This window comes from Arvicola amphibius, chromosome 13 (assembly GCF_903992535.2).
Source record: "Arvicola amphibius chromosome 13, mArvAmp1.2, whole genome shotgun sequence".
NCBI lineage: Eukaryota > Metazoa > Chordata > Mammalia > Rodentia > Cricetidae > Arvicola > Arvicola amphibius.
The window spans coordinates 36,932,536-38,068,697 of NC_052059.1; the positions used below are offsets into that span (position 1 = coordinate 36,932,536).

The following is a 1,136,162-nucleotide window of genomic DNA, read 5'->3' on the forward strand; positions in this document are numbered from 1 at the left end:
GTGGAACTCTTGACCTGCAATATAGCTTGGTGACTGGCAAATCACACTGCCTCTTTGGCAGCAATTTGAAAATGCACCCTCCCACATTATTCCATTATATAGATGAAAAAACCCTATCTCAGAAAGGCTAAGTTCAGATTCTAAAGGAGTGGTAAACATGTTAATAATAAACATAACCCCAATCTAATGTGATGTATTAGGTATAGAAGTGAATGGGAGATCCTATCAAAGCAAAGCATTCGGTTCCCCCTGCTAGAAAGTAGAGTGTTCAGAGAGGATTCAGGTGAAGTGCCCCCTGTTTAACTTTGATGAATCAATGGAAATTATCATCTAGACAAGTGCAAAGGCCAAGACCAGTGCTTACCCAGAGGCTCGAGAGCATGAAACCAGAGAGAACAACTCCAAAAAGGTGACGGGAGCCAAAGCCATTTAACTTCAAGCCAGTAGACGAAATATTTCTACCACAAACACGTAGTCTGCCATACTGTGGCTAAGTTCAGGAGTCCCTTTCTGGGGTGAAGTGCAGCTCTCTTCGATATAACTGCCCCATGCCCGCACAGCATTCATGCTCCCAGCTTCAGGCTGTTTAGGTGGCTACTGAGATTTCTGTCTGGATTGATACTTAGAGATGCCAATTTTTGTTTGCATTTTCAGAGCATCTCCCTCTAAACAGACAGCCACAGGGTGATATTGCCAGCAAGCAAGAAATGATCCCTACATAATAGAACTTGGAAAATTCTGAGCTCTTGGATGAAGCATAGCCCGATATCAGGTCCTGGAGAGCAATAGTCCTCTCGTTAATCTGGATTTCTGTATATTGTGAAATACAACCACACATAGATTCAGAAATGATGCACAGTGAGGACTGTAAGACGCTATGAGGATCAAATATGCTTATCATATAAGAAGTGGAGACTCCAAAATGCCCTGGTTCATTAGCTAAAGCATCTTTTCCACTTTCTAATCCTTTCCCTTTCTAACTGCAGGGTGGCTGCTGGCAAGAGCTGCCCTCCACCCGCCAGCTTCTGCACAGAGTCGAGAAATCAACATTGTAATCATGCTTTGTTTCCATAGCAAGCACTCCCAGGGCTCGGAGCAAAGCAGCCCTTTCTAGCTCCTGCCAGAGTGTGTGTGGCAAAGGAAGATTAATTAGCTGCTCACTAATTGACAGTATTTCCCACCGCATCTGCTGGTGCCTGATGTGAGTTGAAATGTCTCTATTTAAATGCGTGAAGCCGATTGAATGTGTATAAAATTTAATATCCCCTTTCAAACTTCTGAGTTGCCCAGTCCTGGGTTCTCGCTCTTTAGAAGGCAGAGATGGTCAGGGGGTGTGGGCACAGATGGAGTCTGTGGGAGAGGCACAGCCGGGTGACTGGCAGACCACACTGCCTCTTTAGAGGTTTTGTTTTACTAAGATGTCAAGTGAGATTCATAGGCTCCTGTGTTTCCTGGTGTTCCAAAAGGATCAGGTCTCTAAGGACATCCTATAGTTTGTAAGAACGGGGTTGAGTAGACTTTGTCACCCAGCAGAACTTTCTGTCATGGTGGAAAGGCTCAACAACCATACCATTAATCTCCCAGGCAGAAAACACCTGGTTTGTTTCTCCCCGTCACACCTTGATGCAAACCCCAAGCTGTACAACTTGTAGAAACTTGACTGTAAAACTGGAGTTTAAATGGTATTTGTTTGTAATTAGTTTAGATTTAAATAGTCCAATGTGGAGGGGAACTAACATTTAGGTTCCAGTAGCTGCAGGGCTGCGGTTTTGGTGTCGAAGTGGATGAATGAAGACTTCATTCTGCTAGAGGATGCTCTTCAGGTCAGATGATGTCTTAGGCTCATCAGCGTCTCCCCAAGTGTCAGGCAAAATGTGCAGGGGAAATGCACCAGGCTGATTTCTCTTCTCTCCCCACCAGGGAGATGGTGTTTGGTCCCTGCTAGGTAAAACAGTAGGTCAGGTTTGGATAATGGCGTTAGCATCCTCGGTTTTAGGACCTAAGATAATTTAACCCATGGTTTCGAGTACACTCCACCTGCAGAAGCCTTGCCTGAGGGAAACTATCGTGGAAGTACATTGCAGAAAAGCAAAAAAGGTCAAGGGTACTCTGGCTGCAGCAAGAGTACAGATGTTCTGGGCTCTGTCCACCCAACTTGTCCTACGGGCTGCTGATAGACTTAGAAGATTCTGCTGGCCCCACATTTTCAGGCCATGGTGAGAGTAAACATCAGAACCCGGAGAAAGATTTAAATGAAGTTAATTTTCTCAGCCTGGTAAGTCTCTATTCTTTCACAGACCAGAAGGAAAAGTCAGGGATTTCCAAAAACAGATCAGAGCTCTGTCAAGGCTCCCTCAGGACTTCAGGAGGCTCCGGGGGAGAGCTTTTGTCAACATGGCTTTCAGAGTCTGTGGCTAAAGCCTGAGGGGTGGTGGTGGTGCTGCAATGTGTGTATCCACATGCAGGACAAGTTTGAAAAGCAGGAACCATCAGTTACATATGGTGAGATTTTGAGGGGCCAATGTCAAGGTATGACCTCTGAGATATAACCCAAGGAGGTTGCCTTCTATGAGAGAGGAATCACTCCTGCGAGGAGAAAACATGAAATTACCAGGAACTGGGGGTTTCCAGTATTTTTTTTTTTAATCTCAGAATCATGTAAGCCACACCATGTACAAGGAATCCCACAATAAGTGCCAACATCTCTGACTGTGGCTCCTGGAGAAAAGGGAGGAGCCGATCACACAGTTCCCAGAGCAGGCATGCAGGCCAGGGTTTATAGCAAAGGAGTGCATTGTTCCCTCAGAAGGGGGAGGCTCACATGGTCCCTCAATTACACTTCCCCAGATGCTAAGGTAAGCAGCTACCAGTAACCTTCCAGAAAGTTGAGTGACAGGCAGCATGGCTGTGATTTTTCAATCTTTCTCAACCACTATAAAGCAAGCAGTAGGACCTGCTAGACTGTAAGTCAATATTTTAACTAAAGACTACAACTGTGGCAGCCATGTTACCGTATATATGTTCCCCAACTCTCATTTTCATTTAGAGCCAAAGTTGTTGGCAAGGGCTTTGTCTTCTGCCATATGTTTGGACAAGTATGGCATTCTGAGGAGGACTTATCACAAAAGTGCCATTTGCTATTATTTTTCTTGGCTTTATCACATTTCTGATTGTCTTTTATTGCAGCTCTCTCAAACAGTAACCTAATTACGGAAATACTCGTTCTATGATATTAAAGCCAGGGGTGTACTGCTTCTGTCACCCCAACTCTCTAGGCTCTTTTATCCAAGATGGCCATCTATGTCACTGTCACACAGAGCAAATGAGCACCCTTCTCATTTGCTTTATTTTTTAATGTAAACATTGTTTGCAATAAGTTAAGCATTTTGAGAAAGTCCTTTATTGCTTGCCTTAAAAGAATATTTATATTCTTATCAATATCAACATCTTTCTAGTTTTCATTCAACCATGTAGTGGTTTGAATTAAATGGCCCCCATATGCTCCTATATTTGTATGTGTGATTCCTAGTTGGAGGACTGTTTAGGAAAGATTAAGAAGTGTTGCATTGTTGGATAAAGGTGATCACTGTTGGTAAGTTTTGAGACTGCAAAAGCTTATACCACCTCTCTCTCTCCCCCCCCCCCCCCTCCCCCTCTCCCCCCCTCCCTCTCTCTCTCTCTCTCTCTCTCTCTCTCTCTCTCTCTCTCTCTCTCTCTCTTTCTCTCTCTCTCTCTCTCTCTCTCTCTCCTCTCTTTCTTTCTGCATCCTGCTTGTGGCTCAGATATCAGCTACTGCCCCAGAGTCCTAACTGCCTGCCTGCCTCCATGCTCCCCACCATGATGTTCGTGACTCATTCTCTGAAGCTGCAAGCAAGCCCATAACTGAATGCTTTCTCTTAAGGTCTCCTTGATCATGGTATCTGTCTCTTCACAGCAATAGAACAGTAACTAAGACAAGCCAGCAGGTTGAGAGGCCTGTAGCAAATTTCCTCAAGATTTAACCTTGAAAACAAAAGTTGGCCAGATAGAACCCATCTTTGATTCCAGGAGACATCCTTGCGATGACTTCCAGACTCTCAGCTGAGGGCCGCTGCTCTCCAGCTCTGGCCAAGGGCTTGGTATGACACTTTTTCAGGGAGGGTCTCCATTAATTGAATAGAGACATTCAATTTGAATCATTAGAGTAACTATAATATTTCTTCAATCTCTAAGCCAGTTTCTTTCAGAAAGTCATAGCACTAAATTATTTCTCAGGAACTTTTCAGAAGTAGAATCTATAAGGAGGAGACTCCCATTTAATTACTCTTGATCTTGTGAGAATCCTGAACCTTGTACGTCTTTTTGTTCACCAGTGCCTAACATAGGTTCAGGCCCATGACTAATAAATTATGAAAATCTCATGATAAATTGGCTAATAAATTGAATGCAACTGAAAACAAGGCAATATTTTAAAATGAAAAGTTGTATAAACTAAGGCTGCTATAGTGATAGCTTGGTACCTGTCTATAATCCCAGGACTTGGGAGAGGGAGGTAGGATGATTAGGATGAGCCCCTGGCTGCATAGAAAGTTTGTGACCAACCTGGGATACATGAGATCCTGCCTCAAAGCAAAACAAAGGCAAAAAGAATTGAAATCGATTCTTTTCTGTCCCCACCTTCATCTCTGGGTTTTTCCTTGGGTTATGGTTAAGCAATATTGATTCTGAATATTTTAAATATGATCCAAGCAAAAACTTCCTAAGAAATAAATTGAAGAAGACACTAGATGATAGAAAGACTTTCCATGTTTATGTACTGATTAAAAATAGTAAAACAGCAGTCTTACCAAAAGTGGCCTATGGATTTAATAAATCCCATCAAAACTACAGTGAGTCACAGAACTAGAAAAAGGAACCCTAAAATTGGTATGAAAATGCAAAATATCCCTAATAGCAAGCTTATGATAATAAGTAGAAAGAACAGTACTAGAAAGATCACCAATCCCTGAGCTCAAATAACACTACAGAGCCATAGTAACAAAAGTGTTGGTACTGGTACAAAATCAGACACCCACAGCAATGGAATGGAATAGAGATCTCAGAAATCAGCTCACACAAACACAGTCACCTGATTTTTGGCAAAGATTTCCAAAGACAGCATCTTTAACAACTAGTAATATGGAAACTAGATATCTAGCCATAGAAAAATGAATGAATGAATCTCTCACCCTATATAAAATTAAAGTTCTCACCCCTGATGTGGGATTCCCCTCTTTATGCTGTGATTACCATTAATGAATAAAAAACTGCTTTGGACCTTTAGCAGGATAGAACTTAGCTAGGTGGGAAAAACTAAACTGAATGCTGGGAGGAAGAAGGCAGAGTCAGAAAGAAGTCATGGAGCCTCCAGAGACAGACACACTGAAACTTTGCTGGTAGGCCACAACATCATGGTGATGCACAGATTAATGGAGATGGGTTAAATTAAGATGTAAGAGTTAGTCAATAAAAAGCTAGAGCTAATGGGCTAAGCAGTAATTTAACTAATATGGTTTCTGTGTGATTATTTCGGGGCTGAGCAGCTGGGAAAAGAACAAGAGGCCTCCTTACAACACAACCTAAATAAAATTAAATCAAAATGGATCAAAGGCCTTAATGAAGACCTGACATGCTGGAACTTTAAGAGGAAAATGTAGATGGACCACTTAAACGTACATGCAGGACAATGTGTTTCTGAAAAGGACTCAACTGATAACACAGAAAATGACCCAAGAACTGACTAGTGGGGTTGCAGGAAATTAAAAAGATCTTAACACAGCAATAGAAACCATCAGCAGATTAAAGAGAATGTTTACAGATAAGGAGACATAATTTTCCAGCTACATGCCCTGGGTTAATATCTAGGCTACATAAAGAACAACAGAAGTTAAAGCACACAAAAGCAAATGGACTAGCAATCTGGATAGATGGTTCCCTAAAGAAGAAACACAAACAGCCAATGAGTATTTGAAAAGGGGTCCAACATCCTTGCCCACCCAGAAAATGCAAATGGAAAGTCTTTCGACTCCATCTCACCCCAGTCAGACTGACTAACATCAAGAATACAAACAACAATACTGGTGAGTACTGGGGGAAGGGGACGGAGAGAGGACTGGAGGGAGAAAGACCACTGATGGGAATGCCAACCTGTGCAGGGACTATAGTAACCAGCACAGAGGTTCCTCAAAAACCTAGAACTGGAACTGCCATAGGAGCCACGCTGTACTGCTCCTGATCAGAGCCTCTTAAGTTTTACCACAGAGATAACTGCACATCTGTGTTGCTTGGTGTACTAGTCATGATAGCTTAGATTAGTTCTCCATCAGCTGCTGAATGGATAGACTAAGTGTGGTACGTGTTACCAATGCCATTTTACTCAGTCATGAAGGAAAATGAAGTCAAAACCTTTGCAGGAAAATGAGCGTAATTGTCAGATCATTACACGAAGTGAAATAAGCCAGATCCAGATAGACAAACACTACATGGTTTCGTTCATATGTGGTTTCTATATTTGAATGTGTGTGTGTTTGTGTGTGAGTGTGCATGCGAGCGCACACGTCTGCGTGCTTGCGTTCATGCATTTTATGGTCATGGAATTAGAAAGGGACATGTATGACGGGGTAGAAAAGATCTTAAAGGAATGAGAAGAAAGAGAAGGGAGGGAAAGGAACATACACCGTGTGAGGGCAGAAGCGGGTGGCAACTGGACATGAGGAAAGAGACCAACAAGAGGTAGAGGGGGAAGGAAGGAGGAGGGGAGTGGGAAGGGAAATGATAAGAACAAAGTGTTGATATGTGTGAAAACGCCATGATGAAACCCATGACTTTCTATGCTAACTCACAAATACTAATGCTAGTGATGATGATGGCGGAGGAGAAGCTAGAAGACCGTCCTCCTGAAGTGACCTCTCAAGTATAGAAAGTAAGATCCTTTGTCCAGTGCATTCCATCCTGCGGTTCCACAGCTCTGCTTTCTATCTAGGGATGGAAAGACCATGTTGCAATCCAGAGCATCTCCACAGCAATAATCCATGATGCTGCTTGTGTTCCATGGCTGTGCTGGCTTCCTCGGGGCGTGTTTCTGTTGCTGGTTAGTTTCCCATGGAGATCTGTCAGGTTAAGCCCTTGGTCTCCGTTCGTTCATAGCTATGTGTTCCTGTAGAATCGAGGTTTTCCTCTGTCCCATCTCAGTTCGGTTTGTCGCTCCACCTGCCAAAGCAAGAGCTGTACATTCCGTCTTGTCGGTGAGCTCCCTGCTCCTAAAAGATGTGGGAAAACTGCCTCGCCTACCAAGGAAGGACTGCAGTAAAAATGGGAAGGGTTGTTAAGTAAAAATCTCAGCCAGAGCCCTCAAGCACCTTGGAGTAGCAATCATGTGTCCAGTCTGGGGTTACCCTCTTCAGACTTTGCTTTTGTAGTGCGAATAGCTCTTGGTTATGGGCTGTAGCTGTTAATAAATTCGTCACGTGGAGCTGGGTCACATGTAAGCAGAGGCAATTTAGAACCAAGGGGTCCGCATGGCTCATTACTTCTCCCTCTGCTGCAGACCTCTGGCTTAATAAATCTAATGTGTAAGGTACGAATTATTTCTCAGAGAAGACTGTGACCCCAGTGGACTGGTGACACCTTTTGACACACCCTCCTCCCTGGAACAGTCTTGCTCTCTACCAGCTATACAAATAAACTCCTTGGAATCATTCCCCAGGATTGATCGAAATGATAAAAGTGGGAGCTATTGAGACTTTAAAATGGAAGGAGAAACCTCAGGTTAGAAAAATGGAAAACTTATTTTTTTCTTCGTTTTGTGAAATTACTTACGTCCTCTCAGGACCCAGCAGAGGATTTTGCTTGATATCTGCCTACAGTCACATGAAATTCATTTTCCCAGTTGCTCACAAGGAAGTGATTAATGAGGAACTGGAAAAATCACCCCTCAGGAAGCCTGCTCGTTACAACCATGGCCTACTTCTCCGAAAATGGACTCAGAGGAGTCTCGTTTGAGATGACGGGAAGAGAGAGTCAGTTATGGCAACCCCTAGGACTTGGGAGAGGAAGATGCCAAGAACAGAGCTGAGGTAGAGTTTTGGGTTGAGCACAATGAGAAGGCAGTTAAGCCGTGAAACTTGCCATTATAAAAAAAAAAAAAATGCTAAATCCTTCATCTCTGGGTTTTTCCTTGGGTTATGGTTAAGCAATATTGATTCTGAATATTTTAAATATGATCCAAGCAAAAACTTCCTAAGAAATAAATTGAAGAAGACACTAGATGATAGAAAGACTTTCCATGTTTATGTACTGATTAAAAATAGTAAAACAGCAGTCTTACCAAAAGTGGCCTATGGATTTAATAAATCCCATCAAAACTACAGTGAGTCACAGAACTAGAAAAAGGAACCCTAAAATTGGTATGAAAATGCAAAATATCCCTAATAGCAAGCTTATGATAATAAGTAGAAAGAACAGTACTAGAAAGATCACCAATCCCTGAGCTCAAATAACACTACAGAGCCATAGTAACAAAAGTGTTGGTACTGGTACAAAATCAGACACCCACAGCAATGGAATGGAATAGAGATCTCAGAAATCAGCTCACACAAACACAGTCACCTGATTTTTGGCAAAGATTTCCAAAGACAGCATCTTTAACAACTAGTAATATGGAAACTAGATATCTAGCCATAGAAAAATGAATGAATGAATCTCTCACCCTATATAAAATTAAAGTTCTCACCCCTGATGTGGGATTCCCCTCTTTATGCTGTGATTACCATTAATGAATAAAAAACTGCTTTGGACCTTTAGCAGGATAGAACTTAGCTAGGTGGGAAAAACTAAACTGAATGCTGGGAGGAAGAAGGCAGAGTCAGAAAGAAGTCATGGAGCCTCCAGAGACAGACACACTGAAACTTTGCTGGTAGGCCACAACATCATGGTGATGCACAGATTAATGGAGATGGGTTAAATTAAGATGTAAGAGTTAGTCAATAAAAAGCTAGAGCTAATGGGCTAAGCAGTAATTTAACTAATATGGTTTCTGTGTGATTATTTCGGGGCTGAGCAGCTGGGAAAAGAACAAGAGGCCTCCTTACAACACAACCTAAATAAAATTAAATCAAAATGGATCAAAGGCCTTAATGAAGACCTGACATGCTGGAACTTTAAGAGGAAAATGTAGATGGACCACTTAAACGTACATGCAGGACAATGTGTTTCTGAAAAGGACTCAACTGATAACACAGAAAATGACCCAAGAACTGACTAGTGGGGTTGCAGGAAATTAAAAAGATCTTAACACAGCAATAGAAACCATCAGCAGATTAAAGAGAATGTTTACAGATAAGGAGACATAATTTTCCAGCTACATGCCCTGGGTTAATATCTAGGCTACATAAAGAACAACAGAAGTTAAAGCACACAAAAGCAAATGGACTAGCAATCTGGATAGATGGTTCTCTAAAGAAGAAACACAAACAGCCAATGAGTATTTGAAAAGGGGTCCAACATCCTTGCCCACCCAGAAAATGCAAATGGAAAGTCTTTCGACTCCATCTCACCCCAGTCAGACTGACTAACATCAAGAATACAAACAACAATACTGGTGAGTACTGGGGGAAGGGGACGGAGGGAGGACTGGAGGGAGAAAGACCACTGATGGGAATGCCAACCTGTGCAGGGACTATAGTAACCAGCACAGAGGTTCCTTAAAAACCTAGAACTGGAACTGCCACAGGAGCCACGCTGTACTGCTCCTGATCAGATACCCAAAGCCTCTTAAGTTTTACCACAGAGATAACTGCACATCTGTGTTGCTTGGTGTACTAGTCATGATAGCTTAGATTAGTTCTCCATCAGCTGCTGAATGGATAGACTAAGTGTGGTATGTGTTACCAATGCCATTTTACTCAGTCATGAAGGAAAATGAAGTCAAAACCTTTGCAGGAAAATGAGCGTAATTGTCAGATCATTACACGATGTGAAATAAGCCAGATCCAGAAAGACAAACACTACATGGTTTCATTCATGTGGTTTCTATATTTGAATGTGTGTGTGTGTTTGTGTGTGAGTGTGCATGCGAGCGCACATGTCTGCGTGCTTGCGTGCATGCGTGCATGCGTGTTATGGTCATGGAATTAGAAAGGGACATGTATGACGGGGTAGAAAAGATCTTAAAGGAATGAGAAGAAAGAGAAGGAAGGGGAAAGGAACACGGTGTGAGGGCAGAAGTGGGTGGCAACTGGACATGAGGAAAGAGTCCAACAAGAGGTAGAAGGGGGAAGGAAGGAGGAGGGGAGTGGGAAGGGAAATGATAAGAACAAAGTGTTGATATGTGTGAAAACGCCATGATGAAACCCATGACTTTCTATGCTAACTCACAAATACTAATACTAGTGATGATGATGGCAGAGGAGAAGCTAGAAGACCGTCCTCCTGAAGTGACCTCTCAAGTATAGAAAGTAAGATCCTTTGTCCAGTGCATTCCATCCTGCGGTTCCACAGCTCTGCTTTCTATCTAGGGATGGAAAGACCATGTTGCAATCCAGAGCATCTCCACAGCAATAATCCAGGATGCTGCTTGTGTTCCATGGCTGTGCTGGCTTCCTCGGGGCGTGTTTCTGTTGCTGGTTAGTTTCCCATGGAGATCTGTCAGGTTAAGCCCTTGGTCTCCGTTCGTTCATAGCTATGTGTTCCTGTAGAATCGAGGTTTTCCTCTGTCCCATCTCAGTTCGGTTTGTCGCCCCACCTGCCAAAGCAAGAGCTGTACATTCTGTCTTGTCAGTGAGCTCCCTGCTCCTAAAAGATGTGGGACAACTGCCTCGTCTACCAAGGAAGGACTGCAGTAAAAATGGGAAGGGTTGTTAAGTAAAAATCTCAGCCAGATCCCTCAAGCACCTTGGGGTAGCAATCATGTGTCCAGTCTGGGGTTACCCTCTTCAGACTTTGCTTTTGTAGTGCGAATAGCTCTTGGTTATGGGCTGTAGCTGTTAATAAATTCGTCACGTGGAGCTGGGTCACATGTAAGCAGAGGCAATTTAGAACCAAGGGGTCCGCATGGCTCATTACTTCTCCCTCTGCTTCAGACCTCTGGCTTGATAAATCTAATGTGTAAGGTACGAATTATTTCTCAGAGAAGACTGTGACCCCAGTGGACTGGTGACACCTTTTGACACACCCTCCTCCCTGGAACAGTCTTGCTCTCTACCAGCCATACAAATAAACTCCTTGGAATCATTCCCCATGATTGATCGAAATGATAAAAGTGGGAGCTATTGAGACTTTAAAATGGAAGGAGAAACCTCAGGTTAGAAAAATGGAAAACTTATTTTTTTCTTCGTTTCGTGAAATTACTTACGTCCTCTCAGGACTCAGCAGAGGATTTTGCTTGATATCTGCCTACAGTCACATGAAATTCATTTTCCCAGTTGCTCACAAGGAAGTGATTAATGAGGAACTGGAAAAATCACCCCTCAGGAAGCCTGCTCGTTACAACCATGGCCTACTTCTCCGAAAATGGACTCAGAGGAGTCTCGTTTGAGATGACGGGAAGAGAGAGTCAGTTATGGCAACCCCTAGGACTTGGGAGAGGAAGATGCCAAGAACAGAGCTGAGGTAGAGTTTTGGGTTGAGCACAATGAGAAGGCAGTTAAGCCGTGAAACTTGCCATTATAAAAAAAAAATACTAAATCCGGCAAACCCTGACAAGTTTGTGTAAGGACAACCAGTTAGGACAACATGATGGCGTGTAGTTAATGATGTGACACAGGCTGAACAACCTCCTCACGTTGACACAGTTAGGCTGGGGCGGTGCACATCTCAGTAAGAACAAGAATGATAGCGACTTACGGTTACGAAGAGAACAAGCTGCTTGGGAGCTGGCACCGGGCTGGAGTTTGTTCTTTCGACTTTCACCCCCCTGCTAGCTTGTCTTCTGTTTTGAAGAACAATGCTGTCCCTTGCATAGTTTTCTTTTTGGAGAGATCTGCAGTTGTCTTTCCATAAAGCAATGCTTCCCTTTGTGACCGGTTGACTGATGTGTGAGTATAATTAAAATATCAAACCCTTTGGAAGGCTTGGCTGTTGTGAAGTTGGAGTCTGCGCTCCCTGGACATTCCTCAGCCACTCTTCCCTGCAGGTCATAGGGAATCTCTTGATGGATCCTGCTGCTTCTCTTCATCATCCCTTGCCACGGTATCGCTCAAAAGAGCCAAGAGATTTGTCTGATTCAGAATGGATGCTCTGTAGTCCACCTTAAGCCTCATGTCAGAGAGGCAGAGATGGCAGTCATTATTGTCCTGCTCTACGAGGTCAGTTGGAGAAATGGGGGAGGGGTGTCCATGGATCTCCAACAAGTGAGCCTAGAGCATGATGAGACCCAAAGTTGAGTGTTGTAGCCTAGAGGACCGGTGGCAAATCCAAGGAGGGTTCGATGAGAATGAGAATAACCAGGAAATGCTCCTGGAAGTTTGACACAAAGGCATGGAGCCTAAACACATAGGTCTCAGAGTCAGCCAGGCCCAAGTTCAAACTCAGTGACACTCAGCACTTTACCCCAGGTACATACTAAATGGCCTCACTAAATCAGGAAACTGGCACTAAACAGTAAAGATTTGGGGTTATTCTTCCTGGTGATAGAACCCCAAAGATAAATGGCTGCCTTGATCCTGTGACCCAACGTACGTGGAAAAATTGCAAGAATCAGACAAATTTACAAGAGCTGGTAAATGTGTCTTATTTCCGTGGAACGGCTTAATGTTTCTTGAAAAGGTAACTGGTATTACTAATTTTTTTCTTCATTCATTCTTTTAATAAGTAATTTATCAGTTACATAAAATTTACTAAATGTATGCTAGGAATATCTAATAAGAAAACTCTGGTAATTTCCCTTATTATTTTGGAGTCTAATTGTCCAAATATGTAAAGTAAATGGTAATGTTGGTATAAATCTATGAGCTGTAGAAGGGGCCATACAGGACATACTACTAGGAGAGCTAAGACCATGTGTGGGGTCTGGTGGGGTTAGGGCTGTGAGGATGGATGTCTGTGAGGAAGCAGCTTTTAGGTTGTGATCTAGAGGGTTTAGATAAATTTAATATCAGAGATAGAAAGAGTCCATATAGAAGAAAATATGGCAGCAGAGACCTTGCAGCCATTGTGGGAAGAGGATGGGCTGCCAGAGGGCACATCAATCTGAATATATGTCTGAGGATACAGGCCCTGAAGGTCATGTCAAAGAGTTGGAACATCCATCAAAGCCAAGAGAAGTCACTGAAGTATTTTAATATCTCTCAGGTCTGGAAGGGAAAATGACCTGAAACAGAAAAGGGCTGAAAATGTGGAGACCATACTTTCCAGAGTTCTTGAAAATCCTGACAGAGGCAAGAGATGGAGTGATGGTGTTGGACACAGAGACGAGTGTCCTGGACAGCGAGGAGGTGATATCCAAAACATGAGGAGAGACTGCCTATTAGAAGGTGAGAAGAATGGCACCCAGAGAGGAAAAACATGCCAAGGAAAAACATGCTAAGTGACCTTAGAGACTAAATGCCCGGCAGAACCTTCGGGCATACAGGACACCTTACATTCTTGTTTTCCTTGGGTACAACAGAAGAAAGGAAAGGGCAGGGTACCTATTCTCTTCTTTTGTCAATAGAGGGGTACTTAGGAAGTGATTGAATATTCTGGAAGCCTGAGTAGGATCTGAACTGTAAGAATATTAGAGCTTTCCCTTTAGAGAGAGCAAAGATCTTCATGGGAAGTTCGGGGAAGTGAAGGAACTGATGGAAGACGAAGACCTCTGGGGACTGAGAGCTGTTCTTGGAAGCATCAGTGTGAATAAACATGGCAGAGGAAAGGTACAGGCTGATTTGTGGGTCTCAGGGAAGGGAAGACCCACCTACCACACCTCCACTCCCAGTCCTTTTTGGCCAGAGACTATTGTCAAGTCTTATACTCACCGGCTTCGGTTCTTTGAGAAGAGTGACCTCCTTGATATTTGATTACAATTTCACATTTTTGTTTGAAGTTGTGTTAACAGATTTTCCAAGGCATGGAGTTGGAAATGCTTGCAAGTGGGTGATTATTTATTTCCCCAACATCCTCAGACAAGACCGTAATGGATTCACAGGGTCAAGCATGGCTAAGGGAGTAAGTGTTGTCCTTGTGTTAGGTGGGGGTATTAAGCACATCGTGAAAGACCTCAGACAGGGAGTCAACTCACACATGACATGATACACTGGAAAATTCCTTTCAGTACTGTTTGTGTGTGAAGGAGATGGTCATAGTCTGATCCCATAGGGTCACGTGGGCTGACTTCAACCCTGCGTCTACATCTGACTTACTCATTTTTCTCCGACTTGGAATAGAGCTGAAGACGAGCCAAGGATAACTCCCAGGGCTGCGATGCTCTGTAATTGGCAGGAGTCGGTTTGCTCTTTTTCTTCTTCAGCAGCTGCTTTGTCTTCAGGCTGATGGCTCGCCCATCCTGAGCAATGGAAGACAGAGTCAAGGAATACAACCTGTGGGAACTGATCCCCACCATACAAAGGACAGGATGAAAGCAGCAAGCTAGCCTGTGAGAAGCAGGCTCCTCTCCTGTCTTGTTTACCTACCCTCCAACTTAATCTTTGCCCCCCAGCTACTGTGCTTGGCTGCCTGGAATTTCCAGCCAACCCCATGTAAAATGTCGCCCGCACTGATGAGAGCAGGCCTCTGGGGGAGCACTTTATAGACTTATGGGGTGTCATTTTTCCAAGCCCTGTCTCTCCCCATCAGCTGCATGTTTTATTACCCTGCCATCCTTTATTGCAGCTATGTTTGTACCCTCATCAATCTTTTCTCTGCTCAGTTGGCAGCGGCACGTCACCCTAGAGGTGAACATTTATTCAACATCCACTCCATCAGAAATGCAAATCAAAACAACACTGAAACCATTTTTTTTGTCAATCAAGCTGGCAAATCTTTTTTTTTTAATATTAATACACAATGTTGTCATGTTTCTACAAAATTAGGAACTGTAATTTCCTACTGGCAAGGGCATAAATTCCCCAGACTTTCTAGAACAGGGCTTCTCAACCTTCCTAGTACTTTATTTAATACAGCTTCTCATGTTGTGGTGACCCCCAGCCATAGAATTATTTTCGTTGCTACTTCATAACTATAATTTTGCTACTGTTATGAATTGTAATGCAAATATCTGTGTTTTCTGATGGTATTCGGTGAACTCTGTGAAAGGGTTGTTTGATCCCCCAAGGGGTCACAACGAACAGGTTGGGAAGAGCTGTTCTAGAAGGTAATAGAACAATTTTTTCTCACATCTTGAAAATATTCATATTATTTGACTTGGCAGATATACCCTGAGAGCCCATGCTCAGCTCCCAATTTAGCTTTTGAGATGATTTCATGAGTCTGCATTATTATATATGCTGACTCACTTACCAGTGAGAAACTGAACCCAGAGAGGATGGGTAACTTGTAGAAGGTTGCACAGTAAATATTAATGAGAAATGGAAATGGCACAACTGCAGATCTCAACCATAATAATCACATGTCAAATGATGTTAGAGATATATTGTTATACTGAATACAGACAGTTTCAACAAAGTTATTCTTAGAGCTGGGCACATAGCATGTCTGCAAATCCTAGCACTTGGGAGGCTGAGGCAGGAGGATCTCAAGTTCTAAAGCAGCCTGAGTTTGGACTAGATAGATAGTAAGTTTATACTGAGCTGCATGGGGAGAGCCTGCTATTTTTTTTTAAAAAAGAAAAATAACTAACCAACCAACCAACCAAACAAACAAACAAACAAAAAAATCTCACAACTCTTCAAAGACAAAAATGGGAAGCAACTTGGATATCCATGGATGAGGAGTTAAGTTTTAAAACTATAATACAATCACACAGTTAGCGAAACACATTAAAAATATCCTGGTGGGCTGGAGAGACAGTTCCATTGCTGAGTGCTTGCCACATAAATATCAGGATCCCTGGTACTCAAGCCAAAAGCTGAGTGAGGCAGTCCCAGTCGGTGCTGGGGCGGGGCTGCGGGTGTGGAAATGTAGGGGCAGATCTCTGAGACCTGCTGCCAGCTAGTTTAGCCGAAGGGGTGAACTCCAAGTTCAGTGAGGAATCCTGTTTTTAGAAATATAAGGGAGAACAACAAAGACCCCTGAAGTCGACTTCCGGCCTCCACATACACAGACATGCATGTGCAAGGACACCCCTGCACACAAGTGTACACACAGGCATTACAGAACAGCGTTTAACTATGCAGGGCTCGCATAGACAGCTTTGTGAGCTGCTACAGCAGAAGATACAATGTAATCTCAGCGTTATGAATGGAGCACACAGGCATAGTCGAGACCAGAAGGATGTAAGTCAAATGCTAACAGAGCTAGTCCCGAGTACTGGAATGGGAACAGCCTCCATTGCCTCCACCCTATCTGCGTCTTCTCATTTTCTGCAGTGACCCTGGATTGTGTTTAGCAAGGGGAATGATTTGAAAGTCAATGTTGACTCCATTAACGCTCCATTATTTAAGCGCTTGCTGTCTGCCTACTGGGAGGCAGGTGTTTAGAGGGTCATTCACAGCTCTGCGAGGCCCACGTGGAAAACTAAGGTCTGCACGGCTTGGCACGGATGCAGACTGGTGGGCACTCTGGGCTCCTAGCCTCTCTGAATGATTCTAGAGCCTGAGGTTCAGTGGGTGAGAGCAAGGACTTCAAAACCAGCCTCTGAGCTGCTGGCTAGCCATGAGTGTACTTCTTCCGACTGGTACCTCAATCGCCTCTTATGTAAATTTGGGTAATAATGGTGTCTGTCATGTAATGATGAGGATTAAATGAAGTAATTATGTAAGGTGCTTGAACAGCACGAGGCGTGTTGCATTCAAAGGGCCAGTGTCAATAAAAAGGCTGTCTGGTTGGTGCTAGGCAGCCAAATCCATCCTGAACTGCGGTCAGCCTTCGCCACTTAACTGGGTGACCTTGAACAAGCTCCCCAATTTCCCTGTACCCGTTTCATTATCTTTTGTGTCAAGTGCACACATGCACAGTAATTGCTCGGGATGATGATTGCCCTAATCACTCCATCAGCCTGTCTGTGTTTTCTCCCCACTGTGTGACTCAGTTGCCTGTCGGGAAGGGGCCCTCTGCTCAGACTGAGCTGTGGCCTTGGGGCTGCTGTAGCAGAAGGACTCTTGCAGAGACCAGCTTCGGGAAAGCTTAAAAACAGAGACACATGGCCTCTTTCCGTGGTACTCGAGAGGGGGATCTGTTTGGATTCTACCATGGGAAAAGAATCTCTTGAGTTTCACCCGTTTCTCCTCTCTTTACAACAGATTCGTTAGCTACACAATTAGAAGAGCTCCCCAAATGTTTGTTTCTTTTCATAGTGTTCGACAACCACCACCACATCCATCTGTCCGCCATTTACCTCCACCTCCAGAGCCTGGAATGGCTGCAATTCTCAGAGCAGCTGTGAGAGAGGAAAGGCGAGAGGGAAGAAGCAGTTCGGCAGCTGCAAGGATTGCGGCTGCGCAGCCTGAGCAAAGAAACTGCCGCAGTCATCAAGGTGTCTGAGTCTTCCCTGGAAGGGAACACAGGGGAAGCGGGAGATGAAGCCTGGCTCGAGAGATTCGCCTGTGAAATCAGAAGCCTCTAGTGCCGCGGTCTCCTGCCCCGCTCCCTGTGTCCCATGTACCAGCTGGGCTAAGAAACATGTTTGTTTTTCCCTGGACCACCCAGAAGGTATAACTTGGAATGATACCTAGTCTAGTTCCAGGAAGAGAACCGCTGATGGTAGTGACTTTTGGGGATGTGACCTGGTCCAAGATCACTGGTGCTTGGGATGATTACAGAGGGGCCGCCCAGCTCAAGCTAAGGGCTAATAAGGGCTCAGTAGTCTGGGGCCAAGCTCTGCGTGAATTACAATGCCCTGTTTTGGGAGCTCCATAGCCTGTGCCCAAGCCTGACCCAGGCCGCAAGCCAGACGGGAAATGAGTTAGTGTTGTCTGGCTGGGAAAGCTGGTCCTGGCTGAGGGCCTTACATAGATCACATTTATTTAGACAACATTTCTTCTACAGGGATTCAAGGAGAATTAGCGGCCTGGAGATCGATCCGGAGATCATCGGGCAGGGAGTAGGGGGTTGGAGTGTGTGCGTGGGGGGCGGGGGGGGGGCAACTCAGGAAGAAAAGACCTCTGAATTGAAGGTCAGTTCACCAGCACAGTGTATTCTCAAGAAGGGCGAGTCATAGGTGTTCTGGGTAGGAGCTGGTATATTGAGCCCCATGACCAGGACTCAGCCCACTGTCTGCCTCAGGGCCTCTCATGAGCTAAGTAAAGCTTTCATATTTTTTAATGGTTAAGGAACAAAACAAAGGAACAACATTACGTTTGTTAACGCGTAAATTTTTTTTTTTTTTTGGTTTTTCGAGACAGGGTTTCTCTGTAGCTTTGGAGCCTGTCCTGGAACTAGCTCTCATAGACCAGGCTGGAAATTATACGAAACTCAAACATTAATGTTGATGTGTGCTCCATTGCTGACCTCATGCTACCGCAGAGTTGGAGAGTTGCTATGGAGAGTCTCTGTGGCTCTTCGCAGAAAGTCTTGGAGGACCCCTGTTCTAGCCCAGTGGTTTTCAGACTTCTGTGCCTTAGAAAACACCTGGAGGGACCGTTAGACCAGATCATCAGCCCCATCCTCAGCTGCTGAGACATCAGCTGGTCTGAAGAAGCCTCTGGAATTTGCCTTTCTAAGGAATTCCCTAGGGATGCTGATGGTGCCAGCCAGGGTCCCCACAAGGAGAGCTAGGATCAAAAGAAACAGGGATGGGATGGAGGTGGCCAGTGAAGAGCAGGGGTTCTGAGGAGAATGGATTCCTGAAGAAGGTCAAAGCTAGAGAAGCAGGGAAAACAGTCAGTCACAGAGAGGAATGCTGTAGCGAGGGAGCTTGGCAACCAGGGACGGCTGTGTGACTGAAATACGTGCGCTGACAAAAGGCAAGTTGTCAAGCTCGAGACTCCAGCTTTCAAAATTCTCACTCTTCGAACCTGATGCCTGTGTCTCAGACAGAGGAAATGGTCTCGTGTTTTGGTCACCCACCAACTCCTGCTAAAGCCTGCCAGGATTTGGTGGCCGTAGATTTGGGAACTGTCTTTTTTTCTGAAGGTGTGGTAGCTGAGACGGGTTCCACCAGAAGCTTAGCTGCTGGTCTCCTCAGTGACTGCCTGGGTGGCTACATTTCACCACTGGATTAAGAGGGACCCTGGCGTAGCTGGGCCTCCTTTTCCCCGTGGGCCTCTCCACATATCTTTCTAGGAAGGTGCTCACACCTTCCCCATGGTGGCTTAGGGCTCCCAGGAGCACAGGAGTAGAAACCACATATCTTTTCAAGGGGCAGCGGTAGTACTATGTTCCCCACACACAGGCAGAGTGAGTTATAGCCAAGCCAGACTGCAGTGGCGCGGGGAATTGGGCAGTACAGACACCAAAGAGAAAGCCCCTTAGCAGCCACCAGGGAAACAGATCAAAGTAGCATTTGTCCAGAAAAGGTTTCCCCAAACAAAAGGAAAAAGAGGGTACTCTCCAAGGGAAGAGAGGACAGGGGTAACACTAAAATTGCTGATCATTTGGGGGGTATTTTCCGAGAACATAAAGTATCAGAAGCAGTTACGGAGTAATAACAGGTGTTTTTCTGTTTCATTCCTTGTGTCCACACAGGTTATAATTGTGTGTATTTTTTAATTTGGCCAAATCTGCTGGGTTACTGGCGATTACCTCAATTGCCTATTTATGAAAAAGCTCGCCAAATAGGTGAGCTATGATTGCCTTGAAGCTAAGCAATGGGCTGAGTGCCTTGCTAACCTTCTTTGCACTTTTGCCCCTGCACACTGGTGCGTCCCCTTACACTGCTGTGCTGCTGACTGCACTGATGTGCAGTTGACCTTGCGTTGGGGGAGAAGGTAAAAACCTAAACCACCATCTGCTTCCTACACATCCTTTGATTCTGCCCCACCATGCCCATTCATTTGTAATTACAAAGACTTTTCAACTTACAGTGTACAGCATCTTGGATTTTCATTTAATACTCTTGCCATACAAACAGGCACAACGCTAACTGTTCCTTTTAATGACCTCACAGTATTTTATTGCGTTACTTAGCTAATCTTCAATTATAAGACAATTAAAAAACGTACGTTCACACAAAACCTTGACTATCCACACTAGTGTTATTCATAGCAGCCCCCAAAGTGAGCAGTACTAATGACTATCAGCTGATGAGTGGATAAGTTGGTCTGCATGAAGCAATTTTCTGGGCGATAAAAAGAAACGAGGTACTGTGATGTACTAAGACATGGATGAGTCCGGGAAACACTGCTAAGTGAAAGGAACTAGATGCAAAGGCCACCTGTAGTAGGAGGCCGCTTAATTGTCCCCAGCTGCTCAGCCCTGAAATAACCACTCAGAACCTGAATTAATTAAATTACTGCTTGGTCTATTAGCTCTAGTTTCTGATTGGCTAGCTCTTACATCCTAAACTAACCCATCTCCGTTCGTCTGTGTGTCACCATGTGGTTGTGGCTTACCAGCAAGGTTCCATCTTGCTTCTGTCTCTGGCAGGGCTACATGGCTTCTCTTGACTCTGCCTTCTTTCTCCCAGCATTCAGTTTAGTTTGCCGCGCCTACCTCTATTCTGTGCTGCCGGGTCCAAGACAGCTTCTTTATTCGCCAATGGTATTCACAGCATACGGAGGGGAATCCCACATCAGCCACCTATGTTATCTTCTCGTTTCTGCAAAATGGAAAGCCACTCGCCTAGGAAGCCGGCTTATAGTCCTTTATTCATGACATTCTATTCTTCCTGGCCTGTGGAGGGGCTTTTCCCTCATGGCCTCGCTACCCTTCTGGCACATTCTGCTTCACTTATGCCACCACCTCTCCCTGAACACGGTGACCTTGGTGACTCTTGCATTCCCTCACTGCGTTGCTGCGTTCACAGCTGCCTTTGTTGCAGTCACGGCTGAAGCTGAAGCTTACAGGTCTATTCCTCCAGGCCGGCTGCTGCTGCTCTCCAGACTCCCTTGGCCTTTTCCCCTGCTGACTTTCTTCTTAGCCATCTCGCAGTCTCAAGCCAGAATCCCTTGTTTCCTGCCATTCCTCTCGGGCTTTCTGCAAGTGTTCCCTCTCTGCTGGAAACATGCTCCACACTTCTTCAACTTCTGAGTTCTTACTCATTTATTCAGACTGAGCTCAGATGTCACCTCTCGCAGGAAACCTCACAAAATATGTGGGCTTTCTTCTGTGCTCTGACGCACACTGAGTATGTTCTGAGCACTCGTCACATTGGATCTATTAATTTGCCAGGTTATAATCTCATTTTATATTGTTTATTTTGGAACAGAGCCTCGATATGTAGATTAGCCTATGATGGAGGACTCTCATTGGCTAATAAAGAAACTGCCTGGCCCATTTGATTGGCCAGCCCTTAGGTGGGCGGAGTAGACAGAACAGGAAGAAGGAAGTGAGGTAGATGGCTCAGTCAGATGCTACGCCTCTCCTAAGTTAGACAGACTGCCGTGCCTCTCCTCAAAGAGAGATGCCAGACATGATGAAGCTCCAGCCCAAGATGGACGTATGCTAGAATCTAAACGGTAAGGCACCACTTCATGGTGCTACACAGATTATTAGATATGGGTTAATCAAGATATGAGTAAGAGGCTGAAAATAATGGGCCAGGCAGTGTTTAAAAGAATACAATTTGTGTGTTGTTATTTCGGGTAAAGCTAGCCGGTGGCTGGGAGCCGGGCGGTGGGAAGCCGCCCGCAGCTCCACACTACAAGCCTAGCCTGGAATTCATAATCTTTAGGCCCTAGTTTTCTGTTTACTTGGTTTATAAACCAGGACCATTCCACCCAGTTTTTGTTTGTTTATTATTGCTTTCATATAGAGCAATTAGCAGACAATGCACATTTGTTAGGAGTCAGATTGCTCAATAGCAATGGCAGCGAACACTTTTTAGTGTGTTTACTGAATGCACCATCTTGACTACTTCATTTGTGTGAATTCACTTAGCCTTCCCATAGGCACTTGGGGCAGGCACATTACTATGCCAAGTCTTTAAATGAATGGACTGAGTTAGCTAAGGCCACACAGGTATCAAACGGTAGAGCTGTGTGTGTGTTATGTGATGTACAATAAATTATATGTATATAATAAAAGATGGAGATTTAAAAAAAATTGTCTCACATAAATTGTGTAGCAGAGGTAGGAGGCTGGAAATCCAGGCAAAAATTGATGTTACCGTCTTAAACCTCAAGTGCATAGGGTAGCCAATAGACTGAAACTCAGGCAGGGTTTCTAAACTGTAGTCTTGAGGCAAATTCTTTTTGTGTCCAGAAACCTTGGCTTTGCCCACAAAGATATTCAACTGATTGGAATTGGCCTACCTGCTCTAGGAAGTGTAATTTGTTTTAAGTCAACCAACTGTGAACATCAGCCACACCTAAAACACCTTCCCCTACCATGTCTGGACTAGTGTGAGCTGCACAAATGGGTACCAAAAGTCCAGTCAAATTGACATACAAACGGACTAGCATGTTACCTATGAGTGATGGGTACCCAGGGCTGGGAAGAGAAAGACTCAAAGCAAAGAGTGTAGGTTACCCCCAGCTGAGGAAGGATGTTAAAGTTTGTTCTGTCGTGGCTTAAATTGTCTTATTTTCTCTTCACTTCTGTCATTGTCCCATACCCTCTCTTTCCAATGCCCCTGGATGCTCCCCCACCTCCCATCAGTTGTTTCTGACTTTCAGCTTCCTGGAAGTACACCCTGCTCTTCCTTGCTCAGAAGAGATGTTAATAAGAACCCTGGCCTACTCCGCAATGTCTGTGAATCTCCTCATTAGCTCTGGACTCCTCAGAGGCTGGACAGCTCATGGCTCATGGAACTCCAAACCTTGAAGGGGCACTCAAGCGCCCAGTATGGTCAAATTTTCTTAATTTATTAATGAGGAAGGTGGATGTGATAATCTGTTTGAATCTGTGGAGACCAGGACAAAATTTCAGCTCTGTGCTGTTAAACTCAAGATTTCTAGATATTCTAGACAAGAGAACTATTGGATTTCACAAGCTGAAGGGCCTTGGAGGATGGAATTAGATAGTGCATTAGGTATGGCAATGAGAACTCCTCCAAGATTCCTAACCTTCTTGAACTAAACATTTAAATTTTTGAAAATGGTTAAATCACTATCTCTTGAGCTTTGATAAGCATCAAAACAACCCAGCTACTTGTTAAAAAGTAGCGTTTTGAGTGAAGTCAAGCCTGGGCATCCATATTTCTAGCCAGCATCCAGATGATGTCTATTCTACCAATTCACACGCCATCTTTTGAGTAAAAGGGAATAATGAATGTCTCCAAGTCCACCTTAAATTTTACAAGTCTTTGGTCCAGTGAGTCCAGGCTTGGAATGGACCTGTCAGAGGGATGCAAAATAGGAAGAGACACAATAAATTCAGTTGTGCCTAGATTAGATTTATAACTTTGCTGTGATGAATAGGTGCTCCATGCTGGAGAATAAATGATCCGATCACCCATTTCTATGTTTCTTCTGCTCATCATTGGTGTTTATAGAACACAGAGGTCATTACACTTGGCATCTTCCAAGCCAAGAAAGGTGAGTACACAATAGTTCTTCCACACAGACTGCCAGGACCTCAGGCTCTCTAAGTTTCTAGTTTCCCTTCTTGCCGACAGTGGGTTGCGTTCACGGATTGTTTTGGCTAGGCCCTCTCCCTTTCCGGCCCGCCCAAGATGTGGGACCCTGGGAAAAAACTGCACACTGTTGTTTGTTTTGTGGTAAGCAGCAGAAAAGCTCACTCAGGGAGATTAAAAAACTAAATAGAAAAATACCTCATGGGTGATCTCTCCACTTCCTAGGCTCAGGGAATCAGTGTGTGGGTGTGAAGTTCCCAAGTTCAGGGGCAGCCTCTGGCAGTGAGCGTCTATTCCCACCTAACTAAAGGTGTCCCTAAAAGTGCCAGCAGATCAAATCTGACCCTAAACAATGAGCCACCCCTTGCTATTTCTCCTATCTACAGTTCATCTGAATACCTCTTTAATGGATCTCTGTCAAGGGACTATATCTTCCGAGGCTCTAAAATATATTATTAACTCTTACCTTCTATTATTAAGCTAGTGGCCTTTGTCCACTTATCTATCCATTTAACAAATAATTTCTAAGGGTCTACTGTGTGCCAACAAAGCACATAACCCATTACTTGGCTGAAATTAAGAAGCGGATTATGATTTACCCTGTAGATCTTAGTTCCCAATTTAAAGAAACTGGGAGACAGTCAGGGTTGTCAATGGAAAAACCGGAGTGCAATAGATGTGACCTCCATTTTAAAATCCTGTGACTGGTTCAGAATGTAAGAGCCTGTGGTTGAGGAATAGAAAAGAGATGTGTAATTAGTACCATTTACAGAAGTTAGTTCACTGTTCCCATGTTCAAGGCTCTGCTCATTGGTGGAGGATGAGGAATCCCTGGGACTGCCTTGGCTATCAAATTACAGCCCACCGGCCCTTCCTGTAGTCAGCTTCCCATCACTGCAACAGTGTATCTGAGAAAGTCAGTTTAGAAGGAGGGAAGCGTTTCTTTGACTCACCTTTGCAGAGGTTTCTATCTTGGTCCTTTGGTGCCATTGTTCTGGGGCTCTGGGTGTGGTTAGAGAACCCTGGTGGGAAGCAGAAAGCAGAGCAAAGTCACTCACCTCAGGGTGATTAGGAAGCAAAGAGATCTGGGGTCCCATCCTTCCCTTCAATGGCTCATTGCCCAGTTCCCTAACTTCCTGTCCCTAGGCCTCACGCCCTCAAGGCTCAGTCATCCCCAGGCATGCTAGAGGCTGGCGATAAAACCTCTAGCACCAGGCCTTTGGGGGATATTCCAGATCCAAACTCCATGGCCTGCCTGAAACATCCACAGGCCCACCTGATGCCGTGTGGCTCAGGCAGGTGAAAGACACTCACGGGGCATCAGGGGTCCTCATGGTCAAGCTTGTCTGTCCGAAGCATCCATAGGCTTGACCCATACCTTGCAGTACTGGACAGATGCCATTTTGATGAGCGAGTGTCTGGTGGAGAAATGCGAGAGGAGTAGGGGTGGAAAGGCTTGTGTGTGGAGGTAAGTGAGGGCAGGGCGGTGAGGAATGGGTTCATACTGAAACCCTGCTTGTTACCCAGGACCAGCGTGGCATCCAGGCCTGGGCTGCTGCCTAGATTATGTCTGGATCTGTTGTCCTACTGCAGCCAGGGTCTTTCTTAACATCCGCGACCCATGTCGCCACCATGGCTATGTTGCTACCATGCCTGTGGTCTGGGCTGCCGCCTCTGACCATTTCCTGGATATTATCAGACACCTTTAGTCCATACTGGTGTCTGAGGACCATGCTGTCACCAGGTCATGCTAATGGGAATGGCTTGTTGCAAGCCATGGTGACATCCGAGCCTGGGGTATGGTCATGTCTGGGTCCATGGTCCTATGGCAGCCAGGGATTGGGTTGATATCCATGGCTCCTAATACCATCAAAGGACATTCTTATATCTGGGTGGGTATGCGAGGGTCATGCTGCTGCTGGGGCCATACAAATCAGAGTGGCCTGCATTGCCACAAGGTACCATGGTGATGTCTGGGCCTAGACTGCAGCTGAGAAACATGTCTGGGTCCGTGACCCTATTGCATCCAGGGTTTATGTTGATGTCTGTGATTCCTGATACCACTGAAGACCATATTGATGCCAGGAGTCTGGGCTGCCACCTGGGGCCAAGATGACATCCAAACCTAGGCTATTGATGACAACCATGCCTGGGTTGTGGTCCTATCATAGCTGGGGTCTGTCTTGATGTCTGTGGCCCATGGTGCCACCAAAGGCCATGGATGCCTGGGATCTAGACCACAACCTATAGCTAGGTTGGTGCTCAAGGCCCATGCTGCTGCCAGAGTCATACTGATCTGGGTGGCCTGTGCTGCCACCAGGGCATGTTATAGGGCTGAGAGGTGGGTAAGGAGGGACTGAGAGGTGAGTGGGATTGGAGTTCATGATGTGAAATTGCCAAAGAAGTATGTAAAAATCCAAAAACAAAAAACAAAACAAAACACTCATCTTTAATCCCAGTACTCAGTAAGCAGAGGAAGACCAGTCTTTGTGAGTTTAAGGCCCCTGGGTCTACATAACAAGAGTTTCAGGGAAGCTACATAGGGAGACTTTGTCTCCCAAAGATAATAATAAAATGAACAATAACAGTAACAAACACTAACAAATAGAAACAAAAGGACCCAAACTCTAACCTCCTACTTCAGAACTATAAATCTCCATGTGGTCTTACTTCTCCCATTGTGCTAGCCTTAATATATGTGGTATAATTCACCTGTCTATGGTGCTTATTGTCTTTCTTCCTCCGTTAGCATGTGTACCCCATAAATTTATTGCTTATTGTCTTTCTTCCTCTGTTAGCATGTATAGCCCATAAATTTGTTGAATAGATGGGCTTAGACCTACAAAGTGATCTCAAACAGGCAAAAATTCCAGAGCGAACTAAAACTTGCAAATAATGTCAGACCGACAGGAAGGGCCATTAAAAATGCAAGGGCACAAGGAATAAGAAACAGGTAAGTGCATGCAGGGCTGGGGATTTGAGCGCAATTTACCAGGTGGCAGCAGAATTCCTCAACTCCTATTTTACCACTGCCTTCTCCAATAAGGAAAACAAAATGCAAGCTTGAAGGTGTGAGGCAGAGCCAGGAACACAAAGGAGGAATTGCAATTCGGAGCACGCACGGTGCAGGGACCACATCTCCAGGCAGCTCAGCTACCAGAGGAACTTTTAATCAACATCTTGAATAATAACAAATGTGAGAGAGGCCCCAGAAAGTATCCGAGTTTTCAATGCTGGTACCAATGTTATCTATACATCAACTTATTTATCTACCTATGTATATATATGTAATTTATTACACTTTTGCAACTTATTTACAATATAAAGCAAATAAATCTTCGACACATTCACCACGACAACATCTGTTGCTAAGTGGCTATATGCTGTTATATCAGCGATGTTGATTGGAAGGTACTCATCAGTATTTGGGTGCAGAGAGATGGATGTCCAGTAGGTGAAACATCCCCGAGCATGTTCTGTCCTAAGGTCACACTCTTATTCACAGCAACATAATCAGCGTTTTGTGTAGTGAGATGTGTGTTTGGCATTCTTCTGAATAATGTTCAACTAAAGGAAATGAAGTCAGGACCGCCCAACCCAGACTGGACAAGCTCCTGCTGGCACCGAATGCTGGCCGTCCTTTTTCTTCCCCTAAAATCTCATGAACCACTATGAAAGCTGTATTTCTGTTGAGAATCGATATCATACACATACGGTGTATACGATTCTCATTCCTCGGGCAAAATACCTGACAAGAAGCAAGCTGAATGAGGGATGGTTTACTTTGGCGTGAGTGCAAGGTGGTGTGCTCCATCACGGTGGGGGGAAACCATGGCAACAGGAGCTGGAGGCTGCTGGTCCTGTCACATCCTCAGTCAGGAAGCAGAGTGTAAACAGGAAGTGGAGTCAGGCAGTGAAACCTCCAAGCCTGCTCTCCATGCCCGGCTTCCTCCAGCCAGGGCTCACCTCTAAACGTTCCACTGACAGCACCCCAGCTGGTCACTAAGTGTTCAAGTACATGAGCCTATGGGCAACCTTTCGCATTCAAAACACAATGTATGATTTCATTGTTAATGCAAGCACTAGGAGGTAACTATAAAGAAGATGGCATAATTCATAATCAAGATTTCCTTGACAGAATAGCCCCGCTAGGCTCACATATTTGATGCTTGGCTCTCAGCTAGTGAAGTGCCTAGAAAGGATTAGGAGATCTGGTCTTGTTGGAGGAGGTGTGTCACTGGGGGTGGGCTTTGAGGTTTACAAAAGCCCGCCCCAAACCCGATCTCTGTCTCTCTGTCTCTGTCTCTCTGTCTCTTTCTCTCCCCTCCCTCCCTCCCTCCCTCCCTCCCTCCCTCCCTCCCTCCCTCCCTCCCTCCCTCCCTCCCTCCCTCCCTCCCTCCCTTTCTGTGACATTTGCAGTCTGGTGCCATCTCTCCCCCACTGTTCCTGCACCAAGCCTGCCTGCTGCTGTGCGCTCTACCACAATCATCATGAACCACCCTCTGAATCTGGAAGTAAGCCACCAATTAAATGCTTCCTTTTATATGTTACCTTGCTCCTGGTGTCTCTTCACAGCAATAGAAAAGTAACCAAGACAACACAATTTAATCAATTATAAACTTTATATCAAACATCTATTTTACCATTACCAAATGGGGGGAATGGTTCTCAGATGACTTCCTTGTGATGGTTAGTTGGTGGCAAAGGTAATACACACCAAAACAGCTTTTCTAAATGTGCCTTCTAAGGAACCAAAACACTCCAGGCAATATAGTCAAAGGACAGTTTCCAGCTCATGGGATGTGACCAGACTTGGGGGAGTCTTCTCTGGTCACTCCTGTGGTGTGAAGTGTAGGGTGAGTCAGTTTGACAATTAGAGGCCATCGACACAAGCCCAAGACGGAACAGGCATCCAGAGCTGACATGAGGTTTGGCTCCAATTAGCCTTAATTGAGAAATCCGTCAGTTGGTGCCTTGACAGCTGCTAAAGCTAAACTGGAGAGTAGGAGGGATACAGTCAGTTCCCAGGGAGGCGAGGATGAAGCAGAAAGCCGGGCAGGAGAGAACACTTAGGGCGGGAGGGAGTACAGATTTATCTTCTTCATAGCAGAGGCAAAAGGTGAGCATAGGCTGGTGGTGATATAGAAATCACAAAGAAACGTTTATGCAAATGGGAAGCCTTAGACCTCGCCATTTTCCCTATCCAGGTTACACCAACAACAGCATAGAGAGTCTAGCTATAGCAGACTCCGGGTAAGACTCAGGAACCATCTGCCTGGGTTTAAATCCTTGAACTACCACTTAATATCTATGTTGTTCAACCTCTTGGGACTTAGAATTTTCCGTCTATTGAATAGGACTAATGGCATTTGTATCACAGACATGGTATGAAGATTGGACAGGATTATACAGAGAGTTGGGAGTGCTTAGCATACTCTAGGTTCTGGGTGTAATTCTCAGCACTGGAAAAGTCTTAGATTTGTGCTTGAATCATAAGTGTCATGCATGTTTAACATGGATAGAGATCCATCACATGATCTTACGTAATGTTAAGAATAGGCTTAGTGCCGGGCGGTGGTGGCGCACGCCTTTAATCCCAGCACTCGGGAGGCAGAGGCAGGCGGATCTCTGTGAGTTCGAGGCCAGCCTGGTCTACAAGAGCTAGTTCCAGGACAGGCTCTAAAAAATCTGCAGAGAAACCCTGTCTCGAAAAACAAAAAAAAAAAAAAAAAAAAAAAAAAAAAAGAATAGGCTTAGTATACATCACAATGATTAAAATCATTTTGCACATGAGAAAACTGAACATTGAGAGGCTAAGGAATCTGCTCAAAGCCGCTCAGGTAAAATAATATGGAACCCGCTAACTACTTTGGGCTTTCTGATTCTAGTATTTGAGATCTTAACCTATGTGCTTTACTGTCTTGAGGCTGACATCAAGATACTGGCGAGCCCACCTCAGCACAATACTGGCAGTATTGTGTCAGTCCAGAGCATTACCATCCGAGGTGGAGGAGCTGGCAGTTAAAGTGATGTTTCATTCGTGTGTTAATAAATAAAACTTGCCTGAAGATCAGAACGCAGAGCTAAGCAACTAGAGGCCAGGGATTGGTGGCACACACCTTTAATCCTAGGACTCAAGGTCACCCTGGGCTACTTGAGATTGAATCTGTCTAAAAAGAGACATAGAGCTCACACAAAGGTGATTCCAGCTTTCGGGAGTCACACGCCTTTAATCTTAGCACTAGGAAGGTGGAGACGGGAGTGATGTGGCTGGGCAGAGAGAGGAATATAAGGCAGGAAGACACAAGAGCTCATTGAAGTCTGAGGTTTGGTGGCGAGCACTGCAGACTGCCCTCACACTGAGGACAAATCACTCCTTGTTTGTCTGAGCCCGCAGACACACTGAGTACAGAACCACCTCTTTGTTTGTCTGAGCTTTGGTAGGGGTAAGAACCCTTTAGTGACTTGGCTGCTTTGCTTTTCTGACCTTCAACTTGAACCCCAATATCTGTCTCTTGGTGTGTATTATTCATGCTACAGGCAATGATGGCCACAAGGACAGATCTCCAATGTTAGAAGGAGAGGCTGGAGAAGCAACACCAGTTAAACTCCCAAACATGAGACAGAGCTGGAGGGGCAATTATAAGAGGCGACACCACAAAGCTTAGCAAGTTGAGTTGTTGGGAAATAAGTGCCTCATCCAATGCCACAGCACACGGATAAGATAGGATGAGAATTCTAGCCTCACTGTGAGAAAAAAAAAATCAAGCTATGACTCATGAAGCCACTCTTTGGGCTTCATAATGTACACTGAGTAGGACTCGAATGGACCAAAGCAGATAGAAACAACAGGAAAGAAGCAACAGTCTACTATGGTTTAGATATAGTTTGAGTGTGCTCTATAAGGGTCCTGTGTTGAAATTTAGTTCCTCTTATGAGGTATTAGAGAAAATGCAAACTTAATTATACTGAATATGGTGTTAAGGTCATTAAACCTCCATGATTAAATCCTGGCAGAGACAGACAGACAGATAGATGATAGGTAGGTAGGTAGGTAGGTAGGTAGAAAGATAGATAGAGATAGCAGATAGATAGATAGATAGATAGATAGATAGATAGATAGATAGATGATAGATAGATAGATAGATAGATAGATAGATAGATAGATAGACAGACAGATAGACAGACAGATAGAACCCATATACGTATATTCCCTAGCTCTTGCCACAGGCTGTACTGTACTTTCTTAGGACTTGCCAGCAAGAAGGTTATCACTAGACATGGCCCTTCAACCCCACACCACCAGATTGCTAACTCAAACTTATTTCCAGACTTTAAAACTTGCCTGCTTGAACTTAGACAGGTGGCTTAGTGACTAAGAGCAGATTCTGCTCTTGCAGAGAGTCCCAGTTCAGTTTCTAGCACCTGCATCAGCTGGCTTACAAACCCCTGTAAGTCCACCTTCATCTGAAACCCTCTTCCAGCCTTAGTGGACACATGCACTCTCCCACATCATTTCTAGTCATGTGTTGTAAATAAAATAGCACTTATATGGTAATACATATAAGTAGTGCTTTTATATGTAAGACATATGTAGATTCATTCTCCATGTAAAATATATGTTTCTGCTTCTGTTGTCTTTTGTGATTCACCAGGAAGCTACAAGTCCAGGTTGTGTTGGTTACAGGGTTACATGCATGTGAGGACTTCCAGAAAAATAGAAATCTCTCGGGCTTCCCCACATGACTCAGGAATTTTTAGTGATCTATTTCTAACCAGTTGCTAAAGTAGCTTTAGAGACAAAAGGATTGAGTTTCCCAGTACAAAGAACTTTCCCGTTTGAGGGGAATTAAGCATGTTCTATGAGACTCAATATAGAATAGTCTAGAAATAACTGTTAAACAAATTGAACAAAATGTGATAAAGCCAAGACAGGATAGCATAAAAAATAAATGCCTTGGTGTCATACAAACTTGGGCATAAATCCTAGTTCCATGGTACATGATATATATAAATTGTCACCTTACTTCCCAGAGTCTTTATTTTTTTCCATTCAAAGAACTATAATAATAATATTTATCTCAAAGGGTTATGAATAAATAAAATAGTTTATCTTCAGCTCCCAGCACAGTTTCTGGCATATCCTAGACACATAATAAATGATAGTTCCTTTCTCATTTTCTTTCCTCCTCCTTGAGGTATAAAACAGAAATTTTAAAAAAAGGACAATTATCTCCTAAAAACCACTAGAGTCCACTACAGTCTAGTGCCATTCTATCTTTTGAGGTGTGGAGAGGTCAGATGGCCACCTGTGGCAGCCGTTGGTGCTCTGGTCTGAAAGCCATTATTGGCTGTCTTCCCTGTCGGCAGCTGTCTACGTTTGCTTAAGGCTGGGTAAACACCTTTCAGCTTCCATAAAGGTCAACCTGTCCTCCGGTCTAAACCCACGCCCGCAGTGGAGTATTTGGTTATCCTTCATCAAATATGCATACTTCCTTATGGCCTCTGCAAGAAGAGTGCTCTTTCCTGCCCCATTGATTTCTAAGTTGGCGTGGTGCCAAAGAACATGCCGAGTGCACGCAGAGACTTGCTCCTCAGAGGACCACTGACCTCTGTCACACAAAAACCTGTGTCGGGTAGACCAGGTCCCTAAGACTGAGTCATAGCAGGAACGGATTTCCTGGATGACCTATGTTTCCTTGCAACCCATCCCTGCTGAACCCCCAGATAGCAGAGCCATCAGCACACGTCATCGCGTGTTTCCGAGATGATCTTATGCGTGTTTATTCAGCAGGGACAAGAATGGCTGATGTACCAAAGAGATAGTGGGAAATTAGTTAGGAAGCTTCTGGAATATAGTTCCTCCCTCCTTGGATAAGGATAGGAAGAGTTATAAGGATAACCCTCTGCTCAGTGCTACACCCGAGTTTTAATGGGGCCCCTTTAACACCATGAGGAATCACAGGCAGCCAACCCAAATCAGTGACCCAGTGCCACGGGTTGTCTTCTGTCATTTGTTTCAAAGTGACAAGAATAAACGAGCCCTGTATGTGTGAGCTGTGAGTTGCTGGCGTCACTTCTCGCCTGTAACTAACCGATACCTCATTGAAATGAAACCCTCATAAGCTTAAGATGTTTTCTGTTTTTATGACAGTATTTTGGAATACATTTTGGACCTAGACTGTCTTTCTAAGGGCTGCAGACCTGGCTCTTTGAAGTGCCATGTGTTGAAGCCTTAGGTAGCAACCCATGTCACTAGTGGGAACATTTAACATGGTGGTTCTCAACCTTCCTAATTCTCTGACCCTTTAGTAGAGTTACTCATGTTATAGTGAGTAATAAAAAAAATTCATTTTTGTTACTACTACTTCATAAGTGCAATTTTGCTACCATTTTGAATCACGATGTAAATATCCGATAGACAGGATATCTGAGATGCAACCCGCCCCCCCCCCGAAAGGGGTCATAACCCCAGGTTGAGACCCACTGTTTCAGCAGGCATGAAGAGCTTGGAGTGAGGTCATTGCAGGCATGCTCTATAAAGACGTGGTTGGGAGTATGTCTGCTTCCTGTCTTGTTGTTTGATTTCTAGCTGGCATAAAATGAACAAACTTTCTCTGTTACACGCTCAGCATAATGTATGGTCTAATAACAGGTCCAGAGCAATGGGGCCGAACAATCCTCTGAGGCCATGAGTCAAAATATTCGTTTCCTTCTTAGACATTAGCTTGGCTGTGGTGGTGGAAATATAAGATATCATAGACCTCATAGGATTGTTACAGGGCTTCAATGAGCCCATGCACGTTAAATGTTCAGAATGGTGCTTAGTGAGCCACAGTCATGAAGGAACTGGCCAGATTCACAGTGAGCACCAGCATTTCGGTTGCTGGATTGCGTGGAGAGAACCATGGAGGGTGTTTGGAGAGGTCTGTGGAACGGTAGGGGCGCTAGTGAGACAGTGGCTGATACACAGCTCTGAGGATATTTGCTTTATACAGGGGTCATTGTCACAGTACAGGGCTTAAATATTCTGTATAGTATTTACATCAAATGATTCTGCTTTTAAGACTTCTTAAATTGGGGAATGTTTCTTCTTGAGTTTGTTCATTCCTTCATGATCTTTTAGCCCTGCAGCTTCTACTTATTAATACTAATTTTCAGGGACACAGAGAGTAGGTATAGTACCTCTTAAAGTATTAACTCTTTTAGACTTTTTTCAAAATGTTTCCCATATAGAACCTCTGAGGCTTTTAGTGTTTTACCAAATCAATAGTTCTTCCACATATGCTAGCTCACTCTATGATTGACACTTCTGTTTTAGCCCCGCAACACAATGTACATATAGTCTGTGAATGAGCACAGTACTGCAGACTCAAGCATACCACGGCAATCCCAGTGTCTCTCTTCTTTAATGAGTTACACTTCCTCTCATGCAGTCTATGTACATCAAAATCTCCATTGAGGTCTCACTAGCTCATCCTAAATTTCCTCCCCTTGTGTCTAAACCCCTAGATCCCATGCTGTCTTTTTAAGTTATCCAACTGCTCATTAAATTCTTCTCCATCAGATACAATCATTGTTTTAACCAGCCAAGGTCTCCTGTCTTAATTCTGCCACCTATTATATATATATATATATATATATATATATATATATATATATATATCCATCCTATCTAGATAGCTGTCATATAAAAAGTATGATAAATGTGTCAATGCTGTCTTCATTCAGGTCCTTTGTGAAACTGAAAAAGACTAGAGAATGCCACCGAAACCTATTGTCATTGATCTGTTAGTTATTAAGGAACCTTTGGTGTAAAATTTAAACAAGGCTAGGGATAACTACAGAAGAGAAGATGAAATATTATAATGGCCAGGAAAGCAGAAGTTTACTATAAGATTGTGTCTCCCAGACATGTCAGAGAAGCTATGCCGTGAAGTCTCATCAACATGGTAGCTTAAACAAGGGTGACACCAAAAGACATGTTGGCCCTAAAGGGAGAACTGTCAACCCTAGACAAAGAACCACAGGCAACCCAGAACACCGAGAGCAAGAGACTGGGAGGAGAGAAGGGAGGGGAAACTGGGGTCAGTATGGAAAATAAGTGGTAAATGTTATTTAAATAAAATAAAGAAGGAATACCGAGAGCAGGAGAAATGGTCTTTCCCAGGGAAGAGCCCACCAATTGATTATCTAATACCAAGGACTCAGGTCTGAAAATACACATATAAGCAACATTAGATGAAGCTGAGCATTCTCTTTTAAAGGTGTTCCAAGTCGTGCTGATAATCCATTGTCATACACTAGACAGGATTTTAATCCAATTTGCTTCTTTGAAGATCGGGATGTGCTTGGAGAGGTTTTCCATGGTTTCCTGGTTTCTCCATTCTGAGAAACCCTGTGGATTTGGAGATGCCTGAGTGTAGTTGGGGCAGGCGGATCTGCCTTTTGTAGGGACCTCGTTAGGAGCCTCATTAGAAGATCGGTGGAGCCGGGCAGTGGTGGCGCACGCTTTTAATCCCAGCACTCGGGAGGCAGAGGGAAGCGGATCTCTGAGTTCGAAGCCGGCCTGGTCTACAAGAGCTAGTTCCAGGACAGGCTCTAGAAACTACAGGGAAACCCTGTCTCAAAAAACAAAAACAAAAACAAAAACAAAAAACAAAAAGTAAGACTAATATCTTTCTCCAAAATTACAGCTGTGAAGTAGAATGGAGCTGATGCCTTCCCTTCTTCAACCACGCTCCGTTTCAGGTGTGAACAGAACATACCCCAAGGACATGGAGAATCAAGATGCATGAATTTCATCGGTGGACAACGGCTGAGCAGAGGGATAAATTCCTATTACAGCAGAACTTGTGTTACTGGGATTTCTCGTTAGCTTCAGAGACCAAGGGGAGAAATCACAGCCTTCAGGCGATCGTGAGTTTTAGTCCCGGCACTGCGGCTGAAGCCCTGTGACACCGAGTTTGTTTGCAGAGAAACACTCCTAGTCTATAATGAAAACACGCTTTAAAATCTTATGAGGGGACGAGGGAGCTGGGCGGATGGCTCTGTGGTAGAAATGATTGGTGTGTGAGCTTGAGGCCTGGAGTTTAGGACCTCTAGAGACCCACAGAAGTGCCAGATGAGTGTGGTGGCCAGCCCATGATTCCAGTCTTGGAAAGCAGGTGGAGGACCCCAGAATAAAGCTGGCTAGCAAGACCAACTGTGGCTGTCAGGTCTGGGTTTGACTGGGACATCCTGTCTCAATGTGCAAAGTGGAGGAGCAATGGAGGGTGATTCCCAGCATCAGCTTTGGGCCTCCACAAGCACCCCCTCCCCTCTGTGTACCCACACACATGAAAAACATACATGCACAGCCACATGCATACCCCTGCCATACGTGAACACACACACATGCAAAACATACATACATAGCCACATGCATACCCCTTCCATATGTGTACACACACATGCAAAGCATACATGCACAGCCTTCCATATGTGTACCCACACACATACATACACACAGAGGCATGCACACACACATGCACATACACACATTCACATACATGAACACAGGCACACTCAATTATACATATGAACATGCATATGCACACACTGATACTTTCTATTTCTATTTAGTTAATTAATTTTGGGGTCAGGGTCTCACTTTGTAGCTCAGGTAGGTCTCCGATTCTAGATTCTTCTACCGCAGCCTTCCCAGGATTATAGGCAAGTGCTCTCACACTTGTCTTCTCTCATTATTTTAAAATGTAATCTGGTCTTGAATCTGGCTTGGTTGACTGCTAAAGGTGTTCTGGTTTTGGGTGACACTTTACCTCGCCCTTTGAGTATAGACTCAAAATGAAATTTTCTCAATTTTCTGTCTCCAGTTATACTCCATGGTAAATTATTTGTCCCTCAACTTTGAAATCTATTTCTCGATTTCTTTAGTGTGTATCTTACCAGATCTGCTTTTGTTTAGCTGATAATCACCATTTCTATCACTAAAAATGATCATCAAAGTTATAAAACAGAGATGACTAAAGCCCAACTATATGTCCTTGCTTGGAGGCCCCGTGGGATGAGTATGAGTGAGTATAGCTCCGGTGCTGAGTCTCGGAAAGCTAGGAGATCTGTGTAGGGGAGAGAGGGGAAGTGCCATGGAGGACTAATAGGCCCTCAGGGACAAGCCATCCCGAAGAAAAAGCTCCTCGGACAAGCCTGTGAGCCCAGGGTGGCCGTCCAGGGGTAGAGAACAGCATGGATAGGCCTCCTTCCTCTGGTTTATTAGGGCACGCTGTGGCGCTGAATGCCTGCATAGCCAAGGGAGGATTCTGCATCTGGTCACCAGCTTCACAGAGACTTCTGTAACTGAAGGCATCCTGGAGACAAAAAAAATATGGGAAGACAGATAACCAGATAACTTCCTGGTAGGAAGCTGTCCTTGTGGTTGGTCCAGGTAGCAATCGTGTCTATGATATGCCATCATAACCCTGTCTTGTTTTGGTGGATGGCTCTGTAAATTACAGCTAAACTTCATTTTGGACCCCAATTCTTGTTCAATTCATATTTCCCAAGAGGGCTCATTCCCTCCTAGCCTACGAGAATACTCTGTTGCCCATGTTCTAAGCAATGCTGCAGGGGCATCACCAATACCTTAATCCCGTGTGCTATTTATTGAGAATGCTTAAAGCATGGAAAGGGATACACATAATAAAAGGATCTGAAATGTCCTGAAGTTACTTAGAGAGGCACAGAGGTTGGAAGGAAGGAGAGACAAGTGTTATCAACCTAACTAGCAGCAGGCAGGCTACACACTCACATAACCCAGCAATGCAGAGACCAAGGCATGCCCATCATGAGATCCGCCATCCTGGGGATAGAAGAAATATGACATCCAGGAAAAGACACTGCTGAGGATCGTTGTGATCAAGAGTGAGCCCAGTCCTATTCTATCCACTTTCTTCTGTCATCCAACCTGTCTTGTGTCTTGTCTGTGTCTACTAAGGGCTTTATGTTTATTGAACACCACATACAGCAGTGTGGGAAAGAAGGAACCTCTTTCTCCAGACACTTTAAACGGTTTGACCAGAGGAAAAGTTGGTTTATTGACCCAAACTGACCCAGGACAGCAGTCAAACGCTCAAAACTGAAAACAGATGTTATTAACTTACATGGGAGTTCATGTGGTTTCCAACACTTATGGTGGATATTTAAATGGTTGCTTTCAGAATTGCTATTTTCAGTAGATTAAGTTATACTTAATTACCACAAAGCATGAACACACACACACACACACTATTCTGGGCCAGGGATATGGATACGTTACACAATTTAAGATTAAAGCTATGCGTTCAGTTTAGTTTTTAGGAGTGGGTAGGAGGGGGAGTCCAAGGCATAGTAAAATTGGCTACAATGTTTTCTTAGAGGCAGGGCAAATTTGAACAAGCTGAGTGTACAATGGGAAAACAGGTTGAGTCCAAAGTTTCAGATGGTCCCAAAGCATCTTAGTAATTTGATTGCAAGGTCCAGCAAAAAATTAAGTTTATGAAAGGCAAGAGGTATTTGTAGGAGTTCCCACAAAGCACATCCTGTCTTGACAATAAAAACTAAACCAAGAGGAACCAAGACAACCAACCAACAAACGAAACAAAAAGAGAAAAAGAAAAGATCATTTCACATTCTTTTTTTTTTTTTGTTTTTGTTTTTGTTTTTTTTTTCGAGACAGGGTTTCTCTGCAGCTTTAGAGCCTGTCCTGGAAGTAGCTCTTGTAGACCAGGCTGGTCTCAAACTCACAGAGATCCGCCTGCCTCTGCCTCCCGAGTGCTGGGATTAAAGGCGTGCGCCACTGCCGCCCGGCTTCATTTCACATTCTCAAATGTGTGTTAAAACCTTCTGTTCTAGTTTGCTTTTTATTACTGTGATAAAACACTGACCAAAAGCAAGAGGGGAAAAGCCAGAGTTTACCTGATTTACAAGTGACGGTTCTACATGAAGGGAAGGCAAGGCAGGAACCAGGAGACAGGAGCTAAGGCAGAGGTCACGGAGGCGTGTTGCTTACTGGCTTGCTCCCCATAGCTTGCCCAGCTTGCCTTCTTGTATAACTCAGGCCAACCTGCCCAGGAGTGGTACAGCCTGCGGTGGACTGGATCCTCTCGCGTCAGTCTTTAATCAAGGAGATGCCCCCAGACACACCCACAGGCCAATCAGCGGAAGTTTCCTCTTCCCAGGTGACTCTAGGTTGTGTCAAGTTTACAAAAACAAACCATCACTTAACCCAAATCCTCTCATTGTAGGAGACACTGTACACGGCCTCCCAGCCCATCCAGAGGCAACACGGCTCCTCTTTATGAACTGCCCTCTTCAGTTAAAGTGCTGTCCTTGCTTCCAGTGAGCCACCTATGTTCTGTAGCCAATGTAGCTTCCTTATAAACAATTTCCACTGACCACTTCAAATCTACTTTGTAACGTACTTTGACTTCGTAGATCCAGCATGCCTGTTGCTGGCTGATGCCATGTCTTGCTCCAGGGACACAGTAGGAGAACTTGAGGGACTGGCCCTTCTGTCCCGGTTAACCTCTGTAACAAACAGCTCTATAAATCCTTTCATTTAGTCTTAGGAGTTTGGGTTTAGTGTGGCCTTTCAAACGGTAGTCAATACCGTGTTCTCTACAAAAATTCTGTTTGTAATTAGTTTTATTCCATTTGAAATGTTTCGTTCTAGCTCTCAGAAAATCTATTTTTTTTTGTCCTAAATTGAGGCTATAAAACATCTCATCGCTCTTAAATCTTAAGATACTGTCTAAAAAGTTTAAAGCTCATTCTTGGAAACCATCTGCACAGCCAGCCGGTTTTCTCCCATTTCTCTTACAAAGTTTCAATCTTTGGTAACAGGGCAAACACTGGACACATTTCAAGTTCTTAACTCTCTTGTTTGACCTCTAGGATGCCGGACCAGAGCGCCTTCTGACAATATTGCGGAGGTGTGTTACAGAGTCTACCATCTTCCAGGTTCATCATTACCCTACCATACCCTTCTTTTCCCACGGCGGTAGGAAAACATCAAATGCATTTCCCAGAATCCCTTGCAAGGTGGCATCTAGGGATACATGATGTGATGTGGAAGTTTAGGGGAAGCAGCTATGTTTGGCTTGTTTTTGTTTTCCCTTAACTTCTTCTTGTATCTACGTTAGTGGCAGCAGCAGTAGGGACAGCAGCAACGTTGACAATAGTCATAGCAGCAATTAAGGCAGGAACATGGAAGCAACAAGATGCAGTGGTTAATGGAGCATAGAGTATAGACAAAGCTAAGCTCTCTTTTGTAGTCAAGATATGTTAGTGTAGTAGCTTAGTAATGGCTAATATAATAGATAGGAGAACCCAGTCTGTTTTACCCCAGATACTACTAGTACTTCTGTAACTTACTGCCTTAGATAAACACCTTCATTATCAAACACCGGTGTCTGTTGGTATTCCCCTGACTGGGCACACTAGCACACTGCATGAATAAGCGTGTGTCTGCACCATCAGCTGATGCGGTGGGCCCTGGAAGGCATCATATTCTGAAAAACACATCCAGGGAAGACTCGTTGGGCAATCTCAGCTGTGCACACACAGTTCTTTATCTCCCAAGAGAGAATGAGCAAGCCCTCAGATCCCGGGTGAGGCTCCCATGTTCTCCACTGCTATCTCCTGATCTTGTCTGTACCATGCTTATTTCCAGAAGGGATGTATTCAAATTATTGACAAGAACTGCAAGCCTTTGTGTCTGTTGAGCACTTTCATCTGTGAGGTGTGTGATTCAACGCTCTTATCTCCAGGAGCTTTTCCTTCCCTTCAGCCAAAGAATTTTCAATCCATGTTTTCTTTTGGTACCTCACCTTTCATTTTCTCCCAGACTCTTTCTCTTTGCAGATAAAGTGTTACTCGGGCCTCTTTTTTCAATTCGCCCCTCCATATGTAACAATTTTAATAGATTTTAGTAGGTGTTTAAAATCAGTTTGTGACAGTTCATACATGTGTATTACTGTAATTCTTTCCTTGGCCTCCCCTGCCTTCCACCTGTCCCCTCTCACCAGTGTTGTCTCTCCCTGAAAATGACCTCCTTTTTATTTCCACGTCTCTCTTACATATAGCCAAGCTTCACCTGCGAGAGAGAGCATGCGTGTTTGGTTTGCTTCTCTTTATTCTTTTCCATTGCCCTCTCTTCCTCCCCACCTTCATATATATGTATATATATACACACAGATGCACACACACACACACACACATATTCTATGTATGAGAAAAAAACATGATGTTTATATTTCTGAATCTGTCTTATTTTCCTTAACATAATCTCTAGGTTCTCCCGTTTTCCTGCAAAATGAAACAGTTTTTAGTCTTCTTTATGGCTGAAAATAATCCATTGAATATATGCACATTTTAAAAATCCATTCGTCTGTTCATCTATATGTACGCTCGTTCTGTATCTTGGCTACGTAAACAGTGCTGGAGGGAGCTGGAAGAGAGAATGGGAGTCAGTCAAAAACTGATGTACGAAAAATACATAAAAATATGATACTTGGTAAGTATCCTAAATATTTATCCCTATAATCACAGATATGTGCAGTTCTCATGATTCATCAAATTTTTTTTACAGCAGATAGAGACCATCACAGAAACTACAACCGGTCACAATGCAGAAAGTGGCTAACCATTGAGTGCCCAGCACCAGCTGTTACATCTATAGCACAACCCCTGCAACCAAGGCTCAGGTAACGTCAAAGAAGATGGGCCCAGAAGGATTATAAAAGCCAGAGGATCGGGAAGTCTGCTGCAAGACTGTGTCTTCTAGAAATAACAAGGAAACGGCATGTCTGAAACCTTTAACAGAACTTTAACAGTGACCACAGCGGTTGACACGCCAGTGTGTCCGGGTAAAATCTCACGGGCCCCAACCCTAGATGGGGAGCTACAATCTTGTAGTGGAATGTCTTTATTTCATCTTAATTTGAAAAGAACATTACCAGGTATGCGAATCTTGATTGACAGTTATTCCCTTTCAGTGCTCAATGTCTGGCTTTTCACACTTAGCTAAGAGCCCCGCTGGCTTGGGCGTTTTGGTTGTGATCTCATTCATTCTTGGGGTTCTGCTTTTGTAGGTTTGTTGGCATTTTCCCTCACAGCTTTTCTACTATTTATGCTTTGCAGTTTTGACTTCTTGACTGTTATAGAGGTTCTTCTCTGGCCAGAAGGATATTATATATTTGCAATGTCTATTTCATTTCCTTTTTTTAATTTTTGACATATTTATTTTATTTAAATAACATTTTTTATGTATCTTACATACCAACCAGTTTTCCCTCCCTTCTTTCTTCCCACTTCCTCCCAATTATTTTAATCAATCTTGAGAATTTCATACATGCATGCAATATATTTTGATCCTGTTTCCCTTATTCCTTCTAAGTCCCCCAGATGTATCCTCTACCTCCTGCCAACTTCACGTCCTGCTTTTCAACAGCCCCCAAGTCTTTGTGCCGCCCGTGTACTCCACTATATGGGGACATCTGCTAGAGCACAGTTGACCAACCAAGGGCCATTCGCTAAAGACCACGGACTGTCCCTACCCCAGAAACCATCCACTATCAATAGCTCTCAGCTAGGGGTGGCGGCTCGTGAGCCCCTCTCCTCCTCACACTGGAATGTTGTCTAGCTTGATTTTAGGTGGCTATTTTGCAGGCAAACAGCTATTGTGAGTTCTTGAACGCATTGTCCCACCATGTCCAGAAGACACTGTTTTGCACTTGTCCTCTCTGGCCTCTGGCTCTTACGCTCTTTCTGCCTCTGTTCCATGATGGTCCTGTGCTCTAAGGAACATAGGATAGAGAAGTCCCTTTTATGTCTGAGCATGCCATAGACACTTAACCTCTGTTTCTTGATAAGTGGTTAGTCTCTGTGTTAACCACCGGTGGATGGTGAGCCGCTGCACCGACATGCTTCTCTGATGAATTCTGAGAACAGCCCTAGGCTACGGGTGCAGAGATACAAATTTAGAGGGTAGTTTGATGCTGTGTTCATTTAGCAATGTAATAGGAATAGACTCACTCTGGGAACTAAGAGTTCTCCAGCCATGAGTTCCTTGACCAGATTTATAGCACCAGATATGGGTTTCCTCTCATGGAGTGGCCTTAAATCCAATTAGAAAGCAGTTGATGATTCTTATAACGAACAATTCATGCCATTGGGTATATCTTGCCATGTCAGCCATTATTGTAGCTCATAGAGTTCACAGCTGGGTAAGACTGTGGCTCCTGGTCAGTACCAACTTGATTTCCTCCCCTGTTCTATGACCAAAGTATGTGACATCTTTAACAATATGGTCTCATCCAGCTCTCGTGACCACCCAACATCAATGACAGTTCCCTGTACTGTTTTGGGGGTCTTCAGACCTGTGCTCTGTCCTCCCATCTCTCTCATCACTTAAATTTACCTTCCCATCGTCATTCTCCCTTTCCCTTCACACCACTGCGTTCTGTCTCCCGCCCTCCCCCCCACTTGAAAGTTATCCTCCGCCTCCCCACCAATGGTCTCTTTCTAGGTTCCTAGCTTCTAAAGGCACTCAAGATAAAAACATAAACCTAAGGATTCCGTGCTAGGGATCCACCTATGAGTTAGAACCCACAGTGCTTTTCTTTCTGGGTTACCTCATTCAGTATAATGTGTTCCAGTTCCATCCTGCAACTTCGTTAACTTCATTTTCTTTAGAGCTGAATAAAATTCCATTGTGTATAGGTGCCGTGGTGATATGTATAAGAAATGCCCCCCATAGCATCATCATTTGAACACTTGCTCCCCAGTTGGTGATGCTGTTTGGGAAAATGGTAGAGATTTTAGGAAGTGGAGCCTGGCTGGGGGTGGGGGGTTGTCATTGGGGAACAGCTTCGTGGGTCTATAATCTGGCTCCTCTTCGTGTTGCTTCTGACTGCTGTGTGAGAGATGTGATGAGCCAGGTGTTGGCTCCTGTTGTTACACTTCCCCAGTCTGTTGCCCTGCCTTCCCTGCCTAGAAGGACTCTATCCTTCTGGAATCCTGTCTTCCTTAAGCTGCTCTGTCAGAGTGCTCTCTCTCAGCAGCAGAGACATCACTAATACGGGCTCCACACTAGCCAATCGTTAGGTGGACATCGAGGCTGCTGCCATGTCTTTGCTATTGTGAACAGAACAGCAATAAACATGGAGGAGCACCCAGCTCTGCAGGAGCAGGGAGGGTCCTTGAGCACATGCCCAGGACTGCTGCAGCTGCAGATGGTAGATCTCTGTCTCAATGTTCAGAAACCACCACATGGAGGCTGTGCCTCTGCTGGATTCCACCAACTGTGCACAGGCTCCCATCCCTTCTATTCTCAGTAGCATTTGCCATTTGTTTTCTTCATCTTAGCTAGTCTGACTTGGGGGTAGATGCGTCTCCAACTTTTCTGTTTGCTTTTTGGCTAAATTTTGCTTTTCTTTCCCAACTCACAGGATTGTTTCTCATTTGTGGTGCCAGTTCCCATCTATGTTTCTCCTTTCCTCTCTGAGTCCTCAGTTGATTTTCTAGCTTCAATAATCTAATTGTTTCCATCCATTTTGCAGTCACTGATAGTTTTTTATATAAATTCTGAATATGTTGCCCAGTGTTTCATGCATTACAGTGTCTTTGCATATTTTTGCTATTTGTTTTGACTGCCCTCCCTGCCTCTCCCCTCCCCTTTAATCCTTTCCCATGCTCTCAATTTACTCAGGAGACCTTGTCTTTTTCTACTTCCCATGTAGATTGGATCCATGTATGTCTCTCTTAGAGTCCTCATTGTTGTCTAGGTTTTCTGGGATTATGATTTGTAGGCTGGTTTTCTTTGCTTTATGTTTAAAAACCACTTATGAGTGAGTACATATAATAATTGTCTTTCCCAATATGATGTTTTCTAGCTCTATCCATTTGCCTGCAAATTTCAAGATGTCACTATTTTTTCTACTATGTAGTACTCCATTGTGTAACTGTAGCACATTTTCCTTACCTATTCTTCAGTCGAGGGGCATTTAGATTGTTTCCAGGTTCTGGCTATGTCAAACAATGCTGCTATGAACATAGTTGAGCACATGTCCTTGTGATGTGATTGAGCATCCTTTGGGTATATACCCAAAAGTGGTATTGCTGGGTTTTGAGGAAGAATGTTTCCTAATTTTCTGAGAAATTGCCACACTGATTTCCAAAGCAGCTGTGCCAATTTGCAGTCCCACCAGCAACGCAGAAGTGTTCCCTTTACCCCACAGCCTCTCCAGCACAAGTTGTCATCAGTGTTTTTGATCTTGGCCATTTTTATAGGTATAAGATGGAATCTCAGAGTTATTTTGCTTTGCATTTCTCTGATGGCTAAGGATACTGAGCATTTCCTTAAGTGTCTTTCAGCCATTTTAGATTCCTCTGTGGAGAGTTCTTTGTTTAGGTCTGGACTCCATTCACTCTCTTCATCTATTCAATATAGTTCTTGAGGTCCCAGCTAGAGCAATAAGATAACAAAGGGAGCTCAAGGGGATACACATTGAAAAAGAAGAAGTTAAACTCTCATTACTTTCTGATACTATGAAAGTTTACATAAGCAACCCCAAAAATTCTACAAAGGAACTTCTACAACTCATAAACACTTTAAGTAATGTAGCAGGATACAAGTTTAACTCAAAATAATCAGGAACCCTCCTTTACACAGCTGATAAATGGACCGAGAAAGAAATCAGAGAAACATCACCCTTCAAAATAGCCACAAATAGCATAAAATACCTTGGAGTAACTCTAACCAAACAAGTATAAGACTTGCATGACAAGAACTTTAAATCTTTAAAGAAAGAAATTGAAGAAGACACCAGAAAGTAGAAAGATATCCCATGCTCTTGGGTAGGCAGAATTAACATAGTAAAAATGACAATCTTACCAAAAGCAATCTACGCAATGCCCATCCAAATCCCAGAAAAATTCTTCACAGACCTTGAAAGAATGGTCAACTTCATATGGAAAAGCAAAAAAAAAAAAAAAAAAAACAAAACAAACAAAAAAAAAACCAACAGGATAGCCAATACAATCCTGTACAATAAAAGAACTTCTTGAGGCATCACAATCCCTGACTTCAAACTCTACTACAGAGCTACAGTACTGAAACAGCCTGGTATTGGCATAAAAACAGACAGGAGGACCAATAGAACCAAATTGAAAACCCAGATATTAATCCACACACCTACCAACACCTGATTTTTGACAAAGAAACAAAAATATAAAATGGAAAAAAAGAAAGCACATTTAACAAATGGTGCTGGCATAACTGAATATCAACATGTAGAAGAATGGAAATAGGTTCGTATCTATCACCATGCACAAAACTCAAGTTCAAATGGATCAAAGACCTCAAGATAAAGCCAGCCACACTGAACCTTATAGAAGAGAAAGTGGGATGTACACTTGAACGCATTGGTACAGGAGACCACTTCCTAAATATAACCCCAGCAGCACAGACACAGAGAAACAATTAATAAATGGGACCTCCTGAAACTGAAAAGCTTCTATAAAGCAAAGGACACGGTCAACAAGACAAAACAACAGCCTACAGAATGGGAAAAGATCTTCACTAACTCCATATCAGACAGAAGTCTGATCTCCAAAATATACAAAGAACTCAATAAATTGGTCTTTGCATTTTTTAATTATGATCTTTTAGAAGAATATTTTTCGCCTTGATTTTTCATAGTTTTTGTTGTTCTTTGTTATGATTTTCGCATCTATTGGGATGGATATATTTTCTGGTTTTGTGACTCTCTTTAGTGAGCAGTTCTCACCTGAAGGCCCAAAATCCAGTACCACTCACCATGAAGGTAATAAAAGCAATAGTATAGCATAAAAGCAATAGCACCAGACAAAAATCAGACATAGAAATGTACTTAAAATCAACTGTTAAACCACTATAGGAAAGCAAACAGCAAAACTAATGAGGAGCTTTGTTCTATTGAACTGGTGCTCAGCCCAGCATGGCTGGGGATGATTGAAGAAATGATGCTTCAATCATTTCTCTGCCTACCAGGAACTGCTTCTGACTGGGTTGCTCTGCAGCCTGTGGGCCGGGCAGGCTTTTACTCAGAGCATTCTCCAGCTTGTACATCTTTGGATTGCTAATGTCGAAGTCAAAGGGGTGTCTCCTGAGGATATTAGGGTGTGGGAGGTGGTGACGCACTGAGATCTGTTGCTGAAGGACCCAGTCTTGCTCAGTATTAAACATGCGACCGGACGACAGGATAGAGGAGCATGCAGTAATATCCACGGGACCCGAGAACTGCACGACAAAGGGGAAGCTATGCAGCTCCAGAGCCTTGCTGTCTTCTGGCTTAGGGCTATCTATCACTCTTCATGGGGTTAACTATTTCTGGCCAAAGAAAGTAGGGCGACCAGCCTTCACAGTCTGAGCCTCCTACAGCTTCCTAATCACGCCCACATCAAGTTCTCACAGGATCTACCATTGCTTTATGCAGTCACCTTGGTGTTTTCAGGCCTACTTAGGAACTCAGTCTGAAGCAATTTGCCCTCTATCCTGATGATTTAGAAATAGCTCCTGAGTGTAGAGAGTGCCATAGTGGACTTGTGGCACATATGAATCTGTCACAGCAAATCCCCAGATGGATTTAGGACTTGTAAAGACTGTAAACTTATTCTGTGTACATATATGAAGAGACACATACTTGAGTGTGTGTGTGTGTGTGTGTGTGTGTGGTGTGTGTGTAGGTCAGGAGAAAATGTCTGAGAGTTAGTTCTCTCCACTGTGGACTTGAGTATCAAACACAGGTTGTCAGGCTTGGCAGCAAGCATCTTTACCCAGTGAGCTATCTCCCCAGCCCCATGCTTGCCTGGCTTACACTGTGGAAGATTTGAATCCCTTTCTTCCACTGGTGGGGGTGAGGGGGGTAGGCTGGTAGACTGGTTCCTTGCTTTTTGCTGCTTAGCCTTTGTATATCTCCAGCTTATCCAGCTGTCTCTGAATCCCTTTGTGCTTTCTTCTGCCCTTGCCCTTCTGCGCTTTCTCTTTGCATAACGTCCCTCCCCTTTTCATCTACCTTTTCTCAGTCCTGGCATCGCATGGAACCTGCTTCTAGTCTTCCATCTTGGCACACCCCTCACATAGTCCCAGAGAAAGGATTCTTGAGAAATAACAATGTCGTCATTATCAGAGAAAGGCGAATCAGTGTGGGCAATATCTTCTTCCATATACGTAGCTTCTAAGCTACGTGAATATAAAGAATGCTTTAACCCCACAAGAAGTATGAAGAAGGCCATTGTATTGAATTACGATTTGATTCCATAGGTTATCACAGTCAAATTCCTGCCTTACATATGTAGGAACCATTCCTTCCCCATTCTGAGCAAGGGGAAATGGATGTTTCTGATTCCAAATTTGGGGTCACACACGGAGTGGCCTGTTGCACTAATAGATTTCTTTCCCTTTAATCCTTAGCGTCTATCTCCATGAATGCCTTTCCTCAATGCCTGCAGATAATGCAGATATGATAGATTTAGAGGTTGATCCTTCATCAGATGTGAAACTTAGGACAACAACAGCAGCAAAAGCCTCACCCAGAAACAGAAAGACATGCAACCAAGTTTCCCCAGCCCTTTGTCTCAGCTCCCAGTGTTGCCTGGATATTAGTTTATCAACACACTGGGTTTCTGCTACTGCCCATGGCTAGAGAACACTGCAAGAAGACTACCTTGGGTATGGATACTAGCGTTTAAAGTAGGGACCCACAATATAAGGTAAGTTCTTTTTAAGCAAAACCATCTTTGGGTTTCAGATTTCATTGAACTTGTAGGTTGTTTTCTCCATGCATTCTCCAGGCATTTTAATCAAACTTTATCCTGTGTAGGCCACGTGAATGGGTAAGACACATTTCTTCAGCAACAGCCCGAGAAAAAGCAGACGTGAGCTGTTGCCGCAAGAAACATCATCTGTCATTTCCTCGCGCTATCTGAAGACAGAAGGAATCATTCTAGCTTTGAAGAGTATTTATTCTTTGCTCTGCAGACCTGGAAAATGGGAGGAGGGATATTAAAATGATTTGAGTGCAGGAAAGAATGTAGGTTTCAATCGGAGGGAACATGCAAAGAGTGTGTCTTGATTGGTACAGATCCCCGGGTGCCCACTAGAGAAAAGCAGTATTAAATAGAGTGTTCACGCTTTCACTTATGGGCTTATGCCTTGGGAAGAGAACACAAAGAGATGCTGACTGATGCTTCTTTAATACATTTCAGCTATAGAAGATCCCCATGGCTAGATCTCATATCTGAGCCGATCAGAATTCCCACATGCATTGAGATTTTTGTTGTTGGAGACGGGATCTCTCTATGTATTCCTGGAACTCTCTATGGAGACCAGCCTGGCCTGGAACTCACAGAGACCTATCTGCCCCTGGCTCCCAAGTGCTGGATTAAAGGAGTGCACCACCACGCCTTGCTATTGAACTATTTTTAAGAGTGTGTGTGTGTGTGTGTGTGTGTGTGTGTGTGTGTGTGGTGCACCTGCGTGTGTGCATGCATGAGCATTCACTAGAGGCAGGTAGAAGGAGAAGACACAGGCACGCACTGAGAGCTCTACACCCATGACCTCAGGGAGTCAAATAATCAGTGTGGCAGGCATTATGACTATGATGGTGAAGGTGACAGGAGGGAGACTAACAGGGGAAGAAACTCAGGTCTGCCGGTTCTAAAGCTGTGTGGCTGCTATCCCAGGTTCTCTTCTCTAGCTAGCCAGCGATGTAGGTATTGATAACAATCTGCCGTGTCCAGAGGGTCAGTTGTTACACTCGTTTGTTTTGCTCTTTCTTTCTGTCATCTGTAATCTGTGCTGGTAAAGGGCAGAAGAGTGAGCAGAGAGGAAAACGCCCAGGGTTTCTATTGGCCTCTGCAACCCTAACCAACACACTCTTCTCAGGCCGTTTGGTTTTCTTTACTGGATAAACCTTGGATTCTAAACCCCACTGCACCGAGAAAGGGGATGTCATCCCTGCAGGGAAGTCCTTCGTTCTGACATTTGTCAGGCAGGGGAGAGAAACGTGGCAGAGTCAATTTATTTTGTAGCATGGTGGTACAAAATCACAGATATAAGTGTGCAAGAAATGGACACACTTTGTGTCTGTTAGCAGCTGTATTTTAGGGACCATTTAATGACCTAGGAAGATTCATAATATATCTGTATTGTGATCACCCCTTTCCTAAAATCAAATACAATATTTACTAACTAAATAAATAAATGGAAACTAATCAAATGTCAACAATATTTTAGGATGGATAATCTTATTTTCTTCTCCAATTTGAATTCCCCCCCCCCCCAATACCAAAGACATAGACATTTCTTTTAGAACCAGAATAAGATCACAGCACTATTTAAGATTGTGAAGAAGTAACTGCTGTATGCTGGATGTCTCTACAAGATATTCACATGGGACACAGAGAAGCAGGAAGACAAGGGCTCTGGATGATCCTTCCATCACCAGAGCGGAGGATAGGAAAGACAGAAACTAGCAGACTGGAGACATCTACTTATTAGGAAATAGAAGGAAATAGTCTTTGGGAAAAATTTTTGCTTATATGCTTACTGTCTTAGGTCCATCCCCAAAGCTGGTTAAACAAAATGAAAACTGATTTTGTGTTTTCTCTTCCTTGGAGATACAAGACAAAGAAACATGGGGAGAAAGTTGAAAAGGCAGTACAAGGCCGGGAATGTTCCACAAATACCTCGCATTCGAGTCCCTGCCTCTGCCGCTGACAACCCACTACTGAAGGTGCGACATCCTGTTCCAGGAGGGAAGGCTTGTTTTCTCTCTTTGGAGGGTTGAGGACTTTTTTCTACTGTCTGTGTGGGAGGGGAGTGTTGTTTGACCCGCAGTAAGTGCCTGCTGAAGGGGTAAATGAAGGCGCTCTGGGACAGCCTAACCCTAAACACCCCCAACGATGGTGTGTCTACGAAGCGGTCTCCCTGTCTCCGTGCGCAGCCGTCCCACCACTGTGGGAGCGCACTTCACTGGCAACATCAACATCGTGGCTTCCTGTTCATGCTGTCAGCGTCTTTCCCACCGAGCTAATTATAGCCATTCACATAGGAACTCTAACAATTTCACTTTTCCCCCATCTTTTCCAAGAAAGATAGGGAACAGTGTAAGAATATCAGAAATGTAGCCTGCTACTGACTGCTCATTTAGGATATTTAAAGTTCAACACAGGTAAAGAAATAGGCATAGTTTTTCTTGATAAAATAAAAACTGTAACTTTCAAGATTTTTATCTGATGCAAGGGAAATTCCCATTGTACCGGGGAGCTTTGCTGTTGAAGTGGGCTAGTAATTTTCATGCCGCCTTTTCTCTAATCATGTGAAAGACTGAATGAGCTACTCAGGAATGAAATCCACCCTCTTCTTTAAATTTATAAAGCATATATAATACAGAAACTGAGATGGGGTTGATGTCTTGCATTGTGGGGCTCTTGGCCTTGCTATTTTTACTCTGGGCTTTCTCTTAATATCAAATTTAGAGGCCCTAGACTTAAAAACACTTTGTCTCACAGACCTCAGATTTCAGTCCCCCACAGAATGTCTAACCGGTAAGTTGCCTTAACCTATGCCTACGTGTAACAGGGTAAGGGCAGGTTTTCCACATGGTTTTCAGTTGGCTTTAATATTTCTCTCTCTGGGGTGTTTTATATCCAGGACAAACTTATTTAACTTGTTTTTTCTAGAATGCTGATGCCATTATCAAAATTTCCCCATTTACTTTTGATACAGGGTCTCATGCAGCCCAGTTAAGGATGACTTTGAACGTCTGTTCTTTCTGCCTCCCCATCCCCATGTAGCCTTGCCAGCTTGGAACTCACTGGTAGACCAAGCTGGTCTTGAACTTGAATTGCTCCTTTGACCCCTGCTTCGCAAGTGCTGGCGTGTACCACCAGGCCTGGTTTCTCTGTTTTCATTGCCCGCCTTTTCCTGCCAGTGTTGCTCTCTTAGCCAACTGCCCACTTAATATTCTATCCTGTTCCTCACTGGGAACTCTCCACTGAACCTCTCAGCTCTCTGGAAGCCTCCACCCGCCAGGCTCCGAGTAGATTCCCACAACCTTTTTCTCCTCAATAAGGATCAATAAAAGTCTCATATCCTGGAAGCTTTTACATCTCCCTCATAAAATTATGACTTAAAGAACCTAGAACCTTTTCCTTCCCTGTTTTCATCGCTATCCCAACAAGGAGAAGATTGTTTGTTCAAATGGTGAATGGAAATTTCCTTGTTATTCACGTCCCATAAAAATCTGTGTCACCTTAAGAGAAGCGTCTTATTCCTGTGGGCACTAGTTTTTGACTCATCACACTTGTAATTACATAGGGGTTTATCCTTGTTCTAACAGGACCTAAATCAAGGGCAGCGGTGCTACTTCTACAGCATCATGAGGATTTATGACTCCAGGCCCCAGTGGAAGGCCCTGCAGACCCGATACATCCATAACCTTGGGTACCAGCAGGAGCTGGGTGAGTTTAACTACCTTCCCAGAATCAGGCCTATCAGCAGGGTGTGTATTCATCACAGCCAGAAGTCATACCTCCGGTTAAATAATCCAAAAAGGATGGCCTCTGCCGACCTATTTTACCAACATGGTTGGCTAGCCAAGTTCAAAAATGATTATCCCTGACAATAGACAGGGAAGTTTTATAGGTGAATTAAGAGGGTTTAAAGAAATTAGAGTATGGATTCTTAGAAAATGTTAACAACTCTCTGAGATTTATATGAACTTGATCTAGTAGATCAATACACTGGACTCGGAAAGCTAACACAAGCTCAAACAAGGGCTCCCCTCCTTACTGTTTGCGTAAGATCAAAGACAGTTTACTCCCAACAGTAATAACTACATGTTAGAGCATTTGACATAGCCCATGCACCCTGCCAAGAGCATTATGTACAATGTAGTCATAGAACCAGAACCGCACACAAACTGTGTAATTTGATGGAGACCATTCAACTGGCCATGGTCAATGAGGACTTCAGGCAGTCGGTGATTTCTCCAAAGACCATGGCTCCATCTGCTCATATTTTGCTCTTTCTCTTTTTCTACCAAATTCACTCAGATTATTACAAAGCACAGATGAAACCATGGTTTTCAAAGGCACAAACACACCACGAGCATCAGCCTGTTGGAAGGCTTCATTGCTGTTAATTCCTTTATCTTACGGGAATGCCTCCAGTTGCTCACCTCCTCTACTGCATAGTCCCCCCTAATCAGGTAGAAAACTGAAATCCAGATGAGTTAAATAACCTTACCAGGGTCAAAAAACTAGGAAACAAGGACTTGAGGTTTGTTGATTACTGAAGATTGTCTGGAGTATAGTGGACGCACCTTCCGGTGGCTTTGTTTTCAGAGCCAACTGCCAAGGAAACCAATAAACTTAAATGCAGAGGCATTCAGTGGCATTCATAAAATCTGTCATATTATTAAAGTGCAGATTCCTGTGCCTTGCTCTCTGGGCTTCCAATTCAGAAGGCCTTTGAAGAGAATAGAGTTCTGAATTATAATGGGATTTTTTTTTTTTTTAAAGTGCATGGACTCAGAGAATTTAGTGGGTACGGGGGGATGGTGCTTTGAGAAACTGAAATACGTATCTATCTTTTAAACCAGATTTTATCTTTCTCTGGATTGAAGAAAGCTTTGCTAACTAAGAGAAGTTTCATGAGAAGGCTAAGCATCACTCAGGTTTCTTTGCGAATGTCTTGACAAGCTAACCAGGGACTATAGTCACTTGTGTTACTCGGCTCTTCTCATTCATGTGACAGAAGATCTTACAGAAACCACTCTGGTTAGGGAGAACTTATTCTGGCTCAAGGTTTCTAGAGGTGCCAGTCCATCATGACAGGGAAGGCATGAAACAGAACAGCCAGGAAGAAGGGGAGCAAGAGAGTGTGGGCTCTCATCCCCATCCAGGATGGAGCTCCCCCAGTTAATCGTCTCTAGAAAAACCTTCACAGATATACCCTCAAGGTGTGCCTCGACATTTAGGTTATCTAGGTTGTTCAGGTTGACAGTGACACCTAACCATCATGTTCATTGAAGGAAAAAACCCCACAAAATTAGAAATAAACACTTCCTGCCCCCAAGGATAGTATAACCAGGGCATGCAAATCACAGAAGTAGAACTTTCGTTCACCTCTGAGAATATTTATGTTCTATAAAGTTGTTGAGTTGAAGAGATGGCTCAGCAGTTAAGAGCACTTGCTGTTCTTGCAAAGGACCAGGGTTCAGTTCCCATCACCCTATTGGCTACTAGCCACCTGCAAGCCCAGCTCTAGGAGGTCTGTCACCCCCTTCTGGTCTCTGGGAACAACAGACACACATGTGGCACACCTACACACATTCAGGCAAAACACTCATATGCATAAAACAAAGACTCACTAAATGCTTCAAAGAAAAATAGTGACATTGAAATTCCTCTCATTTCTTTCCCCAGGCTATATCACTCAGCAGGAGGCTGTGTCTTGTGCTGTTTTACTTAGACACTCAACCATGCAAGCTTCAGCCAAGGCAGCTCCTCCAAGGGCCGTTCTCCGAAACTCCAGCCACACAAAGAAAATGCCAGCCAGCAAAACCAGAGTCTAGAGCTGGACCCAGGGCTCCCAGCGCAGCACGCTGAGCATCAGGACCTGAGACAATCTATAATCTATAAAATAGGCAGCTCATCGGTGTATTCCCAGCATCCTAGTAGGTGCTTGGCATGTGTTTGTTGTCTGACGATGAAGGAAAGAATACTAATAGGGCCTCTAGAACGACACATCATCCCATCTTCACATAAACAGCACAAACAAGAAGAAGATGGGGGATTTGCAAGCTATAGCATATATAATAAGCAAGCTTTACCACACGTAGTCTACGAAATAAAGGGACTTCCAAAGCTTTCAAAGTAAAAGCCGCTTTTGAGTTCCAGCATCCCAGGGAAGTCTGCAGGACAGTAGAAGGGGACAAGTTCTTGGACCCCTATCCCTGGGTGACCGCTCCCTGCAAGCTGCCCATTGCACTTCTGAAAATACACCAAGCCACACAGCCAATACTGATGATGGAGATTTTTGGAGTCACAGTGTTAGTGCCACGTGCCACTTCCTACCCTTATCCACACCGGGCAATAATATTCACTCTGGTCTTGCAGTTTCTGGTTCCTGACTTAATCGCTTTGTGTCCTTTCGAAATTTGTGTTTATCAGTCTGCTGCTGCCAGGTTGAGTCTACACAGCTGTAATTGGCCTTGACATGGGTAAGATAATTCATGCACATACCTGCCCCTGGCAGCAGCAAACACTCTCAGCAGAACAGAAAATAGCCCCAAAGACACAAGGCTTGTCTTTGAAGATCTTAAGAACTCGTACAAGGCCATGCAAACAAGCAAATAATGAGAAGCAGCCAGTCAGATTTATCTACAAATGGCACCGTGCCATATTTGTGACGTTTAATAGTGACTTTCTTCACCAATTATTCTATTAACTGTGTGTGTGCCAAAAACTAGTGATCCTATGCAGGCAAATTAAAAACTGTTACTTCCTTATCTCTATTTTTTTTTCAAATACCATTCATGTCAGCCAGTGACTATCACCACATGAGAAATTGTTGAGCTAGAACTTACTTTACAAGGGAGATGGAACATTCATCTGAAAAGAAGATGGGACAATTCTACCACACCCTCTTTCCAGTCCAAACCTAAAATAACAAAAATCAAAAACCCATCCTTGATAAGGCCTTCTCTCTGCAGCCATTAACATAAAAGATATGAAATCAATCAAAAGCTTCTAAAGAGCCATATTTTAGGGCCTATAATTCTATCTGACTTTTCTGGGTGGAGCGAGGGGCAAGACTACCAGGGAGTCTTGGGACAGCAGGACAACGTTTCACCAGATAGACACTATACTGTTGTGGCTCATACTGCCAATGGTCAATGTGGAGAGACTAAGGGACCATTTGCCTAATCATGGAGAAGCTTCTTGACCACTCTGACTCAAGTATTCTATGCAGATGATGCTATTAAATTAGGGATTCTTAGGTAGCTTCTAAAAATCCCATAGAACTGGGGTGAACTGTGAGGGAATCCTCATAAGAGGTGGAGGATGGTGGCAGCCCTACCCATCGACATTAACCTTCCCACTACCACGTTGAGCCTTTTATCTCCGGGAACTGCTGACATGCGCTTTCATCACGAACTTTTGTGACTTGGCTGGCCTAGGTGCCTGCTGAGTAAGCGTTGGCTCCTTGTACAGAATAGCAAGAATAACAAGCACGGAGCATCAGCACTGCAACCCTGCATCAGAAGATCTCAGCAGCGTTTCTCTCCGACAGAGGCTTTTACAATCCTATGCACAGGTGAATGTCACAGGCTCGTAAGAAGGACAAATGGGTTTAATAGATGTAAATTGGTACAGGTGTCCCTCTCGCTGGTTCTCCCTTCTGAGAGGATAACGAATGCCCCCCTTCAGCAAGAATCCAACACTTGAAGCTTGGAAAGATGTGGTAGGTTAGGGAGCTTGAAAGGAAGATGTTCACTGAAAAAGACACTAAGAAAGATAATCAAGGGGGTAGAAGGAACACACAAAGGTTTTAGTAACCCTACTGCTTCCGGTAACCACTAACACGGGGAGATCAAGGAACCATTTTACCTAAAGTTGCTAACATCTGAAAGAGACTCTGACTGTGGAAGGCAATCAATAAATAGCACCTGTTGAACAATATTGAAAATTTCAAAGTCTGCAGTCAGAGCGGCCTCTGGCTTTGTGATAATGTTTCAAGGGTCCCAGGAAGGGACCACTGGGGAGGCCTGGCAGTGGTTGTCAGGCTAAAGTGAGCAGAAGAGTTCATCCGAGGTGCAGGCAATAGTGGTGCAGCCAAGAACTTTCGAAAGATAAAAAAGCTGAATAACACTGGTCTCCTTTTTATAATCGTCACAAGACAGTTGGGAACAGACTGTGCTCCCCACTCTTTTCTTGATATAAATCCTAAACAATTGCTAAGGGAACAGGAGTTCTGTCTTTTAATTACCCTTTTGTCTCTGTTGGAAATAGTTTGGAAGACGCCTTGTGTTGTGGTTCCGATATGTTCGATTGTACTGAGTGGGACCTGTGGCAGGAGTTTCATCCTCGGTGTGCTGACGTGGGGAGATGGGACAGAACCATTGCAGTGTGGAGCCTCACAGATTTATGGGGAGTTATAGGAAGCATCACTCTCAGGAGAACTGATGTGGCTGTTATGAGACCCCAGGTAGTTCTTATAAAAGACCATCACAAAACCCAGCAGTCATAAGATAGCAATTCTGATACTTCCTTTTGCCTTTGGTGAGTGACCATTTTGTAAATATTCAAATGTTCTTAGACAATTGTATATTCTTTAATGGATGACTGTGGAAATAAAACTTTATGCCCAATAATTTTTTTGAAATGAAAGTGTTGATCCCTGAATATGTTCAAATCTCAATGGCTTCCCTATTTGACTCTCTCTTTCTCTCTCTCTCTCTTTCTCTCTCTCTCTCTGCTCACTCGCTCTCGCTCTCCCTCCCTCCTTCCCTCCTTCCCTCCTTCCCTCCTTCCCTCCCTGTTTGACATGTTTCTCTTTCTCCGCCTTCATGATGCCAGCTACTATGAGGTGGTGTAGCTAGGGGACCCTAGAACCAGAATGAACACCACACTTTTAGAATTGCAGTCTCCAAAAATGTGTTCTTTAAAAATAGTACTTTTTAAAATGATGTTCCCATTCTCTGATACTTCATTACGGAAAGAAAGAAAGAAAGAAAGAAAGAAAGAAAGAAAGAAAGAAAGAAAGAAAGAGAGAGAAGGAAAAAAAAAACCACCCCAATAGAGCCTGCTGCAATATACACTGTATCAAGAGATATGTATCTAACCACTGTACTGCATATCCTTTTTTATCTTTCATTTTATTTATTCTTTGTCTCTTTCATATCATGTCTCCACATCATCTTTCCCAATCTCAACCATTTCCCTCCCCGCAAAAAATAAAACAAAATTTAGGAGCAGAAAGGTGGGGAGGAAGAAAGGGAGAATCTCGTCAAGGAAGCTGTGGTGTGACACAGCGAGTCACGCAGTAAACCCCTTTAACCATAGATTTTGCATGCAGGTGTTACACGCAGGCATTCGTCCCAAAGACCATTGGTCTGGCTCAAGGCCCCTGGTCTCTGCAGCACAACTGACGCTGGGCCTTCGTGGGGACTCCTCCTGGACATCCCGTTGTTGCTCTGTGTCATGGAGATCTTGCAGCTCTGGGTTTGCTGCACCAACTCCCACCCCCACCCAGATCACCTCCAGGGGATCACAGATGGGGTGGATGCTGGAGAGGGCTAACGTAATCCCTGGTCTAGGCCTGGGTAGTTGCAGGGTTGGTCAGCCTGGCAGCTCTCTCCTGTTTTCACCACCAGGGTGAGCTCTCCAGCACGGTCCTGGCTAGTTCGCCCCTCGTAGCAATAAGCAAGAGGCGGGGCCGTTTCTCCTGCTTTCATTTCTTCAGCGTCAGCAGCGGAATGCAGTCCGAAGCAGACTCTGCAGGAAGCTGTCTCCCCGCTGTCCCACTGCTGACCACATCTACCCAGAGCACTCTTATGCAGACTTCTGGTCACTCAGTCTGTTCAGAGAGTTAGCTGTCTTTGAAGGCACCCATTCTACAGCGCAGGCGCTGTTCCCACAGGGCCCTCTTGAAGTTTGTTTTCAAACTCCCAACACACTGTCGGGGAGAAGCAACACCAAGCAAACGGAAGACATTTAATAATTCATGCCTTGTTCCTGTGTAACGTATACAGTTAGAATAGTATTTATCAGAATATTAATCCATATACCAGACTTAGTGATGATGCTTTAATATGCAAATTCTTGTGTCCCTCATAGGCTCAATTAATCAGAATATAAGAGATAACATCCCTGGTATTTAATACCTAAGCAGGGTGAAGTAGATCAGCCTTTTACATTTAAGGTGTGACTCAAATAATAATGTGCTTAAACTCAGAAGAGATAAATTTCTCCCTGATAAATCTAATTTTTAAAATGAGGGGTAGAAGCTTTATGATGGAAGAGATGTTGAGGGACAGGCGAAGAAAATATATCCCTGATAACCATCAATATCCCATATGAATAAACTGATTGTTATTATGATTCAAAATCCAAGGCATGCTGCAGCACAGCACTGTGTCTAGTAAGATGCCTTTGTTTCCCTGGAGCTGGAGTTACTAACTACACAACACAGTTCCTCTAAAGCAAACCCTCGTCCTGGTTTCAGAATTCATCCCTGTGTGTGATAAAGGCCAGAGGAAAAGGTCCAAGGGTTCTGCATCTTTTCAAATGAAATGAGTTCCTAATTGCATCCGTGCTCATAGAAGAAACCATATAGAAAAAAAAAAGCTTACAGAAGAAACCATTTTATCAGCCTCATTGACTCTGCTTTTCTCCCTAAATCAATCCATCGCCTGAAGTGTAATCAATCCCTGCTTTGGAAATCAATGTCTATCTACCTCTAGAGGATGCTTGTGTGTTTTTCTCCACATTAAAGCTATCATAGTGTGCCAATCACACAATGGACTTAGTCAGGCCAGAAAAGGGAACCTCTGCGGCTACTGAAAACCACAGTTCAGATAGGTCCAGAGAATTCCCAAACTCACTACACAGGGTTGCACACTGGGATGTGGCAGCATGATCTGAACCAACGAACTTCCTGGCTCATGAAGCTTACATCCAAGAGCACCTAAGAACTGCCTAGAATCTATAAAAGTTCTAGAGAAAGGAATGTCTTCCTTTAATTTTTAAGATTACCCACCTCTCTCTGTCTCTCTGTGTATGTGTATGTGTGTGTGTGAGAGAGATAGTATGTGTGTATGTGTGTATGTGTGTGTATATGTGTGCGTATGTGTGTGTGTGTGTGTGTGTGTGTAAGTGTGCCTGTGCAAGTCAGAGGACAGCTTGCAAGAATTGGCTCTCTTATTCCAGGCTTTGAGTTCTGGTCCTCAGGCTTGGTAGAAAATGCTTTTACCCAGTGAACCATCTCACCAGACCAAATTTCTTCTTTAAAAGGTTGAGACCAGGAAGACAACTGAAATACTTCAACTGACACCATTAACTGTTAAGGGTGTTCAGCAGGTGGATGGCTAAGGAGAAAAGTGCTATATGCACACATCACAGTTTTATTCTGCCATAAAGAAAAATGAAGTTTGAAGACAAATGGATAGAAATAGAAACTATTAAGTGAGATAACACATGTTCTCTTATGCAATCCTGCCTTCTAATTGTGACTTATGTGTATTTATATGGGAGGGGTATGGAGAGGCCAGGAGACCATGAAAATGACAAGGGTTGGCAGTATGGGAAGGCCTTCTGTCTATGTGTTGCTTTTATTGGTTAATGAATAAAGAACTGCTTTGGACCTATAGCAGGGCAGAACACAGCTAGGTGTGAAAACTAAATGCTGGGAGAAAGAAGGCAGAGTCCAGAGAAGCTGTGGAGCCTCTAGAGGGGAAAGATGCGAGCTGCCAGCTGGAAACTTGCCAGCAAGCCACAGCCACGTGGAAACACACAAAACAATAAAAAAATGGGTTAATTCTAGATGTAAGAGCTAGTTAGCAATATGCTTAAGTGATTGGCCAAACAGGGATTTAAATAATACAGTTTCTGTGTGGTTATTTCAAGAGACTGGGCAGCCTGGAACAAACAAGTGGCCTCCCACTACAGGGGAGGGGGAACATTAAGGCAACAGTTTGTGAGGGTAACAAAATATATATTACATGAAATGAAAGGGGAGAATAATGAAGGTGGATGGGCATTACAGAGGAGGCAGGGCGGGGAACATTCCACTAAAACTTAGTATGTAACAAAATACCATAAGGAAAGCTGCTGCTTTGTATGATAATTAAAAAATAAAATAGAAATCAGTGACGTTTCAGAAGTCTAGCTCTCTCTATAAAATATACCCTCATAAATAATACGTTTTAAAATCAATCAGCTGTGATATGTGTAGCGTTATGCTTACGTAAGAAAGCAAAGATCAGAAGGTAAAGTCCCCTAAATCAGAGGGTCTGTTGGAAGCTCATCGATGATTAGGTGGGGTAAGAGAAAACGGAGTGGTGGGTAGGGGCATGGCAAAGAGGTAAAAGGAAGAGAGTAAGCCAGAGGGGGCAGAGATGAGAGAACAAAGCCAGGGGGCACATGGGACAGTGTGGAACTTTTGAGGGTCTAGAAAAGGTCACTAGGAGGAAGGAGCAACAGTCTCACAGAGGTTAAAACCAGTGTGGGGTCAGGTATGCTGGTAGGAGGAAGATGAAGAGCCAGACTTGGTCTTCAGGGCTGCCAATCAGGAGCCTGCTGTTGGGCTTGGGAACGTTGCTCTGTTGCTCCGTTCAGAGAGAAGGGCAGCTGGACTCTAGGGCTGTGTCTTAGTCAGGGTTCTGTTGCTGTGAAGAGACACCATGACCACAGCAACTCTTAGAGAGGAAAACATTTCATTGAGGTTTGCTTACTGTTTCAGAGGTTTAGTCCATTGTCATCTGTAGTGCCATGTCTTCTCTGTGCGTCACGTGCTACCGTATGGTTCGCTTTAGGCAAGGGGCTGGAGATTGAAACACACATGCACACACACACACACACACACACACAGAGAGAGAGAGAGAGAGAGAGGGAGAGAGAGAGAGAGAGAGAGAGAGAGAGAGAGAGAGAGAGAGAGAGAGAGAGAGAGAGAGACAGAGAGAGAGAGACAGAGAGAGACAGAGAGAGAGAGAGAGAGACTGGGCCTGGCTTTTGAAACCTGAAAGCCCAAGCCAGTGACACACTTTCTCCAGCAAGGCCACCTCTTCTAATGCCTCCCAGGTAGGGCCACTTCCTGACAACTAAGCATTCAAACGTAGGAGCCTGTGAGGGTCACTCTTACTCAAACCACGGCAGGGTGGTAGGATAGAAACATAGGCACAGCACAGTGGATGTCAAAGTACTCGGTCACCAGCTAGTCTTTTTGCCTTCTCGGAACTCCCGTTTAATGCCACTTTCTAAATTCCATTGTACAGAGCATTTCACTTCCACACAATGGAAGACACGTTGAAGAGGGATGGAGTCTCATGATGGAGTCCTATCCGGGAGAGCATATTGTTACTGCAGTGGATTTCATTACTCTCTTAGCACGCTATGAAAGAGGACCTTACAAATAATGGCTGCTGCAGACTCGCAGAGCCAGTCCTTTGAGGGGGGAATCTGGAGCCACGGAGAGGTTTTCAGGGAAGAAACTGAGATGAGTAAACGCGAAATTCCAGATTCTGTAGCATGCAGAAAATGGAATGATTCATGTTAGAGATGGGGTATAATGGTACTGCTATAAATACAGAGCCTTTTAAGGCAGACCACTCCATGTGCAACAGTTAAGAATACATTAAAGAGGGGAAATTAAAGTCAGATCAAAACCTCTTAACACAACATTAGCTGTTTCAATCAGAGAATAGAGGGAGCCTTTCCCCCAACCTCTTCTTTGTAGCTAATGGTTTGGAGCCCATGCTAATTTCAGTAAATGCAGGGAGTGATTACAGTCAGCACTTAGCACACGAGAAAATGATTTAAGACAGACTATATATATATTAAAGAAAATTTAGTCCCTGTAGAATCTATCACCCAACATAGATCAGGGGGTTGAAAATGACAGAAAAGGCTGGTACCAAATACTTGGAAACAGGGGGATTTTTAGGTGGTGAAAAAGATAAATCAATTAAAGCGGGAGCCCTGCTGTTTATTGTGATAAATCATATTATTAGAACCCTGCTTAACAAGAGATTCAATTGAAAACATGAAGGAGGCATAAATAAATCAGGATCTTAATTGACTTCCTTTGCTTCTGGATGCAAGAAGGCAAGGCCACACCTCACAGCTGTGCCTGCAAAGCTGAAAGCAAGTGTTCTGCCAGGAGGAGTCCCTGGATGGGACACTTAGGAGCATGCCCCCAGCATGTTTCCAGGGAGGAAGCTTACCGGCAGGCTGAGCCTGGTTCAGAATGAGTTCTGATGGTACTCACCAACTACAAAAGAGGGAGCTGCATAAACTCATCAAGCCGGCTTCCCATATTTTCTTCTGGCTCATGTATCAGACGTTTAATGGTGCTGGCAAGCAAGCAGTTCTCATGATTGGCACTGAAGACTTTATATGGAAAGAGAGGCTGCTGGGTAGCTTATTCTTCCTGCTTCCTTTCTTTGCTTGGAGAGCCCTGGCTGCCAGTTGCAGAGGCTGCCTTTTGAGGTTCTTTTTTCTCAAGGCCTTCATCTCTGCAGTGGAAAAATAAAACAGAGTTCCCGGAAGCTACTGGGGAGACACTTATAAGCCCTTGTGCCCCGACAGGTTTTGACAGTCGTATAGATATGGGAGATTTTGATCAGAAGTAAGCATCGTGCAGTGTTTGCAAGCCCAATTCTGGGAGTATTCCTTCTGTAGGGTTTTTTGGTGCTTGCTCTTAGTTTGAGGCATTGGGAGCACAAACATGGAATCTAGTTATCTAGGCCAAATTCCAGGTCTGATATTAAATATTAAACAGGACAACATAAAAGAGAAATCAGCTCTGTGCCTCAGTTTCTCATCTGACAACAGAGACTAGCTTAGCTTCAGCTTCACAAAGCATCAGAAGGATTAGCACTCAGTGCCTGGCGCTGTGTATTTTCATAAAGGTTATCTAGTGAAACTTCTTTTAATAGTTCAAAAATTGCAGTGTCAGATCAACTAATATTCACTATTTTTAGTGTTTGCCAATTTCAAGGCACTGTCATGAGTATCACGTACGATCAAAAGATAAGTTTGGTATATAATATATTCTATTTCCCTTTCCATGTAAGAATCGTCCCTTCTCCATGGTCCCTTACCAGCTATGTGCCATCTGTGGTTATTTGGATTGAAGCACACATACACACTACTAAGGTGGTCAAGATCCTGGGACTAGACAGATCATGGGTCTAGAGAAGAACCAAATACTGTGATTCTGCTAAAGGAGCATAGCAATAAAATGACCCCTAATGACGGACTGCTCTACCCAGAGATCAGTGCTTCACTAAACTCCCATCAGAGAGGCTTTCTCTTGCAGCAGATGGGGATTAACACAGAGACCTGCAGCTGGATAGTGAGCAGGGAGTGAAAGTGTTGCGGGAGCTCCTTCTGCTCCTTCAGCCAATAGCCGCTGAGATACCAGCCCATTGGGGCGTGGTCTCTCTTTTTAAAAATGCGGCCACTCCCCTCCGCTCGCTCTCTGGCTTCCGGCTCCGCTTCTGACGACTAGGCTCCCTTCCTGATTGTGCAGAGGGCTCTTGTCTGGGACGGTGATCTGTAAGTTTTTTCCCCTTTAAATAAATAACCATTCTATTAATCATAATTCCAAACTGGTGTGGGATTGTTTGTGATTTACGCCATCATCTGGCGTTTGGTTTTAGGACCCCTCCTTTCCCCCGCTCGGCTGCCTGCCGCCAGCGCGGCTTGGCGCAAGCCCTCCCTCCCTCAGCTGTGGCCTGTGCCTTGTGGGTGGAGACAGCGTTTAATGTAAATTACACACAGTGGCTTTTCTTGCTGAAATTCTTTATATTTTCTCTTTACATGCCTCAGATTGACTCCAAGTCCCCACGCACCCTATCGTTTGCCTCCCCACGTGGATTTAAACTCCACAGGCCCGCACAGTCTCTGCCCGCCTGGCCTACTCTTTTCTGAGACGCTTTTAAATCTCCCTTGCAAGCGCAGCGCTTGGGTGGCGCAAACCAGTTTGCAGGCGGTTGCCGAAAAACTGCAACCCATCATGGCGACTCTGTCATGTGGAGGCCATACACAGCTGCGGCTTCCAGGTTGCTCTTCTTTTCCCTTGGATTCTGGGTTTCTAGTTCTGTGTGTGGAATTGATTTAATTACATTTTCTTTGTTGAGCAACTCGCATTTCCCAGTTTTTAACAAATACTAAGGCGGACACTGAAACAGGACCCCGTTTTAGTCAACTTTGCAGCGGTTCTAGTCGCGACTCTGCAACAGAACCACCGGCTGGATAATAAGTAATATGGCAGTTTTCGTTTCCAACGCAAATTTTACTGTTTTGTTTATTAATACATTGGACTATATCATGCAAGGTTTATATGATTATGGGGATACCTTAATTTGCTTGTTACTAGGTTTCAGTTTTATTTTCCATATTCTATCATTAAGGAAGAATAAGGCACTCGTAAGAACGATACAATCTCTACGGACTAATAATGAACAACTAGTAGAAAGGATTAAAATTATTGAAAATCAGAGGTTATCTGAACAAGTGGATACTATGATAGACAAAATTGACTCCATATCCAAGGGTACTAGGAAGTTACCTGAAAGGGTTCAGGCTGTTGAATTTGATGTTCAGACGTTATCACAAAGTTTTGATAAGGTAACAGACAGAATGTACCTCCAAGATGGGAATCTACATGATATATAAGAAAAGTTTAAAGAGGACATATTATCTTTGAAGGAAAAAATTAAAACTTTGGAAACACAAGTACAGAATAGAGACCAAAAATTTGATACCTTAGTGAAATTACTAGAAACACATACAGGTCAGGAGATTCAGGATTTAAGAGAGATGATGATAAAAAGATTTGAAAAGATTGAAGAACTTATTGGAGCTGGTGAACAGAGTAAGGAGGCACAAGGACAGGCTACAATGCCACCACCAGCTATTAGAACTGGCTTACCCAGGGTTTTAGCGACATACCCTGTAATTAATTCTGACAAAGCATCAACTTCCAAAGGCTCAAAGGGAGTCAAAGATGCTAGATGGAAGCCAATAGAACTGAATGATCTAAAAGAAATTAAGCAGGCTGTTGTTAATTATGGCTTGCACTCTGCATTTGTCAAGGAAATGATAAAGACTTGGGCCTCTAATGTCAGAGCTACCCCCCATGATTTCTCTCAGTTAGTGTCTGCAGTTTTAGATGATGGACCTTCCTTGATGTTTGGATTCTTCTCTGAAATAAATTTGGAGCACATGCAACCCTAAACAGGGTGTATTTATTAAAACACTTGCCCCTGGAGGCTCAGGGGTCTACATGAAAGAAGAAGTAGAAAAATTATAAGAGCCAGAAGTGATAGATGAGTGCAAATAAGTAGCATCATCCAGACCTAACAGGACTAATACATGCATTGTATAAAAAGTCATTAATTAAAGATGATAAGTTTGGTCAAATGAGCTTGTAAAAGACAATTCCAGAAAAATGTTTGTCAAGGCTGTTGGCATCTTTCAAGCCTCATTATATTTAATTAAAGTTTATTATCAAAGAAGAGCAATGAGCATGATTGAAAAATGCAATGAGGATTCTTCAGATTGGGAATTTGATGGTGGAAGACCCAAAATAATCCCACGCTAGTTCAGAATTACGTATAATAAATTGTTATTTATTTAGGGGAGATTTGCAGATCATTGTCCTAGATCACAATCCTCTGCACAAACAGGGAACAGGAACAGAGTCTAGCAGCCAGAAGTGAGATCCAGAAGCAAGAGAGCAAGCACAGGCTTTACAGCTGCATTTATAGTATAAGAGACCAAGTGGGCTGGTATCTTAAAGACTATTGGCTGAAGGAGCTGAAGGAGCTCCCATAGCAGGAATTGCTCAAATTTATCAATTACTCAGATTAGGAATTGCTCAGATTTACCAATAATAAAATGGATGCAGAATTGGGTCTTGTATAACAATAACATATTGAAATGTCATGAAAATGACAACCACAGCACAGCACACAATGGCAGAGATAAAGGATAAAGATATAAGGTTGAATCAGATACATATATGTGTGTGTGTATATATATGTATATTCATTACACTTATAGAAAATTCAAAACACCAACAATTGTGGGTGCCCAATGACTGTCATAGAAGAGAAGGCTGCTGTTGGAAAGGGATGTGTGCATGAATATGGGATTGTTCTGCAAATCTGCCCATCACATCTTGGTATACAGAGCGGATATTTTAAAGTATTTATTCATATTCTTGATAATTTGTAAGGCTGTCTGTGTGTGTGTTATATCACTTTCATTTTTGTCAAAAAGGCTTTATACTCATGCCAGCTGTGAATTTAGAGGGTTCTGACCAATGAAAAACACCATTTTGCGAGTGAAGGTTTTCAGAACTCTTCATGGCCATGTGTCCCACCCTGCAGCCATTGTCTGCACACATCCTTCCAAGCCTCTAGCCCCTTTAACATCTCAATTCCCTACATCTCTCAGTCATCAAAGGTTGATGGATGATTATGCACAAACGTAGGCCCCTGCACTAAGGATATTTTCATAGAGCCTGTAAGGATTTGGTTTTGTTTAGGAGTAGAGACCGAAACCAAGATGGTGAAACACTTGAGGGATACTCTTTGTGAGGAGAGAGGCATCCTGACTGACAGCCTGCCCCTCCTCTATTTCTGACTGTACAAGTACCCAGCTAAGCTTGTAGCAGAGATGGGTAAAAGTCCTAGATAATCATACACCAGTGAAAGTCCATTCCCAAGTCCCAGATAATAGCTATAAAAAAAAAAAACCAGTGTTCCATTAATCTAGTTGCAGGATTTACAACATGAAGGCTTTTTCTTGCCTGCACCTAATGATGTGGAAAACACCTGCCTTCTTCAAGTTGACCTCTTTAAGAAATCACTTAAGTGTATAGATACAAGAAAAGAAAGTTAAACAAAGTTCATAAAATAAGAGAAGAAAACTATCTTTTTTTTATGAACTCTATCTGTCCAATCTCTCTCCTCCATGGCAACCATCACGAGCGATCAACCTAGGGAGCTGAAGATGAAGCAGGATCTTCCAGGCTCACATAAACTTGCAGTTACACAAACTTATACCCTGACACTCTGAAGAGCCAAAGACATAGCAGTCCAATGAAGTTAAATTTTTTTTATAATGAGATTATTAGAAAAGTTGTCTGCCACCTGTCACTGGAAACTCTCAAATCCCAGGACCAAGCCCAAGTAGATTTTCCTAAATCACAGATGGCTTATCTTATAAAGACTGTGATCCAGGCAATTGCCATACTCTGTGCATTAGTTTTAAAAAAAAAACTGTGCGAAAAGAGAAGTCTGCTGTTAGCATAGACAAGCTTCAGCTTGACTTTGCGCCTCATATCCATCTCTCAATGTTTCCATGGACTGCTGCATTTGTCCATTTTGACTTTTAATTGGCAGTTCCCAGAACACAAGAAAGTAATTACCCAGCCTCCGAATCCAAGTACCTTGGTCAATTAGATCTTTACCTCTTCCTCAGAACTTCCCAAACAACTAGTATACTACACATCCAGTGTCTTAGCAGAGCTGCCCAAACTTGCCACAGTTCATGAAAAGCGTATCAATTTCCCCAGACTTAGTCTTAATCTATCCCCTTCTCTGTTTTGATCAGTGTCATTAGGTTACAGAGGTCAAACTTCAGGGCTCACCCCTGATTCTGCCTTCCCTCTACAATGTTCTTTCCGGTTGTCAACAGTTCATATCATGTTAATCTCCCAAGAATCTTTTTGACTCCTTTTGATATTATCCCTGCCAAGCTTTTGCCACTCATTCCAGACCCAACACATCCTGCCAAACACGATATTCCTGACTCCATGCTTCTAGCTAGTCATGCTCACTCCCCATCAATGCCGCTGCTGTTATATCTAGCATTCATATTTGATTATGTCACTGCGTGGCTCAAAAATTTTAATAAATGGGTTCTTCCTGTCTATAAGAAAAAGAAAATTCTTCAGATGACTTAAAAATAACCTTTCATTGCTGAACATCAAAACCCTCATCTCTCTTCTTCTTGCACATCTGTGGCCTCTTAAACATACCAAACTCTCTTATTTCCCAATTTATGCACACATTGGTGTGTTGGTCAGTTAGGGATTCTTCCAGCATGAATTTTGCCTCATGTCCTTCTTGGTATCTAAGAAAATGTACACATTTTCTCCATATTACTTTCTAGTATATCTACTTAGATACCAACCTCCCTTACTTCAAGTTCTGTGTATCCCAGGTCCTGGCATAGAATGAAATCAGTTAGGTAAATCCCTGAGGAATGGTAGATGGAAGGATGTCATTTGATGGGCCAGATGTCAGCTGTAGGAAACTGAATTTTTAAGGCAGAATCCACTAAAGTGGGGCCTATTGGCCAAATCTAGCTCTTAGCTTATTGTTCTAAGTAGATTGTTTTTACTGGAAAGCAATCATATCTATTAACTTTCATGTTGTTTAGGTTGCCTTGGTAGATTTGACAGAAATCATGCAACTTACAAAGCTTAGAATATCAACTATCCATCCTACATAGAAAAAGTTTTCTATACAGCCATGGGCCAGAGTCACAGACTTCAGAATGCCATATGATACCACAATACTCATAAAAGTTACCTTCTATGTCTTTTTTTTGTTCATCTGTTGCTCCCCTCAAAAACCAACACACCCCACTTCTGCCACCTAAATGTAGGTCAGTCTTTAAACTCCATATAGTCTATACAGAGATTGGGCTATTGAGATTTGGGCAATGACTAAGCACAGTTGTTCTCTTTAACTGACAAACTCCCTGGCCAGCTTCTCTTGCAGCTAGGTGCCGCCATCTGATGATGTCCACAGATATAAACACTGAAGTGCCCCAATCCAGTTCCTCCTCATACAAGAAGCCTCTGTCTCTTGCTTCCCTGTCTTTTCCTCATTGGGTGGGACTATGGAGGACTCGAGCCAACTTTGACTGCACAGACTATGCCAATGCCAGTGGGAACCAAAAAAGAGAAGCAGGCAGCTTCATTAACCTTCAGCCCAGCGTTCTGCTCATTTCATAGGATTTTGGACAGCATTAATGCAACAAACCAGTAACTACCTGTTTTGCTCCTGCCCTCTTCGTGTCTCACTTTTCCTTTAGTATTCCAGTTTCTACTCCTAGAACCAGACTTCAGCTGATTTTGAGTTAGCAAATGGCCCAGAGGCTTCATAGCTTCATTTCCAACAGTGTTCTCCTAACTCCCTAAAGCCCCATTCTTTCTCACAGCCTTTATCTGTTTTCTATCTCTGGCCTTCCCTGTCTTATATAGAAAAGAAATGTTAATGAAGGCTTTAGCCTTTCTACTGCTGCCATTGTTCTCACTTTTAAAATTATTTCCCTATTTTTACAAGAAGAAACTGAACAAATGAGGGCAAATACGTCATAGAAGATATGAGAGGAGAAGCGGGGTTGCAATAAGGGACTTCGGGTTACGAATACAGCTATTCATTTTGGCAGTTCCAAGATGAGATGGTAGGAACTGGGAATCTGGAATGAGGGGCTGGTGAAATGGCTCAGTGGTTAAGAGCATTTGCTCCTGCAGAGGCTCTGGAGTGGATCCCTAACAACCACATGGTAGCTTACAACTGTTATTCTTTCCAGCTCCAGGAGATTCCACATGCTCTTCTGGTGTCCATAGGTACCACAAACATGTGGGGCACGGACAAACAAATATACAAAATACTAATGCACACAAGATTTAAAATGCTTTAAATTCTAAAAACAAATATGGAACGTGACAAATGGAATGGGCAAAGTTTGATTACTCCCTTTAAAGGCCCCTGAGCACTGGTTGAGTAGGAAAATATTCAGAAGGCAGAAAATAGATTGAATTGGATAGTTTGGGCTAAGATCAGGTCAGTTAGGAACCGAAGAAACCCTGGTCTCCTGGGATGTAGCAGTAAGAGAAATTCGGAAGGATTAGTTGCCAGGTAAAGAAGGGAAGAAACTCATGGCAGATGGAATACATGTGCTCCAGAATGGTCTTCCTTTCTAACAAGAATATTTTCCTCCTGATCTGATCTTTTACATCCCTTGGTATTGTAGAGGATGCTCAGAATTTAAAGAAGGGAATGAAGTAGGTGAATGTCTTTCCAGGGTGCAGCACAGTAAAATATATGCAAATGAAATCACAAGTATGCAAATGAGAGAACCTGGATGAAATGCCACTTCTTAAATAAAATGGTTAACACCCTTTCCAAAGGGCATGTCAGGAGCTTGCAGAAGAATCTCATCCTCTGCTCACACGAACAGCTTCAGACCTGGGCCACATTAACGGACAGTTTAACTTCAGCCTCTTTTGCTTTCTCTGCAGTCTCCATTAAAGTTTTGCGTGGCTTCCAGCCTCTGAGGTTATTAAATAAATCTAATGAAGCAAAAACCTCTCTCCATCCGACTAGCAGGATGCAAAGTATCCCTCATCTTTGGTCTCTGTACAAACTTCCTTCGCGCTCCTCTGTGCAACTGAGGATGATATCTTCACAACTGAGACTAGTTTTCAGTGTCAGCTTAGATTTCAGTTGCTCCCACTTGTGAACCAAACCCCTGTGGGTTCAGCGCAGAGGGTGCAGCCAGTACATTGGAAGACTCAGCTCTGTGTCCCGGCCATGAGCAGTTCAAATATCTTCATAATCTGGGTACCAAAGGGTCCAGAAAAAAGGCCAAATACTATAAACAATCTCAGACTTCTCTCAATTTTTATGAACATGCAAAGGTCTCTGTGTGTTGTGAATATTAAGCTAAACTTCACAGTCCTTTCAAGTGTCTCTATCAAGCACACCCAGTGATTCACACTTTGACACCAAGCTGTCATCTACAATGCTCACACTCAAAAATACACAATCAAGCTACCAAAATAATCACACACACATGCACACACACACACACGCACACACGCACACACGCACATGCACATCGGGTTTTAAGTAAGGTGATGTCTTATGTTAGGGTGCGTGCATGGCTATTCTTGATCATGTGCAGTCACATATATTAAGACATGTGTGTCACAGGTTGGACATGCCTTGATGAGCCACTGAAGAACCGACTCACTCTTTTCCTCCCTCCCATGAATTCTCACCCCCACTCGGCTCATCCCTTCCACTAGCAACCTTCTTCCTCTCTCTTCCTCTCCGTTCCGGAGCCTGCCCGTTATTTCTATTCTCCTTTCCAGCTGGAGTTTCCAGGAAGAAGTCTCCTGATGGCTCAGCATTGATTATTCTTAATCTATTTTTACCCCTCTCCCGAATCTTCATTTCAATGTCTATAAATTGTGGATGCCACCTGTTTACTCCGCAGAATTGTTCTAAGACCCACATATCGCATGCATATAAAAGCGTTTTCAAATGTGTTAAATCATCTCAAGGGGCAAGTCGTCACTATTTTTAGACCTGGAATTTTCTTCACTCTTAAGAGCCTTTCCCTCCAAGGAAGGAAAGCACCTCTGACTTCTCCCCCCGCCCACCCAACACACACACACACACACCTGTCAGTGGAAGGAGTGCTTCTTACCGAGCTGTCCCTTCTTCAGCCAGTGTCCCTCCCTTTTCTTCTTTTCAGAGCTCAGATTTTAGGAAGTGCCGTCCAGACACGTTAGTCCTCTTTGCCACCCACGTGTGTCCTGCCACTTGACTCTTCATAAAACTAAGGTGCTCTTTGGAGAAGATAAGGGCAAGCAAGCTAACCTGACACTGCGTCAACACCCATGGCTAGCCTAGACCACAGTGTAGAAACCACAGCCCTCGAATGCAATCTTTGGTCTCCATTGCCTGGAGCCACGTTGTCTCCTTCCCTTGCAGACCTCTGGAGTTTGGGGCTCGGTTTTGCCCTGGATGTGCTGCGTGCAAACCCCAGCTCACTAACTTTACTCTAGGTGTCCATTTTCTCAGCTATGAAATGAAGATGTTTGAAACACAGACCTTCTAGTGGTGCCGTGTAGGTTCATTTCCTAACTCTTGCAGGATACTTAGCGGAGTGGCCAACGTAAATGATGTCACCACTGCTTCTCAGTGTTACTTATCATCCCTTTGTCCTGTTTTCTTCTGTTTGTGTGTGTTCTGGGGACAGGCTCGCTTGTACATTGCTCCCAGAAGTACCTAATGGGAGTGCCTCACATGGAGTCACGAGCCCGACATTTTTCTTTATCCCTATAACTTTCTAATCGCACTTGTAAACAGAATCAATCACTTGACCCTTCCTCTCCTAGAAGTGTTCAAAGTCACTGCTGGTTCTGTGCCTTATTGAAAAACTAGCTATTTTGTCCAGTTTTGGATCTTGGTAATTATTTTGATTTTGTTTTGTTTTGTTTTGTTTTGTTGATGCTTGTTTGTTTTGAGACAGGTTTCTCTGAAGAGCCCTGGCTGTTCTGGAACTTGCTCTGTAGATCAGGCTGGCCTCGAACTCAGACATTTTACTGCCTCTGCCTCCCAAGTGCTGGACTAAAGGCATGTGTCATCACACTCCTTTCTAATTGTTATTTTGTCAGCCTCCCTTATACTCTGTGTTTGAGGACGATACCTCACTCCCTTACCCTAGTTTTCATCTTCCTATCAAGTCATATCCCAATGATATTTCCTATAGTAGCCTGTTGTAATTACATTAAATCAAATTGAATAAATAGAGACCTCATCATGGCAGAGATGTCTCCATGGCTCCCCAAGCTCTGTGACCCTCTATCATCCTTATCTACCCCCGCAGTCCTTATGGCACGACTTCCTCCAGCAATAGAACCAGTTCTTCCTCCAGCAATAGAACCAGTTCTTTGAAATGAGTCCACTTGCACACCTAAGCCTTTGCAGACAAGGCCAGTGATTTTTAGCTATCTATCAGTAATCTGGGATGGCTGGAAACAGGCTATCCTTGCAAATGGTGAGATGTTTATGCTTTCACTGATAAAAACTTACATTTCCATGAGATTTTATTAAAACATCTCAGAATTTATTGCCCATCTCTGCAGTCTCCCACATAATACATTCATAACTGAAAATGTTCTGGATGGCTCATCTTCATCATTCTCAGCCCTGGTTACAGCTTGGCTAGGATCCAGTGATGTCATCTTTGGGAGCCACTGAGATCTGGACGCTGATGCTAGAGTTGTCTCCCCCGAAATGTATATGTTAAAACTTTCATCCCAAAATAATTCTAGGGAGTAGGAATCTAGAAGGGCCTAACTAACTCAGAACGGCTCTGCTCACATAGATGGGATTAAATAATCTCATGATATAAACCTAAAGGAATGTGTTCATTTCCTTCTGCCACCGAAGAACACAGAAGCAAGCATCTATGGTCTAGAAGGCAGGGCTTCCCATCAAATCTGCTACTGTCTTCTTATCCATTCTACCTTGTAGGTCTCAGTGTAACGTATTTGTGTTATTCATAAACTGCCTGGGTTCTTTTGACAGCGGGGATAGACTAGGGTGGCTTTCTGATAACGTCCATAATGACATATAATCCACCCTTTCACTTGCCGTGCTGTATTCTACTCAGCCGTTACCCCTACTCCTTTGTCACTGGTCGTGTGATCGTTCAACCCAAAGGCTTGGTCCCATTCTGTAATGATGAGCTGCAGGCTGCATTCCTGCTGCCCGGCTTTTGGCCTCCGGCTAGTTTATGCCCCGAAATAATTACATGGAAACTGTATTCTTTTAAACACTGCCTGGCCCATTATTTTCAGCCTCTTACTCACATCTTGACTAACCCATATCTAATAATCTTTGTAACACCACAAATGGTGTCTTACTGGGAAAGATTCAGCATGTCTGACTTGGTGGGTGGCTTCATGGCATCCCTCTCTGAGGAGAGGCACGGCAGTCTGACTAACTTAGGAGAGGCGTAGCATCTGACTGAGCCATCTACCTCACTTCCTTCTTCCTGTTCTGTCTACTCCGCCCACCTAAGGGCTGGCCAATCAAATGGGCCAGGCAGTTTCTTTATTAGCCAATGAGAGTCCTCCATCATTTCCCCTTTTGCTGTTTAAACAAAAAAGAAAGGCTTTAACTTTAACATAGTAAAATTACATATAACAAAACAGTTATCAAGAATTACAGTTACAATATTTATATCTACTTTATCTTTTATCATAACTAAGGAAAACTATATCTATCTATTCTTCAACTCCATCAAAGACTCCAGAAGGATATAATATTACCTAAGTAAACAAGAAATAAGCAACTTCCAAACTCTAGAAATGACAGAGACATCTCGCTGCCTGGACAGTCACCCAGAGTTCTTTTGTACTGTTGGGGCATCCATCTTTGGCCTATAGGCCCATAGTTTCCAGGAGACATTTCCATGATGCAAGAAATTTCAAAGGCAGTTCAGTCAGTATCTGCTGTGTCCTGCAGAATGTCTTGGAGACTCTTTCATGAATCAGGAACCCCGAAAGAACAGTCCTCTCTCTTAGGGTTCTCTGTGTCCAGTCTATGCATCAGTCCAGGCAAGAGCAGTTTCTTGCCCAAATGGCTATCAAACTCCATAAGGAGCCTCTTCGATGCCCATTTTCTTCTTGAAGTAGCTAGTGCTGCCAGGAGCAGACATGTCTTGTTGTCATGAAAAGTCCTAAGTTATTAAAACATCATCACTACACCATTCTATTTCCCTGTCCATGGCGCTCTACCCCCAACTCTGCTGCCTGTCATTCTCTCCACTTACTCTACCGTCCACTTCCTGCTCTCTTTCTGGGTGCTGACAGCGCTCACTGATTTCTACCTTAGGCAGATGCCAACAGCATTCTCTTCTGCTCCGTCAATTTGCTCACCCTTTCTACTACTCAGTCTTCGTTTCTCTGTGTCTTCACATCTTCCTTAACTGCTGATCTGGACACTGTTCAGGTTGGCTTGTGGGCACTCTCATCTTGCAGGCTGTAGGATGTCTTTCAAGTGATGTCTGCTACAGTGCTTATCCATAGGGAGATCGTGGGGAGAGTTAAAGAATTCCACACGGCATCGGAGGACTGAACCTAATCCGCACTCTTCATCCTTCTGCTTGTTAGAAAATGCCAAGCCTAAAGTTTTGAGTGGGTTGGGATGAAAAGTAACAAGTACGGTTGAAGTCTGAGTTTCCCAAAGATACCATGAGTCTCTGAGGCTTACACATTCCTGAGTAAGTTAGTTACTTCTATGTTGCTGTCAATAAACACCATGACCAAGGCGACTTACATAAGGAAGAGTTTATTTGAACCTACAGTTTCAGAAAAATAGGAGTCGGTCATGGCAGGAAAGCATCGTAGCAGGCAGGCCCAGAGCCGGAGGAGGAAGCAGAGGGATCACATTCTCAACCACAAGGAGGCAAAGGGAACAGATTGGAAGCAGGGACAGGATAGATGCTCTTGGAGCCAGTCCCCAAATACACCCTTCTTCCAGCAAGTCGTCCACACCTAACCCTCCCGAAACAACACTACCAACTGGGGACGGAGAGTTCAATGGCCTGAGCCTCTGAGAGGCTTTCCTCGTTCAAACCACTGCGCTGAGCAAACTCACTCTGTGCTCTTTTGGTTTCCCCTAAAAACGGGGGAAACAGAAACTTGGGCTTCTGCTTGCCGCTGAAATCTAAATCTGAGGGTAATGAAGAGATCCACCATGTGGAATGTTAATTTTTATTAGAAGTACTCACAATCTTAAAAATATACATAATTCACTCTGCCGAACTAAGCATGCAAACATGAACAGATTTTAAAATCTAATAGGCTTCGTAAGCAACAGGCCTGACACAGAGAATGCCCAGGGAAAGATCTTGAAATAGAGTTGTTTAATAGAGTTGTTTCTAGTGATGGAGATATTTAAGAAAAAATGGGGAGAGTATAAGACCAGTGCTCAATAAGCTGAGGCAAGACCACGAGTTCAAGGCCAGCAAGGGCTACATAGTAAGGCCCTGTTGAAAAGAAAAAGAGAGGGGGGGCTGGAGAGATGATGACTCCGTGCATAAAAGTGTTTACTGAGTACCTGGGCTCAGACCCTGGAGCTCCTCATAAAACTCAGCATGTAATACGAGCCTCTGAAATCCCAGCTCTCCTTTGAAGAAAAGGAAGGCAGAGACAGAAGTCCCCAAAGCTCCTGGGCCAGGTAGCTTGGCATATGTAGCAGAAAACCAGCAAAGAGACTCTGTTTCAAACAAAATGGAATTTAAGGGCTGGCATCCACAGGCATGCAGTGGCATGCAGGCTTCTTCCTTCACACCCACACCCACCCCCCACCCCCCCTCACACACATACCCCGAAGAGGTTAGGTTGGGATGGTAGGTGGAGGTATATACAGGGACTCAACAGGCTGAAGGAAGGGTTGCTGTGGGGAACCAACCCTGCTTGGTGACCCCGGCACACCATCTCTGAGGCACCTTACATGGACCTGCCTGCTTCCCAGGCTTAGCAGCTGCACTCGGTCATTGTCCTGAAATCTCTATGCCCTTCAAGGATCCAGATTCTAAAAGACCCAGGAGCAAGAGTGTTATTAAGTCACAATTTCATTGGATTGGGAAAGTAAGATTATTAAGTGATTATATTAAGTTCATTTTTATTGCCAGCTTCCGGTATGACAACTTTGAAGCTAAATGAGGGTTTATTTTTTAATAATAAAGATAAATCATAACATGTGAAAAAAAATTGGGTTGCCTACATCGTGACCTTCCCCTCCTTCTATAATTAGACCACCTCCAAGTACCAAAATAGAATGAGGGGGCCAAAGGGTTCACACGGTGTGCCTCTGACCTCTGAACAAGCTCACTCCATGCATCTTTGAAGATGCAACAGCTGCCCCGGGGCCAGCAGGCCGTGAATAATGTCCTCAGCCCTTGGTGCATGAGTGGGACAGCAGAGGAGTCAGAGCAGCCCCAGGATGGTGCTTTCTCGGCGAACCTGACAGACAGTGTGTCTTCTCGGGTGGCTAGGCAGCTCAGCCAGCCCCGTCAGAGTTTATTGCCCGTCTTTGAATCCCTTCCAACCATTTGATGTCCTTGAGGTTAAAATGCTGAAAACTGCAGGTAATAGATCTAACATTTCACCCAAAGCATCTTCTGGAATTTCTAACTCAGCGGAACTTAGGAAATGCTGCGCACTGCGCCCCGGTGTCTGCGTTCGGTGTGCTTGAACCTTGTTACCGAGCTTCGGGCAAGGAGCAGGAGGTTAAAATACACACCCCCACACACAGACAGAGAGACAACAACACAGGTCATCCTTGAATTCCCCAAGGATGCCCCCTTTATTGTGTTCAGGGGCAGAGCCAAACCCACCAGAAACCACTCTCCTGCCATCAGGAACTCCTGAAGGTCTCCTGCTCAGAGCAGCTGTAGGCACTCAGATCAGGGGATTACAAGAAATTCAGGATCTGGGGTTTCACTGCTCCCAACATCTCCCCCCTAAATTTTTTATAAAACAGTGTCTGATCTTAAGTATTCGGGGGTGGGGGGGAGATGAGGGGACAGTATCTCCAGGTAACATGTACTTCTGGCACTGCTGTGGCATCGGCCAGGCTAGGCACTGACTGGGCTGAGGCAATGTGCCTTCCACCACAGCCACTTAGCAAAGCTCTGCTCCAGCTGCCTTCTAGCCCCAGCTGCATTCGTTCTGGGTCCAAACTGGTGCATGAAGTGGAGCAGAACTCAGGGAAGCAGGCTTGCTGCTCTGCAACCACTGAAGGGGCCCCACTTAGGGAATTTGGACATTGTCAGTCTGTCTGGATACTTCCTGCTGAGCGGGGACGCTGCATTCTTGGGGGTATTTACTGCAATTCACTGCCATTTTCCATTCGCGCTCGGACGCGAGTCATGGTCGTGCTCCGCTTCTGTGCCCTGAGGCCCGCGCTGGAAACGGGCCTAGCGTTCTTGCCTGGTCAGTCCTCGAGGCAGGTCCTGGGGTTTGCATGCGTTGCAGCCCCTCAGTGCTGGCCACCTGGAGCCGCTTGGCCTTGGAGCCACCGCTGCTCACACTCCACTGCAACATTTCAGGAGGTCTCGGGGATTCAAACCACATGAATATCGAATAAATCCTTAGGCTCTCATCATCGGTGGAGACAAAAACAGAACCTCCTTTCCAAAACATCAAATTCTTAAGCCCATACTTTAAAGTCAAGATACCTTTCTTAGCAGTTCCTAGAATCAAATGTCTTTCTCCAGTCCAGAACACAAAAGACAACACAATCAACATATCATACATCTGTACACATTTATCTTTTTAAGTTATATACATTCTTTATCTTTTCCCAATACATAAGTCCCCTCCAGCCGGGGACAACCCTGTTCGTTTACCCCTTTCTCGGTTGGACTTCCTGGAACCAAAACGGAGCGAAGGACGTCAGGATTAACACATATACCCCAATCCACCCTCGCCTTCTAAGGGCGACCTCTCAGCGTTCCCTAGTTCCCGATATCTCAGCTGGGACCTCCAATTGCCGCGCGCCGCGACCCTGTGTCTGCATTTGGTGTGCTGGCACCCAGTTCACGAGATTTGGGCAAGGGGTAGGTTAAAATACACAAACACAGACAGACAGAGAGACAACGACACGGGTCACCCTTGAATTCTCCAAGAATGCCCCCTTTATTGTGTTCAGGGACAGATTATATAGAGATAGCCACGCCCCAGCCAAACCCACCAGAAACTACTCTCCTGTCAACAGGAACTCCTGAAGGTCTCGTGTTCAGAGCAGCTGTAGGCACTCAGATCAGGGGATTACAAGAAATTCAGGATCTGGGGTCTCACTGCTCCCAACAAGGTAAAATATCGCTGAACACAAAGCATTGTCACCTTCTTCTTCTTCTTCTGCTTCTGCTTCTGCTTCTGCTGCTGCTGCTGCTGCTGCTGCTGCTGCTTCTGCTTCTGCTTCTTCTTCTGCTTCTTCTGCTTCTTCTTCTGCTTCTTCTTCTGCTTCTTCTTCTTCTTCTGCTTCTTCTTCTTCTTCTTCTTCTTCTTCTTCTTCTTCTTCTTCTTCTTCTTCTTCTTCTTCTTCTTCTTCTTCTGCTTCTGCTTCTCCTTCTTCATCATCGTCTTCATCATCAGTCCCTTTTAAGAATTTCAATAGTCCTCAGGAGGGCTTAGGAATCATGTGAAATGAAGTCAGAGGGCTATACTGAGCCAGTCTTATCCTTCACTGCCATGAAAAAGTTGGCCTTACCTCTCACTGTTCACTATAGCAAGAGAGCTGGACCCTGCACTTGGGAGAGTGGGCCCCCAATCTCAGCACAAGTGAGGATGAACCTACCCTGAGGGCATGCCTGTAGGGGAGCTGACTCCACAAACACACCAGAGGTGGATGGCCCAGTGGCTCGATCTGACCTGTCTGGGTAACATGCAGACCCAGACCCACAACTGGACCTAGACATCTACCTCATGTAGGTCCTGATGGAGCTCATGAAGGGACTGGTCCTGTGGGACAGAACCCACAAGATCTCTAAGACACAGGATACCCCAGAAGAGCTCTAGTGAGGATCCAGTGAGGATGGTGTACCTAACACCAAATGCCTTGAACCAGACCAATGAGTCGCAGCAATGAACCATTGCCTGTAGTGTGAAGCGGCGGGGCTGCATCCCGCCACCCGGCCGCCAGCTAGCTTTACACCCGAAATAATTACACGGAAACTGTATTCTTTTAAACACTGCCTGGCCCATAGTTTCAGCCTCTTATTGGTTAATTCTCACATCTTCCTTTAACCCATATTTAGTAATCTGGGTAGCACCACGAGGTGTGGCTTACCAGGAGAGATCTTAACCTGCGTCCATCTCGGAGAGGAGCAGCATGGAGACTCACTATGGCGACTGCCTCAAGCGTCTCCCCAACTCTACTTCCTTGTTCCCACAATTCTGTTCTGTCTACTCCACCTACCTAATTTTCTGTCTCTTAAAGGGCCAAGGCAGTTTTCTTTATTAATTAACCAATGAAAGAAACATAGACAGATAACTCTCCTCCATCAATTGCCAGTCAAGCTAATGGCACAAAGAGCTATACTATATGACACACTGAAGCCTCCATTGCCACCAGCATGGATGCAGAGGTGATGGAGTGATATAAGATTCCCCTCTGTATGTTATGAATACTGTTGATTAATAAAGAAACTGTCTTGGGCCTGCACAGAGCAGAACAGAGGTAGGTGGGCAAAAGTTAACTGAATGCTGGGAGAAATGAGGCAGAGTCAAAGAGAAGCCATGGAGTTGCCTCTGGAGACAGACATGCTGAACTTTGCCGGTAGGCCATGAGCCTTGTGGTAAAATATAAAATAATGGAAATGGGTTAAATTAAGATGTAAAAGCTAGCCAATGAGAAGTTAGAATTAATAGGCCAAGCAGTTTAATTAATACAGTTTCTATGTGGTTAGATCGGGAGTCTGAGTGGCTGGGAAATGAACAAGCATCCTATTACATTGGAAAGGCAGGAGAGAAGGAGCAGAGACTTTTCTGTTTCCGGTGTGTTTTTTTTGTTCTGTTATGATTTATTGGTTGTGTTGTTGTTGCTTTTGTTTGTTTGCTTACTTTTTTGTTGTCTTTCATGGGGGGATGCAAAAGGGGCTAGAGAGGGGACATAGAGGGACCAGGAAGTGAACAGAATTGGGATGCATGATGTGAAATCCCCCAAGACTCAATAAAGAAGTTTAAAAGAAGGAATTTCAATAATCATAAAATTGACTTATCACTTTTGTGACTAATAATTTTATTACCTAAAATTAATTATGAAAATGAATCAGCTTATTAGAGAGTATAAAAAGTATAAAGAGAGTATAAAAAGCAGTAGTATTAAGCCATCGGCCCAGTGTACATTTTTATTATTATTATTTTAGCTTTTGGAGCCAGGCTCCTCTTTTGGGTATCCACTGATTCTGCGGTGTATACTTGACAAGACATCACTTGAGCCTTCTCCTGTACCCCTCTTATCGCGTTCCCCCACACCATGCTACCCTCGGCTCACAGCAGCTTGGAAATGATACCGCATGGCTGAGCCTTAGAAAGCTTGACTTTGTGGATTCAGGAAGTCAGTGTGATTTATGTTCCCACTGGGGGTGTGCTGTTCTGAAACCGACACATCTCTGGAATTCTGCATCTCAGCACTCTGCCACTTCTTTGGAGGGTAGCAGCCAGTATTAGTGGGATAAACCAAAGCCAAAGAATTCCAACTAGGATATTAAGTCCTTTCCTTGAAAGCCTCAAAGGAGGTGTCTTGGTAGCAGGACGGAGCTCATGTCTACATTTCATTTTTGGGATGTGTTTACAAACATGATAAAGGAATGCCCAAACAAAAGGCATATATTGCTGATTGAAATACACACACATGTACATATGTGTAAATGTATTCAAACACTTGCATACGCACGCATGTTTTCACAGTCACATTCACATCTGCCTTATTCACACTGATGACCAAATTTTTGAGAAATTAGCATCTCAAAGCCTTCCTCTGGCCTTCTGTCTTCTGTCCCTTATGCTCTTGTTACTGCCATCATTAACTTTCCAGAGATAATAAAGAAGTCATTGCCTCACATGCTCTGTCTTCTCTTTACTCCCTCCTTCTGCACCTGGCTCACCAGGTCCATATGAAAGCTCCAGTGGCCTTTTACACACCACACACACACACACACACACACTTGCCAAATGCCTCATGCGTAAATGCCTGCACGCATGCTTGACTTGATTTCATCCCTACTTCTTTGATGACAACATTCAGTGATCTCTATTCAGTGATCACCTATCTGTTCCCTTCCACTCTGCCCTGAGAGCATCAGTCACAGCAGGATGGAAAAAAATGGTATTCTTCTCTTCCGTCCTTCCTTTTTTCAGTTTGTTCTCATTTATCAAATAAAACCCAGAATATAGGCAAATGAAAATCGAATGAGTGAATGAGGAGAATGAATAAGTGTGCTCTTGATCTTATTCTTACATGCATGGTTACCCTATACATTCATCTCCTACGCAGCCCTCACCCTGAAGTCTACAGTGGAGGCTTGTGGGTGGAGGATTTGGTTGTTTCCTAAGCAACATGCAGCTACATGGCTGAGCCATCTGCATCCCACTTGGATAGGGAAAAATGACCTCAGTGGACAGTTACTCTTTGCCTGGTGACTTTTGTTGCACTGTGTGGCTCATTTGATCAAGTCTAGACACATTATTTCATGTGCTGTGGATTCTCAGTTCCTGTAACAGAAACCCCTCTAATCATTAGTCTTTCTGGCAGAATTTGATAGGGGTCATATAAAATCCCCTTTCTCGTCCGCTAATGGCAATTTACAGACACTTACTATGAGCCGTGTGCACTGCAAAAGAGCAGCAACCTCCCCCCCCCCCCACATGCCGTTATGAACCGGCCCCATAATGCTGAAGCCCAGAACCCAGCCCGATACTCTCTCATCAGTGATGTGTGAGCCTTGTTTGTGGTTGGCTGCCTCATCAATTTTCATTTGGGAGTTGAAATGGACTCTGAGGCAGATATAGCATTAATTACGGGGAAATTGGTTGCAATATGCCTGAGGTAAAGCCGTTCTGATGGGAATCTGCGATGGAAAGAAAGCCAAATTATAAAAGGGTGATTTACTGGAGAAAGGAAATGTGTGCATTACCATCAACATTTAGCGAAGAAAGGGGAGCCAATAAACCAGAAAGATGGTGGCAATGACTGAAAAGAGAAAGATACCCAGGATCTCAAAAAAGATTTATTCTTATGCTTTTTGTGCATTCCATTTCCCCAGATGCAGATGGCATTTTCCAAGAGTGTGCTTCAATTAAAAGGCAAGTGAGCATTAATAATGGCTGGCAGGGCCCTTATTTCTTTCTAGATTGAAATATATTTCACCAAGAATGGACTAAGGAGTATCTAGGGACGCCAAGGTTAAAATTTCATTTTGCCAGCTACAGTATCTGTTATTGTATCAATTTTCTCGTTACAATATCACATTTTTTTCCCCTAAAGATTTCAACGTTGTCTTAGTTAATATCTCTTCCCCTCCCCCGAATCTTGATGAGGCAAAATACAGATGCAAAGTCAAGGCAGAAATGACAACCCTCAACTTAGTATGAGAAAAGTAGGAGTAAAGCAGCTTATTAAAAAGCCCCACAGTTCTTCATCAGGCATAACAGTGAGTTATCAAGAAAAAAATCCTGTGTGCCTGTGAGTGCCTGTAGCTGTGGTGCTCTGGGAGCTGAGGCAGGAGGATGCTGATTTCAAAGCACCAATCTGGGCTAAATACTGAGTGTGTAAGGTCAGTCTGGGCTACACTTGGAGATCCTGAATTTAAAAAGGGGGTGCTTGACAACACCCTCTTCCCACTCTTACTGTAGTAAGAGTTCCGATGGGCTAACCTATTCTCCCCAGGAAGCAAAAAGTGAGTGGTTTTTATGTCGAAAACAGAGCAGTGGGAGACAGTGGGGGATAGCTGGGAGGGGAGCCAGTCTTCACCCCATCCCATCCCAGCTTGGCAGCTGGGTAGCTTCAGGCTTGGTCTTCATGCCTCTGCTTTCCCATCAATGAAAGAGCGGTTTCCGTTATCTCGAGAATAAAGTTTGATTTCTTCTTTAAAAGGACTACTGGGGCTACAGAAAGTAGGTTCAATGGAAGCTTCTGGGTCCTAGAGAGGGTGCAGAGTCCTGGGACTAGCTGTCAGGATGGGGTTCTGGAAGGGACCCAGTAGGCCTGGTTGGAATCAAGGACTCCTGATACTAGAACTCTGCAGTCAGGAGGGTGGGGGGTTGTGAGGGTGCCTCTGTGTTTGCCTGGAGCCCAGCCAATGCCTGACAACCGTTTGTGTAGCAGAAGCATTTTTATTGTATAAAAGGATTCTTTAGGTGGTGACAAGGAAATAGGAAAATACAGTACAGCACAGCCACTGTAGACCCAGAATCTATCGCCTTCCTGGTGGTATTGCTTTTGTTTTTGCTTTGTTTCTCAAGACAAGGTTCCTCTGTGTAGCCTTGGCTGTCTTGGAACTCACTCTGTAGACCAGGCTGGCTTCTAACTCAGAGTTCCATTTGCCTCTGCCTCCTGAGGGCTGGGATTAAAGGTATGTGGCACCCCACCAGGTGGGGTGTGTGTGTGTGTGTGTGTGTGAGAGAGAGAGAGAGAGAGAGAGAGAGAGAGAGAGAGAGAGAGAGAGAGAGAGAGAGAGACTTGGGATGGATTACACATCCATCCTAGATATATGAACACTCAGAGCATATTAAATATGAGTGAGTGCAACTCTAGAACAATCTTTAAATCACCTTTTACTATGGGGAACTAATTACAGCTAATCCTCCCGGAAACTGTTAAGTACGCATGTGGCCGCAGAACCTTTCCACTGATGGCTTTAAATGCTCAGCTTTGTTCACAGGATGCTTACCTGCTGAGGTTGTCAAGAACACCATTTGGTGTTTCTCCTCTGCCACCCTTAGCACGTGGCATTCATCACTTGGTTGTAAGAGGTCTGTATCCCGCTTGTGAGGTCTTAGGAGCCTTAATTGACACCCCAGGTTGAATGAAAGAAGGCAATCAAGGAGGAAGGCTATTATCAAAAACAAAACCAAACCAAACCACAAACGATTTCTAGAAACTGTCCCATCATGTTCCATTGGCCAGTACTCTGTCACATGCTCATGCCCCTGGTGTGTACTGACAGATCTAGCATTTCTAGCTGGGAATACTGCCATACTGAGCTCAGTAGATCCATTTATTATCTAGAAAGGAGAAAGGAGGCATTGAAGGAAAGCAGCCAACAGTGCCTGACACATGGTTTCCCAATATCTGTACTGATGTATATCTGTGCGAGAAAATATACCTCTTGTGTAAAGTAAACCACATAAATGAAAAGTATGGATTTTGATATTAAAGTAGGGAAGGCAGGTCTGCTTGATCAAAGAGCTTATAAAATAACTCTCTTGAGTTCTGTATTTTTAAACATAATTTGATTTTTATAATGTTTTAAGATTGCAAACACTTATCTCAAGAAAATGTCTATTTTAAATTTTTAGTTATTTAGCATTTGATTATAACTATACAAATACATGTGCACTGTGTGACAGTTTCTGCATATACACGATATATCACGATCAGATTAGCACATCCTTCTTCGTAGACACTCAGCAGTTCCTTCAGTGTGAACCTTTCATTCTTCAGTTTTAGTTTTTTAGATGATATATAAAGCTATACCTCCCCCTCCATATATATACATACACACACACATATATATACATATGCACACACACACACATATATATATATTACACTTAGACTCACCCTCTTGCATTATGGAATATTAGAGCTTGTTCCTCCTATTTAACTCTCCTTTGGTACCTGCTGTCAACTCTCATTTTAACCCCATTCTTCACTCCTCTTAACCTTAACTTTCAATGAAGACACAAAGTTTCTATCTTTCTGAGTCTCTCTCTCTTTCTCTCTTTCTCTCTCTCTCTCTCTCTCTCTCTCTCTCTCTCTCTCTCTCTCTCTCTCACACACACACACACACACACACTCACACACACAGTGTATTATCCTCATCTATTTGTCTGTTGATGCCCTCTTCCATTATTTACAAGTTTGACTATTGTAAATTGTGAATGGTGCTGCAGTAAGCATGAGACACAAGCATCTATCTGTGTTAGACAGTGTCTCTTCACGGAGCACTAGATGTTGCGGAACTTGCTATGTAAACCAGGTTGTCCTCAGACTCACAAGAACTGCCTGCCTCTGCTTCCTGGGTACAGGAATTAAAGCATATTCCACAAAATCCTACCTGCAAGCATCTCTCGATAGATTTTCCTTTATTCCATGTCACAGAAAATCTTAGGAGTTGTCTAAGCCAATTCCTTCATTCTAATATTAATAATTTGAGAACTATAGGAATGTGACATAATTTTCTTCAGTATCTATTACTATCTAGTAGTAAACAAAGAGCCTTAGAGTGATGAATGCTAGCTACAAGGTTATCTTTGCACTTTGTATTTGAGTCTTCAAATGTTTGATTAAAAATAATACTAGCCGGGCGGTGGTGGCGCACGCCTTTAATCCCAGCACTCGGGAGGCAGAGGCAGGCGGATCTCTGTGAGTTCGAGACCAGCCTGGTCTACAAGAGCTAGTTCCAGGACAGGCACCAAAGCCACAGAGAAACCCTGTCTCGAAAAACCAAAAAAAAAAAAAAAATACTAAATATGGGTTGTTTTTAACACCTTTGTTGTGATATTTGTAGTGAGTATTTCAAAAATAAATATGCAAATAAAATTATATCAGATGTAATCAGCTTTCATCTGGAAATAATCAAAAGAGAAATCTTGCAAGTTTGAAAACTACCCTACAACTTAATAACTACATGGAGCATAGACTATTTATTCATCTTTTTAAGTAACTATTTTGACAACAAAACTGTTATATATGGTTTCTTGAGGGTAGTCTATGTACTGCACATAAATTATATAATCCAAAGGCTGGCGTTTAATTTATTTTGTGTACCCTGGTATGAAGGTGTCAGATCCCTGGAACTGGAGTTACAGACAGTTGTGAACTGCCATGTGGGTACTGGGAGTTGAACTCAGGTCCTTTGGAAGAACAGCCAGTGTTCTAAACCACCGGGCCATCTCTCCAGCCCTAAAGGCTGACATTTATAAATGTCGAGTAGTGATTCCAGCTATTGTCCTCATCGTTTTTGTCATAACAATCACCATTATCTTCTTAAGAAGGTACCAAGTCCAGTGATCCAAAGATCTGGAATCATAAGATTTGATGCAGAGAAACACAAGAGAGTCCTGGTAAGAAGAGGACTTCAGGACAACTCTCCTCTGTGAAGCCAGGCAGAAAGGTTGATAGCCTGAAGGAGCCTCTGAGTCTCAGGATTCCCTCAAGAAACTAGGACAGGGAGTGTCTATTAAAAATCTTTTATCTATACTTCGGAGGAGAACTAATAAATTAATCAGAGGGTCAAAACTCACTTGTCTTTCATATCCCGTGCTAGGTCTGTGGCTTCATGGTTCCTTGAGGTTGCTTACCTACAGGAAGCCTGCGCATGGTTTTGGAGAAAGTCATACATGATCAGCTTTCCCATGGATGTAGATGCTTCTGACCCAAGTTGAGCTGGAGAAGAACTATATGTGTAGATGCATGGCTGCCAGTCTTTATGAGCATAAACAATGAGATCTGGATGTAAGAGGGTTCCTCCCTGAGCATTAGCCGAAGGTCCATGGCTTTGTTCTGTTATTTCCTGGTGCCTCAAAAGTGTAGCCGGTGCTGTGCCTTCACTACTTGCCTATTAGTGATCAGTTCTCTAAAGACACCATCAACCCTGTCCTAAGTGTTGACAACTACTAGTTACAAGCAGAAATATGCAGCTACACCAAGAAAATGCATGCTTTGAACTCAGTACCCAGATAGAAGAAAACAGTAAGACTAGCAATATTAGCAGACTGCCTTAGTAGCATACCAAGAAAAATGTTTTCATTAAAAGCCAATAAGAACTCTATGATAATGGCACAGTGGACCAATAGAAGCAACCTTCTTACTGAGGACAATTTGAAAAGCTGGAAACACAAAAAATACGTGTTTGATTTATTCAAAGAACTAACAATAGGGAACTAAATAGCAAGTTATGGGGGAAACAGACGGCTTTGCTAAAATAGTTGGGTTTCTCTTGCTCTAGGTGTGCTGACTGCCATTAAAAACTGCATCCAGGAAATTGAGACTTAAGAGCTTCTGACAGACTTGTGAAATAGAAAGACAACCCTGGAGTGGAGGAATTGCCAGAAGAAGGAGATCTATATGCATACATAGGGAATATAGCCTAGGAATTAGAGTCACTGTGAGTAAGCTGGGTCTCGTAGGCACAAGGAGCCAGGTTTGAGTCTTCTCATTCCCTTTAATTGATCAGCATGGCCCTGAATACCTACAGCCTCTAGTCTGTACCAGAAGCAAACTTAGATCTTGTTCTGGGAAAAATAAAATTATACTAGGCTTTAAATCATTTCTACACTTTTTTTCTTGTAAAGAAAGAGTAGCACTCAATGACAAAAGAACCAGGCACACACAAAGACACAATCATATGAATAAAAGTAAAAGGAAATGCTAGAGAACAAAACAGATGAAAGGGAGAAAAGACAGAGTTATTAGACATTTTTTCTGATGAACTTAGTATGTTCATGGAGTCAAATGATGAAATTGAGAATTCATAAGAAAACTGAAAATTGGGGGGGGGGGATTCCCAATCTAAACAATAAAAACTACAATAAAGGAAGTTAACCCAATATAATGCTTCAACAAAAGATTGGGATGGCTTAAAGAGGAATTAATGGGCATCTGGGGAAAGGGCTCAGGAGTTAAGAACACGTGTTGCTTATTCAGAAGACCATACTTCGGGTCCCAACCTCACATCCAGTAACTCACAACTCTTTGTAACCGTAGCTCCAAAGAATCTGATGTCCTCTTCTGGCCTCTGCAGGCACCTGCATGCATGTGTCCACAAGCGTTCACACAAGCACATAGACACAAATAAATATAAAACAAAGAAAAGCTGAAATTAATCTACAAAGATCTAATTGGCCTTGAGACATGCCTGTGTTTGTTCATCTTCTCTTGTGCCCTCTCATGCAATTTTCCCTTTAGGTTTAAAGGCTGTAGTGAAGGACAGTGAGCTAGAGAGATCCCTGATAGGTAGACAGTGAGGGCAAAAAGCTACAGACAAGTAAGGAAATGGCAAACCCCTAGCTCCTTCCTCCACCCTCATGACCTGAGACAAACCCATTGGGCCTTTGTTCCTACCACAGGTCCTGGGACGTTACCCTCTTTCTGACCCCACTGATTCCTTGGACTTGTCCAGACTGGTCAGATATGCTCAAGGCAAATTCTGAACATGCTTCATTAAAGCTTTGGGCCATTGAGTTCCCCTCTCTTCATCTAAGGCAACCCATGCAAAATTGACAAAGGATCCTGCCCCATTCCACCAAAACCACTTAGGATGCCCAGGTGAGTTTCCTATCTGTTCTGCACTTTGCCTATGATGGAAGACCTTTCTTTTCCCCATTTGTTTCTCTTGCTTTTAGCTTCAACCCTGGAAAGTGCAGAGACAGCTTTGGAAGGCAATATGAAGTGTCATAATGAGACAATAAAGCAGGCAGGAAATACAGACGTTGGTATTGTCCCTTCCCTCCCATCCGCAGAGTCCCTGCTCAGGGCAGAGTTGGTTAGGGAATTGGGAAGCTCAAGCTTTAAATAAGTGCAGAGTTTTTATTGTTAAACTATTCAGATCTTTAAATTGATGGACTGAGACAGCCTGTGTGGCTTAAAGTGATGGAGGAAGAACTTTTTTATAATCTAGAAGTTACTGGAAAATCTATCTGGCTTAACAAGCACACTGGGTTGGTGTGAAAGGGCCGCAGGAGGGGACATAAAGTTACTTTATGGTACACCGGACCGAGTTCATCTCTGACGCCATGGCGGTTATGCCTGCCCGAGCACTGTGAGGAATGAAGAATAAAGCAGTCCAGGCTGTTTAGAGGAGCACAAAATTCAGGAATAAAAATCTTGACTTCCTCATGATGACCATTTAACAGACTCCCCGCCTTCATTACCATTTAAATGTAAGATCCTACCTGGAAGAGAGTCTCCTATCTCAGAGAGGTTTCTCCAGACATGCACCATCCCACCCTCCCCAGAGAAAGACCCATCACGGCTCCTGTGCATCTGAAAGAAATGGCTGAGCAGCTATCAATCAAAATGTTGCCACTGTACCAGGTGAGATGTGAAGAACACTCTGCTAAAGGGAATGCCGTGCAAACAAAATGACTCTATTCTTTCTGCTGCTGTCCGACAAGCACATTCAGCCAAGTCTCCCTGAGCAAGCTACCAGAGCTACAAAGCAATGGTTCTATAATACTGCCATTAGTAAGGTGAAGACACTTGATAATTCACTATCTACATGTGTTATGTCTTCTTTGCAATAGTTTAGCACAACTGGGGTTAGTCAGTCATGCTAACCAACTCATGCCCAAAAGTTGCATGGGGCTGGGGAAACCATTCTGGTTCTTTTTCCTTGTCAGTTTTAAGTTTTTCTAGGGGCTGGAGAAATGGTGCAGTAACTCAGAACCCTTGCTGCTCAATCATGAGGACAAGAGTTCTAATCCCAGAACACATGTTAGGCAGCTCACAGATGCCTGTAATTCCATCTTTGAGGGACCTGACAGCCTCTTCTCAACCCTGTGAGCACCCATACACACTGTACATGTACACTCACACACACACACACACACACACACAATGAGATTATTTAAAACAACAGTTTTCTAAATTCATTTACTTGTTCATTCTCTTTGATGCTCATTTCTCATTCCCATTCCATTTTCTCCATCACTGAGAAACAATTTAAGTCCCTCCATTAGTTTCTCTGTTTTCTAGGAAGACACAATATGTTGTTTATGTGGCAGCATTTTAGATTCCAGAAATGATACCATGCTATAGAGTTTATTCCACTTTTGCTTTGCTGTGTTTCTTAAACTTTCTTTTTAAAAGCCAGGTGCTGTGTTAGCACCCAGCCGCCTGCTTCTGATGTCTGCAAAGCAACCTACAGTGTATACCCTTCATCCCATAATGACACACAGAGAGGTTGTCTCCAAGTTCTCATGTGATGGAAATCTTGATCTGTCACCATATTAACCTGTGTGGTGGGGTCTCTGGGGCATGAACTGCAAGGGAGCATGCTGCTGGGACTCACAGGTTTCTGGTCTGGATCTACAAGCTGACTAAGCAGCACCATATTGCCCTTCGGGTGTGATATCCATCCCCTCCTACAGCATCCCTAGCGTCCCTCCTCTCCACATCTCACTGGGTATCATACAACGTTTGTTCCATGGAGAAAATACTAAGTATCTCTTCCAAACTCCAGGTCACTGATTATTCATAAGTTTGAGCACCTTTTCATATATTTTCTACCTTCCTGGGTAAAGAGCAGATTGTTTTTTGTCCATCTTTCCTGTTGCAGTTTCTGGTGATTTCCTTGTTGTTTTCTATATTTCTTTGAAGTTCTAGACCTTGAACTTTTGTTTCTTTATACATTGCTAGAATTTTCCTTCAGTTGCTTTTGTCTGCTTCCATAACTGTACAAAAAAACCTGAATTTTTATGTGATCAAAGTCATCATGTATTGCTCGACTTCGTTTTATGTTTGTCTTTGTTGCTTTCTTTAAAAATCCCCTTGCTTCTGTATTATAAATATACTTTGCAATGTTACCTTGAATTAACTAATAGGCTAAATCAAAACAAAGTATAAAAATTCTAGAAGGCAACTTTTCTAAAAATACAGCAGCAGAGTGTGGAAGGTCACCATGCACCAGGATACAAGAATAGATTGACAAATTTTACTAAATGAGGTATTCACAGCCTCTGTCTGTCAAAAGGGGGACACCATAGCTTAGGTTATAGAAAGAAAATACCTATGGAAAAAGTTACATTTTTCTGTCTAATCTGTTAATAGTTCCTACACTTTCTCATTTTCAATAAGATAAACAACCATATAAGGTTCTTTTGTTTTGTTTTGCTTTGCTTTGCCTTTTGTAACTCTGACCAAATACTTGACGAGAGTCCAAGGGAACATTATTTTGGCTCAGAGTTTGAAGGAATTCAGTCCAACATGTCAGAAAGGCATGATGGAGAGACCAGCATGGTCCATAGTGGTCACCACAAAGAAGAGAAAGGGTAATGTTTCTCACTGTTTTTTTTTTTCCTTTCTCCCTTTTATTCTTCCTGGTCCCACAGTATATAATGGAGCCACCTACATTCATGATAGGTCTTCCTTCCTTAGTTAAACTTCTCTGGAAACACTCCAAAGACATGTCCCACAAGTGTGTCTCCTGAGGTGATCCTATACAGCCATGTTGATGTGAAGATTAGCCATCATGATAACACAAAGAAGGAAAAGAGTTAGGATATAAATTTTTAAGAAGAAATTAAATTGTCCAGTAAACACATGGAACTATTCAGTTTTATTATCTAAATAAAATAGAAAGATGAGAATATGTTTCATTCATCAAATTATATATATATATATGTGTGTGTGTGTGTGTGTATGTAGGTATTTTATATACTTAGCACACTATATAAAATATACCTAGTATATAACCCCATATGGACAAGTTCAACAGAACTGTCATATATAGGATGCCCATACATGTTAATGAATATATATATATATGTATATATATATATAAATATATATATACATATATATATAATTTCATTGTTGTATGGAGATGAGCTTTCCAAACATCTTTGATGTGAACGTGAATCTATATGGGACAAGCATCTTCTACAGCTGCACAAAATCAGATGTTAAACCTTATTGTCCAGTGCTGGAACATAGTCCAAGATTGGAGTCATGTGAGGGGAATTCTGGGCGCTGGTCAGAAAACTCCAAGAATGCAAGACAAGAGTCTTATGACCTCAGTTTCTTCAAAAATACAGACCTGTTCTTGAAATGTACTTTAGTGCCTCTTCCAGGTGTAGGAGACAAGAATAAATTTACTTTAGATTATTTGTTACAACTTGCTATTATTTTTTATATTTTTCTATGGAAAAACATGTTTTTGCCACGTGTAGCTTGTCCTTGTGATTATAATCAGCTTGAACTCATGAGAACTTTACTCGGGTAGCCCTCCTTAACCCTAAGAGTCTAATTGCCTGGTGCTCTGAATAAAGTTGGCTATTGCATGAGACCTTAGTCCACCTACATTCTTCCATGTTCATGCTGCCAACAAGAGCAATAAACAGTCCAGTATCTCAGAAGGCAATGGTATTTGAAGATAGGCCCTTTAAAGATGCAATTAGATTAATATGAGATCATTAGATGAGCTCTAATCCAGTATAAATATTGTCCTTATCTTTAAAGAAGTAACATATGAAGATGGAGAGAGAACAGCCAATGACAACACAAGAAGCCAACCCCACCTTGATCTTGGACTGCTGGCATTCTGAAATGTCTAAGATACCAAGAATATGGTGCACTAGCAACCAATACAGGAGTATGGAATCTTATTTGCTGTAGAGGTTGGAAAACTTCTGACAAAGGTTAAATGGCAAATAATTTTTATTACGTTGGCCATGGAGTTTCTTTTGCAGTGGCTTCAATATGCTAGTAACAACAGACAAATGTAGTGCTTCTCTTAATAAAATTTTCTTGATGACAATATGTAGAATCACTTTTGCCTCAGGAATCACATTTAGTGATAATCAATTAATAGCATCGTGGCTGAATTTTGTTCAGTGTAGTGATTGGGAGCAGCGCCATTCTGTAGTGAGGGGCTGTGGGTAGGCCTGCTTTTTGTCCCGCCCGGCTCCCAGCTGCCTGACTAGCTTATGCCCCAAAATAATTACACGGAAACTGTATTCTTTTAAATACTGCCTGGCCCATTATTTTCAGCCTCTTACTCACATCTTGACTAACCCATATCGAATAATCTGTGTAACACCATGAATGGTGTCTTACCCGGAAAGATTCAGCATGTCTGACCTGGTGGCTGGCTTCATCGCATCTCTCCCCCTGAGGAGAGGCATGGCAGTCTGGCTAACTTAGGAGAGGCGTGGCATCTGACTGAGCCATTTACCTCACTTATTTCTTCCTGTTCTGTCTACTCCACCCACCTAAGGGCGGGCCTATTAAATGAGCCAGGCAGTTTGTTTATTAGCCAATGAGAATCCTCCATCAGTTCAGTGATAGAAAAGCTGTGCCAGGAGTCCTGAAGTCAAGGTTGTGGCCAACAGCACGTCTATCAGCAGAGCTAACAGTGGCTTTAGGAGACTCTAGAAACCACACGGCTCAATCACCAGACATAGCGTTCACTTGCTTATCACCCATTTCTGAAGCCTAACTTCATGCTCCATTTCTTCATAGTTTGAATTATTTGATAGAGTTATTTAGAGCAAGCATTAAATTATCTGTGTATTTGAATATAAAAACTTTAAAGTGGGGTGCATGACCCTGTCCCTACCCTGCCTTCTGGGAAGATGAATTTTAAGGGTTATGGTAAATCTCTCTGTCATCTTACCAAAGGCTGATGAGCTTTTAAATATAGTCTTTTATTTATAATTTGTGTTTTCCCCAAGTACACTATTGGATTTGTGGAGGAATAGCATACTTTTCCAAGCCATACTCCCCTTTTTCCTTCCATCCAAGAATCTAAAACACTCATAGAAGTTATGTTCCTTCATGCTAATATGTAGCCTGGAAACTTAAGTCAGTTCTTACAATTTCAGCACCACAATTGTCTCACCAATCAGACCAGAAGACCGTCTTCACTATCTGAAAAGTCTGAGGTGGTTCCTCTTTTGTGTCTAATCAGTACCTTACCCCTGCTTCCAGGAAACTAAGACTTCTTCAAACCTTCCTCCCCTATTTCACATCCAGTGGTTTTAATGAGCAGAGAGCCAACATTTACTGAGAATGTGTCTCACACTAGATGTAGTAACAAGGACTGGAGAGGGACAAGGTAAATCAGATGTGGCCCATGCTTTTGAAAAGCCTGGTGGGGAAACAGGCATGTAAAAATATACGCTCCATCATAAAGTTCTATGGACATTCAGAAGATATTGGCACTTTCCCAACATCTCTTACATTCATTTCTTTGGCTCTCTCACTTACTAATTTGTTCCCTCCTTCATCTTTCCATTCTCAAGTTCTTCTTAACCTAGTGCACAGTATACAAGGCAGCCTTTGCCCAAGTCATGATTTTCTATGTTTCACCTCAGTCCTCAAAAGTATTTTCAGTTGTCAAAACTACAAAATACAATTTTTTTTTCACCTCAGAGTTAAGGAGAGGACATAGTGTATTCTTAGTAAGTAACTTGCGAAGCAATGAATGAATCTAAACCAAACCTTCTTATTGAGAATTAGATTTTATCACACAAAATTGATATAAAACTAGAGGAGAAGTAATGGGCCAACCTTCATGATTACCCTGCCCAAAGCACTCAAAGTTTTTTATTCTTTTGCATTGTTACTTATGTCATTTGCCTTCTATTTTCTTTCAAAATAAATGACTCTTTTATACCTAAAAAAAAAGAAAATTAGATCTTATAACCATGTGCCTCTAATTATGTTAATGGGGTCATATGAGAGTAGACTGACTCTGGGCATCCCAACACACAAGATTTGGTCACCTGGTACCTCAATGGTACACAGATAAGTGGTGTTGGATTAGGCGGGGGAATTATTCAGTATGACCACAGCAGGAAGGACTATGAGGATTGCTGTCTTATGCTCTTTTTCTAAATACTGACAGTAGCACTCGGACTATATGAACTGTCCAGACAGAAGAGTGGAAGTGGACAACATGACACATATCCATAGTCATGCGGTGATGTCAAACAGTTGCCCCGTTGATGATGATATCAGGGTCAGTCCCACTGGTCTTTCTGACACCAGGAAAAGCATCATTGCTTGAGTGGAAAAAGGACATTAGTTCCCATCAAAAAGATAACTGCTCCTCTTGGGGGATCGACTCCAGTTCCCAAGATTCAGTGATTTGTGTGAAATGCTTGCTGCACCTGGAATCATGAAAATATTTTTAGTTACTCTTAGTGTGTTCAGCCTTGGCGTGAGAAGAGATGAAGCTCTATTGGGGAAATTTAGAACTGTTCAACATCATGATGAACATGCCTTAAAGGACTAGCATGTCTCAACCGAAGTTGCAGGTTGAAAAGGAGACAGGTACGTTAGAAAAGTGGAGGTGTGAAGCTTTAGTCTCGTTTTCAGTTACTCGCTGGGCATCTCCGACCCAAGAATGGAGTCATTGACTCCAGCAAAAGGCTACTGAAAGTCTTTATTATAATCACACTATGTCATCCACGTAGACAAGCATCTTTCATCTGGGCATGATGACACACAATTGTGATCCTGTACTTATGAGGCAGAAACAAGTGGGTCGTAAGTTCAAGGTTAGCCTGGCACATAGTAAGCTCTTATCTCAAAACAAAACACAAAATAGCAACAACAAAGCCTTAAATCCTGCCCCATTCTTGCACGTCAGCCCATTCTTGCCTCCGACCCTCCTTCTCATACCTCTGTGAAGCCCTTCCTACCTTTCTCATAACTGTCTACACAGAAGCTCAATTCTGGCTCCATTTCCTAAGGGAATTTTCCCAGACAAGACTTCTTCCAAATGTCTTTGAAACCATTTGCCTGAGCCATTTATTTGCTACTTTGGAATGTGCTACTGGAAATTGTTATATTTTGATTAATATGCTTTGTCTCTCCAAGCAGGGTACCCATAATTTATCAGCTCCCATGAAACCAGAGCTACAGTTGTTAGCTCTCATGCAATAATTACTTAGAGTGCTGAGACAATACATTTGAAAGCAAAAACAACATTTGTTCCCAGTAGGTATGGATGACACATTCCTATGTCTCTCTCCATTGCTGCCGAACAAGGGATCGGACAGGAAATCACGAGGCAGGGGCCCTGGCTACCATGATAATGAATCAGCCACATACCGGTAGATCAGCATCTCCTCTGCCATCAACATGACCAAGTTACACATTCATTGGCAGGACCAGCCCCATCAGCTTCCACGAAAGCTTTCATCATTTATTTGCTTTTATTATTAAAGATTTGGACACGTTTAAATTGGGAAGTAGGGAAAATGGTTTACGAGGTCTTCCTGGATTCTTTGTGCTAACTGAAAAGGGTCCTTCAAATGGAATTCTTGATGACCGTCGAGAATGGGAGAGGGATCAAATAGGATGCTACCATCTCATTCCACAGTATAACCATGCACTCCATTCTACATTCAGAAGCCAAAGGAGGAGAAAGATTATGCTTAATTTAGAACTCAGAACTAAAGAGGTCACCTACTCAGAAAAGGTAAGTTTGCTCCAGTGCTGTCACCCATTAAAAAACAAAAAAAGCAAGCAAAGGAAAACAAAAACTGAAGGCCTTATAGCCTTTGCATGCAAGATGAAGTCTCCTCCCCACCCATTCTATGCCACAGCATCCTTCTTGACATTCTTTTTTCTACTTTTGTGTGTGTGTGTGTGTGTTTACATGTACACGTGTGTACACATGCATGTGGTGGCCTGAGGTTAATGTTGGTAATCACCTCTGACTGCTCTTCTACCTTATTCAGTGAAAGAGTCTCTCAGTCAAATGCAGAGTACCCAATATGACTGGTCCCACTAGCCAGCATGATTTGGAGGAATCCCCTTGTCTCTGCCTCCTGAGGCTGGGGTTACAGGTAGAACAGCACAGCCACCAGCATTTACATTGATTCTGGGGATCTTAGGTCTTCAGGGCATGTAATAACCACCAAATCATCTTCCCAGGTCCATTGCTGACATTCTATCATGCTCTCCATCATAATGTATTCAATCTGTATTTGTCTGTCTGTAGCAAATGGAATATAATATCCTCAAACTGGGAGTTTTTAATCCCTATGATTTCAGTTCTTAAAAGACTATCCAAAAAAGAGGAGGCCTGTAGTATTTCAACTGAATAAAAATCTTATGATTTCTTGTGATTTTTCAACTTTAAATCATCATAAAACCATTCCACAATACATGAGATGAGAATTTACACACATACAGGGACACAGAGACCTACAACAGACAAAGACAGAGAGGAGGAACCATGAGATAGGTCCAGGAGGGTGAGATGCATCCCCAAGCCAAAGAACCCCCTCAGTCACTAGACATGGGAACAGATTACAGGCAAGTGAAGCTGTGCTAAGATGTTGATTTCAGCCCCGTGACACCAACTCTGGATTTTTAGCCTCCATAACTGGAGGAGAATAAGTTTCTATTATTCTAATCTATGGAGTTTATGATAATCTGTCATAGCAACCACAGGAAACTAACACAGTAGGTAGCTACCCAGAATATCACAAACCTGTCAATCACGATTCAAAGCCAGGTGCTTTGGTTTGAAAGCCCAGGCAGGTCTCCCTTTTCAGTCAGGGATGTTCGGAACGTGGCCTAGTTTCTGGTCATGAGCTCTTAGAAGCATCATTATCCTTTTCCTGTCTGCAGTGAATAGGGTGTCGACTTACACGTTCCCCCTCGACACTGAACATAACTTCATGTGACAGCCCCAGCAGTATATGAATAACTGGACATGCATTTTAGTGCTCTCAACTTTAGGAAATAGATGTAATTATTATTCCTATTACAAATGGAAATAAAGGAAGATAGAGAGAGGGTAAATTATCCAACCAAGATCCTACATACTTGAACTTGTGGCATATGTAATAAATTGTGCAGGCTAGTGGTTTTTTTTTGAAACCTTTAACTATGCTCAATCTTCCCCCCACATCAGCTTCTCATCTTCTTAGATTTTCCTCATGCATCTCATAAAGCATCTTGTCTAATACAAGTGAGGCATGAATTACCTAAGGCCTCGGCAATATTAAAGCAGATGGAAAAGATAATAGAGTGAAATTATTTACTCATGCTTGACAAGCTAAGTGGCAGTTCAAGTTGGTACGGAGTTGAAGAAAAAATAGAATTTGTGCGCCTCTTCTGCCTCATAGTCCAGAAATTGATTTCAGAGCTGAGAGAAAGAGGAGAGGGATGATGTGGACTGGAATGGAGGGCCATTGAGAGACCTCCAAGTTTCATGGTGTAAGACCCAGTACTGGAGTGGCACCAATTGCATGTCCCTGAGGCCATGATAATCAGGAGTGAAGTCTGTCTCATCCACCTGACAGGGACAGTCACCTCCCTCCCTTCCAATGACACGTGTCACTCATGGAAGGAACCAGAATGACTGAAAAGGATAACAGGGCCTTGGTGACAGGAAGATCAGGAGAGAGGTATTAAGAGAGCCTCAAGGAATGAACATACTCATTCGTTGGGCTCCCAGGGCTCCGTCCCGACCCCTATCATTACGGAAATCAGCAATCAGCTATTGGAAAAGGATTTGCCCTATGTTCTATCGGACACCGGCTTGCCCATGTCAACAATCTACTATGATGGTGACACTCATTGATAGTTACCATCTTCGAGGTCCGCCATAATACTCAGAGGCTTTGCTGTTCAGCGTGTGAGTTGAACACACACCTTCCCGTGGAGGCATTCGGGGTCACCCTGCTGATATTTCTGCCTCGCCTCATTCTCTTCACAGAAGATTCATTAGCAAGCCAGTCACCGCCACGGAGCAGTATAGGCATGCTGGCCTCTCTTTCCTCTCTTCTCCCAACAGCACAGGTCTTGCCCATTTAACCCAGTGCCAGGCCCAGCAACGGTTTAAGTGCTAGAAAGGGCAAAGCACCAATTACCACCCATAAGGCTTGATCTGCAGGGTGAGAAGGAAATAGCAAGTTTGACCTTTTAGACTTATGCTAATGTGTAGGTCACTATCCACTTAACCAAAGACCTTTCTCTGAACCCCCTCACAAAACGAACAGCATCTCCTACCATGGGCAAACAGATTTTCCTAGGGAACCAGACCCGAGACATCTATATGTTTATTTCTAAAATATTAATTCTGTTTTCACTTAATGAGGATAACTAGGGGAGTTCAGAAAGGGAGAAATGGGAGATGCTGATATGATTGAGCAACAGGCTCTAACCGACCCTTTGGTCAGAATACCACAATACGTTCTTTTATTTACCTGCATCCCACAGGTAGGCTAGCTAGGCCTCCACTGCATGTTATGGGTCCATCCCCAAATCAAGTACCAAGTAAGTGAACTTGGGCTGCTGTCCCTCAAGAAGTGGCTAGTCCTCGTCCTCGTGCCCTCTTGTGCCTCTCCCTAGATGTTTGTATTAGATCATTGCCACTCACAAGCAAGGCCAAGCAAGGCCACATCTCTGCCTTTCAGGAGGGCAGAGCTTCTGACCCGTGGGAATCATTATCATCTGAGCTCATCTTGGGTGAGACTTGGAAGCGGAAGCCTCTAGCCACAGCTGAGCCTGTCTTCACACCGCCCCTCTGTTGTCCTCCAAAAGAAGATTGCTTTGAAGCCCTCCAACCTAGATTGGAAGCCCCTCTTAGTGTCCCTAAGATGGATTTTTCTCAGTAGTCAACATTTACTAAGTCCCTATACTGCATGAGGTCATGAAGTTGCTTGATGTATGTATGCAACTAACAGAAACACCTCCAGGGTACCTAGCCATTGCCCGTGTTCTCCCTCAGCTAAAAATACTGCAGAGGAAATGCACACGTGACTCGAACTTTTGAGGGTCAACCCTTTTGAGGAAGTGCAAAAAGAGCAGAAACTGTGCCCTCAGGAGAAGCGTTTGCAGAAGGAGGACCAAGTCAGAGCATGAGCAGCAGATGGGGCTTGAGAGTCAAGATTGAAAGACCCAGGATGTGTCCAAACTCTAAATCATTATTGACTGAGCTCCATACTGTCTTAACGGCTTTTACTACCCCTTGGTTCCAATTCAAAATGCATATTAAAGCAAGCAACACTGGGAAGACCAGAGGGGCTAGCACAGTAAACTACCCATAGCTTAGTAATCGTTAGGCATTAATTATTCAGGAGCCCGAGCTACTCTTTGCAAACATTAAAACCAGTGACAGCAAAGAAATATGCCTCCCCTTTGGAGGCTAGGAAGGAGGAGTGTTATTTGGGGTTGATACTGCCCTGATATTTAGCAAAGCATGACAGCTTTAGTAGATAAATAACGGAAGGTAGTATCATGCACACTGTTAGCAATGTAGTGGAAGACTCAAGTATTCCCTGTAGGACATTTACATTGGATTTGCTATGATTGCAATATCTGCACAGTGATGCATTGCGTGTTTTATTCTCTTTATTATATGTTTTCATTACTTTGTGTGTTGGAATGCAATAAAGAAAGCCGGAGCAATAAAGGCTGATTGATAGTAATAATTCTGCAAAGATGCAACTTCCTCTCTAAAGCATTTCTGGAGTTGGAGGAACCAATGGCCTCGGATCATGTGTTCCTTTGTTAAGGTTTTATCTTCCTTTCTGATAAAGGGATGGTAATGGGTACAGAAACAGCTTTCCGTGACAGCTGGCCTTTTGCCGTGAACGAAGAGGAAGGTGGGAGGGAATGGCTCCCATTTATAATGTGCAGCCTTGCACATGCTCCAGTTTGCTGTTTGCTTCCTTCCTTTTGTCTGCTGCAACTCAAATATCAGATGCTGTGTTTGAAATGAGCAGCAAGTCTTTGTGTTTCCTTTGTTTTGCTGTTTTTTGTAAGGAGTGGTATCATTTGGGTTCAGTGCTGGGTAGCTTTCTCTAACTATAAGAAATATCTGAGGCTATCAACTCACAAAGAGAAACAGCTGACTTAGGCTCCTGGATTCAATTGCCTCATAATAAAACAGATGCTTGCTGTGAGGCCATGAAGATGCAGTTCGCATCACCTCCTGGCGAGAGTGCACGACAGACCAAAGCCACTCACCTGTTACCAGGGAACTAGACAGAGAAAGAGAAGAAGCTGGGACCCTGCAGTCCCCCATAAGAACCTTTCCCTAAAATCATGAAACACCTCCCACTGGGCCTCACCTTTCAGTTTCTGCTTGTGCTGACCTTGGTTGTCAGCATTCATCAGATCAGCCTGTGGGCCCTTCTATTTGGGTATTTTCTTAACTGCTAATCAATGTAAAAAGGTCCAGCCCACTGTAGACAATGTTATCCCTAGACAGGTGGGCTTCAGATTTATTTTTATTTTTTTTAAGTAACAATAAAATCCTGGAAGAAAGCTAGTAAGCAGCACTCTGGCTTCGGCTTCTGTGCCCACCTCCAGGTTCTGTCTCCAGTTCCCATGCAGACTTCCCTTGATGGTTTTGAAAGTCAAATAAATGCTTTCGTCTCCCAGTTGATTTCCGTTGGTTTTTTATCACAGCAATAGAGGGCAAACTAGGACCCCACCACTTCCCAAGAGTGCCATAGTGGTGACCAGGCCTTTGCCACATGAACACTAGAACATACTTAAGACCCAAACCGTGGCAGGTTCCATCATTCCCACAGCTTCTCCTAGCCTCTAACATTTGTGTAAAGTTTCTCTAAGCTATTTTCACTAGTGACTCTGTCTTAGTTAGGGTTTCTATTATTGTGAAGAGACCCCATGACCCCCACAGCAACCCTGACAAGGAAAACTTTTCACTGGGGTGGCTCCCTTACAGTTTCAGTGGGCCAGTCCTTTATCATCGCGGGGCAGAGCAGGGTGGCACACAGGCAGACATGGCACTGGCTACATATTGATATGTAGGCCACAGGAAGTGGACTCAGTGTCCCACGGAGGGAAGCTTGAAAAGAAGAGTCCTCAAAACCCACCTCCACTGTGACATACTTCCTCCAACAAAGCCACGCCTATTTCAACAAGGCCACACCTCCTAATAATGAAACTCCCTTTGGTGGAGCATCTTCTTCCAAACCAACACAGACTCCTCATCTACTGGAACCAGTGTGTGTGTGTGTGTGTGTGTGTGTGTGTGTGTGTGTGTGTGTGTGTTCTCAACCTAATGTAAAAAAGCTTTGGTCATAGCTGAGCATGTGTGATGAGCTGGTGACAGAGTCCCCAAGGCTAAGACTTTGCACAGTGGCCTTGTTTAGAGCATATGGTTGATCTGTGGTTGGGTTGGAAACACAGCATTTCTCTGGGGTGTTGGAGAGAGGTGCTGTCTGCAGAAACTGAATGAAACAGCTTCACTGGGGTTGTTGAAAAGCCAGAGGAGAAGGAGCTTTGCTGAGATGGAGAAAAAGAAATCACAGCACCAGGGCAAGTCAGCACTGCCCACCTCGACTTCTGTGCCATGCAGCCAATGGCCAATGGGCACATTGAGGTCAGGATGCCCGGCAACATATTCCAACTCCATAGAAGTTAGTGTCTGTGGGGCAGAGAGATGAAGAGGCATGTGGCCTATTTGGGGGAAGAGGAGTGTCTGCATCTTCATCTTCGAGAAGGTCATTGCTCTTATTGGCAAGGGGAGGCACAGCTACAAGATTCCGAAGTCAGCCCCACCAGCTAGCAGGACTGTGTACCTGCTGAGACCCCTCAGAAACACATGGGGGAGATTTTTGCAGGGAATTGAGTTCTTGTATTATGTAGGTGTGGGCATGAGTTAGTAAAACTTGGGCAATAAACATTAAATGCCTTTATTTGTACCTCCAAACTGATGAGGCCTGGGGGAAATGGGTTATTTGTGAAATAAAGGGCAAATTCCATTTGTGATTACAAAGGGCAGGCAGCCATTCAGCATATGGTTTTCTAAAAAGCCCAAACAATAGAAACAAGCACATTAATGGGACAGAACAATGTTATATTTGGGTCAGGCCAGTGAGTCACTCCACAGAGGGAAGCCATTACAGAGGGAGACATAAAGGATAGGGGTGCTTGGGGATCATGTCACACTGGGAGGGCAGTACTGGGAAAGCACTCGCCACATGAGAATGAACCAGAAAGCCTGCTAAAGTGCAGACCACAGGCTGCACACCCCAGAGGGACCAGCTTGGTCACTTTCAGACAAATGCCACCTGAGTCTGCACGGACAGCCTAGAAGCCAGACCATTGACAGGGGACTCATCCTGTGCCCAGAAGAAGTAGAAGGCAGAGAGTGGTTAGGAAGGCTGTGGTAACCAACAAATGGAGTAGAAAACAGAGAGTTAAGAGAAGCAGAAAAAAAGAAAATGAGATATGGTACAGGGCTATGGGAAAACTGGGTATTGACTCTCAGCTTTCGCATAGTGCCAGGAATCTAATGCCTAGACAGTGAAGGAAGGAGCTCTGGAGAAAACTCTGTTGGATCATTTGTTCCAGGAGATTCTGTGGTTCCTGTGCCAGTATGTTTCCGTGGATGCCAGATGAGCTTCTAAACATGAGGGTCCTGTAGGTCCAGCTCACAAAGGTCTGTGTTTCTTCAGAGATTTTTATTCCCCAGAAAGAGCTGTGTGAGCACACAGGAGGCTGAGGCAGTAGGGATAAGATTCGGGGGGCAAGCCTGGGCTATATAGCGAGTTCAAGGATAGCCTGGGATAGTCAGAAAGATCCTGTTTCAAAAACAAAAGAAAGTAAGGGAGGGAGGAAGAGAGGGTCTCGAGGAAAGCAGGGAGGCAAAAATGAATGTTAGTTGATGAGGCAGCCTAGCATCTAAGAGGAGCTGAAGGGCGTCTGTCAATACCTTTACATAAAGCTGCCCTTACTCCCCTCTACTCATAAGCTGGGTGACACTGGGAAAATAATGTTACCTCGTGGGACATTTATGTGTTCAAAAAACTAGAGATAATATTACACATTTACAAACTGTTTTAACTTGATTTTCTTTCTTCTTCTTATTTGTGTGTGCGCACTCACGCACACATATGTGAACACGCAGACATACTCAGGATAGGGGCACCTGTGAGGTCAGACAATGACTTTTGGCAGTCAGTTCTTGTGCTGGGTGCATAGATGTTAACAATCACAATGTCTTTTTGGTGGACGTTTCCATTGGTGAGCATTTAGTGTTCTTATTTAGCTCGTCTGACTAGGTTTGGCTTGAAGTCTCTTTCGTCAGCTATTAATTAAAATGACTGTCAGCTTGCTTCTTAGTTCCATTTGCTTGGGATATCTTCTTCCGTCCTTTAACCCTGAGATAATGTCTATTCTTGATGTTAACTTGTGTTTCTTGGCTGCAGAAGCAGGGTGGATCTTGTTTTCTCATCTGTTCTGTTGGTCTATATCTTTTGGGGGAGAATTAAGACCATTGATGTTGAGAGATATCAATGAGCAATGTTTGTTCATTCCTGTTATTATGTTCCTGTATTTTGTTGTTTCTTTTCCCCCTCTTTTGATATGCTGGTCTGGGATTATTTATTCTTGTGTTTTCTTAGGTGTATTTAACTTCTTTAGGTTGAAGTTTTCTTTTTTTTTTTTTTTTTGCCTTCGATAGGGCTAGATTTGTAGATAGATACTGCTTAAATTTGATTTTAGCATGGAATGTCTTTTTCTTCTCCATCTATTGTGATTGAAAGTTTGTTGACTATAGTAGTCTGGACTGTCATCTGTGGTTCCTTAGAGTTTATACAATGTTTGTCCAGGTCCTTCTGGCTTTTAGAGTCTCCATTGAGAAGTCAGGTGTAATTCTATCAGGTCTGCCTTTATGTGTTACTTGGTTTTTTCCTTGAAGTTTTTAATATTCTTTCTTTGTTCTGAACATTTAGTGTTTTGATTATTATATGCTGAGGGGACTTTTTTCCTAGTCCAGTCTATTTGGTGTTCTGTGTCCTTCTCGTACCTTGATAGGCATATCTTTTCTTTATGTTGGTGAAATTTTTTCTATGAGTTTGTTGAAAATATTTTCTGTGCCCTTGAGTTGGTTTTCTTCTCCTTCCTCCATTCCTATTGTTCTTAGATTTGATTTTCTCATAGTGTTCCAGATTTTCTGGGTTTTTTATGCCTGGAGATTTTTAGATTTAATATTTTCTGGTCCAGTTTTTTTGGTGTAAAGTTTCAAAATTCTATTCAATCCCCACTTAAAGACAATTAAGGGTGCTGCTTAGCTGGGTCAGCGGGTAAAGGTGCTGTCACCCCTGGTGACCCAAGTTTTGCTATACATGGTAGAAGAAGAGAACCAACTCCTGCAATTTGTATCTGACTTCTCTGTGCTGTGGCACGTGACTCTCCTCCTAAACAAATGAATAAATGTCCAATGAAAAGTAAAACAGGCTTTAAAGGTACTCAAGGTTCTGACCCCAGCAGACTTCACCATTTCTCTTGAGAACCCCCTCTTCCTCCACTTATCTTTGCTGACATCTTTGATTCTCAGTATCTGATTAAATCTCTCTTTTTATGAAAACAATATGTCACCATGAAAACACAATAAACTAAAATCCAGTTGTGTGTTTGTGTTGCAAGGAACTGCTTGTTCATCCCGGCTGCCCAGAACCAAAATAATCACATGGAAACTGTATTAATTAAATCATTGCTTGGCCCATTAGCTCTAGCTTCTTATTGGCTACCTCTTACATTACTTTAACCCATTTCTATTTATCTGTGTATTGCCACATGGCAGTGGCTTACTGGGTAAAATTTCCAGCATCTGTCTCTGACAGCTCCATGGCGTCTCTCTGACTCTGCTTTCCTCCTCCCAGAAGTCAGTTCCATCTTCCCTGCCTACCTAAGTTCTGTCCTATCAACAAGCCAAGGCTGTTTCTTTATTCATTAACCAATAAAACCAACACATAAACAGAAGGACCTCTCACAGCATGCGTGTGTGTGTGTGTGTGTGTGTGTGTGTGTGTGTATAGTTTTTGTTCGATACATACGTTTCAGAACAAGTTCAAAGTTTCAGGACATGGAATGTATCTGTTGAAACAAAAATCACTAAAAGAGATAGAAAAAAATCAATGCAAATATATCAGTAATGCAATCAATATAAATGAATTCAGTTGGAAGTTTTTTAAAAAGTGAACTACATAGTTTTTGATCACATCAGAAACAGATTTATGGACTGTATATTTTAAAAATTCCACAGAAGACTTAAAAGTAAATGGACATAAAAATATTCATTAGTCATGCACCAAACGGAAGAAATCTGATACCTCTGAATTAATATCAGGCAAAAAATAGGCTTTAAGAGAATGTTGATTTAATGGAGATTTCTGCATATTAATATCAGTTTTCCAGAAAGACATAAAAACTAAACATTTATGCAAATAATTAAACACACAATAAAATGCACTTGAAACTTTTTTTTAAAAAAAATCACAGTCGCAGGTATTGAATGAAAACAGAAATTTATAAATCCAATAGACAGGAGAGGTTTATCTCTCTTGATTAGTTGAAGATTAAGCAACCAACCAAAGTGTACACAGAATATTTGAAAGACAGACCAAATGACCGTTATATAATAGTTTATATTTATCAAAGACAGCTAGGAAATAAGTGTTGCACTCAAGCGTATGTGGACTGCCCATAAAACTCATCTTACAAATGTCTCAATAAACTTTTTGAAGACTCCTATCATCATCTAAATTGACTGATTTAGTTAAAATAGTCGTCAGTGTTCTGTGACTTTTAAATATCTATTTATTTTAGAGTATGGGTGTGTGGTCTGCATGCATGTCTGTGTACAACATGCATGCCTGCCTGGTGTCCATGGAAACCAGCGACTGGAGTTACACATGGTTGTAAACCACCACATGGATGCTGGGACTTGAACCTGAACCCTCTGGAAATGTACCAGTACTTTCCACCACTGAGCCATCTCTCCAATCCCAGTGATAGTTTTGTTTATGGCCATTTGGAAAATAAAAAAAAATGCACTTCTAAATAATTCATAATCCAAAGGTGGGATCATATTTAATAATTAAAATTTGGTCAAAAAAAGTGAGAGGGATATGAAAACAAACTGTAGTGATATTTCCACCAGAGAAAAAGTAAGGTTCTCTGTCAATGAACCAAGAATCAAATCTAAACTTATACAAATAAAAGTCTATGAGGGGCTGGAGAGATGGCTCGGTGGTTAAGAGTACTTATTGAGCTGATGTAGGACCAAACTCGAGACTTACTGTATGGTGGCTCATAATCAGGATCTCATACCCTCTTCTGACTGCTGAGGGCACCTGTGCATCTGGGACCTCGTGCAGGCACACACACACACACACACACATACACACACACACACACACACACAACTAAAAATAAAATAATCCATCTTCTTAAAAAGAAGAAGGGACATTTAAAAATAAGGAAAAACAAAATAATAAAGAGAAGCAGAAATGGTAACTAATAGAAAAACAATGTCATTAATGAAGAGGATCAACAAAGCAAAATGGTCGCCATCTATTTTACCTACTTTTTAAAATATTGTTCTGAATAAGGTGGTGGTGGTGCACACCTTTAATCCCAGTTCTTGGGACACAGAGGCAGACAGATCTCTGTGAGTTCAAGCCCAGCCTAGTCTACAGAGTGAGTTTCAGGACAGCCACAGCAGTTACATAGAGAATTTCTGGTAAAGCTAGCAGTGACATTTTCTCAATAAAATTGGAAAAGTAGGGAAAAACGATAAGCTCCCTCAAATAGTTAAATTATTGACATTTACATGTGAAAAAAAAGCAGAAAACTTGAAACAGCCTGTGTTCATTAAGAAAGCAGAATCCTCTTTAAAACTGCAGTACAGACAATCCCAGCCCCAGAAGATGTGTCTGTGCAAGTTCCAATAAAGAGTCAACAAACAATCCATCCCCAAATCAAATGTACCTCCTCCTGGGGTTTAGCCAAGAAATGATCTTCTGGGTATGGGGCTGGGGATCAGCATGGAGCCAGGGCTTGCCTGGCGTGTGTGCAGCAGCCTTGGAGCCTGCTTTCGGCTCTGCAAGAGGGGGTGGGACAGCATATTTTCCAACTATAGGTATAAGGCAATTCTAAATTGTTTTGAAAATTAAAGTTTTATCTATCATATTTAAATCATACACATTTAGAATCAATTTAGCCTATCCTATGAATATGGATATAATTTCATGACTTTTCATATCCATTCTTTTCTCTGTCACAATGATTACTTATCCATGCCTCCTTCTAGTGACAAGATTATGATGGCATTTAAGAATAAATTTTAGTGTGTCTGCTTAAGGATTACAGCACAATGCTATAGGATACGATAAGCTAACATGGTGTACTATACAATATTCATCATCTGGTACAGCTGGCCCTCTATTTCCTTGAGGCCAAAGCAGATATAATTTAGACTTGAGCAATTTTTGAAGATTTCTAATTATAATATTTAATACCATGCAAATAGTGGCAAGAAAAATCGCACATATTCTGTCCAGATGCAGCCCCTCCTTCTGACCCCACTGCCTTCTTGCCTCTGGTTTCTCTGTCTTTTTTCTCCCACAGAGATGACCTCTTCTCCCTTCTCATGTGTTTTCTTGCCCTATCCACCTGTTTTTAAAGACTCCTTGTCAGAGTTTCTTAAACCCTTTTCTGGTTTCTGGTAGTTTAGCAAATTTTCATCTATACCTCCTCCTCATCCCCTTATACTACCCACAGTGCATTTCTTCAGGAGGACCTGTGCTACTACCCACAGTGCATTTCTTCAGGAGGACCTGAGCTACTACCCATAGTGCATTTCTTCAGGAGGAACATTTCGTTCCCTTTTAGCAATTTAAACTCAGTTAAAATTTTTTATTTACACTCTCTTGCGGATTTTATCGGAATTTCTTTCTTTTTAAATTTTTATTTTATTTATTTGTTGTGTGTGCATATGTGCATACCTTGTTGTGTGGGGGTGCCTTAGAGGTCAGCAGAGGGTATTGGATCCTCTGGAACTGGGGTTATAGTTGAATGTGAGCTGCCTAATAGGGGTGCTGGGAGCTCATCTCCAGTGTCTTGAAGAGAAGCAAGGGCTCCAGCTGAAATTTCCTTTAAGATGTCTGTGAGTTCGATAAAACCTAACATTTATCAGTTGGTTATGTAAAGACACAAGAACCGACGTTTCTGGAGAACTAGGATTTCTGCCTTGGCACAGAAACACACAAATCTTGCCAGAGTGTTCAGGTTACCTTAGAGACTTCAGATCCCAGACTATAACTCCTAAGATTCCAAAAGCCCCCTGAAGTTTGAAGTTGGCAAGCATTCCTCCGCCATCACGGGAGTCAAGTTCTTGGCATCATGCTTGTTTATTTCCTCTCTCTGGTCCTCCCTCAGACTGATACCCTAGGAGATCGGCGGTGCGTTAGAAATCCTGTGTCTCATCCGCACCATCCTCCTTCTCGGGATTTGGAAACTGTTAAGGACTGTTGGCTCTGAAGCCTCTTGGTTTCTTCTACACTGGAAACAGAGTGGGGGGGGGGGGGTCTCAGCTCCTCTGTCGCTAGAAATTGAACTTGACTAAGAGAACTCATACCTTTTCCAGACCACCTGCACCGCCAGCCCGACAAACTCAGTGTCACGTAGACAGGAGTGGGGCTGGTACACACATCACACTCCTCCGTCAGTAAGTCTGCCATGTCTGCCACAGCTAGCAATACAAAGTGCAGGCATGTGCACCCATTCTGCGTTTATTCTCTATGCATAGGTGTTATGAGGATTTGATAACATCGAAAAAATAGACATTCTTCCGTTGTTGAGGTAAAGACAAAAGTTTCCTTAAATTACAATAGTAAAAGAAACGATGTAGCATCCATCTGTCTGGGGATAAGACTTTCTATCAAGATTGGGAATTTGTAGGGACTGGAGAGATGGCTCAGGGCTTAAAGATCACTGGTTGCTCTTCCAGAGGTCCTGAGTTCTTTTCCCAGCAACCACATGGAGGCTCACAACCATCTATAGAGGGATCTGATGCTGTCTTCTGACATAAAGATGTACATGCAGATAGAGAACTCATATAAGTAAATAAATCTTTAAAAAATGGGAATTCATAGCAAACATGTGAGAAGAATGATCACATTTTCTCTCTAAGTCAGACTTTTGTACTGCAGTGTAGACATAAGGTTTGAACATCTAACTTAGGACAATTATCACATGACTTTATTTCAATTTATTCTTCATTAAATGGAATTATACATGTCTTCTGTTTTACATATGTGTGCATGCCAGTACCCATTGGTAGAGGAACTTCTTTGGGAAACATTTCCTAAAGTTTCCACGAGTCTAGAATTGATTGAATAATATGCCTCACTAAATTTCCTACGAGGGGCAAAAAGCCATAGGACACAAAGAATTGAGAGGCCACCTGACCTGGGCATGAAGATTAAGGTTAGTTTTGTGTTTTTTCTTCAATCTTTTTTTTTTAAAATAAATGTTATTTAGTACTTATTCATGTGCCTGTGTGTGTTTATATGTGTGTGTGTGTGCATGTGTGCGTGTGTGTGCGTGTGTGTGTGTGTTTATATGTGTGTGCGTGTGTGTGTGTGTGCGTGTGTGTGTTTATATGTGTGTGTGTTTATATGTGTGTGTGTGTGCATGTGCGTGTGCGTGTGTGTGTGCATGTGTGCGTGTGCGTGTGTGCGTGTGTGTGTTTATATGTGTGTGCGTGTGCGTGTGCGTGTGCGTGTGTGTGTGTTTATATGTGTGTGTGTGTTTATGTGCATGTGTGCGTGTGCGTGTGTGTGCGTGTGTGTGTTTATATGTGTGTGCGTGTGCGTGTGCGTGTGTGTGTATCCATGGTGGCCAGAAGTGGCATCAGATCTTCTGGACCTGGAGTTACAGGTAGTTGTGAACTGTCCGCAGTGAGTACTGGCAACTGAACTCAGGTCCTCTGCAAAAAGCAGCAATGCTCTTAACAGCTGAGCCAAATCTTTGCCACAGAAAGGAACATTACCCTTCAACAAAATGAGTCAGACAGAAAAAGACAAGTGTCACGTGTTATCTCTCATTTGTAGTCTATATTCTGAAAAAGGACATAAAAGTAGAGACCATCTGGAAAGAAGGGGAAGGGGAGGACAAGAGAGAGCAATGCAATCAAAACATATTATAGCAGTCTACATATGGAAATAGCATCATTAAACCCATTATTTTAATATATAATTAATGCAAATGAATAAAATCAATGAAAGGGTCACTGTATTAGAAACTCTTTGTAGCACTGATGAAGCACCATGATCCTTGTAGCTTATGGAAGAAATGGTTTATCTTGGCTTCTGGTTCCAAAGGGAGAGTGCATCAATGGTGGGGGAAGCAGGAGCTATTATCTAGAGTAGGCAGATGAGAGAGCATAACTTCAATCACAAATACAAGGCAGAGAGAAACCTGGAAGTGAGGTAAGACTAAAATCTCAGCATCCCACCTTGATCCCTGGATCCTCCAACAAGGCTCTTTCTCCTAAAGGCTTTCTAACCTCTGCAAACAGCACCACCCAACTGGGGACCAAGTGTTCAAATGTGTGAGCCTACGGGGACGTTTCTCATTCAGTCCACCCTAGTTACTTACAAGACAAATTCTACATGAATGTCAAAATCTACAGATTATTTCAATATATTTATTATAAATTAATAAAATCAATAAAGTCTTTAAATTTGGAAGGCATGTATGGACTTCTATAACATTAGAGATAATATACTTATATAATATCATATGACAAGAACTGTATGGGCTTATATAAACTCCCTCTCCAATTCTTTTCCCTCTTACTTAAAATGAGGATAACCTATATCACAAGTGTTAATTATGTTCAAGCTTCGTGCATCTTCCTCAGTAGGAAGTGAACTGAGTTCAACTGAATTGGGCAATGGTTATTTCCTGCATCCAGGCCTGTGTACCCCTCCCAGCTGACATGGATGAGACGCCTCAGGTACAGAGTCAGGAGGCAAGGCTCCCGGTGCTTACAGAAGTGTATGTTGCATGCACACCACCTCTGGATGGATTCCTTCCACATCTGGCTCATCCCTGGTCTCACACAACTGCATTTTCAACAAAACCACTCAGCATCCCGATCCAACCAGAAAACTGAGCTCTTCCCCCATGGCTCATTGCAAATAGAGCCTGAGTCCTTAGCTGCCCCTCTGGGGACAGCTCAGACCTGGGCCGCGCGTAGACAGAATGCAAATACAGCCTAAACATCTCAAAGGCACAAAGTCAACGTAGCCAACAAGAACAAAAGAATCAAGCTGTAAAGGTCAGCCCTCGACAACTGAGAAAGACAAAGACAAAAGTTGTGAGGCAGACTTGGCACACCGCCCTTTGCCAACTCTTGCTTTTGAAACTCAGAATTGCAAGCCGAGCCATATGGTTCCACGCACCTTTTTGACTAATGCTTTTTCTCATGGGAAATGGCTCAATCAGGCATTTGTTTGTGTTGCTGGGGATGGCTGAGTTTTTCTAAAAAGCCCTCTGCTCCAAGCCTACACACTTTCTGCTGAAGGAAAACCTTGCGAGAAAGGGCACATTCAAGAGTCATTAGTAGGCATACTCGTAAGCCTTCATACTTAGCCAAAGCTTTCGGAGCAGGCTTCCCTGTGGTTCCTAAATTTTTCTTCTTGCTGAGATTTCCCAGCATGCTCTAGGATTATCAAGCAAAGCCAAATATTAAGAGGAAAATCTTGAAAATCCTTCAGTGCCTAGGGTGGAATCAAATCAGAGGAGCTCTTCACTCTGGCACCAGCCAGCTGAGCTACAAACACTGACCCAGCCCACGCTGAGACCATCATCCTGAGCAGAAGCCCAGAATGCAGCTTGAATACATTGCAGACTCACAAATGGGGGGAAACGAAGTCTATAAAACAGTGGGAACATTTGCAGAAATAAAAGTTAATATTTATTCCTGGCATTCATCTGGACGTGATGTTGAGATGTTTCTCCCTCAGTGTCTCTTTCTGCCCTCAAGGCTTTCTGTTGGATAGATTCTGAATTCCTCAATCACGGAAGCTTCGCACGGTATCTCACTTGGCAACGCAGCCCAGCTTTTGTCAAGGGGAGTACTGGGCCCGGAAAATAGCTGCCATTAACGTGAAGCAGACCTAAGCCAAAGACGAACACATGGACACCTGTATCCCTGGTCAGATGGATTTTATTAGGCCACGTTTTAGTGTCTTCTTTATGGATTCCACTTGGTTGCTCAGATTGTGAAAATGGCAAGATAAAGATTAAGTGGCTGTGTAATGTCTGACTTGTCGATTTTTCCACCTGGCGTTTCTTCCTTTTGAGGCATTTCCTCTTTCTCGCGGGGAGGGGATGCGTGAAATCGGGAAGGCCACCTGTCCTGCGCAGTGAACGGGAAGGGTAGGGGGCTGGAAATCAGGGCGGCCAGGGTTTTCAAACAAGATTGCGATTACTTTATGCTCAGCCCGTGCCCTTAAGCAAAGTCTCATGACTCCCTGAACCCCGCCTATGCGTAAACTCTTAGCGAAAACGCCATTCTCACTGAGAAAAACAGACTCTGAGGGTGGGGCAGTGGCTCAGTTGGTAATACACTTGCTGCATAAGCATGAAGACATCAGTTGGATGCGCCACCGCCCATGTGAAAAGCTGTGGGGTAACAACTGGTGCTTGTAAATCCAGCCAGCGCTGGGACCCGGAGACAGGTAGATCTTAGCGCTCATTGGCCATCCGCCCTAGTGAAATCAGTGAGCTCCCAGCCAATGAGGGATTCCATCTCCACAAACAAGGTGGATGTTCCTGAGGGAGGACCCTTGAAGTTGTTGGAGCTGTCCTCTCACCTCCACATGAACACACACACACACACACACACACACGCACGCACACGCGCGGACACACACAGAACCTCAGGGATCAAACTTCAAAATACAAAGTTGCACATCTCCCTAAGACCCAGTTTCTGAATAATATTCATTAACTAGAGTTTGTCTGTCCAGACTAACTGTGGGAATGACACAAACGCCATCATTGTGCTTTCGTAAATGATGGAAATGCCTTGCCTGTGTGCCACACACCACCACACAGAACACTTGAAAAGACGCACATTCAAGCAGCAGCATTTAAACAGATTAAGCATTTTGCTGGCGCATCAAGGTTACTTTGAAGGGACATTCCTCTTGTCTTTGCTTTGTGCCACTGCATAAAGATCAGGACTAAGCCGGTTACCAGCGCCCTTCGCAGTGCTGCCTGGGTTTGCTGGTTTGTGCTAAGGTGTCAGCAGTCTGGTGTGTCTTGGCTTTATGTTGTGACTGCAAATGTCAGGGCAGTGAAAAAATGAAACGAGAATTCATTTGGCCTCAGGAGCCCCCCCGGAGGGTTCCAGGGACTCGCAAAGGTCTACAGATAATAATTTCAAAATCACTGCACTAGTATCTTAATATAAAGATATGAATGACATTAGACTCCAGAAGAGCAAATATCAAAACAAGGGGAGGACACAGAGTTTCATAAAATGATCTAGCAGATGTCTGGTACTCGGTATAATCTTGTATTTTCCATTTGGTATTATCACCTTTATTTAGACTAGACTAGTCAGCAAAGGTATATGCTATGTGTACCGGTTTCTAGCGGCTACCATAATACTTATTGGGTGGCCGACAACAGAAATTTAATGTGTCCCATTTCTAAAGGACTTCGAAGTCTAAATTCTGCAGTGTCCCAACATTGAAGGCTCTGGGGAAGAACCCTCCATTGTTTTTTTCCTAGTTTCTGATGGCTCCCAGCCATATCACTCCAACTGCTGCTTCCATTACACAAAGTTTCCCCCTTCATCTCTCCTTCTAACTACACACACACACACACACACACACACACACACACACACACACGCACGCGCGTGCGCCATCCAGTAGTCTGCAAAGTCTTCATTTCTAAATAAGGTCATTGATTACTATGTTAAGATTTGAACATATCTTTCTTTTGGATATGAAAAATAAGGGTACCAATTGCCACTGTAATAATATGGTATGGTAGGCTTAAATGTGTTTCTTGAATTCACCGCACTCTATACTGAAGCATTAATGTTAATTCTCTTTTAGTCTCCCCATTGTTGGAAATACTGAGCAAAGCAGTTTGTTTTAAAACAACTTGGCTGAGGTATAATTAATAGCATATATACCTTGCATATTTACAGTGTATAATGTGGCAAGCTGTGATTTTCATGTGTCCCCACTAAATCATCACCATGATCAAAACAATAAGCACATCCAGAAAACCCAAAGGTACCCATGTGTTGCTTTGCCATCTTTCATTTCTACCTTCCTCTGTTCCCATCCCGTATCCCCAAGGCAACCACCGTCCTGCTTTCTATTACCACATTTTACTGCATTTTATAGTTATATACCATGGAATCACAGAGTGTAGACCTTTTCATCTGAAATCCTTCACTCAGCACGATTATTCCATGACCCATCCAGTCCTCATGTAAGTACCAAGAATTCCTCTTCATTGCTATATAAATTCAATTATATAGATACGCTACAGTTTATCCCTATTCCAGGCAATGCAAATTCAGATTTCTTTAATAACTGACTGTTAAAAGTAAAACTGAATGATCCCAGTAAATCCTGCAAGTGGTAGGAATTTACTCCTACAGTCTGTCATGTATTTTGACTGTGAACCTAACAAACCTGATAAAGCATTTTTTTTTCTAGAAGTCAACACTTCTAGAAAGGCTAGGGCTTTCTTTGGTATAAATTGTACAAAACCTTTTGTAAAGAACAATGTAGTATAAATCATGAGTCAAAAATAATAATTCCTACTCAGAAATTATATTCTTAGGAATTTTGCCTCCTGAATTAATCTTTTTTTAAAAAAAAGGAAAAACAAACTGGTGAATTTATTTTCTACAGATTTGTGTATAATAGTAAAACATTTGAAGCAATCTAAATTATATGTAGGTTCATAAATAATACATATAAGAAGGGAGTTTTTAAAAAAATGCAAGAGTGTGTCAGATAAAACATTTAACTCAAAACCAGCACAATGTGAAATTTGTCTAGGCTATGAACTCCTCAGTCATAGAAAATTTAGGTATGCTTATGGATGCAGGAACTAATACATTGTTACTTTATTATCATAGTGGGAGTACGAATGATATTTCTCTGCTGCCATCTTTCTAGTTTGCCACAGCATTTATGCAATAATAGCCACACTCTTCTACTCCCACTGCAGCTACAATAACCACCCTCCACGGTCCCTGCATCGCTGGCCTTTCCTTTCTGATGGCGCACAAAGCTGATTGCATCCACTCCATCCCTTTCCTACCATGGGTGAAAAAAAAAGCCTGGATGCTGTTCAGATCAGTCTACCCTGCCCCAACAACTTGCTACACTTCAAATAGAACTCAAAGGCTGACATCAGGTAGTCTTAATGTTACGGAAGCCCGTTGCAACTCAAAAGTCACATGATAAAAGAGAAAGCGGGAAAGCTCAAGACTCAAGGCAACAATGCATCTTATCCCCATCTCACACACACCTGGTGGAAGCAGGATTGTAAAAACCACTCTGGAAAACTATCTGCAGTTATCCAACAAAGCAAAACACCTTGCACACTCTGACACCATAAATCTCTCCCTCGTGGGTATACTCAAGAGAAAAAAAGCTTGTACATTCAGCAAAGGTGTGTACTAGAATGGTGATAGCTGCCAAAATTGTAATAGCCTAAATTGGAAACCACTTGATGCTTATTTTTTAAAAAACGGTAAATGCATTGTGGTAGAGACATATGATAGAATACCATACAATTATTAAAAATCTATAGTTATACATATGGTTATAAATATCACAAACACTTAAAGTTCTCTAAAGAGTGCACAGTACATGTCCAGTTATAAAAACTAGACAAAATTAATCTGTGCATTTAGTGATCAGGAAACGGTTAGCATTCAGGGCAAAAAGGCAGATACTTACTGAAAGGAACACAAAGAGGCTACCAGGGTGCTTATAACATACTATTTATCGATTCAAGTGCAAATTAAATAAATGTGTTCGGTTTGCAGAACTCTGCAAGCTGCGTACTTACATGTACTTTTCTGTAACATATATAATATTCCAACAAAAGTTTCTTTTCTGCAAAGTCCATAAGCCTTATTAAAAGCTGTAAGAGCGTTACCAGGAGCTTTCTCTTTTATGTAGATACTAAAAGTGGGACAGTTGGCAGTGTTGGTATAGAGTGGGGGATTTACAATGAGCTGGGACATCAGGGTTATATAGCAGGGTGCATCTGGGGAACTTTGTCACCAGCCAGGAATGGTTATTGCTAGTTATAGAGCTGAAAGCTCTCAATAAATTTTGTTTCCTCCATTTCGCACTGGCCAGTGGTTGGCCAAGAAATAAAATATAGAATCAAGAAGGCTAGAATGCCCTCTGTGAGAATAAAATGTACTGCCAATATGGCACACAGCTGCCCCTCCATCCAGAGCTGTACAGAGCACATGAGAGGTCCAAGCTGCTAGATGACTTGGAGGGCCAGCCGGCTGCCTCTGCCAGATGCACAGCTAGAAAAGGCAAAGAGAAAATGGACCTCCACTCAAGTCTCCGACAGAGTGGAAAGAAAACTTTTCTCCAATGGAGAGTGGATATCATCTCCTGGCTTCTAAGGAAGCTCTCCATGGGGCAAAGGAGAGACTCTATCCTCCTGGAGAAGCCGCACTGTGCGCTAGTCCTTCACAACCTTGGGCCGTCAGAGTTTCTACTACAGATTACAGCTCTGCGCTTCTGTTTTCAGTCTTATGCTTTCTGCTGATAAGGAAGGGCCATCAAGAGCTTTGTGGACAATGTTATCCTGTCTCTGGTGTGGCTCCAGAGTGAATAGGATCTGTAAACCTATAAGCAAAGTAAATGCGATCAAGGAAAAAGTGAAGTATTTCATGGTACGTCCTTTAATACAATGGAGCCACAACTTTAGAACTAAAATTATGTCACATAAATGTCACTTCCCACTGAAGGAGACCGATCCATCTTACAGAGATGACACAATCTAAATCCAATGCAGAAATACACTGGGTTGGCCTAGGCCACCTTATAGTACCAGGAAGTTTGGAAACCACAGCAACCTATCAGAGTCCTATTGCAGAGTATCTGAGGGGTCCCTGCCTGCCAAGGAATGAAACCGTGTGAGCGTCAAACATACTACCTTAAAACACATGCAATAAATAAACAGAAATACAAAAACCATATTGATCACCACTAGAGGTTGTCAAAGAGAAGGAGCGGGGGAGAAGGAGGAGGAGAAGCTGTTGTCAAAGCACCAAAGCATCCCTTATGATGAACCAGCAGGAAGTACATAGCAGTAGCTCCTAAGTGTTCATGCTGCGAGAGTACCAACTCTAGCCCAACTTCTATATTCAACAGAGAATCAAAGGAAGTACAGAGCAAAAGAATGTGTTCAATTGCACCACGAGGATGCAGCTGGCTAAATGTGAAAGATGGGAGGTTGTAGAAGGAAACTAAATTGGGTCATCAGCAAGTAAGTTTCTGAAAGGAAAGGGAAGGGAAAAATTCTTGAGTGTCAGAGAATCATATGTATGAGTCAGGTGGAGTGTTTTGCACTGGGACCCCACTCACACAAGCCAGGAAGTTTAGAGTAAATCGGGGAGATTAGGATATATCCTGGAAATTGGACAGTTTACAGAATTATTATAAATTAGGCTGTAAGTGATATTGGTGTAATACTATAATTTTGTTTTTACCACTATCTATCTACTTGTTAGTGATGTATACTAAAGAATGATGTGCTGGTTAAAACAACATAAAGTCTGGGTTTACTTTTAAGAAGTCTAGCAAAAATAAATACAAAGCCAGCTTGAGATAAAATAATGTTAGCAAAACGTCAATAGATATTGAAACAGGGTACCAGGCAATAAGGAACCTGTACATATTGTCACCATCTTTGTTTATGTCTTAAATTACTCTTTTTGAATGAAAAACTACAGAATGAATTGAAACTCTACCAACTTATCTAGAGAACTTTTGGTAGGGTCTCACTCTGTAACCCTGGCTAGCCTGAAACTTCCAATATATACCAAGCTGGCCTCAAACCCACAGAGATGGAACTTCTAATACAGAAGCCCCTGCCCTGGCTTGAACCAGCAGAGATCTGCCTCCAGAGAAGCAGGTGCTCATGGTACTGCTCACATATTCAGTCTCAAAGGCACAATTTCTTATTGAGTCAAAAAACAAAATGAAGAACAAGTAGGTTATATGATCTCCTTTTTAAGAATAAATCCCTGGTTTTACAAATATGCATCAAGATTTTTAGGTTTTATATATAGACATATGTATTTGTCTATGACATTATGAGCTTGAAGAATTATTTGAAGGTCCTATACTACATTACAGATATGGAAGTGGAGCTGGGTGGCGGTGATGCCCGTTTTTAATCTCAGCACTTGGGAGGCAGAGGCAGGCAGATCTCTGTGAGCCTGATGCCAGTCTGATCTACAAGAGCTAGTTCCAAAGTGCTGGGATTAGAGGCATATGTCACCGCACCCAGATACTGCTCTTAATTTTTAAAAATCATAAAATACGCTCATACTTCTGAAACCTAGTTGGTTTCTTAGTGCTGATGTCTTGGTAGTCGCAGTAAACTTCTGACACCTGTATGTAAGAGTGGTGAGGGCTTTCAGAACCAGCACACAGTGAGCTAAAGTGGGGCAAATAGGATTGAGTGTGTGGCAGGGACTTTGGGACGGGGGCGGGGGGGGCTGACTGGAAATCAATACTTCAGGATGCACTGAAGCAAGCATCACTGTGGCTGTGAGTACGGACAGCAAGGAAACAAAATGGAATGTCAGAGGAGCCCACTGCGGACAGCAAACATCTCTTTCCCAGGCCATATGTCCAGGAGAAGGTGCATCAGCATCAGGCAGCCATGGAGCAGAGGACAAGCACTGACCAGAGAGTCGAGGTCTATGGCACCTGCCTTGCCTCAGCATCAATAGGCAGCAAGCGCAGCCCCTGAAAAAGAACCTTGCCTTCCATTCCTCCACGCGTATAATGGGAATGTAAATAATACTCCATCCACAGTGATCAAATAAGGTCACATGCATCTGCTTTACGAAAAAGGCCAAGTACAAAGTACAAGGCATTTGGAAGTGTCAGGAAAAGTGATTGCACTCTCCCACGTATTTGTGTGCTCATGCACACCCTCAACACTCACATATATACACACAATAGGATTATGAGTAATTCATCTATAATTAGGCTCTGTATTTGGCTTCCCACATCTGCGAACCCTCATGCACAGAATCAACTAATTGCAGATTAGAAAAGAATGAAAAGTAGTGTCTATATTGAAGATGTAGGCTTTCCTGCCATTGTTGCCAGAGTGATTCAATGCCATCTAAAGATGATGTAACATATATGAGAGAATGTGCATAGGGTATATGCAAGTAGTGCCCTGTCTTATATAAGGAGCTTGAGCATCTATGGACTTCCATGGTACTCAGCAACAACTGTATTTGCATACAGTTTTTATAACAACACAGGTTTTCTCAAAGATCAAGGAGCCTAGATAGCTAACAGTTACACAATATGGGAGTTAAGGTAATGTTGGAATGTAGCTGAGCCTTCTGTTTTGGAGACAGTCTCATTCACAGTTCTTAAATCTCATTTATTATCTAGAGTAAGGTCTACAGTCCAGAAAACTTACAAAGCCAGACTCTATTGACTGAATTATATCCATCAAATTCACACATTGAAGTTCGAAACCCTAAGTGATAGGATTTGGATGTCATCAAGGTTAGGTAAAGTCACGGTCTGGAACTCTTGTAAAAGGGTGGATTAGTACATTTATTAGAAGACATCACGGAGTTATTCTCTAGCCGGGAGCAGGGTGGGAACAGGAAAATTGCCTGCCTATAAGCTCAGTGTGTGTGAGGGGAACCTTACCAGAGACTCAACCCCGCTGGACTTTGATCTTAGACATCCAGACTCCAGGGCTGTCAGTCAATAGCGATGGTCATTAAATTCACCTCAGCAGGCTGAGACAACAGTGGAAACGCTCTACCCCGTGTTCTCGCGATATCTGAACTCCAGGTAGTGCAGCTGCAGCATCATGGTGTTAGTTCTCTTCCTGACCATAAGACCCTGTGCTGGTTACTTAGCGTTTGCCTCTGTCTCTTTCCTTCTTCATACGGTGGGGGGAACAGTGGGAACCTGCCTAGCAGATCGTCCCACGTATTTTGCGATGATTAGGTACATCCTGTTGTAACGATGATGTTAATAGGACGAAAGCTCTCATAGAGAAGAGCCCGGCGACTAGAAAACAAAACAGAATGGAAACCACAGTCACTGTGGTTTTTCTATCAGCCTAGCAGACTAAACCGTAGGTTCCATAACCACCTAGAGACTTTTATTATCTTCCTTAGAGTTGTCATCCTGAGAAGAAACAGAAGAAATAAATGCTGGCTGAATGTAGCAGCTGGATGATGAGCCGGGAAAGAGCGGCTCGGCCGGGGAGGAGGGCATTTTCAGATATGGATACAGTACCTGTAAGCAAAGAAGAAGGCTAGATTGAAGAGATTGCAGAAATGTATAAGCTGCAATTGAATTGATTCAACACATAGCCACAAATGAGGAAAGACTAGAATCGTATACTATTCCTTGAACAACTGTCCTCTGGGTAGTAAGTATCCATTGGAGAAGTGTCAAGGCTGTGCTCCGTTATAAAGCTCATTAAAAAAATGCTTGAACAACCGTAGGGCAGGGTTGGAGTCCTCATTTAATTTTAATACAATATTCTTTTGGCGGAAAGTTGGGGCTATGACAGCAACGAGGTCCGTCTACTGCACTGGGTGACATTTCATTTCGTTCCTGGGTACCTGTGAAGAGGACTACACTAATTCCCAGTCTGGGACTACAGGTTGCTAGCAGGTCTTCTATAAATGAAACTGTCATCTCCTAAAATGTACTCTTTATCATTTAATTTCGGACTGCCCGCTCAGCAAATCAGAGTGACAAAGACAACAGCCATTTCAGGGCAGGGGTGCCACATGAATTACAGAAAGCCACCTCACTTGGGACTTTAGCCTTGTTTGTGGTGTAAGATGGATGAAAATGTAAAATTTAAAATATTCCCTCATTGCTTCTGGAACATGGGTGATTATGAGACTTTAATTTTGTTCTGGCTGAAATCCTAAGGTGAGGGCATAGATGGATTGCGTAGCTGCAGCCTCCCAGCCTACATAAACAATCTGCATTGCTAGGCAAACCTTTTATGGCCTGAATAAGTCTGGAAGACAGTGAGAGCAGTAAGTGAGTTAGATTTAAAGACAGAGTGGTGATGTGTGGCTCGGGGGAGCTGCGGTAGACAGGGAGCCTGTTCGTTCCATTACCAGGACCATAGGTGACCATCTTTCAACCTTATCACATGTCTCAAAACATCAGAGCCCAATTTCCACCTTGGATTAAATCATCTGATGAAATTTAGAAACGGTCCACTCCTCCGAGCTGTAAATAAGTCACCCAGTTCTCTCCTCAAAACAAAGAGGAAAGAAATTCTCTGTTCTAGTCTTGTTAAGAAAATGGACCTTCTCGGAGTTCAGACATAACTACTGTACTGGGCAATACCTGCTGGTCACCTGGGACAGAAGCCACTCCAACTACCTGTGTGGGAAGGGAGGAAGGGAGGAATATTTATGCCATCATTCTGTATGTTTGTGTGGAGAGACTGAGCTCAGTTAGTGAGGAAGCTGCATTTCTATACCTTAAACTCTGACTGGCAGGAGTAATAAACAGAATAGGAATAACGGGAGTAAATACTCTCTTGATGTTGCTGGCGGTGAGAGGCTTCATGGTGGGGCCATTGCCTTGTAGGGCTGCCTGGTCCAAATTGAGATGCATCACCATCTTTTTGCCGATGACATTTCCTCATCTCCAAGTTTCCACCCCCTAGTGATATGACTTTACATAGTACCCGTGCGTAATGGCAATCAGGCATCATCTCCAACAATGACTGTGCTATGAGTTCTAGACTTTTATGTCCAACTTCACAGGTTTTTTTAAATCCATTTGGGATGAAGAATATCAATTGTTAAGCCAAAATGTAAAAAAAAAAAAAAAAAAAAACAAACCGAAAACAAAACAAAAAAATAACCAAAAAACCCTCCACATTTTAACAAACAGACCCTGATGACTTGTAGCCTAGCTCTCTGCTCTCAATCACCCACTGCACTTTATCCTAAACAGCCCATTTCAAGGAAGTAAACAGATGCTGTAAATTGTGCTGTTCAACAGGATCGTGAGATCTTGCTCATGCGCCTATATGTGACCCTGCATCAATGAAGTATCACTGTGCGGTATTCCAGTGTGATGACCTCAGCGTTAGATCACAGCTGTAATGCTCACAACTCTCCTGGTCAGGGGCTGTCTGATTCAAGGGTGCTAGCAGTTTTATGGTGGCAGGATGTAGATGCAGTGGTGAGCTTCTAACAGACCATAGAATCTTTACACCTTCTAGATAATTCCATAGCATCCCAAATACAGAACTAATTGCCCTCGCTAGGACTCTGCATTTGAATGCAGGCATGAAAGCTTACATTCTCCCACCTTCATGCTATATTTTCTATGTAACCAGGCCATGTAGTCATCTAGACAGAAAGAACTCTTCTCCCTGACCATAATGCCTCAATTGGACTTGCCCCTGAGACTTGGGCACTTCATTTGACTTTCAATCTAAGTGGACACTACAGATGAGAAGGTCCAATCAATATGACCATTTTGACATCCTTCTAGAAAACAACTGAGCATATTCATAGGCCAAACAGGTAACTAGGCTTTCTTAGTTTCTAATCCCACTCTTCCACATCATGATATACTGCTAAGGAAACCCAAAAGGCTTTCTATCAGGGCTTTATACTACTATCCCCTCTTCCCCAGTGCTGGCTAATTGTATGTCAACTTGACACAAGCGAGCGTTATCTAAAAGCTCAATTTAGAAAGCACATCCATGAGCTTGGCTGTTGGGCATTTTCTTAAGTAACGACTGAAGGGCGGAGGGCCCAGCCCATTGTGAGTGGTATCATCCCTAGGCTGGTGGTCCTAGGTTCTATAAGAAAGAAGGCTAAGTACGCCAGGGAGAGCAAGTCAGTAAGCTGCACCCCTCCGTGGTCCTGTCCTGGTTGAGTTCCTTTCCTGATTCCTTCAATGACGAACAGTGATATGGGAGTGGAAGCCAAATAAACCCTTTCCTCTTCCAGTTGCTTTAGTCATGGTGTCTCATCACAGCAACAGGAATCCTAACTAAGACACTCCCTCCCAAAGAGAGATGGCTATAAATCCAAGAGAATAAGCTGCGGATCCTTGGATTATCTCCATGGAAGATCCTTGACAGTTTTCATCAAGCCAAACATTGGCCGCCAAAACCTTCCAAATTCTATGTGAACCATTGTTCATGGACACAGAAATGTCCCAGAGTTTGCAACCTATTTCTAAACATCAAGCTACCATTTGCCAGGCTAATCCTGAAGAAGCTCTCAAATCCCTTTCCATCCCTTGTTTATTATAGCCTGCCCAATCGAGAGGAATTCTGCTAGGGAAGATTAGTAAATAGATTCTACATGACTTCACGCCATGAAGGTAAGTGGCCTCAGATATCTGTAAGTTCTGGTGGAACACCTTCTGTAGACACATAGAATTCCCTCTGGCACAAAGGAATCTAGAAGGAATCACTGCCCTCATAGAATGCATTACTCCTCACTCCAAGCTCTCCCCGTCTTTACAGTCTAATAATGGCCCAAGTGTTCTCTTCTAGTACCACCCTGGAAATGAGTGGAGCTCTCAAAAATCAAACATTCTCTGCACATTACTTGGCATCTTCAATCTTCTGGAAAGGTTGGGAGATAATCTAACCCTTACGATATCACTCAGTTCACAATTAAAACCCAACCGCCTTGGCCCAGTCCCCTCCAAAGGCACCTTTAAGATTGTGCATGACTCTCAAGTCTGCAGCTGACTTTAGCACCTTTGAAATCCATTGCAGTGGGCGCTTCTGCCAGGCAGTACAGCCCCAAGCCTGCCCTCATCATCTTGGAGGTGTCCCTCATTTACTAGGGGAATTGATCTGTTTGACAACTTCCCCACAGGACAAAAGACTGCTTCAAGCTAATAAGATCAGACCAAGTGACTCACATCTTCACAACTACAGTCAGGCTATGAAGCCTGTCACCATGGGCTCATGTGTCCGGAGTTGGGATCATTCCAGGCCCAGAACTTCAAATGGCATGAGCCTCTGAGGCTCTTACAGAGCTCCGCCCTCAAACACTTGTAGATGCTAATGAGTAACACAGGTTGTTTTTCTAACCTTTCTGAGTTCCATCATGTGAAGTTACAAGTCCCCCCCCCCTTTTTTTTTTCAATTCCCTCAGTACTCTGCAAGATCCAACCCAGTTTCGAGAATTCATCTCAGACCTGTTCCTTCAGGAAGACTTCGTAGACTATTCCTGGACAAAAGCCATCCCTTCTCTAGAGTTGCCTCCATCTTTACTCACTTAGATCGGCGTCCAACTGAGATCCTATGCTAGGGGTAAGCTTTCTTCTCATCTTCACAATCGTTATTGGCATGCTTCTCACCTGGTTTCCTGAAATGACCTCGTGATGCCAATTTTAACGATTATTGCTTTCTAAAGGTCCATCTACTCCTTGCTGCTCTGACCACTACAGTTGCCTCCCTTATCACCATATATTAAAGCTTCATGGTGTTCCCAAAGAACGCACCTCAATTCTTGCAAAGGACTTCTGGTTTTGCCTGTCTTCAACCCCAATCAGTGTTTCTTCAGGCCAGGCTGAATCTCTAGCTTCCCTCAATCTGCTGTGCCCATGGCATGCTTCTACCACAGCCCAAATGGTGCCTGCCTGGGCCTGAGAGAATGCTTTATTTATGCCAGTTGATGGGGGGTTAGTCTGAGATCAGTTGGAAGATGCGCAAAGCAGATATCTGGTTTAATACAGAGAGCACGAGAGAGACCACTCCTCCGGGAGAGCACATGGGACTGGTACTTCTAGTTACAACTTCTCCTCGGTCTGCTCACCAGTATAATTCTCTTCTCCTCAGCCATTATTTGCTTAATTTTATGGTACATTGGGTATCTTCCAGATTATAGGCCATTAAGTTCCAGATGGCATTGTCACGGAGATGGTAACCACCGCCATCAGTATCCGTCTCCCATCGCCGAGGATCTATTGGCGTCCAAGTGATGTCACAGTCTAGGCTTCCACCTCTTAGGATAACCACTCTATGTTCTCTTCCAAATGGCATTTATTCAAGCCCTTTATACCCCCGTGGTCCTACAACCCATGTCAGAGTAGCAATGCCAGCCAGGGTCTGTTGATATCCCTACTTAGCTCCGAAGACACTCCATTCATTCTCTGTAATTTCACCTTGCTGATCTTTTCAGGCAGTATAAAGACAAGACCAAAAGTAAAAGCAGGAATTCCTACACTTCAACAAAGAGACACTGACTATTTGGTGACACCTGACTCGGGCTGCTTGTGATGTCCTAACGGCACATGGTACTTATCACAAATGGCCAGTCTCCAGAAAGATAACTGATAACAAGATAGTGGGATGTTTACTACTTACATATCCAGATATGGAGTCTATGTAAATGACACTCCACTTAATAATATTTATATACAAAAAAAAACCCTACTATGTCTGTGTCCTCCTTGTGCTATAATTTGGTTTGGTAGATACACTTGCTTCCGCACCTTTGCTTGCTGTTATCAATCTTGGCAGTACAGAAATCTCAACGTAAGCATCTTAAAAACAGAAATCCCAATTCTCATCCTTCATTTATTTCTTTGAAAAGTGTCTGCTCACTTGCTGAGTCATCAGATGCAGGATTCAGCCCTGGTTATTTCCTTTTATCCACTTCTGGAAGCCCCAGTCCTGACTCCTTAAATAGACAAGTATAAATATGAATCAATCCCATTCATGTGTATTGTACAGACTATGAAACAGGATGTTACAAGGGAGGACAGGCATCTTCATAGTATGGCTAGGAAACTCTTTCAGAAAGGCAGCAACTTCTTTATCAGGGTTTCTAGAAGGTCATGCAAAGACCAAGAAATCTGTCATTTTAGGCAGAAAGAACAAGTTAGAACAACAAACAATCCAAACCACTGATACAGGCTACTGAGCTCTAAAAAAATCAAACAGGAAGTAAATACAAAAGCATCACACAAGAGTACATGTGTTTCATGGGGGAAATGAGCCTAGTTTACAGTAAATAATATTATGACCTACACAAGAAATTAAGCCACTTGATAGGGAGCTGGCAGACAAAAAGAGATCTAACACTGAAAATTCTAGAGTGGTTGACAGGACAACCTAAAAGAGGTCATAAAATTAGCACAAAGATGACAATGAAAGCCCTGGGGATCCTGAAAGAAAGAGGCGAAGTGAAAATAAAACCAAAATCATATTACTTTTAAATATTAAAACAAAGTCATTAAGATTTAAAAACTAAATGAGTAGGTGAAATAGCAGATGGGAAGCAGCCCAGGAGAAAATTAGTAAACTGCAGAATATATTTGGAGAAACAGCATAAGGCACAGCACAATCATATGCAAAGAAATATGAAGTTTGCACAGTGATTAAGAAACAAAGAACTGAAGAAAATGTTGAACATTTAACTCATAGGATAACATAAAATGTGGAGGGGTAACATTGGGGTTAACCATACTACTTTATTCTCTTGCACATAGGATTGGTACAGATACATCTGAATCGAGTCTTTCCCCAGGGAAGACATACATCATGAAGGGTAGTTAAGATATATGCAAGCATGGGATTGCTATCCTGGATTACATCGTACAGATTCAGCAAGAGAGCCCAGCACTACTGTGAGATCAGAGTGAGCACAGTGTGGAAGGAAAGAACTTTCAAAGTCCCTTAGGTTTGGCTCGGTGTCCGTTTTCCTCATTTCTTGGCAGTGGGGAATGGCGGAATGAATTTGACATGACTGTAGATAAGCCAGAACGTCAGAGGTGGAGAGGGGCTGGGACCAAGACCTGCTGATGTCTGGTCTACAGCTCTTCCCACTGTGTCTTCCTCCTCTTCAATTCTGCAGTGTTGTGTACCAGGTCTGACAATGATTGAGAGCCTTAAGAAAAAGGTACTTTAACCTTCTCTCAACCATGGTTGGAGCTCACAACAAAAGCAAACACAGTAGCCTCCCTCCGGCGCCTGGAGCTTCTCGCTGTGTCATTTTGGCTTCAGCACCTCATTTGGAACAGGGTGGGCTTCCGGGACTCTGTCAGCCTGGTGGGCAGGAGGTTTCATGTTTTACAATTGGTATGAAAAATCCTCTGCTCACATTGTAATGGAAAGTGAAGCCAAATAATCATGTCCAGGACATGCTGGAACGTGAAGCCAGCTGACCCTAAGTGACAGTAGGGTGTGCTGAGTGATCAAGGCAACAGGCACCGTGATTAAATGGGAAGGATGCGCTGTGGAAAACACAAAGCATCACAGCACGTACAAGAGCGCCGTGTATGCAGACAAGAGGGATTAGATAATCTACTTAAATCTCTTTGCATTGTGAGTGCAAATCAGCTCCAAAGATTCCTGGATCTTGCCGCTCACCTTCCAAGCAACTAGATTGTTCTTTCTCCATAGAAACAATGTCTGAAAGGGCACAGTGGATGGATGGCTTTTTCCTGTTTTGCTCGGGGGCCCTCTCGGTTACACCTGCTGTATCAGCATTTTACCACAAGCCGGCATTTGTCCCGGTGACACCGAGCAAAGTATTGTCGGCAGGATTAAGAGCTGTATTGAAGTCAATCAGGGTGGGTTCATCAGACTTCAGGAGGCAGTGCTGTGCCTCCCAAAGCACCTTCCAGAACAGACCTATCCCCAGTTACCAGGTGAGTGCCTGGCAGAAAGTCTCAGCTCTCAGTCTGTCTTATTGCTGTAACAACACACTATGACCAAGGCAACTCACGAAGAAAAGTGTTTAATTTGGGACTCACGGTTCCAGAGAATGAGTCCATGACCATCATGGTAGGTAGCATGGTAGCAAGAAGGCAGGCAGCCATGGCTCTGAAGCAGTAGCTGAGAGCTTACATTTGAGACAAAAACCACAAGGCAGAGAGAGACAGAGACACAGACACAGGCATAGACACCGACATAGGACAGGAACAGACAGACAGACAGACACACACACACACACACACACACACACACAAAGCACGCTAACTGGAAATAGATTGGGCTTTTGAAACCTCAAAGCCCACCCCTAGTGACAAACCTCCTCCAACAAGACTATGCCTCCCAATCCTTCCCAAACAGTTCCACCATCTGTTTGCCAGGCATTCAAATATATGACCCCATAGAGCCATTTTCATCCAAAACACCACACACCTCTCCTCAGAATTGCTCTGAATGATAAATTCAAAGTCACACCTTGTTCCAAGATACACATAACCAATGGACAATTTATAAGGAGACAAACTTCACCCACCTTTCCAGATAAACAAAAACTTGACCTTGTCTGAGATGGAATGACAGACTAGGTTTTCCTTCTGCCCAACCCCACAACACATTCCCCCTTTCATGGGAGCAAATCCCAAGATTAGCCTCCCTCAACATGTCTGCTAGACTCACATCGACATCTCGGCATCTCCTTGCTAAGCTGCCAGAGCCCATGGCAATCATCACCCCATGCTTTTGTTCCCACCACGGTTTGACTGGTCCATGTAAGACGTGTGCCATGAACTGAATCATGTTAATGCTGGTTAAATCCGAGGATTTCCAGAGATAAACTAGTTGATCTTTGCCAATTTTACGAAAATGTAACACATGAGACCCAAATGATGTCATGGGCAGTTGCCGCTTCAGAGGCGGACTTGGTGCCTGTCCGCGAGCAGTCCAGTGAATAGCCTCCAGCTGTCAGCTTCTTTGGGGTCAGCCTCACCAAGGAGTGACCTCCCTGAGGGACAAGCCCCTTCAAGGACAGTCCCCAGTTGGCAACGGAGTGAGCTGCTGCATAAAAGCCCGGTTACTTCAGCTCCCTAGGGAACACCTTCCTATTTGTTTCCAGCGTAAGGCAAGCCACGACTTTTTCCAACCATGTCACAACTGCGCGTCTCCCTGGACCCAGTCTGGCTTTTCCCTCCTTCTCCCTTGCATCCCACGTTTCCTCTTGGCATTTGCATCTCGATACTTTAACCTGCATCACGACCAACGGTGATTAACACCTACTTTTCAAGGACAGCTTCTTGGGTGTTTGCTTAACACATGAAGTGTCCTTGGGCACTGGCTCTCGGGGACAGTCAGGGACAGATAACTCTTCGTCTGGGAAGAAAAGATCGATACTGTCCCTCTTAAGCATAACAGGCAATTGCATCCTGACCTTGGGGCCAATTAGAGAGACGTCTGAATCCAGGAGGTCACTATGCAGTGCAGTCAATAGAAAACATGAGGCATTTTTTATCTAAGTGGCTGTAAAGCAGAACCTGAGCATCCTATCAGGTGACATATAAGGAAAGACTCTGACGGCTTTTGTACAGTGACTGTAACATTAATGCCAGGCTGCATGAATCTAAGGCTGTTAAATGGTTGGTATTTGATAACACATTTTAAATTTGAAACAAATACTTTGGAGTTAATGGAATTTTGAAAAAAAAGATGAAAGGAACAGTTAATAAAAAAATCAAATACTCTGTTCATGAGAGAGTTGGTAAAACTATAAATTCCAAAATGCTTATTGCTGCTCACGCTCCCCCAGGTGACATGACATTGTTGAGCACACAATATCCAGAAGATACAAATCTATTCATATTACAGCACCTACTTCCATTGACTGTACAGGAACAGTAGAAAGCATAAAACACGGCATTTCATTTTGGCCAAATAATTTTCCCCCTAAATAATTGCAGTTTCTGTTTCTCATGCACAAGAAAGTGAAATCAATAGAATCTAGGGCACTACTCCAAAATAATGGTAACTCGACACACTGACTATTCTAAGATGAAGGAATCCGGGAAAGATCGTGAAGCAGGAAGGTCACTGCCTCCTTCTACCCTTCTCCTTGATGCTTGGCCTTAGCTAAGATCTAGCAAGGGCTTTCCGATCCCTCCCAGAGGTCCGTCAGTGCAAGGTACCCTCCCTCCATTTGGGAAAAAGGAATGTTTTCATATCTATAGTCACAGACAATCTAACAAACAGACCTTGCAAAATAAATTGTGACAAAATAGGTAGACCAGAAAGGATCTTGGAATTTGGTATGGTTGCAATAGAATGCATTTCCATAACTCAGTAAATAGCGCTACTCCATAGGCACCCAAACAGTAGCAGTTGCTGAGAAATATGTAAACATCACACACAGTTAAACTGAGATACCTGTTTTCTGTAAATTCAAACACAGGGCAATAGTATGTCTTCACTCTCCACTGTCTGCCTGACATAGAACTTTGAATTCATTTGAATCTTTCAAGAAATAATTTTTTTAAATCTATCTAAATGTCCTATAATGTTACTGGATGTTTTTGAAAATGAGTTTGGGTCGTGTTTATCCATATCAGTTAGGAATGTTTTAGGAACATTTTCAATGAGCCAAAGTCCAAATTTTTCAGCTTTCAAGGTGGAAAAATTTCAAGGTGATAATTGAAATTATTAGATAGCAAGGTCGGAAAGCAGCAAGACACGAAAATGTATCCCTACTGCCAAAAGGTAAATTAAAACAGATTTAGTAATGGATCTAGTTGGTTTTTATTTGCAATTTATGAATTGAAATGACAACTCCTCTGGGGCAATGGCCGAACAGTGGGTTTTTATAAGATGATAACAAAGAAATGGGACGCAGGAAATCTGATTGCTTAACTCGGGTTACATTTCTGTAAGCAACAAAGCAGAGAGGGGTTCCTTATTTGCAGTGATGGGAATCTGTATTGAGATCTGGACTGTTTCGGAACCTGCTTCATTGAAGCTTTGGTTTAACTATGAGATGCTTAGCGTGAGAGATTCCATCTTGTTGCAGCTTGCTTCAAACCTCCCTGTCTTAACAACATGAAACCAAGAAAAGAATTCAATTCATTGACTTGTAAAATTATGTAATTATCTTTGGAGTATCTCAATTTGCGGGCAGATTTTTTTCTTTTTAAGCAAAAGGAAGTACAAACTGGCCATTGAGGGCTTAAATAAGACCCAGATCTCAAAAAGATTCTTGTTATTCATTCAATTCATTTGCAGAGTAAGTCTAGGTGGGAAGATGGAAGGAAGTAGGTAAGGTGCCATAATCCTATTCCTCTGGGCCACGGACAAACAGGCTTCATTTAGGAATTACATGGGGCAAGTCCATAGCCTGTGAACTAAACGAGATTACCTGACACGACAGCACTCAACGCTCCGAACAGTCATTCCTTTCTCTTCTGTGTCAAGTGTATCCTGTGGGAGTCCTGAGTCTGGGTACCCAAAGCCTATATTCCTCTTCTCAGGGCATATCCACAGGTCTCACTGTCCCAGTATCACCAGAAGTGCCACACCCATCGGGTGTTTGGAGTAAAACCCACTCTGTGATTTCTAACTCCCCCTAAGGTGAAGACAGACATTTGATGCTCTTATTTTAAATCACGTGGCTGGGGCAGAGTTGATGAAAACTAAGTACTGCAGAATACAAATTAGGCAAAAAAAAAAGAATATACAAAATTAATTTGGCAAGTAAAATAGTGTTTGACATTAAATCCTCCAAGTAGAGACTTAGGTATTAGGACCCTTGAAAACAAATTAGAGCAGAGAATACCATGCTTTACCCCAACTGCACTAATTCAATTAAGTGTGGTACCCGAAGCACATTCTCAGACAAGCTCTGGTCTACAGAGAAGGTCAATCGAAGGTTCGTTTCAAATTTATTAGCTGTAAAATACACCTTTGAAGAGAATTCAGATTTGGCACAGCAAGATCATATTAAGGGGAAAAATCACATTCTTAAGGAAGATACAGTGATGTAATCGCTTGAGACAAATGTGTTTTTCAAAAAAACTAAAGGAGGCGATAATCCTCATTTTGTTCAATGTTAGCTTTTCAATAGAAGGAAGTTTCAAGTTTACCTTGATGGACACAGATAGATGTTAATTTTTGAAAGGAAAATTGTTCTTGAGACAGTGTTGGAATATGACTATCTCACCAATCCATCATTGCAACTGAAACTAAGGTGCCAATTCATAAATATTTAAAGATGTTTATGGCAAATTTTAGTGTCTTCTTTCACTCTAAAAGGTGTACTAGCTTGACATACAAACTTCTTGGTCACCCTGATTATAGAATCATCAGATACCCTACACTTCAAAAGAGAGAGACAGAGACAGAGACAGAGAGATTTATTTTTGGTATCCCTTTCTAGGGTCTATACAGTCAAAGTCTCCCAGGACCAGAGGGTATCTCAGAGAAAAAACATGCAGCAAATTCCTCCAAGTTATTAAATTTCAGTATAGTAAGTATCTTTGAGAACTTACTAGAAGATAAATCTCTGGCCCTTGGTGAAAAGATATGTGATATAAATCCTGAATGGGGCCTGGCAGTCTACGTTTTTACCAAGATCTCTCCCTCCTCCCAACAAGACTATTGTGAAAAAAAAATGTACCTGACCAGCTTTCAAATAATTTAAAGGCATGTGTTGGTATAGAGCTGATCTTCACATCCCGAAGTACCACTGACTAACACTAACAGTCATGGGGAAAATGGCCCTTGTCCTCATGATGGATTTTTAAATGGGGGCAAGAGATGCCAGAGGTTTTTTTTTTTCTTCTCTACCCTTCACCTCTACACACACGCACAAATATAGACATCAAAGCATGCACACACACAAACACATATACATTCAAACAAGACTGAGAATAGAAAAAGCAGCACTGTAAGCAAAGATTGGCATTCTATGGTTCACAAACAGTGTGTGTAGACAAGCTAAGGGTGGCGGCTGAGGGCAAGCTTGGTGGAGCCATAACTAGGAATTATACAAGAGAATCGGGGTGGAGGAGAAGGGAAGAGGTAAGGCAAAGAGAGGGAAAGAAAGGACGCGTGTATTGTGATCATTAAGTGTCCGCAGTGCTGGTTTGAGAAACAGTGCTTCCTTAGTCTTTGCTGGTTTTTAAATGTTCATATTTCTTCATCAATTTTCAAAGATACAGCAATCTTGCTTGGTAGTTATTTACTTTCGAAACTTGAAATTCAACCTTTCCTTGTTTCCTGGCTTTGAGACTTCTGGTGTGTTTGGCTTCGTATGAGATTGGCACTACTTTCTTTATAGCCTTCAGTATTTTTCTTTGTGGATCTTCTCTGGTCATATCTCTTTGGGGTGTGAGAGCCTCTTGAAACTGGATATCCATTTCTTTCACTAGATGTGGTAGATTCTCTGCTGTAATCTCACTGAATAGATTTTCTGTGCCTTTACTTTTCTCTTTCAACTTCTTGAATGCTACAGATTCCTAGATGCGGTCTCCTGGTCACATCCCAGGGCTCTTGAACATTGTGGCTACACTTGCTTTGTCTTTCTTTCTTTCTTTCTTTCTTTCTTTCTTTCTTTCTTTCTTTCTTTCTTTCTTTCTTTCTTTATTGGTGTTACAATGTAGTACTCTCTTGACCTTATCCTCTGTTCTGGACTTTCTTGCCTTTGCTTGGTCAGGTCTATCCAAGTAGCCATTTCAACCCCCTCACCCTCAAGATTCAGCCCAAACATCATCATCCACTTTACTGGAGATGCTTTATCCCTCTCCTATGGACACCAGTTGTCCCAGAAAAGCTCAGATTCTCTGTGCTATTTGTACCTGCCTTCTTGTATATATTCCTTTTAATAAGCTATGGCACTTACTCAGACATGATTCTTATTGTTATTGACTCTCCTCCAACACTGTAAGTTTCACGAAGGCAAAACTTATGTTTTCTGGAATGTCACATCCCCAGTACTTGGAAGAATATGAAGACACATAATATAATAGAAAACAAAATTTCCCAGATTAGAAAAAAAAACTTCCCTTAGAGGTGGAAAAGAATTTAATGATGCTATTGACTAAGAACTTAACCAGAAACTGACACATTACAGAAAATCTGCCTAAAAAGATGCAAAACCCAGAGATGGTTCATCTACTTACAGCTAAGTGGATATAGCTGCATTGCATAGGTTTACTGATGTGTAGTCCAGACAGAAGGAGCTGTCTTCTGACACAGACTTAAAGCCTGTCTTCCTTAATGAGTCATTTCAAAGAGGTTGTTCTTGCAGCCTGAAGGAAGCTCTTCTGAGAGGCAGACCAGGTGCATAGCTACAGAGATTTGCGCACACAGAAAGAAACAGCGAAACAAATTCTGAAAGCAAAAGGAAGAATAGGGGGAGAATCTCCCAGATTTAGTAAGGAGGATTATGACTCCCAGTTTTTCTTTGAAACTGCTCTCTCCCTGCCTGCAATTGTCTGTTGACTAAGCAAATCACTAAACTCACACAGCAGGCACTCAAGAGCCAAACCTGTGTCTTATTGACTTTCCTATGCGAGACCAGCACGGTGTTCATGGGAAGTGGAGAAAGAAGTGTATGCTTTCAGGGACTGTAAAGCCATCTCTAAACCAGGGACTTTGTGTGTTAAGGGTGAGAATAAAATGTACGGTGGATAAGCTGAGCTTATTATGAATTCTTAAATATCCATAAAGCATCCAGTTAGAGCTACATCAGTGGATCAGGCAAGGGTTGAACTAGGTACCCAGGTGTCCCACTCTGCATTTGCTTGTTCTGAAGTCCCTTGTTTCTCTTCCTCTCCGTCAGCTAGAGTTCTCCCTGCTCAGCTGGGCAAGCTCATGCAGCATTTCCTCAGAGGCTCACTCTACAATTCATTCAGAGCCAGAGACGTAGGCTCATTTACAGGGGATGCATGCGCTGGCATAATCTCGCCACCCATCTTCAGCTGCAGTTTTCTCTTAACAATGTTCACTCTAGCCTATTTGGTCCAGAGATCACTCTCCTTGACAGGGAAGACAGGGGCAAATGGAAGAAAAGGAGCTCTGCTTTCTCTGTGTCATCCATCAACATCACACCATTTGGCCTCCAGCAGCCGGCCTCTTCTTGTTCCTGCTCTGAACTTAAAAGCCCTCCACTATCCTGAGAAGCCTGAGCCTTTCGCCTCAAATGCTTCTGTTCATTTTGCCATTTGGGCCTGATCTACTGCCTGTTCTCTCTCTCTCTCTCTCTCTCTCTCTCTCTCTCTCTCTCTCTCTCTCTCTCTCTCTCCCCCCCCCCAATGGTGTGTTGCAGAGGGTACTGCAGATGGAGCAGCGGGCTGTGTCCCACCACCTGGCTAGCTTTACACCCGAAATAATTACATGGAAACTGTTGAGGGGCTGCAGGCAGGCCTGCTTTTTGTCCTGCCTGGCTCCTGCAAGGCTAGCTTATGCCCCGAAATAACAACACACAGGCTGTATTCATTTAAACACTGCCTGGCCCATTAGCTTCAACCTCTTATTGGATAATTCTCACATCTTGCTTTAACCCATATTTAGTAATGTGTGTAGCACCACGAGGTGGTCGCTTACCAGAAGAGATCTTAACCTGCGTCTGTCTTGGAGAGGAGAAGCATGGCGACCGCCTGAAGCATCTCCCTGACTGCCTTTTTTCCAGCATTCTGTTCTGTTTACTCCGCCTACCTAATTTTCTGTCCTATTAAAGGGCCAAGGCAGTTTCCTTATTAACCAATGAAAGTAACACATAGACAGATGACCCACCTCCATCAGGGTATACACACTTATGTATGTGCCCACAGAGGCCAGCCGAGGCCATTGGGAGCTGTCAGTCTTTCTGCTCTATAGCTCTCCGCCCTTCTCCTTTGTGATAGGCTCTCTCACCGAATCTGGAGCTCACCTTTTCCCATCCAGGCTTGCTGGGCAGCAAGGCCCAGCAATTTTCTTGTCTCTATCCTCCAGAGCACTGGGAACACAGATTCATGTGGCCACACTCAGTTTTTGCATGCGGACTGTGGATTAAACTTGGGCTCTTCGGCTTCCATTGTAGGCGCTTGTACTTGAGGGCTATTCCCCAGCTCCCCTCGGCTTCTCTTTCATACCAGCGTTGGAGATAGGTTTCTTCACACATGCCTTTATGCGATATGAATCTCTTGGTGGGGTGTGTAAGATCCTGGTTCTAAATGTTGTCTTTTCTTGTCTTCCCTGTATATGAAAGGTAAAGGCAGAATTGTAATGTCAAAGGAAACTGTAGTATATATTCATAATGGGGGTTAGTTCATCCGTAAAGAAAAACAAAATTATGTCATTGAAAGAAAATGGATACAACTAGAAATGATTATATACATTAATTAACTCAACCCCAGAAAGGTAAATATTGCATGTATTTCCTCATTTATGTTATTTGATGATGTGGGATTCCCCTCTCTATACTGTAAATACCATTGGTTAATAAATAAACTGTCTTAGGCCTGCACAGGGTAGAATATAGGTAGGCGGGGAAAACTAAACTGAATGCTGGGAAGAAGAAGGCAAAGTCAGTGAGAAGCCATGTAGCCCTGCTGGAGACAGATGCTGGAACTTTACTTGGTAAGTCACAGCCTCGTGGAGATACACAGATTAATGGAGATGGGTTAATTTAAGATATGAGTTAGCCAGAAATACGCTTAAGCTGTTACCCAAAAAGTATTGCAAATAATATAGTTTCTGTGAGATTATTTCATTCTGACTGGCAGGGAACAAACAAGCAGTTGTTTTGTTATATGTAATTTTACTATGTTAAAGTTAAAACCTTCCTTTTTTATTTAAACAGAAAAGGGGAGGTGATGTGGATTCCCCTTTGTATGCTGTGAATACCAATGGTTAATAAAGAAACTGTCTTAGGCCTGTGCAGGGCAGAATAGAGAGAGGTAGGTGGGGAAAACTCAACTGACTGATGGGAGAAAGAAGACAGAGTGAGGAAAAGCCATGGAGCAGCTGCCAGAGACAGACATGCCGAAACTTTGCCAGTAAACCACAGCCACGTGAAGATACACAGATTAATAGAAATGGGTTATATTAAGATGTAGGAGTGAGCTAACAATATGCTTAAGCTATTGGCCAAGCAGTGATTTAAATAATATAGTTTCTGAGTGATTATTTCGGGTCTGGGCAGCCGGGAATCAACGAAAATCCTCTTACAACAATTATAATTTACACAAGCACTTTAAAAATGTATATGTGTGTAATAAAAGTTTTCCAAAAAAAAAAAACTGTGTAGGAAGAGGTGAGGGTCAAGAAAAGCGAGGATGAGGATATGAGGGAGGATGGATTTAGAATACAGTATACTGCAGGTACTAAAGCTTCAGAAAGATCAAACATGGCCTTAAAATGAATTACAGATTCAAAAGCTCCCCAATTCATGTGAGTCCCTTCTCCAGAAACAGTATTGTAAGGATCCTTTCTTGGATTCTTTACATCTCCAAGTGTTAAGTACCATCTCGGCATCCCAAGCCCCATCCTTTGGGCTGGCACAGATCTCGAAGCAGTCATTTCTCGACCACCTTCCAATCTTCTGTTAGGGCCATAGAAGCAAGGTGCAAGAGACAAAACCAGATAGTCCCTTCTGACCATAGTGGGCGACCGTGAACTTGGGACAGACACTGCGTGCCATGGGCTGGGTTACAGAGGGGAATTCCCACCAATATGGGCTATGCAAGGATGCGGGGAGCCGGGGGGACTGACGAGGCTGCGTGTATCCACGGCAGGTGAGCCCTAAAACCGTGAGAGAAAGGGAGAACTAGCAGTTTTAGTGAATTCGGGGGTCCCTTTCACTTTCTGCAGAGTCAGCTCTTCCCGCAGCCCTTCCTCTACTGGGAACCCCATGCCTGCCTAAGCACATTTACCTTAGCAACTCACAGAAAGGCTGTCCTGTGTGGTGGGCAAGAGATTTACCCAGCAATTTTATCCAGAAATTTATCCAGCAATTCAATACTAGTGAACAACGGGGCAGGACCCCTGTATCTCCCGGACGATCAAATGGTTCTACTTTCTGCTCCAAAGGGTGACTGATCACCATCCTCAGCAATGAAAGGATGGGCCTTGCCATCAACCTTTACATACACCAATGTGCAAAGCCAGCCCTATGGCTTTTGTCGGTGACCGAAAGGTCACAGCAGGACTTGAGGCTACTAAAACTGTTCAGTGTATTCTTTAACAAGAGTACCTCCGCCTTTGACTGTCACACATGGAGTTGGCCAAAGGGCCTGAAAGCTTCTCCAGGGTGTGTCTCCTCCACTGCAGTGTATCCCCTAGTCCATCTTTCATTTTCTATTCAGCCATGACCATGGTGCTCTCTCTCTCTCTCTCTCTCTCTCTCTCTCCCTCTCTCTCTCCCTCTCTGTCTCCCACCTCTCTCCCACCTCACATATATTTCTACACCCACATCAGTCCAAGCCTGTTTTCCTCCAGTTCCCTGTATCCCACCTCTTGCCGTCAACACCATGCTCATTTCTTTCCACCAGTGGCAGTTTTCTTCCTGTAACTGACCCATCCATGCAACAAGTGCTCCCCACATGGCTAGTATGAGCGGGACCATTCATAAGCCTTGGAGTAAGGCATTGAAGAAGGCAGAGTGGCTTCTTTAGATTTTTAGTTGTCGAAGTTCTTCTTGACCACGGCGTCTTTTCCCTTTTGAAATTCCTCAGATTTCCCCTGCATGATCATGTCATAATCAATGTGTTCACATATGGAATCTACCTCTGACTTGTTGCTCTGCCTCCACATCGAGCTGCTCACACTGTCTTACACACCTTTCTACCCTGAAGACTCTACATGGTCACTCTCTTCTCCCTAGCTAGACTCACTGGTCCCAACTGGGACCTCCATCTCTGCTTGCTGGGGCCAATGTGGCCCCCTACCACTTCTGAACTGCATCCTTGGACGCTGCTCTTGACTTCCACAAATCTGGTTCCCATGAATCAATCACTCGTGATTTATTTAAGCAGATGTCTGGTTTGATCCGTTCCCTTCTTATGGATTTTGAAAAGCACCGCTACTTGATGTCTTAGGTATACAAAATGCATACACAGTGTCTTAGGTTCTGACTGTTCCTTACATCTCCTGCTTTGTCCTTCTGTAGAGTTCTTACCATGTTTTACCTAGGTTATCTGTGTATATGCTCCTAACTCAAATGAGAGGGCTTTGTCTTTTGGTTTTATATGGTGCTGGGGTTCGAATCCAGGGCTTCCCACACACCACACAGGTGTTCTTCCACCAAGCCTCATTCCTAGTCCAGAGCTTCTCACCGCTGACCTGTCCATCTTGGCCATCTCTGTACCTAGAATAGTACCTGCCTACATTATCCCCTTAACAGATTTTGGACTGAACTAGATATCTAGTGAAATCTCACATGTATGTGCATCTTTAATTAGAAGATTTCATGGGTGCGTCACCCACATTTGGGGCAGTTATTTATCCTATTTACAAACGTTCTTAATTTCTTCTGAGAACATTGCAGCATTCTCTTTCCAACTGTCTTTAAAGAGAAGTAAATGGGCATGGGGACAAGAAAGGTTAATTGGGGGAAATGATCACAGACACAATGAAATGCATTATTGTGTGTAAATAACACAGAATAATAATAGAAAAGAGATGATCATCTAATTTGTCCCGACTAACATAATGGAAAAATGGGGATGTTCTTCTGTGTGGCTCATTAGGTAAAGTTCTGGCTGTTTTGAACCTGAGTTCAACCCCTGAATTCATACAGAAAAGCCTCCATGAGGTGGTGCATATCTGTAATCTCAGTACTCCTGCAAGGAGATGGGAGGCATAGGCAGGAGGAAGTCTAAGACACAGGGCAGCTAGCCTGGGGGACTCAGCAGACCAGCAGAAAGAGGAGACCATCTGCCTCAGTAAGGCAGGAGATAAAAACAGAATTCCAAAAGTCATGTTCTGACCCCGACCCCCAACACACACACACACACACACACACACACACTGTGGCATATGCCCACTTTCGTTCATTCATGCACTTACAAAACTGTATTAAGAGACATTGCATGTATTGGCTGGACTCAATGGCACACACACGCAATCCCCAGCTACTCCAGGCTGAGGTGGGCACTCCAGTGGCATCCCTGAGTGGGGAACTAGTGTGGATAACTAAGAAGACATTGTCTCAACTACCAAGTGTGTTATTTCCTGAAAAATGCATTCCATTGCCCAGTGGGAGGCGCTGCTACTGTGTTCTTCTGCTGTAGAGCAAGTGCAGAAGGGACCGTCCTCAGGCCAGGTCCCTGAGAGACTGCGTGAACGGAGCTCTGTGTTTGCATGGTAGCAGTGTCACAGGGAGGAGAAACAAAGTATTCATTAAGACACTAGGGAGATAAGGCATTGTTTATTGTAGCCAGATATGGGCATCTTATCCCAACTACTTCACATCCTGAAGAGGACCCAGATCACTTCCTTTTATGCCTTCTTATTTCATATTTAAAACAGACTAGAATCTAAATATTTCAGTGTTGGCTTCAGAGTTCTTAATTCAAACTGTTCAATGTCAAATATTCCTCTCCTGTTTCTTCTCTTGGTAATAAGCATAACCCTGATTCCAAAAACACAACTGTTAACATTTCTAGCTAGCACAGACTCTGGTGATGGTCACTGGCTTAGCATTTTGTGAAGAATAGAATGCCACTTTCCCTTTGGGGACCGATGGAAAAGTGACTCCAGCACCCGGCCAGCAGCTAAGCGGCTGGAAAAGCCAAAGGGCTTTGACAAATTAGCTGACTGGCTGCTGTGTGTGCTGCAGTGCAGGTCTCCGTGCATCGTCTGTCCCAGCAGATGGCACAATACCGTGACAATAAATGTAACGAGAGTGTCTCCCCACTTGCCTTTTACACAAAGTCCTGCTTCTGAGCCTGTGCGTCTGTGACCAGAAAGGGAAAATAAATCCTCTCTCTAGGATGCTTTTAAACCTCACTATAGAGCAATGGCATATTTGAAAAAGAAAAGGGCCCCTAAACAGAGCCCATTCCTTGAAAATAAAAAAGGCCTGAAGTGCATTTATTCTCTGCAGTCTTTACGGTTATTTGAAAGATGTCTTTTTTTAGCCTCATGGAAATGTACTACCCAGCACCCAAGATTGCTTTATGCACATCAGACCAAAGCTAGCTCCTGCATGCTTAGTTTGAGTTAGAAACAAAGAGCCTGCAGCCGCTTTACTATTTTCTTCCGTCCATGAGCTGTTTTAATGCAATGCTTATCCCCCATTTCTGACAGCCAAGCTTCCACAGGTGCTTTTCTTGGCAATAAAAAGCTATACCTAATCATGACCTAGCTGCTTGATGCCTGCAGTTTGCAGTCAGGCACGTAGACGTGGTTTCGGTGGTTATGTGCTTTTCAAAACTCAGTTGTTTATTTTAGCATGGATTATCATAAAATTTTGACTTTTGACCCAAATTTTTCATATTTATAAGAGTCAGTGTTTCATTTGGGGGTATATCTACACTTACTAGACTGATAATATAATTTCTCACAGATAATTTTTGAAAGGCAACCAACTTATAGGCTGCACATAATGTTTTGTAAAACTAAAATCAATCCCAAGATAAAATTCTGTGTCAGCTAGGAGTGTTGGTGTGTGTGCTTGTAATCCTGGTGCTCAGGGAGAAGCTTCAGGAGAATCCTTGGCTCAAGGCAAACCTCAACTACATAGCAAAGAGAGCCTCAACTACACAGTACTACCCTGCCTCAAGAAACCAAAGGATGGAGGTGTAGCACAGTGGTAGAGCACTTGCCAAGAATGCCCAAGACCTTGGCCCAACAACCAGCATAGCTTAAAAAGTCTGATGCTTTCTTTCAACCTAAACAGAGAATGTAAAGACCATAAGAAATATGTATCTAGTATAAAAATAGAAAGAAAGGAAGGAAGGAAGGAAGGAAGGAAGGAAGGGTATTAAGCAAACACAGAGCTGTGTCACATCAGGAATTAGATGATGTATCCTATGTCACTCCCAACTAAATCTACAAGGAAGGTAGGATCTTTCATTTGGTTTGGGTGGTCACTAGGCCAAGTGTTAATATGCATGTTTTAAAATTGATTGAATGAATGCTAAAAAGAAATAAAAGAATATGCAGGTGTTGGTGGCACACACCTTTAATACCAGTACTTGGGAGGCAGAGGCAGGGGGATCTCTGTGAGTTTGAGGCCAGTCTGGTCTACAAGTGAGTTCTAGGATAGGCTCTAAAGCTACACGGAGAAACCCTATGTTGAAAAACAAAAACGAAAAGGAAAGGAAAGGAAGAAAGGAGGAGAGAAAGGAAAGGAAAAGGTTGGTAAATCAAACTACATAAATATTTCAATCTTCAGTAATGGACTTAAAGCTAAAATCCCCACAAAAATGAGATGAATATCCGTGAATTATACTTCATCACAGACAGATATTTGGCAAACCAAGTAGGTATACACACTCACCTAAACATTCCTCTCCACAACGCTGAAGCCACTGAGCAGGAAGCACCATGGGAAGACAAGGGTCACCTCTCTATTGACATGGTTAACTCGTTCTATAGGCAAAGATCTAAAAGTCACTAATTCTACTAGAGAAGGCACATGTGCCAGGGTGCTGCTGTACACTGCTGGCCCTGGAAACCACTGCAGAGCCTTTTGAGGAGAATGTTTTATCATTTATATCAAGATTCTTATGTTTATATCTCCACGTGATGGCTAATCAGCTGTCAGTATGCCAGAACTTAAAGTCCCCTAGGAGACAAAACTCTGTGTGTGTCTGTGATGCTTTAACTCCAGAGAGGTTTAACTGATAGGAAGACCCACACTAAACATGGATGGTAGCATTTCATGAACTATAGTCCCAGGCTGCATCTAAGGAGAAATACATGAGCAATAGCATCCATTCCCATCTGCTTCCAACATGACCAGCTGCCTCAAACTCCTGCCATGATGCCCTCCTCACCATGCTAGAATGCATCCTCCAACCATTGCCCAAAATCAATCAATCAATCAATCAATCCCCTCTCCCCCATTCTTCCCTTCCCTGCTTCCTCCCTCCTCCCCTTCCTTCAACTGTTTTTGCCAAACATTTATCACAGTGATGAGACAAGGAATTAACAGACCATCCCACCAAAGTCATATGTTCAAATCCCAACCCCCACAGTGAGAAGCATCCAGAAATGGAAGCTCCAGGAGGAGGCTGTCAGGTCATGGGGATAGGCTTCATCTGAGTGGGTTCAGTGTTTTATAGAAAGGGCTCAGGATAGACCCCCTTCCCTCTGTTACACGAGAACCTGCCAAGAAGGCTACCAGACAGAAAGTGCCATCCCCACAGATGCCACATCTATGAGTCCCTCTGTCTCGGACTTTCAGTCTCCAAAAATATGAGGAATAACTATGCTATTCATAAACTAACTACACTCAGGAAGCATCTTAAAACAGCCTGAATGGATTAAGATACCTCATCACGGTGTATCCTTTAAGCCACCAACTCAAACTCTAGGAGCTACTGTCAGACAACAGGCTACACAGTGTCCTATGATGTACAGGCTGGGAGGGACCCAGAAGGATACATAACAAAGTTTGATTATAAATATCTAGGAACAAAACCTGAAATATTATCAATTTGTTAATTGCTCATCTGTACTAGTCAATATTTAGTTCCATAACACAGAATTAGTTTACAATAATTTGCTTCTTTCCAAGTAAAAAAAAAAAAAAAAAAGAAAGCTCCCTCAAAGCATAGAAATACAAACAGAACTTGGGGGTTTTCCTGTCTAGAGTTACCTGCAAGTCAAAACTTACTCCAATAGGTTCGACAAGGCTGGTTAAATAGGAATGGCACAATTGTAGGCTTGCTGAAGCGGTGGTTCATGTTTCTTTCCTAGTAACCTTCATCTACATACTGCAAGAAATTCCCTAAAAAGGATACTCACAACCCACGCACATTTATAATTTCAGCCACGATGTTGTAATTTTCCATACCTGCACTTTTAAAAAAAAGTGGAACCAGACACATGAACAAAATCTGTTGCGGAGTACAGAAAATGTCGTATACTAGGAAGGAGGTTCGGGGCAACTTCCCCAAGAGCCTTCAGAAGGAGAGAGCATCCTTTTATCCTGCCCTTGGGTCCACAGTGACAGCCCCCACACTGGGGGATCCTATTCCTGAACACACACACCAAAACCTATCTGTGAGTGAGCCAGGCTGGCAGGTGTAGGGCTAAGGTGGCTGCTTGCCATGGCAGGAAAATGTCTGCTACCGGGGTGCATTTACAATTGGATTGGCAGTGTTTCCAGCACAGGCTGAGGGATTCGGTCTTCTTCATATATAATAGCAGCAAGGGTTTTGAATGGACCAAACATTGCATATTAGCATCAGTAGCAGCCACACAGCTTCTGTTGGCAGAGGACAGGAAGACAAAAACATCTGCATTTGTTTCATTCTAGAGAAATTGCCAGAACAACATTTGTCCTTAGCCACCTTCACACCACCCAATATGGAGTTTTCTGCATGGTACTATCGCCCTAGGCACGGCTATAGCCCAAGCTGTCAAATCTCAGTGTTTCCCTGAACACGGAGATTTGCAAAACTAATCTAAACAGGGCATTTGGTAAAATAGATGATCTCTTGATGCTACAGAGTATTAATGTTTGCCGAGCTACCCCAAAAATCTATCATCATTCTGTCTACTTGTCTATCAACTACCTGTCTTCTATCACCTATCTATTCAGACATCTATAAATTCTCTTTCTATAACTTATATCATCTGCATATCTATCTATCTTTATCTATACCTAAACACATGTGCATACACACATTTATTCATTCCTCCAACCTTCCTCCTATTAAAGACTAAATGCAATGTACTTCAGGGGATAGGAAGGTAGCTCTGGGACTGAACTACACAGTATAGAGATCAATATTCTTTTACTCTAAGAATGATGAGCTTGTTCAAGGTCATGGAACTTGAACAGGAAAGCCTATTAAACTAGGTTGCACAGAACTCAGAAAAAAAATAAGTTTCTCTCATACCCACAGACCAGATAAGGGGCTATAGCTGTGTCTAGTTAATTTTTATAAAAACACTGGCTTTCCAATAAACCCATTTTCCACTTTGGATATCAGGGGCCATTACTAGCGAATGTATAAAGACCAGAGGACTACCCTGGAGCGACTGCTCACTGTATTTCACCTACGTGGACTGTAAAGAGAATGTTAGAATCAGACACTTTAAGAACTTTTCATTTAAAAGAAATGACCCATTTATACAGAATTAGTTTGGAATTTATTTATAAATTTGTCTAGAAAAGTTTAAGAGATCTCTGTTTGCTCACATTTGTACCCTAGATTAAGGAAGTAGCAATTTAAAAAAAACCCCAAAGGATCCCCAAACCTGCTTTAAGAATTAGTAAAGAAAAAAAATAGTCAATTAGGAGACTCAAGCCTACAGCATCCGCAGCTCCAACTACCCGGAATGTCATGTGATTCCCTTTTACTATTTTGCTAACATTGTTCTAATTATCCTTCTAATAAGAGGCAGGACTAATTATGAAAACTAAGGTAGCATTATGCTGGCAGTAGAGATTAAACATGAGTCAGTAATGAGCCCCTAAATCCACACATAACTAATGACAGAGGGAAACTGGCCACCCACGACCGTCCAGCTGAGTGGGTGTGGAGTTGAAGTTAAGCTATGAAGACTGGAGCCAAGCAAAATGCATGAAGGAAAAGCATCTGATGAGGACTGTCAGGGTCAGCTGATGAAGGCCGGGCAGAAGTTCCTATTTCTCATAGATCCTAGAATAAAAGGAAGACATAGATTACCACAAACAGCAAAATAAAATCGAGAGCCTGTACAATCCAAAATGGGGTTTCTGCAAACGATACTCTGTGCATCGGGCTCAGGTAACCTTCTTTGTTTTTTAAAATGAGCTTAATTTCTAAGTCACGGGTGCGTTTAATTTGCGACATGGTCTTGGCTGAGAATGTAACATCTCATCCCATGCCCTCTTAGTGACTGTGCTGCTACACACAGGCCCACGTGGGTCACAAACATTGAAGTCCATAAAACGTTGGCACCTCCACAGAAACATGGCAAGGACAGAACCTGGGTCAGAGGGATTGGAATGGAAATGTGTTAGTGGAGTCACACTGGGTCATTCCCCAGAAATGTGACTTCTAAAGGGACCTTGAGGTTGACAGAGACAACTGTTGGTTTGTTGGCCCTCTAGGAGACTCAAAGGTCATGTCAGTTCTTAACTGCCCTTGAAGACAAAGCAGTTAGGGATACGACCCACAAGTCTTGCCTATTGTTGGAACTGAACATACCACTGAGAGTGACTTTTAACATATTCAACACTAGGTGCCTCGTGAAAACTGACATCAAACTTGACAAGAAGAAAATGCATTTTTAAAATATATAAGTAATTTAAAATTGTTGAAGAATAACTATATACAATAAGCAATATCAAACTAATGAAATTAAGAACATTTAAGAAATAAAGATCAACCCTGTCTGTCATTCCATATGCTTATTAGGGCTTTCTGCCCAATAATCTGTACAACATATCAAGGAACTATACTTTCCATGGATTTTTTTTTAACCATAGTTCCTTATTTTTGGCCTTCTTCCTTTTCTTCTCTGCCTTTGGCTTTCTACTGGTTCCCATGCTTCCTTCCAGCCATCATTGGGGACATAATTTTTTTCTCACATTCTTTAGCAAAGCTCAGTTTCAGTCCATTCACTTCCAAATAAATGACTCATTTGTAATATACGCTACATACTAACCTTATTTGTTTGTTGGTTTGTTTGGTATTTACAAAATATACTCAGGATAAAAGACCAGTTTCTGACACTCTCTTCTGACTTTGAGTTGGGGTCCTTTGAGGAATGATAGTTTAAATTTTAATGTATCTATAGCTATTTTTCTTTTGGGTCTTTTAAAATCCTTCCCTAGCTCAACTTTTATAAATAATGTCTTTAATTTTCTTCTAAAATCTAAATGGTTTTGATTTCTTTATACGCTTGAATCCCCCAAGAGTTGATTTGCATAAAAGGTATGCACCAGGAAGGTATGCACATGTCAGGAAGGTATGCACCTAACTTCAGCTGGGAAGTCATGGGCCCCAACATGTGTCGCAGAGCCCATGTTCCCCCAGGGGTGTGTTCTCCACTTCTCTGTCATACTTCAAAAGCCCACAAATGTTTGGCCTGCCAATACCAACTGTGAGTCATCCTAAATAATTAAGTCCTCGTGTCTATGTCTTTATTGCTCTCACAATTAGTTAAACTATAGACTGGGAACTCATTCCTATCTATTAGCAGAGTCTAACTTGCCACTTATTTATTTCCTTTATTCCCTAGTGTCTTTCTGAAATGTTTTACAATTCTTTAAAAGGTTCTCACATTTTTTGATAAGACATTTTGGGGTTTGTTTGTTTGTTTATTTGTTTTCTCTAAATGTGTAGAAATGAATTTAGGTTTTATATAATGGTTCACTCGAGTCTGGGAAGCTGGGAACAAACAAGCAGCCTCAGACAACAGTGAGCCCCGATTTACTCTAATATGGATAAATAATCCTCAGGATTTCTGTGTTGGTGGCTGCATCATATGTTATGCAATTTATAGATTTGTTTTCTCTTTCAATATTTATACATAATTCAGTGGAAATGCTTTTATTGAAGTTTTGTTCTGCTACAGAGTTCTGACCTTATTATTAAATAAAGAAACTTGCCCTCTATTCCTCCTTTGATAGAACTCTTGACTGCAAATGAGCACTTGAGTTTAACAAATGCTTTCTCTGTAGCTGTAGAAATAATCATACAAAATTTATGAGATATATTGTTTTAGGAGATTTGTTATGGCTACTTTTGTAATAAGCCAGCTATCAATGTGAGCATCAGTTGTCCACTTGACACACTTAGGAAGAAGGATCCTCAATTGAGGATTTGCCTCTATTGGTGGGCATCTCTGAGGGTCATTTTCTTGATTTCCAGTTGGTATCAGAGGACCCAGTCCACCGTGGGAAGTGTTACCCCTAAGCAGGTGGGTCTGGGCTACCTAAGAAAGGTAGCTGAGCAGTTGAAGAGAAGCAAGGTATGATCTCTGTTTTGGTTCCTGTTGATTTCCTGTCTTAACGTCCCTTCATGATGGGCATAACCTATAAGTTGAAATAAACCATTTCCTCCCCAAGTTGTTTTTGGTCATGCCATTTAGTACAGCAGCAGAAAACCTAACTGGAGAATCATGTTTGCAGTTCTGAGATAGACATAACTTAGTGAGGTCATATTATCTACTATTTTTTAAGGTCTACAAGTTTTTATTATTTTTTAAAATCTATGTTTATGAATAAAAGTCCTTTTTGTATTTTTTGAGAACTGTGTGCATGGCAATGCATTTTCATCATAGCTAATATTTCCTCCCACTCCTATTTTAATCCATGCTTCCCAACATAGTACATTTTCAAATTCATAAACTCTGCCTCCTATATGTACATACACACACTCACACACACCCAAAGAGAGAGAGAGAGAGAGAGAGAGAGAGAGAGAGAGAGAGAGAGAGAGAGAGAGAGAGAGAGAGAAGGAAAGAGGGAGGGAGAGAGGGAGGGAGGGAGGGAGGGCGAGAGAGAGATTTATGGAGTTCAATTAGTGCTGCCTGTAGGTACTTTGGTTGACCTATCAAGATACTTGGAAGAAAACTGACTTTCTCTTCCCTAGGAGCCACTGCCTCTCCATAGCTCTTCAATGAGGGGCAGCACAACCCATCTGTGCTGGAAGGTTGGCTGCTGGGGTCCCCTGAAGGTCTTGCACAGGGGCTCCCATTGTTGGCAGTTCACGGGTGTTACACCCTTGTCATGTCCAGAGGAAACTGCTTCATACAATCCTCTTGGGCCTCCGGCTCTCACACTCTTCCCGCCCTTTCTGTGATATTTCCTGAGCTTTAGATGAAGAGGTCCCATTTGGAGATGAACCCTACACAGTCACTCTCTCTTTGCACACTTTGGGAAAGCCCAGCTTGCTTCATGGATACTGGGGTCTGCCCCTCCTGAGTGTGCAGCATGTACTCTTCACTGAGCCTTCTCTCCAGCCCCTTGACTCTCTTTAGTTGTGTCTTGGCTTTGCTCGTTATTCCAAGTCTCGTTCTTATTTTAGCAGAAGCTTCCTACACAGCTATTTTAAATTCAATACCTATTCATTTTACTCTATCGAAATGTTCTCCTAAGTCTCTTGTTGTGCTCATAATGTGAAATCTCAACAACCTGTTCTCTTGTGTGTGCAGTAGATTCTAGTCCTGGCTTCTTGTTTGGGGTATATCAGCAAACAAAACAATCCAGGAGAGCCATCCTTGCGTTCCGAGAGGTTAAAAACAGTCAGGCAAGAGTATAAATAGATGTGTTAGGAAAATATGGCAGAGCAGTCAGGGTGTTGTGGGAAAATAAGGTGGGATGTGGGAAGGACACTGCAAGTCTTAAAAGAGAACAATGTGGGCAAGCCTATTAAGATGATGGAATCCGAGAAAGCTCCTGAAGGAAGTAGACGGCACAGATTCTCTCGAAGAGGTGAATAGAGGGAGACCATGTGTAAGAACCCCAAGTTAAAGCTGTCAGCATCAGAACATCTGCAAACATTCACAAGGATGCTGACGTAGGTAGAGAGAGCCATGCCAGCAAAGAGCCAGGAGTGAGACAGATTCCACTGCATGTAGCACCCCGGGGGGCATAGAGAGGATCCTAGCTCTTACTCCAAGTGATAGAGGGAATTTTGTGAGCCCCTGGAAGATTTTGAAGAAAAAATTGACAAGCTATGACCTCTGCTGCTTTCTTACTGAAAACAGATTCCAGGTAAGTAATTGTGAACATAAGAAAACAGCCCAAGTGTTAGGATTTGGGAGTGCACTGGGAGAGATTTGACAGAGGTGGGTGCCAGGGAAGGCAGTGAGAAAGGTGGCACTGAAGTTTAGTTCTAGACATATAGAGGCTGAAAAGCCCATTATGTGATCTAGTCAGCACAGCTGGATGCGCAAATCTAGAGGAACGGGATTAGGCTGGGGACAGAAAGGTAACAGCGGAGGTACTTAATTTCTTCAGGCAGAACAAAGCCACCAAGGTATGAATGAAATAGTCAGGAACGTGGCTTCCCTAGGCTACAGGAGATTTGGGAAAGGCGAATGGAGAAAACTGGCCATGGAGATATATGAAATCTCAGGATAGGAGAGTGACCTAGAAACCCTTCCAAAGGAGGCAAAGGTTCACCTTGACAAGTTCCAAGAGGCCAGAGGTAAACATTCAAAAGTAGCCATGGGGTTTGGCACTGTGGGCATTGTCAGTGGCAATGAAAAGATCATAAAAATCAAACAGACAAAAAGCCTGCTGGTACAGTGGGCTTACATGAAAAAAAAAAAAACCAGAACAGAAATCCAGAGGCAGACACCTGTAATCCTAAGCACTAGGAAAAGACAGGATGACCGGGAGTTCCACCGCAGCCTGAGCTACAGAGGAGAGGGCCTTTTTAAAAATAAGAAATTAATTGATTTATTATATCAATAAAATGTATGTTTGTTGGTGTTACACTGTTGGAATTGTCCACTCTGAGGGAATGTTTGGCGCCTGGGGAGAGAAGGGTGTTAGAACAAAGTGTCCCAGCAGGGAAAAGGGATGCTCTCGGTCTATAGTTAAGCAAAGTCTCAATATTTGTAGGTGAGTAAAGACCAGGGTGAGACTGAGGACGTTCTCACCTTTCAATCATATAACTTCAAATAAGAGAAGAATCAAAACCACCTTGGACTCGGATGAGCCTGTCCGGTTAAAAATGTTGACCCAATCATTGTCCCTATTTATAAGAATATGGTGGTCTTCCCTTTGATCTGTTGAATCTAAGCAACAATTTGTAATACACTCTCCAAGATTCAGCAGCATCACACAATGAGCCAGCCCTGTGCGTATTACATCACACAATGAGCCAGCCCTGTGCGTATTACATCACACAATGAGCCAGCCCTGTGCGTATTACATCACACAATGAGCCAGCCCTGTGTGTATTACTTCACACAATGAGCCAGCCCTGTGTGTATTACATCACACAATGAGCCAGCCCTGTGTGTATTATATCACACAATGAGCCAGCCCTGTGTGTATTACATCACAAAATGAGCCAGCCCTGCATGCATTACATCACACAAGGAGTCAGCTCTGTGTGTATTACATCACACAATGAGCCAGCCCTGCGTGCATTACATCACACAATGAGCCAGCCCTGCGTGCATTACATCACACAAGGAGTCAGCCCTGTGTGCATTACATCACATGGTGCAGATACTGAGTTTCAAATGTGTTCGCCCTCTTTCACGTTGTCCAGATTCTGAATGCTGCAGTTCAGCAACATACATTAATCAATAAACATTGCGGATAAAATGGGCCTATCCAAGATACAAAAAAGTACTTATGGTCAATCATCTTCAATATGTATACTTTAATGAAAACTATCAATTTTCAGTCCTAGCTGCCTTCTGAGGAGTCCTGCATATAAGCTTGTTAGTGCATTGATTTTTCCACAGTGAGCTTTTGTGCTTTAACTATTTATCAAGTTATTTATTTTCTAGTTTCCAGGTTAGAAAGCACTTGATTTTTTTTTAACTGTATGTGTTTATTTGGAGGTGGGGCATGCCACAGCATGCATGTGGAGGTCGGCTGACAGCTTGCGGGAGAGCACTCTTTCTTTCCATCATGTGGGCTCCAGGGGGCAAACTCAGGTCACCAGGCTTGGTGTTGACTTCATCCACTGAGCCATCTCGCCAACTGAGCTCTTGATTGTTTGGTTGGATTTTGATGATTTAAAAATATCTATCTGCTCTTCTCACTCCAAATACACACACACACACACACACACACACACATCACACTAGTGTGTGAAGTCCTTCTGTCTATGTGTTGCTTTTATTGGTCAATGAATAAAGACACTGCTTTGGGTCTATAGCAGAACTATAGGGGAACAGAGAAAGGCGGGGAAAACTAAATGGAATGCTGGGAGAAAGAAGGGCAGAGTCAGAGAGAAACCATGGAGCCACTGGAGACAGATGCTGGGAACTTTACCCGATAAGACACAGCCATATGACGATATACAGATCAATAGAAATGGGTTAAATTAATATGTAAGCCAATAAGAAGCTAGAGCTAATGGGCCAAACAGTGATTTAAATAATATGCTTTCTGTGTGATTATTTTGGGTCTAAGCTAGCTGGGCAGCCGGGAACCAACAAGTGACGTTCCTGAGCAGCCAGGAACACACAAGCGACCCTACTCCAACATCACACACATATGTATGTATGTATACACACACACATACACACACACACATTGTAGTAACTCATTTTTTGAAGCTTTGTTGGTTCAGGAATATATTGCACACAAAAAACACATTAAACATAGAATTGCGAGCATGTTTTTCCCACAGAAATATGTAAGGACATTTCATCTTCCAGAAGTACCTTGGGCTATAGGGCTGTTTTAAAAATCATATTGTAGTGAAAAGTTAAATCCTAGTTTCTTTGATGTGCTGGTTTCACAGGGAAGCCCCATTACTGGAGAGAAATGCTTAGTGTTTTCATAACCACATTTCACTTCAGATTTCCTTGGAGGGGAAAACTGTTCATTTGTTTTGGTTGCAGGTCTGGGCAAAAGGTGATAAAAAGCCTTCCAGGCCAGGCACATTCTAAGAACAAAAGGCAGGTGTCTGGTTGCTTGTTGTTTTTTTTTTTTTTTAACTGAAGCCTTTCTTTCCTTCCTTCTCTTTCTCTCCTCTTTCTGCTCCCTCCCTCCTCTTTCTCTCTATTTCTTCCTCTCTTTTCTCACAAATTTATACTAATTACCCTAGCTGCCCCTCACAGTACACAATAATGATGATGTGATACTGGAGATGATGGTGATGATGATGATGGTGATGGTGATGATGATGGTGATGATAACTGAGGGAAATTCACAATATATTTTTAAATGCTCACTTATTCTTATTCTTTGACTTGGGAAGATGATTTTTTTTAAAAGAAAAAAAAAAGAAAAACTCACCCAGCTGTTGGTACTATTCATATTCCAACAGCCTCCAGACTGCTCGAGGCCACCTGGTTGACTTTTGCCTTGGAGTCGGTCCAGAAAAGCACTATTTACCCTTTAAGACAAAGGAAAACGTGCATGAGTAGCAAGCCTGCTGCAGGGATAAGAAATTTCTGAGAACCGAATGGGCTATACAAACTGGTGTAGGATGCGTCTTCCCTTCAGCTTAGGGGAGATCTATAGACACCTTGGTCTAGTGACAACGTGGGACGTGGTCACAGGCCCTTCCTGAGGCGGTACAGGTGTGTCTCAAGCCAAAAGAACATCAGTTGACTCACTGAGTGGCTATCATCTTAGCTAGTGCTCTGGTCACCCAAGGAAGGCAAGGAATGAGACGGGCTGGAGATGGAAGAGCCAGGAAGAACTAAGTGTGTGTGGGGGGGAGGCGGGTGGCAGAGAGCCCTGCGGTGGTGCTGCTGCAAGACAGACAGCTTCCGCTTAAGCTCAACTGCGCTGTCAGTCATCCGTTGGAGAATCGCAAGAGGGGCACGTAGCAAGAAAATGAGCAGACTGCTAGGGGAGAAAAGAAGATTGAGTATCAAATGACAGAATAAGTACACCTTTCTCTGATTTTTTTCCGTCATGCTTATAGCCACCGACTTCAAAACTTAAACCTGAATTAATAAGACAATTACTTTCACAAGGGTCAGGATAGAGGCTGCCAGCACAGTGGTCTAACAAGTTAGCCTTCCATACCCATGAGGGGGCGACTCCAGGGCTGCCTGTGGGTACCAAAGGACGCTGATGCTCTTGTCTCTTCTGGAAAATGACAAAACACTCCCACCTTTCTTATGTCCTCCTATACACTTTAAGTACTCTGTGGTTTATAACATTTAAACATTTATAGTATCAGTACTGTATGAGGAATAAAGGACTTATTGCACCATAATCTTTATATTAAAGAATGTATTTCACTGTAATCTTTAAGGAATAATGCAGGAAAATTGTTATAACACATAGCTCTAAATATAGTATTTTTTTCTGAGTATTTTCAATTCAATCTCTTCAAGCCTTGGCTGATTCTATAGATGGCTACCTGGGGGCTCACTTGATAATTAATCACAATTCTAAATAGTTGTCTTATGGGCATATTGACACCATCCTCTAAGTCGCCTATGCACGGCTGAGTAGGGATGAGGACTCAGGTGCTGGGTAAAGAGCAAGGAGTGACTTACAAACATAGGAGATAGACTAGAAAGTTCTTGGGGGCAGAAACAGAACCTAGCAAAAGCATCTATTCAGCGTGGCTCCGTGGAAGGAAGAGAAAGGTGGGAACTGAGCACGCTAGCCTCCTTTTCAGTCGTGGAAAGCAGAATTAGGTCCTGGTGGATAGCCACAAGTCGCAACTCTCTGAGATGGGGGACCTGCCAGGAACACAATGGCTGGGTGGCCCAGGCATGTAGGGTGTCTGAGCTCACTCAGCGCCAGCCAAGATGGCAACTGTGTTGGGGCTCATTTTGATCTCCGAGAATTGACTAGCTGTTTCCCTACAAGTGGATTCCCAGTAGGCAGTGGCTGCTTCTCAGCTTTCTGTTGTCACCCTAGAAACCTATGCACATGGCACAGCCTGGCTCCCTGCAGGACCTTATGTCTGAGTCACTGCTCTGAATATGTCAGCAGGCAGACTGAGAAAAGCCTTACTAAATTACAGCCGTGAAGGCTAATGAGTGGAAACTGCCCTGTGAGCAACACAACCAAAGACATTCTGGAATGTGGATACTCTTGGTCCTGTTTTTATAATGTGTGTGTGTGTGTGTGTGTGTGTGTGTGTGTGTGTGTGTGCGCGCGCGCGCGTGCGCGCACGCATATCTATAGAGGGCAGAGGTCAACACTGGGTGCTTGCCTCAATTTCCCTATATATTATTTTTTAAGACAACGTCTCTCACTGAACTTTGGGATGCTCAATTTGGCTAGACTGGATCATGCCCCAGTAGTGACCCATCTCTCGTTGTCCCCTCCACACCAAACCTCAGGGGCCATAGATAGGTCCATCATTCTACCCAGGTACTGAGGATCCAAACTCAGGTTTCTAAGATTACATAGCAAACACCTCATGGCTGAGCCACCTCTCCAGTCCCTTTATCTAGGCTTTTGCTCAGTCATAAGAAGGAGCTTTCCTTAGTTTTCCCAATGCTCTCCCACCCTATAAAAGTCACAACCTGTCTTAACTGTCTTGCTAATCAACACATCCTGAATTTATTCATTTCCATGGCTACCATTCCAGTTCTAATCAGTATCACCTCTCTGGGTTACTGTCTCCATCCTACCCTGTTTTTCCTCATATAACAACCTCCACCCCACCCCAAGTTAGAAAAGTGATCTTGCCTCCAGTGATGGTTTGAATAAGAATGGCCCCCATAGGCTCATATATTTGAATGCTTAGTCACCAGGGAGTGGCACTATTTGACAGGATTAGCAGGTGTGACCTTGCTGGAGGAAGTGTGTCACTGGGGACAGGCTTTGAGGTTTTAAAGGCCCCAGCCAAGCCCATTGTCCCCTCTCTGTGTACAGATCAGAATGCAGCTTGCACCTACTTCTCCAGCATCACTCCTGCCATGCCTGCTGCCAGGCTTCTTCCCACGGTGATGACAACAGCTGAAACCTCTAAAAACCATAAGCCAGCTCCAACTGAGTGCGTTCTCAGAGCTGCCTTGGCCCCAGTGACTCTTCACAGCAAAAGTCTCCAAGGCTTGCTTCTCCCTGGCCTGAGAAGAGTCACTGTCTTATGCAGGTTCATACTTCCCCCTTCCCCCTTTGTGCCAGGTTCCAAACTCTATTCTTTTCCTCCAGTGTAACCCAAACTTTGGGATGCGAAGTCCAGCCTTATTCCCACAATGGAGCCTCTGTGCTTGCCATCCTGCTGGCAACAAGGGGCCACTCCAGTAGGAATCTCTGGCTCTGAGTTCTGTGTGCCCGCTTCTTCCTCATCCTTTGATGTTAGCTCTTCTGTGAGGCCTTTGGTCACCTGTCACCTCCAGTTGCTCACTGTCTGCTGTCACTGTCATGTATTCACCATTTGCAAAGGTCTCACTGTTCAGTCATTGACTTCTGGTTCTGTCTTTTTGATTTGCATGTGGTTGGGGACTTTTTTTTTTGGCTGGTTCACCCCATTGCCTAGAATAGAGCCTTGGCTGAGTTTGCCCTGATAACCTACTCATGGAGCGAATGAGATTTCTAGGCATGTGCTCCCTATAGCCATGGCTGTGGACAGAGGCTATGCTGTGAAAAGCCCACTGGCGTGGAGTCCAAAATACACATGGCTCAGTGTCAACTTCTCTGACTGTGTTTTCATAAAGCAAAGTGGACAGGTTCCCTCACAAGCTTGGCTACTAAGAGGAAGAGAGACTGAGTTCTCCATGGTGCTTTAGGAAGGTCCTCAACTGGCTTACCCACTGCAGAATGGTCCACCAAAGACAAAGGCAGTGCACAGCTTGCTTCTCTCCATCAGCAACAAGAATCCAAACATGGAGGAAAGGCTCCTCTTTCATTTTTATGGACTAACTAGAGACTATGCATTTCATTGCTGTTAAACCTGTGTTCTGCTCCCCCATAGGGGTTAATTTGGATTCAGAATTATTACTGAGATATGGTTTGAATTTTCATAAATCAATAGGGCTCATTCTGGCATTCACCTCACAGTCCAGATCCATCCAAGCCTTTGAACTGGTGCTCTGTCCATTCTCTGTGGGGTTCTTAGGTGCCTCTTGTTCTCAAGTGGTTATAGAGGGTCAGGGTCAGGTGCAGTTCCAGGGGGTACACATACTGCAGAACTCATTGAAAAGCTCACATGGAATCCCACAAGCTTCCTATCATTAATGTAGGGTTGGGAGCTTCTCTGTGTCAACTTCTAAACAGGAGAAATCTTGTTGCCTTTTGAGTGCTAATGAAATTATGCTCCCAGGGCACACCTAACTTATGACGCCTATGTGCCTACTACATAACTTGTGTTGTTGCCCTCAGAAGAGGCACCAGTAATTCTGTTCATCAAGGAATTATTGGATGTGTATCTCCTGACGCCATGGGAATGCACTCTATAAACTTTGAAGGCAGTACAAATGCTAGTTCTTTTCAAAAATTGATCAAGAATATAAAATATGTGCCCAACGGCTTGATTAGTTGTTTTGAACTTGATTACCGAGTTTATTATCCACGGAGATTTCCTAGTGGGTTTAATTTGGATCTACATGTCACCAGAATCAATAAGAGAGGAGACAGGTACAGAAAATAAACAATACCACCAATATTTATGTATTTTGGCAGAATGGGCAATAAATTTAAATAATGAAGGCCAAGAATCCTGTAACAAAAATGCAACTCTTTCCACCTCTAAACAAATGGCATGAACCTTTATTTGGCACCCATCAAAGTTAATGTATTAGCAATGGGGGCTATTAATGTGACACACTGCTGTCTTTAAGATGCTTAAGGCTTCTTAATTCAATTAATCCAGAGGAATAATTGACTGCTGATAGCAACCATGGTATATATAAAAGTAATATCAGTACTTTTCTAACCAAAAGTCTTCTAAGGGAAAAAGCGAGCAAAACCAATAAAAATACTAGATAATTTATGGCCTACTTTATACGTAGGTGATAATAAAGGTCCCTTCCTCACCTCAGTTGACCTAACAAAATGATTTAACCAATGTCTCAAGGTTGTGATCTTTCTTTAAATCAGAGTAAAACACATAAACTCACATTTAACATTTTAAAAGTGCTTCGTGGGAACCAGAGAAACAGCATAGTCTACTCAAAGAAACACCAGCACCCACCAGCAGTTAGAGACACCCTCAGAAACGGAATATCTGTTGGACAGCTTTCAAAATCTCTCATCTACAAAATTAAATCATTACACTGATAGACTTCAGTGGGGCTGGAGAGATGGAGCAGCAGTCAGGAGCCCAGGCTGGTCTTCAAGAGGACCCAGGTTAAAGTCCCAGAACCCATATGGTGGCTCAGAGCCATCTGTAACTCCAATCCCAGGGAATCTGATGCCCCTTTTCTGGTCCCTATGGGCACCAACCATGTACATGATGCACAGATATACAGACAGGTGAAGTATCCTTACTCATAAAAATAAACAAATAAAATTAAAAAAACTAATTTCAGTGATAGAGGAAGTTAAACACATAAGAGAAGTGATCAATTTGCAAAATGAATGTTTCCTTAAATCCTGAAATCCCTAACACTAAATTCTTCTAAGATACTCCACCCTAGTGCCTCCTAGGAAGAACCTTTCATTATTACAGACATAGTTCGAACAGTGTTACTGGCAATGTTCTAACGTGTATATTGAGTCTCGCCAGGTATTCTCAAAACACTCACCTCTGATACCAGGGAGTTTGCTATGATATTGCATAGGTTACAAGTGTCAGAAGACCCATAAAGCCTCACCAACATGACCACAGAAACATGAACTGAATAAGGGTGATACTAATAGGCATACAAAGTGGATGGGGAAAAGTCCAAGAGGCCTCAGTCCTACACAAAGAGCTACAGGCAACCAAGGAATGCCGAGAGCAGGAGAAATAGTCTTCCCCAGGAAATAACACCTGGTGTGCCATATGGTCAACCCTGAAAACATACAAGCAATATTATACAGACTGAGCATGCTATATTCAGGGATATATACATACATACATACATATATATATATATACACACATATATATATGGCATAAATTGGAAAGAGAACAAGGAAGGGTACATGGGAGCATTTGGAAAGGGAAGGGAGAAATGTTGCAATTCTATCATAATCCAGCAAATGAAGAGTACTTAATCTATTGAAAATTACTTACTGCTTCTATCTTGAATCTTTACCTCCACCCTAAAGTATTAGTCATCATCAAATATCTTTAATGAGTTTTTTCCCAAGTGTGTGTTCCTAAGCACTGGGATCTAACCATCTATATCAATCCAATAACTCCAAAGTCATTTACAAACAGCAACGTGCGGTCTCCGAGGGATGTGATGTTCTGCCGCATGGAAGGGGACAAAATAACAGCCTAAACAAACAGCAAGAGTGGCTCAGCCTTCTTTCTTTAAGGCAATGCACGCATGCTCACATGAGCACAGGTGCCTGAGGAAGCCAGGGAGGGTGTCAGATTGCCTGGGACAGTTGTTGCAGGCAGTTGTGAGTAGCTGGATATGGTCACTGAGAATGCCACTCGAGTCCTTTGTAAGAGCAATAGGCGCTCTTGACCACAAAGCCATCTATCTTCTCCAACCCCACGATTTAGCCGTCTCATATGAGTTTGAATGTCGTTAAGCCAAGAAAGTGTGGATATTCTGTATGCATGCACATATGTATGTATACAAGTGAATATACACATAGATGTGTAGCAGTTGGCATAGCACACACACACACACACACACACACACACACTGTAACATAGTAACAGATTTAGGGGTGATTTGAATTCCAGAACATTATTTAATGTTGCTCTAATGTCTTCCCAAAATGCTGCAAAACTTTATCAGTAATTGATTTTACCAAAGATGCTTATTTTATTGGCCAGTTATACCTCCAGTGCTCGGCTTGATGGATTTGGGCTCTTTCTTCCTCTTGATGCTGTCCTTTAGTCTCCAGTAATTTATTCTGAGAACAATAAAAGTTTTAAGATATGGTTTTCAATTAACACGGTTATACGGAAGGCACCCAAATCAATTACACATTTAACCTTAGCTGGTGCAACATTTCACTCCTGAAACTTCCACTTAAATCTATTTGGACGTGAAATTATTTTCCCTCTATAAGTAGGTAACAAAAATAATTGCAGCTTAGTCTAACAGAATAGCTTCATGGGTAGAAAATTGTCAGATTTAAAAAGTCAATGTGCATGGTCAAGAAATTAGACCAAGTTGTACAAAGCACAGAGAAGGAAATACAACGTGACTTAAACTCACCTGTGTCTTACAAAGAAAAACAAATCAAATTAGTTCCTTTAAGAACATCACACAATACTGTTTCTTAGTATTTTTGTAACATTTCTCTTCTAGTAAGATTCCATTGCCACTTAAAAGTAAATTTTGGAGTCCATTCTGCAGTGCAATTCTGTTGGTAAAGCGTTTCCAGCCTTGGAGAATAAGCCCAGCCTCACCAACCGTTACACCTGTTGTGGTAAACCAGTTATTTCTCCTGCCACCGTAACTTTAGGCTCCCTATGGTTGCAGGGCTTCCTAATACATCTCATGACCACGATCTCTAGTTTCTCACATCCTGCTTGTTTTCTTGGAACTATTAAGTCCTGTAGACACAGATAATTCGTTTATAGTCTTATACCATAGGACTAAGTGCCAGGATTTCCCAAATACCCATACTCTACCTTCAGGCAGACCAAGTGTTAATCCTATTTTAAAGACAGACAAAAGCAGAAGAAAGAAATTACTAGGCCAAAGTCATAAGCCAGCCCTTGAGCTAAAGAGATTTTTCTGGTAGAAACCATGTGTACCATCCTGACAAACGCATACCAATGAGCAGTCCTGGCCATGACTGGTGTTTTAGAACCACCACATTTCCTGGTGAAAAGTCCAAAATAAACTAAAAATTCATACTGACTTTTTCTTTTAAACTTCATTCAAATGTCAGCACCAAAGGAAAACACTTCTTTCTTATACATTATACTCTAAATTTAACGCCTGTTGGTCTATAAAGCCTATTAGACCTTTCTCATTCTTACATTGCATTAGCAAGAGAAATTGGACAATTTTCAAAATAATGACATACTATCCATCCACTCAAAACTTTCCCTGAACCTAGCTGCCGAGTCTACTGCTGGGGTTCTCACTTTTCCATAATGATATAAAGCCATCTATTTCTTTTAATATTTTAACTACACTCCCATGGAGGGGGGCAAACCCAGGGCCACTGACATGCTATGTGGGTGCTCTACCCTTGAACACTATCCTACCCCTTCTTCTTTATGAGCTTAATATATATACACAACGTTTTAACACTCTGTCAAATGCCCAGGCAGAGTGGAACAGGTCTTAGCCCTTGAATGGTTGAGGCCCAAAGGCTGAGCTTGAGGACAGCTTTGGCTACTTATTAAGAACCTGTTTCAAAAAATAAGTCAGAGTATCAGAACTTGGCAGCTACAACATTTTTGCTAAAGATCTACAAGTATTTTGATAAGGATCTAGATTCTATGTAGAATACTTGCATGGCATATCTGAGGTTCTGGGTAGAATCTCACTTAAAAATAAATAAATAAATAGACTTTCTTTTTTTTTGACTTTTTGCTATAGTCCCTTTATTCTTTTGTTCTGGTAAACTTTAAAAAAAAAGCATGTTTCTGTTTCTGTGGGCAAATGAGAATAAGGGACCAGATATAAACAATAAACAAAACTGCTGTAGAATTTATTATGGGGAAAAAATCCAAGAATGTAATCATAGCTACAAAAAAAAAATCATGTGAAAGAAAATAAATAAGAAAGAAGTAGTTCTGCCAGACATTAGGATGTGTCCTGAAACTTAGTAATTTAAATGGCTCACGTCCAGCAAGAGACCCAAAGGCTGTGGAGATGTGGTTATGGCAGGCTTGGGCCGAGTCTGTCCTGGAGACAGTTGAGTGGAGGCTGGTAGACTGAGCAACCACTAAGAGAAAAATTAGAACTAGGTCCTCCAGTCAATAAATACACATAAATTTTGCAGAGTCTAAGGTTTAAACGTAGAAGATGAAATCACAAACGTTTTCAAAGGAGGGGTAGGTAAATTTATAAACAGCAAAGAGAATCATACAAGGAGAAAATAAATTCAACGGAATAAAAATCTATAGCTCTCATTTTGATAAAATACCATAAACCAGCTTTGAAATAAGCAAAATAGGAACAAGTCTTTGTGACACACGTGAGCTAATTCAATGCGTTCCATTCATTCATTTGAACAAGATAGCTGAGTGGCCTGTGGTGAGCTGGGGCTCAGATGGATGTGACAGCTCTCCAGTGGCTCATGAGACAGATGAGAGCCTTGCTCCATTACAGCTCCTACGCTAGAGGAAAGAAGCTTGGATCCAAGTGAGAACAATATGCAGCCCTGACCCTACACAGAGGATATTAAAGGTGACGTGAGACACAGTGGCTTGAGGACTGTTTTAGGCTGAGGCCCAGGAAAGCAACTAAAGACCTGAGTCAACCAGCAAGGCAGAGGGAACCACTACACAGAGAAAGTTGAAGGCTAAGAATAGAGAGGTGGTGCACAGAAAAGCTAGAAATATCTGTCACTTCAATGCTATTCTCATCTCTGCCTAGACAAATAGGAACCACAACAAGGAGACAAAACATTTCTATCATGTTGACAAAACTCAGAAAAGTCTGACAGATTATTGGGGACATCCAAACTCTGTAGGGGGCCAACATTTAGTCTTTGGAGCACAATATAGCAATAATCACCAAGAAATAAAATGTACCACATCCTCTGAGGAGTGTCTGAGGATGAGTATGATGTGGATACAGATGTTCACAGTTGTAACCCACGCTGTAAATATTAAGGAAAAAATCTTAATGTCTATCAAGGAGGAACAATCAATAAGTTGATTGTCCACATAATGAAATTGTATGGAGCAGTTACGGGGAGGCAGTTATAACTGGGGGGGGGGGGAGGGGGGCTGGAAGACAGACACACTGACTGATAAAAAGCCAGAGCAGGGACTTGGGTGGATAAAGTCCTTACCACAGAAACATGAGGACTGGAGTTCATATATCCAATGTTCACATAAAAGCTGAGTGGGCATGGTGGCCCACCTATAATCCCTGAGTCAGAAGGCCCAGAATTCCCTGGTCAGTGTGGCTCCTGAGCTCAGTAAGAGACCCTACCTCAGATAATTAAAGTATGACGTGACCACGGGAAGACATTCCCCATCAACCCCTGGCCTCCACATGAACACACACATGCATACACACACCTGCATTCGTGTGTGTCTATACATACGAGAATGTGTATGCACATAGGCACACATAGTATACATTCATTCATATATATATATATATATATATATATACATATATACACACATACACAAAATACAAAAATTAAAAATAAAATAAAAGCCTAGAGAAGCTTTATTAGTATTCTTACTAATAGATAAATCTATATTTATTAGAATCTATATACAAATAACTATTTCAACATTTTATTTGCATGAGCATTTTGCATACGTGTGTGTGTGTGTGTGTGTGTACCAAGTGTGTGGTCACCTGTAATGGCCAGAATAAAAGGTGCTGGAGTCCCTGGAACTGGAGCTACACAGTTGTGAGTCACCTTGTGGGTGGTAGGAATTGAACCCACATCCTCTACAAGAACAACAAGTGCTCTAATCTACAGAGCCATTTCTCCAGGGCCCCATGTCAATGTTCACATGCTTGCATATGACATACATAAAACGTTTTCTAGAGCAATGGAAGAAAATGTTCATTGCCGTTGGGAGAAGACTTGAAGGGTAGATGGGTAGAGGGAGAAACCTTAGCACCTGATAGACTTTGCTTTTATAATCTGTACACACATGTATTATCTCCTTATACAATTTATGGGAATTTGTAACGCATGGAAAAGGCCACTTCTGCTTTCTTAAGGTTTTCTTTGTTTAAAGATACAGTTCTAACTTTAATTAAAATGTATTAAAATAAGCAAATAAATGAAAAGATTCTAACATTTAGAGATAATAAAACAGGAAGTTGGTCTATTAGGGAGCTAGGAAGTGCTAGCTACTAGGAAGCGAAGAAGCACTAGACAAGAGGAGGGGAAGAGGGTGATGCACACCATCCTCTTGCAGAGGCAAAGGATGGGGAGAGGAGAAAAAGACCCAGTGGGAAGCGGGGAAAAGGAGCTGATGAGGCATGGCCATGCGAGAACATTGTTCCAGATGGCAGAAGGGGAGGGGCTGGCCAGTGTGCTCGGCATTATTTTCTGATTATCAGCACGGTGTATTCCAGAGAGAGGCTGATTTTTCTTTGGTACCAAGAAAGATAATTTCAGCTAATTAATTTGTACTGCTGAACTGACAGCCATTGAGGATGTGTCCGCAATATCTCATAAGCCCATTTGCAGTTCATTTCCTTGGGTTCTCTCATGGAAGGGCAACATCTCGGTGAAAAAGTACAAGGGAAGTTGTTCTGGTTCCAGGGGCTGAGACTGTAACATGAAGAAAATCAAAATGCTGTGCCACCCAACACACCAGACGCTCGACCTTCATCCCACTGGGGGCGTGTGTGTTAAGTACCAGCCACTCCCCAGGCACCTGCATTTGTGCAGATACAAGTGTGATGCAGTTCTTCCTGGAAGAAAAACAAAATTAAAATGGAAGGCGGGCCCAGAAGGAACCGTGAAAAGAAGCAAAAAGAAATGCAGTGTTGAGCAGAAGTTCCAACAATAAGACAGAAATACAAAGCAAGAAAGACAAACAAGAGAAATGAATATTCAATTGTAGGGGCATTTCATTTGTATTTTAATAAATACAAACCAGAATCGGATCAGGAAAGCAAAACAGCCTCACAGACCAGGCAGCAATGATATACACCTTTATTCCCAGTAGCCACATGAGCTTGCCATAGAAACCAGGCAGTAGTGGCACACACCCTTAATTCCAGAACTAGAGAGGATTATAGAATGGGAGGAGACAACCCTCAGGCTCAGTCTCATTCTGAAGTTTCCTGGAGGCAGGATCGCCATTTTTAGACTGAGGTCAGGGTTAAGAGCCAGTGGCTGCCTGCTTTGCTTTTCTGGTCTTCAGGTTGAGCCCCTATATCTGTCTCTGAGTTTTTATTAATCGTGTTACATTCAATTTTTAAAGTATATCCATAAAAGCTCTCTACGGAGGCAAGGCGCAGGGCGGGGTCGGGGATCTTCTCCAGACACTGAGAGCGCCAAAGGAAGAGGGTACTTCTGGGAAATGGTAAGACACCATCTTGAAATGTCAAGAACAGAACCTGTAAGCACCGACCCGGTGGATGGCCACACCTGTCCGTCAGGAATGTGCAGCGAACAGGGGGACTGTCTGGGTTAGGAGGAGGTAGGGAGGACACTGTCCTGGAGAGCCTCGGCACAGGTCCAAGCAGCAATACAGGGAGCCCAGCCTAACAAGGAAGCAGAGCAGCGGGCGGTTCCTGCTAGAAGCAAATCAGCCCTGTGTTTCCTTTCACTCCCAGCGCCCTACAGGAGGAGCCCTGGTACCACATTCAGGGGTGTGCAAGGCTGCAGGCCTTGAGAAGCGATGAGACTACAGCAAAAGCCTGGCTCCAAAGCAACTCCTAGCACACTAATGGAAAACGAAAATAGATCCGGGTTTGAAAGCATGTCCGATTCCGACTGTGGCGCGTACAGACATGGTTCAGCCTGACTGCTTCATGTCAACACGGAAGTGCCATCGCCTTGGTGCGATGAACTTCTCCCAGGAGACGACGTTCTCTCAGCTCTACAGGAGGAAAAGCACAGTGAAAGGAGGAGGGCCGAGCAGGGACGGGACGGGGAAAGAACTGCTGCCCTTGAATGATTGTTAGAAAAGACTTCGAGGGAATGGGAAAGTCTAGAGTCTGGTTCTGAGTCTCCCTCCCGGAAGGGGGGGTACCTCAACAGGACAGAGATGACCTTGGCCAGCAAGAATGAAGCGGAAAGGTTGAAAGGGTGCTGGAAAGGAGGCGCTCAACCAAATCGGAGGAAGCGGATAGTCAAGAACGTCATACAGGGAGGTGGAACATTTACGGGAAATGATAGAGTGGTACCCAAGTTCCCCCTTGAATCGTGCCTGTGAGCTCTGTCATTCAGTGTCGATACTAACAGAGCCCAGAGCCCAGCTCCACCATCTTTGATTTCTATCTTGTACCCAGAAACAGTCCCCCCATCAACTGTCTTTCTTTCTTTTCTTTTCTTCCTTTTTTTTTTTTTTTTTTTTTTTTTTTTTTTTTTTTTTTTTTTTTTTAGCTTTTCCTTTGCCGAAGGTTTGATTCACTGCAGAAAACGTAGAAACTACAGATAGTATAAAGGAAAACAAGTAATTACTCAGAAAACTCTATGTCCAGAGATAAGCCCTTTTAACAAGCCGCTATGTTTTCTTCCTGATTAAACAGACAGATCACAGTCTCTCACCCTGGCTCACATGATGAAGCTTAGCACGTGTAAGGCCATAGGATCAACTTTCAACCTGCTTCCTCTCTTTTGATCTTGACAAAAATATCACGAGGCAAATAACAGCACCATCAAACACTCAGACAAGCTGGGGCGAGGAAGCAATCCCTACAAGGTGCAGGAGCAGGAGGTAGGCTTAACAATCTGTCTGTACTCTATTTTTAATCTATGTTTTTATTTTACCAAATGTGAACATATTCCTGTCATTAAAATACGCTGGTAACTACCATATGGACTTACAGAAAAACCTTTCGGTCTTCTACCAGTGAACAAATTGTTTCAAATTTTCATTAATCATTAAAAAAAATATAGTAAATGTGTGCACACTTCTTGTGGGCATCTCTGATTATTTTCTCAAAACAAATGTGTATCTTTGCCAGGCATCTGGGCGGAAATAACAAGCTCAAGGCTAACCTGAGCTGTTACACACTCTGTCAAAAATAAATAAACAAATACTATTTACAACTACTGGTTTTGTTTTGTTTTGTTTTTTTAAATTCGATAGTACCCAAGGGCTTTTAAAGTTCTCCTGTCACTAGTAATAGCATCCTGCTTGTTCACACTGTATTATCATAATTTCTCTAAGTTCTTACCCCAGCAAACACATATATCAGTAGTCATATTTTTCTAAAGTGTCTGCATTATTCTCAGAGCTGAGATCTAGAAATGAACTGTCAAAGTATTTTAAATGTTATTGAAATGAAACTCGAATTAACTTGGATACAGCTGTAGCTAATGCAGTGTGGAGTTTGTCCGCCCAGGGGCAGCTACCGTCTCTGCTCTATTCAAGTGGACTTTTAGGGATAAAGGAAAGTTGGGCTTTGGGGTTCTGTTTGTTTGCTTAGTTCAAGCTACTAAATGATTTTTTTACACAGGTAAGTTCATGTGCTCCTTTTTATTTCACTAAATTTTCTAATCAATTGCCACTAATATTTGCGAGAGCTGCCTCTGATATATCTCTTATAACCACCTCTCTTATGGACTTCGCTCTGACTAATTTGCTTCAACAGACTCTCTTGGGCTGTGTGGGCGAGTTGCTCTCATCCATAATAAATATTAGCTTATTCCAATAATTAGAAACGTTACTTTAAATTTTCATTTCTTGCCTTATCAAGTTGGCTAAAATAATTCTCAAGGCTTGCTCCATGTGATACCAACAGTTTTATATCAAATAGCTTGGAGGAATACTATGTCCAAATTTCCAGGATGATCTTGGTTTATATGGTAGGGATTATAAGAATCCTTATGTTACTCATTTCTGGTGTTTTGGTACTAATGATAGAATATTGGATTTTAGTTAGGAAGGTTATATGTATGTTAGGAATATCCTTTTTAATTATAGTTTATTAAGATTTTATTTAATTGACAGAATTTAAAAAATCTATCTTTTTTTCCTGTCACTTAAAAGATTCCTGAATATATTTTTTTCAATAGTTTTCCTATAGCAGAAATAAAATATAACAAATTCTAACAGGTAGTTATCTTTGTACTTTTAGGATGAACTACTTTGTCTTGGTAAATTACTGCTTGAGAGAAAAATTCTACTTTAATTTTCTTTTCAGTATTAAATCTTTACTTTTTGAAACTTTTAGATATAAAAGTTTGGTGTTCTCTCTCTCTCTCTCTCTCTCTCTCTCTCTGTGTGTGTGTGTGTGTGTGTGTGTGTGTGTGTGTGTGTGTGAATGTACATACGCTTACATGTACATGTTCTTAAACAATAGCTAAAAGAAAGCCTAAATGTTTAGTCCTTTTTCTTCATCTGGAAAAGTTTCTTAGCATAAGGAAAAAAAAAATCTGCCCTGTAAAAAAACTCCGAAGAACTTACTTCTAACGCTAAGCTTACTCTCTTGGGGTAGGGAACTCCCAGAAAACTTGCTAGATCAAGGTATTTCCTTTGCCTTTGTGCAGTTTTTAGCTCTCTGCCATTTTACGTTTTCCCAGAAAGTCATCAACTTCATATAGATTTTCAGCTTATTAGTTTCGCCTTAGCTACAGCAACAGGAGCTTAGTCCTCCCAAAGCTCCATCCCTGGACCCCCCAGTTCCAATGCTGTCTGCTTGTGTTTGTTTATTTAATCTCTTCCAAATCGTGCTTGCTGCAGATCCCTTCATCCCTACGACTTTATCACAGAATACATGGCTGGAGTTTCAAAACAGCTGCTTTGTCAAGTTTCTAATTATTAAGTTATTAGTTTCTGTTCTTATCTTAATTACTCCCTTTAGTTTCATTTATTGTTTCTGCTGTAAATTCCTTGGTACATAATTCATGACTTTTCTTCTTTTTCTTTTTTTTTTAAGTATTAAATGGATTTAACAGTTGTAATTCTGCTCTCCACGTGCGTTCCCCACAGATGCTGGCAGTACTACTTCTTATGGCTTCCATAACAATCTTGTCTCCTAATTGTTTAAGTTCCTTCTGGTTTTCTTTGTCACTTTTTCACTTTCTAAATTAAACCAAAAACCACAAAAAAAAAACCTCAGGAAGTACAATCAACTTATCAGAGATGCTAGGAAAGGCCAACAAAGTAAAAGGACTGGGAAGTTATGTGGAGGACTACGCGAGCAGGATACCTTAGAACTGAGTTAGCTGTGCCTCCTTAGGAGCTTCGTGAGGGAAGACTGACATCTCTGCTGAGACTGCCAGCTGCAGAACAGCATCCAGGGCATTGGTGTTGGTTTCTTTTCTTAAGCAGTCCCACCAAATGGAGGAAGAGAGCACAAGCTTAGAGAAACAGTGTTGTGGGCATTCCTTTTGTCTATGCGTTGCTTTCATTGGTTAATAAAGAAGCAGATTTTGGCCAATGAATTAACAGAGTAAGCCAGGCTAAAAGAGATATATAGAGAGAGTAGGAAGAGTCAAGAGATGCCTTTTAGCCACCTGCAGAAGACAGATGCACCGGAATCTTGCTGGTAAGCCACTGCCATGTGGCAATACACAGACAAATGGAGATGGGTTCATTTAGGATATAAGAGCTAACTAGAAATATGCTTAAGCTATTGGACAAAAAGTATTGCAAATATACTTTCTGTGTGATTATTTCTGTTCTGAGCAGCCAGGAACAAACAAGCAGCCTCTGCCAATAAAACAGGGCATTATGCCATATACCCATGACTGCAAAACAAGCTGCCACACTTGAGGACAGTAGCTGCTTATCTCAGGTCCAGAAGAACATGAGCAAGAATCACCAAACATTAAGAGAACTTTAAGAAACAAATGCATGGAAGATAAAATAGGAAATACAGTTGGTATATGAAGTAGAAAACTTTACTATTTGGAGAGTCACCCTCAGTGGAGAGATGGGGATATTGGGCTCACTACAGTAAAGCAAACCAGCGGCGTTGGGAAGCAAACCGAATTCAGTACATATCTCAAATAAGCACAGCACAGAGAGTCCTGAGAGACTGAGGTCAGTGGGACGAGCCAGCACCTTCTTCAGAATGAGACACAAAGTGAGGAAGCAAAAGAAACAATGAAGGTGGGGGGAGAGCTGACCCTGCGGGTCTGGAATCCACCTGATAGAAGTCCCGGGAATGGTGAGCAGTGGCGCAACAGGGGAATAAATGCTGATAGGAAGCCCGGGAGATGCGTGCATTTTCAGATCTGTAGAGACAAGATTAAACATAGAAACAGAAGCACCGTACATCTTTTCGTAACCTGGGAGGGGAGGGGGGAGAAATGATTAATAAACACAACAAAGAAAATGCTGCCACAGAGCCTAAAAACAAAGGAAATACTGCGACGGAAATGTCCGTTGCGTGGCCAGAGCACAGATATGTGCAAATGAACCACCAACCAAGAAAATGCGAACATATCAAATGAACCGCAAATGAAAAAAAAAAAAAGTCCATGAAACCGCGTGAGAGAAAACCAGACACTTTTATCACTGCACAAGTGTTTTAAAACCAGCGGCACAGACTGGAGACCAAGTAATAGGGAATGCCACATAAACACTAAGAACAATGAGAAACAGGAAATAGTGGATAAAATACAGAAAGAGAAAGAGGGAAATATACCCAAAAGAAAATTAATGAGAACAGACAATTTCCAATCAGTAAGTAGTCCACACTGAAAGGCAGTCTCCCTTAGCCTCATTGACCAGATCTACAGCCTACGTTTATGGTGAAAAACTGTCACCAACAAAGAGAATGGAAATCCCCGGGACAGTGAGATGAACTAGGACTGAATCCTTGACCTGGCATGGCACCTCCGTTTCCTGGCACACAGGGCAGGGAAAATGGAATGGAATCCTCTAGACAAGCCAGGGATGCCACAGAAGAATAGGCACCTGATCAGCACTGTGAGGGACCACACGGCCGTTCTGTCTTCACTTCGGCTTCCCTATTGTACTGGTTACCACACTGTCCCGAAATGCCTATAAAATGAAATGCATGCTGCTTGCTTCTCTGCCTCCTTTGAGTTCCTTAGATGCGCCACGATCAGAGCCCGCCTATCACAAGCGTGTTTGACCACCAGGTCACAACCCTGAAGAGTTTTAGTTCCCAGACTAGACCCTTTAAGTTGTGAAACTCAGCCGTTCATAAGTTAGGAGGGTCTGCATTTGTCTCACTGATTTGCTGAAAGCATGTAGAATGCTTTGCATCTGTACACACGCGTGTACAGATATGTAAAACAGTTTCATAATGCCTGCCACATTCAAAGCATGGAAATCTTTTCCGGGTGTCATTTGTAACTTTATTTACCCTTGGCTAAAATGTGGGTCGCTTGTGTTTTGTGTTCACGTGTGTGTTTTTATCTTCTCTGTGAACGGCCAGCACTAACTGTGGCCAACACAGTACAACCCACTGCAGGATAACCTATGTAAAACTTTGGCTGGAAGAAGCCACCTCTATAGGAAAAAACCCAGAATTCATCTTTTGTTTGCAATGTGTTGTCAAGTTTTTCCAAAATCTTTTGAAGAATCTAAACATGTCTGTTCACCAGGCCTTCAAAAGCACCTGGTTTGAAGCAACCTGCACCAACAAGGAAGGCTTTGCAAATACCTGCTGATGTTGGCCATCCCTCATCTTCGGCAACTTTTGGTTCTCTTTTTTCCACAGAGAATCCTTGTGTGTCTGTCTACTGGCCTGTAAAAGTACAAGCAGAGAATCATCAAATCAGTGCCTCCATCCTCCTACCAAGGGACCGCTGTTAATAACTCAGCCTCCGTGCGGAGCGTACACTAAGCTTCCCATACACACTTGCTTACTGAGTGATTTATGCACACATCTGAAGACATCCCCTGGGATATATATATAAAAAAGAAGGCTAGTGTAGGCACAATCATCCGGCACATTTTAAAGGATGATTTAAATGTTTGTTTAATTAAGCTGTAAAATTTCTCCTCGGAGATAACCGACATAATTCATCCCTGCTGGTGGAAAGCTAAAAGATATTTTCAAGATTATTCCGACCGACTGATTGGTTCCCCTCACAGACCAGCAGTAATGGCACCAGCTTTCGAATCACTGCCATAGCCACTGCTCATTTGTGGTATCCTATTAAACTGTCAATTGGTGATGGATAACATATAACTGCAAAGATGTATTTCCTTCTGAGCCTTTATCTGTACCTGACAGTTCTATTCCTGAGAGGAGGCGAGGAAAAGCCTTTTCTGGACCACGGGAGCTTGGAGAGAGCCAGCCCCTTCAACAGAATGTCCTGCTGTCCTTCTAACTCACCATCATAGCCCAAACACACCGGCCTACCGACAGACTATAATGAAACGCATGAGATTTCAAGTAGCAATGGTCCCTGACTTATGATGGGTCACTTGCAAGGTTTATTTTTTTTCCAACTTTATGGTTGTGCAAAAGTGATGTGCATGCATTTTGGGTCTTCTCTTTGGGTTGGTGATGTGCAGTAACATATTAGCTCTGGATGCTTGGTGGTGGGAGCAAGCCATACATCCCGTCAGCTGTGCAATCAGGAGGATAAACAACCGACTGTCCACAGCCTGCGATGATGCTAAGCCAGGGTGTTCCCTGGGTTAGATACATTACATACATTCCAACTTGCAGTATTTTCAAATTATGATCGGTTTATTTGGGTGTAGACCCCATCATGAGCCCAGATTTATCTATATTCTGTTCAAGCGCTATGAACTTTTTCTACTTCAACACTGAACTTGTAGCCCTATCCTCCAAAAGGCAGGAAGCACAACCTAATAACCTAGTGCCCCAGAAACTCCACGAATCTCATAAAACTCCCAGCAGCAGCATGTGAGGAAGCCGTATATTTCAGGCCTCATTCTCTGGACTAGTAATCGGGCTAGCCCGCGTAGGCTGGTTCCCCCTGTTCCCATACTATAATTTTTCTCAAGCACTTCTTAGATCATCCCCCCATTCTTATAACCATAAAAATGCATCCACCACTATCTACCAGCAAGAACCACTCTCCAGGGAGAGAGAGAAACTTCTTGATTCACATCATGCAGATGAGACTAGCGGAGCTCCGTGTGTCCAGAAATCCCGCGTATACCCAAAGCCTAATTCATCACACAAGCAACTTACACACCATGACTTTCTTTTATCTCTATCCCCAAACAATGAAGCTGTGATGTGCCGCAGCAGGTGGGGAGTGGCTCTCTCGTGCCCTTTCCTTTTATATTAGAGAGAGCTAATCTTAATCACAAATATCCTATGTCAGACCCAGGGAGTAAGGAAGAATCTAACTAAATATCATGGCTTGAACAGCAACATGAATTCCACTCAGATACTTTCTTCAAAAATTTATTACAGTGTTCTTTATCAGAATACGAGTCTTAATTTTTCAGTTGAGACATAAGATGCTTATTATGAATTTGAGGTGCCATATTAAAAGCCTATAATAACTGAAGGAGTCACATGGTACCTTAGCTACGGAGAGCTCACAGTTACTTGCTGCCCTAATTCATGCTTACCCCACTGGGATCTCTAGGCAGGACTGGAAGTTTCTGTTCAAAGAAATACAGGGGGAAATATGCTTTATTTTATATGGTTTTTTTCTTAGTTCTTAATACTAGCCAAGTCTAAATCACTGCATCCATATAATTTTTGTAGCATTAAATATTCACTTGATGTAAGAATTGACACTGAAGTTTTATCACTAAGCCAAAGCCCACTTTTATCCATTTTTTCTCAATTTTATCCATTTTTTTCTCAAAGCTGTAATACAATGTATTTGTTTATAAACAATACCTGAACCTCCTATGTGCAAGTTTTGGGTCAAAACAAGATGACAAACTTCAGACTTTAATAACCTTGTGTGAAAGTCACAGAGACAATGATTCCAGTAGCAATACATGATAACAGATGAGGGTAGAAAAGATGACATTTAATCAAATAGTGTCAAAGACACCTTCCCCAACTGGGTGATGCTAAGCTGTAGTTCAGAGAGTCAATAAGAAACTGATTAAGAAAGGAGAATAGTTTTGGTTGTGAGCCTAGTCTATTAATGGCTGAGCCTTCTCTGATGTCCATGGTTCTTGTTGTCATTGAGGGCCATGCTGCTGAAATCTGGGCAACCACCTGGAGCCATGTTGCTGCTCAAGGGCCATGCTGCCACTAGGGATGTGCCAATCTGAGTGACCTGCACTGCCACCTGGGGCAATGGGGACATCCAGGCCCAGCTGCTGCCAAAGACCACGTCTGGGTCAGTTCATGGTCCTACCACAGCTGCGGTCTGTGCTGAAGTCTGAGTCCTGTATTGCCACCAAAGGTTGCACAGAAGCTCTGGGTTGGGACAGCAACCTGAAGCCTTGGTGTCTGGGGCCATGCTGCCAACCAGAACCACCCTGATCTGAGTGGCCAGTGTTGGTCCTGCCTCTTCTTAGAGCAGCAAGAGAGCTGGCACTGAGCCTCAAGGGAAAGCTGGCTCCTGCACTTGGGAGAGAAGGCCCCACCCCACCACCACAGGTGAGGGAGAACAACCCTGATGGCACAGGCATAGGGGAGCTGGCTCTGCCCCTTACCTGAGGCCCCAGTAGCCAGACTGACCATCTCAGTTACCAACCATGCCACAGCCGGGTCTTGGGTTGGCCCACCCTAACATCTAGACCATCTAGGACCTGCTGGAGCTGTGGAACAATACCTACAGGATCTCCATGACTCTGGGCGGCCACAGGATATCCCAGAAGAGTTCCGGTGAGGACCCAGGGATGACGGTGTGCCTGAAACCAGAGGCCTTGAACCAGACCAGTGACTCAATGAGATGAACATTTGCTAGTACAGCTGACTGGACAAAAGTGTCTACTATGTGACAGACCACTCCTAATGCCACCTGGACAAATGACGAGGTGTTGGAGAGGCAGGAAAGAAGGAGAAGCAGAGAGGTTTATTTGAGGGTTTTTTGTTGGTTTGTTTTGTTCTTGTTTGATTGTTCGATTGTCCTGTTTTCGTTTGATGATTTTAAAATTTTCTTTTGAGGGGGCCACTGCAGGGGTGATGGGAGGTTATGGGGGGATTGGGAGGTGAGCAGAATTAGGGTGCATGATGCGAAATTCCCAAAGAATCAATAAAGAAATTGTGCTAAATTTAAAAAAAAACGAAAACCAGGGGAATAAAAAGGAGAATTACACCATATGAACAAATGACAAATCGCAGTCCCAAATGGGTCGTATTCATCAAAGCCTGATTCTTCAAGGCTCAGGGATCTATGTGGAAAAGGAGACAGACAGATTGTAAGAGCAAGAGGTGGGAGATGACCCCAGCGAAACTGTGTCTTCCAGACGCAACTGGGCCGAGACACCTATGAACTCACAGAGACCGTGACAGCACACACAAGACCCGCACAGGTTCAAACCAGACAAAATCCCAGCACACAGATGGACGTGGGCACTGGGTCTGCCCTGCTCAAGAAGCTATTTGCAGTGATGGGAGAGGGAAACTGTTTTCTCCAACAGAGTGTCGCTGGGTGTGTTAGCCACACCTCAGTTCAGGCCTTATACCCAAGAGTCGTTGGTCAACATAGATGAACGTGAAGGGGGCTTTTTGTGGCGGTTTTGTTTCATTTTGGCAAATTTTTTGTCTTATTTAATCTTTTGTTCGTTTTGATTTCCTTTTTTTAAAGGCTTTTTCTTTTTTGAGAGAGATCGAGAACACGAGTTGGGTGAGTAGGAAGGTAGGGGAACTGGGAGGTCCTGGGAGAGGAAAAAACACCAAAACTTATTGCATGACAAAAATTAAACTAAAAATAAATTAAGAGTTTGGTAATGCTCCCAGGCCAAATCAGCCCAGAGAGGTATGTCAGAGTACAGAAATCTGCTGTCTCATAGTTCTAGACATAATAATAATTCCAAAATCAAGGTTATTCCTGACAGCTGTGAGGAAGGGATTTATCTGTCACATCCCTCCTGTCTGGCTTGCAGGATCATTGTCACCCTGTCTCCCTGTCCTTCTGTCTGGCTTGCAAGGTCATTGTCACCCCTGTCTCCCTGTGCCTTCTGTCTGGGTTTCAGGGGTCATACTCACCCTGTCTTTTCCCACCACTTCCTTCTGCCTGTAACTCTCTCAGTTTCGTGTTGAATTTCATATTGAGCACCTCTGTGAAGCTCTTCTCCCCAGATCAGCTCACATTCTAAAATGGCTGGGCTTAGGTTTCAGCATATAAACCCCAAAAGCCCCACTTCATCCCAAGATAAATTTTCATGTCAGATGATGGAGTAAAGATGTTTGTACTTTCAGATATTTTTCTCTCAAAGATTACCCTAGAAACAAAGTAATAAAAAACAAACTATTTCCAAAAATCTAGAGAAGTTGTGAATGGAGAGATGACTGAGTGGTTAAGAGCACTGGGTCTGATGGACCAGCCTGATTCCATCTTAAGATTAAAAGTCATGTTGTTACAAGGTCAAAATTAGTCCATTCCTCTTTTCTGTAAAATTTGGGTTTGATCCTGTCATGAGCCATCTTCTGGGATCTGACATGAAATCTGACACTTTATTCCCTGACCTTCACCCTGATAATACATTCTGCCAAATAGTTCTGAGATGTGCTGCCAAGTTCTTACATGAGCAAGACCCCCAGAAACCCCTAGCCTTGCAGTTCTTTGGGTTATATAAGCCAAGCACCACTTTTTCCTGTGTTCAATGCTATTTTCCCAAACCCTACTTTAGGGAAATAGCCCTGTCTGACAGAAAATAAAGCTTGCTTAATTTGACCAAAGAATTTGGGTGCTGGTCTTTACTCTCTTTTGGAGGGATTAATAGTTGTTCTCCCAGAGGAGCCAGGTTCAGTTCTCAGCACCTGCATGGTAGACAAATATCATCTGTAACTTCAGTTTCAAAGGATTTAATTCACTTTGTAGCCTCTGAGGGCACTGCATGCTCATAGTGCACAGATATACATGCAGGTAAAACACCTATACATATAGGAAATAAGAATAAACACAAAAAATGATTTCATCAAGAGACATCATCTCCCAAAGATGGAAACCTATCAAGTCAAAGTGATAAAGAAACATAAGGTGATGCAGGAAAAGAATGCACAAGAGCTGCGGGAAAAGAATAAACAAGGGATGCAGGAAAAGAATTGACCAGGGATGCAGGAAAAGAATTGGCCAGGGATGCAAGAAAAGAATTGAGCAGGGAAGCAGGAAAAGAATGGACAAGGATGCAGGAAAAGAACTGACAAGGATGCAGGAAAAGTATTGACAAGGGATGCAGGAAAAAATGGACAAGGCATGCAAGAAAAGAATGGATAATTGATGCAGAAAAGTTGGCAAGGGACAGAGCATGGTGCAGAGGGAATTAGTTACTTTTCTCTTTGCCATGACAAAACACTTGACAAGATACCATTTAAAGGACGAAGAGTTTATTCGGGCTTGCTGTTCAAGGGGACCCATTCCTCCATAGTGAGAAGATCAGAGTGGCCTGAGCAGGAACCCAGCTGTCACACTGCATCCACAGTCAGGAAGATGGGAGTGAACAGAGAAGGGGACAGGCTGTAACACCTCAAGGCCCACCCTCAGCTATTCACCTCCTTCAGTGAAGCTCTCCCTCTCAACCCTCCTAATGCCCTGACTGTTTAATACAGTTCCTCATGCTGTAGTGACTCTCCGTCACAAGATTATCTCGCTGCTACCTCATAACTGTAATTTTATGAATCGTAATATAAATATATGATATGCAGGATATCTGATATCATCTGACCCTTGTGCAAGGGAGTCATTACCACAAGATGAGAACCATAGTTCTTAAGGTTGGGTGACCTTCCCAAACACCATCAGCAGCTGGGGATCGAATGTTCAAATGCATGAGCCTATGGGAGACATTTCACATTCAAAACACGAAGCAAACGGCCCCCCTCTGTTGGGGAATATTAGTTTCAGATGTGGGACTTTTGTGTCTGTTGCATTTGTTTAACTCTGTGAAGCTGTGTTACTTTGCCTGTCTAAAACACCTGATGGCCCTAATAAAAACCTGAACGATCAATACCAGTCAGGGACAAGGATAGGCGGGGCTGGCAGGGGGAGAGCATAAATTGAAGGAGAAATGAGGACGAGGAGGAGCAAGAGAACAAGGGGAAGAGGACATCAGGGGCCAGCCACCCAGTCACCCAGCCACCCCGCCAGTCACAGAGTAGGAGTGAAAGTAAGACATATTACAGGTAAGAAAAGATAAAAGCCCAGAGGCATAGTAGTCAGGATAATTTAAGTCAAGAAAAGCTGGCCAGAAGCAAGTCAAGCAAAGATCAGGCATTCATAACTAGGAATAAGCCCTGCATGTGTTTATTTGGGAGCTGGGGGGTTGGCCACCCAAAGAAGACAAAAGAGGAAAACATCACACAATACCCCTCCGTTTTCTTTTCTTCAGAGCTGCATGTGGACATAGTAAATGTGTGCACCAGCTATTTGGGATGCCAGATGGGTCACGGGAAGATGAAAGAAAGAAATTACTAGAAAGTCCGAATAGCTGTTTGCCCCATCTGCCTGCCCTTACTCTGAAAATTCTAGTGCCAAATCTCTTAACCCTAACAGAAGATTCTAAGTGTCCTCTCTGGGAGGAACGAAAGCAGATACACGCACCAAGCACAGAAGGCAGAAATGGTGAGCAGGAAAAGGCTGCACAGGATCCTGTATGCTGATGCCCTCCATTAGATTTCTCGCCTTCCTCCTGCACTGTTGCCACCCCAGTGAAAATGGTGGAGTATCCTTTTCAAAGTATTGGAGACAGATTCCTAGAAAATGAGAAAGATTTCTCTTCTTCACAAAGACAACCAAATCCGTAAAACATATAGAGATTAACGTCAAGAAAATGTGTCAGGCAGGAGTTAAAAGTACTGGAATATAAATTCAAGGAGAAAAAACAATGTTTAAAAGAAGAAGTTAGAAAATAAGTCCAGGTGGCCTGGGATTAGAGAAATAGGAATTCTATAAAAAGAAAATGAGGGGAAAGGAATAAAAAGAAAATAACACCAGGAAGTTATCTGGGACCAGAAATGAGTTTCCAAATTGAAAATGAATAACAAAAACCCCTCATACTCAGACCCACCATTACAGAATATCAGGAGGAGGAAGGGGGATGCTAAATTATTCCCAGGGAAAGCAGGTTTACAAAGCTCCTATAAGAATGAGAATCCAGATGTCCATGAATTTCTCAGGAGCCGGAACTGACCGGGGGAAGAGCAGGACCATCAAAACTCGGGCGTGAACTAAGCGGGGCAGAGAGGGCGGAATATAAAATTAGCTCCGACACAGAAGGACCTGAACACACTTGTCTTCCCTGTATCTTCTCCAGCGAAACTGTTAGACGAGATATTACATCGTAACCAAGGAACAAAGCGTGAAAGCATAAGCCAAGGGTATCCAGAGAGCAGAGAACTCCCAGTACCAAGGCAGTAAAGGCAATTCCCAAGACATCCTCAGAGAGCCCTTCTCAACCTTGGCTGCACTTCACGGCTGCCTTGGGTGCTTTGAAAACACTTCGGTCCAGGTCACATTGCAGTTGGATCTCTGGGGGTGTGACCTAGGCATGGACAAGTTGTAAAGCTCCCCCAGATGAGTTCACTGGGCAGAGGAGGCTCTGACCCATTGTGCTAAAGGAAAGTTCCAGAACAACCCCTGTGCTGTGGAGTAGAAAAAGAAGCTGCATTCAGAGCAGGAGTGAGGTAGCATCTGAATGTGGGACAGAACTGAGGAGCTAGCTAACAGTCACAAAATGGAAACTGTGTGGAACCTTTAATCAAGAAGCACTGGATGGGACAGCTGGAGGGGCTAGAGATGGTTCCCTTTGAACATTTGATAAAGAAAACGCAAAAATAAAATAGTATTCTCAAGGGTTTACACATTGCCAAAGACAGCAAATGCAACCAGAGAGCACTAACCAACCCAGCTGGGCAACCAGCATGTACTAACTAATTGGCTGGGCAGCCAGAGTAATCACTACATCAGACAGAAGGAACAGCAAAAGGTAGGGATCTTGAGGTGGGAGTCAGTGAGCTCCCACTAGCATGAGCCAGCTGTTTTTGTGGGTATCTCCATCATGGTCTTGGCCCCTTTGCTCATAAAATCACTCCTCCCTCTCTATGACTAATATCTCAGAAAGAAAGGATTTCTGCCCCCACCTTAACCCCAACAATGCATACTTACTAGAGAGAGTGACACCATCTAAGTGGAAGTAAATTCTGCAGATGTCTTTTGCCTGGAGTTCTAAACCTCCAAGAGCTTTATTCTAACACACAAAGGAATTTTCCTGCAGCCTTTTTTCATCCATATAATTACATAGAATTTATAAAATCCCTATCTCCCAATGGTGGATATGTGTTCAAATTAGAAAGGTGTGTAAGAATTCCTGGGGAGCTAACCCATGCCCGGCTGTAACTGGCTTATGGGGTCTATAAGACCCCTTCCTTAGCTGAGGAGCTATCGGCAGTTGATACCTGATGGAGAAGGGAGAGTCACATTTCCCTGGGAATGGGACCTCTGTCCGATGACCTGTTCCTAAAAGTATGGGCAATGCTTAATAAACTCAGCTGGGCAATGTGAGAGAGTGAGAGACTTTGGAGCCCTCAGTCCTTTGATGTCGTCATCAAAACCCTCCCCTCTGTGTGGATCTACGTGGAGGAGGAAATTTTTAAGAGTCGGAGGTGGTGGACGCCTCCAAGGAAACAGTGCCAAACAGGCACCGATGCACACATGAACTCGCAGAGTCTGTGACGAGAATGCACAAGACCTATAAAGGTTTCTCCCAGAGCAGAGAAGGGGAAATGGACACAAAGCTCCACCCCTAACCAGGAAACTGTTCACAAATCATATCTTCTGGGAAAGGAGTGCCATTCGGCGTATCAGCCGCATTGAAGATCCACTCCCAGGAAAGGCTGGCCAATGAAGAAAAGATTCTGTGTTTTCTGTTTGCTTTTTTATTGTTGTTTAGTTTTATTATTTTTTGTTTGTTTTGTTTTTGTCTTATTGGGTTTTTTTTCAGTGTTTGTTTTGATTTTGTTGTTAGGGTATTTTTTTCGTTTTGAAGAGAGAGAAAGAATGTGAAATTGGGTAGGGAGAATCTGGGAGGAGCTGGGGAGGGGAAAGATTATCAAAATACATTGTGCGAAAAAGTTTTAGTAAAAAATATTAAACCAAAAAAAAAAGAGGCATAAAGTTGGGAGATGTGTTGGCTATTATGAATAATGCTGCTATGAATATAGTTGAGAAAATTTCTTTGTGGTATGGGTCTGTATCCTTTGGGTATATGCACAAGAGTGGCATTGCTGGGTCTTGAGGTAGAATGATTCCCAGGTTTTTATTTATTTATTTATTTACTTATTTGAGAAACCACCATATTGATTTCCTAAGTGGCTGTACAAGTTTGCACTCCCACCAGCAATGGAGGAGTGTTCCCCTTATTCCACATCCTCTCCTGTATAAGCTGTCATCAGTGGTTTTGATCTTAGCCATTCTGACTGGTATAAGATGGAATGTCAGAGTTGTTTTGATTTGCATTTCTCTGATGGCTAAGGATATTGGGCAGTTCCTTAAGTGATTTTCAGCCATTAGAGATTTCTCTATTGAGAATTCTCTGTTTAGATCTGTACCCCATTTTAACTGGATTATTTGATATTTTGATATCTAGTTTCTTGAGTTCTTTGTATATTTTGAAGATCAGTCCTCTGTCCAAAGTAGAGTTGGTAAAGATGTTTTCAACATTCTGTAGGTTGCCATTTTGTTTTGTTGACTGTGTCCTTTGCCTTACAAAAGCTTCTCAGTTTCAGGAGGTCACATTTGTTAATTATTGATCTCAGGGTCTGTGCTACTGGTGCTATATACAGGAAGTAGTCTCCTGTACCAATACGTTCAAGGCTACTTCCAACTTTCTCTTCTATGAAGTTCAGTGTGACTGGATTTATATTGAGATTTTTGATCCATTTGGACTCGAGTTTTGCGCATGGGGATAGATAGGGATCTATTTTCATTTTTCTATATGTCAACATCCTGTTATGCCAGCAACATTTGTTAATGTTTTCTTTTATCCCGTTGTATATTTTTAGCTTCTTTGTCAAAAATCAGATGTTCCTAGGTGTGTGGATTAATATCAGGGTCTTTGATTCGATTCCATTGGTCAACCTATCTGTTTTCATGCCAATATCAAGCTGTTTTCATTACTATAGCTCTATAGTAGAGCTTGAAGTCAGGAATGGTGATGCCTCTGGAAGTTCCTTTCTTGTACAGGATTGTTTTGGCTATCCTGGGTTTTTTGTTTTTCCATATGAAGTTGAGTATTGTTCTATCAAAGTCTATAAAGTGTTATTTTTAAAATGTAGGAGGAAAATTTTTCACAAAAGTTGCTTTGAGGAGTATAATAAAATTAGGAAACAGAAAAACAATAAATTCTTGGAGCTCTTCATACACATATAGAGGAGAGGGATGCATGGCTCATAGTCTGAACATGGACTAGGTATTCTCTTAACAGAGAATAAATGTTTTCCACAGAAGTACAATGTACATATTTGACTTTCCTAAAGCATTAGGAATGGCTACACAGAGCCTTCTCAGAATCCTATGCATATGGATTAGACAGAAGGAGAAGAGCACACTATGGGTAAAAACTCAGTTAAGTATATCGAACAATGACAACTTATTAATAGTTTGACGTCAAAATCGAGTATCTCTTGCATGTAGCTCAGGAGGAACCATCCTGGGGCTGATCCTGCTCCATATTTTCTATTGATAGCTCGAGGACGGGGCTACGTGTGCACTAATCAATCCACAGAATATGCAGCTCCGGGAGACACGGCCGATGCATTATAGACAGCACTATTAAAATTCAGGATGGTCTTGTGGAATCCAAGAAATGACTTGAAATCAATAGAGCAAGCAGACACGGGCCTGCTGGTGTTTCATGCCAGGACCCCAAAGCTCCCAACTGGAAAGCAAGACATGCTGGCAAGCAAAACCCTAAGTGCCCCGATTCAATCCATCCTCAGTCACTCACAGCCACAAGGCTATCCAGACGTGCTCAGGACTTGCCATTCACACGTAATTTAAGCCCTGTGACCTGCAGGTTTTCAATTCTCCCCTTCAAGGCCCCGCAGTGGGGGGGGGTGTGAGATGATGGATTTGGGGTGACGCGATTATAGAGCTTACTCTGACAAGTTTAGAGTATACAACACCGTATCAGAAACTGGGAAAAAATAAAGCAGAATACTTACAGGATGGGAGGCAAGAGTGATTTTTTTTTTCCCCTCTGAGAGCAGCATCGTGTTTTCCCACAGCTAGGGAGCAACAATCAAGTCTGGCCACTTCTACCTTTCAAACGGTTTTCAACCTGCCCCCCTCCACCCCATCCAGTCTCACTTGTTGAATTCTTCATCACACGGCACCTAGACCAGAACCAGAGTCCTGAAGGCTCTTTGCTCTCAATTCTTTTGCATCTGTTCTTCATACCATTGTCCGTGTAGTTCCAGGAAAACATAGGAGATCTTGAATCTTCCTGGTTCACAGTATCTTAGACCCATCAGTCCCCACAGTTCTCCAGCTTGACACACGACTGTTCTCAGTGGCTATTCTATTGGGAGCTCCCCCAGCTTCCTGAGGGGGGGGGGAGATTTCTAGTTGTCTCGTTGTCTAGGTCAGGGATTCTCCATCTGTGGACTGTGACCCCTTTGGGGGTGTTAAATGATTCCTTCACAGGACCATTGGAAATATTCAATATTGCCACTATGCTTCGCAAAGGAGCAAAGTTACAGTTATGAAGTAGCAATAAAAATAAGTTTATGCTTGGGGGTCACCACAACATGAGGAACTGTATTAAAGGGTTGCAGCATTTCAGAAGGTTGAGAACCACTGGTCTGGGGATGTTACTAGCATTTGGGGGTCAGAAACTGGACAGTAATCTGCCTACCCATTTTGCCACTGACTCCTCATTTGAGTAAAGCTTCTTGGCGCCCCTGACTTCTCGAGCCTCCTGGTTTACTTCTCCCTCACATCTGTGAAAGCCATCATCCCCGGCACCTGCCACGCTTTCCCGTGCCTGTATGCCTCGTGTCACCTGGAGTAACTCTCTTCATTTCACTAACTCACTTTTTGTCGGCTTCAGCTCAGGCATCCTCTAGCAGGAAGAACCTGTGCACAGCCTGACTTACACACTCCTCTCTCAAAGAGCAGCGGAGCCTTCTGACGGGGCTAAGCTTTGTGCTCAGCACACAGCTTCCTAAGTATTGGGTTCTCTCTCTTTGTTAGGGACATTCAGTGTAGACAGTGTACTAGACCTTATGTAGAAATAAATGTTTTGGTGAGGTGAAGGAATTGACCTCAGCATATAATATACCTGCTGGCCTGAGTTTACCTGGCCTCATTTACCATCGCCAAATCACAGAGTCAGCCTAAACACCTGTCTGAGGAGGAAGGGTAAAGAAATGTGCTCGAAATACTAGAATAGATTATCTTTCGCCTTAAAGAACAAAACTGTGCTGTTCTCGGGACACTGGGCTGAATGGGAAATTATAACGTTAAGTGAAATAAGCTAGACCTTTAAGCAAATGTCAACTGTATATTCTCACATGAATTATCAAGATTAATAGACAAAAGCGTGAAAATGGAAGGACTGCTTGGGAAACAGAACGGGGCCAGGAAGACCAGACAGAGAGGGCCTGGGGTGGATGGGGTAGGGGGCTAACATGGTAAAAGTATATTGTATCCACACCTAAAAATGTTAGAATGAAACACATTCTTCTGTTCAAGGCAAGAGGTTGGGGGCAGGGTATAGGTGGATGACTGGGGACAATAAAGGTCTTTTCCGATGCCTATGTATGCTACGGGAACAAACACAAGCATTATTTTACACCTCCAGGGGCAGTTGGTGGGTGGCGGTGGATCAGGGTTTCCAATCATGCTATATTGTACCTGCTACTTTGTGCCCTTAATATTTGGCCTCTAAACCCTTCTTCAAAAGGTGCCAGACAGTACCCTGCATGGGTTTCCACTCACCCACGTTGAGGACGGGGCAGCCTGAGGAGCCATCTGACAGGCACTTCTGTTTCTCAGGTCCGTATCCAGTCTGCTCAAGAACTCGGCGGTTTTGCTGCCAGGAAAACAAACAAGTGTTAGCGTTCCAAAACACTAGAAATAGCGCTCTTTACTGAGCCTCTGGATACCAGCCTGAATTGGTACCCTAAATATATCCTGATGCCTAAAAATATCCTGGGGAGAAGGAAAGGTGAGAGAGCAAGGTGCGGCAGAGAATCCAAACCAAGTAGCGTCACGAGATGGCATCGTGAAGAGCGTGTGTTTTAAAAATATCAAATTAGGTTTGTGAAATATGAACCTGTCATTTCGGGTTTTGCACTTTGTGTTATCGACAGAGATAAATCCTCCCTTTGACTTCACAGGACGGTGCTTCATTTCCTCTGTGTGTATCTCGGGTCTGACATCAGACTTCAGCATGGACCTGGGGAGCACTAATCCCTGACAACATCTCACTCCACTCCAGTTCCACATTAACCCTTAACCCTCCAGGGGTCTTTTTCTTGTCATCTCATCTCCCACACAGCTCTGACTACTCATAAGACACACTGAGCCCGTAAACCAGCAGTTCTCTCCCGTTTGTGGACCACCCTTTAAGATTCTGAAACAGAAATAGGCTTTCTATCCACCATACACACACACACACACACACACAGACACACACAAACAGACACACACACACACACGTTTGCATTTGATTCCAGGGAAGAGATGAACTTCCTTTCTTAGAGTTCAAAACTGCTGCTTGGACGGAGGAAACGGCTCAGTCAACAAAGTACTTGCTATACAAGCATGAAGACTTAAGGTCAGACTCCCAGGGACCACATAAAAAGTTGGGCATGGTGACACACCCTTATAGAGCCCCTGTGATGGCAACACAAAACAAGTAACTCCTTGAGGCTTGATGACCAGTCAGGCAGTCTATCCAAATCAGTGAGTTCCAGATTCTGTAAGAGATTATATTTTAAAACATAAAGTGCGATGGCCCATGCCTCTAATACCAGCACCCCTGAGACAAAGACAGGTGGATCTCTGTGAGTCAGAGGTTAGCCTGGTCTGTATAGCAAGTTCCAGGCCACCTAGTGCTACATAGTAAGACCCTGTATCATTAAATTAATTAATTGATTAATTAAAGTAAAGAAGTAATAGAATAAACCACCCAAAGTTGACCTCCAGCCTCCACATGCATGTATACAGGTATCTGTATACATGTCAGCGTGCAATATTACACACATCCAAGTGTATATAGCACATGCCCCAAAGTACCCCGTGCTGCTGATTCAGGCAGACATTTCTGGTATTTCTTTTTAGCTTTGAAAGAGTTGGCCTAGCCTTTGCTTTCTCCTTAATCCAAATCCCCACTCAGGTTCTCTTCTTGCCCATGTCAAGCACAGGACACTGGAGTTACCTCCTAGTCCTGACATCAAGTACTGCTTCACCCTGCCTATCTTTAACGAACTCTTTTTTCCCCCTTTCCCTGGGTAACCTTCAGAATTTCTACTTCTTACTCCACATTTATAGTCTAGCACCTCAAAGAAGCCTGATTTCTGTTGTCCCAGACTCGTGTAGTCTGCTTCCATCTTCCTCCTCCTCTCTACTCTTCCTCTTCTAAGACTCATACAGAGATTCAGGTCCTCGAGTACTGGGGGCATGGGCATCAGAGGAAGCACAGGGGTCTGATGAGAACCAGTGGCACATGGCTGGGGGGAAAAGACAATTCAAGGAGTTCGAAATGAAAGAAAGATGCCAGCATCGTGGTCACTGATTGTTTGGGTAGAACGTGGCATTTCGGCAAAGGAGAAAGGAAGTGTGCTCACAGTGAAGCAGAGTTCCTGAGACTTCAGCCATGACAGCAAGCGACTGGGACACTAGTCCCGGATATCGTACCTTGTCCAGAATAGTCAGAGACCAATGACATCACATAGTCTGACTTCCTGAAATCAATCATGTAAAATAGGAGAGAGTTCTACCGTGTAAGTGTAATGCACTTAGCATTCTTACTGAGGGACATTTATGCGACCCTACTGGACATCAGGGAATATGACATAAAAAGGTTAAGCTACCAATTTTATATCATGTTTAAATTACCATTGCACTTATGAAGTCACCCTCATTAAAAACCGTAAGTGATAAATGACCCCCAAGTGGTTTTCATGCTGTTGGGAGGGGGCAATTTTACTTTATCTTAATCTCTTTTAGCTAACACACAGACTCAGTTGGCTGCAGAGTCCAGACAGGTAATGCACATGAGTAAAGAAAACAGAGATTAGACATAGCAATAAGAGGTGTCTACCAGTTGGGTCAAAGACAGGAGAAACACTGATCATGTTGGGGGATTTGACAAACTAGAAATGATTTCCCTTGCAAGTGGGGCAGTTACTTTTTAGCTACAGACCAGGATCGCCAATGGGTAACAAGCCAGCAATGCCAGATGGCCCAGGTTTTACTATTGTAGCCAAAATGCTGAAATATTTAATATGAAATAGTTTGGCAATTGATTTAAAAAGTTTTAAAACTTTGCAGGTTTACACTGCTGGCCCCGAGCAAAACAAAACAAAGCCCTCTGCAAGCCAGATGTGGTCCCAAGGGCTCTTTGCCATGACTAAATCATTGCTTCTGCCTGATCATGTTTGTGCTGTTGACACTACATTTATTTTATAACTATAGGCTCTTTATCTTTAGGTTAAAAGATATAAGCAGGAAGGGCCAATATACTGCTTTATATCTGCCAGCTAAGAGACATTGCACCGTATTTCATATTTATGCCAAATACTAAGGTGTATCATTTTTATTTACACTTACAGCTCTGTGTATTTGTGTTAATGCATGAAAAGCAAACACTACATATAAAATGAAAAGGAAAAACCACAGAAAATATTTATAACCAAGGAAACATAATAAAAGGGTTATTGGGAAAAATGCATGAAGAACACTGATAAATCAAATTTCAAAAAGACAAAGAGCCCAACAATGAGTGGGTAAGAGATAAAAAATGCACGCTTTGCTGAAATAGAAACACAATTATTAACGCAAATGGCAACAATGACTTAGGGTGTGTATAATATCACTGTGTCGAGCCCTGTTAGGAGATCCTTACAGCAATAACTTCATGACAACCTTGCAAAGATTTCAACACCTTCAATTCACAGAAGCAACTAGCTCAGGACCACACATGAGAAATACCACAACCAAAACTCAGCCCTAGATATCCTGACTGCAGAGGTCACACTTTGAGTTGGGATACTCAACTGCTCCTATGGCGGAATACCCACGTGCCCAGGAGCTCCATCTCAGACAGCTGAGAATGGAACATTCAAACAAGACTCCACCATACACGAGCCAAAACAATATTTTTTTTAAGTATGGAAAATTGCCCCATGCTAGAGAGAATATTTGGCAGAACTTCTCTTATTGAATTGCTGATAGGAAAGCAAATTGGCCTCCTGGAAGAAAGATATTTGACAATCCGAATCCATGTGCAATGTCTAGATGTTTAATAATAAGGGGACTCTGGACACAGAAGGAGGACTGAGGAAGGACACGGAACCCAGCACCATTTGGAATTATCTCAGGCAAGGAAGGAAGAGAAAGGAAAGGAGGAAAACGTGAGGATACGGTGGGGACTAGAGAGAAGAAGGAAATGAACTCATTTACATCACCAAGTCATATGAGTGGCTCTCGTGTCTAAGAACTGATCTGAGGTTCTCACCTAAGAGTTACTGTGGAGGTGATCTAGTCCTACAAAGTCTTGTTCTATGCTGAACAGCTGCTTCTGATTCTTGCAAAGTAATCATGTAACCCACCAATTATCCACATCTACCCCCAACTCAGTGAAAGACCCCTACTCCTTTACCCATCAGAGCTCCTTCCTCATGTTGGTATGTCATCCCTACACTGATGATTTATCAATATACCCAATCATAAAATGTTCGTGCACACTTATGCCAACTTCTATCTATGTAGACTCTTCCCCAAATTACCTGAGTTCAAATCCTATACTTGACTCTTTTGAATGCCCCCCCCCGCAGTAACACCCTATTCTCTATAGTATTTGTTTTGCTTTGCTTCAACAATAAATACAATTTGTTCACCTAAAGGTGAGTCTATCATGATTAGAGGGAAAGGATACTAACAAAGAGATACACCGGGACGGGATTAATACAGGGGAAAGATACAGGATGAGAGCATTGTAACAGTCGTTCTAATACTTCATCTCTCTTGAAAATTAACACAGCAGAAGTAGTTTATCAAATGGAGAAAAGGCAGAGAAAATCCTAGCAAATTCCATCATAGCTTTCTAGGACAATGGTTTTCCAAATGCTCATAGGAAGACCCTACCTACATGGGACTATAAACCTGAGACTCATCAATGAATGTCTTAGAAACCCCAGGGCTCAGGTTAGATGGTCCAGCATGTCTGGGGTAGAATATAGAAACCTGTTATTATTATTATTATTATTATTATTATTATTTTATTGAGCTATACATTTTTCTCCACTCCCCTCCCTTTCTTCCCTCTTCCCTTATACTCTCTCCCGTGACCCCCATGCTCCCAATTTACTCAGGAGATCTTGTCTTTTTCACCTTCCTACATAGATGCGTGTATGTTTCTCTTAGAGTCCTCTTTGTTGTCTAGTTTCTCTGGGGTTGTGGCCTGTAAACTGTTTTTTTTTTCTTTGCTTTATGTCAAAAGCCACTTAAGAGTTAATACATATTATATTTGTCTTTCTGGTTATCTCACTCAATATGTTTTTTTCTAAATCCATCCATTTGCCTGCAAGATGTCATTATTTTTTCTGCTGTGTAGTACTCCACTATATAAATGTACCATGTTTTCTTTATCCATTCTTTGGTTGAAGGGCAATTAGGTTGTTTCCAGGTTCTTGCTATTACAAACAATGCTGCTATGAACATAGTTGAGTACATGTCCTTGTGGTATATATTTTGGGTATATACGCAACAGTGGTATTGCTGGGTCTTGAGGTAGATTGTTTTCTAATATTCTGAGAAATCACCATACTGATTTCCAAAGCAACTGTACAAGTTTGCACTCCCACCAGCAATGAAAGAGCATTCCCTTTCCCACAACCTCTCCAGCATAAGTTGTCATCAGTGTTTTTGATCTTGGCCATTCTGACAGGTCTAAGATGGAATTTCAGAGTGGTTTTGATTTGCATTTCTCTGATAAATAAGGATACTGAGCATTTCCTTAAGTGTCTTTCAGCCCTTTGAGATTCATCTATTGAGAGTTCTCTGTTTAGGTATGTACCTCATTTTTTAAATTGGATTATTTGTTCTTTTGATGACCAATTTCTTGAGTCCTTTGTATATTTTAGAGATCAATCCTTTGTCTGATGTTGACTTAGTGAAGATCTTTTCCCATTCTGTAGGCTGCCGTTTTGTCTTGTTGACCATATCCTTTGCTTCCCAGCAGAAACCTGTTTCTTAAAAGCACCCACCATGATCTTAAGAGCTACCATAGTACTTCAGGTGATATTTAATATACATAATTATCTTAGATTCATAAGATTCTGACTTATGAATGAATCATGTTGGAGAACACATTTGGGAACAAAACATTGATGTATCTTAGAAACTGTCTGGGTAAGTGCTAACAGGACATCCTACCTCTACTTTACCACAGCTTCACAAATCTTAACCGTACTGTGAAGTTTGGGTGAGTGAGAATCGCTTTTCCATTCACACCGGCAATGTCTACATCCTGAGTCTCCATTATCTACTTTGGAAACATTATTTTGTACGAGCCCATTTTCTATAACTGGGCATAAACAAAAGATCTTCATGCATCTTCTGGTACTAACAAAGCCAGCCTAGTAACAATTCGGGAGAAACTGGGCTATAATAGACATATTAAGTCCCATTTACAAGATCACAAGAAAATGATCTAGTAATATTGTGAGAGATAAATTTTGTTAAATTTATTTTAAATCGTGTATTTAAAATAACTGTTTCCACTTATTTAACAGTTTCTTAATGCTTTAAATTTTAATCGCAAAGGTAATGCATTAATATAATAAAAAAAGAATAGAAAATAGAAATAGAGAAGTTTAAGGACTAAAATAATGATGTTCTATGTAATACTTCTCTCAGCATAAATTATTCCATATGTTTCTTTCTGGACAACTTCCTATTAACTGATAAACATTTGCTTAGGAAGATACTCAGGTGGGGAGTGGTTTCCTTCAGGGGATGGTAATTAGGAGAAAGCAGAAAGGCCAGCTCTTCTCAAGTGAGTTTCTCTATGCCTTGGCACAGAGGAGATGACATTTCCTTGCTCTCATGGAACTATGTGCAGCTGTGTCTGAGCTTTGGCCTGAGAACTGAGCGCAGATGGACGGGCCAGGCCTGGAGAGGGGCGTTTATAGCTACCCACATGGTTCTGAGTACTCTTCCCTCCTGTTTGATGGTGGCACTCAAAGTAGGCTTGGAGGAGGCTTGCTAAGCATGGGTGAGGCTCCATTTGCCCAAGTTTCCCTCTGCCAGAGGACAAAAGCTAACTGCAGAGATGCATTCCAGCCCTCATCACTCTGCATGGAAAACACACTCTTCTTCATTATTGATTTAGGTTTCTTTCCACCATAGCTTTTTTTGCTCCCTAAACAGAGATGCTTTCCCCTAAGTGGGATACTGTGATATTCTATGTTATTCTTACTTTTTTCAATTAACATCATCCTTTGTATTTCATCCATATCAATTCTTACATATCTAACTTAATCTTTCATCAGTTAAATACAGTTAAATACCACATTCTTACTGATGAGTATTTGTGTTACTCTCATGAACATCTATGTACACATCATACCGAACTAAGATATATACCTAGAAATTAATTATTTCCTAGTATATGTTCATATAGATATGCATGTTTAAGTCATGCTTAATGTTGACAATATGCTGTTAATAAATAAGTACCACTCCTAAAATTATGTATATTGGAATTAGCAATTTGGAATCACAACCTCCCTCCACTGAGTATCAATTACTGTCTTGTATAATATTTTACTTATCTCAGACATCTTCAAATAATCTAGACTTACCCAGTGACAAAGTTGAGATTGTAAATTTTCCCCAAAGGCCCATATGTTAGAAGCCTGGTCTCTGGGGAGATATTATTGACAGGTAATGGTAGTGGAACCTTTTAGAAAGATGCCTAAAGGAAGGTCTTCAGGTCTTTGAGGGCACGCCCTTGAAGGTGACTGTGGGACTCTGGTCTTTCCTTTTCTGTCCTTTTGCTCTGCCAGCAGATTGTTAGTTTGGCTCCACCATGTACTTCTATGAGGATATGGTACATCGCCTCAGGCCCAAAGCAACAGAGGCAATGGACTATGGATTATCTTCTCCAAAACTATGAGCCAAAAGAATTTTTTCAAACTTCTAATCTTACTATTTAAATTATTTTACTATGCTAATGGGAAACTAGTACCCCTCCCATTCGTTACCATTCAAATTTTCAATCCTATGATTCTCTGGATAGCTGTTCTTCCTCCATTCAGCCTTCAAAAACTTTATGCCATGGAAACAAAGATCTTCAGCTGAAATCCAACAACTGTATAGCTGTAACCTTCTCTCAGTAGATCTTCCTCAAGGGTGAGAGCACCTTCATCAGGCTTCTACACATACACATGAACATACACCACATCCATACCGTATAGACCCAATTTTTAAAATTTTTCCTCAAATATAAAATAATTGCTAGGCAAATACCAAATAAAAAATAAAATTTTCCTTACACGCTCCACATGTGAATGTTAATAAACTTATTGAACAAAAGTTGGGGCTTATAGAATATTCATATACTCTTACAATATCTCAGTGAAGGCGCATGTCAGTTACACGTGGAAACAGCACCTTCCCGGTACAGGCCACCTTAACTAAACAGCCAAAAGAACATCACAAGTGAAAAGGATACAAGAATGCATGGCATCACTTCTATAATACTTCTTATTAAAATGTGTGTCTTCAGTCTAATCATGAGACATGTCAGAGTGGTCCAAATGGAAGACTGTTCAAATGAGGTCACATCATGAATAGGAGAAAACTAAGGAGTCATGATGACTATATGTTTTATGTGCTCTTAAATCAGATCCAGAAATAGAAAAGGGACTTGGAGGGAAAAAATAGCAAATTTTTAAGTGTGTTTTACATATATAGTACTGTAGCGATGCTAATTGCCTGATGTTGATAATTATACTACAGCTACATAAGCTATTAAATTCTCTTAGATGAAGGTGTTAATGGCAATTATCCTATCTTTATATCTTTTCTTTAAGGCGAAAATGATTTCAGAATAAAAGGGGAGAAGGTCTTTTTTAATGCGTTGTTTGAAACTTTCTTTGAAAGAGTGTCTCCCCTGAACTTCTGAATTTGCTACTGTCTTCATCAATGTTCTACTGGTGTGAAGAGACACCGTGACCAGAGCAACTCTTATAAAAGAAAGCATTCATTGGGGCTGGCTTACAGTTTCAGAAGTTCAGTCTATCATCATCATCATCATGTCAGGGGGCACAGTGACATGATGCACTGGAGTCATAGCTGAGAGCTACATTTTGATCCACAGTCAGAGAAAATTGGGGGAAGAGAGAGGGAGAAAGAGAGACTGGACCTGGCATGGTCTTTTGAAAACTCAGAGTTGTTCCCCCGCCCCCCAAAGTGAAATACTTCTTCCAACAAGGCCACACCTCCAAATCTTTCCAATCTTATTCAAGAATTCTACTCCTTGGTGACTAAGCATTCAAACAGATGACCCTATGGGAGCTATACTTATTCAAACTACCACAGTCCATTCCCTGGCCCCCATAGGCCTGTAGCCATATATTAATGCAAAAATATATTCATTCCAACTTCAAAAGTCCCCACAATCTACACAGTCTCAACACTAAAAGTCCAATGATGGCACCATCCGTTGGGTCTGAATTCTTACAGTCCAACTACTTCAACAAAGCCCCAGATCTGAATGTCACTGCAGTAAAAAACCAAACCTTATCACAAGAGCTATGAGGGAACATTTCAGACTTAAACAACATAGTTTCACATAACAGACCTTAGTGTCACTGACAAATGTCCTCTTTTCAAACTACCAAACAGTCAATCTCATTCTTGGATATAGTTTCTATCATGCCTTGATCTTCCTTCAAATATTGTCACTGCAGTAAGTATCCATTCTCTCCGAGGTTTCTAAACCGCTGTTATCCCCCCTCCCCCCGCAACTCTTTTCTGATCATCAGCTTCCACTTTATCTTCACTTTTTATACAGCTTTTATATCATAACCAATTTTTAAAAAATAAATATCCTCACAATTTCTTCCTCTCTTTCCTTCCATCTTGTTGTCTGGAAAAACCACCAGTCCCAGACCAAGTCCAACACCTCTGGGTCTGTACCAGAGGGCATGAGGCAAACCTGGGAAAAGGAACATGCCAGGTATCTGGGGGTTAGAAGTAGGAAGGAGAAGTGAATAGCAAAGTAAACCAACCTCACAAGTGCATCAATATTAGTGTGTATCTATACTGCCTCTCTCCTGGAGAACTTTGCTGTATCTTCACACAAACATAGACAATTTAGGAGCTCTCCCTCGATCCCTCAACCTCCTCCTGTTCCAGCATTTCATTGTTCCCTTTCTCAAATTACTCAAGTTGGGTGTCTCTACTTCCATCTCTCTTCAGTCTCTGCATCTACTCTGATCAGGCTCCATTCCCACTCTCATCCAAATCTTGAATTCCCGTCAGAATAACAAGTGATTTCCTCATAGTCATAGACACTGGCCACCTCTCACTCAGCATTTCAGCAGCAATGGAGACCTGACAGACCCCTCCTCTCAGAACCATCTCTCCTTGATTCCCATGTCCCCACACTGCAGACGCAGCTCTCAGGCATTCTTCTACGTCCACCTGAACTCCAAATGAGCTCAGCTCCTGTATTGTTGGCCCTGGGGTTCTACTCAAATCCAGTTTATCAACGAGCTTTTATTCATTTCATGATGATCCCTGAGCTGTGAATTTTCCTCCTTGGTCACTGGTGTTGTAGGGTCTGACATTCCCTCTCAGCAGCAATGGACAACGGACAGTTTTCTCCTTTTGGAAATGTGAATCTCTTGATTTCCATGATCATACCACTCTTCTCAGATATTCTTTCACACAAATCTAAACTCTAAATGATAGAACTCCTCTACCCTTGGCTCTCGATCCTCTCTCACATCTATAATCTTTCTTAAGTGATTTTTTTTATTCATTTCCATGACTTACGGTAGCATAGCAATTTCTAACTCTAAATACCCTACGAATTTGCTCACACATTTACATGTACTCTCGGTTTAAATGCCATCTTCTTAGTGAGTCAGGACTTCCCTATCACACTCATATTTACTCCTCTGGGTCCCGCTTCTCCTGGCCATTGCTCGTCTCTCTAACCCGTGCTCCTTTAAGGAATGACCGCCACCTGTGTATGGCTTTGGGAGCATAATCTGAATTTCCATGTTTGGTCATGGAATCACATTCACTTGTTCATACAACATACACAGACATATTAGATACTCCTCCTCAATCAATGAAAGTGTGCTTTTTAATGGTAGGGACTATCAATACATTGATAGTTTTCATTGAAGTCATAAAATTTGTACTTGTGTTTTTCTGAATATTTCCCACTTCATTGCTTATTCAAGTACTTTATCATTTTTTTCTAGAGTTTGCTTTTTCATATTGTAGAAGAAATCCTTGTGAATTAGGTCTTTATTCCACTATATCTTAGGCAACACTTTCTCTTGGACCACAATTTACACACAGTTTTGTTCACTGCACCTTCTTCTATTATAAAGTTAAAAGTATTGTGCTCGCCGGGCGGTGGTGGCTCACGCCTTTAATCCCAGAACTCGGGAGGCAGAGGCAGGCGGATCTCTGAGTTCGAGGCCAGCCTGGTCTACAAGAGCTAGTTCCAGGACAGGCTCTAGAAACTACAGGGAAACCCTGTCTCGAAAAACCAAAAAAAAAAAAAAAAAAAAGTATTGTGCTCTTAAGTCTTTTTTCCCCACTGCTTCTGGGATTTCTATAATGTTCATAAAGGAGTAAACCCTAACGTTATAAAATATCATTACATTCTAACTGTGTTGGTTCAATACAATTTGTCAAATCATCCTTCTGTTTGATTCTAATTTTAAGATGGCTGAAGTCTTAAATACTGAGTTCTCATAAGACTGTGGATCTCCTTGTAGGTTTTCTTTAGCATTTAATGGATTGATTTATCTATTGATTACAATACTACTAACATTTGGCAATAACCATCAGAGTTTTAAAATTCTTATTAATTTATCACAAACTAATTTCAGCTTTGATTTCTAGTTTTCTACACAAGTCATTTAAAAGGATATTTAAGATCTTCTTAGTGGCTCATGTCCAAATTCCCAATACTCAAGATGGAATGGGAGTTCCAGACCAGCCTAGGCTACATAGCAAGACTTTGTCTCAAAGCCAGGATAAGAGAGGTACTTAAATTCTTGTGACTTTAAAATCTCTTGCTGTATAATTTTTAGTTTTACTACATTTTTCAAAAATTGAGGTTATCAAGGTTTTAGAGAGACATTTAGAATATACTGACAGTCTCTGAGATTTTGGTCATGGACAGTGCTATAGAAGGTAACACAACGTTCACAAGGAATGTGTTTTCATATTCTGAGTACAGTGCTTCACCACTGAGCCTATAAAGCCATATGGAGTAATTATTATTCAATGCTTTTATTCCTTCTCACTTTTTTGACTCATATGATTGATTCATTTCTATGGCAAATTAGCTAAATAAAAGAAAAATTCAGCAAATCCATACTGTATATTAGAGACTATCACAGTGTTTTGTCTAATTTTTGTGTCCTACATACATTTCAAATCTGTGTTACTGAAGATTTATGTTCCATTTTCTTTGGGATTATGTATTTTATCTTCATAAAATATTGAACACTTTTCACCTAGAATTCAATTTGTCTCATATTAATATTGCTACATCTGCTTTCTTTTGCTGGCATTTATGGATATATTTTCCATGCTTTTGATTTTTAACTCTTTTATAGAAGTTACTCACAATACTAAAGAGTTAGATATTTATTTTTATGCTACCCAAGAGGATTTTTTAAAATAAATAAACTTGATTTATACACCTTTACAAGCATTAGCCTGTTCAATTTAATATTTTACTTTCCTTTATTTTATTATAAAAATTCAACTTTTTTGCTTTTTGTTCTAATGATCAAATTGTCATTTGTCACATTTTCTCATCTTAATATATATTCTGCTTGCATAACTAAACACACACACATCAGTTTTTCTGTTGGCATCAGGAGCTCACAGCCTAGGGGCCCACACTTAGTGCAGTTGGTGCCCTTCTGTTGAGCCTCTGTCTCTTCTAGTGCAGCAACCCTCCACGCTCTTACCTTTATCCTGCTCTTGATTAGGGAAGGAATGGAGGGAGGGGAAAGAAAATGGGGAAAGGACACAAAAGGAGACCAGTTCCATGTTTGAATCATAAATCTCATTTTCTTTGACATTTTTCTGCCATCTCAGTCTTCCTTCTTCTTTGTTTTGTTATTTATTTGTCTAGAGTTCCTTTTCTGGTGTGTGTGTGTGTGTGTGTGTGTGTGTGTGTGTGTGTGTGTGTGTTTCTCCCAAAAGGCTTTTCACATGGAAGTAAAAAAGTTGGCTGTGCAGAGAACTTGTCTCCAGGATGGACGAACCTTCCCTGAGGTGTGGTATGTTCACCAGGGGCAAATTTTGGCCCCTGGGCTGCCTTTGTGAATCTCCTGGGTTTAAAAAGTGGTTTCCAAGGTTTACCACTCAGAGAAAGGCTGAGCTCAGCCGCTCTCGGTCTTCCTTCCTCCTGGCGGTGCTTGCTTACTCAGTCCAGCGCACACTGCCCTGAGCACTGTGTTGGTTTCTCCTGGGGACTGTCTTCATCAGTCCTCCTATGAGTCGCAGCTATCAGCTCTCATCCCATGGTGTAAGTGAGGAAATTGAGAACCAAAGACGTTCTAAAACATTCTCTGGCTGGAGGAAAGAAGTTAGTATTTGAACTAAGAGAGTCAAGGCCCAAATATTCTTCCCTCCCAGGAGGGAAACAATGAAGGTGGGTTCCAAAGATGATATAATTAAGTTAGACTGTTCTACAATAAGACACTTATCAAAAATTATCTTTTTTCAGTTACAGAGAAAAATGGAAATGAACTTAGCGCTAATGTCTAGGCTTTGGTGTTCTCCTATGGAGAGTAAACAATTCCATGGAATATTAACATCAGAAGAGGTTGTTGTAGGACCATGAAATAAAGTGTAATATCACTCTACAACGTGTCTGTCTTAGGGTTTCTACTGCTGCAAGGAGACATCTTGACCATGGCAATTCTCATAAAGTATAAAATCCAGTAAGTTCTTTCTAATATTTAACTAAGGTATCTCATGGTACCCCAAAGTTCAACTACAGAGACTGGGAATTTATTTTTAAGGCAACAGGAAAGGGAAATCAAATCTTTTGGACTGACACATAACATGACACAAACTATGTTTTTTAAAAACTAAATTGGGGGACCGTAAAACGACTTGGTAGGTAAGGGTACCAGGTCTTCCCACTTGAGCTCAATCTCTGGGACACAATTGGGAGAGAGAACCAACTCTCTCTGGCTTCTATACATGCGCGTGCCTATACAATACACATAAACACACAAATAAATAAATGTAATTTACAAATTAAAAAACTAAATGTGACAGAATTTGAGAAAAACAAAGAGAAGAAATGGTTGGTAAAGATGTTGCAGGAGTCCCTAGGATCACCAGGGAACACAGACGAAACAGGCATGTGGTAAGTACCAACATGAGAAAATGGTCATGGGAACCAAAGGAGGTGGGTGACAGTTGCTCTGCTAGGTACAGGGGAAGATCTGATGTGCCCCTCCCCCCAGCAGCAGGATGTAACACCCCTCAGTAAGGACTGCCCTCAGACTGGAGTTTTCATGAACTGTTCCCTGTCATTTCGAACAAAACAGACACGGGGATTTTATATCTCTACTTCGCTTCATTAGCATAAGCTAGAAAGATATGAGCAGGTTGACTTTCCAGTCACCTCACCTAAACTATAAAACTCAAGGCTGGATTGAAGCGGACCACATGGACAAGGGAGCGCTGTAGCCCTTAAGTGTCTTTCAGAAGTTCCCAGGAAGGGCATTAGAAGTTTTGCGAGCACGATTAGAAGGCAAATGTGGGGCCAAAGTGTGCGTATTCAGCAGACCTGTCTGGATTCTCAGCGCGGGGAAGCTAAAACAGCTGCAGATGTGCCTCCGAGGAACTTAGCCCACATAACTATTCAAGTGGAAGTAAAAGAGAAACATGGCCCCGGTGGTGGAAATAAGAAAAAGTTCTTAATATTACAGTCCTGGGGCAGAGCGGAGGGGGGGAGGGTGGTCTAGGAGTAAGGTCCTTCTGGGGCTGGGGAATAGGCTTGGTTCTGAAAGGTTTCCCAACCAAAGTTTTAAGAATTGAGATCCTTGGGCTAGCAAGATGGCTCAATGGCTAACGGTGCTTTGCCTCACAAACTTGGTGTTAAAAATGAGACTCATTCGCTGTCATTTCAGAGCTGGGCGTTCTTCTGGACTATCAGCTAACAGGAAAGCGTACGTGCGCTAGCGCGCGCGTGCAAACACACACACACACACACACACACAAATCCAAAAATCATATTTGAATTTTTGTAAGCGGAAAATAGAGACTAAAAGATATGGTGAAAATTATGTCAAGGTTAAAGGCCCATTTCTACCCTCTGCTTTTAGGTCAGAGAATCCTAGAACTAGTTCTGAGTTGTGAAATGGGAGTATGTCCCCAGCCAGAGTGGCAAACGTAATGTGTCATTAATTGGGTCTGCTCTCAGCCGTCAGTTGCAATAGTCACAGCCGTTGGATTTTTAAGGAAAAGACGGTGCTCCAGAAGTGCATTGTGGGGGTCTTTTCATAAAAGCCATCCCGTGTGCTCCATCTGCGTGTGCAATCTGCTTGTGTATTTTCAGCCAGCTTGCATGGGCAGATTAATGCGTACAATTAGAAAGCAACCTCACAGGCATTCAATAAACTGCCTTCATTATTATACTCAGGAGAGTGCCTTTGGTTGTCAATAAAAGCCTAGTTTTCTGCCTGTTAGCTAAATAATTGACAACACTAAAAATAATCAGAAGCAAATGAACAGAGTCAGGGGCAAGGTGTGAAGAAGGAACATACGAAGATGCTCTCGGGGAACGTATGGCGGCCATCGCCGGCCTCTTCTTCACTTCCGCTGGATTTACGGTCCGCTCAAATCCACGACGGCCCTTCTCAACAGCAACAACACACTGTTCCTGGCCTGCTGTTTGCGCCACCCTTCAGCTTGCTGAAACTGGCAAGGTATCGACTCGGTTTTGGAAGAACTGTCTGTTTGGTTTCTATTTTGCGGTCCTTCGCCTGACAGCTTCAAGCGAATCTCATTCGGGAGTAGGAGGCAGAGGCTCCGGGTTGAGGTTTGGTTAAATCTTTGCGCTGTTAGGATTCTGACAATTTTGCTAGCTATTTTCCCCCACTATAATATGGTTCTAGGAAAAGGCAATTAAGACTATTCTGTAGAAGGTCCCTCTTTTCTAAGAAGCTCTCTTATTTCCAGCTTTGTAATGGTCATTCGTTTCTTCAGCTATTTGGTCTCCTTAATTTCAAAAGTAATTCAAAACACAATGTTCCTAAAAGAAAAAAACTTACATATCTATACTTCTTGTGTTCCTCACTAGGCTTTAAAAATCAATTTAAGATACCTCTTGGGTTTTTTTTTTCTTTTTGCCAACTTCCCTTTTTCTAACCAGGACTTTGATGATAAGCAGGAGAAAGAGCAGGAGTGAAATGTGCATGTAATTGAATTCGACTCTGCTGATCCTCTGCGCGGTGGCTGGGAGCAAGGCCTCCTTTTCTTCTTTACATTAAAGGGTGACTGATCTTTAGCATTTAGTAAAACACAAACCCAAGGCGCTGCGGAAAACTGAAAAGACAGGAGGCTGGGTAGAACAGCCTCCAACCTTTGAAAACTCCAAGAATTTCTCCTCCTTCTTGCCCTGTCTCAAACTCAACTTCCCAGCCCCAACCTTAATTTGGTAAGGAGCCGCGCACAGGAGTGGGAGTTCCGTTTCTGTTCTTGCCCAGGACTCTGACCACGGCTCTGCTCGAGTGATCTGAGAACACTAGGGAAATGCTAGACTTAGAAAGGAAGCACACTCTAAAATGCCACACCCGTGAGCAGGTCAACATCTGAGAGAGCCCTGGATCTATGAATGAGGGACGAGGGAAGACTAAGAGACCAGCAAGCGTTCGAGTGCTCCGGAAATACTCTTGTGTGATGGTGCCAGTCTAGTTTCTCGTTCTGGTAGACCAGAAATCTACTTTACTGACTCTACCAAATAAATCTGCGTAATTCCATCTAAAGAGAATTGCCGTAAGAAATTCCACCCCAACCCCCAGAATATCCAGGCACTTTTAAGCCATTTAGGAATTTTCTTTAGTCTTTATAATTGGCCCATTGAACAGGTATGATCACCCTTATTCTGAAGATGAAGATCAAACCAACAAAATACTCAAGTTCCAAAAGGTTTAGTTTTTGAGCAAATATTATTATTCAGGAACCATACTAGAAAAAACTACTTTGGTTTATAACCAATTTGGAGTATCAAAATAATTAGTAAATGATATATCAATTCTTAACTAGAAAAAACACAATAGAGTCAGGCATAGTGGCACATGCCTTTAATCCCAGCACTTGGGAGGCAGACGCAGGTGAGTCTTTGTGAGTCTGAGGTCGGCTTGATTTAAAGAGTGAGATCCAGAACAGTCAGGGCTACACAGAGAAACCCTGTCTCCGGAAAAAAAAAAATCAAACAACAATAACAAAAAAAGTAAAACAGCCCTCAGCCCATGAGATAATACTACTTAGTTTAGATCCTGATTGGATATTTTACCTCAAACCCCACCCTCCTTACACAATACCCTGGAGATCAGCATAAGCAGAAGTGGCCTGGAATCTAACTTATTTACAGGGACAAATTCCTCAAATTGAGTCAGAATATTGCTCACCATCTGACTGCTACAGAATGCTTTGATAAGATTCCCAGAGATGGTAGAACTCAGCTATATGATTAATACAGAGTCCACAATCCAACCCTCCATGTCTAACAAGTCACCATTCCCCAGAGCCTGGACTCTGAACAAGAAACCTATAAAAAAAAGGAACTCTGAGAGCATAAACTTACTACTGATGGTGCTCTCGCCATGTGTCTCTTCTGAGGTTTTCCTGAAGTTGCCTTTTCTCCTCTAGTTTATTACTCTGAAATTAAAAATATCCAAATATGATCTGTTGTGGCAGATTTAGGAAGAATCATGCTATTTAAATTATCTCAAACCCCAAATCCTTGGATTGCAGTGGCCCCAGAGAGTCCAACATAGTCTCCCCTCTTCTAACCCACAAGCACTACAGGGGAGGCTTATGGTGATCCCACCAAAGCTCCCCTCTCCCAACCTGCCTAGCTAAATTGCAGAATCAAAGTTTCACATTTTTATCTCAGCTCAGATGATAGCAACATCCATTTTTAAAAGAAGTGAGTTTGTGAAATATTCTGATAGAAACAGCCAATTCCATACCAAACATGTTAAGTTAAAAATAATAATGCACAATTAAATAGTTCATACAAAGTGTGTGTGCATGCATGTGTGTGTGTGTGTGTCACTCACTCTACCAAAAAGATTTGTGTGTGTGTGTTGCTCTTTCTACAAAAAGATTTTCAATAACCCAATCCAACTCCCTTCTGATTTAGACACTTAAAGCTGTTGAGAAATTGAGTAGCATATGTCTGAAGAAAACCATCCACTTGAGTAGAAAGGGTTCTTTTTTTAATTAGTTGTCTAGAGTGTCTTCAGAAATGTGACTTCATGTTGATATTACTGTCACCATGGCTCTGGCACATTTTAACCTGATTTAAATAACCAAAACCACTTGCTTTTTGCTCACTGTGACACGACTGTCATTTTTTAACATGCCTAAGAAAAATAGAAAGCATTCTTAGACAAAAATAAATTTTAATAAAGAGTTGAAGCAAGTTCTACAACACAGGGGAAAAGAAGTTTTCAATGAGTCTGAAGGAGAGCCAGAAAGCTGCTGGTTTAAAAGAAATTGGATTTGCCCAAAGGAAGAGTCAGGAGAGAGAATAATAGGAATTGCCACTTTTGAACTCTGATTTGGATCTGGCTTCATCACTCAGGAGCTATTCATATTCATTTCATAATTGTCTTAATGCACATTGAGCCTTCCCATTTTGACAGGCAAAATAGATGTTTTCCATGTTTAAAAAAAAAATGAAACAAAACCTAGAATCCAGGAATCAGTCATGCAGCAGCAATTTGACTGTTAATGAAACAGATTCTAGGAAGGAAACGAAAGGAGAATTTAGCCCCAAACAAGCATCAGGTCTAGATAAAGTCCTGACTAGTGAGCCCAAACACGCTCAGCTGTGATGATCTCATATCCCTGGGGTGGTGGAGGCACCAAAATGGTGGAAGATTGCAAGCAAGTAGAATGTAAACAGGACATATTGATTAAACCAAGGTCAGGAATCTCCTTAGAGAACAGAGAGAAAGTCACATGGCAGCTAGAAACAAAAGCAGGCTTCCTTCATGGAGGTCACTCATAATGTAATACAGTAACTGCATTTACCCGGTGAAGGTCTGTTGATCCCTCTGCAAAACCTAATTATTTTGTAAAATAGAGGCATGTTTGAGGATTTGAATACAATGTCTACCAATGTAGGAAAAGATTTTGATATCAGCCCAAATATTTAGATTTAGTCAGATCACCCAAATATCAGTCCAAATGTTTAGATTTAGTCAGATCACCCAAAAGTATTTGCATGAAGACAAATGCAGAGGGAAACACAGCCCGGACACTACCACTGGCCAAGGGACCTGGATAATATCACTGAATCATATGTACACACCAAACATTTATCCAATTATATGAATTATACAATAATATGATTATATGAATATTATGATATATAACACCATATTATATTTATTATATGAACAGAGAAATACCTGTCCTGGAGAAGATATAGCCAAGAGAGAAATGAAAATTGTAGGCTTAAAAACAGCCCAGAAAACATAGATTTCAACCTGGTCCTCATTCTTCAGCTGTTTCGACTCTGCCTTTTTTTTTTAGGTGATTCACACTCTAAAGTCCTGACTAGTGAGCCTAAACACGCTGAGCTGTGATGATCTCGCCACATCCCTGGGGTGGAGGCACCAAAATGGTGAAAGATTGCAAGCAAGCAGAATGTAAACAGGACGTATTGATTAAACCAAGGTCAGGAATCTCCTTAGAGAACAGAGAAAAAGTCACATGGCAGCTAGAAACAAAAGCGGGCTTCCTTCATGGAGGTCACTCATAATGTAATATAGTAACTGCATTTCCCCGGTTGACCCTCTGTTCCCAGCTCACTTGCACTCCTTGGTCTTTGCTTTTGAGAAGGCAGGGTGCAGACTTGTAATCCTCCTGCCTCTGCCTCCAAGTGATCGCTGGCATCAACTCTTCTGAGGGAAGGTACTTTGGCTTTTCAGGAGTGCGTGAGAGCTAAAGGCTGTGTCCCTAAGTACTTATGAGGGATGTTTATAAATCCATAAATCATACAGCTCTGATCTGCAGTTACGCAAACCTTTATGTTTAATGGGGAGATGCTGGATAATTGAAACTATATCCACAGGAAAACACTGTGATTTTTTTCCTTTGTGCCTGGTTTTCTGTTGCCCTAGTTGACTTCAAACTTTACGGTCCTCCTCACTTGACATCCCAAGCACTGGGATTTTATGCAGGCACTACCATGCTCTCCTTAGGAGAGATTTTTAAAAAAACTACTTTAAGGGACAAAGTAGACAGAAAGCTTATCTAACATGTAATTCCATACCACTGCTTCTTTGATATCTTGTTCGCTGGGTTATAAGGACCTACTTTATGTGTATGCGCTCAGTCCAAATAAAAAAAAATGCTATATGAATTTACAGTTTTGTAATTTGAATAGTTGGCCATAATGCTCTCCCTTTTCTCATATTAGAAAAGAAAATTCCTTTGAAAGTCTCTTGAAGCTTGGACAAAAAAAAAAATGACCATTTTTCTTCTGGATCATCTTGTAGTCTAACGAATTCAGTTACTAGGTCTTATGGTGTCATTAACACACAGCATTTTAATGGTTAATAAGCTAGGAATTGAAGTATTTATTTTATATATATACATATTATATATATATATGTATATATATATATATATTTCTATTGAGAGCATCGTTGTTGTCATGGCTACATCTATACCAGACAAGTACTAGAGACAGAAGCCAAGCTTGGCTCACAAAGAAACAAGCAAAGAAAGGATCCAGAGGGCTCATTTCTTTGGTCTGATGGGCACAGCATCAATGCTTTTGAAAGCAAAAACTCTATCTTGTTCGAGTAGTTATTAAAAGCAGTCCACAGACTCACATTTCAAATCAAAGATTAAAGAGAAGGATTTCAGGAAACTGACCACGACGCTTGGGGTAGAGCAGTTGAAAGTAACTGAGAGTAGAGCAATGGGATTTTGCTAAGATGAGAAAATTAAGTAAAAGTCTATCCTGAGCATAGAAACAAAACTACAAAATAGAAAAGAAAGGGGGAGGCTTAACCAATGAAAAAACAAGGTCCCCAAAGGGATTAGAGGGAGGAGGAGATGGTGGGTGCAGGGGGAAGATTCTGCATAGCATCAAGAAGAGGCACTTTCTTATTCCTCTTAAGATGGTTTGGAGACAGGAGTAATAAGAACTAGGCATGGTAATGCAAGCCTATAGTCGAGCAACCAAGAGGCTGAGGCAGCAAAACCAACAGTTCAAAGATAGTTTGGGCTATAGTAAAACTGTCTAAACAAAACGAAATAAGGAAGGAGAGTGAAGGTGAAAGAAGAGGAGGAAGAGGAAGGAGGGAAAGAGAGGGGAGGGAAGGAGGGGGAAGGAGAGAGAGGTAGAAAAGCAACAAAGAGTAAAGTAATAGAAAGATATAATCACAGCCTGGCCCTTAGTTCTATGAAATAGTAGAGGACATCCTACTTTGAAAGAAGAAGAAGAAGAAGAAGAAGAAGAAGAAGAAGAAGAAGAAGAAGAAGAAGAAGAAGAAGAAGAAGAAGAAGAAGAAGAAGAAGAAGAAGAAGAAAGTGAGCAAAGATCTTGGTGATTAGGGTCTAGCATACAAAGAAAAACTATTGGTCAATGTTAACATTTTAGCTGAACTAGAAGCCTGGAAATGAGACATGGTCGAGAATAATACCAAGTGTGTTTTCTCTCCAGCAGTTTAACTGTTGTGGGCTTAACAGATGTGAATCATTGGCCCCATTCAAATGGTGATAAATAACAGTGAGCCTTTCCTTCCTTCCTTGTAAGAAGGTGACAGCCTAAAATTAAATGAAATGAAAGACTATTAGAGCACTTCTTTATACTTATTAATTAGGTGGAGCACCTTCACAAAAGGCTGAGAGCTAGGGATGGGCATGGTGGCACATGCCTTTAATCCTAGCTGTTGGAAGGCAGAGGCAGCATGGTCTATGTAGTGAATTCCAGGTCAGTAAGGGCAGCACAGTGAAACATAAATAAAATTAATAAAATTTTATTTTATTAATAAAAGAGCAAAGAGCTAGTCCTTGTGCTGAAGACTTTGTATATTTACCCTTAATTTCTTCTATCCTTATTATTGTACCCATTTTATAATGAAGGCAAATGGATTCCAGGGAAGCTAACAGCCTACACCCTTAATGGCTATGTTCCAGGGATGCCATTCTCGCTTCAACATTATGGGATTCATTAATGAAAACATTTCAGTATAAAAGACATAATGCCTGTACCAATGCCAGCCCAAAGAGGTGCAGAGTGTAAGAACCGTATTTCTCAGAAACCTGCTGTGGCTTGAGAGTTTACGGAATTTGAAATATTTCCCAGTTAACATGAATGTTGATTTTTGTTCTCAAAGCCATTAGTCCTTGCTGCTACTTGCCTTATGGAACTAGGAAGCAACAAGTATGATGAATAAGCACATTGAATGCATTTACATCTAATATGCATAATTCATATTCCACTGCTTTGTTCCTACAGCATCGAACTGCATTCAAATTAACTATGTTTCTTGGGGTCTACGCAAAAGCACAATGACTGCGCTTGCTACAAGTGACTTTGTAGCCACAGCTTGAGGATCAAGGAAAGGTTTTAGATGCTGCTTTGAATCTCTAGCTGTTTTTAATACTTTCCTAACTTATGATGATACAGGGAGATTGGAATAATTAGATGGAAGGATCTGGAAAAAGATATAGCATTGTAAATTATTTCCAACATAAATAGCAGAGTAAGAGGAATTCAAGGGGTATGGAAAGTCTTTGACATGAAGGTGGAGGGTTTTCATTTTTCAGGTTTGTGAGTATAGTGGAAGTATGGAAAAATCAAATGAGCATTTCATAAACATGATTATGTATAGGGTGTGATGGATGCTTATTCTCAGAACATTCAATTTAGCTGGAAAGATTATTGTGGTGCCCTATGAAAACCTATTACTGTAGTATGTAGATATGAAGTGGTCCTCCGAAGGCTGATAAACGGAAAGCTTGGTCTCCACGGCAAGCAGCGATCACTGCTGGGGCTCTGAGGAAGTAACTGGCCCGTGAGGACTTCAATCCATTGATGTACTAACAAGTTACAATAAGAAAGACACCTTGCAGGTATCTTGGGCATTGGTCAGACTCCTGGTGGCGTTAGCTTCTTGTCTTTGCTTTGGCTCAGACTCTTGGGCAGTAGCTGCCTGCCGGGGATTGGGGGCGGGCAGGGGAAGCAGAGATGTGTGGACTGGTGTCTGTGCAGGCATTTGCTGTGCATTTTAAAGACTAAGTGCTCTATAAGCATAGTCATTATTACTCCTACCAGCCATTATCACACTGGCAATGTGGAATATGTCACTTCTAGATAGCTAGTATCCACTCTTCTGTCTGACACAAGCTACTAAACAGGCAGAAGTAGCCATGAACAGCCACAGGTTCATATTCAACAGAAATATTTCAGCATATTCGACTGGCGACAGTGAATCAGTCAGATAAATCGAGGCTCATTTAGATCAACACTCCACAGATTTCCATGTGCATGGAAATCAACTCAGGGAACGCCACAGGATGCAGCTCGCAGTAGGTCCAAGGGAAGCACAGGAGCGGGCACATGTACAAATGCATAATGCCAATTCTTCTCTCTCTCCTTTCCATGAAAAGGGCTAGGAAGCTGAGCCCTCTAATCACTTTCAAATTGATAGCATAATTATCAATTTAGAAAGGTTAATGCAATGGATGTGTCAGTGTCTACAGACCACCATGGCTCTCCCATGGTGGCATGACTCGGAAAGCAGAATGACCACTTCTGCCCAGTATTGAAGAACAGTTTCACCCACACATGAAGAGTGTGTGCTATTGAGCCGTGAAGAAATGATCTGCAAGCAGCCCACAAGCCAGCCGATTATAGAGAATCAGTGGCACCAGACATGAGTAAGACGAGAGCCTGCAACAACAACAACAACAACAACAACAAAATCTTCAGGTTCCATGAGCCTTTAATTCAGTTTCTGGTGTGTTTGTCTTGATCCCGCTCGAACACGTGGGCAGACTGTGTGAGAGACGTGTTCCACCCACTACAATCACAGACCAACGCGCCAGCTCTTCAAGTTGGGGAGAGGAAGAGAAAGTGATGAAGAGCACAGGTATGGTACAGACAGAAGTACAGGTGAAAGAGGAGGAGAAAAGGCGGTTTCAGTCCAGCTCTTTTGTGTAATGGATAGCCACCTGCTAATGGATCAGTGGATCAAAATTTGGAAATAAACGAACTGTGCTTTGTGCACACGTCCATTATTTTATTACAGTTTTATGTGCAAGTCCTGGCTCGCTGCCACCTGCATCTCTATGGCAACAAGTTGCTCTTGGACTTCACAGAGGTGGTACTTTGTAGAATCATTTCACAGGAAGACTTTTGAGAAAGTTGGGAGCCTACCCAAGGTCAGAAAACAATGCTACTTTCCAAGGATGACTAGATTGTTCCCAGGCAAGAAGAGAATTCCTACAGGAAGGAGGAAACCCTCACTCCTGCCCGGTGTTCCATAAACCATTAGCTTTTGGCTTCCTTAACTCTAACTGCTTTTAAAAAATCCATTATAGCTAGGTGTGATGGTGCATGCCTTTAATTATAGCACTCAAGAGGCAAAGGTAGGTCATTTCTGTGCATTTGAGGCTAGGAAGGGCAACATAGTGAGACTTCGTCTCAAAATGAATAAACAAACAAATAAAAAGTCTAATTGCTTAAAATGAGGTTTAAATTTTAAACAATATTTAATCTTTAAAAGAAAACAGGAGGGGAGAGAAAGGAGGGGAGAAAAAGAAAATTGAAAGGGAGAAAGAGAGAGGGGATGAAAGGAAGGGAGAGAGGGGAAGGGAGGAAGACAGAAAAACAAGCAAGCTACAGCTGTGTTTCTAAGACACATCTGCAACAGATGTCATGCAGGCTTCTCAGAACCAGGAATCCGCTTTCTGCTCCCCAACACTAAGCCTCACCTCTTTCCAGACCTTTGTGGAAGGGGAGGGGCTTATACCATCTCTATATTGTTTCTTGTTCTCTAACAAACAAGCCATTGTAACAGCTTTCTCCCAAGCTCAGGATGCTACATCAAAACTAAAAGCAGGGCTGTCAGGTTGAGAGAGCCTGACATCACTGATCCTAAAAGACCAGCGGATGCTCTTTCTCTCAGGGTAAGAGGGCTGTGTTCACCCTCACCGTGCTCACCCTGGAAACTCTACCTTTGGAGAGAAATATGGCAGTGGGCCACTGACTGTCTCTCTCTCACACACACTTGTTGCTTTGCCTTCAAGAGGTGAGACAGACGGTGGGTGTGGTGACTCAGAAACCCAGCCCTGAGGCCACCATGTTGGGATGTGAAACCCAGTGATTCTAATTAGAGCTGTGGATAGCTGGGCACCTTCCCTTTCTGCTCTCTGTCGTTTCTTCATTTGCACAATTGGGTAATAGCCACGTTCTCAGATCGCAGGGAGGGCTAAATGGGTAGTGTCTGCACAGTGTCTAGAAGAGAGCCTGACCTCGCAAACGTCAGCTGACCACGCCCCCTCCTGCTTACCTTCTCCCTCTGGATCGCCTTCATTTGTTGGAGCTCAGCTTCCTCGGCTTCCTTCCTGAGTCGTATAGCTTCATCTCTCTTTAGCTAAATTGTATTGAGATGACAGAGGACAAAAAAAAAAAAAAAAAAAAAACAGTTACCATTTTTCAGTCTGAACTTCTGGAACACAAAATTATGATGAAAGGCAAATTACAGTATTGTTTGTGTTATACCTCACCATGATTATAGGCTGTTACTTTAAGCCACTCAGAGAATGGCCAGGCCGCATCCTGCCTGAGAATCTCAGTGTTTCTTCATGAGGCTATCTGTCTGTCTATCTATATCTCGAGTACATGCTCTCTCGCTCGCTCTCTCTCTCTCTCTCTCTCTCTCTCTCTCTCTCTCTTGCTCTGTCTAGCTCTCGTTCTCACTCTGTGTGTGCGTGTGGGTGTGTACCCATCCATACACACAGGAGGAGAAAGCTGATAATTTTCTAATTTTCTGAATTATAAAAATCATAATATTTATTTTAAAAAAACACTGGCTGTCTTAAATCATTTTTTTACTGCTTAGAGTAAACAAAACCATATTCTAGGAATAAAAACAGTAATATTAAACTATAATTAATACACAGTTAATTTAAAGGACTACCTTAAATCAAAGGTCATGCTTAACATGTGTGACCTGGGTAAGAATTCTAGCTATTTTCCTTTTTACTTCTCACTTCCCGGCATTTTTTTTTTTCATTTGGACAATTATATCTTGCAATTGACTTGAAGGTTTTATATCTTGGGTCCCTGTGTTATTTCATGGTTATGTGGAAATGTTGGTAGTAAAATTTGTTGCTGAATTAAACTAGAAGGAATGGATTCTGACCTTTTGCTGGTATTTGGAGCGCATCTGTTGGAGCTGTTGTTTCTGCCTGACTTCAGACTCAGACTGGCTTCCACCTAATGAAAATAAATAATAAATACATAAGCCATGGAGGTAACACAAGAGCATTGAGCTGAAATGCCAGCTGCCGAGTGCTAATTAATGCATGGGAAGTCAGCGATGGGAGTCTAACAGCTTCATACCCCTGGACATCAGAACACAGCCACAGTTCTCCGAGCTGTGGTCCCTTGAAAGATAACAGGTGGGTGGAAAGACGAGGCCTTCTTCTTTAAAGGATGATAACGCTAGGGTTTTCAATCAGTAAATGTTGAAGGTTTTGCCTAGATTGAAACCCTATCTGAAGGGCCGCACTAGACATTAAGCAAGACGCCTGTGCTGAGAAATCTGGAACATTCCTCCTGTATGTTTGACCATTCCTTACCCCAGTAAAGACAATGACCAATAATGGGTCATTTCTTTTCTCCTCCTTCCTCTACTGCCCTGTGTTCAAGGGAACCTCTGAAATCCTCAGGATTCTCAACTCTGCAGACATATGGACTCTTTCTAAAGCATGTTTTTCTCAGTATTTTTGTTAGTTTTTTGAGAGTTTCATACGATCTGTTTGGGTCATATTCATCATCCTCCTTCCCCAACTCTTCACAGATACACCCATCTTCCCTACCCACTCAACGTTGTATCCTACTTAATTTTTAAGTTCTTCGAGACCAATTTGGGCTGCCCTTATATTCTTGGGTGCATGGTCTCTCACTAGAGAACAGTCAACATGCTAAAGAGTACATGCTTAGAGAACACCCCCTGCCCACCTCCCAGCAGCTAACAATTGCTAGTGGCTCCATGGTTAGGGGCAGAATTGTGTGCTTAACTCCCCTCTCCATACTGATACTTGATCTGGTATTGTAGAATATTATTTTAACTACGTAAAGATGTGTTATTTTTTTTCTGCTGCCTTTGTTAGTGATGTACAGATGCGTTGCATTTTCTCATGCTGCATTTGTTTAATTACGTAAACATGTGTTGCATTTGTTTCACCTTGCCTGACTAAGGCACCTGGTTGGTCTAATAAAAAGTTGAATGACTAATAGGGAGGAGAGGGATAGGTGAGACTGGCAGACAGAGAGAATAAATGGGAAAGAAGGAGAGAAGGAGGAGGAAAGAACAAGGGAGACAGAGAGAGACCTGCCCGGGGTCAGAAGCCAGGCAGCCACCAGTCAGTCAGACATGAGAAGTAGGAAAGAGGATAGTGGGGGGGGGGAGTAAAAAGTCCCAGAGCGAAGTATAGATAAAGAGAAACAGGTTAAACTAAGAGGGAAGATAAGGCTGGGCACTCATAACTGCTAATATAAGCCTCTGTGTGGTGATTTGGGAGCTGGTTGGTGACCCTAAAGAGAAACCCTGGTAGTACAGTCTGGCTTGGACTTACAAAGGTCTTGTGTGTACTGTCCTGACCTCTGTGAGTTTATGTGTGCAGCTTCGCTGCTGTGTCCGGAAAATAATGTTTATTTGTAGTTATCCACAGACTTCAATTCTTATGCCTCTTCTGCCTCCTCTTCTGCAATGATCTGTGAGCCTTGGGAGGAGTGCGGTATATCTTCCCTTTAGGACAGAGTACTCTGAAATAATTTATTCCAGTCTTTTAGTCTTCTAAAGTATAATGAAAATATGCTAGCTAGTTCATCATGCCATTTGCTGCCTTTGTTTATTTGCTTATTTGTTTTTGTACTCAAGACAAAAACAAAGACTTCTAATGATTTGTTTGCTCTCACTATTAAACCAGAATTATCTGGGGCCAGAAAGCATCACTTAGCGATCTCTCAGCGTTTATACAAGGTTGGTCTTTACATTAAAAGGACTCCTTCCGTGGGCTAGAGAGATGGCTCAGTAGTTAAGAGCCGTGGCTGTTGCTGCAGAGGATGTGGGTTCTCCTCCAAGCACCCACACCACAGCCAACAACTGGCTGGCTGTAACTTCAGTTCCGGGAGATCTGAACCCCACTTCTGGCCTCCGCGGGTTTCGCACGCACGTGGTGTGTGGTGGTGCACAATCATATGTTCTGGCAGAACACCCGTACACATAAAATAAAAATAAAGTTTCTTTTTAAAAAGAAAGGCGTCTTTGCAGTAATTGTCTGGTGCCGCGGTGGCTAAGTGCCAGCTTCCCTTAGCGCCACTGTCAGGGAAGTTACAGGAAAAAACTTGCGTTTACTGAGGCTTTTATAAGTGATTTGATAATAAAGACACTGAAGGTGGCTTCCTTCCGAGCTATGTAAGGCCAGTTTGATCGAACCCTTCTGTTACTGCTAGGGAAGATGGGGAAGAATTAGGAGCAAGGACACTTTATAGCTATTGTTACATTAGTCTCTGTATCTTCAATAATCTTTCCAATATTTTAAGTGACAGACAGACAAGTGATAGATTAAGAGTTAAGAAAAATGGAGGAAGCCAAAGGTTTAGTTTTTTTTCGAAACTTATTTTAAGGGCTACTAATACATTTCATAATTTGTTTTAAAACCACCTATCCCCAAACAAAGACCCACACCTGACTAGTTCTAAAGACCTCTGTATACTGGCTGGTTTTGTGTGTCAGCTTGACACAAACTAGTATCATCAGAGAGGAAGGAGCCTCAGTTGAGGAAATGCCTCCATGAGATCCAGCTGTAAGCCATTTTCTCAATTAGTGATCAATGGGGAGGTGCCAGCCTATTGTGGGTGGTGCCAGCCCTGGACTGGTGGTCTTGGGTCCACCAAGAATAAGAAAACAGGCTGAAGTCAAGCAGTGGTGGCACATGCCTTCAATCCCAGCACTAGGTAGGCAGAGGAAGGCGGATCTCTGTGAGTTCAAGGCCAACCTGGTCTATAAGGCAAGTTCCAAGACAATCAGGAGTGTCACACAGAGAAACCCTATCTCAAAAAAAAAAAAAAAGAAAAAGAAAAAAGAAAAGAAAACCAAAAACAAAACAAAACAAGAAAACAAACAAAAGCAGGCTGGGGAAGCCAGGGGAAGCAAGTCAGTAAGCAGCACCTCTCCATAGCCTCTGCATCAGCTCCTGCCCCCAGGTTCCTGCTCTGCTTGAGCTCCTGTCCTGACTTCCTTTGGTGAGGAGCAGCAATGAGGAAATGTAAGCTGAATAAATCTTTTCCTCCCCAACTTGCTTTTTGGTCAGGGTGTTTTGTTGTAGCATTAGAAACCCTAAGAAGGACAACTTCACAGAGCAGACAGGCACACACTGAGATCTTGCTCATTTTCTGTGTGGGCTACAAGAACAACGGGTACTAAGTTCTCCAAACTCCAAAGTGAGGAGGTAGCCAACCCCCAGAGAAAGATCCAGAAGGAAGAATCAGCTCTAGAAACCCCTTCAGCCTGTAAAAGAGTTTGCACAAGGCAGGATGCAAGCTGAGCAAGAATTGCCTTTCTACGTTCCAACTCCTCTGTGTTTGTGTTTGAGAAAGAAACGTTTCATGCCAAGACGATGGAAGGGCTTAATTAAAATCACCATCAGCATACACTACTGGGAGCAAAGAAGATGCTGAGAAACTGAGCCTCAAGGCACAAGTCCACAGTCAGATAGGTCCGCAAGAAGACATGGCTGATGCTGACCACAGAGCTGCAAGCTTGCAATCCCAATACTAGGGAGACGGGGCAAGATGTTCATGGGCTGAAGACTAGCCTGGACCATGAGACTCTGTCTCAGAGAAAGAAGCGGCTGTGTCTCTGATGGCCTGTCCTCCTGAGATGGAGGAGGAAGGATGTGACAGTGTTGTCTTCACCTCTAGTGAGGACCTCATGAAAGAGTACACAAATAAAGTCATCCTGGAGGTGACCGAGTCTGGCCCATGCCTAGCACTGAGTATTGATTAATCTGAATGAGACTATCTCAAAAAGACAAAGGGGGAAAAAACCCTACAATTTCTTACTTTTCAAATCATGGGAAAGACTATTTAGGAGGACAGGCTTAGACTGGGTTCCTCAAATCTGGCTTATTCTGCTATTGTAATTATTCTATTAAGTTCTATAGTTCTATTACCTTCGCTCATTAAGAGACTTCCAAATTACATTACTTTTCTCTTAAATCTTTAGGGCTATTATGGCAGTGGGTGGCTTCTAACTCAAGGTATCGTTATATTAACTGGTACTGTGCCAAAACTTTATCTGTCAAGTTTCGGCTGTGAAGAGAAGTCAAGACAGCAAGCAAATGACTCCCATTGGGGGGGAGGGGCATCTCCTCTAGAGGTCTGTAACCCCATAATTGACAACCCATCATACTGGCAGCACCTGCTCTGCCAACTCAAATGCCCCCAACCCTAGCAGGAAAACCCAAGAGGCATCTATCTTTATACCCACAGCTGGGTCCCCAGCTCGCTCCCATTCCGCTTTCCCGATTGACTCTCCCTTCATTTTTGTCACATTAGCATCTAAGTGCCAGGATGAATGTGCTGTGATGTGCTGTGACAGGGCCCGCGCAGCGCCCCAGGTAAGCTTCCTTCAGAGCTGATCATCTAAGAGGCTCTAAATTATTTGCCAATTAAGCCATCACTTTATTCTCACACAACTGTGGCAGATGCATTTGCTCCTTTACCGAAAGCCAGGAACAACAACCTCTTTGCACATTTAAATGTCTCGTGTCAGGTGTCTCCCATCTCCGGCGGTGCACCCACAGAACAAAGCCTTCTCATGTGAAGGCAGGCAGGATCTGTGAGGGATCCTGACTGCTTCCTCCGGCTTTCTGTTCACCACTTACCCAGCCGTTGTGGCACGGAGTAGACTGGTTTTGCCCTGTTCTGCTGCTTCCACTTCTCCAGGTCTGCCAGTTCTTGCTCAGCAACTAACCAGGTGAGAAATAGCAAGTCATCGATTGTTAGAATTTGGAAAGAAACCTGGTCATTCCAAAACATCAAAACTACTAGCAGAGAGCAATGAGTTTCCAGAACGGAAAGACAAGATGTCTAAGAAAAGATGATACCTCTCAGCCCCACCCCACCCCCGGAGGAATGCTGGGTCCACCCCATGGCATTTACCAAGTGTCTGCACAGAAGGCGCAAATTTGAACAACAGCTAAATTCCTCCTAACACAGGGAAATATAGTTTTCCCTCTAATACCGACATCCTTAAAACTTCATGAATTATTTCTAAAGATTTTCTATAGCAAATGTGTACAAAAACTAGAATATTCATATGTCAATAAGATCCAGGTAAATAGACATCCCCAAAGAATTCTGGTGCCTATATTTGCTTTATTTTTAATGTTTCCCAAGCTGGCTGCAACTCTGAGGAGGGAGGCTCTGCACCTCTGCTCTGAGTCTTGGTATTCTTCATTGACCAAATATTCAGAGCTTGAGACAGCAGGGGGCGCCTGGGAGATTTAGTCTGTTGCTCCAGCGTGTAACCTAATCTCTCAGACTGGATTGTCCCAAAAGACCATTAATAAAAAACTTCAAAATAGTCAAAGAAAAGTTCTGAAACACTCCCAAACCCCAGATAATTTTGACTCTTATATCCCTGTTAGAAATTTGAACTGGAGGCCTGAAAGATGTTGGAACCTCAGGGTTCTGTTGGGTAAATGTCACCGCAGATCACTGCCATTTGCTATACTGACTCATCAAGCACCAAGGTTGATGCCTGTCTAGTGTGGGCTCTTGAGATAACTACTCTCCTGGCTGTGCCACTGTGCCCTCATCGGTCACTGAATTCCCTAGCAATCACCTAATGAGGGAGAGCACCGGCTCCCCAGAGCTAGCTGCCCAGCCTGCCATGCACAGGGACACAATGTCCTTGTGACCTAACTGAGTGTTCTTTCTCCTGGTGACTAAGAAGCAGCATTTGTATTTACTGTGCCTCGGCTAAAGTACAAGGAACACAGCGAAAACTTAAGATGTAGTCCCTGCCCTCCAAGTTTTTGTCTAGAATAAAAAGTGATGATACAGATAAAACCATGGAGGGAGGGTAGATGGACGGTTACAGAGGTTTGGGAATACAGAGGCTAATGAGAAAAGTCTGTTAAGGAAGGTGTGGACCTATCAGAAAAGGCATAAATTAGCTTATGACCTTTTGCATATATAGCTTGTCTGTTTCAAAAGTAGTCATGGTATTATTAAAATATCACCAACTTGCTTGACAGAGCAGGGACCAGAGGCAAACAGTAACAACAGGTGTGAAGTTCTTTTAAACCCAAGAAAAATCCAAAACTTACACTCACTCTTTCCACGATTCCTGTTACTAATGTAGAGGAACAAATTTAGAAGTGTTAACAATAGAATAATTGCTCAAGTATAATTAAAACTGCTAAAGGGTTTTTTTTTTTTTAAGACCTTGGTGAGATCCAACGAATCTCTCTAAATCAGAAAATAAAAATACTTTTAAAAAATTATAAGGCAAATGAGAAGCATTCTGGGTCTTGGTTGAATACGTGTGCATACCTCTCTGCATCTTCTGCCTTCGGCTCTCATTCGGTGCTATCAGGGTGTACATGCCTGCGCTGGAAGGAAGAGGACAACAGGGGTTACCATCATGACAAATTCCTAAGGCGTCCAAGGCACCAGCCCATCTTCCTCCCAACACCATCAGACACCAGCCCATCAGCCCATCTTCCTTTTAATACCAGCAGACATCAGCCCATCTTCCTCCCAACACCATCAGACACCAGCCCATCAGCCCATCTTCCTCCTAGCACCATCAGACAGGTACTGGGGAAGACAGCCTTTCTTAGGAGCTTGCTCTGTCCTCTGGTGCCTTCCAATCTAGTTGAAGAGCGGGTGGACAAGACCAAATAAAGAAGGAAAAGCAATTGGCGACTGGCTCCTGTTGAACTACAACACCATCGGTTCTTGGTAGGCTGTCCTTGTCCATCACTCCTCTAGGTGGCGCTTGTGAGTCAATCCCTTTAAGATCAATTTTCGTCTTCTTGCAGACCCACTTTAGGAGGAAAAGGAACACAGGGACATCTGCTGCATTCTTTGTTCAGACAAGCGTTCAAGTCTTTGGCCATCCAGCCACATCCTCTCTGTGACCCATGTGTCTAGCCCACGAGTCTGGTTCACGGTTTTTAGGTTTTGATTCTTGGGAGCCTGGATCCCCTGGGCTCCCCATTCCCCTGGGGACACAGGTTGAACATAATCAAGAGCCCAGAGAAGCAAGGACACTGTGAACGTGAGACTCGAGGAAAGTTTTCTTATTTTCAGTTTTATATTTGCTCTTTCTTTAGCAGGTGAGGTGCCGACATGTGTGCACCATCGCACACACTGGAGCACTTGCCTGGGCATGCTTGCGTGTGAGGACATGAGACTGGCGTTGGTGTCTTCTGTTTCTCGCCACCTTATTTTTTGAGATGGAATGTCTCCCTCAAGCTGGAGTTCTATTTTGACTAAACTGGCTAGCCAGAGCACACACACCCCATCTCTGTTCCTGCCACACCCCTCCCTTGGAGCTCTGGGGTTAGAGCCACACCCCTCCATGGTGGGCGTTTCCTCTGGGTGCTGGGAATCAAGCTTACACAGCGAGCTTTCTACCCACCGAGCCAGCTCCCAAGACTCTTTTGTAAGTAAGACTATTTCTCATGGAGTTACCAGAAATACCGAGCTATCTAAAACACGGTGAACCTTTAAGAGCAGAGGCAGGCTCCATAGATAGGTATTTTAGACCTATGCCACAGGGCCTGGTTCATGTGGCTGCATGGTGGTGGGCTAACTGGAGTACAGCGTCACAGATCCCAGCTGTGAGTCTGTGCTCGGGTGGCTCTTTTTGCGCCCATGCACGCGGTCCCACCAGAGCGTGAAGACTTCATAAAGCAAAAATATACAGTACGGTAGCAGACTGCAGCATACAGTCGGGTGCCCTTTGGGAGAAGATGCAGTGGATAAATGCAACCATCGTATAAGTACAGGTTTAAAACAAAATAAAACCAAAACCCTAGATGCTCTTACAAGTCTCTCTTCCACCTGGGATGCGCCGTTTCCAGGGGCAGATTAGCAAAGGCAGAACAGTAGAGGCCAAAAGTGCTGATCAACTGAAGCCATTTTTCCTTCTCTCATTATTTTCTTAGCTGCGCGCCTGCTTCTTCCGGGACCTTAATTTTAGACTTGTAATGTGAGGTGCGCAGCCACCTTTGCATGCAAATGGGGTTGCTGGGTGCCCAATTACCTAATGTGTATCAGCAGATGGTGCATGGGTAGCCTAGCATGCATACAATGTTATGAATACAGAATTGGAAAGACCATCACTGGAAATTAATCCCTTATCTGTTACATAGTCTTTCTTCACCCGGAGAAACATGGTTTTTTCACTCCTCAATTGCCAGTACTTTATAGGAGCTTGGGAGGGGCAATTCTAGGAGTAGTATCTGGAAGCTTCCACATGATGCAATAGTGAAGCCTTTCTAAAGAGTCTTAAAGCTGAACCGCAAGGCACCGGATTTAAAGGCCAACTGTGAAATTGCTGCGCCGTCCTCCGTACCGGGACTGTGGTGTCGAGTCCAGGCTGGGGATTGCTCGTGCCTCTCATCTGCAGCTCTTAACCTTTACCAGACATCAGAATCACCTGGAGGGCTTGTTGGCAGGCTTGTTAAAGGGCAGAGTTTCTGATTCAGTGGCTCTGGAGTGAGGCTCGATAACACACGTTTGTTTTTTTTTTTTTTGTTTTTTTTTTTTAAAAAAAAAAACAAACAAAAAAAAGTTCCCGGTTGATGTTTGCACTGGTTAATCTTCACAGTCATCTTTACAGGACTTAGAACCTCCTAGGAGAAACGCCTCCTGGGCCAGTCTGTAAGGGCATTTCCGGGAGGGCTAACTAAGGAGGGATGACCCACCCTGAACGTGGGGGAATGAAAAGGGGGGGGGGGGAGGAGAAAGCATACGGAGAGCCAGCATGCACTCCTCTGTTTCCCAGCTGCAGACGTCATATGACCGTCTGCCTCCGTTCCCAGCAACCTTCTGATTTTTGTTTCATTTTGACAGCAACAGGAAAGGCGACTTATGCACGTTGCCCCAGGTCCCACACTTGAAGAACCACTGCTATAGATTAGCTGCACGGTCTCTGCTGCCAGTATGGTTTGTCGCCAGCGAGACCCATGTTGAACCTTTTAATCCCTAGTGTATGCATATTGAGATGGGGAAGGCCTTTAAGAGATATTGGCCATGGGGACAGCACTCTTACAAGGGACGAATGGATTAATGTCATGCTCATAGAAGTGGGTTGGGTATCACAGGACTGCTTGATCTTCTGCATGTGCCCTGCTACCCTGTCTTGATCTTCTGCATGTGCCTGCTACCCTGTCTTGATCTTCTGCATGTGCCTGCTACCCTGTCTTGATCTTCTGCATGTGCCCTGCTACCCTGTCTTGATCTTCTGCATGTGCCTGCTACCCTGTCTTGATCTTCTGCATGTGCCCTGCTACCCTGTCTTGATCTTCTGCATGTGCCTGCTACCCTGTCTTGATCTTCTGCATGTGCCTGCTACCCTGTCTTGATCTTCTACATGTGCCCTGCTACCCTGTCTTGATCTTCTGCATGTGCCTGCTACCCTGTCTTGATCTTCTGCATGTGCCTGCTACCCTGTCTTGATCTTCTGCATGTGCCCTGCTACCCTGTCTACCTCACTGCTTCACACAGCCCAAGGTGTGTAAGTGTTGGTACCATGCTCTTGGGACTGTCTAGCCACCAAATTTGTGAACCAAATGAATCTCTCTTTTGAAAAAGGCATTGCCCTTCTTAGGTATTTTGTTATAGCAACACAGAAGCACTAAGACACTGTTTTAGGATATTTTGATAGAAAGATAACAAGGGTCATGCATGGTGGCGCGTGCCTTTAATGCCAGCACTTGGGAGACAGAGGCAAATGGTCTCTGTGAATTTGAGGACAGCCTGATCTATACACCGAGTTCTAGGACAGCCAGGGTTATGTAGAAGACACTGTCTGAAAAAAAAAAAAACAAACAACAAGCTATTTAGATTATTAAATTTTTAATAAACACACGGATGGTAAATCATATACTAAAAGTCGCTGGATTACTTAAACAATGGGGCTAAGACTCAGACGTTGGAACTTTTGACCTATACCAATTAACTGTGGGTGATTTTTCAATCCAACATAGGAAGCTTAAAATATAATTATTTTCTGACTTTGACCACCACCCCCTTTATGAATTGCTTGGCTAAGCATTCTAAGTAAGGATGCTTTCCTGCACTTTGTTGTTTCGTTTCCTCCTCCACTGTCCTCCCCCTTTCCAGCTGTTTCTCTTCCTTTTTCCAATCACTTACTCGTTTTTGCTTCATGGTTATTACATGTTTTCTATTTTCCTGTCTCCCAGTTCCCTTAACGTTTCTTCTTCACCTCTCCTGATCCCCTTTCTAGTTTCATGATCTAAAACCAGACACATATAGACACATATATAGGAATAGTTCTAAATCTAGGTTCTACATATGAGAAGAAAACTTTGTGGCCTTTGTTTTTTTTTTTTTTTTTTTTTTGGAGCGGGGAGGAGCTTGGCTTATTTCATTTGATGCAATGATTTCTAATTGAACTCATTTTCCTGCAGATGCTTTGATTTTCATTACGGCTTTGTAAACTCAATTGTGTATACGTCTCCTAGTCCTTTCATGTGTTGATGAATATATAAGCTGGTCCAATTTCCTGTAACTTCAACTCTTAGAAATGGTTCCAAACAATGTGAACACTTCCCTGAGCATCTATTCCAGAATTACTATGCTAGAGACTTAGCAGGGCGTGGAAGAGGTGTCAAACACAGACAGATACCAACCCCTTCCACCGATCTTAAACTTTAGTTAGAAACTATTCAGGAAACCGACATAACGACAAGACCATCTAAACAAGCTCTAGGGTACGATGACCTAGGTAGTCAGAGACCCAAGCAGAGGAGACTCACAAAGAAGCCAGAAGAGCAGTACACAACAAGAAGGAAGAATGCCAAGTCGAAGACGTGGCAAATGAGTTTGCTGAGAACATGTCAGAGAATTTCCCAAGCCCGTCGGTCTGTTTGTACAAATTATCGTAGAGGTTAAGGGGGGAGCTCTGTTTCTAGAAGATTATAGTTTACAGTATCTAATCTGATTAAATCTGGTGACAGTATAGTAGCCTCTGCCTTCAATCACAGAAGACGTGAGGCAACTGGGCCAGAGAAAAAAAGGCCTCCTACTTAAGGCACAGAAAACGGTGTGACCCAGTAGGATTGTTTATATCTTGCTCTCTCTCTGTCTCCAGGTCTGAGAAAATGTCCTGGGAACAGGGCTGCCACAACCACAAGATGCTGTGTATGGGTGCCAGGACATAGACACTGTGGAGAGGGGAAAAAAGAGAAGGCATGAGCTAGCTCTGAAAATAAACGATTTTTTTTTTTTTTTTTTTTTTTTTTTTTTTTTTTTTTTTTTTTTTTTTTTTTTTTTTTTGGTTTTTCGAGACAGGGTTTCTCTGTGGCTTTGGAGCCTGTCCTGGAACTAGCTCTTGTAGACCAGGCTGGTCTCGAACTCACAGAGATCCGCCTACCTCTGCCTCCCGAGTGCTGGGATTAAAGGCGTGCGCCACCACCGCCCGGCCGAAAATAAAGGATTTTAATCAAAAGCATTTCAGCCTAATCCTAACATTGGTCCTGATAATACACGATTTACAGGAGAGAATGCCTTAGCAATATTTTATTGGCTGGAAATGCCAAATCAAAAATATATTAATATAAGAAAGCATTGCCAAGTGACTTAGCTTTTAGCTCTCCTTTTTTTGCAGTAGGAAGAGGAGCTAAAGTCTGAGGATATGCTTTTTTATTTTTAATATTGTGTGGCAGAGTGCAAGGCCCTGATGGATCAAAAATATTCATCTCTTCTCTCTGAACTTTCGCTGACATGAATAGCAAGTATAATTTATTAATGTTCTCAACCAATTAGTTTCCACCCACAGCAGACCTTTGCCATTTTAGCTTCACTGTGCTCTCTTCACCAGTGGGTCCCAGAGCCACTGGTCGGAGCAGCTCAAGCTACCTCGATTTAGCATTCTGGTCATTTCCTAATGGAGCAACATCCTGGCTGCTGAAACAAATATATATATTTGCAAATGGGTTTCCCTAATTATCTCATTGAAATTTAATGAAATATCTGTTGGTAAGATTGTTTCCCATTTCCAACAGCACGGTTCTGTACAACGGAGTGGAGGAGGGCACAGGAGACAACAGCCTAAAACAAAGGCGACTATCTTTTCTGTACGGCGTTTAAACGCGGGAGGAGGGCAGAGGAGATGGCTCGGCGAGTGAAGGGTGAGGTGGTGTGCAAGCATGAGGATGTGGGTTCGGATCCCCAGCATCGGTGTAAAAAGTCCGGAGAGGTAACCCCAGGGCTGAAGGAAGTGTAGACAGACATATCCCTGGGCCATCAGTGAGCCCCAGGTTCAGCGATAGGCCCTTTCTCAAAAATATAGAGAAACAATTGAGGAAGATGTGGCCACCCCTGGCCTCCACATCAGTGTGTGTGCACACACATTCTCTCTCCACACATTCTCTCTCAGCACATGTGCACCTACTTAAAAAAAACGATTTGAGGAAAAAGATGTGCAAGCCATGTTTACATTCTGAGGGCTCTCGGATACTTACACCAGGGCATCTCCTAAGTACACTTGTGTGCCATTCTCACGACAGCTTATCAATAAGCACTCTGTAAAAAAAAAAAAAAAAAAAAAAATGCTCCGTGCAAGCTGTGAAAAATAGATTGGCTAGCAAAGGTATTGCACACATCTAGCCCCTGGAGTCTACAAACCATGCCAGATGTAATTTAAATTTCTAATTAAGACCAGGAGTGGTTTGATTGAAAAAAGCAACGTAGTGGATAGCAAAAATTCAGGAAGAGATAGATGAGTGAATTACAGATGGCTTCAGACTGAAGAATAGATGTGTGGAGTTTACTTTCCCAGCAAAACCTGGCTTGATGCCGGGATGGAGAGCAGGAACTAGAAAGGGCCACTCAAGAACAACATGCAAAGAAGCGAAGTCTTAACGTGCCCAGTATTTGGAGCAAGACTGGAAGCCCTTCCTCTCCATGCATCATCTCATGAGCAGATACTGTGTTAAACAAAGCCTTAAACACACAAACAGGAAGGGAGGGAGGCTGTATATAACCATGCACCCAGCGCCTGGATGGTGTGGGGGCGCTTTCAACAGCTCCCTCCCTCACGTCCACTCCCCTGAGTATCTGAGTCCTGTTTTAATAAACTCTCATTTCTATTCCATGCCTAACTTGACGAGCACGACTTCCCCTCCATCCTCCTGGATGTTGCCAGGATTATCACATACCCTGCACTGGTTTTCTTTTAAACTCTGGAAACATTGTCCCTGGGCTTCCTTTTGAGTTCATTTCTCAGTTCTTCTACTAATGAGACCAAGAACCCCAAAAGGGAACCTCAGTTTCCCCGGGGACCGTTTTTCATAATTCAAGAAAATCTTTAATCTTGGCTACAATCGACAGAGAGGGGAATCACTAAGGGGATGAAAGGCACCAGACAAGGTTATGGGCTTCCATGTTGGTTTTGTTGTACGGCCTTCAGTGTGGCGATATGAAGCTTATTATTTTCACTATCTGTTTTGCATTTTTACTCTTATTTTATGTGTGTGGGTATTTTGCATGCACATAAATACATGCCCTAGGGTTCCTGTGCCTTGACAAGTGATGACCAGTTTACACAAGTTAGAAAAACACACCCTTCTAGGGGCTCGTGGTTTGATAAAATATTTGACGCCTACAGTATTACTTTTGCTGAGGCAATCTGGGTAGTTAAAATCACAGCTACAGAGGGTGGACAAAAGATGTTAAAAAACCATACGCCATAAATACTATACACAAAAAGAAAACTCACAAGAACAATTGACACTAAACATACAAAGAACCTTCGTGAAAAATAAATAATACCGTACAGAACCTGCACCTTTGAGAAGCCAAAACCAAGATGAGATTGGGACCAACTGATAGGTAAAGTTGTAAAATTGCTTTCTCAGGAAAAAATTAGAAGAAATTTGTGTCTTCGGAACATGGGTATCGGGTCTGGGATTTTGATACAACTATTACAAGCTAGTAAACTAGCCTGTTTTCACTTCCCGGACAATGACAGAAGACATGAGATTCCTGGCCAGAGACAAAAGACTTCATTCCTCTGAAGACAGCCTGGAGCATGCGCAGCAGCTTTTCCAACACAGTTGTCTAGCCCTAGATCTGATGCAGGGCAGTGTGCCGAGCACTGGGCACCTGGTATGTTTGCCTGGCAGCTAAGACATGCTATATTTAGGGTTTTCTGGGGTTTATGAATCAGGGTATCAGGATGCAGCTCAGCCTGGCCTCGGCCTCTCAGTTTTCCTGCCACAGCTTCTCCAGAGCCCGGATATCAGGTATGTGCCACCATACCCTACTAATCTGCCGTCGGCACAGCGGGTCTTTGTCTTGGAAAGAGTATACCTCTCTGCCAAGGTTTCAGTTAGAGAGGCAACCTCAGAAGCAACCCGGATTAGTTGGCCAAAGTAGTGTATAAGTTAAGTCTCAGATCCTCAGGAGGCTGGAAGCTCACTTCAGACTAGGACTTCTACACTAATTAGGGAATACAGCAAAACTCCCCCTCGAAATGACAACAGCAATAAAGAAAAAAAGAAGCTCACGTTAAAGGCTGAAGAGAGCAGGGAACTGGGAAAGGCATTGCCAAAGATCTAGGTCACATGACTGGTCTCCACTCTTCTGCCTGATTCTCCTCCGTGTTCAAACTAGGAGAGATGTTGGCCCCTGCTTCCTCCTAACAGCAATTCCAAACCACCCTGGTTGACAATGTGCCTGGCTAAAAGCCTGTAGTCTCTAATCTCTATAGCTAATCGTGACCACACGATTAATTTGGGACAATGGCCTATTAGCAGAAGTTTGAGAAAGGGTTCTAAGACCATGCTTTTCACTGGAAGTGGATAGATCAAGCTTTGGCTTTTTCCCTTCCTGGAGGGGTGAGGTGGGCGCCAGTGCTCAGATAGCTAGTCTGCCCTCTGACTTCAAAGCTACCACATTAGAGCTGATCCAGCGTCCAACTGCCTGGCTTCGAACCTCACCCCACTACTCCCTAACTAACAACTTTGAGCAAACTACACAGTTGCTCTATTTTTTCCCCATTTCTAAAGTATAGAAAATTATCCGCTTCATGGATTAAAAACTAGCTTCAAACAATTTTAGAGTCCAAAAAAAGAAGGATCTGGAGGTAAAAGTGCTTGACAGCCTGAGTTTTGGTTCCTGAGTTTGGTTCCTGTCATCCACCTATGGAAGAAGAAAACTATTGAAAGTATTCCTGATCTCCAAACATATGCCATGGCATGTGTGTGCCACATCACACACACATGCAATATATACACATAAACATACCATGATAATAAATATAATTTTAAAAGCAATAATAGAAAGTAACAGGAGCCAGATAAGTGGCTTTGATTCTCAGCCCCCTCATGCAGTGGCTCACAGCTGCCGGTAATCCCAGTTCCAGGGGATGTGACACCCTCTTTCATCTTCCGGGGGTATCTACACACATGTGATAGACAGACACATATACATGCACACATATATATGAATTCTTTCGTTAAAAGAAAGCAACAGCGTTCCACTATAATGGCCAAGTATTTGTCTCAGTCCTAGACTAGCTACTTTCTGGTATATTTTGTAGGGAAAACATAAACAAAGCTTTGTTTTAGAACAGCTATGAAGGAGATCTGTTTTGCATGTAGTACTGATACCTACATACGATATGTATGACGGCTGTTTTAGGTGCTAGACCCTCCCTCATCACTAGTCTAACTCCTTCTCATGCTCTGAATGAATCCCTGTTTGTATCTTTCCCATAAATATATACAGTTTTTCTAAATTCACTGTACAACCGTGGACCCGACTGGCTCTTCCCTATAACATCGACGTCAGAGTTTTTTGATTCTTTTCTATGTATCACAGAAGTAACAAGACCCACGGCTTGAAACAAAATGGTACTGAGAAAGATATCTTTAAAGATCAGCTGGCATTATTCTCTTGCACGTGGCAGCACACCCCGGGCCCAGACCTTCGCCGCTCCTTCTCTTATTGAAATATAATAGACCTGCAGTGAAGTGCAAAACCTTAAGTCCACAGCTCTGTGACAAACCTTCCTTTAAGGCCTCTGGGCTCCAAAAGAGAAAGGGAAAAGAAGAAATAGAGAAACAAAATGAGCTTTAGGATGTTACCAAGAGTTACTCTAGCCCAACTGCTTATTTTTAAATTCTTTAAAAGCCTTGGGCTAGGGTTGGAGTTCAACTCAGGGGTAGAGTGTTTTCCAGTGTGCACCGGGCATGGGTTTTACTCCTCACCCCACACATATACAAATAAAGCCTAACAAGCAATATTAGTCAAACAAAGACCACCTCTCTCTACCTGTAGGCATCAGTTCTGGGGGCTTTACATGTTTATTCTTTCGCCTCTTCTGGTTTTGTGTGTGTGTGTGTGTGTGTGTGTGTGTGTGTGTGTGTACCATAAAATTAAGCTGCAGAGTTATGGTACATAATCCCTAAACACTATAGCATATAGCTTCAAGAAAAAACATTATCCTACTTATACATAAAACATTATCATACCCAAGGAATTTACCTAGTTATATTCAGATTTCAAAATTGTATCACTGAATTCCTCCGTATTTCCACTTCATCCTAGAGTCAGTCACAAATCTCACTGGTCTCTGCAGACTGTTAATCCAGGGTGATTCCTTGACCCTCTTCATTTCATCACGGGCATCATTAAGAAGTCTGAGTATATTGTCATATGGAATGTCTCATGGTCTGGAGGCAATGGTTATTATTATGGAAAGGATTAATACCAGCACATGAGAGGCAGGAGGATCTTGTGTTTGGAGGAGTTCAAGGACAGCCTGGACTATACAAGACCCTATCTCAAAAAAAGCAAAAAATTAAAATAATAATAATATATTTGTCACTATCACAATAAAACTAAAGAGCATACGAGGTCTTTTCTTTCTTCCTTTCTGTATGTCTGTCTGTCTGTCTTTCTTTCTTTACAAGATCTCTTCCTACCTATATAGCCCAGATTGGACTTTAACTAATGGTCCTCTTGCCCCAGTATTCCCAAGTGCTAAGATATGAGCCACCACACCCTGCTCCAGCCTTTGTTTTAATGATGAAAAATATCTTGCATTTTTCTGCATTCCTTTAACAGACTGCTTTTTAATCTTTCCATTTGAGGGAAAACTACAAACATCACAGAACAAAGGAGCCGTCGTGGCTGATTTTTCTGATAGAGAATAGAACCTTCCAAAGCTGTCTGTTCCTTTTGATTACTTTTTTTTTTCTCCTAAGCTTTTGTTTCAGATTCAAATACATCCTGAATAGATGCAATTAACCTTAACAATATGCATAACCTTAGTGCACTCTGCTGACTTTGAAGGGAGTCGCCTCACTGTGTAACTGAGCTAAGTTTCATTTTTCTCTCATTTCTGCAACACTGCCGCTGATTATTATAGGTATTATGTGTTTTCAGGCTTTCATCATCCTGTTGATTTATTGTTTCACTGTTGCAGCTGTCAAAGGCTTTTTGAAAAATGTCCATTCATTTTTGATGATACTGTCGTTGAACAAAAATGATTGCTCCCCAAGACATCACAAACACATACCACATCGAGGAGCAAGGTCTAGCACAAAAAAAAAAAAAAAGTTGGAAGTTCGTTCTAACAGGAACATAATTTATACCTTCCTCCACAAACAGGAAGGTAAATTTGATCTAATCAAAGTAAAATGTCTTTTCTTGCCATCCGCTCCAAAACTCCTCTGCACGGAGCTACAGCTTTCAAACTGTAGGTGGTAGCCCGCTAATGCTTCCTGAAATCCAGCATGAAATGAATTTACTTTTAATGAACAAGAATAGAAAATGGGGACTGGAGAGATTACTTAGTGGGGACAAACAGTTGTTCTGCCATCATGAGGACCTTAGTTCAAATCCCCAACACAGACGGAAAAAGCTAGACAGGGTGGCCCTGCCTGCTTGCAATCCCAGCATTGAGAAAGAGGGGGCAGATGCAGAAGAGCTCATCGGCTAGCTTGCCTAGGCAAAAACGTGAACTTCTAGTTCAATGAGAAACCCTGTCTCAAGGCGGTAAGACAGAGTGATGGGGAAAGACAGCCAGCATCCTCTGCTCTGGCTTCCTCGTGTGTGTGCACTCATCTGCAGACCCCCATGTATGTACCACACAGACAAAAGAACAGAAAATGTCAGTGTGTCACATGTAGTGAGGATTGTTTTTGCAAAATTTCTTTTTGGTTGTATCTTCATACATATTGACATAGGTCCCAGGTCACAATATCAAATAAATTGTTCACTGTAGGTTCTGTCAAAAATCGCCATGTAGTTGAAGCTGCTTAGAGACAATGACAACAGCCTGCCCTAGCAGGAGGCAACCAAGCTGTGTATCATTGGTAGAAGGTAGCACAGAAAAGGAGATTTAAACACTTACACACACACACACACACACACACACACACACACACACACACAGATGGCCCTTCAAACTACTTTTCCAAATTGTTTAGAAAATAACTTAGAAATAGTGATAGGATTCAGGGCACATTTTTCAAAACTATGGAACCTTGGCTTTTGAGAAAATAGAAACAGGAAAGTCTGCCTTTCTCCACCCCCCTGAAACAGACCACGAGGGAGTTTTCTAACCTTTAGAGTCATCAGGCCCACAATTCAAAGCTCTCTTTTGAAGAATCAGTACAAGCAGGCCTCCTCTGTATCTTCACTTTATTATAGGATTGTTAGATGCTATCTTCGACCAATCACATAGCTACAAACTGTTCACCCTCCACCAAACCTAAGCATAAAAAGACTTGTTATGTTTATATAGGAAATGTCCCGGGGGGGGGGGGGGGTCGGGTATGCTTTGAGTGCTTGGTGCCCAGCTTAATGGCAGTATTTTATTTTTAATTTTAGATATTTTATTTTTATCTTATTTTATATGTGTGTGTTGCCTACATATAAGTATGTGCACCATGTGCATACCCTTGGAGGTCAGAAGAGAATGTGGAATCCCCTGGAACTGTAGTAACTGATGGTTATGAGCCACCATGTAGACACTGGGAACTGAAGTCAGGTCCTCTCCAAGAGCAAGAAGTGCTCTAAACCGCTGAGCCTGTGTGGCACTATTTTATAATGCGTGAAGTTTTTAAGAGATGAGGCCTAAGTGGTAGCCTAAGCCCCTGCTTAGCCTCTTGTGGCAAACCTTTGAAAGTTATGCCCACTTCTGTTATGATTCTAGGCTATATTTCCTTTGTCCTGTCTGTGGTCACGTTGTACATAAGCCTCTGCCACATACTCCACCTGCCATGAAATTGCCCCACCGTGAACTGTACCCTTCGAAATGATGAGGCAAAGTAAATCTTAAGCTGTGTTGCTCTAGCATTGTGTCATAGTAATGAGAAAAGTTGCCAGTATATAAGATTTCTCTGTATCTTTGTGTCATCATTTCTGAAGGCTCGTATGTCACGCACAATTTACTAAAGCAATTTGTATTCTTCTCTCTTGTTAATCTGACTTTGTTATAGATGGCTCGGCCATGAACCAAGGGATGGGTGGCTAAAGAAATTGTCTCCCTAAGAAGCTGTTAGTGCATACCACATTACCACATCTGTATTAGTATTCTCTTCGACCCATTGATTTTGTTCTTGATGGACATAAAACAATAAGGCAACAGGTAGCTCTGATATCACTTCTTCTCCCAGCTCCTGAACAATCTCTACTTCAGCAGGAAAGACTCAGGTTTGAGTCCTAGCCAATGGTTAGGGAAAGCAACAGAAACCTGGGAAACTCATTTTATCGCCAAGACTCACATTCCTTATCTGTCAAGGGGAAGTGTTTATTCTGAAGATAAAAATTCAATAATAGTGTTCATGTCACTCTGTACAAGATCTAATGCATGGTTTAGCATTTGCGATATTTTAAGCACTTTTATAAACCATTGGTTTTGTTTTTCTGGTGATTCTGGCTTGAACCTAGGGCTTCATGCATATTAGGTAATTACTTATCTAGTACATACGAACCCAATTGATCATTTATGTTTGGTGCTTGTCTATTTTGTTTTGGCAGGGTTATTCAGGTTATTTGAGGCTATTTACCTAATTTACAGACTGTTACAACAGTATTGCAATGCTCCAACACATTCATCATTCCAAAAGTCACCTAAGGAAGCCAAGCTCTGCTAATTAGTTTGCTATTAGAATCTGCTAGTGGTTGAGGTACCTACTCAGCTCATTGAACTGCGTCATTATCATTAAGAGTTAAACACTATCTGTTACATTACAAACTTTCTAAGTGCTTATGGGCCTTGTCTGGGAGCTGAGTTAAATAATCCCCTAATATAATCTATATTGAGCCATCAGGAAGATTGCTCATTAAGACAATCATTGAGCTTAGCTTTTCCAGTGTACTGTTATTTCATAATGTTAAGAGAAGCTTCTCACTAGCCAGCTCTCCATCTCGAGAAAGGATGAGCGTGATGCTTTCGTGCTGTTTAGCATCTACTGGCAAAAATTCTTATTTTCTTTTAATCATATGGAGACAGGAAATTGGAATCTGGAGTACTGTGGTGAGGAGGAAATAGTAGATTAGTTTTTATAGGCTCTAATAACTACCAATGTGTTGCTTGAAAGCTGAGTAGTGGAGCGTATCTCTAATCTACCTGCGGAAGCTGAAGCAAAATGACCGCATGTTCAAAGACAGTCTGGGCTGCATAGGGAGTTCAGGGTATTCTTGGCTGCCTAGAAATAGTCTGTCTCCAAATGCCAAAGAAACAAGCAAAAAAGAAAAAAAAACACCTGGTATCTGAGTGTTTCCCTGTTTTTGTGACGAAAGCACCCCGATGAAAACAATTTAAAAAACAAAGAGTTTGTCTTGGTTACTTTTCTATTGTTGTGACCAAACACCATGACCAAAGCAATGTATAAAAGAAAACATTTTGTTTGGGGCTCTCAGTTCTAGATGGTAGTAGAGTCCATGACCATCATGGACAGGGAGCATGGCAGCAGGCAGGCAGGTGTGGCACTGAAGCAGCAGCTCAGAGCTACTTCCTGCTGTGACAGGAGCCACCAGGCAAAGAGAGAGGCCAACTGGAATGGCATGGAATTTTCACACCACAAAGCCCACTCATATTGATACAGCTCCTCCAAGGAGGCCACACCTCCTAATCCTTCCCAAACAGTTCCACCAAGCATTGATATATATGAGTCTATGGGGGCCATTTTCATTCAGAGGTTTATTTTGGCTCCTGGTTCAAGGATACAGTCCATCACAACAGGGAAATTAAGGCAGCAGGAAATTCAAACAGCTGATCATACTGTTTTAACAGTCAAGAAGATGAAAGTAATGAAGGCAGGCACTCAGCCAGTCTCCTCCTTTTTATGCAATCCGACACCCAAGGCCAGAGTGTGACACTACTCCGCCTTCCTCAATTAGCCTTATCAAAGTAATCCCTCATGGGGCTTGCCCAGAGACTAATCTAATCTAAATAATCCTTCCCAGGTGTAACTGCAGCCTTGTCTCCTAGATAATTCCAAATCTGCCAAACTGACAGCCAAATCTTCACAAAGTACAGCATAAACATCTGTGTACGTGTAACTTCCCATTCTCCTGCAGGTCTCAGTTTTACATCACGTCTTAGGAAATATTTTCCTGTCCTCACAACTAGCTCAGGCGCTGCCCTTCTTTTGTAGCACACACCAAAGATTTACTTGTGTAATTATTGCGGAAGTATCTATCCCATCAACTAGACTTTGTTTTAATCCTTATGAAGTCTGCTAAGTAGATAATTGCGCCAACATTTTAAATTGTCCAGAGCTAGGGATGCTCTGTTTCTGTAAGGTTGTTAGCGTATGTTATTCGCTGCTGCACAGCAAGCACTCCCTAAATATTCGCTAATATTGCTGTTCAATCTTTAACACTCTATAGTCCTCCATAGACCACAAATGTGTTACAATAAGCTGAATTTGTGTCTAAATTATACTAAACGTTAACCACTGTTAACATTTATATTTTATTTGTTTTATATTTTTTATATTTCTGGTCAATTTTTAGAACGTCTTTTTTTTTTTTTTCAAACAACATCAGGTTTGTATCAGTACACACGGGCAAGAGCCTATTGCCCACAGTCAGGCTGGAAACTTGTACCTTTAATATGCATATAGATGTGAGTGGAGTTTGCTTAGAAGCAAGCAAAATAGCAAAAGAGAGAATGAAAGATTGTTTTAGATTACAAGTTTATATAAGCCTTTTGTTTGTCTTTAAATTTATGGGAATAGTTTATAATAGTTGAGGAAAAAGTACGTATCACCAGGTCAGAATAACTATAAAAGCCAATATGAAGTAGTAAACACTTGCAAAAACTGAAATTCAGATGCAATAAAAAAAAAAAAAAGTTAGCCTATCTGGTATTTGCCATGGTTCAGGAATCATTGATTTTTAAAGAATTTCTTAGATCTTTCTTTTAATAGTTCTTAGTTATTCCTCTATTGCTATAATAAAAACTGTGACCAAAAGTAACTTGGAGAGGAAAAGGTTTATTTTGATTACACCTCCATGTCAAAGTCTTGTCATCAAAGGACATCAGTGCAGGAACTCAAAGAAGAAACTTAGAGTCAGGAAGTTTCACAGAGGCCATTGAGAAATTCTGCTTACTAGATTGTTCCTTGTGACTTGCTCAGCCTGTTTTTTTTTTTCGAGACAGGGTTTCTCTGCAGCTTTTTTTAGAGCCTGTCCTGGAGCTAGCTCTTGTAGACCAGGCTGGCCTCGAACTCACAGAGATCCACCTGCCTCTGCCTCCCAAGTGCTGGGATTAAAGGCGTGAGCCACCACCGCCCGGCCAGCCTGTTTTCTTATAGCACCCAAAACCACCATCCCAGGAGTGGCATCACCCACAGTGAGCTGGGCTCTCCTACATCAATCATCAATCAAGACATTGTACCCACAGGCCGATCTGTTGGGGGCATTTTCTCCTTTGAGGTTCCCTCTTCCCAAATGACTATTTTCTGTCAAGTTGACACAAAACTCCCAGCACAATTGACATCCTGTCAACTTGATATGCTAACACATCACTATTAAACCAAAACCCTTCTTGTTGTCCCCAAGATGTCACTAATATCAATATCACAATATAAAAATATATTCCAAACTTTAAAAGTCCCACAAGCGTTACAAATCAAGCACTTTAGACACTGAAATGTCCATTCTCTCCAAAACACCGAAGTCTCTCTAAAATTCCAGTCTTTCTAAAATTCAAACGCCTCTTTAAAATTTCAAAATCTCTATAAAATTCCAAAGTCTGTTAGATGTATTTCCTTTAAAATAAAAACTGACACAATTTCTTACTCTAAGAAGGGAGAATCAGTGCAGTCATAATCAAATCAAAGCAAACCCGAAGTTCAACGGTACTGAAAGTTCAGTATTTGGCTTCTGGGAGCCCACTCTCAACCCTCCAGACTCCAAGGAGTCTGGACAGCTAACTCCACCTCTTGGGCCTCCCCTGTGCAGCAGACCCTGTTTGTCTCCTAGGCTAAGGCTGGCTCTACTCTGCAGCTGCCGCTGTCCTTGGCGTCTCCTATGATACTGGTTTCTCCAAAATGCTCAGGGATTCACTGAAACTGGGCCGCACCGTTATCAATAGCCTCCTCTGGACTCTCTTCAGGGACTCTAACCCTGAAGGCATGACACCTTCATGCCTTCAAAGAATGACCTGAGTGAATGACTGACACATTACCGAATTTGGCAGCCAGCACGAGGAACAGCACTGGCCACCTCTGAACCCCAGATTCTGTGTTGACTCCGCTGAGACGCTTCTCAGAGGATTTTGCCTCAATAATGTTGGTGTCTTCTTAATCAAAGATGATTCTTCAAGCCCTACTGCCCAGTATCAAGTGTCCCAGCTCGATTAAAAAAAAAAAAAAAATTCACTCACTTTTGTAGTTTGTGACTCACAATTTCAAATGGCCGATAGAGCCTTCCTTTAAGGGACCTTTAAACTTCCTTCTGACGCGTCCAAGCCAGGTGTCGTCCATCTGTATTGCTCTCAGCATTACCCTCTAAAATCCCACAACAGCTCATTAAAACCTGGACACCCAGGGCCTTTTCTAGTCCAAAGTTCCAAAGTTCTTCCACAATCCTCCCCAAAACACATTGTCAGGTCTGCCATCGCCAATATGCCATGGCCTGGTCCCAATTTCTGTTAGTTTTCTATTGCTGAAACTAAGACACTGTAACAAAGAGCAGCTGGGGAGGAAAGGGTTTATTTTAGTTTCCAACTCTCAGGGCACTCTCGTCACCAAAGAACCTCAGGGCAAGAGCTCAAGGCAGTAACTTGGCAGCAGGAGCTGATGGGAAGACCAGGAGGTTTCTTCTCTTGGCTTGCTTGGCCTGCTTTCTTATGGCACTCAGGCCCAGGGGCCCAGGTGTGGCTCCACCCACAGTGAGCTAAACCCTCCCATGTTGATCCTCAATCAAGAGGATTATGCACTGCTGCCTTGCCATGCGCCAATCCGGTGGGTGGGAGCACCTTCTCAGCTGGGTTCCCTCTTCTGAAAGAACTCTAACTGGTGTCCAGTTGGCACAAAACGGCCGGCACACGAGTCTATTTTGCTTGTTTAGTAGGAAGGCATTTTTAAGTCAGGACAGTTTCTCAAGTCACAAGCAACCGAAGGGTGATAGCGTCGTCATCAGTAAATGCTTTAATGAAGTCATCGCTATCAGCTTGGCTGAATATTGGCTTAGAGGCTGCTATTAGTTCACTTTTATTAATGAGAAAACTGAGGCATGCAATAGCGAAGCATGCTGTTCAGAGAGCAGGTTAAGCGTGGAATCAGAAGGTGAACCCATCTACTGGGCATTGAAGCCCGTGCTTGTATTCCCCACAGTGGAGTCACTGCCCCATGAACTTACCAAAGGTTGAACACAAACGAGGTTAAATCTACCTTTACCATACAAGTGAACTGTTCTGGCACTTAACATCCTCCTTTCTTATTTTCCATCACACGTGCGTGCGTGCACACACACACGGACACACACTCACGTCCTCTTAAATTCTCTCTCCAAAATAAGTAAGACCTTCCTAATTCTTTGCTGCTTTTACAGAGACGCATTTATCATTCAACCATTCCCCCTTGACTTACCAGTTCCATTAAGGAAACAAATGAGCAAGCTGACACAGTGAAGGATGGAGATACAAGATGAATTCAGAGTGGTCCAAACAAGACCTTAGATGTTAAACACCTAAAACGGAATGCATTCTCTAACACACTGCTGACTACCGCCGATGCGCATGAAGTCTGGGAGAAGTAATTGAATTCCTTCAGGAATTTCTCTAATGATCTAACAGAAAACTGTTCCTTTCTGAGTGATTTGGTCCAGCAAGATGCTAGAGTAATTACCATCAAAGAAAGACATAACTGATGTGTGCTTATGAGATGATAGGAGCATACAAATAAGTGGTTATGTCTAAATACCTGCTTTCTAATAAGAGGCTTAGAGGTGGATTTTTTATCATTAGCCACTCATAAGCGTGAGGCCAGCATATAGATATGTGTCTCAGAGTCAATGAACTTTTCTTGTGGCAAAATGCCAGTTGCTCTGAGAGAAATTCCGCCGTCTCTAATTGATTCCCAGACCATCTACCCCGACTACGGGTAGCTCTACACAGAATAGTATTACAACCTTGCTTCTTTCAGAAGCTGGGGGATGAGAGAAACTCTACTGCTTGTTGGTCATAAGGTTATATAACTGTTCCTTAGCAACCAGCATTTGTCTTTCCTGCAACAAAGAAGTCGTTGCAAAGGGGGGGGGGGGAGGGACTAAAAATAAAAATAAAATCGTGTGGATAGTTCTAATTCACAAAGACAGCACTTCAAACTGCAGCGCTGTGTGGGAAAAACAATACAAACAAACAAACAAAAGCCCCAAGCCATTCCACCTGGTGCAAAGAGAGGGTGGCTGACCCTCTCTACACAGCAAGCTTTCAGGAGGCCATCAGCACAGATCAAGAATAAATGCCTCCTCTCTATTCCTCTTTAGAACCCGTTCGAGCCTTGAGAGGCTGGAGCCCTCACTCCCAGCTCTGCTCCACTGGTCCCAAGAGTCTGGTCTAGCTGAGTCTTGGCAGTGATGCAAACTCTCTTCTGAGGTTATCTGGACCTTCTGTATCGTAGTCCCTTTCTCTGCCGTGGTGGTCCAATATATAGGCTTGCTATCTCTCTCTCTCTCTCTCTCTCTCTCTCTCTCTCTCTCTCTCTCTCTCTCTCTCTCTCTCTCTCTCTCTCTCTCTCTCTCCCTCCCTCCCTCCCTCCCTCCCTCCCTCCCTTGCTCTCTAGCTCATTCTCTCACTCTCGCTTTCTTGCTCTCTCCAATAAAGAAAATCTTACTTTCCTAATGACTAAGAAACCCAGAGCACACCCAGGAGCCAGTCACAAGAATCAATGGAGTGGGTGTCAGATTATGCTGCAAAAATCTGCAAATTGGCAGATTCAAGGCATAATAAAGTAATACATAGGTGATTTTATTGAGGCGAATGACACTTAACTCTTTGAAAATCCCTGTTTTGGAGTCTCTGTGGTTTTAGCCAGCAAAGACTTGGAAAGTGCCTGGGGCCTGATCATGTTTGGGACCAGGACTTGCTGCATCCAAGGCAGCTTGCTGAATACTTACTTACCTCCTCTGGTCAGTGTGCCCCTGCCTCTCCACCGTAGGGGGCGTGGGAGCCTCCACCTCCAGACTCTGTCTCCGGCTTTGCTGCAAACCCAGTTCCTTGCGCTGCCCATCCCTAGCATGGTCCCCAGAAAAGGAGAAAGTGCCCAGCCTTGGGCCCACCACCCTGCTGCGGGTGTGGGTGTACATGGTCCACAGCCCGCCTGCCCGCTGTGTCCTGGCTTCAGTCTCTGAGAGGGGGTGCCAGGGAGGGTTCCCAGGAAGCTCGCGGAGAGGGTTCTGAAGAGCAAGTCAGCGGTTTTAACAGCTAAGTTTCGATTTCTCTCTAAACCACAGGCAGGGCCAGCAGGGAACTTCCTCTTCGGTTCCCTACCTAGGTGCCCTTTGACTTTATGACTGATTTACAGCCTGGGCAGCAGCAGGGGTGATAAACGGAAATGGTTCACCCAGCTACAGGGGAGTGGGCCTCAGAACCACCGCAGAGAGCACCAAGCTTCATGAAGATAAGCTAAGAGGCAGCCTCCGAGCTGGTGCAAAATGACCAGAGTCCTGAAAATACTTTAGGAGCTGCTTAAACGGGTGTCCCTAATTCGAGGTCACTGTTGGAGGCTTGAGACTGGGAACATATTACCTCGAGTCCCCTAGGTTAGGATAATAACTAAAATCAGGGAGACAAAAACAGAACAAAACAACACGAAAATGCCGTTTAGAGCTGTGACCACTGCTTGGCCACTGGAGAATGAGGAAAGCGAAAGTGGAAGAAAGAACTCACTCAACAGCGCTGGCGAGGCAAGTTGAAGGCTAAATGAGCCTTGGTGAGTTAATTGACTAAATGCTCAAGAAATTATGGATTAAATGCTTGCCTTAAGCCCAGCTTCCAGCGATCCAGCAATGCTGAAGTGCTCTTTTTATTAAAACACAGATTTGCGGGACTAGTTCTGTAGTTCTTGGGATATGTTCTGGTAGCATTTGTTTGTTTGTTTGTTTGAATGCTCCAGATAATTCTGCCATGATTGTGTGGCTGGGTTCATCACCTGTCACAGTGCTGGCCATACAAAGATGCGTGGCGCTCTGTCTGTATTCTTGGAAGCAGGTAAACAAACACACCCTCACAATTGAAATGATAGGAAGATGTGTAAGGTTCCTAGCTCTCTAATTCAGAAAAGGGGACATTTGAGAACAAGCCACAAAGGGCGTGGGAGTTCCCCTAGGGTGGGGGATGCATTATGACAGGGGTTTCCGCTGTAAAGTTATGTGGTGTGTACCCATCCAGGTGTTGCCCGAAGGCAGAGCCCCTCTGCTTGGCAACTGGCCACCCAGAAGCTGGACTGTCTTGTTTTATCATTGGCGCTCAGAGCAGGAAGACAAATATATGTCTGAGAGCTCATGAAAGAATCAAACTGAAAAGCAATTAAGTGCAGGTGATAAAATAGGAAGGGAGAAAAGGTAGTGGCCATAGGGGTCAGGATTCCCATGCACCCCCAACAAGGTGTCAGAGCTTGGTGAAGCGGGCCAGAGATTCTCAAAGCTCAGAGCGTTAGAAGCACATGGTGGGTGTGTTAGAATGGGCATGCAGGTGACCTCCCTAGAGTTCCTGTCATTCGGGGTGGGGCTGAGGAATTGCCTTTCCAACAGTTCACAGTGTAGCCGATCCAGGACCACTCTGTGGACTGGCCCCGAAGGCAATGTGGAAGGCAGCAGGGGTTCTCTCCAGACAGCAGTTATCGGATAACATATCTGAGAAAGCCAAGGTGAAGGGGAGTCGGGAGGATGAGCAGTTTAAAATTGGGGAGAAAAACTAAGGGCCTGGTTGTTAAATCTAATGCATATCAGCAGTAAGGCAATTGTGTGGGAAATACAAAATAGATATTAAAATCTAAGCCTTCCAAGCTAGAGATAGCATGGGAGACAACAAAGAGGATCAACAAGAGAGACATGTATGGATCTAAATAGGAAGGAGGAAAAGACAAGATATCCTGAGTAAATTGGGAGCATGGGGGTCATGGGAAAGGGTAGAAGGGGAGAGAGGAGGGAGGGAGGGGAGTGGAGAAAAATGTATAGCCCATTAAAAACAATAAAAAATAAAATGCTAAAAGCAAAACAAAACAACAAAAACAAAAACAACAACAACAAACAAACAGGGAGAACTGAGCACCAGGGTCAACAGAGAGAAGAGGGGCCACCTTTGCACCTCTTTGAGATCAACAAGGGCACATACTGGGCCCATGACAGAGACGTCTCCTCATTCCTCGTGGTCCCAGTTTCCTCGTCTGCACAATGTGAAGTCACAATCTCAACCTTGTAAAGTATTGTGAGGACTAAGGAGACAATTCACATTGATGGTCGGCAGAGCTGATGTCGTCTCCAGCAGACAACTAGGCAAAGCCTCAAGGCGGTTTTCACTGTGGAAGCCTGAGGAGAAAGGGATGCCTGGTATGGAGCCAGGAGAGACTACTGCACAACATAAGACCCTGTTGAGAGAACAACTCCCTCAGCAAAGAGTTACCCAACCCCAAATGCCCATGGTCCAGAGGCTGCAGAGTCCTCTCCTATCTGAAAGCTTCAGTGATGTCAGACTTCAGAAGAGGGCCACCATGGTCCCCCTGGAGGCCGTACTTTTCTAAGTCATGTGTGCTTAGGGGAATGCCATGGGAACTCTTGCTTTACAGAGAAGATCACTGTTCCAACAGGTGCATTGGATTTAACATTTGAGTAAGGAACAAGGCAAGTTAGGGGAACCCCAACACACACACACCCCCCTCCAAGGTCTAGTAAAGGTGATACTGATCTCAAGAATGTATTTGTTTGACACGATCATACAGCCCGAGCATGCTCTACACTAAAGTTCTAAATGTAAGGCAGAATCAGAGGTCCACAGGCCAAACAGAAATCTCATCACCTGTCCACTGTTCTACCATGTTCTCTGTTGAGGATCGGCTGTGACTTCTCTGTGGTAGTTTGGCGATAGGCGTCTCCAGGCTCCTTTAGGTTAGGTAGTTCAGGATGGACTGTCTACGTGCATGTCCTGCATTCTCTCCCCATCCACGCATGTGTTTGTGTGTGTCAGTCGGGCTTTCTACCAGGGTGGCTGAGGTGTATACTGCTACAGAAATGGGTGGTGAAAAGAAGCAGGACTTTCGGAAAACTCAGGGTCCCCGTCCCTGTCCCCACCAAGTACTTTAATTCCTTATCTCTCCTACATACTGAGATGACGCCAGATTCTCTTCCGTGCAAGATTTCTAACGGCTTTTAGTGTTTGAAAAAGCAGCATATCACATAATGGTGAAAGAATATATTTTAGGGGACAGGAGACTGACCCCAAATCTAGTGAAACTTATATTGCTTGAAATTTGACCAATTAGATATTCATTTAAGAAATGACTTTCTTTTAAGATATTGCTGTCCTGGGGGAGGGGGACAACTCATTTACTCATCCCTTTGGGTAAATGAGTTTAATATGAGCAAAAGACTTTGGGGATGGGGAGAGAGAGCCAAGTGAAGAGGAGAATTCAAGAAATTATGCAAAGAAAAGTGCTCTAAAGTGACTGGAAATTCAGGAGTAAAGTGAGCAATTTTAGCTGCCCAATAAGCTTTAAGAGACACGATCAAACCAAAAAGAACCTTCTTCAGTTTGGCATGCATGGCTAATGTATCCACATATGCCTTTCCCTTCCAAGAAAACCAAGGGGTTTGATTTTTTAAGTATGTTCCCTTAGACTAACCTTTTATTGGTATGTATATGTTTATAAGATGCACAAACTCCTAATCTTCTCCAGGTGTGAAATGACTTAATGATAAGTCTTAGTTGCTGAAAATAAATAAATACATATATAAACAACTTCCCTAGCATTCTCTACATATATTCATTTATTTTCCTTGTTTATGCATGGATGCATGTACCACCATGCTACAGAGCTTATGCAGAGGACTAAGAACAACTTGTGGAAATCTCTTCTCTTTCCATCTTCTGCCATCTGGATTCTGGAAGAATTGAACTCATGTGATCAGGCTTGGCAGCAAGTACCTTTAACCAATGAGCCGTCTGGCCAGTCTTGCTCTCTTAAATTTCAAGCTTCACTATGAAGCTGGATTAACACAGTCAGAGCCTGAGAGATGGGCCAGCAGTTAAGAACACTTGCTGATCCTGTAGAAGACCTGAATTGAGTTGCCAAGCACCCGCATGGTGGCTCCGGCTCCAGTTCCAGGAGATCTGGTACCCTCTTTTGCATCAGGCATACAGGCAATGGGTGTATTTGTGTATGCGGGCACTCACACACAGGACTGAGGAGATGGTTCAGTTAGTTAAGAGCACTGGCTGCTTTTCCAGAGGATTCAGGTATGATTGCCAGCACCCACACAGCACCTTGCAACAGACTTTAACTCCAGTCCCAGGAGATGCTGTCTTCCATCCTCTGCAGTACTGCACACAGTGGCACACAGATTTCTATGCAGACAAAACACCCATCTATATACAATAAAAAAGAAGTTTAAAAAGTTCTTTAAGACACTCATACACAGAAAATAAATACTTTTTTTTTTTTTTTTTTTTTTTTTTTTTTTTTTTTTTTTTTTTTTTTTGGTTTTTCGAGACAGGGTTTCTCTGTAGCTTTGGAGCCTGTCCTGGAACTAGCTCTTGTAGACCAGGCTGGTCTCGAACTCACAGAGATCCGCCTGCCTCTGCCTCCCGAGTGCTGGGATTAAAGGTGTGCGCCACCGCCGCCCGGCAGAAAATAAATACTTTTTAAAGTTAAGGCAGTCAATCCAGGCTAGCAATTATGTTAAAGTTGTTTTCCAGACTTGGAGTTATATAAATGTCACACAATCCTTCCCACCTCCTCACTTGTGTGCATGTATATGATTGTACGGTGACAATCTCATATTTTAAAACCTCCTTCAGTCATTGTATAATGGGATGCCACAATTACAGATCACCTCAAGTTCCTGCAAGAAAGGTTTATTGAAGTATATGTGCATACCACTTGTTCTCTTGGGCACTAGAGTCACGGTCAAAAATAGAGCACTATTATTCTGTCTCCACGTTCATCACCTAACTGCTTCATTTTCAGAACAGGGAGACAGAAGCTCAAGGAGGCCCAGAGACTTTCCATGTAGTGTACAAGCCTACAGAAGAAACAGAACTGGAATGCAGGTCTTTCCCGTCAAAGTCTGGCTTTTTACATTTTGTGAGACAAGTACCACCAACTATTCTCTTGACAAAATTCACAATTTTAGGTAGTATTCCCTCGGTATAAAATTCCCAATAATCAACCATGCGTTATTTTCCACGGTCAAAGAAGTTGCAACAATGTGTCTAGACCTATCTAAGTCCACACGTTACTAAATAGAAACCCCTATGATTTTGACCAAATGGTTTCTATGGTGAAAGACTTGTGAACAACTTGTCAAGTTTTCACTGATGGCAAATGTACTGAACGGGGCTTAAAACAGCATGGCCTGATGTACAAAGGCTCACACTCAGCAGTGAAAAGCTACGCGTTTGCTCGCTCCACTTCCAGTGATAACGAATACCACCTCTCAGCAGACCAGGGACTAGCAACGCACTTCTGGTGATTTTCCTCTGGCAGGGGGCTGATTTCTTTGGAAATTCAGACCTGAGGACAAGATGGCAGCTGCCATCTCTAGGTTCTCACCCTGGGTGCTAGCTCTCACAAGATCTCTGTAGGCTGTGGGGCTTGGAAGAATTTCCCTTAAGAAACTACTGCAGACTCTGTCAGCTACCTTGGCCTGGAGATTCCCTGATAGGATTTTTTTTTTTTTTTCAAAAACTAGGGATAAGTGATTCAAACAGAAACTATTTGAACACCATTCAGATTTTACCTAACATCTGTGGGAGAAAAACTCTTTTAAGGGAACTACCTATCAGTCTGATGTTCTAACTCTAAGGCAATAGTACGGTGGATTTCAAAGTCCTTTGTGAATATATCCAGGCATGTCATAGCACAAGTAACCGAAGGGAAAGAGTGGAAGACACAAATACAGAAAACTCAAGTTGGGACTTGGCGAAAATCAATGAAGAGATTCCTGACCTCAGACAACCACTGATCTGAACTCTGGCTGCTGCATCCGTGGAACAGCAGTATAAATCAGAGACACCTCACCTGGCCCATCTGCCTTTTCAGGGCTTGTGAGGGCTGAAGGAGACAACAGATGGGAAATTGGCTCCCATAGGACATCTTGAGGTAGCATAAGTGGACACCTACTTTTAAGCTATCAATGCCAAAACTCTTTTTTCTTTCTACTAATACCTAAATTTGTCCTCAAAAGATTTTTAATTTCAATTCTCAAGGCTTTTGGTTTTCAATTTCTAAACCATCCCAGAACGTTATCCATAATGTGTTTAAATTTAAACCCCCTTCAGAATAGAAACTAAGTAGATTTTGTAGTTTTACTGACCAATGACCAATGTAGAAATGTCTGGCATAGGGCTGGGGCAGGAGAATCGTGAATTTGAGGTCAGCTGGGGTTACCTAATAAAACCTTCGCAACCAAGATCAACTCAAAAAAATCAGTAGCCCTCCTATTCACAAAGGATAGAGAAGCAGAGAGGGAAATCAGAGAAACTTCACCTTTCACAATAGCCACAAATAGTATAAAGTATCTTGGGGTTACACTAACCAAGGAAGTGAAAGATCTATTAAACAAGAACTTTAAGGCTTTGAAGAAAGAAATTGAAGAGGACACCAGAAAATGGAAGGATCTCCCATGCTCTTGGATGGGTAGGATCAACATAGTAAAAATGGCAGTTCTACCAAAGGCAATCTATAAATTCAATGCAATCCCTATCAAAATCCCAACAAAATTATTCACAGACCTCGAGAGAACAATAATCAACTTTATATGAAAAACAAAAAGCCCAGGATAGTCAAAACAATCCTATACAATAAAGGAACTTCCGGAGGCATTACTATCCCTGACTTCAAACTCTATTACAGAGCTACAGTAATGAAAACAGCTTGGTATTGGCATAAAAACAGAGACATTAGCTGGGTGGTGGTGGCGCACGCCTTTAATCCCAGCACTCGGGAGGCAGAGGCAGGCGGATCTCTGAGTTCGAGGCCAGCCTGGTCTACAAGAGCTAGTTCCAGGACAGGCTCTAGAAACTACAGGGAAACCCTGTCTCGGGAAAAAAAAAAACAAAAAAAACAAAAAAAAACCCCAAAAAACAGAGACATTGACCAATGGAATCGAATGGAAGACCCAGATATTAACCCACAAACCTATGAACACCTGATTTTCGACAAAGTATACAATGGAAGAAAGAAAGCATCTTCCACAAATGGTGCTGGCATAACTGGATGTCAACCTGTAGAAGAATAAAAATAGATCCATATCTATCACCATGCACAAAACTCAAGTCCAAATGGATTAAAGACCTCAATATAAATCCAACCACACTGAACCTGATAGAAGAGAAAGTAGGAAGTAGACTGCAACACATTGGCACAGGAGGACCACTTCCTATGTATAACCCCAGTAGCACAGACAATGAGAGCAACAATGAATAAATGGGACCTCCTGAAACTGAGAAGCTTCTGTAAAGCAAAGGACATTGTCATTAAGACAAAAAGGCAGCCTATTGAATGGGAGAAGATCTTTACCAACCCTGCATCAGACAAAGGTCTAATCTCCAAAATATATAATGAACTCAAGAAACCGAACATGAAAATTCTAATTAACCCAATTAAAAAAAATGGGGTACTGAACTAAAAAGAGAATTCTCAGAAGACAAAGTTCAAATGGCCAAAAGACACTTAAGGTCATGTTTAACCTCCTTCGTGATCATGGAAATGCAAATCAAAACAACTTTGAGATACCATCTTACACCTGTCAGAATGGCTAAAATCAAAACACCAATGATAGTCTATGCTGGAGAGGATGTGGAGTAACGGGAACACTCATCCATTGCTGGTGGGAATGCAAACTTGTGAAACCACTTTGGAAATCAGTGTGGCAGTTTCTCAGGAAATTGGGAATCAATCTACCTCAGGATCCAGCAATACCACTCTTGGGAATATACCCAAGATCATACTACAAAAAATTATACTACAAAAGAATACTATACTAAAAAAATCATACTACAAAAGCACTTGTTCAACTATGTTTGCAGCAGCATTATTTGTAATAGCCAGAACCTGGAAACAACCTAGATGCCCCCTCAATGGAAGAATGGATAAAGAAAGTGTGGAATATATACACATTAGAGTACTACTCAGCGGTAAAAAATATTGACATCCTGAATTTTGCATGCAAATGGATGGAAAAAGAAAACACTATCCTGAGTGAGATAACCCACACCCAAAAAGATAAATATGGTATGTACTCACTCATTAGTGGACTCTAGCCATAAACAAAGTTTGCAAGCCTATAGAAGCCAAATAACAAGGTGAACCCAAAGAAAAACATATATAGATCCTCCTGGAAATTGGAAGCAAACAAGATTGCCAGGCAAAAGTTGGGAGCATGGGGGTGGGAGTGGAAGTAGGGTTGGGGGAAGGGGAGAAGGGCAGAGAGAAGGGAGAAAGGAAAGATTGGAGAGAGCTTGGGGGAGTGGGAGGGTGGAGACGAAGGAAGGGCGGATATAGGAGCAGGGAAGAAAATATCTACATTTTAGGGTTGGCAAGAGACTTGGCGCTAGAGGGGATCCCAGGTGTCCATGGGGATGTTCCCAGCTATGTCCTTGGATAGCAGAGGAGAGGGTGCCTGAACTGGCCTTGCCCCACTATCACACCGATTATTAACTCGAATATCACCATACAATCTTCATCTGGCGACAGATGGAGATAGAGACAGAATCCCTCATCAGAGCAATGGACTGAGCTCCCAAAGTCCAGTTGAAGAACAGAAGGAGGGAGAAGATGAGCGAGGAAGTCTGGACCGCGAGGGGTTGGTCCACCCACTGAGACAGTGTGACTGATCTAATGGGAGCTCACCAAATCCAGCTGGACCAAAACTGAAGGAGCAAGCAATCAAACCGGACCCTCTGAAGGTAGCTGACAATGGGGGCTGACTGAGAAGCCATTGATAAAGGCATGTTTCTACTGCATGTACTGGCTTTTTTGGGACCCTAATCTATTTGGATGCAAAGCTTCCTAGGCCTGGGTGTAGGGGGGGAGGGCCTTGGACTTCCCACAGGCAGGGTTTCCTGCCCTCTCTTAAGGAGGAAGGGGGAGGGAGGAGGATGAGTGGGAGAGTGGGGGGGGGGGGAATGGGAGGAGGGGAGGAAGTGTAAAATTTTGAATGAAAAAAAAATAAATGAAAAAAAAAAAAAAGAAAAAAAAAGCCTGGCATAGGAGCATACTTTTAGCAAATTTAAGACTGACAATTGTCATCGCTGGCTGGCATTAGTAACTCTAGACATTTTGGAACATGGTTCTAGCCTAGCAACTTCCGGATACTGATGGAAATTCCCCTTCCTGTAGATAGTCCCTAGGCTTCTCCTGGATTTCCATAGAGAAGTCACCATCTCAGGAATCCCCACAACATTTGGAGGCTTCCAGGCTTGTAGTTTGGGGTAGGATTCTGCCCACAAGATTGTTACTAGTATTGTTAGGGTCAGACCTAGGCTCTGGCAACGTTAACAAGATAGGCTCAGCCTCCCTTCCTCAGTGGCCCAATGAAGTTAACAAGTAATAGTGAAAAACAGAGAGAGGAGATTCAGTCAATGTAGCCACGTTGAGAAGGAAACAAATACCCTATCTTCTGGGTCCTGACATGAGGTTTAAGTAGAGAGCAAGAAATATGCATGACCAAGCTGTCCTTGGAGGGTGCGGTCCTGCCTATCACTGATATATCATGGTCTAGGCTCTTGGCTCCCTGTCCTGTAGGATGTCAGCACTGTGTGAAGTCTCTTTCTGGAAGACATTTCCTTCTAGTTGTTAAAAGGGCCCTAGCCTTTTGCTTCCTCATCATGGGATTCCTTGGTTCCCATATCCTTATTCCACTACCCAAAGGGAGGGACACAGTATGGGATTGAAGGTTGGCTAGGAACTAACTTATAAACAGATCTCAGTTCCATTTCCTTGCACCCCTGTAAAAATCCAGGTGCAGTCTGAGAACCCAGCACTGGGAAGGCAAAGGTGGGAGAACCCCTTGAAGGCAGCAAGTCTAGTCTAATGGATAAGCTTCAGGCCAACAAGAGATCCTGTCTCAAAACACACACACACACACACACACATACACACACACACACACACAGAGAGAGAGAGAGAGAGAGAGAGAGAGAGAGAGAGAGAGAGAGAGAGAGAGAGAGAGAGAGAGAAGCAATTGAGGAAGACACCTGATTTAAGTTTCTAGCCTCTGTGTGCACACGTATGAACATATCCACACGTATGAACTTATACACATACATAACATTTAATAAAAAATACCTTTCTAAGGCGAGAATGGTTACAGTCTCAGTACCTGACTTAGTAGTCAAGTTTCTTCTTGATGCTCCCTAGCAACCAACCAACCAGAAGTTCCCCTTCTTTAAGTTATCAGTGAGATTGTTCCTGGCAACATTAAGTGAGAAGACAAAGGTTGCTGTGGGAGCACATTCTGCTCCTTCAGCCAATAGCCTTTAAGATACTAGCCCATGTGGGCGTGGTCTCTTATACTGTACAAGCAGTGGGAAATGTGCTCCACTCTCTTGCTTCTGGCTGCTAGACTATGTCCCTGTTCGTGAAGAGGGCTGTTGTCTAGGACAGTGACCTCTAAGTTTTCCCCTTAAATAAATAACCCTTTTATTATTCATAATTCTGAACTGGTGTGGGATTGTTTTGTGACTTATGTCGTCATCAGGTTAGGTTGAGGTGACAGGCAGTCTGCAGGAAGTGTAGGATTCTAGCTTTATCTACCAGTGCAGGACAATTGTCTGGCTGACCAGAACCAGGTCTCTCTTCCTTCTCACTTACAGTTCTTAGACATGCTCTAAAAGTGGGGTGCAGAAAGTTAAGCCCTTCCCTAGATAACTTAGCCTTTCTTCCTGTCCCCCTTTCTCAATTTACACCAGAGCTGCCCAGACCAACATAGAATTTCCTCCCCTCTCTTCAGAAGCAGGGTGTTCTTCAAAGCTTTGTCCAGTGAGTCACATGGCCCCTGAAGTAAGTAACCTAGAGCAGGCTGCTTTCTGGGGCCACTTAACTGTGGTCCAATATAGGGCATGGAGAGTCCAGACTCCATCTATCCTGGGCAGCTTCCTCTGGGGAACCAGCTCAGGATGGAGCTGAGACTTCCGTCCTTGCTATCTACATGGAAGTAATAAACCTGTTTTATGTAACTTGTGGTATGTAAATGTGATGAGTGGATTCAGAAAAACAAGTAAGCAATACATGATGCACTGAAATACTGGTCCAGGTTGCAGTGGACAGCAGCGTATAGACTGTGGAGGTTGGCACAGTGATGACTTTTGCTCTTTTCACAGGGGGTGAAAGTATATTGTTTTCCAACACTGAGCCCCAGTCTGCAGGCAGCCACATGATGATCAGGGGCAGCATCCAGGACTCCACAGTATACTGTCATGCTCAGTAGGTTATAGGTATTAAATGTCTCTCAATTTAGGACATTTTTAATGGATGATAGGTCTTTTGGGGTGTATGTAACCCCACCTTAAGTTGAACATCACTTGCCTCAGGTACAGCCCCGTTGAACTGCCTTATGCATCTCTAAGTACAAAGTGTTCCATAGCACTTGCCCAAGGTTATAGTCAATAAACTAGTCATTGTTATAATCGAAACCCTCAAACACTAAAATGGGTCAGGTGTGGTAGCACGGGCCTGGAATCCTGGTTATGCTGGAAGTTGAGATGAAAGGATCACAAGTGGAAATCTGGTCTGGGCTAAAGAGCAAGTTCAAGGTCAACCTGGGCAACGGAGGGAGAAGGGAGACTCTGTCACAAATTTTTAAATGAGTTAAAGACTTGGGGACATCTCAAAGGAAGAACACTTGCCCGGGTTAAATAATAAATAAAAATAAAACAAATCCTTTACAGGAAAAGACACCCAAACAAATAAACATGTGAAAAAAAACTCCATTTGGCATGAAGAAAATGCAAATTAAAATCAGACTTATGTATTTCAACATATTCAAGAATATGGCTAAAATTAATAAATACCTACAACATGGCTTAAAAGATTACAGAAAAGCCTGAAAAACAATAAACTTTTTGTACCGTGCTGATGGGCTTGTAAATTATCATATCACCTTAGGATAACATGAAGGAATATTTATAACTAAATATTTTCATATCTAGTCATCCCACTGTTAGGTGTACAATGTATCTGTGTGGCTACATTCATTAAAATCATATGTGAAATGTTCAGATTGGCATTATTCACTAGAGCATGAAACCAGAAACTACCCAAAGGCCTATCTATTGATAACTGCAGAAGTCAGTGGTTAGTACAGGGACTTGTACCTGTCTAAAGTGCTGGGAATAAGGGGTTGGGGATGTTCAGCTGTAGATGGGACATCTGTACGAGAGGCCTCTCCATCTCAAGTCTCAGGGAATATTGGGGAAGAGAGGTGGGGTGGGCTGAATGAAAATGTCCCCCATAGGCTTACATTTGAAAGCTTGGTCCCCAGTTGTTTGGGAGGATTAGGAGGTGTGACCTTGTAGGAAGAGGTTTCACTGGGGGTGGGCTTTGAATTTTCAAAAACCTAGGGCAGTCTCTGTCTCTGTCTCGCTCTCCTCTCTTTACACTCCTCTCTCTCTCTCTCTCTCTCTCTCTCTCTCTCTCTCTCTCTCTCTCTCTCTCTCTCTCTCTCTCTCTCTGCCTGCTGCTTGTGGATCAGATGTAAGCTCTGAGCTACTGCCCCAGTGCCATGCCTGCCCGCCTGTTGCCGTGCTCCCTGCCATGATGGTCATGGGTGCACCCTCTAAAACTGTAAGCAAGCCCCCAATTAAATGTTTTCTTCTATAAATTCCCTTGTTCACAGTGTCTCTTTACAGCACTAGAACAGCAACCAAGACAAGCAGGCAGAAAGATGAGGAGGAGGGCTTAGAAATGCTGCCCTCTGGGTGAGATGTGGTCCCAGGATTCAAGAATAACTCACAGAAACTGTAGGTATTTGCATAAGACCTGCACGTGATCAAGCCAATTAAAAATGCCGGCATGGAGGGTGGAAGAGCTCCCAATGTCCCAGCCCTCTGAAGAGTTACTCATGATTGTTGCATCTGGGTGAAGAAGGGTCACTTTTCTTTGTGAGGAGTTTCCATTGAAAGACCACCTGTGCCCCAGATGAGGACCCTACACCAATGAATATATTGAACTCAGTGAATTATTTTTTTTAATGTTAATAGAACATAAAGTTTGGAGGAAGGTGTATTTAAGTGATAGCAGGAGTAAAATGGAGGGAGGAGAGGATATGATCAAGATACACTATATAGATGCATTGAACATTCAAAGAATAAAGAAGATTTTAGAATGATAAATAATAGATGGATAAACTAGTATGGCAGATTCTAAACTTAACAATACATATAAGTCCTGTATTTGTCATTTTTACTTCCATTTGCAACAGAGTAGCACCCTGTTGCCTACTCTGCCATGTAGACTGACCTGAAACTCACAATCCTCCTATCTCAGTCTCCCAAGTGCCAGGATCACAGATGCTTACCAGTGTTATTTGTCTTTCAGGAAGAATTGACAACTGTCTCTCATCCTTAACTGCTTTCATAGTGGCTAAACCATGGGCTCAACTCCAGTAACAGAGACATTAAATGGCTGTGAGCCACATGGCCTGGAAGTGTGCTGTTAGGTACCGGACCACACATACGCAAGCTGGGACCACCACAGTGTCTCCATAGTGGCAAGGCCCTGGGTTTCTTCAGTCCTGCTGCTCTGATCCCTCTTGAGTCTTTACCCTTATCTACATCTAACACATACATAACCCAGCCAATGAGAAGGTGGAAAGGGACGTAGCAGGTGGGCATTGCCCTTCCCTTTATGGGTACAGCTTAAACACTTCACCTCTGCCTACATTTTCCTGCTAAAATTTGGTAGGTGGCCAAATTAAGTTTCAAGAAGCCAAAGAACCTAGTCGTCATTAGATGTAGAAATGGTTTCACCTCTAACAATATGACCACAACCCAAGCTCATATCTTGTTTTGCTGTGCTTGGCAGGTTTGGGAGCTAACTGACATTGTGACTGTAGCCAAAAAGCATGCGGCTTAGCTGTCCCTAAATTCCCAACTCATAGACACTGGATCCAAGCAGTCAAGAACCCATCATCCCAGTGTGGAGAAGCTGTGATAAAATCATGAGATCAAGGCCAGCCTGAGCCATACAGCAAGACTTTGTTTCTAAATACACAAACTCATAGAAACACAGACACACACTCATAGACACAAACACATGCACGCGCGCGCACACACACACACACCACACACGGACAATGGTTACTTGGGAAAATAAATGTTTAATGTTCTTTTAAGCCATACCATAAGGGTAATTAATTTGTTATACAGCAACCGACAACTAAGGCAAGTAAGGAGGAAGAAAATGAAAGAAGGAGAAAGGGAAGTGAATGTAAGTGTGGAGTTTTCCGTAGAATGTCCTGAGGATATTACTCATTTATAAACACTCCCTGGGGCCTTGGGTGGACCCTGCTGCTCAGCCCCACTAAGGCTGAAGAACACTGGTTACCGGCTCGCCGCATCCGCAATTCTAGCAGGAGTTCTTTGCTTATCGTTCTGATCAGGGCAATACTGTTCTGTGAAAGAGGGCTGGCTTAGACGGCTAAAAACAACAAAAGATAGGAACAAGTGCTGAGTAACTAGTCTAAACTGCTTCTAGCTGCTCAGTTTGTTTCCTCTCACTAAGACCCCAAGGCTGGAGTTGCACCAAACTCGGCAACAGGGGAATTCTCACAAGGATAGCCCCGAGGACCTAGACAGAGAGCCAGCTGGAAATCCAAGGAACAGAACATGAAATGCCGGGGTGACCATTCTAAAGCATGTATCAGAGAAACCCACAGAGGACTTAAGGGCATCTCTCAGATAGACACAGAGAGAAATGCCATATTTCACCCACATGCCCACAGCACTGTGGACAGGGTATGAAATTCGTATGAGGGTCTGAGAGATCTAGCTGAAGTGTCTAGAGATGTGCAGGTGTTGGCTTGGGTTCCAGACTGCTGGGAAAGCCAGCTGTAGGTTGGCCCATGGTGCTCTGTGATTTTTCTGCCATGATGCAGAAACAAAGCAACAAGAATTGGGAGACATGGATCTAATCTACATGGGAAGTAGAAAAAGACAAGACCTTCTGAGGAAACTGGGAGCATAGAGACCTTGGGAGAGGGTTGAAGGGGAGGGGAGAGGCAGGGAGGGGAGCAGAGAAAAATACAGAGCTCAATAAAAAAAAAATCATAAAAAGCCCCCAAATCTCTGGGCAATACTATAAAACACAGTAAAGGTGACCAAGAGTGTTCATTGCACAACTTCTTGGCACATAGTGTCTCCTTCAGTGAGAGCAAACGTTCTCCAAAACTTTTCACATAGTTACACATTGCGGCCTCCCTTGTCCTTACTGAAGGGTGACATTGAGTGAGGAAAGTAAAGGAACTGGCATGAATTCAGATTACAGGACACACATAGGAAGGACCCAGAAATATGTTGTTCCTTCCTGCCAATATCTGGACCAACATCTCATTGGTCCAGAAATGACAGACAGCCCGGCCCTCAGTTACTCTGCATCTTTCCAAAGCCTAGACAACTGGTGTGGCCAGTCATCAGCTCTGCTATTGGCTGATGGGCAGTAAAAGACTGGAACAAGGGTGAGTGACGAACGGAGAGGCAAGAGTGGTCAGGATCAGAACAGGGAACTAGAGTACAAAACCTGTTGGCTTTTGGCATGTTAGAAGTCAAAGTAGATTTGCCAAGAAATCATAAAATGAGACCAGTAGGAGTCCAAGATAAAACCCGGGGGGCAGAGTGGCAGAACGAAGTATCAAGCTGGGATTGTCAGGCTAAGGAACCCTTCCACCTCCTTATTCTGTGAGTCACGTGAGCTGATGTGGCCACTGCGTCATAGTGTCGCGAGAATCCTACTGGGAGTGTTCTGTACCTGTACCTGTCTTGCTGGGTGGTCAACAAACAGGACATCACTCACTGATCTTTTTGCTTTCTTTTATCCTTTGTGGAGTGCTTCATCATGCTTCCAAACTTGGGGACTAGGGAGGTGGTAGTGTGAAACACAAGGCTTGTATGAGTCAAGCACACACACACACAAACACACACACACACACACACACAGAGAGAGAGAGAGGGGGGGGGAGGGAGGGAGGGAGGGAGGAAGGGAGGGAGAGAGAGAGAGAGAGAGAGAGAGAGAGAGAGAGAGAGAGAGAGAGGGAGAGAGAACTTGGAGACACTGTTGTCATTTCTTAAAAGATCAGGCTAGAGGATGTTTGCAAGCACATCAAACAGGATGTCTCCTTTGTTGCTTCTGGTAGGTTGTACACAGTATAGCTAAAGCGGTACTAAGTAGAATACAAAGGGTTAACAGAGAAATATGTTTACATCGTGTCCTGAAACATAGGCTTTGGCAGTAAACTTAGTACCTGGCTTTTTCCAGTTGAATGTGGTAAAAGTAAAGTTATAAAAATTGTTGGGGTGAGAACTTATCATTGTTGAGATGGTTCTTTCACAACTTCTCACAAAAGGTATTTCTGGTAATTTGTCTGTTGCAGCCGACCCAGCAAAGGTCACTCTGTTCTTGTGACTGTCATGTAGGGACATTGCAGTGGTTAGATGAGTGTTGTAGCATAATATTGCGAAAAGTGAAAGTGGGCACACATCACCTTAAATCCCCTGTGGTTTCAACAAATTAGCATAGTGGTCATGTGGGGTGGAAAGTTCTAGGAAAGCAGTCCAGTTGGCAGATGGGAGCATTGGAGGTCAGATGGTGGCATTAGAGGTCAGATGGCGGCATTAGAGGTCTGAATATTTATTTTAGGTTAAGAGTAGCAGACTTGTTCCCAACCCTCATATATTCACAGAATCTGGCCACCAGAACACAGTTGAGGCCAAACACAAAATCAGCATTTTTCTGTTTCCTAGTTGTGTTTATCCAAAGTGATTTCTCTGAGGCACACATGTACATACATAAATACATATATGCATAGACACACACACACACACACACCACCATCATCATCATTAACATGCTCTTGTTTTTTGTTGTCTTTGTTGGGGCACATTTAATTCAAATGTCCTTCTGGGCATGGGATGTCAATGTGAACTTTTAAACCTGGTGGGAGGCAAACACCAACAACTAAAGAGTATCTGGTTAGATTTATAAACACTATGTTGTAAGCAGTAATGGGTAGATTTGTGCTGGAGCTCCACCAACAACCCTTTCTTGAAACCAGATGCTAAATTCTGATGGAAGTGCTCAGCTGTGTTCTACAGAGATGATTGAAACTAGAATCTTCAGACTCTCCAGCAAGTCCCCATTATTGGGGGATGGAGCAATGGCTCAGGGGGTAAAGTGCTTGTTGTGCAAGCATCAGAACCTGAGTTCTGATATCTAGTATGCATGTGCTGGGGCAAAAAAATCCCAGTGCTGGGAAACAGAGTTGATAAGCCCCTGTGAGGAACCCTGTCTCAAATACTAAGGTGAAGGGGCTGAAAAGATGATTCAGTAATTCAGAACATTTGCTGAGCAGAATGGAGGACTACAGTGCAGGTGTCAGCACTCACATAACACGCCGGACACCCTGTGCATGCCTAAACTCCAGCTCTGAGAAAGGACAATCACTACAGCTTCCTGACTTCCAGTCAGTCTGATAAAACACAAGCCCCAAGTTCAGGGAGAGACCCTGCCTCAAAGGAACATGTGTGGAGTGACAGAGGAGGACTTTGGATGCCTCTTCCATCCTCTCTGCACATGCTCAGAGGCATACACTAGTGCATACACTCACACCGACACATACACGCCAAAGCAATTGAAGTAGACAGCCAGTGTCAATCTCACACGTGTACATGTGCATAAACATGTACACACATTTATAGGTGCATACATATAAGCATGCACACATACACCCATAAATAAAATACATCTTTTTTAAATCGTTTGTATTGAGCAATATATTTTTCTTTTCTTTCTTTTTGTTTTGTTTTGTTTTTTGGGACAGGGTTTCTGTGTTGCTTTGGAGTCTGTCCTGGAACTAGCTCTTTTAGACCAGGCTGGCCTCGAACTCACAGGGGTCTGCCTGCCTCTGCCTCCCGAGTGCTGGGATTAAAAGCATGTGCCACCTCCGCACAGTTTGAGCAATATATTTTTCTTCACTCCTTTCCCTTCCTCTTCCCTCCCCTTCTATCCTCCCCCATGCTCCCAATTTACTCAGAAGATCTTGTCTTTTTCTACTTCCCATGTAGATTAGATCCATGTATGTCTCTCTTAGGGTCCTCATTGTTGTCTAGGTTCTCTGGGATTGTGAATTATAGGCTGCTTTTTCTTTGCTTTATGTCTAAAAACCACTTATGAGTGAGTACTTATTATATTTGTCTTTCTGGGTCTGGGCTACCTCACTCAATATGATGTTTTCTAGATCCATTCATTTGCCCATAAATTTCAAGATGTCATTTTTTTTCATTGTATAGCACTCCATTGTGTAAATACACCACATTTTCCTCATCCACTCTTTGGTCGAGGGGCGTTTAAGTTGTTTCCATGTTCTGGCTATGACAAACAATTCTTCTATGAAAATAGCTGAGCACATGTCCTTGTGGTATGAGTGGGCATCCTTTGGATATATACCCAAAAGTGGTATAGCTGGGTCTTGAGGAAGGTTGTTTCCTATCTATCACCATGTACAAAACTTAAGTCCAAATGGATCAAAGACCTCAACATAAAACCAACCATACTTTCTCATAGAACAGAAAGTGGGAAGTACACTTGAACACATTGGCACAGGAGACCACTTCCTAAATATAACCCCAATAACACAGACACTAAGAAAAACAATTAACAAATGGGACCTCCTGAAACTAAAAAGCTTCTGTAAGCAAAGGACACGGTCAACAAGACAAAATGACAGCCTACAGAATGGGAAAAGATCTTCGTCAACCCCACATTGGACAGAGAGCTGATCCCCAAAATATACAACAAACTTAAGAAATTGGTCATCAAAAGAATAAAAAATCAAATAAAAAATGGGACACAAACCTAAACAGAGAACTCTCAACAGAGCAATCTAAAATGGCTGAAAGACACTTAAGAAAATGCTCAGCATCCTTAGCCATCAGAGAAAGGCAAATCAAAACAACTCTGAGACAACACCTTCAGAAAGGAGGTGGAGAAGAGATTAAAATATGTAGCACCATCATATAAAAGTGTGCATAGAAAAAAGAGATAACATTTCTTAAATGGTTCACTAGGGGCCTGGAGCAATGACACAGAAGTTTTAAGAGCACATACTGCTCTTGCAGGGGATGCAAGTTTGGTGCCCAGAAGCCATGTCAGGCAACTTATAACAGCCTGTAACTCCAGTCTTGGGAAACAAGACATTTCTGGCCTCCATGGACACCCATACTCACATGCATACACACACACACACACACACACACACACACACACACACACACACACAATTAAAAATTACAGATATAAATAATTTACAAATATAAAATAATCTGATTCACTCGATCTTTAAGAATTTTCAAGTCAGAAGATCATACACACAGAAGCCAAAGTTAGCAAACAGCCATTCGAAAGTATCTATTCAGTTCTAGGGCTGCCACAACCAAATTCCACAGGCTGGATGGCTTAAAACAACAGACAACTGTCTCGGTTCTGGAGGCTACAAGTTCAAAGACGAAGGTGACTGGCGTGCTGTCTCTTCTTGGGATAGCTTCTGATGTTTTCCAGAAATCCTTGGGGTTCCTGGTTTGCAGCGACATCACAGCAGACTTTTCCTCTGACATCCCAGCTCTTCTCCTCTGTGTCTGTTTCCATCCCTGGCTCCTTGTAACCTCTCAGATCCACTCAGTGTGACTTCGGCTAATTTAATGGTCGTGTCTGCATAGTCCTCTTCTTCAAATACAGCACCACCAAAGACACCAAAGCCAAAAGTCCAACACTCCAGGGAGCCCAACCTGATGAGCCCAAGGACGGTTTCCAAAGTTTTTTCTTTTGCCCAAAAAGTTTCAGTGTAGTGGTCCTAGGGCTCCTTGATATCTCTCAGTAATCAGGGCACCCTTTAAAGCAACCAGAGTATTCCCATAAAACTCAAGAAATTACCACTGATACACATTCCCATCTAATACATCTAATAAACTCTACTCAAATTTTTCAAGTTGTCCCAATAAAGGGTTCATAAACAAAAAGTAAAATTCTTCCCTTCCCCCATCTTCATGATCTAGGATTTGATTCTGGACTATTTAATCATTGTGTTTCTTTGATCTCTTTCAAGCTGGAAGAATCCCAAATTTTCTTATTTCTAATCATTTTTGAATTTTTTTTTGAAGAGCATGAGCCAATCACTTTGCAGAGTGTCTTTTAATTTGCCTTTGTCTGATGTTTCATCAAGACTCAAGCAAAGCTATGCATTTTGGCAGGAATCCTGCAGAAGGATGCAGTGTTTCTCTCAGTGTAGCATGTGCATGGGAGATGCATGGTCATGGTTTGCCCTGTTATTGGCAGTGTAGACTGTAATCACTTGGTTCAAGATGACGCTCGCTGGGTTTCTCCACTGTGTGGCTTTTAAATAATTAATAAGCAGTTGATAAGCAATTTGTGGGGAGATACTTTGAGGCTATGTAAACATCCAGCTCCTCATCAAACTTTTACCCATTGGTTTTAGCATCCATGATGTCTTTTGCCTGAATCATTTATGAATATGAAATAGTAATTTCCAACTCCATTATTTCTTCTGCACTGACCGGTCTTCTCCTTGAGCTGGAGAATAGCCCCTTTCACTTGTTATACAAATAGTGATTTGTGGACCATTCTTTTTCCATGGGTTATAATACATTACTCTTGTTTCTGGGATTTCACTTTGCACTCCCTTCGGTTCCCTGGTCATTGTTCATCTCTGTTGATTTAATTCATACAAGACACCCAAAGAACAGAGTAGAAGATAGGCAGCATTTATACTCAGAGCTTATTAAAGTGAGGAATTCTCAAGGGTAAGAATAAGAATGATCAGTGGCTGAAGGGACCATTATGCCAACCTAAGAAATTTACATAGGTTTTATACTATTTCTTAAAGTTTCTGGTGAATGTTTGCTTGCCTGAGTGATTGACAGCTCTATTTGTAACAACTGTATTTAAGGCTTATTTTCACTTTTGTGAGTGTGAGTGCGTGTGTGCGTGTGCGTGTGCGTGTGTGTGTGTGTGTGTGTGTGTGTGTGTGCATGTGAATGTAGATGCCTGCGATTGCCAAAATAAAGCATCAGATGCCCAGAGCTGAAGTTACAAGTGATTCTGAACCACCCATTGTGGATGTAGAGAACTAAACTCAAGTCCTCTTCAATGCTCTGAACCCCTAAGCTGTCTCTCCAGTCTCTCCAGTGCCTCATTTGGATTAACTTGTGAGGGAAGGACAGTGGTATGGCTTCATTCTTTAATAAATGGGGTAGTTTAGAATGTCATGTCTCTACCAGAAAGCAAAGATGTAACCAGGGTCTCATTTCTTCAGAGGCCTGCAGCTGATGAGTGAACTCCTTAAGCTTACCAATATTCAACTGGCTACCAAACATTGTTCTTACTTTTCCTGCCACATTTGGCCGGCGAGAGCCCTTTCTTGCTGCCCTCTACATCCTTCTACCACGAGCACTCCCTTACTTTCTGATACAGAAAGATGTCCCAGCCCTGTGTTCCCTGCCTTGGACAATAGAATTATTTCTTCATGGAACCACATTTTATTTCATTGAGGAACAGTATTTAGAAACCGTGATTTAGGTGTTAAGCATAGGCATTTCTTTTTCCTGGGGCATCATATTTCCGGGCCTTTTCCAAGATATACATAGGAGTACATATATGTGCGTGTGTGTGTGTGTGTGTGTGTGTGTGTGTGTGTAAGCATACATATACCTCAACTTATATATTTAGTTATCCAGTAGACAGCTTCTGATTTATAAATAGGTAGATAGATGATACAGGAGTCAGAAGTCTAAAGGCTGTCTTTCCTAAGATTTTTGTTTCCAGTCATTAAATCAAATGTTAATGCAGGTACCACTACAAGGATGTTTTTGTAAGCAAAATTAAATTCCTAAATTTATTTATTTCTATATTTATTATGTATTAGTTTACCTATTTATTTACTTATTTGTTTTTTGAGGCAAGGTCTTGCTTTTCAGCCCCAGCAGCTCCGGAACAAGCACTCCTTCTTGTGCCACCATGCCTGCCTTCATTTGGTCCTGAGAGACACTCTCAGGTAGGTGCAAGAATGAAAGTTCTTTAGAAACAGTCTTCATCAACAGGGAGCAGAAAGGCATGTCAGATATTTGAAGCCCAAGTGATATAGCATGCTGTTGCTGGCTGGAAATGGAGCATGAGGAGCCCGTAAGGGCCCTGACTGATAGCCCGAAGAAAAATACAGGTCTCAGTCAGTGCCACAACTATAAGCAACCAATAACAATGCTGCCAACAACAAATTTGGAAGATTCTTAACCAGGCTGGCCTGTAATGGTATAATATTTGTATTTTGATAAATAAATCTTGCCTGAAGACCAGAGGCAACGCTAAAGCCACTAGAGGTCAGGCAATGGTGACACACACCTTTAATTCCAGGATTTGAGAGACAAGAGTCAGAAGGATCTCTGTGAGTTCAAGGCCACCCTGGGCTATACCAGATCAATGCAGAAACCTATGCATGTGGTAGTGACCTATACCTTTAATCCCAGTCCTAGGGAGTCACACCCCTAATCCCAGGACTAGAGGGAATATCATGGGAGGTGAGAGGCTTAGTCAGCTTAGTTTGCAGTTGCCAAAGCCTTGGTAGAAGTAAGACTTCTCTAGTGACTTGGTTGTTTTTGCTTTTCTGGTTTTGGGGTTGAACTCCAGTTTTTGTCTCTGTGTTTTTATTATTTGTGCTACACCTGCCAGACAGGCAGGCAATCTTACAGACACCTTGACTTCAGCCTCGGAGTACACTGTACATAGAGCCCCTCTGAGCTCCTTTGAATTCTGTGAAGTTTGAACTAACATAAATGAGTATTACACAACTTATTATAGAAGCAATTGAAAACAAATACAAGCAGACATTGATGCAAATATAATATAACCTAAAATTTCCCTTATAGACATATATTATTCACAAGGAGTCCTGCGATAGTGAATATGATTAGACAGTTGACAGAATCTAAAATCAACTAAGATGCAAGTTTATAGGCATGCTTGTGAGGGATTATCTAGTTAGGTTCGCACCTAGGCCAGTCTGTAAGAGATTATCTTAATTGAGGCGGGAAAACCTGCCCACAGTGGGTAGTTCTATTCCCTGGGTTTGGGTCTTAGACTGAATAAAAAGGAATAAATCAAACTGAAGTAGCATTTACCTCTCTCTGCTCCCTGACTGGGAATACAATGTGACCAGATGCCACAGGCTTCCCCCCCCCTTGACCTTCCACCCAGGATGAACCCTGAACCTTAGCTACAATAGACCCTTTCCTTAAGTCGTTAGGTGTTTTGCCACAGAAATACGTAACTAATACAACACTACAAGCCCTTTGCAACCGTATCTGACTTTACGATGCTGAGTGAGATAGAAAAAGGGATGTTATGGGTGCCAGAGGAATTGAAATTTGGGTATTGGGATTTGTAGCCACGCCCACTAGTCTCCCAGAAGGGGAGAGGCACTGAAGACTGAGCTCAGTGACCAAAGGGGTAACCATTTACTCTACCGTGCTTATGTAATGAGACCTCTGTAATACAGCCGAAACAATGGGGTTTCAGGAATTTCTAGACTCATGAACACATTGCGGAGCAGGGTCGGCTTGTAACGGCTGCATCCCCGCATCTCCACCCCTTGCTCTTTGAATCGCTCCCATTTGAATGTGCGAAAGTTATGTCCTTTATAATAAACTGGCAATGCTAAACGAAATGCTTCACTGAGCTGGTGAACCTTTATAGCAAATTATGAAATTGAAGGAGAAGGAGGTCATGGGACCTGTCCCCTCCCTGCTAGTACATGGCCAGTCAGACTTACAGACGATACCCTGGAACCTGCAATTGGCATCTGAAGTGGGGGCAATCTTGTGGAACCAAATTCCTAACCTGTGGGTCTGCACTAATTCTGCTAATTCTAGGATAATTAGTGTCAGAATTGGATTATAGAACCCAGTTGATGTCCAAAGAATTGGAAAATCGGTTAGTACGAGACGAACTCTTACATGTGTGATATGGGAAGTGTGCGTGCGGAGAGAGCAGCCCTGGCGTTTATTTGAGCACACATCTCCCACATATTTCTTTTTTAGCCAGATGTTGTAAAGGGAAGTATTCGATTTAGGAAAATGTAAAACATAATCACTTTTAATTATAGACACGGAATACATAAAATGTGTTTTGCTATCTATTAGGAAAATATCTCCTCCCACAACTGTAAATGTGGCTGAGAGACAAGGGCAAAATGATTATATAGTCACCTCTGTCTTTCAATGAAGACAGAAAGAGCTTTCCATTTCAAATTTGTTTTGTTTTGTACCACATGTGGGTTAATTAGATAAAACCATGTCATGTGCCAGTTCCAATCAGCCTGAAAATAATCAGAAAACCAGGTTTGGCATTGTTTATGCTGTTTTGGCTCAGACCAACAAAGCACAAAATGCAAATTGGCTCCAGAAAACAACGTGTGTGTTCTCCTGCCAGCTCTTCCTCCAAGGGATTAGCTGTAGCTGGTACCCAAGCCGCGGATGCTGCTCCAGGTGACAGGCAGACAAGCCTGCAGGTGCACATACCTGTTTTCTCCCATTAGAGAGTGGCCTTCGCCACAAAGGGCAATTGGGCACGTATTTGTTGGGTTTATCCTCTACTGACATCCTTTGGGCTCATGCCTTGTGTTTTTCAAAAATTCCATGTAAGATTAGCCATGGCACCATCCCACAAGTATATTTCCTTCTTGTAGCCAGTTCCCCAAAACAGCAAGGAGTTTCACCATCTTCCTAATGTGGAGTCAATAGTATTCCAGGAAGTAAATATTTTAGCAATTATTCAAGCAATATAGGTAATCATTTTTAAATTAAACCAGTCCAGCTAGTTAACGCCTTTCATTATTATATATTTTTCTATGCAAGTGGTGTGGCTTTAATACACAGAGGACTATGACATGTCATTATATGTGTTTGTGGTTTGGATATGACACTCCTGGTCAGTCTTATGTGTTAAGGGGTTGATTGCCAGAGGACAGAACTTTACCAGTTGTCTGGATCATGAACGCTCTTGATTCATCAGTGGGCTAATTCAGTGGTGGCTTCCCGTTAGAAGGTGGGTTCTATTTGGAGGAATAGGTCACTGAGGGTGAACCACTGACAGGTCGAGCTCCTCTTGTAGATCTGCGTTCTCGCTTGCTCTCTGGCCACCATGGGGTGAGCAGCTCTGATCTTCCACATGCTCCCTGATTGGTTGCTCTTCCTTGCCACAGCCCAGGTACAGCAGAGCTAAGGGACCAAGGACCAAAACCTTGGCAATTGTGAGTCAGACTAAACCCTACCTGTTTTAAATTGTTGTTCTTGGGTACTTTTGTGTTAGTGACCAAATGCTAGCTAACACACCTGGACTTAATGTTCTTCGAAGGATAGAGCACACCGTAAATGCCTTTGCTTATTATATAAAGCTGTCTGGTAGCTGGCCCTTGGCATTTGGCCCACCTCATCCATCTGGATTGTCTTCTTTATGATATAAGCTTTGGAAAACTGAACAACTTGGCGTGGCACAGGTTTTGATCCAGATCTTGGGGTGGGAAGACGCACCTTAAATCCAGGTCACACCTTCTGCTGGGAGCCTACGTAAGGACATGGAAGAGGGAAGCTTTTGCCCTTTGCCTGCTTCCCTTCGCCTTGCCAGCACATCCATTCCTTCACTGGCATTAGAGCTTTTACTTTTTCAGGATTGCAGCATACACAGAAGACCAGCTGAGACGCCCAGCCTTGTGGGACTGAGAAACTCTAGACTCTTGGACTTTCCATTCACAGCTAGCCATTGTTGGGTTAGTGGCAGCCTGTAGGTCATTACAATAAATTCCACATATAAATGGGGAGAGAGAGAGAGAGATTGATTCATTCCATAGATTCTGTGACTCTAGAGAACTCTGACTAACACAATTGTCTGATCAAGATATTTTGCCACAGCAATAGAAGAGAAACTAAGACACGCAGGATGCAGGGTTATTTCATCTCAAAATAATTGGTTGGGATGTCCAAGGGACAAAACAGTACATATTACTGCCACCCCCTTGATTGCCTGACAGAACTTGAAGGTAGGACCCTGTTGCTGAAGATGCCACATTCTGGCCCGGGTCTTGGAGGAATATAGCTGGGACTGACCTGGAAGCCTTCTCTCTGAGGGCTAGCTTTCATATCATTGGAAGGTCCCTTGCAAATCTTACCTAGCCTAAAGCCTATGAACCGCAACAATGTCTAGCCCATAACAACACCCAGTGGTGCAATAGTGGCATTTATGTCTTCAGGAAAACTAACAGATGTCTAATTGCACTTACAGCTCATTCCATAGGCGGGTACTCATGCCTGGTGCTGGAAACCTACCTATGAACCCATGACTGATCAGAACCAACTTTAAACAGTTAAAATATCCAGCTGCCTTCTAGATACTTATCTTCATACCATAGATTGGTGAAGCAAGCTCTCACCTCCTTGTCAAAGAAACATCTCCTTTCATTGGAGGATACTCTAGAGATCAATAATTGGTCAAGAGGCAGAGAATGATCAACTCTGGGGTGCCTTCCATAATGAAAACATCATAATAAAAACATCCTGATGCCTAAGACTCAGGGAACATTACAGAAGGTGGGGCAGAAAGACTGTAAGAGCCGGAGGACTGGGGTAATTGATGCAAGATAGTGTCTTCTGGAAATGGCAGTGATGTAGCACCCCTGAGTTCTCAAAAATAGATGCGCTTCCCCAAGACCTCACCAGGCGACACACCAATGTGTGTGGGATGTAATAATACTAAAAAACTACAGGGAGCCGGGCGATGGTAGCAAACACCTTTAATCCCAGCACTCGGGAGGCAGAGACAAGCAGATCTCTGCGAGTTCCAGGCCAGTCTGGTTTACAGAGCAAATTCCAGCACGGCCGAATTGTAAACCCCTTTGACTGAAATGTTTCCAAAATGTATACCAATATCTGCCTTAGTTTTCCAAGGTCCATTAAACATAATACGTCTTTGGGATGGTATAAGTAATTGGAAGAAAACCAACAGAAAGTTAATACACCTCTCTTTATTTCACAAAACAACATTTATCTTCGTTCTCAAGGAAGCCAGCAAAGTGAGTCTAGTTAAACCAAGAAGAGATCCTTGCGGGGAGAGGAAAGGATTTCACTGCTTTTGTTTCTATCTGTATTTGCTGCTAAGGTTGAGCCTGCTGAAGAACCACAGGCTGAGGGCTGAGTAGCCACTGGGGATGAGATTTCTCTCGAACGCTGGCCGCTTCTGTGGAAGTAGACAGCCAAGGCAGCAGTGGCAGGGAGTTCAGTCGAGTGGAGCAGCAGCCAGTGATCTACTCTCAGCAGTCTGACCTGAAGTGCAACCTGCTTCCACCCTCCCTCCTTGCACTCCCCTCCTCTGCCTTATGCCTTATTCTCCACCCAGCCCCCTTCTCTCTCCAGGCTTCTGCTTTGGAAGCCCCAGCTCTTGAGCAGGTGTGTTCCTCTAAAAAGAGCTGGCTCACAGCGGTCTCGCTCTCATTGCTGGTTTGCTCCAGGCTAGCAGCCTAAGACGGTTAGGGTCCAGCTGCTAGGATACACCATTAGCTTCCCTAGACTACAAACTCCAAAGACTTGGAGACCTTATTTGTTTAATTGATGCTAAAGGCACAATGCCCCAACACTGTGTCTAAAACGTGACATATGTTCAATAAGTATTTATTGAATAAATTGAACAAATGGATGATGAATGAGTGAAATGTGGGCTCCAATCCAACTCATTTGTTTTGCTCATAAATGAAATTACCTGGTGTGAGTGAGAAGGAAATGTGGAACACGCAACTTAGGAATTTATTAAGGGGGGGGTGTACAGGCCTGTTGAGGTCAGTGGAGGAGGAGGAGGAGGAGGGGGGGAGAGAAGGAGGGAGAGAGAGGGAGAGGGAGGAAAGGAGCTGAAAATGGCACATCCAGCTTTTATGGGCTACCTAGCTCATGCTCACAGGAGGATGATGTGGTTAGGTCATAAGCAGACAGAGCTCACGCCTGCGCGCAAGGGCTCACACAGCTGTGTGCAACCATGTCGCCCGTGGGTCACGCCCGAGGGCTTGTCGGCACATGCCTGACCCTGGAACCCGGAAGAGTCAGTCATATTGTGGCTAAAATCATGACAATAAATAATTGTGGATTGGCTTCAAAGATAATTTAAATAAACTGTTAAATAAAATAAAATAATTTAGATAAAATCATTTTCTAAAGAATCTTGAAGTACTTTCAACCCAGTATTACACACACCACCCTTTTCAGGTCTTTGTGTTTATTTCTACGTGGATTTTCTGGCCCTTTTCTTCTTCAAACTAAAACAAAAACATGTTCTTTACTGAGCCAATCTCAATGGCTGAGCCTCCATGAAAATGTTTATGATTGCTACTGTTCCTTTCTGGAAACAATAATGCCTTCGCTTTTGCTTCCTCATGCAGCTGCTCCCGTATCTATCACCAGCACGGTGTTGATGTCATCTTTCCTTCTGGATTGTAAATTCGTTCTGGTCCTAAGCATGTACACAGTATTAACTACATGGATAAATTAACAGGTTGTTAAAATTTTTACTTCAAGAATAGAAAACCTAGCCGGGTGGTGGTGGCACATGCATTTAATTCCAGTCAGGAGGCAGAGGCAGGGGAATCTCTGTGTAAGGACAGGCTCCAAAACTACAGAGAAACCCTGCCTCAAAACAAACAAACAAACAAACAAAAGACCTAACAACAACAAACACCCAAAATAGAAAACAACAACAAAAACTTCTTGTAAGGTGGTTTGCAAAGTATACAAAGGGCATAACAGCAGCCAAGTCGGTACAAGCAGCCAAGTCAGTACAGGAGTTAGAAAACGTCTTAGCTTCAGTTATTGTCTAATATTTGTTCCAAAGAACTTGACCTAAAAATTAATAACAAAGTAAACCTTTATACAGTCAACTCAGAATCATCTGCAATGAGTGAGAGAGTGCAAGCTACTTGATCACCACTTTCTTCCCAGTAATTTCACCTAGATGTAAAATCATACTCATTTCTGTCTGGGAAGATCAAGGTAGGGAGCTCCAGGCTTGTGTCTACTCCCAGGCGGGGACCCAAGAGTTTCTCCCAGTCCGTCTTTAGAGAAACAACTCAGACCTAAGGAGTCCCACCCTAACCTCAGGTTTGGTAGGTGCGGTGGAAGGTGACCCAAAGCGTCTAGCCGCAGGACATTCTTAAAAATAAACAAACAAAAGTAAACACGTGAAGACGGTGAGAAACGGTTCTCTGCAATAAGGTCTACACCCATTTGACCTAGAGATTACTCAGCGCGAAGTTGACCCGCGCTAGTTTGTCCCCGCGGTCGCCTCGTAGACCGGTAGCCACGCAGCGCGTCTTCTGGGTCCCCAGGTGCAGCTATGGCCACCGGTGGCGGGGCCGCCAAAGAGGAGCTGCGCTACGCCGAATACCTGCCCCCCTCCACCCAAAGGCCGGACGCCGACATCAACCACGCCGCAGTGAGTCGGCGGGCACCCCTAGACCCCAGGATCTCCAGCTTCCTTCGCTCCTCGGTTCAGCCCACGGGCTGCCGTCTCCTCGGGGTGACACTGGACCACAGAGTCCCACGGGATCCAGGGCAGCCTGGAGGGGACCTGGTGGGGCCAGGGGGGGGGGGTCCTCCTTGGGGAAAGTGGTTAACCCCGGCGTGAAGAACGCGTGAGGGCAGCGAAGGGAGGAGGGATGGGTGCTTCTCTAGCGTGTCCCCCCAAATCTGGAGCACCCAACCTGGGTCCAGTCAGAAAATGCACAAGGTTTATGTAGGCTGAAAGGAAGAAGCAGGTTCTTTCCTTTCCGGGTATCAAACTCATGACTGCCAGCACCTCTCCCAGTGACATCTGTAGGAGTGTATAGAATCCAGGAGCCAGCTTCAGGGATGCTCAGCTGTGTGTGATTCTCCACCAGTCCACGCCAGTGCCGTTTTTATACTAAGAGCTTTAAAAAAGTTTCCTGTCATATATCCTGAAATGAGATTTAGTAAAGTTTTTAAATCAATGTAATAGTCTAATTGAAACACAAGAGTAAAGTAAATATTTTCCTAGTAACATGTCGCTTTTTGGATTTGTAAATGCTCTTGCAATATTACGTTAGAGGCTGCAATCAAGTGAGCCTATCGCTCCCCCATTGCAGCGGTCCTAAGCAGTGGTATGCGTGGCAGCTACAACTGCAAGCTGTCGAGATCTTATTTTTTAAATAGGGACTCACAGATCTCCTAGGCTGGCCTCGAGTTCATAATCCCCCTGCCTCATCCTTCTCAGTGCATGGCTTATTAAATATTGGCGTTCCAGTTTTATTTTAGTGTAATTCTTTAAATTTAACTTAATGTTATTTTTTATTTTACTTTTTCCAGAAAAAGGCAAACGTTTTGAGGTAAACTGTTGAAAATGTCTCCTCAGTTTACAGGGTCGCTTCACTTATGGAAAGTCCAGTCTGTGCTAAAACAGTAAAAGTGGTATAAAAAAATGGTGAGAGTTCTTACAGAAGATGACCGTAGACTGGCACTTCCCTACTTCATGCTACTGGCTCCATGCAAAGCATCAAGGGCCAAGGCTGACTCTTTATTGTGGGTTGGCTGGTCTCTCAGGACAGTCCACTGTCCAGAAAGTACCCTTCCTCTTACGCAAATTAGTGTGGAACCTCAAAGGGGCTCCCAAAACTTTCAGAATGTCCCTGAGGGACCCTTCTTGATTTTGTTGAAGGTATGTGATCCATAGAAAACTAATGAGGAAGAAGACAAAATTATTGATAACTTTAGGTAACTGAATATAATGGGAAGCTATCAAAAGGGTTTTAGGAAAGAAGAAAATGACCTTGAAAATTGTAGAGCCAGGCAGTGGTGGCGCAGGCCTTTAATCCCACCGAGTGGGAGGTGAGGCTGGTGGATCTCTTGTGAGTTCAAGGTCAGCCTAATCTACAGCAGGAGTTCCAGGACAGCCAAGGTTTAAGAAAACAAAACAAAGCAAAAACAACATAAACAATAAAAAAATAGAAAAAGGAAACATCAGACATTGATTTATTTAGAAGTTAAGGAAAACCTTTTCATTTACTGAGACTTACTTTTATATTGATAGACTATATATCTCTGTACTTATCAAATAGTTCTCTTTTCTTCATAAAGCTTATCTTAATGTGTAATGTTCTGTAACCTGTTTGTGAGGCTAAATAGAGCAGGTAAGATACTTATTACCTTCAATAAAATAATATTCTACAATTGTTTGATAGAAGTTATCAGACGTGGTTCTAACAAAATTACTTCTTACGGAAAAGGAGAAAAGAGACTTAACGTGGGAAGAGAATATTACCAATATTTAAAAGAGGTTAGATAAAACCCAATTTGAAGTGGTAAACCTTTGAGTTCATTACTTTTCCAGAAAGCATAACTTATTAGGATAGTAAAACACGTAAGACAATTAGCCACCTACATTTCATTATAACCACCACTTAAAGGCTAACACCTTTCAATGTATTAGCTCAAACCTTATTATGAATTAGTAAGCATTTGCTGCTCCCTTGTATTGGAATGTTGGGCCTCATGAGACGCAGCGTAGATTCCTAAGTTAACTTGACTTTGGTGAGGCCTAGTGTAACTTCCTGAGCCTAGCTCGAGTTTGGAGTCCTGTCTCTGGCTACTCCACCTAGGCCTGCCTCTGCCCATTCCAGAATATTATTGGCCCTCGTTCCTTGCCCTGCCTCGGCCCATTCCAGGCTTCCCTAACTTATCTAAGCCTATATAAGTTCCTGCCTAAGATCCTGCTTCAACAGACTTTAACTCAGTGGCTGTGCTTCTCCCAGTTAGCCAGAGGGGGAAGGCTGGGTCATTCTACACTTCCCATCCCGCTCAGCCCCAGGGAGAGTCCAGCGGGTCAGCTCTGCCCACCCCCCTTTTGCCCACCCCCCTTTTGCCAGTGAACTTGGCAATGGAATACTCCCATCTCTCCATTAACAGCTCTTAAAAACTCTTGGTTTTTCGAGACAGGGTTTCTCTGTAGCTTTAGAGCCTGTCCTGGAACTAGCTCTTGTAGACCAGGCTGGCCTCAAACTCACAGAGATCCGCCTGCCTCTGCCTCCCGAGTGCTGGGATTAAAGGTGTGCGCCACCACCATCCGGCTCTCTTAAAAACATTTTAGCATACTTGGATATCTGTGATCACATGGATTATATTTTGTGCATCCATATTTTAACCCTGACTCATCCTTGCTTTACCATGATACAGTGGTATTTGCAGTTTGGTATGACCATCCAGCATCTCTGTCGGAACTTGATATGTAGTGACATTAGAATCAGAAATGTTACTTTGGAATAGGTAGGAGTGAGAAGAATGGTTTTCTCAAGACAGAGAGTAAGAATTTCCACTTGCTTATCAATGAGTCCTACAAACAAAAACACAAAAATTTAGCTGATCTAAAATGTGCCCGTTATGGTATCTGTCCCTGAGCACGCTGGTTGTCCTGTTATTTCCCACGTCTGGCATAAAGCCATCGACTCTGCTTTCTCCTTTAGTTCTGACCTTGCGTCACCTAGGTTGGCCTCTGATGCTTTCTGACTCTTCATTGTCCTTTCCTCCCTGAAGCCAAGGATTACTTCTGTCATAACACACTTTAACCGCTGCTCTCTACCTCAACGCCTCCCCCTTTCCAAGCACCACACTGCCGCCAGTTTTTAGCACAGCACAGACCAGTGATGGGGTCCATGCTTACCAGACCATGAAGCTACCCAGGTCTAACTTCTGTCAGGGTAGAATACAGGAGTGGTCATGTACAAATCCTTGATGGCGTGGCCAGCCACAGTGTCTCCTTTGGACTACACATTCCCCGCATTCTGTAGTTATATTGGGTTTGCATTTTCTATATGAAATTTCCCACTTCTATGGCATTTTTAAAGCTTTCTCTTCTGATTAGCATTCTTTGCTGAATAAACTAACTCCTCCTTCCTTTTTGAAGACCCAGCTTCAGGGAGCTAGAGCCTTCCCAGACCCCACTCCTCTGCTGCAGTAGGAGAAAATTGTCTATTATTTATTTGCTTAGAAGGTTATACAAGCTTTTACTGTAGTTTATTATTATATCATTGGTCCCCGCTGTCAGCTTATCTGGATTTACATCACCTAGGAAACACCTGTGAGTGTGTGTGTGTGAGGTTGTTTCTAGAGAGTGCTAAGTGAGGAGGGAGAATTTACCCTGAATGTGGACAACTTCAACCCAGGAGACGGAGACAGTGTTCTGAGCCCCAGCTTTTATCGTTCTGATTCCTGACTGGAGACGCCTGCACACCAAAACCATGAGCCATGAATCCTTCCTCCAGTCAATTTATTTCTGAAACCAGCCCCACTCCTTCAATCTTTTCCCCTTCACTATTTTTGGGAGGTCTCCTATAGCCCAGGCTTACCTTGAATTCTTTAGGTAGTAGAGGATGACTTTGAACTCCTGAACTTCTGGCCTCCAAATCCAGAGCACTGGGATGGCAGATGTGTGCCACCATACCATGTCTATGCTCAGGCTGCTTTCCTTGGGTGCTCAGTTGTCTCAGCAAGAAAGTAACAATACACTATCAAAATGATTTATATCCATTTTATGTATTCATTTTGTTATATTTATGTATTCATTTATTTATGTATTCATTTTAAACATACCTAAAATGTATGTTTTCCAGGGCATTGTAATTGGAAGATGTTATTCATGTAATTGTTAAAAAGTTATTGTCTCTTACTACATAGCTAATAATATGTGGGTATTTGATTCTCATGCCATACTGTTACATATTGTTGCTGTTGGCCGGAAAGGAGGGTAGGAAACTTGAGTACCTATCTGTCTTGCTCACTATTCTTTCTCCAGAACTTAGCACAAGGCCAGGCATGTTTATATGCTACATGCCAACCAAGGCAGCTTCTTTATTCATTAACCAATATAAGCAATACATATATAGAAGGACTTTCCACACCGTGTGGAGGTCAGAAGATGTCAGATCCCCTGGAGCTGGATTAGAAGCCTCCAAGCTTGGGTGCTGGGGACTGAACTTGGATCCTCTGGAACAGCAATAAACATCTTAACCACTAAGCCGTCTCTGCAGCCCTAGTATTTCTGTTCTTATTCATTGTGCTTAAATAGTTAAGGAGGAAGTAGATAAACATTTCATCAATGTCTGCTATGCACCATGCTCTGTGATAGTGTTTTCTCCTGGTAAAACACTATCTCCTTGGAGTTTCCTGCTATTTTTCTTTATTTTATACATAAGACCGTTGAGACTTAAAGAGGTTAATTAAGTCTCTCAAGGTTACACTGATAGTAAGTGGCCGGACTTGGTAGGAAGGCAGTCCTTTCTGCGGTAGAACACTGCCATTGCATCATTTAGATAAAGGAAATGGATAGCGTCTAGTTCCAAGAAATTATTTGTAGCCTTGGATTTTGTGATAATTTTTGTGATAACTTCAAGGTCTTCAGATGAATCTAGATATGTTTATAAATTCCTAAGCTTCAAAGCAGATTGGTTTGAGTTCCCTTTAACTCCGAGGAAGGGATGGATAATATATAATGAAAATTGTAAACTGTGGATATCGTCGGTCTAACGGATTGTTGCCTTACAGTAAAGTAGGTGCTGGGAAGGGAGTAGAGTAGTTTCTGGAAAGGAGATAAATTCGAATTCCCAAGTAAGAAAAGCTTTTCAGACTTGAGCTGTTGGTTAAAACATGCCACCAAATGCTGTAGATGAGATATTTAAGGCGTTTGAGTCTTATGATGAAATTGCCCTCAAGACATGAGTTCCACTCTGCTTTCTCCAGGATCAAGAGATTATCCATTGGGATTAAATGTATGTCTTTGATTACTCAGAGTTTCTGTCTTAGCACTTGGGACACATTGTACACGGTGCCAGCTGAAAGAACAGTTCAAGGAAGGACGAGGGCTGCTGCTCCCAAGTGTGTCAGGTGTCCATTCCGTAGGGTATTGCAATGCATCTTGGGTGATGGAGAAGGAAGATTACATTATAGAGAATTATAATGTGTTAGGCACATCAAAGGCCAGTGCTAGTCTCTAGTTGTAGTTTAGCTAAGTAGAAGATACTATACTCTAGGTCGTTTTTAAAGATGACCCAGTGATGAGTTGCTTAAGACATTTGATAAGAGTTGTGTGAATGGGCACTAGAGTCAGATAGGAGTGTTTGATTGAGTTCCCCTTGGAAAGCGGTGATTGCGATCCCTTGCGTACACCTTGCCTTTAAGGATATGGATGCAGATCTGCAGTTGTGCTATCTGAGCTCGAATTCTAGTGCAGACACAGGGGCAGTGTACAAGCCGTGTGAGTTCCCTGGTGAAATGTGGCTTCAGCTAGGTTTTCTCTTTCTTACAGCTCTAGATTCTATGACACAGCCTATGAAGGCCGTTGAAAATGAAACTTCTTTTCATAAATGGTCTCTCTGTTCCAAAAATTCTACATATACTATATATACCTTTCAAAATAAATAGAAATGAAAAACTGCCCCCAAAAGAACAAGTAAGCTTATTGTTGTGAGACGTTTATAACTGAGTGTTGGGCAGGTGGGGTGCTGTGGGGGAGGTGACAAGAAGGCTGGTTTGAAGGGAAGTATGTTAGGCCTTTTTTGTTTTGTTTGTCTCCCTGTGTAGTCCTTGGCTGGCCTGGGATTCATCATGTAGACACACCATTCTCAACCTCAGAGATCTGACTGCCTCTTCCTTGGGTGATTGGACTAAAGGCTGTGGGTCACAGTGTGGTGTTAGCCTTTGCGTTGCTGTGATAGAATCATGACAGAAGCACCACACGGGGGAGAGTTCAGGTGGCCGATGATTTCTCAGGGTTCAGTCCTGGACACTTGGTCCTGTGTGCTTGACAGAGATCATGGCTCCAGGAACGTGTGGTGGATGGGGAGACGTTCGCTTTGACCAACAGAGAATTAGACAGTTCTGGACCCGCCTTTATACTATGTGATAATTTTGTGTTTCTCTTATTAGAGAATTGGCCTCAGCGTTGCTGGCCAGAGGAGGCCTCCATTCAGGTGCAGCTGGGATCTCAGCTTGTGCTACCAGAAAGATTTCAGAATGAGTCAGAACGAAGCAAAGTTGGGGTACACAGAGCATGTGCATCAAGAGAAGAGTAAACTTAGGTGCCGTAGCAACTGTTTTGTGTGTACTTTTGGAGGTCTGAAGTCAGAAATGTGCCAATATAATATACTTTCTAACAAAAAGGAAATTACTCATTAATAACATTGATGAGGGACACTTTCAGGCTTACAGATGGAAGCATGTGCTATCAAAATTTAATAAGAACATGAATTCAAAAACATCTGAGGAATTATTATTATGCATATGTCAAACAAGGAGGTCAAAACATAGGATTTGAACCAAAGAATGGCTCCTTAGCATTCTTAGTAAGCTTGCCCATAGCGTCTCTCAGGAAAAGGGGTTCTGTTTCTGGGGGACTTCATAGGCTCTGGGCTCAGTCCTTAGCATTCTTAGTCAGCTTGCCCATAGCGTCTCTCAGGAAAAGGGGTTCTGTTTCTGGGGGACTTCATAGGCTCTGGGCTCAGTCCTTAGCATTCTTAGTCAGCTTGCCCATAGCGTCTCTCAGGAAAAGGGGTTCTGTTTCTGGGGGACTTCATAGGCTCTGGGCTCAGTCCTTAGCATTCTTAGTAAGCTTGCCCATAGCGTCTCTCAGGAAAAGGGGTTCTGTTTCTGGGGGACTTCGTAGGCTCTGGGCTCAGGTTTTAGCACAGTTGTGTCACCTGGCCAGAGTCCTTTAGGTTTATGTCAGAGAGAGAAATAAACCAGTTCCAGCGTGGCAGAGGGAGCGAGGGGTCTTCTCTTTCTTCCATGTCCTTGTTTTTCCTTGTCATTTTATTATCCTGCTCAGTGTGACGTGACATCTCAGGTCTCTTATTAAGAACCTGCAGATTAGAGGAAGGGAGGAAGACACCCCCCCGCCCCGCAATAGTGTTGTGTCTCTGTGCACACATCACAAGGGAGATGTATAGAAATCTGTTTTTAAAGCTCCTGCCAACACGCTAAAGAAATTGAAAGCTTTAAAAATTCTTAGAAAAATATTATTTTATATACTTAATGATTGAGCTTGCGCTGTATACAATGATACTCTGATGTGGTAACAGGTGGATGGAGTCCAACCTTGTGTTCTTGGAAATGACCGAGAACAATTTTTATCTACTCTGTCATAATCTAAGAATTAGAAGTGTCAGAGACTAGACTTTTGAGCAATTAACCCCTTTCTTTTATTGTCCTAAGGAACAGGCCTGGCTAAAGGATCTAGAAAGTTTCATAGAGAATTAGACACATTTATAGGGAGTAAGAGCAAAAGAAAACTAGTGTGTTTTGGAAGACATCTTTTGTTTTGAGGGAATTTATAACATTTAAGAGATCATTTTACTGTGCCTGGTAACTGATAGCAAGATTAAATGTGGATTTAATTTGTGCCCAATAAATGAATCATGAGTAAGCCCGAAAGAGCACATAGCTTGGTGCATGGCACTGCCTAGTAGGTGTGAGGCGCGGGGCTTTTTTTGAGTGCCAGAAGCCTGTATTAGTTAGGTTTTTGGAGAAACAGAATCAAGTAATTTATGTATTTATTTTAAGGAATTGGTATGTATTTTGTGGCCAGCAAGTCTAAAACTTATAGGACAGGACCCAAGCAGAAAACTTTAAGGTAGGAGTACAATTTTTGTTTGTTCTTGTTTTTATGTTTGTCAGGGGTTGAACCAAAGACTCAGGAATAGGAAAACTCCTGACTGCTGAGCTCTCCCTACAGCCTGCAGCTCTGCCTCACCACCTCAGACCTGAGTCTTCCTCAGGGAAACCTTAAACTTTGTTTTTAAGGCCTTTCAGTTGATTGGTTGAGGTCTTCATAGAGTAGATCGTCAGATAGTCTTTAACTGACAATAAGTGTTGACCGAATCTACAAAGTACCTTCGCAGTGGCTCTAAGGTTAACCTAGTGTGATAGTCAAACCAAGGTTAACCTGGTATGATAGTCTAGCCAAGGCTAACCCGGTATGATAAATAGTCTAGCCAAGGCTAACCCGGTATGATAAATAGTCTAGCCAAGGCTAACCCAGTGTGATAGATAGTCTAGCCAAGGCTAGCCCGGTATGATAGTCTGGCCAAATCAACACAGGAAATGCACAGTCACTGTACATTTGGGTTAAGAAAGACCCTGAAGCAGATTTGCAGCTTGGTTGGCAACCCTGCCAATCCGGTGTTTCTAAGGCTCAGGACTGGCTTGTTAGCACAGCAAGATTTTCCGCTACATGCATTTATTCACATTATCCTTTAATGTGAGCAAAGAGCTTTTTCTGTTACTAGGACAAAGTGCAGGCAGGACTCACAGCATTATTTTGAATAAAGCAAAGTAGTATTTAAAAGATTAGTCCCAAGAAATCATTATGTAGAGGAGCTTTGAGTTTGGGGAAATTCCATTCATTATACTGAGGTGTAGAATGGCAGCTTACTTGGGGTGGAGCCTAAGAGTTGTTTCCTGTGTTTGGCTTTTGATTTTGTTACATTGTTTTGTTGCCGCCCCCCTCCATTTATTCATTAGTATTGTAGAATTTAATGCTTGCCTTTGATTTAAAAGAAATTAAGTGGCTTAAAAGAGGATCCAGTAGAACTATGCCCTAGCTTTGACTCTCCCGTAGGTAGGTGTGTGTGTGTGTGTGTGTGTGTGTGTGTGTGTGCCGTGTGCACTGTTCCAGTGAACCAGCACTGCTCAGGACTGAGTAGGTTCATGTGGATTGGCCAGTTTGGACTTGAAATTCATGCAGCTTGAGATTATCAGGTCAGATAATTGTAAAATTCTCTTCCAGATGTCATTTTAAGGTCGGGCATTTTGTGTGTACAAATATAAACTCTTTCCCCTCCTTTTTACTTTTGGGATGGTAGGAATGAAACCCAGGGCTTCCTTCCTCTTCCTCAGCACAGGACTCTTCTCCTCTAATGTCTCTCCCGAATCCCGCTGACTTGTCAGTAGTCTTTGTTATTCCCTCTCGATATTTCCCCTTTTACTTCGTGTTGTTTAAATTCAGGAAGCTTTCTTTGTGGAAATTGAACCAAATAATAAGACAATATAAAACCCTGAGTTCAGCAGAAGTGATTTGCTTGTGATTAACCCTTGAGAATTGAGTCTCTGCCAGATAACGAAGAATGTTTTTACTTAATCCTGCTCATTCTTCTTTTCCCTCCCTCTCAAACAAGTGTTAATGAATTCCTATACAATTTATCTTAGTCATCATGGTTTTTAAAATGAAGCCCAAAGAGAGCTCATCAGATTTCCTACTTGAAAGGTTTTAGTCTGACCCCTCAGCAAAAGGCAATTTCATGTTTATAGTTGTTCAAGACAGCAACTTTGACATTCTAGATTTTTCTCTCATAGACCACACACAGTACCAGAAAATCTTTTTACCTTCAAAATACAGAAATCTAACAGCTTACCATTTTCATCACTAATCACTCATTTTTTTCCTTGGATTATTTTAATATACTTCTAATTCATTTGTATGTCTCTTTTTTTACCCTGTATGTTTTTTTTTTCCAGTATGATAACTAGAGATCCTTAGAATCCTATGATATGTCAGACCTCTGTTGGAAACCGTGGTGTTTCTATTGCTCATAGGAAAGCTGAAGTCCTGGTGTTCCCTGGAAGGCACTCCATGGGGTGTCCAACCTGTGGGCTGCATGCGGTTTGGCCCAACACAAAATTATAAACTTACTTAAATTGTAAGGTTTGAAGGCTCTTTGCTTGTTTTTGTCTTTGTTTATTGTTGTTTTGTAACTTGATTACACAGCCCTGAATGTGAACTTTGCTAATATTTTCATCTCACAGTGTCAAGGTTGGAGCGTGTGCATGACACTTGACCTCTCTAGCTTCTTTATTCCCTTTATCTGTTCTGTGCCTGCTGGCCCATTTGTTCCTTCCAGCAGCCCCTGCCTCCCTCAGCAGGTGGATCTCTGTGAGTTAGAGCTGACCTACCGAACAAGTTCCAGAACAGCCAGGGCTACACATACAGAAACCCTGTCTCGAAAAACCAAAGTAGGGGGGAAAAGAAAATTAGCCAACAGAACAAGCAGCATATATAATCCCACAGACAGTGTAGATATCTAAGCTGTATTCTTCATAATAACATTTGAAAGAAATGTATTTAATGTAATTATCATCGCTATTAGGGTGATTTACTTTTATAGACTCATGCATAACTCTAAATGTATGTTTTCCGTCCACAGGGAAGAAGGCTGATAGTGGTAGGACTAGGTGTTGCAGCTGTTGCATTTGCAGGTATGTTGCTTTGGTTTTCAGACATAATACGTTCTCACCGATTACAGTTACTTAGCACTAATCAGTCGAGCAAAATATAGATAAGCATTTTAGTAAAGAAAATTATTGTCAGTGAGCTAAGACAACTAGCTGCGTAATGGTTGATATTCCTGACATATTCCTTTCCAGTTTTATTTATAGTCTGCAGCAATAAGAAATCTGTAGTATGGACTGAGATGGCTCAAAAGCTAAAGCACTTGCTGTGCAAGCCTGAAGATCCAGGTTGAAACAACCCAGACACATGCAGAGGTGTGACACAGCAGCCATGTGACCCCAGTGCACAGGGGAAGACGGAGACAAGAGGATCCCTAGAATTTCCTAGATCACCTAGCTTGGCACTTCCAGCTGTTAACAGCAGAAAGATTCTGTCTCAGCTAGGTCAGAACTGAGGCCCCGGGTCCTAGCTTGTCTTCTGGCTGTGTCATGCCCACTGTGATTCCCAATTGATAAAGAAACCCTGCTGGCAAGATGGCTCAGCAGTCTAGAGCACTTGCAGTTCTTCCAGAAGACTAGAGTTCAGTTCCTAGCACCCATAGCAGGCAGTTTACAGCTGCCTCTAACGTCCTCCAGATGAGCCAACTCCTCCTTCTGGCTTTTGTGGACACCTACTCACAAATACACGTGCATACACCTAATAATAAAAAAGTCTTAAAAAGACAAAGAAGGTGTGTTTTCTATTGTTATTAACTGATCATGTGTTTTTGTACATGTATGATGTATGAGCCTGGGCAGGTGTGTGTAGGTGGCAGGTGACAATTTTAAAGAATCGGTTCTCTTTCTACCACAGAGGTTCCCACCCAGGAGGAACTTAGGTTGTCAGGCTTGAACAAGTGCTTTTACTCCCAGCCATCTCTGGGCCTAGAATCTTTAATACAATGCAATGCAAGCGGTGGAGGTTCCTTTATGCTCTTATACTTATGTAGACTTAAATATTTCAAGCTATCATTTTCTTCTCTCTCTCTCTTTTTTTTAATGATCTTTTTGATGTGTTCTTGGATTCCGTTTGTGAGTATTTTATTAAGTGTTTTGTATTAATGTAGGTGAGGGAAATTAGTCTGTAATTTTCATTTTGAGTTCTTGTGTGGTTTGGATATCAGGGTGACTGTTGCCTCAAGAAACAAAATTGATAATGGTTCTTTGTTGACAGAGGTTTCTGTCCCACCAGGTCCCACAGCCATTTAGTCTCAAGTAAACACACAGAGGTTTATATTAGTCATAAACTGGTTGGCCTATTAGCTAAGGTTTCTTATTAATTCTTACATCTTCATTAATTCATTATTCTTGTCTGTGTTAGGCATGTGACTTGGTACCTTTGTCAGTGAGCCATTCTCATCTTGAATCCTCTGTGTCTGGGTGACAACTGCAGACTGAGCCTTTCCTTTTCCCAGAATTCTCCTGTTCTCATGGCTCCATCTCTACTTGCCTGGTTGCCCCAGCAATCTTCCTCCCTAGCTACTGGCCAATCAGCGTTTAACTAAACTAGTACAAGTGCCAGGATAAAAGACCATTGTCCCACAGCAGTTCTTCTGCTTTACATTTTTTATCTCAAAATTTATGTTTAGTTTGTTGGATATGGTTTAAAATCTACAAAATCTATGAAAAAAGTTAACTTAAAACTAGTAACACTGAGAGTGTTGTTATAGGTAATAGTTATTGTATAGGTAATCTTTTTTTCCTATCACATTCTGTTTTATTGTTTTTACTGAGCTATCCATTTTTCTCCACTCCCTTCCCTTCCCTCCCCTTCAACCCTCTCCTGTTACCCCCACATTTTCAATTTACTCAGGAGATCTTTTCTTTTTCACGTTCCTTTTCTTCTGATGAACATAGCTATTCCTTGACTACTTCATTATCTTATAACATATTGATATAATTTATTTATAAACTCAGGATAATTTAATTCACTGCCACAATTATCTTACTAGAAAAGGTAATTTTAAATATTAAACTTACTTATTCAGTCATTAATTTACAACCTTAAATTTTATAGCTATTCTCTAACTAAATGTTAATCTGAGAATGTTTCCTTGTATTAGTTTTGTTTCTTGTTGCTTTGATAGAGTACTGTGGTAAACAACTCAGGGAATGGAGGGTTTGTTTTAGCCCACAGGGAAATCAAGATGCCAGGATCTTAAGTCAGCTAGTCATATCCATAGTCAGAACAGAAAGAGAATTCATGCATGCATGCCTGTCCTCAACAGTCTTTCTCCACTCTTCCTCAGTTCAGGATCCTCTGCCAAGGGAATGGTGCCTCCCATAGTGGGCAGTCTTCCCACATTAGTTAACATATTGAAGTCATTTTCCTACAGACATGCCCATAGGCTAACCTGCTCTAAGATGGTCCTGTATTGAAACTATTCCCGGGTGATTTAGACTATGTCAAGTTGACAATTAAAATTAACCATTATACTATGTTATTTAAATTTTTGTTTCTAAATCTGTTTGATTATATTAATTGCATTTTTCTTTTGATAAAGTTACATTCTGTTGTGGTGTCATAGAGTGAAATTCTAATAAGACAATGACAGTTTTATTGGGTTCTATACATTATTTAATTTTACATAGTTCTCATTTAAAATAATCAGATCTTAAAATCAACAAGACCTATGATTCACATCCTTCTATCTTTTTGCCAGCAGGGCTTTGTACCAATTTCATAACTATAGTTAACTACTTCTGAGCTTTCATGAGAAAAAGATGTTTTTAAAGAAATTCTGACAGTTGTCATAAACATAAACCAATTTTAGAATAGGCATAATTACTAAATTCAACTGTGAGCTTTTCATTTTAATTTAGAAAAAATGTATCTTATCTGCTTTTTTTCTCAGACAATGGCAAATTTGTATGCACATTTTATATAGAAGAAATTCATGTTACAAATTAGTATAGCAGAACTTGCCCAGAGCCAAATAAAACTGAGTAAAAACTTAGGAGAAGCTGTAGTTGCCATACTTCCGGAAGTCTGCTGCAGCTGCACATAGTTTGCTGAAGTGGATCTCCAGGCATCACCTCCCGAAGCCTTCATCTGTTCCTGCCGCTTGTTTTGTTTCTCTAAGGCAGGACTTGGTGGCTGTGCCTGGTTGTGGTTTTGAAGAATTTTGAGGTGATTTGAAAGTGTGTTCTATGTGTGGATGATCTAGGTGTGAGCTTTTCCACTGAGATTAGGTTTGTGTTGTCTTACACAGTTTTCTAGCGAAGCCTTCTGAAAGGGGCATGAGTAGAAAGTGTGTCTGCTGATGCCACTCTTGTGCGAAGCCCTCAGGATGACTTTAGGATCTGCTTTGCTTCAGAGTCAATGCAAGGGAATATTAGGATGCTTAAGAAAGGGAAATTAAAACAAGATTTTAGTCCTTCAAAAACTCATATTTTTAGAACAGAAACTCATATTCTCAAGTTATGCATCTTTAGAGAGTTTAGCAATTTTGTTTAACATCTTTCATTTCCTGTCACAGGCTTTCTCTCACTGTCTCTAGGCATAAGTACATGTTTTCTATTTGGGTACACAATGCCTGATCGGATTTTACTTTTTAATGATCAATTTAGAGACATTTACTCCAATATGATACTTGAGATTGTAGAAATGTAAATTTGAATCATTATTTTAACAATTTAGACTTCAATAGTAATTACAGTCTGTAAAATATCAACTTGAAGATAATTTCCAAACTCTTTTCAGGTATCTTGGAGATAGGAGTGATACCAAGTTTTATTGATGAGAAGTCACTGGAATCTGACAGTTTCTAAATGAGATTAAGCCTTTAAACCACCCAAAAAATAAATAAATAAAAATAAGATTTTAGAGAAAGTAAAGACCCAAAGTGAGAAAAACAGAGTTAAATCTTTAAGAAATAGCTTCACATGTTGTTGTTTCTTACCCTGCCAGTTACTCTACTAAATGCACTTCTTGTGTCTTAAAGAAGTGTTTGTTTTCAACATCTGGGAAGTTGTAGTGCACACATTTAATCCCAGTACTTAGGAGACAGAGGCAAGTGGATCTCTGTGAGTTCGAGGCCAGTTTGGTCTACAAGAGCTAGTTCCAGGACAGGCTCCAAATCTACAGAGAAACCCTGTCTCCGAGGGAAAAAAAAGCGTTTGTTTTCTATATATTTTAGTGTGATTACCATCATAAATGGTAATATAATTTAATTAATCATTTGGTATCATGAGTATTATCAGCCATGTCTTGTTCTAGTCAGTTTATTATGAAAAGAGTATTGAGATGTTATTGTATTCTGTAAGATTGTATAAGTAAAAAATATACATGTATGCCTATAAACACTGAAAATTTCTAATTTTATTAGCATGAACTAGAACTTGGGACATGTATTGGCTATGATAATATTAAAGTCAAAGTCTGTCTGTCTACTTAGTAAATTAGAGTTTGAAAAATATTTCTAATAAAATTTGAAATAGCATTCGTATTAATAAATGATGCATGACAAACACCTTAAAAGTAATGATTGACATTGATTATGAGAAATATATTAGTATGTATTCCATTTACTGTTTAGGTCGCTATACACTTCAAATCTGGAAGCCTCTACAACAAGTAATCACCGAAACAGCAAGGAAGATTTCGTCACCGGTAAGTTAACTGGGGCTGTAATTAGAAAGTGCTTGGATGTTTGTTCTTCGTACTTGAAAGCAACTCAGAGCATGTCTTAGGCTTCCCGCCTAGAAGTTGGGGAGCGGGGGGAGTAGAAATTCACCTCCTCACATCATTTGTGAGTCTGTCTAGTCTATGGATTTAGTTTCAGTTGCTTAGTCATAAGATCTTTATGCATGGACTTCTATTTCCGGTTTTGACGACTCTTATACTCTAGCTGGTATTGGACTGACCGCTAGGTGACTTGGAATCTGTTCTGTTGTTTTGAAGCAGGGCCTTGTGTATCCTGAACTGGTCTGAGCTCTTTGCTCCTCTTGCTCCCATCTCCCATGTGGCTGGCTATGGACATGCACCATCGCACCTAGCCTCTTTGGGTTTTTGTTTTTTTTCTTACTATTTAGACTTTGAACTCTCTTGGTCCTCCAGCTTCTTATAGCAAGTATTTAGATTACAGGCATGTGACACCATACCTGTCTTATTTTTCCCTTCTAACTAACATTATTTACTCAGTAAATATTTAGTGAGTGCGTGTACACCATGTACCAATCCCTGTGCCAGGAGATTAGAACACCAACTGAGTAAAACACACAGAGCTTCTGCCCTAGTAGAGCTTGTGCTCAGCTCATGTATCTCAGCTTGAAATTTGAAACTAGTCCCCTGTATCACTGCACCTGACTATCTCAAACCGAACCCTGCAAACTCCACCATGAAATCCTATAAGGCTATAAGTTGTGAATATTTTTTTATAGATATGTTACATTCATTTATGCTGTGGAACATTTGTTTAATGATACAAAGATGTGTTGCATTCTTTTGTATTGCTTTTGTTTAACTCTGTGAAGCTATATTATTTTGCCTGCCTAAAACACCTGATTGGTCTCGCTGAACTTCAGGCCAATAACTAGGCAGGAAAGGAATAGGTAGGGCTGCCAGGCAGAAGAAATAAATAAGGATGAGAGAGAAGAGGAGTGAGAAAAGAAGGGAGGAGAAGGAAAGGAGGACACCAGGGGCCAGCCACATAGCCAGACAGAGTAAGAAGTAAAGAAAGATATATAAAATAGAGAAAGGTAAAATCCCAGAGGTAAAAGGTAGATGGAATAATTTAAGTGTTCTTAAGTTAAGAAAAGCTGGCTAGAAAAAAAGACAAGCTAAGGCTGGGCATTCATAAGTAAGAATAAACCTCCATGTATTTATTTGGGAGCTAGGTAATGGGCCCTCAAAAGAAAAAAAAAAACAACTATAGCTATACACGTTCATTTTAGCAGAATTCTAGATATTCTTATAAATTTAAGAGAAATGCAGAATGAATGAAAATAGATATTAAAAGGCTACAGTGTGTGTTGGGAGCTGGAGAGATGGCTCAGCAGTTAAGAGCACTGGCTGCTCTTCCAGATGATTTGGGTTCAATTCTCAGCACCCACATGGCAGCTCACAACTGTTTGTGGCTCCAGTTCCAGGGGATCCAACACCCTCACACAGACACAACAACAATGCACAGGAAAAAAATTGATGAGTAAAAATAATTTTTTAAAAAGCTTCAATATGAATTGTAGTTTGCAATCGCAGAAGAATATACAATGAAGACTCACCAAGTCCCTGTAGTGTAAGCAGTGACTTTTGGAAAACAGAAGCAGATCTGGACAAGATCATCTTGGTTTGTAGAAGTCTGAGAATGAGTGCCTTGTTTTAGCAAAGACATTACAGGCCCATGGGGCTTAGTTAATGACAGCCCTTCCAAAAGATGACAAGTAATTCAGCCCATGTTCAAAAGAACTGTAAACGAGTTTCTAAGATCTGTGAATGTATGTCTGATTACAGAGGATAGGTGTGTTTTCTGTTTCCCATTTATGTTCAATTTGACTACCATATTGATGGGTAAATATTCAGCTCTTGTTCAGTTAGTATTCACTGTGTGCCTGCTTCATGGCAGATATTGTAAGCAGTGGAATGTACTCACAGACCAAACATCCTTTTCTCTAGGAGCTTACATTTTACATTTTTGTACAGACAAGCAATTTAAAACATGAAGGTGTGTTATTTTTAAAATTATCAAGTATCATTAACCAATGCCTACCAGGGTAGGAAACAAGAATGCTAGAAGAGAAGGACCTTCGTCTTATCTAGGCCAGGCAAAGCCTTTTAGGAGATGCAGACACGGACCATATGAGCATCAGAAAGAAGAGTGTTCTGGGCAGTAGGGACACTGAGAGGCCCCAAGGTGGAGTAAGCAGAGCATCAGGGTAATTCCAGTGACATCTGAAGAGAAACCAGCTCGGGCCCAGGTCTCTTAGGGCTATCGACCACGACAGCATCTCTCAGGTCTTTTTTTTTTTTTTTTGAGTTTGGAAGATTTTGAACAGGGGAAAGGAAGGACACTGTGGCATGTGTTTTTAGGTTATCCTTTGTCCCGGCAGCTGCTCAGAGTGTAGACCAGAGCGAGCCAGAGCTCTGAGGGTTGAGAGGGAAAGCGAGTGAGCGTGATGGGCATTGTGACGGGCTTCATGGAGTGCTGGGTGTTGTCTCTGTCCTTCCATCTGTGTCGCTTGTAACCGGAAACAGATCTAGGAATTTTCTTGCTTGTGCTGTGGGGATCATCTGTAAATATATGGACACATAAAGAGAGAAAACCTTTAAGCTTTATGGAGCACTGGATTACTTAATGTTGCAAAGAAGAGAAAGGGGCATTGAGGATATTTTCAGCACTGCGCTGCTCAGTGGAGGCCTACCGCAGGGCAGGCTAGCTGGTAAGGGCATGCTGCAAGACTTCTCAAGGAGAGGGAAGTGGTTGATGTGCCACCATTTTCCTTGTGACGACTTTTTAAAAATCTTTTTCTTTTTTAAACAAAATGTGATTATAGTTTGTAGGGAAACAGTTTAGAATATCTTAATCATAGTCATCTTCAGGAATAACGTGTTACATATTCACCACTCCAGAGAAACTGAAACATGAAGTATGTGCATAGCTTCTCTTCACACTGAGTCCCAGATGCCACACTTCATAACTGCGGTGTTACAGGATTTGATAGGTATTAATTTTTAAACCAAATTGGGTTACTAAAAGAATAGGAAGTGTAGCTGTTTCCCACTAACTATCTCGATCACAGGTCAGTGTCCACCAGGTCCGTGGCTTTTGGTTTACTGTTCTGTATGCTCGACTTTATTCGAGTTTTCCTGTCTGTTCTTAAGTCCCATTCCTCTTGGTCATGTTGGAATACTGACTGGAGTGACTCTACATGGATGGTGAATGTCTTCACTGTGTTTGTGCTAATTGTGTTGCCCTCACGATTATTGTCAGTTATTAGTTGTGACTACTTGCTGCTTGAAATCTAATGGTCCCAGCATAACAGAGGCAGATGCCCTGCTGGGACTCAACTTCATTGCCTTCCCTTCCTTGTCCCAACGTGGTCACGGCCAGAGTTTCTACTGGTAACCTGATTTTTACACCCGGGCAACCTGTTCTATAGTTTCCTTTCATTGATTTGGAGTTTCAATTAGTTTGTTTATTTTCTTTAATTATTGATAACTTACTATTTCACAAGGATTCTTAATGAACTGTAACTTCCTGGAAGATTCTCTTTTATTCTTTCATAGTTCTATGTTTTGCTTGATTATTTCCTCCCTCTGTTGAGTCTCTCTTTCTAGGATTTCGCATTAGAAAGATGCTGGGTGTCTGCATCTGTCCTGTAGTGTCTAGCTATTCCATCTCACTTTTGCTCCTGACTCTCTTCTGCGATCTGCAGTTCTTCCTCAGTCCGTTCGTTTTGCAGATTCACCAGGCTGGTAGTTAGCTATGGCCATTCTTTAAAACAGTTCGTCTGAATTTTTGACAAGGGAAATGTTTGAAAATTGATTTTATTTCTAATTATGTGTATGTGTGTGGGTTTGTCCACATATGAGTGCAGGGACCTAAGGAATGCGTATTGGGTCCCCTAGGACTGGATTTCCAGGCAGGTGTGAGCTCTGCTCTGCAGGAACAGGTGTGTTCTTAACTCTTAGCCATTGTGTGTGTGTGTGGGGGGGGGTGCTATGAGGGAAAATTGTCCTTTCTAAGAAGTCATTTTTATTTCTTCTTCATGGTAATGCAGTTGTTTTCTTAGTCAAAGGGGAAAGGCCCAGGCTTTGACCCTTGGGTTCTGATTTAGAAAATTATAGAGAAGTTTTCTGGGGAGACTTTATTCTTTCCTAGTGTTTTTATTTTTCTTTTGTCTTTCCTGATATTTGGAGTTGCTGTAATGGTTCTTTTGTATATTCAGTCTTTCATAGTTTTAGATAACAATATTTATTTAAACGTTTTAGCTAACTACTTATTTCTTATTTTCATATCTGTTATGGCTTTCTCTTATTAAAATATTTACTTTCTCACTTGTAAGGCACTTTGAGAGACAAAAAAACCTTTATAATCCATTCTGTTATTTTTGAACTAGTGCCCCTTTGTTTGCTATTTAAAATGTATAAATGAATACTAATTGGTTCAACAATTGCCTAATTACTTCTAATTTAGGATTGAAAGAGTCCTGAATCATTTATCTTCTTAAAGGCTTTTAATTTTGTTTGTAAATTTGTCTTTTACTTGAAGCCATCCTTCTGTGACTCTCTGACTCAGGTAGGTCGTTATTAATCGCTTCTATGAAGTTTATTTCCTCACCTAACACTGTGAATGATAATCATTCTTACCTGGTTTTCTGGAGGATTGTTCATGTTACCGACTAAAATAGGTACTGAAGATTTGTTTGATTTATTTTAGCCCTCCTATGATAAGATGACATTATAGTTTATTACTAATTTTAGAAAGAAATTAATGTTATTCTTGTTGTTGCTTGTGTGTGCTTCTGGATAGGATAGTACAAAATAATAATTTGTACATTCCAGGGTGTTTTCGGTAGACAGTATCATCTCTTCATTCTCAATGACATAATTATTACTTGTAGTAATAGCATTGTCTGAGTGTTTCTATTGCTGTGGAGAGATACATACCATGGCACACGGCAGCTCTTAGAAGGAAAACATGTAATTGTGGTGGCTTGCTTACAGTTCCCGGGTTCAGTCCATTATCATCATGATGGGACATGGCAGGCAGACATGGTAGTTGAGAAGGAGCTGAGAGTCCTACATCTTGCAGGCAACAGCAAGTGGTCTGTCTCACTGGGTATGACTTGAGCATTTATGAAACCTCAAAACCTGCCTGCACCATGACACACTTCCTCCAGCAAGACCACACCTCCTCATAGTGCCACTCCCTTTGGGGGCCACTTTCTTTCAAACTACAATTGTATTTATGGATCTGGATGTTTCCTTTGAATTATAGCATTTTCAGAGAATGGATTGCAATATATGAAGGCAAGATTTTCTCTGAAGAAATGCGCCTGTATTTTAGTTGAACAATACAAGCTTCCATTTTCTCTTGTCTGTTTTTCTGTGTGTTGATCATGTGTTACTTTTCTACGTGCAAAGCAATGTTCTGTTAGAGAGGTGTGATGGTTTTCTATGAAGATGTTTACTTATTTGTAGTAAAGACTGTTGCAGGGCATGAAGGTCTTATAGATGCTGAATTTCCAGGAGACTTTTCTGCATAGTGAAAAATAAAAGTAGCATAGATGCTTTTAAGGTTAGTGACTTGTGACTATAGAGGGAGCGACAGTTTGGGGGACATAAAATTATCTTATGCTGAATAAAGTCTTTTTTTTTTTTTTGTAAAGAAAAACCTGTATCAGCCTTAAGCTTGAATTAAGACCAAAATCAGAACAAACTGCTGTAGAAATGACTGCCATAATCAACTCAAATAACCATCTTTCATTTCAGGATAAGGTTTGCCTCTAGGAAAGATTTTGGTCTACTAGGAGAGCCTGTAAGACCATCTGGCCTTCCTCTATTAAGTACCCATTTTTCTCCAGCTCTGGCTCTAGGATACTCCCGTCTTCTGTAACAGTCTCTGTGTGTTCTGTTTCTGTAGTGGGTTAGACATGGCATGACACTTGGAATAGTTCTTCCTCATGGCCCTGTGAAGTTAGTGCATCGGTGTCTGCTAAAAGACAGCCCTTAACATGTGTGCTTAGGGCAGATGGCCACCAGAGAGGGGAACTGCATCTGTACTCAGCCAGTGTTACACCTCTTTTCTTGCCATCATTCCTTAAATCCAGCACAGCCACTCTTTATTTGCATAACATTTACATTGTTTTAGTGATTATAGGAGGATGAGGGCAGCTTATTTGCAGATACTACATTGCCGTTTTATATAACAGACTTGTCCACCTAAGAATCCCAATACATTCAGTTCTGGAAGCAATCCCTGATACTATAGTCAGTGATTATAGTTACTTCTTTGCTCTGTATGAAAATGTGACTTCTGCCTAGAACTGTGTATTAGCTTAATCATATATGCCGTGTTTCTCTCCAAAGGCAGAGTTCATACACCTCCTTTAGAGCTCCTGAAAGAGAATTGCTTTTCCTTGCTGTCTCCTGATTTCTTGCTCTCTCTTTTTTGATTTCTTGTTTTTCTCCCTTTGAGGCAGGATGTTGTTGTGTAGCCTGAGGGAGCTGTGATTTGTGGATGTGTGTGCTTCTCCCGTCTCCTCCTTCCAAGTGCTTTGATCTCAGCTGTGCACCACCATAACTGGTGGATTCAGTTTGTTTCACTTGCTTCTGTTTCTTGAGATAGGTCTCTATTCAGCCCAGGGTGGCAGGGATGGAACTTTCAGTCCTGCCTCTCCTTCGACCTTCTCTTTGCTAATTTCTGGGGTCAATTCTCAGATCGCATTTTCTTTTACCCACCAGAAACGTTTGAGACCATTTTCACTTCCTCGCTTTCACTTGCGGCTTTCTTCCCGTGTCAGCGCGGTCCTCAGGAGCTCTTTACTCACCCTCCTCTCCTCTACAGTTTCACGTCTGTTGCAGACTCGGGCTCAGTCTGTGTACTTGCTCTCCTGAGGCCATCTTGCTCAGTCTGACTTCACTAAGCAACCTCCCCACTGAGGAGTCTCAGGGACTTTCTCTAGATTGAACTGCTTTTCCACCTCAAAATTTGATAGACGCTTTAAGTTTAATATATTGAAAACCATCCTCATCGTATCTATTTCCCACAACTGATAACTGTTCCTCCTTTTAGCCATTAGACAGCAGTTTGGCAGTTCTAGGCCAAAAGTTGTAAAGCCATTTACATGGCGTAGGTTCTCTGAAAAGCAAACTTGGGCAAACATTGGCAAGCTGCAAGTGTAGGGAACAGTCTGTGATTCAGCATCCTTCCAAGAAAGACAAGGGTAGAGAAGCCAGTTAGGTCGTAGCGCAGTCTTAACAAACCTGGCCTCATGGATACCATGGTTCCTGTGGTGAGAAGAGGCTATGAGATTAAGTCAGTGTAGGGGCACCCAAGACCTGACCTTGGAGAGCTGTGGCGCTTAGCACCTCAACCAGTCTTTCAGGTCCAGGCTGCCCCGCTGCTCAACGGTCCTGAGGAGGATTCTGGACAGCGCGGAACTTGTCTTCTGCATCATTTGTAACTCCTCTTTTTCTCATATCCCGTATTAGTCCACCAAGCAAACGATTGCTCTCAAAATACATGAAAATGTGATTGTGTCCACACCCCCAGCGCCTGCTTTGGTGGTTTATAGCCCTGCTCTTTAACTGGTCTCTTCTAGCCTCTTTTCTACTCTTCAAACTCAAACCAATCCTTCCATAACAAAGCCAGACTTTCTCATTCCACTTAGAATAGAAACCTCTTCCCATCACTAACCAGGCCTTTCACAATCTGCTCCCATTGCTTCGTAAGATTCCTAGCTTCCTAGCTCACACTCCGTAGCCACCGTGGCCATCTCATGCAGCTTCCCAGCCTCTCTGGGCTCTCCTGTCTGTTAACATCACATGTTCTTCTTTCTCTGCCAGCCAGGACAAAGGCAAACAGGTCCCTGCCATAAGAGACTTGGTCAAGGCTACCCAGTGAGAAAAGCACGTCAGTGCTGGGGGAGAGTGTTGACATTGTGCTGATCTCTGTCCTTCAGTTATATCTCAGTGGAGAAAAACGAATGCATTGTAAAGTTGAAAACATGGTTAATGTTTTTTACACTCATCTTGGTTGGAGTTTCATAAAAGGATCGTTGTGTAGTGCATTCCCCGCAATTTCAAGTTGATTTCTAATAAAATGCATTGCTCTTACTGTAACAATGTGAGGGGATTGAGGTCATGCTACCCCGTGCATGGAACTAATTATTTTTTGCCCTTACTTTCCTGTGCAGAGCCTTTCATCCTACTATAAAGGAGGATTTGAGCCGAAAATGAGTAGGCGAGAAGCAAGTCTTATTTTAGATGTAAGGTAAGTGCTGCATAAGTATTTTTGTTTTGTGGCAAAGATTGTCTTGAAAATTGGAGAGGAGGGATTACAGTAAGTTTGTGCTTATATTTAAAATTTAAAAATAAAATCCAGAAGAGACATAGCACTTTTTTTTTTGCCTTTTAAAAAATTGAGGTCTGGCCAGGCATTGGTGACGCACACCTTTAATCCAAACACTCACGAGGCAGAAGCAGAGGCAGGTGGATCTCTGTGAGTTTGAGGCCAACCTGGTCTACAAAAGCTAGCTCCAAGATAAGCTCCAAAGCTGCAGAGAAACCTTGTCTTGAAAAACTTAAAAAAAATAAATTAAAAAAAAAACAATAAAAGCTGAGCTCTGGATTGGATTAATTAAAGTTATGTATGCTCTTTGCTCTTTAACAAGGAGTCCTAGATCCAAGTCTACCCATTGTGAAACTGATTTCTCTCTGGACCAGTTTTGAAATTTGATGCATATCTTTAATTATTTAATTATATCTTTAACTATTTCTTTTCTACTTTTGCAGTTTGATATATACCATATATTATTTTACTGTTCATTGACTATCTATTATTGGACACTATGGGAAAGAACTAGTGATATTGTTTGGTTACCGTTAACATTAATGTCAGGATTGTGTTCTTCTATTATAAATTTTCCAGAATCTGTATTCATTTGTCTTTCTTATTGTTCCATATTCTCAAGGGTTTTTGTTGTTGTTTGTTTTTGGTTTTTGCAGTGCTAGGAATTAAACCTAAGTAAGGCCCTGAATATGCTTGTTAGGCATTATACCACTAACCCATGTCCCCAGTTGTTAGAGTTTTGTAAATTTTGTAACCTAGGCTGGCCTTGAACTCATAATCTTCCACATTCCAAATTTCAGGGTTAGAGTTGTCCACTGTACACAGAACGGGTTACAGTATATCATCTACTGTACACAAAGTGAGTTGGTTACCGTGTATTGTCCACTACATGCAGAGTTGTTGCAGTGTGTCATCCACTGCACACAGTTTTTGCAGTGTGTCATCCACTGCACACAGAGTTGTTACAGTGTGTCATCCGCTGCACACACAGAGTTGTTACAGTGTGTCATCCATGCACACACAGAGTGGATACAGTGTGTCATCCACTGCACACACAGAGTGGATACAGTGGGTCATCCACTGCACACACGGAGTTGTTACAGTGTGTCATCCACTGCACACACAGAGTTGTTACAGTGTGTCATCCATGCACACACAGAGTGGATACAGTGGGTCATCCACTGCACACACAGAGTTGTTGCAGTGTGTCATCCACTGCACACAGAGTTGTTACAGTGTGTCATCCACTCTGCACACAGAGTGGATACAGTGGGTCATCCACTGCACACACGGAGTTGTTACAGTGTGTCATCCACTGCAGACTTTCTGGTGACTTAATGAGTATGATTAAGCAGAAAAGTTAAAATGCTATAGTGACAAAAAAAATGTCTTGTAGCTCCATATAACCTTTAAGCCCAAACATTTTTATGACCTGCTTTAAACAGATAAATAAATAAAAGAACTATAAAAGAACTGTGGACTCTCTAGGTAGTTTAACCAATAAAGGTGCCTGCCACTGCCACCAAGCCCTATGACCTGAGTGTAGTGCAATCCAATTTGACCTGGACTCAACATGAACTCACTCCCAAAAGTTGTCCCCTGACCTCTTTATGCATACTGTGTTGCGTGCGCACTCACCTACACACACACACACACACACACACACACACACACACACACACACACACACAGATACATGGATATAAATAATAAATACCTAATAATTTTTAAATACTGGAGCTTAGCTTAGTGCTTTATTTAAATCTAAGAGATGGGAGTTTTTCTTGTTAGAGAAAGTAGTGGATAGAATTAAGCAAAGGGACCATGTTAGTTATCTAACTATTCCTTGCTTAGTATTACTCAGGTATTATTTTCCTTAAACTCATTGGCTCAGTTTACTACAGACTTGAGAATGTCATTCAGTTCCACACACCTTATTTCTCCCACCCACGCCAGCCTCCCTTCTCCTGCCAATCAAACATATTCAAGGGAACACTTTGTCTGGGCAACAAAGAAATCATTAAAATGTAGCAAGGACTAAGAGTTTTAATGTAGTAAAACCAAAAAGGGAATAAAGTTATGTAAATGAGAATTCTCCCTCCTCTTCAATGCTCACCCCTGAGATAACTGTCTTTAAAGGCAGTGGCTTTCAGTTGCCATATTTGTGTGCATGAACTTTGCTTCCATGTGTTTGCACTTTAATCTAGTCTGATGGGTGGCAGACCTCAGTGGACACAAAACTTCAGGTTTTGTCTAGAAAAGAGTTACTTTTTTAAAAAAATGCAATGTAATTGATTTTCAAGCATATTGTAACTGAAGTAGCATTCATACTTTGTGTCATGTGTTCAATTAAAACTTGTTATCCAGAGTAAAAACCAACATACCGTGTTTCTTCAAATATATACAACAGAAATTTGTGTTTTTCTAAATTGCTATCCATTATTTAGTGATTAGCTTTCTGTAGTACAGTTTTGTGAAGCTCTTTTTATAGGTTTCTAAATTTTATAATTAATAGATTTTTAAAACATTGGTATTTACTAGGCTACAGTCTTTGTTCTTCTAAGGAGTTTACTTGTGATTGTTGGTCTTGGTTTGGGATTTTGGGGGTTTGTGGTTATTATTTTGGGGGGGTGCTATACAATCAAGCACCCACTGCATACTCTGTCTGATACAGTGTCTTATGGTACAGGTTGTAGACTGTGCTGTAGGTCATTTACATGTGCATGTCAAGCATCCAGAACTGCAGACAGCGTGACTAGAGGTGCTGGAGAGCGCCTCACGCAGAAGGGGTCAGTGTATGTCAGCACAGGAAGTGGACTTGTACTGGTTTTCAGAGTGATGTGGTTTTCATTTCCTACGCAATTAAATCAAGTAGTGTCCTTAGCTCTTGTGAATATCTGATTGTCACCCTTTGAAATTAAACAGTATCTATTTGAGAGCCACCTAAAAGTTGACTTTAAAAATGTTCCCACATAAGGCTTTTGTAAACAACCAAAAGAAGTATTCTCAGGTCCTCACATAAAGGAACTTGCCAAGTTTATTTATGGAAGAATGGTTGTGTGTTCATTTAGCCAGTAATAATTTTCCCTCACAGGGGCACCTGTCTTTTGAGACAGTCTTATTGCATAGCCTTTTGAGCTTAAGATCTTTTTGTCTCAGCCTCCTGAATGCTAGAAGTGTAGGCATAAGTCACTATTTCAGGCCCTTCATAGGATGTATTAACATGTGTGGCAATGTGTTATTTACCTGCAGGAGGTTAGTGGTAATCATTGCCAAGAAACTACTAGAAATGGGAATACTAACAGAATCAAAGGTTGACACCTGATCATGGGAGGTGTTGCTGAAATAGGAGGAGGAATCCTAAGCAGCGTTCTGGGCCCCTTAGAAAGATGAGTCGACCCCTGCGGACTCTCAGAGGTGCACTCAGTGCCTTCTCAGGCTGGTGACTCTGAGTCAGTCGAAAGATGTTAGATGGTTTCCATTCGGTTCTTTATAAGTACATACCCCCCCACACACACACTGTGTTTTCATAAATATCCTTCACTCTTTAGAGAAATCCTTGTAGATAGGCTTTATTGTATGTATGTTACATATGAGAAGATAACTCAGAGAGTCGAAATGAGGCAAGACAAACTCATAACTGAAGAGCAGTAGAATTAGGGCTTTTGAACTTAGACCTGAATAACTAAAATTGCATGCCTCCTACTAACACAGGTTCACCCCTTCACAGCTACCCTCATACTGTAATCTAGCTGGAAAGTTACCCATTTGAAGCCTGGTAAAGCTAAGTCACTAAATATGACGGCTGTTAGTTAGATACGGTAGTTTCTACTGTCGGTGCTCAGAAAATGGACTAAACACTTGCAATTCTGGCAATTCTGAAGATTTATTTTGTTTTGCCATAGTAATTTTATGTTTATTTTAATTATCTCCTTTAATTTTCACTGACGTTGCAGGTTCTACTGCCAAACTTGGCCACAGGTTTCTTACAAAGCTAGATACACGATGAACTATATGGAGTTTTGAGATCGCTTGTTTCGGGGACTAAAAGACAGCACCTGTTCTAGAACACACTGCCATGCTGGGCATTGTCCTGGCACTTGGCAGCACCCTTGCTCTGAAAGGATGCGCTCACCCTCCAGTGAGGGACCCGAGCACAAGATTAAGACCTGGTACCTACCCTACAGCAAGACTGATCTCAAAAGCTAGCAGGCTTGTTCTGGAACCCAAATACCTTGATGGCATATGTCACCTTCCTCCAAAATGACTTTAGAAGCATAGGCTTCCAATCCTTGTAGTTGAGTGTATAGCGACTCTCCCGGCCTGCGTGTGGGTGCTGTTCGCTATGGTGGTTTTGTGTTGGTTTTGGTGCTGGCCACTAAAGCCAGGGTCTCATGGCTGCCAGATAAGGATTCTATGATGGAGCTAAATCTCCAGCCAGTCTTGTAGTTATTTACTTTTTCAAACTGAAAATGAGGCTAGATGTTACAAAATACTGAAGGAAAATACAAAACAGAATTGAGTCATCATGTTATTTTACTGGTCAGTAGAATTAAGCGTAAAGCTTGTAATTTTATATTTGTCCACAAGATGGTGAAATTCTCATTGGTTTTAATTTCTTGAAACCCTTATAAATCATTAATTTATAATCTTCATTTGCATTATTTATTAATTTTTTTGCAGTCAATCTGCTGGCAAGGCCAAGATTCAAGCAGCATACAATAGAATGATGAGGTTGAACCATCCAGACCGAGGTAGGTAGTAGCTCCATTTCTACGATCAGATGTGCTGTGGGTTCCTTTCAGTTTGCTCAAGCTCAGGTCAGTCATGCATAGCTGCAGGGGGAGCTATGTGTCTCATGGTTTGAGATTTTCCTCATAAGCAGGTGGGCTTGTGGTTCAGAGTTGAGCGACTCAATGGGAATAGTGGATCTGAGCTGTTAACTTTGAAGAACTCCAATGCTAGCTTTAGTGGTGAGTATGTAAACTCACTAATGTTCCCACATTTTGATCAAGAAGAAAACACAATGGGCCTGTGGGCTGGAATAAACTGATTTGCGTATCATCTCTTCTATCTCCTAAGCCTTAAAGATAAAGGCATAAGATTCAGGGATCTCCTCTGCATCTCTGTAATTTGTCATGGAGGTTGTGGATCTTTAGATTTGTGTAAGAGGGCTCTGTGGCTGAGCTATTTATTTCTCACTGGCCAGGTTTTTAATGTAAATTTATCTTACAGAAAGACAATTATTATAACTTTAACTACACTACAGCTGCTTGATAGAGAAAGCCCCATATGCTCATTACTGTCTCCGCTGTAAAACAGCAGATGGGAGAAACTCGCACTGTGTTTCAGAAGTCAAGGGGGCAGGAAAGTGAAGGCTTTCTTAGAGTCCTATTTATAGACTTTCAGTTTTGTAATTATTTTGGAAAAAAATAAAAACAAATTTTGGATTCCTATTCATTTTGACACCAAAATAAAGCGTTCTTTTTTCAGCTTTCTTAACTTAATTACTTACTATACAAATTTTTTTCGCTGAGCATTATCGTCATTGGCTTTGTACTTGCTGTTCTTTAGTATGAATAAACAAGAGAATAAAGAGGGTTTGCTTAAAAATGTTAAAGAGCTTCAGCAGTTACTGGAAGATCCACTCAACTAATTTGCTCTTTATTGTGTGCTTTCAGGGCAATTGACTGAGCGAGAAATGTGTTTGAGTGCCTCCTTGAAGTGCTTTCTCTCATAAATGTCCTCTGCCCCCTCTGGGTCAAGTATATGCTCTTGGCTCTGATTGATTGCAATAGTATTAATCACTTCTGTCTGTCAGATGATTGACAAGTTATTGGTCTTTTCTACCATGACGGAAGGAAGCAAGTTGTAAGATGTATCCAAGAGAATGTGTTGATTTACATAACAATTAAAATGTTTGCATATATTGGAGCCTAGTAGTGCCCAAAATAATGACTTGATTTCTTCTTAGATAGTATATTTATGAAATACTATATATCAAACTTTTAATGCCAGTATGCTTACCAGTACCTTTCTATCTGGTTTTGTGGAGTAACAGAGAGAAAGGATGAGCCACGCAGGCAGGAAGTTAGTATTTTCTGCTAGCATTGTAGCTTTAACGTTCCCGTAATTTCTCCAGATTTCAGTTTTATCATGTGTAACATGAAGGGATTTATTCTAAAGTCCTTTTTTCTTATGAAACTTTATGTGATCCTATTTTATACCTATGAAGGAAGAAATTATTCTCTGTATTTCTCTTCAGATGACATGTTTAAGAAAGATCTCTCAGTCTTTTCAGATTTTGTAACCTTTAAAGGTGCTGTAGATTCCCCCAACCACCCACCCCCATAGAATTGTTCATTTGTTCAGTTTGAAACATCTGGAGTTTCCTAAGCTCATGGACTTCCTAAATCCTGTCCGTGGACCAGCTGTTTGGTTGCTGTTAATTGTCAAAGGGGACAAGCCTATAGTTGTGCCTGTGGGGATGATCTTATTACATTCACTGAGGTAGAAAGACCCACCCACTATGGATGGAACCATTCCCTGAGCAAAGACTTCTGGGTTGTATACAGCCTGCTGGCTGAGCACTAGCATTCCCAGTTGCGCATCCTTGTGACCAGTTGCCTCCAGATCCTTTGGCCTTGACCTGCCCTGACTGTGAGATAAACCCTTTTTTTCCTTTGAGCTGTTTTTGTTGAGTATTTTATCATAGTAATAAAACGATAAAGTAAGCCACATTTGAAGAGAAAAAGAAGTAAAAGGAGCTAAGGAATTTGGTATTTAGGATGTGTAAGGATGTGAACTCGCATCTCGGACTTTCTGGTGTGAACACTTTAATCTTACCTCAGTTGCCCTGGCTGTAAACCAGAGCTTCTGATAGGTTGTGTTCTTACTTGTCTCTAGGAATTTTTAAAATTTCTTCTTTGATTTCTTGAATGACCATCTGTTCATTTCAAAAACTGTATTGTTTAGTGTCTACATATTTCTATAGTTTCTATAGTTTTTCTAAGTTCAGTTGATCCATAGTATATTTGACTCTGAAGTGTCTTTGTTCTTTTTTTAAAATGAGATCTTCTAATACTGTGTTAGCCCAGATGTATGTGGCCTTTTTTGCCTCTTAAGTGTTTGTCTTATGAAATTAGAGGCTCCGGTATTTGGTGCATAAATGTTTACAATTATATCTGGATGAATGATTCCCTTTTTAAACATGTAATGTCCCCTTTATCTCTTCTGATTAGTGTTGATTTATCTTGTATAAAGATAGCTATGCCTGCTTCCTTTGATTTCCAGTTGCTGAAGCTTGTTTTCTATCCTTTGATGTTGAGTTTTGGGGTATCTTTCCTTCTTAAGTGTGTTTCTTGGAGACAGCATATAGTTGGTCTTGTTTTTGTTTTTCAATCTGGTCCATTCCTCTGTGTCTTTTTAAGTGAGTCGAGGCCATGTACATTTACGATTACTATAGAAAGGGATTTGGTCTTTCCAGTCAATTTGCTAGGTGCTGCTTTGTTTTGATAGGTTATTGGTATTTCTTTTTCTTTTCCTGTGTTAGTTCTAAGAGTTTGCTGCATTGCTGTGTTCAATATGGCAGTTTCTTTCCCAGGTCTACTGTGTTCTTCAGTTACTTTTTCCCCCCTCGGGCATTTCTACCATCTCTTTAGTTTTGGGTCCCTTCATAGGGACGTTGCTTAGCTGGGTCTAGGCATGGTGGTTGTCATGTTTTTGCATCTGCTAGAGTAGATTTGTCTTTCAGTTTTGATATCTCTTTCTCAGATAATCTAGGGAGGAAAAAAAAACTTGAAAGAAATCCAGACAGTGGCAAGGCTGACCTGGTCTACAAAGCAAGTTCCAGGACAGCCAGAGATATGTAGAGAAGCCTGTCTTAAAGAAATAAAGAAAGAAAAAAACTTGAAAGAGAGCTAAGTAAAAGGAGAGATAGTTTAAGGTGAAAACATGCTCAACATTTTTAACTAAGTGCACATTATAATAGTTAAGCACTGTTGAGTCTATAGAAAATACTCCATTTGTTTTAGGATCAAACTCAGGGACTTTATAGAACTCACCTCCTGAAATTAGTTTCTTTTCTCTTCAATCTAAATTTATGTTTTTAATCATTTTAAAATGTGTGCTAATAGAAGCAGTATGATTCTTGTAACGTGTGTGTTTACATATTTTTTTACAATCATAGTGTTAAAATGTAATTGTATTTCTACTCTGGCATAGTAAAAACTACACACATTCTTATGTCAGCCTCGTGTTCATTTTCTTATCATATGTACTTTTGTTTAAGTAAATAAAGGAAATATGACTTTACACACATAGGTAGTCGGGAAAGGAAAGAGCAGTTGTTTTCAGGGCACCTGGGGAGACTCTTGGTCACCACTGAACCAGAATTCAGCAGTGGTGGTTTCTTAAGATTAATTGCATTTGGAATCTAAAACCATACTCCAGCTACCCCAGAGCAAGTTCAAGGCCAGGCTGGCTGCCTTAGAAGACTTTGTCTTGGGTTTTTGGTTTTTTTTTTTTTTTTTTTTTTTGGGTTGGTTGGTTTTTGTTGTTTTTGTGTGGGGGTGGGTTGAGATATAGCTCAGTAGTGGAGCACTTCTGTAGTATGTACCAAACCTCTAGATTCAATTCCCAGCACTACAAAATTAGTACCAAGTAAAAAATCATAGAAAGTGAAATATGTGTCCAGATAGAGGGGAGAGACGTGGTGTCCAGGTGTAAGCAACTCAAATATTTACAAACTAAAAAAGGGAAATCCAGACAAAGAGATGGAGGGAAAAAAATAATGTAATAGAAGATGAGACAGGAGTCCATCTAAGAAACTCACTGAGCGGAGTGCTGCTGTGGGACCAGGAGGCTGAGGCTGGGCAAGGGGGCACACCAGGTCTTGTTTTTGATGTTAGAAGAATCTGTGCCAGGCGGTGGTGGGGCACACCTTTAATCACAGCACTTGGAAGACATAGGTAAACAGATCTCTGAGTTTGGGCCAGCCTGGTCTACAGAGTGAGTTCCAGGACAGCCAGGGCTACACAGAGGAACCCTGTCTCAGTGAAATGAAAAAAGATGAAGAAGGATGAAGGGGGGGGGAGGGAGGGAGGGAGGGAGGGAGGGAGGGGGAGGAAGGGAGGGAGGGGGAGAGGGAGGGAGGGAGGGAGGAAGAGAGGGAGGGAGGGAGGGAGGGAGGGAGGGAGGGAGGGAGGGAGGGAGGGAAAGAGAGGAAGAAAGGGAGGAAGGAAGGGAGAGAGGGAGGGAGGGAGGGAAAGAGAGGAAGGAAGGGAGGAAGGAAGGGAGGGAGGGAGGGAGGGGGGGAAAGGAAGGAAGGAAGGAAGGAAGGAAGGAAGGAAGGAAGGAAGGAAGGAAGGTTGGCTTGTAACCTTATAGACAGCTTCAGCTGGCACTGATTTAGAAGTGAAAATACTTAGACAACTTTTTTTTTGAGGTTTGTGAGGAAATGGAATGAGCTGCAAGAATACTGTGGCAATTCAGCAAAGAATGTGGGGAGACAGTGCTAATTTTGAGCAAGCTTATGTATCAGTGGAGATTAATGAGTTAGAAAAGATTACACTTAAATCAACATAAATGTTCTTTTAGGTTCCTGAATCAATTGTATAAATATAGGACAGGAATTTGGCAGTGTTTGATGTGGATATATAGTTTCTCTCAAAGCCTGCAGGGCTCCTTAGTATAAAAACTACCAAAAATGTATATAGTCTTCATTTGTACGAAGGACATACAGTGTCTTTATTACATACAGCCCAAGTACTACCATGACCCTCTTCTCTTTCTCCACTCAGCTAGTATCTGCTCACGCAATGCTGCTGAGTCTACAGGATTTCTTTAAACACACCTTGTTGAGATAAGGTGTTGGTATTCATTGGGTTAGAGTGTGCATTTCAGTACTGCATGTGGAGTAGCAGACACCTAGAGCCGCCATCACAGTAAACTGACGATCGTAAAGAACCCGTTCCTGCTTAGGTCTCTGCCACCTTGGTACAAGCCAAAGTCATATGAGAAGAGGCTTCTCAGTTCAGAAGATACTTCCATCATCTTCCTATAGGCCAGTCTGCAGGGCTTTGCGGGGCGGGGGGGGGGGGTGTTATTGAGTGATATGGGAGGACTCAATGCCACCGGTAAACAGTGATCCTCCATGGTCTCTCTGACTCACCTCTCTTCTCCAGGTTCCTGCTTTGAGTTCCTGCCTTGGACTGTGACTGTGACAATGTGAACTAAATAAGCCCTGTCCTCCCCACACTGCTTGTTCACAGTGTTTATTCCAGCAATAGAAAGCAGACTAATCGGCCCACCCTTTCCTCTGCAGCCTCTCAGCTCTGCCCTCTGGTCATGTCCTGTGCTGGTCCAACACTGTCTTGATTATGATTGCTTTGAGGGAATTTTCACCGTGTCCAGCGCTGGCCCTACCTGTTCTCTATTGCAGGATTGTTTGGGCTATTCTGGGTGCCTTTCAGTTCCGTGTAAGTTTTACTATCAGCTTTTCAATTTTGACAAAGGAGTCTTGATAGGAATTGTCTGAATCTGTAAAGCGATTTGTGGAGTTTTGCTGTTATAAGTGGTAAGCGGTCTGACTGTGGGTGTGGGATGTTTTCTCGTGTATTTAAATCTTCTGTAATTGCATCCATGTTTTGTGCTTTTCAGAGTATAAGTTTTGTACTTCTAATTTCCTATTCTTGTTGATACTGTTGTCAATGAATTATTGCCTTGATTTCATTTTTTTAAATTATTCAGTGCAAATGTATAGGAAAGCAATATTATTGTGTGTTGGTCTTATATTCTGCAACATTGGTGAAATTATTAGTTTTAATAGTATGTTACTTGGGATGGGTTGTCATCCATTAATAGAAATATTTTATTTTCTTATCTGGATGGATGCCTTTTGTTTCTTTTTCTTACCAAATGCCTTAGTTTAAAACCCCAGTAAATAATAAATGCAAGTGATAAAAATGAACATCCTTGTATTTATATCTGATCTTAGGAAAAAAAATTTAGTCTTTTACCATCAGGTGTGGATTCAGTTTTAGCGTGGTTACTTTCTAAGGAATCATTACCTAATGATAGCCAGGTACAAGCTCTACAGGATCTATCACAAGGAAATGTTTTCAGTGTTCTCAATAAAAAATAAGACCAGGGTTGGATTAAGGATAAAGTAAGAAAGAAACAACCAGTGTCCTGATGGCAGGAAACCAGTCAGCCGGAAGTCCTACAGACAGTTCAGATGCAGTGTGAGACCCTGATGGAGGAGTGCGGGCTCAGGCAGCACAGAGTAACTCTGGAATCTGTTACCTGGCTGGATTTTTATGAGTTTGGTCTCATTGCCTAGTAAAAATAAGGAGCAAATCAATACAGATGTAGTTTGAGAGCCCAGTGAGGCAGTACATGGTAGTGGCTGTCCCCGGCCCTTGGCTTCAGTCAGAGCTTGCTCAGCACTGATGGTCTGAAGTGTTACCACACTGCACAGTGACAGCACAAACATAAAAGGATCAAGATCAAGACAGTGTTACAGAGTGGAGTCGCCAATGCAGTCGGTGTCTGAATTAAGAAACGGCCTCAAATTCCTTATGTACCAAAGCATGACCTCTTGACCGTGCCTCAACTTCCCAGTATAGAGATCACAGCTATGCACCACTGTGCACACTCAGCTTGTCTGTCTTTTTCTTTGACTTTCGTGAACATTCGTGAATGCTCCAGGTAGAGTGCTTGTATCGCAAGTGTCCTCTCTCTGCAGCTTGTGTTTTTATCCTCTTACTTCATGAGCAGAAATCTTTAAAGTAGCCCCGTTTAACATTTTCACTTTCGATCAGTTACTTTTTGTCTTAAGAAGTTTTTGCCTATCTCAAGGTCATGAAAATCTCAAGGCCATGATGATGTGTTTAAACATTATACTTTAGAAAGTGTTTTTATGTATGCTCTGAGACAGTGGTAAAGTTTTGATTATTTCCGGTCTAAGTACCATAGTACTACTTTAATGAAAAGAACATTATTTCTCCAATCACCTGTAATGCGAACTCTGTGATAATCAAGTAACCAGGTGTCTCTCTCACTGGTTGGTTATTTATGTTGCTTTTGCACTGCCCTGTCATAATTGACTGTGCAGGTTTAAATTATCAAAAGCTTTATTCTAATAGTGAAAGGCTTTCTTTTTCTTATTTAATGTCTCTTTTTGACTAGTTGACAGTTTTAATTTTAACATAAATTAAGAATTATAAAATCCTGGCTATTTCATAACTATAGTTTTGCTACCGTTATGAATCATAATGTAAATATCTGTGTTTTCCAATGCTCTTTGGTGACCCCTGTGAAAGGGTCGTTCAACCCCCACACTCCACAAAGTGGTCGCGACCCACGGGTTGAGAACCACTTCTCTAGTCCCTTACTCTATACTTATTTTCTGGGGTTAAATGTATTATAGCTTTGTTATCATTGACTTAACAGGATCATTTGTTTAGATCATCTTTGTTTCAGTTTTACAGTGTTTGTGTTTGTCATATCTGTGATTTAGCATGCTTATTGCCAGTATTGGTTCTGCTTTCTTTGTTTTAAAGGTGTTGGGATTGAACCCAGGACTTTGTACATGCTAACCTGGTCATTTCCCACTGAGCTAGAGCCCAAATCCTTAGCTAAAGATTGCTTTTGATTTTTCTAATTATGTATAGGTGTTTGTGTGCATATGGGAATATACACACGAATACACACGAATGCAAGAGTCCATGGAGGCCAGAGGCCTCAGATCCCTGGAACTGTAGTTCCAGAGGGCTGGGAACCGCCTGAGGGAGGGGCTGGGAACCGAGTTTGTGCCCTCTGTCTGTGGTATGTGCATGCAAGTGCAGGAGCCCGCAGAGCGCCAGAGGCATTGGGTGTCTTGGAGCTGACAGACAGCTGGCTCTGGTGAGATCCGAGGCTCGGGTGAGCAGCCAGAGCTCGTCACCTCTGAGCCGTCTCACTAGCTCTGGTGATTGTTGGAAAATACAACAAATGAATTTACTAGAAAACTGAAGTATATATAAATGATGTATAATATTTTCAGAACATTTGGTTTCTAAGCTCGGCTTGTCACTGTCCACAGAGCTTTGCTGATTTTGATGGTTTTGAGTTTGCGGAGACTCAGTATTCTAAGTTTGCAGCTTTAAAGTATTATTCTGCTTTTGTCTGGGATGTTCTGTGGGCATCAGCTCAATCACATTTGCTCATCATGGTATTTATTTTGATGTTTTATTCTTTCTCTAGTTGTTCAATGAATTATTGAGACGCGTGCTAAACCTCCCACAATTATGGAGTGTGCATTTTTCCTTTTGGTTGTGACAGTGTTTCCTTTATATGTTCTGATCTTAAGATAGTAGATGCGTACAACATCTAACTCTCACTGTTTAGTCCCACAGCCTGACTGAGAACACCATGAGGTCTGTCACTGCCTTCTGCCTCACCGCAGCTCTCCTGTCTATAACTAGCATTGCAACACTCGCTTTGTTGTTACTGCTGGGAATCTTTATGTTATTTAAAAACAAAGTCTCCTTTAACCAACATCTACTGGGCTGCTGCTTTTTCAATAAATAAACCATATTAGATAACCCACAAATACAAGATTTTTACTCGTATGTGCTCTATTTTGTTTGTTTATTCATTTTCTTTTACGAACCTATAGTGGCTTATAATTTAAATATTTAAAATGTATATTGATCAATTAAAGATTATAGCTAAAATCATTTAATAATTTAATATTTTTTTAGAGCACACAAAGTACCTGGCAACTAACTCCTTGCTAATTCAAACACTTAAACAGCTGACAAGGATAAGCCTTGCATGCTCTGAGGTCATTTTTAGAGATAATCATGAAATCTACTTATAGGATTATGAACTTTCTTTGTAATTCTCACTGTGTATTCAAGGTCACTGTGTGGTATATTCCTTAAATGTTTGTCATGTTTCATAATTTGATATGAAAGTGTCAGTGGCATTCTCAAAGGCAGAAACAAAATATTGTTTCTTCTGGCTGTACTGCAGCCCAATGTTTGCTGATTTGTTGATGTATTTTCTCTGGTTGCCTTTTCCTTCATAAAGTGATGGGGTGAGAGCAATAGGGGACCTGAGTGCAGCCGGGACACTTCCTAACTATACTGTCTAAATACTTTGGTGTTTCAAAAGTTGTGAGGCATTACGATATTCAGCTGTAGATAGTTTGTACTCAAGAGAAAAGTACAAAATAAAAACAGAAACTAGAAAGTGTAATTGCTTGTGAGCTCAAGCATTGAGCAGTGGCAGTGTTCTAGAATAGAAATTAGGATTATGGTGTGTAGCTTTAATGTGGCAGTTTGGGGATATTTTTATGTGTCAAATAAGCATTGCTTATGATCATAATGATTTTGTATTTGAAATTCACCTCAATTTGCTGTTTGCATTAGAAATAATTCATTGCAAAGAGCTCTGAAAAAAGAACTGACTTAATTTTGTTTTCAGGTATTGTAAATCCAAGAATACATTGTAAATGTTGTAATAGAATTATTTCAGAGAACAGAGAGAATTTCTTCTAACATTATTTTTAGTGGTAGTTCATTTATCTTAGCAAGTGTGATTCTTAGCACTACGTATTATATATTTGTCTTTTAAACTAGTGTTTATTTTGTGAAATTATGATAAGACATGAAAAGACCCTTTTAGATGGATTTACCTCCTTCTTAAAAGTAACATTTATTAGCCGGGCGGTGGTGGCGCGCGCCTTTAATCCCAGCACTCGGGAGGCAGAGGCAGGCGGATCTCTGTGAGTTCGAGACCAGCCTGGTCTACAAGAGCTAGTTCCAGGACAGGCTCCAAAGCCACAGAGAAACCCTGTCTCGAAAAACCAAAAAAAAAAAAAAAAAAAAAAAAAAAAAAAAAAAAAGTAACATTTATTGCTTCTAAGATATAACTATAAAGAAACAGTGTTATTTTGTTTAGTTAATCATACATTTAATTTTGAAAATATTCTGGCCAAATGTCTATATGGTAACTATATAACCAGTAAGTGTTTTTCAACTGATAACTCATGTAGAAGAATACAAACAGATCCCTATCTATCGCCCTTCACAAAACTCAAGTCCAAGCGGATCAAAGACCTCAACATAAATCCAGTTACACTGAACCTGACAGAACAGAAAGTGGGAAGTAGCCTTAAACGCATTGGCACAGGAGACTATTTCCTGAATATAACCCCAGTACCACAGACACTGAGATCGACAATTAATAAATGGGACCTCTTGAAACTGAAAAGCTTCTGTAAAGCAGAGGACATGGTCAATGAGACAATAGCTGCCTACAGATCAGGAGATCTTCACCAACCCCACATCTGAGAGAGGGCTGATCTCCAAAATATGTAGCTTATATTTTTCTCAGAAATTGCATTTTGACTGATGGGTATCTGTAATGCTTGACTAAATAAGTTTAATTTGTGCTATTTTGATTTGGGGCAAGCATATAAAATAGTTTGTCAGAAGAAAAATGCATGAGAAAATACCTGAAGTATAGTTGTTATTGTTTTTTTCCTGTATTGAATTTTTAAAATGTCAGTAATGCATAAGCTTTAACCATTTCTTTCTCTTTGTTCTCCCAGGTGGATCTGGTTACTTAGCACAGAAAATAATTGAAGCAAAGAACTTGCTACTATCATTCACCAAACTTAAGTGATGCTGAAGGATCATACCTAAGGGAAACCAACTGCAAAGCACCAAAGTCCTACAGAAGAACTTGGAACATCGTCCTGCTTCCCATTGACCAAATCTGTCCTTCTGTCACTAAGTCTGCAGCAATAAAAGACATGTGGCCTTGCTCTTCATTCCCTTCAAGGGAAGGGATTTGTACATTCTGAAACTGGTGCTTTGCCACATTATTCCATATGGAATATTATACTTCTAAAGACTGCGGTGATGTTAGTCTAACTCTCTGCCCCCAACATACACAGAAAGGTATAACTAACCATCATGATGGCATGGGATCTGTGAACAGAGCTGAAGTTTTCTTCTTTGTGGTTTTGCATATGCCCTCACTTTAGAAGAATTTGGGACTGTTTCAATGTCAGGGACTTTGAATGTTTTGAGTCCAAACAGTAATTGGCCAAAAGATCCGAAATGTATCTAATTTACTAAATCGTGATTTTAGGGCAGTTGCTGGAACTTGAAAGGGCACTCTGCTCTCTGAGACCCTGTAACTATAGCTAAAGCATGAGGACTTGGAGAACTACTAACATGATTAAAGGTTTACAAAACTAGCCCTACAAGGAAAGGCTGGAAAAAGCCGAGAGGAATCTAAGGAGTTTACATTGGATTACAGTCTTTCTATGCTATATTCAACGATACAGTCTATGAATATTTATTGACTCCCCTATGTATGCAAGGTGCAGTCGTGGGTCCTCTGAGAGTCCTGACCCAGAAGAAGTTTTGTATGGAGAAAAGAAATCACCAGTGACAAATACTATCAGGCAGGTACAGATTGTATGCTAGTGAAGTGCGAAGAAGAACGTGTACTTTAATCTCAGTCTTGAGAGGGTCTTCCTGAAACAAACAGCAGAATCCTCAGCTTACAAAACTAACACCATGTAACTGGTGAGTCAGTGTTTCTCCTGAAAGCGAAATTAACAGAAATAGACATCAGTTACTGTGAGTATTGTGAAGGGTTTCTCAAAAGTAAATGATGAACAGAGTCGTGTGAAAGACAAGCCCTGTAATTTAGTGTGTGTGAGTCACCCCAGAAGTAGCTTGGACTCTCCTGCTTTTCACTTTGCTACTAAAGCATATCCCTAACCTTGAGAAGTTGCTTAGTTTGTGGGTCTGTTACTGTCATAATTAGGGTTTCTAGTGCTGTTAAGAAACACCATGACCACAGCAACTCTTATAAAGGAAAATATTTAGCTGGGAGGTAGTGGCATATGCCTTTATTCTCAGCAATTGGGAGGGAGAGGCAGGCAGATCTGTGAGTTCGAGCCAGCATGGTCTACAATGTGATTCAGGACAGCCAAGGCTACACTGAGAAACCCTGTCTCAAAAGGTAGATAGATAGATAGATAGATAGATAGATAGATAGATAGATAGATAGATAGATAGATAGGTAGGTAGGTAGATAGATTAGATAGATGATAGATAGGTAGGTAGATAGATAGATAGATAGATAGATAGATAGATAGATAGATAGATAGATTTAATTGGGGCTAGCTTACAGTTTCAGAAGTTTGGTCCACTGTCGTCATGGCAAGAAGCAGGGAGGCATGCAGGTATACGGGGATGGTGCTGGAGAAGGAGCTGGGAGTTCTACATCTTGATCCACAGGCAACAGAGGAGACTGTGTACTACACTGGGCATAGCTTGAGCATATGAGACCCCAAAACTCACCCCCGCAGTGACATTCTTCCTACAATACCACACCTACTCCACCAAGGCTACAACTCCTACACTCCCTATGAGCCTCATGCATTCAAACAGGAGTCTATGGGGGCCATTCCTATTCAAATCACCACATTCCACTCCTTGCCTTATTTTAGGCTTGTCTCACTAATTATAACTTCATTTAACCTGTTTCTCTTCATTTACATTTTTGCCTCAGGGCTTTTTACCTTTTATTCTGTATGTTCAATTTCTCTGCTTCCTCTGCATCTGCCTAGCTTGCTTGCCCCAGGTGTGTCTCACTCTCTTTCTTCCTTGTTCCTTTCTCTCTGGAGCCTAGAATCCTCCTACATAGTCTCTCTGACTGCCAGCCAATCCTGCCTATCCTTCTACTGCCTAGCTATTGCCCATTCAACTTTTTTTTTTTTTTTGGTTTTTCAGACAAAGTTTCTCTGTGGCCTTGGAGCCTGTCCTGGCACTAGCTCTGGCTCGTAGACCAGGCTGGCCTCAACTCAAAGAGATCCTCCTGCCTCTGCCTTCCCAGTGCTGGGATTAAAGGCCTGTACCACCACCTCCCAGCTCTGTTCAACTTTTTATTAGACCAGTCAGATGCCTTCAGCCGGCAAGGTGAAACAAATGTAACACATAGTTAAACAATGTAGCATAAACAAATGCAACACACCTTTACATAGTCTAAGGAATGTTCCACAACAGCTGTCCCATTTCACTGGTTTTATCTTTTAGGACACCTAGGATTAAGGTTCACTGTGTGTTCCAGTACTTTGTCTTGAATTTGACTTGTGTCGGATGCAGTGGGCATCACTATCCCACACAGCATCCACTGTGGCTAAAGGAACCGCCTCATGGGGCTCCAAGTTGGAACCCATTGTTGGCTGTACCCTTAGTCCTCTTGCCATAGGCTTCTCCATAGCAGTGGTGCTGCGAGAGGCAGTTGTCCAGGAACAGGTGGAGGTTGGTCACTTCATCTCGGGTCTGGAATCTCTCGGTATCATTTCTTCATACTCAGTGATCTAAAAGTTATTCGCAGAGGAGCTGGATGTGTCTGCTAGAGAACTGTGAAATAGTCATTAGTCCTTGTGAGCACTGAGGGGACTTTAACCCCTTTATCCTATCGGCTTTAGGCATTTATTTTAAAAGAAAAAAATTGAGTCATGGAGAGGGGCCAGTGTGGAGGGACAACCCTTACCTAGGTGGGTTAGACAAGAGGAGTGCAAGTTCCAAGCCAGCCTGGGAAACTTAGCAAGTCCATGTTCCAAAACGAGGAAATGAAACAAAGCTTACGAAGAACCCAAAACAGAGCTGGGGCTGGAAGTCTTACCACTCGTGTGGCATGTACGACCTGCAGTGGGGCAGTTAGTTACAGAGTATAAGCTCAGAGAGCTTTGATTGTCACAACTGCCAGTTGGGGTAGATAGTAACCCAGTAGTAATTCTCTAAATGGTGGTGTAGTTTTCAGGTTGGGTTTTCACCAACTACTTAGCTTCAATTCCTCAACTGTTAGTGTCTTTAAATGGTTACCTATCCTCAGTAAAGATTGCTTTCATATGTTACCTGTCATTGCATATTCTGCTCAGCTAAGCTTTGTTGATTCTGCAGTTTCTGTTTACACAAAGAACTGATATCTGAAAATAAGAAAGATCTTTGAAAAACACAGTTACTTCACAAAGAAAGGACACTGGAGATGAACAGCTAAAGGGAGTGTGTAGGGCCGATTCGATTATTCTTAGTGGTGCCAATCCGCAATGTAATAGAAAAGGTGGATCATTTAGTTAAAGAAAAAGGATGTTGGATGTAGCAGGCGTTGTGCTTTGCTTTGTTTCTATCCCTCAGAGCATATCCTGTGTTTTGTTTGAACACCATTTGAAACCAAAGTTTTACAAGGTAATGTGTTTTACCAAGATGGGTAAAAGTGCAAAATTACCGACACCTCGAGGACCAGCGTAGAGTCTGAAGGGAGCCCACAGAGCCCGTGGACTGTCAACCACTCAACTTGACTTTCCTATCTGAAGGAGTAAAACTTCATCCTATGGAGCTGGCAAAAAAGGGGAAAGCCACACATACACTCTTAAGGTCTTTCTCTGTTCTCGTCCATTTCTCGTTTAGTGTTTATTATTTTCCCTTATATATCCCAACACAATCTTTCAGGCAATGTAGAAATTTGAATGGAGTTACATTCTACTTTTCAAGTGAATGGTTATAATGAATTCCAGGTTAAAAAACATGTTTCCCATTTCCCTTACATGATTAAACATGTTGCTTGGATATGAACATATATAGAATATGAACATTAGGCGAAAAACAAATTATCCCAAGATAATGTTCATATTCTATATATGTTCACATCCAAGCAACTTTTTATAGATTAATAGAGTGTAAGCAAGCAAAGTATTTTTCCCAGCCAGTTCTTTTACTGGCAGGCTGCCCTTTGCAGTTACAAAGAAAGTATCAATCACTTTATATCTTATCTCTAAAGGTGATCTTACAAACAATCTTAAAAGAATCACAATCCTAAACTTTTATTTGTGGAAAACAATCAGCCATCTCTACTTTAAATCCTCAGGGTGCATACCCACTCATCAACAGTCAGGAAGCTGAGAGCAGAAACGGGTACAAGGAATTAATCATCGTCTTTGATCACCAACCAATCAGCAAGAAAGGCACATCAGTCAAAAATAACTGGGCTGCTTTGTTCTTGTTCACTGACCATGAGTCCTTCCCTCAACTCTGTGCCTTCCTAAACTGTAGATTTTTCCCAAGGTTTTTCACCTCAAAGCTATTAACAAAAACATATTAATCTAACCTTAGTCATATTTTAAAGCTTTCTTTTAGCTACAGTGCACATTGAAACCTGTGAACACATCTCTCAACATTAAGATTAAAAGAACTTGAGCTAATTTAGCTTATGTGACTCAATCGTTTTTCTTAATTATTAACCTAAGCCGCAGTCTATACGACTCCTCAAGAGAAACTAGCTGTGTGACATTGCCTTGTTCTGTTTTTCTATCCTCTGCAGGCCCTGTTTTATCAGGGGTGGGGGCAACACCAAATCTTCCTTTTTTTCCTTTATTAGTTTTTCCACTGAGGTACCCTCTAGCACAATCCCTCGCTCTATTTTTTAACGGCCCTCAATCATCAAAATCCTGTATAAATTAAGACTATCTTTGTGTAAAATCATCGCTTCAGTTAAACAGTACATCTTAGGAAGAAATCATCTTCATAATAATCCACAAATTCAAACAACTAGTGGAACGGGATATTCCATGAGGTAATCATACCTCATTAAAGGCAGTGGGCATCTCCCCTCACCCATTTCACGGCATGCCATATATCAGAGAAAAATGACAGCAACAAACATGTGAAGATACAGCAGTAGCAAGAGACATTTTAGGGCCAAGGCTCCTGGGGCCTTACCTCTCTGAGCGTCAACCACCAGTGTCTTGAATTCCTGTGGACTGATGCTCTGCTGCCCCTCTGACATGGCCACCAGCACAAAATATATTCATTCTTAAAATGCAAATGTTCAGACTAAGTAGAAGACATACTTTTAAACATGGGTGACTTTTGCCACATACTTTTTTCTATTAACAAGAAACTCCAAGAGTTGTGTTACTTATGATTACCCAACAAGGCCATTGAAGATTACATGCCTGTGTGGGAGAATTTTTTGGTTGTCATGGGAAACCTTGAATACAGAAAATAGCTTTTTGCGATTTATCTTCGGCACATTTCATAATTAGCTTAAAATAGTTTAATGACATTTGTGGGAACAGATGAATCAGCCAGATCCTTAATGTCACAAATAAGAGGTTTCTGTGACTCAGTCAACTTAGGGTGAGCTGTTGAGATCAGGGAGTCTGCTCACTCCCCCAACTCTTCCCCAGTGCAGGCCTCTGGACTGCAGGAGGATTTGACCTGACCGAGAGGTGTGCATCAGCACCTTTCCTTGCTTCTAACGAAAGGGCAACCCAAAGAGCCTAGCTATTATCAGTAGGTCAGTATCAACTAGTTATCAAAAGCATTTTGTGAATTATGGGCCAAAATTTTATTTTTGTGTAGTTACACACATTAGGAAATTAAAATTTCTACCAGTATAATTTATTAGCTGAAATTTTTGAAGGGGTTCTCTGACCTCATCTTTATAGGTAGAATCTCAGTGATCTGGATCGCTGCCTACAAGCAAAATTGCTAGGCATGGTAGACAAAATGTTCCTTCTAATGATTTTTATGAGCTGAGTAGCTATTGTTCCCAGTTGAGTGTTTCTTTTTTCCTTTTATTGTTGCTGAGAAAATATATATTTTTTTAAATAAAAGTTCTTGCTCAATTAAAATGTAAGTTCATTATGTTTGGTTCACTTCCTGCCATGCTAACCTCTCCTGCTGTGGTCTGGTCAGCAGTGCCCAGCAGCACCATCAACACTGAAATCTGAGCTGGCATCTCCTAAGCTATAACTTTGTAAAAGCCAAGAAGCCACTTAATTTTCACAAGCTTTTTATTGATATGTTTATTTTTAGATAGTTATGTGTACAAATGTTTTGTCTGCATGGATGTCTATGTATCCATGCATGCCTGATGCCCAAGGAAATCAAAATATTTGGAACTGAAGTTAGTGATGGTTATGAGCCTCTGTGTAGGTAATGGGAACCAAACCTAGGTTCTCTACAAGAGTAACAAATACTGTTAACCTCTGACCTCCCAGCCCTACAAGCTATTTTAATTATACCTAATATTTGTTGAATACCTTTGCAAACATTCTGCCTGTAGAGACCCAAAAATGTAAGCTTATACTACCTTGTCTGAAGGTTGGAGAGATTGAGCTTATTTTTCCTCTGTCAAAGTTGTTGACAACAGGTGTGGCTTCAAAACGAGATATCCTGACCTAGGGTGTGGTTACTTGGTGTTTTGGACAACAAGGTGCCCCGTAGAGGTAGATCCAGTGTCGTGCATGAGAAGCAATAGGTAACTGCCCCAAGGCTTGCAATGTTCTCATTGTACATAGCACAGTCTCAGCTGTAAAGGGTCAGCTGAGCAGTGTGAGTCTCTCCGACTCAGGGCTGGAGGGATCCCTGTTGAGATTCATTTGGTACATGCTGGTAATGCACACGAGGAGAACAGCCAGAACTAGGTGTTGAAGACACGCCACAAAAGGAAAGCCTCTGACTGGGTGAAAAAGAGGTAGCTCAGGAAATCAACAAAACAAGATTGAATTTATTGAAAGGAGCTATGAGGCCACGGGCAAACTGGTTGGGGGTTGAGAACTTAAGAAGAGAACTTAGGGTGGCTGGGTGCTTTTGTTTTAAATTTTAAAAGTGTTTTTTGGGTGTGAATGCAGCTGGGTGCTTGAGCCCCTCCTAGCCATGTAGAAGGTCCTGAGTCCAGTCAACACTGCAACACATCAAAGGTTAAAACTGAGTTTATGCCAATGCCGTACTTTTACTCCAAATTCAAAATTGCACTTGCACCCTGAGAGTAGAATCTATGGAGCATTAGCCACCAGTCTGAGACTGTCTTGAGATTAAACCCTTAACTATTTGTATCAGGTGTAATCAAAAGCTGAAATGATTTCTGACTCAGGTGACCAGTATTCATAGCAGAAATGTGAATTCCTTGAGTATTAGTTACACCTAATATTTTCATCAACGTTATGTTGCTATGAAGATACACCATGACCAAGGCAACTCTTATTTTTAAAAAAAAAAGGTTTAATTGGGGCTTGCTTACAGTTTCAGAGGTTTAGTTCATTGTCAGCATGGGACAAGCATGGTGGTATACAGGCAGACATGGTGCCGGAGAAGTAGCTACAAGGTCTACATCAGATCCACAGGCAGCAAGATGAAAGAGCAACCCTGGGCTTGGCGTGGGCTTTAGAAACCTCAAAGGCCACCCTTGGTGACACATGTCCTAATCCTTGCACAGAGTGCCACTCCCTGGTGACCAAGCATTCCAATCCCATGAGCCTGGGCTCAAAAGTAAGCGCATCCCACAGCTACCTCGTTGACTCAGTGGTGTCATCCTGAGTTATCGGTGCCTTTGCTCTTTAGTTCTGTGAACATGGATGTTCCAAAGGAGGGCAGAATGAGATGACACAATAATGTTCATTCTTGGTGGTGAGATAGGAGATTCTGTCTGCCGGGTCTCCTCTCTTAGGCAGTTTTCAGACGCTGTACCAGGCAGCATTGCAGAAGAGCAGTGTGTACACACAGACACAGCCTTCCCTAATTAGCCAGCCCCACATGGATCCAAATTACACTTTGTTCATTGGCTTCCTGGTACTGGGCTGTTCAGTTTGCCTTCTCCACTATTCCACTTTAGACTTACTTATAGACTATATTCCTGTATCCCCACACATACCCCTAAAAAAAAAAAAAAATCGGGATAAAAAAAAAAAAACCCCAACGTGAAATATATACTATTTTTTTTTCTCTGGACTACAAAACATTTTTATATTAAACTTTAAAGAACTGAAACGGAATACTCTTCCATTTGCTTTCCTTTAGACATCATAAAGGATAAGCTGTATGATGCATCTATCAATACAGCTTTTCCCAATACAGTTAAAATAAAGTCTTACTTGCCAAAATTGAATTTATACTCAATTTTTCTGTTGTAGAACTCTTGGAGAACACCTTGTGTATTGCATAATCCCATCTACATTGTGAGCTCTTTATTAAAAGACTGTGTGAGCCTTTTTATCTATTTTAACTTCCTTGTAGTTCATGAGATGCTCAGGATAGGCGTCCCTGTAGACAAGTTATTGACTGGTTCTTTCTAAAGGCAGCTGTGAAAGCCAGGCCCTGTTGCATGCTATAATTCCAGGACTCAGGATGCTGCTGGGGATGAGTATTCAACCAGCCTGAGCTCCATACCAAGACCCTGCCTCAAAGGGCCATATACCTGAAACGTGTGTTTTCTTAGAAGCTATTAATAAAACTTGAGTTTTTACTTTTCAGGGCCATCAGAATAGAAATCTGTCCAAGAATACCTTAAAATGTGGGTTCTTAACTGTATTCAAAGGTAATGCAGCCCAAGTAAAGTGTCTTGTTCCTTAATCTGTTTCTTTGTTTCTTGTCCCGGGCATTTTTACCATTTCTTAGCCCTAAGCAGTTTTGACTACACACAGAATTTCACACATAGGCACTGTGGTAACAGAAATGCTGACACAACAGAGCTGTCACCCCAGAATGTATTAATAAATATGTCTACACAAGTAGATCTCAGAAAGAGAAGAATAGGCCAATTGCTCATCTCTCAGCCGCAAGGAGAGTACCCACAGTTGTTTCTCATGTGTGTGTGTGTGTGTGTGTGTGTGTGTGTGTTGTGTGTGTGTGGTTGTTTGAGACAGAGTTTCTCTGGGTAGCTTTGGAGCCTGTTCTGGAAATTGCATTGTAGACCAGGCTGGCCTTGAATTTACAGAGATCCCCCTCCTCTGCCTCTCAAGTGCTGAGATTAAAGGTGTATGCTGCCACCGCCCGGCCAGAGGACAGTGTTGGGTCCCATGGAGTTGGAGTGACAGATGGTTGAGCTGTTGTGTAGGCGCTAGGAATTGAGCCCAGATTCCCTGCAAGAGCAACAAGTGCTCTTAACTGCTAAGCCATCGCTCCGGCTCTGTTTCTCCTTTTTGGCCTTCCCTTCATCTCACGTCTTGTGCATGTGTACGTGGAAGCGTGTACTTGCATGGATATATACTTTGCCTCTGAAAACACACACATCCTTGCAATCACATTCACCGTGGTTTTACACAGCCTGGGAAGGGCTTCTCACTGCCATCATGCGTTTCTGTATTCACATCCATCAAGGAAGGGGACAGACGTCGTCGTTGGGCTAACATGACATGAAGGGATAAAGTAGGAGCTTGGATTTGTTTTGACAGTGGAGGAATACATTATTCATGGAAGTCTGATAAATTAAAAGGAAAACAGAGAACCACATGGTGGACATGTTTTATCTGACCATACCTGGGATTTGTGTAAGGAACATCAATTTTCTGTACAGATATACCACATTACCGTGATATGAAACCATGTGGCAATCTGGCATGGGGGGGGGGGTTAATTTTTAGTGAAGAGGAAAATCAGAAGACCTGAAAACAGATAAAAGTGAAGGAATTGTTCGTTTGAAATTTTTGCTCAAAATCCATGTACTGTAGGGAGATATCCATAGACATTGAACATATTACCCCATTCCTTCTTTTTTTAACTGACTTTTTTTTTAAACAGGGCAAAGAGAGCTAAAGGGCAGATCCTCAGCTCTGCTGTGTGGCTCAGAAATCTTCTCAGGCTACTCCAGCTTCACCTTCGAGGTCTCCATGTGAGGGCTCTCAGCAGGTCTGAGGGCCTTCGGGATTCAACAGGGTCATGGGAGTAGGGGATTTTTCCTTCACAGCCTAGTGGGCAGTTACTCCTCGGGAAAGAACAATCCGCAGACAAATTTGTCCCTTGCCCTAACTGACCAGAAATCTCTGAGCACCTAGTTAGTGGAGGTCAGCGGTAGGTCAGCTAGTAATTGTGCCAAGCCTTGCTCACCAGGGGCAACGGGATTGCCGTGGTATAAACTGGCCTAGGGGACAAATTGATCAACCAATAGAGGTTTGTAGATTGTCAGTGTTCCAGTTACTGACGAGGGCGCTGACTTTCTGGAATGGATGCCGCCAGGCAGCTGGACTTGCTTTCCATGAGTTCGTGTCTCCCCATCCCCGCAGCCGTGAGACAGTTTAGCCTAAGAGAGTGCTTCTAGTCTTGTCCTTTGGGATATCATGGCAGGCTTCATAGTGGCAGGAAAATCTTTCTTTATAAAAAGTCCTTGTTTTCTCCTCAACCCTGGCTGTATCTTGGCCTTCTTTATTGTTTTGTACTAGTGGCCCCTGAAGCTGTGGGTAGACACACGCACACACACAGTGGGTGATGATTTCTGCTGACCCACGTGTGTGTTGCACTTTCTACCCAGCTCAAACAGGTGCTTTATTTCACTTTTTGGAAGTGAAAAAAGAAAAAAGAAAACCTGTATTTCACCATTCACCAGTCTGAAGAAAGTGAGTCACAGATTGATGAGAAAGGTTTAAGGAAGACACATTGGCATGTTCTGGACCCCTTGAGAAGAGATGTCTAGTTAGGGTTTCTATTGATGTGAAAACATCAGAACTGAGCCAGGAGGTGGTGGCGCAAGCCTTTAATCCCAGTGCTCGGGAAGCAGAGGCAAATGGATCTTTGTGAGTTCAAGGCCAGCCTGGTCTACAAGAGCTAGTTCCAAGACAGGCTCCAAAGCTACAGAGAAATCCTGTCTTGATAAACCAAAACCAAACCAAAACAACAACAACAACAACAACAAAAACCCCATCATAATCATAAATACCTAACTTGGGGAGGGGAAGGGTTTATCTCAGCTTCCAGCTCTCAAGTCTCACTCCATTGCTGAAAAAAGTCAGGGCAAAAGTTCAAGGCAGGAACTCATGCAAATATCATGGAGGAGTGTTGCTCACAGGCTTCCTCCTCAGAGCTTACTCAGCCTGCTTTCTTATGGTACCCAGGATCACCAACCCAGAGAGGCACAGTCCACAGTGAGGTGAACCCTTCTCCATCAATCATCAGTCAAGAGAATGTGCCATAGACCTGCTACAGGCCAATCTGGCACGTGGGAGGGGGGCATTTCCTCCTTTGAAGTTTCCTATTCCCAGATGACCCCGGCTTGTGTCAGGCTGACACAAAGCTAGCCAGCACAGAAGGTGCTAGTTCAAGGTACTCTGTGCATCTTTGGGAAGCACAGCCTAGTTGGCTTCTGCGTCTGCAGAATCACTGCTGTTGAAACACTGTCTCCACATACATGTTCTCTGGCTCTGTTTGGCTATGCCATCCAAACTGTCCTTGAGTGTTTGGGATCTCTGCCCAAGCTTATAGAGTGCCGGGATTACAGGCACGTCCCACCCACCACGCTGCTCCTAACCCAGTCTCTTGTCCATGGGGAAGCATCTCACACAGATCCAACTACAGAATTCTGGGTTCGGGCTTTTCAGTTTTAGTTAGGGTCTGGGTTTTTATTTCTAGCCAGTCTTTCTCCATGTTGCAAGTGGCTGAGAAGTCCACTTACGTCTACCGTGGGCGCTACAGAAACGCTTCCTGTTTGGAGCTGCTTAGGTGAGTTTGCCGATGTCAAGCACACAGTCGGTGGTGTGTCAAGAACTGTGTAGGCCCTAGACTGAAGTCCTTCCAAACTGACAGGGTGAAAGTTTCTTTTGCAGCCCAGTCTTTATGACTTTATTCTTTCTTTTATGAAACTTTTTTCTTTATGAAACAAACAAACAAACAAAATAACCCCACAACCAAACCTGAAAAAAAAAATGGAAAAGCACTAGAATCACCATTCACCCCTCCACACACACACAAAATCCCCCCCAAAATGCAAACTGTAAACCATAATGTACAAGCAAAAGACAGGTAAGATTTATAAAAAAAAAAAATCTGAAAACCCCAGTTAAGTTTGTTTTGTGTTGGTCACCTACTGCTGGGTGTGACTCTGTCCTTAAAGGTGGCTTGTACATCCAGGGAGACTCCAGTGGCGAGAACCAGCCTTTCCTTGACACGAGGTTGTCAACCGGAAATAGCTTCTGAGGGATGAGAGATCAGACCACTCCCCACCCCAGTTCTGGAACTCGGTCTGGCTTGAACCAGTGCAGGCCCTGTGGCCCAATCAAGATTTATCTGCAGATTTTGTGATTCATTTTGTAAAATACGTAAAAGATGACAGCTTTGCTCAAAGGTGATGCTAGTAACCTTACAGCCGTAAGGAGCTCGGATTCTAGTGGTCTGGAACCAATACGCTACTCCTGGTTTGTGGGGACAAGACCCGAGCCTTTGGAATTAGATGCTCTCATAGGGACAGTCAGGAAGTCACTGCAAAGCCCTGGCCACTCTCTGCTAACAGTGATCTGGTGGCAGTCTTGTCAGCTGGCTTTTGGATCCCTGACATAATGGCATGGACCTCAGGCAATTGTCCGCATGGTAAGGAACTAGGCTTTCCCCCGCTGTGTACAGTTGCTTTTCAAAAATATTCCTTTTACCTGCCTTGCTTGAAGATTTCCCTGTTCTGGTTTATTTGACATCTCAGATATTGCTCATATATTACCACAGCAGTCAGCAAATTCTAAAAGAATAACAGATGACCACCGAGTAACTCCAACATCCTTTTCACAGCCATCTTGTATTCAGGGCAGTCGCTTTAGTACACACAGGACCTTGGGGATTTGTCTTCCATGAAATGCCTGGAGACAAACATGCAGATCTCTAGATCCGAAGTGACAATAACATCGCAAGAAACACACGTCTTTTCTAAAACGACGGAGTTACCAGTGCTAATGGCCAGAACGCCCGCCTACCAGCCGAAAGCCACAAGCAGGTTGATAACGATCAAGAGGAGATAGTCGTGGCCGTCAGTCAAGGAGCGCCTGCTGCGGGTACCACTGTTCATGTCATTGCTTTCATCCTAACAAGAGCGTTAGCTATTTTTAACCTCAGTTCATACAAAGTGGGGCTCAAGGGCCAAACCACCTTTCACAGTCACACAATCAAAAAGGGAAGGGTGGGCTCGCTTCCCAGAGTCTAACCCCAAAGTCTCTTTCCTTTCGCCGTTTCCCAGGCCAGGGCCAAGCTCGTTCCCATGCCTTTCAGCCCGAGTTCCCCAAGTCCTTGCTCGCACTTCAAATTGGAAGCTGGTAATTTATTAAGCGACTCGGGATCGTCATTTGTTCCAGCGCAAGCACAGCCAAGCACCTCCTTGCTTCTCTCAGCATTTGTCACCTGTCACGTTACACTTAGGACGGCCAAGTAGGCATGGGGGAGACAGGGAGGAGTCATCTCGGTCACAGAGACCTGAGCGCTCACTAGAAAAAGACATAGAGCTGAAGGCTGCTGTGGGTGTGGCCCCGGGGGGCTTCTGGGTTTGCAGCATCTTTAAGGCGCTTGATCACCCCAAAGATGATCAATGCTAAGGGAAAAGGAAAGCATTAGATCTCGGAGTCAGAAAATGTACGACTTCTGTGTCATGTCTCTTTGGGAAAGGGCAGGATTCTGAGAATTTCGGTTCAGGAGACAGACTGACAAGGATTTCAATTCTTGCTTGTTCTGTGGCTGTGGTTACTCATGCTCTGAGGATAGACCTCTAAGATCACCCACTTGGGATGGCTGTGAGGTTGGGGAGTACTGCACGTGAGCCACCAAACATCATCTGGCACGGGCTGGCCCTCCACTGCCATGAGCACAGCTGATTCTCTTTTACTGAACAAGTGATTCTTGGCTGTGTCTTGTAACCATCTGGTTTAGAAATCCTAAAGCCAAGGCTGAGTGTCCAGCTCTCTGGGGGTGGAGCCAGACACATGTCTCATTCCATGCTCCTTCCTCGCTCCCCTGCCCAGCCTAGGTTAAACACCACTCGACTAGACTCGAGTCCAGAGCAGAGCTCTCCACACCAGCTCCTCAGTGCCTCAGATCCCAAGGTAGCTGGGCTTGGGGTTGATGGGGAGTTTGAGAGGGACTCCTCAACTATCTCCAGGAAGGTACACACGGGTATCTTCAAGACCTAACTGACTAATCAATGGGTCTTTTCCTCCTCCAATATTTTCTCTCACGCGAGGCCAGCCTAAAACAAAATGAGATGGAAGCCTAAAACGGCAGCACCCCCAAAGATGAAGAGGAGATAGCTGGGGAGGACGAGAACAAAGTCTACACTGCAGATGCAACTCTACAGGCAGCTTGACTCAGTACCACATGCCCAAAGCGATTGTCTCTTTTCCATGGGATCCCCTACAGAATTATCGGAGAATGTAGTACTCCCCTAGCCCAGCAGCATAGGATCACAGCAGGCAAGTCAGAAATGCAGACTCTCATACAAATATCCCACACGCTAGGCAGACCTGCTGAGACAGAACCTCTTGGGGTGAGCTAGGCTTATCCACTGGAACATAGTTTCCAAGTGATTGGCAGCATGCTCATTAAAAATTGGTAAGCACCGCTAGTGGAAACAGAACAAGCTGGAGGGGTGGACTACTTCTGAGAACCGCATGGTCTTTGAAAGGTTACTTAGTCTCTCTGAAGTAGTTTCTTCATGTGTAAATCAGGGACAAAATGATTTACCTGGATAATGGACCATTGTGGATGAAACAGAGGAACCTATTGTTTGGTATAAGAAGAAATCATTTTTATTTTCACTGGTCTCTAGCTGAAATTTAGCATCTCTGTTGATTCTGAGCGCAAGCAGCATGTGTTAGCACCTGGCGTCTTTGTCACCATAGAACAGCTGTTCCCAGGTTACCTCACAGTTGCTGCAGAGGTCTCTCTAGGAAGCATCTGCATTCGTGTGCTGCAGACTTACCACCGTTCTTTAGACTTGCTGCTAGCTCTTGATATTTAATGCATTAATAATGAGGCTCGGGAAGCTTTTTAATTTTATGAAAATTGTATTTTAGACTAATTGGTTTCCTTTGCAATTGTTATTATTGTGGGTATGCATTTAAAAGCATTATTCTGAAAAGTGATCCATAGGCTCAGGGCGCCAAAGAAAGCTACGAACCTTCTGGCTTTGTAAGATTTGTGTGATGATTAAACGCAATCAGATGTGCCCAGCACTTGGCAGAGACTCGATAGCAGAACCCTGATTGTCCTCAGCATCGCATGTCTTGCTTTGTCCCAAGCCTGGCCAAAGGGCTCAAAGGCTTCCTGGAGGTGGTGGGTAATCAGTGTCAAAATTTATACTGTGTAGTCATTTTTTCCTTCAGGCTTTGTGTGTGTGTGTGTGTGTTGTTGTTGTTGTTGTTGTGTGGCTAATTCAAGTTCTAATGAATGAATAGTAGTTGTCTGAGAGGCTTCCCACTCTAGGCTTTCAACCTTTTTAGCAGTGCTGAGGTCCAACCTGAGGCTCTCACGCATTCAGAGCAAGCCCTGAACTATTGAGCTACACCCCTGCCCTAGGAATCCATCCGATCAGAGCTGGTAAGAAGGATACTGGCATCTGACTGTCACGCAGTGTGTGTACTCCTGGGTGAGGTAAAGAAACCCAAGTGGAGGAGGAGCAGCGGGTGACTCCTATGTCCTCTAAGATCAAGGAGGTGGCAGAAGGGACATCGGTGGAATCGGTGGAGTAAGCATCTACACTCTCTTAGTTCTTGCCTATTTTGTGAACATCTATTAAGCACTTACTGTGTGCCTGGCCAGCCCTGTGTCAGTGATCAGAGTACTCAGTTGGGCTAGCCATGTGCCTGTCATAAGACCTATGTGTCCTGGCAGCGCAGAGAAGCCCCTAGCTCAGGCCAGTAGATGGAGACTGGGTGACCGTCTCCTCAGCACTGGGGTACAGGTAACTTAATAGTCAATCACTGTGACAGTACATCTGAGCCATGATGCCTAGATCTTTGATCAGACATTATTCTGGATGTGTCTGTGGCAAGTTTTTAAATAAGATTAACATAAATGTTTGTTTGTGTATTTGTTCAGCCTATATAGCTACGTAGGTTTATCTTGAATTTGTTATTTAGCCCAGGATGAACTGACCTCTCCAGTCCTTTTGCCTTAGTCATCCATGTGATCAGGCATGTGACATCATGGCCAGTTTAAAGAACTTTCACAGAGTGACTGTCCTCCGTAAAATGAGTGGTCCTCATCCAGCCAGCTGAAGACCTTTCTAGAACAAAGACAATCATCCTCCAAGGAAGAGGGAATTCCGCCAGCAGAATCCTTCAGATTTCAACACTGGCTGCCAGCTCCAGCTCACCTTGCAGACTTTGGACTTGCTTGGGTCTCATAACCTCATAAACAAGTTCTTAAGATAAACCCATCTCTGTATGTACATGTCCTATTGATTCTGCCTCTGGGAACACTGATTAATACAAAGCCCAGTTGGTTGAGTCTGCCTGTGATCCTATAGGCATTACTTGCTCATCATGTTCCATTGTGCACATCTGCTGGCCCATCATCCTGAATCCCTGGGAAACTTGTTTGATTACTTGTTTGCTCCTTGTAGTGATGGTATATCTGGCCTAATGTTCTCAATGCTGGTTCATTGGATACAGACTTCAGGGCAACAGGAAACTCTGGGCTTAGAAGGGAAAATGAATGGCAGACAGGACTGTGCCGGTTACATTCATTCTGACTTAATTTTTAAAAATTTGCTTTTATTGTTCTTAACTATGTATATGTGCCTGTGTGTGCTGGTATCTAAAGAGGCCAATGCCCAGCATGCGTGCTAGAAATCAAACTCTGGTCCTCTGGAAGAATAGTATAATGGTTGAGTCATCTCTCCAGCCCCATTTCTGGGCTTTATTGTTTGTTTGGTTTTGTTTGTTTTGCTTTTCAAGACAGGGTTTCTCTGTGTAGCTCTAGCTGTTCTGGAACTTGCTCTATAGACCTGGCTGGCTTCGAACTCAGGGATCTGCCTGCCTCTGCTTCTAGAGTGCTGAGATTAAAGGCGTGTATCACCACCACCCAGCCTGACTTACTCTTCTTAATGCTGACTGTAGTATAGGGTAAATAGAACTATTGTCTGCTGCACAGGGAAGGAAACTGAGGCCTGGAGAGAATAACTCTGAGTTCACCCAACTAATAAGGTCAATACTGATCTCTAAACCCAAATACCTGTCGCAAACAAGAAATCCAAGGCTAGGCTCCTAGGCTCTTTAAAACATAAGTTGCTGCTCCCCTCTTGCAATGCTCGGGAAAGAGGAGTACCCACTCCAGACACCAAAGAGCTTCACACCTCCAAGGATTTCCACGGGCACGCCAGTCTATCCTGCAGGAGACTTCGAAGCATCCTGCTTAGGGGCTGATCAGGAAGACAAATGAATCCTCAAGTAAAGAACCCTTGGTTCTCCACAGAATCTTTGAAATAGTCACCAGATTCCTGGTGGCAGAGGCTGGGTTCCAGCCTGGGCACAGCATGTTCTGTGGTCAAGGGCCACTTGACCCTCATCTCTCACTCCCCTCTAACCTGCCATAGTGGGGTTGAGCTCATGAGCTAGTCACCATGCAGTGTAGAGAGCATGCCAGCAGGAGACACTGTTCCCTGATCTCTACAGCTCCCTTTCCATCAAACAAGGAAGTGAAATTGCTCTGGCACCATTTGCTCTCCAGAAAGCTACTTTGGTTGCAAAATCCACCAAAAGAGAGTAGATTTATTTGGGTGATTCTTCCCAGTGCGAATGAACAAACCACAGTGCTGCCCACGGCGAACTGACAGGGCTAGCCACCATGCCAGGCCCACCTGTCAGAGGAGGCAGGAGCCAATGGAGACAGAAGGGACGAAATGAGGCCAGCAGAGAGCCCCTTAATTTAGCTCCAGAGTCCTCTCCCTTCCAGCCTTGGTCTGCCTGGAAACTGAAAAACACAGAAGGCAAAAATATGACCCACAGCCTTCTAGGAGTGTGGGCCCTTAAAGGCTCTCCTCCAAACGGCAGAGCTGTGTCACTCACTGGAGAGGACAGACAATGTTGGTGTTGTTCACAGAGCCTGGGAAGTACTCCGCCTCATTTCCTTCTCCCTAACGGAGATCTGCCTGTCCTGACCTTTGTAGGCTCTTCCCACAGCACTGTCCCTGGCCCCTCCCCGGGAAGAACCAGTCTGCTCGTGTACTCGGCTCGCTGGAAACACTTGGAACTTCTAGAACAATTACAGCTAATGTTATGTATTTTCATTTGACCCTCGACAAAAGGGAGTTAAGGGGGATGACAGAGACAGTTAAAGACAAAATAGAATGCTTACTTTAAACTTGGTGACAAAATCAAGGCGAAGGACCCAGGAAGTTAAGGAGAGCAGGGAATTTGGCTCAGCAGTAGAGTATGTGTTTTGTGGTGTGCGGTCCTGTGTTTGATCCTCAACACTGAGAAAGTGAAAGAAAAGGTAAGGAAGTCTGTGGGAAATACATGCCCTTGGGCTTCTCCTGGGCTGCAGGTACCTAATAGCTTTGACCCTAAGTAGTGCCTTCCTCTTGCTTCCTTGATTCACATTGTTCCTGCTTGATCAGGGGAGGCTTTCTTCTCTGGTTCCTGAGACTAAAGACAAAACTCTCCTATGGTTCCTCATTTAAAAAAAACTGGTAGGTGACCATGAACAATGCCCTCCACACCACCTTAGAGTAGTGCTGTTTTAGGTGGCTGTAGCACATATATCCTTTCTGTCTATCTGTGGCATCACACCATGGGACCAGGTACGGAAATGGGCGGGTGGCCAATCCACTGAGAGCTGGTTGTATGACTTTTTGTTAGCGTGCTAGATTTACCAATAACCTTGACTTAATATACGGGGACTTGAGCTTGCTTGCCTCCATGAAAATGTGGGTGAATGTTGTATAGTAGTCATGATTGTTTGTTCTGCCATCCGTAGGGACTGTAAGTACCTTCCCCGGCTTCTTGAATGTTCTTAAACCAGTGGATCTTAACCTTCCTAATACTGCGGCCCTTTAATACAGTTCCCCATGTTGTAGAGACCCCCACACACATACAACATTATTTTGTTGCTATTTCATAGCCCTAATTTTGCTACAGTTATGAATCATAATGTGAATATCTGATAGGAGACCCCTATGGAAGAATCATTTGACCCCCTAGGCTGAGAATCACTGCTTTAAGCTCCAGAGATCTCACCTCCTGCGCTGCAGCCGAAGGTATTGGCCACTTGCCTTTTCTAGTCTTCCTTGCAAGCAGCAGGTGGACAGATGGCCCGGGTGCCACCAGTCAGAGTTAGAACGATGACAAGGATGCTGGCGGTGACTGCAGACATTAGCACCCATCCTGCCTGGTGACAGCCAGTGACAGGGACTAGAGGTTTGATGAGATAGATCATGACCTCCTCCTCACTTGAGGCAGGAGCCCCCCAAACCTGGTTCTGCCCACCTAGGGTTTCTGTGTACGTCTAAATGTCCTTCTAATGAGTTTGTTTGTGTTTGGAACAGCCAGCCTGAGTTGGCTCCAGTTGCACACAAGAGACTCCCCGATGCATTCAGCTGTGTTTCTTTACTTTCTGTCCACCTACGTAGAGAACGTAGGAAAGTCAAGTGGCTGGGAAAACCAAGGATGCGTACAGAGAGAGGATACAAGCCAAGCCTGCCCACATAGTCCCTGAGACGCATCGACTAAACCTCATAGGCCCTAAAGCACCAGCCCAGATAAAGAGAGATGACTTAGAAGCAGCAGGCCTGGAATCTCGGCGCCTGGGATGATGGTATTCAGAGTGGCAGCAATAATCACAAGTGGCTGTTTAATTTAAATCAGTCAACATTAAATATAAATAAAATTAACTTCCCAGTCACACTAGCCATACATTAAGCACTCGGTGACCCTCACCTAACAACTGCCACTTTGTGCACACAGATATTGAACATTTCTGTGGTTGCAGGAAGCTCCACTGAACAACACTGGCCTGCTTATTGCCTTGTGGGATTATAGCCACCATTCCTGCCTTGTGGGGTTACAGCCACCATTCCCACCTTGTGGGGTTACAGCCACCATTCCTGCCTTCTGGGATAACAGCCACCATTCCCGCCTTGTGGGGCTGTAGCCACCAATCCAGTAGTTGACCGTGGTGGAAACAGAGGCAGTAATCCTACTTCCTCCAACCTCATGGACCTCAAGTCTACATGAGCTGTCAGGATTATAAGACATTTGGTGTCTGTGGGGACATACGGGAGAGCTCCACTGATTCCTTTGCAGCCTCATCTTCTGTCCTTGTGTTGTGTCTGGCTGGATACTGCAGGAGAACCAAGGTAAAAGCATAGAGTCCTCACCATCAAGGTTATCAACTCTGGGCCTAGAGCGGGCTCTGCAGCCTGGGCTAATGCAGAAGTGATCTCGGTGTGTGGTTGTCCTATTCATTTTCTGACGCTAGAACCAAACACTCAAGCCTAGGTCATTATAAAAGAGTAGGTTTTTATCTGACTCACTGTTCAAGAGCATTGGACCACATCTGCTTGGCGCCTGGTCAAGGCCCTCTTCCTGCATCCTAAGATGACGAAAGACAACATGTGCCAAGGCAGAAAAACCATATGCCAGCCCAAGGCTCCTTCTCCTCTGTTTATGTCTGAAGGCCTTACCTTACCACAGTTATTTCTCAGAATCCACCTTTAAATACTATCAACATATAGGTTTGAGGAAACACGAGTTTTGGAGGGACCATTCGAAGCATTATACTACTAGGGAAGTGTTATTTGCATCACTTGTATTAGGCATGGAGAATGATCAACAATGGCCATGCTTTTGTTTTCAAATGAGTGAGCTTATTACGTATATATAGCAGGGAACAGGAAAAGCACAAATAGTAAGTAGCAGACAGCTAGTTACACAGAAAAAAATAAGATGATAGATAGATAGATAGATAGATAGATAGATAGATAGATAGATAGATAGATAGACAGATGATAGATATCGGTAGGTAGATAGATAGACAGGCAGACAGAGAGATACACAGATAGGCAGACAGACAGATAGGTCAGTGGATAGAAAGAGAAGCAGGTAGATAGCAAACACACCAAATGGGGCTCTTACAACATGCAGCAGAAATGACTGGAGCAGCCCAGTTGAGAGAATAAAGAAGTGACATCAAGTGGCTGGGAAATTCCTTCTGCAAACAGCCATGCTGGAGCTCCTGAATGAGATCTAGGACAGAGCATTTCCACAACACAGCCATTTTTATAGCACAGATAAACAACAGGAGCCACTGCTGGAAATGGTTTCCCTTGTCTGTTCTCAGGGGTGTGATTTTTTTTGGATAACTTTAACTGCTTGCTGTTCTCTTTTCTCTCTTATCACGGAGTTTGGGCACCAGCCTGACCCAAGACAGGGAGTTTTGAAGGACACTTGAGATAAGCATGCCTGAATCTGAGACAAGGGAGAGCCTTCTCTCTTGGAGTCAGGTTTCAGTAACCAAAGACAACATCTGACGACTTACCAATCTGGTATCCATCACACTCGGTCACCCTGAGCTTCAGCCCGAGCAGGGGCTTTGCATGGAAGCCTGCCCCCTGCTTGCCACATCAAAGTCCTCAGCTCATATTCGTTGGGATGGCATGGGTTGAACACAAACTCAAAGGGTCTGATGCAGGATGATCAAACAATTTCTATGACAAATGTCTTTCTTTAAGACGGAAGGAAGGAATGGCTGTACTAATTATGTTAATGGATGTTGGAATGGGGTCCTTGAATGAGTCAGTGTGAGGCTATTTCTGAGAGCTTGTGAGAAAACTCCAAGTGAACTAGACAAGAGTCTTACATCCTCTGTTCCTCTATAACATCCTCCAAGGGATGTTCTTGGAACGTGCTCTCGTGCCCTTCCCAGGTGTGGTAAATAGAGGTGGGTTTACTCTGGGTTATCCGTTATCTACTAGTATCCAGAGGATGTTTCCAAGTACGAGTTGTTCTCACGATTGCGTATAGAACTAGCATGACTTTGACCCCTAGATAGTATACACCTAAACTCCTGTGACCTTGCCCTTGTGACTGTGTACAACTTGTACTCAAGTGAAATTTGCTTATGTGTGTATCACGAGTCTTAATAATAAAAACCCAGAGTCAGATATGGGGGAAATGCTGAGAGATCAGAGAGACTATAGAGCCAAACCACAGCCTCCTACTTCTCAACTTCCCAGCTGGAAAGAGACTGAGCTCCTGTCTCCTCCTGCCTTATTGCTTCCTCTCTCCACCCAACCATATCACTTCCTGTCTGTCTGTACAGATCTCCAGACCTCTATGGTTAGCTAGTGGCTAGCTCTGTCCTCTGATCTTCAGGAGAGCTTTATTGGTACAAACAAGATATCACCACACACATGACCTTGTTTAACCCTCAGGATGCCTTCAGAATATAAATTGCCTGATGTCCTGAATAAAGTTGGCTATTGCATGAGACTTTAGCCTGTCTCATTTTTTAGGCTCCACTCTCTCAGGTTCACTGCACCACATTGAGCAGTCACAAATGAGGACAGAAATGTGTCAACAAAAATTTAGAAGATGCCATCACAAATATAATTGTGCAGACGTAGGCTACCTATGAGGCTATGTGGAATTACATGTGTTTTTACTTTGAAAATTCCAGAAAAAAATATTGTTACCCATTCAGCATGGCTAGAAATGTGTGCAGACAGACATGGACGGCCGTTGTGAAATGTGACAGTCGGGAGGACTAAGGTTGGGTGTCAAGAAATAAATGAGGCACACACAAGGACATTGAGCATGGTCTTTGACAAAGGATAAATGCTAAGTACAAAATAGCCGTTTCTTACTGCACTAGAAATATGTGGATGACAAGAAGATTCTTAGCATTTCTGCCATGCTGTGCCTGCCACTCACCACAGGTGATTGGGGGAAGATTCCCAGGGACAGAATTCTGAGAGTCACCTCACTCTCTCCCTACAGGGCTGCCAGGCCAAGCCTCCCCTGTTGGCGCCCAACAAGGGGACATTTTTTCCTACTTGTTCATGTTTGGTTTCGGAAACCATGGCAATCTGGAAGACATTTCCCTGCCTTTAATTCCAGGTCTGTCACATTGCAAATGAGCTTGCCCTTTAAGCCAAATCTTCAGAAAACAGGGCCCTCTCGGATTCACTTTTTGATGATTCCACTTCTGTCATTATTTAAGTCCTGGGCTGCTAATGAGAGCCTTGACTGCTTCCCAAGAGGACAGGAGCTTTACAGTCACTGTCACCTCTGACTCTCTTGCTTTCTCTGTGTGTTCTTGTCCTTCCCTCCCTTCTCCCCCTCTCCCCTCCCTCCTGTCTGCAGTCTTCCTGATAACTGGATGCATCTGCTGGGTACTCCTCTCAGCTCTCCCCTTCCCCATCTCCCATCTATTTCTTTTCCTGTCTCTTCTTTCTTTCTTTTTTGTGATGCATCTTTTTTTTGTTCTTCTCTGTTCTTATAACTCTACTGTTTCTCTTTCATTATGTTCCTTAAATCTTCTGAGCCCATAATTTAAAACTGTATTTCCTCTGTGAGGCTGGGGAGGGAGCTCTGTCAGTAAAGTACTTTGCTGTGCACGCATGAAGACCTGAGCATGTGATTGGGTGAGTGTGTGTATGTGCGTGTGCATGCACGCACACACACACAAACACACACATCTTTTTATTATTAATTAAAGTAGCTCGGAAATACATTGAGGTTTTCATTAAAAATAAAATAACCCCCACTCCAGGATAGCCATGCCCTTAATGGAACTACAAAGATGTTGTTTCAAAGATCAGTCCTCCTGCCCCAAGCCTAACTCCCACCCTGCTGCACAGGAAGCTCATATAGCAATCTTGTCTATAAAGAGAAAATGCTGTATGTGTGGACTCTTATAAGGGGAAATGCCTGGAACATTACTGGTAGAAGAAGTCATGTCTCAGTTCTTACAAACATCAAATACCAAATTTGGAGCAAAACCTTTGTAGGTGTTGAACTGAGTCACTCTGCATAGATTTTCCAAATAACTCAGGGTCAGATACTTGTAACTGAAGGGCTGTACTTTATCCTCTCTCGGTCGGCTTTTCAATACTTCATCTTCCTTACTCTGAAAGACCCGGATAAATCTAGACCCCCCCCCCAGCAGAAAAAATGAGCCAAAAATCTAAGCAGGGATAGAAGAATCAAAAATCTAGGTTAGCCGGTTCAATGACTCTGTTTCAGGAACTAGCTGAAGAAAAAGTTAGATTATAATCTTGAAAAACAGGGAGTTACCCCCTAGTGATTATCACTGGTATTTTCGGAATTTTTCAATGATCCCTGGTATTTTTGGAATTTTCCAATGACGCCCTCCCTACCCCCTTTGGATTATTGGGTTATGGTTTCTTCCCTTAAATACCCCTTCTCCCAGCCACTCAGGGTCGAACTCTCTACCCTGTGTGGAAAATGAGTTTCAGCCCCAGTACATTGGTTCCTGTCCTGTCAATAAACCTCGTGTGATTGCAGCAAGGACGATCTCTCGTGAGTTCTTGGGGGGTCGTGTTATCACGAGACTTGAGTGAGAGTCTCCCCATTCTGGGGGTCTTTCAACTCCTTGGAATAATCTTTATTTATTAGGGGACTATGAGGCTGTTATCTGCATCTTTGACATGGAAACAGGTTTAGAAAGAACTGTTCTCTTCCATGAGGTGTTTCAGTGCCCCGAGACCCAGGGTGACTCTTCTGGATCCACCAACCGCTTGGTGCCCTTGTCAGCGCTATGACTCCGATTCCCAGCAGACATGGCTAACATCAGATCAAAGGTGTCCAAGGGTATCTGTGTGACTCTGAGACCCAGGGTGTCCTTATAAATCACCTGTGCTCAGGGTCCCAGCTGAGGGGCAGCTCTGAGGTCTAATTGCCTTCCAGCCCTCAGTCCCAGCGATGAATCCCGCAGCCCCACTAGTGCCAAAGCAGAAACAGTGTGACTAAAGGAGCCCTCTGAGGCTTCGTGGGAATATATTACTCAAACATAAGTTTCCACAAAGCAAGGAAACTTAATTCCCGATATGACACTGGAATAAACAAAATGTAATCTACAACATTGTTCTGTTCATCCATGCCTTATCTTCTTTTCTCCATGTAAGTAATTGGGGGAAGGGGGGAATGCAGAGACTGTAAGAAGTGCTATCGTATGTAGAACCCATTGTAACTGCAACTGCAGATATTTCCCGGGGAAGGCAAGTCCACAGTGACTGTGAGCACAGCCAGCCTCTGGCTCCAAGGTGGACTCCTCGCCTGTGCAAATCAAGAATGCAAATGCAAAAACTGCTCAACAATTTCCCCACTGCAGCTGCCCATTTTACTGTTGCAAAACTAGTGATGATACAAGCGGCTGATTATGGTTTACAATGACAATAAACCTCTCAGAATTGGCTGTTTCCAAAATAAATAGCCATTCTGTTAAATGTTAAATAACAAGTCATAAAGTGCTGAAAACAGCCAATTTCTTGTGGATTATTGCCTTAATAAATTTCAGTCAGAAAGGCGGATCATTAAGCTGGGAACACAGATCAAAACCACTGCATTTTTAAAATCAGTCAATCAACGGATCCATCAAAGGAAGTCCCGTGCAACCGTGAATCACACCTTCTAGTTTGCTGAACTACTTGTGGCTATTCCTTTCCTGGTGATGGCTAGTTCTCATTTCCAGAAATCCTTCTGTACTTATTCAGACATTAAATGCTACCCCAGACTGAGCTGTTAAATTGGCCTTTTCTGAGTGTGTTCCGAAAGCCCAGCAGCTCTTCCTCCGCACCACATTTAAAGTCTACACTATTCCAATTGATAAAACACAGACCTGTCCACTAAGTTAAACATTTGAGTCAAAGCTCAGTAGCAAATAGATTTCAACTGTGGCTCTAATAGAGGCCATTCTTGTAAAAGGAGCCAACTTCATTGGGATGATTGACAGAAGATTCCTCACCATAGCAACCAGGGTTATCTCTCTGGAATAACAATATTAACCTCCTTCATAACCAGTTTTTCATCCGTAAGTATAAAAGGCAGCTGCATGCATCTTCCGTGATCCTCTTATTTTTATTTTTGAATGAGCAGTTACATAAAAATAGGACAAGATGCTGGGAAGCCAAATTAATTTTAAATTCCTCCTGAAAAAAGAAAAGGCATTGCAATGTATCTTGTAGGCAGGACAATTAAAGGGCAGGAAGACGCCCTGTCTTTTCTGGGCACAGGGCAATGCTAAGAGATTTCTATTTAACTGCTGCCTCAGGAATAGCCTGCTACATGGACTGGCTTTGTACTGCAGTGTGTGTGTGTGTCGTGGGAGGCCCGGGAATCACCGAGAAATGTTTCTCGGATATTATTCTGTAAGTTTTTCACCTTACAACTCCTAACACACACACACATACACACACACACACACACACACACACACACACACATACTTTATCAGTATCCTCCGGTACACAGGACTGAATCATCTATAGTAACATGTATGTATATTTTCCCTGTGCATATTCTACCATCTTTCCTGCATATTCTATCACCTTTTAAAGAAATTGTTGCTGGACATTGATGGTGTTTACCTTTAATCCCAGCACTTGGGAGGCAGAGGCAGGCAGATCTCTGTGAGTTTGAGCCCAGCCTGATCTTCAGAGTGATTTTCAGGACAACCAGGGCTACACAGAGAAACCCTGTCTCAAAAGAACAAAAACAAAACAAGAAAACCAAACTGCTAAATGGACCTCAAACCGCCTTCTCTGCCATACATCAAACGCTTGGTGGAACTGCAGACATCAGTGAGAGGAACTGTCCCTCGCTGAAGCACCCTCCTGGCCCCAGCCACTGTGCCTTGCTGTGGCTCTGGCTTCCAAGGCTGGTATCTTCTGAAAGCACCTGATTCCAAACAATGTGATCAAGTAAACCGTGTAGCGCTGGCCCCGAGATCCAGACTGGAGAGAGGGCTGAGGACCTGCGGCCTGGAGAACTGGCTGGGCTGCAGCCAGGGCAGTCACATTCCTGCTCTCTCTTTCCTACGTCAGGTTCATTTCTCACTGGGGCCAGTTTCACTGCACCTGCTACCTTAGAACATAGGGCAATCTTCTTTGCGGCCTCTGTATCAGTCAAGGCCATGGTCTCAGGTTCTAAGGCATAAACACTGAGAACTTCAGTCTTCTGCAGAGGAAGGAGGCTGGGTAGAAATGAAGGAGGTGCTACCCAGACAGATCAAGCACAACACATGACCAGGACACACACACACACACACACACACACACACATACAGCGGTGCTATCATCTATCCCCATCATATATATACACACACACACACACGCGCGCGCACACACACACACACACACACACACGGCGGTGCTATTCATCTATCCCCATCACACACACGCACGCACACACACACACACACACACACACAAAAGATCAATCCTGTGGGGCTTTGGTGAGAGCGCTGGTGGGGGCAACGGCATGTCAAACTATCAGATAAGTCCCCGGCCTGGTTTGGATTTAAGCAAACACACTAACCAAGAAGGCATGGCTAACTGTTTTCACAACATGTTTTGTGAACCAATTTTGTATTAAGTTTGGGAGCTGGGAGAACCCGGTGAGGTTCCTCACTGTATTGGACACAAACCACAGGCTCCCGTCTCTGGCCACCTCTCACATCTGCCCTATCTACCAACACCGCCGCTGGCTTTGCCAAGCTTTGGAGCTGCCCCACCCCCAACTCTAAGCCACGGCCTGAGCATGTGACCCACAAACCCACCCATGAACACCATCAGTCCAAACTGCTCTTCACTCCGGGACCAGCAGGGAGCTCGCCTGCCTGAGACACTCTTGAGGGATGACGGAAGACGGAACGGAGGTTTTGCCTGGAAGTGAGCATGGAGCACAGGAAGTAGTGGGTAGAAAACTGAGGTGTGCTCGCGTCCATGTCCCCCTCCCCCAGCCTGCTGGGGGCTCTTACAAACTGAGGAGACACACCCAGGAGCAGCCTGTGGATATTCCTGACGAAACAAGCCACGTACAGGGCGGCCACGCCATCCCAGGGTTTATTTTGTGATTTTTGTTCATTTTTAAAATTTTTGTGTGTTTGTGTGTGTGCGCGCGCGTGCACACGCCCGCATGCGTGTGCAGGAAGGTGCATGACAGTACACTACTGACATGTGGCAGTCAAAGATGACAACCTTGTGGAATCCATCCTCTCCTTCTGCCTGCACGTGGGCTCCAGAGTTCAGGCTCCCTTCAGCAAGCTTGTGCTGCCATCCCTTTGCCCAGCTCACCGGCCCCAGGGGTTGTTTTTTTTCAAAGTTTTCCTTTCTTACGCCTTCCTCCACCACCTCGGCCTGGATTTCGGATCCCCAGGGCACAGCTGCACTCTAATTCTTGCCTGGGGCTCCATGTGGAGGATGAGTAGAGAAAACTGCCCAGGTCAGTCACCCCCTAGGGCTCTTCTCTAAGGGGTTGCTGAGCAGCAAGCTTGAAATAGCTTCTTAAAAAAGGAATGGGCGGGGCCGTGAAAAAAAAAATAGGGACCTTCTTCTCTCAGAAGCTCGCCCTTTCCTCTCTGTGTTTGCTAAAACGATCCCTGATCTTAGAGCCAGCAATGGAAGCTTCAAGTTTCCTTGAAGCTATTGCATGATTGCTTAGTGCTCTATACCCACGTTTCCCCTTGAGATAGGGTCTCGACTTGTGTTTCCCAGGTTGACCGTCAGCTGACTATGTAGCAGAGAGTGATCCTGAACTGCTGATCCTCCGGCCTCTGCTTCCCAAGTCCTCACAGGTGTGCATCACCATCCCAGCTAACCTGAATATGGACTTTTAAAAATCTTCTCTGAGGAAGAGACAGGATCTCCTGGAGCCCAGGCTGGCCTCCAAGAGACTGTGTAAAGAGGGAAAACGAACTCCTGATCCTCCAACCTCTACCTCCTGAGGAACAGGATGGCAGAGTCTGCTGTGACTCCCATTTATGCAACGCTGAGGACCGAAGCCAGGGCTCTTGTGCTTGGCAGGCACCACAACCCTCAGTGGCTTCTCAGAAGTGGGGAATCTCTTCTTGTGTTGTTCTTGTTTGGGGACAGGTCTCTCTATGTAACCCCTACTGACCTTGAATTCACAATCCGCCTGTCTCAGTCTCTTAAAACTGTTAGGATTCATAGGCAACAGCCACTGCCTTCATATGGCCCTTCTTTCTTAACTCAAAAAACTCAAACGAGCAGAAATGAAGTTGCTGCACGTCTAAGACACTTGCGCTCATTCTTCCTTGAGACCAAGGAGATTTAAGTAATTTGTATTCCAAGTCACAAAGTGCCCAAGTAGTCAGAGTGGGAGAGAGCTCACGCCTACCTAAACACTCCCGAACCCACTACCCTCCCTGGCCCAGAGGCCAGTGAACCAATCTTCACTCTCTCTACTTGGTGCCCTCCTCACGGTCTTGCTAAACTCTCTGCTTCCCGTGAATATTTCATTATTTACAGGTGTGCTGGCTTATTCACGCACCTGGCTCAGGCAGCCAGCGAGTTGTGTGTGAAGTCTGCCGTGTGATTGGTTGGTTGCAGCCCGTGCTAATAAACCGAATTCCGGGCTCCATTCCCTGGGGAGCCAGTTAGCTTCCCTCTGCAGCCGTCCAAGGCTGCACTCAAACAGCCCTGGAAGGAGCTTAGGCTGTGTTTCACTGGGCGATAGGGCCCTGGGGGTGCAAAGGAGGGGGCAGGTAGTTCATCATGAGGATCCCACCTCTGCTGGAGAAACGCCGAGGAGAAAAAGGCAAAGGGGTGGCCACGGTGCGTCCCAGTGTGTCACTCATTCCGAAGGTATGTGTGCTTTTTTAATGCGCCTTTTGCATTCAGTCACCAAGTTTATCAAGCACCTATGGTGTTTTAAGGACCAGGACTCCCTGCTGCCTAGATTCTCTTGAGCTTTCGTTCTTCAACCATTAGAACAGGTAGTATTCTGAGAAGACCTGCCCATTGATGTCAGAAAATTAAATAAATGGGGATTATCCATTTTCATGTTTTCTGAAACTATACAAGAAAGAGAAAAAGCAATGCATTTGCTCAAATATTTATGGACCGCTTAGTATATTCTTGGGGGTTAGAGGGAACAAAACACCCTTTAAAATCCCGAATCTTTGGAGTTCATGGTCCAGTGTGAGGGAATGGAGGAGTACACAGAAAAGTTGGGGCGGGGGGGGGGGAGGGGAAGCAGGGCAGAGGTTTCCAGGAGGAACCTGTAACTGTAGGGAAAATATTCAGGGAAACCTCAGTGAAAGGCGACGCTGCAGCAAGGACCTAAACAGCGGAGGACAGGAGGAACAGCCATGGCTGTGAGGAGGTGGCCTGCTTGGTGAATGGCGTGTTTGCAGTCCAGCGCAGCTGATGCAGAGGGGCAGAGAGGAGCGATGGCGGGCGGGGTGGGGAGTGGTGGCGGCGGGGAGGGTTCCCTGGACTTTGTAAGACTTTGGGGCTCCACTACTACCGAAGGAGTCAGCTGGTGTTTTCAAAGCCCGTGGCCTTTGAGCCGATTCTCAAAGGCCAAGCGGCATCCGTGCATGAAAGCAGGTGCCTGCCATTTGGGAGATTTTGCAGCTACAGGAACGAGGAAGACAAACTAACCTCTGATCTTCTACTTGGATATGTAGTACAAGCTACCAGGGTGGAGCTTACAAGGCTTGTTAGCTTCCACCAACCGAGTTCATGCAAAGACGGAGATCGCTTCATCTACCAGCCACGTGGCGGAGGTGCTCAGAACAGATGCGAAAAATCTATTATTTCTTACGCAAACAGTTATCAGTTTATGCTTACCTAGAAACCTGAAAATCACCTGACAACATACCGCCAGGGCAAAGGAGTGTGGGAGAACAAACTCATCCCAGCTTCCCCAGGGCGGTTCACCTTGAGACTGAGAGAAGGCGCTGGGGAGGGGAGGGACAGAACCGAGAAGGTTTGAGCCTGTGGTACTCAGATGGACTGTGGGGCTGTGAACAGGAGAGAGCGCCAGCTAAGCACTCACAACCCTGTGAGCAACCAGGCCATTTTTGACCATGTTCAGAGTTGAATAAGAGGAGAGCCAGCAAAAAATGGGGACACACTGTGGAAGTCCCGGTATTGTAGGTGAAGGCCTGAGGTGTTGAGACTTTGGCTCAGGTTGGCTCTCTGCTCTGGATGACAGGGTGGGAGGGGACAATCATGTTGTTTTCCTTGAGGCAAGCATGTGTTTGGCGACTTTGCAGACAGAAGTCTGCAAGAAATCCATTCAATGTGGGCTTCAGTAAACAATGGGTCATATATTTTTAGTATAATAATGTTCAGCTGGGTGTGGTGGCAAATTTCTTTAATCCCAGCCCTGTTGAGGCAGTGGCAGGTGGATCTCTGTGAGTCCCAGCCCACCTTGATTTACGAGAGAGTTATAGGGCAGTGGGGCTGCATAATGAGACCCTGACTTTAAAAATCATAATAATATTAGATAAGAATCGGCAGGATGGATGGTCCAACAGCAAAGTGCCCTCCACAAAAGTATGAGTGTTAAGTTGGGAGCGTAGACCCCAGACCCTCACGTCTATCCTAGTCCCCAGGCCTGAGAGTTGTACTGGTCTGGACTCCAAATCCCAGCAGGCCAGGTCCTGACCCCTCCCACAGAGTATTTAAGTGAACTCCCAAAAGAGGATCACGTGGTTCACAGCCTTCCGGTTCCCCTAGGGGCCACCCAAGAGCGCAGGAATCCCATTAAAACTGGATATTTCTTAATTCGGCTTGTTTTGATTTGGCTTGATTGGGAATTTGTGTCAGCAGAGAGCTCGCGTTAGGAAAAATTCCTAACAATGAGGTCTAAGTTCAGGTCCTCAGCCTCCACATGAATTCCGGGTGTGCCAGCACACATACAGATCCCCAACACTGGGAGAGGGATGGAAACCATGGAGCTCATTGGTCAGCCAACCTAGCCAATTGATGAGTTTGAAGGTTCGTTAAGAGACTGAGCTCCAAAAGAGAGAGAGAGACCATCTGGGAAGATACTTGACAATCTCTGACCTCCACAGGCGTGTGCAAGCATGTGCATGCTTTCACCCATCACATTTGTGCCTACTCACAATGAACGCACACATACATATATAATTTTCAAAGACTGTCAGATGATCTGGGAATGGGGGTGAGTGGGAGTGGTGTGATCTTAGCATTTGGGAGGATGAGGAAGGAAAATTCTGAATCGTATAATGAGTTCCAAGTAAGTGTGGGCTACAGTGTGAAACTCTGCCTTGAGAAACAAATGAAAAACTCAGATGAAAGATTTGAGGCACAGATGCGGGATGCAAACATACGTTTGAATTTCAGATAAGTTGTAATGGTATAGAACCAGCATCATGCAGCACGCATGTAGTCCCGCACTCAGGAGACAGGGCAGGAGAACTGGGGAAGGGGTGGATGGACGGTCAAGGAGTAACCTTGCTAAATAATAAAACCCTGTCTCAAAACACAAATATTAGCATAATAGTGTTCCATATAACTTCTGGGACAAAGTTGTACTCTAGGAGAAAGAAATACATGCGAAACTCTAATTTGACATCCTGTAGTTTTGTTTGCTAAACTGGCAACTCATGAATGCTGCAGACACAGCTGACCTGCCACCAGGGAGACTTTCTAGCCAGTCCAGCTCTCGGATGGCCCTGCTCTATATCTCACCGCATCTATTGCGCTAGAGCCTAGAACAGCAGTGCTGATTTTGGGGGTGGGGCAGAGTGACAGCAGCTAGAGCCTAGAAGGGGTGTGCTGATCTTGGGGGTGGGCCAGAGTGACAGCAGCATTGAAGATGGCTAAGGAGGTGGGGATGTGTGTGAGACGGGCTAGGACTTTAACCATGGCCTCAGCAGTATTGTGTGTGTGTAGGTGTTGAAAAGATGACGAGTCACACCAATCTCCCCTTCTTTGGGTTTCTCTTTGACGGTGTGGTCCAGTTTAGGATTTGGCACTCAGTCTATAAACCAATAAAGGTCACTTTTTACTGAAAGCGGAATTACTGTGCGGTGTTGTGGAATATTATTTTGAAGATGAGTTACATTTGTTTATGCTGTGGAACACTTGTTTAATGACGCAAAGATGTGCTGCAGTCTTTTGGGTTACTTTGCCTGTCTAAAACATCTGATAGGTCTAGTAAAGAACTGAATGGCCAATAGGAAGGCAGGAGAAAGGATAGGTGGGTCTGGAATACAGAGAGACTAAATCGGAGGAGAAACTTTGGGAGAAAAGTCTCAAGGAGCAAGATAAGGGAGGAGAGGGAGACTTCAGGGTCCAGCCACCCAGCTATACAACAAACCACAGAGTAAGAAGAAAGGTGTGCAGAATAGAGAAAGACAAAAGCTCAGGGGTAAAAGATAAATGAGATAATATAATTTAAATATAGCTGGCTAGAAAAAAGCCAAGGCCGAGCATTCATAAAAAAGAATAAGCCTTCGTGTGGTTTATTTGAGAGCTGGATGACAGCCCCCCCCAAAGAGTAAAAGAGTTAAAACAACCAACTACAGTGTGGCATTGCCATGAACACCACGTGGCATCGCCGTGAACGCTGTGCAGTATTGCTGTGAGCATCATGTGGAATTGCCGTGAACACCGTGTGTTATTGCCGTGAGCATCATGCGGCATTGCTGTGAGCATCATGCGGCATTGCCGTGAGCACTGTGCAGTACTGCTGTGAGCACTGTGTATGGTCTGTGGTCCCCCTCCCCTCCTCCCACAGTGACTCTGCAAGACAGATGTTGCTATACTAGAGATTCAGAGAGAGATCCACTCAGGCTTAGTGATGTGTCTAGGCAGAGGCTGGTTTCCAACCCAGGACACTATTGTCTGCTCAAGGGACCAAGTATAGGTTGTCACTCTAACAGGTCCTTTAGAATGCAAAAGGGATGGACTTCTCTGAGGATGGGAAGCACCTCCCTCCTTGCAGATGGTCACTCCCTTCCCGCCCCACCCCCAGGCACCAGAACTTCCCTGGGGCAGATAAAAGCATTCACTTTTCAGCGTCCTCCCTGGCTCACAAGGTCCTGAAGAAGAAAGCCCAAACCAAACACTTTCTATCAAGTGTTTCTCTCTCCAGCGTTGGTAACAACCCGCAGCACACAGCAGGCACACAGGTGGAAGCAGGTTGAGTATCCTTTATCCTAAAACGCCTGGGGATAGAAGGGCTTCAGAGTTCAAAGAAATGATTTGACATATTTGCATATACATATTTAGATAGTGTGAGTGCCCTGAACATTTCAGATTTGGGCGCAATTCAGATTTCAGATGAAGGCTATTCCGCTTTGCTATTCTTAATTCTCTCTTTCCATGGCATCTCTCAATGGTCCCGTTTTACCTTCTCACCCAAGCGTCTTAGGGAAGCTAACCTAAGAAGAGAAGGGCACCTGTTCCCATGAACCCCTTTCCTGGAAGCAGACGGGCATGTTTCCCAGGATCCTACTTCCAGGAGGAAGCTGGGGATCCCGTGTCACAGCACCCTGCACCCCCATTGTGGTGGACAAATGCTAAAGCTGCTGGCTGGTGTGCAGGGCTTCACTACCAGGCAGATGGAGTCCTGTGGAAATCAATAAATGGAGATGATAGCGTTTAAACCGTTCTGTCTTAGTGTCCCACAGATCTTGGGCCCTCCGAGGGGGGTTATGACTAACAGCGATTGCCCTGCCACGTCAATTCTCCTCACACAGGTCGTTATTCTTACCAGTCCCGTCTGGGGTGACTATGCCAGTATTCTTGCTGACAGAGCTGAATTTGGTCTGTGTTTCGCTTGCACAGGAACAAAGCCTGCACTGTAGGAACAACTGTCTCGAGGGCATATCCGGAGCTGAGTCTCTCTCTCTCTCTCTCTCTCTCTCTCTCTCTCTCTCTCTCTCTCTCTCTCTCTCTGTCTGTCTCTCTCTCTCTCTGTCTCTCTCTCTCTGTCTCTCTCTCTCTCTGTCTCTCTCTCTCTGTCTCTGTCTCTCTCTCTCTCTCTCTCTCTCTGTCATGTTCGTCCCTTTATTGCTTCTGTGGCTGTATTTATGTTTCAGCGTTGTCAGGATTTGGAAAGGCTCTACCTTGAGGGGAGCAGGGAAATGGTGTGTGTGTGTGTGTGTGTACACTGTTGGCGAGGCCAAGGTAGTTTTCTGTGTATCAGCCTGGCTGTTTTGTTGACCTCATGGAGTGCGAAAGCAACTGGAAACTCCTGGCTGTAAGAAATACGGCTCCTGACCAGCAGCAGCCATTTTCTGCCTTCTCTGGCCAAAACAAAATCAACCAAGCAAAAACGTGCATTTAAAATTCCTCACCTGGGAGGAACTGGCTGGAAAGAATATTTCATGCAAATGCAGAGGCTTCTTGGGCTGTACCTCAGAACAGAAAAGAAAAACAAAAGAATGACCCTGTTATGTCTGAGCATGCATTTTGTTGGTAGTCATTTTGAGAACAAGGACACGGAGCTTTCTGTTGTTCTGGAATGGAAATGCCTTGTGGGAGGTATGCAGGTGTGTGTTGTTTCACCTCCCCCGAAAGATTTTGAAGCGTGGAGGCTAATAAATTGATGGAGGGCTGTACTGTTAGGGAAGAGGCCCTTAAAGAATTGGGGATTTCAAAATAAAGTTCTGAAATACACGCTGAGGAAGTATAGCAGTGTATTGAATTCTCGTCTTGAAAGCTTTGTGAACAGTAACTGAACAAGAAAACACTCTAAAAAATTAAAATCCGATTTATATTTCGTTTACATTTTGACGTTGGGAGAATGTTCCATCTTCTTTCTTAGGTTTTATTTTACATGTAGACATTTATTTTACATTTAGGTCCTGTTGTGGAATATTAGTTTAAGATGTGTTTTATTCACTTATGCTGTGGAACATTTGTTGAATGATGCAAAGACGTGCTGCATTCTTCTACATTGTATTTGTTTAACTCTGTGAAGTTGTGCTACTTTGCCTGCTTAAAACACCCCATTGGTCTAAGAAAGAGCTGAATGGCCAATACCTACGCAGGAGAGACAAATATATGAGATTGCCAGGCAAGGAGAATAAATCAGAAGAGAAATCTAGGAAAGATAGCAAAGAACAAGAAAAGAAGGAGAGGAAGACACCAAGGGCCAGCCACACAGTAAGAAGAAAAAGAAAGATAGGTAGAATAACAAAAAGCAAAAAGCCCAGAGGCAAAATGTAGTCAAAGAGAAATGGGATAATATAAGTTAGAAAAGTTGGCTAGAAACAAGCCAAGGGAAGGCCAGGCATTCATAAGAGTAAGTTTCTCTATTTATTTGGGAGTTGGGTGGCAGGATACAAGGTAGCTACAAGGTACAGTCTATAGATGTAATCTCTGGGCATGCTGAACAGACTTGCCATCAAGATTTTCAACTTACATGGTAAATCGAATGAGGTAAATGCACAATAATAGTGCACACCTTTAATCCCAGCACTTGGGAGGAAGAGGCAGGCGGCTCTCAGTGAGAGACCTTGTCTGAGACAAATCCCTATGGGTTTCAGCTTATAGTGCTTTCAGGTCAGCACTGCTTTCTGAAACTTCTTACAGTCTGCTTCATGCAGAGGCCTGTGCCCAGGAGGCAGCTGACCGCATGGCATCTGATGGCCTTGCTGGAGACTGGATTGAAAGGCCAGCTGAGATCATTCCCGTTCTCCCTGCCAGGGACTCGATCTGTCTCAGCCATATGCTTTACTGAAAATGGATTAAGAATGACTGCAGAACCTTCAGAAATTAATTTTAAAAATTGTATGCTTATCAGTCAGCAGATAAATTTTGAGAAAATGCCACTCGGAAGAATAACCAAGAAGGTTAAGAACTATTTTGAATCTCAAGACTCACAAGCAACAGATGAGATGTGGGAAGTGGTGCCTAGCCCGGCGCGTCTCTGCTAATGTCAATGACGTCAGCAAGGGTACAGAATGTAAGCAGATGCCGGTATCTCTCTGATCACTACTGAGAAAAGAGCTTCTCAAATGCTAATGAACACATGGTCTCACAATAAGAGGGGTTCAGTAGGTGTCGGTTGGGCTCCTTTCCTTAACCCCCCCCCCACCAGGTGTGGTATTCAGAGCCATCTTCTCTCTCACTCCAGAGAAAGGAATAGCGGGCTTTACTGTCCAGTGTTGGCAGGATTGAGTCCCTCTTTAGCCCCCACCTAAAGTCGGACTGACTTTAGTCCAAGTTTACAACTAGAAAGGAACTTCTGCACTGAAACTGCTGTGGGGAAAGCAAACAAAATGAACTGTCTGAGGTAGTTAGACGCTTGTGAAGTTATGCCTTGCAATGATGGTGTGGTCATGAGTCCTAGGTGCTTGGTTTTGCTGGATCCTTCTTAGCAGAGATAGAATGTGGCTGATCAGGTAGATATCTTATTCAGGCCCCAGCACGCTTTGATTATGTACTAAAAGACAGATTGAGGACTCCCCTCTGACACCTCACCATGTGACTTCAGTTGGATGGGGGTTATTACACTTATATCATTTGCAATAAGACCACAATCTAGTAAGTTAGGCTCCTACTTGATTATGACTGGTGTCCATACAGGAAGGCCATGGGTATACAGAGAAAGGCTGAGAAAATGCCTGATGGTGGGAAGGGCAGAGCCAAAGGAAGCCAAGGACTGCTGACAGCAAACAGAGGTGGGTGAGGCCAAGAGGGATCTTCCCTTGCGGCTTCTGAGAGAGCATGGTCTGACAACATTGTGATTTCCGAGTTCTGGTCCAGGTGAACAGAATAGATTTCTATTGTTTGAGGTCACCCAGTTAGTGGCGCTTTGTTACAACTATCCTAGGAAAGGAATGCACCCTCTGAGGGCTCCTCCAGCAGGATTGTAATTGCATTCCCCGGTGAGCATATCTGATCTCACTCAATAGACTTCAGGTTCTGAAGAGCCTCCTGAGCCTACTGCCTCACACAGAACCCAGCATGCCAGTCAATTCTGGTTGAATGAACACGTCTTAGGGCTTCAGATCTTAATGGTGTATTAAATACAAACAAGATATAAGAATTAACAAGGGAGAAATTCCTCCCTATATTGATGTATGTATTTTATTCATAGCAGAATCCTATAAGCTCATGTAATGATTTGTGTAAATGACCTATTATGCCATCATTTGACGAGCTGCTGATTTCTCTCTACGTCACACATGAAGCAAAACAGAAGTTTTCATCAACCTACTGCATGTTAGAGAGGGTTGTTTCACCAGTCAGATGATGAACCTTGGTCTCCACAGCTTCAGAGCTGCTCAGCATCATCTCTGGCTTTTCTACTGGTGCTGGAACGGCTGCTAAGGGACTCTCCCTGCCAGGGAGATTTACATTATTTGAGATGTAAAGCAAACACTAATTCAAAACTAGCGGTAACTTCAATAACTGACTGCAGCAAATGCCCCACGGCAGAATCGTAGGTCATCAATTCCACCTTCCTGGTTTTAGTCAGTGGAAAGCGGCTGGATCTTTGCTGTCCCCTAGAAGAGGCCATGACAAGAGGGTGGCTGTGTCCTGAAAAGATTCCTGATGTCACTGGCTATTTATGTCTTCGAGGATTTCCTTCTGGACAGCCATTTAGAATATGTGCTGTTGAGAGGAACAAGTGCAGTGTGTGTGTGTGTGTGTGTGTGTGTGTGTGTGTGTGTGCGCGCGTGCATGTGTGTTTGTGTGCATGTGTGTATGTGTGTTGTGTTTGTGTGCGTGCATGTGTGGTGTGTATGTGTGTGCATGCATGTGTGTGCGCATGTGTGTGCATGTGTGTGAGTGTGAGTGTGTGTGTGTGTGTGTGTGTGTGTATGCTCATGTTCATATTTATATCTGTATTCACATAGGAACCCGGACCAACAGAGGCAAAGGAAAAGAGGAGTATTGCAGTTAAGGGAGGATATGCTAGTAAATACCTAGGGGCTAACAAAGAAAACCTGAAAATCAGAGAGGCCTCCAATCCCTTTAATAAAAATTTGACTCTCATTTGACAACCTTTATTCTCTGTATTTAAAAATTGTTTGGGTTGGTTGGTTGGTTGGTGTCGTGGGCTTCAAAGCTAGTGAGATGCTGTTGGGGGAGGAGCGTCTCTCACCTCAGCAGGCCTAGGCCCTTCGACCTCACTGGCAATCCACAAACATGTTCTGTTCCTCCCAGCTTTGGTTCAGTCCAGTCCACCTGAGTGGATTTTGCCAGGCACAGAGCTTAACAGTTAGCATAAAGGCAAGCACCACACAATTCCACCCTGTGAGGAGTTATTAACTTGGTAGGGGATGAGAGCATACACAACACACACACACATATATACACACACACACGTATGTAAGTATGTATGTATGATCCCTTGGTTCTAGTTTTCTAGAGCAGTGTTTCTTAATCTATGGGTCATAACCTCTTTGAAGTCCAATGACCCTTTCACAGCGGTCTCCTAAGACCATTGGAAAGCACAGATATTTACATTATGCTTCATAACAGTAGCAAAATTACAGTTAAGAAGAAGCAACAAAATAATTTTTATTGGGGGTTACCACAACGTGAGGAACTATATTAAAGGTTGAAGCATCTGGAAGGTTGAGAACCACTGTGCTAGAGATTAACCCCGACTAAGACACTGCCTATCTTTATAGCCCAAACTAATATGTAGAGGCATGGAGTTCTTTCCTGGATGGTCAGCAGTTAGGGTTCTAAAACCTCTAGGATAAACCTCTAGTATAAACCTCTAGTGGGATCCATTTTACTGTGGGTTGGACAAGGACCCAACAACTGTAAGTGTAGTGTTGTGAACTGTAGTTTTGTCGAGCCCTTGGGGACAGAATATATCTTACTCCCTCTCCAGGAGGGAGCTTAATGAAGCTAGTCACTAGAGGCACAGAACCAAAAGCCCATCATGGCCTCCTGGAACGTGTGTGTGGCTTTCAACCCAGTGTGGGCCGAAGTCTGCAAAGGACCCACTGTGCCTGAGCACGGATAAGAGAGGTGCTGAGCCGGAGCACAGAGAGGCCAGAGTCTTTCCGAAGGCCAAGACCCTCCCTTACTAGTGTACAGGATAAGATTCCAGAATGTTCTGCTTCTCTTGAATCACGGTCCCCCCTCCTTTAAGGAAGGCAAGGAGAAAGGGATGCAGGTGCTGTATAGTGTACATTTATAGATCAAACAGCTACAAAAACGATTGTGTGCATCAGGCAGGAACACAGTTGAGAACACTCTGGCTGTGAGAAAGACGGCCCCCCACTCTGAAACTAAACCTTCAAGAGTCCTTTCCGACATGAAGAATTAGAGGGATTGGCGTGCCTTTTCCTTGTCCCCAAACCCAGTCCCATTGGCAACTGGCAGTCCCAGGAGCACCGCCTTTCACTTTCCTCCTCTGGCCCCTTCCCCTGCAACTTTGCAAAGGGACCACGGAGGTTGGAGGCTTCCATTGAGGAATCCTAAAGTGGAAAACCACTGGGCATGCGTAGTGAAGTTTTCTGCTCAGCCATCATGGCTGCTAGACCCGGAAGCGCTGGCTGTTCTTGACTGTTCATCCTAGGGAGCTGTGGGTGGGCTCATCACCTACTAGGTGAGACCTCTTGGGTTTTCTGTGGAGAAAAGATTCACCATTTGCCTGTTTTGCATCTTGCGTTTATTGTTCATTCCTCTCAGCTCAAATTCTCCCTCTGTTTACCCAAGACTGACTATACCTCCCCACAACCGGCACCCTTGTCTGTCTTCTGAGGCCACCAGAGAGAACTGTCTCTGGCTCACCACCTCAGATTACTTGTTTTGATCTAGGTGTTCCTACAAAGACAGGCAAGATAAAGGGTTTTGTCCAGCCTACTAAAGAGATGGACAGAAGACTTTTATTTAGAGATAGAAAGAGGGAAGAGCCTGTGGGGAGTGTGAAATGCTTTGGAGGGATTCAGAGATGGAAAAGCCATTGTAACAGGCGCCAGGCGCCTGAAGGGAGTGCTGGGGTTGGGAATTGTATACCAAGAAGCTCCAAGAGTGAGCAAAACGGGAAATACAGTTGGTGTGTGTGTGAGTGCACGCATGTGCATGTGTGTGTGTGTGTGTGTTTAGGACAATGGAGAGCCGCTGCTGGACTATGGTGTACGAAATAAGTAGGGAAGGGAAGTAGACTGGGAAAGGAGGAGAAGTAGGAAGCAGCCTATGGCTTTCACACTGCATACCTGGGAGGAAGTGCCGCAGGGACTGGGGTGTCTGTCAGAGGACAGTGAGCAGACCTAAGCAGTTCTTAGGGAGACTAAGTCTGTCACAGAGGTAGGGGGATAGGAAGGTGGGAGGAGGGGGACAAGCCAGGGCAAAAGCGGGAATGAAAGGTGAAGATCACAAAGAGAGTGAAGAAAATGATAGTTGCTGAGTTATTGTTCCCTAGTGACCCCGCCCCTGTTCTAGGTGCTGTGCTCTGTTCCCGTAAGTCCTTACATCCTGCAGGGAGGTGAGAGCTGTTCTTACCATTTTGCTGGTCGTGTATAATAGAAAAGAAGGGAAGTAGAGGGAGACGGGGCAAAAAAAAAAAAAAAAAAAAGGCTTGTCCGACGTAGTACCCTCTGTTGTTGAGGAAATATTGGCGATTTTAAATAAAACAGCTCCAGAAGGGCAGTGTTTGGAATAAGAGAGCTCATTGGGTGAGCCACCAGGGTTGCTGATATGCCCCGCTCCGGTCCTGTCTCTGTGTCTAATTCTAATCCCATCCTCAGAAGCCCTCTTTCCGTGGAAGTGACATCGATAGGCTTTAGCTATTCGAGACTGACATCTCTCAGGGGCCACAACCCAACCACCTACATTTCCCAGCCTCCATTGGCTTACCCAGCAGGAGGAGGAAGGCTGCTGCACCCCAGGTGTGCAGAGTCACATCCAGACATGGCCGGTGCACAGCGCTTATTTATGAAATGGGTAAATAAATCAATGTAGCAAAAGGTATTTCATTCCCCAAAGTATTTTCTTCCTGATATGGCCATAATTTAACAACAATGCACCACACTCCCCTCAGTTCTCTAACAATAAAAGCCGTGACTATCATCTCACATAAATGAAAACATGATTTAATGAAATGGTACTTTATGGGCTCTAGGCACATAAGACGTTTGAATTATCTTGTTTAAATTAAATGGCTCTTTTGTGTTCCGAAGTGAGCATCACCGACTGTGTCTATCTTGCTAATACAGCGGCAGCATCATATTCTAAATTACACAGTTTAATCACACATAAGTAGAATTCTTAAGCTGAAGTATTGTTAAGGAGTAAGTGACCTTTATAATTCAGGAATATTCTTTCCAAAGGGTTTACCAGGGAAAACTGGTGCAAAGTCTTGTTTCTAATGAGTGGAAGAAAATCTTAAATGAGCAAAGCTGCCTTTAACCCTTCCTTTGCCACTCCCAGGCTGTGTGATCCTGGGGAAGATGTTTGGGTAGCTTCAGCTGCACGGGCCTCACATGCTCCTCTGTTACACTGGGCTGAGAAACTTTCTCTGGGGCACCTAGCATAGGATGCTCTGTCCAGATGATTAGGGAGGGGGACTTAAGTTGAGCCCTTCTTGGAGCAGGCAATCTCTTTTGGGCACCTGGATATTAAACAGGAGTTGCTGCCCACATCTCAGGCTGTGTGGGGTTGTGGGGAAGGGAGGGGTTGTCACCAGAATTTCCCAAAGAAAAGAAGGACAGAAAGGAGATGGGGACACTGTGAGGTGTAGCATGAATTCTTATTGGTCTTAATAACAACCCAGAGTTAGATATCAGGGTAAATGCTGAAAGGTCAGAGAAGTAGAGCAATCAGCCACTAGGGTTCTTACCTCTACAACGTCCTCAGACTGTCAGGAGGAGCGCTCCTGTCTCCTCCACTAGGGTTCTTACCTCTACAACGTCCTCAGACTGTCAGGAGGAGTGCTCCTGTCTCCTCCACCTTTATATCCCTCTCTCCACCCAGCCATATAACTTCCTGTCTTATTCCCAGTGCTAGGATTAAAGGCATGAGGTCTTTTTTTCTTTTAGACTGGTTAACGTGTAGACCGGTGTGACCTTGAACTCCTGATCTTCCGGCTTCCACCTCCCAAATGCTGGGATTAAAGGTGTGTGCCACCACTGCCTGGCCTCTATGGTTAACTAGTGGTTAGATCTGCCCTCTGAGCTTCAGGCAAGCTTTATTTGTTAGAGCACAAACAAAATAGCATCACAGGGAGGAGCAGGTTCTTTTCAAAGAGAAATGGGTGCTCTATTAGTGTTCTCTAAAGGAGGAGAGCTGGTATAATGGATATATTTTAAGGGAGATTTACTAGAGTGGCTTACAGACTGTGGATAGGGTAGTCTAACAATGGCTGTCACCCAAGGCAAAGGTTAAGAATCCAGTAGTTTGTTCAGTCCACAAGGCCGGGTATCTCATTAGTCGACCTGGTGCTCGCGTACCAGAGATTCCTAGGGAGCTGCTGGTCTTCAGTTGCTGTTGGAATCCTGGAGGCGTAGTTTCTAGCATGGCAAAGGAAGACCTCGGCAACAGGATGGATGAAGTTGCCAGTGAGAATGAGGGCAAGCAGACAACGAGCAAGAGCTTTCTTCTTCCACATCCATTTATGCCACCAGAAGGGGTGGCGCAGCTTTAGGCTGAGTTTTCCCACCTCAAGCCATCCAATCAAGGAAATCCCCCATAAGCATGCCCAACCACTTAGATTTTCGTTGATCCCAGATGTAGTGACGTTGACAACCAAGATTAGCCATCACAGCCACTGAACCATGATGAAGGGCCACTCTATAACCTGAGGTTGAGCAGGTGCCAGCCAGGAGGCCCACAGTGTATGGCACAGTGGAGAAGAATATTTCCCTGTGTGACTTTTCCCTTCTGTATTCTTTCTCTTGTGACTCTCTCCTTTTATACAAGAGGACCTAAGACTCAGAAAGGCAATGGAGGTGAACTTGGCTAAACTCCCATCTTAGCCCCCCCCCCATGTGGAACTCTCTACAACATCTGTGGTACATGGGCATCCTTATGGCACTGCCTTTCTTACTCTTTGGTTTCTTAGTAATCAGTTTATAGAGTATTATTATTTTGTTATTATTTACTATTCTAGGGAAATAACTGCCTTTACTTTCTGGGTTGTATGTGCACGTGTGTGAGTATATGTCATACCATCCCACAAGAGGTTGGAGCCCTGGACTTCTCTCCCCTAGTGGTTCCAACTATGAATGGGGGCAGCAAGGGGAAAAGAGCAACATCTCAGGCAAGCATCCTGATATGATTCGGGCCGGAGAGAGGGGGAAAGAAGAGAAGGTTAGAAGAAAAGTCCTGGCTTGAACAGAGTCTTCTAGGCTTCAGTGTTGCTCCAACAGAATGGCAACGACAGTCTGTCTGCACAAGAAAGCCCTGTGCAGAACAATTCTAGAAATAAACCAAATCAGCCACACCAAAATAGTAGAGACCTGGGGTTCTGGGGTTCTAGTCTCTTCCCTTTTACATTCTGTTCTTTTTGTCTTGTAGTGTGAGCATCCTCCCTGTCATGGGCTACGCTTACCTTATACTCTATAGCGATGGATTGCGTAACCAGCTCCGTCCCGTCTCCTCTTGCATCCCTCCTCCTCCCATCAATTAGGCATGAGCACTTTCTAATCTGCCTCCACTTTTGTCCTGCCCAAAATATTTGCCCCAGGACATTGAATGAGATTACAGTGTCTTTCCTGGGAGTAACTATGGTGGCGCTGCTCCGTCCATCTTCCAGCTCTGTATAGTGATGTGTTAATTACACTCTGTCAAGACACAAACTCCTGTTGCCCCAGCCTCTGTCAGCACACACATTTGTGTTTAGTGCAAGTGAGGATAGGTCTGAACCAGTAGTTTGTCATCTGTGGGTCATGACCCCTTTGGGGGCATCAAACAACCCTTTCACAGGGATCATCTAAGATGATTGGGAAACAGATATTAGCATTATAATTCATAACAGTAGAAAAATTACAGTTATGAAGAAGCAATGAAAATACTTTTATCATTGGGAGTCACTACAACCTGAACCATATTAAAGGGTCACAGCATTAGGAAGATTGAGTATCACTGAGCTAAACAGTCCCTTTCTATCAGCCTTGGCTGACAACTGATGTGGGATTCCCTTTTGTATGCTATGAACATGTTTTATTACCATTGGTTTTTAAAGAAGCTGTTTCAGCCAATGGCTTAGTAGACTAAAGCCAGGCGGGAAATCCCAACAGAGATATAGAGAGAAAATAGGTGGAGTCAGACACGTATGTGCCTTGTAGCTGCCAAAGGAGACAGATGCCATGTAGCTGCGCAAGAAGCAAGCCTCTTGGTAAAATACAAAATAATAGAAATGGATTAATTTAAGATGTAAGAGCTAGCTAGAAATACACCTGAGACATAAACCAAACGGTGTTGTAATTAATACAGTTTCTGTATGGTTATTTGGGACTGGGCAGCCAAGAAAGGAGCAAGCAGTTTCTGTATACAGATAACTCCGGCTCTGCTGACATACTACAGTCAAGACAGCGCTGTACCAGGATGGGCCATAGCAGAACGGCCAGCTCCATCTCCACTGTCAAATGTCTTAGACCAAAAAGTGGATCGGGGTCTCATTCTGGGACAGCCAGTTCTATTCACATACTGTCATTTCCACCTGTCAGCTCTCTGCTGACCCTGACCCCACTGAGATGTAGTGACACAGAGCTGATGTCCCCAGAGAGAACAGCAGGGTTTGGGAATGGAAAGTGAACACAGGCAGTGGGGACTAGGGAGTCTCCACCACTACGTACTTGGAGAAAGAATTCTGTCGTTTCAGAGTGACAGAATCTGTCAGGTTACACGATGTCATTGAAGCTGTTCATTCTGTTCTGTAACACACACACACACGAGAGAGAGAGAGAGAGAGAGAGAGAGAGAGAGAGAGAGAGAGAGAGAGTTTGCATGTGTGGGGACACGTGTTTGTGTATGGAAGCCTGAAGCTAACCTTGGAAGTCTTCCTTATTTGCTCTCCAGTCATCGAGGCAAGACTCTCAGTTAAACCCAGAGCTTGCCAATTGTGCTAGACTAGCCAGCCAGATTGCCCCTGGGGGGTCACCTTTGTCCATTTTCTCAATGCTAGGATTATGGGGGGGTCCATTTCCACCCAGCGTGTTTATGTGTGCTGGGGATTCAAACAGTGGTCTTGGTTCTCATGCTTGAGTGGGCAGCGCATATCCACTGAGCCCAGGATGTCCTTCTTTCCCTCTGTGATAACCTACTCTCTGTTCCCAGATTCTGTTATTGTTCTGCTCCTGGCTTTCCTTCCACATCCATTGCTGATTTCATGGAGATAAAAGGCAGTTGATCCTTGGCTGTCAGACAAGAAGCTCTCAAATGGAAGTATGCTCTTCTTCCCTCCCTGGTGACACTCCTGTAACCAGGGATTAAATGATACATATGTTGTGGATCTCCTGATGGGACAAGCTTTTACACCGTAGCTTTCAAGGCAGTAGGTGTGGTCATGGAGGAGTAAGAGCAGCCAGGGAAGATGAAATTAGACGTAGGTGTGGCTGTGTGATCCACGGCTTTTCATCGCTTACTGTCTACTGGTAAGTCTCCTACCTGTGGAGATGTGACATGGGTCTAGCCCATGACTGTGATCTTTGCCCTGACATGGCAGTTGGCCAGGACTGAGTATGAGACCGGCAATCAGTCACACTCTGCTGTGGGACTAAGTCAAAGATTGGGAGAGGAGTTCTTCCTTCCTACTGGGTTTGTGAAGCAAGAAGTTTCTGTCAGTCATACTATTCCATGCGGACAAGGGAAGCAGAGCCAGAACATGAATAAACAGATCAGATACTTTTCCCGGATCTCCTCAATTACTGCTTCAATTACATGAATATTCTAGAGTCCTTATTAACAATGGGAGCTGATTATTCTACTGTTTGCAGTGAGCCTCTGATAGGTTCTGACATGCATGGCCAAAAATGCCCTGCCTGCTGCCCTTTCTCATGCCAGTTTAATTTGTTAGCATAGAAGAGACATCCCTCGAAGGAGTTTAGGAAATAAATAACAAAAGTCCTCTTAGGAAGACAAAGGCCCTGCAGACACCAGAGGCGGTCTCCTGCCACAGTGATTGTGACTGCAAAAGGGAAATGGAATTATGACCTTGTTTTTGTTTTGAAATAAGGTCTAGCTCAGGCTGGGCTCATAACTGAAACAATCCTCCAGCCTCAGTTGAGTGCTGGGACTGCAGGTACGAGCCACCATACCCTAACATGAACTCATTTTCTTACTGTAAGTCAATGTAACCTAGAAAGGGCAGACTCCATCCTCAGGAATTCACACAACTCTCTTATCTGAAATAGCTCATGGCTGGGCCCTATGTTTCTTCCCCAAGACACAGCCCATCAGGAACCAAACCATGGAGATCGCTTGAGCTTGCCATGCCATCTACCTTCCCACTCTTCCAGTGTTAATGGCCAGGGTCTTAGGGTTTCTGTTGCTGTGATGACACACCATGACCAAAGAGCAAGCTGGGGAGGAAAGGGTTTATGCAGCTTACACTTCAGCATCGTTGCTCATCACTGAAGGAAGTCAGGACAGGAACTCAAAACAGGGCAGGATCCCGAAGGCAGGAGCTGATGCAGAGGTCATGGAGGGCAGTTGCTTACTGTCTTGCTTCTCATGGCTTGCTCAACCCACCTTCCTATAAAACCCAGGACTAGTAGCCCAGGGGTGGCATCACCTACCATAGACTGGGTCCTCCCTCATTCATCACTAGATGAGAAAATGCCTTACAGCTGAATCTCAGGAAGGCATTTCCTCAGCTGAGTCTCCTTCCTCTGGTGACTCTATCGCTTGTGTCAAGTTGACACACAAAACCACGCAGGACAGCCAGAGAAGTGTAGAGGAGAAAGGATCAAAAGTAGCATCAAGATTTGAGGGAGTCGGGTATTCAGCGAGGCCATTGAACTACAGGAAATATGATTAAGAAGTGAGTAGACACATGGGAGAGATCAATTCACACTTGAACATGCTATCAGACAGTGGATGCAGAACTCTGACCGTGTGTTTGTGCTACATTGGGAGGTACTCAGAAACACCTAGAATTCAGAGCAAAGATCTAGCCAGGCCATAGGAATGGGTGGCACAGACATGTATATTGAACTGTGACCACAAGAACTGAAAGCCCTCTGACAAAGAAGATGACTCCACTTATTTTTCTAAGGCCATTAGAGCAAATGACCACAGGCAGAATGGCACAAAACAATAGCAACCTGCTGTCTTCATGAGGCTAGACATCCAAAATGAAGGGAAGATGAGCTCTCTGGGAAGGCTACCGCTATGTTCTCCCCCTTGTCCTTCCTGGCTTCTGTGAGTTGTAGACTCTGTTTAGCATCCTTAGGCTTCCATCTCTATCCCCAGGTGTGATCCATCTTTCTGCTGCTGTCTACTCCTCTTTAATAAAACCAACAATCACCTTGGATTTAGGGCTTGACTCACTTGTGGCTTTTTCTTAATTGACTACATGTTGGGAAGCCTTGGCATTCTTGGGGTTCCAGAAAAGTAAGAGAGAAGGTGGACGAAAAAATGAGAAAGACAGACAGACATAAAGACAGACAGACAAACCAAGGGGTCTGAGCAGGGACAAGCCCTCCCCTTTTCCTTCCTATGAGGTGATGACCACATACGGTCACCCCTTGTGTCCATCAAATATAATCCTGGTAACCTCAGCAAGTGACTGCCTTTGAATGTCCAGGACTTGAAGGGGCATCCTAGATCACAGCGTTTTCAGTCCACAGTCGGACATCCTCACCCACACGATGATGCTTGCTCACCCTCCCTAACAGCCAGCAGCTGGGTTAGCATTGAGGGTGGGAAGATGGCAATGCTGAAGCTTCATGGGTTAGGGAGTGAATGAGCAGGAAGCATTCAAGGGAGATATGGGTGTGGCTTTGACTGTGAGCTACCTCTCCCCCCCCTCCCCCGCACGATTTCGCCACATCTGTAAGTTCTTAGGAAGTAGATTTGTGACTTTGGTCCAAAGAACAGTTTTCAGGATATATCTGCTCAGTCCTTAGCCACCTGACATCATGGAACAACCAAATTATTGGAGATTAAAATGTCCCTCAAACTCCCGTGAAAGGCCCTTTGACCGTCCTTATCTGGCAAGGCACTCTAGAGCACGCTATTTAAATGAACCCAATTTCCAAAGCGCACCTATCTCTACTGAATGAGACAGTTATCTTGCTCTGCCTTCCGAGCACTTATCTTCAAAGCGTTAAGGCAGAGGCACAAGCCTTGATTCCCCCCCCCCTCCAAAAGAAATCATCAGGAAATCTGTCTCCATGCAGACCTTTGACTGTGTGATTTCATTATTCATGGTTGGTATACCTCTTCTGGCTTTTGATCTGTAGTTTACAGGATGTGTGTCTAAGGAGGCTCTCTGTTCCATAAACCTCTATCTTTAGCCTCTCAGCCTGGAATGACTTTCCATTTATTCCTCAGAAAAAGCATTGATGCTGTGAACAGGCATATATTAAATCTGTCAAGACATAAATGCAGCCCCGGACTTCTTCCTGCCCCCATAAACAACCAGATCCCCATTCCATGGGCACTCAGGTACCCGATGGTCAGCAGGAAAGGGGGTGTGTGTGGAATTTTCCACAACCACCAAAGCTGGAGACAGAATTCTCCGGAGAACAATTTTCAGACTCTATCAGCAGTATCTCACTCTATTCTTAACTTGCTGACGTAGTTAAATAAATAATCGCAGTCCTGAATCATGAATAAAACACTTGCCAAAGAAACCATTCAACGGACTCTCTTTGGTGGCTCTCTGTCTCCATCCCGATAAAGCCCAGTATCATGAGCTTGGCTGCCGAGGACAATGACCTGCTTTCCTCTCCGTCTTGCCCCGCTTTGGGCTCCCTGGTCCCTGCTGCTTCCACACTTCTCAGCCGTAAAGTTTCTCTTAGGCTACCTCCTCTTGAGTTCTGTCCTCCGAGTTCTCCCTCCACCTGCTTACTCCCTACTCTCCCTTCTCACCATGCCCATGGCCTCTTTCTCTGGGAAGCCCTTTCATCACCCTCTGCTGCCCACTCCCAAGCTTAGTACAGCATCGTTTTGTGCTTGCAGAGAACCTCTACTGTGGTTTGGTTATAGTCTCTCCACAGGTTCCTATGTGGAAGCCTCGGTCCCCACCTGGTGGCGCTATGGAGAGGCGATTGGCTCACCAGGGCACCAGAGTTGAAATGGCAGTTGCAGGCAGTTGGACACTGAGGGTCGTGGCTTCCAAGGGCCCTTCATCTCCTCCTATCTGTTTCCTAGACTCTGTGGAGAGCTCCTCTGCTCCACCCTGCATGCGCTGCCCTGATGATCTGCCCTGCTTCAGACCCAGAGCAGTGGAGCTAAGCAGTCGGTCTTTAAGAGCCAAACTAAGCCTTTTTTTCCTTGAAGGTGGCTTTCCCAGGTACCCTGTTGCAGGACTAAGAACGTGACAAACGTCTATCAAGTCAGATTGTGTGACCACAGCCAGCACCACCAGTGCCTCAGGGGAGGTAAATGAGGAGCCCCTGAGCTGAAGGCACACGTCTTTCATTTCAGTTCATGCACATATGTATGTGCATTATAGAGTCTATGACATTATTCTTTAATTGATATAGATATATACCTATATTTCTAGACAGCAAACGATCCAGAGAACAGAAAGATAGTGTATCCATTTCATTGTTGAGCCCCCAACTGAGCTTGATAGGGACCACAAAGGGATGATCAATAAGGTGTATTGAGTTAACTCACCGGTTAAGTTATGCAAATTATCTTAAAGCATTTTTGTATGTATTTCTGAGAAACACGGCAATCTTTATCTCTTCATACCAATGGTATTTGTAGAAAACATAATTTCCAATGTTGCTGCTAATAATGTAATTGCAAAGACATTTCTCTAAATCTGTGACTACGATGCTTCTGACCCCATAAAGATGATCCATTCAGTTCAGCTCAGCAAATGTTAACTGATGGCCTATAAGGCCCAAGGCTCCTCGTGCATCAACACAGAAGTCCATTTCAGTGGACTAATTTAAGATGGGGGGAAAGAAACCAAACCTTTGAGCAAGTTTGGACTCTTAAGTCTGGCTTTGTCAGTGACCAAGCAACGCTTCCATAGTCATGCCACAGCGTTCGTTGATTGCTCACAAGCTCACGGAACTTTATTAGGTCTGGTTCTGACGGGTCTGCTTTGGAAGGAGCAAAGGGAAAGGAGAGACCATGACTGCCCTTCCTCACATGGAAGGAGCTCAGTAGGTCAGGGACCTGACTGACCGTAGGAGACTCGGGTTTAGCGTCCCACCTCCGCTCTGTCATGGCAAACAGCAACCTGAATTTCACAGTTCACCCACATCTCAGGACCTCAGTTTACTGCCTGTGCAGTCAGGGTGTTAGACTGGGTGTTGGTAAGATAGCGTTTGGTACTAGAAACTCGTAGTTTCAGATGGTCCTCCCAGTCCCTGGAGCTGCTGGATGCAAAGGTGTCGGGTCAGTTCTTCATCCTAAGAGCTTCTTCACCCTTCTTGTAGGGCAAATGTGTGAGCAGTGGTCCATTCTCAATAGCAGGGGGCTGAGCCCTAAGACAGAGCTCTTGTTACTTCCATCACTTATGAGGTCCAAGCACACTCTTTTGGATCTCAAGTGGGTAGAATGCTTACATTTCCAACTGAGCCAGTGACTTGGGACTTGACAGCATGGGACTGCGCAGGCTGGGAATTCCTTAAGTCATGGTTGTTATTCAGTGCCAGAGAAACAAAAGTTCTCAAAATAAGATTTTGATTTGCTCATATTTTACATGAAGAAATAGTTAAATTTTAAAATCTAAATGACTGTAGAAAACCAGATAACAGATGATGCTGAGTTTCCTCTCAGAGAAGCGGTAACAACATCACAGAACCATGCCGTCTGACCCAGGCAACTGAAAACCCACATAGCAATGACTAAAGTCTAAAGTTGTTTCCCCAGTAAATGCTTGCAACTGGGTGGCTCAAAGTGTCATGCTGTGGCCGAGCAGAACTCTACCTGTCCAGTTCTCTCCATTTCCAGAACAAGTGCCTTCCTGGAAGCCTTTGCAGGCCACCCCCACCTCTAGTCTCCTCTCCCCATCTCCGAAGACTGACAGAGCAACCGTGAGCATTGGTTTCATGCTCCACGGCAGAACAAATGCCAACTAAGATCATGCTGGGCATGTCTGTGGCTGACTTGCCAAAGGACTAACTGGAATGCCTCTCCTTGGTTGCCCACCAGCGGCAGACATCATCCTCCCACAGCCCTTGGTAGACAGAGCTTCCATTGTACCATTGAGGGAGGAGCCATCATAGGATCGCTCATAGGATCATCCAGTCACTGTCACCTACACCTCGGAGTGGCTTTTCATCTTTGAACCTGGGCTCTAACAGTATAGCTAAAAGCAGGCTTCCAGCTGTAAATGCAGCGGTGCAGAGGAAGGGCACCCTCAAAAGACTCATCCTCAGAGAAGCGGATCAGAGAAAATACCCCGGAATCACGGATTATTAACATAAGATTAATCCCCTTGCTCTGGGGAATTTAGCTCCTTGCTTACCTTGCCTGGCGTTTAGGACTCTGTTCTTCAGTCCTGCTTATTGTCCCATGGCACACGTGACACATTAGAGAGGAGGCTGCCCCGAGAAGCTGCAAAGTCTTTCCAGATCACTTCCTTTTTCATTAAGTTTGGAGGATCTTGATGCCGTCTTACAGGTTAAACAGGATCTTAGCTCATTAGCCTGCCTTAGGTTTGCTCTGATAATGCTGTTGCCTCAAAATCTTAGTGAACATTCTGTATGTTGGCTTCCAGTCAATGCCTCTACTCCGTGTGTTAAGTCTGGTCCTTTGGAAATAGAATGCTGTGAGATTAGGGGGGACGGCAGGCTGGGGTGGGTGATTCTAACAAATCCTCAGAAATAGTGAGTTTAAAAGGTGACAAGATTTTGTGTTGTTTGCACGAGATGTCCTCATCCTGTCTTGGACGTTTAAACACTGGGTCCCGACTGATGGTGCTGTGCTGGAAATTTAAGAGGTGTCACCTTCTTGGGGGAAGGGTGTGCTCAGAGGCAGACTTTGAGAGCTTATAGACTCATGCAATTTCTAGTGCGTTCTCTCTATTTCGTGCTTTTGGTTGAAGAAACCCACTTCCCTTCTCCAGGTGCCATGCTTCTCCGCCATCATGGACTCATCCCCAGGGAGCCGTAAGGCCAAACAACTCTTCCTTGGGTACCTTACCTCGGTCACTGTGTTTTATCACAGTAGAGAAGGAGCTAATGCAGTTTCATTGTGGTCCATGGTTTCAGAGATTTCCACTCACATCCCTTGAGCTGTTGCTTTGGGACTGAAGTACAATAAGTCATGATGGGAGTATTGAAATTACCTGGCGAGGCATGAGTGAGAAGGAAACACAGAACACGCAATAAACCCGCTTAGGAATTTATTAGAGGGGGCATGTACAGGCCTGGGGAAGTCAGTGTGCAGAGAGAGAGAGGAAGATGGAGCATTCAGCTTTTTAAAAGCTGCTTAGTGCATGCACATAGGAGGTTGACATGGTCACATCATATGCAGATGATGGGGCTCATGCATGTGCACAAGGGCTTAGCGGAGTCATACGTGGATGATGTAATCTATGTGTAGGTCACACGGGCCCCTAAACATCCTTGGGGGCCATTAGGCACTTCTGCCTGAGGGCTTGTCTGCACCTGCTTTGACCCCTAGGACCAGGAAGTATCAGCCTTAAGTGACTGAAATCATTACAAGGATGCGGTGGAGAAGGCAAAGGGAGTCGGAAGGAGGAGCCAGGGCCTCTCTGTCTCCTTCAAGAGCCCACCTCCAATTGATCGAAACTTCTTCAATGTGGCCCTACTTCTAAGAAGTCTATTACCTCTCTTAGATATCACAGGCTGGGGAACAAACCTCTGCCCCATGTGACTTTGAAGAGCATTCAAAAGCCACAGTAGAGCAGGACATAGCATTTGAAAGATCAAAAGGAGAAAGCATTTGAAGGGAAGGTTGTGGTATAGCTCTCATCTGAGAAGAGGAACAAGCAAGGCGAGGGAGGTGGGGTGGGAAAGGCAGGCCTCACACTGATGCAGCTCTGATGGTGTTTACTAACTCCTGCACACCTTCGGAGGAAAGATGGCTCATTAGCAGAGCTCTCCCTGCACCGATTACACCCACGGAGCCAGGCCGTTACTGAATTTACTGTTGACCACAGTATTTGCAGGAAGAATGTGGTTCCAGTTCAAGGTAGAATAAACCAGACTCCTCACAAATTCACCCTGCTCACCCTGCCTGTTAATCCCTCAGGTGAGACTTACAACCACGACCAGAATGTTGAATCAAATTTGAAGCAAGCTTGATTTTTATCGGGGTGCACCTGAGAGCTGGCCAGTGGCTGCTGCCTAAGTTGGGTTAAAGAGAGCCACGCTGAGTCCATTTCTCGGGGCCCTTTTAAGGAGTAAAATCATGAGCAGTTGCAAAGCAGCTTTATAGAGGACAATAGGAAGTACAGAAAAATTTCCAAACTACATAGTGATCACTATGTAGTAGCCATGTGACTTGGGCGGATAAGGGAGACTTTGGGTGTTCTCAGTTCAAGTCAAGGTCATGGGTAGGAGCAGGTCCAGTTCCAAGAAACAGAGGCAGGAACATATTTTTAACAATACAGTGTAATGGCTCCTGCCTTCAAATGGAGTCAGGCAGGTTCCTCAGGCCTAGGACCTGTACCTGTAGGTAAGCACTTATCACTCGCCGTGTCTCCAGCACCTATTTTGAGACAGAGTTTTGCTTAGTTGTCCAGTCTGGGCTTGACCTTCCTCTGTAGCCTGGACACACCTCGAACCTGGTGATCCTCCTGCCTCTGCTTCCCAGTTGTTGTTTCAGGCTGGCCTTGAACTCAGAATGTAGTTGAGGAGAACCTTAAACTTCTGCCCCTCCTGTCTCTACCTCCCCTGTTTTGGAATTTTAGAAGCATGCATCTTCACTCCCAGTTTGATTCAGTGCTAGGGATCCAGCCACAGGCTCTTATATGTTAGACTAGCAACCTACCAGTACCTACTAGACATTTTTTGTTTTTAGACAAGATCTCACTATGTATCCCTGGCTTGCCTGGAACTTGCTATATAAACCAGGATGACCTCAAACTCACATAAATCCACTTCAAGGCCTCCCAAGTGCATATTCTCTCTCTCTCTCTCTCTCTCTCTCTCTCTCTCTCTCTCTCTCTCTCAAGATTTATATATACAGTGTTCTGTCTGCATGTATGCCTGTAGGCCAGAAGAGGGCACCAAATCTCAATATAGATGGTTGTAAGAGCCACCATGAAGTTGCTGGGAACTGAACTCAGGACCCCTGGAAGAGAGCAGCCAGTCCTCTTAACCTCTGAACCATCTCTTCATCCCCAACAACTTCATTCTTAGAAGGATATCTGCTTGGGGTATTTCCTAGTTGTCATGACCAAAGTCCAACTGTCATAATCTTAAAGTTACAAGAAGTAACTCTCCCAACTCACTCTAAAACTTTCCTGCCATTTTCTGGAGTACTACAGCCTTAAGAAGGGTCCTAGTTCGGGTATTTTATTGCTGTGACAAGACACCATGACCACGCAACTCTCCCCCCTTCCCCCCCCCAGACAGGGTTTCTCTATGCCACAGCCCTAGCTGCCCTAGAACTAGCTCTGTAGACTAGGCTGGCCTTGAACTCACAAGAACCCACTTGCCTCTGTCTCCCAAGTGCTGGGATTAAAGGCATGTGCCTCCACTGCCCGGCCACACAACACTAGTAAATAAAAACATTTCATTGAGGTGACTTGCTTACCGTTTCAGAGGTTCAGTTCATCATCATCAGGGTGAGGAGCATGGTGGCACACAGGCAGATGTGGTGAGGGGACTGACAGTCCTACATCTTGACTCAGAGGCAACAGGAAGACCCCACCTACTCCAGCAAGGCCACACCTCCCAATAGTGCCACTTCCTTTGGGGGCCATTTTCTTTCAAACCACCACAGGAAGCATGTGACCTGAACAGCAAAGCCTCACAAATAAGGCTCTGAAATAAATTTCTTGTGTTTTTCTTGCAAATGTTCCCAGCATTCACATCTATAATATTTGGGTTTTCTTAGATCTTTTCTTATTTTTGAGCCAGGGCCTTGTTATGCATTCCAGGTGAGTCTCAAATGTAAGATTCTCTGCCTAAGTGCATGCCCTTTTAACAAAGCATTATAGCCCTCTGTCCTACCCACGGACACACTCAGTTCTTTACTATTTATGCTTTTCTATTTGCTACAACTAAATCCAAAAGTGTAATGCAAAACAATCACAGCTCCTACTGCAAAGAGAATGAGAGAGTTCATTCTGGAGCTAAATTCAAGGACCGTGGCCTAGGAACACAGAGCTAGGTTTCCTCAGACCCCATGTTCCAACGTGGAAACACTTTCATGAAGTTTTTATAGTAACAGAGCAAAGAAAGCTGTAAATCAAAGCCTTTTAAAAAATACATTGGTGGGAACGTTAAGTGGGCAGTTACATCCAGCAGAGAAATCCCAGCTGAGGCCTCTGATGCTCTCTGATAGCATTCTTAGCCATTTCAATGGTGGAGAATAGAGCTTTTATTAAGTTAGTACATTCCAAAGGTTTTTATCTGTTTATCAGGATGCTAAGTTGTAGTTGGAAATTTTTCTCTGTCCAATCCAGTCCAACTGGACCAGTTTCTCTCCCACCCCCACCCCCAGTTTCCAAATAACCATTCTGATGCTTAATATTAATTACATACTCTTTGGCCTATTAGCTCAGACTTCTTATTAACTAACTCTTACATCTTAAATTAATCCATTCTATTGTTTCATATTTTACCATGAGGCTTCTGGTTTGTTACCTCACATATTGCTTCCTTGGTGGCTGCTGGCATCTGCCTGACTCAGCCTTCTTTCTCCTTGTATCTTTGCTTGGATTTCCCTCCTGGCTCTATTCTGCCTGGCTATTGGCCAAATCAGCTTCTTCATTAACCAGTGGTAATAAAACATATTCAGAGTATACAGAGATACATCCAAGATCATTAAGTCTAATCCATAGCAAGGCAAGGAATGGCCCCAAAGAAATTATAATTAGTCTATTGGGTCAGTAATAATATTCTCCATAGTCACTGAAGTTTTCTTCAATCGGTCAGTGTCATTCTTGGGGTTCCTATTGTTGTGATAGACTCTGACTAAAACAACTTGTGGAATAAAGGGTTTGTTTCAGCTGATATAGCCAGACCACAGTCCATTATGAAGTGGAGAGGTCAGGGCAGGCACTCGGAGGCAGGAACTGAAGCAGAAGCCATGGAGGAACACTGCTTACTGGCTTGATTCTCATGGCTTGCTCATCCTGCTTTCTGGTAGCAAGACAAGGGGAGGCACCAGCAATTGTTGGTTAAGAAAATGCACCACAGGCTTGCCCACAAGCCCATCTAGTGGGGACATTTTCTCAGCTGAGGATCCCTCTTCCATATGACTCTAACTTCTGTCAAGTGGACACAAAACTAGCTAGCACAGCCAGCCTACACAGCGTCTTCCTAGGAATTCTTGTCTATGCTCAGTTTGACTGGGAGAAGGCTACCACTACTATAAGCACTATATTTCATCTAGCCATGTCCAAAGACAAAAAAGTCACAGAATAGAAAAATGTTATTGTGGAAATGTGGAGAGCACAACACTGGACATCATCAGTCACCAAGGAAATCCGAGGTCCTGTTTTTTTTTTTGTTTTTGTTTTTGTTTTTTTTTTTTTTTTTTTTTTTTTTTTTTTTTTTTTTTTTTTTTTGGCCTGTTGGTTTCATCCCTAAAAATACTTAAAAATTGACTCAGAAAAAAACCAGAAGATGGAGAAAAACAACTGAGCAGGCAAATTGTAAATCTTGGCAGCTGTTAGGAGGAGAGAGATGGAGAAGAAGAAACCCATGCTGCGTGCAGTGGAGCAAGCAAGCAGCCACACCGGTGAAGTGTGGGGGCTGGGGTGAATGGGACACCCACACAGGAAAACCCAGAGTATCTAGGAAAGCGTGTTCAGGCTGTAATCAGTAACTGAAAGAAAAAGGAAAATTACTTTTCTGAGTGAGAATTCAGGGTATCAGGAGGTCGCTTCAGCACTGCCTGGGGGACAGTCTGAAGACATCCACGACATCTGCTCTGAAGGAAGGCTTCTGGGAAGAAAAAGTGCACCATTTTATTAAGGGGGGTAATTAGTCCTCCCTTCTATCTCATCTAAAGGGGAATCAGATTTAAGGGGGTGGGGGTGGGGAGAGCTGGAATCCTGGCTGGGTGATTGATGGGTACAACTGACTGAACTTTTTGTCAGGTCCCGAAGAAACCTGGGACAAGTCCAACTCAGTATGTGTGGCTCCCCTCAGCCTTTCTCACCCCTCCTGGCCCTAAAGCTCCCAATCCTAACCGCTGACCCCTTAGTCATTTGGGTTAGCAGTCTTTTAATCTCCTGGCTCTCTCCTGGCCTCTTGGTTCCTGGTCCCCTCTCCTGCACACTGTTTCCTCTCTTGTTTTCTCTTCTCTCTCACTCCCCCACCCCACCTCTCTCTCTCTCTCTCTCTCTCTCTCTCTCTCTCTCTCTCTCTCTCTCTCTCTCTCTCTCTCTCGCTCTCTCTCTCTCTCTCTCTCGCTCTCTCCCTCTCTCCTCTCATGGCCCAGTTCAGTCTGGTGACCTGGTTCAGTCTGGACCCTTCCAGATGCCTCTGGTTGTTTTCTTCCTCAGATCTATAATGAACCACCTCCTCAACCCTTCTGAAGGGCAATCATATCCTCATTTTTTTATTCATTCTTAAAAGAAGAAAAATGACAGTAGGAAATGTTTGGGGTATCTTGGAGTGTCAGGCCTACCCCCAGGGTCAGAGATAGACCTTAGATTTGTTCTTAGCAGAAAGAGTAGCTTTGCCTTAAAAGGACCTCACAAAGCCCCCAGATTCCTCTAACTTCTCATGTGGTCATTTAAATAATGAGGTACTTCCTTTTTCTAGAGTTTCCAAGGAAATAGGCAGGGTGCAAAGTCCAAGAGGGAGGGGTTCAACCCCAATGGCCTCCAAGCCCTCTGACATCTAACTCCCTAACAAGAGAATCTCATTATGCACGTCTTTTTGCCAATCAAAGAGGATAAGTCCCAGAAGTGTACATCTTTCTGTGACTCCATTGTCACTTGTAGAGGAACATGCGCCTCCAGCACTTTTGCTCAGCTCAGCAGGAGGAGGGGTCCTGGAACCCAGCCAGACAGTGGAGTTCATCGTGGGATCATACCTATTGATCTTAGTCCTTCAACCTCCAACTTGCAAAGAGAGAAACCATCTGCTTTCTCTTCCTGGGGAGTATCAGGATATGAATAAATTATGCTTCCTCGGCCTAGAGAGCCCTTAAAATAAAGTACTGTCAGTCCAAGGCCCTCATTTCATTAAAGCCATATTAGTTTCTATGGCTCATTTGATAGCGTCCGATGGCTCCCCAGCATGGGAAGTACTGTCAAGATGGGAGGAAGATAAAATTACCTCAGATCTGCCTTCCCATATCCTTCCCCCGGTGCTGAGTAATCGAGAGAAACTTCAGGGACCCCAGTTACTTCTGAAGAAACTAGTAAGCTGAGAAAACGAGTCCAGGTCTTGGGAAAGGATGGGATCTAGAAAACTGATAAGCCTATCCTGGAGCAGGCTGCAGTGGGAAGACAAGTTGTTGATGGGCGGACTAAGTTACAAGCGTGGAGCTAGGGGCGGTATTTGGGAGTGTGGTACATTAGGATGCCCCAAAACTTTTCCCCTGGGAAGCTATTGACTAACTCTCCGCTGGAAGTATTAGTCTTAGCTTGCTATAGCTTTCCCATCGTTCCTCCCCTTTCTCCCTTCTTCCTCTCTCCTCTTCCCTCTTCAGCCTCCTCATCTTTCCCTCTTGTGTTAGGATCCTCTAAGTTACAGAACTTGTAAAATGTATCTCCTCTCTCTCATATATATATTATATATAATATATATTACATATATATTGATTTTATATGCTGATTTTGTATTTTTCTGTTTTACCAGAATAGTTTATCAGACAAAACAATTTTCTGGTGGAGGCTTTAGGGTCTTTTAAGTATAGCACCACATCCTCTGTAAATGTGTATAATTTGACTTCTTCCTTTCCAATTTCTTTATTTCTTTTTCTTGCCTCATTGCTCAAAGACCTCAGGCAGCATTTTGAATAAAAGTAGAGAGATGACGCCCATGTCTTATTCTAGGTTTTAGAAAGAACATGATTTGTGTTTTACCCCATCTGGTATCCTGTTGTCCTTAGGTATGTTGTCTTAGCCTGGATTGTGCTAAGGTGTGTTCATGCTGGGCAGTGTTTCCTCAGAGCTCTTATCATGAAGGGATGCTGAGATTTGTCATAGGTCTTTTCTGTCTGTTGAGGTGATCATGTGATTTCTGTCTGAGTCTGCTTAGATGCTAGATTACATTTATTGATTTGTGTACATTGAACCATCTTTGAATCAATAGGGGGAGTTTATAATTTGTTGTTGCACAATGAAGCTTTACATTCAAGACACCCATCCTTTGGAATCTAGAGCCCCTACCCTCCCACCCTCTCCCTAATTGCCAGTTTCTTTACCTTTTCTCTTCCTTCTTATCGAAAAGTCCTTGGGATGATGTTATTGTTCTTGTTATCGCTATTGATTGTTACTGTTATTGTTTTGTGTCAGAATCTTTCTACATAGTTCTGACTGGCCCGGAGCTTATAGCATAGACCAGGCTGACCTCAATGATCTTTTTTTTTTCAGTCTTTCATGTGCTTTTATTTTCTTCCTTCAACCATAATAATATGATATCCAAATTTTGTCTTAACCGGTGGGTCTGTATACACAGGCTTATCCATCCCACTTATAGGCAAGGCAAATGCTGCTTCTTGAAACGGTCCTACCATGGACCCTCTGGTCATCCAACCCAGGTCACCCCCTTGCCTGGCTTTATCTTCACTGTACTGTGCGGCCACTTCATTGAATCTCATTCCAGACTTTAACTTTTCCATGGCTTCCATGATTTTGCTATGTTTTTCACATAAAATATGTCTGACCTTTACTGCATTGCCACCACCTTTAGGGCCCTGAGCTTTCTTGTCAGCACTGTCACTCCCAGAAGCGGTACCTCCTTTCCCCCCTTTTCCAGAACCACTTTTCCCCTTCGGCGGCATCTCTTAGGCTTGCGGTTGAACTCTCAACTCTTCCGGTGCTAAGCTGACCTCAATGATCTTGCAATGATCTTCTACCTCTGCCTCCCATGTATTTGGATAAAAGTACTCTCCACCACGTTAGCTTGTCTTTGGGGGTTTCTTCTGCAACATTTATAAATATTGAACCTATTTATTTTATTTCATGTGTTTGAATGTTTTGCATGCATGTATGTATATGCACCTCTTGTGTGATTGGTACCCAAGGAAGTCATAGGAGGGTGTTAGGTCCCTTGTAACTGCAGTTACAGAGTTATGAGCCACCATGTGTGTGCAAGATCAACAAGTGCTCCTAACCTCTGAGCCATCCCTCCAGCCCCTAACTGCAACAGTTTTAAAAAGATAGTTCTAGTCTTAAAATGAACTCAGTATTCAGTCTTCTGTAGTGAAATCTCCCTCATATATACGTTTGCTGATAATAATCAATTGCAACAATCAGATGTTTGTTCCGCCTCTTTGAGAAAGGGTCTCTCAGTGTTGCCCTAACTAGCCTGGTCCTTCCTATGTCACCGAGGCTGACCTTGACCATCTAGTGCTCCTCTTGCCTCTGCCTATTCGTGCTGGGTTAGAAGTGGGCACCATTATGCCAGACCAATCAAGGATCACGGTTTTACTCACTTTATTTTGTGTGTATGAGGGTTTCAACTGCACGTATGTCTGGGCACCATGTGCATGCCTGGTGACCCTAGAGGTCAGAAAACCTCATCAAATCCCCTGAAACTGGAGTTATGAATGATTGTGAGCTATCATATGGGTGCTGGGAATCCAGCATGGGTCCTCTACAAAAGCCACAAGCACTCTTAACCACAAACATCATCTCTCTAGACCCAGTTAAAGACTTAAATGGGCACTAAAAACAAACGACAACTAGCAACTGCCATTGGCCTGTGTTTCACTTACAGGTTATAAGGTGTTTTCAAAGTCCTCCTCACTCCATTAGAAGGAAATTGCTTTTTTTGTTTGTTGTTTACACCTGGAAGTTTTGCAATGCTCACACTGTGGCTCTGCTTTATGCGACTCTGCGATGCTCCCCTAAGGCTCTACAAGAGACAAGGCCAGGATCAATGCTTAGACAAGGTCATTGGCATAGTGTGTGTATCGATCCTGAGCTCTGGGCTGGAAACTCCTGACATGGGGCCACCATGACAAGGTATTACAGTTGTCTTGTCTTAGCAAAGACACGTATTGGATTTCTGAAAATTCAGAGCAAGGATAAGCTTGTCTTCCACTGAGATTACTGGGTAATTTCTCAGCATGTCTGCAGCCCAAGCAGAACGGAGGCCCTGACAAATCACACTGGGCCTCCACGGCTCGAGCAGGAGGATCTGAACACAGACTTCACCACATCTAAGTCCACAACCTTTTCATTTGTAAGAACTAGTTCACACTCCATATTTCCATACACTTTCACAGGCTCATGTCCCCTTCCCTGGACCCCTCCATCTTAACAAACTGGGGGTCCAGTGACCTAAGGGAATGCATTCAGTGGAAGAGCTCGCTTCAACACATGTTTCACCAGGAGAAGCCGCCTATATTTTATGCACATGCGTCTGTACATCCATTTGAGATTTCAAACAGCATCAGTACCACTAGAGCATGACAGAGCCTAATGGGTCAGCTGGTGTAGCTAGGAAGAAGGATCATCTTGTGAAGCCGTTGAATGGGTTGTGTCTGGGTGGCAGCTGCCTGTGGCCGTGGACTCCGCGGTGGGCGAGAGCTGAACCTGTGGCTGTCACTCAAAGGGCATCACCAGCTCGTCATCATGTGTCTTTCCCTCTGCGGACCCTAACTTAACTGTGATGGGCAGTCACGAGTCCAGAGCATGGACCGGGCAGCACCCACACTTTCCAGGCTGTCCTAGGACAGCCACTGAAATGGAACACACTCAGGAGTGTTCCCACAATCTTGCTGCTGTCAACAGTGACCACCACTACAGTGCCGCTACCTTTCTCCTTGGTTGGGGAAACTTAACTCAGGGCCTTGCATGTGCTAAGCAACGGCTGTCCCAGTGAGCTACATTCCAAGCTCCTTGTTTTGTAGAGTGTGAAAATATATTTTCTTCCTTCTGTGTTAGACTCCTGGCTGAGGTCCCTGTAATGAAAGACAGTTTAACAAAAGGACAGGAAGCATATTTACTAGACGGTTGATATGACGTAGGGGCTTTCCTAAGGAAACCGGGGCTCAACAAATTAATTGGTTAAACCTAAGTATTTCTTAGGGTAGGCCTGACGAGGAGTGGAGAGCCGTGGAGGTGTGTAAGCTGTCGGGATGTATGGTCTAATGTTGATAAACGAGGTGAATTTAGCAAGACCGGTGTGTCTAAGTTATTCACGTCTCTTTATCTTTGGAGGTGCAGATGTTCCTTTCTTGGGGGTGTAAAAAGTCACCTCTCTTGAAAGATTTTCATGAACCCCATCACAGGAAGGCCAGGAGATCCCTCCTATGTCAGCTGACCTGCTTCAGGGAGAGAAGGGGCATGGGGAAAGGCGGCAGAAACCTTCTCAATTTTGAAGTTTTATTTATTTCACTTAAAATTTTAAATTAAAATATTATATCATTTCCCCCTTTCCATCCTTCAACTCTGCCCTGGTAACCACCACCACCAGCAGCAGGAGCTCTCAAATTCATGACTTTTTTCCCCTAATTGTTGTAATTACAATACGCTCAGTCCATAAACTGTTACTTGTATATAGTAATTTCAGGGCTGACAACTTAGCTTTGGATACCCAGTTGGGGGACTTTTCCCTGGGGAAGACGATTTTCTTGTGCTCTCATGATTCCTTAGTTGCTTACAGTTCTTTTCTAGGCTTGGGGCTCTGTGGGGTTTTTCCCTTCCGTGTTAACATGTCTTTTGGTATTATTCTTGTTCAGGTCTTGTCTAGGCTGCCATGTTGGTGAGACTTTCTGGGTGTGTAATAGCTTCCCTGGTGTTTCTAGGAGACACTATCTCACAGCTGACTTCCTGCTTCTTATTTATTTGTGTGTGTGTGTGTATGTGTGTGTGTGTGTGTGTGTGCATATGCACCACTGTGCTCATCCATGCCTCAGTATGTGTGTGAAGGCCAGAAGACAGTTTGTGGGGAGCTGGTTCTCACCATCTACCATGTAGGTTCTAGGAATCTAACTACAGTTCTGAGGCTTTATGGCCAGTGTCTCTACTGAGTCATCTCACCAGATCTAAAGTTTTCTTAAATTCCAACTTAAAATATCATGATCCAATGTGTTCTGATCCCCATTAGACTGGTTATGTCTCAGAATCTCTCATTAGAACATAAATTCTACAGAGACAGGGACTTATAGCCACATGAACACTCCCTGGTAACTAACCTATAGGTTTGTTGATTGAATCAATGAGAACCCTATCTTGGTATAATTTCTTTTTCTTTTCTTCTTTTCTTTTTTCTTTTTTTTAGTGTTAAGATGAACGGTTCCCTTATGACAGTGTTCATCTCCTCTAATTTCCTTTGGACCGATTTATGTCCCTTGAATTGCATGTTGGTGATGGATATTGAGAGCATTTACACTTTATTTAGCCATTCTTTCCCTAAACAGACATGACAATGAAAAATTCTATCATAAAACCACATAAAACAAGAAAAGGAAGCATTATGGTTGGAACCTGGGAAAAAGGATGCCTAAGCCTTTCCTAAAACCAGACTAACAGAACATTCGAGCATCCTCAGCTGAGAGGGAGGACCAGCCACCATCCTGGCAATTGGAAATGTGCTATGTCCTACCTAGTAGAGGAAACTGGTGCTCATAAAAAGGTGGGGCTCATGGCCTCTCAGCATTCTGTAATGCTTGAATTCACCCCCTAGGGAGAAGAGTTTTCTTCCCAATTGCCTTTCTGCTGAAGACAGGAGCCACATTTTACAGGACATGTTGGTTTATGTGCAGAAGAATCCTTTCTTTTCCTTACTCCTCTTTTATTCCTTTTCCCCTCTGCCTTTCTTTCTTTGCTTGCTTCCCTTCCTCCATCCAATATTAACTGGATGCCAGTGACACAGAATGTGTGGTGAGGTGGGGGTGGGGTGGGGCGGGGGAATGACCGGACAGGAACTGCTATGGAGGCTCTGCGGAGGGAGGAAAGTCCTGGGGTCTCCAGGGAAATGCATCTTAGAAATTTGAACCTGCTGAAGTTTCCAAGAGCCCTGCGGTTTTCAAAGGCTGCTCCCATGTATTTTCTGGCTTATATAAATCTTCATAGCAATCTTATGAAGGTAACTTTCTGCTCTCAACTTTGGTCCTGTTTTCTGCTTTGTATTGTGAATTGATCAGGGTTCTATAGAGGAACAGAGCTGATAGAATAAATCTCTCTCTCTCTCTCTCCATTTATATATGTATATAATATTTACATTAAATACATATGTATTTGTTCATTTTTATTAGAGTGGCTTGTAGGCGGCAGTATAGCTAGTCTAACAAGGGCTCTACCAACAGAAAGCCCAAGAATCCATTCATTTTTAAGTCCACAAGGCTGGATACTACAGCTGGTGGTCAGTATATGTCAGAATCTCCAAGAGGTCGGCTCTAATGCTGGTGAAGGAATGGATTTGCCAGCAAGAGTGGGGTAAGCAAAGAGCAAAATCTTCCTCCTTCCGTGTTCTTTATATAGGCTGCTGCCACAAGGTCTGGCCCAGATTAAAGGTAGATCTTCCCACCGCAAAATGTTTAAGAAAAATCCAGGTGTACCCAATGGCTTGGGTTTTAGTTAATTCCAGATGTAGACAAGTTGACAGAGTAGCCATCACATACCGCTAACCTCCTGGCCCTGCAGGCCCTGCCCCATATTATCCGGTTTCTAGCTGGTTTGGGCCCTGGGTGCAGGGACCTCTCCACTAAGGGGGTGGCTGCTTTCCCGGTGTGTGTGTGTGTGTATGTGTGTGTGTGTAGTGCAGGGAAGATATTTCCCCTCACATGAAGCAGGCCAGGTCTGAACTCCAGGTCTCTAACTCCTCCTCTCAGCTTTCTTCCTGAGGGGCAGTAAGTTTTCTGTTGTTAAAAACATCTTCTTTGCCTCCATCCCTTCTCATTCTCAGAGTCCCCGTTGTCCTCATGACTAATCCTTTGTATTAAGGTCCAAGCGTAGTGATTCTTTAAGGGGATTTTAGTTTTCAACTTAGAACCTACGCAGAATGAAGGCTTTATTCTTAGCGTTTTAGAGATAAGGAGACAGTTAAATAACTTTGCCAAGGTCAACCAATGATAAGAGGCAGAGCCCAGGACTCTTTCCTGACTCCAAAGCCGGGCTGCTTTGCACTTCTAGAGAGATAATAGTAATACAAATCTGTTTCAGTTGTGTGCCACATAATAGTGTTTTGCTCGGCATGGGACCACATATGCAATGGTGGTCTCATAGATTATATGGGAGCTGAAAAATGTTTATTGCCTAGTGACACCACAGTGCAGCTTATTATTCATGTGTTTGCGGTGATGCTGCTGATGCATAGCTACCAGCCCATGTATAATTATAGCACATGCATTTATGTACAAGATTTAGTACTGGATACTGATAACTTACACATGGTACTATTTAATTCATTTAATATATTCATTTAATATATTCTACTTTGTATTATAGAATCCTCCTATTAAATTTTTCCTATAAAACAACACTACTAGCTGCAGCCTTTACAGCTATGTACTGAGTCTCTCGAGCTTAATTTAATTTCAAGTTGTTTTCTTCATCACAGCTCTAAGAGTAAGCAGTTAGATGACATAACTGTCTGTCTGTCAGGGAAGGATGCTGCTTACTGGCTTGTTTAGTCCACCTTATAGAACCCAGGACTGGCAGCCCAGGGATGACACTACCCCATTTATCACTAAATGAGAAAATGCCTTACAGCTGGATCTCATGGAGGCATTCCCTCAACTGAGGCTCCTTCCTCTGACGATTCTAGCTTGTGTCAAAATGTCAGAGAAAAACCAGCCAGGACACAAGCACATGTGGATGTCAGGGGGGCAATTGACAATTTGTCCTAGTAGAATAACAGATTTGTTTCTATTTATTTAAATTTTTAATGTAATATATTTTGATTATATGCTTTCCTCTCCCCCAACTCCTCCAAAATCTTTTCCACCTCCCTACACACTCAACTTCATGTTCTTTCTCTTTTTCCTTAAAACAATAACAAAACTAAAACACAAATACCAAACCCAATCAAATCTAAACAAACCACACACACACACACACACACACACACACACACACACACGGTTTTGTGCTGGCCAACTTCTCCTGAGCCATGGAACCTGCCCTGGAGTGTGGTTGATACAGCCTGTCATTCTATTGGAGAAAACTGTTTTCCCTCTCCCAGAAAGTATCAGTTGCAAACAGCTTCTGTGTTGTAGGGGACTTTGTCCCTACTCCCTTTCCTTCCTGCTGGGATTCTTTCTGGCTTGAACTCGTGTAGGTTTTGTGACAGTCTCTGTGATTTCACACATGCATCAGCCCTGTAGCAAACAGGGTTTGATAGAGTCACATAAATAGTGGTTGGCACAAGTACTTTCATCCTACTACAGCTCACCATATTGCTCTAGTTATCATGTGGATCTCACCCAGGAAAGGACAAAACTTAAAGTCATATTGAAAATGATTTGGGTCTAGGAGACTTTTTATAGATACATGAATTTGTCTAGGTTTTTCTGCTGGCTGCATAAATGTTTTAATTTCTAATTACTAAGTTAACTACAAAATGGTAACCACTACCAAAATGAACCAGAAAAAAATTTTAAATTACATTTATTTTGGGACAGGGGACGCATGTAGAAATCAGAGGACAAGTTGTGAGATTCCGTCAGGTGGGACAGGAAATGAAAGTTTGATATTGTCATACAGGTCTTTCCCTTGTTTGGTTAGCATTACCCCCAGGTATTTTATGTTATTTGCGGCTACTGTGAAGGGTGATGTTTCTCTAATTTCTTTCTTGGCCCGTTTATCATCGGTGTAAAGGAGGGCTACTGAGTTTTTTGTGGTATAGGAGATCATACTCAGGTTGCCAGTCTTGGCTGTGAGCACATTTGCCTGCTGGGCTACCCCACTGGCCCCACCAAATCAGCTAACTGAATAGTTATAAAGAGGCCTGGCTCTCTGAGAAGGCCAAATAAAGGCCAAATAATTTAGATAGATATGTCATCTTCAAACACTTCAGAGATCTATAGAATATGGCATTTAAGATGTTTTAATAACCTAGGTTCTTCTTTTTATGATAATGAGATATATCTACTCCTGGCAGCACCAATCTACTTCAGAGAAGATAATGGCATCAAAGAAAATCCACATGGAGTTTACTTTCTTTGTGGCAAAAGTAAGCCACTAGGCATGAAAATGCCCTTGCATTGACTGCTGACATTATGCTATCCTAATTAGACAAGCAGGGCACAAAATATCCTGCTTCACAGAAAAATCTGTCGAATATGCTAGGCCTATAAGCTGAAGATGGATGCTCCAATGTTGCAGAAGAAATTTGGGTGACTGTCCAGGCAACCAGATGTTTCTGTCATTACTCACATTTTTTTGAAGTTGCTTGCTTGCTCTTCCTGCTTACTCAGTTAATATTATTTTCTTCTTGGGTCTCTGAGGGAGTTGAAGATCAGATAGCTATAGTTACAGTTTTCCAGACACAGAAAGCAAGTTATGATAGAAAGTAAATTAGGTATAAGACTTTGGACTCACCAAGATAGGATAGATATGAAATATTTTCTCTGAATTTGCCAAATGCAAATGGGCTAGACATTGTTGATATATTTATTGCCTATGTATTATATATAGTCATTGGACATATTGTATATAGTTTTCTTATATTAGTTATAGCCTTTTAATTTTTTTAGACAAAAGGGGAAATAAACTGAAATTTTAAATGCATTTTAATAAAGACTGCCTGAAGATCTGAGAGTAAAGCATTCCCACTGGTCAGCCTCACAGACTAGATTATGGTAACACACACCTTTAATCTCAGTAGCCACACCAATTGCCATAGAAACTGGCAGTGCATACCTTTAATCCCAGCCCTAGAGAGGAATATAAGACTGGGGTGCGGCAGGGGTAGGGGGCAGCTCTAAAATGCAGTCTCCTTCTGAGATTCCTGGAGGCAGGACTGCTATTTTCAGACTGAAGTCAAGGTAAGAGCCAGGGGCTGGCTGTTTTGCTTTTTGAATCTTCAGGTTGAACCCCAATTCCCAACCCTGTGTTTTTATTAATCATGCTTCATTTAATTATGCTTCGGATGTTCATAGAAATGTTGCGTGTCATTTGAGGCCCAACCTCACAAGTCTCCCATGAGATATTCAACTTTCTCTTTATTCTCTGAACACACATTGTGTGCAGTTATTCTATGCAAACACTGAATGAGAATTTAACTTCTGTTTTTAAGTCATAGAAATATATGGGTTTATTGATGATAGTATCTTAGCTTAAATATAAGAATATGAAAGGGGGCTAATTTAGTAAAGTGTCTGATGACCTGAAGAAAGACCTGGGGTGGTATCTGACCAGGCTCAGCTTCTGGCCTTTTAATGACCTGATGTAGACCCTGGTCATGGTGTTATCAAATCAGAAAATGATGGAAACAAGAAGGATTACCTCATGTGCCTGCTAACAGTGTTCCAGGACAATGTGGGTCTAGTTTGTAAAGACTGACCAAGTTGTCAGAACAAAGAGAGTTAGGATTGCCCAGAACACAGCTCACTGAAGTATGGAAGTATGGTCCTGGGCAGAATGAAAGCCAACCATATTGCAATTTAGACCAAAAAGGGAAGCATATAAACATGTATAAATCAAAACCAAGTGACTTTGTTTGTCTTAAGATAAGCATCCCTGGTGGCAAGGATGTAATGGCTGTACAGTTTCCCCTCTTTGGTCTTCCCTCTTTAAAAGTTGTTGGACAAGCGTGCAGGAAAACTCACTGTAGGGTCTGAAGAGATGTACCGTCCATAAAGTGTTTTCTGCACAAGCTTGAGGCCTTGACTTCAGCTCTCCAGCACCCATGTAAAAACCTTGGCATGGCACCATATGCCCATCTCAGTGCTGGGGGTATAGAGATGTGAAATTCTTGACAGTCATCTAGTCTATCCAAATCAGTGAACTCTGGGTTCAGGCTGAGAACCTGTCTCAAGGAGTAAAGAGGAGCATAATTGAGAAAGACTGAGAAAGACACCCAATGTTGAACTCTGGCTCCACACTCACACATGGATGTTGAGACTGATTTAATGAAAATGTTCCCTATAGGCCATAGGAAGTGGCACTATTGGGGCTATGGTCTTATTGGAGTAGGTGTGGCTTTGTTTAATGAAATGTGTCTCTAGGGGTGGGCTTTGAGGTCTCAGTTGCTCAAACCAGGCCCAGTGTCTCTCTTCTGGCTGCCTTCCCATCCAGATGTAGAATAGAACTCCCAGCTACCTCTCCAGCACCATGCCTGTTTGTGTGCTGTCATGCTCCCCACCATAGTGACAATGGACTAAACCTCTGAACTATAAGCCAGCCCCAATTAAATGCTTTTTTTTTTCATAAGAGTTGCCATGGTCATGGTGTCTCTTCACAGCAACAGAAATCCTGAGACACGTGTGTACCAGCACACATGTGCACATAGCTACAAACATGTGTATACACCTATACACAATTGCACTGCACATAAGGCTAAAGTTACTTCTGGAAACCATGGTGATTACAGCTCAAATGGTTGCAGGCCTGTTGGGCTGGACTGGTACATGTGGGCATCTGAGAAAAACAAGAAAACTTGAAATCGTGGACTAAAAACAAAGGTGCATGCATATCTATCTCAAAATCCAGTCTTCCGGGTATAGAATGAATGAGATCTGAAAGGAGACTTCAGAGTTTAGCACAACATTACAATGGCTGTGGGTTAACAGGCAGCATTTGTACGGTTCTGTCTTCAACATGTTAATAGAAGGGGAGTCTGAAGCTACAGGCATCAGTCCCATTCCATCCCACAGTGATTAGACGAATGCTATACATTCTATTTGCTTCAGCTTTAGCGTTATGTATGTTAAATAGAAAAATATTCACTGCTATGTAGAGGTTTTAATTAATGGTCCGAGGAATGATTGAAAAGCACTGGTTATACTTGCTCTACCGCAAACTTACAGGATCCTTGACAATCACACACACACACACACAGACACGCACACACACGCACATACACACACACACACACTGCACACACATTTGAGATGTAGTTTGCATGCCATAAAATTCACTTTAAGAATTATGCAAATTAGGCAATTGGATATTTTTCAGAGTGTTCACAAGGTATGGCAAGAATCACCACTATTTAAGAATATTTACTTTGCTCAAGAAGAAACTCCACATACGCTAGCTTCCTACTTTCCCCTCCTGAAATATCCTGCAACCACGTCCCTTATGGATCCATGTATTTATCTAACTCTGATATTCCATGAAATGGAGCCATCTAACATGTGCCCTGTGTCTGATTTCTCTCCACCTATTTCCCACATTCATCTCCTTTCTAGAATGTCTCAGTACGCCATTCCTCTTGTAGGTGAGTAGCATTGTATAGTGTGAGTCTCACTTTGCCTACTCACTCGGGGGAGACAGCTGGGTTTTGTCTATCTTTAGGTTATCAGAACCAACACTTCTAGGAATCTTGGTGTACAACTTCTTGCATAACATTTTTTTTTCAGTTCTTTTGGCTTTCTACTTAGAAATGAAAATGTGGGGTCCTGTGGTGACTCAATCTAACCTTCTGAGGGGGCTGCCAAGCTGTGTCTCCAAATAGCTGCTCTGTTTACATTCTCACCAATAATGGCAAAGGGTCCCGTGTCTCTGTGAAGTGGCCATCAGTTGTTGCCATTTGGATTTTTGCTCAGAGACACCCCAGGGAGCACAAACTGGTATTTAGTTTTGGTGTAATCTTTGTTCTTTTAGTGATTAATGATGTTGAATATCTTTTGCTGTGCCTATTGGCCATTTGACTATCTCCTTTAATGGGGAACTCTCTGTTCAACATTGTGTGCCAAAGGAGTCGAAGGGGAATGGGCCTGTGCTGAAGGAGTAAAGCATGCTGGATAACCTCGGTTTATACAGTTCACTTTTGTGAGAAGTGAGTCCACACGACTGGCAAGGATCTCTTCAGAGAGTAGTATTTCAGTGACCTAATTGCTACTCACTAAGTTGTACCTCTTACACGCTCCATCTCCTCTCGCATAGCTGCTCTGTAGGCTGAACTTCCAATACCCAATCCTTCAGGGGGCAGACTACATCGGAAACACAGCGATGTCTTTGGATGCACACATTTCAATTTTGACGAAGCCCAGCGTATCTCTTCTGTGGGTTGCTTATGTTCTAGGTGTCCAATGCAAGGACATGATGAGTTAATTAAAATGCTTTTCATTGCCTAGCAATAAGCCTTTGCTTTCTTTCGAGTCAAAATATGGCATGGGGGCCAAGTTCTCCTTTGTGCCTGTGCGTCCTCAGCTTGCCATTTGTTGAAAGGACCATCTTTCCACCGGGTGGTTTCATGCTGTTTATGTACACTCCGATGTATTGTGTCTTTCCTTGTGTTTGCTTTGGGATTAATTTGGTTTTCTTTGTCTATTTTTTTTAGAGAAAATGTTTTGGCTATTGAGCTGTAATCTATCTCCTTTTTTTTTTTTTATAATTTTATCGCTTTCCTTTAAACACTGCTTACAGGGCCTTCCCTATGTTTTATTACCTTGGTTTTTGTTTTGTCTTATTTTCAGACAACTCTAGATATTTTCTTTCTTTTATTTTTTTATTTTTATGTTTTCTTCCTTGTCCCATTGGTTTTTTGGGGCTATGGTGTTTAATCTTTGTGTGCTCGTGGATATCCTGGATTTCTGTATGGATTTCTTGTTTTGCTCCATTGTGGTAAAAAAAACATTTTTTTTTAAATTTATTTATTATGTATACAATATTCTGTCTGTGTGTATGTCTGCAGGCCAGAAGAGGGCACCAAACCTCATTACAGATAGTTGTGAGCCACCATGTGGTTGCCGGGAAGGAATTGAACTCAGGACCTTTGGAAGAGCAGGCAATGCTCTTAACCACTGAGCCATCTCTCCAGCCCTCAGAAAAACATTTTGTCTGATTTTAGTCCTTCTAAACAATATTGTGATTGATTTTTATGGCCTAACATATGTCGTATTAAGGAGAAAGCTTGATTCGCACTGATAAATAATTTTCTTTCTGTAAGTGTCTCTGTGGTAAGTCTTCTGTAAGTGTCTCTGCTGATTTAGAGTCTTCTGGGTGGGTGGCCAGGAGTGGCACAGCTGGGACATATGGTAATTCTGCTTTTTATTTTGTTAAGAAACCTCCACATTGGTTTCCACTGTAGACACTGCAGTTTATACTTCCATCAGCAGTGACTAAAAGTCCTTCTGTCTTTACCCCCTTGCCAGCTCTTGATGTTATTTTCAGGGACATAATTCATGTGTGTATGTATACACATGAATTATGTGATGTGCATGTTCATACTTGTGGACACACGTGCTATGGGGTGCATGTGGAGGTCAGAGGACAACTTTTGGGAGTCAGTTTTCTCCTTTCTACTCGGGTTCTGGGTTCTGACTCAGGTGGTCAGGCTCAAGCAGGAAATAATTAGACCCACTGAGCCATCTCACTGACTCTGGTGTCAGATGGTCTGTTTTAAGCACGGTGAACATGTTTGTGGTGGCTCTGGGTTGTGCTATCTTCTGGCAAAGATGATCTTTTGCTTCTAGGAGGTGTTTAGATTAAAGAGGCTAATCATATTAACCTAGTCAAGCTGTCTAAAAGTATTGGGAAGATGTATTTCTGATTCACTATACTCTCAGCTCCCCAATTCTGAACACCTAGGGTAGCTCCCAGGGTGTCTCCTCCTAGCTTTGACCACTGATAAAACAGATGATGTTTGTCCTGGCATTTCAGACTCAATTTGGTTTCATTTTATCGCTAGGAAGAACTGAAGATATATGTCACAAATATAATGCTCTAAATGCTACATTTGCATTTTTTGTTCTTCCCTTTTCTAAGTCTTTGCCCCCACCAAATATTTTCTTGTTAGGTTTCATACCTTTAAAAGTATTTCCTTTAATACATTCATGCAGCATTTCTGGGTCTTCCCGAGTAGAAGGCTTCTCTGAAATAACCTAATGAGCCAATGTGGGAATCGGAACTCTACTTGCAGATTTTTGAAGAGTAAACTTTCTCAAGGATTTGTCAATGCAAACATTCTTAACACATACACAATTAAACTGTAATTTGGTACACTCCTTGTGAAAAATGTATCCATTAACCCATGACTCTTTGATCCAGCAACTCCAATTTGGTAAAAATCAGAAAGAAATTGTTAGTGATTCAGAAAATATTTCCATTTGCAAAGATATTCAGTATAACATGCAATAGATCGTATGGGTTGTAAACTAAATATCTAGTAAGGACAACATAATTGTGGTACATTTATGGCCATGTATTGGAAAGTATTTAATGGCAAAGAAAAGTAGTTTTACAAGTAAGAAAAAATAGTCTACTTTACTAATAGTCTACTGCTCAACTCCACTTATAGTTCCTAACAAGCTTAACTCTGAGCGGCGAGAGTATACATTCAAAAAATAAGTTTTGTACATGATCAAAACATTGTATGCATGTACAAAATTCTCAATATAAAAGTTTTCCTTCTCAGCCGGGTGATGGTGGCGCACGCCTTTAATCCCAGCACTCGGGAGGCAGAGGCAGGTGGATCTCTGTGAGTTCGAGACCAGCCTGGTCTACAGAGCTAGTTCCAGGACAGGCTCCAAAGCCACAGAGAAACCCTGTCTCGAAAAACCAAAAATAAAAAATAAAATAAAATAAAAAAATAAATAAAATAAAATAAAAGTTTTCCTTCTTTTTAGTTTCATCAAAAGTGATGAAGTATATTCTAATTTTATAGTGTGGAAAAAGTATATTTAAAAGTAAACCATTACTTTAATACAAATTCCTTAGCAAGCTAGAGCTTCCTTATAAAGATATAGTTTCTATATTTCACTTATGTATTACTTAGGAAGTAAGATATAAATGAATGTAGGAAACCCTGCTCGTGTAGAAGAATCTTGGCATTTCAGCAATCTTAGCATTCTCATTATGTTCCAAGGAGCAATTGCATGATTCCACCTGTCTTTCATAGTCGGCAAAGGCTTTAAACATAGAAAGTCTTGTGGTCTTTGGATGTTTATTGATTGCGACAATACTTTCCCTTAAAAAGTAAAAGTGCATTATTTGAAGATTTTGATGTAGTTCAATGGTGGAGGGCTTGCCTCCCATGCTTGGATCCCTAGCTTCAATCATTACTATAAATAAATAAAATGTTTTTGAACGTATGAGTTTTTTGATTGACATACATGAACTGTGCTAACAAGGTTCAGCGTGGTGCTTTCCACATGCATATAGCATGAACTAACCAAAGCTGTTCTTCTTTGTTCGTTCCATGCTCCCTCCCCCTCCCACCCTCCGGTCACCACTATGCTGGACTCCCTTGCACTTGCCTTTGGGTTCTGTATGCTATGAGTTTGTCTGGATGTATCAGAGCTCACTCAACACAATGTCCTCAGAGTCATCCATTTTGTGATAAACGGCAGAATTTCATTTTCTTCAGCTCTGAAGAATTCTCTTTTGTGCATCCATACTACATTGTACTTATCCATCCATCCATCCATCCATCCATCCATCCATCCATCCATCCTCTGATGGACATCTAGCTTAGACCAGTCTCTATCCTCATGAGTATATTTTTACAGTTTCTCACTGTGAAAAGAATGCCTCTAACCAGATTTTATTAACAGGTTTTTTTTTGAAAAAAAAATCTGGGGCAGTATTAGGAAAATTCTCTTCTTGGGTTTTCAAATTGGCTTCCACCAGAACCAATATTTTCCTCCTGCTCCGTATAATGTTGCAGATCACTTAGGAGTGTGTGACCAAACTGCATTGCCTCATGGACATCTTATTCACCTTGAATTGATCATCACCTGGTTCTCTGTGTGTGCACATTGTCTTTGAAATGCTGGTGAGTTCATCCTGGTACCCCACCCAAACCCACCCCATCGTTGGACTTTCTTTGCCACTCTTTGCTTCTGAGAGCTGTGAGCTTATTTTGTTTATTGTTTTTTGAGACGGATGTTCTGGGACTTTTGGGAAGTGTTCCATTGTTCCTCTTGGCTTGCCCTTGTCCTGATATCCCTGGGACTCTAAATTCTACCACCATGCAGTGAAATGAACTGTTTTCATATTTAAACTTCAACCTGTAGAGCTTCTTCATCCAGCTGGGGAGGGGATCTGCTGCCCTGAAATATTGCTCAAAAGCATATTTCAATTTTTTCTTGAAAGCCTTTTTTTTATGTGTATTCCCCCCAAAGCACCTTAACTGAAATCACATTTTGCTTTCGAGTTTTATATACAGACCAAAGTCTCTCGCTTCCTGAATACCCATAAAATCGTGTATTTCAATTTAACCTCAATCCACCTGTGTTTAAAACATAAAGTTAAGGTTAAGGGCTGTGGCTGATAGCAATCCTACCTAGAAATCTCAATTTCTAGATAAGCCTTTTATAGAGAAGGTTTTATTGGCTCTATTGCTCAACCCCACCATATATGCCATTTTGTTCTAATCCTTAACTGAAGTCATATTCAAATCGCCTATGAGTTAAAGTTTGCTCTAGATTCTTAATTTCTGAGCCGTTGTGGAATTGCTTGGCTTGGCTTAGTTTCCGGGACTCCTTCCTGATCCATTATGTCAGGGACCATGGAGACCAAGGGCCTGTAGGACTAGTTGCCTGGTGCCGCTGGCTCTTGCTTCTTGGTCTACTTTATTATCTATGTCTTAGAAGAAAAGGAGAGGGTGTGAATATTACGGCACAAGTCCATTGTGTTCACAGATAAGCACCAGGGAAACCAAGAACGCAGGGCTGTCTTTTCAAAGGAAGAGATGGGTAACCTGTTTTCTGCCCAGAGGCTGGAAATGGGCTGTGCGCTCTCCATATGACCAAGACCACACTAGATTCCCAGGTCAAAGTCCCTTAAGATGTCAAATGTAGTCTGTCTATAGAGCCTACCTCTATGGAAGAGGTGACATGTAGTTAGAAAAGAGTTTCAACGTAATGATGCTTTAAGCGTTATTCTGTACACAGGATTGTGTTACACCACAACACTTTCCTTTCCAAATTGTACTCTACTTAAAAATATGCCTAAAATAACCTGCCTGGTGTCAGATGCTGAAAATTTGAACCAACATAAGTTACTGGGTCATGCTGAACTGGACTGGCTTTTTAATTCACACAGGTTGACACTCTACTGGCTGTTGTGTTTGCAGAGATTACCACAAGTGAGGCCTGAGGGCAGGAGAGCATCTCCTTGGCAATTTCTGGAGGGGCTCTGATTGATTTTCCTTTATTGTTAAAGGGTCTGCAGCATTCTGGGGGTGGGGGAGAGCAGCCCAGATAGCCGGCTACTACTAGTTTGGGGGTTAGTTTGTCCTAAATCTGGATACTCCTCTGTTGGGTAAGAGCAGAAGAAACATATTTTCTTTTGTGGTGTTCTTCTGATTCTGGAGTCACATGCCAGCTGGCTTCCTTCTAACAGCCTTTGTCCTTCAGTTCGTGCTGCAGCGTTCCCAGGCTTACCAGGAGCCTGCAAAGTGGGCCCCGCCCATCGTACTCACGCTGGCTCTTTAGTTACATGAACATAGCTTTTAAAAACTCCTCTTCTTATTTATAAAATGACACCTTACATTCAGAAGCCATTTGTAACGCTCATGCCAGAAGAATTCCAAGAGTTGTTCTCCGCTCAGGTGGAAAAGCAGCAATTGGACTGAGATGCTGCAGCACCTGTGAAAGACTGGCTTTGTCATCCGGCTGGCACTCTTATGACACAGTTCTAGGTGTTATGTTCATACCCAGACTTTACCATGATACTCAACTTAGAGAACAATGTGTAAGTCTTTTGGAGCCAGGGAATCCTGCTCTGGGGACAATGGCAAGCTTTTATCATCAACGATAAGACAGACTAATTATGGACTCGGGAACCCTGCTGTTCAGTATTCTTTTGCCAGAGGTGTGGATTGTTCTGTGTTCTTTCTTGCACACTTCATATCTAAACCATGTATGCATCTCAGTACCACCTTGTCTTGGTTACTTTTCTTGCTATGATAAAATACCACGACCAAGAGCAAATCAGAGAAGAAAAGTTTATTTGAGCTTATAATTCCGGAAGGGAGCAGTCAGTCATGGCAGGGAAGGCCTGGCAACGGGAGCAGAGAGAGCCAGAGAGCAAGAGAGCGAACAGGAAGTGGACCCAAGCTATAAAACCTCAGCATCTTCCTCCAATGACGTACTTCATCCACCAAGGTGCTACCTCCTACAGTGCTATAGCCTTGGTAAACAGTGTCACTACCTAGGAACAGGTGTTCTGAGGAGGAGCCTATGGAGGATGTTTTCATTTATCTCTAGCTCCTCCCCTCCATGGCCTTCTCTAGCTCCTCCTCTCCATGGCCTTCTCTAGCTCCTCCCCTCCATGGCCTTCTCTAGCTCCTCCCCTCCATGGCCTTCTCGAGCTCCTCCCCTCCATGGCCTTCTTTAGCAACTTCTCTGTCAAAGAAATATAAACGATCACTGGACACTTTTGTTTAAATTTCTCTATTATTATTCATACCCTTCAGCATCAATTGCAAAGGCCTTCAATGTTCCATGTAGTCCCACGTGATCTAGCTTTAAGGCTTGACTGGCCTCATGTGTGGCTTCTCTTCCTTGCTTACTCCCTGGAGGATTGTCAGCTCTAGTGTTACACTGAACACTATAGTATATTATATACACTAAACACTATAGTATACTATATACACTAAACAGTCTAGTATACTATATATACTAAACACTATAGTATACTATATACACTAAAGACTATAGTATACTATATACACTAAACAGTCTAGTATACTGTATACACTGAACACTATAGTATACTGTATACACTGAACACTATAGTATACTATATACACTAAACACTATAGTATACTATATACACTAAACAGTCTAGTATACTATATATACTAAACAGTCTAGTATACTATATACACTAAATACTATAGTATACTATATACACTGAACACTATAGTATACTATATACACTGAACACTATAGTATACTATATATTAAACACTATAGTATACTATATATTAAACACTATAGTATACTGTATATACTAAACACTATAGTATACTGTATATACTAAACACTATAGTATACTATATACTAAACACTATAGTATACTGTATATACTAAACACTATAGTATACTGTATATACTAAACACTATAGTATACTATATAGACTGAACAATATAGTATACTATATATACTAAACACTATAGTATACTATATAGACTGAACAATATAGTATACTATATAGACTGAACAATATAGTATACTATATAGACTGAACACTATAGTATACTATATACTAAACACTATAGTATACTGTATATACTAAACACTATAGTATACTGTATATACTAAACACTATAGTATACTGTATATACTAAACCTATAGTATACTGTATATACTAAACACTATAGTATACTGTATATACTAAACACTATACTATACTGTATATACTAAACACTATAGTATACTGTATATACTAAACACTATATTATACTGTATATACTAAACACTATAGTATACTGTATATACTAAACACTATATTATACTGTATATACTAAACACTATAGTATACTGTATATACTAAACCTATAGTATACTGTATATACTAAACACTATAGTATACTGTATACACTAAACACTATAGTATACTATATACACTAAATACTATAGTATACTATATACACTGAACACTATAGTATACTATATACACTGAACACTATAGTATACTATATATTAAACACTATAGTATACTGTATATACTAAACACTATAGTATACTGTATATACTAAACACTATAGTATACTGTATATACTAAACACTATAGTATACTGTATATACTAAACACTATAGTATACTGTATATACTAAACACTATAGTATACTGTATATACTAAACACTATAGTATACTGTATATACTAAACACTATAGTATACTGTATATACTAAAACACTATAGTATAGTAACACTCTCCATCTCAGAGTCTCCAGTTTCCTCACCCAAGGACCCACTCTCCCTGCACTGTTTTTTTCCCTAGATCTACACAGCTCACTCTTGCTCTGTTCACACAGAAACCCATTGGATAAGTCACTACTGATCAATCTGTGTGAAAAACTCTCTTTTAACACCCTCACCCAGTCCTGTTTAACTTCCTAGAACTTGGTGTCACCTAGCAAACATTTGTCTTTTTACCCTTATGTAAATGTGAGCTCTGTGAGAATTGGGATTTTCACAGATTCCTTCTGTATTGACAGAACCCAGAAGAAAGCTTAGCATGTGGTAGGCATGTTAAGTGAATGGATGAATGAATGAATGCTCATAACTCCATTCATCTCATCAAACTGGAGTCACAGAACTTCCTGTAAGGGTCATCATAAAGAAATAAGGACCTATAAAGGTTTTAAGTCTGAAGACTAATGACCATCCTTAGTCCTAAAACGAACTGAAGAAATATCCTGAGCTGTTGGACAGAAGTGAAGATTGTTTCTTCTTTCCCCGCCAATTGGTTTCCTGTTTGGTACAACAGAATATAAGAACCTCGTAGGTCAATACAATGCCCCTCGTCATCTCGCAGTCTGTGGTCAGAGGTCTGTTCAGAAGGGGCCAGAGTCTCTGTTCAGGGTCTCACACAGTGACCTCAAAGCATCAGTCACATTGGAAACTCTGGGAAAGAATCTACTTCAATCTCACTCAAGTGGTAGAAGAGTCCAGTTCATTACAGTTATAGGACTGTAGTCCCCACCTTTCCTCTGGCTTCAGCCGGGGGCTAATTTCCATTCTCAGTGGCCACATCTCTTCCCACCTTGCCCTTTCATTGTCAGGCTAGCAACAGTGCCTTGGATGTGTCTTGTGTTTTGAATCTCCCCAACTTTTCTCTCTGCCATAAGATGGAGAACACTCCCTGCAGTTACACAGATGCCCATCTACTCTTCTGTCTGCCAAATACAGTAACATCATCCTGGGGGCTATATTGACACAGATTCAAGCCATACTCAAGAGGCTAAAGTCACTTTACCACATACTGCAACACAGCATGGCGTTGAGAGGTTGCCTACATCACAAGTGGCACATGGCAGAGTGGTCCCACTGTAACTGTGGTACCAGGACTAGAACTGGTAAGGACTGTTCTGCCCCAGACAATACTGGAAAAAGGTAATGCATTCCTGGGAAGTGCAAAGTCTGTTAATACCCATAAGCCAGTGGTACTTGTAGGTATAGACTTGTTTATTCTGGGCACATCAGGGTCATCCTGTGCAGATCTGCAGAAGGAAAGGGAAGAACTTCCAAAATGCAGGTGACTCTGCAGCAATTTATGGGGCTGCAGCAAGCACGATGTGAGTTGTTATGATTTCAGTGACCATTTCATGTTATGGGATACTCATGATTGGAAAATCCCCCATAGCCGTAGTAGACACTGGTTGCTGAATCACGTGAGGTCTTGAAGATTTCTTACCTGACCCTTTGATAGGTGATGTGGGATGCCCCTCTGTATGCTGTGAATACCATTGGTTAATAAGGAAACTGTCTTGGCCTGTGATAGGGTAGAATAGACTTAGGTGGGGAAAACTAAATTGAATGCTGGGAGAAGAAAGGCGGAGTCCAAGAGAAGCCATAGAGCTGCTGCCAGAGACAGACATGCCTAAACTTTGCCAGTAAGCCATTGCCACTTGGTGATGCACAGATTAATGGAGATGGGTTAAATTAAGATGTAAGAGTTAGCAAATAAGAAACTAGAACCAAGCAGTGATTTAAAAAATATAGTTTCTGTGTGATTATTTCGAAAATCTGGGCGGCCAGGAAACAAGCAGCCTCCTACAACAGATAGCCTCTTTTTTTCAGTTTTAAGATTATAAACCAGGTAGACAGTTTAAATTTCAGTCCCTTGTCAAGCTCAAAAGCCTCTAGATTTTCAGGAACTTTGCCAGAGGTGGAGACATGGTACGCCTTCTGTGACTTGCTGAGCTTCTGGCCCATCACTGACTGACCATATTGCTCCTTCCTCCCCAGGCCTGAAACACTGTTTTTAACTACTCCCCCCCCCCCAGGCAGAGAAGAAACCCGGTGTACCGTTACATTGCTTGTCACCATGGCACAGCAGCCCAAAGAAAGGAGTATTTATGGTGACCCAACTTTAGTCTGCCATGGGACAGAGGGTGTGGCTGAGTGAGAGGTTCTTATCACAGTGGACAGAAAGCAGACATGGGGGACGGACACAGGGGACTGCTACCACTCAGATGGTTTTCTTCCTCCATTTTTCTTTTATGACTCTGTACCCCTAGGATAGTACTGCCCGCATTCAGAGTCAGTCTTCCTGCTTCAGTTCATCCTTCTTATAGACACACCCAGAGATGGGCTTCGCCAGTCTCCCACGTGGTTCTAAATCTAACTCTGACAATGAAGATTAATCATCTTACCAAGCCAGAACACCCTTCCAACCTGGAGATTATGCTGTAGCCTGGATTTCAGTTATCCCAGAAATGGGGTGGTTCCTCCCTGTGTCTTATTCTCTACTCCATTTTCAGAGGAACATCTCAGTACTCAACTCTGCATCATCGGTCAAGAAGGGAAGTGAAAAGTATTGGGATCTTTCATACATTATTTTAGGGCTGTTACTTAAACATAATTCTGGAGTTCTTCTCTTCAAGAACCCCTTCCCCAAATGTTTCATTGATTAAGATGACTAGGAAAGGAATTAAGATGATTAAATGGCAAGCTTGCATATATATCCAAAGAAGATACACTAAAACCATTTGGGCTATTTAACCATCTTAAAAAGAGCTGATGGTGTCTCAACATTAGGAAGCTGTGCTCTGTTCCCACAGAGGAACAGGGCAGCCTTAGGCAAACTGTCAGGAAGCCCAAGCTGATGGAAATAACTCGAAGCATCATAACCCATTGCCAGGGAAGGCTAAGAGATCTCTCAAGTGGTTCAGCTACTATATTTGGAGATAGGAAGGTAGAAAAGGGACCACAGGAGCCCTGGATGGCCCTGTGGTTTGAAATGCTAAGTATAACATCTTTTTATTTTAAGTTAATTCGCTAATTACTTTAAAGTTTTTATGCCTGCCTATGATATTGCATCTATACCCTTTCATACCCTTGAAACCCCTTCCTCATACCTCTGCCCACTCCATTAATCTTTCCTGTCCCTAGACACTTTTATTTCTGCATTCAGTCCATATATGAACTTATGTGCACTCTATAAAATCTAGGAGACACAAGTGAGAGATAGCATGCCATTCATCTTTCTGAAATAATCATAGTAAGTAGATTAAGGGTAAGAGCTTCTTGTTGTATTCTCTAGAGTAGATTTGTGTTGCAGCAATTTGCAGAAAAGCGTGGGTATGTCTCCTCCAGACAACTGAGCTCTGGGGGGACCCACGACCCTCTCTTGAATGCAGAAATAGAAGTGACACTTAAGTTGACCTGACTGAGTCCAGTGACCTGCCATCGTCTTATGCCATGATTCTGTCTTATGATCTGAGTAGAAATGCTAGCCCCAAGAGGGTATGCATGGATCCTATTTCCCTGTAGTCTGCTCTTTCCCACATCTTTGTGGGGCCCACTCCTATTCTTGCCTCAGATCACTTAAATAATTAATTGCACCATTATTTTTTTACTGGGACGATAAAGTCCTCAAGGGTGAGATTGCAGTGTTATTTTCCAGTTCTGCAAAATCTAGCTCACTATCTGACACTCCAGACAGCAAATGTGTATTGAATGAACGACTGTAAGAAACAGAATTCTAGGACGTCCTCACTAAGGCCTGGCTGGAATAAGAGCATATGGGTCAGCTTTATTTTCAGCACACCTCCTCCCTCTTGTAGCACGTCTCTTCTCGCTGATCTTCACACATCTTGGGTCACATGAGGCTCAGTTCTCAGTAGGCAGCCGGTTATTTCCTCAGTTAAGCAACTGGTTTAACAATGACTGGAGTTCTTCTCTCTCTGGAGGGACATTTCTAAGCTCTGGCTGATATTAGACATGACACATTCTACAAGAAGATTCTACCCAGGAACTTCCAAATTTGGGTCATGTACAAGATGGAGGATAGGTGGGAGGGAAATTTCTGTTTGTTGTATTGTGAGTAGAGAGTGAATCAGGAATGTTTTCAACAGAAACCTGCGGGGATTGAAAATGCCTGAGATACCTAATAATTTGATTAAACTCTGCAACTATATACCTCAAAAACATGTGTCATGTAGCCAAGGGCCTTGCTTGGTTGGCTTATATTTGGTTAATAAGTTGTTTTCTTCTATTTAATCTTGACTTTGGAAATATCTAACAAAATTGCATGTTCCTTGCCTGAAATGATTCATTTGGGTCATAATTAATCATGCATATTTGATGCTTCCAGGACTGTTGGTAGACATTTTGGTATTTTCCTTCCAGGCTTTCCCTGTAATAGGCATTTTAGCATGAGATCTCCCAGATCTATGTCCAGTTTAGTGGTGGAGCCACCTAAGAGTCAGTCCTTAGACAGATGAGTTCATTTAAATTCAATGAGATGGTCACATGTGTCACCTGGCCTGGCTTTGCCATCATGGCCAAGCATCAGTAAGTCATTGGGAAAAAAGTCTAAGGCCCATGCTCCCTCTCTCCTTTTGTGTTGTTTTTTTTTGTTTTGTTTTAAATTTTCCCTTACCTCTTCCTCCTTCCTCTGCTGCGATCTCAAGCTTTCTCTATTAAGTGAATCCTTTATCCTCCTTGGTTTCTCCATTTCTTTTTTCTCTCTTTCCTTCCTTCCTCTGTGAGCAAGGCTCATTAACTACACAAAGACATCTCGCCAAGAGGGCTATGAGGGCAGAAGTTGAGCCTGGACTATGTGCTATGAGCTATATGTGCTGGTATGGGGGTTCATCATCCCAGGGGAGGTATCATTTAGGGGCTAACTATGGCACCTTTGCTCCCTAAAATTCAGTTCTCCAGAATAGCAATCCTGTTAATTTTTATTTTGTCAAGTGTTTTCTCTGGGTCTTGGTTGGAGCTCCCTTTACATACTGACCAATTTGTGAAGGCTGCAATTGTTGGTAGGTACTGCTCATTTGTTTTTTGGTCATCTAGACCTGAAATAATCACATACAAAAACTATATTAATTGCAACACTGCCTGGCCTATTAGCTCAGATTTCTTATTGGATAGCTCTTACATCTCAAATTAACCCATTTCTATTAATCTGTGCACCACTGCGAGTTTGTGGCCTACCAGAAAGGTTCCACCATCTGTCTCCTCCAGCAGTGACTACATGGCATCTCCCTGACTCTGCCTACTCTCTCTATATATGTATGTCTTTCAGCCTGGCTATATTCTGTTAAGTCATTGGACAAAAGCAGCTTCTTTATTAACCAATGACAATAAAACATATTTACAGCATTCAGAGGGGAATCCCACATCACCTCCCCTTTTCTGTCTAAATAAAAAGGAAAGTTTTAACTTTAACATAGCAAGATTATATACAATAAAGCAGTTATCAAGCAAGAATTATAGTTACAATATCTATATCTACTTTATATTTTATCATAACTAAGGAAAACTATAATTATAACTAGTCTTCAACGTCATCAAAGATTCTAGAAGGAAGTCCATTGTAAGCAACTTCCAAAGCTCTAGAATTGACAGAGACATCTTGCTACCTAGGACAGTCACCCAAAGGTCTTCAGTAATGTTGTTGCATCCATTTTCAGCCTACAGGCCCATAGTATCCAGCAGACTTTTTCATGAAGCAGGAAATTTGAAGATCTATTCTGCCTTGTAATGACGAAGCCCTTCAGTTGCTTTCTTCTGTGTCCTGCAGAATGTTTAGCACACTCTTTCATGAAACATGTCAGTCTCACCTTTAAGCAAGTTTGCCAGTCATTTTTCTGTGGGTCCTGCATATCCAGTTTATATAGTACAACATCAAGTAGTTCAGGAAAGAACAGGATTTTGCACAAATGGCTAACAAACTCCATAAGGAGCCTCTTCTATGCCCATCATCCTCTTGAAGTAGGTTGGTACTGACAGGAGTAGATGTGTCTCATTGTCATGAAATGCCTAAGTTCTTAAAACATTTTAAATGCCATATTCTGTAAGTTTTTGAAGCATTGAAGATTATTTATTCTAACTGAAGTATATTTCTGTATATCTAGAAAACCTAACAAACATGACTACAACTTTGACTATTATAGATGACTATCTATTAACCATCACTTTTAAAATTTTACATTTCATTTTAAATGAGCTGCACAAACAATACTTTAATCAAGAGCAGAAATATACATAAAACAAAATTGACCTTAAATTTGTATCAATAAACCAAGATCCATACCAATGCAAAGTATTCATCTCTATAGCCTATTCCCCTTTAAATGTAAAGAAATATTTATAAACAATATTTGGGAATTTGGGGCACAGTTCTCTCCAAACTGCTTCCTGCTGTTTATTGGGTGAAGTAATATTTTGGGGGTGTTCACGGTGACCTTTCAGGGGGTCTTTGTCCATCAAACCACATCTGCACACAAAGAAAAGCAGAATCTCTTTTCCAAAGCAACATTTACTTAGACCCAAATTTTGAAGTTAAGATACCTTTAAAAAAATATATATATATACACACACACACACACACACACACACACACACACATTGGTTTAGCTTAGTAGCCCATACAATGAAATGTCTCTTTGCCGTCAAAAATTCAAAGAAAACACAATAATATACACAATCCAAACTCGCTGTGTATATTCCATTTTTGCATGGCTTATTTTTCTTTACCTCTTTAATCTATGACTGTATTCTGTCTCTTTAAAAACTTTATTTTTTAATGATTTACTTCTTTTTATAACTCTCTATACTCTTTTCTCTTCCAAGCCTATGTACATTTTTTAAAAACACCGTGTCTCATTGAGAAATTTAAATCTGTCTGAATCTGTCTTTATTACACATCTGTAATTATTTTCTGACCAGAAGCAACTATTTTTTAGATTATATTTTTAATGAGCTCTACATTTTTTTCTGCTCCCCTTCCTGCCTCTTCCCTCCCCTTCAACCCTCTCTCATGGTCCCATTGTTCCCAATTTACTCAGGAGAGTTTGTCTTTTTCTACTTCCTATGTAGATTAGATCCATTTATATCTCTCTTAGAGTCCTCATTGTTGTCTAGGTTCTCTGGGATTGAGATTTGTAAGCTGGTTTTCTTTGCTTTATGTTTAAAAACCACCTATGAGTGAGTACATGTGATAATTGTCTTTCTGGGTCTGGGTTACCTCACTCAAAATAATTTTTTCAGGCTCCATCCATTTGTCTGCAAAATTCAAATTGATGTGTTTTTTTTTTCTGCTGTATAAGTACTCCATTGTAAAAATGTACCACATTTTCCTTATCCATTCTTTGGTTGAGGGTCATTTAGGTTGTTTCTAGGTTCTGGCTATGACAAACAATGCTGCTATTAACACAGTTGAGCAGAAGCAACTTTTAAAAAAAATGCTAAGTGGGTGTGGCTAGGACCAACTCTGTGGAATACCTGTTGGCTCCTCCCAGTCCAACATGGTGGAGGCATGTTCATGCTCATTCACCCAACAGTGCTGTCTTGACAGCATTGTACGTGCATGTGTATGTGTGTTCACGGAGTGCATGTGTGCTCATGTGTGTGGAAGCCAGAGGTTAACATTCGGTGTCTTCCTCAATCATTCTCCACCTTATGTTTTGAGACAGTCTTCCTGACCCTTGAACTCACCAATGTGGCTAGCGTACCCAGTCAAGGAGCCCCAGCACCCTCCCATCTCCCCACCGCTCCCATTACAAGCATGCAGTGCAATGCTTGGGTTTCTGTCTGTTGATGCCAGGCATTGAGATCAGGTACTTGGGCATGTAAGGCGAGCACTTTAGCAATGGAGCCACTCCCCTAGCCCAGCAAGTAAGAGATTTATGATGTGTACACGGCTCTGAAACACCTGTCAGGAAAGGGCAAGGGGACAGATGGGCTGGTGAGCGGGTACAACATCATGGCACTCAGCCACCTCTCTTTGGTTCCTGGGTGCTGTACTCAATGTCTCTTTCAATGTCACTGGCTCACAGAGGCTGACAAAGGGCACTAGAGATATCCCCAAAGTCCCAAAGAGTGTGTCACATTGAGTGGTTTTGGTTTTTGTTTTAATCCAAGTTGGAGACATCTTGGAGAAAATGTCAAGGCGACAGGCTAGTAGGGATGGGCTGAAGTCCTTTGGCATGGTGAAAGCAGGTCATTGTAAAGCTCACTGCAGTCTGGGTGGATTGATTGATAATTGCAGGAAGCTGAAAAAAAAATAATGATTGGAGTCTGTCAAACAGGAGATTTGCTGAAGATCACCACGTGTCTGTAAGATAAGGGGTATCTGTCATGGTTATCACGTGCCTCATTCCTCTGTTGGGTGTTTTCAGCTGGGTGGGGGTGCTTCTTTCTGTACCTCCAACACTGTTTCAAACATAGTGACCAGAAGGGAAGTCTTGCTCTTTCCCCTGCCCCCTTCCCTCATAGTTGGCACAAGCTGGCACATTCTCTGCCAATGTGAAGAACCAACGAGCCGAATCTGTTTGGAGTGTGTCACCATGAGTTTAGATACTGTTTCCCTTTTGGGGACTTGGCAGCCAGCCCTAGTCTCCTGCCTGGGGATTGGCAGGAGGGAAGGATGTCCAGGTCACTGTCCTTGTCCCCCTTGATCTGTCCCTTTAAGCAAAGACTCTGTCGCTGATGTCATCAATCTTGCACATTTCATAAACAGTAAATTCATTTTCAAGTCTGCCGCTGAGCAGCCATCTGTCTCCATTTCTGTCGGTCTGCTCTTAGGACAGCGCGGGCTGTACGGCGAGGCCGTCTCTCTCTAATGACTCCTTGATCTGAGGGCGAACACATTGCATGTGGCGACAAGAGCTATAGGCCAGCTATCAGCGTTGACACCCCCTGCTCTGGCATCGGAGCCTGGAATTGAAATCTTGTTTTTGACCTAGGGTGATGATATTGATGGCTTCTATATTTCACTGTGCTTGATTTATAGATTTCTGAAATTACAGAATGTTCCAACATCCTGATTTATTACGTATTAGGTAGAAAGAGGACCGGCCAGTTTTTTTTTTTAAACCATTTAAGTGTTGCTGGTGAGTAAACTGAGGCACAGAGTAAGTGCTCAAGGTCAGAGAGCACAGAGTAGTGACAGAAGGACTCTGGGAACTGTAGTCTCTCTCTCCAGGATGATTGAGTCATCTTTATCTCCCCCCCACCCCCCTAGCTTCCCCACCCCCGAAGGCTCTCTTGTATTCCAGGCTGACCTTGAAGTTGCTAAGTAGCTAAGAATGACTTTGAACTCTGATATTTTTGCCTCTACCCCCTGCGGGCTAAGATTGCAGGTGTGTGCCACCTCACCCAGCTTGTGCAGACCCAATCCAAGGCTGGGGGATTAAACCCAAGACTTTGTCCATGCAGAGAAAGCAATGGACCTACTGAGTTGTGTTCCTAACCCTCCTCTGTCCTTTCATACCTTGCAAACACCCTACAGACTCACTACACTCCAGGCCCTCTTCTCTCTTGAGGCCCAGCAGAGGAAACTGCAGCCAGCTCTGTGCCCAGTCAGAAGCAGAGACTGTCACCTGGATCCCAGGCCAGCTTTTGATACAAAACATCATCCAGTGGGGACTTCTTTCCCTAATCACTTTTTATTAGGAGGGAGAGACAGTAAAACCAAAAGCTGCGCTCACACAAAACCTCTCTGCAAGTAGGCCAGGGGCGCAGGCAATGGGAAAGGACTCTTTTGCGAAAGAAAGTTGTACAGCGTCAACTCTTCCCCAAGGGTTCAGCCTGCTGACCCGTCTGACAGAGTCCAGTCTTCCACCTCCAATAATGCCATGAGCATTACCGTAGAATGTCTACCTTTCTTTCAACTCTTTATCATCTATGTCTAGTGATATTCAGCCATCCAATTGTTCTTTTCCCCAGAGAACCCTGACTCGTACATTTGTTAATTATAAATATCTCTTCCCTGCAAAGGACTGGAAGGTAATTAAAATATTCTGGAGCCACCCCAGCCCTGGCTTTTATGGGCTATTGTGGTCTTCCGTCTTCTTTTCATGAGTATGTGGTTTGCACATATGTGTGTATGCACATGGGTGCATGTGTGTATGCAGGTGAGAATGTAAGTGTGTGCCCATTTATATGTGTGTGTGTGTAGTCCTGAGGTTGATTTTAAGAATGTTCCTTGAGCTCTTTCATCATCTTCTTTGAGGTGGGGCTTTTTGATTAAACCCAGTGCTTGCCAATGAGACTAGGTTTCCTAGCCACGTTGTTCTGGGGATGCTCTGTTTCCATCTTTGAGTTTGGAGATTAGAGTTACAGGTGAGCCACCATGGCCACCCCACATCTATGTGGATTCTGGGGATTTAAACTCTGGTCCTCTTGCTCATGCAACAAACATTTTAACCATGGAGCCATCTTCCCAACTTTAGTATGTTATCTGGAGCAAGATGCATAGATCTTTATTCACTTAATGGTTAAATAGGAATAAAGAAGGAATTTGCTTTGGGTTATTACTTAAGTAAGGATGTGCCCATCAAAATAAACACTATGATTTTGTTTTGTTTTGTTTGTTTGTTTGTTCAAGACAGGCTCTCTTGTGGACCAGAGTATCTTGAACTCCTGGATCCTGCCTATGTGTCTTAAGTGCTGGGATTATAGGTATGTGCCATCAGGTAGGCTTAACATTATAGTATTAAGCATAGAGTATTGACTTGTGATTAGAATATGATACTATAGTGTGTGTGTGCTGTTGTATGAAGAGGGGAGTTGGTGGGAAAGTGGGATGCCCTTGACAGAGTCCAAAGTTCTGAGTTTTCCCAAAGACTCTAGGTGTGGAGGTGAAGGGCAGCAAGTGGGTGTTAATGGTAGCCAGACCCACCTTCAAATCCTTATCTTTCCTTGGGACTGTTAGCCACACTTCAGGGCAGGCCCCAGGAAGAGTTGACCAACACACAACAGAACAGATTCTGTGGGTGGGGTTTTGCTTTGTTTGTCTAATTGATCTGGTCTGTTTTTATTTTTGGCTTTGTTTTGTTGAGAGAAGGTAAGACAGTAGGGAGGTGGCGAGGATCTGGGAGGAGTAGGGTGAGGGAAAATAATATAAATATAATTAAAAAATAAAAATATATTGTACTGGAAAAATCCTAAGTGAAAAGTTTTTTTAAAATCCTTGTTCTCTTCTTACCACTTTATGACTTATTATCAGTGCTGCTGCTTTTGGGGGGACTCGGGACTTTTAATGTTTTAATATGCTTAGTCTGCCGCTAGTTCTACAGTGGTGGGAGTCTGGGGACCTGTTTGAGGGAAGCGTTCAAGGGGACATCCTGTGCCCTGCAGCAACTCATCACATTGACAAAATGACTTTGAATGGGCACCGTGTCACGTGACTGGATTCTTTCAAATTTGTCACTAAGTTGGTTCCCTCCAGAATAATCGTTCTACAGTCTTCAGAGAATGTACGCATGATTGGAAGCTTAATGGAAAGCTCTAGAAACTGGCGACCAAAAGGTGGTGGTTTAGGAAGGGTGAAAAACAGTTACTAAAGGAAAGTTTTAATGCATACCACCACAGGGAAGTCTCTAATGCCCCAGGCCCAGGGGCTTGGAGGGAAGCTGGGTACCCCATAGACAGTAATTAGTCATAGTGGCCATGAGATTAATTTTGAACAAAAAGATTGAACATTTTTTTGGAGGGTGTGGTCTAATACCCTTGGACACCAAGTCTTAGCCAGTGGAGATTGTATTGACCTCCTCCAGACACTCAGTTCTATCCGTGGTCAGTTTGGATGGTCATGATGGAGGTAGAGGATGCTGTCATCATGAGGAGGGGATGGGGCAAGCAGCTAGAGCACCCTCATCCTCTAGGGCATATGACTGCATCACAGCACCGGGCACAGTTTAAGAACGCCAACCATGTTGAGGCTAGACACTTACTCTGGAGCCACCCTGCCCTTGGGAAGGGTGGGTCATGCAGTATGCTTGGCATTGGCTGATGTCACTAGACACAGAGAAGTCACTCTGCTTTTTATTGTAGGAGCACAAGGGTATTTAAGATGTTTAACTCAGGAGAATGGACTTCCTTGAATGTGACGTTATGGGTGCTAGCTCCCCCATATCCAATCATCAATGACTTGAAAGTGATTCTGAAGCCAGTCCACCTCAGTGCCGTAGCAGGATGAGATACGAGGCTGAGGTTGGCGCTGTGACGGTAAATAGCTTCCCTAACAAAGTTCCTTTATCCCTGCTATCCCGCTGGTGCTTTCTCCTGTTGCCTCCGTGGTGGCTCTGAGTTTTATTTCCCCAGTTCAAGCGCAAGCTCAGAGCAGAGGGCTGTGGCCTCCCTATTTCCGGGGCCTCCCACCATCCCAGACAAAAGGATGAAGAAAGAAAGAAAGGTTTCATAGAGGCACCAGCTAGCTTAATGTAGTCCATCGGGCTGACAGTCTAAAGGGAAGAAAAATAGGACAGGAGGAAGCAAACTATTTCTGTGATGAAAGTTCCAAAATTAGATTGTACAGGGCCTGTGCTATATTTCCTCAGAATATTAATATGCTCCTCCTGGAATATATCCCAGAGATTCCACTGGACAATTAGAAGAGAGGATCATGAAAATGTGAAGCAATTGAAATACACAGATTTTTTAAATGAATTTGTTAGGGTCAGGACCAGGGAGTGAGTTTTATGCCAAGGGAGTGAGCTTATTGTCATTATTATGGTGGATGGGGAAGCCTTGGGGGTTCCTGTGATCCAACACGGACTTAAGTATTTTCTTGCTTCTCTGAGCTCCAGGGGAAGCATAGGGAAACTGGTGTTTCCAATCCACTGTTGAGAGATGCTTCAATCCCTCAAGAGCTGGCTGGCTGGTGCGTGCATAAGTCAGAATCAAAGCCAGTGTCAGCCATCAGCTTGTCTCTCCTTCCCTGTGCTGCATCTGGCCTTCCATCCACATTGGCAGCCAGGGAGAGCAAAGGTCCGATGGATGCTGGGAAGTCATCAGGTGTAGAGAGCCCTTCAGCCCCGCTGCTCCTTTCCTGTGCACCTTGCATAACTTCCTGCCTCTTGGTTGTCTTGTCTGGAACTCAAGACCATAATTACTCTTCGTGTTTTCTTTATCTGTGCTGTGCTGTGAAGGCTTCCAGGTCTCTTACGGCTCCTTTTGTTTTTATTGTTACACAGTTGTTACATGCTTTTATAATTTAGACTGGGTGGTTTTCAGACTGTGATTTAAGGAACACTTATTCCCAAGTTGTCTTCCTAATTTTCTATAATTAATGTGTTTCATGCATAAATAAGTGCAGAAGACACCAATTAAGCCAGGCAAAGAAACCCAGAACCTGGTGTTGTAACAGGTTAGCTTACCAGGAGAGAGATAGGAGAAGTATTTTGCTTATTTGTATAGTCAAAGAGATTTTTTCTTAATATAACACTTGATAATATCGTGTTGGCCACTAGTTTCCAGAGAACATAATTTGGGGATTATGGTTGGTTGGTGATATTGATAGACCCACCTAGTTTCTAGGAACATATATAAGACTTTCCGTGAGCATGAGGCTGGCCCTGGCTTGTAAAGTCCTTATACCTTGAGGCTTACCTCTTGAAACTCTTTATAGTCATCAGTTGCTATTATTATCTTCGATTGTTCCTTCACAATGACCGTCAATGTACAGTGTGAGAGACAGAACACACATGGAGGACAGTGGAATTATTACAACTAAGGCTGGCCCATGCCAACCAGCAGCAAAGTACCTCTAGAATTGTGAGTCTCAGCCAGTGACCAATTGGCCTGAAAAGCATGCAAGTGTGTCCAGACAGATCAAAAGGCGTCCTCCAATTCAATCACCAACTTCTGAGTTCAGGGGACATGTAAACTGTGGAGGTTATAAACCATTGGTTTTTAGATGGCCTGGTATTATGTGTAGCAATAGAAGTCTGATAGGAAGCTGGGATGGAAATTGATACAGAAGCTGAATGTCTCTTACCTATTTATGTTACTGATTGATGGGAAAATATGCCACACCCCTCCTAAGACATTTAAAGACCCTTCTCCTAACACACACACCCTTACACCCTTAGAAGACTCATCTAATCACAGGGCTAGGCTCAAGGGACAGGATCCAGGATCAGATGCACGATTTTGAGTGAAAAAACAAACAAACAAACAAAAACTCTTTGGTGCCCAACTATAATACCATAGGGAAAAAAGGAAAGAGCAGCTGTAGACAATCTCATGCAGAAAGGAAGAGTGGGAGCCAAATGGATGGGTGATGGATCAATGGGTAAAGCACTTACTGAACAAGGGTGAAGACCAGAGCTCAGATTTCCAGAACCCCTGTAAAAGCTGGGCGGGCCTGGTGGCAAGCCTATAATCCCAGAGGGCAGGAATTAGACCTAGTGATAGTGATCCCCAGAACAAAGTGGCCTCCTCTACTAACAGAAATGGTGAGCTCCAGGTTCAGGAGGAAGCCCTGCTTCATTCTACATGCTGAAGAGCAAATGAGAAGGACACTGACAGCAATCTCTCAGGCCACCATACACTTGCCATATATGCAACCACATACAAGAGCAAGAATATCATATAATACATATGCATGCGTATGCGCGCACGCGCACGTGCACACACACACAGAGATAGAGTAAAAGGAATAGAACCCGGTATTGTGGTTCATGTCTGTAATCTCAGCACTTGGAGCCAGAGGTAAGGGGGCTGGGCATCTGAGGGCAGCCTGAGATACATAGTAAGTTCTCCCCTCAAGAGACAAAACTGTGCTGGGATCTGCTGTTTTGGAGAGGAGGAGGAGCCTTTAGGCTTCTATTTGCTCCCTGAGAGATTCACAGGCCACTGTTTTCTGACTCTGGGTCTTACCAGCTGGAATTCTTTTCCTTTAATATCTTCCTTGGCTGTGTGTGTGTGTGTGTGTGTGTGTGTGTGGTATTTTTTTAACTCATGAAGTTAGACTATGAAATAATGAGTTTTGCAAGGTGTTTCCCTACATAAATTACCCTTCTTTGTCCTGACCCATCCAGCCCAGCATTCACTGCTCCCTTCCTCCTCCTTGTGTACCTCTCCATCCTGCTTCCATCATCCCCTCTTCCCCTCTCCTACAGAAGCTCTCTGCTTTCTTAGGGGTCCCCCTTCTAGTTTCATTGCCCACCCCCCCCTTTCATTATGCCTAGGAGAGAAAGCACACAGATTCGTCTTTTTTTAGTCTTACGTCATTTAACATAATGGCTTCCTCTTTCACCTGTTCTTCCGAACCTGTCATGGTTCCACTTTTCTTCCTGACAAGGAAAAGTTCCCTGTGTGTATACACCACAGTTTCTTCACCCAGTCAGGTATTGGTGAACTTCTAGACTGACTCCATTCCCTCAGGCTTGGGGAAAGGGCAGCAATAAACATGGATATGCTGATGTTTCCATGATATGTTTACTTAAGAGCGTCTCCGGTGGGAGGGGTTTGGTAGTTTTTCTTGTTGTTGAGAAATCTCTATCCTGATCTTCACAGTGGCTGTACCTCATGGGCATGCCGCACCAGAAACACAGACGAGCGCGCTGGTATCTTTCCACACTGTCATAAAAAGATGAACCAAATTCCATCTGTTATTCACAAGTAAACTCACAAGGTTTAGAGCCGTCAGTGGCAGCAGCAGATAATCCTACCTACCTCGGTAATCTGAGTGAGGAGATTGCAGAGCCACTGAGGCTAACTCTCACATCCCACATGACACAGCCCACAGTGAGTCTGTCTGCTTTACAGGATGGGTGCGAGTCAAGGAGGCCATAGCAGTGGCTGGAGAGTGAGCCTGTACCGACAATGAACCATCCCGGCGTTGGGAGGCAGCTGAGGTCACAGTGAGAGTCAATAAGGTGAATTAGGTCCAAGAGAAAGAAATGGAGGGTTCAGGTTGAAGTCTGGATGGTGAAAAGGTAGACGGGCAGGGAGATGAGGCTGAGCTATCCATCCTCAGGCACACTCAGGAGTCCTCCTCTGGTTAGCCTTGCTACCTGTATCAGGCATCAGATGATAGGTTCCTGTGGGGCCATGCTATCACTGTGTTGGCTATTTTATGGGGTTCAGGAAAGAGAGTTAGAGTTAGATCCTTTCCTTGGTTTGGTTTCTCCAATATGTCCTTAGACATGGTTTCCCTGACATGATTTTAATATACCCATATTTTCCCTATCGATTCAATTCACCCTGATAAACTTATAGAATACCTTCCATACTTGTGGATAAGTTATTTGTCAGTCTGTGTTGGCTGGCTGGTGACTGACAGATGGCATAGTTTGTGGGTCCACCTAGTCATCTCTTTGCTCAAAATGGAGTCCAAAGTTGCTTTTAAAGCGAAGCTTTGCAAACAAAGAAAAGCATGGAAAACCACTGTTTCACACATTACGGAGGCACTTAGAGCAGGGCACAGCCGGTTGCAACCCCGAACCGGTCTATATCCTCACCAGCACCCTGGAAGGGTTCCTCTTTGCCCATCTCTCACCCCACTCCCAGATGTCATGCTAGAGCATCTTAGAGACAGACACTCAGTTTCCTGTCCTAGCTATATTTTACTTTCAGAATCTTTGGCTGGCCGGAGACACTACAGATGAGAAATATTTACTTGTCTAAGTAGTCTGGTCCCTGGCTGGTTATTTTCCTGGCCTTTTTTTCTCCCTAGTAGGACCCTGGAAATGGGAAGCTAGCAAGAACCACTGACACTTGGAACATTCTGCTTGGGGAGGCTGCCGTTCACATTTCAGCATCCATCAGCGAATGATGTTTATATATTAGTGCCCTTCAGTACGCATCACTTCCAACTTTATTAAACTGTGCTTGATAAATCACCAACCAAGTCTGATGAGTGCTCACAGGGAAAGGTGCTCTGGGAACCGAATGCATGTGGGAACCAAAGGTTTATAAGAATAAAGCAGGAGCTGAGGTCCCGGTGTCCTACCCTGCACATTCAAGCTTGAGGGCTATGAAAACGTACTGATTAGTATCTCTCCAGCCTTCCCAATATCTCTTCAGGTTTAGGTGTCTTTATAGGATAAAACATCCATTGTCTTTCCATAACATACATATTCTTTAAGCACATGACAGATTTTATCCCATTGATTTTCCCACCAAAATGTTTCCCTGGCTCTTATTTGAGATGAAGAACTGTCTTAGGGTTTCTGTTGCTACGATGAAACACCATGACCAAAAGGCAAGTCAGGGAGGTAAGGGCTTATGGGGCTTACATTTCCACATTGCAATCCATCACTGAAGGAAGCCAGGACAGGAATTCAAACAAGGTAGGAACCTGGAGGCAGGAGCTGAGGCAGAGGCCATGGAGGAGTGCTGCTTACTGGCTTGCTCCTCATGACTTGCTCAGCCTTCTTTCTTGTGGAACCCAGGACCATCAATCCAGGGATGGCACCACCCACAGTGAGCTGGGCCCTCCTCATAAATCCCTGCTTTAGAAAATGCCCTATAGCATTGGTCCTCAACCTTCCTAATGCTGTGACCCTTTAGTACAGTTCCTCATGTTACAGTGACCCCAACCATAAAATTATTTTTGTTGCTACTTCATAAACTGTAATTTTCTATTGCTATGAATTATGTAAATATCTGTATTTTCTGATGACCTTTGGTGAACTCTTTGAAAGTGACCCAAAGGGGTCATGGTCCACAGGTTGAGAACCACTTCCCTTCAGGCTGGCCTACAGCCCAATCTTATGGAGGCATTTTCTCAATTGAGGTTTCCCTCCTCTCAGATGACAATAGCCTGTGTCAAGTTGACATGAAACTAGCCAGCACGAGAACTGAGAAGATATCTATTGTCTCAAGAATGAGATAATCTATTTCCTCTGAAATGCTTTATATTTGAGAAAACACACCAGCTTTGCTTTGCCAAGATTCCCTTCCTAGAGGCCTGGTTTGAGTTAGAGACTTGACCAGCCTCTCCCATATTTCATGAGTACCTACAACCTCCCAGTGAGGCTGTGGGAATTGGGATTACTTGAGAAGTTAGAACTCTGGTTTCAAACACACCTCAGAGTTGTTGGAATTGGTAGAGTTTCCTGTTATTCGGAATGTGAGCATGGTTGTTTGAGAGAGAGAGAGAGAGAGAGAGAGAGAGAGAGAGAGAGAGAGAGAGAGAGAGAGAGGAGAGAGAGAAGAAAGTAGATTTTTCTTGATGCATCCATGGGGACCTCTGAGAGGGAACACTTGGCAAATGATAAACTATGAGGCCGTGAGAGAAGTCCATTGTCTCCAATGACCAAGTAAGACCCAGTGACTAGATAACATTGCAACATGCCTATGGCAAAGTTAGTGTCATTCACTCTCAGGGAGAAACCACAGGGATTTAATCACGTTCCATTTATCACTTGGCTGGGGTGATTCTAGAAGGATGCACTTGACTACTGGATGGCACTGTCTTTGAGATTTATCCATCTGGACTGAGAGGCTGTGTATTTCACTTACCTGCCTTAAGTCATAGACTATCAATACAAAATGTTCAGTGCGGGTTGGCACAGCTTTTATTGGCTGTTCTCTGTCGTTCAGTCTGACCACATACCAGGCCCAGACTTTCGCTGGCATGCACTGAACTAAAATTTCCATCGTGTGCTGGCAGAACAGGTAATGGGGCAATATCCTAACCGGTTTCCGCTCAGCCTCAGGGAGTGACAGTTCTCAGTAAAAGAATTCCTAGCACTCTGTACTTGAAACTTGATTTACTGTGATTGTAAATCATAAAAATAATCTGTGCTATGTTGATTTGACGTAACAATCAATGTCTGTTTAACAAATGGCCCACGGTAGTTTTTGTCTGTTATCTCCTTTCAAAGACAATGTTTGACTTTGTATCCCATACTTCACGTTCTATCTCAAAGCACAAGAGGCAGAAATGCTCACTTATGCGTAAATATACTCAAAGGTAAAAGATTTATTTATTGGTAAAAGCCTTAAATTGGCCAATTTTTTGACTTTTCATCTGTAAAGAAAAATGCTTTCAAAAATGAGATTGCCTCCAGATGCCGGCAGATTACATGGCGCTCCCTCAGATGTAAAAGCAGATGAGACGGAATATTCTGGTCCCCGATTCCATCCCATCCTTATCTCCACATAGCTCTTCTTAAGTGAACTTGACAAGTGTTGTAGGCCGAGAGGAAGATAGACTACTTCAGTAGACAAGAAAAAGAGTTTTCCCCCTCACATGGCAAATGAGCTTTCTAATAGAAATTTCTCTATGCAGGGGAAGATATTACAACTTTCAACACACAACAAATGTATTTTCTAGACACAAAAATACATTTCATTACACGTGATGCACTTTCTATTGTACATTAACTGCCTTTTCTGCTTTGAATAGTAAAACACTATTTTCTACTGTAAACTGTCTGCAATTTATTTTTGTGGGCCTGGTATTTTTTTTTTCTCAGGAAGTTAGAACATTCCATTATAGGCTGGTCTCAGTGAATATACATTATTTAAGAAGTGACTGGCTTGCGTGAACATCTGTGCTTCTCTGGGCATCTTTACAGAGTAGGCAACAGTTAATGTCTTGGACAGAACTACTAATTTGATTAACATAATCAGTTTGTAATTACTGGATTTACTGGAGTCCTTGACTCTGAAACCCTCAGCAGCTATAATAAACATGTATGTCTTGTAAAATAACACTATTGCCTATTCCAGCTACTAATATAAATCTTCCCAGTGATGTTTCTTTGGGACTAAAAAAGCCTTAGTAGTTTTTTTTTTTTTTAATCTCTGAAGATTGTATTCCTTGTTGACCCTTGTTGAGAATGACAGTGCCTGCCAGAGCTGCTCTTTCTTCTCTATTGAATGTATCTGGCCCTGATTCCCATGTGGATTGGGTCTTCCATATGGTTGTGTTGTATTTAGAAGCATCATTGACTACTAGATTTCCCATCCTATGTCTGTGCTGGCTATTCTTATTCAACCTGCCGCACAAGCTGGAGTTACAGGAAAGGAGGGAACCTTAATTGAGAAAGATGCCTCCATAAGATCTGGCTGTAGCCAGTTATTGGAGGCACACGCCTTTAATCCAAGCACCCAGGAGGCAGAGGCTTGTGGATCCCTGTGAGCCCAAGGCCAGGCGGGTCTACAGAGTGAGTTCCAGGACATCCAGGGTTACACAGAGAAATCCTGTCTTGAAAACATAAAACAAAACAAAGATCCAGCTATAAGGTATTTTCTTAGTTATTGATGGGCGAGGGCCCAGCCAATTGCAGGTAGTGCTATCCTTGGCCTGGTGGTCCTGGGTTCTATAAAAAAGCAGACTGAGTAAGCCATGGGAAGCAAGCCAGTAAGCAGCGCCCCTCCATGGCCTCTGCATCAACTTTTGCCTCCAGGACTCCCGCCCTGCTTGAGTTCCTATCCTTAACTTCCATCAATGATGAACAGACACGTAAGCCAAATAAATAAACCCTTGCCTCCCCAACTTGATTTTTGGTCATGGTGTTTCATCACAGCACTAGAAACCCTAACTAAGAAAATGTTAGCATGCCTATTGGTCTTATACTTGTTCAGATCTTTTTTGGACAAACATATTCTTGTAGTTTCAAGGGCATAGTTTCCCTGACCTTTCTAGGAGATTAAATCTTACAGAAGACTTCCTGGTTCTCTGACTCTTAAAGCCGTCCTGCCCTCTCTTCTGAAATGTTCTCTGAGCTTTACGTGTAAGAGTAATGCTATGTTGTAGATACACGTAGATGATACAGCAGGGCTGGTCACCCTGCATTCAATGGTTCTCTGCATCTTGACCAGATATGGTCGTCTGCAGCGGTCTCTGCTGCAGAGTGAAGCGGCTTTGCTGAGGGGTGAGAGCTACACTTACCTGTGGCATGGTGATTTGGATGAAAATGTTCCTAAAGGCGCAGATGTGTGGATACTTGGTCTCCAGTTGGTGGCACTGTTTGAGTCAGCAGGTATGAGCATGTAGAAGTTTGTCATTGGGGTCAGGCATTGAGGTTCCAAACCATGGACCATTCCTAGTGTGTTTTCTCGGCTTTGTATTTGTGGTTCAAGATATGAGCCCTCCCTCCCTCCCTCCCTCCCTCCCTCCCTCCCTCCCAACCCTCCCTCCCTCCCTCCCTCCCTCCCTCCCTCCCTCCCTCCCTCCCTCCCTCCCTCCCTCCCTCCCTCCTTCTTCTTCTATATTCAATCCCCTCAATTTTTCCCATTTCCCTCTTTATACTGCTTGTATCCTGCTAGTCCTCCCTCTGGACTCCCCTCCCTCCCCCCACTCGTCCTTTTTTCTTTCCTGGTTTTTGTGGTTCCTCCAGAGTCTATACTCACATCTACAGATTGGGAGTTTTCTCAATAAGCGAACAGACCACTCAGAAGCTGTTTAGCCTGAGCTTTCCATCTCCTTCTCAACCCCTTATCCTTCTCTTTCATTTTCTTTCATACAAGAATGCATCTTAGTTTTATCAAATCCACCTTGCACAAACCCCTCTATTCTTCTGTATTCCTCCTCCTCCATCTCCCTCCCCACTTCTCATATCTGTCTATCTGTCTGTCTGTCTGTTGGTGAAAGTGAGTCTAATTAGTGCTGCCCACCTGCATATGGCTGTAGGGATGTCCATTATGGCATGGACAACCTATCTGGTGGCTCACCCCTGAGGAAAACCAACCTCCTCTTCCCAAAAGCCATTACCTGGCCATAGCAGCCTCTCAAGCAGGAGTGGTACTTCGTGAGCTCCTACCCCCTGCCCAGCACATGCTAGAAGATTGACCAGACTGACCTTGTGCAGCAGGTCTTGTGTGGGCCACTGCAGTTGCTGTGAGTGCCATGCACGTGGCAGCCTGTACTGAGCATTAGATATTGTTTGCAGCTGTCCTCCCCAACCTTAGGCCCTTATGCTTGGTCTCTTCTTGGACATCAGCCTTGGGGGAAGAGGTATGATACAGTTGTCTCATTGAGAGCTGAGTGCACCAAAGACACGTCTTCTCTATACTTTGACCAGCTGTGGTTCTGTGTGCTGTCATCTCCTGTATAAGGAGTTTCTCTGGAGGAGCATGAGTTAGAATAATCCATGAGTCTAAGGGTAAGCATCTAGATGGTGGCTTGATTTGGTATCAGTTTAGCAAAATGATAAAAGTTAGGTTCTCCTCTACTGTCTGTAACCTCTAACCATGGTGTGTTGGCTGGTCTTATGTCAACTTGACCCAAGCTAGAGTCACCTGAAGCGGGGGAGCCTTAAGGTCAGGCTCTAAGGCATTTTCATAATTAGTGATTGATGAAGAAGGGTCCAATGCATTGTGGGTAGTGCTATCCCTGGCCTGGCGGTCTTGGGTTCTGTAAGAAAGCAGGCTGAGCAAGCCATGAGGAGCAAGCCGGTAAGAAGCAACCCTCCATGGTCTCTGCATCAGCTTCTGCCTCCAGGTTCCTGCCAGGTTGAGTTCCTGTGCTGGCTTCCTTTGCTGATGGAGTACAATATAGAAGTATAAGCCCAATAAACCCTTTCTTCCCTGGTTTAGTTTTTGGTCATGACGTTTTGTTGCAGCAATAGGAACCCTAGATACCACATTGGTTATCAGACCAGGGTTATAGTACCAAGCATGAGTTCCCTCCTGTTGAATGGGCCTTTAATTAGGCAGCTCTTCGTTATCCCTCAAGACAGGCATGTCACTACTGTACCAATGGACACACCTTGTTGAGTGGTTGATGTTGTCCTCAAAGAAGTCCCAATTCTTAGGTGAAAAAAAGCATTTTGACTATATTTCATCATGTAGAATGTGCTTAGTCATATTTTCTACAATTAATATCATCTTTGCAAACTTGTCATTTCATTTTAACACTTTTGATAGTTCTTTGAGGAAGTCATCTCATTTTTATCATCCTTGATGAAGCTAACAGGGTTGTGCCGATGAGACCACGCTTTTCTCTACATTTGAAAGCTGGTTTTGATTATTTTCACATATAGCTTGGTGGCTTTTCTTCACTGCAGCGGAAGTAGATAAACTGGGGCAGTAAGAGTTCTCAAACCAGGGAATGTTATTCAGCCTTAGAGAAGAGTTGCGTTGTGATACCTGCTACAGGGTGAAGGGACCTTTAAGACATAAGCTGAACAGATGGTTGACAGAGGAGGACACGCGCTGTAACAGTGGGCAGACTTGGAGACACAAAGTACAGGGGCTTGACAGCAGTGGAAGTGGGTAAAACATTATTGCTTATTAAGGAGAAATGTAGCCAGGCGCTGGTGGCGCACGCCTTTAATCCCAGCACTTAGGAGGCAGAGGCAGGAGGATTCTTGTGAGTTTGAGGCCAGCCTGGTCTACAGAGCGAGTTCCAAGACAGCTAGTGCTAGAAGTTTGATGGCAATTAAGTAGTTTTGGATCAGATAGTGGTGATTGATTAACATTGTCAATGTGTTTAATGTTGCACGTTTAGTGAATATTCAAAATAAGCGTACTATAGATTTTTATCACAAAACAAACTTAAATAAAAATATAGGTAAGATTCTGCCGATATATTATTGCTTTTGGGAAGAAAAGAGAGGACAGAGGTGGCCTGGGAGCAGAATGAACTAGAGGTATGTCTAAGTAAAAAGAAGAATATGCTTTGGAGTCTACCTCGGGTTTAAATCTCAGACTAACATCGCAAACTGCAAAGAAGGCCAAGCTATAGAAATGTGCAAGCTTCACTTTCCATGTGTGACCAAAGGAGACAAATAAGAATATCTTCATATAGTGTTACCACAAGAATTAAAGTGGTTTGGGATGACAGACATATGGAACCTCCAGACCCCCTGCAGGGCCATTGTGAGTGTATCCCCCTGGACTCCCTTGTGACTTCAGAGCCTGATTACAGATTCCAGTCTGTGCAGTCTCATCGTCTGATATGAGTCCTAGCAATACTCAGAAGTATGCAGCCTGCATAAGAACACCCCCGTGTTTGCCGTCAGAACCAGTGAGGCCGTGGTGCCCTCCCCTGCATCCCTTACTCAACGGTTTATCACTGTGACTAGAATCTACATGGGATTTGCCCCACTTTTGAGGCGACCCTCTTAGGCTGCTTTATAAGAGCGTTATCTACAAATGTCGTCTTCTGCTTTCCGACTGCCATAGTCTAGGACTCTGTCAGGGTTATGGTGGCCACGCATCAGCAGGTGGTGGGGAATGCCGCCAGTGTTTATGGGATAGTAAGATTTGCTTTTGTTTGCGTTCTTGAGACAGGCTCTTACTACGTAGAGCAGGCTGTCCTCAAAACTTTAACCCTACTGCCGCAGCATCTTGAGCATTGAGATTATAGACATGTGCTACCATGCCCAGTGGATCCTGGCATTTGCTTTAATCCCTACAACACTCCTAGCACCTTTTCCTTGCCTCGAAGCTCACATTTACACACTTGGGGAGAACGTCTGTTTCACACTGAACTCTGAAGGCAGTAAGGAGAGGTCTCTTTTAATTCACCTCCACACGCATTGAGTCTGAACAAAACACACGTGTGGACGTTATGGGAGCTCTGAATAAGAGCCTTCATTTTTCCAGGGTTCAATAAAAAGAACCTGAGGGTAATAACGTCCACTAGGAAATTATGACTATCTTTTCGTAACTTCAAAGGACGTTCATTGTTCAGCCATCTTTCTGAAAACAGTTCATTTAAAATTAGTATCTCGAATACTTGTCTTTTGGGGGATTTTCTGTAATAAGGCTGGAAGGAAAGGGAACTTAAAGCCACATTCTACTCTACTTAGTGGCAAAAGGAAAAAGGGAAGACCAAATGGTTTTAATTGCTGGGTTTTTGTGTGGCTGACTTCATTCCTTTACTAATGTGCGCTTTACAGAAGATTTTTACAAATGTAAAAATCCCACAGCGGCAAGATGAGCTGGCTGGGTCCTCAGTACCTGCCACAAGGACAGAAAGCAACAGAAAAGCTGGTGGTAATTGCATTAAATGCTTTTATCGTGGTCTTTAGCTGCATCTACCCCAGTGCTGACTTCTCTCCTGCCCTGCGCTCTGAGTCCCCGACTGCATGTGGTCTATTTTTGGCAATGCTTTTCCTCTTCCTGTCACTTGTCCCGTACTTTACACACCTCAGGTGGTACTCTCATACCCAGGACTGAAAGATGGGACGAAGGGTTTACAAGGAGGCGTGAAGATGTTATCAACAAAGAGTACATGAAACCAATATGGTAGAAGTCAAGATTTATTGAAAAAAATTAATATCTTTGCTATAAAATTTGTAACAGGAATATTTTCCGAATGTTTTTCAATGCATAAACCTGAATGTTACAGACCAAGCACGGACAGCAGCTGCAGTTCCTCCTCTATTTACAGGTTATGAAAATTGTTATGCAGTCCATGTGAAAAGAACGCACGATGGAGAACTGTTACGTTAGAAAAATAATATCCTTGATAAAGCATTCTCAAGGAGTCCAATCATAGTTTTCTGCCTCTTCAATAAGGCAAAAAGTCCCTGGAACAGCATATAACTTAATTTACAAAATACAATAACTGTTCAGACACATATTCAAGTTTTCTTTTGGTATGATTTTTTTCCCCACTGTAAAATCACCTTTGTTATTTTGTTGGGTTTTTTGTTTGTTTTATTAACAGAAAGACCTTCAGGAAAATGTCATTGAATGTTTTCAGCTATACATTACATACACAACTCTGTAGCCTAGCAACCACCATTGCTACACCGCCATTAACTTTAAGCATTTGCTCGGTGCTCTACTCTGCTGCAACGCCTGTGTTGAGACTTTTGTGGTCATCGACTGTGGAATCATTGCTTGGTATTCAGAGGGACAAGTCTGTCATTGTAAAGTACGAGGATTTGTCTAGTTAAAGGAACTGGTACACAATTACATTTCCACTCACAAGAAAACGCCACAGATGTCACTGAACAAGGCTTTGGTGGCTCTGCACAGGTCCCCGGCTAGCCGACCCCAACCCTCCTGCTCCTCTATTGTACAGTCCTGGCCGGCTTCCGATGACTTTGTTTCCAGCTTCCCTGGCCATTGGTTAGGTCGTTTTAATTCCTTCAAAGGCACACAACTTCCATCTCTTTTCCAACGTTGCTCCCACCCCAGTGAATTCCTGTTTGAACATGCGTGGCAGCCTCATCAGAAGCATCTCAATTTCATTGGCAGATATCTGTGAAGAAGAATCAGATGTCAGCTTTGGGAAAGGAGCCCACCCGAAAGCTAGAATGGCTAGGCTTAGGTAAGTCCTGCTTTCTGTGGAGACATTAGTTTTCTCCTTGACCGAATGCTGGGCACTTTCCCTGTCTGTGAGTGCCTGGTAGCACGGTTGTGGGATGGGCTAGGGGTTTCTGGGCTCACCCTTCCTTCCTGTGGATAGAGAGAAGCCTCCCTGTCAGAGTTAGGCCTTAACCTTCCCTGACATAAAAGGCTCTGAGCAAACTCCTTCCCCTCTGTGCTTAGTGTCACCTGCCTGGGGCAGAAACTTTCTGTAGCTCATCAGGAACCAGAGGCCTTAAGGCTGGATTTCTTGCTATTCAACCTCTTTCTCTTAAAGATGATAAAGATTTAGGAATGAAGACTAAACCTCAGACCTTAAAGCAGTGAAAACCTTCATAGTCAATCATTAAAAAAAAAAGTCGCAATGTCTAGACAGATGTTTTAGTTCACAATTCCCCTTCAGTTTTCTTTTCAAAAACCAGGGACTTCTTACGTTCGTGATTTTGCTTTAAATGAAGAACAAATGAACGTTGATCCTCGCCGACACAGCCACTGTTCTTGTTTGCCTCCTAACCTGGAGTGTGGGGCGAGAACCTGTACACCAATGTGGCTAATTTGGGGGCTAACATTCTATTTGAAACTCCTATCTGCTATTGTTAAGAAGTGAACCTTAGAAAGATAATTAGTCTCTTTAAGCCGTAGCGAATGGGAGTAAAAGTAAGGACGGTGTCAAAGCCATTGGCTTAGCCAGATTTGGGCCCACGGCAATGCTCCATGTATGAGGGGGGGGGGAATCATCATCTTTTATGGTGTACTTGCCTCAGAAAGACAGTTGTCATCTACGCTTCCCACTTAGCAACAGTAAGACAGTCTTTTTGGCCTATCTTTTAAGAGAAATTCAATTCGACCATATTTAATATTCACATGGAGAGCATTCCATATATATTCAATATTCCTAAACCCATACCGTAAATTTTTAGTTAAAAAAGGCATTCCTGAGAGGCAAAATAGTTTATATTCTTAAAAAAATACTTTAACTTTTGTGTGTCTATAGCGTATGTGTGGGGATGCAGAGGAGAGGGCCTGAGTTACAGGCAGTTGTGAGCTACCTGTTGCGAGTAATAGAAACTGGACTCGGGTCTCCCAGAGCAGTAAATACTCTTAACCATTGAATCATCTCTCCATCCCTTAATAGACTGTAGTCTGATGTATATGTTTGTGTGTGTGTGTGTGAGAATAATTTGAAATCTAAATGGTACTGCACCATAAAACCATGCTAAAGGATTATTAGATTCCCAAGTCAACCCACGAAAAGCCACTAAACAGTTTGTTCTCTTAGTGACCTTGCAAAGTTATCTCCCCTTCCCATGGGTACTGTAAGGGCACATCCTCACTTCTTACTCCACGAGATGTGTGTGGCTGATATCAAAGACAGAGCTTGGGAGAGACTGGGCACGTGGGTTGGGCCTGGACACTGGTCTGCTTCTGTGTTTGCTCCTCAGCTCGAGTGGCCATCCGGGCACGAAGGGCACTGCTATGAAACACCAGTCACCTGGGGCTCCTGTTCCGAGAGCAGCTTTCTCAGCTGCTTCTCTGGGACCCCGGGTTAGTGCTCTGGGAATGGAGCCCAGAGAATCTATTTTTAACGAGGTCCCTCAACAATCCTTCTGAGAGGGTCCATGCAGGTTAAGAATCGAGGCTTCAGTCAGGTAGTCGTGGAGTGTACTCTGGGCTAAGCCTCAAGCAGCATGTCTTAGGCAGCTCCCTTACTGCTCGTGATGTTCAGTTCTTCCATGTATAATGGAAATACCGGAGCCTTGTGTGGTTGGGAGGAGTAATTCAGGGCAAAAAAAAAATCACTTTTTTTTTTCAGACAACAGTGTTAGTGCCACAAGTTTTGTGCAGAGGATCAAGGTCTGTGGTCAAAGGCCTTATGAGATGAGCACACTCCTGTATGTATGTGGTCGAACTTAGTGTTAGGCCCGTGAGACTTTTTTTTACGTGACTGACACCCCTGAAACCATGAAGGTTGTGCATGGTAGCAAAGTAATCTGTGTTGTTGCTGTAGATATGCAGATCACGTGATGTTTAAATCAGGCCTCCTCACGGTGATCACTTACCCAGTTTTATGTGTGTGAGTGTTTTGCCTGCTTGTAAGCCTGTGCCCTATGTGGTATGCAGTGCCCACAGCGGCCAGAAGAGGGCGCCTGGTCCTCTGGACCTGGAGTCACAGGTGGCTACCATGTGGGCGCTGGGAATGGAGCCTAAGTCCTCTGGAAGATCAGCTCGTTCTCTTGACTGCTGACCCGTTTCTCCAGCCCTGGTCATTCAGAAGACAGTTTCTTTGTGCTTTATGAGGCCAGATTGCCCCTTTACAAGCGCGTTTCTTCCCTTTTCTAACTCTTTTTTCCCTTACTTTACACAAGAGACTTCTATGTGGCTTTATGAGAGCATGCTGCCCCCGTCACAAATACCTTTCTCTTATAGAAGGCCATGCCAGTCAAACTCAGGCATCATTCTTTGGATGAGCCATCTTCCCTCAGACCAAGTAGAGGCCATAGCAGTGGGGAAGGCAGACTGGGGTAAACCAGTACTAGTGTCTGGGTAACTACTCCCTCCCTGGGGAACACAGGAAGAAGCCCTAGGAAGGAGGGAAACCGCTGCACTTTTGAGAGGAAAAGAAGCAACTGAAGACATTGTCTATCTATTCTCAAGGCGGTGGCCCTGGGACAGCAAGTGCACGTAGCCACCTTGCAGCTGGCTGGGACTATCTAACAACAGCTGAGCCAGACTTGTAAGAACAAAACCTCCCAAGGTTCTATAACTACGCTCTCACGAGATAGGGACGCATTGACAATTATGGAAACTGAGGGGTCAAGTTCCTCGAGCAGGGTGAGCCAGGCACTGAGAGTGGAGCTGGCTTGGGTCCAGGCATTATAGTTGGGGAGCCGTGTTCTTATCAGAAGGCTGCAAGAAGGGGATTAACGGCAGTCTTTGGGTCATGCCTCTGTATTCGTGGAACAATGCCGGCCGTGAGGCGACTGTGTGAAGGAGGGCTGGGCAGAGTGGTGCCCCTACCCACAACCAAACCCTGAGAAGGCCAATGGATCAGGCTCATGCACACTGTCTTAGTTAGGGTTTCTATTGCTATTGCTACGATAAAATCCCATAACCAATAAAGTAAGTTGGGGAGGAAAGGGTGTTTTGGGCTTACACTTCCACATTGATGTTTATCAGCAAAGGCAGGCAGGGCAGGAACCCGGAGGCAGAAGCTGATGCAGAGGCCATAGAGTGCTGCTGGTTACTGGCTTGCTTCCTCTGGTTTACCCAGCCTGCTTTCTCATAGAACCCAGGACCACCAGCCCAGGGATGGCACCGCCTGCCATGGGGCTGTGCTCTCCCGCTTTGATCACTAATTGAGAAAACGCCCTAAGCTGAATCCCATGGAGACATTTTCTCAATGAAGGCTCCTTCCTCTCTGATGACTCTGGTTTGTATCAAGCTGACATGAAACCAGCCAGTACAACACATACTTTCACGCTGCAACTGAGTACCATCCCAGAAATCACAACCAGAGCGGCAGCAGGTGATGCCACGGCCAACACTCACTTCAAGGTACTGTACTCTCTTTAGACCTGTTTTCTCATTCATTGGACTAGGGAATTCATGGGAGGCAGCTCACTAAATGCTCTGAGGACTTGATCTGAGAGCAGCTTCTACTGTTCGTGTGAGTTCTGGGGTGAATCATTCGAAAACTACCTATCTGCTAGGCTGTGCACGGAGCTCAAACTGAAGGCAAAGCCTGTGTCTCTGGAAAGAGTCTTAAAAGTTCTTGCAGCATCCCAAGCGTAGTGAACTACCAACCCTGCTGGTAGTGTCAGCCAAGAGCCAGGTCTGCTGTATGGTGATGGGGCAGAGCCCTTCAGACAAAGTCCTCCCAGCACACCTAGCATATCAGGGGTTTTCACCTGATCCTAGGAACCTTCCTAAAGACACTCACCATCTATGTCGGAGGGAGGATGATGAGACGCTGTGGCTGGGCCTGGATTTTAGGCCTTTCCCAGCTCCTGACGCTTTTACAATGTTTTGAACTTGGGAATAAGTATTTTTTTTAAAAAAATAATTTATGTTCACTGGTGTTTTGCCTGCATTATGTCTATATGAGGGCACCAGAAGCCCTGGAACTGGAGTTATAGACTGTCGTGAACTGCCATATGGGTGCTGGGAATTGAACCTGGGTCCTCTGGAAGAGCAGCCAGTACTCTTAACTGCTGAGCCACCTTGACAGCCCCTAAGCAGTATTTTTATTTGCCCCATCTTCTCCTCTTCCTTACTAGCTGCCCCCTGTTCTCATCTTCCTCTCACAGTGGCCCCTCCTCCTGGTTCGCTCTCGAGTTTCTAATAATCAGTCCTTCAGGAAGAACTCAGCTGTGACAAACATTACAACAGCAAACAGGCAGAAAGGCTCTCTAATAACTCAGGCGCTGACGTGGCGTGCCATCACAGGGGAAACCTGGGAGACTGGCTCCATTTTTTTCCTTCCCTGCTGGCTCTAGCTCCAGCCGACAGCTTCTTCACCAGGCCTGTAGACACAGGCACCAGCTCGCACCAGCGGTCAAGCAAGTGAAGCCATGGAGCCTGCACATCCTACATCAGGTAAGGCAGGCTGAACGAGGAAGGGCTCTCGCTTGGGGCACTGAAAGATGCCACCCGGGCTGTGCCGTGGCTGGAAAGTCCGCAAGGCCAAGTGCAAAGTCATGGCTCCTTCCCTAGGATGCACTGACGCTTGATTTTTCAGAGTGTGTATGAAACGCCATGTTCCTTCCTGTAATAAGCACGGTCTGAGCAAGCATGGACACCATAGGATAAGCAATCAGTGCAGATGAAGAAGGAAGAGGAGCGGAAGGAAGGGCTTAAAGGGAATAAAGGAAGAAATTGGGAGAGGAAGGAAGGGATGAGAGGCCACACTAGCTAATGACCCAGAAGGAAGCTCTGACCAGAGCTGGCCTCCAGGCTGCTCTTCTTTGGGGTTTTGAGATCTCAGACTGTGATCTCACTCTGCTGAAGTTGATACTTCACTCAGTCATGTCTCATTTTCCAGTTATTTAATACTTTTTGGTTGGGGTGAAGGTGGGGTTGCTGGTACTGAACCCAGGATGTTGTGCATGTGAGTCAAGTACTCCTTTTTACATGTTACACCATTTCCTCAATTAAGCTTTCTGAGAGCAGACTCTAGCTTGCATGCCTGCTGTGTGCTGCCGTCTTATCCTGTTCCTGCCTGACTGGAGGACTAGCCTGGTCAGCTGAAAAGGACAGACATAGTCTAGTATCGCTTGGGTGTCATGTAACCCTCTCTGCTTCGAGTTTTTTTTTCTCTTTTGCAGTCAGGTGGAGAGTCTATTCCCTTCTGGAGGTGATACAGAAAGCACATTCATTAGTCTGTCTTAGCAATCCTTCATTAATGCTTGGTGACAGCTGGCTGTTAGCGCCAGCGTATATATCACGGGGATGATTGTTCACGTGGGAAATTTAAACATACCACTAGGATCATTTCACCCGTTTTTGCCATCCTCCAACACTCTAGGAGAGAACACTGAGCCATCCAGGCAAAATCAGGATCTCCTGGAAACTAGAAAGATGCTGAAATCCTGGATGTGCAGAGAGGGGTGCTTTATAAGCCCTGATGATCTTTCCTGGGTGGAAGATGCTCGCCTGCCTCTGAGCACCCAAGCTGATGGCATGTCCTGCCGCAGAGGCTGCAGAGGCAGGTCTGCCTGCACCTGGCAGGATCTGCTGTCAAGTCATACTGGGTCTGTTGCTTTGGAACCAGATCTTCCACGCTAGGAGTTTGGAGTGTAGGCTGCAGATTATGCAGAGGGGGCGGGGCAGGGAAGCCTGCCCCACACAGAGGACAGAACTGCCATCCTTTGAAGAGGGAAATTTGTCCTGAGTGGTGGTCCATGCATTCCATTCCAAATCCCAGCATTTGGGAGTCAGAAGCAGGTAGAGCTTTTTGAGTTTGAGGTTAGTTTGGTCTTTCTAGTTGGTCTACATAGAGTTCCAGGCTAGTCAGAGTTGAAATCCTGTCTCAAAACACATATGTATTTACGTACACATTTACATGTATATTTAAAATTGGAGAAGAGCCCTAGACCAGTGGTTCGCAACCCCTTTGGGGGTCAAATGACCCTTTCACAGGGGTTGCATATCAGATATTTACAAATTATGATTCATAATAGCAGCACAATTATAGTCATAAATTAGCAACAAAACAATATACGGTTGGGGGTCACCACAACCTGAGGAACCATATTGAAGGGTCACAGCGTTAGGAAGGCTGGGAACCACTGCTCTCTACTATCTGTATGCACATCAGAAGGAGCTAAGGAAGAAAGGCAGGAAGTACTCAGCTGCCATAGCTCCACTCCAGCATCCCTGTGGCTTAGCATCAGGGGGAGGGCGGCATTGCCCAGCTCCCAGCTGGGATTCCATTCCAAGGTGAGTAAAACCTCAGTCAAAATGGAGCGCTCTGTTCTGAAGATTCAGCAAAGCCTCCTGAAGCCTTTGCCCTGTCTCTTGAAAGGACCGTTCTGGCTTTGTCTCACATTTCTGAGAGAAGACAGGTGGGCGAATGAGAGTGGGTAGCTGGGAGAAAGCCAAGGGTGGGGGTAGGGGGCACATAAGTGTCATTATCAAGAACATGAATAATATTTAACTGGAAAATGGCCTATTACTGGGCTACATGGTTTTAGGAGCCATGAACAATTTACATGCCCAGTATAATTTAGATTAATTCATGCCCTTCCTTCCATTCCCATAAGCAGCCTTCGGGGACATGCTAGTAAAAACAGTTACATTACAGGGCTGGACCAGGCCTGCTTTTCTTGCTTTCATCAGTACAGGGGTGAACAGAACAGAATCTAAATGCTGGTTTACGATTATGCTGCTGCTGGCGGTGTCAAACCTCAAGGAAACCAAGTTGCTCTGAGTGGAAACTTCATAATATCAGAGGCAGAAGACTGGACATGTGGTGGTAGGCCAGACCCATCTTGCTGCAATGCAGCAGTAACCAAAGCTCTGCACAGGGCCACGACTCCCAGTTCATTCTGATTAACCAGAGGCAGCTGGGCCTGGCTGCTGCCTTGGAGACCCACAGCATCCTCAGACTGCTGGCAGATCCAGGGCTATGAGCCTTTTGGCAGTTGCTGTGGGCACAAGGCCCTGGTGAATACTTATTTTGCTCTCTCTCTTAAGCTCTGAAGATAGGGCATTCCAGAATTCAGCAATTCTGGATTTAAAAACCTAAATGTCCCCGAAGCCTTGCTGGGCTGTGGTGCAGTCCCTGGCACCCGGCAGTTGGAGAGTCCTTTGTGACACATTTACCTCAGGGATGAGGACAAAAGTTGGAAGCACTACTGGGCACGTCCCTGAGGAGGCGGAGGACTATGTGGGCAGCAGTGGAGGTGAAGGGAGTCCCCATGTATTTCCTTTCTGAGGCAAATACATTGCTGCCTTCTCAATGAGGACTGCCCTTAGCGTCCTAGGGATTTCACCATGGCTAGACGATGTGGATGGTGTCCATGTGGTCCCCACAGCCCTTTCGGGCACCTTTACTACCAGAGCAGGAGGGAACACTAGTCTTCAGACCACAGGGCTGTCTAGGGCAGCCTTGTACACTGTAGCTAGGCCATTATCCCAGAATAACCAGGGTAACGGGATGAAGCAGGTCTGGAGAAGGCCTAGCTTCTCTCCACAACCTGGGGACGTTACAGAAGAAGAGATCACGGGGAGAAATGTCCTCTCCATAGGCATACACAGACAGAGGCTTTATAGGTCCCATTTCTGGTGGGTATTCCCAAGTGGCAGCAGAAAAGAACCCCAGTTCCTACTGCTACTCCATTTAAGTGGCTTCCAGTCACTGTTCCTCATGACTCCATCCGCTATCACCATCAGTGAATGTGGGCAGTCCAGAGTGGCTCTTGCCTCTATCTCTACTAATATAGGGTCTGAGTGAATACCAATCCCAGATCTTGACGGGACGCCATTACATGGTCCCTCCAACCTCCATCATGCCTGCCTGAACTGTTGTGTGTCTACTGTGTGTGGCCCACAGAGAGTAGCAAGTCTCTCTGTACTCACCAGAACACAACTGGCCAAGGAACCTACAAGTAGACTATTCTAAAGTGCCCAGACAAAACTCAGAGTCAACATCATGTAACAAACTGACCTCCTAAGGTCACCCATTAGAGAACCAATTTCTGAGAAGCCCTCCCACCCCCACAGAACGTAATAGCAGTTGATCTACCCCAAGCAGAAATTTCAGTGGAGGGACACAAGGACTATACATTCCAAAGCAATTAAAATAAACAGAATATCTACTGAAGAACTCAAAAGTTGATTATACAAAAAACTCAAGAAATTCAATATACTATAGTTTAAATACAATTAAGAAGAAAATGGTCACAAGTGATCCACCTAAATTGTACCACAAAGAAATAAACCTTACTAACCCAGTAATGAGCAATGATATGGGATCCATACTAAAATATCTACCAAGAACAAAAAGCCCAGGGTCACATGGCTTCATTACTGAATCTTACAAAGTTTCTGAGGGGTTATTCGTCTTGAAATATTCTAAAGAACTGAAATCCAAAAACCTTGCCAAACTCTATGTAGCCAGAACTATCCCTATTACCAAAACCTCACAAGGACACAATAAAAAAATCCCTGATAAATACTGATGCAAAAAAAGAAAATACTAGCCAATTGAATTTAGTAGCATTCCAAAAAGATCAGTATCATGACAATGATGAAGTTATGAGTGATTCTGCATATGCAAATCAAGAAATGCAACTTATCATATTAATAAATAATAATCCAAGTAGGAAACACATATGATAAAAGTCAATGTCCCTCATCATAAAGTTTCTGAATATATTATATTTTAACATAATACAGGCTGTACATGACAAACCCATAACTCACATCATACAAAATGGGGAAATGCTGAAAACATTTGATATAAGAAACAATATAAGTTAATAGTTTCAGGAAATCCCTGGAACTGATCAGATTCACGAGTCCCCTCCGTCCCCAAGTGTATATAAAGCAGTAAGGACTTCTGAGAAACAATTTCAGACGAGCTTTCAGTGATGCAGCTGTCTTTGTCATCTCTGTTCTGATAAATAACACCAATAAAAGTATTGATGCTCCAGTTTGGACTTTGGTGGTGTCCTTATTGTGATCTGTCATTGGTTTCCTATCTGGGGTGAATAGATCTTTCTTTGTGTGTGCCCATGAATAGCGTCACACACATACAGGTACCATAAAGGGGAAAAAGCAAAATAGGGGGAGAATATAAAAGAGAGGTAAAAGGGACAAATAACACTAAAGATATTTGAAAAAATCATAGGGAATTATAGTTTATGCTTACATATAATATACAAAAAACATGTGGATATATAAAGTTATGTCACTTTCAAGGACCATAAATTATCTAACAAAAACTCTAATACCAAGCAGGATAAATCTCCTTTTGAGTTGTTGGTCAGGGGAATTAAAAAATCCCAACCAAACAAAACAATTCTAGGATATGCCTTGCTCTTGGTTGCTTTCCCTGACCTTGAACTCAGGCCTTTCAGGAATCAAGTCAGAACTGATCTGGAAGCTTCCTCCCTGAGGATTAGCTCTCCATAGTGTCTGAAGGTGCTATGCAGCTACCCAGAACCTACTCAGATAAAGACTAGACGATAAGACATCTCCAAAGGTACAATGTGGCACTTAGATCTTGGCAGTAACCAACAGCTCTCTAATTGGATGAAAATCTGCTCAACAGGAGAAAATTCATGCCTACTATAAACCTAGCCAACTATCTATTGCCGAGCCCATGGAACCCAGAGGACAACATACTACCACACTTTCCTAAACCACGGTAATTTCTAAGTGTTCATACTTCCTTAGACCCACAAACAAGTGTAGCTCTTGCTTCTCATCCAGGAGCTTCTTTTTTGCAGCAGGGACCATTACAGAAAGCCGCAAATGGTCAAAATGCAAAGAAGAACTACCCATGCCCAGTTCCAATGGGAACATCTACAACACAGCCCTACACCTAAGGCTCAGGAAACATTGCAAAAGAGGGATGGAAATATTTTATGAGCCAGAGGATGCACGTTATGGGATAGTCTCTTCTATGCATGACAGGAAACCTTCACTCATGTAATCTCAACAATACAGTAGCCTACACAACACCTGAGCAATGACAGTACCAGTTGCGATGACATGCCAAATTTAACAAGGCCCCAACCCTAGATGAAAAACTACAGAAATTAATGACTATTGAGAAAGGAATAATTTAGTCTTTCCCAAGGATGAATCTCTAATTGATTATCCAAGATCAGTGATCATTCCTAAAATATACACATTGGAACAGCACTAAATGGACTCCGATTGCTGTAACAATAATAAAGAGAAATAATTCAATCAGTAGTAAATGGGCATGTGAACTGAACTAACAGCTTTCAATAAAAGTGTGACTGGTCAGTATATAAAGAAAATTTTAAAAAATGTTTAACATCCTTGGCTATCACAGAAATGCAAATCAGAACTATAAGGAGATTCTTTCTCACCCTATTTAGAACGGTTATTAAGGAAGACATATAACAAACGCTGGACATGGGAAAAAGGAAGCTTTTATGGTACTGGTGGGACTGTAACTTGGTCCATCCACCATGGAAATCATTAGGGAGTGGCTATTTCGGGGTTTAAGAGCACTAACTGCTCTTCCAGAGAACTGTAGTTTGATTCCCAGCACCTACATGCTAGCTAACAGCCATGTGTAAGCCTACTTCCATGGGACCCACCCTCTTCTGGCCTCTGCAGGTACCTCACACTCATGTGTATATACATGCAGGCCAAACAATTATAGATATAACATAAATCTTGAAAAAAATTAAAAGTAGAATATCATGATCAAGCTATACCACTCTGGGTATTTACCAAAGAAATCTCAGGATATAGAAATACTTCCCTACCCATGTGTCCTATTATAATATTCATAATAGCTATGTGATATAATCAGCCTGGGTGGCATGTGTCCTACTATAATATTCATAATAGCTATATGATATAATCAGCCTGGGCTTCAATTAACAGATTAATAGATACATGGTATAGAATTATTCATCTATAAAGAGTGAAATCTTAGACATTAAGTAAAATAAGCCAGCACTGAAAGGCAGGTGCTGTGGAAGCGTTGTTAACCAATTATCTTTAAGAGGTGGGACCAAGTTAGGATGTGGCTTTCTGGGACCCAGAAAAAAATGGGTGCACTGCCCAGATGCCCTCTCTCTCTGTGGTTCCCTCGCAGCACAGCTGAGCTTGGACTTCTCGTTCCTGTTTTGTGATTTTTCCCTTTATAATAAATAAAACTATAATTGTTTTATCTTTTATCTAGCCTGGTTATTTCCTGAATCGAGCTAACTTCTACAATCTGGAAACAAGCGCTCAATGTTAAGTGGAATAGCCGTTACTAGTTCTCCGGAAGGGGGTAATGAGAGAGTAGCTGATCAATCCACACTGCGAGAATTTAGGAAAATACCACTCTAAACTGCCCTAATCTGTACAATTAATATGTATGAACGGGAAACATTTAAAGCCTAAAATCTAACTCCTTTCGTCTTTCATTAAAAGGCACAAATATCCAACTAGAAACCACTAGCAGCTCCAGATGATTCCTCTCCAAGGAGGAATCTCAGGTCTACTTAAAGATCAAGCTGCTTTGTGGTCATGTGCAGGTAAAGTCATCCTCAGCAAATGAGGACGCTGCGTGGTGATGTAATCCTGTAATCCCTGCTAACCACCGACCCAGAGCTGCAGGCTAAGGGGCTGGTCAAACAAGGTCCACAGCCTCTTCTTTGCCTGATGGTGGCGCTTCTATTTATTCTCACCGTCTTTAGGGCAGTTTCCCCTGGCTCCCAGCCATCTCTCTGGTTACTTCATTAGCTGCTGTGATCAACCCTCTTGTGGCTCTCCCTGCCAGCCCTGGTAAAGGGTGTGGCTTCACCAATAGCAGCCCCTCTCAACTTTTCATTTTAACACAGAAATTGCACCTTTTCCAAAACACTGCTCTTTATCAGACGAGAAAGCCGAGCTTCAGGAAAACGGCATGATAGTGTCTGATGCCGAGGGGGGCCCTGCAGGGACACACATAGCTGACGAAAGCTCGACAGTCTTTACTTTTTAACACCCAGATAATAACATTAAAAATGGCTATTGATGGCATTTTCTTGAGCATCCCATCAGATCTTTAAGCTATTGACGATGACGGTCCCTCCATGTGAAGTTTCTAACATGGACTCTTGTGTGGACATGGCCTAAGGGACCTGCCTCGCTAGCCACTCGCACCTTCCTCCTGGTCTCGGAAACTTTCGGGGCCAATCTGGACTTTTCCAATCTCTCCCAAGCTTTTCAAAGCACTTGGGCATCTTTTGACAGTGACAAGCCATTGTCACTTTGAATAACTGATTTCTCGTCATATAAAGACAAAAGCAAGGAGCTGACAGCTGCCTGCCAAAGCCATGGGTCCTCCGAGAGGTGCTGCCATGTGGCTCTCTACTGATGCCGCTCACACAGCGTCCGCCGGCAGCAAGCAGGCGATATGCTAAATTCTGACAGGGAAAGTGCAGTCAAAGAAACAATTTACCTTAGAGTCCAGCTGCTGCATGTATGACCACAGATACTCTATATTGGCTCCGAAAGGGTGAACGTGAAGAAACGTTGATATGATGCCTGGATGGAAAAAGACCGACACTGGAAGTTATTTGGAGGACAGTGGGAGGCTCACTTCATGAAGGCCATCCAGTCTCACAGACTTCCGGCCATTTCCAACCCCTCTCAGCCAGCCTCCAGAAACAGTACATTCCACAGACAGTAACGGTGACATGGCAAAGAGAATACACGCTCTCGTGGGATGGGGACGTCAGTGGTCAACATGGCTAGACCCTGGGATGATGCACAGATGAATAGAGACCCCTGGAAGCAGTTCAGCCACCAAGTTCATGCTTGGCTTACCAATCGGAAACTGTAGTTTGGGGAAGGTTAAATGATCTCTTTTCTCTCAGTGGACTTTGTGGTCTGAAAGTAGCTCAGACGGTTTTGTCAGGGATCACGCTGTCTCGAGTGTCCTTGATAACAACGGCTGGTGGTTATGAAATGTGTGCAGTCCACACCCCGACGTGTTCTCTGTGCACCTCATACTGTGCAGCTTCCACAGACTGTGGCTGCGTGTGGTGTATGTGTATGTGGTGTGTGGTGGGGGGAGCCTGTGCTCTGCCTTCTCGGCTGTGACACACAGGATCACTGCAAAGGTCTGAAAACAGGCACCTTTCCGTCACAGGACCCACCAGCAGGGTTGTCCCAGCTAATGGCTGGATAGCGGTGTCAGGGCCAAACTGAAAAGCGTGATCTTCCCGCCTTCGCTGCTCCCAGGTCCAAAAGCAAAATAGTGAGAGAGTCAGCTCCGAAGATGTGTCCTGCTTTTTGTGAAAAGGTTGAGCTTAGATGGACACTTTAAAGGCTTTAATCAGGGTTGAGGTGTATTACATCTCCTAGACTGTGTACTGTGAGAGCCGATGCTAGGGGGTCAAAGGTCACCTGCCTAAAATGCGCTCAGGGCCAGCACCGGCCAAGCAGGAGGCTATCCTACATTTGCAGGGGCCTTGAACTGACAAGGGATGGTGTTTGTTCTCTGTGATTTGCTGGGTGCTCATGGGTGGGTGCCAGGCAGATTTCAGAGACAAGTTCCCAGTTTATCCTCAGGCTAAGGACAGAGAATTGCAGAGTCCAGCTGAGCACTATTGATGACTGTCTTTGGAGGTTTGTGCTTATGAGGTTTATGTGAGGATGGCAGGAACATTACATCTCCACCAACCTGAACTGTCAGTATTCTCAGACTGACTGCTCGCCTTCTATTCTGAGTCCATGCAGATCTTTCTTTCTCTGATCTACAGTTTTATGACATAATAGGGACCATCATAGGTGATGACGGTGATCTTAACGTCTCTAAGTGACCACTGAGAAAATGCAGTTTCTATGTTCTGTATGCTTGGTTTTCTCATTTCAAAAATCAGATTCAGTTGTGAGTAGTTTCATAAACTAAGTCTCTATTTCTTCTTGAAAGGAACTGAGTTGTTCCCAGGAACAGAAAAGGGATAGCTATGCAGGTGGTATGTTGGTAACCGTGGCTGTGAACGCGTGCATACGATAGCCATGTCAGGTCTACAAGACACAGTTCACAATCCTCCTCCCTGTCCCCTGGCTCTTACATGCTTTCTACCCCACCCCCACCCCCAGTGTGCCCCCTCTGCAGTGTCGATAGATGTCCTGCACTTAGGCCTAGAGCCCCATCGCTCACTCTCAGCACTAGGACCAGCTATGCATCTCCTCCACCGACTGCTGCTTACTGTGGCAAGAGGCTTCTCTGGGAGAGACTGAGAGCAGCCCTGGACCTGAATATCTCGGTGCCAGTCCACACCCTGGCAGAGATGGGGCAGATGATTGACAGGCTCCACCCCTTACAGAGGAGCTATGAGTAGTACACAGCAGTGGAGGAGGAGAGGCTGGGTAGATCTTAGTGCCCTGGCCACCGGTAGGTTTCTCGTGCTCCACTGGGTGCCCACCCTCCCCCCCCCCCAACAAATACAGGCAGCACAAACTGGATGAACTTAGAAAGGTACGCACACATGCAAAACAACAACAAAAATAATCTAAAAAACAGATATGAAGTTAGGAGGAGGATGTATGTGTTGAAGAAGTATGGAGAGAGTTAGAGGTAGGAAATTGGTGTGTAGCTATGATCATATTTCATTGTGTATATATATATGTATGTGTGTGTGTGTATGTACACACACACATATTTGAAATTCTCAAGAATAAAGCAAAATAAAGAAAAAGTTTCTCTTAAAGAAAAAAAAGGGAAGGGTGTTATAACTCTGAAGTTACTGAAAAGTGCCAGCAGGTCCCCATACACTCCTGTCTGGCACTCTGGGAACAGCTTCCATGCTGGTGAGAGGAACCCTGGGAACTGAGGTAGCTGAGCAGGTGGGCTCTGTTGCCCTGTCTTATTTCTGTGAGTAGCAGCAGGCCTGTCTACTTAAAACAGTGTGCCCGGTAGTGCAAAACTCATTTGTAAGCCGACAATCTAACTGGGATAAAAGGAGCAGATGTTGTCCTACTGGGGCCTTTTACATGTCTCAGAGCCCTAAAAGCTACTTGAGAAAATGCAAGCCAGCTCTGTGTAAGGAGCGGCAGATCCCATCTGGAAGGCTCATTCCAGTGGGCTACGTGAGAGCGTTCTGTCAGGACCATCCGTTTTATCCTTGTTTTGAACCTCACTAAGACCAAGTTGGTAGTGTTTAAATCAACCAAACAGTGCTAGTACTGCTCCTCACAACCACACAGCTCCGGTGTTTCATTTTAAGCACTCTGTGGCTGTATGACACCAAGGTGCTGGGCACGGGTCTGTGCAGGACAGAAAAAGGGCCATTTCCGTGGATTGTCAGTCTAGATGACCAACACAGATGGGAGGCGCAAATATTAAAAGTAAAGAAAATATTTTCATATGGTGATAAGCATGATCTATGGTGATAAGCATGACCAAGAGAAAGCCCGTGACAGAACACAAGGTGTCCTCAGGGTTTGTGGAGCTATTTTTTACACTGAGAGGCCAAACACAGGCTTCTTTCCAGCGGGAGATGTGATGGAGCCGACCACACCAAGGCTCAGTAAGTCTATGCACAGTCCTTGGGCAGTGCAAGGGCCTGAGTTTGGAACAAGCAGGCAGGGCTAGGGTTAGCTGAAGAGGGCTGCAGCTCACATTTAGATATTGAGAAATCCATAGGAGGTTACATTATTTTATGGTTGCTTAAAATTACACACACATGCGCACACACACACGTACACGCACATGCACACACACACACACACACACACACACACACAGAGAATTGAAGCTATGATAATTGATGTGCCTTTGATACCTTCCAGAAAAAGAAAGTACGATCCTGTTCCTGAAGTCACAACACACGTCACACACAGAATTTAGAGGAATCCGTCTAGATCTGACCTGGAAGTCTCCTCCCTGATGACCAGAAGAAGCCATGCAAGCCTCCAGGAAGAAATGTATCTATATCCTATCCAGTTCTAATGTCACAAACCACACCAACGGCCAGCACAGCAAGATATTCTGAGAGACGCAACAGTAACTAATAGCCCCTTATTAGGACTTAACACCCACTGATAGGAAGGAATTTATGCCTGGCTCTGGTAATTTAGCCAAACACTTGTGGCTGGTGAGGACATGGGACCTAGGGGAGAACCCACATCTTGCTACTTTTCTAAGCCAGCGTCCTTTCTAACTGTGCTGTAAATACTTATATCCTGCTAGTGCAGCTAAGTGTAGTTCTCAGCTCTCATCGAGGAGCCTTCTTCTTCTCCTCCTCCTCTTCCTCCTCTTCTTCCTCCTCCTCCTCCTCTTCTTCTTCTTCTTTATGCAGTAGACTAAAATAATTGGTCTCTTCATTTTAACCAGGTCTGACTGACTGTGGGATAACTACCCAGATTCACACATTAACCAGGCACTCGCCATATATAAGGCTCTGCAAGCATCACGGGAGGTGGGGTGGGGGTGGGGGGAAGATTGCAAAAGCCAGAGGACCAAGATGGCTGCTGCAAGGTGGATTCCTCAAACAGATGTGGAGGAAGATCTGGAAGGAGTTGGGGGTAAGAATGGGTGGTGGGTATAATCGAGAGACACTGTCTGGAACGCTCTAAGGATGAAGTAAAAAAAGGAGAAAGAAAGCTGAGCACAAGCATTTGTGTCTGGCTGCTTCTTGTCTGTGGGTACCACGTGATCATGCCTCATGCTCCTGCTGCTGTGTCTCCACCATAATGGACTGTCACCTCAAAACTGTGAGCCCAAATAAGTCCTTTCTCCCTTAAGCCACTTGTATCGGGATACCTCACCATAGTGCCATGGACAGTAACTAAGATGGTGGGGGCTTCATAACAGAGGCAATGGCAGCCTTCCACAACAGCCACTGCCCTGCTGGAAGATACTTCTCCATAATCCTTTTGGGGAGTCAGGAGGATTGCTGTCATTTAATTCTAAATTTTATAAGAATATAAATACGGCTATCTAGAAGGTGGGCTTGGGGAGGAAGTTGTATCTTTTGCCATGCTATCACTAGAGGAAGGTAAAGTACCAATAGAGAATTGAAGGAGAAATTAGTCATTTGTTTTGATCAAACACTACCGTCCCCAACATCCTTTATAGCAGAAAGGTTCACATGCAGTGATTTGAGACGAGTTTATGCCTTGTTCTCTTTTACTAAAATCCACCGTTTACAGGTAGGCTGGCTCCAAGACAGACCACGAGGGGAACATTCAGTCTCTGCTCATGCTTTTTTGAAGATACCGACATCCTCATATTTTTCTTTCTATTACACTATAATAGCTAATTTCTTTGTTCTGAGACTGAAGACGTTAGCAGAGATAGAAAGCTATAAACTAAACCTCCCTGTCTATTCCCATCAATGTACAATAACTGGGGGCTGGAGAGATGGCTCAGCAGTTAAGATTGTATATTACAGAGGACCAATGCTTGATTCCCAGCATCCATGTCAGGGAGCTCACAACTGCCTCTTACTTCAGCTTCCAGAGCATCTAACTCCTCTGACCTCCATGGGTATTTGCATACACGCACACAATTATGAATAATTTAGAATGTATAATAATTAAGCACGTATTTAAAATTTTGTGAAAACTGACTAAAATGTGTGCATGTAAACATGTGTAACCTACACACATACCTTATACTATATGTATATTTTATACACAGAACTATTTAGGAGACCTCACAAATGGAATGCATTCTCCAAGGAGAATATAAAATACAATAGGAGGCTGGTGGAGGAGGTTCTTCTGTTCATGTGTTGCTTTCATTGGTTAATTAACCAATTTCATTGGTTGATGAATAATGGCCTGATAGGGCAGAACTTAGGTAGGCAGAGAAGACAGAACTGAATGCTGGGAAGAAGGGCAGAGTGGGAGACGCCATGGATCTTCTGCCTGAGACGGACGCTGGTTAGAATCTTGCTGGTAAGCAACAGTCATGTGGTGATACACAGATTAATAGAAATGGGTTAAATTATGATGTAAGAATTAGCCAATAAGAAACTAGAGCTAATGGGCCAAGCAGTGTTTTAATGAATACAGTTTCTGTGTTGTTATTTTGGGGGCTAAGCTAGCCAGGCGGCAGAGATAAACAAGGGTCCCTGCTCCTTGTAACAGGAGGCAACCTCCAGTGAGAAGGAAATTAAAGTGGAGGCCTGTTGGTCCCTATTCTTCACACTTCTAGACAGTTTTCTAGGGATTGTTTTGAGTCTGGTCATAGAGCATTGTGGGGGCAATAATCATATCTTAGTCATAAAGAATAAAACAAACAGTTGTTGGAGTTGGAACTATTTTTGGAGGGGAGAAGAGGCCAGTTAGCAACTACATATGGGCTCGTTTTGGGTCTCAGGGAATGACAGCACATCAGCATGTCTTTTGAGATGTGTGCACGGCATATTATTACAGCTGTATATCATCAGAGAGAGAGAGAGAGAGAGAGAGAGAGAGAGAGAGAGAGAGAGAGAGAGAGAGAGAGAGAGAAAATAATTGGTTTCCCTTGGAGTATCTCTAAGTTGATGTCATATTCAATAACCTCGTAGTTGAAAAATCTATATGTGATGGATGAAGTTTGGACTACCTCTTGAATTGAATTCCCCCTGTGCCAGCTTCTGCAGGCCTCGGTGAACCCGTCATTTTCAGGTGAGAGCTGATGCAGTATTTAGAGGCTGTTGCGTCTGCCAGATAATGGCCTGGGGGAGAACAGTTTGCCCGTGTGTGCTGTGGCCTCCATCCCCCCCCATTAACCGACCACTCTGCAGAGGAGCCAGACTGAACCTGGAACCCACACTGCGGTCTCCGCTAAGGTGCAGCCTGGACCAAGGTTGTGTGTCTCAGGTGAAGAACAGTCCTTTCTTCTTGGGTTGGGAGGGGTCTGTAAGGTGGGGTCCCAAGCACATTACCAACACACCACCCCCAAGGACATTTTTCTGGAAGAGTAAGCATGCTGCTTGCACCAACCGGATAAAGACTGAAGAAATAAAGAGTTCTGCCTCAGCCCAGACAAAGAAAAAGCCAACCTAGCAGTATCTTTCAGGGAAAGAGGATATTGCAGTTAACAATTACTTTCTCACTCTTTCTCTTTATTAGGGGCCAGCTTCTCTTGTTCGTTTGGCTAAATGGTCCACATGGACATGGGAGTCTGGTTTAGAATCTCTTGATTATCTGGACGTCATCACTCTGGATAGAGCAATCAATAATCAGCTTTATGCGTCTGGCTTTGGGGCTGCCTTTGGGGTGCAGCCTCTGCTAAGGGGCTTATAGGCTCATCTCCAGGTTCAAAACTGCCTACAAATTTGGGTTGGCTTATGAACTTTTGGACAAGAACTAATCAGACCTCTTTTTAAATTTTAAAATTCAGATTTATGACCCAAAAGATGCAAATTAACACCTATTTTCTTGAACCTTGATTTCTGTCCAACAACTACCTAATGTTCCCAGTTCCTGATGAGAGGAAGCTCAGCCAGTCTGCATGACACTCACTTGAAATGTGCATTGGGTAATCTTGACGAAGTAAGTTTGACCTCCGATTTGGAGGCTCTGCTGTTTCGATTGTCAGCATGGTGTAAGTGAATCACTAAAATACTGCCCAAGTTGGTTATCTGGGGATGATTTTTGTAAATAGATAATAAAAGGAGACTTCTTACCTATCAGCAGGGCCTCCTTCTCAGATTTTAAGCCTTGGCTTCTTTTTTCAGTATTATTCTCTCGGTCTTGGTTAACCAATGCAACTGTCAACACATTGATTTCCTATAAAGTAGAAACACAAAAGCCATGTAGGTGTTTATGTAGATCCCATGCATTTTAATAAAAAAAAGTTTCTTAAACTCTATGAAACAGACCATCACTTCCTCTTAGAAGTACAGATAAAATCTTTTAATTATTTGTTCAATAGGCTCCAAACAACCAAGACAGTCTCTCAGAGTAGTGAATTTGGCATTAAACTATCTTAGATTTTTGGCAATTGAAAAAAATTAATAAACAAACCAAACACCTCTATTCACAAAGGCTGTGTATTTGACTGTAGCCATGTTAGTATGTTTCGTTCTAAACATGGCATTTGCGGGGAGGTGTCAAAGCTTGCACAAGACTGGCTGATTAGCCGGAGTGAACACAGACAACAGGATGGGCTTCAGAAGTGGAGGCAGAGCTGCAGGTGGAGTTTTGAAGTTGAGTAGGAATGGATTCTTGCACGCAAGAGGGGAAGGCAGGTGAGGCAAAGCCTGGGAAGATTTTTTTTTTTAACTTAACAATGGGGAATTAAACAGAGTCGTGTATGCGTGGCATGTTGAGAATGGGCTGTCTGGGATTATTTTTATGATCATCTAAAAGTTAAAGATAGAGACAGATATTTAACTCATATCCTCCCAGTATTGATTTATGACTTGAAATAGAAAGCTTTGTAATGGAAATTTAATAGCCTATATATACCATACGTACAATCACTAGGGAAGCTGAGTCTTCTTGGAAGGAAGTTGCTAAGTGAAAGGCAGCTCCCTCCTCTGGAGGGAGATCTGGCATAGTTGAATACACACACCTTGTACTCAACCTTGCCATGGGTGAGGACCAAGGCATTGAAGGTGATTGCAGATGAAGGAGAATACTGGAAATCTGCAAGGAAGATTCCTGGACCTCCAAATACAACAAGGCATCAGAAGGACATCCTACAGAGTGGGGCAAATGGCAGTTTTCACACTAGGTCCCTGGCTGGGAGGCAGGAGTACTCTGCTTTGTAAGAAAGAGGTAAGTGGCAAGGTGCCAGCCACCCAATCATAAAAGTGGGGGAAGCTTCAGAATTCTTTGGTCCTAAGAAAGGATTAAGAGCAGCTTGTGGGCTGTCTGGTTGCTCCAAAGAAGGTACATAGACTTTCCCCATGTCTAGATGCCAAGCAATCAAAAGAGTTACTGCTGGACACCATTTTACCTTAAAAGCTTTGAAACCCGTGTTTCTTCACGGGTGTCTGGCAGGCCCTCAAGAATCCTATGGCTTCAAGACTAACAGACTGCCGGACCCCTAGGACAAAGTCCCACAGAACTAGGGGAGGTCTCCTCCTTGGCACTGCGGTTACTAGTGTGGACCATGCTTGTCTCTTCATCCATTCCCTACAGCTATAAATGCCAATGCTCTAGTGGTACCCATAGGTCCTGGGGATGGTCTCCTCCACATCATATACCAGCAAGAAAACTGGTAATAGCACGGCGAGCACAAATACCATCTGAATACACTCCAGGGGATACAGGAAAGGTATGTTCCACAGGTCATGGTCTGTGGACCAGAGACACTGATGCCAAAGTGCTGGTGTCATCTGCACTTGTCTCTTGGGGCTTGTGGAAGACAACCCAGGCTCCACAGCTCCAGAGGAATGGCTACAGTACTTACTACAAGCCCAAGAACAACTCGCAATTACACCATGAAACTGGGGTCACCAGTGCCATGTACCCTACTATCACTGTGCTTATCCTACGGGAAACCGGAGAGGTCTTTCCTATCCAGTAACTCAAAACTGCAACAGTTGTTTCTTTAGGCCCAGGCACTCCTGCATTCATCCTAAGGGGCCCAGAGAGGGCCTCCTTCACATTCTATGACTCAGGGACTATTTTTTCTTACATCCTTGGTGTCACTTGTATTTATTCTTGGATTTAGGACAGTCTAATCTACATCTTGTGTCATCAAGATTGTGGCAGCTGCCATCAGCACTACATGCTGTGATGCCTGAGAACACACACCTTTAGGAACGTCTGTGAACTTCAAAGTCATGAATCACTATCATCTAGACCAGTGAGATTTGACAGGCATTTGCCGATATCATCATAGCCAACCAAATCACAAGCAGATTACACTTTAGAGCACATCTATAACAAAGCCAAAAGACCTACCCAAGTGGCACCACACATCCAACGTAAATAAAGCAAAAATACTTTTCTAAGCAAACTGCTTTATAAAATTAGAAGAGGCGATTCTTTCACTAGATGCACAGGTATCGGTGTATGGATATAAGAAACAAAGAAGACCCCTCCCTCCAGAAACAATCCCAGTTTGAAGGAAGTCCGCGGAAAGAACACAAAAGAATTATGCTAAGGAAATTTTAGAAAACGACATGAAGAAATGAGAAAATAGAAGTTCCAGAAGGAAAGGATTATTAGAAATCTACTTCATGAAGCAATAGCAAAAAGTAATATTGAATTTCAACATGGTACAGACATTCAACTCTAAGGAACTCAATGGACCCAGTTAGATTTGACCCAAAACAAAAAAACAATAAAAATCACTTTACAGACAAGATGGTAAAAGTACAATATAAATAAAAATACCAAAAAACAGCAAGCAAAAGCTTCCTGTCACATATAAGGGAATTCCCATTAGATTACAACAGGTTTCTTAGAAGAAACCTTATAAACCTTATAGGCTAGTAAGAATAGATGACATAACCAAAGTCCTAAAAGAAAATAGAACCTCTGCCAAAAGAAAAAAAAAACCCTGCCAGTCATGCACCCGGTAATCTGTCAGGGAAAATCACAGAATTCATCACTATGAGACGAATCTAACATGGAACACTAGAAACAAAAGGACAGTAGCACCTTTATGAAAACACACAGATCCATAAAACTCGTTAGAAGAATAGTCCTCTAAAAGAGAAAGAGAACAAAACATCAACAGGTCAGAAAGGTAAGTCATCAGAAGGAAACCCAAAGAATACACACAACAAGCAGGAAGCAATTAACAAAACAAGAGGGGGAGTTTTTAATCATCAACAATGTTGAGTGTAGAGGGATTAAATTCTCAATTGGAAAACACAGACCAGCCAAATAGATCAAACAACAATAACAAAACCAGAAATCAAGATCCAACTATATGCTACCCAAAACAGAAACATCTACAAAAATTCTCATGCCACTGTTGTGGTCTCAGTATGAAAGGTTGGAAAAAAGACATGGCACACAAATAGAAACCAAAACCAAAGCAGGATTATGATACTCACACCAGATAAAGAATAGTTTAAATAAAAAGCACAAAGACAGACAAAAATGTCATCAGACATTAATAAACAACTTGGCAGAAGCCAAAACAATTATAAATATATACGAGTCCACCACAGGACCACCTAAAAGGATATATAACAGTCTGCAATACAGTAACAGATGGGGGTCTTCAGTAACAAATTTTCTCAATCATCCAGACAGAAAACAAATAAATACTGGAATCGAGCCATATGATAGAGCCTAAAAGACACGTGAGAACAGTCCACTCACCAATAGCAGACTACACACTCCTCTGACCAACATGCTACAATTTCCCCAAGCCAGATCATGTGTTAGGACCACAAATCAAGTCTTCTTAAATTACAAAGAAGGGGGTAAAGCCATGTTGCTCCACAGACACGTAAGAAAATAACCTTACAAGGAGGAAAGATTGTCTGGACTCCTGGTATGGTTGTTTCGGCTGATGGTCACGTGGCCTTGTTGCCCTGGGCCTGTGGTGAAGCAGCAATCATGGAGGGGGTGTGTGATGACGTGCAGCTGTTCACCGCATGGGAGAAGGGGCTCTAGAGGGGCACAGTAGAATGCAAGCCTCATGAAGCAAAGGATTTGACTGGGAAGTGGGAGGAAGGGTAACATGGTGGGGTACATAACACAGGATGTTTGAAAAGCCATAGGAAGGTATTTTATGTTTACTTTAAAATACATGTATAACATACACAGATTATGTTTATACACATATACATGCTATATTGAATGAGTTATATCACTTGGGGGTGAGAATGCTCCCCTTAATATCAATAAATTACCTAACATCCCCCACCCCCATTTGTTATTCAGAGGAGTCAAAGAGACTTCTAAATATGGGCTATTGTCACTGCCCTTGGTTGTATCTCAGAACTTGAAGATAAGACCATATTTCTGAAGACACCAATGCTTTAGACACAGGACTTGAAGGAACTGAGCTAGAGTTAACTCAGAAGCTTCCTCCCTGCGGACTAGCTTTTATAGTATCTGAAAGTGCTATGTAAGCTGCCAAGGAAGAAAAATGATCATTAGTTTTACCCAGCTACTCAGCCTAGGAGCCACAATAAGGACCAGCGTAGCAAGGTATTCCAACAAGTGCAATAGTGGAACTTCTATCTTGGAGTAACCAACAGGAGCCTAATTGAACTAAACGCCTGCTCAATAGGAGGGAATTCATGCCTGGCACTGTAAACCTAGGTAACAACCCTTAGCTGATAAAGCCATAGATCCTAGAGGAGAACATACTACTACCATTATCCCCAACTGCATTCTGAATATTATCCTTCTATCTGCAGATGAGTGTGTTTCTCATCCCTCATCAAACTTTTTATAGCAGGATGGAGATGATTATGAAACCCACAACTGGTCAAAATGTAGAAAAGCAGGTGATTGTTGGACCCCCTGACTTAACCAGTACCTCTACAGCACAGCCCTTCTACCTAAAGCTCGGGGAGCATCACAGAAGAGAGAAGAAGGGTTCCAAGAGCCAGAGCACCAGAGATCTGCTATGACATAGTTCTGCACTTGACAGGGAGGTTGCACTTACGAAATCACAACACTATGGTAGTCTAAACACCAGTTCACACGCCAGTGAGGATGAGGGAAATCTCACGAGACCCTACTCCTAGATAAAGAGTTAAGGTAACTAATAGTTGTCAAGAGAGGAACAATCAGTCATCTTTAGGGGCGATCTCTCTGATAGGTTATCCATTCCCTAGTGGTAAGCTCCAAACACATACACCTATGGCAATAGTACAGGGACTCCAGATTGTATTTATTATATGTATACCTATATGTAATGATTATAATTAGAGATGATGAAGAATTTGAGAGGGATGGGGGATGTGGGAGGAACTAGAGGGGAAAAAGGGAGAAGCAGAAATGATATAAAATATAGTAGCCATGTATGATATACACAAAAAATACGTGTTATACATTTTGTATCCTTTGTTAAAGATAATTAACACTTGAGATGTAAGAGCTTATTACTCCTCTCTGATTATTATGCATTGTATTCTTTTATCAAATCACCATATTCTACCCCATAAAGATGTATAAATACTATTAATAAAAAAAGACAGATCGTAAAGAAAGGTCAGCATATTGAACAAGAGTGAAGGACACTCCTTCTGCTAGATGGTGAGAAAGTACAAATTATTGAGAGCATGCTGAGAATTCAAAGAACACGAATCTCATCTAATGGCGTTCACATATGACAACCTCAGCATGTGCCAAGGAAAACAGAGCTTAATTTAACACATGACCTACTATTTTGTAAAAATCACGAGTGATTAGAAAGTGCCAGGAACGAAGGTTCTCCTGCCAAATTGTGGTTGGTGATATCTGGTGAACGTTTCAGAGGCGCAGTTGAAGATGAAGCTTACCTGCTAAAGACAGAATGGCCAAGGCTGAGTAAGAGGAGATTGTGAGCACAGAGTTAGAGGGACCACAATGATAGGATGATAGGCAGAGCAAAGACATTTGTTGACAAGAAGGTACCAAATGAGACCTGAGTATGCGGATCAAAACAAGACTATTTCTCTAGCATGTGAGACCATAAGTTTAACAACAGTGCATGCACATGCATGCTCCTCCCAATACACACACAAAGAGGCAGAGGAGAGAGGGAGAGACAGAGAATGAGAGGTCCCTTTGTGAACAGGATTTAGGATAGTCTGAGGTTATAAATGGGCAGCTGTGCATAAAATGTTATTCCTGATAAAAGATGCTACCTTTCCTTTTTAAAAGAGGATTTTAAAAATATATATGTGTATATGTGCACACTTGGGTGCGGGCACTCACAAAGGCCAGAAGAGATTGTCAGATCTCCTGGAGCTGGAGTTACAAGCAGTTGAAAGCTCAGATCCTCTGAAAGAGCAGCAAGTGCCCTGAACCACTGAGGTATCTTACCATCCCAGAAACACTTTAAACTGTGACCTTTAGAACAGAGCAAACCTTAAAGTTTATGTGGGAATGGAGCATTTGACAGAGTAATGGGGATAGCAACAGGAATTCTTTGGGGCATGAACTAACATGCAGCGTTTTCAGCTTGGGCTTTCTCAATTAGAGCAGAGGACTATGTACATTTTGTCTTTCTGGGTTACCAGGTTCAAGGAGTCTGTGGGTTTCTCTGCCTGGTATACACAAAGAATAAACAGGGACAGGCACTGGGCTTGCAGGCCTGGGAAGGGAAGATTGCTTAGCAGAACACAGGCTGAGTCTCTATGAAAATCTCCCAAGAGAGGATTAGGAAGTAAAGAGGTAGATGAACATTAACCAGGATGATGGCTGCATCATAAAAGAATATTAGTGATGAACCTCCAAGCTAAGTGGAAAGAATGTCTTTGAGAGAGGGCGATACGTTCACAGCCTGGATAATAACTGAGGACAAATGAAATTTACACACAAGAATTTAGCAGACAACAGGCCCACATTAATTGCTAAGACTGAGTGGTGTCCTGGGGCCAGTACACAGCTGAGGATCCAGTCTGAACAGGGGAAGTGGGTGATGGAGGCCAGCCAGCATGTCAGCAGCTGGCAGGGGATGGGGGATGCACAGCAGACCACACCACCCACAGGTGTTGTTCAATACCTGTCCCCATCTCAAGTGCTGGAGTCATGAAGAAGTAGAGACTTTGAACAGGACCCCAACAAATGCTACAGAGTAACACTGGCTACAACCGAGACAGAGCCACGACTTGTTCTGATAATGCTGTAGGTGTGGTCCAGTGAAGATGAAGGATAGGATTGTCCTTCCATGGAAACACACCTTACTATTGAATATTGGGACAGTGGCTATGGGGTGGATCCACCTCCCCATGTAGCATCCATACCCATCCAGAGGACCTGAGCCTGCCAGAGAGCTGTACTTGGCAGATTCTTCAGCTTTGGGGTGCTTCTGTTTATCTGAGTCTTCAAGAGGGGAGACTCTGCTGGAAAGTGGGACAGGACTCACCAAGTGCACAGACTCTAAGGAGTGCTTGTAGCCTATGATGAATTGTCTCCAGGATCTCCTAGAGTGAATATGAGCATTTTCACCATCGTCACATGCGTGTCTATGCCTGATAACTAGAGACGTGGGTCGATACTATCATTAGTGAAGTAGACAGACTTGTGACCACTCAGGAGAGACATTGTCTAAGCTTCTACACTTAAGCCTGCCACAGGTATAATTCAAGGTCACACAGGTATCCGGATCGACTAGTATGGAACCACATATTTTGCTAATGCTATCCTTATATGCCACATATTTTGCTAATGTGTGCTAATGTTAAAGTTAGTGTTAATATGTTTAAGTACTAGAAGTGATAGTAGACAGCTATTTTATATGCTATGTTTTTACCTGTTCCCGCCTATTATATTATATGTGCCAACGAGGTGTTCTAGAAATGATACCCCAGATCTGGGACGTTTCAGAGTGGAGGTGGAAGCAGATTAAGCACGGATGGTGGCAGAGGAGTGCAGGAGACTAATGGGGGAATTGTTAATGGACAAGGCTTCAAAGCATCTGCAGAAAGGCGCAGAAGAAAGGCTGTGTACAACTCAGCTGCGCCCCGTGTTACACTAGCGGGGAAATGGAGTATGTTCTCTAGAGTAAGACAAAGGTGTTTTCTCCCTGCTCTTGTCAACTGAAATGAGTTTTTCACTTTCAGTCACTTCAAAAAACTATCACACACACACACACACACACACACACACACACACACGGGACCTGAACACGAAGTGACACTAAACTTGGGATACAACAAGCAATTACTACAAAGGTCTATGCCGCAGTCACGTTGGTAGATGACGCTGGAGAAATAGGTAGATCTTAGCATTGAAGCCCGGGTCAGAGTAAGAGAAATAATTTAAAAGAAAACAAATAGGAAAGGAAGGAGTCAGAGCAGCCCTATCTGTGGATGATAAAACCCGATACTTTAAAGACTTGTGAGAATCCACTGGGAAACTCTTAGGTCTGCTAAACGCACTGAACAAAGCTGCAGGACACAAACCAACAAGCAGAAACCAATAGCTTGTCTATATACTTAGGACAAACACGCTGAGGGGAAAAAAACCAGGAAAACAATCCCACTCGTAATTGTTTCAAAATCCTCATAGGAATAAAGCCAAGGAGGTTTATTCAATGAAAAATGTAAAACATTGAAGGAAATACAGACTGTAGATGACACTAGAAAGCAGAAAGGCCTCCTGTGCTCACCCTGTAAAGGTGAGTGTTCTGCTGATGGCGACTGAGAGGTTCAATCCACTCGCCATTCAAATTCCTAGGACACCATTCACATATGAGAGCACAATGTGTCCCCAAAAGCCAAAGCAATTTTGAGCAAAACCAACAATGCTTGAGGCTATACTTGGTTTCAAATTCGACTGCACAACCACAGTGTGGTACTGGCACTAAAACAGAGAGATCAATAAAAGAGAATTGATGGCCCAGGACTACATTCCCATAGATATTTCCAGCTAATTCTTGACGAAAGTATCAAAGACATACATTGGAGAAAAGACAGCCCCTTCTCTCGATAGCGCTGTGAAAATTAAATATTTACACAATAAGAATGAAGCTAGATCTATATCTTTCACCCTACACACACACACACACACAGACAAACACACACACACACACACACACACACAAATTTGGAATGAATTAAATACCTTAATAGAAGCCCTGAAAATCTGAAACTGCTAAAGGGAAAACAGACAAAACACCTCAGACATAGCAAGAGTCAAGGATTTTCTGGAACATATTCTAACAACTAAGGATAAAATTATCAGAGTTAGCAGCTAGGAATGTATAATATTGGGAAGTATAAACATAGCAACAGGAATATTAACAGAATGAAGAAACAGATTACAGAATGTGATTTGCTGAATGACATCTAGAATATATAAAAAAACTAAAAAAATTAAGCCCCAAAGGGGGAGAAAACAAATAACACAATCAACAATGAACAAAAGAAAAGACACTAAAAACAAGATACATTACAAATGCGCAGTATCTTTTGCCAACAAGGAAATGCAAATCAAAACTACACAGAGATTTTACCTCACCCCAATTATAATGGCTAACATAAAAAAAAAACCAAACAAACAAAACACAAGCAAACAAAAACCCACCAATTAGGTAAGAAAAGCTGTTACACTGCTGGTGGGCATATAGACTAATGCTGAAACTACGAAAATCAGCATGGAGGTCCCTCAAAACAAAACACCAACACCAACAAAATACACTAAATATAGAACAGACGTATGATGTAGCTGTACCACACCTCCTGGAGATACACCCCGAGCAATCTAAGTCATCAATCACTCTGCAGAGACTGCTCATCCACGTTCACGGAGACACTGTGCACAGTAGCTAAGTTACAGAACCGCTCTGGGTTTCTTTCCATCAACAGAGGAATGGGTCAGATAGTCTGCAGAGCTAGAGTTGTGCCTGTTCTTTCCTTTGTTTTCATTCCCTTCCATGCATGACAGTCCAGACAGAGTCTCCAGAACATAAACTCTTTCCCAGGGGTCTTTCGTTTACTTAGTCTGGTGGCCTCTGTGCCCTTCTACTCTCTTGCTCCAGCACAACATCAGGCACCTGTGGTGTCCATCAGCTGTGGAGATCACCTCACGACCTAGCGTCATAGTTCACCGGCACCCACGATCTAAGACCCTCTGGAGGAGTCCCTGTCACCTTCCTGGGCGTTATGGTCTCATTCTTCTCATCCTGGTGTATTAGACATGAGCGACGTTAACCAGCTGCTTCACTTCTATTACATGTAAGGCCCCAGCCTTTGTCCTGGGTTTTTACTTCCTCTTTACTGGCTTTTTTATTTTAGTCTGCTGGTCTACTGCCTCCATTTTCCTTCTTTGATACTCTAATATTGGTCTTTGCTAAAGTTCAGTCTGCACTTTCTCTTCTCCATTCCCTTTCATCAGAGTTCTTCTATTTCATCCTCATGGGTTCAGCTGGGAGCAAGCCTAATTCTTTAAGCCTTTGCTGCTCATTATCAACTGACTGCTGGGCTTTGTTCCCTTGAACCGATCACTGCATAGTTCAAATTTAAAGTGAGATGTGGCCACCAGGAGGTGGAGGAGATACCACACACTCACGCTAACACCTCGACTCTTTCACTAATAACTTATTGACACTGAGAAAAATCACTGACCAGCTCCAAGTCTCAGTAACAGGAAGCTACTTGTCTAAAATGTGGGTGTTGGGTATAACTCGTATCTTTATGCTTCAAGGAATCTTATCATGTACTTAATTAAAAAAAAACTAAACAAGTCCTTCTTAATGTTCTTTTATAAATTTTATAATCCCCACAGCAGCTACCAGTAGCCATTAGTTTCTCAAATAGGGTAGGACTTCCTGAGCCCTTCCCTCCTCATCCCTGCTGTGACTTTGGCTGGTTTGTTCTTGCGCATGTCTTACACAGTGGTCTCAGCTGCTGTGAGCTCCTCTGTGCAATTGTGAATCTGTTTTGATACAGACATCAGCTTTCTCTGGCTCTTATAATCTCTTCATCACCTTTCTGTGATGATCCCTGGGCCTCGGGATGAGGAGTGTGATACAGAGGACCACTTAGAACTGTGCACTCAAGTCCTTTATTATTTATGTGTTGACTAGAGGTATAGGTTTTTGAATTAATCACCATCTACTGCAAAAAGAAACTTCTGTGATGAAGGTTCAGAGATGACCTAATCTATAAGTATATAGGTAAGAACTCAAGGGGTGTTGATTATTATATTTATTTAAGAGAACAGTAGTACTAGGATCTCCTCTATTGTTTATGACCTAGCGGGCCATGGGTTCCTGGCCCAGTTAGCAGTGCCCGGCATAGGTTTCATCTTGTGGAGCCAATCAGTAGGCAGTTGATTAATCCCATAACATGTGTGCTACGATTATGCCAGTGGGGTATATATTGTCAGTTGGGTCATTACAGAAGTTCCCAGTTGGGTAAAACTGTGATCACTCAGAAGCAATGAGAGAACATTCCAGAACTGTGAAAACTAGCTAGTAGAAATGAAGTTTTCAGGTTGGTAACAGCTTGGTGTTTTTCTGTTTCCTAGGGTTCTTAGAATGTTCTCTTTTCTCTTTGTCCTGCTACTTCTAAGTTAAAGACTTTTATACAGAGTGCAAGTCCCATATGTCCCAAAGGAACTTGTTTCTTGCAAACTTTCATTATCTGGAAACCACTTCCATGCCACGGATGCGGCAATTGACCACTTAAACATTTGAGGAGAATTGGCTTCCATCTCTATTTGTTTCTTCAACAGAACTTTTAGTGCAATTGCCATATCTAAGCGAGCGAGCCCACTCGGTTGAGTGGAAGCTGTGTTCTAATTCTGTCACCATGATCTACACACTGGGTAGCTTCAGGTAGAGCATTGCTTTAAACCTCAGCTCTCTCTTATGCAAAGGAAGGACACCACTCTATGCCGATGCCCTAGGGTTGCTGTGGGAACCAAGCTGGAAAACTGTACGTCTCTGAGTGCATTGTAATACATCATTATTCACTTTTATTATTTATGTAACTGACAGGATATGGAATATGCATCTAATCTGATTCCATGCAAAAATACACTGTTAGATCTTTCCTGCAATCTTATAAAAATAGGTACACAAAAATGTTAACTGTGTTGGGTTTGAATAGTGGATATTTTCAAAATTCCTGTGGCAATTTGGTATACTGTTATCCTTATGATTTAAAGGGAAATGAAGCAAAACCAACGACACGCAAACTCCACTTTGAAGACCTCTATGAAAGCATCTGCAGTAGTTCAATATCGCATTAAGTAATATACTGAATAATATTCCAGATACTCACACCTTCAAAATAGAGACCACCATCCTATGACACCTCCTAAGGCCCTCTAGATGACACTGTCCATGGCTGCTTCTGCATGAAGAATGGGCCAATCAATGAGGTCTATGTGGTAGAAGTTCATGGTTGTCTCTGACTCTGCCAACATAACAGGATGAGGGTCACCCTCTTTCTCTCCCATACTTGTCCTATGGCCTTGTGTTGTTTATTCGTGTGCCCCATTAATAAACATCACATTTCATGAAGTCAGGGGCCCTGTGGACAATAGTTAGTTAGGATGCTAATCAGCTACTTCCTCAGCTTTCACTCAAATCTGTCCGGAGTAGGCCAAGCAATCTAACACATGACATGCTGGTCTCTGGTAACCGTTAGCCCAGTCTTCACTGGATTAGGAGTGTGGTTGACAGAGAGAGAGTAGAGACACACCCTTTACATCTTCTTAAAAGATCTAGTCACTAGCTGATAGCCACTGACCAGCTGTGAACTCTTGTTTCAACGTTCTCTCTGTAGAAAGGGAGCACAGATGTGAAAGATCTCTACAGACTGTTCCAGGAGTTCATGATCCACACAGCCAGAATGTTGCACTTCTGATGTCAATAAGAAGGAAAAAGGAGAAGAAAAGCAGAATATCAGATGGGCTGGAAGAACACAGATGAAAACAAGTGTTTAGATGGCCATGGTTCAAGGAAAGGAAGGGAAGAATGTATCCATACACAAGAGTGAGCAGGATCATGTGGAATTCTTGTGACTTAGAAATCCTGAAGCCAAGACCGTCAAGGAAGAGAGGGCAGAGAGACTGAAGAGCAAGAGAGGACGAGAGCGAGACTGTCTTCCTGACACGACGGGACTGGGGTTCTTACGATCTTCCAGCAGCTCTTGTTCCCCGAGAGAGACCTGCCTGGAGAAGAGCAAGCCAGCCAACGCTCTAGCATGGAGTGCTAGTGACAACTGATGGCTTCTGGAAGGAGGTTTAGTATCCTTTAAGGCCATTTTCCCTGCTAGGTCAATCATGCTGCAGTGGATGGCCCCGTACTCGTGAGTATAAGGGCAGCACACATGGGACTCAATAGGTTAGTAAAATAAACAAATGTGAGGATATGACATTGTGAGGGATAGGGAGGTAGGGGTGGACTGGGAGGAGTTAGGGGGAAGAATGAGGGGTGAACATGGTCAAAATACATTGTATGAAATTCTCAAAGGATAAAAATATTATAATATAACCTCTGATTCACTGCTTGTAGCTCTTTATTGGTCTTCTCTAGGGAAGAGCGCCTTGATGGGATATTCAATCTTAAGTGGTCATCCCTAAACACATATGAATATGAGCAACACTAAATGAACCAGCAGTGTTTCATACATGTATATGAAACAATAATAATTAAAGAATAAAAGGCCATGGATTTAAGAAGGAACTGGGCGCAGGGGGTGTGGGAAGAGTTGAGGGGAAGAAAGAGAGAAACAACATGACGTAAATACAGTATTCATCCATGTAGGGCCTTGGTTGAAGTGAATTGTCAGACTTTGTTGACTCCCCGTGGGAAGCCTTACCCTTTCTGAGAGTGGGTGGGGTGGGGTGGGGTGGGGTGGGGTGGGGGAAGGGTAGAACAGGAGGAGGGTAGGGAGTGGAAATGGGGCATAAAATGAGAAAAGATTTTATTTAAAAAATCCTAATAAAAAGGAAAGAAAAAATAAATTCACTTGCATAATCATTAAAAAAAGAAAGGAAGGGAAAAACAAAAAGAAACCCTGAAGTATCCCTGGTTTCTAGATCTTGGCCTTGCCAGTGTGGAAAGTCATGGGCTCTCTTACCTGCATCCTTCTCTAGCAGCCTTTGATATACTGCATCAGCCCAGGGTGAGCCCCAGGGGCCCAGAAGGTGTCAGTGTCAGAGATGTCACAGGAGAGGAGACAGCTGGGTTGCCACCCTCAGCTGAGATGCCGCAAGTCATCTCAGCCTGACCATATTTAATATTCGAGACATTCCACCTCAGTGGAGTTGGCTGGATCCACAGCACGGGCGTTATGTCTGCGGGCAGTTCCAAGAACTCTGGTCTCGAAGCTTTCCCACAGCAATGATTAAAGGAGGAGAGAACGGCTGCACAGCCTGAGAAGCACAGTCTAGAGAATGCAGGTAAAGACTGGGGTTTAGGTGTCTGACCCACAGACAGCAGTGTCCTGATGACTTTGAGACCACCTTAATTTCTACTTTCTCAACAGACATGTACACGGGCTTATTAGACGCACTCTACAAATATGAACCTGTCTAATTCTCATTGAAACCCTATGAAAAGCTGAGGCAAGAGAATCATGAGTTCAAGTCCAGCAAGACCTTGACACAATAAATCAAGACAAACCTAATGTATGAGGTCGGGGGCTGCATTCCTGCCTCACAGATGAGCAAGAGCTGGCATAAAAAAGGGAAGGACTCGGAGAGGGTGATTAGGAAGAAGTTGACACAGTATTTGAGCCCACACTGTCTCATTTCAAGTCTTCACCGCTGGGCTGTGTGTCGCGGCCTTTTTCGAATGCCCTTCTATCGCCCATTGCTATCTTTTCCAACTGAAATCTTGTCTGTGCTATGAATGCTGAGTGCCGAGGAGACACGGAGACAGTTCCCTACTGAGGGCCAGTCAGTACTGGATGACTGGGAGCCAGCGGGGTCTCTAGGGAAGTCCAGTCACCAGTGATTACAGCACAGTCGCGGAACAGAAGGGTCGTAAGGCCATAAGCCACCTGGAGGGTAGCTGGGATGCAGGGAAGGACTTTCAGGGGGAACTGTGTGACTTCTAACTTCAGTGTGTGGGGGGTTAGCAGAGCGTGGATGGACAAATCAGCCATATAGACTCTGTTGGTTTGGACAGTACCCAGAGGGAAGGTGAGGCCAAAGTGAACTCAAAGAGAACAAGGGCAAGCCATGTGCAGGATTGGCTGGGCAGGCGAAGAGGCAGAGAAACCCATGATTCAGATCTAGCCATACTCTGAACATTATGCATTATGGGAAAATCTCTGAGGGCTAAGAGAGGAAGGAGGGTGTGGAAGCTGCTGTGAAGGAAGAATAGGCAGATGTTGTATAGGAATCAGGACTCTGAGGAGGAGGAACCAGTTAACATTGAGCCAGTCTTGTTGGATAACAGATAATGATCCCAGGATGAGACATCACAGAGAAGCAGATAAAACAGCTTCCAATGGAAAGGTTGGACTTAAGATCTTGGAAAGGTAGCTGAGAAAATGGAAGCTCAGCATGGGAAGCATTGGGTTGCAAATGCCTCCCCTGGATCACTTTTCTGTTGCTACTCCGCTCTCCTGTCCTAACTCAGATGCAGACTTGCTGTCTGCTAGAGGTAGAAGCGGAGTTACAGTAGCAGTGTAACCCACCAGGACTCGGGATGCTCACTCCGCCTTTCTCTCCGCTGCAGCGCCAACCTGGTACTGAGCAGAGTACTGTCTGTGCGGCCATGACCATTTCTTTCTGGAAAGAAGAAATCCTGGCCCTTTAGTGATATTTGCGGACTGAATGTGCTAGCGTCTACACAGAGAGGATAAGCTGTATGGGAGATGCAGACTAGCCATTGTAGGAATTTGGTCAGTACCCCTGCACTAAGGCGAGCTACATGAAGTCTACAGGGACAAAGTGGCAAAACACAATGCAACCACTTTGAATCTCCTGCTTCCTTTAGACCCACAAAAGCTTCCACTGCTCCATCATTTGAAAGCAACTGAGTTTCTTTTCCTTTTTTTAAAGTCAGACGTAAAGAAGTTAATTCTTAGGTACTATCTATTATGAATGCTTTCAATGATTTTAAATATTAACTTACATTGTGAGCAAGCTTTAAAAAGATCAAGCTAGCTTTCCCTTTTTTTTAAATGTAAGGCAGAAGAGATTTCTTCATTCAGTTTTACTCTTTATGACAGCTATTAACTTTCTCCTTATGAATACAATATAGAAAAATTAAAAGAAAGTAAAAGCATGGAAATTTCACTACATAGATAAAAACACTGTTTGAAGTATGTTTTTTTAAAAAATATATATTTTACATCTAACCCTCTTCCTACAAGTAGTCTGTGCTTGACCATTGTCCTAATCACACTCTGGAAGGAGGACCCCCGTCTGTCTTTCCATCTTTGCACCCTGGTGTCTGACACATAACAAGCCTGCTGTCATGGTGGCTGCTTAGCACACAGCTAGAGGATGAAATGGCACGGGGACCCGGTCAATTCCAATCAAACGAAACTGAATGGAGGGTCTCAAATGTCTTCACTGTCCTCAGTCCAGATGTTGTTGAATTTTGCTGCTACTTAAACAAGAATACAGTTAGGAATCAACAGACTTGATTGGTTTGAAAGAAACCATCCTAATCTGGAGAAACAGTAGCAGCCCCACCTAACCAGGGCCTTCCAAGTCCCTGGGACAAAGGATAGAGAAAATGTGGCAGGCACATTGCTGGCCACTTGGAGCATGGGGAGTCATGGCATGGGTGCTGTCCTCTCGGACATGGCCCATTGTGGCCAGGCAGGCATTATTACTGATCAGTTCTCGTGCGTGAAAAAAAAAAAAAATCCTTCCCATATGCCTCAGAAACAGGAAAATCCCTGACAAAGAACACACACTTTGATAGGAAAGAGGAATTTCAATCTCCTAACATGTCTCATTAAATACTAGACACATTGCTGCTGCTTGGGCCAGGGCTTAATTACGGCCATCACAGTTCACAACACGTTCAAGTGGTGGTCTCCAGTCAATTAAATGACTTCTTGGGCAAAGCTTTGTGACCGCCATGTTAACTAAAAATGGTAAAAAAGAAGAGGAAAAGAAAATAAAATTTAAAAAATGGTTCCTTTTTACTCCAAGCTTCCAGGCACTCTTTAAATGAGGCGGCGGCATTTCATTTTGTCTTACAATATGCCACAATGGTCGACGTCACCAAGTGAAAAATACACTTGTGCTGAGAAATAGGTGTGCATTACTCTCTGCATTGCCGGATCGACACGGGTCCGTATACTTCACAGTCTGAAAAGGCACTGGCATGAGAAATTGCCTTCCCCATAAAAACCGAGCAGCAAAAAAAAAAAAAAAGAAGAAACTAAAGTGGAATGCTTTTTCTAATGTATGTATGTGCAGCCAGAATTAGTCGGGCTGATTTATCTTGCATGATCCTGACTCTATTGCTGGTGAAGATTAATCGTATTATGGCATTCTTGGCATGTTATTTTCTCAGTTCATTTCTCAGTATGACATTTCTTATTTTTCCCTGCTACAATGCATTCACTATCATAATTTTCACCTGCTGAGTTTACATTACTAATGATATTATTAAAACTTAGAGGGTTTTTTTTTTTACCTTTATCATGGTAAATTAGGTCACAAGGATAGATGGGATACAATCTGATGAATGGGAAAAACACACATTTGATTGGGGTGAAAGTGGACCAAGGCCAAGGTTCCACCTGTCTGCCTGGCACATGGTGACGCTCGGCCAGCACTAATACCCGACTTCCCAATGTGCCCCAACCCAGCTCACTCTCTCCTTGATCCCTTCTCACAGATGTCACATATGAGAACTATTTCAAGCACGGAGTGTTTGGGATGGCCACAGTATGGGACACGAAGGATGCAGAATTTGATACAGTAACGCAAATACTGGTGAACGGCAGTGTGACTCATTGCTCTTGCAGAGAGCTTGGTGGATGACAGGTGCTGTGAACTAGAACTGAGGCACAAATCAGCTGATGTTCACACATCTGGAAAGTAATGGAGCCAAGGTTGAGACTGTGTTGCCCTGTCTGCCCCCTCTCAGAGAGTCAGCACTTCCCTGTGTGTGCTAAGACCCTAGGCTAAGTGCTTTGTCCTCTGTGTGTGTGTGTGTGTGTGTGTGTTGGGGGGCATTCTCTTTTCCATGGCTTGCTGTTTGAGTAGACTGTGCTCTACCTGAGGGCAGCGTCTGCTACAGCCTAAAGCTTGGCCCGTGGACTTAGATGGACCTCCTCAGGAGGGGTCAGTTGTGGTGATGCCAATAATCTGTATTATCTCCATGGCAATCACTTCTTCTGTACCAGAGTTTGGCAATTCCAAACTGTTTCCTTATTGGAGTTATGTGGCAGCAAAGCTGAACCTTTGGGCTACACACATGCATTGCTGAGAAAGTTGGAGCCCTCTGCTTCATTTGACTGAATTTATTGAGCTCCCCTGACTCTTTATTTACCAGTTATTTACTGGGAATCTATTATAATGGCAGGTTTGAGTTAGACAATAAGGTGTAAAGATGATTAATAGCGGTTCCTGTTCTCTCAGTGTGTAAGAGTGGAGAAGAGGGGCAAGCCTGTACAATAAGTCAAGACACAGTGTGATAAAAAAGAGGCCCAGAGTGGCATCTGTCTAGCCTGGCCTTGGCTGAATACTAGGTGGCACTGTTATACAAAGTGCGGCCTGCAGACTGGTAGTACTTGCTGAGCATCTGTGGGGTCCTATGTTCGATTCTCAGCTCTGTAAGGGGGAGTGGGGGAGGAAGAAAGGAAGCCAAAACACAATGCAGTTTCTCAGGCCCTGGCCTGGAATCTACCTAACCAGATACACTGGGGTCCAACACCCTCTGTTTTAAATAGCTCTCTGGCTTTGTTGCTTCCTAATGGTTGAGAACTCCTACCCTGGAAAATAAGGTTCACATGCAGGGTTTGGGGGCAGCCAATGAGAGAAGAGCTTGGTCACATGACTTCCATGTCTATCACTAACACCAAAACCAAAAGAAACCAAACAACAGCAGCCTGAGCAATAGTCACATGAGTGCAGCAATTAAACAAGAAAAGAGACCACGTGAAAAATCCAGAAAATAAGATGCTTGGATGGGGTGATTCTTACCCACCTCAATTTTTACTTACATAGTCTACAGGACTCTTTTAGTTAACTGCAATGATATCTTTATAATCACCAGCAGAAAATCCACAAAAAGAAGGGTTTGCCTCCCTCATCTAGCTAGGCCAAACAGACACCCAGTGCTGTGGAAAGATCACGTCGGTTCCGTCATCAGTCAGTAGGTATTACAAACATACCACCTCCACAGGCTCACGGCTGAGGTTGTCTCTGAAGAGGGGAAATCAGGTATTAGAGGGATGGACGCTTGGCCTGGGGATAAGCCTATCAAATCTGGCCTATTCAAACTGGCTGGAATGGCGATGGGATACTACGAGGACACTCTGGGAATCTGTCACTGACTTGGGATGACCGTGTAGGCGAAGGCCCTACGCTATGGGTATTGAACCAGGCTTAAACAGGTGGGATTTGCAGTGCAAGCAAAATGGCTGACATGATAGATGGAGCAAGCAGAATTATCAATAAAAAATCTAATTATTTAGAATTTTTAATGAATGGTTCACCTAGCCGAATCTGACCTGTTGATTAAAGCCATTCATTCAGGATAGCAGGCCAATGGTAATTCTGTTCTGAGCAAGGGACCAATTTGAACACTGTCATAGAAAAAGGTTCAGAGCTGGCATGTGTGTGGTGGGCGTTGGGTGTGGGAGGTAGGGGATTGATCCATGTGGACATCAGGTTTTAAAGGCTGCACTCACAGACCTTCTTCATAGTTTCAAATCTTCATTCTGAAAGCTGGCGTGGTGAGGAATTGCCTGTGAAGATTAGATTCTGTGAGCCTCATAAATGTAAGTGGCTCATCAGCATACATGGAACAGTCTGGAAATGGTCCAGACAGAAAAAGCCACTCTGTAATCCTCCAGAGATGCTGACATAATAGAATTGACGTGATGCTGAGCTATCAGGCCATGGCCCTCACCGCAAGGGCAATTTCAGGGACAGGGAGGGCCAAGGCATGGAGGATTTGGAAAATGGGGTGGGGACAAGATAAGACAGAGAAGAAATTAGAAAAAAAACATCAATGGAGCATTCTGTGGCTGGTGAAATGCTTTAAGAGATTGCCGTGGGGTTTAAGAGATGGTCCACCATGTACCTGGCCAAAGTGGCTGGTCAGAAGACTCTTCCCATGTTCATAGAAGGAGGTTGTCCAGAGAGGGTGACAGGCCAAGACCTCTCCGGACACACCATGGACATCACTTTAAAATGCAAGAAAGCATATTGCTGTATCTTTCTTTGGACAACCTTCCCTCCGAAGCTAGCTTCGACTGGCCCCACTGAGGGCCTGCAGGGGATTCACAAGACATGCTTTGTTAAGGTTCTGAAACTTAAGAACCATCAGCTTGAGGTTTACAGCCTTCTTGGAGATTTGATGAAAACACTCCATCTGGTTCTAAGCTCTTTTGTCTCCTAGGATGTTCAGGACAGAGGGCGGATGAAGTAGTGGCTGCAAACTCACATTCCAGACAGGCTTTGGGGAGGGCTTCGGGAGGGGAGTCCCCAGTTGAGCAGAGGCGCTGGGAGGAGGCTTGGGACAACGCGCTTCTTTCCGTGGCGGGCTATTTAGAAATATTTCCTTCCAAGCTGTAGTTCTCTAGTGTCTTCTGTGAAGCCCAGCGGTGATTCTGGCTGGGAGACTGAACCTCTTGCCTTGCATTTAACAGCTTTTTCTTTGGTCCTTCCCATGAAGTCTGGATGGTGATGTAGCCACAGTCGCACCTTTGTGGTGCAGACAGACCCCACAGCTGGAGTTGGCCGGGTACCACGAGATGGCAGCCGCCGTTCCTCTGCTGCCTGCCAGGGTAGATTCAGAAGGGCTGCTGGATGGCAGAAGGCAGTGAGCAGGAAGCAATTTCTGAGAGGTCTTTATGGTCTTTGCCACTTTTCCCTTTTCATTCTTCCCACCACGGTACCTACTGGTTTTCTTTATTACCTGCCTACATATTTCCTGAATGGAATGTCCTAATCCTGTGAGTCATTTCGAGACATAATGGATGAGGTCAGAGCTGAACAGAGAGAAATAGCCGCTAATCGGGCGTCAGAGGAAAATCAGGCTGTGCTCAGCAGGAAGTCCACATGAAGACGAATGTCAAGGATGGGAGTTTGTTGAGCAATCCATCATGGTGGCCGCGTTCCACACCTTCCATTTCCTGGTCTCAAGGGGTTAGCAGAAAGTAGTGATGGAGCACACTAAAGAGCATGTACTATTCTAAGTAACGAATGCAGACAGCCAGAAAGTGCCACGACACCTGAGTAGCATCCGGAGCTAAACAAAGTGGTCTAGCCTGCTGCCGTACCTTGCTCCTCACGCATTTCAGACACTGATTCTGGGAGCTCCCTATCGTCTCCGTGAGGCCCCAGAGCCATCCATCCTCTGCTTCTGTCCACCTTTTGCCTCCTGGACCTGCTTACAAATGCTACAGATGCTCCGTTCGGCTTTATTTAGGAAGCCAGGCGGCGGCAAGAATGCATGGGAGGGAAGAATGCTGTGACTGAGTCTCCTCTGTTTGTGTGGCTGTGAAACCTAACACAAACCTTCGAGTCGGGCTATACAGGATGCATACGCACCTCCTGTTGATGCTTTAGGGCCTACAGGGAATGCCTTGTCCATCATGAGCAATGGCTTGACTTTCTCTTTGATGTTAGAACGCGCCATTCTTTGCATGAGTTGTTCTGCCCTGCTTCACTTACTCTGTGGACAGAGTGGACAGGCCTGCTGGGGCAGTGGCTCAATTCCATTAGCCTTGGTCTGCAGTCCACACAGAGCATGGGCTCTGCACTTTCGGGCCATGAAGGCGGCCAGACTGCAGCACACAACTCCAAATAGCATATCTAAGTATTGTTCTTTTGAATTATTTATGAAGTATATGTGATTGGCTTTCTCTTCAAAGTGCAAATATTCTCCCTTCAGAACTCTTTTCCTCTCCTGTTGAGGAGCGCAGCACAGCCTCTAGGAGGTAATACCCAGATAGTACTTGGAGCTGTTTACTTAATCACTTGCCAAGAAAAGGATGATCTTTAATCTTTTTTTAAAGAACCAGTGGTTCTCCTTTTAGCCCTAAATACCAATCCAGCACCAAAGTTTCCATTTATAAAGTGCTTAGATGATGGCTGAATTAACAAATACATTGTTCTAGGACATTAACTGCACACTATCTAAGACAGCAAAAACCAAGTCCTACAGCAGAGACGATAAAATAGAGTACATCAGGAGGATGGAATATTAGATCATCACTAAAAATCTTATAAAGAAAACATATTTAATAATATAGGGGAAATGCCTGTGATTTGTGAAAAAAGAAACAACCCAGGCTATAAAAAATTGACAACACGATGTGCTTTAGATCCTGTTAAAATGAATATACCTGGATGCAGTGCCAACGGAGAAAATACGCAAAGTGGAAACACACCGTGACTGCTAATATTGCAGGGGATCATCTTTTCCCTTACGTTTTTTTTTTTTTTTTTTTTTTGGCATTTCCAAGGGTCCTCCAAGTAGAAAACAACCCTTTAAGATAGCGGTCTTCATGTTTTATTGATGTTTGTGTGCAGACCGTAAAAGTTATCAATCTTCCTCTACAGGTTCTCACTCTTCAAACACTTGCCACCTTTGCTTTTACAACAGGTAGGATGACCGGCACACTCAGTCTTCAGAGAGGCCGGGGCTCTCCTCGTGGCTTTCCACACGCAGGCAAGTATCTACAGGCACGACTGACCATTTCTCACAGTGTGAAATTTATTCCCTTCCTTGCCTTCTCTACCCTGGTTAAAGGGAAGAGGGACTTTCAGGTCTCCTTACTCAGCCTGCCGATGTCACTAAACATGTCCAAATCTGGCTGTGCATTTCAGATCCAGTGTGTGGCTCAGAACAGCAAGGTTAGTCCACATCTCTCTCTCAAGGCTGGCAGAAACTGAGGGCTATGGAATCACTATTGACACTGAATACTCTAAGTAGTAAAAGTAAACCTCTATAGAGAACCACGTCTCTCAAGTAACATACCGAGCTAAAATGAAGCGGTCCTTCCTGGTGGAGCATCGGCGACCTACTATCAAGCCCCAGCTTCAGGCTCCAGCTGTGGAAAGCCACCGCCAATGGGCAGTGACGTGCCTGGGTAGAAAACTGTTCTTCATAGAAGAGAACGGCTGCTGAGAGTTGGTGCTGCCCACCTTCAACGTCAGCACCCTGTCCAGTCTCCCTAGGAGGTCTGCACTGTGCTGGCTTGGAGAGGTGATGTGCCAACAGAGTCCCTTCTATCACCAGTCTCAAGGACATTGGGATGAGATGTGTGTGGTTGGGGAGGATTGTGGGTTTCCTAGCAAACAGCAAGCTCACGTCAACTGCCCGCAGAAAGTGTGGAGCCGCTGGAAGAGGGTTTCTGGTGAATGGACAGACAGGAAGTGAAGTAAGGTCATGAGAAGGATGGTGGAAGGAGAAGCCAGGTCTGAGAGGGAGTGTCTGGCCTGTGAACAGGGTCAGATACATAGCACAGGTAATGGCGGTCTGTGATGAATCCATCCACTATCTCCATTTCAGCATCTACAGAGCAAGGGTGGCCTAGGCACTGACGGATCCGGGCCCACCTCGCTCTGAAGGGGAGTCACAGTACTTACTCCTGCCAGTTGTGCTTCTCTAGGGTTTTAAAGTGTGTAGCATTTATCAGATATTGCTGTGTCCTCCCTCCTTCCATGGGGAAGGTCCTTCCAATAAAAATCCTCCAGAGTGACCTGAGTCCCACCATTGCCACAGGGGTATTGACCTGAAGACACAGAGGCCTGAGAGAGTACAATGATACAAGCAAGTTTTGAAGGGCCAGGCACAGGCACATGAACGGGGAGTCAATGTGCTCTCTCTCTCTCTCTCTCTCTCTCTCTCTCTCTGTGTGTGTGTGTGTGTGTGTGCATGCACGTGCACATGTGTGCATGTGAGTGTGTGCATCTTCATTTTACATACCCCACAGCCTAACACAGCACACATGGCAGATGAAGCTGGAACTCTCTCTACTGATACCTAACACATAATGACCACGTCAATATTGGCCAGGAAACCACAATAGTCCTAAGAGGTAGGCAAGATATTAATTTCATTTCAGAGGCAAGAAAACAGGCTCAGGGTACCACTCGTTGGCACTCGGGCAATCAGTGGCAGGGCCAGCCAGGGTTGAAACAGCTTAGCACCTAGATCTGCTGCTTGCCCTACACTCTGCTTCCTCCTCCTAAGAACATCTGTGGTTTACTGAATAAGAGAAGGATGGCAGGGTGTACAGGAACACAAACTTGGGGACTTGACGGGCTGAGGGCAGCAAAGGATGGCCAGAAAGCAGCTGCCGGGAAACTAGAGAAGAGTCACAGTGTCCTGCTAGGGTTAGACCTCACTGGAATGTGACAGAGCTCGCAGCATGGGAGGGCAGAGGAGGTGAAAAGTCCTTCTCCATCTCTACTCTCTCCCCAGATTAAGACCCAGGTCCCCAGAGGCCAGGCCACTATGAAAAGGATGGGATCCAACCCGAGCTGCTCTTTCCCTTGAGACTATGACCCCATTTTTCCAAGGGAGTTGTTTATTCTTAATTGCTTGGGGGCACAGTATGTACATGCTTATTGGGTTTCTACACAAATCAAGACACTCTGAAACTAGGAAATGGGCTGGACACTCATAGGACCTTCCTCATACACACAATTAAAACCCATGGTTAACCAGGGCTTTCTGCCGCTGAGTGCTAACCCTGAAGACGGCTCCTTGTGCCGTATCTCTTCCACCCTCTCCTAACATCTTGGCTCTGACAGGTTTAAAGACAGCGCCGAGGATTTACTTTCTTAAGGAGACAGCGTGAAAAACTGAGCAGTCCTTTTTCTTTTGTGTTTTGTTTTATCGTCGGGTGGGAACGGTGTTGTGCTTGACAGCAGTAACCTTCAGTATCGCCCATTAAACCTCTCCACAGATGGCCAATGATTCCTTTCACCTCCACATGGGAGGGAGCTGCGTTGTGTAAACAGAGGCCTGTGGGTGGCAGTTCCTCTGGATCAGAGATGGGGATCAGAGGGAAAGTGTACATGGGAACCACACAGACCAAGTCGCTCCGCGCGCTGCAGGCTTCTGCTGCCACTGTGTGTCACACCTCCTCACGGCTCCTGCACTTCTCCCACTCATGGTCCACACACAGACATGCATGTTAGGATAACGGGCATACGGATGTGGAGGGGCCATTGAGAAGATACAAGATGAGAACAGATCCCTTTCTTTAAGATTTTGACATCTCTTACACATAATTGCCAGGGACCAGGCGAGGAACACGACAGGCCTGGGGATCTGAGAGAGCTTGAGGATGGAAATCAAGGGGGAAATTTGTAGCTTTGATTGGCAGGAGAGAAAGTGGGGTCTGGAATAAACGAGGTATCTAAAGACGCTGGAATTAAGGCCAGCGTTAAAGTTGGGTACATATGAAAGACTGGCCTTGCCCGTCTGCCATCAGCATACCCAGATCCAAATACATTGATACTATGGGAAATCGGCAAGCATGGGCTAAACTGTGTAAGGTCTCTCAGACAGCTAGGTTGAAGTAATTTTAAATTACCCTGGGCACATACTAATTGAGTGGCTGATATGGGCACAGGTGTGTCTCATATCCACTTTAACATGCCAGGCCAGGTGCTGGCCAGTCTGTTGGTGCTCAATACAAGGCAAAAGCAGTGACCAAGTGACAAGTTTATCACAAGCTGGGTGAGGACACTAAAGCCCAACTCAGAGACGAGACTTGGGTCTTCGAGCGGAGTCCTCTCTGTTCTCCAGTGCTGGGGTCACAGGCACATGTGAGCACACCTAGTTTTTGTTTTCATTTATCTTGGTGGTGACAACTTGAATGATCTGCTTGGGAGCACCGGGCCATCCCTCCCGGCCCATGATGGGGTTTTAAGCAGAGTCTAGCCATCCTTTTCCCCAATGAAGGCAAGGAGCTTACAAAGGTCACATAACTTGTCAAGGTGAGCAGGAGTAAGCAACAGAAGCCTGGGTTTTGAACTGTATCTCACCCGAGCTGCCTCATTCTTTTGAACAGACTACAGCCTGTGCTCCTCTGTTCCTTGGCCTGAGTGTAAGTTCCCTGAGAGCAGACAGCATGCCTGAGGGTCCCCTGGAGTCCCTGCCTGTTCCCCGTCAACACGGGGAGCACTCCGTCAAGCACCCTACATTTAAAAGCTACCCGGTAGGAATAGGAAGTAATTATAGTGAGGGAGACCTGGGCGCTATGATTATTAGGCTTTGTGCTGCACATAATTAAAACAAGAGTGAACATGAAATATATAATTTCTTCTAGCTCTGGCTTAATTAAGCATTCATTACCATGTCTGATTTGGTGTTCTGTGAAAAGGACTGCTTAGTAGGCATTTCCTGTGAGGAAGCTAATCAAATACAAAACAGAGATCAGAAAGGGTGACGAGAAGAAAGTCACCAAGCACGCAGAAGGGCAGTTCTCAGCAAGGTGCATTACTCCACCTGAGGCACAACTTTCGGAAGTCTGGAGAAGATGTAAGAACAGTAAGAGAAGGCAGGGGGCCAACCAGGATCTGGCAGCAGCATTCCAGATGCACTGTGCTTCCGGGTGGAACAGAAATCACAGATGGGTGGACTTTTCACGGGTATGCTGGGCATAAAGAGGTGTGCGGAGACCTCTTTAACATGTCAATCACTTGCTGTCTTCACTGACAAGCAAATGGCATAGTTACAAAAGCAGAACACAGCTCAGCATGCTGAGTCTTGTCCCGTTTGCTCGCCTGACACATGTTGCTTTGGCAAAGCAAAGGTCTTGAGAAAACTCACTGCAATTAGAATTTCTGATGGAGGTTTAAGCTGAAAATTTGGGTAGCCAATGGTAATAATAATGGTGAGTGTCTATCACATCTTATTACCAAAGCTTATATTAGAAATCTGTTGAGCAATCTTGAGCTCCTGAGAGGCAGGGCTCCTGATTTCCTTCACGTTATAAATAGAGTGCCATGCCCCAGGGATTCAACCAACACCAGAAGAAGTGCAAACACCAGGTTGCGGTACCTACATTTGCATCCTCGTGGCTGTGGCCATTCGTCTCCACCAAGTCCTTGGTACCTTTTAGCTGCAACGGTTAAGCAAAAACAACAGAAGAGAATAAGCAAGCATAGCCACTAAGCATATATCATTCTGTTAACGCAGATACATCTGAGGTTGCATTTTATAAAACTTCTGAGGACAAACAGATGGAACAGATAATCACAGTGAGTCTTACTGAAACCAGTTTGTGACCAATATTTTATAAAGCTTGAGGGCTGGCAAAAAAAAAGAAAAAGGGATCTTGGTCATTATTTCTTAAGTAAGATTAGAAAGCAGTTCTATAGACATAAGATATAGAAAATTGGTTCTTCAGAATACTAAATGGTTTCATTTCCTGGTGGGATTGCCATTAATTTAAAGCCTGCAGTATTTGCAGGTTGCCATCAGCTAATGGATGTTCTGCTAACGATCGCTGGGGAATGATGGGCTTCCAGCCACAGAACCCGCTGCAGCCTGCTGTACATGTCTGGAGGGCAGGGCTGGGATGACTGACGTGGCCTAACAGTTTGAGTCTTTCAGGAGGACTAGGAAGACATATCTGGTCAGGGAAGCTTTAGAATTAAAATTCGTTTGCAAATGAGATTTTTTTGCAGCACCCCCCACCACGCTCAAGAGATTTCAGGAAACCTTTAGAATCCATCCTATCCTGACTGGCAGTAGGCCTGTGGTGACTGAGGACAAAGGACAAGGGATAGCTGGCCTGGTCCCTGGGTCACCTTTCTTTCCTGCTTCCGATGCTCAGGCAGCAAAACCAGCGCCTTTCTTTCTGCCCAATAGAAAATACTTGTGGGAAAGAGTTTATTAAAATTTGGAGGAAAATAAAATCATTTATACCTCCATGCTTGATTCAAGAACATTGTTTTCTGAATGGCTATTTGTTCACATTAAAGAGAAGGAATCACTGGGCTTTCAGATGTTTTCCACTTTTCGAGAAGGCCACGTCCAGAGAGAGGGCTTGTTAAAGGCTCGGTGACCGAGGGTATGAGGGGGAAGCAGCTGATTATGGATCTAAGGCTGTTCGGCTCACTGTCACATTAATTGTTAGCCCAATCGGCCACAACAAAATCGTGTTCCCTCTTTCTTGGGGCTACATCGTCAATGGTGGTATGCTTGACAATACAGGGGCATGGTGTAATGCAGGACATACGGGAATACTAAACGGCACAGGCCACAGTGACAGGAACGTTCTATCAGAGTGTACGAGGAGAGTCTGTAAATACTATCCTCTATTGGCTTAAAATTCCTTATTAAGGGATCCCCTTCTTCCTTTTCAGTCCCCCGTCTGCTCATCTTCCTCTGTCAGGTAACTCTGTGTGTGCGTGCGTGTGTGTGTGTGTGTGTGTGTGTGCACATACGTGTGCGCGCACGTATGTGTGCGCGCGTGCGAGCAGCCTCCCTGGGCTCAGGTACTCTTGGTGCCATTCATTTCACGTTTCTACTGCAGATGGGAAACGCCCCTTTTTTCTCAGTCATACTTTATAGATCTTTAGCAGTTCTGGTTGTTCTGAGTTCTTTTCATAGGACCCTCCCCCCAATCTCTGTCTCTGGAGAGTGGAGTGTGATGCTCCATCAGTGGCTGGGCTGTACCCTGCATACTCTAGTGAGTCTTTCTTAATACATTCCACACAACTCATCTCTTTTGATGAGTGGGTTTAGCCCTTAAATCAGAGGGTAGGATTTGAGTCATCTAGAAAAATGAGAAATACACAACAAGCATTCCGGCAAACGCTATCTAAAACACAAAACAAGCCCCCACCCCACCCCAGAACGACAAAACAAAACAAACAAACCAACCCAGAAAACCCCTACAGAGACCAGCACAATCACGGAGCTCTGTCTGTGAGGTCCAGATTAAATATGAACTTTGCTTTAATGTCATGGGGAGGGTGACAGCGCCATTACACATCCTAGGAAGGAGGCCACTGTGGACTTCATTAGCCAGAGTTTTCAGCTCCAGCTAACAGACCCTGACCCTTGCAGCCTGTGCATGTTATTGAACCTGCATTGGTAACAGCTGTATTTAGAAAGGCTTTTCCTCCAGACCCATGAATGTTTATGAACTATCTAAAAATCACCTTCCCTCACAAAGTGCTTCCACTTTCAGTGAAGATGAAATATGGTTTTTAAATTCCCAGTCCACTGTGAAGTCACTGAGTGACAGTTGACTAAAATATCTCTTTCTTCTTTTCTTCTTTTCTTCTTCTTCTTCTTCTTCTTCTTCTTCTTCTTTTTCTTTTTCTTCTTCTTCTTCTTCTTCTTCTTCTTCTTCTTCTTCTTCTTCTTCTTCTTCTTCTTCTTCTTCTTCCTCTTCCTCTTCCTCTTCCTCCTCTTCTCTTCCTCTTCTTCTGTTTCGTTTTTCAAGACAGAGTTTCTCTGTCCTAGAACTCACTCTGTAGACCAAACTGGCCTTGAATGCAGCGATCTGCCTGCTTCCTTATGCTGGGATTAAAGGCATGTGCCACCACTTCTAGCCCAAAGCCTCTCCTTTGAAGGTATTTAAATGGTATAAATAAAGTTTTTTTAAGCATAATTGAGGAGCAATTTTAAAACTATATTTTGGTTAAAGAGGGCTGGGCTTGCTATTTGTGTTTCTTGACATGCCTTATTAACATTCATTACTTGTTGCCTGAAAACCAAGGACAGAAATTGGCAAGGACTTCCAGGGTACGCAGGCTTTTTTTCAGCAGGGACAATGGGGCTTGGCTTTCACTCTGCAGACCCCTCTTATGCTACTGTAAGACTATGCTTCCCCATGCACTGATCAACGTCAGGCTCCTGTTCCATATCGGAGCCAGAAGGAAGCCATCAGCTTCCCAGACTGCAAATGGAAATTCTGCGGCTTACTAGGATCAGATAAGGGGCCCGACACAGGAAAGATACATTTTTAATGTCTCTCTGCATCAGTCCCTGTTTATTCACATGTCTGTAGGAACATCATGGATTATGCTTAACTCATTTTCCTCGCTCTTAGACTAGAGAGAAACAAGCAGCTTCCTCTGAAACATGGCTTCACTGCCAGTAGTTTAACATGGTATCAAAAACCATCTGTCTTCTGGAGGAAACAATAACATAACTTGGGTGGGCTTGGATCATCAGAGGAGATGGCGGGGTGAGGACAGAGTGGTTGAGAATGGCATTATAAATCCCAGGGGGCCGGGCGGTGGTGGCACACGCCTTTAATCCCAGCACTCGGGAGGCAGAGGCAGGCGGATCTCTGTGAGTTCGAGGCCAGCCTGGTCTACAAGAGCTAGTTCCAGGACAGGCTCTAAAAAAGCTGCAGAGAAACCCTGTCTCAAAAACAACAACAACAACAACAACAACAACAACAAAAAAAAAAAAAAAAAAAAAAACCAAAAGAAAAAAAAGAAAAAAAAAATCCCAGGGGGCAGAACTGGATCGGTCTCCTGCAGGTTCCCTTAAGCCCTGTCTGCATGGGTGAGAGCCTGTGTTTGCAGTGTCTGGACTGACTGGGAGAGCAGGGGAGAAGTTGGCTCACTCACTTGTTCCTGGAGCACTTTCAGCAAGGCTTGTGTGTGAGACTGCTCCTCCTTCGCCTGCTCCAGCTCGGACTTCTTGTTATTTAGCTCCTCCTGGATGGCCAGCAATTGCTGTGGAGTCAACAGAGAGCTGGGGTAAGGGGAGGTGGGAGTGGGCAAAGGCCAGGTAGAGAGGTAAGGGGGTCAAAATGTCCTCCAAACAGCACGAGCTCTGTTTGCTTGCTTTATAAGCATGAAAGCTTCATCCAGATACCCGGTAACTTTAGGTTTCCCCACATAGGAAAGGAACCCTGAAGTTTTGGACACACATGCAGGCTGTCTATGATACTGATATTTAATATTTGTGAAGACAACATTATATTCCTCTGGCCAGTGTGTATTTGTAAAAATCACAGAATCAGGTCCATAAAACAAACTGACATATGAGGGGCTGGGGAGATGGCTCAGAAATTAAGATCTAGGTTTGGTCTCTAGAACCCATAGGGCAGTAGGTAACAGTCACTGCAGTTCTAGGGAATCCAATGTTCTTTTCTGGCTCCCATGAGTGTCTGTACACACACACACACAAACACAAACACACACAATCTTTTTTAAAAGAAGCTAAAAATTAAAACACAGTCTACCCTCTCTTGATTTCCACATTGAAGTAAAGCTAGTTTCATGGCAACACCATACAGCTATTTCCCCAAGTGGCAGGGACCACAAAAGCCCTTTCTGCTTTCTCTGCTATGATGGAGATGTTTTATTGGATCAGCAGGATGGAAGCCCAACTGCAACCCATACATCAGCTGAGAAAACTGCTGATATAAGCTGTCAAAACACTAAACTATGGCCTACACCGCTATTTTCCAGCAGGGCCACTGTGGGGACTTTGTAAGCCTTGAGCATTCCTTGCCCTATCAACTGTAACTCATCTGGAGGCTTACCTCATCGACCCGAAGCCCAGGACCACCCTGCACAGACACTTGGAGGTTAATGCGATACGGCTAGAGAATACATTCAAGAACTGCAAATCTGGCCCTGGAAACAACGATGTCTATTCAAAGCCTCTTGACAACAAAGGACCAGTTTGGAAACACAGAAGAGCGTATTCTCCTGCTGTGGTACATAACTAATGCCTCTTGAGGGACGTGAAGGAGTAGTGTGTTCCTATCGCAAAGGGGCTGACTCCAGCATCAGGCCACAGCGTCCAGGGGAGCCTGCTTGCTAGATTTTTTTCATGCTTACGTCCACCACTAGGAAGGATTTCACTGAGTCTTTAATACCACCCGGTTTAGTAGAGCTGGGTGTGGGAGGTGCTCACAAAAACCAAACCAAACCAAACCGAACAAAACCAATGAGCCCCCCATGCACCCTCCCCACACCATCCCTTCTTCTAGTCTTGTTAATACAACTCTTTATTTTATAACTGTGTACAGATTTAAAAATCTCCCTTGGTTTCTCTCTGAACGGTGATTTCTCTCACAACCCAGTTTCCCCTGTTCTGCTATTGTGGCTCCCTTTGACCACTCATGAGCCTGAACTGCGTATCAGCAACCTAGAGGATAGGAATGTGAAGGGCCCTGGGGTCCTGTGGCACAGGGAGAAGCACCTAAAAGACAGCAGAAATGGTGGGCTCTGCTCCTGTTCATTCTCATTAGTCACTGACCAGAGGACAGCCCGAGGTTGCCTGTTCTGACTCAGGTGCTGAAGATGATTTTGCTCATCAAAAACTTAGAAATCTAATCAAAGGACACTTCCCACATATGAGTGGATATCTCCAGGGACCATATAAACCTGCATCCAGAGGTTTGTGTTTAGAATTCCAGTGCTCCTATAGTGTCATGGCAGGTGGAGATAGACAAACCTCAAGAAAATGGAGAGGCACCTAGCCTGGTGCACACACTGGCAAAACAAGAGACTTCCATCTCAAGGTGGAAGGCACAGACTGACACCAAAGATTGACCTCTGATTTCTATATGTGCTGTGTGCATGTATACACCTACACTCATGCCCAAACAATGAATGAACATGTATACACACATGTATTTTAAAAGTATTTCAAATCCAATTTTTAATTCAAGTGAGCAAAATGAATGGAAAACTGTCTTCAAAAGGAAAGTAGTATATTTCTGCTCATTGCCCAGCAGTAGAGGGTTTGTTTTATCCATGGTGGTCTAATGTGGGAGGTCCTTCTGTATATGTGTTGCTTTTATTGGCTGATGAATAAAGCTGTTTTAGCCAATGGTTTAGCAGAGTAAAGCTAGGTGGGAAATCTGAACAGAAATAAAGAGATAGAATAGCCATTTACAAGGAGAAGCCATGTAACTGATAAAGGAGAAAGACGCTAGAAGCTTATCAGTAAGCCACAGCCTCATGCCATACACCAATCAATAGAAATGGGTTAATTTAAGATGTAGGAGCTAGCTAGAAATATGCCTGAGCCACCAGCCAAACAATATTGTAATTAATATAGTTTCTGCGTGATTATTTGGGCAGGGTGGCCGGGAAACACAAGCACAGTCTCTGCTTACAGTGGCCACCCATGTGCACAGCCCTGGATTGTGAAACTGCACAAACCCCGGATATGGAGGAGTACAGAATAACACACCATGTAGCAAGACAGGCCAGGTTACACGGATGGCCATTAATTTGGCCCCATTCCTAGGGGAGGATGTGGATGTGGTCTCCACAGGAGCTAGTCTGTGACCTGTTAGTCTTGTTTGTTAATTTTCTGTTGTATCTGTAATGGCCATACACTGTTTTAGTAATTTAGGGGAACAGACTTGGATATGACTCTGAGCTGTTATTATCAACACTGAATAAATGAGAAGCATGGTAGAACTTTTCATTCCATCTGCATGTATACACACACACACACACGTATATACACACACAGCTAGTAGAACCTTCCATCTCATCTGCACACACACAGACACACACATGCAGCCAGAACCTTCCATCTTATCTGTACAAACATACACACCCACACACCTTTCTCCTGACCTTACTTCCCATTAAAGCTTCCACATGACCTCATTCTTCCATGAAATTGTACTTTTAAACAAAATTCTTGCTTTCAGCCCCATTCCCTTTTCTGCTTGTGTATAGTCACTTTAATGCTTATAATGTCTGGACTTTTATTTGAACTTATCTTTTTCTGATAACATATACATTGCTGTTGTTTGCATGTATTTTTCTGGGATGCTGCCGTATTTCTTATTGTTTGCTCTATTTTCAATATGATTTAGTTTTTGGATCCACCCATGTTAATAGTTTGTTCTGCATCTATGGGGTACATGGAACCAACTTATCCAATCTGCCCTACCAATCAAGAGTCAGCACCTCGAGTTCTCCCAGTCTGCACAAGATCACAGTGGAACATGCCAGCTCAAATACTCATCTGGTCACACGAGCTCTAGATTGAGGGCTTGCCTACAAGGTAGGATGTGGAAGCTGACCCATAGGATTACAGTGAGGAAACATTTATCCTCCCTACATACAGAAGAAAAACTTTAGTCAGGCTTCTTATTTTTGCCAGTAAGAAGAGCTAAAACATTTTCATTGTAGCAAGCGAGTAAAATCCTGAGTGGCTGTGTATGGTTTGACATGGGCATGACCATGCCAAGGACTCCAATGCTTCAGAACCATGGGAACACTAAAGCCTTTCCCAGCTGAGGCTCAGAGGGATGGCAAAACCTCCATGGTTCCTTGTGTGGATGCTGATAGTGTATGCAGATGTCCACTGTAGCTTCTTTCTCCCCTGGATGAATACAGCCTGAAGCCTGCTACCCTACAAGTCTCTCCTTGGGAGATTAGATAAACCTGCCTTGGTGTTCTGTTGTATACGATAACTCCGCCTCCTGCTCAGCTCTATGTAGTAACCCCACCTCCTGCTCAGCTCTATGCAGTGACCTCTGCTCAGCTCTATGTGGTAACCCCACCTCCTGCTCAGCTCTATGCAGTAACCCTGCCTCCTGCTCAGCTCTATGTGGTAACCCCGCCTCATGCTCAGCTCTATGTGGTACCCCCACCCCTGTCCAATAAAGACAGAGAGCTCTCTGGAGTGCTGCAGCTTCTCTACCTGAGAGAATAAACCACACAGTCCCAGATCTTGTGTGCCCCTGTGTTTATCTTTTCTTTATTCACTCCCTGTTCCAGTCAAGCCAATCCCGGAAGTCACTCGGGATACAGTCCTTCATTTTTAAAAATGCCCATTTTCTATTCCCCTGTGACTTTCAGTAGCTCATCAGATGTTTGCAAGTCCTGGGTTTTATTTACATTTCCTAAAAGAACGCTTAAAGACAAGTGGCCTGCATCCCTCCCACATACTAATATCACCTGCAGAGTACAGCTTTCTGGGACCCACAGAAGCCCAGGTAACTCCAAAGACTGAAGGTGGGAACCAGGCACCGATGACTTTCCTAAGCCTCCGTAGATAGCGCTAATGAATGGCCAGGGATAGCATTACCACCTTCAGTGCTCATTAAGCCCTCACTGGCTGCAATGGGATTTCAGTCCCTAGTGCTCCACTTCAAGTGTTCTGATGCTGCCAGCTTTTGAAGCACTTTTTTTCCTTCTCCCCACATGCTCTCTGTGGTGACCCTAGTTGTGCCCATGGCTTAAGCTTGCATACTATGTATGCTGGCATTCTACAAAGCTGGTCTGTTAGGGTCTTACGTGTTTTCAGTATGTATAAGCCTCTTAATTAGGTATGTTGCAAACTGTGCCTGTTAACACATATCTGCCTACCTGCCATCTACCCAGATATTTTCCTGACAACCCTGCCTGTTCTGTTACTTACCTTAGCCTTGCTCTCAATGATGCCACCAGCTATTCTCTGGATGCTGTCTGTCCCTCTGATATCCATTCTGCACTCCACAAGAATTAAAGGGGCCCCTGACTTAAGGATACTGTAACTCCTTGGCACCCGAATTCCTGTCCAAGAAAACCATCACAATAGCCTTATGTCTTGGTTAAGGTTTCTCCTGCTGTGATTAAACACTATGGGGAGGAAAGGGCTTATCTGGCTTATGATTTCATATCATTTTTCATCAGAAGGGAAGTCAGGACAGGAACTCAAACAGGGCAGGAACCTGGAGGCAGGAGCTGATGCAGAGGCCACGGAAGAGTGCTGCTTACTGGCTTGCTTCACATGGTTTGCTCAGCCTGCTTTCTTATAGAACACAAGGACCACTAGTCCAGGGATGACCCCACCCGCCATGCGCTGGGCCCTCCCCCATCAATCACTAATGAAGGCAATGCCTAACGGCTGGATCTTATGGAGGCATCTTCTCCCCTTTCAGATAGCTCTAGCTTGTGTCAGGTTGGCATAAGACTCCAGCACACCTTGGGTTCTTCGTGGAGACATCTTTCAAGCTCCGAAACGGCATCAGTTGATCTTCCTTCTCTGTTTCTGAGGCACTCGCCACTGTGCCAGCCTTTCTAGCCATGTCCTCAACCAGATAACTTCAGTCCGCGCTAAAGGCAATGCTTTAGCTCAGCCAGTATACAGCCGCTAGTAAACGAGCAAATGCATGGAAGGATGAACGAATGCTTGCTCTCACTTTCCTACTCCAATGCAATTAAACTATGGCTCCACAAAGAAGCAGCAAAAACTACCCGATGCTCTCTCTCACACACAGGATAATTTATTCTTCTAGGCAAACAGACATAAAAAAAACTCAGAGGAAAATTATGGCTCCATCTGACATATTTGATTCATTACTCTGTCAGTTCTAGCTATTCTTAATCTGAAGGATATTTCCTCAAAGGTTAAATAATTCCAATCAATGGATTTATAATTATGTTACTTATTCCCCATGTCCCACTCTCTCCCCCAAAGAAACTTCCTTTGGAGGGAAAAATAAAACCAATACCCTTAGAGTCTTTTGTGCATTCTATAAAATTAATGTTTTCTTTGGTCTACAAAGTATAAACCCGAGAATCTAATATTTATGTATTCAAAAACAGTGGTGATCCAAACTGCTATCCTTCATTTCACTAGGTGCCCTATAAAAAGTGAGATAGTTTACAACTAGACAATCGTGTAGCCAGCTTTTCCGGTCCTTTCCATTGAAATTTATGAGACTATATACTATTCTTTCTAGTTTGAATTTTTAAATATCAACGTGCCTCAATTACAGACGTTCACAGGCAGCTAGAACTTAATCAGAAGTGTCTCCCGGTTGGACTGGCTGACTGCAGCATAATTCTAATTTAACATTTGAGAGTATGGCATTAAACAGATGCACTATTACATTCTTGGGTGGTTACAACTGAGTGTGTTCCAATTAGACAATTATCCATATGCCAATCAAGTGGAAACACTCGAGCGGACAACAAGCAGGTAAATAAACACCGCACCTGACATGCCTCGATATTTCTGGGCTGCGGATTTAATGAGATCATTTGTAATGCTCTTTGGGGATGGAGGCTGTGGGGTGTAATGGCTCTTCCTTTCTAACGAATTCAAAAGCACTGCAAATGTCAGGTGGAGCCCTGGAATAAGTGAGGTCACATTTCCCCCTTTTTCTTTTCTTTATTATTCTTAACAGAGGGCAGAGTCACAGGCCCCTGGACGTCATGTACCTGACGTCTCTCTGTCTGGGAGAGATCCACTATTTGCACCATTTTCTTTCCTCAAGCTGCAATTTCTACCTTGGCATCCACGGTGCACCATCAATCTTAAATGGAAACCAGAACACGCCAAACTTACAATCCTCCTAGCAACGACGTGAACTTAGGCATTCATCATTGCCTCTTAGGAGCCAGCCTGAGGGAGATGTTACGGTGAACACTTCTATGAGTGGTATGGTGGGCTGAGCTTTCCTTGAAAAACTACAAAGCCTTCCTTCTGTTTTTGTTTCCTAAATCTTGCAATTTTGCTACCAAAATAACGTTAGCGGACGATGTAAGGCTGGATCCCATGTAAGTCAGAGACGCTGGGGTAGACGGGGCTTGTGAGAAGTAGACCAACACCATTGTACTGGAAATGGCGACCTGCTGGGAACTCAGGGCTCTCTGGTAGCCTACAGAGCGCCTGGGAAATAGATAGAGGTGGTTGACCTCACAGAAAGGAGAAGACCTTGAAACACAAAACTGATTTTGTGCCCTCCATGACTGGCAGGAGCAAACGTCCTTTCTAAATTTAGGTTTATTTAAATTGGTGACCTCCTGACACCAGCTGGAGCTCTAGGGATAGTGACTGACCCAGTGACTCACTCTCCCTGTGGCCTTTCCTCTCCCTCTTGTCTTTGCTTCAGGCTATCGCAATGGCTTAGCTCTACATTCAGTCAATATCTATTGAAAGTATTCAGTTAATATCTATTCCTTCAACCAACCCGGCCTCCCTACCGGGCTAGATAACATGGAGGATACAGCAAACAACAACAAAACCTGTCTTCCAAATGCTGGCGCACGAAGATGTTAATATAAATACAGTAACTAACACAGAACAACACAATATACTCTCATAATGAATATGACCAGCGTGCTTTACAGAGGAATTCAGGAGCTTTTGGGCGATCAGATTCCAGGTCAATAGAGCAGGCTCAGGAGCTCTCTTCTGAATCACTTGCTTCCCTAGAACCAAGCCATTCAATCTTTGAACCCATGGAATGTCATGAATTGAAACTTGACACGATTCAGTTCTGACTCCGTGTTAACACAATTATTCTGCCTTCATAAATTTGCTATCAGTCAGATGCTCCAGTTAGTGAGACCGGCCTTAAGGCCAGTAGATCAGCTAAGGAAGTGAGGCTGGGCGTTTCCTGAAGGAATATTCTACCCAAGGCCATAGTGGGTGTGACGAGGTGGGCCACTGGAACAGCCCACTTTGAAAGGCTGGGCTCCTTGGCAAAGGCTGTGAGCATCCAGCCTTGCTGTGTCTACCTGCCTCATCTCCAATCTGATTTCCTCAATTATTTCAGCCTGCAACACAACTGTACACGTGGTCAGCTTGTTGACCTGTTTTAGGCTCTGAGATGTGAGCACACGCTCCTTAACTCTATCCTTCTAGCGTGATATTTCACCCAGACACACCTTCTGGGGCCCTCCAGGCACTCTCTGCCTCTTTTATTCTGCTCTGGGTCTCACCAACACTGAGCCTGCAGAAGAACATCAATTTCGGGCCCTGCTGAGGTGGCCCTGTCATCTGAGCCTCTCGTACTCTATGCCTGCAAATTCTGAGTCGGTCTCCTACCAGGAGGAAAGGATAAAATGGAGAAATCAAGTGCTCACAACCTGAGAGCCAGGCTATAACCTCAACACAAGCATGGGAGTGGTGTTCCTGACGAGGGAGGAAAATGTGGCTCAGGGGAAAGATCAGCATTTACTACAGGGCACCTGCAAAACAGGGAGCAACATAACAAGCTGGGATTTTCTCTTCACAAGAGGCGATAAGTCTACCGAAGATCTATTTTGTTGGAAATGTCATCTGCTCCCACCTGGGGATGAAAATGTACTTCAATTTACATCAGGTTGAGGGGAACCAAGTTGGTGGCCCTTGTATCAATCCTGGCACCTCCCTTTCTCTGCCTTTGGCAGGGTGACCCCCAGGGGAGGGACATCTCCTGGAGAGAGAACTCCTCATTCAGATGACTGATAACGCAAATGCTGGATCTTAGAAATGAAATTGTGTTCAGAGCTAATATCCTATTACACCAGGCTATACATATTTAATTCCTTGGGTCTTTCCTCATAAATCAATTCCTCCAGGCCCTTAATCTCGTCAATATCTTTCCTGATATTGAATTTTAAATGTCATTCTCATTGCTAGGCAGAAAGGCAATCTCTTGTTGATGGGATCAGGCTGCCCTTAAAGCCCAGAGATGCCTGAAGCAAGGACCTAACCTCTGACCCTCCTGCTATGACCCCAGTGCCAGAACTGGATGGCCCCAGGTACATCCCTGCTGGGGATCAGCCTCTAAGGAATCAAGAGCATGGTACCCTGGCTGCTTCAGAGAGCTAGGGAGATGTGAGAAGACAGAAACAGGTTTGGATTCTTAGGGGGATGGTTCTGAAACACAAAGCAACTTGTTCTCCCCAAAGGCAGGGATTCCGTTTCCCAAGTCTCAGAAAGGGCATGAACCAAAAGATGTGAACCTCTGAGGGACAGGTTTTCCAAGCTGTTTGGGCCAAGAGGAGAAGAGAAAAGAACCCCCATAAGATGACACCTCAGAGCTGATGCCATCCTGATTCTCTGGGGTTGGCCTTTAATAAAGTAAGATTTCCGCAGCTACAGAGAGTTGTGTCTGTGTGTTTGTGTGTGGGGTGGATTTAAGAATTCTTTGAATAAAGCAAAATTTCCTAAGGGTGGCATAGTTTCTTTGGACTGCTAGAGTGACAGGCAGGATGGGAAAATACAGAAAGCCACTAAGATGCAAGACCTGAGACTTAGGCTGGCAGGCAGTGGCCGGGTCCCTACCTCCAGGCTGTTGGACTAGGTACAGGAGTTAGGTACAGCGATACTGAATTTTAACACAGCTATACTGAATTTTAACACAGGGATACTGAATTTTAACACAATCACTAAACTAATCAAAAGTCCATTCCTTATCATTGTATACATGCCAATTTGTGCAAAATCAGCGATAAACTACTCCTTCACAAAATCTATTGATGTAAATGCTAAAGGATTGCTTCCAGCTCTGCTGAAATTCAATGAGACATGTTCTGTCTTCAGACGAGTACATTCCACTGTTCACCAAGATATCCACATCGTACGATGTGCCCATCTTTCAGCCCCTCCCAGTCTACCTTCACACACAGGCTCACAAGCTGCTGAGTTTATGTGTCTGGTATGTGTACTGGAGCCTGCAGAAGCTAGAAGAGAGTGCCAGATCCCCCGGAACTGGAGTTCCAGGTAGTTATGAGCCACCATGGGGGTGGGGAGGGGTGCTGGGAACTGAACCCAGGTCCTTGGCAAGATCAGTAAGCCCTCTGAACTGTTGAGCCCTAACATACATTTGTTTTGACTAAGAATGCTTTGTGCTTGCTTTGGCACTGCATACATTTTGCATGTCAACAACACATTTAAAATAAACATTTACAATCCAGACAAATCCTGAGCCACATCTAACCACCCAGCAGGACAACCTTAAGAGTCTTTGCTTGAAATTTAAAAGTGAGGCAGAGAACCATAATAACCGGATTTTGTTTTTTTCAAACAGGAAGTATACATTTTAGTTCCTGTGTGAAACATTTGTATCAAATATTACTATTTTGAAAATTAAAACTAGGAGACAAGTCAGTGTGTTATATCCATGGCATAATTAGTAGTTGCCTACACTGTGCTTTGGCCTTTGTTTGGTTTTATTGCAACCTGCTTTTATTTAGGGCATAATGATTTACAAACGTTGATTTACCGCCAAAGAGGGTCAAAGTTAAACTGGTGGGTTCATAAACCAGAGTGAGTTGCTGTGCTTTTCTGTTCATTGCACTGTATCGTATTTTTATAGATATAAATAAAGCTGAAGTTTGCCATAAGACAATCTCAAGTCTGTATCCATTTCTTGGCCATTATTATTACCAATTTCAATTAATGATTATCACAGAAAACAATGCCATTTAAAGAGGCAGAGGAATCTATTCCTAGTATGTACAGCCATTACCTACTTGGGGTATCCGTCATCTAAGAAAGGTAAACTGTGACCTTGGATTATCGGCTGGAAGTTGGTAGGAAACGTTTTATCTGATGTGGTTTTAAAGACAATTTCATTTATTTGAATATGCCCTGGGAGGAGACTGTGGGAAAGACAGATAATTTGGGACATTCTCACAACCTACTGGGGTTATTATTCATGACAGTTTACGTTCCTATGAGGCAACTCTATTCTGAAAGGAAATACAGCTCAGGGTAGGCAAAAAAAAAAAAAAAAAAAAAAAAAGGGCATATAAGCCACACAGCATCATTTCAGAGGAACGTGCTGTGCAGCCTTGGGCAAGTCACTTTGTATCTCTGTTCTTCCCCCTTTCCCGCCAAAACTTCTTCATGAAGACTGACACAGAATTGCAAAAAAGCATTCAAATTAATTTCTTCAACACTGAGCAAGGGGCGAAGAGATCCTAACACCTTCGCAAGTCTTTATAAACCATTTTCTCTTTGTTGGATGCGTTTTCTTTGTAGGGTAATTTGCAGGGCCATCTCGGTTTCCTGGTTTTCATGTTCTTCAGAAGTAAACAATATTTACCAGTGGAACATTAAGAGATGAAGGCGCACCCACTAAGTAATGCGGTTCCTTGAACGGCCAAAGGGACTGAGTTAAATAAAGTACTGTCATTATCCTCGGCAAAAATGGCAGCTTAAGACCCTGCCAGGTCAAGTGGCTTTTTAGCAAACATGAGTGGGCAGTACTGGGGACTGCAGATTGGTACAGAAGAAAGGTCTGTTGTCCGCTCCTCATCCCCACCAACCCTGGTCCTGTGCTAGTAGTCTCCTCTCTGCTGAATTTCAAAACACAGCCAGCCCAACCCGGCATGAATTAGCACCATTCATGCAATTCACAAGAGAGGTGTCAAATGCCCTGTTGAAGTAGGGACATAGAGCAATTCTCTCTCTTGTCTGCACCGGTAATTCCTCTGCAAATGCTAATCCAATTTGCTGACATGTATTTATTCTTACCACTTCCCCCCTGCAGCTCTGTGGGGTGGTTATCACCCTAACCTCTGGACACGTGTACAGAGATTGAAGATAATAACCTGCCTCCCCGCCAGGTTGGCCCATTTACTTCAGTCAAATGAGGGCGTGATTGAACAGATGGGTCTTGCAATGGGCCGCAAAGGCCAAGGGAGACACGGTCTGTCTTTCTTTGTAGCATTCCTAACTCAGGCATAGTGAGAGGAGCCAGCTAGAATACCCCGCTTTGGTGACTTGAGGACAGACTCCTCTGGCTTCTTTTGGAAGATCTCTTGGGTCTTACCTACTTGGGGCACTTGTGAGCCAGCCCCGAGCTCATTCCTGCATCATCGGCAATGGCTGTTACCACCACCACTTGCCTCTTCGGTGCCAAGTTAAGGTTTTTAACCAGAGTAGGCACATGTGTGGGAGAGAACTTTCACTTTAAATGGCTTCCCACCCCCACCCACTTCTGGGGATTAAACCTATAGCTTTATACCTGCTATACAACCTTCTAACATCGTGTTGTATTTCAAGAGAGAGAGGGGGAGAGAGAGAGGGAGGGAGGGAGAGAGAAGATTGAAAGGGGCAGGAGAGAAATAGAGACAGACAGACAGACACAGAAACTAGCTAGGAAACGGCTGAACTGAAGCAGCAGCATCCAGAGGAGAACGGCATGATGCCCGTGCTTCACTGATCAGCTGCCTGGAGAGGGTGGTCTATAAAGTGAGGGCCAGACTGGGCAGTAACTCTGTTTAAGCTTCCCTCGACGACTATTCAGGGTGCTTTGTTAAACAGAGGAGAAAACATAGTCTTTAACTAACCATATAGCATCTTGGAATTGAATTCCCAATTCTATAGTTTGGTTACAGTTGCAGAAACTTTAATTGACGAAGTGTGCCTATCCCACTGGTCAATATTTCAGTGTGATTAATAGTATGTATATTCTTATAATGTGCACAAAGGAAAAAGACTGGAAGGGCAAAGGCCCATGCTAAACAGTTAACTAGCTGGGTAGTGATACTATGATACTATGAACAATTTTTTATATACATTCTTTGTGTTTCAAAGTTTTCTTCAATTGAGCATATATTTTTGCCCAGAATGGAAAGGAAAAAATTCAAGATGCCAAACAGACCCAGGAAACTCCAACTACCACATCTGTTTCTCTTCTGCATGTATTCACTTCCTCCAAGTAAATGTTCTCTCCTCCTCTTCCTACTTTCTGCTTTTCCCCCTCTCCCTGCCTTCTCTTCTTTCCATGGTCTTCATTTCAGATAGGAAGAAAGTTGGGCTGTTGTTTCTAATCCCTGTTGCCTCTTCTAAGCAGCTGCACAGAGAGATCCTGGAGCAGAATGCCCTCCTAATGGTAGGTAGCCCCATTCTGGAGGTGGATGATGGTGTCAGGCTGGCTGGGAGCAGGACGCCTGCTATGTGCAGGGCCATCACAGTGCCAGCGGGCTCAGGGCTTTACAGGGAACGAGCGGGGTGAGGGATGGGTTGCTGTGCACTGGCAGACAATGCAGAACTGAAGTCAAGGCCAGACCACAAGGATTCATTTTAGCATCTGTGGCTGGCAGCAGAGAAATGGCAGAGGTCGAACAAAGGAGGCCAGACTGCATCTGCGGCAAAACTCCAGTTTGATTTACTACACTTAAGAAAAGATCCTTTTCACTATAAATCTGGTGCTTGTAGTGGTATACTGCACATAAGTCAGGAGGCAATTTCCCAAGGAGGTAGTGAAAGGGAAGGGCATTCAAAGGTCACCACACTACCTGCAGAGCAGTGCACACAAAGGTCCTGCATCCCGATATCCTGCCAATGGCTGCAAGGCTGCTGGACAACTGAGATTCCTCATATCAAGTGAGAAAAGGCCAAGGAAGGCAAATGATTCTCATGGTCTGCAGGCTGGTGCCATGATGTCTACCCCTGGCTCCCCCATTGATTCATCCACTGGCCTTTTTATTCTTCAGAGGGATGATTACAAATGAGGAGGCACGTGATGCTCAGATTAATCAATGGAGGCACAAGAGAACTCAGGAGGAGAAGAGCCTCCAATACTTACATTTCATTAGGGCTTTTCTTTCCCCTCCCTGAAGGGAGGAGATTGATTTTCCTAGTTTAAATTCAACACATATGAAGCCGTGTGTACGTCATTTTCCTTTTGCTAGTTCTTATTCTGCTAATGCAGAGACTGAACTGGGGCTGTGACAGAGGAGGCAAACAGGTTGCTATTGTTAGAATCCCCTAACATGGACCAGAATGTTCTGCTAGGCTACTGCCGCCATGGCTGTAGTTCTGAGGCGCTGATGCTCAAGCAAGCATGGCTCAGAAAGTGATGGTGTCAGAGAGTAGGCAGAGCCTGTGGGCAGAGAGACCTGGGCTGGAGTTGCCACACTGCCAGGTGACATTGTGCCTTGGGCCAGTCTCTTGACACTCACAGGACTCAGTTTCTTGCCTGGAATTCTGTACTTAGGATCCTAAGATGGAGAAATAACGTGAAGGCATTTGGGGATGGAGGTGGGGGAGGAACTCCTTGGGAGGGGCGAGGCATCGGCACGGGCCACAACAGGGCCAGGGAACATGGACCAAGGACTGCCTAGACTTAACTTTACAAAACCCGAGTCTTCGGCTTATTTATTTCTAGGTTTTGGGCTGTCTGTCGTATTTTCACCGAGGCTACAGTAGCAACTGGCTGCACCATTCAACTGCTTTTCAGAGCATTTGCCCATGTGATCTCCTCTCACGACAACAGAGCCTTGGTGAGCTTGGCAGGACTCACCGCCAGGTGAAGAACCTGGGGTGTAGACAGTCACAGGCTTGCTCCCAAAGCAGGATAGAAAACAGTCAGGCACATCCAGCCTTGGCTTTCCACTCACGCAGTGTCTTCACTGCCCTTGGCAGTGTGGGCACCACCTGTCTCTCATCTTCTGATTTGTGTCCTGGGGAGACAGCAAGACATCCTGTGGCCCATCCTTGCCAGAAACGAAGGAAACTCGGCGATTTCCTCTCTGCTAGCATCAGGTCGAGTCGTTTGTGTCTCCTCCAGAGTCCGACAGGAAAGTAAGTGCAGGGAAAACTCTCAAATCCCTAACAGGTGTCAGGTGCACTCACTCCACCCGGGGGGCAGAGAAGCATGGATTGTGTTTCTGGTTCCAAGTGGAGCTAACAGTCTCTTCAAGAGTCTCACTCTGCTGGGCTGCCTCGTCCTTTAGACAGCTGGGAGAAGGCCACCTGCAGAGGTCAGGAAACACAGGGCTGCTGGCACACTCCACAAGTGACCTTGAGGTCAATAAGAGCGGCTGGATTGCATCAGGCCGAAGTACGGGTAACAGAATAGAGGGAAACAAAAGGACAAACTCTGAGGTCGTCAAATGATAAGAAAGTTAGACCATGACAGACTCCATACTAAGAGGCTCTGTAGTCCATTTTTAAATCGGTTATTTGGTATTTTAATGTCCAGTTTCTTGGGTTCTTCGCATGTTTTGGAGATCAGCCCTCTGTCTGATGTGGGGTTGGTGAAGATCTTTTCCCATTCTGTAGGCTGTTGTTTTGTCTTGTTGACTGTGTCCTTTGCCTTACAGAAACTTCTCAGTTTCAGAAGGTCCCATTTATTAATTGTTGCTCTTAGTGTCTGTGCTACTGGAGTTATATTTAGGAAGTGGTCTCCTGTGCCCATGCATTCAAGACTACTTCCTACTTTTTTTTCTATGAGGTTCAGTGTGGCTAGATTGAGGTCTTTGATCCATTTGGACTTGAGTTTTGAGCACAGATAAAGATCTATTTGCATTCTTCTACATGTTGACATGGGGGGGGGGGGCGGCTTGGTCCTGCCTCAAAGTGATGTGTCAGTCTTTCTTGTCTCTCAGTGGGAAGCCTTACCCTCTCCAAGAAGTGGATGCGGGGGGAGGGTTGAGGGAACATGGTGGGTGTGGGAGGAAGGGAGGGAGTGGGAACTAGGTTAGGTACATAAAATCAGAGAAAGATCATTTTAAAATTAATTAATTAATAAGAAAGAGGCTCTGGTGAACTTGATGTCTAATGATCTAGCCCTTTAGAGGCACAGTTAAGATGGTCCTGTGGAAAAGGTTTTCTGCTCCTAGTAAAATGCCAGTGGCTTTTAATATGAATGCGGGAAAGCCTTGTGAATAATTCCCACTGAAGAAAGGAAGGGCCTGCCTTTTGGTAGATGCAATGGAATGGGCTAAGCACAGGGCATGCCTTTGCCGTTGCGGCTGGCAAAGACATCGGGTTGTTATGTGTGCATGTCTATTTATATACACCCGTCTTTCTGAACCTTTTAAAGCTAAAGGCTTTACAGCTTTTCAAAGAAACTCCCTCTCTGCATTGTTGGGAAATGTCCTTGCCTTGTACAGCGGTGTTGAATTCTTTCCTGTTCTGATGGATAATGTTACACCGCGCACACGTAAAAACATTATGATAATGTTGTTAGTGAACATCTTCCCGAGTGACTCAACAACCTGATGGTCATGTTAAGGATGCTTCTTCCTTGCAACTGGACAGCGGAGGGCCACAGATTCTCTTTAGAAGGTAGATTTCATGCATCATTGTAGCCTAAATGCTAGACTAATTCACCTGCAGTTCCTCTTTTTCATTCATTACTTGGTATCTAGATATTTCATAAAAATGATTAAGACATAACCAATCATGCTAAACTCTTTGAATGACTTCTTTGAGGGGGATTTCTCCTTTTCTTATCTTCCTGTTCTTCTGGGTTTGTGTCAGTTTCCTTGATTAAACAACAGCGGTTGAGGAGGGCTCTGCTGAAGGCATCCTCCATGGCTTTCCTGTGTGTTCTTCAGCCCCATCTAGACCGTCCTGCACTCCTCAGCTTCATGCAGTCCCTGGAACCAAGGCTTCTCAGAATCGCCAGATTTGGTGTTTAGGCTCCTCCTCTGCCTCTTCTTCTTCTCCTGATCTTCCTCCACCCCTTTTTGGTTACTTTTTTTCTCAGTTCCAGAACCAGGGAAAAGATGGAGTGGCTACCAGAGTCAGTGATTTCTTTCTTTGTACATTTCAGCCTCCTTGGCTCCAGACAGTTTCAATTATGCACCTTTCCTCTCATCCTGGGCACTGTGGTGGTTTGATGAAAATGCCCCCACAGGCCCATAGGGAGGGGCACTTACTAAGAGGTGTGGTCTTGTTGGAAGAAGTGTGTCACTGGGGATGGGCTTTGAGGTCTCAGCAACTCAAGCTAGGCCCAGTGTCTCACTCTTCCTGCTGCCTGTGGATCCAGATGTAGAACTCTCAGCTCCTTTCCAGCACCATGTCTGCCTGCATGCCACCATGCTTCTTGCCATGAAGATAATGAACTAACCTCTAAACTGAAAGCCAGCCCCAATTAAACATTTTTCTTTATAAGAGTTGCCATGGTCATGGTGTCTCTTCACAGTACTAGATACCTTAACTAAGACAGTCACCATTTTTACTCCAAAGTATACCAATACAGACTTCTTATTCCTTCCATTTTGACAACCATAAAACCGTCTTGCTGTTCTTCCTCTCCCACGTTTTTGGATGGCCACCTAATTTTTAATACCTACCTGCCTTATCTACCTTTATCTTGGCCACATGCTAGCTGAGTACTCAAAGACTAGAATAAAGTTAAAAGTCCTTGAAAGAGGCTCCAGTTTAAGGTAAGAGATGCAGAGTGTGTATGTGTGTATGTTCCCTTCCTCCAAAGACTCAACTCAAATGCCTGTCAATGTAAACTTGGAAGGGCAATGAGAACAGAAAGGGAATTCTGGGAATTCACAATAAGCATCAATGTGGGTACTTATGGATTGGATACCCAAGCTCTCCTTAAGATGAAGTGTGTAGTCAATACATTCTGAGTTAACTACTCTCTGGGAAGTCTCAACTTCAGCAATGAGCACACTCACACAACTTCCAAGAAAGCAAACCAAGCCCTTCACACAAAATCTGAAGGGATGGACAACTATCACCTTGCTTGGAACAAGGCTCTATATGAAAGACAGGCATAAACACACACACACACACACACACACACACACACACACGCACACACATACTACATAACACACATCATGAACACATACACATGAAACAAACATTCAACACCACAAACAACATACACATATATTACATTAAATATCACACACAAACACACAACATACACATATACATCACATACACACAAAGCAGGCACACTGTACACACACAACATATACATATACACCACATAAATACCACACATACTCACACACACACACCACATACACACACACACTATTTACACATGCACACACATACAAACACACACGCATTCACAGGTGTGCACAAAAACAAAGCAAAACCCAAACAATTCTGGAATTAATAGAAATTATTTAGGAGCAAAAAATACCTTTAAAATTTCTAAGTAGAATGATCAGAAAGATTTGAAAAGATAATTCAATTTTAAGATAAAAATAAGGCAACCTAAAAAGGCAATAACAGAGAAGACGTAAACTTCCAGAAATAAAATAATTTGATTACCAAGCCAGAAGCTCAAGAGAATAAATAGATAACAGATAAAGTCAAAACAGAAAATAGTAGGAAAAAGATAAGAAGTCATACCCTCGCAGGTCTATTTGACTGGCAGGCATTACAGAAAGAAATTCAACTCTAGGACTAAAAGGAGAAAATAATCAAGAAATCAGGGACACCTGTAAGAAGCGAACTCCTACTTCATCCCTGTGTTTCTCTTCTCCAGGTGCTGCTCTCTGGAGTAGAGAGGTGGCTCGGAGAACCAGGACTGCTGTGCCTTCGAGAATTTCCATAGCTTTTAGGAAGTAAATTTTACAAAAAAAAAAAAAAATAACCTTTTTTTTCTATGTTTCTCTAAATATGGAAACAGTGAACATCTCTACCACAGCCCACCAAAGTAACCACAGGCAATACTCTTACCACAACCAACCTTCTCTCTCACCACAACTAATGTTACCACCATTGGTTCTTAACAGCCAGCATTGTAAGAACAGTTACCATTACCACCACAACCAACATTACCATCAACCAACATCCTCACCACAGCCAAGGTCATCACTATAACAGCATTCTCACCAGGGCCAACCTTCTCACCAGGGCCAACCTTCTCACCAGGGCCAACCTTCTCACCAGGGCCGACTTCACCAGGGTCAACCTGCTCACCACGGCCAACATTCTCACCATCACCAGTCCACCAGTTCTCAGCCAACATCATCACTGAGTCAACATTTTCACACCAGAATTCTCACCAGTCAGAATTCTGTCCATAGCCAACATTCACCACATCCAGCATCATCACCACAGCCAATATTCTTACCTCAGTCAACATTCTCACCATATTCTTACCACAGACACCTTCAATACCCCAAGCAGCTGCCATGACCTCCACAGCTGCCATTATCACCACTCCGTTATTCTGTCTTGGTTTTTAACACATACACATCATTACATGTAGGTAGGGAGAGGAATGTACTATGGACTTTCCTATGTATCTAGAAGAAGGTAATTACTCAATCGAGCAGCTTAAACAGGCATCTAAAAGACAGGCTTAATATCTTCAAGTGGCTAAATATACTTATTGATGTTCTAACTTCAAAATGCTAGAACTTAATGCATAAATAAGTATTCCAAAGTCAAATTCTCACCCAAATTTTAATCAAACTAACTGGGATTCGTCTTCTTTTATTGAAGACTTTATATCTTCATGTAGTAGTAACATGTATCCATGTGCCATAACAAATAGAGAAAATCACATGTATGTTCTACTCTGATTATACTGGGAAAAATACTCACTTGATTTCTAAAGTGGTATTCCTCATAATAATCTGATTTCGCTCATGTTGTTTTTCCCTAATCTATCCTTGCTAAATGTTGTCAAGAGAGCTAAATGCCCTGGCCATTACTAAAGTCAAGCTAGAACACTGGTAAGCCATTGCTCCACGCCGGCCAATGGGCTCACTGGCCTACCATAGCTGATTTTCAGGCTGCCTTTGATAATGCTATTAAAAAGCACCCACTTAGAGTATTTATGAAGGCGCTCTAACAATCACCATTAATCATACACAGTTTGTGATCATCAGCTTTAATGGCATCCCGTTGGGTTCCTGAATATTTATCAGTCCTCTCAGTTGTCCCACACAGGCTTCAGTACGATATCTGACTTTCTCAAATGAAGGAAGGATGAGGAAACTTACTGCCTGGGAACCCAATGAAAAGTTGATTAGACACTTTTGATGAATATATTACACAATCTGAATGCAACATACAGAGAAAGCAGAGTGAAACAGAGCTTCCTCTCTGCTGGTCAATGCTCACTGTGCTGGGTGGTACTGAGCAGGCTGCTGGTTGGAGGACAGACAGGGGTAAAGACAACAATACTCTTACCTATCTGGGAATTCTATGAACTATCATACCAACCTGCCAGGTATGATACAAATGATAGAATGATGGCAAAAATATTTGGGGGAGTAACCCACAATTCCCTGATGGACCTAAGGCCCACTCTACTCTTACTACTACTGTAAACCCAGTCCAAAGCCCATCACTGAAGAGGCCTTAGCCCCTAGTGGTGAACCGAAGACTTCTGATAGCTGAATTGACACAGCATCAAAATACCTTCTAAAGGTGTTTATATACACAGACTTTCAAAAAACCTTAACCAGAGAAGTTTCTCCACACAGAAAACAGGTGAATACAAAGACTCACAGCTACACAAATGCTGAGAATGAGGACCTAAGCAAAACATTTAGAGAACCCCTTAACACTCGGGGAATGCTATGGAAGAGGGGACAGAAAAAAGTGTAAAAGGCACAAGACAGGGAGAAGGGTTGTGTAATTCTGTCTTCTAAGCATGGCACAGGTATTATAATCATTAACCCATAGCAACTGTGCCCATGGGTATTGGGCCTATGAAAGTCTGCCCTGCTCCGCAATTGGTTATGAATGGACAAGGGGCTCATGGGCCCTACCACTTATGCTGATCTAGTGGCAACTAACAGATTCTGGGAGACGGGGAGGCATAGGATTCAGATGCATACCCACCAGCAACCCTACCAGGCTTTGGTTAGTTCTAAACCCAGCATCACACGATGGCCCACAGTTAAACTCTTTGGGGTACAAAAGAAAACCCAATGAATATTAGAAAGAAGGTTTTTTTGTTTTTTTTTTAAATGAAGGGAACGGCTGATAGAGATAGAAGGGAAATAGGAATGGGTGAAGGAGAGAGCAACCAAATGTATTACACACATTATACAATTGTGAAAGAACAATTAATAATAAACATCCGATTTTTAAGATTATGTTTAAGGCTATGGTCTTTTGGACTATGTTCATGAATAGATATAAAAGTACTATCTAAATTTAGTCATGGATCAGCCATAGTCACATCCATCCATTTACTACAGTGGCCAAGAGTGACCGAACAAACTATGTTGACTGACAAGGACACACAACACCTGGGATGCTCTTGCAGTCTCATGGGAACTCATCGGGTACAATTGCCCTGGGGAAACACAACGGCATTGTCTTAAGGATGTTTTCTGTGCCACCCCAATCATAGATAGTTAACCAAGTGAAACTGGAAAGTTTGTCTATTAATACCAAATCTGTGTGTATTTACCCCAAAGGGCGAATGCCACAGATGCCTGTGAACCAGTGACCAGATGTAACGTGCAGCTTTCCTTCACAATAGAATTCTGCTCAGTAGGAAATGGGACAAAGGGCAGAGCTACGCAGAGGAACTCTAGACGCAGGATGAGGGAAAGTAGCCAGTGTGAACAGGCTGCGAGCTGGAAGATCCTGGAAACGGGAAGCTGTTAGGCGTAGGTTTCAGCTCAGTGGATGCTAGAGGCAGGGCTGAAATAAAAGGAGCCTGAAGGGAAGGCTCTGGGGATGACTGACACATTGATGGCCATGTGAGGCTAACATGATTGGATGCATTTGTCAGCGTTCATAGAACAAAATGCATCTGCAGGAGAAATTTTATTTTGCTAGACTTAACAAAGCAGTTCAGTGTAGCAATCTGAAGATGAACCGAGCTTAAAAATGTTTATTCTTTATTTTTATACCTAAAGATATAAATGGAAGTAAAAAATGGCACTAACCTTCTTAGCCTTCTGGCAGAGGGAGGCTAACTTAATTGCTGTCATATGGCTTGGTAGAGGCGACCATGTTACCATGGCTACAAGCTGTTATTTCCTCAGGTATGAAATGTCTAATATTATTAAATTATGACTCATGTGTGGTGTAGAGTCAAACTGAGAAACAACAGGACAAAGTCACCCTAAGGCTTTTCGTGTTTAAGAACTCTGCTTCATAATGTTTTTCTCACAAACACGTAAGAAATGGAGTGACTTTGGTCAACATATTGGCAAGGGCTGAAAAGAGGGAAAAAAATCAGAAACTTCTGGCTAAACCTGAAGACAATTCTAAAAACTGTCTGTTATTTAACACTCTTTATTATGGAGTGTGCATGCTGTTGTTATAATAGTGCTCTCAAATGTGGATAAATTACAGAAATCACGTATCAGAGTTTGTTATGGTTTGAATCTTATAACTACTTAAAGCTAGTAATGCAGAAGGTCTGAATACCATAAGGGTCTGATGTCAGAAGGTGCATCTTTTAAGTGGGGCCTGCTAGAAGGAATTCGGGTCATTGAGATGTGCTCTTGAATTGGGGAGATTGGTAGCCCAACTCCCTGTTTTCTCCTTTGCTTCCTGGCTGCCTAGAGATGGCCAGTTCTGTTTCCTCACACTCTCCTCTCCATGGCATTTTACATAAACACAGGCTCAGGAACAACACGCCCAATTGACCATGCACAAAGTCATCTGAATCCATGGGCAAAACGCCCTATGTTTCCAAGTACATTTATCTCAGGTATTTGTTACAATGGCAAACTGACTGTGTGTTTTACAGTTGTGAGGATTCTTTGTGGTGAGATTCAGATGAGCTAGCTGTAGTAACTTATTCCCACATGACAGAACATGCTAGAAATAGGAACCTTTAAAAGCATGCACATTTTAAACACGGCTTGCCTCCGAGTAGCCATGCACCTGCTTAACAATGAAAACCACTGGAAAGTCACGGGCAAAGTGCGTCTCTGTACTCAGGAAGCATCACCTGCACGGCATGCTGACCCTTCCTGCCTTATTCTTTAGGATGCCATGAATCTTGCACAACCCAGAGCGCCACGGGGACCACATTGTTCTTGCCTCTTAGTCCTGGTCCTTCCATCCTCCACTCAACACACACCGACTGCCATGCACTTGTGATGATGCTTCAGACATCCGTCCCCTCTGTATACGGAAGTGTGAGTTTCCCGAACCATGGAACGTGAGCTTATTTGGAAAAGGGGTCACTGCAAACACAGTTGGCTACAGTGAATTCAAACTGGAGGAGGGTGGACTCCTAACCTGGCATGAGCTGTGTTCTTAGGAAAAGCAGAAATCTGGACACACATACAAGGAGAACATCATATAAAAACAAAAGCAGAGGGCAGGGAAATGTGTTTACAAACTAAGGAAAGACCCGACAGCCTGCGATTTCTCAGCAACTTGGAAGAATTGTCTTCTCACAGCCTTGGAGGGAGCCAACCTTATTGATGCCTACATCTGCAACCTGTAACCCTCAGGAGGTGAGGTACCATTTTTAATGTTGAATTCAAACCACAGTACACGAATGAACAGACCTTCCTGTTAGAGTGCGTTTCCTATCAACAGAGCAATCGTGTAAATGAAACTCTCAGCAATGGTTCCCCTGAAGGACTAAGGATTCCCGACATTGCCCTTTGAGGAGAAGATGCATGGTGCCTGTTTCAAGGCTGAGACCCCAGCAGGTGTCTCCCCAATGTAGCAGAACAATCTTGCACACTGCAGCAAGCCTCAAGGTTTTATCTACTTTTAAAGAAATTAGAGACATCTTTTCTGGAGGAAAAGAGGGCCTGCTGCCTGAAGTGTGACAGCTGTTGCAGACTGCCACCGTGCTCTCTGGGGAAAGGGACAGATTAACATGCTAGCAGGCCCCATCCCCGCGCCTGGCTGGGGCGTATGACAACCCCAGGAACCTCACACCGCAGCTGTTCTATCCGCCTCCCAAGTGCAGGGACCTGAGCAACGACTGCAGTGACATTTTCCTGGCTGGCTCTGACCTCCGGAGCTCACTGATTAGTTTAACACACACTGCGAATATCAACCAGTTAGGACTCAGAGCCAGGACTCAAAAACATGGCTTTAAAATGGCAAGAGATGTTTAAGACATTGTCTCTATGATCTGGCCATTGCTCACTTCGCAACATGCTAACCTTTTTAAACTTCATTTAGTTTTTCTCCTTCCTTCTCAGTTACTGTTCCTGGTCTGTCTCAGGCTTCTGTGGTAGCCACTCCTAACACATTTGTAGGCAGTTCATGCTCCTGATTTAAGAGAGAGCAGCTAGTAGGAATGCGGGGAATCCAGCAAGCACTCCGTTCACTGTGGTCAAACTCCCCATCAACCTAATCACTTTCTCCGGTGTGAACAAAAGCAATCCTTCCCCCCAACCCCAGAAAGCATAGGTTGGTTTTGTATAATTAAAGGAGTAATTAAAAGGTGCCCATATGTAATGGTAATAATTTATGCTCTATTATTTCCAGTTAACTCAAAGACCCCATATGCCTGGAGAACATTATCAACTGATGTGTTCAGACATACATCCATCTGTGATTTTTTTTCTTATTCTGTTTCCCTAACTGTCTCTACTTGGGTTTTCCTCTCTCCCTATTTTCCATGTCACATGCTTTCTCTTTGGTCCTTAGACAACAGCTGCTACCTCCTTTCTAATGACAGCAACAAACCCTACAGAGCCCACAGAACTTTGGATGGAGTATGCCCAACTGTGGTCTGAGAGTCTCCAACAAAAGCAGAGCTTTTCATTCCCATAGCTATGTGGCCCCAACTCAGGACTCATTCATTCCATTGGCAATCACTTCGTGTGTGTGTGTGCTCCTGTACCTGTATGCTGCTGCATGTGCACATGCACATTCATGCATGTGGCGGCCAGACGTCTATTTTTAGTATCATTCCTCGGGCACTATTCACTTTGGTTTTCTGAGACAGGATCTAGCCAATTAGGCTAGGCTTGGGAGCCAGCAAGCCCCAGGGCTGCACCTGTCTGTGCCTCCCTCTGCTGGGACTCTAAGTGTAATTCTGCCAGCACACTTGGCTTTCTACATTTGTTCTGGGGGTTGAATTCAGGTCATCAGACTTGCCTGGTAAGCACTTCACAGATGGAGCTATCTCTCCAGACTCGACGATCAATTCCTAACCCTAAGACTAGACCCTAAGAACAACCCAGACATAGAAAGAATACAGTTTGTGTTGATGATTATCTTGAAAACGAACAAAAAATCGAACACATAGCTTTCGTGAAGATCAGCTGTCAAGCTTTGAACTTAAAACTCCTCTAAGTATAGAACACGTTATTAGAGTCAACAAGAATTTGACCACATAGCATGGACACACACACACACACACACACACACACACACACTCACCCCAACTTTTAACCTCTCAAATTCTCACCCTTTAGTTCCTATCCTCGGAGTGATTCTCAACAGACTTCGTTGGCTGGCTTTTCCAGAGTCTAGATTTCTCACTGCCTTCAGAGCTTTCCTTGGCTATGGACTTAGCCTTTTGGTCCTCCTTTCCCCTCTTCACCCTTTCTGACCAACAGCTGTCTTTCACTCCCACGGAAGTGCACCCAGGCCCATCCTCTCAGCACCACGTGGTCGGTACCTGCTGCATGCCTTGCATGGTTTGCTGGAGGAACTGGAGCTGCTGGTCCTTGGTGAGGTTTTCTTCTGTTCGGAAGAGCTGTTCTTTCTCTTGCTTCAGTAGCTCCACCTCGTTTCTGTAGGCGTCCAGTTGCCACCGGAGACTGTCATTCTCCTCTTTGAGGGCATAGGCCTGAGCAGCCAGGGCTGAATGAGAAACAGAAGAAGTTGGGAGAGTCACCTTCCTGCCCAGATTGAGGCATCCTCTGGTGGGAAAAGAAAGTCTAGTGTAAACTGGGATTCAAATCAACTCAGAAGTTAAACTCCGATCGCTGTACCTCAGGCCTCTTTGTTTAATAGTTGGTGTGGACCACTTTAGGAATTGATTCTGTAGGGTGGGCACCTCTACTAGACAAATACTGTGAGCAACAGCCCCAGAATCTGTTTAATATATTCAATTTTTTCTATCTTATCTACGAATATTTCCAGAGAGCATAGGCCTCATCTCTCAAAACTCCTGCCTCTTGACCTCTCCCCACAACCCTGGACACCTTCCCATAAGCCTGTCTGCCATGCCCAGTGCTGAGGATGCTCAGAATTCTTGGCAACCGCCATATCTGCCATGTGACCGTCCTCTCTCGGGCTGTATGACGCCTTGGCCTCTTGAACTACTTTCTTTCTCTCAACTAAGCAGCTGTTTCACAGGCTGAGGCATGCAGCAGCCTCCCAGGGGAGGGGGGAACCGCGCTGCACAATGCTCCTTCTTGCTCTATTGCCGGGACAAATTGCACAGATTGTTTTCTCTAACTGCTATCAGAATGGAAACCTAGTTCCACCTGTTTCGCCGACAGATTAAAATTCTTTTTTTTCCCTGCAAGGCTGAGTGCTTGCTCTGCTCCTCCCTGAAACCTGAAAAGTCTCAGTATGTTGATGCAGATTTAAATTGTATAATCTCCCATCTCCTTCTCACAGAAAAATCAAGGCAGTGTGCTCAGGGTCTTACAAACCTCAAGGCTCCAGAAACATCTAACACCGAGTGATAGGGTGGTGTGAGCAAAGACAGAGGATTGGCATCTCTTGCCCTGCTTCCATCTTCACGCTGTGGGAGCTTTGCAATATAACAACAGCTTGCCGGGAACTCCCACTGGTAAGGGCCCTGGATCAGGGGTTTCTTTATATAAACTAGCCCCATCTGAGTCACCCCATCAGGCCCAGATGGGAGTCTACTGAGTCCTATTCTAGCAGGTGATGGCCATATGAGACATGAGGAATCCATCACTGGTTTGGTCAAAGTAACCAAGACAGACCGCAAACCCGGCCTCTAGTCATTCAGCCTTGCTCTAACTGACACTGCTCTGTCGGCTCATGAGTTCAATCCTTAACAACTGTTCAGAAACAGCATCTCCCACATACTCTCCGTGCAGCGGCCTACTCTTTCTTTCCCCTTATGGAAAAGCCACAGTTTACTTTGGACAGGGAGAGAATAGGAAAATAACACTTGCTGCTAGAAGTGTCTCCATGGATTTGACTTATGGTACAGAAAGGTATAGAGCCCTCTGAGTTCAGGTCCAATATTCCACCTGCCATTTGCCATGACCTAGGGCCAGAATGAGGTCAGCTAGCTACCTGTAGGCTTCACGGCACAGTTGATAAACACAGGGTTTTACTCAGGCAACAGCAAATTCTCTCCCCAAAGAGCGAACATCAAACCATGTTAATAACAGCTCTACAGTTAAGTGTTATACAGTATTCTACTTAGCAAAAAACAATAATCTATATATAGTTCACACTGAAATACTAATCAAACAGAACATACAATTAACCAGGAAACTCCCAGTATAAAGCCATTAGGGATCAATTAGTCAACAAGCATTTACTGCATACTTCCTTATGCCCAAGTCTATCTGGGCACCTTAGATCACAAAAGAGAACACAGAATATATCACTTTTCACAAGTCTATTGAAACAAAAAGCCAGGAGGTGGCAGTGCACACCTTTACTCCCAGCACTCGGGAGGCAGAGACAGGAGGCTCTCTGTGAGTTCGAGGCCAGTCTGGTCTACAGAGTGAGTTCCAGGACAGGCTCCAAAGCTACACAGAGAAACCCTGTCTCAAAACCACTAAATAAATAAATAAATAAATAAATAAATAAATAAATAAAACTGGTACACTAAAAAGAAACTAATGAATTCAAACAACAAAAAGGGTAGAATGATGTTTTGCATAAACTAGGTACTCAATAAATTTTGGTTGAATGAATAAATAAGCAACTTAGTATCAAGGTGTATCCATCCTGGAGGGGTTGGACAGATGAAGGAGACTACAGATTGCTAGAAAAGTATGTTTTGGAAGATGAAAACCTTAGAAGAGTGGAAGGATCACTCGGGAGCAAGACCACAAGCAAAGGCCCAGGAGTGATCATGTGAGGAAGGCTGTTCTGGACATAATGAGAGATATTCATTTCAAAGGCAAATGTCTGCCTAGAAGCAGTGAGCAAGAGGTGGAGCCTGTGAGCGAAAGGGAGCATTGAGACCCGACGGGGTGAGACGTGCTGAAGGTATTTGGGGTAACGGAAGGGTAAGATGAGATTGGTGATTTAGGAGGATTAGTCCAGCAATGGTGCATGGAATGAACTGGAGGCTGAAGGGAACAAATAAAGGGAATTCAGTTTGGTGTATCTGGGTGTGCAAAGCCCAGGAGCAGGTGCTTTTACACTGTCCACGGATGGATAAAATCAGAAACGACCCAGAGCTCACCCAGGAGCCCGGGTTGGTGCTTCCTAACATTGTGCAGTCGAATCTCAGATGGTGCCCACACCCTGAAACACCAGGGTGCCCTGAGCAGCCAGCTCACCGCTCCAAAGGCAAGGGTATTGAGGCCTCATCCGAAAGAGGGATGCTGTAACAGGGCAGAACCACCGATGCAAACGTTGAAAAAAGTGTTGGCACTACACAAGCACATTACCACATTTAGTGGCATTCAAATACACTTAAGTCATTTCCTTGGGAAGCTCTATTTGGCCCCTTTTCAATTCAGGGTGGCATTTTTATTATCATAACTGATAGCAGGTGTTTGTGAAGAAATCGATTAGTATGCAGGGATGAAAATTACATTTTCCAAATGAATTGCAGAGTCTGCAAGATATCTTGAAATCTGTGTAGCAACATGCAACCAGCTATAAAGCATGTGCCAGCAGCATTATTTTAATAAATCATCTGAACATAAATACATATAGGAAAAGTTCCACCCATTATTTTAGGGTTTGTCCTATAAGCCTATGGAGTGGTTGAGAGTCGTTACTCTTGGTTAAGTCATGACCATTGTGCCTGGTAAGCAGACTATGATGTTGGGTGCACTCCTGGGACAGGAATGCAAGATCATTGTGTTTAAAAAGAGAGAGCAGGAAAGGAAACAGCTGTACCTTTCCCCACCCCACAATAAATCAATACCATCACCAACCCCGTCACCTTCTTTATAATTAGGACACATAACTGATTTATCTTCCTGATAAACAATTTCACGCTTAATATTTACAAAGACCAAACTTTGTCATACCCGTGGTGGCAAAGTAGTTATTTCCTAAAGGGTGAGAAATTGGGCATTGACTCCACTTAACTTTAGGTAACCTATTTCCTGTCAGAAAACGTTATTCAGAGTCCTGCAGTGGCCCCAGACGTGTAACCCCTTTGACAAGGGCACCTGGCGGAGGCTGTGTTATGTTCTCTGGACTAGAACTCGGGGAGAAACAAAATCCTAATAATGCCTATCAATTCTGCTGTGTTAGGAACCCAGAAACTTGAAAGGTCAACTCATTTTTCTTCTTTTCTGCTTTGATTTTTTTTTCTGGGACACTGCACTAAATTAAACAGTCTTGATAAATGTGTCACCAAGGTTTTACAGTAAAATCCACCTTAAGAGACTGTGCAAGAAATCCACTATTCAAATAAGGTTAAGGATTAAAATGAATGACTATCTACCTCTGCATCAAAACATCCATAGAATGTGCTGTGTTCCAATACATTTGAGATCTGTAGGAAGAGCCATCCATATAGATTACCAAATTTCAGCATTAAAGTGAATCTGACGCAACACCCTGCTTGTAAACTATACTGAACACAACCAAACCTACCGTTGGCAACTTTAAAGGTACCACTGAATCTAGTGGTACCTGGATTGTTATCAGTTAGTCCTCATACCCACTATTTATTGAGAAATCAAGGCAAGGAGCCATACTATGTACACTTTAAGAAGGGTAAAGCTGACAGATACACACATGTACTTGCTGAGTACTTTAGAAAATTCTAGATACTGGGACTGTCTGAAGCAAAAGAGCAGTTGAAAACATTGGGCAAATCCCACTAAGCAAAACTGCATTGCATTTGGAAGATGAACACTGAACTAGTAAAACTTCTCAAGTGACACTGGAGTGTAAGAATTGATGTAGAGATTACATTGCATTGCTAAGGAAAAGGCTTAAAGGTATTACATGGCATCTCATTGTATCCTTTACCAGATTCTATATAAACCATTATTTTCTATATTAATTATGGTCAAAGTGACCTCCTCCTCCATTGCCTGTATTACTTACTGGGTTTCCATGGGAACAGATAATGGCATGCTTAGCTTCTTTAAGTAAATAATCTGGTGAAAGCCTTGAAATCTCTCTCTTACCAGCCTGAGCCAGCCTCAGAAAAATAATTAGCAATATATGAAAAATGTAAGTTATTTTGGGTTGTGTCCCAGTAAGCTGACAGTGTGTTAATATCTTTTTCATGCTCAGGCAAGATGTAACTAAATAATAAAATGCTTTAACATATTGTTGCTAGCAATATTTGCATTTCTCTGGAACTGTTCGTCTTTGTGTCTTTGGGGAATGCTGTGTTTAACATTCTCTCTCGACTTTGCCAGTTGTACTCCTGGGATGCTGGGAGGATGTGGTTAAACTGTGTATTTCTTTTCCATGTACAAAGAAAGTCTTTTCCTAAGGACTCGCTGGCTGCTGTCCAGGTAGGCAATTGTCCTTATATACAAGGAGGCAGGGGTAGGCTGAAAGCCTGGGAAGATAATCCTACAATATCTCAGAGCCTTCTGTCACAACTTTGCCTTCTGATGTCTTAAGAAAGGGCTGTAGCTCAGACTCGGTGACCTGGGTACTCTTTTATAGGTCTATCTGCTGCTCTGTGTCAATCTTCTTGTGGGGTAGCCAAGGTCCCCATTGGCTGGCCTGTATGCTGTGCACCAAAACACTCATGCTTAAGGCAAGAGGTGACTGCACTGGGACGTATGCACTAGACTGGTTCTTAGCAGCAGAATGCAAGCCAGGACCCTCCGTGCCTCCTGCACAGTTTCTAATGCCCTTCGTGCCTCTGAGATCGTTGGGCTAAAAAAAAAAAAAAAATCCCCTCCCCCCTTTATTTTGGTAAGCCATGGAAATCGGGACCTTATAAGGCCTCCAGGGTTACATTAACCTGATGTTCCTCAAATATTAGTCCCTATTAGAATGTCCTGGTAGGGTGATTGAAACACCTATTTTTAGGTCCTCTGCCAGGCCTATAGTTTGGTGTAGCCTGGCCTGAAGGTTGGACACACCAGGTCGCCGGGTGGTGCTAATGGACTGGTGCTGAGACCACATCTGGAAGCTCCCGCTCCTTCTACTCCATTTCCCGAGCTACTCCATCATCCTGTTTGGCTCCTGGCCAGCCACTCTGGTTGCATTTGTTGGTTAATTCCACATGTCCCCTGCCCCTTTCATACCTGGGAAAGCTCAGCCTTACCCAACACCCTCAGCACCTCTCTAGCAGTTGGGGGACACTTGGACAAAAGCTACGGTCACCATTCTGTTTTCCTGCCACACTTCCCCCAAATAACTGCAGTAGCCACAGTCAGAGTCAGAGTGGTAAGGACAACTTTCAGGACTGGGTCCGTGGTGGTAGAACACTTGCCTTCTCTTCATGAGGCTCTACATTCAGAACTGCCAATGCTGCCACCACCACTACACTATCAGAAGAAAAAACCCACCCCACCCAAATCCAAAGCCAAACATGAGAACTGAACACAGCATCTGCACAACCTTCACCCCCTCCCACCCTCACAAGAGTATGACACAGTGAGTATGATTATCGAGTCTATTTTACAAGGGATGGGACTAAGTGACCCTGAGGTGACACAGCTGGTTAACGGTACAGACTGTGGCCCAACAGGTGGCCAAGAGCCAGCTAGGTGCTGCAGTCTGAGAAAGGTGGGAATGGGGGTTCGGACTGAAGTGGGTTGTTTGCGGTGAAGCTCAAGTAGTCCATTCTGGCTGTTTGGGGAGAGTTCAGCTGCAGAGGCTCGGCTACAAAAGCAGAGGGGATGACCCCGGTCTACAATAAACCTAATTTCCACAGGAGAAATTTGGGGTTGACCCATGGAGAAATTAATCTCACCCTTCTGCAGTCCAGAGCCCTGACACGGATCACGTGGAGATCCCTATCCTCTAGGATGGCTCAGGGATGCTCACTGGTCTCTGAGCTCATGGAGTCTAAGTTGTTAATGTGGCTCCCTTAATTGTGCCAACTCCAGAGACCAATGCTGAATCCTGGCTCCTTAAGTAACCCGAAGGTGATAAACATTGCCTGTTCATTGGAACTCACCCATCTGCTGCCTGTCTGTGCCTCCAGCGAGAGAAGAGGGGGCAGAAGAAGCTCCTCCAGAAGCTCTGAGCTCCCAAAGGTCTGTTCCCTGGTTTACTGTTGGTGGCAGATGAGAACCAGAGAAAAACACCAAACACCTCAATGAAGGCCTGGGCTCTGGGGACGTTATCTCTGCTCAAGCCTCCTGGTGCTCAGGCACAGAGCTGGGGGCATAGAGGGATATCTGCCAAAAAACCCAATCTTCTTGCTACTGAGGCCCTTAACGGAGGCAGCGGAGTACAATTGGTCTGCTCAATAACACCTGTATTCCCACTGAAGCAGCAATCGTCCTCAAATTGCTCACGGAAATTCCTTATGCTACGCTTTTGCAGGATTATTATTATTACGACTTAGCATTGACATAACATTTTATGTTTGCAGTGCGCATTATCGTCTGCACATTAGCTATTATTAGGGAGCGCTAAACAGACACACAAGACCGTGTCTATTTCCATCTTTGTGTGAGGCCGGCAGAATAAGGGTAATTTGAGGAGTGCAGGTAAACAGAGCCCGGCATTATGGCGGCTTAAATGTGAGCCTGGAGGTGCAGGCGGCAGCAGGTGACTCAGGAAAGAAGTCCTCTGTCCCTCCCCATCCTGGCTCTGCCTAATGAAGACGCCTGCAGCCGGGGCAGGCCCGTGTGGCGTGGCTTGGCGTATCAGCTTCTACCACTCTTCCAATGACACTGTTACCCTCCACTACCTCACTTACCCCTTTTTCCTCAGAGGAAAATAAGCAAAAAGGAACAGTCCGCGCTGACTTCCAACAGCAGGTAAAGTCCGCTGTCACCAACGCTGACCGGCGTGTTGTCAGGTCGGAGCAAACTCTGGAGTCCTCAGGGTGAGAGAAGGGGTGACAACGGCAAACCCAGCTGAGTGCCACTCTGGGCTAAGCAGGGACAGGGTTGGCCAAGGGAGTGGGGCTCTCACCCTAATCCCTCTTACCTCAGAGGCTAGCATGAAGGAGAGCCTGAGGAGAAGTCAGTGAGCTTGGCTCTTTCCACAATGTGTGAGTGTGAGGGGGAGGTGGGGAGGTTGTTGCTTTGAGAACGCTGGGGAGGAAGCGGAAGTGACGTAGGAGAAAATAGTGCAGAGTAGAAACTTAAGGACTTAAGTCCTTAAGGGGGTGCCATGGCCAGAGGCTCTCAGCTCGTGGGTCGTGACCCCCTTGACAAATCTCTATCTCCAAAAATATTTACATTACAATCCACAACGGTGGCAAAATTACAGTTAGAAAGTAGCAATGAAGATAATTTTACGGTGTGTGTGGGGGTCACCACAGCATGAGGAACCGTATTAAATGATCACAGCATTAGGAAGGTTGATTTTCACTGGCCTGGGCAGATAGATGGGCAAGGCTAGTAGAAGAAGGGACAGGCTTTCCTAACAGTCTGCTGGGCAGGGATAGAAGCAGTTGCTCCTCCAACCCACAGCAGCCTCCCTTAGCAGATGGTCACTGAATGTTCCTCATGATTCCCCCCCCTCAAAAGGCATTATTTTTCTTTTCCTGATGCATGCGTTTTATACACACACACACACACACACGTAAATGATGATGATGATGATAATATAGTAATAATAATAATAATAATAATAATGATAATGATGATGATGATGTTGATACCATTTCCTGAGGAACACACACATCCTGCCCTGTGCAGCCCACCAGCCCTCAGTGCCTTTTCTTAAGCTCCGCTTTCTGAACCTGATCTCTCTGACTCAACCTTTGACCTTGGTTTTAGTCTCTCTCATATTGTTACCTTGTCTTGTCCTTTCTTTCCCTCCAACCACGAAGAAGCATCAACCCTCATGTTATAGGCTCGCTCTCTACCCTCTGCACCTCAGAATCACCTGGGGAGTGTTTTGGAAGCAGATGACTGGGCATTATCCCAGGGCACGGATACCTGTGCAGGACCCCAGGTGATCCTTATGAGTAGCTCAGAACGTGACGCTCACTCATACCATCTGTGTATACTTGCCATAAACCCTTTCATCGATTCTTCCCCATAATCTTATTAAGGAGACTAAGCGTGAGCGCACGCTGCCTTTAAGAAAGCTGGTGGCTGGAGAGGGGACAGCGTTTGGCAAGCTGTTCCAGAAACAACACTAAGCTGCATCTAGGAGTCTGGTTTGGTCTGGCTCGGTTATTTCTCCACGCTGGTCAGCACTTCACTGGGGAGGCAGTGCTCAGTCTCGCAGGTTCCTTTCTCTACTGTTCCACTGTTCTCACACCTGAGTAATGTTCTCTTCAAAACAGCTCCCGGAGGCAGCTGGCCATCTTTCAGCTCAGGAGGAGGCCCAGGGCAGCTTCTCGGAATGCTGGGCATTTCATCCACACAGATGGCTCTGGTTCCACTCTTCTAGCAACAGACTCATTTCTACACTGGAGTTCTCCAGAAGCCTGATTTGGGCAGCTTAGAGTCCATCTTTTCTGAGCCCTTGGGCAGGAAAAAGTAGCATGCGTTTTATAAACTGTCTGCATGGCTAACTTATAGCAGTTTCCAACTCCCTCCAATGGGGAGAGAAGTTCAGACATCAGGACCTTTTCTATATTGGGTAGGATAACCTTCCTCACATCTTCACTCAGCCAGGTTTTTGCTTTGCTCATTAAGGTGATTTGTTTTGAGTTTCTGACGAGTATGATTTCCAGGTACCAATGTTTTATTCTCACAAGCGGCTCCTCACAAAGGCCCCACATAGGATGAGTCCCCAGTTCAGGGCTATTAATCACACACTGAATGCTCTTAAATGGCACTACCTTTTTTTCTAATTGAGAAATAGAGCTGTTTGGGCAAGTTTATTAGGTGACCTTGATTAAATTAAAGGGGTCAGGGATGGAACAGGCTTCAAGCCCATAGTCAATGATATTTTTTTTAAAAAAATGACTTCCTTCTAATTAAGCAGAAATTAGCATGAAATATTTTGTTTCTGAAAGGTTAAAAGAATTCCTCAGAGGAGGCAGTTCTCTTGTTACTCGCTTCTTATTGAACTCCAGAGAAAAAGTGCTGTGGAGAGCTTTCTATAAAGCGCTTTGTTAACACAGGGCTGATGAGCTGGCATCAGTTATAATATTCCTTAGGAGCCTAAATGTTACATAGCAGGGGTTGGGGAAAAAAAAAGTCTAGTTAAAATGTTAATTTCTATTAAAAAAATCCCCAGGACCTAGGGGTGGGAAGTCCTTCTGTGTGTGTGTTGCTTTCATTGGTTAATGAATAAATAAGCTGGCTTGGCCTGTGATAAGGCAGAATAGAGCTGGGGGGGGGGGACTAAACTGAATGCTGGGAGAAAGAAGGAGGAGTCAAGAGAGACGCCATGTAGTCTCTACCGGGGACAGAAGTATTGGAACCTTGCCAGTAGGCCACGAGCCTCGTGGTGAAATATAAAATAATGGAAATGGGTTAATTCTAGATGTAAGAGCTAGCTAGCAATATGCTTAAGTGATTGGTCAAGCCGTAATTTAAATAACATAGTTTCTGTGTGATTATTTCAGAAGTCTGGGTGGCCGGGAAATGAATGAGCGGCCTCCCCTAATAGGACCTAACAACTTTCACTAACAAAATAATAATAAAATAAAATAAAAGATATATTTTTCATCTGCAGTAATTTCAACCTTGTTCTGATTTCAAACGATACCATTCTTTCTCTTAGCTTTGTCTTTTACCTATCCATATTTCCCCATGATTTAATAACCTGAAAGGGTGTCTCATTCTTTCTGCCCTAAAGAGTTACACACGAGTCTCTGATACACAACGAGGAAAGCCCAACTCCACAGGGAAGAGGGGAAGTAGCCTGGGGGACCACCTAGTGTCTCTAAGGAACAGCGGCTGTGAGGGAAATTGCAAACTTTTCTGTACCTCCATACTGCTGTCCCTATCAATACTGGAGCCCAGTGGACATGAGCTTCATAAAGGAGGGAGGCACCAGTAGATTTGAGAAAGACAAGGTGAGGGGACAGGATGAAACTTCAGTCGGTAAAGTGCTTGCCTGGTAAGCCTGAGACCCTGAGTTGGATCTCCCGGAGCCTACGTTAAAGAAATCAAGCCAAGTAATTCAGTGCATGCTTGTGACCCCTTCCCTGTGGGAGACAGAGACAGCTGGATCCTTGGATCTCACAGGCTGGCCAACCAGCCCAGCCTACTGGGTGAGCTTTAGGCCAGCAGGTGAGAGGGTAGGCCAGCGAACCTAAAAGGTGCCCGCGAAACAATAGCCAAGGTTATCCTCTGGCCTCCCACATGTGCACATATACAGACACAGGGTTGCGGGAGGGGACTTTGAAGCTTGATACCAATTCTCATACTTGGGACAAATATCTCAGGGTCTTTATCTGAAAAATATAAAAACATTGTGAAGCATAGGGAAATTATGGTCTTTGTTTTTATGTTTGGCTCCGAATGAAGAACAAAAATATCCCCCAAGTGATGCAAAATAAGTTCTTCCTAGCTGTAGCTTCTTGTCTATCCAAAAATCCCCCATCTGCCTACCATGTGCAATGCTGGGAATTCTGCAGAAAAAAGAATGTGGGCCCCGGGGAGAGAAGCTCTCACACCTCAGACGTGCTCACCCTGTTGGCTTAAAGCACACAAAAGTTTCTCTCAGGCTCACAGCTGAGATGAACTGTCATTTTTCAGAGTCTCTTATTTCTTGCCATTCTTTATAGCAAGGGTTCCCTGCTGGCTTCGGGCAGTAACTGAGTGCACAGCAAGTGAAGGCTAGCCTAGGCAAAGGCTATCCTTGGCAAAGGCTAGCCTAGGCAAAGGAGGACGTAACAGGCTGTGAGGACTTCCTAGAATGTATGAGCAATGCTTCCACTTCAGGGACCGAGTCTTAATTAGTCTTACACGACTTTAGTAATTTCCCCTTTAATCTGGCACTTCCAGACAAAAGCCATGGTCCCAGACACACTGTAATGATCCAGTGGATGTTGTTCAATTTTGTCACTGCTTTGTATTGTGACAATGCTTTGGATAATCACAGAGGCCAAGAGCTAAGGCCGGGGAAAGGGATGGTTTTTTAAGCATTACACAAACTGTACAAGAAGAATCTGGTATGAAGATAAAAATAGAAACCGATTGGTAAGTCACTAAGAGAAGAATGAAAGTTCTCATTCTGGCCCCAAAAGACTAGCCAAATATAATACAGATTGAGCCTTACAACTTATAATTACAATAACTCAACAAGGTCCACTATTGACTTTTTATATTTATTAAGCAATTCCACTTATTACTAGGGGTACAAAAACTCAATTTTGGTCCTTATTGAATTCAGAATATTGAGGAAAGAAAACATATTGCTTTTAGTGTCTCTTCCAGAGACAACCTTCCCTGGGTGTGGGAAGTGCGGTGAGATTGATATTGTCCTGTATGCTCTCCCTCAGACTTCTATTTCAAAGATGTATTTAGAGGCATATCTTATAAAGAAAAGCCCTGGGAACAGGGAAACAGGGAGAGGCACTTCAATAAGTCCTGAAATTAGATGTTGAGTCAATATACTGATAGTCTTGTGGGCTCTCGCAGGCCCTAGGGGTACAAAGAAAACAGGGAATATGATGGGAAGTCAAAGGGCTGATATTGCAGCTTAGACCAATCATTATTGTGTGCTCATGTTCAGAGAGAAGGATCCTTATTTTTCTCTTTATCACTTTGGAGAGTTGGGTAACAGAGGACACTGGCTGCAACTGTGTGCATGGTTCATCCACTCCTGACATTTCTCCAAACTGTTTCTTCTTTCTGTCTATACCCACAGAGCAGGCACTCTTTAAAGAAATATCTTTCAACCAGAAGACAGACTGTGCAACTTTCCTGAATATTTATTTTTGTTGGAGTTGACTTAAATGCAGTTTCCTGGGTGCACCTTTACTATGCAACACTTGTGGGACCTGTTCGGCTAACATCCTAAGGTTCCTTACACTGTCAGCACCCAGCTGACTTACTATTGCAGGATTCATTCTTGCTACAGGTTTGGTGTCTGCGTGAACCAGTGTTAGCGGAGAGGGGGCCTTGGGCTTTGGGACTGTTGAAATGGGTATGTGCTCCATCATATTTTTTCATGTTCACCTTTTCATAGCAACTATTTTATTCATAGCCAGTATTTTTTTTTGTTTTTTTAAGAGAACTTGGAAGCTTTTTCTCATCATCTGCAGCTATTCTATGTACCCTTCTTTCTGCAAGCTATACCCTCACGCCCATCCAGATGTGCATTTGATATCCGGCTATCCAGCTAACATTTCTTGGCACAGAATTTTAAACTTAATGTTCCTCATGGTATTATTAAGATAACACACACACCTCTACAATTGTAGGCATTTTGGAAATACACAAAGAAGGAAAAATAAAAATTTATAATAAAAATCAAATTATCATCTTTTACAGACACGCACTCTAAATATTTTTTTTTTTACCTATTTCCTTACAGCTCTCCTCCTAACAAATAAATCTTGCATGTACACTTATATAAGCACACATTTGGGATTACTCACATAAGTAATTTCATAAAAGCTTTTATCACTTAGCAACCATGCTGAGAACCTTCAATTGTGCCATTTAAACATCTCTAAAACATGGTTCTTTTTCCAAATCTGATTATATGTATCACTAAACAATACTCTACTGCAGTGTGTACCTAATAGTACAATGAGATATTTAAACGTTTCTAAAGTAATACTGGGAAATGAAAATGTATATAACAGCTTCGAGATGCAATGGCCACATGCCCCAAGTGTAAACCCAGAAGCTGTAGAATCAGAAAGGACTCACTGTGGAACATGTATTGTCCAGTCTGAAGCACTCCAGTTAACATGTCAGCAACTGTGGCCCCAGAGAAGATTCTCTCTGCTCCTCTGCTAGTGGTTGGAGTTTAAATAAAAAAAAAATTCTTCCATAAAAACTTCTCAGGAGATCTTACACATTGTGTCCTGAAACCGGGATGCCCCAGTTCTGAACACACTACTCAATAGGCACAAGAGAAGCATCTCGGAGCCACAGGAAACATAATATGATAACAACTTGCAGGCTGCTTTAAGCATCAATTCCCAGGACTTCTAATTACAAGATAAACACGCAATGAAAAGTGGAATTTCTGAAAATAAGAGAGGAAACAATGACTTTTTTTCAGGTTCCTTTTTTGTTAGTGTGTGGCTACCTGATCAGGATGATGTTTGGCCAGGGTCTCCTTTTCCATTAGTGTGGGGCTACCTGATCAGGATGATGTCTGGCCAGGGTCTCCTTTTCCATTAGTGTGGGGCTACCTGATCAGGATGATGTCTGGCCAGGGTCTAATTGCTTGACGCCACCAAGTGTGCTTAGATGAACAATGAGATATAAAAGCAGATGAGGATAAGGACATCGATGCCCATTGGCAGTATATCATGGTGCTAAGATGTTAGCAACAGCTATGTTTTAATATGGTTCGATATTGATTCTCTTGGCCAGTGTCCCACTTTGACAGCCTTGGAGGCACACTTTAAAACTTGAGACGGAGAGACATGGAAGAAAATCAATGGGTAAGAACTTTTCATTAGTAACTGACCTCCATATCTAGGGCTTCTCAGCCATGCTCACATTTAATGGAACTGAAACAAGGTCTTGGAGGACCGTCTCCGTAACTAGGCCTTGAGAACCTCAGGTGGGCACGCACGGTAGCCTCAGCTCCCAGTGATTTGTGAGAAAAATCCACGAGCCAATAAAGAACACAGACTTGCTCTGCATTTTTTTCTGTCATTAATGTAGCAGACGGCTTTTAAAAATGTGTTGTATTAGCAGGCCTGTCTAAAACCAAATAATGTAAAATTATCTCTATTGAGCTTTACAAAATACATTGAAATAGATAGTTCTGCTACACAGAGGGGCAAAAGATGAGAAATCCAAACTTTCCCTCTAGCACTGCAAGAGCCATATTTTCTGCTACATTCGCCATCCTTAGCCGCTGACTTCCTTCAGAGGCTGTATTTTGTTTTTATATGAGAAGTAGTATATGGTTTTATATATGAAACCATGCTAGCTGCTTTTCAAGGGGAGGGCGGTGAGCTAACACGCTGAAAGTATCTTCTGTGAGCATCTACTGAAATCATAGGCGAGCAAGCCCTTGACAGCACGCAGCAGCCTTGAGAACAAGTTCCCTTTTCATGGTCAGGTATGCCTCTGGAGCGCTTGCAGAGTAAAGGCGGAAACCAGGAATTAAGGCAAGGCGCTGGAGCCCCACGCTTAGCAAAACAAGAGACACCTACAAACTCACCTGGAGCCTGCCATCGAACCCCTTCCAGGATTAGTCTGCTAGCTTTTTCCAGAAGTCATGAAGACTCCTCTTAAACTCCAACAACACTGTGCTAATTTTGCTGCAACTCGAGCCGAACAACATATCTTAACATCCTGTCAGGACGAGATGCTGAGAGTGTCGATAAAAATGACACTCCAGTAAATGTAAATTTAGACTGCTGTTGCAGGCCCCTGCCTGGCTCCAGGAGGTGTTAGGTTGCTATAGTATTTGCCATAGCAACTTTGCATCTTATTACATAAATATTCCCTCGGTGTCCTTCGAGCCCGCTAAGGAAACTGGGGAGTCTCAGTGAGCCTTAACACAGCGAGATGCCCCCAGCCACAGGGAGCCAGAATAGATTTGAGGGTGTTCTGGGAAGTTGAAAAATATTGGGGTACTGTGGGCTGTATGCAAGGGGTGAGGCTGAGACCCCCGTTGTTTGAATCCTTCACAGTCAAGCCCTTCTTGGCTCTTCCATTCAGACAATGATTTAGAGATTCTCACTCCCTTCTTCTGCCTGGTAGGCAGCCAGTAGCCTAAGCCTTCTGCAGGGTCCAGAAGGGCTCACTCTCAGCCTTGCAGAGCCCCTGTGCATTTTGTACATGCACCTGGGGTTGGCAAAGGCGAAGCCATCCATCCCATCGAGGGAGCCTTCCTGGCTCCAGACAGAGCACAGGTGTCGGACCCTGACCAGGGCTCCACTGAGTTTTTAAGGAAGGGCAGCAAGACAGCAGAGTCCTGGGGAGACCCTTAGATGATCACCTCGACACAGGCGATCTCAAAAACTAGGACAATTTTACCGGAAGTAGTCGATTACGGAAAGTTTGCTCATTATGAGGAAAGTCAGGAGTCAACTGTAGCATTGCTGGGTTCCACAGAACAGTAAGGGCATAAACTTACAGTAAGATCAAGAATGTATAACCCAGACACATAGGGCCTGTCTGGGCAGCAGGAGGGCTTCCATCAGAAAGGGCTCCTCATCTACAGGGTCCATTTAATAGCATCTGTCTCCAAATATTTAACAGGGAAATCAATTTTCAAGGAGAAATGGTTTTTATATTTTTAAAAGAAGTCTGTCTATTATGGCAGGGAATTGTAACTGTACATAAAATCAGGGAACTGAAAAATCGACCCCAAATCAACATTTATTTGAAGTCCATTTGTAAGATTTGCACAGTGTATGAAAACAAAGCAAAACCATTCCCTTGTTGGCCCTAGATTCCCGGAAGACACACAGCTGAGGCCGAAAAGCGAGGGCTTGTCTTTGGTCCCGGGGTCCTTCCTAAAGAGATGCTACTGCTCTTAGGAGATGTCCGAGGCTGTCCGGACATGAGAAAGCAGCTTGTCCTAGCCTAGGCTTCTACTCAATGCTGTCCCTGCCTTGGGGAGCATGAGCCCTGGCATGCAGCTACCAACTGAGCCCGCCCACTTTCCACAGCAGACACCTCTTGTTCTGTCAGGTGCTAAACCTCCTTGGCTAGCTGCCCCAGAGCACAGTTCAGGCCTCTCTCTCTCTCTCTCTCTCTCTCTCTCTCTCTCTCTCTCTCTCTCTCTCTCTCTCTCTCTCTCTCTCTCTCTCTCTCGTCTTAAGAGACCCTTAGGCAAGCTGCCTTTGGCACAGACATTTTTAGTCATCTGGAGGACTCTAGTTTGGTATTTAGTAACTCCTGTGCCTGGCTGGTGTGGAGCCTGTGTTGAACCTCTTCTCAGACTCCCCGTGGGGGCATCCCCACTGGGCTTTCAGAACCTAATTATGAGGGAAATTTGGTAACAGAAAATCAGAGATAATCTTGGAACTCAAGAAATCAAGGGAACAGACGAAGATGACCTTAATATTTATATTTTTAAACCCAAGGCATCCTGCTATGGATACAACTATTCAGATCAAATACTGCTATTCTAATTAACATTGGCTCACTAATTTGGCTGGAAATCACTGTTCAACTTCTTGGTGAAATGAAAGACAATAATAATAAAACAAAATGGTATTGTGGATTTATATGGACAATTGACAATGTAGAGAAAGCTTCATCGCTCAAAAAATATTTGTGGGTAGGGAGAGGCTCAGTGGGCAGAATTGCTTACCATGCAAGCCTGAGACCCTGATGTTGGATCCCTAGAGCCGAACCCAGTTTAACAAAAAAGGGTAGGGGGGGAAGGAACTAGATGAGGTCATACCTAATTAGGTGGGAGGTGAAGGTCGGAGAAGCACTGGGAAGCTTGAGGTCTGGTTGGTCTGAAATATGTAGCATAGTGACAGAAATAGTAAGAGACACACTGCCTCATACAAGGTAGAAGGTGGAAGTGACTCCAGAAAGTTGTCTTCTGACCTATACACTTCTACGTATGCTTAGACACACACAGGAACACACACATTCATACCAAGAACCCAGAGCTTCAGCGAGGTTAAGTTAAAATCTCAAAGCATTTGTTATATACTGTAGAATGATTGAAGAGTTGTCAGTTATAAGCAAGGACGCTTTCATTCTTTTCTAAAATTTGTGATTTCTGAACATGCATGGAAGAGTGGATGGACGGCATAACCTTAAGGCAGGGATGGGTGATGCCACACAACTTCCTGGCTTTAGGACACACCTCTTGTTCAGTCTGGTGCCTTAATTAACATACCACGCTTTATTTCTTCCAAAGGCATCCATCACACCCCCTGGAGGGCAGGGGTATCAGGTCTAACTCTCTATTTGGAGCCACAATGCCTTCACCATGCCACGGTGGTGCTTTGCCAATGCCTATCCAGCCAGTGACACCGAGTTTTGCACCAAGTTCTGAATGTCTTGGCAAAGGTGAGCATCCTCACTGAATATGCATCTTAACATGTGCCTTTAAAATTGAGTCAGGGCAAATGTTCTTGGCCTTAACTGTCTTGTGAAAGAATGCCATCAATGCGATGGGATGGAGGGGGGGACATGCGAGTCAAGGTCAACATATTTGTTTGGAGAACAGTCTGGGGCCAGGCACTGGAGAACAATGGAGACAATGAGCAGAGCTCTACCTAGTAATTATTTTGCGCTTGGCCTTATTCATAAGATCAAAAGCCCCCCCCCCCCCACTCCCGCTTACAATGGCTTGTTGAACGTAAACAATTCTAAAACTTATTGGGTTCCTCCCAGGTGCAGCGTCCCTCCTGTCGTCCTTGTATACAGCTGCCCCACCTCCACTGTCCATTTGGAGAGAAAAAGATGGAAGAACAGATAGAGCCAGGGAAGGTAGCAGGGGTGGACGGAGGACTAGACGTGGGTTTAATTAACTAGACGTGGCTTGATTCCAGCAGGAGGCAAGCTAAGCAGTAACCCATTCACATTCTTATCAAAAGCTAGCTTTCTAGGCTCCAGAGAAGGGGGCCGGTTTTTGTCAGTGGATGCCTTGCGAAGCCTGCCATGGTTTTCAGTTTATTAGCAGAACCATTTCCATTTTCAACACAACCTTAGCTTTGCTCCAACAGATGCCTTTTCCCTCTTAAGACCGACCAATGACAGAGTGTGAATGGTCTGCCAAGAATTATATTAAAGCAGAACCAGGGAACTCTAGCCAAAGAGAGGCTGTTAATCATTTTTGCACAGAAAAAGAGTAAAAAATAGAATGGCAAAGTCTTTACAACCAGAAAAGCAGAGACACGTTGAAATATTTTGGTTATTAAGAAATAAAACCCAAGGTATCATGCAAGCCCTTATATACATAATCAATTGTCCTGTAGGTCTCACTGGCAATCTCCTGCCTGCTGCAGTTGTCTCTGTCCTAGCGGAGAAATGCTATGCACTGGGAGCTCCAGCCTGACCACCCTGAGGAGCATGGCTTCACCATGTCCTCCGATCACAGGCAGAAGGTTCCCTAAAGGGTGTTCTTTCCCAGAATTTCTAAGAATTTCTGGGTCGGCTATTTCCTTAGGATACTTGAGGCAAAGAAAAAGAGAGAAACTTTCTGCTGGGAGGAACTGGGCTAGAGATGGTTCCTGCATCTCACTTTGCTGTTTGCAGTTCCCATCAGTTCATCAGAGCAGGGCATTTTGGGGAAGCAGCACCCATGTGGGTGACAGCCAGTCACACGTGTGTACCTAAGAATGAGTGGTGGGGAAAGGTGTCTCCTTTAGGCTCTGAACTCTCTGTCCCTGTCCTCCTCCTTTGCTTCAAGTCGTTATTATTAGCGTGGTTTAGTCCAAAGACCAGCCAGGAGTTCTTGCCATTATTCAGGCCATGTCCCTGAATACTCAGGACTGAGAGGAAAACAACAGCCTGCTTGTGGGCAGGACCTCCAGGGCCCTGTGGAATAAAGATGGTCAGCTGCTTCCTCTTCTCTTTAATCAGTCTGTGCTCTGTGTAGAAGCCACACGCCATGTCCTCTGGCCCAGCTCATTTGAAGAAACACATAAAGGACTTTGAACTGCTGGGGCCTGGCATTTGAACTCCAGGCCTTTCGTCTCTTCCCTCGGTACGTGGCAGACAGCATGCGCTGCATTTGCTCATTAATTCTGCTGACCAAGTAGCATGCCTGGGGAAACCTTTAAGGTGTAGGCTGTACTTCATGATCTCATTGGATGCCTGGTGCGTAAACCAAGAGAGGTCTGGGAAATTGTTCTCCACTAGGCCTCTGGGGGCCGGGGGGGACTGCTGGTCTCTGAGGAAGGCTCAGGTCCTTGCCACCTCTGTGGGCATGTCTAAAGTGAAGTTCTGCGGATGTATGATTGCTGATGGGATTTCCAGATAGACCCAGGGAGCCTACTGTCTGTTCATCCTGATGCTAGGCTATCCTAAACAAACTGTGAAATCACATGCATGTTTCCCTAGGAAATCTGAGGGCTGTTGAAAAAGAAATGTTGCATATACAGAAAAGGCACAGGGTCGGCTCGGAATTTCAGACTCTCTCAGTTCTTTTACACCTAATGTTAAGGATCTTAAGAACTCAGCTTTCACATTCAAAAATTACAAAATTATGTAGAAAAACAACATTTTATAGCATGATCACATGGAATTTCAGAAAAATCACATGACTACCCTTCTTTTCATATATGAAGGCGTGCAGAACAGAAGTACCCATGAGGACAGACTTCTCCAATAACGGGATCCAAGCCTTAGAGTGGAGCAGTCCTGAGAAAGGTGTCTCTACCTAATGAGAGACATAAACGTCGGGTGAGCTTGCAGACATGGGTCTGGGAAGTCCCTGAGAGACAGTGTTTGCTTGCATGCTAAGCTTCTAAAGAAACTTCAAGGATGGGACTTGGGGGTAAGTCAGGGTTTCTAGGGCAATGTCTCCCCAGTGTCAGAAAGTATCCAGCAGGCTTCCTTAAAGATCTTTCATTACAGACACCAGGTCCTACTTCCCTGTCCTGCAAGTGTGTCTCAGTGGGTCCTGATAGTGTCGGGAGAGAAACGAATGTCTGTCAACACTGCGTTTGATGCTGCTTAACATCCATAGAGAACCACTGACCATCCACTGTCTGCTCTGGCACCCAACTGATTTTGTCTAAGTTCTATGTCCCATATCCTCAAGGCTTGTGGAGTATTCCTAAAAATCACTTACGTTTACCCAAAATTGCCTTGCCTTGTCCCCTCCAAAGGGAAAATAGCATGCAAGCACTATGTAACACTGGGCTGGCGAGTGGTCACACTTAGTGTTTAATCATGCACATCATAAATAAGCGTATCTCTTCCATATAGTTTGCCTATTGTCATTTCCTATTAGGGAAACTCCAGAGGGCAAGGTGTGGGGAGGTCTTTGCTTTTACCCCTACACTTCTACCAACACATTGGCCAAGGTCCTCTGTTTCAGTCACCTACAGTCTTTGAGCTAGAAACCGGAGACAGGTGTGACTCCCATGTGACTCTCGGAGACTGTGTGAATCAGTCTTAGATAAGGCGGAACACACAGAGAAGGCTTTCCTTGAGGTCCACTCTTAACTCAAGGAGTAGACGCCCCTCACCTGGTACCAAGTGTGGCCCCCATCTGGATGAAAGGTTAGGTGAACTGTATTAGGGAAAAGAGTTAATTTTCCAGCATGCTGGCTCAGAGCGTAGCAAGCTTCTTTAGGGATTGAACAATTCCCGAGCAAGAAGCACATGGATCGAGACCGAGTTTCACCTGTAATTTGGCATCAGCCGCGGCTGCCACCCTCTGGAAAAGGGGTTTTATGGGAATAGGCACCCATCCCTGAACAAACCATAACAGCCCGAGATCTACACATGGAGAAACAACTAGAGCAATTTAAATCATCATGTTCCCAAGGAGGAGTTTAACTTTCTATTAATAAAATGTAGTCACTCAAAAGACGAAAGCTTAGTGTAACTCAAATAAAAGTGAGTTATGTGGCCGTTTCCTCACACTTCTTCCCCACGTAAGGTTCTGGGCTCGTTATGACGCCTCCTGGGGGACCTGGCAGTTGCCACATTACCTGATTCATCGACTCTCATTTTTTTGGTCGGGCTGTCACAGTTCTCATCATCTGACATCTCCATTTCCTCCTCACGGCGGATCCCCATGAGCTGCTCGCTTTGAGCGTTCCGGAGCTCCTGAAAGCACAGGACGCGTGAACATCAGAAACATGGCCACCGTCATCGCGCCATCTACCCACGGTCTCTGGCAGATTACGACTCACACGGCAACATTTAGAGCCTAAAGCGCCCACCCAAAATCTAGAAGAATGTTGTGAGGGGGATGGGTCGGACTTGGGAGAAATCCTTGCTCGCCAGTGACTGGAAGGGCTCCTTGATCAATCGTTTGATCTCTTTGTAGTCGCAGGTCCTGATTAACAATGTCTGCTCTGGCAGGGCCACCGAAAGGTTACAGAGAACTAGCTATTACAGAGCTGGCACATAGAGGTGGCATCAGCGGCTAGCAGAGATGTGAGCAATGGGATTTTAAGGAGGCTATATTTAGATTGCTCCTAATGTAGCTTTAAGAATACTGCCATATACCGATTTTGCTCAATTTGCTTCCTGGAACATTATGGTACTAAGGATGAAATGAGTTAAGACATTTAATACTTTAGTGTATATGTGGGGCATGTATGGCCGAATCAACTTTTTAAATTTTTTTTTTTTCTTTTCGAGACAGGGTTTCTCTGTGTTACTGTCCTGGCTGTTCTGGGACTAGCTCTTGTAGACCAGGTTGGCCTTGAACTCCCAGAAATCTGCCTGTCTCTGTCTCCCAAGTGCTGGGATTAAAGGCATGTGCCACCATTGCCCAGCTTATTTTTGTAAGATTTATTTACTTATTGTGTATACAACATTCTGCCACCATGTATGCCTGTGTGTCATAAGAGGGTACCAAATCTCATTTAGAGATGGTTGTGAGCCACTATGTGGTTGCTGGGAATTAAACTCAGGACCTCTGGATGAGCAGCTACTTAACTTCTGCGCCATCTCTCCAGCCCTTAGTGTATATGTGCGGCATGTACGTGTGTATGTGTGTGTGTCTATGTGTGTGTGTCTATGTGTGTGTGTGTGTGTGTGTCTATGTGTGTCTGTGTGTGTCTAGAGACTTAAGTTGGTGTTTTTCTCTCTTGTTCTTCACCTTACTTTCTTGATACAGGGTCTCTCACTGATTCAGACTGGGTAGCTATAAAGCTCTATAAACTTCCTGTCTTCACTTCTCCCGCTCTGGACCACAGGTGCACGCCTATGCAGTTATTTATAGGGATCTGAACGTGTGTCCTCATGTTCACTTACAGACTGAGCCATTTCCCTGGCCCTGCATGTAAAAGGCTCTTGCTCTCATGCTAGACACTGTGTTGAATTGATTTGTAGCTGTCTAGATATGATTTATCCAAACATTCATTCATATATTCATAACATTCAATGGACGCTGAATCAAATAAACACAGAGAGGTCTTCTCTTCTATAGCCTGTTACTGTGTTCATGGGGCTGTAGTTTTGTGGTAGTGATGGCTCAGATATTACTTTTTTAACTACAGATCTGTGGTCTGAGGACCTGCCATGTCTAGGGACTGGGGTTAGCAGTGAATGAAATCAAGTCAGGAAATTTCATTGAGCTTCTGTTCACGTAAAGGGGGATAATATTAAGACAAGAGTATTTGGCTGCAATGGTATGTTAGAAAATCCATTGTGAAAAGTACCAAATTACACATACAATCCTTATCAATGTTCCTAAAAGCAGAATGCTGTAATTGTTTACATTAATTGGCTATATCATTAATTTATACCCTGCTGTGTTTTATGGAATTGTGACGCCATATACACTCTGTTCTCACAGCCTGTACCATTCTCAAAAAGATCCAGAACAGGGAAAGGCCTCCACTGTTCTGTTTTCTTCTATTAAAGGCCTCTAACTAAAAGCCAAATACTTAAGATACTTTTACTTTATAATAAGTCTATGAGTAACAATAAAAGTAAACAATTCCACCAACTTACTGGGGGCATGACCACTGCCCACTCAGTGGACCTGCCCTGCTGCCCTGGCTTCAGAAGTCTTTCCTTAACTCACAGATTTGAACTGCCACAGGATGGGAGAAAATTCCGTGCTGTTAACAGTATTCTGATAGATACCTCTGCACCCAAGGAATTATATCCCTGTGGAGGACAGGGAAGCAGGAGAGCAGACAGTCACAGGACAGTCCCTAGAGATCACTGGGACGATAAACAACACCTCCTTTTGTGACTATGCCACCTAGAAGGAAGAGGGGCTGATTCTGTCTTAAATAAGGCTGCCGGGTCTTGGAGGAAGACACCACATGAGATTAGTGGGGAAATTTCTAGGCAATGGACAGCTAATTTTTCTATTGCTGAAGAGGCCAATTACCAAAGAGGTGGCGTGAAAAAAAACCAAAACAAGGAGAAACCAGGTGGAAAGAATAAACAAGACTGAAGGGGCGGTTGCTTACTTCTGCAATTAAAGACAAACTGTCACATGACAGTTGTTTTGTGGGGAAGGTGGCAGGAAGGGGAAATATTGGAGGGAGGGGAACCTAGGGTGTTTCCGCAGGGTGCCCGTGGTTCAGCAGTAAATCGCTAACACACTCTAATAAATCTGTGGAGGTGTTGCAGGTAATTAACAGATGTTTTACATGGGAATGCAGAAAAATCAGGCCAATTATCAAGCTTATATGCAACTGAGACATCATCCACAATGTTAAATCACTAACTGGTATTTAATCAATTAAGCAATATGTAGGAGAGAAAAAAATAAAAGGTAATTTAGAATTCTGTTTTCTCATGTTTTCCAAGAGATAAGGTTGGTTATTGGCAGGAGGGACTTTTGAGAATGGCATTCTAGCCCTCTGGAGTCTCCATTCTGTCTCCCAGGATGGAGAAAGCAAGTAGGATTTCTCCGACAGAGGCAGGCGGCCTGACATGCCCTGCTCTAAACAGCAGGAGAAGTGGGAGAGGGAGAGATGGGAAACACAGTGGGCCCAGGCCGGAGGCAACACAAGTATCTGATGCCCGCTGACCCACATGGAGAATGGTCTCTCTATGCCCACATGTTTTCAGCGTACCGACACTCACTGGGTGTCTCCTAAAATTTCCTTAGTTACATTTTAATTTACATGAAATTTTTAAAAAATTCCAAAGGTTTACCATTCTCAAATCTGGATCATCATTAAGTTTTCATAACCCTCATTGTCTTTATTGCATCATACATAGAGGCCTCTTTTTAATGCCCCTTCTTGAAAAACAAGTTTAACTTGGGTTGCATTTTGGTGTCAGAGAGAACTATACATACCCTTCCTTTGGTATGGGAGCCCTTGAAAAATGAAAGAGAAATCCTACCTCCTCCGTAATTCCCCAACAGTGGAAGCAAGCTGGATCGGTCACCAGCCACCTTCTTAGGTGACCACCACTTAAAAACGCCCTTACCAACAACTACCCTAGTGTTTTCAGCATATCCCATTACTGTGAAGTTACTCAGTATTCGCCATAATAACAGTGACAATAAAAAACTACTTAGTATTCATGTGGATATTACATGTAGTGCCATTGGTATTCAACTGCAATTTAACATTAGTTAATGGGCACTTAAAATGCTACCCGGATGATTGATGTGACAGTGCTTTGTGTTTCCTCAAACTCTTCATAAAACACTTATTTTTCCAAGTGGGAGTCAGAACCATTACATAAATAAACCTTACCTTCTATAACTTTGTGATTTTTGAGAGAGGGGAGTGTCTCTTAGAGAACTTTAACATTAACATGCTAGAAATGAAGCGGCATCCAAATGAAAACCATTCTCTCACTTAAGAAGAAGCAAAGGAAGACGGGATACTTACTTTCACATTACAGGTTCAAAGCGTACACTACAGGTGGAGTCAAAAATAACAGCTGGATGACCAATGACTAATGACACAGTTTGCTCTGTCTAGGTAGCAAGGAAAGTCAAGGTGTGGCCTCTTTCCTTGGCAGGGGATACTCACACTCTGCACATGCATTGATGCTGTGAACGCAGCTAGCCTGGACATTTGCCCCCACCAAGAGCTTTGCTCTGGGGAGAGAGGTGACAGACCCTCCTGGCTAGCCCAGTGGACAAGGCATGGCTAATGACAAGACGATATGGAGAGGAAGACATGCTTGTCATTTCAAGCCCAAAGAGCCAACTGTCATCACCCCATAGATCACAGAAGGAAAACACTGTTCTTAGCGGTTAGCTTTCTTGATTGGCTTTTCTAGACTTTTCCATTGAATTTTAGCTAAAGCATCTTGGTTTGCTTTTGAGCGAGCTCTTTACTGTGAACGGGGAAGACTCTTTTCTCCCTTGGAGAGGAGGAGATGATGTTCTAAGTGTGAAGGCAGCTGCTTTTCTGGACGAGAAATGAAGTAGAGCTGGATGTGGAGGGGGCAGTGAGGACAATGGCAGGAGGGCTGCCCGCTGTAACAAAACCATTAGCGGCTACAGCCACTCTATTCTCTGCCAATCCAGCTGTGTGACGGTGGTTAGAAAGGAACAGTAAAATCACCAACCTCGGAATGCTTTCGCCAAATGTCTATGTTCTTGCGCTGAGCTTTCGAGAAATGGTCCCAAGCTTTTTGTCTGGTAGAAGCGTTGAAAACGGCCACAATCTGCTCAACTTTGGTGAACAAGGAAGTCAAACAAGACAAGTAATTTATGTTGTGATCACTCTAGGGAAGCAAAGCAAAGACACTAGGAGTCTATGGATGATGTTACAATAGAAACAACATCATCAATATCCATCCAACTTGTGCCTTTTTGTACTTACAGTTTAGCAACGTTGGGGATGTCTCCCTTCAAGTCTGTCTCCATAATGTTAGGTTAAAACAAATTCTATGGATGATGGGGGAAAGGATCATGGGCATCTACTTCCAAGCATCCTTTAGCTGTTGTTTATGAATCTGATATGGCAGATTATAGACCTAGGTCTATACGTATATAGATCCTGATACTGTCATACAAATAAGGGTATATAAAGTCCTGCCCAACTAGGGATTTCAAAGTAAGATCAGGGTGGAGAATCTGAAACCCAAGAACCAAACATGTATCATTTTTCTTTGTTCTCCATCCCAAGGGCTTACGTACAACCTGCTGAAGAAGACTCTGTGTCCAATGTCCAAATTGGGGACATAAACAGTTGTGTTATAGCTTCCTCAGCCTCAGGAACCATTTTCCTCCCCGCTTTTTTTCTCTAAGGACTGAAGCCAGTCCTCCTGCCCATTGGCTGGCGACAGGTGCTACCCATTCCTCGTGAAGACAGACCAAAGCTCACCTGGGCAGCAGCTCTCACCTGCAGGTCTGACTTCAGTATTCCCGATTGAGCCCATCCCCTGTCTTCTTCTGTTCCATGATAACTTTCATAAACATCCCCTCCTGACTCTCACACCATTTGAGGCTTTAATTCTATCACCTTGACTTCATCTATCAATACTGTAATCTCCAGGGACAGTGTGATTTGGATGGAAAATGTTGAGGGATTGCAAAAAATTATATAGAGGAAAGGATGGGGTCTTAGTGAATGTTAGGTATGGAGCAAACCAACTATAGACTCGGTCTTGCTTGAGTAGTTGTTGATCTGGTAAGCATGGGGCTAAGAACACTAGTGCTCTGACTCAGTCACATGATTAAATCTAAACTTCTAAATATGGAGTTCAGTTCTTATAGATGTTAGCACTGTATCCCACAATTCCTAGTGATTCCTGAGGTTTTGTTATAAAAAAGAGGACTTCAATTCTCTTCCAGATCTTCAGGCATCAAAATTAAAAAAAAAAAAAGCCACAATAGCAAAGCCCCTAAAGGTGAGTGACCTTCAGTGGCAAAATATTAGCATGCAAAGGGAACAAGTCCATGATATGTTAGAGCAGTGGTTCTCAACCTATGGGTCACGACTCCTTTGAGGGGGGTCAAATGGCCCTTCCACAGAGGCCACGCATCACACATATCAGATATTTACATTACCATTCATAACAGTAGCAAAATTACAGTTATGAAGTAGCAACGCAAGTAATTTTATGGTTGTGTGTCACCACAACATAAGGAACTGTATTAAAGTGCCACGGCACTAGGAAGGTTGAGAACCACTGTGCTAGAAGGAAATAAGGTATGTTTCATTTCTCATGACACTGTTAATATTTCCTATAATGCTAATAAATATTTCTTGGCCTTGATCTCCAGTTATTTTCACATGGAATATTAGTATTTGCTATTTTGTACCTGACAAAAAGCTCAATTGTAAACTCATCTAGAAAACCCCATCCTCACTTAGAGTGATATTTTGTTTGTGCTTTAACAAATAAAGCTTGCCTCAAGATCAGAGTGCAGAACTAGTCACACTAATTAGCCGCAGAGGCCAGGCAGTGGTGGAGCACACCTTTAATCCCAGCACTCAGCAGACAGAGGCAGATGGATTTCTGCCTCTGTTCAAGGCCACCCTGGGCTACAAGAGATTGAATCAGTCAAAAAAAGAAATAGAGCCAAACAGCGGTGGTTCACCACTAGGGAGGTGGAGATGGGAAGTAATATGGCTGGGTGGAGAGAGGAATATAAAGTGGGAGGAGACAGGAGCTTAGGGAATTCAGTCTGAGGACTTGTAGAGACAGGATACCCATTCAGGCTGAAGATTTCATAGAGGTGAGAACTAGTGGCTGACTGCTCTGCTTCTCTGATCTTTCAGCTCTTTTGATTGGCACCATTTCAAAGAGGAAAAACTATGGCGTACAGGGTTAGTACTTGGGTGGGGATAATAGAAATTCTGCTATCTGCTAGAGAAGACTCCTAATGAGGATGATACCATAAGGAATAAATGATGCATATTCACAAATGGAGGAAGGCTTGGAGGGAATATGGACTATTGGTGAACATGAGGCTTAGAGAGAGGGAACAGAAGCTAGAGCCTGGCTCAGGATGGTACAGGATAAGGGCAAAAACATCCAATACACTCAGGTATGTGCCTCAGTTAGTGAGAGGACTTAATTACTTTACTGAAGGCCATAAAGTAAATTCATTCATTCATTCATTCATTCATTCCTTCATTTAACACACACCTGGGGGTCTGATAACTAGAAATGCATACATCAGATAGTATTCTTCTGCCAATGAGGCCTAGGTCTTGGAGATGATAAAGAAATGAAATTATTGAGCTATATATTTTCTCCACACCCCTCTCTACCTCTCCTCTCCCCTTATACCCTTTCCCATGGTCCCCATGATCCTAATTTATTCAGGAGATCTTGTCTTTTTTCTACTTCCCATGTAGATTAGATCTACGTATATCTCTCTTAGGGCCCTCTTTGTTGTCTAGGTTCTCTTTGATTGTGAATTGTAGGCTGGTTTTTATTTGCTTTTGTCTAAAAGCCACTTATGAGTGAGTACATATGATATCTGTCTTTCTGGATCTGCATTACTTCACTCAATATGATGTTTTCTAGCTCCACCATTTGCCTGCAAATTTCAAGACATCATTTTTTTCTGCTGTGTAGTATTCCATTGTGTAAATGTACCACATTTTCCTTACCCACTCCTTGGTCGAGGGGCATTTAGGTTGTTTCCAGGTTCTGGCTATGACAAATAATGCTGCTATGAACATAGTTGAGTACATGTCCTTGTAGTATGATTGAGTATCCTTTAGGTATAGACCCAAAAATGGTATTGGCTGGGTCTTGAGGTACATTGTTTCCTAATTTTCTGAGAAATTGCCATACAGACAGCCAAAGTGGCAATAAAAACAATTAAAAACTCTTAGCTGTTGTTGTCCAACAAAGATTGTTTCTGCAAAGGAGGTCTTGAGGACTGGAGTAGGGGAGGTTGTGGGTTTTGGCTGTAAGTATTTTGGATAGTGTTTCACCCTGATCTTTCTATAATCTGAAAAAACAAACTTCCACGTACAATAAAAATGTTATGATTCTGAAAAAAATGAAAGGAGACAATTACTCTGTATGAGAGGTCTGTTGAACCACTTTGAGAACAGAGTAGAGTAGCCAAGCCGGGATCACAGAATGAGGGGTCCTGTCAGGAAAAAGGCATGTTGTGCCAGGGCTTAAGTGCTGACGCGCTCAGGAGAGAAGCCTGCAAGGGGAGCTGTGAAAAGACTTGCAATGGAAGTAGCTGGAAGGGAGGAGGGTAAGGCCATGAGAGGAGAAACAGGGAAGGACCGTGTGCTAATCCAGGATGTACAGTTGCTGCCATTGGTCAGGGAACACGTGCCAGCGTTAGTGGTGCGGGAGACTTGAAGAAGGCAGAGCCACAGCAGAAGCTCCGAACAAGGATGGGGCGAGTGAGCCATCTGATAGGGAGCAGCACGAGGTGACTTGCTAAGAGAATGTGGGGGGAGGGAGGGAGGAGAGCCAGGATGGATGACACAAGCCTGGGAAGAGCATCAGAGATACAGAGAACAGGTACAGATGGAGGGCTGAGAAAAAAGACGGGAAACTGGCTCGGGCATACATAAGTGAGCTTGAGTGTTTGCTGAAGGCCATCCAAGTGGAGCTGAACTAACAATCGAGGTTCAGAAAGACACCAGATATTCTAAGAGATGTCTCAAATTCTCTGGTCATTCTCTCAGTCTCTTACAGAGTTCTCTTCAATAAGATAAGTAAGTAAAAGGAAAACTGGATGGGATTCAATTATATCCTTTTCTTATGAGACATTTACATCCTACCGCATTGTCACACATATACACATATGCGCACACCACCACCACCACCACTACCACCAACAACAACGAAAACTCAGAAAGGTAAAAATGGCGCAACTCACCTTTGGTTTGAAAACCACTCACAACATTTGCATGGTGCAGCTCATATACCTTCTGAGCAAGATGTCTGTTCATTAGGAAATGTGTAAGACACTTCAAAGAGAATATCTCAGTGACTGCGGTGCAAAGATAGAATGGCTTTAAAACAACAAATCAGGATGGTGCTAATCTTGATGTCACAAGTGAAGACCATATGCCTTCCATCATCTCTGTTTAAGACTCAAGAAGTTCGTGATCCACACTACTGCTTAATGCTTCCCTGGCATTGTTCAGACTGCTCCTTCTACACACAGTGAAGCCACACGCTCACTAAAGGCTCACCATAACTTCACTGCTCAGTGGATGGGTTACAGGCAGCATAGGATACACACGGTTGTGCTGTGGAAGAACACTTTCGGGCCTGTACACTATTCGGTGCCTTTGCCACCCTGGCAGTTTGCAAGGCAAGAGGGACTCCAGGATTCTGTGTCAGATAAGAAGCTTAAAACCTGCACCATGCATGCTTCTTAAAACAAACAAACAAAGCATATATCCCCGATAATTTGGAACTATTATTGACACAGCTCTCAGTCAGAAAATGTAGATTTCCCAGGCCCATCTTGCAACTCGTGCCTAAGACCTTCTTTGTGTTCTGTGTAAACTGAGTTTTCTGAGGACCATGAAAAAGTCAGCGATGACCTCTCCAGAAGCTTGCATGGATGCCAGTCTTCATTAAATGCCATCCCAGCGTGCCTACTCTGCCTAGCACGTTTACACAGACAGGAGAAAGGGGCACATGGCCTTAAAGACGCTGCCAATTACTGTGTGGCTGTAAATCCCAACTTGTCATTATCCCAGAGGATAACCATGTGCACATATACAGACACACAATATGCACACAGACATAGATGTACTTTAATGTCAAAAACATTTCTTCTGCTCTTCCAGATGACAGGGTTCAATTCCCAATACCTATATGCTGGCTCATAACTGTCTGTAACTCTAGTTCCAGAGGATCTGACTCCCTATTCTGGCTTCCATGGGCACTAGGCATCAGGTGGAACACAGACATACATGTAGGAAAAATACACACACACACACACACACACACACACACACACACACATACACACAAATAAGAACACCTCTTGAAAACTAAATAGTTTATAACCCTTCCTTTGTTCTTTCCCCTATCCCCAGATGTTTGGACATATGCTGAGTGTAGAACAGACTTCTCTCTTGATAAAATAACTTAATTAACTACTTTAAAATATACTGATGGTAGCCTTACTCAGAATACCCAAAGAGGATATGAAAAGATTACACACTAATGTATTAATTGAAAATTAGACATACCACAGTGTAGAACAGAGATTCATGGAAGACCACGAAGTATTGATACCTATTAAAGGGCAGATGTCTCCTGAGAAAACTCTGCTTGGTTAATAAAGTCAATCATCAAGACCACACATGACCGCTCCCTCCATGTTAATGTCCAGAAGAAGGAACTAACCACATAGAAGGGAGGTGTTTGTCTCTGGTTTGGGAGAAGGATATAGGGAGTAGTGAGGTGACAGTCACGATGACGGTGTATTAATTGTTTAAAGAGATGACCCTGTTCTACAGCTGACTGTGATGGTGCTTGTGAGCCTAAGGGAACACACTGAAAACCACTGAATTACACACACTAAAGGAGTCTAAAACTAAACGTTTAGGTCAAATTCCTGATGCAATTTTCATGGAAGCTGCTTGCTGAGATAGTCACATGCCCTCCTATAATCTTATGGAATCGTAATGAACTTCAGTTAAAATGCCCACGTTGGGCCACTGGACACCAGTCTAGCAGCCTGGCTCTCCCCTCTGCCCCCTATTCTTTTTGCTGCAGGCACTCTCATGGCAGAATTGACTGGTTGCAAATCAGAATCTGTGATCTCCAGTGGATCAATTTAAGGGGACACCACCAAGCAGGATATAATTTTCCCCAAGTTAAAGTGTCTTTAATTCTGGGGGCTGTTCTGTGTCGTCTGTCCTGCTATGATGCCCATGGCTGTCCTATATGGGACACTGATGGACCTCGAAGACTGAAAATGGCAAAAAGATACATGGTTTGGCAATCTAGTATGTGGTACTCGGACCTGGCTGAGTTCAGTAGACGCCTCCTGCCTCCAGGCAAGTCCACAGCGCACGCCATCCCAGCCCTCTGTCCTTCTAGAGTAGCCTTTGGCCCTACCCGTAGCTCGCTGTTTTATCTGCAGGTCTCTATCTTTCAGCATCTCTGTGCCTATCTTCATGTTGCTTTCACCCTGTGCACCTTCAGATTCTTCAGGCATCGCCTTGTGCTACATGAGGTCTTGCTGGGTATGGGGACCCAATTCTAGTGTCTTGGTCATCTAGCATCCTCCCTTGCAAGGGATCTCCCAGCACCAGGGCAGAGGCACTAGAGAGAGATAGTGGCGGTCCCCTGGGCCTCCTCAGTAGGAACAGAGTGTGGCCACGAGTTCCAAGATTTTCTATCATGAGAGGAGTTTGTTTTTAGTCTTCCAGAGGAAGAGGAGCTTAGGGCAGGACAGCCCCGTATGCAGACATTTAAACCAGCCCTCTGGAGAGGAAGTAGAGCATTCAGTGCAGATCTCAGATTCTGGGGCTCTGTAAGATCTTTGAACTTTTCGTATGGGGCAGAGAAGCCTTGAAAGCACTGAGACAGAAAGGCAGGTACTAGCAAGAATACAGTCCTTTCTCCTTCCCTGCTTCTCCCCACAGCCCGGCACCTCCAATACCCCGTGTTCCAGCTACACAGCTGTGAAAAGAACCTAAATCCATTTAGTGCCCCAAATATCTGGAGCAACTGATTACATTCTTCCCGGCAGCAGGCTTTGCTGCATAAAGCACCTCAAACAAAATCTTGCAAGCCTAATTTTTGTTTTTAATGCTATCAGGCTCATGATAGAGCCTTAACTCTGTAGGTTTCAGAAGAATTCCCTTTTCTGCTTTTAAGGGATAACACATTTCCAAATCCTCCATGAATAGCTCAGAAGGGATTTTCAAAGGCACATATCAAATGAAACAGTTGACCTCCCTCCCCTAGCTTGTTATTGTTGTCTTTAAATGCTAAAGGCTGGGGGTGGGGAATTCTTCATGGGAAGCGGGGACAAAAGGAAAAAAGAAACGAGGCTTTAGATGGAGTGGGAGAACTGATCTTGGTTGGCCATAGGTGGGAGACTTGCTAGGGAGAGGATGTCATCAGTGATTGCGGTCCCAGGACGGACACCCAGAGGTGTTACAGATGCCCAAGGAGAGCAGTGAGCATTGGCCATGTGGAGGAGGCAGTGGTGGGTCAGGTGCTGAAACTCCTGACTCCCTAGTGGATCCGAGCTGGTGCCTGAGAGGAGGAGCTGCTGGGATGAGAGCCAAGGAAGCAGAGCACGATGACAGGCCTAGCTATCTGAAAGAGTTGACGAATGACAGAACAGTTGGGGTCTTTGCCTTGAGGTGATGCACAAGCACATCTCGTGACAATGAATTCCCTGTAGACCTGCTAAACTTGAACCCCCAAAGGTCAGCCTCAGACTTGATTTCTCGGCTTCCTGGTTAGATGCGACAAAACAACTGTTTCTCTTAGGAAGTGGGATACTCAGAAATATTTTTAAAAACAAGGAGGATCTTTGTTTGGCAAATTCCAAGCAAGCAGGTGATGGTCAAACTGCTCCAATCAATACAAGGACATTAGGCAGACAATGACATAAAGATCTGCATGCATCCTAGTCCAGTAAGGTGGACGGCAGATGCTCTTGTGTAGGGAGCAGATGAAGTCCCAGTGGAAGTGTGCTGTTGACAGATGTGTGGCCATGTCAAAGACCCCTGGGCCTCAGCTTCATGGGAGTAGCAAACCCTTCCCGGGTGAGGCTCAGAGGGATGGCTAAGACTTCCTTCTGTATGAGTGCCAACGTTGACAGTGTGTGCAGAGAATACCGGCCATAGCTTCCTCCTTCCAGAAGGCTCCTCCCCTACAAAGCCTGCTCCTCCTGAGAGGAGCTAAGCCTGCCTCCTTGTTCAGCTGTACATAAGAACCCTACATTCTTGTGTATCAGTATGTAATAACTCTGTCTTCTCTTCTGTGGTATATGATAACACACCTCCCTCTTCAGCCACATATAATAAACATGCTGAACTTCCCAGGCGCTGAGGATCCGTCAGAGTGTCCAACCCACGGAATTCCAGCTTTTCTCTTTTCTCTGTGTTTGTCTTTTCTTCATTCCCTTGCTATCCTGGTTAGATGTGAGAGGGCAGCTCCTATGTAAATGCACACATCCCAATGTTTTGGGAAGCGCGGAATGGAAAATGAATGGGATTACAAAGGCAATGGCTCCCCACAACATACAGCGTTTTCGAGGCTTTAAAAATCCAGCAAATTCCCTGACTAGATTTCCACTATCGACTCAACAAAAGTAATGTATGTACGTAACACAAAGGAAACAAAAGGAGAAGGAAGACTATCTTCCAAGTGTGAGCCCCTTCCCCAGCTTCTCTAACAGCAAAGGATGCCGGCAGATTCTGGTATAGGCAGCAGGATAAAACGGTATGCATGCATCTGGTGCACAGGTGTGCAGCTTTCTGGCCTGTTCATAAAATGCTAGTTGTTCCTCCACCTTGCTCTGTCTCCTTTAAGCTGTAGCTCGGAAGTTGCTGGAATGTCTACCACTAATAACGCTGCAACGAGCATGCTCAGACATGGCTTCTGCCTTCTTTCTATCAGCATCTTTATTAAAAGATCCTGGCCGTGACTGTGAAAAAGGAGCGTCTGGATTATTAATCTTGAGAGTGCTTGTCCAACTGTTCTCTGATTTATCCTCCCTGCATGTTTTGTTTGCTTGGTTGGTTTGGTTTTTCTCAGATTCTTTTCCTCTCCCCAGCCAACCACAGGTCAGAAGACATTGAGTTTGGTTTTCTTGACAGGTAGATGAAGGAGAGGATCACGGATCAACCACATTTCCATTCCAACGGCACCCACATTTGCGGTTTCCTGTACCAAGGACTAAGACAAGTTCAGGCTCCAGAGACCGGCCCTCGTCTCAGCAGCTGGGTGTACTGTGGAGAGTCGTCTCTTGGAAGGAGAGGACAAGGCAAGATTCTGAGAGTATTATCATCCTCGTGATGCCCAAATGGTGATGCATTTTTCTTCTGGGCATCCACTGGCTCTGAATGAGTCCATAAGAATTAAAGGGACACTAACCTGCTTGAGCATGTGGCTCTGGCAGGCCTTGTCCTTCTCCCACATTCCCCCTGCCTTCCTAAAGCTGTAACACTTCAATATAGTTCCTAATGTTGTGCTGATCCCCGACTATAAGATTATTTTTGTTGCTACTTCATAACTGTAATTTTGCTATTGTTACAAATTGTAATTTAAATAATCTGTGTTTTCTGATGGTCTTAGGAGACCCTTGGGAAAGAGTCACGACCCACAGGTTGAGATACACTGCACTAGGCACTATTAATCTGCTCTCTAGTGCTGGGAATCTCTGGGTCCAGGGTCAGCAAACTTCTCGCTGCGTGGGTATTGTGTCTGCTCTTTTTAGTTCGCAGAAGAAATCCACTCACATTCCAGCTACTCCCACACTCCTCCTGGGATGATTTCTTCCTTTGGCAAAATGTTACAAAGATGCTCTCTCTGTCTCAAGAGCACATCCTCTGCCCCACAGTGCTTTGTTCTTACTTTGAAAGTCTTCCTTTTAAACAAATTTTGGAGAAAAAAATTGTGTGGTTCTGTCTGTCCAAAGCAGCCAAGATCTGTTCCCTAACCCACCAACAGATATGTCCCGCTCCACACTTGGCATTCGCCTTTTGTTGGGTGCCCAGGGCTGGGGTCCTATCAAGCTATTAGGTTTTAGTACTAGATAAAAGCTGTCTTCCCTGAGTTGCTTCGTTGTGACAATGGAGCACATGGAATCTTAAAATGGAGCCTTCCCCAGTTCTTGTTTGTTCTAGAGAGTAAGGCTTAATTTTTCTCACTGTGTGTGTATATGTGTTTAAAATTTATTTTAAACTTAGAATTGTATTTTTGGTAAAATTAAAAAGAAAGATCTTGAAAAGGGTCCACTCCGTTGTGGCAAACGTTTCGAATCTTCTGTCAGTTTGGGTATTGTGAGAATTAGAACATTTGGTGCTCAGCCTTCATTTGGAAGCCTTCATACAACATTATTTCCATTGGATATTTATTCCCTGAGATCAAAGGATATGTTTTCTGTTCTTCTTTTTTTCCTTTACAGTGGAAATAATATTTGAGTGTTTACTGCATTAGTAAATAACGGCTATCAGCATGATTTGAGGAGAAATGGAAAAGCTGTCAAGTTGCTAAGGCATTATGGCGATTTTTTTTTCTTACCCCCTTCCCTTGGATGAACTATGGCGATGGTTTCTACAGACATGGGAAAACATTTTAACACTTCATAAAATTCTTTTTCGACAGCAGGGGACACAGGAAGCAAATTTCCCTTGATGGAAATAAAAAACATTTAGCCTGAGATGTTTTTGAGGAGGACGTGATTTCAGAGAGAGCCTTTGAGGCAGAAGAAATGTGGGGGAGGACACCAATCTGCCTATAAGGGGGACCACGGTGTGCAGGGAGGTCAGAAACCCTCATCTTTCATTCCAGCACTTAGCATATGACCTGGCACTTAACAGCGCTCCAGTAAATATTTGTGGGATGATGCTAATCATTCATCCCAACAGCAGAGGCTTTTACAACTCCATCCGGGAAAACAGATGAGGACATGGGCAGAGGAGGCGGGGTGTCAGGGCACTGCAGAGCCGTCTTTGACAATAATTCTGACCAGCATTGGCACCTGCAAGGCTCTGGGCTCACATTCATAGGGTGGCAATGCGGCTTCTGATCCACACAGCAGCTCCCTCCACAGAGGCAGCCACCACAGTGAGGCATTGGCGTGCATGCAGGGATGACCGCCTGCTCCTGAGGCGAACAGGTCATCTCGTGGGTCCTGCCAGCCCTCTTGCCTTTAGAGATCCGGAACTGCTCAAGGGTCTCAGTTACTCATGTGGTAAGGACTATGGGGCTTGGATGGTACGTTGGGGGATCATCTGGGCAAACCTTTTCATCACAGAATGAAGGACGCAGAGACTCAAGGGCTTGGAAGAGTTTTCTGAGGGGATATGGCTAATTATTGCTTGAGTTGAGATTAGAGCCAGGGTCTCTTCAGACCCAGTCAAAAGCATCTACGTCGTTTGCTGTTCCAAAGACTGGAGATGGGGCTGGTGCCACTTTCTCTCCTAAGTGGACAAGTCTAGGCTGCATGATGGCTGAGACTGGTACAGTCTCCTGGCTAAAATAAGACTCGCAAGAATAAGATAATCCTACTGTCTCATAACTTATGTGTATTCTGTGTGTTCTAGTTTAAAGAGAATCCATTATTAGTGTTAAGTCAGTTTGAGGTCACAGTTTACACACACACACACACACCCCAAAATCTTTATACTATGTTCTGATGTTACTGGTTTTCAGTCCAATTGCCAACACCAGTTTTGCAATTATGGATACTTAGAGTCAGGACTTGTGAGTGTTTTTTACAAATAGTGCTTCCCTCTACGACTGGTCAGTGATGAATACTTGTAGTGAGGACTTGTGTGTGTGTGTGTGTGTGTGTGTGTGTGTGTGTGTGTGTGTGTATGTGTGCGCACGCGCTTGCACGTGTTTCTACAAACAGTGCTTCCTTCTGTAACTGGTCAACAATAGATAGATACTGTAGTCAGGACTCTGAGTGTGTGTGTATGTGTGTGCTTCTACAGACAGTGCTTCCCTCTACAACTGGCCAATGATGGACACTTGTACTCAGGAGTCCTGTGTGCTTTCACAAACAGTGCCAAGTTCTGGTGTGCTGTGGTGAGGTAAGAATGAGCTAAGTGCACATGGCTTGCATCTCTGGCACAAAAGCATTCTAGAAGAACAAAAAAAAATGATGCACATAAAATAATTAGCAGTTTTTAAAGACTCATAAAGACTCATGCAGAGAGTATGGCTGTGGGTCCCACCAGACTTGATGGAATTTGGGAGGAAGCCCGAATGGCAGAGGGTTTTGAATCTGGTATGGAGGAGAAGTCTTTCAGGCAAGGACAGAGCAGAGCGTTGTGTGGGTGGAGTGGGGTGATAAGGGGGCATGTTAGAACTATGTATTTCAGTTTCTAACTAGAAAACCAATTATCCAGATGGCCAAGGGTCAGAGAGTAAAGGACAATTAGAAGCAGGACTCTTGGCCTTCACCATCTTTGGCACTATAGTCTTCGGTTTCCATTCATACCTGTTGTATTTAAGGCATGCATCCCTCGTTCACTATTCACAGGCCCCTTTCTGCTGCTACCTGCTTTCTCATTTACCTCCTCCACTCTGCCCCGTTTTCTTTTCAGCAGGAAGCCTGTTGGAAAAGTAGTCGAGAAGAAAAGCCATGGAATGTTTAATTGATGAGATGTGTATGTGTCGGAGCAAGGTTTGCATAACTGATCATCTTGGCTTGCATATTAATATGTGAACATGCTGGCGCATGCTTCCTGGACTTATAAACTGATTCTATCAGATCTTTAGAATGACAAGCTTTGCTTAGGACCGACTGGTAAAACTGAAAGTGGGCAGGCCTATTGGGAGTTCCCAGGAAGCATACATTTTTTAAAAGCAAAGATCAAAACCCCCAAAGTCTATGAATAGAAAAATGTGGGAAGTTCTGCCAAACAGACGGAATAAGAAATTGACAACAAGGTGAGACAAATATGATCTGAGGATAAGACGACCCGAGACCAGACTCACTAGGCTTGCCAATTTTCCCTCTTCTGTTCTAACTAGCAGGCAAGATCTACTCTAGCTGGCTCAAGGGAAGAGAAAGTCCCAGTGCCATGCCAGGACAGACCCAGGTCCTCAACTGATAACTGCACATCCATGGTCACAGGTCAAGTACAATCCCCTAGGGAAGTGACGAGATTTCACAAACCTCGAACTTCAGGCTGAGCACAGCCTCTGATCCTTGACACTTTAAGGCCAAGCTTGGACGAAACAATGTCTTGTCCACAACACAGAGCTAGAACATGTGCCATCGCTGGTAGAAGAGCTAGATGGTAGCCACTAGTAGTTGGTGTAGACGCTTTCATTTTTTTTTTTTTTTTTTTTTTTATCAAACACTAACATTCAAGAAGAGGGTCACTGATTTCCTTCTTGGAGATGGCTGGCTGGCAGCAGAACCAATCCTTTGAGTGCTCGCTTTGCACATGAAAAATAAGACAATGGCAAACAAACCAGCGAGATAGGTGTGTGCATCCTGTCCAGCAATGCGGACTCCCATATGAAGTTTCTTTCATCCTGCTCAACCTCTTGGCTATTTCCAGCAACATATGTACAGGAGCCCACCATGCCTGGAGTTTTGCAATGTGCCTGGACTCTCCTGGAAGCTGCTAAGCAGACCCTCCCGTCACTACATCAGGGTTGCTTTACTTGCTGTTAATAAGTTGGTCTGCCAGTACAGCTGCTTCCATCTTGTCTCAGAACAATTCCCAGCATTTCTGGCTGCTTCCTGTATGGGTTGCAGTGGAATGCTATGAAGAAAGGCACTGGGGATCTTGTACATGGCGGGGAGGACACTTGGGGTTACTGCCTAAAAAGGAGACCATTTAGGAGAAAGTAAGCTGCGATGCTAGTTCCTGAATATCAGCGCTCTAGAACCCCACACACATTCTGTGTGAGAAAGTTGAGCACAGTTTGTGTGGAGTTTGACAGAGATATTTATACAGATGAATGGGTTTGACTGGTTCTGCTTTTGGAAATCTCAGCAAACATGTATATCAGTAACTGTATTATAAGTCACATGGTATTAACACCAGATTCAGGTCCCCATAACTGAACCCAGACTGGCAAACTAGGATGGTGACTGAGATAGACCAACAAAATCCCAATGGAAAGTGGACAGCTCAGGTCAGGAGACATGAAAGACTAATTCACAAGGTGCAGGGAGCTTGGGAAGTCCCGAGTGAGTGTGTTGTTGACATTGCCAAGGCCTTGTTAAGGACCCCAATGGCCCCATGGGAGTGGTAAAACCTTCCTCTGGTTCAAATGAGTGTGTTGAGTGTGTGCAGAAAATGACTCTTGTAGTTCCCCCTCTTTATTTATGATCCGAAGACTGCTCCCCTCCACAGCCTGTTCCTACCGAAATAGCTAGGTCTGCCCCTTTGTTCAGCCAGCGAGGTCACTGCTAACACTTTAACAGTGGATGTGAAGATGTCTGCATGTATCATTTCAGGTGTGCACCGCACGCAGCTATGAGCAGTGTGTGAATGTGCTGTTTCAGGTGTGCACCGCACGCGGCTATGAGCAGTGTGTGAATGTACTGTTTCAGGTGTGCACTGCACGCAGCTATGAGCAGTGTGTGAATGTACTGTTTCAGGTGTGCACTGCACGCGGCTATGAGCAGTGTGTGAATGTACTGTTTCAGGTGTGCACCGCACGCGGCTATGAGCAGTGTGTGAATGTACTGCTTTAGGCTTTCTTCTCACCTGTTTCACAGTTCACCCAATGCTTACTAATTCCTCCCTCCCTCCCTAATCTGTCTCTTATGACACTGATGTCCCTTCTTATTACACTTATCAAAACCCAGCCAACTGTCTCACACCTGGGTAAGTGCTGCCAAGGTACTGTGATGCAAATGCCATCAGAAGAAGGGGGACAAGAATGACCACCAGAAGGGGAGGCCTTTCGACTGAGACTTAAAGGATGAGCAAGAGTCCAGCATGCATAGCAGGGAGGAGCACGGCAGGTAGAGGCGATCAAGTTTATGAAAGCCCGGAGGCAGGAGATGGCTTCATAGGACTCAGGAAGAATAAGACTGATGGGGATGACCACAGCAAGTCCAGGGGGAAATTATGCTGAGGCTGGAGAGCTGTGATGGCCGGGAAACATGACTAGAACATAGAGAACAATGGGAAGCTACCTGCGGGGCTTGGCTGTCAATCAGAAGGAACGTGAAAAGGGAACTGGAAAGGAAAGGAAACAGGGCTCCCCGAGAGCTACTTTCTCTTCCTGACTGTGTGCAACTCAAGCTTATTCCGGGTATCAGTGGACCAGCCAAGAATTATATCTCCCACTTTTCTTATTTTTGGGCGTGGCTGTGTATAGCCTGTTGGGCCCAGTGAGGCACACAGGGTGTGGTAACTGAATGTAATTGGTCCCCCAAAATCTCATGGGGTGTGGCACTATGAGGAGGTGTGGCTTTGTTGGAGTGGGTATGGCCTTGTTGAAGGAAATGTGTCACTATGGAGGCAGGTTTTGAGGAGTCCTATGCTATGAATACTTCCCAGCATTACAGTCGACTTCCTGTGGCCTGCAAGATGTAGAACTCTCAGCTTATTGACAGCCCCATGTCTGCCTGCATGCGGCCATGCTCCCAACATGATGGTAATGGATTGAACCTCTAGACTGTAAGTGAGATACCTGAATTAAATGTTTTCCTTTGTAAGAGTTTCCAAGGTCCATGGTCTCTTCCAAGCAGCTGAACCGCTAACTAAGAAGCCGGTGCTAGGGACTGCTGTATTGCTGTGGTAGGCCTGACCATGTGTGAAATGATGTGGACTTTGGCAGTTTAGGTTCGGAAAGCAGTGGAATGATTTAAGCACTGCTTAATGGGTCAAACTAGTACGAGGACAGAGGTCCTGAACTGACTGGACGAACTGTGGGAATCAAGAGGTTTCGGAGGAGAAGAACGTTAGTATGTGGCCTACAGACAAGTCTTGTGAGATTTTGGTGAAGAAAGTCGGTGCTTTTTGCCCTTGACCAAAGAGACTGCCTGAGGCCAAAGGGAAGAGTTTTAGATTAATTCAGTTGGCAGAGGAAATCTCAAAACAGCCTAGTACGGACTCAGCTGTCTGGTGATTAATGTGAACTCTGATGAAGATTTGTAATGAAAAGGAGCAAGCTGAGCAAGGGAAAAATGTGAATGTGGCTTGTGGCCATCAAAACGAAACAATTGTGTCACACAGGGCTGTGCTTTTTCGGGCAGAAACAACAGGGCTCCTTATGTATGGCCTCGAGACGGGTTTGTTGGTGGGGATAGTGTGAAAAGGGCTGAGAAGATTTCGATCAAAGAATTTATTCAAATGGGAAAGGGAAGCCACGCAAGGGGAAAGGTTGGGAGATTGAAAACAAGAGCTCACTTAAGCCGAGGTGCTAGAGAGCTGTATTGACAGCCGTCTCCGCCGGGCATGGGCTTCCAGGACCGCATTCACGGATTCCTTGGGGGTGAGCACCTTTCCCAGTGTGTTCCTCCCAGCCCGTCCAGGTGGAGGCTCCAAGGCTGAACAGCCTACCCTGAGCTCTCCCACCATGGGGCCCTACTGATGTCACACACTGCACCCTGTCTGTCTCTGAGTTCTTTCAAATATAGATGCCTTTCACCTGCACAACGACAGGAAGGCAGGTTTGACTTTTTCAGTCCCATTTTAACTAGTCTCTTTTTAATACATTTGTCATGGAAAACACGGTTCTTTCCTGCGCTAACCCATGGCTCCTCCCCCATGGCTTCACCGCTCTTGTCAAGCGCTGAATCCCCGCCAAAGGAGACAGCGAACTGCGCACAGACCGGAAGTTGGTTAGAACCGAGTCCTCTGAGCAAAGGTAAGTGGGCAGTAATCACTCTAATACTTGGGTGCATGGCTTCCCACCATAACCCCCTAGGAAATGTTCTTTTGAGACGATGCACCCTTTCTTCTCTCCTTGTTTCTCCTGTGAACCCACTCTTACCTTCTCTCTGGCCACTGATTCAGGTCCCCCTTCCAAAGCAAGGGTCAGGATTGACGACCTCTATTCTCCACCTCGCAACCCCAACTCTAGTATTGCTGGACCTACACACGTGGGCCAGAGGCCATTGTTCCGTCCTGATGAGTTCTGCTAATATGATGTGGCGAGAGGAGGAGAACTCCTATTTCCCATAGTCCTCTTCTTTAAAGGCAGAGTGCTCTGATACTGGGCGCCTGACTTACCAGTTTACGTTTGGGGATTCACTGCATGGTACTTACTCTGTGCTGCTGCAAGAACTGTCTGTTGGCAACAAAGTCACGGAAGATCAGACCTAAGAGGCTGGCTTGTTACCGCTCCCTGTCTTGCTATCCTAACAGACACACTATCCTGTAGGTTTGCACTGGTGAAAGGGGTGACAGGCATTTTGGCACACTAGATCACGGCAAATAACACTTATCTTCAGAATGAATATGTAAATTGCATGCGCTGCTGTCTTGTGTGGGCCCCTGCACCTGGAATGGAGCACAGCCCCGCTAGAGTGTCACTCAATGGCTTTCACCGAGTGACAGGCCATCAGCTGCTGAGCTGCATTGTGCTGCCGTGACATTAACTACAGACACGGAGTGCCACAGAAAATGTCGACGCCCCCTTTTTTGAATAGCGCCCGGGGTAATTACTGAGACTATTGTTCTATTAGAAAGCTCCATTTATGCTCCTTCATCAATTCAGGATAGAGACACGAAAAATCACTGGCATTAAGTGTTTAAGGCAATTTGCTTCCCGAATGAAGAAAGGACGAAAGTCTACTCCTGAGTCACCCGTGGCAGACAGCCAAAGCTCACCTCCTAAGGACCCCGAAAAGGGGTGTTTGCAGATGGTACCATCTCTCTAAACAGAGCCCGAGGACACGTTCAAGATCTATTCTCTAGCAACAGCCCCAAGTGGACATATAGGTCTGCGTGGACAGCCTGCAGGTGGACAGAGGCTGCCCTGCAGGTGTGGTGTGAACTGAGGTGGAGCCAAAAACCACGTGCACCTGGCTGCCCTATCCTGGGGGCACACGGGTGGTGTTCCGAGGGAAAGCTACCGAAATGTTGCTCACCTGGAGAAGCAAGCTCTCAGGACAGGGTCCGTGCTCTCCACATGCCACAGAATGTGAATCGGGTATGAGGTGCACCATTCAGTATGAAATAAAATGGGGGGACTTCTGAACTACTTACCCCCACATGAGAACATAAATGGGTACAAAAGGAAAGGCCAAGCCATAACAAAAGAGATGTCCCCCACCCCCCAAGGTTTTACTTACATTGAGTGAGGATCCCGGTTAAGGCATTTTTAAAATTCTCCTTGGCTTCCTCCATTTCCTGTTCGTGGGTGGCTTTCTCGTTCATGAGCCTGCGCACGTGGCTGTTGGCCGACTGCACCATGGAGTAGAACTGGTTTGCAGAGCGCCGGTTCACCTCCCCGCGTTCTATCCAGGACAGCAGCACCGTGATGGCCTCCGAGAACTTGCTGTCGTCTGGAATGGGGTGAAGGCAAGAAAGGGCCATTTCATCATGTGTTCTTCTCAAAGCACGTGAGGCCTCCCTGGGCAGCACTTGCTCCGAACTTGGCAAGTCAGCTTTCCTTGGGAAAGCTCTGCCACTCCATGGCTTATCTTTTCCCTTATTCATCTGGTTCCACAGAGCCACCTAGGCTGCTCATTCAGCTGCCTCTCCATGAGCGTGGCTGTCCTGGGCACCCTTAGCTACCCCATTCTCATATTAAACCTAGATTATGCTTTCTTAAAATGGATTAAAAAAACTGTTAGGGACCTATTTGACCTTTACCCTATTTCTTTATCAGAAATGCTATATGACGGGATATTATTTATTTATTTATTTATTTTGCTTTTTATACAGATAGCTAAGTTAGTGTCAATGTGTGGATAACAGGAATACTCACAACCTTCGTTAGTTACTACCGGCTACTGTACCCAAAGCAGGCAAGAGAAATAAAGTAATTTCTTGTTCTACTGAAATTCCAAAGTAACTTCATTTCTAGTTTAATATAATAGATTCCATTACAATAAAAAACTTGAATATTTTCTAGTTTCCTACACAAGGGAGTGGTTCCCTGCGGTGGTCAGCTTTTGTTGAGGGTGGCACTGGGAAGCCAGATTGAACTTGGTTTGAGCCTCAGGGTGGAGGAGGAGGCCGGGAAGGAGGTTGTGTATGTAAATCAATGATAAAGCTAATTTTAAATACAACCATAGGCTTGCTTGTTTGGGAATGGCTGTACAGCTGGGAGGTGGAGGAAGGCAGGTGTGAGGGTGATTAAGTCAATTACAACTGGAAGTTGTATGCCAGCCACTACAACATTAATCGATGTGACCACTGCTAAAGGCTCTGCACAGACTTTCTAAGCAACACGGGGGGGAGGGGAGGGAACATTTCCTTGTTTCTGCTTCTAAGCAACGTGATAGAGAAGTACCCTTGTTTACCGAGGAAGGTCAGCATTCTCAAACATTTCATTCTCGAGACTGGGAGCAGAACGAGTATTCTCACTCTCTGGGTACTTACCCACTTCCTTGCCTCCCCAGGCCCTGTCTTTCAGAGCACCCTCCTGTATTGTTCAGGTTTATAAACACGCCCATACTCCGGGTGGACAGAAGGGAAGGCAATTTTACTTTTGTTTAGCATGATTAAAAGAAAAATCAATCACTGTCCCGTTATTAGTACGCTAGTTGTGGACTGCTTCGTAAATCCTACAGGATGCTGCCTAAGCGATCTCCAGTCCTCTTTTTCTGAGACTTCCTCCCTAGCCAGGTGCCATTTCTTTAGGTTCTTGTCCAGGCCATGCTTGGCACATCGGGGAAGGCCTCCCCTTGCTTAAGATCCAGTGGAGGGGCCTGGTCTTCCTTCTCTAGACTCCGAGCTGCTCTTGTTAACATAGGACAAGTCACAATACAGTGTTTTCTCCTGGGCTTAGGGATCAAAGCCTGCCCCCCCCCCCATCCCCAACCTGCCACCATTGGATCAAACCTGTGCTCACTCTTGAACAGGTAGGGGAGGAGGTAACCAGCAGAGAGAGGCACACTCACAAGGAGACTACAGATTCTTTGTAACCTTTGATTCTTGAGCACAGAGCACCATCCCAATACCCATGCTGACTCATGCAATTGTGTTAACTCTGGGGCTTCAGGCGAGTTCAACCCTCCGTGAACTCCAGCTGCAGTGGTTTCTTATCTCATTTCATGGGCCGAAGTGGCTTGTGTAAGATAAAATCCATCACACGACTTAACGTTACACTCAGCCCATGGAGAGGCCCATAATTTAGCATTATGTTTCTGAAAGGCCCACTGCGACTCTTAGAGCCCAAATAAATCCTGCCTCCCTCCACACTCTCCCCCTCTCTCCCTGCCAATAGATGTTAGGAGAATGGACCTTGGGACAGACGGCAGGAATAAACCCGATGCTTATAAGAAATCCTTTTTCCCCGTAAAAAAAAATAATCACAGAAAAGAACACTGACTCCATGTGCTCTATTTTTACTCTTGCTGTGACTTAAGCCACTACACAGGGTCAAGAAAAGGGAGAATCCTTTACTGCTACAATATATATATATATATATATATATATATATATATATATATTTCACTCATAAAGAAGAGCAGAAAAGAAGGAGCAGGGTTGCCCATCTGGCTCAGTTTTCTTCTCTTGGTACATGGGTCCTTTCCCCCCAAATCTCACTCCTGGTTATTACATTAAGTATAGAAACTTCTATCAGAAAACACACATAAATGGTAGAAATCACAATCTTGCGCAGTGTGCAAACCAGGTCTTAACGGCCCTCACTCTTATGACTGACACACGAGTTGATCTGAAGTTGCAAGGAGCAGCAAATGCATAGTTTTCAGAGGGAAAAAATACCATCGCCAGGGCTAGGCAACAGAAAACCCAGCACTGAAACTGTGGGTAGCCAAGGGGTTCTCTCACCTGTTAGCTAGTATTGGTGGCTGAATCCCGCTAATTTAAGAGAAGTATAAAGTTTCTGAAAACTCCCAAGTTCATCCAAGTTTGCCTTTGAAGCTGGCAGGTTAGCAATGATTGATGTGCTAGCTAGCATTCACATTAAATTTAAAACACGTTGGTGGGGGCACGCTTAGAAATGCCAGTCAACATTTGTTACCACATTAGAAGTGACTTTAATTTATACTTATTAGCACCAACTCAGCCACCCCTGCTGGGTGGCTACTGGAGCATATTGAGGACGGTCGTTTTCAATTCACAACTGTAAATTCAATTTCGCATTCAGCGGAAAGATCACCGAGAAAGCAGAAAACAATATAAACTAATTTAAACAGGATTTAGATGGCCGCGTTATTAAAGCTATTCATGTGGAAGGAAATTAACGCTGCCCATAAAAATCGCATCGAAGACACACTTCGGAAACTTCCAAATGCTCTCCGTGCCCAAGCTGAGGCGCAACTCTGAGAAGAGTGACGTTTAGAAGTTAGAATGGGTCACGTGTGCCTTTCCGCAGCACCCTGTTGGGAACGAGTGGCTGTATGGAGGAGGGGTGTGGACCATTTGCCCATCCCAGATTACTCAGCGTGTTCCAAGAAGGGGCCTCACCACATCACACCCCTCTGCCTGCGCTACTGGAAATGCGATTGTCGGCCTCTCTCCCCAGCTGGCGTTTCTAGAATACACTTCCTTGCCAAGCCCATTCTGACAGGCACCGTGGACACGGCCTCTGTGCTTCTGTCCTGGTGCCTCTGGTATTCTCCATCCCCTGCCCGGTGTTACTCCTTCAAGATTCCCCTTATGTCACCTTTGTAAGGGAGAGTTCCCTGGCACCTGGGCACAAACTGAGGGCCTCTGCTGTGGTTCTGCCATTTCCTATGAACTCCATTGAAATCGTCACAGTGCCTTCACCTCCAGCCTGAGAAGCTGCTGTCCCTAGTGAAACTTCCCAAACCTACTGCAACCCTCTGGTTGCTTTCTGCTCTCTGTTTCCAGTTCACGGTTCATCTATTTCCCAAAGATATGTGCTGATTAATACTACAAGTCCCAAAGCCACGGAGTAAAAGGCAGACAGTTTAACAGTTGATAATAAGACGTTTAATTTTGTGTTAAGGGGGATTTTCACATATGTCACTGTTCACTAGAAAAGGTAAATGTTCTCACGACAGAGAAACAGGCCCTGGGGATGAAAGTTGGGAGTGAGGTCGGACACTCTAGGACAAGCAGAAAGTACTGGTGGCAGCCAAATGTCTAGCTGGGTTTTCAGTTGATTAAAAAGCATTCTTGAAAGCGTGTTCAGTTTGAGGGCGGCGATAACAATGTGTTGGCTTTGGAGGGCTAAGTGATCGTGCTGCTCCTCTTTGTTATTCAGTGTCACCAACTGAATCCGTGCCACCTTCTTTTTCTTGGGCTTATTTCAGACCTTGTGTTGCATCTTCTTTACGTTTGCTAAACACCTGCTACACAGTAGGCATTAAAATTGCCAGCAGGGTAAAATCTGCTCTTCAAAGTCCACAGGTCAATGTATCTTTGAGAGCTTGTTAAAAATGCAAACGCAGCTTTTCTCAGGAACTCCCCCCTTCTGCGCCAAGCGTGACTGCATTTTACCCCTTAGGTTATATACACTCGGATGTCTCAGACGCTCTGCGAGTAAAGATTCGGGGAAAGCCAGGTAAAATAGATAGACGCTAATCTGAGTTAAGAGAGAATACAAACTTGAAATGGAAAGGAGTAACCAAAATTTAAGTGAGTTTTGAAAGGATCTGATGTGATTTTTATGAGCTTTGTGAGTGTCTGACTCTAAATCATCACTTTCAACGAAAGAAGAATTGTCGCTGCCAACCAGGAAAGAGAAAGGTCATCCAAGACCTGGAAATGGCATAGAGATCACTGTGGATCCCTCGGAGAGATACTGGGTGTGCACTAGCACACCACACCCCACTTTCGCCTTCATTGGGGTGTGTACTTTTGCTTGTCTGACTAGGCTATTTTACAGCTCGGGGGAGGGTAGGGGGAGAACATAAATCATGGGAATGGATGAGGCAAATAATTCTTCTCTACAGCAGTGTGAGGGGTTTTTGTTCTGTAGATGTTGAAATGTTTGTAAAGCAAATTAACATGAGGAATTTCCAGCTACTGACATAGCCAGAAATCAGTATGTATCTATTTCTTTGAGAAAACAAACAAGCAAACAAAAGCAGCAACCAAAAATCCAGTGTTGTGGAATATCATTTTAATGTTTTCCACCTTTCTGTTCAATCACGGAACCTTTCCTATTATCCTTTCATAGACCCAGCCATCAATCAACACACAACAGCCCGCCTCAGTTTCTTACCCCACGCTCACAGCCTGCCTGGTGCTGGATCTCCCTTGGCACACAAAGGAGGAGGAAACGACCCAACACTCGCGGTGCCTGTCCCCCATCATCAGCCACCTACCAGGCTGATTAAGATTTGCCCAGTGTTACCACCTTCTGCAGGCTATTAGGATGGTGTCAGCCATTCCTCCAAGAAGCTGCACCTTTGGGGCTGTTAAAGAATCTGTGGCAGAGAAATCATGATCACCGTGCACATACAAACTGGGCATGTTCCAATGGTTTTGTTTAACTCATTCACTAATGAAGACATGGTAAGATGTGAAAACTAGTTCAAAGGAGAATTTGGCCTAGAGAAGTGTGTGTTTTCTAACTGCTTAACTGGTTGTACATCGGTTAACCAGAATAGCTCATAAAGGCTACATAAGTGGTTAATGCTCCCCCTCTGCCCCAACACGCAATCTCCTCAATTATTCAGTATTTATAAAATGGGCAAATTAAAAGGGTGAAATGAAAGTGTACTGATTATTTCCGCTGCGGGGGCCAAGCAAAATGTTTCTAAATAAAATGGCCCCTTGTGCTTCTATGAAGGTCGATCACACCCAGAAGGTGCTTCTCCAGGAGGCTCCCTGCGCATCGTATTTTCCTGGTGTTAGCTAATGGAATGTCCACTTGGCTCACAGCATTATCGATTTTTACTTTCATAGAGCCATAAATATTGACAACCATCTACAGAATGCCAGCACCACTTCCGCTCCGGCCTACTGACACTAGCCATACTCTACGTCCGTATGAGCCCAGCCCTTTGAAAATTATGAGCAAAACCGCAGGGGGACTCAGTTCTCAGTGACACATGAGGGGATCCCAAGGGCACTGATTGGAGAACTGCATCCATAGTTTACTCTATACACACAGAGAGAAAGAGAGAGATGGATGGGAGAAAGGACTGGAAAACTTTGAAAATGTTCTTGCCCAGAGAAATCTCCGGCGGATGAGGATATAAGGCTTCCTCGTGGTCGAATCAATCTCTTCTTTGTGCGGTCCAGACCCTAGGTCCCTTCAGGGCTGCCTGGTCTGTGATAGAAACACTGGAATTCATTATCTCATCTGCTTGGTGCCACTGTTTCCAATAAAGTGTAATTATGGTGCTATTGAGCCCCTTCTCACTTTCCCAAAGCCGGGCTGTAAACTTCAGGTCCCTGCTCAGCTACTTCCCAGTCAGTCTTCATTAAGCTGAGTTGTCTCGCAACAATGTCTATTTAATCAGCAGGGTCCCCGCTGCTTTTTCTGGTTTAGAATTTGTATTAAGGAAACCGATGCCTGGTGACTATGTGTCTCAAGTACCACGAGTGACAACTCAGTGTTTCCTCTGGCTTCGGGGAGCTAAGCAGCCGGTGGATTACCATCCGGTTATGGTTCCCAAAGATGTCCCCTTCTCTCACGCTAGTGGTTTCACTGGTTTGCCTGTCTCTGCAGGGAAAGCATCTTGTGGTTGCCACTCATGCAACCACTTGAGGCTAACAGAAAAAGTATTTATTCCAATGAGCATGCCTGGTTGTACAACACATTTTTTCTCATTCTGTACTCTCCTAATGCTTTTCAGGCTGAATTTGCATCGCGTATGCTTCTTATTGAGGGGACAGCCTCTGTCTGGGTATTAATGCCTATACTATGGGCCTTCTTGGAGCCCCTGGGTGGTAACTCATGCCACTCATCACCACTAACAGTATGTATACTGTCATAACCCACTCTTGCAAAGAACAAGAGCAGGATGAATGGCCGTTTCCTCTATTGCCCAAGAAACCTAAATTCCATGAGGCAGGAACTCGCATGGTGTTTTTCTCTTTCCCCGGCACCTAATACCAGTACCCAGTGCCAGGTATTTATTTGTAAAACACTTAGCAAATACTTCTTCCTTGATTGGCAGCAGGCTGACCATAAACCACTTCTCTCATTTGCAGCCAGGCCTAGTAGCCCTAATGGCCAAAGATGCAACATGCCCACATATTCAAATACTCGGAGAAGAGAGTAAGGAATTCATTTGCCCATCACACCTACTCTGTGCAACTATGCACAAAGCCTTGCAGGTCATAATAAAGACCTGACTGAAACAGATTAAAGTCCAATTAGGTATCTGTAGATTGCATTTACACTTCCTGTCTGAGACAAGTTTCTATACCTTCCATCTTGACGGCATTTTATAGCCTCACGTCAGTGAAATCATCTACAGGGAGATAGCTTCCTTGGCTCCCCCTGCCTGGCATTACAGGGTTCTGAGGAGCAGAGAGTGGATTTCCTCTTGGAGGCAGCCAATTTCCTAAGCAATTAAATGCTGTTTATAGTCTAGACTCTGTGCTTGGGTTGAAATTGTCAAGCTTGGTATTACCTGACTCTGGCCTAAGATGTATCTGCAGTTAGTTCATTCTACTGGAAGAGTCATCTATTAAAATTTCCAATCTGTTCTCTCCCCCAGGGATCACACGGGACTTGGCAAAGGCACAGCTTCCGAATTCTGCAAATTATACTCATCTATATAAATATACATTTTTGAAATGGCAAGGCTCACAAATTACTCCAGCAAATTGACATCCCAATCTGCTATCCTCCAAGAGCAGAGGCAAATGCCATGTACCTTATACATGCAATTGGCACTTTTAATGTTCGCTTCATAAAAATAACATAATGTAGATGCCAAACCGTCACGAAATTCCTCCATGTAGTACAGAACCAAGGCGTGGCCATGAGTGAACCCATATTGAGAGTCTCCCACTCTGCTGACTGAGCTAGCGGGGCCTGAAAACAGTCAGGTCACGGAGACCACAGGGTGGCGCCACAAAAATCACTTGAGGCTAACAGAAAAAGTATTTATTCCAATGAGCATGCCTGGTTGTACAACACATTTTTTCTCATTCTGTACTCTCCTAATGCTTTTCAGGCTGAATTTGCATCGCGTATGCTTCTTATTGAGGGGACAGCCTCTGTCTGGGTATTAATGCCTATACTATGGGCCTTCTTGGAGCCCCTGGGTGGTAACAGAAAGGCAGCAGGCAATATTCAGTGACTGGAGAGGGGTAATTCAGGGGCAACTGCAGCTGATTAGGAGTTCTCAGATCTGACAGGGATGGCGGCTGGAAGCCCATGCCCTGCTTTTCAGACAAATGCCCCAGAATGCCATTTCCAATCTTCTACAACTGGCAATAGGCAGCTTTTGGTTCATTTTCTTCAGCAAGACCATCCCATCCGTTGAAGACACACAAGGCAAGCTAAAAAGAAAAAACCCTGAGAGCCAATCCTCTCTTCAGACAGCTGTGAAACCCTCTCTCTATCCTTTACAGAACAACCAATGCCAGCAACAGCCTTGGGGCCTCATCGTCTGGTCGAGGCACTGTCCATTGTCACCTTGCTTTGGGGACAAAGTGACCAGGCCAAATCCTCTGGATTTCCTGTGCATCTTTGTTCTGAGCGATCCGACCTCTCGTTATTGACTGTCTTTATGAGCATTTCTGACTTGGGAGAGATCTTGTTCATCCCACCAACTTCAAATTTTGCCTGCTCTGTGAAGATATTCCTGGTACATTTACCCTCTCTGGACACACTTGCTGCCGTTCCCCAAGTGTGTTGCACATGCTTTGGTTGACACTACGGCCATCTCCTTTGTGCACAGCCACTCATTTACTTGGAGACACAACTGTGACTCGCTATGGCCCTGACAGTACCCGCAACCTCAGGAGCTCTGATCACCACCCACCACTGGCCTATGAAACGCTTCGATGTCATCCAGCTTACTCTCTTTGGCACACACACAGACACATACAAGTGTAAACCCTGCCCCCAACTCACTAATTTCTAAACTTGGCCCACCTGTCATCACTGAAGCTCAGCAGGTCTGCTGCTCATTTCTTTGGATCCTTACTTCACCCTCACACCCAGGGGCGGCCCCAGCAAAAGTTAAACAGTTACCCCTCCTCTCTCCTCGCTGATCTGCAGGTGTGAGAACGGTTCCTTCAACTCCGCTTCTGAAGACGGGGGACCTGTCTACTTTTTTCTTTTCTGGCCCACAAACCCTCGCTGGCATCGCATGTAAGGTGCCTTGAAAGCTTTCAGTGTCTAGCGGACCTGCACACGCCACAGAACTCAGAGAGCGCTAGAAAATGCTGACTCGTAGGTGAGGCCTTTGCCCTGGCTCACTAAGTGCAGGCTGGGGACCACAGATGGTTGCTGGGATTGAGGCTTCCCACCCTTCCCACCTTCATACAGAGAGTTTCATAGAGGAATAGCTCTGTACCTAGGGGGAGGGGGGGGGGGGGGCGGGCACGGCTCTGCAGATTCCAGCTCGCTCCCACTCATAAGCAGCTTGCAGGGAACAGGACACCTCTGGAGAAGACCTCCTTCTGGCTAAGGCGGAGGGGAGGACTCCTTACCTTTCAGCTTTTCAGCCAGCAGGGCAGCTTCGTGCTCCGAGTAGTGCATGATGGCCGGTGGCGAGGGCGGCCTGAGCCTGTCCTCCTCCAACTTGCGCCGATGCCGCTCCTCCCGGGCGCGCATCCTCTGCTTGCATTCCCACTCGTAAAAGTCATCCCTGGCCTGGGCAAAGTCAACGTGAAGGCGGCCGGAATCCTTTTTATCCGTGCTAGACCCTAATCGCATTCGGTAACCTAAAAGCATTGGAAAGTCATGTCACCTCAGCTCACGGGACACACGTTCTGGTCCAGGCTTCCCACAGGTTAGGCAAACCAAGCACTTGTTCTGCTGCCCTCTGGACAGGAGAGGATGCCTTTCTCTCTAGGAGTTGAAAAGCAGTTGTCTTCCTAGCCAGTTAACCACGGAAACACAGATGTAGAGATAAAGATACTCCCCGAAGTTTCTCAGAGGGATGCTCACCATCCTGGGGTCCAGCATCACCAACTGAGAACCTAGGCACTAAATCCTGCCCAGTCCTTCCTCCCTTTGGCTTCTAGGGAGTTCAGAAACAAATTTAGAGTGTAATAAGTTTTTCTCTCGTCCTTTTAATGGTCTTGCTTTTTCTACCTTCAATGTACTATAACTCTATTGCATAAGTACTCTTAAATTTTTTTGAAAAAGAGGCAGAGTATGAGTAAATAAAGAGCATCTCTGATATTTAAAGGACCTGCAAAGCAAATTCCAGAACTTCACTCACAGCCTATTGCTTCATTCCCCTAGCAAACACCGGCCCGCCTAGTTTTCTCTCGGCTACTACAGAAGCCACAATTACCCAGGTAATTTTGCAATGCTGTTTTATTTCCACTTATCCTCTGGGGGCATACAGGAGAATATTTTACCTTCAATCAAGAGGCCCCATAGCACCTCATCCAGCCTGCAGTACCACACAAATTGTCCATGCAATCTCTGAAGGCCACAAGAGGCTTGTGCAAGGGCCCAAAGCCAGACCAGATTTTAAAAAAAAAAGAAAAAGAAAAAGAAAGTGGCCTGGGACTCTCAGGGGGGTGGGAGGTTACTGTGAGCTTCCCAGCTTACGAAGACTGGGCAGTGTATGAGCTGTCAACCCAGGACGGAATGCTGCCACTGGCCTAACTTCAAATGAACAAGAGTTGACTGTGAAGTGGCTCTTCAGTTTAGAGTATTCTGACTTTCACAGCTTAAATTTAAGTCTGGGGAGCATATCTGCTAGGGCCTCCTAGAGGAGAAAGCAGAACCAAGCACCTTGGCTGCGCAGGGGCTTTGCAAATGAGCTACAACTGGCAAATGCTAGGCTGTGCTGGGCGGGGCATCCCGTGTCATGGTTAAGTTTCCATGGGACTGACAGCATCTGGGGTCAAAGCAGAGTTACAGATCCCCATGGAAGCTAGCAGGGCGCGTCACGCTTTTGAGAAGTTACAAATCTGCTAGCGATCTCATCTGACTGAATTCTTTTCTAGGTTGCAAGGGCATCCTCTAAAAACCTGGAATCATGACCAATACCCAGCAGCCATGAGAGTGGCCATTCATGTGTGAGCAGAATTAATGTGGAAGCAAAATATGTCTTGGTGGTGGGCTGCCGGAAGTTACATCAGCAGGTCAGGTACTGGCCAGCTGTCGGAGCTGGCCAAACAACTTTCCCAGCTCCTACCCACAGAATCACTTTCTAAAGCATTTCTGGTCCTCTCTTTCATCAGAAGCTCATCATGACAGCCTTAAAAGGCACTCTGATGAGGCTGAGGCTAAACTTAGTCTGGCCCTCAAATGTGAAAGTGGTCCTAAAATTAGGCTTTCCAGCTGGGTTTGGGCTCGCAAGAGATTACACAGAGGAGGGGCAACCTTCTCTCCTTCCTGTTCCCCATCCCCCCAATTAGCCGGGACTTGAGACCTCCTCAGCTCCGCTCCTCAGCTGCAGAGGCCACCCTACCAGGGCATTAGAGTCCTCTGCTCCCGGGCAGGGGAGGCTCCAAGAGGAGCCTCTGCTTCCTCCTGCTATAAGAGCTACCCGGGAGCAGCCAAGTTGAAGACTACACTTCCCTCTATGTCTGTGTTTGGCACTGTTCATCTTTGCTAGCATCTTCTGAGTTTTCTGTTTGGTCTAAAAGTTGAACTATGCCAGTGCTGTGAGTAACCGTACACCGACCACCTTCTCCAGTCGCGCGAGATGAAGTTAGAGTCTCCAGACGAGCAACAGTTTGATGGACTGTAGTGACTAGACCTCAGGTTTCCAGGCAGGCACGGATGGAAAAGAAGTCCTTCCTAATCTTGGGCAGAGCTGTTTGGTTAAAAACAATCTCGCACCCAGTGGTTCCCACAATGCACTGCATATCCATGTGATAGACGCCCCCTAAGAGTTCCGGCTAGTCAGCTGGCAGTGGTGGGAAATGGAAAGCCAGCACCCTACCCTCTCCGGGTCCCCAAGGGCCTAACAGTTGGGTGTGCACCGTGAAATATCTTTATTCTGGGTCTGCCTTTCATTCCCGCTGTGGAATGAAAGACTTGACTTTTCACATTGGCAGCTGAATTACAGTAAGGGTTTTAACACCCTTTGGATCTCCGTCTAGGGCAAGAAAGCCTCTGAGGTGTTGAGCTAGCCTCTGAGGTGTTGAGCTAGCCTCTGAGGTGTTGAGCTAGCCTCTGAGGTGTTGAACTAGCCTCTGAGGTATTGAGCTAGCCTCTGAGGTACTGAGATAGCCTCTGAGGTATTGACATAGCCTCTGAGGTGTTGACATAGCCTCTGAGGTACTGAGATAGCCTCTGAGGTGTTGAGTAGCCTCTGAGGTGTTGACATAGCCTCTGAGGTGTTGACCTCTGAGGTGTTGAGCTAGCCTCTTAGCCTCTGAGGTGTTGAGCTAGCCTCTGAGGTGTTGAGCTAGCCTCTGAGGTGTTGACATAGCCTCTGAGGTACTGAGATAGCCTCTGAGGTGTTGAGATAACCTCGAAGCTCCTGAAGTTCACACAGAAGGCCGCGGTGGCTGGCTGCAGACCTTAGAAGACGGGTGGTTGCGGTGGCCTGCTTGCTTTGACTCCCTTCTGCTTAGGATTAGGGAGGTAGTTTGCAGAGTGGCGCACTGCACAAATGTCGCTGCAGTGTGAGCAAAGGGCAGGGATTGGAATCTAAGAAGAAAACACTTCCAACGTCACATGTCAACATTAGCCCCCATATCTTTTGATTTGCCCGAGGTTTCGCGCACCGACTTGTCCAAATAAATACCCAGAGTGGAAGGCAGTACTAGGCTTCTCTTTTACATCCTAAGCCTCTCCTAAAACCTGGGCCTAAGGATCAGGATGGTCGAGCAGCTGCGAAACTACCAAGTGCGGGCTGACCGCAGGCCTAGCACAGGCCCAGGAACAAAGTTCCTGTAAGGAGGGCGATCTTGCTTCACTATCCCTGGGGTGAAGACTGTAAACGCACTTTTCAAAAACTGAAATTATTCTGAGAGAGTACTTTACTCCCCCAGAGGATTACATCCAATAATAATAATGGTCCTCAGCACTCAAAATATTGCTTTTCATCTAATATGTACTTGAGAACATTAATTAGAAACTCCATGGAATTCCTCAAGACTGGATGGTAGGAAATCCTGCCTGTGGAGAGGCACGGGGCTTAACAAAGAGCACGTGGCAGCCAAGCTAAAAGGTGAATAAGCTCCTTCTCCTGCCCCAAACTGCTGGGACTTTCAGTGCATTAAGGAGGAAAGGGACTGAGCTCATGTTAATATCACAAAACCGGACAAAAGGCCTAGCAAACCCCTTTTGTAAAGTGAAGTACCAGAAAGGTAAATGGCTTTATCAACCATGAACTCCTCGGCAAAGCGAATGTGACAGAAGTTCTTCTTGCTCTTTCGGATGGCTGTGATGTCTCCGCACTGCTCAAAGACTTCCCGGATAATTTCCTCCGTGGCGTTTTCTGGCAGCCCGCCCACGAACACAGTCTTACACCCTGGGGGTCGCTCTCTGGTGGAAGGAGGCGGAAGATCTAGCATCACAATGAAACACAAGAGTTTTGTCTTTTATTGATTGGCTCTTTACCATGTTTACCGGGCAAAAATTAGGCTTGCAGAGTCTTCTCCAGACTGTGGCACAGTCAATTTTTATACCAACTTATATCCCCCCACCCACGCCTGCACCCCAACTCACTCCCTGGCAGTCACATTTCCTGATCATCTCCCCTCCCCCTCCCAACCTTTATTTCTCATCTTCATTTCTACACAGAGTGGCTATGCATGTCCGAGAAAAAGATAACACATGTTAGCATAATGTCATTTCTCTTTCCTAACAGATACCCAGGGAAAATAAAGGAGGGGTGGGGGGGGGAGCGGCACAAAGTACAAAACATGACGGACTGACAACATGATGAAAAACCTGGCTTGTTCCCGCTTTGTCTTCTTGCGAGAGAGAGGGGAGGCATTGTAGAAAGAGGGAAACAGAGCCCACGAGAGCCTGCCACAATACTTACCTGACTGCAAACTGCTGAGTCTGAATAAAACCTCCGTTATTATTCACATTTAAATGAGCACACTATTAAAGTCTGAGGAGGCCATATGGAAAGATAAAGTGTGTGCTGTCACGACATTCTGCCTAGTTTATATGGAGATTACCAAGGCAATCTCCTGAAATGTCCACTTTAAATAGGCAACGCTGATTAATATGAATTAAAAATTCTAGATATTTAAGCCTATAAACTTAGTATCAGAGGCTAAATTAATCAACTATATAGGTGGTTTCAGTGAGCATCATTTGGCCCAGAAATTCTGAGCTGCATATTCCTCCCACCCCGTTCCTTTTCCCCCAAACTGCCAACTGCCAGATTAGTTCAAATTTCTACCCAACAAAACAACTTCAGATCTTTTCTCCCATTCGTAAAGGGCTAGAGAGGGTGATAAATTTCACATGATGCTTTCCAGAACACCCTAGTTCACCGTACATGGAAAGATTCTTAAAGTTATCCATAGACTCTCAGAGCCTACGTACTGCCTTCATTGTGTTTAATCAGATGCTAGACAGATGCATGGGCACGCCCACCCTTGCGGACCTTCTCCGATGTGGAGGGGAAGGCCTTGGGCGGAACATCTCACACCTGAAAATGAACACAATACTATTTCAAAGGAAAAAGCAAGTACTTCTCGCTTCTACTTACTTGGATTTTGGGGGAAAAGAGTACAGCTTTTGCAGTGGATTATTTCTTTGACCACGGCCACTTCTGTCGGGGGTGGGGGTGGCACCAGTCCCAGGCCTGGTATCATCGGGTTAATGGGGGTGATTCCAGTCATCATGTTGAGGCCTGGATCAAAGCCTGGCACACAGATTGAGTCTGCAAAGCATACAAGACAAGACTTTGGCTAGCAATTTTTTCACCCCGTGGTTTCTGTTTGTGTTACTGCCCTGCACAGGCTAGTCAACTCTACATTTTCCCTTTTCCAAGGGTTTTTCTTGGCATATGATGGAGCCTTATAGAAAGCTATTCTCGAAGGATAAAGGGAGAGAAAGAGGAGAATAAAGAACCTACAACGGCACAAAAAGGAAATTATATTACTTAAAATAGTAGTGTGGCAACAGAGCACAGCATATTGAAGGTGAAACCGTGTGCCATGAAGCTCTGCTATTACTGGGAATGCAATTTCCCATTTCTTAATGTTAGGGTATTGTTTACACTGTCTTATGATTTAGATCGTGGAAAGAACACTCAGCATCAGAGTGCCCTGCGAATCTAATTGTCAGCCCAGTTTTTAGCAAAAGTGCCTTCCTGCCCGAGTGACTTACATTTGGGAAAGTTCAATTTATATGTGCATGCTTTATAACAATCACTTGGGTCCCACCGAACCCATTTCTCCGAGGGAAGGGGCCTGCCACGAAAGAGTGATTATAATTGCTCTGACTGGGTTAGAGGCATGCAGGTGTAAAATTAGCTATATATATTTCTGAATTTTATTACATAATCACACTTACTGCCTTTTATTCTATCAATAAACATTTGGCCCACCCTTCTGAAATTTTTATGCCTTGTATCAAAAAACAACTACAAAACTCAACAGAGCCGAGGCGGATAGATTTTTCCATGTAAAATGCTGAATTGATTTCTGAGTGTGACAATGAAGCAGATGATGTCAAAGGTGATATACAAGGATTTTAAAAAGATCGCAGGCGTTGGCAAGGATGGAGAGAAAAGAGAGTCTTTGTATGAAGAAATGCAGCCATTGTGGAAATCAATACAAACAGGACTTTCATGGGCTCAGTGATCCCACTGGTATGCATATATCCAAAGGGATGCATCAGGAGACATCTATGCTTCCACGTGCACTGCAGCACGGGTCACAACAGCCAGGGTGGGAAATCAGCCCGGATGCAGGAGCAGGTGGATGCGTTAAGTAGCTGTGGGGAACAGAGGAGTACTGGCTAGCAATAAAAAGAAAAGACCCGTGACATTATGGATGGCTGCTAAGTGCATTAAGCCAGGCTTTACAAATGCAACCAAGTGCCTTACCACCAAATCTAAAATAAATAAATAAATAAAGCTGAATTAACAGAAGGACAGAATAGAATGGCGATTGCTCTTCTCCTGGGTGGACCAGGGTAGGAGGTTGGTCAAAAAGATGTACAATTATAGTTGGAAGGAGGCTGGTTCTGGAGATCTGCTGTGCACGTTAATGACTATGGTTTCTAAGAATAAATGTTTTGGCGAATGGGGGTAGATATTCATGAACATGACAACTATATGAGGCGGTTCTTGGGGAGCTAAATGAAATCACTTCCCCGTGGGTACATATACTCTTAACACTTTAAGGCATCATTCTGCGTGGGACAAACAGATCTGACTTACCTGTCATTACAAACAAATGAAGCAAGCCCTTTCTAACCACAGGAACAACGCAAAACTGCGTACAATGGGGATCTCTCCCTCGGGGAGTTTTCTCTTCGTAGAAAACAATACTCTTTCTAGTAAGATAGTGTTACTAAGCAGACAATCCCACCAAGAGAGGGCATGACGACCCTCTATCGTGCTGCAAGGACAAAATTAAACTACCTCTTCATCTCCTATCTTCCCTTCTCTTAGGTTTTTGCCCTTTGACCTTCATGTCCCCCTCTCCTCTTGGGTTCTCATGAGCATAGGAATCTTGGCCCTGCGTATGACTTTGTTCTTTGCTTAGCTGGGCTGGGCAATTAGACAAATCCAGCAGCAAAAGCAATGATGGAGTTTATATAGAAGCCTGAAGATGTGGAAGGCCAGTCTTTTCCGCTAGCTACTGCAGACAGGTCTGCCTTTCCCTGGATGGAACAGCCTAGGCAGTGTAGCCCTGATCTGTAACGCCGTGTACTAGCTTGACTGTAGTCAGATGGTTTTATTTTGGATGTGTGGCCTGTGTGTTGCCTTCCAGGTCCCCACAACCCTGTGACAGCGTGACTCAGAACAGCGATGGTGAGAAGACGTGGAAGTTTAGAAAAGAACAAGGATGAGACCCAAACTGGTGGTTCATTAATTCATCGTAAGATGTCACTGTGTCATGACCCCTCACGGACAAATAAATGGACATTTAAAGCATTTACGCAAAATGTCCTCCATCATAAAGCAGACAAATGGCAGAGCTGGAACAAGAGCCCAGGTCTGGCTCCATATTGAAAAATGTGTAGATATGATAGCTTCAATGTTCTCATTTAAGATGATCCAACTTTATTCATTGCTACATTAGTTACTTATCTATGACTGTGTTAAACACCATGACCAAAAGCAACTCAGGGAAGAAAGGGGTTATTTCATCTTACATCGTATAGTGCATAACTGAGAGAAGACACGGCATGAACTCGAAGCAGAAATCTGAAGGCAGGAACTAATGCAGAGACCATGGGGGACGTTGCTTACTGGCTTTCTCCTTTTTCAACAGATGCTGCACACTCACCAATAGCCTCTCCTGGCTTCTCATGGTGCCCAGGCTCAGCCGCCCTCCGGGACCCCTTCAAGCCTTCAGAGCCAGTACCACTTGGGAAACTCTTACACATTACCAAGTCTGGCTGCCAGCACAAGGTGCGGTTTTGGCCTTCGGTCATCTAATACAGGATACCACATCTAAAAATGTTCCCATAAAACTAACACACACACACACACACACTGCTGATGTAGTTTGCTGACAATCATAAAGAAGTTCCAGGGCACAAAGGCTTTCCACGTCATAGTTCTGAAACACTGCTTCCATAGGTGCGCACATTAGCCACGGGTACCAGTGGAGGGAACACTGGCCTGCTTGTGCTCTTTGTTTAATCTCCTCCCATACATCTGTTTCTCTCCTGGCCTGGCCTTCGCTACGGTTTGCCAACATGGGATGATTTAAGGCTGGAGCCACTCAGGACTGCAAGCCCTGAAACTCGAGCTCCATGCATTACAATAAACAGATGTTTCCCACAAATGAGATGGGAGCCTGGTGGCTGTGCTTGCCTTTCGTTTGAACAGAACAGACGCCTGTCTGCTTTCTGTCTCGAGGCCAAATAGATAAATACTCAGCAATGGAGACAAAAGACAGTATATTCCTGAGCAGAATGTTTAGCATGGAACAGGAATTACTTTGCCTTTTTCTGAGGCATCAGTAGGAATAGACTGAGGTTTAATGAAATCTGCACGGTGAGTGCAGGGACTTGAAGGGGACTAGAAAGGAATTAACACGAGTTATGCGGGACCTCAAAGGATCTGGGATTTAATACATGAGTGGGAAAGGAGGAAAGAATAAGTCTTTTCTTTTTTAAAAAACAAACATTATTTTTAGCAATTTTTGCATAAAAGAAATTATTTCTCAAACAGCATAAAAGCATATTATGTACTAGTTCATTAAACTGAAGTAGCAGCTCTGGAAATCTAATATAGTTCTCAGCAGCCACAGGAACAGGGTCTGGAAATGCTGAGCACTATTTCCCTGCCTGGTGGGTGAGAGCTACCCCTGTCAAGTCGGTGGACAAGGAACTACAGTTGCTACCCCAGGGAAAGAGGACGCCAGCTCACACTTCAGCACAGAAGGGTCCACTCGAGGACGTAACAGCATCACCTTTCTGTAAGCACTGCTTACAGATGAACCAACGGCTACTCACACTGTGGCCCCAGCTAGTTCTCTGTGTCCCTGGCTCCAAAGACGCGGGTGGCAGGAAGCAGAAACTGCACCGTGTTTCTTGTTTCAGTTGGAAGGATGAATGACTCCAACAGAAGTCTGACTTTTGGGTTCTTACGGTCAGGATTTTATTTCTGGGATGATCTTGTGTATTTTTACTTCTGTGCATGCCAGACAAGGACTCTAGCGCTGAGCTCCGCCTTCAGCATTCTCTTCCCTTTTTATTTGGAGACTAAGTTGCCCAGTCTAGCCTTGAACTTATCTTGGGACCTCAGATGTGCTGCAGCTTCCATAGATGGTGGCACAACCCGGACAAGAGAGACGTTGTTCAGAGAGTGGTTCAGAGAGTTTGCATTTAGGGTTTTAGTGGAATCACACCCGAACTAATTGCATTCATTCATTCATTCATTCATTCATTATCATTTCTTGAGCACTTACTACTACACAATCTACCAAGGATAACAGTGTAAATTCTTCACGTGGGAAATCACAGAGTTTGATGGGCACCACGCCCAGAGAGAAGGTTGACTACATGAGCCAAATCTAAGAGTTATCCAGGAAAGCCGCCGCCAGCAGGGAGTCTCCTGAGTGTGAGGAATTCCAAGCACCTTCCCCAGCCTGCACTAGGTGCACAGAACAGGTGACCATGATACACTGAGAAAGCACAAGGCGTCTTGCAGACCACAAGGCTCGGTGCCATGCAAGCTGGTGAGTGTCCTTGTGCTTCTTGCTGGAGTGGCAGCTCCTTGCAGGCTGTGTGAGTGGTCCCCATCCTCCTCTTCGCTGATTTTTCTCAAGTAATGACCTGATCTTGCTCTGCCGTTTCCAGTGGATGCCTTAGTAAAGAGCAGCCTGATTGAGGTGAGAATCTTTCCTCACCAGGGGAAAAAGGCAGCTGGGTCTCTCTCAGATCAAAGTTGCATATAAGTAGGTCAGGTGTGAACAGAGGATGCCAGGCTGGGGCTGAGGATGAGGGAGGGGAAAAGAGACAAGCTGTCGGTGCCAAAGCAGGTCTGGCCCAGAAGGCAGAACACAGTGTTCCAAGAGAATAAGAGGGAGGACAGAGCAATCAGGGTAAATGGGAACACTGCAGGTTTCCCCCAGGGCCTGGGATGTCGGTGAATGACTGAGTACACAGACTGCCAGCAGTCCACAGTCAGAGCCCAGGCAGGGCAAGCATACCAGGGCAGGAGCCCTGTCCACACAATATAGGACACAAGTTACTCTGGTCCAAGGTTCTGACTCAACCCACAGGGAATGCATTTGGCGACAAGAACTCGGAGCCAGAGGTTAAGAACTGCTAAGCATTTGGCAGGTTAACTCTGCTGAGCCTCGAGCTGGAGAAGCAAGACAGGGTTTAGATGCCAGGAGCAAAGCCTGGGCTTTGACAAAGGAGGCAGGGACAGTAACTCATTTCATAATGGAGAAGTAACTTCAGGGTCCCTCTACCCCATCTTTCTGCCCCTCTCCGAGCCCTGGGACCTAGCATAAGCTCAGAATCTGTAGACACTGTGACCTCCGGCAGGAGAAAGAGCCAGGAGCCCCCACCTCTGACCCTACTTTTCAGGCACACAGCCTGTCTATAATGTCGGCGCATATACTATGGTGCTCTGAGTGAGAGCGGCTCCCACAGGCTCATCTCTTTGAATGTTTGGTCCCCAACTGGTGACACTGCTTGAGAAGAATTAGGGAGGCGTGGCCTTGTTAGAGGAGCTGAGTCACTGGGGTGGGCACTGAGGTTTCAAAAGTCCACACCACTCCCAGGTAGCTCTCTGCCTCATTTATTGTGGATGAAGATGTGGGCTCTCAGTTACTGCTCCATCGCTGTGCCTGCTGAATATGAGAATAGAGAATAAATATCTCTTGTTTCAAGGCACCTGATTTGTTATGGTAACCCTAGGAAACCAGTACAAGGAGACTGTCAGGGAAGAGACCCTAAAGGGGTTAACAGTCTACTTCCCCCACTTTTTACTTTTGAGACAGAGTCTTGCTATATTAGCTTAGGTTAGAGCTTTTTTTTTTTTTTTTTTTTTTTTTGTAACTCAGGCTGGCCTGGAATTTACAATCCTCCTGTCTCAGACATCTATGTATGTTCTGAGATTACAGTCAACCTATTTCTTTAAAAATGATGTCTTCTGGTTAAGTGATGGGCATGTGAAAAAGTCATCTCCAGAATACATTCATTGGGATGATAGGCACAAAGATGCTCCTAAATATTACCTGAAAAAGAAAGGCGCAGGCCAGTTTCCTGGGGGGCAGAATTCCCCTTAGATTTTCCCTTTGTGAGGAAACAAACCCTGAGGATTGCTCTGGAGTGGTGGAGATCAGCTCAGTTGCACAGATTCCATGATAAGGGAACAGGGTACTTTATAAGGTTAGTGAACGCCAACAAGCAGGTTTTTTAGGGAAGCGAAATTGAAAACGTGCCTGCGATCTTTCTGGGGGGATCCAAAGGTGGAGAGGTATGCTTCCCACTTAAACCCAAGACGCATGTCCAGCGTGTGCCCCTCCATCCCTGCTGTGTACGCTTTATGAACAAAGACCTCATTCCATCAATAAAACCCTCTGGCTCCTTGACCGGGGATGCGGTGTTGGCAGAATGGGAGCTCAGCCGTCAACAGCTATTTTAAGTACTGTTGACTTAGGTGAGGAGATTTGTGTCCATGTTTGAAAAACCGACATGACAGGAGGTACAGACTGTTCCAAAACTTCTGACCCAAACGAGTACAGAAAACTGACCAAAGATGTTGGAAAAGTCCTTTCAGAACCCCACATCAGGAGCCTGCGTTTGAAATGCCAAACATGTTTTGAAGGCGCAGGAGGCAAGGGCTCATCCATGCTTGTGTGAAATGTGTTTGCACTGGGGACAGGGCCATGAAAATTCAGTACCTGAGACAATCCTGGGCACAGAGCTGAGCTGCTACCATCGGAGTCCAATACACCAACCACACTGTCTTGACCTGTTGGGACTCAGTCATTTTTTTTTTCATTTTTAGGTGATAGAAATAGAAGCCGCTTATTAAACAGAAAAGAGGCACACCCCCGGGGACAGAAGTGAAGTGGGCTAGTGAGCTAGGAAAGATGGATGCTTAAGATGCGCAGACTTAGGACAAGGTGTGCCTCAGACTCACAAACCGTGCTGGCCAGGGGCAGAAGAGCTGATGATGGAGCTGAGATTCTGGGCCCAAGGAATGTGACATTCTGAGGCTGAAACGGGATGGCTACTACTGCATTCTGTCTTCTAGACTGCGTGCTGAAGAAATTAATTTCCAGATATGTAGAATATTTGTTCTAAAGCTCTGAAGCCATGCGAGTGTGGAGAGGGAGTGGGGACCCCGAGTGCTGCAGCCGTTTCTCCCCTTCTTTGGGCTCTCCAGCTGCCTGTGGACACAGCTGGGGACGATGCATTCGGCACATTGACAATGGCCTTGCTGTTTCCTGTGGGGCTTCACACATGAAACGGATCCTCTCACACTGCTCAGGACCTGGTAACCTGTGGTTAAATCCATTTTCCTTACTCTGAACTCTGGTCTCCTGGGACCAGATCTAATTTTCTCCCCTACCACTGGTCTTTCCCAGCAATGGTTACATCTAATTTCTCATTCTGCCTTCTTAGGTTCTGCTCTTCTCTCAGCTTCCCCTCCCTGGTCCCCACTCTGTATAAAATGACTAGATAACTCTCCTAAAGCATCCTCGTGCCTTCTCATTCACCAGCAAACATGCCTTGCAAGCCAGGCTCAGACACAGGGGCGGACAACGCCCGCTCACTGCCCTGTTTGGAAGGGAAATTATCGTCTGCTTTTCTGGCAGGTTTTTAGTCTGCAGAAATAATTTCTGAGACAAGACCACCTGAACTCCCTCCCCACATGTATTTCCTCCCAAACCTTTGCTGTTGACTTCTATTTTGGAGGACTGTCGCCAAGTCTGGGAGATGCACGCGGGAATTCTCTGAGGTCCTGGCATTGGCATCACACACGGGTAATATAACTTCCCAACTCCCACTGTCTTCCTGTTTCTGCATCTCCTCTCCTGCAGTCTGCAAACTCTCTGCAGGGTCAAGCATCTGTCCTCCTCTGGCCCAAATAACACCCTTTGGAAGGTCATAGAACTTGGTGTTTTCTGTTCCCTGTAAGGTTGTGGCCCTTCCTCTCCGTTTCTGGATGGAAATTCGGCAGACAGCAGCAGGCAGACATATGCTATGCCTAGTTACCGCCTGCCTTTGAAGGGGTTCCTGGATCATTGTGTTCACTCCCCTTCCTAATTTAGGTTCTCATTAGCCCATGTTTAAAGCACTGTAAAGACTTCTTTGTAGCTCTGGTATCTCTTTTCCCACCCTTTCTCCCTCCCCCGTTCCTTCCTCTACTTTCTACCCCCATACCCCGCTCCCAGACCTGGGATGAGCTAGCAATGCCCATGAGAGACCCACTAGAATATGGCCTAATTGGGGCCTCTAAATTGCTTCTTTCAAACATCTTCCCACATCCCTATCTCATTAGCTGATGATTAATTTTCTCTCTGTATGATGTTATGTTAAGTGACTTTGTGCAGCGGGCTTGTTACATAATGATAGGAAAAAGAAAAAGAAAACCTAAACAGCCTCTTGATGTGTTCTCTGCTTTGTCCAAGCTAATAAGCTTTCTGTGCCAAAGCTGACAGCAGAGGGAAAAAAAACACCCCCTAAAAAACAAAAAACAGAAACAAAGACCAAACCAGAAACAAACAAACAAAAAAAAAACATTGAGTTTGAGAAACATGTTTGAACACTTAGTCAAGCACCTATGAAATGCTTTTAAATTATTACACATCTATTTTTACATTACTCCATCTTTCAAAGGGGTAAAGACACTCCATGTATGCACTGAAAGAAAAAGTATTCTTTCTGGAGCCCACCATGTCCTTGCTCCACAGGGATCCTCCCTTTGTTTGAAAGCAGGCAAAGAGCCTGGCAATGGTCGATCAGTTAGCTAATCCTGGCAGGGAGGTAGGCCCCTGCAGCACATGGGTAGCTAGAGAGGGGTCTGCATCTTCCCAAGGCAATGCACATGGATTAACTTTCTGATTTTACTTATCAACTTCACTTTTAGTTTATGGAAACAGCTTACAGATAGGCAGCATCATAAATTAAAAAAAAAAACAAAGGAAAATCTGTTCAATATTTAACTTAAAAATTCATAGCATCTTCTAAGTAATTTATATAGGCTTCAATCTCAATTAATGTAAGAAGGGGTTCACACAACACGGAAATGATCTCTTTAAATAAGATCAGCACATGCAGAAAAAATGTAAACACTGAGTAGACTTCAAATCATAGAGAAGTATCATACTGTATGACCAAGGAGAGCTAGGTAACTGAATTGTCACCCTATCTCAGGACCCAGTACCAACCTTGCCAGAAGTGGTATCACTTTCTGTAACTTATTGGTTACGGGAATGGAAGAAATGATGACATTAACAGATTCCCAGGATTCATAATAAAGGAACAATCAAAAACAGTATTTTGTTGTTCAATCCACAATGTCACTGCATAGGCTGACATATGATTCTCAGAAACTAACATATGGCATTCTTTACATTTATCTGTATCCTTGGATAAAAAGGATGGTAAGGGTTCTGTTTGCCATTCATCTTAGTAACACCGTGGGAGGGCAGTTTTACAGAGAGATGAGGAGCACAGAGAGAGTCTGCCCAGGGTACAAAGATGAACGTGGGCCCTACATGCTTAGCAGTGTGACACCCTGAAGTCAGACCTGCTTCCCACCCACCCACCCCCTGCCAGCTCATAGCTACAGCAAGGAGCACTTGAACTTACAGTAATAAGGCAGGGGAGTGGGAAGGTAAGAAGAGTAACATTCAGATCCACTTACATAAACCACTTAAATCCACACAGGGTGTCCCCTTTCAATCAGATTGGGTGTTAGAACACTCAGAAGAGAACAACTCTCCACACCACATATAACTTAAGGAACCTAAGCAAATGCAACTTAACCAGAAAGGAAAACCATGCAGTGGAGACCAGTGGTGGCTCACCAGCTCATACAAGGCCCCGTGTTCAAGCCACAAGGCCACAATAAATAAACAGACAGAAAAATAAGTAAGAGTTCACATGTCCTTTGTTCAAACTGTCACTAGAGTCGAAGACTGGAAGACAAGAGAGAAATGAGAGGGAACGGTGCCTTAGCTAGGTTGTGATGCCCAGTTCCAGATTCAAGGGCAGATTCTCCCGCCTCGCTGACTCTGTGACTCTCTGTGCCCTACCTACCTCTCAATCTACAAAACTAGGAAAGAAATACTAGTCACAGAAGTCACTCTGTGGGTTAAATGCCTTAAAATATGGAAAGGGTTTCAAAGCATGCCTGGCACACAGGAAGCTCTAGATAAATATTGGCTGTCACAATGATAATGCACCATAATGGAATGGTGCGTGTATAGCTATGTGGGGAATATGTGTGCACACCACATAATACGCACACTCTGTCAGAAGGTTAGAAGTTACGACCAGCAGTATTCCAGAGCTCATTCCCATGCTCTGCATTTCTGGTTTTCTAATAACCTTGGGTTTTCATTAGTAATCCCAGCGTGCGTGTGTGCGTATATGTGTGTGTGTTTGTGTGAGATGAGTGTATGTGTGTTACAAATTGCTTCCACAGTGTATGCTAACATTAAGAAGTAATTGGGAGGAAGTCTGAAGGTCTTGTAGGAAAACAACTGGAGAAGAGCCACCATCATTAAATTTCCCTAAAGCAATACTCTCTCCAAGGGTTGACTGTTCAAACTTTCCTCTTCCCAGGACCCAAGCTGTCTCTCTGCACCTGGGATGAGATGGGCTGTTTCCTCTAGATTCTAGGCTTTCTCTGTCAGAAACACTGGAAGTTACAGCCAGACAATCCAGCTGTGCTCATTCCCACATTCTGCATTTCTGTTTCCCCAATACACTTGGGATTTCCTTTGTAATTCCTATTTTACTCATCCGAGGGAACGTCTGTCGTATGCACGCTTGCATATGCATACCTTTATACTAAATTAAAATTGAGCAGCACCAGACGTAGAAAGCACCTTGTCACACCGCAGGGCCTGGACGGATTTAATATACGTGCAGTGTGCCTCTGACTGTAGGCGGCACGGGTACCAACTCCTCTCTCCTGGAAACTAGGTGTTTCTTGCAACATCCCGAATATTCCCAGTGGCTAAATTTTCAGAGAAGTAAAATCAGCTGGAATGATGGAACTAACACGTTGGACCATCGGAGCTGAGGCGTGTTCTTCAGGGATCCGTCTGATGGCTCTTTCTGCCACAGCATGGGTCAATCACTACTCCATATCAGAAATTGGAGATGTAATCTTTCACATGGAAGACAAACTCCAGACATTTTTCTTTCTTTCTTTTTTTTCTGGGCATTTCGAGGTTAGAATCAAGGATTATCACTCAGATGCCCATTTTAAACTAAATTGTTTTCTCTCCATTGGTCAGTGTGAAGAACCTTTCTGCTCTCCATTCGGAGGCTTTCATCTCATTCTCATGTCCAGAACATTTGGTTCTGAATTGTTCTTAACCGTGTATGCAAGGCTGGATTTCCAGAATTTATGCATACTCATTATACCTTCTGGTCCTGAATACATTTCTCCTAGATCTTTCTTTCTTCTGTAGATACACTAGGAACCTGAGACTAGGATGACTGAAGGCATTTGCTTAGTAACCTGATGTGGGAGAGTCTTCTGTTTGTGTTGATTTCATTCGTTAATAAAGAAACTGCCTTGGCCCATTTAATAGGCCAGCCCTTAGGTGGGTGGAGTAGACAGAACAGGAAGAAGGAAGTGAGGTAGATGGCTCAGTCAGATGCCATGCCTCCCCTCAGTGAGAGAGATGCCATGAAGCCAGCCACCAGGTCAGACATGCTGAATCTTTCCCAGTAAGACACCACTTTGTGGTGCTACACAGATTATTAGAAATGGGTTACGCAAGATGTGAGAATTAGACAATAAGAGGCTGGAACTAATGGGCCAGGCAGTGTTTAAATGAATACAGTTTGTGTGTGTTGTTATTTCGGGGCATAAGCTAGCCAGGCGGCCGGGAGCTGGGCAGCAGGAAAGCAGGCCTGCGCCTCATCGCTACAGTAACCTGGAATCACAGAAGGGACAAAGTATGGTCCACTCCATCCTGACCTGTGTGTCTACCTGCCTTCGGTGTCCATGGCAAGGGGAGGCAGTGAGCACACTAGGATGCTTTAGCCCTGTATCCACCTCAGGCTGCTTGGTTCAGATGTGAGGAAAAACCTCTCCCCTGCTTCACCGCATTTACGTGAGTGCCAGATTTGTGTGACGGATATGCATGTGTCAGCAATTTACAAACAGTTAATCAATATAAAAATGTAAATGATGGTTTGGATTTTTTTCTACTTTACCGTCCTTTGGGAATCCACGCAGTGGTGCTAAGTGAGTGCCTGTCTGGAGAAGAAGCAGAGTTCCATATGTTATTCTGCGTGTCAGTGTGGCTTTCAGAGTATAGAGAAACATAGTGAGTGAGGATGTGGAGGCCAACGAGGAGGGGAGAACAACTGGCCCTCCTCCTTCTCACTGCAATCTCCGGTTCTCTGAGAACTATGCCATTGTCCATGTTAGGGCTCACTTGTAGGTTTTCTATAAATAGCTGGGAAATTAAGGAGCATATCATTTTTATTTTATTGCTTCTACATCTTTTGGAGATACTTGTCCATTAAACATACACTCATAACCTAACAGGTCTGGGCCATGTGCTAGAGGTACACAGGGAGGTCAAAATCCAGAGTCCAAGGTGCTCCCCAAATCCAGAGTCCAAGGTGCTCCCGGTCCACGGTGACGCAAACACACTGGCACAGGGCTATGACAGAGTGGGGATAGAATCACGCGGGCAAACACCCGTGCCATCACTGCGAGGAGAGCCTGAGGGTCCTGGGCTGCCAGGCGCCTGTCTGGGAGCACGTTATCTGTGTAATGAAGCCACTGGGTCTGTATTCAAATACAGAACACTCTGTGGATACACATCCAGGTCAGAGAGCAGCTACACTCTGGGCTTGGGCCACCCTCTCAGAAGCAGCCTCTTCACAGCGTTGATTGACGGCCCTTTCAAGGTGGAGGACCGCCCAGCACTTTGTTATCTATCTTCCTTTATCTGTGTTATCACATGCCTTCCTCTTCTTCTCAATACACGGGCATTCTGGATCAGAGGCCCTGCTTAGACTGAGTGTGCATCAGACGTGCCCAGGGGTGCAGGACCCAGGTTACACAGAATAAGACTGTAGCCCCTTTCCTTTGTAGAAAGAGAGAACAAGGGCCAGCTAATCTCTATCTGCGTTTGCAACTGAGTGGGGAGTTCCACTTGCCAGAACAGAAATGCTAGCTTGGGCATTCATGCCTTTATTCAATTATGTTTTCTTGACTGTAACAAAAATAGATCTTTTCATTTTTTTCAAATACATTTGGTCAGTCAGTCAAAAAATGTTGAAAACCCTATCATAAGTATTTAACTTTCTTCCACAGAGTGATGGACCAGACATGAGGGAAGTAAATTCCTTCTGTATTGTGGGGTTTTTATATTTTTTAATTTTTTTTTTTTTTTTTAGCAGAGCCAAGTCAAGCTGAAATAAGAGAGGCTCCACTGGTAAGGTGAACTGAATGGGCACTGGGGCAATCTGCCTGAGTCCTTTTCTGGGCAGTATCCTTTTTCCTAATGTCTCAAGCTAAGAATTCACTGGCATTTATGGCTTACTGTCTTCAACAGACACTGTGTTTAAGGCATGTCACTGGCAGGAACACAAACAGCTGATTTTACTATGACTAAACATCCTCTTAGCTGACAAAACTAAAAACAAAGCCCCCAAAAGAAACAAAAGGCCTGTGTGATGGTTATTCTGGGTTATCAACTTAACAACATCTGGAATTCATTAAAACCCAAAAATAACAGGGCACACCTGTGAGGTTTTTTTTTTTTTCCTTTTTGCTTAATTAAATATTTAAACTGGCAAGGTCCATTCCAACATGGATCTCCGAGGTGGGAAGACACACCTTTAATCCAGATCTTTTAAGGTTGGAAGAAAAACTTGAATCTGGGCCATGTTTTCTGCTGGAGCCTACAGTAAGGACATAAAAGAAGGAAGCTCTTTCTCTTTGTCTCTTTGCTTTCACCCTCACTAGCAAGTCCAGTCCTTCCCTGGCATTAGAACACACTTCTTCAGGATTCTAATGTGTACTGAAGGCCAGATGACCCTTCCTGCCTCGTGGACTGAACAATTCCTGGATTCTTAGGTCTTCCATACATAGGCAGTCATTGTTGGCCTAGCTGACTCTTCATATTATGTATTTCTCAGTATCCATCTCTCTCTCTCTCTCTCTCTCTCTCTCTCTCTCTCTCTCTCTCTCTCGATTCATTCTGTAAGTTCTGTTACTCTAGAAAACCCTGGCTGACACAGGGTCACTTGAAAGGCCTGGGTTCTAGTCCCAGAGGACAGTGCCAGAGAAATCAAGTCCTACGAAGTCTCTGCTTCAAAGTGCTCCCTGCCCCTGACATTATCTGTCATGGCAGGACCAGGCCGGCACTGGCAATGCTAACACCCTAGGAGCAAGCATGCCTGAGTGCAAACATGTAGGTCGGACCACTCCTAAGCTCGACTAACCCAATCCTGGCCATTCTCCCATAGCTTCCTCTCCAGGGCTGACCTGCCTTCCTCCGGCCTCTCCTGAGGCTACTCCTGGACAGATTTCCCTTCAGAAGGACAGAAGGACAGCTATAAGGCTCACTACTCAAGGTTGTCCTCCCTTTTCCCACTGCGTTCTTATGATTCTTCTGCATCACCTGCCCTTCTGACTCGGGGTGAATTATCTTCTAGGAACCAGTCCGCCATTGGCAGAACGCTGCGGCTGTCCCAGATGCCTCTGGATGGGTCACTGAGAAAGGTATGGAGAGAAGGGAGTCTTCACTTCTACTGAGTGTTCCAGGTGTCAGGTAACATGAAAGGCAGATTTCCAAACCCTATCCCATGCAGGAGAACTTACAGACTGGAGACATTTAAAGTTATCGTAAGTGAGAAGAGGCAGAGGCAGAGGGCTGGAGACACAGCTCATCAGGGAATAGCATAAACTGCTGCAGAGGAGCTCAGTTTGATCACCTACATCAAGCTGCTAACATCTGCCTGTAACTACGGCTCTGGAGAGGGGAGGGGGCATGCTGCTTCATGGATGTCTGCACTCACTGTACATATCTATACACAGGCATACCACACATGCATATACTTAAAATAAAACCAATCTTAAAAAAAATCAAACTGTAAGAGTTGGAACTCAAAACTAGACCACTCCTTTTGCAATGCTCTTTGTGTTACTATGGCTGTTCATGACAAAAGCCTGAACTGCAAGGATTATGGGATTTGGTCACTGCATAGAGCAGGAGTGATCTTGCCCTGGGAAACACAGTATGATCGTATCATTGTTTGGAGGCCAGCATCTGCTCTGTTTGGTCAGTACCCACGACCTATCATTTTTTAAATATTTGGGTATCATTGTTGCTGTTATCAAAATGGAATAGGTGTCAAGTAACAGATGTTTGACTTCCGCTTCTGGCCAGGAGAGAGTAAACTGTTCTTGGATATACTCTCCCACCTGGACTCACTAAGAACCCAGATAAAACATATGACATGTGGTTCTCAGACACTAGACACCAGACAGTGCAAGATAATGATTACTGAGAGAAGAGGAACAAACAAAGGGAACGTTGTGATTGTGCTGGCTCTCATACACAGGGAGACACAGCCCTGAAAGAGCTCACAAGTTCCCCCAAGTACAGATGCAATTGCTCATGTTTGCAGTAGACAGGGTAGTGTACGGGGCAAGATATCAGAGACAAAAGAGCACACACACACACACACACACATACACACACACTCACGGACACACTCTCACACATATACACATATACACACATACACAATACACACATATTCACACACACACATACACACATACATACACACACACACTGGGAGAGGGGGGGGGGATTAGAGAAAATAATTCAAAGAGATAAGGAAAGGTTAGGAGGCGCTTGTGTCTCCAGTATCTCCATTGGCAAGAGCACAAAGCCTTGTAATCCCTGGGCTAGCTGGCAGAATACTGAGAATGACATTGGCTAAGTAGCACGGCCCTGACAAAAGCTGCTCTGGCCTCCCCTAATAAAGCTCCAGAATGTCATACTGCTCTGTACCGACTTAAATGTGTTGATGTGCTCTGGAGCGGGCCTCAAGAATATTTATAGGACAACAAAAATATCTAGCGCTCAACGTGGTAAGATTTACAGCACCTGGCAACCAGTGAAACATTACCAGATGTGACAAACTAAGCCTTGGATCTCTGAACATCTTATTTTATATGTCAAAGAGAATTAGGCTGCAGGTGGAACTCATCAGTTGACCTTCTGATAGATTAATTCTGGGATATCTCAGTGGACTTCATTTTTACAAATTTCCTCAAAAAAAATAAATAAAAATAAAAACAGGAGACAGAAGGAAAGAATTGAATTACTTGATAAGAGAATGAGCCTGTGCTGGCCTTAAAGGTGAAAGGGCCATAAAAAGCTGAATGGTTGTAGACATTAAAAAATGGTACAGAAATGAACTCTGGCCTGGAGCCTTCAGTAAGGGACACAGCCATAGTGATGCCCTGATTTCAGCCACATCACGGGGTTCTAACCTACAGAACTGTAGGGCAAGTCTGTGTTGTTTTAAGCTACAGTACTGCCTCTACTCATTCCAGCATCAGTTTAAAAGAAAGCAGGGATGCAAAGAAGCAATTAAACATGACTTCAGCTAAAGAGAAAAAGCAAATCACTATAAATATTAAATAACACATCAAACAGTATACAAAAATATTAAATGGTAGCAATGCTGTTCTGTATGGATAAAAGGTAGACATACTGAAAATAGTAGAGAGAAATTAAAAACTTCAAGGAGGATGTATAGATGGGGAGGACACAAAGCAGAGGGTAGTCACCTGGAGAAGCCAAAATGCGAACATTAAATCGCGAGCAGACGTTTACTGAAAAGTTAGTGAACTTGAGTAACAGCAAAAGAAACGATCAGAAATGAAACAAAAATATAAAAACACATTAACTAAAATATTAGTGATTGGAAAGAAAACTTTAAGAGGTCTAAAGTATTTGTTCAGAAAGTTATCTGAAGAAATAATGACTGAAGATTATTCAAATTTGATAGGAACTTAAATTCATACATCAGAAAAGTTCTAAAACTTAAACACAAGAAACGCAAGAGTACATGAAGGCACACAATAGTCAAGTTACTAACAATGGGCACCAAGTCATGAAAGCATCAAGGAAAAAGACAGATGTATATTCAGAGAGACAAATTAAATGAGAACAGATTTCCTGATGGAAGCAGTCTAAGCCAGAAGACACTGGAGCAGCCCCTTTAAAGATGCACAAGAGAAAAAAAACAACAACACAAAGATATGCAAAAGAAAAATGTATAGGAACAGTCACATATAGTACCAAAGCATGATTCATACATGAAATATCAAGAAGAGAGACAGGTGTAATTACAGATACTACAAAAACAAGGAAGAGCTGGGTGGTGGTGGCACACGTCTTTAATCTCAGCACTTGGGGAGACAAAAGCAGGCGGATCTCTGTGAGTTCAAGGCCAGCCTGGTCTACAGAGTAACTTACAGGATAGCCAGGGCTACATGGTGAAACCCTGTCTCAAAAAAAAAAAAATAAGGAAAAAAGAAAGAAACACTGGAATTAATCATGGAATGAACAAAATCATTTAGAAAATGAAATTTTAGCTCAGTCATACTGATGATCACGTTAAAAGGAAATGATTTAAAAATCCCAATTAAAAATCAGGGCTTGTCAGACTGAATTTAAAAAGAATGACAGCCATTCACACGCTGCCTAAAAGAAAACATTTTGAATATAACATCACAAACAGACATCATAAAAGAACTTAAAGACTATACCATACTAACACTAGTTAATAACAATCAAAGTTGGTTTCAGACAAAAAATTATTACTAGATGTAAACACTCACTTCATTGTGATAAAAAGATGAATTATCAGGTGAACATAAGTATCCCAAACATTCTGTAGTGGATAACAGAACTGCAGTTAAAAACTAATAGAACTGGAAAGTGAAATATACAAATCAATGTTCTATAAATATCAACCCTCTCTTAATAATTACAGAAAATCAGTAGATATATAAAATTTAAACAACATTGGCAACTAATTCAACGTAACTGGTTCGTGTAGAATGCTTGAGTCAACAGCAACAGAAAACATTATCTCTGTCTTTTTGTTTTCTTTCGTACATTTATCAAGACTGGTCACATTCTAGGCATAAATAAAATCTTGATAATATAGACACAAATCACACATAGAATTCATATTATTGGTCCACAAAGAGATTAAATTAGAAATTAATGATAAGAAGATACCCAGAGAATCATCAAGTAATTGGAAACTAAACAACATATTTCGGAATAACCTGTAGGTCAGAAAGAAACCAAAAGGGAAATTAAAAAAGCATTTCAAACTAAATGAAAATACAACACACCAAACCCTTTGGGATGCAGCTGAGGAAGCATTAGCAGAGAAGTTCACAGCACTCAATGGTTCTATGAGCAAGGCAGAGAGGCTGCCGAGCACTGGCAGTGGCTCCTCCTGAGAAATCCAGAGAAAGAACAGCGAGCCAAACCCAGTACAGGGAGAACCACAAAATAATAAAGACAACATGAGTCAGCGGACGATGAGAATAAATGCTAAGAGAAAAATCAAGCCAGGCACCAGGGTTTGTGTGCGTGCGTGCGTGCGTGCGTGTGCGCGCGCGTGTGTGTGCGCGCGCGCGCGCGCGCGCCCGCGCGCGTATCAGTGCAATTAACAAACTAGTGAGCCATGGAGAGGAGAGGGAGAAAATGTCCCTGATATTAGAGTGGAGGAAGGTGGCATAGCCAAAACCCTCTATGTACCAAGTATAAAGGAATATTATGGAGTGCTATGTCAATAGATATGACAAGTCAAATGGATTCCTTGAAATACACGAAGTACCAAAGTCCCTGGAAGAAATCATTTATGTAGCCAGTTATCTATTAAAGAAGTTGAGTTTCTATATATAATTATTCATATAAATAAAGTCTAGCTTAGAGGGCCCCAGTAGGGAATTAACCTCGGAAAAATTAAAGAAAAAGAAATACCGATTATACACAAACTTTTCCAGATATATGAAAACTGGTATATGTGCGTACATGCGTGTGTGTGTGTGTGTTACTTGACAACTGACTTTAGGATTCAATCATTCCTCTGTTACCAAAATCAGGCAAAAACAGAAGGAAAGAAAATTATACACAACATCCTTCATGAACTTTTATGTAAATTTTGCATATAAGCTTTTGGCAAATTGAATCTAATGATCTATATAAATGATAATGTCTCATGAACAAACAGAAAATACAAGGCTAGTTTCACATTAAACACAACAACCACCACAACAGAACCAAATGACACCACACTAGACTAAAAAGAAAAGACGTAGATTATCTCAATAGAGGCAGGAAAACATCTGGCAGAAAACGGCATCATTTTTCTTAGCTAAAGAAAACTTCCCATGGGAAACTTCCGCCATGTGATAAAGGCATGCCTTTGCTACCTGTCTGTATGCACATACCAGAAGACTAGAAGCCAGGGAAGGTCTCTCTCTCTCTCTCTCTCTCTCTCTCTCTCAAAAAATTTTAAAACTACATTTTACATTCCAACCACAGTTTTCCATCCCACCCCTCCTCCTGCCCCCACTCGCCTCCCTCCAACCACCACCTGCCCCATCCACTCCTCCCAAAGGGCAAGTGTTCCCATCGGGAGTCAACAAAGCTTGGGCCTTTAATCTGAGGCAGGATCAAGCCCCTCCCCGCTGTATTAAGGCTGAGCATTGCGTCCCACCATAGGGAATGGGCTTCGGAGAAGCTAGCTCATGCACCAGCGATAGATCCTGGTCCTACTTTCAGGGGCCTCTCAGATAGACCAAGCTCCACAATTGCCTCCCACATGCAGAGGGCCTCGTTTAGTCACCTGGAGGCTGCACAGCTGTTGGTCTAGCGTTCATGAGTGTCCAGGAGCTTGGTTCAGCTGTCTCTGTAGATTTCCCCATTATGATCTCAACCTCCCTTGCTCATATATTCCCTCCTTCCTCTCTTCGATTGGATTCCTGGAGCTCGGCCTGGTGTTTGGTTGTGGATCTCTGCATCTGGTTCCACCAATTACAATGATGACAGTTGGAGCTATTCACCAATCTGGTTACAGGAAAAACTAGATTGGGTACCCTCTCCACTGTCACTGGGAGTTTCAGCTGGGGTAGGATGCCATCTCGCAACACTTCCATCCAGCTAGTGGCATACAGTGCAGCATGGACCACTCTCTGAATATCTCTAATGAATGAAAGAAGCCAGGCATTCTGAAATGAAAGCCCAGGTAGTTCCACTCATATGAAAGTTTGTCATGAAAATAATTTGCAGATAGGCAGAGGAGAAGTGGTTCCCTGGGAATGTGAGAGAGGGGAGAAAGAGTGTGAGGAGAGAATATTACAGAAGGAACTGTGAACTTTTTGGCATGGCTGATATGTTTCTTCTCTTCCTTCTTTCTTCTTCTTCTTTTCTTCTTCTTCTTCTTCTTCTTCTTCTTCTTCTTCTTCTTCTTCTTCTTCTTCTTCTTCTTCTTCTTCTTCTTCTTCTTCTTCTTCTTCTTCTTCTCCTCCCCCTCCCCCTCCTCCTCCTCCCTCCTCCTCCTCCTCCTCCTCCTCCTCCTCCTCCTCCTCCTCCTCCTCCTCCTCCTCTTCTTCTTCTTCTTCTTCATGAAATGATCACACAGGCTACAGTTTATCACATGGTATGGCTTAGGAGTTCTGCACTCATCATACGTCGGTCATACATCATTGGACTATAAATAGTAACATCTTAGATCACCTGTACATTGACATCACTGCCACAGTGACCAGTAAGATCAACAGGGTCCATGTCTCAGGGTATTCTTTACTTATTTATAGGGGGCCTTCGCTGTTCTAACACCAACTTAAAAACCCTCACATGTGTCCAAATAAAGCTTTCTGTGTAAAGCACACTTAATAGATTTCAATAGAAACACAGCTACATGCCAATTCTACAATCTTACAAGTCATTAAGAATTCTATTTTGGATAATGGATGAACCAAGCACCATCTGTCATGAAGGATGGCCCCAAGACCTCAGAAGAGTTTGAGAACTGTAGATGATTAGGGAGAGTTAAATTAATCCTCACCTCCAACTCAATCCAAGAGAGAAAATGTCTCTCAAGTAACATAAAAACTTGCGAGACTTAAGATGTCACTGCACATCTGAATTTATTCCATACAAATTCTTCTCCCGATGTGCTAAATTTCAAGACTTTCTTGGAGCCGTGAGCAGAATGAGAAAGCACAGATGGATAAAACTCACAGTAATAAAGATTCAAGGCAAGCAAACCTTAAAGTTTATTTGGTGATTAAAATATAGTTGAGGCAAGAAGCATCATTATCTCAAGCACAAAGGTAAGCATAAAGCTGAAGATGCTTTAGGGGCAGTGAATATTTTAGTAGTATCATTTTGGCTGGCATCCTATTGGAAGCTCACACATTGCTCTGGTGTTTCCTTTAGAAGTAGCATTTTGAATGACTTCTATATGCTCAATAAGTAGGGTCTATTGAGGTATTACAATGACACAGTTCCCATGGCATCATCCACAAAGGCGTCCCTCAGACTCCTGTGGCCACTGTTGCTAGGACTGCAATTACAGGAAGGGTTCTGGGCCAAACAAGAAATGACCCCATGCCCATGGACAGCAATTCTCCTGACACTGGGGAGCCAGTCTGTTGTCGGCAGATCGTGTGGATTTGTTTGTCAATGGATTTGCTCCTTCTGGAAACCCCCTGCAGGTTAATGGCACTCAACAGAGAGCATCCCTCTTCCCTCCTTCCAGCAGGTGTTTTGACATCCTTCTAAAGGAAATGTCCGGGGATCTAGAAGTTTCCACTATAGGAAGGCAGAAGGAGAAAATGCCCAGGGCTGTCAGCTGTGGAGCCAGGGTGCCCATGTGCACATTCCAGTTGCGCCACCCTCCGTGGGACTCCCAGTAGACTGTGGCACCTCTCTGCCAGCCTGTATTTATGTAGAGGCGGGGTAATCATAGCACCTATTTCACTGGGTGAGGATTAGACAGGGTTATAAGTATAAGATGCTCAGAAAAATGCCTGGTTTGTAAACAACATATGCAATTGATGCTACTTATTAACACAGCTCCCACTGCCACACGGCATGTGCAGAGCCTGGGCGTTGGTAGCATTTCTAAGCTGCTTCCCTATGGCAAACACACAGCAATAAAAAGGAGAAGCATTTCCTTTAATGATGCAGCAAAACCTAGGAAGGTTTTGGCTAGACATGACCGGCTTCTCAAATATCCAGACCTACAGTTACAGCACAAAGGATTGGGTCCTTTCTGAACACACTATGTCACATAAAGGGCACTAAGTGCAATATCTTATTTTTATTACAACTGCATGCAGAGGACACTAGACCTCACATTTTGAAACAAGGAAACTTAGACCAGAGACGATTTGTGACAAATCACTTGCCTGAGCCCTCATGGCTGGGAAGAGCATTTCTGGGTGGAACCGTCTGGCTCTCGGCCCATGGGCATCCTGCTGTGTCATGTGGCTTTTCAGTCCAAAAGGAAGTGGTATTTTCTGAGCAAAGGCATTTAGGAGGGAAACAAATCTGTCAGGAGGCAGAGCTTCCAACAACGCACAGACTTTGGCGCCACGAAGAGAAGGAGGGTATCAAGCGCTGCTGGGCACAACAGCTTCCTCACCGCGTGTGAGCACGGAGGAGAGATCAGCATTGCTGGCTCATCTACGAGCAGCGGGGAGACCAGAGAGACACTGCTGAAATGCAATCGCTTATTTGCTAGCGCTTCCAGAACTCAAGTGAGGGCTACTTGCACCAACTTCTTTGAAAAGAACATGCTGCAGAGAGTTCAGAGAAAAGCAAGAATGGCGTGCTGGTGTCCTGGCTTTCCTAGACACACTGTGATAGCAATACCCATAGAGGGGTCCCCTGCTTCTCAGATGAGAGGGAAGGAGTCTCGGCAGTCGCCTAAGGAAATGAGTCTACTTTCATATCTATTTAGAAGAATGCATGATAAAAGGTGCAACGAATTCGATAAGCAAGAGGAAATTTTACTTCATGATATTAATCATTGAGGTCTACCAGGAAACTCTCAAGATTTGTTTTGAAGGGACAAGTATAAGACTGACGTTCATAGTAAATAACAATTCTCAAGAAAAATAGTAGACTACACCAAACTTGAACCTCTCCTTAAAATGTCCATCTGTGACACTATAAAAGGGTGAAGTCCCCAAAGTACAGAAAACTCAAATAAGCCAACGACAACAAATATTTCAGTAGGAGACAAATAAGACAAATAAGCAGAGCCGTCCACTGTCATTGTTTGCTTGTAGCAGCTCAGGCTAGCCCGAGACTCATGTTCCCAGGGTGGGCCTTGGGCTATACCCTTTCTCTCAACTTTCTGAAAGCTGGGACTGCAAGTGGGTGCTACCATACCTGACACAGCATTTGTAAAAGAGGCAATCAATGTGGTCATTTCGGATTTGAAAGTTCCAAACCAGATCAAGATACTCTGCATAAATATCACTTGCGAATATTTTCGTGGTATTTATAACTATTTTAGCAAAGATTTGAACGGATCAACAAGATATATAGTGAGATATTCACTAGCAAGAAGACCATGTACTCAGCAGCTTGGGGAAAGGTGGGAAACAATGCACATCTGACACCACAGTCGGCTTGCACAACTGACTGCATCGGTCTGTGTGTTTGTGGACAGGTGCAAGGCAGTCACCAAGTTCCACAAGGAAGTTATCTTCAAGTTCCAAAATTATAATACTGGTGTACCATGTACTTTCATGTATTCAAAAGTTTGACAATAAAATTGTCTTACTGAAAATTCCTTAGTACATTAATTCCAAGTTCTTTAAACAATACGTAGTCTTTGGGGGGGGGGGGGGGAAGAAGAGACACGATCCACAATGCTATCCTGATGTTACTCTGACGTGCTGATGACGCTTAAACTTTCTCTGTAATAATTTTATTGTTGTTTTCTCATGGAGATTATTGAAGACTAGATGGTTAGATATAGCAGAAAATTTAGACAGCATAGTTTTAAAAAGTAAAAGTCTACAACAAGGGCAGACAGAGTTTTCCATGATAAGAAGAGAAGAAAGCATAAATCACAAAACCATAAAGGTTATTTTTCCAAAGCAAATGTTGTGTTTGATAGCTGCTTCCCATTCAGAATATATGTAAAAGGGGAAATGTCAACCAATACTAAGGCTTACTAAGGACCATTGTTAAAAGCCACTCTTTATTGACTTGGATGCAAAATGTTTAGTTTTGTTTGAAAAACTAAAATTACCTTTTGATATTAGAAGCTAAGAACATGGTATCATGGGGGAGTTCTTTTTGAGAAATTAACTTTTAAATGTTATTTATTTCATCAACAGAGATTATACCCTAGGTTTTCCTTTAATGTATTTAGAACTGACTTCAAAGCTATTCTAGTTTATTATTTGCAGTGACCCCTGGCATATGCTTTCAGATTCCCGCTAGGAATCAAGTCCAAATATCAAGGCACAACTTAATTACATTGACTGTGGGGAGGGCAACTTGTGAAGCATCTTTAAGACTGAATGTTTCAAAAGTGAGCACCAGAGAATTTAGAACTGAGCAAACTTCTGTGAACAAACTTGCATCTTTCTTTCTCCCAGCAAGCCTTAACCAGAACTCTCTGTAAGACAGGCAGTGGCTAAGAACTGCAGATAGGCCCCGAGTAGGCTGCTATTTCAGTAGGAGAAGACAGAACAGAAACAAAACACAAAACCTCCAGTTTTGCTTAGTAACAGGTGCCTGCAACAGAGACGCACATTGTTCCCGGGGTAGAGGGAGGAAGGAAGCATTTGTAAGGACAGACTGTCTGGAAATACAGATTTTGAGCTGAACTAGTAACACGGAGTTCATCTGTGACAGGAAGAGCAAGGTGAGGGGATTCTGGGTAGAGTGTGGACCCAGAAGAGGCCCAAAAAAACTAAGCCTGCTTCAGAAATGGAAGCAAGTCAGTGCGGCTGCAGCCTGGTGAGCCAGGGTACAGCAAGGAGAGGTGAGATGGAACAGAGCATCTCTAAGGGCCTCTTCATCCCTACTACTGAGCCGATAACTGCTATCTTGTATGTTCATTGACTTTCTGTTTGGGCAGTCATTCATTTGAAAAGCTAAGAAAGAGAACACCTGTAGGCAGTTTTTATTTTATTCCAGGTGTTAGAGATATATGCCTACAACCATGATATTGATATAAATGTACATAGACAGGCAAATAAACACATATAAACATAGACTATATATAAAATGTTTACATATATAAAATGTAAGGTCAGATACACAAGCAGATCCACGTATACAGCTTTTTGAACACAGGTTGAGGATTCATACCGGCAAATTAGTGACTTGGAAAATCACGGTACATAATGAAAACGACCGTGAGAGATTTGCCAGAAGGCTGTGGAGGCAACATTAGCCGTGGGTGGGTGGAAGCTTCTCCCCATCTGGAGAAGCCCAGTATGTCAAGGACACCAGCAGTGGCTAATAAAAGACACATGGACGGCATGCACAGTTACATCCTGAAAATCACAGACTGGGAGCGGGCTAGCATTAGAGACAGAGTCAACAACAACGATGAAGGCAGATGGAAATAAGTGGATCGGAGTCACTTATGAAACATGACCTAAACAGAAACTCAGCCCACTGTAGGGGAATGCAGAAGAGGGATGTTTTTGTGTGAACAGCATCTAAGCTTACTCACTGAAATAAGCCAGAAGACTAAACAGAAAAATGTTGTTACAGGGGAAAACACATCATTAAGGAAAGGGTTCCTAACAAAACAAATTGGAATAATATGGGGAAAAAAACAATAAATGAAAGCCAAATTTAATAAACAGTTTTTGCCTCCTTGCTGAGAGATCTAGAAACGGTTTTGCCAGAGGAGAGCAACGTGTCCATGTTACTCATTATCCTTTAGGGCAGGATCTGTTTAAGATGTACAGCGTGAGACAGCTAACAATGATTATGAATATCTATATGGCTGGCGTGGTGCTAGGGTGCTCTTCTGCTTGTAAAGAGTAAAATCAAGTGGAGAGAAAAACCTTGATGTTAATGCCACCTGGCATGTGGAGAGGCTTCACTTTACGGAATCCTATCAACAGAGCAAATAATGGGGACAAATTGACTACAATCCAGGTCAAACCCTATGGTAAGAGCAAAATTGCCTGGAGGTGAGCAGGAAACAGCATTGTTAAAACTGGCCTGAAGGAGTAGGCGACTCATATTAAATGGAACTTAAGGACACTCAGAGGTGCTTGGAGAATTCAGATATGGGGAGAGGGAAGGGAAGGTATTTCTGAGCGAATAACACTGATCAAGAATTGTTTAATCTGACCAACTGTGAGCCTCTCTAATTATTAACCAGCAGGTGAGAGAACAAAGAATGAGCCACACTCACTGCCGGGCTTCCATCAAGGTCACCAGGATGATCTTCAATAGTAGTTCCTGGGAGATGCAAAGAAGACATTGGTTTCTTTCGTTCTTATTAAACTAGAAAACTTTTTAAATGATAAATGGACTTTGCAAGAATGTTAAAAAGAAAACACGTATCCAGGCATCTCTAATGAGCGGATAGGTAGGAAAATCCTCCAGGAGGTAATTTGGGGGGATGCCTCAGATGAACTAAGATGACTTTATCTTCAGTTGACCTGGAATTGATCTTAAAGAAACAGTTCAAATGGGAAACAAAAGGCCAAATGAACTAACTGAAGTTATTCAGACGATCTGCAAATTGGGAGTAGCTTAAAGCCAGAGGAGTCGGGTGAATGGGAACAGACAAATGTGAGCAGTCATCACAGAGATGGGAAGGTGTAATAGGATCTTAAGGACCCGTTATTGGTGGGAGTGTAAACAGGCTGAACTTTTGAAGTGGGCAACCAGGCAATAACAAAGCTGAAAGTACACAGTCCTCGGGGCCAGGTCCTGAGGCTTAGATACGTATTTGTGGTGGTTAATCCTCAGTGTCAATTCCACTTCCTATGGAATCACCCTGGAGACGAGTGACGCTACGAGAGCATTATCAGTGAGGATTAATAGAGGGAGAAGATACATCCTGGCTGTGGGCGGCAGCATGGACGATCTGGAAAAGGGAGCACGTCCTCTTATCACCAGTGTCCCCTCCTTTCCACTTCCTTTCTGCCATGTACGAGCTGTCCCACATGAATGTCCCCTGCCCTGTGGGTCCTCTGCATCCTCTGTGAGGCAAAAGAAATCTTTTACCACTCAAGTTGCCCTGTCGGTGTGTGATCAGGGCAGTGCAAAGGTAGCCGCCACCTCAGCCGCACACACAGATGGGGCTGTGGCTGTGGCCGTGATTAGAACTGGCTGTGGTTCTCAGGCCTCCGGAGCTCGTTTGTAAAAGGACCGATGAAGGATCTCTGGAGGTTAGTTAGTGAGGCCCTTGAGTGCTGGAAGCAGAGCTCTATGTGCAATTCTGGCTGGAGCTCAAAAGAGAAGACGGATGAGAACGTCGACAAGAAATGCAGACGGTGAAGACTGTGCTCATAAGGTTTCCCGTGGGATTGAAGACAAGCAGTCTCTCGTGTGACATTCTTTCAAAGGATTTGTGCCTAGGTTGCCCGCACCCAAAACTTTGTGGGAGGCTGAACTGAAGGGTGATGGACTAGTTAATCTGGCAGAAGCAATTTCAAAACACCAGAGCACTGAGGCTGTGGCACAGCTATTGCTGCCTGCTTTTAGTCAGGTGAGTAGGGCGCCGAAGGCAGAGCCTTTGAAAAACATGGAGTCTGGCCAGATACTGACAGTTGTTCATAAAGGTTTTTGTAGTTGTTCAAGAGAAGAGTGGTATTAAAGAGAAGCTAATCATTTTGTGTTAGGACAAGATGGAATTTTTATACCACTCAGGGTTCATAGTATAGAATTCAAAATTCATTTGAAAAGAATTTCCTTTGAGAAGAGAGAGCCAATGGAGTATCCTGTGCACAAGGGGCACCTAGGAAAATATTTCCCGTGTTCAGCTGAGGTGTACTCAGACCATGACAGGCATGGTCCACGGTGGACTAGAGAATGCTTGAGCTGATCATTGACTTTGTGCCATCCGCATGTCATTGGTTGTAGTGAGAGCTGCAGGCAGGCCTGCTTTTCATCCCGCCCGGCTCCTGGCCGCCTGGCTAGCTTATGCCCCGAAATAATATACAAATAATAAAATACAAATTGTATACATTTAAACACTGCCTGGCCCATTAGTTCCAGCCTCTTATTGTCTAATTCTCACATCTTGATTAACCCATTTCTAATAATCTGTGTAGCACCACAAAGTGGTGTCTTATCGGGAAAGATTCAGCATGTCTGACCTGGTGGCTGGCTTCATGGCGACTTATTAACTTCCCTTCCCAGCATTCTGTTCTGTCTACTCCGCCCACCTAAGGGCTGGCCAATCAAATGGGCCAGGCAGTTTCTTTATTAACCAATGAAATCAACTCAAACAGAAGACTCTCCCACATCAATTGGTTTTCCTAAGCATGCAGCATGTGAGTGTTATAGGGCCATGAATCCTGCTACCTAGATTTTTAAATGCATGCCTAGGAGTCCAGTCCAGTCAGTGTTTAGTAGGCTCAACATATTTGCGAGGAGCACTCAGAAGGACAAAATGTGAAGCTGAATGGGTATAGTCTTAACTACAGTGGAAACCACAGCAAGCTAAAAATGCTAGGGATGTGGAATTACTGATATAGCACGCAGGTGTAGTTAATAAACAGAACCAGCCCAAGAGAGAGGCTGTATGGGAGAAGTGAGACTGCCTTAGCCTCTTGTAGCACATTAGGATAACATACGCTCTGATAGTGGACATGGACCTACAGGATACAATGCTTGCCTTGATGGGATGTGATTCTGTTGGGGTTGGGTCCTTCCTAGCCATTGTTGTTATTTTATTCACACTTGGAATATCTGCACTCTGGGATTCATTACAAGTATCTAGGAGCAAGGGCTCACAAGTAAAAGCCTGCCTTCAGCTTCAGTGGAGACATGGAACTTTGGCTTCTGCACAACGCTTGAGTTATTAAAGACCGAGGGCTCCTGGATATGGACATGAGTGTTTCGAGAGGTCATAGGTTGGCATGGTATGGTTTAAAGTAGTGTGTTTGGGCGTCAAGTTCACAAGAAATAGACTTGTGACTGTTTTGTTTCTTTGTTTGTTTTATTCATGGGTCATTTGAGTGGATTTAAACTTTCCAAGCAGATTGGTGAGGCATGTCTTTAGTGTGTGTTGTGAGAGAGAATTTCCAGAAACATTTAAGGGAGAGGGAAATTACTCTGAATATCCCATGTCCTAGGTACAATGGGCTCTATGTATTAGAAAAGAATCATGAGAAAGTTAGCCAAGACCCAGTATGTTTCTCTGTGCTTCCTTCTGCCATGATGTGTACTACTCTGCCGAACCCCCCTGCCACGACGGACTGAGTCTTCTGAGGCTATAATCCAAAACATTTCTTTTTGCTCTTCAATATTTTCTGTAAGACATTTTGTCCCAGAGATTAATACAGTACTGGATATCTAAAGTGTATAAGGATTTTGCCAATTTTAAGGCATCTTCAATTTTTTTAATAAATAGTTTTTCCATAATATACTCAATTCATTCTTTCAAGAATCAATTATATTAGGGAGAACATACTTTTTTTAAAAAAAATCTGAAGATGTCTTAGAGATGGCCCCTTTTCTAATGAGGAACTTGAGGGTTATAGAGGTTAAAAACTTGAGCCTTTATTAAGCTCATAAGCCTATTTGGGCCACTAGTGGGAACTTCACAATGGTAAAATGCAGTCTTCTTGCTTATGTGGAAATAACACCTCTTTCTTTAGGCAAGGACCCCCATTGCATGAAGGCATACCACCGGAGTCTAGGGGAACAACAGATGGCCTGTTATACTGAGGATAATGCTATTTCTGGCAAGCCTTCGAGAAAGAGGTGGGGTGAGGATGATTTGTTGATCCTCTGACCTAGCTCGTGTGAAAGAGTAAATAAAAATAACATATGTTCTGATCTAAAATGCAGTGTGGCCGGTGGAGGGAAGGTGGGTGGGTGGCAGGTCTGCTGCTCTAATGGATTGCTTGGACCTGCAGAGTAGGTCAAACAGAAGGAAGCATTGCTATTCCACGGAAGAAGTCACAATTCTAATTGTTAAGGGCTGTGCGAACTTCTGTGAGTTTCACAATAATCAATTAGTTAACCGAAGTAAATATTTAGAAGGAGTTAACCACCCAAGAATATGCAGTCGTGGCGTATAAATGAGCATCGCACATGCAAACCTCCCCTTTAGAAGAAGAGGCTGCTCGAGCGGAAGTGGCATTGTGTCCGTGGCTGTGCCCAATCGTCATTATTCAGTGGGCACACATCGTACTTGCTCAGTTATTTAACTATAATTTCAGTAAGTGTACGGAACTCTGGCAAGTTCAAGGCTTGAACTTGCGTTTCCTTTAGAGCTTCCCATTCCCTAATTTGGGTGGCTGGTCCCTTGACCCCAGGGCAAGCACTCACTGGGTTAGTTGGTTGGTTGTTTCTCCTGTGTCACAGTTGCACACTCTCCCCATTTTCGGCTGAAAAACTTTTGTCTAATCCAGCAAGTCTGGGCCTGTATCTTCTCAAAAACTTTACTTTTTACCCCTGCCCTCAGTATCTCTTTGCCATGTATAAATTCATTTCCAAAAATGTATCGTTAGAGTCCTGCATTGTCTTCATTCTCTCTTGATTTCATAGCTCCCTCGACTAACCTTGCGATATATCAGCCTGGCCTTTAGTAAAAGATCTTTAAGAGTTGTCAGCTTAGGAGTGCTAAGTTTTCATGTCTCATCATTCTCTTTCCTTTTTAAAAAACATTTTTAAAATAACTGATTTAAATTTAACCAGGAAGCAGAAAGGAAAAAGACTGAACCGTAAGTCCTCCAGTAAGCTGTTCCCACTCACCTGTATTCTCTGTGGACCACTTCTGCCTCTTCCCAGAACTTCCCTGGGCACCATCTCACTCGATACTTCTGGCGAGGCCCAACTCTCAGCCCATCGTCCTGGCTTCCATGACCACAACCCGGCTGTCACGGTGACCAGTGACTCCAGAACCACTTCCTCGAACTTTTTGTTCCTTTGTTTGGAACTTGGCCCATCAGATGGATGAAAGAAAATCCATCCTGCTAGCGGCCACTGAATGGCTGAAATTTGTGACTCGCCTTCTGTAATTCTGCACATTCCTGCTTTCTGGGTGCCTGCTTCTTCTCAACCCCCTCTGCAGTTTGTCACTTTCTGCAGCTTTAACTGCAGCGTTTTCAGAGCCACCTCCTCCAACTGCCTCCCCTTCCTCTTTGTGTCTATGCAGTTTCTGTCCTGTCCACGGCACCTATATATTATTACTCCAATTAACACAGATATTTTATACACGAGTACCTCAGCCTCCCTTGGCTCTACTTCCAGGGCCACACATCTTTCTCCCTTTTAATAGTAATGTCACTATTTAGACTTTGCACGGAGGGCCAAGCCTTCGTTGCGCAAATCTGTATGTTTGTTTCTCCCCTGAATTCCTTCTTTCCCTGTTTCTCATTTCAGGAAATGCCATTGCCTAGCCAGTTGCTCAAGTTAGAAATCTGGGATTCATCTTGGCTGCTGTCTGATTTCCTTCTCATGGAATCTATCACAGAATCCTCTACCTCAAAGATGCATCTCAAATGTGTCCTTAGCTCTCCAACTCGTACCTTCCCCAGGCCACAACTGTTCTCAGTTCTTCCTGAACACACATAGCCTCTTGGCTGAGTCCGGTGTCTTTCCTCTTCTTCCTTGACTCCTCCCCCTTTCAATATTTAAATTCATCATGGGATCTATTTATGATGAAGTGAACAAACAAAGAAACCGTCTTCAATTCACCTTAGAATTACATCCAGGGTCTTTGCCAGGGCCCACAGGGCTTCTGTCTACCCCTTTAAACTCTGTTCCTAAATGTCCCCACCTCATTCATCAACTGGCTCTCCAGGACCTCTTTGAGAATGTCAAACTCTCCCACCCTTGGTTTCCTCTCATGTTCTTTCCTTCCACGCTCTCTAGAGCTAGCTCTTCTCATTCATCAAAGTCGCAGCCTGGAGAAGCCTGGCTTGCCCACCAGAATTTCTCCATGATCTCCTCACTCTGTGCTCTGTGAATGCAATGCTGGATCATTTCCATCATATTGACTACTTTCAGCTGCTTGTTATCCGTCTCAACGATCAGGAGAAGAGCTCCATGTAGGGAGAGTTCGCACAAGTTCTTCATGGTGAACATAGTTTAATAAATGCAGGAGTGACCAAGGGAAGGCAGAGGGAAAGGAAGCTGTCACCTTATGAAATTAGGGGCTGGGGATATCACTCAGCTGGTAGAGGGCTTACCTTGTGTAACGGTGAGCACCGATCATCAGCCTGACAGGATCTAGAATCACTTCGGAAATTAGTCCCTGCGATGGGATAACACGCTCTAAATGAGGGAGGACCTTCATCATGGGCTCCAAGAACACAAGAAGGCAAGGCGGGCACCAGCAGTCACAGTGCTCCGCTTCCTGCGTGCAGGTGCAATGTGACTAGGAACATCCTGCTCCAGTCACCCGCACTTACATGACAGACTGTATCCCTAAAACTGTAAGCCAGAATCAGCCCTGACTATGAAACTGCTGTTGCTGAGTATTACATCACAGCAATGGGAAAAATGACGAATACTAGCAGGCGCAAAGTCTCGGGTGTGATGCTTGACACTGCATAAAATTGGGTATGGTGGTGTATGCTTGTAATCCTAATATACAAGAGGTACAACGCAAGGGTATCAGAAATTCAAGGTCATCAATGACTACATACAGAATTATAGGCCCAGCATGGGCTACATGAGACTCAGACAAAATAAAAAAAAAAAAATCCTAACTCAAGTTAGGAATCTCTGAAGTTGAGGAGGGAATCTGATATTAATTTCAAAACAAATCTATCTGTTGGGACATGGGAGGATGGGTCAGTGGATCAATGGCCTGCTAGTACGCATGAGGACCACATCCCAAATCTCTAGCACCCACACGCAAAGCTGAGCAGGTAATCCCTGCTGCAGTTTGTAATCCCAGCAATTAGCAGACAGAGTCAGAAGATCCCCAGGATCAGACAGCTAGGTAGGGTAGCCAGAATCAGTGAGCTCCAAGGTCAGTGGGAGACCCCACCCCAACAAAGTGGAGAGCAGGGAGAAACTCCACCCCAACACTGTGGAGTACAGTAAGGCACCCCAACACAGGGTAGAACAACTGACGAATATTCCTTTTTTTCTTTTTAATTTTATTTAAATAACTTTTTTTCATTTATTTTACATACCAACCAGTTTCCCGTCCCGCCTTTCCTCCTGTTTCCTCCCCTTTCCCATCAACGCCCCTCTGCACCTGCTCTTCCTCCATCTCTATTCAGAAAGGGGCAGGTCTCCCATGGGCTTGCACAAAGCATGGCACATCAAGTAGGGGCAAGACCAAGCTCCTCCCCTTAAGTCTAGGTAACCAAGCCTGGGGAACAGGTTACCAAAAGTCCTCACTGTTAGAAGCCTAACAAAGAGACCAAGCTGCACTACAGTCACACTCCTGCAGAGGGCCTAGGTCAGTCCCATGCAGACTCCCTAAGTGTTGGTCCAGGGCCCATGAGCTCCCGTGAGCTCAGGTCAGTTGTCTCTGTGGCTTCCCCAGTCCTGAACCCCCTGGCTGGTACAATCCTCCCCTTTCTTCCACAAGACTGTCGGAGCTCACGGTAGGGCTTGTCTGTGAATCTCTGCCTCTGCTTCCATCAGTTACAGGATAGAGTATCTCTGATGGCAATTAGGGAAGTCACCAATCTGCTTACAGTAGAAGGCCAGTTAGGCGTCCTCTCCACTATTGCTGGGAGTCTTAGTTGGGGTCATCCTTGTGGGTTCTTGGGGCTTTCCCTGGCACTAGGTTTCTCCCAAACCCCGAAATAACCCCCATCAAGATGTCTCTTTTTTTACTCTCTGATGAATATTCCTAATTCCAAGCTTATACACACATATACATGAATGTATGTGCACGCATACATGTACATGCAACCACTCATGCAAGCATGCATACATATACATGCATGCCCACCATATTCACATATAAAAACTATTTCTAGGGAGAACGGAATTTGTTTCAAATTTTTTTCTGAAAATTTTGGCTTTGTTTTATATACACGCTTTAAAAAAATCGCACTGTTTTTCATCAAAAGCTATTACGTTCTTGGGAAATCTTGTTTTTTCACTCTAAGTATACTATGCATGATCCAATATTAAATAAATCTTTTCTATGTGCTTTTTCCTGTATCTTCGGCAGCTCCATAAAAAATAAAAAAGCATGGTCCAAGGATGCTGGGGTGAGAAGGATCCCTTATCATGATCACTATTAAGTTGGTGCCGAAGAGACTGAGGCAAACTCAGACACAGCTCTGCAGGCATTTCTGCTACTGTACACTGGTCATTATAAATAATTCACATAAAGAAGATGAAACACAAATAGTAAGAGAAAATAATGGGAAGCACTGTATGTCTTTGAGTTACTGCAGGAAAGAAGTTCATTTGCGGCTAAAACACAATCCTACTTCACCTCTTTGACGTGCACTTGGCTGCATGCCCCTGTAACTGTTTCCGAGAAGCTGATGTATAAATTCTTAGCACTCCCCACTGTGAGTACTCAGGCCTAAAACCCAACAAAAGATCCTCAGGAGCCTTCAGGGAAGGCACATTCCAATTTCTTTTCTTTTCTTTTCTTTCTTTCTTTTCTTTTCTTTTTTTTTTTTTTTTGCAACGGAAAGGGGGAAATGGTTTGTATGGTTCTAACAAAGACATGGCACAAAAAGGTAAACACACACACACACAAACCCACAGGCAAAAGATTCTTTTCTTCAGTACACATTGTTGAATACAAACTGTGCTAGTTTTTTTTTTCTTTTCCTTCATCACGACAAATTCTCAGAGAAAGCATCAGAAGGAAGGAAGGAAAGAAGGAAGGGAGGGAGGGAGGGAGGGAGGGAGGAAGGAAGGGCTGCTTTGTCTCACAGAGTCACTGGTGGTTAGCCATGGTTAGCTGGCTGTGCTACTCTGGGTCTGAGGTGAGGGTCAACATCACAGTGGAGGGCAGAGTGGAGGATGCCAGTACGTCTCCCTCATAAGCAGGAAGTAGAGAAGAACACAGTAAGAAGGGGGAAAGGACAGGGTACCCCTCTCAAAGGCCTATTTTCCAGCAGGGTTGTGCTGGGTTGCATGAGAAAGGCCACCCCAGAGGGCCATTTACTTGAGTACCTGGTCCCCAAATATTTAGGAGGTGGGGCCTACCAAAGAAGTGGGTCACGAGGTCTGGGTGGGGGCTTTGAGAGTTTATAACCTCACCCTCACCCCACTTCCAATAGCTCCCTCTGGTTTTGCTGTTGTTCTTGTTTTGCTTTCTGTGTGCTTTCAAGTGCTGTCAAATGCACTCTCTCAGCTTCCTGCTCCGGCTGCTTCCTGCCATGCCCTCCCTGCCATTATTATGGACCCTGCTCCAGAAACTCTAAGCTAAGTTAAATTTTCTTCCTTCAGCTGCTTGTTTTGTCACAGCAGTGGAACAGCAACTCATACGAGGGCTCTGTGTTCTGCAGTCTCTACCTCCTTCCAAAGGGGCACTGCCAGCTGGGGATGATGAAGTCTCAACATGCAAACTCGATGAGGACATTTCATATTCAAACCATGACACCAATTCACAAGGCGAAAAGGGCACACAGATGAATAAGGTCCTTTCTCTTAGGAGGCATATCACCATGAAGATTATGTTGATACATTGACACCCAGATGGATGGATGGGTGGGTGGGTGGGTGGACGGGTGGGTGGATGGATGGATGGATGGGTGGGGGTGGATGGATGGATGGATGGATGGATGGATGGGGGATGGATGGATGGATGGATGGATGGATGGATGGGGGATGGATGGATGGTTGGGGGGATGGATGGATGGATGGGTGGGTGGATGGATGGATGGATGGATGAGTGGGGGGATGGATGGATGGATGGGTGGAGGGATGGATGGATGGATGGATGGATGGGGGATGGATGGATGGATGGATGGGTGGGGGGAATGGATGGATGGATGGGGGATGGATGGATGGATGGATGGTTGGGGGATGGATGGATGGATGGATGGGTGGGGGGATGGATGGATGGATGGATGGGTGGGGGGATGGATGGATGGGTAGGTGAATGGATGGGTGGGGGGATGGATGGATGGATGGTTGGGGGGATGGATGGATGGATGGAGGATGGATGGATGGGGGGATGGATGGATGGATGAGTGGGTGGGGGGATGATGGATGGATGGATGGATGGATGGTGGGTGGGGGGATGGATGGATGGATGGATGGATGGATGGATGGGGGATGGATGGATGGATGGGTGGGGGGATGGATGGATGGATGGGGGATGGATGGATGGATGGATGGTTGGGGGGATGGATGGTTGGGGGGGATGGATGGATGGATGGATGGGTGGGGGGATGGATGGATGGATGGGTGGGGGGATGGATGGATGGATGGATGGGTGGGGGGATGGATGGATGGGTAGGTGAATGATGGGTGGGGGATGGATGGATGGATGGTTGGGGGGATGGATGGATGGGGGGATGGATGGATGGATGAGTGGGGTGGGGGATGGATGGATGGATGGATGGATGGGTGGGTGGGGGGATGGATGGATGGGTAGGTGAATGGATGGGTGGGGGGGATGGATTGACGAACGGATATAATAAAGATAAGGATGGGTAACTGAATATTGTGTCATAAAAAGAAAGTAATGAGGATTTAAAATGACACAGGGCAGATTTAGGGAGATGGATTACAAATGCAAAGAAATGAGCATGGCTCATTAATTTGATCCCTATCTCAGAGGCTTTGTGAAGTAACAATGGTCTTTTCCTGTGTATTAAATCTATAAAATAATTATAATGAATGCATGAAAAATGTAGCTTCCTCTTAGTCATCCAGACATTTGATTAAGAAGCCATACTTAAGGTTTAGCTATCCCTTTATGACTAGTAATTCAGGGAAAGATAAAAAATGTCTGGCAAGCCCTTCATCTGGCACCAGGAAAGAGGCCAGAATTCCTGGAGATTTCTCTAACACTCATCAAAATTTAAAGAAAGTGACTTACTCAAACTCTCTGAAGACTTCCTTGTTAAAGGGTACTGCTTCCGCTGGAGAGCAGCAGCCAACAATCTTTCTACTCAGTGCCCTGGGTTTCAGCAAGGAACATCACGTGACTAAGAACGTAAGAAAGCCTGGGCACAGTCTCTGTCGTGGGTGTCTCACTAACCTAGCAACGTCATGGGAGATTATATAAAGGCACGTGCCTGCCCTGCGGAGTTCTCCAAGGAGCCACTAAAGGTCACCAAGAACAAACAGGCTTCCAACTCCATCAAGAAAAAGGAGGCCCACGTATCACTCATCCGAAGAAGGGACAAACACTAAATGCCAGCCTAGATATTATGGGGGAGATTACAGCTGACACCAAACGCCCACCTCCATACATTACAGAAAAATTGCAGCAGGAAACAAATGAAAAGAACGAAAGGTCTTGACTGGATCCGGGTTAACAGAAAGGTCTCTTTACGGGAGTCCTGGTATTGGCTGCTTGGAGCATCACACTGAGATGTGAGGATGATCCCACCTCAGGAGCAAAGAGGCCCTCTGACAAATTAACAGAGTCTGCTCTGAGCACAGAAATAATGGGAGACACTCCCACTTTGAGGCAGCTCATTAATGTTTAAATGACACGCTGTTTCTCAAATGTCTCTAAAAATGATTAAAGCACCGAGTGTCAGTGGGAGATATTCCTAGCAGAGGCCTTCTGTAGCTCTCCATCCTCTGGTTCCAGGAGCACTCGGCTGGACCTGCTGTCTGTTTCCCACAGTGGACACGCCACCATAACACAGTCCTAGGATCACATTTCCAGTATCTTTTGCCCCAGATTTGGCTTTCAGGTGCCCATTTTTACAAGAAGAGAATCATGGCCTTCCTACCGGTCCCGCCCAATCACATGACCCTGCAGGAAGCCACTCAGAGTGGAGCCCATCCCATGAGCACACTGCATACATGCAGCAGTTCCCGTCTGAGCACGGATGCAATGAATGCAGGAGTTTTGTCAAGGAATGTGGGATTCAAGTGTACATTGTTGGCTCTTCCCTTCATTTTCCGGAAGTCCCTAGTTTTCTTGAAAGAAATACATTCAGAAGTCAAATAAAGGGCTGGGATATACTCAGTGGCAGAGTTCTCAGCCTGAAGAGGGCCCAGGTTTCATCTCTAGCATCAAATATAAAGAGATATAATCATAATAAAAATTGATCATAAAAGCCCACAAGGCCAGTGAGGTGGGATCTTAGCAATGCGTTATTTTTTTTAACCTAAAGAAAAGACCAAGCATTTTACACATCCCTACAATTGCCTGAACTGAGACCACAGCATATTGAGCACTTAAGTTACTGTGCATATTCATGGTTGCACATTTGCACATTTAAACTCTGGGATTGTTTTACTCAGCATATGCCATGCTAAGTCCAAGGCCCAAAAGCTGGCAACAATCCTCCCCACTCTTGGAATTGGTCCTTCAAAGCCATAAGAGATCAGAGCGATTTCTTAGAATGATTCTCCCACATCACTCACACGGTTACGGGTGTGATTAACTCTGCAGGGGCTCTCTGGATCCATTAGAGAATAAATGCACGAACAAACAAAAGACACCATCACCACCAAAAAGATTACCTTAATTACAGGCGCACTGTGCTTGTGGGTACTGTGTTGCTATGTGGTTTTATTTCCTGAAGGTAATTAACTGAATGCTAGTCATTTTAACATCGGGCATATCAATGTTTTAAGTTCTTGATGGGGTGGTGCTTCTCTAAATAACAAAATAACAGAGGTTTAAGGGAGTTGAGCATCCTCTTTGGATGGGGATCCTAGTGGGGCCCTAGAAATCTGTGTGACCTGCTACCACTGGACTTTTCCTGGGGCAGATGCAAGCAAGTATCTGCTTACTCTAGAGAGGGCACTAATCGCAGGCTAAAGGAACAATTCCACACAAGTCTAGCTGATGAACAACGGTTCACTGGACTTCTTTGGAGAATACAGGTGAGGAATAAACGGAATGCGGGTGATCAGAAAGCATTCCCAAAACGTCCCACCCTACCGTGCTACCACACCCTCACCATACCCTCACAGCTGCACAGACAGGGTTCCGTTCTCTAACATCTGCTCCACATCCTCCTTTGCCTTAGCTCTTTACAAACCTAATCTACGTGCCATTCTGAGCTACCCATATCCTCCGGAGCCTCCGCTTCCTTTTCAAAACCATCTTCTGTCAGGAGATTTAATAAAGCCACAGAAGCCCCACCCTAGCCCCCAGGCCCTTGCTGAACTCCTTTCTTCCCTCTCGGTGAATCCGGTCCAGCCTCGCTCAGGGAACTGGGCATCACACACCGCCTCTCACCCTCATCTCCTTTTCTCCCTCTCCACTGTTATCATTGTGCACTCCGAGCTGTCAGGCTGCAGGACAGGTTACTTAGCACAGATCTAATCTGTAATCTCTTTCCCCTTAATATTCTTAACACACACCTCCATCTCATCCCCCCTTCCCAGCTCTTCCGTGTCATTTCAGGACAGTGTGGAGTAATGCATTCACGTCTTTTTCTTGTTGTAATTCTCCCATCCAAGGTACTAAGCAGGCCTGACTCTGCTTAGCTTTGGCCATCAGACAAAATGGGACACATTCAGGGCGGTACAGCTATAGATGACTTCTTGTAATGCATCCCTTACATGGGTCAGTTCTTTCTGGGTACCGACAGCTCAGCCTCAGTCCCACAGCCTCACTCACAGTAGGACAATGCAACTTCTACAGGTCCCTTGCATTCCCGTCCCCTGGGTATTACTTCCAGAGACTGCAATCTACTCTCTGGTTCCGTCAGCCATTCTCGGCATGTTGTTCCTTTGGTGGATCACATTCATGAAGGAGGCACATCACACCATAAGAGAAAGGAAAATGTTCCGTCTTGACTTTCCCTCTGAGAAGAAAACTCAGCCTGAGCTGCATGTCTTACCACCTTGGCGAGGACCCTGCAACTCAGAGTTTACAGAGGGACTCCATCTACGCAGCTCTGGGAAAACCGCTATCTATACGAGAGTGGGGCATTTTGGTGATGTGGAGCTCTTGTAAGTGAGCCCGATAAACCCACCAAATTATACTTGGGTGGGATTGCTATGCTGTCTGTTGTTGGTAACTTATCTGGGGTGATTAAATGCTCATGTCTTCCCTAGGAAAGGTGCGCACAGTTGTTGGACGGCAGCACAGGAGTCGAGGTCTTGCACCCAGGGCCTGCAGTTCTCTGCCTCGCGTTCATTCAGAGCTGTTCTCATGTCCTTTCCTACACTTCTGCACCCCTGTCTGTCTTCACTGGCCAGCCAGGGCCCTGAACCCTGGGATCTTCCATGCTCTGCAGGATCTCTGATCTGCCCCAATCCTGGCCACGTCCTAACAGGATGGCATTAAAAACTCTAGACAAAGACGAAATCATCTTTTTCTTCTATTATTTTTCTAAATTGCCTTTTTCCTACCCATGACTAGGCAGTATTTTCACACAGCTGGGGATGAACAAATTCAAAAGGATGTTCTCGAATTCATGGTTCCCGAAAGAGGCCACTAAGTCTTGCAAATATAAAACGAGCATTGTGAGTGATTGCACAGCTCGCGCAAATGTCTCTGGCTAGAATCTCATCAGTGATGGTTCACACTGGGCAGAGGTCCCCTGTGGCGGCTTTAGTCAGCTCACATTAGGGCACTGAAGCCCATTTGTCCTGCTGAGATGGAATAAATGGCTAGGATGCATTAACTGATGGAGGTCACAGGCGTCCTATCCACCGATGTGAGGGATATTTCTTTAAAGATGCCCTCGTGGTTTGAAAGACTTAGTGAACTTGAAGCCTGTTGTGCTATTTCTCCCTCTCCTTAAGGATGAGGTCTCCTCATTCTGTAGGCAGGGACTTTTAGAAGGAAAAGTCTCAAGGTCAAAACTGCATCTTTTAGGATGTAAGAAAATGCCCTGGGAGAGGAGGAAAACGGTGTATTAGATACCTCAATGATGTTCATTTTAATGTCTAACATGTCTTTTTTTAAAAAAAGTAAATATCAAAGTAAAAGTAGATTAGATGAGTGTAAGCCCTGTGCTTCAGCTTTCTAGGGCTGCTTTAAGGAACTAACACAGGCTGGAGAGCTAATAAACAACACAGGGAGGGGGTAGGAGAGCCTAATATCAAGGCACTGCCAAACTCAGTACCTGCTAAGACTTACTCATGCTGGCCCCTTCCCATTGCATCCTTACATGGTGGACAGAGTCAAGCAGTGTGCAGATCTCTTTTATAAGGACATGAATCCCAGTTAGGAAGTCTCTGCTATCGTGGCCAGCCAACAGCACCTCTTCCTAAATCCTTGGTGACTGGGATTTCAGTATTGTGTTTCCACAGGACACATACATTCCAATCGAGGCACAAGTTTTACATTTGTATCTGCAAACACCTTCCAGGCACTTCTCAGCTCAGTTACAACTGTAGAACTGTGCTCTAATTAAGACACTAGAAGTTAGCCTCTGATCAGCTTCCTTAGCCGTGCCCAGGCCCCAAGCGGTGCTTCAAGGATTTAAACTTCAGTTTTGATGGTTTCGTGTTTCACAAAAACCTAAAGCAGGTCCAGGAATGGACAGCCCAAGAAGCGTCAACGCAAGTCACTCGTGAGAGATATTTTCAAGTTGTCAGTGTGCACCAAGGGCACACTTGTTGCCTTCCCATGCCTTGTAGCAGACAAGAATGAGAGAAATCAGGACAAGGGAAACATTTTCCACAGATGGGAAATCTGCCAAGACCACAATTTCTCCTTTCCTACCTCTTCCTCTACTGCTCTCTACTGAAAGTAAAGAAAACTAACGCATGGGTCTTCCTCACATATGACTGACACCTACATTACCAGTCCTGGATGCTGAAACAATTCCATGACACCAGCTTTAACATCTCCTTCTACTAAGTAAAATGTAAACACCAAAGCCAGCCACAAACCCTTGGATGGACAGTGATGTCCTGTCTGCAAGATAAGCTAGTGTCATGGTGGCATGAAGCTTGTGGGAGTAGCCAACCAGTATCTGATTTGGCTGAAGACCCACTCCAAGAGATGGAAGCCACACACAACATTGTTTGGGTGGTCAAGAACCTAGGAGTAGATAGCCCAGGGACTAGGGTAAAACATAATAGGTAAATACATAATAAAAAAAAAAGCAACAAAATGACTCCCAATGACATTCTGCTGCACTCATAGATGGGGTCTTGCTCAGTCCTCATCAGAGAAGCTTCCTCTTATAGTAAAAGGCAGCAACAACAGAGACCCACAGCCATAAACTGGATGTCTCCATCAAATCTCTCCCCTCAGGAAACCCTACAGAAGAGGAAGCAGAAAGAGCATAAGAGCCAGTGGGGATGGAGGACACCAAGAAAATAAGATCCTCTAAATCAACATGAGCAAAGCTCATCTGAACTCACAGGGCCTGCATGGGTCTGCACTGGATCCTCTGCATATACAATATGGCTTCTTTTTATGGGATTCCTGGATGTGCAAACAAGAGGTCTCTGTGTCTTGTGCCCTCTCTTGGGATCTTTTCTTCCTATTTGTTTTCTTATAATCCTAATGTGTTTTTGTTTGTTTTAGTCTAATCTATTTTATCTTATTATTATCCTTTAGAAGCCTGTTTCCTAATGAGACACAGAAATGGAATGTATCTGGATGGGTGTGGAGTTGGGGAGAAGCTTGGGGGAATGGAGAGAAGAAAAGCCATATTGGGGCATATTATGTGAAAAAAATCTATTTTCAATAATAGGAAAAAAAACCTACCTCTACGCAGTATCGCAATCCAGACAGGTCAAAGAATTTGCTTGAGGCTATGCACCAGAGGGAAAGAACATGGATTCAAACCAAAGACCATATACTCTAAAGCTACTATCTGCATCTTCCAGAGATGATTCTTCACCATCTACGACAAAATTATTACTGGCAAAAATCCCAATCTATTGCAGTTGTAGGCGAATGCCCTCCTCTGTCCTCCACTTCCTCCTCTTCGTGTTTACTGCTGTATGCTCCTCCGTCCTCCACTTTCTCCCTTGTTTACTGCTGTATGTTCCTTCTGTCCTCCACTTTCTCCCTTGCTTACTGCTGTATGCTCCTCCGTCCTCCACCTTCTCCCTTGCTTACTGCTGTATGCTCCTCCGTCCTCCACCTTCTCCCCCTTCCTCACTGTCATCTCTATATTCCAGTAGGAATGTGTGTCCTACCTTCACATCCCCATCTTTGATTTAATCTAGCCCTGTGTGTAACCCACACTCTCTGCACCTGAGAAGAGCCACTCTTCAAGGGAAAGCTGTGTAGGGCTCTCGAATTCCAGTTAGCAACCTTGCTGGTCTTCTCAGTCACCCCTCCCTGGCCCACTGTGGTGAGGACCTTCAAGACATTCTCCATTTCTCACGCTTTCCACTCCCCAGCTGCCCACTTACAATCGGATGTACCTAACTCTCCTTTTTTTTTTTTTTTTTTTTTTTTTTTACCTGAGAGATGGACTCCATCCGCAGACACTACCGGTACCTCCGTTACCAGAGCAACTCACACATCTGTCTGCTTCCTGCATCTCCCATGCAGTTAAGGGCTAAGGTGACTTGCCCTATGTCCATCTTATCTGCATTAATCTTGAAATACCTGAAGTGTATTTTTTTTTCCTTGACAGAACTTTCCTATTTTCATACAGTGCATATGCACAATTCCTGTACTGACCGACTCTGAGGATTGCCATGATGGTCTCATTCACAGCGGCCTGCTTTATATTACTAAATTATTCCCTGTGAGGCACTAGTACAAATCCTAGATCTCTAGAGTACTAAGTCCCAAAAGGGTTTCTAGGAATCTTCAGATTACAAACACAAGAAAAAGAGACATGCATATAAATTAGATAATTGAAATCTCTTAAATTCCAATGTAATAATAATGAAAATATAATAATAATAATAACAAAATCTCCATGATGCCTCTCCTCCCTTGCCACCAGTGTTTTGAGCTAAGGATTTCTACAAAAATGTTTAAAGATGGGCCTGGCATAAGGCAAAACTGTAAGAGGCCTTTCTTTAGTTATTCCTCTACAAATCTTGAGAAAGTGAAAGGTAGCAGATTCCAAAATTACCCTCTCCTATCTTGGCGGCTGTGGGTAAGCTGATTAGTTCCCTTCCCATGTTATAAGGTGGCTAATATTACCTAGCAGAATAGTAAACAAAGATATTTCCAGTCTTTGGCATGCATTAAATTTTCAATTATTGGTAAGAATTTCCATATTCTTAGAATATGGAAATGCGTTTTATGCTGTGTTTTGGGTTTTCATTAGCATATGTACACTATACAAAACAACATGCTTCAGTGTGTTTTTATAGGAACACATCATGCACTTGGACCATATGCCCATATTACCTTCTCTTACCACACCCCACCCCCATTCTTTCTCTTCTTCCCAAAATGTTCCCCGTCCACTTTTGTAGAACTGACAGGTTTTGTTACGATCCTTTTTGGCATTCCTTAAGTCATTCCCATCACACCCTCAGGTTTACATTGCTCAGAGCTCTAAGGAATACATACAAACATTTGCAAAGACTTTGAACACTTCTCCTTCCAACCACAGGTAAGAAACAGGGATGGATTTTATATGCTACCTCAAGTAAAAAAAAAAAAAAATGAGGAGAATAAATGAAGTGACAGTTTTCAGAGACAGGGACAACAGGACATGCCTGGTGATGAGCATCTAGACACATCTGAAACCGAGTCTATAATGGCCTTAGCCCTCTCTCTGGAACAATCCAGGACTTAATATAGAGAAGGGAAATCCAAGCAGAGCCTCTCTTGTACCTAGGTGCATCATCCACAGGGCTGTGGGCAGAGCACAATGAGTTGGACTTAGCAGATGTGGTGTCTAGACATCTTCTGGGTCCTTGGTCAACAGTTATCACAATGGTTCTGAGAAAGAATGCCAGCGGCTGGAGCAAAAGCCAGGGGAAAGGATGCGAACAGAGCCAGGTCAGAAGCAAAAAGGGGGCTGGAAAAGGGTCAGGTTTTCAAAAGCTGGAGGTGGGGGAGGGACTTGGCAACCCACGGAGGAAAGTCCCCCTGAGTATTTCACCTAGAATTTAGAATAGTCTAAATTCCGTGTGGTCTAGAGGGTTCCCTGGACATAGCTACCCAAGCCTGACAGAAGTTTTGAGAGAATCCAAACCGTTTCCAAGGAACTTGACCACATCCTGATCAAATCCCAACAATATTTGAGGAAATTAAAAAAAAAAAACTATCCCATGGTAATGCAAAATTCAAAGTGTTTGACAAACACAATGCCTTACTTAGGCATGCAAATAAAGTAGAGGAGCACATGGCCAGGAAAGAAATCAGACAGGAGAAGGAGTCTGAGAAGGAGCACAGAGAAGAGAATTAGGAGATAAACAAGAGAAAGAAACTCTCACAAACACACACCAGACGCATGAAAAGGTCGAAGACAGAATTAAAATTATGGGGACTGACAGGAAAGCCACTTTCCTACAACAGACACAATCTGGAGGGATCATGATCAATTATGAGAAAAATACATCAGCCGTATCCGGCAGTGTGGTCTCCCTCGACATCTCACTGTGACGAAAGATAAAAAGACTATACTTTAGAAACATCTACGGGCCAAGCACAAAACTTCCTTTATCAAGTTTTGTATAATTATTCATATAGATGAATAAAATAGTAAAGCTACTCAATTATATAGCTGATGAACCCCAAGCTCTGTTTCATAATAGAGAAAATACAAAGAAGAATTAAGTATGAATTAAATTCTTGCCCACAGAAACCAGGGCAATCTATTAGATAAATGATAGTCATGGAGATGCATAATGTGATATTTCCACATCTTAAGGTCATAGTATGAACACATCCATAAGGCTGCAGAATAATTAAAAGGGGTGAAATAAAAAAGGATACAGATTTCACTGTGTAATTACTGCATATTAACAAATAAGAGACTTTGACATTATAACAAAGATTCAATATACATTCAATATATATTAGTGTACATACACACACACACACACACACACACACACACACACACCAGGTTGAGGACCCTCAGATCAATCTTGGTATGTGAATTTAACTGTGGATTTTCCTCCTGTCCCCTGGCAAATTAGAATGTTCTCTGTGAGGGAAAATATATGATTTTCCTCAGGGCTTAACTAAATCATTACTTCTCTAGGGAAGCCTTTTTCAAGCTCTCCCCAAAAACCTCTAGGTAAAAGAATGCTGGTCTCAATAACGGATAACGGCCCGTGGTTGGTAAATCATTTGCACAGTTACTGATATAGCATCTGTATTATTACTTTTCTATTGCTGTGATAGAGGTTCTTTTGGGGGGGAGGTGTCTCATGAGGTAGCACTGCATGGCCTAGAATTTATTATGTAGATCAAGCTCTCATCCAACTAAGAGAGACTGGCTTGATTCTAGCTCTTGAGTGTTGATCTTAAAGCTGTTCTCCACTATGCCTGACAAGAATGTTGTGTTGGGTTTTTGTTTTGCTTGCTTATGGTTCCAGAGAGCTAAAATTCATACCAGTGGGCTTGATTCTAGCTCTTGAGTGTTGATCTTAAAGCTGTTCTCCACTATGCCTGACAAGAATGTTGTGTTGGGTTTTTGTTTTGCTTGCTTATGGTTCCAGAGAGCTAAAATTCATAACAGTGGGGAAGATACAACACGCTGTCAGGAACAGGAAGTAGGCTGTTACATTTCCATCTACACCGGAAGTAGAGGGAGTAAACAGGAAAGAGGCTGAGGCTCATACCCCTCAAAACCTACCCTACATGATGTACTTCCGTCAATGAAGTTGTATCTCCTAAGGGTTCACAACCGCCTCAGACAGACCACCTACTGGTGACCCTGTGTTCAAACACATGAACCGACGGGAGGCAATTCTCACTCAAACGACTGCAGCTTCTACTTCATGTTCCCTCAGTACATTGCCTGCCATGGGAATTCCTGTTTCTCTGCTTCCTTGAAAATTCTGAACTTCTGAAATATGGTGTGAGTAACTCTACTAACACAGTGTCCTAATGTCCTGGACAGAAAGGGTAAATAACTGTGCAAAGCAAGGCGAAACCATCACAAGTACAGGAAACATGGTCTACAAATCATGAACTCTAAGTCAAGGGCCTATCTGCTTTCTGACCCTGCATAATGAGGACTCTTTCAACTAGTTAGAAAATGAAAACAAAAGATAGCACTGGTCATCTTCTCTAAGAGAGTCCCACCACCGTGTGCCAGGCTTCCTCCCTGCCCGCAATTACACCTGGATCAGAGAGTACCACCATCAACACAGGAGACATTTGACATGAGAAGCGTGCTGGCATGAGCGCTATTTTCATATTAAATGCAAGCCTATGGAAAAGTCTATTGACAGAGTGCCCTGAGTATCTGTGAGCTGAGGGGATGGTGTGTGGCAGACTTTTCCAGAACACATTTGTTACCTTAGACCCCATCTCTCATTTCAAGCTTTGGAACCCAGCAATAGACAGAATCTAGCAGGTCACAGAAGATATATGAGAGAGGGGCTGGGATCCGAAGTCAGACTGAAATCAGCATGCGCAGACAGGGGACCTTTCTAATTGCATAGTAAAAAAGTCCCATGGCATGCAAGACCATCATGTGTCAGAGTGGCCAAAGCCACTTCTCCGTCTTCCCATCCTACCTGGGCCAAGGGCCCACTAAGTAGACTGTTCACTGCATGCTTCCTCACAAAGGTTCCTCAAACTTGTCTTGCCAAAAAGGAAACCAGCCACCTGCCCTTCCCCATCTTTTCTTTTCCCTTCCCCACCACTGAGTCAGTTTCCGAGGCTAGACTCTTAGGATTCGGGGTCATTCTTCACTTTCCACTGAGTCAGTTTCCGAGGCTAGACTCTTAGGATTCGGGGTCATTCTTCACTTTCCACTGAGTCAGTTTCCGAGGCTAGACTCTTAGGATTCGGGGTCATTCTTCACTTTCCACTGAGTCAGTTTCCGAGGCTAGACTCTTAGGATTCGGGGTCATTCTTCACTTTCCACTGAGTCAGTTTCCAAGGCTAGACTCCTAAGATTCGGGGTCATTCTTCACTTCTCTTATATTCCACTCAGTTCACCATTCCTAATCTTTCTATGATTATTAATAAATGTCTCTTGAGGCCCTTCACATAGTTACCGCTCCGATACCAGGATTACGACTAGCCTTATTTTATTACTGTCTCTTGCCTGTGCAATGGTTACAGCCTGGTATCTAACGACCTGTTGCCAACTTCCCACACTGCTATGGGTGATCTGTAGCACTTCAAAAGTCCCTTGCAGAAATACAGTGCCACCTCACCACTGCCACGTGTGCCCCTGTAGTGGCGCCCTATAGCATCCATACTTATTAGAAGCATCTCCACTTGGGCTGTTGATTTGGCTGTGCTTAGTTACTATTCCTGCCTCTCCACTGACTCTGCTACCTGGCAGTGAGGTCGATGTCTCGTAATCCCAGCGCTGAGCACAACATCTGGCTTAGTAAATCCCAGTTAAAGGGGCAATGCTTGAGGAGATGAAAGGATTTAGCAAATGCCTCTTCATATCTGGGCACATTGAAGAGGATAAAAGGTGTCCCTGGGAGGATTAAACAACCCAAGGAGGGAACTAGAAGAAAAAAAAATAGTCCGAGGAAGCAGAGATGAATGAAAATGAATGAAAACCTTAGGGGAGGGGAGTGGATAATAAAGAAGACAGTGGGGAAAAGCACCCCACATTAGCCCTCCCATGCGTCAGAGTTAAACTTCCAGAGTGGCGGGAGCTGGCACAGATGGGGAGCTAGGAGAAGATGGCATGGAATGAACTCTGGGCAATGCAGCGTGATGGCAGCTGTGCGCAGGTGTAAAGAAGTCCTTCCTGCTTTCAAGGTAATCCCCAGCAAATGGGCACTTTGGCGTGTGTGGTCCTCCATGTGGCTGAGAGGGAGTATGATGTCTTTTTCAGATTTGACACAGGACATGCTAAGGAACTTAGTGTGAAAGATTCATGTCAACTTGAATCGATAAGAGCTAAAGAAAGAGTGTTGACATTAAGAAAGGAGATGTCGACCAGCCTGGTCTACAAGAGCTAGTTCCAGGACAGGCTCCAAAGCCACAGAGAAACCCTGTCTCGAAAAAACAAAAAAAAAAAACAAAAAAAAAAAAAAAAAAAAAAAAAAAAGAAAGGAGATGTCACCAAACAGGAGAGAGGAAGGTATAATCTCATGACGAGAAGAGATGCACAAAGTCTCCTGCTCTCCAACTCTCCTTCCAATTGACTGTCACCCCTTTGGAAAATGAACTAGGATAGATCCCATGACAACGCCATACCTGCTGCATAAGGACCCCCTTTCCTGCGTGTCATTCCCCAGTAGGGACTCCCATCTCCGATGCGAGGTCACCCCTTAGCCCGAAGCCCTCACATCCTGTGAAATGCCCAGGCAGGGGCTCCCATCTCTACCCAGACTCTCCATTATGATCCTTATCCCACCACCTGAGAGTTTAAATGGGAATTATCCCGTAACGGGGACAATGCCTCTAGATACCATAGGCTACCACCTGACATCAAGTCTAGTGCCAACTTCTTTTGGAGTTGTTGGTCCCTGGGATCCCAAAGATTCCCCCCACTAAACATGGCAGGGGACTGTCAATTGCTTTTGGTTACCATCCAGAATCTAACAGTCAGATTATATTGCTGAAAACATCACCTGTTTGAGTCATAGAACATGGAGAAACTTGACCTGGAAGCTTCGTCCTTAATGGCTGGCTTTCAGAGTGCTCTGAGGTGCTAAGTATACTCCCGGGGGAGGGGGGGAGAGGGAATCACTATTCTTACCTAACTGTGAGAGCTACAGTAACGGCTAACCTAAAAAGATAAAGTCACTGGTGCGAGGGAGGCATGGCTGTAATTAACCCCTTTGTATTAAAGGTCAGTTGTATTGGATTAACCCCCTGGATTAGATTGAAGGTCAGTTCTTCCAGATGGAAGTCATGCCTGCCACCATTAATGGGGCCAAGAACCTGAGACCTAGGGGACAATCTACTACTATAACTCTATATATGAAACCAACTTCAAATGATTTATTACTATACCCAAAGATGATGACATCTCTCACCCCTTGTCAGAAAGGCTTCTTCTTGCAGTAGGTGGTGATTAACTTAGAGATCCACAACTGCACAGAATAAGAGATCAAAATGCAAAGAAGAAAAGACTTCAGAGTACTTGGCTCTAAATGTGACATCTATATCACACTTCCTCCTTCCAAAGCTCAGGGGTCGTCACGGAAGAAGGGATGGGAAGTGGGTGACTACAGGAAATGGGGCTTCCCGGGCATGACAGGCAGTGGCTCATATGAAGACCCAGAAGCTGGGACAACATGTGCAAGACCTGTGCAAGCTCAAGTCAGATAAATAAACCCTAGCACGGAGGAGGAGGGTAGTCATGAACCCTGCCCCTAGCTGGAGAGTCCTGGAGACTAACTGCTGAGAGAGCTGGAGTCAATCATTTCCAAGGATGTGGCCCCTCAGAGTCTCCACATGACTCAATAGATAGCACTGTACCAATGCAGGCACTGGCAGCACCAAGTGGACACAGTGGATTTCTTAAAAAGAATGCATGAAATGGACAGAGAATAGTGGGGGCAGGGATGGGGAGTAAACTTTAATCAAAACATATTAAATGCATGTATGAGATTATTAAACAATGAAATCATCAATTAAAATTATTTTAAAAAGACACGAAGTTAGGAAGGAAGACATGTGATCTTGAGGGGAATTGGCGGGGAGAGTGAGGGGTGGATATGATCAAGATATATTTTGTATGTATCTACATAATGAGAAGAAACTTTCATTTTATTTATTTACTTTTATTTATTTACTTGGGTTTTTCAGACAGGGTTTCTCTGTGCAACAGTCCTAGCTGTTTGAGAACTCTCTTTGCAGAGCAGGCTGGCCTCGAACTCATAGAGATTCACCTACCTCTGCCTTAGAGCCATGATGCTTGGCTTCAAAGATTAAATTTTACAGAGAGACAGAGACAGAGACGGGGGGGGGGGGACTGAGATTTGGACACTGGAGGAGAGAGTGTCTGGCTGCACAGATGGCCAGAGCTCAGGATTTGACAGTTAGATTCTGGTTTGTGACATCAGAGGTGGGGTCCTTATACAGAAACAACGTGTATCACAGAAAACTGAGAACCTGAGAACAGGTTTCAGGAAAGACCTGAGCCAACAGCAGTTGTTATCAAAGGTAGAATTACATAGTGACGCTGTTCAGCTACAACACATACAAACACAATCTTAAAGGTCATGTGAGCAGTGGCATATATAACAAAGAAATGTGGATGCACGGGCAGAGGTTTTTCTTGGCTGACAGGAAATGCCCAGAGCAGACAGCCACACTCTGGTGTCTCAGGAAATACCGATGGGTATTTACTAAAGGTCGAATTAAGTTGAGAATTCTACATACAAGGTCCAACAGTGTGGAAGACTGCACATTGTGTGTCAATATAGTAAAGACTCAGAAAATCTACAGAGAAAGCAATTTACCTGTGCTTACCCCAGAGTTGGCCATGGCTATCAGGCCATCTCTATACTAAAGCAACAGTCACCCTCCCTAAGGACAAACAGGGGACACAGATCTTCCAACTGACCAATTTAGAAAGCACGGCTCCAACACTGTACAAAAAACTGATAACAAGACAAACGAACAACAACAAAACCCACAAACCCTCAAAATGATTATGGGGAGAAAACAAACAGGAAACAGGAAGTGGAGGAAACCCCCCCCCCCCCCCCGCAACAGAGGACGTTGGATGGATGCATAACCATATAGTGCTATAGTCTGGACAAGAGGAAAGAGGTCCATTGCTATGATGTCACACAGAACCTCACAGGAAGGTACATGGGCATTCGTGAGAGTGGGCGCAGACACGTGGTGATAAATGTCGGAGGCACACGTATGGCTGCAGGAGACAGCACAGCAGAAAAGTACGACAGAGTGGTAAGAAGTGATACAGTTTCTGGGGAAATCCTTTTGATAAAAATCAAAGGATATGAAAACAGTGTTCTTTGCTCTGCTGATAATTTTAATCTCTCAATAAACTGGAGAAGCATCGAGAAACAGGACTTAGTGTCAGTTTAATTTTAACAAATATGGGAAGAGTACTTGGCCATTTAGAAAATATCAGAAACTTTGGGAGAAAGCCAAGCGCTCATAAAACGAGCTTCTCTATAATCCTGTCAGAGATACGGCAGGGACGCTTTCTCGGAAGGGATGCTACACTAAATAATCTCCAAGTCCCTTCTGAAATGTTAAAGATGGTCTCTAACCTTCTATAGTCACACTGAAGAACTCCAGAGGTGGCCGCTGGGGACACTGAGCCTCCTGTGGGTCTGGCTATGCTGAGAGAGAGGAAATAATTCTACACACGAAGTGCAGTAAAAGGGACGGCAGAGCTTCCCATAAACAAATTATACAACTGTACGAGTTGACCAGTTCTGGAATAAAAATAGATCGCTAATAGACAACAGATATTTTAAAAACTGAGAGACATTTATAGAAATCTGATTTCGGATAAAAGATAGGAGGGTCAAGTGAGAAAATATGAAACTGGAAATATATATATCAACCTCCAGAGTATGCAGACTAGTCTGTACTTAAAATACAAGGAAGAGTTCATAAAGGAAAACTTTCTTAAAGGAATTAATATTAAGAAGAAAAAAAATAAGGCTAGATAAATATTTTAGGAAGTATGAAGCTAGATTGTTAAGAGAAGTGACCCATGACCAGGTTTGCTAAAATGAGCACATAAGGAACATGACCTATTTATAAGAGGAAACACATAAATAAAATCCAAAAGGGAAAGGGGACATAAGCAGGGTGTGTGTGCCAGCTTCCTGGCACTGTGAGAAAATGCCTGAGGGAGTAATGTTTTTTTCCATAACAAAAGATTAAAGAAAACAGGACTCACAGGAGTGAACTGATGTCTAGTTCTCTGAACCTAGCCGGGGAGGTCACAGGCCCTAATGGGGAAGCTAATACTACCATTTTGCTAGACGGTTGTAAATGGCTTTGTTTTTATTATTTGATATGTGTGTGTGTGAGCGCGCGCGCGTGCATGCACGCACACATTTTGCCTGCATGTATGTATGTGTATTGTGTGCATGCCTGGTGCTCACCAAGTCCAGAAGAGGAAGCCAAATCCCCAGGAACTGGAGTTACAGACATTTGTGAGTCACCACATGGGTTCTGGGAACCAAACCTAGGTCCTCTCTAAGAACAGCCAGTGCTCTTCACTTCGGTTCCCTCAGACTGCCTTCTAAATGCTCATGTTTTTATATTTAAAGGAGTGCTCATCTTGGACTTCATCACAAAAGCTTTTATTGTTGTAGTGGGTGACACGGTCAATAAAAAAATAAAACCCTCATAATTGTCCCAAATGCCAAATGAGTGATGGTGAAGGGATCAGCCCTAAATGGGACATCTACGTCCCATCGACAAAATGACAGGGACAGGATCGAAAGCAAGATCCTGAGCCTCCCACTCACGAACCCACCACGGCAGTGGTTATTTACACACAGACCAGGGCTGTCAACATTGTGTCACGGGGTGTGGCTCGTGAGGCCCTACTTCCTGCTGAGCGTCGGAGAAGTCAATGGTTGCTGGGGGAGAAAGAGTCGTTTCTTCAATGATGTAGCCACTTATAGACGGTTGGTGTCCCTGTACATAACCTACCCCACACTTAGACAAGAAACTCAAACCCAGTGAGTCATGCACAGGAAGACACGAGAGCAGGGAGAGGCTTGATGGAAAGAAAGGGGATTCAGAAGAAGAGGGAGAGGAATGAGAAAATGTCCTGTCGGGTGGAAATAGCTAAAACTCGCTATTACATGTGTGAAACTAACAAACAGGTTTAACAAGGAAAAAATAGGATAGAAAGCCAACAACATCCAGCAAATACTCGCTGCACAGAGATGCATGTTTGGCATAAGCTACCACACTAAATGTTCCGACAGGTCTTAGCAGACATGATCACACGACAGTGGTCATGTGTGATCGCAGTGCTCCACAGAAAGCCGCTCAGAAGAGTAGAAACGGATGAAACACTTGGAGCGCGGCTCCTGACCTGACGGGTGACTCCCCGTTTTCACATGAAAGCATACAATGGGAAATAGTTGAAGGTGACATGTTCACAGAACACATATAAAAAAATTCCATATGCACAATCACTGAAACATTTCTTAGGGGAAAAAAAGAGCCAGAAGGAAAACCACACAAAGACCAGCCAGTCTCAACAGAATCAGTCAGGATGCTGGGTCAAGAATTGCAGTTAGCGGATCCTGAAGACAGAGCCGAGTGCATTTACCCCACTGGGCTACAGAAGTGAAGAAGAAAAGCCTGGAGACACTCTGAAAGGCTCAAAACCACTTTCGGCTGTCTGGCTAATACAGGAGATAGAGAACGCAATTCAGGGCAGATACGGTAAATCTTCTATAACGAGTAGGGCTGTAATTCTTTTCATGGTAGGTTGCTAGGAAAATCATAAATTGGTCATGGTTAAAATGTCAGAACACTCCAAATTGTGAGGAAAAAATAATGAATTATTGAGGTTTGGGCTTACTCTAGAAGTCACACGTTCTCTGAGAGAAATGGGAGCTGAGATGAGGGGGAAGCCATCTCTGCTGTGTGAATATTTCAATTAGGCAGCTGGGGCAAGGGAAGTGGGGAGTACAAAACTCTCGCGTTATCAAAAGGAGGTGTCTGCCTGGATGCGCTTCTGAGGAAAAGGCCGGGATAAGCTCATTTGCAGTGTGGACGATGCTCTTTACGCGTGCACATCCACCCGTAGGGCAGGACAGCTGCCCATCATCGTAATTCCATAGCATGTTTCAAGGTCTGATTTCACTAGCAACATAGCCAAACTGGCCAGAAACTTACAATCCTCCAGCCTCAGCCTCCCTAGTGCTGGAATTAAAGGTGTGGACCATCCCAGGTGGCTGCAGTCCAGGCTCTTTCTCTCCTTTAGGTTTCCTGGTCTCACAGTTTCCCTGTCTCCTACCTCCTCTCCTGCTCCGTTTTTTGCTTGCTAGAAAGAAACCACGAGGATGGAGAAGTGGCTCCATGGTTAGGAAGGCTGGCTGCCCTTCCAGAGGACCTGGGCTCCATTCTCAGATCTCACACAGTAGATGGCAACTGTTTCACCTATTTGTGACCACAACTCCAGGGGGTCCGATGCTCTCTTCTGGGCTCTATGAGTACTGGACATACAGGCAGTACACAGAGTTACACGCAGGCAAATCATCAATACATATAAAATGAACATCAGTACATTTAAACGTTTAGAAGAGAAACCATATGTACATACATATATATGTATACTTTTAATTTAAAATGGTATTTTTTTGTTTATGAACACTGTGGACAAAAGAGAAGGGGAGGGAGGAAAGGCAGCATGGATGAAGGAAGGGAGAAGGAGAGTTGAAACTTGGGATTGTGGGTAGAATTAAACATTCCAAAGGGCATCAATTCCGCTTTAGTGCACACCATCCACCATCTCTGGACTTGGTGGTCAAAGACAATAAGACAGTTATTCTGCTGTATACCATCCTTCAGTATGCACATCCCAATACACATCCCAAGAGGATGCGGCTAGCCCATCTGCTGACTGTTGAGGCCACTGTACCCATGAGAACCTCGGTGAGTATTTGTGGAGTGAGTGGACAGACATGCAAACCCCAGCATCTCTGCTAACAAAGCTCATCTCCCATCCTTCAGAGCCCCAGGGGCTGACCAGCAAGCTGCTATATTGCATCTTTACCACCCACCACTGAACACGTGATCCCGCACATCAGCTTTCCAGTCCTATCATCTGTCGCTCATTTTATTTCAATTTATCGAGACATGCTTTAAACTGATATACATATATATGTTTTATATATACATTACACACACGTATATATATAATTTTCAAAGTCTGTTTTATAAAGAAACACATGTTGAATTAAGCAGCAAAACCTTTAAATGACCTTTGACTTAATGATATTTCTAAAGATGCCATCTATTGATTGTTCTGAATTACTGTTTCAGATGTGGCAGGCAGCAAAGTCTGAATGGTGTCAGCTGAGCTGAGTTTTTACATGTGACAATTCAATGCTAGAAAAGTGACCCCCAACGCTTTTCTCCTACGTTTTCTTCCACGTTTGTAACACGGGAGCATGAGTCAAAACAGCAGCCAAACGTTTGTCTCCCAAGCCATCACAGAGGAGATGGCTATCAGACAAAGCGAGGCCCGGGAATAAGTTTCGCAAGTTGGAAAGAATCTATCAGCCATCCCATCTACCAGTTTGCGAGTGTGATTGCCGCCGCAGGGCTGTGGAGGAAAGATGCGGTGTGTACCAACAGCCGTGAGGGTGAGGGTTGCTGCGACTCAAAAGAGCAAAGTGCAGATGAAAACAATCTCTCCTGCAAACAGCGAGACATGCCCCAGTCGAGAAATCAAAAGCCATGTTCAATCCGGGCATGTAGAGGGATCACCATGGAACACCTGTCACCCACAGCGTTTGGCAATACTGCAAAGCATCTTTGAAACCAGGAGAAAGCTTACCAGACACGAGCTGCTGGCCGGGCAACCCCACGGGAACCATGCCCAAATTATTCATAGCCGTAGCCCAGGCTGTGGGATCGGTGACGGACATGTTGAGCTGGGTAGTGTCTAGGGCTATACTCCCCAAACCATCAGCTGCTGTGGGAGAAACAAACTCAGCTTAGTGTTGACAGGCAAGGCTCTTCTCTTGTTTCTAAAGATACGAGGCTTTATCTAGCACATGGCCAAGACATTAAAAGAGCACCATCATCTACGCTACATGAATAATTTCTACAGATGTAGGACCATCAGGAGAGACACATAAAGATGGGAGCATAAAGAAGTCTGTTCATGGAACGTTCTAGAAGAAAACTTAATGGCATGACCTCTGTACTGTTTGTGCATGCTACGAAAGAGGGTCCTCTGGGGAAACGTGAAGAACTGCTTCCTTCTCCCATGAGGCAACACTTGTTAAGAGACAGGATCTATAAGAAAGCAGAGGGAAGCCAACTGCCTAGCAGGGCAAGATAGATAAACGTGTCTGTTTCTGAGGATTACGCTGGTCCAGGTGTCCTTTCTACCCATCCAACAAGAAAACAAATCCCTCCCATGACCCCCTTCATTCTCTTTCAAATTCATCACCTCTCTTTAGACTATTTCATAGAAATACTGGCTGATAAAACCGGTAAATAAAATTAGAAAATAAATAGCAGAAATTAAACAGAATAAAGAAGACCGGAAAACTGTGTTAAATTTGATTTTTCACATTTTTTTTTTTTTGGCTTTTCTTGAATTTCACAGCCTCCTCCTGTCCCTAGGCTCTGGCCTCTGATTCCACACCGATTTTCATGGCTGAGCAAGCTTTTCCGGTAAGAATGCAAATGATCTCGTGTGTGTCTCACTGGCCACCAACCTTTACCTGCCGCCATCATCTGGGGGAGCTCCTGAGGACACTGGGCAATGCTCTCAAACTCGGCTGCATCTACCATTGGAGGACGAGCATCATGGGGTGCCCAGGTGCTTTGGCAGTTGAGCGGAGGGTCCCCTCGGAGAACATCAGACTCTGCAAGGGAGGAGAGGATTGTGGTGAGGCAGGGGCATTCATGGTGAAGGAACAGGTTGCCGTCTAAACACAGAACAAAACACAAAAGAACCACTTTCAGCAGCAGGGTGCAGAACTCAAGGTGCGTGCTGCCTGACCGGCTGTGCTGTGCACAGTGGCTCCTCGCCACTGCATGGGAGACTGTGCGGGTCACCTTATCACCTCACCTGGCTCAGGGCCGGCTTCTGAGGATGTTAGGGTTTAGTCTCCTGCTGCAGCCTCTTTGCCTATGGGCCTTATCAGCGCCAGCACAGCCTCTTCCACACACTGCACACCAATAGCCAGGGCAGACTAGGGCAAACATGATTTCTTTTCAAGTTAAAAAAAAGTTAATTGATGTTGTTATTTTGGAAGACGGTCATCTGTGAAATGTATTCAAAGAGGACAAAAAGTAGGGAGGAAGAATAAAAAAAGCAAGAACCTTCTTTATTTCTTTTTTTTTTTTCCTGTAAGGCTGGCAAAGGAGCTAACAATCATCAGAAGAGGCCACAGGAAAGAATTGCAGGGCCTGTCCTGGGAGAAATCTACAAGGCTGCAGTAGCAGAGGCAAAATGTTTGTTTTTCAGTTCTATAAAATGATGAATTTAACTGGGCCAAAATCTGTTTGATCCAAATTTTCTTGAGAATTACATGGCATATAGTATATGTATATATGTATATATGTATGCATGTCTCTCTATATATGTATTTTGTTACACTCAGCGTATTTTTCTAATAAATATAAATAATAATACAACATACGATAAGGTTACAAGGAGCCTTTCTGTGACATTAATTATAAAATCCTAAGTGTTTTCTCCACCATTACAAATGCAAAAGCCAACCACGTACACATTCAGAGCTTAGGTGCACGTTTGCCAGGGGCGAACCTAGACGAGCGACCCAGAGGCTGTTTGAGATGAGCACTAGAGTTAAATAGCTGTTTTCATTTAGGCGGAAATTTACTTTTCCCAGGAGTCACATTGCTGCTCAGAAGTTTAGATATCCTAATGTTTGAGTACAGTGTGAAGTTTGAGTGTTTCAAGCTATGTTCTTTGATTCTTAGGGCCAAGGAGCAGTAGCCCACCCCTTGATAAGCACGGTGAAGCCAGAAAGCTCCTGCTGGTTCAACTAAAATGAAGCTCAGGTCTCCGTATCCCAAGGATAGGTGCTCAATGAGAACGTGGCTTTGGTAGTTCAACAGATCTCTCACTGTCACTAAGAGGGGCAAATGAGAGGCTGGGCATTCTCCTCCCAGTTACCTATCACCTAGGAGTGGAAAACAAACTGTATTCATAACATATATATCACCGCACCACCACCAAATAAATCTAGAATGTGCAGATGTACGGTATACCAATTTTCATAGGCAACAAATGCCACAAGATAGATTCTATCCATATGAATCACGTTCAGCAAATCCATAGCAAGGCTGAGTGCATGCATGCCCTGTAGCTGGCCACTCATCAGCACTATGGTGAAGCCCCAGAATACTTTTCTCTCTGCTCCAGCACTGCAGGCACTGAGGCAGAGTGGAACAAGCAAGTCTCATCCTTCTCTTCAACAGCCCTGTAGTGGAGCAGCCTCGGATCATCACAAGGTCACTATTTGTCTTACTTGGCTCCCTAAATGAAGTGTGGTTGGCTTTCTTCCTGCAGCTCAGATCTCCACAAATGGACATCAATCACACAGTTTTTTTTCTTCTTCTGTCTAATGAGCGCGCAGTTCTGGAACACTCTATCAGAGAATATCTCCTTACTTTGTTGGCTTTACAGCTTGTGCCTCTCTGGTTATGCTTAACCTTGACTTTTTCTACAGTGTTACAGGGATGGCATTAGCTTGTCTTGGCTCCACCCTGTCTTTTCCAGCTTACGGCTCTATACAGGGGCATCTAAGGCCCTGGGGGGGTCCATGGCCTCTCTCTGTATCTTTCACAGATACCTTAACAATCTACTGCTGTTTCAAAAACGATTGCTCTATTAGCAGGATGTGGTTTGTGAACTTTCATTTATCCCTATCTTGAACTCTGTGACTTTCATTTTATTATAGCTCTCCAGTTTCCCAATCCAATGGTTTTAATTACATACAACTTCATGTGGCTACTAGGTACCTAGGATGGTGTCTCTGAAGCAAGTTCATTTCTACCAGGTATTCCCAGTGGTCTCAGGATGACAGGATCCTTTGTAAAGCTCATTTGGTCACATGGACTTGATCAAAGGGGTATCCTGTAAATGTTAGTTACTACCTGGCAATTTATGAATGAATGCAAGAGTGACTTTTGTAATTTGTTAACACTCTCTGTTTTTGTTGGATACTGGCCTCTTTCAGCCATTCTAGATCGTGATGCTTAACTGATTATTCAAACCAACTTCCCTGCCTTAGTTTTCTTATTCCTAAACTATAGGAAAGATTAATATTCCTAAAGATGCTTATTTACACACAGATGTGGGGAGTTAATATTTACAGCTAATAAAGTACTTTGAATATAGTAGGTGATAATTATTGTTATTTTATTTGGAAGTGCAGTGTTTCTATTAAGGTATCCTGAGATCTTTGTGTTCTGGTGTATAATTATGTAATTAATTATAAAACAGTGAATAACACTTGATATTTCTGACAGTAAGTGTTGCCCTAGCTTTCTGTACCACACCTAAACTGTAGCAGGCTGTTCCATTCCCCACAATTCCTTTGTAAAATAATACCATATAAAAGATAGATGATTTTTTTTCCTCCCCAGCTTTTCCTTTCTATGCAAATACAAAAGCTTTTAAGAGCTTCTGGACAAATTATGAAATTGGTGGTTTCTGCTTACAGGTTTTGCGGAGGGATTATCATTATAAAGCCATCAGATGCGCAGAGTGTCAAGGATAACGGGAGAGCTCTGCCTGGGCATAATGGACCTCCAACCTATTCTCTAGTGAACTCTACCGACCGCTGAAATCTCACACCTGATTTCCCAAGTGTTTAACAAGGCACATTTTTGCTCAGTACTTCACTAGGTCATATCAACGAAGCAAAAATGTCTTCACCCTCACCAAGCCTACAGAAGTATTCTAGTTCAGGAGCATGGGATGCTTCATCTTGGGAAAGTGCGGGGCCTTCCAGTCCTTTCTAACTCTATGCAGCAAGCACAAATGTTTTTAATAAGAAAATTCATCTGTGGCTGTCCACAAAAAAAGGAGCTTCCTGTTAAAAAGGACAAAAAAAATCAGTGACGTTTTAAAAATATTTGATTTTTAGAAAAATGAATTCGTTTGACCTAATTCCTTAGACTCGTGCCTACTTTAATAGAAAAACCATTACAATGACAGAATGAGTTTTATTAGAGTCTTTACAAGAGATGAGATCAAAGCCAACTTATGCCACGTGATAGCTGAAGTTTCGTTTGTTAGCTATAGGTTATGTGTGTGCTATAAAGTTGTGTTTCCATTCCAAACTCATGTTTTCCTACCTTAAAGAATATGTCTACTACTGGTGTTCAGCTGGAGGGCACTTGTCGAGCATTTCATAGCTTAGAGAGACATTTCATAGATTAAAGTGATGGGCTATCGTACAACTAGACATATGCTACGTATATGTTAATGTCATGTTTTTAAAACAGGTGTCTGTGATAATGCGGGAAGCGTTCTGCGTCTCCTGCAGGTGTACCAGGGAACTCCAGAGCAACCTTTCCATTCAAGAACAACCAGAAAGCTGTGGGTTTTACACTTGTTTTCTAAAATTCTGGTTTTTTTTTCCACAAACACAGAGCACAAAGTCAAGTGCTGCAGAGCATTTTCCCCGTGTTTTCTACAGAGAAATAAGTCATCTTAATTACTGAGTGTTTCACTGCTCAGGACGGGAAGAATCTGCACATTTGGAGACAGGAGACAGAATGAAACTGCTCTTGAAAACATGGTTTAAAAGGGGGGTAGAGGTAGTTGTGAAGAGGTGGAAAGGTGGCTTGGCGATTAACAGCACTGGCTACTCTTCCAAAGGACCCAGGTTTGAGTCTCAGAACGCCACACAGTGTCTCACAACTATCTGCAATCCCAGTCTCAGGGAATCTGATGCCCTCTTTTGAGCTCCATGAATACTACATATACGTGGTGCACAGATACACATACATGCAGACAAATACCCATACACATGCAAAAAAAAAAAAGGCAAGGAAAATGAACCTAAACACATTCATACATGCAAACACTTAAAAATAAACAAATAAACAACAACCAAATACATGGTAAGAACACCCAAAAGCTGACACTTTCCGAGGACCAGAGAAGGGATCAGTGGAGGCCTCCATTATGGAGATGGGTCACTATAGTCACAGTGACTCATCTCTACAATATCACGGAATATCAGAGGGTTCACAATCACAGTGACTCATCTCTATAATATCACGGAATATCAGAGGGTTCACAATCACAGTGACACATCTCTATAATATCATGGAATATCAGAGGGTTCACAACCACAGTGACTCATCTCTATAATATCACGGAATATCAGAGGGTTCACAGGAGAGCGAATAGTGTAAATCACAATGAACCTGAAGAAAGATGCCATTGGTCTTTTTAGGGAAAAAGACAAGAGCTGTGGACTCTCTCCTCTGTGCTCCCATGATGCTGTTCTAGCATCACTCTCTAATCAGATCTACGCTCGGGATGATTAAGATGATTCACCATGCTAGCCCAACCCCGGAGCCAGCAAGCACAATACACGCACGGTGTAGAAATACCAGCAAATCTACATTGCTTCTTAATTCTTTTGAGTATTGGGAACACTTTGAAGCAGCTTAAAGGTAGTAATGAAGAGACAGATGATAAGAGATAACCTAAGATCCTAGATGAAAAAATATTATAGAGTTTTTTAAGTCTGGTAAATATACAGGATTCTAAATGCTTATTAATGATCACTATCTGCTAATTAGTTGCAAAGAAGACAACTAAGATTTTGGTGGAGTTTTAGGTAGAACAGAATAATGGGGAGATTTGTTAAGCAGTAATATCATTTTATGGGTATGAGTGTTTGCCTGCATATATATATATATATGTATATATATATACATATATATATATGTATATATATACATATATATATGTATATATATACATATATATATATATGTACCATGGACATATACATACATATATCACCTGCAGGGTCAAAAGGCAGTATCAGAGCCCCTGGAACTGGAGCTACGGATGGTTGGTTGTGAGCCACCACTTAGGTACTGGGAACCAAACCAGGTCTGGCACAAGAGCAATAAGTCCTCCTAACCACTGAGCCAGCTCTCCAGTTCCCCCACCCTGCCTCAAGTAGTACTACTCTGTTTAACAAAGGTAAGAGGATCCTTCTTTGAAATTAGGAGAAAGCAGAGGCCATTGCTGGGCAGAGGTAAATCCAGGGAGGGCAAACTATGTAAGAGATCCTACCGAATCCACAGAATCAAATACTGTCATTTGACACCCCCCCTTACATGTACAGTTATAAAATCACTGTAGACTTTTCAAAACTGTCAGCTAGACATTCCTATCACAGTGTACCTGAGAAGAGACGCCATCTCTATTCTCCCCATTCTTCCTTCAGTGATGTCTTTAAGACAAAAAGGAGTTATGTAATCGTTCCTCAGTGTTATCGTTCTGTGCCTTCCACGTACCAGCCTTTCTCACTTTACAGAATCAGCTCCCCCTCTACCTAAACCCTTACTGGAGAACTGATATGGGCTTCCCTTCTGAATGCTATGCATATGTTTTATTACCACTGGTTAATAAAGAAGCTGTTTTGGCCTATGGCAGGGCAGAATACAGGTAGGTGGGAAATCTAAACTAAATGCAGGGAGAAAGAAGGCAGAGTCAAGGAGATTCCACGTAGCTGCCAAAGGAGAAAGATGCTAGAATATTACTGGTAAGCCACAGGCTCATGGCAATATACAGGTTAATAGAAATGGGTTAATTTCAGATTCAAGACCTAGCTAGGAATACACTTGGGTTATTGGCCAAACAGTGTTGTAATTAATATAGTTTTGTGTGACTATTTGGGTCTGGGTGGTTGGGAAACAAAAAAAGCAGTCTCTATTTACAGAGAATGGATCTAAGTCTGGACATAGCCAGCTCTCCCCTTCAGCGCTAGTTAGAAGTCAATGCTAAACTTAGGAAAGCTAACTGAACTTGTCAATACCCAGCAACAGCACAGAATGTGGCGGGATCACCCCATCACCCTCTCCACATAAATATTATATATCTATACACTTTCAAAAGCATGCATGTATAAGAAAAGGAAAGGAAAGAAAATGTAAAGAAAATCAGGAACATTAACACCAAACAATTGGATGCCAGAATTCAACCCCAAGGCTTGGAGGTTTGAACTAAAGAACACAATAGGGAGAATGCCTCTTGGGAACTAGAATGACGATGGATTTCAAGCGTCAGAGAAAAACAACTTGAGAGAAATGTGTCAGGGAATATAAGAGAAACTTTTGGTGCCCTCAACAAGTTATCTTCTGGGATTTTAGGTCCCCAAACTCCCCCAGCGCAGGGTCAGGGGTGAGGTTTCTTGCAGCTGCTATTCGAAATCGCCCAGGTCTGTTACCAACTGCATCTCCAGGTCCACTGACCAGCACATTAGCATGACAGAGGCATAAATGCAGAGTAGGAAGGAGGTGAAATCATTGGAAGAAAGGAGAGTTTCAATTTGGCATGTCCCACAGAAGATGAAAAGCAGATCTGGCCGGTTCTCAAACACTATATTCTATTATGGGGACTGTGATTATATCCTCCATTTTTCTACTTTGTCAAGCAGCCAATTTTTAGCAGTAAATCATCTCCCTTTTATCTTAGGGAAGTAATGATCACAGAATGGGCGAGGCATTACCTCACCTTCAACATGTTGTCCATCTTCAGAAGGGCAAGCAAAGATGGGCGAGCAGGTGGATGGGCAGGCAGGCAAGGAGGTAGGGCTCCTCTGAAATGATACACTCTGATAACAGGACCAAAAGAGAATTGTCCATGGGAGTAAACACACATGGGTAGACGAGCAAAGGTAATTACTTTTGGACATGAGAAAAATACTATTCAACATTTTAGATCTCTCTCTCTCTCTCTCTCTCTCTCTCTCTCTCTCTCTCTCTCTCTGTGTGTGTGTGTGTGTGTGTGTGTGTGTGTGCAGAGAAATGGCAGATGCAACTATTTTTCTCAGGAAGCTTTTGCTTTTTAAAAAGGCTACATATTTCTAGATTGAACAAATAATCAAGGAGCAATCTTGAGACCTTCAGGAAAAAGCACTACTCTTGCCATTAAGAACAGAAAGGAAAGAGGACCAGGATACTCTCATGACTGTCTGTAAGTTTTAGGTCTCTGAATATAGCTTTCAAAACCCATGACCTTCCACCTAGAGAATACTTCAGGATTCCTGGAAAGGGAGATATTGTATTTGAAGAGTATTTGTGGGAAATATAATAGCTCAACCAGGTTTCTTGTGGACAAATATCAGTCAGCACCCTCCATACACTATCTGTTCTCTTGGGTTGCTCTCTGCCTTCTAAATATGTCAAGATTAAAACAATTATCATTGCTCTACCCAGAATGAGTGAGTTATTAAGAGAAGCACCATTACCAGTAAACCTGAGATTGGACTGATGAGCCCTCAGTATAGCAGAGCCCTTGGGATTCATGATGAACACACCTCCGTTCAGAGCACTGTGGTGTGCATAATTAAATGGTACTTGAAATCCATCAGTTCCAGTTTCTCCCAGTACAGAAATCTCCAAAATGTTCCCATTCATAGCCAAAGCTGATGCTTGACCCCCATTTCAAACAGTCCTAAGACTGGACAAGTTCCCTCTCCACCCCTCCCCTTACCTGGAGAAGAGATCTAAATCTGATTTCTGGCTTCAGGCCTACTTCCACAGCCTTAGAAAAAAAAAGGAGACAGCAATCCCCGAAAGAAGGTCATTGACTCTCCACCGCCATCTAAGCAAGTCATAGACACATTTATGAAGTAAATAAGGACACAGCTAACTCCCGACCACTGATAAGCCCTTTCTCAATTTTTATTCTCTTTTCTCTTCAAATTCACCTATGGGGGCTCTATGGAATAAGCCAACCAGAGAGCTGTAGGTAAACGGAAGCTTTATCTGAAACAATGAGCCAAGGGGTTTTGGGTCTGAGCAAGAGAGACCTGGGAAAGAATCCATTAGAAAAAGGAGCCAATGTCTGAGCGTGACTTCAGGCAAATTCTAGGCTTCAAAGATAGAACTATCAAGAGAGATTAATTCTTCATACCGAGGACATAAGCAAACACATTAAAGAATAATTTTTACACATGTATACTATAAAAAGATCGTATCTATTACATACTTCTTGGCCACATTGATACACAGAAACCATTTTCGGCAAACATTACATTCTTACAAAACAAGAGCGGAAACCCTACATCTTTGTACAGACTCTGCTGTGGGTGGCTCAGTGTTTTCATTATGTGCTCGTTTATACCTTGACCCATGCATGGAAAAAAAATTAGGACACAAAGTCAAACATTTTAATTGTCTTGGGTAAATAACTGACCCCTAAATAGCTGTAAACCCTGGTAAATGAGTTCTCTATTTCCAAAGAGCCCAGGGCAGAGCCCTGTTGAGTCTATGGAAATCCACCTGCAATAAAATCCAGATCTTGTACCCTGACCAGCCTGAACCAGCCGCTCATCCTGCTTAGCAGTTCCTTTAGAAGAGCCACAAAGAAGGAGTTGGTTACTCTTTAAGCTAATGGGTTCTTAATGATGTCATTGCAGCCCCATGAATAAAGGATTGCCCCTGTAGCCAAGAAATCCTAGGACTTACAGATGCAGTAGCTCTCACCTCTCTAATGGATGGCCCCAGGCCAGAGGCCTAGCTTTTTCTTCCTCTAAATTCCCACAGATACCTACCTTTCCTTTCTCTAAAAGACCACCTAGGCCCTTGTTCTGGTGAGTAACAAGGGGGAAAGGACAGTGGAATTCCCAGCGCCCAATCAAATGGTGTGCTTACTTCATGGCGGGCATTCTTAGGGAAGTGAAGGGGTACAAGGCCTGATGCAAAGGTAGCTGCTGGACATTTGCTAGAAGAAACAAGCCTGGCAGGAATGCTCCTGGCTGGTGGTTGGGTTCCGCAAGACTCTCATGGAGCCACCCGCGGGAGAAGAAGGCCTTTTGGGCTTAAACGCAGACAGGCTTCTGAGGCTGGGGGTGGGTGGGGACACACACAGGAATGCTTTGAGACTCCAGGAGTCTATGTGATTCACAAATTAGAAAGACTACTCGAGAGCTGCACGTGGAGCCCAGTGCGCACAAAACTCTGGGTTCAATCCTGATCCCTAGCACCATGTAAAACTGGCCTGGTGGTGAAGCCTGTAGATTGTTCAAAAGGAGGAGGCAGTGGAACCAGAAGTTCAAGGTCATTCCTTGGCCACATGTTGAACAACGCTCAAGGGACAGCTCTGGCAGTGAGATCACTGAAAGTAGCTGCCACACCTTGCTGCTACAGTACTAAGAGGCCTGCCCTTTCTATCTTGCCTAGGCTTCCATAAAGGTACTACCATAAATGGACTACCTTCTAACCTGATCTCTGGATCCACAAGGGGAGACATTTGCCCTTTAAGAAGCCAAACACACCGTTCCCTTGATCATAATCAAATGACCTTCTTTTATATGAAGAGGCAAAAGGGAAGGACAGGGAGGGAGGTTTAAGTGGCAAGAGCGTTGGAAGGTGGGGCAGAGGAGGGGATGGGGCAAGGACAACTAACACTGAGGGTGCTTGGTGCAAATACAACTTTAAGAGATGTTCGATGGAGGTGCCTTACACAGGAGGACAATGCTCCTTCCAGAGTACAAATTATTAAACAAATGTATCAGTATCAAGTGTGGAATACCTTCCTAAAATTGACCAGGGTGGTCCCAAAGATCCTCAAGATAATAGAGGTATGGCTGCTGCTTTTGGTTGCCCAGCAAAACTTGGTAATAAAACCCTGTTGCTGTAGGTACCACATATTGTTGGCTATAGGACGTGGAGAAACCAAGCTGAACCTGACCAGAAGCTTCCTCTCCACTGCCCAGCTTTGACAGAGCTGGAAGGTGCAAAGCAGGCTGCCTAGGGGAGAAAAGTCCATTAGCAATAGTGTTACCTGGCTGTGAACTCTGCCAGCTAGCGTAACAACCAGTCTGGGAAGACAGGGCCAGTGGCGCAACTGATTGGGGCCAATCAATCGTTTTCTGATTGATTTTAAGACTCACTCCACAAGAGAAAGTCATGCCCAGTACTGTAAACCTAGGCAACAATCCGGAGCTGGGGAGGTCAGAGGCCCCAAGAAAGAATTCAGTACTACAGCCTTGGATGTCAGTGTGGTGATTTCTCAGAAAATTAGGAAACAACCTTCTTCAAGACCCAATAATACCACTTTTGGGTATATATCCAAAGGATGCTCAATCATGCCACAAGGACATGTGCTCAACTATGTTCATAGCAGCATTGTTTGTCATAGCCAGAACCTGAAAACAACCTAAATGTCCCTCAACAAAAGAATGGATAAGGAAAATATGGTACATTTACACAATGGAGTACTACAGAGCAGAAAAAATAATGACATCTTGAATTTTGTAGGCAAATGGATGGAGCTAGAAAACATCATTATGAGTGAGGTAACCCAGACACAGAAAGACAATTACCATATGTACTCACTCATAAGTGGTTTTCAAACATAAAGCAAAGAAAACCAGCCCACAAATCACAACACCAGTGAACCTAGACAACAATGAGGACCCTAATAGAGACATCCATAGATCTAATTTACATGGGAAGTAAAAAAAAAAAGACAAGATCTCCTGAGTAAATTGGAAGCATGGGGACCTTGGGAGAGAGTTGAAGGGGAGGGGAGAGGCAGGAAGGGGAGCAGAGAAAAATGTGGAGCTCAATAAAAATCAATTAAAATGCCAAAAAACCTATCCCAATACTATTAATTTGCTAACTGGGAAAAATATCAAACTGCCTTTTAAAACTCCCGTTCTCATCAGAGAATTTCTTTGGAGTAGACAGCAGTTCAATATAGAGACTCATAACTGCTCAAAGTATAAATAACTATGGTTCCTTAAGTGGGATACGGGTATCCCATCTCCTCACCTAAGGATCAGGGAACACTGAAGAGGGGTGGAGACGTTTTAAAAGGCAGAGGCTGCAAAAGGGTGTGTTCTGGACGTGATATGACCTATGGGCTCCTAACTCACTGCAACTGCAGTTGCTTGCATCGGACCCACACAAGGTCTAGCCAATCAGCATCCATCCTGAGGCTCCATCCCTTCCTCGGGGACAACCGACAGTTAGTGGTGGCTGCTTAGAGAGGGTGTGGCTTTCAGTGGTAACAGTCACTGTTGAGTTGCCCAGGTTTCAGGAGAACACCTCCGGCCCACACTCATGCAGGAGCCCTATGTAACCTCAGTGGGTGCACACCCGCAAAACACATATGAGTAGGAGGAGGGGACGTAACAGGAAACACAGGGGCCTCAGCAGGAGGAGAGGGGAAGAGCGGGGTGCTGGAAGGTAAAAGGGGCAAAGCTCGTTATTTACATGCGTGCAGCTGTCAAAAGAATACATGAGAAAGAAAAGCAAGTAGAGACAAAGCCTCTAAACAAAAAGAAGTCAGGCAGAATTCTGTGTGGGAGTGGCATTTGCAAGACAAGCTCAAGGAGAACCCCTTCTCTACTAGTCTTCTGGATGAAAGGGGACGCTGCCCCTGCCTGCTGCCCCACCCGCTGTCCCCGCCTGTCCCTTAACTGTGGCTGTGTTATCAATTAGGCACTCGGGGCAGAAGATCATCCACAGTAAGGCTGGAGACCTGAACATGTTTTGTGCTAGCATACAGTGAAAAGTGCATTATCTAAAATAATTATTTCACTAAATGCCCATAAATTTTGAATTAGGACAATTCTTGTCAAATTTGGCATTCAGATGAAAGTCATTACAGTGGAAGACAGTTTGTCAGCAGGCTCGCTCACTGTGCAGGGCTCCCGAGTCCGCACAATTATGGAGACATAAGAGCTGGTTTTAGATGAAAAGCCATAACTCATAAGCAAATAATTTCAAAAGCAAAATTATCAAAATCTCATCCAAAATCCCAATAGGAAAATTATATTGTCAGATGTGAATGCCGATCATGCTTGTGCTAAGATGTGGGGTGAGACCTGTGGGCGGGAAGCTGCTGAATCCGGCACGGCTTTAACGCCCCCTCAGTCTCCTGCCTACTGAAAGTCTGTGAGGTAAAGTTTTACTGTCCTTCCACTCCCAAACTCGCTTCAAGGTCAACCACCTACCCCACCTCCAGTTCCGAGCCCATAAACTCCTTATCATGTGAAGGAGGACAGAGGGAAGAGGACGGCAGAGGGAGGAGCCGGCCAACACTGAACCTGAAAAACACAGATATGAGAGAGGAAAACATCAGGCCTGGGGTCCTGAATATAATTTCATGTTAGCTGAGGGTAATCATATTTATTTATGGTTTTATTATTTATAAAAAAAAAAAAAGAAACCATGCTGAAAGTGCTCTGCGGGAATTCCCGTATATTGTACGGCTGCCACAGTTTATCTTCACAGCTAGATGGCTTAAGCCCAGCCTAAACAAATATTCCGAAAGAATTCCCAGTGGCATTATCACATTTCTCCCTTTCTAGGCTAAATGAAAAAGATCTCCTGTTCTTCCAGTCCTCTGATATTCTTATTCTGGAGCAATTCAAACTGTTACGGTTTATTATGAGATCATGTTTATTGCAAAATAATGACTTAAGAAAATAACCAGCGACTGGCGGTGCCTGAGCACCGCAGTGGTGGCAGCCGGGATCCACAGCGGCTGTCAATCCCAAATGCCCACCAGTGCTCGTATCCTGTGTGATGATTAATATGAGTATCTTCCTAGACCGCACAACCAGGGGAATGGATCTTCATACTAACCTACCCCATCAACTCGACAGAATAGACAGTCTTACTAACAGGCAAAACCAAGGTGAACAAAATCAGTTAAGACATGTAGTTAACATGAAACAAAACTCATGATTTTCAGATTTGCGAAAATATAATTTCCTTCTACCAAGCCCCATGTCAGTAGGGATCTCTCTCATTATTCAGACAACCCCCCCCCCCGCCCCAACTCTAGTTTCCATTTCCAACAGCCAGCAATGTGTTGTCCTTTCTTCTGGCTGGGAAACTTGTGGACAAATGTAATGACACGGTCCTCTTTGATCTGAGAGATGTTTGGGAGGTGGGAACCGAGACTTTCATGAGGAAAATTTTCTTTTAAGGTAATGGATGTGGTGGGTTCTAATAAAGGTAGTTCAAACAGGAAGAGGATACATACTATCTATTCTCTTCATACTCTACCTCCAGCTGGCCATACTCTGTGGAGGCGCTCACTGGAGAACGTCATTACCATACAATGCCACTAACGCCATTTTGATAAGTGGCTCATATCCGGGCACCTCTTGGGAAAAGTATGCTACAAAACAACCATCTATTAGGTCACTGTTTACAGCACTGTACAAAAAAGAAAAGAGCGTTCTAAAGACCAAGACTGAGATCATTTCCTCTCAATCAGAAAGAACGGCAGAGTCCTGGATTCAGTCCCTAGCACTGATCTTAGTTGCTATAGATTCATGGAACTCAGGTTTCCGCCAACACAAATACAGGCTACGCTCCTATGAGCTTTGTTGGCACCCAGGCGGAACTTTCCAGGATAAAAGGTTACTTCCATGCTCCGAAGGGACAACCTCTCAAGAGGTCTTCATTAAGTGACTATGGTAGACAGGATACTGTGTTAAATACCAACAGTAGAATGGTGAGCAAGACACGGACTCTGTCCTCACAGAGTTTACAGTAATACCGAACATGTTTAAAAAAACCAAAAAGCACTAGCAGACATGAGAGTCCTGTACCATGGTGAATCAGATTCTCTTAGGAGCCTTCCTATTGAAATAAACAACAGACAACAACAAACCCATAAGTAGGTTCTGGGAAAAAATACTTACTAATATATTCATTGCTAGGCTTTTATATGAAGTATTTGACGATGCCTTACTTCTTCCAAATGGGTAAGTGGCATAGCATGAAGCCAGAAGAATGAGCCCAGAGTAGTACATCAAAAGCAGCCAGAGTTAGAGCCTGCAAATGCCACATGAGTAATAAACCAAGAGACAGCCCTCTGTGACAGATACAGACATAGTCTGATGGGGACTGTAAGTCTGGCTCTGTCATGGCCCTCCTAAGCCCTCCCAAACCCTCTACTGCCATCACAGAGGTGACCAAGTGGAAGGATCTGGGTCAATCAGCACAATTGCTGCTGGAAACACCCAAGGGTATGCTTTCTTAAGAGGTGCACTTTTTTTTTCTCTTGATGTCAGGGTAATAATCGTCATTTAGCAAACAACTGAAGGACTAGTCATGTATGATGTTGGCCTAGGGTTGACCTGTATTCTAAATTGGACTTTGTTCGGTATTAGAGATTAGCTTCACTGACTGGACTGAACTTTGCTCCACGTGGAGTCCTAAGTTGATGACTAGAAGCTACCCCAGAGCTGGTGGATTAGTGACTTTCCTTTCACGACCAAAATGCCTGGCAAAAGCAACCGAAGGAAAGCAGCTTTGGCTTACAGTGTAGTGTATGGTTTTATCATGGTCAGGAGGGCAAGGCAGCAGCAGCTTGGGGCAACTGGCTACACTGTCTTCCCAGTCAGGGAGAAAGAGACGCTGCTGCTGGGCTCACTTTCTCTTTCTTATGCAGTCTAGGACCCCAGTCATGGCGAAGTGTGATGGAGGAGAGTTATCTGTCTATGTTTCTTTCATTGGTTAATTAATAAAGAAAACTGCCTTGGCCCTTTAAGAACAGAAAATTAGGTAGGTGGAGTAGACAGAACAGAATTGTGGGAACAAGGAAGTAGAGTTGGGGAGACGCTTCAGGCAGTCGCCATAGAAGTCTCCATGCTGCTCTTCTCCGAGATGGACGCAGGTTAAGATCTCTCCTGGTAAGCCACACCTCGTGGTGCTACCCAGATAACTAAATATGGGTTAAAGCAAGATATGAGAATTAGCCAATAAGAGGCTGAAACTATGGGCCAGGCAGTGTTTTAAAAGAATACAGTTTCCGAGTAATTATTTCGGATAAAGCTAGCCGGTTGCTGGGAACTGGGTGGCGGGAACGCAGCCCGCCGCTTCACACTACAGATTGGCGCTCCAACGTGGTGACTAAATCCACGTAAAAACCTGTAAAAGCTTCAAATAAAGAAGAGAGAGTGTTTAACACAGCTTTTTGCTGTTTGCCTGGACATGCTGTAGAGAGATCTCCTGTTTCCGCAATAGCGGCAAAAAAAAAAAAAAAAAAAAAAAAGCTGAGTCATTTTAAAATGCAGCTTCCTGTGCTGTGCCGCCAGTGCAAACTCTGGCTATAAAGCATTTCAGTGGCTTTTATGGACTGGATGTTTGTGTGCCCGCTGGGGATCGGAAAGAAGGTTCTCTGAGACCATGCTCTGAGGCAGGAGTGGCTCTGGCTCTGCTCCGCCATGCTGAATTGTGCTGACCTCAGGCAGGAACTATCGTAATTACCATGATAACAGCGCAGTTAAGGTTTGGACTTAGCTGTAAACAGGCGGTACCATATTACCCCTACCTGGCGCAACTTAAGTTTTTAAGAAGTGCTTAACCTTTTAAAAAATGCTCCTAGATAGTAAAAAAATTACAGATTCACAATAGGAAAGATTCAGACATAGAAGGCCTTTAACTGGGTCACAATGTTGGATAAATGTACGTAGGCTTGAGAGCGAAAGAGAAGAAAAAATATGGAAAATAAAGTTAATGCCTTTAAAAAAAAAAGGGTAAAGTCTTTAAAGAGACAGAGTACAGATAGTTATAGATTAAAAGAAGTAAAGTGATAGAGTAAAAATAAGCCACGTAAAAATGGAAAATTCACAGAGAGTCTGGATTATGTATTTTGTTGTGTTTTCTTTGATTTTTTTGACTGTAAAGGAGCTAAATACAGAGAGACATTTCATTATATGGGCTGCCAGTCTAGACCAAAATGGACATCTTAATGGTATGACTTCAGGATTTGGATTTAAGAACATGATGCTTTGGAAAAGAGTTTCTTCTTTTGTTTTCACAGAGGACGAGACTCTGTGGATTGCTTCTATCCCAATATGGTATGATAGACCACGCCCTCCTGAAAGGTTGCTGTGAACACCCTCAAAAAATTACTTCGCTCAACTGCCGACTGGGATGAACCTAGCAGACAGGTTATACCATGAAAGACCTAAATAACAGCGCCCCCATTCAGCAGGAAGCAGTTTGGAGAGAAAAAACTGCGCCCATTTTCCCAAATATTGCTTATAAATGTTCTTTTACATTTAAAGGGGGAGATGATATAGATATGAATTTGCATTGGTATAGATTTTAAGGTCAATTTTGTTATATGTATATGTATTTCTGATCTTGATTAAGCTATTGTGATTGTAGTTCATTTTAAAAATTGTAATGTATAATTAGGAAATATAGGTTGTTAATGGATAATCATTGATAATAGTTAAGCTTATAGTCATGTTATTAGATTTTCTAGATATGTAGAGACATATTTCAGTTAGATAGACATTCTTCATATCTTTCAAAGACTGCAGAATATGGCATTTAATGTTTTAATAACTTAGGGTTTTTCATGACAATGAGACACGTCTGCTCCTGGCAGCACCAATCTACTTCGAGAGGAAGATGGGCATCGAAGAGGCTACTTATGGAGTTTGTTAGCCATTTGGGCAAGAAACTGCTCTTGCCTGGACTGTTGCATAGACTGGACACAAAGAACCCGCAGAGAGAGGACTGCTGAACTTGCCTAAAGGTGAGATGGTCTTTCGGGGTTCCTGATTCGTGAAAGAGTCTGCGAGACGTTCTGCAGGACACAGCAGAAAGTGACTGAACTGTCTTTGGAATTTTTCTGCTTCATGGAAATGTCTGCTGGATACTGTGGGCCTGAAGCCCGAAGATGGATGCCCCAACGGTACAGAGGAACTTTGGGTGACTGTCCAGGCAGCGAGTTGTCTCTGTCATTTCTAGAGTTTTATAAGTTACTTATTTCTTGTTTACTTAGGTAGCATTATATCCTTCTGGAGTCTTTGATGGAGTTGAAGAATAAATAGATAGTTATAGCTTTCCTTAGTTATGATAAAAGATAAAATAGATTTAAATATTGTAACTGTAATACTTGCTTGATAACTGTTTTGTTATATGTAATTTTGCTATGTTAAAGTTGAAGCCTTTCTTTTTTGTTTAAACAGAAAAAGGGGAAATGATGGAGGAGAGTTATCTGTCTATGTTTCTTTCATTGGTTAATTAATAAAGAAAACTGCCTTGGCCCTTTAAGAACAGAAAATTAGGTAGGTGGAGTAGACAGAACAGAATTGTGGGAACAAGGAAGTAGAGTTGGGGAGACGCTTCAGGCAGTCGCCATAGAAGTCTCCATGCTGCTCTTCTCCGAGATGGACGCAGGTTAAGATCTCTCCTGGTAAGCCACACCTCGTGGTGCTACCCAGATAACTAAATATGGGTTAAAGCAAGATATGAGAATTAGCCAATAAGAGGCTGAAACTATGGGCCAGGCAGTGTTTTAAAAGAATACAGTTTCCGTGTAATTATTTTGGGTAAAGCTAGCCGGCGGCGGGTGGCGGGACGCAGCCCCGCCGCTTCTCACAACAAAAGTGCCTCCGACATTAAGGGTGGGAATTCCCACCTCAATTAACGTAACGAGAAACTCCCTTACAGATACGCCCAGAGGTTTATTATTGTCATCAAGATGACAATCGAGTTTAACTATCACAACTGATGAGCCAAGGCCCTTGAGTTCCCAAGATCTGGAAACCAGATGGCCAAACTTAGAACTTTATAGTTCTAAATGCTGAACCATTAGGTGCCTACTGTTCCAGGATTTAGATACTAGAGACATGGCTCTAAGCAGTCAGGATGGAGGCTTGTTGCTCTGGGCTTTAACTGTGGCCCTGGCACTAGGCAGCAGTTGTAATCTTTGTCTTTCAGCTACAGTAAGCAGTAGTGATTGGCAGTAGCCATGAGCCGCAAGCCTCTACTTGCTAGTGTTCCAGCTTATGGATAGGCCTCTGGTGCTGTGACCCTAGCCTAAGAGCAGCAAGTTCTTAGAGCTAGGAGGCCTGAGACTCTTGGCCCATAAGACCCCACAGCTTCCTGGAACAGTCCCAGCAACCCTGTGGCCTCTGCCTCTGTTTTCTGTCATTTCTGTCTCAGCCACTCACAAGACTTCTGCAGCTACCGTCTTGTTGCTACGGCTACTGTCACTGTCGGTACTGCTGCTGATTGGGTAATGGTCACGGATAACTTTGCTATTGTTACCACTCTGTAGCTGCTTCTAGCCTCCCTGTGACTAGCACAGCCCTCTCAACTAATAAGATCAAAACTCAGCAAGGCCTTTAATTGGGGTTAATGCATAATACCAGGGGACAGTTCGAGGGTCTTTCTTGGCTGAATCAAAACTCAGGCTGAACAGCCTACATATACGGCCAAGAAAGGGAACAAGACAAGGATGCTTTCATCAATCATGGCTGCCAATTTGGAAAGTGAAGGACTGCATTGGCACCGGCCACGGGCCGGACCTTCTCCAAGGAAGCTTCCTCTTTGTGCAGTGTGGAAAGTAATTTAGGTTCATCTAGAGTTCAGCAAGGCTTATGAGGGCCAAAGGGACCACTGCATGATGTTTTGAAACAGTTGTGGCTGAGCTAGCGCCATCTAGAGCCAGAGGTAAGCTTGGAAGCAAGCAAACAAAACTGCTGAACAGCTTCTGTAAGGTGTCCCTGGGGTGTGCCCAGCAGCAAGTACTGGCTTTCAGGCAGTCACCTTTATTCAAGACAGCCTGGGCATCAGGGAAGATATACAGATACATTGGTGTGTAACATGTATGTAATCTATGTATATAGAGAGAAAGAGATGGGAAGTGGATCTGTGGTCATTGGCGACTGCCTACGACTATTCTCCTGGGCTGGAAAGTACAGTCAGGCCACTATTACTTTTTCTTACCTCATCTGACTCCTCCCCCTTTCCATCTGATTTCTTTCTCTTGTACTCAGTACAGTCTAGCACAAGCACTACTGGCAGCTAGAGGCCTGGAATTTACTTCTCATTTCAACACAAACTGTAAACAAGACAGAGAAAACAGGGAAGGGGCGGGAGAGGGGGTCCTAGGGATTCACAAACTGAATAAGGAAGAACAAAGATTTTCTAATAATCTAAGGGATCACCACTAATAATCTAAGGGGTCCCCAGGCTCTGGAAAAACAAATCTGTGTTAGTTAAGAAGGGACAAACTGGAATCCGAGATCTCCTGTGTGCTTGGTATAGTCATTACCCATTGCAGAAGCTACTTCTTCAGGCCCATTGCAGACACTGGTCTAGGGACAACATTCTCTCGGCCTCCTCTAGGAAGTGTGCAAAGCAGTTTGGGTGTGCAGGTCAGAGGAGGGCACCTGTCACAGGTCCCCTGTGGGCCACTTCCTGAGTTCTTCCACTTTATGCTTTCCAATTTCCATCTCAGGAGGCATCGGAGGGATTGACACACACAATGCCTTCACTTGCAGAGCTGCCACTAGTCTGGCAGCTGAAATCCAGATCTCCCTAAGACCGTCTTCCCAGGGCAATACTCTCCATCACAAGGCTATAGCCTTTATTACAACTCAGCCTTCCCCTCCCTCCAGAAAGGACGTATTCTGGTCTTTATGGCTTTCCTGTCCACACTGTGGGTTGATCCACTATCGGCAGGGTGATGAATAAGGTGAGCTGAGCCTGTGTGTGGCAGGGGTTTGGAAGCTGCATTGCCAATTTGGTTTTTGTAAGCATTCTGGTTCAGAAGACCACGCAGGGGAAAGCACGAGAGTGTGATCTAGAAATCTCAATCGAACACCCAGAATCCAAGACAGTGGTCACCCAGTGCAGGAACCTTTAGGACACACCACACACTTGGGTGTCAAGTAGTTGAGCAGGCCACATTAGGAAAGGCGGCAAATTGTAGTAAATGTGAATTAACAGCAAAAACGTGATGCAAAATGAAATGGCCAAGTTGGAGTTGTATCTTCACAATCAGAATTGTACTGAGCTGAAATTGTTTTTCAGATACAAGCTCCCTGCTCAGCTCCAATGTGAAAGTTTCCAGGAGGAGAAAAGGTGATTTCTGAAGTTTATTAACCATAGCACAGCCACTGTCCGTTTATGCAGGAAGTTCTGAGAAGCACGCGCCAATCCACATGACCACACGAGCAGCAGTCTTGGTGATAATTTTAGTTGATGTTAGCCGCTGGCTTTCCCATACACTCAGAGCTCGTGTTACTGCAGGGATCAGTTGTGAGACACCTGTCATTGCACCACTGCGTGAGTGTGCAGACATCACAGAGTAGATTTCACAAACCTAGACAGACTAGGGCAGCTCCCGAGCGACCAAGACACAAAGGAGACATAAGGTGCCCGGAAAGGTGGCAGTGACCCCTTGGGGCAGGTGTGAGAAGTTGTGTTTTCTGTCTCCTTCAGTTTAGGGCTCCACAGTGTACCCCTTCTGTGTTTCTCTAGCTCTTATCTATGGTACACTGGAAGGAGGATGCAGGTGCCAGGTGTCGTACTTAGCTGCCAGCACACGGCACACTTCTACCGCTTTACGGCAACTCTGGTAAGTAGAAGGATACTTTATGCTCAAAGATAACGAGTACAATATTATACGTTGTAAGTAGAAGGATTATACTCAGAGATAACGATAACGCTACCTTACACGCTACGCACAACTGTGTGTGGGCTGCCCTCAGCACTGGCACTAGTGGAGAGTACTTATGTCACTACCTTTGGGTGGCTGCAGCCACCATCACTAGACAATAGGAAATTATCAGCTCTGTTATACTTTTATGGGGCCGTCATCCCACATGGAGCCTATTGTTGACTAAAGCAATAAGGGTTCAAGACAGCATTTCAATATTCCTGATGCAAACCTGGCTGTCTAGCACTGTTTCATGTATCCCCGGCAAACACCGTGAGCAGTATCCACAGCCTGACGTTCTGGTCATTTGAGGGGACGGAAGGAAGAGCCTGGGCATACGAGCAATGCAGGATAGCATTCTGCTCCAGGCTCTTCTGAGGGCTCACAGCAAGGCACCCCCTTATCGACAGCTAAAAAACACACTGACGAGTGGCTGAGATGAGGAAGGTACCAGCAATGGGAAGATGCGGGGTGAGAGGTGAGGGTGGTGTCTGCTGAAAGAGCAAGGGGAGATTCTTGTCTATTTGTTTGGTGACTATTTTTGTTCACATTCATTATGTCTCTTTTTGTTTTATTTTTCTTTGGCTGCTCTTCAGAGAACACCCTTCTAGCCCTGAGTGTTTTGAAATTCTGATCAGAATTGGTCGTGGGAAAGAGCTGGGAATAATGGAGACGCCGGTACTTAGGTGACACATTCACAAACCCTATGAATTTTTAATGAAGAAACAATGTCCACAATTAGATTTGAAATGAGGTTTTCTTTGTGGGTGCTCTTACAGTAAGTACACTGTGGGTGGATTTTACTTCATATTCCGTAAACGATACCAATGCAAAAACCACTCTGATTTAATAGAAAATAAAAGCAAACGCTTGATTGTTTGATTGTTCACAGCTTTTTTTCCTCCTCCACATTTACCAGAGGTGTGTCAGTTTTTAAAGCTGTTTTCCATTTTATTTAAATGCCACATATATGCCGGCTCATTCTGCAATGTAGAACGTGACTTCAGTCATGACCTGAGGTTGTCCTTTGGCATGGTAGGGGGAAGGTTTTATTTGTCTGATTTGTTTTAAACTATAAAAATAACTTGTAAATGTAGACCTCTGGGAAGAAAGTATTCAACTTTGCCATTATAAACTTAGGCATCTCAAATGACTATAAGATAATTTAATAGCTGAGAACAGAAGACAGAAGAAAATGCCATGGCTACTTAGCTTGCAATTGAAGCTGAGGCTTAACTCTCATCTTTGGATGGCTTCAGTTTTGACTACAGCCATGCAAACAAGCAACCTCCCACCATGTTTTCATGGTCTCCAAGGCCCTTCAGTGTCTGGTTGTCAGTTACCTCAGCAAGCTCATGTTCCAAGACTTCTTTCTCTCAGGAAGCATGGGCTTGCTAATCTCCTGTGAGCCTGCCAGGCACGATTCTGGCTTGGTGATGATGCACTTGCTCTCCCCAGGGTGCCTGCATACCGGCCCTTCCCCTCCCCATCACCCAGTTCTATTGACCCCACCTGAATCCTTGCTCTTAGACCTGACTGGCCTCTACTTACAACTGCAGTCTCGGTTACCTTTGATCTTTCTATAATCTTATTTTTCTCTAGATTTTTTTAGGATCTGAAATTATATGACATAGAGATTTCCTTGATAAATTAGTCTTCCATGGGGGATAGGCTTATTTTTAATCATTTTAAAATGTTTCCTTGTACTAAAATTGCCACAAGCCAAAACAGCGCCTAAGCGAATATACATAAATCCTCCTCCCGTCACACACTCATTGATCTGCCTGTGTGACTGCATATGCGTATATGCGCACACACTGCATTACTTACGTCTCTGCTTTCTGCATTTCTGATGCTGATGCCTGTGGCCTTTCAGATGCTGGAGGAAACTAGTTTTCCCAGGGGAGCCAGTTTCTCCAGATGTCATATGGTCACTTGGGAGCCACTCTGCAAATGTCAACCAACAGACCAGGAGCCCACCATCGCCTAAACTGCTTTGTGTTCTGGACTTTTCAGGTTCTTCTGTCCTTATCACACCGGGACAAGGAATGAGGCAACTGGAGAGAGTGCCTCACCCCAAATTTGCTGACATCATCTGTCCTCACCAATCCTAAACCTACTGCCTTTCCTGGAAGAGCAAGGCAAGGGTCCTTGCCTAGTGTTCCTCTCAGTTCCTTCCTTCTGTCCCGCCCCTTGCTGTGGCCTGGAAACATGTGCCCTTTCTTTTTGGACCTAGTAACAAGCCAGCTTCAGGAGTATCCTTATCTTCTGGCCTTCCTATTCTGAAATAACAACAAGATACCAACGACAAACCTTCATTTAAAAAATGCAAACATACAGACATTGGACGATTCACTTAAATAAATATAATTTGCCATATCATCAAGAAAAATGAAATGTAATCACCAGAAGTTGCAGTTTGATGCATCCAGAAGAAATAGACGGCTTTGACATTTTAAGGATTTGAAAGTAATTTAGCCCCATCTCACTCAGCCCTGAGATTAATTTATGTACTGTTTTTGGGATTATTATTGCTGACTTTTAAAAACAGGTATTATTAACACAAGGGAAGAGCCATGATTCTTTTGTTCTGCCACAGAGGAATAATTTATTCCACACAACAAATATGCTATGAACTCTGAATGATGTAACCATGTAGGTTTGCCAACTGGAGTCAATGCATCACTTTGGTGGGAGTTTTAACAATGGGGAGGGGCTCAATGTCTATCTGAGTACAGGAAGTATATGGGGAATTTCTCTATTCTACTCAGTATCACTATGAACTTAAAAGTGGTCTAAAAAATAAGATCTTTAAAAAAGAAAATAAGTAAACATATTCACACCTGTATTTGTTAATTTTCATTAAATATAAGAAAATAAATTCTCTTCCTACTTTCCTAAATTATAGCTAGTTCTAAAAGTAAAGATGGCGCATTCCCATGCCTTGGAGCATTCGGTGAGTTTTCCCGCACATTATCAAACAGTTGTTCCCCTTTCATTCCAAAACCGTGGTTCACGCTGTTCTGTGGTCCACTGCTCAATTCCTCACTGGTCTCTGCTGGAACACATCCCCAGCAGGGCTAAGCCAGGCCTGACAGGGCCATGGCAGTCACAAAACGCTGGGAAAACAACCTTTGATAAACTCTCACAAGAGGAATGTGCTGGGTCGGTTACCCATCACAAATAACTGGTAAGGAGAAAGGCTGGAGGCTGAAGTCTTCGCAAAGTAGGATTTGGCTGGAAAGATATGAAGATGCCCACAGCCATGGCTGAGGCAGCCTCCAGAATGACCTGGAGGGAGTTGCAGCCTGTGAGCTGCCAGCGTTGGCCCTCGACCCTTCAGAAGGTCTTGACAGCCCCGGCAGCTGTCTTCATCAAGCTGGATGCGTGCCTGCTGACTTGGGCTACAGAACCATAGCCAAGATGGCCACTCTGGGACAACCATATATTCTGTATAGGAATACTAGACCCGATTCAAGGCATTAGTAATAGTGCAAGAATAATCGTTCAGTTGCCATTGGAGAGGTTTTGAAACTACTTACAGGCTGGAGAAACATTCTTTTCAGAAACTATTACAAAGTTGAGAGTTTCTATCCAGGGGACAGGAGCTCTCCCTGTGTTCCTATAGCTTTCCTTCAGGCTGCTGGTACTCACAGCTGCTGCCCTGTGTGTACCCGCTACTTCTCCATGCTCCCCTCCTTTCTGGCTCACATCAGGGCTCACCTTCTGAGGCACCTTACAGGATCAATTCTTGCCCCCTGTAACTCCAGCGTTCCCTGAGGGTACAGGACTTAACAGGGAGCAAAAAACCATTATTTTAATTTTTAATAGTTAAATTTGCTCTGAGCCATGTGAAATTGATGTTTCTGTGGATTTAAAAACTAGGAAAATATTGGCGCTTTCATAGAGTTCAACCTAGTATATGAAAGAAATACATTTTTAAAAGTAGGACTTCACCATATTGTTGCATAGGATGAGACAAAAATGGGTACTTTATAGATGCTTGTACTAAGAAATAAGTAAATATATATTTTCACTATACAGTTATAGTGAAATTATTACGTTTGTAATCACTACTGAAACTGAACAATGGCATTCTGACACCCAGTGTTCTATGTGTCCCTTACATGTCCCGTTTTGCATCCGTGGTTATTTGGGATGGGAGGGATCTCTGTATGTGTGTCTTTCTTCAAGAATTAAGAGGCAAGAAAGAACAGCAGCCTCTGAGCACAATGCCTGCCAGCTAGCTTCCAGACGACTTGTAAGGATTTGTCTGGGGGGTTGTGCCTACGCCATCTCACCAGAGAACATCATTTGTTTTTCTTCATGGTCATGCAAAAATGTGAAACTGACGGCCCATGCATCCAGTACTCTATTCGGGCCAGAAACACTGGAGTCCCCAGCGGCACTCCTGGGGATCCACCTCACCCGTGGTCGGCATTACAGGGAAGTCAGTTTTCAGGGCAGAATAAGGTCTGGCCACCTGGGCTCATCTATATCACGATGTGCACAGCCCCCGCCCCGCGTCCTGCTTCCCAACTGACAGTGCTACCAATGGGCGATGGGTGAGAAAGGAGGATGTGAGACGCCATCTTCTTTGGTGTTATCCTGTTGACAATCGTCCTTTCTCCCCCCATGGCAAACCAACTTTTAAGCTGTTTTTAATACCACCCAAGATTTTGGGAGCATATAAGGAGGGTTATGTTTTTCAATCCTTTAGCAACTAAGCCAAACTAAACAAAATTAACATCCTATATATTTCATTCTGGTTTAAAAAAAAAACCATAAAATACTCACACGGCATTGGTACTTAAGAGAGCTTTTATCACATTTAAAAAAAAAAATGGTCCTTAAGAAATGAAATCCTGCATGCTCATCAGTTTTCTCTTCCACTCACAGAACCATGAGTCTTGAGACGGAGGCAATCCGTCATAGATACTGTGACAAGTAACGTTAAGGAGCAGAAGGAGCGAGAACATGAGGGAGAAAGTCAGGAACGAGAGGGGTGCGTTCACTCATGGAGACGGTGGGACAGAACTAATGGGAGAACACCAACTCCAGTTGGAATGGGACTGATGGATCATGCGACCAAACCCGTCTCTCTGAATGTGGCCAACAGCAGGGGCTGACTGAGAAGCAAAGGACAATGGCTCTGGGCTCTGATTGTTCTTCATGGACGGGCTCTGTGGGAGCCTTCTCAGCTTGGTCGATCACCTTCCTGGACCTGGGGGGAGTTGGGAGGACCTTGGTCTTAGCATAGAGTGGGGAACCCTGATGGCTCCTTGGCCTTGAGAGGGAGGGAGGGGAGGTATGGGTGGAGGGGAGGGGAGGGAAGGGGGAGAAGGAGGGGAGGGAAGGGGGAGGAGGAGGGAAGGGAGGGGGGAGGAGGAGGGAAGGAGATGGAAAATTTTAAATATAAAAAAAATAAACCATGAGGGAAAAAAAAAAAAGTACTTGTTGCGGAAGTGTGTGGCTGAGAGGGGAGCAATATGTTACTTTCACCTGAGGTGTGAGGAAGACACCAAGGGCAGCAGAATCCGGCCAAGTCTCTATTGATACAAGCATCCTTAGTGGGCGGAGCTCAGGCCAGGACCAGGGACCAGACCTGTGAAGCCGGGAGACTGTGTTGGAGGCCGCTGAAGGGACAGAGTGGCCTCCTCGCGGCCGCTACTTTACACTTTAGCAAGTTTATTCAGACGACGCCTTCTCTGCGTGTATAGAACGACAATGGCACTTTTATTCTTTAAAGTGTTGTTTTCTTCTTCCAAATGGTGCTTTGAGAAAAATGTCAAGGGATTTAAATCCGTGCATGCTAAATACGGTGTTTTCCTATCTAAAAATGCCGGTTTATCAACTGGAAAGCTGAAGTAAGTGTCTTTCTAGCAGAGAGCTCAGAGAGATTAGGGGAGTCTTGGCGACATAAACATGTACTTACCCACTCATGAAATGCTAACGTCAGGTTTACTGTTCACAGTGTTCAGAAGATCACCTTTGTAGGAGGAAACCCAAGCCAACTCTTACAGCACGGGAAGGAATCTCGGAATTCATAACCAAGAGACCAAAACAATACACAAAATATTATGGTATATTTTAAGAGAGCTTTAAGTAAAGTCGTGGGGGACAGACTTACAGCGCTCTCATTAAATTGGGGCAGCAATCGTGGGAGTGTGTTTGTAACCTTGGTGACAGGGAAGAAAGTATGGAACAGGAGTACTGCTAGCTGCAGAAACATCAATCACATGATTCTGAGGATGCGTGGATGGATCGCCATTTTGGTCGGAGGTAGAGGTAAGCGCCAGTGACTGGCTGCTTTGCTTTTCTGATCCTTAGGTTGAACCCCAATATCTGTCTCTGGGTTTTTATTATTTGTGCTACACGTGATGGTGACCAGATTCCTAGAGGGGAATGTCAATGACATGACAGTGGCCAGGATGCTAGAGGGAAGGTGCCACCTAGCCAAGTGTCCCCTGAGACAGAGGGCAGACGGCTTTGCTCCTAGCCGGACCCAAAGTACAGTCTCATGAGACACATTTGGAAAGTGTACAGCAGTATGTGTCATGGGAGCTCAAATCAACTCCACTAAGTTTAGGAGAGTAACTAACATTTAATTACAGAACGAAATAACTAGACTCAGAATAAGAGAGGAGGAGGTTCTATTGCAGACAGAAGCCACCGTGTTGGGAGAGCGCCTCTGATAAATTCGGCCTCTGACAGCAAAAGCGGTGAAGGGAAATGACAACAGGGAACTCAGTGCAGTCACAGGCATGTGGGAGAATTCTTAGAGCTACAAGTCAGGTGAGAGAGGCCTGCGTACAGCAGGGCTGCTGCTCCAGAATACTGAAGCAAATATCGCGGGTGGTGTGGGTAGCAAAGAGAATGTTTTTAAAAGTATTTTAAGGGCTGGAGACACAGCTTAGTGGTTAAGAACACTTCCTGATCTTCCAGAAAGCCACAGTTGAGTTTCTAGCATCCACATCAGGAGGCTTAAAACCTTCTATAACTTCAGCTTCAGGGGCTCTGATCTCTTCTAGGCTCTGTGGACACCCATACATCATACATTGACGGCATACATGCACAAGTGTGTATGCACATGTACACACACACACACAATGCAAAAGTCAAAAAAAGTTTTAAGAGGAAGAACAAGGAAAAACAGCAATATTTTGGGTTAAAACCATCACTAATCATCAGATGTCAATACCACTCTACGCTCACTCATTTCATGAGTATCCCCTGCAATGAAATTACCTTTATGATAGACAATAGAGTATGAATTTCAGTCTGAGGTAAAGTGGAAGGAAAAAGGAAAAGAGGGGGTCATTTGCACCAGTTATTCTCAGAAAAACAAGTTCAAGTATGGCCCCTACCAACGTAACTTGACACTAGGCTAAATACTTTAAGTCCCTCCCCAGTGAAAAATCTGAATTTCAATTTGAACAACTTTGGAAAATGAGCTACAGTCACTGGTAGACCCCCAAAGCATTGGTGACAGGTTTAGACTGATCACTTGCTAGCTGGGGAAAATGATCAATTATGAGAACGATTTCCACATACCAGAAGGAGAACGGAAGCAAACGACAAGCTACATCAGTTAAGCTGTACTCTAACGGGGATGAGCATCCAAGGGTGGAGTCGCTCATCCTGTCCGCCCATTCTTTCCCTGGCATCCAGCAACTGCTGAATGAACGCCTAGGCTGGGTAGCACCATTCGAGGTTCTATAACAAGCAAGCACTTGCTCCTGAAGGGAGGTGCCGTAGCTTGGCTTATCCGGGCACATGTGAAGGTAAGTGTGCCATGATATTAAAACAAAGTTAACAGAAACAACAGAGGGAGAACCAATTAACTGGTTAGTGACAGTGGTTTGAGGTTTTCTCGAAGGATGTATGGATTTGCAAGATGGGATGTTTAACAGAACAAAATGATTCTTCCTTCAGACCCAGCTACTGTGACGATCAAAAGCACTGGGTGTCAAGTGTGTGCCCCGGTACAGACAGGCAACACTTCTGTTTGTCTGGAGTTTGCAGGGCAAGTGGTGACGTCACGAGAAATGACGCTGAGCACAGAGGCCAGGCTAGGAAGCAGGATGCAGCATGTTAGTGCAGTTCAAGCAGGGTGCCTAACGGCGGTTTAAGTCGGGAATGACAGGATAAAATGTGTGGTTTAAAATAATAATTTCTGCATCAGAGTGGAAGGTAAGCCCTGTGGGTAGAGAAGCCTGGGCTGGGCTCCCACTCAGTGGAAACCACTAGAAACAGGAGCAGGTGAGGCAGTAGCAGGAGAAATGGAGCAAGGAGGAGGCATTTAGAGAAGCTTCTGGAATTCAGATGACACAAGTGAGCAACTGTGATGTGTGGGTAAAAGGGATAAGTGGCAGGTATAGGACACTAAGAGGCAGTATTAAGAAACTCTTCCCAGGTTTCTGCCTCAGGGGAACTGTGGCAGAATCAGCACATTCAAGGACAGGGACCATGAAAGGATTCATTTAGGCCAGGAGAAGTCCATGAACATCTATGGATGCTGTTGTACGGAGTCAACAGTCTGTGAGAGCCTATATGTTTAAGGGTGGGGTGGGAGGTCATTTGCTGCGCTCTGTAGGCATGCTGTTGGCATGTCCTCAGGCACACAATGGTGTTCAAGCTTTGGTGGACATGGGTCCCCCCAAGCAGGTTTCCAAAAATACGTAGGCCTGGTTTCCACCTTGGAAAGTTTGGCTTCTCCAAATCTCATGTAAGGATCAAGAATTTTAAACAACAGCTCTGAAGTTGATTCTGGTGAGCATAATTTGACAGGCAGCAGGGCTATAATTTTACAGACAATGAGGAACTTCAAAAACTCAAAAGAATAAAGGAAAGAAGGCTTTCTGAAGAAAACACAGTATGACTGACACTCAGCATAATATGGGGTAGGATGTGTTGTGAGATGGCCTTTGTACCTCTGGGCCTTGTGGATCCACAAGTGTGATTTGACATTCCTGGGTTTGTGCCTCACATAGAGTGCTGACTGGGGTCACTGGTTAGAGCTGATTTTCCTGTATTTCTTACACTTTTAGGGCTACCTTGCAGCAAGTTATTCTTTTGTTGTTGTTATTTTGCTTTTTAAAAAGCAAATTTGTGTGTGTGTGTGAGAGAGAGAGGGGGGGAGAGAGAGAGAGAGAACGCGCACGCTAGTGAGAGAGAGGAGAATCGGGTATCATGGGTGTGCAGGAGTCCTTGGAGACCAGAAGAGATCACTGGACCTTCTGGAACTTGAGTTACAGGACATGATCAGTCAATATTTGGGTTCTTGGAACTGAACCTGGGTCCTCTGCAAAAGCTGCCCGTTTTCCTCACTGCTAGGCCACCTCTCCAGTCCCAACAGTTCTTTGTGAAGCTCCATGATTCTCTTTGTATACTTGTACAAATGTCTTTCCCCCATGAATGTTTTTCTCAGAATTTCTAAAACCAAACTGTAAATATATTTGAAACATTATGAGATATTGTTTCTAAGATTTATGTTTTGTAACTAGACCATATGCATCTCAAATGTGAACTACATAAAAGAGAGATATAACAATATCTGGTCCTAATGCCAGAAGGCTGGACAAACCTAAAAAGTAATAATTATAATAATAAATAAAAGTATCATTTTACCAGGTGAAAGTAGTTACGGTTATAAAAGGATATAAATATTAAATATGAATTTAAACTATCAGAATGATGGATAAGGATGTTCTGATAAAGGTGTAATTTGGCAAAAGCTAAAAAATTGCTTCAACTGATATTATCAACCAGACGTCGAGAGCACTAAGAAGACACAAGGATGGGAGGTCTGCTTTGGGAGGGCACACTCGGAAGGCTACCGACATACTCAGTGATATTTTTTTACCCAAATTGCTTAAACTTCATTTAATCATCAGAGAGCACTGGCTCAATCAAAGGCATTTTACCAAATTAACCAAGCAGTAGTCTCAAAATCCATCTCCGTCAGGAAAGACAAAGCCAGACGGAGGCCTGTGCTGTCGCTGAGGCTAATTTTGATGTGTTCAGGCCAGCACTCTGAAGCTCCGCAATCATTACACAGCGCTGGATGTAGAAACTACAGGCTTAAGAAATAGAAATGCCTACATGGTCCATCCCAAAAATTCACTACAGTCTATGATGCGGGCCTGTGTTCGCATCATTTGCAGACCGAATCTGGTAGTTATGCTCACAAAAGGGACTCTGTTAACTAGAGACGCCAACGAGCACACTAGGAATTACGTTGTCCTCAACTGGAATGTATGGATGTCACTTTTTGCAAAGGTTTTATGTTTTCCTAAGGAGTACTCCATTCAGAATGTTTCAGAACTGTCATTGTTGTGTCCGTTGTCCAATCAGAGAGGAAGGCAGTCAGAAGACACACAGAGAAAGGAGAAGAAAAGGGATGTAGAGTGACCTTCTACTGTACTCCATAGGAGGGGCGACTACCACATACTCCAGGCTCCTGGTGAGCAGCCTGCTTCTGCTCAGTCTTTAATTTTTAATGCAGTGGAACTGGTGAGGTTTTTCTACACGGACACCCCAGAACCTGCATGCCCCAGGGCCTGCCTGCCCCAGGGCAGGACTATAGATTGGCTGCTCATGGTCAGCAGTGGGGGATGTGGCTGCTGATATTGTCATGCCAAGAAACAGTAATGAAAGTTGAATGACATCTTTTAATGAGGTGGGGAAACTCCCCTTAGATATTTTTTTAGGGTAAAAAGAGAGAGACAGGTAAGGGCATTTTAAAAGAGAAAATGAGGAGGGATATTTATGTTTAAAATAAATTTTTAATAAATAAAGATCAGCTTTACTACTTAATTAAAATTGGGTGAGTCACATACATGGGCCCAAATGAGATGCTTATGATACAAATCCTTGGACATGAGAGAAAGATCTTTGGGGAAATCAAAATGCCAATATAAGGAGAGAACTGAACCAAATGGGACCTCAGAGCCTCTGCCCTGGGGGGCTAAGACAAGCTGAGAAGCCAGGGTTTGATTGAGTCTCAGCCTCTTCCCAGACCTCAGATTAGCTGGGTATTAGTACAGCCAGGTCTCAGCTGTTTGTGAAAACGAAAACACATTTCAAAAGCTGCATTTGAATTTTAAATATACTATTTCTAGTACTGTTTACTGATGATGGTCAACACCTGAGTGTTTTATTTATGCACGGAAGAACCTAGTCTTAAAGCATCAGGGTTGCCACATGATATACGCTGAGGGTGTATTACAGACACAGTTCCATAGTGGGGAATATTACTTTTCAAGGAGTGCATTATTAAAAAGATCTCCATGTGCACACCATTTTCAGGGAGACAAGGCAATGGTGAGCTTGCATTCTATCTGAATACAATGGTACACTCAAGGACTCGCCCACTCCCTATAAACTAACAGTATCCCAACACAGGTCACATCGCTCTGTAAGTCTCTTTTAGTCAATACAGGTAAAAACGGAAAACAGAAATATTTAAATAAAGATCATATACCATTTCAGGTCCATATGTAATATCTTTGGGTTTTTTTGGACAGTGTGTCTGCGATCTGTGTCTAACATGTTTTCTCGTCTCCACAACATTCCCATCAGCGCTTAGGTTTTGCAAGTTAAAGGTGCAGCATGCAGGTTCCTTCAAATAAGATTTAAAATCATCACCTGTCTATATGGGTGATTTTATTGTTAACTATACCAGAAGTAATACATGATACATACAGATCTGGCGACAGTGAGAGGAGTTATTAAGTTTAGTAAGACGGTGGCACCTGCCGTATAAAGTACATATCATCTTAGGGATATGTCTGGCCTTGTAAACACACTTTAGAAATTCATGAAGTTCATGCCAGGAAAAATTGACTGGAATATAGGAGTGCTGGTATCGTTCATAGCACATTCTTCTCTATAAAAAGCAAATTCTCTGCTGACTTTGTCACTTAAAGAAGAAACCCAAGTAGTTGTTTTAGTACATTTTAATATGTTTGAGTCTAGAAGCCAAATTTACACATTTACCTCTTTCACAAGAAGCAAGCAGATTTGTGATAAAAATTCTTCCCCACTCAAATGTAATATCCTCATATATGGAAATATATGCCTGGTTTTGTATTATATTTTCATATTAAAAATAAGAATATAAATTTTTAAGTCTTTGGGAATTTTCTGAAGACACTTTTATTGATGCATCTTCTGGAAGCTCAGAGTCCTTATATTAAAGGAGCAAATGCTGACGCAATTTGGTTCAGCCCAGCGGTCTGTACAGAACTCCAGGGTACAGCCACCACTAGGCTCTGAGCAGATGATGTGCGATGAATCGGGCAAGGTCCCCTGCCCCTGGGGTGGGGACAGCTGCATACAACTGGCTCTGATATCCTGGAGATAAATGCCATTCCCTGGCGCTGTGAGTAAGCAGCTCTTCCAGCTCATGACCGAGAGAGACAAGGGCAGAGGAAGGCCGAAACTCAGGAGAAGAGACACATGAGCCCAATCTTACAGGATGGACGGGATCAAACCAGGCAGAGAAGGCATCCCAGGGAGGGGAGACAAATCAGCTTGCCCATGCCAAAGTTTTCAAATTCCATGGTTTTTTTGTTTGTTTTGTTTTTTTGTTTTTTCGAGACAGGGTTTCCCTATAGTTTCTAGAGTCTGTCCTGGAACTAGCTCTTGTAGACCAGGCTGGCCTCGAACTCAGAGATCCGCCTGCCTCTGCCTCCCGAGTACTGGGATTAAAGGCGTGCGCCACCACCGCCCAGCCTTTAACACACACACACATTTACTGCATGATCTCCAAGTGTTTTACTTCCTTTAAGATGCTCAAGTGTGCATTGTTTTACACAAGGCAAAATTCTCAAGCCAGATGAATTCTTTCTGACCAGTCTGTTCAGCTATCAGAACTTGGGATGCTTAGGAAACCTGGTGAGAAGCAAAGGACGCAGAGGGTCTCTGTGCTGCCAAAGTGGAAACCCGGGGAGCACTAGCACAGCATGCCCGTGAGGGAGAACTGCTACTTTTGTACCAAAAAGGGCACCATGTGACTGCATCTTTTGCCATTATTCTTGAGAAGTCACACGAGCTGGGGGAAGGGGAGGGAGGAAGTCCAGAGGCAACCAACTCTAGGGACCACAAAGCTCACAATCAGTACCTGAATCTGCTAGAAGAAGTTAAAGGAAACTACCTTCTTCATTCTGCATCCTAGCCACCTACTCCTGAGTGGGAATGAAGCTCTGCTGATGTCCTGATGTCTGCATCGTGCTTTTCTTCTGTCAGGGACCAAGGAGGATGGGACAAGGTCTCGCCTGGCAAAAGAATGGTTAGTGGGAGAGTCCTTTGCTTTCTCTGGAGTTCTTGACAAAGGCAAGGGTAATGGTGGTCCTGGGGTTCTCCCACTCTAGTGACGATGGATGATATCCAGCCATGGAGAGCAGGAAGAGAAGACCAGTATGCTTCACACAATAAAAGCTTAAGAGAGGATTCCACAGAGAGATCACTTGGCTCCTTCACCGTCCATAATACCAAGTGAACTCGTTCCTGATAGTGCTTAAAGGGATGGAGAAAGCAAGAGAGAGATGTAAAAGAGTATCAGCCATTCCCTTCAAGTCACCTACATGCAGTGAAGCTGCCAGAAGGAAGGACTGGGGGGATGGGTCCTGGAGACTGCTTGTCTTCCCTAAGTGAGTTGCCCTGAGGCACTTGCCAAGGACTTTTCTCAGAGCAAGGGATTTGGGCCTTTTCTAAGATCAAGTCTTCTTGTCCCTGGTTGGCTCCCGACTCACTGTGTAACCTTGGGCTGGTCACAGCCTTTTCAGTTCACAAGAGAAAACAAGGTTTACATAGATGCATCAAGGTTGTTTACTCCGGCATTCTTTGATTCTAGAAAAGAAAATTATGTCTGAAGGAAGTGATTTCCTTTTAGTGTGTATTGCTTTAAGGGTTCTAGTCGTAACAGCCATGTGTCAAAACTGGGGCCAGAGTTCATGAGTGTAGAGTGAAGTGTGATTTCAGACTGTGGGGACCCCAGGGCAGTCAACATGTCTCAGGCATTGGGAGGAGTCGGGGAACTGGAGTTTCACTGGAGTTTGAAAGTCTATCCCAGGCATATGAAAACAACAGCAGAGCATAGACCCCAGTAGGACAGACCCTCCTGTCTACTGAAGCTCTTCTTTCTTCTGCTGCAATTGTCCAGACTTTCGGGTTTGACATCATACATGAGATCCTTGCAGACAGCAACCCATTCCTATTGAAAGCAGGAGCCTGGATTTGGCAGGCATCCTCATGTCTCAAGCATACAGGAGCATCATCCAGCTATAAGCTCTGTGGTGGTACCCAGAAGCTTCCTGGCAGGGGGCCAAGAATGCAATTCTCTTTATGAGTGACATAAGGCAACTCATTTAGAACATTTATTTATTTATCTGGGTAGTTGATACTAAAAATAAAAACAATAAGTCAAATGAAAGTCACCTGAGGGTGTATGATTTTCAAGCACTATTTTAAACTGTGTTGTTTTCATACAAAATAAAAAACATCTTTCTTGAATATAGCCACAGCATTCAATGGTTTTAATTGAGGTAAATATCATGTACAGATGTAGAAATATTAGGTCCAGGCTGTGTATCCTCACTGTCCTCCTCAGAGATAAATTTCCACAATGGATGTTTCAATTAAGACAGTGATATTTATTGAAAGGTAAAGCATAAACGCATAGCCACTTGGAACATTATTGAACAAAAGTAATTTATGCTGCCGTTGGTGTGCTGAGTTTTAACACTGCTTTGATTTTTATCAGCATTTGTCAATTAATCAACGTGAACCTTGTAAAACATGTTCTCCTATTAGTGGGAACAGGCAATTGCTTGAAGACATTGAAGGAAAGGTCATTTAATAATTTGCTAATTGTGCAAAGATAGATTTAATTTTTCTTTTAAAAAGGTACGATTCTCATTACTACCGTACCTAAACAAGACTCAATTCACACTTAACCTTGCCAGTTTATATGTGGTCAATGGTTTCTTTGTTTCTTCTTCTTTTATTCTTAAACAGAAGAGAAAGACTGATAAGATATAAATTAATCTAACTTCAGGATTTTAAGATTTATTTAAAGAGCCTCTCTTACCATCTTTGCTAGCTCAGAGTTACAAGGCTTTGAAAATAAACAAACGAACTCAATTCCATTGGGTAGAAAAGTGCGGAGACTAACAGGAAGAGCAGAAGAAACCCACAGCACAGTACCAAAAAGCCACTCAGTGGCAGGAGCTGGCTGTTTCTGTATTAGTCCGCAGTTCATTCTGCATTCCTCTATTTAAGAGATGAGCTTTCCCGCCCCCCGTTTTTTTGACTGCTAGTTGGTTTTCAGTCAAAGGAGAAAGCAGCAGAGTCAAGTCCTCTCTTCAGGTAACCCATGCATCAGCATACTGGTCAACTCTCCTGGCAGCAGAGAGAGCACTGTGATCAGGGACCCAACACCAGTGGCAAGCATCTGGCGGCCATATGTAAAACTTGACTGACTTTCAAATGGGCAACATACCTTGGAGAGCAGCCTCTGTAATGGTGTCCGCAGGGCTGAATCGGGAAACCCGCACCATCATAGGAGTTTAAGTGGCGCTTACGACGCAATTGTGTACCTTACGTCACTTTTATAGGAAGAATTTCATCCAGAGGCAGGGCCTGCTGAGTGAAGATGGGTCTTGCTGGGTCCAAAGGGCTCTGCTCACAGCCCCTTTTATACGAGTCTAGAGGGCCAGCTTGTTCTCTGCCGGGCCAGCTCAAACTGGCTCATCTGTCCTTCCCGTTCCACTCTGTTCTCAGTTCCAAATAAGTCACTATTTCAGGCACACTTTCCTAAGCAGATGCAAGCACCCTTTCCCAGGGCCAGGCTCCCTTGGGCAAATTAGGTTTCTTGGAAAAGGGTCAAGGAACCATCAAACAAAACACTTCAAGGAACAAGTCCCTGGTTTCAGGTGACATTGTCGGACATGTAGGCAAACATGGTTGGTGGTAGCAATGTATTGTATGTGATGTGGCCTGGAATTGGCGCTGACCCTTGATTATGATCTCAACAAATGAAGTTGTTTTTTAATGAAAATTATTCTGATGACCACAAGGCAGTCATATAATTTTTCCTCTTTTAGGAGCAGTCCCAACTAAAATAACCAGCCAGACTCTAATTCTTAATAAAATTATTGTAAAAGAACTTGTCTATGAGAAAAACGATTGCTTCTAACAAACATGGAATAATTCTGAGAGGGGTGCTTCCACCCCCAGATCATAGAGAGAGTCTAATTTATATTCTTTTAACATCTGCTAGCATTAACCTCAGCATTAGTGAGCTCACTTCCACACAATCAGATTCTCCTCAGGACAGGAGACAGGGAAGTACGACGGTGGGCAAGGCGCCGCTTACATAACAGGTGCTCCCTGGCAGGAGGCATTTCTATCTGAGACGTATATATTAAGAAGCTACAGGGGACGTAAATGGGTATATTTTATGCTTCTCTGGCATTTTTGCATATGGTAAATAAGTCTGTATGCTTTGATTATAATCGTTCCTTTCTCTCGGATGGCTTAATCATTTGCAATAGCAGAGTCTGAGATGTTCGAGCTTGCCAAGGACTACCACTGCCCTTCAACACAGCCATGGCACATTAAGCAGATTTACAGCCTAGGGCATGGCCATCACTTTTACTTAAAAGCCAGTTCAGGCTGATGAGGAAGCTTAGCATTCTCCTAGAGTTTCCGGCTCTTGGTTGTGCCCGTTAGGACAGCTGTCTCTGCTGGCCACCCTCGCTGCTCTCAAAGACCTGAAAAGTAGCCACTAAAAAGTTTGAAGGGCAGCTTTATTGTAACCTGTAACTACAATAGCAGGTTTTATTCCTATATGGTGAAGCCCACAGCTCGGCGAATGACAGCCATGATCATGACAACACGCTCCAAATGGGTGATAATGGGTACTTCAGGCCATACAGAGGCACATGGGCAAATGCCAGGCTAGTCAGGAGGCAGACAACGCGAGCTGAAAGTGTTCTCCTTGGGGAAGAACAGGTGAGGCATGGGAGAAGGCTTGGGATTGGCTGGTTTCAGGACCTCAGCAGGTCATGTGGTACAATTGTGGTATCTACAGTGTTCACGGTGGGGAGAATCTCCAGGCTGTAGGAAGCTGACAGAAAGAGGCAGCTGGAGTAAGGAGAGGCATTATCTAGAGAGGAAGTATCTGGTCACAGAGTAGAGATCAGAGAAGTATTTACCTCTAGAAATTTGCTGACATTGGGAGAACTTGTTTCACTCAAGTCCATAAGGTCATAAGATATAAAAATATGAAATACAGAAAAAAATTTTAAAAATCAAACACAAGATTTACAGACTTCCTACAGGCAGACTTCTACAGGCAGAAAATTTTACTCAGAGTCCTGTGCTCGGTGGACAGTACAGAGAGGACTTCCTATACACAGGAATGTCTTGTGTGCAGTGCACAGCATAGAGGACTTCCTGTGTATAGGAATGGCTTGTGTCTAGTGCACAGCACAGAGGACTTCCTGTTCATAGGAATGTCTTGTGTACAGTGCACAGCATAGAGGACTTCCTGTGCATAGGAATGACTTGTGTGCAGTGTTAAGTAGAGATAATTTCCTGTACATAGGAATGTCTTGTGTGCAGTGCACAGCACAGAGGACTTCCTGTGCATAGGAATGGCTTGTGTCTAGTGCACAGTAAAGAGTCTGATCCATCAGATCAGGCTAGGTCAAGACTTTGTAGCTCTAATAAACTTCCTGGTGATATTGAGTAGATAGTGATTAAAAACACCACTAAGAACCTTCACTCTGGCGACCTTCTGCAGGGAGAGAACCGGATGTTAAAGCCTTGTCTTGAGCCAGCCCCTGAGAGGCACCAAGTATGAATATCTGGACCCATTCTTCAATTACTGTCTATGCATCGGAAATTTTGTCCCGATTTTACACAGAAGAAAATGGACATTCAAGACCTATCCTGGGTTACCTGGCTGAAAGTTGGAAAGATGGATCTGGCCTGAAACGCTTATTTAATTCCAGCACAACCTAAGCACAGATGAGAAACAGAATCTGTTGGCAAAGGACTCATAACCAGGTAAGTTCGTGGATCTGAATAGCAGCCCATTTACAGCCTGACTTCTGAAAAGAAGCTAAGGATATTCATTATTTTAAGATCACAAATAAATGGTGTGGCTTATATTGCTGGAAAAGTTTATTATAGCTACTTATAAAACATTTTTAAAGGGTTGCTCCTAAACTAATGCTTTATTTTTAAAAAGGGAAATATGAGGGCTGGAGAGATGGCTCACTGGGTAACATGCTTGATGAGCTAGTGTGAGAGCGCTCAAGTGTGAGCCCCTAGAAACTGCGTAGTGCCAGGCATGGTTGTGCATGTCTATCATCCCCCTGCTCCTGTGGAGACATGGAGGTAGAGAGGGGAGAACCCCCAGAAGCTACGGGCCAACTAGCCTGCACACAGTAGTGAACAGCTATGTAATCCTGGCTCAAACAAGGTGAAAGGAGGGACCATCAACTGAAGGCTCACCCACCCAACACAAGGCTCATCCTCACAACTCAAGGCTCACCCCCACAACTGAAGGGCTCACTCCACAACTCAAAGCTCACCCCCACAGACATATATACAACATTAAAAATGAAATTAAAAAAGAGATGTGCTTGGTGTTATGATATATATATATATATATATATATATATATATATATATATATATATGACTTAGTCCTTCTCTGACATGCCTGTAGTCTTAGAGACAATTTCCTTAGACTTGGGTGACCTTCTAAAACTGGCCTATGCAAAGAAATTGCCATTGTGCAAATTAATTCAGTCTGCTATTTCAAAAAACTGAAAGAAAGCAGTCAAGAAAGAGGGAAAATCCTTTATTACACTGCTTTCCATTAAAGGGAAGAAATCAGAGACAAGCCAAAAAGACAGGGATGGCTGTGTGTGGAGAAACAACGGGGGAACCAGGGACTGTGTGAAACTACCAGCACGACTGTATTGTAGTCCTCAAGAGAAGGGTGGGAGCTGAGGACCTTCTGCTCCACACTGATCTTTTCTGCAGCAGTCTGTCTTAAAGGCCTCACTATGCCAGGACTTGACAGATCTACCGCATTCCTTCCAAAGGAATGCTCCTCCGCTATATGTAAGTGCCATAACAGTGCTGGGCACTGTGCTAGTTTCATAATGAATGTTTCATATTTGTTTGATGGTTATTTGAGTGGCTATGTAGAGATTTGGCTTTGTAGAATAAAACTTGATGGAACATGAAGGGACCCAAACAAGGTGTGTGCAGTGTGGATTCAGGTCTTCAAGGCTCTACCCAGTGGTTCTCAACCTGTCGGCTGCAACCCCTTTGGGGGCTAAATGGCCCTTTCATGAGAGTCTCATATCAGATATCCTTCATAGCAGATATTTACATTACAATTCATAACAGTAGAAAAATTACAGTTAGGAAGTAGCAGTGAAATAATTTTATAGCTGGGGGTCACCACAACATGAGGAACTGTATTATAGGGTCACAGCATTAGGAACATTGGCCATTTCCGGTCCATCTCAGCCAGCACCAGGCCAGGGTGATGTCAAGGGCTTCTTTGTCTGGAGGCCTAGGTGTCACCCAGTATACCATTTTAGCCTAGATACTGTCTGTAACCCTACTCTATCAAACAAAACCGTGAACCTTCAAGATGACAACTTTTCCACATCCCCCATGAAGGTGGCATAAAGAGAAGTCTCAGATAACAGTTTACCCTGTGGGTTCGGTGCAGGAGCTCCCTCCTTGGAGGGAACACGCGTGAGCCTCCCTAACACCAAAAGAAAAGCCTTCTTACTGACTGGAAATATTTATTCCTGCAGATGCAGATGTTTAGTGCTGGGCCATATGATTGAACAGATTTCACATATCATAAAAATTAGTTTACCCATTTAATTAATATGTGAGGCAAGACCTAGGTTAGATCGGCACTCTCCCAGGCAGGACACAAATGAGAAAGAAAGAGTGGAGGAAGATGTCTGCCCCTGTGACCTTCCAGGTCCATTCCCAAGATGGGGAAGGGAAAAATGCCCATGATTCAAAGCAGTGTGTGGGAGGTGGTGGTAAAGGCGGTGCCAGGCTGTGAAGACGCACAGACTCCTCAGGGAGGAATCAGAGCCTGGAGGAAGCAGTTGAAGCATCCCAGGGAAGGAGGTAGGCAAGGAGACTGTGGGAAGTGAAGACTGGTGGGTGTGAGCCTGAGCATGTGTCAGGAGCATGGGCGGTGAGTAGAGTGTGAACAATGACTGCATCGTATGTAAAGATTCGGGTGAAGGAAAAGAGAGACTTCTTGCGAGTCTCATACGCGATCACCAATTAGCAGAGCATAGCTGGAATACAGAATGTGGAGAGCCAGTACAGATGGCGGGAAGTGTTGGCCGCAGCAAGAGCAGCAGAGGGTCCTGGATGCTGACTCTGTTCTTAGACGTGAGACACAGGAGCTCGAGAAGACACTGCGAGGAGGACCATATACGTGTTCTCACTTTTATTTGGGTGTGTGCACACCTTCATTCTATATTTTTTTATTGAGATTCTACTAAATGCAATGTACTGTTCATCGTGGTGATATGTCCTTTAGTGATATTGCAGGACTCATAAACACAGGCGAGAAATGACACCCCACTCCTCTTCTCAACCCCTTCTTGCTCTCGGAGGAAATCACTCTCATTCTTGGTCAGCTTTTCTTTGTTTGATCTCTTCTTGCTTTCTTCCCTTCCCTCCTTTCTTTCCTCCTGTCATTTTTTATTATGAAAACCATCCATTTGCTAAAATGAGTAACTTGAAGTCTAGGACTTTTGCCCCCATCCCCATTGTTCTCAGTTTGATTCATCCATGGTCTTGTCCAAGCACAGGACAGCTCATTAATAATTAATTAATTATTAATTAATTAAATAATTAATCAATCTCAGCAGATCCCAACCTCTATGAGATTCAATCCCATCATAGAGGACAGTACTTTAACCTTCCAACTTAGTATCTGCTTTCTTCTATTTAAGTAGCATATACATTGATATTTTAAAAATCATACCATTTACACATTACCCATAACTTAATAATATATAAAATGAAGAAAAATTGACCACTCTTATCCCATCACTACCTCTGAACAAGATAGCTTTTCCCCCCACATTTTCCAATGTGTCAGCAATTTGGGAGGAATGACTATTCTATTTACACTGTTATGACCATGTAGTCTTGTGTATTACAGAGTCAAATAGTAGAAGGGTTCACTTCTAATATAGCTATTGTCTCTTACTCTTTTGGGCTTATTGCAATGTTTTTAAGCAATACAAAAGTATTACAAAACCCCTACTGGAGTTACTTCTCATAAGGTCAAGCTACCCAGCTCATCTGTCAGGTTCATTTCCCAGCGTGAGGCCTCATCAGTCTGTCTGCATAAGGGCGTTCCCATCTGTTGAACAGAGGTTGCTTTTCAGCGCTGTCTTGTGCATTTTCTGTGCTCTTCCGTATTGGATCCCCCTTTCGGGGATCCCTCGGCATCCCGTCCTCTCTCCTCATTTGTATCCTTGGGTTTATGGCACACATTTCCTAGGAAAGGCCATGGGGGGCACATTTGCTGAGGCCATGCATATCCAAAAGTGTCTTAACTCAAGCCTGTTTGCCAGTTCACCTCGCCAAATGAACTGTAAGTCAGGAGGAATTTTTTCTCTTAGGAGTTTTAATCTGTACTCCAGCGCCTGCTGGCTTCCGGGGCTGTAGTTGAAAAGTCCCACACACCACTGGTATTCCTGCCCTTTCATGTGTGACTTCTGTGATTTCTCTGAAGGATCTTGAAACTTCTTTTTAATCCTGCTGCTCTGAAGTCTCACACTAAGCACCATTATAATGAGGACTTTTTTTATCCAACGTTCTGGGCACTTTCTTGTCCCTTTACATCTGCAGATACCTGTGGTTCTCTCTAGAAATGCCTTCTTATATTATCTTTTATCTTGTACCCCACAGAGGTTTTTCTCTCTTTCTGGGACTCCTTTAGAAAAACATTGAACTTTAGAAAAACATTGAACTTTATGCATTAATCCACTGGCTTTATTTATTTATTTATCTATACCTCAACCCCATCCCATCCTCTATCACTGTGTGTTAATTGTTTTCTGGGAAATCTACTTGACTTTATTTACTACATTCAAAAATATATATACACACATATGCATATATACACATATGTTTGTGAATATATATGAATAAAATGAAGTGTGTGCATATATAACACATTGGTATATATAATTATATTATATGGAACATATATCTAATATAAACTATGATTAATCTTTACTCAATATATTTATTTTCTGATTTTTTTCTTCTTTTGTTTTTTTTTTGGAGTCAGGGTCTCTGTATAGCTTTGGAGCCTGTCCTGGAACTTGCTCTGGTAGACTAGGCTGGCCTTGAACTCACAGAGATCCGCCTGTCTCTGCTCCTGAGTGTTGGGATTAAAGGCATGGGCTACCATCTCCTGGCTTGATTTTTTTTTCATTTCTTATAGAATGTTTTTTTTAATGTGATGGCTATAGTAGAGTTTCTCATCTTTCTGAAAGATGCTACAGATTTGTGAAAGCCCTTCATCTGCTTCACAAAGAATCTTTGCCAAGCCCCCTTAACATTGTCTCTGCTCTCCTCTCTGTCTCTCTTTTACCCTGGGTCTTTATATTTGATTCTCTATTTTATATTGAGGGTTATATTTAAGTGACTAGTGACTCTTCACTCTACATTTAAGGTATTCATGTATGTAGTATACAATTAAACATAGAAATATGTAATTACTGTATATTTAGGGACAGTGAATACAAGTTCCATGGAAAACACGGTTGGTGCCAGATGTGTTAACTCCCTGATGGCAGCACTATGAAGGAACTGTGTTGGAAACCAACTGTTTGAGAAGGATGCCAAATGCCAATCTTTGAGCTACTCAGTTTCTCCAGCTCTTCAAAGCCTTGCCTAGAAATTGGTCCTTTAACACAAGCAGCCCAGGGGCAGTGCAACAGGGTCCCATTCGCTCTTTCTGTGCAGCCTCATCTCCTTGCCTAGGTCTAGTTCCCTGGTCCACAGTATCTCTGACTGATGCAGCCTATCACTCCTTTTCAGGATTTAAGAAGGGATGATAGCGTATGGCTCCATGAAGTGGGGCAGGGAGGACAGCTGAACTACTCCTAGTAACGACTCCAGGTGGTAACGTCCCTGGCAAGACAGCACAATCATCCTGTCCACCAAGTCTCACCCCTAGGTCCTCTTGGCCCTGGGATATTTCCAAAGCAGGACTCCATAGCTTCTCTCCATATACCTCAGCTGCTCCTCAATTGCCATCATTATCCTCAGATGGGCTGACATCTCTTTTTGAGTGGCATCACTTGCTCTCTCTGTCTCAACTTTATAGATTTAAAAACAATTTTCTGTAATTTTGCTGAGATTTCTACAATAGGAAAATATAAAGTTGTACATGTTCCGCATCACAACACCAGAAATTTCCAATTTTACAGGTTTCCCTGGCATTGACATATGCTTATGTTGTTTGATGACCCCAAAACTCTCTGCGTTACCACAAATCAAATGTTAACTCTCTCAGGACTCTGTGTGTGTGTGGGGGGGGATTATATACTGCCCAACTTGTCTTAATCCACTGTTATTTCCTTCTTTTTTGAAAGACCCTATTTTTATTTGGTGTGCGAGCATGTGCCTGTGCCTGCTTCTCAAACACAGGAAGAGGGGATCGTCCCCGATGACCAGACCACCTGGAAAGCTCCTGGCGAAAGTGCATGCAGAGGACTGCAGGGAGCTAAAGGAAAGCAGGCCACTCAGACAAAGAGCAAAGACATGTTTTGCTCTGCATCAGCTTCTTCACATTTTTGGATAGAGTTTGCTTAACTACAAAGTTAGGAGGTCAGATGGAGTCGCTCTACATATTCACAGAAGAGTTCTGAGATTCGATCACTTAGAAAATGTCCTCCATCTCTTGCTGTCCCCTCTACCATTCTGGAGGGTATATACTACATGTAATTCCCTAGAGATCCTGTTTGATCTTGTGTTATCTGGCAAACATATGGCTGCAGGGCCTCCTTTTATTTCTTTCAAGTAACACCTACTAACAGACTATGAAAAGATGGAACGAGTCGATGTTCAGTGTCTGACTCTAGCGTGTTTTACAAATCTAGCTAGATATTTTCATTAAGGAGGAAGTCAGAGCGCAACCTGCTAACATTTTTATTTATTGATGCTTTCTCCTATAGCAGCATATAAATTACAGAACAGCAGAAAAAGCTATGATGATTTCAATGAAACTAGACATTGCCACGCATAGCTTAATTTCTCATCGCCAGTTGCATCTAGGACAGCTGGACACTCAACCGTTGGCTGAATTGCGGCACAGTTGATTTGATTTGGTGATGAAGACAGTCAGATTGCTGGAAGCACATCTGGCCATCTTGGCAATCAATGAATGAAATGAATCAACCGTGCAGCACTGAGACCGAGACTGACTGCTCAGTGATCAATGTAACTAAAATAAGAGGCAAAGGTGGGGTCAGTTTATCCGTAGGTGGCAGGAGCACGCTATGCCATCAAGATGCATCTCAGAGAGATTCTCATGATCATTTTAAAGGCTACCATGTAAAGTAACTGTTAAAAGTGAAAATGAATTCCCCTTTTATTAGTCGATTGACATTTACTTTTGTCTCAAAGGGAGAGACTGCACTAAGTGCTGCTAGGAAGAGAAGGATGCTCGGCAGATCAAGGTGCTTCCAGGTTCCTGACAGGAAGGGGAACACAGCTGTCAGCAAGTCTCCATGCAGTTGCTGGAAGTCTCTCATTTAAAAGACAAAAACCAGTAACCCTCAAGGAGTTTATAGATTTATAGTTGAATATATGCACACATTTGGGGGTTTTCTCTCCATGCTTTCCTCATTACAGAACCTTTCTTAATCAATCTACATACCAGGCATAAGAAGTGGATGGATATTTTGGTGCTTGTTATTTGTCAACTTAACTTCACCAAGTCTCTGAGAATCTGTTGCTTTGATTCTTTTGCTTTCTGCCTTTTCACTTAGTTTGTCTCTTTTCTCTTCAGGTTCCTAAGGTGTTAATATCTTGGCTGTTTTTATCTTTCCATTTAGAAAGTCTATACAAAGCAGCATGTTTTCCCTTTTACCAGAAGAAAACTTAGCAAAACCCAGTTCTACATCATCCGTACATACCAGGGAGTGGGCAGCAGGGTGAACAACAGTTTGGTTTGCCCAGGACTGAATGATGCTCCACTATGTTGGACTCTGATATTAGAGTACTCACCTAGTCCCCTAACTGGGTCACCTTGAGTGGTGGTTTGAGAGGAGGACTGCATGTGACATGGATACCACCATTAGTGGGCTGAAACTTCAATCTCTGTATTAGAAACACTCGTCGGTCATTGCTAAACAGCTGTAGAAAGCAATGAAGCACCAGATGGATGAATGGATTTAATGATCTTTCTGTTTCCTTGATACAAGTTGATCTCAATTCTGGCTGCTTACAGGAATCATCTGGTTAGGCTTTTAAACACGAAATGCTTTCTTGATGGAACATGCCTGAGGAACAGTGGCAAGAATGTTCTAAATACTCCAGCAGTGTTTCAGGGCTACCCTGGAAACAATAGTTTACATTTACCAAGATTCAAACCACAGCTCTACAAACAGCCCATTCTAACAACAACAACAACAATCCATTCTATGTACTCTGCCTTTTAAAATGCAGCAAGCCAACATATCTTCGTATGCACAAACAAAACATGTAAACTATTTATACTTATTCACATGCATAAATGTGTTGGAACAAACATGGTTCAAGAATGGGTTGTAGGAGGAGAATTCTGAATGCTTTAGTGAAATCTCCAAGAAAACAAGACAAAAGTCTTATGACCTCAGTCTCTTCAAAAACACAGAATTGTCCTTCAAATATGCTTTCATGTCCCTTCCAGATGTAGCAGATAGGCGTGAGCTTTCTTTAGGTCATTCATCACAGCTGGCTGTTGTCATTTGTTCATATGCCTCTATGGAAAAACATCTCTTGCCACATGTCGTTTGCCCTTATGATTGTACACTTTACTCGAGTGACCTTTCTTAACCTTCAGAGTATAAGTCATCTGATGCTCTGAATAAAGTTGGCTATCCCATGATTCTGTCTCATTTTTAGAATCCATTCTCCCAGGTTCCACTGATGTGGGATTCCCCTCTGTATGCTGTGAATGTTTTATTAACATTGGTTAATGAATAAAGTTGTTTCAGTCAGTGGCTTAGCAGAGCAAAGCTAGGCAGAAAATCCAAACAGAGATATATATAGAGAGTAGGTGGAGTCAAGGAGATGCTATGTAGCTGCCAAAGGAGTAACATGCTGGTATGGGTAAGTCACAGCCAAGTGGCAATACACCACAGATTAATAGAAATGGGTTAATTTAAGATGTAAGAGCTATCTAGAAAGACACCTACATAATTGGCCAAACAGTGTTGCAATTAATGTGGTTTCTGTGTGTTTATTTGGGCTGGGTGGCTAGGAAATGAACAAGCAGTCTCTACTTACAGATGGTGCCAATGTGGGCCAACTACATACACATAAAAACTAAGAGAGTTTGGAAAGGAATTCTATACACACACACACACACACAACACACACACACAAACAGAGTTAAGCATGGCTTCTTGATAGCAGCATATTTTCAGATAGGTTCTGTTTGCTTGTGGCAAGCAAAGGCATAGCTCCTTTAAGAAGGTTCCTGACTCAGCTTTAGTGGCAAAATCTTCATGGCTTCTTTAAGAGAAGCCTTCCTGGTTTATGTTGGCAGCATGAACTCTGGCTCTTTCTGGAGATCCTGCACTTAAATGGGGTTTGTGAGCAGCATGCTACCAGTTGCTTAACGGTGGTGACATAGATTCACTGGAGCTGGGCCAGTGAGCATGGCTCACAGATGCAATGAACATGGCTCTGACATGTTGGACTGGACGGAGAAAACAGGCAGGGCTGCAGAGTTGGTACTAGCCATGTCTGCTTAGCATTTAGAAAAAAAAGATGCTCCTGGTCATAAAATGATTACAAATAATCAATAATGACAGATTCAGATGAAAAAGATATCTGAGTGGGTCTCAGTGTTGGATAAATGTATGTAGGCTTGGAAAGGAGAAGAAAAAGAGTATAGACAGTTACAAATAGATTTAAAAATAAAATAAATTATTTAAAGAGACAGTAAAAGTAGTATAAAAGAGGAGAGACAGTCATAGATTAAAGAAATAAAGAAAAATAAGCCATGTAAAGATGAAAAATACACACAGAGTCTGGACTATGCATATTATTGTGTTTTCTTTGACGTTTTTGACTGTGAATGAGCTAACTATGGAAAAAATTTCATTGTATGGGCTGCTAAGTTAAACCAATATAAAGGTATCTTGACTTCAAAATTTGGGTCTAAGGATATACTGCTCTGAAAAAGAGGTTCTGCTTTTGTTTCCACAGAAGATGAGAACCCTTGGATTCTTCCCAGGCTAATGAGGTTTGATGGAACAAGATCCCCCCCAAAGTCCTCTGTGAACCCTAAAAATACTTCACGCAACAAAAACAGGAAGCAATTTGGAGAAAGCTACACCCAAATTCCCCAAATGATTGTTTATAAATGTTTGTTCTCTTTTAGAAGGGGTTGGGTATAAATTGTTATTGGTCACAGTCAATCTATTTTTAAAAAATAATTAAGGGGAGTATGATATAGAGATTAAAACTTTAAATGGTATGGACTTTGAACTACTGATATACATTTAAGGTTGATTTGTTACACTATGTATATGTATTTCTGCTCTTGTTTAAGTTATTGTGTTTGTGCAGCTCATTTAAAATTGTAATCTATAATTAATAAATACAGATTAATAGAAAATCATCTATACTAATCAAACTGTAGTAATGTTAGTTAGGCTTTCTAGATATACAGAGATATATTTCAGTTAGATAATCTTCAACACTTCAAAGACTTATGGAATATGCCATTTCAAATGCTTTAAGAACCTAGACTTTTCTCAACAGTGAGACATGTTCCCTCTGGCAGCACCAATTACTTCAGAGAGGTTGATAGGCATTGAAGAAACTTGATATTGAATTTGCCTTCAATGTGACAAGGCTAGGCTTTTGGGCAAGAAACTGCTGTTGGCTGGACTGCTTGATGTTATGCTGTATGAACTGGACATGCAGGACCCATAGAAATGACTGTTGAACTTGCCTAAAGATAAAACAGTCCTTCAGGGTTCCTGCTTCATGAAAGAGTCTGCCAAACATTCTGCAGAACGCAGAAGAAAGTGACTGACAAACTGCCAATATAGGTGAAACAGCCTTTCAAATTTTCTGCTTCGTGGAAAAGTCTGCTGGATACTATGGGCCTGTAGGCTGAAGATGGATGCCCAAATGTTACAGAAGAACTTTGGGTGACTGTTCAGGCAGTGAGATGTCTCTGTCAATTCTAGAACTTTAGAAGTTGCTTACAATGTACTTGCTGTTTACTTAGGTAATATTATATCCTTCTAGAATATTTGATGGTGTTGAAGACTAGATAATTATAATTATAGTTCTCCTTAGTTATGATAAAAAATAAATTAGATATAAACTTTAGAATCACAAAGACAGGATAGATGACTAAATATTGTAACTATAATTCTTGCTTGATACTTATTTTGTTATATATAATTTTACTATGTTAAAGTTAAAACTTTCCTTTTTAATTAGACAAAAAGAGAGGTAATGTGGGACTTGCCTCTGTATGCTATGAATATGAATATGTTTTATTATCATTGTTTAATGAATAAAGCTGTTTGGGCCAATGGTTTAGCAGAGTAAAGCCAGGCAGGAAACCTGAACATATATATATATATATATATATATATATATATATATATATATAGACAGACAGACAGACAGAGAGAGAGAGAGAGAGAGAGAGAGAGAGGGGAGGGGGGAGGGAGAGAGAATAGGTAGAGTCAAGATGTCATGTAGCTGCCAAAGGAGAAAGACGCCAGAACATAACCTTACCCAGTAAGCCACAGCATTATGGTGATACACAGATTAATAGAAATGGGTTAATTTAAGATGTAAGACTTAGTTAATAAGAAGCCTGAGCTAACTGGCTGAACAGTGTTGTAATTAATATAGTTTTGTGTGATCATTCTGGTCTGAATGGCTGGGAAACAATCGAGCAGTCTCCAATAACATTCCACTGCCTTTAGAGTGGTAAACATGTATGTATTCATATAGGGTTTGTGGTACATGTTTCTCCCCTGTCATGTCTGCATTTTGGTCATCAATTATCACTAGCTATTGACATCACTATTTTTTTAAAAATAAGATGGTTGGAGCAACTGACTACAAGACAAGTTTGCAGAGGAAGTGGCCAAGGGCCTGAGATGGTTAGGAAGCCTGCTGTGGGTTTGCACTATTTCAAGAGGTCCTGAGCCACTGGAAAGAATTGCATTAGATGGCAGGAGAAAGCATTCCAAACAAGGAAAAAAGAAAGAACGAATGAAAAAAAGGCTAGGTGAGAAGCTGTAAGATTATCAAACTTAAATTCATAAATTCATCTATAGATAATTAAGTTTACATTTGAAGCAATACAACTTATAGGTTGCATGGAACTATGTACCATGCCAATGATTACTATGAAGAAAATACAGTATAATCGCTGTTTTGGAGATAACCTCTTAAAAGATTTAAAAGGAGTAATGGTTTGTGATTCAAAGTTGGCATACCATAAACATAATAAATAATTTGGTCTATAATATACAGATACGCCACCAAGCAGTAATAGCCAAGGCCCTTTTCTCTCATGATGAATCTATTGAAGACACTTGATGGCCTAGATACTAAGGCAGATGCTAGGGGAAATCACTGCCAAGTCTCTAAGGTTAATGCTTCATTTGATTCACCCATGATTTGATAATGAAGGAATATATTTAGAACAGAAATCACAGAAGAGGTATGTATGTGTTATATTCAGTATCATTTTATGTGATTAATTAATCATTGATTTTTTTCAAATTCCCTTATATAATGCAATAGGCTTTTTTCCCCCTGGGTTTTGAAATTGAAGCAGCACCATTCCATTTGTCTTTGCCTACTAAAGAAGTGAATTTTCAAATTTTCTAATATAGGTTTTAATGCAAAATATTAAGTAATGTCAACGGATGATCTGGGCATGCATCGACTCGGGGAGTCAGCTGGCACAATTAACATTTAGAAGCAGCCACCACTAGTTATTTCACACATTATTAACTTATATTACAATTCAAATAAGCTTACAGCTGGCAAAAAAGTCTCTTCTGTAAAGTGATCTCAAACATAATAGGCTTAATCAGAGATAAATTAAATTAGGCAGCCATGCATACCACAGCATATTAATCCTGAGTAGTTATTAAATACTTTTCTCTTATCGGTGGTGTGAGCACAACATTATATGCAAACAAATTCTTTAAGAGACAAGCAAATAAAGTTTGTTTTTGGGATGCTGTGGGCTTGACATTTCCCCATGCCCGCTTGAAATGATAAATAATCTTTTCTGCTAACAATGGCACTAAGGTGAAATCCCCAGAAATGAGCTCACTTGATTCCCGGATGAAAGAGTATCCGCAAAACCGCTACACACTCTGGGCTTTTCCAAAGGGACTTCTCTGCCACGCAGGGTTAGGGGTTTTGTTTTGTTTCATCTTCAGTCACAACGGAGAGTCATGGATGTCTAGGGCAACGCTGTCCGATATGCAAGGCAGTGAATCTTCGTTATGTTCACCGTCATTGTGTCTCATTCAGTTTGGGGTGACCCTTGGCGCCTCAGAACACTCAAAGAGGAAAACTACTTAAGCAAAGAGTGTTTTAGAAATGGGATCACACAGTGGGCTCTTCCTTTCTTTGAACAGTAGTAACCCAAACTGCCAAGCCAGCACACGGACCCCACATGCGGGCAAGTGGGGTTTTGTGAAAGAAAATAAAGAGACGCATCTGAGACTTGATAATCAATCCACCGTCTGCACTTACAGCTCGATGCGCTCTCGCTATATTATCTTGTTCTGTTACTCGTCACCAGATCCTTCCATTGCTCTACCTTGAAAGCAATTCAGATTACTAGGAATTCCCCTGCCCCTGCAAGCCTGAGAAATACGTTTGACATTCTTTGGGCATCGCACATTTAAAACTCAATATAAGGTGACAAGAACATTAAGCTGCCCAGTGAGCAAAATGTGAAACTAATCACTATTTGTTCTTAGCTATGGCTACAATAATTGAAAAATTAAAATGCCTGGGAGTAGCTCGCCCACCTGCATCAGAAACCATCTCCTTGGAATGACTAATGAAGATGAATGTATACAGTGTGCATTAGCGACTACGCCTTCAAACTCCAACAAACTAAACAGCGACAGCACAGAACCTAATTCACTCGCTATAAATTATAAACCAGCAGACTTTCTGGTATATCTTGTGTGTGTGTGTGTGTGTGTGTGTGAATATATATATATATATATATATATATATGTATGTATATATATATTTGCTCCAAGATCATCTTAGGTTTTACTCCACAACCATTAAAACAGCCACTTTCCAGAGAACTCAAGTTCCCACCAGTGGCTAATGATATTTGGAGACCAAGATCTTGGGTACCAAGTATGCTTGATATTCCCATGTTTACACTACTCCCTGGCCTTTTTTGTAAACTCAGCCAAGAAATACATTCAAACTACTGAACTCTTCATCTACTATATATATATATATATATATATATATATATATATATATATATATATGTATGTATGTATATACATATATGTATGTATATATAAACACATGTATATAAATATATGTATATATATATATATACCCCAAGATTAAATAATAGACATATAAGACTTCCGTAATACAAACAACAAAATATCATGAGAGATGTTAAAGAAGACCCATATGAATGGAAAGATCGTTTAAGTTTATGGGTTGGAAAACTCAATATTCAGACATCAATTCTTCCCAATTTGAGGCTAAATATCAACATATTCCCAATTATGATCCTGCCTGGTTGACTGATTTTGTTTTTATCTTTAGCAACCAGCTTTCTTTTTTTAAAAAAATAAAAGAAATATGGAATTTATTTGTCCATGGAGGATGTTACTTTATCATTAGTCCTTCACTCGATGTCATTTTTACTATTTTCAATTTTAATCCTAGATTTCTGTTTGTCATTTTTTTAAACCAGCTTTCTAATTCTTAAATGTATAAAAAGGGACACAAGAAGGAAGACACAAACTTTTGAAAGCAAGGAACAAAAGTTTATACCCCCTGACAGGAAGACTAGCTATAAGTCTACAGCAGTCAGTACAAAGTTTGCAACGGTCTGAATGAGTGTCCTCCCTGAGCGCAGATATTTGAACATTCTTCTCAGGATTGATGAGCCTGTTTGGAGAGGTTTACGGGGTATGTCCTTGCTGGAAGAGATATGTCCCTGGTGGCGGGCTTTGAGACTTTAAATCCTTGCTCTAGTTCCAGTTTGCTCTTTAAGCAAATCATAGTTGTGGTCTGAAGATGTGACACTTCCTGCTTCTGCCATGTACTGCCATGCCCTTCCACTTTGATGGACAGACAGACAGACAGACAGACAGACAGACAATAAAAGAAATAGCAAAAAAAAGAAATAGCCAATCTGATTTCACTATACAACAAATCTAACAATTATTTTCACAACATAGATTAACTCTTCTGCTTCTGAGAAATTTTATTTTTGTGGCTTTATAGTCACAGGCAGCCTGTTCTTGCTAAAAATAATAAATACAATATTTCCCTATTACTTAGTCATACCAGGACTTCTCTTTATACATATTAATAACTGTGTGGCAGGTATAATTCATTGCTTGGGGTTTATAAATGAGAAAATTTAACCACTGACCTTTTAAGAAGCATGACTAGTAAGGAGTTAATTTGGGGTCTCTTGCTCTCTCTCTCTCCCTCTCCTCATCCCTCTTTTTCTCTCCCCTACCCCTCTCCCTTTCTCTCTGTCCCTTTCTACCTCACCCTCTCTCTCTCTTTTAATCTCCCTCCCTCCCTCTAATCTTCTTGCCACTCCTCTCTCCTGTCCTTCTCCCTCCATTTCCCCTAATCCCTTTTCTATTGCCAAGATCAAACTTTTGAGATGTATCATTTTTATTTTCTGATATGGCACTGTGAATTATTAATCACACAAAAATGAGAAGCAGTTATACTTGACATCATTGCGGCCCTTCCATCCATGAATTCAGCTTCTTTGTGAGCTTATTTCAGACTAAGTTGCAGACCCCTCTGGACTTGTAAACCAAACAAACCCCTCCTTTTATAAGCTGTCTTGTCATGGTGTTTGATGGCAGCAACAGAAAACTAATTTTGTGGTACTGGCAGAAGAGATAGAAAATCAGGGGGGCCGGGCGGTGGTGGCGCACGCCTTTAATCCCAGCACTCAGGAGGCAGAGGCAGGCGGATCTCTGAGTTCGAGGCCAGCCTGGTCTACAAGAGCTAGTTCCAGGACAGGCTCTAGAAACTACAGGGAACCCTGTCTCAAAAAACCAAAAAAACACAAAAAAAAAAAAAGAAAGAAAGAAAAAGAAAATCAGGGGGATGCAGTAGAGCTCCAAAATAGTATTATTTGATTTTTGGGAACAGCACTTAGGAATTTCTATAAGTAAAGAATTTTTTTATAAATACTGCTGAGAAATTAACCACCCACATAGAACCAATTAATTCCACACTTATCTCATATAATAAACAAAAATTAGTTCAATATAAAACTTAAATATAAACATAAGGATTAGAACTATAAGGCCCAATTACTAAAAATTAATTTGATTCAAGTTAAAGAGTTTTTAAAAATGAGAATAGAAAGAAAAGTAAGGAAGAAAAAAAATCTTGAGAAATATATCTCAAAACTGAAAACCCGTGCTTATGTAACTAAAGGCATTGTTGGGAGACTCAGTAGCAAAGTCAGTCTGCAAGACCACATTAGCAAAACACATATCTGGTGAATACAATATCATATATATGAAGAATGCTTTACCTCAAACATAGAATACAAGTAACCCCGTATAAAAATGAGAAAACTATGTTAATGTGCACTGTATAGGGGAAGATTTATGAATGAACAGTAACCACATGAAAATGATTTCAGCATACTGGTCAAGGAAAATGCCCTTCAGCCAGTGGTGTAGTACGGCTGCGAAGCTTCCAGAATGGCTAGGGCAGGGCCAAGTGCTGCTGGGGATGTGGATAACTAAAAGGACCATGGATTGATGATGGGGATGTAAACAGTCTCCTGAAGCCAAGCCTGCACCTGCGTATAGCTGTACTTGTAGAGGGTGCCAGAACAAAGATGAAGGCTCAGGCCAAGGAAAGGACTTGTACAAGAGCGCTCTCGGAAGCTCAGTCACACTTGTTAAAGATTACAGGTGTCAATTAGTAAGAGACGGACAGGCAAGGTATAGAAAAATAGAAGCAGCAATGGACAGGAAAGAATGAGAAGCAAATCAAGAAGCACATAATAAGGGGGCCAGATGCAGAATAACATTATAATCACATATAATCATGGGATTTCCATGTATATGATGTTCTGGAAAAAGTACTGTTTGCTCTTGGGGCTGGGCAGGGAAGTGTCACGGTGCACGTTTTAGGCCGCTATATAGATGTTGGTGGCACAGACTTGTAAGTTTTGCATTTTTATTATATGCTAAATTTGAATTCTAGTCCCGATACATATATCAGAGGATATTATAGAGATGCAGAGAGACCTACAACTCAGTTTGTGATGTGCCCACAGATAAGGCGAATTCATGTATGTGTGGATGGGAAGCTGTGGTGGCATAGCCTGGTAATAGCTAACTGCCAGGGCAAATGTCTTCCCACCTTTGTGTGATTAACATTTTCTCATAACACCATATCGGAAAATAAAATAACCTATCTCCGAAGTGTGATCTTTTACAATAAAAAAAGACAATGAGGAAAAGAAGAGGGAGAGAGAAGAAAAGGGGAGGAAACTGGCAAGGAGGGTGGCGGGAAAGAGGGAGGGAGGGAAGAGAGAGGGGGCCTGGAAAGGAGCACAAGAGACCCCAAATTAACTCATTACTAGTCATGCTTCTTCAAAGGTCAATGATTAAATTTTCTCATTTATAAACCCTAAGTAATAAATAACACCTACCATGAAGTTATAGTCGTTAATATGTACAAAGAGAACTTCCTGGTACGAATAAGTAATAAGAAAATACAGCTATTATTTTTAGTAAGAACGGTGTGCCTGTGGCCATACACCCACAAAAATACAATTTCTCAGAAGCAGAAGTTAACCTTCTGTGAAAAGAATTGTTGGATTCGTTGTATAGATGAAATCAGATTGGCCGTTTCTTTTCCTTTCTTGTTTTGTGTTGTTTGTTTGTTTTGGTCCGTGGCTACCATCTCTTAGGCTCTCTATGTGAATGAACTAGTAGAAAGGATTGCAGTTTTAAAAACTCATAAAGCATATTTTTGGAAACAGTATTTCCTTCATTTTTGTTCCAGGAAAATATGCTCACACACGGCAAGGAACATACAGGGCAGAGAAAATAGAGCCTGCCAAAAGCCACAGCAAAAAATAGAACCGGGTTTTGCAGACAGAACATGAAAGGGGAACCCTTCCCATCTGGTATCCAGCCCATGGAAGTTAGAGGTTTTTGGCAAAGTCACCTTTCGTGGCCACCTTTAATTAATGATCTTATTTATTTGTTCAGCAACCATACAAATGTCTGCTGTGAGTTGCTATGCGCCAACTTCTACACATGCCTTCCAGGACCTCAGCAAAATGAAGCTGTGTGAGGCAATTTTGAAAAAAAAAAAAGTACATGTGTAGAAAAATAAAAGGTTAATGGCGCTTGCGCTTATCACCTCCCTTTCATATAGAAATGTAGCATTGACATTCGCCCCACAGAAGCAGCAGTGAGCTCTCATTGAGGATGACAGTCCCCAGAGCGTCTGCGTGTGCTGGGACGGGACGCTTTGCTCAGACAAGCATGAGTGAAAACAGGTAAACTGTATTTGTAAGGAGTTTATACACATTGCCATTTTTATGAATGGTATTTTGCTTGCAAATAGATTTTCTCAACACACAGCCTTTACTTGCAAGTTAATATTTCTGACGAGCAAATTGAGCTGGAGTTTTGAAAGCCCTGTTCCTCTCAGGACTACGGTCATGTAAGCTATCAAGTGGAGATGCGTGTGAGGACTCTGAAAAGTTTTAACTAATGGATTTTCACTCCAAAAATTTTAAAGGCATAAAATTCCTTTCCATGAATCAAAATTTCACTTTCTTAGCTCAGCCTTCTAAGCAGACACACAATCACACAGTCTGCTAAACCTCAGAGACAGATTTCTCTCTTTCTCTCGTTTGAGACAGGGTTGCACTGTGTCATCCAGGACTCACAGACAGCCACCCACCTCCGCCCCTGGACTGACCCTCCCCAGCTCTAGGATGGAATTTCTAACAGTGACTTCACTGTCCAGTGAAGTGTGTGTGTGTGTATGTGTGTGTGTGTGTAAAATTCCAAATAAATGGAAACGGTCATATAAAAATCATCTGGAAATTTTTCACTTGTAGTACTTATTCAAGTGTCATTCATATTTTGGGAAAGAATCTGGAAAAATGTTTTTTCCATAAAAATTAGTTTCTTGTGTTCTTTAAAAGGGAGCTCCCTTTCTTAGCTCCAGCCACTAGAACTCACTGAGCCAACTCAGTGCAGTTAGGAGACAAAATTAAATTGTAGAAACACTGGCTGTGTGCCAAAACCTGGGACTACGGGGAAGAGAAAGCTGGTGGGCATTTGCCCTTTATCTTTTCCTCCCTTATCTCTCAGGCAAGGGGAGCACAAATATCTGAACTCTTTAACCCCTATCTCTAATGGAGACACAATCGAAAGTCAGGTACCTTGTACATCAAAGCCTTATTATTCTTCCAGACTAAAGTCTTGCTGCTAAGAGGAAAGAAAATGTTATATGCAAATGAAAACACTCACTTTCTGAGTCACACCAGCAATACACCTATAGTCTCAAAGCACCCCTTCAATGTAAACAGTACTTCATTTTTAAGAGAAGTTCATTAGGAGACCTATATCCAAATGAAGTTTACAATTGACTTTAGGTAAATTCACTGTTGGATAAATGAACATAATCTCCTCATGCTGGCCCGGGTCCAACCTTCCATAGTTCCTCTCAGAGTGGATCATCTTAGAGTCAAAATATTGGAGGGGAATTAAAGATTCATGAGGAGGATGAGGCGTTTGGTACTGCAGAGAAGGGTTCCATCAGCGGCAAGCTTAGGGTACAGCAGTCATCCAGAGAACCACTGCCCTTGACAATGAGCATCCTTGATTCCAGAAACACACCTGTGCTCACCAGTCAGGAGCCTTTCCAGTTGTGAGTTCTCTCTCACCAAACCACCCTGAGACCCAGCAACCCTAGGTATTTCCCTCTATGGTGCAGGCACTAAGAGAACGCCTGAAATGAATGATTTGCCATCCCAGTCCCTGACACCTCTGTTTTCTGCTTAGCTCTCTTCATCTAATTTTGTCTGGTCAACATTGTGGGGGGTGATGCATTATCTTTAAATTTTTCATGGTGTTTCCACAGAAAACACTTCAAAGTCGGGTTCCAACGTATTCAGAACAAAGATGACTGATTTGCTTATCTGAACAAAGACCCACATTTACATTTTCTACTCTTCTGTGCCATTTCAGATTGCGATGGATATTTTCTCAAGCTTTGTCTGAAAAATTCATACTTCAACGTCGTGACCAACCTTTCTCCCACTAAGCTACTTGGTGGTAATTGCTACTTATAAAAATTAACCTGGACTCTGAAATTAAAAACATATCAAAGTAGTTCTGAAACTTGATCCCCAGCATGGATCGGGGAGGAGCTCACAAGGCTGCCCCTCTAACCATCCAGCTACCGATGGGGGAGAGAATCAGCCTTCTCTCCCAGCAGCCACTGCTAGGCTGCTCATGCTCAGAAGATGTGTAGCGCTAATTAGACTCTGAGTTATTGGATAAAGAAAAAGAGGAGGAGAGGATGATGAAGTTGTGAGGGGACATGGTGGGGGAGCTGGGAGAAGTTGGAAGAGAGAAATGTGGGGTGGGTGTGACCATATTTCACTGTATACATGTATGAAATTATCAGACAATAAGTGAGGAATGAAAGAATGTCCGTCACTCTACTGCAGCCCCTGAGAGAGAGTGGACAGGAAAGCATGGAAGAGCCTGCAGGTCCGGCAGTGACTTGAGCTGAATGGCAATGCAGATGCTGAACAGACTGGTCTCCTAAAGTGATCAGAAACAGAATTTACAATCTGTTGAGTACACACCACATACATTAACGAGCATCTTGAACATGAACCCAATGATGCTAGCGTCAATAGACGTGATAAACTGATTGGGAAGAGAACAGCATGAGTTATGTTACCCTATAAATACCATACTACCATAGAAAAGCCCTACTTAAAGTCAGGAGCCGCGGCTGGAAAGCAGTTCCCTGCTGAAGGCACACATCCGTACCAGGATAGGCAGTGCGGTGACAGGCAGGCGGGAGAGCAGCAGTAGGGAGGGCATGTCAGAATTTCTGACAGAAACTCTATTTTCTGAGGACTTATGCTCAGCTACAAAAGTCTAGTGAAAATTAAACTTGGCACAAATCTTAGCTTAGCAGAATTCCATCAAGTACAACAAAATAAAGATTAAGGGGGGGGGGTGTGCGTAGAAATGAGAGCTCTTTAAACTTGACTTCGGTAATGACCAGAGCACTGCCAAGGGTGACCAAAGGTGGTGCTCGATACTTGCTCATTTTAGAGAGAAAACTGCATTTGGAAAGTGGTAAGGTCATTTACGCTGTCATGATATACAGCACACAAAAAGGAACAATTTAAACCTCAGCAACTGAACGAGAAAAGACTATTCTTTCTTTAAATTTATGTGTGTGCTTGCATATACGTGCATGTATGTGAGTGCATGTGTGCACATGTGGGTTGCGCATAAGCATTCAAGTGAAAGTTGTGCAAATGAGTGTGTGTGTGTGCATTTGTGTGTGTGTGTGTGTGCACATGTGTATGTGTGTGTATGTCTAAGCCAAGCATGAGGTCAAGTGTCTGCAGTCTTCCTTGGTTCTTTTCTAACTTTGAGATGGGGACTCTCATTGAACCCAGAACTCACCAATTTGGCTATGCTGTCTGACTTGGTTGTTCCAAGGACCTTCCTGTCTCTGCCTCTCTAGCTCTTGGAGTAAAACATGTACTTCCTTACCTGAATTTTTACCTACATTTTGGGTTCAGAATACAGATCCCCCTGCTTGTGCCCAAAAACTTTACCAGGGAAGCATCTTCTCCACCCAAACTACTCCTCAGTTTTTAAAGTTGTTGGGCTTTTTGTTTTGTTTTGTTTCAGTGGTAGAGATTGGCTCAATGCATGTTCTTGTACACAGATATAATTGATTCCCAAAATGTACTTTCTTAGAGCAGCAAAACAAAACAGGACTTGGAAATAGCCTAGAATCTTAAGGTATATGAGTTGTAAACTTTTAATGTTGGAGGACCCTTCTTCAGAGCTTCAAATAAACTAGGAAACCCACACTTTAATTTTGATCTCCTGGAAATTGAGTCCCTCAGTAAACTCAGATCATTTACTTGTTAGACTTGTTTTGAATCACAGAGGTTCAAGCATTAAAGTTCACTGCTTTAAAAGATAAAAGATGTTTAATAAGATTTCAGAAATACCTCTAAAACAAATGATCATGTCCCATCAACAAAGACTAATTCATTCGTTTATTTGACCACTTAAACACAATTTATCAGATGCTAGGCAAAATTATTCATAAAAAATTCCCCAAGTCCATCAATATTTATCACCCAAGGAAAAAAAATTAAAGATGTAGGTGTTTTATTTTCCAATTTTAGACAGGGTCTCACTATGTCCTCCTGACTGGCCTGGCATTCTATATGGAGACCAAGCTGCCCACAAACTCTTTGATAACAGCCTGCTTCTGACTTTTGAGTGCATGTATGGACAGTGTAGGCTACCAGTCCATTTTCATTTTATCCTTAGTCATTATGTATGCCTGTGTGTCTGTGTGTAATAAGTGCATATAACTGAGTATAGTTGTCCCGGAGGCCAGAAGAAGGTGATGGAAGCCCTGGAGTGGAGTTATGGATTATGGACAAGGGTGGTGGAAATGAACTCTGGTCTTCTGCAAAATCAGCAGGTGCTTTCTGCAGCTAAGCCACACCTCTAATCCTCACCTGAGAATTTAATAGCTCTCATTTTGTGAAGGAACCAGACACTAAAACGTTTACGATGAGATTGGTCTGAAATATTTAACAAGGTACTGAAGTTTTTATGAATCATGTATATCTTTTCCTAATGTTATTATGAAATCCAAGGACAAAAAGAAAAAAATGTTCTTGGTCTAATGGAAAAGGACTCTCTATGAGCTGACCTCTGAGATAACGGAGTGTGAACAAATGCACAAATGTACCTCCAAAAGCATCCCCTGTGGATGCCGCCTGAATGTCAGAAGTGCGAGACTGGAAATTGTCCTCTCCACTGCTCTGCTGCTCTTTGTAATCTGCCTATGTCCTCGTCCTGATGTTGCTGGTGTTGCTCACCTTCTGATACAACTAGACTGGATTGAGACGTTTCTGGTAAGCCATCTTCAGAACTGCTCATTAAAAAAATTAAGGAAAGAAGAAGACTGGCACATCTAGTACAAACAGCAATATAAAACAAAAACTCTGTGGTTACTAAAGACAGACAAAGCTGGGGGTGGAGGCGCACACCTTTAACCCTAGCACTTGGGAGGCAGAGGCAGGGGGCTCTCTGCCAGTTCAAGGCCAGCCTGGTCTACAAAGCGAGTTCCAGGACCATTTGTTCACTGACTGTCAAGAAGAGATGGGAACAGGCGGGTGACCATCCACAAAAGAATGATAAATACTGCTCTGTGAAGTTGGACATATGGTACCTTTTATGTGGAAAACTGGCTAATAATGTAGATGGTGCTCAAAAACAGGGTTCAGAGGGAAACAAGCTGCCAAGGGGTGCTCAGTAGAATCCCATTTCTATAAACTGAAAATCAGTATCACATGTTCCTTCGTATATGGGACACGTAAACACAAACATCTTTAATGACAGTTACATACATGTCAGTGAGAAACCTTACGTCAGGGCAAGGAAGAATAGGAAGGAGGGCAATTTTCTTTTGAACACGGTAAAGGGTGGTGTGGTGTGTGGGCTTTATGCCTTCACTTGGGCTTAAGCTACTTCACGATAAGAGTCTGTATGCTTTGTGGAATTATCTGGAGAAAAGTGCAGCAAGACAGATAGTTAATTAGAAAGAGGCATTCCTATTAGGCCTATTTGTCTTGTTTCTGAGCTAAAGCATACAAGGCTGATCACTTCCGGTCTTCAGAGCTCGCGACAATGCACCTCAATGCAGAAGGGAGTCTGTAAGTGATGTCCGAAGTCAATGGCCATTTTCAGGTGGAAGGGAACTACTGGTACACCCTTAGGCTGCATTTTCTCTCTAAAATCATGCTTCATCGCAAACCCTCTTCAAGTGGGGCTACTCTGCCTTCTTTTGAGGTATGACTGCAAGGGTTTGGAGCCACAGTTGATGGCTGACATGCTTCCATTGCTGCACTAAACATATAATTAGGGTTTGGACTTCGGACTCCAGTTGGCACACACTAGAAGTGTTGATTAGCTGTATAAGGTCACAACCAACTTTTTAAAACAACCCTCACAAAAACTCTCTTTTCTTTCAAAACTTTCAGTAGGTTTGCTAATATAATTCTCAGGCAACTTCTTTTTCTGGGGCAGGGGACGTGTTTTGCCAGAGAAGGAATCTACAAGCATTTTACTGACTTTGTATTGTGCAAAATTCCTAGCATTAAGAGAGATGGACCACAGCATACTCAATATCATGATGGAAAATAAGGCCAAATATTTCACTAGCGAGGCAACAGTCACTTGAGATATACTGTTGTATATGAACGGTGGATATATATCACAGACACAAGTGAGACTACACAGCATGCATTTTCCCGAAAACGCAGACTCCACGGGTAAGGAGTAGATATACATCCACAATAAGAAGCCATATTGATCTATAATTTTCAATATTACATCCTTGTATTTTTTATTACATGCTATTTTTCAACTAGTAGAGAAATGTGTTCTCATAAAGCTAATATTTATTCTTCAATGTTTATAGAGCTGGCAGTCTATTTCAGGAAATGAGAAACTCCGTGAAGTCAAATATAACTTCGTGTCCTATGTACAAAAGAGAGCGGGACAAGAAAGCACCGTTTTTGAAACCCCCACCCAGGAGCTAAGGCACGGAGCCATAAATAACTAATGCATGATAATGGAAATCCTTTGTTGCTAGTTTTCCTTCTTCATAAATGTGGCCTTTTACAGATGAGAAATCTTATCACACAGAACTTCTCATTTTATTAGGAAGCAAAGACTTATTCTGCTAGCAGTCTTAGGCTCATCTCCAGGCTTTTTGTGTCTTCTTGTGGAAGCTAAGGAAAATGTGAAGAGTAATCCCACTGTAAGAAGTGAGATGCTTCTAAGTAGAACTCTTTCCTTAAAGCATGACTTCTTTCCATTAGAGACTATTAAGTAACCTCTGGAGTAGAGAATTCTGTGATTTATTTTTTCATTTTTTACATAAAACTCCAAAACAACAGAAAGGAACAATAATTTACTTTTCCCTGAAGAGGTCCTACACCTATTATCGTAAGTCACAAGGAGATGGAGCCTTACCCAAGCTTTGAAGGCGGTGTGTGGGGGGGGGGGCAAATTCATGATGGTTAATGTTTCTTTGTCCTTTTTTAAAAATTTTAATTTAAACTTGGCTCCAGCTTCTGGCAGAATGAGAAGGAACAGAACTGGTCAAACCATTTCTCCACACTCAGAAGGCATAAGGAATGGGAGATGAGCTAGCAAGAAGAGGAAAAGGAAGAGGGTAGAGTCAGCAGGCAGGCAAGGTGATTTGGAGAGGGTCAATCAGAACCCAGGCTCCACAAGCCAGCTCCCCACAGACTGATCCTCCAGTGTTCTGAGGAAGCCTGCAGCCAGGATGAGAACTGAAACTAAGGTGCATGCAGACAAGAATCCTTCATTTTTACCCTTTCTTCAGATGTCAGGTATTTTTCTGTTTCCCCCTTTTCTGATTTTAGTAACCGACCAACTACCATTGTGGTATCTGTACAAACACTTCTCCTGAGGTCCAGGCCCAACTGCTTCTCTGCATCCCCAGAGATGGCCTTTCCCTGTTATTTTACAGAACTACATTCTAATATAACCTTCCTCTTAATCATGTTTTTGAATCAAACAAACATGATCTCCTTTAAATACCAAACTGCAAGCACCAGCACTACAACAGAGCCTACATAGAGTCAGCAGATGTGGCTTAGATGGCTGGAAAAACCAGGGATTTAGGAAGTATGATAAAACAGAAAAGGGCCTAGCTGCACCCTGTGCCCAGTTCACCAACTACATCATCAGCGTCCAGCGAGGCGTGCGGGCACTGACGGATATCCTCAGCACTGGGAGGGGAGATTTGACTCCATCTCAACAGCTGAAATTATCAGGAGCTGTTGGCTTCTGGTTTGGGAAATCAAGAGGTTTGAAAAATTCTAAAATGTATAATTCAATCTTATGCCACAAAGAATGACCCCACCTAATTTTGTGATTGAGAAACACCAGTAGGTAACATTTAATGATCCTTCCATTTCTTTGTGCTCTTAAAGTTAAATGAAATGCTGGAACTTGTGAGACTCCAAAACAGAAACAATGAAGAAATGAAGATGGCCAAAATTTGAATTATACAATTTTTTTTCAGAAAAGTACTTTATTGAAACAACATAAAATGGACTTTCTTCTCCAAAAGAAAGGGAAAAGGGTGATTTGAAAATTGCAGGTATAGTGGTATGGAGGAACTTTTTATCTAGAAGAAGAAACCCTTGAGCATCACATGAGGCTGGGAAATACACAACTTTTCTTGAGAAAAATTCAAATAAATAAAACCAGAAGCAAAGGAGGGGCATTGGAGAGTCCATGCGACATCAACAGTGAAAAACATTGTTGAGCTAACATGAACAACCAGATACCAAGCAGCTGGGTAGTCTGAGAGGGGCAGATTATAACCTAAACGACAACTAAACTACAACCTACCAGTGGTTCCTCTGTAGGAACAGGAAAGCCTGCGCAAACCTGTAACTGCCTCCTAAGTTAACTATGCTAACAATTACCAGATGCCTTCCAACAAAGAAAGGCTTTAGAAGCAGCTTTACTGGAAAACTGCTAAATACTTAAGAAAAATCAACAATCTTTTTCAAACTCTTTAAGAAATGGAAGAGTAGTGTTGCTACAAAACCTCTTACATAAGGCCAAGGCTGTTAACAAAGCCAGGTGAAAATACCCTATGATCTCTGATGAGCAGAGATGAAAAAAATCCTTACCCAAAATCCAACAGAATAGAATCAAGATTATAGACCAAGACAAGGGGAATTTATCCCTGGGTTGCAAGGATGGCTCAATACCCAAAAAGCCATTCCAAAAAACGCACTATCTTACAATAAAAAAGGTAGAAAAATCAGAGGAGCATCTCAGCAGACATAGGGAAATACTTGTCAAAATTTAATGCTCTTCCGTGATTAAAACAAAACAGTTCAGCAATTTAGGCATAGAAAGAAATTACTCTGACGTTACAAGTCATGAATAAAAAGCCCAATCAGACATCATACTCAATTATGAAAACCTAAAAGTTTCCCTTTATAATTAGTAACAAGGGAAAGATGCCAATTTTGGTACATTTTTTACCAACACAGCATTAAAGTCTAGTAAAAGAAATTGAAAGCATCGTTATGGGAAAGGAAGAAATAAAATCACCTGTTTGGTAATGACATCATCTTATAAGGAATTCTTAGGCTCTCATATAAAAGCATCGGAACTAATAAAGTAAACAGTTTCAGGATAGAAAATGAACACCAAAATAGTTTATTTCTACATAATAACAACTAACAGTCAAAAAAGGAAATTACAAGAACAATCTCATTTACCATAAGACATAAAATCCTTGGGAACAGGTGGTTTAGCTAAATTGACACAATGTCAAGCTGCCTGCTAAAGATGCATGTTTATGCCTATAGACAATTGCTGCTCTCAGCCGTAATCAGAGAAGCATTGCCTCTCCAGGGAATGGGAGAGAATGCATAAACTGATGGCTGCCCTGCTCAAGATCCCGAGATTATACAACAGCTCAGCCCTACACTAGACACTTGGCCAATATCCTCTGAGTCCCGGGGAACATTTTAGAAAATGGAGTGAAAAGAATCTAAGCGTCAGATGATCAGCAGGGTTGCAAAGTGTCACCTTATGGTCAAGATACAGCCATGCAATCATAAACTCATAGCATCTCTGGATGCCTACCCTGGGTCCGCACAAGAATGAGCATGCCTCCAGTCAGGTATTAATGGATGAGGGACTCAGGGGCAGGATCCAACGAACAATTCTATTTCAGTGATCACACAGACTGCCCCATTTTAAAGAAATGATTCACAAAACATAACCAAAAGTTAGGAACTGGGGGCTGAAGAGATGGCTCAGAGGTTAAGAACACTGACTGCCCTTCCAGAGGTCCTGAGTTCAATTCCCAGCAACCACATGGTTACTGGGAATTGAATACAACCATCTGTAATGATATCTGATGCCATCTTCTGGCCTGCAAAGACACATTCAGGCAGAACACTGTATACATAATAAATAAATAAATCTTTTTTAAAAAGTTTGGAACTTGGGAGAGAGGCTGGTAAAGATAAAGGCAGTTTGAGAGGGTAGCAGCAGAGATAATCAGGATATACCATATACAGCATGAAACTGTAAACAAAATAAATCAATAAAAATAGAAAATTAGAAAACACTCAGGAACAAGTTTAACCAGACTTGCAAAATATTTGAATACTGAAAACTACCAAATACTGCTGAAAAACCCAAGGGGACACATAAACAAATGGAGGACTTCATGTTTATAGATGAACAGCTTTGATTTTGCTCTAATGTCTATACTAACCAAAGTGATTCACAAAATCAATGCAATCTCTTCAAAACCCCAATCGAAGTTGCTACAGAAATAGGAATTATAATCCTGAAATTCATATGGAACTCTAAAGAACAATAATAACCAAATCACTTTGAGAAACCAGAACTGCATGTCTAGCCCTGTAATATGCTTCTTCACATGAAAATAGATGATGCAATATAGAGCAGACAAGCGCATCAAGAGAACAGAGTAGAGAGTCGCACATGGACCTATGTGCGCCCAGTGAAGTGGCCTCTGATGGTTTGAGTTCAGGTGACTACAGGGTAAGAGCACCCACCATGTATTAGGAAAAATGGAAAAGAATGAGATGTTCATTGATCTTATAACTATATACTAAAAGCGATCCTCAACTGCCTGAAGACTTAAACCTAAGGCCACTTCCCAAAAAAGATACAAGTAGAAGACATGCACAAATAGCCCCACGACATTGACCATGATTATTATTTCCACACCAGCAGTAGAATGATGACAGAGGCAAAAAGGACACACGGAATCTTACCAAGTAAAAAGTCTCTGTTTAGGAGATGAAGCAAAGGATGGAACAATATGTATGTTCTCCCCGTACATCCATCCAGAAGTTCATATATAAAACCTATGTGAGGCCTTGTCACTCTAGAGCCAAAAGAAAATATTATTTAGCTAAAAAACTAAACAATGGTGAGAAAGAGCTAGAACAGATATCCCTTGAGCAGATATGTAGTGTTCAACTTGTGATAAGCATCAGGGAATCGGGTCACAGCTACAGAAATCTGTCATCTCACACCTATCAAGAAGAAGGGAGCGTGCTAAGACATGGAGATACCACACTGCTTGAACAATGTTGGCATGTGTTCAAATGTTAACCATCACTTGGGAAAACAGCACAGCAATTTTTTCCAAAAAGTAAAAATGGGATTATCATACGATCTTACACTTCTTCTTCTGAGTATATATCCAAAGAAAAGATCTTTGAAGAGACATTTTAATGGCTTATTAAACATTACTCATGATAATCAGCACGTAGATTCACAAACTACCAACAGATAATTTTTTTTAAAAAAGGTGAGCTGTTGAAAGGCTTAGCCAGTAAAGCTGTATGGGTTAAATTTGAGTCGTTGCACCCAAATAAAGATGAAAGGAGAGAACCAGCTCCACAAAGCTGCCTTCTGACTCCCATGTTCCTCTTCTGGTATTCACACCCCACCACGTGCATGCCCAACAAACACAATAATATTTTTTTACAGTGTAGCAATGCCCAGAAAAGACTATTACAAAGGAAGAAATTTGCAAAGCGAAACAAATTTGTTCCAGAAGGACAAGCAATCATGGTTCAGTTCATAGCAGGACTCGAAGTGGTCACACTCATGGAAGATTGAAGTAGGGTAGGGGCTGGAGCCAGGTGTATGCAGGTGTTGCTCTTCACTAAGTACAGAATTTAGGTTAAGAAGACAAATTACTCCATTCTCAAAGAACACATTCATAATATATAAGAAGTTAGCCATGCACTTAAAATTTTGTTAAGGGGTATATTTCAAATTTTCTATGATTTTTCTTTAAGTATCAGTTTCATAAAAGGAAACCAAGTTCTGGGTATAAAACTTAAAACCGGACAGGTGAAGCAGAATCCTGCTTGCGGATGAGGGAGGTACACTCAGGTGATCTCAAGTCCTCCCAGTGTGTCTGTTTCTATGGATACATTCATCAGGGTCCAGCAAGCTACCACAACACAGACTGGAGGTAGAGGGGAGATGGGGCACAAGTTCCCATCAGCCCCGATTCCTAATAAATAGCCACAGCCGTGCCCTACAAGGCGAGCTAATCAAGACACCCCACATGAAGGGTGACATGAAAGACCGGAAGTTAGCCCAGGATTGCATACCATTTGCTCTGATTTCTCAGCGGAATAAAAGAAATTAAAACACAGTAAAGGTCTATTAGGGAGAAAACATTTGTCACATTGGACAGAATAAAAGTCATACCAAATGAAATAAATGCCTTTGGGGGAAAGATGTGTCAGGTTGGGCAGTAGGGCGTGCCTTCTTGCTTGTTCTTTATTTAGTTTCTGTCCCCACCATGTTCCAGGCCTTACCCTATATATTCTGCTGCCTGTTCCAGCTATGAAAGATGCAGGAACCAAATCCAGTCTTTGTCAGACTGTCTTCAAAATAAAAGTCTTGAGTGAGCAAAAGAACTGCTTTGCAAAATGCTAACACACACACACAGACACACACACCCACACACTTACACAAGCCTTCTTTATCATTCAAGAAACATAAGGTGAGCACCTTTCCATAGACAAAATAAGGAGACTTGGTCCACCGAGAGTCTCCATTTAAAAGCACCCTGGTGATAGCACTAGGTGATACCGACAAATGCAGTTTCGATGTTTGATATTTCAAAGTGCATTTTATCCATAAGTTCTGGCTGATTAAAATTATCTAGCAAAATCTGATATATGGTCACACCTAATATAGACTAATGGAATCTATTTAGTTTAGGGTTTGTAAACCTAGACATTTATGGCCAATGTGGAACCTGCGCTATCCCTACTATCTTCGAAGCACCACACAGGACATGCAATGATGGAAATGAGACACACCACAGCCTATTTCCTTTATTTACGTCTATCTAGTACTTAAGTCAAAGCCTTACAGCTTCTGTGTTATCTACTTGCAGAGTTCTTACTGAAAAGGATTACCAAGGCATTTTTTTAAAAGAAAAATTCCTTAAAATTAACAATATCACTGAAAATAAAAAATGGAAATAAATAACACAAACCTTACAACGGCCTGCAGAGAAGATGATGGATATCAGTCTTTCCAGGCCTTGTCTGAAACAACGTTTTCATAAAAGTGTTTTATGGAAGCTGTTCAAAGGAGGTCCCACAGAAGACAGTATGGCTCTGACATGCCAGATGCTTCTAGAAGCAAAAAAAAAGTGCACTGTTAGGGAATGTTTGCAGCACCGGTACCAACTGCCAGTCCCACCAGGTCTCCATGCTCGAAAGTACATGTGGTGGCTTGGATGTCATTGGCCCCCATAGACTCACACGGAATGACATTAGTAGGCGTGGCTTCGCTGGAGTGGGCGTGGCCTTGTTGGAGGAGGTGTATCACTGTGGGGGCTTTGCGGTCTCATATGTGCTCAATCCACGCCCAGTGTCTCGGACCACTTTCTGCTGCCCGAGTCGAGCTGTAAGACTCTCAGCTCCTTCTCTAGCACCATGTCTTTTTATACCCCATCAAGTCGCACCCTGATGATAATGGACTCAAGTTCTGAAACTGTAAACCAGCCCCAGTTAAATGTTTCCTTATGAGAGTTGCCATGGTCATGGCGTCTCTTTACAGTAATAGAAACCCTAATTAATGTTTTTAATGTTATTAATTTCTATTAATTTTGTATCCAGATCATTTGACTCATAAATGGCGAGGTGAGACATGGACCTTTCAGCACCTCATTGAGCTCAGACCGCAGAGCCTTGAGCTGGCTCTGAGCACCAGAACAGCATTGCTGCTTCCCAGAAATCTACAGACATCGGTCTGGGCGGGGCCTTCATATGGAGGGCGGGGCTGGGGAGGCCACCCTGCACTGCAGGGGTGAAAAAACTGACTCGCATCCTGCTGAGCTCAGGGTGAAGTGAAGTTCTGTTCCTACTAAAACCCACAGGGTTTCTGGCTGGTTCTTCCTCTCATATCATGGTGTAGCCTAGGAGATTGAGAAATCTGTTTCATAAACACAACTGATGAGAAACACGTAACCTCCAGAGATACCAAGTTCAAATACTACTAAATTAATTATGAAATTGTGCTTCCTAATTTGCTTTAGGTTTACATCAAATATTGTCTTATTCTGTTTGGCCCTGTGAGAAGCAGGCTTAAGTAAGGCAGCTTTTCCCTCCAACTCTCTTTCCTAAGCAAACAAAGAGAGTTCCTTGGAAACCAGGCAGCTCCCTGGCGTGACAGTGCGGTATGTGTGTGTGCGCGCGCTCTGCTGTGCCACTGATGGCGAGACATACTTCTCACGTCCGTGGGCCCCTCTACACCACTCACAGCTCCCTTCGTTTGACATGTTGGGAATTGAGTCTCCGTCCTCCGAGGATGCCCCGAGTGAACTGGGCATGTGGCTCTGGCCACCTGAATGACTGATGGAGCCCAGTAAAGGGTAACAGGGATCTTTCTAGATGTTTATTTTCATTTTCAGCCAGTTAACAGCATGCTTCTGGAAGCAACACAGCCTCGCAGTCTGCCTTCTGCCAGCTGTCCTCATAGCCACCGAAGCTGTCTCAGGGCAGCGCCCAGCAACTGAATACCTCAGAACCTTTCCCAGTGTGCAAGTCTTCAATGCCGTGGGCTTCTGTCTGTCTCGGAACCTCAGTTGCACGGGACTTGGTAAGTACTGCAGAAAGGGAAGAAAATGATCTAGGAGCTAGATCGTCACGCGTAACTTAAAATTAATTTTATATTTGGCATTGAAACGTAAGTCACATATGAACAGACAGCAGGAAATGGTTGGAAAGTTGGTGGCGAGTACATGGGGAGGAAAAGAGACTAGAGAGACCCAGAGTGACTCTAGGAAGAAGAGGCGCTTGAGAGAGAATGGGAGGGAAGGAACAGAGAATCTAATTTACGGGAAAGCACAGTGAACAGACCACAGTGGCTTACCACCTTTTTCTTTCTTTATTGCCATTCTGACACAAGCGAGCACTCAAATCCAAAATAATGTGCATATCTGCTTACCAAAAATCCCAACCGTACTCACTTAGCGGCTATACGCCAGAGATGTATGAGTCAATTAAGATGTTAAAAATTTCAAGAAAAATGGAAACAGTAAGACCGTCCTTCCTCTGCCCCTGAAAACTTACTGTCTCCTAGAGGAACACAACTGGTAAGAAGTTGGTACTAATGAGAATGAGATGTGGAATTCGACTTTCTGGAGAGTTCCTGTTCATCACGGACTAGCTGTGTGATAGTGGCCATGGAGCTCAAACTCTGCCACATTGTTTCTCCTGCACAGCCCTTCCTGGAAGGTCATTTTGAGCACTAAGCAAGATCGTCACATAAATGGCGAGGGGAGAACTTACTGAAGCCGGGGCACTGTTGTTGGACAAGATAATGATGTCTGGTGTCCACAGAGGGCTTGAGGTTCCCTCTGTTAGGGATAAGAGGAGCCAAAAAGGTTCAGTAAGGAAAGCAGCATTTATGATGAGTGCTATGTACCAGACATGATAAAGTTCTATATGTCAGATGTTACTGGAAAATTAGGGACTTTACAAGAAAGCAGGTCCATGAAGTCTGACATCATTTTCTTTGCTACCACGGAGGCAGAGAATGGAGCCAAGGAGAACGTGCACGCCTTCTGCCAAGGGATACAATATCCTGCAGGGTCCTGCTTAATTCGGCAGTAATTCAAACTGACACTGTGGTTCTTAATGGAAACTGGCAAGCTCTAGACACGCCATTTTTAAACTTAGGCTCAGATTTAAATCATAAGGCTTGTGACTCAGATCTTCAATGTGACCTTTAGTAAGTATTGTTCAAGAAAACGTGGTTGTCACTGAAGAGAGAAAGCACATACCCCTCTACTCTGGGAAGTAGAATACAATGTGCTCTATTGCAACAAGCACAGAGCTGGGTGATTGTGGCTGTGATTCACCAAAAGCAAGGGAAACTAAGATGCTATTTGGTTTCCTATCATTCCTTTAAAGATGAATTTACATTCGTTGAAAAAGTGTTTATCTTGTCACAGTAATGGATATTCCTAGTCCTTCTCTGTTCTGGACTTCCCGTACAAAAGAACCCTAGAAAGAATCTCATCATTCTAGATTCAAACCACAATCCCACTGAATATACCCACTCTCAAGCCACACTGCCTGGTCCCTACCAGACTCACACAAAACTGTGCCGAGCAGAAAAAAAAAGGTTTCAGTTCTCTTGCTCTCCCTGCCCCCTACACCTGAGATATTTGCCAAGGACAGAGCTGTGTTCTAACTGTGTCCCTTGCCAATGTGACGTCATTAAGAGGTAATGACTTTAGGATGTGACTGAGCCTTGAGGGCCCCCTTCCTCCATCCTTAGTAATGGGTTTGGGGCCCTTCTAGAAGATGCCTCACTCTGCAAGCAGGAAGCTCGATTTTCTGCAGTCTCCATGTGGAAGACACAGCATCCTCTTGGGAGCAAAGAAATGCCTGTACTGTGCAAATCCCAGCCTGGCACTTTGTCACAGGATCTCAGATGGAAGAAGACAGCACCTACGAAACGGATGGAGCCATGGCTACTTCTCACATTCTTTCCTTCCATTCTAAGCTATGACATCACTCTTGATGTCTCACCACGGACTATGGCAAGTTTCCGTCTTTGTGGCCATCTTCACCCAAGTCAAACAATTTGTTATCTTCTCATGTATGCGGTGATACATATACAAATAAAAATGAATGCATAACTTTTAATATTATCCTAGTTATGTACATTCTATTATGAAGAACCCATGTGGGCATCCTATTTTCTCAAGGATCAGGCCTAAGTTCCTTGCTGGAAATGTGTGCTCCTCTATCATCTCTAAACTTAGGAGAGAGTACTCAGAGCCGAAGCTCTGGATCTCACGGAAACAGTTTACTAGTTCCAGGACAGTGAGGCCCCAACCCTGGAGTTAGCTGGCCTGGATAGGACGAACTCCCCATGCTTCTCTTCTTCCTCCAGGAGAACTTGACCTACCTGGCCGTAGTCGTCCTTAATGGATGGTCCCTGCCAGGACATGTACAGTCCTCTTTGAAGGGGTAAAATACTGCACCTAGGAGGGACCTACTGGTGATTCTTGAGGTGTCTAGAGCACACAGCCATGGAAGATGCTGTCAGAAGTAACCTGCGCTAAGAGCACATGGGTTAGTGGACACTTTTAAAAGTGGAAAAGCAAGATCCGGTAACAACGGGACAGATTCCTGCATGTCAAAGGCTGGTAAGGGCTGAGATAGGAGGGCAAACAGAGGCTGTATTCCCCAGCTGCCACACTCCCCACCACTCCCTGTTCTCTTTCTCAGTGAGGTCATTGCCTGGTTCCTGTGGACCTCTGCATTTGTGGTGTGTTGCTCCATTACAGACAGCAGCAATGACTTTTGAAAGCCTGGTGATTCCTCCCACAGTCTTACTTTACAGACGGGCTGGAGGCACTACTTAAGGTTCCAAACCTAGCGGTGGGGCTTCGGATTTCTGATTTATAAGCAAGCTTTGATTATCTTTTCTCTTGCCTTTCTCATGTTAAATATTTAATTAAATGTTTAATGCCGACGCCAATCCAAAATTGACCATAAACGAAAGAACAAGAAGCCTGTTCTTTACTTCGTCATTCCCTTGTCATTACTTCAGAGTTTCCAATCAAGACAGCTAACTCACTCCAGATCGGGGGGGGGCGGGGGTCTCAGCCTTCCTCCCAGGACCACCCTTGAAAAACAGCTCCTCATGTTGTGGTGACATCCAACCATAAAATTAGGTCATTGCTACTTCATAATTGTAGTTTTTGTACTGTTATGAATCATACTATAAATGTCTGATATGCAGAATATCTGATATGTGACCCCCCCAAAGGAGTCGTGACTCCCAAGTTAGGAACTGCTGCTCCAGACCATTAAAATCTGATGACTTTTCCCTGAGTCATATAATTCCAGTTCCTTCTAGCTCTGTGTCCTTGCCCCAAACCAAGCATGAGTGTAGACTGTTTGTACTAGGAAAAGACTCCCCTTTTCTGTCTGTCTGGAAGCCTAAAGTGGGTCCCGCAGCAAGTCTGGAACTAGCATTGACTGTTTGCACGGATCTATCCTCGTGTGTCACCACTATCGGGCCTCTTGGTTACCTCAGAACTGGATATAAGAAAAGGAGCAGTGACAATGTTCTAGCTCTGCTAACATTGCTGCCATTTGTGAATGACCTTCTGGAGAGTCCCTTTGGAAAGGAACTGAGGGAATTTTCTAGGCCAGCAGTCAGCTTCCTCAGTAGAGAAGATTACGGCCTTGACTAAAGCTTTGCACGAAAACGGAGCTAGGAGGCCGAGCCAAGGCATAGCCAAATTTCTGTGACATCTGCGCTCAGGTATGTGGCCCAACGTCTCCCTAGAAACTGTGAAAGTATTTTTAGATGAAAATAATGTTGTAGTCAGTAGATAATGAATAAGGACCCTGTATTCTGTAACATGAACATCCCTACAGAGAAAGCATCTGGAGAGCCCATGAAGACGGCGTCGTTTGCCTGCTAATTCAATCTACAGTACTAAGTCTTCCCTGGAGTTCCAGCTTGCTAGCCTGCCAGTCTCCCAGATCACATGTGCTAAAGCTTCACAATAAATCCTTGTCGTTACTTGTATGTATGTGCATATGTGTGAACTCGGGGTGTGTGTGTGTGTGCACATGCATGCGCGCGCGCGCGCGCACACACACACACACACACACACACACACACACACTCCGATGCTATTTTCTCTGTTTTTCTGGAGGGGCCTTACTGTTTGAGACCAGGTCCTCCAGTGAGACAGACTGACAGAATCTCCGTCTTTCTCTACAGACACACTCAGAGTTGAGAAGGAGATTAGCAGGGGAGCAGATTAGACCGTGACAGAGGTTTTATGATTGAGGAAGCCCTAGTGTGGCTCAGTTCAAGTTGCAGTTCTTAGAACCAACCAGGGATGGCATAACTTGCAACATCAGATCAGTGGTTAGAGACTGTGGGGTCACGGTATGGTTCTTATAGCACATGGGGCTCCAAGATCAACATGCAGAAAGAAAATGGTATCCTAGGTCCAAGGAAGAGAACAGGAATTGGCTCTTGCCATGCACTCTTGTTCTGTCCAGGTTCCAGGATGCTGTCTACACACACAGGGAAAGACCTTCTCGCCTCAGCCTGCTGACTCGAGCACTATGCTTTTCTAGAACCATCCTTACAGACACCAGCACCAATCCAATCATTGTAGCTAAATGTCAAACAAACTAGGTTTTTTTTTTTTTTTCCTAGAAGAGGGAGAGATTCAGTGCCTATTAGGACATTAAACTAACATTTTTACCAGCTATCTATATAACCTTATTCTAACCAAAAATGATATCCTAAAGCAACTCACAGTAGTCAAAATTTACTATATTGAATACAACACCACAAGTACACTAAAACACACACACACACACACACACACACCCAGAGAGAGAGAGAGAGAGAGAGAGAGAGAGAGAGAGAGAGAGACTCACAGAGTTTAACATGCTGAACTATATCTACTTGTTAACTTTCGAATGTAGTAGGCTTCAAGCTCTTTTAAAATTGAGAATACATGCATGATGGTTACAAATACATCCACAAATCTCAGTGCAGTCCCAGGCATGGACTAGGTGCTAAGTACATACCTGCTTAGTCAAATTTAAAAACCCAAGGAAGTGATATGGTTATGTGAAATTAGCTTCATCTCACATAACCATAAAAAGGACAATTTTCCAGATTAACTTCATATACAATTTCAAATCTCTTCAAGAAGGATACAGACAGGTGTCAAAATTGTCAGATGGTGCAAACGTTACATCTGAATAGCAAAGAAGTACGAATAACAGGAAAACATGCTGGAGACTGGAGTGGGAACTATTTTTGTAATTGGAGAACATGATTAATATAAATTCTAGCATAACAATGTTGAGAATTTGTAGAGTAGCCTGGGATAAATTAGAAGTACTTTCCCATCAGCCAGATTGTGAATGGGGCGTGAAGACAAATGTTACATCAATATTGTGAATAATCAGGGAAAGACTCTTGAGCGAATCAAGAATCAGCAGTAGGAATATACAGGGGGCGGCGAGGGACAGAAAACAGGGAGAATAAATTTCAGCAGCTAGAGGAAATGAACAATAAAAACAAAGAGATAGTCCAAGAGCATAGCAGCATTTTGAGTGGAGGAATGGGGAGATGGTTAAGAATGCAGACAACATGTGACGTAAAGAGCAGATTGTGGGTGTGTCTGCATTCCCAAGCAAAGGAAGTAAGAATGGCTGTGTGGGAGGCAATGCTGATTGCTTAGGAGAACTGAAAAACCCAGGTTTGGTAAATACTTCTCCAATGAGTTAAGAAACTCAAAGCCGGATCAGCATTTTAACTGGTCTGTAAATGATACACAGTCAAACATACTACCCTAAGCACATAGTTCATAAGTCTTGTCAAGTGGATGATCCCAAGTAACATTCGGGCAGCCATGATCAAAAGCATCTCCATTACTTCTGGTGGTCCCTTCTAGACTACACATGCACAGTAGTCCACTGTATGACCTTACCATAATTTCTTTCATGTCCTCATCTCCGTTTCTATCTTTTAATAACTAGCACTTAGGTTGGTCCAGTAATTGGTTGTTATGATAAAAAAAAGGTTACTATGAACATTCTTACTCAAGAAGTTATAGTTTTCCTTTGGTTTTATGTGGGTATTTTTTCCTGTATGCATGCCTGTGCACCACAGGTATGCAGTGCCTGAGGAGGTCAAAAGAGGGTGTCAGACCCACTGGGACTGGAGTCTAGACAGTGTGTGCATATCAGCACTGGGAACTGAACCAGGGGTCATGGAAGAGCAGTCAGGATTCTTAACTGCCAGTTCATCTCTCCAATGTCAGACTTTATATTTTTATATAAGGCTATGGTAGTTTGAATGAAAATGGTCCCAGAGGCTCATAAATGTGAGTGCTTAGTCACCAGTTAATGGAACTGTTTGGGAAGGATTAGGTGTGGCCATGTTGGAGGAGGTGTGCCACAGAGAGGGGGTTTTGGAGTTTGTAAAGAGCCATGCAAGGCCAAGTCTCTCTCTCTCCACTCTATCTCCATCTCCTCCTGCCCCCTGTCTCTTTCTCTGCCTGCTGCCTGTGAATCAGTATATGCCTCTTGGTGCCTCCTCCATGCCTGCCTGCCTGCCACCGTGCTTTCAGACCCGATGAGATCACACTCACCCTCTGAAACTGTAAGCCAGCACCCAAGTAAGGGCTTCCCTTTATTAGCTGTCTTGGTCACGGTGTCTCTTCACAGCAACAGAACAGTAACTAAGAAAAGGACTGTGTATGTTTTCATTTTTTTTTTTTAAAGTATATGACTAGGTCTGAGAATGCTCAGCCATGGTGAAGGTTCGTGTTTAAGTTCATAAAGAATTAGAAAATTTCTAAAAGATGCTATAATATTTTATATCCTTACTAGCATAGAAAAAGTATTAGGACATGATGGTTAACATTTGTTATCTGGTAGTTTTAGCAACTCTGAAGAGAGAGAACTCCTACTTCAGTTTACAGTTCCCCATTGTCTTGATAACATTATTACATTTTCAAATGTTTATGGAACTCTCTTACATCTTCTTTGATGAAGGGTGTGTTTAAGCAACTTGCACATTGACGAAAAGGTTTTCCTTGTATTCTTAAAAATCATTTTTTTTTTTTTTTTTTTTTTGCTGTTAGGAGTTGAACCCGAGGCCTCTCTCACTAACATACACCCTTAGTCATTTTCTTTTTTTAATTTTGAGACAAGGTCTCATGAAGTTAGCCAGGCAGAACATAAATTTTCCCTGCAGCTCAGGTAGATTCTGAACTCATGATGCTCCTGCCTCGGGAGTAACAAGCAGCTAGTAAGTAATCCAGGCTTGTACCACCAAATCTACCTTGTTTCCTTTTAATTGAGATGTAAAGATGATTTATACAATGTATGTTTGATTTCTTCTTCTCGTTTATATACAGCACATTAAGTTTCCACTCTGTGTCTGGACCATGAACAACGCTTTCACTGAGGACATTTGCATGTTTGTTAAATTTAGGTTATAGACTTTTTTTCTCATAAACTGTATTATAATGAATAATTACTGTCATTCTAAGGTATTCCGTTTATTTTTTAAGGTTTAGAGTTTCTACTTTGATGTAAAGGTTTATTATAAACTTTTTTTTTTTGTATGGAGTGGGGTGGGTATTATTTCCTTTGTTTCAATATAATCAATGAAAAACAGTAACTAACTGTTTCCTGTGAGTCTGACTTAAGCCAGGAAATGGCATTTGTTGTCTTTGTTACAAATCAGTTGACGGTACACATTTGTCTATGTCCTGATAATCTATTCCTTCTACCAACTCATTCAAAACCCCTTCTTCAGAGTGATAGCACCCTGGTATTTTATATATACATACACACACACATACATATATATATATATATATATATATATATGTTTTTTAAAGTGGCTTATAATTTCCAAGTCTTTGTATTTCCATATAAATTTCAGGACCAAATTTATTAATTTTTACATAAAATGCTAAAGATTGTATTGAATACTTAAATCATTTTTTGAAAAATCAACTTGTTAAAAGTCTTCACTGTACAATATGATTAATATTTATTTGCCTTCTTAAACCTTTCACACATTTACAAAATGATTTTCAGTGTTTTGCACTTTTAAAACCTATTACCAAGGGTATAGTTTTACTACAAAAATAAATGCTATTATTTGTAGTTTTACTTAATAATTTTTGAGTGTGCAGAGATAAAATTGATGTTTTATGCTGTTTTTGACTCCTGAGACCTTTCTAAGTTCATTAAAATTTTCTTACCTCAAGCGGAATTTTTTGGACTTCTTGAGATGTCATATGTGAATTTACGAACATTTTCCACCTGATACACGTGGGCAGTTTTACAGCTCCCGCTTCTTGCTTGCATGCTTCCTCTTCCTTTTACTTGCCTTCTTGCATAGGGTCAGACCTCCACTAAGCGTCACTTGCAAACAGTCAGAGGAGGGCCTGTGCCTTTCATTGATTTTGGAAGAAAGTATGTCATTGTGGTTGCTTGTTTTTCACTGCCTTCCTCTGGTCAAACTAAGGAAGGTCTCTTGTACTTTATGTTTCAGCTTCTACATAATTATGTACTAAAATTTAAGAGTGCTGTCTTTGAGTCTACTTATGATAGTCAGATAATTTGTATACTTCATCACAGTGATAAAATTAATATTTAGCATTTGATATTTAATATCCAAATTTTAAAGTATATATGCTGATATACTTGAAATAATCACGATGTATTATCCTTTCTATGTCCCTGTTGTGACTGGAGCTACATCTCGGGGCTGAAACAGCTCTGTGTCTATAATCACGAGGCACATCAACGTGAGATTTTGTTAGATCACAAACAGGGCTGTGTTATGGCGATCTAAAAGGATATTATATTCAATTAGCATATGTCTATGTTAATTCTTCACATCCTAGAAGTTTCTTATTGCAGTTTATATTCCCTAGTTCTATACTCTGAATACATATTTTACTCTTTAAAAATGTCCTAAAAGTACTGTCTCTGCTTATATCTGAATTAGCTTGAAATTAGTATAATTATTTCATAAACACTAGAATAATTTCCTTAGCTTCTGCACAGTGCATCTGTCCTGGAATCCTCTCTGTAGAAATAATCTCCCTTACTAATTCAACCTATTTTAGAAATACAGACTTATTCTCATTTTCTACTTCTTTTATCAATTTTAGTTAATTTTATCTTACTAAAAGATAAATTTGTCTATTGCATCGAAGATGGTTTTCATTCTAATACAGCCTCCTACCTGCAGTAGCAACAATCTCCCCCCTGCCTTCTCATTGCCAATTCATTTGACCAGACACCCACTTTCCTGGGCCCCTTTCGTCAGGTGCTAAGTCACACCTTGCCTTTCCTTCACCGACAACTCCAGCCTCTATAATTTACACTTTTTCTACCATGTATGTGTTATTATCTTCCCCTAGTATATTTTATCTTTGAGAAAGGCCTAACAGGACCTTTGATAGCAGAAATTATATCCTAAACTTCATTGTTCTCCATTGCATCGAACATAGTCTTTTAACACTCAATAAATATTTATGGGATTATTGATTTGCCTACTCTGTGGGTTAGTTTAACATTAATTATGGATTGGTGACATTAATTATGGATTAGTTTGTGGGAACCTACAGTGAATAGAGGCATGGGAGTGTTAAAAATATAAACAATAAAAACTGGGGTTGAGTTATCAGAAGTCACAGGAGCCCGGCTCTGAGGTCTCCCAGGGGCCACACTGCAACAATTGGAGATTAAATATAGCAATACTATGAGAGCATAGAAACAAATAATAAATCTAAAGTCATGCCAAAAATGACTGAATAAGCAGATAGATGGACAGATGAGTGGGTAAATGGACAGATGAACAGACAGACAGCAGCAAAGGGACAAGTGACTTCTTTGGAAAATTCTAATTTTTTTAAGTGTAGGAAGGGTTGGGAATGTGGCTTTGTAGATAAGAGCACTTGCTGCTCTTGCCTAGGACCTTGGTTTAGTTCCCAACACTCGCAGGACAACTTAAACGTGTCAATAGCTTGAGTTCCAGGTGATCCTGCACCCTCTTCTTCTAATGGTAATTACTGCAAAAGATGAAGTCAAATGATGAAAAATAAATGTGGAAAACTTTTAACCAGGAACAATTCCTAATTCAACAGCATGAAAGCATTCCCTTTAATGTAAGCCTGAGACCCTTTTTAACATCTTTAACCCAGCAGACAGAGCTTAACTTCTTTCCCCTTGACTGCGTACTAGACTAAGCTACTTCTTTGAAATAAACAGCAGAAAGCAAGCTGGGACCTGTAGGGAGACTAGAGAGGGACAGCAGATGCTACTCCAGTCACGTGGTCAAATGTCATGACAGTACCTGGAATCACACAGATAGCACGTGTCATGTGTGCTCACGACAGCACCTGGAGTCACACAGATAGCACGTGTCATGTGTGCTCACGACAGCACCTGGAGTCACACAGATAGCACGTGTCATGTATGCTCACGACAGCACCTGGAGTCACACAGATAGCACGTGTCATGCGTGCTCACGACAGCACCTGGAGTCACACAGATAGCACGTGTCATGCATTGTTGAGATGAGGAAGAATGATCCTCAGTTCTGTAGCAGGCTTCCCAAAAACCCTCAGTCCTAGACTAACAATGTCACTTGGTCAGAATGAAAACATGGGAGTTTCTATGAAACATTACCTACTGTTCTTCAAACCTGCCAAAGTCCTGGAAGTAAAAGAAAACTATTAAACTACCACATGTGGAGGAAGACTACATTAATATGATACTTGCGGTACCTTGGAACAGAAAAATTACAGTTGAAAAATGATAATGTCTATAGAGAAATATTTGACTGTAGTAATTCTTTTGTGTTCAGTTCTTTGTTTTGGTAAGTACAGCATGACGGGGCATAAGTAATATCATCACCAGTAATAGACACAACAAAATATTTCTCAAAAGACACAGGCTGCCTGTGTGTTTATAAAATAAGATTAATATTCACACATATAGCCTGGACAGCAGCTTCAGCAGGCCACAGGCCTCTCAGAGATTTCCGTCAACTGGTCAACAGGCAGACCATCCCAGCCCAGCACTACTTGCTGAGCTGGTCATCAAAGTATTTCCCAGAAATAGCCCACAAGGAGGCAACAGTTTCAGAAGCAAAGACAGCATATGAGGCTACAAAGTATCTGTCTTAACTCTGTTTCCATTGCTGTGACAAACTCCCTGGTGAAAGCAAATTAGGGGAGAAAGAATTTAACTCAAAATTAGTCTGTCATAACAAGGGTTACAGGAAGAAGAGCATGAGAGAAACTGTTAACCACAGAGAAAATCACAAAGATGTTACCTATGCATTCTAGACCATAGCTCACTTTCTCCACTCTTACACACTCCAGGATCCCCTGCCTAGAGAGTGGCGCCACCCACAGTGGGCAGGACTTCCCGTCTCAAGTGTTCCCCACCAGTATGCCCATATAGCAACCCAATCTAGACAACCTCTCACCTAGACTTCCAGAGTGTTTCTAGATTGTGTCAAATGAGCCATCACTGCACCAAAGGAACAAAATATCAGCCACTAACCCCAAAGAATAGGAGATGTAGGACCTTCTGGGGCAAGGAATTAAAAGTAATCATCTTTAAGAAATTTAGTGGACTACAGAGAACAGCTAAATGAAGTCAGAGAAATAATAAGTAAACAAAATTAAAAATTCAACAAGAGTAAGAGTCAATACCTAAATTATAATGAATAAACTTAAACAGTTAGATGGGGGGGGCTTTAAAAACAATTAAATCAAGCAGAAGAATAAATACATTTGCAGACACATCAGTTTAAGTTGTTCAGATGTGAGAGGCATTACCGGGGAAACCGGCATGCATTACAGAAAACTCAAAATAGAGAAAATAATATGGAAGGCTTAAAAAATGGCTGAAAACCACTCAAATTTGGACATAAAACACAGTATTAAAGCAATTAAACTGTCAAAAGTCAAGCAAAAGAATTTTAAAAGCAGTAGGAGAAAAATCAACTCGTCACATAAGAGTGCACTCTTCCTTAAGGCTGTCAGCAAGGCTGGTGCGTAGAAACGAGTATGAAGATGGAGTCAATGTGATTAAAGAAAAGGAAAAGAACGCTGTCACCAAGGAAGACCATTCTGGGGAAAAAAAAAAAAACATTAGAACTGAATGAGAGAGAAAGACATTTCAAGGCAAATAGAAAGAAAGGGATTCGTCAACGCCAGACCTTCCTTACAAGGAGCGGTCAAGGGAGATCTTGAAGGACAGCAGATTGCAAGAGGAAAGAATATGAAAGCAGGCATTTTCCTGGCAAATGCAAACACAGATGAATACAAAATAATCCAGACTGCAACGGTGGCACATAAATCACAAGCAACACTAATGCTAGTGTGCAAAGCTAAAGGGCTAAGAATAAGCACAAAATACGAGCTAGTGGACGCCCTGGGAGAGAAGTAAATTTGTATATTAATAACCAAGTGTGTGTGCCTAATGAAAGCATTTTTAGATGTGATTGAAAATGAAAATAATTATCTTAAAACGGACACACAAGGTCTTATGCCAACCTCAGGTTAATCGCAGAGAAAAGAAAATATATATATAAAACTCAACAAAGGAAGATAACAAATGAGGAAGAAAGGACTATAAACCAGGCTGAAACAGCAAGATAGCAGTAATTCTTTATTTAGCAATAAATAATAGCAATAGTTACTTTAAATATAAATGGATCTGATTCATCGATAAAATACTCAGAAGGTGAACACACACAAGCACAATCCAACTATATCCCCAACAGAGACACTTAAGTTCAAAGACACATAGGTTGGAAGTATAAAGAGGCCAGGAAAATAGTAGTTGTATATGGGCAGAGGTTGACAGCCTCTTTATCAGTAAAGGCTATTAAGGGTTAAAAATAATTGGCAAGAGATAAATATTGTTGCACAATAATAAAAGGGTTAATGTGATAGAACAACACAGTAGTAATTTATTTATAATTTAATCTTTAGAATATACCTATAGATAGAACATTAAAGCCTCAGTATAAAGATAAAAATACAGTGTAAATTAAGTCACCATTCATAATGCAAAGGGAAAACAGAAGATACTGAAAGAAGAACAAGCTACAGAAAGAGTAAATGATACAGCTACAGTGTGCCCACTCGAATCCACATGTTGAGACACAAGCCTGCCCTGCTGAGAAGCTTTAAAAGCTGGAGCCTTTCAGAGAAGGATGTCAGAAGAGCTTCCCCATTACACAGCGCAACAGCGACTTCTCACAGATCTGAAGGGAGCTAGCGCAGGACCAGTTTGTGCTCCAGGAATGGATATATGCAAAGATTTTTCTCTGTTTCCTTTGTCATATATACAAGAGTTCTGCTGTCTGACTCCATCCATGGATCGATGTCTGGGCCTCACCAGACACTGAATCAGCTGCCATCCTGATCATTTTCACCCTCCAGAATGATCTATTAAACATGTGTGGGTTTTTTGTTTGGTTTGGTTTGGTTTTTTTCAAGACAGTTTCTCTGTAGCTTTGGAGCCTGTCCTGGAACTAGCTCTTGTAGACCAGGCTGGCCTCGAACTCAGAGATCCGCCTGCCTCTGCCTCCTGAGTGCTGGGATTAAAGGCTTGGGCCACCACTACCCAGCAACTAAATGTCTGTGTTTTACAAATAACTCGACATCAGACATTTTGTTACAGGGCACAAAGAAATCAAGATGGGAATATTTTTACATTATAACAAAACCACTCTTCTCTAGTTGAAGAAAGGAGATAACATGTTAGTTAGGTCTCTACTAAAACATATCTAAAATAGCCAGCTTATAGCGGGGAAAACAGTTGTTTTGGCTCAAGGACACGAGTTTTCTAAACCTTGGTCACTTGACCCCACTGGTGTTTTGGCAAGAAGGACATGTTTTGTCTGAGGGGGACAGAGGATGTGTGGTAGACTGAGGTATTCATCTCATGTTGGCTGGGCAGTGACACACACAATAGGAAGGGTCTGAGGTCCCAATATTGTCATCCAGTGATGATAGCCCCAATAACCTAACCTCCTACCACTAGGTGCCACCTCTCAAAGGTCCTTTGGCCTACCAGTGACGCCACACTGAAGACAGTGTCAGCACGTGGGCATCGGACAAACACTCCAGATTGAAACGACAGCAATGTCTTAACGTAAAGGACGGAGATAACCAGAAAGAACTAAAAGTCACACTCTATTTCGAAGTTAAATCCTGATCCACCCACATATGAAATCAACAGACAACAATGAACCTAGATCAAGCAGGAAATCATGATCACACATGCATATGTGTATGCGTGCATATGTGATGAGCTAATCTACCAAATATTTTGGAAGCTATAAGTGGTTAACAAAAATACAAATCTAGAAATAATTAAAATAATTATAGGTTTTTCTCTGGGTAAATAGATCTGGGGGTGGGAGCTAGTAGAGTTTTTATTGTGAGCCCTCTTTTTTAATTTCTAAAAGCATTTACATATGTGCTGCTGATATAAATAGACACAAAATATTTATTCATATGAACATAAGTCCGCCAGGAAATCTTCTAGCTAGGTTTATGCTTCATAATGTAACCCTCACCATTTACATAAGGTCCTGCTGGCAATTCATAAATGAAAACATACCATTTTAAACCTCACACAGAGGTATCTATAGATCTTGCCCTGCTGTAGGAGTGTTACAGCAACACTTTAGGAAGGAGACAGCCTGCTTCAAGGGTTATTAGTTCTTAAGGAAAGAGAAATGGTAAGATATTTGCACAAATTCTAGGAAGTGAGTAATGCTGTCCTAAAGTGTGAAGGCACCCAACATGGATCTCTTTGCTTATTAAAAGAGCATCGGGAGACCGCTGACATCGGGGCTGGCCTGAAATAGCCCCAGCCTGCACTTCGCTTCCTGCATGATTCCAACGAACCAGATGACAAACCACCAGGAGCTGCCTGTGAGTCACATCCCAGTTTTCCACACGCATGCCCAGCACCTCACTATTGAACATGATAGAGCTGATATGACATTAGGGAGAGCAGGCTTCCATGGAATTACGCCATTTCAAGCTGGGTTACTACCGCTGCTATGCATGAATTGGACTTGCTGGAGTTGGTGGCTGCTAATCCACACTCCAGACTCAGGGGAAGGACAAGTGAGGTGGAAAACTTTTAAAAAGAGGCAAATGTCAAACAACAGAGGATTGTAGAGTCTTCGGGTGGCATTCTCAATTGTTTTCTGTCTTCCTCTGCTGTGTGTTTAAACAGTTTAAATGACAAGTCTCCCTCGTGTCATTTGATACGGGAAAATAAAAGAAACTCAATACTCTACATCCCACAGGGGCTTCAAAGGCAGATGTGCCCTTGCTTGTGCTGAAGAATGGGAAAAAACCATCTGGGCTTCGTCCACATGCCCTGTTTTCCTTCATTAGAACTCAGTAGCATCTTAGAAGGCTGCAGAATACGTCCTCAAGGTTGGGCAGGCCTACAAGTACATAGCTACTACTATGTTTGAGGGGTGTTTTGCTTGGTTCTGCAGAAACTCGGCCTCAGAAAGTTCCACCGGTGGTGATGATGACTTCAGCCCCCTGTTAGAAGTCATTATGGAGTAGGTGTATCTGCGCCTGTGCTGACTTCACTCGGAAAAGGATTTCACCAAACCTGTTTCACAAGAGATAGCACATAGGAGAAGAGACAATGACCTCTCAATGCTGCAGGGTTATCCTGTCTGGTTGAAATCGGAGCTAACAGCACCCACAGGTCATCCTGCGTGATCTTTTACAGGCTTTCTAGGGTTGGCAGAGACCGAGGCTTTGCTTCCCTCTCCATCCTGCACTCAGATGTAGTGACAGTTGCTACTGGCACTATAGTTACCATGCAATGTTTTTTTTTTAGAGGCTCCAGGAGAATTATATGCTTAGTTCTTTACTGCTGAATCCAAAAGTCTAGAAGACTGACATTCATTAAGATTTTGTCGTTTTTTACAAATAAAATGAATAACAACTTCTTAATTCTATTGTCACAAGTCCAGATGAAAGTGCTCTGCACATCTAAAACCTTTGACCTCGGAATGCTCTTTTGTCTTCTGGATTCCTGTTGGGCCAGCACCTAAGAACTTCGACAGAGCCATTTGAATCGAACGCTGGATCTTAAGTCACACCCCCTTCCAGATGAGATGTGAAACACTGGAATTGTTCAGAGTACAAACTCAAGAGCCTGGCTTCAGATCCCCTCCCTACAGCTGACTTGCCGGGTAAATGATTGTAACATTGCTTAATCTCTCCATGCTTTGCTATCTGACAATGAAGAGGTAGCAACAGTGGCTAACTCGCTGGATTACTGTGGGGATTAAATGGCTGGCCCTATGTAAGTCACTGGAAACCAGGCCTGGCACAATGTCAGCACTGACTATGCCCGTAGGGTGGCTGCCACTGAGCCTACTGTCACATGCATGGAAGAGAAAAACAAAGAGATCCAGTCATGCCCACACAGAATTTTTACAACTGGTACCATGTAAGTGTAAGCCCATATCCTATATTCCCGAATTCCTCTGGTGTTTTCACCTTGATGTACTTATTCTCGTCCACATTTAGCTCCTGAAAGAGGCCAGTGGAGCAGCCACACAATAAAAAATGTGTTTGGATAAAATAGGGATATGAGCTGAGGCATTTAATCACAGCAGCAGCCTCGGGGTTCCCATTCATTCTCTGCCTGTTTTTCACAGCACACTGGTAAATGTGTTTTCTCTTTTAGGAAGCCTTTTCAGAGTTCCTTGGATATGGGAAGCTTCGTGAACTGGAAAACATTTTTTTTTTTCTTTTAATTGAGAGCAGCTTTAGGCCCGCTCTTAGCGTTGGTGTGTTTTCAGACCGTAATTTCAGAAAAGAATGGTTTATGGAATGCCGTGGCAGAGTTTGTGCCTTAGTGTTTGCACTGAACTCTAAATAAGCCGTCGAGTTCAGCATAGGCGAATCACATTGACCTGAACTGCTCTGGAACTTTAAAAGGAACAAGCTGAAGGACAACAGCCCTGCCCCATCTGAACCCATCCCCCGGGCTGTGAGCAAGACGCTTCATTTAGAACTTGCTAAATTAGGTCAGGGAGTTCTCCTTGGGAATGGTAGTTTGCCAAGAAATTCTAAAATTCCCAAACTAAGACATGGAGCAATATGCCAGTTCACTGAGTCTGATTCAGACTTTAGAGTGTCCTGGGAAATGCCGGACCACTGGGCTGCAGCATCTCACCTCCTTGTAGGGGAAACACCATCAACAGCAGCTACTGCTTCAAACTGTTATCATCTTCCAGGTTCATTTCAGGAGATCCGAGAGGCCAGCACCAACATTTCCTTTCCACAGGTCATCAGTGGAAAGTCTTGCCAGCACTATGCTAGAGATATCTAAAGGATGACACGGTAACAAAGCCATTTTCTAAGAAACTCCATGTTAGTAATGCATTTGCAGAAGCCTATAGAAGAACCAATGTGGGTATAGCCAGTGCCGAAGAACCTGTGTGGATGCCGTGAGTTATTCCTGTTGCTATTGTCTTGTCGCTATTTTTTATTTCTGCCCAAAAGTGCAACTTTGATCTCATCAGCTTTGATGCTTTGACTTTCCTATTTACTTGTTATCTATCTGTTGCACGCGTGCATGATCATTAATAAGCCAGTCGATCAACTTTTATTTTTCTGAAAATATGGCAAGTATAATTGGCTAAATTATATTCCTGGCTAAACTGCTTCACGAGTCAGTGTCTGTCCTCTTTGTGGACAGTACATTTTCCCACTTACGCAGCTTTCAAAAAGCATTATTCAGGTACCCTAGAAGAGTCAAGCACTGGTCTGAGCATTCAGAGAGAAAAGGAATCAGAGACCACACACACACACACACACACACACACACACACACACACACACAGAGAGGGGGGGGGGAGAGAAATCTTTCTTAGCTGGAACGACTCTAGGTTAAAGGAATGAAGACCACGATTTGGAGCCACGGCTGTGATAACGGGAGAACAGCGTGCTACACTAGGGAAGTTTAGAGAAAGGTCACAAAGGGTTCCAAAAGAACATTTATCCTGAGATGGTAAGAATAAATATTAGAAGGTCGGGAAATAAGAAAGGAGTTGAGAACCACAAAGAATGAGCAATTGACTAACCAGGACAGTAAGAATGAGACCCTAAAACAGTTTCAGAGACAGATGTGTGGTGTAGAGAGAAAATGCAGAGAGGGGGTAAAAACGTACACTGGAGACAGATGCACGTGAGGACAATCTCTGTTCCTCTGCTGTGACCATTTAAAGTGTTGATATTCTGGAGAGGGTGACTGACCGCACACTCTGAAGTAGTAATAAACAATGTAAGTACTATTCTGTTCTTCTTAATCCCGACCTCTCCTGCAACCAAGTGAGTCATCCGCAGCAGAGCAATGGCCCTCTACTCTGCCCGGAGATCTTTGGAGAGCTTGTGAATCATGGGCTGATGCTGTAAACACATCTGCACTGTGGTTTATGTTTCCTTTATGAAATTTATTAGAGTAGGGAAAATAACACAGAAGGAAAAAAGAAATGGGGCAAATGAGGCAAAAGTAATGAATGCATTTAAAAACCAATAAATCAAAGCAACAAAGTTCACTAATTTGTAAGAAACCAGTAACTCTTGGCTATGAACAGCTTGAACAGTGATTTAAATTTTAAAAATCTTGAAATTCAGTTTTTATTAACCATGTAAATGAATTGTCAAAGACAGTATCATGAAATGCACATACTGATGACAAGCTTACGAACACTCACATAGGATTGTTTACATACATGCTGGCACCTGTTTCTTTTAGCAGTCAGTTATAGAAGCGGCCATAACTAGCATTCATCTTTGGAGCCATAGTATCTGCTTCATGTTCTCCTCTAGAGACAGAGGCAATTTTAGACTTTGGTTCTTTGTCCTTTGGGGTTCTATTAAAAACTAGGGGAGAATGCGATACAATTCAAACCAGTGTGATATATCCTAAATTCCAATTGAGAGCTATTTTCATTTTTAGCCTTAAATATGTGGCTCCTTCATAGTAAATCCCTCAAGGCAGTGACTAAATTCTTAAATCAAGAGCAACTATAGTTCAAGAAAGAATGAGTTCAATGTTTAGATCCAGCAGTAAATATGTTCTTATCTAAATAAAATTTAAAGGGTGTCCTCTCCTTCCTTCCCTCTTGAAAATCTATGCTCCTCCCCCTTTACTTTGGCACTGAGGCCAGCCACACATCTGTAGAGATAAGAATGAAGCAGCTGCTTCACCATCAGCCAAGCAGCTCCCCTCTGGGCCTTCCACAGCCACATCAGGCAGCCAGCTGTCCTGGCAGTCCACAAGCATGTTCTTGATTCTGGTCCTAAGCCGATCCAACCTCTTCTAATTATCTCTCGCATGCTTAGTTGTTTAAGCTGATACAGAAAAACCTATCAACAATTCCATTTTGGGCTACATTTGTAAAAAAAAAAATAATTCTCAAAGCAAATGTCTAATAATTGTATTGCTTGACTTAAAGGCAGGAATTCCTACCAGCCATGGGCACAAGGCACAGCACTATTAGCTGGAGCCACTTGGATACATGAGATAGGCAGCTTCCAGGACAGCTGGAGGACCCACCTGAAACACAACTCTCCATCATGGAGTGACCGTGTCACTATGACTAATCTCACTTCTCTGTGCTAGACTGTAGCTTGAAGCACATCTATTTCAACCACAAGACCACCCAGCAGTGATACCTCCTTGGTATCCTTTCCTCTACATACTTTGTTTCACATGGACAAGTTTCTTCTTGGGATGCTGGAGGCCCCACAGCTGCTATGTGGCAGTGCAAGGATAGAAAAACCAGAACTTATGAGTCCAGGAGCTCCGCATGTCCCAAAGGGTAAAGGCTCAAGGAGGTCTCAGAGATTCTGAGACGGCCCACATGGTAACCAAGCATTACGGGCGGTTTCTGAATAATGCACATTCCTGAATCCTGGCCAGGACCTAAGAATTGTGTCTGAGGGTGGGGCCGAGAATCTGCAGTCTCATTCAAAGGAGACCTTGAGAACTGCTGGATCTTCTGCTGCTAGGTCGGATCTTTCGCCAGCTTTGTCCCGAACAACATTTCTGTGATTTCTTTACTCGATATTTGAATATCTTATGAAAAAGATAAGTGATTATACAGTTTTCGTCACATGCTATGTCCTGTCTGTCACTTGATTGAAGTCTCACAACTTTACCCACACAGTATTATAATCTCCACATAATCACAGAGGAGCTAGAGATTCTTACAAATGTGTTCTCAGTTCTGTGCTTGCAGAGTCTACGTGCCAGCACTACATAGGCTCATCCTGCAGCTTCAAGCAACCTCTAGGGGCACCTCAAAAGTCCTGGAGCACATAGTTTATACACATTATATAAGCTGGACTTTTCTTTTTCCACATGACAAATTCTTTCTCCTAGGCAAGACTTCAACACTTCCCCTCAAGGTGCAAGATAAGGCAGAAGCCCTTCCTCTGGCCAGATATTGAGCCAGATATTGAGCTTTATTTATTTTCTACTCTACATGTCTAGAAATGGACAAAAGTTTGTGGGAAGCCACATGAATATGACATAAAGAACAGCAAATTCCACAGCAGAATTTACTAAGGCGTTCTAAACCTCTATGGTCATAAGGTATACGACTGATTTTCTGACCACAAGCCCGGAGAACGGGAAATCAAAGCCAGTGTCAACTGCTGGATATCCATCTAATTTTAGGTACAATGCCTGTGTGAAGGTAATGTATGCCAGGAAGACTTCGTCTATGGGGTCTATGAACATGCGGCTCCATGTAAGACTTCAAGTGTGCATCTGCTGCCTTTCAGGATGTGTGCACCCCAAGCTCATGGGCCTTGATTGGAGAACTGAAGGGTGGCCTGCCCATCCAGTCTCCTTTTCTCTCGGTAACAGAAGCAAAAGTCTTCAGTTCTCGTGTGCCAGCTACTCAAAGGCCATGCATAGCTGGCCGTGACTATAACGGCCACCAGTGTTGTCTGGAGAGACTCAGTTCCTTTGAACATAAGAGTAGGAGGAAAGAAAATAAAGTAGGAGAAAAGAACAGAGGTATTGGATTTTGCTTCCATGTCTCCTGTTTTTAGGAACTCTAGTTAGTGCTTTACCTAAAACAGTAGTTAGTGTTCATCTAGCTTGTGGCCTAGTAGATTGCATAGTATAACTGTAAAATATTCTCCAGTCTCAGTGAAAAATTTCTCACAAGAAAAAAAAAATTCGCTGAGTTTTAATTAAATTCCATTATTGATGCTGCCAGCCTCAAACACAGACCCTTAACTCCTCTTTTTTGTGCAATCTCCTACATTCTTGAGATTGTAAGCATGTTACACAGTCTCGGGGCATTTTTATTCTTTTAAAACAGATGTAGAGTTCGCCCTCACATCAAAGAATCTGTATCAAAGAAATACAAAACAGAATTTGGGGTGAGCTGAAACGCACTGATAATCTTTGCTTTTCCACCGCACCCTCAGAGGAACACAAGCTACAGCTCATTATGCTAATCCAGAGATCGGGAGATTAGATTGCCACCAAGAAAGCTGTGTGCGCTTTAGACAACACAGATTATGCTTTATCTCATAAGTGCATTGCATGACTGCAGATGTGTTTAAAAGCTTTTGGTTTGGTCGCCAGGGGTGTACAATTATAGTTTCCAGGTGGATAAACTATGTGCCGGATAAAGTTCGGTGAAGCCTGCACCTCACAAGGTAAGACCCCAACTAAGGTCTTTCGGCAGAGGCACAGGAGCGACTGTCTTTTGTCTGGGCCATCAAGGTCACAAGTCTAACTGACCATGGTCTGAGTCATTTGTCTTTGCTGTTATGCTCGAAGAGTGCCGCCTACCCTCACTAAGTTCTTATGCTAAAGTCTTGACCTTCAGGACAATACAATTAGGTGAGCCTTAGGGGTGGAGGGGCACTCTATCATGAGAATGACAAGTGTCCTGAGAAAAGAGGGCCAAAACAATCTCTCGTCCTTCATATCTTGTAAAGGCAGAGCTAGGAATATGGCTAAGGGGCTCCCAAGACATGCGGACTCTGATGGTGTCATGTCCAATGGTGGCGTGATAGTGGACTGCATGGCTTCTGGAACTAGCAGAAATGCATGTCTGTTGTATCTACGTCACTATGCTAAAGCACTGCAGACATGATGCCTACTTTGTCCAATGTAGACAAGATGCTTACTTTGTCCTTCAGAGAGGAACTTAATGGTACCCTAAATTAGGGAGCATATATGTACAATCAGAGATGAAGAAGCATCCTCCAAACAGAATTCATGGAATTCGTGAATGCACGAACTCATGCATTCATGCCCATCAGTTCAGGAATGCACTGCTCAGTATAAAGAGCACAGCAAATGCACTAACATGCTTTCCACTCTTGGAAACTCTTCCCCTCCTTCCATTTCATTCAGTCATTCCCAGTAGGTATGCTGTGAGCATTAACCAATTTGACATTCATCGACACTCAGTTCCTTCTGGTAGTTGAGACATCCTCCCCCACCATCCTTCTCTGAAATCCCCCCACCACATACCCCAGCATCCATCAGCAGGAAGACACAGGGACAGCTAGGTGACCGTGACCATGAAAAGCCATTCTAGTTTTCTATCATTGTTTCTAATGTCTTGAGAGGAAGTGGATTCAATAGTAACAGAAGGGGGGAGAGTCCTTGTACAAACCCAACATTTACTCAGTTATTATGGAGTGGTCACCTTTCATGTAAAATGCTCTATAATCATTAATTCATAGTTATTCAAAAGGTGGCCAAATTTTGAAATTTGGTTTCCTAGATTCTTAAATAATTATTCATGTAACAGTGCAAAATGTAAAAATATCAAATCTTATTCATTATAACACTGTAAGGGAAAACCTCAATGTTCTTGTTGATTAGATATAATGATAATTAAACAATTTTATAGCAAATACTTTATGAATTCTTCAAGTACCAGCTAAATATCTTGAATTAAAAATTCATATGTAATATATATGTTTCTCAGGATCTATGTTAGATAATTTAAAGAAAAATTATAGAAAATACAAAAATGTAAAAGTTCTATTAATTTTACCATTGTCCTTAAATATAAACCTGATTCTGGGATCCATGACAAAACTCTCCCCTATCCAAATCAAGAATCCCTGAAAAATTTTCTTTTCCAAAAGTTTGAGGGTCCCAAGAGAGCGAGGATAGAGAACAACAGCAAATACCCCTGGGTGCTAATTCCAGGAATATAAATCACCAGCTCATACCTTTTAGTGACACATCTTTTGGATAAGATTTAATCCACGACATATGTCAGGGCATATGAGACACTCAGTTGCTCATACTCAGACAACTACCACAGAATGAACTCAAGCCCAGTGACGACACTGCTGGACCCGTGTCTCTCCCGACCTCAGCCACCACCCTGAATTCTCCCTCTCAGTCACGTTCATCTAAAACACTTTATCTGCTTACTAATAAAAACTTACTATGGAATCTAAGCAGCAAGCGCTAACGTACTTTTGCAGTCTGGCTGGCCACTGAGACCGCTCTCCATCCTTGGTCTGTACAAGTCTTTGAAGTTGTTTCCACAAACCAAATACCTTGATACCCCAGAACCTGTGGCTATGCACAAAGTTAATCTTAGTCCCCATCCACACCTGGCAGAAAACTGACTTCGGTTCCAAAGACTGAGAATCCAGGTTGCAGATCTAGGGCAGGAACAGGTCTTAGGGAGAAGAGGTAGCGAGCAGCAAGAGGAAGGAGACCTGAAGCCAGAAAGTGCACAGAACTCTTTGTCCCCTGTGATGTCTGGAGTTTTGGATGCCATAATGTCTTGGCAGTCTCAGGCTCATATTCTCTGGCCTTGTTTTCCACATAAGCCATCTCTGTTCTCTGTGCTCTTGCAGCAGACTAAGGAGCTGGAGCTGGACTTCTTAAGTATACAGTGTCCCTCTGAGCCCTGGGGAAATGTATAATGTCTCCCTAGTCCCTGAGCATCTAGATTGCTTGTTAAATGTCTGCTAATGTGCCTGGATCCCCACTGTGGTATAAGCTTGCCCAAGGGCCCTGGATCTCATTCATCTAATGTTCCCCAAAACCACTAGCTGCTTAACTTACAGTAAACGCTTTCCAGGGTGTTTACTAAATAGCTGGATAAACAAACGTACTACAATTTCACAATGTGACAGAGCTTCCTGCTTGCTGCTCTAGATTCCCATCAAAGAACCCTGGACAATACCCATTCTTTAATTCCTTCAAAGTGGATCCGAAGCAGGCTCTAGAGACCTTCCTTAGCAAATCTCCCTAGAACCTCTTCATGGTTAGCTCATTGTATTCCCATAAGTATAATAATATTCACATCCTACAAACACATAATCTCTGTGTAAAAATGTTCTAAACTCACCACAAAAGGAACAAGCTATTTTATATAGTTCTGCGAATATGCTTTATTTGGATTTGTTAAAATGCTCTGTCACTAATAGCTGGGTGGGGTCTGGAATGTAATACAACATTGCTTCCCTTTTCAGAGATTTTATGTGGAGACAGCATATAGACCACCCCTACACACACACACACACATAGAACTATCATCATGAGGGACATTGGTTGTATAAGGTGGCCACTGGTCAGATAAAAGAGACTATTTAAGGATTTGAAGAGAAGGAGAAAGTGAGATAAAAGACACCGTGAAATGCTTCAGGGTCAGAAAGTGTCAAGCTTCAGAACGCAGCAACGCCAGCACTAAACAGAAGAGACCAGGTGGGGTGCCATGGGAGAACAGGGATGGGGCAGGCTCATGCTTAATGAAGCACGGTGACCACACAGCACACCAGCCTGACCACCAGGCTTCACCTGCACAGACCACTGCTCCTCGCTGGATAATCAGGACTTAAAAACTGATAAACAGTCAGCCATGCTGGAGACTTCATCCTGTGACACATTCGTACTGGATGAGAAAGTGGGCAGCCAAACAGGGCTGCTAACGGACCTCTGGCAGCATCTCAGAGCAGCCATAGATATGGGTCCTGTGGGAAGGTGAGGGATACATACATATTACATTATAGAGTCCTATGTTTACCAGGCTGGACCATATAAACCCAGAAAGGGTCAAGCCAAAAAGTCCTAACCTGTTGTAGTCTGTCCCACAGATGTGTTTAAAGACATCTGTGTTCTATCGTGGACCACAATCAAAAAATTAAGCTAATGTGATTCATTTCCCGATGCAGAAAAAGACACTCATTTTATTATCTGTTGAAGATTTTATCATTATCTTTGGGAATTCAGAAGAGATATTTTGTGCATTCAGAGTATGTGATACTAGTGCAGAGATCTGAAAGAGAACATCTACAAATCAGAACAAAGAAGGAAAGCTCCAGCTGCTCATTGTCCCTTCAACCAAGGAAGAGAAGAAGGGGAAACCACCATTTATCAGATGCCTTCTGTAATTTCCGCAACAATCCTGGCAGGCAGACTTTATCAGCTCAAGGGATGGTAGAAGTAGTTTGTCCAAGGCCCTGAAGATAACGATGACGGAGTGAGACTCAAGCCTGACCCAAGCACTTGTGTCCTTGTTCCTGAGACACTAAGAGCCAAGAACTTGGCTATGGGAAACAAAAAAAAAAGGCTCATAAGGGAATCAGGAGGGGTGCAGCATCTAAAGTGGCTGAGCATCCTGTGGCCCCCTCTGGCTGTACCACCAAACAGCATGGACTGTGGAGTGAACACCTCCGCCTCCTAGAAGAGCCTGGAGAGGCTGGATAGACTCGGGTTTTATAGGCATTTGTTCCTGGGTCCAGATAAGCAGAGAGAGTAATTGGCAAGCATAAGGAGTCTGAGGACACCTTTCATGTGCTAAGTTCTGATATCACATGCCTCACTGTAGGGCAAAATAACTGCATAGACTTGACTATCTGAAATGACCCTGGGCTGGCAAGTGAAGCACCACGCACCTCCATCGGGAGACTCATTACCTCATTTTCTCGCCCACTCAGACTCAACTCCTGAATACCACAGTGCTGACATGTAGATGAGAGGATTCTTGGCCTCAGAGAATCACACCCAGAACCACTTCATTGTAGCATCAACTGTGAAATACACACAGCCAACAAATAACCTGAGGAGTTCAGAGGAAGAGGAACCCAGCCTCTCGGGAGGTTGAATTTTTCCTGTGCTGCTTCAAGCCTTATCAGCCCACCCACATAAACATAGGAAAGACCAGTGTGGCGGGGTTTAATGCATCAACTGCCACAGCCAAATGTGAGGCCCTCAAACTTAGCTGAAGGGAAGAAGGTGAGTGGGAGGGAAAGCCATGGGGGAGTTTCTAGCAATGTCATAATGATGCCTGGACATTTTGCTAGAAACACAGTTTTTACTTACGCAGAGATGGATACAAGAGGTCACAGCCAGTTTCCAAACACAAGCTAGAAGAGCAGCCTTGGACCCACTATCCTCCTGTGCCAAATGCAAAAGGAGTTTGACTCTTGCCGAGACCGTTTGCATGAGATACAGTGATTCCTTGTGTCTAGAAACAGGCCCTCTCCCATTAAGAGACCAATTAAAATTTCTTCATAGGTACATTGCAAAAGACACAAATCAATAAATAATTTTAGAACAAAGGTTTGCAGGACAACCCCAAGTCTGAGGTTCTTACTCATCTCCTGTGCAGGGAACAAGAGGAACCAGAGAGAAGTAAGCACACCGTCATCAATGATGCTGGAGCTTGGAGAGCAGGACTCGTTAGGCTGGGTCTTCCTGCTCCCATCAGGAGGGGCAGGAGGAGCTGCGTCTACGTTCTCTTTCTCCTGTGATAGATGACTGTCCCCAGTCTACTCGAGGACAGCATCATCTCCCTGCTGCGTGTACAGTTTGCACTCAAGGGACCCTTTTCTGCTAAGAACTTTGCTTGTTCCTGATCCACACAGCTATATCTCCTCACTTAGTCTGAATGTAAAAGACTTAGTGGAAGATACACATGGTCCTATACTTTTTTACTATATTATGCCATAATGACTTGCGTTCAAGCTAACTGTAGAGTTCCTGTAAGATGATGTCTTCTACACTGGGCCAAGAGGCAGGGGTGCTGGGGGATTCTCAGGGGTCGCTGATGTCATCCTGACAGCCCGTGGGGGTGGGGGTGATGACATCAGAGCCTGAATATGCAAGTGAAAAGGCAAACGCTGTAGGTCAGGAGAGCACCGCTCCACAAAATGTTCAGTTTTAAAGCTGGTAGGGCATTTGAATATTCAGAAGGCATCCCTGAAGTGATTTGTCCAGCATCGCGAATCTACTCTGCCCTACGAACATGGCCATGCATTTATGGGCAAGATCACAGGAGTGCCACTGTGGACCGGGAAGGTGGCTCTCCTTCCCGGGAGGTCAGAGTCCCACGTGAGCAAACAGGCCTCGGTCATCCCCGTTCCCTGAGATATGAGGCAAAAAAATATATAAAATGAGACATGGAAAAAATGAGTTTTATATTAATTATATCTGGATAATTCAATAATTTTACAACTAAACCACAGAAATCTAGATTACTAGGGAATAGCAATTGCCTTAGATAAAATACCACTTTGGGTAAGCCAGCATTGGCTTAATAAGCTTTTTGTGTACTGGGTTTAATAAAAAAATTGTATTAGTCATTTCTCACAAATATGGCAGAGCTGATGAATTCCTCCTAATGAGGGAAAATCACCTCTAATCCATTTTAATGATCTCTGTATTTCAAAATATAAAAATTTATCCTTGAGCACACAAAATCATAGATGATGGCGCATACTCCGGGGAATGAAGTGATTCGCCAAAAGTTACACAGCACATTAATGAAGGAGATACGGTTAGCTTCTCGGTCCCGCATCTCCCCGTGTGCACACTTTCTACCACAGCGGGGACCTGTGGTCTCCTCCAGAGATCAGGACGATGCTCTGAGTTTATGGAGAGCAGGGCTTCCCTTTCTACACCACGCTATCGTCTCACACAGTCCACTGTCCTTTACTGCAGTGGACCTGCCTTGAAAAACTGTGCCACTGCACACAATTGCCACTGTAGCCTAGTGACAGGATAATACTCAAGACATTTAGAAGGGTGGAGCCTCAGACTAAATGGAGATTACTTATTGAACACCACTTTCCCACAATTCCTCCATATGTCCATGGCCCCATAAACCTCTATTTGGGACGGAGTGTTTTGGCATCAAGAACATAGACTTTGTGTCTTAGCCATGACATGGTAGCCATGCCTCCCTGGATCCATAATTTTATTCTCTAAGTCTTTTATTTTCAATCCATAAAGTTCAATAACAATTGCTGCCATGCTTACATGCCATCCACTGAAAGGCTTGTCCCTGCACAAATGCCTTGAGTTTGATTATTCTCAGAGTGTGACCTCAGCACTGCTGGTATCAGAATCATTTATGGCCAAATCCCCCAATCACACCCCAAAGAGGTTCCCAGGAAATAGAGTCCAGTTCCAAGCTGCCTGGGTTAAATAACTATAGAAGTGGGAAGCAGAGGAACAAGACAGAAGCCCGGAACTGAAAGGATTAAAGTGGACACTTAATGTAGTTTCTTATTCTCTTAGCTATTTGCTTTGTGACAAACAAGGGTTGTGAGAGAGGCTCTGGGTCTCTCTCGAGAGCCAAACTCTGTTCTAGGAGCGTTAAGGATGGAAAGAGCAAGGACCAGCATCTTCTGACAAATGTGGAGGTGTGCTGGAAGCAGCTTCAGGGGGTCCGGGCCCACCAGTCTCTTCCCCGTAGCCTTGGAGGACCATCTGCTGTCTGAGGTGTTGCTCAGGCTCTGCAGAATGCAAGTCTAATATACTTACCTATATTTTAGTTGTAGGATCCTGCCATCCAGTGCCCAAATAAATACACGGAGACTTAATCTTATTTATGAATGCCCGAGGCATCTAGCCACTTTTCTAACTTAAACTTTCCTGTTTCTCTTCTGTTTTTGCCTCTGGCCCTTTTACTTTCCTTTATTTCATATCTCTCTCTCTCTCTCTCTCTCTCCCTCCCTCCCTCCCTCCCTCCCTCCCTCCCTCCCTCCCTCCCTCCCTCCCTCCCTCCCTCCCTCCCTCCCTCTCTCTCTCTCTCTCTCTCTCTCTCTCTCTCTCTCTCTCTCTCACTCTGTGGCTGGCTGAGTGGCTGGCCCCTGCCGTCCTCCTCTTCTCTTCTTATTCCTCCTTCTCTCACTTTTTTCTCAAGCCTGGCAGCCCCACCTATCCTTTCTCCCGCCTCACTATTGTCCATTCAGCTCTTTATCAGACCAATCAGGTGTTTTAGATAGGCAAAGTAACACAGCTTCACAGAGTTAAATAAATGAATGCAATACTTCTTTGCATTGTAAACAAATGTTCCAGAGCATAAATGAATGTAATACATCTTAAACTAATATCCCACAACACCATCCCATCCCTTAGGAACAGCACGAAGGCATGGGCAGTCAGTCACCCACCAGATCCCTCCAGATCAGTGATTCACAGGTAGGACATCATATAGCCCAGCTCACTGTCAGTTTACAAAGGACAGAGACACTACTTGTAATGTTTTGTGTGAGTTCTAGTCTTCAGGTTGCTAAATGGGTGTCTTCCACCTGGCAATACATTCCTGCATGATATCTGAAAACACAGATGAGCTCGTGCACACACGCATGCACACACACACACACACACACACACACAGAGACATGCGTGTGTGCACTCACACCTGCATTAACCATTCTGTTTAGATGTAACTCACTCACAGAGAGCTTCCTGATCACCTTCTTCAACAGTGTTTCCAGCACTAAGTCCCCTTCTAAGTTTTCTTTTTCTTTTTTTAAAGATTTATTTGTTTGTTTGTTTGTTTGTTTATTTGTTTCTTTGTTTGTTTGTTTATACAGTATCCTGCCTGTAGGCCAGAAGAGGGCACCAGATCTCATTACAGATGGCTGTGAGCCACCACGTGGTTGCTGGGAATTGAACTCAGGACCTCTGGAAGAGCAGTCAGTGCTCTTAACCGCTGAGCCACCTCTCCAGCCCCCTCCAGCACTCTGTCTTTAGCCTGCTGATGCATTTTATTAATTCCATCACAACCTGGAGTTCATTACACACCTAGGAGTTGCTTGGGTCACTGCGTGCCTCCCCAATTCCCTAACGGCATGATGACCAGCAGCTTCTTTCCGTCCAGTATCCCTAGCGTCCATAATAGCACAAGCCACTAGGAGCTGTTTGACAAATGTTATAAAGAAAACAAATCCAAAAAGCTGGCTGAGGCCCTCGGGCCGCAGCTACAGTTTCAGTTAAGGTTAATACTACATGGATACATACACATATACCTTTAATTTTTGATTGCAGCAAGATACATGTAACATAAATGTTACAACTTTAATATTTCTAGATATATTAAACACATCCAGTATTGTATAACTTCACCTGCCCATTCACAGAACTCTTCGTTTTCTATAATTTAAATCCTATAATCGTTACATAACAAACAGTCCCTCTCTCCCCAGGCCCTGGCAACCGCCAATCTACTTTCTGTCTCCTTGAACTTACCTATATTAGGTATCTCATATATTTGTAACTGTCAAGGCTCACCCCGGTGGTAGAATGTGTCAGAGTTTTCCTTCTCCTTTCGGGTGGACAACACTGTGTTACAGGTTTGCAGCACACTTAGTTTGTTCGTTTCTCTCTTAGTGGGCATTAGGGTTGCTGATACTTGGGTGGCAAATGCTGCTGCTATGGACGTGAATGCACCCAGCATTCAGTTCTTGGGGGCCGCAGACCCACAATGCAATTTCTGGAATCCACGGGGGTCCTATCTGGACTTATTCTGAGGAACTACCATGCTTTCTTCCATATCAGCTATGTTGCTTTATATTGAAACCACAGTACACGAGGATTCTGTTTCAACACACACTCCCGGATTTGCTGTTTTGTTTTGATGTACATTTCTCCAATGATTAATGAAGCTGTAGCATCTTTTTATAGAGTTATTGGTCAGTTGCGTATCTCCCTCAGAAACTGTCTATCCAGGTGCTTTGGTTGGTTCTTAATGAAGCACTGTGTTTTAATATGATGTTGAAGTGTTAGCCTCATCAGATATATGATTTGCAAATATTTTCTTCATTCTGTGACTTGCTAACTAATACTAATATAAGTATTTTAATTCTGGAAGTGGCTGGTGTCCTTTTAATCTCTGCCTAATAGTTTTGTTCAGGACAGTATGCTTGAAGAGAAAGAGGTACTGTCTTGTAATTTGATCTATACAACGCTTAATGAGTAAGGTCCTCTACACAGACTTGGTGATGATGTTTTTGAAAATGATTATGAAATAATGTATTATTTGCTATCACTTTTCTTTCAACAGTGGCCAAGAAATCAAAGTACAGATGTTAATTAAAAGCACGCAGTGTTGCTAACCTATGAGAGAAATGCCCCCGTTCACTAGAGCATAATTCTGGCAGTGTCAGAGGAGCACTGGCTAGCTTTATTAAGTATCTGGAGAACTAATCGCATTTCCATCATCCTTTAATTAAAACCCCTGCATCTCACAGTTGAAAGCCTTTGTTTCAACTCATTATTTTCATTCTTTATTCTGGCCTTGAAAAACTAGGATGGGAAACAGTGAAAACACAAAAGTTTCCGAAACAGCATTCCTTGCTATTATAACAGAAAAGCCGAGTTTCCTAAATTGCTAAAATAAAAATTAAAAAATCTTTGAACTAAAAGACCAATGGAAAAATAAGCACAGTGTTTAGCAAGACATTTAAATTTAAAGTGCCTTTTATATTCTAAAATGAATTTAAGATATAATTTATCTCCACCCTCTACTCATTCTAATTCCAAAATACCACACTTCAAGGGGACCAACTCAAAGTCCTATCTTGGAAAGTCACTGGGTAAAGACATAGTCTTTTTCTTGGCCTATCATAGATATTTGTTCTGTAGGAAATGGCCAGAAAAGACAAACCCTCCCTCAGTCTCAATTCTGGGAGAAATAGTCTTCCCTAGGAAAGAGCATACCAGTTGTTGATCTAATACCACACAGTCATCCTTGAAAAAAATACAGACAGACAGACAGACAGATAGGTGGATGGATGATAATGATAGATAGATAGATAGATAGATAGATCATAGATAGATTAGATAGATGATAGATAGATAGATAGATAGATAGATGTGTGCATTTGTGTGTGTGTGTGTGTGTGTGTGTGTGTGTGTGTGTGTGTGTGTGTGTGTTGTGACATACAGACTGGGCATGCTATGTACAGAGTTATATATGTATATTCATACACATATATGCATATAACAACAACGAATGAAAAAAGCCCATGAATTTGAAAGAGAGCAAGAATGGATATATGGGAGAATTTGAATGAAGGAAAAGGAAGGAAGAAATGATGTAATTATATTATAATTTAAAAATAAAAAAAATAGGTTAAAAAACTAGAGCAATAAAAACAAAGACCCATGCACAAGGGAAGCCCTCTCTCAGACATAGTAGACATCGGGAAACTCATGGTATAGAAGTCTGACAAATAAGTATGAAATATTATCTAGGATGTATTGAGTATAGCATGCAACACCTTGTGCTAGAAGCTTCACACGATGCCACAGTCACTTCGAAGGCAGCCGGGGTCACTTCCTGTCACTATCTTCAGCCCTCTTCTGCATTTCTCCCTCCAACACCCACCCGCCCATCAAAGCTACAGCTTCTCGCCTTTGGCAATGCTAGTGTACGCTATATAAGGAGAACTGGACTTTTTATAAATACGTTGGTTCTAAGGCCTACATTTCCAAATCCTTTTATACAACCACGGTTCATAACATATCTAATTTAAGCCTGCCTGGGAAGAAATCTAAAAATATCATACTTCTAAAAACTTTCGTCTTCTGTCAGTGAATTTAGACTGATGCATCTTTTTAAAAAACTGCATTATGTATGTGACAAAAAGACTGAGTGATAGAAAGTAATAAGAGCCAGCTCCCTCCCTATGCCTGAATTATTATTTGTATGATTATAACGTAAAGACACCTGAATGTATTCTTTCTGTTTATGCTCTCTGAGTCTCATTAAGACTATGTTTCTGCCTTCTTCTAAATATTGTTTTCCATATTTCAAACATCTAATTAAGTGAACACAATGTAAAGTGAGATGATATACTCTTTGGAAAACCATAAAATTACAGGCTATACAGACTTCCATTATGAACCAATTTTCACTTTGTCATAATTCCGAAAGGGTTTCCTTTGGGGTTGAAATTTTCTAAGCTTCATTTCCGCTCAAAGCCAAATGATTTGATTCACTTGAATTTGGAGACAATTCAACTCAACCTCTGTTTAGTGTATGGGTGCTGCCTGTGAAACAGTCCAGGTGTGCTCTCTCTCTGCTGAGGGTACGGGTGTGTCCTGTGAAACAGTCCAGGTGTGATCTCTCTCTGCTGAGGGTATGGGTGTGTCCTGTGAAAGAGTCCAGGTGTGATCTCTCTCTGCTGAGGGTATGGGTGCGTCCTGTGAAACAGTCCAGGTGTGATCTCTCTCTGCTGAGGGTACGGGTGTGTCCTGTGAAACAGTCCATGATGGAGGAGGGTCATGTGTCTATGTGTTACTTTCATTGGTTAATAAAGAAACTGCCTTGGTCCTTTAATAGGACAGAAAATTAGGTAGGCGGAGTAGACAGAATAGAATTGTGGGAGAAAGAAAGCAGAGTCAGGCAGACGCCTCAGGTAGACGCCATGCCTCTCCTCTCCAAGACAGACGCAGGTTAAGATCTCTCCTGGTAAGCCACCACCTTGTGGTGCTACACAGATTACTAAATATGGGTTAAAGCAAGATGTGAGAATTAGCCATTAAGAGGCTGAAACTAATGGGCCAAGCAGTGTTTAAAAGAATACAGTTTCCCTGTAATTATTTTGGGTAAAGCTAGCCAGGGGGCGGGAAGCAGCCCTCCACGTTCCATCTACAAGTCTAGGTATGATCTCTCTCTCTAGGCTAAGTGTATGGGTATGTCCTGTGAAAGAGTCCAGGTGTGATCTCTCTCTCTCTCTCTCTCTCTCTCTCTCTCTCTCTCTCTCTCTCTCTCTCTCTCTCTCCCCCCCTCCCCCCCTCCCCCCCTCTCTCCCTCCCTCCCTCATACAGATTCTGGAACTCACAGTATATCTGAAGCCCTAGGCTCTTAGCTCTTTGCTGCATGTGGTAGGGCTTGCTTATGATCCCAGCAATGGTGAGATGGCAGCAGGGGGACCAGGAGTCCAGTGCCAACCTTGAACCTACAGCTAGTTTCAGGTCACTGTGAGCTACATGAGACCCTCTCTCAAAAACAAAACAAAACAAACAAAACAAAAGCTAATTATTTAAGTGATGTAAATGGTACAGACAACCTAGAGATGCTACTCCTTAGCCTAGTAACCCAAGTTGTTCAATAAAGCCCCTCAGATATACTCCTTGTATACATTTAGACATTGTGTTAGTATTGGAAATTACCACTAGAACTGCTGGATCAAGTGGGATTTAAACATTACCTTCTATGAAGAACTCTACAGAATTCTTATAATTTAATGTGTGCATAATATGTATCCTTGATTCACTAATACTAGATATTACTAGATAAAAAATTGTCATTTTCTTCCTAAGACAGCTATCCTTGATAGCCCTGGTTGGCCTTGAGCTTACAGTATTCTGCATCAGTACATTCCATCCTTGCGACTTTATTATATGTAAAATTTCTATAATTCAATATTCAATAAGAATTGAGTACCTTGTCCTTAAAAAAAAGTTTTACTTGAGTGATAGGAAGATGGTTCAGCTGGTAAAGTGCTTGTCATACAAACTTGCAGGCCTCAGTTGGGATTCTGAGCACCCATGAACCCACAGGCAGTGGCTAGCACACATCTATAACCTCAGCACTATGGGTAAGAGAGATGGACAGGCTGCTCCCAGGGAATTACTGGCCAACTCATCTATCGGCATCAGTGCACTTTAAGTTCAGTCAGATATCCTGATTCAAAAATGAAGGCGAAGAGCTAGTGGAAAAGGCACTGGATGTCCACATCTGGCCTCCGCATATGTTCACACGTGCTTACTTACCCACAAGCTCACATGTATACACTAAAACATATATATACATCCATCCATACGAATTCTTATCTTGCCATTATACTCCAGTTTTCTCTATTAGATCTGTAGTTTATTCTTTTATAGGACACTTTGGACCCATAAAAATGTTTTGTCTTATACTTGAGAATCTTAGGTTCAAAATTATTTCCCATGAGGCCTCTATGGAAATGTCCACACGATCCACGGCATTGCAGGACCCAGAGCAGCCAAAAAACAAACTATGAGAATGTGCTTTCTTCCTCAGATGACACCAACCAGTCTTCAAGCCTGATTCATACCTACAAACATTTAGGACTTTCTCTTTACCCCAGGAGTTCCCAAAGCTAACAAAAATGCAATTAGGGCAGGTGGGTTTTCTCTTATTGGGCTGAAAAATGAGTTGAACATTTAATCTATCTTCAGATGCAGACATTATCTCCCATTATTTCTCTGATAATTTCTTTGATAAGTAGCTACCTTTTCCATTTTTCCCCCTTCTGGAACTCCTAGTTAATAAATATCTGACTTCTTGGATTGATTTTTCCATCCTCCCCTTCACATCAGTTTTTCCCCTTGTTTTGTAACTGGGGAGGAGTGCCCAATTCCTGATTTTGACACTCAGTATTTTTTGTTCTATTATTTAGCTGCTGCATTGATTTTTTTTATGTAAAGAACATTTCATATTCACTTCAAAGCATCTTCTTGCTCCCTGACTCTGTATTTTATTTCTTAAAACTGTGAGGTCAAATACTTTTCATGTATTTGGAGTAGAATTTTATGAGGCAAGTGTATGTAGACTGGATTCCCAGCCTACACGAACTCTTATGGAGCATTTTAGCATTGGTTGTTAATGTAGGAGTATGAGCCATTGAATAATTAATGTTGTGTATTTATTGCTTTCCTAAAAAAAATTATCAGTAAACTCGCTTAATACTTACAAGTGTTATTCCCATTTCCCAGATAAAGACATTGAATGACAAAGGATAAGTGACTTCCCAGATGATGGTGCTGAAGTGGAAGATCTGGAATCTACCTCAGACCGACTGTCTCAAGTGTGCAATCAGGTTAAAAAGCCCAAAACAAGCAAACCAAAACAACCTAATGCATGCATAGCTATGAAAACAAAAACAATACCTTCAGCTACACTAAGCTGTCCAACGCAGTGCAGTCTGAATTCAGAAGCTAAGAGTCCGGATCGCTCTGCATCAGCACTTGAAGTGAGGATGGTTCCCTGTGGATGGGTAAGGCTCCAGTATGTGTCTATCACTGCATACGGCCTGTGAGCACAGGCAGGGAGCTACTAAACAAAACATCCCATGTTCAGAGCACCTCCACAATAGCTATCAGCTGTCAGAAATCATCCAATTCTATGGTGGTAACATGCTTGACCCAGATATAGTGGAAACGAAGTATATAATCAGAGGAGACAAGACGTTTAAGGGATTTCATTTGTGATGGACAGATAAAATTTTCTTCAAAAGAACCAAAACTGTAGAAAAGGAAGATGCTGTCATCTAATTACTTTCTGTTTATGACTTGTGATGGGAATCCATCTGGGAGTGACTCCACAGAGACACACCTGTGCTAACGTTGTCTCGTAGGCAGCCTGGCGTACAGGCAATGCCAAGAAGGAAATTGTTATGGGCCGGAGATGTTTGAATGGCAAGAAGCAGGGCCCTCTTGCATGCCGACTTTAATGCACTGCCCGGATCTAAGGAGTTACCTTCCACAATTAGCCCCAAGTTGTGTGTGGAATAAGACAGGCTAAGAGTGATTAAAGTTAAAGGAGTATAGTCATAGCAACAGTAATATTAAACAAACTGTGCCTAAACTGAAAGTACCTCTGGCTATTTTTAAATCATCATTAAGAACAAACAGAAATTTGCTAAATCATTAAAATCAAATTAGCATAATTAAGGACCTAAAATTGTTGGAATATTAATGTGATGATTACATTTCTTTAAACTTGGTTAATGAAAAATCATTGTTGCTCCCTATAGGAAAGCATTGCAGTTCCTAATATCACAGGGCCTGGGTTAGATTAGCCGGCTCATCTCGGCAGAACCCAGAATTTGCACCAGCAATGAGAGTTTGGAATATTTTATATATAACTGCAAAAAAAGCTTTCAGTCCATTTAAAATATTCTGAAACAATTGGGGGAAAAACAAATTGTATTCAAGAAAATTCATGAAAAACACATAGCAAAATGAAAAAAAAGGAATAAATATAAAAACAGCCACATAAAAATGTTTTTAGGGTAACAGGATTAGATTTTCCTTAAATTTTTCAAAATGTTTTATGTTTATAGGATAAAAAACTTAACAACTGACTCTACTACAAAATTAATAAATTTTTAAAAAGAAGAAATAAAAAAAGACTTTCCTACACAGTTTTGCTTTTTTTGTTTTCTGGCTTTCACTTTTTATAGGTATTTTAATCTAAACATATAATTATAAAATTATGACAATAATCCTTCTGTCCCTTTAGAACTCACAGTACACCGTGGGTTTTCTATACCTTAAAATGTTTCCCCGAACTTCTGGCTTTCAAACAATCACCTGCAGACACCTAAGTATTCCTAAGATCTATGTTTTGTATCTAGGAGACAAAATCCTTTCTCAAAATTAAAATAAAGCACTGTCTTCCTCTTGCGGTATGCTGATATTTGTTTGACTTGGCAAGACAAAGCAAAGTGGATAAAGCTGCAACAAGCTCAAAAAGAAGCAAGAAAGTGTTTGAGTTTTGTATGCAGTATCAAGCAACAATATATACAACTGCCGGAAAAGGCTGGCAGGGGCTCCCCCTTACACAACATTCAGTTGTGAGGCTGGACAGAGCTTTCTGTCGGTCCCATCCAGTTTGACATTAAAGGTATCAGCAAAGTATAGAAGAACCCCAAATACTGTGCTCATGTCCTTTGTTTTGAATAAAACAGTTAAAGTTTCTTTTTAATGTTGACAGGTACCGTTTGTTTCTTTCAGATTCATAAATATAAAAGTATGTTAAATTATTTTAATTTCTGATACTGCTAATGCTGGTACATATAAATGATATGAACAAAGGGGTCTTTGGCGTTGCCAATAAATTTTAAGAATAAAGAAATTCTGAAACTAAAAAGTTTAGGAAATATCCTTTCATAAATGTAAGAAATAGTGATCTTTCTCAGGAAGAAGACTCATGCCTATAATCCCAGCAGCGGGGAGGTGAGACAGGAGGATTACTGCATGTTTGAGAGCAGCCTGGGCTGCTGAGTGAGTCCCAAGTCAAGTCAACTTAGGCTAAAGAGAGAGAGAAGCAGACAGATAGATTGAGAGAAAGAGAGAGAGAGAGAGAGAGAGAGAGAGAGAGAGAGAGAGAGAGAGAGAGAGAACTAGAGAAAGAGAGAGGGAAGAAAGAGGAGGAGAAATGGTTGTTCATTAAGACCAGAATACATTATGTCTTGGAAACAAAGTCTACTATCAACAGACTGAAGGGTCTAATGAGAGGCTCCCAATCCCAAGAGCCTTTGCTGCAGCTCCAGCATGGGATCTTCCCTTCTGCTGCACAGCTGCATCCCTCCTCCTTTCTCAATAATTTGTCTCACCTTTCTACGATTTTTACAAATATGTTGAAAGATTGTTGAATAAAAAAATCTTTATTTTGTCCAATAGCAGTTTTCTTTAGTGCACCCTGCTCTTTGAATACTCTTCTCTTCATTTATTGCTCCTAGACTGGTGCAGGGCTGGCTCCTTGGTGTTGTGAAATGATAGCTTCCCCTTGTTATCATCTGGCCATCTGCATTTGCCTCCGTGAGCTAGAAATACTGTTCAAAACATCCCCTTCTTTTCTTTACAAGGTAAAAATGGATTTGTGATTTTAAGAGCTTGTAGCCCCATCTGTGATTTATAAATATAGATTTTTCTTACATCTGATTATCTGACTTTTGATTAATCAGAATTTTAAAAGTCTTTAGGGGGTTCTAAAATATACAAATCCATAAGATGTTGCTTTCATTCTTTAACACTAACTTTTAATAGATTAATATATACATGGTTCGCCTCATTAAGCTCAAATGATCTCTGGGGATCCTACCTAAGTAATTTTAAACCACACTATCTTCCTAGAATGGATTCTAAAGTACTTAGAAATTTCCCTTTTTATATAGGCACTTACGCTCTTTTAAACAGTCCAGAGGGGAACCACAGCAGAATGCTATAGAGCAGAACTACGGACAGTATAGCCACGAATGGTTCTAAAGCCATTAGCCTGTATAGCAGGGCTTTCGTTTTAATGCAGACTGACCATAGGGGACTTCATTAATGATTTTTCAAGGGTATGAACTGAATTTATCTTTCAACCTATATTGGCCCTGCCAGTTGTAAATAAAAGCACAGCTTTTGATCTCATGACTGTTTCTATTTGATGCACCAACTACAGAAAGTTTGGATCCTCAGCAACAGAGATTCTCAAGAAAGCCAGGAGTGAGGTATGAACAATTCACTGGACCTTCATCCGTGTTCCTTGGGCCCAGGGTTGTGTTCTCAAGAGGAGGTTGTCTCTCGGCAGCCACTTTTGAAAAAACCTCTTCCCACTAATGAAGCACTCTGTCCATGGCCCTAGCTCTAAGTAGTGACTGGGTTTTTATCCCAAAATAAGAAAGTGATTTCCATGGCGCAGACAGAGTCTAATGAGTTTTGAGTGTTGGTGTTACTTCAGTAACAGAGAGCCAGACAAGAAGGAAAGCAAGCCAGCACACTCCTCCACCCCCTTGCTCTTTGGGGGTGAAGACAGTGATGCTGGCAGGCAGATGAAGGTCAGACTAGATCTTTCGGGGTTTACTGGAAATGATGATTTTAATCTCTTGGCAAATTCAAGTGTTTCCAGATGGCTCTAGTAGGAACGGGTGCTCCTAAACTCCCGCACCTTAGGAGGGTCTTCCAGGCCAGGACTTCTCAACAGACAACACATTGCCACTCTTAGAGACATTTGGAAATTTTGGTAGACATCTGTGGCTTAGCATAGCCATCACAAACTGGTGCAGAAGTCAGAAAGGGAGAGTGCGCAACACCCTGCGGTGGTCAGGCAGGCTAGAATGTCAAAGGTTGAGAAAACTTGCTCCCATCTAATGCAAAACACATGTATCTGTATTAATTTAAACAGAAGCCCTGGGCTCCTTGATGTTCATTCAGCTACTTGCACGTGTACAGGGTCTCTTTATTAGATTCTGCGCTCAGTTTAAGCCAACAGTGTATGACCTTGATCAAGGGACTTAAATCCTCTCCCTCAAGTGTAGAATCCTCTTCCTCTTGCACAAAGTCATCAGAGGAAACATCACCTGACACGCAGAGCATGCTGAGTGACCAAGCTTAGCTGTTCCCTCTCATGCTACCACCACTATTACCATCCAATATTCTATGGTATGCATGGCATTTGGATCCAAAAGTACATGAATAGCTTGTTGCCTGTCATACCCTAATAAACGTATGTCCTATCTGAAGACTGGTTCCCCTTATTAATGGGATACAGTATATCATCTTCTTTTCACTAGGGTAGCCCTGGTCCTACTTGGGTCCTCTCACATTCTACTTTCCTGCCATGCTACCTCTCCACCATGCCCCACTTTGGTACCTGAGGCATTTGTAACACAACCCTTCTCATGACAAGAGCGACAAACAGATGCCAGTGGGGATGCTTTCCCCTCAGCCTCGGAGAGGGGACAGAGCTAAAACGTCACCATATGCAAGATTTGGGACCAAAGTTTCAGCCACAGGCTGGTCAGCGTGTCCATCAGTCTACCTGTTTGCTGTGGCGCTGTGACATTAGTCATCTAGAAGCTCTTCATGCAGCGGGACTAAGCATCACGAGAGGGGGAAAGATCTCCCCTGTTAGGAAATTCCTCGTAATTCGCTTTCCTTACTGTATCAAATGACTTCTACTTATCCTTCTTATGCCGTCTCACACAGCTCTGCTCCCTGCGCTGTGTAAGAGAGTTGTAATTTGCACACACACATTATAATTTGTGGCTGTAAGAACGACTGTGGTGTCACATGCACCAGAACTGTGACCTGCGGCTCAAATGATTAGAGGTTGTGCAGAAGGCAGACACCTTCGGAGAATGTCCTCTCAGCCCTGCAGTATAGACAGGAGGTTCCAGCTCACTCTGTTCACAAATCCAGCGCAGGAAAAGGCACCGGCGAGGTGAATGCTCCATCGAGATGCTGTCTACTCCTTGTTGATTTGGATTAAACCCAAATGATTATTTTTAAAGTTAATGTAGAAACACTGTGGAAAATGAATCATATTTTAATTGCTATAATGCTGTATCATTTACTTACACTAGAAATGATTGGTGCATTTTGTTTGATGGTACCTCCTAAATAAGCCAATTACTGCACACATTAACCTCTGTAATCACTCTCTAGCCAATTGCTTTTCATAATTTTTTCATAAAATTTATTTGCACTCATGTTTCTTAATGAAGCAGGTAACTAGCCTTGAATTTAAGAAATCGGGCCTTTTACATAGAAAAGTCTACACCATTTACTTCAGAGAAAGGCACTACCAATTTACTTGCATCTAATACAAAGCTCCCATATCTTGCCTACAGGCTTCAAACCATATGAGGGTACAAGATAATTAGGTTTTTAGAAAGCTGTTTCATTTTTGAAAGCCCACCTCATCTGCAAAGAAAAATATGCCTTCTGAAGCACAACGACGAAAGACACACAGAAGTGTTGCATGGCCTCCTGACCCCTCAAACACAACATCACCCTCAGTTAGCCCGCACTATTATTCTGGTCACTCACAACCACATGTACCCACAAAGGAGCATTTTTAACAGAACTGTAGAAAGTGCCATGCCGTTCCCCTTTTGTGGAGGTCAGTACAGGGAACATTCTCTCCTTGTACCTAAGAGGAGGCTCTCTTTGCCGATCTGGGCATGTGCGCTATGGATAGAGGACAGGGTGAGTGGATTCTCTCTGGACCACTTTACACCATGGACTAAGGAGCCTCCTCAGATCGACGCAGAAGAGAAAGAAGTGGCAAGGAAAGCAGGACAAGTTTCCACATGAAGCAGCAATCCTGAAAGCAACCATGTCCACTGAGTGCTGAGGGGGAGACGTCAGGAACAGTGTGTGGCCGTTTGGGTGGGGGGTGCCAGAGTCCTAAGGAGAGATTCTATAATAAGCTCACAACTAAGCTGGCAGAGTGATTGATTAGTAGTCTGACTGAGCATCACAAACTGAGCATGGGAGTCACATTTGTTCAGTAGCATCTGTCAATGTGACAGAGGTAATGCTTACTCCTGGTCTGCAACCCCTGTGCCTCAGAGGTGGGTCTCCTCCAAGGATGTGGATCCTTTCAGCACAGTGACTCAATGCCTGAGGCAAAGCTAATGAAGGCGGAAGGGCATATTTCAGCTCACAGATGTTTCAGTCTATGTCCAGATAGGGCCTTTGTTTGGGGCCTGAGGTGAGGCAGTGGAAACAGTGGCAGAGGCTGCTTACCTCATGGCACCCAGAAAGAAGGAAAAAGAGATAGAGGCCTAGGACAAGAAATAGCTCTGAAGGGCAGGTGCCCAGTGACCTCCTTCTTTCAAACAGGCTGCATCTCTGCGAGTTACTACTTCCTCCCAAACCATCACTGTGCCAGTCAGACCCTGTCTGGAGGCACCTTCACAGACGCAAGAGGGGACCTTTCCTGATTTCCTAAGCGTTCTCCATCTAGTCAATATGCCAGTCAAGACTAACAAAGTGTCAGCAGCCACAGGTCCTACCTAGTTACCAGTGATATGGGGCCCACAGGTTAAGAGACCTCCCATGAGGTGGAAATGGAACATCCTGATGCTGCTGAAAAGCATTCACTGAGGGGAAAGATGCCCAAAATGCATGTGAAACACTCACTCTTGAACTGTGAGGAAGGAATCTGAGGTGCTAGCTGAAGCCAAAGACACCCTATATAAGAGTTGCTATGAAGATATATCTTCACCCACAAGATGAGGTGCATGGAAAACACAGGGGAGGTAGACAAGTGAGGATAATGACCGTGGTAATAGCTACTGTGTGTGTGTGTGTATGTGTGCGCGCGTGCGCATGCATGCATGTGTGTGCATGTGTGTGCATGCGTGTGTGTGCATGTGTGCATGCGTGTGCGTGCGTGCGTGTGTGCATCCGTGTGTTTTCCTGTAGCTCTCAGCATTGCTGCTGAGAAGTTGGACAACTGTATCAAAATACTTCATTGAAAATTAATAAGCTCTCAAGTTAAATTATCAAAGTCTCCATGAGATGAGACACATATCTCAAAATTAAACTAGGTAGAGTAAACTGCTGAAAATCAATGTTTTCTCTGTCTTCGCATGATGGTGAGCTACAGTCAAATCGTATTTCCTTGCCTGTTCATCACTGACTGGAACCAGGCAAGAGAGAAAAATATTCGATGTCCTGAACTCTGAGGGATATGTGGGGCATCTCCCAGTAGAGTCTTCACATGCCCTTGGAGGCAGAACCCACCTCCCAGGTATATAATTAACCTCTACTTTCCCGTGAATGTGTTCCCTGCACTCTAGACCCAATGCCCAACCTAAGACAACTAAGACAACAAGCAAGCATCCTCTCAACTCCAGTTGTCTTTCTCCACTGTCCTTGGGGCCACCTGATCATGCCCGCCATGTCTGTCCTTGTGCTGCTATAGGGAGTCTCAGGTAAATCCTAACTTAAAATCACAACAATGCAGCTAATCTACTGCCATCTTCATACAAGTTCTCCATGACTTCAAAAATAAAGTTGAGCTTCTTCCAGTTTCCCTCTCATTGATTTTAGAAGCCGTAGAGGAGGTGAGCGATTAAGCATGGGCAGACATTTGGTAGATTGTGTGCACAAACCACACATATTATTGATATAAGAATCACTGTCACAAATGAATGCTGACTTTTAATGAATACCTACAAAATTAGTGTAAAATTTACATTAAGCCAACCTGTAACAAACCCAATTTTCTCATTTATTTTTTAGCATCCTTCGATGGAACCACGTCCACCGTGTGAGGAGAATTCTGAGTGCTTGTGAGAACTCCAAGAGAACAAAAAAGGGGGGCTTATGATCCCAGTTTCTTAAAAACAAACAAACAAAGAAACCCACAAATTTTTTTGGAATGCATTTTCACACCCCTTCAAGGTGTGTTGGATAGGAGGACAGGGGTTTAGTTCAGACTAGTGGATACAACTGGCTATTGTTCTTTGTTTACATGCACAGTGGAAAAACATGGTTTTGTCCTGTGTGGTTTGTCTTGGTGATTGTACACTTTACACTTTACTCATGTGGTTCTTCTTACCCTCGGAGTACAGTGGCTGATGCTCTGAATAAAGTTGGCTAATGCAGGATACTTTAGTCTGCCTCATTTAGCGCCTCCCTTCTCCCAGGTCTCATCGCCTCTAAATAAACTTGCTATTATGTTTTTCATAAAGATCACATTTATTTGAAAATACCATTTGTAACAGCCTAATTCCATAATCTGCAGAGAACTCTTGTGACATCCCATTGTCATCCCTAATCCCATGGATATAAGAAAATAGGCATTTGCTTTTTTTCTGAATCTGGCTCATTTGCTTAATGTGATTTCCAGTTGCATACATTTTCCTACAAATATCTTGATTTTATTTTTCTTTATGGCTCCATAAAGTTCCACTGTGTGTGTGTATCATATTTTAACCAATCATCTGTTAATGGATATCTACGCTGATATCTACTCCATCTCTTGGTTATTGTGGATAGTGTAGCAACTAGCAAGAGCCTCTGTAGTATTGCCTTAAAGGTCCTTTGGGTATACTTAAGAGTGGTGTAGGTAGGTCATATGGTAGCTCTATTTTTAGTGTTTTGAGGAAATTTCAGACTGATTTCCACAGGTCCTGCACAAGTTTCCATTTCCACTAGCAGTAAGCAGAATCCCTCTGTTCCCAGAACTTGCTGTCATTTATTTTATTGGGGTAGCCTTTCTGTTTGGGGAGAGATGGAATTTCAAAAGAGTTTAATTTTTTGAAAATATTAGTTCATCTGTATGAGGGTTTTGCCTGCATGTATATGTGTCCCATGTGCATGCCTGGTGCCTTTTGAAGTCAGAAAAGGATATGGAATTTCCTGAAACTGGCGGTACAGATGGTTGTGAGCCATCATGCAGGTGCCGGTACCTGAATTCAGAACAAAAGAAGAGCAGCCAGTGCTCTTGACTGTCGAGCTATCTCTCCATTCCCTCAGGGTGGTTTTTTAAATAATGTTTTATGAATCTTTATGAATTTCTTACAACAGATTTTGATCATAATCATCCTCCTCCAATAACGCTTTCCAAACACCCCCTACGAACCCTATGAGCTCACTCTGTAGACCAGGCTGATATTGAACTCACCCTCCCCAGTGCTAGGATTAGGGATTATAGGCATGAGCCACCACCTGGCTCAGCTGTTCATCTAACATTCATTTAAAGCTACAAATTTCCCTTAAAGATAGCATTAGTTGCATTTAAACATTTTATATGTCCAATGTTTAATATCATTCAGGACAAATTATTTGAGAATTTGCATTGCGATTCCCTTTCTAACCCATTATTTAGTTCGAAACCTATTTTTGATTTTACAATGTGGAAATCTTTAGGGACTGAGTGTTGCTTGAAGAGACTGTGGTTGATTGATAGCTTGATGAATCATGGTCAACTTTTGACCCCTTCATCCTTAAATCCGGTTGGTAAGCCTTTGCAGTACCTTCCAGATTTGCTATTTTCGTTCACGAGCTAGCCGAGTTTCAGAAAAGGCATTCCATGTACCCCAGAAGAGATGGGACGTTTCTGTACTTGGCATTCAGTGTCTCTGCATCCTAAATAAACTTTATCAGGCTATGCAAACTTTCAAAATGCAAACTTTACAAAATACTCATCAATAAAAGAAATCGGAATCTCTTACCATCTTTGCATTTTTTCTGGTTCTCCTCTTGGTCCTATAAATCTTTGCATTAGTTGGTTTGTGTATCACTGAGTAAAGTATGTGGATAATTTTAACTTCTATGTGCAGGCAAGCTTTTAGAGTTATAAAATATAATTTTACGCTGGGTGGTGGTGGCACGCGCCTTTAATCCCAGCACTTGGGAGGCAGAGGCAGGTGGATATCTGTGAGTTCGAGGCCAACCTGGTCTACAAGAGCTAGTTCCAGGAACCAAAACTACAAAGAAAACTTGTCTCGAAAAAAACAACACACTATATATATATATATATATATATATATATATATATATATATATATATATTTACACATAATATATATATATATATTATATGTATATATATAATATATATAAAATTTTATGGCAGGTAATTTTTAAAGTCTTATTAGTGTTAATAGTGTCATTATGACTCTCCTTTATATGTGAAAATTTTATTCTTGAATTTTTCTTTACTTATTTACTTGTATTGTTTACTTATTTCTGGATATATCTCTTGAAGTTTACTTAATTCTAGATATAGCTCTTGAGAGCAGGATTAAACTGAATGTGTAGTCTGATAATGACTCTTAACTGGAGTATCATGTCAATTTACAACTTATATGATTGCTAGCATATTTGGCTTTAAGTCTATCATCTTCTCATCTCCCAAGGAGGATTAAACCAAATTTAAATGAGATTTGTAGAAGTGCTTTAGAAACTATAATGCTCTCAATCAACACTGGTTTTAGTAAAACATGTTACTAAACATACTTCCATTGAAGATCCTCCCCCAAAGCCTGTGATATAAAACACAAACTTTCTCTTCGCAACAAATGCAGCCAAGGAGATAATCCTGGCAATAATTTCCAGCCAAAGCAACCAAGGCTCAGGGAAGGTAAACAATGCTCCAGGTCTGCAGAGCTGGGAAATTAGCCTCATTCGCTGTGCTCTTGTTTTTCAGATGAACAATAATTTTGATGGGGATGTGGAATGGGACAATGGTCTATATTCTGTCAGTTATATTTTAAATAAACACTGATTGGCCAGTAGCCAGGCAGGATGTATAGGCGGGTAACCAGACAGGAAGTAGAGGTGGGCCAATGAGAATGGGAGAATTCTGGGAAGAGGAAATCCCATCCCTCTGCAGTCGTGGCACAGCCACAGAAGAAGGAAGATGTGACTGCCTCGCTGAATAAGATACCAAGCCACATGGCTAGCAAAGATAAGAATAATGGGCTAATATAAGTTATAAGAGTTAATAAGAAACCTGAGCTAATGGGCCAATCAGTTTATAAGTAATGTAGACCTCTGTGTAATTTCTTTTCGACTTAACGATTGTGGGAGCAGGGCAGGACAGAAATCTCCTGACAACAGGAATGTGTTTCCAAGTAGAGCTACCTAGGGCACTAACTGGTAAGGTCATCTATGGAAGAGAAGAGGCGAAGGAGAGCAATGATCTTGACAGTCTTTAAAGGTGTGCCTGTGGCTAAGGGATGTGAAAACTGTTAGTGTAGGGAGGGGACTTCTGGACAGTCAGAATCAACATTTTCTTCTCTGCTCCACTTCCGGTGAAAGGAAGATAAAGAAAACTCTGTGCTTTGTTACGGTGATAAAAACACAAGCAAAAAGATGACCAAAAGATCTCTAGTGTAACAACCCTGACTGTTGGAAGGAAGGGGCAGGGAGACTAGATACTACAGCTTGGTGATTCTGGATCATGAACCATGACGTAAAAGCATTTTATAGGAGAACTCAATGCCTATTCCTGTACAATATTCCTACACAGTGTGCTAATCATGTGTATATGAAAGCTTATCTCCTGGCTAGCTTCTCCTTTTCCTCGTGCTCAGGAGAACTATCCTGACAACGGACAGCAGACACTATAACCTGCCTCGCTCAGTGCCTTTCTTCCTTTCCCATTTCCATGTCCAGCGTATGTGCTTCCTGCCTCTGTTGAACACTGAATCTGTCTCCCCAAACCCATATGCTGATATCCTACCCACCAAGGCGATGGTACCGTGGAGTGGGGCTTTGAGGTGTGATTTGGTCATGAGAGAAGAGCCCTCATGAATGGTGCAAGTCCCAAGAGCACTCTCTTCCCACACTGCTAGGCAAGGACACAGACAAAAGTCACCTGTCTGTGGACCAGGAAGCAGGCTCTCATCAGGACCAAATTGGCCAGCTCCTTGTTCTTGGTCTTCACAGCCTGTTGTTTATAAATCCACAGCATTGTGCTATAGCAACTAGGATGCACCGAGACCCCTGGGCCTTAAATTCCAAAGATCTTCGGCATCTCCATTTCATTCTGTAGCTGAGAGGTGCATGCCATTTGTCATTGGTGGTGTGCAGTTTAGAGCTGCTGAGGGAGTTTCCACAGGTAAAGGAACTCTCTCTTTCGGGGTGATGCTTTTTGACAGCATTTTATGACTGGAGAGAGAGAAAAACTTCTATTGTGACTCAGCAGCCTTATAATCCCATTAGAAAGTTTTGCCTTTATATTTCAAGCTGAAAATTTGAAAACCCAGGTGCAGTCTAGACCTGGAGAGTGCTTTGTGGGTTATCATTTTCAATTGCAAATTTGATTTTATAACAGAAATGCCTCTTTTGAAAGTAGTGGTGCTGGACTGTTCTGTTTAAAAAAAACACACACACACAAAAATTATCCTTCCTCCAGGATTATCTCTTTTGATTTTCTTTTTGTGTTTGTGAAAAATACAATATAACAAAACCATTGTGCTTTAATTTCTTGGAGGCAATGTCAACCTGGCCTGAGTTCTGAGGGTTTCTGACTGAATTGTACCATGGGATTTTTTTTTTTGTAAGAATAGTCTGTGGTACACTGTTGAGTTTTATTTGAAATCATTTTCATTCAAATTACAGAAAAAAAATATTAAGAACGGATTGAAGAGGTTGAAACTATGAGCTATGAGAGATTTTTCAAAATCTTGCAATTTTTCAAGTGTATTAAATGATGGGGATAACCCAAAATAATAAGCAATAAATTTGATAAGTGTTCTAAAGGTACTGGGTTTTACTGCAGATATAAATCTACCACAGATACTTCCATTTAGGCTCTTGATTGATAAAAACCACAGCTAGGGATGCCGTCTTCTCCTTTACTCTCCCACCAGCCCCCATGGCCCTGGTCAGGGACGCCTTTCGCGGGACTTTTCACAGAGGCCCATCTTTCCCACCTCCTTCTGTCTCCGCGGGCACTGCTGACGGGGGAGAGGAGGCTGGTGGAAGACTAGCACACTTCCCTATTATCCGCTCCACGCTAGCCTTGCTTTCTCTACTCAGTTCTCAGAAACTGCACTTCAGTGAGGGGACCAGTGATGTCAGTTGTGGGGGGAGCACTTGCCTACAGCACAAAACATGGGTTTGATCCCCAGCACTGAGAGTTAAGGACGAATGCAAAGAGCATAGAACCCTAAGCAGAGGGAGTGTATTTCTAACAAGTCACAACTCAGAGCACCACAGGAACCGGCTTATACCAGTTTTTCTATTTGTCTCTTTTCCATTCCTTTAATTATCTTGAGAGCCTCTTCTCTCGGAGGCCTTTCATATACCTCTGTGTGACAAATACCATGAGCTCTGCTTCTTTAAAAGGTCAGCTTGCGAGACTGCGTGTATATTATTTATTTTGTATAGAACCCAGCATGCTTTTGGGTGGGCAAAAGTTAGGCAGTTAACTGTTAAAATGCGAATAAAATGGGAGACCAGGTAACCAACTATTTCTTGACTTCTTGACATCTAACCAAGCCTTCACTGACCTGAAGACCAGAGCTCACTTCTTCCTCTTGGGGTCCATGCATGTTCAGTACCACAGATGCTGCTTGGCAGAAGCTGCTAGAAGCCAACTAGGGAAGGTGCTGTTGTGTTTTCATGGAAACACAGTGAACTTATTGCCAAAAGAACTGAAAGCCTAATCATGAGGCTCCCAGGAGCTTGCTAAATTTCGGTAGTATAAAAACAAGCACACTAGGAACCATGAGACTTCCATGTGACCCAGCTACCATTGGGACAAACGTCAAGCTTCATCAAATAAGTGGTAAGCGTCACCTTACCAGGAGGGCTGTGATGTGTATTACTTGGCTTTGGGAAGAAGCAAATAAGTGGAAGTTGTAGGATCACATGCCTTTAATACCAAAACCAGGGAGGTGCAGACAGGAGTGATATAGCTGGGCAGAGAGAGGAATATAAGGTGGGAGGAGACAGGAGTTCAGATGCAGTTGAGGATTCAGTCTGAGCATGCAGTCTGAGGTTTCGCAGGAAGAGATTCAGTCTGAGGATTCATAGAAACAGGATCACCCTTTTGGTCTAAGCATTGGTAGGGGTAAGAAGTCTTTAGTGGTTGGCTTCTCTGCTTCTCTGATCTTTAAGCATTAACCCCTATATCTGACTCCAGGTTTTTATTATTAAGACCAGTTAGAATCCATGCTACAGGAAGTACCTGCTGGTCAAGTGGAGTCCAGGGAAGAAACCACGTGCTTGCTTATCTTCAAAGGAAAGGACTAATGATAAGGAAGAACAGTTGTTCAGGTCTGACACAAGCTGGTGGAGAGCCATCTTAAGCCGAGACAGTAATTTGCTCTCTTTTAAAAACATTTCTTTCTGCTCCACCATCCCACACCCCTGAAACATCACCCATTGGTCTGCCTACTAAACCATTAGCCAACCCCCTTAGCTGACCTCCAAGGTCACCTCTCCAATGAGCCCCACGCTCACCAGCAGTACCACTGAGTCCAGGGGCAGTGAGACTCATTTTCTGAACATATCTCTGCCATCTCAAAGTTTTCCAGACAGTATTTAAAAAAAGGTGAGGCCAGGTGAAACGGGCTACATGCACTCGAGGAAGATGAGTCTTTTGTAAAGGCTCCCAAAGGGTACCAAGCGCTGAGTTTTCCCTTCACGTGGTCCTTAAGGTGAAAATGAAAATGCAATATGTCAGCCAAGTACCCTTTCCAGTGGACCTAGGGTGGCCATTTGCTGACTATCCTGCAATTAAAGGATCACAGGAAAGGAATCTCGTTGTCAAGCTTCTATCTCCTTTCTCAGGACATAAACAGGAGGCCCCAGATGAGCAGGGAATGTTTCCTTGGTAGGGAAGGAGTGGGATCCTAAAGAGCCCCTGGGGTCTGAGGCACCAGCTGCCCGGAGAGGTCACCTGATGGTCAGAGCCTGCAAGTCTGCTTCCCCTGGGGTCTGAGGCCTAGCTCCTGTGACAGGTCACCTGGCAGCCAGAACCTGGGAAACAGCTTCTCCTCCTACTTTCTGGCAAGTGTCAGAAAGAAATGTTCATAAAATAAAGCTGAAGACATAGGTAGAGAAAAAGAGAAACACTGGAGGACCTGTTGATGACTTCAATGTCTGTGCTGTGTGGCCAGGCACAGGCTCCCCGGGGAACGAAGAAGATGCTGTTCATATCTATTCCACACAGGTGACAGACGTTCACTGCGCTCACTCTACCCCCACCTTACTTAATAAGTAGCTTCAGGGACCCTGCCCAATCCCCAAGTCCCATCCCCAGCTCCGTAGCAAACATCTCCACTTCCTCTCTGCCCCATTGCCAGATTTTCACACAGATCCTGGAAATCCAGTGCTGAATAAGTTTCCTGCCCTCATAGAACAGGCATTCTGGTGAGAAAGACAAAAGAGACAAGCAAACAACACTCACACTCACACACACACACACACATACACACACAGAGACATATACATACATACACACATACAGACACAAACATACACATACAAAGAGACAGATATATACACACAGACACACACAAGCACACACAAAGAGACTTAAACATACACACACGCATATAAAGAGACACATACATACACACAGACAGACACACAGACACACAGACAGACACACACACAGACCCACACAAACACACGGATGTGTCCAGTGGAAAGCAAAGGGATGTGAGGTGCCAGCCATCTTGGGCAGCATTAGAGGCGGTCTCTCAGAACAGCACCACTCAGGCTGGAAAGAAAGAGTCAGAGGGACCTGCCAAGCCCTGGGTCTGGCCAAGAGAGGCCCAGACAGCAGATGGAGGCTGAGCTCTACCTACATTTCAGGCACCAGGTCACAGGTGAGCAGCAGCGGCCACATCCCACAAGGGCTTATGGGTACAGAAGAGGATCTCACACTGCTCTCGCGGTGAGGCAGGTGTTTAGAAAGGACCTGAAGCCCACCAACGTCCTTTGCCATCTCTCTGTATGTTTTCAGCTGAGACACCGTCTGAAGACCCCACCCCTGCCACATTTTGACTGCAATTCTGATGTCCTCTACCCCAATGTCTGCTTCCTCATTATTTGTAGATCAATGGAGAAAAACAGACAATGTGTTCTAAAGAAACGATCTCTCACTTACTCGTCTGCTCATCCCTTCTGTCTCAATGACTTCGCAGGAAGAAACAAACCTCGGAAAGAGAGGATAAAACCCCCATAAACTCCTCTCCCTAGTGCATCCCTGGGACTGATTTGCCGGGGAATTCTCTGGAAGTACATGCCTTCTGAAAAAGGTGGACACAGGCGGGACTCTGAGACCCACTTCCCATCTGAGATGTCAAGACCTCCCCTTGGGTTTGTTGAGGCTTATTGTTCGCACAATGCTTACAGCACTGTTGGTTAAACCGGCTCAGCCAACCATAAAATCATAGAAGAATCAGCCTGGCTCATCTTCTTGCCTCAGAACTGAAGACAACTGATATCTCTGAGAATGCCAGAACAGGCACATCTACGAGGGGTCTGTAATGAAGTTTGAGTTTTACTTCTAGGAGAAAAGATTTTAGCAACACTACCACCTGGTTGTGTGTGTGTGTGTGTGTGTGTGTGTGTGTGTTTGCCGAGTTCATTTTCTTATATCTGCATCTTCTTTGGTTTCCCTAATAGAAACCAAGTCAAAGCCAAAAGCATGGAAGTGAAATGATTTCTCCAAACCCAAAGAGCTCTGTGGGAAGAATACAGTAACTTGCTGCACGCTGCCAGTAAGCGACAAGACACCTAGCAAGCTTTAAATATAGGCATTAATGGCGTGAAGATGAAAGTTATCTTTGATTGACAAAGGGAGCTGATAAAGACATCAAAGAGAAGGAGCTGAAAGTGAACTTCCGAAACAATCACCAGATAAGACAAATGCAGGGGCAACTGTGGTCCACTTCATTCCCAGAGGCCCAAAGGGAATACTTCCTCTGGAAACCCGAGTTACACAGGGCTGTGATCAGATCCTATCAGCCAAAGCTGACACACCGCATCCTAGAGCGGAAGAGGCTCACACAACCTATACTACCGCCAAACAAGAGCTAACCTCTAGACAGGTAGCTCAGAAAGTAGGGGGCTCTGCTGATACCAAGATATGGCTGTGAAACCTGGAAGACAGTCTGTCCTGACCCCCAGTCCAAGGTAGGTGGGGACCCTAAACTGCTTCTTAGGCATCGCTGTTCCCCATCTCTGCATGTGAAGCCAAGAGACTGGCTAGTGGACCATAAAACCCAAATAAACCAACTACAGAAAGGTCACAGCTTTCTATACATGGCTAAAGGTTTTTATTATTATGTGTGTGCATTTATCTTTTTTTTGTGTTTGTTCTTGTTTGTTTGTTTGTTTGTTTCTGAGACAGGGATTCTCCTGGAACCCACTCTGCAAACCCGGTGGCCTCAAATTCAGTGATCAGCCTGCTTCTGCCTCCCTAGTGCCGGGATCAAAGGCGTGCTATTAGCACTCAACAGATATTTTTATCTTTTGAGTGTAACAGATGCAAATTCTGCTCAGGAATAAGACAACTGCTTTGGAACTGACTCAAATTTCTGACAATCTGAACACACGAGAGAGAAGGGGTGTCTTCTTTAGAGGAAGCAAACTTGAGGAAAGCAACATCTTTTCTCTTTAAATAAATATTAAACAAATGTTCTCACAAATGAAAGAATCCCTAGCTCCTCCATTTATCCCTGGCCCAGCCACCATTAGAATTATTCCAGTTTCAAGTCACAAAATTCTACCTCTAAGTGACAGGACCAGGAGGGACTCGAGGGCAGACTTAAGTGAGAATTCCAAGGCTAATGGGTCAGGGCATGGGTGGTGCTTACATGATGAGACTCTTTCTGGATCTCTCCCTTCTGCTGCGCTCTGTGGTGGTTTTTACTGGCTTGTTTTTATTTTGAGACAGGGTCTCTCACGGCTCAGGCTGGCTTTGAACTGTGTATGTAGTCAAAGGTGATTCCTGATCGTTCTGCATCCCGCTCTCAAGGGGTGGGATTGCAAGCTTGTACCACCACACCCAGCCAGCTGCTTCTTTTATAATCAACTTAGCTGAAAACAGAACGATGGTAGAAATTACATCAATTATACCCCATCAAAATATCAGTGATTTGAATTAGAGAAAAAAAAAAGCAGACTTCTGATAATTTCACGAAGATGTCCTTAGCCCCGAGGTTCCCAGGGATCTGCAGGGTGAGGGAGCAACCCTGTGAATGGTGGATTGGTGGCAATTTGAAAATTTGCCAACTGACAAACGTATTTTTAGCTAGCCATTAAGTCCTGAGCACAGACAAGAATAGCAGCATACTGAGTGCTAATGTGTGGTAGGACTGGTCCTCGTGTTTAACCCCAAAGCTAGGAAGATAACTATGATTATTATCGCTAGCTTCATCAGCAACTCCAGTCCAAATCCCCACTTCATCAAAGGAGGAGTTTGGCCTCCACTATGATCAAAGGCATTTCATGCAAAAAAAACAGCCTGGGGACAGTGATCCATGGCTTCCTGGATGACGTTTTATTTTTAACGTAGCAGAATTTCCAGTTACCTTATATACACTGACTGTATAAGTGGATCTAGAGAAGGCTCTTGCACGTGTCTGTGTGTTCGAGCCTCTCAGGTGCCAACACAAATGGTATTTTGCCATAATAATGAAGGTATAGCACTGCAGTCTTCAGGACTGTCATGGCAGCTTGAAACTCTAGTGACCATTTAGGCCGTCTGAAGTCCATAGTCATGTCTTCCGGTTTTAGGAGAGACTAACAATGAGGCATGAGGGTCAGGTTTTAGGGCACAATATTGAATGTGATGCTTAAATAAGAGTCACCCAAATGGCACTAAGCACCCAACTCCAGCTCTGGAGAGACTTGGACAATGCAGGGCCTCGAGTAGGAAAGCCAAGTGTGCAGTTCCTCATGGGGCATTTAAAGAGTTCTGCTTTCTTGCCCTATACCCCAGGGTACACAAAGTTCACCTAATTCCTGAGATTGGATGAAAGGGACAAGCCACGCCCACTGAGGCAAGCAGATCTTCCTTCTGCTTCCAGCCTGAGTCTCTCTACCAAAGAGGCAGCTTCTACCTCTTCCCTTCTCCCCCTTCTCTGTTTCTCTCTCTCTGTTCTTCTCCCTTCTCCCCTTCCCCCCTTTCCCTTTCCCCTCTATAGCCCACTAAATAAATACCCACTTTCTCTGCATGGCCTGCCTAATAGGTCTCTGTCTCTCCCTGCTGCAGCTCCCTGCCTGGGACCAGCTGCCTTCGTGGCCTGCCGTGGTCTCATGTTCACTGCCCACTGCTGCCACTGGGGGACCTGTGGCGTTTTATTTTTAACATAACAGCTGTCCATGCATCTCTAGGTGGATTAGCCACCACAGTACATGAGAAGACAGAACTTCCAGGGTGTCATGTGATTTTCCCACCAACACAAGCTCAATGAGTACTGCCCTAACACTTTTTCCTTAAAACCTTCTAACAGTACTTTCTAGGATTCTTGTATACAGCCGAGAATTTGTGCTTTGTGTTGCCTTATAGGAGTTAATTATCTTGGTTCAATAAATCATTTGATATATAACAGCAGTAATTTAAACCATCGGTTTATGCTATCCAGGCAAGGCTTTCATATCACAAAATATGGCTCCTGATGTTTTGTGAGTTAGATCATAAGTAATCCATAGTGGTTAGAGAGTAGTCTCCTGCTGTAATTCTGCTGTCCGGTAACAGCTCTGGAATCTCTGAATCACCATAGACAAGTATCTTGCTGAGGTCTCTATCATTGAGAAGAGACACCATGACCACTGCAACTCTTATGAAGGAACACCTTTCATTGTGGTGGCAGCTTATAGTTCCAGAGTTCAGCACAATATCGTCATGGAGCACAGTAGCTAGGAGTAGGTAGAGGTGTGTAGGCAGACACAGTGCTGGAGAACTTTACATTTTGATAAGAAGATAATAGGAAATAGTCTACCTCACTGGGCAGGACTTAAACATAGATCTGACCTTAAAGCCTGCTTCCACAGTGACAGGCTTGCTTCAACAAGGCCATACCTACTCCAACACAGCTACACCTCCTAACAGTGCCACTCCCTTTCGAAGGCATTTCCTTTCAAACCACCACATTCCACTCCTGGGCCCCCAAAGGCTTGTAGCCACATCATAATGCAAAAATGCATTCAGTTCCCATCGTCTATAACAGTCTCAAACTTAAGTAAAGGTCCAAATTTCAAAGTCTCTTCCGAGATTCATGCTATCTCTTAACTGTAATCTCCTGTAAAAGCAAAATCCAAAAGCAGATCACATACTTCCAACATAGAATGGCACAGGACATTACCATTCCAAAATGTAGGGAAAGGAGCATAGCAAGGAAACACTGGACCAAAAGACCTAAAACCAGCTGGGCAAACTCCACTCCGCATGTCCACGTCTAATATCAAAGCATTCTTCAGATCTCCAACTCCTTTCAGTTCTGTTGGCTGCAGCACACTTCTTTCTTCTGGGCTCGTTCCACTCCCTGTCAGCAGCTTTCCTTGGCAGGTATCCCATGACTCTGGCATCGCCAACATCTTGGGGTCTCCAAGGTTACCCAGCTTCAACTTCTCAGCTTCATGCAATGGCCTCTTTAGGCTTCCATTCAGGAACTCTCCTGACACATGCCTGGCCTCGGTGGCTTTCCTTAGATCTGGAGGCAAATTGCATAGCCCCTTTTTTCTATCCTTAACTCCAGAACCATGTGACAGAAGCTGCCAAGCTTTGTTGCTTGCTTAGGGCTTTAACATGGCCCCCATGTCCAATTAGATTTCTACCAGCTTTCTGTCCTTCACTGCCTACGTGTGGCCGTTCTGAACTTGCTCTGTAGACCACCAGGTTGGCCTCAAACTCAGAGATCTGCCAGTTTCTGACTTCCCAGTCCTGGGATTAAAGGTATGTATTACCACACCCAGCTCTAAACTTTAATTTATTTTCTCAAACTGGAAATTTAGCTGGGTGGCATTGCCCTGGGGCCACCACTCCCTTTATTCCCTTTCTTAATCTGTTTACCTCCTCGAACACAGGATTTAGCTCTACTTCACTTCCTGGTGTCCTATTCTCAATCTGTACAGTTTGTATGTTTATTTGCTCAGCGTGCTCCTTTTCATCACAAATCTTCATCAGAATTAATCCTAATAACCACAGGACAGAGTCTATATTAGGCTATCTTGTTATTTCCTCTGCCAATGGAATTAATCCAAAACTCTCTACTTTAGCATGAGGCAGACTCTTCGGAAAAGGGCAAAGAGTAGCCACATCCTTCACCAAACTTTCACAAGAACAGTCTCTAGGCCACATATCCACATTCTTCTCCTCTGCAACCTCTTGAGCAAGGCCTCACAGTTCATGAAGTCACACTCAGCACCACTGTCTTCCATGCCTCTACTAGCATGAACCATTAAGCAGGGTTTAGAGAATTCCACTGATTTCCTAACCCAAATGCCCTAACTACAGATTATTGCAAACAAAAATATGGTCAGGTCTGTCATAGCAATAGCCCACTCCCAGTGCTGACTTCTGCCTTACTTAGGGTTTCTGTTGCTGTGATGAAGCACCGTGACCACAGCAACTCTTATAAGGAAAACATTTAATTGGTATGGCTTGCTTACAGTTCAGAGGTTCAGTCCATTATCTTAACGGTGGGACATGGTGTTGTCCAGGCAGGCATGGTGCTGGAGAATTCTACATCTTGATAGGCAGGCAACAGGAAGTGGTCTGTCTCACTGGGTGTGGCTTGAGCATCTATAAGACCTCAAAGCCCGCCTCCACCGTAACATACTTCCTCCACACCCACCCCAACAAGGCCACACCTCCTACTAGCGCCACTCCCTTTAGGGACCATTTTCTTTCCAACCACCACAAGAGAACTTTTATTTATTTATTTTTTCACTTATCATTAGTATGCATGTGCACAAATGCTACGTTTTGGGTAGGTGTGCCATGGTGAACACATGCAAGTCAAATAGCCAAGAATTGGTTTTCTACTTCTGCCCTGCGGGTACCAGGAATCAAACCCAGGGTGCCAGGCTAAGTGGCAAGCACCTTTAGTTACTGGGCCATCTCAGAGACTTTACTTGCAAGGTTTTAATAAAGGTAAAGTTGGAGATCTTATCTCTTCAAGAAATGCTTTCTCAATCCTTGCTCTAACACCCACTGCTAACAGAACAGACCTAGCAGTGGCCAGCGAGGAGACTGCAGGAGGGAACTATTAAGCTAGGTTTGTGGCCTTCTTTGTCTTCTCACAACCACTGCAATCATGAGGCAACAAATCTGTTTCCTAATGGTCCAGAAATCTCAGAGCTATGAAGGATTTTCATAGACCAAAGCCACTTTTCTGTATAAAGTTATACTGTACTGTAGTCAAATGTGATAGTCAAGATTTAAGAGGCTGCAGTCCCTGATGACTGCATCTGATGATGGAGGACCACAGAGAAGAGTTCTCAGCACCTTTCCAGAAATTCCAATTAGACCCAATGTCCCACGGCACTATCGCTGCTCTAGCCTGCTGGGGATTCCCTAAGGGGTCTTCTCCATGGCTACCTCCAGCAGAGCCGGGGAGCATGACCAGCACAGATGTCCCTGAGCCACAGAGTGAAACCATTTCCAGTTAAAGGGCACTCAGTAAGCTGGGGGCATCTCAATTCTACACACACACACACACACACACACACACACACACACACAGACACACACTTAGAAAGCTGGGTCTTGGAAACTAAATTTACTCTGAGCCTCCTTGCAACAGAGCATCTTGCTGGCCTGTCTGACCATTCTACCCCCATGCCCCCATGCCCAAATTTCACTCTCCAACCTCTGTAGGACGGACCAAGTCCCCTCGCCTCGTCACTCTAACAGATTTCTGGTCTCTCACCAACCCTCTTTGCCAGTTCTGACTTAGGGCAGTAAATGCTGAAAAAGAAAAGGCTGAAGTATTTATTGACAGCCTCAACCTTGCAGAGAGAGACTTCTCTGAGGTCCTGAAGAGGGCATGCAAGAGAGGCCACAAGCTGATACATTTTTGAAATTCGCAGCAGCCAGAGAAAAAAGCTCACCTCTAGTGTAGGAGATAAACAACTCATCATAACATATTTATTAGCCCGGAGGCTTTTACAGTATTCAAAGAGCCTTCTCTCTCTTCCTTTTGCCCTTATCCCTGCCCCTTCTCTTTCTCATTTACAGACTCCCAGGGCCAGAAGAGACTTCGGGGGTTAAGGTTAAGCTCTGGCTGCCCTTTGCCCTCCTTCTGTCTTTAGCTCATCTCTGTAACTCCCCTCCCCCTCCCATTTACTGAAATTGTTATTGCCTACAGGATCGGCCCAAGTAAGATCACGGCCATTCTGGGAATAAATAGTATAAATAGTGTAAGAATGATAATACTTTTCTGCCTAGGTCATGACTGGTCATAACCTTCCAGTTATATGTGGAAGGGCCAACCCAAGCCTAAGACCTACCTGACCTCACACATGTCAATATTTGACCTGACAAAAAGATTAGGGTTTCAGTGTTCTGCTAAGATAATGGATAAAGAAACCATACCTCAGCCAAATAAACAGCACACTTTGAAGACTTTCAACTTTAGAGACACACCCTTAGTCAGGGAAGGAGAAACTTTATTATGAATTAGTTTAGGGATGTGATTTTTTTGCCCTGATTTAATCATTCACCATCACCATCACCATCACCCTCATCATCATCATCATCATCATCATCATCATCATCAAAATCTGGCATTTTGAGAATGCCTAGGAAGAGAAGTTAATCCTGGAGCCTGTGATATTCTGCAGAGGGTAGAAAATGGCATTGGATGGGGAAGGAGGGCAGTCGCAGACAATGGCATTGGATGGGGAAGGAGGGCAGTCGCAGACAGCCTCATGACACCACTGGTACTTAAACATGGGTGCAAGGCACACCGGGCAGAAAGGGAGACAAAATGATGGCAATACGACTGAATGTAGGCAGCACTGTTTGGTTTAGGACTGGATGGTTCCTGCCGCAACAACCGTGCTGAACAAGGAAACAGAGCAGCCTACGCAGCAGCAACATTGGTACAGTGAATCAGGGTCCCCATCATTCTGACTCACGCAGGAAGATGGGAGCAGGGAATCACAGTTCTTCAGGCAGCCTGGGCTAGACCCTTCGCTGCCCCGAGAGAGGTCAGAAAGTAAAGTTCTTGTCTCCAGAGCTGGAATACTCACCACTTGTTAGGAACCAGCTCACTTCCGCTGTATGGTCCCCTTTTGATCTCCCTTTTGGAACTCAGTTCTGCTTTGGCTTCTGGTTTTGCAAGCTGTTAGTTCCTGAAAATATTGAGAAGTAGAGGGGGTTTAAAGACATTCAGGGCAATGAACAATCAGAAGGTACAATTATGGGAAAGACTTGGTGATTATAACTTAAGGCAGACATGTAGGTTTGCTGTTGGTTTTGTTTCTCATTCTAGACCTGGCACACTTCAAGAGAGCGCGTAGTACCTGGCCAAGTGTGCAAATGTCACTTGAACGAGAGGGGCACAGAAGTAATTGCACGTGGGCCCTACTATTGAAACATTTCTGCATTTTGCAAAGAGGTGTCACAATCACCTTTGTGACTCCTGTAAGATTTTTCACCTCTCTGAAAATGCACATAGGATGCAAAGGGTCCACTTTGCCAGAGGGGACCCAAGTACAAATGGGGCTACTGTTACTCATGTAACAGTTTTCAGGGCTGTACGCTGCTTACCTTTATAGAAGTGACCTTAATGCCACTAGAAATACTTTTTGATTTTATTTTTTAATTTTTATGTTTTTCTGATGTGCATTGGTATTCTGCCTGCATGTGTGTCTATGTGAGGGGGCCTGATCTCCTGGACCCGAACTCACAGACAGTTGTGAGCTGCCATGTGGGTGCTGGGACCAGAACCTGGATCCTCTGGAAGGACATCCAGTGTTCTTAACCACTGAGGCATTTCTCCAGTCCCAGGAAATGCTTTTTAAAAGAGTGGCTTCTCTCTAGTTCCATACAATTTTCTAAGTAATTTTGCAGATATTATCATCTTTGATTTTTATAATGGTTTTTGTATCTCTAGTTTTAAAACAAAGAAATTGGTGCCCCCCAAACATGTGGAATTGGTTACAAAGGCAAGCTGAAAACCAGGTGTTCTATCTATCTATCTATCTATCTATCTATCTATCTATCTATCTATCACTTACCTTTAATATATATTTATATTATATAATAAATATTTACCTTTAATATGTTATATTATATAGCATATAATGATATATTAATATAATAATTATATATTATAATTAATATAATGGTTATAATATAATAATTATATTCTCTATCTATCACTTACCTTTAATATATATTTATATTATATAATAAATATTTACCTTTAATATGTTATATTATATAGCGTATAATGATATATTAATATAATAATTATATATTATAATTAATATAATGGTTATAATATAATTATATTCTTATATAATATATTATACATAATAATGGTAAATATATATTAAATTATATATGTAGTGTGTGTATGTATGATATACATATGTATGATATGTATTATGTGTGCAACATGCCAGTATGCATGTGCCATGGGGGCACATGTAAAACTCAGAGAACAATTTTTAGAAGTTAATTCTCTCCTCCCCCCTTTTCATGAGTCCCAAGGACTGAACCCAGGCCATCAGTGAGCTACCTCCTTCTTACCCTGAACCAGGCTTCCTAGCTCCTCAACCCATGTAGCACTTTGCCTGCTTTCAGAACCAAGCAAGTACACCTTAGTCAAGAATTACTACCTTTCGAGACATTTTCTAAAAACAAAGGAGCTTTATATTCAATAAATGGCTCTTCCTTGTATCTTTATAGGATCTGCCTACCAAGACTTAAATGATATTGATGATACCATTCATATCATGAGATAATAAAGCCTACAAAACAAATCTTGGGCCTGAAAAAAATAGGTCAAAGGTGAGGAGCACTTAATGTTTTTGCAGAGGATGGGGTGGGGAAAGGGGTAAACTCCCTATGGCTATTTGCAACTCTCTGTATCTCCAGTACTAAGGGATCTGACACCCACTTCTGGATTCCACAAGCTCCTGTATCCATGCAAACAGCACACATACATAACTCAGGAAGGTGTGTGCTCGTACACACACACACACACACACACAAATCAAAAAAAAAAAAACAAACATGAAATAGACTCAGAACCTGTTAATATCCAAAACTTTCATAAGTTAAAAAAAAAAGAAAAAAGAACAGAAAATAAAAATGAAACAGAGGAAAAGTGTGCTCTCAACCATGTGTCTTCTAGCCTCGCTTTCTGTGGACCAAACTTTGCTAGTTTCACAAGACTGTGTGGGACTTTTTGCTATTATGCGAAACATTCTACTTAGACATGTTGACTTCACTAATTAGTCTATAAATACTTGACTTTTACCCACTGCTTTGGTGAGTGAGATAATTACTGAGGAAAGGCCAAAGCATTTATGGTCAATCAGATGAGGAGAAAGGGAATATGGTCTTTTAGGCGAGGAAAATGTAAAACATTGTGAGGCCAGGCAGAAGCTATTAGCAGGATCAATATCTCGACTGGTACCTTAATAAATCATTGCATCAAAGCCTTGACACAGGATGGAGAAAACCCCAGTCTGTCTCCCCTACAAGCCTCTAAATTGGAAAATAAAACTCCATTTAAATTACAAAGACCTTATTGGTATACATGGAATATGACAAGTTCCCAACGTGGCCTCTGAATTCCGGGTGTGTGAAGAGCACTGAATCATCAGCCAGGGAAGAAAAGCAGAAAGACAAAGAGCACAGCCCTTCTCCAGGCTGCACTTTCTAATTTGCAACTAGTAAATATGTATGAATCTGCTCCACTGCAGCTATGGATGACATACTGCTTTCCAGAGATTGCAGAGAGCAGGGAAATCAAAGCAGAGGATGGTTCCGAGTCACAGCCAGCTTCCCCTCCCAGTTAATAGTTCTCAATCTTTCTACCACCCTCCACTTAACGTTTCTTAAATTCCCATCCTTTGGGTACCATTTCCTAAAACGAAAAGCACTTCGATAGCAATAGATGCTCACCGTATGGCACGCAGCATCCTGAGGTGAGTTCTCACTGTATCACGAGAGGTGAACAACAGTAAATGTCTCTAACCTCTTAATCACTCCCATGTCTTTGATGGTCCCAGGAAAACATGCAAACAACTAAAAGAAGTTTCTAGGTGCCAGGCGGTGGTGGCGCACGCCTTTAATTCCAGCCCTCGGGAGGCAGACACAGGTGGATCTCTGTGAGTTAAAGGCCAGCCTGGTCTACAACAGCTAGCTAGCTCCAGGACAGGCTCCAAAGCTACAGAGAAACCCTGGTTTTGGGAAACCACACACACACACATACACATACACACATACACACACACTTAAAAAAATATAAATAAATAAACAAACATAAAGGGAGTTTGTAGGCTTGCCAGTCCAGTTTGTTTTCTAGCCTCAAGACAATTTGTCTTTTCTCACATGTAGCAGAAAACAAAGAACCATTTGGCAGAGAGTGCTACCATAGAAATCAGACTTTCCCTTGGGGTGTTGTATTTCCTCACTTATTGAGATGGCATGGGAGGGGACAGACAATATTTTGACTCATTTTGGCTTCTCACTTGCGGTGTTTAATTAAAATAGTTTTTCTTGAGAATTCAACTTCCTGTGGACCTCTCCAACAGCTGGAAGTGAAAGTGAAGAACTCAGGTCTTATGGTGTGTTTAGAGAGAAAACCAAGCTCCCTCGCAACTCACAATATTCATTTGTGATTAATTAAGACTTTTTCAGTTGAGCAAATAATCTCAAGAACTTAAATGTTAGACAGGATCGATGATAATTATATGTTCTTGAAAGTGTCCAGAAGGTTCTAATCTCAAAAAGCTTGACACCCTTACTGAAGGCATACACACATAAAAAGTTAACTAGCTGAAGATTTGGCTTGTGATATAAAAAGGTGACTATCAGAAGTGCCATATAAGCTTGTGTGTCAACAGGGGGACATGGCAGATTTACAAAAGACATCTCTATTACAAGGCTGTCAGGGAAGGGCTCTTAGGAGGTGGCAAAAGAACGAGCCGGTTGTAACTTGAAGAAATAAGGGAAGAAACAGACTCACACTCCAATCAGTACAAGAAGCTTGACAGAAGCCATGTGGAAGCACACAACCCCAGTAAGAGAGAAAATGAGGGTTCACAAAAGCTAGGGCAACGCCTGGACTGCCTGAGTCTCAAGCCTCAGACCTCTTCCTTAGGATGGAGGAAACTTGGAAAGTCAGATGAAAGTTACTTCCAGTGCCAAGTTCTGGAACATGCAGTGGAATCAAATGAGCATTTCACTTGGGACCAAGAGATGACTGGAGGGTGGGGGGATGTGCTTCCATGATCAAGTCTTTGACATGCAGAAAGTCTGCTTATTGTAGAAAATGGCTTTCAGAAGAGCAAGAAGCAAGCCACAGCTTTGGGGAAGGGATACCAGAAAGACGGTTGTTTGGGAAAACATTCCCTAACAAGAGCAAGAATGATTGACTACATGAGACAGGATCTCTTGCGTGAAGAGCAAACAAGTAGGGATGGGTACTTGGTACGAGACACAGTGTCCAGCCCTTCTCATCCATCACTGGCAAAGGCTGCATCCTAAGTCACTTTATAGCCAAGCTCCTGTCAAGTTCAGCAGCCGGGGCTGAAAGCAGAAGACTTGTCTTGTGGCTGGAGGTGGAAAACCAAGATTGGTGAGAAGACACCAGGCAAGAGGCCAAGACCACTGGACCTAAACCAGCTGCCACGGATCATCATTGACATTCACACTCTCTCCCACATTATAAATTTCAGGGACATTGGGGCCTGATGCTCCACTACCATGCATCACGAGATAATAAGCTGGAGGTGGTGGGAAAGTCCCTTACATGAAAAGGGCACGTGAGCCATGCTGCTCAGAGGGTTGTGTCTGTGGTCCAGTCTTAGTGCTAGGAAACCAGCCTGGGGCTGAACTGCCCAGAAGGTCACTCACAGGACCACTAAACATCTTTGCCAGGTGACCATCTCAGTATGCAGTTTGCCCTGACACTATCCTCCATGAGCACCTTTGACAATTGTGAGGGTTTCGGTGCAAAGGCCACCATCCAACGCACTGATGACAACATTTGATGGGCCAGGAGAATTCGGCGGTCGCCGGGCTCAACTATTCTTCTGGGTGTCCTTGTTCAGGCAGCAGTTAATTGGAAAACGATTAGCAGGCTGCTCACTTCCTTGAAGCACAGCAAGGCTGGACCAGCCACTCGGCCCCATGCTTGGAAGGAGCCAGGCTGTTTCTGGAATGGATCTGGCGTCAAGGGCTGCTGAGTGCTTTGCTGCCAGGCCAGCATGAGTCAGCCGCTCACTCTCTGCTCCTGCAGACTCTCCTCTGCTTAGTTCTGCCTCTGTGACAGGGAGACACTAACTTTTTACCGACATGAATGGGACCATTCATTATTTTGTTCCCCACACTCGCATTTGCAGGAGAGTCAAATTAATGATTATGGCACAATTTAGACAGGAGATCAACAAAGGGTACAGGGATTAGAGAGAGGTATATTATCATAAGAAAGTTCTTAGCTTTTATTTTAAACGAGCAGACTTCTTTTGAGTACCTAGCCAACAAGGTCTTTGAGACTGTCTTTTCTTTGTGATCAAGAGTTTTCTTTTTGTTTCCTTTTCTTTTTGCCACTCATATTCTGTCTCACACTCCCTCTAACAGAGGGGGAAGTGCAAATAACTTTAGAAAACGCTTCTTTCTGACCTTTGCCCTTCTTCTCTGGAAACCCACTTGACTTCTACAAGGTGCCACACACAGGGTAAAAATCTAAAGCAAGGGATGTCCCAGCTTACTGCACTTCCCTCTCAGCTAAATGGGGCAAACTCACTCCCATCTGGTCGACAGAATGCAGCTGGGCCAGAACAAGGGGACAGTCAGCAGCACTCAGTGAGACATGCCCTCTGGCCTGCTGGCCCCTCAAGTGTGCAAAGGACACGGGGCACAAAGGAGCCCCTCCAAACGCCAGCATTCTTACTTAAACGTTCCCCGTCCACCCCAGCCCGCCCCTCCCCCCACTATGGGCTTTTATTTTATTTTATTTTTGGTGCTCAGTCTCCCCTGGGAGAGAACTCGTACTCTAGCTCCTTACAGCACTGGGAGCCAGCATCCCCCACAGGTCCACTTCATGCAGGGCATGGATGACATATGCAGCCCACAGGAAAGTCAAACACAGAGGGGCCACAAGTTTGCCTCTCAAGCAGGACCACCAACCAATAGAAATGAGCACTTATTAACTATGCTGCTTCTGCTGTTATTGCGGTATGTGTCAATTACCCTACTCCTAGGTCTAACCATGAACAAGACTGAGGGGATCCTAGTTGCCCAGAACTTGTGGGTTTGCACACCCCCCCCCCCGCCCCAGGTGAGCTGCCTGGGGTAAAAAAAGTAGAAAAATAAGCCACACCAGCCTGGTGGAGCCACACGGGAGGGAGACTCCTGTGTGCAGGAGCCCAGCAAAATACAGACCCTTATAGATTTTAACCAAGAAATTTGATTTCTAACAGGAGTGAAAACATTCTATGAGTAGGGATCACATGGAAAACTAGAATTATTGCTAACTAACTTCTTAGAAATACTTGCATAAAATCTCCTTTGTGTTTTGTGCATACCCTAGGGCTTTTCTTAGAAGTATAATATGACAGAACCAAAACCTTCAATTGATTAAAAAGAAAAAGTCAAGCAATGCTAGTTCCATTCCCACCAGTTCCACTGTCTAAATAATCAGCAAAAATAACATTGTGCTCAGCCTTGTACATACCAGCATATATAAAAGCACACTTCGGAGTATGTGGACTTGTTGGTACCTGTTTAAACTATTTGGAAGCATTCATCATTCCATTTAAATATGCTTATACTACAAAAAATATTTCTTGAGCATTGCTCTTTATGATTGGCATAAACCAACTTGTTTTACTTATGGCTGTTGAGTTTCAATATGAATTGTCTTTACCAGACACTAGTCTTGAAGGCTTGACTGGCAGACGGTGGGTTTTGGGTAAACGTCTACACACTGAGCACAGTGATTTACCTGGTGGATTGACTCCTGCATGGATTGAGATGGTGGCATTATCAGGAGGCAGTAGAGCTGAAGGAAGTAGGTCCCTGAGGGGCGTACTCTGCAAAGCTATACCTTGACCCCTGACCTCTCTCTTCTCTCTGCTTCCCAAATGCCATGAGGTGAACATCTCTGCTTCTCCACCGCACGCTCCGTGCTCCACCATGAAGATCTCCCTCATCACAGGCCCACAGCGATGGGTCCAAGCAACCATTGACTGAAACCTCCAAAACCTTGAGTCAAAAGAAATCATTCTTCCTTTTAAAATGTTTCTTAAATCTGTATCATAGCAGGGAAAGACTCACTAATACAATGCTATACCACATCGTGCTGAACGGCTAGTATCCTCTGTATTCCTGCTGGTATACCTTCAGATTTCTCTCAACTCTTGACTATTGTTGGGGCAGCTGGCCCAATCCCTGCATTCAGGGGCGTGGCTGCCCCAGGGGAGAAAGGTACCCTTAAAAAGACCGGGTCCTGGAAGGACGACCCTGTTTTTGTCCCCCGCGTTACCCTCTGCTTCGCTGGACCCTTGGCTCTGTAAGTTCCCTTATTTCTCCTTTTATTAAAACTGATTTATTCTAAAAAGAACTATTTTTGGTTATTTCCAAACTTCTTCATCCGCCGCTACAGACTATTACAAAAAAAAGCCTGCAAAATGTTTTAGTGTGGTCGTAACTATATAGCTGGGATAAAGGCAACTAAAGTGCCTTCAAAAGCATTTTCCCAATCTGTATTCCTTCCCACAGTGTGGCAGATTAGCATTCCGTGGTGGCACCCACAGTTTCAGATTTATTTGTTTCTAGTTTATGTGTACTAGTGTTTTGCCTGAATGTATGAGTAACCACCACATGACTGCAGTGCCTGTGGAGGCCAGAAGAGGGCATCACATCCATTACAAGGGAAGCTACAGGGGGTTGGGAGTCATCTGGGAGCTGGCAATGGAACTCAGAAACTGCACAGGAGCAGCAGCAGGCTGAGCTATCTTCCGACCCCTCACTAACAGTTTAACTGTCACCAGGTGACAACCGAAAATACTGCCTTTTAAATTTTGATTTTATTTCCATCATTAATAAGGCAATTTGTCAGATACTAGCTTTTCCTTTGAACTGTATATTCCTATTCTTATTTTCTTCTGTAGAGCTGATGGATCTTATCAGTTGATACTTCTAAGTTCCCTTTTAAAGAAATCAGCCCGCCATATGTCACATGTACGACAAAGTGTTTTTCTTAATTTCCATGTGACTATAGCTTCAGTTTGGGTAGGAGCAGGATAACCTTCTAGACTTAAAGGCATTTTATTTGTGATAATATGCGTTAGTGTTCATTGCATGGTTGTTCAGTGCTTGCATGTGGCTAAGCATGCATAAGGGTGCATACCCATGGACACAAGCTGAGACCAAAGGCAGGTATCTGATATTCTGCTCTGTAATGGGCCACCTTATTTTGGTGAGACAGGGCTTCTTAGAGTAACTGAAGCAAGCTGGTGGTGATGAGCAGGCTGCAGAGAATCCTCTGTCTCTGTCTTCTACGATGCTGGGGCTACAAGCATGTGTTCACACCCAGCGTTTTATGTGGATGCAAACCCATGTCCTCATGCTTGTACAACAGGTGCTCTTACCTACTGAGATGATGTGGGATTCCCCTATGTATGCTGTGAATACCACTAGTTAATATGGAAACTGGCTTGGCCTGATAGGGTAGAACAGAGCTAGGTAGGGAAAACTAAACTGAATGCTGGGAGAAAGAAGGGCAGAGTCAGGGAGATGCCTCGGAGACAGACACACTGGAACCTTGCTGGTAGGCCACAAGCCTCATGGTAAAATATAAAATAATGGAAATGGGTTAAATTAAGATGTAAAAGCTAGACAATAAGAAATTGGAGCTAATAGGCCAAGCAGTAATTTAATAAATATAGTTTCTGTGTGGTTATTTTGGAGCTGAGCAGCTGAGAACTAACAAGGGGCCTCTTACAACACTGAGATGCTCCTTGAGCCCTTGAAAGGCATTTTAAACAATGCATAAGTTACTATAAAAACTATTAGCCTGATCCCAACCATGATATGCTCTGACTAGGTATTATGTTTGTCTTAGGCACCAAGGTCGCCAGAACTCAGTAGTGAAATCCCGCTAAGTTGTATAGTCACTGCACACTCTGTACAGCAGCCCCTTGCTCCTTGTATTTACAAGTCACTTAAGAGTCACTCAGCCATATCTTCTTTTATTTATTTTGTTGCTTCCCTACCAAGCATGTAACCAGAGGACAGATCTAGAAATTACTGTTTGATTATAAGAAAGTCCAGGAAGGGCCTGGGATTACCTTTGCATCTTCACAAGTGATGAACCAGGCTTTGTACTTGAGGGTTCAGTGTGCTAGCCCTATCACCTACTGGGCTGTGCTCTGTGTGGGACATGTGGGACACCCCTCACACTTGCCACCAGCAGGCAGAGAATGCCAGGGAGCCAGCCAGGCAGCCAGGAACTCTCTCTGTGTGAGAGCCCGTGAGAAGCATAGCAGGTCCTACGCACAGGCTGTGAGTTCCAGACTCTGACTCTAATTGGGTAAGGGCTACCGCTGAGGCCTCATAGTCGTCATCCACAGGATGCGGACAGGTACAGGTGACAGAGAAATGAAAGCAGCAACACGGCAGGTCCGCTGTAGGTGACAGGAGTTATGCAGAGGGGTCCCCAAGAAGCATGTGAGAGCTTCTACTAAATGTAGTCTGTTAGAACACTAATCACAAACACAGACACCACGACTAAGAGTATGATGGCGTCTAACAGGCTTTAAGAAAGACATGAACGTCCTACAGGCCATGGAAATGGGCCCTAAAGGGGCCGTCGAGAAATACTGGAAGATGGGTTGACAGGACCTGAATTAAGAGGCTTTAAATAAGCAAAGAGTGGTGTGCCTTTAAGGACAGAAAAACCTGGTGGTAGCACATGCCTTTAATCTTAGCGTGTGGGAGGCAGAGGCAGGCAGATCTCAAGTTCAAGGCCAGCCTGGCCTACAAGAGCTAATTGCAGGGCAGGCTCCAAAGCTACAGAGAAATAAATAAATAAATAAATAAATAAATAAATAAATAAATAAATAAATACAGACAGACAGACAGACAGAAGAACCTCAACAGAAACGCTGCCTGACCTCTAAGCTTTCCTGAGTGCCTCTGGACAGAAGGAACCTTCCTGCAAAGTGCAGACGGCCAAGAAGTTAACCTCTCAGAGGAGTTCTGTTTGTTTAAATAAGTCGATGTTTACTTATTCTTGCCTCTCCACTAGGAAAAGGAATCAGCGGATATCAGAACAGCTAATCCTGAATTTATAAAGGAATGCTGTTCCCTGAAGTTTATCAGAGGAATATCTGAAAAGCCCGCCCCACAGAAACACTGCTGCACAAGCTGGAGAACCGCACAGCTCATCAGCACACCAGCAAGGCCGTCCTGATGTTGTTACAGATTGCGGGGGTTTCTCAGTTGCAGTCCAGGAATGCTACCATCAGCTCTGCTACAAGGTGAATGCAGAGCAGCAAGGTCTCCACTCTCTAGGATCCTCCACCTTAGCATGGCCAAGAGGAGTGGAGGAATCGATGCGGCAGGCCACAGAGCACTGAACAGGGGAGTAAATTGCTTCCGTGGCAGCTGGTAAGAAAAACAGGGGTGGTCATTGTGCCAGGGTGGAAGACTTCTCTGAGAAGACTCCCAACAGAGAGCAACACAAGAGCAGGAGACTGACGCTGGCAAGGGGATAAAGGGGAGTTCAGCCAGGCTGGAGAGAGTGAAGAGAAGGCAAAGGCAGCCCTGGTGAAGAGCATCCCAGCATTAATAGTGAGCCCTTCTTGCTACACGCTATGTGAGGTGTGACCGTTCCCCAGCTCTTGGGACAAAGGAAGTGAGGCTTGGCCTTCAGAGACTCTATGGCCTGGGGCACTTTCTCTGCAGGACCCACAGCACCTGAGGATGCGAGCACTCACTGGAAAGAAAGTGAGAGGGTTCCACACAGAAAGAGTCACTAGTGGCTCCTACCCTTAGCACCAGCAAGGAAAGCTCTCTGGGAACTGGGGCTGAGAAATTTCCACCCTAGTGAACAGGGTTTTACTGTTAAGGAGTGTGGGGGGAGAGGAGGTAGCCTACTTTTGGTTTACTTACCTTGCTTGAATTTCCCAAGTTGGTACAATGGACAAAATCACTTGGGACAAAAGCAAATTAGAGAGTGAGATTTCGGCAAGCCAAGACCACGGGAGCCAAGGCAGTGGCTGGAACTTCACCTACCTTCCGAGATGGATATTTAATATGTGAGAAACAAGCTCAACAAAGGACCCCTGGATCTCTCCAAAAATAAAACCACAGGTGGACAGAAAATGACTCTCAACTTTTACAGTATGTGTTTTTGTTTCTGTCTCGTTGGTTGATCTTCTTTTTAAATGTTTGTAACTACCAAGCATATTATAGTAGCAAGTATCATATGACTGGTGGCCACTGTGATTAGGAAATTTAAGAACTGTTTTCATGAGCCAAGTTGCAACGGCACATTTTGCTCCTAAAATTACTTTCTAATACAAATGCTGAATGTAAATAAGTTGCTCCGGGGATGTCAACAGCTACATGTTTTCCCCATTTGTTGCTTATTACCATGAATTAATATGCCAGCTGGCATTTGACAACAGATTTTTAAAAAAAAAAAAAAAACTTTTTTAAAATAATAAAATCAGCCGGGCAGTGGTGGCGCACGCCTTTAATCCCAGCACTCGGGAGGCAGAGGCAGGCAGATCTCTGTGAGTTCGAGGCCAGCCTGGTCTACAAGAGCTAGTTCCAGGACAGGCTCTAAAAAAGCTGCAGAGAAACCCTGTCTCGAAAAACCAAAAAAAAAAAAAATAATAATAATAAAATCAACTTTCCTATGAAGTCCTATTGCTTTCTCTTTTTAAAGATTTTATTTTCATTTTTACTATGTGTGTGTACATGTGAGTACAGTTGTCCACAGAGGTGAGCATCGATGCCCCTGAGACTGGAGTTACAGGCCACTGTCAACTATCCCTTGTGGGCGCTGGGAACTGAACCTGGGTCCTCTGTAAGAGCAGTACAAGCCTGTAAACACTGAGCGATCTCTCCAGCTGCTTGCCACGTGCTTTCTCAAAAAGGCTGACAGTTTCACAGTTACAAGAAACACAGTTCTACTCCTTACAAATTCTAGGTGTTCTTAAGATTTCAAATATAGCATTTTTAAAAAAGAACACCCCGGTGAAGAGGTGAATGAATTCTGTAGTTACTTAAACACATGGATTTTATTCTACTTGATCTTCAAGAAAGATGAACACTGAGAATAAATAAACATACATTATTATGATTTTAGAATATACAAATTGGTATTCTCAATGCCAAATGTCATGTCTATCTTCTGTTAGGATGTAATTGAAAAAAAAAAATCCTGTAGCTGAAGCAATACAAAGATAACACTGGATATTTGGGGAACAAATTAGTATTTCTGAAGGAAAACAAGCAAGGCTAGAACTTCAGAACTGAGCCATGTGGAGTGGTATCAGTGGAGAGGAGAACACTTAGAAGCTCTTGTCTCCACTCTCAGAAGACAGGTACAGACTGCTGTGTGGTTGCTGAATGCTTCCTGAAGACCCACGCGGGAAAACCTGTAGTCCCAGGCTGGTAAAGAGCAGGGAGAAGCCACAAGAGGAGGGACCCTGTGGAAGGGTTAGTTCCCTGAGGACATGTTCTTCTTATTTTTTCCTTGTTTGTTTCCCTAGCTCCAGATGTAAGAATGTGGTACCTTATACTTCTGCCACACCATAGGGACCAACAACAGATCCAACAAGGCGAGAATAAAATCTCCAAAACTGGGGTCCAAAAGTAGCATCTTCTGTCCCCTCAACAGGTTAATTTGTCTCACGCACGTCATTATTAGGATGGAATGCTAACAAGTTCAATAATTTGCTGAAATGTGCCTATAGTTTACATGAGGTGAGTTTAAATGTTCTTGTTTATCCAGAGGGATTTGCAAAGTATAAACTCCTGTGAAATGAATGGACGGGCCATTATTATTTTTGGAGTTAAGTTATTTGGAATTCCTGTGGCCTAACCTCCACCTATTATGTTTCCAGTGACCTTGTCCAGACTATCTAAAATACGAACGAGCAGAACAACAACTTCCTCTTCCAGAAGCAGACACCGACAAGCAAAAGCGTTGCTCTGTCCAAGACATCAATTTGTCTATTCATAATGTGAACAAAGCGCCTCCATGCCAATTGCGGATTGGGTTCTCCAAGAAAATTTAAAACTCATATAGACTAAGAGGAGAAAGTACAAGTGAGAACTCCTAACACCTCAGTGTCTGGAGGCCAGGAGGGGAAACATGCAAGCAAATCTTCCCCATAGGGTATCAGAGAGTCCTCACTGGCACTTAGAATAGCCACTAGAGTGACACTTTTTATAGGATGACAGCATTAAGAGCTTCTCCTCAACACCAGCATTTATTCCTCTGTTTCTCCAATTCCAGGGACCCTTTCCTTCCAAGTGCTGTACCAATGAGGAAACTCCTTCAGCGTGTGTGTGTGTGTGTGTGTGTGTGTGTGTGTGTTCCTGTAAGTGTGGCTGTGCCAGGTGCTTGTGTGGAGGTCAGAGCGCAATCCATCTTGGTTCCCCTCACCTTTCATCTTGTTTACAACAGGTCTCTTTGTCGGTCCCCACTGCATACCCTGGGCCAGCTGGCCTGGGAGAATCTGAGGACTCTCCTGACCATCTCACCCAGATTTATGTGTGCTGTTGGGATTCTCAGCCATTTCTCAAGCATGCAAGGCAAGCGCTTTCCCAGTGAGCCATCTCCCTCGCCTATGACCATCTCACCAAGCTTTAAGTGTGCTGTGGGGATTCTCAGCCATTTCTCAAGTTTGTACGGCAGGCACTTTCCCAGTGAGCCATCTCCCTGGCCCAGCGTTCCTTTTTAAAATCTCATTTTCCCTCTAATATTGTCTTTAAAATAATGTGAAATTCAGCCCAATGAGTTCTATCATTCTCCCTTTTATCTAGCCATTTTAGCATGCTTTTAAATATTTAATGTTTTAAAATGAACAAAATTGTATCCAATAAACTCCTTGCCTAAAGCGCTTTGTTGAAAATTTTTAATTACTTGAAATGATTAATGTAACGCTCAGAGATCATTTTACCTCTGCTTAGCTGTGCCCTGGTAATTAATTAATTAATCTTACAGAAAGGAGGAGCATGAGAGTCGTGAATGATCAAAATTTTAAAACAGGAACTGAAGAGCAAAGGAGACCATTCCTGCGGAAGGAGTCAGTGCTCAACCTGCCCTTCCTCTGCCCCTCCCCACAGTCCACAAGGAGGAGAAACAGCATTTCAAAAGTAGATTTGTAAATCATGATAACAAGAGTCAGGGGTTGATTATGTAACTTCCCACATTTTCGCATGTAAAACCCAAAGTTTGATATTTATGGAATCGCACAATGCCTTTCCAAGGTTTCTTGTTTACAATAAACTTTATGGCAGAATATTTCAATTTATGAATTCCACCCAGGCTTCTCTCTAATGAGAATACAGCCTGTTTGGTTTTAAAGCATCCTGACATTTAAAGATGTTTATTTTGGGCCTCTAAAAACCACAGAAATGTTCCCCTGCTGTAAAAATTTTGATCTATTATACTTGAAAAACATAATATGAAAAAATCCCTAGGCAATGAATCTTGCTTTGTGGTAGAACAACACTCCTTTCTCACTTCTCTGACAAGTGGCAGTGTTATTTACAAAGCTGACTTAGATAGGATGGCACATAACTATAGCCACATATTTTGGTCAAAGCTGTCAAATAAATGTTTTACCTTGAAAGGCTAATTCAAAAGCCATTTTCCCTTACCGTGGTGTACATGGTACCTTCTAGAACAAACACAGGCCCAGGACACATACACTACCGATGGAGAACGATTCTGGCTTAAAATTCTAGATGTGCTAAAAAAGTTGATCAGCAACCATGCCAGGGTGTTCCCACAAGAAAGCCGGAGACCCCCCACCCTTGATCATTCCAGTCACCAAATGAGAGAAAAATCAGACTTCAACCAAACCAGTGTGCCAGTCTGTCAACCTCTGTTCAGAAACATTTTCTTAGATGGGCTAACTCCACTTGCACTTCAAAGGATCAAATCAGATTACAAGTTGATGAAGAATTGTAGAACAAATGCCAAGCTCCTGAAATGCTGTGTCCCTGACAGAGACACCAACTCCACACTTGGCCATCCTTCCATCCCAAAGGGGTCCTAAACTCCAGGGTCCTAGCTTTCTCCATCTGCTGCAAGTCAAGTTCCTGCACTGGCTGGCCAGTTTCTGATCATTATATCATTATTATTTTCATACCCGCAGCCATCAAGTTTTAAAAACTCATTTTAATGATAAGACTAAATCCATTCCATTCAAAAGTCAATTTGTGTCTCCTAGTGCTTGCTATCACAGGTCTGACTTAAGAATGACAAGGCTAGACGTGGCAAACAATCCAAGATGGTGATTTTTATAATGTCTATAACCTACAAGAATAAGCCTGTCAAATCCTCTGTGCTTATAGCATGGGTAGATAGTAAACACTTATATTTCAGAAAACCATTGAATAAATTGTGCTACGCCATAAAATGAAGCTTTAAGAGACAGTTAATAGATAAAGAAGAGTTCCGTGTCCTTAAACATGAGTGTGTTCCATCCATAATTCACCTACCACTTACATCTAAAGCACCTCGATGTCCTGTTAAAAGGTTCCCCTCCAAGTCCACCTTCTCTCTTTCTAGCTCTCACTGCTGTTCAAAAAGCCTTTCTGTAAAACTGTTAGCTCATATGGGCCCTTTCCAGATCCTTACTTACTTAATCTAATTAGGATCTCCTGGAACATATAAAACAACCATAGCATGTAGAAGAAGGAGCTAAGATAAAGTCTAAAGGAATTTTTTTGAATGAAATGATAGAAGAAAATTTCCCAAATGTAGGGGGAAAATGGACATCCAAATACACATGACTAGAAAAGAACCTCTCCATAACCTATCATAGGCAAAACATTAAAAAATAAATGCAACAAAAAGAACATAAAGAAACAATACTCAAAACCACAAGGGAAAAACACAAATTCACCTATAAGAGAAATTCATTACAATACCATAAGATCTCTCATCCTAACTGTAAGAGTCAGGAAATTATAGAATAATATATTTCAGGCTCTGTCAACAGAGATTATTATACCCAGAAGAGTAATCTCTTAAAATTATTAAGAATAAAATTATTAAGAAACAAGCACAAGTAAGGGCTATTTATAAAAACCAAGGCAACACTGAAAAGGTATTTAAAGAGATATTATACATAGAGAAGGAAAGATGATTCCACATACCAGACAATAAGAAAGTCTACATTGTTTAAAGGAATAGGTGGGTAGAGGAGCCTTGTGAGGAAGTCCATAATTCCCAATCTAGTAAATCCCTAATACTAAAAGGAAAAGAAGAAAAATAGCTGCCAATAAACCAAATAATAGGCCAACCAGTTTATAATTATATAGATCCCTGTGTTTTTATTTGGGACTGAATGGCTGTGGGACCAGGCAGGACAGGAACTACTGTAAAGAAATGGTACCATCATGGACAACTAAATCCATTTAAAACATCAGAGAGTTTGGGAAGGAATTCTAGACACAAAAGAACAGAGTCAAGCATGGCTTCTTGTTAGCAGCATTTTCTCGAGTACCTTTGTTTAGAGTATTGATTGCAAGTTGTTAAGGATAATGGTTTTTGGGGAAAAAAAAGTTAAACAAAGAAGATTAGAATCAGAGTTCTTGTTTGAAAAAAAGGGGGGAGAAATTCCTGTGGGACAATGATCTTGCATTTTCTTAATAAAATGTTGATTGGCCAGTAGCCAGGCAGGAAATATAGGTGGAGTAACCAGCCAGGAAGTAGAGCTAGGTGATGACAACAGGAGAATTCTGGGAAGAGGAAAGGCTCAGTTTGCAGTCGCTACCCAGACACAGAGGAAGCAAGATGAGACTGCCTCACTGATAAAAGGTACCAAGCCATGTGGCTAACACAGACATCACAGAATCATGGGTTAATGTAGAATGTAAGAGTTAATAAGGAGCCTGAGCTAATGGGCCAATCAGTTTATAATTAACGTAAGCCTCTGTGTCTTTCTTTGGGACTGAATGGCTGCAGGACCAGGCAAGACAGAAACTACTGCCAACACCCAAACAACTAGAAAACAACCAAAATAGACAGACAAACAAACAAAACCCATAGGAAACAGCAAACCCATCTGAATAGTAGTCTTAAATGCAAATGCTCTGTTCCACAAGGGAGTCTTACAAAGTGACTGGCTGAGATGAAAACCAAGGCCCAGGGAGCCCTTGTCCTTGAGAACTGCCCTGGGTACACTGGCAAGGAGCTTCAAACACTCAGAGTCAAACACTAATAACCAACTCCCAAGCAAATGGGAGACATAAAGAAGCTGCTGTCCACTCACGTCTAAAGAGTACACGTCAGGCCAAAACTACTTAAGAGAAAAGGCCTCTGCATGTCAATACATTAGTCACAAAGACACAACAGCTGTAAATACACACTAAGGAGTAGGCTCTCAATTTCATAAAACTAGCAATAAAAAGCATAAAAATTCAGGTAGATCCTGGCATAACAGGAACATTGGGTAACCTGTTTTTCTTTTTAAATGTTTTTAATTTTAATAAAATTACATTACTTCCTCCCTCTCTCTTTCTTCCCTCCAGCTCTGCTCAGCTACCTGTCCTCAAACTCCTCCCGTGACATTCCACTCTCAAGGTAACAGCCTCTTTTTCTTGATTTATTGTTACATATATGTACGTCTGTCTATGCAAAAATAGATATAAACACAACCTGCTGGGTCTGTTTTTGTTGGTGGTGTGTATATGGTTTCAAGACTGATTACTCTGTATTAGACACTAATATGGGAGCTCAACCCTGGGAAGGTTTAATTCTCCCAGCAATCAGTAGTTTCCTCTAGTTCTGTGGGGATGGAACCCCAAGAAATTTCTCCCCTTCCCTGTTAACATGTCCATTGATAATGTTCTGGTTCTATTTGTGCAGCCATTTTTAGGAGAGATTGTTGCACAGCAGACTTCCTGGTATTTTAACTCTACTGTCCTTCTCCCACCCCCTTCCATGATGCCCCCCGAGCCACAGGAACTATGGCGCAAGAAAATCATTAGTAAATACTAGAATGACAAAATCAATTCCTTTCCTATTAGCAAGAAGAACACCAAAATATTGCACAAACACTGGTATACCAATACACCTTTTTTTTTCTTTTTGAGACATGGCCTTAGTATGTAGTCCTAGCTATCCTGGAATTATGTAGACCAGGCTGACCTCAAACTCACAAGTGATCCATCTGCCTCTGCCTCCCAGGTGCTAGGATTAAAGGCTTATGTCACCACCCCAGCCACAATATACATGATCATTACAAAAAGTGAGAGAGAAAACTTTTTAAATTCCCAAAACCAAATGAAAATGATAGCAACCTCTCAGAGATACGGCAGTTCTAAGAGGAAAGTTCATAGCTATGAGTGATTTCAGAGAGAGAGAGAGAGAGAGAGAGAGAGAGAGAGAGAGAGAGAGAGAGAGAGATATTAAGTAAATAATACAATGATGCAATCTATGGATCAAGAAAAACAAGAAGCCAAGCCCAAATGCAGCAGGTGGCAATCAGTAAAAGACTCGGGCAGAAATTAATGAGATAGAAAGAAATTAAAAGCACAATACAGAGATTCTGCCAAAAAAGATTTAGTCATTTGAGAAGATAAACAAAGTTCACAAATCTCTAGTTAAACTAACCAAGAGAAAAGACCCATAGTAGTAAATTTAGACATGACACGGCAGTTGCTACAACAGATTTCTAATGACGTCCAAAGATTCATTAGAGAATTTTTTGAAATCTCCCCAAAGCTGGAAAATCTAGAAGAGTTGGATGAGTTCCTAAACAAATACGACCTATAAAATCAGATCAAGAAATTATAAACAACTTAAACAGACCACTAAGTGAGCAATGGAGACACAGCAGATTTGAGAGCTTCCCCACACAGAAAAGTCCACGACAAGCTTGGTTGGTGGATTACACTAAACTTTGAAGGAAGAGCTAATGTCAACACTTCTTTAGCTCTTCTGCAAAATGCAACAGCAAAGAACACTACCGATTGATTCTTCAAAGTTAATACTAAACTATGGCCAAACCTGATATGCGTATAACAGAAAAAGAAAACCAGACAAATATCTCTGATGACCACAGATGTAAAAATTCTCAATGAAATACTTGCAAACTGATGTTAAGAATACATTAAGAAGATTCGACAGCATGAACAAGTTGGTTTCATCTCAGGAATGTGAGGTTGGTTCTTCGTGTTTGAGCCAATAAATATAATAAATGGTATAAATAGACTTCAGGACAGAATCCCAGAGGCCTCTCAATAGAAACAGAAAAGACATTTAACAAAGGTCCAGGTAAAGTTCTGGGGAAAAAAATCACCTAGATATAGAAGAAACATCTGAACACAGTAAGAGCCATATTGTTAAAACAGAACACAGCAATCAGCTGGGCGCTGGTAATGCACACCTTTAATCTCAGCACTCAGGGAGGCAGAGGCAGGGAGATCTCTGTGAGTTCAAGTCCAGCCTGGTCTACAGAGTGAAATCCAGGGCTACACAGAGAAACCCTGTCTAAAAAAAAAAAAAAAACAACAACAACAACAAAAAAAAAAAACCATGAAACAACAACAACAAATACAGCGATCATTACAGCAAATGGAGAGAAACTGAACATTTCTTTTGGAATCTGGAATGAGAAACTTCCTACTTTAATTCAATATTGAGATTGAAGTCTTACCTGGAACAGCAAAAGAAAGAAATCAAATGGATACAAATAGAAAAGGAAGAAGTCAAACAGCAGAAGGTATGACCCTATACTTAAAGGACTCTACATGCCCCACCAGGAAACTCTAAACCTAAGGCTTTCAGTGAGGGAAAAGATGCAGGACTCACATTTAAAATCAGTGTTTTCTATATACCAAAAACGAGCTAGCTGAGAAAGAAGGAACAACATCCCATTTGCTGCACTTTCAAAAAGTAGAACTAAATGTCAAGAACAAGCCCAACAAATGGGAGGTCTCTTCAGTGTAAACCTGAAGACGCTGAAGAAAGCAACTGAAGAAGACGGAAAGGCCTGGCACATTCATGGGCTGGCAGAGTCAATGTTGTGGAAATGTATACATTAACAAAATTGCCCTATAGGTTCAATGCACAAATATTCCAACAATATGTTCTACAGCAGTAGGAAAATCAATCCTAAAAATCCATAGGGAAACACAAACACAGGTTGCATTCTGATCTTCACACGTGCACTGTGGCACTTGTACACCACACACAAATACAAATAGTAAGTAAATATTAGCTAATAAATTGAGTAGTGAAGACAATTCGATGCAAATTGGAGGTCTGTCTGTCTGCTTACCCACGCATCAGCAGCTCTTATCTGTTCTCCTGTTTATGTTGCTATGGGTGCTTCTAGTTTGTTTGTTTGCTTTTTTGACATTTTCTTTTTTACCCCTCTTTCTTGGAAAGATACAACATTCTTTTAGTGATTTATTGATATAAATTTTATACTATGCTTAATTTTTCCATCAGTAATTTTTAAAAATTTGTTCCCCTTTTATTAAATAAAAATAGATTATTTTACAGTTTCCCTTCCCAGGAACCAGTTCTGTCCTGCCATGTGGATCCTGCAGGTTGAACTTGAGTTGTCGGGTTTGGCAGAATGCACTTCACCTGCTGAGCTGTCTTGCTGGCCCTAGTGGTTTTCACCTTGAAACTCTTGATTTTACCGAAGTTGTACACAGAAGGTACTCCTGGCAGGATGCTAAGGAAAGAAGGTGACCCCTGAAATCACTACGTGCAGAAACAGACGGAGGCAATGTCTCATCAGGCAAGCTGCTTCTACTTAAGAGTATGAGCAGAAAACTCCTTCAGCCTAATAGGAACACTCTTTGTGCACTGGCACAGCTGCCTGGCTCAGCTCCAGACCACAGCTCTCCACCCAAAGCCACCTGGGCGTGCCACGAGGCTCCAAGTGCTCCAAGGGTTTCCTGTCTTTTCACACACGTTCATTTGTTAACTACTTGAGAAAACTCAGTTTTAAAAACCGAGTTCGTAAGTGGCCCTGCACCACACCCAGGAAAAAGCTAACCATTACCTTCCCTGGTAGCCTACGCCTCCTTCCACAAACATCTCTAAAGTCACAGATTGTCTGTGATTTTTAAACCACTTCAAACTAGTGCCTATGAGCCTCTCATGAGCGGGATCTTTACCATTGCCTCTGGGTTCTTTTCTCTCTCTCTCTCTCTCTCTCTCTCTCTCTCTCTCTCTCTCTCTCTCTCTCTCTCTCTCTCTCGAATTCAAGGCAGGGGCAAGGGTATCTGATGTAGCTCAGGTTGGTACTGAACTTGCCACATAGTTGAGGACAGTCTTGAAGTTCTGATCTTTGTGGCTCCCTCTACTAGGTGTCTGTTTCTTTAACACCCAGCGTTGTCCAAGACACTAAAAATAACTGAGGATGTCTTCAAGACTTTCTATTTGAGGAGCAAATGGAATATTGATGACTTTAACCAAGAAAGGAAATGAAAAATAGGAAAAGAGTATAGTATAAAATATAATTTGTCTCACTTGAAAACATTCAAATTTAAAACTCACAGTTAGAAAAGAAAACATAAAATTGGAAACCCCAGACAAGAAGAACTAGACAAAGGGCTTACTTAGAACTGAAGATAGACATTTGGGATCCATCCATCCATGAGTAGGGTTGAAAACCAGGGATATGTAGGGGACACAATGAAAGTCAGGAAAAGGAGAGGAAAAGAACCCTAGAGTTTATCTGACACCTAAGTCTAAAATGTGAGAATGCCTGAAGAGACCAGAGAGAGAACGACAGAGAAGAGCCTAGAGGCCTTAGATGCCAAAGGCATGGGAAGTTTAGAAGAACAGGGATCGACCTGGTTGAGATATCATGATGATCACAAGGAACAAAAACTAAACAGACATGGGAGACCATTAGAACTACCAGGGTGGGGCACTGAGGGGAAAGTGGGACCTCACTGACAGCAGTATCTGTAGAGATAAGACAGGGGAAACAGCTTGCCATTGGGGCAAATGAAGCTATTTCCATCAGACTCAATAGAGAGACTTGCAGTGGGCAGGAAGCCTTTTGTGGCTACGCAGACAGGCGGTAGAGGGGAAGACAGATGAGCGGTGGGGTGAAGATGCATTCACAAATAAGCAAAGGCAGAGTCTGTGCTTCCTACAACTAGGAGAGCAGCTTCCCATCCCTAGTGATGGTGATGCTCATCAGCCCCTCCACCCTCCTGTTCCCATGGAAGGAAGACAAAGTAAACTCACTAAAGGGTGATGGAGGAGAGTTATCTGTCTATGTTTCTCTCATTGGTTAATTAATAAAGAAAACTGCCTTGGCCCTTTAAGAGACAGAAAATTAGGTAGGTGGAGTAGACAGAACAGAATTGTGGGAACAAGGAAGTAGAGTGGGGGAGACGCTTCAGGCAGTCGCCATAGTGAGTCTCCATGCTTCTCCTCTCCGAGATGGATGCAGGTTAAGATCTCTCCTGGTAAGCCACACCTCGTGGTGCTACCCAGATTACTAAATATGGGTTAAAGAAAGATGTGAGAATTAGCCAATAAGAGGCTGAAACTATGGGCCAGGCAGTGTTTTAAAAGAATGCAGTTTCCGTGTAATTATTTTGGGTAAAGCTAGCCGGGTGGCGGGACACAGCCCGCCGCTTCACACTACAAAAGGGCAATCTCTGCTTTCATTTTCCCTTGAGAATTAATGATTTATCCAGTTAGCTAACTGGGAGAAGGAACAGAGTGTCCATTTCTTCCCTACACTCCTCAGGTGCACAGGCTAGACCCACTGTTCCCTTATGCCATGCACAGGCTGTCCAGACACAGGTCTGGTAGACCCACTGTTCCTCTATGCCATGCACAGGCTGTCTAGACACAGGTCCGGGCTAAGCTGTTCCATGGGAGGCTGAGGGGTCATCGGCTTCAGAGGGGATTTGGTACACATGTGCTACATTCTCCAGTTCCGTCCCATTAGTAAGAAATCTCAACATGTACACAAAATTCGTCTGACTCTTGTATTTACCTTACTAGATCTGAACTCATGGGAGAAGCAGTGCTGAATGATTATTGCTTAAAATCAGTTTTGAAGGAGATTGATATATTTAAAAAGAGATAAGAAGCCCAGGACCTCCAGATCTTGTTTGAGAGATGAAGGGACCTCAGTGGCTAGTCTCGCCATCTGTGCTTTCTTGGTGCACACGCGCATACTGAAAAGGGGAAGGGACAGAGCTAGCACTCATCTCAGAGGCAAAGGAGCAGAGGATCCAGAAAGCACTCCATATACTGAGAGACCACAGGCTAAATAAGAGCATTCTCTGATGACAAATGAAGATTGCCATACGGAAACGAAAGCACATGTTCTTACATACACACAGTACACACAGATCAACAAAAGGCAGCAGAGAAACCAAGCTCAAAAATAGTTCTTCCCAGGTCCACTAGACCTCTGCCACTTAGAGAAGTCACAACTCCCACTGGGATGTGTGGCTTTGTTCCTTGGCCCTTAATATTCCCAAAGAACAAAACAATTGCCATGAAATGCTTAAAAGCACACGCTAAAACAACTGGACTGGTTCAAAGAACCAAGCATAGATTTTTAACAAAGCTGACAGTGGCCTACTGTCATCTCTTCTCTTGGAAGCCCTAATGCCTTTCCAAATCCAACAACCCACACGCCCAGGGGTTTGGGTGCAGAGTCTCTGGCACAGAGCAAGCAGCAGAGGGGAGTCATGATACCCATGGCTCAAGGACTAACGGCTTCACTGGCGTCATCATTGAGTGCCCTGGGGACCAAAGGGAAGCAAACGGATGTGAGGGGCTGTGGTGGAAAAAGCAAGCAGAGTTCTCATCCATTCCTGCCCTGAATTCTTCCACAGGAAATCTAGACCCACCTGCCTTTTGAGACACAGGCCTCCCTGAGCTCTAAAGGGGTTAAGGGAGATGTGCGCTATGCAGGGCATCCGTTGCTATGTGCTCCGTTGTGGCAACCATGATTCACCATGATTCACAAGGGCATAGCTGATCCACTACTGCCTTCAGCACTAATCCCACTGGAACCTCTCTCTGCCGCTGGAGGGATAATTACCAAAAGACCCCCGAGGCCAGTTCTTCCAGCTTTCACATGAAAAACACCTCTTGCATAAGACATGAAATTTAAAAATCATTCCTTCATGGATACCATTGAGTCACTGTGTTACCTCTGGGACAGATATAAATTATGCATTCTTTGATTCTCTTTAAATTTTTAGAGGCACACTGGGACAAGAGAAGGTTCTCACTGGCACTAAAAATATGAAGTATTCCAGAAAGAAATAATAACTCGTGTGATAATAACTGTTTCTCTTGTTCCAGGAGCTCCTGCTTGGTCAAGACCATAACATAAAACACCGCAAACAGCAGACTTGCATGCTGATGACTGCTGGTGACAAGGACTCCTTGAAGGTCACTGCTCAGTGTCCTCCTGCTGTCCATTTTTCTCACAAGAGTGGCTTCCTTCAGAGGGCTGATAGTCCCCTAAGAACGAGCACCCTTCTTGGTATCGGTAACCAGAAAGTCTCAACGATGTCTACGCTACACTCCTTACCCTTTCCTTCGCTCTATCCCACACCTCCAATCCAAGAGAATTTTGCGAACAAGGAAGTGGCGTTTTATAAATCCTCTGGTGAGAGTTTGATGTTTTACCCCTTGATTCCAAACCCCACTGTAGCGAATGTATTTCGTTTTCAGAGCAGGATGTCACTGTCCGAATTAGCATGAAGAAAACGTAACGGCTCTGCCTGCAAGACTGAAAAAACCGAGTGCATGCTCTGCTGCCGCGATGACCCAGTCCACACCAACATCTGTTCCGTGGAGATGAACTCCTCCAGATGTGAACTGTCAGCCCAGCCCCGCAGGGCTGCTACCCGGGCTTGCGCAGGGGGATATGGATGCTTCCCTCTGTGTCCATATTCAATAAGAATTTGGCTGTCCTCCCAGATATTATTCCAGTATGGAAGGAACCCTTTAATATTCACACCCGTGGCATAGGCGTATTGTTTGTCTCAGATGCCGGGAAGCTTTGGAACAAATCACAGTAACGATGATAGAAGGAGAGCATCCAATGACTCTGGTCCTGACAAGGACGGTAACGCCTCTGCCTGACCTGCACAGCTGGTGCTTCAAGGCTGAGGAGTTCCCAGACTTGGGGTTAATGTGAGATGAACTTCAGAATCCAGCTCCGAAGGCTTCCTGAGGCAGAACTCATTGTGCAATGTTAATTTTTCAAGTTAAAAGTTATGGCCATTTGAAAATGACTATCCTTCCAAACAGGAAGGAAAACCAGTGTTCAGATACTAAAAATGTGTGCCTCAGTCACGGGAACACATGCCAGTTCCGAACAAAATGCCTCGAAGCCCTTGACCTAATGAGGTTACTGACAAGGATATGAATGGCCAGAGCAGAAAATGAAACTTGCTGAGAATTTTCTTCATGAACAACCATATTTCTCTTGTCATTTAACCAATTTTCATCCTCAAAATTACAACGTGGACTGCAAATCTTCAAGGCTAATGCTCCACGTGACAGACTAAGTGCTATTTAGGAAGTAATAATATATGTGCCAAACTGCTGGGGGGGAGGGGGCAAGAGACCACGTGACAGACACTTCAGGTAGGCGGAGGTCATGGGAGGTTATAAAAATGACAGTCAGGAAAGCGAACTGCCAAACAGCGTTCCACATCCAGTTAGTGGAAGTGCATCATTGTCGGCGGGCTCCGCAGATGGAAGAGTCCTTCCGGCCTGAGGCTTCCCAGCACACGCTCGGTTAACTGACCTCCAGTGTGTACTGACTTCATTCCACGAAAATCAATGCTGTTGGTTGAAATCCAGGCTTAGAGGGTGGTCGTGGGAGGACTGCATGTGTGCATTACACGTACACAATCCGCCAGACACTGAAATTATGAGAGATGGGGGAACGTTCAGGATTCTGAAACTGCCAACGTGATTAAAGCATGGGCTTTCATTTTCCGTGTTGATCCCCGTCTGGGCATCGTGTTCCTTAAACACCTGTCCAGCCTGAGGGATCAGCAGAGTGAACCCCCTGGTGTCTCACCAATATACGCATTATAGCGTGTCCTAGGGGACACTCACGCAGATTGGATTCAGGGACACTAAGTGAGGAGGATTGGGACATTTAGCCTGGTGTCTGCAGGGACACATCAAAGGACACTGCCTGCACCTCTGACCATCCCAGAAACTACGTGTCGGCGGAGGGAACGGTTACAGGGAAGTAAATGGACCTCTGAGAGAGCTGTCTGGTTTCCTTCCCTTGTGGAAATTTCTCCACAGTGGGGCACAATCAAGCCCAGACATTATAAGAGGATGACAGGCAGACGGACTCAGCCAGCTTGTTGAGAGGTAGGAGGCTGGGCGAGGAGAACAGCCAGGGACAGGACAGCGAGTCCTGGAGAGTTGACAGCAGGAAGAGACCCAGTGTATTACAGGAACAATTGTTCAAAACTGCTTATTGGACTAACGTTAAAGCAGCCATCATTTGAAAGCATACTGGACTCTAAGAGGAAACATCACTTTTTCTTTTAACATTTAATGTCACTGCCACAGAAGCACCATGAAGATGCTCTGGAGGAGGGGATTAAGGCTTGTACAGGATCTCTGAGGACTGACCAGGGAGACTGGTCCTATCTTATGCCTTTTATGTCTGACCTGCTTTCTCCAGTAGAGCTGAGAGAGAAGTTGGCCAAAAGAGCACGATTTTCAGAAAAGCAGACATGGAAATGTGAGGACGCTACCCGATCACCATCTGTGGCCCTCCTGCTAGGCTGTGGGGACAGGAGAGCTATGTACCCACGGGAGCATTATAAGGTAACCTAAAGACTTCCTTAGCATATTCCCCGCACCTCCTCCCTCCACTTAAAATCTATTTTATTAACGGGCCCTAAAATGTGGCCCTGCCTCCTGTGAACTCTGTGTGAGAGGAGCGCGCTTCTGGAGAACATCACACTACAAGACACGCTTATGTGGTGGTGATTAAGAATACACTGCGTGTCTCAGTGGCTCGGAGCAGCAGGGTGAGGACGGCCACCAGATGAATGTCACGCAGATGCCTCGCTAATTGAGAAAATGCCCAGATGCGGTCCTCCTCACGTGACAGAATCTCTGCTCTGGTCAGATGAAACTTTGCTACAGTTTCCCTTTGTAAAGTCATCCCACAAGGGCAGCCAAGACCCTGACAGGGGAGGGAGGTGTCCCCACTGGCTGAGGGGGCAAGTGCCTTGGCAGAAGGGCCCTGAAAACGGCTGCCAGTGAGGTATTCTATTTTTAAGTAATAGCTTTAAATCAGTAGAAATAAACAACAACAAAACCCTAAGGAATAATTAGAGTTCACATTCTTTTCAAATGAACTGAGTTGGTCTAAGGGACACATTGTGACAAAAAAAAAATAATGTAATGAAAATGTTTTCCCCAACAAAACACAGTACTTAGGAAGGATAAGAATGGAGAAAATGGGATTTATAAAGAGCAAGAGTAATTGTCTGAGAAGCCCAACTCCAGCCTCATGTCTGTCCTGCTGAGATGGGTACAGAATTTGCTGGGACTTCAGTCACAGGGTAGTGAACACCGCTGAAGGCAGAAGGCGAGAATGGTGGCTGGAATGAGAACGACTTGGGGTCAGATGACCATTCCCAGATAACCTAAGACCATTGGAAAACACAGATATTTACATGATGATTCAGTACAGTGGTGAACTTAAAGTAAGGAAGTAGCAAGGACAATAATTTTATGGTTGGGGGTCACCACAACACGAGGAGCTGTGTTAAAGGTTGCAGCATTGGTGAGGTTGAGAAGCACCACCATAGGCTCACTTGTGAATACTTGGTAGAACTGTTTAGGAAGGGTTAGGACATGTGACTTTGTTGGAGAATTTCTGTCACTGGGGACAGACTTTGAAGTTTCAAATGACCGGTGCCCTTCTCAGTGTGCCTCTGCCTCCCACTTACAGATGAAGATTCTGGCTCTTCTCTCTTCCTGCTGCCATACCTTGCTATGCCACCCCGGTCCATAACTCTCTGAAACCATAGCCCTATCAAACACGTCCCTTTGCAAGCTCCCTTAGTCACAGTGTTTGTGGCAGTAATGAAAAAGGAAGACAGGCAGGGAGCATGTAACCCCACCCTCTGCTCTTGAGATCCAATTTGCTTGTCACTTGGCTTTCTGCTTTCTCTAGGGCACCTCCCAAACCTCACAACAATCAGAGCTTCTCTAGAGTATTGTCTTGTAGAATTCTGTACTTTTGTTTGACACATGCCACACTCGAAATTGCCTTTCCAGTGCCCCGTGAGCTCCCAAGAACTATATGGAATATAGCAACAGGGAAAATAGGAACTGTACGGGGCAACTGAAGCCACAATATGTGGTTTCAGCTGGTTGTCTCCCTGGCAGGATCTGGAACTGCCTCTGCCCATGCCTCTGTGGGAATTTCCAGACTGGGTAAACTGAGGTGGGAAACCTCATCATAAACACGAGCAGTACCAACCCAGGGTGTGGGCTGCAGACAAAGGGGGTTATACCGTGTGAGCGGAGCACTGGCAGCCATCAAAGTTGGCTTCCTGACTAGGGGTGGCATGGGACTTGCTGCCTCAATCTCTGGCTGATATAATTTTCCCACACAGCCGTATTGTACCCTCAAACTGTATGCTTGAATAAATCCTTCCTTCGGTCATTTTGTTGGGTATCTAGTCACAGCCTTGGGAAAGGTCACCCATACATGTGTCAAATTGGGATGTGCTCTCGTGTCAAAGTCACCTAGGATTTGGCGGAATTCATATGCATTGCTCTACAAGGGATGCAGTCTGCTGGCACACTGAATGAGCACTGGAACCAACATGAGCCTTCTGCTTCCACTGTCATAGAAAATTAAAAAAACTAAAAATAAAAAAATATTTTTAGGTTGATTTAAGTCACCTGTTTGCAGAAACTTTAACAGCAACATTAAATGAATACGCTTGGCTACTAGAAAATTTAAGTATCACACGTGAAGCACATAGTGTTTCTACTGTACTGAGTTAGATTATAGTCTTCTTGACAGCAAGGATGTAGCTACACTGTTCACCTCCTGTGCCCTGTGCCCTCACCCCCCACCCTGCCCCTGGCCTGGCTTGTGGTCAGTCCAAAACCATCTGGATGAATAAGGCAATTGAAATCAAGACGGCTCTCTTTGGAATTTTTAGTCCACTTATTATTCCAGTAAAGAGTCCTTAAGCACTTACTCTGGCGAGGTATGTTGAGAACTGCGAACAATATAAATGTAACAAGAGGTGTTTGCCAGAGGCTGGGGAGGAAGGGGGCGCAGAGGACAGCTGCTAAGCAAGGATACAGTTTCCTTTTGGGAATCTGAGACTATTTGGGAAGAAGACACAGTGGTGATTGCACAACACTGTCAAACACTGGATGTCGCGGAAGCACGCGCTTTCGATCGGTCGTCACCTCGATGGGACATGACTTTCAGCCTGAAAAAGAACAGTAATACAACAAAGAAGGGGATGACGCGGTCCCTTGTCCCAAGCCTCGAAGAGCTCAGTACAGAAAGAGATGGGTTCAAGTATGAAGATGTCATGACCTATGAGGAACCTTACGCCACAGAACGGAGTCTGGACCACAGCTGCTCAGAAGCAGGCCAAGAGCCAGACAGGGAAAGGGCATGGGTAACAAAACAAGTGTCCGGAAAAACCTCAAAGGAGGAAATGGCAGCAAAATTGCTTCGTAGAATGTTGCCAATCTGTCCAAAGTAAGTAGGGTTTGGGGTTTTTGTTTTCTTTTGTTTTGTTTGTTTGTTTTTGTTTTTATTTATTTTTTATTTTTTGTTTTAACCATACAACTCATGCAAAGAATATTCTAGACCCAAACTCATTTATATTACCACTGGTTGACTTCATTCTCTGTTAGTTGACAGCTGCCTGTCCCTTGTCCATACCCTAATTAAACAGTTCTTACAAAGCCAAGCCTGAATCCGTGAAGTCACCCCACTGCAGTTCTTCAAGAACAATCACAGAACTCATGGGAAAAAGATGCTTAAGGCCTTAAAATCTCAACCAAATTTACCTCAACTAAGAGAAGACTACATATCCAACAGGCAACCATGGCAACACATTCCAGATGACATCGCACTAGGGCTTGATCTCAGAGCCTTGCATACACGAAGTGTGTGCTCTGCCCCTGAGCAGCTGCAACATGAGCAATGCAATTCTTCAGCATCATGAATGGCATACCACACAGTCACATGATCACAGTGGCCAAATGTCACCTTCTTAGAAAGATGCCCTGTTGTAAGTGCCACGCAAGAGGTATAACCCCGTTCATTACCTTGTTCCCCCGCTTTCTGGTTTCTGCCCACACGTGCCTTCTTCCTGATCTGTGTATTTTTTCTGGTTACCTCTCTCACTCTGCAGGAGTGCATCTAGCATGTACTGGCCATGGCTTTATCTAAAATAGCGACAGGTATCATGCTTCAGTAGGCACCTTTGTTAAGTTAGGGATGCGCAAGAAATTCGAGTATCATATCTGGCTTCACTTAGGCTCTCATTTCCTCCTCCTTCTTCCGTTGGGTCCAAAGTTTTCCAGATTCCACGGGGTTAAGAAAACACACTAGACAGAGACTATGATAGGAAATAGGAATTCAAGTTCCACTGTTTTATTCCTAGTCTAGCTGAAGTTATAAAGGAGGAATGGCGGTTTAACAGACTATAAGAATTTCTATCTCTAAGAGAAACGATGGGCATTAAGAGCAAATCATCTGTACCCAGAGATGCCCGATGGAGACAATTTTGTACTTTGCTGGAGACACTGCAATGATTCATGCATCAGAGAGCCATTCTATTTTCTGACTTTTAATACCCATCTTCCAACGTTTCCAGACCTTAACTCCTATGGCCATGCTAATGCGATACACTGACACTAGCAAACACACACAGTATTCTCAGATGCAAACCAAGATGCAGTCTCCAGCACCCAGTAGATGCATTTCCACTGCTTTCACAACAGAACCAATGTCTTCCTGCTGGTCTTCACCACAGGGGCCTACATTTCTGTCTCCTGAAGAGAACAGAAGGAATTGGTGGTGGACGAAAAGGGGGCTGGGCAAACACTGTGGTACATTGAGCTCCACAGAGAGAGTGCTGGGGCGAGCATGAGCTGAAAGGGCGCTAGGTGACTCTGTGCCTCACAGCAAGAAAAGCAACTAAACGTGGTCAAAGGAGACCAGATCCTGAGCAGCTGGGAGGCAAAAATGGCATCACGTGAGCTTTTCATGCAAACGTGCCAGGAGGATCACAAGAAAGAAGACCACATCTGCAGAAGGAAGGGGGGCATCTGAAGACATGGGAATGGCTGACGAGGCTTGTTGTGAAAGAGAAACAAAAAGCTACATCCCCACAAAGGGGAGACCACAAAAAGTGCAAGAACCCCAACAAACCCAAGAGGCCTCCTCATGTCACATCCTGACTCTTGACCCCAAATCACAGAACCCCCTGGCTGACCCACTGTGGCCGCTGCGCGGAAGCTGGGAGAGACACAGGCCAGCGCCGCTGCTGCTAGTGGCCCTGTGAGAAGGCTGCCGAGCTGAAGGAAACAGGTAAGGGTATCGCTGCCTAGAGAGCCAAAGGGAACCTGATGCAGAGGGAAAGGGCCTGGTCAGGGCTGAAAAGAGCAGGAAGAATAAGGAAGAGGAGGATGAAGAGGATGAGGAGGAGGATGAATAAGTTGGTTCTAGAGCAGTTCTTCCTTCCTATCTAGGAAACCCCCCAGTCCCAGCTCAACCCTCATAGGAGAAAAAAATGAAATGTAAGACTCTGTAAGATTTGTCTTTAAATTGTAGAATGTGTGTGTGTGTGTGTGTGTGTGTGTGTGTATAGCTACCCCTATCCTGGTGGTGTTTTCAGAGCCACTACCATATCCTGGTACAGTCTGAGGGTTGTAAATAGGCATGGAAATTGAAAGTAGGTTGTTGGTGGTGCACAACATACAATTTAGCTGTATGTGGGGACGGTAGTGTGTTTTTTCCATATTCAGTTGTTTCTGATGAAGCATATGTGAAAATAATTGTTGTGTTAATGGAATACCACTCTGGAATTGTACGGGGAATATGCAGCTGTTATGCTGGCATTCTGAATGCTTTTAAGTAGACATCTGTTTACAAAAATTATGAAAAGAGGCCGGGCGGTGGTGGCGCACGCCTTTAATCCCAGCACTCGGGAGGCAGAGGCAGGCGGATCTCTGAGTTCGAGGCCAGCCTGGTCTACAAGAGCTAGCTCCAGGACAGGCTCTAGAAACTACAGGGAAACCCTGTCTCGAAAAACCAAAAAAAAAAAAAAAAAAAAAAAAAGAAAGAAAAATTATGAAAAGAAAGAAAATAGGAACTGGAGCAAGGATATTCCCAGAAACAGAGAGATCAGACTTAAGCTTTGAGGGTTCATGATAAAGACAACCCAGAGCAAGGTTAAAGGAGGGGAAATTCAAAGGCGTTGAGGGCTTTAAATGAGATGAAAATAATACAGAGCAAAACCCACCAACAATGCTATGTTTCTTAATTGGAAAGGAAGAATTTAAATTCATAAAACTCCAAGAAGCCTTTATCCCAATGCAGGTTGCAGTTTCAGACAGTGAACTTCTGACCTCTCCCAAAGAAGTTTTAAAGCAGAAGTCCAAGGTACTTCTCAAGATGACCAGCAACATGACAAGCAAGGGCACCAGGGGGGCAGAGAAGCCTATGTGTGCAGGGGTACCCCAACCGTGACTATCCGTCTTATAAAGGAAAAGCAACCTGGAAAAGCCTAGTGCTGGTGTAGACTAAGAATGAGTTAGCAGGTTCTAGGTCTACAGTCAGGACAGAACCTAGCATACTATTCGCTTTGAGATAAACAACAGACCTGAATCACCTGTCACATCAGAAAAGATTAATAACCGGCGGTCTTCATTAACTTTCATGCTCTCTGGATTTTATCATATTCTACTCCTTAGTGATCTGTGTGCGGGGTCATTCGCCTCTCAGCTCTTGCTTTTGACTGTAAATGGCTATAAACTCTTTTATTGCCAACAAATAATGCTACATGGTATTAACAGAGCTGTACGATTTAATTCTCAACATAGCAGATTTGGAGCGGCTGTTACGTGGGGTATTTTCAGGTGCTGACCAGAACAGAATAGCTGCTCGAAGAACAGTTCTAAATTCTCAGGTGAATACCTAAAAATACACACGTCTTCTCCTTCCTATACTCCTTCCTATAGCAGTGAAAGTCATTTCCAGCCACCCTACAAAGGACGGGATGTCAGGGCATGTTACACTCAGCTAAGCTGTTTCAAATCCTAGCCACACATTTGGGGGAGATTCATCCAATACTGATGAGCTAGCCAAGAGTCCCTCAACACTGTCATAGCCCTGGGCAGCCTGCACACAGTCTGAGTAAGTGCATTCAGAACTGGAAAAAACAGTGGGGCTTCTTTTCAGAGGAGATTTTCACATCTCTGCCCCCCCTTACAGGTATACTATTTATATAAGGTTGTGTGTGTTTATTCTGGAACCTAGCAAAGTATTAAATTTTCACATATACATGTTACCTAGCAAGCTTTATTGGCATTCAAAAGCTTGTCAATTTAATATAGCTTGCCCTTTGGGAGATGAATGGAATCAAGTGGCAAGAAAAGTTAGGACTCAGGGCTGAAAGATGAGGTACGAGCTTATTTTAAGGTTGCTGGAAGAGTGGGTTTATTTGGTATACTTCATAGTATCTCACACCTACGCATAAGGGCAGAGAGCTTATTTTAAGGTTGCTGGAAGAGTGGGTTTATTTGGTATACTTCATAGTATCTCACACCTACGCATAAGGGCAGAATGGGGGAAAGTGATCAGACTTAGGCAATTTCAGCACTCCATGGGTCTTCATGATTCCTTCTAGGATCACAATTTCATTGATTTGATTTTATTTCATGGGTGAAAAACTAAATTTTCCTATCTAATTTCAAGAATCGTTTGCTTTATTTCATTCTACCTGCACAAGTGTTTTCCATGCACATATGTCTACACCACATGCCTAAGATCTGAAGAAGAGGGCACCGGATGCCCTGGGACTGAAGTCACAGATGCTGTGAGTAGCACTGTGGGTGCTAAGACTCGAACCCTGGACTTCTGCAAGAACAACAAGCAATCTTAACCACTGAACCAACCCTCTAGATCTATATTAATACTTAGTTTAAAATTTTATCATTGACATACGGAATTACTAAAAGAATGAGGAAAAGATTTTAAAAACATATTTTTCCAAACATTAGTGGTTCTCAATTACAAATGATATTTCCCTACTATTCTGGTGGAAGATTTTTCTTATTTTTGTTTTAATGGTGAAAAACATAAAAAAAGAGATTTATTCAGTACATTGGGAGGAGGGACAAAGAGATCCTGTGTCCCTTTAACAGTCCTGATTTAAGAGTAAGGTATAATAGATAGCTGGAGAGATGCATAATCAAGCAGTCCTACCAAGGTGTGGTCATTGCTCACCACTGCCTTAGCTTCAGATTATCAAAATAAGCAGGAAGACTCATCTGGTCTTTACTCAAAGTCATGGATGCCAATCTGTGTGCAGTGCAAGAGGCAGCCAAGCAGAATGAAGAAGCTTCCCACCTACAGAGTTCTCAGGGATTCTGGGGAGAACACAAAGATGACAGGGGACAGGAGACTGCTCCTCTCTTCTGCTCACAGTCAGTGGTGACACTATTACAGTGGGAGACACTATCTCCTATGACTTCGATGGGGATCTTATTCTGTACATGTGTTGCTTCTATTGGTTAATGAATAAAGCTGTTTTGGCCAATGGTTTAGCACAGTAAAGCCAGGCAGGAAATCCAAACAGAGATATAAAGAGAAAGTAAGTGGAGTCAGAGAGACACCAAGTAGCTGCCAAGGGAGGCAGACGCCATGTCCCTGCTCAAGAATCAAGAGAGTAACAAACCACGAGCCTTGTTGTAAAATATAAAATAATAGAACTGGGTTAATTTAAGATGTAAGAGCTAATTAATAAGAATCTTGAGCTAATAAGCCAAACAGTGTTGTAATTAATATAGTATTTAGGTCTGAGCGGCCAGGAAATAAATGAGCAATCTTCATTTACCTGACCTACAGCTACATGTTCTTGTATAAATGTACATATAATATAAGCATATACAGGTAATTTATATAATACTGCCCCTTGGAAACAAAAATACCTTCCTTTCTAGTAGCTATCAAATGAGTATAAAATGTAATCTATACTATGGCACATAGAAAAATAGATTCCCCCAAACAACACCATATAGTAAATGTTCTCGTATCTCCATGAAATGAAACTATCAGTTACTAACAAAAGTTTGTGAAAAATCATTATCTTCTGAAAACTTCATCTCATAATGGAGTGATCATGCTATCACAGTTTCTCAACTCCAGAACCTCCACCTCCATACCCTTGCCTCCACACCCTCACCTCCACAGTCCTGCCTCCATATTCCCCACCTCCAGATCCCAACTCCAGACTCCTCACCTCCAGACCTCCCTCACCTCTGTAGCCCCCAACTCCAGACTCCCCACCTCCTGACCTCTCACCCTCAGAGGTCCCTCCACCTCCATACCCCCACCTCCAACCTCTGCTAACTTTGTATTCAGAATCCTACCCATACAAACTTCCTTCCAGCATCCTCTGTACCCATAAAGCCCTTTTATAATCTTTGGGAGTTTGACACTGTATACAATGAAATATGGTCATATCAATTCCCATTTTCTCCTCTAACATCTCCCCAGATACCTCCTAACATTGCTTTCTCAACTTCATATTTGTATAATTTTTCTTCCCCCCATTTCCATACTCCACTAAGTCCAATTAGGGCTGCTCATGAGCATGCGTGTGGAACCATCTGCTGAAACATATAAAACTTAATAGTGGCCACACCCTCGAAGAAGAATGATTGTCCCTTTGTTGACAGTGACCAACTGCTAACAACACCTCAGTATGGGATATGGTGTGGAGAGCCCTTCCGTATCTATGTCAGAATTTCATCTGGCTTGATCTTGTACAGGTCTGGTGCAGGTACCCCAGCTCTTGTAGGTTCATGTGTGCAGTGGCTAGGTCATGTGTCATGTCCAGAAGATGGCATCCCACAGCACTCCTCCATATCTTACCTTCTTCCTGCCCCCTCTTCCTCCATACTCCCTGAGGCTCAAGAGTGGTAGTGGTGGGTCTGTGTGTGTGTGTGTGTGTGTGTGAGAGAGAGAGAGAGAGAGAGAGAGAGAGAGAGAGAGACAGACAGACAGACAGACAGAAAGAGACATCTCACTTAGGGATGAGAATTCAGTCTTCTCTCAGCTCTTGGATCAGTTACACATCTCTCAAATTACTTTTTCTGTTCAAGGTCTATGGGTATAAACATCAATACTAAGCAGGCAATTTGAAACAGGATTGATTGTTTAGCAAACTAACAATAATAGGCTTATGACCTATCCAGCCATGAACTTTTGACCAAGACATGTTATTCTCTCCTAAGATGTAAGCCTCAAATCCAATCGCAAAGTTGTTAATTACCAGAACAGTCAAGCCACTACTGTGCCAATGCACACATCTTGCCTCCAGGTCAGGAGGACTCACTGATAGGCAAGACCATTCCTTGAAACATCTTATACCTCAGCAGCCTGCACAACAACCTTCCCGCACTATCAAAGTTTTCTAGCTGGAAGGAAACCTCCCAGCTGAATAAAACCCCAACTTAAATATTAACTCTCAAGAAGAAAAGCTCTGATGATGGATTTTCCACAAGAGGAGGAGCCTCTCTCCTGCTGGCCCCAGACACCTGCCTCATTTCTACTACAACACCATGGCCATTTGAAGAGCATCTTGTCTAAGAAGAGAGATAAAGACAGGATGTTCTTTCAGAGAGAAAGAGCCATGCCTTGCGTGTTCTTGTATTTCAAACACTCCAAGTCTAAGTTCTTTTGTACATGAACATTTTGTTAATGAACACATAAGAATTCAGAGTCTGAAACGCAAAGTATCCTGAAGACTCATGAGCAGTGGCTTTCTCTCAAATGTCCCTGCAGGTGCACAGAATGAAAGGGTGGAATCTGAATATCAGCAGGGCATAGGCGTGGCCCGTTCCCCTCTCCTCCTGCAGCCAGAGCTGTGGCAGCGAGGGGCCTGCTCAAACCCCGGGGCTGAGGAACTCTAATTGCCTCCAGCCAGGGAGGAGCTAGCAGCAGCAGCCACTGCAGAGCCCAGAACCAGCTCCTCCCGTCAGTTCTGCTCACAGATGTGAGGATGAGTGAAGGAACTGGGCTGGGACCATCGGCTTCTGCACGGAGCTGCACTGCTGTTTGGGAGGCGGCACATCTTCACATACGCTTCCCTCTCCACAGACTCCTCTCTTCACATATTCCTCAAGGCCAAGGATCAACCTGTGCTCTAACACTGCCGTGCAAACGACTAAGCTTGTGAGACAGTGGCAATGTCACCTTTCAAAGTGCACGGATAATTTATTACATGCAGCAGGGCCAAGGGCCCTGTAAGAAGGACACCTAAAGTTTTGCTAGAAGCAGAATATTCAAGAGTAGGAAGTATAGGTCTTTAAAATGAGTCATTGACACTGGGCCAGACTCTCCCCCAGAGGCTGTATTCCCAGCACAGCTCTCGGAGACTGGACTTTGATCACGATTCCATTACTCTGGGTCCTACTTTAAAAGCACAGAAGACCAACGAAATGATAAATTTCATTTCACTTGGAAAATGAGTTAAGCTTGAAGATTTATGGAACCAAAGAAGCTGACAAATCTAAGTTGGCTAGTAAGGACCTCTCATAGCTAAGTTTTCTTTCAGGCTCCTCTTTCTGAAACATTTGAACATGGCTGCATCTCCAACCTAAGTACAGTCCAAGTTCCCAACCCCCAGATCATTCCCTTCAGAAAGGAACAACTAACTGACGAGATCACATGCAGGAACTTAACTTCCTGTCTCCATCTCCACCACAGTGAGCTGAAGATCAAACTAACTGCCGAACCTCAGGTTGAAGGTCTTGGTACAGGAGTGTGGATTCCCTGGGTGGGGTCGATGTGATCACATTACCCTGACCGAGTTAGAAGGGGCAGTGGGAGAGGGATTCGGTGTGACAAACAAGTGTTCTTGTCGCTGCTAGTTTTGGAGATTGGATGCAACCATGCAGAAATAAGTGTGAAGAGCCATCCAGAGCCAGGAAGAGGCTACGAAGGACTCCGGCCCGAGATGCCCACCGGGAAGTCAGCCCTGCTGACACCCTGATTTCTGGTGCTCACAGAAATCTCCTTCAGACTTCTGACTTCCAGAATGATATCTATTCTGCTTTAAGGCCATTTTGTTTGAAGTCAATTCTAAGAGCGGTGAGAGGAAAGAGACCAACCAGTGCTCTCCCCATCTACGGTGCCACCTCAAAACAACCCTGGCTCGTCTATCTCTGTTACTACTCATGACTCGCTGACACCCAGTCTGCATCTGACATTCATCATATTCCCCTCAGGGTGCTCCAGAGGTGGGACTTTTATCTTGTGGTTCATTCCTAGTTCCTCCTCCCCTCAGGCCTCTCTTCTCTTCAAACTCGGCCTGAGCAACACTGCACCTTCCAAATTACTCTCAAGTTTTCTAAGACATAAATAAAACAAGGCCTGGAAATGCTGGCTCATGTGAACACCAAAATCATAATTATGCTTCTTTCAAGAAAAGGTCTTTCATAGTCGTGCCCCGTTGACTCTTCTGCTTCCAGTAAGCAGAACTAGATTTGAGAAACAGAAGAACAGCACTTGGGATTGTGACCCCTTTCTCTAATGCTAACATTTCCCATAAAAGGCAGACTTAAGGCCACAGGCAAAAGTCACTCCCAGTTACTCCAAAGATGGAGACCCACTCAACCCTACTTCCACGCCACCCTATAGGCTTCATCCTTGTGGTTATATAGAATGCCCATTTCAGTTTTCAATGTGAACAAGTTTTCATAATTTCAACTCATTTTTATTTCTTTTCTCTGGTCCATCTCCAATTTTCTAATACTGTATTTAAAATATGGAGTTAAAAAATTAGACTCCAATGTGTGTCTTATCAGTGTTGAACACAGTGCGTGACTTATTTCATGGCTCTAGTGTCCTACATTTTTGTTACTGCAATTCCAGATCATGTCTGCCTCTTGGATAATAGCCCAATATTGCTGATTTATATCCCTGAATGGCAAGTGAGAATGGTTTTATACCTGCAAAATGCCTGCATGTCAGTTCCACCCTTTATGATGGCTTGGATACTCTATCAGCTCTTCCTAAACTAATACAACTTCAGGCTTCTACAAAGAGCTGTCTCGTTCACTGACAGTATAGCTCAATTTGACTTGACGTTCCTAATCTATAATTAGAAGCATTAGACTCAGATCAAAGCTCCACAATGCTCCCCAGCGGTTGTCTTTATTTGTAAATTTGTTACATAGTTATATGGGCACAAAATAATTTAATTCTTTATAAGAATAAACAATCCTCTCCTATCCACTGATAAAACTTCAGGGTAGGAGTCATAAGCATCAGAAATAATGATTTAGACAATGTGGCTATAGTTGGAGGGTTTTAGCTTGATCCACTTAACCTCTTAAAATCGTTTAAGACTATAACGTGAAAGACAGCTGAAGACAGAGAAGGCCTTGAAAGTCGTCTGCCTTTCTGACAGAACAATGGAAATGCAGAACAAAATCATAATTCTGAAGTGAAATGGTATAGACTGAACAAAAATCTCATCTCTAAATGGCTCTTGGGGAAAAAAACTCAATTCAGATTTTGTTATCAATTAATTTATGTAAATTTGTTAATTTTACTTTCTCACGCTGACCTGATAAAATTAAATCATATAAATGTACTTACAAATTTTATCTACTCAAGAGATAGACTTATGGGCAACTAGTGAAACAAAACACATAAATGAGTGGATTTGAAGTAAAAAACATGTGGATCACAATATTAGTTTATGTCCTCATGATCGGGTCAATGACATTATTCTTGTATTGTGAGCATGGCTAAAAAAAAATCCTCTTTAAAGAGGGGCTGGAGAGATGGCTCAGTGGTAAAAGAGCATGCTTCTCTTCCAGTGGACCTGAACTGGATTCTCAGCTCACAACAGCCCATAACTCCAGCTCTAGGGAATCTCGTGCCCTCTTCTGGCCTCCACAGGCAATTGCACTCATATATAGCTACACAGAGAAAAACACACATTAGTATACATAATTAAAAATAAAAATAATACTTAAAAGAATAAAATAATAAGGCCAAAATACAAGCTTGTAATATGGTTTCCAATAAGTTTTATAAGCCATGGCCTGGAACACCAAAATGAGCTGGGCTCTCCTGTTTCTAATCTGCTATTTCACAGGCTCAGCCCTAAGTCCACAAAATCAGATTCTGAAACCAGCAGATGGAATTTACATACAGTCCTTCCCAGGCAGAGCATCACCATGCCTACCCCAGATGCAGCGTGAGAGAGAAGCTGGATTTTAATTGAGAAGAGTATTCAGCCAGACACCTGACATTAAATATTACTACACAAATCAATATGGATCTCAGAAAAGATAATGCTAAGTTTAATAAACAAGCAAAATATAGTACAATACATCTTTATAAAACTTCAAAAGTGAGGTTTACTTATACCGATGATAGCACATTTTCACCACAGGAATGGTCCACTGGGGGAGAAGAAGGGAGAGGCAGTCATAGTGAGCTGTCAAAAATGGATCCTAAGCCTGACTAGACTTTGGCTCCCTCCTAGCTGGGTTTTGTTCTTGGTCTAAAAGCATCTATACAGTTGCATGGATGCTTCCAAAGACTTTGGGGACACACAGGATTTACCATAAAAGTTGAGGATAATTCTTCCCTTGGACTTTTCAAAGTGCAAAGACCAGATTTGGTTTTGAGGTTCCCCATGTGTCCACCCAGCCACCAGGAATCAATCACCTTCCCAGCCAAGGGTCCAACTATATAGTGTGACAATGGAAGAGCCCAGGTGGTGGCCTCTAGACCACTTCATGGCTCTTTAGAGTCTTTGCTAGCAGACCAACGACACCTAACATACCGTGGGCATATTTTCCTTCTTTTCAGGGAAGCTGGTCTTATGATGAGATGCTCCATCTGTTTTGTTCGGGGTGACAGATATAATTTATTGTCACAGTCTTCTCCATGCAGTCATACAGTTTGACCATCACTTGTTGAAGATGCTGTCTTTCTTTCAGTGTTTATTTTAATTTGTCAAAATTCAGGCATCCATAGGTGTGTGGACTTTTATCTGGGTCTTCAACTCCACTGACTACTCTGTTTTTCTGCTGCAACCAAGCTGTTTTATTATTACAGGTCTGTAGTGCGGCATGAAATCTGGTAGTGATGGCTCTGGCAGTTCTTTTATTAGTCAGGAACTTTTGTGTATCCATATGAATTTGAAGATTTTTTTCTTCAGTATTTTGTGAATAATTCTGTTGGATTTTTATGGGGATGGCATAGACTGCTTTTGGTAGGATGATCATTTTCACTATATTAATCCTAACAATCCATGAACATGGGAGATTTTTTTCATTTTCTGGTGTCTTCATCAGTTTTTCTTTGCTATTTTAAAGTTTTTATTATACAAGTCTTTCGCTTGTTTGGTTCAAGTTCTCCCAAGATATTTTATTTATTTTTAAGATTGCTAAGAAAGGTACTGGCTCTTTGGTTTCTTTCTTCCTATGAGTGTCGTCTGTATATAGTGAGGCAACTGGTGTTTATATGTCAATTCTGTATCTTTCTATAGTATTGAAAGTATTGATATTGCTATATCAGTGCTAGAAGTTTCCTGGTAGAGCTTTTAGAGACCTTTCTATGTAAAAAATCATAATTTGTAAATAAAGATACTTTGACTCCTCCCTTTTGTATTTATATCCCTTTGATTCCCTTCTGTTCCTTATTTCTCCTCATAAGACATCCATTACCATATTGAGGAGATACAAAGAGAGTGAGCAATCTTATCTTCTTCATGATTTTAGTGGAAATGCTTTGATTTTATTCCATTTATGTTCATGGTGGCTATGAGATTACTGTAAACTTCCTTTATTTTGTTGAGACACAATGTCTCTTGTACTCCTAGTTTCCCTTCTAGACTTTTAACATGAAGAGATGTTGGCATTTGTCAAAGGCCTTATCTGTAACTAATGAAATTAACATATGCTTTTTATGTGGTAGATAAAGGTTATTGAATTATATGTGTTGAACCATCCTTGCACCTCTGAGAATGAAGTCTTCTTAATCATAGTAGATAATCTTTTTGATATGTCTTTGGATTTGGTTTACAAGTATTTTATTGAGAACTTTTGCATTTATCTTCATAATGGATAGTGTCTATAACTTTCATTGTTGGGTCTTTATATGCTTTTGGTTTCAGAATAATAATAGTTTCATAAAAATAATTAGAAAATATTCATTCAGTTTCTATTTTGCTGACTAATTGAGGAATATCGGCATTAAATTTCCTTTGAAGGTCTAGTAGAATTCTGAGCTGATTCTATGTGGCCCTTGGCTTTTAATGGTTGGGATATTTTCAATTACTGCTTCTATTTCACTAGGAGTTATGACTCTATTTAAGTTGCTTATTTGATATTGACATACCTTTGGTAAGTACACATATGTAAAAACTCATCCTTTTGGGGGAGGGATCCAGTTTGATAGAATACAAATTTTTAAGTTATGTCTTTATGATTCTTTGAATTTCCTTTGTGTCTGTTGAAATGCCCCCTTTCAATCCGTAATATTATTAATTTTGATCTTCTCTCTTCTCTTAGTTAATGTCCTAAGGCTCTGTCAAACTCGACTTCTCTAAGAATTAACTCTTCTTTTCATTAAATCCTTCTATTGGTTTTTTTGTTTGGGTGTCTTTATATTATTATTTCAGTCTGTTTCTTCCTGTTACTCCTACTCTTTTGGGCTATTATTTCTTCTGGTTGCTCTAATGTTTTAGATGTGCTGTTAAAGTACCAATATGCGACCTTTCCAGTTTCCTGTTGTCATTGCTCAGTGCTAGAACTTACCTGCTCTAACCGCCTTCCTTGTGTCCCACAGGCTTGGGTATGTTATCTTTTCATTTTCATTCAATTAAAGTTTTGGTTTCTTTATTGATTTCAGTTTTGACTCATTTTCACTCAAAAGCAAGATTTCCAGTTTCAGTAAGTTTGTATACATTGTGTTGTTTGTTGTTGATGGCATCCAGCTTTAATCAGCAATGACCAGAGAGATTGCAGTTATTTCAATCTTCTAGCTGCTGAGACCTTCTTTGTGTCTATGTCTGGGGTCAATTTTGGAGAAAGATGCACGAGGTATTAAGAAGGTGTATTCTTTTGTGTTTGGGAGAAATGTTTTGTAGATATCTGTTAGGAACACTTAATTTATTATGGTATTTAACTGCAGCATTTTTCTGTTTAGTTTTGTCTGGATGACCTATCTACTGGGGAAAAAATGCAGCACTGAAGTTACCCACTAGTAGTGGGTTTTTTTTTTTTAAATGAATTTGGGTATCTTGTGTTTGAAATATAAATGTTGCTGGGCGGTGGTGGCACACACCTTTAATCCCAGCACTCGGGAGGCAGAGGCAGGCGGATCTCTGAGTTCGAGGCCAGCCTGGTCTACAAGAGCTAGTTCCAGGACAGGCTCTAGAAACTACAGGGAAACCCTGTTTCGAAAAATCCAAAAAAAAAAAAAAAGAAAGAAATATAAATGTTTAGAATTGTGATATCCTTTGCTGGATATATAGATGATAAATATAGATATAGATATAGATATAGATATAGATATAGATATAGATGTTTATATACATGCATATAGTTATATGTATGTGTGTGTGTGTGTGTGTATAGCTTGCTTGCATATGTGTGTGTGGGTGTGTGTGTATTCTTGGGTTCATTTGCGTGGAATACCTTTTTCCATCCTTGTATTTCGAGGTAATGTTTATCCTTAATGGTGAGGTGTGTTACTTGGATACAGCAGAAAGATGGATCCTATTTTCTAATCCATTCTGTTAGTCTGTGTCTTTTTGTTGGGGGATTGAAACCATTAATCTTAAGAGTTAATAATAAGCTATTTTTATTGATTACTGGTATTTTGTTTTTACCACTACCCTTTTATTTACTGTTGTGGAATTATTTATTCCTTGTGTCATCTAGAGTTTAGTTAATCTCTTAAGACTCAAGTTTTTCTTCTAGTGCCTTCTATAGAGCTAGATTGGCGATTAGAAATTGCTTAAACTTCTTCTGAAGTCAATTGTGATTCATGGTTTTCTAAATATAGTGGTGTGAGCTGGCACATATGGTCTCTCTGAGTGCGTAGAACATCCTTCTCATGCCCTTCTGGCTTTCAAAACTTTCACTGAGAACTCAGGTTCTCAGGTGCTTTTGGAATAGGTCTGACTATTCTACTTGGTCTTCTTCCCTTGTAGCTGTTAATACCCTTCCTTTGTTCTATGTGTTTAGTGTTTTGATTATTCTGTCATGGGGAATTTATTTCTTACTATCTATTTGATGTTCTATTTGCTCCTTCTACCTTTGTATTTTCCTTCTTTAGACTGGGAAAATTTTCTATGATTTTGTTAAAAATTCTTGCCTTTAGCCTGGTTTTCTTCTTCTCCCTCATTATTATTATTAATAGGTTTGATCTTTTCATAGTGTCTCAGATCTCCTGGATATTTTGTGCCTGGATTTATTAGATTTAACATATTTTTGAAGCTGGGCACTCGGGAGGCAGAGGCAGGCGATCTCTTTGAGATCAAGGCCAGGCTGGTCTACAAGAGCTAGTTCCAGGACAGGCTCCAAAGCTACAGAGAAACACTGTCTCAAGAAAAAAAAAAGCAAAACATCTTTTTTACTGACCTATCCACTTCTTTTACCTTGAAGACTGGAAATTCTCTTTTCGATGTCTTGTAATATGTTGGTGAAGTTTTCCTCGGGGTTTTAATTTGACTTCCTAAATTGAGAATTTCTAGTTTTATTTCGATTTTTGCTTTCTCTGATGACTCCATTTCTACTTTCATGTCTTGAAAGGTTTGCATTATTCCATTCAACTGCTCGTGTTTTTATGTGTTCACTAACTCATTTGCCCATGTCCTCTTGAAGGTCCTTGAACATATTTGTAATTGCTACTTCGAGTCTCTGTCTTGTTGTTCAGCTAATCCGCATTTTCTAAGACTACTACAAAGTGTTACTGGCTTCTGAGGAGGCAAACTGACCAAACTGTTCACGTTTGTGTTTTTCTCAGGGATCTCGACATCTTGAGTTATAATGTTTGAAGTCTGTCTTGGTGTCCATATCTGATCTTCTCTCTGTTGCACAGGCGCCTGCTATTTGGTTGCTGTTACCTACTCTGGATCGTAGGCAAGTGTGAGGGCTCTAGGGTCCCTGGCAGAGGGTGCTTCTGTGGGCAGTGGAGACAGAAAGGAATAGAGATGGGCTGAGGGAAAAGGCTGAGAGGCAGAGGGGAATAGTTAGGAGGTTTCCCCAAAGAGAAGAGTTCCCCAAGGACCTCAATGTGTTAGGAAGAGAGGTTCCTGCAGCAAGGCTGCTACAGGACTAAGAAGAATTCTGGAAGAAGCAGAATGGAGGACAGGAATGACATTGAAATCTACCTCCCCGCATGCCCGTCCAGCGTTGCAGTATTTCTGCTGACTAGCGCCTAGCAGAAAGGAACAAAGATGGGCTGGAAGGGAAGGATGAGAGGGTCTGCAGGAAAGAGCGGAGGGGACAGCATCTCAACACCGAGAGGTAGAGTCACCAGGGAATGGAGGTAGAGTGGGAGGAGGAGCTACTGCAAGCCGGCTACAGTAGGAGAAAGAGGAAGTCTGGAGAGACAGGGATGAAAGAGCCTCTGCATCTATGCTCATGGCCTGTGAGCAGCAAGTTCCTCATCACTTCACCTCAGCTGAGAAATGACCCACTCGAGCAAGTCACCACGCATGGGATGGGAAGGGAATCCAAAATGTACGCAAGGTATAGAAACAGCTTAACTATGACTTCTGCATTCAGGAACTGTATTAATGCGAGCCGGCTAATCGATATGTTTACCAACGAGACCAGTTCTTCTTAGTCTATATGGGAGCCATTTAAAATCTTGGGCATCTGCGACAAGTGAAATTATGTGATGGAATGACTCATGGGGACATTCCAGTGGCTTGATTCATAGAGGATTTAAAATGCCATTATCATATTTTCAGTATAAAACAGAGAAGAAACAAAACTACAGGAAAAAAAAATAATAACAGCCTGCTCTGCTCATCAATTAGAAAATGCTAATATCTGTTCTTACGTGATTAAGGTTCATTTGGTAGACCTACTTTGATTGGATTTTTCAGTATGTTTTACATCACTATGCAAGACATACTGACAGAGATTCTTTTATGCTGAGAATGTAACCATAATGAAATACGTTAGGGGTGGAGGGGGAAGACAGCTGAGTAAGTGGCTTAAAATTTCCCGAAACAGCCTCCAGGATCCAGCTAGGTCAATTCCAGGCATTGTGCTGACCATGATGCTCAGCTCCTTCCTGCAGAGGCAGGACAGCATTTGTCACATGTGATGAAGTCAAGGGTCCCCAGCACTCTACAGATCTCGCAAGAACAGAAGCTGCGTTATAATTACTCTTTTGTCAGAGCGCAACAAAAATGCTTTCAGAAATTGTTTTGCTGAGTGTTTTTGCATACTTAACACCCCCAAGAAACATCAGGAACCATCGCAGAACTTAGTCAGCTGCAACGGCTTGCTACTATATCGACAGGAGAAAAGGGAGTGAGTTCCAAAAACTGTTTGTATAATTGGATTACAACTTTCGCTAATAATTGCTGCCATAGAGACAAGTGGCCTGGGGTCTGCAGGAGACAGCTGCCGGGGATGAGTTTCTTGTCTGTTTTCCTACCTGTGCATTTTTAGACTTTTTTTTTTTTTTAATCACTGGCAACAAAGTGATCCTGCTCCTTTCTCTAAAATATATCCCTAGGCTGACAGAGTTCTAGGGAGAAAGACCAAAGTGAGGAAACCATCACATTCCTTTGCCTACCGATGAGATCAGAAATAAAATATTCAGGCAATGAGAGTGAGCCAAGAGAGTGTCCAAGAGGTGGCATGGGCCCTTCAAGGTCTGTGAGGCAGCTGCAGTGTTCCCTGAATCCTGGTCACCTCGTCTGCAGAGAAAAGTCTAAATGAAACGATACCAACAAGCCCTTCCCAGTTCACCTAAGAGGGGGATGTAGGAGGAGCTGCACAGGGGTCAGAAAGGATAGGGGCAGAAAACAACAGCATTCACACCCACAGATCTAGGTGAGATTTGCTATCTACCACCCTCCCACTCCTGTTCATACATGTATGGCACTTGAAACAATCCTCCAGGCTTCCCTCTAGAAGGTCTTGGACCATTTAAAAACCATCGTACAGTGAGGATGCTACTACTCCTGCTGTGACCTGTCGGAGACGGAAGTTTCCATGTTACAGGGCTGTAACATGCTACAGCTTTAAGGCCAGTCAGTGGAGTGGCAGCAGAGTGTGGGCAGGAGGATGTGGTCCTGTCTCTCTGCCCCTAGTAACACAAGCCCCAGCTGCACAGTCTGGGGACGGATGTGCAATGCAAGAAAAGAAGACAGAAGAAATTCCTCCACGAATGCACAGATACGCCCATTCAAATATCTGCTCCTTCTGAAGTCTGCGATTCAAGGTTTGTGGGAAGGGAGCAATTCTTTACAAAGAGGGTTTCCATTGTCTATGAGTGTAAAAGCCAGACATGAAAACAACGATTGGAATGGATCATCAAACCATGGACAAGTGCATCTTCTCATGCCCTCTGCTAACTGGACTGAGGTTGCCTGGTAGGACATATGAAAGGTTAGTCTGTAAACACAAGGAATGTCGAAAACAGCCTCTTCATATAGGGAGAGGTTACGTTCGGAAAAGCCAAAGCCAAAAACCCACAGAAAATGATAAGTAGTATAGCAGCAATTTCTGACTTATTCTTTTCTGGCATTCCAGTACAGAAGGTTAATTAGTATATTAGGTTGTGTGCGGAGAGCATGGGAGCTGACATGGGACATGCAGCATCTAACTGTCAGCTTACACACCAGGTGGTTAGGACATGCCGGCCTTAGGTTGCCCTCGAGCAATTAACTCAATAATGTCCACGAGAAGCCCAAGATAAAAACATTATCTCCAGTTTACAAGCGATGACATCGGCTCAAGCAATCACCAAATCTGTACCTGATTCTATACACACTCAACCACACCAACACTCTGACTCTAGCACACTCAGCCACACCAACACTCTGACTCTATAGCACACTCAGTCACACTAACACTCTGACTCTAGCACACTCAGCCACACCAACACTCTGACTCTATAGCACACTCAGTCACACTAACACTCTGACTCTATAGCACACTCAGTCACACTAACACTCTGACTCTAGCACACTCAGCCACACGAACACTCTGAATCTAGCACACTCAGCCACACGAACACTCTGACTCTATAGCACACTCAGTCACACTAACACTCTGACTCTAACACACTCAGCCACACGAACACTCTGACTCTATAGCACACTCAGCCACACTAACACTTTGACTCTAGCATACTCAGTCACACTAACACTCTGACTCTAGCACACTCAGTCACACTAACACTCTGACTCTAGCACACTCAGCCACACGAACACTCTGAATCTAGCACACTCAGCCACGCTAACACTCTGACTCTAGCACACTCAGTCACACTAACACTCTGACTCTATAGCACACTCAGTCACACTAACACTCTGACTCTAGCACACTAGCCACACTAACACTTTGACTCTAGCATACTCAGCCACACTAACACTCTGACTCTAGCACACTCAGTCACACTAACACTCTGACTCTAGCACACTCAGCCACAGGAACACTCTGAATCTAGCACACTCAGCCACACTAACACTCTGACTCTAGCACACTCAACCACACCAACACTCTGACTCTAGCACACTCAGCCACACCAACACTCTGACTCTAGCACACTCAGCCACACCAACACTCTGACTCTATAGCACACTCAGTCACACTAACACTCTGACTCTAACACACTCAGCCACACGAACACTCTGACTCTATAGCACACTCAGCCACACTAACACTTTGACTCTAGCATACTCAGTCACACTAACACTCTGACTCAGGCACACTCAGTCACACTAACACTCTGACTCTAGCACACTCAGCCACACGAACACTCTGAATCTAGCACACTCAGCCACGCTAACACTCTGACTCTAGCACACTCAGTCACACTAACACTCTGACTCTATAGCACACTCAGTCACACTAACACTCTGACTCTAGCACACTAGCCACACTAACACTTTGACTCTAGCATACTCAGCCACACTAACACTCTGACTCTAGCACACTCAGTCACACTAACACTCTGACTCTAGCACACTCAGCCACACGAACACTCTGAATCTAGCACACTCAGCCACACTAACACTCTGACTCTAGCACACTCAACCACACCAACACTCTGACTCTAGCACACTCAGCCACACCAACACTCTGACTCTAGCACACTCAGCCACACCAACACTCTGACTCTATAGCACACTCAGTCATACTAACACTCTGACTCTCGCACACTCAGTCACACTAACACTCTGACTCTAGCACACTCAGCCACACTAACACTCTGACTCTAGCACACTCAGCCACACTAACACTCTGACTCTATAGCACACTCAGTCACACTAACACTCTGACCCTAACACACTCAGCCACACTAACACTCTGACTCTAGCACACTCAGTCACACTAACACTCTGACTCTATAGCACACTCAGTCACACTAACACTCTGACTCTAGCACACTCAGTCACACTAACACTCTGACTCTATAGCACACTCAGTCACACTAACACTCTGACTCTAACACACTCAGTCACACTAACACTCTGACTCTAACACACTCAGTCACACTAACACTCTGACTCTATAGCACACTCAGTCACACTAACACTCTGACTCTATAGCACACTCAGCCACACCAACACTCTGACTCTATAGCACACTCAGTCATACTAACACTCTGACTCTCGCACACTCAGTCACACTAACACTCTGACTCTAACACACTCAGTCACACTAACACTCTGACTCTAACACACTCAGTCACACTAACACTCTGACTCTATAGCACACTCAGCCACACTAACACTCTGACTCTATAGCACACTCAGCCACACCAACACTCTGACTCTATAGCACACTCAGTCATACTAACACTCTGACTCTCGCACACTCAGTCACACTAACACTCTGACTCTAACACACTCAGTCACACTAACACTCTGACTCTAACACACTCAGTCACACTAACACTCTGACTCTATAGCACACTCAGCCACACTAACACTCTGACTCTATAGCACACTCAGCCACACTAACACTCTGACTCTATAGCACACTCAGTCACACTAACACTCTGACTCTAACACACTCAGTCACACTAACACTCTGACTCTAACACACTCAGTCACACTAACACTCTGAATCTAACACACTCAGCCACACTAACACTCTGACTCTATAGCACACTCAGTCACACTAACACTCTGACTCTATAGCACACTCAGTCACACTAACACTCTGACTCTAACACACTCAGTCACACTAACACTCTGACTCTAGCACACTCAGTCACACTAACACTCTGACTCTAGCATACTCAGCCACACGAACACTCTGAATCTAGCACACTCAGCCACACTAACACTCGGACTCTAGCACACTCAGTCACACTAACACTCTGACTCTAGCACACTCAGTCACACTAACACTCTGACTCTAGCACACTCAGTCACACTAACACTCTGACTCTAACACACTCAGTCACACTAACACTCTGACTCTATAGCACACTCAGCCACACTAACACTCTGACTCTATAGCACACTCAGCCACACTAACACTCTGACTCTATAGCACACTCAGCCACACTAACACTCTGACTCTATAGCACACTCAGCCACACTAACACTCTGACTCTATAGCACACTCAGTCACACTAACACTCTGACTCTAACACACTCAGTCACACTAACACTCTGACTCTAGCACACTCAGTCACACTAACACTCTGACTCTAGCATACTCAGCCACACTAACACTCTGAATCTAGCACACTCAGCCACACTAACACTCGGACTCTAGCACACTCAGTCACACTAACACTCTGACTCTAGCACACTCAGTCACACTAACACTCTGACTCTAGCACACTCAGTCACACTAACACTCTGACTCTAGCACACTCAGCCACACTAACACTCTGACTCTAGCACACTCAGCCACACTAACACTCTGACTCTAGCACACTCAGTCACACTAACACTCTGACCCTAACACACTCAGCCACACTAACACTCTGACTCTAGCACACTCAGTCACACTAACACTCTGACTCTATAGCACACTCAGTCACACTAACACTCTGACTCTAGCACACTCAGTCACACTAACACTCTGACTCTATAGCACACTCAGTCACACTAACACTCTGACTCTAGCACACTCAGTCACACTAACACTCTGACTCTAACACACTCAGTTACACTAACACTCTGACTCTATAGCACACTCAGTCACACTAACACTCTGACTCTATAGCACACTCAGCCACACTAACACTCTGACTCTATAGCACACTCAGTCACACTAACACTCTGACTCTAGCACACTCAGTCACACTAACACTCTGACTCTACGACACTCAGTCACACCAAAACTAACTGGAAGTGAACATATAGTGCCCTGGTCTCCTCTCCCAGAGGTACAGACAAGGAACACTGCAGGTCTCTGCTCCCGGATCAACAGGGTGTTTGTTTCAAGATCAGCTTCCCTAGGGCCTTGCCCTGGACAAAATTTCCAGTACTTATATGGAAAAAATACATGTGTAAATCATAATTACTATAATTAGGAACAAAACATTTTCTGAAGCAATCGTCTTTGGAAACCACTGACAAATCGGGCCCCTGTTCTTTTCTATGCCAGTCACTGGCCCCGATGGCGACCCACGTGGTGACAGAAGATGAAGACCCCTTGTAGAAACACTGAAATCCCATAGCCCCATCACATGACAGATTCTTAACAACTGGCCCTGCGGGGTCCTCTGCAGTGGGCGGGATTTCTACATTCACCTGGAAAGGCACCGATTCTCACACTCAGCTCCTAACCACAAGGTGCAAAGCTGTCGGTGCTCTCCACCAAATTCCCGTTTGTTCCCAGCTACGCTCAGTCTCTGATCTTCAGAACAGACTTGTAGGTTGTTAATGATGAAAGAATAGATGCTACCACACACACCTCTGGCCTGCCCACCATTCAGGTGGTGTTAATGCAGACATAGAGATTTGGGGCAGAGGAGCAAAGGATCTCCTCGGGGGCCTGGGGGCCTCATTCCATGTCTGTGTTCCACACAACTCAGTCAACGCTCACTTGCTTTTTCTGTCACCAAAGTTGGCTTCTTGTTTCAAAAGTTTAAAGCAGCAATCATCACAGTAAACAGCACTGGCAGGAAGGAGGTCCATGGGAACAAAGTCTTTTCATGTGCAGCGATGGAGTTGAACCCGTTTGGATTTACAGTCTTTTAGACATGGAAGTCCTTCCTCTACTTTGGAGGCACTCAAGAGTTGACTCTCAAGGACAAAGTCTTAATGAAGTTGGCAAAAACAATCCATTGTGTTTTCTGCAAGGCAGCACCCTTTCTGGGAGTTCAAAATGTTAGCAGCCACCATGTTTAATCCCAGCACTGGTAAGACAGAGAGAGGCAGGTGGATCTCTGTGAGTTTGAGACCAGCCTGGTATGACAGAGCTAGTTCCAGGACAGACAGGGCTACACAGAGAAACCCCATCTTGAACAATCAAAACAAACAAACAAGAAACAAACAAAAAAGAAAAAGAAAACCTTTCACAACATTCTAAAGAGCAAGCGATATAGACAGCTGTGATTTGAGGGATTTGAGGTTCTGTGGAGTGATATCCTCTGAATGTTGGCTAGCACAAACTTCAGACACCCTGTATGTCACTTTAATTCATACCAAGATGTAAAGTTGGGGCTTCCTTTTAGACCTCATAGCCTTATGGAGATCATTAATGGTGAAGAGGAGAACAACAGGCACTCCATTAACATGGCCAGGAAAAAGCTTGTAGCAGGCACAGCAACGGGGTAAGGATAAGAGCGTGAGCCTGCCACCATGGAGCTCACTTAACATTCCCATGAACAAGAAAGGGAAACGAACAATCAGCAAAAGACAGAAGTGGGAATGAGGCCCAGACACAGAGGCAAGCCTTAGGTCTATGTCTACACCGGTGCCAGTGCCTCCTTGACTCTGCTTCCTGTGACCTTTACATCACCTGGGCTCTCGCACAACAGAAACCCAGGAGTTGAATACCTCCCCCCACCCTAGTCCAAGTCATAGACTTGGCTTTACTAAATACCGATTTAATACCTGTATTACTCTGTCAGTTCTAACTTACCGCCTAGTTTATGGCCCTGTCACCATTGACTCCCTGTTCCTAGGAGTTAGGATTTTGTTAGACCATCTGTTCAGACTGTGTCATTCTTCTGCTCAGTCTCCCATCTCATCCAACAAACAAGCCCAGCAATCCCTCCCCAGGACGTGTCCTTGACATATCATACTCGCTGCTCCCGAAGCACTGAACTCGCTTCCCTGGACGTGTGCTCCTTCGTTCCTTCTGGCATCTATCCAGAGGTCATCAGTCCTGGTTACCTTATCCCTGACTCTACCCCACTTCCTGCCCTCCCTCTTCCTCTTTCCCTGCTTCATCATCCTCCACCCCCTGTTAGCACACATCCACCGGTGTGGGTTTCTTTTTTATTTTATTTAGTGACTGCTCTTCCCATCTTGTTCCTGCTCCACAAGTTGATTGAACCCATTTCTTCTCAGTTCTCATTTGCCAATGTCACAATCATTTTCTGAAGTTGGCTATGATTAATAAACATTACAAATTAGGTTTTTGTTTGATCGAGAGCCAAATTACTAATATAATGAATTTTCTCTAAGAATGCCTTGTTAGACCAAGATCCTCCTGGCTCCTCTCTGACAAGAGAATATGCTTTATAAAGGCCCAGGTGCAATGCTTTCACCAATGAACCTATGATATTTGGCACACAGTAGTAATAAGAGAAGCATTGGCTAAATTAGTTAATATTTTTTCTATCTCCTATATTCAACAAAGTTGAAAGAATATTAGAATACCAAACCCTTGCTTTTAGGGATGAGTCATGTATGTTCTCTTATTAAGCATAGCCATATTCTTGGGCCTGCTCCACCTGTATGGTTCATGTATGTTCTCTTGTTGAGCACAGCCATGTCCTTGGGCCTATATCACCGGTGTGACGCATGCACAGACCTAAGAATTTTCAGGATGCCTCAGCTTCTGTGTGTTTATCAAACCAAGAAACAGCAAATGAGTAGCTGGGAAAAAAATCACAACAAACCTGGCCTGTCACTCTTATCGTAACTTTCCAGGGCAAATATTAGATTGAAGAGACTAAGACAAGGCCATATATAAAGTTACAGGAAATACTTGTTAAAGTTCAGTGAAATGTCTAACAAGATTCCTTTAAAATATATTTTTTTTTTCTAAAGAGCTCAAGGGCTCTTAAAGAGACTGTGAAGGTGACAGCCAGCTGGAAAGGACTAGTGGAGGACTTGGACTCTCCTTTCAGGTATGGTGCAGCCAGCTCTACTGAGCAAGATCCCTCTATCAGAGAGGACATAGCTGGCCCACTTAGGAGTCTTGATGTGACTTTAATCAGGCTTAGGTGGAAATATGGGGGTGTTGCTGAGCTTGGGGCACACTGTGGAGGAGGAAAGGATTCCATGGGGGAAGGTGGGAGGAATTCTGAGGAAGATGATGGCGTGAGAGCATTGGACTAAGTGGACCAAGAGAACAGAGTGCACTCCCAGCACCGAAACTCCTTCACCACTGTGCTTCCCCTCTACCCTGGGGTAATAAGTGGACCAGAACAGTTTTCCTGGCAAAAGTTTTTATAGCTTTCAACAATCACCAGCGCTATCAAGTTAACCCATGCCCCGGAGCAAAGCTGCCACAGACGGGTGTGGGCACAGAGCTCCCTGGTCCCTTGTGACTACGATGCTCAGAAAGTCCCCAGGACACCAGACAGTGTTCCTATGCCTCAGCTGATAATTCTGCAGAGCATACATTGTTATATTCTTGCCACTGAAGCTCACACAGTTGCTTCTCACCAGGAAGGAGCCGTGGTCTCTAACACTGCAGTTCTCATACTCAAGACCCTACTGCATCTTCAACAAATAATGCTGATTCTCCTGGAGATGTGTTTGCTCCCATCTAGGGTAGGTGTTGGACCAAGGTAGATGTGACTAGCAAAGCTTCAGGTAAGCAAGGCTCATGAAGGGTCTATCTTAGGGGTCTATTTGTCAGGTCTCACTGTTAGTACAGGGTATTATTACAGAAGGATTAGGGCTAACATACTCAGGCAGGTACTGAGACCATCTAGGAAAGCTAGGAGCAAGGACCCTTTTCCTAAATATGTCCTCTTCATTACTAAAGACATCAGAGTAACTGAAGTGTGTGTGTTTGTGTGTCTATGTGTGTCTGTATGTATCTCTGTCTCTGTGTATGTGTTTGTCTCTGTGTGTCATTGTAGGGGGTAGGAGTATATGTATGTGTCTGTGGTTACTAGAGGTAGAACCCAGGGCCCTGTGCACTAAGTGAGTTTTTCTATCCCTGAGCTACAACTTCAGCCCCTAATCTGATTTCCTAATTCAATGTATGAAAATTCCATCTCCTTTTAGGGTGGAAGATGGTTAAGTGCCTGGGCATAGTCATGTGACATTTCTGGTAGCGTTTTCTGATAAGGAAGATTCTGGATATTACACAATATGACCACCCCCAAACTTAATTATAATCATTGTTATAATCTATATCACACATATCTCACTATATGTGTGTATGTGTGCATGTGTGCGTGTTTATAAAACATTGTCCTAAGTGTCAAAAGACACAATGATGATTTATTTTCCCAACACATCACCAATTTAATGGCTGAATGAAAACCTTTCTAGAGTATATTTTGCCAGTATATACCTTCACTGAGGGATCCCATGGCTACTATAGTATTTGGGTGACGTGGAGGCATCATTATGAACATGTTATATGGGGGCACAGCACTGAACACAGCTGCAGTTAGAAGTGAGAGCTTCACAGAAGCTGGGGCTGCTGACCACAGCAAGCGCTAGCTGAGGACCACTTCCTGCTTTTGGAATTAAGACAGGTGGGAGGATGCGTGGATGGACAGATTGATGAATAAATAGAAAACACTTCTAATTTCCACCATCCTCCCTCTTGTCCTCCCTCATCCCACACATGAACTAAACACCTGCTTCAGGACTAATGGGCTGTGCACAAGCACAAAACAGGCCCGAGCCACCACTGAGTAACAAACCGCAGCCACAGAAGCTGCCCTCTCTTGATGCCCCAGACACAGCCAATCCTGTTGGTGGCCTCTTTGCTAACAGGGACGTGAGCCACCCACTTCTCATTCATCCCACATATTTCAGCATCACCTGGATTCTCCTTCTAATCTCCTCTCTGCACATCATCCTGCTATTCCCCTCGCTCTGTTCCTCTCGTGTCACAATGTCTATAAAACGCCCCACGGACGGCCTGCACGGGGCAGGAGACCCGGTCCCTGGAAGCTACAGGCCATTCTCCCACCTGACACTTCCCCCACCTCTGCATCTCTTTAGGATCAGGTTGGTACATACAGATACTGCTCATCTTCATGGCCAGCGAACCCACAAATCACAACTGGTTACTTCCTCTTTGTGGCTCTCGATGGACAAAAGGTTTTTCGTTCGTTCCTTGCGCTTGGGTGTGAGATATGCATTAGACTTGCCTCTCCCTGAGCAACTCATTTGTAACTGTGTAGGATGAGATCTTCAAGGTCCTTTATTTGTCGAGGAGATCACACAGTGCTCAAAGTGCTTACTGTACAAGCACGAGGTCTACAGTTTGGATTCCCAGAACGCCTGTGAATGCAGGGTAGTTGTGGAAGTCATTCTATTCTTTAAAGACAGAGTCTGGAGAAGCCCAGAGCAAGATGGCTACATGGACTTGCTGTATCAGTGAGCACTGGGTTTGATTGAAAGAATCCCCCTCAATAAGTAAAAGGTAAGAATGGAGGATTTTCCTAACATCAACCTCTGGGTTCACACGCACACACACACACACACACACACACACAGGCAAGCAAACCATGTATACAGACATTCACACCACAGGCACACACATGAGAATAGGGGGAAATACCTTTAGTGTATTTTGTATTGTTTTCATAAATTCTGCCCACTGGTTCAAATTTAATAAAAGAGTTACTTTGTCTGTATTTATATTTTTATAGATGGTTTACATCTGGGCATAATGAGCCATGCTGAGTCTGAGTTACACTGCCATGGAAATGCAGCTTTGGCTGGCCAGTGATGGCCTCAGCTCCATCTTGATGCTGCCCCCCTGACCGATACCAACAGTTCATAGATTGAGACTCAAACAGGAAAGGCAAAGCAGTTATGGAACACAGCACGTGTACCACACGTCTGATTACTTTCTCTATACAATCTCACACCTGCAATTAAAAAAATAATCACTCATTTCTAAAATAGGCTTCACCATATGATTTTAATCGTTAACACTTGAACACAATTATAATTGCATCGAACAGCGATAGCTATTAGTTTGCTATGGAATAAGAATTAATGTAAGGGGCAGCAACGCAAATACTGAAATTGCCCTTACCACAATGGGAAAAGCATCGGTTTCCTGTTCTCTTAGATGTCTCCATAAGCACATCGTCTATACATTCAGGAAGGATTTCAAATATGTCTGAATTTCAAATATTATTTGGAGAGCTGTTTTTATCAGAAAATAAATTTCATTCTTCCAAAATTTTAAATTGTTTTAACCTCGCATAAGTCTGTGGGGAAAAAATCCTGATTAACATTTTCATCCATTTCAAATTAACATGGCAGATTTCCAAATGTTGGGTATTGCAAAGTGCCTGTCCCCAGCACATGGTCTCAACCATCTGCTCTGACCATCCGGAGAAGGTCCAGACTTCACCTCCAATGTGTCATTATAAGTCAAAGTGCTCCTGGCATTTGCGTGACTTTCTTTTTCCTCCAGCATTTTTCATGTGATGAATGGGCTATGGCCTTTCCAAACGAGGAACCTGCTGATTGCCTGCGTGTGTGTATCTTTCTTCTGCTTTACAGTCAACTGTGTATGTTTACGTTTGCCCGTTCGCCATCCTCCCTGCTCCCAGCTCCATCAAGCACATGTATCCCTGTAATACACACATCCCACAGACAGATGTACACATGCCTCGGGGAGCCTGAATCACAGCATGTCCAGGAAGATGAAAACTTTGGTACTGTTTCAAACTGACACTGTAATGCATCCCACTCTAAGTGAGGTTAGGGAAATTTTGTTTTCCCTTAAGAACACGGAGTTAATTCACACCCTGATTAATTACCCCGCCCTTACTTGCTTCAACCATCTCCTTCGCACATTTTGTTAAGCCTTGCATTGTGGGATAGCATCAGCTACTCATAGGAGGGCGCAGGCAGCTCGCATGGACGAAGTCACAAAGCTACAGAACAGATGTCAAATTTCTCTTCCTCTCTGCTTTTCAAATTGAAATATTCCCCACCATCCATAATCTTATCCTTCAATTCACCGTTCATTTAGTATTTACCAGAACAGGCAAATTCTTAGAAAACAAAGTGGCAATTTTCTGATGTAGATATTAAAAAAACAAGTCATTCATGTCCAGGCAGCAAACATCCATAGAACACTAGTTAGCAGAAGGATTTCAGTCAAAGGTGAGCTGTCAGGTTGAGGTAACTGTAAAGAGGGACGGTGGTGAAGCTTGCTATGGCACTGGGCAAAATACTCAACGGAGAGTTTAATACTGCCAGTGATTTTGATAGCCGTGGAAAAATACTCAATTAAAATGGCTCAGCAAGGGGGACAATGCAGCTATCTCTTCCTAGCCCAGTAGAGAACTTTACTGAATGCTGTTTTGTAATTGTCTGAGTGATTATATATATATGAAACTGAGTTAGAAGGTAGCTTGTGCCCCCCCACCCCCGTGACCAGAAACACTCCAGCACAGGATGGCCAGGGAATTCTCCATGCCCCACCCTGGCTCTGTACACACACACACACACACACACACACACACACACACACACACAAATCCATCTGTCAGGCATCAAGAATTGTAACAGTTAGAATAATCCTTCAGTGTAAATGTTTAAATGTTAAATGTCAGGTATACATGGAAGGATTTGAAGAAAGAATCTTGCAAATATGACTCTGTCACACATCTGGCTTGGTCTCCTCTGGATGTCTGAGTGCAAACTGTCATTTCAGATTTACTTTCCAACGAGAGGAATCTGGTCGCAAACCATGTACTCTCCAAGGGCTACTTAGATGATGATGCAGACCCGATGCTACTCCCTGAAGCACAGCCGACTCCCCATCCTTATTAGAAATACCCATTTCTTACATTTTAAATATCTTAAGTCAGTGATTTTCAGCCACTTGGGAAAAACCATGTTACACCATGTAATTCAACTTATTTCGACAGAGCAAGTAAAACCTTCAATCATTGTCCTAATATATTCTAGCAATGCTTCTTGGGCAAAGCCATATTGAACAACAATGCTGGCAACCACAGGCTAGGGCTTAACAATCAATAGCACACACAGTGCAGAAAACATATAAGCCTTCCCACAGCTGGAAGCCTTGCCTGGAGGCCCGGGCTTGCCCCTGGCACAGTGTCTCCTACTTTTTCATGAGCTCCAACAACGGTGCATTGCCGTCCAAGCTGCTAATGCACTGATCTCATAAACAGAGATCTGGCTGGCGGCACATTCAGAATGCTTTTTTGTTTTGTGTCCTTTTTGTTAATTCTGTCTTTCGTATCTAGGCAATCATGGTCATCTTTACCTACGACTGGTAGTGCTACAATCATAAATGAGTTCTTAGAGATGCGCTTCATGGGCCAAGTTGATGAGGGTGAACACGGGAAAGGAAGTCCGATGAAAGCCATTTCAACTGCTCTAGAAGCTGGCCTCCAGACGTCATCAGGTAGGACAGACAGAGGTCCTTTGAATAAGATGTGCTTAGCTAGCAGGTGGAGGAGCAGCTCTCAGGGACCAGACCACCTGAAAGGGAGGAATTTTAGCAAAGCAATCAGAATCGCCTCGCAGGCACTGCACTGAATTCAGTGGTTGACTAGGTGCGGGGTGCCTTAGCGAAGCTTTCCCTGATGACTGAGAAGGGGCAGCTGCGGATGACTTCAGCGGACAGTGTTTGCTCTTCTACCACACAGGAGGTCCTGGGTCCAATTTCTGAGACCATACATAAGAAAATAGAGAAATGGAAAGAATGGAATTGGAAGGTAGACAGACAGACAGATACACAGATCACAGTGAACAGAAAGAACACAACAGGCAGCCGAACAGCTGCTGGTAGATATTAAGAGAAGGCTGTGCTATTTACATTTCCCAATATGTTTAGAAATAGAATTTGGGAAATTTACTTTTTTAAAAAAAAGGGAAGTAAGACTCTATGACTCCTGAAAAGTTGTTAGTCGAGAATTGTTCGTAATGTAGACTTTCAAGTTAATGCATTTCCTTGGAGCAAATTATATAAAAAATTTGGTCTGCTAACCAATTAATTCCCAGAAATTCTTCTCCGTGTTCTTCTCACTGAGATTTTAATGCCACAATTCAAAGAATAAATTAGCTTCACTGACTAACGGTGATGTCTACCAGAATATAAAACCAGATTTCATAAACATGATACAAGGATCATTCATGTTATTTCACTTAGAGTGACCTTATGCTTAATTTTACAATACCATCAGTAAAGTTAACTTACAATGGACCCATGCATCTGAGCAATTAAAAGTTGATCTTGGTTCTGAACAGATGGCTAAGTGTTTAACATGGTTTGACACTTGCAGAGGAACATGGTTGAGTCCCTAGAACCTATGACTAGGAGCTGGCGACCACCTGTAAATACTGTGATTCCAGGGGATCTGATGCCCTCATCTGACCTCTTTGAGTGTCCACACGCATTTGCATGCACACACCACTTGTTAAAGCATCAATTCTTTGAGAACTTTATACGTTGGGCTTTGATCAAATTCACTGCCTCCGTACTCCTCCCAGATCCACTGCCCCTTCCCTAGCAACTACATTTTGTCTTTGTTTTGTTTATTTTCATCTATCAAGTCCAGTCTGTGCTGCCCAAGTATTCTTGGATGTGTGACCTTCTCTAGTGTATGGTTGAATTACCAGGGCAACACCCTTAAAGAAAACTGACCTCTCTCTCTCTCTCTCTCTCTCTCTCTCTCTCTCTCTCTCTCTCTCTCTCTCTCTCTCTCTCTCTCTGTCTCTCTGTGTCTCTCTGTGTCTCTGTCTCTGTCTCTGTCTCTGTGTACCTCTCTCCCTCCCTCTGTCCCTCCCTCCGTCCGTCCCTCCCTCCCTCCCTCTCTCTCTCTCTTTCTCTCTCTCTCTCTCCCTCCCTCCCTTCCTCCCTCCCTCCCTCCCTCTCTCTCTCTCTCTCCCCAGCAGCTGTCAATTGCTAATACTTCCTCAGCCAGGACTGAGGCTTTTTGTGCCTGCTTCCTTTCTCCATCTGGGATTTGGTCTGGCTTGAGCTTACAAAGGGCTGTAACAATCACCGAAAGTTTCTATTTGTATCTGTCCTAAGGTGTCCAGAGAATATTGCTTCCTTGAATTTATCCACTGCTTTGGGCTCTTAATGGTCTTTTTGTCCCCCTTCCACAATGATCCCTGAGTCTTAGGAGGAGGGGTATGATATAGATGTCCAGTTTAGAGCTGAGCATTCTAGTCTCTTATTCTCTGTACCTTGGCCAGAGAATTGTGGGCCTCTGTTAAATACCAATACTGCAAATAGAAGCTTCTCTAATGAACACTGAAAGAGGCATTAATCTATGGGAATAATAAGTCATTGGGAGTCAGTTTAGTATGGTGTCCATGTAGCAGAATAGTACTAAGCTCTCCCCTAGGGCCCATGTCCTGCCTACTCATAGGTTCTTGGCTCAACAATGGTGCCAGGTATGGGTTTCATCTTGGGAAACAGGACTCAAATTCATCAGAAATACTTGGTTTCTCTCCTAATGTTCATGCCACTATTGCTCCAATGATCATGTTTTGCTAGGCCAGTTGCTATTACAGTCTGCAGAACTCACAGCGGGGTGAGACTGGTCATTACTTTCCTCCTTTGCTAGTGCCTTCAGGACCATAAAAGCTGAGCAGTGGGGTGAAGGCTTCTAGGTCAATACCTACTACTGAAATGTCCTAAAATTACATCATTATCTTTTGCACAACTTTGTACATACATGCTTATAAACTTTGAGGAAATTTTATGGTGTATAAATTACCCCTTAAAAACAGTATTTTAAAAACATAAAGTAAGAGAACTTTTTGAGAAGTTCAAAAGAACAGACAAACCTTTACCCGAACGAAGGAAAAAAGAAGACGCAACACTGGAAAGAAAGGTGTTAAAAGGGAAGCTACAGAAATTAAAGGTGGAGAGACTATGCCAATGAAGCAGGCAATCTGAAGAGAAAGATAAATTCCTAGGAACACATAATCAACAAAAAATAATAATAATTAAAAAGAAGGCCAATGAGATGGTTTAGCAGTTGAGAACAACTGACAACCTGAGTTTGATTCCCAGGTCCCGCACAGAGGAAGGAGAGAACTGAACGCTAGCCTCTGACCTTCACGTCTGCACTGTAGTAATGTACACATAGCACACATGCACACACATGTGAACGTGCGCACCAATAGGTTACAATGTAATAAGTTTTTAAAGACAGAGAAAATCTAAACAGAAAAAAAAAATAAGTGAGATTTAATCAATCATCCAAATGGTCTCAACAAAGGAAAGCCCAGGAATTTTTTAAGTCACTTAATGTATACTGAATGAAACTGCCAAATAATGGAGGAGATGGAGTCCCAACTGGACATCTCTTGTCACTAAATGAAGCTTCCAGGACCAGGAATGGGCTGCTTCTGAGTTCTAAACAACCTAGGCTGTTGTCAAGACTATAGGTTACTCTCCAAAAACCAACTATAAGGCCCTATTGCGGGAGATGACACCTACACACTCATTGAACATGGAGAAGTTGAGATGGTGCCCACCGAGAGACTTCACCCTATGTACTACCATTTTTGGTACATGAAGGCACTTCTCGTGCTACCAAAAAAGATACATAAACATGAATCCAGCCACAGACCCCCTGATCTACAGGAGAGTCCTGCCTGGAAGATATATCTGAAGTAGTGCATTTTTTTAAATACATTTTATCAATTTTATGTGTATGACGGTTTTCCTGCATATATGTGTATGTTCACCACATGTATGCCTCATTTCCCTGGAAGCCAACAGAAGGCTTCAGGCTTCGCAGAACTGGAGTTGCAGACAGTTGCAAACTGCAGTACGGGTGCTGGGAACTGAAGCCAAGTCCTCTAGGAGAGCAGCCAGTGCTCTAATTGCCCAGGCATGTCTCTAGCCCCTGGGGTGCATTTCCTGTACACACATTAGCAGGCTTTAAAATCTCCCTGCCACTCCATGGCTTAGACGACTTGAGTTTACCACGACTGTGTTTAGTTATAAGTTTACCATTTATTCATTTTTCAATTCTGTTTTTTCTTGTGCAGATGCTTTTCAAGCGGCTTAGAAATGTAGCATTCCCTGTTAATGTTTTTCTTTACACAATTTCTGGTGCTCGCTCTGGGTACTATGTGTATGTGTACATAACTTTTATAGTCTTATTAGTGGCATTTTATTCACTCTAGTGAAGTACGGAAAACTTATTCATCTTTGTATTTTTTGCATTCCCCATTTAAAATGTGCTCAAGTTTCCACGTTCTCTTAGACTGACGTGATTTAGTACTGTCGTCACCAATTCAACCTCCAAACATAACTGTAGGCTCAGAAGGAGAGGGGACAGCGATAGTATTGAGCCCTGTATTTGGTGACTGTTCTTCCTTCCTTCCTAGCTACCCAGCGGCCATCTTGTTTGGAGAGAACTTTCTCCAGCTGTGCCCTTAGGCCAGGTCGGCTGTTACTTCCTCTTCGCTCCGCATGGTTACTTTACTAGCTTAACATTAAGAAATGTTGGTTCTTTTTTTATACTGTTTTCTGGCATTTGACACATACGGTGCCACTTCCCTTTGTTTTTCACCATTTCCGGTGAACAGTACACTGCCCTCTGTTTATCTGAAGCTAAAGGGTTGCTTTTCACTTATTCTATTAAAAAAAAAAAAAAAAAAAAAAAAAACTCTTTTTTAATGTTGCTTTTGTCTGATTAATTATAATTTCTTGGCATAGGTTTCTCTGGGTTTATTCAGTTCAGGCTAACTCGCTTTCTCCAAGGAAGAGCTTGTGAGTCTGGATGAACAGCTTTCTTCAGCACCAAATGCGAGAGGCAGGACATCATCGGGAACTTGCCATCTGGTAATCCCTCCAGTGCCCTTCTCCTTGTCTCCAGCACCCAGATGCTCATTCGTTTGCTCTATAATGCCAAGGGTTTTTAATTGCACTAAATGAGAAAAACTGGAAGGGCCCATCTACAATCAGCTGGAAACATGTGTTTTTAAATTCAATAGTTAAGAACGAATCGATTTTCATAGATGCGCTAATCTGCCTTTACATTTTCACTGAACCAACTACATTTCCGTAGAGTTGACATCACTTCATGCTAGAAGTTTCCATTCTAAAAAGCTGCCCCTTGCCATTTATTTTCTCCCTTCATGCCAGATTTGCCCAGGTTCCACATCAGCTACTTCACAGTCAGTTCAAGGAATTCTGACAGGAGATTGCGCGGGGGTAGAGAGTAAATGAGAATATAAGTGGGTGTCTAGGAGATGCTTCCCTTTCTGATTATTGCCCCATTTATTTCATTTGAAAGCTGTCAGTGAGCTTTTGAAAGCCATCTTCATTCACAGAAATCCGTACCTACCAACGGTTTACTCTAAGGAGGGTCATTTGGTTCCGACTCCTGGTACCTACTACTAATTAACCCTATATCACACTGTATTCCATTCAAAAAAATTCCTTCCACTTGTGACATTTTATTGGGATTACTCGCCAGTCTTTTCATTTTCCTTTAAGCATACGCTTCTTCTTGTCGGTTCCGTATGTAGGAGACTATTGGGACCGAAGGGTGGAAGGCATATGGCTAATATTAGCTCAAGAAGCTATAAGTGGATGCCTACATCGGCCATCATCTGCCAAGGCACCAGGAAGCCAGTCTGAGACAGTGGACGGTCAACAGCAAGCGGTCTACCCGACCTGGCTTTGCCCTCGCCCTTCACCATATCACATCCTAACTTCTCTTCCTTCAACCAAACTTTCCGCACTGCTAGAAACGGGGCGTTCGGAGAAAAAGACAGAACAACACGAGGAGAAGCAGGACATCCTACTGGGTGCATACAAGGGAAGCACGCTTTCCCAGCTAAAGCAGCCCACCACTCACCCAGCCTCCCAGAAGCTTTCATTTTATCAAGGGTCTGAAGGTGCGGCCACACAGGAAAACACATGCACGCGGGGCGAAGAATTACTTCCTTGTGAGCTTTCACTGGAGCGTTAAGGAGCCCTGTGGATACACACATGAAATTTTCTAATATTTGCCCACTGGGCAATATTTGTAGGCAAGGAAACAAACACACAGACATGTTACTTCACAGGTCACCCAACTGTCAACATTGGGTGAGTGGTAAGGGTTATCTTGCTCCAGCCTCTTCCTGAGCAATATTTTTTTCTTTTTAAAAAGTGGACTCATCATAAATATCATTGTGAAATCGACTTTATTCACTGAAGATAATGTGTTTTCCCATTTGGTTAAGTGGCCTTAAAAAGCATGTCTTTAATGGCTATAATAATACTGTACCTCAGAAAGGGGCTGTAATTTATTTAAACATTCCTTTATGCAAGGACATTTAAGTTTCTACATTCTTGCCAGTTTCATTAACACATTAATGCATATTCTCTAACACATGTTTTAGGTGTTTTCTCTTAGGGTGTGCTGTCGGAATCCAAATCACTAGATTGCAGCTCCTGGCAGCAAAACGCTATCTTTCAGAGTAAAAAACACGCTGTGGTTAAACCTGCCCATAGGGGCAGACTTGCAGAGACCCTTGGTAACTAACTGGTGAGCTTCAGACTACTTCCTTCCTAGGATCAAGGACGCCCTTCGCAGCTTGAACAAAGCAGTATTTGCCTCCCTGGCACCTTAGGATGGTTACTAGGTCGCATGTCTGTGCCGCCTGTAGTTTATAAACTACTAGGTGCTGAGGACCAATAGAGAGTCTGACTGCAGAAAGATGGCAAAGCATTTTTACAAAGTCCGAAGTACAGATTATTCAGGGAAAGAGAGCCACAGCCATACTGTAACGGCACTGCCTTCAAAATAAAACCAGCACACTGTCTGTATGTTGTGTTTCTTATTATCTACTTGGAATCTCTATTTTATGTTAAGTGTTTTAAACTAATACTTTTAATGCTACCTTCTCCCACGTTGCCATTGGGAAGTCTGTTTCCTTCTTTACTGGGCAGAGAATTATGCATGCATGGAAGCCTGGGAAGCGGCACATGTGCGCCTGCTCACTAACCTGGGGTCTACATACTTTATGAGCTTTTACTCATCCTAGATCAGTGGCTCTCAAACTGGGTCACGGAACCTTTGACAAACTCTACCTCCAAAAATATTTACATTACACTTTATATATTAGGAAAATCACAGTCATGAGGTAGCAATAAGAATAATTTTATGATTGAGGGTCACCGAAACATGAGGAGCTGTATTAAATGTCTGCAGCATTAGGAAGAACCACTGACTGAGACCAAACTAAGTTACTGAAGTGAGGGATTCCTGCCCACCCCGTTGCTGCCTATTTGTCCACCCCAACCCTTCACCAAAACAAAGCACAAGAAAAGCCAGATTCCACAGCTAGAAGACTCTTCCGGGGTCCAGGTAGACTCTGATGGTGTCCTCAAAGAAGAGGGACTTAACCACATGGCGAGTGTTCTACCTGCTGCCACTGGCCACCAAACCACGTCATCAATTTCTGAAACTCATAGTCTACGAAAATAGTAAAAAAGAAAGTTACTGGACAGAGGACAGACTACAAAATCCAAACATTCAAGAAGCACAGGCTACAGGAGCTGCCTATCCCGGCACTGCTGACTGTAGAGAAACTCAGTGTTAGCTGGTGACGGTCATTGTCCATTTAGCCCTATCAGCCTTGTAAACAAGCAAATTCCTCTAGAAATACCACAAAAGCCTTTCAATCATGTTCTTCATGTGCAATGCTTTTCTTTTCCTGAATTGGCACTGGCATTTAAGTGGAAAATTGGGAAAGAATGAGCCAGGACCTGATTCCCAGAAGACACTACAAGCATGTTCCTTTGTCTTTAGAAGTTAAGTCCAAGATGCTATAACAATGATAATGGGTCATAAACACAAAAGGAGTGTGTGTGTGTGTGTGTGTGTGTGTGTGTGTAGCTCTAGGGCACCTTTCTGCACCATAGGGGGCACACCTGTTGCTCGGCAATCAAGCATGGTGACTCTCAAGGGTAGTGATTCTCCCACATGCAGGGCATGTGTGCAGAAGACAGGGACAGACACTTCTTTGGTAGCTGTTTGGAAGGTCAGAAGCAAAGGGAGAAAGAGCAACGAAGGAAAGCATTAAGTATATGGAGTAGAATCTGTGTAGAAATACACATAAATAGTAAGGAATAAATGGGGAATTAATACCTGGGATGTGGTACAAAAGAATGGGTTCCAAGTAAAGAGACAAGAGGGGAGTCTACAAATAGTCAGTGGGGAGAGGAGGGCCCACTGCAAAGGACATGCAGTTCCATTTTGTTCAGACTGATTTAGCACCACCAGAAAACAGCAAGGAAACATGAAAGCCAGGCAATTTATCACAGTTATCATTTCCCCTGATAAGCATTTCTTTGTTTAAACAAGTGCCCATTATAGGAAACAAGGCCGCAATTGTATCAACAAACTCAGCTTCCACTGAGGTGCCCTGCAAAGAAATGGGGGGAAATGGAAAGAACAGATAAAGACGTTTGGTCTTTCGAAAACTATACAGCGACAGAGCGGCAGTTTCCGCTCTTTATTTTAAATATCAAAACAGACATTCAGTTCATCTATTTTCCACAATGTCCAGACATGAGATGCGAGAAATGATGCTTAGAATTTTCAACATCAGTAAAATTTGTATATCAGCATTCTGGTGAATTTTTGGCAGCTGCTTATAGCAAGATACAACCAAAGTGGGGAGGAGGGCAGACTGCCTTCCCCTTGCTGCTGGACTGTGCATATGTGTACACACACTTGTGTGCATCTAGACAGCGGTCAACAAAACTCTTATTCTACCCCAATCCAAGGGATAGAAAGCAAGAATTCCAGGAGCCAGGACAACATGAAGAAGCCAGCTAGTAAGGTCTTGGAATTCATTTGGCCATGGAAGGGCAGTGGGGGGCCCTGTCACAAGGTTGGACCTCTGGCGTAGCACAGTCCCAGAACGGCGGGTTGGCTTTGAGCATCATTGCTTAAGCAGACAGGGCCTCAGTTTTCCCAATGTGATGCTCTGTGGCTCCTCTGTGAATCTGTGAAGACTGAGTTCTGGCTAAGGTATTTTAAATTGTAAACACCTGCTGACTATCCTTTGTACCATGTGCTAGGGACCAGGCTTGCTTCAGATGTGCTTTGTCAGATTTGGGAAAATGTGTGTGTGTGTTTGTTTGTTTGTGTTTATGAGTGTATAAACATACAAAGATACATCCATACCTAAGCATAAATACCTGTGTGTGCACACACATGCAAACACACATAATACACAGATGAAGAGAGATGAAGCCTCAACATGAAATTCACTTATCTTTCTCTCTCTCTCTCTCTCTCTCTCTCTCACACACACACACACACACACACACACCTTGTACACAAAGCCTAAGTGTAAATTAATTTTTATAATATTTTTAATGCACCTACCCTTGACTAGAACCCATCATATGAGATTAAGTCTGGAATTCTCTCCTGTGGTATGTCAACATGAATTAGTCTTAATTTTTCAACTGGAGATGCTCAACCTATATTCTCTCTCTTTTTCTGGAATCAAAATGTAATTATATCATTTCCACCTTTTGTTTCCTCCCCCTAATAATTACCATGCACAACCCGCCTTGATCTCTCAAATTCATGACCTCTAGTTCTTTAATTATTATTACATATATGTGAATATTTATCTCTAATAAATATTAGAAATAATATCTAATTATTATAGAACTGCTCAGTCCATACAACTTTATATGTGTATGTCTATATATACAGAGTAATTTTTATTGAAATAGTCTTTCTCAGGGATGAGTCTCTAGATTAGTTAGCCAATACCAAGAGGTCAGCCCTGAGATCATATAAAAAATTATCCTGAATTTTGGTACTGTAGATTATTTGGCAAGTATCTAAACATCCACAAGAGATGATCAAATTTTCCAGCTTGCTTTTCACAAATCTTTTGTAAAACAGACAGGACAAAAGCAAACAAAGCCTTGGGTGCAGGCTGCCAAGCTGACAGACAGGTCAGGAAGCTGCTCAGGGGAGGGACCATCACCTGAGAAATGCAGAGAAGCAGCTGTCAATCATTAGGGAAGAAGTTGCTGCTTGGAAAACACACAGGGAAAGGGAGGGAAAGGGCGTGCAAGCTTGTCAGGTGGTGCCCAGCAGAAGCTGGGACAATGAGTGGTGGCTTGGGCCAGGAATTCTGCTACCTTCCGATCTCAAAACTGGACCAAGTTATAACTTTTGAAATTTGGGATTCTTATGTGTCAGATGGAAATTGTGACGGCAGAGACAGCAGCTGAGAATAAATAGATGGCATCGCATACCCTGAAACAGGCGGAAGAGAGCCAGCTGTCACAAGGACATAATTGTATGCAGTTAAAGGTCACCCTTGCTAACGGTGCTGCTTAGGAAAGCCTGCTGAATGTGGCCCAGGGCTCCTCACCCTTCACAGAACTTGAGCCATCATGATGTACAGGCCTTACAAAGTTTATCCACAATCAGCTTTCCGAGACATGGCCATGTCCGCCAAAGCACGTTCTCATTCATCCTTTAATTCTATGGACTGTGAATGGAGTCATTTCACCTGCGGTTAGAATGAACAAAACAGTCAGCCTCGCCTATTCTGTCAAACCTACGAATCAAAGATTAAAGGCAAGAGGTGATCTCCACAGACAAGAAAGAGCATTGGACAGCCAGAAAGAATGGTCCTCAGGGAAGGGGAAATCAGTGTCAGATCCAGGACCCAGAGGAGTGAGCCCCATAAGTACCCGTGTGCCCAGACACACAGACAGAGCGGTGGGTGAGATCAGAGCATGGACAGGCTGGGTGTCTCTGATCTTGGTGGGAAGCGAGCTGCCACGAGTGTTAGTTCTTTAGTAAAGACAGTCTCCACATTCTTGAGAGATTTTCAGGTCAGTCCCTTGAGCCACACCTTCAGCCTTGCCAAGAGCTCTCAATCCAGCCCACCACCAGTGCCCACCAGAGAGGTGCCGCGTCACTAAACAGCCTCAGCCTTCAAGCTGCTCTCTCACAGTTCTTTTCCAAATCTTTGAAAGAATAATCTCCAGTGTTTCCTTCAAAAATCATCTTAAAATGACCCGTTTCATTCACCTTTGTTCTCACAGATTGTGCGAGGTTGAGAACATAAGTTTAGTTTGAAACCTAAACTTAGAAAAACCATCTTGAAGACTTGACAAGGGGGATAATTACACAGACCTCTCTCTCTCTCTCTCTCTCTCTCTCTCTCTCTCTCTCTCTCTCGTCAGAATAGGGCAAGGCAGCAGCAGGAGAGAGTCAACAGAAAGTGACACTTGGAACCACCACGCCTTGGGTTGCCTCATAATGCCGGAACCTGCTTTGTTCCGCTTGCCCTCGGAGGAAGACAAGTGGACTAGAATTTTTCTGCTGCAGACTCTTTTTACAAAACAGAGCTGCATCCTTCTCGATGGCCAGGAAATAATGATACATCTTGTACATGTGGGTTGACTACTTCAGAAAGGGGGTAAGAATTAATTTCAAATCCATCACATAGTTTCAAGCTATTTCCCATGAGACTTCCTGCCAGGCCACTGCACTGGAAGCCATAATTTCCATATTTATAGAAAACAGCAGTTCAGCCAAAGTGGTACATTGTGTCCACACAGTGAGACCGCACTCCGGGAAATGGATTAACTCACACTATCATCGCTAGTGTCTAGGGTCCTTTTAAGAAAACTATAATATTTGACCCCTTAATTCAGAGAGTTTCTTGAAATGTATCAAGTCTTAGCAAAGACTATAATTTAAGGAACTGGTTTCTAACTTAATAAACTTCCTTGCCAGCTAAACTAAAATGCTGATATCTGTGCAGGGCATAGTAAGCGAAAGTAGAAACAAATGGGGGCAGCTGGTGCTTTCGTTTAATCCATATATCTCGCAGCCACACCAGGTCTTTATTTATTTATGGTTCTGAACGTATTCTCCAAGGTTGCTGCACAATCTGTTTGCACGCTATATATAACTTGTTCGGGGGCGAGGGGAGGAATAGATGTACAGGTGAGTCTATATTTAGACAATGGGGACTTGAGTCTAAGAAAGGATAACTTGCTGGTGAAAAGGCATCTAAAAAGCAAGTTAAACAAATCACGGGTGGTGGTGACGTTGTGTGACTTAATCATGAAAGGTCCAGGCACGAATTCTAAACTTTCCAAAAATCTGCAATTTTATTTATGGTTATTGCACAAAGCATATGAAACCAAAGTTTCATAATAAAATTTTGCGTTGGTTGTAGACAATGATACTTGTGAGACCCACGGATGTGAGCCTGTTCCGCCCTGACTGGAGGTCAGAGAGTCTGAGCTTATTTTTGCCCTTTCAAAGCTGTTCACAACAGGTGTGGCTACGAACAAGCGATTCTGACTTGGGGTGTGGTTCATTAGTATTTTGTGTCTAGCGCTGAATCTGCTCCACCTGGACCAAAGGTCAGAGAAGTCAAGGCTATTCCTTAGATCATGTTAATGAAGTCTGTTGCCTCCCCTCCCCCCTTTTGGAGTGAAGTATATAAGCGTGTGGAAAATAAAGGTGGATAGATTCAGTATTCACTCAATGTCCCTCCTGGTGCTGTTCTGTGCTTCTGCCTCTTATTTCTCTCATATCTCTCTTCCTTTTCCTTAATAACTCTAATACTCATGCTCCTATCCTGTTAACATATGAATTTCACCAAGGCTGGTCTTTGACAGACACTAGCCTGAGATACCCAGCATTCAGTTAGATTTATATTTATTAACTAAAATCAAAGTCAAACACACCGACTGGACAATCAGAGTTGGGAGCAGCACTACATCTTCAGGAGTGATGATCTTCTCTCCCCAGCAGCCTTCACTGTACCCATGACAACCTGAGCATCGCCCAGCACAGCTTCATGTTGAAAAGTACCCTCATAGCCTGGGTGAGGAAGCACATGACTACAGCAACAGCTCCAGGACGGCAGTGACAGCACAACGGAGGGTCTGAAGCCAACAGAAATTAGAGATTAAAACTGTCTCAAAACCACAACAGTGAAGTAAGACAAACACACTGCATAGCTTCAAGAGATTTTTTAGATTTTTTCAGTAAAGTTTTAAATAAAAGTGTTGTCTATAGTTAAATTTAACACGACCAACCAAAACTATATCCTGACAAAATTCCAAAAGTTATCTTAAAATATTTGTCTAAATATGTTACACTAAAGGTAGACTATAGGCCCTCTAAACAGGTTTTAAAGCACGTAATGAAATTTACACCCTATGGAAGCTTATAGTTTACTAAAGCTGTTATCGAAGGAAAACGCAAACAGCAGTCGCTACCCTGTTCTACTCCCCTGCTAATCTGGGATGGTGGCTTTATTTCTTTCATATTTTAACATTTTAGAAAGGATGCACTTCTAGAAACAGTATCCGCAATGATTTGGCTATGTTCTTTTCTTCTTCCTAACACAGTTACTGTATGAAGAGCTGTGGTGAATTAGACATGAGAAAATATACCTAGTTCCTAGCAGATTCTTCTAGATGCTTGCACAAAAGTCCTTCACCAACAGTCTCAGAGCACTGGGCCAATTCCTAGAGAACCAGTTTTTAGAATGTAAAATACCGAATACAAATCGATTCAACTTTAATCATGTGATACTTTATGTAACTCACCAAATGCAAATACAGCACTCTCCAATGAAACAAAGCCAGCGTCCACCAGCCTGTTCAATGCCAGCCTGCGGGTGCCATGTACCCTCTGGCTGGAGTGCCCAGCACCACCACTAAAAGCCTGAGACAAGATGAGTGCAGTTGAAGGGAACGAGTGAGATATATTGTCATCAAAGATGTATAGCCTTCAATAAGCCCCATAATCACTGATTTAGAAAACATACATAGAGACGTAAACAATCCACAGAAAAATCAACAGTGCCATTGATCCTGCCTTGGCCAGAGGCAGCAAATGAATTATTAAGTCCATTAGTATTTATTTTCATTAACCAAAAACCATTTCCATCATTATGTCTCCATTAAATACTGGTTGATCAAATATTTAAGGGACATAAATTTAGAGAAATCAAAAACAAATCTGTCTCATCATTAGCAAATGAGACCGTGGTCATCTCTGTCTACAAATGTGGCTTTAAGGGCCTCAAAACTACTGAGTCCAAGAGGGTGACCTTAGAAATCTTACAGCAAATAAGAAACAATGAATAAACCCAGGGGTCACAACTCCCTGACGCATGGTTCTGTCCCAATGGTTTGGATACCTCCTTTGGCTAGAACACTATCCGACATGATCCTGGAGGAGTAAGACATGGTTCTGCCCTCAAAGCCTGGGAGTCTTGGTAATGTCTTTGGGACTTCAATCATGTCAGCTGCAGTTAGAGACATGGAGGGAACACAGAACAACAGAAAACATTAAAAAAAAAAAAAAAAAAAAAAAAAGTCCGGAGCACCTCCCAGGCAACTTCCAATTGAAAGAAGCACTCCGGTTTGACAAAGCCCTAAAACACAACCAGGACTCACAAAGGCCACACTGATCAGCATGACAGTGGCTACATGAATGGATGTTTACCACGAGCCAGGTGTTTTGTGAGGTCACTAGACATCATCCTAATTTTACACAAGAAGACTTGGTCAGGGCTAGGGTGGTGGCCTGACATGGCACACAACCCTGAGTCACTCCAGTTCCCAGGGCTCTATGCTCTCTTCTGACCTCTGTGTACATCAGGCATGAGAGTGGTGCACATATAGGTAAATGCTCATACACATAAAATAAAGTAAAAATATCTGAATAAGAGTTTTAGAGACTTACTTAACAACTTCTCAAGAAATCTATATATATACACATAAACACATATATTAATAACAATTATTATATAATTGAGCCTCTAGTTTCAAAAGATCATATAATTGGTTCTTTAAAAAATACTCCTGATCTCCCGGAAGAGCACACACACACACACACACACACACACACACGTCCCTACAAGCACTAGAGTCCAGCGTTGTCTCTCTTCTAGTCTGCCTGCCCTGAATATCCCAGACTGAATCAGTTGATGAAGCTGAAATACTTGCCTTATTGAGTCAGTCATTTGTTGATAAATAAGTATATCAATAAAGTGAGAAACAGGGAGAATTTAAACAAAAACATTTCCAACACATTAGGCTTTAATTACTTGTAAACTGAAGTAATTATTGGAGGGATGATATTTTTAGAAAGGCAATTAAATTTAGCCAATGGACATTACCGACACTAAGGTCCCTGAGACACAAAAGATTTTCAAAGAGAAACAGAAATCAGCAGAAGGGCCCAAGAGATGGCCACAAAAGATCAGAGACCAATTTGCCTCCCTATTCTAGGAGAAGAAAGCATAGACCTCATTTTCCCAAGATTCTGAGAGGATTGCATTCCTTAACTTAATTAAGTACTCATCCAAGATACTATCTAAAAATGCTGACCCCACAGCTGTGGATGACTCGCCGTGGTCTCCAGAAGTCCTATTTGGAATATCCATTTTCTGGTCTCTAACAGAGACCAGACTTAAAACGTGAAACATTTGTTCAATATTCTCATTTATACGATAACTGTGTTTTTCTAAAAGGTGTGTATATGTGATCATAAAGAATCTAAGAAGAAAAATACAATAAGAAGAGGAGGAAGAGTTCATTTCACAGTCTTTCATAGTAAAACAATTAGAAATATGTGCTGTCCAAAAACATCTTCCCGCAACACTGTGGGAGCTTCCCCACTGCAGGACCAGGTTCTCGTGGGCGAGGGTTCGACTCTGAATCTCCTCTCTCAGGGGTCAGCACAGACTGGGATGGGCAGAGAGCCCCTAGGTCTCTACTGCCTACTCTTTGGTGTGAGTGAACGGAAGAGCCTTCTAATGACCATGATCAGCTTAGATACTGCAGATCCAGCATGGCTTCCTACCCATGGAAGGTAGATATCTATTCATTGTGAGCTGGACCAAACACAAACAAAGCCAAGCATGATTCAGTGACCATCATCAACAAGAAACTTTAAATAACTTTGACACAGCTTCCAAAGTGTTCTCTTCCTTTGGAATAACTAATATATTTTTTTAATGTTTTGGCATGCAAGTCGGAAATATTTAGCCCAATATCTACCAAGTAAAATTTTTAACATTTTATATAGTCTGAAGACACACTAAATATATACACACCATCTAAACAAACACAAATAAATTGTATTGCTGTATGCATGTACAAATAAACACATCAATAGGTAACACATATACACCTATAATAGGAGTTAGCGTGCTGATATAAAGCAGCAAGTGATGATACCCTGTGGGCGTCTTATATTTGCCCTCCATCATTCCATCTGCTGAAACACATTAACTTTATTTCCCTTTTTTTCACCCTTTCAGATATGGCTACCTTGGTAGTAAAAGTGCCATAGCCACTTGTTTCAAAGATTACATAATTTCTTTCTCTTGCAGGAGCCTGACTGGCCTTCCTCTTATGATGCTTGTTCAGCCTATTCCCACTGCGAAGACTTAAAGTCACATGTCTGATCTAAAGACCTCTCTTCTCCTTTTCATTGGTGAGATTGATTAAATTGATAAAAATAGAATCCCAACCTGTCACAGCTCTTTTAGTCATCTTAATTAATTGTAATTAGTTTTTAAATATTCAGATCCTGATTTCCCATAAAATCAAGGACATGCACGCACGCTCGCGTGCACGTGTGTGTGTGTGTGTGTGCGCACACACACACACACACACACACATACACGAGCTGTCATTATTTCTCAGAAAGGTAACCAGCCATTCTTCCCCGTGGTCTTTCATACTTTCAACTCTGATTAGTATGTGTGTAGTTGGTAAATAATTGAATTAATTTTATAGTGAGTGACATATTTTAAATTCTGCAAAGCATTTTATTCTGGGAATTCAAATCAGCCCTTTCTTTTCCCGAGGTAGCTCAGTGCACGCCTACAATAATAAGTTGGAGCAGATTCTTGACTTTCCCATTAGCATCTAACAATTTATGAGCTTTTGATATCCATGGGATGATCTTTAAATGATGATTTTAATTCCCCAGTGCACCTAGATAACTAGAAAAATAATAGACAATAAATGAGTGCTTTAGAAAAGGAATTTAACTAAGAATTTAAAGCTTCACCCAAGCTGAAACTAATCAAAAAAATCTTATAATGGTCCTGAACTGAATTCAATATTCTTTTTACATTATTAAAGAAATACATCAGCCTCAAGTAACTTATTTCATGCAGGATGCACAACTACTCCATGATGTAGTAATCATTATCTACAATTTATAGATGAGAGAGCGGAGACTCAGATATTTAGGCTGAATCGCTGCTGTAAGAGAGCTGTTCAATACACACACAGCTGTATGCAAAGCCATGGTCATGGTACCATGCCAACCCCTGATGGAATATGGGTCCTTGAACTTTCATAAGAGCCAAGCATTGCATTTCAACCCACAAAGTATACTCTGCGCTTCACTGTCTATGGATTATCCAACTCACTTGGGGCCAATTTATCACTGACTACTCACTGAGTAGGCAGTAGTAGTCTTTTATCTTTAATAGTGACTATTTAAAATGGCAATTCATTTTAGAATTTAATTAAAGAATCAAATATAAAGGAATTTGCACACTAAATAATAATTTTCCCATTAAGGATTTGCTTAGAACATTACCATGGGAATGGAAGGAAAGGTTACGTTTTTCCTAAACAGAAATCTTTCCATAAGCACCAATCAGTACAATCCATTGTCAGAGCACAGAAGTCATGCTTCCATTTGATAGAGACAATTATATGCCCCTCACACATTCCATGTAAATAACTTTTCATTAAAATGACATTTAATTACCAATTCTTGGGAAGTTCTGAATGCTATGGAAACTGGGTTTTCTAACAAGTTTGATTGAACCCTAATCCCAAATTATTGAGCCGAATTTTAGATGAAGTGAAGGATTCTTTCCTTCTCATTGCTCAGAACTTATCAACTCACTGGTACAACACTACAGATGAGAAAAATAGTTTGAGGATGATTATTAGAAATACAGCTAATCATTCCTATTAGAAAGCAATTCTCATCTGTAACATTATAGGTCCCAAAGGACCTTTTCACTAACATTTATAAGGCCAGGAGCCTACAAGGGTGGAGCTTCTATCTCCCTCCGGGCGAGGAAATAGCTGTTTCTTGGACATCTTCCTTGGGGTGAATGCTGGCATGTTTGCCAGCACCCTTTTATCTGACTGGTGATTTCCTAAAGACTCTGTGCTATCTTCAGCGGTGATGCAGATCCACCAGGTTGGGAGCCCTATGCCCTGCTCCAGCTGAGCTAGGAAACAAGGGAGCCAGTGAACGTACAGAAGCTCATGATGCCCATTGTTCCAGGAACAGTATCATCCTTTGTGTCTGCTCTAGTTTGTGACTTATGCCAGCACATGTGATGCTGGGGACTTGTTGACTTACACGCAGTATCTTAGCTAGGGATCCATTGCTGGGAAGAGAGATCATGGCCCTGGCTACTCTTACACAAGAAAACATTGCACTGGAGCTGGCTTGCAGGTTCAAAGGTTTAGTCCTTTATCACTATGGTAGGAAGCATGGCAGTACACAGGCAGACATGGTGCTGGAGGAGCTGAGAGTTCTACATCTGGACTGGCAGGCAGCAGGATGAGCGAGCAAGCCACTGGGTTCTGCTTGAGCTGAAATATCAAAGTCCACATCCAGTGATTCACTCTCCCCCGACATAGACACACCTACTCCAACAAGGCCACATCTCCTAATAGTGCCATTCCCTATGTGCCTATGGGGACCCCTTTTCAATCAGACCATCACAGGCAGGGTAATATCTCAAATGTCCCTGATAGACAAACTTATAATTTACTACTCCAATAAGTACCTGTAGGTGCTCACTAAGTTCAATGAAAGATTTTTAACTTAACATCTGCTATTTATGCCTAAGCAATTAGATACAAACCCATTAAAGGACAGCATCAGCATTCAGTAAATGCTTTGCCACTAGACGTTGATGATAAGACTCTATTCCTGGAAACAATGTTCTGGAGAAATCAGGCTGTAGCTGAGCCGGAAGCATTCTCCATAGCGGCTAGTCTTTATGATCCCAGGCGGTGCTATCCAAGCTACTGGGAAAAATAAGGAGGTCATCAACAATTTTACTCATCTCTGAACCCTGTGAGTCACAATAAATGACCTATCAGAACTCATGCTTGGTTCTGTAAACCCGGTCAACGGCCCTTGGCTGAAGAAGTCACAGGCTCTAGGAACAAACCTACTACTATTGTTTTGCTGGACATCAGTCTGTCATCTAAATATCACGCTTCCACCAAGGGATTAGCATTGCCTTCTCAAGAGAAACATAACACCATAGCAGCTGGTAGCTAAACTGAGACCCATAACTGACCAGCGTTAGCAAGAAAAAGATGGTGGAATGCTAGGCCCCAATGAAGACAGAGCCTCCTCCAAAGTTCATGGAGCATCTTCTCGGCTGAGGAGGTGGAAAGTCAGTGAGATGGCAGAGGATGCGGGACGTGAAACAAATGATGTCGTCAGAACAGGACAGCCATCATGCTCCTAAATTCACGCGAGCTGTGGTTATTGCACATGACTGGGGCCATCACCATTTCATCACGGATGAGGGAGGGGGCCTACGAGCCTCCCCCCTGACCTGGAGGGACCACTGGCCATGCTTCTGGGGGGAAGGGTGTCACTTTCATTAGTGTTGTAGACACAGATTGCCCTTGCTGTGCTGAATAGCTTCTCATTCACACTAATTAAACTCAGTGGGCCACACACACAGGGAAAAAGGGGACATCAAACTAGGAGGGGGACCTCTGAGCCGAGTACCAGTGGAAGAAGGAAGAGATGGAGGCATGAGTAAAATTCATTATATGAACGCATGAAAATGTCAAACAACTTCTAAGATGTGGAGGGGGGAGTCCAAAAAGAAAAACAGGAATGGGATTGTCTGGCCACCTCTGCTACCAAAATAATCACCATTGGATTATTAAAGTCCTGGTATATACACCAAAGACAAGCTATCCTTCCCACATCCTGAAGGATTACATGCTTTCATGGGCTGACCTGCAAAATTCCTGCAATCAGTCAGTCTCCCTTGGAAGCCGTGCAGAGATGATTTCCTATATCAATCATGCTGTTCAGTTCAGCTCAGGGTGATCAAAGCCAGACAGCATAAGGGCTCTGAGGTTATAATATTTGCTTCCCGCTTCACCCCACTTACTCAGTGGGTACTTATCACCAACAGTGCAATTCTCGGTGTTCACTTGGTCCCTTCTCACATTAGAGATCTAGACAAGCACTGTTTAGATCCTCTCTTCACAGAGGCTGACCCAGAGGTTGAGACCTAGCAAACAAGTAGACTTCTCTCTACTTCACAGGACACAGGAGTCGAACAAAACCTTAGCATCGTACACAGAGTAGAATATCACCAATGCTAGCCCTTCAGAGGGAATGTACCTGGGCTGGGCAGTTCCCAGGCTGAGACGTCTATATCTCCAGGCTCTGGGGATAAGTAGTTCTGTCTGACCACAGTGGGGTCTGTTCTGAATTCGTAGGATACCCAAGGTAGAAATTGTGAAACCAGAACAAAATACTCATGTCCATAAAACCTGAGGCTCCGCTCTTCAACAACAGTACTGACCCTCTTGTGGTCTCCTTCAGATTCTCACTAATTTCCCCGTGAGAGGTAGAGGAACACTATGGTTGGGGGGGGGGGGGACTGAGAGCCAGGATGCCTGGAGTTTTTAGTCTTGGCTCAGTCACTATCTAGGCAATCATCGGTGCCTTTGTTTTTATCATCTATAAACAGGATAAAATAGTGCTTCAAATACAAGGTGATTGTAAATACTGTCTTAAACAAACTTCTCCAAGCAGCCCTAAGCACAACACATATTATCTATCATCTCCCATAACCATTTTATCACTGCTGCTGCCCCTGAGTCTTTTCTGGACACACTGGCCACTGGTCCCATTTTGTTTAGCAATCTGTTCTTCAAGCAAGGCCAATTCTGCCATTAGGAACAAAGTTGGTCAAGAGGAAGGCAATATGTTTTACACTTAGTTCTCAGACTGTCTGTCTCGGTAAATACCCTGGAAGAGAAATAGCACTTTGGCTTGGTACCCTTGCATTGGTCTGTTGTTTTCATACATCCATGTGGGAGAAGAATGTTGCCACACATTTCAATATAAAATGTCCAGAATCTTGCCCCTGGGATCTACATATGATACCTCACATGTCAAAAAAAAGTTTGTAGATGTGATTAAGGTTAAAGACCTTTGAGATTACTCAATTTATCCAAGTAAACTCAATCCAACCACCCTAGTCCTTAAAAGCAGAGAACTTTTTTGGTGACCCACTACTTCTGGCTTTGAAGATGGCTGGGTACCACAAGCTAAAGCACATGGGTGGCCTCTGCCGTTTGGAGACTAGAGTCTTTTCCTCGGATTCTCCAAGAAATGCGGCACTGCAGACACTGTGTTAGACCTAGGTTCTGTTGCTCAGGCCTGTGAGGCTACCCTGATTGTTCCTACAATAACAGAGGACAAGTATGGCTCTCTTATGGTTTGAATAATCTGCCCCCTAGAGACACCTTTGTCTTTGGGGCCCTCAGCTGCTGGCATGGCTTGGGAAAATTGTAGAAACTTTAGGAGAAGGGTCACTGGTAGAGTGGGCCTTCTAGTTCTGCCTTGGTTTCCTGATTCCTCAAGACATAAAACAGCTGCCTCACATGCCCACTGCCCCAGCCTGGGATGCTGACCCTGCCACGTCTTCCATGCTATGATGGGATGTAACCCTTAAATCATGAGCCAAAATAAATGCTTCTACCCTCAAGTTGCTTCTCATTAGATATTTTATCATATCAATGAGAATAAATAAATCTCTTTTTTATTCTCCTTCTATAAAGAGACCCAATGCTAGGTACTGCACTAAGGGACTAAGTAACAGGAAAACACAAATTTGCTCATTCATTTATTCATTCATTCAAAAACTCATCTACTCACTTGGTGGGTTTACTAAGTTCCTCTCAAAGTCCAGACACTGTTTGTATGCTCCCCAACTCCAAAGGAAATTGGAGTTTGGCTTCTACTCCCGCGGAGCTCACAGTCCAGAGGAAAGAGACAGACACTGAACAAAGCATCGATAAATTAATTACCAACGGTGACCAGTGCAATGAAGAAAACGAGTCGGGAAAACGAGACGGGATTATGAAGTAGAAGCGCCAAGGCCAGGGCTCAAACTTCAGTCTTCCCAGACTGGGTGGGTGTAAGGCTCTCCTGGCAGTGACAGCTGAGCTAATATCTGAAAGGAGTAAGGAGCCAGAGAGGCAAAGATCCAGGACAGCTTGTAAGACACCAGCCCATGGGTGGCCTAGCCCCCCCCCCCTCAGAATCTGCAGGAGACAAGATATACCATGCTTAAAAACTGCTACCACTTCTGGCGGCAAGGATAAGTACACTGTGAATTGCTACTCTCATCTTCCTGTCCTCACTCTTCGCAAGCATGACTTTGAAGGCTTTATTTAACATATTTTATGAAGAGTGTAAAGGCGGCACTGTCCCAGGCCCCCCGGCCATCGTTCTCAGCAGGAGTGCTGGTCTCCCTAGCTGAATATGGATGGAGTTAGAGACCCTGCAAAGGCTGCCTGCCTTTCCCTGGAGGAATCTCCCAGTGCCACGGCGCTCATCACTGACACAGGGCCATAGGATCCGCGGCTCGGGCTCAGGATTGAAGCACCACTATCCCTGTGGACCTCAGCTGGCTCCACTGGCACCTCATCCTGACAAACAGATCCAGGTTTGGAGGTGGTGGATACAAGCCTGTCCTATCGCACTGGAATATAGTCTTTGGTAAGTGGATCACAAATACAGAAAGCAAGCCACTCAGAGCGTCTATTGAGAAGTTCTCGGGTCCAACATGGATGGTAAAATAGTGAAAACCGCTTCAATTCAGTGTAAGATTCCATATCAGCTGGTACAGCTTCTCACACTTGCCTCCTCCACAGATCCTTTATGCAAGAGAGAATTCTCGGGTTTACTCCCTGACTATACTAGACCTGCGAGAATGAGCTGGTACCCTGCAACTGCCTCTTATATCTGGTGACAGCTCCTTCTACATCCACCTACCTGCATGAGAAAATGTCTGAGCTGAGATAAACCAGACCTCAGACCTGGAGAGCCCTGCTCATTCCTGCTGTTTCCTATGTTAACATAATGAACTCCACGGCACATTGAATCAATACTGGGCAGGAATACTTCCATGTGGAGCATGTGCAATTGACACTTGGAGCAGTGAGAATTCATTGCTTCTGAGGTCTTAGAGCCAGGATATCTGGATCTGTTTTCCAGCTCTCCTATATAATAACTATATGACCTTGAAGAAGACACTTGCCCGATCAGAGATCAATCCTTTTTTCTCTTTAAATTGAGGTCAACAGTAACGCTCATTCTTCCTGCCTCAAAAGGCTCTCCCAATTATAATATGAGAAACACTTTTTAAACTATAAAACACAGTGTGAACTGAAAACCAGCACCCTCCCCGGCTTACGGCACTCATATGTGCTGTGACTTCAGTAGATAGGAATTCTCTGAGCACCATCCACCAATTGGCAGCAGACCTTGGCCCTCCTCCCAGGTTTTCCCACGAATTCCTCTACTTTACACACCTATACCAACCTGCCACATACAGGTCACATGACTATAACTACAACATTCTCTGGAAAATAGTGCCCTCCAGGACACCAACCGCAAGGCCCAGCTAGCATGGAACTCAGTTCCAACCTTGGCCCTTGCTTTTACCAAAATACTCAAAAAAAAAAAAAAAAAAAAAAAAACCAAAAGAAAACTACTAAAGCATAAATCACACATTAAACCCCACACACTAATAGTGGAAGACTTCAACACCCACTCTCACCACTGGACAGGTCTGTCAGACAGAAAAATCAACAGAGAAATAAGGGAAATAATAGATGTTATGACTCAAATGGACTTAACAGATATCTATAGAACATTCCATTCAAACATAATAGAATATATCTTCTTCTCAGCACCTCATGGAACCTTCTCAAAAATGGACCATATACTCAGTAACAAACAAACCTCAAGAGATACAAAAAATTTGGAATAATTCCATGTTTCTTATTGGATCACCATGGCTTAAAAATAGAATTCAATAAAATTAGAATTCAATTAAATAAATAAAATAAAATAAAATTAGAATTCAATTAAAATTAGAAAACAATAATTTCAGAAAGTTCACAAACACATGGGAATCAAACAATGCTCATTGGAATCATCAATGGGTTCAGGAAGAAATAAAGGAAGAAATCAAAGACTTCTTAAACTTCAACTGAAATGACCACACAACATATCCAAATTTATGGGACACAATCAAAGCAGTGTTAAGAGGAAAATTCATAGCACTAAAGGCCTACATAAAGAAGCTGGAAAAATCCCATACTAGTGAGTTAAAAGAACATTTGAAAACTTTAGAACAAAAAGAAGCAAACTCACTAGGAGAAATAGATGGCAGGAAATAATCAAATTGAGAGCTGAAATCAACAAAATAGAAACAAAGAAAACAATACAAAGAATCAATGAAACAAAAAGTTGATTCTTCAAGAAAAATCACCAAAATAGACAAACTTTTATCCAAACTAACCAAAAGGCAGAAAGAGAATATCCAAATTAGCAATATCAGAAATGAAAAGGGGTATTACACGAAAAGGGGCCCGCTTGTTTGTCCCATCTGCCCAGCTAGCTTAGCCCCGAAATAACCTCACAGAAATTCTATTAATTAAATCACTGCTTGATTCATCCACAATGATCAAGAAGGCTTCATCCCAGAGATGCAGAGATGATTCAACATAGGAAAATCTATCAATGTAATCCACCATATAAACAAACTGAAAAATAAAACCACATGATCAACTCATTACATGCTGAAAAATCCTTCAACAAAATACAACATCCCTTCATCATCTTGGAGAAAGCAAGGATAAAAGGAACATACCTAAACATAATAAAGGCAATATACAGCAAGCCTACAGCCAAAATCAAACTAAATGGAGAGAAACTCAAAGTGATCCAACTGAAATCAGGAACAAAACAAGGCTGTCCACTCACTCTGTTTCTATTCAATATAGTTCTCGAGGTTCTAGCTAGAGCAATAAGAAAACAAAAGGAGATCAAGGGGATACAAATAGGAAAAGAAGAAGACAAACCCTCACTATTGACTGATGATATGATAGTTGACATAAGGGACCCCAAAAATTCTACCAAGGAACTTCTATAACTCATAAACACCTTCAGTAATGTAGCAGGATAAAAGATTAACTAAAAAAAACAATAACCCTCCTGTACACAGATGATAAATGGGTTGACAAAGAGAAACATCATCCTTCACAATAGCCACAAATAACAAAATATCTTGGAGTAACTCTAACTGAACAAGTGGAAGACCTGTATGACAAGAACTTTAATTTTTTTTTAGATTTATTTATTTATTGTGTATACAGTGTTCAGCCTCCCTGTATGCCTGCAGGCCAGAAAAGGGCACCAGATCTCATTACAGATGGTTGTGAGCCACCATGTGGTTGCTGGGAATTGAACTCAGGACCTCCGGAAGATCAACCAGTGCTCTTAACCTCTGAGCCATCTCTCCAGCCCAGAACTTTAAATTTTTGAAGAAAGAAATTGAAGAAGACACCAGAAAGTATAAAGATATAAAGATCTCCCATGCTCTTGCATATGTAGAATTAACATAGTAAAAATGACCGTCTTACCAAAAAGCAATCAACTGATCCAATGCAATGCCCATCAAAATCCCAGTAAAATGCTTCACAGAAACTCAAAAGAACAATATTCAACTTCATATGGAAAAGCAAAAAAACCCAGGATAGGCAAAACAATCCTGTACAATAAAGGAACTTATGGAGGGATCACATTCCCTGACTTCAAACTCTACTACAGAGCTACATACAGTACTGAAAACAGCCTGGTATTGCCAAAAAAACATACAAGAGAACCAATGGAACCGAACTGAAGACCCAGATATCAATCCACACACCTATGAACACCTGATTTTTTGACAAAGAAGCTAAAAATATCAAATGGAAAAAAGAAAGCATATTAAACAAATGGTGCTGGCATAACTGGATATCAACATGTTGAAGAATGAAAATAGGCCCATATCTATCACCATGTAGAAAACTCAAGTCCAAATGAATCAAAGACCTCAACATAAAGCCAGCCACACTGAAGCTCACAGAAGAGAAAGTGGGAAATACATTTGAATGCATTGGCACAGGAGACCACTTTCTAAACAGAACCTTAGTAGCACAGATACTGAGAGAAACAATTAATAAATGGGACCTCCTGAAACTGAAGATCTTCTGTAGAGCAAATGACATAGCCAACAAGACAAAACGGTAGCCTACAGAATGGGAAAAGATCTTCACCAACCCCACATCAGACATAGGGCTGATCTCCAAAATATACAAAGAACTCAAGAAATTGGTCATCAAAAGAACAAATAATCCAATAAAAACATGGGTACAGACCTAAACAAGAAAACTCTCAACAGAGGAATCTAAAATGTTTGAATGACACATAAGGAAATGTTTAACATCCTTAGCTATCAGAGAAATGCAAATCAAATTTACTGAGATTCCATCTTACACCTGTAAGAATGACCAAGATCAAAAACACTGATGACAACTTATGCTGGAGAGGATGTGGGGGAAAGGGAACACTTCTGCATTGCTGGTGGGAGTGCAAGATGATACAGCTGCTTTGGATTTCAGTATGGTGTTTTCTCAGAAAAAATAGGAAACAGCCTATCTCAAGACCCAGCAATACCATTTTTGCGTATAAACCCAAAGGATATTCAATCGTACCAGAGGACATGTGCTCAACTATGTTCATAGCAGCATAATGCCCTTCGAATCAAGAATGGATAAGGAAAACGTGGTACATTTTCTCCATTTATACAATGGAGAAAAAATAATGACACATTGAAATTTATAGGCAAATGGATGGATCTAGAAAGCATCATATTGAGTGATGTAACCCAGATCCAGAAAGACAAATATCATATGTACTCACTCATAAGTGGCATTTAGACATAAAGCAAATTAAAAAAAAGCAGCCTACAATTCACAATCCCAGTGAGCCTAGACAACAAAGAGGACCCTAAGAGATACATATATGGATCTAAACTACTTAGGATGTAGAAAATGGCAAGATCTCCTGAGTAAATTGGGAGCATGGAGCATGGGGATCATGGGAGAGGGTTGAAGGGGAGGGGAGGGGAGGGGAACAATATATATAAACAATTTAAAAAATCTCCTAACCACTAATGCTTAGGCCTTAAAGAAGCAGACTGGATATTTCTTAGGACCACAGTATGCCCACCCGTATTTCTTGGGTTGTAGAGGGGTATCTATTGTTGGTTGGGGGGTGTTAATGGTGCTAAATAGGGAAAAGGAGGTTTTAGGAATCACTAATCCCTCAGCGTCCAGACCCCGTGACTCAGATAAGCCTCCAGAAAATTGCCTCACTCCTGGCATTCTCTCAGGGACCTCATCATGGCCCCCTCCATCAAACAGCTTTGGTAATACTGAGCCATGGGAGCGATCATGCCCAAAATAAAGCAGGCTCAACTTTCTTGGGCTCAGGGTGTGACTTCCATGTCCATAACTTGTCTAAGACAAGCAGGAGGGCACTCAGAGGTTGGAGTTGCCTACCATATTGTAAAGCAGGAAAAAATGCATCTCTGAGCCAGTTACAATATCCTTACATTTCTTAACTACTCTATGGCACAGTTCTCAAAGGAGAAGGGGTGACAGGGAAAATGAAACAGAGAAGAGTGGGGAAGCAGGAAGAAAGAAACGGAAATGCCAAGGGAAGAGGCAGGAAGCGAAACCATTGTACAATATTTTGTTGAAATGCTAATTATCACAAAATTGGATTATTGTCACTAAGTATTTAACATCAAACTCATCACATACTGCCCTATATCTCAAAAGCAGGGTTCTCTATCTTTCATAGTTTCTAAACAAACACAGTGGCTCTCCCTCTGTTAGCCCTTACCAGCAGGATACTTAACTTTGATGTGACAACTGGCATACATCCTCTGGATCAAGGCCTACAGAACACCTAGCCGTAGAGTTATTGACAAGGACCCTGGCCCAAAAATGGAGGAGGAAAGTCAGGTCATCCTGCTCCCATGGCTCATTATCTCTCCTCTGCACTCACCTACGTGATGAAGAGAGACACCAATTTAGGAGGACCCCTGCCCTTTGCCAGGCTGCACAATTCCAGGGACCCTCACCTACATTTAGAGTGAGCATTGGGCATCTAAACCTCGTTCACTCCATGCAACCACTGGGAGGAGACTCACACAGAGTTGAGGATCATACAGTGCTGGTGACACGGCTACCAACTGAGCTGGCTGGCTGGGAGCCTTTGGCCATTGCCCCTTAAAGAGCAGAGACTTCGAGAGAATGGTGACTTATCTCAGAGACACAGGAAGCAGGGGAGTCCTTGGGGCCGATGAAGAGATGGAGGGTGATTAAGGGTAGAGAAAGATGCCATGGCAGAGAGACCACTGACAGCTTGATCCTTCATAGGACGCCAGAGCAGACTGCTGCAGGGGAGGCGGAATGTCTGTGCCTTGCAAACAATGTGTCCCCAGGGTCCAAGTGGAAAAGACCTGATTTGTATCCTGGACAGAAAGGTTTGGGAAACCTTACTGGAAACTGACGGAAGAGGCAAGGGGCTAAGCAGACAGGATCCAGTGATGAGGTTCTAATGGTCCAAAAGGAAAAAAAAAAAAGAACCTGGAGACCGGTTGAAGATGTTCAGAGAATAGAAAATCTGAAGGTGCCTTGAAGAAGCGTGACAGATCCTCAGAACAGATTGGAAGGGGGAGGAGAAAAGGTCACTGCAGAATCCAGGATGACTGGAGCTCCCTGCCTGGGGAAAGGATGGATGGCTATGTTTTAGTTGCCAAGACAACAAGGCTAAAAGGCAGCCTGAGAGGCCCCAGAGCCCTCTCTGGGATGCTCTTGCTCTCCATGATGTTGTGAATGGATCTTCTCCCACCTACAAGTATAATATGTCCTCTCTTACTCAAGATGTGTTCGGCACTCAAGTGACTCACCCCCCAGTGTATCAGGTTGCCGTACACTTCCTGCTTCCGAACCACATATTTCCCGGCATTGTTAGTGGAGGCAAACCTCTGTAATGTCTAATCCAAACCCATTTACAGGAAAGATAAATAAAAGTATTTCAACATTTCCTTTGTGCATAACTTTTTTAAACACAGGGGACATTACAGCAGAGGGCTGCCTTGCTTATAGAGAACATACAATATCTTTTTTTTTTTCTTCAGGAAACTAAAGATACTACAAATAAATTTGCAAACATATATTTCTTCAAAGCATTAATTTTTAAAGCGGCCAAAATTGCTAACAACCAGGGAAAGTACCGATTTATAAATTATGTTCTCAGCATACAGTATACATTGTGAATTTGCATGCATATTAAATGCAAATAACCAGAAGAGCATAACATTAAGGCTTCAAATTTATATGTGCAAAAGACAGTAAATTCTAACACTAAAATTCTTCCCAGAAAATATTAACTCCCCATATCCCAAGTGACTGTCACAAAGTCAGCTGAACAGTCTCACCGCAGAACTCCAGAAGTCAATTACCTAGTCCTGCCAAAATCTGCATCACCCAGGCTGGGAATGTAGTATGGCCCAGTTGGCAAAGTGCCTGCCTACCACACACAGATGCCAGGGTTCAATCCCCAGCACTATGGACACTGTATCCCCGGAGGATCAAAGTTCAAGGTCATTCTTGGCTGCATACTGAATTCAAAGGCAGCCGGGGCAACATAAGACCCTGCCACAAAACAAGTAACAACCCAATTTTCACATAATTCATGCTCATATCAATTCATAAGACGAGGCAGATGAGGCCACTGGCATTATGGGACAGAGAAAAAAAAGATGCTAACATTGTCCAGGTTTTCAAAAAATATTATTTTAGTTATAACTTGATAGAAAAATTAAAACATCAATAAAAGTACATCAAGGAAAGAATCAGAATTCCACTATCAAGACGACAACACTGAGGAGCCAGGCAAAATGCAACGAGCTCTGCTCTTTAAGTGCAGCAAAGTAGGAGCTGTGCGGTGACAGACGTAGCCCATTAGCTCGGTTAGATGAGCTTGGGGCACTGAAAACAGGCTGGAGGTTGCTGTGCACTTTTTAAATGTGTATGGGTATTTTCCTGCATGTATCTCCGGGCATATAGTGGAGACGGAAGCCAGAAGAGTGACAGATACCCTGGAGCTGACATTATAGAGGATCGTTAGTCTCCATGTCAGTGCTGGGAATAGAACTCTGGTCCTCTGCAAAATCAGCCAGTGCTCTTAACCACTGAGCCATCTCTCTAGCCCCTTAGTGTTTTGTTGATGTTATTAACATCTGTAATCAGTTAAAGTCAGGTAGAGGAACCAACTCTGGCTATGTGAATAAGCCTTCTCAGAGCAACTGAATGTATTAAAAGCAATACCTGGGTTTCTAGGAGATGAAGGAATTGTGCCTCGGGACTAAAAGATGAAAACCCAGGACTGGCTCCCAACCTGCCTGTGTCCTCTATAGAGTTCAGACTTCATGCAACACCAACGTCTGCCAGAGTTTCCTGACTATGGTCTAGGCTGTGAGGTTTGGACTTACTAGCTCCCACAGACTCAATCTTATTTGTATAGGTATAGACATACCTATAATACATGCAATTTATATATTTATATACACACACTAGGCAGCTGGTAGATTACATAGATGACTGAGAGGACAAGTAATAGATTCACTTTCAACAAGGAACAGTGACTAATAAAAAACCCAAAGCTCCTCCCAGTTTTTGTTGCTGTTGTTTGGTGTATGTAGGAGATATGGGAGAACTGACCCTGAGAGCCATTCACCTCAGTTGTTGTATAAGGACCTCCTTCTGGAACCTGGGGATTGCCAATGAGGCTAGACAACCGGATCTACCAAGCCTCCAGGATCTGTCCTCTCTGTCTCTACCTCTCCAGAGCTGGGATCACAAGCACAAACCCCTACCTACCTCTGTCTTGTATTTTGTTTTGTGGTATACATACATACATACATACACACACGTGTGTGTGTGTGTGTGTGTGTGCGTGCGTGCGTGGGTGCGTGCGTGTGTGTTCCGGGAATTGAGCTCAAGTCTGAAAATCACTTATAGGTGGAGCTCTCTCCAGGGTCTTCTGTTTGGAATTTTTTCTAACATGGGAATTATAATCTACTCTGATATGGGGGTCAGAATTGTGGAATTTTAATTGCAACGTAAAGATTAATGCTTTCTTGGTGTACGTAATTCTTTCGCTTTGGGTTGAAAGGTTATTGCCTGGTATTCATTCAAAGAACTTCAGTCAGTTCTGGAACCAGTGGTGGAGAATCCTTGTTACTCTTCCGGAGGACGCTGAGTACAGTTCCCAGTGCCCACATTGGGAAGAGAACAAAGACCTGTGACTCTAGCTTCAGGGGCTCTGACACCCTCTTTTGACCTTTGTAGGTGCATGTGCACACAGAGAGATGAAATATAAATAAAAAGATCTTTAAAGAAAATAATGTCACGGTCTAGAGAAATGACTCAATAGTCAAGTGCACTTTCTGCTTTTCCAGAGGAGTGTAGTTTGGTTCCCAACATTTACATTGGGCATCTCTCAACCTTATGCAACTCCAACTCTGGCTTCCCTGTGCACGTATTCATAGTCAGACTCAGATACACACACACACACACACCCCAATGCACGCAAGCAAATGCACACACAAACCTACAAATAGTTTTTAAAAATAATTTTTAAAAGGAATCAGCTATTCTAGAATGAGAACGTCATTTGTAAAAGACAGACTATAGAAATATTTCTGGTGGTTAAACACATGCTCATACATGCCAATCTGGGGCTTTATTCTTTTGTGTTTACGCTGTGAATTTTCTATGGATGCTACAATTAAGAAACGGCACTGCCCCCTCCATTCATTTGTAAAATTACAAACCAGACTACCTACTCTAATGAAGCAAGTATCCATTTATAGCTAGGCAAGCAAGTTAATGGTTTAATGCTATGCCGACCGCTCCTTCTGTCTTTTTGTCCTTGGATTCTCAGTGAAGCAGCTCACAATATTTGCTTAAGCAGCTCCGCCTCTCTCTCCTTCTGCAGGCCATCAGGGGATGCCTAGCTACACACCTGCATCAGATTACCTGTGTACACAGGTGCTTCCCAAACCCCTCCTTCCCTGACCTCTGACCTTATCGCACTCCTGTATTTGTTGAGGTCAGGGGCCTCTTTTGGGAGCTGCAAAGATGGAGGATTGGGAATGCATCCCAGAGCAAACTGATTTAATCAGTTTTGGTCTTTTGCAAACTGTTTTGCTGCCACAGCTGTAAAGAGACGTGGTCTGTTCCAGAAGGTGTTTGGATATGCTGAATAGTCCTTTGAATATCTTAGTTTTCTTTCTACTTTTAAATGTAACTAGTTAGTTAATTTCAGACCTGTAGATAGAGGTTTCTCCAAGACAGCAAGGCTTACCTGTAGTTTCTCTTCCCCGGCTGTCACATGCTTGTCACCTAGTCAGACCTGTCTCCCTCTCCCCCTACAGACCACCTCCTCCTGAATCGGCTGTCTCCTCCTCCGTTTTCCGCCACAGTCCACAGTGTTACCCCAAAATGCCATTTTGATCATGCCATTTACCCTCAAATATTCCAAACGTTTCTCTTTAAATCGAATTTCCACCTGAAATATGCAAGTCTACCCTCCCTGGTCCAACTACGCCCGCTCCCAACCCACTTCCCCTGCCTGCTGTACCCATTCTGCTTGCCACATAAAGGAGAAACCCCACCTCCCGTTCTGTAGCTAAATGTTCATGCTCTCCTTTGAGTCTCCACCCAGGACAGATCTCCTATGAGCGTAAACATGACACTCTTTCATTTGTCATTGGTAGAGTTCAAGGATTGGTGATGGTCCTGGATCCCAACTTCAAATAATTAGCTTAGCGTGGTTTTCCACCCTTCCTTTTTCAGACCATTTTGGGCTCACATCCAGCAAATCCCAATGCAAAATAATAGTAACTAGCTGAAAAATCATTCTGCTGACCTCTTCTGAAAGTGCCTCTATTTTTACCTTATTCCATAATGATGTCTCAAATAAGAAACCTCTCAAAATTTTAAACTTGTACGAATTCTCTTAGAATAGGACCCCCAAGTAAGCCAGTGTGAGGCACGCATATCAGAATATACTTTGCATTATGATGTATGTACATGTTACATATAGTTATGGAGCTATTTTTGGTAAAATGTTTTTAATATTTAATAGTCATTAAATAGGTAAAATAAGGCCCTACTGCATATGGAGCAGCAAGGAGCCTTCTAGAACTTTCTGCAAGCATTTGCAATTGTAATCGGTAACACAGGCAGGAAGAATATCAATGCTGTTCAATCATCACTGGTAAAAATGTAAATTTTTTTTTTTAAATTAAGACTTTAAAGTTCACCTGACTTAATCTTCTGCTAATGCAAGCTGGGGCGATTTCCTGGGATTCTGAGTGCTTTAACATCATCAAGACATGTCAGAGATTCCTCCAAATTATCCAGTGTGTACCATTCGTCATTTTGAGCCTCTCGGGAGATGAAACAGGGTGAGGCGCTTAAAGAACAAAGGGAAAAATGAAGCACAGAGACCTCAGGCTAAAAGCACAACACCCCTGTGAGGATGCTAGGGATGTATTCGAAGCCTGAAAAATGAGAGCCAATCAGCAGCCATTAGCTGAGCACCAAATTAAAGCATCATTGTTTGCGATGTCTGCGCTGAATGTGAAGGGCACTGCATGGGCAGTGCTCGCAGGCCTTCCACACGGGTCCCCATGTGCAGGATCAAGTCTTCTTCTTTCACAGCTAACAAACTTCCAGAGTGACTGCCTGTGCTCCACCACCTTCCCCCAGAGGACTTCACAGAGACAGCAGGGGAGTGGAGCACTGAGTGAAGTCAGAAACGCGAGCTATGGGTCGCTTTCATTTCAACTTCTCACTTGGCTTTTATTAAAAGATGGCTTTTGCTATCATTAGATTTACTGTTATCTTATTTGTCATAATCCTGGGTCTCAAAAACTTTTTTCCACCGAGTATAATTTACTCTTTTAACTCATAATTGCTTCATAGGGACATTCAACCGGCATTGGAATTATTAGAGTATCGCATTTGGTTAGCAAAGAAAAAGGCAAACCTATCAAATTTTTAATTATAACTTTAACTGTTGAAGAATTTGAAACAGCAGTAGGATAAGTTGATTTTTTTTTCTAAATTACTGCATGTAGAATGTATCACTAAGGCTGTGTCAGTAGGGTTTATAATACTGTAACAAAGTAGCTATCACAGCTGACTTAAAAAAAATTTACTTTATCATTCTAGAGGTTTCAGTCAATGAACTGTTGGCCCTCCTGCCTCGGGCCTGTTGTGCCATGGGACACTGTGGTAGGAACAGATGGCCACCTCATCGTGGCCAGGAGGCAGAAAAAGAAGATTAAAGTCCAGGGTCTCAAGATCCTTTACAGTTAAGTCCCCCAAATGCTGCCCACAAAATATTGCCCATGTCTTAAAGGCTCTGTCACCCCACAACATCACAGGCTTAGGATATAACCTTCAACACCTGTTCCCTCAGGGAACATCTACAAGTCAAGCCCCAACAATGAAAAATAAGTATCTGAGAGAGAACCAGTACAGTCTTGATCAAGAAACTGTGCTTTGCCACTTGAGGCAAAACAATCTTTGAAAATGTATATTGATCAATGAGCTTAAGTCAAAATTCTGAACAGAGTGGAAAGGCAACTGCTGCCAAGTCTGATGACATAAGTTTGATCCCCAGGACCCACAAAATGGAAGGAAAACTCTGACTCCCGTTGGGGGGTATCTGTACACTGTGTGAAGGTGGGTTGCTGTGATTGGTGTAATAAGAAGCTGAATGGCCAATAGCTAGGCAGGAGGTATAGGCAGGATTTCCTGGTAGAGAAAGGAAGAGGAGGAGGAGGGATCTAGGTACACAGGACATGTCAGGAGATCAGGAAGTCCAAGATGGAAGAGAGGTAACACCACGTGATACAAAGTGGACTAATATAAATGGGTTATGTTATAAGACCTAGATAAGAACAAGCCTAAGCTATCAGTCGGGCTATCATAATAAGAAGTTTCTGTGTCATTATTTAGGAGCTAGGGGATAGAGAAAGACATGCTTCAGACTTCTCCAAGTTGTCTTCTGACTTCCCTTCCACATGCACGCATGAGAAGTGTATGCCAAGCATACATGTGCATATATGTACTCAAATAGCAAATTAAGGTGAATGCAATAGAAACTTTCTAAAATAGGAATGGATTGTTTGTGGAAGTCTATGGATTGCACCATACGTGCACTATACGTGCACACTTAAGTCACAGGGTTCTAGGGAGACCACTGGTGTCAAGTCACACAGTATCCCACGATTACATATTCTTCCTGCCTTACATCGGGTCTCCCCAGAGCTAATCATTGTGCTGAGCAGTTTCCCATGAATTTGCTATGTCTCTTCCAAACCCCCACGAGCTCTCCAGAGCTCCTTTCTCAGGGCCTGCACACAAGGGACTTTTACCAGTTTCATCATCATCAAAGTCTCCCCTGAGCCCCTCTACGCACCACGGTTTAGGTCAGCTGACCCCAACACCTGTTGTTTGGCTGTGTCTTCAGATGCCTTCACCCCAGGTCTTACCTATTAGTAGATTCTGCCATTTATTGGAACACAATCTAGATTTATAAAGATGCATAATTTTTTTTTCATTCAGGTATAAGTACTTGTTTTCTGAAAGTAGAATCAGACTACAGAATTTTTTTGCATAATTTTTTATTTTTCTATTTGACCCCAAAATTACTAAATTTAGGGGTCATGTAGGAATGTAGAATTTCCCTTAGATACTTTTCAGTGCTTTGCCCCACATTCTCTCCCTCTGACATTGCTATTTTTGGATACTGGACCTCATGAACATAGCTACTTATTTTTGTTTATTTATTTATTGTATTATCTCCCTACAGTGTTCTGTTTTCTCCAAGTTCTGAGTGCATGCTTTAGTTTCTGCCCCTCAGGACAGAAGCTTTCCTTAAAGTCCAATGATCCCTGGTCATCTACTGATATGTAAGGGTGGAGAACCCAAAAATTAAGAGGAAGTTTGTGGCCCAGGAGGATGCTTGATTCTCAGGTCTGAGCTCCGAACGTGGGATGCTTTGCTCTCCTCTGCCAGATTGTAAACCCACTTTCTTAGCCCGTAGGCCACCACCCCTTCATTGTCATTCCAACTTCCAAAATGTTGTAGCTGCTTCATAGGTGTGTTCCTTTAAGAAAAATGCCTCTAAATTCACTTCAATGCTATTTTAGAAAGGTCAGAAATAACATATTTAATCATCTTTGGGGGGGGTCAATTTTTATTTTTTTTCCTTTTATTGAAAACAGATTTTTCGCCGACATAATATATCTTGATTATGGTTTCACCTTCCTGATCGTACCCACCTCCCCTCCCATCCGGATCCATCCCCCTTCTATCACTAGAAAACAAACAGGCTTCTAAGGAATAAATAATAAAATAAAATTATAAAAAAACACACATCAGAATAAGACAAAACAAACCAACAGAAGGAAAAGAGCCCAAAAGAAGGCACAAGAGCAGACTCCCTGGGTCACACGCTCTGTGTTCCTGCCGACTTCCCTCAGAGGACGGGACAGTGAGAGCGGGAAGGCCTTGGTGAAGCCATAAAGTGCAGGCTACGTTTCTCTTTAATTTCAACTTCTCAGCTGACTTTTATTAAAAGATGAAGTTCGCTATCTATAGATTTACTGTTGTTTTATTTGTCATAATCTTGGGTCTCATCCATATTTATTTTTAACCTTAAATCTCTGAGTCGGTGTTTAGCCTTTGGCATTGAGAATCCTTTAACACTGAGATTACTCAATTTGTTTACAGCAGAAGAGACAAGATCCACTGTTTAGGAGTAACAGATGGAGGCATTTAGGTAAAACTCAGTTTGGTAACTGCATGGTCTTATGTAACGGTCCATCCCATTGCCCTAACAATGCACTGTGCATTGAGGGAAATAAGAACATATCCTCAAAGAGAAAAGAGTGCTCTGCATTGATGATTGGCATAAAGGAGGACATGCAGAGCAAACTCCATCAGACAAGACAGTGGGTTGGAGGAGCCAGTGCACAGCAAACTCCATAAGAGAAGGCAATGGGTTGGAGGAGCCAGTGCACAGCAAACCCCATAAGAGAAGGCAGTGGGTTGGAGGAGCCAGTGCACAGCAAACCCCATCAGACAAGGCAGTGGGATGCAAGAGCCAATGCAAAGGAGGAAAGAAGGGTTTCAATTCAGTTTTGAAAACTTGGGCTTCCAGACATTCCTCTGCAGAGGCTGCACCTTGTACACCAGAGTATGATTAATTGATTGAGGGATATATACATCGGGGCTCTTGACATAAGAAAGAAAAACCCTTCTGCACAAAACACAGCTGCTTTGGGTGTCTGAAGATTCTCCACCCCTCACCAAGGTGGATCATCAAGATGTTGAAATGTTTTGTAAATACTTTAGTACAATACAATCTTATGAAAGGAGACAGAAAACCTCAGACTTGAGTGATGTTTTAAAGTTATGCACTTATGGAGATTGAAAATGCCATGGTTACTGAAATTATTACAGTAAAAAAGAAAGAAAGAAAAACTTCTGTATTGTGCACCTGCAGTTCTCCCGGCCCCAGCAGCACTCAGCCCACTAAAACGGTCTTCTTTCTAACAGCGTTGATAAAACAGACAAACAAACAAAAACCTCACTGTTGCCTAAATGAGAATGGGCTTTAATTACATTTATGTTAAGTATGGATGTGTGCATGGACGTCTATAGAAGGGTTTTCAGTAGAACAACAGACACAGCCACATTGCAGTGATAACAATGGAAGAACAAATCTGTTACTCCCATGGGGGTAGGAACTGGTGGAGGTTAAATGGAAGGAGAGGCAGGAATCTTAATGAGCACAAGTCCAGAGCCTGGCCCGCAAGGAGACAGCACTGATGTTCCTAAATAGGGAGTTTTGTCCTTAAAGTGGTATTTCCAAATGTAAAATCTTTCAGTGCAAGATTAATTATGACAGTCAGGATTTCCAAAACATCACGTAGGACACTGAATGACCCGGAGATACAAGGTCCCCAAAGCTGGCCTGGCCTGTTGACAGGAGAAATGGGGGAGAATTGATCTCAGAGCAAGAATCAATGGAATTGAACAGTCTGCCTTTACAGTGCTGCGGATAAGGGCTGTCAAGTCAACAGAACATGGAGGGATGCGTACTAACAAAGGGACTTGCACCCATTCGCTTTAAAACTGAACCCGTTAGCCTTCCACCAATTCAAGAAACGTCTACTGAGATCTACTATGTTTAAGGCATAGAGTTCTGTCTTATCGTTTGTTTCATTATGTTATAAACTAATGCAGAAAAACCCAGTTAATTGATTCCACAGACTGACTGATGCTCTTCCTTAAGAACAACAGATTGATTTTTTTATAGACAGCAACGTTCATTCTCCCATCATGTCTTTTCTCGATGCACACAGTCCAATCGACTGCAGAGCCAACTGGATGCAAAAGCAGAAGAAAGGCACTATGGGAACAAGGTCCATTAGGCCCAATATTGCCTCAATTACTTTAATTCCATTATTCCTGTTCATATTACTTCTGTAATCAATATCTCTTTGCAGTTACTCATGTTTACCCTTTTCAAAATCTCAAGTAATAGGATTATGGTCTTTTGAGCTCAGTGGCGACACAGTTTCATAAATACATTTTTGAATGTGTGATTGTCTCCAGACCTGTAACTGAGAAGACTTAAATTGAATCAAGTTTTCCAGAGGTCATTTCATATAATAATTTTAATGTAATATGGGTGCTTTTTACCTGTTGGGCCATTTGTTACTCAGTGACAGAAACAATCTCGTGCGGCTTAATGGCTGAGTGTCCCCTTCCCATGTCGAAACCTTAGGGCCGCTCATCTGATTTCCACTTAAACCTGAAATCCTTTCTGCACTAGGTCTGCCTTTTGTTCAGTGCAGTCTTCTCCCTCCGCCGACAGTTGTTCTTCCATGCGAGAGCTGCATATGGAGAGCATATTAACCACTGCACCTTCCTGTGACAACTGATCGATTATAGGAAGAGCCTCCCAAATTACAGGAATCCTGTTTTGCTCCGTTCTCTGGACAGGCGACAGCGCGGTGTCGGCTACATGCAAGAGGCTGCTCTTTTGACATAGACAGGCTACATGAACGATATCCTGCCCTTCACTTCAATGCGTGGGTTTCTTACTGAGCATTTGTAAAAAGAGCTTGTGACTCAAAGAAGCATATGAAGATTTTGATGGAGAAGTCATTGAAATTTACCCTGGAGCTTAGAAGGGGTAAAAAAAAATCAATCAGGAGTAAAGTTTCCATAAGAAATACAAATGACAGGTAGTCTTTAAGGACAGGGGGTCTTGAAAATGGAAGCAGAGAGACAAAAGTAGGAAATGGTGTATGAGAAACAAAATGGACAAGCCTCACTGAGCATGTGACTTCATGGAGTGAGGGACAGTGAGAGGAGCCTGGCTGTTCTTTGGAAGCAGTGACTTGAGAGTCATAAGGAAAGAAGATGCATGCCCTTATGAACTGTCAGTCTCCTGGCAGTGTGCAGGATGCATAGACAGCAACGGATGTGAGCATCACGAGACAGAAAGGCAGACTCCGCTGTGTGTAAAGGAACCAGCGAGATCTGATTTCCACCTTCCCATAGAGAGCCTCATCCATTCTCACTCCCTCTTTCCACGGTAAGCTCTGGGGCATCCTATCAACATGCAGCCCACAGCACACCCAGCTCCCTGCAGATCCATCTCCTCTCCTATGGAATGCTTCTTATTCCATGATGCTCATCCACATGGCAGCATCTTTTCTATTCTCCCAATCTCCACTCCTTTACGATCGCCATAAAAACATTCCCTAACTCCCTCCAGGCAATTTTACTGCCCTGCTTCCTGTTTGGAAGACATGTAAAGTATATGGCTGAATTACACCAGTAGCTTTTGCATGGCTGTTCATCTTCGTCTGAATAATAATATGTTCAACATTTTCTCCCAGAGCAATTTTTGGTACAAGACAGAAAGGCAATGCATAAATGAGCAAGTGAAAGGGGAAGTGAGAAAAACCTAGAAAAGGAGGAGAAAAGGAGAGGAGGAGGAGTGGAGGAAAATAGGAGGAGGAGGAGGTGAAGGAGAAGCAATGGTAGGGTTAAAAAGCACAAACTATAGGAACTGGACAAAGCCTATACTAACCATATGCAAGAAACACCAACAGAGGGAGAAGGCCACACTTGTTGAGCTCCCTGCCAGAAGCCCTCTGCTCGTCTTCATTACCTTTACTTTCCAGCTCAGGATCACTGAACTCATAGATTTTAAATGAAACAATGAGATTGCCATGGGAGAAAGATGAACCCAAAGAAATCGGACACTTAGGTTCCCATTCCAACTTGTGTGAAGAAAGATAAAAAAGCAATGTTCTAAGAAGGTTTGATAAAAGCTTGACTCAAAATACGATTGTGCCAGGCCTAGTGGCACATGCTTTTAATCCCAGAAGTGGGGAGCCAAAGCACACAGATCTGAGTTTAAGACCAGTATGTCCTACAGCAAGTGAAAGCAGGGCCACATAGTGAGACCCTATCCCCAATATCCCCAAGCAAAGAACTTGTTGAAATTAATATACTTTAGTATATTTTCTAAACACTATAAATAACTTTTTTTGTTTTCAAGACAGGGATTCTCTGTGTATCTCTGGCTGCCCTGGAACTCGCTTTGTAGACCAGACTGGCCTCAAACTCACAGAGACCCACCTGTCTCTGCCTCCGGAGTACTGGAATTAAAGGTGTGCGCCACCAATAACCTTTAACAGGTGTTTAAAAAAACACACACACAAAACTCTACCATGTTAATCACTGACTAAGTGAACACAAAAATGACTTGCAGGGTTTAAAATCAGAGCTAACAACAAATATTAGCATCCCATGGAAACCCTACGTCCAAGTTCTCAAATATTTGATCAGTGAAATTGAGGAATGCAGAATGATAGCAAAGAAAAGGCTAGGCAACAAAGAAAACTAAGGTTTAAATGCTAGAGGGGCTTGTGGCTTTGTTTCTGGGTTATTTCTACAACAGAGGAGTATAAGGTCCACACAAATGACTTGGTTATTAAAACAAGAATGATTAGAGCATTACCGCAACAGCAGTGCACAGAGCAGTCAGTCATTGGCCATACAGTTTGGCGACTTTAATAATGAGCGTGTGACTGCTTGCTCTCTGGGCTCTACCTGCGGCCAGAGAGGGCAACCCCACCATCGTCCTGATGTGATCTTTGCGTGGCTAAAGCAACTGAACTGCTTTTGGTTTAAAGCAGCCCTATAGCCATCCTTAGCAAACCAAACGAGGGATGTGAACGTGGGAAGCTACAGAAGCGCTTAAATCAACGGCAGTGGAGGCCAGAGTCAAAAAGAAAAGCAGCTGTGGAGGCATCAAGACAAAGCTGGGCATGCATCCACATCATTTGGTGGACCGGGCCTGCACACATCACATGTGTCATAAGCAACTGCTATATGATTTTGCCAATTTTCAAAGGACAAACATCAGTGGGAAAAAGGCTAACATGAAGTTTTATTTCTATTTTGCATTGTACTACCCGTCTCCAGCTTATAAATCCAGTACAGTCAGAGCCAATGTCACCCACTTGGCCATGGAACAGACACAGCATCATTCTGAGGAACACAGAAACTCCTGTGGACTGGGAATGTCTGCATGTGAGTGATTCCAATGGGCCTGCAGGGTAGACTTTTAGGAAGCCAGAGCCTGGCTCTGACCCTCCATATCTAGACCCTGTTCTACCACCTTATAACAGTTCCCTATCTAGACCCTGCCCTACCATCTTAAAACAGTTCCCTATCTAGACCCTACCCTACCACCTTAAAAAAAACTCCACATCTGGACCCTGCTCTATCACCTTAAAACAGCTCCACATCTGGACCCTGCCCTACCACCTTAAAACAGCTCCACACACTGCTCATCTTGGGCACAGTAGAATTCTCAGGTTTCCTAACCAGTCTGCTCATTCCAGGCAGAAAATTCTGCCTGCAGCCCCTTATGCTTCTCGGCAGGAGGCTTCCTCTTAGTTCCTTTAGCTAATATTTTTTTTTTTTCTGCAACAGCAGACTTGGACCGAAAGCACTGAGTTAAGAGGAAGTAAAAATTTCACAAATAAACATCTCCACAGAATAAACAGAGCCATTAAGTTCTACCTGAGGATCAGTGTCCTAATGTCTTACCAACACCCAATCCGAATGCTACAGGGGTATCTTCTAATAATCTGAGCTAGAGAAGCAGAGAAATGGGAGAAGACGCTGTGAGGGCAGATCCATTCCAGGATAGCATTTATGAATTAAAGCTAGGAAACAGAACATTAAACTTAATACGTGCAGAACGATGCAGCTGGGGAGGAGGAGCAGCCCGGCTATGATTTAAAGGCGCTGAACTGGCTGCAGAGATATCGTGAGGTTCTGATGGGGGCAGTATGCAAATTGGTGGTTGGGCCTGTACACCAGCGGAGAAGCAAGGACCATTCACCCAGGAGCTGGGTCTGTCTTTTTAAATTCGCTTTCTACAGAACTTTCGAAAGAGGCAATCTCTCTGTTTACAGCGTTGTTTAACCTAGACTATACCGCACGGAGGTGTTCACTGTAGGTAAGGGTGGTATGAAGCCTGCACACCTCTGGGAAGTGCACTTTGCTTCTCCTAACTCAATCTGGCCACGATCAAAGTGGTCTTTCTTTCATTCAGTAGACAGTAAGCAGCAGCAAGGTGGTGGTAGACTTGTTGGGGGGAATACCGAGAGACATGCCGCTTGGACAGTACTGCAGTTAAATTACGACCCTCTAACAGATGCAGAGGCACCAGCTTCCTGTGCATGTAAATGTAACATGCTTTAGAAATGGGGTTCATAAGGATGACGAAGCTAAGACTAGATGATTAGAAACTCCGCAGTGTCCTATGACACTGAGGTAGGCAGGCATAGAAGGAATATGGTAGGAAAACTGGGGGGAAGATGTCACCTATAAGTCAAGGAATGCCTGAGACAACAGAACCTCGAGCTGGAACCTACTCTTCCTCGCAACACCAAAAAGGAACCCTGACCATGGACACATAGCTTCTAGGACTATGGGACAATGATACAGATTAAGTCACCAAAGAAATAAACCCAGTAACAAAATTACCGTGGCAAAGAGAACTCCTGACGGGGCCATCTCTACTGGTATCTTTGTTCAGTTAACCAAATGGCTACATCCATGTCAGATTTACAGAGGCCATATGAGAAAGAGACGGTTTCTCTCTAGTGGGGACCTTTAGTCCTCTGGATAGATGGCTAGACAGAAAAGTAAGCAGCAAGGCTTAATGGAAAACTAATCTTAGTGACCTGTTTGGGCAAATCAGAGTGGTGAGACATGAATTTTAATAAGAAAAGGAGGGAGGGGACTTAGGACAACGTAAGATAAGAAGAAAAAGAAAAGACTTAATTCGAAGTCTTCAGTATTTACATATTTACATTAACGTGGAAAAGAGAGGTTTCTGATAAAAGGGAGGAACAGCCATAATTCCACTTGACTTTAGAAATTGGGACATGACCTCCTCTGGCTGTGTTTCAACACGGATGATTTCCAAAGGCCCTGCAGATGTTCCCCATGAGCAAGTCACTTCAGGGTGGCTTTATACCACAGAGCCCCTGAAGCACAGGCAGCCCTGGGCAACATTCGCCTAAGAGAATGACGTCAAGCCACATGATGATGGGAAGTCGGTTCCCACACAGTGACACCCTGACATTAGTCCTGCTTGCCACTTGTGCCCCACACGCCACTCCCTTACCTTAGGACCGTGAGTTCTCTCTCCTCCGCGTATTATCAGTACATGGCTACGCCAGCTGTCAAGGACCTGTAAAACAAAGGCCATCTTGTTAGAAGAAACTCCAAACATCAATAGCTGGGCCGCCTGAACACGTGTAAGCAGATGCAAGGTTTCACTTGGTGGAGCTTGAGCTGAACATCGCCCTTTCTATGCCCAGCCCATTCCAACTGAATGCCCTTGCAGAAGGGCTCTGCACCATGCTAACTTGGGAACAATCAATAACTGCTCACCATAAAGAGCCTTTAAGCCGTCAATCTTTTACAGAATATTTCTGCTTTAAAGAAGCCCTCATCATTAAAGTTTGCTACACCACGGCTGGTGTTAGAGCCAGAGCCTCACTAGTGCCTAACACTGTGGAAGCAGATGAGCTAATTTTTCTTGTAAATTTCCAACTGGAGATGAATTAGTGGTTTGTGCATTTTTTTCCTAAGAAAATCTGTTGTACTGCAAACTGCAAAATACACCTAGATATTTTCATAGACTATGACTGAGTTTTCTAGGAAGGATGTCAGAGCCCTCTTTTTTGAAGCATCGTCTGTACTCAGGAACATCAGGCTGGACTGAGGGTCCATAGCGAGGTGCACAGCACCAGAATCTGCATTTTCATGGGGTCTTCAGTTGGTCCCATGCACACAGAAGCCTGAGAAGCCTGATTTTAAAGTACCCCAAACACTGTGCCTGTGGTTCCTAGAACCACAATATGGAGTGTCCCAGATCTGAAGCCCACAATTTCATTACAGGTGTATGAATCTGAGAACAAACGGCCTCCTGACCCCTCCAAAATCCTTCACTGCTGACTAAACCCCCTTCCTGTTCCAGGACACATAGACTAAATGTGAAGCAAGATCCAAAAGCTCTTAAGTTATAGCCAATGTCATCCAAAGAGTCCGAAGAGGAAAAACAAGTTATAAAATGGTAGATTTGCTCTAACAGGAAGGAGGGCACTTGGGTGTGCATGCCCACTTGGAAAGAGCCTTGCTCAGCACCAGCTGTCTGGAAGACATGCTACAGTGAATCCTGTAACAAAAACTAGAGTTTCCAGAAGGTACGGTGCACGGTGGTGTCAGGGCATGTAACCAAACCAGAAATGAAAGAGTCAACTACCTTACTTCAAGAAAATACTGGACTGTGACTTTCTCTTTTTCTTTTGGCTTCTTTTTGAATATCTGTACGCATGAGCCATAACCATGGTAGCCCAGAGGTGTGCTTCCCCCCCTTTTAACTCTACTACCTGTAGTCAAGGAGGAATGGCAAACATCAAATGCAGAAAGCGCCGACTCAGAAGTCTGTGGCACCCAGCGAGGGATAACAGAACTGTGTCTCTATGCTTGCCATTTGATCACACAGAGTGTCAATGAAACCTCAGCCAGTTATACAGGAACCACAAAGGGAATCGCATTAAAGTTAATACAAAAGTCAGGAAAATGTCCTCCACAAGGGACATGGCTCTTTCGTAGAAGCACCACTGGGAGCAATTGAGGGCTCTCGGTATGACCAAAGCATGCACTAACCCCCTCTCTGTGCCCATCTCTTTCCTACATTTAAATGATTCTCATCTCTCCTTCTTCCCTCACTTATTCTTGTGGCTTCACTGGTTCCCTCGCCACCTCCAGCTGCTCTCCTATCCCTACCTGGATCTTCTTTCCCTTTTCAATTGACCTGCCGTGTTACCTGGTCCTTTCTGTGAATAGGGAAGGGAGAGAAAGAAGGAACATCAAATATCCTGTGCCACTTTCCACTGTCTCTTTTTCCCCTCCTATGCCCACATTTTGCTTCTCTTCTTCTATGCCCTCTTGCCTTTCACAGATCTAAGTAGCTGTTGTTAGCACGCAGCCAGCCCAGCCAAGCACAGAACTTAGCAACGACAGGGGAAGTGAAGTGCTGGACTCCTCCATTACACCGACATAATACTAGGACTTCACACATCCTCCTAACCTGTGCCAGGTCAACAGCCAGGGCAGGGAGACTTAAAAAATGCAATAACCTAGCATTCTCTAAGCATTTAAAAATATAGGACAAACCTGGAATATTCAGCTATTGTGCTTAAAAGCACAATATACTAAGGGGACATATACTATGTGAAGGGTTTCACATGCTCCCTAGTTTTGCCTAAGTGCACCATGAAAGCGATCCTGGCTTTAGTCTCATCCCTCTTTGTACGGACTCCCACATCCCCCTGGGATGAGGGAAGCACATCCCGTCTGCATACAAGGCAGTGCAATGGCTCCAGCAAGAGCTTACCAAGCGGTTCTGGACAAAGACACAATACAGCACAAAAGAAACCTCCTTTACTCTCCCATCAGGAAGCCTCACAAGGTACAGTTTAATAAATATATGAAGACTATATATAATACAGAAATGCCTGGTACCACTTCTCATATCAAATGCACTTAGGAAGAACGCTATAGCTTCTTAGGCTGCAATATGGCAATCTCACATGTAGTCTTTAAATTGCGGAAAAGCAATTTTGGTTTTCTTTAAGTAGCACAATCTTTTATAGTCAAGCTGTGAAGTATCAGTAAAACTCATACAAAATCCAGTTTGCTGATCTTTTGTGTCCCGGTACCTGGACACAGTACCTGGCACAGTGCATGTATGTAAGTATGTATGTGAATTATGTACATAAGTATATACATATACTACATAATATACATATTACATATAATAAATATACATATATATCCTAAATATATGATGGAGAAATGACTGAGTGACTAACCAACTAACGCACTAGTCAGTATAAATTTTAGAGAGCCTAGCTGAGGAAAATACTAATTCACACTAATGAACACCATACACAGGAATTTTCCAGGCAACTAAGAATTTCCCCACAATGCACTTGCTCCACAGACCACAACTACTACCAGATTCCTACTTTGGCTACAATGAGAAGGAGATATAGATTGTTGAGTCATGCAGGATAAACTGTGGGAAGTCACCTTCTGAATGCAGAGGCCAGGTAAGAAGTTTCCGGGTGACTGCAAGACACTACTATCAATCAACCAAGAGTGAAAGAACGAGCCTGGAAGTTTGTTACATGTTACTCTAAATTGCTTTGTAATTAAAAGCATGTATTTCATTATATAGCACCAGTGTTCCACAGAAATTACTAGAGGTTCTTTTTACCGCTAACAACCATATCATCGCTGGGCTGAAGGCGTCACACCCCCATCAAAGGCATTCAGAAACCTACAGAGTCAGCCATCTTTCAGTAGCATTTGGGGTAACTCCCAACATCTCTGGCTCTCCCTGGAAACAGTTTACAAATGTCAAGTACTCACTTGGACAAGGATTCATTCTTTAGAAGGAAATGCTTTGGCAGCTCCAAGGACACACATATTTCAACATGGATCTGGTCTGGGAAGGAGAAAGTATTCAAACCTATCAGTTTTACTTACGACTAACAGTGTTGAGGGCTATTCTCCCACAGATGGTGGCACTGTGCTTGAGAAACAGCAGAAGCAGGAAGGTCTCTGTCACCTCTGCTGCCCTTCTTGTCTTAATCTGGTCAGTAGGACTTGGGTAAAAAAAAAATTCTGACCTCTAGAAGCAGATCATAAGACCCTCACATGAGAGGTAAAGCCTCTACACATAATTCAAAGAGCCAAGGATATGGGGGTACCAAGAAGGCCCGAAGTCCTTAGTAGACCTCCTTCCATTCACTACTAATAGATCATACTCTTTTGCCCAAAACCTATTTGTCCACACTACCCACTTCTTAGGCAACAACAAAACCTACCAGCTTAACAACTGTTTGAGGTCATTATTGTATGAGGTCTCCACTATCCCATAAGAACTTTTAAAAAGCTTGTATGTCTTTCTTTTTATGAGTGTCTTTTGTTTGGTGAATATTGGCCATGAACACAGGCTAGACTTCTCTCCTCCTATGGGTTCTTTACACTGCTCTCTCACTATCGCAAGTGCAAACCACGAGACTGCATTTGCTACCATGAAACAAGCAAGGCTTTCTAATAACATGGATTTAGAGTCAAGGTAGAATGTCTTAACTGATTCTCCTTAAATTTAATTTTGAGTCTTCCAGTGATATGATTTCCTGCTTGTATGAAGACCACCATTCCACAATTTCAGTCTTATCCAAATATCATTATAAAAAATGTTCCCAAGAGCAGCCACCAAGATGGCTGAAGTGGAGCAGAAAAAGAAGCGGAACTTTTCACAAGTTCACCTACCCCAGCGTGGACCTGGATCTGGATGCTAGATTCGACCTGTGAGCCCCTGATGCACTTGTACAGCACACACCAGAGGCAGCACCTGAACCTTGGCCTGCAGTGGAAGCAGCAGTTGCTACTCAAGCACTTGAGAAAGGCCAAGAAGGAGAGGCCACCCATGGAGAAGCCAAAGATGGTGAAGGTCCACCCGGGGGACATGATCACTCAGCACGGTAGGTGTGTACCTGACCTTTGGCCAGGTGGAAAACCAGAGAGGACTGGCCAGTACCTGGGTGAGTTCTCCATCACCTACAAGCCTGTGAAGCACTATAGGCTTGGTGCCAATGCTACTCCTGCTTCATCCCTCTCAAGTAGCTCTGGCCAATGAAGACTCATGTTTAGTCGTGGGGTGTGGGGGGAGATGTGGGGGGGACCCAGAAATAAAATCATCATTGCGCTTGGCATCCACCACCTACAACATCCTAGGACTGTTTACAAACGGGATGCTGAGGGAGGACCAAGAGGGGAAGAGGGACGAGGGGACTGTGTCATCCAGAAGTCAGCAGTGACTGGTTGGTTTCACCAGCATTTCAAGCATCTTCAGATGCCTTTGAGACACATCCCAATCGAGCAGGTTCTGGAGGAAGAAAGCAAACTGATCGGGGAGTAATCCATCACCAGCTCTTCCTGGAAGACACACTGCAGGGGATCAGGGACTCCATTGCCAGAAGTGGCCAAGCCCTGTTTAAGCAAAGCTTTTGGTGACAGAGGGCCTAGGGGAACCCTCTGTAAAGAGATCACCACATATTTTCATAGTTTACAAGGAAGAAGCAAGTCCAGCCTCAGTCGTTCATGAATAAGGCCTCTTTAACATTTTAATGAGAACATTAACTCAGCTTCACTTGGTTTGGCCTTCCCAGAAAGTCTGTTAGCCTTAAAGAAAGTTACTTACAAAACCAATAATGAAATTGCAGGCCTCTCTGTGCCCCCCGAGGGCACCACTGAGCCACAAACAGTGACTGTATTATTGCTCCCTGGAACTAGCCTATATTTTGATCACACTACAGTTTGGTAAATGAGTCAAATGTCTAAAGAAAGACCTTCATCCCTGTAGTGCTGTGTGCTGTGTGTGCTCACTCATTTTATATAAGATTTGCCCCTAATTCACATTTTATGTTATACACCGCTCGGAATACAATGTGTGACTCAATAAATGTTAGAACATACTTTTCTGCTATTCTCCCTTAATCATTTTCTATTGCCTGCGTTCTCTCTTGCCATGTGACGAGTTCCCACCGAAGCTTCAAACTGCCTTTCACCTGGGGCCTATTAAATTCAGAAGACAACCCACGGAGCTTCAGAAGCCAAAGGTGAACAAGAAATAATTCCCAGCCTTGGAGACTTAACACGATTTTCTGCTTCATCCTCTCAACAAAATCTGGAAATCTGGAGCCAGGTGAATGAAAGCGTTTGTTACCTTTAAAAGCAAGGAGGAGAGAAGGCTAGAGCTGAAGGGAATTAACGTTGAGGTCACCCTGCATGCAAACCTTACAACATTTGCTGCACACCTACTAGGCAGAGGCACTGGTCCAGCTACTGTTAGAAGGCCAGGACCCCAGACAGACCGGAACTCCATTCCCGCTATGACGTTCTAGTGAGAAGGACAGATAAAGGGAAGATGAAGACATCAGAGGGCAACAAGTGACATGAAGAAAATACAACAGAGATATTATCAGAGGTGTTTGTCAAACACAGTGTAACTTTAAACTCAAGCTGGGGGTTGGGGGACCACAGCAGAATTCTTAAGCTCATTTAAAGACATGGAGGAGCTTTGAATTTATATTTATAAGTAAAGACATGGAGGAGCTTTGAATTTATATTTATAAGAAAAAGAAGCCAAGGACAAAAGACCACATAACCTATGTGACAGTAACGGTTGCCAGGGAGTGTGGGAAAGGACGGATGAATAGGCAGAATACAGAGCACATTGGCGCAGGAACCACTGTGTATGACAGCATAGTAGTAAATGAATGTCATTGTTGTGTCCAAACTTCCTGAATGTGTAGCCTCAAGAAGGGACACTCACATAAGCCACTGGCGGGTGACATGGTGTGTCAACATGCCCTGTGAGGGCGGATGTTGATGTGGAGAGGAAATGGATCTGAGAACTCCTTTTGTTTGCTTTCTCTCCTCTCGTTCTAGTCTTTCTGTTGCTGTGCTAAATTCTGGACGGAAACAACTCGGCGAAGAAAGGGTCTGTTTGGCTTACAGGTCATCATCACAGTCTAGCATGGAAAGGAGCGTGCTCGTGAGATCCAGCAGGAGCCTGGAGGCAGGGACTGAAGCAGAGAACATGAAAGATGCTGCTTACTGCCTTCCTCTCTCCATCTTTTGCTGGGCTGCTTTATTAGATACCACAGGACCACCCGCCTGCTCAGGAGTAGCACTGCCCCACGGTGGGATGGCCACTCCCACACTGATCATTAATCAGGAAACTATTCCACAGGTTTACCTACAGACCAGTGTGATGAAGGCATTTTCTGATTAAAGTTCCATCTTCCCAGATGGCCCTAGCTTGTGTGGCAGAAAACTAACCAGCACACATCCCTGGTGGCTGGACATAATACACATATATGTATGTGACTATATATGCATATATGTGTGTGATCACATGTAAATGCATGTAACTTTGATATAGTGATTTTGTAATTCAGAGTAAACTTTGAATAATTTCACCACTTTTCCAAGAAATATAAAGAACGGCTATGCTCTCCATGAACTTCAAGGAGGCTCAGGGTCTTACTAAGAAGTCTTACTAAGCTCTCACAGCCAGTCACCCGGGCTTCCTCACCCCAAACCACACACCTCTGAATTTCTCTCAGGGTACCCCACAGGTACTGCCCTTGGTGTGATAACATTCCAGCATGAAGCAACGCTGCTGCCTTCCTCTGTCCCTTCCCTTTGTCGCATCCTGTCATCCGTGCTAGTTAAATAATCCATAAAATGTGGCTGAGAAAATGGAAGACTCATTAGCACCAAAGCCAGCCTCACAGTGAGAAAATTAAATATTAAGGTGCAGTGTGACACAGATTTTCAAATAGACACTTAAATTATCAACAACAGGCCTCCACTGCACATGCCCATGCAGTGCCCTCCTGGGGCATGCACGGAGAGAACATCCACATGGGAAGGACGCACACCAAGACTCAGTGGCCTCGTGGGATCGTGTCCACATGGCACCTGGAACTCCTGCAATCATCTTCGCAGAGAACACTAAAGGAATGGAATAAGCCCGCACTCCAAGCATACTCCTCTTGTATATGCACTGTGGAAACAGAGGAAGGGTGATGGGTCCAAGTTCCAGGCAAGCTTGGTCGCATGGAAAGACCTAGCTCAGTCGGGGCTATATGGCAAGACCCTGTCTCAGAAAGAGAAATAAAAATAGGGTTGAGGAGATGGTACAGTCAGTGAAACACTCACTGTTCTGAGTAAAATCCCCAGAGCCAGAGCAAAAAGGCCTGGCATGGCAGGGGACACTTGTAATCCCAGAATTTGGCAGAGGACAATGGGATGCCGGGTGGTTCAGTGGCCAGCTGGTCTAGTCTGCTTGGTGAGTTCCTGGCCACTGAGAGAGTCTGTCTCAAAAGAAAAGGTGAATGCTTGAAAGACAACCGAGATTGCCCCCTAACATCCACACATGTACAAGTACAAACACGCACACATACACACACACACACACACACACACACACAAAACAAAAACACCGTACACAAGCTGGGCATGGTGGCACACACCTGTAATGCCCAGCACTTGGGAGACAGAGGCAAGAGGGTCTATGAGAGTTCTAGGACAGCCTGTTCTCTGTAGAGTTCTAGGACAGCCTGTTCTCTGTAGAGTTCTTGGACAGCCTGTTCTCTGTAGAGTTCTAGGACAGCCTGTTCTCTGTAGAGTTCTAGGACAGCCTGTTCTCTGTAGAGTTCTAGGACAGCCTGTTCTCTGTAGAGTTCTGGGAAGGTGAGGCTATGTATAGAGACTTTGTCTCAACAAACAAAACACTGAACAAACTTTAGGAAAAAAAAACAATACTAGAGCCAACAAGTTCACAGGTCTGGCCTGTAACATTTAATGGAGTAATCAGAGGAAACAGATTAACCTGAAAGAACTCCGATCCGGTTTACAAAGAGCAAACATTGTGGGGAGACCTGGGGAGCCTGGGACGGGGGGGTTCTGGGGGTTCTGTCTTAACTGCATACCACATAGGCAAGTTTTTTTTTTCTTCTCATGGTTTATTTTTTTTTTATATTTAAAAATTTCCATCTCCTTCCCTCCTCCTACCCCCTCCCTCCGCTCCTCCTCCCTCTTCCCTCCCCTCCTTCTCCCCCTTCCCTCCCCTTCCCTCCACCCATACCTCCCCTCTCTCCCTCTCAAGGCCAAGGAGCCATCAGGGTTCCCCACTCGAAAAGGCTCCCATCGCTCACTGACAGGTGTTCCGAGGTCGCCCACCTTATAACACTGTAGAGTCTGAAAGGCAAACAGTGAGGAGGTGCCAACCTCCGCCCTGTGAGTCATGCATTTTGTCCCTCTCTGTGGGGCTGTTTGTGGTCCTGCTGATCTGCACACTTCCTCTCTACAGCTTAACACCAGAATTTCCCAAAGGACCCTCATTATAACCACAGCCGCACAGAGGGACAACAGCTCTGGGTCCCACAAGACCTGACCTGAGAATACTCCAGGAAGGGAGCCCAGGGCAGAGGCCTTTGATAGGCCTGGGCAGTTGCACTCTGACTTAGAGTAGAAAAGTCCTTCAGGGCTAAACACAGGGCGCTTTGGTATCTTAAGAGAGCCATTCAATCTCCTCCTCCACTGATTGTCTCAACCAAATGCTTTCATGAGGACTGGAATTTGCCCTGACATGACAGAAACAGGTGGTCACTCTAAAACTGCCTAGGATTTCAAGCCAAGAGCCTCTCTTCAGGTCATATTTCCCTGCATATTCTGCCCCGTTGAGACTGTTTTCCACTGCCTGGGCACGTACTGTTTCCAACTCTACCTTCTCCCAGCATGAAAATGTCCTTTCCTCTTTTGGCAGAGCGGGGTGATGGATTTGCGAAGACAGCGCAAGAATGGCAGCTGATGAGAGCGAACTGGAACTAACTCAGCCATGCTGGATCTGTCTGTCCTAAAGATCCCGAGCCTTGGGAGGTACTAAGGCAGTGTCAGGGATGGGCTAGGGCTGGGAGGCCTGGAGATCAAACAAGCACACAGCAGGAATGATGGGAAGAAAGCAGAGCAGATACAACAAGGAGGATCCAAGATGGAAGCCAATGCTGAAAGGAAAAGTCCAAGTTCTCAGCACAAAGGAGATTTATTTGCTCTAGGGAATAAGACAAAAGATGGGAGATACAGGAAAAGGGGTGAGGGGAAGGGACAAGGGAGAGAGGAAAGAGGCATTTGTCCCGGAGGGGGAGGGAGAGGGGAGGGGAACAGAGGACTGCTTCTCAATGGAGAGGAGACAGACATGCACAGAAGAAAAATTGTAGCGCAAGGGGAAACTCTGTGTTAGGATGAGGTGTTTAATTTTAATTGGGCAGGTTAATTAGGTGAACCAATTGGGGCTTTTCATTGTTGGACTTCATTATTTGGATAGCTGGACCTTGGTAGTAAGCCTCAGGAACAGGAAGTGATCAAATAAGGGAACAGACTTTGAAGTCTAGCTTCTAATGGTTTTTAGCAAAGCCACAGGAATGCGGAGAAGGGTAGGGCCTGCCAGACCCATGCTTGCCTTATGAGCCATGCTTGCCACTCATGAGCCATGCTGGCCATATGAGCCATGCTGGCCATATGAGCCATGCTGGCCATATGAGCCATGCCGGCCAGAGTCCCTTCAAACACACTACCATGTGGCATCTCAAAGTGACTTCAGAGGTCAGGGAAAAAAGGATTCAAAATGCAATGGCACCTACCACTGGCAATGGAAAGAGCTGTGTGGCCACAAACAAGGGACATGCTGGCTCCTCTTCACTCCCGACAGTGCAAACCACCTCCCTCAGCACCCCACTTCTCCCTCACTTCACAGTTCCAGCCCACATTAAATGCCCCATTATGTTTGTGTGACACTTGATGCTATGAAAACACCAGCGACCACTTTGAGGCACCTGTAGAACCCGCACACTCTCTTGCCAAAGCACTGTTTGCCTTTTTTGTCTTTTCCTTCCCACAAGTACTGTTAAATAAATATAGACTCAAAAGGGTGGACAATGTACAAACTGTACAGTGCGCCATGGTGAAAGAAACTGCATCCATACCCGTGATCTTTTGAGGAGGATCTGGGCTTCATCTGGTTTGCTTGGGCTTTATAAATAGATGATCCTTGACTTGTGCTGGTTCAGCTTATGATGGTGCCAAACTATACACACTGTGGCATCTGGATGTTCAGTTTTGATGTCCTCTAGAGCTAGCAATGTGTGGACCAATGTTCTCTTGCAACGCCAGGCATCAGAAGAGCATCATGGCTCCCAGCCATTGAGAGGACCACCAGGGGCCATCCACTAAGGAACACCATCACTAAGCTGTGATGTTCAGTGGGTAGGTATATGAAATGCCTTTTGAGCCGGGCGGTGGTGGCGCACGCCTTTAATCCCAGCACTCGGGAGGCAGAGGCAGGCGGATCTCTGTGAGTTCGAGGCCAGCCTGGTCTACAAGAGCTAGTTCCAGGACAGGCTCTAAAAAAGCTGCAGAGAAACCCTGTCTCGAAAAACCAAAAAAAGAAAAAAGAAGTGCCTTTTGACTGCAAATAGTTTTTTCAGTACACTATAGGTATTACATGGCGTAGCCCCATCATAATGTGAGAAGAATTTGTCCTATGGCTTTCACTCCTCTGGACTTCTCCAATTCAGAACTGGCAAGGCAACAGAACAGGCTTTCCACCAAGATGAGTAATGTACCCTCAAACTACGAGCCCAGAACAAACTCTTCCTCATTCAGCTGCCTTTGCTGGCATTTTGTCACCCCAGAAAGAAAGGTAATGAACAGATACACTCTATGTCAGCCGGAGGATTCAAGGCCACTGGCATCAGGGACATACAACAGATCAATCCTAAGCTCAGATACAGACTTGGGCCTAGCTGCTTGACAGCTATGCCATCAAGGTTAAATGACATCACCTTCGGATTGTAATGTGGACAATATTAAATGCTAGGCCAGATAAAATGAAGCTGCAGATGGCACACTGTCTACAAGACTGAATTTCATGAAGGCTACTTATCTTCCCCCATTTTCTCATACTTCCCATGATCCCTTCCTTACACAACAACTGCCTCACTAATACCATTGTATTTCCATATACAAAAGGCTGTCTTAAAATTAATGGCGGAACATCAAGTTTCTTTGCACTGACAGCCTCCTGCCTTCCTATCAAACTTGTCTGTGTGTGATCTAGAGATCAGCTGTCACTCACAGCAGGTGTCCAGGGATGACAATGGCTGTGAAGCAAACACCCCAGAGAACTGAAGCTCACTCTTTCAGAAGCAATGCTCTTTATATCTGAAAGCATTCAAAAACATTCTTTTTTTTTTTTTCTCCCAACCACTATGCTAAAACAGGAGATGGGAAGAAGAGTCTACTCTGACTTCTGGCTACCCAAGTGAACTTAGATCTGATGCTGGAATAAAAGTAGACGTTCCTTGAATTCTTTTTAAAGGTCGCTAGATTTGCTACACCGAATGCTCCTAGATCTCTATGCAATTCCCTTCCATTTTGTTTCTTTCCATGGTTGGCAGCTTCTTCCCTGGCAGGCAGAAGACCCAGGAAGGAACAAGTTCATACCTTTGCCATATTCAAAGACTTAGCTGAGAACAATCCCCAGGTGCCGTGCAGCTGCGGTCTAAGGGCACACATGCATTTCAGAAGAGTGCAAAGGAACACCGCTCAGTGAAGACTGCTTTCTCCCTAAAGTCTCACATAAAAAAGGGGTTCTCAAAAATATCCACAAATTAAACGAACAGAGTAAACAGTCTACAAATTGCATAATTGCTGTTTCCTGTTTGTAGAGTTTTACCTAATCCTTAGTTAGGCCCCTTATTTGCTTGAGGCTATATTTCTTCATTGGTTAAGTAAGGCTACTGGGCTCAATTATCCCGAAAAAAAACCTTCCAACAGTAAAGTCACACATGAGCGCCGTGTGTGTGTGTGTGTGTGTGTGTGTGTGTGTGTGTGTGTTCCAGAGGGTGGCACTGCTGGAAATATGACTATCAGAAAGGTGTGGTATAGGAGAGTATAATGAATATACAGTATATTTTATGCACTTAATGGGATTGCTACCCTATAAGAAGATATTGTATTGTACCATGGCAACAAAGATAAAAGAAATTAGCTCTCTCATTTCTTTCTCTCACCATCAATAAGGTAGAGATATTGAGCTAAGAGTATAAACATATTGATCTTTCTTTCCTGTGTCATATGTTCTTAATAATTGAAAAGCCTTCTGTATCCCAAAATAAGTCAGCAGTGCTCAAGCAAACAGAACCTTACAGGCTTCTTTTTTCTAATAACTAAATACAGTTCTCACTGACCTTCGGTGCCTCGCTATTCCTCCCATCTCTACTTGGTTCATATATTAGCTTATCAGCACTTCTGTTTAAATAATGCAGTAGTTTCAGTCTTTGCACCAAAATCCAATGTCCAAAATTCAAAATCCATAAACTCCAACCTTATTTTATTAAAATGGAAACCTCCAGATTAAATTAATTCATAAAGTTCACACATAAAGTGAACACACTCAGACAATAAGTGCATCATGCACAACATGCACACTTGAGGGTGCTGTGAGGACTGTTTCTCCTAAGAAACCTGAGCCCAGCGAAACCTGGTCTGGAAGCCATGCTCAGCTATGGTGTCCAGATAGGCTGGTATTTCTTTAACTCAGTTCTACACAAAGTATGCTTTCCTTGAGCACTGTATCAATTCCACCGGGTGTATGAAAATGAATAAAATACATCAGAACTGCCTTAGAGGAAAAGCACTAAGACCAAGTGTCTAAGAGCAGCTGACGCTAGGGAATGGTTACCTGGGACTGAACCTTAGCTTTCCTATATGTGTAAAACCTGGGCAAGCTATTTACCCTCCTGGAATCCATGTCCTTAGAGGAACAGTGACTGTGACTACAGTAAATTTCTTACAGTTTTGTCATGAGGCTCAACTGAGTTAACACTCATAGTATTAAAAAACAGTTGAGCATAGTAGGAAGAAGTACTTGGGGTATCACCGTCATGATTACATCATTACAAACATACAACCCAGAAGCTAAAATAAATCGTTTTCATAGTTAGTAAAACTGAAACCACAACAGAAACAAATCCTGGGGAAATGGGATAAAAATAACCCAGAAAATCAGAGTCCCGGTTTCAGCAATAGTTCTTTCATTGGCCTGAAAAATCCTAACTATGCCTATTCCTCAGAGACAGGGAAGGGTGGTGGGGGGGTGGAAGTAGGAGAGAACTGTAAAGAGACATTCCAGAGAAGAGAAGAATGTAAGTTTCTCAGCCAGCATTCACCTCCCAGAAAATGCCCTTCCTCAAGCCTCATGTGTTCCCCCCCAATGTCCTTTGTGTTATCATAGAGTGTTAGATGGAGAATGGCCTTAGAACTCACATGATCTAAACCTCTTACTTTACCCACGAGAAGAACTGGGAGCCCAGTGAGACAAAGACTTGCCCTGGCCGCAGCTGTGTAAAGACACAAACAAGACTGAAGCTGGACTCATCCACCCTGTACTGTCTCCCTCAGGACAACAGGGGCATGCATCAGTCTGCCTGGCCCTCATCCCATTTGGCAGAAACAGAGATTTTTCTCTTGGGAAGAAAATGTTGGGAAATGTTTTTAAATGAATTAGCAAGAATCTTACTGTTTTAAATTCAATAAATAAAATGTTTTATTATTAACTTCATTGCTGGCTAAGCCTGAAACTGAGTTCTTCTATGCTTGGACAAGTCCTGCCCAACCAATAACAGGACACCAATTGCAATTAAACAGATATTCTACTTAGACTAAAATGTATGTGCGCATGTGAGCACACACACACACACACACACACACACACACACACACTCAGGAGACCCGTAATCAAAAAGGAAGTTTCAGAACTCACTGTCATTCTCCCAGGCTATGCTTAGGACAGAAAGTATTTAATATTTGAAGATAGAGCTTTTAACGCAAACTTCAAAACACTGATTTTTTTTTTTCCATAGGAGGAATGAACTTCCCAGGGCTGCCAATGCTGTTTCTACCCAGAGTTAACAGCAGCCCATCGTGGTGATCAGCCTGCCATCATATCTGGTTCCTGAAGGTCCCTCCGCAGCATGGTTTCTGTACCAGTGCCTGTGTAGTCTCGCTTCCTTATGCTAAGCCCTCCGTGCCACAGTGGAAGAGCAAACCTCCAAAGTCAGAGCCTCTTAGTCATGTATGAAAAACAACCCTGTAAGTCTCCTTTTCTGTTGTTAGATTACAGGACCTGAAAGATAAGGCTCTAAAACAAACATTTAGAAGCGAAAAGTAAGCAGAAAAGCTCTGCTTGCTCCCACCTCCTCCTTCCCATTTCCTGGGACCATGATGGTATATTTGCTTCTTCATGAGGGGCTTAAAATGTGTAAACTGACGATAATGATCGGAGAGGTTCTGATCGGGTTCCCACAGTGGCTTACATGACAGGAACATTTGAATCTAGGCCACAAGAAGTACCTTAGTTCCACGGTCAAAACAGGTGCTTGCTTTGCATAGTCTGGACATACATGAAGCCGGCTTCTTGGAGCCACACTTGGTGTATGTTATTTAGACAGGTTCTGTTCTTTATTGTTATGGGTCTGTCGGTCTTTATCCTTCTATCATAGATAACATGGGCCAGCTACCTATGGTAGCTGTAACTATTGATTGTTCTAGTTTCAGGAGGCAAATAACATGACTAAAAGCAACTTAGGGAAGGAAAAGATAGGCTTCCATTTCCATAGTTCACTGCTTAGGAAGCCAAGGCAGAAATTCAAGCATAAACCGGGCGGTGGTGGCGCACGCCTTTAATCCCAGCACTCGGGAGGCAGAGGCAGGCGGATCTCTGTGAGTTCGAGACCAGCCTGGTCTACAAGAGCTAGTTCCAGGACAGGCTCTAAAAAAGCTGCAGAGAGACCCTGTCTCGAAAAACCAAAAAAAAAAGAAAAAAGAAATTCAAGCATAAACAGGAAGTAGAAACCAGGAGGAACACAAATTGCTAGCGTCCCTAGGCTCTTGCTTAGCTGCCTTTCTTACATAGTCCAGGACCACCTACCCAGGGGAAGATGCTGCTTGCATTGCCCTATGCCCTCCCATATCAATTAATAATCAAGATAAAACCCCACAGGTGGACTGGAGAGATGGCTCAGATCTTAAGAGTACTGGCTGCTCATCCAGAGGTCCTGAGTTTAATTCCCATCAACCACATGGTGGCTCACAGCCATCTCCAGTGGAATCTGATGCCCTCCTCTGCCATAAAGGCATAGAGGAAGATAGATCACTCGCACACAAAATAAATAAATAAATAAATAAATAAATAAATAAATAAATAAATCTTTACCAAAAAAATTAAAAAAGAAAGAAAGAAAACCATGGACAAGTCTACAGGACAGGCCAATACCTGATCAGGGCAATCCCTCAGTTTAAACTACCTTCTCAGAAGTTCTAAGCTGTGTCAAATTGACAGTTAAAGCTAGCTAGGATATAGATGTTCTTATGTGAAATTCAACATTAGGAAGACTTTCAAAAGAAGAGGAAAAAGCAAACATTCCAAGTTTCAAAAGAGTTGAGCCAACACTCGAAAGTTCCTAAAAAAGGATTAATAATGACAATAATTAATTAGTTAATAAGTATAAAAGTTGCTTCATGCATCACTCTATCCTGCATGCCAGCCAGAAGCAGCAACTCATTATCTCCAGATGCCTCTAGGAGAAAAGAAAAGATGCTCCACAAATGTAACAGGAGTTGAGATCCTGGGGGAACCAATTAGATTTAAGCCACTTCCAAAATGCTGTGAAGGAAAACAAGAAGGCATTAGGAAAGAACTTGGCACCTGAGATGGCATTTTACATGTTCTGCTTTGGGCCCGTGGAGAACTTTTCATGTAATGGCTAGTTGCCGTGCCTGTAAAATAAATCCTGGGTTTTTAATGGAATCGAATTATTGGCTAGTAAAACAAACTTAATTTCAGAGGGAGAAAGTGAGACATCAAATCTAATAGGTACCTCTGAATTCATGTTTGGAATTAGTAGAAAGAAAGAAAAAGAAGCAAACAAACAGACAAGGCCAATGCCAGGGGCAGACACCGGCGAAGCGCTTCCTCAGGTAACTGGCTGCTATGCAGACTTGGAAGTTCGTGCAGTTTTCTAGCAAGTCTTCGGGGATGCATGTGTGCTAGAAGGCAAGAAGACCTTTGGGAGCCACACAGGCTTTACAATGGCCTTGGGATAATCCATAGTTGGGGAATCTGGGATGGGAAGGAAGGGGAGAATCCAGAAGGTTCTCTGCCCTACTGTGTTTCTCTGATGACAGAAGCAAGCCTGGGTTTTAGCTGGTGGTAGGAGGGGAGACCTTGATATCTATCCCCTGATTCCTAGATCTCACCAGAGCTCACTACACTAACAGTGGTGGCTATTTTTGAGTTCAGTTTAGTCTCTCATAATTGGATGCAAAAGAGACAATGTCTAAGACAACAGAGCCAGGCAAAAGTCATTGAGATTTTGAAATAGATCGACTTCAGTTGGCTTCCTGAGACCTCTTCATCCTAGGAGGAAACAGCAAATGGCTCCTGCTCCAGAGATGCCTGGAGGCTCCACCAGACTCCTGCTGTAAACCTCTCTCACTTTCATTTCCTCTTCTGAATGGCACCCAAGAAGTTTGCGTCTAAAAAGTGACGGGGCTACTAGACTTAAGACAACATGAGGACATGGCTGCTCCCAGGTATGCGGCTGAGACGGTTTCTTGTAGATATGAGAGAGAGAGAACAGGCAGAGGCATCTGGAAGGGTCCAGACTGAAGAGAGGCCAACGGAGTGAACCAGACCATGGGGGGAGGGGAGGAGCTAAGAGAGGAGCTGCCGCCCATGGCTGAGGTTATATAGGAATCGGAGAAGTTGGGGGAAGGGCAGTGAAGCTCAGGGGCTCCAGAGGTCCAGGGTAGGGGACAGGGTGAGAAGAGCTGAGAGGGAGTCAGGATTAGGTAACGGGCATTGGTGATGCTGAGAGAGACTGGCCGGCATCTGCTTTCATATGCTCTCAATAGGCACCTCAGCCATTTGTCTGCGAGCTCTTTGAGACCTAACACCAAGAAACCAAAGTAGCCAGATAGGATTTTGCCAGTTCTACCTCATAGGACAGTAAACTAAAGGATCTAAGGGAAAGAAGAATGTGTGCACATTTAGACTAGTTAAAAACTGATTCCCAGGAAGGCTCAAACATGTATATTTGATATGTAGCACATCCCGATGACCTTCTGAGTATCGGGAATGGCAAACAAAATGGCCCTTGAACCAGCATCCTCGATCCCCATGGCACTGCTAATCCACTCTAGTGGTAGCAATCATTGGGAGATAATAATTATATCTGTGGTTGAGGCCTGGACCTCCCCTGAGGACTGCCACCCCACAGAGAACAGGTAATTTTCAGAAGCCACTGAATTCCCACATTTGCATCTAGCACACCAAATGATATGACCTCCTCAGAGAGGAAGGATTAAGAGCTAAGAAAGTCAATGCTCCTCCATGCAAGGCAGCTCCACTCAATCACAGACACTGACTAGGTCTTTTTATGGGTTGGGGAAACAGTACTTTTTGCCTAATTACAATGCATATTTTGTACTCCAGACAACAAAAAAATTCATGATTATAGTGAAACAACAAATATATAAGTATTTGAGCTTTGAAATCATTTTTTTAAAAAAAAAACCAGCATTTTAGAAATGACTGTTCCTTAAGTATTTCCCTTCCTTTTGGCCTCAATGTGTAAATCATGTTGTTCTTCTTCAATTTCCCAAGATCCCCAAGGTCATTTTCTCCGGTGTTTGCTTTAAACAGAACTTGATTCCAAGGAGTCTGCCTCAATTTTCAGGTCCCCTCAGATGACATTTCTCTACATTCAGATCTAGCCAATCTGCAATCTTTGCAAGAATTTTGACTTCCTGGTAATTACTAATCACCTCCTCTTCCATAAGCCCCCTTTTCCCTTGGGCAAGTGACTGCCAGGAAGGCAGAGAGAGGTGGCTTTGTGATGTTAATGAGGTCTCTGAGCAGAACTCAGAGCTGAGAGCTAAGAGTGGGTTCTCTGGGGAACCCAGGTGAGCCAGTGTCAGGGCACCGCTGAGAGCCATTTGGGGCACCTTGCTGTTACCCCTTGAGCAAGGTACTCTAGGTCCCAAGTAGTAATCTTCTAATGGCTTACATAATGGAGAAATGAGTCACTCTACTTGGCAGCTGGGACTCTGAACCGTGTAAGGCCTTAATTCAAAAGGAAATTCTGGAAAAAAAGGCATTAGGCGATGGCAGATATATATTTACTAAAGCGCTGTGGATGGGTACATATTAATGCATTATAGACAGCTGCAGTCTTGTTTCCATCTGACTCTGAGATTGTGAGCTCCACTCTGAGCTCAGCTGTGGTTGCCTCCAGGCTACTCTGAAAGGAGGGAGGTCTTGGCTTTACCCATCACTTGTGAGACAGTCCCTGTTCAAGAGCCAAGACAGTTGTTCCAATTTTTAGAGAATCCAAAAAGCACACACACACACACACACACACACACACGCATGCAGACACCCACATGCACAATGTTAGGCTCCTTGGCAGCAGGAGCCTGCCTCTGCCACCAGGGCAGTAACATCATCACCTGTGACCAGGTAGATACCTTTGCACCATCAGCTAGGCAACATATGCACCCATTAAAGGTGCCCGCCAGACACGGCTTGCTCTCTTTGCCTCTTCTTTCCTCTCTTGCCTCTTGCTCCTCTTGGGCATCCCTTCTTCCTCTTGTCTCTCTGTCCCCACTGCCTCTCTTCTGTCCCCACTGCCTCTCTCCTGTCCCCACTGCCTCTCTCCTGTCCCCACTGCCTCTCTCCTGTCCCCACTGCCTCTCTCCTGTCCCCACTCCACCATGGCCTTTCATTCTTCCCCTCTGCTGCCCCAATAAACCTCTTGCACTAACTGTTGCATATGGCATACCTTTGCAGGGCCTGCCAAAAGGTACCCACTTCTTCCCTTTTTATCATTACACACACATACAAATAGAAGATATATAGATATTGATATAGATATAGATATAGATATCTGAAAATGATAGAATGAGCATGGTGGCTCACCCCTGTAATCGCAGGATTATAGGAGTTCAAGCTTAATCTGGGCTACAAAATGAATTTCAAGGCATGCTGGGCATAGGGCAAACACTGTCTTAAACACACACAAACAACAACAACAACAACAACAGAACCCTTCAGTTATAAATGAAGTCTCAGCAAACATAAATGAAGGAAAAACCAACCAAGCATCTAAGAAAGGTAAAGTCACCTGCAGCGCTCCTGTCTACTCTTTTAGTGGAGTTCTAGTCTTGTGGAGTTGGAATGACAGGGGAAAAATAACTTCTAATGGGGAAGAAATCAACACAAGGCTTGGCTGTTGAGACTCTGTAACAAAAGATAACCTAGCAGCTCTTCAGACACTTGGGAACCTTATGTGAGCCTCCTCATTTAATGCTCAAGACAGCCTTTGGAGAGAAATGGTTTGAGTGAGACATGTCCCCTACCGTCTCGTGTTTTGAGAGCCTGAACCCCAGCTTTCCGGAGAGGTTGTTGGACCCTTGAGATATGGTGCCTAGCCGGCACGATTAGGATTTTAGAGATGCATGCCAGGTTCACGCACAGGGACAGAAACACGCCAGTCACCATGCCCTTCCCACCACAACCATCTCTATGGAAACATGAGCAAAGTAAACAGCTCCACTGAGCTACTTGCATCACATGGACCAGAAAAGTAACTAACGCAACAGTTGATTAGGAGTCTTGTTTTAGATGAGGAAATCAGGGCTTAGTGAATTTAAGTAGCTCATTCCAGCTTCTCCAGGTAAACGGCAGATGGGATCTAAATGCGCGCTACCAATTATTTCTGCTTATCAGTGTCCTAAAAAATTTTCAACCAGGATTAGGCTATTTCCAAGAAATTCAAAGGGAGGAGGGAAGAGAGGAAAGATCACAGAAGAAGGGAGCTGGGGAATGGCTCAGAAGACAAAGCACCTGTAGCCGAGGTGCGAGGCACTGAGTTCAGAGTCATGGGATCCACTTAAAAGCCAGAGGAGTGTAGTGGCTCACTGATAATTCCAGCGTTCATGAAGCAGAAACCGGAGATCTCTGGTGCAAGCTGGCTCCTGAGGCTAGAGAAATCTGCAAGTTCAAGGTTCAGTGAAGAGAGACTCTGGCATTCACACACACATCTACAAGTGCACAACCACCCAGCCACCTGTGGACACACATGCACAAAGGTATACACACACATACACACTCTCACACACACAGCTAAACAGATTTAAAAAATAAACTAAGTAAAAAAAAGTGACATTTCTCTCTGAACTCACGGCCAGTTACTTCTGCTGTTTTGCTTAATGAGGCAAATGGACGTTCTAACGTTGAACCATATAGAAGTCCGCCCACAATGAATGGGGTTGGTTTTCACCATGTGGCCCTTCTGATTAACGAAGTCCCTTACAGACTTGTGCCATACTCATGTGGTAGCATGCTTACTCAAGTGTGACTCATCCCCAGTTAGCTATTTCAGAGTCCATGGCCAGGAACTGAGTTCCCCTGTGTGTCTCCTGGGGAGTTTGGGGAGGAGGAGTGACATCATGGGAACAATGTCTGTCTTCTCTCTTATGACTCATCTAAGAATGTCTAAGAAATTCTGCTGCTTCTGGTCCAAACACAATGAGTTATTCCATCTGTCAAGCATATTCATATGGAAAAACAGCATACCATCTATGAGAAATTATTTAGCCAAAATTGAAGCAGAACAGAGGTAAATTCTACCCATATCGTTTGCTCTCCACAAAAACATGCACATACATTTCCATTTTCATCTTGCCAGAAGCAGGCAAAAGCAGAATTTGCTTCTTCCTGTGTGCGCCCAGACGACTTTGTACAAATTGCTAATTGCAGTGCTTACTATATTGTCCTATAATTAGATTTTAGGTGTCTGCCTTCTAACTAATATAATAGCTCTTTCCCCTTCCCATTTCAATCCCGAGCATCTGGATCACACTTCACAAATATTTGTCAAACAAGCCGATGAAAGACTGAGCGAAGAGTAAACAAACGATAGTTTGCCCCGGGGTTCTCTTTATGGCAAAAAATGGTCTTTTCCTCTGTTTTTTTTTTTTTTTTATGACTAGAGATGATTGACACTGCTAGACTGGGGTGGGTGACAGTTTGGTTAGAAGATGAGGTATCCAGGTGTTTGGGCCCTTAATGAATGAGTTTCATAGATGATTATACCTATACATTTGCATATATACAACAATAGATATGCATGTAGACAACCATAATCTTAGTTTCCTTCGCTTCTTATTTTATACATTTCTTGCACCTATCAAGCCAGTCTGACTTATGGTTTTTCTTCCTTAGATTTAAGTAATTTAGATAATGGAAATCATCACTTTAACAAGATTTGGCGAATGGGGGCAGGAAATGTGACTGACTATGCCCTCCACAGTGCTGTCCATGACCAGCGACTAACCATATTTCGAGTATGATGGACGGATGCTGGAGACCCACCAACACCCTATGCAGACATGGTCCTGGTTCTTGTGAATTTAAGGTCAACGGGAGGGAAGGGGGAGACGAAAATAAGCCGAATAAAGAATGGAAGCTGTAGCGAGCTGGGAAGCTGACGCTGACGACGCTGAAGAGCACGGAGGGAGGAAACAATCTAAGCAGAGGGAAGGAAGGGCCTCCCGGACAAAGTGTCTTTTATGTTTTGACCTGGAGTGGTGTGTGAGGTCTACCCAGCTAAGAATATGAGAGAGGGAAAGAGAAGACACGGAGAACACGGTATATTATGAACACAGTGATAAACAGTGACAAAGGAGGAGTGAGCTGGCTCAGCCTTCTAAGATTTCTAAGAGCAAAGGAAAGCACTGGAGGGTTTTAATCAAGATGGTGATATTTTTCAGTTTTCAGAGATACTTCATTTGCATATAAAGACATGTGGACTTGGGGTCGTATCATTATTGTAACAAGAAGACTCCCGACATTTTCCTTTGAACAGGATTGTTTTGGCCAACAGATTGCCGACAGACTGCTAGACTCTGGGGCCAGAGACACTGGGGGCCATGTAGAGTGCGGTTTCCACACTCGAAATGGGGTGCAAAGAAGTCATAGAGCTCAAGAGAATAGTGAGAAGACAACATTAAAACTCTGGCAACTGACTAGATAAAGGTTTGAAAAACACTTTCTAAGTAGGACCAGGTCAGAAACCTTTAAGATTTGTCAGTATATGACTTCTGGAACTATTACCCAGCTCTTCTGTTGTTGATGACAAAGGAGATGTAAAAACCAAACAACAATGACAAAATATACAAATGAACGACTTCTGGTAAAAAAAAAAAAAAAAAAAAAAAAAAAAAAAAAAAAAAAAAAAAGTTTAAAAACACTATTAAGAAGAAGGAGAAGAAGAAAAAACCATGGGCTAAGGTTGAATTAGGCCCAAGGCTGATACATGCCAATTTCTGGGTCTATGAAGGATGTGGCAGCCAGAAAAGCAAAGCACCACTTCCTGTCTGGGTCCTGGGCATCTGGATTGCCATGGCTTGACTTACAGGAAAATGGAGAGCAGAGGAAGGAGGCTCTATCAGTTCAGATACACTCTAGTTTAAGACACTTGAAAACTATCGCTCAAGACACATTTTTTTGAACAGACATTTCTGTAGTGGCCTGGAAAAATGAGTCCCACGTTGACCAAAGGTCAGAGAGTTGAAACTTACAAGGTTATTGTGCTTCTACCTCAAACAAGGCATCACCTAGCTGTTGATCAGAGAGTTCTGCTCACTCAAGGTTATGGTCAACAGGTGTGGCCAATTGCCATACCTTGTGTTCCAGGAATAGAGAAATAGATCTATTCCTACCTCAATCTAAAGTATAAGGATCCAACTAAGTTACAGTTTCCTTTATGGAGATAACTTGGGATTCTACACACGGAATTGTTTGCCTACAGAGTGTTTTGATCTAGGGCTTGAGCGTGTCTTGATGACTTGTTTTGTTCTAGCAACAGAATGTTTAACTATATATGTAAACTATGTCTTTCAAGTGGTATATTCATTTCCTTATATCACATTATTAATGCATTCTTTTGTCTTACTCCTACCTTTTGGATTGAGGGGTATTTTAAGCAGTTGGAAATTAAATGTGGGCGAATTTTCAGTACCCACTGAAAAATTCCCCCCAAAACTACCCCTATATTTTCTCAATTTTATTATTTTCATTTGTATCTTCATATTCTTTATTATATTTCTAATCCCCACACCTTTACCCTGACAAGAGGTATTTTTGTCGTGGTTGGTCCCCGACACATTTCAATCTTGCTTTCAGAGAAAAAGAACTAGGCTCTAAGGAATCAAGAGTGGTCATAAGATCATTGTCCCAGGCTGTCCTCTATGATGATAAAATGCCATAACCAAATACAATCTTAGAGAGGGAAGGGTTCATTTGAATGGCAAATCCATCTGATCATAGCCTATCATAAAGGAAAGTCAGAGCAGGAACTAAAGGCAGGAATTTGGAGGCAGGAACAGAAGCAAAGGCCATGGAGGAGTGATGTTTACTGTCTTGCTTTATATGGTTTGCTCAGCCTGCTTTCTTATATAGATAGGACCACCTGTCTAGGGGTAGCACTACCTACAGTGGTCTGAGCCCTTGTGGTAGTTTGAATGTAACGAGCTCCCATAATCTCCTGCGGATTGGCACTATCAGGAGGTTTGGCTTTGTTGGAGTGGGTATGACATTTTGGAGGAAGTGTGCCACTGTGGAGCAGGCTTTGAGGTTTCCTATACACAGGATAGAAACCACCCAGTATTTCAGTCAACTTCCTGTTGCATGCAAGATATGGGGTTCTCAGCTATTTCTCCAGGACCATGTCTGCCTGCAGGCCACTATGCTCCCCACCATGATGACAATGAATGAACCTCTGAAACTGTGAGTGAGCCACCCAGTTGAAAATATTCCTCATAAGACTTGCTGTGGTCATAGTCTCTTCACACAGCAATAGAAACCCTAACTAAGACATAAGTTGGTAAGAAGGACTGAGATATGGCCGTGATAGGCCTGGCCATGTTTTTATTTGGAGATTAATATGGACTTTAGGAGCTTGGGTTAGGAAAGCAATGGAATGCTTTAAGTGCTGCTTAATGGGCCATACAAGTAGGAGCATAAAGACAGTGGTGCTGAATGTGATTTGATGTACTGTGGGGATGAAGAGGTTTCAGAGAAGAAAAAGGTTAGCATGTGGCCTGGTCTCGTTATATTTTGGTGAAGAAAGTAGCTGCTTTTTGTCATTGTCTGAAAAGTCTACCTGAGGCTAAAGTGAAGATTTTTGATTAATTGCATTGGCGGAGGAAATCTCAAAACAGCCTAGTATAGATTCTGTTGTGTAGTTATTAGTGTTAACTCTGATGAAGATTTATAATGAAAAGGGGCAAGCTGTACAAGGAAAACTATTTGAGAAAAGGAGCACCAGAAAATGAAATGGAGCTAAGTTCTGTGGTCAAAGAGATAGACAGATTAAGAAATGGAATAAAGGGAGTAGTAACCTCAGGGCAATATCCCACCCAGCTAAGTTTCCAACTTGTGGGAAGGAATTAAGGAAAGCCAGGTGTGGTGGGGCACACCTTTATTTCTAGCACTGAGATGGCAGAGGATGGTGGATCTCTGAGTTTGAAGACAACCTAGTGATGTAGGTGGGTATTCTATCTATCTGTTGCTTTCATTGGTTAATTAATAAAGAAACTGCTTGGCCTGATAGGTCAGAACATAGGTGGATGGAGTAGACAGAACAGAATGCTGGGAGGAAGAAGGCAGTGAGGCAGACACCATGATTCTTCAACCCGAGACCGATGTAGGCTAGAATCTTTCCCGGTATAAGCCACCACCTCATGGTGCTACACAGATTATTAGAAATGGGTTAATCAAGATGTGAGAGCTAGCCAATAAGAGGCTAGAGCTAATGGGCCAGGCAGTGTTTAAATGAATAAAATTTGTGTGTTGTTATTTCCAGGGCTAAGCTAGCTGTGCGGGAGCTGGGCGGGATGAAAAGCAGGCCTGCTCGCCTCATCACTACAACCTAATCTACAGTGCGAGTTACAGGATAGCCAGGCTCAGGCAATGAAGGACAGTAAACTGGTGAAGATGTAATTGAATGAAGGGGCCATGTTCCAGCCCCAGCAAGCAGCAAAACTTGGCAGTTTGGGCCATGTGGTTCAGGCTTTAGAGTTAAGTATAAAAGAAAGGAGTTATAGAATTTTCCCTGGAGATTATGGAAAGGAAAACCCCTGATACCAGGCCTGTGTCCAGCTGTCCCTGAATGGAGGTCCAGTAGAGAGGCCATCATTGCATGAAACTGTGAAATTGAAGCCTGAATTGCCTTGGAGAACCCAAGATGTTAGAGGTGACAGAGTTGTTAGATACCTGCCAAAGAAAGCTGCTAAAAGGAAATGCAACCAGCGCAAGAAAAAGAAGTATGTTGCAGCCAGCAAAGCTGAACAGAGTTGGACATTTGAAGAGCATTTTGACATCAGACATTGGGATGCAGAGTTTGGAGTTTTCTCTGCTGATTTTTGGTCTTGCTTTGGTTCGATATTTCCTTGCTATGCTCCCTTCCCTCTGTTTTGAAATGGTAATGTGTATCCTGTGCTATTATATGTTGGAAGTATGTACTATGCTTTTTTATTTTGATTTTTACAGATTACAGTTAGGAGATTGCATGAATCTTCAGAAGAAACTTTGAACTTTAAAACATTGCAAAGATTGTGGTAGACTATAGGAATTTTTGAAGTTAGACAAAATATATTTTACATTATGAGATCGTTAGAAGCTTATGAGGGTCAGGGAGTGGAATATGATAGTTTGAATGTAATTGGCCCCCATGATCTCATAGAGAGTGGCTTTGTTGAGGTGGGTATAGTCTCACTGGAGGAAGTGTATCACTATGGGAGTGGGCTTTGAGGTTTTCTATGCTCAGGATACTGCCCAGTATCTCATTCTACTTCCTCTTGCCTGCAAGATGTAGGACACTCAGCTACTTCTCTACCACATGTCTACCTGCAGGCCACCATGCTCTCTGCTATGATGATGGATTGAACCTCTGAAACTGTAAGCTAGCCACCTCCATTAAATATTTTCTTCATAAGATTTGCTGTGGTCATGGTGTCTCTTCACAGCTATAGAAACCCTAACTAGCTAGCCCCCAAATCGATCATTAATCAAGAACAGCCCCTCAACCCAGACTTGTCTACAGGGCTGATTGAGTGGGGGCATTTTATTAATTGAGGTTTCCTGTTTTCAATGGACCCTGCATTGTGTCCAGCTGATAAGAAACTAGCCAGTAGAGTAGGCTAAGTTATATTAGCAAATCACCAAGACTCCATGCTTTAGTAATATATTTAAATCTATTCCAACATAATGATTCCAGGAACTCAGACAGAGAAAAAGAGGACAATGATTTCAGGAATTTGTTGAATAGCAGCATACATTCTACTCAACAAAAAGGAGAAAAGCAATCCAGAAGCATTTGTAGAAGATTTTTACAAAGAGCTATTATACGAATGGCTACACCCCCTTCAGGGGACACTAGAAAATGCAGCATTAACTATGCTTCTGGGACAGAGCGTAGATCTGGGTGGACAGCTGCTAGTGTTTAGTACCCAAGTCAAAAATACATACAAAACCCAGGAAGTCAGGAAGATGAATGTGGCTGTTTGAATAAGAATGGTTACAGTAGGCTCATATGTTTGAATACTTGGTCCCCAGTTGGTGGAGCTGCTTGAGTAGGTATAGGAGGAGTGGCTTTGTAGGAAAATATGTACCACTGTGGATGACCTTTGAGGTTTCAAAAGTTCATACCTATCCTCCTCCTACTTGCTGGTTAAGGTGTGAATTTTCAGCTGCTCCTGCCACCATGTCCTTGGACTCTAACTCTCTAAAACTGTAAGGTCAAATCAACCACTTCCTTTCATAAGTTGTCTTGGTTATGGTGATTTGTCACAGCAATAAAAAAGTAAATATGATAATGAATAAAAAACTTCAGAGGACAGTGAAGAACTCAAGAGGCCGAGCTGATAAAATACAATTCAGAGCTTACAAGATGAGAGAAAAAAATGAGATTAAAAAGAGGATTCAGAGAATCAGAATAACAATAAAATAAAATCAGGAGATTGCCCGAGATGCTTGGTGGACAGATGCAAGATTGAGTACAAATTTAATCATTAAGCATTGAGTCCATCTCTGACAATATGACACATACTGGGTACTTCCAATATTTAGATGAAAAATGAGCCAAATTTCATTTAAGAGAAAATGGCAAAATCAGCTGTTCCAAAAAGCAGGTTTCATTCTCATGCAAATGGGCTGCTTCAGAATTATGTACATTGTATTTATTTTTTCATTCAGTTTTATGTCTACAAATCAACCAACACAGATAAAATGTACATACTGCATCAAAACTCTATATGACCTTACAGACATAAACATCTTAACATAATGATGAATATGCCTGTTTCTGTATTACATGCACTCAGGACTTTCCAAATTCTTTACCAAATGGAACTTTGTTTTGCTACCATTTTACCACAACTCTCCGTGCTTTCTTCTTTACTAAGTCTTTGCCTCTACATTTCAACCTAAAACTATTTACAGTGGGAAAAGTAGAAAAGATACTAGTTCCTGTGACATTTCAAACCCTGCCCCATTTTACAAAATACATATGAGTCTGCATCCCAGGAGAGTCCATAAGACTGTCCATGATCCCTCTGAGCTCCTACACACAAGAGGCCTCAGAAAGATGAGAAGCCATAATCTTTGGCGCATTACACCACCAGACAGCAGAGTAGCATCCACCACTCCGCCTTCTGCTTTCTCTTGAGAGCACAAGGAGTCTGAGGACCAAAGATGATCCTGAGAGGGCTGCATCAAGAAGATCCCTTTTGGCAGAATAATCATCAGTCTGGCTTATAAATAAGATTGGGGGAAAAAAGACAAGCAGAGTTTAAGAAGACCATTGGTCCAGAAGGTACACAGAGAGTAAAGATAATGAAGCTGGTCAACTGTTTCCAAGCTTAAACTATTAACATACTCAGTCTAAAAAATATTCATAAGGCTGACTTCGAACACCATGGTGCTCGATAAACATACACTGAGGACAGTGACCATGCTGCCCACACTTCCTCACCACGTGACACGGGGTTGGCCATTCAGCAGCAGAGCCACACGTACTCTCTTGTTTGCTCCTTTCCATGTCCTAACTCACTCACACCAGCAAGGATTTAGCAAGTGGAGATAGCTTCTCAGTTAGCAAAATTAAGTCTGCATTCTATTTGAGAGGCAATACGTGCAAGCAAAGAAACCCTTTGGAAAGTTACATTTGTGCCCTGGCTTCTGAAGTGAGATTTTCCATCAACTCCATCCAAGAACTTTTTCTTATTATGACTTCTACAGTGTTTGCATCATTCAAAGTCCGCAAGCTTCAAATCCCATCTGCAAGATACATCCAGAAACCCGCTGATGATACAGACAATGTATGGAATAGGAAAACCGCAACTTTCCCCATCTATGCTAAACACTTTGAAGAACATTCTGGAATCTGCCAGCTAGTGAAGAAAAAGGTCAGGACTTGGGTGAGATGATGTGTACACTGCCTGAGCAGTCCGTCAAAGGAACAAGTTAGTACAACACTCACTGTTTGGACATTAAATCTAATACCTAGAGGCGGAACCCGGGATGGAAACACATCAAATTTGTTTAGTCACATCCTTCACAGCTGCCATTCCCTGGAAGCGCGAGAGTCAAGCTGACCATAACTGGCTCTCACAAGACATTCCCATCTCCCGGTCTAGGGACGGAAGACATTAACAGCTTCACTCTCCCAGATGCACTGCCCATCGTTCTTTACCAGTCACCACCAGCGCGTCTCCAGCTCAGCTCCTTCTCAGTTGGTGATTCTTCTAAAATCCTTCCAATCCATCTTCAACAACAACAGACAAACAAAAAACAAAATCCTTTCTACAATACAAAAGGGATTATACCCTCACATCTGCTTTAAATCCAGTCTCAGACTAAATCTACATTAACTATGTGACAGGAGAAACCCTCCAAACTAACTTGCCCCGATTTTTTGTTGTGCCTCATGTTACTGTGTGTGTATGCGTGCACACAGATACAGACACACACACACACACACACACACACACACACACAAGCCACGTCTTATTTCTAAGACTTCACTCACTCAAGCCTCTCCACTTCCTTGCCATCCCCAGTCTCTCTGAGGCACTCCTACCAGCTACTCCTCCAAGTTCATTCATATTCACCTCCTAGAAGCAAGCCTTACTCTTAGACTCTCCACGCTTTAAGTAACTGTGCGAGCCAATGCTCATATTTCTGTTTGATAATCCATCTTTGTATTTCTGAATAAGCCAATGGTGATAAAGAGCTATGGGATGAAATAGAGGAAGGGGAATTAAATCCACGGACCCAGGGGAACATTGTGTATGCTAAAAGTGGAAAAACTGTGAATTCTAAAATGATACGGTTGCGTTAAGTATGCTGAAAAACAATTTATGATCCTTACCAGCTGTGTCCCTCTCAAATTAATTCCAAATAGCCCAATAATCACAGAACTGGTAGAAATTGTAAGGGACAATTTCTATAATCTTGAGGCAAGGAAATTTTCCCCAGGAATGATTTCCCAGTCCAATACTACAGATTGAAACATTTGATTAATTAAGTATCTCTTCCATGGAGGAACTACTGTACGTCCAGGTGAAAAGACAATAATCAATTGGGGGGTGGGAAATGCATATTTGGCACAATGCCTACTACCCAACTTATTTTGAGGTAATTTGGCAGAGGGCTAATCTAATATGTAAAGAGCTCTTGTAGAGCAAAACAAAACAAACAAAACTCCAAAACACGCTGCTAGAAAAAAATAAAACAAATGACAAGAAAAGCACACAAGCACCTCTGAACTGCCCTGAAGTATTTAAACTCCAAAATAAAATAAATTCTAATTTTTGATGATGATTGTATAGAGAAATAAGGACTGAAGGGTACTGAAGGGTTAATGAAGAAGCAGCACCCTGAGCACTAAACCCCACTGGCAGGACAATGAACTGATGGACAGCTCCCAAAAACAGTGGGAAAGGACTCAGAACTTTCACTATAATTTATCCCAGTAAACAATTTAAAAGTCATCAACAAGGAGCCAGCAAATTCCAGTAGCCCTTCGAAGAGTAAAGCTAATTGTGTTACTTAATATCATATATCCATATGATATCCTATGTCCATAAATCAGGATTAAAGTTGCACGTTACAATTTTTTCAAAATTTGAGTTAAAATAATATAGCTCTGTTTAAAAAAATTAGTATGATCATATGTTCATAAGAAAAAAAACAAGACAAAAAATTCTTAAAATTCAGCAAAATGTATTGTATTATCTCTAAGAGGTGGGAACAGGGATTCTTTCTTCAAGCCTTCCTTCTTTCATAATATGTCTGAAGCTATATGACTGTTTTTACAAATAGCATGCATATATTTATAGAGTACCCTGGCTGTACCTCGGGATTCCCGAGATTGCAGATAGCCCTGCTCAGCCTCTGGCCAGTTATCTGGGCAGAGGTCAGGACAGAAAGGAAAGCCTGTTGAGACAGGGCCTCGCCCAAGATACCCTGTCTCACCTTGAGCAACAATTTCAGGAAGGAAAGATGTATGTAGAGCATCCTACAGCTGCAATGATTTCATCCTTCCATTCCCAAGACCCTCATGCACCCCTATAAAGGGTCAGAGGCAACTTTTTCCCCTAGTGGACTCCTCAGTTGCCCACAGGAGAGGGGCTGTGTTCGCTAATGAACAGTATCCCACCTATTGAAGGTCAGCCTTTGCTCTCTTTCTGCCTCTCCCGCCTCAGAATTCTAATAACAAAAATCATTATTAACAGCTGCCACTATTAAAATCACATACACACACAGAGAAGACAAAAACCTGTCTACAAATGCATAGATTTAAAGGGACCACAGGTCTCAAAGGTTTACCATTTTTAACTTCATTTTAGCAACTGCAAAGCAGGACTCCCCGAGCCCAGCCACAGGACGACCGAAATTCCTCTCTGCACTAACTTTATCAGTTTCCTTGTCTGAATAGTTCTCGTGCACAAGACAGCTTACTGCATTTTTACATGGCTCCAGGGATGGACTTGACTAGGGCGAGGAGGTAATTAAAAAAAAAAAACGGCAGACAGACAGACGCACACATAGTCAGAAAGCGGGGGATGGATGGTCAGGGCTACTGGAAAAACCTCTGCCTTCAGGAAGCTCAGAGTGTTTATTATATAAAGTTGAACAGAGAGGCTGGATTATTACATACAGCTGAAAAAGGAAGAAAAAGTTATTATAGACAGGAACAAGGAGACAGGGTTTATAGATAACAGCTGGATCAAGAAAACAGGTTCCGCTAATCTCAATAGGAGCAGTCTTGGTAAGGAGACAATCTCTGGGCTGTAAACATCTGGGAGAAGGAAGCTGTGGTGGACATTCTCTGTACTCACTGTCAAGACATTTGGTCCCTGGAGGACAGCTTGGCCATCCCTCTGAGCTTGAAGCTATGGGATCTTGACATGGCCGTGCCCACGTCAACAGCAGACAGTCACTCAGGACTTGGGTCATGCAGGGCTTTCTTTGCTCCCCATAAAAGGGGGCTTCTGATTCCACAGAGCATAAATAAGATGGATTGCTTTGGATCCCATGGCTGATTAGGTTCAGACAGAGAAGGTGAGGTGGCTCCCTGCCCCACAACTCTTTCATCATTTTAAAAACAAATGTGGAGGCCTTTTAGGGTTACTGGGAAATCCAAAACAATGCTCAAGATATGCTGCAGACCCGTCCATGCTTCTTGTTGTCGTGTATCTCAGATTCACTAATAGTTCCCACGAAAGCAGGTGGACATCAGAAGAATAGGAAAAACGAAACAACCAAAATGTCAACTCACTAAGCTTCAAATTCTTTGGATCCGATTGTATAATAGAAACTGAGGTCTACTGGTTTAAAAATAGGATTTCACCAGCCACGGAGAGCGGGGGGGGGGGGGGGGGGGGGCAGCTAGGACTCAGTGACTGGTCTTTCTGAGAACAAAAGAAGTAAAAGTTATTTATAGTAACCTTTTAATGTTTACCTTAGAGCTGCTAATCAGATGTAAATTGTCACCCCATGGATATGCATAATCAACTTTATTCCCTTTGCTAATTGAGAAATAGAGCTGTTAATGTCAAGAAACATTTGAAAAATGTACCAGGCTTGCTCGATCGAGCAAGTTCTTTTTAAAAGTCACAGTTTCCATATGGTGAAATCATGGAAATTAGGCTTAGGGAAAAGAGAGAGAGAAAGAAAGAAAAAAGAAAAAGAAGACTAATTTGTTGTTAGAGACAGTCTATGTTGGAAAAAGAAGACAAAGCGAAAGCAAAAAACATATTTTAATAACCCCAAATTTGGGAAATTTGAGCACTTCTGATATTCAGAACTAACCCCTCATTCCACTTCCTCCACAGCTCCTTGGGGGCTGAGCCTACATGGCCCACCTGCAGTGCCACCAGCTAAGCAGCCACAGGTCAGGCCCTTCAGTCACCATGGTCCCCACAAGCCAGTCTTTCCATTAGCAGAAACCTTGGGGAGCGCCATGATGGACACCTGTGTTAACAAGGAAGGTGGGGTCCCCTCTTTGGGTTTTTCCTCTCCATAACATAAAAACAGTTTGAAAATGGACTCAGAAGGAAGTTGCAGGCATTAATTTCTATTAGCATTTAAGACACAAACAACAGGGCAGGAAACTCAAGTCCTCTAAGAAAGGACGCCCAACACTCTGTAGGCAGCCACATGCAAGCAGGAAGGATGTTAAGAAAGAGTGCAGAAGCCCAACGTGTTAGGGAAGTGTGCTTAGAAAATCAGTAGAAATCCAGGCAGTAGTGGAGCACACCATTAATCCAAACACTTGGGAGGCAGAGGCAGGAGGATCTCTGTGAGTTCAAGGCCAGCCTGGTCTACAAAGCAAGTTCTAGAACAGAGAGGAGGACAGTTACACAGAGAAACTCTATCTCAGGGGGAATAAAAGAAGAAGAAAAGCAATAGAAAGAAGAAAATGAGAACGATTAGGATTCAGAAGGGTGGGGTAGGCTTGGCTGTACTACATGACGGAAGCCTTGTAAGAGATGTACCAACAGGGACCTTCCTAGGAAGGAAAAACACATTACCTCATTAAGAGAATAATTATTCTTCCCATTTTCTTAGCAAGGCAGCTTTCCTGAGGGTTGAGCTCTTGGCCAGGTGATTGACAGGCCCAGATGGATTAAACGTTAAGTGAGAAGACAACAGTATGTAATGTTCTAACCTTTGGAGCAGATTAGAATGTCATGTCTACACCCAGGGGCAGAAATAGATTCCATTAGGGAGGGGCCTGTCATCAGTGATCTTTGAGGGGTTTTTAACAGCCTGCTCTGGAGAAAGGGTGCCCTAGGATTATGAAAGAGTTGGGCTGAAACTGGGGAGAAGATAGGCCTCATTTCCACCATGAGGAGCCAGAGGTCCCTTTCCAAAGCCATTCATCAAAAGGGATCAGTATCTGTCACACTCTCCTATGCAGATTCTACGTAGGGGTGTCCATTGGTGAGATGTAACAAGGAACTGGGAAGAGAACTCTCTTCAGGGGATGGGGAGATGGCTGAAAATGACTGCTTTCTGGACCCCTGGTCTAAACTGTCTAGCCCATTTCTATTCCCTGTCCTCTGATGAACTCTTACTTGGTCTTTTGATTTTCCTTTAAAACTGACCACCAGAGAGTCAATGAGCCATAAAATGGGGATAACAGATTCCCTCCAGTGATATTTCCAGACAGCCTTTGTCTTTATAAAATCAGACAATGGCATGGGAATGACTTTAATTCATAGTTAATTTTAGAGAAGAGGGAGTTGAAATGGAGATGCTGCAAGAGACTACTCTGCCTGCTCTTATTCCAAGACATAACCCATTTGTGCCCTTTCTTGATAACTTGTCAGTGTATAAAAAACAACTATCGGGTGCTGGTGAGATAGCTCAGAGGTTAAGAGCACTGGCTGCTCTTCCAGAGGTCCTGAGTTCAATTCCCAGCAACCACATGGTGGCTCATAACCATCTGTAATGAGATCTGGTGCCCTCTTCTGTCCCACAGGGATACATGCAGACAGAATATTGTATATATAATAAAAATAAATAAATCTTAAAAAAAACAACTATCAAATGTTTTGGGATATTTGATACCTGAGGTCTGCTGGAAAAACCTTATTCTAGCTGTGGCATGGCTCAGCCCTAGCACGCACCTTTAATCCAGGAGCTTTATGCTTATTGTAAAAAGGATAAAATAATAAAATAAGAACATTCCAAAAGTCAAGGGAGGAGTAAGCAACCAGTTAACTGGAAGTAACCATAGAGAGTGAGGGAAAGTCGGGAGGTCAGAGGGAGAGAGAGAGAGAGAGAGAGAGGGAGAGAGAGAGAGAGAGAGAGAGAGAGAGAGAGAGAGAGAGAGAGAGAGAGAGAGAGAGAGAGAGAGAGAGAGGGAGGCACAGGAAGCAGTAGGGAGTAACAGTTGAGTATGAGGGTTCTTTTGTTTAGAGATGGCAGAAAAGAAGATTCTCTTTCAGGGACATTGGTGGAAGAGCGAAGGTCAGTCAGGTGCTTTCTCTGCTTCTCTGAGCTAGCAGGTTTTCACCCCAGTATCTGGCTCCCAAGTCTTTACTGGTAAATAAAATGATAGAGACTTATTTAAAAACAATAATCAATCAACTCAAAGGGAATAAGAAGTAGATTATTCTGGAGTCAAATTTAAGTGGCCATGCCCAAGAACACATATTTAGACTACTCTAAATGCCATGCTCTGACAAATGAATAATCTCATGAATTTTTTATAATAACAAAAAAGTAAAAGCCATAAGTCAACAAACTTTCCGAATACATTGGTTGATATATAGGAAAAAAGGGTCATAGCAAAGAGGGCAAATCTCTGTTTTGAGGCTCAGGTAACAGTTCAAGATATTTTTGCCTTGGGGATGATGGAAGCTATGGAAGTGTGTTCATACATGTCAAGATTTACCTGCCAGCCACAAGGAAGGGTGTTAGGTCACATACAGAAGGGAACAATAAATGGTCATAGAAGGGGGTTAAAGATAGCCCAAGGTAATTAGCAATTAGTCTATGGACCAGCAATGTTCCGACTTCTCCAAAGTCACAGAAGTTCTAATCAGTGAGTCAGCCTTTGTAGACAAAGCTTCTATCACAAAGTTCTTATTTGATGAAATCCAGGATTTCTCCCTCAACTTTGAGACACTCATCAATGTTGATGAATATTCTTCCCCGTAAAACAGGCTCATTAAAATCCTCCCCTTTACTCTGCTGAACTTTGACTTTGAGACACTCATCAATGTTGATGACGATTCTTCCCCGTAAAACAGGCTCATTAAAATCCTCCCCTTTACTCTGCTGAACTTTGACTTTTTAACATGCTCAGGTAAGAACTGAATCTTCCCTTAAGCATAAGCATGACCAGCAGGCATTCTGTTTGTAGAGAAGAGAATACAAAGGCAGCAGAGAGCGGGGAATGGAAATACAATCTGGCACAGATCTCTACTATTCAAGGTGCCAGAAGACAGCACTGAGGCTTCATCTCAACAAATTCAGACTTCAGACTCAAACCATCCCAAGGTACTTGTCAACACAAAAACCCAAATCTCACCCTAAAGGGAATAAAAGATAGCTTATTGTGGAGCCAGATATGAGTCAGACCCATGAACAAAGATTAATGTTACATCAAATACCATGTTCCAACATGGCAAGTTTCCTGACATGTTTTCAGTTAAAGAACAAAGGAAAGCTATAAATCAAGGCCTTTTCAAACACACTGGCTGCACACTGGGCAGGTGGATTACAGCAGGGTATAGATGCTGGTGATATTCTATACCCTGCCTTTGGGCTGGCGGAAGCGAGTGGTCTGTTAGTACATTTCAGAAGGATTTATCTAATAGTTTATAAGCGAGATATTGGGTCATGGAGCTGTTTAATGCAAGGGTATTAAAAGGGATAAAGATAGCCCAGAATAGTTTGGCTCAGACCTACAACATCTGAATTTTCATGAGTTCTAGTACGCCCATCAGCCTCGGGGAATTTCTAGCATAAGCATGGCTTTCCTTTTGCTTTTTCCTGAACTCCTTAGCTCACAGTTTCCCCTTGGAGTGACCTGAATGCAATGCCCCCACAGTCTCAGGCATTTGACCCACGTCTGATCCCCCCAACCCTATATATCTGATATAACATTTATTTGTAACATATAAATACAACATTAGGAGAATTAAACCCAAAATTAAAATAAGCAAGAACACAGTATGGCCTAAGGAACTAAAGAGAACAGATGAGGGGAACAGGCAAAATCAAAAATTGTATTTTTTTAAACTAAATGGATTATATGTTTCCTCCTGTGTCTATAGTTACTCGTACTTCATAAATATTGTACTTGATGTTTGGAGTATTGAAGATAATTTATCCTTAAATTCTAGGTTGTCTTTTGGCCAGTTTGATAGTATAGCTATAACTTCATGAGGAGCAGCTACTTGTAATTTTAGGAAACACTGGGCTTCAATATTCAAATTGCTATATTTTTATTTGTAGCTAAAAATTTCATTGGTATATTATTCAGCATCACGGTTAAACACAATCCTGGAGTGGCAGCAGTTAGTTCAGGAAAGTATGTGACACATAATTGCCCATCAGGAATAAAGTTATTAGAAGAAAGGGCCTCGGGGCTGTGGTCTGGGCTAACTGTGAGAGCTGAGAAGGAACAACACATTAAGCACAGCCTAACAGGCTTTTAAAGTGACCGAGAGGCTTCCACTTCACACTTGGACAGGGAAAGCGAAACAGGGAGCTGGCCATGGCGAGATGGGGCAGAGAAGGACCTCCAGAGAGAGCCCTGAACAAAGGGACACCCAACTAAATCATGGCATGTGATTTATCATATAGCATACCATACAGGACAGAGAACATGGAAGATATGGGTATTGATTAGTATAAGTCAGGGACTCTTGTTAGTCATCCCGCAGACAGCTTCTTGGTTCTCTGTCCCAGGGAGACTGTTGTGGGGACTGCTATTTCTTCAGTTTGTAGAATCTGGTTTCTTAGAGTAACCATTGTCTTGGGGGCAGGCTATATTTAGCAATTACATCAGATTTAGTTTGGGAAATTCAACAGACAGTCACATTATAAAAGAAATGAGATAATAATATACTGTTATTTGAACTTCCTTTCTAAAAGAAGTGTCTTTTCCTATGGACCAAATACTGTTAGTGACAGAGTTAGAAACAAAAGGCCAGATTCCGTTTTCATCTGCCTTATAAAACCTTTCAGACAGGTCTGGTTTCTTTCCAGGGAGCTTCAGTCCATACCTGCAGAGTGCTACATTCACACAGACACATCTAATATAAGGCATGTGCTCCCTAAAAGGCAATACCATTAGCAGAACAAGCTTGTCTTTCCAAAAATGGCCCTTATCCCAACCACGCTCGGAGGGAACCACAGTAAGGTCATTCAACCTCTTGTAACTTCCCTCACTTTTAAATGCTGAACCTGACCTGATTGGGGCAAGAAGGCACTCTGTGATTTCACAAAATACATCCAGACACTTCCTGGTTGTTTTTCAATGCTCTACCTTTTTATTCACCTGTCTTATTAAAAGAGGATTTGGATATAATTTAGGTACAATGAATATTTACCCTTCCAGGTGTACAGCTCGGAGGTTATGTTTGTCTGCTTATTATTATTTTTTTTTTTACTATATTCAAAGTTGGGCAAGATCTGGAGTTTGGGGCCAACAGCACCCATTCTGGCTACCTGAACGAGCTAGTCTCAGCCACCTTTTCCAGTGTGAAAATGATAAAGACAAATGATAGTGGAAAATGGGGATGAATCAAATCATTGCACTGGGAGGGAGAAGGGCCCAGTGACAGAGACAAGAGCTCAGAGAGGAGGTGCTGGGACAGGGAAGAGGTGTGCACAATTAACAATCCAGGTCAAGGGGTGAGCTGGGGAACACTGTCTCAGTCACGGGTCTTCAGGGTAGTTCTCAGGAGTCTCTGCTTTTGCTTTTGCTTAAAGGATTAATCTGTTTGCTGAGAAATGATTACTTCTGCTCCCTTCACCTAAGCGGGGAGTGGGAATATGCTTGGGGGTATGCTTGGTCCTCTGAGCTTTTCCTGTTCGTAAAACCCAGCAAGATTGGGCATGCTTACAATAAAAATCTATCTCCATGCTCTCAGTGCTGGTGTGTGCGTGTGCACACGCCCGAGAGATAAAAAAAAAAAAATGGGAGGGGAGAGGAAGGAAGAGGAAAAGAGGGATTGGTTCATGTTTTCATGTTGTAGTTACTTTTCTTATTGAAGAGACCAGATACTGAACAAGAAGCAACACAATCAGGAAAGGGTCATTTTGGTCCAGCCTATCATGATGAGAAGACATGCTTGCAGGAATGTACGTTAGCTTCTCATATCCATATCTCCATGGTACAGGAAACAGATAAAGAACATGAAGTAGGACCGAGTTATAACCAACCCCATGGCCCATCTCTAAAATATCTACCTCTTCTCACTAGACCCTCACCTCCCGTCAAGGTTTCAGAACAGTCTTAAAAAGTTCCACCAGCTGGAGAACAAGTGTTCAAACCCTTAAGTAGAGCTCCCTGCAACAGTTCATATCCAAACCACAGCAGGTAGGAACATAGACATGACCTAAAGGAGACAGACAAAAATGGAGACAGAGGTACCACGATTGTAATCTGATCTTTTAGTTATCTTGTGGGCTGAAGAGAGAAGTCAATGCTTTAGTTCTGGTTGTTTTCAAGCAACTGTGATGTTATTATAATATCTGTGCTTGCTAGCTTTATGTCAACTCCAGTCATTTGGTAACAGGGATTCTTTTTTTTTTTTTTTTTGGTTTTTCGAGACAGGATTTCTCTGTGGCTTTGGAGCCTGTCCTGGAACTAGCTCTTGTAGACCAGGCTGGTCTCAAACTCACAGAGTTCCGCCTGCCTCTGCCTCCCAAGTGCTGGGATTAAAGGCGTGCGCCACCACCGCCCGGCTTGGTAACAGGGATTCTGAGTTAAAAAATGCCCTCCATAAGATCAGACTATAGGTAGGCAGAACTGCCGTGCATTTTGTTAGTAATTGATATGGAAAGGCCAAGGCCACAGTGGGTGGCTAGGTACTATAAGAAAGCAGGCTGAGTACACCATGGGGAACAAGGAGGAAGCAGCACTCCTCCATGGCCTGTGGATCTGCCCCTACCCCCAAATCTCTGCCCTGTTTGAGTTCCTCTCTTTGTGGGGCACACACAGATGTGAGCCTGTTCCACCCTGACTGGAGGTCAGAGAGTTTGAGCTCATTTTCACTCTTTCAAAGTTGTTGACAACAGGTGTGGCAACAAACAAGATATCCTGACCTAGGGTGTGACTACTTGGTGATTTGGACATTAAGATGACCCATAGAGGTGGATCCTCCCCACCCTGACCAAAAATCAGAGAATTCAGGACATACTCCTTCATTTAAAATTAGGAGGTTTGACACAGAGGGTGTCTGTCTACAGGATACTTGGTCTAGGATGTATTCACTTCCCCAAACATCAAATGCTTTACTCAGGAATTAATGACTTGATGTCTCAAAGTATTAAAGCAAGTATCTGTTCTGGTTATCCTTTGTGCCATGTTAAAGCAGTCTTTTGCCTTCTTCCCCTGCCCCCCTTTTGTATTAGGGTATAAAAGTACATGGAAAATTAAACACAGGCGAACTCAGAATTCAGCATTCAGGATTCACTGAGTTGCCCTCCTGTTACTATCCTGTGTCTCTGTGTTTCTTTCTTATCTCTGTTCCTCCTACCTAACATTTCTAATCCTCATTCCCATACCCTGGAATGCATGAACCCGCCACGGCTAGGACTGCAGCAGAAGTCACCCCCAAAAGTGGGTCCCAACATGCCCTGACTTCTCTCAGTGACAGACTGTGATATGGAACTGTCAGATGAAAAAAAAAAAAAAATCCTTTACTCCTCAAACTGATTTTGGCCATGAACTTTTTCAGAGCAACAGAAACCTAACTAAAATACCATCTAATTCCATGAAAATTTTATCATCTTAAAAGGAAATTTCATTAGCATTTACTGCCTATGCCAGCTCTACAACTCACAAGAGCCAAACTACTTTTCACGAATTTATATATTCTAGACATTTCACATAAATGGAATCATATAACACAGTGTCATTTGTTGCTGGCTTCTTTTGCTTTAGACCAGTGTTTTTAGGATTCATTCATTATGTAACACCTAAGCACTTTTAATGTTCAAATAAAATTCTGCTGCACCGACACAGCCCAGTTTGGTCATTCTGTCATCAGGTAATGAATATTTGTCCCCACTTTTTTCTATTATAAAACAATGAACACTGTCATTACTATCTGTGAGGAACATTTTAGGTGAATGTGTGTTCTTGGCTCCCTTTGGAGCACGCCTGAAGGAGAGCTGCTGAGTACATGGCAAACTGAAAGTGGTGGCACCATTTTCTTTGCAATTTGACCTTGCTTCATTTCCCTCCCCTATGCATTCTGCTTGAGACGTTCAGCTGAGAGAAAACTAAGTGCTTAGAAAAATATTATATGAAATTTTGGCATTGTGTATTAATGTAAACACAACAGAAGAGGTGAGGTGAGTTAAAGAAGCACAGAATTACTGTAATGCTTAGATCAGGGTCATCCGTGCCCAGGTACCAATAATGCCCAGCATTTGGGAAAATGATTCAGTGGGTGTCTATATCTAGTATCTGTATTCCAAGTTCTTTCATTATAATAAGGACAATTCAACAGACATAAAAATAATTCTGGAATACATTGTGGGGTTTGCTTTGTTCTTTCAAAAAGAGTATTTCTGGCCAGACACATCATAGGAAAATTATTTGAGAGAGCAGAAAACAATTCTATTGGCCCTTAAGGAATACCAAAGCTGTAGAGGGAAAATGAAGGAGGAATTATATCCCACCTAGGGAACCATTTAAACCAAAAGAGAATAAATAAACAAGAATGGAGACTTTTAAAAGCTATCAAAGAGTCTGTGATGAATCAACCCTTTGCCAATGGCTGAATATGAAAAGTGATAAAGTTGACAGACGTTTTAGGTGGAGAAGACGAGAAAGATGCTTGTACCATTAACAAAATCAACGTAAAGCCTAGAGGAAAAGTTGATAAGAGAGAGGGGTCAACTTTAGACATACATTAAATTTAAGATATCAGAGGACCTACTTGGGTCCTCTAGGGCCTACTAGCCAACAAGAACAATTAGCGCTTAAGAAACATTTCCCAATGAGTACCATTGCTAACACCTTCAGAGTGGCGAAAAGGGAGAAGAATCCCAGCGTGTTATAAGATCGATGCCAGCCAGAAACTCTGGCCACTGAGGCTGCAAAGGAGACCAAGTGAGAGGGTCAGGACTTAGGAAAACTGATCCAACATTGGGGTCTATGGGATACCATAAACTTGGGCTTAGCCAGCCTACCAAATACTGACAGCTACGAGCTTTAATTCTGCCTGTGACAGATTGCAGAAAGCATTTCCACTGAGAAAGGTAAGCCCTCTCAGAGCAGATTGCCTGCTGCTACCTCAGAAGCTGAGCGGCATCTACCCCAGGATCAGCCAAGGGCCAAATCAGTGCGAAGAAACGAGGCTCCAGGAGGGATCTAATTCACATCGAGATGAACAGATTGCTGGGCTCTGAGGAACAATTAGAACACAACTACCCCTCTCTCTGTACCCAGCCTAGGGAGGCATGACTAAGACGGAACACACGTGGTTCTTCCTATTCTCTCGGGAAAGGCTCTGCTGAAAGGAGTTGAGCCTATGGAAGGTAAGGAGGATCCCCGAAGAACACCTACATCTGGAAGGGTCAAGAAGAAGAGGGAGAAAGAAACAAGGGAGAGGAAACAGATGCAAACAGCGCTGAGCATCAGGAGGAGTAACCGGAGCACAATAGACTTGGAGGATGAAAATGTGAGGAGCCACCAGGCAACCGCTTACACCTCGCTGCTTTTCACTAACATTTTCTCTTAATTGTATCTAATGATGATGCTCGATCACAAGGAAAGCTTTGCTTGTTAGTCTGATGGTCCCTCATTTTTATAACCTATGAATGACATATTCTTCATCTTCATAAACAGCCTCAAGAAGTACCAGATAACCTAGATCTGGAAAGTTTTAGTAAAAACAACAACAACAATAAAAATGTCAGTTGTATGAAACTGGAACCACATTTCCAAAGACTACAATTCTTAGAGTAATCAGAAAAATATCAAAAAAAAAACACATCACAACAAATTAAAAACATGAGACTTGCCAGGCAGTGGTGGCACACGCCTTTAATCCAGCATTCAGGAGGCAGAGACAGGCTGATCTCTGTGAGTTCAAGGCCAGCCTGATCTACAGAGTGAGTTCTAGGAAAGGCTCCAAAACTACAGAGAAACCCTGTCTCAAAAAATCAGAACCAAACAAACAACAACAAAAACAAAACAAAACAAAAACAAAACAAACAAAAAAAAACAAGAGTTGATGGTTTTGAAACAGTATGAGCTCAAATTCAAACAGTTTAAATTATTTAAAGGAATCTTTTGGGGAGGGGTCTGAGATAGCCAGGCTACTTTTAGCCCTGACTGTTCTTGAATTCACTGTGTAGCGAACACACAATCCTCTTGCCAACACTCACAGAATTCTGCAGTTTGAAATGTGTACAGACCATGCAGGGCTCTGAGAAGGCATCTGGTAAAACACCAAAATGCACAAGTTTAATAGAAATAAAACATCACAGATATGAATAGTTGTTTTCTTCTCATATTTTATTGAGGAGAAAGTAAGAGGAGAAACCATCTTAACAGCACGCTCAAAGATAGAAGGCTTCAATCAACACTATACTTTTCACGAATCTGAAACAGGCTGGCAACTGTGAGCAACACATGTCTAATCTGTGCACACTTCATGAAAGATATATTTGTTCCAAACAACATGTCTCCTCACAGTGCTGCTGGGGGAAGAACATGAGTCACGGAGGCTGAGAGGCTCTTTCTGCAGTTCCAACCTCAGGCGGGTTACACAGCTTCCAGCCTCACACTTGTACAGAGCCCATGAGAAGAACAACCTCGCAGCTCAGACAGCAACAACTGCTTTGGTACTTTGAGGCCTAGCATCTGTCACTTCAGACTTAGGAGTGAAAAATTCAGCCTAGGTGCTGGCGGCCTTGGGATGTGGGTAGCAACTGCAAAGTCGCCCACCCCCGCTACCCTGTAGGGATACTGGGATACACATCCCAAACCCTAAGAGAACTGGAAAATTCCAGAAGGGGCCCAGCAAGATGGTTTAGGCAGTAAAGGCACTTATCACAAAATCTGAGTCCCTGAGTTTGATTCAAGAAATACACGTGACGAAAGGAGAGACCCAACTCCCACAAGTTGTCCTTTGATCTTAACAGAAGCTCCATGGAAAACACACATACACATACAACAAATAAACAAATAAATTTATTGTTATTTTTAATTTATTTTTATTTTTTATTTTTATTTTTTTTACTTCCAGTAAGGAGGCTGGGAGACAGCTTAGTAAACAAAATGATTGTCATACAAATACAAGGACCTGAGTTTGATCCCCAGAATCCATGGACAGAAAAAAACTAGGTAGCACATGCTTGCTAACCTGGGTGGGGAGATGGACATAGGCAGATCTCTGGACTCCCTCACCAAGCCAATGAGTCTAATTGGTAAATTCCATGTTCCAGTGAGAGGCCTTGGCTTTAGACAACAAATAAATAAAAAATAAAAATAAAAAGAGATGAATGTCCCCTGAATTATGACACCCAATGGCTGCCCTTCGGCCTACTCCGGCATATGTACAGCATTGACAGTGTGCACCGCAACCCCTGACATACACACATCCCAGGGAGCAATCATCTACAGGGTCTCACAGGTTCCCACACAGCATGCTGTGGGAAACTGGCTGGCCCCTATAGGAATATTGGAGTTTTATTATTGAAATGGCTTGAGAAAGAGAGAAAAAAATATGTTCCCCTATAGAAGAGTCCACAAGTCATAGAGATCGCTTGCTGTACCCACAGCAACTTCTGATTCCGTCCACGTACTCTGCACTGAAGTGTGGGTTATCCAGAGGGCATCCTCACACACTCACGCACACTACACAGAGAGCTGGTTTTTCAAGGGATGGGGAAAATATCCCCACACAACTGCAGTGGCTGGAGAGGGGCCCCAGAGTGTGCTTAGAGTTACTCCTTTTCTGAAAACTAAGGAAATTTCTCAGGCCTTTTGGATGCACAGAAAACTAGTTTGGAGAGATAAGATATTAAACCATTTCCAAAGGGAATCCGAACACTGGAGATTATTTACTTTGCTGTAAAAAAAAAAATTACTCGGCATACAGGGAGATTAGCTTGCAAATGCTACTGGGTTTGCACATAGAGATTTCAAGAATGAGGAAAACAGTTCAGATCGTGACTATTTCGGCTCTGAAGGCTACAGTGCTGCTGGGGAGTGAACAGGCAGGTGCATGACTGTAGACGAAGGAGCTGTTACCAGTGGCACCAAGGGTTTGCAAGTCTGAACTCCCTTCCCCCAATGTAAAAAGGATCTGGGTTTTTACAAGAGCCCTTCTAAATGAGAATGCATTTATACCGTCACAGATGAAGTTTGATTTCCTAAGTATCGGGTTTTAAGGAAGACAGCCAGGCAGTTCACAAGCCCATCTAACTAGCAATGGAAGAACTAAAGGGTTCCGAAATACATGAACAATCTTCTAGAAGAGACCAGTGGAACCATGGAAACTTACTGAATGGACAGTGTAGGGGGCTTTCAAGATTATTTGTATCATGACTTAAACAGAGACAAAGCTGATCCCTAGAAAGCCTCCTCTGCATGACGCCTTCTGAGCTGCAGTCATCTCCTGGCTTATTAACTCTTACTTGAGATTAAGTGACAATGTTTGTATATGCTTTTAAATATTTCATTTGGAGATAATTATCAATGCAAGGGAAGTTGCAAAACAGTAAAAACGTCTGTGTACATTTTGTCCAGCTCTCCTCCATGATAGCCTCTTACACAGTCCCTAAGTTCTGGAAAATATATTGGTATAATATTAATACATAGATTTTAGGTCTTACTCAAGTGCTACCAGTGCTAGCATAATGGTGTATAGAGACACATGTAGTTTTACCCAGGGAATGACTTCACAGAACCACCACAATAATCAACGGAATTCTTCCATTCTCACCAAGGAATCCCATACACTACCTACCCATCCCGTCACTACCACTCATTCATTCTAGAGCTGTGAAAGTCTATCATTCAAAATAAGTAAAATTATTCACTATGAAACTTACTGAGACTCGATCTTTTCACTTTGTCTAACTCTTAGACCTAAGTTGGATATGTGTGTGTACAGATAGATGGATAAAAGATAAATAGAAAGATAGATAGATAGATAGACAGATAGACGATAGATAAAGGATTGATTGATTGATAGATAGATGATAAAGGATTGATTGATAGATGATAGATAAAGGATTGATTGATAGTAGATAGATTATAGATGGATATAGATGATAAATGATAGATAGATATAGATAGATGATTGATAGATAGATGATGATGATGAAGATAGATAGATAGATAGATAGATAGATAGATAGATAGATAGATAGATAGATAGATGAGAGATGATAAATAGGTACCACTCATTCATTTATTCTCTTCTTGCTACTGATATTGATATCAAAATATTGCTGTCATTTTGATTACCGTAATACAAAAGCATATAGAAGTCTTAAAAGACTGATAACAACAACCTTTATAAGTTCCAAACCAATTAAGAGAACAAATAGACACAAGCACCAGGGAATGGAGTTATGAGTGCTTTACCATCCTGAGGAGAGCTTTTTATCTGCTGCTAAAATAGTTGGCTAATGCTCTTCCTTAAGTTCAAGCCTACTCACTGGCATAGGCAGGCAACCACTGACCAGCAGACTTGGAGAGGTCTAGAATGTGACCTCATGTGACACTTTGGTTTGTATGTACCCCCACCCCCTGCCAACTTCATATGTTAAAACAGTATTGAGAGGTACTCCTTCACCCTTCTGTATATGAGAACAAAGAGAAGGTAGAATCTATGAGGAGCAGGCCCTCACCAGATATTAAAGGTGATGCTGTCAAACACAGAAGTTCTAGTCTCATAACTGTAAGCAACCAATTTCTGCTGCCATAAATTACCTAGGCAGCAGAAATTGCCTACGAAGGATAACCAGAGCCCCCGAGGAGGGATGAGCATTGAGGCAGAGAGAAGTACATAGTGTTCTTTCCTCCTGCTTCCTTGCCTTGGGTGTGGTGTATAGAATCCCTCCCCTACACAAGCACAAATGGAATAATCACTTCATCCAGTCCTCCAACCTTTGCTCATTTATCCCACACTTTGCCATTGTTTGCGCTATTCAGTGCTAAGTAAGTAGGAGTATGGCCAAGCCCTTGAGTGGAAATTACTTCTGAGCCCATAAACACAGGCAGCTCCAGAACAGTGCTTGGCCATTTCTTTAGTACTCTTGGAGAATATTGCATTATCTATCTTCCTCTCTATTGCCAGAAGTTCCATAATGGACATATTCCTAAGCTCTATTAAAAAAACTAAATAATCTTTCCAGATAGATTTTACTGAGAAGCTGGCCAATAATAATTGAAATACATAACAAACAGACGATATATTCAGTTAAGAGAACTTGTTTTAAATTCTAAATTAACACTTTGATCTAATGTTCACTTAAAAAGAATCACTATACAATAACAACAACCAAACACTGTTCACTACTTCCCTATCAGCTTCCTTTCAAGTGACTTCTTTATTAGGTTCACGCCTTCCATTTGTAACAGCAAGCCCAAGTCTAGCTGAGTATATTGAAATACAAGCATTATCCAATATTTAACAAAACAGTGAACTAAAATAAGCTCCTTAACTCATGCTCAAACTTTAAAAATTCGTCTTTTCTAACAAAGAACTAAAATTCTAAAGTGCCTGCATGGTACAAATGGAGACATGAGAGTCTAGGTGGCTTTTCTTGATGAAAAGATTGTGGGGGCTGGAGAAATGGCTCAGCGGTTAAGAGCATTGCCTGCGCTTCCAAAGGTCCTGAGTTCAATTCCCAGCAACCACATGGTGGCTCACAACCATCTGAAATGAGGTCTGGTGCCCTCTCTGGCCTTCAGGCATACACACAGACAGAATATTGTATACATAATAAATAAATAAATTTAAAAAAAAAAAAAAAGATTGTGGATAATGACTGAATGAAGTCACCAATAGCGACATGTTGAAAGATCAGAGTATCCCAAATGAGGGAGGAGTGTATGGAGTGTTAAATGGAGTGAGCGAAAGTAAATCTTGTGAATCCAAAGGAAATTAGAAAAAAGAAATAAGAAACAAAACAAAAAAAAAACAGTAAATAGAAAGTAGTCCTAAGATAACATCATCCTAAATGAGGACAAAAGGGACAAACAGAAAGCAAATAAAAGGACTGCACACTTAAAAAAAAACTTCAATAGTTACATTAACTATTACCTAGGAGCCACAACTATAAGATATTGCTATACAATATAATAAAGAGACTAACTACATAGTCTGAAAAATGAATATATATATATATATGTATATATATATATATATATTCATTCACACATATAAATGCCAAAAAATAAAATCAAGGTAGATGTCCACTAATAGATTAATGGATAAAACACATGACACATATACACAATGAAACCTTCTGAAGCTATAAGAAAAATGAAATGAAGACATATGCATGTACATGGGTTCAATTGAAAATCATCTGTTAAACAAAATAAGAAAGACTAAGAGCCGGGCGGTGGTGGCGCACGCCTTTAATCCCAGCACTTGGGAGGCAGAGGCAGGCGGATCTCTGTGAGTTCGAGACCAGCCTGGTCTACAAGAGCTAGCTCCAGGACAGGCTCTAAAAGCTGCAGAGAAACCCTGTCTCGAAAAACAAAAAAAAAAAAAAAAAAAAAAAAAAAAAAAAAAAAAAGACTAAGAAAGACTATCAACAGTGCCATAATTTTCTCATATGCAGTACCTACATTTAAAATTATGTGTGTGTGTTTATGTGTGGGTGTGGGTGTTTATATGTGTATTTGCGTGCGTGTATGTATTAAACATGGAAACAGAAAGGAGATAAGAATCTAGGAAGAAATCTTAAGAGAGGTGGGAAACAGAGTCATGGAATATGGACAACAGGAAGATGGAAGGAAGGGGAAGAAAGGTAAACAGTTGGAGGGGAAGGACACTGGAGAAGGGACTAGGAGAGGGGACTGAGGATAGTACATGACACACATGAATGAAGATGCCATGATGAAACCCATTACTTTATATTCTAACTCAAAAACTAATGAAAAGATTAAAACAAGCATTAATTAATTTATAAAAAAGAACACTAATGTGGCTAGTTACTTCAAAAAGGTAGACTTCAAATGAGTAATTCTAGAAATTAATGAACATTACTTTATAATTATAAAGAGTCATTATTGAAGTCAAAAGACCATTTCTTTATTCCAGGGGATTTACTTGAATTTTTGTAAATGATATAAGGGTCCAATTTCGTTTTTCTACATGTGGCTATCCAGTTTACGCTTTGACATCTTTTTTATTGATTTTTATTGAGTTCTACATTTTTTCTGCTCCCCTCCCTGCCTCTCCTTCCCCCTTCAACCTTCCCCCAAGGTTTCCTTACTCCCAATTTACTCAGCAGATCTTGTCTTTTTTCTACTTCCCCTGTAGATTATATCCATTTATGTCTCTCTTAGGGTCATCATTGTTGTCTAGGTTCTCTGGGATTGTGAATCATAGGCTGGTTTTCTTTGATTTAAGTCTAAAAGCCACTTATAAGTGAGTACATACGATATTTGTCTTTCTAGGTCTGGGTTACCTTACTCAGTATGATGTTTTCTAGATACATCCATTTGCCTGCATTATTTTTTTATGCTATGTAGTACTCCATTACGTAAATGTACCACAGTTTCTTCATCCATTCTTCAGTTGAGGGGCATTTAGGTTGTTTCTAAGTTATGGCTATGACAAACTATGCTGCTATGAACATAGTTGAGCACATGTCCTTGTGGCACAGTTGAACATTTTTTGGGTATATATTCAAAACTGGTATTGCTGGATCTTATGGAAGGTTGTTTTTTAATTTTCTGAGCTGGTGAGGATGTGGGGTAAAGGGAACACTCCCGCATTGCTGGTGGGACTGCAAACTGGTACAATGTCAGTGTGGTGATTTCTCAGAAAAGACCATTTCTTTAACACAGCAGACCAATCCAAAATATGTGCTCCCAAGGGTCTTAATTTCCATTAAAAACGGACAGGAGTGAGGTTTTAAACATTCCTTTCTCAGGAAGTGACAAGACAAAATGGCCACAGCTAATCATAAACAAAATTAACATTAAGAAGGTTGGGAGGGGCTGGTAGTCTTGGAGGTCACTGAGAGTGGACGTCCCCATCGAGGTCAGCTTTGGATCTCACCTTCCATTTCCCTAGTGACACCAGGAAGGAATCCATCACAACTGTCCCTCTTTAGGATTTCAAGAACCATAAGAAAAGGTGGGTGGCACTTAAGGCTTTCTTCCTCACTGTTTCTGTAAAGACACGCCCGACCATAAACACAACCCTTCCTACAGCTGCTTGCCAGCCCCCATTGAAGACTATGCCTGTGTCCTTGAACCCTGACTCCAAACACACGGCTCCCTCTTCCTCCTCTCCATGTCCCTCTTCTCCAAGCTACACACATTTTTGCCTACTCTGTTGTTTTCCCTCCAAACTCTAATGAAATAGTCGTCAAGCTTCTTTCTGAGTCCATTTTTAATTCTCTTATTAATGAAACCAAGAACCTCAATGGCAAACCTGACTCCCCCAATAACATTATCTGCTAAGTTTAACTTAAATGTGTAGAATGTTAAGCTCAGCAAAGCAAAACAGATATAAGAAACACACTTGTCAAGAATACTTAAAAATACTCCTTGGTAGCTTATCTCCCACTCAAGAATACTATAAACATCTGTGCAATTATAAATGAATAAGTTCAAAAATGCTTTCCATAAAATATCTTGTGTGTGTGTCTGTCTGTGTGTGTGTGTGTGTGTGTGCACTGTGTGACACAACTGTGAGTGTCTATGGAGGTCAAAAGACAGCATAAGATCTCCTGAAGCAGGACTTACAGGCCTTGTAAGCCATCTGACATGGTGCTGGGAACCAAACTTGGGTCTTCTACATGAGGAGCCAGTATGCTTCAGCACACAATCCTCTCCAGTCCCACCCCTAAAGAGCTTTTCAAAATACAAGTATAAGAGCCGGGCGGTGGTGGCGCATGCCTTTAATCCCAGCACTCGGGAGGCAGAGGCAGGCGGATCTCTGTGAGTTCGAGACCAGCCTGGTCTACAAGAGCTTGTTTCCAGGACAGGCTCCAAAGCTACAGAGAAACCCTGTCTCGAAAAACCAAAAAAATAAAAAATAAAAAAAAATAAATAAATACAAGTATAATTTTAAGAAGACAAATTTAATAGAAAGAGCATATATTTGAACATAAAATGTCAATAAGAAATTCAAATCATAAAATATTTTCTGTTCGTAAATCATTTAAATAAATCAGTAATATAGGTTAGAAATCTAATCCTTATATGCTAAATATTGGGAAACTGAACAATATTTTTCTAAATCACCCATGCATTCAAAAAGAAATCATAAGCCAAAGTTAAAAACAGAACTGAATACTAATAACATATTACGGTTTGTCAAAATATGAAAGTGATGATTAGAAGCTTTTAAGACAAAATAAATCAAAAAGAAAAATAGAAACAACCCCCAAATTCTATTATTGCCCTCATATCCCAGCATTGTAGCCACACTATAAGAAAGGAAAACTGTAAACCACAAAGATACAAGAAATCCTAACAAGGCATTTACAAACTAAGACTAGCAAATATAGTTTAAAAAAATTAAAAAGAGTACTATGTAGTATTCGGCCCAAAATGCAAAGCTATTTCAACATTTCAGACTTAAAAGATTAAGTCAACAAACATTAACAAAATCATGAATGGGGAAAATCTGCAAAGAATAAAGATGTGGAAATGACATGGACCTCTAATGAACACATGGCCATGAAAAACAACCAACAAAAATCTCTCTAATAAACCCATCTATGGATAGCCTACCCTATAGCTAGACACTGCACACATGTCCTCTGTGGCCTCAAAGGAGTCTCTTCCCATTTCTCATTGGTGATAGTCGTCAGACAGGGTAGGAGAACAATGGAAGAGGCCAAGCTATTTTTGGTTGCTCCTTTTCTCTACCTGCAAAATCAAGGTTGCCGCACATGTATAAAATTTATTCAGTGGAGCTGGAGAGGTGGCTCAGGGGCTAAGAGTATTGATGCTCTTCCAGAGGTCCTGAGTTCAAGTCACAGCAACTACATGGTGGCTCACAACCATCTGTAATAAGATCTGCTGTCCACTTCTGGCCTGCTGGCAAACATGCAGCCAGAACACTGCTTACATAATAAAAAATTGAACAAAAAAATAAATCTTAAAAATGTATTAGGTAAAGCTAGACAATATAAAAATCAACACAGACAGATACCTCACCTTGCAGTTCCCCAACTCTGAAATGCTACAAGAGCAGTGAGCACTCAGGACAAACAATACTTTGAATTTAGTTCTTTTTTCCAGGTTCCTTTTGAGGCAGGGCAGGGCAGCAAGCCCAGGCTCCAATTGACTACACGATCAATGCCCTACAGAGTACTGTCGCCAAGCTATATGATGTTCTTTCTGAAGGGAAAGAGGGTTAAGGGCATACTCAAATAGTTTCCAATTACAGTGTTTATGAAGACACAACTCTCTTAAGCCAACAAGCATCTGTACAGAAAAGTCACTTCTATGTCTATATGCCACCAATTAATAACAATATATCTGAGATAATGCTTCTATTAGCATTTTCAGATGTTAAATAGGAAAAAGTGCAACAAACATGAAAGATCCCTCTTTTTAAAACTGTAAGATGCTACAGAAAAATAAAGTAATGGCCCATATACCTGGTGATGAAATATAAATATTAATAGTATTAACGTGGCAATTTTCCCAATGAAATTCTCAGCATGATTTTCACAAAAATTGATATGACTCTAACTTCTTGCTATACAAAAATATGAAAATCCAGTTATCAAAACAATCTTTAAAAAAGAGCAAAGTTGAAGGATATTTTTATAAGATTCTGTTCAAAATCTTGGATAAAGCTATACTAACAAAGAAATGTAAAATTCATGTGTTTGATTCATAATACCCAACGTACTTAGTTCCATGGTGGGAACTAAGACCATACAGGAAGTATTTACTGGGTTAATACCACTATTAAAAGGGCTCACAGGTTCGCTCTCTCACACATGCCCTTCCGCCACCTGCCACGGGAGCCCTCACCACGTGACAGAGTCAGAATGTGATGTGGGAGTGTTTCTATCTATTTGTTGTTTCATTGGTTAGTTAATAAAGAAACTGCTTGGCCTGATAGGTCAGAACATAGGTGGGTGGAGTAGACAGAACAGAATGCTGGGAAGAAGGGAAGTTAGTCAATCACCATGCCTCTCCTCTCTGAGACAGACACCATAGAGCCAGTCGCCAGGTCAGACATGCTGAATCTTTCCCGGTAAGCCACCACCTCATGGTGCTACACAGATTACTAAATATGGGTTAAAGCAAGATGTGAGAATCAGCCAATAAGAGGCTGAAACTAATGAGCCAGGCAGTGTTTAAAAGAATACAGTTTCCATGTAATTATTTCGGGTGTAAAGCTAGGCGGGTGGCGGGTCACAGCCTGCCGCTCCCATCACTACAAGTGTGGACCTCCCAGCCTCTGCACTGAGGAGACACATTTCCTCTTTAGAAATTACTCAGAGCAAAATATTTTACCATCACAGCACAAATGGACGAAGACCAAACTAGTTCCAGAGAAGTAGGGTGTAGCTAGGACAACCAGAAAATGTGGAAGCAGCTTTGGAAGTTGACAACAGGCAAGGGCTGGAAGAGTTTTGTGGTAAATACTGAGAAAATCCAGGTTGCTGTGAGTCAGACATCTGGGGTGATGCTGGTAAGATGGGTCAGATGACAAGGATTTCCAGCAGAAGTCTTAGTCATCCTAGAGTTTCCCCAAGTGACGGTGGGAATCTGACAGAAATATGAACGGATCACTCCTATGAGAGCTCAGAAGGAAGGAAGGCTAAGTATCGGGAACTACAGGAAGAGGAGAGCTTGCTACAGAGCAGCAAAGAACTTGGCTGAGTTACAGTTGTGTCCTAAGACTTCAGGGAGGGCTAATTTAAAGCCATGAACTCAGGGAGTTGGCAGAAGAAATCTCTGCTCGGCAAAGCATTCGAGGTAGGTGCTGTGCTTATGGCAAAATTTGAGAAGATAGAAATTATCTAAAGATGGTATTAACAAAAAATGGAAGGAGAAGATAAAAGTTGGGAAGTTCTCAGCTAGGCCATGAAAGCAAAAAGACACAATGCTAGGGAAGAAGAACCAAGTGTGTATCCAAGCAACCATTGGATAAATGGGTTAACACAGATAGAAGAAGCCATCCTCAATTCAGCAGGACAATGGAAGAAGGGTGGACAAACATTTTGAAGTTCACTAGGAGGGGCTCTCACATCCATCCCAAGTCTGAGGAGCCAGAGCTTTAGAAGCAGGATAGTCTAAGAGGAGGGGTGTAGGGAATTTATGGGGTATTAGGGCTCTTTATTAAGGGCTACCACATCCCAGCATTATCTCCTTGGATGTCCCAACCTTGGCTCCAGTGAGCCATGTGGAATCTTGGCAGCTTCTCCAAAGGGCATTAAGACATAGGCCTTGGCAGAATCCTTAAGGTGCTAATTTGCAGGTATATATCATGCAAGAGCTACCCCCAGACCCCCAAACATGGAGCCACCAGTGTGCAATGCCAACCTTGGAAAGTTGAAAACAAGGAATTTCAGGGTGAAAACTAAAGTTTGGGTTGCACTTAACAGCTACCTGGGGACTCAGGGGATCAATCCTCACCCTAGTGTACCCAGAAGGCAGAAAACAAACTCCAAGATTAGTTCCAAGGTGTAAGACTTACAAAGGACATGCATTTCTTCCTCTTTTCTACACCCCCTTGTCAGAAGGCACTGTCTAATGTAAGCCCATCTTTCCACTGTATTTCAGATGCATGGGGCTTCTTTGGCCTCACGGTTTCCCACTGCAGGGAAATTTGATGTTAGAAGAAAATGGGGTGGAATGGCGAGCAAGAGGAGGAGATGAAATCTGGGGCTCTGGGTCAGAAGTAATGGTCTGCATTTGTTCCCAGTAAATTTAGATGTCATATATTTTAGCTCCAGGGCCAAAAACTTGGGAGGCGGGGCCTCTAGGGTGATGTTTAGGTGTTGAGCTTTGTCCTCAGGACAAGATCAATGCCAGATAAAGGCTTCCAAAGGTTCCTTTAAGAGGAAGACCCCATTTCATAATAAAACTATTTTTATACTTCCAATTGAGTTGCAGCATCACACACGCACACATGCACAAACACACACATGCACACACACACGCACGCACACATGAGCACCCACACTCTTCATTTTCTGAGGCTCTGTCCTGCTCTACCTCAGAGCTGGATGGCTAACGTGGTGCCCAGCTTCTTCCTGTCCTAGAGATCATGATGCAGAGGCTACGGGGTTGAGAGATGCACAGCTTGTGGGTAAAAAGAGAGGCTATCATAAACGTACCAAGTCATAAGGTACTCACAGACAAGCCTGGCGATTAAGGCCCCACACTGACATGGATATACAAAGAAGCAACTACCAGAGCCTAATGTAGCTTATTAAGAATGGAGATGCTCACCTGCCATGGACACAAAGCAAACAGCACCCTCCGGGACCAGCCAAAACACCTAAGTCCTTACTTGCTTCCTTTGGCCATGGAGTTTGCCACCTAAAGGACTATACTCCTTCCCGATCTGTAGCCCATCCAGTTGAATACACTGTGTCCTCCTCTCTCAGGCTGACAGAGAACATGTCAGAACCCATCCCCTGCTTCTGAGACCTGAGGGCAACATTCCCAAGTTCACATAAAAAGAAGAAGAACATGCGGCATGGACGCCTAATCTTCTCCTCAAGGCGACACGCTTGAACACAGAAATCAAGATTTATCTCTCTAACTGTAATCATTCTAAAAGCAAGACAGAGAATTAATAGTGTTTCATTTTGGGGGGAAATTGTCTAAAGTTAATATAAATTACTTAGGCTATTATTGAAAAATCACATATATAAATCTGGTGTTTCTCTCAGGATTGCGTTTGCAGATTTATAGATCCTATGCAATATAAATGAGAATGAGGAAGGAACGATCTTATTCAATATTCTCACGCTGCATGCAGTAAATGATCTACATCCACACCACGTTCTCTTCGCTAGGGCCACTCTGGACTGCAGCTGCTCTCTGAGCCTACCAGGTCCTGCCCTGCCAGCCCTCAGAGGCACAGCACAGGTTTCTCTTCAGATGGAGCCCTTCGGAGGCCTCTCCTCAGGAGCGATCTCCCTTATTGCCTCCTCAAACATCACCCTCGCCTCCTCTCTCACAGGTGTTCGAGCCCTTCTCTGTGGCTCAACTCCATCTGCCTGGGACAGCTTAGGGATCACTACTAAAACGCTTCAGAGGAACATTTTGGATTTTGCATTCTTTCAGATGTTGTAACATTTGCATTCACATAGTGGGAAAGTTCGGGATGAAAACCAAGTCTAAATGTGAAATTCATTTATGTATCACATAGGCATACCTGAAATGTTACGTAATACCTTTAGTGTGCATATATTTTGACTACAGCCTGTCACATCAAGTCAGGTAGAGACTCTTCCACTTGTGGTCTCATGCTATCAGAGAGAACGTTTTCTATTTCAGGACATTTCAAATTTCTGATTTCTGAGGGAGGGATGCTCAACCTGAAATAGCTGGTTATTTACTGGGTTCCCCTAGGCAGGGCTGCCCGTTAGGTGTGCCTTGTGCAGCCAGGTAGAGCCCCACCATGCAAGGATCCACTCTTGGTTAGCTCTGCCGTCCTCCTCTTGAGCGTGTGCTGCGTGAGGTCTGCCAGCACATGGGAACATGTGGCAAGCAGAGGAGCGCACGTGTCCACCGCTCCATTCTACCTCGTTTGCATGTGGCTTTCTCAGTGTCCCATGAAAACAGAACTCCAAAATATGTGGGAGATGAGTGAGCCGCAAAGCCAAGCACATGTGTGAGTCGGCAGTGAGTAAACACACTGGCAGCCCCGATACGATGCCTTCCCTTCGAGATAGGACTCGATCTCCAGGCACAAAAAAGGCAACGTTCTAGTTAGTAGCTAATTACCTCTCGCAGATAGCAGGGCACAGAAAGAAAGGTGGGGCAGCTCACAATCCACTTTCCTTTTACCAAGGTAGGAAGTAGCGGTGGGATACGGACAGTCCAGGAAGTGAAATAAGTGATTATCTGATGGAGCATTTTCACTGCGTGATTTTAGGGATTCCATATACAAGTTTAGAGTCCCCTGTGTATATTTAATACAAGCATTGCATGATGTAAAAATGAGAGTAAACTTCAAAGTCATTACTTAATATTGAAAACATTCTCTCCATTGAATTATACTGAAGAACAAAATAAAAAAAAATACCATAAATAAAGAGTCTGCAGAAATAATGGCACTGTTTCCTGAATTTTGAACGAAGGGCTCCATAATTTCACTCTGTACTGGATCCAGCTAATGAGGTAGTGCTGTAGGAATTCCGCCAGTAGCCTTTAAGTTACCCGCCCTCTTGGGCGTGGCCTCTTATACTATCTATGCCAATATAAAGCATTCATACAGCCTCTTTTCCAGCTGCGGCATTCTGTTGCTGTTCCCCATTCCAGCAGAGGATTGTGATCTACCCCTAAATAAATAATCCTCTATTATACTCAATTCTGAGCTAGTGTGGGATTTCTTTAAAGCGTCCTTCTTCAAGGTAGTGAGCCTGCCACTAAGACAGGCATGTTCAGAACACAGGGCCTCTGCTTCAAGGACAGATCTACGGAACTGCAGCACATGGTACCGTTTTGTGCTCGTTTAGTTTTCAGTAAGCATTTGTTAGGTATAAGGAAGATGCAATAAATGCAAAAGATCTCAGAAGCCAAGAAAACGCTTGACCTCTGTCTGTTCTGTGGTGGATGCACCATAGCTGCAGAGCTGTGTTTAAATGGGCACATAGACAAAGACCTATCACAGGGTACTACGTTCAAACCAGGTCAGCAGCTTGTTAGCTATGTAATCAAACAGAAGGGCACGAACCCTGCTGAGTCTCCATTTTCACTTCTGGGAAACAGGGATAATAAAGTATCTTAAAAGATGATGGGAGTGGAAAGCAATTTGGAAAGATGCTTGCTGTACATAAGTGTTTGTGCTTCCAAAGCTACCAGGTCTCTAGAGAAGAGTAGCAGGGTGCTGGATGACCTCACAGCAAGACCTGGGGAAACTAAGAAAACCTAGGAGGACCACAGACAACAAGGTCTAGCCGTTGGACATCTGTTACAGGGCAGAAATGAGTTTAAGAATGAGCAGGAGGTAAGCTGGGGAGGTAGTTCAGCCAGGAAAGTACTTGCTATGCAGGCATGAAGTCATGAGTTGAATACTCAGCACCCACATAAAAGGCTAGGCACATCGGGAACACATATATGTAATATATGTAACATATATCAGTGCTGGGGAGGCAGAGATGGGAAGATCTCTGGAAGCCACTGGCTAGCCAGTCTAGACAAATAAGTGAGCTCTGGGCCAAGTGAGAGACCCTGTCTCAAGATATGCAATGAAGAATGAATGAGGAAAACATCCAGCACAATCTCTGTCCACATATGCACACACCTGCACACACACGAACATGTATACATGAAAACATGCACACACAGAGAATGCAGTGTAGAGCTGGGGATGTACCCAGTGGTGCACTGTGAGGTCACAGCAGGGATCTGGGGATGGTAAAGCATTGTAATCCCGGCACTGCACAGACAGAGAAGGCCATTACGAGTTCCAGGCCAACCAGAGCTACATAGCAAGACCCTGTCTCAAAAATTTAAAAAATGTAGGGACTAGTGGAATAAAGTAATGATGAGGGAAAACCAACATGAACAAGAATTTCCAAAGAAGCAAACATGGGCCTATCTAGAAATATAATAAATTGTCTGTCCCTGGAGAGAATGAAAATATACCAAAAAACATAGTTTGAAGGAGCATGTAACACTAGATAAAGACTGGACATGAAGCAGCGATAGTAACGCTGGTGGTAGATGTGATTTCTTGGTGCAGCTGAAGTTCTAGCCACCTTGAGAGGCACTTCACATACACCATCTTCTTAAATCATAGCAACAAATCCACGGGGTGGGGAGCAGCCCTCATCATTCTAGCTACTGAGAGCACTGAAAAATATTCCTTTGTCCATGATCACAAAAGTACCTCCCTTCTACAAAATTCAGTTCAGATTCCAAGATTCAGGGAAACTGGGCACATTTACCCAAATGTTAAAAGAAATGAGAATGATTACAAATCCCAGTTTGAACGTGAAGCACTCCCCAAATAGCATCCTCCTTTTCACACAAACATGGCAGCATCCATCTGGACCATGAGAAAACCTAAAAGACACACTGCGTCTGTCCAGGAGGATGACATCACTGTAAAACAGAACCTCTTTTCAGAAAAGGAAACAAAGGTGTTTGGACCCCCCCCCCACAGCCTCCTGGAGTATGAGCTGCCAGCTTCCCCCCCACATCTGCTCCTCCGCAAAAAGACTGAACCCAGGCTCCTGAGCTCTGTCTCCAGCGAGGATTACTGAATCTGGACCTCTGCCTCTACCTTGGCAGCCGTGGGGTGACAGGCCTCTCAGGCAACATCTCTGTTCCGTGGGAAGACATGTTGTGCAGCTTTTTATGCTTCAACACCGTGACGCTCCGTCTAGGAAAGCTACATTTGGGCCCCTTGCTAAAGTGCAGCAGGTGCGTGAGTACCTCTTGGTGAGCTACTGTTCTCTGCCCTAGCAGCGACGCCCAGAGCGCAGCTCAAACCAGGATCTGTGGCAGCAAAGCTACAAGGCTCACGTTGCAGTCTCCAGTCCGGAGCTGTGGAAGCATACAGGGTACACTAGCTGTTAGAATCCTCTTAAGGGGACATCAGTGCAAATTCCAACTGAAAATCAAGAATTGGAAGACAGACAACGCTTGTTCCTAAAACCATTTGAAACTCTTAATCTTCTCATCCTCAACAAAGTACTCCGTGATCACAGGTGCCTTGGAAACACACTTTTTCTAAGAATGAAAAGCCAGGGCAAAGAAGTGAGAGCCATGAAGGATACTTAAAAGTAGAAAAGAAACGGTTACATGGCTACAAATGGGATCCCAGCCTGTCCAGCTGTTCCTCTCCTTCACACTAGTGATGGCATTCAAGCACCTATACAGATGCTGTAAGAAACACACGTATACACACAAGAGAGACAGACAGACAGACAGACAAAGAGACAAAGATAGAGAGAGACAGAGAGACGGGAGTAAGAGAAAGAGTTGGGTGAAACTCTGAAGCTACAAGTAGGAAGAAAATAAGAATCTTGAATATTTCATTAGGATAAAAATGTCCCAATAAAAGCTTTACCACTGAAGACAGTTATTCCGGGCTATCTGATCAGCAGTACAACTCCTTATCTCTCCCCATCACCAGAGCAGTTTTGATACTTGAAGTAACATAATATATTACACTCTAATACCTATCTGCTTCAAACGCAGTCGGAAAACACCCATACCACATAAATCATACATGGCATCACATTAGATCTTTTAAATAATGTTGTGAACACCGGGAAAAATATTCCAGGCATCCATTTTTCATGTTTTTCATTTTTTTCATGTTTCTTTTGTTAGTGCTCAAATGGAAGTGGCTACTTTGCTTCTCCATCAGTTCCTTTCAATTAAATAAATCAAATGTGTGCAAAAGGTTTTCACGCATGAAAGGAAGTGCCTGCAGCTGGCAAACAGGAGCGGCCCCTGGTTGCGCCCTCGGCCCAGAGTGCTTGCTCCAGCAGGCCTGGCCTCCTCCACGTGTCCTGCCTCTTTTCTGGTCTGCTGTCTTGGCCCCTCTCTGGCATCTGTTTCAGCAGTCCTTCCAACACTGACAGAAAGGGAGGGAGTTCCCAAACCCCTAGGCATTCCTCGCTCCTTGGCAGCAGGATCATACCACAACGCTGAAATAATCTGTGGATGTGCACTTCACACAAGGGCCTCTTTATCTGTTTCTGCTTTGCCTTGACAAACGCAACAGTGGGAACTCGAGAAACATGAATAAAGAAATACAGATTGTATGAAAAGTAGTAAAGAATGCCTCTGTAATGGACTCCAGCAATGGATTTTGGAGGAGATTCAACTGCAAACTAAAAATGAACCTAAAGAATCTAGAATTTTTCTAATTCACATTTAACTGACTCACCCTTCCTTTCTTCCTTCTGTTTCTCTGTCCTCCCCCAGCTCACACTTACGTTTGCATTCAAGAGAGCTCACCCCCATTTCACACGTTCGCTCACACACACTTAGCTTCTCTTTAAACTCAATGCAAGAAATACTTCTGCATGGTCTAGTCAGCATGAAGGCTTCAGCTTGCTGTAATTGGAGCAAGAAATATTCATACCTACAGAAAATCGACACACTATCGCTTTCTTATGTTCTTTAAGATAGCAGCAGATTAATGGGTTTTATGGGGCATTAAACGCATCTCACCATACTTTGCTCTTATTCATCCCGACTACTCTGCCCGACTCCCCTGCTTCCGGTCTTGGAATTTTCCCCTTTCTCAGAATGCACAAGCAGTCCCTCCTGTTCTCATGCCATGTGTGTGTTATGGCCTCCTTTTCCTCCTCCACCTGTCTTAGGAGCTCTCCTTCCACCTCAAAATCCTCCTTTCAACTGTCATATCACACACACACACACACACACACACACACACACACAAAATCTATATTTCAAAAATAAGGGGGAAATGTGCTATTTTTTCCTGACTCTAGGTTACTTAACTTGATATACTGGCTTCCAGTTTCATTCAAAGACATTGCTTGTGCTAATACCTCAAAGTAAATCAATTGAAGATATGGGCAGAGGCAATAAATGTTCTGCAAAGGACTCAAACAGCATAGGAAATAATTCTAAGAATTGACAAATTGGATGGCATTGAATAAAAAAAGACTCCTGGGAAGCAAAGAAGCCATCAGCAGAGTGAAGAGCCAGCATCAGGAATGGGGGGAAATCTTTACCAACTATACATCCAAAGTGAGGTAAGTATCTACAATCTATTTTTTAAAATTCTAAACATTAAGTACAAAAAGCTCCAAACCATCCTATCAGTAAATGAACTAATGAACTGAATAGATAACTCTCAAGAGAAGGAGTAAGAGGTTGGAGAGATGGTTTACTAGTTAAGAGGAGGTTCCTCTCCTACAGGGGACCAGAGTTCAGTTCCCAGCACCCATGACAGGCAACTCACAATTTGCTTCTAATCCAGTCCTTGGCTATCTGACACCTTCTTCTAATCGCTACAGATGACTACACTCACATACCCACATGCACTCATACCCCTGACACACACAAACACATATAAAAACAATGAAAGAGAATCTTTTCTAAAAGACAAAATATAAATGGCCAGTAAGTGTTTGATGAAGTATTCAGCATGCTTAGCCATTAGGAAACAGCAGATTACAACTGGTTTGAGGGTCTGTCTTACCCCAGTCAGAATCGCCAGCATCAAGGAAGTAAGCAGCAAAGGCTATTGGGGAGAAGGCTCTCCTACACTGAGATGGGAGTGTAAGCAGGTTCAGCCACTATGGAGAATGACATGGAGGTCCTCCTCAGCCTCAAGCTAGACTGACCTAGGACCCAGTATCCGACCCCTGGTTCCACACTGGAAGAACTTGCAGGCAACACACCAGAGCTACTCTTGCAGGTACATGTTTATTGCTACACTGTTCACAAACGCTAAGAAATGGAATCAAACTAATTCCGATTAAGTGATGAATGTCTAAGAAAGGTATAGACGGTGCTAGATTTTAACTCGGGTGTGAAGAGGAATGAAATCGTGACCTCTGTAGGAAAACGGGTAGAAGTGGGTCTAGTCTCATCACAGGAGCACAGCTGGATTGAAAAAGGGGAGGAGTCAAGTATGCTTGGCTTGACAAAGGTGAGGTAAATGATCTTGCTTATAGAAAATTCAAATATCATCACAGGGATGTACTGCTCACCTCCCTGAATGAACACAGCGCATCTAGACTATTCTGACTTTTGAATGAAAGAATAAACTATTGATTTTATGATTGGTGTTTATTCCAATTTTACTTCTTTTAGCGATTTATACATTTTTAAAATTTTATATGTATGTGTGAGTGCCCGCATACATGTATATGTTCCACATGAAGACCTTGTACTCACAAAGGTCAGAAGGAGTCAGATCCTCTGTAACTAGAACTACAGGACTCTGATGTGGATGATGGAAATTGAGCCTAGGACTACTGCAAGGACATAAAGTGCTCTGAACCGCTGGATCAGCTCCTTGCCTGCCTCTTTAAATGGTATTTCTAATTTTTATTTATGAATATCTGTGGGTTGCCTCTGTAAGTGTATGTGATGTGTGTGTGTGGTTGCCCTCAGAGACCAGAAAAGGGCACTGGGTTCCTGTCTTCAAACCATTGAGCCAGTTCTCTAGCCCTTTCTTACTTTTAATCATGTGTATATGCATGGGTCTGTGTGGGGGTATGTACACATGTAAATTCAGGTACCCATGCAGTCCAAAAGAGGACGTCAGTCCCTTGGAGCTGGACTTACATGCCATTGTCAGCTAGCTACCAGACATAGATGCCAAAGACCAGTCCTCTGGAAGAGCATCACGCTCTCTTAACCATTAGGCCATATCTCTAGATTCGTGACTTGAATTTAGACGGCAGCATAGAACATGTCACTTTATTTACATATCACATATGGATGTACATTTGTGCACACGAGGGTGCATACGTGCATATGCATATAGAGCTCAGAAGTTATCCTTGAGTATCATTCCTCAGGAGCTGTTCACCTTGCTTTGGAGACTGAGTCTTTCTCTGGAACCCAGGGATTCCTAGTTAGGCTGGGCTGGCTGGCCAGTGAGCCCAGCAAACTCTTTGTCTCCTTCTTTCCAGTCCTGAGATCGCAAGTGAATGCCAGTACGTGAGTGCTGTGGATCAAGCTCAAGTCCTCATTACACAGAAAGCGCTTTACTAAATTAGCCACTTCCTCAGTCCAGAAGTATCGGTGGTGGTGGTGGAGGAGGAGGAGGAGGAGGTGGTGGTGGAGGTGGTGATGGCGGTGGAGGTGGTGGTGGTGGTGGAGGTGGTGGTGGAGGAGGAGGTGGTGGTGGTGGTGGTGGTGGTGGTGGTGGTGGTGGTGGTGGAGATGGTGGTGGAGGTGGTGGTGGTGGTGGCGGTGATGGTGGCGGTGATGGTAGAGGTGGTGGTAGAGGTGCTGGTGCTGGTGGTGGTGGAGGTGGTGGTGGTGGTGGTGGTGGAGGTGGTGGTGGAGGTGGTGGTGGTGGAGGTGGTGGAGGTGGTGGTGGTGGTGGAGGAGATGGTGGTGGAGGTGGTGGTGGTGGTGGTGGTGGAGGTGGTGGTTGGCGGTGGAGGTGGTGGTGGAGGTGGTGGAGGTGGTGGAGGTGGTGGTGGTGGTGGAGGAGATGGTGGTGGAGGTGGTGGTGGTGGAGGTGGTGGAGGTGATGGTGGCGGTGATGGTGGTGGAGGTGGTGGAGGTGTAATGGTGGTGGTGATGGTGGTGGTGGTGGTGGAGGTGGTGGAGGTGGTAATGGTGGTGGTGATGGTGGTGGTGGAGGTGGTGCTGGTGGTGGTGGAGGTGGTGATGGTGGTAGTGATGGTGGCGGTGATGGTGGCGGTGATGGTAGAGGTGGTGGTAGAGGTCCTGGTGGTGGTGGTAGTGGTGGTAGAGGTGGAGGTGCTGGTGGTGTTGGAGGTGGTGATGGAGGTAGTGATGGTGGTGGTGGTGATGGTGGTGGAGGTGGTGCTGGTGGTGGTGGAGGTGGTTATGGTGGCGGTGATGGTAGAGGTGGTGGTAGAGGTGCTGGTGGTGGTGGTGGTAGAGGTGGTGCTGGTGGTGGTGGTAGTGATGGTGTGTGTGTTTCAGGGGGTATATGTTACATGCCATGTGAATGTTTCAATGTTGGTGGTCTTCCTCTACTGTTCTCTACCTTATTTTTTGAGGACGGGTCTCTCGGGATAACTTGAACTTAGCATTTCAGCTAGTCTGGTTTACTGGTGAACTTCTGAGAGACACCTGTCTCTATGCCCCTGGGGCTGGAGTAACAGATTCATGCAGCCAACAATGGTTTTCCCGCATGGTTGTTGGAGATTCCAACTCAGGTCCTCACGTTTACACAGTGAGCACTGTACCGAGCCATCTCCGCAGCCATAGCATTTATCTTTCAAATCTGCTTTTTCAAGGAAATGGAATGAGGTAATCATTCTCACTCACTGAGCAGCTTCACGCCAATCGGTAACAGCCTGATGGGGACACTTTGAATGACCCTGGTTCCCTGAAATGTATGACGTCACGGGCTGGGCTATGGCTAATTCATCATATCTACTAGCCGTCACCATCTAAACAGCATAGATTCCAGAGTCCATGGATAGAAGTGCTATTTTCCTGCTGGGATGAGGCCCACACATAAGCTCGAAAGAGCTCGCCAGTTGTCAGCCAACACCATGCTCCTCTCCCAGACAGAGGCGCGAGCGAGCGAGGCAGCAAGAGCTGTATAAATAAAGCCATATCTTTGGTCTCCTGTGACAAAACCTATCTTTCACACGAGCTTTCCACAAGCAATGTGGCTGCCTCTCTCTCTGCTTCTCTTCTGCAGTTCCTTGGTGCTCGTCACCAGTTATCAGCCACACAAAGACGAGTTCCATGCTCTGACCTTCCCAGGTGCCCAGTACAATTACAGGAGTGCATGATAACATTTTGTTCAAGTAAACCATACATATATGGGCGCAAAAAGGGACAAAGTGTGGTCTGAAGTTGAGAGAAAAAACCAACAACAAACAAAAACAGAAAATCACAGAGCAAAAAAAAAAAAAAAATATTAAGACTTTAAATTCTTTGTTGGCAATTTTTAATTCTGGTCACTCAGTGTCATTTCTGCCACACACGTGAGCTTTACCACAATGTTAAACTTACTCAGAACCTTCTGCAACAGATGACAGGGCAAGGAGAAGTGGCCTCGGTAGGAGTAGATATTCTACTGGGGTCAGAATTGACAACACGCAACCTGTAAATCCACAGCTTCTGCGTTGTTTATTCTGTGTGTGAGGACACACATGTGCACATGCATACACCTATGTGCTTGTGTGCGAGACTGAGGTTGCTGCAGTGCTCATACAGCCGTCAAGGGTAACTTACAGAAGCTGGTTCTTTCTTTCTGCCGTGTGGAACTGGTTATAAAACTCAGTAGCCCTTTGCCAAGGCAAAGACCCCCAACAGGAAGGGTCTTTCTTTTGGTAGAAGACATTGTCTTTGTTTGTAACCCAAAGTCTTACGCTCACGGGCTCCCTGCCCTCCTAGGCTGTCTCCCTGCCCTCCTAGGCTGGCTCCTGCCCTCCTAGGCTGGCTCCCTGCCCTCCTAGGCTGGCTCCTTCTGGACTCACGTGTCAGCATGCTACAGGCGGCCAAGCTCCTTCTGGAGTACTTCCCACCACCTTGGATTGCAGAGCCATGGCAGACGCCCACAAATCATACTAACAGACTCAAATTACATACTTTTTGTGACCATTCTAGAGCTAATTCCTCACCGCACCTGTTAAGCCAGATGGGAACTGAGGAACAAGGCCTTCCTCTGAATCCAGCAACAAAAGGCAATTCTCACCCACTCTTCGCTTGCCTTTGTAAGGGGTATCCCAAACTGACTAGTTCGCCTCCTTCCCACACAGTAGGCCTAGCAGACCTAAATAAAAAAGGATGCAATTTATGCTTTCTCTTGGTGGGCAGACCACACAGCCAAGTTGACAGTCACTGCAAAGTTGTTAAAACAAGTTTGTTTAGATGTGGGCTTCCTTGAAATCAACAGAGACAAAGCCAGTAGAGGACACACAGTTCTGAAGGTCACATGTGCCTACAGGGGCAGAGGACACAGAAGCAGACTGGCAGAAGATTGGAGAAAGGAATTTCTCAATTACATGATGTTCATATAATAGAAAAATCCTATGTAGCCCCTCTGTACTTTCCTTCTCCCCAAGTCCTTAATATCATCGTCCTTAATTAAATATTATAAACCACATAAAATATTGTATTGGCTGACTTTGTGTCAACTTGACACAAGCTAGAGTCATTGTAGAAGATGGAGCCTCTATTAAGTTGAATCATGAGATTCAACTGTAAGGCATTTCCTCAATTAATGATTGATGGGGAAGGGCCCAGCTCATTGTGAGTGGTGACATCCCTGGGCTTGTGGTCCTGGATTCTATAAGAAAACAGGCTGAGCAAGCAAGTGGAAGCAAGCCAGCAACCCCTAGATGGCCTCTACGTCAGCTCCTGCCTTCAGGTTCCAGCCATGCTTGAGTTCCTGTCCTGTCTTCCTTTACTGATGAACAGCAATGTAGAAGTGTAAGATGAATAAACCCTTTACTCCCCAACTTGTTTTGTGATCATGGTGTTCTGTCGCAGCAATAGAAACAAATAAGACAAATATTATCAACTTGCAAAGTTTTAAATATGAATTTACCCACTGAAGTTATAAGCATTAATATTATGCTTGCCTGTTGAGTCCCTGATGTTAAAGAAATCAATTTTGTAAAGGTTAGATGGCTAGACAAAATAACCAGTTCCTAATGAGAAGTCACTTTAAATTTAAAACCAGAGGTCTTTATGCAGCATTTTCTATTATGGGAAATATACGGTTTTCTAGCGCACTAAAGACCATGCTGCCAGACGCCAGCAATGGGAATTTAATAACCTCTGGGCTTTAATAAACCCAGTTTCTCCCCTGTCACTTTTCTCTGCTTTCTTTACCTTTTGTCCCTAGAAAGATGAAGAAAGGGCGGGAGGTATGAGGAGACAGGGGAATTAGACCAGGCTAAGACCCACAAGCCACAGACAGCCACAGCCCTTCCTTTCTCTGGGCTTCATCTCAAAATAAAATAAAATAACACAGTGAAAACCTGACTTATGGGATATTTTAATCTATTTTATTTATTGAGAGAAAAAGAGAGAGTATGAGTGTGTGTGTGTGTATGTATGTATGTGTGTGCACACAAACATGTGTACACTACAGCACACATGTAAGAGACGATGCTCTCCTTCCACCATGTGGATCCTGGAAATTGATTTCAGGTTGTCAAGTGTAACACAAACACTTTCAAAACCAGCCTGAGACATGTGCTGGTCCCCAGACTCATAGCTGTAGGTAAATTTTCTTATTTAATGTGATATTAAGGGCAATCTCAACAACGTATACCAGATAAAGACTTTACAGGGATATGAAAGCCTGTGTGTTCTCTTTCTTAGTGTTCACTTTCGATTTGCTTCCAGACCTCAGTCACCTAGAGTTCCTTCTGGCATTTAAATGGGAGCCCTGTACAGTAATATTCTGAAAAAAAAAAATAAAAATCTTGTGAATTAACTCGTGAACTATTTAAAAAGCACACAGTTGTTTATAACAGAAGTTTCTGGAGCTAATTCATGCATTTGAAAATGTCTAAGAGAACAGAACGGGAAGTAGGGTTTCTCAGGACCTAACTGACTGTGCATTCCTCTGGGGGGGGGGGGTGTCACTAGCATTCATTCTACAGAACAAGCTAGGGGGGAAATGAACCACATTTACAATTCAATCGTGCATATTTGTGAAAATCATTTTAGATCTGATCTTAGCCCAAAGGCAGAGAAGCAGCAGTCTCTCTTGCATCAAAGGGTAAATGAAAGGTACCGTAGTGTCATTAAGGAATTCAGTGAAGGGCTGGAGATGGCTAGGCAGTGAGGAGCACTGCTGCTATTCCCGAAGACCAGGGTTTGATTCCCAGCACCCCCGTGGCAGTTCAGAACTGTATCTCCAGTTCCTGGGAACGCAATGCCCTCTTCCAGCCTCTGGAGAACCAGACCCTCACATGGCACACAGACACCTACTCAGGTACTTGGGACAGTGTGATATGACATCAGCAGTCACATCCTTCCTGGAGTTGCAGGGAGGCAGAGACAGGAGGATCCTTTGGTTTATTGGTCCGCCAGCCAGTCTATCCTGACTACCAGGCCCCAGGAGCCAGTGAGAGACTCCGTACAGAAACCAAGATAGACAGATCCTATGGACCGAACCACACACACACACACACACACACACACACACACACACACACACGGTTGTGTGAGAATCTGTGGGAATGGGAAGGGAAGGGGGAACTAAGATTCTTCCCTTTCTTGGTTCATTTATTCGATCAAATATAGCACACCAAAGATTCTTTCAATCAACAGGTTTCCTACTGTCCTGCAGAGCCAGGAGATTCTCCACTTCTGTGTTTTGATGTCCCTCATTTAACCCTTCCTGTCCCACCAGCCTCCACCAGGATCGAATGACCACTATCCCATCTATTCTACGAGACAAACTTTGCAGTTTCCACAGATGAGTTTGAGAGCATGTACTATTTATCTTGCTATGGTTTATTATGCTGAAAATAACTGATCTCCCCTTCATCCGTATTGCTGCAACTGATGGGCTCTCATTCTTATTTTGGTTAAGATATATATGTATATATATACATATATATGAATGTATGTATGTATGTATGTATGTGTGTATGTATGTGTGTGTGTATGTATATTCTACCATGCATCTATGGATAGACATCAGTCTGATTCCCTACCTTATCGATTGTGATTAGTAGTGAAATAAACATGTAAGTTTGGGTATCTCTTTGGTACAACAGCTTTGCTCTTTGTATAGACACCCAGTATTGACACTTCGTGGTCATGTGGGAGCCTGCTTTTCAGCTGCCTGAGGCCATCTCCACATTGTTTGCAAGGATGGCTAGACTAATTTGAGTCTTGGCAATGCTCCAACGGGGAGTCCATGCAACTTCACTGGTGTTTGTTATTTTGTCTTTGGATAACACTCCTAACTAAGGAGAGGCGGTGGCTCATTTCTAACTGGCCAGAAGGTAAAATTCACAAGACATGAAAATAACTGATGCTAAAGGAACTAGAAGATTGTTTACCCTGCCCTGACCTTGAACCTCATCTACATGTACCGAGTTACCACAGTGAGCTTCCACTGAGAGTGTCATGTCTCAATTTAAAAAAGAATAATAAGAACAAAATATGTGACTCGGTCCAGTCTCATTATTATCATCATCATCATCATCATCATCATCATCATCATCATCATCATCATCATCATCATGAGAAAACTAAGCCCCAAAGAAGTCGCCTGCTTTGCCTAAGGATTTTCAGCAAGAAGTGGTTAAACTAAGAACAAGAAATCTACAGTTCTATATTCTATATTCATATAACCCAAATCATATTCACTCAATATGTATTCATACATGATTATATATACTAAGATAACCTATGTATATGAACATGTATCTATTTAATACAGATTAAAATACCAATCTTCTGATTAAATTATAGAAAACCTAGTGATTCCTACTCTGAAAATTTGGTGTTTTTGGATAATTTAAGTAGGTCTAGACTAACATTTTCCTTGCATTATTTACGAAGAGCATGCCTAATGTAAACACAGTTAGCACTTGAGATACTTAACTCCTATATCATGGGCAAAAATAAAGATGTTTGACTACTTTAATAGTAACTAACCAAAGCCTCCTACTTTTCAACTATTTGTGAAAACATTTTTCTTAAAAATAAATTGGCATTAAAAATACCCTTAATCAAAGGATCTTGGTGATACAGGTTGTAACATAGATGTAGAGCAAATGCTTAGCAGGCACGAGGTCCTGATTCTCTGTACAAGAAAAAAAAGCAATATGATAAACTTACAAAGCATTGTGCATTTTCTATCATGTGTCTCCCATCATTTCTACAAAGCCAGTACTTCATTCAAACTAGAATCAAGTTTTCAAAATTAATGTTAAGGCAAATTAAACAGAACGACGTCAAATGTGTCCTCTCAAAGTGAGAAACTAACTTTAGAAACAAAAAGACATAAAAGTCAAACTACATATATTTTTGGATTGTTTTTTCAAGGTCCTCAAAGAGTGACCTTGGAATTTGTATTGGGATTGCATCAAATCTGAAGACTGCTTTTGGTGGAAAGGTCATTCTCAATGATTGGTTCTTCTAATCCACGAGCATGGGCGGTCTCTCCATCTTCTAGTGCATTCTTAGGCTCTTTCTTCAGTCACTGGATGATTTTACTCTTGCTCTCCCATCATCCTGTAGAAGTCAACGTAAAAATACCTGCTTTGGAAGCTTTCACAGCAAGGTCCCCTCCTCAGCCAGTGCTTCTCTGCCACCTGGACCTGTGGTTGCTCTTCAATGTAGCTTCCTGATTCTTTTGTCTGCTGTATCTCATCCTCCAGGACATGACTCACCTCTGTCTGCTCAGTTCTTAGCACCGTGCATTAATCACACACATGATGGGCACACAATATGCTTCCTGGATGAATAGAAGAAGTCATTGTGGATGACGAGCCCATTCTCTTTGGGTTTTTCTCCATGCAACGGAACTCAGCCAAGTTCTAGGTAATGGCACTGGATAATCACATCAAATTACTATACACTCCAAATTACTCTAATTTCAACTTCATTAATTTGGCTGGCCTTTCCAAGACTGTCTTAAATAAAGATATTGTCTCTGATGAGATATTTCAAATAGAATATTTTTGGACTGAATTATTTTAATATGTGCCTTACTTCTAGGTCATGTTCTATGTTTTGAGATTTCTATACCAAATGACTGAGTTTTTAATTTTTAAAAAAGTTTCTGCTGAAGAAAATTCCAGGCAGAAATATCTGTGTTCCTTTACTCACAACTCCTTTCTTTAACCAAACCTTTCTGGATTTGGTACCAATCCTGTTTTTGCCCCTTTCTTTGGGAATAATGTGGGGGGGGGGCACTTAGCTATTCAGGAGTGGAAGGAGATAGAAAAATGATTTTAAAAACCTTTACGTGGAAGGTAGAACTGCTTTTGGCTCAGATTCACCAATATAATTCAAAATGCATTCAAACTCCATTTCAGTTTAGTATCTAGATTAGTGTTCCTCACAAAGTCACTGCATAACCATCCTAAAGCAAAACAGCATATTTTCCAGTGTAATACAACAAAACCAAACCACCAGAACCATTCACTTCTGAGTAAACACCATCAGCACACCATCCTGGCAGAGCATCACAGCTGATACAGTACACAGGGGCATCAGCCTTCTTGCCTTTGGGGTCCTTAGTACTGCAGGGGGAAGAAAAGAAGCTTGCCCCATGGGTTTGTAATCTAAATTAAACAAGCAACATGAGTCACGCAGGTTTCACAGGTGAGAGTTAATTAACATTTGATCCCAAGCAGAGGAAAAAAGGGGAGAGAAAATTAAAATCAATATTAACAGCATCAGAATTCACTTCAAACATTATAGGCGCCATTTGTAATGTGAAGATAATTTTAAAAGCTTGTAACATTGCCAGGTCCGCTGGCCACCCCTTGCATTGGAATCTACTGGGCCGACTCCAAAATGCCCATTTTCAGGTTGTCTCATGCAGCCTCGCAGACAAAAGACAGAACTGCCCAAAATCACAACATGGGCAAAGTGAACTCTGGGATGCACGCCTGTTTTATGACTCAAAGACTGACACCTGTCTTCCCACACTTCCTGTGACTAGGGACACAGTGACACCGAATCTACGGTTATCTCACACTCGGCTTATTCATAAGAACGTAACCTCAAATCCTTGTCACGGACGACCACTATTTGAAATTGACATATAAACAGTTTAAGCCTCTGTAATTGAATTCTCATGCAATTAGCTTCTTTTTTTATACCAAGTCATTAAAATATATGTATTGAAAAACTGACTACCCAACCAGCCACCTACAATGTCTTTTTTAATGTAAAGCGAATTCATTGTCAACACTGGAGCACTGATAACACAAGCTGTCCCGAAGAAGAAGGCAATCTACTGACTATGAAGTGAAAGGGCGCTGAAAGGCATCCCCCATGGAACCCGGCTGTAAGATGTCCTCAAATGAGCATCCCAAGAACTGGTAGGACAGACCTGAAATGTTCAGAGTGTGAAACGTGCCAGGCAGTGGTCCTGATGACGAGTCTCTGAGCTTTGGCTCTTAGCAACCACTGAATATTCTCTGCCCTCCCTCTGCCCCAGGAAAGGAAGACAAAACAAGTTCCCCACTTGTCCATCAGACTGCTACAAATGTGGCAAAGTCAGTGTCCACACTGCAGACAGCCACCGCTCACAGCACTGACATAAATTATACCTAACTGTGCAGTCACACGAAGAAAAGAGTCTGCTGCGCTAGTTCCAAGCTATGTCTTGCTGTTAACTAGTCCCTCCCTGGTATGCTCAATTCATGACTGGAAGAGACACGTTCATCTCTTCACATGCCCTCCCCTACACCAAAGTCTGAGTACGATAGGATTGCAGAACAAAACTGTAAAGATTTCATACCCTTCAAATAATTGTGTTCCAACCACATGGGAAAATAGCAATAACAGAAAGGACAACAAATGGTACATAAAATGCCTTCTGCAGCAAAAGTAGTGCAGAGCCCTAATAGCAACCACTTTGCGGAAGGCACAGTGGCTGTGCTATTGGAAGACACCATCAGCTCGGTTATTTTCTACACAAAGAACTAAAAGATAATAACCTCTATGCACAAACGAACCTTGGGCTTTACAAACATGTCAGGAGCATCAAAAGGCATTAGAGTAAGCCCTACCCGATGTGGTGATTTAGCCTTGACTTTGTCGGCATGCTCCAAAGGAAAACGGAGACCCAGTTTTTCAGTGCACCCAAAGCACTCTCTTAAAAAGCTTTCTCCTTTTATCTTGTACAGACAAATTGTTTTCCAAATATACTGCTGGGATTGCTGATCCTCCAGCTGACCCCTTTCCCAAAGACTTGCTACAGCTTCAACAAGGAAAGAAAAAGACGGAGATTTTTATCAGTTGAATTGTATGTTCCCACCCCTCCCCCAAATATGTGGATGTCCTGACATCCAGCACCTTTGGATCTGGCTCTATCTGAAAAGAGACTTTTAAGATGAGGTCATTAAGCAAAGCCTAATGTAATATAAGTGATATCATTATGAGAAAAGAGAGGAGACAGAATGTCTTCGGGTGACAGAGGCAGAGACATAAGGGCTGGAGCACAGGCTCGGATGGCCAATGGTGTTCAACAAGCCAGGAGAAGACAAAGGGAGCAAGGACTCTCTCCTATAGGCAACAATAGGAGCACAGCCCTGCAGACACCTGATTTCAGACCCTGAGTCTCCAAAACCCCAGGGCACTTCTTTGGTTGATTGGCTTTCAAGATAGGGTTTCTCTTGTCTAACAACCCTGGCTGTCCTGGAACTCACTCTGTACACCAGGCTGGCCTCGAACTCACAGAGATCTGTCTGCCTCTGCTACCTGAGTGCTGGGATTGAAGGTGTGAGCCACCACCTCCCGCTCTTCCTTGTTGTTTTAAAGCCATCTCATTTAATAGGAGCCCTTAGAAAATCAATTCAAGAGTTGGCTCTTCCAAGTTTTGGGTTTGTTTGCTTGCTTGCTTGTTTCATTTTGTTTTGTTTTACTTTCAAGAACAGCATGGAAATTACTCTTGATGAGTGGGCTATCTCAGAGGCTAAGACTTTCCATATTAAACGTTTTTATCCATCATCAAATGAGAAACAAAACATTCTAATGCAATTCAACTCTTTTAAACCTGAGGCATCACTGGGATTGAGGAGCCGCCCTGCCTTCTCTCCTAAGGGAACCATGCAGGAAGCAATGAGCGAATCTAGAAGTACCCATTCCACCCTTACTTTGCATGTTTTGGAACACTAAGACCCAAAGAACCCAGAGGAACTTGTTTTTACCACTGCAGGCATGAGCGTATGGATGGTAACTCTGTTCTTCAATGGAATCAGCAGCAGGTGGGGAGACAGGCAAAAACATATTTTAAAAAAATGTAACATGAAGGAGATTCTTGTTTGTATAGTTTGGAACAGATACATGGGATACAGTCACAAGAATGGGGTTGGAGGGGATACCCTAGAAGACTATCTGATAATTTGTTATTGGTCATATTTTTAGAGGTCTCTGGAGCTTATTTTTACAGATGAGCAGATTGCGCTGAAGATGCATCTGTGAGACACCACTGTCAACCATGATCCGGGTATGCTTTCTCCAGACCACAGCTCACAGGCTGCTACCATTAAGAGGAGAAGGCGGCGCTTGGTTATAACAAGCTCCCAACAGCCCAGAGAAAGCTAGACTGGTTTCAGGAAAGGGAGAAAAAAAAAGAGAAGGAAGGAAGAGGATGGGAGGGAAGAAATTGATCATTTGAATATAAAATGGAGGACGTATTCCTACACTATAAGCCAAAATACTCAATATGGACCAAGAACATGGTTCAGTGATGAACAGTGCTTGTGACTGAGTCTGTGAGTCTGGCCCAGGTTCAATCCTGGAGACCCCGATGGTGGAAGGAGAGATCTGACAGAACCAACTCTCAGAAGTCTTACTGTGACCTCTAAATGTCTGACGTGGCACACGCATATGAACACATGCAAACACACATATAAAACACATGTGAAAAGTTACCAAAATATCCAACATTTATATCATCAGAAAGTGTGACACTTAAGGTAAAAATCTAGTAGTGGGGCTTCTAAAGGCCAACTTGGAATCTTGTAGACAGACAGACAAAGAAGCACATGAGAGAGGGGGGGAGGGGGGAAGGGAGGGAGGGAGAGAGAGAGAGAGAGAGAGAGAGAGAGAGAGAGAGAGAGAGAGAGAGAGAGAGAGAGAATGAATCATACCAGAAGGTCACTGAAGGTTAAGGCTTAGAACGGCAGCCCATCCATTTAGCTGTGAGCACAGCACAGCGTTGGGAAGGACCTACGCTCCCCCACTTCCCGTAAAAGTGCATCATTACAAAAGGGAAGTGAGCAGTAGAGGACGATCATCAAAACCCATCTTCAGAACCAACCCCGCCTTCCATTTCCCTCCTTTTATTGACTTTTTAAAAACCCATTCCGCGTGCTCTCAGTCAGCTTGGTTGCAGGGAACAGCGTTTAATGTACCTTATTGATTCAACCGCACACATTTATACTTGGGGAGAAACTTTTGCTATAGTGCATTTATTGATCTTTTAATTATTAATGCGGGCTCCAAGACATGAAGAGCTTTACTGTAGAAGATTTTATATTTTCCCACATTGTGGCAAAGAAAATTATCAAAAATCGTCAGCATATGAGGCACAGCACCTCGCAAAGCCCCTCAAAAAAGGCTACACAACAGGTTACGTGTCTAGTGTGCTGGTACTAAAAATTATTTTCCTAAATTTAGAAAGATATGAGCCTAAACAATTCACTGGATGAGAAAAAAATTTCTTAATTTCCAGAAATACTATGATTGACATGCCCTAACTTGACCAGGAATAAGAAAAGTTTCCTCTCACATGGCTACAGAAACAAAGCAGATGAGCAAGCTTTCTGGGGGAAAAAACAACAACAACAACAACAACAACAACAAAATGTCATAAATTAAGTTCCTGGTCAAACAGTCATGGACAAACTCAAGTGCCACATAGTTTTAGGGAAAAGACTTTATCCCATTTAAATTAACACTTCTAAAACATTTTTATTTATTCCTTAAGAATCTCATACAGGTACACAATGCATCTGATCACAGTCACACCTGGACTCCACCGCGCCAGCTTCACTGGAAGTGAACATTGTAATACACAGTCTTTCTTAGAAACGTGGAGACAACAAAGATACCAGGTTAAAGATGAGAAGAGGCAAAACTGGGTTGCTAAATTCCTCCCCCACCTTACTCCTGAAACACCACTTTGGCTAGCCTTACAGCCAACCTGAACTTGGATAAATCAAAAGGTATATAGGTATATTCCTAAATTCAGGCCTAATCCACAAAGTAGACCTCTAGTGGAAGCCAGTTTTACATGCATGCGCGCACGCGCACACACACACACACACACACACACAACCACTGACCAGTAAATGCATTTCCTATTGCATCTGTGCTTTCCAATATCAAGGCAACGATGTGTGTAATAAAGTCGAGACACCTCAGCATCAGGGATCAACTTTGGAATAATAACTTAAATTGGTGTTTCTGCTTTCCAAGGGCCTTCACATTTGCTCTTTCCAAGATGGTAATGGAACTATCAGCCACTCCTGGGCCCCATGGCTCTGAATCTTAATGGAGGGTCTCACATCTCAAACATTAAGAGCCAGGACCGGAGACTAGTGATGGAGCCCTTTGCAGAACTATTCCAAACAGATAAGGCGACTCTTCAGGACCAATCTGTCTGGCCAAGGACACCACTCACTGACACACGTTACATACACAGCATCTTCTAGAAAGAGCCATCTGAGTAAATATACATGTCATCACAAAAAAATCATAGTTAGTCAAAGTCTTAAATCTATTTGACCTTTATTATTTTAAATTCTCATATAGCTAATTTTCCAGCCCCAGTGAACACACAATGGACCTTACACAGCAAACACAGGTAGATGCGAGGCCTGGTTCTTATTTTTTCCCACATCCCACACGGACCAGGGATTTGATTTCACATAAATCAGTGCAGAAAGAAAATGGGGCTACACTTTTAAACCACTGTTCTGTTCTTTCTGAAGAATTTTAACTTTAATTTAGACCTAAATTCATCATCATCAGTTTCTTTAAAAAAAAAAAAAACTATGTGTTTTAAAAGAAATGGCTAGAGAAATGCTATTTTAAAGATGTCACTTCCAAAATATAATCATAAAGCATTAAAAATATCACACAATTTCTTGTTAAAAGTCCTTTTACCCAGGCCCCAAGAGTACACAGTATATGATAACATCTAGAAGAAATAATTTTCTAAATTCAGCCTTAGTAATTTATATATAAAAGTCTTTAATCAGTTTTTTACAAAATAATGACGGGCAGTTGTATAGTCAATTATATAGTCCATGTAATAATTTATAGAAAGTCTCTTTAACACTAAATGAAGAAAAATATCACATTCTAAAATTATCTCTTCTAAAGTAAACTGCCTTTCTCTCATACTGTCCAGCCTAACAATGGAGATGGCTCCTAACCGATTATAAAGGCTAGTAGGTAAAGCTCGCATGACCTCTATTGTATATCCCACGTCTCATATATATTTGAATAGAAACAATATTTTTATTAACCTCTTTTCAGACAGAAGGGTTTTTACCACCTATAGCTTTTTAATTGTATAGTAAAGATGTTTTGGGGGTGGATGGAGGAAGCTAATGCTGAAAAGAGACAGCAGGACGGGAGTTCATCTTTCCTGGGTTCTGTGTGCACCTTCCTTCCTGGATAGCTCATTACAGCAAGCATATGTGGGTGATATTTCATCTCAAATGCTCTGAAACTGAAACTATCTAATATAGTCATAGTAGAATTGCTGATAGGAAACTTAGCTTAACACTTGCTTCGATTAAAACTGTAAAATGTCACTGTCTTAAATCCTGCCTGCCCTTGCTTACAGAGTTCTGCTCCTCTTCCATCTGAACCTATTTTCATCTGGGACGCAGGGTCCCCACTTTCCATCTCCATGGTTAAACAGGGTTGAACCTTTATGGACCATGCTCATCAACCTACAAAGAAAGACCCATTTTCTAAAAAAGAAAAATAAAACTCTATATTATCTACCACTTCAGTCAGAGTTTCCTCAGCTCCCACTAAGTAGATTAACTGCCACCAGCTGCCTGCTGCCATCTTACATGAGCTGTTCATTCAACAAATGCTCTCTGTGTGTCTGCTCTGTGCCAGAATTCTTCAGGGCACTGGGGATATGTAAAGATCAGCAACAGGCAAAACTCCTTTCCTTCGTGGGTGGAGAACACAGTAACATTCTAGATAAGCTGGTGACTAAAACCAACCTGTGATACAGACCCAGCTAAAACCCAAAGACCTGGGACAAAAGGAAGAGTGCATGAAGTCTCAGTGGTCCAGGATAGGAGATGATAAAGCAGACGGAAGCAATTCTTACTGGCAAATATCTTGGCAGTTAATTGGACATCCATAGCCTAGTCAAGTTTGCACAGACAATTACCCATCAGTCCCTAAGAGGTGTGATAAGAATGGGGGCTCCTTCAGGACAGAGGAGTGGTGAGAAGTGCTAAAATTCTAGATGTTTCTCAGGTTGACATGGATACAAATGGTGGCCTGAATAAGAATGTCCCCCATAGCCTCGGGCATTTGAACACTTGTTTCCTGGCTGGTGGTGCTGTTTGTGAAGATTTAGGTAGTATGAACTTGCTGGAAGAAAAATTCTGGGAGTGAAAAACCTTCGCCTATTTCTAATTTGCTCTCTTTACTTCATGTTTGCATTTGAAGATGTGAGAGTTCCCAGCTTCTGTTCCTGCCACCACACCTGCCACCACACCTGTCACACCAGCCACCACACCTGTCACCACATCTGCCACCACACCTGCCACCACACCTGTCACCACACCAATCACCACATCTGCCACCACACCGGCCACCACACCTGTCACCACACCATCCACCACACCTGCCACCACACCAGCCGCCATACCTGCCACACCTGCCACCACACCTGTCACCACACTTGCCACCACACCTGACACTCGATGCCATGGCAGATGCTTACCTCACTGGAACTATAACCCCAAATAAACTCTTCCTCACATAAATGCTTTGGTCGTGGTGTGTGATCACAGCAACAGAAAAGTAACAGACAGTGTGTCAGAAAAAATTTCAAGCTGATGTCTGGGGTTCTGAGGTCAGCAAATGCAGTTTCAGTCCAGGGAAGCCTATAACATGATCTCTTGGGCTGTTGTACGATAGATAAATAGCTGGGGAGAAGGAAGGAAAAGCTGAAAAGGAATCAGGAGGCTGCTTTGATAATCTCACTTGAGGAATGCACTTGAAATGCTATTACTATTCCTTAGAATCAAAATGACTGACAGCAAACAAGTTATTGTAGATCAGTATGTTTCACCCCGGTGGAGAAAAGAAGCCAGAGGGCAGAGGGGAGGCAGGCACCCTGCGATCACACTCTACTAGAACATCTTCCATGGAAGGAGACCCGTGCTTTCGATCAACTCAGAAACTCTAAGTATGCTTTGCGCTACATTCTCTAATAGGTCCGGCCCGGGGGGGGGGGGGCGCTCTCAAGCATAAATCCTCGAGCTCTATTCAAACCCTTGAGAAGAGGTCAAGGCACAACTCAAGGAGCTCATCCAACAACACTGAGGAAAGCCCCAGCGGCTCTGGTGTCCCCTGAAGAAATGGAATCCCCTCCCCTGGCTGAGGGGTGGTGGTGCTGGACAGGGGCTGCCAGGGCAGGGAGGAAACCAGTCGGAGCAGTGGCTCCTTGGTCTGCATAAGGGTGTTTTGTTTTGTTTTGTTTTGTTTCTTTTGTTTCTCACAAAGCACTCTCCACTCATTTCTCCCACAGAGCATGTTCCCATCTCAGTGAAAATGTGTCTGTGGGGCACGAGGAAGGGCACGGGCTAATGCTCCCTTCCAGTAAAAGCCTGCGACTTCAGGCCTTCTCGGAAAGCAGGTTCTGGGCACTGTTGTCATGGTTCTAAGAACCCGTTATAGAAACAGACAAAGAGACTCTAGCTCACCCTAATAAGTCCCCGAAGTCATTTCTCCCCAGTGAGCCAATAGCTAATGAGGAAGCTGTGCCATCCAGCGCTCAGATGTACAGAAGGAAGGAGCCTAGGATACCACACCGAGGATTTCCAAGGCACACAAAGGAAACTGTGAATCTGTCCTCCGGCCTGGAAGAAAGGCACAGAGCAGGCAGGACGCTGGGGTGGACTGCTAAGCAGTCGTGTGTGGAGGGATGGATGTGATGAAGCACTCCAGGGCCTGATATTAAAACAAACAACCCCAAGGTAAATAGGAACACTGTTTGCTTCAATTAGGTCTAGGCTTCAGGAGTGTGAACTTTAATATTTCCTCAGTGTGCAGCTCTGTGAATACTCTCACCATTATTAAAGCATGTTTATACAGGGTTTGGCTTTTCATCTATTATGGAAAAATTACATCTTGCCAACAGCACCACAGAGGCCTAAACAGTAAATCCTCCACTGACCTTGAACCCAAGCTTAAGCAAACAGCCACTCTCCTTGGTGCTGAACTGCCTAAACAATACTCTGTAAATGACTGTGCATATAAATTATAGCTGCAAGGTGTCTTAGCGTTATGGATTACTCGAGGTTTCTCCAGAAGGCAGTGTCTGCAGAGGAACTGTGGTGTGAAGAAAGTTCCTGGTGAGAGAACTCCCTGCATGTCTCCTCACAAATGACCGACATTTGCTTAGGGGTGTTAGAGTGACCAGGACTTGAGCCCCGCAGAGGGGCTGGCAGGGTCCCTGCGGAGCCTGGTTAGGTTTTCCAAAAGCAAAGGGAATGAAGCTTCTCAAGAGAGATGCTGTGCTATGAAGACAGGTAAAATAGCACCTGAAACAGCGAGGCACTGGGAGATGAGCAGCAGAGGAATGGACCACAGCTGCTCACACCAGAGCCAGCCACGATCAGTCTGACCCCATGAAAAACAGCAAGAAAAAAAAAAAACACCACCAAAGGAAAGTGCTTAAAAGATAACAGTAAATGTGGGCAGCAAGATACAAGATGATAAAGACATAAAACTAGGATTACAGAGGGTAGAGGTTCACAAAAAAACATGTAGAAATCAAAGTCATTGGAGGTAAATGACAGAAGTAGGAGCATACCTATTTTCTTTTGAAGTTCCCTTTAATCTTACCATAAGCACCATACACACTCATGCACATGCGCACACACACATGCATGCACACATGCACACACATGCACACAACATGCATACACATATACACGTGCATGCATGCATGCACTTTAAAATGATGACTAGAGATCAGAAGATATGTGAATATTTCTAGCAGTGTTTCTAATGGTAAAAGGGGTGGCTCTAAGCCAATCGCACTAACAGGAGGCAGGAATAAGAGTGTTGTCCAGCCACAAACACAAGAGAAGATATTTCTTGCTATACAAAAGATCACAATGATGCGAGACAACGTGACAAGAGGTTTCCGAAAAGGAAAGTAGATGTTAAAAAAAGCTAAATAAATTACAAATTAAAGAGTAACAGTAAATACAACAGCACAAAATAAAACCACGAGAGTAAATAGAACTTTTGAGGGGACTCCTAGCGCATGACCAATTCTTCAAAAGCCAGTCAAGGACAAAGAACTCTGCCTCCAAACCCATTAACCAGAAATCCATTTTCTTGCTTCCAGACAGCAACCCAAACTTCAAAATGCAGTTAATCTACCCTTAACAAGTTTATTAAATTTCTGTTGATAAATTACCATTTTTATATATCATGTTAGTCCAAGCCAGTGTCCCAGATGCTGCCTGGAACTGGAGCAGCTAAACTGTTCAGTTCCTGGGTCTTCTGCCCCTCCAGGAAGGAAGGCTGGAACTGGAGACAGAAGTAAGTGGTACCTAGTGGTATAATGCAAATGATAGCCTCTTCCCCTGGCAACCACATCATCACCACAACACACCATAGGCCTCTCCTCTGAAAAATTACATACAATTTCAAAGAATTATGAGATTTCAATGACATATCAATGATAGCTTACTTTTTAGCACAAAGTAGATACTCCTTTATGCTTCTGAATAGATAAACTAGCATGCTATAGTAGCATATAATACTAGAATGTACAAGGAGGAAGGGGAAAACGGTATTCTCCATGAGTCTATTCCCCTCTAATATATTTCTTTTTATCGTCAACTTCTCTGCCAAACTGCCACTGTTATTACTGCTCCCCTCAGCAAGCCTCCCTGTCACCTGTATGCCATTCTTACTCTTAAGAGGATATTTCTGGCCGAGGGGTGGTGGCACATACCTTTAATCCTAGCACTCAGGAGGCAGGCAGGCGGATCTCTGTGAGTTTGAGGCCAGCTTGGTCTACAAGAGCTAGTTCAACGACTGGCTCCAAAACAACACAGAGAAACCCTGTCTTAGAGAGAGAGAGAGAGAGAGAGAGAGAGAGAGAGACAGAGAGAGAATGTTTCTGTACCTGTTGCCTTTTCTCAGAAACATAAACTCAAGGATGAGGAGATCTGCATTTTTATAGTTCATGAAAGGCAAGCCACCACCAAGCCACGCAGAGAAAAAAATATTTCTATACCTTCAGTCCAGGGAGAGAGAACCCTTGAGAGTCAAGATCTACACGGGGCACTTGGGCAACTCCAGATCCTTTCAGAATGTCGAGATGAACTGTTTGAAGATCCAGATGTGAGGAGCACAAGAAGCTGTGTGCCTGACCCTTGTGGTGTGTGAGAGTCAGCAGCACCATCCAGAGGTCCTTAAAGCGTCCTTGCAGTTTAAGGAGAACCATGGATAGAATTCATGGAAGTATTTAACAAGATTAGCATTTCAATTATGAATTCAGACAACAAAAGCACCCATGGATGTATGAACAGCCCATGTATATTTGTCACCAACAGAAGACATTAATGTGTTCATATCTCATTGCAATTCTAACGAGTGTGTCAAAGTATTTTCTATGTTCATCACCATTATAGTGGCCATTGTAGCCACTACAAGATCTAACATATAATAACAAAAATATATGTTGCTAGAACCCAAATATGTTTTAATACTTTGACAACTATTCTGTTATAACTGCATCCCTATCAGGCCTGGTAGTCAGTACATTTATACACTTCTCTCTGGGGAAGAGGCCACGGATTCCAGCAGTCAGCTAAAGAAGTCCATGGCACAAGAGGCTCTGAACCCTGCTCCTGGAAGTCTGGCCCAAGCACTGAAAGCAGTATGCAGCCACCCATCACTTACAATACTTTCAAATGTGAAAATTAACACTATTTGTGAATTCACAGCATTCTGATATATATATGTATATATGATTTATGTGTATAGAACTAAAGCATATATTACTTGCATATTTATAAAGTTCAAATCTAACTGTGCGATTTATGTTTTCTAAAAATGCAGCTTACTCATACAATAGTCTGACCTGAGTTATTTTTATTACTTTTTACCATAGGGTTTAAAACAAACATTTTTGTCAAGGACTTGGGTTTGAGTCCTAAATCAAATTTACTAACTCAGCACTATAAACCTTGCTTTCTCCTCTATACAGTGTGAATGATAATATATCCCTTGTCCTGGTTAGTTTTTTGTCAGCTTGACACAAGCTAGAGTTATCTGAGAAGAACTTTAACTGAGAAATTATCTCCATTATTGCCTGTAGGCAAGTCTGTAGAGCATTTTATATTTTTGGTTGTGAGCCTAGCCTTTATTGGCTGAGCCATCTCTCCAGCCCTGCAGTGCATTTTTTTTAATGATAGATGTGGGTGGACCCAGGCCTCAGAAGCAGAGCCTGAGTTGTAGTTTTAAAAAAAAAAAGTAGGCTGAGCAAGCCATGAAAAGCGAATCAGTTAGCATTGTTCCTTCATGATCTCCCTGACCTCTCTCGATGATGAGCTGTAAATGGTGAAGTAAAATACTGTTGTGATCAAATACCTTGACCAAAAGCAACCTGGGGAGGAGAGGGTTTTTCACTTTACAGTTCCCAGGCCACACTCCATCACTGACGTCATGGCAGGAACTCGAGGGAAGAACCTGGAATCAGGAACTTAAAGCAGAGGCCATGAGGAAATAGTGTTTACTGACTTGCTCTACATGGATGCCCGACCTGCTTCTTATGTAACCCTGGACCACCTGCCCTGGAGTGGCAGCACCCCACAGGAGCTGGGCCCTGCCACATCAACCATTAATCAAGACAATACTGAACAGCCTTGCCTACAGGTCAATCTTACCCACACATGTCTAGGTTTGTGATGTGCTGGGAAAAAGCCAACCAGCTCACTCCCCCAAAACACTGGGGATTAAACAGCACACACAGACCACTACCCAATATCTGCAAAGTACTCAGGGTAGGGTTTCATATAGTGAAGACTCAAGCCCCACAGCAGTACCTCTGTGCTAGCTGCTGATGTCATTTATATGTATGGTGTCTTTAATGTTGCCCCTTTAAGAGAATCTGCTGCTCAGAGGCAATCGATGGACAGCTCCAGGACACTGACGCTGACCAGCAGACTGCCTGGGTCTGAATTTTACTCTTCCACTTCCAAGCTCTGCCACTTACTTTATTAGAGGTGATAATTCAGACACATATCATCAGGAAAGCAAAAAAAAGACTCCACTCCCAGGGGTATTATGAGGTATTATTCCATATGGTTCAATTAGTAATATGTAAAGCACACACAAAAGTGCCTGGTATACAGCACGTTGTAATTGTTGGGTATTTTCATTGCAATGGTAGTTATTATAATGATATACCAACAAGTTACGAAGAACTTCTTGGCCTTTCTTGAATTAAAATCTTACTGAATATTTGGCATACATGAAGTAGAGTTTCTGCAAATAGTAAAATCTGGTTTACTATTTCCATGAAAACACTTGATGTTGATGAGGACAGGGAAGATAACCAATCCAGCCTCATTTATTTCCAATGAGTAACTACAACGGTCCCACATCCCACGGCTTTACAACCACATTAATTCCTGTGCAAGAAAGGACTGAGAGTCTGAAACAGTTCTTTTATGCACTCTAGGGATAAACACAACATTGTTCTTTAAATATGTGCACACAGGTGCCTTCTGAGGCCCTTGCTGGAGCTCACCTTGGAGGAAGGAACCATGGAGACATTAGACTTCATGACAACAGCAAGGCCCATGTCAACACAACAGGGGCAGAGCCTCAGCTGCTTCCCAGGAGGAAACATGGCCTGCTCCTCAACTGGCAATTAGTAGGTGCGACTTAATTTAAACTTACACCAACCACTGATCTCTGAGAATGGAACTGATGATGTCATGATGTCTGAAGTGAAAATAACAATATAAATAATGCTGAGAACCACTTAGGTTCTCCGTGGTTTTAGATGGTTGAGTATATTTCATCATCACAGTAAATACATGGTATGAAGGTGTTCTCACTGATAGCTCACCATTTCGTGTTTTTCTGTTGTTGTTTGTTGCTTTAGAGTTTACAAATTCAATACTCTTTGATATATGTGATCTTAACTTTCTCAATGTATAATATAATGAATATTCAAATCATAGGACATATATCTCAGTGATTTTATTACACTGTAAAACGAATGCTCATCATTACGTCCAGAACTCACAAAACACCCAAATGCTGGGTCTGCTCTTTAAATTATAATAATAAAAAAGTTATAAACTTTAAGAAGCATTAATGCTTCTCCCAGATGCACAGAGAGGTATCCCCTGCAGACACTTTTTCCAACACACATGGCTAAAAGCCCATACCCAAGAAAGACAAAAACAGGAAGCTTTATATCTTGGAAAGAAATAAAATTTGGCACAGTGCAGACTTATTATCCAAAGATTAGCAGGCAGTAAAGCATTTAGGGTGGAGACAGACAGATGTGACCATCACAGTGCTCCATTCTTCAGTGGTCATGCCTGTACTGTAATTCAAGCATCCCTTAACGGTACCCAAACTGTATCCTCCAAGCTGAGGGATGAAATGCTGCCCTTGCAAGGCTGGCTTCCAACACTACAGGGCACTTTTCACAGCACCCTAGGGAAAGAGGAGCCTGTGTTTAATGCTTGCAGTACTGGAATCCAAACACATTGAGATAGTTTCCCAACTTCCAACCTGCCAACCATGATGCTCAACTCCGCTCGGATGGAATTCTGTGCAGGGTATAATTCAGACTTAGGCAAAATCTCTGATCTGGAAACTTTTTTCAGAAGGCTACTGAAGTAGGACAGACAAATGTGGCCTCTGTGTCACTGAGGTTAGAGGAAGCCAGGAGAATAAGACTGCGGATCCACATGCATGCTGCTATGTGTCTGGCATTTGGTGCATAATTTTACATATGATTTTCTTTGGCGTCTAGTCAAACAAAACAATTACGCAAGAAGCATTCAAATAAAATCTTTATGAATGGAAAATATTCTTAATTAAAACCCCGTGTTTCTTTAATCTTCATGAACATTCATTCTGGTGTGAGAATAATCTTCCCTGGACATACACATGGCCTGACACTTTTCCGATTAAACACCCTTAGCATCTCTCCAGTTGCGGTGAGCTAATATCCTCACACTACAGGAGGGCAAGATGAACTGGAGTCTGGATCTACTTCTCTGGCTTTACCCACCTCCACGGCTGAAGAGCACTGCCTTCCCGGGGATACTCACATGTTTTCCAGGCCCCACCATATCCTCAATCTTTACTCATGACTACTGAACCTAGAACACTTTCTCTGTGTAGCAGTTTTAATAACATAACGCCCATTCAACTCTCTCAGCTGAGCTACAGCCATTTCCACTAGAAAGTCAGACTCAAAGCCCTTGTCAGGCGGAGCACCTAGGAAAGTCCTGGAGCACTTGTCGTCTCCTGGCTGTTACGGTGTTTGACACTACCAATTTTAACAGCTTTCTGGAAAATAATTCAAATACAACTCACACTTTAAAGTATAGTTTCTCTAAATCTCCCCATGTGTATTTACCTGCGAAACCATCATAACAGTCAAGAGAAGGAACACAGCCATTACTCAAAGTTTTCAGCTCTACTTAGTACCCACCCCTCTCTGTCCATCCCCATCCCCACACAAGCCACTGACTTCTTTCCTAATACCACAGGACACCACCATTTCTGCAAGTATGAAGTCATACAGTCTTCATGGTTTCTCATAATTATTTTGAGATTCACCCACATTGTTGCTTGAAATCAATAGCTCATTACATTTTGTTGCTGGCCTTTCAGCGTGGGTGTGGACTTACTGCTGTGAATTTATCTTTTCAACTGTTGATGGACAGTGGGGTTGATTGAGGTTTGCAGCTATTATCAAGGGCACTGATATGAAGATTCACATTTAGGCTTTCATGCAGACACGTTTCCTTTCCTCTGGGGTCCGTACCTAGAAGCGGGAGGATGGAGGTCATGTGGCAGGCGCATGCTTCCTTTCGCAGCATACTGCTAAACTATTTTCCAAGATGGACGTGATATTTTGCATTCCTACGAACAGTACATAATAGGCAGCTCTAGTTCTTCTATAGACTGTCAACGTTTGGTAGGGTTGTTTTAGTTGCAGTCTCTCTAATATGTCTATTGTGTGGTTTTCATTGGAGTTTTAATTTGCATTCCACTAATGACAAACCCTACTCAGCATCTTCTCATGTGCTTACTTAACACCCATATTTCTTCCTTAGTGATGTATCTATTCAAATCGTTTGCCCATTTTAGTGGATTGTTTTCCTCACAAAATTTGAGAGTAATTTATATATTCTGAATTGCCAATCAGGCATATGAGTTTCACTTTCCCCCCCAATCTGTGGCTTATCTTTGCATTCTTAACTGGATGTTTTTGGTGATGTTTGATATATTGACTTGTTTCTTTAATGGATTGTACACTTAGATTATACCAAATAAGTCTTTGTCCAATCTAGCAAAGCATGTTCTGTCTTCTAAGAGTTATAGTTTTAAGTGTTATAATCATGTCTTGATCCATTTTAAGCTCAATCTTTAAATGTTTCATAAAGAAACATTTCATCATTTGTTAAGTAAACCTTTCTTCAAACTGTCTTCGCATCTTTGTCTGAAGTCAGTCTCTAAAGTTGTGGGTCTGCTCCTGGTTCTCTCTCCTGTTCCGCTGACTGATTTGTCAGTGGCAAGTTCTTGTGATTACTATTGCTTCAGAAGCCTTCAAATCAGACTTAATCCTCCTTCAGCCTTATCTAGCCTCTCCAAAACTGTTTTGGATATTCTGGGTTCTTTCCATTTCTAAAAGGCCTTTCAGACTCATCTTTTCAATATCAGAACCTCCGGTGACATACTGGTTCTGTATATCCACTCGGAGAAAAACAGGCATCATAACAATATTGTGTCTTCTAACCATGCACACATTCTAGCTTCCCATTTATTTAGATTTTCTCTAACCTCTCCAAAAAGTAAATATTTTATGGTTCTGTTGTTGAGGTTCTGCACTCTTTCTTCATGCATTGCCCGGGACTGAAAGCAGAGCCTTAGGAAGCTAAGCAGGATTCTCCTGCTAAGATACAAACTCCAGCTGCAATCTTTTATTAGATTTATCACTATGTATTGCAGAGTCTTGATGCTATTGTAAAATGCATTTTTATTTCAGTGTCTGATTGTTCACTGCTAGTAGATAGTAACGCAATTGATTTTTATATATTGATATTGTATCCTACAACCCAGCCAGAGGACACTGGAAATAAGAATTAAGATTAACATCTCAATGCCTTGGGGGACAAAGAAAGCTGATCACAGCCACTCTCAGGAAAAGGTATGCTGTAGAAACACATTTGCTTGGGAGAGATGAGCAGAGACACAGCCCGAATTTCTATGCTTGTGCCTCTGACAGTTTGAGTGAGCCTTTAAGCCCATCAGCAAAGTGGTTTGGGGAAACTTTAAAGATGTCTTGTGTCTGGACCCTTCAACAGTGTTTTCTGAAATGTGAAGTAGTGTAATCCCTCACCACTACTGAGGTGCTCAGTGGGGACCAGTATGCCTTGCGTTTGGTTTTAAGTTGGGTTCTGACTATTTTCCTTATTCTATTATGACTACACATGCTAACCGAGGGATCTAGACCTGATTTCAAAATATGACTTAAGCTCTAAGTATTTTCTTTGTCAGCCTCCTTGCATTCTGAGTGGTTATTCTTTGGTTCCAGATCCACAAGTCTACATAGCAACCCATGCTGACTGCCCGAACACCTAAATGCACTGCTGTTCCTGTTGCCCCTAAGGAGGAAGCTTGATTAACTACTCAACAGACCCCTCTGCTGCATTTGTTCTCCACAAAAACAGATTCAGACGTCATGTGGTCCTTTCCGTGCCACATGGCTGGGGCTCCATCTGCTCAGAACACGAAAGAAAGGAAAACCAATTACTCCCCTGTCCCATACTGCATGGGAGCCCCAAGGCCCTTCCCTAACTGGGAGGGAAGGCGAGCATCTTCGGTGGTACTCCTGTTGCCAGGTGATTATCACTCCCAGAAACATCATCTTGAAGGATGGAAGACAGAGAGAAACAGATGCAAGGAAAAACATAACAAATCAGCAATGAACAATGCGATCTGATCAAACATAGAAATGCAGTTGGGCCAGGCAGTGATGGCACATGCCTTTAATCCCAGCTCTTGGGAGGCAGAGGCTCTGTGAGTTCGAGGCCAGCCTAGTCTACAAAAGCTAGTTCCAGGACAGCCAGGACTGTTACACAGAGAAACCCCATCTGGGGAGGGGGACAAACAAACAAAGAAAACAACCAAAACTGCAGTTGGTGTTCTGAATATTTTAATAATTTAACAAAAAAATTTCAAAGCATGTTCTATAGTGTTTGCCACCTAGTATATTCTCAACAACAATGTATTACCACCTCATTTCTCTGCATTTCCTCCACTATTTGGTGATGTCGTGTTTTGAAGCTTGCCTCTGCCTCCTGAGTACTAGGATTAAAGGTAAGTGCCACCATTATCTGGCTTGATCTCTGCATTTTTAAATTGATCACAAAGTAAGTTTAATTTGAAACTAACTACTTGGATGGCCTTGAGAAGGTTACTGACCCTCCCCAAGCCCTGGTTTTCTCATTTATAAAATAGGACAAAACAAACAGTATGTTTAATAGGACTAAGATTAGATGTTTAAATGAAATGTTTGTTACATTCTTAGAGAACAGATAGCTGTTAGTATAGACAAGATGAGTAGCAATCATAACAGAAAACAAGTTAGCATGGCGTTATTAAAAATTTTAAATCTATTTAAGAACAGGTCAAATCTTTGGGTCCTAACAGCAATGAAGAGAGGAACTAACAACTTGTGCCATCAGGATGCTCACTCAAAAACAAACCAAGAAGGAAGGAAAGGGGACCTGTTCACTTGAAGACCAGAGCACTGAGAAAACCAACTCTATATTAGGAGAAGCTACAGAATAAAACAAAGAAGTCACACGTCAGGAAGTGAAGAACACTAGAACTTGGGGCTGACCAGACTCTAATATGCCAAGATTGTTAAATGCAGATTTAAACCACAGAATACTGGAGTCACCCAACTTAACTCCACTAAACTTTTCAACCCCTCACGCTACTGAAACAATCTGTGCTTCAAACGTGTCTTTTGTTTTAAACTCACAGTGATGAGGAAACCACTCTCTTGCAGAAGAGCACAGAACTGTTAAACTTTATATCAAAGGCTAACACTACAAGGCACATCACAGTCATATGATGATGTGGGATTTCCCTCTGTATGCTGTGATTACTATTAATGAATAAAAAAAAAACTGCTTTTGGCCTAACCAAGCAGGGCAAAACTTAGGTAGGCAGGGAAAACTAAACTGAATGCTGGGAGAAAAAAAGGTGGAGTAAGAGAGATACCATGTAGCTCCACCGGAGACAGGCACTGGAACTTTAGCCAGTAAGCCACAGCCACGTGGCAATACACAGATTAATAGAAATGGGTTAAATTCATATGTAAGAGTAAGCCAAAAATAAGCTACAGCTAATGGACCAAGCAGTGATTTAATTAATACAGTTTCTGTGTGATTATTTCAGGCCTAAGCAACAGAGAACCAACAAGCGGCCCTTCCTCCAACAATATGATGAGATTATTAAACACAGGGGTTATTTTCATTGCTATGAGTGTTACTGGAAAGACAATGACTGACATCTCAATGCATAGACATAAGCAAGCTTTAAGTTCTTCCTCTCTTGATACTGTCTTTATCCATCCAAGGTGAAGACAATGAAGCTGCTCCATATTTAGATGCATCCATCCATCCACCATTCACACCACAGAAAATTACTGAGCGTCTTCTATGTGCTAGGCACTCTCTTAGATGTTGCCGCTGTCACTGAAAGCAAGAAAGAGATATCCTTGACACTCACAAGCCTTAAATTCGATCAGGATAAAGAAATGGTTACTTAATTACAAAGAATATATACAGCGAGAGGGTTTTGTTACATAGATGCTGTAGTGAACTCTTGCAACATGGAGTCCTCTATTCAAAAGATACCATGTGACTCTTCCCTGAAAAGCTACACCAAGAACATTCAGTTTTTTCTTTTTGATTTCTAGTTTTTGGCCATTTTAGAAACTAAAAACATTTCCCTAATGGCTAAGGATGGTGAGCATTTCCTTAAGTATCTTTTGGCCCTTTGAGTTTTTTTTAATGATGTCTGAGCCATCTCTCCATTTTTTTTATGTCTGAGCCATCTCTCCATTTTTTTATGTCTGAGCCATCTCTCCAATTTTTTATGATGTTAAAATATTTATTTATTATGTATACAATATTCTGTCTGCATGTATGCCTGAAGGCCAGAAGAGGGCACCAGACCTCATTACACATGGTTGTGAGCCACCATGTGGTTGCTGGGAATTGAACTCAGGACCTTTGGAAGAACAGGCAATGCTCTTAACCTCTGAGCCATCTCTCTAGCCCCCCATTTGAGATTCTTCTGTTGTGATATCACTGTTTAGTTTTTTATCCCATTTTTTAATTGGGGTATTTAGAATTTTGATGTCTAATTTCTCAAGTTTTTATATATTTTGTAGATCAGTCCTTTGTCTGGGGTTGGTGAAAATCTTTTCCTATTCAGTAGGCTGACTTTTTGTCTTATTGACTGTGTCCTATGCTTTACAGAAGCTTCTCAGTTTAGGAGGTCCCATTTATTTATTTATTGTTGTTCTCAGTGTCTGTGCTACTGGGGTTATATTTAGGAAGTGGTCTCCTGTGCCCATGCATTGAAGGTTTCTTCCCACTTTCTCTTCTATCAGGTTCAGTGTGGTTGGATTTATACAGAGGTTTTTAATCCATTTGGACTTGAATTTTGTGTATGGGGCTAGATATAGATCTATTTTCATTCTTCTGCATGTTGCCATCCAGCTATGCTAGCACCATTTGTTGAAGATACCTTTTTTTCCATTGTATAATTTTAGTTTCTTTGTCAAAAATCAGATGTTCATAGGTGTGTGGATTAATATCTGGATATTCAATTATATTCCATTGGTCAACCTCCCTGTTTTTATGCCAGTACCAAGCAGTTTTCAATACTGTGGCTCTGTAATAGATCTTGATGTCAGGGATGGTGATGCCTCCGGGAGTTCCTTTATTGTACAGGATTGTTTTGGCATCCTGGGTTTTTTCGTTTTTCCATATGAAGTTGAGTATTGTTCTTTCAAGGTCTGTGAAGAATTGTGTTGGGATTTTGATGGGGATTTCATTGAATCTATAGATTGCTAATGATAGGATTGCCATTTTTACTATGTTGATCCAACCTATCCAAGAGCATGGGAGATCTTTCCATTGTCTGGTATCTTTTTCAATTTCTTCCTTCAAAGACTTAAAGTTTTTATCAAATGGGTTTTTCACTTCTTTGGTTAGTGTTACCCCAAGATATTTTGTGTTATTTTTGGCTATTGTGAAAGGTGATGTTTCTCTGATTTCCTTCTCAGCTTCTTTACCATTTATATATAGAAGGGATACTGATTTTTTTTTTTAGTTGATCTTGTATCCTGACACATCACTGAAGGTATTTATCAGCTATTGGGGTTCTCTGGTAATGATTTTGGGGTCATTTATATATACTATCATATCATCTGCAAATAATGAAAGTTTGACTTCATCCTTTCCAATGTGAATCCCCTGATCTCATTATGTTGTCTTATAGCCAAAACTTCAAGAACTATGTTGAATACATATGGAGAGAGTGGACAGCCTTGTTTTGTTCCTGATTTTAGTGGAGTCTCTTTGAATTTCTGTCCATTTAATTTAATGTTGGTTGTATCCTTTGCCATGAGGAAAATGCAAATCAAAACAACTCTGAGATCCCATCTTATACTTATCAGAATGGCTAAGATCAAAAACATCAATGACATCTTATGCTGGAGTGGATGTGGAGTAAGGGGAACACTCATCCATTGCTGGTGGGAATGCAAACTTGTACAATCACTTTGGAAATTAGTATGGTGGTTTCTCAGAAAATTGTGAATCAACCTACCTCAGGATCCAGCAATACCACTCTTGGGCATATACCCAAAAGATGCTCAATCATACTACAAAAGCATTTGTTCAACTATGTTCATAGTAGCATTATTTGTAATAGCCAGATCCTGGAGATAACCTAGATGTCCCTCAACCAAAGAATGGACAAAGAAAATGTGATACATTCACATATTAGAGTGCTACTCAGCAGTAAAAAAAAAAAAATGACATCTTGAAATCTTGAATTTTGCATGAAAATGGATGGAATTAGAAAACACTATCCTGAGTGAGGTAACACAGATGCAAAAAGATGAACATGGTATGTACTTATTCATAAGTAGATACTAGCTATAAACAAAGGATTTTAAGCCTATAATTCATGATTCTAGAGAAGCTAAGTAATAAGGTGAACCCTAAGAAAAACATATATAGATCCACCAGGAAAGTGGAAAAAGACAAGATCGCCTGACAAAATTGGGAGCATGGGGGTGGGGGGAGAAAAGAGGGTGAAAGGGGAAGAGGAGTGGAAAAGGGGAGGGGTGAGGAGAACTTGAGGGAATGGGATTGTTGAGAAGGAGGAAGGACAGAGATGAGAGCAAGAAAAGAGATATCTTGATTGAGGGAACCATTATAGGGTTAGCAAGAAACCTGGCTATAGAGAAATACCCAGAAATCCACAAGGATGACCCCAGCTAAGACCCTAAGCAATACAGGAGAGGGGGGCCCAATCTTGATTTGCCCTGTAGTCAGACTGAATATCTTAAATACTACCATAGAACCTTTATCCAGCAACTGATGGAAACAGAGGCAGAGATCCACACCGGAGCACTGGACTGAGCTCCCAAAGTCCAGTTGATGAGGGGGAGGGATGAGAATATGAGCAAAGAGGTCAAGACCATGATGGATACACCCACTGAAACAGGCTACCTGAGCTAAAGGGAGTTCACCAACTCCTGCCAGACTGGGAAGGAACAAGCATAGGACCAAACTAGTGGTTGACAGTTGTATGGCTGGGGCAGACTGAGGGGTCAGTGGCACCAGGATTTATCCCTACTGCATGTACTGGATTTTTGGAAACCTATTCTTTTTGGATACCTTGCTCAGCCTAGATATAGTAGGGAGGCCTCTGACTTTCCCCGAAAGCAATGTGCCTTACCATCTCTGAGGATTGGATGGGGGTGGGGTGGGGAGGTAGGTGAAGGGAATGGGGGGAGAAGAGGGAGTGAGAACTTGGATTGGTATGCGTTTAAATAGAAAGGAAGAAAGAAAGAAAGAAAGAAAGAAAGAAAGAAAGAAAGAAAGAAAGAAAGGCCTTCATTTTCATTAATTTGGTACCTATAAGCAAGTAGCCTGACCTGGTTAAGTGCATTTTCTACAAAGCTGTAGTGCATCACCTTTTATCGGAATTTTATTTTACATTTCTAAAAAACAAATCCTTCTGAAATGCAACCTATTATACACTGTCTGGTATCACTGTAATAGACAAATGATTATAGTTTGCACTGTTCCCGGTATCCCTGGTAATTACTATGAATGTTGTTAACACTTTGCATCCATGCTGAGAAGGCTTTGAACCAACCTGACATATGCAGAGGAGCAGAGCTCTCTCTGATGCTCCCTAATGCCATCTGTCACATCCTCCACACCAATCCATGTTGCCCAGGGCACACACCAGCATGTTTGCCCCAACATGAAACACCTCCAGCTCAGTGAGGAGCTGTTGCCCTTAGGGTCCACCGTCTCCACGGACACCTGTCGACGTTGCCTGCTTCTGCCATCACTCCCCAGTCAGGCCTGCTTGTTTTAGCTATGTTCTCTACCTTTTGATCCATAGATAGAACAAAAGCCAGTGTTTCCAAGGGAACCACCGGGCATCATAATACACAAGCTTAATGTTAAGAGACCCTCTGCTTAGGACAAAGTTCACGCATGTGGTATTTGTAGGAAATACCCGCAGTGGAGAAGGGATGCTGAGCTTTTTTATGGGATTACAAACATTACAAAGCAGAGAAAACAAGAACCAGTCTGTCAGTGGGCATATGCCAATTATGACTACGATGATGCACGTTGTTAGGATAGAACGAGCTCAGATACGTGTCCTGTGTCACCTACTTTCCCCAAGTCCCTGAGATAAAGAAAAGACAAATATTATTAGCGAGACACCAACACCATTGGGTTGCTACAAGTCACAGGAAGGACCCAAGGGGCTTCCTGCCCTCTACCCTAGTTTTCCTCCCAGAAAACAAAACTTGAAGATACACATGAGATATAAAATTTTCTTCTCAGACAGGAAAGTTGAGGCAAGAAAAGCAAATTCCTCAGAAACAAGCTGACTAGAAAAATGTAAAGATATTTTTATTCGAAGGAAACTATCTTTATTCTGCACAAAAATAGATGTATAGAAAGTATTTAAAACTTTATGAAGGAAGTTCTGCATACATCTACATCACCAGATGGACTTTTCGCCCCCTGGAGTCACCTTGAAGTGAAGTCAATTTAGTGATTCGATACTTGTTACACTGTGGTGGAAGCTACGTCATTTCCCAGCGGCACACATATCGCACACTTACACAGAAGTAACACTGCCTGTCCCCAGGGCCAGTCTTGCACTCACATTGGCTGCCTCCCTACATGGGTATCACGGAGTGAACTGCTTCTAGATGGATGATTCAGTTCTATGTGCCACACAGTCACGGGCCTGAGTTCCCCTCCACACACCCCTCGCGTGTGTCCCGGCACTGTCCAGGATTCCCGAGATATCACATATTTGAAATGACCACAATATTCCTGGTACTTTAAGCCAAGTCTCTCTATCACCTTCCACCCTCAGTAGGCAAAAAAATACAAGTTCTCCAGGGAAGGAATTGAGAGCGTCATTGCAAGGGACAACAGGGAGAAAGTCGAGACGTATTTCTGCTCTTCTCCAGTCAGACCCACACCTCTGACAAAGCTCCTACATGCGCATCCTCCCTTTGTGCTTTTCTTCACTGTATGTCTCATGAGGCTGGACTTCTTGGCACAGGTGGAAGGATAATGCTTATTGTGCCTGGGGCTGTTTGAGATGGCCACAGCTGCTGAGCTATGTCATGTTCAGCTGGCCACATCCCCATCAAGTGAGAAGCTTCTAAATTAAAGCAGCCCTAGGGCAATTTAAACTTGAGTGCAAAGTCATCTCTCCTCCTACAGGATATGCTGCTCAGGGCTTTGGGATAAGTGTGACCTAAAGAAGGAGCCCTTTCTGTTCCTCCCTATGTTGTCAATCCCAACAGCTGATAAGACAAAGGAATATAAAAGTTGGGGGATTGTAAAACCTTACCAAGTCTCATTTTTCAAGTGTGGTAATTTAAATGCAAATGGCCCTCATAAGCCCATAGAGAGTCACTATTATGGGGTGTGGCCTTGTTGTAGTGGGTGTGGCCTTATTGGGGGAATTGTATCACTGGGGGTGGGTTTGTTTTGAGGTTTCAGAAGCTCAAGCCAGAACCAGTATGTTTCTTCTTGCTGCCTGCAGATCTAGATGTACAACTCTCAGCTACTCTCCAGCACCATGTCTGCCTGCGTGCCACCGTGCTTCCCATCATGACAATGAGCTAAACCTTTGAACTGTAAGCCAGCCCCAATCAAATGCTTTCCTTTATAAGAGTTGCTATGGTCGTGGTGTCTCTTCACAGCAAGAGAAATCCTAACTAAGACAGCAGCGGGTAAAGGAAGCAACCCTTTAACAGTCAGATTTGAGGTTTTTTTCTGGTCTGTTCCATTAACCATGGTATTAAATTTGAAACTTAACTAAGATTGCGCCTGTAAGTCTTTAAAGTAGAGACCCATGGAAGCAATGAACTGGTCCAGCACAACACAGAAAGAAAGGCACAGGCACAGCTTGGGTTGCGGCCTCCCACAGATGTGAGCTGGCAGCATGCACTTCCCCAGATGGAAGAGAAGACTCCAGGGGAGTCCTGCAATCCTGAAGGGGCCTGTTGGCAGCCAGCTGGGGGAACCAGGCAGGAGGGTCACCCTCAGTATTCACTGTTCATAACAATGTTATTCTACAGAGTCAGACATGCTTTTTTTAAAACACACAAACACACACACACACACACACATACATGTGCACACACACTGATAAACAGCTTGTGAAATGTAACATGAAGTATTTATGGAATAATCATAGTTTGTTAATGAGATTAGGAGGTGTTTAAGTAGTCAATCAATTTTCAATTCTCCCTACTAATGGCATTAATCAAGGCAACAGATAGCCTAAAATGGCTAAGTATTTAGTTTTAAAATGACATATAAATCCACTGTTTATTATTGATGCATATATAGTATATGAATCTTTTCTCAAATTTGTACAAAATTCATTTCAGGTCATTTAATTTTGATTTAAACCTGTTATTTCTCATCCAAGGATATGTAGATTTGACTGTAGAAGTTAGTCATACAGATGTCAAATAGAAAACATCGGCTTTCTCTTAGTTCATTTGTGTTGCTAACAAGGGAGTGGTGTATATTAGATATCTTATATACAGGAGCAATTAATTTCTTATAGTTCAGCAGACTAAGAAGTTCAAGGACAAGGGGCCTGCAAGGTCAGTGTCTGTGAAGGTCTGCTTCCTGGTTTCCAAATGTCACATTCTTACTGGGTCCTCACAAGGTGGGAAGGATGAGAGTGTCTCCTGACCTCTTAGATATGAGTATCACCCATGCAAGTTCTGTCCTTATGACCTAATCACATCCAAAGTGTCAATCAATCCTCTAAAAGCAACATCGCTATTTAAACAGGAACTTGGGGGAGGACACAAAATCCAATCTAAAACAGCTCTTAATCCAGACATTGCTACTGACATCATGAAGTAGGACCACGAGGCTTCCATTTAAAAGAAGCCTGAGAACCCAGGAACAGGAAGTTCCCTCGGTGTCTTCTCCCCCATCCTGTCCTTCATTAGGTCATCAGACTTCATCCATGCCCAAAGCATCTTTCACCAACACCTGCTAGGAACTTCTTGTAATGTCTCAGCCCAATTTGGTGCTCTAATCTAAACAGGATTTGATGGGCCATTACCTTTGCATGGCTGTTGATTGACATCTTCCCTACGGAAGTGAGCAATCAGCAGCTATGATCTGAAGAAAATGCCACTGAATATGTTGCTAAGCTAGAATTAAAATCTTTTTTAATTAATACTGCATTTGGGGTAATGTGACAGCAGTAAAATGTGGATGCTGTCGAGGAAGATTTGCAAGCCTCACACAGACGCACAATCACGAAGCATCTGTATCCGAAGCACACAAGAATGTCTTGTTCTTGGAGAATTCCAGAGACTGTTCCACGGCTCTGCACAGCATTCCTGGAAGCACACCTTGACGTTTACTTCCTCCGCCACCATTTATTCCAAATCCACCTCGTGCAGCTTAACAGGCATGCTGTTTGTTCTCACTTTGCCGAAATGAGGTCAGTGAGGGTATAAACAGAAAAGGTAGTGCTCTCTTGTATGTAACATCTGGTAGAGCTAAAGAAAAAAAAAAATCCTAGAACCTACCTCGCCCGAACCCCAGCCATAAAACCTTGAAAGAGCTATGAAAATATTTCTAACCATAAAACAATCAAAAGGCTCGGAAAAGTTAAAGAAATCCATAAGATATCAGAGAAAGCACGCATTGCTGTAACCAGGGCCTTACACCGCTCACCTTACACAGGTGAGCGAGGAGCCCACTCCCAACGGCACAACCCGCCCGCCGGGATAATTACAATGGCAATACTTGGTTTCAACACGAAAAGAGTTACACTTGATCTTCTTGTTAGCAAGGGCTGTGCAGACAGGAGCATTTACTCTGAAATGTAAGGGCAGAGAGCAGCTGATTTGAAAGAGGATTGTGTAAACTCAGTTAAAGAGCAACCTTAGAAGATTATTTTCAATTACAGAGATAACATCATGGCTCTCAGCGGCAAAAAAAAGGCAAGGTTTGTTCTTTACGCTGCATACAGTGTACAAAACCCAACAAAACTGCCTGCTTTTAAGTCACAACCAACACGCTGAACCGCCCCTCCACTCTTTTCTCTAAGTTGTTCTCACTTACTTCTAGCACTTACTCATCTCTGTGAAACAAACTTTATTTTTAACCAGCAGAATTAACTCAAAACACCATCACCTTCAAATTAATTACTAAAGTGTTTATGTTTCCCAGCACCAAATACACAAAACCCATGAGACCTCAACATCAGGGCAGGGCATGCAGGAACAATCCACCTATTTATGGATGGCGACAGTAAGGCTCGCTTTCCCTGCCGAAAGCCACTCAGCCCAGCAGGCCCAGGTCTCAGCCCTCCTCACAGCACCTGAACTAATCTGTGGAGGCACACAGAGGTTTATGCTGACCAAACTACAAGCTCACGCCTCTGGCTAGAAGGGATATGTGCAGCAGGCAAAATCCTCACGTTGCATGAGTCAATGTGCCTGTGTAGAAGGGACTCAGGACACAGTCTGTGGTGGGGGCGGGGGCTAAATGAAGACCCTACTAAAAGGAGAGCCATCCACTGGGTGCAGAAAATGCTGTGCCCTCCAGGGTGCCACTTTCCAAGCTTCCCCTGGCCTTACTACGTGTCCTCGGTGTTCATGCTGCTCTTCCGGCACTGTCCTCGCTGTCCCTGGCACAGCTTCTCCTTACACGGTGAGCCCCTTTGGAGGCAGGCTGAACCTCTGTGATTGGCAGCCCACCTCCCCATTAAGCATTAATCCCTAGCTCTTCAGTGAACCCTCCCAACATTTCTGTAGCGGACAGCTTCCTACTGCTGTTTCCCACGGCTGTCCATTTCCTCTTGCTGCCTGCCTACTCCCAGAGGACAGGTCATCTTTGTACAACCTAATCTCCTATAACACAGCAAATATGCATGATATTAAAACGATGAACCAGTGACCAAAGTTCATCATCATCACCCTTGAAGCAGAAGGGCTACTGACTGCCCACTTCATTGGTAATAATCAATGAGTGAGATTTGGCTTTTCACATTTCTGAGCATTGGACAAATGCACATGATTGCTCTGATAGCAATACTGATGTCAAAAAGTCAGACCATGCCTGTCTTATGTCTTCACACACCCTAAAGAAGTCATCGTCCCTGCGCATGGCACATGCCTACACTTAGCTTTAGTTTTGTTAGAAAGAGGAATAAAAATTTAGTAAGAGAAGGCACTTCACCTTCTAAAAGGCTAACTGGCACCAAAGCTAGGTATCTGTGATGGTAAGAAATTCATTAAAGCCACCGTCCATAGGCGTCACCACCGCTTAGCCATATGGACACGTGACTATATGCAGCTGTGTGATAAGCCTGGCATCCTATGACATCTACTCTTGTGTCACCACCCCAAAATGTTCCCAAAACAAAGCAGCATTGCCCTGGAGGGACCACCCAGGCTGCAATGCAGAGCCCAGGCTTCTTCAGAGAGAAAGAGGTTGCAGAGGGATCTGCAAGACAACAGCAATGACCATGACCTCATACTTCAGCCGTAGGCCATGGGAGACCAGTGCTAAACTTTTCTCTCCAAAGGCAGCTCTTCTTTCTCAACCCAGAGAGACTCTGTCATCACCAAAACAGAGAAGGTTCTCTCGTTTGATCAAGCCATAGCTGCCAGCCCAGAAGAGATCCACCCACTGGAAGAAGCACATCATCAGAGCCATCGCCCAGCCCCTCGGGCCCTGGGACAATAAGGCAATGCATACACCTCTCTCACTCATCCATAGATGTGCTTTAGTGCTTTGACCTCTAAAACATATAAATAAGGAAGCAGTTGTAGGCTGGTAACTCATGAGTGTTTTCAGATACCAACTAGAGTTGTGTTTCAGTTCCAGTTTCACTTCTATTGCTCATTGGAGCAAAATACATTTGTGTGTGTTTGTGTGTGTGTGTGTGTGTGTGTGTGTGTGTGTGTATGAGAGAGAGTGCATGTACATGCTCATATGGGTGTGAGCACATGTGCACACGGTGTGCATGTGGAGGCCAGAGATGGATGTCAAATGTCTTCCTCAGTTCTTGTCTCCACATTTTTGAGGCAAGGTCTCTCATGGAACCTGGAGCTCAATGATTGGGCCAGGCTGGCTGGTGAATGAACTCTAGGAATCACATATATATATACATATTTTACATCCAGTGTTAAAGACAAGTGTTTCCAAGTCTAGCTTTTATACAGGTTCTGGGGACCCAAACTCAGTACCTCATGCCTGTGCAGTGAGTAGCTTTCTGATGAGCCATCCCTCAGGACCACAAGTAGACTGATTTTCTAAATCACTAGACACAGCGAGGTCAGGCTTTGGCTAATCAAACCCCTGCAAAAGTTAAACGAGCCTCATCAAGGGAGAGAAGGCTGGAAACTAAGTTATCGCGAAAAGGAAGAAGAGGGTGTTCGGACAACAAATTGCCCTAAGATCCTTGGTCCATCATCTGCCTGGCTGCAGCTGTGTTCAACTCTCAGCTCACCCGTAGAGATTCACACTTTCATGATGCCAAAATGGATGCCTCTCTTGAAAAAAAAAAGTGCCCAATTGAAAATAACTCTCTAATCTGCATCCTTTCAACAGAACTGAAGTGCACTTCACCAGCACAGCGCATGGGCATCTTGAATTAGCAGAGAACTATTTTTAACACATGAAGGATAAGATTTGAAATTAGTTTCACGGGGGACTGAGAACCTTGGAGATTATTTACTTTGCCTTAATTACTCTGACTCACCATTAATTTAGCTTTCCTAGGGTACTAAATATTTCACGCTAAGATTTTGAGACTGAAGAGATGGGGGCATAAACTTGGAACTCTGGGAGATGGCAACAGCATCATCTTCAATACTGAGATAAGGATGCGCCCACTGGACACCGAGGACCACTCAGGGATGTGCTGCCTACTGGACACTAAGGACAACTCAGGGATGTGCTGCCCACTACACACGGAGGACCATTCAGGGATGCGCTGTCCACTGAACACCAAGGACAACTCAGGGATGCGCTGCCCACTACTAAGTCCTGTTGCTGTTCCTGTGTCATTTTAGCTTTGGGATCAGTAGCTCAACTCCACTCTGAATCTATTTTTCGGTTTTTTCTTTGAGGCAATAGCATCACAGAGGCTCACAGCTCTCCCCCAGCAACTGCTGGTGGACCAGGCAGCAGCTGCCTCAAGCTTCGGAGGGAAGAGTTTTAGAACACACATTAAAGGAAAGGGCCTAAGGATCAGTGCGGTTGGCCAAGGGAGTCTGTTCTCAATAAAGGTGACTTCAGGAGACACTAGCACAAATATTCTGAACTGGGCTCATTAGAGCAGCAGTGGGAGAGAATTCACTCAGTTCCCCCCTGAAGCACTTAGCAGTGAACAGAGTCTGCCATACACTGCTGGGCACTTGCCAAGGTTCTACGTGCTCCCCCGTGGCTCGGACTCAGCTGTCCATTGGCTGACTCCACTAACATAGGCAGGAGCCTGTGGAGAGAGGCGCACTTGCTGCCAGATGTAATAGGAGGCGCGCTAGGACCACCCAATCTGTCCGTGCGCTCTAGCTCCACCTGGCATCCAGCAATCAGAGATGGAAGAAGCAAGAGAGGCTCAGAGAGCTGGGGCTCAGCTTTTGGCCCACGCTGGCAAAGAACTCTTCCATATTCTAAATGTCAGAAGGCCTGGCCAGGTTGTGAAACTCCACGAAGCCATTATTTTTATCCACCAACTCTGCCAAACCCAGGCTCTCTCTTCTCCGGTGTTCACGTATTTGCCTCTTTAATGTGTTCTTTATATATAAGTCGTTCTTTTCTTCTGTCTCATTTTGATTGAGCTGTTTGACACACTTGATTCATATCCTTCTAACACACTCAACCCAATTAAAAACAGCAGACAAGCTTGAACACCCCTCCACACACCAAGCTCCACCACTTTCTACCCTGCTATCAAATTTCCTGTCACAGAGCTGAGCATGCTCCCATGATAAACCTTTCTAGTTTGGCAAGTATTAGTATTTCTTTAACATATTTCTAGGTTTAAAACACGTGTACATATATCATTGTATCTGCTCTATTTGTATTCCTTGGCCTCGCTCCATGTGTTTCTTGCCTGTGAAAATTCATAACTCACAGTGTCGTTTTCTGCAGGCAAGCGTGTTCCCTTCGCTGCTGCTGAACTGACTTCCCAGTTTCCTGGCTAGATCACCTTCTTCGTATGAGCCCTTTGCCATACCCAACATGTCTAACAGCCATTCTCAGGCAGATCTCTTGAATGCTGCATTTTTATTTTGATATTCAATATTGCATCCCTTTCTCTGTCATCAGTTAAAATCAAAGAAAGCTAGTTATTAGTGGTTTCCGTTTTAAGTACACGGGAACTGTGGTGCACAACACAACAGAAGAAGGGATTCATAGTCTTGTTTCCTCCACTTACCAGCAACAAGAGCAAACATGTTAACTTCTCTGTGCTACAGTTTCCTCTTATTGGCATAAAACAATTGCTGTGGGGATTCAAAAGGATACCCTGTCATACATGTCTGAAAACACTCCAAGACATTCACCACTGGATCTGCAGGAATAGCTCAGCCATTAAGAGCACTTGCTGGTCTTGCAGGGGACCCAGTTCGGTTCCCAGCACCCACCTGGCACCACACCGCCATGTGTAACTCCAGTTCCTGCATAAAGTAAAAATAAAGAAAAGCTTTTTAAAATGGTATTAACCATTGACTGAGTTTTTCAACCAGGCTTCCATTCACACAGCCTTCTCACCCACACTAATCACAGCGACTCTGCTACATGGTTGTCTGCACTGGGTCCCTGAGTGTCCATCAGCTCGGTCAGTTTCCCTAGTCCCTGTCTCAAAAAGGGTGGCCTCCACCAGGCCTGGCAACTACAGAAATCACCGATCCCTAAGCTAATTGTCTCAAATAAATTCAACTACTGGATTTTCAGCAAAACTGCAGCTGAGAGCACAGAGAAAACGCATCAATGGTCATCAGCTCCCCCTGGACTTCCCATCATGCTCTGCTGCTCTTCCCCACATATCCTGAAGTGAAAAGGATGCTAGGAACCGCTAGTATCAGCCAGCACCTGCCGTCAGCCAGACAAGGTGGACACCCAGATGCTTCCAAAAGTTAACCTCTGGACTATTGCCCACCAGAAACTCAGCTCACAACTGGTGGAATACATCACTTCTGTCTACAACAGCTTTGGTCAGTTTCAAATGATGTCATTTCAGATTTGTTTTGCTAAGAGAAATTGTTACATCTGAGATACTGCTTTAACTCTGAAGCCCTCACTTAAAGATTGAGGATCTTGAAACAATAACAAAAACTAAATAAATATTTAAAAAAACCTTCCAACAGGCTGTTGGGTAATACCAGCATATTATTAACAAAAGTATCATGTTATAAGTGAGATGGAATTAGCATAAACTCCCTAAATCTAAGGCAAAGAGAAATGGCAATGGCTTGGCTGTCGTGCTGTCGGCGTGTAGCCACCACGACAAATACCTGAGAAAAATCAGCTCACAGAGGGGGAAAGGTTCATTTTCCCTCATAGTTGCAAAGTTTCAGTCTGTGGCTGATTAGAACATGGTTTGGGAGCCCCTGAAGTGGGGCCTTACGGTGGCAGCACACATCAGAGGACATTGGTCACCACATAAAGCACAGAAAGCCGGGTGAGGATGAGGAATCGCAGTCTTACTAGGACTCCTAATCCTACCTAACCAGGGCTCACAGTCCCACTGTCACTGCAGGCTGGGAGCCAAGCCTTCAGCACGTGGACCTTTGAGAGGAACACTCAAATTACAATAATAGAATTTTTAAATATATTTATCATTATTATGCCAGCTTGGCCCAAGAACTGTGTTTCTTCCCATGCACGCTATCATAGTCAGGGTTACTTTTGCTTTGATGGAATACCATGGCCAAAGCAAGAGAGGGTTTGTTTGGCTCCCACTTCCCTATCGTTGTTCATCACTGAAAGAAGTCAGGACGCCTACATTTTATTAGAGAAAAAACCCAATAGGTTGTAGATCAAAAATCCCATTTATTTACAATGTTATCCGTTTGTAGTGTTTCTGTGTGACTACAATGTTATCCGTTTGTAGTGTTTCTGTGTGACTACAACCCCACACACCCTCACTCACTCCTCACATCTCCACACACAGCGGGGTCAGAGGTAGAAAGGGAGACTTTTTCTACAGTGTCAACAATGGTTGGCTCTGGCGCTTCTAAGGAATGGTCTATTCTGCCCGCATCTCCTAGAGTGTTTTATTTCATAAAGACATGCGTTTTTGTGAGGAGAAAAATTAAACTTAAAAATAACCTGGGTGTTTACTGATTCTGTCTGTATTACAAAATGAATGGACAGCTTTGCCTCCAAATCTCTCTAAACATAAATGTTCTGGGAGAAGAAAAATAACAAAGAAACTAGCCAGGTACTCAAAATATTATGCCATTATAAAATTCCATCATGAAGCAACAGACCCTCTTTCAGAGCTGGATGTAGACATGCTGAAAGAGGAGCAGAACCAGCGGTCTCTAAGTATCTTTCCATCTTTCCATCTTTCCGGGAGACTGGAAATAACACTGATCAAGCGGAGGCTTCCTCTTTCAGAAACTGACGCTTCACCTGACACAAGACTCCTCACACGGGATAGACAGAGGCTGAGCACTGAGAGGCTGCATGGAGAAGAGCAGGGATAATGCAGGCCACTCAGAGCTGCAAGGGGCAGCTGGTTGCAGCTAATACACCAGGCAGAGAAGGCTGGCTTATCCCTGGAGGAGGATGGATAGCCACACTCTTCTTAGATAAATTCCGAATGTGCCCATCAGATTCAAATCTTTATTTCAGGCACTTAAGCCTTGCCCAGGTAATGGCTTCAAGCAAACCAAAAGACTATGGGCTCTTTCTTAGTCTCACTTCTGAAGTTATCACTGAACACATTTGGTACAGATAGCCGGGGAAAGATTATTTCAGAGATTTCTGAACACTGCTGGGCCACAGGCATCTGAGTGCTACGGATCTGCTCTGGGCTGGGAACACCCACTAAGGACAAACAAAACAAAAGTCAAGACAAAAAATGTGATTTGTTTACTGGTGAGGATTAGTATAGCTTGTAGGATCTCAAAACAATAGTCTCAGGTACCCCAGCTTCTAAAATCAGTTTAATCTGCATAAACTTTTTTTTAAAGTAATAGGAATTTTACAAGGTAAGACGATAGATTTTTTACAAGTTAATTTCCACTAATAACTTTTATGATAAATTGCTGTATTGTATTTATTTAGTTAGTCACCATTGCATTCTGGGAGGGTCATGAAAAAGTAAATTCTACCCAAACAAACATTTATATTGCACATTTAGCTTTGGGGTCAAGTTAAAGAGAATCCCAAACAGCATCCATCCCACTCAAACTTCTAAGAATATGTGCAACCGTGTATTTGTCTATTTTCTACCCAGTTCTAGTTCAATCCTGCCAGGCCTGGGAAGGAGGATTATCATTTTAGGAAAATGATAATCAAACTTGTAGGACTCTTGCTTGGATCATTCTACCTGTCTCTATCTGCTCTCATTATCCCTGTGCCTTGTTCTGGAGCCCATAAACCATTGGACTTGGCAAATTATCTCCACATTGGTTCCCCTGCTCCCAGTCTTTACCGTTCTGATCCCTCTCTAAGTCCCCAGAGAGGTCATGTATACTAACACCAGTCCTCAGCACTTGCCTTGAGCACCGTGGGTGACAACACTTGAATACAGAGTTTAGAAGCCGTACATGTGGTACCCTCGTAACCTTTCAGGTGCACTAAATGCAACTGCATTGTTCATTTCCCAGTGATTCATTCTATGCTATACGAGCTCCCTCGGTTTGAAAATAAGGAAAGACAAAATCCTCTGAATAGCTCCCCAGTAAGGTTTAAGTTCAGGTTTAAACCCAGTAAGGTTTAAGTTCAGGCCACAGAGCAAAACGCATCATCAAAAAGTCTCATCAGCTTGTTCTCATGCACAGTCCACCCTCACGATCTGATGCCCAGCAATGTTGACTGACCATTTTTTAGGTTCCAAAAACCAAGCTCTTTCTGGGCACCACACATAGGACTCCCCACCTGGATAATCTTAACCACCCTTCAGGCATTAATTGATAAATTACTCTCCCCTTAGAGGTTCCCCTGACCGCTGCACCCTCATTATACTCTTGCAGAGAAACCTGGTCTCTCCCAAGTGTTTGTCATGAGTTCCAATTATATCATTATTTTGTGTTTATTTATTTAATGTCATTTCCACTAAGCTATGGACTCCCAGGAAGTGGGGAATAATGATTATGTTGGTCACTACTGTGTTCTCAGCATCTAGTGTGAACTTGGCACAATAAATACCTATTCATTTGGCACAATGACTGTCTAGCATGCTTTTCTCCAAAAACACTAAATCTCTACGGCAAAATGAATACCAAGCTAGGTCACAATGCTGCGTGAGATTTAAAATGCATGGGTCAAAAATAATACTTTAACAAGTAGCTTTTAAGAATCAGAAACTACTTGGGGTCCGGCCAACACCAACAGCGGTGAGCACGTTGACCAATAAACAGAAACAGCAGGATCTATGACTTCCAAATACCTACTGTGTGTTACATGTCAAAACGAGTCTCAAAACGTATGCTCTAAAACTCTGTCCACACAGCACTGTGCATAACTGTGTACCAGGCAAGCAAGCGTGCATCTCTGTAGAGAGATACAGTGAAATAAATAGGTAAAAGACTAGGCTTAGGGTGTGGAGGACGATGGCACAAGAAACCATTACTTCCTCTCACATAGGCACGGATCTCTTGAAGAAAGGTGCATGGAGTGTCACCAGAGGAAAAAGGAGTCTGGACTCAGTCAGTTCGGTGATAAAATAGGAAGGAAAGAGGGGAAAGTCACACCAGCGTGAGTGTAATTGATGTTTTGTTCCTAAACAGTTCTCCATTGATTACAGGTGAGCAGGTGACTCGTCTCTTTCCAGCCCGGCACTTGTATTAACTAGAATCCTAATTTTCCCATGAAGCTGAAGTGTGTCTTAATTACTTGCCTTGAAGCTTATGCTCATCTGAAATAAGCTTATTTCTTTTCCATTGTCGGCTCATCCAGAGCCACCTAATCCACAACCCACAGCCCAGCGCTCACCACTTCTTATCATTACGGAGAGCAAAGGCAAGCAAGTAGCCTATGGGCAGGTTCCAAATAGATTCATCTCTTCATACCGTGTGCACCAGCCCACAAAACATTCGCAGGCCTTGCCCCCACCATGAGGCCAGGAGGACACATTCAGTGGCTGTTCCAAAGGACATTCTTTAATACTTAAACTTATTTTACCGAAGGTTTGCATTTTGCCAGATTCCCCATCTGTGTGGCTGGTAAAAGTTGTAGATGGCTGTTAATTCTAAGAATAGCCAGTATGCAGGCTGCAATGGGCAGTGGGCTGCTTCTCGCATCTAAGGATAGAGCAGCACTTTAGATGAGATGGTTCACGCACCCTTGTAAGCATCTCAGTTGAAGATAGCGCTAATCTATTTCTTAAAAATAAAAAGGCTCCAACACCCAACTCTGCCTTTCGCTGGGAGACCCGGAGAATAAACAAACTCGATCAAGAACCAATTTGGTAGCAGCCATTAGCCAATAACACTGTTTTGGGGGACGAGGGGTGCCTGAGCAATCACTGCTCCACCGCCATCTCTCAGCACGCCAAGTAACTAGCTCTTCTGTGGCCCCTTCCTCAAGGGAGTGTAAGTACATTACAGTCATGGCTTTGGGGGCCCCCATGTGCCTTTGTCATTTGTTTTATAGCTAAGGAGTCTACTTGAGCCTAGCTCCCTTCTTTCCAAAGCATTCTCGTCAGCATTCTTGCTCCTGTGTTGGTTGTAGAAACATACAACTTCTATGGGAAGGAGGCGGAGAAGTCTGAGAAAACATACAAAAACTGTCTTGATGCAGACAAGTGCAACGTCAGTAAATGCAAAACTGGATGCAGCAGAGACTTGACCCAGGAACACTCACGAGTGAGTCGTGAAGCCAGTACATTAGTATACTAATTAGTATACTAATTAGTATACTAATTAGTAAGGGTATTCCACAGACATGCACTCAGAAGGACCTGCTGGCAGAAGGAAGGTTAGCCAGGGGTGGGGGTGGGGGGCGTTAGAAGACAGCATCAATGACATTGGAAACAACTTCCAGGATGCCAAATCATTTGACAAAGAGAACCTGGTACTTTGAAATAAGTCCTAAATGGTCAGGAAGGAGATAGAGACTGTGTGATTATGAACACGGGATTGTCAGATTTGGAAGAAACCAGTCCTAAACGGTCAGAAGGAGATGGAGACTGTGTAATTATGAACACGGGATTATCAGATTCGCATCCTGTCCATGCTTCAAGGAACTAAAGGATGTCTACCTAAGAAACAGAAATCCTTCAAGCCTTCCCCACTGAGGAAACAGCAGAAACATGCTTACTCCAATGATAAAAGAATGGAGAGCTTCAAGCTATCAGCTACTCTAGAGGTTCTTTAATTATTTTAAATAAGTATTTAAATTTAAACGCAGTTTGATCATATTCTTCCCTTCCCCCAAGTTCCTACAGATACTCTTCCCTCCCTATCCACCCGACTTTAAATTTTTTCTCAAAAAACCAAAATTCTAATGCAACAACAAAGCCTCCCCAAATCAAGAAAACAGAATGGACACCCAAAAAGAAAACTGAGAAACAAGCTGGAGAGTTCATTATATGCTGGTCAACTACTCCTGGACACGAGGCCTGTCCTGGAGTGGTTGCCACGCCCAGTGCCACTCCACCAGAGAAAGCTGATTCGCCCTCTCCCAGCAGGTGAAGTGACAGCTCAGTTGTTAACCTTTATCCTAGCGGTCAGGGTTTCATTCATTCATTTATAAAAATACAGTAAGATAAAAAGAAAATCCATCACACCAAAGATGGACAAGACGAACCAACAGAAGGAAAAGAGCTCAAAAGAAGGCACAAGGATCAGAGACCTACTCGTCTGCACACTCGGGAATCTCATTAAAAAAAAATCACTAAATTGGAAGCTATAATATATACACAGAGGACCTGATGCAAGCCCTGCACATGGCGCCTCCATCTCTGTGAGTTCAAGAGCTTTGCTTATGTTGACTGAGAGGGCCTTGTTCTCTTAGTGTCCTCCATCCGCACTGGCTCCTACAGTCTCTCCACCTCCTCTTCCGTGAGTTTCCCTGCGCTCCGAGGGCAGGGATTTGATGGAGACATCCCATTTAGGACCGAGTGTTCCAAGGTCTCTTACTCTGTAATGTCTGGCTGTGGGCCTCTATATTTGCTCCCATCTGCTGCAGGAAGAAGATTCTCTGATGATGGCTGAACTATGAGGATCACAGAATGTCATCAGCAGTCATTTTATCAATGCGTATTTTCTGTCTTTAGAACTGTATTATTTGATTTTTACCCCAAGTCCTTGGGCTATCTAGTCTCAGGTACTTGGCCACCCAAGAAGCCCTGGGTATAAGTTCTATCTCCTAGAGTGGGCCTTAAATCAGATCAGCTACTGGTTGGTTGCTCTCTCAAGCTTTGTGTCCCCATTGCACTAGCATACATATCTTGTAGGCAATACTTCACTATAGACCAAAGGGTTTGTGGCTGGCTTGTTATTTACATTTCTCTTTGCTAGCATGCAGAATACTTTACTATAGCAAAGACACTGGAATGTAGGGGTGAAGGCTCTATTTGGCACCAGCTCAACATCTCCACGTTCGATGAGTTGTCTAGGTGTTGTCCTCAGTGATGGGGCCTGGTCAAGAGGTTCTTAAAGCAGGGGGACCACAGAACAAGATGGTGGGGTTACATCATTGGCCTTCATCACTAGTGAGCAGTGAGAGAGAATGAGACAAGGCAGGTGGAAGGACAAACCATTAGCCAGAGGAGAGGCTTCGCCACCAGGGATACAGCCCAAAGCAAAGATAAACACGGATTTGCCAATCTCACTACTGTCTCTCACATGCTGGCTTGGAGGTTGGGGAAGGTAGCCTGCCAGAGGGAGCTATTTCCTAAACAGAGAGGAGGAGAAAATGACAAAGGGCACAGTACCCAGCTGAGGAGGGAAGAATGCACACACATGATGAGGCATTCTCATGAGTTTCCATGAGCAAGCTTCTATGACCAAACACTTCAGAAGCCTCCTTGGGGCCACACGAGGGTCACGGGAGGAAACAAAGCAAGTGAAACAACTCTCTGACTCTCCTGCCATGTTCAGGTGGCTTCTCATGACACTCTGCAGAATCCAAAGATGGAAAGACACCAGGAGCGCTTTCTCTGTGTTAGCCTCCTTCTAGCCAGGACTAGTCCAGACTATCTAAAATTCTAGGATGAAAAACATAATCTGATTTTCAAGAATAAATGTTGAGCTGCGTGTAGTGGTACATGCCTATAAATCTCAACACTCGAGAGGCAGAGAAGGAAGGGTCTTGAATATTGAAGTCAGCTAACCCTGGCTCTCTTGTTATTTTGCAACTGCAATTTTGCTACTGTTACGAATGATAATGCAAATATCTGATATTCCCGGTTTTCTTAGGCTATGACCCCTGTGAAAGGGTCATTCAACCCCCCAAAAGGGATTGCTATTGACAGGCTGAGAGCCACTGCCATAGGCTCTGTTTTTATAAGGTCTTTGTCTTTGCAGGATCTGGCTAGAGAGAGATATAAGATCGCTGTATTGTTTCTTACAATAGCATGTGAACTTAGCATTATCTAAAAGTTAAAAAGTATAATTCAATTCAAATGCCGACCACATATGTACAACATCCTCCATCAGCAAGGTCTTTTCTCATTCTCTTTCTCTCACAGGGCTCCTGTCCTCTATGATGCTCACATGCACAGTAAGTTTGCTGTCGAAACTCTTTGTTCTCCTTGTTATTCTTAGACCAGTAAGCTCTTCGTTGACCCATTCTTTTGCTTTTCATAACTTGGCCTTTGTGTGTCACTGACTCGGTGACACTTTAGAAAAAATGAGGACGGTGATAAGCTTCTCTTGTTTGATTGTTCAGCCTTCAGTCTTAGCTCAGACCGAGCCAGAATATTAGTATTCACGCAATACTAATTAGGAGGCCACCTTATCTTATTTCATATCATCTAACAAGCTCTAACTCGCTCATTTCATAATTAAGCATTTAATTCAAAACAGCTCTCTTTATGGATTTCTGCTTTCTTTCTCTTGGTCTCTGTACCCCTTGATCTCCTTTGGGAGCTCATGGACTAAAAACTGGCAAGAAAAACTGCAGCCAAGAGCTGGGCATTACGAAAGAACAAGAAGGAAAAAGGCCAGCCCCACCCCAGCTACTCCTTCACTTAGCTAAAATACCTGCTGTCAGAGCAGCGGGGAAACAACAGACATAAGGGCGGGGAGCCATGCTCCTCTCCCAGAAACTGATGGTGGCAGAGCATCACTTCTTGGCCACAAGCAAGAGAGAAAGAAAATCACTATTCATCTCCACATGAGCATGCATCAAAGATCTATCCAATTCCTCTCTACAACTCCACAAATCCTTCCTGTAAAATATAACGTGCATCCTTTAATGACCTGACGGTGAATTATTTATATTCGGCAATGTATCTTTTTGTCATCTTCTATTTATGTCTGAACTTACAATTTAACTCTAGTGATCCTGGGTGACATTAGAATCTAAACAGAAAGAGTCCTAGCCATTCCAGAGCTGTCAAGTCTAATGGGCAGAGCCGGGTGATGGTGCAGGGCGGAAGACTGAAACTCCTCTCTGGGATGGCAGTGCATGACATATCATTAGTGTCTGCATTTTGCTGACTTTTCTGGGCTGCCCTTCATTAAGCTGCATCTCCAGTCCTTTCCTGTATCTCTAACTGCAGCCTAAGTGCTCCTTACTATCTTTGCATAGGTGCTTATCGCCAGGGCTTCTTCGCAGCCAGCCTCGTGCCCCCAGTCCTTCTTCCATTGATCTGTCCCCCACACATCCACCAGCATGGTCTTTCTAAGCTCCAGATCTAGAGTTCAATGTCCTCGTCTACAGCAACACATACAGTAACACACTATCCCCAACGCCGGCTCTCCGAAACTTGCCTCATGATGATAAATGAACAAATAAATAGAAAGGCAACCGGGTTCTGAAATTTCTTGTGGGGACCTCCACAGAAGCAGACCTCGAGACGGAATGTAAGTGCAAGGTATCTACTTGGGAAGGAATCCTAAGAAGAACTAGTATAATAGTGTGACGTGATGCAGCCACTAACCCCCAGGTCACCAGACAGCCTCTCTGGTTACTGAGGATCGGTTTCATGGTGGACTCCAGGACACAGGGCCAAGCATCCATCATGACTCTCATGGTCATCATGCCCTAGGGTATGATCCAGCACAGCCATGCTGATGTCCATCCCATTACTACACTACACTACCAAGCTATCCAACATATGAGAGGAGAAGGGAGATAGTTACAGAAGAAGCATGGCGTGTCTGACACCGAATATGAAGCTGACTCTGTCTGCTCCCCCAGCGGTGTCTCTGCACATTCCCAGAGGGTCTTGATAGGATCTGGAAACCAGTACTGTGACTAGCATGTCATTAGAGTCCTGTGAACACAGAGCTGAGATGGACTAGCTGAGGTTATTAAAGCTCAAAATCGTTGGTGGACCCTGTCAACTCCTCTGAAGACCACAACGGATTTGTGTGCTTTTCTGGAAGTAAAAATGTTCTCTCCAAACAGCTGGAATGAAGTATTAAGAGGCTATCAACCATGGGGCCAAATACAGTACCATTCATATAATGAATGCTCAATAAATGTTGAAAAAAATAGTCTCAAAGAAGACATTACAAATATCCCTAGACCAGAATAAAACATAGCTCTTAACCAGTAAAATCATAAGTATAATTTCACTACTAGAACCAGATAACTGTATACGGATCACCAGTATACATAAGGCAGTCAGTAGTCCTTGTAGAAGGCGTAGGTTAAAGATGCATCATTCAAACTATTTGTTGAATTTTATTTAGATATTTGTTGAATTTATGTAGATATTTACATACATATAATGAGGCATTTTAGGGGTGAGACCCAAACATAAAACAGTTATATTTTAAACTGGGTGGTGGTGGCGCACACCTTTAATCCCAGCACTTGGGAGGCAGAGGCAGGCGGATGTCTATGAGTTCGAGGCCAGCCTGGTCTACAAGTGCTAGTTCCAGGACAGGTTCCAAAGCTACAGAGAAACCCTGTCTTGAAAACAACTGTAGTGGAGAGCAGTGGGCCGGCTTCCCGCCGCTTGGCTCCCGGCCACTGGCTAGCTTATGCCCCAAAATAATTACACGGAAACGGTATTCTTTTAAATACTGCCTGGCCCATTATTTTCAGCCTCTTTCTCACATCTTGAATAACCCATATCGAATAATCTTTGTAACACCATGAACGGTGTCTTACCCGGAAAGATTTAGCATGTCTAACCTGGCGGCTGGCTTCATCGCATCTCGTTGTAGAGGCAGGGCAATTGTCTGAGCCATCTACCTCACTTCCTTCTTCCTGTCCTGTCTACTCTGCCAACCTATTTTCTAACCTATTAGGCCAAGCAGTTTTCTTTATTAATTAACCAATGAAATCAACAGATTGATAGAAGACCCGCCTCCATCATTTCCCCTTTTTCTGTTTAAACAAAAAAGAAAGGCTTTCACTTTAACATAGTAAAACTACATATAACAAAACAGTTATAAAGCAAGAATTACAGTTACAATATATCTATTTTATCTTTTATCATAACAATGGAAAACTATAACTATCTATCCATTCTTCAGCTTCATCAGATTGATAGAAGACCCGCCTCCATCAAACAACAACAACAACAAAAAGTTATGTTCTATATCCATGTAGCCTAAATAAAACTTTATCCTATACTTTTATTATACCCACAATCTAGCTCATCCCCACCCCATGACATCAGGCGTGGAATTTTCCATTTGTAGACTATAGGCTTTCCAACCAGGGCCACTCAACCTGACTTTAGCCATTTATACTTTACATGTTATGAAAGACTTGCCCATACGCAGCCAGGGATAAACCCTATGTAGAAGACAAACACCTAAGCAGGGGAAAGTAAAGGTAGGAACAATTGGAACTTAGGCTATAAGGTCCTCACCCACTCTCTGTCCCCAGGAGGCATCAGGATAAAGGTCTTCCTCAATGGCATCTGAATAACAATGGTGACTCTAGGCTCTATCCTGTGTGTGCACAAAGGCTTCTGAGGCTTCCTAAATGCACATGGTGTCCCCTTGCAAAAGGGACCAGAACTGAGACTTTAGTCACTTGAAGTCACTAAACACCTCATTCAAGACTATTTCCCCACCATTTGGGATGTTAGCCACCAAGCCTTGGCCTCACTCCAGTCTGGATAATTACATGAAGCTCGCAAACTTCGCTCTCCAGTGCCAACTAAATAAAGTATTCCTTCGGACTTACAGCCACAACCTTTGTTATGTTGTTGTGGGCTCTTAAAGCACTTCTCTATACTAGGGACGGCTATATTTGTGAAAAAAAATCAATAATCCTGGTGTGACTCTACACTGGCAGGAAGTATATTTTAAAATATTACTGGTTTAGTTAGCTTTTCATATTCTTTAAATATAAAAACTATTAGAAAATGGCAATGCTGTTTTCTCCATATTCTAAGCTTCTACTTTTTCACTTGGAGGGAGACTGAAATATTTGCATTATTACACAGAGAAGAAGGAATGATGGACTAACCCCACAGAGCAGATCTAGAGTGTCTCCGTATGTCATGCTCGGCTGCAGGTCCTGAATGCTGTTCCAGGTGCTACAGAGGTCATATTATCAAAAATAACTGTACAAACTTTCCAAAAAAAGAATAAATTTGATCCTTTCTATGCTATCCCATTTTGAAAAATCTGAATATTTCTTATATGACCACACATAGATCTTCCAATCAAATACTAGTTCTGCCCACAGGAGTCTGTAGACTTTTCAACTTCATATGCACGCAGATGTGCACAGAAGTAAAGACATTTCTCAGAGTGAGAAGAGATGCTTGGCTGGCTAGCCTGGAGGGTGGCGATGGCATGCTGCTTATGCATTTGCTTGTTTGTTTTCAGTAATAATCCTATTTCGGTGGGTGAGAGTTTACGGGTTCTAAGAGCAGAAGATGACATAAGGAAATTGAAACTGTAAACATCTTTTATTCGAACCATCTCTTAGCATATTAAAAAAAAAGCAAACTGACTCCAACTATTTTCTGTCACAAGGATATAAACAGCAGAAGGAAAAGGCATTAAGTGTTGTGTATGATTTGTATCTATAAGCACATTATCTTATATGAGAAAGTAGGAGAGGAAGACTAGATTCCAAGATCCCAGCAATTAAATGCATGACTATCAAATATTTAACATCCTACTATACAAATGCATTTAGAAATGGTTCAGAATTTTTTCTTAAATAACTTTGAAATTTAGATTGAGCTCCAGAGTTCCAAAACTAATACCTATCATGCAAAAACTATACTCAGATACTGGAAAACATGTTGTGTTTTTATTTAGGTAAACAAGTAAAGTTCACTGGAAATCTACCAAGCCATTATTGTTTGAAAACCTTCCTGGCTGGAGCAAATTAATAGCAGGCTTCTAGGACTAAGTTAGACATGCTGCAAATCAATTGATCCCCCCTACCAATCTGCTAAAGTGCATCTTTTCTGGCGAGAATGCTGCTTCAATGGTACTTAATATTGTCACCACATTGCTCCCCCATCAGTCCACTCTGGTTCCTCTACTGAAGGTGTTGTATTATAGCTAAATGTTGACTCTTCTCATCAATGACAGGCAATGGGGAAGACAGATTCTGTATTAGCAAAAAGAACTCCAAAATGTATCATGCGTGCAATACATTTCCTAAGATGAGAAGACATGCTAGAGCCATGCATAAGTGTTCTAAGTTTGCCACCGATAATATTCATGATCATTTTTGAGTCAGAGAACAATCTGAATTATAACAGTCTGGTCTTTAGAGACTTACCTTCTACCAACATGTAGAGCCCCTGGAGAGACTGCTCTGCTAGAACCCTGAAATGACTATGATGCAGTACATGCAGTTCCAGCCTCACTAAAGGCCCTAGATCATGTGTGATGGAGGAAAAGAGGCTACTGTAATTCGTCAACTGTAATATCTGCACTTGCAGAGAAAGACAAACTGACCAACAAAATCTTGAATCTCACCGCTGTCAAAAGTTTACACACTGGGACTGTCAAGATAATGCAGGTGGAAAATGACTTGCTGAGCAAGCATAGAGACCTGAATTTATTGAAAAACAAAAAACAAAAACACATATAATTAAACAAATAGTGGTGTGTCCTTGTAATCCTAGCACTGGGGAAACAGAGACACGTGCATCCCTGGGGGCTCTCTGGCCAGCCAATCTAGACTAAGCAGCAAGTCTGAGGCCAGCGGGAGACCCTGTCTCAGAAAATAGAGTGGAGTGTACTTGGGCAGACAGAACCACATTCAAGTATGCCCTCTAGTCTATGCATGAGAATGAACCTGTACACAAGGTGCACGTGTACACACACAAACAAACATGCTTGTACACACACAAACTCTCACACAGAATAAGAGATTATTAAAGATTGTTCAAATCTATAAACTAACAAGGCACTGAGCTCCCAGGTGTTGGGAAAGAGGTGGGTTCACGGGACTGAATGTGGAATAAATTGTGTGCAGGGCATCTCAGACCCAGTCTAGTCCTGTGTCCACAATGATCTTGACTTGTAATTACTACTGCACTTTCTAGGTATCCTGATTTAATCCCCACTACCAATTCTATGTAAATAAAGGATGAAGATAGAACAACTCAGAGGAGAAAATCATCAAGTATTTCCCAGGGAAGGTATCCTGTGTGTTGTCACCAGGCTGCCGCACCCCCTCCCTGTGCCTCAGTTATGCTTAGAGTTAAACGGTCCAGCTAGAGAGCCTCGTTCTCTACTTCCCTTCTAGCAGTAAAAGGTTGCCATCTATTCACAGACCTAACTCAAGTTTTTATAACATCCCAAGAGCACCTGACAGGGGTGAAAATGTGCTTACAATGTTTAATGATTCTAAAGGGAAGTATGGGAAGGGTTCAAACCTTCCTCCCATTTTGGTTGTTCTGTTTACACCTGACTTAAGAGGGCAATTGAAATCAGCTGCTTCGTTTCATTCAACAATAACCACATGATTCTTATCACAACCAAAAAAATTCAAAATTATCTTAACAGTTTAAAAAAGAGATCGGTCCACCTGTCTGAAACGAAACTTGTCATTGTGTCTTCTGTGGAGGGCTTCGGTGCCCGAGCTACAACTGAGTATCAGGATGTACAAGCAGCTGTCACTGCTTTGTTTTTCATTCACAGTAGGTGGTTGCCAGGCAACAAAATACTATTGTCTGTTTCTGTGATCTATTGGCCAATTCTACTGGTGATATTGCTTTTACAGTTTAAAACAGGGCCACCTTTTGGACAAAAAAGAGATAAGCAAAAATTCTAAGGCTGACAATAATGTATATATGTGATATATATATATATATTACATATATTAATACATTGCATGTACCCTAAAATTATGTGTATCAATTTATGACTGTATGCAGACATCAAGATATATTTAGGACATGTTTTGCTATTATATACATTCTTTTCTAGTCTTCACACATCTAGATTCCATAGGCCCACAGCCAGCACGTAAATCCATGTGGGAAAATCAGAATATGAACTAGAGAAATAAAAACACAGTGAGAATCATTTTCTAAGCAACAGCAATGACTACAGATTTGTCAGAAGTGTCAAACCCCGTCCCCTGAATATGAAGTCCTCCAGACGGCAAGGCTCTTCTTCCTGCTTATATAATAGAGGGGACCCTTTGCCGTCTCCTTTAATCACCTCACATATTAAATAAGCTGTTTTGCTTAATATGAGCTGCCAGTACATTCAGAGATCATTCAACTAGTGTTGCTGTTTACGCATAGGAATCTTTAAAATTTACTTGCCTTGAAAATAACTGAATTGTTCTCCCTGGAATAGACTCACATGATTCTCCACTTTGTTTGGCAATGAGTCCCTAGGGAATTATAGTCATGTTATGTTCTTGCATAGTTCACCAGCTCACAAATAAAATAACACAGTGTGCTCAATATAAAGTTGCCAGCATTACCCTGCATCCACTGCTGCTTGCTTCCCATTGACAAGGTTACTAAAGATAAGAATTACAATATTCTTAAGATGTACAGACACAACATCAAAACAGTCAGAAAGATTTCAAGCTCAACAATATTAAAGGCAATCGGGCTTTGAAATGAAGAGAAAGCAAAGTCATTCATACGTGTTTCTGGAACGGAACTACACAAAGTCAGGACAGTCTCGGGATTTTACACAATGCTCAACCGTCCTCTTTCACATTATTTCAGAAGCACTTTAACTAATGCTTCCCTCTAGAGGGATGAAATTCATTACCATTTGCAAATCTGCATATTACAAGAAAGCAGAATAATCGATATCCATTATGTGGGCAGACATTATTACTATAAGTCTCCTATCAAAAGTGCACCGCGAGCAAAACAAAAGCAAAGTGTGTTAATCAGGACCCAACAACTAGACAAAATTACTACTTTTCCGGAGAGCGGTCTTCAGCAGAACGTAGCTGCCTCCCAGTAGAGCTCTCGGGGATCTCACATCTCACCCTACAAAAGACCCACCACTTTCTACTTAAGCACCAGGGTCTCAACCATCAATCAATTTCCTTTCTGCTTTCTCCACCCTCTTCAGATTCCTTAAGCACCCTTCATTACTTTCTCCAAAGGACCACACTCAAATTTTCAGCCCAATTTGCTGGGAATCTCCCCTTGTGCACTTGTTTCCTGCTTTCTCCTAAAGCTACTTTTAAAAATCGCTACCAGCGAACAAACATGATCTTAGCAAAATTTAAAAATGTGTAAGGTTACAACAGACGGCCACTGCAGAAGGGGTAGTAAGGCGACCGGTGTAAACTGAAGGAAGGAGGGTGGCTCGGTTACACACACTGGAATGTCTATACCTTAGAACTGGGCTTCCCCACCTGTCGACCCCACTTCCCCCATGTGCTCGCTGCAGGATGACAACCACAACACTCCAGAACCACCCCCCCTCCAAGGAGGCGGGGTTACGCCGTCAGCCAATCAGAGCCCGCGATCCCGGGTGTCCAACCTATGGGGTGGCTGTGGCCGTGCAGGGGGAGGACATAGGGTGGTCCGGGAGGGGCCGCGTCCGTGGGAGGAGTGCACGTGTCCAGAGAGGCTGGGAACCCGCGGGCGTCCAGCTGCCGAGGCGCCGGCTCGGTGTCCGAGTCCAGCTGCCCAGTGCCGCCTTGTGCAGGGCAAGGCAGGCGACCGTCCGCCGAGAAAGACCTGTCCATGTGTCCAGTTCCCGGCGAGGGGGCAGACACAAATAACAATAGTACCTCACGCAGACCGGGCGGGGAGGAAAGTTTCTGGCCCGCGCCAGAGTAGAGACCGCCAAGGCAGGGAGATGCTAAGCAAGACAGGAGGGTGACACTGTAGGAAGAAGCAGACAACCGGAGGGCTGCACTGGCAGGACGGGGTCCCGGGTGCGGTCCCCGGGAGGCGAGCCGCGGGGTGCGCTGTCCAAGGTGCAAGGGAGGCAGTTGGTGCTTGGCAGGCGCGGAGCCCGAGCGGACACTACCGGCCCGCGGCAAAAAGAGCGGAGAACAGCTGTGTGGGGCGCCGGGCACCCCCAGCTCGTAAAAGTGCGGGAGCCCGGGGAGCTGCGGGGAAGGGCGCAGGGGGGCTCCCCCACACCGCTGCCTTCTAGCCTCACCTCCAGCTCCGCTCCCCTCCCCCCTCGCCCACTCCTCTCGGTGCCCGATCCCCGGGCCGCGTCGGGGGCGGAACCGGGAACCCCCTCCCCCCGGACTGCCAGTCCCGACGCCCCGGGGATGCTGCGGGCCGCCGAGCCGCTTACCTGGGGCCACGGTGCGGGGATTCAAGGCAAGCGAGCGCGGGGCGCGGCGCGGCTGCTCCTCGCCTCGGCGTCTCCTCCGGATCGCGCTTCTGCCGGACTCCGTCCGGGGCGCAGAGCAGCCAGACGGGGCCAGACTGCAGCCGCCGCTCGCGCCGCCGCCGCTGCCGCTGCCGCAGACAGAGGACGCCCCGTGGCGGCTGGAAGCCTGTGTGAGTAGCAGCGCCCGGGAGAGTGGGATCTGCTCAGGGGCGCTGGAGACTCCGCGGCTCGGGGCGCGCGGGCGTGCGCACGCGCGCCTGCCAGTGTGAGTGAGTGTGCGCGCGCGCGCCCAGGGGTGGGGGGGAGTCGCGAGGGGCGGGGGGAGCGAAGCTGAAAGATGCTCGTAGGGATCGAGGCAAAATTCGTCGCCCCCGGAAATCCGTAAAGCGGAGGAAGGATGGGCCGTCTGTCTCGACCGGAGGAGCTGCTGGCCCCGCGGTGAAGCCAGTGGAAAGGGCGGCGTGGCGCGCTCGAGCTCCGGATCCCGACCGGCCTGGGGCCCGCTGAGCGCTCGGCCACCGACACTGCACAAGTCGCTCCCTCAGCACTGGGTCGCGCTATCCCCTCCGGGGAGGGGTCGAAGGGACTAGCTCGTGCCACTGCTGCCGGTTTGGATTTCTAGGCTGGACGTTCAGGGACAGGTCGTGGTACTCCACAGTTGCCATGGCGACCTTGGAGGCGCCAGGCCAGAGCCTCCCGGTGCAGGGAACTCGGGTGCACTCGGTGAACTCCGGGTTGGGAGCTTGGGGTGCACTGCTCAATCCAGTATAGGATAAGGTTGAGGAGCCTGGGCAGAGAGGGTGTACTCTGGGTGTTAGGTAGCCTCAGCAGTGGTTGGGAGCACGGCCGAAGAAATGTCACCTTTTGTTCTCCTTTTACCTCAAAGTTATCCAATTTCCACAAAAAAAAAAAAAAAAAAAAAAAAAAAAGTGTCTGCCTTCTTTTTGTTAGGATTCTGCCAAATAGTGCATCTTTCAAATAGGCTGGTCCAGGAACTCTAAACCTTAGAAACTGTGGATAAATCACTTACCTGTCCTATTCCTAAAAGTACATCGACCTGTCAGGATACTTTTCCATGCTTATTTTAAATAAGTAGACGTTATTCACCCAAGAGTTCCTTCGAGGAGTGTAAAGTCAGTGTCACAGTTGCCGTGCCCTTCCTGGCAGGCATCCTCAAGACTGGGTTGTGTTTTGCACATCTGCCTGCCCTCCAGTCCGTGCACAGTGCCACTGTACATTATGTGTTCTCTATAAATGTTGAATGAATGACATTGTTTTCTCGCTTCACATATCCTGAAGGCAGAAACTTGGATGCTGGGAATGTCATTACCATCCCACTAGGCTTGCTTGATTTAAACTTATGCCAGTTCCCTGGGTGAAGGCTATTTCCCCCTCTGGCTGCAGGGCCCCAGTGCAAAGGAAGAAAATCAGAGAAGGCTGACCCATTGTGCAAATTTAGCAAAAGATTCCCGCAAAGAGCACTCAGAAAGGAACTCAGTGATAGATTCCGCATGAGACGGGGATAAAGGTCCTGGGGACACCTGACCTTCCAAAACCGCCAAGTTGCCAAGTCAAGCGTACTTCGCCGTTCACACACTCCCCTCTGTAGTAAAGGCTAGGGAAGGAAATTTTAAATGATTTTCTGTTTCTAAAAACTAGTCAGAAGCAAGCTCTTCTCTTTTGGGAGCGCTAGGCCCTGAACACTGGCCCATCCATAACAAGGTCAGCAGGGACCGCTAATTCTGCCATTACTGTCAGGCTCCCTTCCTTCCATCTCCGTATTCCCAGTCATCTTCTTAGAAGCTGGAGCGCTCAATTTCACATTCCACGCTCAATTTCCATCCCTTTGAACTTGGGCTCTTCTATGAGCTGCCTCTCCTGCCAGGCATGATACCACAACTGCGAAGTATAACTGAAGTAAGAGTGAAAATTAAAAAGGATTTTTCTGGATGCTGCCACCCAAATCCACTTTATGTTTTCTCTTAGGGGCCCCTCTCGACGACTTCTCCACCGTCATCCCATTTACAGTTTTCTTTGGAGACATTGCTTGGAATTCTTGTCCTTTGGTTAAATAGGAAGCAGAGATTATCTAAAACTTTTACTTAACAGGAATTTCAAAAACTCGTGAACAGATATGCAGACTGAATCCCTGACAGCCAACCTAGGCAACAAATAAATATGAGGCAAAGTCTTCCAAGGTCATTGGCAAGGGCTTGTAAAGTTACACCCGTTTTCCACATGCGTGTCTTACCTGCTGGAGTGGAAGAGGGCTAGCCAAGCTGCAGCTTCTCCAAATATCTTCTCACCGCCAAGATAAGGGGGCAGTGTCTTGGAATTAGGCACATAGCAATTGTTGTTCACCTCCGTTTAAAAGATACATCATTGAGATGGGAAAATAAACAATGGAAAGGAGGATTAACAATTTCATACATTTAAGATTTCTGATTGATATCATGATAAAAAGTTTCAGGGCTGAAGAGATGTCTTGGCTGTTAAGAGCATTTGCTGCTCTTGGACAGGACCCAGGTTTGGTTCCTAGTACCCACGGTCGCTGTAGACAGTTACAATCACTTGTGACTCCAATTCTAGGGAGAGCCAGCATTCATGATCACAAACCTACATGCAAGACACATACATACACAGAAGTAATGAAATATGTTTAAAAGATATTTAGCTATTTAGATAGTAGGCAATAATGAAATGTCTAGCCGGGAAACCCATTCCTCTTTTTTTTTTTTTAAAAAAAAAAAAAGGATTCTTAATGTAACAGCTCTTCTTTGCTGTGCTATAGCTGCCATGAAGCCCTCAGACATTAACTTCTTCAGAAACACAGGATTGTGACGGAGAGCCCGAGGCAAACACTTACAGCTGATCTGGTCATGCCTGATCAGTCTGTCTGTCTAAATAAAAAGCCAGCGGCTTCCACCTCCAAAGACCAGAAGATTTCGGCAGGAAGATATTCTGTGAGTTTCAAAGTCAGTTTCAAAGCTCCTCTTGCTGGGAGCACACTGCCCCAAATTCTCTGAAGTGAGAAGGCAGGAACCGTTAGCTGAAGTGCTGCTGTGGTTTTAGTGGCTGTGAGCTCGCATAAGGGTACAGGTAATTTCCCTCATAATTAGGTCCCAGATCATTTAGTCCACTTGAGTTTTAAATGATAAAAAGAACCTTGACCAGCACCTAAAATCAAAGTACAGTGTGGAGCCTCGGACAAGGAGCAGACTCAGGTTACTTAGTTTATAACCACGCTGTGACTGTCAGCATGGCCTCAGTCCAGATACTTCTTACGGCAACTTAATCCTGGCCAGATGTTAGACATCGTGAGGAAAGTCAAAAACCAGAAAGGAACTTATAATTTATCCCAAGCAGAAGTGGACAAATATCTCTTTCAGCCTTCAGTGGGCATGCTGCACACTGGTCATCATGATGCTGTGTGGAGTTACAGATCTCCTGGAAGCTAACAGGAGATTCTTGCCAGGAAAGTGAACATTTGAGTATACAAGGCTTTGCATCAAGTTTCAGGGAGTTAGGAGAACACATGCTAAGGTGGAGATCCGTGCTTAATATAGATCCTTTTTCACATTGTCAATTTGCGGCTAAAGGAAAACAAAGTAGTGACTTAATAGTATCTCATTCTTTTTCTTATAGCAAAGGGATAAATTTTATTTTATATATATGTGTGTGTGTGTGTGTGTGTATGTGTGTGTAATCATATATTTATAATTCAATAAACCTCACTTTAAAAAATCTTTCAGACAAAGCCTTGACTTCCCTTGTTGCCTTTGAATTGGTTCTTTTAGATCCTCTCAATTTCCAGCTCTATCTTATCTCTTTTAGGGTCTTTATTTTTAATCTAATGACTTGTCAATATGGGGAAGATGCATAAGCAGATCAGCAAGCTAAACAAGTGCTTATTGAGTATCCACTATGCAATCCGTTCTGCGCTTCTCACTTGATTAGCAATAGAAATGAGGTGGTTTGCCTTTAAGACAGCTGCAGTTTAGCTCACATTGTTCTTAAGAATAAAAAAGAGTGAGCATATGCAAAATTTATCAAGTGATCAAGTGTAGCAAATAAACTTCTATTTTAATTACCAAAGAGAATTAATGAAGCTGTGGCTAAGCAGGCCGTTTGGTCAATGATTGAACATTAGTGGCCTAGTCCCTACTCATATTTTCATGGTCACACTCCCTCCCTCATAGTAGTAATTTCAATGATCACTTCTCCTGGATTGTTGCTGTAATCTGAATTTGAACTGAAGGTGTGAAGAAAATTGCTGAGAAGTTAGGTGTTGACAGTGGCCGTGAGGATCCCTGGGCAGAAAGGAATAGATTAGAATATGCTAGAGCTTACGTTAGCCCATCAAAGAGTTTGTAGGGTCACCGTGCATTTGAACTCTATCTGTGAAGACCCAGAAATCCATTCTGGGATAACTTTCTTGTAAGATTGTATTACCAATGTCCTTAGGACATGTAATTTTCTTCCTTCCCAGTTTATTTTTACTTATTAACACAGATATTTTTAGTTAATATGACTTTTAAAAATACAATTTTCAAGTAATTAGTAGAAAAGCAGTAATCTACAGAACAACATTTTCGTGGTGGAAAGCAGTATAACACTTTTTCACTTCATATAGGGTACCCTTAGCATAAAGTTACAGAATTAAGGCTGTTGAAAGCCCAACCATCATGCATTGAATGCTTACATCATCTGCCTTCCAATAGGTTTCTGAGGTTGCGTGTGGGGGAGCCAGGACTGCCATACTTGACCTTTGTTTGACCTTTCTAGAGGTAGTCTCAGCGTAACATGAGAATGACACAGGACTCTCTACCATAAGACCTAAGTTCAAATCCCTTTCCAAACAGTGACCTGCCATGTAACATTGGAGGCCTCACTTAGGACACTTCCATTGCCGCGTCTGTACAAGCTGGATAACACCTTCCTTATTGGAACACACTTCCTTATAAGAACATTCCATGAAGCGACGTGAGATGGACTTCCTGGCATTGCAGGATACTGGCTCCACAGCAAGTGTGTGGCAGAACCTTGGAAGACAGACATGATTGAGAAGCTCCTGAAACAAGGGTGGAAGGGTGGTAACTTCTGCTAAGACCGCACCACTGGATGGGGTTGATGATTCCCGGGAATCCTTTCTGAAGCTATTTTAAGAAAACCACCACAACCAAAATTTGGCAGAAAGTGATACAAACAGGAAGTTGCAGATTCCATATTCTAGAGGTGCTGTAATTCTGTAACTTCTGCCACTACTGCAAAAGCCCAAGCCTTTCTCTTCATCTGTTTTTAATTACTATGTTTTTATCCCTCTAGTATACAGATTCTGATTCCCCGGTGATGTTTTGCCCCCTAATTTAACTATGAAAACATTCATTTTCCAGATTAATACCAATGTTTAAAATTCCTTTCTTTAAAAAAAAATGACAGTGCACTGCCCACAGATGTGCTCACTGGGAGAAAAAAAAATTAGCAATACAAAAATATAGAGATAAAAATGTAGAAACATTGCCTTGTAGGGGCCAATCATGGTCATATGTTAATGTATACCCTCACAGAAATTTGTTTATATTTATTTTCTTTAAATGTTATTTAAGTAAAGCAGTAGCTATTAAACTTTATCATTGTAGCAAGAAAAAAAAAACTTAAAGACATTAATAAAAAGTTCAAAATTTTCCCATGCATTTTCTTTTTCAAGTTGGGCTTCTTACTCAAGCAAGTCCTTGGAATGAGGATTTTAACTGGGCATCCTTGAAACCTTACGTCTTTATTTCTCTGCTTTCACCATTTCTAACACCGAGTCCTTCTTAATGGTCCTTTAAAAGTTTAATTTTACCTTGCTGACGCGTTCAGGAATTACAAGCCGTGCTCCTTGGCCCCCGGCCATTCTGTGGAAACTTTGCATTACTTAACCTCCACCCCCCAAAGCAGGTCTAGCTCTAACCTTGGATTTGGTACTGTGTTCCCTGATGGAGCAGGAAAGAGTCTCGATTTCAATAAGTAACCAGTGCTCCCTGGAGTCACCATCTCTTAGGTCTGCAGAAGGTTGGCTCAGGAGTGGCGAATTATTTAAATAGATGTTTTATGTCCGTTGCTACGGGCAGAATGGAGAGAGGTGTCAAACAGTCCTCTATAATTAATGCAAATGGTGGCTAAAATTCCAGTGGACTTTCATTGTGCAGTTGATTTGTTGTGTTTTTTCCGGGAAGACATTACATTCAATAAAAAGGGCAGCAAGGTTTATCGTTTTGCCAGTTTGCTCACTGCCTGGAGAGCAACAGGTCCCCAGAGTAATCATACCTCAACCATACCATCCCACTATGCAAATCTGCTTGCCTTTCTTAAAATGAAAACTAAACAACTACTGGAAGACGAGAGGGGAGGAGGACAAGGAGAAGTGATGGAAAGCCAGGTGAGCTGTCTAAAGGAGTTGTCTCGTGATAAAAATGTCATGGCCAACGCAGCTTGTGGAAGAGTTTATTTGGCTCAGGGTGCCAGAGGGATAACGGTTCATGATGGAGAAAGGAGGTAGGGGCTGGAGCAGCAGCTGAGAACGCGCATGGCAAACTACAGCAGACAGCATGAGAATGCCTGGGCACGACTCTGGAAACATCAATGCCCACCCTCAGTGATGCTTCCTCCAGGTCCGCCACACCTCCTAGTCCTCCCAAAACAGTGCAGAAAACTGGGGAACAAGTATTCCAAGGCCAAAATATAGAGAGCATCCTATTCAAACCACTACAGCAACATAGTCTGTCCACTAACTAGTCATCCTATATTGTAAATGATGTAAGTTTTACACAAGTAAGTGACCACACTGAAGTCCACTCCATAAAAAGAACAATATGAAAGCGGTGCAAAGGAGGGAAATACAATGTCTCTTGGAAATTATATACGGGAAATGACAATATGCACAGAAAAGTTTCAGTGGATGCTAAATTGAAAAAGTAAGATGTAAGAATTGATGGCACAGATGTAGCCTTAATTAGAGGAGCCGGTCATGGTTACCGAATCATTGAATTTGAGCTTCCAGGAAAGTAGATTCCCTTGGCAGAAAATCATGTATCTTTATTCTTTCTTGTGTTAAGTGTTCTCTGTTTGTTTGCAAAGATCCACTTTGGGGTGGAAAGGGTTTTAGACAGAGGGACAAATCAGTCTTTTCTGAGGAGCGTAATCAGAACAGAAATAGAAAAACGTGTTAAACAGCATGAGGGCAGTGATTCAGAACACAGTCCATGGGCAGTGAGAAGCCAGAGAAAGCCCTTCCAATGTGACATGTGACTAACATGAAGCCCACAGAGTTTACTCCCTTCTATGCCCTTTGATTACTTTTTTTAAAAAATCAGACTTTAATTAATATAATGAAACCATATTTGACTATACTGATAAAAATATTAATGGGTGCTGAGGGAGAGAGAGAGGGAAGGAGAGAGATTCATTGATTCATTCTTCTCCAGGGACAAGTCCCCTAATGGGTTACCCAGTCTTAAATACCTAAATAGTCAGCCCTAAACATACACATGGACTCAGTAGATTATACATGTAAATATATATATAATATCACAATAATAATTTAAGAAGTTATGAACTTGGCAGAGAGAGTGGGGGCACAGGAGGAGTTGGAGGAAGGAGAGGGAAGGGTGAAAATTATGTAAATACGGTATTCATGTACTAAAGCCTCAAGTGAAGTTTAATTTTTTTAATTAAATGACGATTTTTTCATATTATTATTTAGTTCCTTCAGTATCAGTCCTAAAGTATGCTCTATATACTTAATCTTCGCAGCCACCAGAATGGGTATTTATATTTAGTGATAAGATAGCAACATGAAAGGGGAAAACATCAGTCATCAGACTGGACTGGATTTGTATCACAGGGTGTGAACCTCTGAACCGCACCAAGCCTGGGTTTTCTCATCTGCAAGCGGGAATAACTTTGTGTCTTTGTGTCAGGACTGACTTTCTGTAAAGACAGGAGATGACACCCAGCATTCCCTTGCTTTCTAAAGTTGGCATGAATCTAAAGATACGAGGGTGTGTGGAGTTTACCCCTCTTCCCACTTGTCTGTTTTTTCTATATGTCTTCAATATGTCATCTCTCTCCCTCATTTTCTCAGTCTGACTAGCTGCTATGTCTCCACTCAAAAAAACCTGTATGAACTTGAGAATATTTATTCATCACAAATGATCTCCCTTTGCATACTTCCTGTGTGTAACCTGCAGTCTGAAGATGAAAATGTTATAGGATTTAAATTTCCAGATATATAAAGATATGGAAAAGAACAGTCAGGTGGAGATGGCGCACATCCTCCCTGCGCCTTCTGTCCAACTCATGTCCCTCACCCCGCCACCGCACCATCAGTTCCCTAAGATGTCACCTAGTAGGAACCCACCCCGGGGACTACACAACCCTTCAGTGTATCAGTACGGCAAAGCTGTAGCCGAAACCATGACCGTGAAGCTCGCTAAAGGGCTGTAGTTACACGATCTAGCCTCAACCACGCAGAGAGTTTAATAGTGGGGGAACCATATGGTTTTAGACATAAAAGAATTGAAGTTTTTTTCACACTTTAGGCCTTCCAAGAGTCAGCTCTCTGTGTGCCGAGACTCAGCTCGGGATTTACATTTCTTCATCTGTGAATGGGGGGTTTAAAGCATAGTGACGAGTTCCCTGATGATTAAAGCGACTGTATCCAAAATGAGTTGGTGAGGTGGGTGCTGGATGCCCTAGTCTCCCTTCTCTTGTGGTTATAACCATAGCAATCAGAAGCCACTTGGTGAGGAAAGGGTTCATTTGGACTGTATCTTGATTACAGTCCACAGGAACCAAAGCAGGGCAGAAGCCTGGAGGCAGGAACTGAAGCAGACACCACGTGTGGGTCGCTGTTTACCAACTTCTTTCCTATGGCTCCTTCAACCTGCTTTCTTACACCATCCAGGCCCTTCCTACGGATGGCACCGCTCACACTGGGCAGGGGCCTCATGCATTGATTGTTAATCAAGAAAAACACCCCCACCCACTTGCCTACAAGCCGGCCTAATGGAGGTACCATCTCAACTGAGGCTCCTGCTTCCTAGAGGACTCTAGAGCGTATCAAAACAAATCAAAAGTAAGAACACATTCTGTGAGGCTCTCCTTAAAGGAATCTAAGAGAGAGGGTGTGTACAGTGCGCAGTGATCAGTTATGACCCTGCTCATCCGACAGTTCTCGGATGCTCTGGAACAGACACTCCAGACGGTGATGCAATCGGGGCACACTTGGGTAGTATTAATCCATGAGCATTTCAGCAGTTTCAATCTATGACGATTATAGAAGGAAAAGCGGAACACAAATGGAAATTAGCCCTTAGCAGCTGCTTAGTGGAGCAATTTACATTTTAGATTACCAGAATAGCAACACTGGTCCAGAAGAGGAGAAACAAGATTTCATTCTTATTGTAGTAGAAGATCTCCCACTTGTTAGAAATTTTGTTCTTACTGTAAAGGAAGAGAAAAATAAATGTAGCTGGAAACGCTAGTCTGCACCCAAGAGGGTATTTTTGGTTTTTGTCTTCCAGAGTAGTTGGCGTTGTCTTTCTACCCAGACTCTGGCAAAGGGATCTGTTTTGAGCCTAAAAGACTGAAATTCAAAGGAAATTACTGATGTTTTATGGACAGCCATGCTTAATTATTTGGATGTGTTTGTGTGTTAGTCAGCTAATCTGCCAATACTAAAATTTATGGGAATCCTGTGTAATTCTTGAAATTGAAATGTCAATTATGACTTTGTCTTATTTTTCCCTAAAGTCATTTCTTCCTTCCTTTCACATTGTCCTTCATAGGATCACCCATAACCAATAAATTCCCTGGAACTTTCAGGAAATGCTATATCAAGGTACTCTTCAGGGCATCCCAACAACATTGTGAAAGAAATATGTCGTATCCATGCACAGAATCACAATCCACTGATCTAGACTCACAGAGATGTGCAGTGTAGGCCTGGGAAGCCATTTCACCAAATCTTCTCAATGGACTCGCCTTGGAGATGCTGGCACAGAATAGGAAGGGGGGTGTGAGTGTGGACGACACCTCAAAACCCAACCCATGCACTCAACGCACGTTCACATTTAATTTCTAGTCTCCTTTCCTTCATGATAGGGCTTTATTTTAGACTTTGATTACTTCATATGGCCTCGGAAGGAGAATGTGCAAATCAGGGTTCAGCCATGACCCCTTCCCTTACAGTCTCTGAATTATTTTTCCAATGCCTGTCCTAACATTTTCAGTTACAGACTAGAGATGATATCCATCTCAAAAGATTATTGTGATAATTAAATTGCTGTCGTAAAGTATTATAGAAAGCTAAGATTTTGTATAGATCCTGACATATTTGGGAGTATTGCTTTGGTTAATAGAATATTTAATATTAATATTTTCAAATCTAAATAATAGTATCATACTTGAATACAAGACGAACTACTTGACAGAGTTTCTGAGGTGAAGAGCCAATATACAAGGTGAGTTTCTGTTCATCTCACACCTCCACCAGAGTTTCCGCATGTCAGATTCACTAAAATGCAAGGCAGATAATAAATAATAATATTAATACGTCTTACACATCAGTTGGACTCACCTGGACCACTGTCTTACTCCCTCTGCTCTACTCAGCTTGACTTCCTTTTAATCTTCTTCTATATTTATTTTTTTCCTGTCCTACATTGTGTATGCTTCTATTTCTGCACAGGCAAATTTCCTAAGGGCTGTGGAAAATGCACATCGCCTTTGCCTTCGAAGAACACTTAGACTTCTGTAAATACATGGGTGATCACTGCTGGCTTTTGTCTTTGTTGAGTGTTTTCTCAGCTTTTTATCATGCATGTTTTCCCAGTTTAAATCACAGGGCAGGAACTCTGTCCGGTTCTATTTGTAAATCAGGGAGAGAGCATTGTCGTTCAATCAGTTCCAAGACGGACCAGCATCCAAGGGAGGTAAATAGGTGGGAATGATTATTTCTGTCTATGAAAAGGAGAAAAGAAAATGTATACTGTATGATTTCCAAAGCATTTCCACATCAATTATCTCGTTTGTACGTCTCAATGACATTATTAAAAAAAAAAAAAAAAAGCCAGAGTGGACAGTTTGGTTGTTATCTTCCCTTGACCACAATGAAAACTAAGTGAGTCAATGTTTTGCCCAAGGGCCAGCTGACACCATGGCTACAGGACAAAGAAAACCCTAACTCTTCTTAACCAGTGTGGCCAAAACCTCAGGTAGTACTTGTGGGTCTTGAACCTGCCAAGAGGCATTTGATGATTTTGTATGATAGAATCTAACTTCGATGCTGGCCCACAGCAAGTGCTTAGGTGATGAATGGGAATGCCCCTGCATTTCTCAGTGGCCACTTTCTCCGACATGGCAGGAAACCATTAGTGTATACTACATATACCTTCAGCTATGCTAGATATGGGCGATGTTTGCATATTAGTTGTTAGCAATGCTCTCCAGCCCTTGATTGTGCCATAATCAAATAACTGTGTGTGTGTATTTTATATGCGCAGCCATGTGAGGGACGACATCAGCATCCTGTGCATCCTTTTGTACATCCTGTCTCTTTGGAGCTGCATTTTAGTAGCATTTTAGCTAAACATTTTTGTTCCAAATAGTTCATTGCGGAAACTGAACTTGCGGTCATAGTTCAGAAGAGACTGACAATCCTGTACCACTCACAAAGCCCCACCCACAAGCATGCATTGTCCTTGGTCAACAACAATCGCCTGTTTTGTTCTGCTTTTCACTTCCCAGGAAAAACTGACAAATGCTCTATCAAATGATTTCTCTCCAAAGAAAATCTTATTCAAACAAAGGCGCTAGGAGATGCTCTAATAATGGTTTCAGAAACTCTAAAACAGTCCTGAATTCGCTATCTCAGCCAGTATCAGTATGTGGGCCTTCAAGGTCATTATTCCTTTAATAAAGTCATCTGAGGATTCAAGTAGTTTCCCATATCAAATCATATCTAAGGAACCTGCAGTGAAAATGGCCTGGAACTTTCAACTCCTTGCTCTCTGACCTTGAATGCTTTACACTTTTAATTCTTCCCAGTTAATCTTTATGCGCTGATTAGCTAAATTTTAAACTTTGTAAACAGGGAACGGCAAGAATAGCAATAGATATATGCATACAGGTAGCTTATATACACACAATGAATATATGTAAGATATGTAACATATTTATACTAACATAAATAAATCTGAACTCATAGATAGATAATTTTATTAAATAAAGCATTGAAGGATACTTGTTAGGCCTTACCCATGGTGCATCTGAGCTCAGGTTTATTAATAGGATTGAACAAATGACAGGTTTGCAAACAATGTGGTATCACAATGTCTGGCTCTTGGTGTTAATTCTACTGATATACTTCATTGTATTTCATATTTTCAGCTCAAAACTTTCGCTAAATTTTAAGTGCACAGAGACATGTTTTGTCAAATAGTTTTGTTTTTATTTTTCTCCAAGAAATCTTAAAACAAAATAACTGTTGCCAATAAGTTGCTTGTTTAAAAATGCAGATTTTGCATTTGATTAAAGGCCAATCTTTGCTTTGAGTTAATTTTTAATCAAGTATTGAACATCTCCAAAATTTTAGTCATTATGATAAAATACACCAATCACTTCCTGTAGGGCATGTATTATTAATCTCATTTTTTATTGGTGACAAAACTCTGATTTGGAAAGGTGGAATAAGTTGCTAAGGTAAGAAATTTAATAAATATTAAAACCTTTTTAGGACCCAGATCTATCTTTCATTAAAGGCTATGTATTTTTTTAGTACACGTGTGGCCTCTCAAATTCTAGGACCATCAATATCTTACAGATACGTACTTGTGTATGTTGGAGGGTTTGGGGGGAGAAAACCTTTCGCTCTCTCCCTCTCTCCATCTCTCATAATAGAAAGCAAGAGGGATTTATGCAATGGAGCCATATTGGAAAGAAGAACCAAGAGATCCAGTCCCAGATCCATCTTCAGCATTTTTCTTTTTAGAAATCAATCTTGACATCCAAAAAGCAGCCACACTGGGAATAGATGAGTACCAGTGGTCATCTCCCGGCATTTTGGTATATGCCTGTCTCAGTTTTGACCTTTACAGCATCTTAATTAGCCGTGGGCTAACCTTTATAAATCATTGTTGCTCCCAGAAAGTAAATACAATTTGTAAAGAAAACAGGTTCCCACTTTTTGCACCTCTGAAGAATGGTGTCACTGGGCATAAAAACTAGCAGTCAATTTAATAAGCTATTTATTCCTGTAATAAGAGAAACTTCTATTATTCGTGAGGAATAGACCACATTTGGGGCTCCTATAATGAATGGGAAAGATAGGCATTGAAATTCTGAATATATTAGAGCCACAGCATGTTGCAGACCAATTAAAATTGACAGCCAAGTGAAGCAAATACACATGGACAAATACAAAAAAAAAATTCAAGTTGTTTTTAGGGTGATTTTTTTTTTCTTTTCACTACTTGGTATTTATTTTTCTTGCCTCTGGATATTCCACTTCATTGTATGAATCTTTCTGCTCGGCTTCTGAATTTTAATCAAGTCAAACACTGATAGATAATAAAATTTTAATTCATAGTAGACTCTGTTGGCAGGTTGACGTAGTTAGTACGTGATGTTGGGAAACTATCACTAACTAAAAATACAAGTTTCTGCAGACAATATATAATTTTCATGATCTTAAACCACGGTGGGAAAATAGACACTGCGCTCCACATTTTAGCCATGTGTTCACCTCTCTGTATTAAATTAGCATTGGCAGCTGAGTGGGAGATTACAGGCTACAGCTGCCTTAACCTTCACCGGCAAAGGATGCTTAGTGAATTGCCTCCACGTGCTTCTGAAGTGCAGGAAGCTTAAAAATATAGGTTTGGTGCTAATGATTGAGAAAACACAGTGAATTAGCACCACTTAGCTTGGAGGAGGGTCGGACATGTACATATTGCTAATGGCGGTGATGGGATTTTCTTTTATGGCGCTGTGGAAGAATGTCTTGCGTAAGACAAGCCTGATGAATGAAGGTGAAAGACAAAGTAAACAGCATTTACTGGAAGTCTATCATATGTTATATATATTATATATATATGTACTATATGACATGTATTTCTACATATACCATGTTTTAGATAGATAGATAGATAGATAGATAGATAGATAGATAGATAGATAGATAGATAGATGGATGGATGGATGGATGGATGGATGGGTAGGTAGGTAGGTAGATAGATAGATAGATAGATAGATAGATAGATAGATAGATAGATAGATAGATGATAGATATGCCATATTGTTCTAATTACATTTTTCATGTTACCTGTATGAAGCAGGTGCTATAACAATTATTCACATGACCCTGAGCTACCTGATTAGAGCTGAGACTCAAACCGCAAAGCTCATCCCTTCTGATTTCAAGGCCCTACCTACCAGTATTACATTAGCTGTTTTTCATGTGATAGGCTGTCAGGTATTTGTGTGTTCAAAAAATGTGTTCTAATGTTTAAAAAGTAATGTTCAAGAACAGCGAGGTATGATCCCCAAACAAGCTACTTTACTTAAGCCCAAGACTAGTTGTGATCTACAACTGATGCTTGGCTTCTGTCTCGATCAGCCAGCATCCGCAGTGTGGTGCTGAGTTGGTGGGGGAGGAGAAAACAGCCGTTCTGGAGGCAGTGAAGGAAAAAGGAAGATCTAGTGGAATGCTTCCTGCCCTCAGACAAGATTAATAACTCTTAAGTACTTTTCTAGTTAATAAGCTGTGACAGAGTCACCCAGTTTGGTCCCAGAAAATATGGAATGATTGGATTCCTAGGAAATAATGCTTTTTAAACAGAGCCACTGGCTGGCTTTATAAGGTTTTGAAAACAAATACTTTGGGGATAAGCTGTCCACGCGATGAATTTGTGAAAAAGAAGTAAACAGCGCCATCTTTTGGAATTTCACTTTTGCGCCTTGCAGATGACCGTTGCAGCATTGTGCATATGTAATCTATACAAGGGAAAAACATCTGTTACCGTCCATGATGATTTCAAGCTACTTAAAAGTAACCAAGAATCCATGTTATGAGCAATAAAAATTATTTCCAAGGAAACCTGCCGTGATATATTAGAAACCCTTTCTAAAAGGAAACGCATTTTCCCGCATCGAGGCATCACACCAGCTCCTAAAAGTCGAGCGACACCTCCACAAATTTGTGGAGTGAGCCATCCCTCTGCCGAGCTGATTCTCCTCTCTAGCTTCATTTTGAGCCACACTTGTGCAAAAATACACTTTTCTTTACAAAGAAAATGAGAGGGAGAAGCACTTTTCCTGGCGAGGAAGCCATGGCCCACAAATAGGCAGTTCTCTGTCTACACTGCCTGCTTGATGGAAAGGAAGCTCCCGTTAGTCTGCTTGTTGCTTGTTTGTGTTTCTTCTTTGTGCCATCAAATGCCTTAACCGGGAGCTCACAAAGAAAAGGTGTCCATTGAGCTCCAGGTGTGGTGAGCTGAGGGCCCAAGATCAGTCAGCTCCATTGGTTGAGTCTCTTGATAAAGTCCATCATTCTCAGAGTATCAGAAAGCAGATAGGGCACTGTCTGCTCCTTTCTTTACGTTGCTTTCAACAAGATCAAGAAAGCCATTTTGCAAGATTCGTATCAATCCGTTCTGGAAGCAGTGCCCCAGTGACCTAATTACTTTGCTCATCTGTTGAAGGTTTTGACAGCATTGCCTTGGAGGGGACCAAGTATCACACATGATCCCCGAGAGACGTATTGAAGCCATAGCTGCACCATAGCAGAGCTGGATGTGTCTTTACCAGCTCTCTCCCTGGGAGAATTCGGTATGCTGGACCACCTGGTTTCCTCTACCTCATCTCTCTTGTGCTCAAGAGGACGCATAAAACAGCCAAGCACAGTGTGACTCAAACTGTGGTCCTTGGACCACCAGGGTCAGCTTCGCACTGAGAGTTTACTGAAAGGCAAGAAATTTGCATTTTCCAGGCCCTTCTTAGTTTTGTTGGGCAGCCGTGTGTGGGGATCTACAGTGATCTGCTCGGGAACTTTTCTGCGGGTGTTGTTCTAGAGTAACCCACGGTTATGCACCAGCTCCATCTCTGTCCTCTGAACAGTTGTGCCTTCTCAGGCACTATGTCAGGGAGTCTAAGCCGCTGGATATTTTACCAGGCCACACTGGTGTGTTTCTAATCATGGGGAACTGCAGGTCCTTCAGGATGTGCCTGCAAAGACAGCCCCTGCAAAGACAGCCCCTGGACCAGGAAGCAGGGGACCCCCTCACCCGGGCCCTCCTTCCTCATGGCAAGGCACAGCTTTGTCACGTTCCTCCATTGCTTTTTATTCCCCATCCACCGATTCCTTCCATTATCCCAATCTTGGTGGCATTCCGTGACAACTAATCTCTTCCAGAATGCCAGCTCTTAATTAGCTCCAGAGCCCAAGGGGTAGCTCGTGAGGTCTGGAAACATGAAGCATCACATTGCCTTGCATTGCACTACACCAGTAGACAAGTTATTCTGTAGCCAATATTTAGTTTTCAAATTCACTGCTACTTCTTCAGATAAAACACCCCTGCCTTAACCTCATAAAATCTCTTTGGTTGCAGAGAGCCTCCAGTGTGCTTTAGGGGAAAGCCCACTCCCTACAGTAAGGCAGTTTGGACAGAGGTTTGGTTATTGAGTAATTGTGGTGGTTGACTGCCTGGAATTGCCCACTTTGACTATCCTAGGAGATGTGGGTGCACACATTGAAGGTAGTGAAGCACTTCTGACTTCTCCTCCTTCTAGGAGCAAAAGATGTTCATTATCAGGGCCAAGGACACCTTTATATACAGCTAGTTCATCCATGAAGTCTTGTTCCAATGTAAGCACACTGTGCAGCTTATCCATATCAACCTCCTTTATCCAAGCACATGTCATCTGAGCTAGTATATAGTTAGTTATAGACCACTTTGAAGTGGTTGAAGTTGTGTGGGAATTTGCAGCCCCAGCACTGGGGAGGCAGAGGTTCAGGCTGAAGAAATATGCATGAGTAACTGATGTGGTAAGTTCTTCTGCATATGTGTTGCTTTTATTGATTAACTAATAAGGAAGCTCTTTGGGCCTACAGCAGGGCAGAATAGAACGAGGAGAGAAAACTAAACTGAATGCTGGAAGAAAGTAGGCAGCGTCAGAGAGATGCCATGCATCTGCCAAAGGAAACAGACGGTGGAGAACTTTACCAGTCAACCTCGTGGTAAAATACAGAATAATAGAAATAGATTAATTTAATTTAAGATATAAGATTTATCCAGGAATATGTCTAAGTCATTGACCAAGCAATGTCATATTTATTGGTTTCTGTGTGATTATTTTGGATCTGGACAGCTGGGGAAAAAATGAGCAGCCTCCTCCTACAGAATGGCACCCAAAATTTGGGGCTAATGCCCACCACCCACTTTGGGTTTGGATAATTATATGCCCACTCAGGGTCAGGAGGATTGTAGCTGAGACCATGCCTGTGGCTCAGTGCTCCCTGCCTGGGCAGGCATCAGATCAGCTAGGAGTGCACAGGCAGGAAAGCATGGCAGATTCCTGCTGCCATACCCAGAAATATTTCCAGGCCACACTGTGTGGGGCATGGCAAATTTAGCTTTTACTCAGATAAAAAGGATTTATATGCTACATAGTGCGATGCTATATAGTACAACCCAGAGTTGAGGTGGTGAGGATGGCTTCCACCCAGCACTCTCAGAAGCAGTGAACATGCCTTCGCCATGTTGGATTAGGCAGAGCCAAAAGGCAAAGCAGCCTCAGTCCTAGCCATGCTACTTAGCATTTTAAAAAGTGGTCCTGGTCAGAAAAGGATGACAGATGTGCAATAAAGACAGATTCAGATGAAAAAGACCTCTGAATGGGTCACAGTGTTGGATAAATGTATGTAGGCTTGGGAGAGAGAAGAAAGACAGTATAGACAGTTATAAAAAGAAATAGTTTTAAAAAATAAAACAAAGTCTTTAATGAGACACAGTACACACAGTCATAGATTAAAGGAGAAAACATAAGACAAATAATGATGGAAAATATAGAGTCTGTATTATGCATATTATTGTATTTTATTTGAACTTTTTGACTGTGAATGAGCTAAGTACAGAGAGACATTTCACTGTACAGGCTGCTAAACTAAACCAACATATATATTTTAAAGATATCTTTAAAATTTGAGTCTAAGGATATGTTGCTTTGGAAAAGAGGTGCTGCTTTTGTTTCCACAGAGGATGAGAACCTATGGATTCCTTCAAGACTAATGTGGTTTGATAGACCAAGACCCCTCAAAAGGTCTCAATGAAACCCCCAAAACTTCACCCAACAAAAAGTAGGAAGCAGCTTGAAAAGAACTACACCCAAATTCCCAAATACTGTTTATAAATGTTTGTTTACATTTAAAGGGGGATATGATATAGAGATGAATTGGTATGGATCTGGGTCTATTGATACAAATTTAAGATCAGTTTTGTTATATGTATATTCCTGCTCTTGATTAAGGTACTGTGTTTGTGAAATTCATTTAAAAGTGTAATGTATAATCAAGAAATAGAGGTTAATAGAAAGTCATCTATAATAGTCAAGCTTGTAGCCATGTTTGTTAGATTTTCTAGATTTACAGAGATATATTTCAGATAGATGGGTACTCTTCAAACCTTTCAAAGACTAACAGAATATGTCATTTAAAATGTTTTAAGAATTTAGGACTTTTTATGACAATAAGACACATCTGCTCCTGGGATCACCAAGCTACTTCAAGAGGATGACAGGCATTGAAGAGGTTCCTTATGGAGTTGGCTAGCCATTTGGGCAAGAAAATGCTCTTGCCTGGACTGGTAGATGGAATGCTGTATATGAACTGGCCATGCAGGACCCATGGAAAAAACAATGGCTGAAGTTGCCTAAAGAAGGTGAGACAGTCCTTTGGGGTTTCTGCTACATGAAAGAGTCTGCCAGACATTCTGCAGGATACAGAAGAAAGTGACTAAACTGTCTTGGAAATTTCCTGCTTAATGGAAAAGTCTGCTGGATATTATGGGCCTGTAGGATAAAGATGGATGTCCCAATGTTACAGAAGAACTTTGGGTGACTGTTCAGGCAGCAAAAAATAAAATCTCTGTCATTTCTAAAGTTTTGGAAGTTGTTTACAATGTACTCCCTGTTTACTTAGGCAATATTATATCCTTCTGGAGTCTTTGATGGAGTCAAAGAATAGATAGCTATAGTTATAGTTTTCCTTAGATATTATAAAAAATAGATATAAATGTTATAACTGTAATTCTTGCTTGATGCCTGTTTTGTTATATGTAACTTTACTGTTAAAGATAAAGCCTTCCTTTTTATTTAAACAGGAAAGGGAGGTGATGTGGGATTCCCCTCCGTATGCTGTGAATACCATTAATAAAGAAACTGGCTTGGCCTGATAGGGTAGAATAGAGCTATTCGGGGAAAACTAAACTGAATGCTGGAAGAAAGAAGGGCAGAGTAGGAGAGAAGCCATGTAGCTCTGCTGGAGATAGACGCCAGAACTTTACCTGGTAAGCCTTGTGGTGATACACAGATTAATGGAGATGGGTTAATTTAAGATATGAGTTAACCAGAAATATGCTTAAGCTATTGGCCAAACTGTATTGTAAATAATACGGTTTCTGTGGCATTATTTCAGGGCTGAGCAACCAGAAATGAACAAGCAGCCTCCTACAGCACAATACCTTGAACAAGAGTAGAAATATATGTATACTATGTTTTGACAAAATTAATCTCAAATTTGTATCAATATATAAAATTTGTATGCAATATACAAAATTCAAATCCAATGTAAAATATTTAAAACTAGTAGTTGCTTTTTAAAAGTAGATTCAATAATCTACCTTTTTATCTTATCACACCTATATTCTCCCTTTTTTCTTTTCAAAACAAGAGCCTTGAATCTAATTTTCTTTGCTTAGCTTTTTTCCTGACCATTATCAATAATAGTAACAAACCTCAAAACAAAGACAAACATCCATAATCCATTTTTTTTGAAATGTGAGTGTAGTTTTCTAGACTACTTCCTGCTGATTAGAGGCACTGGTAATCTTATGGGGACTGAAAGAAAAGTTAGGATTATGGTCAAGTCCTGATGAGTTTTTTTGTGAGGCTGGATCATCGCGGCCAGCGGCCTTGAAGCTGATCTGAGTGTGGAACTCAGAGGAAACTGCAGCAGAGGTACTCTAAAACGATGGATCATCTGGGCCATCTGCTCCTATTGGAGATTTTTCAAGGGGTCTTCCTTGATCAAACCTGATATTTCTTAACCTAGAATGAATCCAAAGCCTCTCGTTTCCTGTAGAAACAAATGCAAAACGTCTTCTCCAAAGTACCATATCTTTTGACTTAAAGTCTGAAGTCAAGAAATTTTCAAAATATATAGGTTGAAATAATCCAGCAGCATTTATGATCAAATGCCTTTTAGCAGCTGTTGCTCCTTCCTCAGCAGTCAAGCAATTCAAAGACGTACAATATCCAAACTCTTTGTGTATTTTTCATTTTTACATGGCTCTTTTAAAACTCTATTTCTTTTATTTTTCTTTTTATTTCTTGATTTTTTTTTTTTTGAGATAGGGTTTCTCTGTGTATCTCTGACTGTCCTGGATCTCACTTTGTAGATCAGGCTGGCCTTGAACTCACAGAGATTCACTTGCCTCTGCCTTCCAAGTACTGGGATTAAAGGCGTATGACTCCCTAGCACTGAAATTAAAGGTAAGGTACCACTACCTGAATTTGTTTCTGCACTGATCTGTATTGATCTTCAAGGTCAATGTGGCCTTGAACTCACAGAGCTCTATCTGCCTCTGTCTCCCAAATCCTGGGATTAAAGGTGCGTGACACCATAGCCTGACCTCTAGTGGCTTCACCTTTGCCTCTGGTCTTCAGGCAAGGTTTATTTATCAAAATATAAATAATGTACCAAAAATCCTGTAAATAGTGCAAAGAAATAAATTAGAAAAAATGCAGGGCTCTTGTGTCTTCTGAAGGCTTGTCATTGCAGAGTCACAAGAGGGGATGTCACAGGCGGCAGACTCAGCCCCTGCCCAGACGGAGTCTTTCTTTACTTGGTGATCCAGAGGCCTCTCTTCTACAACTCATAACGGTTGACCAGGCATTTCCCCTGATATAGACCTGTCAGTAAGTCCCATTCTCTGGTTATGTTTCATCTCACTCTTCAGGGAGGTCCAAGGTCACAGCCGTGTACGTCTTCACTACTTGGTTGCCACGGCTGCTCCAGTTCATCTCAGCTCCCTGTGAGGAGCACAGCTCTGTAAAATGCTCCTGCTCAGTTTCCTGAGACAAGTTTGAGTCATTTAGCCTGGAACATTGCCAACGGTTTAATGTTTTAAACATTTTCCTGGGTAATCCCAATGTCAGTAAAAATAAAGAGCACTCCCTTTCTGGTTTCCACTGGGCTCGGCTAAGAAGATACTCTTTCCCCTGTCTCCTCTAACTTCAGCTGGCCCACATTCCAGCTGAAGGGTTAGATATTAAAAATTAACACATGTGAGTTCAGCCACTTATAAAAACCAAGCCAACAAGGATATAGAGTCCCAAAAATAAAAAACAAAATAAACTACATAAACACAATGTATGATACTCGTACTGTGACCTACTTCTGACACCTTATGGAAATGACTAGAATTGTCGGCTACTTTAAAATTTCAGGTTTGGGATTCCCAAAATAAGTCAAAGAACCTGCTTAGTTGATGTATAAATTATAAACTGGCGAGAAACAGGAAATTCTGGCCAAACACAATCCTGAGGCTTTCTGCCCATATGCCCTGTCTTCCTAAGCATTTCTGCGAACATCGACTGTTAGCAAACAAAATGAAAGTTGAAAGATGAGATTTTTTTTTGTAAGAGGATGTGACTTGGGCAGAATTTAGAACCTGCAACACTCCCTCAAATGTGCTGTCCAGCCAATGATGGGACCAGCAATCATGTCAAACTGGGTTACTGCCCACTCCGCACCGCTTCCAGGATTTTAGATGTGAATTGCCGCTGAGGACAATAGCGTGGGATGGCTCTCAGCCTACCACTACATCTTGCCTGATACACAAAGTGTCTGGTGTATATGTGAATGGCTAATAAATGTGTGTGTAATGGACATCATTAAGATAAAATTGCTCGCATTAAGAAAGAGTGCCCTCCCATATAATTGAAATTTGTTTAATTGCATTGCATACTATTAAAACCCTACTGTTTCAGTTGGTGATCAATGGAAATGATAATAACATAAAAATCTACATGTCTAACATCTAGTTTATCAGGAAAAATTAGCTAGTATAGTTTATAAAATGTGTTTTTGAACCGTTTAAAGAATGAACATTTGGTTTTTTGCCATTTTCACTGAAGTACAGGGAACCTTGTGAACGATTGTAAAAGAGCTCCCACCTAACTGAAGGACATGCCTTGGTAAGGTGCATCAACTATTGATCTAAAATTGATACGAAATCATTTCACCCTCCTAACATATATTTGTATGCACTAAGGGCAGCCATTTCTTTCACCAGCTTTGTGCTCTCTCTCTCTCTCTCTCTCTCTCTCTCTCTCTCTCTCTCTCTCTCCTCTCTCTCTCTCTCTCTCTGTGTGTGTCTGTCTCTCTGTCTCTCTGTCTCTCTCTCTCAGACAATTTTATCAGAATTTGCTAAGTTTAGATTTTGTTGGACTCCAAGATATGTCCCTGAAAAAAAAAAAAGATTTGATATCAGAAAGAGTAAGAGACAGAAAACACAGATGAGAGACCCCCCCCAACCACGCTGCTTTTTTTTTAATTCACAGATTCATTTTTGTAGCTTTATTTTCTTTGTTCTTCCTTTTCCCATTAACTAAGCATGTCAGAGCAGCATATGATAGCTCTCAAGAAATAAAATAAGAACCAGCGACACAGTAGCATTATAGGCTTTCAGGTGTGGAATCGTGTTCCTTTAGAACTGTGATTAATATTGGATGCATGCCCAGGTAAAAGTACCCCTCCCCCAAGAGCAGAACAAAGGGCTTCCTCGCTAGCTTCAGACTTTACATAGAGAATCAAGGGCACAGAAGGTTGTCGAAACATGAGGATCCCCTGCTGCCACACGAAGGACAAGGTGAAGTCTAGAAAGCACATGGCAGGAAGTCAGTTTGATGACAATTAGTGACTAACAGTGACTTGAAAGTTTCAGACTTCTGATGAATTGATAGGAATTGAATGGGGGGTACAGCAAAGGAGGAGAAAAGAATAAGCTTAGGATGAGAGAGAAGAGAAGCGATTTCTCTCTACCCTCAAAGAGAATTCTAAACTGAGCTAAGTGGTGTGACCCTGTAATTCCATCTATGCAGGAGGCTGAGGTAGAAGGATTCCAAGTCCAAGAATTGCGCTGCCCACAGGAGGAGTAGTAAGGCCCAGTTTCTGCAACCTAATGAGACCCTGTCTCCAATAAAAAAAAAAATACAAAAAGGACTCAGGACATAGCCTAGTGATAAAGCAATTGCTTAACATGAATATGGCCCTGAGTTCAGTCCCTAGTACCACCAAAAGAAGCAAAGGAAAGACTTGATTCTTAAGCACATGAATGAAAAGCTAGAAGCGTTTCTTCATAGACTCTCATAATTGATAAGGTTACAAGTTGGTTAAAAAACACTCTTTCAAGGCTGAGAACGTAGCTCAGCAGGTATAGTGTTTGTTAGTACGCGTGCATGACGCTCTGGGATCAATCCCTGGCTCTATATAAATTGATTGTGCAATTACAAGCCTGTAATCCCAGAACCCAGGAGCTGGCATTAAGAGAATAAGGAGTTAAAGGTCTTACTCTTCTACATAGTGAACCCCAGGCCAGCATTGGAAACTAAGCTGGGGAAAGAAGGGAAGAAGAAATGGAGAAAGAGAAATCATTCTTTCTGTTTCTTGATGACAGTGGCAATTGACTTGTTCTACAACCCTACCATGGCAAGGCAGCCCAATGTATGTGTCCTGGATCTGAGACTGCACAGGGCCGTGTGTGCACCAGAGGGGAACCCGAGTCATCTCCAGGGTATATCTGCGGAAGTAAAAAGACCTAAGCAGGAAATCTATGCAACATCACCAGGTCAGAGGAGGAGCCAAGTGGTCATTTGGAAGTCACCTCACCAGGGAATGGTGCAGATTAGAGTCCTCTCCAGTGACGGTATTTAACTAGCCCTAACAATGCAGAGGAGAGAGACAACATTTTCCTGTCCTTCCAGACAGATCTATAAACAACAAAAGTTAAGCGGGTTTGTTGTTTGTTTGTTATTGTTTTCTCAGCCTTCATCCTCCACTGGGGTGGGAGGAGAAGTGGCGATGTCCAGAGCTGGAATTTAGAAAACAGAAGTGAGAATACTTTTGTAGTCCCCACTCTTCATGCCCTAACAAAGCATGGAGTCAAACATCAGCTGAAAGAGAGGGAGAATCTTGGGGTTGGGGATTTAGCTCAGTGGTAGAGGGCTTGCCTAGCAAGCACTGGGTTTGGTCCTCAGCTCTGGAAAAAATAATTAGAAAGAAAGAATCTTTAGTCCCCATAGGAAACCAAAGTTATCTTTAGAGTTCTATGAAGATATACCGAAGCTGTGATCGAAAAACCCGAAATGCTGGAAAAGCCCCCTGAAATGGGTCCAAGTGGTAGGTGTAATGATTTCTGCATGAGAGGGACCCTGGCGGCAGGTGGGTCCAGACCACAGATGGTGAGAGCTCACTGCGATTCTTTGTGCAAGGAACGTTGGTGGGTAAGAGACAAATATTCCATGTAGGCAAAGCTTAGGTGAGGAGTTTATTGAGAGAAGGGTAAATGGGAGGAAGAGAGAGAAAGGGAGAGATAGACATAGAGAGAGAACAAGGGAAAGACAGGGAGGTGCAGAGAGAGGGGAGGAGGAAGTAGAGAAGGAAACCAGTGGAGTTTCGCTTTTTAATTAGAAGGGTTGGGGCCAGGTTCCTCTGGGTGTTAACAGTAGGAGGACAAGGTCACCAAACATAGATAAGACAGTAGTATCTCGTTGACTGTTTTCTATAAAGAGTGTGGCATCCTTCAATATACTTTGTTACTCTGAATTACAGACGCTGCCCTGGGATGCTTATGACACCTCCCTGCCCCAGGATATTCCTTCCTGAGAAAAGCCCCCTTTATCCCTCCCTCCTTTCTCTGTGTGAATTTTATATTAAAATATTAACCTGCTCCACTTTGATCTTTGGTAGAATGTAATACTTCTGTCTTAGTCTGATTGAACTTTGCTATTAATTGTAATAGAGAAATATATAACTTAATCATAAATATATTTCATACACTGCTATGTTTACTTTCCTCCTGTACTTTATATGAATGCAGTAAGAAGGGGCAGAAGAGAATAGCCCATATTTACAATTGAATAGTTAGCCTCCTGGTTTCTTTTTACATCTGCTATTGCTAATCAATTATAAGTTTCCCAAACGGCAAGAATCATGTGCCTCTTCACGCTGGATGCTTGTAGCACATAAAATGTAACTTCTCTGTAGACACATTTGCTAACTGTATGACTGAATCTGTCAAAGTGATAGGGACTGTAGGGGGCATGCAGCAACTGGAAGCAAACTGGCCCATCTTTACAGTCTGCGAGAAGATTTGGGGGAGCCTAGACTCCCGAGTGAACTCCTGAGGTCTTTTACAACCTAGCAACTGCCAGAGGCTTTGTGATTTGGGGTAACTCTGTCATCATGTATGACCTGCTGGAGATGTCGGGATTACAGGATATATCCTGGCAACTCTGTTCAATCATTTTCAAAACTAAAATTCCCAGGCTGTTTCTTTTCATAGTCTAGAGGTAGCTTAATGCATTAGCTGCCATTTGCTATTGAGAGAAAACTTCATAGTCTTTATAATGTTTTCTTATAATATTTATTTTGTATGTCTTCTTTTTAAAAAATAAGAAGTTTGGGTCTATTACACACCTCATTTCTTGCTCCAAAGTTAGTAAGTTTCCCTTTAACTCGAAGCAGTAAGTTGCTTAGCTGAGGGCTACCTCGTGAACAGAGATAAGCTTAATGATGCAGGGTACAGCAACCTTTTAAGATTTCCTGTGTGAAGAGCAGCCCAGAAGAATGATGCTGGGTAGTAATATGCATAGGCCACTGTATAACGAAGGGTACTATAGGTGACTTGAATGTTAAGAAACTCACTCAAAGTTGCATGACCACTAAGTAACCAAGTTCGGAATTAAAGTTTGAAAAGCTTGTACTACAGCTCTGGTGACTTTAACTTCTAAAACAACCTAAAGGAGCTGGAAGTAGCAGATGAGGCCATCATGAGGGTCCCAGAGGTATGCCCCCTTGCCTCACTCTCATCTTGGTAAATCTCTGGTTCAAAGATTCTCTCTTCCTCCCTCCCCATGGTAGATGCCCACCCAACATGGCGTACTGTGGCTCTTCTAACACACAGCAGCTCTGGCTCGAAATAATCCTGTATTTTCTTTTTCATTCGAATATTGTCACCTCAGCAACAGCTTTTGTTTATTTTCCAGACAATTCAGGTCACATTGGGAACCTCGCTATATTCACCTACTCTGTTTCAAGTCTTCCTGGCATATTACGGTATACAATAAAGAGAGGAAGGACCAACACTATATATTACATCATGTTGTAGGGATGCATACCTATTGAGTGAACAATTGCCAAATTAATGACTCAGAACCATACCTCCTGGAATAATTAATCAAACCTGGCTACATATTTGTGTAGTGTCCTTAAATATGTCTGCACTATCGTAGGTGTTTGGTAAACATTTGTTCTCCACTTGGAGTGTGAGATATTAAATTTGGTTTTAGAATAAACTGGCATACCAGCGGCAGGGAGATGGCTCAGTGGGTCAAGGTGCTTGTGCCAGGCCTGATGACCTGAACTGGGTCCCCAGAGTTCATGTGGCACAGAGAAGAACACACAGCTTTCCTCTTCATGTCGTCTCTGTGGTCAGGGCTCCCAAGCTCCAGAAAGTTCTTTTTCCTGGTCCTTCTTGCTACCCTATACACTATTGTTTTATTTCCTTTTATTTGCTATCTTATTTTTTTAAATGAACAAATAGAAATCAGAATGTTAGCTCTGTTACTGATGAAGTTGACTGGGAATATGTTGTTAGATATTTGTTCAAGAGCCTTCTTAAAGTGAATTTTCAATAGCAGCCTAAAAAGCACTCCGTGTGCAGGCTGCCTTATGGAAGAGTCACGGGTTAAGCTAAGCCTTCTCACAAATCCAAAGAAATAAATCACTCTTCCACTTGAGATAAAAAGAAAGATCGGTGATAAGCTGGCTACATTCCTCATAATTTCCATTTCTGGGAGAAGTGTGGTTGTTCTCTTCCCTTTATGGAAGTGTAAATCCCAAGGAAGCAATGCTCCCCTCTATCCACCTGACCCCTACCCTTCTGCCAGGGCTTCCCTGGTTCCGTTGTGTCTCAGACGTCTGTCTGGCGCTTGATGAGTCCTGACCCAGCTGTCCCATCCCTGGTGCTGCTGGAATATACTCACTGCTGAGTCACATGCAGGGTTTCTGCCCACTGCCAGACACAAGACCGGAGTCACCCAGGCAGCGGTCCCTTCTTAGGCTTTGTCTTATCTGACTTGTCAGCTCTAAAGTGTACCAGCGATTCTAGGGAGGAGGTTATCCACATGTTTGGATCACAAACCACTGGTTCCAGCCATGAAAGTGCTCCCTGAACACACAGACACACAGGCTGCTCTACTCTAGGCATTTCTAAAACCAGCAGCAAGTACAAACTGCTCTTTACTAAGGAAACAGAAAGACGGGGATCTGGGAAGAAAGTAGGTTGTAGCTCGGGTTTTAATTCCAATTCTGACACATCCTAGTTATGCGACTTGATCCGACTTCTCATCACTTTTGTAATTTGTTTCAAACTGTGTGCTAATGGCAGACAACATTAGTGATTAGCACGGAAGTTTCATGATGTGGGATTCCCCTTTGTATGCTGTGAATATGATTGGTTAATTGATAAAGAAAACTGATTTGGGCTGATAGGGCAAAACAATAGAGGTAGGCAGGGAAAACTAAACTGGATGCTGGGAGAAAGAAGGGCGGAGTAAGAGAGAAGCCATGTAGCCCCGCTGGAGCCAGACAGAACTTTACCCGGGGAAGCCATAGCCGTGCAGCGATACACAGATTAATAGAAATGGGTTAAATTAAGATGTAAGAGTTAGTCAATAAGAAGCTAGAGCTAATGGGCCAAGCAATGTTTGAAATAATATGGTTTCTGTGTGCTTATTTGGGGTCTAAGCGGCTGGAAACTAATTAGCAGCCTCTTTACAAAAGTTTCACTACATGCTTTTATAATCATTACCATATCCAAGATTATAATAACTTCATGAAATAAATTCTATCTTATTTCTATATTCTAGACTTACAATTTTGAGGCAGGGTCTTGCTATGGCGCCCTGGCTGGACTCAGGTGTTTCAGATTTAGATTCTGAGACATGAATGTTAAGAAACTCACTCAAAGTTGCATGACCACTAAGTGATCAAGTTCGGAATTAAAGTTTGCAAAGCTTGTACTAGAGCTCTGGTGACTTTAATTCCAACGTTAAAGCTTTAAATTTTTTTTCTTCCTTGTCTAGATGTATACATAGATGCAGAGCGCATGTGCAGTGCCCCAGCAGACTTTGGAATCCAGAACAGTACTCATCACCATCACCATCACTACTCGGGACAAAGATAGCATTCCCACTTAGCAGCAGTCTTTCTGAAGTCTTTCCAACCAGGTTTGTTATCCCAGATTTATATTTAAAAAATGACATTTTCTCCTTTTCTTGGAATACTTCATAATAGGATTGAAAACAATATTTACTGCATGGATTGTCATGGGTTATTTATATGCTAGAGAAAATATCACCAGATTTCTTTATAATCCAGGTACAGCAGGTAAAAGAATTATGTGATTTAACTGAAAAAAATTAAACAAACTTAAACTTTGTGTAGAAAAAATTAGTATAAACTTTGTAAACAAAACAAAAGGGTAATGACAGTGTGAAAAAATTATTGCTTCTGTCACACACACAAAAAGGTTATTATAGCACCAAAACAGCCATGTTGACCAGTGTACTAGAGCGCGCTGACAGAAGCCCTCACAAGTACAGTCAACAATCTTTGGTAAGGTCGTCTAGAACTTTTACTGAAGAGAAGATGGCTTTTTCACAAATAGTCCTGAGTAAACTACTTCGACAGAGGAACAGAATTAAGTTGAGGTTGGACCCTCACTTAGATTTCATGCAAAAATAATTTCCAGCCGGGCGGTGGTGGCGCATGCCTTTAATCCCAGCACTCGGGAGGCAGAGGCAGGCGGATCTCTGGGAGTTCGAGACCAGCCTGGTCTACAAGAGCTAGTTCCAGGACAGGCTCTAAAGCTGCAGAGAAACCCTGTCTTGAAAAACCAAAAAAGTAATAATAATTTCCAAATGAATGAAAGGTTTAAATATAAAAAATAAGCAACTGAAGTCTGAGGTGTTTAGAATGAGATGCTCCCCACAAGTCTTGGGCAATTTGAAGACTTAGTCCTCACTGGGGGGCTGCTTAGGGAGCTAGAACCTTGCTAGGGGAAGAATGTCACTGAAGGGCCATCTTTGAGGTTTACAAAGGTGTGTACCATTTTGAGTTTGTCCTCTCTGCCTCCTGCTTGTGGTTTAAGATGTGCGCTCTCCGCTGCTGCTCCACCTGCTCCCCCAGCACCACAAACTCTAACCTTCCACAGACTTGAGCCAGGATGAACTCCTCTGTCTTACCCCAGTCTTGGTGTCTCATCTCATTGCAGTAACAGAAAAGTAACTCAGACAAACAGCCTTGTGCCAAAGGGTTAGGAAAGAGTGCACAGTTGCAACACCGAAGCACAGAAGACAAAAACAATGTTCTTCAATGAACATTATAAGCATTCTGTATGTCAAAGGACATAGTGAAGAAGTGGAAGGGAGCTGCAGAGTGTGAGAGAGCATTTGAAAAATCACTGTTCGGATGGGAATTAGTGTGTACAGTAAGAACTGTAAGAACTCGGTAACAAAGGCCAAACAACTAGAGCAAAGGACTAGAGCAGGCATTTCTTCAAAGAAGAAGATAACCAGCAGCACATATCAAAGTTCTCTTCTGAAGGCAGAACTCCAGTACTTATTTGTACATCCATGTTCACAGCAGCACCAGGCTCCATTGCTAAAACGCAGAAGCAACCCAGGGTCTATCAAACACCGATAACCAATAAGCACTCGTTAAGCTGTAGAACACAACCTAGGGAATGTAAGTCCAAACTGCAACGAGATGCTACGTCACACTCATGGAGAATAAATGTTTGTGAAAAGTGAAGAGACTAGAATCATTGTTTCTCTGGTGGGGAGATAAATGGTGCAGCCAGGGTGGGGAAGTCTGTGAGTTCCTCGGGAAACAATTGACAGACAACTGCAGGAAAATCCCAGAACAGAACTACCATGTCGCAAGCTTCTAGGCATTCTAGCTTTTATGTTGCTATGATAGAATATCTGAGACTAGATAATTTATCCAGAAAATAATGTTTTCCTCACAGTCTTGGAATCTGGGAGGTTGAAGATAAAGGCCAGGGATTGCAAGGGCCTTCTGATCTTGTCATTAAATGGCCCAAAGTAGGACACAAGAGAGATCTCTGTCCTCCCCCACTCCAGACAGTCCTTTTCATAAGGCCACTAATCCTTATACAAGCACAATGTTCTCATCATCTAGATGCTTCCCGTTAGGCCTCTACACTGTTACACTGAAGACTGACTCTCCAACATATGAATTTGGGGGAACATATACAGATTTATAGCAATGTATATCCATTTTGTTCAAAGAGTTATTTGCATATTCACGTTCATAGCTAAACGTTCAATGACTAAAACACAGCAGCAAACCAGGGTCCATCAACACATGAGCAGGTAAGTAAAACATGCTATAAAATTATATTCTGCCTTAAAGAGGAAGGAAACTATAATGCACATGTGAACCTTGAAAACATCAAGCTATATGAAATGGGCCATCTGTACAAGACCAAATATTAATGGTTCTATTTATAAGGGGTTCCTGCCACAGTCACACCCATGGGGGTGCAAGTTCAAGGCTGGGTCCAGAGGCTTTGGGGAGATAGGGAAGGATGGTAAGTTATTGTTGGCAGCTCAGAGTTTCAGTTTGGGAAGATCTGTCAAGCACAGCTATAGAATAAGCTTTAGAGATTCAAGGCATATGTGCCCCTCCCCCTTATAAAAATATGCTTTGGTCTCAAGGTACGATACCTCCCTCAAGTACCCTCTGAAAGGTCCTGGGAATACTGACAACTTATTTTAATGGATACCCTTGAGTGATCAGGTTGAGATCTCTAAAACCCATTTCTTAAAGCAGAGACAGGCACTCCATAGTAAACTGGCTGAGTGCAGGTCCGAGGCATGGGCTCTGGGAAGTATGTCAACACAGTTTGTCAACTCCTTAAAGCCAGTCAAATATGGAGAGCTTGGGGTCATGTCTAGTGACCACAAAAGCAAGTTTGAAGAAACCCTCACTGGAAAAGGCAGGGCTATTTAAAAATAGAAAATCATAACCTCATTTATTAAAATGCCAAGTTCATAAAATCTGTGGGTTCATTACCATGCTTTTAAAAGCTAGCTCATTATATTTGAATGTTTCTAGAACATTAGCTTATTATCTGAAAACTGGAAACACAGGGGGAGAGAATCAAGTGTGGGTTATGTTTTCTTGATATGAAGCATGTTTTCAATTAACTCAAGAATAAATGAAGCAAAACAAAAAAATTTCTTTTTTTGCCATACTTGGGGTTGAACCCGGGGACTTGATCATGCCAGGAAAGTGATCTACTAATTGAACTATATCACCAGGCCTCCTTTTACTTTTTATTTATTTTGACATAGGGCTTTATTAAATTGTCCAGGCTGGCTTTGAATGCTCTCTGTAGCCCAGTAGGTCTAGAGCTGAAGATATTCCTACTTCAGCCTCCCAAGCAGTTGAGATTACAGGTCTGTACTACCATACTTGGATACAAATCCTTTATGGATGAATCTCAGCAAACACAACAGTTTCTCAGCTCTGAACTGAGGGTATTTATAATCTACCTCATAGTATCACTGTGGCTCATGGTAAATGCTCAGCAATTGCTAACTTTCTGGATGACTCTCAGGAAGAGTTCTCTCTATATAAAACATCTCTGAAGATATTACATAGAAATAACACATTTGTTACCGAGAATATTCTTGAGCTGTATTTTACTACCTGGAATAATATTTAATTTCAAATCATAATAGTCATTATCCTAAGCCAATGTTTATTCTCAAACATTTTACTCCATTTGTTTTTCTATAAGGTCCAAGGTGAACTTGTGAGAAAAGCTTACATGACATCAACAAAGCTTCCATGGGCCAGCAAAACGTTAACCCTGTGAAAGTCACCTGTTGGTAAACAGCATGATAGGATTGGCGTAACAACCCTAGTAAACTTAGATTCTGTTACTAGAAAACCAAGACGAGATAAAATCCATACATGACTGGTCAGACTATACCTTAAGAGGTGCTCTTTATTCTGCATCTTTCATAGGATGAAGTCAAGGCCAAATACATTTAAAGAGGCGTGGCTTGTGTGGCAGAAATACTAGAAGTTAATACTACACATATTGTGATAGAAAAATTGGGATCATTTGACCCAGAGGGGCCTAACCTACAAATGACCGAAATAGCCCAGCTCTTTGAAATACAATTGATAATCAGTTTTTTTAGTAAAAATAAGTAAAACTTATATTACTCTTAATATAATCAGGATATTTTATAATCTACATTTCATCTCCACTAATGAGTTCATATTTGGTTAATATGCACCTTTATAAATTCTTATTTCCATATGTAATATTTGGACTTTATCTGAGCCCACCTTATTAACAGTGCGAAGTTTTAAATTCAAATTCAGATAGATTAGCAATTGCATACCTAATAGACAAACTACGTGTTTACTTTTGTGTATATATTAATATATAATATAGTATATGTTAATATGTAGTTATCATATAGTATAAGGTGTCTAATATATAGTTAGCATATAGTCAGTATAGGTTGGGATGATACATATCAGTTATTCACTGCTTTCCCATTTGGCTGTGCATATTATTTGGTCTACAAGAGCTAGTTCCAGGACAGGCTCTAAAAAAGCTGCAGAGAAACCTTGTCTCGAAAAACCAAAAAAAAAAAAAAAAGAAGAAAAGAAAATTAAAATCTGGGAAACATCCTAACAAAGGCCTCAAAATTCCTTTGTACGGACTATTACTCTCCAAGACTCAATGAGTATGGCCAAGGCTTCTGCTAGTGCCTAAACTCAAAAAAAGTACCCCTAACCCTCAAACCACGGCTAATAGACTATTAAAAAATACAACTGTGCTGAAGGCTAATTTCCTGAAGATTATTTTTCTATAGATGCAATTAGAAAAAATATGAATTATGTCATATGGAAAAACTGTATTAGAATTACAGCTAAATTCCATAATTATTTCTAACTATATGGAAACTGAAAAACACAGTGGTACTTTATGGAGTAATCTGAAATATTCATTACTTTATGATTAATTTATCCTACTATATTCAGAGAAATCCTATGACCCCCACTTTTAATGACTTCCTTTTTACTCCCTTAAAGTCCTGTTTGTTTTGCAGTATTTACAGGGACTTATTGCAATTTCCTCTTTGAAAGATGAGAATACTGAGCCGAAATTTCCCCTGCACAAATCCCCTTCAGTACGCGCTTCAAAGTGTTTATGATGAAGAAATACAAAGTACTGTGGTTTGCTAAAGCATGCCTTAGCTACATGAAAGTGTCATTACATCTTCCTAAGAGGCATTCATAGAAAACATTTTATACTGGTAAATGTTTATACAATTTGGTCTAAAAATATAAAAGTAGACTTTGGAAGTAGATGAGGTTAGTTTCCACATTTTTTTAGAGCTTTGTGGTGTGGTGTAGTGTGTGTGTGTGTGTGTGTGTGTGTGTGTGTGTGTGTGTGTGTGGTCCTGGGGATGGAATCCAGAGCTTCATTTATGTTAGGCAAATGTACTATACTGAGCTATGTAACCACAGACTTGAATGTTAGCTTTTATTTCCCATTACATTGCAAACTCCAGAATATCTTTAATGAAGCTCAATATTTTAGGGTTTAAATTATTTTAACCTGCTCCAAACAAGAAGTGCTGCATCAACTCTCTAAGCTATTATCCAGTTATTTTTATCCCAGAAATTGTGATATAGACTTCGAAGTAATTCTACAATGTGGCATTGTAGAAAAATTGAGCCTTGCTAAATGTTAATTCAGTGTTATAGTAGATGTAGCCATTGAACTTGATCCCAAAGGCTGAGTTGGTGTTGACTCCTGGATAGAGGAGAGAGTAATTTCAGACAGAGAATAATATGTGAAAACATGTGCTTATATAAGAGTGAGAATTTTGTTTCCACTGAATTATAGGGTGGGTTTATCTGTTAGATAGCGCAGTATAAAATAAGGATGGAAGGCAGGCTGCTGATAGATTTTTAAGTGTTTACTGTTTGCTTATAAAAATGGATTTTTGAGCCCATACTAAGTATTTTTTGCTTACTTTATAGAAGAAGCATTGCATGTACATCTTTATTCAAAAATTGTTCCAGTATCAACAGCGAGATTTGAGTGAGGAGAGATCAGAAAGCAATGCTGGGAGATTTGGATAACAAGATTTATTCCTCCAGCATACATCCAAACACCTACTACGTACCTGGTACCTGCAGATAGCTTAAAAGCAAAGGAGAAGAAACTGGAACTTTCAGATTTTAATGAGAGGAAATATCTATGAGAACAAACACTTTTGAAGCAAGCTTTAAAAGTCACCCTTTGTTATAATCACCTCTCCTTTGTTGTAATTAATTAATTGCTCCTTATTCTTTAAAAAAAAAAAGACTTGGCTAATGCTTCTGTTATGGGATGTTTTACATTTAACTGTTTCTCTCTCTCTCTCTCTCTCTCTCTCTCTCTCTCTCTCTCTCTCTCTCTCTCTCTCTCTCTCTCTCTCTCTCTCTCTTTCTGTGTGTGTGTGTATGTGTGTGTGATGTACCATATCTATGTTACAGTTTCCTAACACAGAGAAGGCTAATATGAGGCAGTAATGAGAAAACTTTGTGAAGTTCTTCACCACAGTCAACTGTTAGACGACATAATACATGCTGATATTCAAGATGGATTCCTACATCTGTTCCCCACCGTTGTATAACACTGCTAATAGTTTACAATTTTATGTAAATTATATAAATATTATCTAATTTTAACCTACATACACATACACATACTCACACCATAAGTTTTGAGAACTAATGTTAGTGAACTTAATGGTTTAAAATTATAATACATATAATATAATACATTATATTATATGTAATCTTAAACGACATATATGCCATGCATTTTGAGTACTATCAATGTTGAGTGATGTTTTTAATAGTTTAAAATTATCATATATAATATGCAATATAATAACATAATTTAAACTTAGTTTAGGATTGCAATATATGTAATATTATCTATTATGTAGAAAATATAATATATATTGTTATTACTATATATTACATGTAATATATATTATAACTTAAAAACATATGTCATAGGTTTTGAGAACTAGCAATGTTAATATTTTGAACATTTGATGGTTTAGAAGGGGAAAGGTTATATTGATGATATAATAATGAAAAAATTCCTACAATTCTAAAAACTGTTTTTGATAAATTCTCACTAACTTCAAGTTTTGACACAGTAAAAACATCGATGTTTTCAGGTACTGTTGGCAAAAAATATTCTTTTTTTTTTTTTTCTTTTTTCTTTTTTTGGTTTTTCAAGACAGGGTTTCTCTGCAGCTTTTTTGGAGCCTGTCCTGGAACTAGCTCTTGTAGACCAGGCTGGCCTCGAACTCACAGAGATCCGCCTGCCTCTGCCTCCCGAGTGCTGGGATTAAAGGCGTGCGCCACCACCGCCCGGCTGGCAAAAAATATTCTAAAGGCACTGTGAACTGTCTGATACTGTGATTTTTGGTTGCCCTGGCTTTTGTGTTTTGCAAAGTTCTGCCCTATGGGTCCACACTTCCTTGTAACTTGCTGAGTTTGTTGTTTTTGATAGGCACGGGATGGTTACTCTGGTGTTCTTGAGCTATGACTGGAATAATAAAGAATTAGGAGTAATGTCCGCTAATTTTTAATGGTAAAAAAGATAAGCAGTGAGTGGCCTGAGAAAGCCAGAATGCTCAAATGAGGACATAGTGTCTTAAGTGCACACATTTTACTTTGCTTTCTCGATAGAATGAAAGCAGTTGAAATATTTTCCTCAGTTATTGCCTTTTTGTCTGCTCGTATGAATTTTCTAATAAATCTCTAGTCATGTGACCCTGCCACGGCTGAAAAATACATTAAGCTTTTATCTTAAAGTTTCAGAGTCGGGATTTATCTATTTAATTTATTGTTTGTAACAACATGGTACTTCTTTAGAACATTAATATCAAAAAGATTAATAATACAAAGTAGTGATTTATTATTTTGAAAGCTATGGTGTACTTGTATTGATGAGCTTGTTATATGTAATCATGCTAATGCCTGTCAGCATGCCTTTTTCCTTAAAAATAAATAAATCATATTCAAATCACAGCACATGGCAGAGGGACAGTGATTAGATTTCCAGGGTTCTAAGTGTTTGTCTTGTTTCTTCAGCTTTTTTTTTTCTTTCCCTGCTATGAGAGAAACAAGCAGAACAAGTCATTGCTTTGAAAAATAGAGATTTCAGTGAGGTGTCATTTTTGCATGGTGACTTAGTCTGGGATTCCCCACAGTCAACCCTGAGGTGAAGATTCTTAAGTAAGTGATTTGTTCCTGAGGTCTTCCCAGGAGAAATCAGTGAGGGAAGCAAGACTGGGAAAGAAAAGAGATGCAAAGCTGCAGTAAAGTCCTTCTGAGGGTACAGCCCTCCCTAAGAGAGTCTCAGGTAAGAGTAACCGGAGGCAAAAGCACGCCCAGATTCCTAAGTGATGCTCAGGATTAGAGCAGAGCTGCTGAGATCTGGGAAGGGTGCTGTGTCTATTATAGTGTTTCAGACTAAGGTCTTCAAGCTGTGGTGAGTCCCAACCATAAAATTACTTCACTGCTATTTCATAACTACAATTTTGCTACTGTTTTGAATCCTAATGTAAACATCTGATGGCAGGATATCTGATATGTGACCCCCGTGGGGGGATGCGATCTACAAGTTGAGAACCACTGGACTGTTTTTCTCTGTGAAGCATTTCAAGCCAAGGTACCTTCCCTTGCCCGTGTCAGCATAAATGAAGATAGCGTTTGCAAATTTAGATCCCACCTAAGCTGCAAAATACCTGAATGAGAGCTTAACCTAAAGACTGGGCAAATTATGGCTGTTGGGGGGGCAGAAACAGGAAATGTCTTGAGTACGAAAGTGGTGTTTTAGATACAAATAAACAAAAAGAGACGTGAAGGAATTAAACCAAACATTAAAAGACTGCATGGGTAGATCCTATTGAGACTAGAATAAATAATCTGAAATGAAAGCCTAGGAAAGGGAAGACTTTTTCTGAGAATGAAGGGTGTGACCCACAAACTAAAAGGAATGTGATCTAATGGTCTGGCCAAGTTTATAAATTATATATATATATATATATATATATATATATATATATATGGGATGGAAGTGTTCTTAGAGAAGACCCTTAAGAATGGCTGTCTCAACCCCTTTGGAAATCAAGATAGTGGTTTCTCAGAAAATTGATAATCAATCTATCTCAAGACCTAGCTTTAACACTCTTGGGTATATGCCCAAAGGATGCTTGATCATACCACAAGGATACTTGCTCAACTGTGTTCAACACAGAACTATTTTTAATAGCCTGGAAACAACCTAGATATCCCTCAACTGAAGAATGGATTTTAAAAAGTGATATATTCACACACTGGAGGATCACTCAGCTATTAAAAACAATGACATCATGAAATTTGAAGGCAAATGGATGGACCTAGAAAAAAAAATCATCCTGAGTGAGGTAACATAGACCCAGAAAGACAAACATGGTATGTACTCACTTATAAGTGGATATTAGCTGCAAACTAAAGGATAGCCAGGCTACAATCCACATCCCCAGAGAAGCTAGGTAACAAGGAGGGCTCAGGCAGGTATGCATGGATCTCCCAGGGAAGAGGAAAGAGAAGATATCTCATGGGTAGACTTGGGGCTGGTGGGATGAGAACAGGGGTTTGTGGAGGGGGAAGACTACTGAAAGAGAGGACTAGAAAGTGGGGAGGCACTTCAGGGTCAGGCAGAAACCTGGTACAAGGGAAACTCTAAGGAATCTATAAGGATGACCCCAGGTAAGATTTCCAGAAATAGTGGACACATAGCCTGAACTGGCCATCTCCTGTGACCAGACAAGATTTCCAGTGGAGGAACTGGGACACCCACCCAGTCACAGAACCTTTGGCGTACAGTCAATCCTACGCACGGATGTGCTGGGGTAAGGATGGCACAGAGATTGTGGGAGTGGCCCACCAATGACTAGTCCCACCTGAGACCCATGCCACAAGAGTGTGCTCTCCCCTGACACTGCCTGGAGTGCCAGGTCCCAGAGGCTGGATGGCCCAGAGACCTAGGATAGAACCAAACAGGATTGGAGAGGAAAGAGAGTGGGCAACGGAAGGAGGCTACCCCTAATGCTTTGGCTGTCTCTTGGGAACCTATTCCTCATACTGGGTTGTCTTGCTCAGCCTTAAAACAAGGGGAGGAACTTAGTCTTCCTGCAGCCTGATAAACCATACTTTGTTGATACCCGTGTGAGGCTTGCCTTTTTCTGAACAGAAACAGAAGAGGAATGGATTGGGGGTAGGGGGAGAAAGAGAGGAAACTGCAGTCTGGACATAAAATAAATAAATGTAATAAAAAAGAAAGAAAAAGAAAAAAATGGATATACCATGATCAAGTGAAGAGAAAATATGTTCACCCAAGTAGATGTGCTGATCTATGGCTACATCTGTGCAAGAGCTACTTAAATCTGGCCATAGAAGACAAAGCAACCTTACAAGTTGTAAGTTGCTATGTTTCCTATTTAAAATATACAAAGGACCACAGATTGAAGGAGCAACCATGATGAAAACACCTTGGGGAAGCTCCTCTTCAAGGATTGTATATGTCAATTCTATATAAAATAATTCTGAGAGAATAAGACATAATAGCAGCTGAAGCAGAGGCTATATTTACTTACTTTGGAAAATGTACATGGACATTTATCTCAGATTGTCGGCATGCTATCACCGCCTCTAAACTGCCTTGTGCTGTGTGAATGAACAGTGCTGGCAAATTTCCATAATTTAAGTGTTTTATTCAAATTTTGACATTATTTTTTATGCCAGAGGGTCCTAGGTAAAAAAACCTTTTAAAAAGTATTTATCACACAAACTCTGGGTTTGCTTTTGAACCACATCATCTCATTAATTAAAAGGTTGAAATCTCATTACTTCGTGTCTGTCTTTCTTGGATTATGTAAAACGGCAACCCTGTTATTACCAAATCATATGCTACTTTTCTTTTTCTAAAGAGCTAGAGCTTAAAGGCAACATTACGGAAAATAAAAAGCAGTGTGTGGCATCATATTCTTAGCTGTGTGTTAATGCATCTATTCTACTAGAAGCATTTGCTCCAACTTTTATTTTTCTTGGTCTTGGTTGTAGTTCATTAGCACTAAAGAGAAGGTGTAGCTAATGTAATAGAGAAAACCAGATTTTATTTGATATTTCCCAATTTATCAACAAACAACAAAAATGATGCTGTTAGAAATGCATTATATATTCAAATAACATGAGTTGTTTGTGACAGGCACATACCATTTAGTTTCTGATCATTAGCTTTGGTAATCATTAGCTTGGTTAATGAAAAATAAAATATTTACAATACTGAATGAACAACTGAAAAACGAGCAACTCACTAATGAAAATTACACACACTCCTGATTCATAGACTGTCGGTCTGCTAGTCCCAAATTGTGTTAGCACGCGCCTTTTGCGACTTTTATGGGTGGACAGTGACTTCTGTGTGTGGTTAAGGCGATAAGAGTTTCAGTGGCATCTCCTGGGTGAACTTTGAAAGGTTTCCAAGCAATGTCTATAAAGCACATTCCATTTTCCTTAACCAAAAATGGCTTTCAGATGCTGACCCTCATGTAATGTTACCTGTGTTTTTCAGCGCTCCTCAGTTTTAACCATAAATTTTCTTTCTCTAGCCAAATTTATTTTATGTTTATAGTCTATAAAAATAACATAGACAAAAATATTACTGCTCACTGTCGGTAAGTTGAAGTTTGCTTTCAGAGTCATTTCCTGTGGTACCAGGCAGATGCACTAGGACTCTGAGCTCCACCTCTGCCCCTGCTGAGGTGTGTGATAATATCTTAGGCAAGGTTCGTCTAAGCCGGCCTTTGCCTAACTTTAAGTCAGAGATAATAATATCCACCTTTGTTCTCCTGGCTCTGTCCACCAACTGTGTCATCTGCTGCAGAGGAATACCGTGAAGGGCAAAACAATCAGAGTGAACAGTTCATTTTAAATCATGAATCGAAAATTAAAAACGTTTTTATATTCAAATACTATGTTTAGTTTTAAGAGAAATGCTCAAAATGCCTTCCAAAGTGGATATAGTATATCCCCAGTCCAGGTGACAGTGACTAGGTGCTCCTGTGAGCCAGCAGTTTTGACACTTTGAGCTGTCAGTGTATTCTGTTTGTGTATTTAATTTAGTTTAATATATTTTGAAATTTTCATACTTGAATACTATATTTGCATCATTTCCACCACTTCCTTATCTACCTCTAGATCCTCAAGTGCCCCTTTCAATACCTCTCAGATTCATTGCCTCTTCTCTAAATTGGTTGTTATATAATAAAAATACATTGACCAAAATTGCTGTCACAGAACTAATGAAATAATAAAAATTTATTAAAATAAGTTATTCCATATGATAGTATTAATAAAAATTAGTTTTTCTGGTGTGACTATCTTATGAGAACTAGAAGAACAAGAGAGAATCGTGTGTGTGTATGTGTGTGTATAAAATATAAACAAACTGGGTCTATTTAATGTTCCTCATATGTATATGGGTTTAGGGATGATCACTTGGGTTAGATAACCCAACTGTGAGGGTCGTCCCTGGAAAAGCAGAAATTTCTCTTTCTCAGGAGTCAATAATTATCTGTAACTTTAATAATACTGATATAAATACAGAAATATGTGCATCTATAAAATGCATGAGCATGGGAGCTCCACCTTGAGAGACCCATATAAAAGACCAGTCATCAGCAGCATATGACTGAAGATCTAAAGATGAAGAGGCAGAGACAGGAAGATCCCTGGTGCTAACTGGATGGCAAAACTGGCCAACCTGGGAAACTCCAGAACAATGAGCAAACTTGTCTCAAATAAAAAACTGAATGGTGCAGGAAAAATGGCATCTAAGGCTTTCCTCTGAACTTTACCTCGACATGCACATATGAATCTGTGCATGTATGTGCACGCACACACACACACACACACACACACGCACGCACGCACGTGCTCATGCATGTGCACACAGATACTGGTTTGTTGATCTAGAAATTTAACACAGAAGCAGTGTATATAAACAAAATGCTACTCTTTCATTCAGTATATTACCAAGGTGTTTAGAGATAATATCAGAAAGATGTATGTGTGTCTGAACATTTAATCTTGATTTACAGGCTGGATGGATAATTTTGAGTATTCTAAACTATAAGTTCTATATTTGTAACATAATTCAAGGGAATGATGTATCTGGAGGTTTATCTCCCAACTGCCAGTTTACAAACAAACACTGAGGCTTATATTAATTATATAAAACAATAATATCTACCTTAAACCTCTTTTTGAGAGCTAAAGTAATAATGTATGCCATTTGTCAAAGCAGTCATAGCGTGTTCACTCAGAACATTGCTGCTGCTTACTGTTGTTCCATATACACCGTGTTTTGGAAAATAGCACTACTAGTCAATTGCCTGCAAGAGATCTGGTCTAAAGATAGTTTGTACAAGTTACTTACATTGGCCATGAAAGCATCTTTAATGGCTGTCATGACTGGCTCTAATACATGCAATCTGGAACCTCGTTGTTATTAAAATAAGGCTTTCAAGAACATGCCAGTCTCTTCACATTGGTTAACTCTAATTCACCCATGGGGTATATCTATTGCAAGTTAATTTGTGAGGCAGTAATTGCAGGTTCTTTCTTCCCACTGTTTCCTTGCATTTATTGCCTGGTTCTGATCATTAGGTAGTAACACCTAGCAGGCTCAGGATGGATGCTGCTGAGAATGAAGAACTCCCGTTCTAGTTTTGAGCTTCACACTAGGATTTTTAAAGTCCACAATAGAAATAATATCTAGAAATCATAGCTATAGAAGATTGTAACTTTTGAGAGAGGAAAAATTTGCTGAGTCACTCAGATAAAAGTTGGCAAGCACATCCAATGGCAGAATTGAATAGAGGAGAAAAGGCTTTGTGATTGGGCGTGTATATGTAGTGTTTTGGAAAATCATACAACTAGTCAAGTAACTAGAAGAGGCATGGTCAAAAATAGAACATTTGCCTTGACCATGGCTAAAGCAAGCAACTACAGGTATAGCACAACTAGAAGACGATGTTTGAACAGCTAAAGTAGATTACACTTCTGCAGAGGCCAGAGAGGTCAGACAATGGCACTTGACCCAGAAACACACCCCCTCACCCCGCGGACAAAACAACTTAGGTTCCCCAGGAACTTGGAGCATGTCTAAAGAGAAGAAAATAATTCCAAAATGGGTGTTTCTCCAGAAGAGTTTGAAATCCAAGTCTCTGTGAGAAAGACACTGTCACAGTTTGGCTAGGACTTAAATGTGTTTCCAGAGAGCTCATGTGTTGAGCTTGGTCCTCGCTGCGGTGCTACTGAGGTGGTCCAGACTTTAAGAGACAAGGTCTAGTGCTGGGCCCTTGCCTCTTTAGTGATATACCCTCAGAAGACAGCAATACAGTTATCCAAGGGCCCCAATTAGTCCCCAGTAGCTCCTTGACTTGATATTTGACACTGTAATCTGTCATTCTGTATGTGTCCCCACAACCATGCCACCCACTGTGAGGAATCCATGGCCACAGCAGGAACTGTGCTGTTTGGACTTTCAGTTACAAATACTGTTAGCTAAATGAGCTTTTTTTCTTTAGAAGTGCCCAGATTCAGGAATTTCATTATAATAACAGTGAATAGCCAAACAGAATACTAGTTCCATATGTATTATATAACAATAAAAAAAAACACAATTCCCTGACTGTAGACTTTATTATTTGTTGAAATATCAGTTTTACTATACTTCAAATTTTAGGGATATTTTAGTTTGGTTGGTGTTCTGGCTTACTTGCTGTTGCTGTAATAAGCAGCAGAACAAAAAGCAACTTGGAATTAAAGGGTTTACTTTCTTTTACATCATGAAGGGAAGTTAGGGCAGAAACTCAAGGAGGAAGCCTGGAGACAGGAAGTGAAGCAGAAGCCATAGAGGAACACTGCTATGCTGGTTTGCTGTCTGTGGCTTGCTTAGCCTGCTTTCTTATCCCTCTCAGGACCACCTACCCAGGGGTGGGACTGTCCACAGTGGGCTCAGCCCTCCTATACCAATCATTAATCAAGAAAATGATACATAGGCTTGCCTACAGGGCAATCTGATGGAGGCATTTTCTCAATTGAGTTTTCCTCTTTCCAGATGGTTCTGGCTTGTGTCAAGTTGGCAAAAAAAAAAAAAAAAAAAAAAAAAAAACACAAACAAAAACAACCAATAGGGTCAACTCTTTAGTTTGTTCGTTTGAAACCAAGTCCCATACTGAAGCCAGGTTGGCCTGAAATGCACAGTGTGGCCCAGAATGGCCTGGAATTCCTGTACTACCCCTGCCTCAAGCCTCTCTTAGTGCTGGGACTACAGGCTGAGATACCATACCCAATTGCTATTCCATCTTGATTGCTATACAAGCCCCCATTATCTGAAATCATTTTAATGAATAAAAAGAACATGTCTTTCATATAACCTATCATAAAATTGAAACTAACTGAATGTATCATTATAAAAAATATGCTGATCATTGTTTTCTTCGATATGACACCTCATCTCAAGTGGCTTTAATTTATTTGCTTTATATATTCATTTAAAAATAAAGCTTCAAATGCATAACTGGAGAGTTCTAGTTTGACTGAACTTGAACTCAGGTCTCAAATCATAATGATTATGGTTATCTCCAAGAAGCCCTGGCTTGACTCCTTACTCTCCTGCATAGTTTCCCAGCAGAGTATAGATAAACACCACCACCACCAACATAAAGGTGCTATGCCCAGCTGTAAGACTAGGTACGGCACCTTCAGCAGCAGGAATATGTCCGATGTTGATGCTAGCTTAAAGTAAAACTAGGAGCCATGTGGCTTAGAAGAAAGCCACTCTTTTAAATGCTCTTTGCTCTGACCCTTCATGGGGATTCACTGGTCTTGTAGGCACTCTTGGCTGTGCTTCCAGTGTGTTCCATGTGATGGCTAGGGTGGATGGTCAGCTTAACAGGAGTTAGAACCACCTGGAGGATAGACTGCTGAGCATGTCTAAAGGGTTATCTTGATTACTTTAAGGTGAGAGCACCCACCCACTGTGGCTGAGCCTGTTCCTGGGCAGGGCATCCTGTAGACAGGAGTGCTTGCATGCATGCATGCATTGTTCTTCTGATGCTGGAAGTAATGCAATCAGCTGCGTGACATTCCTGATGCCCTGACTTCCTTGCCATGAGGAACTGTGACCTGGAAGTATAGATTAAAATTAGTGTTTTCTCCTCTCAGTTGTTTTTGTCAGGATTTTTTATCAGGGCAATAGGAAACAAACTTCCAAGAATCCTCAATAAAGCATACTCTGCCACCTAAGACTGTCTTGACTCGGGAATTTCTTAGCACCTTTTGCCTGTATTTGATCTTTCACACTGCATTTTCCTGAAACCATAACTCAAGCTGCTAATGATCACAATGATAAACTTAAAAGGAGATGAGAAAATTAGAACTTTTCACATGCATGTTGTGCTAACATATAACTGACGTGCAGCATATAGTTCAACCCTGTCTCAAGCTAAGCACAGTGAGGGCCCCCACAGCCTGCAAGCTTAACCATTTCTATTTGGAGTAGTACTTCTGAGTCATGGAGCAAAGCGGATTGTGTTACAGAAATGGCCATGTGCCGTGTTAACTGTAGTAAGCCACGCTAAGTCACACTAAGACTATTAACACCAGCCATATGAGATTACTAATATCAGGTTTTCTATCAACTACACAACTCACTGAATGTTAGGCATATAGGAAGTGAGAAATAAATTTAAAATATCTTCTCAATGTTGCTTCTTAAAAATTATTTAATCCTACAAGTGAATATTTTAAAACTGCATCTTTAAGTAATTAATATTTTATTTTTACTTCTCTGTAGTTGTGATCCATAGAGCATGAAGAAGAGCAATTTTATCTTGAGAGGTGTTTTCATATTCAATTTATTGCTTCTGACAAAAAATTTGCCTTTCAATGTGGAAAAGTACCTCTTTGAAGAGCTTTATTGTATGCCTACCTTATATGATGCTGTAGTTTTATTCTAGGTGCAATATAGGAATAAAGAATTTATAGACTGAAGAGTAAACACAAATCTTATGGATTGTAACACTCTAAAATATGTTATTTAATAACAAATAAAAATGATTGCTACCTTCTGGAGAAAAGAGGAAATATAATAAAACAGTTGATGCATTAAACATATAATTAAATTATCATGAATATTAATATTCATGGGATACTGCAAAGACAGTTGTAAAATAATCTAATAAAAAATTTGAAACAGCCGGGCGGTGGTGGCGCACGCCTTTAATCCCAGCACTCGGGAGGCAGAGGCAGGCGGATCTCTGGGAGTTTGAGACCAGCCTGGTCTACAAGAGCTAGTTCCAGGACAGGCTCTAGAAACTACAGGGAAACCCTGTCTCGAAAAACCAAAAAAAAAAAAAAAAAAGTTTGAAACAACTATTTTTAAGTATCTGAACAATTCATTGAAAATTCAGCTGTTTCTTTTAAATTTTTACTTTGTAGGGTAGTGAGTCCAACATGGTTACAAGCAGGCATTCAGGAGCGAAATGACTATTTGAATGTGCACACCTACTCTTCTGCTAACTTCCTGTAAGCACTGCTGCTGTCTACCTAGTGCTGTGCACTATAGACTGGGAGGCACTTTAACCAACAGCTACCCGGTTGAAACAAAAAGAAAGAAGAGGAAGAAAAAGAGAAAGAAAATATCGGTCATTGAGACAGGCCTCTGTCTCCACTGGGTGCTGATTCTCAAAAGATCGAAGGATCTTCACAGTGTTCTTTCCTACTATGCTGTCGGTCTGTTCTGTATTTCATGGGCTTCTTTTACTCCGAGGCGTTTTCTTAACTCAGATGCAGTTTGTTCTAGTTGTTGGATGTTCCATTGCCAATTCCTCCTATTTAACTGAATCTTGTTCACCTGACAACGCAAACGCTTAAGAATTGCATCATATCTCTTATGTTGTACCTGTTGAAAGACAGTACACATCAACAGTGCTTGTGAGCACACACAGTCAGGAGTTAGTAACAGATGCTCTGACTTCTCTGGAGGGAAGCACTCAATTAGAAATCATTCATTGAAATAATCAACACAAACAAGAATTACGTAAGTATTCAACATGTTGCTAGTGCCGAAAGTTTTCTATGTAAAATGACCATCATAACTTATATTGTGGACATTATTATTGTTGTTGTTATTATTATTATTATTAGTGTGTGTGTGTGTGTGTGTGTGTGTGTGTGTAATTTGAACACAATTTCAAAGTTCACAAACAGTGGTGCTTGGGATTTGAACCCAAATTAGCCATCCAGGATGGAACACCCTCTGCTTGTCAAGGCACTTACCCAGTGTTAAGTAAATGTGGTCTGAAGGTGCCTCTTTATTGAGTCCTATCTGATGGACTGCAGTCTTAGTATCTAAACTGGGCGCTTACTAGCATGTATTTGTAACACAGCCGACTCTCAGCAGATCACAGCAGCCATGTCTCAGTAGCTCCCAGCTGCCAGCTGGAAAGACCACGCTCATTATGAGCTGTGACCAGTGGAGCTGCTTCTGGATCTCACTTCCACTTACTGTCCAGAAATGCTGCCCACACCACTGACAGCTTCTCAACCTCTTCAGACTCTGATGACTTACCAATTCACGAATCATTCGTTGTTCTAGTACACTCAGTTGAATTTAATTGTTCTAATGTCTTCTACCACTAATTAAAAGAAATGGTTCTGTTTTTTATATCTAGTGGCTCACTGAAACACACACATACACACACACACACACACACACACACACACACACACACGGATCCAAAAGATCTAAGACAGTGGTTCTCAACCTTCCTTATCCCTTTAATACAGTTCCTCATGTTGTGGTGACCCCCAACCATAAAATTATTTTTGTTGCTACTTCATACCAGTGATTCTGCTACTGTTACAAATTGCAATGCAAATCTCTATGTTTTATGGTGGTCCTAAGTAACCCCTGTGAAAGGGTCACTGAGAGTAGAAACCCACAGGTTGAGAACCGCTGATGTAAGAGCTGATGTGGTCTATTACCTTGCCACTAAGTAATTCGGTAAATTTATTCGGAGCCAGACGTTGACACACTGCCAGGTAATAAAGTGGTGGAGATTACAAGCGTGCAGCGTCTGGCCACAAGGAGGTAAAATGTTTTATCCATTTATCTGCAAATTTCACAATTTCATTTTTTAAAAGGCTGAATGGAATTCAGTATATGTACTACAATTTCATTACACATTCATAAGCAGGAGAATATTTCGGTTGTTTCTAATCCTAGGTATTTATTATGAATAGAGCAGCAGTGAGCATGGTAAGAAAGTATCTCTGAAGTAGGATGTTGAGTCCTTTGGACACATGATGCGAGTTACAGCAAGGTCACAAGGTAGATCTACCTTTAGCTTTCTGAAACTTAGACACACTGATTCCCACAGTGGCTGCACAGGCTTGTAACCTCAGCAACAGTAGATGAGCTTCTCCTCACATCCTCACCAGCACCATTGTTAGTTGCTTCCTTGAGTTCAGTCATGTGGAGCAGGGTATGAAATCTTGAAGTACTTTTAATTTGCATCTCCTTAATTGCTAAGGCTACTGAACACTTTTAAAGATGCTTCTTAACAAATTTTCTGTCTTATTCTGAGAACTTTTTAATTGGGTAATTTGTTTTCTTGACTGCTTTTTGAATTCTTTGTATATTCTGATTAGCAATCACTTATTAGATGTATAGTTGGCAAGGATTCTATCGTATCAAATGCATATGAATTTGAAGGTAAGACTCGATTTTTGAAGACACCACACACTTCAGACACAGGCCTTGGAGCAAACAAACTGAAACTGACTTGGAAGCCTTCTCCCTGAGGCCTAGCTCTCATAGCATCCAAAAATGCCAACGGAGGAAGAAACCAAAATTCTAACTAGCTGTAAAGTCCATGAGCCACAACCATTACCAGCATGGCAAGACATATTCCAGGGTGCACAAGCAGCAGTTACAGCTCAGGGGTAGTCAATAGCCTTCTAATTGGACTTAATCCCTGCTCAATGCTTAGAGAGAATTCAAGCCTGTCACTGTAAACCTAGTCAACTGCCTGTAGCTGCCGAGGACATGGACCCTAGAGGAAAACCTACTGCTGCCACTTTCCTAAGCTGGTATGGTTCCCAACTGCATTCTGAATACATAGCTGCTACGGAATAATCCTCTTGTACATTCTAAAGATTTGTCACTTGGATTAGTTTAATAAAATACTAACTGGCCAGTAGCAAGGCAGGAAGTATAGGCAGGACTACCAAACTAAGGATTTTGGGAAGAGGAAGGGAAGAGTCAGTGAGTCCCAGGAAAATGCAGAGAAGCAAGATTAGAATGCTGTACTAAGAAAAGGTACCAAGTCATGTGGCTAAGCACAGATAAGAATGATGGGTTAATTCAAGTGTAAGAGTTAGCTAGTAACAAGCCTGAGCTATCAGTCAAGCATTAATAATCTATATTAAGCCTCCGAGTCAGTATTTGGGAAGCAGCTGTTGGGTATTTGGGAGCTGTTGGTGTGACAGAAACTCCAATTACACATATTCTTATTCACGGATAAGTATAGCTCTTACCCCTCAAAGAAGCTTCCAGAAATACCCAACTTGAGAAAGTGCAGAGAACAAATGAATATGGTGAGGTGCCTATCCCAGCGTTGTATGTAGATATATATACAACTGGGTGCCTATGTACATCTACATACAACCAAGACTCAGAGGACATAGTCCAAGAGGGTGGCAAGAGATTGCAAGAGCCAGAGGATCAGGATGTGTGCTACAAGATAGTGTCCTCTATATATGACAGAGTCACATCCGTGAATTCTTCACAATATGGTCCCCAAAACAAGACCTACACACTGACAACACCAGTTGACACTTCAGTTTTGATGGGAGACATCTCAAAATGAGGGTTTTATGCTCATATAGCTTCTGAATAAAGAGCTATAGACAATTAATGGCTACTAAAAGAGGGAGAATCAGCCTTCTCCAAAAACAAGCCCCTCAATGGATATTTTTATCTGTTGATAGAGATTGGTATCCAATCCCAAGCAATCATCCCTGTGCCTAATAAGCATACTGAAGTTCTGAATTAAAGTGATAGTAGGTACCCTCCATTGGAAGTAGCAGATCTCCCAGCTTGATCCTGGCTTTGTACATGTGTGAATGTCCCTAGTCAGGATTCCAGGGTGCAAGCAGCACTGGTCAGTACCCAAGCAACATAGGTTATGGTAGTTAAACAATTCAAGTAATCCATTATTTAAATCAGACAAATTGCTTTTTGCATGTTCACATAACTATAAAAACATAACCACAATCTGCTTAAAAACATTTTTATTAACTTCCTAAGAAGACAAGTAACCATTCACACTCAATTCCATTTCTCTACCCACTCTTTGCACTAGGCAACCACTAATCTAATTTTTTTATACATTTGCCTGTTTTGGGCATTCCATATAAACAGAATCATATAATTCTTTATAATTGGATTCTTTAACCTAGGATAATACATTTGAGTATCAGCTAAGTAGAATGTATCAGTGTGTTAGTATTTCATCTTTTTTACTGTTAAATAATATCCCATTGTATGAAGTAACACATTTTACTTATTTGTCTACCTGTTGTTGGACATTTTTAGTTTTTATAATCATACTATTGTGAATATTCATGTATAGTTCCTTGTGTGTACATGTTTTCACCTTTCTTGGCTATAAACCTACGTAAAGACTATTAGGTCATGTGGTAACTTCATGTTTAACCATCTGAAGAACCATTTTCTAGAATGACAAAGCCATTTTACATTCCCACTTATATGTGACAATTCCAATTTCCTTACACCCTCAAAATATTTACTATTTGCCATTTTTGTTAATAGTCATTCTTATGGATCTGAAGTTATATCTCATAGTTAAACATCTATTTTTACATTTATTTATTGGTGTGTGTCTAAGTGTCAAGGGGCACGTGTGTGGAAGTCATAGGGCAACTTGTGGAAGTTCGTTCTTACCTTCCACCATGTGGGCTCTGGGGATGTAACTCAGATTATGCTTGGTAGCAAATGCCTTTACTCACCTCTTCAGCCCAATATTTATCTTAAATAAATCAATATGATTACTTAATAATAGGGCTGAGAAGGTACCTATTACACACACACACATGCACATGCACATGCACATATATTAGGTACTACTATAGCTATTATCACCAGGACCCAGATTGGGCCACATGCTCAATCTCCCCTTTCTTTCGTCTTTTTCTCAGCTTCTCTATTAGTGCTCAGAGGCTCTTTCGTTTGCTTACAGACAGGATACTTTTGATAGTATGAAGAATACTACATACTACTTCATCTTCATATTTTTATTTTTTTAAAAAAATATTTATTTATTTATTATGTATACAATATTCTGTCTGTGTGTATGCCTGAAGGCCAGAAGAGGGCACCAACCTCATTGCAGATGGTTGTGAGCCACCATGTGGTTGCTGGGAATTGAACTCAGGACCTTTGGAAGAGCAGGCAATGCTCTTAACCACTGAGCCATCTCTCCAGCCCCATCTTCATATTTTTAAACACACAAAATAAAATAGGATTGTTGGTCCGGACTCCAATTCCCAGCCTGCCAAGCACTTGGACTCTAACTCCCAGTCTGCCAAGTGCTGACCCCTCCCTGGGGTCAGGGCCACTCACACAGGGTATGTAGGGTCACACTGGAACAAGAAACACGTGATTTGGGTTTGCATGTGCACTCCCTCTGTCTTCCCCCTGCCATGCTCTTGGCCACCCAGGAGTCTGCTATCTATTAAACTCGGGCATTTAATTTGGTTTAATCTGCTCTGATTGGATTCCTTTGCACTGGCAGAGAGGCTTTGTTAGAAAACCTTCTTAACAAGGATGAGCAAGGAAAACAATCATGTTGAAGCATCACTGTGTGCCAACGGCAGAAGAACTGGAATGATATTGTAAACATTTCAAAATACTGATATATAAGCAAAGTAAGACCTCACCAATTAACACTTCAAATTAAATGCAATAAGTTATATAAGAATATAATGCATATACATATAGTCAATGTTTGTTAATTTTGAAAATTCAGATGATGTAGCCTACTTAGCCAACTAGGTTTGTTGACATGTTAGCTAAACAAAAATGACTTTATAAGGATTAAAAGTCAATGAATATAGACTGACCAGGGAAATTGGTAAGCTAACTAGAGATCTTCACCTCTCCTTCAGCTCCTCCAAATCCAAGCACCCTGTCTAATCCACAGCTCTGCAGCAGGTCAACCAGCTGTGGCCACCTTCCCCCATCCCTGACACTCTTTTTAGGGGATCATACAGATATTTCACTCCTAACTTTCCTCCCCCTACTCATCACTTTATCCCAGACCCAGACTCCACCAGGCATTCCCTGGGAACTACCAGACCACTCCAACCAGGGAAGTAGGCAGGCCAGTTTCACATCCTCGCCTCTCCCTTTGCTCCAATTCCCCAGTCTCATGCCCAACTCTGTGGCAGAAAATCTGCTGCACTCCCCTTCCTCCCCTGCCACCATCTCCAGTGGATCACACAGAACTCCCCTTCCTCCCCTGCTCCCATCTCGAGTGGATCACACAGAGCTCCCCTACTAACCTCCCTATGCCCACGCATTGCTTCATCTCTAACCTCAGCTTCACCAGCATTCCTCAGAATCCCACAGGTCACTGTGACCAGGGAAGCAAACAGGCTAACTGCAGATCTTCACCTGTCCCCTCCTTCCTTCAAGTCCAATCCTGACGTCACCCCCAGACCTGCAGCAGATATTCTGCTCTGGCCTCTCCTCACTCTCTGCCTCAGTCCTCATGGAACTTTCTCCAAACTTGACCACACACTCAGACACAAAGCAGGTCTCAACAGATATAAGAAAACTGAAATATAAAAAAACACAGAATAGCTAAAACTATCATGAGTAATTAAAGAACTGTGGGAGCTATCACTATCCCCAGTTTCAAGTTATACTGTAAAACTATGGTAACAAAAACAGCATGGTATTGGCATAAAAACAGACAGTTTAATCAATGGAATTGTACTGTAGACCCAGACATAAATACACACCTATATGGGCACCTGATTTTTTATAAATAATCCAGAAATAGACTTTGGAAAAAAAGACAGCATCTTCAACAAATGGTGCTGGTCAAATTGGGTGACTGCATGTAGAAAAATCCAAATAAGTCCATACTTACCACCTGAACAAAACTCTAAATAGGTGAAAGATCTAAATAGATGAAAGATCTCAACATAAAACTAGATATACTGAACCTGGTAGAAGAGAAAGTACAGAAAAGCCTTGAACTCATTGGCACAGAAAGAGACTTTCTAATAGAACATTGTTAGCACAGGCAATAAGACCAACAATTAATAAATGGAACCTTATGGAACTGAGACACTTCTGCACAGCATAGCATACCATCATTAGGGTCATTAGGAAAAAGCAGAAGGCTACATAATGAGAAAATGTTTTATACATCTGATAGAACTAATATTCAGAATATAAAAAGAACTCAGACTAGATACTAAGAAAACAAATAACCCAACTAAAAATAGGGGACAGACATTGTGGTAGTTTGAATATAATCGGACCTATAATCTCATAGAGAGTGACATTATTAGAAGATGTGGCTTATTGGAGGAAGTATCACTGAGAGGCATGCTTTGGGGTTTCCCATGCTCAGGATAACACCCGCGTCATTCTGCAAGATGAACTCTCAGTTACTCCTCCAGCACCACGTCTGCCTGCACACCGCCATGCTCCTCACCATGGTGACAATGGACTGAACCTCTGAAACCATAAGCCACCAGCTCTAGTAAATATTTTCCTTATAAGAGTTGCCATGGTTTGGTGTCTCTTCACAGCAATAGAAACCCCAATTAAGACAGAAGTTGGTACCAAGGTCTCAGGTATTGCTGTGATAGGCCTGACCATGGTTTTGTTTGGAGTAATATGGACTTTGGGAGTCTCGGTTAGAAAAGCAGAATGCTTTAAACATGCTGCTTAATAGAAGCACGGAAGACAGTGGTGCTCAGTGTGATTGGATGAACTGTGGGGACCAAGAGGTCTCAGGGGAAAATGTTAACATGTGGCCTAGAAACTGGCCTTGTGATATTTTGGTGATGAAAGAGGCTACTTTTTGCCTCCATCTGAAGTGTCTGCCTAAGACTAAAGTGAAGAGATTCTCGAATTAATTTATTGGCAGAAGTAATCTCAAAAGAGTCTAGTATTCAGACTCTGTTGTGTGGATATTAGTAATAATTCTAATGATTTTTTTTAAAAAAAAAAAGAGCAAGCAGATCAGGGTAAATTGCAAAAATGTAAATTTTGAGGAGAAAAGAGCATCAGAAAGTAGAATAGAGCAGAGTCCTCTGTTCATGATGATAAATGGATTAAGAAATAAAATAAAGGGACAGCCTGAATATGTTACCTTAGTTTGTTAACTGATTTTTTCTTTTAAATTCTTTTTTTTTCCCACAAGAAGGCGTGGGACTCAGTTCGCACAAACAGCACACAGACACACGCGGGACACGGAACCGCTCCGTGACAGAAGCTCATGGAATTCGAACTCCGGAACACACGCACTCACTCGTGCGAGTGAGCGCCTTACACGCTGAGCCACCGCCTGGCTCGCTTCTTTTAAATTCTTGATAAGACCATTTGTAGGGAGTTAAGTTCTGAGTCAATGTATATTTCTTGACATGGGCATGGCCATGTGAAAGACCCAAGTGCCTCAGACCAACGGGAGTGGCAAAGCTCTCGCAGGGTGAAGCTCAGAGGAATGGAAAACTCTGGATTTTGTTATTTTCTTCTAAAAGTATTGTGTTTTGTTCTAACTTCAACTAAATTACTAGTAGACCATCTTGGAGTTGTAAAAATGTAATACTTAGCAGTCTGTTCTGTTCTGTTCTCTCCTGAGGTCAGGTCTTTCGTCCAGCTTCTCTCAGTTATCATTATGGGTGTTGTGATTTAAACGTAAAAATGTTCTCACAGGCTAGCATGCTTGAATTTCTATCTACTTGAATATGTTTTTAAGGCTGTATTTTATTGTCTTTAAGTGTGTATGTGTGTGCACGTGCATGCGAGCTTGCATGTGTGTGCATGTGTGTGCTTCTGTGTATGTGCACATGAGGGCACATGAGTTCGGGTGCCTGCAGACGACAGAGGCATCAGATCCCCCAGAGCTGAAAGCAACAGGAAGTTGGGAACAGGCAGATGTGGGTGCCAGGAATCAAACTCAGGTCTTCCACAGATGTAAAAAGTGTTCTTACCCACTGAGCTATCTCTCCAGTCCTACCTGAATAATTCTTATATTGCCTTTAGTTCACCTTTTCTCCTTGGCGTCCCTGGAGTTTTCATATAGGACTGATTGGCTTCTGGCTCTGTAATTGTTAAGGTTCTTAACATCAATAAATGGATGTATTTGTCAGTTTTATAGATGAATAGTGTGTGGTACTAAGTCAAATAATATTTGTTTGTAGGAGCTCTGAAAATGCACTCGTTTTCCCTATCCTTTAAAATTTCAAGGCCAGACTGTAAAAAATTTAGGCAAGAGTAAATCATCAATACTTTATAAAATATCTGTTATCACAAAATACTACTTGCAACACTCATCAATTGCTAAATAATATTAAACTGCTCCATTTTTTCCTTGAGTTTGGCAAATAACACTTGTTATGCTTTGAATTAAAAAACATCACTGACTAAGTGTTTTATATTTGACATTTTGTGTTCATGCTCTCCGAATTTTTTGTTGGTGACTCATAGTTTATTCTTGCTTCCATTTTCTAACTAAGTAAGGACAGAAAATAGGGAGGAAAAGAAAGACATTTATGAATAAATATTTAGAAATATCTTTTCCCCCATTTCGTAAATGACCTAGAAATATTGAAAACATTATTTGGCAGATAAAGATTGAAATTCAAGAACCATTTCAATTTTTTGCACAAAAACTGTAGAGGATAGAAATAAAGACTCTAAGATATGCAATGCATAAATATTTGAAAACATTAAGGATTAGAACAATGGTATATACTTAAGGAAAAAATGACCTATGAACTTTCACAGACCCATGGATAAAAATATTAAGAAAGGACAGAAAATACCACTCACAGGAAGAAATAACTAATAAAGTCTCCCAGGATTTGAATTCAACCATCTTAAAAAAATTCTGGTTGTTTTCAGAACATCAATGATCAGTTCATAACAATTAGTAAGAACAATTGTTTCTTAAAGTGTAGTATTCTGAAAACAAAGACATGACTGTATTTATTTTTCATTTTAATAACTACTGTGGAAAATTTTAATCCAAATTTATGAGTATGACATTGTGACAAAATTGAGGATTAATTTTTAATATATTAGAAGCAGTAAAACTACATCTGAAAAGCTTTTAATACAGCTACCCTATTAACAAAGCTTAAAAGTTATTAAATTTCAGAGCAAGAAATTTCTGATGAAAAAATTTAAAAATTGAAAACTTAACGTTAGTGATAATTCCTCAAAACCTAGCATTAGTGGCCTCTTATCCTTCAGTACTTAAAGCACCATTTTTCCATACTGTTTCTGGCAAAATAGAAATGTCTTCATTTGCTGGTTCTTCCTATATAATTAAAAACCCTAAATATCAATCAGAAAACAAATATCAGAAGCCTCTGAAAACTGGAGAGAAGAAAGAAACATAGGTAGAGAATTCAGGCCCTAGGAATGACATGCATTTATTTACATTTCCCTTACATACTCCAGAAAGGGTTCTCAAGAAGACAGCCACCCAGAAATGTCAATAAATACTTGAAGAAAAAGTCTTGAGGGAAGCCTCCTTCTCTTTCTAGACAGATAATGAAGAAAACAGCAGCCTCCCAAGAGAGAACACTTTCAGATAGTAACTCTGCTACTCAAAATGAAAATCACAAAACAAAATGTGGCACTTCACCACCCACACATGAAAAAAGTCACTTTAAAAATCCCATATTATATTATTGCTAGCAATATTGAAGTTCTCCAATCCAGTTGCTGAGGTGGTTTCATTGGTCTAACTGTGCAGTTCTGAGTTTTGATGCCTTCTAAGCACTAAATCTTATGGAATCAGTGGACCCAATGAAGATACTACTCTCATCAAGTTGCAATAAAAGCAGATGAAGCCTAGTCAAGCCAGGACTTTTGCAGTACTCAGAGCTAAGAAAGCAATGTATAGTTTCAGCAGATGGTGTGTATTAATGGTAAGACAAGGTACTAGTAGCAGAGGTCTGGAGAGCCAGCCAGAACACCCACATCTGGTTCACAGTGAAAAGAGACTCTCTTCTCGCCAAAGGATGTTGGCAGAGACTACCAATAAGATATGAACTTAAGCTGCCTCCTGGAAGTAAATACAATCTAGAGTCTTAAAACATAGTAGCCAACACATCCACATGCCAATGGAAAACCAGTTATTATACCAAGAACCAAGATCTTAAAACCAGGAAGAAATGAAATTCAGGAATCACCAACATCTCTTTAACAACATCAGAGTTATCTGATGAGCAATTCAAGGCACTCACAATACACATGCTGCAAGAGAAAGCCACAAACATGGGGTGATGAGGAAATACTTGGCAAAGGATTTAAGCAGAAAAATTTTAAAAATCAAGTTGAAATTGAAAGATTAAGTCATTAAATAATTGAACAAAAACTCAATGGATCTCAGTAGCTGTAGAGTATAAAAGAAAAAGTAATAAGGAAGAAAAGCACTAGAAATTATTCAGTATGAGCAAGAGATAAAATTAAATTAATAAAGGGTGATGAAAATGTCTAACATTGACTTTGGTAAGGTCACACCAGGCAGAAAGTATGAAAATCCTTTGGATTAGATGCCTTAAATGCTAAATTATACTATTATATGTAGCGATTTATCAATAAAGCTTTGAAAAAGTTCAGTTGATGAAATTCCATTTAAATGGTGAAAGGGACACAAAAGCACCTGCTAAAGCTGCACGGGAAGTTCAGTGTCTGGGTCAAGAGATGGAACTGATGTGTATAGATATTAATCAAAATTAAGTCAAGCATGGAAACTATGTGTACTTTCTCCTTAACAATGGCACTCAAGAACTGGTTATTGTAAGAACTTATTACATAATATCAAATTTCTTTCCAAGATATTTTCAGCAATTTATAATCATAAAGGATGTATTAAAATTCAAGTGCATCTATAATATTGATAACTTTGTGGCTAAATAAATGGCATTATAGCTTGAATTATCAATAATTTATTGTTAAGTGATACTGGAAAAACTGGATATCTACTTTCAGAAGAATGAAATTAGATCCATATCTTTCACCCTGCATAAAAATCAATTCAAACTTGATGAAAGACCTTAATTTAAAACAAGGAACACTGCAACTGCTAAAGAAAAACATAGAATATACTTCCCTTCAAGATGTACATATAGATAAGAACTTTCTGGGTAGGACCCCAATATCAGAAGAAACATCCCCAATGATTAATAAATTGTATGACATGAAATTTAAAAGGTTTTACCCAGAAAACTGAATATACAGATTCAGAATGCATGAAAATATTTGATATCCTATCCTGCCAACAGAGGACTGATTTCTACAAAATAGAGCCAATTGTAAAAATTAAAGCCCCCAAATAAAAATGCCATAAACAAGTGAGCCAGTGAACAGTTTTTAAAAGAAGACAAATGGCAATAAGTAATTTTAAGATAAGTATTTTTTAGTTATAATGAAAATGCAAATTAAAACTACTCTGAGATTTCATATTACCCCAGTCAAATGGTATCAAGAAAAGAAACAATTGCTAGAGAGGATATGGGAAGAGGAGGAGCCCTTCTTCATTGCTGGTAGGAAAACAACTTAGTGCAGCCACTATGGAGACCGGTGTGGTTGCTTCTCAAAGCATTAAAATAGAACTTCCATATGGCAAGATATAGTACTCCCCAGCATATGCCCAAGGGCTCATCCTATTACAGAGAGTTTTGTACAGCCATGTTCATCATTATTCTTTTTTATAGTAACGAAGAAATAGATGTCCAAGAACATATGGGTGGATAGTGTGACTGTACTATGTACATGGTAGAATTTTATTAAGTTAATGAAAAGTGAAATTATGAAATTTCAGGAGAAATATATAGAATTGGAAAAACATTATAGTAAGTGATGTAGTCCAGGCTCCAAATGACAAATACCAGACTTTATCTCTCCTATGTAGACCCTTGTCTCTTAAATGTTAATTATGTGTATGGGGGACAAATATAAATAAGAGCAAGGAAATCAGAAAGGGGCCCATGAGACTAGAGAAAAGAGCCTTTTGTGGAGGACATGGGAAGAAAACAGGAAAAAATGAAGGGGAAACCTGGGGGTAAAATGTTACAGTGGAGAAGAGGCCAGAAGATGAGGGAGGGAGGGGAAGAGTTAACCAACCAAAATGAAGTGTATATGCAAATCACACTGGAAACCTACTTTGTAAGATAAAGATAAAAATGTAATATTGTTTAAAAAGATAAACACAAAAATTGTGAAAGTGGTTTTCATTTTTTGTTTGCTGATTTATTGTTGTTTAAGTATACATGCTTAAATAAGTATTTCCATGTCACATACTCATTGTGTTTCTGTCTTATTGACATGTCCTTGGCTTTTTCTCTTCTTACATCTTTTACAAATCTAAGAACTGAGTCTGCCTTCTCTATTGTTAGGAAAGTAAAATATTTAGCCATAGAGTTCATGTAAGTATTTTTATCTTTAAAAATGTTTCTTTAACACAGGCTTAAATTTTCTCTTGCATTTCTTAAATGCTCTTAAGAGAGTACAAGCATAGGTACTGCATAAGACAGGAATTCAACCTAGCATTCTCTATATAGTTGAACTCATGTTCTCACACGTGTGTGGGGTGGGTATGTGTAATGTTGTGTGTTGTGATGCATGTGTGTAGGGGTGAGTCCATGCCACAACGGCACAGATGTGGAGCTAAGAGGATAACCTGCACCAACAGAGTCTGCCCTTCCTTCATCTGGTTCTCAGGGATGATATTCAGACTGTTAGTTGTAGTAATATCTTATTTGTATTTTAATAAATAAAGTTTGTCTGAAGATCAGAATGCAAAACAGTCACACTAGTCAGTCATATGGGGCATGCAGTGCTGGCACACACTTTCAATCCCACGAGCTAGTCATAGGAGCCAGGCAGTGGCGGTGCACACCTTTAATCACAGCACTAGAGAGGAATATAAGGCGGGGTGAGACAGGAACTCACTCTCTGTCTAAAGATTTCACAGAGGTAAAAGCTCTCTAGTGGCTTGGCTGCTCTGCTTTCCTGATCATCAGGCTGAACCTCAATATCTATCTCTGGGTATTTATTGTTCGTGCTACAGTTAGTCTCGGCAGCAAGCACCCTCACCTGCCCAGCCACCTCACTGGCACAGTTTACCTTATTGTTTCTGCCATTCATGAATGGTAGCTACTTCTAGATCTTCTCTCTATTTCATTAATCATTTTTCTATTTTCACACCAGTTACATACTACCTTACTACTGACATTTTAATAAATTGATGCATAAACAAAAAATAAAAATGCCTAATCTAATTTAAATTCCTACTAAAGTATAAGATAAAATCATAGTTTTTTTTACTGAAAATATGTAAAGGCAAAGGCTTTTCATCTTAAAATTATTTAGATGTTTTTATATCATGTCAAATTATCATTGCATTAAAGGTGAAATTATTTTTTATTTGCCATTAACAGCACGGTCTCTTCCATACGTGTTCTCCATTCATACAGACAATAACAAACATCCAGGGTGGCACCGCATGTAAAGAAATTAGTTTCCCTTTCATTTTCCTTATTTATTTGCTTTGGTTTGAAGACAGAGTCTCACTCTATAGCCAGGACTGGACTCTAATAAAATTGTGGCAATTCATCTGCCTTAGTATCCTAAATGCTGGATGATAGGCAAGAACCACAGCACCCAAAGTCATTTTTATTTTATATACATATATAAAACATCTATATATGTGTCTATATAAACATTTTATTTATATATAATATAAATAACAACAAATATATATTCACTCTCAAAAATATATGTATGCATATATATTGACTCTTGAGAGTTGCATATGTGAAATCAAGAAATCTAGAATAGCAATGCTTTCTACTGCCCTTTGCTCTATTTTCAAGATACCAATGTCTAGAATAGTCATTCTTTTTGAGCATCGAAGCCTCTGTTTTCTAGCCATTAATTACCAAGTGGTTGGTAGAGTGAGACCTGGAAGAATTCCAGAGAATTCTAAATCATATATCTTTTTGACATGGTATTACTTTATAGACCAGGCTGGCTTCAAACTCTATCCTTCCAAGGGCTAGGATTATAGGCTTGTGTTGTACCTGGTAAGACCTTATCTGATGTGACTACTCACTTTGTTTGAATACTTTCATATATTTGAAGGAAGTGTTATATCTTGTTTTTAGTGGCTTATCTTTAGTCAAATTCTTTCTTGTTCTCTAGCTGTTTTGAAGCCCAAAAGTAAATTATGAAATACAAATATAGCATAATCTTAAGACATAGTCTCACAAAATATTTAAATATAGATAATTTAGACTTACCTCTATTTCCTTTCTTAGCTTTTCATGTGTCTTTTTCTCTTCTTCAATAAAATACGTTTTCTCAATGATTGAATCTTTTACTGTCATAATTTTATTCATTAGCTTTGAAATGTCTTCCTGAGTATTTGTAAAATTTAAAATATTCAAGTCAAAAACCCAATGATCAAAATAAACCCAAGACATTCAGTACTTTCATAATTTATGAAAACTAGCCTAATATTTACATTTTGAAAACAAGATTAAAACATTACTTCTATGGCCATACAAAAAAAAAAAAACACTATTTACACAAAGCAAACCTGGATTTGAAAACAAAATAAAACACAAAGGAAAGTAGCAGTTGTGCTAATGAGTCCCTGACCACAGAGCAGAGGATACTCTTTAAGTCTCTAGAAGGAGGGGGAAATATTTTAAATCAGTATCCTCTATGGTTTTCAAAGATTAGGAAAAGGAATACAAAGATGCTCAACTGCAATCATGAATTCAGTTTGTCTACATAATAGCATTAATCACATGAACTGATTTGGTCTAGCTTCATCAGAATAGAAGCCAGAGACTGAACATTTTTCATGAATTACCCTTTCTGCAGTAAATGGATTAATTGCTCACTGTGATTTGGACGATACACACACACACATACACACACACATACATTTATAAAGCCACAGATGATCTATATCTCCTTTAATCAACAGCACATTTGGAAAGTTGTTATTTAATTTATATATCTTATTGCTATATGTACTTACTTAAGTTTTAAAACTTGTAAAAACAGTTTCTGAATGTAGAACTATTGGTATTACATTTATTTAACTATTATTTACTATGTATACTTACAAAAATCAGAAAAGGGTTTAGTAAGTAACACTTCAAACCTGTATCTGTGTTGCATAGCTCCCTTGTGGATTCTGGAGATTTTCCATAAGATCTTCTTTCATTGTCTTTAGGCTTTTGATGAGATCTCGCTTTTCATAGAGCTGAGTCATAAATGAGCATTTGCTGTCTATCTCTCCTAAGCTATCTTTATAGGCTTTTATTTTTGCATAATATGCATTATATTTTATCATTTTTTCCTTGAAATTTTCTTGGGCTGTTTCTAAATCAAATTTAAGCTTTACACTTTCTGAATATAAGGACTCAATCTGAGCTTCCAAGAGTCCACACCGAAGTCTGGAATTCTCCATGGCAGCATCTTGCTGGTACATCTGCCTCTCTGTTTCTTTAGCTTCTGCAGCAGTAGCTGCTATTTGATTTTCAAGATCATGAAGTTGAATCTGTAATATATTCCATAAATATCAGTAATTATTAATTCATTTGTATTCAGCACAGAGGGAAGTCATTATTTTGACTCATAATGCACATAAAAAGTCACATCATAAAAATATACCTTTATAAGATATTAGAAAATGACTCATAATAGAAGACATGCAATTGCACAATATATACTTATAGAATTGCAGAGGGGTCACAGAGTTGTATATTTCTTGCTTGCTTACTTAATTCTAAAGCCTTAAAATTACATAATTTAGCATCTTATGAATAAAGGAGATATTTGGTCTTTTAAAAAAACACATTTATAGGTACCAGAAGTATTCATTCAAATAAGACAATGTGGCAAAATTTATATAGCCCAGAGTTAAGTAATCTAAAGACTAGGTTCCAGCGCCTTTACTCCTTTTTACCAATCTCTATGATCACACATAAGCAAATCTTACTCTCTTCACTTGCAAAATGAACATAAAGGTATCTATGCTTTCCCGGGTATTCGTTGTCGCTGACTCATGCATCCTTGTTAGACCCTGGTTTTCATCTCACCAGTTTCTTTGGCTCTCCTTAGTCACTGCTCACTACTTCTCGGTCTCAACAACTCCTTCAAAGACAGGATGTCCTCAGGGCATGGCCATCATATTTCTTCTTGTCAGTCTCTATGTGTGTAATTGACTAATTACAGAACTAGTCCCAGATTTTCTATTTTCCACTGATGGTCACAGACTATATGTGGTTATTGAGTTCTATATGCCACTGCTATAGGTCACTTCAAATCCATCATGTCCCCAAATCAGACTTTCCTTCCTCCCTCCCTAACCTGTTTCTATTTGGATCAACTGCCACAGCACAAGACTTCAGTGATATACAATATAGTGTTATTTATCATGGACATGCCTGGGAGAAGTTGGTGTTGCTAGGTGATGCATAAGGCTGATAGTAGGAAGGGGAAGAATGCAGAGGGCAGTGGGGTGAAGAGGACTAAACAGCCTGTTTTAAATAAGTTCTGGCTTTAACTGGGCTGACTGGGGTATCTCCGCTTTGTCCTGCATGCGTTAAGCTCCATGGGTATGTCCTCATGCTAGCAAACAAAGAAGTGGAAGTACAACTGTGTAAGAGCTTTCCTAAAGCTTTTTTGCTTGATTCACATGGGCTAATGCTAGTTAGTCACATGACCAAACTCAGCTTCATGGGGTGGAAATGTATTTAGCACATTGGGAACACAATGACTACTACAAATTACAGAAGAAAACAGTTTTGTCAAAAGAAAGCTAACACGAATTTGCTCTTAAGAATGAGCCTTCTTAGCCGGGCGGTGGTGGCGCATGCCTTTAATCCCAGCACTCGGGAGGCAGAGGCAGGTGGATCTCTGTGAGTTCGAGGCCAGCCTGGTCTACAAGAGCTAGTTCCGGGACAGGCTCTAAAAAAGCTGCAGAGAAACCCTGTCTCGAAAAACCAAAAAAAAAAAAAAAAAAAAAAAAAAAAAAAAAAAAAAAAAAAAAAAAAAAAAAAAGAATGAGCCTTCTTAGGAGAGTCACAGCCTCATTGTCATAGCCAGCCATGATGAGGAACTTAAAGTAGAGAACATTAGAAGAGTTACTGCATCATACCCACAGACAGACATGGGATGCCTTGAAGACACATGTGGGAGCCACTGGGAATTTCTTGTATTATATGGAAAGAGGTAGAGCGTGGGGAATGGAAAGCTCCATACCATGTGACCTATTTTGGCCTGACCTGGTCTGCACGCTCTCAGTTAGGGAAACACGGCAAATGTAATGTTTTGATGCAAGGCCTGGGCATCACAGCATCAAGTGGGATGGAGACTACAGATTCTTTGTAAGATCTGTGAGGTCACAGCACACTCTGATCAACTGTGGGTAGTTCCCACCTGAATTCTGAAAGAGACAGGCAACTAGAGGATCTGTAAACTAACAGTAATATGTCATAGTGTGTATAAAGAGATCAAAGGTACACATCAGCACAGCACGAAGTCACAGACATAGTCCACAGGACCACCTCGAAAAACAATCTCTGTTTAATCCTCTTTCTTTAGTTCTATATTTAATTGTTTGTCCAGTTCCACATCAATTTCCACTCAAATAACTGCAGGACCCTTGACATCTTTCTTTCTTTCTGTCTATGGCTGTCATTCCCTTTAAGTCAGTTTGGAGTGCTGGAAGAAAGGTTCGTAAACAAGTGAGCTTTAATTTCAAACCCTTCTACACAAGACTCCTCTGCTGTTTTCCTGGCAGAGCCAGTCAACTACACATACATATTCACCAAATACTCGAAACACACCAAACACACTTCTCCCACAGCTCCACTGATTTCTGCAAACTGTATTGATTTTCACCTGGACAGTCAAAAGCTGAGAATTCATTCCTGATTCTTTTCATTTGCCTCTACATTCTATTTGCCAACAGGACATGCTGATTGGAACTAAAATATAAAATCTCAAATTTGGGGATAGAATGTAGTTCAGTGGCAGAACATTTGTATAGTTCCATCCCAGCACTAATAAACAAACAAATAAACAAACAGATGAACACCTTAAACTTATTCCTGACATATCTTTATCATATGTGGTATAGCCTGGCTTCTAACTCATCTCATTTCTATTCCTGCCCCTTTTCACCAGCTAGGTCCCATTTGTAAGCAGAAAAGTCTTTTTAAAACATAAAACACACGGCATGCTTCCCTGCTCAAGTGCCTCTTATGGTGTCCTGTCACATTAATGACACAATTTTAATCCCTGCAAGAGGCTTATGAAGCCCTGTACGCACTAATCCTGATCCCTATCTGCTGCCCCCCTCATTTACTGCACTCTTGTTTTCCAGCACCCTCCCTGGTTATCCGTCATGCCCAGGACCTTCCTAATTAAGGACATCTGTAGTTGTTGATCTATCGACCATAAAATTTCCTGCCTCAGGTCAGCAAGGCAGGTGAGCAGCTAAAGTGTGTGCCTTGTCTGCCTGACAACATGAATTCATTTGGAAGATGACAGGCAACTCCACAGTTATCTTCTGACATCCATGCAAGCACTGTAGCAGGCAGGTGTCTGAATTCACATGTCATACAAACATACAATAATAATATGTAAAAAGCCTTTTTCTGTCCCACCAGCCAGTTCCCAAATAACAACTGAGACTTCGTATTAATTAGAAAAGCTTTGCCTTTAGCTTAGGTTTATCTCAACTAGCTCTTGTAACTTAAATTAACCCATTTTTATTAATCTATATGCTGTCACATACCAACCATCCTGCTTCCTCTTTGTTTCCTCATGTCTCTTGCGCCTTGATTCCTCCTCCTCTTCCTTCCCTTCCTTCCCTGGAAATCCCACCTTTACCTCCTGGCTAGCTATTGGACATCCACTTCTTTATTAAACCAATTGCAGCAATGTATCTTTACACAGTGTACAAATATTCCACAATAATAATAACAAAAATTGTTTAAAATCCTTCGCCCCCTCACTGTTCACATTCAGTTGTTATTATTCCTCAGGGGAACCTTGGTTAAATCAAAACAAGAAGTAGCGACTCACACCCTCCCCATACTCTCAACATAGTATCCTATCCTACTTCCTTCACAACACCTTTCCGTAACTCTTAGTCAGCTCTATTAGACTGAGGGGCCACTGATAGTGACACTGGGATGGGTCTCTACTTGCATATACCAGCTTCATGGGATATAAACCTTGCTCAACCTAGACGTAGTAGGGAGGGCCTTATACTTTCCACAGGGCGGGGTGCATGGCACTCTCTTAGGGTAGGAGGGGTGGGGGAGAGTTTGTGGAGGGAGAGGGAGGGGACAGGGAAGAAGGGAGGGAGTAGGAATTTGGACTGGTATTTTTTTAAGTAATAAAAAAGGGGAAAAAAGAAAGTAAGAAAGATCTGGGCGGTGGTGGTGCATACCTTTAATCACAGCACTCAGGAGGCAGAGGCAGGCAGATCTCTGTGAGTTCAAGGCCAGTCTAGTCTACAGAGTGAGTTCCAGGACAGGCTCCAAAGCAACAAAGAAACCATGTCTTGAAAACAACAACAACAATGAAAAAAAGTAAGTAAGAACCTTGTCTGTCTTCTTCATCACCATCTTCCTCTTAAGACAGTGCCTGTCACAAAGTAGAAGCTCAATACACATTCAAGAAATGATGGGTACATTTATAAGAAAAGGAAACAGATGTTCTGTTGGCTATAATCAAATTATCAATGTTAACAGAGTGTAAACATTTCTATCACCTCTTTTCTTCCTTCTTTTCTTTTTCTTTCTTTTTTATTTTGGTTTTTTGAGACAGGGTTTCTCTGTAGCTTTCTAGCCTGTCCTGAAACTAGCTCTTGTACAACAGGCTGGCCTCTAACTTCACAGAGATCCTCCTGCCTCTGCCTCTTGAGTTCTGGTATTAAAGGCATGAGCCACAGCCACCCGGCGACTTCTTTTCTTTCTTAAACTAATGTAATAGACCATTATATTTTGTTACTAGTTTTAACATGTTTCCTTGGATCTTTTTTCACCCTTAAACTAGAAATATATTTCTACCACCACTTCTTTTCTCCTTCTGTCCCATCTTACTAAGATAAAATCAAGGTCAGTAAATTCAAAACCTTTACATTTTTAATTCTGATGGATTTTGACTTTTAAATTTTATTAATCTATCTCTCTATTATCTATTTGTTTATTATCTTCCAGCTACCATCTATCTACCATATATCTAACTACCTATCATCTATCTCTCTATCATCTATCATTTATCTATCTATATTTATCTACCATCTATTTACCTATCATCTATCTATCTATTATCTATCTATCGTTCATTGTCCATCTGTCTGTTATCATCATGTACATCATGGTTAATATGTGTACGTGAGGGTTGATGCTAACTAACATAAGGCAATGTCAGAATTAAATTGAGCTATTTAGATTAAGTTGGTATTTGGAGAACTAGAAAACTGCTAGAAAGTAGTCCAGACAGTATAAGTATTCCAACATTGTTCTTCAAAGTTGCTTTGGCCATTTGTAGGTTCTTTGTCTCTCTATCCAGTCTTAGAATCAGCTGGTCAAAATTCAAAACTGAGGTAGGATTTTTGCTTGAGATGGCCTTTATTCTATGTATAGAACTGGAAGTACTAACATTTCACTATTTTACTATTGGGAGAACTACCATTCATGAAAATGGTATAGCTTTCCATTTATTAGGTCTTTAATTTCTCTCGTTCATACTTGGCTTGTTTAACCATTTGCCAAATGGTTCATCTCTATTTAACCGCACAGTTTTGGTACCATCATAAATGATGCTGCTTTAAAATTTTCTGATCATATCTTGCCCATAAATAGATATACAATAGTTTTTAAAATATTAATATTGATATTCTATTACTTTTAAAAACTCTCTTATTAATATTAATAGCCTTTTCAAGATTCTTTGGGATTTTTCTAAAGGTAGCCATGCCATGAGTAACTTCTTAAGAGGTTTACTTCCTCCCGTCTGGATGATTGTTTTTCTTCTTCTTACATGAAGTACTGCTTTCAATTACAAGTACCGTTTTGAATAAAAATAAAAGGAAGCACCTTGTTTTGTTCCTGATCACTTGAGGAAAACATTTCAGTCTCAGACATATGGTTGTTCTTACACAGATGCTCTTTTCTTTTAGATTGAGAGAATTCTTGTCTATTCCTAATTTACTGAGAGGTTTTGTCCTAAGTAAATATTGTAACATGTACTTTTTATGTACCTAGAATTCTCTTTCTATAACAAACATTTTTATTGAATCTTTGATTTTAAATGCATTTGAATCTTATAAATTTCCGAATAAAATACAAGTCTCTCTTCACCATATATAGTTTCCACCATTTCTCCAAACCTTCTCTACACTATACCATTGCCAAAGTATTTCCAGTGCCGTGAACGTGCCAATGCTATGACAAGCACTGAGAACTCTCTGGAACATTAGCCTCCAAACCTCTCACTCTGAAACTTGTCCCGGGTATTCAGCACTCCAGCTATCTTTTAAATCTTGACTTTCAAAGATCACTTCTTTAGTGAAAGTCTTTCCTGTGTTAAATATGTATGGGGTTCATGCTTCTAACACTGATGATTGGTGTGGGAATCCTTCTGTATATGTGTTGCTTTTATTGTTAATGAATAAAGCTGATTTCGGCCAATAGTTTAACAGAGTAGAGCCAGGCAAGAAATCTGAACAGAGATGCAGAGAGTAGGCAAAGGAGGGGAGAAGACATGTAGCTGCCACAGGAGACAGATGCCCCCACCAGAGTCCACCAGAACTCTGCCAGTAGGCCACTACCTTGTGGTGACGCACAGATTAATGGAGATGAGTTAGTTTAGAATATAAGAGCTAGCTAGCAATACACTTAAGCTATTGGCCAAACAGTATTGAAAATAATATAGATTCTGTGTGGTTATTTCGGGTTTGGGAAGCTGGGAATAAATGAGCAACCTCTGTCAACAGATAATGCCATGTGGCATGAAATTATTTGTTTGATTTTTTTGTCTCCCTCAAGCAAAGGTGATGAACAGAGCAAGAGTAAAATTTTTACTCAAAAATAGAGTCTCATGTTAAATAAAATTATCTCTGAAGTTTTATAAAAAATAAGACACAAAAATTCTTTATAGAAATCTAAGACATTGCTTTGTATTATATTCTATCTTGCAAATATATTTTAAGAGTGACTAATATAATGGAAATATATATAGACCATCTATATTACTTTAACATGATTATTATCATTATATATCTGTGAATACATTAATACATAAGTAAATGCCAAAATCAAGTCCTACTGTCCACTGTGGCCCACACAATGATACTTCTATATAATTACAAGTTTTCTCTAATAGTCAGAAAACCTTTATAGTCATACCCCATTAGTCTCTCCATTTTACAAAAGAGGCAGAAGAGACACTGGCAAATTCGATTGTAGAGCTAAATATGCAAAGCTAGCCGTGAAAGCAGGACAGTTCCACTCTGGAGTCTATTCTTTTCATTTCTATGGTCTATGTAATAACACCTTTACAAACAGAGTTTCCTTTCTCTAGTCATATTCATAGAGTGTAATTATGTTCAATTATATTTCATGTAAGACCAAGATGGTCCCCATGTTCCTTGCAGAATAATGAGAGTACACTATGAACTAGTAGGAAAGAACTTAGCGGAAGGTTACTTGAGGCATTCACTGAACACCAGTCACTCAGACCCCATAGCTTTACCGCTTTACATGATTTACTAATTTACTTCAATTTATGGTTTTATATATCCCATAGGATGAATTTTAAATAATTCTATGTGATAAGTTGGGTTTTATGTACTTATACTATAGCTATAATTACATTGTAGCTACAATGAAATTTCATGGAAGTGCCAGATATTCTATAAACCCAAAATATTTATGCAGACCACTTTGGGAGAACAAAACACTTGAGGGAATAACTATAAATTTAAAGTGAACCTCCCAATACTATTCCTTTTTTGTGGTAGTGGTGGTAGCGTTATTGCTGGTGTATGTGTGTGTGTACATGAATTTTAAAACTAGAGGAAGCCTCTGCTGTTGCTCCTCGGGCACCATCTACTTTGAAATTGGTTACCTGCAAATGGAGCAGAACTTTCTTCTGTTTTTCTATTTCTGATGTCTGTGATTGCTGTTGTTTTGCAACTTGCTCTACAACATCAGTTAATGATGATGTGTCTTCTTTGCTCAGAGCTAGACAAAGAAATAAAGTAGTTAATAAAAATTAAATGTGGCCATTTTAAGAAAGTCATTAAAAGACTTGTTTTATTCTTATAAATTTAGGATTGATAGCCTCCATTTCTGTCCCTAAGCTAAATCAAGAACAAGGCAATATTAATGTCACTTTAAGGTTGCTTACCTCAGTGTTGTATCAGTTCTTTATAGAGCAAAGAAAATAAGATTGTTTTAATTTCTTAATACAGAACCACTGTACATGTTACAATTACCGCACTGCCACAGTAAAAACACAGTTGATTGTTTTTCATTGTAGTCCTGAGTTTTTAACTATTTAATTTTTTGAAAATTTAACTCATAAACTCCTCCAAGCTCCCCATGTGTCCCCTTCACTTTTTTTTCAAATTCATGACCTTTTTAAAAAATGTTATTACATACATATATGTATGTGTATACATATATACAAACATACACACACATATATATACATATAAACTAAATGCATAAGTACAACCTGCTTGGTTTATATAACTTAATTTGTATATATTTTGTATATATGTTTTCAGGGCTGACCACTTGGTATCTGATAACAAGTTAGTGTGTTCTACTCTGCGGAAGATTCCTCCCCCACACACTCTCAGCATTTCTTAGTTATGTAGTCCTGTTTTTTTAAGTGTTACATAAAGAATATAAACCTTGTGTATGCCTATTCCTGATGAAATATAACTGGCTTCCTCCTCCTCTAACTTGCTCCCAATTTTAACACCATGATCCTTTCATTCATTTTCGTCAGTACGGCTGATTGTCCAGCTGTTAAGATTGCTTCATTACCTTCTTTGGGAATGCCTTCATTCTTCCTTTCTTTGTCGTCTGACATTCTCTGTCTATTAGCTCCTTTCCCTGGGTTAGTCCTCCTTCTTTACTCCTACAAAACAACATGTTTCACTTTTCCCTCTTTTCCTGTCACATATTCATGATCCTAACAGTTGTTAATACATTACAAGGATGATTAAAGACTGCTCACTATTAGTATTAATAATTAAACACAATAATTAAATGAGATTTAGGGAGAAAAACAATATATAAATCTTGGTTTGTCTACGTTTTAGCAGTTAGGAGCTTAAGGAAGATCTTTTTCTTTTATCTTCTGTGATATCCTCTTTTATATCTTCTGTGAAGCTTCACAGGGCAAGGTAATAATTAAAGATATTATAACATAATCCTGTATGTATACACACACATGTGCAATACCTGACTTATGCTGAGTAATTATTATGGATTAGAAGCAGGAACTTTCAGTAAGTACTGTGTTGAAATAGTTTTTAATCAGCACCTGTAAGAAATTATTCTAAGAACATTTAAAATTTTCTGTCCAGTGTTATTTTGATCAGGGCAGGTCCTAAGCAGGTTTGAAAACACATTTACTTTTTATTTTGGGGCAACTTATATGATAAAAGCGGAGAGACTTTATTCCATGAGAAAAGGAATAGAAAGGATTGCACTGGCACTAGAGTGGTGAGGTGACAGGCCTGGGGGCATTGCAGGCTCCAGGAACAGCGTCAGAATGTGCCTGCCCAGAGGAAATGACACAAGCTCTTAGTATGAAAAGTGGACTCAGTGTCAACAAATGCTGTTGAGACTGGAAGCTACCACCTCCTATTTAACATCTGTGCATATGGAAATTTCCAGTCAGCTGCCTAATTGTGAGCAAACCCCAAGATTTTTATAGATGCTGTAAATCTAACCTGTAAATCCAAACTTCCCAAGACAAACAAACAAAAAACAAAACATCCTAAATGACAAGCCCATGTAAAGATTCATCCACAGAGAATTTTCAGCTATCACTGGACATTTTTCCTAAGGATTAAACACAATAAAACACAACACCACACGCACATACACACATACGCACACATACACACAAGTTATACATGCCTTCTAAACTAGAACTTAAATGACCGAGATGTATTACATAAAATAAGAAAGAAAATCAAAACTGGATTGCTCCCTAGGTGAGGAGATTGAAACCTATGCAAAAATATCTCACAACAAGCAGAAGAAACCCTGAAAGTTTAGCTAGTACATTGTCAGAGTCAAGTGAGAAGTTAGGATCCTTTCTTATGTCTTCATGTTACTTCCTTAAATTTCACTTGGAACTTCCTTCATTCCTGACATCTTCCTGGTTCTAAGTTCACTCCCTGCTCACGCCTCTGCTCTACGTTCTTCCGTCATCACAGGCAGAAGTGCTCAGAGTTGGTGGATCCAAATCTTACATTCTCTAGCTTTTTTGTTTCATTTTATGGTAAAAAGGCTTCATCCTTCATTTTACCTACCTGTCTTGAAAACATATACTTTATACTTTGCTCAATGCTTTCAATTGACTACAGTGCTCAGTGCTTATTTTATGCCTACTTGTGCTTACTTGTGCCTACAGGTTTTCTTAAGCATTTTGTGTAATGTTTATTCTGCTCTTGGTAGTGTTCTAAGTATTTTACATATAAACTTATTTGACTCTATGAGGTAGATAATTACAAAAAACTCACTGAGGCACAAACAGATGGAGGAATTTATACAGTCAGCTATTGTGATGTGAATTGAATTCACGTATTTTGGTATCAAAGTTCATATTCCTAATGCTAAACTGCTAGAGTACTACTTGTTAAGAGGAAGAATCGTGTCTTTTGCGTTGCCTGGGGATTGACCCGGGACTCTGAGTGCTCAGCACACATCTCACCGCTGAACTTCTTCTTTTCTACTCACACTGTTATCACCCACTTTTCTTGTTAGAGGAACTATTTCGGGACAGTAGCTTCAGTGCCCCAATTTGCATGATTCAATAGGGAACCAACTCCATGCTCTGAGTTCCCTATAAGATATGGTGAATTTATCTTCTTAGCAAGTCTAACCTCTCCCCGGCCGCTCACCCTTATCCCAGTCACCTCCTCCTTTTCATTATGTCCCAGCCCACAACTTAGACAGACACCCCCTGCTCGACAAGAGGCCACACCAGCTGCCAGAAGTCCAGGTAGATGCCCCTATCTGTGGATTTCCCCAGCTCCCCCATACCCCTTCCCCCATCAGAACCAGTGCCTCTTGTACTACCTGCCTAAAGCTGGACACTGGTCCCATTACACTGTATAATCATTCTCTTCTATGAAGGTTTATCCCCACTGAGCTTGGTACATCCCTTAATTTGACACAGTTGCATGCCCCAGCTCATCCTTTGTGCTCCCTGAAATCCAGCTTCACCTTTCAGCAGATCTCCAACCTCTTTACTGATCTTTATCTTTACCTTTTTGCTCTAACTAAAAGCCAGAAATACTGTCTCTTCCTCAATTCACTAACTCTATAATGTCCTCAGAGACATAACTCTGAACAGAGTCTCAAAATACTTTCCTTCTTTATCTGGCTACATATATTATCCGAAATCTAACCAAGAGGAATGCCACCTCCCCTTCCCATGAATCTCCTTCAGCAAGCAGCCTTTTTATAGCCAAGATCTTGTTATCCTCTTCCCTAATTCTTCTTGAGCCAACAGAGTCAAGCATCTACCGTGCCACCTTCAGAGCACCTCCACATGGTATCTGTCCTCCATGTTTCCACATTCAAAGTACCAATTCAATCTTCTTTTATTTGACCTATTGACAACATGATGCCCCCTCTGAAACACAATACATTGTCTCTTTTTGCTGGTTATTTTCATCTTCCTCACTTCTAATAGTGTCCTGGTGTTTGGTCTTCACCTACCTCTTTTCCGTTCCTCCAAATACAGTATGCCACTCAGTTTAATATTTTAAGATCCAGCTAGAGGCTGAGTTTTCTTAAATCCACATCTTCAACCTGAATATCTTTTTTTGAGCTATAAATTCAGACCAGACTGTCTACTTCATATCTCCCCTTGAAATTTAAATAGGCATTCAATTTTTAAAATAAACTCTTGGTCTCTTTGCATCCTCAAGCATCATTACTAAATCTGTTCCTTCATAGTTTTCTGTATCTCCATAAACTATAAGATCAATGTTGTTCAGAACTCAAAACACAGGTTATTATTACAGAAGCCTCCAGAAAGATGTAGAGCTCAGGACAATTTAACTAGACTTGCCAAAGATAAAGAGAGGTCATTGTTTGTGTTCATTGCTCCTTTGGGAAATCCTTAGAGATATCACAAGGAGGATGTCCAAGGCCATTGCTTTACTCGTCTCTCACAAGGGACAAGGTTGAAGCTTGATTCATTATTCCTTTAGATGCTGTAACACTTTCTGTAAAACTTACTGGCCACCTTTAAGCAATCCTGGAATCCAATCTTCCCTTACCACCTCCTAACACTATGCTAGCAGGGAATCCTTCTAAAACATGACCCTATTTTTTCAGCCTGTCCCCTTGCTTTGCTTCCTCCTCCCCTCTTTCTCTTTCCATGTGTGCCTACAGGTGTAGGCAGCGGTAGGTAGATGTTGAGTGAGTATCTTTCCCAATAACTTTCTACATCTTTTTAGTTTTGAAATAGACTTTCTTGCTGAACCTGAAACTCACTGGTTTGGCTAGACTGACTGGTCAGCACACCCCAGGGACCTTCCTGTCTCTGCTTTACTATTGTGATATTACAGACATGCACTACTGTGCCTGACTTTTTTGTGTGGGCTTGGTGGGAACTGACTTATTAGGTATTTATTTATGCAAACACTTTGCTGACACATGTCTCCAGTCCTATTCTGCTTAATAGCAGTTATTACCACTGTTTCTCTTACATTTGTTCCTTTTCTATATCCTTCAACCAATAGGAGTTTCAAAAGGGCAGAGACCTCGAAATGCCTGGCACATACATAGTAGCATGCTCAGACCCATAATCTATCTCAACTTCACTTCACCACGTTTTGATAGGATAGTGCTCTTGTGACAGTTCTGATCACGCCTATATTATAGTTAGTCTTTTAAGTCAGTTCTAATTCAGATACCATCTTCGTTAAAATAGCTTGTGTTATCTGTCTAGGCATATATGATTCTCTCTTTTTTTACTATACTTGTTTCTCTACATACTATGTTAGACAACATTTTAGGTTCTGCAGTGAGATGGAGCTCATTTTGAACACAGTAGTATGACTTACTTACTTGCTAGGCAAATAATTCACCAAATTCCTGACTATTCAAAAAAAATTATTCTTATAATTTTCAACATTTTATTCTATTTTCCCCTTAGGCTATACACCATAGAGGCAAATAGCATTCTGCTCTTTTTGCACTCCCTCAAATATCTGATGACATGACATCAATAATGAAGAACATTGGGTTCATATGATAAGAAAATAACTGATATTTCTCAATCTTTATTTCTGAGTCATGAATCAACATCAGTTGAAGAACTTATATAACATTCAATTATATCAACTATTCTTGAAAAAAAATTAGAGAAAATTATGTTGAGTTTTGTTTTGTGTGTGTGTGTGTGTGTGTGTGTGTGTGTGTGTATACATGTGTGTGTTTGGTTAAGTTTGGTTTTGTTTTGTTTTCTTGATCTCTATTATAGAACCTAAAAAAAAGGGAGGGGGAAAAAAAGAAAGAAAAGAAAAGAAAACAATCTACTGCCATCTACTGATAATTAGAATTACATAAATCTATACTCATTTATTCTCTTTTTAAAATATATATATTAAAATTCCATCTAAAAGAAATCCATAAATCAAATCATTGAAAGATTTACTATAGTGGAGGCTGGGAAGATGGCTAAACACTTGGCCTAGATTGATCATGAGACAGAGGGACAGATTTCCACTATCATTCCTGTCCTCCACTATGACCCCTGAGCCTTACAGCAAACTGCTTACAGCTATCCCTCTTCCCACACTGCCTTCACTCCTTGGGGACTCCACCTTTGGTGCACAAGACAAAGACTTCAAAATAGCAATTGTGAACATATTTAAGGACCTTAAAGAGGATATGAATAAATTCCTTATAGAAGACCATGAAAACACAAAGAAACAGTTCAATGAAATATATTCAATGAAAGGATATTAAAAGCTGCAAGGGAAACAGACCAAGTCACATATGAAAACAGGCCCATTAGAATAACTCCTGATTTCTCAGTGAAGACTCTGAAAGTCAAAAAGACCTGGACAAGATGTTCTACAAATTCTAAGAAACTACAGATGTAATCTCAGACTACTATACCCAACAAAACTATCAATCATAATCAACAGAGAAAGAAAAACTACACCCAAGAACACAAGAATCAAACAATCACAGAACAATAAGTCAAAAAAGCAGAAAACCCCTACATCATAACAACAAAACAACAGGAATCAATAACCACAGTTCATGGTTAACTCCCAATATTAATAGTAAAAATTCCCCAATGAAAATACACAGACTAACAGATTGGATTGGAGAACAGGATCTATGTTTCTGATGTATTCAAGAAATACCTCACCACCAAAGACAAATATTGCCTTAAGGTAAAAGAATGGAATAAGGTATTCCAGTGGAATGGACGAAGAAACAGACAGGTGTAACCATTTTAATATCTGACAAAATAGACCCCAAACCAAAACTGATGAAAAGAGATAAGGAAGGACACTATATACTCATCAAAGGGAAAATACACGAGGAGGACATTGTAATTCTTAACATTTATGCACCAAACCCAAATGCGGAGAAGTTCATAAAAGAAACACCACTACAGCTAAAATCACATATTCATCCTAACACAATGATAGTGGGTGATTTCAAAACCCCACTATCACCAATAAACAGGTTATCCAGACGAAAACTGAACAGAAAAATATGCTGGAGCTAAATAACACCATAAATCAAATGAACCTAGCAGACATTTATAGAACATTTCAGCTAAACACAAAAGAATATACTTTCTTCTTAGTAACTCATACAACTTTCTCCAAAATTAATCACATACTTGGATATACAAAGCAAGTATCAACAAATACAATAAAATTGAAATAACATCCTGTATACTATCCAATCAAAATGGATTAAATCTGGGTCAGGATGTGTAGCCCTGGTTGTTATCAACAATTTTTAGCAATCTCCAAACTCTCTTACGATAAGACAAAGTGGAAATAAGCTCACATTCTTGGACCTCCACAAAGAAGACACCAGAAAATGAAAATATCTCTCATGCTTATAAATTGGCATGACTAATGTTGTGAAATGGCCCATTGACCACAATTCCCATCTAAATCCTAACACAATTCTTCACGTTAATTTAAAAAAATATAGCTTCATATGGATGCAAAAACCCAGAATAGCTAAAACAATCCTGGATAATACTGCATCATCATACCATATTTCAAGTTGTACTAAAGAGCTATAGGAATAAAACCAGCAAGTTATTGGCACACACACACAAAAGTGTTGATCAATGGGATAGAGCTGGAGACCCTAAATGTAAATACACATATCTATGGACACCCGACAAAGAATCCGTAAATACAAACTAGGGGAAAGATAGCATCTTTAATAAATGGTGCTGGTCAAACTGTATGGTTGCATGTAAAATAATCCTAACAGATCCATATTTATCACCCTGAACAAAACTCAACTCCAAATTGATCAAGGACCTCAACGTAAGACCAGACACCCTGAGTATCTGATGGGTGAGAAGGTGGAGAATCATTTAGAGCTCATTAACACGGGAAAGGCTGTCTTAACAAGACACCAGCAGTGCAGGCAGCAAGAACCGTTAAGAAGAAGAACCTCACGGAGCTGAAAAGCTTCTGTGTGCCAAAGGACACCATCACTCTGATAAAGCTTACAGAATGGAAAAAGACTTTTATTAACCACACATCTGAAAGTGGACCAATATTTAAAATACATTTAAAAATATACATCAAGAAAACAAGTAACCCAATTAAAAATGGGGTACAGAACTAATCAGAGACTTCTCAAAAAATGAGATACAAAGGGCTGAGAAACACTTAAACAAATGTTCAACATCCTTAGCCCTCAGGAAAATATAAATTAAAACTACTTTGAGATTTCATCTTACACCAGTAAGAATGGTCAAGCTCAGTAAATCTAATGACAGCTCATGCTGGGAGGATATGGGGAAAAGGGAACACTTATTCGTTGCTAGTGGGAATGCAAACTTGTACAGCCACTATGGAAATCAATGTGACAGTTCCTCAGGAGGCTGGCAGTTAATCTGCCTCAATATCCAGCTACACCACTCTTGGGCATATACCCATAGGAATCTACATCCTACTACACAAATGCCTTGCTCATCCATGTTCATTTATGGCTGTATTCATAATAGCTAGAAATTATAAACAGTCTAGATGCCCATCAAATAATGAATGGGTAATAAAAATGTGGTACATTTACACATGGGATATTAGTAAGTTATTAAAAGGTCATAATACAAAACAAAATAGGAATTTTGCAGGTAAATGGATAGAACAAAACCCAAACCATCTTGACTAAGGTCAAGATGACTAAAGGCAGCACCCCTGTCCCCCCAAAATACTATTTTTATGTTTTCTCTTATATGTGGATGTTAGCTTTTAAGTTTTCAATATGAGTTCTATAATTAGTATAACCATAGAGGTTAGCTACTGACTGGGCAGAGTTAGGGGGACTAGGGGGAGGGGGAGGCCATCCCAATGAAGGGAGAAAATTTTATTATTAAGGAAAGATGTGGCAGGGGTCGGCAAAATAGAAGGATTAAATGGGGAGTGGTGTGGAAAAGATGAGTAATGGAGAGACTGTGGGGAGGGACAACTAATGCTAAAGGAAACATGCATGCCACTGAAGAAGGTTCCTAAAATATAGACAGATATGAAAGAAATTTGGAGTCTTCAAATAATGGGGGACATCTTATTTCACCAAGTGAAACACCTATTGCCATCAATTGTTGAGACACTAACCAGAAGGACTCCATTAAAATCCCGAACATCTCAAGCTATTGCCTATGCCATTAGTTGGTCTCCACAAGCTTATGGTAAAATCCTATCACTGAAAACAAAACTTAATCGCCTCAGTGAACATAGAGAAGTCAGGCTGGTGTGTAAATAGAGGCTTCACCTGTACTAACTAGTACTAGTGCATGGTACTAAAAGGTACTCTGCATACTACCAGAGAAGAAGAGTAATAATCAACCCAGTTACAAACCATGTGACCTACAATGGTTTCCTGCCTGTGAACTATGCTGGTGTAATAATGATAGAAATGTATCTGTAATGTAATCTCTGATTGGATTTAAGGCCCACTCTGAGGTGGAATTTATACACGAAACAGCTAGGGTGGTCATGGATCGAGGGACCAACTACTATTGTTCCGCTAAAGGAACATAGCAATCAAATGATTCCGCTATACCAGCAGATGGCACCTTGCTTAGCTATCATCAGAGAAGCTGCTTCTTGCAGTAAATGGGAACTAAGAGAGCCCCACAACTGGACATTGTGGAGTGAGAAATATTGGCGCCCACTTTCCTAACCAGATGTCTCAATCAAAGAGTGCTCAGTGCTCAGAGACCTATGATGAAGAGGACACAGAAAGATAGTAAGAGCCAGGGCAAAGGGATGACACCAAAGAAACAAGGTCTTTCAGACACAACAGGACCGAGGCCTATATAGACTCACTATATAGACTCACTATGACAGCATGCACAAGGCCAGCACAGCTTCGAGCCAGCTGGGGTTCCAGCACTGACAGGGGGAAGTTCACATGGTATTCCACATCAAACCAAGAACTATCTTCAGTTGGTACCTGTTTGCAAAGGAAAAGCTAGTCTCCAATGGAGTTTCACTGGGCACGTAAGCCACACTGCAGGATAGGTCCCATGCCTAGTAGTAGATGTCAACACCAAACAAACTCAATGCTATTTTTTGTGGACTTTGATCTCATATAGCTTTGTTTGGAATTTTTTTTCTCTCACTGTCTTTTGCATGTATGCTTTGGTTTTCAATTTTCTGTTTCTATGGGTTGTATATATGTTTCTTGAGGTTTTGTTTGTTCAGTTTTTTGTATCTTTTAAGAGAGAAAGAAGGGATATGGAGCTGGGTGGAGAGGGAGGATCTGGGAGGACTTAGGAGGAGAGAGAAGCATGTTCAGAATATAGCATATGAGAACAGATGAAAGGACAGAACCCTCAAATGACGCGAGACCATGGCAACCCTTCAGTTTACTCTTTGGCTTCTATAACAGATAGAGAACGAATTTTTGTTAAGTCGTCCAGTTTGTGGTAATTCATTTTGGCAGCCCCAGCAAACTTAACAGGGGCTATTAACAAGGAAATTTGCATTGGCTACAAGGCCTAGTCTGTAAAGATCCATAAACTTTAATTCGCAAGACTTAGAAACAAATGCCTAGGCCAGTGAGTGAGACAGCTGGGGGTAAAGAGGCTTTCAGGCAACCCGATAGCCAGCGTCCAATCCCTGAGGTTCACACAGCGGAGGAAGAGAATTGATTCAAACTATTATCTGACCTCCACATGCGTGAGTCGCTCTCTCTCTCTCTCTCTCTCTCTCTCTCTCTCTCTCTCTCACACACACACACACACACACACACACACACACATACACACACATACACACTCACAAAATAAATAAAGGTCATACTAAAATTTAAAAATTGGTCACAGCTTTTAAAATTTCTACTCATCTTATAAAATTTATGATATAGTATATAATATAGATGGACTTCCCAAGGGTTTTCCTGAATCATCAAGGCCGCAAAATGCTATTTCTATGATACAGTCAAATAATTAAAATAAAGGGTGGGGTGCTCTCAGCCTATCTACACTTGGCTTCTAATCAACTCACTCTTCTACTCCCTTTGTAAATGCTAGGTGGTTAACTCCTGTAACGTGCCCGATGCTCATGGTTAGGAAACTCCTCCCAGGTGAGTCGGTCTGCCAGCTGAACCACACAACCATACCATAAATCATGTTTGTTCTCAAACCTGTTCGTGCCAGCTATACTTGATACTGTGCTTTCATAGCTGAATTCAATATTATGCAAACCAATTATATAGTATAGAAATAAAGTTTGTGTTTCTCTGAAGTCTATGTCTAATAATTTCAAAAGATGCAGTAATGGGTGTGAGATAACTATAAAAGAATAAGTTTGTGTTCAGATTGCTCCAAGAGTGCCTTTAAATTATTTTCCTCTTAAAGAAACAGAATAGTCGGGAATCCTTCATATTTAGGGGTAGCTTTATGCTTTGTGCAAGAGACGCAAGGCAGAAAAATAAGTTGCGTATGTGCAAAAGGACTCTAGACTTTCTCAGTTGAGTGACAGATGAGAATTCAGCCAGACTAAAATACATTTACAATAGTGTGCTACACTCGCCCACAATTTTCTGGCTTAGCTTTGCTTTCTTTGGGAGAGCTTTATGCAGGTATAACCTACATACCCTAACTTCCATTCTTACAGAGCGTACAGTTCAGTGTTTAACCAGCCTTGTCAATGGACTGGCTACGGGTTCAGCCTATACCTAGGAGAAGGCGTCCCATATATGCCAATCCTAAGGAAACTATTCCATGTAGTGAGACAACCAGGCCTCCAGGAAGGTTATGGTTAAGCTTGAAAGGTATTGAGCAACCGGGAGCAGTCAAGCTCACAAAGGAATGTTCAAAGTACAACAAACAGCAAAAGTAAAGAATGCAGTCGTAGGGCTTGTGAAGGAACAACCTTTACTTGAATGACTTGGGAATTAGGCAGCTCTTCTTCTTTTTTTTTTTTCAGAATGAATTATGCATCTGAATCATCTTCAAGATGAAAACAAAAACGCAGAACACAGCATGCCCAGGCCTGACTCCTATAGACTCTGATTCAATAAGCAACTGGGGTGCGGGCTACCTGCATGAATATGAATATATATATATATATATATATATATATATATATATATATATATATATGTTCTTCTTGTTCCAATGGATTGAGGAGCTCTGGAGTGGTATGAGGCTGGTGTTGGAGGGCTGAGAAACGGGGTTCAGACAGACCAGATGGAGAAGGAAAGGGCATGCAAATAGTCTCTAACAACTTCCCTAACAACTTCACTATTTTCAAAAGTTCTGTTTGTGACTGTGTGAAAGAATCCGAACTCTCAGCACTGTGCATGAGAACGGGGAAAATGCTCCGTATCTGCTTTGTAAATAATTTTTTAGATTTCATTTTGCTTGACATGAAACAAGTTCAGGCCAAGGCATGTATGTCTGACCTGATGTGTATCATCTACCACTCGGGCTTCCTAAATGTCCAGTGAATACAGATCTGAGCCCACCCCCCGCTCAAGTGGTCACATATACTGGAGTGGGTCCTATGTGAGCTGGTTACCTCGATCTCTAGTCAAGTCGAGGTTGGTGCACACTTGCAAGACTCTTCTCAACTCCCAGAGACCCTAGAGTCTTCTCATTCAGGAACGACATCATCAGCATTCACAGACAGGTTCACCAAGGAAGACAAAGTACCCTCTCCTTCTTCCATAACCCAGGCCACAGAAAATAAGCTTTTTCTTACATCCTTATCTATGTTGAAAGTTGGCTATAATTCCATTTACAACGGTTCTTGACTTCCATATCGTGGTTTTAAAATAAATGACATTAAAACCTTGGAGGATAAGGGATACTTGATTTTGATCTTATTATTACTTGAATTAAATGCATTCTGTCCTATTAGGGGCGTATATTTTTTTAAGGCGCCTAAAGAAGAGGGGGCAGTCAAGGATGTTGATCCCCAAACGAAAACACAGAATAAGCAGAAAGGGAGGGGGAATGAGAATCGACTCACTTGTTTCTGGAAACTAAAAAACTAAACAAAAAAAGTAAAAAGTTCCCGACCAGAGTCTCCGGGTCCCCTTACTCGAGCCTGGGATTGGAGGACGCCAAGAGCTAACGTGACAGGCTGACCACGCTGCTGGGTCAGCAGCTGCTCCTGCAGTCCCCGGAGGCCCGGGAGGAAGGACGCTCCTTCCGTTCTGCTCGCCTCCCGGAACGCGCCCGCCCGCGGCCCTGCTCGCCCCGCCGCCTCGGCGCCCCCGCCTCAGGCGGCCTCCCCCAGGCTCTCGGCGGACGACGGGGCCGGCGACCGCTGACCCGGAACTGCTGGGCGGCGGCGCGGGAATCCCCCGCCAGGGGCTCCTGCAGGCGACTCCCGGGCGCCGCCCCGCGGCCGTGGCGGGAACAGCCGGTGAGCACGGCCGCTGAGGCCGCCCGGAGGCCGGGACGGGACGAACGCGGTGGGGCGGGAGGGGGAGGGACAGAGGGCGGGCGACTCCGGCGACTGCGGCGACTCTGAGTCCGTTCGCCCAAACTGAGGCTCACACCCCAGCCCGCGACCGCCGACGGGGAGAGCGGGAAGGGACACCGCGGTGAGTGTGCCAGACGGTCCGGACGCAGGGCGGACCCCCGCGGGGACGGGACAGGCGCTGTGTGTTGTCCCCCAGGTCGCCCTGCGCAGCTGGCAGGAAGAATGAATGACAGCGGCTGTGCCCTGGGGCGCGGGGGTCAGGGTGAGCCTGGGTGGTCTCGGGAGTGAGGGATCAGCAGTGGTAGGGATCGCCAGGAATTCAGGGGTAAGGGGTCACCAGAGGGCCGCTCCGACGGGACTTAGGAGGACTGGAAGGACAATGGGACAAAGAATCAGCAAGTGGGCTGGAATAGCCCCTGATCCAAACTGCAGTGGCTTTCACGATCATCCCAAGTATGGAGTGCTGTGTAAATGTTGGGGAAAGCCTATCCTATCGCTCAGCTTCGATCTTAAAAAAATGAGATTTGTGGTGGTGGCGCACACCTTTAATCCCAGCAACTTTGGGAAGCAGAAGCAGGTGGCTGTCTGTGAGTTCGAGGCCAGCCTGGTCTACAGAGAGAGTTCCAGGACAGCCAGAGGTACACCGAGAAACCCTTTCTCGAAAAACAACAAAACAAAACGAGGGGTGTGGAAGAGGAAGAGAGACAGAGACAGAGACAGAGAGACAGAGAGAGACAGAGAGACAGGGGTGTGGAAGAGGAAGAGAGACAGAGACAGAGAGACACAGAGAGACAGAGAGACAGAGAGAGAGAGATTTGCTGATGCTGCTCAACTTAACATGCTAAAGGTGAGGCCTCATTATTTTATATGAGATATGATCTAATCTGATAAACAGGCTGGAAATAATGGTATAGTAGCAGATAGATTGGCATCCTATAATTTAAAAGCAGGACTTGCTCTCCTTTCCTACCTGGGCTCTGGGTTTATTTGGGTTGCTTTTTGTATTAACACAATTACTTCCCTTCTGCCCCCCCACAGATTGCTGTTGTGTCCCTATGAAGACTGGCACAGTTGATTGCTGCCTGTGACCATTTCACCTTTATGGCTGATTTGACACAGAAGTCTTCTTTGAAGGAAAGTTCATGGTTGAAGGATGGCAGAAGCCGTTGTGATTGATCTCTTCGGTTTAAAATTGAACTCACAAAAAATCTGCCATCAGACATTACTGAAGACATTGAATGGTATCCACCACCACCATGCCCCCAAGGCCAAGTTCCTTTGCATAATATGTGGCAGTAACGTCACCAAAGAAAGGGACGGTGAAAACATTCTTCCTGACATGGAAACAGGAAATGGATTTCCACTTCTCACGAGAGATTTTGAGACTGTTAGCAATTCCAGTATGGCGGCCTCTCTGTATACAATTAAACAAAAAATTGATGAAAAAAATCTGAGCCACATTAAGGTGATTGTACCCGAGCACAGGAAAACGTTTGTGAAGGCTTTTCTCGATCAGCTCTTCACTGAAGTCTATGATTTTGAGTTTGAAGATTTACAGGGAGCTTGGGGAGAGAGCCTGTTGAAACCATCCACCGAAATAAACGTACCCACAGCTCATCAACTAGAGGAAATCCAAAGTGAAATAGAAACGTACTTGAGAAGCCTGCCGACCCTGAAAGGGGACTTAACTATTATCACATCTCCTTTGATCCCAGGTAACCTAAACTCCCTTTGTCACTTGTGAAAACCCAGACTTTCTTCGGACATGTCTCACTTCCTTTTTTCCTTTTTCTGTTGACTCTTGTGAATTGCACATCTTTTGCAACATGGGGTTTTTACGACCTTGTGGGTCAGTGGCATCAAGAGATGGCTTCAGCTGGGCGGCGGTGGCGCACGCCTTTAATCCCAGCACTCGGGAGGCAGAGGCAGGCGGATCTCTGTGAGTTCGAGACCAGCCTGGTCTACAAGAGCTAGTTCCAGGACAGGCTCCAAAGCTACAGAGAAACCCTGTCTCGAAAACCCCCCCCCAAAAAAAAAAAAAAAAAAAGAGATGGCTTCATCAGAGCCACCTCAAACAAGCAAATTGGTTAATGTCAATTCATCTTTAAAGCCAATCTTCCAATCCTCCTTAAAAAAGAAAAAGTAAAACAAAGCAAGGGTTTTTTTTTGTTGTTTTTTTTTTTTTTGGTTTTTTGTTTGTTTGTTTGTCCTGGAAGATCTTGTATGTAGGCATGCTATACCTCAACCCTTCAACCCTTTGGGCATTTGGGCAGAGGGTGAAGTTTCAAAAAAAAAAAAAATCATTCTTTCTTGGATAGGTAGTTTTTCTCGTGAGCAGCTGCATGGGGTGACAGCTGTGTACCAGTGCATGGGGGCACAAAGTGCTGCCAGAACTAGAAAGCACAGAAACAATTGCAGACTGGAGTGATCCGGGAGGGTCTGGCGGAGACACTGTCTTCTGTGTGTTTCCTTGTCTCTGTAGGACACCTTTACATTCTTTCCCACTTTTCGTCAGCAGATACCTTCCTCCATGGATTTACTACAAGGACAGGTGGCATATCCTACATCCCAACCCTTAGCTCTCTCAACCTTTTCAGCAGCTGCAAACGGAGAGATCCCAAAGCAGTCGTTCAAGAAAATCTTCGTAGGCTGGCGGATGCTGCAGGATTTAATGCAGAGAAATTTTATCGAATAAAGGTAAGCTTTTGTTATATATTTTGGTTTTCCAAAATATTGGCATTCTCACTGTCAATAGCTATATAGCCGTTAAGCAGTGTAGTTTTTGCTTCTGGCACTTCATCTAACAGGTTCGGATAATGCTGTAATTGTTTTTCTCTGACTTATATGTTATAGCCTAGAGATCAGATATTCATCTGTGTTTGTGCTCTCGTTCATGCATATATGGATGGATCTCATCTAGAATGCCTCAGTTCTAGATGTAATGTTGCTTTTGAGTGAGTATCCAACCACTACTGCCCTAGCAATACAGAAGAAAGTCCCCGAATGATAGGGAAAATGTCTGGGTCATTACTTTTTGCATGAAGACCCAGCAGAACTAGGGTCTAAGTGAGGAGAAAAATCTGCTCAAGGATTCTTGGTTTACTTGAGTCTAAGAAAAGGGGGGGAAATCACTGATTTGGTACTTTCACTTTCTGGTAAGAAAGTGAAACTTGCCTTTTGTGAGAACTACTCAAAATAAAGACTTACTCATCTGGGAGGTGGGGTGGATTTGCATGACTTCCGAGTCAACTTTCCTAAGAGCAACAACTGCAGAGATGTTATAGTTGGTATTTTATTATGTATAGAAGTGGATAATCTATACCTTATAATAATAGCATGCTATACTAATAGCATGATTACCTAATGTGGTACACATATCAGTGCTTTTAGAAAAGCCCACATCTAAGAAGTTTTGTTTTCAAAACGTTTTTGCCTTGTGTTCTGTGCTAGACCGATCACGCCAATGAAGTGTGGGTCATGGGGAAGAAGGAACCTGAGTCCTATGACGGGATAGTCACAAACCAGCGAGGAGTGACAATCACAGCTCTTGGTGCCGACTGCATTACTATAGTCTTTGCAGACCCTGTGAAAAAGGCATGTGGGGTTGCTCACTCTGGTAGGTGTGTTTAATAAATCATTTAAGAGTTTGTTCGTTTGCAGTACAAGGTATTTTGTAATTTTTTCCCTGATGGGCATAGAAAGCTGTTAATTGTATTGCTTTGTGATCGGATGAGGCCTGTGTACTCTTACCACCGAAACTTGAACTTTTTTAATGTGCATAATAATCACCATCTTTGTAATAACCAACTTGAACTTTTTTAATGTGCATAATAATCACCGTCTTTGTAATAACCAAAGGACAACCCTTCGTACTTTTCAAAACACTGTAGGGTATGGCTGCCTGTGGCTGAGAATCCTTGGAGTCTGAGTGCCCGAAAATGGGAATGTTAGGCATGCTGGAGACCGCACTTCACAGCATAAAAAGCAGGAGAAAAGGCAGTAAGCTTTAAAACAAAAGAAACAAGACTTGCTTGCCTGGGCCCAGGAGTGAAAAGGCACATTTAGTTTAGTTAGTTTTGTTAACTGTATTACACTGTGACTGTCAGCTAAGGAGAATTAAAACAAAGGCTATATTTTGTCAAACTTACAGAATTTCTTTTCTGAAAAAAAAGAAAAATAATATTTATTCTATGTTTATTATCCTATGTAAAAATGAGACACAATCTTTTGAGTGTTATCCTACTTATAGATATATGACTCTTTTGCTTTTTAGACAATACAGAATCAAGGGTCACCATTTGCTTTTGACATAGCTAAAGTAACAGAATTGGATGAGAGGTCAAGTTCACTATATGACCTTGTCAAAAGTAGCTTAAAATTTGCACCTACACTCAAAGGGAATAGAATTTCTTAGGTTTGAAACACTTATTCTGAAAATATCCAAGATTTACTCAAAATGAAGCTATACATGTGAACTTAAAATCTCTGCTAAATTAGCCATGAACTAGAATGCAGTTGAATACATTATATACTCGCCGGTATCAGCTAGTCTAAACTCCATCTGAGGGACTAATTTAATAAAACTGTCTTCAAATAGCTATGTCTATGTGAATATGTTTCTGATGGTGAGAAGATAAAGGAAAGTTTCTGAGGAAGAAAGGGTATCCTTGTGTGTGTAGAAAAGTCTTGACAGTAATCAAAATATCTGTACTAAGTTGTTTTCTTCTGAAAATTACTGCCTACATTTCCAAAGGTATTTCAGAATCATGATGTTAAAAATTCAATATGTTTTTCTTAAAGTCTTTTCTACCAAAAAGCTTCTCCTCTCTTTTTATCATTTTATCATCTGGTCTTTTTGCTTGTTTGTTTGGGTTTTTTTGGTGGGGGGACTTAAGACAGGTTTCTCTGTATTTCTTTGGCTGTTCTGGAACTTTCTCTGTAGACCAGGTTGGCCTCAAACTCACAGAGATCTGCCTGGCTCTGCCTCCCTAGTGCTGGGATTAAAAGCCTGCTAGGCCCTCCTGGTCCGCTTTCTACAATTGCGTATTCAATGACTTACCAATGGACACCGAACCTATTATTTAAATATTTATTACTTCTACCATCTCTTCCTTTTAGCTGAAAAGAAGAAATGATCTCTTTACCCAAGTGTTTAGTTTTAGAAGGACAGGTGTATGGAGCAGTGAGAAAAGAGAGTAGGGAGACTCCTTATTGTCCACCTAAGTCAACTGAATGAAGGAAAAAAATGTAATTCTCTTAGGTTTTATTTTAGGAAACCAAATGGAAGCAGGAATAAAGAAAGTGGCTTAGTCTTAGAACTCATCATGAAATCCAAAGAAAATAAAGAGCTAGTAGAAAAATCTGTGAGGAGACTGTCAGCTGCAAAGTGTGAAAACTGGAGAGATGGGCAAGACTCCACAGCGTTACTAAGAGACGCTAAAGAAACAGGAGATAATTAGAAGTCCCATGTTCATAAAGCGGAGACAATATTATTAAGATGTAAACATTACCCCGAATCATCTACAGATTAACAAATCCCTAATTGCATTTTTTTTTTTACAGGAAAAAAGATCCATCCTAAATTACATATGTAACCTCAAGGGGCTCTGGATAGTCACAACAATCTTGTAAAAGATCAAATTTGGGCATTTCACAGTTTCTAGTTCTAGAACACATTTCAAAGCTATAGTATCAAAAACAATTAACACTAGTATTAAAAATAATAGATAAACCAACAAAATAGAATAGAGAGCCTACAAGTGACAGATAAGCCCTGAACTACAGTTAAGAGCTTTTTACCAAAAATGCCAAACTGGTTATTGAGAGAGGAAAGAATGATATCTTCAACCAGTGGAGCTGGAAAAGACAGACACCCAGAAGCAAAAGAATGATTCTGGCCCTTACCATAACAATAGTAAAAGATAAGAGCATAATTGATCGGTGACCTAAATTTTAAGAGACAAAATTATAAAACTCTTAGGAAAAAGAGAACCAGAAGTGTAAGTATGCATGCCTTTGGATGAGGCAGTATAGTTTTTAGATAGCCAAGCAGGGAAGAAAGAAAATTTAAGACAGGTAAATTGAACCTCATTAAAATTTAAAATGCTTATGCAGGAAAGCAATAGTCAATGAAGTGGAAAGGAAGCCCACACAATGGCACGATTATTTGCAAGCCATTATGTCTAGTAAGGGGTTAATTACTAAAACAACACCTGCAATCCTAGCGTCAAAACAGCTGGGTTGAAGAATGGGTAAAGGGACTGGGGATGTAATTGCACTGGCAGAGGGCTTACATGGCATAAATGACATTTTCTGTTCAATAGCATCATACAAACCAGGTATATGGTGGCACACATCTATAATCTCAGCACTCAGGAGGTAGGGGTAGGAGGATTGGATATTAAGGAATGGGATTTTTCCCTAAAAATGTTTGCAAATAACTAAGGAACATAAGAAAAGCTAATCAACATCACTCATAATTAAAGAAATGTAAGTCAAACCCATAATCTCAACATGCATCCGTCAGAGTGACTACTACTTAAGACATAAAACAAGTCTCAAGGAATGATGAGTATGAAAGATGTAAAAATTCCCTAACAGAAATGGTCTTCTGCATGTGGTGGCACTTGATGCCAGCACTTAGGAGGCAGAGGCAGGCAGATCTCTGAGTCTGAGGCCAGCCTGGTCTACATAGTAGATTCCTGACTCCGGACCTAGGTCCAGAAGAACTCACATCTACAGGTCTATCATCCTGATCCATAAGATCCGTGAGGTAGAGACATCCCAAGTCTTCAGTGACCAGATAGAAAGTAGGAAAACGCGATGTGGTACGGTACAATGACACAATACTGCCTTTAAACGGCCATAGATTCTGATACGTGCTGCACGATTATACATGCTGCAACATGGATGGACCTGATAGACATTGATTCAGTCAGCCAGTCACAGACACATCCAGTATGATACTCCTCACGTAACGTACAAAGAGTAATTAAAATTCATAAACAAAAATTTATAGGAATAGAGAAATGAGAAGTTATTATTTGAGAATATAGTTTCAAACGTGCAAGATGAGGGAATTATGGGAATTGAACGCTGCCAATGTTAATACTGAGTTGGACACATTAAGTGGCTTACCTGTTATGTATGTTCAGTGTTTCATTCCCCTGGTAGTAGAAAAGAGAGGGGAGAAAGATGGAAAGGACATTGTTCCTAGGCAGACTAAACATCAATACCAGTTTGCAAAAGAGACTCCCTCTAATTGCCGGTTCTGTCGTGTTCTTTGTACCGAGCACCTAGAGTTAATGATGGTACTGTATTGGAGCCGTTACTTTGGGATTCGTCTATAATATACACTTTGAATACACAAACCATAGCTGTTTGTTTTTCCACTGAGACATCAAAGCAGTTGGGAATCCACATTTTTAACTTCTCCTGTCTTCTTTTTTTCCCATTACCAGGCTGGAAAGGTACTTTGCTGGGCGTAGCTATGGCTACCGTGAACGCTATGAGCGCAGAGTATGGCTGTAACCCGGAAGACATTGTTGTTGTTCTGGGGCCTTCAGTAGGCCCCTGCTGCTTCACCCTTCCCAGAGAACAGGCAATCTCATTTCACGATCTTCATCCCTCGTGTGTGCGACAGTTCGACTCACTGAATCCCTATGTTGACATCCGAAAAGCCACCAGGTGTGTGTGATTTCAATGCGGTGTTGGAAGCCTGGTTATTGCTTATTGTTTCTGAGATGAAAATTACTTTAGAGAACAGTAAATAACTCCCCACAACAATCCAGGTAGCAAATATTTGAGGCGCTTAACATGCACAAATATGGAAAAACCCATTTTAAATAAGGCGTCTATTCTCACTCAGTTTGTATCACAGATGATTTCATGACTGTTATAGTTTATCTATTTCGAAGTAAATTGCAAATTGATCTCTACAGAAAACTGCTTAAACCTTGTATAAAATAGCTGATATGTACTTTACTTCACAGCTATTGCTTAGGTCAGTTTTCCTAAGAAATAGAAACTATAAGAAAGTTGATATTTTGAAAGTATTCTTATTGTCTAATTAATTAGAAATCATTTCTTGCAAAACATTAGGTAATATCAGTATGTAGCAACTTGTGTTTGTGGTCCTGTGCATTTTGAATATATCTGTGCTTTCTAATCTCTGTTGGAAATTGTCATTTCTATGAAAGGAAACTGATATCTGATTTGAATTGTGTTTCTATTCCAGTCAGCAAAGCCAGACCCAGACCCCGCCTCATTTAACACATGAGTAGAAAGGATTCGGTCAATCCTAATTGATTCTTAAATGTGGTTTGTGAAATGATTGTCACTAATTTTATTCCTATTTTACATCAGAGCATTTATGAAGAAAGTTTTCTGTGAGGAGTCTAGTATGTGGGGAGGGGGAGATGTGAAGATCAGATGATTAAAAGTAGACCCTATCTGAACCAAAGGAGTTTTGTACACAAGTGCTCTTCCTCCCAAACAAGCATCTGACCCCCAGAGCTAGCACACGTCTGCAGGGCAGTGTGGATCACCGCAGAGCTCAAATTTGAGCTTTACTGGTAAAATCTACCATTTCCTGACTAGCTTGCGGCAGAGTAAACAGCAGCTTCCATCACGCCGAGGTCTTTCCTGGAACGGGTCCACCCAAGTAAACAGGTCCTCTCCACGTCGCTCTCACCCTCAGTGACATAAACTCTTCTTTCTCTTGAAATATCTTTGTTCTAAGGATTCTTCTAGAACGGGGAGGAATTCTTCCACAGCATATTCATGACCAGAAGGGAGATCTTGACCTCTGCACATCCTGCCATCCTGATAAGTTTTTCTCCCATGTTCGAGATGGGCTTAACTTCGGTACACAGATTGGCTTCATATCCATTAGAGAATGAGGTACACACCCTCCTCTGCGCCGCCTCTCTCTTCAGTCCTCTTTCCATGTCCCCTACCCACTCCGTCCCCCTCTCCTCCTCCCTCCAGCCTTCCCCTGCCTTCATTGAAAAAGTAATTAAATTTAATAATATTCCTTGTTCCCTATAAAGATAATCAAGTTTTGATTTTTAAGTGGCAAAATGGTATAGAAAAGTTTTGGGAACACATTCTATGACGAAGACTGTTCGTTTCTGGATGGAGCCGAAAAAAAAAACAATCCTGAGTGAGGTATCCCAGACTCAGAAAGACAAATATGGTATGAATTCGCTTATGTGTGTGTATTTGCTATGAAGGCAATGATAAACAACCAAGTTACCATCCAGAGTACTACAGAGAGTAGGTCTAGAGTAAGGGACTAGAGAGCACAGATAGATCGTGTTAGGGAAATGGAAGCAGAGTATTTAACTATGGATAGTATTTAACTATCCAGTGGCAAAGGAGAGGAGAGGGATTGGGAAGGATACAGGAAGAAACAGCTAAAATTAGGGGGCATTTAGGAGTAGTATGGAAACCTAATACAGTAGAAACTTAATAAAATATGTGCATAGATGAAGGCAATCTAATAGTGGAGTAGTCCCGGCTGGCTGTCTTTCGTCACCAAATGAAGCTTCCAGTACTGGGATTTTGTTACATCTAACTTGCTGGCCTAAGGGGCCCTACAGGAATCTCCAAACGACACAGACTCTTGACTAATAAGTTGCTCTCTCCACACTGACAGCCAGGCCCCATTTTTGAAGACAACATAGACACAACTCATTAAAAATGGAGATGTCGAGTCAATGCCTATATAGAGCCTTCACCCCTCTATTCCAGCATCTTTGGTACAGGAACATACTCTCCATGTTCTAAAAGAGAAACAGAAACACCAAGACAGCCTTAAACCCTTTATTTGCAACAGGATACTGCCTACAAGCTATGCTAGTGCAGTCAATGGCGGCACCAAGCTTGTGGGAGTAATCAATCTGTGACTGATTTGACCTAAGGCACACTCCGTGAGATGGCACTGGGTGACCAAGAACCTGATACGATATAGCCAAAGGACCTGTAGTAAAACCAAAAAATACTGGTCTATAAAAGAAAGAAAATGTAGTGATAAAATGATGGATCCTAATGACATCCGACTCTACTCACACATTAGTGCCTTGTTCAACTATTATCAGAGACACTCCCTTCTGTAGCAGATGGGAACGAATATAAAGACACACAGCCAGGTATTCCACAGAGAATGAGAGACCTCGGAATAGTCAGCTCTAAATTGGATGCCTCTATCAAAACCCTCCCTAACCTCAGGGAACCCCCGAGAAAAAGAGCATAAGAACCAGAGGGGATGGAGGACACTAAGAAAACAAGACCCTCTAAATCATAAAGCTTGTATGAACCTAAGAGACTGAAGCGGCGTGCACAGCCTGCGTGGGTCTGTACGGGTATTACGGCTTCTAGCTTAGTGTTTTGTATGGGATTCCTCGGCATATAAACAAGTGAGTCTGTTCCTCTCGTGCCTTACCTTGAGCTCATTTCCTTCTGTTGGTCTGTTCTTGTCTGACTTTGATGTGATTGTTTTTGTTTCATCTTATTATATTTTATTTTGTTATATTAAAAATGAATGAATGAATAAGTGAATGAATGAATGAAAGCCTAGCCCCTGGGGTAAAGGTTAACAACTGAACTGTCACTCATACCTGTTAGAATTGGGAGAATCAGTTGTCTCCAACGGAGTGACACTGGGTATATCAACCATTCACTCCAGGACAGGCCTCGTGTTCAGGAGTAGTTAACCAACATATAATTGGAATCCAGTTTTTGGTGTGTGTGATTTTATTCGGTTACAATTGGTTAGGGTTTTATGTTTGTTTGTTTGTTTTTCTGGCTGTAGTCTTACTTTGTTTTCTTGGTTTTTTTTGTTGGGGAGGTTTCTTGTTTTATTTAGTTTTTGTTTCTTTTATGAGAAATGTAGTGATGAGGTGAGCAGGCCTGTTTTTCGTTCCGCCCGGCTTCTGGCCGCCTGGCTAGCTTATGCCCCGAAATAACAACACACAAATTGTATTCTTTTAAACACTGCCATGCCCATTAGTTCCAGCCTCTTATTATCTAATTCTCACATCTTGATTAACCCATTTCTAATAATCTATGTAGCACCACGAAGTGGTGTCTTACCAGGAAAGATTCAGCATGTCTGACCTGGTGGCTGGCTTCATGGCGACAGTCTCACTGAGAAGAGGCATAACAACTGCCCGAGGCATCTGCCTCACTCCCAGCATCCTGTTCTGTCTACTCCACCCACCTAAGGACTGGCCTATCAAATGGGCCAAGGCAGTTTCTTTATTAACCAATGAGAGTCCTCCATCAGAGAAAGAACTTTGATTTGGGTGTATAGGAAGGGAAAGAGTTATCTGAAGGGACTTGGGGGAGGGGAAGAATATGATCAAAGTATATTTTAAATTGTTTTAAATAATGAAAATATAAAAATTTACATAAAGATTTTAAATTATAGAATAAAAATCCACAAATGTATAAACTAACTTTACAACTGCCATATATGATAAAGTTGGAATTTTTCTTTAAAAGGATAGATAGTAAAACTTTTTGAAATTATATTTTTGTACTGTGTGTGTGCGTGCATGTGTGTGCGTGCTTTGCACATGCACTTCACACACACAAGTGCCCGTGCTGTGGTTCATGTATGGAGGCAGAGGACAACTTTCAGTAGTCTCTTCTCATCTCCTGCCATAGGCTTCCAGAGATCGAACTGAGGTTATTCAGGTTAATGGCAAGAGCCCTTACCCACTGAGTCATTTGTATATTTTTTACTCTTTACAACGACTTTAGTTTTTTTTTTGTCTTTTTTTTTTTTATTTCTAGTACTTGCTCCTTTTATTTTATTTTTTTTCTTCATGGTTTATTTTTTTTATATTTAAAAATTTCCATCTCCTTCCCTCCTCCTCCCCCTTCCCTCTCCTCCTCCTCCCCCTTCCCTCCCCTCCTTCTCCCCCTTCCCTCCCCTCCCCTCCCCCCCATACCTCCCCTCCCTCTCTCTCAAGGCCAAGGAGCCATCAGGGTTCCCCACTCTATGCTAAGACCAAGGTCCTCCCAACTCCCCCCAGGTCCATGAAGGTGATCGACCAAGCTGAGAAGGCTCCCACAGAGCCCGTCCATGAAGAACAATCAGAGCCCAGAGCCATTGTCCTTTGCTCTTTGCTTCTCAGTCAGCCCCCGCTGTTGGCCACACTCAGAGAGACGGGTTTGGTCGCATGATCCATCAGTCCCATTCCAACTGGAGTTGGTGATCTCCCATTAGTTCTGTCCCACCGTTTCCATGAGTGAACGCACCCCTCTCGTTCCTGACTTTCTCCCTCATGTTCTCGCTCCTTCTGCTCCTCATCGGGACCTTGGGAGCTCAGTCCAGTGCTCCAATGTGGGGCTCAGTCACCTTCCCCATCTGTCGCCAGCTGGAGGTTCCCTCACGGTCCTGACTTTTTTTTGGTTTTTTTTGAGACAGGGTTTCCCTGTAGTTTCTAGAGCCTGTCCTGGAACTAGCTCTTGTAGACCAGGCTGGCCTCGAACTCAGAGATCCACCTGCCTCTGCCTCCCGAGTGCTGGGATTAAAGGCGTGCGCCACCACCGCCCGGCTCACGACTTTAGTTTTTAATGTACTTTAGGATTCCTACCTCGATGTTCTAAGAACATTAGTAAGGAGTTCGTGTTTTATTTCTGCGTGTTTTACAGGCTCCTGACTGGAATTTCGCATCACTGTTTCCTGCAGCCTTCCACACTACTTGCAAAAGAAAAGTTTAGCTTTTTGATTTATATAAAACCAAGAGGGTTACAAAGGATAATTCATCTTTAGGGTATATTTTCACTGTGACCCACGACCAGATGATCTTAGTTTAATTCTTATGATAACTGATGAAAGAATCAATGTGATGTTATCCCTCAAGTTAGTTCTGTGTATTTATCTACAAATCAATACCAGGTCTGTTCAGTTCAGTATTCATTGGATGCCAACTTTTTTATAGCGCTGGGGCTTAACACAGTGAATCAAAATAAAGACAACTTTTCCATTTGAGTCAAATGCAGCAGGAGAGATAAACACTTCCTTTTAAATATATATACTTGTAATTGCCTTACACAAGAGAAGGTTTCATTATGGCATTTTCAAGCATCATGGCTTTGCTAATCCTCCCCTTTCCCTTTCTCTTCCCTCTGAGCACCGTTCCACTCCCAGTAGCCCCTCCTTTCATGTCTAATGTGTTCTATCACCCCCTTCCTTGCTCAACCCTCTTTTCTTGTATGTTCTCTTTCTAGGTTCAATACCTATATCCACCTTTACACCCAACATAATACATATATGTATATGCATGCATAAACATTAGTGGTTAGGATTCATATATGAGAGAGAATATGCAATGTTTGTTATTCTGAGTCTGGATTATTTTGTTCAATATAATAATTCCAGATCTGTAGGGAAACGTGAATAAAGTAGTCCCACATCAGCTCAGACTTGAGAATAATAAAGGGTTCTTTATTTAGGGGGACAGATTCACAGATCACAGTCCTCTGCACGAGCCGGAAACAGGAACCGAATCCAGTGGCCAAAAGAGAGCAAGACAGCAAGTGTGGTTTTTGGTTCCCAAGGCCACGCCCAACCTGGTCCAGCATCTCGAAGGCCATTGGCTGAAGGAGTTTCCCCAGCACATATCCATCAATTTTTCTACAGATTTGATAATTTCATTATAGTTAAATAAAATATTGTTTTACTGTATTTTTGTTACCCATTCATTTCTTGATGAAAATCTAGGCTAATTTCAATTCCTTGCTGTTGTGGCTAGGATAGCAACGAATGTACATGTTTAAGTATCTTTATGGCAGGATATAGAGTCTTGGGGATATGCGTAGAAGTAGACTAGTTGGGTCATAAGTCTATTCTGTTTTATTTTATTTATAAAATATATCCTTTTGAGAATTTAATTCATGTATACGGTGAAATATAACCATCCTTAATTTTCCTCTCCAACTCTTTCTCAACTTTCTCCAACATGTCCCCCTCTCAGTTCCATGTTCTCAATTTTGGTGATATTTCATTTGTATTTTAACAAATGAAACTTGCCTGAAGTTCAGAGAGCAAAATAGCTGCACTGATCAGTCTTACAGACTAGGCAGTGGTGGCACACACCTTTAATCCCAGTAGCCACACTAGTTTGCTATAGAAACCTGGCAGTAGTGGTGCACGCCTTTAATCCCAGCCCTAGAGAGGAATATAAAATGGGAGGAGACAGCTCTCAGGCTCAGTCTCACTCTCAGATTCCAGGAGGCAGCATCGCCATTTTGGACTGAGGTAGAGGTAAGAGCCAGTGGCTGGCTGTTTTGTTTTTCTGACCTTCAGGTTGAGGCCCAATTTTTTTCTCTGGATTTTTATTAATTGTGCTGCACTCACTATTGATTTTCTGAAACCTCCAGGCTGATTTATTTCATGGCTGTTCCAGTTCACACTCCTACTGACAATGAAAAAGGCTCAGCTTTCCCTACGTCTTCATCAGCATCCGTTGGCATTTTTCTTTGGGTATTTTATTTACTTATTTTTACGTGTATGGGTATTTTGTCTGCACGTATGTCTGTGCACCACATGTGTGTGCAGTGACCAGAGAGGCCAGAGAAGATGTCAGCTCCCCTGAGACTGGAGTTACAGATGGCTTTGCACTGCCATGTGGGTGTTGGGAATCAAGCACAGACGTCTGGAGGAGTGGCCAGTGTTCTAAGCCACTGAGTCATCTCTCCAGCTTTGTCTTTTTTTTCTCTTGGTAGCCGCCGTTCTGACTACTCTTAGGTAGACTCCTAAAGTAGTTTTAATTTTGATGTCTATGATGGCTAAAACTGTTGACTGCATTTTCAGTATAGGTCTGGACATTTGTGGTTCTTACGAGAACCATCTGTTCATTTCCTGAACTCGTTTATCGTTGGGCAGTTTTATTGTTCAGTTTTGAAGGGTTTTATATGTTCTAGGTACTAAGCTCTGGTTTGAAGTGTAGCTGGCAAACATTCTGCACTACTCTGTAAGCTGTTTGCATGCCTTCTGATAGTTCCCTTTGCTGTGTAAAATCTTTTTTCTTTTATGTAATCTGTTGAATTATCTCGGATCAAGAAATACCAGGCTAACTACAAGATAGACCAATTATATTGGTCTTTTTTTTTTTTTTTTTTTTTGGTTTTTCGAGACAGGGTTTCTCTGTGGCTTTGGAGCCTGTCCTGGAACTAGCTCTTGTAGACCAGGCTGGTCTCGAATTCACAGAGATCCGCCTGCCTCTGCCTCCCGAGTGCTGTATATTGGTCTTATTAAAATGGGCAAACTTACAAAACAAGAATGAAAAGTCCAAGCTCAGCTATGTAGCATGGGAACCACAGAGAGAACAAACGCTGGGCGGCCTGGCATTACCTGAAAGGCCATGCCCCTAACTTGGTCCTACCACTTAAAGTTCATTGGCTAACAGAGATTCCCCATCACCTCCCCCTTTTGTCTAAATAAGGGAGCTCCAAACCCAATACAAAACTATGTACAATAGGAACAGATATTAAGTAAAAAATTAGGATTCCAACCAACATAAATAATATTAAGCAAGGAACACATGCTAAATGTTTAATAAACATTCTATTCTAAAGAGTCTAAGTCTTGCATTGAAAATGGCTTGGCTAAATCATAAGAGGAAGGTAACTAAGACTATCTAATCTTCAACCCCATCAAAGGCCTTGACATTCCATAATAACAAAGTACTCATTATAGTCATTTTCTATTTTAAATTCATATATAGATCTGGCTATAGAACTTGTAGGACAACTCAAAGAAATCTGCACATTAACTCCTCAGCTCCAAATCCTCGCTTTCCTCTGGTGTTCTGCCTCATAAGTCAAAGTGTCGTTCATACGGTTCCCCATCCAAACTGTGCAGTGTTTCTGAGTATTTCCTTCTCTTTCCACAGGACTGCCTAGTGTATCACTCACTTAGTCTCATGTCCCTGTCTCAGATGCCACAGGCATCCGGGCCACCATATCATACGTTATTTGTCACTTATCGAATGCTGTCTTGCTGCTATTTTGATAGTTTACAGATGCAAATCTGCTTGCTTTACATTCTTCAACACCATCTTGTGACTCTTCCACCACCTCCAAAGCTAAGACACACTTACGGAGTTCATAAGTGTTGGAGTGATCTCACTCCTACCTACTTCTTTAATTCACCACTCCCCACCCTATACCATATGCTCCAACCATCCTGGACCTTCTCATTTCCTATTTCCAGTAAGCTGGGTCAAAACAGTCAATTTGAATTATACTAAAAATAGACTAGATTTGCATTTCTCTGATGGCTAAGGATGTTGAGCATTTCCTTAAGTGTTTTTCAGTCATTTTAGATTCCTCTGTTGAGAGTTTTCTGTTTAGGTCTGTACTCCATTTTTTTAATTGGATTATTTGTTCTTTTGATGACCAATGTCTTGCGTTCTTTGTATATTCTGGAGATTATCCCTGTGTCCGATGTTGGGGTGGTGAAGATCTTTTCCTGTTCTGTAGTCTGCCATTTTGTCTCATTGGCCAGGTCCTTTGCTTTGCAGAAACTTCTCAGTTTCAGGGGGTTCAATTTATTAATTGTCCCATTTATTAATCTCAAAACAACTCTGAGTTTCATCTTACACCTGTAAGAATGACCAAGATCAAAAGCACTGATGACAACTTATGCTGGAGAGGATGTGGGATAAAGGGAACACTCCTCCATTGCTGGTGGGAGTGCAAACTGGTACAGCTGCTTTGAATATCATTATGATAATTTCTCAGAAAATCAGGAAACACCCTACCTCAAGACCCAGAAATACCACTTTTGGGTATATACCCAAAGGATGCTCAATCATACCACAAGGACATGTGCTCAACTTTGTTCATAGCAGCATTATTTATCATAGCTAGAACCTGGAAACAACCTAAATGCTTCTCAACTGAAGAATAGATAAGGAAAATATGGTATATTTACACAATGGAGTGCTACACAGTGGAAAAAAATAATTACATCTTGAAATTGGTAGGCAAATGAATGGAACTAGAAAATGTATTGAGTGAGGTAACCCAGACCCAGAAAGACAAATATCATATGTACTCACTCATAAGTGACTTTTATACATAAAGCAAAGAAAAACCAGCCTACAAATCACAACCCAGAGAACCTAGACAACAATGAGGACTCTAAGGGAGACATACATGGATCTAGTCTACATGGGAAGTAGAAAAAGACAAGATCTCCTGAGAAAATTGGGAGCATGGGGACCTTGGGAGAGGGTTGAATGGGAGAGGAGAGAGAGGGGAGTGAAGAAAAAATATAGCTCAATAAAAACTATTTAAAAATAAACTAGAAATGGGCATATTAGGTATGTGCTTGTTAGGTATATTTCACGCCCCAAGGATGAATGCCAGAGGCTGGGGTGACGCTTCCAACCCAAATAGTGCTGCACCCCTTTAATCCTAGCATTTAGGACACAGAGACAGACAGATCTCTGAGTTCAAGACTAGCCTGGTCTACAGAGCAAATTCCAGGACATCCAGGACCACACAGAGAAAATGTCTCAACAAACAAAAGGAAAAACAACTGACGAGAACTCAAACTTCGTCCAAGGTTATTGTCACTTAGGCTTCCGACTAAATTAGCAAAGAACAAAATCAAGACGTACACGCTGCAAGCATCTAAGTGAATGGGTGTGTCGCTGTAGTTCTACGTGGAGATAGGTCAGACCTGGAAGCTGAGGCACTTTTGTTCTTATAGATTTTAATGCTTGTCTGAGTAAGGAGAGAGAAAGGGAGGGGGAGGGGGAAGAGAATGAATTCCCAGGACTTCTCACTATTTCTCACCATTACTTTCAAAGCTATATTTTCTTCTGATTTCTATCTTTTTACCTTTATTGTGACTCTAGACATAAAGGCTTTCAACCTCACTTTTCTTGAATAAATCTTAACCATCTTTTAAGGCTTAGATATTCAGATAACAGGTGACCCCTTGCAGAACATTTTCCATGGTGGTTCATCTCATGATTATTTAGTCTGAACATACTTTTAAAATGTGCCAGACAAGGGTTCTGTTGTTATTTTCTTGCAGTGTGGAGATCAAACACAAGGTCTTGCATGTGTTAGGCAAGCACTGTTTGACTGAGCTCCCACACCCCTGGCTCTTCTGATCACTATAGTCCCTAAATGTCTTTAATCAGCTTACTACTGAATATGAATTCCATCAAAGCAAAGACCATGTCTAATTCATTTTCTTATTTTCAGTACCTAGCAAAGATAATACAATGTTACAATTATCTAAAATTCATGGAAGGAAAAAGAAGAAGAGGGGAAGGATTCCTACAATGATATAAGCAAAGGTCTAGAATCATCTAGATGATGGATCATTTTAGAATATATATACATATATATATATATATATGTTTATATATATATATTATATGGGGCCTCTGTATGACTTGGGGGACAAGGGGGACTATGGGATGTTCATGCTGCCTGCTAACAGTGAACAATAAAGTCTTTTGTCTGTATCTCAGGCATCTCAGATCTTCTACAAATATCCATAATATTAATATATAATTATATAATATATAATACATAATAATACAATGTATTAACCTGTAGGTAGTGCGAGATTAAGAAGTACAAGACGTAGCAAGGGAACACAGTAGTTCATGGGTTCTCTGTCTAGAGTTGTTCAAAGCAGACAGGTAAACCTCACAGTGGAGATGCTGTGTTAACAGCTGAGGGACATCCTTTTCTGATTTCCTTGGACCTTCAGCGCCATTCAGATTCCATGTGTTCCATTATTCTATTTTAGAGAACACAGTAAATAGGCTTCAGCCTCTCTAGAGACTTCCAGAAGATGCTTAAGATGTTACTTCAAAAGAAGAATATTGCTGCACCCCTTCAAGTTAAACAGCTAGGAAATTCCTGTATTAACACGGCTTCAACACTCATTTAAAGGACCTCACTTCTACCCGGTGTCTGTATATCCCCACACAGAATCTTCCTTTGCTTTCAGATGAAGGGAAAATTCACATTATTATGTCAAGAATGTAATCCATCTTGAGTATCATGTCAGAGCTCATAGCACCTTGGGGAGTAAAGATTTGAGTCTCTCTAATGTTTGCCTTGACAGCTTGCCTTCTGACTTATGGTAAGTAAAGTGCCTTTGATTTGTCTTATTAGACATTTGTGGCCGTGAGTCTCGTGTGTACTAAGGAAATTTTATTATTCAGTCTGGTGGTAAACACACACCCCACATATTTTTCTTTTAATGAGGAAAGGCCTGATAAGGTTTGTCAGGCTACTTTAAAAATAAATATGGTAAAACCTACCCTGACGCTCTGAATGAGAGACACAATTCAGGCTGTGATTACAAGTGGTAGACAGTCTCCACTGAACACAAACAAAGCTTTACCACAAGAATCCTGGTCGGAATCTCTCACTGTCTTTGTTTGCCTTTGCCATTCTTTGTGAAGTGTGTGTATTCGGCCACTGGGTGGCAATATGTACTCAAGAATGCTTACTGCTTGCTGCCTTGCTTTACCAGAATTCAAGAGGTCAATTGTTTTGATCTTGTGAAATAACCATTGTATTATTAATAAATATAAGCATTTTCGTCATGCAAGAGCCTGCCTATAGGTGACTAAAGACTTATTTCCAAAAAAAGAAAAAGAAAAAAGAAAAATTTTGATTTGGGTCTTAGCTTCAGAGGGTGACTTCATGACAATCAGGGTGGGGAGCATGGCAGCAGGCATGGCATTGGGGCATTGACTGGGAATTAACTGGGTGGGCTTTGGAAACCTCAAGGCTACTCCCAGTGACACACTTCCTTCCACAAGAACACACATCCTGATCTGTTTCAAATACTTCTACCTACTGGGGACCAAACTCTCAAATGCCTAAGGAAGTCATATTCTCATGCAAACCACACTCGGTCTGTCTCTCCTTGGAAAAGAAACAGGGACCTAAAGAAGAATAATAAAATAAAATAAGATAAAACAAAAAACATAGGACAAAGCAAACAGAAGAAAAAAGGCCAAAGAAAAAAACATGAGCTACACATGTAGATGCAGAGACACATGTTTGCATACACAGGAGTTCCCTAAAAACACAAAACTAGAAGTCATAATATGTATGTAGAGGACCTGCAAGGTAATAAAAGAGACCAACAAAATCTCGTTAAAATCTTGTTAAAACCTCGTGAGACGAAGAACCCCCAAAGATGCCATTAAGTGTGTTTTGTGCTGGCCGTCTACTGCAGAGAGCGGGCCTGGCCTAAAAGTGATTTGTATCCCCCATGAGATTGCATCAGAGAGAACTGATTTTTCATTTGTGAGTGGTTATCAATTAAACATAGCTTCTGAGTTCGGGGTTGATGGGGGAGGTACACTTCTCTCAGGTCTGGGATCTCATCTGGAGTAGACTCATGCAGGCCTGTGCATGCTGCCTGCCACATTCTCTGTGTGTTCATCTGTCTGTCAGTCCTGCTGTGTTTAGAAGGCCTGGCTTCCTTGGTGCCTGCTATTACGTCTGACAATTATTATTTTTCCGCCTCCTGTTCTGCATGGCTCCTTGAGTCCTGAGAGGTGGGATTTGAAGGAGACATTGTATTAAGGAATGACTGTTTCAAGCTCTCTCTCTCTCTCTCTCTCTCTCTCTCTCTCTCTCTCTCTCTCTCTCTCTTTCTCTCTCTTTCTGGCATCTTCGCACTTCGCAGGTTCTGTTTCATAAGGTTTAAGCAAAGTTGTTTTTTTTCAGGTCCTTTGCATATACATATGACTTCAGGTTTTGTCTTTTTAAAGGGATTTCTGTGTGTACAGACATGTGTCTCTGAATCTACATGGCTGAACAAATGAACTATAGAGACTTTTTAGTACGTAAATATTTCTGTCCACCATTTATTTTCAACAGATTCTCTTTTACCTACATGTTAACGCACCCAAAATTTGCAACGTGCATTACCTTGATATGGTCTAATTCCTCGCCATTTCCTAGTGTCACACACATGATTTCAACAGGCTACCCACTTTTCTGTAATCCCCTTGCCCACTTTCTAACCCCACTGTTCTTATTTCTGAGTCTGTCACCTGGTGATGGATCTTCTCCTTCCATGCCATTTCGTGAATGTCATACCATAGTCACAGTGATGTCAGGAGCCAGGTCATTAAAGTCAGCTACAGTATTGTGCACTTCCTGAGGCTTTGCACTACATCCTAGATAGGTATAGCAGACAATGGATGTTCATACACTTATGATATTTCTGTCCCCAAAGCAGAATGAGACCAATTCTTTTGCCTTTTCTCTTCAGTTAAGGCAGTGATTCTCTCCGGGCAGTGGTGGCACACACCTTTAATCCCAGCACTGGGGAAGTAGAGCAGGCAGATTTCTGTGAGTTCGAGGCCAGCCTGGCCTACAACAGCTAGTTCCAGGACAGGGTCCAAGGCTATAGAAAAACCCTGTCTTGAAAAAAACAAAACAAAAAAGATAATGTTCAACCTTCTAATGCTGTGACCCTTTAATACAGTTCCTCATGTTGTGGTGAGCCCCAACCATAAACTTATTTTGTTGCTACTTTATAACTGTAATTTTGCTACTGTTACGAATCATAATATAAATATCTGATATGCAGGATATCTGATATGTGATCCCCAAAGGAGTCACAACTCACAGGTTGAGAACCATTGAGTTAATAGAAGAAAACACTTCCAAAAAAGCACAGGTCAAGAATGATTTTTACAGCCATGAGCCCTCCCCCCAAAAGTTCATATCTTAAAATACTACACACATGGAATTATGAAAACTCATATTTTTCCCTTTTGGTTGTTTGTGGATTTTTCCTATGTTTTACTTAATAAAAATAGTATCTACTCTTAAATCATGTTTTATCTTTCTTATTTCTCAAATGAAATCCTCCTGTTTCTTCTGTGTTTTGCTCTCTAATTTCCCGAGCCATTTAATAATATCTTGACGCTTCCTTGGATAACCACATTGCACTGGTTATTGCTACTATAATGGGAGATTTGGTTCATTTTCTTAAAACTTTATTTTAGAATAGCTTTAATTTTTACAGAAAACTGCAAAAATAATAGAGAAAGTCCTATTAACCCCATTCCTAATGTCTCCTAACAGCTTACATTTGTTTGGTTTATTTGTTGAAATTAATAAACTGGTATTACCGAATAAAAATCTGTACTTCATCTGAATTATGTTTCTTTTCACCTAGTATCTTTTTTTGTGATCTCATATCTCAGCCTCGTCTTTGGGGACTCCATCCAGGATCTCTCATTGCATAAAGTCAGAGTCTCCTTGGTTTCTTCCTGACCATGGCAGTTTGATGACTTCCATTATTTTACACGATCATAACGGCACTGAACTGAATTGGTCAGCTCTTTTGCTGAGTGTCTCCCAGTTTGGGTTTGTCTACTCTTTCTTCATGGTTTAGTGCACGAATGTAGTCAGCTATGTTCTACCTCAGTCAGGGGTGTGGTATCTGCACAAATGATGTGAAATCCTGCTATTTGGGAAGTCTACTATTTATTTCTTCATCTATATAGTAACAAAAGCATCTCGAGAGCTTAGGGAAGCTGCCGACCCTGGGTCCAGTCTCGCTACTTAGTTTCATTACAGTAATCACAAAATAAAATAGATGACTTTTTAAAAAACTGACATCTTTTAACTCCTGCGCTTTGTTTGGAAACTCACGCTATTGAGGGCCTAGGTGTCTCAATTGGGGGCTTTTAAAATGAGCACCAAGATTGAACCTCTCGATTTGGATGATGCTGTGAGAGTTTCTGTTTTGAATGACTATGAGGCCTGTTTAGGGGTTGAAGAAAATCTTGGGTAGACGACTACCACCAGGTGGCAGAAGCGCCCAGACCGGCAAGGACACACGCCTAAGTAACTTGCAGGTAATTACCGAGCTTCTCCTCTTAGTCATTACTTCAAGTTCAGATGACAAGAACAGGTCTGAATGTACAATTGAGGTTTATAATTTTCTATCAAGAAAGCACCAATCTTTTGGCTCCCCAAGTAGAAGTCTCTGAGTTATTTTTGTCGCATTTGATCTTTTATTTATTGAGAACAACTGCCTGTTCTGCCTGGCTCCTTCCTGCTTCTTTGGCCCCTTCAAAAGGCCTCTGATTTAGACACCCTGGCAAAAGCTTAACCCGAATGCGAGTTCACCACGTCTGAGACATTGCTTGTGGTTTTTTTTCCTTCCCCTGAACCCCCTTTTTTAAGCTCGTCACCTCACCCAGGATCAGCAAACAGGAGTTACTCTTAGAGTGCTGGGTAGCCGGTATGTATGCAACATCTCTCTCTCTTCCCTAGGCCTTGTCACAAAATGAGGAGATCTGCTCTATTCGAGGCTACGGCGAGGCCTAGTAGTGACTCAGGAGCTCCTTTCAGAGGGAGTCAAGAAACCACTGGTCCCCAAGTTGAAAGTCAAATAGTTGAAATGATCATAGAACTGGGTTGTTCTACAGAGAGAAGAAAACGGCACAAGGCTTCAGAGCCTGGCACTGCTATCAAGGTAGAAGGCAGGCTGTGCAGAGGCCAGTGGTTAGAGATGACATTAAAAAGAAAGGCAAGAGACCATATTATGAGGGTGGTCGGATGCCATATGAAGAAGCTGGGATTTTATCTTTGGGACATTACTGTAAGATTTAGGAAGGATAACAAGAAGAATAGAATTACGTTTCAGAGAACATCTTCCTGTTTTATAAAGCATTCGTGGGAAAGAGGTGAGATCTACCACATGGCAATCCGGTTGAAAATGATCAGAGAGCCTGGATGGTGGGGGTGTTTAGGTCTGAACCAAGTTAAGGAAAGGGCAGGATAGAGCTCAGAATTCAGCAAATAACCAGCTAAGATTGAGGAAATGGCTAGGTGGCCACTGTGTTCCTGGCTAAGGCCACTGGATAAGTGGCGATGTCATTCCTTAGGACAGAAGATAGAGAGGGTAAGAAAACAATACAGGTGTTGATGTGAGTAGCTTGGATTTACTTTGGGACATTTTTATCTTGCCCATGCCAATCACTCTATACGTTAATATTCACATTAGAATGAAAGATAGCAATAAAGAAAAACTTCTATCACCATGCTTCCAGAAATTAATTTGTCAATCAAAAATATTTAAAGACCTCTAAGACCTTATAAGGAATTGGGTACAAGGGGTATTGTAGAACATGTACCCTAAAAAAAAAAAAAATCCCACAGAGCTTCCACTTTCCCACAGGTTTATTCTTTCCTAACAAACATGGCTTTTTCAAAATGTAGTTAATGTGGCTTAACTTGTATGTCCTTTGAAGCTTTTCCCACGGGTAAGTTCATAACTCATTGACAAGGTTAAGATATAAATCCCGCAAGCCAAGAATCCATAGTTTAGTGCAGAAGCGCGCAGTACCCATTGCAGAACAATGTCCTGGTAAGCTGTAGTGTTTTCATGGGACGTCTGGAAAATGGGTCTCCTTTGGGGCAGGAGCTGGAGAGGCTACTGAGGGGGAAGCTCACTGGGTAAAGCGCTAAAGAAGGAGAGTAAATGATGAGAACCTAAAAGATGGGCAAACAGACCAGCATTAGGGCAGGCAAAGTAGGAAATGTCCTCCATGAGTTCAACCTTGACCCATCTTAACAAACAACCTTCCCTTTGGAGACAGGGTCTATCCAGAACAACCTTCATATCCCTGGCCTGTGGATCATAAGTGGCTTTGAACTTGCGATCCTCCAGCTTCAGCCTTCAAATTACTGGGGTTATGGTGTGTGCTACTGTGTCCAGCCAGCCTTGAGCCGTCCGCAGCAGCCTCACTCCTAAAAACTTTTAGTAAATTTACTACTTCTTAATCTCCCTCGCTTCCATTCGGTCACATCCCACTTTCCCGTGAGATCGCCATGCACTTTGAGGCAGTATAATAACAATCCCATTAGAATGAACTGTATAGTATAAGATATTTCTATAATGTGCTGAGGAGTTACAGATTAAATCAACCCTTGATACTGAAAATCCCCAATGCAATCAGAATGTGTAATAACGCATCCAGCAAATAAGCCTTCCGTAAGTCTTTCAGAGTGGGTGAATTCCACATAATGACCTGGATATAATGACAGCTGCCTCCTCTTTGTTATCTGTCTTGCACACACGATTTTTTTCCTGCCAGAGTGAGAAATCCAGGAGGAAGGGCTGTCTGAAGGAGGCAGTCTGCTAGGCCCCATGCTTCTGCAGGTAATTTCCTCTGCTTCCCCTTTAGCCAAAACAAGTTCTGGCTTCCTGTAGTTCTGAGGTGAGCTGAGGGTCAGGAAGTTGGATGATCCAACCCCCACCTCTCTTGGGGGCCCCCAGCGCAGGATCTTACTTAGTGCTTTCCAAGTGGCTGATGTCCACTTCTGCTCCTTGTTTACGAGAATTCCAAATGCTTTGCAAACAGTGTGTCCTTTAAAGTTGATAGGAGTTTCCTTGATAATGTGTCTACGCTAGTCCTGAACAAAATACCAACTCCCCTGGTACGGACTACAGCTTAACTCGCCTTACTCTGGCAGTTGATCATAAATTAGCAATGCCTACTTAATGAGATTTTATTCTCCATGTAGACATGTGTCTTCATGTTATATGTATATAAATTGAGGATCATTGCAATTTAGCACTAGAAGGAAACAAAACACAGCTCTGGAAGGCTGGAGATATAGCTCAGTTGGCAGAGAGCTTGTCTGGCGTGCACAGAGCCCTGGCGTCAATCCCCATTACAAAATAAAATGAGCGTGATAATACATGCTTGCAGTCCCAATACTAGGGAAACGGGAGCAGGAAGGTCAAAAAAGTTCAAGGTCAGTCTGGGCTATGTAAGAACAAAACAAAAAATAATTCGGCATGAATCCTATATTGTGCAGGTAAAGCAACAAAAAGGTGGCAAATTGCTCTTTTTCATATAATCGAGAGACTAGCTCTAGTTTTAAACACAATTCACAGTCTCCTTTAGAGATATGATTTGCTGTGATTCTGTGCTCTGCTGAACATGCTGTGGTATAACGTTGCTACATCTATTAGCTGTGCCTTCACACTAGAGTCAACAGACACTCTAAAGACAGCTATGTTTTATTTAACTTTTCATTCCTCATGGAATCTGTCCCCCCCCCCCCCCCCCCCCGCCCAGCGATAGATACTAGCTGATATTGGATTGGCATCAAGCCGCAGGCAGCTCCGATCCTATCATGAAAGGAAGGAAGCACACATCGGGGTGCCAGGTCTTCACAGACGGTGTTACACGACATCTATGGCTTCACTGGTTAGCCTTATTTCGAGCCCTGTTCTTCCCTTTCTTTACCAGATAGATAAAAGAATGCGTCACTAGGCGGAAGCCTTTGCATTCCTGTTTCCCTAACCCAAGCCACAACCTCTTGAACCAGGCTGGATTTTCCATTCTCTGATTTGGACACAGGTCAGAGTTGCTGCCACTGACTTGCACGCTCGTCTCTGTGTCTCTCGGTTCAACCCGCCTGACTCCTAGCATTCTGTGGCAAACAACCCAGATATTTAGTAGCAGGAATACCAAGATTAAAAGTTGTTTCTTCCTTGCTACTTTTACCTAAGGAATGGGGTCAAATTGAGAATGTAATTCAAAATAGAGAACGACCAAAGAAAGCCCAAGGCCCTTGGACTGGCAACATGGAAACTAATGGGTGATATAGGTCATAATGGGGTCAAGAGCGATGGGGATGGGATGGGATTTGAATCAGCTCAAGAGAGAAAAGAAAAGAAGAACAGAGAGATGAAAGCACATAGTGTCTTTGGGATGTACTGCTGCAAAGGCATCAAAAAAAGGAGCAGCACCTACAGAGGGCCACAAGACCAAAAATCCTTTTCCTTTCTTTCTTACTGTATTGACCATGTATGTACGTGGGGATGTAGGCAGGTCACAAGCTTTTGTGTGCTTGTGGAGGCCAGAGGTGAAGCTTTGTTACTGTTCCTCCAGGCCCATCCACCTTGTTTCTTCTGAGACAGTCACTCACTTAGCCTGGAACTTGTTGATGAGGCTGTGCTGCCTGGCCATTTGACCCTCATGGCTATACTCCTCCTGCCTCTCCAACCCTGAGGTTATAAGCACGAGCCACCACGCCCAGCTCTTACACGTGGGTTCCAAGAATACAGTTCAGGTCCTCATACTTGCAAGGCAAACACTTTACAAGATGAGTTATCTCTTTAACACAGTGGTTCTCAACCTTCCTAGTGCTGTGACCTTTTCATACAGTTCCTCGTGCTGTGCTGACCCCAAGCATAGAGCTACTTTTGTTGCTGTTTCATGATTGTAATTTTGCTACTGTTATGAATCGTGGTAAATACGTGTTTTCCAATGGTCTTAGGTGACCCTCATGAAATGGTCATTAGGCCCCCCAAAGGGGTCACGACTCTGAGGTTGAGAAACATTGCCTTAGCCCCAGCTTTGATTTTTCTAAGAAAGGAGAAATCTACATTTTTATGCACAGAGAACAAAGATTCAGTGAAGAGGAGAAACTGGTAATGCACACAGGAAAGGGTTATTTACTACTGTAGGGGAACAATAGACATGGACTCTACTCTCTCCTACAAAAACATCAGAGACTCAAGACCTCCAAAAGCAGGCAGACAGCGAGCTAATAGGAAAGTCACCGTCTGACAGTACACTTTCCATCTCCACTGGGCTTTCCTTTCTTATCGCGTTAAAGTGAAATTGTACTGGTGATAAGCGCATCGTGACACAGAAATTCAGACAGTGGTCCTCAGTGAAGTCAACGATATCTTAATGAATTATTTGTAGTTCCTAATCCCAACACAATTTCAAATTCCCAGTCCTCTGTGTGTGATAAGTAATCTATGGCATTATTGTAATTAGACCACCCTATAATTAAAAGAATAACAGCTTCCTTTTTTTTCCTCTGCAGCACTTCTGAAAAATGTAAATTTGTTCGATCAATAATGATAATAATTATAATAATATATCAAAACATGAAAAAGGGACAAATATGACCCTCTGAGCAGGAAGTTCAGCCTTTCCTGTTCAGCTTTTTTTCTTTTTAGTACCTTAAGACATGTGTTCCCAGAAAAAAATAGAGGAAGAAACTGATCTTCTTCCATGTCTACTGTTTACCTTTTCTGTAGGATGAAAACTACAGAGAGGGCAAGGAACCAACAAGATTTTCAAGACAGCAGAAAATCAGCCGTGACCATCAAGCACTCCAAAAAATAAAGATAAAGATGCAAAGGTGATTTGAAACTGTGATTAATAGGTTTTTCAATTAACTAAAAAAATAGCCAGAATGGCAATATTTACTGTTTCCATATTCCAAGCACTGGGCTGGTCACTTTACATCCCTAAATGCCATTTAAAATTTAGATCCACTGTGTGATGCAAAGGGGACCTCACAACCAGCAGCCATTCAGATGAGTTGTTGAACTCACCACTTGTCTCTACTTCCTTCTTTTACAACAAAGTGCATGGGTGCTATGTTGTGTTTAATGATCAAGGCATTGCCACCGTCTTGTCTGCAGGCAGCTTCGGTTGTTATCACTGTCACCTAGGCACATAGATACACATTTTCACACTCAGCCTACTGAGTCAGAAACTTTTGGGAGAGAATTCACAATCTCCATTTTAAAGCCCACATCCTCTGGGTGATTCTGATAAATGCTAAAGTTCTTGAAGTGCTACTTTAGAGCAAAAATGCTTTTACAGGCCCAAGGTAGAAGCTTCTAGACTTTCTACATGGCATTACAATTATAACCCAAAGTCATACTACATCATTTAATACTGATCCTAGGGATCGTTGCCACCATCAAAGATTTAGAACCTATGTTTGTTTGGAAACATTGCTGATGGTTTAAATATGTCTTCCAAAAAGTATTTAAAATTTAATCTCCAATACACAATATTAGGAGATCTGCCTCAGGAAAAGTATTTAAAATATGTACCCTCATTGATGGATTAATATAGACTGGAAAATGACTGAAAGCCTCAAATCCAGTCTCCTACTCTCAACCCCTCACCTTCTGCCTTGGCAAAGAGAGTCTTGCTTGATGCTGCACCTTGATGCTCAACTTCCCAGCCTCCACTACCAAGAGAAATTAATTTCTTTTTAAACTAACTATCTAGCCTGTGGTATTTTCTTAAAGCAACACAAAACGAACCAAGACACAGTGGTTAACCATCATATTATCATATAACTCACCAATTTACTACATTTTAGTGAGTGATAATGATCTACTAAAACGTCTTAATGTAATTTCAGTTGAAGCTGCTTATATCTCTCAAAGGGCCTCAATTGTTTTAATAATATCTCATTGGACAGCAAATTAGTATACCATATCTGAAATAGCATATCAATAAAACCTACATAACAAGAAATAACGAACACTCCAAATACTCTAAGACTGTGTGTGTGTAGTACCTGGAAGATAAAATACATGACAACGTAGGTACCAAGGATGTCAGAAAGTTCTAGAGTCAACAGTCTGCATTAAGTGTTTAGCTTATTCCCAGAGGAAGTTTCTGTGCCCCTTATATTCCTATCACTGAGAAGAAGGGGCAATGTTAAGGGATACTTTGGATGATTTTTTTTAAGGCAACATATTTGCTTGTTTGAAATTTTTTTATTGAGAATTTCATATGTGTACCTAATGAACTTTGATCATATCTATTCTTCCCCCTACCCTTACCAACCTCCTGCCTACCCCATACTTTCAACACCCATCCCAACGTCATATTCCCCTTTTCCTTTATTTTCAATCACCCACTGAGTCCATTAGTACTACTCATGTGTACATGGGTGTAGGGTCATTCACTAGAGCAGGGGCAACCTACCAGTGGCTAGATCCCCGAAGAAAATGCGTGTTCCTTCTCCCAGCCATCAACTGCTATAATAACCCCTCAGCTAGGCTTAGGGCCTAATGAGTACCCCTGCCATGTTGGAACATTGACTGGCTTGATCTTCTTTAGATCCACAGCTAATGGTAGCTCATGGGTGCAACAGCCCTGCCATCTGCAGAAGATAATATATCACAGGAGTCCTCCTTTGTCTTCTGATTCTTACAATCTTCCTGCCTCCTCTTTTGCAATGTTTCTTGAGCCTTGTGGGGAAGGAGTGTGATATAGATGTTTCATTTAGGTCTTTTTACTACACAATCGCTTACTTGATGTACTTTGACCAGTTGTTGGGATCTGTGTTAACCTTTATACACTGCATAAAAAAAGCTTCCCTGATAAGAAGTGACAGCTTCACTAATATGGATATAAGAAAAAGTATTTAGGGGGCAGTTTAATAGTATGCCCATTGAGCAAAATTATAGCGATAGGTCTTTCCCTAAGGCTTATAACCAAACCAGATACTAGTTCTTGGCCAGGTTTACAGTACCGGGCATGAATTTCCTCATGTACAGTGGTCCTTAAATCCATATGAAAAGCTGTTGGTAACCCCCTAAATTTTATGCCACTATTGCACCAATTGGCATATCTTGACAGGGTGGTCATTATTGTAGCTCACAGCTGAGTAAAGCTGTTGATCATTTTTCTCCTTAGCAATCTACATAGCCCCTTTCAGTACTATGAAAACCGACCACTAAGGAAGAAACTTCCAGGTCAGTTACAGCTTGATTTCTCTATGTCCTGTGAGCAAAATACATGGTGTTTTCAGTGGTACGGTCTTATCATTAAGTTCTGGTGGGCAACCAAGAGCTATGACACTTGCCTGTATTGTTTCGGAGGGTCTCTGGGAATCCCCCCACCAATAGTAAAAAGAGAAACATGAACTATATTTGTTGCTTCTGCTGTGAACTCATTTAGTCACTGTCTGGAAACACTTCCAGCCTCGACTGGCGCCTAGAGCAAAACAAACACCAACAGAAACCACTCTATGGTTATCAGATATCAGTGTAAGAGTCTCTCAATTTAAATTTTTCTAAATAAGTGGACATATGGTTGCTTTTGTTTTCTTGTTTGTTTTGTTTTTCTGGCCTGGAACTGACTAGGTATACCAGTTAGCCTTGAATTTACAAAGATCTGCCTGCCTCTTCCTCATGGAGGGCTAGATTTAAAGGTGTGTGTGTTGCCCTGTCTGACAGATTCTTTAAGTGTCTGTGGTAAATTCAGGAATTTGAATGGAATCTGTGGCAAGACACAGACAAAACAATCAAAACTGTGAGCCCCAAGAATTTTGAGGAAAAGGTTTGGACTTAGCACATTTAAACTCAAAACAGGAAAAAAAAAACAAACAAAAGCAAAAATAAAACAGGTCATAGCTTCCTACTGAGTTCTAGTAGGAATGAAAACCCAGCCACAGATTGGTAAATTACTTTGTGACCTAAATATTTCAATATAAATTGGTTGTCTCTGATCCAGCTCATTACAAAATCAGATATGACTAGAGGTTCTCCATCATCAATGAACTGTCACATAGGCCACTCTAAAAGCTGTGGTCAAACATTAACATGTAGCTCATCTCATTCTGTGGCTAGAACACAGACTCAATGCTTTCTGCCCTCCATCTTGTGTTCATGGACCTAAGGGGAATTCATTTTTAAACTCGTTACTTCTCTTGTGACTAAACGCCTGAAGTGAAGCCTCTACTTAGGGAAGGGACAGAGTTGGCCTTGGCTTACATGGATACAGTCCATCGTTGTGGGAAAGGCACTGAGACAGGGAAAAGAGGTAGGTGGTCACGTGGCATTTGCAGTCAGGATGTAGCAGAAAGTGAACAGGAAGTAGGGCTGGGTTAGGACATCTCAAGATTCTTCCCAAAAGACCCACTTGGTCCACTGCAGCTCTGCCTCTTCAAGTTTTCACAGCCTCAGCAGCTGAGGACCACGCGTTAAACCCTTGAGCCTATTGAGGGCATTTCACATTCAAGCAAAAACAGGCTCTAAATCAACCTCCTGCCATGGACTCTCATACTGAATTGCTGAGCTGACCTTGGTTGAGCCAGCAGGATTGCAGATCCATCAGCAAAATGAGCCGTTTCCTTCTTTTCAGTGTCTAATTTTAGCACGGATTACTGTGCAGCCATATATAACTGGTACTGTTTGTCACAAGATATTCTCAGGTAGGTGAAGCATTGAGAATGATGGCTCCGTAATCCTGTATCAATTTTGAAATCTAAGTGAGTGGGTTGAGTTGAAAAGAGGCAGTGATTTGCAGTGCACGTAATTTGAGTTTAGTGCTTTGCATCAGAGTCAAATCAGTACCCCGGTGAGCTTCAAATTAAAAATGATGTTAATGAAAGCGAACCATGGACAATTCAGATGGTGATGTTCTTACTGACCAGAGCTGTGTTGATGTTGTTACCTCAGATACACGAGCACAGGGGTGACCCATTCCGTGTGAGTCTTCAAACTACGTTTCCCTCTGCCCTTCCCTAGTAGAAAAAATGAAGTCGATCATAGCTTATTGATATTTTTTATCCCCAAATATTGATATCAGGAAAGTGTTAATTTTTTTTTGTTACGATGACAAATACCAAATAGAAACAATTCAAAAGGAGGAAACATTCTGTTTTATGGTTTCAGAGGTCACAGTTGAAGGTCAGCTGCCTTCACTGTTTCTGGGCCAGTGGTGAGGAAGCATGTCATGGCTGAAGGGCATCCTGGAGGAGAGCCCCTCTTCTGGGGACCAAGAAACAGTAGATAGAGTTGTACCCGGTGGCTTTCACTGTAGGAGCTGCTATAAACGTTTCAGTGGATCGCTGATGACAAGAAAAACGTGTGTGTGACTCAAGTGCAGCTTCAGTAATGGCTCAGAGAGTAATTACTATCCACAGGGGCTCAGTATCCTTGGTGAATATGGTCTTCTTACCTACTTTTAATTTTTTATTATTTGTTTATTTGTTTGCTTATTATTTATTTATCTATTGTTTGGGTTTTTTTCAAGACAGGTTTTCTCTGTGTAACAGTCCTAGCTATCCTGGAACTAACTCTTGTAGACCAGAATGGCCTCAAACTCACAGAGATCCACCTGTCTCCGCCTCCCAAGTGCTGGGATTAAAAGCGTGCACCACCACTGCCTGGGCTATTTACTTTATTTATGAAGGAAGGTATTCTTCAGATGACCTATCTGGAACTTGATATGTAGCTCAGGCTGGCATCAAACTTGTGGAACTCCTCCTGCCCCAGACTCTTATGTGCTGGGATTGCAGGTGTGCACCACCAGACTTGGCTTCTTGTAATGGACATAGAGTTGAACATAATTATGGATTGGAGTTGGATATCGCAAGTATGCATAGAATGTGTTTCTTGAGGCTTTTGTACAAAGCCTTGTAGTCTTCAGAAGATACATAACAGATTGCAGGGGTGTCTAGCCTTTTGACATTATGATACAAATGTTGCCATTTTCGAAGCTCCTGTTGAGAACCATTAAACAAAGTTACAAAAAAAGAAAAGTGTTTGTGGGTTGGGGGAAGAAACTTCTCCTAAGGTTTCAAGTAAGTTTTCATGCTGAACCACATTCATAGTTACCCTGGAGCAAATGTAGTCTGGGGGTCTTAGGGTGGGCAGTGTAAAATTCAGTCACCTTCTGGTACAGTAGAACACTGGGAATTGCTCCTCTCATCTGTGTTTTTGTACCTGATATCGATTTCCCCTTTATTCCTGCTCCTAGCCTCTGGTAACCTCTGTTCCACTCTTTTTGAAGCCCAAATGTCTTATGTTCTACTTGAGTGAGAACATATAGTATCTGTCTTTCTGTGCCTGGTTTATTTCTTTGAACATAAAGTCTCTTGATTTGATCATTTTGTTGCAAATGACACAGCTTCACTCTTTTTTTTTGGAATTGAATAAGATCCGTTGTGTATAAGAACCTCAATATATGCTGATGGAAATACCTGGGTTGATTTCATAGCTTGGCTATTATGAACAGCGCTGCAGTAAACACGGGGCTCAGTTATCCCCCTTGCATATAGAGCTGGAAGTGGGATAGCTGAATCATGAAAATCAGAAATGCGGTCTCGGACTTTTCTGGCTCCTGAGAATGTAATTGTTTTCACAGTAGGAGGTGGAGCAATAGCATAAGAATTTAGAATGGAGTATCCAGGAACATTTGAGTAGGCCATGGGTGTATGGTGCCAGAGCTAGTAAGAACTGAAATACTTGGTCAGTATGGTAACCTTATCTCCAATCCTAAGAATTAGGAAGGCTGAGACAGAAAGATGGCTTCAAATTCAAGGTCATCCTGGATAATTTTTTTTTTTTTTTTTTTTTTTTTTTTGGTTTTTCGAGACAGGGTTTCTCTGTGGCTTTGGAGCCTGTCCTGGAACTAGCACTTGTAGACCAGGCTGGTCTCGAACTCACAGAGATCCACCTGCCTCTGCCTCCCGAGTGCTGGGATTAAAGGCGTGCGCCACCACCGCCCGGCCATCCTGGATAACTTTGACTGCAAAGCAAGCTCCAAGTTCAGTGAAAAACTATGTATCCATCATCTATGTATATAAATAGATGCATACACATGTATATTTGCATGTGTATTTTTTTCTGTTTTACATATTATTTGAAAGAGGTAAGTAGATGGGAAAAATTATTGGCCTTGTCTCCTTGGATCAAAAGATAATTTTTTTGTCATGGTATAAAGCTTTTGGCAAAGAAAAAGAGTCCGAGTAATTCCAGAGGAGAATGCTCAGCCTACTTCTGTGCTAATAATGGATCCTACCTCATGGCTATTTTTGAAATTTTTTTCTCAGCCTGTCTGAAAGGGCTGGAATTTAAAAATTTGAATATTTCTATGACACCAGCTTTATATTTCTCCGTCTGAACTTCACATAACTGTTTCTGACTAGCAGGCAGGTAAATTGCCTAGCTTCTTTAATTTTTTTTTTAATGGCAGCATGGGAAATGTTTCCAAGATTACTTCTATTCTTTACTTTGGTAAAACTAAACTACTTAAATAGCAAATTCCAACAGAAGTCTATTCCCTTAATTATTCTGATAGCTTGCAGGATTATAATATTTTTAAATTAAGACCTATAGAAAACTTGGCAACCTATGGTACTTTCCATTAGAAGTTAGGCCCTTTCTTTAGAGCTCAGCAATGCTTCTCCCAGGAAACTGAATTGTTTCTGCCCTTTTCCTACTTTAGAGCACGCTATTTGATTTCCTTCAAGCTGTTGATTCAATCATTACACCCTACACTGTGAGTATGATTCAACTAAACTTGTTATGCCATCTTTCCCCCTTTTTTCTTCCCTTTGTGTTTGGGGAATTGGATTAGTATGCGAGTGGATTTCTTTCCGGTGAATCAGACTTATTGTTTTGATGGTGAGGATTTTGCTTTGTTTGAACAGTTCCCGATGTAATTTCAATGATGAACGGTAGCTGAACTTTTCTTTCCTTGCACTCAGTTCCTTTGTTTCATTCTTTTCTTTTCTGTCTCTTTCTACTTATGATTCATATGGCATTGCTCATCTACGTTAAGGATAATTCCCACATTGTTCAGGGGTATAATTCCAGCCTCCTTTGTCCTACAGGAGGAAAAGCAAAAAGGACGAGATTAAAAAGTCTATGCAAAAGAACACCAGAGGCTGAGAAAAATAACCTGAATTTTTTAAGGGCTTTCAGTAGACCAGTAAGAGGACTAGATCCGAAAGGCTTTCCCTCTGATCTCAGGTTCTTGATTTGTTTATGGGTTCTGTTGTCTCTCTGTTGAGGGAGAACAGTGGCTGAGAGATAAAAGGCAAAGGACGAAATTCCGGGGCAGATATTGCCCTTATCCTAAGTTGTTGAGAGCCCACTGGCATTCTGAAGGAATGACATTAACATTATGGACCCGTTAGAAGATACAGCTTTGTGGGAGAAAGTATGCCAATGGGAAAGGGAGAACTACAGGGATTTATTGCCGCCTCCCACTTCCTGTTCACATTCTCTGCTTCCTGTGTGGGGATGAAAATGTAGTCAGCTAACTTCTTGCTCCTGCTGGCATGTCACATCTTCCCTACCTCTCTCTCTCTCTGGAACAATGCACTCTGGGAACGTGTTGGGTAGGTAGAGTTTTTAGGTGCAAGGACTGGGAGAGGGCTTTGGGAAGTAGATGGCATTGGGACTGAGGTTGAAAGGAAAACGATGTTGTTGGTAGGCAACAGAGTGGAAGGTGAGGAGACATCAAGATCACAAGAACCAGGAGTCTTCCTGGCAGAACACAAGTCACAAATTGAAGAGTGCCCAGCGGGACATGGAGGGAAAGTGGTGGAGCTAAGGAATGTAGGGATTGCTACTATGCTAAGGAAGTAGACTCTGGATTCCATGGAATATCCTTTTCATGAGTGGGATAAAGTATTTTTTAAAAAACTGGATTTCAGTTTATAGTTTTGAGTATCATAAAACCAATGCCACCTGTTAATTTATTATTTCAAAGTTGAATTTTCCTAAATTTTTTGTTGTGATAAGTTTATAGGATAGGGCTGTAATTTTTTTTTTAGGTTTTATAACTGTGTAAGCATTTAGAGTATAAGGCATCTAAGCACACTTATAAGCTTTTATTAGAATAAGATGCAAAGGTTAAACATTCTTTTCCAGGGGAATTAATATTGAACTAAAGTGAGAAGTATTTGCCCAGGAAAAAGATTACTAATCAGTGTTGCTTCCAACCCCATCCTGGTTAACTCTACTTTGTCAAGGGGTGTTCTGAGTGTCTTATTCAGCAGAGTTAGTATCAGGACCTTAAATCTCCACACCACAATCATATTACAGTGGATTCTTACACAACAAGGAAATAATTTCATTCAAAAGTAAGAGCTAGAATTTGACCTTTTAAGTAATGGAATTTTAAGTAGCCAGAGCACTGGGAGCAATCACACACACCACACAATCTTAATGTAGAACAGAACTTTGACTATGGATTTGATTTGATCATTTCAAACCTTTGGAATTGGATTGCTTTGGTCATTTCAGTGGATAGGACAGGCTACAATCTTCAGGGACATTCCCTAGGTCCACTCATTTGATTTAACATTTTGTAGAAAACAGTAGGTTTCATTGACCATTTTATAGTTTTGCCCTTCTACAAAAAGGGAAGACTTTTACTGGGTTTCACTAACAAGTCCTGAGAAGGAGTCCTTGTTTTTTTTTTTTTTTTCTCCTTCCTTTGTTTCCAGAGTGACATCTGATGCATCCTTGAATATAAACCAAAGACTCATTGGCTGGTGAAAAGAACCTTTAGACTGTGCAAAATATTGTCCCCTGCTATGGGACAATGATTTTACCCTGTAAAGATTTGTTTCTTGCACTGGTTTAATAAAATGCTGATTGACCAGGCAGGAAGTATAGGCAGGGCAACAGGCAGGAAATAGAGGTGAGACAATGAGAACAGGAGAATTCTGGGAAGAGGAAAGCTCAGTCTGCAATTGTCACCCAGCCACAGAGGAAGCAAGATGACAATGCCTTGCTGATGAAAGGTACTAAGCCATGCGCCTAACACAGACAAGAATTAATATAAGATGTAAGAATTAGTTAATAAGAAGCCTGAGCTAATAGGCCAACCAGTTTATGATTAATATAGACCTCTGTGTGTGTTTCTTTGGGACTAAACGGCTGCGGGACCTGGTGGGACAGAAACCTCTGCCAACAGCCTCCTCCCTAATTTCTATCTAGATTTTGAACCTGTGAGCCTGTGGTGGTGTGAATAAGAATGACCCTCATAGGCTCATATATTTGAATACTTGGTCATTAGGGAGTAGCAGTATTTGACAAGAATTGGTAGGTGTGGTCTTACTGGAGGAAGTGAGCCACTGGGAGTGGGCTTGGGGTTTCAAATACTTAAACCAGACCCAGTGCCTCTCTGTCTTTCCTTCTGTTCCCTGTGGATCCCAGTGTAGACTTCTAAGCTTCTTCTCCAGCACCAATGTCTTCCGATATGCTGCCATGTTTCCCTCAATGACAATTATGGACTAAACCTCTGAACTGTAAGCCAGTTCCAATTAAATGTTTTCCTTTATAAGAGTTACTGTGGTCTTGGTGTCTTGTCACAGCTATAAAACATTGACTAAGACAAAGCCTTTCAAACTGGTGCAAGAAGTCACGAGTATATTTTGTTAAAAAAGACTTTGTTAGGATTTGAAAATTTCTGAAAGACCATATTTTAATGCTTAAACTAAAATATTACAGAAAATTGAGATGTTTATATGTTTAATTTCTATTTCTCTTTTTGTTTTTCAAGATGGGGTTTCTCTGCAACAATCCTGACTGTCCTGGAACTTACTTTGTAGACCAGGATATCAGACTCACAGAAATCCACCTTCTTCTTCCTCTTAGTTCTGGGATTAAAGGTTTGTGGCACCATACCTGGCTATGCTCAACATTTAAAGTTAAAGCCATTGCTGATTCAATGTCTTAGTTAGGGTTGCTGTTGCTGTGATAAAACATCATGACTGAAAGCAACTTGGGGAAGGAAGGGATTATTTGGATTATACTTTCACATTGAAGTCCATCATTGAAAGTAAGGACTGGAACTCAAGCCGGCCAGAAACCTAGAGGCAGGAGCTGATACAGAGATCATGGAGGGGTGCTGCTCACTGGCTTGCTCCTCATGGCTTGCTCAATGTGCTCTCCTAAAGAACTCAGGACCACAGCCTAGGTGTGGCCCCACCCACAATGGGCTAGGTTCTCCCTCATCAATCGCTAATTAAGAAAATGCCTACAGTCCGATTGTATGGAGGCTTTCTTTTCTCTTCAGGTTCCCTCCTCTCAGATGACTAAATCTTGTGACAAATTGTCATAAAACTAACCAGGAAACAACAAGGGAGCCAGAAGGAAGCTAGTTCAGGCCTCATACAGTTAAGCTTGCTTTCAGTACTTATCACGATTCTTTCTCTTTATTGTTAGTACATTTGGCTGCTGTTTTTGTTAGTATATTACTTTCATCATTGTTTTTTCCTATTCTCTTCACTTCCTTATTACTTTCTTTTATTTCTTCCTGTCTCTCCCTTTCTTCCATGAATGGGCTACCCTTTGACTAAAGAATAATTAATAGAACCTATGTTGTATATGAGCATGACACAAAGCTGTGTGTTGTTTACTTTAAAGTGCAAATAATTGATCTTGGCACGATTTTTTAAATAACATGGTTTTTTATTGTGTGTGGGTCTGTCTCTCTACTGGAGGGCAACTCTGAGAGTCATTTTTTTCCTTCCACTTTACTGGTCTTGGGTACCAAACTCAAGATACCAGGCTCAGCAACAGGTGCCTTTACGACTGAGCCACATTTTTTTCTTCTTTCCGAGAAAACAAGACAAGTTACCTTTTCCTTTGTATGCACACATTGATGAGGGCGATGGAGCTCAGTATGGAGAACGATGAGCTTGGGTGTGTGTAGAACCAGCTCCACAGGGTCTCATCTCACCTGAGAGAACTATCTGAGGTTATCGATACCTATAAGAGTCCTCCTCTTCCCCCATCATCTTCCTTCCACCACTTCTTTCCTTCTCCTGTCTCTGCTCATCCCTTCTTTTGAGTTAGTCCGTGCTTTGGTCCTAGCACATCACAATGATCTATTGTTGATGATTAGAGGAATTGATATAAGTTCTGTATGGGTTTGCATATGTAAATATGCAATGATTTGTTATCTTCAACTCCAGTTTTGAAGCAAAATCAGTATACATTATTGGATCTAACTTTCTCGTTGGTAGACTAACCGGGATTTGGCGGCAGATTGTAGACACTCCTTCCGGGAAGCTGAGCAGTGCTGTTGATGACATGGACGGAGAAATTCCAAGTCTCTCAGAACACACAACCTGTGTTCTTCCTTCTAATCCTCACAGTTTGACCATTAGAATTAGATGGCACTCGATATGCCCCAAGAACATATTAAAACCCTTGCCCATGTAGGAAGTGAAAATAGTTTTTGTTTATTGTGACTGAAAAACAGGAATGATTATTCTTGTTGTCTTTCAGCCAATAAATCTGGAAGTCAGAAATGATTCTGAGCACGGCTGTGTCCTTGTCCAAATCAAGGAAAGGGTCATGTGTGGATACTAGACTTCCAGAAGACTGGGTATGTGATGTTTTCTAAGAACTAGTGTCTGTACAAGCCAGACACTGTATTATTATTATTATTATTATCTAATTACTATTAAAGTCTCTGAGACTTTTAATGGCATTTATTGCTGGAAGATGGATCCACATTTGTAATAAAAATGTAATGGAAAATTATAATAGATATGGTTGGAAATAAAATGGTTCAGTAGTGACTGAGTTAAAAAGAGATAAAAATAGCCATGAAACAGGAAATTATTCTTACAAAGAAGTCAGAGTTCCAGTTATTTAGAGAGCATTATCAATAGCTTTGTTTTGTAATAGTATTGTGGATCTGAGGAAAGGACGCTGAGACATCAGCTTCACGTGGCCCCTGCACAGCTTCTCCTTCTCCAATAAAGAACAGAAATGACGTGACCACACCAGCTGCTAATAGTGTTGCTAGCTTTTAACAACCCATGGTGAGAAATCCCTCGAAAAACAAGATCAAGGGCGCTGAATTTAGAATTCTAATTGATAATCAGCACATTCTGGGTCAGAGAGGCATGAGAACCCTCCTATCCTGAAGAAAGCCAAAATGTCAAAGCTCACAGAGGCTCTTAGGAGGAGAGATAAAGTGTGATTAGCTGGGGTCCTGACCTTCTAGTGTCCTTTCTTCAAGAGGTCCAGTCACATTTGTCTTTGCCCCTGTCTCCTCCTTTCCATCTATAAATCAGACTCAGGTGCCTCGTTCTGAAATTCTAAGGCAGGGAAATCAGTGGTCTGGGTACCGTGCTGCAGCTGATGTTGTTTCAGTTTCTTTAAAGGAGAGATAATGCTATGTGGATGACAGGTGAGAATAAAGACTAACGACAAGAATCGGCCATTAGCTCGGCATCTACTGCAAAGGGTGGCTACTTTTCAAAATAAATGAATTAAGTTTAGAACCAGATGGCTGGCAAAAGCAGTCTACTTAAGAGTCACAGTAAGTAGTAACAGGAGAAAAGGGTGGGGCTAGCCTGCAGAATAGCTCCTCCCAGAGGGAAAACGATGAATGAAGACAACTCAGGTCCCACATTGTGGAAATCTGCCCTGAACTGTAGACTAGAGTACAGATCACTAGACAGATCTCCAGAAGAGGGGCAAGAATATTTACAGTTGCAAGAGAGAAGCCCTGGGACACGTACAAAAAATTACCCACCAGAGTAATGATGGAGCTCTCAGCCGAAACTCTGAAAGCTAGGAGAGCACGCAGTGGTGGGCTTTACTCTCAGAAAGATAATCGCCAACCAAGACGCTCCTTCCAGCAAAACTACCCTTCATAACTGAAAGAAATGGACTTCCAGGATAAACCCAGATTAAAGGAATTCATGACCACCGTGCCAGGACGGTGCCTGAGGGAAACAGGCACTGATGACGAGAGACATCTGAGAGTTTACAAGAAAGAAGAAACTCGACTAGAACAATAGACACTAATGATGATTAGGAAAATGTCAGCGCTACGGAAACAACAAAACGCGTGAGCTCATGCAGCTGACCAATCACTCTGAAGGTGAGCGGTCCCAATTCTTCGAGAAAAAGATATATACTAGCAGGTTGGGTTACAATTCACGATCTACACATTTGTTGTCTGCAAGAGTTGGACCTTACTGGTGAGAAAAACAGTCAGGGCCTTGGAGTAAAAGGTTGGGAAAAGGCAATCCATGGAAAGAGAACCAGGAAGCAAGCAGGGACAGCTGCTCTAATCTTCAACAAAGCAACCTTCAAGTCAAAATCAGTCAGTAGAGGCAGCAGCTACTTCATCTTGGTCAAGGGGACAGTTCATTGATATGACCCAGCAGCTCTGTGTGTGTTTAGTGGACATCAGCTCATTCAGTTTCCTAGAATAAATAGTGCTATGCCTTAAGACACAGCTTGACCTTAGCATAGCTGTAGTGGGTGACATCAGTACCCTACTCTTACCAATACATAAATTATCCAGACAAAAACATTAACAGATAAACATTAGAGTTAAATAACATTGTAGATCAGTTGGACCGAACAATCATCTCTAGAAGAGTCTACTCAAATACTCGGAATACTCATTCTTACCAATGCATGGGATCTTTATTTCTCTAAGACAGGCCATATTTTAGGTTAAAAAAAACCCAAATCTTAAAAACAGAAAAAGAAAATTGAAATAATGTTTGGTATTCTCTTTGCTCACAGTGGAATAAAACTAGAAATCAATAACAAGAGAAAGCACAGAACACACGCAAACTCATGGAGATTGAAGAAGACGTTATTAAATGATGAATAGGTTGACAAAGAAACTTGGGGAACTCATGGAATCTAATACTCTCCTCTGGTCTCTACGGGTACCCACACTCATGTGCATCTACCCCTACACATATGCATCCATACACACACATACACAAAATTAAAAAGAGAATAATTTTAAAAGAGAGGAAAAAAAGAAATTGCCTTAAAATCCCCATAGAAACACGAAAGGCCCCGAGTAGGCAAGGCAATCCTGAATAAAAGCGGCTATGCTAGAAACATCACAATATCTAATTTCAAGTTATGCTACAGAGCCACAGGGATCAAAACACCACACGGCACAGGAGGAAAAAGACACACACCTGCAGCCACTTGACGTAATAAGATGTTACTCTGGAGAGAAGACAGCCTCTTCAGGAAATGGTGCTACACAACTGGCTATCCATCTGTAGAAGAGTAACACTAGATCCTGTCTCACCAAATGGGAAAGAAAGGTCAATAGACGAAAGACCTTAATGTAAGCCCTGAAACTGGGAGAGCGGTAAAGACAAGCACTTCAAGACTGAAGCACAGCTAGTGACTTAAAAACCACCACCACCACCACAACAACAACAAATCATTCAGCTGATGAGAAATTTATCTTGGCCAGTAAGTTTGGATGGAATTGAAAAGCTTCGGCAAAGCAAAGGGAATGATAGAATGAGGCGACAACTCTCTCTCTCTCTCTCTCTCTCTCTCTCTCTCTCTCTCTCTCTCTCTCACACACACACACACACACACACACACACACACCCTCCTTAGTCATCAGGGAACTACAAATCAAAATTGCTCTTTCATTTCATCTCAGCCTAGTCCGAACGGTTATCACTAAGAAAACAAGCAATCACTCCTGTTGGTGAGAACTGCAGGAAGAAAGGGAACCCTTATCTGTTGTGGACGGGAGTATAAACTAGCCTGTCGAGCACGGAATCCGTATTGGGGGAGAGGGGCTCACAACACTACCCTGGAATTACCGTGCTGATAGTACTGTTCAGCTTTTCCATACAGCTAACGGTTTTCTTTCAGCGGCTAAGAGATGGGCGCCGGCATCCCCAGCTCTCACCGGCTTATCTGTTCCTCTCTGTGGTATCATCAGGTTGTCCTTATGATTTTGAAGCTCTGTTAATAGGTACAGAGCCATTTAGAATTGTTTCCATCTCTTGGTGAATTATGTCTCTTATCATTATAAAATGACTTTATCCCTGTTAATTATTTCCCCTGAAATCGACATCGTCAGTTTATCTGATTTTCGTGTTTTAAGGTTCTTACAGGCAGCATGCGGTTTTTGAGTTCTCTGAATTGAAAGGCTCTGTTCTGTGCTCCATACAGTTAGGCCAATTTGTATAATGTAATGTGATATTCAAGTTTAAGTGTTTTTTGATGTTTTAAAATGTAAGATCATAAGGAAGAATATATTTTAGAAAACTGACTAGTACTGTAGATATCAAGAAATTCAGGAAAATCAAATTTCCAAATAAAATAATTACCTATAGCGGTCAAGGTCACTTGACCGGATTTAGGATCATCCTGGAAGTGCTCTTCTGGGTGTGTCTACGAGGGTGAGTGCCAACTGAGTCCCATTCTGAAGTGAGCAGCACCATCCGCGGCCTCGGGTCCAGGGCCAAATAAATAGAAGAAGAGAGCTGAGCACCAGTGTTCCTCTCTCCCTGCTGCTTGAATGTGGAAACGACATGAGCAGTTAGGCCACGCTCCCACTGCCATACCGCCCTCCTCAACCGAGCGCACAGGAACTAGGAGCTAAAGTAAAACCTGCCCCCCCCCTCTCTCTGATGTCACATACTTTTAATCCCAGAACTCAGGAGATAGAAACAGTATGGCAGTGGGAGCATGGCGTTACCTCACTCAATATGATGTTTTCTAGATACATCTATTTGCCCACAAATGTCAATATGTCATTACTTTTTTATGCTGTGTAGTACTCCATTGTGTAAACGTACCACATTTTCCTTATCCATTCTTCAGTCGAGGAGCATGTAGGTTGTTTCCAGATTCTGGCTATGACAACCTAGATGTCCATCAACTGAAGAATGGATAAAGGAAGTGTAGTACCTTTACATAATGGAGTACTACTCAGCTGTTAAAAACATCACCATGAAATTTGCTAGCAAATGGATGGAACTAGAAAAAAAAAATCATCATGAGTGAGGTAACCCAGACCCAGAAATACAAACATGGTGTGTGCTCACTTATAAATGAATATTAACTGTAAAGGATACCATGCTACATTCCACAGACCCAAAGAAGCTAAGTAACAAGGAAGGCTTAAGGGGAGACACACAAATCTCACTGTGAAGGGGAAATAGAATACGTATCACACAGGTGGATGCGGGAGGCGTCTGGATTAGGGAATGGGGACAGAGAGATCCGGTCAGGGGAGAATTTGAGTGATATTTCATTTGTATTTTAATAAATAAAGCTTGCCTGAAGGTCAGAATGCAAAACAGCCATACTAAGCAGTCACACGTGCTAGACAGTGGTGGCCACGCCTTTAATCCCAGCAGCCACACTTGTTAGCCATAGAGGCCGGGTGGTGGTGGTGCACGCCTTTAATCCCAGCATTAGAGAGGAATATAAGGCAGGGTGAGTCAAGAATTGTGTCCTTTCAGTCTGAAGATTTCAAAGAGATTAAGAGCTCTCTAGTGACTTGGCTGCTTTGCTTTTCTGATCTTCAGACTGAATCCCAATATCTATCTCTGGATTTTTATTATTCATGCTACAGAGGATGGAGCACTGGGAAAGACAGCTGGAATCAGGGGCATTTGGGGATGAGTTAGAAACCTAGCAACAGAAACTCCAGGAACCAATGAGGGTAAAGTAACCTCTAGCTAAGACTCCTCGCAATGGGAGATACAGAGCCTGAACCAGCCATTTCCTGTAACCAGACAATCCTTCCAGTGGGGGAATTGGGACCCCAACCCTGACACATAACCTTTGACCTACAATTTGCCCTGCCTATAAGATATGTTGGGATAAAGTTGGCACAGCAATTCCAGGAGTGTGCAACCAATGACTGGACTATACCGTGAGAGGAAGCCGCCATGGCACTGCCTGGAGGGTCAGGACCCAGAGGCTGGACAGCCCGGCGACCTAGGATAGAATCAACACAACTGGCAAAATAAAAATATAAAAAGTCAATAAAATTATTCCTAATAATATTCTGCTATACTCATAGATCATTGCCTAGCCCACTGGGCATCAGAGAGGCTTTATCCAGCAACTGTGGAAACAGACTCAGACCCACAGTCAAACTTTAGGTGTACCTCGGGGAATCATGAAGAAGAGGGGAAGGAAGGATTAGAGGGACCAAGAACGCCACCAAGAAACCCACAGAATCAACTAACTTAGACTCACAGGGGCTCACAGAGACTGAACCACCAACCAGAGAGCTTGCACGGGAGCGGGGAGGAGACCTAAGTTCTCTACACAAATGTTACAGTTGTATAACTTAGTTTTCCTGTGGGACTCCTAACAGTAGGAGCAAGGGCTGTCTCTGACTCTGTTACCTGCTTTTGAGACCCTTTCCTCCTACGGGGTTGTATTGTCCAGCATTAGTAGGAGAGTGCCCAGTCTTACTGCAACTTGCTATGCCATAGAGGGCTGATACACATGGGGGTCCTGCCTGTTTCTGAAGAGAAAGGAGAAGGAGTGGATGGGTGTAGGAAGTTAAGGCTATCATGCCAAGAGAGGAGTCAATACCCTGAGTCTGCCGTGTGCTTTCAGAGGTCCTGGTGGTACTTAGCCAATGAGGGGTGACCATGTGATGTTATCAGATTGCCTGGGTGCTGGGATGGTAGATAAAGCTAAATAAATGAGTCTACTGTATTGTTTTTTTAAGATATTTATTTATTATGTATATAATATTCTGTCTGTGTATATGCCTACAGGCCAGAAGAGGGCACCAGACTCCATTGCAGATGGTTGTAAGCCACCATGTGGTTGCTGGGAATTGAACTCAGGACCTTTGGGAGAGCAGGCAATGCTCTTAACCTCTGAGCCATCTCTCCAGCCCTGTATTGTTTTCACGGGACTCCCAAAGTCTATGTCATTGACATCACACCTTCTCACCGCCTCCCTTACAGAAGACGATAGGACTCAGCTATAGATGAGGTGAGGGCAGGGGAGGTTAAGGGGAGGAACTGGGAGGAAAGGATGGAGACAGGGGAAAATGCCATTGGGCACTGGGGAAAAATAATTAATTAAACACAGTGAACCTAAACAATAATAATGTGTGTGTGTGTGTGTGTGTGTGTGTGTGTGTGTGTGTGTGTGTGTTCTGGCTGCTCTGGTGACTGCCATTTCCCCATTCTCTCCCTCATCTTGGACTTCTTTAAACTAATCCTGCAATGTCCACCAGGCTTCCAAGTGAAAGTTTTTATTTTAAACTGTAAGCTAGAAATGAATGATTAAGCCTTATGAAAAATGAATGCCCAAAGCTGAGGTCACTCAAAACTTAGGTTTCTGTTTTACACCAATTACACAAGTTGTAAACGCCAAGGAAACATGCTCAAAGAAACCTAAAACATGCAGTGAACACACAAACGGTAAGAAGGCAAAATGGCCTTATTGCCTATATAGAGTTTAAATGGTCTAGACAGGAGACCAAACGAAGCATACCATTCCCTTGTGGTAAAGCCTAATCCAGTCAAGAGCAAGGTCCTAACTCTTTGGTTCCATGAAGGCGGAGAGAGGAGGGGGAGCTGGAGGAGGAAAGCTTGCCTGAAGGTGAGGTTGGTTTGTGGAGTTTCAGGAATGCAGCATTCAAGAGCAAGGTGCGGCAACAAGCGCTGATCTAGAAGCCCCAGCAAGCCACAGAAAGATCTAGCTGAAGAAGCTGGGGAAGCTGTCTCCATTGAACAGCAGTTTTCTACTGTAGCTGAAGCAGCTTTTATATTGGAAGATACCATCTAGGGCTTTGAAACGCAGAGAAAAGTCGTTGGCTAACCAAATCTTCGCAGGAGAGTCTGGGTCTCTAGTTAGGTACTAACGTAGCTAGCTGTTGACTCAGAGTTGAAGACAGCGATCCTTTACCATTCTGGATAATTCTAGACCCCTTAAAAATTATTCTAGAGGTAATAGAGTGTCTGTATTCTACAAATGGACTCAGAAAAGCTGGACAACAGCACATCTACTTACAACCAAACATTTGAGATCAGTCATTTGATCAAAAGTTTTCCTTTCAAGCCGGGCGGTGGTGGCGCACGCCTTTAATCCCAGCACTCGGGAGGCAGAGGCAGGCGGATCTCTGTGAGTTCGAGACCAGCCTGGTCTACAAGAGCTAGTTCCAGGACAGGCTCCAAAGCTACAGAGAAACCCTGTCTCGAAAAACAAAAAAAAAAAAAAAAAACAAAAACAAAAAAAAAAAGTTTTCCTTTCAAAATACCAGTGCTCATCAGAACTACAGTTTGTCATTCAAGAGAGCTAATAGAGATATATAGCAGTATTAATATTGTTCCATGCCTACTAGTAAAAAATCCATCCAGCAGCCTATGAAGCAAGAAATTATTTCGAGTTCGAGTCTTGCTGTTTAATACATATATTTTAATAAGGCTATGGCTGCCATAGTGACCCGTCCAATGGACCTGGGGAAAGTCAGTTGAAAACTCCAGAAATGATTCATCATTCCACATGGCATGAAGAACATTTTTCATTGGGGCTGAAAGTCAAAACCTCGCTAGATGGAAGACGTTCACGGGGACACTGGTGCGTGACTGAGGAATTGAAGACTTTGGTGGAGAAGCTTCCCCCATTTGTGCTGGAAACAGCAAGAGAGCTTAACTTATTCTGCATTGCATTCCTTTTGGAGTTGAATTGTTAACGGAAGTAAGACGGGAAATGAGCAATTACTTTTTACGTCACCTTTGCAGCCTTTATATCTAGTTTTAGTATGGATTGTGTGAATGATTGTTAAATTAAATTTAGGCAATCAATAAACACACACATCTGCTTTGTCTCAGTAATCTACTAGAAAGATCAAACAAAACCAAACCCACAACAAAACTACGTAAACATGGAACCTCAGTAAACTCAGTATATATGGGGGCTGGGCTATATCTGAAGACAATAATAATTACTTTTCTTTCTATAGACAGAGAAAGGTCTGAGAGAGGGTGGCAGGAATAGAGATTAGTGGACGAAGGGAATGGTGGTTAGGATGCAGAGGGAGATGGCTTTCAGAGAGGGGCAGAACCAGAATGGAGGAATGAAGGTCAGAAATCCAAGTAAAACCTTGACAGGCCCCCAGCGCTCCCGCCCGCTCATCTGCTGCAGCAGAGACAGGGACGAGGAGGTGCGCCTGTCAACACTGGATCAAGGAAAGACACTCTGCCTTCTAGCTGGCATCACTGTGCTCCAGTCCAGGCTGCAGCCCAGAGACTTTCTGACAGGGCTGACAACATGTCTGCCTCCATTTGTTTTTCTCGTGCTAGGACAAAGCCACCATTCCACGTGACATCAAAATCCCAAGGACACCTTTTGCCTCTCACTCTCTCATGTACATGCCCGCAATCCCTCCAGACCTGCTCAAGCACCTCTCTCTTTTTTTTAGAATTGTGTCTAATATACAGAGAAGAAATCTCTTTGTATCTCTCTAACATTTCTAGACTAATAATTAACTTCCCCTTTGTTCCCAGATGTGTTATTTTAAAATTCTGGGTCATCCTAAAAAAAAAAGAGAGTTTTTGTTGTTTATGTCTAACTGCCACTAGTCCTAAAGGAAATGCCAACTGGGCATTCTAAACAATCCTTGGGACCAGAGATTCACTGTGAAATAAATGAAATAGCTGACAGTTGCTCACGACGTTAAAACTGAAGAGAATAAGAGGTCCCTGGAAGCACAGAGCTTGCTAAAAACAAAACGGGCCTCCTAGCTTTCTAATTGTGGCTTCTGTTAGCTTTCTTCCTAACGTGGAGGTGTTGCCAAGGCAATAGCTTAGCAACCTTCTGCATGGCTGCTTTCCGCAGCCATCCACACACGTTACAGACGTTCATCTGTTCAACACACCTTTGCGATCAGAAAGGATGGCTTTCACATCTATATCCTAATGTTCTTCCCCTACCACATAGAAAATAAGCTGTCTTGTCTTTCTCTGCATCCCAGGACACAGTGTCAGCAGCCACCGTGGATTTTGATATGGCTTCGGAATCTCAACACAGTATGAAGGAAGGGTGGAGGAAGGGAGAATAAGAGAACAGGACACCTAAAGGGGTTTGTACCTAAAAATTCAGATCAGGGACATTTTGGTCACAGTGGGAAGTCCGGTTATTGAGGCCAGGTAGATGCCAAGAGGCAGGAGCCTCCAAAAGAGCCAAAGATGAAGGTCCTAGCTAGCAAAACACAGCCAAAGTCCAAGAGAGGAACTAAAGACGTCAACAGAATTGAGCAAACAGTTGAGTGCCAGCATCCAGAAAGGGCTTTTGTGTCTACTCTGTGCAGGGGTGCCTACCTCCTTATCTCTACCGTGGGGCAGCTCATTGGAAAGCATTCTTTATGGGTGGCTCTGGGGCTGGACTTACAGGAAGCTGCTTAAAATTTCCTGAGTCTTATTCTAGAAGACAGAATTAGAGGCCTAGGCAGATATCTCTGGAGCCATAATGCCCACTGAAGTCATAATATTCATATTCTGAGGTAGGGCCTGTCCCAAAGCAGGTATGTGATATATTGAGGTTGCACTTTTAGGGACTAGAGATGCATAGAGGATCCATTTTAAAAAGAACAGAGAAAAAGTTACATCAGGGCCTTAGCAAGTCAAGTGACCAATGCCAGAACTGACAGTGGAGACTAGGGAATGGCGTGACCTCCACCACGGTAATTCACATCCTTTATTTTAGTATCAGTTGGCTTTTCTTTATATGATTGCTTCCACACCTTCCAGCCGATGCGCACCAGGTAATCCTCACCGAGTGCCCACACGGTGTTTCTCTGAAGTCCACCATGCAAGCCACTTTGCAAGACTTTGATCTTAACCAGGTAAGACGACAAAGAAAAAAAGAAAAGATCAAAAGGAACCATGCAGAAGTGTTTGATTCGGACTGGGGCTGATCATGGAGACAGGCTCAAACCCTGCATTCTGAATCTAACCGGCAGCTCTCCAGCCTTTCAGACCTGGATGTGATTTCCTTACTTTCAGTTTTCTCAGTGGGCTCTACAGTCTGGGTTGCATCCCTCTGTTTCTGGGGTTGTCATCCGTTATCTGGATTTATAGTTGCTGAAGCCTTGCTTTAATAATTCACAAGGAGCAGAGTTCCTCCTGGCCTCTCCTTTTTCTCGACTATCTTGGTGAGATAGAGGGGTGAAGACATACATGCTTCTTGTCAGCGAAATAAATCAAGAGGACTCTGAGACGCTATGGACACCCTAACCCTGAAACGCTCACATCTCTCCTCGATGCACAGTGGGCTAAAACCAAAGCAGGGCAGGCTCTGTGGTGAAGTCCTGGGCTCTAGCAGGCTGGTTACCAAAAACACTGCCTCTCTCCCTAGACTCTCCAGAATGTCATGAAGGTTTACTTGAGGGGCTGGATGCTTTGCTTTTCAAGGAAGAGAAAGCATCTAACAGACTTTGAAATTCTAAATGCAGACACTATATAAATGCATACAAAATGAACTTCTAAGTGTATATGGTATTTAAAATACATTCGACATTTGTTAGTAATTATCGTAGCGACTCCTGCACCTTATTTATCTAACTGCAGAACACGGTGTTATTTGTTTCTAAGGAGCAGCAGACAACAGACAGTGGAGAGCCTCATGGGGAAAGGCTGCTGCTTCAGGATTCTGTAACTTAAAGTGTAACAAGTCCTGTGTTGGTCACGAATCCCCAGTCTTCTCAGCTCAGAAGAAGCCCTCATTAAATTTCAGACAGAGAGGAAGAAAGAAAGCACCTCCTCCTGTAGCCCATGACCATCTCTGCTTGCTAAGCAAACAACACTGTCTCAAAGGTAATGTAGAACACTCATTCTACAGCCAACTTCAATACTTGGTTCCTTCCTGAAGTCAGTAACTGGGCCTGTTCCATGTGGCGGACACCCCCCCCTCTGGATAAGCAATGTTTTTATTTAGGTGCACATAGATGCCCAAGAAAGGGGAGCAAGGTGGATGAGAAAATCCTGCAGTGAACCTTGCGAGTGAACCGAGGCCTGTTCCTTGAGGCTGGCTGGCTGTTTCAGCGATTTGCGGTTATACATAACACCCTCCCAGACGCCGCATTCCCGGAGTTTGCAGGGTGATTTTGGCACTAGCTGTTTTCATAAGTTGTTCTTGCTTACACTTCATATCTGGGGCTAGCAGTTAAATTAAACAATAATGAAGTCTTTGTGGGATAGTTTCCTCTGTATAGTATACAAGCATCTATATGCAAAGTGGCATCTGAAATAATGTCTTCTTTTCATTGGCTTGTGGTTGTGAAATCAAATTCAGGGCACTGTGCATGCCAAGAAAGTGCTCATCTTCCAAGCTTCATCCCAAGACTTTAGATCTTTTGGTTGTTTTTGTTTTTATCTGTCTGTTTATTCTGAAATAGGGTCTCTCTTCATAGACCCAGTCTTGCGTGGACCTCACTTCTCCCACCTCAGCCTCCTCAGTACTGGAATCAGGGACCATGCCAACATGCCTGGACTCTGATATATGTCTAACTGCCTATACATGTACAGACGTTTAAAAACATAAAATATTAACCTTACTTGCATGTGGCGTTCTTTTTGGTAATTAGAAAAAAATTAGCCTCAGTTTCTCTTGGTCTTTAGTAACAAACTGGCATCTCACTTTTCACATAACTTAGAGATGAGCTAAAAGAGCACAGTCGCGCTTTTGTTTTTGTTAAAATGTAATTTGCAATTGGAGTAAAATAGAGTAAATGTAGGGGAGGCCAGAACGCGGCCTCTAGTGAGTTTAATGTGTTGAGCCCAGGGGATCTGAAGCCGCAGCCTTCTGGTATGCTCTAGGAACTCTCGCCGCCAAAATCATAGCTGCTCTTTATTTTTCCATTACGTTTTAAAAGTTTCATAGGACCCAAAGGGGTTTCAGCTCAGTCTTGCAACTTTCTCTGGGCTAAAGACAGAATGTATCCCCCCTAAGCACCTCCAAGAATGGCATCGTTCCGCGCTTTGTCTTAACAAAGGCGAACTCTCTTAGTGTCTAACCTATCCTGGCTCCAAGTGCAGGAGACTTGGCCTAGGCTTCACTGCAGGGGCTTCTGGAAAAGGCTGTGTCTCTCAAATGTTCAAACCCAGGGTCTTTCGCACCCCACTGAGATCACTACTTCAAGATGCTGGCAAGCTCTCCTCCCTCCTCCATTCCTCCCATCCTTATCTTGCTTCTTTTCTACTGTTCTCTAGTCTAGATGGCATCCGGAAAGTAAATGGCAGAGATGCCTGAGTCTTCTTCAGCCTACATATTCTGCGTTTTAGTTACACAGAGACAGACAGATGACAAGAAGACAAGACGAAAGATAGATGTCACTGGGTTAGGCAACCCTGTTTTGTTTCCCGGCCAGCTATTGGCTGTGTAATGGCAAACATGTACAACTCTTCTTGGGCTTCTGTCTCCCATAAAGACAGCAATAGACCTGCCTGTGAAGTTACCTGGAGAGGGGGTGCGTGTGGAGTTCGGCAGTAAATACTTAGCATGCGCAAGGCCACGGGTTAGAGTGGCACCCGCCCCTGACAGGGGACACTGGGAGAATTGACTGATGTCACAGCTCTCTAAAACAGAAAGCAAATAACCCAGCTTTTCACTGGCCATAGGGCTGTCTCTTTCATCTCCCATCATTCCTTTCTCAAAAAGCCAATGCGCAGATTACAGTGGGATCTCTAAACTCCTCCTAACACTGGAGGCCTTCAGTGCATCACCGTGTATGGTTTTGATAACTGCCGAGTGACTCCAATGAACCACGTGATGAAGCAGCTTGGATCCTGTGCAGGAATACGCTGAGAAATGGCTGCTTTCTAGTGGGAGTTACTTATCCAGGCTGGGGACCATTCAGCATCCCATGATCAGCCTGACGTCATGGCTCTCCGCTCATCTTTCGGTTCGTGTACCTTTTGTAAAAAATACTGCCACTAAGCAAAGGAACAACTAGGGAAAAAAAAAATACTGAAATCAAGCGGTAACTAACACTAACATCGAAAGAAGAAAAAGCCGAAAAAAAAATCTTAGAAAAATAGACCTGTATAGAGAAGTACAAGTTTCAGATGAATTATGGGGTGGGAATACCACGTCGGCAGGGGCTTGGATCTATGGTACAAACTCATTTACCCCACGCTCCATAAGAAAAGGCAATTCACAAACTGTTTCAATAAAATTTCCAGACAGAATTTGTATTATTGGCTATATAAATGAGTCCGCTGCTCTATTTATAGAATTACAAAGGTCTTCAGGGGTCAATTAGAGTTTTTAGCAATACACGACTACATTTTATGAAAGAAATTCTGTGCTATAATGGCAGCTAGAATTTATTGAATTCGTAAATTTGCCAGGACCCATTGCTTAAGGAGTTCAAGTTCTGTTGTAACAGCACAGAGTTCCTGTAGTCCAGCAAGTTATAAAATGCACACCGTGCAGGCACTGGGTGAGCATTCCTATAGGGAGAGAAAAGGCTTCTTTAATTTCTTGTCTTACAATGAGGTGAGAGCAATTGTCAGGATGTGTCAGTGGCAACAGGGGCTGGCAGAGGAGGCACGGGTCCTGCCCATGGCAGCCTTTCTTTTTCTTCTTTCGGGGACCTCTACTCAGACAAAGCCAGGGTTTCATCTTGACTCTGTCGCAGAATTTCAGGATGAGTTGATAGAAAGCAAGTTTAGGTTTATTAAGAAAATATTTAACTATGCACTTAGGATATACCCTCATGTGGGCAAAGGTTATCAAGAGAGAGAGTTGCACTTAAGTGTCTTAATAGTAACCACAGACATGATGTTTGCTTCTGATGTTACAATGTTCAAAGCTTTCTAGTGTGAGCCGAGCCACACCCTGCTTAGCTTTCTTAACAAGTCTACATTTTCTATTCTGTCTATTCTCTGTTCATATTCTCTGTTCATATTTCTTTATATTCTTTGGGGAATGAGACAACAAAATCAGAAGTCACTGACTTGGGATGCCTTTGGTAGTTTTTGACTGGGGAGTCTAGCACTCTGGTTTAAGTACCAAGAGCTGAGAAGGAACCTATTTCTCCAAAAAAAATCATTTGGATTTTGTTTGTTCTATTAATATAAAAGCTTCATGAAACCATTCACTTACTGAGACATGGAATTTTGAATAACCTAAGTCTGTGTTCTCTGGGTCATGTTTACTCATATTTGGATCCTAACTAAACTCTCTTTATCTCATGATGAAGATGTGAGGGGAGAGCTGTGTTTCTTGTGTTTCTGCCGAAGAAAATAAAGTTCTGAGAACTAAGAGGGTCATCTTTCCTAAAGAAAGAATATTGTCCCTATGGCTGCCAGGAGGTCCCAATATCGGTCTGTGCAAATGCCTATTAATCCCCATGTAGCCATCTAGCAAGACAAGAGGGAGAGATCATTTATTATGAAACTGAAGCCCAAGGCTAGCTATACAACACCCGGCATATCCAAGGCATGATCAGCAACTCTCAGCACTTTTGCTCTCTGTGAGGCCACTTCACTCTGACTGGATACTCCCTGTGGTAGGAAGGGCTGATGCAGCTGAAGATGTATTTCCAGGGAAAATTATTTTTTACTCTCGTACTCATAAAAGAAAAAGCAGTCTCGTTTTCACAAGGCTCCAATAGTGTGCCCTTCCACTGAAGGTTGTGGTCCTTACAGATCTCACATGCCAGTTCTGAGGACAATGTGGTGGGGAGTTTGGTACTCTTGTGGAAAGGTTGGTACCTCCTGTGTTGCGGGGAGGCTGGCATCCTGCAGTGGGAAAAATGGGTATTGTGTGATTAAAATTTGTGGAAGAGTTGCTGTTAAAAGAATCCAGCATGTTCTTCATGAGGGACATGAAAAGGATAAAACATTAAAACCTTTGCAGCGATGAGCTTTGCCCATGGGTGAGAGCGGAGTAACAGCAGAATAAGGCTATTTCCAATATGCTCTTATCTTGAAGATGTCCTCATTCCTTTATTTCTAGCATGTGAAAAGATTATTCTACGGCAAAGTTAAACACACTCTTAACAGATGGCCCAAACACTGTGCCCCCAGGCATCTAGCAAAAGGAGTTGAAAACATGTCCACATGATAACTTGCACACAATTGCTGGCAATTGCAGAAGGGAATTAGAATACAACACCCCCCAATACACTGCTTTGAAACAAGGGTTCTTCTCAACAGCAGGTAATGAAACAAGCTGGATCTGAGCTTTGCTTCATGTGGGTGAGCCTGCTCAACGCCACTTGTGCCAGGACAGGGGGAGAACCCCTTATCACAGGAGACAGAGTTAGCACCCAGACGAGTCTGCAGGAATGGGCTTTACGAAAGTACTACTCATCTTCAATTATGTTTGCCCCACATATTTACCTTTCCATAATTTACTGCTCCCAGAAGCCAAACTCTTTCCTTCGTTGTCCCACATTGCCACAGGTTTACAAAGGTATATAAGCCCAGATTTAAATATCTCTTTGGTTTACTTTTTTTTTCTGTGAAGCCCTGTGTGCATGCAAAATCCTGCTCTTTATTTCCTATGGTTGCCTTAGAATGTGATATGCATTGTTACTAGCACGGAAAGAGGAAAAGTGGAATGTTTTTTTTAAGTTGGATGGAGGCCTTCCTTCTCACTTTAGGTGGGCTTTAACTAAGGAGTTAGAATGTCAGATACATGGCCACACAAAATTACCACTGAAGTCAGTGGCCTCAAACGCAAAGGATAAAATCCACAGATAATGGGAGAGTGGGTATAGAAAGGAGTTTTGCACGTAGGGAGGAGTTTGGAAGAAAGAAAACAGAGTACCAGGAAAGCATGGGTGGCTCCCCAAATGGATGCTGCTAATCTACGGACTTTTATAGGATTTATGGCAGAAACTGAGGCATGGGAATATGAGTTGGTCAGTCCAATAGACCCAATCTTGAGGGACCATACACATCCTTTCTGCTTTACTTGTATCCTCCTATGTATATTCCAGGCAGGGTTCCTTATTTAGCAGAAGAGGGATAATGTAAAAAAAAAAAAAAAAAAAAAAAAAAAAAAAAAAAAAAAAAAAAAAAAAAACAAAGGCTTTCATTTTTGCACTCCTATCTAGCCTTGGCTAAGACAGAACCAAGGACGTTTGGCTTGAACATGACTGGCAACTCTGACCTTCAGCAAGGACAGGGGCAAGGGGTCTGGGTTTCCAGCAAATAAAATAATGTATACTTTCAGGGTCCCCCTACCTTAAAACCACCTGACCAGATCCTATCTTCCATTTACATCAGTACTACATCAGAGATCTTGCTTCTAGAGGTCCTGGTAGACCAGGCTAGCCACCTACCATCTTGAGAGTCTAATCAGAGAGAGGAGTTAGGAAATTGCAAAGGAATTTATTCAAAGTGGCCATAGTAGGAAGGACCTGGGAGTGAGCACCCTTAGCTCTGGAAATACCACTGGAATTGCAGAGGAAAAAGCCAAAGATGAAATCATGTGAGGCAAGTACAAAGTAAATGGTCAACTGTGATCTGGTTAATTAGTCTTGGTGGTTCTTCCAGGTTCAGGTGATGCCTATGGGGTCCCCTGCTAGTGAAAGCTGAGGCTAGCTGGGATGGTAATGACTCCAGAACAGGGAAGAGGACAGATGAAGTGATGGTGGCCATATCTGCTTCCTCCCCAGGCTTTGGAAAATGAACAGGAACTTCTAAAGGTTGTTCCAGTGGTCAGAGACAGTATATGATACAAGCTGGTGGTTGGTAATCTGTTGATAATTTAGTGTCTATATACCATGCAAATTTTTAGTTACTTTTATTTTAGTGTATTCAGTTGTGAAGAGGGAAGGATATCTGTTTAGATGAACATGCACATGAGCATGTACGTGTGTGTATGTGGTATGTGTGTATATGAATGTTCCATGTATGGGCAACAATGTCCATATGACTACACACATGTGGCAGAGTCTCTCTCAGGGTGCCAGTCTTGCCTTTCCTCCTTGTTTGAGACAGGGTCTCTTCAATATTCACAAGCCAGGCTTGTGTCAATTACAGCTTCTGTCAATTCTCCTCTCTACCTCCCATAGGCTTGCGGGGGTTACAGACACCTGTGTTCCTGTGTCTGGCTTTAATATGGGTTCTGGAGATCCTAACTCAGCGCAGCAAGCCTGTGTAGCAAGCACTTTACCTGCTGAGCCATCTTCCCAGCCCTAGGTGAACATTGTTTAAGTGATTAGCATGTCTATGTGGGGAATTGAATAGGAATCAGACCCATCACTTGGAGTAAAAAAAGAGACAGCTGCAAAATTAAGGCACAGATGCCAAGTGGAACAAAGACCTCAATATAAAACCAGACACTCAGCCTGATAGAGGAGAAGGTGGGGAATAGCACTGAATGCATCGGCAACATTGAACACTTCCTGAATAGAACATCACTAGCACAGGCACCAAAATCAACATTAATCGTTGAGACTTCATAAGACTGAAAAGCTTCTGTGAGGCAAAGGAAACCATTATTCAGACAAGGCAGCAGCCTACAGAATGGGATAAGATTTTTTCCAATTCCACACGAGATAGAGGACTAATCTCAAAAACATATGAAGAACTCAAAAAGCTAGGTATAAAACCCCCAAATAATCCAATTTTAAAAATGGCATCTAAACAGATAATTCTCAATAGAGGAATCTGAAATGACTGAGATATACTTAAAAGAAATGTCCAACACCTTTAGCCACCAAAAAAAAATGCAAATCAAAATGACTTTGAGGTTCCATCTTACATATGTCAGAATGACTAAGGTAAATAACACAAGTAACAGCTCATGCTGGAGAGGATGTAGAGCAGCAGAACACTCAAGCAATTGCTGGTGGAAGTGCAAACTTGCAAAATCACTGTGGTGCTTCCTCAGAAGTTTGGGAATTAATCTATTTCAAGATCCAGCTATACTACTCTTATGCATTTACCCAGAAGATGCTCTATCCTATCACAAGGACAATTCTTAAATATGTTCATAGCAGCTTTATTCATGATAGCCAGGAACTGGAAACAACCTAGATGTTCCTCAACAGAAGAATAGATGAAGAAAATATGGTACATTTACATAATGGAGTGTTACTCAGCAGTCAAAAAATGACATCATGAAATTTGCAGGCAACTGGATGGATCTAGAAAAAAATTATCCTGAGCAAGGTAACCCAGACCCCAAAAGAACTGATTATATGCAGAGATTGACTATTAAGTAAATGATAACCAATACAATCTATAGACCCAGAGAGGTTGGGTATAGAGGAAGGGTCTAAAGTAGACACATGAGATTCGCTCAAGAGGTCAGGACAGGCAGGTCTGGGCGCACCCGAATCTGGAACCTCTGAGGGAGTAGACTGGAGCCAGAGACCTTTGCAGGACAAAGCCAAAGCCAGATACCTCTGCAGGAGTGAACCCAGACCAGGGACATTTACAGAAACAGGACTGAGCCAGACCTAGGCCAGAGCAGGCCTGAGACAGCAAACTCCACAGGAGCAGAGCAAACCCTGGAAGCACGGAGCAACCTCCAGGAATATGGAGTGACCAACAAGGTGACTGGAACTGTGGCCCTGACTGCACCATGAGGAGCAACCATCTAAGCCTTGGATCCACTAGCACCTGGAAGACTGATCACCAGAGTCACAGACAGGCCCAACTATACCAATCAGAAGGAAAGATGGGTAGACAAGGTAAGAACACACACAACACCACAGAGAGCAATATGATATCTATAAAAACTAGTGGCCCTACAACAGCAAGACTTGAACAACCAAGTATAGATGAAGCAGAAGAAAATGACCTAAAAATTAACTTTAGGAGAATGTTTGAGGCCCTTAAAGAGGAAATGAAAACTTCCCTCAAAGAAATGGAGGAAAAGACAAACAAAAAATTGAAAGACATTAATAAATCCCTTAAAGAAAATCAAGAAAAAGCAAAGAAACTATTCAAGACTTTAAAACTGAAATAGAGACAATAAAGAAAACACAAGCTGAAGGAATTATAGACACAGAAATCATGAGGACAACAACATATTTTATTTTGTCATATTTGGTTGCTATCTCTTAGAAGCCTGTTCTTTTCTAATGAGGGACAGAAAAGGACTGGATCTGGAGAGGAGGGCTGGGTAGGTGGGTAGGAACTGGGAGGAGAAGAGAGAGGGTCAGCTATAATAAGAATATATTGTATGAGAAAAAAAATCTATTTTCAATAAAAGGGAAAAAACAAAAAAAGGAGAGTGCATGAATCTTGAGTGCACAGTGTGTAGAATTTTCACTAATGCATAGGTCAGCCCATGATAGGGCCTGAGTATTCATCAATCAGCCTATGGTAAGAGTATTTGTTTGCTACATTGCAGCCAATACCTTAGTTTTCAGAGGTGACCATTTTGATTTCCAACACTTCACACTGATTTATTTGATTTATGGTTTGGATAAAGAGTCCCTCAAAAGCCCATTTGAAAGCGTGGTTGTCGGCCTGGGCTACTGGTGGAAGGCGGTGAAGACCTTAGGAGGTGGGGGCTACTGGAAGGAAGTCAGGTCACTTGGGGCATGCCTTGGAAGGAGATGTTGGAACCCCAGCTCCAATATCATACGTATCTATCTTTCTCTCTTTGCTTTCTGGTCACTGTGGGATGAACAAACCTCAGTCATTACAGTATTCTCATGATGCATAGTGCCAACACAGACTCAAAATCCTAGGGTCAAACAGCCATGGGCTTAAGTCTCTGAAATTTTAAGAAAGAACAGATTCTTTATTCTTATTAGTTGTTTGTTTCTGACTTACTTTGACAGTAATGCAAAGATGAGTAAACTACCCGCAAATCTCATATAAATGAAGTCACACACGCAGGCGCACACACGCACATACACACACATGCATGCACGCACACCCACTTTTATAGCCATGGAACTCATCCACATTCTTTTGTATAATGGCAGCTCATTCTTTTAAAATGGTACTGGGTGTTTTATTGTATGAAAAGACCATAGTTTGTTTATCCATTTTATTGCTGGTATTTTCCAATGTTTTGCCTTTGATTAATACATCTGCTACAAACATTTTGGCACACGTCTTTTGGTTAACGTCTATAGCGATTTCTCTTCTGTGTTTGCTGAGGAGGAGAAAGGCTGTGTAATATCATTTCCTCACAGTGGTTACACAACTAAATTGCCGGGAGCAGCCCAGGAGGGTGACAGCTGCACCCCAACGTCGACTGCTTTCCCTGCTGCTCGTCTTCTGTTGTGGTCATTACGGGTGAAGATGGGTGTCCTGGTGTTGATGTTCATGGACCCAATGAGTAGGAAAACTGAGGGCAAAATGGGTAAGCTCGTAAGTCCATCCTCCTGCAGGCTACCCGAGCTGAGCTCGGTCCTTTCATGATGTAGGAGCTCTCTACACATTCTGAACGTAAGAGTGCTGTCAGAGACTGTGCTGCGACACGCCTTTTCACTCTTTAGTCTTAATAATCATTCATTCATTCACTCATTTACTCTATCATTCATTTACTTAGGGCTATACAAGTGCCACAGCACATGTGTGGAGATCAAAGGACAACCTGGATGAAGCAGTTCTCTCCTTCTGCCCCGTGGGTTCTGGGGACTGAACTCAGGTAATTTTGTAAGCAAGCACCTTTATATGCTAGGCCATCTTGTTGGCCCCTTTTCACTTTCTTTTTTTTTTCTTTTTTCTTTTTTGTTTTTCGAGACAGGGTTTCCCTGTAGTTTCTAGAGCCTGTCCTGGAGCTAGCTCTTGTAGACCAGGCTGGCCTCGAACTCAGAGATCCGCCTGCCTCTGCCTCCCGAGTGCTGGGATTAAAGGCGTGCGCCACCACCGCCCGGCCCCTTTTCACTTTCTTAATGGCACCCATTGGTTAAGAGACGTTCTGAATGTCGAATAAATTTAACATGCCACTTTTGTTCTATAATAAGTGATTTTGTTGCACTGTTCAGACCTTTTCATATCCTAAACATATAAATATATGACTCCTAGGAGTTCTTCTAGAGCACATTCTTCTTAAAGTCTTATTTTTTTTACTTTTGTATTTATAATCTATGCTTAATTAATTTTGGTTTCTAGTGTGAGATAAGGGGCAAGGTTCACTTTTCTCCCCAACTACGCATTGAATTAATCCAGAAACATTTATTGAAATTTCTAATGTGTTCTCCCTAAATTAAAATGACATAAATCAAATGAACTTCCATGTAAGGATCTTTTTCTCCATCCCATTTTGTTTTCGTACTGTTGCCCTGTGATTCAAGTCAGAACTAAACTGTTTTAGCCACCGTTCTTGATAAAAATTACCCGTATCTGATACTTCACTTCAAGGCAAGTCCAAGCCTGCCCCCGCTATATCTAGGCTGAGCAAGGTGTCCCTCCAAAGAGAATCTGCTCCAAGATGCCAGTTCAAGCACTAGGGATAAGTGCTGCTCCCACTGTCAGTGGCCCCACAGACTGATCAAGTCCCACAACACTCCCCCACATTCAATGGGCTTTGCTGACTCCTCAGGAAGCCTTACCCTTTCTGAGGAGTGGATGGGGGTTGGGGGAAAGAATGAGGTAGAAGGAGGGAAGGGAGTGGGAATGGGGATAGCTATGTAAAATGAGAAAAGATTATACAAAAAAAAATTTAAGAAAAAAGAAAGGAAAAAAATAAAATTACCTGTATCATCTATTGATAATTCTAGATAGTTTACATAGTCATATCCACTGTCAAAACAGTTTTACATTTTGTGCCCTTAAGTTATAGCCAGCACTTTAAAAAATATATTTAATTTTACTTGAAAATATTTATTTTAATTTTAGCCATGATTATGTGTGTCATGATTATGTGAGTTTATGCCCAGGGCCCAGAGGTATCAGGTCACTTAGAGCTGGAGCTACAGGTGGTTGTGAACCACATGATGTGGGTGCTGAAAATTGAACTTGGGTGTTCTAGACGAGCAATATGTGCCCTTGACTGCTGAGTGATTTCTTCAGCCCTTTGCTTTACTAGTAAGCAATGCTACATGTAAATATAATCGTGAAAGCTGCAAGAGAAAAATGCAAGTAACTTGTAAAGGGAAATGTACTAGAATAACAGTTGGCTTCTCAATGGAAACTTTGAAAGCCAGAAGAGCTTGGAGTAAAGCATTCCAAATCCAAAAAGACCACGACAGTCAATGCAAAATAATATATCCAGAAAACTAACTGCCATAATTAAAGGTGAGAGACAAAAATTTCACTACATAAGAAGCCTAAAATTATTATATCCAACAAATCAAACCTAAGGAGGAAGCGATAGTTAGGGTTAAAGAGAAGAATGAGCACAGCAGAGTGACTGTGGAGAGAAACAGGAAACCATAATTATAATATAAACAAATACCACCACCAAAATCAACAAAAAATGACCACAACTAATATATAAATTTCAATAATAATTTATATTTCAATAAGTTGGACTATAAATGGCCTGAGTTCTCCAGTCAAAAGACAGACTGGATGGCACAAGAAACAAAATCCTCCATCTATCTACTGCCTACAAGAAGTGCATCTCAGTTTTAAAGATAAACACTGCCTCAGAGTAAAAGGAGGAACAAAAGTACTCTAATCTAATGGGATCCAGAAGCAAGCAGGCATCGCTATCCTAGTATCTGAAGAAAAAAAAAGGCTTCAAGCCAATCAGAAGAGATAAAAGAGATACACTTCAACATACATGCATTGAAATCAGGGGTGCCCAGTGCCGTAAAAACTCTAGTACTGGAATTAAAGATTAACAACAATTCACCAATAGCAGGTGATGTCAGAGGTGTCTGTCTCCTGACTGGGGAAATGGAGCTGGAACAAAGAGAGGGGTGAGTGAGCAAGTCATGAACAGGTTCCATCGGTACAAAGTTGATAACTCGGAGATTCCAGCAGGAGCGCAGGTTCCTCATGAGGGTGCTGGACGCCCACAGGGATGACTACCAGTCTAGTTCACCATCGTGTTGGCGGATGACAGCCAAAGCACAGATGTCCCCATACAACATTGAGACTGAGCCTCTAGAGAAAGAGGGGCTTTACCCATCCCAAAGGACACCTGTACCCCTAGACTCCAGCAGCCCAGCTCCTGACAAGGGGACCAGTGGGTGGAAGAAGCAGAGGGCTCCATGGGGGAGGGGCATGCTTCATTGACCCCAGTGCAGATGGGAGTGAGTACTGGGGCCAAGGCATGATTAAGGTTGAGGAAGACTTTGGCTTTGAAGCAGATGAATCCTTGGGTTCAAGTTGGACTTCTCAAAGGCTGGACAAAATGCCTACCCTAGCCAGTCCACCCTTAGACTAGTTCTTTCCCATCAATAAATAGACTCCCAGGTTTAAAAAATACATCATGTGATTTCGATATCCCACTCTCTCTAAAAGACATCTGGACAAAAAAAAAACAAACAAACAAAAAACAAAAACAAAAAGAGAACCGTCAGAATTAACTCCACTATACATGCATCAAATGGATTTAATAAATACATAGAGAATGCTCCATCCAAACATCAAAAACTACACATTCTACTCAGTAGCCCATGGAAGCTTTTCTAAAATAGACCACATCCTGGGACACAAAAGAAATCACACTGTGTATCCATCTGGCCACAATGCAATAAAACTTAAGCTAGAACTCTGAGAAAACTTCATTTATTTATCTTAACATAATAAAAGACAAATGCATTTCAATTTTATATCAAAAATATTTTCCCCAAATCCGGTTCCCTAAAGTCGTACATGATAAAAACAAAGCTTTCTAAAAAGCCCACATCTAAAAGCGTTGTTACAAAGAGACGGCCTTAGCCTTGAGAAACCATGGAACAAATTATGACTTGTTACAAAATCAAATCGGAAGCGTAAACATTCAGTAAATACATGCAATGTGCCAGGCTTTGCCTGGAGTCTTACAGGGTGAAAAAAAATGTTACCAGCTTCTTCAGATCTTGGGGATAAAATAAACAAGAACTGAAAGCTGGGCTGGTGAGATGGCACAGTGGGTGAAGGTGCCTGTCCCCAAGTCTGATGGCCTAAGTTCCATACCTGGATCCCAATACTTTGAAAGGGAATCAACCCTAGTTAGCTGGGTATACCTGTGAGGGACTTTTCATAATTGAATTATTTCAAGTGGGAAGACTCACCTTTTAACGCTGACCTTTTAAGATGGGAAGATGCACCTTAAATCTGAGTCACACCTTCTGGTGGCAGCTATATAAAGGACATGTAGAAGGGGGCTCTTACTCACACTTTGCCACCTTGCCTTCACTCCCACTGGCTAGTTCATCCCTATGTGGAATTCCAGCCTCCTTCTTTGGGAGTCCAGTGTAAACTGATGGCCAGCTGGGGCATCCATCCTAATGTACTAAACAACGACTGGATTCTTGGTTTTTCCATTGGTAGAGAGCCACTGTTGTACTGGCGGTAGCTGGACCACAGCCTGTAAGCCACATATATTCATTCTATCATTTGTTTCCTCTAGAGAACCCTGACTTACACACACATACATTAAATAAGTGTAACGATATCAAAAATAACCTAAAAGTTTTTAAGGTGCCATGCGAGCTAAGAAATACTTTAGAGGCCATTATGGATAAGTTGCTAAAATCCTTTAGGAAGTAGCGCAACTGCTGACTGTAGGAACTCTATCTAAAGAATGGGGCTTTGACAGACACTGAGAGAAACAATTACTAAATGGGACCCCACTGAAACTGAAAAGCTTCTGTAAAGCAAAGGACACGGTCAACAAGACAAAGTGACAGCCTACAGAACGGAAAAGATCTTCACTAACCCCACATCAGACAGTGGGCTGATCTCCAAAATATACAAAGAACTCAAGAAATTGGTCACCAAAAGAACACATAATCCAATAAAAAAAAACAGACCTAAACAGAGAACTCTCAACAGAGGAATGTAAAATGGCTGAAAGACACTTGAGGAAATGCTCAACAGCCTTAGTCATCAGAGAAATGCAAATCAAAACAACTCTGAGATTCCATCTTACACCAGCAAGAATAGCCAAGATCAAAAACACTGATGACAACTTATGCTGGAGACGTTGTGGGATAAAGGGAACACTTCTGCATTGCTGGTGGGAATGCAAGCTGGTACAACTCCTTTGGACGTCAGTGTGGCCAATAATACCACTTTGGGGTATATATCCAAAGGATACTCAATTGTGCCACAAGGACATATGCTCAACTATGTTCATAGCAGCATTGTTTGTTAAGCCAGAACCTGGAAACAACCTAAATGCCCCTCGACTGAAGAATGGATAAGAAAAATGTGGTATATTTACACAATGGAGTACTACACAGCAGAAAAAAATAACGACAGCTTAAATTTTGCAGGAAAATGGATGGAGCTAGAAAACATTATTTTGAGTGAGGTAACCCAGACACAGAAAGACAATTATCACATGTACTCACTCATAGGTGGCTTTTAAACATAAAGCAAAGAAAGCCAGCCTACAATTCACAATCCCAGAGAACTTAGACAACAATGAGGACACTAAGAGAGATTTACATAGATCTAATCTACATGGGAAGTAGAAAGTAGAAAAAGACAAGATCTCCTGAGTAAATTGGGAGCATGGGGAGCTTGGGGGAGGGCTGAAGGGGTTAGGGGAGAGGCAGGGAAGGGAGCAGAGAAAAATGCAGAGCTCAATAAAAATCAATAAACAAACAAACAAACAAAACAAAACAAAACAAAAAAAGAATGGGGTTTTGAAAGTAGCAGGAGAAAGAGACCTGAAAAGGAAAGCTGAATTGAAATTGTAGTCGTTGAAACTTGGTTTGGTAAGAAGACTTAATCCTCACCTTCAGCGGAGAGCAGCATGCGAGGAGGTGAACCCTTCATCGAGTGCAGACAGGACGGAGAAAGGCCAGACTCGGAGGGTGAAGGGCCACTGCCAGCAAGAACAAATAATAGATAAAACAAAAAAGATAACAAAACTTAAAACGGGAAATGGCTGGTCACTATCATTTTTCCGATGGATTGATAACCATATAGAATCCAAAAGGGAGCCAGACTATTATAGGGGTAGAGGGGGAGAATGGCAAAGAGTGGTGTTGGGGTGATTGGTATAAGACGTGAGCAGTAAGCCCCACCTTATGCCTGATTGACAGGAGATGTCTCTGCCTAGAATAATCACAGCGATATGGAATATCCGGTTTACAGGCCCATGGGGACCTCCAAAATGCCAAAGAATAGTTCTCCAGGGCTTAGACATAAACATTCCAGCAACTCTTGACCTTTGTTCTACTGCATTTCATTTCAAAAGGATTCTAACACGTTGCTTATGCTCCCAAGAAAGCCTCTTTCCCCTCTGAAAAAATGCAAAGTCCAATGGAAACTGTCACATCAGGGGACAGGATTCTAGGTTTCTATTTTTTGTTCCTCCAGTCAATGTTTTGCTCAGAGAGGAAGTTCTGTGCTGTCAACGCCTGTGAATCATCGACGGGGACTCTCTTAAATGTCCAGGCCTGTCCTTGACCCCAGATTTCTGCTTGAGAAGACTTGTGTGGAGCACAGGGACACACATCACGACAAGTGTTTCTGCTGAACGCTGCCATCCTAGACCGAGCACGACAGCAGGTGCCTCAAGGCTTCCTGCAAAGTCTAAGGAAATCACTGTCACCTGGAAGCCGGCTGAGTGGCCGTCTCTTTCCTGATTAATGGATTTTAATTCTGCACCCAGGAAGAATAAGGAAGCAAAGCTAAAGCCGAGAAGCTGAAATTCTCAGTGCTTGCATGCTTGTTCCAAGAGATGGCTTTACAGGCATGTTCTAATTTAAATGTCAGCGTCAAATTATTGCTACCATTTATGGTGCCGAGAATTGAGGCTCAGAAAGACTCAGTGAGCTGCCTAAGAAGCAAGCCAGGAAGCCAGGTTCCACACCCAGTGGTATTTACATCCAACCTTCTGTGATTAGCCATGACACTCTGTTTACCTAGTCTGGAGCTTGCTCCGCCATCACACTTGAGTGGTCATGGCTGTCCCATGGCTCTCACAGCCGGGGAGTAAGGCAGTTGCCCGCTTCTTATCTCATAATTTGACAGTAGAATAACAGGTGTTGAGCTGCTATCATTTGGGTCCCTGTGTCCCCCAGGATAGAACTTCCCTCATTGACAGGCATGGCTGCACTTCCCACAGGCTTCGGCAAGACCCCAGCTCCATCGGGGGTTTCACTGGAAGTCCTCTCCTCTCCCCTCCCCTTCTCGCCTCCCCTTCTTGCCTCTCCTCTACCCTCTCCTCTCCTCTCCTCTCCTCTCCTCTCCTCTCCTCTCTTCTCCTTTTCTCTCCTCTTCTCTGTCCCTTCCCCTCCCCTCCCCTCTCCTCTCCTCCCCTCTCCTCTCCTCTCCTCTCCTCTCCTCTCCTCTCCTCTCCTCTACTCTCCTCTCCTCTCTTCTCCTTTTCTCTCCTCTTCTCTGTCCCTTCCCCTCCCCTCCCCTCTCCTCTCCTCTCTTCTTCTCTTTTTTATTTTTTTTTCAGCAGGTACTTCTCAGACACTGACAGCAGTGAGGGTGACTGGGTGAGTATGAAGCGAGAGGAAGGGTGATGTTGCTTGGCGCTAGGGAGGCATAGGAGGCCCAGATTGTATGCTTTGAGAGTCGAGGTCAGAAAACTGCATTTGATTTTAAGGGGGCTTGGTGGTTTGACTTTTGTCCATAAAATAGCATTTCAGTTGGGATGGAGAGAGAATAAAAGTTGAAATACAAAGCAGAGTAAGAAGTTTATGTTTCTTGACATGTCTAAAGTTCCCTGGAGAGGAAAGAAAACAGAGGCCTTTAACAGATTGAACCTTCTGACCCTGCATGCGATGGCGCTAGGGGCTGTGGGAAGAAATCAGATGAGGGTGGAGCCCCCAGAAACAGGGTTAGTGCCCTGTACAAGGCAGCTCTTTGCGCTCTTCATTACACAAAGGAATCATGTAAAAATGGTGATGCAAAGGCCAGCAGGTCCCCACAGACGCTGCACCTGCTGGCTCGCTCACCCCGAACTTGCCAACCCCAGAGCTGTAAGAAGTGTTTGTCACGTAGGCCACTCAGTGGATTGCAGAGTTCTTGCTGACGCCCAAACAGACTGAGAGAAGAAAACATATCTTTAGGCTGACTGAAGCAGAAACTCAGAAGAAAATTCTAGAAGTTCCCTCAAATCTTCCCCAAACTATGAACAACTTTTCAGGGATGGTAAGAAGCAGTGGGGAATATAATCAGAATGTGAGCATCTTTTGATTTTGTGTTTCTTTTTGATCTTTCTAGACATTTCCAATACAACCCATCTACAACGTTAGCCACGTCGACTTTGGAGTCTGTGTGACTGGCGATGTTTAAGCTGCTGCTGCTGAACTGTGTTTGAGATTTTCCTAGGGAGCTGAGCAAAATCAAGTCTTTCCTTGATCGTAGATAAGAACCTGGCTCTAGAGTCACACGCTACCACAAAACCTACCTTGGGAGTGACTTGAGGCTGGTGTACCAAATCCTGAGTCAGAAAAGAAACCTAGCTGGGACAGACTAGCTCTGGCTTCCTTGAAATCAGCACTGAGTGCTGGGTTTCTAGAGGTCACAATGTCCGTCCTATGTTAGAACACTCCTTGAGTTGCCAATAACAGAAATGCAGCCTGAATCACTGCATTGGGTTATCAGTAATGAGGATGAGAGTGTGGTGTAACATGAGGGCCGGGCTCTTTGGGGTTTCTGTCCAGCCTGGTCCCCCAGCTGTTTAGTCCCGAAGAAAATCACACAGAGATCTCTATAAGTTATAAAAACTGATTGGCCCATTAGCTCAGGCTACTTATTAGCTCTTGTAGCTTATATTAACCCATTATTCTTATCTATGTTATCCACATGACTCGGTGCTGTTTTCATCAGGGCAGGTCACATCTTGCTTCTTGTGGTCTGGGTAGGACTGGGAGTAATGGACTTCCTCCTTCCTAGAATTCTCCTGTTCTCACGGCCCCCACCTCTACTTCCTGTCTGGTGTCCAGCCCTCATGTCCAGCCCACAGTGTGGCATGGGAACTAAGGTACTGAAGATGCCTAAGCTTCTGGGAGAACTGAAATCGAGTCCCTGAAGACTCCCTTCCCATCCTACACTCATTTCCCGAGCTCTATGTATCATTCTCTAACTGTATCTACACAAGCAATTGCTGCTGCACTCTCTCAGAGCTCAAGACGCTAGGCAAGAATTGTGTGATTTTCTTTGTACCAAGCCCCGAACTCCAGAAGCATGAGGTTATTTTTTTGTTTGTTTTGTTTTTTTGGCTACTTTACTTCACAGTTCAGATATTATTCCAGAGAGCCATTTGGGTCAGAGGAAGGTAACACGGACTCACAAAGAGAACCTGTTGGTACCGTCAGTGGCTAATGTCGTGAGGTATTCACCAGAGGAAACTGCTTGTGCACAGGTTCAAATCAACAGAAAGTCTCTATTAGCAAGTCAGTGACTGTCCTGAGCCTTTCTCAAGGTGAAATACAAAAACCACATCCCGGGTTGACACATTGCAGTTAGCAGGAACAGGTAAACAGAAGCAGAGGCCAAGAAGCGAGGTTAGTACACTTAGGGGCTTTTCCAGAACCATGGACTTTCGTGGATAAGGTTCTTGTTTTGACAGGTTTTGCTGTCCATGTGCTGGATTTTCAAAGACTGAGTTGTATGCCCATCATGGTGTCAGGTGTGCTAAGGTCTGGGGGCCTGTTACAGTGTGAACCCTCACAGTTTACTGCTCGGAAAGGTAACATCCAAAGTTTCCAAGGTTCTCCAAAGAAACAAAATGAATGACAGAAAGGGGGAGGCAGAGAGAAACAGAGAGATTCTGCAGGGGAAAGCCAGGGAAGGAATCGCCCTTTAGTTTGAAAGCCGTCTGCTTAACAGAACGCTTGGAAAGGCCATTGGGCCTTGTTCTCTTAAGGCCTCCAACTGGTAAAACAAAGTCTATCAATACTATAAAGGTCTATTGACTTAAAGGTTAATTTTACCCCTCACCCTCCCAGCACCAGGCAAACATCCAGAATAATGTTCAACTAAAAGTCTAGGTGTCCAGATTCATCTATGCTGACATATAGAGTAACCACAAGGACAGTCTCATGTGACCCAAGAGATAGATATTTGCAGTTGTATTGAAAGAAGGAAAGACTATGTTCGGGAGACTACAGATGAATGAAACCCCTGCTAGCAGCTATAGCATGGACATTTCTCATGTGTCAGTGGGAGTCAGTGGGCACCAGTGGGCATCAGTGGGCATCAGTGGTTTGAAAGCCAAGTGACAACCTTGTGCATACTTGGAGAAACAGCAAAGACCTGAGACAGAAGTGACAGTGTTGGAGGTCACCTTGCCCCCTCTCTGTAACACAAAGGGCTGCTGACTTCTCACAGTGACTGCCGTGGCTGTCCCGTGGCTGCAAAAGCAGCTCACGGGAGGAAAAGCACAAAGGCACGCCGTTGTCATTGTAGGTCATGCGATAGTGTAGCGGGAGAGCTCCCGCAATGGTTGTGACAGTGTAAGAACGAGAAGGGACAGTGGGACACGTGCAGGCAGGGAAGGCTTTCCTGTGCTCTCAAGCCAAAATTGGATTGTACCTGGTACCTAAGCACTTGGTTTTTGTTGTTGGCTTGGGAAGAAAAGCCTCTACAACCTGCTTCATCCTGTGTGTTCTCTTTTGTCCCCTCCCCCGAAGTGCGGTGTTCGCCAAAACCCTTAAATATGGTGCCCACTAGAGAGTTTTAATTAGAGAATCAAGGAAAATTAGAGAAAGGTGAGACACAGGTCTCACGTAGCTCAAGCTCACCCCCAACTCACTAAGTAATCAGGGATGGCTACTCCTTCTCCTCTTGAGAGATGAGGTTATAGGTGTATGCTACCCCACTCGGTTTTTGTGACACTGGGGATTGAACCCAGGGCATAGCACTCACTGGCAAACACTATTAATTGAGCTGCGCCCCTACCTCAATTTCTTAGTAAATATCACCAATATGTAAGTTTCTTCTCCCAAGTCTGGGATCTTGATCATCTTTCTCTTTGTCCTTGATGGTTAGCTTTTTCACCCTTGCCTGACCTTTGGTGAATCTCCACCTCCCTCCCAGCATGCTGCCATCTCTCCTTACAAAGAAGAGTGTCACGCCCTTCCAGCTAGGCTCCAAATTACACTCTGTGCAACTGGTTTGGAGACTGTGCTAGACTCTAGGGTACAATCTGGAACAACTTTCCCTTCCCTCCCCACCATCTGCAAATGTTATGGTAGCACCCTTGCCTTCCCCTCTGGTGACAACCACAGATTACTTACAGAGGAGTTAGAGGGCTAGGCTCCCTTAGCAACAAAACAGATCTATTGTGACTGGGAAGTAAAAAAATCACAGTGTGAGCGGAGAAGCTTGGAGTTGAAGGCTATTGAAAGTCACAAGAATAAGCACTGAGTGGGATCCACAACAGACATTGCTCCTTCGGCACAGGGCGCTGATTCGTGACTCAGCCAAGATATCTGGGAAAGCACCAGCTGTATAGCTCGAGTTTCCACACTTAGAGTTCAAGAAACACATGCTTTTTTTTTTTTTTTGAGTTTCACTTGTACTTAACCCGGGAGAGTAGTGATGTGCTCGTGAGTTTAGAGGAAATTCATCATTTGTTTACTCTGGATGTTAGTTGGGATTTGTTCCCTGTAACAAAATATGTAAACAAAGCAACCTAAGAGAGGAAAGATTTTATTTCGATTTTGGGTTCAATCCATTATAGCAGGGAGGGCCTGGAAGAGCAGGGTTTTTCACCACACAGAGGCCAGGGGGTTAGGACAAGGATGGTGGGGAGGAGGGAAGGAGAGGAGGGAGGTGTAGAGCAAGGGAGGGAGGGGAGGGCAAAATAAAGACATAGAGACAGTGCAGCGCAGTGTTGAACTTTCTCTTTCTTGACTTCTATTTCTTTTGCCCCCCGCCCCCAGCCTATGGGATGGCGTCACCACGTTCAGGGCAGATCTTGCCCACACAACTGACGCCGTCTCTAGCACCCTAATGCTCACACTCGAACGTGTGCTTTCCTCACTTTCTCAGCTGATCAAGCTAGCAGTCAAGGTCGTCCCAATCTTCATGGCTTACCATCTCCTCTTTCTGAAAAGAAAATCCTCCCTATGCCGTGGATGGGAGTCAGGGCTCTTTCTAGGGACTCATGAACACAAAGGCTTATCGTGAGCCCAGATGCCTGGGGATCCCACGGGAACCTCTCTTAGAAGTGGACTCAGGAAAACAGGCAGGGCATGAGTCACGACAGGACTGTCTGGGTCAAGGCAGAGCGAGAAGTGTCCACAGGATCTGCCCCTCTCGGCCTTCATACACACTCTCTCAGAAGTGCCGTGGAGTGATGGGAGGCATTGCTGGCTCCTGTCTCACGAGGAGGAGGGGTTTGGGGTGGCTCACAAATCTATCCTGTGTAATAGCAATGGTAGCCAGTGGGTAGCCTGTTGTGTAAATGTCTGTCACCAGAAAGGCAGAAAAGGTGGGCTGTTTGGGGGAAGATGACTTTGTGGGTAGGGAGTGGGGATGAACACAATCAAAGCATGATGATATATATGTAATGAAAGCAGCATCATGAAGCATGATTGTCTATGCTCGCGCAGAAAAAAACTGTTATTGGATTTAATTTTCTGAGCTGATGATTAATAAATCTTAGGACTATTAATGTCATTAAGTGTTCAGTTATGCAATTAATTGTTTATAATGACGTTAGGTCAGCACTTAGAAATTATTGAGACATATACTTCAGAAGTTTATTTTGTGTCTATATATTTGTGTCTTTCCTAAGTGGTTTCTATGCTGAGTTTATTTATACACATGGTATAATATTAGACTCATTGCTTGTGAAAAAACAAAGGGACTTTAAGCTTTGCAAATAAGAAGTTGAAATTTTAAGCTTTGAAAAGACTGACTTCAAAATCAAAACACCTTTCAAAGGAGCAGAGCTGTTATTAAACCACAGGGAGGCAGAGATTTGGCAATGTAAGATGGACTCCCTCCACTGGGTCTGCATCAGAAACGTAAGAGAGGGGCCATGGGCTGGGGCAGGAGGGTGGCTTTTGGAAACAGAGTCAAAGGGCAGAACCTCTGAGGAGAAGCGGCCCTGACAGCGCCCCGACCAGCTCAGTGTTCCCTGTGCTGGCCATCTGACCCGCAGAGTTATGAACAAGATGGGCTTGAAGACTCACGCATAATGGCATTTGCGGTTTGACACCGCCGAGGGGGGGGGGGCTCTATTTGTGGAGACACGGGTGGCTATTGAGAGAGCAGCATGGTTTCACAGAGCTGATCATGACAGGCTTTGGAACAGGTCTGGGTGCTGAACAGAAACAAGAGGAGCTCGGGAAGGCCTAGAATGGGATATAGGCAATCTGCAGTTTCAGTATCGATTTTTGCTCTACCAAGGATGTGCAGAATGGAAAGTGCCCGTTTTTCAAGGAACAAAGGCTGGTGAGATGCTAGAATGCAGACAGGGAGGGGGCGGGGGGGGGGGAAGAGAGAACAAACAAAGACACACTTGGCCAGAGAAGAACTTGGGGTTTTATCCCAAAGACCCACAGATGTTCTGGAAGGCTTTAGCATTTTATAACCTTATTTTATAAAAACATCTCTCACAATTCACACCAGTATAGATCATTCTGGATCCTTTCTCCTTCCCTCCCTCCATCCCTTCTTCCCTCCCTCCAACCCTCCATCACTCCATCCCCCTCCCTCCCTTTTCTTCGCCTCTTTTTAGTCTGAAGACAAACAGCGCACATCCCTGGGAAGTCCCCCCCAGCAGACATTACTGAACTGATTTCCCTGCCATCTCTTGCTCTTACTTCTTCCCAAGATGCCCCATATGTGATAAAGAACCATTTGTTTTTCACCACCAATGGTAATGCTCTACCCTCTCTGAAGTCCCCCAAAATGAACCACATTTCTCCTTGAGACACTACTGTCCTTTGTACAATGCCTTGGTTACATCGCTATGTGGACATCATTTCTCCCTCTTTCTTTCTTAAGTCTGCGATCGGACTTTCTCAGATGATAGCTTAAAGTAGATTAATGTTATGCCTGCCTAACGATTGGCAGTAACTGAAAAAAAATGACCGAGACTGCCAGGGAGCTTTCTGAAATTGGTGTTTTCTGAGGTTGGTATCTTCCAACACATGTAGTTCATCATATGAATCATAATATGCAGTCCATCTTCCGGGTGCAATGTGGTTCTGTGAGCACACAGTGGGATAATTATTATGCCCACATCCTAGATAACGTGAGACATATTAACCCTATTGCAACCTTCCCTAAATTCTGCTCTGGCAGGGCTGAGAAGGTGGTAGTAATCCACAGGAAAGGTCAGATGGAGGAGGTGGGGGAAGTCAGCTCACACGCACACATATGCCCCTCAATATACAGGAAAACACACGTACCCATATATCCTCACTCCAGCTTCTTAAAAAATTATGTGAAGAGTTTCAAGATGACAACTGTAGAACGCCTGGTCCCTGGTGCTAGGGCTGTGTCCCTGAATAATAATAGCACTTGTTGCTCTGGTAAAGGATCCTCCTACTTGTCAGCTCAGAACTACCAGTGACTCCACCCCAGGGAGTGAGATGCTCTTCTCTGACACTGCACATACATGCTACACAGATTGACACCAGCATGTCCATGCTCATACATATGCACATAGAAGTAAAATGCTTATTTCGTAAAGAGGCTTTGAACCACTGGTGTATACAGCTCTCATACACAGCCTGTGGCATAAGACTCTCCCGCTAGTGTGTCTATGCAGCTGGCTCTGTTTGGAAATGTCCCACAGAAAGAATAAAACAAATGCACATTGATATGTTCCAAGAATGAAAATGCTGTTTTCTTTTATCCGGGCTGAGTTAAATTTTGTCCCCACAATTCCCACCCTTCTTTTATTTTTAGCATCAAAGGCACTATTGAATTCTCCAAGGACTCTCTCCCAACAAACTGGTTTTCGTGTTTATTTTCCATGCAAAAGTAGGACCTTGCAGTGTTTTACAAGTCTGGGTCTGATAAATGATGCTATTGTATCTTGAAATTTCCCTTTAGGAAAATATATTTCAGAGTCTCAAAGCGGTAGACATGATTTTCCTGGGGCGTGTGCTAGGGGAGGGGGCTAGCTCATTATTTCTGATAAACCCTGAAATCCAAAGTCAAATAGCCGTGCTGAAAATAATACTCTGATCATGACGTCCCACTTCTAGACTCGGGTATGGTATTTTTCTTTACTTGCAGGAAAACCAGCATCTGGAAGCGATACCTTCCATGACACAGCTACTGCACTCTGTCTCCTGACTCCAAAGAAAATCCTCATGAGTCGAGTACCTCGGAGGATCCAGTCTGATTCATCTCCTGACTCCTGGCCCCATGTTCCTGCTGTAAACCTGACATCTAACACATAGAAACCTCAGGCCGGGGAGGTAAAGTGGGTAAGAATGGAGCCTTACTTAACAATACACAGCCTCCATTTATTTCCTTGCCTCCTCCATTTATTTCCTTGCCTCTTCGCACCTTTTGACTCAGTGGAATCAACTGGATTGGACACATTGTAGCACCTTACACAACACAGGAGGCAAAGAGGACTGTGGGAAGGGAATGAGTTCTTGAGGTCAAAGACAGATGTGGAGAACACTCAGCGGGATAGCAGTGTTCTGTGCAGGTTTAAAAGTCACTCTCCTATTCTCCTGACCTTCATTTGCTTAAACCTCTCAAAGAACACCTTGTTGGGAAGTCAGGGTGACTGAACACCAAAAGGGTTTCCAAAGGTTGGCTGGTATGCTTAGATCCAACAGCAAGCTGGGGAAGGTTTCTATCGGCTGAAAAGAGACAATTATTACAACTATTGGTAGCTTGAAATTGACCAGGGAAATTGGTATATGCTATACATTAAATATCTTTTATACTCTCTCTCACCCATTGCCTACTTGTAAGCATATACTTCTCTGTAGAAATGCCCCCAGGCCTCCTTTCTGATGCTTGTGGAACACTTTCTCTACTTGTTGTTCTTTGTATATTGGCCTGGAGACCTGACCACAGGGATCATACTGTTTAGCACATGCTCCACAAATGTCTCTGGTGTCAAGGGGTGGACACACACACACACAAATAAAAAACAAAATTTTTAGGCTTCTACTAAAACTAAGAAAACAACTGTCATCATAAATAACATTTCCCCACTCCTTTAGCTGTTTAGAAAGCAAGCAGTGAGCTCCTGTCACGCAATTGTACTAGGCTCTAGGGATTTGCCAAATAGTAGGGCATGCTCTTTTGCTTCAAGAATCTCACAGGTCACTGAAATAATGCCTTTTTCTTTATCTCCCCATTCTGTTGCCATGTAATTTTTAAAAATGTATACATTCATTGTTTGCAAAGTCCTAGTATAATTCCCAAATATAGCCATTTACATATAGAAACCATTTTGTAAGACCACGTCTCAATTGTTAACAATTTACTTCTGGTGGGAAAGAGGCAGATATACCATAGAGGTACATTAATGTTTTTCCTTTGTAGCATATAGTTTGAATTTCCAAGCATCAATTATTTTATTATTTTTATTATTCTTATAAGAATAATAAAGAAAGAAAACAAATAAGAAATAAGAAAATAATAAGAAAAATGGTCAACTTAAATTCAAGGGTGCATGATAGGGTATGAGCCAGTAGTGAAAAGGGTGTTTTTGATTTTGTTCTTTTTTGTTTTGTTTTTTTTGTTTTGTTTTGTTTTTTTGGTTTTTCGAGACAGGGTTTCTCTGCAGCTTTTTTTAGAGCCTGTCCTGGAACTAGCTCTTGTAGACCAGGCTGGCCTCGAACTCACAGAGATCTGCCTGCCTCTGCCTCCCAAGTGCTGGGATTAAAGGCGTGCGCCACCACCGCCCAGCTTGATTTTGTTCTTTTTAAGATAAAGAATGACCTGATAACTAAAGATTGCACTGGTGAGGTTGAGTACGTTTATGGGGTGGGTATTTGGCCTCTGCTCATAAAAAGACTCTTACTGTAACTAGCGTTTAGTTGAAAACAACCTGCAGTTCCAACATCTTGGCAGTGGTACCCAAGACCTTCTAAGGCTATGAAGCAGACAGTTCAGACTCTTGGTCTATCCTTTCAACTCTGTTGTCATCTCCCTCCTGTGGCCTGGCCTCCATTAAGTGTCCAAGGTGGGAATGGAGTCTGCTTCTGAGTCATAGGCAAGAAACTGTGTCAAAAGAAATAGCTGTTCCCTGTAGAGCCTGACATTACTGTAAACTCAGAAACAGGGCTCCTTGTTGCTTAATAGGTGTCAGGATATACTCTGGAAGTTGTCATCTGAGGATGCTTTCGGTTGTCCTCAGTGGCACTGCCTTCCTGGCAACTGAACAGGGCCCTCTGAGTCATAAGGAAATCAATGTCTCCCCGTGGTGACTTTCAGGATGCTGTCTCCCTCCTGGGTTCGGGCAGAAATGGCTGTGTTCATAGGATGGGGTTTCAGCCACTGACTCTGAAGCAAATGATGTGGGGTAAGATAACTAAAGAGCTTGTAGAGCTCCCCCAGCAGCAGCACAAGCAGGCGACAGGGCTAAGCACTCTTTCTATACTGAGCTAACTCTAGAACACACCCTCTTTTTAACCACATGCTGTCCAGAAGCAGAGCAGTAGAACTTCATGGAACTCTGCTCTGACTTCTGTAGTCCTTCTAACACCAGTCAGTCACTTCATGTCATGAGAGGCCCTTACTGTGACCATTATTGGTTTATTTTTTTTTCCCTATCATTATATATCCCTGGAAGGACAAACCAATTCTTTTTTTTTAAGATTTATTTATTATGTACACAGTGTTCAGCCTCCATGTATACCTGCAGGCCAGAAGAGGGCGCCAGATCTCATTACAGATGGCTGTGAGCCACCATGTGGGTTGCTGGGAATTGAACCCAGGACCTCCGAAAGAGCAGTCGGTGCTCTTAACCTCTGAGCCATCTCTCCAGCCCCCAGGACAAACCAATTCTAATGACAATCACAGCATAACAACTGAGCAGCCAGAGCCAATAAACGTGACCTTCACCACCCTCATGACAACTTCTATATTAATTATACCATGACACCCATGACCACCTGAGCAGCAAGGAGCCCCCATTTCTGCCTTTCTGGCAAGTCCCACTTTCTGTTTCTAAATCAAAGTCAAGAAGGATCTACTGGTCCCATTCTTTTCTGCCTGTGTGATTACTTTGCTCTGGATATTTTGTTCTCCTCTTTGCTTTGGCACTTTTATTGAGATTATTCTAAAGATAACTACCTCGTCAGTTGTCCTTCGACAGGAAGTATTTATTGAGCATCCATGCAGACCAAACACTGCGTGAAACGGTAGAAAAATAATGGTTGGCCAAAAAAAAAAATTCTCCATCCTGTGGCCCTTGCCATGTTAGCTACACTCTAGAGTAGCGTTGGGTAGTAAACAGAGAATCACGATGTAAATGTGGAGCCAAAGCTGGGACAGGGAAGTGATGGAGAGGTACATGGTAAGGTTACATGCAGAGAGTCATCTAGAGAGGAAGTCAGGGAGGCTTCATGGGGGAAATGATGACTCTACTGTGCTCGACTCCCGAAGGTAGAAGAACCTGGAATTCTCAGTAAGTTGGTCTTCTTCCTTAGAAGGAAATAAAGCAATACCTCCTGAGTCAGGCTAGAACTTGAGAAATGGAGGATCCTGTGAAGCATAAGCCTCTTGTTCAACAGGCTTATCTGCCCACAATTGGCACACAAGGGCTCCTCATTAAAGGATTAACAAAAAAAAGCAAGGTTCACTAGATTAGGAAACAAAGAAAAGCAGGTACCCTGCTATGGTTGTTGAAATGCTGCTTAATGTTTATATAATATTCCTGAACAGTGGTGTCGTTTCCTGTCATGGAGAACTGTCAGCGACTTCCCTTTCTTTAAGCATTTCCCTTTGATGCCCATTCTGTAGCTTGCCCACTACAGCCTACTTCCAATCACTTCTTCAGGGGTTCAAGGCCAATCGGGGTTTTAAGGAGTAACTATTTCTTTTCTCCTTAATCTTCTTTAATATTTCTTTTCTCCTTAATCTTCTTTAAGCCCACGACTAGAACGGACTTGGCTATTTAATTTCAATCCTGAAGGAATACTGATTTGTAAATACAGTCTGTCAGATGATAAATTCTGTTTTCTGGAACCCTTGGGATAGAACTTCCAGCCATGAGCAAGGGTGCCATTTGGCATCTATGGATGTGTTAGTGGACAGAGTCTGATTAACAAGCTCCTCTCTAGGGAACAAGGAGTGCCCTGTTGTCTGGCACTGGTTCCTGAAGCTCTGAGATGGGACTCAACGGAGATGTGACACACACTTCTCTGCAGAATTCCCTGACCTAAGAGACGCTGATCAGTCAGAAGCTGGACTGCCCTAGCAGGCTCCTCTTCCTCAAGGGAAATTTGTCTGCCTCACAAATCACATAAGGAAGATAAAAAGCACCTATGTATTTGGGAGGAGGGACAGGGAATATGTGGGTGTGGAGCATTGATTCCTAACCTCCTCCTGCTGGGACCCTTTAATACAGTTCTTTGTGTTGTGGTGGTCCCCAACTATACAATTATTTTTGTTGCTACTTCATAACTATAACTTTGCTACTGTTTGTGAATTGCAATGTACTTACATTACAATTACATTGTATGATTGGACATTGTGTCCAATGGCCTTAGGTGACCCCTAAGAAAGGGTCATTTTATCCTCAAAGTGGTCACACTCCATAGGTTGAGAACCACTAGTGCAGAGAGATGGAAATGGTTACAGACAAACAGATACTAAGCTCCTCCTCGCTGAACTGGCTCAAGAAGATGCTGGGTTCCGGGGAGAATGAATAAGGAGCCTAATGTTTAGTTCATAAAGTTTAACATTTATTTCAGTTGATCAGTGAAGTCCAAGCTACACCCCAGTGCACTCATAAAAAACAAAGTGTTGACTGGTGGTAAAATAAATTAAGTAATATATGGAAACATTCAACTTAAGAACTCATCACATAGGCGTAATTAAAACCATTCCAAAATTAGTGGGGCTGACTGATGTTGAGAACAGGAAGAGACAGTTTAACTGTGTTTACATAAACACAGACACAGACACACACACACACACACACCACACAAAATGCTGAATTTGTGTTTTACTTTACACATACATTGTTTCCAGTGACATCGTTGTGGCCTTTCTTTGTCCACTTTGATGAATTTATTTTTCGATGTCTCATGCAAACAAAACATGTTCATGAATAATTCAGAAACTAGAAACATGGGAAAGGCAAGAGCAAGGTCGGCAGGGAGATTCTAACTGGGGTGAAGATTGTTGAGGATGTTGTCAGGGTTCTCCAGATACCTCTGTGTCTCTCTCGGACAGATATTAATCAGTAACTTTGTTCTTGCCACGAGGTAAGAGGGTGCCATGGTTGAGTGTACGCAGACAACCCTGGTTCTTTTTCCAACACAGCAGAGATCTCTTGCTCATTTGTCATGTCCTCCACTTGCTTAGTCTTCCAGATTATGATCCAGGGAAGAAAGAACCCAGTGAACAAGAAAGAGAGAATGTTGACTGAGTTTTCTGTCCTGCCCGGTTCCCACAGTCATTAAGTCCCAAAGAATCACACAGAGGTCTACCTTAATTATAAACTGACTGGCCTAGTAGCTCAGGCTTCTTATTAATTAATTCTTACATCTTAAATTGCCCCATTATTTTTGTCTATGTTAGCCACATGGCTTGGTACTTTCCTCAGCAAGGCAGTCACATCTTGCTTCCTCCGTGTCTAGGTCACGACGACTGTAGACTGAAACTTCCCTCTTCCCAGAATTTTCATTATCCCAACTGTATGTCCTGCCTGGTCATCCCGCCTATATTTCATGCCTGGCTACTGGCCAAACAGCATTTTATTAAAAATAATACAAGTGACAGGATTAAAGACCATTGTCCCACGGCAAGAGAGGAAACAAAGGGGACTGACACTTCTGGGAATGATAGTAAAGTTTTAGGTTGAAAGTAGAAAAGGACATTCAGGGGAGACAACCTTCAGAACATACCATGACAATGAAGAAGAGAATATGAGAAAGAAGACATTCTGAGGTGTGTTGCTGCGGGGTGTGAATCATACATTCCTTCTCTTGTGTTTTCTGAAAATCGAGAGAAAAGATTGAAATTGCCTTTGGCTAACTTCTGCTTGTCAGGCTGTCTCCCTGAAGCCACTGAAATCAGATCACAGTGGTATCTGTGATTTATCTAATTTACACAGAAATGGGAGGATATCAGTCCCAGTAATGTGTCATTTCTTTGGTCATACAACATGTCATAAAATGTCTCAGCACTCTGGAGGCAGAGGCAGGCAGATCTCTGTGAGTTCAAGGGCCAGCCTGGTCTATAAGAGCTAGTTCTCCAGGATAGGCTCCAAAGCCACAGAGAAACCCTGTCTCAGAAAAAAAACTCAAAAAATAAAACCAAAAAAAAAAAAAAAAAAAGAAAAGCCAAAATGGCTCTCAAACCAACAAATACAGATGCTCAAGACTTGCTTGCTTCTGTAGATACACCGTTTCTCCGTGATGAAGACCTCCTTAAAAAGAAACTAATACCCCATTGCTGGGCATTTTGCTTGTTTCTAATTGTTCTGAATATCTTTGTCTTTCTTTGCATATTTATGTAATGAACTTACTGAATATATACATTCTAAATTTTAGGACGTGGTCAGAACAAAAAGTCATGCTGTTCTACACGCGTAACACCATGCATAGAAATCCCACACCCACACATGCAGATTCTCATTATTTCTCATTAGTTGATGTAATTACCATGATTTTGACAGCATACCTAGAACATTCACCTGAAGAAGGCGTGAGAGACTCTGGCAGAGGATGTGAGAACTGAGAGTCCTGGCTGCCCTGGAAGAACTGTGGGATTGAAGGACCAGACGACAGCAAACCTGCTAGGCCACCAGAAGCCAGTGCCGTCCAGAGGGGAGGTAGTTCAGGTTGGCCAAAGAAACTAGTTCCAGCAGAACCCATCTGTGCAGTACTGGCCCGCACGCCACTGCCACGAGGTGACCTGAATAAAATACTTGGCAACTGGAGACTAAGCTGCTCCTTTCGTCTGGATAATTAGGTTCTGGGTTTTAGGTAACAGACGTGTGGGTGGAGGCAGGGAAGGGGTGACCCTGGGCTTGAGTGTCGTTCAATCATCCATCACCCAATGGCCACATTCCTCACCGATGAAGTATTTATAACAAAAGCGCTGACACGAACAGTCCTAATCAAGATCACTTTCCCTCACTCAAAACCCTGAAGATTAAAGGCCAGAACGTCCAACTCTGAACTGTTTGCTCACAACAGATGTACTGCAGACAGGGCTTTTCCAAAGTCTGTGTCCCTGGGCTGCCTGTGACCTTGGCCCAGAAGGACTGTTGACTCTCTGATCACTTCTGCATGGTTTGTCTGTTGAAACCCAGATCCAGACGGCCCTCTCTAAGTTTATTTTACTAGCTCGGGTCCTGCTGGACTCTTAAGGACGTCAGGCACCAGAACAGCTGTGTTTAACAGTGTAGATTCGTCCCCGCCTGAGAAACCCATCTGACTTGGCAATGTTTCTGAAAACACTAGCGGCACTAAATTACAAATGGAGAAAAAGCACCGGGCCTAAAATAAACTGTCAGCAGACAGGAGATGTCCCCATCCCATTTCCTTCATTTCTGTTTGGGGGTGGGCAGATATTCTTTTGCTTTAAATTTTATTCTTAGGTGAAATGTGTTGTTTTAGACTTTTAAAAGTTCTTATATCGTAATTTCTAAACACCCATAAGAGGGCATGGATCTGTCCGCTGCCTGTAGACATGCAGAGCAGAACGCAATTGCTGCAGCCCTGCTTTTAGTGTTCTCGTTGTGAAGAAGTCCATCACAGTCAGAGAGGAGAGAGGACTCCACAACTGGAGCATGACCCGTGTTGCCTGGTTACGAGGCCCTCTCTAGAGATTAGGTTATCGGGATATTTAGATGCACAGAAAGCAAACAGGCAAACCTCATGCTGCCAGCCACTCCCCTGGGAGGTCAAGACAACTTCCAAGACAGGAAGCCTAGGTTTTTGTGGTCTCCCGGTGGCGACTAGCAGTTATTTCTAGGTACAGTCTCGCCATCTGAGACTCCATCACGAGTTTCAAATATCTCTAATCTTTGGGGCCTTCGGGCAATGCTGCCCATCACTGTGTATCTGCAAAGGGTGCCCGTGTAATCTGCAATACAAGAGGACCTTTTGTTGCTGGGCAGTGGTGGCGCATGCCTTTAATCCCAGCACTCGGGAGGCAGAGGCAGACGGATCTCTGTGAGTTCGAGGCCAGCCTGGTCTACAAGAGCTAGTTCCAGGACAGGCTCCAAAACCACAGAGAAACTCTGTCTCGAAAAACCAAAAAAAAAAAAAAAAAAAAAAAAAAAGAGGGCCTTTTGTTTTTGAAAGAAGTAAAGAAAAAAAAAACAAACGAAAACGAAAGAGATAGTTAGGTATACCTAAGGAGAGCACTGTAGGATTCCTGTTGGAACCTGAAGGAAGGAGACAGTAGAGGACCGGAGATGCTGATTCTCTGCCCCTAAACCAGCAATTCTCAACATGTGGGTCAAGACCCCCACAGGGGTCACCTGTTAGTGATCCTGCATATCAGGTATTTACATTGTGATTCATTACAGCTATAAAGGGGCAATGTAATAATTTCATGGTTGAGGTCAGCACAACATGAGAACTGCATTAAAGGGCCACAACATTAGGAGGCAGAGAACCGCTGCCCTGATGTAAACTCTCTAAGCCTTTGCCACACTGTTTGCTTTTAGCTCAGAGCCATAGCCTTTTGGCTCCTTCCTGTATTCTCTCCTGGATTACAGAAGAGAAATCCTAAGGACGTTTCTTTCAGTAGAATACCGAGTTAAGTTTTCCAGCGAGGGAAACTTTTATGTATTGGAGGGCTGACTAGAAAGAAAGTGTACTTTCCTGTGGCTGCAGCCTTGGATGGGGAACCGAGGGCTTCACCCATGACTTCCCTTGGTTCTCACTTCGTGTGGACAGCAGCAGAGGTCACTGACAGTGTCCTCCCTTAGCATCCTGTACCTCCAGGTTCCCTTCATAGTCCTCTTGATGTTTGTTCTTCCCTACTTTCCAATGGATGTGTGAAACAAATTCTCTTATGTTAAATATCTTTCCTCGTAAAATACAGAGAGTTGCTTTTCCCGCCCCTGCAATGAGTCATGAGTGGCATAAGGGAATGGACACAAAAGCCCAACACTTTGGTCATTTATGCTAATAAATCTTAATGTCTGTTAAGCATCAAACTATAGACTGTTTTCTAACTTACAGACACAAAATTATATGACATAATGTCATCATAACATTAAATATCAGACCAGTGTATGACGCTGGTGAACGGTGGGGGGAGGGGGCGGAGGCGTGGTGTTTCGGTGGGCAGTGCTCGAGAGGGACTGAAACGCTGGCGATGCCTGGTTCTATGGAGGTGTAACTGACTCGCTCCATTCTTACTAGCACCACTATCACCCAGATACTTGTCCTTCTGTTGTGCTAAAATTTAGCAGCGTTTTGACCTAACGTTTGAACTGGCAGGGAATTTACTTTTCCCAGTGAAATAACAGCTTAGTCATTGGGTTCAGCCTTGAACTTGGTATGGACACAACGGACGAAACAGATGAAAAGAAGACGTTGCAAAGTCTGTCTCGGAGCCCAAGTTTCTACCCACCTCGTAAATAACTTGATAAAACGTGTACGGGCATTTTCCATACCTGCCTTCAGATGTTTTTCTCCTATTGACAGATCAAATAGAAATGGGCTACACATACACACAGAGATGAAAAGTGTCAGTCCAAGCTGGCTTTTTGCCATGTTGGGCATTACTTGAGAAATGAGAACTCTCTGGAGAAAAGATTATGGGTGCTTTTGAGGAAGAATGGGCCAAACTTGACTTCCAGGTAAGATGGCGGATCAGAAGCTGCTTCCGTGTGAGGCAGTGATGGACAAGGGTCGGGATCAGAAAGGTCAGACTCCGTTCCCAAGAGAACAAGAGAGAAAGAAAGGGTGTCTGGTGGAACTGCTGAGAAACAGAAGGGTGTGATGCGGGGTAAAGAAGTAAACCAAGAGAAACGTGTCCCAGCTCTGTGGCTCCCGGGACAGGAAGGGAAGCAGAAGCCAGGCTGAATGAACCAGAATCCTACCCACAGGGTGAGCCCACAGCTCCTGCAACCCTCGAATCCAGCTGTAGGCTCTGATGAGACAGTGACCGCTATGGCAGGATGGGGCATCAGCGAAAGGAGTTCACGCCGCCATTCCCTATGCCTTGGAGAACTATAGCTGGGTGCCATCTTGAGAGCAAAACTAGGGTTTGAAACCATGATACCCATATCAAGTGGAGTGATAAAAATGTATAATCCTAGCTACTGGGATGACTGAGGCAGAAGGATCACCATTTGGAGTTTGCTAGGCTGTAGAGAGAGTTCAAGGCCAGCCTGGAAAACTTTGCAGGCTCCGGCCTCAATATGAAAAGGAACAAGGATGGTTATGGATACAGCACAGTAATATGGTGCTTACCTAGCATATGTGTGGCCCCAAATTCAGTCCACTATACAACAACAAGACCTGGAAACCGGCACCAAAGCTTGCCGTTGGCAGGAGGTTCAGCTTAGGCCACTGAGTGCATAAGTGTGAGTCCCTGCCCTCAGAGGCAGACCCCTGCAGGGAAGAACTTTGGAGTGTGGTAATCCCGAGCCCGAGGACCACAGGAAGGTCAACCTGGAGCCCCTTATTTGCCTGAGACTCAGTAGTAGAGTCTGAGACCCGTAAAGCTCCATTGCTCTTAGCATCCCCAAGCAGCAGCATTGCCCTGGCATGCTGATTAATGCTTGCTGGGTTTTAAACTTCAGAGAGGTGGATGACCTGCTCAGATCTTAGGGCTGTTTGTACTTCCCTTCCTCAACACACTTGGGGAATCTCCCTGACCCAAGCCAGAGCATTAGTCACTCTGGGTGGCCTCCCAAACCATCCGGTCAGTAAATGGGCGACTGACCCGATCAGAGAGTTCTCAAGAGAAAAAATATATAAACGGTTAGTGTTTGAAAAGGGGCTCAACAACTTTAGCAGTCAGGCAGATGTGCCTGTCTTAGCACGGCTAAGTCAAGAACTTCAATTCTGTGAAGATGTGGAGGGAGATGAACTATCGTTGCTGGTGGAAACGTAATCTGGCACAGCCACTACGAAAATTTTATTGAGGTTCATCAGAAAACTAAAAAGACAGCTGCCCTATAGTCCACTATGCCGTCCTTAGAGATGGGCCCTGAGGAGTTTACATCCCATTTCAGAGACACTGGAGTGCCCGTGTTTATAGCTGTACGGCTCACATGAGCCCTGGCAGGCAAACAGCCTAGGTGGCCATCAACACCATATGTGGATGATAGAAATGCGGTAAAATACACAGTAAAATCCATTTCCCCAGAGAGAAGGACAAAATGAAATCTATAGGAAAATAGAGAACAAAATGACATCTGTTGGTAAATAGATGAAACTGGTGATCATTCGGTAAGCAAATTGAGCCGTATTCGGGAAGACTCTCTCTCTCTCCCTCTCC

At 42.9% G+C, this 1,136,162-nt stretch overlaps 7 protein-coding genes and 1 pseudogene across 22 annotated transcripts; 4 read left to right on the forward strand and 4 right to left on the reverse strand.

The window, feature by feature from the left end:
* Window positions 1-50,436: 50,436 nt before the first annotated feature.
* On the forward strand, window positions 50,437-54,381 carry Fam216b (family with sequence similarity 216 member B). The gene is made up of 3 exons (XM_038309670.1): window positions 50,437-50,535; window positions 52,144-52,264; window positions 54,233-54,381. The coding sequence occupies exons 1-3, from the start codon at window positions 50,437-50,439 to the stop codon at window positions 54,379-54,381; spliced, it is 369 nt and encodes a 122-aa protein (XP_038165598.1).
* Window positions 54,382-146,906: 92,525 nt separating this feature from the next.
* Window positions 146,907-239,503, reverse strand: Epsti1 (epithelial stromal interaction 1). 3 transcript variants are annotated; one of them, XM_038309862.2, is made up of 11 exons: window positions 239,128-239,502; window positions 218,832-218,890; window positions 217,157-217,240; window positions 212,404-212,477; window positions 211,549-211,632; window positions 203,589-203,662; window positions 186,260-186,353; window positions 172,864-172,947; window positions 161,271-161,344; window positions 154,703-154,802; window positions 146,907-147,437 (listed from the first exon to the last, which is right to left on the reverse strand). In XM_038309862.2, the coding sequence occupies exons 1-11, from the start codon at window positions 239,310-239,312 to the stop codon at window positions 147,429-147,431; spliced, it is 921 nt and encodes a 306-aa protein (XP_038165790.1). In that variant the 5' UTR covers window positions 239,313-239,502; the 3' UTR covers window positions 146,907-147,428. The 3 variants fall into 3 exon arrangements, with proteins under 3 accessions (XP_038165790.1, XP_038165792.1, XP_038165791.1); XM_038309864.2 differs by lacking the exon at window positions 239,128-239,502 and adding an exon at window positions 236,389-236,539; XM_038309863.2 differs by lacking the exon at window positions 172,864-172,947 and having other exon boundaries at window positions 239,128-239,503.
* A 29,263-nt stretch (window positions 239,504-268,766) lies between these two features.
* Window positions 268,767-308,669, forward strand: Dnajc15 (DnaJ heat shock protein family (Hsp40) member C15). Its single transcript, XM_038310111.1, has 6 exons — window positions 268,767-268,966; window positions 279,735-279,786; window positions 284,337-284,410; window positions 292,657-292,733; window positions 297,495-297,565; window positions 308,413-308,669. The coding sequence occupies exons 1-6, from the start codon at window positions 268,868-268,870 to the stop codon at window positions 308,484-308,486; spliced, it is 447 nt and encodes a 148-aa protein (XP_038166039.1). The 5' UTR covers window positions 268,767-268,867; the 3' UTR covers window positions 308,487-308,669.
* A 60,657-nt stretch (window positions 308,670-369,326) lies between these two features.
* LOC119800441 (peptidyl-prolyl cis-trans isomerase NIMA-interacting 4-like) lies at window positions 369,327-369,772 on the reverse strand. Its single transcript, XM_038310623.1, has one exon. It carries the CDS (start codon window positions 369,741-369,743, stop codon window positions 369,348-369,350), a length of 396 nt encoding a protein of 131 aa, XP_038166551.1. The 5' UTR covers window positions 369,744-369,772; the 3' UTR covers window positions 369,327-369,347.
* A 44,391-nt stretch (window positions 369,773-414,163) lies between these two features.
* On the reverse strand, window positions 414,164-965,695 carry Enox1 (ecto-NOX disulfide-thiol exchanger 1). 3 transcript variants are annotated; one of them, XM_038310117.1, is made up of 18 exons: window positions 965,586-965,695; window positions 843,613-843,678; window positions 739,543-739,644; window positions 677,454-677,595; window positions 607,534-607,677; window positions 606,636-606,773; window positions 549,666-549,839; window positions 548,298-548,504; window positions 544,510-544,743; window positions 535,074-535,286; window positions 516,773-516,879; window positions 512,254-512,371; window positions 490,957-491,141; window positions 465,590-465,697; window positions 462,058-462,114; window positions 434,977-435,079; window positions 427,806-427,891; window positions 414,164-415,058 (listed from the first exon to the last, which is right to left on the reverse strand). In XM_038310117.1, exons 5-18 carry the CDS (start codon window positions 607,601-607,603, stop codon window positions 414,927-414,929), a joined length of 1,932 nt encoding a protein of 643 aa, XP_038166045.1. In that variant the 5' UTR covers window positions 607,604-607,677; window positions 677,454-677,595; window positions 739,543-739,644; window positions 843,613-843,678; window positions 965,586-965,695; the 3' UTR covers window positions 414,164-414,926. The 3 variants fall into 3 exon arrangements, with proteins under 3 accessions (XP_038166045.1, XP_038166046.1, XP_038166044.1); XM_038310118.1 differs by lacking the exons at window positions 843,613-843,678; window positions 965,586-965,695 and adding an exon at window positions 758,547-758,672 and having other exon boundaries at window positions 606,636-606,770; XM_038310116.1 differs by lacking the exons at window positions 843,613-843,678; window positions 965,586-965,695 and adding an exon at window positions 758,547-758,672.
* On the forward strand, window positions 847,790-848,208 carry LOC119799792 (annotated as a pseudogene).
* Window positions 965,696-1,011,844: 46,149 nt separating the features above from the next.
* Ccdc122 (coiled-coil domain containing 122) lies at window positions 1,011,845-1,049,092 on the reverse strand. Of its 6 annotated transcripts, none has more exons than XM_038310161.1 (6): window positions 1,048,830-1,049,089; window positions 1,036,849-1,036,942; window positions 1,035,920-1,036,035; window positions 1,027,929-1,028,327; window positions 1,027,054-1,027,170; window positions 1,011,845-1,012,372 (listed from the first exon to the last, which is right to left on the reverse strand). In XM_038310161.1, the coding sequence occupies exons 2-6, from the start codon at window positions 1,036,892-1,036,894 to the stop codon at window positions 1,012,193-1,012,195; spliced, it is 858 nt and encodes a 285-aa protein (XP_038166089.1). In that variant the 5' UTR covers window positions 1,036,895-1,036,942; window positions 1,048,830-1,049,089; the 3' UTR covers window positions 1,011,845-1,012,192. The 6 variants fall into 6 exon arrangements, with proteins under 6 accessions (XP_038166089.1, XP_038166088.1, XP_038166091.1 ...); XM_038310160.1 differs by having other exon boundaries at window positions 1,048,758-1,049,088; XM_038310163.1 differs by having other exon boundaries at window positions 1,049,009-1,049,053.
* Window positions 1,049,005-1,062,915, forward strand: Lacc1 (laccase domain containing 1). Of its 7 annotated transcripts, none has more exons than XM_038310155.2 (7): window positions 1,049,005-1,049,156; window positions 1,050,255-1,050,931; window positions 1,051,732-1,051,913; window positions 1,052,667-1,052,832; window positions 1,056,677-1,056,902; window positions 1,057,957-1,058,117; window positions 1,062,684-1,062,915. In XM_038310155.2, the coding sequence occupies exons 2-6, from the start codon at window positions 1,050,370-1,050,372 to the stop codon at window positions 1,058,114-1,058,116; spliced, it is 1,296 nt and encodes a 431-aa protein (XP_038166083.1). In that variant the 5' UTR covers window positions 1,049,005-1,049,156; window positions 1,050,255-1,050,369; the 3' UTR covers window position 1,058,117; window positions 1,062,684-1,062,915. The 7 variants fall into 7 exon arrangements, with proteins under 7 accessions (XP_038166083.1, XP_038166080.1, XP_038166086.1 ...); XM_038310152.1 differs by lacking the exon at window positions 1,049,005-1,049,156 and adding an exon at window positions 1,049,227-1,049,337; XM_038310158.1 differs by lacking the exon at window positions 1,049,005-1,049,156 and adding an exon at window positions 1,049,227-1,049,337 and having other exon boundaries at window positions 1,051,735-1,051,913.
* The last annotated feature ends 73,247 nt before the right edge of the window (window positions 1,062,916-1,136,162 follow it).

What these genes read in the sequence shown, in the direction of transcription:
- Fam216b (XM_038309670.1), top strand. Translation starts at nt 50,437, where the DNA reads ATGGGGAGAAAGTTGAAAAGGCAGTACAAGGCCGGGAATGTTCCACAA. An exon ending in CTGACAACCCACTACTGAAG is followed by an intron (nt 50,536 to 52,143) that starts GTGCGACATCCT and finishes TTGTTCTAACAG; the next exon opens with GACCTAAATCAAGGGCAGCG. An exon ending in TGGGTACCAGCAGGAGCTGG is followed by an intron (nt 52,265 to 54,232) that starts GTGAGTTTAACT and finishes TTCTTTCCCCAG; the next exon opens with GCTATATCACTCAGCAGGAG.
- Epsti1 (XM_038309862.2), bottom strand. Translation starts at nt 239,312, where the DNA reads ATGTACACCCACACCCGCAGCAGGGTGGTGGGCCCAAGGCTGGGCACT. An exon ending in TGGCGAGAGCACCATCAGTA is followed by an intron (nt 186,354 to 203,588) that starts GTAAGTTTATGC and finishes TTTTCCTGGCAG; the next exon opens with CAAAACCGCCGAGTTCTTGA. An exon ending in CTGCCCCGTCCTCAACGTGG is followed by an intron (nt 172,948 to 186,259) that starts GTGAGTGGAAAC and finishes GTACTTTTACAG; the next exon opens with GCCAGTAGACAGACACACAA.
- Dnajc15 (XM_038310111.1), top strand. Translation starts at nt 268,868, where the DNA reads ATGGCCACCGGTGGCGGGGCCGCCAAAGAGGAGCTGCGCTACGCCGAA. An exon ending in CCGACATCAACCACGCCGCA is followed by an intron (nt 268,967 to 279,734) that starts GTGAGTCGGCGG and finishes TTCCGTCCACAG; the next exon opens with GGAAGAAGGCTGATAGTGGT. An exon ending in TGCAGCTGTTGCATTTGCAG is followed by an intron (nt 279,787 to 284,336) that starts GTATGTTGCTTT and finishes TTTACTGTTTAG; the next exon opens with GTCGCTATACACTTCAAATC.
- LOC119800441 (XM_038310623.1), bottom strand. Translation starts at nt 369,743, where the DNA reads ATGCCGCCGAAGGGGAAAAGTGGTTCTGGAAAAGGGGGGAAAGGAGGT.
- Enox1 (XM_038310117.1), bottom strand. Translation starts at nt 607,603, where the DNA reads ATGGTAGATGCAGCCGAGTTTGAGAGCATTGCCCAGTGTCCTCAGGAG. An exon ending in CCCCCAGATGATGGCGGCAG is followed by an intron (nt 606,774 to 607,533) that starts GTAAAGGTTGGT and finishes TTTCTCCCACAG; the next exon opens with CAGCTGATGGTTTGGGGAGT. An exon ending in AATGAGAGTCGATGAATCAG is followed by an intron (nt 491,142 to 512,253) that starts GTAATGTGGCAA and finishes TTTCTCATTCAG; the next exon opens with CCCTGGCTGCTCAGGCCTAT.
- Ccdc122 (XM_038310161.1), bottom strand. Translation starts at nt 1,036,894, where the DNA reads ATGTCAGACGACAAAGAAAGGAAGAATGAAGGCATTCCCAAAGAAG. An exon ending in GCTATGCAACACAGATACAG is followed by an intron (nt 1,027,171 to 1,027,928) that starts GTTTGAAGTGTT and finishes ACAAATACTCAG; the next exon opens with GAAGACATTTCAAAGCTAAT. An exon ending in AGCTAAGAAAGGAAATAGAG is followed by an intron (nt 1,012,373 to 1,027,053) that starts GTAAGTCTAAAT and finishes GTCTTTCAACAG; the next exon opens with GTACAACATAAGAGATATGA.
- Lacc1 (XM_038310155.2), top strand. Translation starts at nt 1,050,370, where the DNA reads ATGGCAGAAGCCGTTGTGATTGATCTCTTCGGTTTAAAATTGAACTCA. An exon ending in CACATCTCCTTTGATCCCAG is followed by an intron (nt 1,050,932 to 1,051,731) that starts GTAACCTAAACT and finishes ACTTTTCGTCAG; the next exon opens with CAGATACCTTCCTCCATGGA. An exon ending in GACATCCGAAAAGCCACCAG is followed by an intron (nt 1,056,903 to 1,057,956) that starts GTGTGTGTGATT and finishes CTTTGTTCTAAG; the next exon opens with GATTCTTCTAGAACGGGGAG.